Source organism: Cololabis saira, chromosome 17 (assembly GCF_033807715.1).
Source record: "Cololabis saira isolate AMF1-May2022 chromosome 17, fColSai1.1, whole genome shotgun sequence".
Lineage (NCBI taxonomy): Eukaryota > Metazoa > Chordata > Actinopteri > Beloniformes > Belonidae > Cololabis > Cololabis saira.
In genome coordinates, this window is record NC_084603.1 from 33,053,483 (window position 1) to 34,076,123 (window position 1,022,641).

The 1,022,641-nt window shown below is 40.4% G+C and overlaps 1 protein-coding gene and 2 long non-coding RNA genes across 3 annotated transcripts; 1 reads left to right on the top strand and 2 right to left on the bottom strand.

Annotated features, from left to right (window-relative positions):
* Nucleotides 1–42,792: 42,792 nt before the first annotated feature.
* LOC133463739 (pro-neuregulin-3, membrane-bound isoform) lies at nt 42,793–525,814 on the bottom strand. The gene is made up of 9 exons (XM_061745451.1): nt 523,400–525,814; nt 237,124–237,253; nt 139,330–139,403; nt 99,594–99,617; nt 79,983–80,085; nt 72,563–72,689; nt 63,908–64,017; nt 53,069–53,254; nt 42,793–45,401 (listed from the first exon to the last, which is right to left on the bottom strand). The coding sequence occupies exons 1-9, from the start codon at nt 524,094–524,096 to the stop codon at nt 44,714–44,716; spliced, it is 2,139 nt and encodes a 712-aa protein (XP_061601435.1). The 5' UTR covers nt 524,097–525,814; the 3' UTR covers nt 42,793–44,713.
* LOC133463740 (uncharacterized) lies at nt 423,995–427,289 on the top strand. Its single transcript, XR_009784365.1, has 3 exons — nt 423,995–424,111; nt 425,757–425,917; nt 427,021–427,289. It is a non-coding gene; the product is annotated as an uncharacterized LOC133463740 (long non-coding RNA).
* Nucleotides 525,815–664,651: 138,837 nt separating the features above from the next.
* On the bottom strand, nt 664,652–667,003 carry LOC133463870 (uncharacterized). The gene is made up of 4 exons (XR_009784381.1): nt 666,603–667,003; nt 665,930–666,054; nt 665,373–665,456; nt 664,652–665,133 (listed from the first exon to the last, which is right to left on the bottom strand). It is a non-coding gene; the product is annotated as an uncharacterized LOC133463870 (long non-coding RNA).
* Nucleotides 667,004–1,022,641: the final 355,638 nt, after the last annotated feature.

The window sequence follows — 1,022,641 nt, forward strand, 5'->3', positions numbered from 1 at the left end:
TCTAGACGCTTTCCAGAGATCCAGAACATGAACATAAACATAAACATAAACATAAACCCCCGAGCAATTATTATATAAACAATGGCAGGTAAAAACTCCCTTAGTGGGAGAAAAGCCTTAAGCCAAACAGTGGCAAGGAAAAACTCCCCTTTAGGAGGGAAGAAACCTTGAGCAGGACCAGGCTCATAAGGGGGGACCCTCCTGCCGAAGGCCAGACTGGGGGAGTCAGGGACGTCGACAGCACACAGCAGGCAGGTGGAAGCAGCAGCGGGATGACCAGAGGTGGGGGGGGGGGGGCGTCAGCAGCACACAACAGTCATGTGGAAGCAGCAGCGGGATGACCAGAGGGGGGGGGGGGTGCAGGCAGGCGGAAGCAGCAACAGCAGACATCCACGTAGGCAGGTGGAAGAAGCAATGGGATGACCAGAGGGGGGGGAGGGCCGGGAACACAGGCCAGAACGCAGCTCCTGAGGCTCCGGCCTGCAAACATACACAAAAGAGAAAAAAGGGGGGCCGGCACAAGAAACTACAGGAACAATGGACAAAAATGATAGCTATGAGATATTTATAATAAATAAAAATGGTAATGGAGAAGAGAGGCAGGGAAAAGGAGAGGAGAAGAAGGGTGAGAGGCACCGCCCAGCGGATCATGTCGGTGCCCCCCTGCAGCATAAGCCTATAGCAGCATATCTACCGCGAAGCTATATTTGAGACTAACTATTATAGTTTTGTTCTATAGCTGCGACAATGACTACTGACTCTAACACACTAAAGTTTACACTACCTAGAGATTTACCAACACCAGCTAGAGGTTTACTTAACACTAACTATAAGCTTTACTAAACAGAAAGGTTTTAAGTTTAGTTTTAAAGGTGGAGGTGGTGTCAGCCTCCTTAACCCAGATTGGAAGTTGGTTCCAAAGTAATGGTGCCTGATAGCAGAACGCCCGCCCTCCAAATCTACATTTAGATACTCTAGGAACTACGAGTAAACCTGCACCCTGGGAGCGGAGAGCTCGGCCAGGAACATAAGGCACTATCAAATCTTGTAAATACTGCGGAGCTAAGCCGTTTTGGGCTTTATATGCAAGTAATACAATTTTAAATTGAATTCTGAATTTTACAGGTAGCCAATGGAGCGACGCTAACACTGGAGAGACGTGGTCTCTCCTGCTAATTCCTGTCAGTACTCGTGCTGCTGCATTTTGGATCAGCTGGAGCCTATTCAGCAAATTACTTGGACATCCTGCTAACAACACATTACAGTAATCCAGTCTAGAAGATACAAACGCATGAACTAGTTTCTCTGCATCCCTCTGCGAGAGGATTTTCCTAATTTTTGCAATATTACGGAGATGGAAAAACGCTATTTTACAAACCTGATTAACATAGATTAACAAGATAAGTAACTGGGTGGACAAGAAAATCCACAAGGTGCTCAGCCTCGGAGCCGAGGACTCCATAAACCTGCATATGTCTGGAACCACAAATGATGGTCCATTGTTTGGACAACTGGTCACAAAAATGACAAAAGCTTTGCAAGAAGCTATTCCAGTCGAAAAACACTCATCCCGATATTCATCCATCCTCGTTTTGAAAATGACACCTGATTATTACGGAGATAATGCTTCATGACTCGCCTTCCTGGCCTTCAGGCATCGGGTGGCAAATAAGACACCTTACATTTATATTACCCACTACACGTTAAACACGGGTTCATCATCCAGTGAACATAGCGGGATCCAATCTAAAAATGCCTTTTGACTGATATTTGGTGGGTCTGTTCCCATCAGCTTGCCAAGCAACAAGGCTGCACTCTGTACAAATAAAAACTGCTTTAAAACTTTAAAACTCTTCAGAAACCAATGGGTCACGTGACCTAATGCTTTGTTCGTTGTTTGTCTGTTTTTGCACATATTGGACATATTCTGGTACTCTTTTTTTATCTGTTAACATAATCCAAGTGAATAAATGTCCTAAAATACCAACCTCATAGTAAAATCCATTATAAATAAAATAGAGCACTACCATCTTTAAAATTGTGAGAATTTGCTTGTTTGGTCGGTCTTGTTATTTCTCAACAATTACAAGCCTAGCCTTTGGAGTTTTATTGTTGTGATGAGGAAGAAATCCAATTACACCAGCAAGACACTGTGATGATACATTCTGTTTCTTTTTAGATACATCCCATTGTAAAAGAGTATGGACTATAGATTCAGAGTTTTATTGCTGCAAATAAAATGAGCAGTGTTATTTGTGTCTGTTTCAAGGCTGCTGGACTGAGATCAACGTTTATGAAACATATATCATTGCCCAGCAAATGATCCCTTAGGAAAGAGCTTTTATAAAGCCGTTCTTAAAAAATCCTGTTTAATATGAAGGTATTATAGTTAAATGCACTTATATTTCATGAGAACAGTTTATTAACTCAAACATGAAATGTTTTACTCTTTAGAATTCTATATCTAGCTTTATAAGGCTTAAAACGTCAGATTCTAAGAGTCAATAATCATTCACTCATATAAAAAATAAAATACACTCATTCTATGTCAGGACATATACCCAGTCATAAAAAGAGGTAAGCAAAGCCTCCACATCTGTCTCGGAGGTCCCACCACAATATTTCACATGGGTTGAGGTTTGGTTTCTGGGTTCATTTTGTTGTTGATTTGCTGGTGCTTTTGGATTCATTGTCCTGTTGCACAGATCCAGTTTAATCCAAGTTCACAGAGGAGATCATGGTAGTATCCGTGACTGTAAGGAGCCCACGTCCTGCAGCTGTAAAACAAACCCAAATCATTGCCTCTCCCTCATCCATCAGTGGCACGGTAATAGCTGGTTATGCTCATGTGCCGGGTCTTGCATTAGCAAAATGAGGAGCTGCGCATTATGGCCAAATATTTCCATTTTAGGTCCTGTCAGTACAATTGAAATAGTTTTAAAGTAAAAATAAATTAATTAATAAAAAGATTCTTCCTTCATTTTGTTTTTGCAATTCTTGCAGCCATGTCCTTTGGAGAAAAGAGGCTATCTGCTTCTCAATTCTCCAGAACACAAGTATGGACAAGTCCTCCAGAGAACGTAAAGTAGAGGATGCGAGAACACGTCTCTCTTTCTGCAGCGTACTTGTGTACTTGTTGACGTCACAGCTCAGCTAACAGGTACAAATAACGTTGACAGTTTAATTGGTTATACAAACAAACACCCTTAACATTAAAACAACAGAATGGACAATATATTGCTTTCACTTATGTTTATACAACCATTACTTTAAACAATGTGTTTTTAATTACACTTTAGCATGCCAGCCGATTTATAAAAAACTCTAAAAAATAAGGAAATTTTAAAATAGAATCTTTATAACTTTACCCCAAATATTAAGACATTATAGCTAATGTCTTGCATCAAAATATCTTAAAACTATATTCTGTTAAACTAAAATAAAGTTACAGCTTTATATTTCTTCCTCTTTCTTCTTCTATTATTTTCGCTTCTTGGTGCAAAATGCATTCTGGGATATTCTTCCTTCTCAGGTCTACACAGGTCTCTACTGGCTGCATCCTCCACAAAATGAGCAGAGTGAAAACATCCGGGTATTTCATCCGTTCTTGGTCACATGTGTTCTTGAGAATTGGAACAGAACTTTGGCTGCAGATAATGACGTTCCACAAGAACGTTTATTGAGGAGCGACCAGTTTCTATTTGCAGAATATTGAAACAGGTCATATTTCAGTCCAACTGTACTTGTCACCAACATACTTGTGCAGGTTTTGATGATAAGCTGATGATGATCCATCCATTTGAATCAGATTTGTTGATGCAGGGTCAATCTTCCTTGATAGTTTCTACCTGTGTCTCATCAGCATGTGTTTGTGTATGTATTCCTGTGCTCTACCTCCTTTGTCATTCTATCTGTTTGCCTAATCTGCTTTCTGACCTGTTTCCTTGCTTTTGTTCTTTTGGTCCATTCTGCTAAGGGGTTTTTGGAGTCTCTTTGGCTCAGCCTGCCTTCACAGTGGCTTTAGTTGCTTGTTGTAAGTTTCATTAAAGTCTTCTGCTTGCTAAACCTGCCTCAGTGTTCCTCAGGTTACGCCACACACAGCAGTACTGTCATGAATACTTGAATTTACTTGTGTACAATCTGCCATGTAGCTTGTGGGACAAATTCTTTAAGCATCACAGTCTGAACTTTGGGTGAACCTGCTGTGAAATCCACTCCTCAGAAGACTGGGATGTTTTACACTTGTAAATAATCTTTTTCACTGAAAAATGTTTGATTCAAACATGTTTGGAGATGACGCATCCCAGATTGATGATCAAGCAATGCTTCCGACTGCTTGTGAGCAGCACTCTGCCAAACCACTACTTTAATAAAACTCCTCACGCCAGATTATTAATTAGTTAAATGTATTTGATCAGCAACACCTGTTGCCCCCTCTCATTTCTATTGGTAATAAAGCTGTATATACGCACTTGCACAACTATTTGTGCATTTTAGCTTAGTTTTGTAAAATAATGATGCTATGTCAAAAGTTGTTGTTAATCTGAGGTTTTATGTTTCTGCATTTTAGAAACTATAGTAGGCTTAAGAGGATTATTTTTGTTTTGTCTTGACATGCAAAACCTGCCTCCAAACCTACTATTTACTGTAAACGAGGAGCTTCTTCATAACTTGAATGCATGTTTTTTCACTTTTATTTGGTCATTTATTTACTGAACATAATAAAACAGTTATCTGTATGTATGTGGTAAAGGTATATGAAGTGTTTGTCTTATCATCTTGTGTATCTTTGCAGCACTAAGTGTGGCAACAGTTTTAATTTTGCATTTTCTGCAGACCTTAAAATGTTTCCTGTTTGCTTGGAAGTGGCCGAGGTTTTATGAGTGATACTTACGTTTGCAATATATTCGTGCCAGGTTGTGATCAGATGTCCTGACATTTTCCCATCATTGAATTTAATGCTATACTGTAGAAAACATCAATCTCAGAAAGCTCTCCTGAGTCAGATATAGCTAAGCAAGCCTATACTTCTAGGATTTCACCAAAATATTATACATAGGGTGTCATTTTCTCAGGCTGAAATCAGTTTTCCATTCTCCAGATTATACAAATGATTATACAAAAGCAAAGTTATTTTATTTTGGTCTCATTTATTCATTCATTCATTCCTTTATTCATCAAGTCTTTCATTAGTCTGTCAACCACAAAACATGGGCTTTAAATAAGCCTTTAACAGAGTGGTGAAGTTGAAACCCTTTAGATGTGATTTCATAAACTTCTCCACTATCTTTTCACATCTTCACAGCCATAATGCTGTGAAGATGTGACTTGGGAGACATCTTACGGGGTTCCCAATATCACCTGACTGTTCTCCCACTGACTGGAATTAAATGAGCCTAAATGAGCTTTTAATGTGTTCATAAACATTTACAACTCACAGATGTGTAATATTATATGGGACACCCCTCCCACACCTACAGTAAATTATATTTTTCTAATTGGTTTAACTGAGTTCTTGGTATCTATTTATAGGACTTATGTAAATGGGAAAATCTTACGTTCATTTAAGTCCTATTAATGAAGAAATACTGACGATCCACACGCATTCACGCACCGCTGTGGTTAAAGCGTTTGTGTGAAATCACGGATGGTTTAAACCTGTCATAGTTTGATGTGAATGTGATGTCACATAGCTGATTCAGAGGATTTCACTGATCTTCGCTGCGTTGTCTGGAGAGGCCTCCCGGGCACTGAGAGGCATCCTCTTAAAAGTAGACGTCACCTGTCGCCTGTTGACAGAGCGTCTCGGCGGCATGTTTACGCCACAGGAGCTTTTGGCATTGCTAAGCTGTCACTGGCATTTCTGTTCGGACTTCTTAATGATGTAGCGGAGGGGGGGGGGGGGGGGGGGGCAGCAGCTGGAAAAACAATGTCCTCACATCGCAGTGCTGTCATGTTGTACTAAACAGCCTATGAGCTGATCCAAACAATTGTGTCTGCACATGTTGTGTCAGTGTCATTTGTCTTAATGCAAAGCAGTCTGCAGAATGGGGAAGTTAAGATGTCTCGGTCCACTAATCTCTGCTTGTTACAAATAGATTCGCTGAAGCCATAACCATGTGTAGTGTTCTTACTTAATTTAATAACTCGTTGGGGCACCACCTTTGGTTACAAGGGAAAAATTGTATGCATTGTATTTATCAATTTCTTATCTGAAAGTACATTGAATAAAGAAACAATGGATCAATTCAAGGGAAATTTATTACAAGTCCAAATAAACAGATAAATGGACACACATATATACATGAAAGGAAAAGAAATGAAGAGGAGACAAGAAGAAGTTTTTCTGACCAAAAATCTAATCTAAAATAAGTATATAAAATGAGTAACTAAATATGGTAATTGCCCAAAAATGTGAAGTTTAGCTTTAAAGAAAAATTAAGGTTGACTTGGTTCGGTTGTAAGAGACACCAACACACGCCAGATGACCTGCCTTACTGAGCCGTAGACTGGTTGAACTGAAGTGGAATTCTGCCAAGTAGATGAACAAAAGTTAATCAAAAATGAATTACTACAAAAATAAAGAGGATTTGAATTTTAAGTCTTCTTACTTTATCTTGTTAAGAGAAAAGAAAAGAAAGGAAAAGAACCTCATACATTTTAGTTCAGATTGAGTTCTGTATTTGGATGCATTATATATATATGTATATATATATATATATATATATATATATATATATATATATATATATATATATAATATTAGTATTATTATGGTGTTAAGCATGCATACTATAGTATCTTAAAGGAGCATGAGGCTCCTTTTAAGAAATGAGACTCTCTAGCGCCACCCTTCCCCACGACGGCCGTCGGGGGTACTGCAGCCAACAGGGAAGCCGGCACGGGAGAACGGGGAGAACGCGCATGCAGCGTCATTTGACGTCACATCTGCAGCCCAGCGCGGGAAATTCGGCCCCGGAATTGCAACACATTTTGCAGCACACAGCCTGTTCAAGGCAACGGAGAGATACACTAGAGGGCTCATTCTTTTGGGTTTGGAACGCTTCATCTGACATTATTACTAGAAAACTTAAAACGTATATATGAATTTTTTTCATAAATCCTGCCTCATTCCTGCCTCATGCTCCTTTAACAAATACACATGTCATCTGGTTACATTGGTCCTGTAACTTAATAAAGGATCTGATATAATTTAAAAAAGCAGTGTACGAACAACAACAGAATAGTTGACCCGTGCTGGTGAACTGGAGACTTACACTTTTAAACAATGGGAAATAACATTGAAGGTTTGTTAAGTTAATTCACACATTCCATTCTTAAATTTCCTCTCAGAGATGTGAAAGGCCTGAGAGGATGAGGATCTGTTTTTTCTCAAAGTGATGATTTTTATGACTATAAAGTCCTTTGTTCCTGGTTGTGCCAGGCCCTGCTGGGTCTCCCCCAAAGTCTCTGCCTGGTGTTTGTGACAGGCGATTCCTCCCAAGGTGAAACTTATTCCTGGAGAGGTTGATGTGCATTCTACTTGTCCTGCTTTTAAGGAATATGTGAAATATCAGATGGATTTCCAGTGTTGTGTCGTGCCCAGAATGACACCAAATCGATCCTCTGATCTACTCCAGCAATGGCAGGCATTATTCCCACAACATTAGTCCCACGATTAAAGTAGACAAAGAGCCACCCACTTGATGACATCATTAAAACATTTTGGTCAGTTTACCAGCTTCCATTATTACATTTTTTGAAATCACCATTGTTTTCCCAAGCTCATACGAATGTCATGGTTATGCAGTAGGGGTGTAACAATATATCGTGCCACGAAATTTCGCGATACAAAAACGTCACGATACGTGTCGTGGAGGTGACAACCTGTATCGCGATATTGGATTATTAATATGAATCTATTGTGTTGACTAGAAACGCGCATCCGACCGCGGCCGCCGCGACCGCGCGGACCAAAATCTTCCTCCGCTCAGAAGAAAGTAGTCCCGTTTTGCGGTCCTGTTTTGAGCTCTGAACCTTTACTTATTTAAGTCTGGTGTAGAGTTAAGCCTTACCTTATTAAATTAAACCTTTTTCGGGTCGTGAGTAGGATAAACACGGGACAACTTCTGCGTGAGTTTGCGTGTACTTCAATGTCCGCTCAACAGTGTAGGATTTCAGAACATCAACGCAGCACCTAGTGCTGTATCACTCCGCCCAATCTAAAACATACTAATCACTACAGATAAACTGACTAGTGTCATTATAGTCCCTGATTTACAGAATATAAAGAATATATTTATAAAATAATTAACCTTGAATTACCAAAATAACCTTAACAAAAATAAATCTCCTCTTACACTTATAAGGTGAGCATGAATCAATCTCTTTTATGATGTAAAATTGTATGTATTTATTTACTTTTATTTATTTATTTAATTTTAGTTGTTAAATTTCTGTAAAAGAAAAAAGTCAAATCATACATGAGAGAAACTATTCAGTTTGTGGAAAAATATTTTTATTGTATGAAACTGAAGATGCATAATGCAAACCTGACATTTACTTTTAGTTCAGTTTGTGGAAAATGGTTGGCCTGGCTTTCTCTTTAAAACTTAAACAGTTATAAAACATTACAAACTGAAACAATAGGTCAAACGCACAGCATTGTTTTGTATTATGTGTCTTTCAAATAAAAGACAATTTTTTCCAATCATATATTCCTCTATCAAGGTTGTTAAAAAATACTGCTATAATATCGTATCGTATCGTTATCGTGACCTCAATATCGTGTATCGTACCGTATCGTGAGATTAGTGTATCGTTACACCCCTATTATGCAGTCATCGTCTGTTTTGAAATGTTGTTTTTAGTTTGTTTTTTTCCACCGTGAGCCACAGACATGAGTAATGTCATCCCCTGGAGAGAGTCTGGGTGTCTGCTCTCCTGCTGCCACACCTACTTCTCATCAGCCTTGTCACTGCAGCCGGTCATAAGAACCTTCTCTGCTGATGTGTGCTCTTGTGCTCTCTGATTAGTGGCCTTGGCATAGCCGCTTACCTTCCCCTCCTACGGCTTCAGCATTCTCCAAGACAACCAGTCAGTCCTTCCAAGATAGGAAACAGTAATACAAGAGCTTAGTCCCTTTAGATTTACCTCTGGATATTCTCCAATCTTCAGCTGTGGAAATAACTTGTCTCTCCTATCTCCCAGGGACTCTAACCTTGTGTGTGGCCTGTCTCCCGGATTCATTGATAAGTTTGTGCCGTAGTTGGCATGCTTGGTAGAAAAATATCTTGGTGTTCTCCTTGCATAAAGCAATACTCCCATGACTTGTCAAACATGTTAGTGAATCAATATATGAAATAAAAATATATGTGCGAGTGAGCCAGTTAAAGGAGCATGAGGCTCCTTTTAAGAAATGAGACTCTCTAGCGCCACCCTTCACCACGACGGCTGTTGGGGGTACTGCAGCCAACAGTGAAGCCGGCACGGGAGAACGGGGAGAACGCACATGCAGCGTCATGTGACGTCACATCCGCAGCCCAGCGCAGGAAATTCGGGACCGAATTGCAGCACATTTTGCAGCACACAGCCTGTTCAAGGCAAAGGAGAGATACACTAGAGGACTCATTCTTTTGGGTTTGGAACGCTTCATCTGACATTATTACTAGAAAACTTAAAATGTATACGAATGTTTTTCATAAATCCTGCCTCAATCCTGCCTCATGCTCCTTTAAGTTTTTTTTATTTAGGGCCAGATTGAGATGGTCTAGACCAGGGGTTCTTAACCTTTCTGACCTTGGGGCCCAATTTTTTCAGTACAGAGTGGCCCGGGGCCCATTAAATATAAACACTGTATAGCAGGGGTATTCAACTTTAAGAGGTCCATTTAGAGAAAATTTACTCAAGCGAAGGTCCAGAACATCATAATATATATATATATATATATATATATATATATATATATATATATATATATATATATATATATATATATATATATATATATGTGTGTGTGTGTGTGTGTGTGTGTGTGTGTGTGTGTGTGTGTGTGTGTGTAAATTCAAGTAGCCTCATAGTTGTATCAACATCTGCATCTGACTGTTATATTAAAAAAAGTACATATTTGCCAATTAACATGTTTAACTTGAATTAAACATATTTTTTTCTCTTAAAAATAAAGTAGATTTTATTTTATTTTTCAAATGCTATCTTATTTTATTTCTCTACCAGCAGTTTGAATTTACCCTTTTCTTTGTTAATTGTCTCAACACATTTTTATACTAAATTAATATAAACACATCTTAACAATTTAAGGTTCAGGTTCAGGTTCTCATATGCATGTGGAGGTGTTCATTGTTGAGCCTGAAACGATATTTAGTTTTAATTATGTTCACTGTGGAGAAAGCTGCTTCACAGCTGTATCTGGGCCCAAACATGGGCAGGATGTTTTAAGATGGTCAGTTTATTTTTCTGTGACTTCAGTTCAGACTTGAGTGGATATGTTTGATGAAAAACTTTGTGTTTTGTTTCAGTGGCGTTTCACTTTCGCACTTTGAACGCCACGGTCTCTGAACGTATGAGACACTGGTTTTGTCCCAGTGGGAAGACTGAACAGGATGAATTTGTCCATTCCGGGTTGCATATTTAAAAATACAGCGAGGACAAAACTTAGTTTGATTTTACTTTAAGTTATTTACATTAATAAGTTGTCAGGACTCAGTGTGTCGGGTTCATCCGAGCCTGATCAGCTGCGACGGGCACAGCCTGCACCGCAGCTCTCTGGTCGCGCTGCAGCAGTTACTTTCCGATGCTTTTTCGAAAGCCCGAACAGTCCAGTCCAGCAGACACGACAGCCCACGCATCTACATCTACCATCCTTCAGCAGTAACGACGGAGCCCACCGCCCGAGCGGCAGCCTCAGCCGACCTCCCCGGCCGCGGGGACGCGCCGGGATAAATGAGCACGCCGCGCTCGCTCGCTCTGGGCGCAGACCCAATTAATCGATCCCTAATCCTGGCGGATCTAAACCTACTCTGTGCAAAATGAAGGATTTTCTCTGTAAATACACACCATTTCTCTTACTATTACACGTACAGCTAGCTGAGTGTCTTCTTCTCCTCATTTATTTATCATATATTTATTTAATTTGGTTGGGAGTTGCTATGCAGTCCCGCGGCCCTCGCGGCCCACACGTACAAAACTGATTTTTTTTTGGCGGCCCACTAGATGGCGCCCACACTTGGGCCGCGGCCCTATGGTTAAGAATCACTGGTCTAGACTCTAGACCAAATATTTTGTCCATGTGTGGACAACAGGACACCTGGCTGTCTCTTTCTGTATGGAGGACTAAAACTATCAAAATTCTAAATAAATCAAATAAACTAGTATGTCACATGTAACAACATTTATATATATGAGATTTAACTTTGTGTTCTTACTCATATTTCTGTCACTTTAATTTTCAATTCAGTCCCAAAACTTTTATTTCAATTAGTATTACCCATTCTCTTTGCATCCATTGAAGGCAATTTTTTCTTTCTAATAATTGTTGTAATTTTTCCTCCATAGATGTACCTGTTTGCATTTACTTCCCCTTTGAATGTTCTTCTAATTTCCACAGGAACATTTATTTCTGTGTTTCCTTTTTACATCTCTGAATTTCAACCTCATTATGCAAATTGGAGGGACTGTTTTTCAAACTGTGTTCTGGGAGTCCTGTTTCATAACACAGGCTTTTTCTACAATAACTATTTTCTGTCTCACAAATGTTTAACGTAACGTTAACATCACATTAGAAAATCAGTTAATCTTGAAAATTAAATTAAAGTGGGTAAACCAACGCTATCCTGTTTGTAAATCACCACTTTGGTACTGTATTAGTATGAACCAGTTAAAGAGAAATCTTCCACACCCGTCACCGGCTTATAGCACACCTGACACCTCATATTTAATTTTTACCATAACAATATAACGACTGAAATTGTGCGTTAAGTCCGAAAACATGCATACTAGGTTAATTGATTATTCTAATTTGCCCATAGGCGTGTGTTGCCTGGTTGTCTGTATACTGTATGTGGCCCAGCTATAGACTGGAGACCTGTCCAGGGTGAACCCCTGCCTGTCGCCTGTAATTATAATTATATTATAAGCTGGGATAGGCTCCAGCAGACCCCCGTGACCCTGCAAAGGATAAAGCGGGTATAGAAAATGGATGGATGGAGGGAATTATAAGTTATAGACTAAAATTATGCAAAGTTATCAGCATTTTGCCTCCTCTGAGAACAGCAACTGTGTGTGAATGTACGTGTATGTTAATTGTTTCTGTCATACTGTCGGTTGAAATTCTTTCAAGGATTTTTCAAAGAATAAAAAGATAAATTAAAGCTGCAAGCAGCGATGAACGGGCCCTCGCACCCTTGTGCACCTTCAGTCATGCTGCAGTGGAAGCTTGTATGACTTGCATGTAGATTCTTCAGGCCTGGACATTTAGCAGATGACACCAGCCACGACTCTCTATATCAAACCATTCAAAAGTTATGGCAGAAAAGTAGGAACTATCACATATCGACCAATTAGAAGAAGGGGTGGGGATAATTTGCACCAATTATGTCCAAGGACTCAAAACTGAGTCCGATGACACCACCCACAACTCTTTATGTCAAACCATTCAAAAGTTATGGCAGAAAGTAGGAACTATCAAATATGTACCAATCAGATGAAGGGGGGGCGCACTTTTTGGCGTCTATCGTCGCCACGGTAACGCTTTTGACTGAGAAAAGTAATGCCCATCGTCGCAGGATGGAGACGCACATTTTGATGTATAACACACCTGGGTGCACGTTACGGTTCGGGCGAAGAAGCGGCCGAAGAAATGGCATAAATTGTACCAAAATCACACGATTAATTGAAAATGGCCAACTTCCTGTTCGGTTTCGGCCATGTCGCCAAGAGACTTTTCTTTAAGTTGCGACATGATACAGGTGTGTACCGATTTTCGTGCATGTACGTCAAACCGTATTGTGGGGCTTGAGGCACAAAGTTTTCTAGGGGGCGCTGTTGAGCCATTAGGCCACGCCCATTAATGCAAGCCATTAAATATCACATTTTTCGCCAGGCCTGGCTTGCCTGCAAAATTTGGTGACTTTTGGGGTTCGTTTAGGGGGGCAAAAAGGCCCTCATTTCGTCGGAAAAATGAAAGAAAAACGAGAAAAACGAGAAAGAAAATTCCTACAGATACAATAGGGCCTTCGCACTGTCAGTGCTCGGGCCCTAATGTTTGTTAAGTTTTTTTTTTCATTGTCACAGTTGACTGTTCATGGTTTACGACATTTCTATGACTCATCAAAACCAAGGAGATTAAATTATCACAAAAACATAGGTTTCATCCTGGGCTGTTCCTTCCTTTCAACCAACAACACTCTGATGCCACTGTGACCAGAACTCTCCCGGGAGACGGTACGTGGTTCAACATGGCAGACTCCCACTGCAAGAGAGCAAAACAAACTTTTTCTTGAGCTTCTCTTTTCCCTTCATTCCGCATTAAATCCTTTTTTTCCTCCCATCAATTAAACTGGATCACAATGCTGAATTGGATCATCTGAAGGATTTTGTTGACGTATACAACAAACTTTGCACCATGGGTTGCTCCAACAAGGCCAGAAAAACCCTGTACACCGGACATTCTTGCTACTTCTGATGCTTTGTTGTCAACTCCGTTTGTTGAGATGACCACAACTTCTCCCACATCTCAGTGCTGTTCAACAACAGATAGACGAGAGAAAAAAGAAAAACAAATCACTTGAACTCCCAGTCAACGAGCTAAGAACCAAGCTGTCCTCTGTTAACAATCAGTTAGTCTCTGTTACTGCTGAAAACAAAATCATTAAAGAAACCATTCTGGATTTACAATTGCGCAGTATAAGAGACAACCGGATTTTCCCTGCAATAACAGAGGCATCCAAAGAATACCCTGAAAAAAACAATGAAGGATTTTATGACAAATTTCATTTTAATTTTTCATTTTCATTTTATTCTTTATTCTCATTCAAAAAACAAAACAATTCAATACAAACACAAATACAAATGTTCCTAACTTATGAATGAAAAGGGAGCAGAAAGAAGAAGAATCTTATCTGATCTGCCCCTTTCACAAATAACATCATTTAATAATAATTAAAAAAAAAAAAAAAAACTAAGTAAATAAAAACAACTAAAATAAAATTAAAATAACATTAAATAAAATTACCACCGCCTACGGGTATGTCAATCAAACTCAACATATTTCGTTATATTTCCTTAACATACAGGTTTTAATTGTTCTTTTAAATGTAATTTTTGATTTGGATTCTTTGTTTTCTTTGTTCAGATTGTTCCATAAATTGATTCCTTTCACAGAAACACAACGTTCCATCAATTTTGTCCTGCATCTTGGTTTTATAAAAATCTCTGTTCCTTTTAAGTTATACTTGCTTTTTCTTTTTTCAAATCTTTTCTGAATGTTGATTGGTAAAGTTTTTTTATGAGCTTTAAACATAATTTGCAGAATACTATGGTCTACTAGTTCATGAAATTTCAACAAATTTAACTGAAGGAATAATGGATTTGTTGGATCTCTATATCATTTTCTACTAATTATCCTTATGGCTCTTTTTTGCAGAATGAAAATTGATTGAATATATGTTTTACAGGCATTTCCCCAAACTTCAACACAGTCGGTCAGATATGGAACAATCAGAGTGTTATATAAAATGTACAATGCTTTGTTGTCCAATAAATCCTTAACTTTGTGTAACAGAGCAATTGTTTTTGATATTTTTATCTTTGTATAATTGATATGTGATTTCCAATTCAAATTCTCATCCAGCATGACACCCAAAAACTTGGTTTCTCTTACTCTATTAATTTCAATACCATCTATATTAATTGAAGTGTCTGTTTCTCTTTTTCTGTTACTAAATATCATGAAGTTTGTTTTTTCAAGATTCACTGATAATTTATTTACCTCAAACCATGTTTTTATTTTTTTAAATTCCTTTTTAACCACATTCAACACATATGTTAAATCTTCCCCAGAATAACATAAAGTAGTGTCGTCTGCAAACAAAATACATTTGAGCAGTTTGGAAACATAAACAAAATCATTAATATACAAAATAAACAGTTTTGGCCCAAGAACTGACCCCTGAGGTACGCCACACTTAATAAATTGTGATTCAGATTTGACATTATTTATCTGCACATACTGCTTTCTATTCTCAAATCACCTCAAACTGTCAGCAACATCACTTTTCACCATGTTCTCCGTTAGGGACCTCACAGACCCAACACTACCTGACCCAGACCGATTATCTCCAAACAGAAGCAACTGGTTCAGGGCCAGGGAAAACTATTTAAAGGAGGGGTCACCAATCCTGATCCTCGATGGCCGGTGTCCTGCATGTTTTACATGTTTCGCTGCTTCATTGCACCGTGATAAAAGTGACTGTGTCGTTAAGAGAATTGTGCAGACCTCAATGACAAGCTGATAACGATGATTAATTAGAATCAGGTGTGTTAAAGTAGAGAAAACTCTAAAACATGCAGGACACCGGCCCTCGAGGACCAGGATTGGTGACCCCTGATTTAAAGGAACCGCCTTCAGACGTAACGACTTAAGTTCCCACAGGATATCATCCGCAGACGAAAGTAACTTTTCCCCATCTGTAAACAGGTGATACAGGAAGGTAAGAAAACTGTTATAAGTTATATTTTGATGGACAACTGTTTAAAAATATGGAAATTAATGGACTTATGTGGAATTGGCCAATAGACACAGAGACATAAAGTTCTTACCTATATAGACAAATTAGAAGCAGATATTTGTAGAAGAGCCAGGTCCTGCTCAAGGTTTCTTCCCTCTGAAAGGAGGAAGAGGAGGAGAGTTTTTTCTTGCCACTGTTTGGCTTAAGGTTTTTCTCCCACTAGGGGAGTTTTTACCTGCCATTGTTTATATAATAATTGCTCGGGGGTCATGTTCTGGGTCTCTGGAAAGATCCTAGAGACAACTTCTGTTGTAATAGACACTGTATAAATAAAATAAAATTGAATGGAATTGAATATTTGTTTAGTACAGGAAAAACACATAGTGGCTTGATGGTCATCATTTATATGCAGCCACCTTATACGCAGTTATGCTACGGTACATCAAATATAACAAAAGGGATAAAACTGGCCATTCCTAACTCTTGAGACAAAAAAAGAAGCATTTATGCAAATATTAAAATTCTCTGGGAAAAGTTACCGTCAGAGGAAATGTTTGCTATTAAAGCAGTTAGGAGCCTGATGACAGCAAAGACAGAAAAAGGTGACCATTCCTAGCTCAGTCAGGGAAAAAGAAGCAACATCTCTGAGCCAGAGGGAGTTGCTTGAAGGCAATTTATCACCGGCGTGAAAACAAAATAGAAAACACGGTCAATAGCTATTAACATAGGTTACAGAGATGAGACAAAAGTACAACTTAACTTAACTGAGAAAGGGTTCATGTTGCACAAAGTTTTAACAGATAGCACCATCAAGAAAAGTGGCTCACAGGATCCAGCTGCACTGCTGAGTTTAAATAGGATCCATCCATCCATCCATCCATCCATCCATCCATCCATCCATCCATCCATCCATCCATCCATCCATCCATCCATCCATCCATCCATCCATCCATCCATCCATCCATCCATAGGGATTAAAGCAATCAGCCATTATTTCGGTAAAAGTAGCTGGTTAAAAAAAAAGAACGTCCAACAAAAGGAATGTGTTGTTGGAAAAAATGTACACTCGGCTGTAAAAAAAAAAATGGTTATGTCACTGAGTCTTCTGGCTGATTTAGCTTTTATATGTTGTAAGAAAATCTACACACATTTTTTTTTATTATTTTGAAAGCTGCTATTAGTTAAATCAAGATTCTTCAAAAAGTCAGTTCTATCATCCTGTCGAGGCCTACCCCTACCAGAGTAGTGCTGCTGAATGCAGTGAACATGCTCATTTTTGCAAAGCTAATCAGAGAAATGCACTTCTTAAAAGGAGGCGAGTATGTAAGAGAGGGCCAGCCGCTGGAAGAAGATGAAAAACACTGAAAGTATGAAAACACGAGAGACTGAAGAATTGTGTGCGGGGGATATTGACGCTATTCAATGGTGTGTGTGTGTGTATTTTTGTCATGAAATGTTTAAGAACGTAGAACGTAGCCTGCAGCAGAGACCGTACAAAGTGTTGCACGGCCTGGCTGAACATTGAGGGTCATTCAATTCAATTTGATTTGTTAGACAGGGACTGTACATATTAATGGACACAAGTGTAAATATGTATGGTTGTAGCCACAGGCTAATTTCCACCATTCGTCCCCGCGGCAAATTAATGCCAGACACAGAATCGGACATCAGCAGACAAAGTAGACAAGATATGACATTCATAAAGCAAAAACACAACATTTAAAAGATACGACAGAACTCATGAGGGTCATGTTTTGTCTCATCGTGCAAATCACATCTTGTCAACCAATAGTGGAATATAAAGTATTGATTTTTTTTTGTTCATGCCCCATCGACTACAAGTTTCTTGCCATTCTGAGTGTATCTCAGAATTAAACTTTCAGGGCCATAACGTGTTTTCAGACTGGTGTTGTCAAAGCCTGCCCGTGGCTGCTTGAATTGAATATGCGTCTTCCTTTTTATGAGGAATGGTGTTTTTATGTGATTTTAAAAGCTGCAGACAAACTCCCCCCATCCCTGAGCATTTTGTTATATAAGAAGGAGAAGAGGAGGAAAGGGACATTTTCAAGAGGGGTGATCAGAGGACGTGAGGGAGTAGAAAGAGCTCAGGGAAAGGAAACGTAAGATGCAGCGAAGAGACGACTGGAGGAGAACAAAGAACGTTGAGAAATAGATCGATGAGCTGGGTGGAGGACGGAAATGTGAGCAGAGGAAATAAGGAATCAAAGACACACAAGAGGTTGTGATTCCTATCCACCGAGATCCCTGGAGACGCTGCCAATGTCCCCGTCAGAGCTCTCGAGGAGAGCAGGGAGGCCTCATGCGGCGTCTTCAAAGAGGAACTGCAACGGCGTGGAGCACCGACATCCTCAATCACAGGAACTGACTTGATGAATGTGTGGAGTCAGAACATTGGGGAGTTTATTATTTTAAAGAAAAAAAAAACATACAGTGGCATTGACACTTATCCGAAAAGGAAATGAAGTCTGCCAGAATCACTCACCTACAACAAATAGATTCACAAGTCACATTAGATCAGGATGCAGTTTTTAGACTTTTGTTCTTTTTTTGGGGGGGTAATTTCTCAAGAGTCCAAGGAGACTCACTTGTACCCTTGAAACTCACAGCTACTTCAGTTGTCTTTTTCTCTCAAGCTCCACTTTGGCACTGCTCTGTTACACTACCCTCAAATTATTACAAGAATATAGTTGTGCCTTGGTGCTAAACAATACTTTGGGTTTATATTGTGTTAATTCAGTTTACAGAAATAAAATACATGATTTCAAATTCTCTGCAGATATCATTTTAAACTAACATTTACTGATATATAGTCTACTAAATGGACCTAGAACTATCTCAAATGCTGTCCATTTATAAAAAGACATGTACTGTATATGGCTGGTGACCAAATTACCCTACTGGGGAAAAACAAGTAACTACAGTGTCGAGGAACTTTGTTGGTCATCAGTGATTTCCATTTGGCAAAAGCCATACTAATGTTTATTCTTGCTTTCTGCCTTCTGCCCATTCCGAATTCACTTTGCCTCCTTATGTCCTTGGTGATGTTGGCTCACACTAGAGGGCTGCATTGGGATTGGTCCCGCCGGGTCCCACGGGACCCAACGCAAATCTCGCGGGAGCGGGTGGTTTGAACTTTGCTGCGGCGGCTAAAAAAAACACACCGGGATGTAGCCTAGCGACAAGATGGAAATCAATGACGTGGAAAAGAACCTCAAACAAGGTCTTTACGAAACAAAGACAAAGCAAGGCAAGAGAAACTGTGTTTAGTGTTTGTGGCGCATCTTGGAAGAGAGACGCAGGGATTGGGATGCAGTCGGTCAGCAGCATTCTCTTCCTCCACAGCAATGTAATGGCCAAGTGATTCATTTGTTACATTAATTCGTTTCATTCATTAACTTTGTTTATTTTATGTTATTTATTAGTGTTATTTGAACCACTCACAGCTACTGTCGTTGCTATATCCTCAATCACATAATTGATGCGCAAAAGGCAAAATACAGTAGCTTGTGCGATGATGACAGTGATGGATTTGCAAATCACTTTCGGTCAGGTGACCTATGAACTGTCAATTACCCATCAAGCTCCACAATTATCATGTAACATTGAATCAGATTTGTCTAGGACATTTCTCTTGCGGGACGGGAGAAGACACTAAATCAACTCTGCATCTCTATTATTGTGCGGGCATGAATTCTCAGAGTTTTGCAGGTGCGGGCGGGAGTAGATATAAACACTGCGAGAGTGGGCGGGGGTATATATAAACACTGCGGGAGCGGGCGGGAGTGGAACACACACGTTTGCGGGTGCAGGCGGTAACGGTCAGAAATGCAGTGGGAGTGGGCGCGATCGGGGTGAAGAAAACAGTCCCGCGTAGGGCTCTAGCTCACACCATGTTGCCTATTCTTATCCACAATAAGTATGATCTTTCATTTCTGAGATGTGTAGCCTCAAACCCTCAAAGCTGATCACTGACCACAGATTTACACTCCTCAGCCTCGACTAAGATGAATGAGTCCATAATGCTAGTTTTCAAGCAGCTTTTAATGCAGGCTAAAATAGGTTGTTGCTTTGAAGGACATGGTCTTTAAACTCACTGTAGAAAGGCAGCCCACTGTAAAAGTGTACATATGATGCCTGTCAGTTCTTCTACAGTCCCTCAGAAAGTAAATTCTGTTAAAACTATGTCAGAATAACTGTACTGCCGTCTTGTGCAAGAAAATGATTAGCCTGCAGAGCCTGTTATACTGACATGCAAAGAATTTTGGTGACAAACAGGAACGTTTCATTCTGATGGCAGTGACGTGTTACCATCTTACTAATTTGTCAGTCATCATTTTTATTTAACAGTACTTCAACACACCCTGATACTAAAGACTGTGCCATTAAAAGACTTGCACAGATATGTTTCCATTAATTAGAAACATATCTGTTGATGCAGGGAAACATCTGAAACATGCAGGATAGCAGATCTCGCAGACTGACTTTGGACACCCCGGTTATAGGGGATTCATACATGCCCCCACAAATAACAAGCAAATATAAGCCCTTGGTTTTAGCATCAGGTCAGAGGGGGTCTAGTTCGGTGGTTTTAGGATTTCCTCTCTGCTTTTTGCGAATAATGTGGTCCTTTTGCAGCACGATCGCCTGACTGGAATGGTCCGCTGCCAGATGGGAAACAACTCGAAAGACAATCAACACTAACATCTTAGACCATGGTTGTCAGTTGGACAAGAATGGCATGCCCTTTCTGAGGTGCTGACAAGTATCTTGAAAGAGTTTAAGCATCATTGGTGCTTGTTCATGAGTGAGGGGAGATGGTGCAGCATCTGCAGAAATACAGACTGAACTGTCTGTTGTGGAGCAGAGGGCGCTGAGGAAAAGGGCAAGGCTTTCTGTTCACCGGTGGAGCTATGTTTCTATTCTCACCTATGGCATGAACTGTGGGGAGTGACATAAAGAATAAGATTGCAGGGTTGAAATGAATTTCCTCTGGAGGCTGGCTGGACTCTCCCTTAGAGGAAAATGTGAGAAGTTCAGTCGTTTGCAAGGGACTTTGAGTAGAGTCACTTCACATTGAGAGGGGCAAGTTGAGGTTGATTTGGCATCTTTGAACACCAAAGTAAAGCAAGACTTAAGCCTGATCAATATTTCTTTTGACATTTAAGCTTATAAAGACTGTATCTGAGTCATGAGGGTGTGTTGAAGCCTATCCCAGCCCACGACAGGTGCAGACCAATCAGATTTTCAGTATGCTCTTATTATCTATGAGCACATGTTTCACCAACAAACTGTAAAACTGGTCCACTGGTTTTCACTGAAGTACGAGACTGTGACAGCACAAAGTCATGCCCATGACTCTTTCCACCAAGCTTATTACTGGTACTGCATACACATCACGAAGGTCCTGATGTCTGTGTCCTCTGCTTCACCATTACTAGAGTCTAAAGTCTCCCAGTGGCCGTTCCTGAGCAAAGCTAACATCATAACTAACCTCTAAGAGAGAGAGAAAAGAATATCCAGGCCCTCCTTATTTCTTCAGCTTTTCCTTCCTGTCAACTCAGTCAGGTGTTAAAGGAGCTTGAGGCTCCTTTTAAGAAATTAGACTCTCTAGCGCCACCCTTCACCACGACGGCCGTTGGGGGTACTGCAGCCAACAGTGAAGCCGGCACGGGAGAACGGGGAGAACGCACATGCAGCGTCATGTGACGTCACATCCGCAGCCCAGCGCGGGAAGTTCGGGACCGAATTGCAGCACATTTTGCAGCACACAGCCTGTTCAAGGCAACGGAGAGATACACTAGAGGACTCATTCTTTTGGGTTTGGAACGCTTCATCTGACATTATTACTAGAAAACTTAAAATGTATACGGATTTTTTTCATAAATCTTGCCACAATCCGGCCTCAAGCTCCTTTAAGTGTAGAAAATAAGCTGATACAAGCAATACAAGGAGGTGACATTACTAAAATCTCCAACAACCCCAACACCAAGGATCATTAAAAGCTATTCAATATGGTGAAAAATAGGGATTTACAACAATTCCATAACAAAGTGAGAAGAAAGATGGAGGTAAAGAAGGAGATGATGGTCAGCAGGAGTGAGAACATGACTAAATATAAAAAAAAAGACAAAAGGAGGAACATGATGTGAAGAAAACAAAAGCAAATACCCTGCAGAGAACAGCAGGGAGTGGAGCAAAAACATGCAGATATCCAAGTACTGCACAGTGATACTTAAAAAAGCCAATTCCGATGTTAAAGCTCAGCAGACTGCCTTTTATGAGTAGAGGTCAACACAAAAGACTCCCCGGGGTTTGAAGATAGAGCTGAGCTGCTCTGACAAAAGACAGGGAGCAGCAATACACTGGATGAATACATTCACTCACACGCTTCTGTGGAGGTGTTTTAATTCTACCGGCTTTGCTGTGCATTAAGGTAGCCTTCAAGAGCACTGGATGCCTCAGTTAAAGCAGCACACCATGAAATAAATCTGTTCTTTCAGCCTAAACCGATGAAGAAAAGAATATTTAAGAACCGTATGATGATCTATGAAGCACATCTCACTTCTTCACATTATTATATGTTTTTGATTCCAAAATATTCTTCGTGTCTTTTTTGACCCAAATGTGATGATTTGATTGGGTGTAAGATGACTCCAAAATGGTTAATGTGGAGCCAAACTATTCAAGCACTTGAATATATTACACAACAGCTTTTGAAAAGTTGTGCATGATAGAGATCACTTGGCATTAAAGGGCTAATATCTGGACATATGTCCTTAGGAGATCCCTTTGAGCAGGAGTTATTCAAAATACTAAATAAAAAGTCTGACATAGTCCACATGCCACATTAATGTAATCTTACAGAACCTTAACAAGTTTTTTGTCTCAGGAAAGCATGTTCACTGTTATGAATTGAAACACAAGAAAGGGGTAAGAGTTTGAACTCATTTTGAACTTGTCAGCAAACAACACTGACATGTGGTGTTCCTCAGGGTTCTATTGTGGGACCACTTCTGTTCAACATCTACTGTACAGAGCAAAGAAATACAGTTTTACTATAGCTATGTAGATTATATTAAAATGTATAGATTCATATCACCAGGAAAATTAACCCCATATCAGATCATATTAACCACCTTAAAGAAATAAGAAGCTGCATGCTCCAAATGTTTGTCCAGCTGAAAATTCTGCCAGCTGCAGCTGATTCAGAGTGCTGGGACCAGTAAAAGGCCGGAGAAGGGGGACCCATCATTCCACTTGTGAAATTTTAGCTTTGGTTTTCTGTCTTTCAAGGGTTTGAATTTAAAAGGTTTTTGGTTTATAAAGCTTTAAGTAGTTCAGGGCCAAAATATATTTTGAATGTGTTTGTCCTATACCTGTAAGGCTCTTATAGGCATTTTAGATCACCTGAAACAGGTCTGTTTTCTGTCCCCAGTTAGTATTTGATGGGAAGAAGTTGCACTCAGCTTTTTATGCTCTGTATTTGTGGAACAGACTCCCACAGACCTGCAGGGCCACTGCAACTATTGCCTCTTATAAATCACATCTTAAAGGTTATCTTTTTATCACTGCCTTTGACAGTTATATACATTTCAGTCTATTTTATTGTTTTATTCTGACTTTTATTTGCTGAAGACCTTTGAATGACTAAAGTTTTGATCGAGTGATTCTGTGCTTATGTATTGGCTTTGTCTTGCAAATCTCATCCTGCCGTTTGTATGTAACAACCTAAAGCCAAACTTTTGCAACAGTAGGGGTTATCACATATAACAGGTCAGTAAGGCTGTATTGGAAATCAGAACAGTTTAATGGTGAGACTGCATACTCATTTTAAGGCTTCATTACCCCTCACCTGATCCATTGATTATAAATCTCAGTTTGCACTTACATCCAGAAATAAAAAAAAAAGATATAAAATGCTTGGTAAGGTTAAGGAAACGCCTAGGATAAGTCAATCGTCATGGCTGCTTTAAAACCAGAATGCATGATTTTCAGGGTGGCCTTTCATCACAGATACAAATTTCATAGAATTAGTAAAAAGTTCAATGTGCTTTTTTGAAATCGATGCTTTTTCATAGCATTTCATTGACTACCATCATGAAAAGGAAGGTGAGGCGATTTTGTCTCAGCTCAATATCCTGATGGATTATTTTAATATCCTTGGAATTAAAATGTTTGAGACATTATATCAAGTGACTAAAAGGTTTGAATCCACTTTTTTTATGAATAAAGAAAAAAGGAATAGGACGAGAGAAGAAGAAAAAAGTCCAGATAGTGATGAAAAAAGTCCAGTTTCCTTGAATCAAGCCTTGGAGTTTCTGTGACCTCGATGACTGAGAGTCTGTACCAGCGTAAAATAACAAGTGGCTATTTTCACAAACAAAACCGCTGTTTTGTAATTGTATGATGTCAGAAAAGACTCAGGAAAGAGTAATTTACTCAGCAGTATCACATGAGAGCCCCAGCAGCCTTAAGGCATCTGGTCATTGATGGGATTCGCCAACCGTCAGACTCACTCGCCCAAGAATATTATTATTGATTTTGATTTTGAGCTACGGCCTCCTGAATGCACAGACTGGTTTTATTTGAACGGCAAACAGCAGTAGAGATATCGTTTGGCACTAATGACTACATTTTACAAGGATGCCTTTTTTCTCCTGAATGGGGGCTGTTATTATATTTATTTATCTCCTTCACTGGCAAGTTTGGGAGTAGAGAGGAGATTACCTGTCGAGATTATGCCCAATGATTAATGCTTGTTTGGGCATTGCGCGATAATGCACATTTGATTTAATGACTCAAATGAATTGCTTCTCACTTGCACCTCTAAAAAGCTTTTTTCGTTAGGGGGTGGGTGGGGGTGCAAAGTCTGAATTTCCAAACAAAAAGAAATTAAGAGGCTAAAATGCACTGAGTGGAACTTATTCTTCATGTATCATGACAGTAATATCTTGTTCATAGTCTAATCTCTGAGGAAGAAAAATGCAAATGTGATTTACTCAGATGGAAATGAGAAAACCTGTATAAGTGGTAGATTGATAAGGGTGCGTTAATGAAGAGTTTCATGAGACGATACAATATTGATCTGAGCCCATTATGTAGCCTTTTCATCCAGACTGACTGATTAAATGTTGCCTTTGTAAAAAAATATAAAATGACAATAAATTATAATGTCCACTTCATATCGCCACGTTTGTTGCCAACCAAAATAACCAAAAAGCTTTGAATTTGTACAGTTTACAGCTTGAAATACAGTTCATGCGTTCAAAACACGAGTCAGTAGTTGAAAATGTGGATTACAGCCAAGAGTAATTTCTGTCAGCGCTCTCATGGTCCGCAAACCATTTCCTCTACATTGCATATCTGCCACATCATTGGCATTTTATATTAAAGGGGACCTATTATGAAAAACACGTATTCTCTTACTTTAACATATAAAGTGGTCTCCCCTCAGCCTGCCAACTCAGAGAAGGAGGAAAGAAACCAAATTCTGCAGTGTCTGTACAGCCGCCCGGATGATCCTCCAGTGTGATGTGGATCTACGAGCCGTTAAGATTCTGCTCCTGTCGTGACATCACGACAGGAGCAATGTGTGAAACTACGCCCACAACTAACTCCGCCGGCTGGAGCTTCCGCCATTTTTTCGTAGCGGTGTATGGCGTCATTCAGGCAGCCAATCAGCACAGAGCCTCATTATCATAGCCCCGCCCACTCAGAATCCTGCATAGATAATGAGGTTAGAGAATGGGAAGATAAAGACATGGCTCAGAGGCTGAATTTCTAATTTATTTAGCAAAAACAATCAAAAGCTTGTTTTTAAGACATTCAAGGCCTGTTTAAAATAGGTATTATATGCCATAACAGGCCCCCTTTAAATGAGCCGAAAGGGTTTGCTTCATCAACGAGGGTTTGACCATAATTTTCCAGTTGGCCAACATAACCCGATCCACCCCGGTTACGTCGCATTCGGGGAAGAGGTACTCAAATTTATCAATCCATCTTATTTATTGTGAGCGAGAGAACGCTTAAACATAACCACGGGTAATCTGCAATGCAGTTTTTAAAAATGTCCAGTTTCTCGCATGTGGCCTTGAAGTAATGCGATTCTGATCCGGTGATTATCTCGCCCCTCTTCTCGGTGTAACAGTATATAGTCAGCAAATAAATACTGAAATTGTTCTCTAGGTAAGTAACTTCTGGATGATGACTGGACTGGAGCGCCAACACAGATGCTCAGGGAAGGACAGAGCCGACTGTACTTCCTCAGAAGGCTGGCGTCCTTCAACATCTGCAAAAGTATTCTGCAGATGTTCTACCGGACTGTTGTGGACAGTCCCCTCTTCTATGCAGCGGTTTGCTGGGGAGGCAGAATCAAACCTACGGACGCCTCACGTGTGGACAAAGTGGTGAGGAACGGTCTGTTGTTTGGACACAGAACTTGACAGTCTGACATCTGTGGTAGAGCGACGTGCACTGAGTTCCTGGTTATCATGGACAATTCCCACCGTCCACTGCACAGCATCATCTCAGGGCAGAGGAGCTGCTTCAGCAGCAGAGCTGTCTCTGTCCTGCTCCACAGACAGAATGAGAAGGTCGTTTCTCCCCCAAAAGATAGCACTAACATCCCCCAACACCATCAACACACTGGACGCTATTTTTTCTATTCTTGTCTGCTTGTTTTGCAACTTACTGTAAGTACGGAGACTGGGGACAGTTGCAACTTGGGGCAGTTGAAACATTGCATATTCCTCCAATCAGGAATGAGATCCAGCTATGACGTTCATACTGCACACGCTCAGTTAGCTCCTCCCTCGTCCAGGGAGAAATCTGACGTGTGTCACCTGTCTTTCATTGAAAACCAGATTTCAAGGTAAAAAAGTATTTTTTTAATGAGTTTTTGTCATACTGTCTTAACAGTTTACAAGAGTAATTGTAAAGTCATACCAGTTTAATCAGCATATTTTCAGCTGCTACAGTAACATGTAGCATCTTTCAAACCCATTGTTTCAACCTGGTGTAACCATTTTTTTTATGGCTGTCAGTGTGGGTACAGTTGCAAAATATTTCCCTTTTTTAATTTTAATAATACACTTTTAAAATCCTAGCTAAGCCAAAATGTACCCTACATTTGACCTACTATTTGTTTTCACTATTCCAGGAGAGAGGAAACATAACAGAGAGGGGTTTCCCTCTACACATTTTGACTATAGCAGCAGAGCAGCAGGGCAGGACAGTGAGGACTGTGGAAAAGCACTATGGAATTTGCCACACTACACTTTACTGATATATTAAGAAGACAGAGAAGCTCAGGAGAAGAGATGGAGTCAGGGTACTGGACTCCCAGAGGGTTTTTTCTGACCATCAAGAAAAAAGCCTTGCAGAATACTTAAGAACTGCAGCTGATTTATTCCATGGTCTAAGCAGCAAAGAGCAGGGGGAAGGTATAAAACCCGCTTATATAGCCTGTACAGTAAAACAGTAGAAGGAATATAGTAAGGAGAATAAGACAGTAAGTAAAAATTAAAGTAAAATGAAATAATTAGACCCAGACAAATTATAAACACATTTTTCTTTATTTTATTCCATCTATTTTTCAGGTTCAGTGATTTGCCCACCAACTGTCTCATTATCAATGCCTTTATCCTGAAACCTGGGATCAGACCCGCATTGCCAGCTATGACTGGTTTTGGCGTTTATGAAAAAAAGCCCTCTCTTTCTGTGCGGCGTCCACAACCCACAGGTTTGTTGAGAGCCACAAGTTTTAACAAACATAATGTGTCACAATTTTTTGATAATCTGGCCAAACTTCTGCATACACATAAATGTCACGTAAAAGATGTGTGGAACATGGATGAGACTGGGGTTACAACAGTCGAAACCCCGAAAATGTTGTTGCCAGGCGTGGTGACAGACAGATTGGGTCATCCATGTCAGCGGAGAGTGGACTGTTACTCTAGCCTGTGCAATGAATGCACTGGGAAATATGATTCCACCACAATTCATATTCCCCCGGGTCCATTTTAAAGCTGAGAGATGTGAGATTTATTTACCTGAATATTGGGTTTTCAAAGATAAACAGTCTCTGAGAAACAGAAAAAAAGTGCAAAAAGTGTTGCAACTGTTACCCTTTGCAGCTTATGTACCATTTTTCTCTTGGACTGTGGCTTAAATAGCACTCTTTTTATTTATTTCATGTCTAATTTGTGGATCCTGCTGGAAAATGTGGGATGCATAAACTATCTATCTATCTATCTATCTATCTATCTATCTATCTATCTATCTATCTATCTATCTATCTATCTATCTATCTATCTATCTATCTATCTATCTATCTATCTATCTAAAAAAGTCAAATGTAATGACATGAAAAATGTAAAAAGTAATGTAAAAAGATGTGTCAATTTAAATATGTCACTACAATGAGTAAAGTTTGCCACTTCACAATATAAATACATAAATTATGATGATAAATAATAAATTACGATTTAACAAACAAGAGTGAAGCTTTTCAACAATGTCAAACTTTTGGACGTAGACTTTAATTGGCTTCAGTTTGAGTTTAGCAAAGGAGGACACATTCAAAAATACCAGTTTTGCTCAGCGTAGAAAGCTAGGCATTATCAGCCCTCAATCAATTACTGTGCTGGCCTGTGAAAATGAAAAGTCTTCGAGTTATTGAACCAAATCTGAGAATATCATCTTTGTGTATGCTACTCCTGTCAGCTGCCATACTTTGGAAATGGGTTTTTAAGGCATCAAATCTTCTTTAAAAAACCTGTAACACGAATAAAAATCCAGTCCAGCCCTTGGGATGTTATTTGAATTTAACAGTAAAAGAAAAGGAGAGAAAACCCCAGCTCAGTTGAACAGATGGTAGAAGTATGCAATGAATCATTCATCGTTACTTGTGGTTTCTAATTCGTCTCATTTTTGAACATGTTGTTCTTAAACCGCCCCATAAAAGTGAACAGAAAAAAAAACAGGATTTGCCCCCCAGCAATCCCAAAGTTATCCCCAAAGTCCCTTATTTATCTGAAGTTTTTCCTGTCAGCAACTATGGAGTATTTCATTAATAATAAGCCTAACTTTGAGAAATGCGAGGCAGCTTTTGCAGCACTGCACCACACATGCCGAGACATTTTTCTCCTTCTTACTGGTGCAGCTCCAATTCTTCTTGTCTCACACCCCCATTTTTCACCACAGAACAATGAAATTTGACTTAATGTCCCGAACGGTGATTTGTTACGGCAGACTTTGCTCTAAAATGCTTCCGATCACACCTCGCTGCAGGGCAACTCTCTGTTGTTTCATGGACTCCATCATTTTATAAAGTCCTAGTGCGCTATTTAAAAAAAAATGTCCTCCTGTGGCCTTAATTTTAGCATTCGCGGTCAAAACCTTTTCTTATGTGTTTTATAGCTTAGTTTTTGCTAGATGAAACACACATCTGCAGGAGTGTTTTTGCAATAACGCTTAAAAAAATCATAACAAAATACGGTACTTAATAGAAATACAGCACATTTTGCATTTGGTAAAGATTTTCTCGCACCTTTTTTCGTTATATTTTTCCCTCATAATTCCACACACTCTTTCTTAAAAGTGACAGTCGACACACAGGAAAGGAAAGAGGAAGCCTCAGCGGTCAGGGTTCATGCTCAACCCAGTGAGGTGCGAAAGTGTCCGCTCTTTCCTTCATTTATTTGTAAAAGCCTGAAAAAATATGCAGCCAAAAATGAAAAAAAAAAAACGCTTACAAAGGAGGCAGGACTTTGCCCACAGATAAGATCATTTCTGTGATTTCCATGGTTTTCCGAGGTTTGGCATGGAATAATTAAGGGTATAATTTATCGTAAGCTTGTTTTCTAAATGAAGCCCCGAGGGGCTGCACAGAAAACTTCACATTTTGAAGAACACTGCGCTTACAAATGAATCCTTGATGCCTCTGTAACAGAGGAGAGGAGTAATTGGATAAAATTACCAGGTTATTAAGGAGGGCAGGACAGCGAATGAATGAACAGCAGCTTGAAGTTGTGACAATGTTGGCATAACGCGTGAAGAATTAGAGAAGCAGTAATAAAAAGCTTCTCTACATTAAATTTTGTCTCGGCTCCATTTGTTTTGTTACATCGTGGATGCAAACAATGAATGACCATAAAAACGGCAGCTCTGGCGGCCGAGACGATTTAAATTGCAACTTCACGATGCTTAAAGCAGAAACTCTTATCTGGATCATAACACACAACCTTGATGAAGTGTGTTAGGTCCTCTCCTGGAAATGTGATGAGGTGAATCTCGCTCTATGTAAATGGGCCCGATTAATTCAGACCAAAACACAGATAAGGAGACAAACAATGTTGTTGAAGATTTAACTGACAGTGAGAAATGTATTCTGCTTTGGGGTAGTTTGGCTCATTTATCACATCAGTTCCAACGCCGATGCGAGACGGGAAGTGCATCCAAGTTTCTCAAAAACCCCCCAAAAAGAGAAAAAAGTCAGTTTCAATGTTTTAAATTACCCCCAAAGTATATTTTGCAGACAAGAACTTCGATAATAGTCTTTTATTACAAGTTCTTTGATTAATTTTCTTTTATCTGGACTACTTCCTAGACATATACGTGTTTCAGAAAATAAGAGCAATGCAGGTAAAAAGCAATCATTTCTGTTGCTTGTTTCACAAGATGAAAGTTGGTCCCTGAGAGTTGAACGACCTCAAGTTATTGTCTCAGAGAGAACACAGATAAACTCAAACTCTGTGATAACAGTAGTTCAGAGCAGAGTTATCCAGCTTTCCCTGCTTAATTACCCTCAGAGTTCACAAAATGCTGCAGTTTCTTGGAAGTGGGGAACACAAAGCTGTAGAACTGAATTCAGAAGAGGGACAGTCCTCTTGAAGAGGAGTTGAAGGGTTGAGTTTGTCTAAAACAGGCTGATGTGACTCGAACTCTGAAGGCATGCACTTTTGTAGGGACACTGTGGTATTCTGACCAAAATATAACACACATCTCATTACTGCAAATGGAAATGGCATCAAATTTAAAATGAGTCATAGTGTCCTTTAAGCCTCATTTAGACTTTGCTGTACCTTGTCCCAGCAGATGAGCTGTGTTTCATCATCAGCATGTGGCAAATATAACTCAAACCTTAGTGTTATTTTAATGGCAACACAAATTACGCAAACTAACACAAACCTTCCTAGACACACACACACACGCACGCACGCACGCACGCACGCACGCACGCACGCACGCACGCACGCACGCACGCACGCACGCACGCACGCACGCACGCACGCACGCACACACACCGTATTTTCATATAAAGTAGAATGTAACAGCAGAAGTTATCTTTTTCCCTGTCTTTATTAAAGATCGTGTGGCTCGAGTGGCCTTCACTGAAAGCAGACTAACAGGAAATTGCGGCAGAGACAGAAGGGGAAGACACCGAGAAGAAGGGTCACCGGGAGTGAACCAGGAGTCAACACTAGACCGGCGGTACAGCTTCTGTATGTGGCACAGCCAAGTGAGCTTTTACCGCCCCGTCTTCCTGCAGCCTGCACTGAATACCTAAAAACTCCTCCAGAGACACGGGAGTCTGGGTGTCCTTGCGTTAGAATAAACCAGGTGAAATAACCTGCTAATGGGACCTTGACTCCCTCTGGTGGGTTTTAAAGCACTTGTTACTCGGGAGAGTAACCTCAATGGAATTAAAACACACTGGATGAATGATATATTTCAGCTTTATATGAATTTGGAAGAGCCACACGATGTACCCAGGGAGGGGAACATGTGGTCCACGTTATTCAGCCTGCTGTGATCTCAACCTCCACTGGAATAACTGGTGAAAACATATGAATGTTCGTCTGACTAGTTTCATAGTTGAAAGATTGATTGTTTTAAACGTGAGAGCAGCGAATACAGTAAACATGTAAACTGTAGGTTGTTGCTACAACTGATTCCAATCTTCTCAATCTTAATTGTTAACAGAGGTGTCAAGTAACAAAGTACAAATACTTTGTTACCTTACTTAAGTAGAAATTTTGGTTATCTATACTTCACTGGAGTCATTATTTTTCAGACGACTTTTTACTTTTACTCCTTACATTTTCACACAATTATCTGTACTTTTTACTCCTTACATTTTAAAAACAGCCTCGTTACTCTATTTCATTTCGGCCTTTAAATAAAAACTATCTAGTTAAATTGTTCCATCCGGATAGAGTGAATTTGGTTGTGGTTGTTTCAGATGTTCTTGTCCAGTTTTGTTCTTACATCCGTTTCCTCAGATTCCTGCAACTAAACTTGGATGTACATTCCAATAAAGGTTAGGATAAATGATAACATGCCTCTGAAGTTTGACTTTTTGCACCATTACAATACTTATAGGCAACTAGTCATCATATCTCCTGCTCTCTGAAACACATGTTAATGCTTAATAGTACACAGATATGGTTCTTTAATATATTTGCATTATACTAAGATGCATTAATTTTCAAAGGCTTTTGTCCTTAATGGCTTTTTTCCCCCTTACATTACTTTTACTTTTATACTTTAAGTAGTTTTGAAACCAGTACTTTTATACTTTTACTTGAGTAAAAAACTTGAGTTGATACTTCAACTTCTACAGGAGTATTTATATTTATACTTCTACCTGAGTAATGAATGTGAATACTTTTGACACCTCTGATTGTTAACAGGTTATTGTTAACAGCTGTTCTACATGAATGTTTCTTTGGTTTTCTCATGCAGTTGATGGTTTATGTTATCTGACGGATCTGACTGATCTTGCTAAACTGACTAGTGTTGTCCAGGACTTTCAGCCTGTAACGTGCCTTGTTTCAATGTCTTTCGCGCCTTATCAATCATCTCATCCGTCACGTAGCGAGCTTCGACTGCTGCATCGATCTCTTTGCTTGCTTTCTTGAAAAACATCTTGTGGCCTCAGTAGGCATGTTTTCAGACTGGCGACGGGTTCTCTCTCTCCTGGGTATTTTGGATAGTCCTCCACATGTCTAGTTGAGTAATGACGTCTGATGTTGTATTCCATGTGCGCCGCAACTCTCTCTGCATATAAGACATGTCAGGGTGCCCCTGTGCTAAAAAACCCCCAGAACAATGGTGTCGCCCACTTTTCCTGAATGTGTCTGCATTCGTCGAAAACCTCTCTCTTCCTGGCAGGTTTTCAGAAAGACATGATAGGAACTGGGTGACGGCTAGGGGTGAGACGGTATACCGTATTTTGGTAATACCTCTGTGGCGTAAAGCTACGGCGGTGACGCTGAGATTTCCAAGCTCACGGTGATGCTAATTAATTAATTATTTTAATATTATGCGGCACTGCCAGTGCAACTGCGCATAAAAAATAAGATGCAAATCTACAAGACATCAGTATGTACAAAAACTAATCTATAAGTGAACGCTTTGTTCACTTATAAATTAGTTGTTTGTTTGCCGCATGGCAGTGATGTCATACCAAAGCACAACCCGAATTTGACTAAAGAAAAAAATATGAAAGAAAGATATGTGTGTGTGTGTGTGTATATATATATATATATATATATATATATATATATATATATATATATATATGTTTGTGTGTATATATTATACAATATATATCGAGGGAGAGACTTTAGTGACTGAATAATTACATTTAGCTGACATGCATAAACCAAATAGAAGATGTATTACTTTACATAAAGCATGTACATTAATTTGATAATTATATACTCATACTTGTCTGTTTTGTTGGTCATTTCATGGCTACTGGTACATAAAAAATCTTCAAAAAAATATACCATCTCCGTGAAATACAGCAGCAGGGGAAGAACATGCAAACTCCTAACGGGCCTAAAAGTGGAACCAGGAACCTTCTTGCTGTGAGCCAGCAGTGCTAACCACTTAGCCACAGTGCTGCCTGGAATTGTTGTTACAATTTTAGTACATATTGTTGTTTCATCTATTTTTATGCTTTTATCTTGCATTATTAGATATATTTGCTTATTTTTTATTGTTGATTTGGGGATTTTAATTTGCTTTAGCCTCTTCCGCACTTTAGTCAACTGAGGTTGTTTTAAATGTTCTATGGCGGGTATAGAAAATTGATGGATGGATGGATGGATGAAATAAAAGGGCATCAAAACTGCCCTCCAGAAAAGCTATGGGCAATGTTGCAGAGGCTTTGTCCACCTCTTTTTCAGTTTGAAAATCGCCTCTTGAAATGTTCCTCTCTCTCGTGGTACAGCATTTAAAAAAAAAACAAAATAAGAAAAAAAAGTTAAAATAATTAGATTTTTTTTAAGGCAATATTTTCTGTTGGAAGCTTCTCTTGCATCTGCTGGTGTGATGGAAATATTGGCCCCGGCCCGGGTAGTGTGCAGACTCATATTTTGTTCCTGAAAGATTAGCTCTGGTGTCACAATGACCTTTTTATCAGAATCATAGCGTTTAGTCATCACTTTGTGATGTTCAGAATTACTATGCATCTCTTATTCTGTCACTGCTGCATCGAGACGCCTGATGTACGTTTAGACCCAGTTGCATGAAACTAATTCATCATCTCTCGCATCTTTATTCATGAAATCTAATGCACTCAGTTTCAGTCCAGATAGTCACCCAGTGGTTTAAACAAATTATACAGAGGTGTTAATATGTTTTTCACAGCATTTAGGCGACCATGAAGGGACATGGTCTGTGCAATCGTTCCCATCCCGGAGCGGATGTCCATGGAAGACAACCTGCCAACCTCACACCCGCGTAGCCTTCAGGGATGTGGACTTGATGTCCGTCCTGGGCGTAGGAGGTGCACTGCCGAGGCTTTTCTGGGTGAGACTGTTTCATATATTTAATCTTTAAGTTGTTTCATGTTTGAGATGCTGGATGGAAGGCTGAGTGGACGTAATTTGTGATAAAGGCCTATTGTTCATGTTATTTGACTGTTTAAAGAGTCCGGTGAGGAATCTGTGGGCTGACACGTTCAGTCGCCCATCAGTTTTGGTTGAAGAGCAGCTTTGGGTAGTTGCTAAACCCCGTCTCCGGTTGGCTTCGTGGATGTTGTGCCTAAAACAAACTATTTTTTACAATCATTGACCCTGTGTGTGGTACCGGCGGCGGAGGAGATGGGGCAAATGTTAAAATTACTGAAAGTTTGAAAATCGCCTCTTGAGGTTTTTTCCAACTTGCTCTCATGGTACATATAAAAAAGAGGCAAAATAAGAAAAAAAGTTCAAATTATTTTGATACCCAGTACAACTTTTCAAAAGTTATATATTTCTGTTGGAAGCTTCTTTTGCAACTGCTGGTTAACTCAAACGAGGTGAGGAAAAAGTCTGGAAACTTGCTGCACCTGGAGGGAGTTATGAGAAAGTGTTATGTGAAGTTCAACAAATTAGACAGGACTGCAACAAAAACAGGGGGGAAACGTTAAGATCAGAATAAAATGAAGTATCATCTGTTTTGTGTGTCCCATGCTACGTCGAGGCTTCTTATCGCTTTCTTGTCATATGAGGGAAAATATAAATGTCAGAGACAAAGTGACGGTTCTTTGTCTCCACCTACACAGACAAACTTACACAAAGGACTGAGGACTAACATGTGACACTGAAGACTCATCTTTATTGAAAAAAGAAACAATAAAAAAATAAAATGAACAGAAAAAATGCACTATATCATTTTTGACCTTTTTTCACCATAAAATAAATGTTCTTCAATGTCATGATGTAAACAAGTCTTTTGCTTTTTAGATCACAACCCAATTTTTTTGATTTTTTTTATTATTTTTTACATTTACATTGTGGTTTGGTGTGTCGGGAGGAACACACACTTTTAAAAACACACTCAATCTTGCTCACTCTCACACACACTCGCACAGAGAAATTTACATTAGATTTTCCAAGAGGCAAGTAACAAAATGGGTTTTGTTTAAGATGAGTTTTTTTTGTTTTTTTTTGTGAAACCCAGTGACCCAGCCTTAACACAGACCATTAAACAGCATTATTTCCATCCAGCATTGAACCATAAACAGTTTCTCTGAACCATCCTTTTTGTTTTACAAGAAGTGAACCTCATGACTTGAATTCACCTGTGAGAGAAATGTAATATACACAGAAGTTTGTGCAGCTATGAAGCACACTCGATAAATGAAGACCAACTCTCCTCTTTTAAGCAGCCAACTTTTCAGAGTGAAGCATTGACATTTTTAGAAATCACATTAAAGATTTAAATACTCCGAGAGACTCAGGTTTTGGATGTTAAATCATAATATGTCTCCTAACCCCAACCAAGTTGCAGTGGATGCCTCAACTTACACAGTTTTCTTCCCTAAATCTAACAAAGTAAAAGGTGACAACAAAAGTTGGTAAAGTCAGTTCACTTTAGTCCGTTTCCATTCCATCCAAGTCAATAACACTTTTATTAATCCTCAAAGGGAAAACTCAGGGAGAAACACTGGTCTTGCATTGGAACCAATCAGGTTGTTCCTGGACTTAATTACATATTGCTAAGTGTTTGCAATGGAAAGTTGCCAAAGTCTGCTTGTAAAGATATTAAATGTCACTCAGGGAGTGACCCGAAACAGTGAAATAAGGAGCTCACGTCAAGGCTCAGCTGATTGCTGCGGTGGTTAAAATTCCAATTCACTTTAGTCCACAAGACAGTGAATTGGTGTCTCACTTGACACATGTTCCTACAAGATAACAACGCCACGCACATGCTGTTGCTTTAAGCATGATGCTAGCATGTCCCAGTGTATCTGCACCAGGATCTGATTACAGGCGGGCCTACTCCTGATTAAGAGATTAGTAAAGTTACACATGTAAGTGGATTTACTCCTGCCTGATCCCGACACCAGCACAAGTAGACGGCAAAGACTAATGCAGCATAGAGTGTCTTCAAACAAAAGAGATTGGACTGACCTGTTTACATGTGGTTGACTCTCACGAGAGTCAAACATGAGCATGAGCAATCATGAACATGAGAGTTGTTGCATTTTGTATCAGTGGGGGGTTAAAAGGGGGGAAATAAAAGGAAAGGACTGCATGGAAAGGGGACATCACGTCAGCGAAGATGAACTCCAGCTCTGAGACAGTCAGCAACTCCTCATATAAGCAGATATTTTTCCAGCCCTGTATCTCGAGCACGGATTAGCTTTTCTGGCACACACAGGAATCCTTCTCTGTGTCTTTGCCACTCTTTTCCTGTTTGATCCCGTTCAAACCACCTTTGAGAGATGAGCCTCATTGCTCTATATTTTAGCGTCTATGCTATCAAAGCGCGTTTGTGCCCAAGATGAAGGCATTTGTATGGAGGAAGGAGGACTTCCATCGGAAAAGAGCGCTTACACACACACATGCTGATAGCGTCTGTGCTCGCTGACACTGATTCGGTGTGCAGTCCAGATGAGGTGTGATGGCTGCTGCCCGGTCTGCCGGGGCCGTGGGTTTGGAGGATCAAGCTGTGGCTCTTATCTCTCTGGCCTGATAGTCTCACCTCTACTCCCCGCCATCAGTCTTGCGCTTTTCACACACACACAGGAACAGACGCTATACTGACGGTCTTGCTACCTCACTTTTTTTTGTCTGTGTGTGACTAGACTGGAGGTGAGGCAGCAAGACTGCAGTGCACGTCATGAATCTGTGCTTAGATGTAGTAAAATGAGTGCAGGCAGGCAGGCATTTGGTTGTGAAGCAGGTCCACTGAATGCACACACATGCACACGCACACACGGACACACACACAAAAACTGTACGGAAAAAGGGTCAAAATAATGGGAAAAAACCACCATCCCAACATCAAATGTCTGGGTTAGGTGTGAAGCCTAACCGCTTCAGGGCACCTCAGCATTGATTCTGCAAGTCTGCTGAACTCCACAGGAGGGATGGACAATCATTATACCCGGAGATATTCACCTGTCGGGTGTTTTTGATGATGTAAATGTAAAATAGGAGTTCAGCTGAGTTGAGATCTGGTGACTGTGATGGATGTAAGCATGTGATTCACATCCTCATTAAAAACCAAAGCATGACATGTGGCCCGGCTTTTTTTCCCATCTTTGAAGATCCCGCTCCCATAAAAATACTTTGCCCATCCTTTTAGGAGATATTTTTGAGAGCAAAAATGCTCCTCCACAGCAGAAGAGAATGACTCCAGACATTTTGTCCCAATCATAGTGAATACACAGAATAGAAAGAAAATGTGGACTGACAAGAACTCTTGAAATGATTGTTTAAACTCAGCTTTTTTGTTTTTCTTAACTAGCCAGTCCCAAAGGAATATGTATAAATTCTGCTTTGGTCCACAACAACAAAAAAGGTATTACCTACAGACTATCGGCTCGAAAGTTGTGACATTTCCTTTTTTTAAATTCTGTTTTACGAACAAATCTGTGCACGGTCAATGTTAAAGGGATTGTGACATGAAAAACACATTTTTCTTGATTTTTTGTGTTTTGTTGGGTGTCTTGACATCAATTACACCCAAAAAACAACAAACTTTTAACATTCAGTGTATTGTGTGCTTTCTGGGATTTTCCGCATAACTATGCAAAAACGGCTCATCTGGTTTGCTGGCGGATCGTTACGTATAGACCCGCTAAATCACCGCCCCCTCCACCCAGCTCCCTGCCTCCTCTCCTCTCCAGCGCACCATAAAGGCTGATTTATGGTTCCGCGTTACACCGACGCAGAGCCTACGGCGTAGGGTTACGCGGCGACGCGCACCGTACGCTGAACCCTACGGCGTAGGCTCTGCGTCGATTTAACGCGGAACCATAAATCAGGCTTAACACGGAGCTGTTTAGAGCCTCTTTTGTTCTAATCACCGGAGGAAAACTGCTAAGAAGACCCGCGGCCACTGACTGGACTTAAGATAAGGGGACAGTGCTGCTTGCATGCCTTTTATTTTTATGATTGTTTGCTGTGGTTCGCCCTGCTGCTTTTCCGTGCATGCTTCGCCTGTCGCTCCCGGCTTAACTCTCCGACGCCGCTGTGAGCGTATGGCTGGGCTGCAGGAGGTTTGGAGGAGGAGCGGCGCAATGATTGACAGGAAAGGGGGGAAAGGAAGCATTTTTCACGGCGCAAAAAAACACTGTAATAAAAAGCCAGGAAAAGAGTACTAGAGTGAAGTTTTTCTTGTTACACTCTTTTAGACACATTTGAGGGATGTTGGCCAAGACTTTTAATAGTGTTAAAAGCATGTTAAAAATGATGTCACAATACCTTTTAAGAAAAAAATCAATAGAAAAATAATTGCAGCCACCACAATGTCACTGCACTGGTTTGTTAAATACAAATTTAAGTCCTTGAGTTTCATCATTTTGGTTAAACCTGATTGCACAAATGATCTAATAACTGTAATATATATTAGATTATGGTACTACTGTATTTTAAAGGGGCCACCAGTGCATTGATCGGAAGGTAATTTAAGAAGTTCATGGTTCATGTAAGAAGTAAAACATTTTTGAAGGGGTGTTTACACCTCCTTCCAGACTCCCTTTCAAGAAGACATTTACACACATCTTTGTCACAGTTTTTCTCTGTGTATGGTCGGGGTTCCTCTTTGGAAATTCAAACTGGACCACGTTGAGGCGCTGCAGGGCCTCATCAGCGTTTGATCTTTGAACCAACACTGGCAAGAGTGATCTACGCTTACAAAGCGAGCTAATTACCCCTGGTGGTGGGTTGTGGTACTGCATGTTTTAAGTGCAGGATTCAGGCTCTGTTCAAGCCATGTCAGGTTTCACATGGGGAGCTTCAGTGCTCAGTTGTCAATTATTTATTAGAACAGACACAATACAATGAGATGGCATTTACAGTAGAGTCTGAATTAAAATAGATTCAATCAAGAGATTTAGATTTGTGCCATATCCTTTTTTTGTTATTGATAATTATTAAGGCTGTTTTTTTCTGCTTTAGGCTCCAGGGTACAAGATTGAACTTCCAGGAAAAAAACTAAAAAAGCAACTCATTCCAAAAACTAATTAAGCTTTATTTTCCTGCATTTGCCCGACCCCCCTCCTCCCCCCGAAGTGCATTTCCAAATGTTATCCACTTTATTGTAAAACTAATACTTTTTTGTGTGGTGCACACCAGTCTTGGTTTTCATCTTGTAAGATTGTCAGTCCTGGACACAGAGAAAAATAATGAGAGCTGTAAGTTCTCATAAACAGTGCCATGTTTGCACACGTACACCGCATCCACACCTCATTAGACTGTAAATAAAACAGACTAATGAAGAAAGTCGGATATACTCGCAAAATCTGTGACTAATCAAAAGAGAAGCCAATCTCTTCTCCCAATCCGAAGTCAGACACTCATTCCTGTTCTGCTACCGTTTCTCATGATGCAAAAATAATTAGGGGTGAAGCCGTGTGCAATGTTCAACCGCTTGCTCTTCATTCAGAGGTCTGCATTGCCCTGCGTCAAATTAGCCTTTCACCTCTGTTGTATATTTACCGATGCTCAGTGGTTAAAGAGTAGACGCATTACGCAGGTTATAAAACCAGTTTGAATCATCTATTCAAAACTCAGATACTGATAACAGTTTATAAAACAAAACAAATCAATTTTGGTTTGTACTGGGTCTGTGTACAGGCAGGTATCAGCCACCAGTATTTGTGCACAGTGGATGGACATCAGCGTCACGTAACCAAAGCAATCAAACGCTGGGCAGCTCCGTGAGTAGAATGAGATTTAGAGATTTAGCCTCGTTGTTCCGTTATTGATGAAACAAAGTAAACGTGATGAACATGTGTGGGTTGTTGAAGAGAATCAGTTACTGTCTGACATTCAGCAAATTCTCTGGTACTCCGTATCTCTGTCACTGCCTGGCAAGCATCGCTGCCTTGGACGCACGTGTGCACGCACTGGTGTAATGTAGGTCTATAAACTTAGATATTGGTCATTTACTGGGATTAAATTAATTTACAAACTGTTTTAAATGTATATTCAAAATGTTGCACTGAATCTGAGATATTCAGAGGAACTCAGAGACTCAAATACTTCATAAATGTGGTTAAGAGATGTAATTCCACATAAAGCTTTGGCTACTTTGCAGGTATATCAGATCTGACAGTTCTCCATCATTATCCATCCCCGTGCCTTCGTACTCAGGGTCCTGGATCTGCTGGAGCTCTTAGGTCTCTCTGGGGGGCCTGGCAGCACATTACTGGCAACAATAAAGTACAGTTTCTTCTGGAGACCAGATCCATGGCAAACATAACTGACGTGTATTATTATCATATTTTGTATCTAGGCAGTGCGAGGGAGGGAACGGGGCAGGAAGTCTTCTCAGGTTGTGACAACCCCCTTTATTATGGGTCTGCACCACAGCTAGTAATAATGATCATCATTTAGAAACTGCTTGGGTCGTTTCAGCTCCCACCTCGGAGTATGTAGTCTCCCAGGATGAAGGGACCATCGGTGATGTAACTCTACAGGGATTGGGAGAAATAATAAAACTGTAATTCGAGAGTTTTAACCGAGGTGGCAAAAGAAAACCCTGTAATAATGTAGTAATACGAGAACCACGTCATAATTAGTCAGAAAATAAAAGGACCGTCAGCTCTGTCAGTTTACTGACATAATGGCTGAAATGTCATTTTAGTTTTTTAAGTCTTTTGGATATGAGATGCAGCTGTAAAAAATAAATAAATAAGAAACCCTTAAAATGTTCTGTCTTTCAAGGAACCCCCCCAGACTATTTTCTTCAGCGAGCCCTTGGTACTTTGTTGTCGGAAAGCACCTGTTGAGAGCTAATCTGAGGTTGCATTACTGAATCAGACCTTTCTGATCTTTAGACATTAATCTAGCCAAGTTGTCTAATTAAAAAAAAAAAAGAAGCAAAGAAACGAACATCGCAGCAAAGTGGACTACGGCTCTACGTGTCCCGTGAAACATGCCAGTGTCCTGATGTGTGACGTACATACGGTAGTTTGTTTGTAGGTTGTCTTGTATATTTTATGACTGAGTGACTTCATGAAAGTACAATAAAAGAGGATAAAAGGCTGGAGGAGGAACACCGAGTCATCTCCTTGCACTGTTTAGTTGGGTTTAAGCACCGAGACTTCTTGCTTAAGCTCACACAAAAAAAATCAAAAAAAAATCAATCCACCGAAAAATAATTTCTTTAGAAGTTGAAGTTTAAAGCAAGGCAACGCGAGTCATTTCAAACTCATCAAACAACCAAAAGGTATTTGCTTTCTTTCCTTTTCCCCTGGTGAGGCTGAACCTTTGGATCAGCTCCGTTCACAAAACCAGTCGGTTCCACCCTGTAAAGATTTCATTTAGGCTCACGCTGCCGTGAATTTCCAGGAGGAAGAACAGCGCTGCATTTCACTCTGCCGCTGTTATATCTCTGTTCAGCCTTGAGAGGCGGCAACAAAAGCATTATGGGGCCAAGTGATTGATGTATGAAATGGAGAAGTGCGGAAAGGCGGAACATGCCTGCGAGGATGCCTGCAAACTCCACGCAGAAGACGACTGTGTCAACGGAACGGTGAGGTGTTCCCACAGGGCCGTCTGGTGGCCCACAGGGCCATGTTTGTGGCCCACAGGCGTTCAGAGCCGCTGTTCCTGGCCAGGGGACAATTGCGCTAAAGACGCTGCACAAAAAAATACTGTAACAAAACTTTGTCTCGTCAGTGAGGCCTGTTGCCTCCTCCAGCTGAAGTCAGCCTCCCGGCTCGCTCCTGCCGTCACTGTAACGCCACAAACACCAGCAGCAGCAGGAAAACTGAGGCCAGCACCGCTGTGTCCTAACGGAACAACCACATGTAAATATTAGACTGTTTTTACTGCTGTTTATTCACTACCGTGTTTTATTTTACAGACTGAATAACACGGTAAGTGATTTTAATTGACTGCTGATGATGGACTGCAATGTGAAGGGACGGGACCTTCTTTAGACTGTCAAACACTGGGGGGGGGCTACTGGAAATGGACAACAGGTGGAATACAGAGGGGATCTCCAGTGTCTTTATACCACAATCTCTCTGTGTGAAAGCGACTGTAGTTTTCCCTTCAAATAAGATTTCTAGAGTTTCTAAGCAGAGCAACATTCAGCTTGTAGGAAATCTGTGTTCAGTGTTTAATGAATGACCTACTTATTGTAAAACATAAAATATTTCGAGGTTAGTTATGCTCTTGTGTTCTCTCTTAGATCACAGCTCTGAAGAGGAGCCCTGAACTTCCCTTTAAGTGACTTGGAATGGAAAACACTGTCAAACAACGTTTTACATTTCTGTATTACGAAGTTCAAAGTTTCATTTCACTTTCACAAGCTGCTTGATTTTTTTTTTTTTTGTAAATTAAACACATGATTAAATCTCAGTATCAGTCTCCAGTTTAAATCCTTTTTTTTTTTGCTTTAAAACAAGTCTACCTTTTATTACAACCAATATAAAGTTATTACTTGTGACAAGGCCAGTATTCCCCTTCATTTTGGACATTTACATCCCATATGTAACATTATGAAACATTTGGAAGGAAAAAGAAAAGCAAACCTGAAATGAGCTGTTTCCCATAAAGTGACTTAGCATGAAATTTGTTCATAACGCATCTCTGTTCCTGTCAGAAAAACAAAACAGAACAGCGATACAGGGTGCAAATAACTAAAGAAAGAGAGTAAAGGAGTGTGTGAATGCTGATCCCAGGTTTCTGCAAGCTAGTCCAGAGGTTTGTGTGTGTATAAAGGCCAACGGATGGGCACTGTACTGTTTTTAGGTTCTGCAAAAACCAGATTTTATGTTGATGTTATCCAGCATACATGCTTGGTCTGGTGGTTCAGGCTGTCACGACATCTTTCAAGCAATCAACCAAAAACAAGTGTTATTCTGAAAAAGCTTGACCAGAATTTCAATTTTTTTTTCTTTTTTTTTTTCCAAGATTTTTGACACCAAAAACATTTTGGCTGCAACTTCATACAGAGATTCAAAAGCTTCCAATTCATACATTAGGATACAACATACAGACATTAATTTCTTGTTTCAATACCAAAACGGCGTGGTCGACCCCTCATCGATCCCAGAGAGCAGCACTGTTCAAGAACAACTGAAACTGGAAAACAAAATAATATCAGATAAGCTCCTGCCATTCTGTCAGCAGTCTGTGTTTGTCCTGTGGTCCATTCCTGGAAACCCCCAGCCAATAATAATAATGCACAAGTGCAATCTGTGTCAAAGGATTAAATCAACACTGACCAAAGGGGAGTCAGCATCCCCACGACTTCAAAAACCTTCTCACAAATCCACTGGGGGATCTTCTTCTCCTTCCTCTTCACCTGCTTCCCATCGGTTGAGAAGTTCCTCTTTTGTCATAAATCCTCTGTAGTTGATCATTGCAGAGGGCTCAACGGTAATTCTTGGCTGTGTTACAGTTTTGAAAAGGCAAAGGGGGGTGACGTTGCTGCGGAGGCCGGTTTAGACTCCGCGTGGCGTGGCTGCTCGTGGATGTGCGGCGGGACACACGGAGCTCTGCCGTTACCACTCCAGACCAAACTATGGCCCAGTTGATACAAAACGGGGTCAAATGAAAATACAAATAAAAAGTAGTAACATCATTCCTGTTCTTCATCTTTGTACTTGGTCACTTTTTGAATTCCATATATTTATATCCATATATATTTATATTTATATATATATATTTATATATTCTTTTTACAATTAAAAACACCATGGATTTTGACAGATTATTTGGTTTCTTTTCGTCTGAGTAGAAGTGTTTGTCGTGTTTCATAATTAAATGCAAGTAGATTTTTTCTCCCGTACTGCCAGTCTGTTTTAAGGTGGTCACTTGAGAAGAGTTCCTATGCTCGTATTCATACAGTATGCATATCGCTTTATAGAGATTTTCCATGATATATATATATATTTTTTTTAATTCTGCATTTTGCTTCACATCCCACAGGTACGGATCACCGGGGTCTGTCCAACAGAGTCAGACTAAAGGTGGATGTTTCTCTCATTGTGCGAGCTGGCCCAGGTCTCTGTGCGGTAGGCTGGGGCTGAGCAGCTGGGTCTGCGTGGGTCCGCTACCGGCCACGGCCCCGCCGCCGCCTCCGTTAAGGTTCAGGAAGCAAACAGTTTCTCTGGCCTCCGGCTGCGTAGCTGTGGACGCGGTGCCGTTGACGGCGCCCTCCTCGTGCTTCCTGTGAGCGAGTGCCAGCGCCCTGAGCTGCTCCTGCGCCTCCTTCAGCAGCAGCGCCACCTCGTCCTGCTGCGGGCCCACACACGGCGAGCAGGAGGAGGAAAACCGCCGGGTGTGTGCCGTCTTTTCCCTCCTCTCGTCCTTGCAGACCGCTGCTCCACAGGTGACTGACATCTTTGTGGTTGCTGGGGTAACACTGGTTTGCATACAAGACACCTCACTGTTGTGGTGACACTGGATGGAGGGGATGATGGGGATGGAGCAGGAGCGGAATGGCGGGGGCGGGGAGCGGCTCTCGTGGCGGCCGGGTCTCCTCAGGCTGCTCGTACTGGGAATGGGATTAGCGTCCACAGGTGGAGGGCAGGGGCCTGAACACGCCTCCTCCTCCACGCGGCCACGCCAAGGCAATGACGACAGTGTCTCCATGGAAACAGGAGTTTGCATATGTACAAAAGCATCTGGTCTGGAGTCATCCGGCGGATTCTCTCCCTCTATCTGGACACTGGAGACGACAGGAAACATGATGAAGACAGACAGGACAGACACAGAAAGAGGAGGAGGAGAGAAAAGGTTATTCAACTGCGGAGAAACTTGGAGAAAAGTCATTGTGTCTAGGGTGTGTTTTCAACTCAATCGCCTTTTCAAACTCCCACGCCGAAGCTGCAGGAATACACAGAAGCACAGCTCTCTGCCCTCTGCCATCGCACAGGCTAACCGAGGATGCGGAGGGGGAAGAAGATGAATCTGACATCTTTCTTTCATCTCTTTGTATCCGAGTGCACATGCACACACAAAACCTTTGCAAAGCTCAGCTCCCTTACATAAGTAAGGAGGTAAGGGAGACTTATTTTTTTATTTATTGTAATGAGCTCTACTTGCAGTCAAACACAAAAAAGGTTTTAACTGTCAGGATTTCATAAAAAATCTCCCTCTGTTCCCTTCCAAGTCTTACAATTTGGTATGTACAACAACACATCATATATTTCATATATACTTTAACTAAAACGAGGCCAGAATGCAGAAGGAGTATGTGGAAAACTATCCAAAGCATTTATAGTTAATGCATCCAAAGGAATTTGGAGGATTTGGATGATCAAATGCAACTGAATAACATCATCAGAAAGTGTTAGCAACTCTATAAAAACAGAAATTCTGTCAGTTTGCAGGGATGGAACAGTCATGTGAGAGTTCACACGCTGCCAAGGAGAAAAGATATCAGCCATGATCCCAGAGAAGGAACACAGAAAAAAAAAAACTGGACTTGTATGACTTGCTTGGTAGGGTTTCCAGAAGAATGCCTCGTCTCCCTAACAGTTACATCTGAACACACCACAACACCTCTGCAAACAAGCATGTCCTCACAGATGGTACCAAAGTGGAGGGCATCATGTTTACAAAAATCCCATCCATGTATCAGCCACAGTGGTCGCGGAGCGACAGTTTGAGTTTCTTCTGAAAGTGCAGGTTCTGGTGAGTCAGTTGCTGTATGTGTCTGATGAGAAACTTGGAGAAAAGTCATTGTGTCTAGGGTGTGTTTTCAACTCAATCGCTCACCCTTAAAGATAAGGTAACACCTGGATCCCACTGAGCACAGAAGCCTTTTGCTCGTTCTCAGCATGACCTCAGGTCCAGCAGAGTCTGAGAAGCTTAACGCGTTGCAGTGCTCGCTGTTTGGCTACATTTGGAAAAAATTCCAGGTATACACAAAAGTCTTGCAATCACATAAGAGTTGTGGTGATTTAAAGACATAATTCTCGTCATCACGTCTTCTCTTCCTGCTATTATCTTCATGAAAAGAGATGGGTGGTGTCAAAATGTGCCTTTTGACATTTAAGATCTCACTTGAATATTGTTGAAATCTCTCCTGAAATCTCCACAAGGACACGTAAAGTCGACGTATGAGTTTATTTTGAAAATGGACCTGGTTCTGTATACCATTTTCATGTACGACTTCCTTGCCAGTTTGTTTTGCATTGTGTAAATTGACGTGAACTAAGATTAGACCACCGAAATGTACTTCCTGTATCTTTAGCAGAGCATAGTGGACGGGTGGGTAGGAATACACTTTTCCACTAGCACCTACTCACTTCTACTCAACTCAGCTCAGCACGACTCAACTCGGCCAAGTTTCTTTTCCATAACAATTCAGCATCTGGAGAAGTAGGAGGGTTGGAGTGAAGCTGCTGTGACGTATTTGCGTGAAACGAAGAAGACAACAACACTAAAGATGTAGAACCTGGAGGAGATGATAGATGTGCTGCTGGGTCTGTGGCTTGTGTTTGATATCAAGTTAAAAAATGAGAGTGAGAGAAGCTTCAAGCAGCAACGCTTTTTAAATTTTGTTAGTTTGTCTCGGCGCTGCTGAAAAGTCAGCTGGAGCCGCAAGTAGCTATGAAGTGACAGAGCTCCTGGTAGATCTGGTTGTTCCTTATCACCATCTAGATCCCTTTTTAATTCTCTCCTCAGCACCAGGTTTATGAACATCTGCAACTCAGAGTTGGATCACCAAACAGACTTTTGCTGCCACTGAGAATGGGGGTGGGAGATGGAGGTCTAGAGAGTCCTGCTCACACTGTTGCCCTAAAATATGTATTAATGGATGTTACTGCGTCATCCCCATATTCTTGATTACTCTATAATACCCAGCAGTGACTGCTGCTGTCCTTCAAGGCAATGACCTCATATATGTATATGACGTTAGCGGCTGTAATAGTGTGCATCTGGTGTGCTGTCTGCACCTCAGTCTCTAAAATAACATCGCAGAGGCGCAGTATGCTTCTTACTCTGAGGTCGGGTTCTCACTCTGCAAGTCAAAAACATTTAAATTTCAGCAGAGCCCCAGTGGTTGGAGGGATGGGGGGGGTATTGTCTTCCCATCTTTTGTTTCAAAAGAAAACACATAAATATGCAGAAGCAGAGAATACCCAATGTGCAGGTCCTCAATGCAGGTACTTTGGAAGGTAATACTGACATCTCAAGAGAAGGAAAAGCAATCTGCACAACGCTGATGCTTAGCGTTGCAATTAATTAATCATAATAACATTTGGACCCTTTTGAGCTTCTGTAAAGAGCGTCATGCCATTATCTCAACATTCTAAGTTGATTACTTTAATATCTTGAGATAAGAGAGCTGATTTTCTTGTAATAACCGGCTCCTTTTTCTAATTATCTTGAAAATGGATCCTTTTTTATTGAGATGCGATAAATTAAACCATCATGGCAAAAGAAGAGACATTTTTTTTTCTTGAGCTCAAGGGATGATTATAGAGAATAAGCGTCTGATTCATTTGATCATACTTTTTAGTCATCAGTCCTCTTTAATCATAGCAGTGATCTGTAAAGATGAAATCAGATACGTGCAGGAGAACTTATAAAAGCAGACATACTTTCTTATAGTATGAAATGAGAGGCTAATCAATTCCCACCTCTTCACGTTAACTTGAGAAGCTCCTTGCTGAAGCAAAGATAACATGTATTAGCCTGTTATCAGAACAAGTTTTGTTATCTTAAGATAATTGAATAAGTAACTTGTGATAAGGGCCTTAAATAAAACAGCCCCGGGGGGATCCTGAGAGCGTTTGACCCATTCATCAAACACAACCCCCACCCGCCGTCACATTTTTAACTATCCCACCTGACTTCTGAAGCTTTTTTTTTCTACCCAGAAGGCTCACTGGCAGAAAGCCCCGGAGGCAAACTTCTCTTCTCTGTCCTTTTCCTGTGCCAGAGTCTCAATGTGACTCCTAACGGTGGACGTTCTCTCTTTTTCCCAGACTGACAATTTCCCTCAATCATATCAGTGTCTAAATCCTGATGTATTCTACACCTGAGCCTCATTATCTTTGGATAATAATTTATAATCCTCTGCAAAGGCTACGTTTCCCGTCACAAAATCAACGTAGTTTGCCCCTCACTTGTTACATCCCCATCACACACACTTATGTTCTCCATCAAGGCTTTAAAAATAGTGGTGGGTGGAGGAGGTGCTTCTCAGACTCAAAGGAAATCACTTCTTGTGTTTTTTTTATTATCTCTGCAGTGTTATTTTTCTGAGATTTAGTGGGCCCACAGAGAGGATCCTGCAAGCGATAAGAGAGGATGATGCGAGGGTGCTAATTCCCTAGATAACATTCACAGACAAATCTCTCTTTTGATGTGTTGAAACATAATCAGTTTACTAAAAATCTGTGAGGCGCAGTTCAAATATAGACTCCGGAGCTATGCAAGAGCAGCGAGAGGGGTATCACAGAGAGACTGTCTGCAAGCGAGGTGCGATAAGTGACCAGGCTTTTAACTTTAATGGGAGCTCATTACAGGCACAAGAGTTAACAGGATTTTTAATAATCCATTGCCCTAAAGATAATTTTTCAATGCATCCCATCTGTTTGTTGTTAAATTCCTGGTAAGAAGTAAATGTACGAGGATGGAGTGACCTAGTGACACTGACACATGTATCAGGGAGGCGGCACATGTGCAGGCGTGCATGCACGTCTGTGTTTACACGCCTACGCCTGCAGGAACCCTGCTTGTCTAATTCAAGGCTGTGCATGTAATAGACTGTGGAAGGAACTTGGACGAGGAGGGGAACAATATTGCACCCGATGTCTGAAAATGCACCCAACCTCTCCGTCAGCCATTTTGCAGACAGCTTTATCTTAAAATAGTAGTAACAACGCAGGACATTCTGTCTCCTTGTCAGCCATTTTGTTGAGATTACACAAGGCTTCTCAAATGGGCATGAAAAGGAGCCGACATCCTCCCTTTAAAGCATTTTCTAACTGTCACAGTCTATCTGCACAGTAGTCTGTTACACGCACGGCTGCCGTCTCTCTTTCTTGTGGTCTTTTTCAAATGTTACTATATTTTATAACTCTGTCTCTGCTATTTCCATCTATGTATCTCTCCCTTAGTCTCTATGGAGTGCTGGTCAAATGTCTCCATGGCAACACAGGCTATCACACTATGGAGTAAGGGGATGCTGTCGTCTGTCTGTCCATCTGCTGTTCTGTGAGATCTTACTTATTAGAGAGAAACGGGAGTGAGTTGGTGGGAGAGTGATTGTGTGTGTGTGTGTGTGTGTGTGTTAGGGTCAGTCACTCAGTCAGCATGAGTGTGTGGCCTAGATGTGTGTGTGTGTCAGTGAGTGATTAAATAACATGCATTAAAAAGAGACGTCATGCCAAACTCTTTGTGCCTTGTGGTGCAGGGTTGTTTCTAATACTGTGCATGAGAGCGCTTAGATACTCTCCTGACGGGGGTTGAAATAAAAGGGCTTAGCAGAGCTAAATCTGAGTTGGACTGAACTCTTCCTCACCGTTCTGTTCTGTTCATAACGTTTATGGAAAAACTTCAACGAGTGGAGGGTGTCCGGTTTGGTGGTTTTCATTTTTCTGGATGATGAGGTCTTGTTGGCGCCACTGGGCTGAAAATCATCACCTCCACATCTGAGACCAATGTTCTTGGTCAGAAAAGAGTGGAATGTCCTTCTTCAGGTTGGGAGTCAGCTGCTCCCTGAAGTGAAGGAGCTTAAGTTTCAGGGTCTCGGTCACAAGTGAGGGAAGACTGGAACAGGAGATTGACAGGTGCTGCAGTGGTGCTAAGAAAGACTTGAAGTTTACTCGTTGCTCTCTTTTCCTACGCTCCCAAATTGTGGGTAGTAACCAAAAATAGAACAAGATCACCAAAAAGAAGAAGCTGAAATGTGTTTCCTCTCCCTCAGAGAAAGGGTGGTAAGTTTAATCCTACGGGAGGGACTAATGGCACTTTTCCACTAGTACCTACTCAGCCTGGCTCAGCTCGCCTCCACTCCGTTTGGTTCTTTCCCACTAGGGGTCTAACGTGCCGAGTAGATCGTTTTTCTGTGACTATGTTTACATGCAGTCAAAATTCGGGTTATTACTAATATTCCGGTTACTGAAACATTGGGAATATTCTGTTTCCATGCGTGAGTAAACAGAGTTATTCCTGTATACATGGTAATTAATCATTAGGATATCTGGATCAAACCAGCGACGCGCGGAGAACATCATGACGCAATTCCCGTCTTTTCCGCTTCTTCTTCCTGTATCCAAATTCAAAACAACTTTTCGCTCACCTTCTTGTAAATCTCACTATCCCGGTACTTTCTACCGTCTACAAATGCCAAAATGTTCATATCCTTCATTACATTTATGAAGTGATTAGTCTCCTCCTCACTCCAAAAGTGTGGCGTGGTCTTGCGTTTCTCCGTGTTTATAAGAACTTCCTGGACTCAAAAGACCAGGATTCCTTGCGAACAGAGCATGAGCAGAAAACAAATTCATGTTCCGTTTGGCGTTTACATGACCAAATATTCGGGTTTTAAAAGGAGTTACCCAGGAGCAAATTCGGGTTATTCAAAGGGGTTATTGGTGTTTACATGGCTGTGCAAATTCGGGTTATTGCCAATATTCGGGTTTTAAAAGGGTTATTGACTGCATGGAAACGCAGTCAGTAATTACTGGTTCTAAGGGGTTCTAAGCGGCTGAGTCGGGCTGCATCTGACTAGTGGGAAAGTGCCATAAGAGTAGTAACTTTTCGGGGAACCAGAAGACAAGTCATACAAGTCCTCTATATTTGGGATGAGGATGCTTGGTCTCACAGAAATACAAGAAAAAAAGTATGTTGAAGACTGACACAATGCGGTTACAAATGTAGTGTTTTACAAGCAGAGTGATCGTTCCAAAAAACAAAAACGCATTCAAAAAGACTGCGTCTTTTCACTGGTGATAGATGTTTAATTCCAAGGAAATGTGATCACTGCCTTGTATCCAAATGGTTTTGCATACAAAAAAAACTTATTTCACCTAAGATGACCATTTCAGCCTCAAGATGTCCAAGAGTGCCCAGCAAGAGCACTGATTTCTTGTGAGGGTTCAGCTCAAGACTTGCATCATCATTAGTGCAAAGATGCTCAGTAGTGGTGGCCGATGGGTGTCAATAACTCCTTGGTGTCAAGTAAGACGGCAAACAAGCCACTTCCATCCAAAACATATCCTGACCAGACTGAAATTCTGCCAGCAAATGATCCTTCATAATTAGGCTGGAGATCTCACTTTACATGCACGTCACTGAATGACCCATAAATACAATTTTACAGTGTTCTGCCTAGCTAGGGCCTTGTTTCCTTCCTTTTTCTTTTTGCATGAATATAGGTCATGTGAAGCTTAATGCTGGCTGAGGACTGCTGGGACCTGTATGCCTGAAGTGAAGCTTGCGAGTCCAGATGGTTAAAGCACTGACTCATGATCCACCCAAAAAAAATGGGTCAGAGCTCAGTGTTTTCACTATGAATTCATTTCCTGCTTTTCATTTTAGACCAGCCCTTTTCATGTGCCCTGGCTAGGTGTAACACTTATGTACCGTAACGGAAGTACTGGTGTATCTGCTAACCACTCAGATCTGGTCATCAGAATTCAGTGCAGGTACAACAGGAATTCAGAGAGAAGATGGGAGGAGATGGAAGATGCAGATGTTTTTTTTTTTTTTTGTTTTTAAAGCACGAGGCTAAGCGTTTCCCTTCAACTTGTGCTGCAGACCGCAACAAAAATATGATCTTGTTTTTTATCTTCACTCAGCAGATCAGAAAGCAAAGGGATGAGGAGGAAAAAAAAGTATTTTTAAAAGGAAAGTTTCTTTTACTTAAAATAAAAAACAAACAAACAAAAAACCTTGAAATGAAATCCATAGGTTTGTCAAGGGCAGGTCTGCATTTTCCACTTTTTCCTGGAATGACTCAGCACTCGAAGGAAACGGCAAAGACTGTAATCAGAGACGAGCAGACTGCAAGGAGGAGATGGGGATAAAACCTAAATATACCCTCAATCTTGAAACTGCACTTACATCTGTAGAGCGGTACGAATACATTGTGTAAACATGTTTTAAATTTAAGTGGCCCGCTCTACATAATCATCCTGAGGAAGCTAAATCAGTATAAAAACACTCGCTCACAGACCAAACAGAACTGATTTAGTTGCTGGAACACTTTAAATAGTCTTTTCCCAAATAAGGAACTGCATTGTGGGATTGCCAGAACACATTCCCAGAATGAGTTGCCAGGAAAAAAAAAATGCATCTGAAAAAACTGTCAGTTACCCTCATTACACGACAAATCACCACTAATTTCACTGTAGTGCTTCATTCAATCCTCACCCTTTTTCACCTTCTGGCTCCTTCTCCAACGACTCCACCTCCTGAAGGTGCTGGTAGGCGGGGCCGGAGTACTTGGACCCCCCAATCGGGTTTAGTCTTCCTCTGGGTATAGGTGGGGTCATCCGAGGAGCTGACCAATGAGCTGCCTGCGTTCTCTGTTCCAGGCTGTGTAACAAAGCTCCGCTTCTGAGGAAGAGCACATTCAAAACAAAAAAACAAAAATGTTAAAATGTCGGCTCTTGTTGCGCTGATTGATTCTTGATTACCGCCGTTTGTCTATTACTGGTGCTTCATCCTCTTGATGTGCTCTGGGATTTTATTGGATTATTTGGACATGAGTGACTTCATAGTAGTTGAATTAATTTATGCCATGAAACGTAACATCACAGCAATTATATTCTAATTAGTGCAGTGTCTACAATCCACATCTTTGCAACCAATTTCATAATTGGAGAGTTTCATTGTTTTATCAGCTGAATATTTTAATTAGAGATAAGTCACTTATACTGCGATAGACTGTTGACCTATCCGGGGTGAACTCCTGCCTCTCGTCTGTAATGAGCTGGGACAGGCTCCAGCAGACCCCCGTGACCCTGCACGGGATAAAGCGGGTATAGAACACGGATGGGTGGATACGTCATTTATATGACAAGACAAAGCACTGATGCACAGACTGCGTTTCCATGCATCAATAACCCTTTTAAAACCCGAATATTGGCAATAACCCAAATTTGCACGGCCATGTAAACACCAATAACCGCTTTGAATAACCCGAATTTGCTCATATTCTGGTTTTTAAAAACCCCAATATGAGCCCTGGGTTACTCCTTTTAAAACCCGAATATTCGGTCATGTAAACGCCAAACGGAATATCCCCATCAAACGGAACATGAATGTGTTTTCTGCGCATGCTCTGTTCACAAGGAATCCTGGTCTTTTGAGTCCAGGAAGTTCTTATAAACACGGAGAAACACAAGACCAGGAGGAGACTAATCACTTCATAAATGTAATGAAGGATATGAACATTTCTGCATTTGTAGACGGTAGAAAGTACCGGGACGGGCCGCTCGGTGGTGCAGTGGGTTAAGCAGCGGCTCATATACTGAGGCTACAGTCCTCCTCCTGCAGCGGTCGCAGGTTCGAATTCCGGCCTGTGCACCTTTGCTGCATGTCATCCCCGTTCTCTCTCTCTCTACCCCCTTCATATCTGCACTTGAATAAAGGGCCACTAGAGCCCAAAAAAATCTTTAAAAAAAAAAGAAAGTACCGGGATAGCGAGATTTACAAGAAGGTGAGCGAAAAGTTGAGCGAAGCAGCATTTGTTTTGAATTTGGATACAGGAAGAAGAAGCAGAAATGACGGGAATTGCGTCATCACGTTCTCCGTGCGTCGCTGGTTTGATCCAGATATCCTGAATGATTAATTACCATGTAAACGGAATATTCCGAATGTTTCAGTGACCGGAATATTAGCAATAACCCGAATTTTGACTGCATGTAAACGTAGTCACTGTTATGTCACTGACAAGGGGGTCTACACATCTAACATGATGTTTGGGTCTGAAAACCAAAATTCCTTGTATTCTTTGTTTGTTAATCAGCTGTAAAGACAAACATATTTTCCAGAAAAGACTCCAGATTTGTGTTGACAGACTGTTTTGTGCTTGGACTACACCGACTGGCGTGTGCTTAAAGACGCATGTTTCCGAGATGATCTGTCTGTAGCTGCATCTGTGTTTGTGAAAGTGCGCTGGTTGCTTGTGAAGTTAGTACCGTCCACTCAGTAAGTTCCTGTGGTTTTGTTTCAATACGGTGTCACAGAAATGAAACAAGCACAACGTTTTGAAAAAACTTTATAGAGTATGAAAAGCTTCTTCCTCACGAAATACAAGAAGTCTCTCTGATTTCATGTCTGCCTGTAAGACCAACCTGCCCGGTTACCAGGGTGATGAATCAACCACCACACAGTGGTTATGACATACCGGTAGCTCCTTCTGGGGAAACGTAACTGAATTATTCTTCAGGGTACGGTAGAAGCCCAACTTCCTTATCATATTACAGATGACTTTCAAAACCATCCTCTTCCCCAAGTTGCTTTGTGTCTAAATCTAACCCAGCAGACACTGACAGTGAAAGGAACAATAACCTAATCTAGCAGGGAGGTGCAAAATGGATTTGTTGTCTGATCGGTTAAAGGTTCACCTTTTTCAGTCTTTATTCTTCCTCAATTACACAAGCAAATCCGTTTGTTCAGTTTGACAGGAAAAGTTTGTTGTCCACCTCAACAAATAAACACGTGTACTTTTAAATGGCATTGTTTCCATGGTGACGACACATATTGTTAGTCCCAGCTTATTCAGTCTGTTTCTGAGAGCTCAGCCTCCTTTCAACTAGACCCCATTAGAGAATCTCAAACCTGTGAAGGCCACGAGGAGCTGTTAAGAAAAAAGAGTTCATTATTTCAAGATGTGATTCCTGTAATAAAAGGTTTTGATCCAAGTCAAAGTAAATCAATGTTTCAGTAATACCTGAACATAACTATCAAACACTTATCCTGAGGAAAAAAAGCCCTTTTTGGCCAATAAAATATGTTTTAATATCTTATATTTCAAACTAATTAAAACTGAATAAGAAAAAGTTCAATTTATTAAATTGCAAATGGATTGGCCCAATTTTCAGAAAAAGGTCAAGTGGCACAAAATCATTTTATTAATTTGGAGCTCATACCAATGAAAACTCTGAATTTGTAGTTTTATTTCTGGTGCTCATATGACTAGATTAACTGCATCACACCAAAAGACACAGAATATGTGCAAGTAGGCTACATATTTAGTGAAACTGCAGTAGCAAATTCCTTCTTCCTGCTTGTATTTTGAGTTTGGGTTTAATTTTAGCAGGAAACAGGACTTCATTCATATTTAAATCTTCTATTTTGAAGGATAGAGGCTCTTACCATAACAACTGGAATCTTACAGTCACTTAAAACTGCTGACAGAGTTTTTCCATTTCTATTTCCGTTTATAAATGAGATATTTCAACAACACAGCATTAATCTTTTGTATTTTTCCGTGGCTGTTGTGGCCTAAGTTATCCAACCACTCTGCTAATGTGACAATAGTGTTAGTATAAGCTGAAGTGATCGCAAACAAATAAATCCTGATCATCCACTGAGGATGGGATTTTAGAGCAACACAGCACCCTACAAACAATATCAATGGCAAGAATGATCTTGACAAAGAGAGAAGGAAATGAGGAGAAACAGAAGGGAAAAAGTCTTGCAGGAGTTCATGAGTTAGAGACGTTTGTTAGGAGGGCTGTGTGACTGGATTTATGGTTTGTCTTAATGCTTAATAGGTGGAAAACCATGAGAATGCTGACAGCCAGTCAGGTGAATGTCTTTAAATTAACTTTAATGGAACAGGGTAGGGCTGGGCGATATATCGAGATTTTAATATATATCGATATATATTTTCAAACACAATATGGTACGAGACAATATCGTTTATATCGATTTAAAAAAAAATATATATATTTTTTTTTTTTACATTTTTTTTTTTTTATGATTTTGATATAGCTTATTTTGTGACAAATTGACTTGAATGTTTTATTTGAGATTTGCACAAATGTTTTGTTATTTGCACATCTGTCAACCTCAGTGGAAAAGTCTGCCTGTTACTGTCTACATTGTATTAATTGCACAGTGTATTTTAATTTAATTGTTATGCAGGAAAGGGATATTTGTTTTATTTTATTCAAGAAGCATTTTTATTCTATATATGCAGGCAGTTTATTTTTATTTCATTTGTTTTATACATTTTGATATTGTGCAGACCTCTGTTAATAAAGGTACCTGTGTGACATTTGGCACGAGGCTTTGTATTAAAACTGACTGCTTTTTTAAGGGTTTGCCTCAGAAAAAAAATGAAGCTAACAGAGATGCTATGCTATAATGCTTTGGGGGAAACCCCAATTAAGGCACAGAAAAAATATCGAGATATATATCGAGTATCGCCATTTAGCTAGAAAATATCGAGATATGACTTTTGGTCCATATCGCCCAGCCCTACTACCGCTTAATAGGTGGAAAACCATGAGAATGCTGACAGCCAGTCAGGTGAATGTCTTTACATTAACTTTAATGGAACAGGGTAAGTGAAAAAAGCAGAAGTTTAAAATGGTTTACTTTCATGTTAATTTGTTCTCAAAAACATAAAGAGGGCAAAAACCTTGAATTGAGTTTGAATTGAATCCATAAAAGCTATAAAACTCCAGGCGTTCTCATTCTCAGCTACAACAAGGTGACACTTTCTCAAGACCTCTTGGTGCCACATTGTCGCTCTCTGGGTTCCCTTTTGTCATTCAGACTTCAGTTTCAGTTTCAGAACATCTGACGGCCACACCATTGTCACTGACATCTGCACTGTCCCCAGACTCAAAGTGCTCAGGGTTCTCTGGCATTGTCGTCGGTGCACGTTGTGGCTCTGCAGAAACAGCTGTCATACAATATTCAGGAGATTGGTGGTTTGATCATCATCATATGGGTTATGTGAACAAGCAACAAGTTACCATGCAGTGGAGAAAGTTGGGGGAATTATTTAGTTTGAAACCACCGTGGCACTTTGACGTTTCCACATTCTCATTTTTATTCAACTGCTGTTTATTTTTTGCTTTGCTTACAGCTCAACGCATTCTGTTTTAAAATGTGGACAAAATGAGATAATACCCACATACCAGAGTGAGAACAGGCTGAGAGGAACCAGTTGCCCTTGAATGTACAAATTAAAAACATTAAAGGTATTGTGAGATGAAAAACACATTTTTCTTGATTTTTTGTGTTTTGTTGGGTGTCTTGACATCAATTACACCCAAAAAACAACAAACTTTTAACATTCAGTGTATTGTGTGCTTTCTGGGATTTTCCGCATAACTATGCAAAAACGGCGCATCTGGTTTGGTGGCGGGCCGTGACGTCAGGGCCCGCTAAATCACCGCCCCCTCCACCCAGCTCCCTGCCTCCTCTCCAGCGCACCATAAAGGCTGATTTATGGTTCCGCGTTACACCGACGCAGAGCCTACGGCGTAGGGTTACGCGGCGACGCGCACCGTACGCTGAACCCTACGGCGTAGGCTCTGCGTCGATTTAACGCGGAACCATAAATCAGGCTTAACACGGAGCTGTTTAGAGCGTCTTTTGTTCTAATCACCGGAGGACAACTGCTAAGAAGACCCGCGGCCACTGACTGGACTTAAGATAAGGGGACACTGCTGCTTGCATGCCTTTATTTTTATGATTGTTTGCTGTGGTTCGCCCTGCTGCTTTTCCGTGCTTCGCCTGTCGCTCCCGGCTTAACTCTCCGACGCCGCTGTGAGCGTATTGCTGGGTTCGAGGAGGTTGGGAGGAGGGGCGGGGCAATGATTGACAGGAAAGGGGGAAAAGGAAGCGTTTTTCACGGCGCAAAAAAACACTGTCATAAAAAGCCAGGAATGGAGTACTAGAGTGAAGTTTTTCTTGTTACACTCTATTAGACACATTTGAGGGATGTTGGCCAAGACTTTTAATAGTGTTAAAAGCATGTTAAAAATGATGTCACAATACCTTTAAAAAAGTAAAGTCCCAATAAACACATTAACTGGCGGCCGTGGTGGTGCTGCATCCATAGTGCCCATCAAAAGCAGTGAGTGCTTGATCTGTGGAGATCACCATCATCTCTCAATCAAGACATGGTACATTACTTTATAGCTTTTTGGTAACTTCTTATGCCTGTGTCTACCCTCTGCAAACTTGAGAATCCTTAGGACCTGAAGTACAAGCGGTTCACAGATGCAGCGGTGTTGGAGACTGGACATGTGAAAACATGTACCATCCAAAAATCTAAAGAATGGCTGTACCATGCCAGTTTTATAAGTACAAGTTTGATTTATTTAAGGAAGCTTGCAAACAGGGCTGGAGTCTGCACTAGAAACAGCATATGTGCTATATTCTTATCACCAAGGGTCAGGTTTCTGTCAGAATACACTCAGTACTTTTATTTCCCTCTTGGAAAGTAGCTTGAACGTCATGAATGTGATGGTTTTTGTGTGTGCTTATTCCACAACTTAAGGTGCAAAGCAGCTGTTATTAAGGACAGTGCATCCAATTTCCAAGACTGTGAAGAAGGACATTTGATCTATAGTTGAAATTACTTTTCACGCTAATGAAACTTTATTTGAAAAAGCTTAATTCACTTGTTACAAATGAAACAATTTATTTAAATTGATTTAACATTTCTTTCCTCTTTCCGCATCGTTATTGAAGTGTTGGGCCACAGCACTGTGTTGAACATGGGAAGACTTAATTTAAATTCTGAGGCCTAGCTCTGAGCCCAGCCTCAATTTCTTAACATTGACCGCATGGTTTGAAACAAAGGAACCTCCGTAATGACTCAAAACCCCGGCAAACCATTTACGGCCCTTCAGTGATAAGGAAGCCCCTCATTGGGCATGGACCTCAAAATCGCAGGAGTGGCCGCAGTCGATTTATTGCAGCCCAGGCCCGGCTATAAAGAGAAGGCTCTCCCATCTTTTCACTCTCTTTCTCCCAAGCTTTCTTCTCCCTCAGCCCTGTACACTGTCCAATGGATTTCTCTGTTAGCTATGAAGAAGGCAACAGCTCCTATTTTAGCATGAAGAGCTACTAGCATGGGCCGGCCTTCTCCTTTATCGTGCCAGAAGAAGTGTCTGGTTGCCTTGAAATGGCAACCAGTCTGCAGCGCTGCAATGAGTGACCCGCAAACGTTCAGACCCCGGATGAGCCGAACAAGGGACCCTTGCATGGCATGCCAGACATGATTTGTGCGTGAAAGACCGCAACTTTCTACGTTCAAATCACTTTTCGAACACCTGACCGTTAGCGTAGAAAGTGGCGTACGCACATTTTTTGTGCGCCGCACGTTCTGTACATGAGGCTCCAGAAGAGCTTAGTTTCCAGTTGGTGAGAAGTTATTTTAGTGTCTTGGGTTTTACTTTCTTCTCTATTGCTTTCATTCTGTCCTACTTACCCCCTCCCCACACACACGCACACTCTTATCTTGGCCGTAAAGCCTCAGAGTTTGTTTTTCACTGGATGAGACGAAATTTCGTCATTTTGAATCACGCGAGACTCAGTCACCACGTGACTTTGTCAGCCATCTTTTCTTTCTTTTCACGTGTATGAACAGCCATCGTGACACACACATTTATAATCTGAAGTTTGAATTTGAATTTATCCCAAGTGTTGTTTTATTATCTTTTAACACTTGTGTAAATACATTCTGATTAATTTGAATGAGAGAAGTTGTTTGTGTTTATTCTATACATATTTGTTACAGTTGTTGGTTGCAAAGGTCTGTGCTCAGACTCCTTCCCTCACTGTTATATTTGTAACACCAGCCTGGCACGTATGGAATATCAGCTACTTTGAGATGGATTTTGCTGTTCAGTTATTATTCCCTGATAAGTCAGGGGGTGCCCCATTTTGATTGATTAATTTTGATAAGTCATCTTCTTTATTAATTATTAATACCTATTGTAAGACAATTATTAATAACTCTCTAATAACTGAACCAGCACCCCATTTTGTGGCACAACAGAAGCTTTATCAGACCAGTTCAACCATTCTTTTTTCCACAAGAATTTCCACAAACATTTGTCACAGCTGTTTAAGATATGCCACAGCAATTATATTCAAATTAGGTCGGCATCAACAATCCGTATGTTCCGATGCGCCCCATTTCATTATGGGAGGTTTTAATCATTGTTTGCTTCTTCCAATGTGTTACTTATCCAATAAAACAAGAAGTATGGGACCGGTGCTGTGGCGCTGTCAAGAGACTTTACAGATCCAACCCGACATCAATGTTTGGTCCCCAGTCATCAGTCAGCTGTGCAGAGTGTGGAGTCATTCCTGGATGGACTGAAACGCTGCCTTGACTGATGCAGACGAGACTGTTTGTACTTGAGAATATATTGATTCCTTACAAACTTGGACAAGTCTGAGTATTCTATCTTGAAAATTCTGATGTCGAGTTGGCTGAAAAGTGAAACTATTTAAAAAAAAAATGTTTTGATGTTCTTGATTGTAGAGAGAATTTTGAAATTAGTGGCTAACTATCAAGATCGATAAGGTGATTGTGAGTCAATATCTTGGTTGCATAAAACAAAGAAAGTTCAACTATGTTGACTGTACAGGGAAACATGTACCTTTATCTTGAATGTACAGGGAAATGTATTAGAATGTTGCACGTCTCAATATTTCAAGGAGTCCGGTGCGGTGCTCCATGCTGTATGAAGGATACTAGAGCTGCTCTCCTAAATCTAGTATTGAGCCACCTGGAGACAAATAAAAGTCATGCATATCTCTGTTTTATTGAATCTGCTCCTACTTTTAATCATATCCAGCCACACAGTTCAAGTACAAAGGCTTTTATTCTAATTTTAAAGTGGATTTCATTTCATTTTAAAGTTTTAACATTGTCTGCAGGCTTATTAAATTTTTGCCAATAAGATCCCAGAGAGTCTAGTTGCCGGAAAGCATTTATAGTAAGCTTTCACTACAGGACCTCCTTGAAGCTGTGTGATTCTCGCTTGTGGTTGTTGTATAACAGATGTCAGAATAATTACATGTCTGTATGCCGACAATCTAAGAATATAAATCTTGTTTCGGATGTGTAGTGAGATCATAGCAAACTTGCTGATGACTTTACATTTTCTGCAGAAAAGATTAGTCACACCAGTGAACAGCCAAGACTAAAATGTTTGTACACTTTTACAGAAGGTCCTTTCCTCCCGTCACTTGTGTGATTTAAGGGCGAGCTTGTAGCAGCAGTGAAACATTATAAGTACTAAGTCACCATCCTGGAAGAGAAGCTTCCTTCTGATATGAATAATATTGTGTGCAAGAAAGCTTCAGTCCACAGCACAACAGATGGCTTTGTACATTGTATCATGGCCACAGAGACACAAGTTATCCTGTGAATGTATGCAGTTCACCTCTAGCCAGGCTCTTTCTGTGTGATGACGGTTAAAGACGATGTATCACTGCATGATGGTGGAATTCAGCTGCAACCGCTTTCTATGACGACGTATTTGCTTTAACCATTCTCGATGTTCATCACTTCTAACAAAGAGGGTGGGGGGTGGGAGATGGTCTTAATCGGTGACTGCCATGAAAGACAAAGCTAGTTCCAGACTTGGCCTGCACGTGCTTGGCCTTTTGCATCACACTTGCAGTTCCTTAACCCAAGTCTGGTTTGAAGACTACACAGTTATGGTTTCCACTTCCTGCGTGTTTTGACTTCGTTGTTAATGACACTATTGTTGTGTATTTGGTTGTGAGGACATGACAAACATCTTCTAGCTTTATCCAGGTGACTTTTAAAGCCTTCCCAAACATCCCAAACATGTGACTTTCATACTCTATAGTAAATTTTGAATGGATTTCTGGACATTGTTGAAATTGAGTATCATTTACTCTAGCTTGGTTTGGAACTCTTTGTTCGTTCCTGACTGGCAACAGGAGTTTTGTTTAGTCTTGGCAGTTGCACCAATCATGGACATCAGATGAAAGTAAAGGACCACCAGACACTTAAGACAACATTCATTTTCAGGAAGTTTTATCGCCCGTTAAATGTTTCTGTATCGTTCTAAAGTAATTACAAACTGGAGGTATGATGGATGTGAAGCCAAATAGGAAGGACTCTAGGTAAATAAAAACAGCTGGAAATGACCATCTGATGTCCCGCTTAAAAACGAGAATTGAGTTAAACAAACATTCAACATGTCTCAAGACTACTGGTGTTACCTGTATCCTCTACTGAACCTATCCTGGTGTTACCTCTACTGAACCTATCCTGGTGTTTCATGTATCCTGTACTGAACCTATCCTGGTGTTACATGTATCCTGTACTAAACCTATCCTAGTGTTACCTCTACTGAACCTATCCTGGTGTTTCATGTATCCTGTACTGAACCTATCCTGGTGTTACATGTACCTATACTACACCTATCTGAAGAGGTCATCTCCGAGGCACAGACAGTGGTTTAGTACCCACGTCCTCTAATGGTGAGATTGACTTGTTTCCACCAGAGTTTAATCTCCCTATAGGACCAGATCAGACAGGACTGTCTTTTGTTCCAACTGCTAGTAGTCCTTTTAGTAACACCTCATCATTCTTTCTATCCTTTTCATGATTCATAGTGACAGTATGGACAGCATGGGCTGAGAAATTTTGCATTGTGCCCGTGTGGTTTGTTATATATTATGTATGTTGGACTGCCTCCTGTAAAACAAATTGCCCCCCCGCCTCCACCCTACTTAGACATTAAAGTTTTAGCCTACTATAGTACAATCCCCGGGGTAAAAGTAACATGTTTTATTCATTATCAATTCATTATATATTGGATCAAATCCTGCAAATGCAACGAGTTATGGTTAATAAAAGCACACTTAAAGTGAGGATCAAGTTGGGTGGGGTGGTCTTTTGATGGATACCACTCTCTCTTTCGCACAATGTCCAGCCCAAAAGAAGACTGTATGTGTGTTACCACTGATATGGTGTGGGTTCATGTATTTCCACTTTGATCATGTGGGTTTTTTGACTGTTTTATAAATGCATTTTGTAGCTTTTAAATACATCAACCTTTTGAGAAGCAACAAGATCTCCTGTAAGGTGGATAATTACATGTTCCCTCCTGACAAAGTATATACAGATAACGGTAACAAAAGTTGCCCATTAGATGTGCCATCTCCATGGTTTCCTGAAGTGGGCAGAGATACATCAGCATCTGTGTTACAGAATGACACGTGTGCAGCTACAGCAAGTACCTGTGGTGTTTTGCTGTGCCTCTGGAGCTGCTGGATGGCGTCATTTTGCAGTGGTCAAAGGTGGACTCACAAATACTTCCTGGGCGGGATGTGGGGGGTCGTTTGCAGTACTGGGGACACAAACAACAACAGTAAAAGCTGTTAATCTGCGGTTAAAATACCATGAGTAATACTTCAGAAACAGTTCTACAAAAAACATGTATTTTTACTTCATGCAACCACCCCTCATTAGGCAGGATGTATTAAGATTTCTCTTAACCTCATCTCTCATATGGAAACCTCCCATTGGGAAGTGCCTGAAGCCTCATTTCTAGGAGCCGAATGTTAGAGTTTCAGTGGAACCAATTTACATCAATTTCGTGCCTTGGATTGGCATATATACAGTAGATATATATATAAATAAAACTGCTGAACAGGGGAGGCTGCTGATATATTGATGAAATCAGAAGTATAAAAGGCATTTTTGTTGCCTCACAACTCTTCAAGAAACAATAAAGTAAGGTAACTCCCAGTACAAAAGATATTCCTGCATAGAGACTACATGTCATACTGTAGAATAAAGGTGTCGGTGCTTACAGATCCTCATTTCTCCTTCTGTTGTTCTAATATATACATTGGTAACTGTAGACTTTGAGTTTAAATAGATTTAAATACAGTGTAAATAAACACTCAACTTTTATTGAACCTGATTAAATGTTCATCTCATCTATTAAGAACAGGCTTCTTTTTGTTGGAGTTTTAAACTATATACTGTAGCTTTTAGAGACAGCCGCCCGGACACCTGGCAGACCTTTTGCTAGCTGTTGTTTTCATAGCGTGTCCTATCTTGTGACACTTGCAACATATAAGGTTTTGGTTTTTCAAACTTTACGTGGACATCGGATGGATTATTAAAGGCTGTATGGACTGGACACGTGTGGACAGCTGGTTAACCTTCTGCAGTAACAGAGAGAAACGTTCAAACTCAAAACTAGTGTTCAGCACTAGCCACTTTGAACACAGCTGTAACATTTGGACTAAGAAAAGCGCTTTTGAACTATACACGTGGTATTTTGACCAAAACATATCCCAAAGATCTTATTATTTCTCCTTGAAAATAAGAATCACTGTGTTTTCATGTAATTAAAACAATATCTTGATGGGGTTTTTTTTGTAAGTTGTTATTTAATGATGTTAGGGTATTTAGTTGGGTTGACTTTTATTTTGTAACATCAGATGAGATTAAATCACAAATCAGGACATTTATCCAGCATGTCCAGACTGGCACAGGTCCCAGGAAAACCGTTAATGGTCGACACCATCTTTATGGTCTAAGAAGAAGAAATAAAGACTTTGATGATGGGAAGTTATAGCTATGTCCTTCCTCGTTGCAAAGCTTGTTTAGACAATAAAAGCAAGTTATCAGCTACAGTAAAAGTGTTTTAGTACTTTAACTAGCCTGCCATTTATTATTTTTTGTCAGAGAACTGGACGGCTCAGTTGATGGGGGTCGACTCGACACATCCCTTTCTTCACGTTAATAGCATGTTTATTTTCCAATGGAGTTTAAGTAAGCTCACCTTAATAGTGGCATAGATATATGTGATCACTGACTATTGTGACATGATTTTTAGATTAATGCAATAACCTTCATTGTCTGATCTAATGTTGAAATAATCAGCTGTCAACAATTTGCTCATGGTTGAAAATGTTATAAACTCTAATTCTACATGTCTTTGAAAAGGGCCCTAAATCAATTTGGTGAAATCCTTTTATTGCGAGATCAACATGTTCATCAGGTACATGTCAAACTAGTTCTCTAGTTTTTCTGTCTTATCTGGTCTGCAAGTTGAATTTGCATCAAATTAGGCAGAAATACCATAAAAGTAACCACTAACAACACGTTTTAAAGCATGAAGTGATCACAGGGATGAAACTGATGCAGGCCATCTGAGCAACGAAGAGCTTAGGAAGAACAGAATTGAAGCAGAGTGAAGGAGACTGGTTTTCATCACAGAACCTACATGCTTGGTTCACATTGCTGCAGTAGATCCAGCATGGCGGATCTGAAACCTACAATGTAACATTTGGTGTTTTTCATTGGTCACTTAACTTCAACTTTGTCCTCCGTTCTTTTATGAAATGCTTTCCTTCATGTTATAATACTGTAAACCTTTCACTTTATTGCTTTTGATCCTTTTTCCATTGTTTCTCATCCACACTGATCCTTCCTTTGTCCCCACTCCTCACTCCTTCCTTCCTGAAGCCCTCCTGACAGGATATCAAAATTAGCTCTACTGCAGTTCCATGTCGGTCCCTGGGTTTTTCTCTCAACTCTCTTCATGCTGTTTCTCGTCTCTGGAGACACAGATATGAAATGAAACAAAGCAGACTGTTGACTCTGCACCTCAGGACACTCTTGACAAGGCAAACTGGCTCAGTTACACGGCTACAGTGATCTGCTGCAAACTCCTCAAAGGAATATGGGACAGCACAAGAAAGTGCTTTTTGGTTTTCAACTTTAAAAGCCCAAAGGATATTAAAGGAGTGTTGGTTTAGACCCGTATTTACTGCACATACCTATAGCTGGGGTTTGATCCATGTGATAGTAACAGTTTACTTTCTTCAGGATTACTTTACCATCAGCTTGACTGTAACTTTTGCAACATATGTTGAGAGAGAGCTATTTTTGGCTCCAAAGTCTTTTCTGTATGCACACTTTCTGGTTTGATGTCTGACTAACAAGCATGTCACCGGGGAAAAAATAAAATTCCCTCGTGAGGACTCCCTGCAGGACACCAACCTATTAGCATCACACATGCTGTCACAGCGATCTGACCATTCAGAAGTTTGCAGGCTAATTTGTTCTTGGAAAATGAAGATGCTATTTTCTTCTGAAAGCTGAAATGATGCAGGACATAAACTGCCATCCCAACTGAAGCAGGAGAGGAGGAAATCGGATGAACAGACATTGTGTATATTTGTGTATATTTACAAAACATTTCTTCAAATTTTCAAGTTAACTTTTACATTTGTATTGGTTCTAGTCTTCTCTACATAATATATATTTGTGTAATGATGGAAGACAGTTTAATGGGAATATATTATGGAAAACAAATACAAGTCTGTGCATTTATTCAGTAGTTTGAATTTACTATTAACAAAAAAAACAGCTTAAAAACAGCCTAACACAACACTGTGACTTTCTTTGAGGTGGCCTGAGACTGAAAATGTCTCATTCAGATTTGTAGGGCTCTGTGACATCACAGACCCATATGAGAGTATGATAGTTTTAATGTTGACTTTTTCCACAAAAAACTGTGACAATGTTATGTAAATGCCAATAAAAACAAAATGCAAAGATTTAAAATCTTTTCACAATAAAGGCATACAAAACATAATTTTTTTTATATGTCAAAATCTTGAGTAAAAAAGGTTATATTGAACTTGATGTCAGCAAAACATCTCAGAATTCGGGATATAAGCAACATAAGTGGGTGAAAGTAAGAAAATCCAAAGAAAATATTATGTTAATTAGCAAAAGGTAAGTGACCTGATTGGGGATAAAACTAGCAAAAACAAAAAAACTAATGTTCCTCACTGTCAAACTGTTTTGAGTATTGCATAATTAATAGTATATAATATCATTGGAGTATTGTGATAGTCTGGAGCCGTCTCTCTGTTCTTGATGCCTGAGATCTTGAGGCTGCAAAAACAGGTATGATCATACCTGGATCATAGCTCATCCAGTCCCAGAAACCAGGGTCTAACAACACAGATGTCAGTCCACAAATGCAGCTTTAAACTCTGGGAACTAGAAATGTCACTTTCTTCCCTGGGTCAAAGCTTATTTAAAATGAACTGAAGGGAAAATATCTGTTCAGACAAATTAAATGTTCAGTTCCTTAGTTATGATATTTGCAAATCTCTACATTTCCTGTACTGCGTCTGTGTGAGATAAGGGTGGACTCATGTCAGGTGTCTGACTTCCCTCCAAAACCAGCTGCTATACACACAGCTGTAAGGGCGTGGTTGAAATGGGAGCTGTTTTACTCTACTGTATTTCTGCAGTATTTTGACCAAAACATGTCATTAAGACCTCAGGAAACTGTGTTAGCCTTTGCAGCAAAGGAATGAGACTTATAGGGCCACTTATATAGGCCACTGGCTCTTCTACAACACATTCTGTTGTGGCATCCATCCATGGTAACTTCGTACAAACGCCCCTGCAGGTGGAGCAAAAGGCCTGTCTGGCCAGATGGGATTAAAATGCAGCGACAGTCACTGTTCAATTTACTGATGCTTAGTCGAGAAGCACATGGCATACTGAAATAGAGTATGCCTTTTCTTATACATGTAAAACACGTCTTTGACTGGAGACATGGAGTTGCTACAGTGTTTGACTGCATCTCTGTACCTATAATCAGACCTGAAGTCATTTCAGACATGCACACTCGTATACGCCCCACTTTTGCCGACTTGCATGACCTACTCTCGTCTGTCCCTGTGAACATCTGCATCCACTTCACTCCTCACTGCCCTTGTTGCTCTACAGTAAATAACAGAAACGTAGGCTCCAGGGTTTGTCAAGCTTCATTCAGCTATGGCTCCATCACTGCTACTTCAATTAGTACATTCAAATGAAAATATGAACACTTAACTGTGGGGAGTGACTAGTGACACGAGGACGTGGGCTAAAACTCCTGAAACTGAGACAGATCTGTTGACGCTTTGATGCATTATTAATGCATGATTAAGGCAAGTGGACGGCACTAAAAACACTTCTGCCAGTCACAAACGAAGCAGTGTCAAATATCCTTAATTTAGAAATGCTTTTAGTTTTCAAATGAGACCAAATCCGTATCGTGTGGACATGTTTTGCACAAGCAACGAGCCCTGCTGACCAGCTCCGCGAGGGAACATGGGCTTCACTACCAGCACTTTGGGCTTTCAGGGTGTCCTTTTGCTTTGAATCTGAAAACCGATTTAAGCTTTAGAAAAATAGCTCGAGGAAAATCTGGAGGCACTCTGCATGCATCATCTAACAATACTGACAATTTATAAGGGGCCTCGATGTGAATGCGGGAAAAGAAACTCTTTCGCTCCAAAAAACGTGAGCAGATGCAACCAGCATCACTTTGACAATGACTTCATGCCAAGTGTGGAGATTTGTGGTGCAATGAGTGAACGTAATGGCTTATATTAATAGAAATGTGTGTACTGTATGCGTGTGTGTGTAATGTAATGTGTGTATTAATCTCTGAGATAGGGACAAACACATACCATATGCCTCTGGCAAAGTGTTTTTTTCTCTCCACACAGACAGACTACGGGAGATGATTTATCTGATTTGTGCAGAAATGCTGGCACCCATAACAGCTTTACAGCGTTATACACCCGCACACACACGCACACACACAGCTAACACACACTCCCTGGCTTCGGAGAGCAGGCTCAGTACAGTCCTCTTCATGATAGAGACAGCAGCTTTAATTATGCAGCAATGGCAGACAGATTCTGTGGAGCACCTGAGGATGGGGCCGTAAAACCTGATTGATAAAGAGAGACAGAATATCTCTCAGAGCTGCCCTTTTGTTCATTACTTCATCAAACACTTCCTACAAAAAGGCCCTGCAGTGTTAACCAGAAGTACTCATTTATTTACTTGTTTTTAATCACCAACCACTGCTGAGACTTTCTGCTGCTTGTTTCACGACTCCAATGATTATTGGGATGCGTACAGTATCTGCAATAAAATGTCCTGAAAGGTAATAAAAAGCTAAAAAGCCAAACCGCTGTTAAATTTGAAGAACAAAGCGGGACTGGTGAGTGAAGAAATGTGAATGAAATGGCATGTTATGGCGTGAGTGACATTGAGCCAGACAATCACCGGTGCACGACGGTCTTGTGTACATTTTCAGATCACAGCATTTTTGTGTTCAGACTCTTAAAACACCACTGACCCCGTGTTTGCTGCTCTGTATTCAGAATCGTCTGTAACTGATCGCCTGCAGACTAAACTATGCGACTCAGGGAGCGTGGGCACAAAATAAACAAATGCAAATTCATCTGCATACGTCTCCATGGACTCTGCAGTAAATAAATAAATAATACAAAATCCAGCGTATCGTTTAGGCAATGAAAGTCAGCCCGGTCTCTTCTCGACATTATATTTTACAGCATCTATAAACTGTAATCTGCACCTCTAGAGCCACTGCAACTGAAGCAGTTACCACAATTAAACACAAAGGCCCAGTATTTTCTTTTCTGTATGTATATGGATTCATCTTGGGCCCAGTAACAGATGGGGTTTAAAGTGTATTCACGTGGATCTTTTTTGAAAAGTAACCAGACTTGTTTAGCAGCAGGCGCTCTGTCGTGACACAACATTCATGAAAACTGGAGGAAACACTTTATTAACCAGTCAGGATTATTAATGAGTTTAGGGAACTTTCTATACAGCGTTTGCACTCATTTCTCATCAATTCACAAACATTGTCTCAACATTAGGACAGAAACGTGCATAGTTTTAGCTATCTTGTTGCCGTGCAGCAGTGCTAACCAGTGAGCCACTTAGCCGCCCAGAGGGACTGGTAGTACTGGACCTCGGTAATGATCTGTTTGATTTTAAAGAGTCTGGTATCGTTTATCTTTGTTAAAACACTTGCTGTAAGAAATGTTTTGGGTTATTGAGTTTGCGCTATCGTAGAAGGAAATACTGAAAATGTTATTAATGAAAATCACACTAAAACAAATGAAACTAATACTCGTATGAAACTACTGCAGCACAAATGGCTAATGAGGACATACGTGACCCCTGAAAAACTCAATAAATGGTCCCCTGGCATTCCAGATACATGTGTAAAATGTATGACTGAGAAAGGTACTTTGATCCATTGTGTATGGGAATGCCCCAAGTTAGTAGCTTTCTGGAAGACGGTTGTCCATATTCTGAGCAGAATCACAGGTATCCGGGTACCCTGTTCAGCAAAACTTTGCATATTAGGTATATATCCGGACAATTTATCTTTCAACTCTAAGTGCAGGACTCTGATCAACTTCGGCCTCCTGCAGGCCAGAAGGAGGATTGCTTTTTCCTGGAGAGAGACTGAGGTTCCATCTACACAGTCCTGGATTAGGGAGATGACAATGTGTATTACGATGGAAAAGCTGACTTATGTGATTAGAGGTAAAGCACAAGAATTCGAAAAAATATGGACACCTTTAATGGACTTTCTCAAGCAACAATAGAATATATATGTCTGTAGAACAAGTGTGACAATCTAAGTTTGTCTGTTAGACTATTGAGTGTGACATTTTTTATTTTATTTTTCTTAGTCTTAGTTTTTTTTTTTTTTCCATTTAATTTTAATTATTTTATTTTTTTTGTCTTGTTTTCTGTCTTGTTTTATTTTTGTCTGTATGGACACGGCAGGACCTGCTTACATTTTGTTGGACAATTAATATGATACTTGCTGATTGCTTTGTCTTTTTTGTACATTTATATTGAAAATTAATAAAAATATTGTTCAAAAAAACAAAAAAAACAAATGAAACTACAGATGATTTTTTTGTAAATAAATATAAATCACTACACAGGAAGGTCGTGGCCAGGGGACAGAACATTCAAATCATAGCGTGAGAAAAGCAAGTCAGAGCAAGTATAAAAGTGAAAGGGCAACAGAGAAGAGGTGTTTTCCTGAGGGAGGTTCAAAAGAACAACACCATCTTCTGCTCCTCCGTGTTATTTAGCAACACGTCACAGGTGGATCCTTGTGCTACAATATGTGGGACGTAAATGCACTGAACTACATCATCAAGGGTGACATGGCTATGCACCGACGTAGACCCTTAGCTGTTTACAAAGTGAAATGAATCAGGAAATTAGTCATTGTACTAATTTGAGCCTTTTCTGTGTGAAACTGCAGATCTTTGGTCAGTTGAGCAACAAAGCCACAATATGTTCTGCTGTGAGACTGTGTTGCAAATGAAGCTGCAGCGTCGCGACAACGCTTCCAACTCATGAATATCAAGAGGAAGCAACTCTGTTATCTTTAAACACCCACATTTAGATGTTGCTGGAGTAATTACAGCCCACACAAAATGAACAGTGCCCAACGTTAACCCTGGCGACGTGACCAGCTATCGTTCACTGATGTTTTTCTGGACAAAAAAACAGGCAACTTGACCTCGAGCAAATTAACTTTAGTGCTCCAGTTATGCAATATTGTTAAACATAGAAATCTTCTAAGCTCTGGGGCTGTTAAACATGCTGTACCTATCTTTACTCTAATATCCGGTTTATAGCTGCTTGTTAGCCTTTAGCATGTGGTTAAACTCAGCAGCGATAAGGTGAGAAAGAGAGACACTGTTGGAACTTTGATTAAAAGTCATCTAACAATCTCTCTTGCTGTGTGAATTCAACACGCAGAGATGCTGGATTCTCACAACCTCATCCAAGTTTAACTAAAAACTGCCTCAGCCAGTAAACTGTAAATCTGCATGAGGCACAGCGAGTGATCACATTAAAAAAATTAATGATACAGTACATGCCAGAACACGTTTCTTAATGTTTTAGACTCGCTGATATTCTGAACTCACATCGTGTGTACATGTACATTCTGTGTGGACGTCAGGATGGAGAAGAAGATGAACAGAGAAATCAGAAATGGTCACCTCATGCATTTGTAGGTTGGTGTTAGGAACCCTCATGTTGGCCTCAAGGGCATTTTGGGAGTTAGAGGTGTAGTTTTTCAAGCTGCGGCTCTCCTTCAGGTGGACCTGGAGCTTCTCCCTGCGCCTCCTGAAGAGAAACAAGGACAGATGAATATCAGATTCATTTGAGCTAATTTATTGCAAATCCCTGTGCAGACCATTCATCTGACAAACTCATCATATATTACCACCTACAATTGTCAAACAATGTGAATTGACACATGCAATCTTTAATTAATTCATGCAGAGGCATATCATTAATGTCAAATATGTCAAATATATGCTGCATAGACAGGAGGGAAAAAAAGGGACATTAGCATTTAGTTTGAGCTTTGTTGGCTTTGATTACAGGACAGACTGGCCGTGGCTTCCATCTGATAAGGTTTTGCAGAGCCACATCATGAACAATGTTTTGATCCTGAGTTGCATTCGTTTCATCAAGATCTGATGCCGATCATAGGAGAACTGGACTTGCATGAAAACGTCTCCTCGGGCACATCCCAAAGTCTCTGAAAGGGCTCAAGTTCTGAACTCAATGATAGACAATCCGAGTGTGAAACTAACACTTCACGCTCCCTGAACCACTCTAACAATTTGAAAACAACCAGTCCAGCCATTGTCATCTCGCAACATACAGTAGCTGTGCCAGTGAAGAAGAAAAAAATGGCATAGTGGATGGGTGGAGGGATGCATGTTTATAATTTAACCCTTCTTAAACAGAGTTAAACCTTTTCAACAACCACAGAATCACCTTTCTTCTGCAGTACCTTCCCAGTGATGAGCTCTTCTGTATTTGCTTATTTTCTTCAATCCATACAGTTGTAGTTTTTATTTAGTCCGAGCAGTGCACATATACATTACTATTATTATTTTATTTATTTTTTTGACCTTGTCTGCACAGATATTAATAGTTAATACCATGCTGGTAAGAACCTAAAGCATTTTTGATATAAAATATATATGATACATTATTGTCGTTTTGTCAGTATGGTTTTTCACATATGTTAACACTTATATGCACTTAAACTGAAGTGGCTGTATCTCTGATATTTGCAATGTTTTATATATTTATATTGTAGTTATTTCCAGCCGTCGGGTTTACTGAGTCATAAAGAGCTGAGGGGTAAACTCTGGGCTGGCTCGGAGCACATAGATGGGATCAAAAAACTTTCACCCTCCTCTGTTATTTTTTTTCTTTAAAATGCTGCATTGAATCCTCTGTAGCATCATATTGATTTCTGAAACTTGTATCTGTCCTAGACAGATGTTCTTCTTATCAGGTATACAGTCTAAATGAGAAAAATAAGGAAATGGATGTGACCAAGGTCCCTTTTTCAAAGCCGAAGCCCTTCAGCAGTGGTTCCGAGAAAAACCGTGGTTACAATAGTGCCAAAGCAAGCATAAATGATAAAGACGTCCTTACTTATCTTTAGTATCCTCTTTCATTATTCTAAAAGGACATTAGGGAGAAGGTTCAAGACGTTCTCTGAATTCCATCCACTCATGCTTTGGATAAATGAGTCCAAAGAGAATGGCATTATAACAATTAGCTATACCTGATGATAAATGAGAGGAAGGACGTGTGTAACTGGAGAAGTTTTCCACCTACAGTCTGGCGTATCTCATAAACTTCTCCTGCAGCTTTGATGAAAAGTCAGAGGTAGTGAATATTCAGTTTTTAAATGATGCAACTCAAGTCCATCTGATATTTTCTGTTGAAGATTGAGTCAGAGCTGTTCATCAGGCAGATCAGAATGCTGTCTCATATTTAATGTGACTGCACCGAAAGACTGGGGTCACTGACCGATCAAGTGATTAGTTTGACCCCCTGCGTACAAAGACAGTGAGCCGACCTCGTCATGGAAGGTCAAGAGATGATCATGTTAGAGGAAGAGGAATAATCAGACCATGTGATGCAGAACAGAATCTGATTTCTTCTTATTCATCTGAAAGAAACTAGTGTGGTGTGTAGCTCTGACCAGTGCACATCACAAGCTCTTGATTACTGCACTTGTTGCACAAGCTTGTGCAATTAAACTCTCCTGGAGGGGGGGTGCTTCATGATGTTTTGCCAGAAGTTTTTTCTGGTTATCAGACAGAGTGGATATACAGTAGTCCACACAGATCGTGTCTGGCTGGGAGACTCCCTGCTGCATGCCAGCAGTGTAATGAAGTGTTTGCAAACAGCCTCGTGCTACGGTATTCTCTCCACCTCTGTGGCACTTTAATTACACCTATTACAAGACGCCCGTGACATTTGGAAGAGATGACTCTTAGTTAATCTGAGAGGTCCATTATTTCATTTAGAGTCATGTCACAATTTCTTTCATATTGTTTCAGCAAAAAACTATGCTTGCTGTTTATGTTAGATGGCTTTTACTGCAGTCGAAGTCTTTAGTGACATGTCGTGTATCATCTCACAACCCACACATTTTGTGCAGGACAAAAAGTTTCTCTTTGCCACTTCAACACTGATTCAGCTTTTAGTTCTTATGGAAAAAAACCCCAACAGAAGCAGAAACATTTTAAAATATAATCCTCTATATCAGCATGAATGGCTTTTAAGAGACATAATAACTGAAGCTATTCAGAATTTTGCAGGGAATTTCATGGACGATGCTACTCAATAAAACTTGGTGAACGACTATTATCTGACAGTCCTTGTCAACTAGTGGTAATTATGCTGCTTATCACAATATATTTTCTCTTTATATTAGTTTTGGGGCATCTTAACTCTTCTTTCAAAACAAACAAACAATCCTTTTGAAAATTAGGCAGCAGAAGCCTCAAATTACATACATTTTTATTCAAAACCAAATCAGAAAATCTTGGGTTATAGATATATAGATCATGTTAAAGAGCAAACAAAAAGATATGCTGCGACACATTCACTTTGATTTTTATTTCCTCACAGATACTATGAACTATAAAAAAGTTGTTTTGGAGGAATTCTAGTACTAGTAAGGAAGCGAAATGAAAACACTGACTCCTTTTAAAGGGCTGATGTCAACAGGTAAATGTGAAGCCTATTTGGTACTAAATGAGGAGAAATAGCTCCTCGTCAGATTCCACCTTTAGACTTTGACTGAAGGGGACCAAAGTTACATTCATAAACTCCAATAACTCTACATGTCTAATGGGCAGGGACGGATTAATAAGCAGGGATTGATTGCATGCTTTCTGAACGATAAAGCACTTCAGCTTTAGCTTCCACGCTCAGATCTAAGACTTCATTGCAAGAGCTGACTGACTGAAAGCTGTATTAATGAATACATGATTCTGTGTGAAGATGGGCAGAAGATCTCCACTTTGTCAACATATGTCTGAGAAAATCCTCTAAATGTTTAAAAAGCAATGTTCCTTAAGGAAAGTTAGGAAGGGAACATTTTCCTTTATATATATCATCAAATGAGCCTAGGAATTTGGAGGAACGTTTGACACCTTTGATCTTCGTGACATTACTTCAAAAACCATCGTTCATCAATAGCTGATGTAATGAAATGGGTAAGGGATTGCACTGAGAAACCTTTGTGAAGTATTCTGTTATGAGGCTACATTCACAAATGCCCCTTAAAACTTTACTGTGCAAGAAAAGGCCTTATTTGACCTGTCTGTGGGCTAGGAAGAGTCTGAAATGGACCGTCACATAGTGAAAGTGTATTGGGGTGATATGAATCAATATCATTTTTACGAGAGAAATGGGTGTCATGTCCTCCAGGCCAAAGAAGAAGAGGACCGTTCGCACCATTATCAGCAGCAAGTAAAAGAGCCAGGCTCTGTTATGATATGCAGTATTATGAGTGTCCTTGGAAAAGGTCATTTACACTTCTGTAAGAGCGGCATTACTGAAGTAAAGTACAGAGATTTGAAAGCAACATATGCTGCCTTCAATAAGCCATCCACTAAGGGCCCACAGGGTCCTCACCGTGCCGCTCTCAAACACAGATAAGTGAGGACGCTTGTGTCGGGAAAGGTATTCAACACAAATCAGTTGGTGCAACACACAACTTTAGCAGTCACAGGGGGCGAGTAGGATTAAGAAGGAGCACATGAGAGACAGAACCAGGGGTGGATATCCTGGACACAAAGTAAACAACACAGGATTGACAGGGTTTGGAAAGAGAAGGGGTAGTGAGTATATTGGTAGAAGGTTGCTGGAGATGGAGCTGCCATGCAGAAGACAAAGGGAAAGACTTGAGAAGAGATTTCTGGATGCGGTTAAAGAGGATATGCATCTGGTTTGTGTGACAGAGGAAAATGGGAAAGAAAGGGCCAGATTGAAATCGATGATCTGCTGCAGTGACTCCTAAAGACCGCATTGTTGTCGGCAATGTCCATGCATCTTTATAAGAGATGATATAAACCCAGTTCTGTGCACATTACAAAGGCACTGCTGAAGAAGAAGAGGCTACTGGAGTGGCCAGCCTGCAGTCCTGACATGTCATTTAATGACAATGAGTCTGACTTTGAAAATAAATGCAGAAACATACTGTTTTCAAGAAGAATGATATAAAAGAACAAGTTAAATGCCTCATTACTTGGTATCCTCAACTGCAGAACTAACAAGGAATAGCAACATCACAAGGTAGTAAAAGCTTTACCGTTTTATTTTTTATAGGGATGTGTTTTTAATTGCAAAAATGCAAAAATAGTTATAAATGTTTTAATTTTCATTGATATTATCCACGTCATCACTTGTGATCTGGGATTGTAAATACTCGGTGAACGAGAGCCCTTTCCGCAACAGGAATTCAAGAAGCGTCTGTCTTTAACTGAGCTGTATTTGTGTCAGGTTCTTCTGTTGGAGAAAACCTCTGACTTCATCGTTATTCAGGTCGCTCAGATCTGCATGAACGGTTCCTCCCTGCTCTGGATTTGTATGCATCTTCTCCACCGAACAAGCAAGTTCCCTGACTCAATTATGGATTCATTGAAAGCGCCTGTCCATCATACCTTGATCCGATTATCTTGTTGTCAGGCTGCTCACTCACTCGCATCATTATATTACAGCGTAAAGCCTATGAAATTACAGTGCCATCTATCACAGCCTGCTCCACAGTCCACACACCCCGTAATGGCAGAGCACTTCTACAAACCGGATGTCTGACCCATCCTGTTGAGATCCTTGCAGCCACAGATATATGCACGACACCATTCATACAGAGAGTTTTATGAACACATATTGCACTCAGCTTTACAAATGATGAAAACAGAGAAAGGGGAACAGAAAGTAGAGACGGTGCTGGACCCACTGATCTTTAGGCGATGACGGGACTGTAAATATATGTGTGCACACAAAGAGCTTTTGCAAATTGTTGGAAACGCCCAGAGACGGATTCCATACAAGATGTTTGTTGGCAAAACACGTTGCCTTAGCTTTCACAACACTGATAAAATGTCTCCCTGAGAATCTGGTCTGCGCTCATTTCCGCATCGATTTCCACTTAATATCTTGTGTCTAACTGAACCGAGCCTCAGGGCTCTCTTTAACAAATCATCTTTGCGACGTGCAGCCATGTCACCTGGGCTTTGTGTACTTATTTAAACAGTACAACAATCCGCTAACATTTAAAGACGTGTCTTTGGTCAGGAGGCTGTTCACATGGTGGATGCAGAACTTCTCTCTCTCTCAATGTAGGACTAGTATAATCAAATATATTATTCTTTTGCCTTTGGTCACATCTTATCTGCTTCAGGCAGAATCAGCAAATGTTTAGGAATGAGAAAAGTTGTGAATCATGTTATAGTGGATGTTTCCCCTAAATAAGCAGACCATAATCTTTTCCCAGGGATTAATCCCAGACTCGGTGCAGTGAGTGGATAGGTATTACTGGAAGATTAGATACAGCGCTGATCCTAATTGGTACCAGTGTATTTGAGACTTGCCCCCTAAGTGAAGTGGTTGCACTTGTATTTTATTCAGTTAATTGTATGGATTGTTATCCTCAAGGACAGGGATGCACGGCCACAGTTAGTTCATAATGAGTTAGAGCCAGCGGTTTTAAAGTTTTACTTGTTACTAGTTTGGTCAGCTAAGGTGAAATATAACGCTCTTGCTCCAGTGTTGCTGCACTTGAACCGTAACAGAACCTTGCGGTTTGTAACTGGTTCAAGTGCACGTACACATCATTGTAATTTGTATCAAATGGTTGAATGGACTTCACTGAGTCTAAGGAGAAAATCACATATGTTAATATTTATTGCAAAAGCATTACTGGGTAAACTACCTCTGTACATATCCAATTTATTAAAATATTACTCTAATAGCTATAACACTAGATCCTCAGAGAAAATTATCCTCATGGTCCCAAGCACTCGAACAGAGTTGGTAAATCGGCCTTTTCCTTTTATGCACCGCAAGCTAGGAATGAGCTACAACACATACTCAACTTGAAATATTTACCTTCTCTTAAAGGGATTGTGACATGAAAAACACATTTTTCTTGATTTTTTGTGTTTAGTTGGGTGTCTTGACATCAATTACACCCAAAAAAAACGAACTTTTAACATTCAGTGTATTGTGTGCTTTCTGGGAATTCCGCATATTTATGCAAAACGGCGCGTCTGGTTTGGTGGCGGACCGTTACGTATAGACCCGCTAAATCACCGCCCCCTCCACCCAGCTCCCTGCCCATCAGCACTGAGCCGCGGGCTGGAGGGAGAGAGACGTCTCTCCTCTCCACCCGCGCTCTCCTTTTTTTTTCGCCTACGACCTCAGATCAGACGAGACAAGGTGGAGGAGCGGGGCAATGATTGACAGGAAAGGGGGAAAAGGACGCGTTTTTCACTGCGCACCGTCATAAAAAAAGCCAGGCATGGAGTACTGAAGTGAAGTTTTTCTTGTTACACCCTTTTAGACACATTTGAGGGATATTGGCCAAGACTTTTAATAGTGTTAAAAGCATGTTAAAAATTATGTCACAATACCTTTAACATGTTCAAACATATGTTAAAATCAGTTTTCACAGAACAAAGTCATTGTTTTTAATCAAGTGTCATTCTTTGTCATGAATTTTTTTTAGTTTTCTGATCCTTGTATGTTTTATGTTTGTTTGTTTCTTGTTTTGATATGTTTATATTTTTTTTGTAAAGTTTCTTGTCCTTGTATGTATTTTCTTTTATATGAAACTGAATGTATTTTCTGCTGCCATCTTGACCAGGACTCCCTGGCAGAAGAGATATTGTATCTCAATGGGACTTTCCTGGATAAATAAAGGATGAATAAAAATAAAATAAGATTTGAAAATCTTTTTCAATTCATTTGTTCAGGACAGTGTCAATTCAGCCACTCGAAGCCCAATCTCAAATCATCATTGAATTCTAATTCAACTGCGGTATAGTGTTTATCTGTGTGTACTCTCTTGTGTGATCATCGTCTCACTTGTTGCGGCAGTACAGGGCCATGCACAGCGTTCCCAGCAGGCTGATTGCCATGGCGATCGATGTGATTGACAGCACCTGTCTCTTGTACACGTCTTTGCTCTCTGTGGAGAAACAAAACAGAGAGACACCGTATTAATGTCTGAACAACACACTCTTGGGAAATAAAACCATGGATGTTGTACAAATCCGTCAGAATGAGAGTGAGATGGAGGAAGGACAAAATGGGGAAAAATAACAACAACAACAAAGAAATCTGTGAGAAACTGAGATCCCACAGTCATTATTCACAGAGGCAGAATAAATACCAAACCGCTTCACCGTTACACAGATTTAAACATGATTTTGAGAATTGTTCTTGCCCACTTTTAGATTCTAATGTATTTTTCTGCAGCTCCCAAACAGACATTTAAATAATCAAACCACCAGTTAAGAAGCAAATAGCTTTCTGGGGCTTTTTTTTGTATTTACCTTGAAGATTCTTTTCAAGAGTAATTACTTTTGTAATAAACACACCTAGCAAAATGGAAATAAAATAACTACTCAAAACTAATTTACGATGAACAAACAAACACTTATTTACAGCTCTCCTGCAGCACCTGCTACTCCTCGTTATTGCAAAGCTCTACAGCTCATTTTATCAGCTCTACCACATCGAGTAATGGTCCAATAGACACCAGACATTGCTTTTGAAATGGATGCCACATGTAATGGAGCTTGAACACTTGGAGACAAGAAGAGTTATGGCACGGAGGGACACCATTAGTGGAGAAAAATGGAAGCTGTCTTGTTTGTTCCGAACAAGTAAATCACAGTTGCCTTCAGATACATTAATAGGCGATCAGTCAAGATTTATTTTGCAATGCTCAGACCTTGGAAAACCATGAAGATGACAGGTGTTGAGGTTTTACATTCAGGTGATTGAGACAAATTTTCACTGCAGATGGCTCTCAATGGCTATTTTAGTGAGGAAAGAAAATAATCACTGCTGGGAGCGGCACAATAAAGCACAGCTGCAGCTCACGTCTTGCTCAATGGCATCCTGGCACCAGTCAGTGGCGCAGAGTATTAATCCACTATTTCATGACCTTGTTATGGTGTTTAGGCATGTCGTGGAGTTCTCTTCAACTGAGATTACCACTGGAGTATTTCAGAAACTGTGCCACGCCCAGCTGTTGTATAATCCATCACACATGCAGCACACTGATCCTTGATATTGTGTACATCCAGGAATAAAATAGCCCACATTCATCCTTGATGTCTAAATTATGTCTCAGGCTGGTGTTGTTTTTATGCCACTTATCAGACTGCACCATCAGACTAGCTTAATAGCTATAATTACAGCATATAAAAAGGGGGATCTGAGGGTGGTCCGGCACAAATGCAACAAGCCTGTACAAGGCGGGAAACGAGAGAAAGCAGAAGAGAACATTTTTGAAATTCTGGAAAATAGACACGAGGACTCCAGGTGGAGTGGGGATACATACTTCCACTCCAGACATTTAGGTGATTGCCTGGTGTTGAGAACTAAACTGACACTGTTGTTTCAGTTTATTCTTGTCAGAATGAAAATAAAGAAGATTCAAATATATTTTTATATATTCTACATTCTGTGCGACTGACACATGGTTGCATTGTCATTGTAAACTAGGTATAAACGCACACATGCCCGTTAGGGATGGGCGGTATGGACTAAAAAATGTATCACGATTATTTCTGGCATTTATCCCGATAACGATAAAAATGACGATAAAAAAAATACCAATTCAACTCCACCTTTTCAACTATGAATCTATCTCGCTCTCAGATCCGCCATGTTTGTCATCAACGGGAATTTATCTTTCTTTCTTTCTTTCTTTCCTTCCTTCTTTTTTCCCTTCCTCTTTTCTCCCTTCCTTCCTCCTTTCCTCCTGCTCTTTCCTTCCTTCTTTCCTTCCTTCTTTTTTCCCTTCCTTCCTCCTTTCCTCCTGCTCTTTCCTTCCTTCTTTCCTTCCTTCTTTTTTCCCTTCCTTCCTCCTTTCCTCCTGCTCTTTCCTTCCTTCTTCCCTTCCTTCCTCCTTTCCTTGTTTTCTCCCTTCCTTCCTCCTTTCCTTGTTTTAAACTTTAAACTTTAAACTTTATTTATTTATATAGCACCAATTCATGCAGTGTAAGTGCAACTCATGGTGCTTTACATACAGAGATAAAATAACAATCAAAAGTACAATTTAAAACATCCCATACGACCCCACCCCCCACGCATACACACCCCCTCACTCACACTCATACACATGTGCATACACTCACACGCCCACACACACACACACACACAATAAGTGGACTGGTGACATGGCTTAGCACTAACGATCCAGGTGAGGAAAACACTACCTATGGGTGGCCGTCCACACCGAGAGGCTCCACCGACCATGACCACAAGGAGCATCGCCACAGAGACCCCCCCAACCTGGACAGACCAGGACAGACCCCACACAGAAGGTGGAGTCCCACCCCCAGCTACCCAGGCCTGAGGGATCCCCATGACGACACCCCCATGGGCGGAGCAGGCACACCTCCCAGTGTGGACGACCCCCCTGAGGAAACACTGGAGCTAAAAACTAAAAGATTAAAAGAAAGTAAAAAATGCCTAAAAAGTGTAAAATTTTAGAAAAATCTATACAAAACTTAAGATGAATAATACATAACATAAAATACAGAGTCACTCAAATGGATTAAAGGTCAGATAAAAGCCAAGCTAAAAAGGTGTGTCTTGAGCCTCCTTTTAAAAGTATCAACGTTCTCTGCGGTCCTGAGGTTCTCTGGCAGGCTGTTCCATAAATAAGGGCCATAATGGCTGAATGCAGCCTCACCGTGGGTTTTGGTCGCGGTTCGGGGAATGGTTAAGAGGCCGGTGCCAGAGGACCTCAGGGTCCGCGAGGGTTGATACGGTAAAAGCAGATCAGATAAATAAGATGGCCCAAGACCGTTAAGACATTTAAAAACCAGTAAAAGAACCTTAAAATCAATCCTGAAGCGGACGGGGAGCCAATGCAGCGATTTTAAAACAGGTGTAATGTGCTCCCGCCCTCTGGTCCTCGTCAGCACGCGAGCGGCTGAATTCTGTAATAGTTGTAGGTTCTTAATACTCTTTTTAGGAAGACCAGAGAGCAGGGCATTACAATAATCTAAACGACATGAGATAAAAGCATGCATCAGCACCTCCGTGCTGGCCTGAGAGAGAAACGGGCGGACTCTGGCTATATTCTTAAGATGGTAAAAACCTATCTTCGTAATATTCTTTATGTGTGGAATAAAAGTGAGCTCAGAGTCAAAAATAACACCCAGGTTCTTTACACATTTCGAAGGTTTAAAATCTTGTAGTTTTGGTAAAAGTTTCTCTCTCTGGCCTTCAGGACCAATAACTAAAACTTCTGTTTTGTCCTGGTTGAGCTGTAGGAAATTATCTGCCATCCATGACTTAATATCTAAAATACAGTTAAAAAGGGCATCAAGTGGCCCTGTGTCATCAGGAGACACAGCGATGTACAGCTGTGTGTCGTCAGCGTAGCTGTGGAAGCTGATGCCGTGTCTCCTGATGACGTCCCCCAAGGGAAGCATGTAAAGGTAAAAAAGAAGCGGACCTAAAATTGACCCTTGGGGGACCCCACACTTAATTTCATGCATTCTGGAGGAACATGTATCCAAACTTACAAAGAAAGATCGATCTGTGAGATAGGAGCGGAACCAGTTAAAAACAGTACCAGAGAGGCCCACCAGGTGCTTCAGTCTGTTTAATAAAATGTGATGGTCTACTGTATCGAAGGCGGCACTAAGATCCAGTAGAACCAAGACTGTCAGTTTGCGGTTATCTAAATTGCACCTGATGTCATTTAAAATCTTTAAAAGGGCTGTCTCGGTGCTGTGGTTCATCCTAAAGCCAGACTGAAATTTCTCTGAAATATTGTTTCTTATTAAAAAATAATTTACTTGGTTAAAAACCAGCTTTTCTAAAATCTTACTTAAAAAGGGTAAGTTGGATACAGGTCTGTAGTTATTAAAAATGCTGTGATCTAAATTGCTCTTCTTCAGAAGGGGCTTCACCACCGCCATTTTAAAGGCGGCAGGGAAGACACCCGTCTGAAGAGAGTAATTTACTATATTTAAAATATGTTCCTCAAAGAATTCATAAAATGTCTTTAAAAGTGATGTGGGAATAGGATCTAAAAGGCAGGTTGTTGGGTTTACCTGGGAGAAAACTCGACCAAGGGTCCTCGCATCAACCAGGGCAAAACTCTCCAGTGTTTCCTCGGATAAAAGCAACTGTCCAGATGTGTTAAAAATGACATTTTGATGTGGTAATAGACTGGACCTAATGTTGTCAATTTTACTTCCAAAGTGGTCTGCAAAATCCTCACAAAGATTGTCTGTTGGTGGTTGTGAGGAATTCTTAAAATGTACATTTGTTAAAAGATCGAAGGTGGAGAAAAGAAATCGAGGATTGTTTTTATTGTCTGTAATGAGTTTTGAGAAATGAGCTATCCTTGCCTGTTTGACGGTTTTATTGTAGGATTTGAGTTGTTGACGAAATATTTGATAATGTATTGTAAGTTTACTTTTTCTCCACCTTCTCTCAGCACTCCTGCATTTTCTTTTTGATTTTTTGACTTCCTCAGTTCTCCATGGGGGTGTAGGCTTAGTTTTTATGGTTTTTGTTAAAAGTGGAGCAACTGAGTTCAGCGTAGATTCCAGTTTCCTGTTAAAATTATCAACAATAAAATCACATGATGCAGGTAAAACATCAGCAGGAGTGCTCTCTAAAATCTCAATAAAATTTGCAGCCACTTCAGAAGTTAGGTAGCGTTTCCTCACCGTTCTCATCGAGGCTTCCTGATGATTAAGACTGGTGATGTTAAAAAACACGCAGTAATGGTCAGACACAGCCAGGTCGACAACAGAGGACACACCGGTGGACAGGCCATAGGTTATGACCAGGTCCAGGGTGTGTCCTCTGTTGTGAGTCGGCTGTGTGACATGTTGGGTAAAATCCATGCAGTTTAAGAGGTTTAAAAATTCTCTCGACAGTGGGTCGGAAGTATTGTCAATGTGTAGATTAAAATCACCAGTTATTAAAATTCTGTTGTAAGTGGTATGTATGACTGATAAAAACAGTGGAGTGATGGGGTGGTCTATAAACAGTTAAACAAAGAATAGGAGGACTGCTAAAAACAAAGGCAAGGTGTTCAAATGAGGAGTGGTTGTTAAAAGAGACCTCCTTTGTAGCTAATATGTTTTTAAAAATTGAAGCTGTGCCGCCTCCCTTTCTAACACCCCGTGTAGTAAATAAAAAATTAAAATTTGGTGGAGAAGCCTGGATGAGGGAAAATGCAGCGTCCGTGCCAAGCCATGTCTCTGTTAAAAGAATACCATCAAGTTTATGATGTACAATAAGATCATTTAAAATAAAGGTTTTGTTTAAAAGAGAGCGCACGTTCAACACAGCCAAGTTAATGTCTGTGTTGAACGTGCGCTCACGACCACAACGTACCGGGTTGATAAAAACAAGATTGTCTCTGTTAAAACCAGTGGGTCTGTGGATCTGACGGGGAAAACGGGTGGTGACCAGGGGATGAATTGGTTGAGGATCGGGTGTGTTGGTGGCGCCAGATGTAGCTGGTTTTATGGAGGAATTATCTGGTGGGGGTGGCAGTGGTGACTGTGACCTGTGGGGGAAGCTGGAGAGGGGGGCAGTGCTGTGAGCGGCTGGCTCCACAGGTGGAGAAGAAGACTCCGGGCCCGAGCTGGGAGTGTGGGTGTGGCCAGAAAATAGTCACTCCCGTGGAGCCGACAGAACCGCGTGCTGAATGTTTGCAGCCAACACGCGGCCCCCCAGCCTGTTTGGGTGAAGTCCGTCGGGCTTATAAAACGAGGGACGATTCCAGAAAAGATTAAAATTTTCGATAAAACCAATGTTAAGGGCTCTGCAGGTGTTCTGTAGCCAAGAGCTCAGATAGAGCAGCCTGCTGAAGCGCATTGCTCCTCGGGACAGCGTTGGAAGGGGGCCGCTGATATATTTTCTCCCTTCCTTCCTCCTTTCCTTGTTTTCTCCCTTCCTTCCTTCCTCCTTTCCTCGTTTTCTCCCTTCCTTCCCTCCTCGTTTCCTTCCTTCCTTCCTTCCTTCCTTCCTTCCTTCCTTCCTTCCTTCCTTCCTTCCTTCCTTCCTTCCTTCCTTCCTTCCTTCCTTCCTTCCTTCCTTCCTTCCTTCCTTCCTTCCTTCCTTCCTTCCTTCCTTCCTTCCTTCCTTCCTTCCTTCCTTCCTTCCAAAAATCAGCTTTACAGAAAAATGTCATCAACAGGAATTTATCGTTTTTACCGCGACATGACAAATTCTTATCGTGAGGAATTTTTTGACGGTATATCGTGAACGGTAAAATATCGCCCATTCCTAATACCCGTATATATACACACATATATGTAGGTATATATGACTTTTACACTATATATTTACACCATCTTAATGGGTGTCTGTGTGACTACTGGAACAAGAAAAAACAACTTGAATGTACATAAATGTGTGAGTGTAAAGGACAGTAAAAGAAGGGTTTGTGTGTGTTTGTATCCCACCTATTATTCGGGCAGTCATTGTTAAAAAAAATTGACATATGCAAATAGATAATAGTTAACAATATGAATAACCCGAGGCAAATAAAAAATAAAAAAAACCTAACACTCCTGACCACATTAAACGATGTATTCAGATCTGAACTGAATATTTGCTTGATGAAAATGTGACACATCCATCATTCAGACGTCTCCAATATGCCGTTTGATACAGGACTGTCTGATGAAATGTAACTTCTTTCAGCTTTATGAAGGGGAGGATACAGAAAGACACATACGTAAATCTGCTTTTGATCAGGTTTACTTCAGGTTTAAGTGTTACCTTGGTTTCTGAAACCTGCTGATCTGAACCCTCTTGCTCGGGGTTAATTAACCTGGCTTTGTGAAATGGAAAACTCTGAGTTTTGCTTCAAAAGATTCAACATACACCCCCCCCCCCCCACCCGCTTCAACCACCAGTAACAGAACAAGCCAGATTCACATTACTGTACATGATGGCCAACTCAAAAAGAATAATGTTATTTTGAGTTTTATTCCTTCTTGAAATCTCCTTTCCTCTTTGACAAGGTGGCGGATGTGGAGACCTTTACCCTAATAACCTCCTTTGACCTTTCATAGGCAGCCAACCAGACAGAGCAGACAGTTATTGTTCTAGCCATCTGTTTCTGCTTGACAAAACATGTGCTTCTCTTCTAGAGTGTGAAACAGCTACACTTCAGACAAGTTCACACTGGTTTTGAGCTTTTCTTGTGTTTGGGACACTATGCAATACTGCAGGCTTTTGTCACTCTGTCACATAAGGTTACTTTGATTTGATCAGGTGGCTGTATTATCATGGAATAAATGGTACTAGAAAACGTATTTTAGTGTCCTAAAAAATTGAAAAAGTCATGATTTTTGACTTACTCCATATATATATATATATATATATATATATATATATATATATATATATATATATATATACACATATGCATTTTTTATAGCTTTTCCTGCAATGGTAATGTAGCCAACTCGTGCAGCCGACAGGAATGAGAACACGAGGTTTAGCAGAGAAATGGTTGACTTTATTCGTCACCAGACACGTAAATATACATGCACCCGCAGCAGCCGGCAGCTCCGTTTTACCAAGCCCCCCCCGCCCGCCCTTTGCCGGTGTGCAGCCGCTCTTTGATTTGATTGATTGATTGGACACACGTGTGCCCAATCAGCTGACCCAGCCCACATCACCTGTGCGCTGCTCCCCCGCAGACCACGCCCACTCCTCCACCCTGCCACAGGTGTCTTCTCCATCTCACATCGACTTAAGTTTCTGAGTTGTCCACTGATGTATTCAGACTAACATCTTTCATGGTGGTGAAATCTTAATCTCAAAGGCGTATGACATATAATGGCTATAATGGCTATAAAGTAGTTTTAAAGCAAATTATAACCACCCTTGTAAGGTGAAGGTAGTTGCCATGCAACCCACAGGCTTCTGCATGCTGTTATTCTTAAACTGACAGATGCTTGTTGTGGGACTGCCACATGGGCTGGAGTTGAGTAATGCAAATGTTGGCTGTTGTGCCATTTCTTTCATTTCCCACTGTGTCTCAACTTAAACTTAGTTACTCAATACAGTTTGATTTCCAAAATATAAATATTAGTACACTTAATTATTCATAATCCAAAAAATGTCATAGGTTCATAGTTTTTGTAAGAAAGTGACAAATTCCCAGACTTCTTAAAGGGGACCTATTATGGCATCTAATACCTATTTTAAACAGGCCTTGAATGTCTTAAAAACAAGCTTTTGATTGTTTTTGCTAAATAAATTAGAAATTCAGCCTCTGAGCCATGTCTTTATCATCCCAGTCTCTAACCTCCTTCTCTATGAGGGATTCTGAGTGGGCGGGGCTATGATAATGAGGCTCTGTGCTGATTGGCTGCCTGAATGACGTGATACACCGCTACGAAAAAATGGCGGAAGCTCCGGCCGGCGGAGTTAGTTGTGGGCGTGGTTTCACGCATCGCTCCTGTCGTGACGTCACGACAGGAGCAGAATCTGAACAGCTCGTAGATCCACATGACACTGGATGGCTCATCCGGGCGGCTGTAGAGACACTGCAGAATTTGGTTTCTTTCCCCCTTCTCTGAGTTGGCAGGCTGACGGGAGACCACTTTATATATGTTAAGGCAAGAAAAAAGGTGTCTTTCATAATAGGTCCCCTTTAAGGTAATGCCAGCACCATGCTTTGGTCAGAATGCAACAGAGATACAGTACCACAGCTCCGGTTTCCAACTATAAATGTACAGTTCTGTTCATACTGGCCAGTTTTTTGGTCAGACTCTAGACTTTGCAGCACCTCCCTCTGCGGAGGACTGGATCTCTTGAGGGCTACTTGCAGAAACGGTCCAGGAAATGCATGATGACACGAAACACTGCCCACCTGAATGGCTAACGCTGAGTTTTGTATTGACAGACTCTTCAAACACTGAAAAAACAGTCCCTTTTTACTTATGTCTGAACTTATGTCTGAAGTGATGTTATATTTTCATTTTATGTCAAGGAGATTAACCTATATTAACAATAAGCTTGAATTAACTTTGAAACTATGTAATATTGGATATGCGGCCAATTAAAATATACCATGGGCTGCCTTTGTTCTGGTGCACCACTTTACGAAAATAATGACATTAAACATCTTCTTTTGGAGGAGGATTTTTATGCCATTGCCTAATATAACCTAAAATACTGTGTGTGTCCCCCCGAAAAGTCACACTTTCACAGTTATTTAAAGACACGTAGTGACAAAACACATGGAGGAAGATGGATGCAGAACTGAAGTAGCTTTCTATGTGGGCCAAACAGAGGAGAAAAAAAAGAAAGACGTGTTTTTGTAGTTTGCTGAAGCGCAGAGGAAGATGTTTTGACACTGTGTACAAAAGGTGATAGAAGAGAGAAAAAAATAATCACCAAAACATCAGGGATTTAGACGACAGGGACTCCTACTGAAAAGAAATGTTTGAATTCCAACGTGAAAACACATTGGTGGACGTGTGAGCTTATCATGGGTGCTTCACCTGCATTAACACAAGTTTAATACAGTTAGTGGGCTTCTGTTGACAATCCCACAGGCAGAGGCCCTTGCATCCTACCCAGACAGGCCGTTTGGTGAGGGGTTAATGATGTCAGGGTCAGGCAGCGCTTCAGCCTCTCCCTTGTTTGCCCACACTCCCTGGACGTGAATAAATCATTCAGCTCTAGAGGGAAAGCATGTTTGTGTTCCCTCTGTGGGCTCTCGGGGTCACATTTTCTATTCATTTCCACTTCTGACCCCCCCAGATCTCCAGGTCACTCGTTCAAAGCAACATGAGAGAAAATCATGATTAATATTTTACACTAAAGGACCTTAAAGGTGATAGCCGCTGTTACAAAGAGGAACTGCTGCAATCCTTCTGTGTGCCACCACATACCGGCATGATGTGTATGCAGTGGAAATGCATTCCTGGCAAGTAAGCAGGCCATAATCAGGAGTCAGTACCTGTAATACACATCCTCAGTGCCCACATATCTAAATTGTATACAGTGTGTTATCATCTCTTTCCTTTCATGAGACTGTGCATACCTTTGAAATGAGACAAACAGCAGACAGGAATGTGCAGAGATGATGAAATGTGGCGACAGCGCGGGGTGACAGTTTGACAGCATGTCTCTTAGGAACGCTGACTATCAGTCCTGGAGGAGATGGAGCTCATGACATAGAAACAGAAACAGGGCCGGTCCTGGTGGCCCGAGGTGTCCTTGATTATTTCCTTCCTTTTTTCTCCTTGTACGGGTGTGGTTGTGCTGTGGTGGGGGGTTTTGGTGGGCGTGCTTGGGTGGCTCCTGCTGACCTGATACTTGGCCTCCTTGGGGGATTCCCTGCATGCTGGTATGGGGCAGCTTTGGATCCAGATCCTCCTTTCTGCCTCCTGGGCAGTGGGGTTGCGTGCCATGCCCCTCATGGGGTGGTGGGCATTGGTTGGGGTCGGTGGAAAGCTCCTCGGTGCTGCAGGACCTGCTGCTCTCTGTGGATCCTGGGCTGTTTCTGCTTTCCGCCATCTTGGGAGTGGGAGCCCATCGCCTACGCTTACCGGCATCCATGGGGGGGCTGCCTGGCTCGTTGGTTCCTGATGGGCTGAAAAGTGAATCCAGTGCACTGGGGGAGTTGTGTTGGAGGTCGACATCACTGCTTCACGTGTCTCTTCGGCTCTCGGACAAATCAGGGGGTTCCATCCAACACAGCCACAAAACATCTAACCCTCATTTACACACAAACATCAATGCAACACACACAACATCAATCACCATCTGCTGATTTTGTCTGTCTTTCTGTACTTCACTGTCTGGGATTTTCGTCGTCTCTGACAGAATCTGTATCAGGACCTAATAAAGTTTATTAGATCAGACTGTCAAGAGCCTCGACACTAACCCGCCATATATATGTAGAAAATTGTAAAAAAGAGAAAAGAATCAGAAACAGTGGACATAAACACACACACACACTTGGTTGCAGCGTAGCAGTTTAAATTGTTTTTGGCTTTTTGAAAGGACTATGATTGTGATTAAAGCATTCAGTCTTAAATTGTGATTAAGTTTGAAACTTGGCTTCGTGTAAAAAATAAAAAGCATGAATAATTTACATAAATCATTTTTTTTTACATATCCAAATTGGATATACTGTAACTTGCATAAAATAATGATCATTGCCATATTTGCAACTTGTAACCTGACCCCCCTGCTGTTTAGGAAATACAGCGAGAGCAAGACTTTGGTGCAGCGCCGGCGCCGGCTCCGTCTGGTCCAGATAACACACTGAATCTCATTCATTAGTGTTCCATTTGTTCCTCTAATAAAGTCGAGCGTTTTAGAGAAATTTAAAATAAGAGTGGACAGTGAAAAATGTTCAGTTGGGGGATTAAATCTGGTCACCAGAAAAAGGCGGCAGGTAAAAAATGGCTCAATTACAAGATTTAATTGTCTAATATCCATAAACTCATCTGCTAATGAAATTCATGAGTAGATTACCTATTTTTTTGTGTAATTGTGGCCAGATATAATAATATATGATAATAATGGCTTTTAAATCATTTTATTCCCCTGGAAATCATTTGGATACAAACAGCTAAAAAAAACAAAAAAACAAACATAAACACTGTTCAATTGTACAAGATTTGCAACATTATGAAGGAACTAACGTCTTAATGTTTTGAATTCTAAATATTCAAAAACATTCATGTTTATTTTAGCCTTAGTTCTTATTTTCCAAGCTTTATCTTTTTTTTTTCCTCCTAGTTTATCACATCTTATTCTCTGCTTTCAAGGCACACACCAAAGCTGAATTAGTTATCTACTAAGTGAAAATTAAATTGCTCAATTTCTGCAGGATTTGCTCCGTTTTACCCTCCAACACAAAGCTGTGCTTACCACGCGAATGCTTGCCAGACTGGGCTGGAGCTGATATCTGTGGAAACTTTAACTTCACTTTGTGTATGATTTCCTCCATCGATGCCATAAGCAGCTAATGTGGATAAATGAGCGGAGTGACAGGGACAAGGGCTGGAGGAGATTGGGGGATGCAGACAGGCTTCTCCGGCATCTGCCTCACAGCTCAGAGTATTTGGATTTTCATGCATCGAGACGCATGCTTCTGATGGTGGATGAAGCCTTTTTTATTATGCAGACGAGCTAGAGTAAACACGCTCTCTTGACTGGCCTCAGTCTCTTTCGCTAGGCTTTCTATAGCTTTATTCAGACTAGATATATTTAGCTGAGATTGGTATTACCGGCTTCTGGTCTTTCTTTCTCTTGGTCACAGGATCCATGTGGTTATCATTGTTATGCTTCTTTATTTTTTACTTCTTCTTGCAAATATTCATTGAAGTAAAACAAATGTTACAATAAAATTCCCACAATCTCCTTAGAATATTAGTCAGACGCACAGCCCCACATTTAAATCTGGAGTGTGCTGGTACACAGAGAAGGCGACTCTAACACATAACCGTCATGCTCTTTTTGAGAGAAGAGGCTTGCTTGTCTGGAAGGCTTTTCGGAAGACATAGTTTTACGGTGTATTTCTAATTAAAATAAACGTCAACATTAGAGTCTAAGATAACGCTCCTGGTTCTTTAAGCATCTCAAAGTCTGAATTACATGTAGGTGTGAACTTTCTCGGAGTCGGACATCCACTCCTGGGATGATTGACATCCGGCTGGAACGTTTTTCACTTCTAAATAATCGTTTCTACTTGAAACATGATGGACAAATTGTTTGGAAATAGTATGGTAATGTAGACAGATGAGACCCACATCTAGAAAGATGTAGGGTCTGAAAATGATCCATAGAGCCTCCTGATCCACTTACGCCCCAACATGTGATGTATTCACACTATACGCTGTAGAGAGAGTGTTTGTGCAGAAAAGTAAATTAAACTTTTGCCACAGCCTGTCAGCAAACAGCAACTACATCTACCTTGAAAAGGAATGATCTGCAGTGCTTGTGCCAAAGACAACTGCTAATCCTCAGCTGTGAACATCTAGACTACGTCTGTCGTCATCATGTTAAGCTCATGCCAGAGACTCTCTCTACCAGGGTACAATGATTTCATTGGCTCCCCATGACTTTTGGGCATAGTTAATGAGCTCCAACAGATGGGAGCTGGATGTACCTGCAAAGCTAATTTAAATTTGCTAGTGGTACGTCTATATTTCTTGTCTATGCTTTCAAGATTGTAAAAAAGAGAAAAGAAACAGAAGGCAACAACTGGGAGGCAACAACTGCCTTCCTCAGGTCACTTCTTAAGTTGTACCTCCTTGGAATTATATTAACACACATTTGAATTCTCTTGACCAGCAAAATGCTAAAACTTCTGCTTGGATACAGGTTCTCATACTTGATCGTAGCAGCTCCTGGCAACTACTTAACCCCCCGATTAAAAAAGCTGAAAGACTGCTCTTAGTTTTTACCACCTAGCCTGTGACGGACTGTAATAATTACAGATGACATCTGTGGTAAACATCCAGTGGGAATGCACTCTCCCTGCAATTTGTAATGTAAAAATTCCACCGCAAATTACCTACAAATGAATATATCAGCAGTTTAGTGAAGCGGATTTCTTCTTTTTGTTTTGCTACCTCTGACTGCAGTTACCGTCTGTTTCGCTAAGGATATAATGATGGATGATACTTTGAGAGAAATGTCCAGAAATTCATCAGCATTTAACTATACATGGAGACACATGACAGGAAAGACGCTCAGATCCGTCAGATGAGTGACTATGAGATGGATGATGCATGGCATAAAGAACATGTTTCCATCTTTCATAAGGCTCAATGAAAATACTATCCTGACAGCCTAAAGTCTTTACTAAGATGAAAAACAGAATGGTAACCATAGCCAGAACCTTCAGTTACCACAGCGACTTAACCACACATACCCATGGAAGCCCATAGGGGACTTTATTCAAATGCAATTCCACAATAGCATTATAATTTTCCACATATGCATGAGTTATTTGGGACAAAAATGAAATTAAAATGCAATAATTCAATTTGAATTTTCATTTTCACATACTTGTATGGGCATTCTATGACAATATTAAAATGAAAATGGAAAAGCTGTTTCACATTTCATTTTGAAAGATTTAACCTGATTTACAGAGGACAATATTCAAATGCAATAAGAGAAACAGCGCCCCCAGGCTAATGCATTTACATTTAAATGTCACCAAGCTCTTTTCTGGACAAAATTTAAATTAAAATGCAATTTTCTAACAACTTGCAAATTAAAATGAAAACGGCATTTCACATTTCATTTTGAAAGATTTCACCTGATTTACAGAGGACAATATTCAAATGCAATAAGAGAAACAGCGACCCCAGGCTATTGCATTTACATTTACATATTACAACGCACTTTTAGGGACAATATTCAATTTGAAAATGCAAACTGTCAGTTCCCCCATCAAGGCGGGCCCTCGGTTAGGACGTCACTTCCTCCATGCTTTCCATGGGGGTATTATTGTTCCAATGTTATTTGTGTGTGCGTATCTCAATCTGTGTGTGCGTAAAAGGATGTGTGTGTCCAGTTCCAGTTATAGATTTTTTAATTTTCAGGTATTCAACTGTTAAAATGTGACCTATGGTCAGAGCAGTTCTACTTTACTGTGTAGTCAGTTTTAGTGCAATATTATGATAAACTCCACTTATTGACGTTAATGAAGTCTAGTAAAAGACGTGTGAATAGCACTGTATGAAACACAGATGTCAGAGTTTGTCTTGTTTCATGTAATGTCAGTGAGGCTGTAGCAGAAGAGGACAGGATAGGGACTGGTGGAGGAATACAGCCCTAAAAAACATGGACAGCATTAATGTCTAAACAATGGCTACGGCCCTGCTCAGAACCTTAGATTTGATTTCTTTTTCACTTTTAATCTCGTTTACCAATTAAATACCAGTGAACAATTTGAAAATTCCAGCAAACCTGGCAATTTCAAAGCTGCATATTAAATAGTAAACATCTTCAACAATGGTGGGCCAGTAGATAAGCGTTATTGAACCTTTGGCCCTTCAAATATTACCTTTCACTCGGGAATTGTAACAAATGCACTTTTTTGTTCATACATACTAGATTTTTCTTTTCAAAAAATTATAAATTTTTTACAATTCAGATTTCAACTCATTCCACTGTGTTTTTGGTGAATCATAAATACTGCAGTTGGACTTTTTAAACCATGTTAAAAAATAATGGGGTGCATTCTCTCTTCCTGTCCTTGACAACAGCACGCACACACACACACACACACACACACACACACACACACACACACACACACACACACACACACACACACACACACACACACACACACACACACACACACACAGTTAGTCTTTCAAAACAAAACACTTATACCTTTATTAAACTACAAATGTTAAATTCTGCTTACTCGTGATGCTATCTTCATGAATAGATCTATCCACAAGAAGTACTTGCATTTTTCTAATATTCTGCACCTGTTCAGAGAGTTGGTTTTATGTTTTTTTATCTGCAGCTGTACCGGTTTATTTGAACAGAACAAAGCTGCAACCAAAGGGATTCAGAACTCCCTCACAAAGGAAAAAAAACACCTCTTACTATTACTCTTCCCTCTTTCATAAATTCTGTCTCCTCTTTGACATTGAGCCGCAGAGTTTTAATAGTTTCTATTCTTGATGCGTTTAAGTCCTTAAGTTGTCAAAGTTGAGCAGCGTGAAATGAAAACTCTCACTTTCACATGTAAAAAGACAAGAAATGTAACATTTATCTCATTCACCTATCGCATCCACTAAGGAAATGAAATAAAGTTTAAAAAAAAGTGTAAAAACACATCTGAAACCCCTGGATGGAAAATCAGCATGATTTACAAACCTTCCCACCTAAATCAGCCGCCTGCAACACTTTGCTTGAGCATTGATTTACAATCAGAGGAACATCTTCCACTCAGAGCTCAGTAATCTCTGATGGAAAGGAAATATTGATGAATGCATGCATGAATGACTGACGAGATACGGTGACGTCTTTTCCCCATTTTGCCCTCATACATGAAAAATGTATTAGGATGAGAGCCTGACTCAAAAAATTACTGAACATATTCTCTGTTTTATTAAACACAGGGTGGAGAGGTTTTAACCTTCAGATACTTCTTCACTCACTGAAAACTCAGAAACGGACTCGGTAGGAGTGGGGAAGGTTCATTCTTGATAAATCATGCATAAGGATGCGCTTTGCCTATAAATACAAGAGATGAGAGCATTTTCTTTTTTAAAGCTAACTAAAATATTGTGTATTTACATGAATATATGCATGACGTCTTGGTTATTTCCTGCATGTGCTACCATCTCCACCTGACTGGCAACTCAATGACATAACAAGTCTCATTGGCAACATTTGCAATCAGATCATTAGACAGTAATAACAAATAAGCTGAGCCAGATGACTTTTTCATTTGAAGGGTAGAGTAGAAATGAACCAAAGGAAATTGATGTTTATGCCCTGTTGCACTAAACAGCTGTCAGTGCACAATTTTGAAATGCCATAGGTAAACAATCCACACTTACGGGGAGTCATTTAACCTTGGCTAGGTTGTACAAAGCGCTTTATTATTGTTAGCACTGCATTCATAAGAGGCCTTCTTATTCTAAACATGCAGTACTTTCCCTGCTATCAAACACATTATTCACACATCACTGAACACATTTCAATGCAACTGCCTGGTGCCGAGCAAGTTGTAATTGTCTGTCTCTACACTGTACAGTAGTGTTTGTGTAACAATTAACCATTCACCTTTTGTTTTCTCTTCCCGATGTTTGCGTGACCGTGACATTTCCATCGCGCTCGTCTTCTGTGATTTGCTTTGCTTCCAGATAACCAAAGTGATTCCGCGAGTATAAAGCGAACAATGAAATGCAAACAAGGTGTTGCGGGAATTCGTTTGGTTTAATTCTCCCATCTGAGCCAGAATCTCACTTGTCCGTTAACAAAACACTGCAACCTCACAACGTTTCTCATATATCGTTGAAGTCAGGTGAATTATCCCCCTTTTTATTCTTTATTAGGGATGTTATGGATAGTAATTATCTCAATTAAAGCTGCTTGAGCAAAGAACAACCAAATATGGGAATTAATTTAGCTTTAGGGAAAAGAGATTCAGGATGGTAAAGCCTCTTAGATTAGTAGTTAAATGCTCCTTTTGAAAAATACATACCACATACTAGTTATCTTACGCAATATGCATGTTCTGCATACCATGTTCTTTGTCAGCAAGTAGCACACCGTCATGAAAACAGTATAGTTTGTCATACGCTACACCGTTCATGGCTTGTTTCCAGATTTTGAAAACGACGTGTTTAGCATAATGAGAGCGTATTGCTGTCGCTGTGTGCCATTTTTCACCATTACTGCCACCAATGCATTGCCACAACACATAGGTTGTCAGTTACATAATGAAGTACCACTAATTCTGTGTATTTTTCAAATGTTGCTGTTGTTCACATTAAGTAGGAACGACTTCAAACACAGAACAGATTGCAGAGGAGAGGTCTGTTCTGCGGTAAAACCCAGTGTCCAACAGGTATATTAGACTTAACTTTAAAGAAGCTTTTTCTAAACGTGTTTCTATCAACACATTTCAGTTAAAACTAAATATTCTGTGTTAAAACAAAGTAATATTGGTCTGCCATTTGTTTAACTATGACATGTATGCTCTGTTGTTGTCATCAACAGACAGATGTTTCCACATCTGTTCCTCTGGACGATGCAAACCGAGGGCACTTGGTGACGTAGTACTGTGACGTAGCACCTCTGCATCCCAAATGTTGAACTTTCCATCCATGATGCCTACCGAGACAGTTCACCTGCATTACCTGCTGATGCTGCGTGTGACATCATCAGCACAGTGGTTGCCAGGCAACAAACACAACACTGCTATGCATTCGTGATGATATGCAAAGATTTCAACAAAGCCTCTTTCTGCTACGCTTCACACTATCCAGTCGCTTCAGACATGATCCTCATCTTTTTTACTTTTGACTATTTTTTCAAATCAACATCGATCACACACTGGTGACTGTAACTCCATCAATCTATGAAAAACTAAATTCTCCCAAGAAATTCAAGATGCTCTTGATGTGTACTTTAAATCTTTAATCTGATCTTTAATCTGAAGGTTTGCTCTTGCCTATATAGAGCAGGTACTCGACTGCATTACAACAAAGAAAGAAAAGTTACACTTAATCAGATTATTTCCCCTTTTTTTTCAGATGAGCTCTCGACTAAACCACATATATACCAGCGTTGAGTGTAGAAGGTGCTTATCTATCTGTGCACTGCGTAACACAATGCTGTGGAAGTCGCTGGCAGGACAAGAGACGCTAGCGAGATGAAGAAAATGTGGCAGCTTGAACAATGTTGCAGAGGTATAAAACCTCTCACTGAATATAAATGAGAAAAACCTGCAAGACAGCTCTACGGAAAAGATCATCCGTCACTGCCAAGTTTGCATAGTCTCAGGAGGCTTCCTAAAAAAAGCTTCAGACTTTCACTGCAAAGATGTTGGTTGGGCAGCAGAGAAAGAGAAGCATCGCTTATTCTTACGAAAAGTTTAGAAAAAGAGACACTGTCAAACAACAGAGGAGTTTTCCTAGATTATCCATTACTTTTCTGATCCGACTTTGTAGGAAGGGCTCTAATGATGCCAACTGAAAGAGCGGGGAGCTCTAGTTAACAACAAGCTTCTGTGTCATAAACGAACGCTTCTCAGCTGTGATACCCAACAAAGAGCCACGCAACGAGAGCCAAGTACAGGGGAGAGAAGCCTGGCAAAGACGAGCTGAAGTTACTGCCATCCAGCACAGTCTTGCAGGCATGTGCGCAGGAAACACAAAAATATTTATAATACGATTCTTCGTTTAATACATTTAAAGAAACTATGGGCTTTGGACCCTTTCAAACTTGCACTAATGAGGAGTGCGTTTGGTAACGGTGCCAAAATCACAAAAACTCCCTCACTGCACCCTGCCAGCCTCTCTGTTCTCACTGTTTCCAAGGAGACCACAGCACATTGGTATTCTGAGGGGACACTTCATAAGCAATGGTGAAGGAAAGAAAGTGAGATGGTGCTAGAGAGAAAGACGACACAGAGATAGAAACAGTGTAGAAAGTCAAGATGCATAAATACATTTGTGTAAACAGCACGGAGATAAAAGCAGCGGCCAACACTCTGAAAACAGGACACAGAATCCATGGTTTATTTATGCAGATTTGTAAATATATATACATAAAGATGGTGTTATTAATGACGGATTAACACCATGTGTGATCACGTTTCCAGAAATGTCTTTTGCTGTGTGTCGATGCATCTTTTAAGCATGTATGCAGTGGAATGTTGATCCAACATGAAACCGTGTGAGGTTCACAGTCACGAGTCATGCAGATGAAAGGAAGAAAAAGTCTACTTACCCATAAATTCAATGCCCAAGTGGTCTGTTGTTTCATGCGGTAGGAAGGAGAGAGATAAGGGAAGAAAGAGAAAATATAGGCAATGTTAGGAATATAGTTCACATCAGGTTACAATACACAGTCAGATCATTGTGAAAACTGCTGCTTCTGCACCGGATCTGTTGTAACATTGTCTAAGAAAGCCTAGGACTGTCATGTTAATGAAAAAAAAAGAAGAAACATGCAGATAGACACTAAGGGCCCGATTTACTAAGATCCTAAATAAAGAGTACTAAATTGCGTGTGCACTGAAAAAGTTTGCGCGTGCTGTTGTTGTGTGTTTTGCGGGTGATCAACTCAGATTGCGTGCGCAATTGATAACAGGTGCAAACCTCAGTATTTAAATGAGGTGTTGCGCGTCTTACGGTTTGCGGGGCAAACTTTGCGCCATGGAGAGTCTGGATGGAAAGCAGGATAAAGTCGCAAGCAAAATGAAATTTGACGAGTTGGAGTTAGAGATATTAGTGGAAGAGGCAAATTGTTGTGCCGTATTCAGCACCCCTGCCGTGAAAAGCACCCCCTCGTATATTCAATGATAAGTAGAACAAGAAAAAAAACAACACACTGACACTTCAATATATTTATATATACACACTCACACAAATACATACTTAGGAGTTTATATCATATATATTTACAAATATTATGGAAGACAACACAGTAAGCAGGATATTAATTCATGACATCAATAACCATTTACCCAATTTTTGTTATCTGTGACTGTGATTGTGGGAAAGTATGACTATGTTGGAATCCATGAGCGCATTTAAACAGGAATCATTAACACAAAACTGGACGCTAAACAGAACGTGACACGGAATGAGAATATCATTTTTGTCAGACGAGGGGGTGCTTTTCACGGCAGGGGTGCTGAATACGGCACAACACCGGGGTATGACTGCAGAACAAGTATAGGTGCACAATGAGAAACACTTTTTTCTCCATGAAAACACGTGATTTATTTATTATCACAAATAAAAAAATGAATGTGCCTCCTGTGGCAACCTTTTGCTGAATAATACTCGATTTAACATTCAAATAAAATATTTCTTCTTTTGCATTAGCACCTTCCTTTCGAACGTATTAAATATAGACGCAATCACAATCCCCGCAAAAACTTTCAGGCTTGGTAAATCTCATTGCGCGTGGTAAATGGACCAATTTGCATCTTCCCCTCCCAGTATTTAGCGCTTTCTGCCGGGTACCCCCCATATTGATTATTCATCAGGGCAAAAGTACTAAATGAACAGCGTGTGCTATTTTGCTCATTTGAGAGGCGCAGTCCTCTTTGCACGCTGTTAGTAGATCAGCTTGCACATTGGTTTGCGGGTGCTGTCAAGTTTGCACACGTTTTTACACACGCAAACCTTTAGTAAATCAGGCCCTAAGTGTTTTTTGTAGGAGTGCAGCAATAGCATTGCGGCCCAAAGTAAAAGCACTGGGCAATATCTGTTCACTTCACACCGACACCTCACTGGAGCTTGTTTTGGGTTTTTCAGACATGCAAGATGTTCAATATAAATGTTACAAATGGTTAAAGTGTACAAATTAGGATTTAGAAATATGATGTAGAAAATTACAGCCGTTCAGACCATACATTAATGTTTTTAATTAATTCAATAATGACTGCATATAAAGTCAGACATAACTTCATCCAAAAAGGACCTCTACCGTCAAGTAAAGGAGCATCCATATTCAGTCACTTAGCGATACAGCAGCGACAAGATGATCAATAGACAGACTGGTGCATGTCTTTCACTTCTTAAGGTCAGAGCAGAGTAAATATGGGCTTATGGATATTATTTGTCATTTTTCATAACTACAACCCAACAAATGCATTTAAAAAAAAAAAAATGACTGGCAGCGCTGACAAACACAAAGAAACAAAACAAAACAACAAAAAAAATCAAACAAGTAACTAAATATTTCAGCTAAAGTTTAGCTAAAATGAGCAGTGATTTGATAATACGATCAGTGCAACAGCTACTTGTGTCACCGGAGCTCGGTGACTGACCGGTAGGATATAATCCAGAGGAAGTGCTGATGTCTGTCATAGCTTTTACCACTGACAGGGACTTTATCTCCTCAGTGGTCGCAGCCTCCATCTTAGAGTGGCTGATCTGGTTTTCCTAATGCTCTGTCCAATCTGCCCCAAATCTTATCAGGCAATGTTGGCTCATGTAAGAGGATCATTTTTCATTCCACCAATGGCCTCACTCCAATGGCTTCCTGGAAACTACCAAGCATGCAGGAGGGGATCAAATGAACATGATAAATAATGCACTGGGAGACAACTGTCCATCAAAATGTTTTAAATTTGTCCAAGTTAAATCAATTGTGTAACTTTTCTGTGGTTGCGTAAATGCGCTTTAATTCTTCATAAATAAAATAACCAGTTTTGATCTTCATTTGTGGAAAGCTTTAGGATGATTAATCACAGAAGAAAAATACATCCCTTTTTAGCCCCTCGCCCCCTAATGACCTCTGCTGAGCCAAAAGAAAATGACAGCATTATCTGCTCTTTGAAACTCTGCAGTTTCTCTCTGCAGAGTGGTGTGTGGAGCTAAAAGCACTGCTATTGCTGCTGTGGTTGGAAACTCGATTTCCCATGGAGCTCAATGAGTAGAGCCGAGCACTAAAGCTGCCAAGATTTCATTTTTGTGTATAGCTTGGCGGTTAAAGTCTACATCAGCACCAGAACTGTCAGGATCCGAGCCTTAGGGTCCACTGGGGGAAGACATACGCAAGATGTATGCACTCCTGCTACTGTAATGGAGAGATCCACCGAGTGTTTAATGTTTTATCTGAATCTAAAATTAAAAACAAAAAGATTTTTCTTCCTCAAAGACAGATACAAAGGCAGGGTGAAGGTGCAGTGATGATAAAGAATTGATCTACATTTCTTCTAACTTTCAGAAAAAGGAACTGGTTCAATAAAGCAAACATCAACCTTGCTTGACACGTGGATGGACTGTTTCACCAGTGTGCCGACTTTGTTTATTGTGCAGAATCATTGCTATTATTGCATTGTTACAGCAGGAAGAGACGGTTCCCATGCAGATGAGGTAAGGGAAAAGTAGAGAGAGACTAAGAAAAAGTTTAGTTTAAAAATACTATTAAAAAAAAGTACTGGGTTTATGAAAAAATATGAGAAGGGTGTCTGATAATCTATCAGTTGCCACATCAGTTGCCACATACAATTTTTTCTCCTCCTCGTTATCTTCATAAAAGTAAACTGCCAGTTTGAAGAGGACTGTCACTGCACTCCTGTTACAGTTATGCTCATATCCATGTAAACAAAAACAGTAGGAGTGCTAGGACACTTGTTTCCTGATGCTTTCATGAACTTCATTGATTCTGTCCTTTATGCCAACATACACTACGATCCCAACAATTTCTAATGACCATCACACTATCTTGAATAAAAAGCATCTTCTTTTGGCTATTCTTTTCTTTTTTTTTAACCACATTCTTGATATCATGTTAAAAGTGTTGCAGTCAGTTCCAGACCGTTGATGAGAAGCTGATTTAGTATGGAGCCAAATCAAGGCCAAAAGTTTTGCTAATTTGAAAATAAAATTTGAACCTGAAAAATTCTTTTTTACAGTTTCAATTTAATTTTTTTCAGTATCAGATCTTTTTTTCAGTTTCAAATCTTTTTATTTCAGTTTCAAATCTTTTTTTCAGTTTCAAATCTTTTTTTTTCAGTTTCACTTCTTTTTTTTTCAGTTTCAAATTTTTTTTTCAGGTTCAGACTTTTGGCCCCGATCTGGCGTGGGGGGCGTGGCATCAACTGAGAGGGGCGGGGCATCATGAGTGACAGCAGAACAGAGAAGGCTGGGGACGTTCCTCAGTCATGTTGCCTTCAGGAAACGTAAGTTGCAGAAGTTATCAGTAGAAGTATGATTCAATACTGTATATACACCATATTCACGTGATTGGCAGTGGAAAAAACTGATATTAGTGACACATTTCTGTTTAAAAAGCTGTTTTAGACCGTACTTTGTAGTATGTGGAAGTGGGAAATGTCAAACTTTAAAGTGTGGCTGTTGAACTGTACACCTGCATAGTTTATTGCTTTTATACTGCGATTGGTGTCAAGTACGATCTAAAACAGCTTTTTAAACAGAAATGTGTCACTAATATCAGTTTTTTCCCCTGCCAATCACGTGAATATGGTGTATAATGTTGAATCATACTTGTACTGATAACTTCTGCAACCTACGATTCCTGAAGGCAACATGACTGAGGAACGTCCCCCGCCTTCTCTCTTATGCTGTCACTCATGATGCCACGCCCCTCTCAGTTGATGCCACGCCCCCCACGCCAGATCCGGGCCAAAAGTCTGAACCTGAAAAAAAAAGAAGTGAAACTGGAAAAAAAAAGACGTGAAACTGAAAAAAAAAGATTTGAAACTGAAAAAAAGATTTGAAACTGAAATAAAAAGATTTGAAACAGAAAAAAAGATCTGATACTGAAAAAAATAAAATTGAAACTGTAAAAAAGAATTTTCAGGTTCAAATTTTATTTTCAAATTAGCAAAACTTTTGGCCTTGATTTGGCTCCATAATTTAGCAGATGAAATTAAAACTATGGTTCTGGTTTAATTAGTTCTGGTCACTAAATGCTGCACACATGAGCTAAAAAAACAACAAAGAAGCTTTTTAATGTGGCTTTTTTTTCTTTTCTCAAAAGAGAGTAGATACTCCTGAATGTGAGTGTGTATGTATGTGTGTGTGTGTGTGTGTGTGTGTGTGTGTGTGTGTGTGTGTGTGTGTGTGTGTGTGTGTGTGTGTGTGTGTGTGTGTGTGTGTGTGTGTGTGTGTGTGTGTGTGTGTGTCTGCAGCCTCAGGGAGAAGCAGGTGTGGGTGGCAGGGAGTCTGTAGCATGTCAGCCCACTTCCCCTCCCCGGGGAAGTGGTGATGTGTGGGTGTGTGTGTGTGTGTGTGTGTGTGTGGGTGTGAGTGTGTGTGTGTGTTTGTGAGTCCTTCCACCTTTGAAACTAACATCACTGAGGAAGACGGATTAGCTCACCTCAACTGGGACACACACACACACAAACCCGGGGTGTTACAGACTGCTCTCATTTAAGAACATGACCACATGCATCATATTTTGATGAGAATGTGATTATGAAACGAGTGTGGAGGCTAAATATGATCCCTGACAAGCCTTAGCAGTAGCCCTCATATGTTTTATTCAAAAAGAGGAATTAACATGGCTCCCTGGTTTAACAAGGACAGACGAGGCCAGTGCCCACGCACAAAAAAAGATTGCATTTAAAAGTATTTTATTACACATTAAAAAGATGATGGAACGACCAGAGTTACCCACTCTTCTGTTGTAAAGGTTGTGAACATCCGGTTGCTTTGAAATGCAAGAACCTCAGTGCAACTGTGACCAGAGCAGTGAAAGAAAAGCCTTTTTCTTCAGAGTAAATACAAACCGAGCTAAGATCTTTCAAAGTTACTCATCATATTTTAATGAATGCAGATGAAATACACAATTGAGCAGTTTTAGTTACTGAATTAAACGTTGGAAGAAACCTTAAAGTAAGTGAATGTTGACAAAAAGACCAAATATATAACCTTCAAGTGACTTTTCTTCTTATTTGTGTTGTATGTTTTGGTTTTCTTCATTTTAATAAGATGCTACTCTTTCATATATCAAGTATTTTTAATCATTTACTAGTGTAAACTGTGTGTTGTCCATGTCTTTGTGATCCTGAAAAGCTTGAAGAGAAAAAGCCGGACATCTTTGCTCGGTTCTTGAAGACGTTTCTCCCTACAAATCCCTATTGAGGTTTTTTGGGTCTTTTACTATTAACGAGAGATAAGGCCTCACTTTCATGTTGAGATGGACAGCTTCTTTTACTCAGACCATTCGTCTTCTCTATCCAGAATGTGGATATTACCATCCCCAAAGTAGCGTTTTCATGTTTGAGATGCGAGCGGGGAAACAGAAGCTGGTGATCCTTTGTTGTGCCGTGCATTTGTGAATCTGAAATATCTTTTTAAATATTTAACAGTCCCGTAAAACCTTGGGGGATCTTCTCCAACCATGACATCCCGGTTTGCATCAAACCAAAGCACCTCCCTACAAACGGGTTCACCTGCAGTGCAGCTGCAACAAACAGCAGAACAAACTGAGGAAGCCACGAGAGATCTTCAAAACCCAAAAACCCAAGTAATTTCCTCAATTTGTTATGAGTGCACATTATCTTTTTTTGAAACTCATTTTCTTCGCTTGTTTTTCTAATAAAGAAAACACTTGACTGTTAGTGGCTCCAAGTTCACAACAACACACGCAAACACAATTCTCATCCGTTTTACTTCCCGCTGTCAGATAAAGAATGAATTATTCCACAGACGGACATGGAGGAGTGATTGCATCATATTCACATCTCACACTGACTGATAGCTTCACTCTCCATGTGTGCAGAACAGAGAATACATTACATGCTATTTCCAATTAGAGCCCTGCACTCTTTAGAGAGCAGGAAATAAATTGTTATTCTGACAGACGGCAGCTCCGAACGAGCGGTGGCAAGCTAAATAATGACACTGTTGTCCACTGTGCAGCTTTAAGATGAAATTCAGTGTGGATAACTCACACCATAATGTGATGCAACAAAGAACCTGTCTTTATAAATTTAGGAGTCTCTTGCTCCATGTAGCAATATTGTAGTAATGTAGTAATATTTGTTGTTTACTTGATTTCAAGAGTCTGTTTCCCATTAGAATCATAGCTTTTTGTTTAGTAGATGAACATATATCAGCAAATATGGAGTCTTATAATTCATATTAAAGCAAGCTAACATCCCCAGTGAAGTAGATGTGGGTAGAAACCAAATAAAAGCCTCCTCTGACATAGCCGTCACGTTTAAGTTGCCTAGACTCTACTCCATTTACACAAGTAAATTATATTTAATTTATTTCAAGACGTGTGTCTGCCCAGAACTGAGAGGAAGCATCCCATGGCATGTCAAAGTCTAGCAGATTGATGGCTGTAAGTGGAAAGCAGAAAATTGTGCTTAAATATCCCCAAACTCCTGTCTTTCAATGACCTGTTTCATCATTTCATCCACTGTTGTTTCAGCCTTGTATTGTTTTTTTTTTGTTTTTGCCTACAGCAGTTGCTATAGCAACAAGGTATCTGTATCATTCCCCTTACATAAAGTCTTTCATCTGAGATGTTGCTCTGCCTCCTTAAACCAGAGTGGTCCCAACAGCAGGCCAATGGAAAACAATCCTGCAGCCTGTTTTACTACCAGAACCCCGTTGGGAGCCACAAAAGTACCAACATTAATTCTAGAAAAGACATTGATGTGTTTTTTGTTTTTAACTCACTTTAAAAAAAAAACTTCAATTCTTAATTTTGCAATAAATCTACAATTTGATGCCAGCAAAGTGAAAAAAAAAAGTTGGGAAAGAACCCAAGAAAGAGAGTTTAGAGGTTGAAAAAGTAACAGCAGCCTGGAAGACTCCGAAAACAGCAAATTAATTGGTTACAGGTGAGCATGTCAAGATCGGATATAAAAAAGGAGCTGCCATCAAAGGCTTAGACTTTTCCACCCACCAGTTCGTGCCAAACTTTATAACAGAATTGTCAAAAAACTGTAACGAGCTCTGGTCTTTCAAAATCTAAAGTGGCATCCATTGTGAATGGGTTCATGGATCCTGTGAAATTTTATTTATCTTCAAGGTTGGAACTTATATCCGAGCCCTCAGGCAGCGCTGCTGGAGGAAGAGTGACAACATAGACTTACTTCACTTTTACTGATACGCGGCAAAATGATGCAGGTTGAAAATATAAGACCGAAGATCATTATCATAACTTAAATGTCTATCCAAAAATGCTGCATCCCCATGTGTGTGAGTTTAAAATCATGCCATGCCAAGGTTTTGCATCACGTTAAACTGTCCTGCTGTTGCAAATATTTTAAAAATGTTCATGGCATTAAAAAATATACATGGCTCATTTTACTTTGTGGATCATAACATGCATTTTATCTGATGTGAAACTGTAGCTGCACAAACATTACAAAAAATCTTATGAAGAAAGAGAAGCAGGAGGTGGAAAGCGTCTTTACAATGTTGTTACACCACAGGAAGAAGTTGGGATCCCCTGCTATAAAAGCTGCCTCATACAGCACATCTTATTATTCACCCTTTTGACACTATTATGTTTCAGATACAAGGACAAATGTGGCAATTAAGCATTTTCTTGTCAGAATGAGGTCACGGTGATCAATACAAATCAACACAGCCTGCTGCTGCATCCACAAATATAACCTGAGACTTTATTTTGCAAAGAAGGAGCCAAACATCAAGTTTCCAGAGAAACACTGCCGAGTTTTCCAGACACAATCTCATTTCAGATGGATAGGACTGTGAACATGTGCTCTGTGCTTACATAAGTCTACATTTCAGCTTTTGAGGAAAAAAAAAAAAAGAGCATATGAGTCAACGATGCAGAGAGAGTATCCTCTTTATATGGTTCAAAGCCAATTTCTTTGATAGTTTATGGGTGATATCCATTACATTTGTGACCTGCATAGACTTTATACCAACATGGTGACATGCAAGACAATGCCAGGCCCCATTCTGCATTACTTTAACAGTGACAGAAACAGGTTTGACTGAACTGCAAGCAGTTTGGACGTATTAAACATGTAGGCACCATGACGAGCAGAATCTGACTATGGACTTGCAACATTAAAACTTTGCTTTGTTGCTGATATTTTCAGGATGCTGATAGAGGATAACTTGAAATATGACCAAAAGTGCTGCTCTACGGAGCTTTTTAACAGCCTTCAGCTCACTTTACCTGTGTGGTTCAGTCTCAACACTCATCAATCGCTTTTTCTTTGAAGTTTGAGCGCCGTGCAGTAGCAGCGCATCTAAAAACGGCACACGTAAAAAGCAAAACGTGAGAAAATATAGTCTGACCAAACAAATCTGGAACACGTTGCACAACAAGACTATAAGGTTCAAAGCAGCTTATCGCGTAGCAAAGCAAAATGCGGGATGCAGTACTCCAGGCTGGACCGTCATGTATTGCTAGTCATGTACACATAAAACAACACTGCATTGCTTTTATGTTTCACAGAACCAAACAGCCCTTCATTCCCTTTCACCCGTAATCCCAAAAGCCTTCTCTACATCAATCCACCGCTCTCTTGTTATGAACAGCCTCATTTTGGAAAAATATCTCGTCTTTTGATTCTGCTGATATTTTAGCCAGGCATTCTCACTTTATCTCAGTATTAGTGTAAGGATTGACTACAAAGAAACATGTTGGCAAGTTCAGACATTTGGCACTGACTGCAGATGTTTGTTTTTTTCACACTCACCTAAATTGTCATTTTTGGATGCAAATACTTTTCACACACACCCCTTAAGCTCACACTAACATTCACAGATCATAGCAATAGCAGGATAAATCAAAATACACCAAACCGAAAAGGCTTTAACTCTTGATGCAGAATGACAATCTTTGGACTATGGATGTAAAGTAAAGTAAAGTGAAGTAAGTTTTTATTTGTTCTGGCAAGACACCGGAAAATGTAATCCGTATAATAGACTTGTGTTTCTCTTCTACAGAACTTTCAGTCTTAACTATCATGTGTCATCGTACGCCCTCACATATCTTCCTTCTCTGTGCACAACATTAATGCAAAGTGACACAAAAGGCGTCAAAGAGCTGCAACCACACAAAACTAAACTGACTCTGCTTTTGTTTGGACTTACTGAGCTGAAAACATTTTCACTTTCAAATCGCTCGACTGAGCCTTTTGGTGCCAAACAAGGACAAGTCTTTCATTAGTAATGTTTTTGGACTCCTTGAAGTTAAATGACCTGAAGTGTAGTCATAAATGACTATTAATGAGAACTGCAGGCAGAGTAATGCAGTCTACGGCTCACAACACATTCTTGGATGTCAGTTAATGGTTTTTTGTCCAGAATTTTTGCATTAGTCTTGAAATGGGGTTGGTATTATTTAAAGTTGAAGTAATTGTTTCAGTCTGTTAAGGCTGCGTATAATCTGTGAAGCTCGACAGAGAAAAATGAATAAATTGACAGTCGGTGACAACTGCTCACTCACTGTGGAAACGCCTACAGGGAGCTGCCAATCATCATGGGTTGCATAACTAAAACACAAATCCACTGTGTCCTGAGGCTGTAATGTGTACACAGAGAAATAAACAAAAGATTTCTATTCAACTTTTTATTTCATAACACCTTTTGCCTCACAATGTTGTTACGCATCATCAGTTTATGCATGGATGAAGTTGGACTTCTACTTAGGCTTGTGATCCTCTATTAAGTCAAAAATATCCTCAGAACTGCAGATTGTTGCAATCAGCTGGAGGCTTAAGAGATCCGTTGTTCAAAACGCATAATGCAATGTTGTTGCTTTCGGCTCTGCTGAGGCCGATGGTGGCTCAAAGGAATTTCACCTTGCTCCCTCATCCAAAGTCTGTTTGGTTGTCAGAAATCATGCCAAAAGGAGATTGATACCATGCCTGACCACAGTTTACAACAAAAGTCCATGCTGAAGCCAGCTATTCTAGACCATGATAAGCTGCTGTTGGTCATGTTTGCAAGAGGAAATGTAAAATGTACCGAGCCTGGTAGGTAGCATGCAGAAGCTACAATCCCATTCAATGCCTCCAAGGTGCAACCAACTCCCCCTAAATGCAGAACACACTTGTATACCATCCTTCCTTGAAGGAACACTTTATTACATATATGTCATGTAGCTATCATGGTCTCCCACCCCTACTATCAGCAACAATCTCGTACAATAACTGCATCTCACTTTACAGCATCAAGTCAACAGCAATGGAAACAGCTCTGAGAGCTACAGCTGACATCACAATGGAAGTGATTTATAGGCACATGGAAAACAAGAGACTGACTGAGCAGCACTAAATTGTTGATGCAGTGGGTTTCAGAGTCAAAACAACAAGCAGACCCCTGCTTATTTACATCCGTGGGCCTACCAGGAACCAGGGGTGGCTTATCGTAGACCTGATCAACAGGTGGCTTTGCCAACTCTGTGTTGTCTGCTCCAGGGAAGCCCAGTTCTCCAGGGCTGCTGTCCTGTATGTTTACATGTTTTCCTGCTTCAACATAACAAATTTCTTATCTATGTTTGCATAAGTTTAACGCAACGTTTGAACCGGAATGGGGCAACCTTATTCAGCCTTTCTCTATTATCAAATAGTAAGGAATTAGAGCTGAAATGAATACGAGATCAAACTTTGTTATTCTCACTGGTTTCAAATTCAAACGGACTTTTGATGTTTGTCCTACAACGACTTCAGCGACAAAACTCAAAGTCATGATACCTTTAAGCTCTCTTTTTTTCTGTTATCACAGACATTTAGGGGGATTTCAAATTTTGCTCTCTTTTCATCTGCATCCAGGGTAATGAAAATAGTCTGTCAAAGAGATTAATTTTATTTTGATATGATATTTTATGCCCATTAGTCACTGTGTAAATTGTAGCTCTCTAATTACTCTAATTCATCATTAGTACACATGAAAATGTTTTTCACGACAGATCTTTCTTTCCTATTTAAAAGCCAAAATGCTGGATTCCATCAAGCCTTCACGTCTTTTCATTAGGATGGATCACTGGGATGCATCACTGAAAAGAATATGCACAAATTCTATCAATAATTAAAAAAAAAAAAAAATCAATAACTAAAACTGACATCCTTAAAGATGTCAATATGGCAAATGCAAAGCACATACTGAGGCATTCAGTCTTAAAATGCTAAGGTGCGAGGTCAGTACGTGATCCAGTGATGCCTCGAGGGCTGTTGGAAAACATGTGGAGGGTTGCTTGCTGGCAGGCCATGCATTGATGAATGAGTAAGAGTGGAGGAGGAGGAGGAGGAGGAGGAGGAGTAAGGCTGAGGATAAAGGGAGGAAGTATGAATGCTGATATCACTGTTTCCATTTTCTTCACACGGCCACATATCGGATGTATATTTGATCTGGGAACAAGTACAGAACTGACGCAATTCACATCAGATTCCTACCGCCACACAGCCCTGAAAACAGGGCATTGACGACATCAGTGAGGCATGTGTTCATAATGGGAGGTGGTGGGGGTACAGTGATACAGTCACAGGTAGGGTGAACATAAGTGAAGCAGCTGCCTGGTACAACCCCCCCCCCCATCATTCTTCAAAGTCGAGAAAGTGCAAAGTTGGTCAAACAAGATTTTGCCAAATCATCAACGTCCAGCGTGCAGCCTCATGCATTGAGACACGGAACTTCGACTCTTTGACGGACACACTGCTCAGTGAGATGTTGAACCGAGGAGTGATATAAGAGCTGTCACTGTCCAATTTCTTGCCACGACAGTAAAACGGCAAGTTTTCAGACTGTCGAAGAAAGTCGTTTTTTAAATGAGGTCCTCGTATTGAGTTGATTTTTAAAGATCAGGCTTTGAAAGGTTCAATTTCTTCAAATAAAACAAGGCTCCCTTATAGTCATCTTGTTGACAGAAAATACCTGACACCAACTGCGAGTTAAAGTGTTCGAAAAAAAATAAAAAAAATCACTGGGTTTGTATGTGTATATTTATGTATGTGTACGCATATGTATGCGTATATATATATATATGTATATATATTAAATATAGTAATAATGCACATATATATAGATTTGGTTTCTACCGTCATGGTATCAATCATTAATATGTGTGCAGACAAGGTAAAAAAAGTGTTCCGCGACCAGGACGATATATATATATATATATATATATATATATATATATATATATATATATATCTATCGTCCTGGTCGCGGAACACTGGACCAGCTCTATACCCTCCGCAGGGTGCTCGAGGGTTCATGGGAATTTGCCCAACATGTGCTTTGTGGATCTGGAGAAGGCATTCGACCGTGTCCTGGGGCGGTTTGAGGCCGAGTGCGACGCGACAGGGATGAGAATCAGCACCTCCAAGACAGAGGCCATGGTTCTCGGGGTCTTGTTCACGAGTGAGGGAACGATGGAGCGTGAGATTGACAGACGGATCGGTGCAGCGTCCGCAGTAATGCGGTTGATGTACCGGACCGTCGTGGTGAAGAAGGAGTCGAAAGGCGAAGCTCTCGATTTACAGGTCAATCTACGCACCTACCCTCACCTATGGTCATGAACTTTGGGTAGTGCCCGAAAGGACAAGATCCTCTGCAGGGTGGCTGGACGCTCCCTTAGAGATAGGGTGAGGAGTTCGGTCACCCGGGAGGAGCTCGGAGTCGAGCCGCTACTCCTTCACATTGAGAGGAGTCAGCTGAGGTGGCTTGGGCCTCTGTATCGGATCCTCCTGGACGCCTCCCTAGAGAGGTGTTCCAGGCATGTCCCTCCTCCCTAGAGAGGTGTTCCAGGCATGTCCCACCAGGAGGAGACCCCGGGGAAGACCCAGGACCCGCTGGAGAGACTATGTCTCTCGGCTGGCCTGGGAACGCCTCGGACTCCCCTCTGAAGAGCTGGAGGAAGTGTCTGGGGTGAGGGAAGTCTGGGCATCCCTGCTGAGGCTGCTGCCCCCGCGACCCGGGAACGGATAAGCGGAAGAAGATGGATGGATGGATGGAGATATATATATATATATATATATATATATATATATATATATATATATATATATATATATATATATATATATATATATATATGGGTTTATCTTAAATAATTATACTTCAAGTTTCTAACTCCTGATGCAGCAGCAATCTCATTCGTTTGTAAAGACTGAAGATAAAATCCTGGTCCAGCACTTGTTCAATTAGTTTGACCCTGATCTGGAATACAAAAGGAAATAATTTACTTCAGCTCCCTATTACGAATCCAAAAATTGAATATTAAGATTAGTTTGCAGATCTTCTTGTGTCAGAGAGCCAACTTTATCTGTTAGGAAAATGAACAGAATTGTTACCAGTGGGACAGAGGCATGCTGCATCTACCCCTCTAGCTTTTCTCTACAACAGTCTATTATCTTATAATGGGACATTTTCTTTGTGTGCTCGTGGATTAAGATATTGGGTATTGTTTATACAAAATTAATCTGCAGATATTTGGACTTACTTTTACTTCTATGAGCTTAAATGAACAATCATTCCTTTTTTTATTTCAGTGAAGGTTTAAAATGGCAATGTGACTTGTGTGCTGAGCCTCGGTCAATCCCACTGCTGTTGCTGGTTTAATGACCACACCGGACACTTCTACGGGAAGGGAAAAACAGTGCGCATATCGTACCCACTCATCTTCATCAAATTTAGGCAGAGGAAGATACACGCTGTATGAATTCAGTCTGAAAAAGTAGGAAAATAGATTTAAATCTGGCCCAGAAAAAAGACGGAAATCAAATAAGTGGCTCATTTTTTGCACTCAGGTGAACATCTGCACTCTGTTTTTTATTTTCGTCTGAAAACCATATTCAGGCTTCATTTTAGAAATATTGGCACAATAAGTTTCCAAATGTTTTGTTACTTTACTTTGTGTAATCAAATATTCGCTTTAATGCATGTATTATTCATAGCTTTCATGTGAAGACAACTAAAAGGGCCTTCAGAGTGGATCCTCTACCAAACCAGTACTCTGTTTTACAGTTTAACAGAAGGTTATCCGCATCCACAGCAGCTTGATATGTTGCTCGTGGACAAGACAGCGAGTGACAAATTGATGTTTGTTTGCCTTAACTTTCCCTTGGCGGAGCAATTAGAAATCTATTTAGGCCCTTTCAAAGATGATTTTCAAATGTAGACTACAATTTACCCATGACAATTAATTACATGATGCTTGTGATGTAATTTTTTTTTTTTTTTTACTAGTCAACTCGCTGGATAAAATAGATGCTTTACAAAAACAATACAGATTACTGTACAACAAAGAGCTACAAAAAAGGATTAAAGTAAATCAATAAAAAAGATCTTACAGGAAACCATAGACCGTGACATTTATACAACTTTTAAAGATTCTATAGCTCTTAGCTGACCTCAAAAGCCTTCAGGACCATTTCAAGCATTGTTAAAATAGCTGCCTTTCCACTATCACTTAAAATGTGCTTATAACAATAATGGACTACATTTATAATGCGCTTTTCAGGACACTCAAAGCGTTCACAATGGTTCCATTATTCATTCACTCCTCATTCATACTTGGTGTTGGTCAATCTGAGCCAATGGCCTCTCTGACCACCACCGGAACATTCATACACATTCACACACAAGCGATCCCCTCACTGGAGGCAAGGAGGGTGAAGTGTCTTGCCCTAATACACAACAACAGATGACTGGGGGGAGTGGGTCCGAACAGCCAATCCTTTGATCACTGTCACTACGGGCTGCCACCTCCACTGGTCTATCCTCAGTCCTGATACTGCTTGACCTGTCTGCTGCCTTTGACATGGTCAACCACCACATCATCCTCTCCACACTCTCAAAGCTTGGTATTTCAGGATCTGTCCTCTTGTGTTTCATGTCTTACCTTGCAGGAAGATCCTTCAGAGTGTCATGTCAAGGAAGAGTGTCCAGATTGCATGAGCTGGGAACAGGGGTGCCATAGGGATCAGTGCTTGGCCCTCTTCTCTTTTCAATGTATATACACCACTTCACTAGGTGAAATCATCAGCTATCATGGCTTCTCCTACCACTGCTATGCTGATGACACCCAGCTCTTCCTTTCCTTCCCACCTGGCGACACTGACATCTCAATGCTAATATCAGCCTGTCTTTCTGATATCTCTGCATGGATGAAGGACCGTCACCTTCAGCTAAATCTGTCCAAAACTGAGCTTATTGTCTGTCCAGCCAGTCATGCCTTACCTCCTCAGATAAGCGTGCAGTTGGATTCAATCCCACTTGTGCTCATGTCTTCTGCTAGGAATCTTGGTGTCATGTTAGACAGCTAGACCTTTAAGGACAATGTTGTTGATTTCATGGTCTTGCCGATTCGCTCTTTACAACATCAGGAAAATCAGACCTTACCTGACAGAACATATGACACAGCTCTTGGTTCAGGCTCTGGTCTTGTCAAGCACTGACTACTGAAATTCCTTGTTGGTCGGCCTCCCTGCGTGCTCAGTTAAACCTCTGTAGATGATCCAGAATGTAGCAGCACATCTGGTCTTCAATCAACCCAAGAGAGCTTATGTCACTCCACTGCTAATATCCCTGCTTCCGGTTGCAGCATCAAGTTCAAAGCTCTGATTCTGGCTACCAAACAATTACTCATACAGTTCCTGCCTACCTTCACTCCTTCATCCAGAGCTACACTCCCTCTACCTTCACTCCTTCATCCAGAGCTACTCTCCTTCTACCTTCACTCCTTCATCCAGAGCTACTCCCTCTACCTTCACTCCTTCATCCAGAGCTACTCTCCCTCTACCTTCACTCCTTCATCCAGAGCTACTCCCTCTACCTTCACTCCTTCATCCAGAGCTACACTCCCTCTACCTTCACTGCTTCATCCAGAGCTACACTCCCTCTACCTTCACTCCTTCATCCAGAGCTACACTCCCTCTACATTCACTCCTTCATCCAGAGCTACACTCCCTCTACCTTCACTCCTTCATCCAGAGCTACTCTCCCTCTACCTTCACTCCTTCATCCAGAGCTACTCTCCCTCTACCTTCACTCCTTCATCCAGAGCTACACTCCCTCTACCTTCACTCCTTCATCCAGAGCTACACTCCCTCTACCTTCACTCCTTCATCCAGAGCTACACTCCCTCTACCTTCACTCCTTCATCCAGAGCTACTCTCCCTCTACCTTCACTCCTTCATCTATAGCTACACTCCCTCTACCTTCACTCCTTCATCCAGAGCTACACTCCCTCTACCTTCACTCCTTCATCCAGAGCTACACTCCCTCTACCTTCACTCCTTCATCCAGAGCTACTCTCCCTCTACCTCCACTCCTTCGTCCAGAGCTACTTTCTCTCCACAACTCTGCTCAGCCAGTGAAAGACGCCTGGTTCTTCCACCACAACGTGGCCTGAAATCAGTAGTTAGACTCTTCTCCTCCATTGTTCCCCGATGGAGGAACGACCTACCAAACTCTGTCCGATCTGCAGGGTCTGGACCTACTTTTAAGAGCAAACTAAAGGCTCAACTCTTTAAGGAGCACTTCTGCATCTAGTAAACTTCTCTGCTCATCAGGATGAGTTAGAAGATTTGGCCTGCTATTTGCAGGACTCAGCACTGAGTAAGCTGCATGCACTTATGACAAGATGATATTGTGATGGTGAATTTTAAGACCTAGTTTTGCTGTATGAAGGGAACAAAAAAATTCTAGCAAGAGTATGGCAACACCTGTGTCGAACTGGACTCTCAGCAGTCTGACTAGCACTTATCCAGCTGTACCCTCATATGTTATTTCTTGCTTGTGTTGGTCCCTCAGATGTAAATTGCTTTGGATAAAAGCATCTGCTAAATGACAGTAGTAGTAGTAGTAGTAGCAGCAGCTATAGTAGTAGCAGTGCTCTACCACTTGAGCCACTGCTGCCCCATATAGCTCAGGTCTTAATCTGCCCTCGCAGAAAAAAAACACTCCTGTTCACACTATTAGGCTGATAGCCCCAACATGCTGCCCCTCTGTCCCACCAATAATGTTGTGTCATGGTGGAAAGGTTCCCTATGTTCTCAGCAGATTTCCTCAAATAACACAAAATTAAACAATTTTGTTTGCCTGTAACGCAATAAGCAAAGACTCTCATTGGTGCAGTTGCAGCTGCATCAGGATCAGTGCTGCATTCGCTGGATGCACTACAACAACATACAATTAAACACACTAATAGCCAAAGCTGAACGTGAATATTCATGTTAATAAACGGCTAAAAATGCCTAAGTCAGGCTCAACAACTCTAAGAACAATACTGATCATCCAAACAACCCAACAAAACAGATTAATGTCAGAGTTCATCGTCAACATTCAGTGAGAAAACTCTCAAAATAAAGTTTTTTTTTTTTTTTTTTAAAGGAATCTGGTGTGTTTGTTGAAGCAACAGAGTCAAATCACGTACAGATCATCTTTGTTTCGGCAGTGAGCCTGATATGAAGAGTTTCAGTCCAGACACTTTCAACGAACTGAGAATGGCCCGGCTTTGTTAGGCATCAAAGGGATCAGAGTTAGTATAGATAACAAAAACTGAAAATAATAGTGAAAAAATAATCCTGTTAACTGAAATGAAAATAAAGACTTAAGTATTTTATGAAGCAAAAACTATATTACATTTAAAATTCACTTTGTTTTCTTCTTTTGGTTCCCTGTTTTATTTTATGTTTGTCACTTTATTCTTCCCTTTCCGTAGTTTGGTATTGTTTTTAAGTTTCTTTCATATCTCTAAGTCAAAACCTTAAAAAATAAAATAAACTAAAACACAAATGTTCTGAATGAAAAATAAAAATAAAACTGGTAGTGTTCTTATTGTTAAAAAACACTAAAACTAAACTCAAACAATCAAACTGAAAATAAAAAAATTAACTATTAGAACTATTAAAACAATTGTGTTTCATAAATTCATATTGTATATCATAACTATTATACCTCAATGATGCAACAGGTAGTTGAAGTTAATCTAAAACTAAGTATACCATATCTGTGACAAATTTGAATTAATTAATGTCATTACATAAGTGAACCAAACATATCCAAACACAGTTTATAAGAGAAACCATGTAATAAATCAGAGAGATGCAAAACTGTAAAACCCTCCATCCTCCAGCCCCATTAACCTCTCTGTGGGGGGATGGAAGAGTCAGGCCGGACATCCGGAGCCAAGGTGGCCTCAGTAGGCTTGGCTTTGGCTCAACACTAGGAAAGTCACTAAGGAGAGTTTGACCATCACTGGAGAGCAGTATGTAACCACACTCGCTTATAATCAAATGCAACACTGGCAGCTGAATTTGAACATTTATCTTAGGCAATTTTTTTACTCGATTGACCTTCCTGCATCAGGTTAGCGCTGGTCCCCGATACTCCTCCCTCATCGCCATAACACAAGAGTAGTATGTGTAATAAAAAGAGAGAAAAAAAACGTTAAAAAAATTATTAGGACACCGTGATATCTCTAGAGACAGAAAATTACACTCTTTAGTTGGGAACTGACATAACTGCAGTAAAAAAAAAGCCATTTTGACAAGGCAATTTTACATCATTTAATTCTACTTTTGCTCCCATCCAACTTTTCCATCACAAAGGTCTGCTCCATTTCCACATTTTCCACCTTTTTTCTTGGTAAATTGTCACTGTTACTTAACTTTCTAGGGCTTGTAGAAAGACTGGGATGAAACAGGACAGCTGGTTTAATGGCCCAGTGCCCAATCCTTCATTAAGCCAAAGCTGATAACACTGATCCTCATGAGGGGGCCCAAAGATCTAATAGGGTCTTAATATGAAATCAAGAGTTTTTATCAGAGGATCAATGAAAAATTGGATAACTGGTTGAGGAACATTATTTGGTATTGCAAAGGATCAGAAAAGTTTCTATTTTATTCCCACAAAAGACTTACTTTTCCTGTGTGCAAATGTTTTCAGAAAGTTAGGGATTTCTCATCACTTTTCTCTGTTTTTTTTCCCCCCGATTGCTCTGTTTCCCCATCCGTAGCAAATGATGGGCTGAGGGTAAATTGGTGTTAGCAATCAGTAACCATTAAAGCGCCACAGCAACAGTCGATTATAGATTTTTCTAGAGTTTACCCACAGAGGGACCAACATAAAAAAAAAAAAAAAAAGACAAAGAGGCTTCTGGTGTTTCATCCATTTCAAACAGCCTATAAACTCAAGCACAAAACATACTGTCGTGGCTGTAATTTTATCTTTTTACTTTCATGAATTCCAACACAGTGCTGTGGAAACTGTTTAAATCACCTCTGTTTTACACCACAATTAGGTGGTGGTGGCTTTTTTGGTTTTCCTTTTCTGCCAGTCTGCTATATAATGTTGAATTTTGTTTACATTAAGGGCTTTAAACCCCCGAAAGAGAAAAGTTGACACAGTTCATGTCTGCAGACAAAACTGCTAACATTCTCTAATACTTAATTTATAGCTTAGATTTCTCATTCTTTACTTTGTAACATCACCAGAAACCACATCTAACTAGAGACTAGCCTGACACATCAAACAAATCTAACTAATCACATATTTTTGAGAAATCCACTGACCAATTAGGGAAGACTGGCCCTTGTGGGAGGTCAGGCCTTAAAGGTATTGTGACATCATTTTTAACATGCTTTTAACACTATTAAAAGTCTTGGCCAACATCCCTCAAATGTGTCTAAAAGAGTGTAACAAGAAAAACTTCACTCTAGTACTCTTTTCCTGGCTTTTTATTACAGTGTTTTTTTGCCCCGTGAAAAACGCTTCCTTTCCCCCCTTTCCTGTCAATCATTGCTCCGCTCCTCCTCCAAACCTCCTCCTCCTCCAGCCATACGCTCACAGCGGCGTCGGAGAGTTAAGCCGGGAGCGACAGGCGAAGCATGCACGGAAAAGCAGCAGGGCGAACCAGAGCAAACAATCATAAAAATAAAAGGCATGCAAGCAGCAGTGTCCCCTTCTCTTAAGTCCAGTCAGTGGCCGCGGGTCTTCTTAGCAGTTTTCCTCCGGTGATTAGAACAGAACAGGCTCTAAACAGCTCCGTGTTAAGCCTGATTTATGGTTCCGCGTTAAATCGACGCAGAGCCTACGCCGTAGGGTTCAGCGTACCGAGCGCGTCGCCGCGTAACCCTACGCCGTAGGTTCCACCATAAATCAGCCTTTATGGTGCACTGGAGAGGAGAGGAGGCAGGGAGCTGGGTGGAGGGGGCGGTGATTTAGCGGGCCTTGACGTCACGGCCCGCCACCAAACCAGATGCGCCGTTTTTGCATAGTTATGCGGAAAATCCCAAAAAGCACACAATACACTGAATGTTAAAAGTTCGTTGTTTTTTGGGTGTAATTGATGTCAAGACACCCAACAAAACACAAAAAATCAAGAAAAATTAGTTTTTCATGTCACAATACCTTTAAAGAGACAGGTGCTAAAACAGACTTGTGAAAGAAAGTAACCAGGGGTAGTGATGCAACATGCATCAAGAAACTGTAAAATAAGCATGTTATTTATTCATTTAGTTAGCATTTTGTTCAGTGCTCATGGGTAGTCAGTCTTTTCCTGCAGTACACCAGCAGCTTCAACCCTGAAAAGGGCAGAGAGGAGGGGTGAAGGGGGAACTCTGTTACTGAGCACCATTGCATGGTGAATTTGAAATGTATTCCCACCCAGCTGTGTCAGACTTGTTGAATAGCCTATACTTCCTTCATTATTCTACTTTCATTTAGCAGACATTTTTATCCAGAGTGATTGACAGGTGGACGCACTGGCGCTGATGCAGGTTCAGTATCTTGCCCAAGATGACTTCCTAATATAAAACTCTTCACCAAATTTCCCATGTGGAAGCTTAAGATCAATGCAGCAATCCACCAGTTGATGGATGAGTGCTCTACCTCCTCAGCCACCCAGCAGTGGGTATCACTTTTGCAAAGATTTAAAAGATGTCATAGCTTTTGAGATCCCACATTTTTACTGACTTGCAATTGTTCTTTTGGGATGTAACTGGTTTTATTGTCTATAAATGGTGCATGGACTGCATTTTTTATAAAGCACTTTTTAAGTCTTGTTGTTACTCAAACTGGTTTTACACTACAAGCCAAATTAAACCATCCGCACACGTTCAGGACAGCACTCTCTTTGTCCACAGAGATCAGACCAGATTTCTTTTTCCTAGTGAATCTGTGCAGTGCTTTATTTCTATAATGCACACGTACTCAAGGTGCTCTAGGTAAAGTGGAGTTCACTTTCTTTCTGGTAGTATTTGTGACAACAGGAAACAAACCACCAAGGAGATAGAACAGGTGGCTGGTCTACATCCTGACAGCAGTTTCTGATGCAACTTCTTTGGGTGAGAAAACAGTCACAGAATCTAAGACAAAATAAACATGCTATAAAAATGACACCTGGAAGGTAACCATATAGCTTTTACTTAAAACCAAATTGGATTTGACTTTGAAGTTCTTTTAGATGGCAAAAACACCTTTGGGATTTAATTAAATGTTTGATCGTCATGTCTGTGAAAATGTTTAGGCTGTTGCTTTGATTTGAATGGCTATTTTTGTAACATTTGAGAAAGAAGTTTAGTACATTTAGTTCCTTCTTGGGTTAAAGCAACAACCTTACTTGATTAGGTATAAAGAAAAAATATTTGGTTAGGACTTGACTACTTCATGAGTTCTCCAATTTTGACAAAAGCCACTGCGTCATTGTGCAAAATGTGAAATTAACAATAGGTGAGTGTTTAGCAGTTAAGAAAAAAAAAACATGAAGTTATACATTGACATGTCTTCTGACAGGAGGAAAAGTGCTCCAGTATTTCTCTGATGGCAGGATAATTTATTCAATTCCTTTTTTCAATTAATGGCACAAAAACTGAAAGAAATACAGCCAAGAATACAGACAAATAAGTAAACGGAGCAGCACAGTGTGTGCTAGCATATAATTTATCCTTCACCTCTAACTGCTGCAGCCTGCAAGAACAGCAGCCATCATGATCTCAATGATAAGTCTGTGATTTCTTTTTAAATGCAGTTATGCAGGCAGTGTGTTTCACTGTTCTGTGCCTCTGCAGCGAGCCGGCTGGTGGCTGAGCGAGCGAGGGAGCCAGGAGTGGCCCAGGTGGTCAATGAGACACACCTGCAGCTAATTAACCTCTGCCTTTATGTGTTTGTTTTAATAGAGGCTGACAGGAAAGAGGTATTAGTAACAAACAGCCAATGTCCTGCTGCGCACCTGGAACCTGAGAGACAGAATGTAAATGACACTTTCACTGATGGCAACTTCATTTACTGTCAATGTGCTCTAGAAAACCACTGTAATTCCATCAATTTCAAAAGTTTTTTGCACCCTCTTCATGTATGGAAGATACAATGTTGTTAATGCAAGTTGGGAAATGGAAAGTAGTTAATAAATGCATGAAATAGAGAAGTTTCATTTCACAAAATGTCCCTCATCACCTTGTTTCTTTGCAGAGGTCGTTTGTCATCAGTTAGCAGCACCATGTATGAAACTTGGCAAGCTCGGACTGAGGACAGAGAGTTATTTTCTGAAAATTTACTGCTACCACAGAGGAATCTTTTATCCATAATGTCTTGTCATTTTTTTTCTACCTCTTAGTAGTGAAGAAGCCCAACTGGAGATGAAAAGCTAAAACCCAGAGAATGTGATTCATGTATTTATTTATTTTATTACAGAAAATGAAAGTCAGCCTTATAAATTCTGACTTATTTCTGCAATTTTTTTGGATTTACAAATTTTCTGTTACAGAGCGTTGGTCACTGAATGCTCTTGAAATTCCCAACCACCCAATGTAGCTGTCAGGAATAATTGACCCTCTGTGAGGTCACCCATAGGTTTCCCAGAGACAAGTTCTGAAGCCCAGTTTTTGTTTTGAATCTGAGAGATCTTTCCAGGTTGGCCAGGCTGTGTTGGTGCGTGAAAAGGATCGGCAGCTTCACTGTAGGCAAAGGTAGCCAAAGAGTGCGGTAAAGGGGTAAAGGTGGTTTGCTGCTGGTTGCTCCAGATGAGCCTTCACTCCTTCACCACCAACACAGAGCCCTTCACATTGGTCTGTTATTGCTGTAACAAGACATCACTCTGTATTTTCTATACGGAAAGACTGACTATACTCTGCAACAGTAATGACAGCGAGCTGTTTCACAGAAAAAAAAATTTGTTGTGTAATGAAACTTTCAAGGATGAGCCACATCAAAATTTCCCCAGTTCAGTCATCATGGATGTGAAATCCAGCAATGGAGGGAAGAACCATCCTTTTGTATAATGCTGTAATAACCTTTATTTGTGCTGTTAAGTTGGACATTTTAACTTGGGGGTCAATGAAAATTGACTGACTCGCTTATGGAGTCACCCCTGAGTAGCTGTTCAATGGACTGCACTTCTGCAATGCCTTCAGCTTGGGAAACCAGATGTTTCTTCTTGAATAGATAAATCAATTCCAGGCAGACTTACTCTGCCTAGAACTGTTACAAGCGATTATCGCATAATGCACATTTGTCATATTTCTGTTGGATCTGATCTTGACATCAGGGGCGGAGCAGGGGTCCCAGCCTAGGGGGGGCGAAGCATTCTAGATGGGCCCTTGTGGCCTAAACATCCCCGTTAGAACATAATCGCTAAAAATGCCACAGATCAGGCCCAACCAACCGCAATTCCAACAGCAGCAGCGACACGGTCAGAACCATTCAAATGAGGTTCTAGCACCATGGATTTACCAGTTATGTCAAACCTAATTATAAGCCTAATGCAGACTTTAAGATATAAGTATCAAACTGGAGATAAAAATCAAATGACATCAGTGATGTCTATGGAAGCTCATTTCCGCCAGTAAAACAAAAAAATAAGATGAAATCTTAGCCTTAAAAATAGAAATATCCCCACGGTAAGTCTTAATTATGAGAAAAAGTCATCATTTCGACTTTCTATCTCATAATTTCGACTTTTTTATCTCATCAGCCGGTTCTTCACCTTTCAATCACTTTGCTCTTATCAACGGCGAAGTCCCTCTGGATTGAGAGCAAGGTGAGGTTGCCAGGTTGGGCAGGTTTCAGCCCAATTGGGATAAAAAAAATATATATTTGGGCTGCTTTTCCTGGGTTTTACTAAATATTTAGGAGAAATTATTAACAAAAAAAAAGCTTCCATTATGGCAGAGAAAAGTAGAAATTTACACAATAAACTCACTGATAATATATTTGCTTTAATCTGCTCCATTTTATTGTAGTTTTTGTTTGGAGCCTGAACTTTTTTTTAGGTTATTTAGTAATGTGAAGATGAAATGTATTACGCATTTAATAATTTATGGTTTTAACAAGAGAATGTAAGATTCGGGCTGGTTTTTCATTATTTCGGTGGGTTTTACGTTGCATTTGGGCTGGAACCTGTCAGATCTGGCAACCTCAACCTCAGCACTGGATTTCTTAATGAATCGTCTTTTTGGTCACAATAAACTTGCTCTCATCAACGGCGATGTCCCTCTCGATTGAGAGGAAGGTGAGGTTTGGTAGTCTGGCCCCATCCATGCAGCCCGGAGAGAGTTTTTAATCAACTTCAGCTGCTGAAACTCAGCATGAGTTAAGGCTCTGATGCGACAACTGGCTCGACGCAATGCTACGGCGTAGGTTACGCGGCGACGCGCACCCTACGCCGTAGGTTCTGTGTTGGTGTAACGCGGAACCATAAATCCGCCTTAAACAGATGCGCGTGCGAACCCGTGCATGACAGGCAGCCACACACGGGGAGAAGGGACTATTTGTTTCATTTTTATTTTTTAAACAACTTTATCCTTATGAACGCAAGTGTTATACAGTCCAACTTTCCTTATTTTATTCAGAACACTTTTTTTTTTTTTTCCTCTTCGGAGTGGGCCCCCCCGGAGCAGTGGGCCCGGGGCGGCCGCCCCCCCTGCCCCCCCGCCTGCTCCGCTACAGCTTGACATGCATTGATGTCATCCAAATAAGAGGTGACAAGTCATTTCTTTAAAAGATGGCATTTTATAGCAGCTTTAATACATTTTTTTAAATAGATTTTGTTTGAGAGTTTTAATGTTTTCTATTCTATTTTATTTCGTCTATGTGGTTAATTTTAAAATATGTTCATACTACAGACTGTGATGTAATGGTATGGGTTTTTACAGTACGGTGATGGCATTAGTACAGTATACCACGGTATTTCATGTTTTATTTTGGTAAAGGGGGTTATGAAATGACCAACAAAACAGACATGTATCATTCTTAAAAGAAAAACAAAGCTACTGTACAGTATTTTTGTAATACTGCCTCTATTATGTATGTCTCTGTGCATCTGTCCATTATAGTCCATCTTTCTCTCTCCTTCTGTCTTTCATCTTTTTTTTCTTTCTTTAGTCAAATTCGGGTTGCTCTTTGGTGGGACGTCACTGCAGTGCACCAAACAAACAACTAATCTACTAGTGAACAAAGCGCTGCAAAGCGATGTAGTGATGTCATGTAGATCTGCATCTTCTGTCGACAACAGGACCGCAGTTCCACAGAGAATGAAAGCGGCGTACGACAACAATGACCTGCTCTTTGAATGAAACATCATAGAGGGCTACCGGGGGGTTTATTATGATTCATCTTACTTGCTTGGACTTGTGCATATTCTTCTTTATGCCACTTGTGAAGCTGGGACATCATTTTGTATGTATTCACCAATCTTGCACCTACTTTTCTGTTCCATAGTTTGCAAGTCGGCTCTCTGTTGTCTTTGTCTCAGTGAAATGTTTTATTTGTGAGTTCCCTACTTGTGTAGGTGGTGCTACGCCGGCTGTGCCGCATAATATCAAAATAATTAATTAATTACCGTCACTGTGAGCATGGAAATCTCACGGTGTCACCAACATGGGTTTACACCACCGCAGTATACCGAAATACAGTATACCGTCTCACCCCTACTCTTCAAGTCTATACTTTATGTCCAGAAGTGCAGTATAAGAAGTGCAGAAGTGCAGATCCTAGCAGTATAAAGATCAGAGGTACTATTAATGAATGCTGTTATCTTATATTTCTGTCTGTTTGACTTTTTCCTAAGGTATTTATGCATTTGAAGGAGGACAGGTCTTTTCAGATGATTTATGAAAAAATGGGGAAGCAATAACATTGATTTACACACAAATTCATGGAAAGGGGGAAAGAAAGTGGTTTAGGTAGAACGGCAATCGGCGATCATTTATACAGCATTTTAATAGATGTGCACCCAAACTGATTTATGGGTCCGATAATGCTGTATTAAATTGTAATGAGAAGCAGGATGAGAGTTTCTGTGATTGCAGATAACTATCTGACTTGACTACTTTTTTCTCCTTTTTGTCTCAGCCTCCCAGTGCTGGCACCGGCTCTCATCTACCGTAAGGTGCAGTTAATCATGAATGAGCATAGTGTTGAAAATCCCACAAAGACACCTATGAGCCCAAAGGAAGATTTTTTTTTTTCCCCAGATGGAGCTCACTTGTCCAGCTGCCTGTGGTTCTCCCATCTTAATTACTGGCCGCATGAATTAAACTATTATTCACCTTATCGTTAGTCTCTCAGTGCCTGTCTGGTATGGGTAAGATCATCAGTGATATGCTCCTGACCTGTTTCATCAGCACTTCACTACCGATAATGATTTAAAGATTTGGCAGTAACTCTGCAAATGGAGCTGGTATTTTATAATAAACTAGCAGAACCTAAACAATGATTAATGAGGATTATGTCTATTTTCCCACAAAAATGCACATGTACAGTAGGTTAGTTGGCAAAATCCACTGGCTCATTATGTTGAATTCAATTTCTTAAAAAAAAAAAATGAAACCAGACTCTGGCCCTTCAATCCACTTTCACCACTTTTCAAGATTCTGAGACTGAGCTAACTCTGCAATATGCATTCTTTGGGGTATTGATCGATGAAGTCTTTCCTTTCTTTTAAGGCCAAAAAGTGACTTGTCACTGTTACTTTTATGTTTGTGTTAGAGTGATGATGTTTCTTCATGCTTTTTGCAGTCCACATTCACAAGCACTGGGTACAGTCCACCATGAAGGTGGAGCTCCAGCAGTAATGTTATTTACAAACCTTAAACTATTACTGTTCATTTTATTCTTGGGTAGATCCTCTGCTTTGTCCTGTCGACTTACTGTAAGCATTAGCATATATTCATTTACATTCTTGGTATTCTCCCATCCTACATATACACATACATTCTTCAAATCAGCCCGGGAAAATACTGCCCTTGCTCCAAAGACTAAATACTTTTAATTGTACCTCAAGATAAAATTAAGGTAGGAAAAAAAAAAGGCGTTTGGATATGCTGCCTCCTACACTTGAAATCAGCACCGCACCCAACTGGATCTTGGAGATCTAGTCTCATTCATGAATTAAAGGGTACTTTAAATATTTTATATGCTGCAACATCTGGCTGCAGATCTTATGATTGCTCGTAACAATTACTGAAGTGTTAATAAGCAACGTCTGTTGCCTTGCATATAATTTTAGATCTCAATGTCTGCAGTTTTTAATTGGCTTTCTTGATGTCTTGTGGTGTATAATAATGGCTAGAACACAGAATGTCAAGTAAAAACCACCATACAGGTTATAAGTGTAGATGAGCCACTTCTTTGGTTCTATGACTTGGCTGCCATGAAGTCTGACATGTACATAGGAAGAAGTTAATAAAAAAATCCTCAAAGCCTTTCCAGGGTGATTATGCATACACTAGGCCTTCCATATTCTCTGTGTTCTCCATGCCTGCCAAAATATGATTTATGCTAAAGACATGTTTGATGTTAGATATAAGCATTGGGCAAATTACACTCACCTTTAAAGACATTTATATTTCATACTATGCTTCTCTTCATAATATTAAAACAAGTCATATGTGGGGAGAAATCTCAGTCTGATGTGGGGATAAATCTCAGCGCCTAACTCTAACTACCAATGACAATGGTAGTGCTGTACTAGAACTTGACAAGATAAAGGGGACATCCATAAACCATCCTTTCAAATGCAAGGTAAAGCTAGTAAAGCATGGCACGAAGCCTTGACTCCTACCATGCTTCTGTTGCATACCAAGGGGCTGCTCACCATGATGCACAAAAAGACTGGTTGCACCACACAGAATTTCCATGAGACTCATTCCACCAAAGTCTGTGATGGGCAGGAGAACTAAGGAACCCATCAAGCATATCCTTACTGAAGAATTGTCCAGCTTGAACCATATCTGGTGAGCAGGCAGGGAGCTGCTCTTGCATCTTAATGATTATGGCACGCATAAGCTTTAGATACAAAAAGGCAATTTGGGTTTTGGGGTGCTGCAGGCCACGGATAGCAATCATGCCACTAATTAGGTGCTTGTGCCTGAATTCCAAGTGCACATGTGAGGAGTCCACAAAAACCTGGATTGAGCTTCTCCAGTTATTTGGACATGGCTGTAAGGTTCAAATAGTTGCTGCCCTCTACATGTGACAAAACAATGCCACAGCAGTTTTTCCGATGCTTTGTGACCTCTTTCTGTCAATTTTGTCAGATTAACATGCTGCTTAAGACTATTTCAGTGCACAGACTAGCAGGTCTTCAGGGACACAGCTACATGTGAGGGAGTGATGGACCTGCAGGAATACATCTTATCCATCCTCAGCTTCATCTCCAAGTGTGTTGACTATGTCTCAACCACCAGGACAGTAACCACTGTCCCAAACCAAAATCATTGGCTGAATGCAGAGGTGAGAGCTCTTCTGAAAGCTAGAGATGCTGCATTAATGGCAGGTGATGCATCAGCATCACGGCGAGGAGAGACCCGACCACAGGCATCAGGAGGGCCAAAGTCACAGCCAGAAGATCCAGAGCGGATTCACCACCACTGACTCTCGGAGCATGTGGAAAGGCATAAAGTGCATCACACACTACAACACTGGGGATGCACAATGCCGAATGGACCCTTCCCTCCCAGATGCCCTCAACAGGTTCTACGCCCGCTTTAAGGACCCAAACACACAAACCCCAGCACCAGACTCACATTATGACTACATGATACACCTGTCAGAGGGACCACAGCAGACTTGAGGAAGACCCTTCACAAGTTTTAGACCTGCAAATCTGCAGGGCCTGATGACATCCCAGGGCAGATTCTGAGGGACTGTGCTCATCAGCTGTCTGAGGTGATGAAGGATATTTACAACACCTCACTCTCACTGGCATCGGCCCTCACCTGCCTAAAGCCTGCCACCATCATCCTCGTCTTCAAAAACTTGACAATAACAGGCATGAATGACAGCCTTTAGCCTTTACGCTGAGAGTCATAAAGTGCTTCAAGAGGCTGGTCATGGTCCAGAGTAAAGACTCCATTGACATCACTGTAGACCCCCATCAATATGCCAACAGGAAAAACTGCTCCACTGATGACCCCATTTCATTATTGGTCCACACAGCCCTCTCCCATCTGGAGATCAGGAACTAAGTCTGTTAGCTCTTCCTGGAATTTACTTCTGCCTTCACCATCATCCCACAGACCCTGCTAGAGAAACTTTCAACTCTTGGGCTGAACCAATCATTTAGGAACTGGGTCCTGGAATTCCTGACCAACAGACTACAGAGTGTCAGGATCCATCCTTAGGACCGGCTCCCCCCCAGGGATGTGTGCTGAGCCCCCTCCTGTTCACTCTGACACATGACTGCTCTGCATTACACCTGAGCTGTCACATAGTGAAGTTTACAGATGACACAGCATTAGTGGGATGCATCATCAACAGCGATGAGACTGAATACAGAGAGGTGGAACACCTGCTGAATAGTGAAGAGAAAACAACCTCTGCATCAATGTAAAAAAAACAAAGATTGTGGTGGACTTATGGGAGGTCACATAACCCCCTCCTCCCCTTTACATTGGAGGGGCTGCCGTGGAAGTGGTCTCCGGCTACAAGTACCTGGGTGTACACCTGACCCAGGACATCAGCTAGAGCTGCAGGACTTCCTGCCTGATAAAGAAGGCCCACCAGACTTCTTCTGGAAGCTGTGGCACGCTGGACTGGGAGCTCAGACCTGAGGAGCTTCTACTGCTGCATGGTGGAAAGCGTCCTGAGCAACTGCATCACAGAGAGAAAGGCTCTGCAGAGGGTGGTGCAGGCTGCACAAAGGACTGTGGGGTACATCCTACCCACCACCACAGACATATACACAATCAGATGCAGGATGAGGGCCACCTGCATCACAAAGGACCCTGCCAACAGACTCTTTCACCCTCTCTTTTCAGGTTGGCGGCTGCAGAGCATCAGGACACTGACCACAAGGCTAGAAATTATTTATTTCAACAAGCTGTTAGACTGCAGAACTCTGGTAGGGCTCTGTGGTGGTATGACAATAAAACTCCTGGAATCCATAACATATACACACGATAAAATTGAAAAACAGGCACATGGGGAACAATCTCTGGAGCAATTAATTTCATGGCACTTTTAAAGCAAATTTTGATGTGAATAATGTAACTATACGTGTTTTGTACCTAGCTCTTTGTAGTACCTCTCATCTGCTGCCTCTCAGCCTGTGCACTTTCAAAAAAGATTTTAAATCTCAAGCGTTTCCTCCCGATTAAACTTAATAAATGAGGAAATGAAATGAAATAAAATTATACCAGTTGTTAATGATTATTATTAATCTTTTTGTTAATTATTTCACACTCCAGGTTTCAAATACAATTTATGAAATGTGACTAATTGTGTTGTAAGACACAGAGGAAAATCAAACCAGTTAAAGTGATCAACTAACATAGTAAACCCCAGATTAGTTCAGAGCGCTTGGTTTCCTAACATGAAAACACATGGCTGTGCCTTCTTTTAAATTTACACTTGCGGTTTGTGTGTAATTAACTGATTAATGCAATACAACAGAGGCTCATGGATTACGTTACTGACTCTAATCCAGTGCAGCTTCTTGCTTGCAGGCCTGAACAAACACACGGTTAAAGGGAGACAGTGAATGCCATCAATGTGAAATATGGACTCTTTTCATCCCATTTCAATAAGACCTCCAAAATTAGAAGTCTTTTGTTGTTTTCAAACAGGAAGAATGGATATGAATATTGCCATTTGTGCATTGACAGTTTTATTTAAAGCAAGAAATGCATATTACACATTATAAAATACTTGATACTGAGTGATACATAAGGTGCTTGGTGAGTTTAAATTGCCTTAAGGAGTGATACATACACTCTTTTCTTTCTTTCTGAAGAGTCAACTTTCCACAGATTTCCAGAGCTATGAAACGGTTTTGAAACAGATTTGAATAACATCTCTCATCCAGTATGTGATGATGCCTGGCTTACTCAATAGCATCTCAAACATTATTGCATTTTTGCAATAGCACCCTTTAAAAGGGTGTATACCTTTCAAGAAAGAAAGAAAGATAAAATGGCACTAGAGAATTACAATATCTGTTTGAGTCTAAAATAAAAACATGATCATTTCAGGTTTGTGTTAGAGACCGTATTTTTCAGAAAGACCCATTTTTAGTGTTGGCACAATTCCTGCAGTACATGTTTGTGCCTGTTCCAAAAACAAGCCTACGTTACATAATCTACATTTTACATGTATATTTTTATCCCTTTTGTTTGCTTCCTGCCATCGCCATGTGGTGTTGAGAACGGCAGAGTCTCGGGAGACAACAAAAACATCTAAAAGATAGAGCTGTCTTAACCCATTCAGACCTGAGCTGGCCTCTTTAAAAGGGAACTTGCATGTTGCAACAGCTCTTAATGGGTTCAATTTCCCAAGTCTTATATTGCTACATCCAAGTAAACCAAATAACCCTTGAACATGCAGATAAAAGCCTGAGTTATTGACAGCCATACAAAACTAAAAATAAGGGGAAGTCTGAACTTATGACTTTAGGTGATACCTAACTACCATATCAATAATTCTAGCCACAACGCCACAAAACTGTCCTTCTCCCACCACACAGTGATGTAAATGTATGACGACTTAACTTAGATGACATAGGTTTGCAGTGATTGGCTGAGTGTATGAATGCTAAACCAGAACAGCAGAATGAGTGAATTACTAAATAAATAAAATCTACATGCAGCTATTTTTACAATGTAAGAGTTGTCAGCAGTGGCGTTGCTACATAGACTGGGTTTAAAGTGCTATTGATTCATGATTGAAGACTTAACCATTGTGTGCCTTAGATTGTTCAAATGTTCTTGTCTACCCACTAGGAACTAAATCTCTATACTTGATATACAAAACTCAACTCATGGCTTCTGACTGCTCTGGTACCATACACCCACATTATCCATTAAACCTCGTTTTACTGTGACTTTTCTATGAACCAATGTCTGATGCTTTATTGATTCTGTAATTTTCTGCAGGACAGACACAATTACAGAGCATCACCTCTCACACTTGAGGGTGCTCCTCATTTTGCTCAAGGGTAATATAGCTCACACTATTTATCCTCTATCCTTGTACTCAGCTGAATAATTCCATTGTGACCATCATGATGAGGCTCATGCAAATATGTGCATGCATTTGCACAATTGTGAATAAACAATGACCACATGCTCAGTAGAGCTTGTAAGTATCCAAGGTGACTCACAGCACTCTCACTTCAACAGTTGGCTGATGATAAAAGCACGAAGCTCTCAGCAATATCACATTTTATGCTTTCTTATCTTATGGTCTAAACCATGCAATAAAATGTGAAATACAAGGTTGCATTATGTTGAAAATTGAACTTGCACAATCCTTACAGACCTCCAGAGCATGAAATAAGATCTCATACAGATAGAGGAAAAAGATTTAGACTTAAATCCGAAGACAAATTTAATTTACACTGTATCAGTGGCTTGTGATTATGCTGCATGTGACATCAAGACATTATGTTGATTCTGATCGTCTTCGAGCGGCGTCCATGTGATCTTAGCTTGAAGACCTTCAATTCTGATGGGTTCAGTGTGTTTATTTGTTGTGAGGTTGGGGCCATGATTGTTGAAGGGCATGCACATGATGAAAGCATAAAAAAGGGTGAAGTAACAAAGAAAAGGAGTGAAAAAAAAACATTCAAAGTATGAGAGTAGACCACTCTGTGTTAGTTTCTAAATGCTGTATTTTACTGTGGATGTTCTTTAGTGGGTTGCTCCAATCAGCAACCCTTTCAGTATGAACAGGAAAAAGGCTGTTTTGACAACAAAAGGAGTTTGAACTCAATTTCTTGCACAAAGAGAAACTTTGACAAGCTGTAAGGACGACATCGAAAGCCATTGCCGCTTCGTGACAGATTCAGGGGAAACCCGACTAGATGTCTGATCTCAAGTATATCCTATCAAACAACTGAGGCGGCGAGCTATGTTACTCACACGAGTGAGTCGGATATAACCTGCGCCGGTCCTTTATACTCTGGCTGATTTTTCTAATGCACATGAGTTTAAAATAGTTAATTCCAGATGCAGACCTTTCATAAATCTAACTGAAGCAAAGTATTGACTGCCAGATATGACTTGGTAGTGATAATGTTGCATCGGTAAAATTTCGGGAGGTGCTGTATCCTGCACCATCTTGCACATAGCTGTGCATAATTTTCTTTACCTTAGTTACTTTGTAGTAGTTGAGCTGTTCTTTTTTTGGCTCACATTGTCAAACAAAAGAAATGTGGATGCAATTTGAATATTTGTACATATGGGCAGAGGTGGCTTAGACTAGCGGAAAAACAAAACAGATAAACACAAAACTTTACAATTAAGATCTGATAAAAATGACTTGTACGGTATATCCACAAAATGCCAAAATGTGTTTATCTCAGCAAAAAGTTCTCAAACCTCAAACACTTGGCAAATACCTGCACAAATCACATCCTTTATATGTTGTTGCACTTAACATCCATCTATCATGCACTGAAAGACAAAGGTAATGTTCGTGGTGAACCAAGAGACTTCTGTCATGGATAAGCTACGCCTAATATCCAAACTACTCTAGGAAGATTAACCCTCAAAAAAAGACTTTTAGTTGTTTCAGGCGCTGTTTCAACTCTGTAAGCACTGGGGTTTATATAGGCAGTTATAGGGGTACTCTAAACATTGTTATTTCTAGGCTGTAAATACATGCTAAATCTGCGCACAAATGTGTTCATGCTCTATGTATAGCCGTCGGAGCTATCGCACTACTTTATTCCGACCAAAGACTGTGAGGCAGAGCTATAAACCTTCTCAGAAGTACACTTTCATCAAGGCTCAAGCTGTGCTCCACCCTGCTTTCCTCCATGACTGCAGTATGACATAAATACTTTGCCTGCCCTGCTTGTGAACTTTTTTTGGACTGCTGTAATTGAAAATGCAGCTATCTGAGGTGTCTTAGTGTTAAAAGATGTGGCAGACAGGGAACTTTAGACTGGGGAGAAATGGTGAGAGTTGACGCTTACAAGATGTGTACTGACGAAAGGACGGCACAGAGGAGGTTAGTGAGATACAGATGTGGGCGAGAGGGCTGTCTGAAGGTAAATTTGGAAACGCGAGCAGGGATGTCAGCAATGAGGCAGGCTGGAGCAGGAGACAAACAGGTAGCCGGGGACATTAAGATTTGATAAACTGCGAGCAAAAAAAGTCAAGGAGAGGGATGCTGTGACAAGATTATCTGAGGGATGAGGAAAGAAGAGGGAGGCCACAAAATACCTCTCTTCTTTCCAGAGTGTGCACTTACCAACTTTTTGAAGCAGAAGATGGTTGGAAACAAATGGAGAAAAGGAAGAAAGAAAATATAGTGTTACTGAAAAAGGAAATACAGAAATTAAACAACTATCTTGTTGGAAAAGGGGCAGACGCCTGAGTATGACCTGAAAATGAGCTGACCGACCAATTCTTCCTCTCAGAAAATGAATTGAGGATGGAGTTTCAGCTCGATAGAAAGTAGTAAATAATAGATGAAGAGCTCAGAAGAAGAATGATGAAAAACTTGAACCAAACAGAATAGTGGTGGTTGTGTAACCCGAATTCCACAGACTGAAAACACTCACGACTCTTTTCTTTCCTTTATTTCCATGCACCTTATTGCACAGTAATTACTTGGTACCTCCCAGACAATTTCAATGTTAATTCACCTGAAAGAGTCCTGGGGATTAGCGTTCGTATAACTGGTGAATGAATTAAGCAAGCAAACCCATTAATGTTGTGGTTGAGTTCTGGTTCTTGGCTTATTAATACATCTTTTTTTTTTAATTCATGATACTAAAACTCAGTTCTTTCAGCCCTGAAAATACATTGGTGCAACAACCAGTTAAAATCATTTCAATTGCTTATGTAAAATACAAAACTGTTACCCCCCCCTCGGAATTGCGAGAGGGAGAAAATTGGGCCCCTGGGCGAGAGACTTTAAGTGGCACTTTACAGCTTAGAAATATCCTAAGACGTGGCTTTTCAAGTCAAGAAAATAGAGCAATCACGTCGATGGTCACAACACCAAACCTCCAATCAGAGATGCACAATAAAAAAATCTATTTTATTTAAAATTATATACACTAATATATGATGTGTGATATAAAAGTATGTCCTTTTTGAGCCTTGTGGCCCATAGAGCCGGTGTTTATCTCCGGTTTCTGTAGCGCAAACGAACAGGTGGTAACCACCACTAGGATAGGATGCTAGTCTATCGCTGGATACTTCCCCTAGCAAAGCTAGGTACCCATTCATACACCCCAACCACTAGGCCACTCCGCTCCATGTGTGACATAAAAGCCAATCTTAAATGTAATCATATCATGTCAACCCCCCGCCTTGATGTGACAGCCACAATTATTGTCTTAAAGTTATTACCAAGAAAGCGCTGAGCATACAAAGTCGCTCTTGGCTTCAAAACGGTTAACATCCGGTGGGCTTCTTCTTCAGCACCTCACTAAATCATTGAATTTACCTCTATATAGTATGGGCATTACAGTGTCAGGTCAAATACAATCAAAAAGTCAGCACCTGCATTGAACAAAAGCCATTTAAAAGCTTGAATATGCTAGGATGGAGCAAAGTGCAAGCCTGAGGGGGCAGTATCATGACCTGGGGGTACTTCAGTTGTTCACGTCCATGTTTACTAATGTGTGCCCAAAAAATAAGGTCAGCTGACTACGTGAATTTTCTGAAGACAATACAGTTTTTTTTCTCTTTCACTAACTGTTGAGTCACATTCCAAGACAGCAACGACAGTCTTTCTTTGGCCTGAATTCTAAGTTTAATGTAACTCTGGATATATTTAAACGTTGTGACGTCCCAGTATACATTTATTTCAATGATGCCATGGTGTGTTGTAATTAAAACTAAAGTGGGTCCAACAAAAAAGTGGGTCTTCCTGTAGGCTCACCACCCACAGGAAGGACCATGACAGGCTGGTGCAATGTGGTCTGGGTAGCAGTCGTGGCAGGGTGCCTCGATGACCCAATCCCTGGACCAAAACCCTTTCCCCCTTTCTGGGGGAGATGGGGCCGGAGCTTGTGCAGGAGGTTGAGAGATACCGGCTAGAGATAGTCAGGCTCACCTCCACACATAGCTTGGGCTCTGGAACCCAGCTCCTTGAAAGGGGCTGGACCCTCCACTACTCTGGAGTTGCCCAGGATGAGAGGTGGCGAGCTGTGGTGGGCTTGTTTATAGCCCCCCAGCTCAGCCGCAATGGGTGGAGTTTACCCCAGTGAACAAGAGGGTTGTTTCCTTGCGCATTTGGGTCGGGGAAAGGTCTGTCATTGTTGTTTGTGCCTACGGGCCGAACAGCAGTATGGAGTACCCTGCCTGGAGTCCCTGTGAGAGAGACTTGATAGTGCTCCAACTGGGGACTCCATTGTTCTACTGGGGACTTCAACACTTGTGGGCAATGATAGTGATACCTGGAGGAGCGTGATTAGGAGGAACGGCCTCCCCGATCTGAACCCGAGTGGTGGTTTGTTATTGGTCTGTTATTGGACTTCTGTGCCAGTCACAGTCGTGACTGGCACAGAAGTCCAGTGTTCCAGGTCGTGGAACACTGGACCAGCTCTATACCCTCTGCAGGGTGCTTGAAGGTTCATGGGAATTTGCCCAAACAGTCCACATGTGCTTTGTGGATCTGGAGAAGGCATTTGACCATGTCCCTCGTGCCATTCTGTGGGGGGTGCTCGGTGAGTATGGAGTCCGGGGCCCTCTATTAAGGGCTGTCCAGTCTCTGTATGATCGGAGCAGGAGTTTGGTTCACATTGCCGGGAGTAAGTCAGACTTGTTCTCAGTGCATGTTGGACTCTGGCAGGGCTGCCCTTTGTCACCGGTTCTGTTCATTATTTTTATGGACAGGATTTCTAGGCGTAGCCAGGGGCCAGAGGGGATCCGGTTTGGGAACCACAGGATTTCATCTCTGCTTTTTGCAGATGATCTTGTCCTGTTGGCTTCATCAAACCAGGACCTTCAGCATGTGCTGGGGTGGTTTGAAGCTGAGTGCAACGCTGCAAGGATGAGAATGAGCACCTCCAAAACTGAGGCCATGGTTATCCACCGGGAAAGGGTGGTATGCCTTCTCCAGGTGTGTGGAAAGGTCCTGCCTCAAGTGGAGGAGTTCAAATATGTCAGGGTCTTGTTCACGAGTGAGGGAAAGATGGAACGTGAGATTGACAGATGGATTGGTGCAGCGTCCATTTTTCTTTCAAACAAAAACATTACAACTAAGATGGACATTCAAGCAACCATATTCTATAGAAGAAGCTGTGAAACTGCAGTGATCCAACTGTGTCATAACACAGCAGATTCAGTAGTAAAAGAACCACACCTGCTTCTATTTGACACTTGGAAACAATTTAATTGATCATGACGGTAACACTTCTTGGCTAACAAAACAGAGGGTCAGTAGGGTGGTGTATAAACAAAGTTACGGGCGCCACATCACTGAGCAGCATTGCCGTTCTAACAAGCACAATTACCTTAATACTAGCTTGGAATTAAAAACCTCATTACAGAGCCTTAATGAATGACCTAGAAAAGTAAAGGATATTAACAAACAGCAAGTGATAACTCTGTTGATGAATTTACCATATTTTAATTTAGGTGGCCCCTTTATGGCACACGTCCTCCTTGGTAATTAGATGTGAAAGTGAAACTTTCAGATTGCCACAGTTGCTGAAGTTAATGTAAATGGTGCCATTACAGCATTGTTAGCAACAACGTCACGGATGCTGTTGTTCTGCCACATTGTTGGTGGCCCATTAAAAAGGTTGCATATCTTAGTCATTTGACGTTTTCGCTAAGCTGAAGTTAACCAAACCATGTTTTTGAACAATAAAGCAAGACATGGCTTTAGGTTATCTGTGAAATCACTGAACATAGAAGCACATCAACTGGTAATAAAAGGGAAAACATTTAAGTACAGCGAGGGGAGGGCCTATCAGTGATGAAAACCAGTAACCTATTGCTTCTTAAACGTGAAATAAAGCTTGACTGAGGATTGTTTTTAAGGACTCGGTAGCTGAGGATACTTGTTCAGTGTCATGCAGCTCTGGCTTTCACTAAGACGCACATTCACATCTCTGCTGATTTTCTCTAAGGGACTGACACTCACCTGCAAGGCTGAAAGGTGTATGCAATTAGTGTAACTACACTCATCCAGCAGGTAAGAGAAAAAACCCCCCCCGCAGTTCTCTAGCGTCTGACATCTGCATTAAAACCAACCCAACCATTTACTGTATAATAACCATGTAGATGCATATTACACACCAGGCGCTTAGCTCTGGAGTAAAATTTAATCTCCAGGTGAGTGGTTGTATAGGGATAAATCAATCCATGACTGTTTTGCTGCTGAAATGACTAATGGCACTTCTGAACAGCTATTACATGCACAAGGCCTGAGTGGATATTTTAACTGCGAAGGTAATTGTCTTTCAAACAAACAGATATTTCTATTTATAGCATCTGACTAACTGCTTCTGGAATAGCTGTCTAACTCTCATTTGCATGGAAGATCTAAGCAGATGGGCCTTTAGCATTCATAAGTTAATAAAAACTCTTTAATTTTTCCTTTTATTTTGCTCTCACTTTTATTGTCCTCTTTATATATTTAAATGTGAAGTCTAGACAAAAAAAACAAACAACTAAAACACGACTTACTTGGGTCGGACAGTATGGAGTCCGTCTTGGGCAGAAACTGGTCACAGCGGATTCCTTGATAGCCTTCTCGACACCTGTTGGACAAAAAAGGGGGTAGAGAAAACAGGTAGATTAGCCAAATTGCATGAGCTGCATGTGAACTGCCTGGTCACATGTTCAGAAAAATGTAGTTGAGGTTCTGTTAAAAAACAAAACCACAGTGGTGTTGACATGCGTTTGCACGAGAAGACTGTCAAACTAATCGTGGAGCTGCAGACCTCTTTTCTTCTTTTGAAGTTTGTTGTCCTTCAGCTGAGAAGCACTTGATTAAGCTGTATACTGCTGGAAGAAAAGCCCCGCTTTTAATAAATTTAGCCACTGCATGGCTCCAAAGGAAGTTCCACAGAAGTGCAAAGCACGGCATGCTTGCATGAATAAATTAACATGAAGTGATTTGTTGGGGTAGAAACCTGCACTGCAGTTAGTCTTTTTCTTTTCCGTCTCTCTTTTTGACCTGAAATCCTAACTGGTGCTTCAGCAGGGGAAAAGCAACAATCAATCCATACTAAATGTAGGCTCTTACTTTTCCCTGTGTATCACTATATATGGGCTTAAAGTTCCTTGCTTGGTCAGTCTTAATCTTAAAAGGAAACAACACAATAACCAGCAGAACTTTACAATTAGAAATGTTAATGCTGCTTTGAGATGCATTTCCTCCCTCATTTTCTTTACCCCTTCAGGTGTGCTATGTGGACTAAAGATATTCCATCAATTCTGACAGCCCTCAGGCTTTTAACTCATACCTAACTCGCACCTTAGTGATTCAATAATCCTCGTCAAGTAACTGATGAATCTTACCTACAGAAAATGTGTAAAGAAAAAGGCAATGGATTGTTAGGGTTTTTTAAAATGGTCTGAGGGTCAATATATATCATGAACAAGATATCAAAGTTTAAAAGTTTCTTGCACACCACAGAAAGAGAGCAGGGATTTTGCACGCTAGCCTTGTTGGGTGCCTCATTTGCCATCAGTTTTTGCCTTTGGCCTTTTCCATCTTGCTTTCTGCTCTCAGAGAGACTGGAAGTCTTTTTAAGCTAAAGGTTTACTTTAACTTAAGTTACCGAACCCCAGTCATTAGCATAGTTACCTGTTACAAACACAACAAATAGGTATTTAAGACAATCTTCTACCACTACTACTACTACTAGGGGTGGGCGATATGACCTAAAATTAATATCACGGTATTTTTCATCTTTTGAACGGTGACGGTATAATATCACGGTATTTTTTGGTACGTTTTGGGAGGAGTAGCCTGTCCTGTCCCTTTATGTGAATGAGGTTAATATTTTTATAATATAATAAGTAAATGGTTGTATCCTTATCAGAAAGAGACATGGGAGAGTATTATGCATTCTCAACATATTTATTTGGCAAAAAACCTAAAGATCTTACATATATATATATATATATATATATATATATATAATATTTATTTATTTATTTTTATTATATTATATTTTAAATATTTCTTAAACCTTAAACCCTCGGTTGGGCTGGTTGGACAGCGGGTGGTGGAAAATTTCCCTTAATTTTATTCTCTAATTTTCTTCTAAAGCCCGCGGTACAGGTGTGTTTTTTCGAGAGAAGAACATGGTTATGGGTATTTTTTTGTCACTCTTTCTTTCTTTTGGGCAAAAAGATTCTTATAACAGACATTCATTAATTTTTTCTCCATCTTGAAGTGGGTGACTGGTATTCCAGCAGGTTGAAACAGCGCTCTGCGCTCCGCTGCCGTCAAAGACCCGCCCAGCTCCACTTCTGATTGGCTAGTGTTAGTTTGGTTGAGCGCCAGAGCTGCTTTCCTCTCATTCCATTGGTAGACGAACTCGGTTGACTCAACCTTTTTTTTTCCTCTCAAACCTTTTTTTTTTTTTTTTTTTTAAAGCACTCAAACTCGCACGCCGAGAAAAAAAACTCCGTACGCCGGAGATCCGGCACGGTGCCGGAATACTTTAAGCCCTGCATTTCTTACTACTCTTGTCGTAAGGTGTAGCAGTAAACGATGCCTGCAGTGAAAGCTGTGTAGTCTTGGGACCGCTGCTCCGCTGGTGCTGCTCAGCAGCACCAGCGGAGCAGCGGTCCCAGCGGGACCAGCTGCTGGTCCCACTTGCGCTCGTTTTGGCCCGGGTTGCCTCTTTATATTCACGGGCGTGCGTGTTTTTTAAGTGATGAAACAGGTTGCTTGTGTTTCCACCTCTTGCTGTCACAACACGGCAGCAAACCTTGCATATCACCGACGTTTTTAATTCCTTATTTAGGCTTATTATTTTATAATTGATTTATTACGGTATTGACGGTATTGCAAAATCCATGTCGTGGCGCAGTTTCACACCGGTGATGACTATGACACCGGTGTACCGCCCACCCCTAACTACTACTACTGTCATTTAGCAGACGCTTTTATCCAAAGTGACTTACATCTTAGAGAACAACCAACATTTCACTCAGGGAGAAAGTAGGGTTAGGGGCCTTGCTCATGGGCCCAAGGTGGTCCATCTTGGTTGCCGTTCCAGGGCTTGGACTTCAGTCCTCCAGACCCAAACCCACCTCTGTAGCCATAAGACTACCACCCCCCCAATCTTGCTCCAAATGTCATAATGTTATATAATCAACATCCTGCTATCTTAACTAACTGTTCTGCTTTCATCATGGAAATGCATCTGCCATTAATACCATAATTAGCAGAAGCTGCATAGCCTACTCTAAAAGCAGACTTATCATATGTCAGGAGCAAAACTGAAACGTGGCATCGCAGATGTTGCAGGGCGATGCATAAGCTCAGAGAATCAGATTTATGACTGGTGGACTAAAGGGCCACGTTAGTGAAAGGGTGTGCACATTATTAGTGAGTTATACACCAGGGATGCATTTTGTGAAGAGCCAACTCCACATTGCAGAGGGTCACGGTGATATAAAGTTGAGGATTACCACCAAGACCGCCTTTTATAGTTTAACGAACTTTGACCCGAGACAGTTGAGATTAATGGATGCATGGCTGCAACCGTTCATCATATCCAGGCCGACTCGCTTCCTTCTCCCACCACCATCCTCACATCGCTGCTGCAATTATTGGCTGAATTTGCTCACCATGACAGTGTTTACCATTAACCTAGACTACAGTCATTCAGCCGTCACAGTTAAAAAACGCTGCCCTGTTTGGCCTGTTGGTGATCAGGTCAGTCAGCCAGCTCACTAAATAAACCTATCTCCAGCATCTCGCATCTGATTTCATTCACCTGCCTAGTGTCTGAATTGTGGGTGTTTGGTTGAGTGGTTATTAAACACGCATCTGCGACGTACCACTCTCGGAACGGATCTTTATTTCTGCTTTATTACAACTTTAAGTGTGCGAAGCAGCTGGTGAAGCTTCCTTTCAATCTGGCTAAAACCTAACCTCAATTTATCATTACGTAATTTTATTCACTATTCTGTTTTGCTAAACTTCAGTTTTCACTTCTACAGTATGTAATATTTCAGCCCCATTTGTCCTGTTTACCCCCTGGCTTTGTTGAAAACGCACTTCAAGCATCAATATGTATGTGGTCTGACAAGTTTACAGCAGTCCAAAAATACACACTGTGATAATCCTCATTGCTGGAGACAGAGAGAAAATATCTCTGTCCACCCTGACAATACTGGAGCTGGACATCACGCTTAGAAAAAATGAAACCTGACATTTCTGATATTTTGCTCTGTGCAGAAAGACAGCGGACTCCTTATTCGCTGTCTGTCCATGAGAGACTTTTTTTTCTCCCAATGAAGTCAGCAATAACAGGCTGGAGAACGCACACAAATGAGTGTACTCATGTTACACAAAGAGATCATCTTGACTTTTGGAAAGGAAAAGAGGAAAATATAATGAGGCATGAGCTGATGAGAGCAACTATGACACCTGGAGCTGAGTCTAAACAAGAGAGAGGCAGAAACAAGAAAAAAGTGTTGTGGCATTTGGGAAATCTCTGACTCATATAAAGCCAGCCAAAGTGCAGTGAAAGGATTGTGCACGGAGCTGTGGCAAAAAGATTGAATGCAAACTGCAATATTCCCCATTATTTACTACCAAATGCTACAGTATTATTGAATCTTAAAGAAAATAACACATTTGATTTTAGTGAATAATAGAGAATTTCACAGCATGAGGTTTATCTGGTTAGTAGAACATTCAATGTCTTTATTCAAGCATCTCACTATTCGCTCGATTGCAGCATATGACAATAACAAAACAATCAGCATTAAGTAACTTTACACTACAACCCAGCATGTACTGTAAGTATGTATTTAGAAAAGCTAACATCCATTACATTTTACTAAAACGATTCACTGACTGAAAGAGCAGAGAACCAAGCCACTATTTTGTTTAAGATGTGTGTGTTATTGTGCTGGCAAATCCTTTTGGACATTTAAAAAGGAGCATTAGACTTCTTGAAGCATTCGCGATCGTTGTCACGCAGTCATATCACGTCAAAGCGGTGGAAGGCAAGTAGCCCTTCAAGGAGCTTGCTCAGCAGGGCCCTCGCTAAGAAGCAGGATTAGTGGCTTAGCAAGGTAACTTCAGGCTCACTTCTGGGTTTACAGTGTCACAAAGGCGCTTCATATCTTCCCGGGGTGTATCTTATGCTGGAAACCTAACCAGCTCTGGACCAGCTTAAAGTCTAAGATAATAGATCAAGACATGTACAAGCGCTGCTTCCCCATCCAACAGTTCTCTTATAAAACGAGAAAAATAAAGATTTTGATGAGACGGTTGGAGTCTTCTCTCCTCTGACTCTTAAACTGTTCCGCCTCAGAACGAATGACCTTGTAGTCCAAAGGAGAGAAAAATTACTCTAAAGTTCCTTCCTGTTGGCTTTTAAAAAGATTTAATAATAAGAGCTATCTTTCTTTATTAAAATCATCAAGTGTACAGCGTGATAAATTCACCTACTTCCATTACATAATATCCATGTGCATTTTTAGTTTATTATTTACACTGCAAAAAAAAGGCCCCTTTATAAATAAGCCAAATATTTAATAAATCTAGTCAGAATTTTCTTATTTCATTTTGTCTTATTAACACAACTTTTTTACTCTCTCAGAAATTAGATTTTGCAGCGTGATCTCTCCCAGTTTACAGTTCCTTCTTTCTTTGGTATTTGTATTTCTTCCAACCATCTATATATTTTAAATTCTCATGTAGTTTAGGATTTAGGTTCAATATTTTAAAGCATAAATACTCCAGATTCATGCTTGACTGTTCCTCTTTATAAACATAATGAAAGCCTGGACGTGCTCCAGACCCCGGGTCAGTTTTTGTTTTCGTGAATAGCATTTAATCAAGATGAACACATTACTACCTCCACTCTGAGGGAAAGCTTTGTTTATTCAACATAAAAGTAGTGGACTCTGGTTTTAACAGTCCATCCATGTTTCTACTCTCAACTACCATCGCGAGTGACCAAAAGAACAACGTTGTGAATACAAGCATAGTGAAGACTGTACGACTTTGTCGTGGTTGGTTGCATTAGCAACGGTGAGTGGGCGTATACAGGGTATATGGAGAAGCTGGCACAGTGTTGCCATGCTAACAACCTCCTGCTGTACGTTTATAAAACCAAGTAGATGATTATGGACTATAAGGGGGGGGGGGTAGCAGAGGATTTACATCCCGCTGAGGATTAATGGAGCTCTGGTGGAGAGGGTGTGCAGCTTTAAGTACCTGGGAGTGCACATAACCGAGGATCTATCTCAGACTCTGCACACAGACCGTCAGGTGAAGAACACATCTGAGCAAGTTTAGAGTCTCTCTGGAAAATCATGATGATGTTCTACACTGGAGTGGTGGAGAGCATTCTGACTGGTAACATCAGCAGATGCATACTGTGGGTACCACACTCCCCACCCTCCAGGACATCTTCAGCAGGAGGACTGCAGCTAGAGCCAACAGGACCATGAGAGACCCTCCTCATTCTGGCACCAGACTGTTGAGTGCCAAAGCGCCAAAGGCTCATCAAGGTGAACACAGGCTCAGCAGGGAGCTTCTTCCCTCAGGCTGCCAAGACTGTGAACTTTGTCTGTAGTCTGTCTACAGTATGCACATTATTGCATAATATAGACACAATGGTCTTTTTTTATTAGTGGGTGTGAAATAGATGTTGTAAAACCTCAAAAGCAGGTCTGACTACATTTCACTGCCATCTTGTATGTGCATGTGACAAATGGATAAACTTGAATCAAGCACCCAGCATTAGTTCCCTCCTCAAATTGGCTGGACTCAACCTCAACCAGGGAAAAGTTTAACTATTCAGGAGGGACTTGGATTACAGATGTTGCTACTCTGCATCGAGAGCAGCCGACAGAAGTGGTCTGGGCATCCTTGGGGAGGCACTTTGGGGTAACTCAGCTAGCCTTGGTCTCCCTCCGGAGGAGCTGGATCGGGTATCCAGGGATGAGAAGTTCAGGGCCTTCATGTTTTAAGCTGCTGCGCCCATCACCTGAGCACAGAAGTGTCAGTTCTGACAGCAATATCCTCTTGTAAATGCTACTGGAATGAATAACTTAAGTTTCATGGTTCTGATAGTAGCTCACTATCTGCTGAGATTTCCTTTAGTCCATTTAAAGTGCTGCATTAGCACTGCTGGGAAATAATATTCAATGTAGAATGCCAGCCGACATTAGCTTCCTGAAGGCAACAGCCAGCGTGAAATTCGCAAGAGAAAAGTCAGATTTCTGTAAAGAATTTTAAAGACCTGACATGATAACCCACGGCTACAGACCGTGTTTTTGTTCAAAGTTGTGGTTCAGCAAACAACTGAAAACTCTCCCTGCTACATAAAGGTTTTGTCTGGTTGCACTCGTCGCGCCTCTGCACCTTGTTGAAAGATGGCAATGATATCAACCGTGGTGCCTAAGGAGGCATAAAAAAAAACATCTCATCATTTGCCCAGATGCCAGCAGAGCTTGCACTCATCCAGGTTGTTTTGTTTTCACTTCTCAGTGTTGCAATGCCTGGTACCAAATGTGTGTTATGTGGGATCAGCGGAACAGAGCAAACACAAACAAATACAGAAGCTTTGTTTCAGAGACATCTCTGGAACCACATTTCAAAACTTCCATAACAGCGCTTTGAATGCTACTGTCACGACCCGGCTCAAAGCTACTTGAAGTACAGTTCACGCTTGAACTGCACAGGAAAACTGTTTTAGACTAGTGAAAAAAAGGCAATGTAAGGAACCTAAACACAGCAAAATAAACACAGGGAAAGCCTAACTTGAGGGACCAACTGTCTCCTTGCACTTATGCCAAAGAATGCAAACAATGTGATGTTTAAAGAGCGACGATGTGTAGCTCACTCTTTCTTCAGAGCATGTGCGCACTTGTTTATGGAGAAATTACAGCCTAATAAGATGAAGTATAAAAAGGAAAAAGGCTGCAGTATTTCATTTGTTTTCAAAAACAGACAATTTCTCTAGATTAGTATGATGTCTTGTCATTCCTTACATAAATACTTAACTATGAAGGTACGTGACTGTATATATTTACATATTGTAGTGCATTATGCAGTATTAAGAAAAGCCTATATATACATATGTACAGAGGCTGAAGAAAAACAAGTGGCCAAAACAGGTGGCATTAATTCAAGTAGAAAAGAAGCGAAGGCCAGAACAACCACAAAAAAGACTAAGACTTTTTAAAACTCCATATCACACTGCAAGTGTGATGATTTTGCCAGAATCAAATACATTCTACACAGAACCTGTATTGCTATACAATCTGCAGCATGCAAGGACTGCCCATATGGTCTGCCATATCAGGTAAACGTTTCCAATGTGGAGCTGATCGTTCCACCATTCACCACTAGAGCGGCCGCGTTACCGCCTTCAGATTGTGTTGCAGCATACTCTGTTTTACCGTGGTATACCACATACTAACAATGACTGCAAAACTACAATGTAGTACAAACTGTATTATACAGTGTACAGGCAAATCAAGATAATCAGACACCATAAACAATGACAGGGAGACATTTTTATTGCAACTTTAAAAAGTTAACTAATGATTAGGGATTGTTCTGACATTCTTGCAGCAAATGACATTTGTTTCTTTTGGCAATTTATTTTCACATGGGTAAAACAGCGAACACCTGTATATCTGCCTCCCTCTTTATCACCTGTATGCACGTTTGTAAAACCCAAAACAGCCTCTGAATTCATCCTTCACAGAAAAGCCAGGGGTCCTCCGTCAGCGTGAGGACCCCTGGCTTTCAGACGCTTGTTTGCAATACTACCATTAGTTGTGATTCCAGAGCTAAGATCATCAAATAAAAACTAAATCCATCCATCCATCCATTTTCTATACCCGCCTTGTCCTTTGCAGGGTCACGGGGGTCTGCTGTAGCCTATCCCAGCTAATTGTCAGGTGAGAGGCAGGAGTTCACCTGGACAGGTCACCCGTCCATCGCAGGGCCACATATACAGACAAACAACCAGACACACTCACACTCACACCTACAGGCAATTTAGAATCACCATTTAACCTACTACGCGTGTGTTTGGACTGTGGGAGGAAACTGGAGTGCCCAGAGGGAACCCACGCAAGCACGGAGAACATGCAAACTCCACACAGAAAGACCTCTGCCTGACCAGGGAGTTGAACCGGGAACCTTCTCGCTGTGAGGCAACAGTGACCACCAAGCCACCGTGCTGCCCATAAAAACAAAACAATTTATTGCAATTGATTCACTGATCATTCACCATCTCATCTTCGCACTATTTCTTTGCCTTTGCTTTCGTAAACATGTCTATTTAGTTGGGGCGCAAACAGCGTTTTTTATATATGTATAAAGGCATGGAGCATCTCCACCTTCAAACGTGGTGAAAATTTGTTTTACAATAAGATCTGAGCATGTGGCTAAAATGACAGATTTATAAGGACAAGCACACAAAAATCAAAGCTTTATGAATCAGGCAAAAAACAAACAAACAAGATATATATATGCACATCTCTACTTCTTTGTCTCACACAAAGCTTAAGTCATGATCTCTGATCTTTGACGTAGTTCACTGACAATAGATAGGAAGTTACATTTTGAGATCTTATTGCACAGAGTTGTTCACATAGTTGTAGGAATGAAAACATAACCCATCTATCCATTTTCCATCCCTGTTTAATCTTGTACAGCTCACGGAGGCCTGCCGGAGCCTTTCCCAGTTCATGACAGGTGAAAGGCAATTGCCTATGGCAATTTAGAAGCGTCAGTCAACCTAACATGCATGTTTTTGGAAAGTGGGAGAAAACCCATGGAAGCACGGGGAGAACATGTGAACTCCAAACAGAAAGACTCTTGCTGAGCCCGGGAGCCAAACCGGGAACCCTTTCTATGAGGGAACAGTGCTAACCACCTAAGCTGCACCCCCCCCCCCGAAAAAAAGCCCCGAGGACATAAGGCACTGAACATTGCAGTCTATACATTTTAGTATAGTAATGGGAGGAAAACGGCCTGAATGCTCTGAGTTCTAAGGGTTAATGCATAAATGAGAGCTGAGCTAACTCTTTCTGATGAGCCATCATAGTTTCAAGTTCCCAACCAGAAGCTTCCCCTACGTATCAAAGTCAAAAAAAGTCATTCAAGTTTTTTTTTCCTTTCTATAATGTTTCCCCTCCTAAGATCTCTGCCACTGTGAACTTGGCTGACTACAGCATGACCTTTGTTACTGCAAATGGAGCAGAAAAAGGTCAGTGACGCAATAGTTCCTTAGATGTGTCAGCGTGTTTTGCTCATTAGGGAGAATTGCACTGGTAAATTTAGGAGAAAAAAAAAGTCAGAACATAAAATACAACCAATATTCTTGTTGAGTGCCCACGATTACATTGCAAAACTGCTGTAAAACCTCTCTTCCTACTGTCTGCCATTGCACAGTAAAAGAAGTTATCCAGTTTCCAGCAAACTCTGTCTTCTGATTTTCTTCTTTCAAATCCAAGATCATAACACATCACTGTTGCTTCATGACATTCAAAGGAGAGAAACGGATAATAGGAGAAAGACTGTTAGGAGCTGTGGAAGAGTTGCATGGCATCTAATTAGCACCAAAATCACGAGAATCACAAGAAGGAACAGGAATAGTCTGCATGTGCCAGAGCACCATATATGTGTGAATCTCTCTGAAATTTACAACAGTGCAGCCGATAAATATATGTATAAATATGCAGCCAGCAGGTTGGTAGATACAGACAGTCCATGTAATTAAAGTATCTATGAAATCTCAGGGGTGTATACGTTCTCATTGTCCGTGGGAAAACCTTCACAGCAGCCTGTCATTCAAAAAGCATGTGTGATGTGATCAAATCCACATAGGTTTCATATCCAGATTCTTAATCTTTGGAAAAGAATCCTATTAAAGCTGAATAAATGGGAAATTACCTGTTACGTACAATATCAAAGCTTATTCAGGATTTTTTTTAAGTAACAGATGTCTAAAAACAAATGCTAAGGGACTGCGTGAAATTCACAGCCGTCTCGAAGGTAGTAGCTTCCAGCATTTGCTCAGAGGGTATAAATTAAACATGAAGAGTTGTAGTTTCATGACTATAAGTGATTACACTTACATGTAAATGCAGAAGTATGCATATGCTTTCTTTATGGCGGATCAGATTTTTAAAGCTGTGCATATGTGTGGTTCTCTTTTATAGTTTTAAATCATACACAAACACAAGCCTGATTTCCACTCTCAGCTGTTTCTGTGCACAGACATTGTGTGTCTCTTCATAGACTTTGAAACCCAGACACTTGTTCAGTGAAGTAGAGAAAAAGAAATGGGTTTCATCTGGCGGTCGCAGTTCTGAGATCAAACAGGAAATTAACTACAGGATGGAATAAAGAAACGGTTAGATTATGAAGCAGGGGACCCCCTGCTTTTTCTGCCTCTAACAAACAGCCTGCGTACTGGGTCACGAAGCCAAGGTGAAAACAATCAGGACCAAGGTGCAGATATGCAGATGCTGCATGAAGGATGGTCTTAGGGAAACGTTAGGCACTGCAAACTGCAGCTGCCAGCTGGGGCCAGACAATATGTATTATCTATGTAAATACTTGTTGGTGTAAGTCATTTTTCCTGCACTGAGAGCAGCGCACAGCTGTATGCAGAACTGTATACATTTTCAAGGGATAAGGAATACATTTAAACAGAGGAGGAGGCGTCAGGTTTCACCCGTCCCACACTCGCAATGCAGCCTTACTTCCTCCCCCAGGCGGTTTCCCAACCATTTACACCTTGATTCGTGAGCAGCACATCTCACTTGCTGGTGATGTAGGGCAGAGCAGTCACTCAGAGCCGTTTAAATACGGGACAAGCCACCAGCACGGGGCTAAGGGGGTCTATTAAAAGAAAATACACCACAATAAAATGGCCAGGATGGTTCAATGCCCTTCAAAGTGTGGGCTATTTTCACAGCGACAGCAACATTTTTGAGCTTTTATAAATGAACTAACCAGCAAACAAACACCAGGTAGCAGCTGAAGGAAAGTGTTCATGGGTTTTTATTTGGTTATGACTGCAGCATTATTTAAAGTCAGTTTTCTCAGTGAGGAAGATAAAAACCAACAGCCAGATAAATTGACCTCTGCATTCCTGTCTTCTTTGGTAACTTCAAATTCAAAAACACTTTTCTATATTTTGCCTGAGGAATTATTTTCTTCTCCCAACTACAATCCAGTCAATGACTCTTTATTTAGAAACTGAGCATTTATTACTACTCAACGAAGACAATTAATAATACATTTATTTTACTGGCTCTGCTGATGGAACGAGCCTTATCAACTTCACGGAAAAAGGAGTTAATAGTCATAGGCAAAACCAATTCATTTAAAGTTTTCTTCACTCAGTAAAAGATTTTTTCAAATCACAAAGGTATTTTCACAAAAAAAAATGTTTTGGATGCAAGGAATAACAATCTGTGTGGCAGTGGAAAAAAAACAGGTGCAACATGAATTGTTTTTGAATATTTTAACATCCAAAATCACAGTTGTGTATGTCTGCTGAGCTTTAAGGGCTCTGACTTACCATTTAAGTTTGATAAATCAGACATAAAGAAATCCAAATACAATTGACATTCTGCCTACAGAGGAGGCCTGAGATGATTGCTTTTCTACTTTAATGACATTATATATATCGCTCACCCGTGTGTGTTTCCATTTATTTCTTCCTTTCTTGACGGGACAGAAATGAAAATCTAGATTTGCAGGGTATCGAGGGAAGTCTTTTCTTTCATTTTCCAGACGGGATGATTGAAATGCATCTGGGGCACCGTGACCCAGTCTGGCAGTTTAAAAGAAAGCAGGGCGTGGAGCTATGAGTGCACTGTGCATGTGCGTATGTGCGTGTGTGTGTGTGTGTGTGTGTATGTATATATATATATATATATATATATATATATATACACACACACACACACACACACACACACACATATACATACATTTTTGTAAGTATTAGCAAAAATGCATATTCATGTGTGTACTTATGGTTGTTCGAGCAATCCCTGTTGAAGGATCATCAACATCCCAAATGTTCAGAATTTCCCACCTAAATTTTAAAAGGGACCTATTATGAAAAACATGTTTTCTCTTGCTTTAACATATATAAAGTGGTCTCCCCTCAGCCTGCCAACTCAGAGAAGGAGGAAAGCAATCAAATTCTAGAGTGTCTGTACAGCCGCCCAGATGAGCCGTCCAGTGTCAGGTGGATCTACGAGCCAATAAGATTCTGCTCCTGTTGTTACGTAACGACGGGAGCGACAACTAACTCCGCCGGCCGGAGCTTCCGCCATTTCTTCGTAGCGTGTATCGCATCATTTGCGTCATCGCGTCAGGCAGCCAATCAGCACAGTGCCTCATTATCATAGCCCCGCCCACTCAGAATCCTGCATAGATAATGAGGTTAGAGAATGGGAAGATAAAGACATGGCTCAGAGGCTGAATTTCTAATTTATTTAGCAAAAACAATCAAAAGCCTGTTTAAAATAGGTATTAGATGCCATAATAGGTCTCCTTTAAGGTTTTACGTATCACATCAAAATGAAATGTCCTATTTTATTAAGTTACAATAGTCATGTCCTACAAATTCGAATGAACAGCAACTAAAGATGCATTAAACCCTGTCAGGTGTTTGACAAAAAAAAACCTAAAAAACAAGCAACAAATCAAAGCAGCACATAAAAGCAGAACATATCCCTCAATGGTCCTGCGGCGATTAAGAGGGTGAGCAGCAATCAGATGACATTAATCAAAAGTGAGCATGACTCCCGGATCATCAGATCGTGCGAGTGCCTCTATCAGGGAAGTTCTTGGAGTTTGTATCGAGGAGAGGCATCAACAGTTACTGTATCTTAAAGCACCAATTGCTTTTCTGCCCATCAATCTGTGAAGGGTTATCAACCCATTTCCAAACAATTTGGAGGCCGTCATTCAACACTGAGGATAATTATTCATAAGTGGAAACCTTTCACGGAAACTGTCAATCTTTCCAAACATCTCAGCAAGTTCCCCTCAAGGTTAGACAGTGAAATGCTGAGAAAAAAAATGTAAATACCCCAAAAGTTATATCTCAGGCTCTGAAGGTTTAGTTAGCCTTGTAAGCTTTAATGCTTGTGACTGTACAATTAGAACAAGAGTAAAGAGGTATAGCCTGTTTGGGAGGACTGCCAGGGCAGCACTGTTCAAACTTTGTTCAAAAGGAAGGTTGGAAAGTAAAGATTTCTGGAACGATCTCAGAGAGCAGACAAGACTAAAGAAAAGGAATTTGGCCATAATATATAAAACTGTATACAAACCTCTCATACCAATTACTGTAGCTAGTAAGGGTGTAACGATACACTAATCTCACGATAACGATACGATATTATAGCAGTATTTTTTTAACAACCTTGAATGAGGAACATATGACTGGAAAAAAATTTATTTTATTTGAAAGACACAATATACAAAACAATGCTGTGCATTTGCCCTATTGTTACAGTTTGTAATGCTTTATAACTGTTTAAGTTTTAAAGAGAAAGCCAGGCCAACCATTTTCCACAAACTGAACTAAAAGTAAATGTCAGGTTTGCATTATGCATCTTCTGTTTCATACAAGTAAAAATATTTTGCCACAAACTGACTAGTTTCTCTCATGTATGACTTGACTTTTTTCTTTTACAGAAATTTAACAACTAAAATTAAATAAATAAAAGTAAATAAATACATACAATTTTACATGATAAAACAGATTGATTCATGCTCACCTTATAAGTGTAAGAGGAGATTTATTTTTGTTAAGAAGGTTATTTTGGTAATTCAGGGTTCATTATTTTATAAATATATTCTTTCTATTCTGATGTAAATCAGGGACTATAATGACACTAGTCAGTTTATCTGTAGTTGTTAATATGTTTTAGATTGGGCAGAGTGATACAGCACTAGGTGCTGTGTTGATGTTCAAAAATCCTACACTGTTGAGGGACATTAAAGTACACTGGAACTCAGCAGAAATTGTCCCCGTGTTTATCCTACTCACGACCCCAAAAAGGTTTAATTTAATAAGGTAAGGCTTAACTCTACACCAGACTTACATAAGTAAAAGTTCAGAGCTCAAAACCCTGCAAGAGTCCTGTGATCGGGACTGCAAAACGGTACTAATTTCTTCTGAGCGGAGTGAGATTTTGGTCCGCGGGTCGAGGCGCGGTCGGCACGCGTGGTCGGATGCGCGTTACTAGTCAACACAATAGATTAATATTAATAACCCAATATCGCGATGCAGTTTGTCACCTCCACGACACGTATTGTGACGTTTTTGTATCGTGAAATTTCGATATATTGTTACACCCCTAGTAGCTAGCACGGTGGTGGGAGGATGACGATGACAACATATTAATCTAAGAATGTACCCCTAACGTTCAACCAAATATTCATGTTATTCCACAAAGTCTCCCTCCTTTCTGTCAACTTCCTCCCGTCCACACTGTGCCAGGTTTCTACTGGTGACCCATGTGCTGGTCCAGGTCATGAAGTCCACTGTCAAAGCAGTGTCCTCACAGTTCATGCTGGAACTGTCCTGACACATTTGTGGTTCAACTTTTAATCCGTTTACTTTTTGGAGTTTCAGTAGGATTTCATATTTACTCTGGGAACTATTATTCCTATTGAGCCCGGATGGGATTGTTGCACGTAGTCCGGGAGCAAATGCAGGCAAAGCCGAGCTAAAAATCCATAAAGGGTGAGGTTTATCAAACAGAGAAGAAATAAATCAGTCAAAGGAGCAAATTTACAGACAAGGAGCAAGGAGACACGACGGAATCTAATGTCAAACAATCCAGAAGCAAATTATTCAGACAAGGGCAAGACAAAAGGCAAACACTCTGAGGTCATTGACTGCAGAGAAACCGAGCTAGTAGCAGAGAATAGGCACAACCGGGAGAGGGAAGAATTAAACTGGGGACTATATTTACAGAGTGAGTAATGACTGATTATTTTCAGGAGTGAATGGCACACACGGAGCAGTGGGGTAATAAACTGAACTGAAAACAGGAACAAACAAACGCAGGAAGCAAAACTGATGGAACGAAACAAAAACTCTCACTTCAAAATTAAACACAAAGAGAAGGTAGGATTTTAAAACTAATATAACTAATATTAAAGTTTATAACAAAACAAATAAGTTATGCAAAGAAACAAACCCCCTAGCGTCAAAAGTTAAATATTATTTTAACAGTTTGTGAGATTAAATATTATTTTGGTCGTCTTGGAAACAAAACAGGTACAAAGGACTGATTACAATTCTGAATCATTTGGCATTTAAGTAATATTTCTCAGGATCCACACGCCTCTAATATACTGTAGCTCCAATTGAAGTCAAGTCTTGCACGCATATACCTGAAGAAGTTATCTCACATCATCTTTCTACTTCTCATATGATGGAGAAGCAGTTTTAATTTGATTTTTCTTTCCTATTTTTCCAGGTCTTTTCATTTGGAGTCTAATATTTGCACACCTGCATCTCCAAGTCAACAGGACCTGCTCCACTCCACCAACAGCTGCAATCTCCACACCAAACTTATTTGCTTCTTTTAACATGATTGTGAAGTGCTTGAACTCCCACATTAAGAGGCCCACAGAGTTGGATGACCCTTAGATTAACATGTAGTTAAAAGTAATTACTTTACCCTCAAGCTATGTCCAACCTAAAGCTGTGTTCCTGCTCTACTCCATTTAATTACCTTTTAATTGGTTCATTTGTGACTTATATATAATACATAAAAAAAGGCTGTGCAGTGTAAAACATTTAGGAGTGTATAGTAGCCTTGGCACAAATTTTGCTGAATACAAATAATGCATTTGCTTTTTAAAAAAGGTGTAAACTTGTTTTAAGCTTTTGTTGTCTGAATATTCAGGTTTTTCCCTTATTTATATTATATATATATATATATATATATATATATATATATATATATATATATATATATATATATATATATATATATATACATACATACATACATATATAGACACAGGTCAACGTGAATGTGAAGATTTAGTTCCAGTTTAAATGGTAATTAACTGAAGGGACATGTTTGCTGCTTTATATTCTCTCATGTCAAAGCCCAACACTGGTCTGATCCACTTGTAGTTTAATTGCTTATGAAATAGTCTCCATCGTATTTCATTTGTGAAAAGTCTTTTGAATAAGTCTGAATGTTCAAGGTCAAGAGGAACATCTACTCTGCACTTCTGCTACACTGCTCTTCACCTGTGGAACAAACTCCCAGAATGCATCAGGGCTGCTGAAACTCTCATTTCCTTTAAGTCAAGGTTGAAAACATTTTTATTTACTGCTTCATTTCAGTAATCCACCATAATGCACTACAACCTTTATTTCTTGAATCTCTTTTGTTTAATTGTTTTTAACTTATGTCTGTCTGTCTTTAATTTTTGCTTTTAAATTCTTTTACTTTTTGTTATCCTTTTATGTAAGGCACTTTGACGAGTCGTGTACATGAAATGTGCTTTACAAATAAACTTGCCTTGGCTTCTGTGTTTGATTTAAAAGTTGCTCAAACTGGATCTCTAAGTTCTGAAGTTCACTGGACTTCCTTCAGTTGCCAGCTCCTTTGGGATGTGTAAGCCTGACACAAATTGACCTCAAAGTTGATATCATAACCTGAATCTCGTAAGATGTAAAGGTGAGGAATCGACCTTCAAAAAAAGGCCACTTGTGATTCTTGTCATAAAAACTGAAACAGTTCAGGGAGTATTTCAGCGAGGAAGTTAACTCTTTCATTTACCTTAGGTGCTGTCATGCTTCACATTTCTTGTCGTCTTCTCTATGAGTACTTCCAGTTATCAGTCATTCTGTGCATGATCTATGTGTTTCTTTAAATAAAACATGTGCCCCACTGAATCTTGCAAACATGTCTAGATGTTCCAACCTGGACTTTTACATTCAGGGCCGGTGTGGGACCAGTCTCAATTCCAGGAATCCAAAACAAGTCTACTTCTTTTAAATCAGAAGTAACTAAAAATACTTCAGTTCTGACCATCCTGTAATGCTATTAGCATTTACCTTCAGTTCAATTCTGTACTGGTATCTGCTACTGCTAGTACTGCTGCCCATTTCAGTACCACTAGCATGAGATGAATATTCCTGAACCTGCCTAAGTCTTTCTTTTTTTTGCAAAATCTTTACTATTGAGAAGGTTGACTAGGAAATGAGTTAAAGGGGACCTATTATGTCATCTAATACCTATTTTAAACAGGACTTGCGTGTCTTAAAAACAAGCTTTTGATTGTTTTTGCTAAAAAAAATTAGAAATTCATCCTCTGAGGAATGTCTTTATCTTCCCATTCTCTAACCTCATTATCTATGCAGGATTCTGAGTGGGCGGGGCTATGATAATGAGGCTCTGTGCTGATTGGCTGCCTGAATGACGCGATACACCGCTACGAAAAAATACCGGAAGCTCCGGCCGGCGGAGTTAGTTGTGGGCGTGGTTTCACGCATCGGAGGCCAACCGATGTAAATCGCTCCCGTCGTTACGTAACGACGGGAGCAGAATCTGAACGGCTCGTAGATCCATTTTTTTTTCATAAATCCTGCCTCAATCCTGCCTCAAGCTCCTTTAAGTATTGAAACTTTGTTTTGACAACTTTGTTTTTGCAATGTAACCTTGTTAATTTATATGTGTGAAATGAACAGATCAATCTTTTTTTCTGATAAATGAGGAAAACATCACGGTTTGAATCTATATTACCGTATTTTCGCGACCATATGGCGCACTGTGTGGAAAGGCGCACCCTCAGTTTTGTGTGTCATTTTTGGTTTTAAAACACACATACGGCGCACCGACCCAAAAGGCGCCGTCTACGGAGACGGAGCTGCACACACACACGTTGCAAAACACACACGCGCTAAAAATACAGCAGAAGCAAAACTTAGTTTGATATTTTATTTCACTTTTCACATCAATCAAACCCTTCAAAGGTTCATATTCTGTTTCTGCATTAAAGAATTAAAAAAAACCACCGGGTTGCTGCACAAACCTGTCTCAGCCACTGATCATCTCCTCATCCATCCAGCCCTTTTCATTTCACTCTGGCTGGAAAAGTCTCTTTAGGGAACGCTTTTCTTTTAAAAATCCCGACCGCAGCGGTCCCGGGTCCTGCTCCCCGTTTGCTCCCTCGCGCTGGACCGGGTCCCGGGTCCCGGTCCGCCCCCCCCCCCCGCGCTGGTCCCGCGGCGGTCCCGGGTCCCGCGTCCCGGGACCCTCGCGCTGGACCCGCTCACACACACGCGCTGTCGGGGAGCCAGTACCAGGGTTTGTATCCGACAGGAGCTCCGTTAATTCAGCTGCGCCAGTCCGAATTTCCAGACCTGTCTCAGCTTCTTGATCATCATCATCCCTTCATCCAGCCCCCTCTTTTCATTCACCCTTATAATGACTCCGGCTGGAAACATCTTATGCAAAGTTTTTCTTTTAAAAATCACCATAAGTTTCTGTCCATCAGCTGCGCCAGTCCAGCACCACATACATGAGAATCTGTGTGTCGCGCCGCAAATACACACACGCGCATGTCGGGATCCGGTACCGGGTTTGTAACCGACAGATTTGGCTGCAAATCTCGGAGAGTGAAGCTGATCTGACCTGAGACAGACCCCAAAAATCTCTGCTCTTAAAGCGGCCGGGAACCAGGTCATCGGACCCGCTTGGGAAACCAGGAAGTCGGCTGCAGCAGTGCGCATCACCGCGCTGCTGCAGCCGCTGCTTTAACCGGGGAATGTGGACGGTTCCGACCGGCCGGGACCGGAGCAGCCCACATGGACCTGTAGCAGGGGCTCCCGGGGAAAGAGCACTGGCATTTCAGCCGGATCTGCCCCGGGGAAAGCGGCGATCAGACCCGCTAACCCACGGCAGGTGCGATCGGTTCCCGACATGCAAAACACACGCGCGCTGCAGAACACTCACACACAAGTGTGCTTATTTAAATAGAGCGGAGCAAAACTTAGTTTGATTGTATTTTATTTCACTTTACACATCAAGCAAATCCTTAAAAGTCTTCATCATCTGTTTCGCATTAAACAGCTCAGTGGATGGTCTCATTCAGCTTCACCCGCCCCCTTCTCTTTTTACCTTCTCATGGTGGCCGACCTGACATTACCGTAATTCAGGTAATAGACACGGCGCACCGTTTCTTAAGGCGCCCGGCACATTTAAAAAAAAAAAAAAAAAAAAAAGTTGCGCCTTATGGTCGCGAAAATACGGTATACACATCAGAAACTCTTGCGCTGCAGGTGTGGTGATCACCCAGAAAATAAGTTCCTAAAAGAGGAGTTATGGGATAAGTGTTTATGGGATATACAGCTATGGAGTAAGTATAGTTGTGTGATTGTCACATACATACACATTCATTTTCTGTGCTAGAAATATATGCCCTCTAATATAATATGTCCTACAATTCATTCCCCCAGTCTAGGACAAGTAATGACACAGCCGTCTCCCTATGACACATTCGTAATGTAAACAATCACTATTTCTAAATATTAACACTTGATCACCTACACCACTACTTTGCACAGTATTTTCCTCTCAATCAGCCCTATTTAATATTAGACACTTAAGCCATGTTTCCACAAAATAGTAGAGTACAGTTCAGTAAATTACTAGATTTCACTGCTCGTACATGAATAACTTCCAGTCTTCTAGCAACTCTCAAGAATATTGTGGAATAGGAAAGAACAAAATAAATCTATCATGCAGATCTAAGGTCATATGGGTAGAAGTCGTTTCCTCTTGGTAACTTAGCATAACCAGTGGTGTTCCTCAAGGACAGCTCCTGGGACCACTCCCCCTCATTTTAGACGTATGAATAATTACAATCAACATGTATCCAATGACAATGTCAACGTTTATGCTGATATTACAGTGATGTACCACTTTTTTTTTGGTACAGATGCCAGTGTTGCTTGGCTATTGAGACTAAACAAAATATACGTGATTAAATCAGTAATCACTGGGATGATATTTTTATTTTTAATTGTTATGAAGCTTAATTTCAGAAAACAAACAAAAACATCCAAATGCCAGAAGGGGATTAATGCAGGAAAGCGTGTAGTTTCAGTTGAAGAACAAGAGAGTCATGTAAGCTTTGACCTTTGGACAAAATTAAGAAGCAGAAAAGTCTGGCAGGGTAATCAAATGATTAAACTTGCTCCATTTCCTTTCTGTGTCGGATGATTTTGTGTCCTCCCAGAAATGTTTTTTTTTCCTTTCTTTTTTTTGCTGCCAAAGTGTCACTGACATGCTGCTGATCCTGTTACAGGGCACATTTGGGAAGGCTAGCGCTTCGCAGAGGAGTTCAGAGATAGATCCTTCTGAAAAGTGGCTGCCACTTCATGTCCCAAATGGTTTAAATTCCTAGCCTTGTAAAACTGAATTTTACCTAGGGGACAATGTGTGATTTGCTTGGGATAAGAGTTTCTAATGAAATCAGTTTCAAAGACACAATATGACATTAACGAAAAATGTGTGCGTGCAGGAGGACGGGCAGCGATGCGCACAGTGACTGTGATTATGATTAGAAGAGGAGCTGTGATGTCCGAAAGCAAAATTCAGAGAGCTTTTCTCCATGGATTAGACTATCACCTTGAAACTTTTATTGCAATTTGGATTTTCAGACAACCTTCACTGCAAAGACAACAAGCAGCTTCATTTCTGCATGCAATTTGTGAAAATGTTCCCTTTTAATTAGTGTCTATTCATCTTTAGTTACGCAATAAAGTTTTGGTTGTAGACATTCATTCATTGCATTTCAAACTTTAAAACTTCCAGTTTAGCTTTATTTTCTTCATTTTGCAAATAATACATGGAAAGCTACGGAAAGCAAAAACAAACTACAGGATCATTATTTCTGACCTGAAGCCTCTAAGTGCAAGACTAACTATATTCAAAACTTCATAACTAGGTAGATACTAGTTACACAAAGTACTTGAAAGCAGCTGTACACACCCTGAAATCCAATTATTTCTAGAGATTGAGACATAGTCTGCAAATGCTGCCAAGAAAAAGCTATAAAATAATAATAGTGATAATAATGTTTCTGCATCCATCCATCCATCCATTAACTTCCATCAACTTCCACTTATCATAAGTCGGGTCACAGGAACAACCCAAAGAAACACTTGTTATCTGTCACAGAAGGGTGTGCCTGACATCCACATTCAGGAATATTTGCCAAATGCAATATTGCATATTCTTAAATTCTGTCATTCTGAATTTTAATTACTGGAAAACAATGTTTCTTTGGCCCATGGGCCCGTTATGTGACCACTACAAATCTATTAAGTCCAATCTATCCTGACAGTTACGTTCTTTGTCATTTCAAATAAGGAAAGCAGCCCCCAAGTTTATTGTTATACATTTAAATAATAATTACATCTCATGATTATTTTAGACTTTGTCCATATGATGGGCAGATATGAAGCCTCCATTACCTGCAGGTACTATGGAAGAATTTGAGTTTAATCAAAACACAACCCAAGGCAGATGGGGATTACATTACAGGGCATTTCCATTTTTCAGGCGATTATTATCGCACAGTTATGTCTAGGGAGTCCCCAGAGCCTGAGAAAAACAGAAGTCAAAATCATGATTAAAAACAATTATGATCCAAGAAAAAGACCATTTAGTCTCTGAGCTGTCAAAACTGACAGGTTATTATTTCAACTTGGTTTTATTCTCCGTAGAAATGCAAGAACATTCCTCTGACAAGTGAAACCTCTGTATCTGCTCATCAAATGGATAAAGTTGGTGTCAAATCTGCATGAAGCAAATGATGATAAAGAATGCTGCCAACTTGACGACGGATTAAGAAAATATCAAACAGAGGGACATTTTTCTTTCTGGCAGCTGTGACATCAGATGACAATCACAGGAGGAAACTCGACATTGACGACAGAAATGAGGAGAATGTGATTTGCATGCAATAAACCCAAAGCGATAACCTTTCTCGCGCTCCGTTGTTACCCGTTGAGTGAACTCTCAAACCAAACAGGATTGCTTTCATGGACACAGACATGTTTGATAAAAGTGTCAAGTACATCCTCACAAGGAAGAGGAGAATCAAAGGCATTTAGCATTACTTGCAGGGAAGTTCAGATACAGGGCTTTGTCGGAAATCAAGCCTGATAGCTGCAATGTGCTGCATACAAGTAAGGGATAAGAGCTAGAAGTTTTATATCAAATAAGTCAGCTTTGACTGAAGTTTAAAACACGTTCCAGTCTTTGACCTCACATACTTAAACTTCGGCTGGTTCAATCTCAGTGTCATTTATATACCATATTATACCGTACATACCTGAGAAAATGTAATCAACATTTTGGAAACATGTTAATCAGATCATCAGCCAACAGTCATCAATTGTCAAAAGTAATATTAAAGCTGCAAGCAGCGATGAACAGGCCCCCGCACTCAATCAGATGAAATGGGGGGGCGCTTTTTGGCGTCTATCGTCGCCACGGTAACGCTTTGGACTGAGAAAAGTAATGCCCATCGTCGCAGGATCTAGACGCACATTTTGATGAATAACACACCTGGGTGCGGAAATGGCCGAAGAAATGGCACAAATTGTGCCAAAATTACACAATTAATTCAAAATGGCCAACTTCCTGTTCGGTTTCGGCCTTGGCGCCAGGAGAATTTTCTTTAAGTTGCGACATGATACAGGTGTGTACCGATTTTCCCGTGCACGTACATCAAACCTTATTGTGGGGCTTGAGGCACAAAGTTTTCTAGCGGGCGCTGTTGAGCCATTAAGCCACGGCCATTAATGCACGTTTAGGGGGGCAAAAAGGCCCTCCTTTCGTCGGAAGAAAAACGAGGATAAAAACAAAAACTAAATAGATGGGGAATTTCCTTCAAGCTTAGCAACACTAACAGCTGTCAGATGCTGGCTTCAAAAGTTCTCAGGCTATATCTAACGGGGAAAGCCCAGTCTCACCCAAAAAAGTATGTAAAAGTTATTATTTGATTTAAAAAAACAAAACAGGAATGCCACAAACTGTATGGTCCTAAACTGTATGATGCAACTGTAATAGGAAGTTATCTGTAGGGTGGGATTCACATGGCACAATGGCAGTTGTCACCCAAGAATACTAAAATGTGATATTCCTGACCATCTCTTCGGTAAAATATCAAGACCTATCATGGATATCTGGCCTAGAAATCTAGAGATACTGCTAGCAAACTTAAATTTGCTTTGCAGCTATGTATGGCTACCATCCATTGGAGGTCATTTACTATGCCCAAAAGTCTTGGGGAGCCAATCAAATCAGTGTTGGCATACACGGCTGCAGATGATGATTAACGGCTATTTGAACTGGCTTTGGCATGAACAGCTAAACTTTCAGACTTATTTTTATCTTTAAAAACTGACTAGAAGACTTTTGCCGACAGGCTACGGCAAAAGTTTAATTTACTAATCTACACAACACCCTCCTATTGACTGGTTTTGGTCGCTCTGAATGTGTTACTTTGTTTGTTGCTCTGATTGGTCAACGCGCTAACCAACTGCATGCAAAGGCAGTTTTATAAGCAAGTATTGGTGCCGCCCCTTGGAAGTACACCTTGCATCAGAAACCTGGGGGTTTTGTTCAACTCATCTCTCCTTGGAGAGACATTCTAGAGAATTGAAAGAAAAATTGCTTTTACCATCTTAGGAACATTTCAGAACTAAAGAATATTGTTTCACGCACTGATTTGGAGACGATTTTACATTATTTTGTCTCTTCTAGACTTGTTTTAACAAGCTCTCCTTAAACTGTCTGCAGATTGTGCAGAGTGCAGTAGCCAGGCTTTTAACTGGTGCTCGTAGATGGAAACATATTACCCCAACATTATCCTCTCTGCACTAGCTGCCAGTCAAACAACGCATTGATTTACAAATATTAGTCCAGACTCTTTTTCATTCAAAATTCATTTGTGATTATTTAACCCCTTATTCTTCAGCTCGTTCACTTCGGTCCTCGATCGGAACCTTTTATCCGTTCCAAGAACATATTTTAAAACTAAAGGTCACGCTTTCCAATCCCTCGCCTACGGACCGCTCTACCTCCTGTTCGGTAGTGTTGACTCTTTTAAAAAACACCTAAAGACAATATTATTTAAACACGCTTTTAGCTGACTGGGCAACTTGTCTTTCATTTTAATTGGGTTTAATTGGGTAATCTGGTTCTTTTAGTGTTGTCATTTTATATGTACATCTTAGCCTTTGTGTTTTAATAAATTTAATTTTAGTTTACTCCGAATTTTATTGTAGAGCACTTTGTGACTTTCTCCGCGAAAAGCGCTATAGAAATAAAGATTGATTGATTTCTAGATGTGGGTCGTATTTATCAGGCTAGTCGATACCCCTTCTAACATGAATTTGTATTTCTGCAGTAGAAAAGAGAAAAAAAGTCATACAGTTGAACGAACAATATTGAACATACACAGTACAGACCAAAAGTTTGGACACACCTTCTCATTCAAACAAATGGGGAAGTGTGTCCAAACTTTTGGTCTGTACTGTACATCATTACTTTCTGATATGTAAGGTACTGTACGTGTCTGCATGTAACTCAGTAAGGAAACTCATGGTCATTACATCATTTTTGAGCCTGTATTTTTGAAGAAAATGTGCTGAGGAAGAACAAAGGTATTTTTATGTTCTATTATGAGAACAGGTTTATGAGATCTGCATGGTTACTAATTGAATATATACTGTCTATAGCCGCAAGACGTGTAAAACAATCGTTTTTATGGTTCATTCAGGGGATTTAAAAGGGTTTTTAACATTAAATGTATTTATATCGTTTTTCAATTCATATTAATGGTTGAGCAGGTAATATGAATCCTTGTTTCATATGAAAACTATCATGTCAAGACCCTATAAGACTCTTGTATGCATGTCTTAACAGGTGACATTAAGACCTGAGCATAATCTGCTCTTCAGACTATATAACAATGACTGATTTCCAATTATTCAAACATGAGCCTAATACAGCCTAATACAGGTGGAAAAAAATAAAAAAAAATAATGGAAACCTAACAGATGAACAAAAAAGAAACAAAGAGGAAAATAGTTCAATTCAAAGATTGCATTAGGTTGGGCACTCTTAAGTGAACCACTCAACCTCGACTTTAATAATGAACGACGGCACAATGGCTGGAATAAAAGATGGCAGCTTTTGTAATTGGAATAAATCCTTTTCACCCGCGCCGCTGTTCATCCTCCATAAACACTATATTACACTTCTCAAAAGATTAGAGACAGTAAAGAGGAGGTAAGGTGGAAGAAAATAGCTAGAAAAAAAGCAAAAAGTTAATATCCTTAAAATGTGTTTTGTCAACGGCATTCTGTACAAGAGAAGCTTTGATATAAGAACAAGAAAGAGGCAACAGGAAATAATTAGTACGACACAGGAGAAGTAATTTCAGGAAGACATCCGTAGTGCCCCAGGACTGGAAAAACAGAAGACTACATCAGACCAAAAGGTGCTGTTGCCAAAGCTTTTCTGTTGCCTCACATACGAACAGTGTCATCTTTTTATTGAACTAATCTGGTGGGAGAGCGACGACTAGAATAATTATGAAAAAAAATTCCCAGACTTCTGTGGTAAAATCTCCACAACAGTCCGGCCAGATGAAGGTTTTTGAGATAGTTGAAATACCATATTTTATGATAATAATCAGTCAGTTTTGAAAAATCATCCATTTCCTCCCCATTAAACCTGCACGTTAGAGAGTAAATGCAATCATATGCAGTAATTATGTCTTAAGAACAAAGGGAAATGGGTCAGTAAGAAGTGATGCAAGTCTACAAGAATGGTTAGTGCTAACTCTCTGACACATATGACCCAACAGGGATGCAGCACAACACATGTGCAACAATTTAAGATTTGTTAGCTTTGTTTCTACATAGAAATCCAGTCTGATAATCCTGCTGCGTCGTAATGAAGGCAGACCAAAAGAATCTCACATGTCCACTCACACGTCAAAGGTTTGTACACATTTTCTCCCCCACAAATGAATGGGAAAGTATGTCCAAACTGGTAATCTTCATGAACAAGTTTGGTTTTTTATTCAACATATTTTGAGACATATATGAGACGGTTATTTTTGAGACATATATGAGACGGTTATTTCTGAACATCCATCTGCCTCAGCTTGACCATGCCCATATTTTGTAGTGGAGAGAGAGGAATAAACTGTGAAGAGGGGATGTCAGAGGAAAGGACTGGCTGAACATTTACAGACAACATACGTGATGTGAAGTCAGAAGAATGCGGCACCTCCTGTAGTTATACAAGTGGATACATGTGAGACCCTGAAAATGAGATGAGAGCATGAGATGGCAGCTGTAGTTTTAATTACGCAGGTGAAATGAGTGGATTGCATCATTACATTGGCAATTAGAGAGCAGTCTGTTTTCCAAGTATGCCACTGGCTTTCAGAGAGGAGGTAGCAGAGATGGCGGACTGGAGCCGGAGCAGGCTATTAAGGAAAAGACGGAGACAAGCTGCTGGAGAGAAAGTGTTTTGAAGGAAGGGGGACTGTTACGTAGTTGAGAGTCATGAACAAGGATTTATTGCTAATTCCTACAGTGATGGCCAGCTTCCATGTTCTCCACCATCCTCCCAGTCAATCACAATCTGAACAATGAGATATGTTGATAGAATGCAGCACATTTCCTAGATCTCTGTTTCCTCTCGGTGCATTGATGTCGTTTTGCACTGGGTGATGGATGACTTAAATTCTTGTTGAAATGAGCAGATGCCTTTGGATGCAACAGCATATTGTCATGTGCCGCAGTTCATTTTCTCCTCTGGTGTGCACATAAGAGAGTTGTATACTAGATGTTGATGAATCCCTTTTCTTGCCGCAGCTACTGTAAGAACAAAATTCAGCCGAAAAAGTAGGGCAACCCTCCTCATCTTTGACTAGACTACACAGCATCATCCGGGACTGAAACGTTGACCAGCCACTTTGGTACTTTCACATTTAGATGGATGTTCAGATTAGGTTGGAATTTTCTGTGGTTTTACATAAAAAGATTTTAGCAATTTATAACAATTATTTTTGTTAGATTTCTATTTTGGTACCATGGGTTCAACACTAAATGGATATGTGAGTGAAGCTGGACTTAAAAAGTTCATTCCTGCATTTAGCGGAAGTTAAGTTACTGTATATTTTAATGTGTATTTTTACATCAAAGAACTACCTGCCATGTTTGTGAAACATTGACCTTGCAAGTATGATCTGCCTTTATTTCAGGTTTAGCACCCTTTCTGGTGTTAAAGCATTAAAAGAGGGCTGAACTCTAACCGCTGTGGCCATCCCCACAGGAACACAGTTGGAGGACATGAAATAAGCTTTATGTCAAGACTTTAGATGCATCTCAGTCCCTCAGAAATGTGCAGCTGGAGTCTGACCCATCTCTGTTCCCTGAAGGCTGCATGGTTAGGATGAAAAGCCTTGATGTGTGTGCTGGTCGGCCAGTGCAGGGAGCGGGCAGAGAGCTGAGGGGAGCTGGCGGGATGACTTTGGTTCCGTCACACCAAGGTCTCCTCTCTAACTCTGCTATAATGAGCCTGACAGAAGAGTGTGAGCCGTAGGAGATGGGCTGCCCCCCGTAAACCCACTTTCACTGTAACGGCTGAGTAGCTCCATATGCGTGTGTGTGTGTGTGTGTGTGTGTGTGTGTGTGTGTTGATGCTCACATTGTTTTTCCTCAACTACCCTACTAGAACTTTTAGTATCTTTGATTGTATTTTTTTGACACATTTTTAAAAAGGTACTATTTTAAAGGTCATACCATCAATAACTTTTGAATTACAAAAATGCATAGTTTTAATGTTATTATGTTATTAGTTTAATGCATTTTTAAACAATATTTCACCTGTTACATAAGCCAAACTAGAGATAATGATATAAATGGTATTAACTCATATTTTTGTCCTTTTTTAAAACATTAATGTGATGCCACTGGTTGCACAAAATCATGTCAAAATATTTTAAAGCGGGTAACCATTTTATTAGTGATGCACCGATTGTTCGGTAACCAAAATTGTTCGGCTGAAAATGGCAAAAAAACACTTTCGGTGTTCGGTGGAATAAGTGGGAAAAAAAACGAACAATTAATAACGGCGTTGTGATATAAATAGACTGGCCGCTCCGTAACTGTTGCGCACCACATAAATAGTTGGCCAACCAAAAACTAACCACATAAGAATTTTACCTAACATTCACCAGCAGGTGGAACCAAAACAACATAAATCAATCTATTACAGGTGCGTTTAGATGACGAAATCAAACAGCGAAGAGCGTGGATTGAAGTGGTGCAAACATGTCAGCAGTGTGGAAGTATTTTAGAGTGGCAAAGAATAATACAAGAATGGCTGTTTGCAATTAATGTTCTGCTCAAATATCTAGAGGGGGCACATCTGCAAAGTCTTTCAGCTACAAGTTTGATTTATCATTTGAAATGATAAAAAACCCTGAGCGCTTTAATGCATTTTTATTGTTTTAAGGCCTATGTTACAATGTTCAGTCAGTTAAGCCTAACGTAAGCTCAAAGATGGCCAAAAAAAATTATTTTGCTAATTTATTTATTTTAAGTTATTGTTCTTTGCTGGTATAATGTCTGCTGGAATATTTAAGAAAGGCTGGGAAATTAAAAAATGTTCAGTTTTTTATGTTCAATAAATATTTTCTACCTTGTAATTTTGTAAAAGATTTTTTTCTTTTAAAAGCATGCCTAAATCAAATTTATTTGATTTATGCAATGGTGAAAAAATTGGCAAAATAAATGAAAAACTGCGAAGAACCATGTTCGGTATTGTTCGGTATTCGGCCAAGTGTTTATTATTATTTTCGGTTTCGGCCACAAATTTTCATTTCGGTGCATCACTACATTTTATTCATTTATTTATTTATTTATTTTTTTTTAAAAGGTATGTGACTGGGATAGTATCTCCCATCCTCACTTCAAAGTAGCAACAGTTTGCAGATGTAATGTGGTTCAGCTCTCTGGATAACTTCACAGGAAACCCTTTCTATTCATGTTCCCAGTCGAATCCGACTGTTTTCCTTTTCATCCCGTTCACAGAGCGTGTTGGCGGAACTCTAAAGGAGACACGAACCACTTGCTCTTTGGCCTCCAGGTTCACATTTGAACCTGAAGAGTTACACTCTCTGCAGAGCGTAACCTGCTTCGCAATAACAAATGATTTTAGTAGTCATGTTCTTGACATAGCTTTGTAAAAAGCCTTCTCCCTTGACTGCTATCTGAATAAAGTCTTATTATACAAATACCGACCTTTCATGCAGCCAAATAACCTAGAAAAAGATGTTCCTGTTCAGAAATGTCTTCTGTTTCCTTTGTCAGATGACAAAGCCAGTTGGAAACTGTGACTGATAAACGGTCCGTCGTGACTGCAACTGACAGTCACTATCAAAGCTTCATCCTGAGAGAGAGTTAGAAAGTATTCTCAGAAGCTCCGCGATATTACACCACCATGACAAATTACACACATGCATGCAGCTTGCAGTTATTGCGTTCGACAGACCTTCACATAGATCTTCTACACAGCTTGAACAGACATAGTTTTATATCCGTAAAATTTGTTTCCTGTCAGCTCCTTTTTCTTTGGCGGGGGGGGCTCTCAATAAGATCAGTGCAAACCATTAAAATGTTTTTGTTTTTTTATTAAGAAACACCTTGTCTAGCTTTTCTTAAGTAAGTAAAGTCCTCAACTTAGCCCTTGAGCGGAAAACATAAATGATTCTGGAGAAATCTATGCCTGTGAACGTGTGCACCAGCCATATGTGATCTAAATGTTAATAAAGCATCGATCCAGTAAAACCTGGACCCACTCATTTACTGGAACCTATTGGACATGGATGAAAATGATACTGTGTAATACCGTGGGCTATTTGAAAAATCAAACGTGAAATGATGAACCAAAATATGTTACTACTTGTCTTGAAATGTAAACATTTTGACAGTAACCGCAGAAGCAAACTGAAAGATCGATCACCCACACACCTCTCGTTGCTCATACAAAAACTCATGAGGGGTACTTTGTCTGGTCTTTGGGACGTTTCCTGTGCAAAAAAAGGCATCTACCTTAAACGCCTGTTTTTTTCCCTTTAAAATGCCCCAAACTTCTATGTTTTTATAAAAAAACCTAATATTTTTGACACATGAATGGTTTTATAAGACACCAGTTAGACCAAAAGTAAGTAAAAGTAAGTGAAACACTATGATGGACCCCAAATACAGCTGAACTAGAAAAGAAAAAAAAGACCAAAAACAAATGTTGCTTGCCGAATGTGGTTGTGAAGCACAAAACAACGGACCGACAACTCCAAATATTTGACCCGCTGGTGGAGTGTGCATCTTCTTTTTGCTTGAGCTCAAGCCTGTGTTTTGCTTTAAAGCCTCCATGATCCAATGTTAACTGCTCTCATAAAAAGCACCTGCCAGATGCGAGCTTCTGCCCACAGAGGACCACTCATGTCTGGCTGTGAGTGGAATCCATAACTGGAAGTGTCCTTTGCTCTCCTTTTGTCTCAGGCAGATAAAACAAAATCCAAAGCCAAACAGAAATGACCTTCTGTCAAAGCTCAAGCTTCTCTCTCCTCACCAGAATGATTCCACTGCCTCTGCAAAGACAGACATGAAGATAGGCAGATATACAGGTTGGGCGGTAAGAACTTAAACAACAGAGCTCGAGTCTCTTCATGTAGAGAAGCGGATATGTCGTCTCTCAAGTATTTGGATGTTTTAAAAGCAGTGAAATGTTTCCCAAACGAGCAAACGTGAAAAATCCACCAATGACACCTCCTTTCCTGAGCAAAGTCGTTTCTGACTGGGCCCATTTTCACGCCTGGACTGCACCGGTGTCATCCATGTTAGCAGTGATGGAGGTGGGATACACTTGAGATCTCAAGGTAAGTTTGGACAAACTTTGGATTGCAGTTTAAAAAGAAAAGAAAATGCCATGGAGAATGTGCAACAATTGACAGATTTCACCCACAGTAACGTCTTTCAGACTTGCTGTGCCCCTTTATAGCATGAGTTTCTTGTGCTACAAAGGGAGAAAACAAACTTCTTCTCACAAGATTCTGGGGAAAAAAAGCCTGTGTTATTAGGACACTCCCCTGAGTCATTAATATGTGTCATGGTTTTAGGAAAATGATAACTAATAGTTTATTTTCTTGCGTTAATGTTGTGAGCTGGGTGAGCACGCACAGCATTGCACTCTGTCCTCTCAGTTCGCTCCAAGCAGCAACCATAACAAGAATCTACCATGTGTCTGACTTATATTGTGCAGTAAAATGACAACTGAGCCTCATGGAAGTTCCTGAATGCTTCTGAGTTTTAACACTCCACGACAATTCCTTCAGAGCTGCTTGGGACGCACGATCGCATTGATTGTTTTAATGCGTCTCTTAGTTATTTCAGTGACGGTTGCATTGAGGGTTCAGCTCTAATGGGAGTGACACATTTGCCTTTACATTTAATATTTCCGACATGCAAACATGCACCATCCCACGCATAGCTGTGCCTGATAAGAGAAGAATACAGACATGTTCATGTAGATAAAACCTAATCCAGCGTGTGTCTCAAGATGTATTAAAGAGATTCCAGAGATATAGTTGTTGCCAAAGATATGACGACAGTAGGAAGTGCATTAGCTTGCTAATTCAGTCTTCTAAAGTCTCCAAAATGAACACGGCTTTGGTGCTACATGCTGCAATGACAACAGCTCCAGTTAAACAGCATCCATGCATTATTATGCAGTGTCTTTGGGTTGTTTATAAAACATTCACAGCTATTTATGACCCTTTGAAAAGCAAGTCACGGCTAATTTGGGACAGAACGCCTCACGCTCATTGGTTGTAAATGTGTTATTGTGGCATGCTTGGAGAGATATTCTAATATAATAGGCCAGATGGTGGCAGGATGCCAGAGTTGCATGGCGGCTGGGTAAAGTATTCTGGAAGAGCAAATTAGCTTTTTTGTCACACAGCAGCCAGGCCAGTTGAGTCTAAAAAGGCCAAGTGCTTGTGTTAAAAAACCACACACATCCAGAGACACAAACATTGTGTACACTAGAGTGCATTCGTCTTCCAAGTCCAGCAAGCGAGGGCGCATCCTTGATTCTTGGCAGTTAGATGGATTGGTGTGCTTTACATGTGTGTGAGCTGGACAAAGAAAGATGAATGAGAGAGAGAAATCAGAAAGAAAAAAAAGACCGACCGAGACCAGTATTTGCCAGTCCAGCTTTTCCTGAGTGACTGGCACTAAGTGGTGCTCCCAAAAGTGGAGCCAATAGACCAGTCTTCATCAGCCTGACTCCAGACTTCGGGACCTACGTGACACAGTTTACGCCATGTCAATAACCCATTCCCAGGCTGGGCATCTTGTCCTCCACTGTCTCAGTTTCATTTCAGCACAGACGGAAAACAGAGAAAAGGAGATACAGACAACAGAAGGAACTGGTTTCACACTGTCTTCAAGTTTAATTATCCCTCTGGCAAGAGCACGGCAGTCATTATTTCTGTTCAGAGACTTATGGAGGATTTTTCTCTTTTAAATGTCTTGATGGTTGACTCAACTTCTGACCCAGCTTGCTGGTAATTGGGCTGCTTATCAACACCGATGCCATGTCAAGGTGTTTCGAAGTGCAAAAAGATGCTCATTAACCGTGGCCGGATAATCCGTTTTATTGCTAACGGGGAAGCATTAAAACAAACATGAGATGTGGAGGATTTGAACTGAGGCGTCTATAAGGTGCAGAGAGAGTTTAAGGTTAACAAAGTTCATTCTGAGGCAAGAAGGACGTGATGCTACGATGTGATGCCTGGGAAAATCAGCTACTTATGTTGGATATTTGAAATAAATGATTACCTCCTTACTGAACATTTGGCTCAAACTTTTCCTCCCTTTCTTTCCACCAAATGTCATTAGGACCAAAAATATGTCTACAAAAAGGTGAGGATTAGCATTCAAGGCAGTCTGCGGGGACTTGCAACGCCAAGTGGCATGTTGACTGCAATCAAATCCTTCATTATACATTTTCACACCAATCTGTCTCTGCTGCCATGTTCTTGAATATTCTGAGCAGCATGACAGACAAGAACAAGAATAAAGGCCCCTCGATGCTTGCCTTCCACCCAACTATGACATCTTTCTCCACTTTTATATCTATATGTATTAAGTATATTCTCCAGTGATCCAAAACCCAAACCAACTGTTAAGCAGACATCAATGTCACCGCCCAATGAAAACTGGTTAATTGCAGGTAATTTAAACCAGGCGAGTGGTTTGAATGAGCCAGAAAATATCAGAGGATAATTTCATGTGGAGATGGTGCACTGACCTTTCGCTGACTTTAAGTGAGGCTTCATTGAGAGGAAAAACAGTGTTGCTGAGTGAACGCTGGCATAATTAAGCAGCAGCACTTGTACATGTTATTTCTGGATTGTTCTCCCACGCTTGTTTGAGACAAAAGTTTCTTTGCTATTCTAAAACTAGGATAATTTCATTAATAAGTCATGTGCTTAACTGAGAACCAGCGTGATGGAGATATGATGCATTTTTCCATTTTTCTAAGTAGTTATGTTTGAGGAAGTTTGAAACTTTGGGAGAAGAAATGCTACAAACTAGAGCTGTATGTGTTCTGAAAATCAGTAATGTCATTTTATCAAATTTATTCAATCAAAATAGCCCCGGCTCATTTTAATTTTTAATTTTTATTCAGTCATGTTAACTTTGGATTCAATTAATTTTGACTGATTTTATGAGTTCATCTTATCTTACATGAAATGTAATAAACATGTTAGAACAAACATATAAAACATATTTTACAGTAAATGTAGCAAACCTGATTGCATGTAAACCTTGGATAAAATAAAGTAAGTAGACCTTTTAGAAACAACATAGCAATTAACATTACTATTGGCACTCTGCTCCTCCACCCAACAGCAACATGCTGGCTTCTGCCCAGCTCATCATGGTGACCCAACCCCAATTTCCCGCAAGGGATAAATAAAGCATATTTAATTTGATTTTTATTGTGATTAAAATTTTTTTTTTGCAACATACAGTTGTGTGAAAAAATGTATGTCCTCTTTCAATTCCAGGGTTTTAGATGTGAGAATATTTGTGTCAAAGAACGTGTAAAAGAAAATGTTAAGTTACCAAAACCTCAGATGAACAACTCAAGATAAACGGCACTTAATATATTGCATCATGTCATTATTTTAGTGTTATTGTCATAATGCAGAAGCAGTAAGTTAAAAATGAATGAATACAATTTTATACTGATTAAGATCCTAAATATCAGCAAGAGAACAAGAGCGCCATCTTGGGCTGTGTTCAGACCTGGTGTTAACACACGTGGACAGCTCTCAGCGCATCTGTTTACATCTGGCATTAACATACATCTCCACATACATCTGGACTGACTCACTCAACTACTCTGTATGCAAATAAGCAAGTGCATGCAAAAGTCATACGCATTAAAAAACAAATGATAAACTAGACTAGTCACCTGGAAAAAGCCGAAGACAATCCTTCCTGTCTTCCAGAAATGAACGGAGGAGGAAGAACTCAGGGGGCACATCAAAACAACACAGACGGCAATCGACTCTGTTGTTTTAATTTGGCTCTCGATTATTACTACGATTGTTTCATTCTTTTAATGATGCAATTGTGGTGCAACTAAAAATGTCTGTTTGTTTCACAGTGTCTCTAGGCAGTGTGTGCAGTTGTGAGCATTGTTTTATTTTGGTTTCTTTGGGATATGTGCAATATTTTAATTGTACGTACCCCCCAGCCTGCTGGGAGAGCTTAAGACGAGCTGCCAATAAACACACACCTGCAAAACTAAACTAACTTGAGCCGCAATTAAAGGAGAGTGGGTCAGCATCCCTCCACAATAATGTTAGACACGGATATGCTGAACATGAATATCTCAATATGTTATTGCTAAAAGTAGTTGAACGCTGTTGAGTCATTAAGTGCACTTAGGTGTGAGTTGTTTTTTTATCAAATAAATTACAATACAATGTTATCTCTCACAAGCTGTTCTGAGATTGCATTGACCTAATTTTCTGACTTGGTACGGGTCAGATGTTTATTTTTTAATCATTATCATTTTGATATCACCTCATACACGATTAATAGAGTAATTCATAGAGAATGTGCTTTATTTTTCAAGTTTTTATACAAATAACAACATGCCTGCCTTCTTTATCATGTTGTAAAATCATTTTACTTTTTCACTTGAATCCCTCTGTGCCCACTAAGAAATAACAGGTTTTCAGGGGCTTTTTGCAGAAAATATCATAATTATCTTCATGGAAACTAATGATCCTTTGTGCTCCTCTGCTCTTGTGACACAGTACGCTCCAGGTGTAAATGGTGAATGTCTGTGTTTACATCTCTCCATACTCAACATGTGATGGCCCAAGAAAATCAATAGCGCCTAAGTCTGTTGAGGTTTCTATTGTTGTTGCAATCCAAAGGCAAATTCTCCTGATTTTATTATGTCAAGATGTGGAATATAAAAATATTGTGTGCCTGAGCTGTTGTTGCCGAGCAGAGTTATTTCTGTCTTAGAGAGCTTTTCCCAATCTGCTCACAGCCCGTTGATCACTTAAGTCGTCTTTCTGAATTGCTCTGCAAACCTTGATTCATTCCCTGTCGAGGTTTGCCAGTGTTGCAGCTTAATGGAAAAGTCATCAACAAACCCAATCTGTATGTTTCAGCAGGAAATTCAACAGGATACTGTAATTAGAAATGGTTATTTCCAAATAGGGGCGGACAGAGTAACGAAACAAGACATCAGTCACCCATTCGCTGGATTTGTTGCTGTCATTCTCATCCTTCTAATTTCTTCTGTCTTTGTTTTCCTCCTCTGAAATCACCTTTATGGGTAATGATCTGCCATGACCTTAGTGATCTTTAATTGAATAATAAATAAGCAGATCTTATCCGAGACTCACCTCCAGCAGTAACAAACGATACACATTCCAAGGTCTTACTTACCAATCATCTCATGGAGTTAGAGCCCAACTTCCAAACAATCGTATCCGTTTTATTACATTACACAAGTGCTACACAAAACAAGCAAAAAGCCCTGAAGAATAATTTTCAATTGTAATGACTTACAATATCTAAGAAACAATCACTTTTGTTTGATTTGTCCCTATGAAACAACCCCAAATGACCTTGAATGAAATGATCTCGTGGGTTGCCTGAAACAGCTCCTCCTGAAGGCTCAGTTATGGTTCTGCGTCACACCAACGCAGAGCACACGCCGCAGCCGTGACGCCGTGCTGAACCCTTCAGACTTCTCCGTCTCTCCATTTGGTCGCGGTGCAGTACCCCCCGCGGCCACTAGTTAGCGATCTTTTTCTGAATGGTTTATCCGACTTTTTCCAGTCACAGTAAATCAAAGAAATAAGGACAACTATTGTGCAAAAAACAAAAACAAAAAAAATCACACATAAACGAAGAAAAGAGCCCTGGAAGTTCACTACTGATTCAAACCGGAAACCGGAAATGCTTCGCTTTCAAACGAACCAATCACAGCCATCTCTGTCTGCGTTTGGTCGGCGTCTCCTTGACGCGTAGTTACAATTTTCGGGAGGTGCACGTCAGAGACGGCGCAGGTGACGGCGTGTCCTCTGCGTCGATCCAAACCACACGCCGTAGGCACGGCGTCATTTTGACGCAGAACCATAACTGAGCCTTGAAACAGCAGCAGGGTTCTAGTCTGACCACGTTTGGGAGTCTCAGTGGGTAAGAACACCACCACGCAGGGAAAACTTTTTTCAGTTGTTCCTGTCCATGATTCATGTTCTTTCAGGCTTCAACGACAACTCATGGTCAGTGCTATGGACAACTTCATCTTCAACATTAAAGGAGCTTGAGGCCGGATTGTGGCAGGATTTATGAAAATAATGCGTATACATTTTAAGTTTTCTAGTAATAATGTCAGATGAAGCGTTCCAAACCCAAAAGAATGAGCCCTCTAGTGTATCTCTCCTTTGCCTTGAACACGCTGTGTGCTGCAAAATGTGCTGCAATTCGGTCCCGAATTTCCCGCGCTGGGCTGCGGATGTGACGTCACATGACGCTGCATGTGCGTTCTCCCCGTTCTCCCCTGCTGGCTGCAGTACCCCCGACGGCCGTCGTGGTGAAGGGTGGCGCTAGAGAGTCTCATTTCTTAAAAGGAGCCTCAAGCTCCTTTAAGGAAAGGAGAGGAAATATAATGTGTAAAATCACTTTGACAGTTTCAAAGGAATTCTGAAGTTCTGAGCTCATACTCTTATTCAAGTTTATAGGTTTAGAAATTTGGTTTTGTAGAAGTGTCCTAAGCTGCTGTTACGAATAGAAACCTATTGGTATTTATGGGTAATGAAAAAAAAAAAAACATACTATGGACATTAGCAAAGATTTGATCATTATTGACTACCAATTGCAAACTTCTTTGGTCACCCAAGAATGGACATTTATCTTTATATATTAAAATATCTTCTCCACTACAGAAAAACATCTGTGACTCAGTAGAAGGATTTATGTGTCTAACAAAAGCTTGGAAAACCTTCGGGAGAAAGTATTGTGTGTTGGCCAATGAGCAAATAATAGTAGGGCTGGTAAGGTGCTTGGTGGTCCTCAGTGGGCAAGATTCAACTGCAAAATCATTACATGACTATTTTCAGTTTAAGTAAGATGGGAGCTGCGCAATTAACTTTTTGCATCTAAGGAAATAGGAATTCCCTAAAAGAGCAATCTTACTTAGCATCAAGGTCAGAAAAAGCCCTGGAGATGTGCAGGTTTCTCAAGGTGGTGATTTGCATGAGAGAGACAGATAATAATTGTAGCCAGACCTGCACTGGGATGCAAAGACTTGCAGGGAGGAAGCTGTTTTATCTGAGCTGTTCAGAGCCCACATTACAGGCCCATAACCATGTTTCCACTCCCTGATCAACTTAATGGGCAGACTGGAGCTCCAGGCCCCGTGCCATCCTCAAGGATTTCCACACATGCACTGTCACACGTGTGTATACGCACACACACCAACTGTCTGTGTGTATAAATCCATATCTACATCTATATATGACTAAATTAAGCAACTGGAAGCCAAATATATCAAAGCAGTCCAAACAAATAGAAATTGGGTGGAGGATTTCCAAAAAATTAGATATTGTAAAAAGGAGGGAAAAAGGAAAAGAAAGAGTTTGTCTTTGTATGAGTATGTGGGTGTGTGTGTCTGTGTGTGTCTCAGCAGGGGGTTTGTGGATGATGAGGACGAGGCGCCAGCTGCTGGGCGGGGGTTTGGCACGGATATGACAGACTAGCCATGGGGCTTGACAGCATCTATGCTAAGTCCTCATACAAACATGTATACGCACGCACGCACGCACGCACGCACGCACGCACGCGCACACGCACACGCACACACACACACACAGAGAGAGAAACTCTCTACATGTTATTTTGTAACTACACAGCTACACAGCTACACTACCAGAACTCATTACACTTCAAATGCTAACAATCCTGCAAGTTCAACATGTGCATGTTTAAGTTTCTAAGATATGTCTCTAAAAGTATACCGATCTACAAATTAGTTATTTATATCATTTGATGTACTGACATAAAAATCTAATATACACCCATCAGCCACTTTATTATATACACCATTCGTAACTAATAAAGAAGCCGGTGAGTATAAATATTAAAATATTAAGATGAACATGTTTATTTCAAGCTATATTTTGCCACTATAAACCACACTAAAGAATAATCTAAAATGTTTCTACGCATAAAGGGTGATTTTCTAAATCTGTGTGTGCAAAGACCCGTGGAGTTATTTTCATCTCCCAATATTTACATCATCACTATCCTGCAAACAATCCTTTCACGTCAAAGGTGAATGTTGATGTGCTGAAAAGGTCCAGGTTTTTTTTTCCCATTCACCAAAGAGTAAATGTTTTATCTGTTTTCTTCCACGGGAGGAACACACTGAGCCAGTGAGGGTGTAGGTGTAGTAGGTGTGGCTGCAGACAGGGCAGCGACATTCATTCAGTGTAATAATTCATCACAAAGACTTCAAAGAAAGTGTATGGGTAAACTAGAAGATGAGCTCAGAACGGGTCCAGGGAACATATGTGCAGCTTACTGGTCTCAGCCAGTTAGGGTTCAGGTGCTGCAGTTGATAATGTTTAGAGCAGCAAGCAGCTCATCCTCACTTCACTCTTGTGTCTCAAGGAAATATTTAGCAGAATGTGGTAAAAAGTTGCATAATTACATAATGTTTGATTGTTAGTTAAATTAGAAATGATAGTTCTAATTTAGCATTTTTATCTACATCGCCTTCTATGTGTTAAGAGAATAAAAAATGTGTTTTGTTGGTTCACACATAGATTAGCACTGCAATATTGACGTGTGCAGAATGAAGCGCACCATCTGTCTTATGTCTCCTGGTTGTTTTTCTCGTCAAGGATTTCTCAGTCTCATTGTTAGTCCTCATTGCCAAGGCAACATTATTCCTTCAGCCGGCACCTGATGCAGCTCCACAAGCCTGTCAAACGCTGCACTCTCATCGAACTGGAGCCAACCAATCACGCATCAAGGTTACAGTATATTCAGCAGCAGGGAGTGGTAAACTCCTACGATCATTGGTGGATTCTGCTTCTTCCTAGTGTTTTCTTCCCTAATGACTTTTCAGCCCTGCAGTTTCACCATCAAGCATTAGGCCTTGAAATAATAGTTGAATTATCCTGTAGTATCCTTGGCTTGATGTATTGATGCTTTGGTTTCATTCTTGCCTGTGCTTGTTTCCTTTGCCTTCTCAGTTTCTTTCGTGGATGTTTGGATCTTAAGTTGAGATATGAGGTCTTTGGGGTAACTGTACTCTTTTTTTATGTCCATGTTTCCTCATATTCTTTCCTTTCTCGTCTCCACAGTGCAGTTAAATTCTTCAGCGACCTTCACATGGTTGCCATAGTAACCCCCCCCCCCCACACCAAGACATTAATTTTTGTTATGTGAAAGTGTGTATATATGCACGTCCATTTTGTGCATCTGGAGATAAAAGAGACAACATTTTGAAAAAGTGTTTTTAGTTGATGGTTTTCTTTTCACTCACCAGGGTCACCAAAATCACACACACGTAAACAGCAATTAAACCTCGGGAGGTTTTGTAAGGATTTTGGACTGTGGGAGTCCACTAAGTGCCCTATCATTTTATTAAACGGGAAAAAAGATTAAGGATTGGCTGAATTTTACTATTTAAATTTGCTGTATCACTATGCAAAGTTTCTTTGGCCATAAACAAGATAATATTTGTCAGGTGTTGCCTCCTGCAATGCTCAATAGAAATAAAACCCATTAATGCAGATCCACAGATTTTTCCTCTTGCGAGATGAAAGAAAAAGCCTCTTCTCTTTTGCATATGTACAACGGTATTGTGCTTATAGTGCTATTGTTTTAATGTCACAAAATAGTGATTATTACAAACCCTTCTCCTCAGGGCATACTGGCATTAGAAACATGTCTGAACAGCACAGATTGGCATATGAGAGCTGCATTGTGTGTGATCTTCTATGAAAGACTACTAACATTACCTTGATTCACTGTAATACCATAATGTGACTGGGACTGCATTTAATTCAAGTGTAGTTATCAATTAGAATAGATAAGGGCATAAACAATAGTCCACATTTAAAGTGGACCAAAGCGTTTAATCAAACTTGCCCTAAGACAAGAACAAATATTGTTTAAAATTCTTACATAACATAGAAGTGTGTTTTTGATCAATTTAGCAAAGATCCTTAAAGACATCTGCTCCAATACTGATAGTGGTTACATTTCCCTCTTGGTCTTAATGGATCTCAGTGCTGCATTCGACATGGTCGACCAGAACATCTTGATAGGCCGGTTGGAGAACTGGGTTGGACCTTCTGGCACAGCAATTGTCTGGTTTGACTGCAACGTAAAAGTGTGTTTTTAGGTAACTACAAATCTGAACTAACAAAAACAACATGTGGAATCAATCAAGGTTCAATTCTGGGGCCTCTGTTGTTTAACATCAATATGCTCCAACTCACTCAAATTATGAAAACGAACAGAATGTGTTTCCATAACTATGCAGATGACCCACAAATCTATATAACTATCTCACCAGGAGACTATAATCCAAACCAAACATTGATCAAATGCATTGATCAAATTAAAGAGTGGATGTGCCAGAACTTTCTTCATCTAAATGAAGATAAAACAGGAATAATAGTGTTTGGAGCCAAGGAAGAAAGATTACAAGTCTACACTCCAATCCAACAGCCAAACCAGACATCTGGGACTGGTTCTGGACTCTGGACTCAGACCTGAATTTTAACAGCCAAATCAAGACAGTAGTGAAGTCAGCCTATTATCACCTAAAGAACATATCGAGGATTAAAGGACTGATGTCTCAGCAGGACTTATAAAAACTTTATAAAAACAGGCTTTTATCTTCAGTATACTGGACTACTCTAATGCTGTTCTCACGGGTCTCCCAAAAACATCCATCAAACAGCTGAATTTAGTCCAGAACGCTGCTGCCTAGTCCAAATACATCCATGATCTCCTGGTTCATTATGAACCAACCAGAACCCCTCAGGTCCTCAGGGTCACATCTACTTTTTATACCCAGAATAAGAACCAAATAAGTTGAGGCAGCATTCAGCTTTCATGTTCCTCACCTGTAGAACAAACTTCCAGAATGCATCAGGGCTGCTAAAACTCTCAATGGCTTTAAAAGGAGCTTGAGGCCGGATTGTGGCAAGATTTATGAAAAAAATCCGTATACATTTTAAGTTTTCTAGTAATAATGTCAGGTGAAGCGTTCCAAACCCAAAAGAATGAGCCCTCTAGTGTATCTCTCCTTTGCCTTGAACAGGCTGTGTGCTGCAAAATGTGCTGCAATTCGGTCCCAAATTTCCCGCGCTGGGCTGAGCCTGCGGATGTGACGTCACATGACGCTGCATGCACGTTCTCCCCGTTCTCCCGTGCCGGCTTCACTGTTGGCTGCAGAACCCCCGACGGCCGTCGTGGTGAAGGGTGGCACTAGAGAGTCTCATTTCTTAAAAGGAGCCTCATGCTCCTTTAAGTCAAGGCTTTTTATTTACTGTTGCATTTCAGTCATCTACAACACCTATGTCCGTCTTTAATTCTGCTTCTGCTGAGTAATTTTTTTCAAATTTAAATCAGGGGACAGTTCATTTCTTTGTTTGATCTTTCCTCATTGTCCCCTTGATAATGTTCATTGTTGCCCATAAAGTTAGAATATTTTTTCTTTTCAGAAACATTACTCTTTCATATTTACAATCATTTTATGAGAATATGTAAAAAAAATAATTACATACACAAAAAAAATCCAACTTTATGAGCAACAGTTTGATAGTATGACCTTGAGCATGGAAGAAGGAAGAGGGAGGATTTATTTTATTTTTTTTTATTTAGTACACGTTCAAATATGTCCCGCTCCAGTATGCAATGTGAAGCTACGGAGGTCAGCCGTCCCAGCAATGGTAAACAACGGCAGAGAAGAGTACTGTCCACTTTTTAAACCCAGAAACAGGACACAAATGCAGATGCACAAATCAAATGATATCTTCTTAAAGGGAAAGTTACGTTTTTTACAACCTGGACCTTATTTCTGGCATTTTTTATGGTCGTATACTCACCCAGAAAAGTTTGGTGTCATTTGGAGTCCTTCGGAAGATATTAGGAGTTTTGTGCGCGCTTCTCCATATAATGGTAGCGAATGGGGGCACAGCGGGACACAGACGATGCAGCGTCTAAATAACACATTATTGCCGCGAAACTCGTTCATTTCTTTTATGAATCACTAGATCTGCTTCCAGGACCTGTTGTCTACATCCGGGGCTGTGTGTGTAACAAATAAATCAGTTTGTAAACAAGACCTCTGAACTCATGACGTCAAATGACACCAAACTTTTCTGGGTGAGTATACGACCATAAAAAATGCCAGAAATAAGGTCCAGGTTGTAAAAAACGGAACTTTCCCTTTAATAGCAATGTCCTACATGGTACTACTGACATACAGTAGTGTGGATATGATGTGAAAAAAACCTTTAGCTTTATGTTTAAAGTGAGATGACAGTAAGATCTGCATCGAAGACATAAATAAAAACATATTACTCACTACCATTTAGTGTCCAGATAAGCCTAGAAAAACTACAGTCAATTAATTCTTTAACAACCCTGCCCCGGGGCTATATTTCCTTATCAAGGAAACAAAGGATTAAACAATTAGTGGGCACTATCTTAAAACACATGACTGTAACTATGTAGTTTGTTCATCTAAATTGAAGACCTGGTAATGAACAGATAATAACATCCTGTCATCTAAAAACCTTAAGAGAGTGTATTTTTCTATACATGTGAACATAAACAGAACCAAAAAGAACTGGGAATTTATTAAGCAAAATCTGTTCTGCTGGCTCACAGCTTGCTTTCCCACAAGCCTCACATTTCTTAAATCTTCCCATCTCCATTCCTGAACCATGCTGATCCCTAAGCTAAATGCCCCCAGGCAACCCAGCTCAAAAAGCAGGACATAACTCTATAATTTATATGGACAAATGTTCAAGGAGTATGTCACTGTGTGCTGAAACTGTGAGCTATCAGGCTTTGGACTGAATATGAAAAGAAGGGTTTAAGGCCGTCATCTTGCAGATGAAACAGTCAATTAGTTATGAAGTAAACAAGCTCTCAGATTTAGCCCTCATTGTGGTGCTTAAAGTAATGCTGTAAGATATTTCTGCATTCCTTTCTTCACAGATGTGTGGTTTTCATGCAGCTATATTGCAGAGACTGTTTTGCTACATTAGCCCGCAGGAAACAGATTTGTAACAATAACCGCCTAAGATGAAGAACTCCAAATCTGGGAATAACAGTTTTGTTTTGTTTTTTTATCCTTAAAAGACTGGGAAGAGATTTTCTAATTTTGGCGTATATGTCTTACATCAGGGTGTAAAACACACAAAATACAATTACACATGCCCTCAGTGGAAAAAAAAAATAGAACACAATATTTCTCACCATTTCATCAAATTTCTAAATATAACAGGTAGTTAAGAGCCAACAAAAATGTGAAGAGAGAGAAATTCATGCCACATGCTATTAGGATGGTGGATGTTCTGCCACTTTTGCCTGCTTGAGCCTTTCTGTTCCTTAAAACCGACATCTTTTCAAAGGTTTGTTTGTTGATTTTCTATCCTTGGCAGCCAAATCTGGATTTATTCAGACAGTTCTCTCAGGGACCTGTTAACATGCTGTTTGTTCTGTTTGTAATAGTGTGTTGTCCATGCTTTCTTTTTGTGGCTTCAGGGAAGAGTGACATCTCAAACACTTGGGTATGGATAAATTCAGAATAAATCTGAAACCTTGAAACAGCAAAGCACATGATATAACCCCACTACACAGGAAGTGCAAACGCATCTTTGGCCACATTTCGTCATGTACATTCCACCTTAGCTAAATAGTATCGGCTTGTTGCTGTTATCACGCAACACATGCATTCATTGGAGAAACCCCAACCAACGCTGCACATGTTACTGGCTCAAAACCCTGTCTTCCACACAGGGAATCCCATTTGCCAGTGGCTTCATACCTTATCCTGTAACACAGATGAGAAACATTAAAGACGCTGAGAGGCCAAAAAAACCTCAGCTAACAGGATGATCAAGGAGGCCTCACGATACTGCAACAAGAACATCATGTAACCGAGATACAAATCATCAAAATTCATTGTTTTCATGTTCATATGTGTATCATGTGTGGGCTTGCAAATTCTCTCAGCAGAAAGGCACTAAATCAACCAACTGAGTGGGCTGTGCACAAGTGTCAGGTGGTTATTTGCATGCAAAAGTCAGAAAGAAATGGTGTAAACGGTCTCATATTCTTCTCATGTGAGCTTCAAACCGCTTCCTACCACAAACAGCAGCCAGGAAGGACACTAATTGCTCTGAATCCAACGTGCATGCAAGTGCGTTTTGCATGCTTTATAATTATTTGCTAATCTTCTAAACCCATGGAGTGAAGAATCCTTGGTCCTAGTCAAGTCTAGTGTTTATTTTCACGCTTCTGGCCCATAAATGTGTCATTTGTAGTGAGACGCACATGAGTTCGTTCTCTGTCAGTGTGTCACTCCTGTATTGCATAACTATATCGATGTACCGTTAACTATAACAGGTCAGGTTCCTGCATTAGTTGCATCCCATTAAATATACTGACTCACTTCTCTCTCTTCCTCTCAAAATGTCAACATTTTTCTTTAATAATAATTGGTGCAATGCTGATGAAGATACTCTCATGCAATTGTTTGATGTTTGTACTTTCATGTGTTGATTGGTTCATCACATGAAAGTACCCCACATGATTTTCATGGTGGGAAAAAAAGGAATTTCATTTAAACTGTTTATAAATTCTAGAAGTACAATAGCATGACAAAAAAATAATTACATGCAGGGGTTGCAATCACTGACCAGTGCGATTTTAGGCCTATGTGTGTCATCTGAAATGCCACTTCAATGGTTATATTATCAACCCCAAGTAATGAAATGTATATAAGTGACTTAAAGGCTGAGTAAATATAATCTGTATGAAATACCAAAAGTTGGAATGTCATGCTGAAAACACCATATGATCCATTCAAGAGCACTAAATATTTTGTTGTTTTTTTTCCCACCAAAACTATTGCATCAAAGTCACTATTTCTGTAAGTGCTAGATGTCAGGAGAACGTTACATAGGACATTTCAGTCAATTCAAAAAAGGTTGCACTTGTGTTTTTTGTCTTTTTTTGGTGAAAAAATAAAAAGAAACAAAAAATACTTTTGTTAGATTGAACTGCCAAAAAATATCCATGTCAAGTTTTCATTTTTGTCATGTGAGCATTTTAAAAATTAAACTTATCATCTGAATGGAATTAAAGAAATAGGTAGGAACCGCAATATATGCAAATAGGTTTAAAGTTACAGAAAGTTGTTGTTTCTCCACTCTTTTAAATCGTCCAGGGTTTAGTTGGTCCCATTTCTGTAAGTTATTCTGTAGAGTTGGTGACATATATCAAGGTGATTTTTCCAAGACTATTCCACAATTTTTGCTGCTCTGGTTCAGAATCAGTTGACAAAGTTGAGTGAGATTCCTGCTAGGCTTACTGATGTACTGATCAGGAGACGGGTGTATATATACTGTATGCATGCGCTGAGCGTGAATAACACATACGTGTGGATAAAGCTACATACTGTTTTGGCTTTGGGTATGGATGTTCCTAATACTCCGCTTATAAAAAAAACATGAATACAATTGATCTAGGCTCTGGCAAACATAAATCAGACTGATGTGAATTCATGGCCATAACCAGCATACCATTGTTTCATCTTTTAAACTTGTGTGTCATTTCTAAGAATGTATCTTTTAACAGTTGAAATTGCCTTCAAAATGTTTAAGATTAGGTTAAAAGTTAAGGACAGGATGTCATCATGGCATGGTACATTATGAAACAAAATGCAAAACAAACATAGAGGATGGTAATTATAAAACATATCTTGGTGACTTATAGTCTCACTGTTTCATGAGACCAGTCATCTCCTGCTTTGATAATTGCACTGCTCTTGTAGCAGGTCCCCCAGCATGCAGTAGCTGGACATATTCCATCACTAACTGTCCTCCACAGGAGACCCATATTCATAATTAAGCCATTAAAGTTTCCTACAGAGTGACTTCTAAGTGTCAGAGGAACTATTTCAAACTATCATGCAAGTCTCTATGCTTCTTTTCAACCACTGCATTGTTCTAATAACATTATTTGGTAGCACCATCCCCATACACGAGGGCAACCTTAGCCTCATTTGTGATTTCATGAGCATGGAACCACATACCCTATACTATCAAAGCGGAGCTGCCTCTCCCCAACATTTGCATCCGAGACACATTTGAGATATAAATAGACTGAAAAATGGGACTGTCCATGGGTTCCATGTTGACGTCATGTGAATTGCTTGCAGTGGTTATGTTCAGGTGCATAGGTGAAGAATAGGTATGAGCCTAAAATATGTGTCTTATCTGGATCCCACTAACCAGCAAGCACATAAGTGAAGCCAGCCAGTATGGAACGAGCAGGCAATCCCATAAGGGGCCCCATTTATATCTGAAATAAGCCCCACAAAAAAATATTATTCCATGGTAAGCGGGAATCATAACAGAGATTAACAGTATTGATGATTTCTTTCTATAAAACAGTTCTTAATTGGCACAACCCTGCATGGGCCCATAGCCTGAAACCACTTTATAATTCAGAATCACAAATGGAAATGGCAGTTTAAATCAGTGAATTCAGCACCATGGACAGCTACTCTATTCCAATCGTCTCTACTGACTATCCACAGATTTTAATGCTGGAAATGTCTCCAGATTTGTTTAATGATCCAGTACAGTACATCAAAATACTTCATATTAATCACATATTTATTAATTTACTTCACCCAGACAACCCTTTATGTGATACATTTTTGTCAATCACATAATACCCTATGACAAGTTGACACGTAATCAGCTGACTTTTTAAACTGACATGAATAATTATCATAAGAACAGAACTGGGATTTTGTGATACGACAATGAATGTCTGGTTTAATGTATTTGAAGCATATATTTATGGCTGGTTTCTTGAAGTTCAAAGTAATACATATTGACTGAAGTCACTGTCGCGCTGTCACATGAGAACTTGTTCAAAGTGTTAATCACGTAAGAAATAAACAAAATAGCGTTATTTATATCATAGATGAGCTATTTTACTCCTCCTTTTTAAATTTAAATGGATGTGTAACATAAAAGTATTGTGTTGGATACACATGAGGGATTTTTTTTATTTTTAAACAGGGTAAAAGCACATTTGCATACTCTACACACTGTGTAAACCATTGCTTACTGTTCATAACTTGATTACATAATTGTTTGAAGTGGTTCCTAGTAACCTGGTTTCCCAAATTTTACATGATGTGTGTGATAATCTCATTAGTGCGCACAAGGATGGGACGTAGCCTGCAGAATTCTGAGAAGCATCACAAATTAAGGGGTTGGGAAATGGATGGACTTTGGTGTTGTTTCCTTGTACTGCCTTGATGAATCTTTAAATTATGTCAGCTTGATGTTTTGCCACCATGCTGTTCCTCACAGAGAAACATCTCAGCTGTTTTTTACCCTGCAATGTAGGTGTCGCTCAACAAAAACATGCACCTAATATGCATCAATACATATATTAGCAGCCTCACATAATTTTACATGATGACAACACGATGGTTATAATTTTACATAAAAGTTCTGCCATGGATGTGAAATTTAGATAAGAAAATTTAAATAGTGCAGCAGGCCAATTGCATCTCTTTGGCCAAAATAGACAAGGCCAAGACAGAAATAAAAATAGAAATTGATAGTTATCTTAAGAAAAGAGTAGTTGTTACTTGAATATTTAATGGCATTTTTTATGACCTGAAATCACAGCCCGGCTATATTGCTTACCTGCAGTCAAAAAGAAATTGTAACACAATATACTCAAGACTCAACTCAATTACCACAAGTGGGCATAACTGGCCCTGCATGAATGTACTTTCTTCATTATTTATTCCCATTGAATGTGGCTGAAGGTTTTCACTTCACACTGTTTTGTAATTTGTGTGGTCACTTCCATAGACATCACATCTGTTATAGTTATAGTATAACATATTTAACAGTTTTTAAATGTCACCAGAGGACAATGATACATAGAAACATCGTCCTTCCAATTACAGATATACAGTATAAGATAGCCTGCTGTTTTTCTGGTAAATGTTAGGATTTATTTTGCAGGCTATACCACTACCACATGTTTTGTCTTGGGAGCTCATTACAGAAACATGCAGCTGAAAAATCAGATGAAGCCCATACAGTGAAGATGATCTTTACATAATGGTTTTGAGAGAAACAATGACTGTGTGTGTAAATCTAGAACAAACTATATGATATGAAATAGAGATAAATAAATGAGCTATGTAGTTATATAAAAGCAGCTTCAGACAAAATACATCAGTTAGGAACTCACACGATATATGATCTCAATATGTTGACTTTCTGTGTGAGGAATTGAGAGAGTGATGAATCGGCATATAGTGTCCATGGACCATTAATAAAGAGATTAATTGATGATTCTGTTCATTAATGAGGCAGGGACGATGAACAAGGCTTGACGCATCAGTGCAACATGGCATGAAAGTGGATTAGTCCTGTCTAAACACCGGGAAACCATTATTCTAGGTACAAAGTCCCATTTAGTACTGGGAACGACAGACGGGCTTACGTGTGAATATGTGTGTTGGACATTGGTGTTGTGTCAGTGTGAGCGAGTATTCATGTGGCCATGTGCAGGGTTCATGTTTGAACTGAAGACACAGAGAGGGTGGTACCAGCCGAGGTGAGTATGACAGCTTTTGGGGTGTCTGATAGTCTGATAAAAATGTCTTGACATCACTACCTGCTGGACAGGCAGCACACCCCATTTAGCCGCGTATACTTCTTTCACCTGTATGGCAGCCAGTCAGATAACAGTGATGGATAGTTTCTATCACAGAGCAGGCAGCTACTCTGCTCTGCCATGTTTTCAGGGGCAAGTGTGTCTGCTTGTGAGTTGTTATTTTCCAGATATTGTATTGTACACACATCAAAAAACAAATTGTGACACTATTTATAAGGTACATGTAATGTTCAGTGTGGTCTTCTTTACAATTAGGCCCATTACAGTGTTAGTAGAAGGGGAAAAGCAATGTTTTGCTGTGCAAAGCAACCTATGAAAGGCCTGAACATTTATAGAAGAGAAAAGCACTGAAAGATTCAGACACTTTTCAGGATGTAGACATAAACTTATCTGGTCAGAGACATGAGAATAATTACAGAGACGTCAGTATACACTGCAAACAATGCCTGAGCCTCACCAGAAAAAAAAAAAAAAAACAACAGATCAAACTTCAAACTAAAATACCTGGATAAACCTTGAAAAACTTATAATCTGAAGTACAAAGTGGCAAAAGGTGTCAAGTGTTTACTGATAATGTAATGGAAGTAACCAGACAATCTCTGAGGTTTATATAAGTATGATTATATTTGGTGCTCAGCCAAATGCAGCAAAGCAGACTGGACACCTCTTCACCGTACAGATATACTCCCCCATAAAGTATTTTAAGCAACATCTAAAGAGATTTTTGAATGTTAAGTATATTGGAAACTTTTGCAATGAGACTCAATCACTTTATCTCACCCTGAGGTGCATTTCTCTGGGTGAATACAAAACAACCTACCGAGTACTGCTGCAGAGAATCCATTGCTCAGGCCAATATTATACATTTATTTTACATTTACAGCATATTTTGTGTAGGATTGTGTACATGTGAAACCACAGTAACTGCAATCCATAACTACTGGTACATGTAAGCCCTAAATATGAGCGTTTTTCTACAGCTGACTGAGTAACCATACACATATGCCACAGAGTGAAATGGAAAAGTGAGAGCAAAAATGAAACTGTGGAAAACGTCTGTGTCTGATGGGCCTCACTGGTGCGATCGTGTCGGGGAGTCAGCTGAATAGTACCATCCTCTAGTCCTCCAGCTCCAAAACATTCAAATAAAAAGAGTTAAAACTGTTATAGTCACTGGGCATCGTCATCCTCATAGAGCGATGATTTCCAGGCTTAAGGGACAGAAATAGAGCCATTGTACATTTTTGAACATTTGTGGTTCAAATGTAGTGTTCTGCACAGTGGACCAACTATATTCGGTCATGATGAGGTTGGTAATGATTTCAAAGGAGGTAATCCATCCTGTAGTGATGTCCACGGGTTCCAGCCATGAGGCAATCATTGTCTGCAGGGGATTCAGTGTTCATCTCAACCCATTACACATGGAAAGGAGGGTTATACACTCAATTGTTAAATTTCTTTAACTGCATATGAGATGAAAGCAGTGTCTGATGTGGAAACTGCACTTAAAGATGACTTCAGTATTACAAGTTCATTGATCTGAATATTCCCATGACTGTTATATGACTGACAAGGAGAATGGAGAAGACGCTCTGCACATTTGGTACACATGGAACAGAGCAGGGTTAGGATTAGAGGCCTTTGTTGCAAAGTTGTTTGATTTAGTTCTTCTCTGTCAGTGTGGAGCAGTCAGCTACTGATACGAATGCAACCGTCATTTAGAAGTGTGAGACTGAAGCTTCCTGCTCGGGATTAGATTTCATAGCATGATACTGTGGCCATTTTAAATGTATCCAAGTCCTGCAGAGAAAACAGCATCAGATGAGATGTTGAACTACTTCAGATAACCCCTGTGTGCCCCTGACAACACTTAAGTTTTATAACTACAACCTTGATGACATGAAGTTTGAAAAGGACATCTAAAAAAAGAAAGAATCAAGGTACTGTTTTGGTGAAAAGTGAAGTGATGAGGTTCCACTGCTAGGTCTCTGCAGAATGAACCAATCAACACTCTTAAGTCATCATTTCACCTCAGAGCTTTCCCCGTATATTTGAATAGCTACATTAATTTACACTACTGTAACACCTCTGTCATTCCCGATTAAAATACCCTTGTCGTCCCCCAGGAATATTCTCGTCAAGTTTTCTCTTAACCTTCCCTCCTCAAGCAATTATTATCCAAAAAAAACCCTTCTACTGAACACATAAGAGAGTCGTTGCTGTAATGTTTAAATAGAATAGAACTTTTTGTCCTCACATTTTGTCTCAACTAAGAAAGGCTGAGGGTTTTTCTACCTATTTCAGGCAGGGATTAAAGCAAAAAAAATATTTTTGACTGAAAATTATTTTTCAGGCCAGTTCATATTCCCCCTCCATCTATGCACTGCACCTATTGTGAAAACCAGGTTTTTTCTGTCTTTAACATACAACATACATCAAAACACTTAAAAAACTGTTTTCTGAACTTATCAATATGCCTCTGTCCTTCACAGGATAAGTAAAATGGATCACTGCAAAAACTCAAAATCTTAACAAGAATATTTGTCTTATTTCTAGTTAAAATGTCTCATTTTAGTAAAAAAAATCTCATTACACTTAAAACAAGACTCATCACTGGAAAAAACAACAATTTTCACCTGTTTCAAGTAGATTTTCACTTGAAATAAGTAGAAAAAACAATATTTTTTTGCTTGTAATGAGAAGATAAATCTTGTCCCACTGGCAGATTTTCCTACTTATTTCAAGTGAAAATTTACTTGAAACAGGTGAAAATTGTCAAATCAGTTATTTTTCTGGTGTTATTTTTCTGGTGATGACTCTAAATGTTGAAATAGCAGTAAAACCACATTCATTGATGAAATGACATAAGGGATGGAAAGGGGGGATGGCAGTTTTACAGGGGGGAGGATTTTGACCGTTTTTATTTCAGGGGGGATGCCATCCCCCCTCATCCCCCCTCAACTCCAGTACTGCCTATAGCTATATTCTACATCTGGCTATTTCAGTTACTGATATGGTTGGCTGTCTGTACAGTCGTGCAAGTTCAATGCTATTAAAGCACTTTAAATTAAAGCATTTCGTTTTTTTATATATAATAAATACATTTCTATGCAGTTTAGAAGTTTTGGGGATGTCCTTTTTTTGGCGCCTGCGCTGCTGAAATCAGGCGTTCCTTATTTCTATTTCTGAAAGGTGGTAACCCTAAAGGCGACCCGCCGGGGGCCACGTTAACGGGTCCCCGACGTGCGCCGCAGCTGGGGAGATCCGCGAGAAGGGCCCGGCGAGCGTGCAGAGTCGCCGCCGCCATCCGCCGTACCCCATCCCCCCGGCCGGTCCGCCTTCCGCGCGGCGCCCCGCGAAAACCCCCGCCCAACGACGCGTTAACGCCGCTGGACGAAGGCCCGCGCGGCGGGCCGAACGCCGCACCTCCGGCGGCGGGGAGAGGAGGGCGACGGGGCTACTGCTCCCCCAGACTACCCCCTTGATCCAACACGCCCCCCTCTGTTTCCTGATTGGCTAAAACCAAGGCTCTGGCTCGCTTAATTGGTTTACAATAGCGCCAGTTTAATGCCTAAAGGCTGATTTATGGTTCAGCGTTACTCCAACGCAGACCATATGGCGTATGTTACGCAGCGACGCGCAATGTACGGTGCGCCACGCCGCGTAACCTACGGCGTGGTTCTGCGTCGATTTAACGCAGAACCATAATTCAGGCTTAACATGATAACGCACGTGCAAATGGTTTTTTGTTCTTTTTTTTTTTTTCCTAATTTTCGAATTGACGGAAATCCGTCTAGAGACCGAGAACTTTAATCCCTGATTTCAGGACATACACTCGACTCCAGCATCACATTCCATTTCAGCTCAACTTTACACCCATTTCAAAAAGTTTCTGCCCTCTGAAGGCTCCAAGGATACAGTCACGCATCCACTGGTCTAACGTCCATAGATAGAATAAACAAAGCCCTGGCTTTAAACTCTTTAATTACCCAAGAAACACTTGGCCCCTTTTCAATCTTTTACTGTGCTTCTTTTTGTTCCTGAAGAGGAGCTGCAACAGGCGATGGCAGCAAGTTCCTGTGGGGATAATTGTCATGCATTGTTGTGTGCTGGCCTGCAGCCCCACAGAGGGCACAGTAGTGCTTCCTGTTGTCCTGAAGTTGTCCAATATTTCAAGCTTCCACTGAAAAGATTTGAGGACTCGACCGCTGAGGTCATGCTTGTCACGTTTTTCATTCTGCCTTCTGTCTCTAACCTCTATTTGCCTCATCTCTTTCTCTCTTTTCCTCGCCACCTTTTTTCATCCCAACGCTTCCCTCCTTTCAAACATATTCAGCTGAATAATTCAAGGCGGCGACCGACCTCTGATCAGACAAAAGAAGGTTTTTGAGGAGACATGAATATTTAAAGCAGGAGGAAGGGACAATTCTTAAGATTTGGGAAGTTATTTTTGTTTTCTAATTTTTGCCTCCGTTATTCTTTTTCTTTTTCACACAAATATGTTGTTGGAAATACATTTCTCTATCTGCTCTGAAGGTTTTTTAGAGAGTTATTTTACTTTTGTTGTGTCCCATGAGCAGAAACTCCCTGAATGTTTTATTGACCTAGAGTGGGGTAAAAGCAGAGATTTCCTCAGAATACACATTAAACACGTAATCAAAGGCATCAATCGTATAAAAATCACATTTGGCCGAACTAACTTCTTCACTGAAATAAATGTAGTTTCTTTGTATTGCGAACTTTCATCATATCACACAAATTAAGCCCCCCCAAGCCACCCTTTACCAGAATGCAGAATCGTATTGTCATTGATTGCAAGTTTGTTCATTTTTTTCTTTACTTTAGCTGTGACTTTACTAATATCAGTGCTGCAGGGTGAAATAGTGGAATACACTCACTGGAATACATATGGGAAACACTTCCAGTTTGACCATGTGCGCACATCTTCCTTTGTTGTGAAAGTTTTTTGCTTTAAAGTTGCAAATACAACCACATACTGTATGATATGGTGACACTGGAAGTTGTTTTTGACTTATTGCTTCTAATGTATAATATTTGCTTTATTGCGCAAAAAGTGTAAGTTCCTCGATCAGCGACTGAAATATCGTACAGAAACATATACACATGCACAGACTCTGGTGGCAAACAATGATGGCCAAGTGTTTTTACAGCCCTGTAGCTTCAGTGGTTTATTCATATCCCTGTTTTGATGCGTAAACATGTAATTGAAGGTGATTTTATGAATAAAAGAAGGTGTGTCTTCTGCTTCACATTCACACAGCTCTTCAGAAAACCCCTCAGCGAAGCTCAGCCCACGTCATCACAATGCCATCTGTAAATGACTTAGTCACAAAACCAGCTGTTTGTTCTTTGGAGTCTTCTATTCTGATTAGCGCTATTGTGACATGGCACCTACTTTTGTTAGTCTAGCGCCACATTTTTCAAGATGTGTCTCCATTCCCAGATAGACCCACTGAGAGCCACTTCATAGGCCATCTGATTCTCTGTCAGGAGTCTGTAGAGGGAGGTGGGTTGTCAAAGCAGAGCTGATGAAAGTCAAACAAGCCTGAGATGCCGTTTTAAAGACATCGTCGGCAGTAGGGGGCTTCATTGAGTAACGGCCATGAATATTCAGGGGTAAATTGAACCTCTTTCCGTAAATCCGTCGTAACTTTTCCCCACCGAGAGCCTCTTCGCAAATCCTACTCAGCTCTGCTAGAAACACTGAAGCACGTCTAACCTGAGAGCTCACAGCTGATATCAAACCCCCCGCTTTCTGCCAGAGACTACATTAGCATTTTTTCCCTATGTAATGTCACTCTGAATTAAAAATGATGTGTGACTGTCACATGCCATATTCCTAAAGTAAAGAGAAAATAGAGTACCAGATGAGAGGCAACACAGTAGAGCCAATGGTCTCTCTGGCAGGACTCCTGTTAAATGGCCTTTTGCTTTTTTTCCACACTTTGTGTGCGTCTGTGTAACACCTTTGGAAAAACCTTAGTAGAAAACCTCAGTTCATTTCATTCATTTTTTTCACAAATTAGTTTAGAGTCCCTACATAAACCAGATTATAGATGATTGTACATCTTGCTGTGAAAACCTTTATCAGAGAAAGAGAGAAAACAAAGTAAAAGCCATCATATAGAGTAGATGTTTTGTCACGGTAATGTCAGTCTTTATTGTTTATAGCTCAAATAAGAAAGAACATTTTGTATTGAACTGCATAACTGAGTCAAGAAGAGCTGCGTAAGAAGTTCAGAGAGCATTTGTGTTGTCAACAATCTGACTCTCCACTCTTTCCTTTCTTGCGTGCCATTTTTGTTGTTGAAGATTTTAATTAGCCCAAAACTACGTACACATGTTGCTGGGGCCGCGTTTTCCCAGGTGGCTTAAACATCACCGCTGGTGCATATGGTTTTTGCACGTCATAAAATAAAATAAAACACAGATGACGTCAAGGAAAACACAGGGAGCTTACTGCTCTCTCACTGTCTTAGCTGAGGTTTAGTATTTAATCCCATGTTAAATGTCCCGGTGTCGTCACAAAGTCACATCACTTAGTAACTCCACCGCACTTTCATTTGTGAACGTGATTTAAGTTGCAGCTGAAAGTTAGCTTAATCTCACTACAAGTCTCTCTTCCCAACGTATGTGATGAAGATAAGTTTTAACAAGAATTCAAGTCACACGAGGAGATGTGTTTCTCACACTAAAATCTCAGTTTTTTGATATTTACACTTATTTAGGCCCATGCAGGGTCTGTTTAATTTGAATACCTTTTTATGAAGCACTGAGTCACTTTTACGTGTGAAATGTGCTAAACCATCAGACTTGCCTTGCTTGCCCCAGTGAAATCACAAGTTAATACATGTGCTGTATTGTTTACAGAAAATACATTTTATTATTAACATTATTTTGGTGAATGTGGAATCAATTTTGTATTTAAAAACCCATGGATTGGAATTAAGTCGGACTGACTCCGTCGGGTTAACGTGGCGTACTTCTGGTTTCCTCACAGCTTAACTGTGGATCAGCTGAACCTCTGCCGGCTGTGACACCGTAATCAATCACCTTAATCGTGGAGCGCAGCAGCGGCTTGAACTTGAAACGCTGCTGTTTGGATGCTACTGCGTTAGACCAGAGCTAAGTAAGCCACATGCTAACAGACAGTGAAATTGATTAAAGCCTCACCAAAACTCATAAACCCCGACACTAACAGCTTTTTATCATGATAAATTTTAACTACAGCTTGTCAAGCAGAGCTGTTCTGAGTCGGCTCAAACTGATCTGGGAGCAGCCTGGATGCATTTACCATGAAAGTCAATAAGATGACACATGTATTGAACCTCCAGGAGCATGATGTGGAAGGGGCTGATGGATTTTGATGGCAATTATATCCCATTAATTGGCTTTCCTGGTGTTCCCGTGGCGCCACTCACCCACACAATGTCACTTTCTTTGGCCTTCTGTACTTCCAGTTGTTGTTTATGCAGCTAAGGCATGCATGCCAATGAACCATGACCACTCCTTCATGAGATCTCTCATCAGGCCAATCAGGGAGCTCTGATTTACCGACCTCTGTGAAGCTATCAGATACTCTCTGTATCATCCTCAAAGCTCGGGTTTGACTCAGTCAACAGGCTGGGGAGATCGGGCTCACTGGAGAGGTCAGCTGTTATGTTGGTTTTTAGACCAAACATCTCTTTCAGCCTGGGAGCTGCTGCCGGAGCTCTTTTGGTTTTGTCTCGTGTACAAATGTAGGATGGTGGGGGTCTCACAAAAAACTATTACAGTCATTTGCTGCAGTACATTCAAATAAATTGTCATTATGAACAGCATTTAAATGCCACTAATGATAAGATACTACAATAAAAATCAGACCTAGGTATTTAAGTGTGTTGCTTTACTGCTCTGATGGATTTTTGGGAAATTTATCAGTGAATATGATATGTCAGGATAACATAGATCACCTTGTCCTGGCAAGATTCTCTTTACTAGTCTGTGATTTTTGCAAAAGTTGCACTCCCTCTGGCTTTCAGTCTCATAAAAAAAGCGTTTAGCACGAAGGAACATTTCTGCTTCTGCTGCTCTTCAGGCTTCACTGCAGTTGTGGTGTGACTGAGATTTCTCCACTTTTAATGGCTGCGACAGTGAATCTGGAGGCGGTGCATGTTTTAAAGAATAGTTGAGATGCCTCTCTAGATTTAAGCTCTGCTCTTGAAGTCAGCAGGTTTGTTTTTTTTTTTTACAGATTCCTAATGTGTGTTCAAAAGATGTCTCATTTCACTTTTAAGCTGCCATTATGCAATATTTATTCATTTATTGGCCATCTTTGTCTTAATTAAAGTATAGTCAAACAGTTCCTTTCAAAGTCTTGTCATGTCCTGTTGGGGAGGAGTTGGTTTACTTAGGTGATAGTCTCTTACGTGTCATTTACAAAAAAAGGCTGAGATAAACCAGAGTGAAATATCTGATACGTTTTAAGAAAATGTCATAATAATGCAGCTGTACAGAGATCGTAGTACAGTAACTTACACTGTATGCATGATCCCTTAAATCATTCTTTCTGTAAAATCTAGGAAACCTGAATGAAAAAGAGAGTACTTTTGGGCAGTGCTCTTAGCGCTGGAGTTGTTAAAGCAAAATAACTTGGACTTACTGTCAGTGAAAAGCATCTTATAAACACCTGAAATGTGAACCATGGCAGTGCTGAGATAAGATTCAAAGAAGAACCATGCATGTCAAACCCCTCAATGTTACAATTAGGGCTGGGCGATATATCGAGATTTTAATATATATCGATATATTTTCAAACACTATATGGTACGAGACAATATCGTTTATATCGATTTAAAAATTTTTTTTTTTTTTTTTTTTTTTTTACATTTTTTTTTTAAATGATTTTGATATAGCTTATTTTCTGACAAATTGACTTGAATGTTTTATTTGATATTTGCACAAATTTTTTGTTATTTGCACAACTGTCAACCTCAGTGGAAAAGCCTGCCTGTTACTGTCTACATTGTATTAATTGCACAGTGTATTTTAATTTAATTGTTATGCAGGAAAGGGATATTTGTTTTATTTTATTCAAGAAGCATTTTTATTCTATATATGCAGGCAGTTTATTTTTATTTAATTTGTTTTATACATTTTGATATTGTGCAGATCTCTGTTAATAAAGGAACCTGTGTGACATTTGGCACGAGGCTTTGTATTAAAACTGACTGTTTTTTTAAGGGTTTGCCTCAGAAAAAAATGAAGCTAACAGAGATGCTATGCTATAATATATGGGGGAAACCCCAATTAAGGCACAGAAAAAATATCGAGATATATATCGAGTATCGCCATTTAGCTAGAAAATATCGAGATATGACTTTGGGTCCATATCGCCCAGCCCTAGTTACAATCTAAGGTTTCTTTTGGGCTTTGGCTTTCATGTGTTCATTGTTTTATAACTTGTGTGTGTTTTGTTATTATTCAGTTATTGCTTGAGGGTTATATTTTTTTGTAAACTTTCTGGTTCAAGTTTAAATGTAGAGTTTAAATCTTGACGGACCCTACTCTGTTCTTAGGTTAATAATAATCTCAATCCTGGTTTTCTTTGTGTTTTCCCCTCGTCTGTGATTTCCGGGGTTGGGACTGTAGGCTACCACTCTCTCCTCGCCCCCCCGGGCTGAGCTCTTGCCCAGGCCTCTTTTCATCCACATCACTGGATGAGAGCACATTCACACAGGGTTACACACTGGATAAAGAAGAAGAAAGACTTTGTGCTGCTCCTGTTCTGGTATTTTACTCATCCCCACCTGTTTCCCACTGGTCCTCCGGGGTTGTATCTACATATTGCATATATTTTCTCTGTTCTCTGCTAATACATTATCTTTCTGTCCATCTCTCTGTCCGACTATGATTGGTTTAGATGTCAAGTTGCCTTTATATTTATATTCCGGGTGTTTGGTTCTCCTGATTTTCTAGCTTTGGCAGCACCTTTTGTTTGGATACAGGAAAGCTTAAAGAAATGACTGATTGTTACTTCATGGTCTCCTTCATATGGGTCCTCAAATCCTGAATTCTGACATCAAACTTTAATTGTTGTAACGGACAGTTACAGTGCATTGAAAAAGTTTGCAAACCCTTTGAAAATCACTCGTTTCCTGCTTTAATACACCAAAAAATGTGATCTCCACCTAATTTTAGAGAAACTGCAGATGATTAAGCTGATAACACACAAACCATTATAACTGCTTTACTGTATGTCCTTACTGAACAAATCCAATAAACATCAACAGTTAATAACTGGTCTAACTTCTGTTACCACCAACGATTTCAAGCAAGTAATTCAGTTTTTTCTGGATAAGACCTGCACATTCCTTACCCCAACACTTTACCTTTCTGGTGTCAACAGTTGAGATCATTTCAGAAAAAAGAAATTGTAGAGTTTTTACCTCTAGGAAGGGTAGTACATAACTAAATAGTTTTCTATTTATAGACAGTTGTCTAGTTGTGGACTGATGGATGCCTAAACAGTGCTTAATCATGTGCTTTCAGATGCTTCTGATGAACAACAAACCTAAAGTGTTTGAGTTTGATTAATCCGTTGAAATAGCTCTACATCACACCTACAAACTCTATTCAGAAATTACACTTCAGGTGTGTAAACTACTTGTTCAATTTGTTGAATTAATGAATAAGTGGCTCCACTCTCTTTTTACACCATCAATGCTTAAAGGAACATGTAATGATGTCACATTTGTTGACATTTCAAACAAGACATCAATAAAATGTAGAGGGCTAGCTCCTCCCTCCTTTCTCCTCCAGTGTCCCCCAAGAAAACATCATGAACATCCCCACCCCCAACACAGGTTTATGGAAGAGAGCTGGCCAATCCTGGACCGATAACGTGCAGCTCATGTCTTTCTTCCCGCAATGGCAGCAAGGAGTATTTGAGTTTGAAAGCAGGAAAAAAGAGGGAGAGATTAATAGTATGTTACATGTTTGATTTTGCTACACAGGACAATACACTAAGGCTGGAACCGTGATGACAAAATATAAATGCACACATGCAGCGATATGCACCGGGGAGCAGGTTTATATGGCTAAACATAAGTGGAGCAACAAATTAGCCGTACTTCTTTTAGAAACTGCTGCACTGCTGCAGAAGGGGATGCTCTGCACATCAGATTCAATTATATTCATATAATCACTTCAATTCTTGACGGAGCACAGGCCGGACAGGAGAAAGGGTGAGAGAAGGGGAATGAAGGCTGGAGACATGAAGACAAAGACGTTGAACCCCACATGTAATTTACATAGACTGCGTGGATTATTGCTACTTGTAGAGTGACATTGGAATAAAGCAGCTGGGAGAATGAACGACTATTTGATGCATTTCCAGAGTTACAAAACAATAGAATTATCAGTTCCCATGATTGAATATTTATTTTCATACTTCTTTTCTTACCCTTGTTGTCCTTTGATAACATTCCTTCTCTCATTTCCACTTGGTCTCTACAGCTTCCTGCTGTGCTCAATATTCATCCTGTCACTCCTCCCCTCTGCATTCCTTCTTTCTAAGCCTATTTCATCTCATTACTTATTCATTAGCCATATTTATTGAAGGGGTTCATTCTGAGGAGGGATCAATGTCTTATTTACACATTTAGACAGTTTGTGGGCTGAGCTACGATTAACTGGCCTATAAAACCTTTACCTATTCTGCAATAAATCTCCATGAGGGACATTTGCCTCCTGATAATGTCTGTATGAAAACAAAGAAAGAAAATGTATTATTGCTACAGAGTAAATTGTTCTCAAAGCCATGAAGATACTAAGGGTGCATTTGCGGCATCTACCATGAAAACAAACAAAAAAAAAACATAGAATCTTATACTATACATCAGATAAAGCTAGAGTCTATTTTGTTATTCATCACAATATTTTGGTGCCATAAATCATTTCAATGTCTGTTCTTCTGCGTGCCAAAGTAAAAAAAAAAAAAAGAAAATACTTCAAATCCTATGAAATATGTCTCCAACCTTGTGATCTATACATGTAGCTCTAATCTAGCCATATCTAAAACACTAGATTATGATCTTGAATGCAATCTCTTGGCCATATGAGTGGTTGTTGGTCAAAGATGTGTTGAATACTTTCTTCGTTAGTATCACAGTGCATATGGTTACTGTCAGCAAGAAGTTACACACACACACAAAGATATAAATGTTTGACTACATAAACGGATGCTTAGCTCAAACCAGACAGATGTCTCGTGAGGAGTATGGTGGTGGAAATGTTATGGTTTGGGTTCGATTCATTACCTCCAGGTTTAAGCAATTTCCAGTTAGGGATTTATCAATTTCTGCATCACATGAAAGACTGTTTGATGATAATTTGAGGCTCTGTCTGAAAAATGAGTAAGGAAACAGACCTTTCAAGGGGATAAAAATGCTCAGGACATTATCCAATCCACCAAGGAATGGCCCAAAGAGAAGAATCAAAGGATTATGGAACTGTCAAGTCTCAAGCAAGATTCAGATCTTAATGATTTTAGTTTTTGAAATGAGCTATTCATAAGAAAGACATCAAACATCTTGTAACTGAAAGGATTTTGCATGGAAGAATGGGCAAAAATCTTCGAAGGATGAGAGGGGTTATACCTGCTGCCAAAGGGAAATCCTAACTTCAGATGATTTGGAAGTTCTTCTCATTTTCCAAAGAATATTTGAAATTCATTCAAGTCTTTACCTTCTGATTCTGCTGCAATAAATATTCCATAATAGGAATTTTGAAACTTCAAATTGTCAAACTACCCTATGTTGCCATATATCAGAGGACCAGCTTCACATGTTGCATTTGCTGTGCAAATGTTAGTACTGGGTAGCATTTATTGGTACTAGGTAGTATAAAACTGTAAGAGAGGACTCGAAGAGACACATTTCTCAGAAAAGTGAAGTGAAATGGATCTGAGCAGTTGACTCCCCCCCTCTAAACCCCACTCCCCTAAAACCCACTCCCCTAAAACCATCTGCTATGAACAGATGGTTTAAAAAGGAGCAGTTGTACAGCATCTCTGTGGTATTTTGGCTGAAATGTGTCAGACATTTGATTATGACCTCAGGAAATTGTGTTGGCCTTTGAAAAAAAAAAAAGCCACAATAACTCTCCTCTGAATATGCTACTAATGCAGTCACGACTTTCATTAAATACAGTCACCAAGGTTGTATGGCGTTATAAATTTGATCAAGTATTTAATGAAGCCATCGCAATGCTACCAATAAAATTTTAAGTTGTACATTTTTAAAAGATGCCTGAAGCAAAATCTTTAATCTGCACACTGATAACTCCTTTTCCCCCAGAATGCAACCGTGACAGTTAACTGGTGGGCTAATCACAAACCGCAGATATTTTTTATTTCCAGGCCACTCCCGGTGATCTTTAAAGAAGTACTTTATTAACTATGGTGCATTTGATGTTAAAACCATAAAAAGACTGAATCTTCTGTCCGCTTGTAGTGTTGAATGACGGCTTCTCATAATACTCGATGTTAATTCTTCATCTTGTTGTATTACAAAATCCCTGACAGTCAATTGGACTTCTGTCATGACTGATTAGCTTTAATGTGTTCTGACTCTGTGCCACTTATCTCATCATTCTGCATCCATTACATATGTCAACTAAAACATATCACCGAAAATGAACTGCATATGGTCTGGCACACACTTCTCACCGTATTTGTATGCACCTCATACGCTAGAATGAGAAGAAAGCATAATTCTCTCTATGAAAAATGATAGTTAATTAGCAAAATGGCTGGGTATTACTGCCGAGACGTGTTTGTAGGAGTTTAAATTCTAAATAATCGGACGACAACTGGTAGTTAATGTCGATATCATGTCCACGCTCTTTTTCCTTCCTTGCCCTCCAATATTTTCTCTTGGCTCTGCAACAGAATTCAATTACTCTCATACCCCCATATAATCACTTTTCATCCCCAAGGCCTGACAGTTTCCCTCGTCTGACAGAAAAAAGCCTAATTACTCTCTGACCTTGGCTCTCATTCTCTCCCTCACACTTCTAATTCACAGGCAGTCACTTTTTTTTTCTCACCTCTATTCTACAGCACCTGTTCAACCGCATGAACCCTGGACATAATGACAGCGTGGCCATATTTGTTGCACACGCACAAAAACATGGACTGATTTAGCTCCACATCCGAGTGAGGAGAAGCAGTCCCTTCCAGCCAAGCCTCGCCACACAGATGTTCCTTCAATTGTATGCCATTTTTATACATATATATATATACACACAATCACCACTTTAGGTATGCCAGGTGTATCTAATAAAGTGGTGAGTGTTTGTGTATGTGTGTGTCTGTGTATATGCATATATATTTGTAAAGATAGAGAGCAATGTTCTTATAATAATTTAAGTCGTTCATGGTTTCAGGCAGCATAAGAGGCTCATCTTCTTCCTTTAAAAGGAGCTCAGGCACTCAACCTTGTTTTGGTGTATATCTTTAGCGTTGCTGTTAGAACATGATGGAGGGATAATGTGTAAAAGTCAGGAAATAATCCAAACAGCACTGCCTGTGCAGTTTGACTCTTGCCCCCTTTCTTTTTGAGGTCAAACTCTAATGTATCGGGGAAAGCCTGGCAAATGCTTCTAACGCAGTAAGAAAGAGGATAAACGTGACTCTTTTCAACATGGACGTACTGTAGTAATGGCCTTCATTTCCAAACACACCAGGACATGCATCACGCAAGAAGAGATGGCCTGAGAGTTGGCATATTAACACGTCATTTAACATGTAGGAACGCACGTGGAGGTTGCTTTAAAATTGCAGGAGTGACATGACAAGTGCCGGTCGTTCCTTAATGGAGTTAGCAGGGACCTGGGGCACCATCTACTGGGAGCAGCCTCCAGAGCAGCAGGAGGATATCTTTGTAGGTGCTAATCTGTGAAGGAGAGTTGAAAACAGCAAACAAGATAAGAGGAGAGAGGAAATCGTTGGAGATCTCATTTATCTAAATACATTATGTTTTACTCCTCTTTAATTAAAGTCTGGCTGTCAGTGGAAACAGTTATGAGTCATATTGAAGTAGGCTGTCGGCTTACTTATTTATCTTTATATGATTCACCTGCAAACAATTTTGTTGGCAGGGTCATGGAAATGAATATGTTTCTTGTTTAAATGGATATGCTCCGTAATTTACAGCTCTTTTAATTTCCATTTTATTGATTTAGTTGATGATGTCATGTTGTAAGTGATGACAGTTGCTGTGGAAATTAAGCTCCACTCAGGAAACATGACAAATCGAAATGTGAAACTGGAAAACCAGCATCTGCCTTTTCTGATCTACCTCATGAAGGACTGTTCTGGACTGTCCAGATGTGAGTGTACTGTCACATCTGGACAGGGGGAAGCAGTAAGACGGTAAGAAAAATGTCAAATATGCATCAAAAATGTCTACATAAAATTATTATTCCGTCACACTGCAATTAATGCTACATAAACGATTGCTTAGCAACATTTCCTGAATATTGATATCATTTTAGTTGTGTTTTGTGAGAGTGAAAATTGAAATCCTTTGACTGAAGCTGACGCTGTCGCCATGTAATTTCTGTTAAGTGTGACAGAAGCCGAAGGACGCCTCGTGTGGACCTCAAAGATGGAAGCTATTGGATGGAATGAGAAACATTACAGATCATTGGGCTTCATTACCGTGTTAGATATGACGCGTACAACACGCTTTCTTCTTTAAACAAGCGTCACATTCTTACAGGTAATTATATGCACAGACACGTGGCAGTTATGTATTTTACAAAGCAGAGACATGACAACCGCCACTCCTCATCCTTCTTCAAAATCCTCCAATGCACACAACCACACACTGTTTAGAGAATTATACAGAATGTTGTATTCTTATCTTGGCCACTAAATGGAAGACGGTTTCTGTCATGTGATGCCTGTCTGAAGTCAGTTTACAGCATATGTACCAGTGGACCAGCTATGGGTACCGTATTTTCTAAAAGGATCATATTCCCACTTTTAAAGTAGACGATGGGCCACACATTGGATGTTTGTTTGGATGTAGTTAAAAATAAGTTCAGTTTACCGATTGCATCATCTTTAAAAAAAATAAATAAATCACCATCAGATAAAGTTTCAATAAATTTCACAAGCTTGTATGAAATCTTTTGGTTAACTTCTTCTGCGTACTTCCACAGACACAAAGAAAACAAATGTTATACAATACAAGTGATTAAGAAATCACTTGCTTCTAAAACAACAGTACATGATGCCAAGCTTTTTTCTTTTTTTCCCCACATGGAGCTGGAGACCAATCAATGAGAAAAATGTCTCTGAAAGCAATTTGATTTTTCTTTGCAACAATGACACAACTGATTGGGTCGAATTTGAAGAGTGGGTATTATTCCCCCAGTGTTTCTTTGTGCTTTGATGCTATAAGTAGACTGGTTGATGGTGATGACTTTCTTCATTATGTTCATCCAATGATGAGGAAAAACTTTCCACAGAGATGTGCTCCTTTTCTTCTTTGAATTCAAACTCAAAATCTCAATTACATTTGATGAAAATTACTGACAGGCTGAACAAAATCCTGCAGCCAGATAACGTGCACGTATTTGACTTCATTATGATCTCTGGAGAGAATGAATGGAGGCGGAAACGTTAGTGTTCTGACTCGGTCAGAGCAGGGTTACTTCCTGATGGGCCTCAATATTTCTGCAGAGGCCAGGGAAGTCAGATGTGCCTCTGATCTTGCTTCGGGCATTTTTGCTTTAAATTGCATACACTTGCTATACTGTGTGTTTTGCATAATTTTGCAAACAGCTCCTTCCGTTGCAAAGCATATTAATTGTTCCTGCAGTAAAGATGCACTAGTACTGCAGTCATTTCTGAACTAATAGCTCTTTTTAAAATGTCAGTTTCACTCAGATTATATAAAGATAATCCATAAAATGATGGAGATGCTAGTTCAAGCAGTTTCTCCTTTTCTTGTTTGTCTTGCATGCAAACCTTGTCCTAACAATGCACTACATCCACACATGGACATCGGTTCTGTACCAACAGGTTCTGAATGACAGATTCATCCTGTTATTTACTCTGAACATACAAAAAATGGCCCAGCATGTGTGACAGACAAATCTATCTAAACATTATTAATTAGAAAACACAGGCAACTATTGGACAAACCACAATGTGTATGTGACTGTGTGCGGCGCATTGTCAGTTAAACTACATAAAGTGGTGTTTAATTTTGAAACGGATTACAAGAGTGAATAACAAAACTCTCTCTGGCACGCAAACAAAAGGGGCCTGTCAAATAATTCTGATTCATATCATCGGATTTTGTATTTGGTCAGCTGAGGTTTTGGCCGAGGTTTTAATGCATTCCTCCTTCATTAAGAATCTTTTGTGCATGTCTTTGTATATCTATGTATTTATAACTCGTAATCGGCTCACTATCTTCTCTGGTTCCAATTGCGTCAAAGTTATACCGGCTTGGTTTGTGCAATCAGACAAAAGAGATTAGAGATAAATAACACCGCTCAATAATGATTCAGTGAATTGGCTCCCGAAGCTTAAATTTGGACCTTCTATCTCCAAAGGGGAAAAACTTGTAACTATGCCAACAGTGAAGGGAGAGCATTATGCTTTATCCTGCTGTGTGTGTCGGACCACGATTTCTGATCAGACCAGACTTTCCAAGATAATGAAGAATGCTTTATGTTGAACTGGTCCAAAGACATCAGCCAACGGAGCAGGAAGCGAGTTTCCAGCTGTATTGCACGCTAGTAGAAATGATTCATCTTGTATTTCATTGTCTGTGAGTTGATGGCGTCAGTTTCAGAGCCTCCGAGTGAGAAACTGCAATCAGATAGGTGTTGCTGAAAACAAAGTGAGCTGTGTCAGCTCTCACAGCCCTTTCCTGACCGGATGAACAGCGAGCTCATAACATGGTAAACAACGCATGTGTGTAATGTCAGATGCAGGGCTGGCAGTTGTCGCCGCGGCTGATGAAATCATTTTTCCTGAAGGATTTTCTGCCACACACTGATGCATATTGTAATCTGAGATGTGCATGTGCATCAACACTTCAGCAAAATGCTAAAAAGGTTATCATGGAGTTCTTCAAGCAATTATAGAATAAGATTAAATAAAAATAATAAACATCTCCCAGCAAAAGTAATTATCCCAGTGTACTGTAGGTCAAGTTGGAGTGCGTGATAGAAATGTTGCTTTAGTATATTGGAATTCATGTCATTGTAATATTATTTGAGCAAAAATGTGTTTATTATCACAGCAGGAGATATGAGCAGCCGCCCCTGTGAGGTCTCCAGTCACCCTGAGCTGATTTATCACACATATCAAAGCTAATTCCACCGACTTCTGTTCTGCACGGCTCCATCTGCGCTGCTCATCGATCTGCTCTTTGTATCTCCATAAGCCAGTGTGCTGTACACTAATAGAGGAAGTATAAAGTTACTTTGTGACCTTAATAAAACCTTCACTTTCTACTTTAGTCTGCAACTGCCTTGTGACTCAAGCAGCTTAGCTGATGTAAAAGTAAACATCCCCAATCTCCTCTGGGCGGTGAAAAACTCGTCCTGCGCCCAAATCTTCATCTCCTCAGTACCAACGGGCGAAATAACGATATTTTTGGACACAATTGAATCAGATTCATTCATCACTTGCATGCGTAAATGCAGGTCATCAGTGAGCTGAATATCAACAGTGAGTCAGGCTCAGAGATGCTCGGGGCTGAAAAGAGGATGAATCACCTAAACCCACTGAGGAAGTGGGAGTTTCTCCCCATAAGTCACCACTTCAGTCACCCCGTTTTGGCTCTGTGGTGTCTCATTAAACTCTTGTCAGGTTTTATTTTTTTATGTAGCTTATCAATTCCACTCAACATTAGCTTCATGTCAACTGCACCACAGCAAGCTTTCACAAGCTAGAATTGCTTTCCCTGGTCAGAATCAACATTGGAAGAAGCTTTGAGGTCACATGTGTATAAAAGCCAAGGGAAAGATTTAAAATATTTAGTGAACAGATCATTTTGACAGAACCCCCTTTCACCATGAAAGACGGCATGGTGCTTTGACATAAAACTGCCCCGCCTCTTCTATCTCGAGAAGGTAACGGGCTGACCAAGCAGACAGGAAGAGCGATTCATGCAGCGTGTGAGTATATATTGTGAGGTTAAACTATAAAAACACGACACAAATCTCTCCCCTGGAAAGCAAACTTCTGCCTCCACAAGAGGGCCAATGACAAAGGTCATTTCATTTTGGCAATATAATTTTTCAGCTCAGTGTAAACTAGGCAACGGACAGGTTAGAAAAAAGAAAAAAAAAAATGTCTGACGTGCCTCAAGGTCTTAATATTTATTGACTTAATGGAAAATGTTGTAATTGGAAAATCCTCCACCAGGCCCTTGAACAAAGAAATAACGGCAGAACTTATTTCCTCAGTGCTCCCCTGATTCCCAAACCACAACAAAGCATTCAGGTCATATCCTCAACCGACTTTAAGGAGGACTTCTCAGTGTGGCTTCTCAATGCCAAGCCAGTGAGGCTGCTGGACTGGAGAATCAAAGTTTGATGAAGCACTTATCGGTTGTTGCAAATTATTCACCACAGTCGCAGCACGGAAGTAAAATAGTTTGCAGACGGTCTGGGGGGATGTCAGGGGACTGGATGGAGACAGGAGCTTGATGGGAGCCAGGTGGACACACTGGCAGCAGGATTCAGGTGGCCACAGCTCAACATGAACATGTTGTCTAAATATACAGTAACTAGGGATGGGCGGTATGGACTAAAAAATGTATCACGATTATTTCTGGCATTTATCCCGATAACGATAAAAATGACGATTAAAAAAAAATACCAATTCAACTCCACCTTTTTAACTATGAATCTATCTCGCTCTCAGATCCGCCATGTTTGTCATCAATGGGAATTTATCCTTCCTTCCTTCCTTCCGTCCTTCCGTCCTTCCTTCCTTCCTTCCTTCCTTCCTTCCTTCCTTCCTTCCTTCCTTCCTTCCTTCCTTCCTTCCTTCCTTCCTTCCTTCCTTCCTTCCTTCCTTCCTTCCTTCCTTCCTTCCTCCTGCTCTTTTCTTCCTTCTTCCCTTCCTCTTTTCTCCCTTCCTTCTTCCCTTCCTCTTTTCTCCCTTCCTTCTTCCCTTCCTCTTTTCTCCCTTCCTTCCTTCTTTCCTTGTTTTCTCCCTTCCTTCCTTCTTTCCTTGTTTCCTTCCTTCCTTCCTTCTTTTTTCCCTTCCTTCTTCCCTTCCTCTTTTCTCCCTTCCTTCCTCCTTTCCTCGTTTCTCCCTTCCTTCCTCCTTTCCTCGTTTCTCCCTTCCTCCTTTCCTCGTTTCTCCCTTCCTTCCTCCTTTCCTTGTTTCTCAGTTTCTCCCTTCCTTCCTTCCTTCCTTCCTTCCTTCCAAAAATCAGCTTTACACAAAAACGTAATCAACGGGAATTTATCGTTTTTACCGCGACATGACAAATTCTTATCGTGAGGAATTTTTTGACGGTATATCGTGAACGGTAAAATATCACCCATTCCTAACAGTAACTCATAAGCGATGAGAGAGAGAGAGAGAGAGAGAGAGAGAGAGAGAGAGAGAGAGAGAAGAAGGTCCACTTGTCCTTCATGGGATGAGAAGTTCAGACACATCTACTGGAAACCTCTCTGTCAGGTGTTTAAGGTTTGTCCACCTCAGTGGAGACAAGGACACACTGCAGAGATCATGTCTCTTGGCCTGGAATATGATTGGTGTCCTCTCCAGAAACGGTGGCCATTACCTCCATGACCTGAACATGCGTGCGTACGTTGATGGATGGAGGGATGGAAAGACAAACATGTCAGTGAATTTACATAATTTCCCTGATTCTAAGACTGAAGTTAAAGAAATAAAAACAGCATCAGTCCAGTTTCTGAATAGAGCATTTGAAAGCATTTCCCGCTCTGTCCAGCTGGCCTCCCTTAAGATCCAGGTCCTGGTCCAGGTTTTTTTCCCTCCTAAAGGGGAGTTTTTCTTGCTACTGTTTGGCTTAAGGTTTTTCTCCCACTAGGGGAGTTTTTACTTGCCATTTCTTATGTTATGTTTATGTAATAATTGCTCGGGGGTCATGTTCTGGTCTCTGGAAAGATCCTAGAGACAACTTCTGTTGTAATAGACGCTATATAAATAAAATTGAATTGAAAAACTTGCCATTTCCCAGATTGGCTAAATCCTTATGGAGTAAAAAATAGATTAAACTTTACCACTCTGGAACACAATAAATCCAGATGGACAATTTGAAAATATTTTGTTTCTCCATGTAAAGAAGAAGAGAAAAGGAGATAGAGAGAGAGGGAGAGAGCGACAGAGACAGAGAGAGAGAGAGAGGTAGAGGTAGAGAGAGAGAGATAGAGAGAGGAAGAAAGAGAGAGAGGGAGATAAAGAGAGAGGGAGAGAGAGATTTGTGGATTTAATCAGCTTCAGTACATAATATCATTAAAAGATTCAGGAACAATGCCACAAACCAAATATTATATGTCTGTGATGTTCAAGCCTTCAGACAGCGCTGCATTAAAAATTCAAAACCAGCACAGTTCTGTATCGGAAATCACTGCACAGGCTCAGGAACACTTCTGAAAAGCATTTATCAGGGAACACAGTTTTTTTATGCATCCACAAATCCCAGTTAAAACTTCTCCCTTAGAAGAAAAGTACAAGTCTTTCTAGACCAACACTCCGTTAAACGTCCAGTGTTTCCCTCACATCCAATCATGATGGGAAACACTGAGGAGAGATTATATGGATGTCCAGCCCAAGAGCATTTCTGAGTGTGTGTGTGTGTGTGTATGTGTGTGTGTCCTTTATGGTACCATTTTAATGAAACATGGTGGAGAAGCAAACAGGGGGACCATAAAGTGCTCTGACATTATAAAATGACACCATGATGCTTCACTTATCTAACAAAAGTATAGTTTTGGTCATTAAATTACATTTGTACTAGTAACGTGGGCTGAGTCCAGATGAAAAACTGTCCGGTGTTCTGATGACAGGTTGGATGCCTTTTTGGAAATAATTAATTGTTCTCCAAGCAAAAGGGAAGAATAGCTACCAAAGCTGTTATCAACCTAAAACAGTAACCAAAATCTGTGGTCTGTGATGGCGTGGCGTTACATCGCTGCATGAGACAGGGAACCTGCACATCGGTAAAGGCATCATTAACTCATAACTAGGGCTGGGCAATATATCGAGATTTTAATATATATCGATATATTTTCAAACACAATATGGTACCAGACAATATCGTTTATATCGATTTTAAAAAAAAAAACATATTTTTTTTACATTTTTTTTTTAGGATTTTCATATAGCTTATTTTGTGACAAATTGACTTGAATGTTTTATTTGAGATTTGCACAAATGTTTTGTTATTTGCACAACTGTCAACCTCAGTGGAAAAGTCTGCCTGTTACTGTCTACATTGTATTAATTGCACAGTGTATTTTAATTTAATTGTTATGCAGGAAAGGGATATTTGTTTTGTTTTATTCAAGAAGCATTTTTAAGGACTTCCGGTGATGGTGTGGCGAGGAGCGGCTGCTCACTGAAGAGGCAGAGACGCTTCAACTGAATTAACTTAATAATATTCGCCAAACTCATTAATATTTATACACAAAGTGGCTAAAAAGATGGACCTTATGACCAAACCTAAAAAATCTCGAGTGGGAAATACTCCTGGTCCTAAAATCAACGAAGTATTTTCGAAACAGACCCGAGCCAGCAAGGTAATTAGCAACGAAGCGAGCAGTGAAGCTGATGGTGAAGCTGACGGCGCGGCCATGGCGGGCAGGACGGCGGGAGGCAATTCGGAGATACTGGACGAAATCCGTAACATGAACCAAGGTTTGCAACTGAAAATACAGAAAGTGGGAGATGATGTGAAGACGATTAAAGACAACCTGGATTCACTGAAAGCGGACGTGGCTAAACTGGGCTTCAGAACCAGCGAGGCCGAGGGGAGGATTTCGCAGCTGGAGGATGAGAATATGCGCCTGGCCGACCTGTCGCGGAGCATGGATGGTAAGATTACACGGCTCGAGGCTCGCCTGGAATATCAGGAAAATTACAGTCGCAGAAACAACGTTCGGATCAGAGGAATACCAGAAGGCACGGAGGATGGGCGCGGAGTGATGGATTGTGTGAAAGAAGTGCTTCGGTGTCTGTTTTCAGACACTTCAGAAAACGTGGATAACATGACCGTTGAGAGGGCGCATCGGACGCCCGCAACGAGACGCACCCCACGGGATGGACTCATCACCGGCCCGCGCCACATCCTGGCGAGATTCCTACGGTTTACTGACAGAGAAAAAGTGCGACTCAGAGCCAGGGAGCTGGGAACATTTCAATGGAAAGGCACCAAAGTGGATTTCTTCCCGGATTTTACTAAGGATGTGCAAGACAAGAGGAGCAAATTCACGGAGGTCAGACGCACATGTATGAAACGGGGTCTGCAATATTCAATGCAATATCCCGCGGTGTTCTGGGTTACGGTCGGGGGAACGAGACGCCGCTTTGAGGACGCAGAGGCAGCAAAACGGTGCGTTGATAATCATCACCCGGCTGGAGAAGCGGAATAGACTGGAGCTGATGCCGACAGGACAGTGTTTTATATCTTGTAGCCCATGCTACTAAACGGGGACAATGTGAGTACAATGTTTATTTTAGTTGGGTTAAATATTTCCTGATATGGTTCGGTTTATATAAGCACATCTAACTTAGCTGCTAAAGCAGTCTTTTTGGTCTCATGCTGAGCAAGTTACTCGTTGGTACGCCCTGTTTTCATTTTTCTTCTTTTCCTTATACCTTTACAAGGCTCATATTTTACACTGGTAAACTAAGTGTTTTTCTTCTGGAAAAGTTCAGATGCTGTTTGATTTGGGCAGTTTTATTACCTTTGTGCTTTCATTGCTGGCGGAGGGGATATTAAAAGCCCTCTTTAAGAGTTCATTATTAAAATATTAAAAAACAAAAAAAAAAAAAAAAAAAAAAATTGATAAGATTTTTATTAGACCATAAGTTTGGTGATCAATATGTTTACAATGTAGTTGGAGCGTCGTTACTCGGAAGACCTCGGGACACATCATTGGGACCATGGTTTTTGTGGGGGGAGGGGGGCTGGAATCTGGGGTATATGAGGGGTTCATGGTTATTTACAAGGGGAGGGAACGCCAGTCATGTTTTGTTTTGCACTGTATAGATAATTCATGGTTTAAAGTTACTCGGTTCAGAATCCACAGGTCAGATTTTCTATCTTACATAGTTAAGTAGCCATGGGGACTAGTACGATTAAGATTTCTTCCTGGAATGTGAACGGTCTGGGCTCATTTGTAAAAAGGCGAAAGGTGTTAAGTTATCTGAAACAAAAGAACTCAGAGGTGGTGATGCTCCAAGAAACACATTTATTGGAAAAAGATACTATTAGAATTCATGACAGATGGATTGGCTGTGCCTATCATAACACTTTTAATCAAAAAAAGCGGGGGGTATCTATATTATTTTCCAAAAAAGTGAAGGTCAAGGTAGAGAAGGAATTTAGAGACAAAGAAGGGCGGTTATTGATACTACTGGTTAATTTATCAGGGCAAAATATAATTTTAGGCAATTTATATGCACCTAACGTGGAGGACCCAGACTTCTTTCTTCAACTTAAGAAATATATTTTGGACTTCGGCAACTTTCCTGTAATTATGGGTGGTGATTATAACCAAGTACTGGATGGGTTTTTGGATAGATCTGGGTCCAACATTATCAGACCATCTAGGACTCAGGACTCTATAAGGGCCTTATGTAAGGATACAGGACTGTATGATATATGGAGACTTCAAAATCCCACAGCGCGTGATTACACATTCTTTTCAAACAGACATTCTGTCTTTTCTCGGATTGATTATTTTTTGATTTCACACACCCTTATTGAAAGCACTGAAGCCTGCAGTATAGGCACGATAGCTCTGACAGATCACGCCCCTATTGACTTAGTTATCACGTTTGGAGAGGCACGAGAAAGATCTAAAGGCTGGCGGATGAATACTAGTATCCTACAGAGTGAGACATCCTGTGCAAACCTTCAAAACCACATTAAAACATTTTTTGAAATTAATAATGGAACGGCTAATCAGAGTAATGTATGGGAGGCCTTTAAGGCTTACATACGGGGGGTCTTGATACAACAAACGGCACTAATAAAAAAACAGGACAAATTAAAAATATCTAAATATGAGCTAGAACTTAAGGAGCTGGAAAAGGAATACTGGGAAAATCCTAACAATACTTGCCTAGCTAGTCTAGTTAAGGCTAAGTATGAACTAAATACTATCTTTACAAAAAAAGCAGAATATTCCTTATATAGGCTGAAACAGAAATGGTATGAGTCAGGCGACAAAGCCAGTAAATTGCTAGCTAGTAAATTGAAAACCCGAGAAGCTGCCTGCCAAATTGGGGGGATCAAAGACAAAAATGGGAAGCTTGTCACTAATCATAAAGAAATTAATAATGTGTTTAGAGAGTTTTATGAGGAACTTTACAGATCAGAGGGCCAGATGGACTTAATTAAGGCAAAAGATTTTTTCAAACGCTTAAATCTTCCTAAATTGTCAGAAGAGGACATGAGGAAGCTAGATAGCCCAATAACTCTAGAGGAGCTGACTAGAACAATCAAGATGCTGCCTAGTGGGAAGACCCCAGGTATTGACGGCATACCTAGTGAATTCTATAAGAAATTTGCGGAGGAACTTGCCCCTGAGATTTTAAAAACATTCAATGCTGCTATTGACACAGGGCTACTCCCACCCTCAATGACAGAGTCAATAATAACCCTGATATTGAAAAAAGGAAAAGACCCTTTAGAATGTGGGAGTTATCGGCCCATTAGTCTCCTGTGCTGTGATGCCAAGTTATTTACAAAGCTTTTCGCAATGAGAGTGAATAATATAATAAGGACAATTATACATCCGGACCAGGTGGGGTTTGTGAAAGGCAGGACCTCTTCAGACAGCCTCAGACGCCTCCTGCATTTAATTTGGAAGTCCAAAGACATGGACACCCCAATAGCTGCGTTGTCTCTGGACGCGGACAAAGCGTTTGATCGCGTTAGTTGGAGTTATTTAATTTTTACCTTAAAAGAATTTGGATTTGGACCTATGTTTCAAGATATCATAAAGCTTATATACAGTCAACCTAAATCTATGGTAACAACCAATGGTCTGAGGTCGACTGCTTTCTCCCCCGGACGTGGGACTAAGCAGGGAGACCCACTCTCACCGCTATTGTTCATTATTGCACTGGAGCCCTTAGCAGAGGCTATAAGACTAAATGAATCAGTGAGGGGTGTCACAATGGGTGGCCGGGAAAACAAAATGTTAATTTTTGCAGATGATATTCTGGTTCTGATGTCGGACCCGCAGAGATCTGTACCCCCAATGCTGGATCTGGTCAACTCTTTTTCGGAAATATCGGGGTATAAAATAAATTGGGCTAAATCTGAGGTGATGCCCCTGTCGAAGCATTGTTATAGAAGCAATTTTCAAAATTGGAAATTTCAGTGGGTGCCAAAAAATCTGAAATATTTAGGCATACTTTTAAACCCCGGACTTGAAAATATTATATCTGATAATTTTGACCCAGTATTGTATAAGATAGAACTCCTCCTCAAGGGATGGGATAAATTGCAGATTTCATTATGGGGGAGAATCCAAGTTATAAAAATGGTGGTAGCTCCCAAACTGAACTATCTTTTAAACATGCTACCCCTGAGCGTGCCAGTGACTACATTCCAGACAATAGATAAGATGTTCAGTCAGTTTATTTGGGCAGGTAAAAAGGCTAGGATGAAGTTATCAAGACTACACGTGAAGATAGAACATGGGGGGCTAAGACTTCCGAATATGAAGCTCTACCAGGAAGCATTCTTAGGGGCTCAGATAGTCTCCCTTTTCTCGTGTAGGGAGGACAGACCTCTGTGGGTAGACTTGGAGGAAGAAGTGAACGCCCCATTCAGAGCAACAGATTACCTAAGTCAGGATCTGAAGACTGATAGTCAGAACCCAATAATCTCTCATACTAGGAATACCTGGCATCGCATGCACAGAAGGGAGGGAGCATCCCCTTTCTTGATAGAGTCGGCCTCGATATGGAATAATCCAAAATTGAGAATAGGAGGGAAGATGTTCTTTTGGAAAGAGTGGCATAGGAAGGGGGTTGAGCACATCGGAGATCTTTACCATAATAATGCACTGAGAACATTTGAAGAATTAAGAGAACTTTATGATTTACAAAGGAAAGATTTCTGGAGATTTCTACAACTTAGAGACTGTCTATCTAAAGTAGGCCCTATGGACACCAGGCTGCCTACTCAGTCTTCCATGTGGTCTAAATTGAAGTTGCTGAGTACCCTTCCACACCTGGCAGGTCAAATATATAACTACCTCACGGATGGACTTAATAACGCTATCATGGGCCTAAAAGCTGCGTGGGAAAGGGATTTGGGGATCACATATGAGGATGATGAGTGGCACAAACTGGTGAAGGAGATGCTTACACCAATGAGGGACGCCAGGTCTAAACTGGTTCAATTCAAGATATTTAACAGACTCTATTGGACACCTGTGAGAAAGCATAAGGCAGGACTGAGTCTTTCCAACATCTGCTGGCGATGCCATACGGCACAAGGGGATATCACCCATATGTTCTTTGACTGTCCTAATCTAGCTATTTATTGGCATAGGGTCATGAAAAAGATCAATGATAGCCTGAACACCGATGTCACTCTCACACCCGCGCTTTGTCTCCTGAATAGCCTAAAAGAAAATATGAGAATAGTCGGGAAAAAAGCACAATGGCTTAAGGTTGCACTCACTACAGCTAAGAGGGTTATACTGAGACACTGGGCGGGGGGTAACGACCCTACTTACTCAGAATGGTTCACAGCTCTGTCAGAAACTGCATCATACGAACGTCTGATATATAAAATAAATGGCAAATTAGACACTTATAATGAAATCTGGGACCCATTTCTAACACAGATCACGGATCAGGGAAATGTAAACTAACATAAAAATGACTGATGAGCAGGGCTCCAGAGTGCGACCTAATAGGTCGCATATGCGACCTAATTTATTAAGGTGCGAGTTAAAATTTAATGAGGTCGCTCCGGTGCGACCTATAGAGGACTAGTGGAAAAAAAAAACATTTTATTTTTTTTTCACTGGGCTGTGTTAGTGCATTAATGGAGTGGTTGATAATACAATTTTACTTTCTGGCTCATTCCTGCGAGTCCTATTTCTCCTCTCTCTGTCTGACTGCACCTGGTACGGTCTGCGCACGTTACGTGCACAGCAGTGCACGCGCGGGTACACGCAGCGCGCTCAAAAAGGTAAACAAAGCAGATGCAGGATGAAGCGGTCTATAGTCGATTATTTTAAGAAAAAAATGTGCCAGAGGCAACAAACGAGGCTGGTGGTGGTGGTGGAGGAGAAGGGTTAGCAGAGGGAGCGACAAGAATGGATTCTTCTTCTGATGAAGAGAGTGACAGGTTGGTGAAAGAAGCGGGGGAGAGTGGGGAGCAGGCTCGCCACCCGTCCCTTGAAATACGGAATTGTTTGGTAATTGGGAATTAAAAGTTGCGTTCCGTATTGAACCAATAAGGAACCCTTTTGCGCTCCGTTGCCTAGTTAAGCCTAAATTATGGTTCCGCGTTAAATCGACGCAGAGCCTACGCCGTAGAGTACGCGGCGACGCGCAACGTACGGCGTAGGTTCTGCGTTGGTCTGACGCGGAACCATAAATCAGCCTTTACCTCTCACTGCTGCTCACTGCACCGACACACGCGACTTTATACCAAAAAAAAGTCAAGTCAAGATGTCTCCAGACTCCAGACACCCCACCTCGTCCTAAAAGAGGAAACAGAGGTCTCCCAGAGGTGTGTCAGACAGCATGCTGCAGGGGACCCTCCACAAACGTAATATAACATCCCAGAGGAGCCAGGCTCCTGTTGCACAGTTCCTCATACCTGAAACATCCCTGAGCCTGATATGGTGTGATATGGGACATTTATTATGCTCTTATTTATTGGTCATAATATACAGGTGAAGGTCGGAAAATTAGAATATATTGCTAAACTTAATTAGTTTCAGTAAATTCAACTAAAGGTGAAACAAATATATTATTTCCCACTACATGCAAAGTGAGATATTTCAAGCCTTTATTTGTTATAATTTTGATGATTATGGCCCACAGCTTATGAAAACCCCAAATAAAAAATCTCAAAAAATTTGAATATTTCATGAAATCAATAAAGAATTAAATAATCAAAATTATAACAAATAGTTCAGTGGAGCTCAGGAAGTGAGCTCCTCATCACTGAACTTTGAGCACACCTGTTCGGAGTTCCACACCACAGTTCTGAAAGACAAGGAGCTGCTTGTCTTTTGTCATTTTGTCATTTAATTTAGGTGCGGTTCTGTTTAACTGCCCAATGCAGGCAGACTGTTTAATTTACGATGACCATGCTCAGGTTCAGGCTGTCTGTACAGTCATGAAAGTTCAATGCTATTACAGCATTTAGTTTTTTCATATAAAATATATACATTTCTATGCATTTTAGACGTTTTGGGGATGTCCCTTTTTTTTTTTTAGCGCTCGCGAAAATCGCTGAAATCGGGACGTTCCTTATTTTCTATTTCTGAAAGGTGGCAACCCTAGTGGGGAGAAGAAAAAAAAGTACAGCATTCAACAACAATGGCTGGCACAGTTCCCGTGGTTAAGATACGAGGGAGGAATGTAACTAATGTTAATTGAGGGAACCTTATTGTAGTGTTTCTAAATATGTTACGTGCAATGAAAAATATGGTGCTACCTAATTTGTTTTGGTGCTACTAAATGAAAAGCTAGGTAGCACCAGTGCTACCTGTGAAAAAGTTAGTCTGGAGCCCTGCTGATGAGGATTCAGAAACAAAGTCTACAGTGCACCATGTTCGACTGGCGGGGCGGGGATAGGGTCAGGGGATGGGAGAAAAAAAAAAAAAAAAAAATTCCTTCCAGATCAAACATTCACTGGGTTAGTTTTTCACGTCTTCATGTATGTAAAGCAGGCATATGTTATATGTACTTCTAGGTATAGAATTTTATGTATAGTCATTAGTTAATTTTGATCTTTTAGTATTATTTCACTTTTTCTGTGTCTTCAGTTTCTATCATCAATGTCAACCTTTGGTGAATTCAGCTGTATCTGCTATTTTTTTTATTTTTATTTATTTATTTTTTTTTAACTTATTTTCATATACCTCTTTATTTGCATATTTTTGCTGCTCTGATTATGCACCTGTGGATGCATTGGACTGTCGTGATGAATGTCTGTGAAGGAAACAATAAAAAGCATAATTGAAAAAAAAAAAAAGAAGCATTTTTATTCTATATATGCAGGCAGTTTATTTTTATTTCATTTGTTTTATACATTTTGATATTGTGCAGACCTCTGTTAATAAAGGAACCTGTGTGACATTTGGCACGAGGCTTTGTATTAAAACTGACTGTTTTTATAAGGGTTTGCCTCAGAAAAAAATTAAGCTAACAGAGATGCTATGCTATAATGCTTTGGGGGAAATCCCAATTAAGGCACAGAAAAAATATCGAGATATATATCGAGTATCGCCATTTAGCTAGAAAATATCGAGATATGAATTTTGGTCCATATCGCCCAGCCCTACTCATAACAATAAATTACAATAAATGGAGCAACATATGCAGCTATCCAGACAGAGTTTTTTTTTTTTACTCCTCAGCTCCCAGTGATGTTGTTAAAAGAACAGGTGATGGAACAAACTGTATTTTAAGTCATTACACCAGTTTCCTGCTTTTTAGACATAGTTTCATCATTTCAAGACCAAAATGTTGGTCGACTATTAACACTATTATTGTTTCAGTGTTGCAATTGCTGAACTATAGACAACCAACTGTAATGTCGCAATTATGAGCAAACAAAGTTGTAGAGGAAAACTGTAGATGCACCATGATGGCAATTAATTTTGTCAGGAAAAAAGCAAGAGAGAGCACTTTTTCTTTAACAAGGTCTAACCCCTGAAACCACAACAGCACAGATAAAAACAGTGGACAAATGAGAAGACCCCAGTGTGTGAGGAAAAAGTCAACAAGTCAACAAGATTTTGGCTCCAAACAGCTTCCACACAAACGCATTAAGGAGTCACAAATCTAAGAGTACCCAGCAGGGTATTTTTAGAAACTTAAGACGGCACACCCCTAAAACCAGATTATTTTAGGTTTTCAATTAGCAGTTACGTTGCAGAGATGAAAAAACTAGTCTAGGATATGAGACATGCCTGAAGAGTTGAAAAGTAGAATTGAGGGAGCACAAACCGGTGCAGTTTGCAATTAAGTGTGAATATTAGATGTCTGATTACAAAATAATCAGATTCAAATCTTTACAGATACAAAAACATTTTAGTTTTGTGTTGTTGTAATAGATATAAGGTCAATATAAATGAAGGGCAAAGCTCAGAACTAGTTGAACTCATAATGCCATGTTGAAGTGTGTGTGTGTGTGTGTGTGTGTGTGTGTGTGTGTGTGTGTGTGTGTGTGTGTGTGTGTGTGTGTGTGTGTGTGTGTGACCGTCTGAGTATGATTAAAATAAGCAGTGTGTGTGTGTGTTCATAAAGTTTGAGGCCGGGAGTCGGCCATTATTACCACCATATATGCGTGTTGACCTTGACATGACAGCTTGGCTGCATCCATAATGTTCACTATCATTCCCTCCGCCTAGAACTTCTTTTTTTCCCTCCTCTCCAGATCTCTTGACACAATTTCCTTCTTCCACTACCAACAGACACAGTCCAACATGCATCCTCATCACTCCTCCCTTCCTTTTAATGATGGCTAACGGTTGCCAAGCAGGGCTTCAGTAAAGCCTGACATCTCCTGACAGCACTGGACCCAAGGCCAGTCTGGGTGGAGCTGGAGGAGGGGAACAACTCCAAACCTCCAGCAAAGTACTACGGGGATGGAATCCTGAAATAGTCTAGCTACTTCGCTTGGCCAGACACAAACAGCCCTGCAGTAAACACTAAAAAATGATCCATTATTGGTGATGTTTCTGTTGCACACCTTTATCTTTTTATAGCCAGGAGTGTTTGCACTTACAAACTCAAGCGTGCTTGCATTCTTATTCATGTTCACATTCGGATGGAATGAGAAGCATATTATGTGCAGATTAAGTTAGATTGATTTGAAATTAAAAAAAAAAAGTCTGTTAAATTAAATCAAGACACAGCAAATTATTTCAGCATTCATCCTATCTTTCAGCTGGTATTATCAATGGCTGAGGCCTGTAGCTCTACGTCCTTCATTAGCGGATTCAGTTTTCACAAATCACATGGAGCACAAATTATTTATGACTCAGCACAATGAGTCACATTTCATATTTTATTTCTGTTTTCACTCGAAAGCAATTAGAAGACTTTTTCATGTTACATTATCATTTTGCTTGAAGCAATGTTTGTTTTATGACGTCTATCTCTCGCAGTCTTTCATCACTGTTGTTGGCATGAACCACCCAAAGCAACTTTGGACCCCTTACCCATTCATACTGCTACATACATGGTAGGTTAACGTTATACAAAGTTGTGGCAAGTTATGAAACGGAAAGAAGTACAAAATGACATTTTTTCCAAATGGGATGAGACACTGCAAGAGATAGTCAACATTTCCTAAAAGGAATCAAATATTAGTTTAAGTGAAAATGAGGCCATTTACCTTTGGAATATAATTTCCACTTATTACTATACTTAGTACTTTTTATGTTTTTCAAGAACTACGGATGGAAATTAGCTTGTGGCTAACTCTGGTGCAGCCATCTTTTTAATGTACCTGCACATTGTCCTTTAAATAAATAAATAAATAAATACATAAATATTCAGTATAATTTTTAGATGTTATTAGTATCAATAACAGCAGTGATTATAATATTATCATTATCCTAAGACGCTCACACTCACCAACCTTTTCCTCATAGTGGTTTATGGATTTCAAATACTCAGCTAAACTTCGGCATTTTTGGTTTGTGGTTAAAAACAATGTCAAGCGGTTAACAGCAGTGTTTCAGCAAAAGTGAAAGACGCAAAAGCAGTGAATAAAAGAAATAAAACAGAATTTAGCAACGGTTTCACACCAGTTGCATTTTACAGCACAAACACATCCATGCTACCATGTGGAAAGGTACTGCATAGCCACAAGAAAGTCTCTGTATAGCACAAACAATAAAGAGGAAAGAGACAGAGATATACCTAACCACCTGCGTTTATAGAAGTTACACCCATCTGCAGTCTTTGGAAAGCGTTTGCAGACCTACTCCCTGGTTAGATGAAAAAGTCTGAACAATGATAGGAAACATTGCAAACAGAAGATTTAGCTTCTTCAGAGAAATCAGCAACAATGAGAGGGATTGCATCTGCTGAATATTTTTTTTAAAGCATGTTTGTAATTCATTTGAATGCAGCAGCACTTCCCCCAGTGACGTCTGGCTTTTCAGGTTGTAATTATAACAGCTGATATAACAGCTTTAGTTTTTTTATTTCTCCTATGTGATGTTGTAATGTCTCTCTAAAGCACTTTGAACCTTGTTGCTGAATTATAAATAAACTTGCCTGGCCTTGATAATTAAGAAAAACAGACGGCCTAAAAAGAACTTTTAGTTTTTAGTTGAATGTCAATGCGATCATTATTGCAGGGAGTGACTGTGACAGTGACCTTGATCGTGCAGGTTTCACTCTATACAGAAAGGGAGGACATCAAATATCCATGAAGACTCAAGGAGCTCCACGAGGGAGAGCTGGAATATGCACTGGGATTGTGTACGATATCGGTCCCTGAAGCATGCCAGCAGAGGTCCTTCTCTAAAGAATATTGCATGTTTATTACCATGTGGAGGGCTGCTTCTTGTTAGTCGGAGAGGGAGGCAGACATGTCTGGGCTCAGGGCACCGCTGCCTTTTCAGAGTGAAGTGCACTACAGTGAATACACACATCAGCAGGCTGGTATCGCTCCTGGGTAGCACTGGGACTCCAGATCTGCTTAATATTGCAGGCACGGCTTGTCTTCAGTTATTCTGTCTTTTCTACCTCCCTCTGTTGCTTTCCAGTCCCTGTCCCTCTTTCTAGGCTTCTCTGTCTCATTTTCACAGCAAGTCTTTATGTAAATATATATTTTACTTGGCATATTTTGCGCCTCATAGATGCTGTAATTCCCTGCTGTCCCAGAGTTTTGTCAATGGGGGAAGATGTCCCAAAGGTAAGCATGGTAAATTACACTGCCTTTGTGGCCATCTGTATATTCAGTCAGTAGTTCTTTGCTGGGTCTACCGCTCACATTGATTCAGAGTTCTAGATCCTGCAGGAAGAGGCAACACAACTGTGAGGTTAGGAGGGAAAGGATGGTTCGTTTGCATGCATCTGCATCCTATTAACACATCAAACCTGCTGACTTGAAAGGGATGCCTTAATTAGGAACACCACCGAATTATTGTATCTCTCTTCCTCACTCCTTTGCCCGTCTTGTCCTCTCACCGTCTCCTCTCAGTCTGCTTCATTGCCATATTCAGTTACAGTGCTGTACTTGTGCATCATTAAAGAGCTTAATGCTGCGATATTCTTCCAGCTTTGATGTGTCAAACTCTTCCAGTAACCCCAACTCGCTCTCTCACCTTCTGTGTCTTTCTGCCACTCACTCGCTTTTGTCTTTCACAGATATCTCCTTGTTTGACAGTTCAGCAAAGCTCCTCAGTGACAGACCATACATTTACAGCTTCTGTGTTTGTGTGTTTTATGTTTAAACACACTTACAACATGTTTATAAAATGGCAGCTCCTCACAGGAGCCAAAGGGGGACATGCTTTGTATGAAAGTGAAGAAGAAGAAGAAGAAGAAGGAAAAAAAAAAGGTTCTATATGATGCTCTGCTAGCCAAATTTAATTTGATACGTTTTGTAATATTGCTATTTTTCTCAGGTTATCAGTAAGTATCAGTATCTAGTCAACAGCCAATGCCATGAAAATGCAGCTCATTTTCAGTCATAAGGGGAAAGATTAGGAAGACGGGAAAGAGCATGTCACTGCATGTGCCAACTGACTACTGAGCCAAAAACTCCAACATGATATAATCCTGCTACTTAGGTTAATCTGAAAAGATGTCATTCAGTGAGTCACTCAAATTAAAACACTGAAGCTGGTGGTTTACACTTGAAAACCTAATTTTCAAGTGAGAGTCTTGACTCCACCCCCTAAAACTGTCTGGCATAAAGACATGGTTGAAAAATGTGCTTTTCTACTATTTCGCTGTGATAGTTTGACAAAAGCGTGTTACAGACAGAGTTTCTCTTAAGACCTCAGGAAACTTTACCAACTTTTGAAAAAGTGGGCACAACACATCTCCATTAGGAATGAAAAAAAAAAAATCTGAAGTGAAACTACAGGTGCAGAACTGCCTCAACATGCGTGGAAATTGAAGCTCTGCAGTCTTTGGAAATGGTTTGTTGGCTTTGTATTTGCATTTGCTTTTGTCATGCTCAAACCCCTGAAACTGATGCCAGGTATTCTCAAAGAACATCAACTGAGAGGTTATTCTCTTGTTTCTCTCTACACAACTGACCGTGTTTGTAAAAAAAAAAGATTGATTAAGCCGGAACAATTCTTCTGGAGTCAGTTTAACAGGTACAAAGAGAAAAGAAAAGTGCACTTCTTCAGCAACTAAATCACATTGTTACTTGTTTTTTACATCAGCTACTTGTGCCTTTATTAACGATGGTACCTTAGCAAATGCGACCAGATAAACATGTTGAGTCTGTGGATCAGAAATGTGCACGTGTGGATTTGAACACTTCTTAGGGCCTGTTTTCATCTGACTGAGCTTGCAGTAATATAGATCCTGTCACAAGATGCACATATAAGTACTGTAGCCCCTCAACTACGCCTTAATCGCTCGGGATGAGCTGACTGCGTTGGTGACCAAAAGTAATATGTTTCTGTATTTCTGCATACTGATTTATAATTAATTGCATCTTGGCTGCCATTCAAGTCACATGCACACACCCGGAATTGTTCACACTAAAACAGATGAATATTTAGCTTTATAGTTACACTTTTTACCAGTCCAACAAGTTAAACCTCACTGACTTGAAACCCATAATAATACAACCAAAAAAGCTTCTTTATTTTAAACTTAAATTGTTTCTGTAAAATGAAACACAATGGGATGGTGAAGAAATGAAGAGTGAGCTAATTTAAACAGTAGACAGTATGATGGCGCAGAACATGTCCTTAAACGATGTGCCTAAAAAAAAAGAGTATTTTGGTGTTGTGATACAGTAACATATCAGATATGGTTGGTTCAAAGAAAACCTAATTCCAGCAGTCAAACATCTAAGGACAGTTGAAGCACAAAAAATAATTAGTTTGTCTGTTTATCATTACCAGTGTTTAATTTGATGGTTTAAACTTCCAATGTCTGTCTGCAGATCTTAGTTGTCCATGTTCTACTGATGGTTTGTATGGATTCACCTGCTGAACATGACGAAACTGTGAAATGCATCAACAACAAATCCTGGTCACAGTTTTGACAAATATATTTACATTCATTTTACAAATTAGCATGTTTACAATGTTATATTTGCCATTAAGAGATTTAATACACACCCACACACAACATATGTATGTTTGCAAAGGAGCTTTAATTGGGTTCTTGGTGCTGTTTAGCAAACTGAGTGAGCAAATGCAATTGCATAATTAAACTTGTTAAATTTAGCTACCGGTAATCAAAACTAACAAAGTCGCACAGGTCCAAGTGAAGGTAAGGGGTTGGCGTGCCTATGACCATTACACAGCTTCTACAATCACATTTACTGAAAATGATCATATGTTTGCCTTTGCTTGAGGTGCATAGCACCAAAGCAGTGAGCTGGTTCTTAAAACATCATTTGGCCAACATTGGCCAAGTTAGTCTCCCAGAAAGAGAATAAGATGAGCAGAGTTTCTTAACACTACATTATGCAGTTGAAGTTGTTATTAGAAGTGCATGCTTCTTTCAGAGAAAGCAACGTGTATCTTTGCTTTGTGACCAAGGTGACAGATCCCATCCAAGGTGATAGTGACAATACCAGGGCTTCTCGGACAAAACACACAAAAACAAGAAAATTCTCAAACAATGCAAGTTTCAAAGCACACCAAAGCAAACCTGGCCTGAAACAATAGGTCTTCATGGCCAAATCTAACCACCACATGAACATACATGCAACTTTCAAGGTTTCTTCAAAATGAAGTATAGCCAAGAAATGCAGCTCAGTTGACTGAGCAGGCCCATCATGTACAGGGGCTAATCAACCTTGTGCAGGCGGTGCAGGTTAGAATACTATCTGTGGCTTTTTACTGTTTATTTGTTCTCTTCCTATCCTACACAACAGTCCCTTTATACAGCAACTTTGCTTTTAAAAGTAGGTCCAGACCCTGCAGATCGGACAGAGTTTGGTAGGTTGTTCCACCATCGGGGAACAATGGAGGAGAAGAGTCTACTGATTTCATGCCACGTTGTGGTGGAAGAACCAGGCATCTTTCTGGCTGAGCAGAGCTGTGGAGAGGGAGTAGCTCTGGATGAAGGAGTGAAGGTAGAGGGAGTGTAGCTCTGGATGAAGGAGTGAAGTTAGAGGGAGTGTAACTCTGGATGAAGGAGTGAAGGTAGAGGGAGAGTAGCTCTGGATGAAGGAGTGAAGGTAGAGGGAGTGTAGCTCTGGATGAAGGAGTGAAGGTAGGCCGGAGCTGTTTGGGTAATTGTTTGGTAGCCAGAATCAGAGCCTTGAACTTGATGCTGCAACTGGAAGCCAGTGCAGGGAGATTAGTAGTGGAGTGACATGAGCTCTCTTGGGTTGGTTGAAGACCAGACATGCTGCTGCATTCTGGATCATCTACAGAAGTTTAACTGAGCACGCAGGGAGGCCGACCAACAAGGAATTACAGTAGTCAATCCGTGACATGACCAGAACCAAGAGCTGTGTTGTACGTTCTGTCAGGAAGGGTCTGATTTTCCTGATGTTGTAAAGAGTCGGCAAGACCATGAAACCGCGGCAACACGGTCCTTAAAGGTCAGCTGGCTGTCTAATATGACACCAAGATTCCTACCAGAGAACGTGGGCACAAGTGTGATTGAATCCAACTGCACGCTTATCTGAGGAGGTAATTAATTCACCTAGTGGGATGGTGTAAAGTGAAAAGAGGGCCAAGCACTGATCTGATGGCACTCCTGTTGCAAGCTCATGCGATCTGGACACGCATCCTTGCCATAACACTCTGAAGGATCTTCCTGCAATGTAAGACATGAGCCACAAGAGGACAGATCCTGAAATGCCAAGCATTGAGAGTGTAGAGAGGAGGATGTGGGTGTTGACCGTGTCAAAGACAGCAGACAGGTCAAGCAGTATGAGGACTGAGGATAAACCAGCAGATCTGGCAGCCCGTAGTGACTCAGTAACTGATAGGAGAGCAGTTTAGGTAAGTAAAATGCTCTGCAGGATGTCAGTAGGAACAGGATCAAGAGGACAGGTCGTTGGTTTTGAGCTGACAAGAGGTTTAGAGACTTTGTCCTCATTTAGAGACCGGAAAGAGCAGAGAGAGGCACCAGTAGCAGGTTGGTGTGGGCTGAAATGGACAGACTCAGAGAATTGATTACTGATGGTAGTTTTCAGTAAAGTAGCACTTAGATCTTTGGCTTAATGATCCCATACCTACGATGTCAGATCCAGTCACGGCACAGTCTCATCATGTCCTTTCCGCTCCAACTCTCAAGTATACTTAAGGAGTTCTATGAAGTTGACGAAAGTTCCTGTGGTGTTGTCACAAAAGAGAGGGTGAACTTTCTCCAGTAGTAATAAAAAAAGTTCACAACAGCTTCCAGTTGTCTAAAAGCACCTTAGTCATTTAAAAAATAACAAAAAACAATCTTTATTACACTATACGTCAGTGCTGTTTGCCATGCAATGCATTAATCCAAATCAGAAATGAGGGAAAACAAGCAAGTTTATGTTTTGATTTCAATTCATGTACAAAATGGAGCTTGATAGAGGCTGAACTGCCTTTTACTGCCTTTATACAACTCCATGACTGAGCTGCCAAGAGATCATCAAGCCTTCATTGTGCGCTAATTAAATCAGCCCACAGTGACGCGCTGATGTTCAGACCACCGCTGCTCACACTCTTGTCTCATCCCAGTCAACATGTTTCTAAAAGCAAAAACAATGCTCTAATTGGTGGATTGCTGGTCTATATTTGTCTCGTCTATGCTCAGCTCCTGCTCCAGCTGTTGTTCTTCGATGCCAGGCACACCGAGTACTCCGCTGTGCGATTTGGAGGATACACTCGCTAAAGATCGGCGCCTTCCAGTCACAATAAACGTCCTCTTATCCATTTAATTCTTTCCCACCTCGAAAGCATGCCATGGCATCAGCCTTGTTTATTACTGTCAGAGAGTCACCAGTAAAACTCCCACTGGCATGCCATCATTATTGCACAGATGGCGATGAGGGTTCACAGTAAATCGACTAAGTAAGAAGGGAAAGAAAGAAACAGAGTAAGTGAGGACAGAACAGGAAGAAACTGACTGAGAAAAATGCTATTTTCCTTTTGGATAACAACCAAATGGCTCAATGAGTTCTATCAATAGCATAGATTTTACACATAATGACAGCATATATTTGCATTGCTCTGTTTACACACACACACACACACACACACACACACACACACACACACACACACACACACACACACACACACACACACACACACACACACACACACACACACACACACACACACACACGTCTGTGGCACTCTGTATGGGGAATTTCAGCACATCTTTCCCCAAGAGGCTCTCTCCTGTCAAGGTAAATCCCTGCTGTCAGAAACAATCCTTCACAGAGCCGTGTGACCCCTCCGTACACTCCTTGACTCTTGCCAAGCTTTCTGATGGAATGGTTGGATTTCTTAGGATGACACTCACATGTGTGTGGGAGGTCAGATATGTTCTTCAAAATGTCTCGTAGAAGGACTTCAGGAAGTTGGAAACCATTATTTCCCAACTCAGGGAGAACTACTTTGGTCAGTTCAACACAGTACAATTAAAGTTTCATGAGCGTGAAGTGTATTCTGGAGTCAGTAAATATTGAGTTTTGCATTTCTATAAATATTTATGTATAAAAAGCAAGTATGAACTTAAAAGGCTTAAGCGTTCCAACCAAAGACATGCTTACTGGAACAGAAAAGTGTCTAAAATGAGCATACTTGATGAATGCAGCGCTATATATTATTATTATCCCAGAAGATGATGCACAGAGGATTCAGGGAGCCACTTACAAATTCATGATGGTTTATAACTCTGAAAAGATCTGAAAAAAACACACATAAAAGTATTTAACCTTTAGAAAAACAGCAAATTTTATATATGATTGTTCACACATTTTGGTGCTCATTTATCCTGTGCCACTTATGAAAATAGTGTAGCATTGCAGTTAAAAGAGACATATTTCTTTCTACAGTATAAAATCATAATAGTTTGTAGGAATGCATCGACTGAGTCACTCATTTTCAAATGCATCAAGTTCCTTATCTTTTACTAGTTTACTGGCAGTCTAAAAGCAGGGATCCCTTCAATGTCATGTATGTTTCCTGTTAATGATCTTGCATCATACATGCCTCAGGTAGCATTGTGTATTCCCCTGTGAAGCCAGTCCCAGCACCTGTGAGAGTCGGCCGGTCTGCCAGCCCGGCTCTCCAGCTGAACACTTAGAGCCTTGAGGTCACCGAGGACAGACAAGGCTGGATGAGGAGGATTGTGAGGAATGAAAGGGCGATTACGCTCCAGAAAGAAATGGCTCGTCTGCTGCATAACTGTCCCCCTCCTCCAGGAGATTGTTCGTTGCCTATTGGCAGAAAATACAGGAATGCTTGGCAAGTGACTGATATACAATGATTCCTTTTGTCAGCTTTGGTGATGACTTAGTTTGAAATGGTATTTTTCTTTTTAACATCTTTCTGCTACTTTTATTCAATTTTTTTAACCTGACCTCGGATTGCTCACAGCTGTTAGAGATGGACATGAAGCTTTGCAATGATACATCTCATACCATGAGATCTGGGAAAACATTGGGAAGACATTTCCTTTTGAAAAAAGACCCAACAAAAGTTGCAGTTTTTGTGAGTTATATACTGTACCACATGTCATGTGAAAAAACAAGTACAATCTTCAGAACTCAGGTTTTACATTTCAAATCCTTACCAGGCCTAGCATTCTGGCAAATGCAACCTCTGAACAAAAAAAAAAACAACTACAAAGCACATTGGGCAAAATGCAGAAGTGGTGGGTGTAAAATCACCCTTCTTTTCTTCCAATCTGGTGCTGCTAATTAAATGCACTTTATTGATTCATCATTAGCAAGTACTGTATGAGCACCTATGTAAATGTAAAAGTAGTAAAAGTTTGTCGGTCTGGAGGATTCAGGTGTTTTCACACTATGCCAAGGAGGAAAGACATCAGCAATAATCTTACATATGACACTGTTGTTGTCCATTAATCGGGTGAGTTTTACAAGGCCTTTTCCAAACATTTTGGAGTCCAGTGTTCCACTGTGAAAAAATATTCACTGGTGGAAAACATTACCGTATTTTCGCGACCATAAGGCGCACATAATTTTTTATTTATTTATTTTTTTAAATGTGCCGGCGCCTTATGAAACAGTGCGCCGTGTCTATTACCTGAATTACGGTAATGTAAGGCCGGCCACCATGAGAACGGTAAAAAGAGAAGGGGGCGGGTGAAGCCCCTGTGAGTTGCGGACATGAATGAGACCATTCACTGAGCTGTTTAATGCGGAAACAGAAGATGAAGACTTTGAAGGATTTGCTTGATGTGTAAAGTGAAATAAAATACAATCAAACTAAGTTTTGCTCCCGCTCTATTTTTAAATAAGCACACTTGTGTGTGTGTTCTGCAGCGCGTGTGTGTTTTGCATGTCGGGAACCGGGGATGCTCCCGCCGTGGGGTTGCGGGGCCAGCTGAAATGCCGGCTGAAATGCCGGTGGTCTTTCCCCGGGAGCCTCTGCTACCAGTCCAGGCGGGTTCCTCCGGTCCCGGCCGGTCAGAACCGGTCACATTCCCCGGTTGAAGCCGCCGTGATGCGCGCTGCTCCTCCCGACTTCCTGGTTCCCAATGCGGGGCCAGCGCGCCGCATCCCCGGGGCAGATCCGGCTGAAATGCCGGTGGTCTTTCCCCGGGAGCCTCTGCTACCAGTCCCGGGTCAGAGCCCCGTCATTCCCCGGTGGGTTGGACCGGGATCCGCTGCTCAGAACCTCCGTTAGGAACCCCGGATCCTCCGCCGTGGGGATGCGGGGCGGCGACGCAGCGATCTCGGGCTAAATGTTCCTGGTTCCCGGCTGCTTTGGGAGCTGGGATTTCTGGACTCCGTCCCAGGTCTGATCAGATTCACCCTCCGAGATTTTCAGCGATATCTGTCGGTTACAAACCCCGGTACCGGATCCCCGACATGCGCGTGTTTCGCGGCACGAAAGACGGGACCCGCGCCGGGGAGAGACGGGACCAGCGCAGTGGAGATCCACACAACGGGTATTAAAAGTCGTCATTTATGTTGTGCTTGCCTGCCAAGCTGATGGACAGAAACGCCTATGGTGATTTTTAAAAGAAAAACTTTGCATAAGACGTTTCCAGCCGGAGTCATTATAAAAGCGAATGAAAAGGGGTGGCTGGATGAAGGGATGATGATCAAGTGGCTGAGACAGGTCTATGTGCGGCGACCCAGTGTTTTTTTTTCACACATCATGCTTGGGCTAACGTGTCTGCTGGGACTGTTGTTCGGGCTTTTGCAAAAGCCGGCATTTCCGAGGGGCCGCACGGCACAGAAAGTGACTGACACCGAGGAAATTCGGACTGGCGCAGCTGAATTAGCGGAGCTCTTTAATGCAGAAACAGAGGATGAGGACTTTGAAGGGTTTGATTAATGTAAAAACTGAAATAAAGTACAATCAAACTAAGTTTTGCTCCCGCTCTATTTTTAAATAAGCACACTTGTGTGCTTGTGTGTGTGTTCTGCAGCGCGCGTGTGTGTTTTGCCGCACTCGTGTGTGCAGCTCCGTGTCTGTAAACTGCGCCTTTTGGGTCGGTGCGCCGTATGTGTGTTTTAAAACCAAAAATTACACAAAACTGAGGGTGCGCCTTTTCACACGGTGCGCCGTATGGTCGTGAAAATACGGTATGTATGGTTGTCAGTTATCCCGGTAAGTTCCCGCCAAGGTCAGACCTTGCAATGCTCAAAATTGCAAAAAACCTCAAGACCCACATCTTAGTGCTGACATTTCAAGCTAAGTCAAGTAAAAGTCCAGACTTCAACATGACTGAAATACCAAGTACAAACAACGAGAGCTGTGCATAAACAAATGCCCCATAAATCTCAACAAACTGAAGCAACAGTGAGAGGAACAGTGGGCCAAAATTGTTCCTCAACGATGTGAGACGCTTGTAACATGATACAGAAAATAATTACTTCAAAGTATTGCTGCTGAAGGTGGTTCAACAAGGTGTATAATCATCTCTCACATAGCGTACGAGAGTCAGTGGTGGTCCTGATGCTGCTGCTTCCAGCTCCCAGGTGAGATCGTCACACCAATCAGAGGGCAATGAGGCAGGTAGGCTAGCTAAACTGAGGACACCTCAGGTCAAGAAAAAAATTAATGAGGAGGGCAGAAATCAATTCCCCTACACCTACGAAGACAGAATAGATCAACAGTCCCCATCTAGGTGAAGATGATGTTAAATCCCTTTGTCCTTTTTGACGGTATGGTGCCTGATCAGTGGCTGGTCTGATCATATTATGTTCAAAAAGGGTGTGACAGATAATTAAATAGTTATTATTTGAGCCAGTAATTATGTGTAAATGATGCCATGAGTTTTTCCCCCCACTCCTTTGAAAAACTGTGGTAATCTCCAAATGCAATTAATCAATTTCAGCATCACAAACTTTTATAAGTGAAAGCTTTGGCCTCTTGCCATTTTCTAAAAAATATTATCTTAGCACACTGACTAATTTACTGGTTAACTGAGCACTAATTATTAAATGCGTTACTATTTTGCCCAAAGCAATGAGTACTGCAGTGAGTGCAGCGCGCCTGCGTGTGAGAGGACTCACACATCTCTGTCCTGCACCGTTTACGCAACCGTAGCACACCACCGAGGCTAAACAGTGCTCTGGGGGACAATCTGCACTTGTTTTACAGCTGGTTGGGAACACCACTTGATGCTTGAGTTATGACACTTCGGGAGAAATCATTGCAAAAAGACTCAAGTTTCATCTCACAAATAAAAAAGATTAATTCAGTGACAAATATTGCCACAGACAGGTTCAATTCATCCCCATTAAATGCCTGAATTGATCACACCTTTGCAACCTGATTTGTCTCAATTTGTTTCAAACATAAATTGACTAGGATTATTCATTGATCCAGAGCCTGAGGTGAAAATTGTCATTCTTTTGTTGATGAAGATAAATCAGTGTCTAATAGCATGTTAAACTGAATCATGCAGTCTCTTTTTACATTTATACATTTGCAAACGTCAAACACAGTAGATTTTTTTTAAATTAAAAAGTCAGAGTTTGATTCACAAAAGGCAGAATATTCTTTTTTAATCAGCTACACCAAACCAAAGTTTACCTCTTCTAAACTATTATTTCTTAAACAGAGTATGACACACACAACATATTTTTACTGCCTCATCACAGTTAAGATTCAGCACGAGTGCCATATTGCTTGATGGTCCATGTTACTCATTTAGAAATGTTCATTCCCACGTGATTAAGCAGGTAAGATCAACCCGGTGCATATTTTGTCTCTCTTTTCTGTGTCTCATGCACACTAACATTCACAGACAGTCTGATCAAGGCCAGCACATGGCAAACCTCCGCTTTTTAACAGCTACGCTTGCCACACATGACGCCGTTATGGCAACAGATTCAAGCAGGAAAGGAGGATAACAATCTTCAAACATCCTCATCTCCTCATCCACTTGTGCTTCATTTACTCTTTTCTCTGCTTCCTTTGGTCTTTCTTGTCCCAAAAACATAACGTGTGTGTGCGTGTGCGTGTGTGTGTGTGTGTGTGTGTGTGTGTGTGTGTGTGTGTGTGTGTGTGTGTGTGTGTGTGTGCGTGTGTGCGTGTGTGCGTGTGTGTGTGTGTGTAAAAAGGAACTGTTACCTGTTAAGGCCTGACATGTCTGTGTTTCCAGGCCTCATTAGATACTGTATGTCGACGAGTTAAGTCTACATGCCAGACGTGATTTATGACTACATAGTCCTTAAGTGCTTACAATTGCACAACTTGCATTTTTAAAATTAGGCTGGGACTCAGCTTTTATAAGTAGTAGGTTTTTGTATAACGCATCCAAACCAGAGAATCGTGTTTTACAATTCATTTGTTTAGATGCAGTTTTGTTCTCGCATTTCATATTTAATTTTGTTCAGTTGCAGTTAATCAAGTCTCATATTGCTTCTGCTAAAACACAAACTCTGTAAACACACGCTCACATGACTACAGTTGTACTGTATACTCGTCGCTGGGGGAGAGGCAAAAAAGTCTCTGAAAAACAGGTCCTGTGGAAGTCCTGAGGTTAGATTTTTGGGAGAAGTTGTTCTGGGACTTAATTAGTAAAAGGCCCCTCATTTATGGGGGCTAAGTGCCTGAGAGCTCTACTCTCAAATCTGGGACAACTGAGGAACACAAAAATACACAGTACACACACACACACACACACACACACACACACACACACACACACACACACACACACACACACACACACACACACACACACACACACACACACACACACACACACACACACACAGACATAATGCAATTAACAGTCATTCCATTCACATATGCTATAAACTGACTGCTGCACCAGAATCTCAGACCAAAACCAGAACCAGTCGACAGAGCCGATTAGCTGGCCTGTCTTTTAGAGTAGTAACGTTTCTTTGATGGAGAAAAAATGTATTTTCCAACTTTGTGACTTTGTATCTCGGATTAACAGCATAATAATAATTTGAACTATTGTGAGGAGGAATTAACAACCACAGCTAGGGCTGTGCGATTAATCAATTTTAAATCTAAATCGGATTTATTAATCAAAACGATGTTAAAAAAAGGAAAATCGGAAAATCGATTTTCCTTTTTTGCAGCTGGCTGCATTACAAACAGAGCTCGTCTAGTCATCTTTGTTAGGTCAAGAAAATTGTAAATGTTGTCACTTTACTAAACTCAAGGAGGATTTACAGTATCTTTCAATTGCACTTCATTCCCAATACGGAAATTTGATAATAAAATAATAAATAAATTGTTTCAAGATAAAATATTTGAAACAATTTATTCCATTGTCTTTTGTAGTTTTACCAAAAAAAAAATCGAAATCGAAAATCGGGTTTTCAAAAAAAAAATTTGGCATTTTATTTTTGTCCAAAATCGCCCAGCCCTAACCACAGCTAAAAGAATCTGGAGCTTCAAGCAGAGAAGTTTTCATTTAAAAATGCTCCATTTGGTCAACCAAAACATCCCAGGTATTTTAGGTGCTGAAACCAAATAAAGAGAGTCACAGCTACAGCTACACGGCGACAGCTGGGTAAAATAATAAACCCAACTGCACATGAGGCCAACGTCTCAACTCGGCCTCCTTGCTACAAGTCTGTGCAGCTCTTGCTTCCCAAGCACATCTTCAGTTTACCAAGCGAACCCATTTGTCTGTCTGTCCACCACACAAGACACCGCTCACTTCCAGTAGCTTTGCCTCCACACCGCAGACATGTCACTCTTTTCTGACACCACCACAAGCGCTGTTTCTAAAGAGGCCATTCTCACTTCCCACATTTTTATCAGATAACATATAAAGACATTTAGAGTTACTGCGTTACAGTGGATGGGAACTGTCAGACGGGATTCACAGCATTTACAGTCATTGATCTGAGGGCTTAGTATCTCCAAAACAATTCATGCTTTATCATAAAATCATGAGATGTGCCGCAAGTGGGCTGCCAGATAAGGATGGTGATATAAAAACACATTAGTTGTGTAATTGGCTTTTACTGAGAGTTTACAAGTAGTTGCTGAATCCAAAACATGCAGCAGAGCAGAAGGGATTTGAGAACTTTGATGGATGAAGTGTGGCCTTCTGAGGTCTTGAATGTTGGTCCACAAAACCCATCAAAATGGTGTACATATCAGCACTCCAATTATACAATTATTAGGCTGTTGGAGGGCAAAATTATATGTGTTCAACGTGTGAAGTAAAGCCCATAGAAAAGTTTCACAAAGCCAACTGTAAGATGAAGAAGAGACAACACAAAGTCTCCATCTTTGCCCCAGCAGAAACGCGGAGCAGGAGGGAAGAAAGAACCAGAAGCATTGGAATGTGATTGTCACTTACTTGCAGTGTTTGTGAGGGCCACTGAGCGTCTCGATGACAAAGCATTCCCCACCATTCAGGCAGTATGCCAAGTCCTTCTCATGGCAGGGTTTGAAATGCTCCGAGTGCAGTGGAGGGACAGTTGGAGATGCTGGAGAGGAAACAAATACAATAGCATTAGTGGCAATCAACAAAAAAACTAGATGAGAAAAAATGGAAGCGCTTTAAGTAGACGGTAATAGATAGATGTCATGCTTAGTGAAAGTGTTATTCTGTTGTTTTCCTGCATTGTTGTTCATGCAAATCTCTTTTCACTCTTCAGTTCTACAAATATATTGTCCTATAATCCAAAATTGCTGCCAAAAAAGTAAAACAAGTACTGTATCTTTTTTTCAGAAAGCAAATAACAAGAGATGGCAATTGCCTCATAACACTGCACATTTCAGATAATACCAACATACTGTTTGTTCAGACCCTACAAAGCCACCAGCACAAGATGGATGGAGGACGGGTAATAATCTGTCCCTCTGTGATTAATACTCCATGGTCTTACTAGAGCTTTTGGAGAGCTTGACTTGTCCCAGTGATTTATCACAACAAGCATGGCTGATTGTTGATAGTCCACACTCCTGAAAGAATCTGCACGCTAATGGATGATTGTATAATTTATATAATTACGTGCAGTTGCTGGAGGGGGGAAGAAGAAACTTAAAAGCATGATTCTGTTCACGGCATCATGGACAACTTAATGCTCGATTAGTATCATGTATAGCACAACAGAAAAGATCAATAAAAGTGCGGAGATTTTACAGAATTCATAGGCACTCATCCATCAGCAGTGTTTTCAAAAGCCTGACAAGCTTTTGGTCAAGTCATGGATTTGAGTTGTGGAGAGAAAAAGATGAGCTGCACCACAGATGAAGTTCCCATTAATAGCAGGCCAGACTGCCGACTGTTTCCTTTGTTTTTGCTAATGAAAAATGGGTGTACTAAGGACTCTCATTAGCCGAATCTCAGCCATGTTTTTCTTAAAGCTGCTCGACAAGAAGGGATGAGCCAGAACTTCATGCTTCAGTGATTAAAAATCGGTTTCACTCAAAGGACGCCGTTATTTCCTCCAGTGTACTGATTACTGCATGAGGTCGTTCTTTAATGGGGTGTGGAGGATACATCAAAATGAACTGAAGCTTCTGCAATCAAGAGATGAATAAAGATTAATAATGAGTGGTGCTTGGGGGGGGTGGGGGGTTAGCTGGATGAGAAAGGCTGGACCATTTCAGCACGGCCTCCATAGATTAGCAGTATGAGGAACGCTTGTGGCCGGATGGCGGGCTTAGTTAGCTGGGAGGTAAATGGGATATTCCACATATTGTAGTTTAGCTAGTGGAGGATTTTATTCAAGTTAAAAGTTAAAAGAAGGTGCTGAGTTGGTTCGAAAATGATTTTGACGGATGAAGATGTCACTACGCCCCATTTAAGATCAGTTTTAATCTGAGTAATAAGATATAAACTCAGCCCTGTGGGCAGTTTTCAGCTGAAAGGTTGCTGGTTTGATCTTCAGCTTCTTCAGTTCATGTCAAAGTGTGTTTGGGCAGGATGCTGCGTCCAGCAGTGCCGCTCAATGCGTTCCCAGCTTGAACATTGCAGTTGATAAAAGTGTCTGCCAGTGTTAATGATAAGACCACAGATTTTACGTTTGTTCTCAGTTTTGGGGAGCGGTTCCATGTTTTAGCAGGCAGCAGTGTGCCAGGAGAAGACATCTGGTAAGAATACTAATGTAGCGTACAGAAGAACTCAAAATACAAACCCACACATCCAAACACTATCCACACTAGTATGAAGGACTATCCAGACTGGAAAAGAAGGCAAAGATGTGACAAACGCAGCACGGCAGTGTATTGAAAAGAGGAAAAAAAGTAAATTTTATATGAAAGACCATTTTCCAAAATCTGAATGAGCTTATGAAATGCAAGACAAGTGGAACAAAGCAGAAAGGGAAAATGATGAGATGTAACATGTAACCACAAATGAACAACAGGAGGTAGTGATCATAGACATGCTGCAAAGCAAGGACCGTCTTCAAAACCATACACCAGGGCTAATCAATTGGCGGCCCGCGGGCCACATGCGGCCCGCCAGGAGCTTTTATGTGGCCCCTGGTCATATTTAAAAAAAGGGGTTGTTGTTGGAAAAAAAAAAAAAAAAAAAAAAAAAATGTGTTTTATTTCAGATTTTTTGCCAGTGTTGCACAGTGTTAATGTTTGTCACATTATTATTAACCTCCGTTGTACAGAGGACTTGTTGACATCATTAGGCTTTTAGGATTGGACTGACATTTTTTTCATTTGAATAAGTGAGGACTTTGCATTTCAGATGGAACTTCTAAGCCTCCTATAATTTCATGTGATTGTTTTGTTTTGCTGATATAATGCACAGATGTGTCATTAATAAAGGAGCTTATGGTTAATATTTTAGTTGCTTATTTATAACATCAAACTGGCTACTATGGACTGAAATGCTTGTGCCCAATGCTTAATATAATATTCAAATAAGGAAATATTGGTGGAAAGTGGTGCTTTGTCATTATGCCGTGTTTTATTAAAAGTAGGTCAATATCAACTTCATTAAGTTTTGCACAATGCATGGTTTCAAAATGAACTTGCATTTAAAATAATATTTCTTTATTTGAATATAATATTTAACATTCACAATGATTATATCTGGAGACAATTAATACATAATTCATATGTAAACTAGATATATTCAAATGTATAATACAAATGTATTATATATACATAAGTTTTCGTCTTTGAGTGTAAAATACCTTTTGAAAACCCCCAAATTTTCAAATTGTGCGGCCCTCTCCATACAGTCCTTTTGCAGATGTGGCCCCCGGCCGAATATAGTTGAATACCCCTGCCATACACTAATACTGCACATTTGGCCATGGAGTATGCATGATGCAAGCAAATGTACAGTCTGCAGTATGTTTAAAACATTAACAAGGTGTGCTACATTCAGAAACATTTATTAGACAAATATGAAAGTAAAAGTATACATCGCACCATACACACACACCACCACACATTCAGCAGGGATGGATTGAATGATCAATATTTCTTCCCAATTGCATGATTCAAGCTTCTGTAGTGTTTACTGCCGTTATTGCTCTGGGAGAAAAACTCGTCTCTCTCCATCTTTTTTTTTTTTAAATCTGTTCATCCATGTGTTTATAGTCTTGAACCATCCACCTGAAGGCAGAAGCTCGAACAAGGACCGACTTGGATGAGAAGGGTCTTTCAGAATGCTGTGGGCTCTTTTAATGCAGTGGAAATAATCCAGGTACGGCAAATTAGATAGCCTTTATGATACCAACCAACCAACCAGCAGGCCTTTTCATAAATACTGCTATGAAGTACTGCATAGTGCATATTGGAGTACATACTGCACATGTGTGCAGTTTTGAAACTGCCCAAGCTCTCGTCACCAAGGAGCAGGACAACTATGAAAAATAAAAACCGAAATCAATGAATTCCAAAGAATAGGGCCAACACTAAAACAGCCAACACAGTAAAATTGTGAATATTGCAAAATAAGGAACTACAGTTCAGTCTAAAACAAATGACTGAGAGCACCAAATCCTACAGCTGTTCTTGGTGTGTTGGGTGGAAGAAAGACTGGGCTTTGTGACAGAAGCTCAAAGTACACAGATCCCATTCTTTTTTTAATTTGTCGGTGAAAATTGCAAAAGCAACATCATGACAATCAAATGTTGCCTATAAAGAGTGTCTGCTGTCACCAAAGAGCTCTACTTCAGATGTGGAACAATCACCTGGAAGCTGAGGCGTTCCCCTCACCACTGAAGAGCACTTTGGACCATGCAAGCAACACATTGAACATGTATTCATGCTTATTAAAGTCAAAGTTCTCCTAGATGATAATTCCCTCAGTAGGAAACGCTGTAAAGATGCTAAACTAGTTTAAATGATATTCAAATGTTTCCTGCCAGATGTGATTTTTATGTTTGGATGGTCCTACACTGTTTTATTTTTAAAGCCCAGGCAATAACTGACGCAGCCATTTCTCATTTTCTCTGTTTCTTCGTCGATGAACTTGCTACTGCATGATGTTCGGCTCAGACATCGGATGCACTCAAACAACTATGTGATTTCCAGGACTGACTGAGTCAACGGACTGGAATTAAAATAAATTAATATATATTTTTCAAAAAAAGGATGATAATTTGTGCCAGAAAATGTCACTGCAAGTTTAAAATCCTTTCTTGCAGAAGGGAGGCATCAATCACTGCAGAGGAAAACAGTCCAATTCACTCCCCGTGCCTGTGAAGGAAGAGGGAGAGGGAAAACGGGAGGAGGAGGGGGCCAAAGATCGATACACCACCTCCTCTTTGCTCTTTTCTTCCTTCAACTTTCTCTCATGTTTCTGAGTGTAAAGCAAGAAAATGAAGGAGCTGATTTCAATCTCTGCATCAATGCACAACTTGATTGTTGTGGAGAAAAGGCTGCAGACGTTTATGTAGCAGTGTAAGTGTTTATTGAATAAAAGAAGAGGAACATCAATCAGAGCCATTTTCAGATCTTCTAAAAATGACACTGATGTCTTTAGGGAGACTTTCACGGAGCGGTTTATGCCAAGCAGATCAACACGGAGATCAATCCAATCAGCAGCAGGTGCAGCTGATGCAGTATTCATGATTTAATTATTGTTCTTCCGTATTATACCTCCAGACCAGGAGGGCGAGCGTACAGAACAGATTTCAGATTTTCAGCCTGTTAAAAGAAAGATGTCTTCTACAAACCAGAAATTTCATTCAACTTATTCACATCAGTATTATAACAAAAGAGATGTCAGTTTGAATCTGGTTTGTTTAAACATTTCATTAAGGTTTGTTTTTTTAATAAAAATGTCTCCAACACAGAGAGCAGACTTTTCAGACTTCTGCATTTAAATGAGACCACAATGTTTAACTTAAAACAAACCACGTTTTAGCCACTTGAAGGACGCAGCGGAACTAAAAGAATACATTTTAATGGACTGTTAGATTGACTAATCACTCATATTTATTTACTATTTTCATTTTCTAAATTCGCCACAATTCAACTGTTTTTTCATTGCAGAAATCCAGAAGAACAGTCTGAATAACATACTGGGTATCTTCTGCCCAAAATATTTGGATTTTTTTTTTTTTTTTTTAAATTGAATTGAAGCATCTGAGCAATATAGTACAAAGATCACTCTTATTTATATATATATATATATATATATATATATATATATATATATATATATATATATGACCAAGGGAGACAATTTCAAAGTCACATATTTTTTTACCCTACAGGAGTTTATATTTTTAAATGTATTAAACAAATGTAAAATCACAGTTGTAGCAGGAGTCCAAGCAAATGCCCTACATAAACTCAAACAAGTAGCTGACAAAACCACAACCCAACAGCAGAAATGAAACCAGTAAGGATAAGGAACCCATGGAGTATAAATACTGAGGAAAGAACTGAACAACATGATGCAGGTGAGGAAATCACTTAAGAACTCAGTTGCTAAAAATAGAGTGGAAGAGAAACTGAATAGAATGAAAAGCAAAGATAAATATAAACCCACAAATTCAAGTGTAAAGGCCAAACACACGAAAGAAAGAAAAGTAAAGAAACGCAATGAAAACAAAGCGAGAGGAAGTTTACTCTGAAAATACTTAGAGAACATTCAAATGTAAAAGTCTGCATCTGGAATATAAACATCTGGATCTTTCTGTTCAGCTAGGCTAGGAGACCCTGGTCTCCTCATTTATTTATTTTAGTCTTATCACCTTTTTATCAGTGTTGTTCAAACTTGGATTTTCTCAGTATGTCAACATGATCCCCAAATGTATTCAATGTGAGGATCGCAAACTTTCAACTGTCATCACTTATTAATTTCCTGACCCACCGTTTATAAGGATTTGTAATCAGAGTTGCAAAAATTCAGAAATGTGCAACAGTCAGTTTCAAAAAGTTTTTTTTTTTGTTGGACGACTTAGATACTTTATTTGAATGAACTCTATACATATACACAGACGTATGTTTTCATGTAGATATTATATATATATATATATATATATATATATATATATATATATATATATTTACACATACACACATACATAAAAAGCTATTGTTATCTTAATTTACTTCACTCCCATCCGTCTCTTGAACAATGCTCAGCATCAACATCTTTCTGTGTTCTTTCCATCTCAGCTGCGGTTGGCTGGAAATCAAAGAAACTGCATCTCTTCAGCTTGCTTTTTTCTGTGAGATCCTTCACATTTACATTACTGCTTAACAGGGGCCAAAAGCAAGATTTTTTTGTTTGTTTGTTTAATTGCCAAGGAATTTGGTATATAGACAATTTAAAACCACCTCTAAAGATGCTGCACAGAAACACATGTCTTTGCTGGTAATGCATTGTTTCATTACCTCAATTAGGCCAGCTGAGAAACATGATGTCAAGCACAGTTTGAGTTATATTTATTCATGAAACACAGATTATCTATGAGAAATGATGCAGCTGAAACATATTGCAATGAAGTTTCATAGACTCCTGGTTCTGCAGTGCAGAATGTGTTTCCTTTCCTCTGGAATTCCTTCATCTTTGCTTACATGTGTTCAGTTTTCCTCCCCCCTCCTTGTGCCTCAGCACTCAGATGTGTTGGGGGGGGCGGAGGGTTAATAAGACGTTCCGATGTGCTTTCTTGTAATAGCGTCCTTCACGGCTGACATGCCTCCAGAGTGGCAGATGTTCAGCCTGTCAACACTGACACGCAGCGAAGGTCTTGGAAAAGGTCTGCATGCTTAGGGATGATCAATGACAGCCCAGAGATTTGGGGCTTGGAGAGTAAAAGATGCAAATAAAAAAAAGGACCTTTATATTTAAATTTTTAAAGCGCAGAAAGATTTGCCTGGTGTGCCAGTTTGTAGTGAGCACTGGCGATGTGGTACAGATAGACAAAGATATTTTTAGTAAGAGGTCTAAGTGGGTATCCAATTAAAAGGAACACTTGAAATAGTAATAACTTTAATTTTATGAATAAACAAATCTATCCTGAAAACAGCCAGGACACAAGGGGGTCTCTGACTGATACACCTCACATACCATGGGCTTTTTAGAGAAACAAATGATATTATTCATGTTATAATATCCGTTTAAATGTAATTTGGAGGGATATTTTTCTATTTCTAGGAAGTGTCGTCTGGCTGTGCTCTCCCATCCCTATTATTATTGGCAACAACCACCCACAGTAACTGCTCTCCCTGATTGTCGCTCAGTGCTACTGCTTCAGCTTTAAACCACAGTGACACACATAAACAACAGTGGACGGCATGTCACAGGTGACTACGTGACCCGAGAAAGCATTCATGCAAGAGGACGATACAAGACTCTGAACGAGCGAGAAACTGAACAACACTGACACTTATGTAAAAAAGGGTTCAAAACAGAATTCCAGTTTTAGTGTCAGAAGTGATAACATGGTTTGGAGTCACTGCCTTTGATGTAATAGGGCAAACCGTGAAGCACCCAGATGTTCCAGGACCACAGTTCCAACAGATAACTTCATTATTAAGTGCCTGAACTGGAGATTGAGCAGTTTGGTGTTGAGTAAATACGCTGTCCAGGAGTCCTCTTGTTTGCTCTCTTGCTCTGTCACTCTCTCATCTTCTCTTTTATCATCACTTTCTTGAGTCTCTTAAAAGCTTCAGCCATGACGTGCTGTTGATGTGTGAAAAAGTGCCAACAAAGATACAGGTGTCGCAAGACAGAACCCAGACGGGAAACCAGAGTTTCTTTTTTTGTTGATAGCAGGGACTGATCACCGTGGCAGCTACTGTAGATGACGCTTCTTAAAAGTAAACAAATAGTCCTCCAAATGACATTTTGCATTGACCTACTAACACGAAAGAATGTATTGTGTACTTCTAATAAAATATTAAAACAATTAGCTTCATTATAAAAATGTATTTTCTCCTTATGCATGATGTTATACTGCGTTCCTTTAGGTTTTAGGTGCAACATCCCTCCCTCTCTGCTTCGTTCACTCATGCAGGACGCGACAAACCTTCGGTGATAATGAGAACAACTCCATGTACATGTTTCAAAATAGTCTCCATTAAAGTTATGGAGAAGATAAGTCCTTTATATTTAGAAGTTTTTTTAATCTAAAATATGTTTTTTTTCTGTGTAATCATCCAGTGCTTTTCACAAACGCATCTAGGAAATGACAAAAGTAATTGAGAACATTTTAACAGAATATAACTTGGATGTAAAAAAGAAAAAGAAAAAATAGTGTGAATTATATTTATCTCGTGTTGTTCTTTAAACCAAAGCACATAGTTGCATCATCTGCCTGCCCTTTGACCCCTTCAAGAAATGTTTAGTCTGATGTGGGAACGCGTGTGTGAGTTGTATTTGTCTTGCATACATTACAGTATATGAATGTTTGGATACCTACCTAGTCTATAGAGGACGTCCTTACGGGTTGCTTTTAAGCCTTTAACAAGTGACTTATACATTTAAATGGATGACAAGACCACTGTTAACACCTGGCAGAGCTACAGTTTTACGACATTTTCTGCCTAAATAAACTAATCCATCTTCCATGTTTACTTGTACGTGAGCTCCTTTTAAGTGTGTAGTCTGGCATTTGCAGCAAGCATCAAATGAAATGTCGCTACTTCTCCTCAGTTATCATTTCTAGTTTTATGTTTTCACAGTCACCCAAACAAGCTGGCCTGGAGATTTTTCTGGTAACTCTGTAATAATTACAAAACCCAGGAATAACAAAAAGTAGTAAGATCATTTTTAAACTGAACCCCTGACAAGCCTGATAATGTTGTGTTTATATTTCTCTCCTCTCTTGAAGGACGGTGTTGTGTTTGCTTCTTAAAAAGGAGGGAGGAAGGCAAACAGCAAAGCCTCTTTCCTCAGCATTTATAGTATTATACAAGCTTTTATCTTAGCTGCAAGTAAGATTTGTCTGGCTCCCTTCACCCAGTCTGAAGCTTCCCTTATCAAAAAAGACTTTTCAAACACACCCCAGGCATGCCCAGCAAACAATTCTGCAATAAATAAAAGGTCAAAAAAACACATTTCTTCTCTGCTGGTCTCCTTCTTTTTATATCCCATTTGACCCTTTTCCTTCCTCCTTCCTCTTATTGCTCCAGGATCCCTTTTTTTAAATGTTTGTCCGTCCATCTGCAGTGCACCATTTCAACAGTAGGGTCACTAGCAATTTCCCTTTTGAGAAACACACAAACTTCTTTGTTCTTTCTGAACAGATGAAAAGAACAGAAACATGTGAATCTTTGTAAATGCCCTGATGCTGAAATCGTTTCACCTGCAGTATGACAAGCACATGTAAAAGACTAAAGCCACTGGTAAGAGTTTGTGCTCTAAAATGTAAAAAATAAAATACAATTTAAAAGAACAAATATTTCATAGGATAATTGTTGCAGTAGTCACGATTAGGTTCAGTCTGCTCTGTACTTTTATGGCACTTTTCCCTACTCAGCCCGACTCGACTCACCTCGGTTTTGCGCTTTCCCACTAGGGGTCTAACGTGCCGAGTAGATACTTTTCTGTATCTATTCTGCCGAGGTTCTAAGCTGCTGAGTCGGCTGTATCTGACATCATCACACTACAGGCCACCGATTGGTCGGGGGGTTGGAGTCAGTCAGCTTCTTGTTCATTTTATTTCGACAGGCAATGGCAGCGCAAAAGATCCAACTCTGAGGTGCAGATGTTCCTGGTGGTTGAGGAGAGGAGAATTAAAAAGGGATCTAGACGGGCGATAAGGAACGACCAGATCTACCAGGAGCTCTGTCACTTCAGTAGCGCCGAGACAAACAAAATAAGAAAAAAAGCATTGCCGCTTGAAGCTTCTCTCACTCTCATTTCTTTTTTTTTTTTTTTTATTATTTTATTATATTTTTATCCCGGTTTTTTCCCCCATTTTATCAGTGCTTTTACCAGTGCTCCTACCTAAGCTACAGTCCTGGGCATTGCTCCCTCTACCAACCCCGGGAGGGCCCTGCACTGAGCTCAGGTCTCCTCCTTAACCTGAGGAGTGAGCAGCAGCTTCTTTTCACCAGACAGGGTTGGGTTTCTCCGGCCGGACGTAGCGTGTGGAAGGATCATGTTATTCCGGCCGGATCCTCCCCACCCCATCTGGTACCCCGGTTGGCCAGAGGGGGCATGTATAGCCCAGGACTGTGTGCATGTTTTTGTGAGGGTAGCTCACATTAGCTACCCAAGGGAACACGGGGAGAACATGCAAACTCCACACAGAGAGGCCCTTTCTCCAACCCCACCCAGGGTGTGGGCGCTGAAGTCATGGGGGAACTAACACACACACTCAGCACCCACAGCGTCCCCGGGGGAATTGAACCCAGGACCTTCTGTGTGAGGCGGCTGCACTACCAGCTGCGCCACCGTGCCCCCTCTCACTCTCATTTTTTAACTTGATATCAAACACAAGCCACAGACCCAGCAGCACATATCATCTCTTCCAGGTTCTACATCTTTAGTGTTGTTGTCTTCTTCGTTTAGATACACAATCAAATACGTCACAGCAGCTTCACTCCAACCTCCTACTTCTAATCCAGATGCTGAATTGTTATGGAAAAGAAACTTGGCCAAGTTGAGTCGAGCCGAGTAGGTAGTACTAGTGGAAAAGACAGAAAACAGTAAACAGCATCAGTGCCGTATCTCCAGCCCAGTCTCTGGTCAGGGTCAACACAGAGGTGTTTATGCTCCTCCACCAGCTCCACCTCCTCTCCCATGATGGAGCCACTATTTGACGTAATCCTGGCTCTCCTAAAATCCCCAAACATCAGCTTTTTCTTGGTCTCATTTAAGATGAGACGACTGTTGCCACACTCTGCCACAGACGACAGGACATGCAAACTTCACACAGACACATCCCTACTGGGAGTTGAACCAGCAACCTTTTTTACTGTGAAGAATTAATTGTTTTAAAATTCATGAAAAAAAAAAAAAAAACGGTTACAGTGCATCTCATGCACTTACTGAACGTTTTGGTTATTAAGCTGTTATAACAAAAGAGAGGAACATTTTCAAAAGAAAATGAAAAATGATAAGAACCAGGATACCAGCAGTGTGATTGCTATCGGCGCCGTGTATTGCAACAGCATTATCACCACGTAAACAGTGTGGACTCCAGGAAAAATAGCTGCTGCCACAGAGAAGATAATTAGATTCAAATAAACAGACAACTAAAAACAACGGCTGTTTTGTTAACAAATGTATTTTTGCCTGTTTATAATATATAGTAGATGAAAAAAAAAAAAGTGCGCGGTATGTTCTGAATTTTCTTCCTTTTGATCATCTTTTTGTATAATGTCTCTTTACAGTATTTTTAATTTTAAATAATTTCACTTGCTACTTGTGTTTATTAGTATAATTTATTAACACTATTTGCATTCCTATGCGCTTGCAAATGTATTGCTTCTTACAGGATTTGCAGCGACACTGATGTTCATCCTATCTCTTAAATTCAATTTCTTGTTTTCTATGTTCCCACAGTGTCCCTGCGCCTGTGGTGGTGTGAGGATATCATTACTGCACAGCACGATCCCATAAAGATAACGACACACCTCTCGTCTCTCTTGTTCACCCCCACTCTTATACGGCAGCTGTCTAATAAATATCAATCAAGTCATCCCCACTGATACCCGGCCTCTTCTGAGATAAGAGCACCAGTCTGTGATGTGATATGGCTTTTTAAAATTGCCTCGGAGAGCTTCACTGCAGATTCTTTTGATTGAATTTAATATGTTTTGTTGGGCGCCCAAACAGCACCTGGGTGAGCATTTGAGGATGACGTTCTGAGAAAGTTTTTGATGACGGTGCTGTTAATGAAGGCGTACTAGCAGCAGGTATCACCGACCATTGGGATGCGACCCAGATAGCAGATACATGCAGGTCAACTCTGGGTTATTCTTCAAGTCATGCCTCAGATGTTGCATTACATTTCATAAACTGGCTTTCAAATTGTGTTTTAACTGGCACATCATGGCTCAAAGGCCCAAAAACTATCAGCCACGTCTGAGGCAACCACACCAACCTTGGCCATTGGTGGACCAGAGAAAACTACCGGTAACTGAGAAATGTTTATACCAAGACACTATCTGCAATGTGGGATATAAAGCAACACCAAGGAGTTTTCTCATGTTAAAAGAGCACCATTTATATTAATCTATAAAGGTAAAGATGAGACACACAAGGGAGAGTGAAAATCATGACAGAGATAACTAAGATAACCACAAAAAGGTAATGGTGGAATAATCCAGAAAGAGGAAAAAGTGAATAAGTGCCATAAAATGGATTCAAACACCAGAACTATCGGGAGACCCTCTGAGCTAAAAATGGCAAAAGTTGTTTTGTGTTGTTGTTTTAAGTGAAGGAGCAGCAGATGTTTCAAGGAGGCACTTCATTCTCCCTGAGGGCTGACCATCTTTTCATGGCCGGTGGACTCATGGCTCAAGACAAGCAGGATCCCTGACGCCCACCCAGGGGTCATGCACTGGTCAAAGATGCAGGGCCATCCAAAGTTCAGCCCAAGGGTTCTCCATAGCGACACCGTGGAGGTTACACCACAGAACTGTCAGCTTAAAGTAAAAAAAAAGTTAGGTTCCAAAAACCTGTCTCATTGAGTCCAGTGCTAAAGTGCTTGTATGTTACTCTGTATGTTATTTCACATTTTGAAATGACATTCACGTTTTAGATTTGTAAAAAATCACATGAATGGGCTGCTTTGAATTTGAATGACTGTGCATTTTGACACCTGGGTGCTGCACAGAGGCAGCTGAGCGGAACGACAGCACTTGCTGCATTGCAGATACTTTGCCCGGTGTGGCAGTGCACACGCTGTTGTTTGTGAACGGGTCTCTGTGCACTGACTCTACAGCAAAACAAAAGCAAAATGGCAACATGTCAAGCGAGCTCTGTGGCCAACAACAGGCTAATCAGGGAAATCTGATACCACCCGCTCTCTCTCTCACTCCTCAAAGAAGGAACGCGTCATCTCACTCCAGTGGCTCGTTTCAAGCACACCTGCATGGTGCAGATAGGCCGGCTACTGCCGTTGATCCGTCTCACAGCCCTGCCTCTCCAATAAAGTCCTCACTTCTTTTCTGTTCTCTCTTCAGATTGTATTCGCAGGATATCTCCAGGCTTTGTCAAATAAATAGCACTAAGTATCAGGCTTCATCCCGTCCTCTGGCCGTTTGGCTCTGTAGTGGAGAACTTCATTACTCTCCCGGGATTGGCTTTGCATCCCTGCAGGCTGCATTCTGACACTGGACATTATAAACACTGGCTGTTAATGTGAACGTACGCATTCACTGTCATGTTTTCATTCTAATAGTAATATTAATATCATCATCAATTGAATCACTACTTTTCAGTAGTGCTGCAACAACCACAACGACTGCATGCATATACGTAATCAATTCTACTGTATGCATTTTGTATGTTCAGAAAATGTGTCTCATCAAACTCTTGGGTCAATACTACACCAGAGGGCGACAGACTTTGTTGTGAGATCAAGGTGAAATGGAGAATTCGATCAATTTGCTGATTTACTATCCTGTCTGTGAGGCTGTAAGGGCTGTTCTTTGTCCTAAAATGCCCTTCCATTCTTTCAGTACCTTTTTTATCAAGTTCATTGTTGAGATAGGGAAGGACGATCTTTCTATTCGGCACATTTCATTGGTAATTTTTGGAAGAGAGGACAAAATATTGTAGTTGTAGAAATTAAGATCGTATGAAAGTTTGGTGAAGAAGTTAGATATAATCAGGAATATGGAATATTAAAGGTTATGTTTCAAGGGAAGGCACGTTTATTTCTATAGCACATTTCAACAACAAGGTGATTCAATGTGCTTTACAAAGACATTAAAACATAAATAAAAAGCATGAAAGTTAAAAAAAAAGGCAATTTACAGGATTCAAACCTGAGGGACTCTAACTGATTAGTTAGCAGTCAGTCAGCGTTAAAGACCACCACTTATAAAGAAACTATCAACATGAAGGGAACAAACTAAACTTGAGGATTGGTTAAACATTAAAAAACCACAAAAAAACAAGCACAGTAAGATAGCCTAAGAAATACCTTGTGTTGCTTAGAAAGCCAAAACAAAAACACAGATGGATATACTGACAACAATGCTGGATTTATTAAGTCACTATGTGAGACAGGAACTATCCCACATATAGTTCCTGCTTGCCCCAGCATGACCAGCCATACCTGCTCACTTCACAGAAATAATCTCTAATGAAACGGTCTGGTCCTTCCATTCACAGCCATGTCCACAGTACAGTACCACATCCGTCTCAAATGCTGAATGCAGTTATTCATGAACATTCAAGAGCCAGGACTCCACACAAATAATCAGCAGAATTGCTACAAAAACCTTGGATCAACAAGTTTTTAATGCAAAACCAACAACTTCAGTGCCGTTCTGACTTCAGTGTGCATCATGTTGGATGCCTTTTCTTGATACTAGTGTTTCTAGCTCCAACTATGCCAAATACTTCCTTTCTCAAATTGATTTCCAGAGAGAAAATCCACAAGAACCCGACCAATTGTTTGAAGAACAACAGAATTAGGATGGCTGTTACATCTTCCAGCACTCATTTATGTTGTGTGAGAGTAACAAGAGAAGAAAAACCCTAAAATAAATGTTTTAGCATTAGGGAACGCTCCGGCCCCCAGAACTCTCAGAGACCCCCCAACCCCACCCTTTAAGGTGGGACAGGCCTTCTCTGACGCCTGAATTGCTGGCATTAATCAGTATTTTATGTTTCTGTCATAAAGCAATGTGATTTGTTAAATATAGTATAAACTATTGGCATGCAGAGTATGCCTCATGCTTTCACCATCCTATGAAAAGAAACCACCTGGTTTCTCACTACTGTCAGGAATGTTTATGCAATATTCAATGTATTATACTGTAAATGATTTTTTTTTTACAAAAAGCACCCAAACAAAACCTATTGTTGATACAACAAATTAGCTATCTAAAAATATGCCAAATGAACTAATGCAACTCAAAGCTGCTCAAAATGTTGGAATATCTAATCAGATTTCTGTGTCTTAAAGGACTACGGGTTAGGAAATAGTTCATCCAGAATGCTTAGCTATGTTGTCACCGTATTAGACAGTAGTCAGTACTGGGCCACAAATTAAATCTGAACTTCTTTTTATGATAAAGCAGGAATTAAGTGATATTATTCTAATATTTCTGGTCCATCTGGCTTATTGGGATCAATACCTCAGTAAAACCATGCATTCTTTTATGGAAATATCTAAAAATAACTACCCATCCATCCACATTTATTCCTATCATGTGTTTTTCTGGAGCGTGTCCCAGTTTTTTGAGGAAAAATCTAAGGAATACAACAGTATATGATTTGAAAGGGTTCCATTTGAAAACTTATAACAGACCTGAATCCCAACATCAGGGGCTGATGCGTTTACTCGTTCTTCAGTCACATCTTAGAGAAAGTCCTTCAGGACGTCAGCTGAAAGTATACAACTGTGGGCAGGTACCCATAATAAGACTATTTATATGCTGGCATGGTTCACAATACTGTTATTTTGAGCTGCTTAAATCACAACAGTATTTACCTTAGTGAACTTTTTATATCCCTAATGCGACATGATACACTATTTGACCAGGTACTAAAAAAAAAAAAGAAAAAGGAAAAAAAAGAATCACTGAAATGAATGGCACAGTGCCATAAATCACTGTCACTTCAATATTATTTTCTCCAGTTGTCAGCATTTAATACGCAAAATTCTACTAATTTATGTTCTGTTTGTTCCAGGGTAGTGATCTAGGAGGACTTGTGATTGCTAATGTGAATATACTTAAAGTGCTCTATCCAGCCGTCCTTTACTTTCATGGGAATGGCGTAAAGTAATGTCTTCACTTTCCAAATTCATCCATTAATCAAACAAAACTATGATGGATTGTTTAGCATGTTGAATCTTTCTACTGCTTTGCAAATCCAACAAAGCCAGAGTACTGGGAGTCATTGTACAACTTCAACAATGATTTAATAGCATCTCCAATAAAGTTAAAGCTAAAACATCTTATTCATGCAACATTCACATTAAGATGACTCAATGGATAGAATATTGATCTTCAGGGACTTGTTGTCAGGATTGACAAAACGTCTAATTACTGATCTCCTGATGATGCCTGGATATATGTAGCTGCCCGGCGAGCTTTGGGAATTAGTAGTCATCTTGAAATATGTATATACACAAAGACATAGTGCTTATCTATATCCTTAAAGAACCCAGCTAGTAACTTTCTACAGTTACTACCTAATATGCAATTGTCTCCGAAAAGCTGCAGTGGCAAATCGTCGAGGATTATTCATTCTGTACTAAGCTGATTCTGAAAAATCCCTCATTTATAGAGAATTTTTGATCAATGTCTGCCCCCTCCCCAAGAAATAATGTGCACCCTGTCAAACCAGCTCGGTAAAGCTGTAGCTTATTCATATTCCACCAAAAATCTGCAATTCATAGTTGCAATATGCGACATGGCCATTTAACACGCAAGGATATTCACACTGAACAAAAAATGGTCAATACACACACAAGACACTTCTTGCACAAAGCAGGGGTCAGTTGTGTGTGTGTGTGACGGGTTTAGTCAACGCCTACAACCCTCCACCCATGAGATGCAGTCTGAGCTTCTTAATTAAGTCAACAAGGACTTTGTACATTTGGGAAATATTTACTTGACCTTGAGCTGAGCCACCAGCCACTGTGGGCTTCTAAGCTCATCAGTGACGGAAGAGGAAGACAAAGACAAAGAAAGCTTCACTTCTGCTCACAACAAGGAACCCTTACTCTTTCACTTTGTAAATGTAAATGTGATTGTTTATGATGAAAACCAATGTAGGCTAATTTGAGTGTCTTTTATATGTTTTTTAATATGTATTTTTTCTATAACTTATCGAGCGATTAGTCCAAGCAATTTGTTTGCAAATATTACTGTAAATGGGATTTGAGAATTTTTTTCAATTTTATTTATTTCAATTTCAATTTTAATATACTGTATTAATGCTGGCTAACTATTTTCCTCAGTTCGGTGTGTGATGCTGGTACTGTGTGCCCTATCATACAGTTATAAAATGTCACAAGAGATATTGATGTCACCAAAAACATTGCCAATCAAAACTCGAAATCTGAGAATCAAAATATATAAAACCATCTCCGTTTTCGGGACCCCGCCAATTTACCGCAGGGATGTGGGACATAGTCAAGATCTAGTAAGTAATTGACTACTGAATTACTTGGAGCCCTATGTCATCATCAACAGCTGTAATTACATTAACAACTTTATCAATGACACTAGCAGTTTTATAACATATAGAGAAGAGGGGACAAACATTAACAGCTTACCTTGGTTCGGTGGTTTCCTATGAATGTAAGTGTTTGGATCTAAAACGTTAACATAAGGCGCCAAGACTGAAAAAGATGGTCCAGCGATGGAGATGTTTTAGAGCTGATGCTAAAAGTGTAACCGAGAAAGCTGATAGCAATCTGAGGTAGAGATTTTGATTTTTTGGTTACAGATTTTTATTCACAGAGTTTAACTGATGCCATGTATTGATTGTAATCATAATCACTATAATTGTTCTCCATTGTTATTGTAGTTTGTTGTGCTGGTCTGGCCCCTCCCTTTCTCTTCTGCACATGTTTGCATGTTTACATATCATCCCTGTAGTACACCAACTAACCAGGTATCAGTAATATGTACATAGAACTCTTAGTTCTCCAGCTAACGGAACATTTATACTAATATCTTGTCTTTTTGTACTTTTGACAGTGTGTCCGTCTCTCTTGTCCCTCTATTCTTCATCCTCTCTTTCTGTTCTCTCTTTTCCTGCTGTACTCGGCTGGTCTTCAGCAGGAGGGTCCCCCCTTATGATCCTGGTCCTGGTCCAGGTTTATTTCCTCCTAAAGGGGAGTTTTTTTTGCCACTGTTTAGCTTAAGGTTTTTCTCGCACTAGGGGAGTTTTTACCTGCCATTGTTTATGTAATAATTGCTTGGGGGTCGTGTTCTGGGTCTCTGAAGAGCTCGTAGAGACAACTTGTATTGTATGAGACTAGGGTTGCAATGATTCCTCGAGTAACTCTATTACAAAAAATTATCAAGGAATTTCCTCTGCCTCGAAGTCTTGTTTAATTAAAAAATAAAACAAAAGCTCATGTTTCACACGGATTCTCTTTAGTGTGACACAACGTGCTTATCCGCCAGCCCGGGACCAAAAACAGTGACGGCTACGATGAGCAAACGCAACAAAGCAAAAGTAATGAGAGGAAGAGACGAGAGAATATGTAGAAGCTGTGGGATCATTTTAAATAGAAAATTGAAGTCCCGGTCTACATTGTGTGAGACTCTGTTTGAACTCTGTTTGATTTCTGTTTGAACATTGCACAATTTAAAAGGCAGTGTTTAAGAATATTATTTTTTTCATTTTTGGATACTTAGAAAAAATAGGTGGGAAACAATTGTTTTTTTATATTTCAGGAAATGTTAAGTTTAAAGTAAAATTTTACAAACAGTTTTCTATTTTGCATAATAACTAAATAGATTACATTTTTTCTCATAAAAAGGAAACAAATTGTTTGTTTTTATTAAGTGATCCATCTTGTTTTCTACTGTATATTTAAAATTGGGCTTTAATTAGGCAAAAGTAATTTTTATCAGGTTATTCGATTAATCAATGGAATATTCGATTACCAAAATATTCGATAGCTGCAGCCCTATAAAAGATGCTATATAAATGAAATTGAATGTATTTTTTTTATTTGCATGGTTGGGCATATCTGTACTTTTGGGCTGATTCCACCATCTATAACCAGGTGCTATGAACAAGGCTTTAAAGACATGGTTGAAATGGTGCTGCTGCCATGTATCCCTGTGGGATTTTGACCAAAACCCATATTTCATATACGACTTCAAGAGCACAGGAAATTCTACCTACATGTGTGAAACGGGGCACAGAATTTGTTCCTAAAAGTGTTTTAGATTTTTACGGTTGAAATTATTCTTACCATTTTATTCCCTCTCACTTTTTAAATTGAATTATACCCACACAAATGTGAAACATGACCAGCAATTTCTCAGAACAACCTTTACTACCATTAACGCGCTGACTCTCCCAAAGGACATAAAGGCTGCTGTTCTAGGCTTATTGCTGTTTGAGGTCAGAGCGAGATCATAAAGGTTTATTAAGTGTTTATGTAAGAGCAGAACGTTGCATTCCCCTGATAACTCTGTCCTTCTGTGATAACATTAATAACACAGCTGGCTCTAACTCTATTCATTTCACGTCGAGTGTGTTCTCTGCACATCTGTATAGCTGTCACATTTATTTGCAGCCAATTGACAGTAAATAAACAATATTTGTAACATCTGTTAACCATGACTGTTGTTTGCTCCCAGGCTGGCCTCAGCGCAATGCGAGGGGAGCAAAAAAACAAACATGACAGCGAGTTAATCTGTTCCCTGTGGAGTCCGAGATTTCACGAAACACACCACACAAAGTTGCAAACATGCAACATTATGTGTATGGCCTGAGGGCTAAATACGGTTAGAAAAAAGGTTTAATTACGCCAAATAATTCACACAAGGCTCCCACCTTTATTAAATTAAAACAATTAGAAAGTTAAATTGCGTAATTGTCTTTATTTTACTTCATCCCTATTACATTTTATCTTTTGTTTGTTAACATAACCCCAACTTTTCTTTAACTATTTGCCATCCATCTACTCTTTTTCCTTGTGTTTTTTTTTCTAGACCAGAACTGTGAGTCAAAAATGGGTTACAGAGAGAACCCACTCACATTCAGAACTCACATTCACAATCCACACAAACTACTTTGTTGCCAGAAAATAAGCACAAACCTGTGCACGAGGAAAACAGGGACATCACATTTGCTGTTTCTCTGCAGTGGCAGTGACTCAGCCAAGCTCCAGCCAAACATCTGTCTGTGTCTACTTCCTAGGGAATATTATTTCTGAGGGAAAGCATGAGACAAATGAAGGGGCCAGCAGGAGATAGGCCAACAGTGAGAGAGAATACAACCTGCATTTTTAATAATAGCCATCATTAAGGCCCTTAGAAGTGCTTCTTCCCCCCAAAAAAAGGACACAAGACTAAAATATTTGCCATATATGGGGCACTTCTTTTGGAGTTTTTTAAGACGAACATAGATCATTTCAAATATATCCATGATTTTTGCAAGTTGAAGAAATAATAATAAAAGAAGAAGCTTTAAATTGGCTATGGCACCATTAGCAATCTCCAAAAATGTAAAAGCAGTTGTTACTGCCATAGCAAATAGCATCTTTTTCAGTACAAGTGCTGTGTTTGTCACCATGACAAGTAAAAAGTATATCACAAGTAGAATTTGAGGCTGAAATATGTTTATTTACCAATCACGAAACCTGGACATGTATGGATGAATATACTCCATCTTCCTTGCTAACTTTATTGGCGAGGAAGATGAAATTTATGCACCAGTGCCAACAGGGGAGGATATAAATGTAATGTTTTGACAGCTTTTCTTAAGAGCAATGAGCTGTAAAAATGTTGTCACTCAGCTCGCTGGATTCTCTCCAGCCAGGTTTAGGTGTGGCTCCAGGTCAACTCTAAAACAACTAATAAATTCCAGTCGAAATACTTTATTTTCCAACACCACCCAATTAATCAGAATCAGGTGACTCCCTTAAAAACATTTTAGGACCACAGTGAATCAAAATGACTTAAATTGCACTCATTTAAAAAAGAAAAAAAGTGCCTCCAGGTCTGCATCTAGGAGTGGTGCACACATTTATTTACAGGGCATATATATTACTCTATTAGATTCATGGTTCAGTTGCGTCATGCTGGCTACTGTTGTACTGTATATGTGAACTATAATTTGACCGAGAATAAAAACAATACTGGAGGTTTAATGACAACAGCTGTCCAAACTAAAAAATTACTGTAGCTCCTCTTCGTCAATAATCTGGGGGACTTTATCGTAGATCAGCTCAGCCTAAACCAATTTCCAGGAAGTATTTTCCATTTTTATAAAAAGCACTGGTAACTTTCTCACCGAGCGGGGAACAGAGGCATTTTGTTAATACGGTTTTAAAAAAATTCACTGATGCAATAAGCAAGTATGACGGTTGCTCTCTGCAGTCATACAACAGACAGATGTAATCTCAAGCACGCTCCACAGGAAGTGGGTCATACTGTGGGGATAATGCTTTGTTTTATGAGGCTTTTTTAAAGTAGTCATTAAAGAGACGCATGAGTTTGAAGAGCTAAAGAGTCGTGCTATCTGAGCAAATGGCTCCACATGTTCCTTTCACTCATGCTTGTAAACACAAAGTACACCAGATAGTAAGTCCACCAAAGAGACGACTTTCAGACGAACCGCATCCAAGCATTAACACACAAAACGTAGCACTACCTGTGTATAAATATCAAAGAAGATGTTCTTACATCAAAGGATAACTTCTAAATGTCTCAGGTTCTCTTTCCTGCAGACACATTAACACCAGTTCTTTAGGAGGATTCTGGTCGTTCTGATCTGTCAGTTCCGATACCGGCTGTTCTGATCTGCGCTATTCGTTCAGAAATGCAGTTAGTAAGTTAGGCTACCCCCACAAAAACATGCAGCAGTCCTGGGCAATACATGCCCCCTCTGGCCAGCCGGGGCGCCAGATGGCGTGGGGAGGATCTGGACGGAATAATGTGATCCTTCCACGTGCTACGTCAGACTTAGGCCAGAGAAGACCCCCCCTGTCGGGTTAAAAGAAGCTGCCTACTCACTCCTCAAGTACGGAGGAGACTTGAGCTCAGTATGGCCCTCCAGGGGTTGGTAGCGGGAGAGCAATGCACCGGACTGACTTAGATAGCAGCACTGGGTGATAAAAATGGGGAAAGAAATGGGGATAAAAATACATATTTTCGCAACCATTAGGCGCATATAAATGTCTTTTTTTTTCAAAATGTGCCGCACGGCCAATGACGCAGTGCGCCGAATGTGTGCTGTCGGTGGCTCTCACCGTGGCTCCATCGGGAGCGCTTTGAGAAGCACCGAGCGTTCCAAAGGAACCGCCGCCCGAGAAGCAGCCAACGCCCCCGCGGGCCGGGGGGGGTCTGCCTGCCCGGCGTCGGGCTCCGTAGTTTACTGTTGTGTTTGGCTGCCACGCTAGGATTGATGGACTGAGGACAGTTTCACAAAGAGTGGAAGGCAGCATCATTTCCGAGGGGCCGCACGGCACGGAAAGTTACTCTGACAGCAAAGAAAGTGGAACAGTTGTTAGGACTCAGCCCGTCGAGCTTCATCCGCAGCCCTGATCAGCGCGTCGGCACGAGCCGGGCGCGCAGCTCTCTGGCCACGTGCTGATCAGTTCTCCCGGTCTCAGTCCTGACAACTGTTGCATATTTGATTTAGCGCAGCTGTTTAATTCAGAAACGGAGGATGAGGACTTGGATGAGTTTGATTAATGACGCTTGTTTTAATTTTTGATTATTCATTGGTGATTTAAAAAATGTTAGTACTTTGTAATAAAGACAAATACAGCACAACCTCAGTTTTGCTCCCGCTCTATTTTTAAATACGCACACTTGTATGCTTGTGTGTGAGTTATAAGGCGGCCCGCCATTTGTGTGTGTAGACGGCGCCTTTTTGTTCGGTGCGCCGTGTGTGTTTTCAATACAGAAATGACACACATAACTGAGGCTGCACCTTTCCACATGGCGCGCTGTATGTTTTTTTTTTTTTTTTAAAGATTTTTTTGGGCTCTAGTGGCCCTTTATTGAGATGCAGACTGGAAAGGGGTAGAGAGAGAGAACGGGGAAGACACGCAGCAAAGGTGCGCGGGCTGGATTCGAACCCACGACCGCTGCAGGAGAAGGACTGTAGCCTCAGTATATGAGCCACCGCTTAACCCACTGCGCCACCGAGCGGCCCGGCGCGCCGTATGGTTGCGAAAATATGGTATAAAAAAAAAGAAATGCACTAAGTGAAGAAAATTAGATTTTTGTTTGACATGGAAACTCAACTAGGTCTTCCCAGTCAAATGCGAAGAAAGATTACTGAAATATTAAAATCTTTCCTCAGACTTACAGACACTCTGTCACTCAGTCTTTCGGAAGCTCAAATAAAATTTTGCCTGGTAAACAGACAGAAGTAACTGGCCAAGACCAGAAACGGACTCAAAATTGAAGAAGGGGGTTATACACACACATGCAAACACTTGTGGCTGATGAGGATCAGGTGGAGATAATCAGAAATGGGAGGACCAACAACCACCAAGTAAGATACAACACACATTCAGGGTAAAACAAGAACAGGTTTAATTTTAATTCCTTTGCCACCATTCACTAATTCATTTCATTGATTTAATATTTAGCCCTATCATATTTCATTTTATCAAACATTTTGACATGGAAAAATATAGGACAATAAACAACATTGTAAAGTTTTAGGAGAACAATTATTTTGTGGCTCAGCCATAGCTGCATCTAACCTTCTGCTATTACATGACTTCTTTTAGAGTGTTTGCATTGTTTTTCAAAAGAGGTTTTGGTTCAATAAGTGTAAGACATCCAAGGATAAGTCATTTATCTGTTCACTTTATCTGGTCACACATGCGTCATACAAGTGTGAAAATCAGCTTTTATAAAAATGACTTTTTCATTGTCCTCTGGCTGTCACCAGTGCTTCCAGCACAACCTGTCTCATGACAATCTCCCATCTGCGCAAACAATGGATGTAGCTATGTTTTGTTAGTATTTCCAATATCAAATGCCAACTGCACTTGAAAGAAACGACTCCTCAGTTGAACACACACACACAAGCCCACTGGCATGCAGCCAGGATGTGAAGACAGGACCGACTCTGACAGGTATGTGGCTCAGATGGTGCTAAAGCAGAAGAAATGCAGCTTGATCATTATAATTAGTGTACAATGAAATAATTAAAAGGTCTCAAATTCGACAGCTGGAGATGAAGGACTTGATTGTTTATGTGGCAGCTGGTATTTGTGGAAAACGTTCATATATATCACTGAGCAGTAGGCTACAGTCCCACACCCTCCTGGTTGTGCAGCTTCTGCCAGCATCACTTTAAACATATTACTGGTGGCCAACTTTATATATACTCCATAATGAAGACCTAAACAGTATCAGTCTAGACATGTAGATAGACACTTTGCATATGAAGCAAAAATGAGATCACTGAAATCTCAGGTCCAGCTAGGAATTAAGACGATCCAGACATCTTTAATTCTCCAACTCCTTCGTGTTTGTCTTAATTCCTGTGTGACGTACACACAGATGCACAGACCACATCTATGCTCCCAGCCAGGAATGTAAAGTGCACAGGTGGAGGAAATCCATCACAATGACAGAGGCAGAGTGCTGCAGCAACAGCAGAACACTCGCACGCTGCTCCGTCTTTGAAGACGACCTTGTCAGTCCGTCTTTCATACAGAAGACTCATGAGACCATCTTTCCAATTGGATTAGAAGTATGATATATGAAGCTAATAGATGAACATATCCTTGACACAGCAAATATGAAGGTTGGTACTCATGCAAGGCCTTTGTTAAGATTTTCATTTGTTCCTGCATTTTTAACTGAAGAAAGATTACACCCTCCAAATAGTTTCCATTTTTCTTCCCTCAACCAGCATTTTTTTCCCTCAGTTAATAGATCACATTCAAATAATTCACCTGCCCTGGCTCTGGTAAAAGGTTAATGAGGTAATTCAACACATGTGCTCAGAGTCCTGAAGCACATCAACTCACTGAAGAATCAGAGAGTTCCCTCCTTTGACCTGAGGCGATAAATGTCCAATAGATTTGTCATTTCTACATATAGTGTGAAGAATATCTGCTCACAGAACATTTCTAGCTGTTTCACCAGGCCTCTCCTGCCATCCACGTCATCAGCTGAGGTGATTGATGTGACCTCAATCACTCTCTCCCTCACATATGGACGAAAAGGCGGACACTAAACATCCTCCACAAGAAGTCTGTGCTGGAAAAGCCTGTGCAGGCCTGGAATTAATCTGTTCACATGGGGAGAGTCCAATGATGGAGAGAGCCAGACCGTGACTCACAGAGGAGGGACAGATGGAGAGAAGAAAACCAGACTTTTTCTCCACTCTGGTGTATTCCAAATAGTTGAGGAGGAAAAGAGCATTTTTTGGTGAGCCTTGAAAAATGTTTTAGCAAAGTCACTGACAATCAAGCAGATGTCCTCAGTCTGTGCATAAATGTAACCTTGGATAAAAGTAATCCATTCAGGTACGTTTCATTTGCATGTCATGACAGCAGCTTCCCTGTCTGAGGATTATGTATTTGCTGACAGTGAGGAGGGGATCTTTTCTCAGGCCACTGTCTGCTGGTGTGGAAAATCACTGTTAAAAAATCCGCACCGGGAAGCAAAATAAACATCCAGACATCAATCCATTACCCTTTCTTTCAGGGATTTTTCTTTTTTTCATCTCCCTTGCGGTGGTGGAATAGCGGCATCATTTTTCAAAGCATGAGCAAATGCTTCATATTTTTTCATTAACTATGTGCATCAAATTTCTGAAGACAATTTCAGCCCCACCTCTACTTATGTCTCTCAATATCTCCCCCTATAGATCTACAGAAATAAGAGATAAAGACGATGTTTGCCATCATGTATGGATTTTTTCTGCATTCACATGCTGATGGATGCACCACACATAAACTGACCATCGACTTTACAATTGCCCACTATTACTCTACACAGACTTGTAAAATGTTGTGATCGGCGCTTGAATATTTATCAGTGAAATGGCGTAATTTAATATTTACCAACATTAAATGTGGGTGGTGGAGCCTGGGAGATTCAAGGTTTTACAATGTATCTCAGCTGTTCTTAGGATGCCACTGTCGTGTGAGAGTGATCTCCAGACTTGTTCTCAGAATCTACAGGAGCCAGTCGGTCCCCCAGAATGCCACGGGGCATGGAAGCTACATGGTCTGGCTGCACCACGCCGACCATCATGATTCGTGGCCTCACTGTTTAATGAGAGTGGCGTCAGACGCATCATGGCATGTTTCTGAAGCATCACGGAAGAGACCCTCTGATTTCTTTCACTACAAATGCCCACCAAGTCCTTTCTGGTGTTCAGCCATGCCTTAACCTATATTCGCCTCTCTACTACTACTACTACTACTACTGTCATTTAGCAGATGCTTTTATCCAAAGCGACTTACACCTGAGAGAACAACACAAGCAAGGAATCACATAGGAGGGTACAGTTGGATCAGTGCTGGTCAGGCTGCTGAGTCATGAAAAGTGGTGACAAATCTAACTCAATCATATGAGCAGAGAAATTTACTAGATGCAGAAATGCTCCTTAAAGAGCTGAGTCTTTAGTTTGCTCTTAAAAGTAGGTCCAGACCCTGCAGATCGGACAGAGTTTGGTAGGTCGTTCCACCATCGGGGAACAATGGAGGAGGAGAGCCTAGCTGATTTCAGGCCACGTTGTGGTGGAAGTACCAGGCGTCTTTCACTGGCTGAGCAGAGCTGTGGAGAGAAAGTAGCTCTGGATGAAGGAGTGAAGGTAGAGGGAGAGTAGCTCTGGATGAAGGAGTGAAGGTAGAGGGACAGTAGCTCTGGATGAAGGAGTGAAGGTAGAGGGAGTGTAGCTCTGGATGAAGCAGTGAAGGTAGAGGGAGTGTAGCTCTGGATGAAGGAGTGAAGGTAGAGGAGCTCTGGATGAAGGAGTGAAGGTAGAGGGCGTGTAGCTCTGGATGAAGGAGTGAAGGTAGAGGGAGTGTAGCTCTGGATGAAGGAGTGAAGGTAGAGGAGCTCTGGATGAAGGAGTGAAGGTAGAGGGAGTGTAGCTCTGGATGAAGGAGTGAAGGTAGAGGGAGTGTAGCTCTGGATGAAGGAGTGAAGGTAGAGGGAGTAGCTCTGGATGAAGGAGTGAAGGTAGAGGGAGTGTAGCTCTGGATGAAGGAGTGAAGGTAGAGGGAGTGTAGCTCTGGATGAAGGAGTGAAGGTAGAGGGAGTGTAGCTCTGGATGAAGGAGTGAAGGTAGAGGGAGTGTAGCTCTGGATGAAGGAGTGAAGGTAGAGGGAGAGTAGCCCTGGATGAAGGTGTGAAGGTAGAGGGAGTAGCTCTGGATGAAGGAGTGAAGGTAGAGGGAGTGTAGCTCTGGATGAAGGAGTGAAGGTAGAGGGAGTAGCTCTGGATGAAGGAGTGAAGGTAGAGGGAGTGTAGCTCTGGATGAAGGAGTGAAGGTAGAGGGAGTAGCTCTGGATGAAGGAGTGAAGGTAGAGGGAGTAGCTCTGGATGAAGGAGTGAAGGTAGAGGGAGTGTAGCTCTGGATGAAGGAGTGAAGGTAGAGGGAGTAGCTCTGGATGAAGGAGTTTAGGTAGAGGGAGTGTAGCTCTGGATGAAGGAGTGAAGGTAGAGGGAGTAGCTCTGGATGAAGGAGTGAAGGTAGAGGGAGTGTAGCTCTGGATGAAGGAGTGAAGGTAGAGGGAGTAGCTCTGGATGAAGGAGTGAAGGTAGAGGGAGTGTAACTCTGGATGAAGGAGTGAAGGTAGAGGGAGTGTAGCTCTGGATGAAGGAGTGAAGGTAGAGGGAGTGTAACTCTGGATGAAGGAGTGAAGGTAGAGGGAGTAGCTCTGGATGAAGGAGTGAAGGTAGAGGGAGTAGCTCTGGATGAAGGAGTTTAGGTAGAGGGAGTGTAGCTCTGGATGAAGGAGTGAAGGTAGAGGGAGTAGCTCTGGATGAAGGAGTGAAGGTAGAGGGAGTGTAGCTCTGGATGAAGGAGTGAAGGTAGAGGGAGTAGCTCTGGATGAAGGAGTGAAGGTAGAGGGAGTGTAACTCTGGATGAAGGAGTGAAGGTAGAGGGAGTAGCTCTGGATGAAGGAGTGAAGGTAGAGGGAGTAGCTCTGGATGAAGGAGTGAAGGTAGGCAGGAGCTGTTTGGGTAATTGTAGTGATGCACCGATTGTTCGGTAACCGAAATTGTTCGGCCGAAAATGGCAAAAAAACACTTTCGGTGTTCGGTGGAATAAGTGGGAAAAAAAAACGAACAATTAATAACGGCGTTGTAATAGGATAAGGAAATAGACTGGCCGCTCCGTAACTGTTGCGCACCACATAAATCGTTGGCCAACCAAAAACTAACCACATAAGAATTTGACCTAACATTCACCAGCAGGTGGAACCAAAACAACATAAATCAATCTATTACAGGTGCGTTTAGATGACGAAATCAAACAGATAAAAGAGCATGGAGTGAAGTGGTGCGGTGCAAACATGTCAGCAGTGTGGAAGTATTTTAGAGTGGCAAAGAATAAAACAAAAATGGCTGTTTGCAATGAATGTTCTGCTCAAATATCTAGAGGGGGCACATCTGCAAAGTCTTTCAGCACTACAAGTTTGATTTATCATTTGAAATGATAAAAAACCCTGAGCGCTTTAATGCATTTTTATTGTTTTAAGGCCTATATTACAATGTTCAGTCAGTTAAGCCTAACGTAAGCTCAAAGATGGCCAAAAATTTTATTTGGTAATTTATTTATTTTAAGTTATTGTTCTTTGCTGGTATAATGTCTGCTGGAATATTTAAGAAATGCTGGTAAATTAAAAAATTTTCAGTTTTTTATGTTCAACAAATGTTTTCTACCTTGCAATTTTGTAAAAGATTTTTTTCTTTTAAAAGCATGCCTAAATCAAATTTATTTGATTTATGCAATGGTGAAAAAATTGGCAAAATAAATGAAAAACTGCGAAGAATCATGTTCGGTATTGTTCGGTATTCGGCCAAGTGTTTATTATTATTTTCGGTTTCGGTTTCGGCCACAAATTTTCATTTCGGTGCATCACTAGGTAATTGTTTGGTAGCCAAAAGCAGAGCCTTGAACTTGATGCTGCAACTGGAACCCAGTGCAGGGAAATTAGCAGCGGAGTGACATGAGCTCTCTTGGGTTGGTTGAAGACCAGACGTGCTGCTGCATTCTGGATCATCTACAGAGGTTTAACTGAGCACGCAGGAAGGCTGACCAACAAGGAATTACAGTAGTCAATGTGTGACATGACCAGAGCCTGAACCAAGAGCACACACACACACACGCCATTTCAGAACCAATAAGTAGTACACGAACGCCCGGGGAACCATTTTGTACATGCACACCTGAGGGCTGCAACAGGCAGAAGTCAGTACCTACAGGGCATCATCTCCAATTTACTTAAAAAATTCACACAAAGCTAAAACTTGATATAAAATTTACATCTCACCTTCTGTCCCTCCATTTGCAGGTGAACCTGACAGAACCTGGTGAACCTGGCAGGCATGTGGCTAACAATGCCTGCCAGGCATTGTCACAAACTTCACCTCATTAATCAATAAATAAACAAACAAACAAGCAAAGTTATTTGTCTGTCTCTTTGTCCTCACATATTCAGTGGAGTAAGGACATCTCACCGTTACAGTGTGTATCAGTCGATGACTTCATAGACAAATTAGCATATTCAATCACAATCTTCAGTTAGCTTTACTTCACAATCCACTCAACAAACCAAACTGCAATTTCCTTAAAAGCAAGTTTGAACAGGGCACACGTAATAGCGCCATTATCATGAAAGCCTATATACAGTTACAGAGACTGACATGTAGTATAATTTTAAAGCTATCACTGAATGAATACGGGGGAAAAAAGAGACCATTAACTCCAAATTCACTTTGAAGAACTGGCTTGTATCACAGCTTTAGGTAGTTGCTGTGCATTAGTGCGCAACGTGCACACATTTCTCCCAGAAGTGTAATCTAATGCCGCAGCTACCACGGGCTGATCATAACAGCTTTCAAATTCGCTTTTTTGAAGACATCTGGAAGGAACATAATACTGGGACATTATCAGACGGAGTCGCTTACGGAACAGTGATGCGTGTCAGATCTTCACGCGTGCACTAGAGCCCGACAAACCTACATGCAAGTAGTAAGATGTGAGAGTGTGGGTAGATACTGTATGAACCCACTTATACACAATATACACACGCAAGGACACATATCTGATAAGATATGATTGAATGTTCTGTCGTATGCGGAACATGAGAAGCTCCATCTTTTTTCACACACACGCGCACACGCACGCACGCACGCACGCACGCACGCACGCACGCACGCACGCACGCACGCACGCACGCACGCACGCACGCACGCACACGACCTTGACTTCTGTCTTTCCTTCAAACAATGTCACATCATGATTTTATTTAAATATAGATAATGAACTGCTTATAAAGGCAAGAACATAGGAGATCAAAATCATTTGACATCTCTGACAAAGCCCACATCTGTATGTCTGATATGCAACGTTTAACTAAAGCATTGTAAAACTTCCAAGAGGAAACCTTAAATCACTGCAGTTAAGAAGCTGAGAAATGTGCTGGTAAATCCTTGCAATCACACGTTTGTTCATCAACTTACAAAGGTTTTATAAGAAACTAATAATGTATTTTTCTATCATTTCAATACCCAAGACTGAGCTGAGAAAAAGTATGTTAACACCTTTCTTTTCTGTTATAATTTACTATACAATGTGATTTAATCTTCATGTAAGTCCCAACAATAGAAACATAAAATGTGCTTAACCTGTTAACACACCAATAATGGGAAATTATAATGTCTTTATTGATTACACCGAGTGAGTGAATGTGTGGACCATTTACTTCAGTGGTATGAACATCTGGAGTTTGGAAGTATGGCTCAGAACTACTTTGACTGATAAAAAAAACAACATTTTAAATGTGCTGTTCCTACAAAGCATCTGTGCATATGAATCATTCATCGCATGATTCACATCTCTAAAGATCTGCAGTCAAGATTATTTAACCTGCATAAATCTGAAAAGGGATACAATGATCTCAATGTGTTAAGGCTTCCATTAGACCCGAGTTTGACACATTGTCTATAAATAGGTAATTTAGTTCTGTGGCTACTTTACCTGGAAGTGGGAACCCCACCAGGATAACTCCAAAAACACAATGTGACATCCTCAGTGATGTAAAGGAGAATTCATGAGTAACAGCTGAAGGCTTGAAGATAGCATTGGAACCAGGAAAAATGTCTCCTCCCGAGTCTACCATAATTAAATTATTAATAAAGTAGGGTGCACATGGCAGAACACCATGGAAGCCACAGCGCTCCAGAAATAATCATCACTTAATTTGTGAAGTTTGCCAAAGAGTGCCATGCCAACCAAAACTGCCTCAGGGCCTGGACCACTTGCCATCATTGAAACAAGAAAAAAACATAATTCTTACGTTTATCAAAATAAACAATATGAAAATCTCAGGGTGGGTCTCTGTCAGCTGAAAAATAATACAAGTTAGCATTAGTTAGTAAATCAACCATAAAATGGCCTCAGAAAAACAAATCCAACTATTGGACTTGTCTTCTCAAGAGCTGATATCTTAACCCCTCAAAGATGCTGTGAGACGACCTCAAGAGAGGCATTAACACCAGATGTGCTCTCAGGCCAGGACACACCAACCTGATAATCGGCCTCGGACGCAGTCGGGCGAGGTCGGTGACTCGAGTCGGGTTGGTGTGTCCTGTGCAGTCATCAGTCGGCATCTGCGTTGGTGTTCATTTTGGCCGATTCAACATGCAGTATCGGCCACTAGCTGTCGACCTCTATGACCAATCTGATTGGTTGAGTGCTAGCCCTTGTCTTGCGGATCAGAGTTAACCGGACATGACAATGGTAAACATACTAGATGAGCAACGATGGCACAAACGCTATGCTACATTCCATCATGTCATCAGTTTGGATTTGGACTGTGATGTGAATGGCAGTATATTTTCATTATTAGCCATCGTATTTTCGATCCTTCTTGACTTCCGAGCGACAACACTGCTTTTCTGCCGATGATCAGCCATTGGGTTGGTGTGTCCTTTGTATCTGAGCTGAAGCAGTTCCACAAAGAAGAAAAATCGGGAATAAAAGTCCTCTTAAAAGGTTCTTTATTCATCAGTATACATGGAATTGCTTATTTTTGCAAATTAGAGCAGGTCAGATCAATTATTTTGCATATTCTGAGTTGTTTGCTGTCACTGTAGCTTTAGTGAGACTTCAAGTGAAAACTAAACTATCAAAGAGTCCTTCCAGGAACTGATATCCTCTCTTTTGAGAAATGCAACCAGCCCCAACGAAGAAGACAAAGAAAAAGTGCTCACACTTCAAAAAGACTGCAGACCCATCAACGCCTCTGTCTTCCCTGCAGCACATAAAAGGTGATCAATCAGTATGCACATAACATAAACACTAACTTTGACCAGCACACAAAAACACTATTTGAGCTGCTATTCATCTTCAAAGTTATTCAAAAGACTGCCATATTGTGGTTGTATTTAGAATAGAAGAACTCATTTGATCTGGTGTTTATTCAGTTTTATTCATCTTAATTAAGGGTTGCCAACTAACTGAACACAGAACAGAGCGGTGGCTTTTTCCCCAATGTGCCCATGATTTATTTCCTCTCTCTGTCCTGGTTTTGTTGTTACAAAAAATTAATACCCCTTAGAAATACAGAAGAATGTAAACAGGAGCCACATCAGGCAACATAAAATGTAAAGGAAGAGAAAAATTGTTCATCCGTGGTCAAAATGTGAAAGGAAAGAGTCTTCTCAGACAGACTCTGACAGCCAAATATGAGCCTGATGAAGCTGACATGTGCAGGAGCGTGGAAGAAAGGACCGAGGTGGGAAAACCGTGGAGTGGGAGTGAATCATAATGTGCTTTTTTCAGAAGTCAAAGGCCCCTGTGCAGGCAGGAACAGGCAGTCAATCGTCACAGGCGGCAGGAGGAAATGGATCTAAAATTAATTGTGTCTCTCTGAAGCCGTCTCCAAATATCTGGGCTTACTCCTGAAGGCTGCACATGCAATGCTGTTATGTGTCGCAGTTAAAGTCGTTGCTTTATTTTGTCATGACATGTTGGCACCTAACTGACAAGCTGAATGTCTAGTGAAATTGGGAGCATATTTTCTGCTGCACCATTAGCCTAATTGTTGTTAAAGAAATCTTTTGGTTGTGACTTGCCTGACAGGTGCAAGATTTTTAGCTTGCTTGAGTCAGCAACATTTCACTCCAACTGATTTCCATCTCAGTCAATAACCCATTTGCTTTAACCATAGCAAATGGGTTTCCAAGCATTTCGAGAGGAGATGTCCTTTTTGTTTTATCAAGTACACAGAATCACAATACAATCAAGTCATCAACCCATCAAAAGAAAACCCTCAAAACTTAAACAAAAGCAAAAAACAAATTCTGCCCCCCAGCACACCACAAGACCCCCTTCAACAGACTATCTATCCACAAAAGCCTCCAGGTCGCCCACCATTTTATAGTAATAGTAGTCCCCTCGAAGACGGGACTTCAGAAAGCCCTTCAAAACCTCAAGTGGATCCACACTACCAGAACCTAAAAAACACTTCCTTCTGGTCAGCCAGGTGGAAAGTTTACCAAAGCCACACTTCTTTTACACTGTACCAAAAATAAACAAATGAAAAGAAAACATCACACCAAGACCATCTCACCCAAGCAAAAAGTTAAAAAGACCAACAAGACGGGGACACTGGTATCTCAGAAATTGTAAGTTCAGCACCTTCACACATACCTGGCACATAACTTTATTCGGCAGAAAGTGAAATTTATCCAGATGAGGGCTCGCAAAAGACAATAGGCAACCCTCCTCGACCCGCCCGCCCCCCGCCTCCCTGAGCCGGACCCGCAGACCGGAGGATTCCAACATCGAAGAGGGAAGGAAGTTGTTGAACAACAGCTACTCAAACAACCACATGCCCGGAGTCTCAAAACGAAAACCTTACATGCTATCAGAACAGACACATAAAAAGTAGAAAGTCCAAAAAGATCCACTGCTCCAGGTCACATCAGGAAAAACTGCTTGTCGTAGCCCAGTCTACCAAATTTCTTCAGCAAGTCTTGCTCCACCAATCCAGCCCGGATCCCAAACATAAAGCAGCCGCTGCGCGGTCTGAAGCCTAGAGGAAGCCATCTTGGACTGAATGTCAATGAAACCTTGTCCTCCTTCTACAACAGGTAGATGAGAGTTCTGTCACCCGAATCCAATGCCGACCAGACCAGGTGTTCACGAGAGCCCCCTGTACCTCTTCCACCAGACCTCTGGGTGCTGATAGACCCGTCAGCCAAGTTATTAGCAGAACCCTTTCCCTATAAGCTGAAGGAGCAGCCAATTCCACCTACACAACGGAGCAATCCCACCTTCTCCAGTCCCCTCCCAGCTCTTATTGAAAAAACCATCACAATCCAAAAACACACCCAGAACATTAATACAGCTGAACTCTGACTACATGAAGGTCCAACTACCTCAGGATTACTACTGGGAACACAACTAAACGTGGCCACAGCGAGCCAGCAGTGTTGCTGGTCCCAGCACCAACAAGACCAACAGAGGAACCGGCAGAGGGTCCGACAAAAGAGCTGGCCCCGGCGCCATCGCTGGACCAGCTCTGTTAGCAGCCGCCCCCACCGCCCGCTGCTTATGAGGACAAACAAAGCATTTGTGTCCCCAAAGTGATGCCCCAAAGTGGCATATAGGCTACCATATAAGAACCTTCACCATAGAAAACACCTCTAAAGTCTGCGCTAGCGACTCCAAGAACAAGTACGCCTGCCATCTCAAAAGACAGGGTATGCTTGAGCTTAGGATCTTTTCATCCCAAACTTAGTCTTGAGTTTGCTGGCAAACTTGCAAAATCTGCCGAGTTCTTTCTCAAGCTGTTCATTAGAAATAAACAGAGGTACAACTCTTGCTACAACTACAGCCTTGTTCATCCGCGAAGCAAAAGAAATGTTATCATGTCCTACCAGCTCACTTGCGGCCAAAAAAACATCCTCCATGGAAACCTGACTCCACGTTGAATAGATGGAGGGAGGGCTCTCGCGCCACACATGGCATTTCTCATGCTGAGAAATGAACTTCACCACACAGTAAATCCAACAGCCCATTTTACAAATGAGTCAAAGGTAGACATGCCTATGGACAAGTTTTGCGAATTAGCACTTGTGCTAAAACACTCAAACAATGCATCTGGTTTGTCCAATGTAATTGCTATGTCCATATCAAATGAACATAAATAAAAAGTACGCTACTGTGTGCTGAGTTCTCAGCACAGATCAGCTGTCTGGAGTGACAAACCTGTCGGCCAATCAGAACATGGAATTTTTTGTTGCCGGGTAAGGCCCGAGTTTCCGCTTCATACAAGTCATACTTTTAAAAACACTTGAAACGCTTTTAGACGGACATTGCCAAGCACTGTCCTTTTAAAAATAAAGATTCCCTGCTTTTGATGTCTTCTGCTGTGTGTCTCCTCCTTCTCTCTGCCTCCATTTTTTTTTCAAGTAATTATTACCGTACAGATGTAACAGCTTTAATCTTGACTTTTGTGACTTCAGTCTGACTTGACGTCATGCCTCAAGTCGTCTCTTTGTGGGTCATTTTACTTTGGTAGATGACAAGAACATGGTAAGATTCTGTAGTTTTTGTTGAGACTTTCCAAGACAATTATCTTATTTTTGGAAAAAAATTACAAGCAGCAGTCCCATCATGTCATAGGCTTTGAAACATATTTAAAAAGGCTGTTCCCACACTAGTATTTCACTTCACTTTGCTGGAATGGAAAAACAAAAACAAAAGCAACTTTTCACCGACAGAAGAACAGAGGTTATGTCAAATCAAGAGCACCGAGAGGGGAGGCTGTAGGCATCTGCTGCTGACTCTGTTCCTTATGTTGACAGAAGCAGATGTTTGAAGTTCAGAAGCACTGGAAATACCAAAGACTGTAAGTTATTCATGTCCAGCCGAGGGCCGGGAATATCCACTGGCAGTATCCGGGCTTGAAATCCATCTGCGAAAGGATCTCCGTGGGTTTTTGCATATTCTCGCGTAATTTTAAACCTCCAGACTTGAGCTAGTCAACATGATGGGGAAAAAAAGTTTTATTGACATTATGTCACCCGATTAATTGACAGTTAACAACTTGGGTGGTTTAGGAAAATCAGAGTAATTGACCAGTGAACCTCCCTTAGTTACACTTTTGTCAATTAAAAGCCAGATATATAACCCGAGTTTGTATTTTCTTTGAAACCGGAGGCTTCTGACATTTATCATCTGGTTTGATTGTAACATAATTAGGCATGAAATTTCCTTCCAGCTGCTAACCTCCCTTTTCCCTTTTTCAGATATTGAAACATAAAGCCTACATCTTTACTTCTGAGAATAAAAATATCTTCTTCATCAAACAGCGTGTCTTTCAGAAGGACAGCAATCCATTCGGGAACTATGATTTTTTCTTTTCATTCATATTTATTCATTTTTGGGGACATTTTTCTTTCTGAAAGTGAGCTAGGAACTAATCAGCGAACAGCATACGTCACAGCGGGGGACCGAGGACAATGTTGCACTGAAAGAAGAACCTCCAAAAACCGCTAAATTCATGGGGCAAGCCCATGAAAGCAGCTGCAGATACTCGAGATGCTTCATGAAAGCTTTGACAACCCAAACCCTCCAAAATCTGGTGACATAACCCAGACATTAATTTCTATCATGGACTTCAAGATAATCTGTAAACCAGAAAAGGGGTAATTCAAAAAAATAATCTACTGTAATTGTTTGTCTGTGTCCTGTATAGACATGACTTTACAGGCTTATAGATTGTTTGTACATTGAGATTTGGCATAGCTAAGAAGTTGGATAAACTCTTCCAGGTGAAATTGGTAAAAAAATAAAAACTCTCCTGTTCCTTCAAAGTAGCTGGAGTTTGTTCATGTGCAGTAATCTTTAAGTCCTCTCACAGATGCTTAATTGGACAGATGACCCACTTTTGGCTGGAAAGCTCGAAGAATCGTAGGTAGGACTTTTTTAAGGCATTCAAGAGTAGGTTTTTGAGTATGCCGAATTAAGAGAAGAGGCGGTGCCTCTTCAGACCAAAAGAAATAGAACACTTAGTTCATTCATTTGGGTATGATAATAAGAATGAACATTACAATTGGGTCATTTAGCAATGGGACATTAGCGATCAACGGGGGGTGCTTCTTTTATGTTTCATAAATATAAACAGTCAACTAAATGTCTTCCGTCTCGTGTTGCGTGCTTTGAAACTGTCCTGCCCCCATGTATGACAGTATTGGCTATTACTAGCTGTGATTGGCCAACAATTGCAGCGAAACATCAAAAACCGCCAACTGCCAGTTCAGTTCTGCAACGCTAGACGTCACACCATTCAAAAGTGAACCGATGGCGTTGCTCGGGAGTCTTTCTGCGTGTACACGTGAGTCCAGATTTAGCGTACAGGTGATGCACATTACGAATAATGGGGAAAACCACTGCCAGTATCACTCAGACGTTATCGTTACATGCTTCAAAAACTCATCACGACAACTTACAAGCAGAAATTAAAGCTGGAGTGAAACTTTATTATTGACATATTGGTGTGCAACCCCCCACCCCTCAAAAAAAGAGAGGGTTATATCCACAGCATCCATATCCAGTAAAGTCTAAATGTGATTTGGATTCCATCAGCATGAGCTGCAAAGATTTGTTCAAACACACATTCACAGCAGTCCTGCGTCGACTGTGAAAAATTGCTTAGTCATTTTTGAACCTCGGTCTAAACGAACTCTCAATTAAATATTTAATGCTTCCTAGGAGTTCTCAGAAGCAATTCTAGCAATGATCATCACATGAAACAGACCCAGCAGGTTTTTATATTTCTCATAATAAACCCTCAGCAGTCTTCTCGATGAACATCGTGCGTGTGCGTGCGTGCGTGCGTGCGCGTGTGCGTGTGCGTGTGTGTGTGTGTGTGTGTGAGATAGTTTTCAGTGAGAGTGCTCCCCTGACTCAATCTCTGTATAAAAATGTTGTTATATGTGAGGTACGTCATGACACCGTTATCTGGGGTCTGGAGTGCTACTTCAGCATTAGAGACATGACTTTTATTAAAAGTTAAGATGAACTCCTACTCTCCTCCCTCCTACATGACATCACAGGCTCATTTAGATGTCTGCAGGGTTCAGGCAAAATGAATTAGCAAAATCCTTGTTTCTTTAGGTGTTTATGATTTATTCCATCACACCCCTACTCTCTTTTACACAGATTTTAATCTCTTTTCCTTTTCATTGATGCTTATTTTTCATGTCATCTCCCACTGATCGCAGGTTTGATCAAATTGAGATTTTATCTGTCCACTGCTTTATCTTCATCTGTCCCTGTCTCGGTTAATTCTTACGTGACTGCTCATTTACTCTTCCCTGCTTTAAATAGACGTCATTATTTTATTCAGTAACCATCACATTATCCATAGACTCATCCATCTTCCCCTATACTTATCTCTGAGCTTTTTCAGAATGTCCCTCTATTCCCTTTTTATCTTCTATTTGCTGTCTTCTTTTATTAGTAACTATTAAGACTATCCCCATTGGAGTTCTCCAGGTTATGTTTTAATTTATTTAGCTTTCTCTTTCATACTTTTTTTTCCCACCCCCCACCTTTGTTTTGTCAAAATATATATTTTTGATCAGTCTTTTTTTTCACCTTCAGCTTGTGCCAATTGTTTTCTCCATTCCCCTACCTAGCGTTAATTAAAAGGTTTTCAGTGTTTATCCTCCCTAATTAACAAATATAGCGACAGTGAGACTGTTCTCATGCTGACTTCATCTTTACTAAATATAATTCTAGTATTTTCCATAAACCCCCCCCCCCCAAAAAAAAAGACATGCAAACTGTCTCCAGAATATTGCTTTTACAGTGCCTGGACGCTAAGACTCATTCGGTTATGCTGCATTTTCTTCATACTTTAAGCAGGATAAGCAGGTATTGGATTTAATGCGTGAGTTTCCAGATCGGTAGTTTCCCAGGATTGCTCCTACTGTTAGCGTAGCTTCATCTGACGGAAAGCAAAGCCTCGTTTCAGCGCCGGTGTTGCCGGGCCGTGCAGGTGACTGGTGCTTCTGAGGCCACTGCTGCCGGAGCCAGTCAGGCCGAGGCCAGCAGGATGTTGTTTTGGCTGCTGGTTGAATTGATGGACGGATTAATGGATTTGTGAATTGTGCGTGCGTTGAGTGTCTGTGTCTGAGTGAAGTACAATACTTCAGCTTTTGCTGGTTCCCGTCTCACTCGTTTACATATGAAAGCTGTCATGATGGAATTACTTTTCATCGCAGTGTTGGCACGTCAGCACTAACCTTTTGCCGGGATATAGGTAAATCAAATTGCTTGCAAAAACCTTTCTGTGACTGTCATCAAAACAAATTGAATTTTACTACGATGCAGTCACATATAAAAGGTATTAAAACTACCTTGAATGGATCTGATCCTCTACTAGGACTTTTTTCTTAAGTTTTTTTTTTCTTAAATTACATTCTGCTTTTAGTTAATTTGATTTGCATACTGGTATTGAGGTTGTCGTTAGGAAGCAGAATGTCATCTATAAAACAACTACAGCATAACCAGAAACTGGCCCATGATTATGGGATGGATCATTTAGCCAGATTAAGAAACCACTTTGTGCATTTACATTAAAGCAGTTTGGCACTAGTCTCTCTATAGACTTCCTCCACGCAACTTTGGTCGTATGGATCTCAAAGTGCTCCTGTTTCTCTGTGCATGGTCTTTTAAATATTTAATCCTAGATTTCTTGCTGTTTAACCTCATTAATGATCTACACTATGCAATACTATGCTTCATCTGTTCCCACACTTGTTGATCCCGTTTCAGACTCTTTGCAGGGTCTGGGAATTTCTGATGATTTCTCAAGCGAGCCTCCCTTCTCCAATTTTTCTAAATTTATTCACAACCCAGTCTCGAGCCGCTTGCTATGCTTCTCTCCCTTCAAGTTGAATTGATACAACTGTACAATTACATTACTGAAAATAGTTTAGCAGCTAATTAGCACTAATTAAGGAGTTAGTTAGGGATGTCCCGATCAGGTGCAGTCTAAAATTATATATATATATATATATATATATATATATATATATATATATATATATATATATCCGCATTTATCTGTTTATTTGAACGCGTAATACATTTCCCTTGAATTGATTATTTGTTTATCCGATGTACTCCGACCAATCCAGGTTAGAACCTACTTTCAGATAAGAGATTGATAAATAAATACATTATCCTTTGTAAGCAAAGGTGGTGCCACCCAACGAGTTAATGAAAGTAAGTAGAAACGCTACATAACAATAACTAATAAAGATCTAATCTAATTATCTAATCTTTTAGGCAGCAGTGCTGCTCACTGTCTTGAATCACAGAGACCCTTATAGGAAGCCCAGACTAACAAAAACATATGTAATAGTGTTAGAATAAAGGGACTGAACATGTGAGCTGGTATTTTCTCTGCTGTGTTTCAGTCAGCTTTCATTTTCCATTGGAGATAGTACTCACTCGTCTTGAGACGTATAAATGACTCCACCGCCTGTCATATTGCTTTATGAGCATTTTTCAACACAATAGAGTTGGTCAATATCCATTTTCTGATGCAAAATGTCGACATTTTACGATCAGACTATGTTCTCTATTACAATTAACAAAAGGGACATGATGTCAAGTAATGCCTCTTTAATACAGTCTTTTGACATTTTCTGAGCATGTGTGATGCAATTTAAAAAGATTCTGACATATGAATGTAGAAAACAGAAAATCAAAAGATTTGAATATTGTCAGTTATTGTTAAACAGCTACATGTGGTTTTAAGCAGTTTATCAGCTGCACATTTACAGCTGATTCTGGGTTGTTAATCTGCAGCCCCATGTGGATTGTCATGCTGTGGCCAAGCACCAACCTCAGAAGGGGAAAAACCTATAGTCCCTTAAATGAGTTTGAAATGTGTCAGCCCCTAAAGCCCGCAGGCCAGTACGCCCTATTTTACAGCAGAAATATGTAGACTGGCACAAGTCCCCGTGGTTTCTGTAGCTGCGTTTTGTACACGGATTCATTTTAAATGTCACGTGAGTTACCCAGCAGACCCACATGGTGTCCTGGGGTTCAAGCTGCAACAGCAGCGACAACAACAAAAACAGATGCGGTCCTTCAAATACTGATCTCTAGGCTTCAAAAGGCCATTCGTTGGCATCATATTGGGTAAGTCAGACTTTGATAGTAAACTACGATGAGTTGTTGTCATTTAGGTAACTGAAATGATGTTGGTCTACATTTGGCAGAAGTGAAGTGTTTCATTGATCCAGAACAATAGGACTTTTCAAAACATGTACTTTTGGTGGCAAAGTTTATACTTTAAGTCACAATTACTTTTTTAAATGTTACACTATGTTTTGCAATTTAGTCTCTCATTTTATATGTACTGTACTGATCATCATGTCAGATGTGCAAAGTTTTTTAAACAAAAAAAAACAAAAAAACAATCAAATTGTTTGTATGATGCAATGATATCCTGGTTGTTGACATATAAATACTGACGTTTTTAAATAGACTTAATATCAGTCACTCACTAGCTTTTATACAAGTAATAAAATTTTGAGATTCCAGCCTGATCTTATCCCTAATTTGAATTTTCTCGTATTCATTTACTTCCTGCATTTGTTTTCGTCGTTCATCGTATAATTATGGTGTGTGTACTGTCATCATCCTGCCTAGATACTTACGAGCAAGCAATTCAATCATATCCCACACAGCTGAGGACCATAGTTGAACAAAAAACAGAATATTAACAAAAACACACAATCCCATCCAACTATCCAACTAGAATATTTTGATTTATTAATATTTATTTTTATGTATACATTTATCATTGTATGTATTCACTTATTCATACATTTATTTATGTCTAGATTTATGTTTATATTCAGTCATTCATGAAATCTTTCATGCCTGTATCTGTGTCTATTGTAACAAAGTGGACTTGCATAACAATCCAAAAAATGCAAAAATATATCGTTTTTTTTATTCATATCAATATTCATTCATTTATGTGTGTTTTTTGTTGGTTTGTTTTTTTATTCAATCCAGGACTCTGGTTTATAAGCTATGTACAATTTATATTTTTGCCACCAAGTAGTTTTGAGGGGTTCTAATTGCTGTCGAATTGTTATTGTTATTGCTAGAGAGAAATCCATTTCCCTCTGTATTATTGTTACATATGAATCATGTACAGCATATGTCATGATTTGCTTTTGATCTTTTTGATGTTTGCTGGTCTAAAGGTTTCCAATGTGTTCATGATGTTTTCACTGCTGGTTGAGTTATTGTTTGTATTGTCTGTCCAGGGACTGCAGATGCAAATCAGCTGCTAGCTAACTCTGGTGAAGTTGTAAAGGTTTTATGCACTGTCCCTGCCAAATACACAAAGAAATCAAATTCATTCATTTACTCGTGCATTCATCCATTCCTTCTTAATTTTCTACAAATGTTCCATGAAGCTCCAGGTAGCAGTTAAACAAACTTTCATCATTCTATAACAAAGAGGACAAAGCACCAGAACTGACAAGAACTAATTTTCAGTCTCTAAACTCTTAGTTTCACGCTACCACAAAGCATGTCTTTGTCCATTAGACCTCTGACTTTTCATTGCAGAGCAAAGATAAAGGACTAAAACAAAAAAAGGAAAGAAAAAAACAGCACAAAATACAACCTCAAGTAGCCCAAATATCAGACTGGTCCATGTTTCTGACTCTGCCTCCAAGTGGCAGCAACATACTATGACAAGTAAGGACCAGCGCAGAGCAACTGCAGAACGGTGTAGAAACCCGAACACTCGTCACCGCCATGCAGCTCCTCCTCCCACTCGCTGTGTGAGTCCTTGTTCATATCACATCCCTTCATGTGTGGGGCTCCCTTCCAGTCTTTGTAATCCAATCTGCCTTTCCTTTTAACCCGTCTTCATTCACGGCTTTTCTCTCATGATGCTCTCCTCCACATTTATCTTCTTCATTATTTTTCCTATGCAAGATCTCCCGTCCATTCATTTCATAATCAATCTTTTTTAAATTACATCCATTGGGTTCTCTACAATTACAGGCCATTAAAAAAGTACCATATCCACTCCAGTGTCTGTCAGCAGAGAAATTGAGGTGAAGAGAATTGAGGACTGCTGGCAGAGTATATCTTGTAACGTTTATTGGTGACAGGCCTGGCTGCTGTAAGTGTGTGTGTGTGTGTGTGTGTGTGTGTGTGTGTGTGTGTGTGTGTGTGTGTGTGTGTGTGTGTGTGTGTGTGTACCATGGGTTAGGATCAAATGCATTTGGGTATTTGTGCTTGTGTTGATAGCTAAAGTCCACCTCTTTTGGCTTGTTCTTTTCTCTGAATTGAAAACAAGGGATGTTTCCATTCTTTGTTTTTCCACCTTGCTTCGTCTCAATATTTGTTTGCTTTCTCTTTAGCCATTTGACCTTGTATCCTATATCCTCCCCTGACTTCCTCTTTTCCCTTGTCTCTGTCTTTAGCCATCTCTTTTTTTCCTACCAATCGTCTTTCATCTCCATCTCTCATTCCATGTCTTCTCCCTTTTCTTTCTCTCTATGTAAACATGTTAATGTACGTTGCCCTTTAGTGTTATCCTCTTGACCTTAATCAGAGCCGCCACCTCCAGACTTTGCTCGTCCTGTATTTTCCTCCTGTGTGTGCGCAAGTGTTTCTGTTGTTGGAGTTCCCATAAGTGTTTCTATTTTTCTTAGCTTATTTGAAGGCATGAGCCATGCTAGTAACTTTTAATGTCCAACTATTACCACCAAACATTTACACAGACTAACACGCAGAGCAGCTCAAGCTCCTCTCACACATGTTAAAAAGTATTGAGGAAGACCACCTCTTGGCCAAAGACTGAACGGATAATTGAAATTAATTTGAAATCCACCAGAAGCACTCATAGCTCATTAAAGGAGATGTATTACACTTTATCACCTTAACACAATTCCCTGATGCCTTAATGAAAAAGATAGAGCACAACATCTCCTTTGTCTAACATGGCCTTGCAGCTGTATTCATAACAGACAGTTTTAGGGGTTAGGTCAGACAGTCTTCACCTCTCTGTTCTGAGGAGCATGTCTCTTTTGAAAATTGATGTACAGTTTGTTACTTCTGAGAACCTAACCTGGAGGCTGGACCTAGGCAGCCCCAAAAAACGAATCAATATAAAGTTTAACTCTCGACTATAATGAGTCACCTGCCCTTTTTACATTAACCAAACACAGGGTGGCGTGTCAAACCGGGCCCGCTAATAACCCGTGGGTCAGGTGTAATGTAAACAGAACTGACATGGGATGGCAGGTGATGGGTGGGATTTGTGGATGACAGGAGGATGATGTCCACCACTTCCTCATCCTAAGAGCTGTTGACGTCATACATCAACATATTACAGAACCATAATCGGCAACTGGCTGCTAAAATGACAGGCTGCAGCTTTGCAAGACAAAAAACTTGGGAAATTAAACTGAAGAGCCTCAGAAACAGCAGGAGTAGCAGTCAGACTGCTGGTCATATTTGTGCAACATGATTTGGGCGAAGTCGCTATGCAAATCCTGTCATTCAGCATGAATCCGCCACTCACTCCTTCTCCTGCATCAGAAGCCGGCATGACCGACCATAGACAGCCAGCCACCATGTTAGGTGGTGTCACTCCATAACACCCCTTTGTTTCCTCACCACAACTCAACTTAAGGCACCAGGGAGGCAATAACAGGCCTCGTTTTTACATTACCCAATGAGCATGGAACATGTTCATCCAGGAATAATAGCAATGTCTAATCTAAAAATGCCTAGAATCATGGTATGTTAGAATGTTTGATCTGGTTGTCATTTTAGGCACCAAAATACATACATAGACTCCTAGGGGACGTTTTTTTTCTTTTGGATTCTCTCGCAGTAAGGACATGCAGCACTATCATTCCGGTTAATTTTAGCACTCTTTTCAAATGTCTCAAAATGATATGCAACCCGTGCCTTTCAGCAAGCACAATTTGGATATATTTGTGTTGTAGACTGATTTCAAAGTAAAATTCTGTAAACCTCTCCCTGTCAGGGGTGGATTTTAAGACCCAAGAGCAGCACGACATCAGGTGAGCTTAGAAAAGTCTTTGAATTCTCATCAGGAAGACATTTCAACAGGAAGCAGGTAACAGTCTTTGGCTCCAGGAACCAACAGAAAACAGTGCCGACTAGCAGGCTAGCGAGGTACACAATCCCTGTGAGTCCTTGATGAAGGCGACAACACCACAGAGGGGGTAGCTGGAATCGTGGTCCATGCAGAAGCAGTATCAGAACCTGGCAGCCCATTAGTCGGGCAAACAAAGTCCAGAGGGTTCAGGCAGAAGGATTGTCGTGGACGGGCAGAGGATTGATCAACAGGGCAAACTACACCCAGAGAGAGCACCCAAAGACTTGTCGTGGACAGGCATAAGCTCAGCGGTCGTCACCATCTTGTCTTCAAGGTCTGGACAGCTCTGTTGATGACGCAGCTCCTTGTATCATGGGGTGCTGAAAGCAGGGTAGCATCTAAAACATGCAGGACAGTGTGCCCCGAGGACCAGGGTTGGGAAACACTGAATTAGAGAATGACTGCTGGACAAGACAATCTTGCGCTGAGCAAGGCCTCGGTGCAGCTTAAATGCTGGCTTGCTGATGAGCAGTGGACAGCTGGGACCAAACAGGCATTGGACATGAAGCTGATGACATGGTGTCATGGAGGGGGGGTGAGTGAACTCACTCACCACAACAGGGCAGTGTGAAACTCCCAAGGGTGTGGGTGCTCAATTATTGTGTCCACAGTGCCTCATGAACTAAAAAGTAAATATCCCACGTCCTTGTTGCAAGGGAACACATAAGAAATAAAATGTCCCCATGTTCCCTAAGGGGCTCCATAAATACATGCTCTCCTGCACAAAAACATGTTTTAAAATATGGCATACGCCCCTTGTAAGGTTATCTTAAATGTATTAAGGTTAACCAGTCACTTTATGCAAGGATGTTTTATCATGGCAACTTATTCTAAAAAGCTACCCTGCTTACTTATTATCCAGATAATAGATGAAAAAATATAAAAGCACTGCCTCCTCTCCAGTCTTTTGTCTTTTGCAGTCAAGCATCATCTATAGAGACAAAACATTTGTTCCAAAGCAGTCACCAATTACTCTGCAGGATGAAGAGGATGAGGAATAGTTGATCACTTTTGGGAATAATTGTGTAGCTTGTGTGGTCGCTCATCCCTCCAATCAAGAAAAACCTTCCAAAGTAACTTAAGACTCCCATCACTCGTTACTCATGACAACTGAATATCGGTTTTCTGCACTAATGATGATTAATGTTGATCTTTTGTCACAGATCAACAATGATGAAACTAGCTCCACAGAGCTTCAGAGGTGACTAAAAGTCTCAACAAAGTAATGAAAGAAGAGAAACGAAGAGAGCGACAGAGCAAGAGATCAATCAATAGTAAATTGTAGACAGTGTCGTAAAAGTGACCTAACATCTGCGGCTTTATGAGGATCCAAAAAGCAGAAAAATTAGCAAAAGTTCCCCTTGCGCTACTTTAAAACATGAGGATCCTTGCCTTTTTTCATATGCCTGTACCAGTACAGCCATCTTTAACAAATTTCACCACAATATACACACATAAATATATATACAATGTTGGGCCACAGCCCTGTGTTGAAACAAAGAAAGGCCTAAGATCAGCTGTAAGGCCTGACCACATGGTTTAAAACAAAGAAATCTCCATAATGACTCAAAACCCCAGCAGGCTTTGCTCCATTTATGGTATTTAAGTGATAAGGAATAAGCCTCTCATTGGGCATGGACCCCAAAACCCAGCAGGGGTCCCTGCTGATGCACAGCAGTCCAGGCTATAAAGAGCAGCTCCCTCTCTCTCTGTTCTTTCTCAAACTTGCTCTCACTCTCTCACAGACCTCTTCTCTCCTGAGCCTGTGAGCTGTGAAGGCCACGGTTCCTACTTTAGCATCTCGAGCTACTAGCTGAAGGCCTGCCTTTTCCATCGTCGTGCCTGAAGAAGTGTCTGGTTGCCAGGAAACGGAAACTACAGTCTGTCTGGCCGCAGCACTGCAACGAGTGACCCGTGAACGTTCCGAGCCCAGACCGACCGAACGAGGGACCCGTGCCCACCCCGACAACATGAACCCCTAAAAACCAAAGCTGGAGTGCCGACGCTACATCCCCTCAGCCACACGGAGATGAGGAGAGCAGGAGAGAGAGACGCTCCTCGCCACGTAAACATCCGGCTGTTCACCGAACCGGGAGGAACGCTGGTCATCCACGGACAAAACCACCACTTCCATCACTTATTTTTCGTAAGCGTAAGAAGCTGTTTTTGTGTCTGGGCAGATCTTTACAAGTCACACGTGTGTGAACAGCTATCTTGGCACACACATGTATATAGACTGAAGTTTCTTTTTCATGTTTAGTTGTTTATTTGTAGTTTAGGTATCAGATTTTATTCCACTTATTGTTTCATCTTTAATCCTTTTGTAAATAAATCCTGATTCATTTTAATGAGAGAAGTCGTTTGCAACAAGTGAATGTTACAAATTATGTAAAATAACCACAAAGGCCTGTGCTCGTTCTCCTCCCTTCTTTGTTACTCTATAACGCCACCCCTGGTGACAGGCTGGCACGCATAAAATAACTTTTGTGAATGATTGTGCTGTTTGGTTATTAATTCCTGACATGCAGGTGGTGCCCCGTTTTGATTTAGTCATTTTGATAATCTCTTTACGTTATTAACAACTGCAGTGTTGTTCATGAACGAGTTCAAATGAACGCGTTCCTTCAACACGTTCATTTCTGTGAGAACGTTGAACTGAACGCAACACATTTGCAAATAAAGAACTTGAACGTGTTCAGATCTGCAGATCACCAACTGGAATTTGAACTGTTCAGATTATGTGAGTTTCAGCTTCACTGTTTAGGTCCAATTATTATGGAATAATCCTTCTCAATTCACCAGCGGGCGGCACGCACATTTAAAATACTCAACGAGACGACGACTTTACACTACATTACCCACAATGCAGTGCAGACACTAGCATAGCAACATCATCGTCACACCTGATTCTCATTAATGGTCATCAGCTTGTCATCCAGGTCTGCACAAGTCTGTTTATGACAGTCATTTGTATCAGGGTGCTGAAGCAAGGAAATATCTAAAACATGCAGGACAGGGAGACCTGAGGACCAGGGTTGGAGACCACTGGTTATACGGTGAACAGTTTCATATTGAAATGAACTGAATTTGAACAAGTTCAAAATGAAAATGGTGAACTATGAACGTGAACTGTTCATTATTAAACAATATGAACTGAACTTTGAACTAATTCATGAGAAGTATGAACTTGCATAACACTGAACAACTGTCAAACAATTATTGATAACTTTTTATTAACTAAACAAACACTCCCTTTGTTGCACAACAACACACATACAGGTTGTGTGTCCAGTTTGCACTCTGAGACTGAGAATTTATTTTATTTCAGCAGGGTTGCAGATCTAAAACATCACAAGAGTAAACCTAATCTGGAGCACATTCTTTTAATAAACTTTGTAATTGTAATTAAACAGATCTACTTGTGTTTTACTAATGTGAACTTTTCCTGGCTACAGCAACTTTTTTTTAAATGAAAACACAGAATATGCATTTTCAGTTTCAATTATAAAGTGTATTGAAGAGATATTGGGTTAAATATCATAGGTAAATTCATGTTTTATAATGCAACTCTAGAGCTGTGTTTGTGATTGGTCATTTTGTATCAGCTCCTTCTTCTTTACATTCAAAGAAAACCTAGTCATGGCCAGAAAACTCAGCAGAGTGGCTGATGATTGTTTCTAAGTTTTTCTGTTCATTCCTCACACCTTCTCCTCTGTTCAACCCGTTTGATCTTTCCAAAATACATTGGATGATTTCATTACCTATTCTTATCTGTTTGTGCATTTTTGACCTCTCCTGCCTGCTTCTCTTCATTATAAAGAGGCATAAATCTTTCCTTCTTCACCTTATTTCTTATTCACTTCTGTTCAGACACTCATACCGCTCCGTCTACAGGGGACAGTAGACGAGGCGAGAGCTGCAGAATACAGATGAGACAAGGTGAGCTCAGAATTCAGACAACAGACGGCGTCCACCAAGACCGTTAACCGCATTCTTCACACCGGTACCCGCCAGCAGGGAGCAGACATCCTGCAGTCATTGTCTTTTCTTAAAGAAAACTGAAGAATTTATTCTTTGACCTGAGATGTAAAAGCATATTCATTCCTCAATATCTTGTGGTGACCAACAAACACCGTTTCCGCACCATTTTGCCTTTGGCATTTTATATTTTAATGAATTATTCAACCTCATGCATTTTGAGCCACAGAGGCCATTTTTATTGCAAAACAGTAGTTGGAGGTATTTAGAAAAAGCAAAGACTGAAGTGAGACTAAATTCAGAGCGCAGAAGGAGAGTGAATGTAAGCATCTAATTACATTTTTCCGATTTCATTTAGACATGAAAGAAGATGAACTGGCATCATGACCCGGGGTTCACATACATGATGTGCAATTGTTTCCTTATTTTACAAGGTTTCTTGCTTCTTCAATGATTCATACAACACTGACAAAATGAATCACAGAAACATGGGAGATGAACTCAACCATGTCACACGGCATTCATGGTGCTGAAATAATACCTCCACAGAAGGAATGCCACATAAATTGTGACAATAAAGAATGTGGCGTTACAAAATAAAAGTGTCATGAAATAAATAAATATTCCATTATGAAATAAAAGTGCCATGACATAAATAAATCTATCAATATGAAATAATTTGTTCTGAAATAAAGTTGTCATTTAAAAAAGTAAAGATTTTATTAATACATTTTATATTTATTTCATTGTCATATTTATTTATTTAATGGAATGTTTCATAATTTCAGTATTTATTTATTTAATTAATTTGGAATTAATCTGTTTCAGCCGTCATTTTGCCGAAAAGCCTCCATGGAAGTTTAACTCTCATGAGCAATGTTAAGCTGTGAGAGAGCGCCGTTCAAAAACACCAGAATGAGCACGTTCCATTCGCGTTAACCCAAAATATGAACGAGTTCATGAACAATCGTTCACTGAACCTGTTCAGGCACAACACTGGAGGTGATTATAGTTATAAAAGAGAAGTTGAGTTCTCTGGTGCTGCCAAAATATCATTTTAGCATATTATGTGTCTCCAATATCAATTACAAGAGTTGCAATCAACCGTCCCTGATGTGGGTGTATGTCCCGATTTAATATATCTCTTTGTAACCCTTTTCTTCTTAACACAGCATTTAAAATTTTTCCACTTTCAACAAAATCCACTCTTTGAACAAAATACTCTTTTCACTTAGCATTTGTTGTATGTATTCTGCATTGGGACCACTGAGTCATCAATTGTGTTAACAAAAGTATCTGTTAAACTTCAATCGCCTTATTTTGATGTGATTCACTTTGGCCTGTGTAGGGGAAGTAGAAAAGACGAGGAGACACATCCTGCCACAGGCGGACTAATGCATGCAAAAGCTCAATTGTGCTTCAGCACGAATAAAAGAACTTCAAATAAGCGACTATGCTTCAGTAAAATGACAAAAAGGGCTAAACCTAAAGTAATTTACAGTCATTAGACTTGACAATACTGACACCTTCCTCCCACTTTTCTTCTTTATAATCTCGTTTGAACAATATTCTTTTTTTCATTGATTTTAAAGGCAGTAATTAAGTTACTTTGGTCTGAGCAGTAATATGAAACTGGTTCATTCAAATGAAATAAAACCAATTATTTCACCAAGGGGTTCAGAGACAAATTTAAACAGTTTTTAACGCTATATTACCAGATACTTTCGAAGTCAAGGTCATTTCATGTGTTTTTTGTGACTCTGGAAATCTCTCTCTGAGGTTTTTTGAATAACTATTTTTCATATAAAGCTGTGACCACCTGACTATTTCTCAATTACTACTAAGTTATTGTACATAGCATTGCAATTTGTTTTTAACTTTATATTAAAAAATGCATTTTGGAAAGCAAGCCCCAAGGCAGACCCAGACAAAGCTGGAGGGACAACAAATCCCACCTGGCCTGTAAATGTTTCAACGTGACCCTGGAGAAGAACAGGATAAGAACATTAAGGATGTTTAACTTGCTGTCACGGCGACCCAGATAAGCCACGGAAAGTGGATGGAAAATGTACAGGTCAGTGTGAAAAGAAAAAAGGTTAAAATGTGCATTGTTGAAGGTTTTAGGGCATTATAGCCTGTTTGCTTAAAAGAAAAGAAAAAAAATAAAGTAATGCTCAGCCTTTCTTTACTGTAACTGGGGAAATGGGAGTCCAGCAGAGGATGTTCTGTGTGCCTGGTATAGAGCTGCAGCTCATTTGTCATCTAAAACCTAGGCACATAAGGCAATAGCACATCAGAATGCACCATTATATTTAGCGAAGAGGGGACTGAGTTGTTTCACGCTTTACTATTGAAGTATGTCAAAGTAAATCTTTTTTTTGACCCTTGTGTTTCCTGACTGCTGCTTGTGTCTCAGTGTGCTATTACAGTATGCTCTCAGTATGCTATTAAGGTCCATGTTTTATAAATGCCATGTTGCTTTGTAATTACCATCTCTGCATTATGGATGCTTGTATAACCACGTGGAAGGAAATATGTGACGCAAACCCTTCGCTTTTGTCTTTGGGGCAAGACAGCGAGCACATCTGCAGAGCTTTTGGAGGGCCGATGGTTGTTTTATTTATTCTTGCAGCTGTGCATTATTGAGGGAGGTGCTCTGCAGGGGTTACATCAAACATCCTTCCATACAGTCTTTGAGGTTTGGAGTGAGGTCTGGCCACATGATGCAATGCTGGTTTATTAATGAGTCTGACATCGGTGGAAGCCGGGGGGGGATACCACACAGACAAAATTGGTATTTTCTGCCAAGACATTTCCTGTTGTCACTAATTTTGTTATATTTAAAAAAAATGTATAGCTTTTATTAGTTTATCACTCTCTTTTTCCACCATCCCTGCTTTTCCAGTTAAATTCCATGTTCATAATTCTCCGATTTGTATTACTTCTCCTCCACGATCTGATTTGCTCCAACCAATCTGCTTTCTGTTTCCTCGCTGGATAAAGCCATCCCACCGACCTAACCAGGCTGAAATTATTGACATGGATGAAGTTTGTAGCGTCCAGCAGGTTCTGATAGCCATCTCTGCCTCTGCAGGCCACTTGTTCATCCTCTGGTACTCGGTGTTAAACAGGTACAGATGCATGCAGTACGACCTTCAACACAAACATGCACTTCTTTTTAGAACATCAATCTTAATCATTTTGACACAAATAGAAACAGGCATGGATTTAAAAATGCTTCATATCAATGGATCAAAGAGAAAAGAGACAGATGGATTGCAACCACTAGTAAAAATGAGATGGTGGCCAAATGGCCCTCATTACACACTTGCTTTTCTGACATTGTGGCCAATGTGGAGTGGCTCTTTTGCCTCAGTAACGCTGATCAATATCCCTCTGTCCTAAATGCTGCAATTACACCTGAGCTTTTTAAAAAGCTTAGCTAGCTATTCTACAGTAAGGGGAAAAAAGAAATCAATGCACGAAGAAGGGTAGCAGGAGTGCCTCGTTGGCTATGAAGCGCGGTTTCATTTATTGATGCGACGGATAGATTGGCTTTTTGCCCTCAGTCGTTGCTTTGCATATACCAGCGTGTCGAGCACAGGGATGGTCAATGAAGTTGCTTTATTCAGTCGCCCCCTCCCCCTTTTTTTGGTACAACTGGCCTAATTTCAAATGGCTGACTATTGATTTATGTTATCTCCGTGCTGTAATGCAGTATAGCACAAGTTGCTGTCTGATTGCTGGTAATAGAAAGCTGGCTTCTTGGGAATAAAACATGATTTGGAAACTGTCAGAAATAATTTACTTTGACCACTGATTTGCAGAAACTGATTACAGGACACAATCAGTGCTCGACATCCCTTTTGTCTGGGTCTTGACCAAGTGTAAGCACTTGAGCTAATCAAAAAGTTGTTACAGTCTTTTGCAAAAGTTAGTACCCCCTATTTGTTTTTTAGTCGAAAAAAAGAATTATCTGATCATAATGGATTGTATTATTTGGCAAAGAGCACCTCAGAAAGACAACATGTACATTTTTTTCATTGTGCCATTATTTATTTAACAAAAGTGACGCAAACGATTAAATATTATGGGGGAAATACTGAGTGCCCTCTTAATACAATAGACTGCAAATCCACCCTTAGCAGCAATAAACTGAGAAATTTAATTTAGGTTTTTTGGTATCTAATGTGGCATCAATTCAATTGCACTAAGGCCTGGATTTTGAAAAGACCAAACTAAAACCTTGATTCTTTCATTTTCCAGTCTTAACAGCAATAGAATGCTGCTAAAGCTTCTTTGCTTAAATAAATAATGGCACATTGGAAAAAGTTATTGTTTTTCTGTCATTCAAGACAGCTATTCTGTCAGGAACTGCCAGAATAGCTGTCTTGAATGTTTTACCCTTGTGAATAATACTGTGTACAAAGTTGAATAATTTTTTTTTTGAATGGCTTTTTAAGCCTTTCCGCATTTATTTGGATCAACATTGTCTAAAACTATTACTTATTTCTTTCCCTGTTGGCATTGTTTTAACACACACACCTGCAGGCACCAACCAAGCAAACAAGCAGACATGATCCAACTAACCCTAATACATTATGGGAATGTGTATAAGAATTGAAAAAGATGCAGAGAAGCCACAGAGAGAAACTATTCTTTGAGTCCATTAGACACCATGTCGTCAAAATAAAAAGGCCAATGGAAGGAGTCTGAGCAGATCTGACAGCACGAGTGAGCAGCACCGTGTCAGTGAACTTATATGCACTGCTGGTTGTCTCATGCAGTTACACACACATATTGCTTGTCCACACAGACACACACACACACATACACATATATATATACATACACATATATATATATATATATACACATATATATATATACTTCCCATGCATGAAAATCTATCGTAGCTCAACAAGTAGGCGGCTAATTAGTTATGGTGCCGTCAGCATCATCAACAGCACCATCATCACCTCGTGTTGTGATAACCTTTGTCATCAGTGGGAGTGGGTCTCTGTGTTCATATGTCTACGTGCCATTAATTATGCCCACTGGGAGTTTCACTTTCGCTCCTTAATGATAAAGCTCCCAAAAGCATATTCCACTTATGCTGATGATCCCAAAATGCTCTCCTCTACAACAGCCCTAAAAATCTCTGTCTTTCCAACCTTTTTCCTGTCACAGAGACACATCGCTTAAATGCTCCTATCTTTAGATGCATCCATCCCCAAACTTACATTTCTGGGTTCATCCAGCCCAGCCTATCATGTTTTGTAAGCTCTTTTCCAAGTGACCTTCCCTACAGATACTCTGTTACTGCTTAACACATTTACACCCAAAGTGCACTTGAGCTCCACTGTAAGCTGCTTAGTACAGAATTTTTTAAAATGCCATATCTATTCACGGCAGTGAAAGCACTAGAGCATATCAAAATGAAACAGCAGAGCATGTGTTCAGCACCATGAAGACAAACAACTAGAGATGCTAAACATTTCAGCACCAAGGACAGCATCTCTCTGCATGATTCATGAAAATGCATTTCTGTTTGTCCTGGAGCTTTAGAGACAATTGCCAAGGCAGTGGTCATGTAAAATGATCAGCAGCAACAGTAAATCTATTAATTATTTTATAACATGAACAAAATACAGAAAAACAAGACAACTACTACAAACTCAAAACCACGACGATGAAAAATCTGTTTTATTTTGTTTCACTGTGGAGAACAGAAAAGAAATGTGTAACTTGCATGAACTAACCAGTTAATAAACGCACCAGGGAACTAAATTCCTAGCAATTCTGCATGAGATCAGAAAGCACAATGGAAAAAATAACATTTTGTCAGGTAACTACAAGCAATTTACCAAATATAGCCACGTATCTCATGGTCTTCAAAAATAGAGGCAGCTGAATACTAATATGTAGAAACGTAAAACACAGATCCTCCTCTTTTCATTGTAAAAGCTGCCTTTCTTTTCCATCACTGCATCCCTAGACCCTTCCAAATCCCAAAGTCCCATGTTGCCTCCTCTATCCCTTCATGTTCCTTTCTTTCAACATTTTTGTGCTCCATGCCTCCTCTGTTTTCCTCAGGGTGGGATGGAATTTCCAACAAGAGCTGCGATCTCTATCAATGATAGCTTTCTGCATTTTTCTGAGACTAAGAGGCAATCATTCACTTATTGTCAAGCACTTACTCTGAGAGGAAATGCCACAGCCCCACACTGTACATGTTACAGCATCGGTTGCCTTCCTCTCTGACTTGAATTAGTACATGCTCTTTGGATCACAATATTCTGTACCCATGCTGCCCTCCAGAGACTCCGTCAATCTCTTTGGCTGTGGTCATTTCTTAGAAATGCAGCCATAAATTATAAAAGGTTTCAGGGCTGGTTTGTTTATAACTGGATGCAAAATAACCACAAGGGAGCAAAAAAGATTTATGCTTCTGTGAAGGTTTTTACTTACATGACATAAAATGATTTGTGTATAAATTCTTAAAATCAGCTTTGCATACTGCAAAATCTTCATCCTTGTACATTTAAAAGGGCCTTTGTGAAGAACTGTACCATTTAAAGTGTGTTTTTTTCTTACCATTTGCTATGTGGGACTAAAGAGTTGACTGTTCTTATAGTTCGTACTTGTCACGTTGTTCCCAGCAGGATATCGTGGAGACAGATGTTGATTCTCATTAAAAATGTCTTGGCCCCTTGGGTGTAACAAATTTAGCTACGAGTCTTTCATCCGGAACAGTTGCTTATTAATACAGTCTGAGTTCTTTAAGTTTAGCAGTCTTTAATCCAAGTTGACATTTCTGTCTGAAAATATTGATGAAATCCAAATACCTGCTCCAGACTGTGTATATTATGAAGGTAATGGTTGCATTTTGACTTTCAATGTTGGATTGGAATACCTAAGGCAATTTGGGCCAAATAAATCCAGCAATCATCCAAAAATGGGACATATCTTAGAGTATATACACAGATGATAGTGTTTGAGTTGTGCTTTTAGTAAGTAAGGCATCACAATGCGTGATTAGCTGAGAATACAAACCATTCAGAGTGAGTGAAAGCATTATAGCACCCTGATTGCACATGCATTGCAAACAGCTGGGGTAAATGCTAGGCCACTGTTAGCCTGCTCATTTGGTTTAGCGGCATAAAAATTGTATTGATGTTATGCCTATTTAATGCCGACTACCTAACAGCATTTTTCTCAATTTCCCAACTCAGAGATTCAAAAAAAAACTCTTTATCAGCATGTTTTCATGAGAAATACTGTATGTATTTTTTTCTTTTCATGTATTCATTGATTGTGCAAGTTAATTTCGAACTTTGCATTTAATGCAACCAGTGTCTTATGAATGTAACAAAGGTTGTGAAATGAATTTCCAAATTTTGCATCATCTGCAGACAGTAATGTCATAAACCAGTGAAAGATAGAGGCTGCAGGTTGTGTGCTGGTTTTATTTTGAAACTCTCTGGCTTTGTTAGATTCCTAATTTGGCATGTTTAGAAGTGGCGTGATGTTTATTGAGCATCTTGTCATAAAAGTTTTGTTTGTTCTTCACTTCATGGGTTCATTTTACATGACTGGTTATAAAAATCACTTTTGGGGGGTATGCTGTAGTCAGTGCATACCAAAAAAATTCTTCCTGTGATTACATCTTCATCATGCCTTCACTTACGGGAATCTTTAATTGGTCTTCTCGTACACTAAATTTCCAGGACATGTGTGTGGTTTTGTTTTCCACATGTTTCAACCTCAAATAGCTAAAGCTTTCACAAGCAGAACTATTTTTCAAATTATATGCGAAGGGAAAAGGGGAAAAAGAGGGAGATAAAAAGGTTATGCAATTATTGAACATTGTCATGTGGCATAATTAATTCAGCTTAAGCCCTTTTTTGTGGCACCACTGATTTTAATTTCTAGATTGAGCTTCCTGACATTTGCAACAATGCTGAAATTGTTAGCCATGTCTTTTAATAAGATAATTCATGTGCACACCAAGATAAGGACACATTTATTTATTCCTCTTTCTTTTTCAGATTTACGTAGCAAGTGTCATAACAATTTGCCCAACCATTTTTATGAGGTCAAACTCAATCACAGCTACAGAGTGAGTCTTACAGGAGGCAGGAAGAGTGGAACAGTGAAAGGCTCTGAAAGGATTTTAAATGCTGTTACAATGAAAACTAAATGTGTGTGTGTGTGTGTGTGTGTGTGTGTATATATATATATATATATATATATACACATACATACATATACACACACACGTGTGTGTATATTATACATACACATACATTCAATGCACATACAATGGTTTCTAAAGAGAGGTAGCCCAACTAAATGAGTCAATTAGAATTAGTTTTATCCATCAAGTTTCAAGACAGTCATTATGTTTTGCCGAGAAGTGTGTGAATGCTCAGATCCTCAGCATGTCCTCAAGACATGTTACACTAACTTAAATGCCATATTAATGCCGATGCTTCAATGAGCACTCTGTGCCTCAAATGAGAGAATATCAATGCTCACATTCAAAGAAAAAAAAAAAAAGTCCTATAGCCATGGGTCAAAAAGTACTTTTAGCACTTAAAGAAGCTCCTTAGTCTGAAAGAAATCACTAAGCCACATTAACAATCAGTCAAACCCTGCAAGTAATTTGTGTTTTTATGTCTGTGCTTTGGAGAAATGTGGAAATGATCCACCTCAACACTTCCTATGAGGGGAAGGCTAAGATTACTGTTGCTTGATGTACCTTCTGATTGCTGTGTGGCTATACAGTAATATATATATATATATATATATATATATATATATATATATATATATATACATACACACATACATACACACACACACACACACACATACATACTGTTATGGTTTTATTTACTAGTCGGGATCTTGAATAGACTATTTTTCTGCACTGGCTCATTATGGATCTGGCAGTGAAACAAGTGTTGAAAGTGAAGAGCCTTCTGCTTCAAGCAGGTGTATCAATATTCCAGTCTTCACACTTCAGACCATTCGACCAAACAATTACTAGCATGATGCTGCCATTGGATGTGAACCAGAAAATGCAGTTGCCTCTCAATAAAATTAATTCATTCTGGATGCAGTCAGAGTTCTTTTATCAGTTCTCCTTGAGTGCACAATTAAATTTTCTCAGACTGTGGTCTGCACATCAACACTAATTTCTAAATAACTGTCGGCTTCCAGATGGTTCTTTCACATGAGTAATGTACCAAGTTTACAGTATGCTGCTGTTTGATGTGCACATAACAGACTGTCCTCATTGATTCATTAAAATGTCTCCCATTATCACTGAACTAATGTGTAAATGCTGCATTCCTTACCTTGGATAGGTCTGTGAGAGTACACTGGATGAGGTTACATGTTTATACTATAGGGTATTTTCTGATACAGAGGATGGTAAACAAGGGAATGAGATGCAGTCATGATTGGCTACTCTCCTTCTGCCTCAGAAATGGACAAAATTAAGGCATGGAGTTAAAAAAGAGAGATAGAGACAAGATCCTTAACAAGGGAAGGGCACATACTGTAGGACTATCACACTGGATTATCTTGCAGACTATAGTTTAGCATCTTATGTTATGGCTGGCTCAGATGCCCTGAACGCTAACTTTAGAACCTCCCCATGAAGCCCTTTCCTCATCCGCTCTCTTTACAGTTCTTGAACATCTATCGATGGCTGAAATGCAAATCCTCCTATTTGTAAAAATACGCTCTCCCAAGGGGACAAAATAAAAACTTCTCGAACAATTATATTTTTTTTTGGATAGCCAATAAATGTTACACTGTTTTTGGAGAAAATCTTTTAGACAAAATAGTATTTGTTAACAAGACCGACTCGGTAACAAGTTGCAAAGTGGAGTTGAGAAGATTTTCTCAACATTTGTTTTAATGATTTTGCAAATAAGAGGTTTTGCATTCTGCCATTGATATGTCATTGTAACTAATCATTTTGTGCTATGTTGCATCTGCGAGGTGGTTATCCCTGGATGTGTTACCTGGACTCTCTTTTCTGTCATCCCAACTGGTGAAATGGCTAGGGCTGGTTCTGCTAGTGTTCTTTTCTCATGGGAAAGATTCAATGGAATCTGCTGAGTTAGGCTGTCTTTTTATGATTTTTTTTATTCAATTTGAATCTGGACTCTATCGGATTTACTTGAATACGATGAGCTATATTGATTCAGGATATATTTGGATTGGATTGTGCTTTCCTGGACTGCATTAAGTTCTGTGACTTTTTTTTGCGACATGGTGCTATATAAATAAAGTGAAGTGGGCTGAATTAATTTAGATAAATGGAGCAGCATGATATTATCATCAAGGTGAATGCAATGTTAATGACTTATTCATTTCAGCCAGATGTGTTGGAGCAAGGAAACATCTAAAACATAAAGGTCGTGGGATCCTGAGAACCTTAAACTGGTTTGAATGATTACGTCAATGTCGGGTGTATTTATATAGCACATATAAAGCCTATGGCCAACCAAAGTGCGTTACAGTAAAAAGAATCATCATCATCAAGAAACAATAAACATTAAAACAAGGTGGGAAAAATTCAGTAGGGGTGGCTGCTCAGCCAAGGTGAACAAATGGGTTTTAAGACGTGCTTTAAAAATGGAGAGGCTATTGGCATGGAGGGACAATGTGGTCCACACTGTGGGAGCCACAACTGAAACTGCAAAAACTCGATCTCCTCTGGTCTCCGTGAGGGATGGGGGAATGTCCCGGACCATCTGGCCGGCTGACCTAAGGGCTCTGAAGGGTTGATGCACCTTAACAAGGTCAGATAAATCATCTGGGGCCAGTCCATTCAAAGACTCAAAAACAAATAAAAGTGTGTTCATCTTATGAATAGAAGCTTCTATGAATCAATGTAGCAGCGACAGGAAACAATACAGCAAAAAGAGTTATTTGAATTAATGCATGACATTGTATTTTCCATAATTGTGTGGTCCAGCTAATGGCCCAGAGTATCTCATTATATGTTGCATAATTTAGTAACATCCTTAACACATGGAAGTTGGGAGCATTATGTCGGACATTTTTCTCTGATTCCAATCAGCCTTCATCTCCCCGTGTGCCGGAGGCTGTAGAAACATATACCGCAGATATGCATCTTGTGTCAGCGAATGGTTGAGGTCTCAGCAAGGCCCGGGGCATTCTTTGCTGTGTGTCCTATTAGTCATCTTCTGATTAGTGTGCTGATCTTTGCTCAATTTACGCATTTTTATGTGAAATATGTAATCTGAAATATGTTTCCTTATATGATGCCACATCAACGTTGCAATTGGCTAGAAAGTAAAGGTTCAATAAATACAAAACTACAGCAAATACACTGGTGTCTATTTTTTGTTTCATTTGCAGAAAATTTCAGTTCCCAGCTTTGTTTTTGTTTTTTTTAGGGAATCAAACATCTTCCTGGAGTTTTCCTGAACAGGGAAGTATGAAGCCAGTGTAAAAAAAAAAAAAAAAAAAAAAAAAAAAAAAAACACGTTTCTTTGTCTTTGTCATTCTTGAATCTAGTTACTTTTCTTTTTTTCCCCTTAAATCAATAATAAGCAAGTAAACATGCTGCACCCATTACACAGGCAGGAAACTGTACTCAGTAATTAAGATAGATATTCTGGTCATAATGAACAATTATGGTTACGAGGTAGAAAGACGAGACCATACAACCATCAATGCATTTTACTGGACTTTTGTCACATTTGATTGCTCGGTATTTTGATCTTTGACACATGAAAGAAGCTGCTGGTACAAGCTCTGGTCTTGCACTCCAAATGAAAAGATTTGATTCCCTTACATGTCTGGTATTCCAGAGAAAACAGTTTTCTGAAAGGAACAGAAATGTCCAGATGAGACGAGTGCTCATGTACACAGCATGTCATCTCCAAAGACATGTATACAAATACTTCTCAGAACAAAGGTGGAACAGGAGCATTCTCCTAATAGAAATGCATCAATATCAAGCCAGCGGGATGGAAACCTCTTCATGAACCAATCGATTCACGGGCTTTTTACTACAACAGAGATGAAGCACAACTCAAAACATACCAGAAAATGAAATGAGAATACACTTCTTTTTATTAGAGTATCGCCTTTTCTATTTTGGAATTCTATGCTTGTTCATCCATTCATCCTGGAATATGGCACACCACATGAGAGCCTAATCGTAATTATTCATGCAATGTGCGCATGTTCTTCCGGTATTTTATTGGATCATTTGTCAAAAGGTCAGCCAAGCGCTATAAAAGATCCAGATGTTTTCAACTGGCCTTTACCTGCTGTAAATTAGCTTCTGCAGATGTGTTTACTCAGGAATGCTGTGAGGAGCTGCTAATTATAATGATCTTATTACAAATGTATTCGTTGTCTTTGATCTTAATATGACATTGAAGTAAAATGACTCAACACATCATATACATATATACACAAACACTGTATGTAGGTATGTAAAGTGGTAGAGAAAGGTGGAGAATGAGAGCGCTAAGATCCTGTGGGACTATGGGATACAGGCTGATAAAACGGTAGTGGCCATCCAACCAGACATTGTGATCATTGAGAAACTGAAGAAATATCAAGGGCTTAAGGAAGAGTTGGAGAAAGCCTGGAAGGTGAAGGCTACAGTAGTGCCCACAGTCATTGGAGCACTGGGAGCTGTATCCCCCACAGTAGAGGAGTGGCTCCAACAGAGACATCTCTATCCAGAAGAGTGCAGGCCTAGGAACAGTTAAGATACTACACAGGACCAGGGGTGGCCCCTGAGGCAGCAGGGCCCCGCCCACAATATATATATATATATATTTTTTGGGGCACTACTTGGTTCATATTAGGTATAAAGTATTGTATACTATGTTGTGCTGAGATTTTCACACTCACAGTTAACATTAAAACAAAAATTGCAAGTGAATCTCCAAATGTATTTTGGGTAAAATCGTTCGTCATCAACAGCCGTCTATGAACATCATACGTCATCATCGATCACTTGCCAACAGATCACAGTAATCCTACAGCCTAAACATGAGCGGGAGTTATAAACACAAAAGTAGAGCAATAAAACACAAAGAAAAAGAAAAAAGGGAGCAAGAAAAAGCCAAATTGCCGCATATTTTGTTCGCCTTAATCCTCCTCCTGGGGAAGATGGACCAGACGTTGTTAGCAGAGATTAATCTGCTAACAAAAGCTGCATCATGGTCAGGGAGCAGGTTTACAGGTAGCTACAGTTAGAACAATCACAGACACACACTGGCAGCAAGAACATATGAGTTTGTGGTAAATTGTTGAAATAGTAGCCCGGCCACCTAGTTTGTTTCCTTCTGTGTCTCTCGGCTGTAGTGATGATAATAGGGACTCAGCAGCTGCTAGCAGCTCCAGAGAGGAGCCATGCTGACGCTTGACCAGAAGGTCATGAGACGAGAGGATCCAGGCTGCAAAGGGCCCGGTCATACGCCCCGTCCCCCGGCCCGGCTCTGATATATTCTACTGACCTGGGCCCTCAAGCTCCCTCACCGTCTGGTAGAGGACTTGAGCCACCCACTCTCCGGGGAAGAGTTAGAAAAGTTAGAAAAGTTGTCACGGTAACTACTGTCTATGCTTCTTTGCAGAGAGGGGCTTTATAGAGGCTGTAGAAAAAAAATAGACAAAGTATCAGTTACATGACTCAGGTTTTCTGAAGAAATCTCTTCTTTTCATCGTTCAGCACAGAACCATGATACCAGATTTTGCAGCCAGCGTCCGGTGGCCAGTCGAGACGGAGCTGACACACAGCAGAGAGGGAGCGAAGGGCCTGCAAGAGGTACAGTTTTGTTTTTACTTAGTGCACCTTTTAATCAAAGTAGGACGTTTCTCTGCAGGTATCGTGTGTGTGGAGTTCCTTGGTGAGTTTTACTTGGCTGTAGGACTCGGATAGAGTTTGAGCCCTCATGCGATCCTAAACTGCATGAGATGGTATTGAAAACCGGTATATTTATAATCTATTTTTCTTCATGTTTTTATTATTGTTGTCCTCGTATTTATAACACAGCGGCTTCAACCCCATTGTGATGCCATTAGGAGATGGGTATAGACATGACCCATCTTAAACGGAGGATCAGATTTACACAGAATACAAGCAGAGCTGGTTGGTGTCTGCCAAGGGGTAGCAGAGGATTAAAGTGTCAAAAGACTGAGATTTAAAATAAAGAGTAAAATGGCCAAGCATACTGCCACCTTTAAATCTTCGAGTAAACGACTGAGCCTGAAATGTTCAGTGTTTTTCTTTTCTTTATTCCTTTTGAAGGTTGCTTGCATGCTCTGGGAAAGCTCACATGCAAACACACAGAGTGCAACCTGTCGAAGAACGACAAAGGTGTTTACCTCACTGCCAGATGTGCTAGAGGCAAAAATTGGAGAAATATGCGTGGGCAGGAAAAATAAAATCCACTTTCGAGACGCGTACATTTAAATCTAATACTTGGAAATTTGGGATGTTGAAGCTGGAATGGAACTGGATGCATTCATGGTAAAGACGGGAACTTTTCTGTTCATGTAAGTCATTCAAAGTCAATTTGAAATTCATGCAGCTCGGATGTAATTTCGCTGTTATAAATGTTCTCCTTAAACTGATTGCTGTAGAATCTGGAATTACACAAAGTGGACATATTCTCTGCAAATAAATTTCAAATCTAATCAGCGATTGAACAGAAGGCAAAGAAATTCAGACTCAGGAATGATAACAAATGGAGCAGATTTATAAAGCACTTTTCTATTCTTGCTATCCAATTTAAAACATTGACACACAATTTCATAAAACAATTATTATTGTCTTGAGTCGATGCAGTGCTTTTTCTCTGAATAGTAGAGACGATTCACATCCAGAATCGAGGGATTGAACCACCAACATTCCAAATGCTTCTGATTGATTGTTCCAGCTCCTGAGCCACAGAGCCACAACTGTCAAAAAATGCTAATACATCTCTCCTCCATCCTGGCGTCCTCAGAGTTACTACTCAGCCTTTAGATCGCTTTTTTTCAAACCACGGCAGACATCATTCAGCCGCTTTGACTGGCTATATAGCGCTTCTCATGAATACTAAACTAAAGTTCATGGCCAAAATTGGTCCATTGTCCCTTTAAATTGTAGTTATCCCTCCTTCCTTTGGCCTCATGCCTCTCACAAGGAGCAAACTTCATGTGTAAAATCGGTTAAGTGTTGCTTAAGTTTTGGGTCCCTTTTGCAAAGTCAAGAAAAAATAATTTATTCAAAGTCAATTCTAATTTTCATTTTGAGTGAAACTGTCCTCCACAGAAAGAGGGAGAGGGCGAGCGATGAAAAGAGGAAGAGGTGGTGCTGGCAAGCGACTTTGATCAGGGTTGGAGAGTGAAGATTAATCTTGTTCTCAGGGATGGGCGGCAATGTGCGGTACGGCACATTTCCATCTATCTCTGCTCCAACTGCTGTGTTTGGCCCTGATCCCCTGCCCACAGAGGGAGGGAGAGAGTGAAATGCAAAGAGAAAGTTTTCAGGTACATCTCACGTCTCTTATTTCCGCCTGCAGAATTTCATCTGGATAGAACGACGCTGTAGGAAGTCTCAGAGATGGAGTTAAATAGAAAATGCTGCGGCGATCAAAGAGGAACAGTGTGAATTGCATACTCTAGGGTAATATCTGATGTGGACCTCTAACCCCTACTTTTTTGATTCATCCTTTCTACAAGTTTTTTTTTTCTTTTTTCCCCTCCATTTCAACCTTTTCACTCTCAGTATTCGAGTTGATATTTGTGCTCAGTCCTAATGTGCATAGCTGAATAGTTGTAATAGATTTCCCACAAAGAGGATTCATTTAAATTCATTTCAAAAAAATAAAAAGAGGAGCGCAGCACTCTGACAGAGGCTCATTTTACAACTTGAATACATTAGTCAGTTTGTTTACATAATGTTTTTCATTATTAATTATTCCTTTGAATAATTTGAACACTGAGTAGAAGATATCAGTGAACAACTTTTATACACAAAACAATTATGGATCTTTATCATTATAAAATGTTCCAAATTCTGACAAAAAAAAAAATTAAATATGTAAAAGCTGTGAAAATTGTGGAAGAAAAAATATGATTTATAACTGTGTAAAGTAGCACTACTTAACTGCTCTAAAAGCAAAAAAAGACAATATACAGAACCAGTCAGTATATACCATATGTGTGTGTGTGTGTATATATATATATATATATATATATATATATATATATATATATAGTATAATTACTGACACACTGCTCTCTCACTGGTAGAAAAATAAGTCAAACACACACACAAAAATCATTTGTGCTCAGCCCAGAAACAAAAAGTTATCTGGCCTTTTCTCAGTTAAAGCTGCAATTGGTAGGTGTGTTTTTGTTTGCTGAAATTACCACTACTTTAGGTTAAATTTACATAAACTACGTAGTTTGAGAAACAAAATCGCTCCTTTGGGGGCACTTGGAGCTAGCAATGCAGTTTACAGGTTTTCAGGCGTGGCTCCTCCAATCAGAGCCAGGGAGTGTGTTCACTAAATGTCAATCACAGGGTCGTGCACAGTCAACACCCCTCCCTCTTCAGCTCCACAGTTCAAGTAAACATTTGCACTCCACCACTTGATGAACACCGGATGTGAAAGAGTTGTACGAGGTTTATTATTTATAAAACATATTCATCTCCATTTGTTACATTACTGCTGTATTCTCAGGTTTCTGTTCTCTGATGCTTCACATTTCCATAGTTACATAGCTTACTTTGGCTGGGTGGCATATGAATGTTGTATGCATCCAAATCTTCTAGGAAGTTCCTGGATTTTTGCAACGTTCTTGACTCCATTTTTAAGCTGTCATGACCTTAAATACACTAGTAGTAAGCAATAACAACTAGTGCTCCTGCAGGCAAGAGGAGGCATTGCACATCTTAGAATCAAAGTGGCCAAACCGGACACTAGCTCCTAAAAATATGACTCATAAAAGCATGTCTCTATCCAAACAAACATTACACAGCATGTGAAAGCAGACAGAGAGTATATTTATATGACTTATATGACTCCAGTCAGTGACACCGCAATATGACAAGTTCTTAGTCATTTCTGAGTTACACTCAATAAAATGTTATGAAAGATGTTTGTCATTTCATGGTTGGGTCTAGGCAATAACATTTCCTGGTTAAGAATAGAAATCAATGGTTAACAGAAGAAAAAATTCTTAATTAGTGCTGAAATGCCATTTTGACACATCATGCGCTGTTTTCCTCGCAGTCTGAAGGTCATGTACTCTTGCAAGTTAATAAATAGATCATAATTCATAGAGGACCAAATAATCTTGTGTGGAAAGTCTCTACATGTATTAATTGACAAACCCTGGCTTTGAATGAAAATGAAAGTGGCATTTGTTGTGGTTGGATCACTTCGTCCAATTCTAATGGTGGGTTCACCTACAAGTGTTGGCCATAAGGAGACGATTTAAGTGCTATGGGTCACTTAGGAAGCGGGGTCATGGTCTTTGGCTTTATTTGCAGTTAGATTCTTATTTTATTTCTCACCTTACTGTATGTCTGGAAAGATATCCCCTTTTGCTGTGGAAGGTTTCCGACTGAGTGTAAAAGCCTGGAGGCATTTACATAGCGGCCATGATAAGGGCTGGTTGAATTCTGTTAATGCCAAGGAAAAGAGCTGCAGAGCTTCTTTTATTATTTCCTTAAGCACTAGATTCACTGGACCATTTTCTATGAAAGGAAAGGTGAGCGTGCCACCCCTCGACTTGTTGCAGGTGCATTCATGTCAATAAATATGGGGGCCGTTGATACTCGACCATGATTTTTTTAATATTTGACAAAAATATTTCTCAATTTTGTGGCGTTTTCATTAAATATTACTATTGATGAAAAAAAATATTTTCAATTTTAAATAATGATACAGCCTCCACGAAACCATAAATAAAGATTTCATGGGGCAAAGTTTCTTGTGGCCTTTTCTTATGTTTTAAAGTAAAATCTTTGAAGTAATACAGGTGCATTGCTGGTGGTCTACACCAGTACAGCACCTGCTTGTTAACGCAGTCAGTTGCTCTTTGCTGCATGGCTGCCTTTTTTTTTATCCTCAAGAATTCCCATTTCCATATTGCCTTCAACAAGGGGTTCAAGAAGTTCAGTCAAGTAAAAAAAAAAACTTTCCGTTTATTTTTCCCTGACCAGTGTTTGATTTCTAGTCTGTGTGCACCCTCATCATTTGCTGGCTTGTCTGTGTTTGTGTGTATTTTATTCTGTGTTTTCCACTTTATTCCTTTTTTTCTTCTTTCTTTGTTTTTGTTTTTAACAGCATCGTGACTTTGGTTAGTTTTTTTTTTCTTTGATTATTGCTTTGCACTTTATTGGCCAACCTATCCAGCTTCCTGCTACTCTGGGCTTTATTTTATTGTCTTTCACACAACAAACAAAAAGAAAGTGTAGCTTTGTGTTTGTGTCTTCAATCTGTCTGCTTCTGTGCCTGCACGAGTCCTCTTCAGCGCTAAACATAAATGAAGATACCGAAATGTCAATGCATGAAGAATGGTGCCAAACTTTCTTGCCAGCCAGTGTGAATAAAGTACCGTCTGTGAACATGATGAAAATCTGATGTTTACTACACTGGGATAATAATATAACCATCACTTATTTCTGTTCCCTCCAAGGCACTTAAAACTCAAGTTAAAACAAATGCTGTGCAAAACATAGCAAGCATAAAGGAATTTTGCAGTGTGCCAGTGTGGCATATGGGAGTCATATACGCCAGAAAAACAACAAAATTGTATCTACAGTATGTCACTGTGTAAGGAAGGATTCAAACATAAGCACATCATGCTCTGGAGAGCCAGACAATCTTATTTCATTCAAACATACATTAACCACAAAAACGGATGTGTCCTTGCTTTTACACACCTGGCTCAAATGAGTGGACCAGTGACAGACTCGAGTACAGCTTGATGGCAAGCCTAAGCTCATCCAATCAGGAGTGTTTGAGCAGGGAAAAATCTAACACATGTAGGACATTGAGCCCTGGGGAACGGAAGGTTGGGAAACGCTGCTTTAGCACCATGGTCAGCGTTTTCCATGACTGATACATGAAACCAATTTGAAGAATGAAAAGGCCAAAATACAGTCTGGCTGCACTTGCCGTGACAGTAAATGGATGTGTACAGCTAAATATTTTCTGCTTATTTCCATGTGTGCTACATGTGTGAACAACTTCGGCTAAACAAAAACAAAACGGAGGTCGTTGTCTTTGGAGCCAAAGTGGAACGATCACATGTCACCAGAGAGCTTCAATCTATCCACCAACCAGGCCAGAGATCTGGGTGTAGTGATGGATTCAGACCTACATTTGGAACAACACATTAAAGTCAGTGTGGAAGTCGTGAAGATAGACGAGCCGACAACTTCTCACGGTGCAGACACAGAAGCGTGTGTCATTTTATTAAATCCACCAGTAAACTGAACAAGAAGAAGATGGCGCTCTCCATCACTGAACCAAAAACGTCACAGTACTTAAAGGGACCGTAACACATTAAACACATAGACCAAGACACTAGTAACAACATAAAGTGCTTGATAACCTGAATAAACGCCGTATGGTAATGCTGTGACTAACATCTCTATGCAGGTGAATTATGTACACATCACTATGAATGATAAAGGCACTACATCAGCATACTTTCACCTTAAGAATATATCAAGGTTAAAAGATCTGATGTCTCAGCAGGATCTGGAAACACTAGTCCATGCATTCATCTTTAGTAAATTGGTTATTGTAACAGCATCTTTACAGTCCACCTAACAAGTCAGTTACACAACTGCACCTCATTCAGAACTGTACTACTAAGTCCTCACCAAGACGGAAAAAAATGACCACATCAGTCCAGCTCTGAGGTCTTTACACTGGCTGCCTGTCCGTCAGAGGATAGACTTTAAAGTTCTGGTGCTGGTCTATAAAGCTCTGAATGGTCCAGTATGAACCTTCCAGACCTCTCAGGTCGTCTGGATCTGTTTTTTTTATCAGTTCCCAGAGTCAGAACCGGAAAACCTCATATCAGATGTTATTTAAGTCCAGGTTGAAGATTCACCTGTTTGCATTTGAATAAAGCTCCACATCTGCACTGATACTTTTAAGCTTGAGTTTCAAAACGTGTTCATATTATAACTACTGTCTTTATCAATTGCACTTTTTTTCTTCCTTTTTGTTTAAATTGTAAATCATGTTTTTTTTCCTACCATGTGATTATGTTCTAATGTCTCTGTGAAGCACTTTGAATCACCTTGTTGTTGAATACTGCCAACAAATAAACGAGTCGTTGATGATTATATTAACCAAAAATAAAAAATAAAAATAAAAACACGGAAGTATGTCAATGTTTCAAAGGATTCTCAAAGGATTTTAATCAGTGGCCAATCAACTACCTGGCAACCTGTGGTCGGGGGGAGGAGGGGGAGGGTACACGCCGCTCAACAGTATTTTGAAAGTGACTGCAGTACCAGTTTTGGACATTTCTTACAGACGGCTCCTTTAACAGTAGGCTATATACTCAGAAAGTATACTTAAGTTCGTAACACTTTTGAGTAAATATCAGTAGTATGCATTAATGTATGTATATATACATACATTAATAAAACATATATATATATATATATATATATATATATATATATATATATATATATATATATATATATATATATATATATATATATAATATTATATAATAATATCATTATTATACTTAATATTATATTTATGACATATACGTATCTTCGCAGCACTTAGCGACTAAACACTGCTGCATTGCATTGTGGGAAGTTTCTGCTTAGCTAGTGTCCATCAATCCACACTAATACATTTCTCCAGAATGAGTATGGATAGCGCATACTATTGAGTACGTACTAATGTTTCGGACGCACTAAAAAATCTCACATACTGTTTTTGCTACTCATTAGGGTGGAAGTATGGGATTTCGGAAGCAGCTATGGGCTTCAAAATAAAACAGGAAGTGACAAAACCGTGACAGCATCGTTTTGCGCTGGCCTTTTCCTGCCTCTTCCATCAGATATAACCACCCGTAGGAACTTTGGAAAACCTGTGTGTTGTGTGTGTTCTGTTGTTTGCATTTGGTACAGTGTCACACATAGACAATAATAGTCAATAACTGCCTGAAGATGATGCTATCTGACAGAGCTACAGTGGTCGTCACGCTAGAGATGACTAAGAGACCCAACAAAGAAATGACAGAAGAAACAATGGAGAGAAAATGAGAGTCACCAAGCAAGTGACCAAGCATGACGGAATCTTGCAGGGTGTTGTAAACATGACTTAACCTATAACGGGAGAATCTAAGCCAACCTCAGCTCTTCTGGATACTTTAAATGGTGGGATTACAAGTCTATTGCCATTAAAACAAACAAACTACGTTATTAAGCTAACTGTTGAATAAAATCATTTGCTGGAGCATCTTCCAAGTTACAAGTACTGCTTCCCTCAGTACTTAGCTTGACAACTCATTTCTAGGGCTGCAGCATCGCTGGTGGAGCTGTGCTCAGCCTGAAGCTGCTTCTTCAAATCTGGATTAAAGCTTTTTACTAACACAAGACACGTAATGTTACTCCCGTACAGTACACTTTTCACAGTATGTAGTCTTTGTCTATTTTCACCCACAACTGCAACACAGATGCAGCAGTTACTGTGATTGCAAAAGTAGGGCGTTACATTGCTGGCTGCACCAAAAGAATAAGTTGATGATTCATTCCTTTTCAACCCACATCTGCCATCACTGTTGTCTTTTGAGGGGTTATGTAACATGATGGAGATTTGGGAATCATTTGGGGATTTTCAGCATCTAGAGATGGCTTAACTGAACTCTCCAGGATACTTCAGGACTGAGTTACAAGAAAGGAAATGTTTAAAATACTACTACCATGTCTCTTATATGTTACAGTACAAACAAAATAATACTGTACAAACGTCTCTCATATTTTTCTGAAATTATGATATTTTCAATAAGCTTTTTCAGTCTTTTCATTAGGATTCTAACAGAAAACACCCTGATCATATTTGAAAGGGAGAATTTAATCAGTGGCCAATCAATTTGGCTGAATATTGACCATTATTATTGACCATTTCAATGATTATCATTGATTGTAAACCTTAAGAATGTATGTACACAAAATCAAAGCACACACTGCTCAGGACAAAATGATAGAGCAATTTTCAGTATTTAGTAACCTCCCTCAGAACCAAGCACAGGTTTAACTCTTTAAAACAAGTCACACTGAGTTTTACATTGATTTGATATTTGGATTCTTCTGTATTTAGGTTTATGCAAGTCGGGCACCTGGATTATCCTTCAGCTGCAGTCAGTTAAATGTAAATTTATAGAAAAAAGCAACATCTTATAAGCAGTTGTCGAAGGTTGTTTGTACGGATAATTAGCATGAAGAATGGTTCAATGTATAAGAACCGTGTCTCGTTCATCTCTGAAGAGCTTTTCTCCCAGAACTGAACATGATTGACACTTTCCTGCTCTTTCATTTGCTCTGTTTCATCCACTGTAGTGCATAAGGGCGTTGATGTTTTTCTTTTTCCATACATAATCACATATGCAGCTCTTTCCAGTAAAACTCAGCTACAGTATCCCAATTAAACTGAATAATGAAACTTCTTTTATTGTCTTCCGATGGGTTAGTTAATTGACACTTTTCTAAGCATTGAAATGTTTGTGTTTTTTTCTTAACTGTAAAAATACAAAAAAAAAACTGATTTAAGCTGCTAAAAATAATTACTGAATAATTAGATGAATGTATTCTCTACTGGTTGCAAAGTATATATATAAAAAAAAGAAGAAAGTGTTTTTAATGCTTTTCCCATTTGATTTTTCACCACAATTTAAAAAAAAAAACAACAATAATAATACAATAATACAATAATAATAATAAACACTACAGATACAGTAGGGTCCTCGCACCCTCAGTGCTCAGGCCCTAACAAAACTTAAGCCTCCAGATTTATGTCATTGTTGACAATGTCTGCACTGGCCTGAGAAAGGAGGAGAGCAACATGATTTGACAGAAAACTGTGAAATGACCACGACCTATTTAAAAAATGCATTACATGGTGGTGGCATGTGTTGAAATTACAGGACGTTCCTCCCACCTTGAACAGAGCGTCCAAGTAAAGTCAATTAGCAGGTCTTTCATGGTGAATGCACACATTCCCTGTCTGAAATTAGCTAATATAAATTCAGACAAAACACATTAACAGGCAGGATGGGACGGTAGCTGAGCAGCGACACTGCAAGTCATCAGTCAGGAAACTAGAGTCCGGATCTTATGTGGCTCCTGTTGTCCATTTACAGAAAAAACTGTAAATTCTGGGAGTTTTCTCTCCCAGAATTTGAATTCATCTGCACTTGTTGTCATCAATGGGCGTCTCACCAGGAAGCATGTTAACGTCATATGCAGACAGTTTCAGTGAGGCTTGTTTAGTAATATCCTATAAGACAACTCCATCAGCATCCCTACAGGTGGCAGAAGGTATTGCATGTCTTAGTAGCAAATTGCTATCTATTCTTCCTTCAAATACAGGTTATACAAATAGCTTCACATAAGAGGAAATATTGTTCAAGTGGGTTTTTTTGTTTTGTTTTGTTCTTCATTTTTTTTTTTTTTTTTGTTTGCCCTCATGTAAGACTTTAATGGCTATTCCTCATTTCTGTGTGCTGTCTGAACTTGGGTTGAAAAAAATCACTAACACATTTGAAACTCCTTGAACCAAAGAGTGAGGATTTATGACACTCAGGAAGGAGTTCAATTATCCAAGTAAACCTGATAAACAGTCTTTTTTTGTTTGTTTCTATGATCTGACGTAGTGCTGGGCGGTATGACCAAAAATTTATATCACGGCATTTTTCAAAATTATATCGGTTTCACGGTATTTTTTTTTTTTCATGCACAACTGGGTGTTAACCACATTTTCTAATGATTTGGAAAGGAATTGCTGCAGTAAATTGGCTTAGAATGGCCTATTTTACTGTCAAATCAAATCAAATAAATTTGATTTAGGCATGCTTTTCAAAGAAAAAAATATTTTACAAAATTACAAGGTAGAAAATATTTATTGAACATAAAAAACTGAAAATGTTTTAATTTCCCAGCATTATGTTGTTTTGGTTCCACCTCCTGGTGAATGTTAGGTAAAATTCTTATGTGGTTACTTTTTGGTTGGCCAATGATTTATGTTTATGGCGCAACCGTTACGGGAGCGGTGAGTCTATTTCCTTATATTACAACACTGTTATTAATTGTTTTTTTCCCCACTTATTCCACCGAACACCGAAAGTGCCATTTTCGGCGGAACAATTTTGGTTATCGAACAATCGGTGCATCACTACTGCTAAACAGTCCCCTCACAAACAGTGTCCAGCGGTGCAACGGAACGTAGCTCCGCGCGGCGTTCCCAACGTTGTGTACGCTACTGTACATACTCACCGGTATTACGGTATATGAAAAATTCATATCATAAGAAAAATAAACACCGGTATTCGGTATGAACCGGTATACCGCCCAGCACTAATCTGACGTAAAGAGGTATTCAGTATGTTATCTGGAGATGAGGTTCATTCTCACATGCATCTGTGTCTTGAGCCTCCTGATCATCAACAGGTCTGATTGTTAGTGATCCTGTAATCTGCGCTGCTCCTGGCAGACTGTTTGTCATCTTTGAAAGGGGCTCATTGTGCATTTTCTTAGCAGTTTGGGGGACATCTGGACACTTAAACTCACATCAGTGCCATGTTTAAATGTGACTGCATGCTTATTTGTCCATCTTAGTAAATCTACCCTATCATTCTTTCCACATGTTTTCTTCCTCTCTTTTGCAGAGCCCTGAATCTTTAAATCCCCTTTCCTTTTGTTATTTTTCCCGTGTTGAAGCCCCTCCGCCTCCACCTCTCCAGTCTCCCCCTCATGGCCATTTTCATGACTCCTCAGTGATGGAGAAAGAGAGGGAGTCGATACAAACCCCATCCATAAGCTGCCTCCCACTGCGAGCAAATGGAAAATGCCATTAGACTTCTGCTTGTCATTCGTCTCGCCACGCTGGAATCTTGGCCCGGGTTGCACATAATACATGGTAACAGGGCACAAACATAGCGGAGACACTCACAGAGTGTGTGTGCGAACACACTCTTGAATATGCAGAACTGACAAATACTTTGGTCTCAAGAAACCTCACGCACACACAGTTTCAGGTACTCAGAAGCCAATTTAGGTTGAATATGGAGAAGCAACTTACTGCCTGAAACTCAATAGCTCTTCAGGGATTTGTTAATGTGAGAAGGTTTCAAAGAAGCCTGAGTTGACTCTGAAATAAAAAAATAAAATCTGACAGTGACAGTATGAAGGGGCTTGGATTAGTTTTGCAACTGGTTATATCGTCAAATGTTTTTTATCACAAACACCGTCTGGCTATTAATGCAGCATTTGTATTGGTGTGCATGCTGTGCTCAGATCTAATTCAATCGTTTGAGTAAGCCTGAATGTTGACAGAAACATAGCATATGAAAAGTGCATTACCATAGCAGGGTGTGATTTCCAGCTCAGCGAAGCTCAATGATGCCTTGCTGTGGTGCAACAAACCAGAGCCTTTGTTGCCATTCTGCAAACTCATCTGTATGCGTATCTGACATTTTTTTCAGCAGCCTTCAGCAGCATTAACACGTCTGCAGTTGTTTTTTATGAAAATGATTAAAGCAGAGTGCAATCACAAAAACTCTGAGAAAGGGCAGAGCATCTAATTCATCAGAAATTCTACAATTGCCACACAGCAGGTATTATCTTGGTTCGGAGGCTTTTGGCTTCGTCCTCCAGACTGTCGGAGATTGTAAAGATTGTGCTGCTTGAGAAAATTTTACTCCGGGGCATTAACTTCTGTGACTGAGCAAACATTTTGTGGCAGAACAAAACACACCAAAAAGTCATACATTATTCAGTACAAGCTTGTTGCTTAAGTAACCATATTATCCTAATTTCCACTTGCCATCAGACCAAAAGCCTGTAGTCATTTCAGAACAACAAACATAAAGAGAAGCTTTTCTTGAAAATGAGCAAGTTTGGCAGGAACCGTTTTTGACCGGTTGGATTCATGGATGGTTCACCGACGGGCAGAGCTAACGGCTTATGAACACCCACAATTCCTCTTGCTTGTCAGGTACATGCATTTTGAACATATCACTAAGTTTTCAGTATTTCCCGTAAAATCCTTCCACACATGTCTGAATGAGAGAAAATGGAAATGCACCGCACGGTGACCTGCAACAACAGAAATTACAGCTGGACGTCAGCGTTTGCTAATTACTAGTGTAACACCACGGATCAGGAGGAAATTAGAAAAACTAATGATGCTGTCAACAAACTAGTTTTAAACTCAAAGTTGGAAACAGTTGAGGCCGTTATACTTGACCCAAGTATTCATATAATAGTTAGTGAAATGCATCAAATTTTTGGCATCAGATCCATTCAAAGCATTTGCATTTTGGGAGGGGGGCATGTTCTGTTGTTCTGTTGTTCTGTTGTAAGTCGCTGTGGATAAAATCATCTGCTGAATCTAATGTAATAAGCCCATAAAGAAGTTGTTTGGCTCTGACTTAAAGGAAAGCATAAGAATAAAGACAAACGAGTTAGAAAAAATTGACACGCAGCAAAAAAAAAAAAGACTTATTTGATTCTCTCCATTTATTTGTTTACTTCTGTGTATATTTCCACATTTATTTTATTCTTTTACAAATGTTTTATTTTTGTGGCACATCCATCATTACAAAAATCTTTACTCAGTCGACTGCTGAGCTCTCGGTTGTAGTCACACACTTAAGTCGAACAGCAGAATTTCACTGACATTTGGATAATGTATTCATTTCTTTCTGTTTTTTTTCTCCCATCTAATCCGAGTACCGAGTAGGGAAGAGCGGCCTCACATGTTACTTTTTATCCTTTGCCTGACAGGCCACCTCAGAAAAGTCAAAGGAAGCTAAGTGAACAGCCTCTTCCCCTTGAAAACGCTTAACGTTTCCACTGGTTTGAATATGCGGTTTTGTTGTCCTCAACGCAGTTGGGTTCTCCACCACTGACATCAGCTCATGTCGAGTGTTACTCCTCCTGACTTCACAAAAAGTCAAGTTGCACTTAGTATCAATCCAAATTGCATCTGAGTGCCGACTGTCCTACATTCTGTGCGTCAAACAGTGCCTTTATTGAATCTTAAACTCAAACCCCTCTGCTGCTCTGCTTCCATTCACTCCTTTAAAAATGTAATACTTTGCTGTCGTCACGTTTTAAAAATATCTTGATACGTCTTTTACCCCTGAAATTCTTTTTTACCGTCTTTTTTTTTTTTTTTTTTTTTTAGATCTGTGATGTTCGATTTCCAAAAACAGTCAGAGTAACACGTCATTCTTCATCTTGACAACTACACTGATCCTCTCTTTTGGTTCACAGTTTGATCTGTTCTCTTTCTGCTTAAATGTCAGCGACTGTCCCCGGGCTCTGTATTTACAGCTAAGATGCTGGTTGCAAAATAAAAATGTCGCCGAACATCACTCTTGACAACTCTGCTTCCCGTCAAAGTGTCCAGGCTTGCTTTAGCTGTCACACATGACTGATGCCAGTTTCAGCCGGCCTTCCACATGATGCAGCAATCCTATGAAGGGCGAGGCCTCACACGCACTTAATTACCTACTGGGTTTGCGTTTCATACGCGTGCTGTGAGGATTAGGCAGATTAGACCAATCTTGGATAAACTGCAAACAATATGAGCAATCAGTTTGGATATAACAAAGCAACAGTCACCCTGTGGGTCTTTGCTAAAACTGATGGTCCTGTGAGCTGTCATTAAAAACATGACGTGACATTTCAAGCACCAGGGGCCTCATGTTCGAAACGCGCGGCGCACAAAAAACGTGCGTACGCCACTTTCTACGCTCACGGTCGAATGTTCGAAAATTGATTTGAACGTAGAAAGTGGCGGTCCGTCACGCACAAATCATGTCTGGCGTACGCACTTTTCTAAGGTTTTGTCCGTTGGCGACACTCGTTGGTGATGCAGTGAAATGCAGAATATGAGGAAATGTGACGTCAGTCTCCACATCACCAGATAAGTTACACAAGAGTCGAGCTGCAACAATCTCACAATCAACCACATGATCTGAACAAACAACTAAAGGCAGGAGCTCAACGATGGAACCCGCAAATCCTGATGGAGCTTTGGCTCCGTTAGAGGAACCTGCTGATGCAGGATCAGGAGCAAGTCTTTAGGGACCACACCGATCTGCTGGTCCAGGGTGAAGACTGGATCATCAGCTGGTTTAGTCTGGATCTGATAGTCCAGGACTAAGACTGGACCATCAGCTGGTTTAGTCTGGATCTGCTGGTCCAGGACTAAGACTGGACCATCAGCTGGTTTAATCTGGATCTGCTGGTCCAGGACTAAGACTGGACCATCAGCTGGTTTAGTCTGGATCTGCTGGTCCAGGACTAAGACTGGACCATCAGCTGGTTTAGGTACCAAGAGGATCTTCTGGATCTCTGCCCTGAACTTCTTCCAGCGACGCTCCGGTCCAGACCAAGACGATGCTTTCAGCAGTCGGCACAAGTTGTCTTTCTGCAGCGGAGGAATCAGATCGTGATGCTTCATGTTTTAAATATAAGTTTATATTGTTCATATTGCTTATGAGAGAGGTGATCGCGGACATCCGCAATGAGTAAGACTCAATAAACGTGTACATTGGGCTTAATCCGTTAGTATATAATATGCGTGACAATAAAGCGGAACGAGGAGCTGTTTTTCGTCCACAAACTTAAGTTCTGGTGTCGGTTCTTAAAATACAAACAAGAAAAGGAGAGTGTAATGATGCACTAACGCTGCCCATAAACATTCACAAACCCTTACGATCATAATAAACCCACAACTCTTCACGGAACGCAACACAAAGCAAAGAACAACATTACCCATAATGCAGTAGCTTAAATCGGGAGAAATGCCCCCGAATAAATTATTTTTTCCAGCCCTCAACTTTTTACAAGACTGTCTCCAGCTCACAGCCGATATTTTTTTAAAATTTGTTTTACTTGTTTTTTCAAGTTCCTTGTTTGTAGTAATTTCAATCACCCAAATGTATACTTTCAAGCACATAACCTTTTCTGTTTTCAGAAATGTGCACACATTCACACAAAGACACAAACCTCATGATGAACCTGATGTGCCAAAGATGCAAATAATCATTTAGGAAAAATAAAAAAAAATATCTATTTACCCTTTAATCCAACAGTGTGGTATTTCTCATTGGATAGAAACAGCAGGTATAAACCTGCTTATTTCCTACCCAGTCCCCTTACACCCCTATGGCTTTCAAATCCCCTTGTTTGTAACGGAAACAGCAACCTCTATGTTGAAAGCGGCAAGTTTGAACACAGACTCTGATCCTGTCATAATGCAGTCCTAATTTTTTCCAGAGATTATTGCAGAAAGACTATGTTTTAATTCTTTACAGTCTAACAGTGAAATTAATGCCCTTTCTTTTTAACCCCCCGTTTTTAGGAAAACAGAGTTCCCCCTCTGACAGTTTTTTGCAGGAGAGCCATTGTTATATCCTGAAGAGAGGATTATAATTGTGAATGAATACAACCACGTTGTATACCAGTGTTAGGGCAATACGGCAGATCCTTCTCAACAAATGACACAATAAGGCGGAGACAGCTCATGACTATGCAAGATTGGGGTCATCGTAGGCAGTAATTATGGCAATAATCATTTGCAATACCTGAGAGTCTTGATACTGTGAAAGTCTCATTAATTTCTAACCCTCCCCTTGAGTTAGCAATTGCACATAATCCAGTAGACAGTTTTTTTTTAATCTCCTCTCCCTTTACCTGCAAATCTATACCATTTATAATGTTTTGATCCGGCATCATAATTATCTTTTACGACTTTCATGGTTGTGAAAATTACATCTCTCCTTTCACAGAAGCAGTGATTTGTCTTTTATTGTTAAGCTCATTGGAAGTGTACATGTGAGTTAGAGATGCATTAGCATCAGTGAGAATGATATACAGAGATTTACCATTAAAGGCTGAACCTGAAAGATAGATAGATAGATAGATAGATAGATAGATAGATAGATAGATAGATAGATAGATAGATAGATAGATAGATAGATAGATAGATAGATAGATAGATAGATAGATAGATAGATAGATAGATAGATAGATAGATAGATAGATAGATAGATAGATAGTAGGAGTGTCAAAAAATATCGATATGCATCGTTAATCGGTGTTTAACACCAACGATGCGACTACATCGGTGCACGTTGAACTGTATCGGACCAAATAAAGCATAAACGGGACGTTGGTTCGGTCCTAGCGTTGGGAATCGATGCACCGAGTAACTGCGGTAAAAATGCAGATCTACAAGCCCACAGTGCGTTGCATTTAGGCAGGTTGTGAGCTTGGAGATCTGCTCCTTTCCTACTTCCGGCGCAGGACACCGGCGCGCGCATATCACCACGGCATGACGCTGTAAAATGTGCGACACATGAGCGAACGTAAACACAGGCTGGCTGCAGCATTGAGCATCATGGCAGACGATAACGGAGAACAAATATACAGTGGAGGAACACATCTTAAATCTTTTGTTTGGAAGACGTTTGGATTTTATAAAAAGGGAGGAAAACTGGACAAAACTATGGCCATTTGTAAGGTATGAAATTGATTTTGACATAACAGCAGGCTCATTTTATAGTTTAATTGTGTGATCTGATTTGTGGCATTGTTGAGGAATTTTGAGGAGATTTTCATTGTTAGTTTGGAGCTTTGCAAAGTACAATAATTTTGCACTGTACTGAAGCCAGAAGAGGGCTAAGCCTTATTTTCTAGACCTTTATATTTCATATTTCTCCACCTGACAAAGTAAGTACCTGCCAAAGTGAATCTCTTAGAAATAGGTGTGTGAGACAGAGACTTCCATTCCATGTCAGAATGTATAGTACAGTAGTTTATAGTTTTGTATTTGTATTCATGTTGGTGTTTACTGTTTAGTATTGGAATAATAAACATGACATGATTCATTTGTCATCCAGACATCCGCCTTTCTTTACAAAGCTATTTTTTTATTTTGTTTTCCCATAGTCCTTTATGAGATAATATCAATTTGTTACTTGCTTGAGCTTTTTAATGAAAAGTTTTGAAAAATGTATTAATATATCAGATCGCATCGTATCGAATCGCATGACATTGCATCAAATTCCACAAAATCGAATTGCATCGAAATTGTACCAAATCGTATCGGATCGAATCGTCTGGTCTATAAAATGTATCGTCCCTGAATCGCATCGGAGCCCATATATCGGATACGTATCGCATCGTCTTGTAAGGGAGAGATTCACACCCCTAATAGATAGATAGATAGATAGATAGATAGATAGATAGATAGATAGATAGATAGATAGATAGATAGATAGATAGATAGATAGATAGATAGATAGATAGATAGATAGATAGATAGATAGATAGATAGATAGATAGATAGATAGATAGATAGATAGATAGATAGATAGATAGATAGATAGATAGATAGATAGATAGATAGATAGATAGATAGATAGATAGATAGATAGATAGATAGATAGATAGATAGATAGATAGATAGATAGATAGATAGATAGATAGATAGATAGATAGATAGATAGATAGATAGATAGATAGATAGATAGATAGATAGATAGATAGATAGATAATATTTGACTGAAGCCCATTATTCAGGTAAAAAAAGAAAGACCATCCCTGCTGCTCTCAACAGAAATATGTGTATCCCAATACTTCAGATGTGATGTAACTGCTCATTAATCGTACATTTTCGCTCTTCAGATCACCCCAAAGTCGCTCCTGCTGTGTAAGATAACACCGCTAAATTCCCCTGCCAATGCAATCTGCAAAACAACCTCCAGCTTGAGATTGTGTGTGGAAGAGTATCCCTTTATGCCATTTAAAGCTTTGAGTAAGGAATTAGGTGTTTAAGTAACCATGCCAACACTCTTAGAATCCATCTCCTTACAGTTCAGCCAAATAAGGTCACAACAACTCAGGGTTCCTAAGCCACTTTAGCAAAGCTGTGAAAATAAATTCTATGAAACCAGAGATTTTCTGCTCCACATGAGAGACCACAGCTTCTATTCAGCAGGATGTATAAGAGAACCGTGGCCTGTCAGATAACGACAAGATGTGACAAGTCCGCGGTGCAAAATAGCCCCGTGCAAGATGAGCCTCGCGCATGACTTTATAAATGTGGGTTCAGACAAACTTACCTGTTAGCCAGGAAAAGATACAGTGTTTGTGGAGAGCGACGCCATCGAGCCAAGCCCCAGTGGAGCAGAAATGAAGGAGAATAGGGAAAAAGAGAGAGGGAAAAATGTCAGGCACTGGAAAAGCCTTTGTATATAAATAATTTAAGACATTCAGTCTGCATTTGGCCACAACAAAGATGACTTAAAATGCCATTGGGGCTGGAATATTGATATCAAAGCAACACCTCTGTATATACATTATTAAAGGGGTGTGTGATTGTCTTGGCAATGGGGGCTTGAGACGAGTTGAGGTCGTCCTCTCCTGCACAAGCAGAATTGCCAGCCTGGGACAAACAGCATAGAGCTGGAAGAGGTGCTCAGGTGTGCGAGGAATTCTGATGCTTCATTGCTAGAACATATGCAAAATCTGTCAAAAATATTGCTTCATTAGGACCCTCGCACACAGACCAAAGGAGGATCAGTTGCATGCAAAGTAGCTTTCCATAGCATCACAGATCAAATTAAATCCATCATTGCATATTCTGGTTCCTGGAGAGCTGGAATTGGCTTTTTTATGCACGTTTCTCTTCTGTGAAAATAAAAGAGGGGAAAGAAAGGAGGCTCCATGAAAGAGGTGACTTAGTTTGATGTTATTGCTTTTTCATTAGCTGAAGGTAATCACATTTCTTTTTTCCTTTCCTGCCATTGGAATTTATATTCGGTATCCAAACACAAAGCTACCGACACACAAAAAGGTCAGAATACAAAAGGAGTAAAGTAGCTAAACTGCATGCCATTCGCAGTTTTCAATGGTGTTACTCTGGAATGAAATCATGATGAATGCCATTAAGATGAAGACGGGAAATTAAAACAACTAAAAATGAACTTCATCAGGCATCATCATCTGGTGAACTCCATCAATGAAAAATATAAAACAGCCGTTCAGAAGAACCCCAGCGCAGCCACCTGAACAACTACAGTGCAACCAAAACCCCTTACAACTGAAGGTCATCAGCTCGGCCACGTTCCCTGAGCACACGCCTTGTTCAGAAAAAACTCAAGGTCTTCAGATCGTTGAAGGTATGATCAGGGACGCTGTTTAGGGGAGCAGAAGCAGAGTTGGGGAGGGAAATCTGCACCTTACTCTCAGCAAATATAATTTATAAAGCCCTGAAGCACAAAGCAAGTCAGATAATCAGAGCAGACAGATTGTACATCTCTCTAATTTATCTGATGTTTTGTCTGTATCAGTATGCCCACAGGTATGTCTTTGGGTTCGGGAAAAAATTAATAAATAAAAATTACAACTGATAGAAGGACGTGGTTTCCATAATCACCACCCTGATTAGCTCCTTCTAATTTAAAATGAATTTAATTTAGTAAAATTACTATTTTAAATAGGGCAGCACGGTGTCTTGGTGGTTAGCACTGTTGCCTCACAGCAAGAAGGTTCCTGGTTCGACTCCCTGGCCAGGCAGGGTCTTTCTGTGTGGAGTTTGCATGTTCTCCCCGTGCTTGCGTGGGTTTCCTCCGGTTACTCCGGCTTCCTCCCACATTCCAAAAACATGCGTAGTAGATTAATTGATGATTCTAAATGGCCTGTAGGTGTGAGTGTGAATGTGTCTGGTTGTTTGTATATACCGTATTTTCCACAATATAAGGTGCACCGCATTATAAGGCGCACCTTCAATGAATGACGTATTTTGAAACCTTTTCCATATACTGTATAAGGCGCACCGCATTATAAGGCGCTACAGTAGAGGCTGGGGTTACATTATGCATCCATTAGACGGTGCTGCGCTAAAGGGAATGTCAACAAAACAGTCAGATAGGTCAGTCAAACTTTATCAATAGATTACAAATCAGCTTTCTGACAACTCCATTCACTCCCAAAATGAATAAACAACTGTTTTATTATTTTCTAGTTGCGAGACCTGTTGCAGCTCAATATTGATCCATATATAAGGTGCACCGGATTATAAGGCGCATGGTCTCCTTTTAAAAAATTGGAAGGCTTTTAGGTGCGCCTTATAGTGCGGAAAATACGGTATGTGGCCCTGCGATGGACTGGTGATCTGTCCAGGGTGTAACCCCTGCCTCTCGCCTGAAAATAGCTGGGATAGACTCCAGCAGACCCCCGTGACCCTGCAAAAGATATAGCGGGTATAGATAATGGATGGAAGGATCCTATTTTAAATTGTAAATGTGCTTTCTCAAAGTTCTATAACCAGGAATAGGGTGGATACAGTGAAGCCAGTTAATACATCATCACCCAGTAGCATAGCTGCCTGTTTTTAACATCAAGAAGTGTATGTGTTAAAGTCAAGGCTCCAGATAAAACAATAATGATAATTCTGCATTAACACAGCTGAAATAAAGATCGGTAATGTTTCTGAAGACGTTTAAAAATATGTCCTGGTCTTTTTTCTAAACTTTTGGCTCAGGTAGTTTTGCCCCCCGTTTACGTCATCACTCCTTAGTTCAAAACCCCACAATGCTTTAATTTCTTGGGGTTGCTGATTGAGGCCAACTGGTAACATAACCGAACACATGGTAACATACACACGTAGAGGAATGGATTTTCTTGTGGATGTTTCTAGCTTCTGCTCATCAGAGTAATGGCAGTTGGCTCTGGCAGTATATAGTGTCTGCATACAAAAACCAAAGAGACTTTCCTTGATGTTGCTCCCTTTTTAAATCCTTCAGCAGCATTTCCAGCTCATTTTTTCCATATTTGTGCAAACCTTTTTTCAGGCTATCATGTACAGACCGAGGCAGCTGACACAGACAACATTCACTCATGATATTCATTTGGATGAATACATATCCCACTGAGGTAAACTCAACAAAGGGATCTGTTTGACAGCCAAAAGGTCTTGATCTATATTCTATAAGGTACTAAGGGAGTCGATCAGCCAGCCAGTCAGTCTGCCAGTCAGGCATTCACTCAAACAACCAGCCAGCCAGAGAGATGTTATTTCTGGCTATGAGTCAGGAAGCCAGTCAGGCCGTCTGTCAGTTAGATGCCATTTCTGTCAGCCAGCCAGTGAATCAGGTAGTCATATAGCCTTTTTTAATCCTTTCTTAGGGAGATATATAGATATCAAGCTGCTCCCTTAATGTCTGTCACAGTATATCTGAATATTGAAGAGGGCATGAAAATTGGATGAAATGAAGAAAGGGAAAAAACGATTAATTCTTGGATATTTTTCCAATGCATGACCTGAGGTAATTTTCTTTTTCCATCTATCCATATACACACATATATATAGAAGTGACTGCAAGTCATGAAAATATCTAGCCAAGATAGATGCAACTAATTCCCAACCAGGGAATGAGTCGGTGCCTCAAGTGGACGAGTTAGAGAATCTCAGGATCTTGTTCATCAGTCAAAGTTTAAGAGAAGTGGGAGGTTGACGGGCAAGTTGGGGCTGTACTGCCCTGTCATGGGGAAAAGAGACGTGACACGAGGGGGAAAGTTGTCCGTTTGCCAGTCTAAGTTTCAACCATCATCTCTGACCATGAGCTGGGTGTGACCAAGACAATGTCCATGCAAATGGAAGCCGCCAAAACGAGCTTTCTTAGACCCCGTCCACACGTAGCCGGGTATTTTTAAAAACGAATATTTCCCTCCTCCGTTTATAAAAAAATTTGCATCCACACGTAACCGAAGATCTGCGTTTTCGACCACTTCATAAGCATTCTAACCTGTAGATCATCTGCAGCTCCCGGGGAAGCTGCACCTCCGCGGCTCCGCGTCTCTGCGGGCTCTGCGGAGCCGCGGGCCCTACACCTAGGGTGCGCGTCGCCGCGTACCCTACGGTGTAGGGTACGGCAGAGCCTCTGTGTCGGTGTAACGCAGTAAGTGATGGTCAAGAGCAGAGACCATTTATTTAATAAATAGCTTGGAGAATAGATGCTGGATCATCTGTAGTAAACAAAAGGCGCACGTCAGAGCAGATTTGTTGTTGTTTTGGCGCATAATGTGACGTTCGAAAACGCAAATCTCCGGTTATGTGTGTCCACACGCATCTACATAAACTGAGTTTTCAAAAATCTTCACTTTGCCCGGAGTTTTTTTTAAACCTTCGTTTATTTGCGTTTTCGTGTGGATGACAGGTCAAAACGGAGGAAAATATCTCCGGTTTAGCAGATATCCGCAGATATCCGGCTACGTGTGGACGGGGTCTTAAATGGATGCCTGGGACAACTTTTTGGGATAACAAGAGGAGCATGGTCATCTAAGAAGGTCTTAGAGTGGAGTTCCTGTGCCTCCACAGTGAAAGGAGTAAATTGGGATTAGGGCTGTTCGATTTTGCCCAAAAATAAAATCTCGATTTTTTTTTCTCAAAATCCGATTTTCGATTACGATTACGATTATTTTGTGAATTGACAAAAGGCAAATAAATTATTTCAAATATGCAGTTTTTTTATTGAACATTTGCCCCATTGGGCTTTAAGTGCAAACGTTGCTCTTATTAAACCAAAAATGAATGAATAAAGTGCAAAGCTCTGTAAAATAAGTTGAAAAAAAGTTTTAAAAAATATAATAAAATATAAAGTTTTATCTCTGAAAAAAAAATCAGCAAATCAGCACTTGCAAACATACAGTAAGTTATATTTCCAATTAAATAAAACAAGACATTTTCTAATTAAACTAAACTGGGTCTTTGCATGCTAAATAATAATGCAACCCATGAAGGAGGTAGAGGATTGTAATGTCAGTCATTACATTTGCTATTCACATTTGCAAGTTTTTTGCAAGGAACACAAGCCTGTCTACCGCATCTGGCTTGAGGGATGCCCGGTGGCGTGTTACAACGCCCCCTCCTACACTAAAGAGCCTCTCCCATGGGGCACTTGTCGCAGGTATTGAGAGGTATTTCCATCAATCATCAATATGGTATCAATCATTAATATGTGTGCAGACAAGGTAAAAAATAAATAAATTAAAAAAAAAGTGAAAAATCGATTTTACGAGTTTCACGTTTTAACATCGTTCTAATTACATAATCGCGATTACGATTTAAAATCGATTAATCGAACAGCCCTAATTGGGATGGCTTGGGCACCTGGCTACGACACCTGTTAGATCCGTTCAAGAGATTGCTTTTAAGACACTTCCCACTAGAAACAGACAATTTTTCTTGGAGGGCTTGGGAACAACTTGGACAGATACTGTACATTGTCGAAAGGGATGCATAGATAGAAGTTGCTGATATAAAGACAAAAAACTGAGGTTTGATCTTAAGTCAACCATCCTGAGCCTCTATGAACATTGGAGTAATGGGGGATCGAGGACTAATAAACACAAGACATGCTATCTAGAATGATATTATCTGGTCTGATCAGATTATACAGTTCAAGATCTGACCTGATTTGTATAGCACAAGAAAAGGGCCCACGAATCAGATTCATAGAGACAAGGTTCCACCACATCAGCTAGGTGTCCAGAGACCATTCATTATATAGTAGGTGTTAATACAGAAACCGGGACTGTTTACAATAAAGGGCTGGGACTGTGTACAGGAACATCTTTGCCAAAGGCAGAAGTTTTCAAGTATCACTGACACACCACCACAGGAAGCTGAAAAAAATAAGTTTTAATACTTCAAGTCCCAGACAGACGGACTAGACAGACAACTGCTGGCTGAAATCAGACACTGGAGAATGGTTGTTATAAAAGTGAATATCACTGCAGGCAGGGTTGAGAAGTATTTGCTGACAAACACAAGTCCAAATAAAGTCTACCATCCACCCTGAGCAACCAAAACATCAATTAATACTTGGAAATAGGATGTTTTTTTTTCCAATCTTATCTTTTCTTCACAGTTTCCAATTACAAGGAAAAAACGGAAGACAACTGGTTATTTATACCAGGCTACATGTTTGGCAATGTTCCTACATAGGTCTTATAAAAAATAAGTTGGGATAATGTTCATAAAGCGAAATGAACTCGTACACAAAAGCTGTATGGAGAACTCATAATTAATAATACACTGACATGAGTATACTGAAAAAATAAATAAATAAAACAGCAATGAAAATTAAATGGTTTGTAATTTTCTGCTCCTTCATCTATATAGACTTCCTCTTCCTCTTACTTCTCTTCTTTCTCATTCATCTTGTCATAACCCAGTAATGGCCCATAAAACATTAATGTCATTATTCCAGCAATATGGCTGTTAGCTAGCGGATGGTGAGCAGGGAGGGATGGGAGTATCAGATAAGATGGACGGACGGATCAAACAGGCTGAAAAAGCTTGAACATCATTAGACTATTCAAACAAAGGAGCTTCTCATGAAAATAAAATTAGGTCTAGCTGTGTAGAGTTGCTGCTGCTCTCAAGTCAGAGTAACTGATTCTGCTAGCAGTGTCCTTCCATGTTGTTTGATAAACTTAAAAAACAAAGAGCATTCATCCAACTGAGGCATATACGCTTCTTAAAGTTTAATGGAAGACTGCTATAAAAGCTTCGAATGAAAGTTTATTTAATGCACTTTTCATGAAATCCGATGAAAAACAAAACTGCTTATTTACGCCCTAGATTCAGTCAGAACACATGATGTGTTTTTGAGCTAAAACTTCAAAGCTTGGAGTTCAGTGTCCTGCTGAACACAAAGCTTGAGCTTTGTAGACTGAAAGAGGGAAAGAAAGGTTTCTCACATGTAGATCACACATGAACCAATTAGAGCTCACCTTTCTGTGCAGAGACACCTGCTATCATGCCTACACATTTTTACGCAGTGAGGGATGCATACACTGCAGAACTAATTACGCCAGGATTGAAGGCCTCATTTTAAATGGGACCTGTGTGCATGTAAACATTTAACACGTGTTATTATGTAACTCTGCCCTGTGATTGCACAACATGCTCAATCTATCAAAACTAAATGTGTCATCAACATTCAAATGGGGTTCCCAGTTTTACATGTTTGTTTCTGCACCATGTGAAAACATCAAGTAGATTTCAGATGAGTAAAGTGATGCAAAATCCACAATGCTCACAAAGATATAGCTAATGGCAATATCATTTATTTATTTATTTAGTTTCACAATTTTATCTGAACACATAAACAAGGCTAACAATAAAAATAAATGAATAATAAAATTACCTATTCAGACACTGTTAAAAATAAATCTGGTGTTTTTTATATATTGTATTATTATTTCAGTATGTCATAAACACTTTAAAAATCTGTGTATTACTTCATATGACAGGCTTTAAAGCGTAAAAGAGCACAATGCTTGGTGAGTACAGGTTAAACTGGGTCTCTAATTGTTTTTAACTCGCCTTTTTCTGTACTTACCTCTCACCACCTTAAATGCTGAAACTCATTTACTGCTTTTAGTGCCAGCTTGTCATTTTGCAGCTTATCAGTGTGATGCAAAACAAGAGGCCTCTTCACACAACAACACAGTCTGCATAAAATCAATGGTGCTAACAGTGAATCACAAATCGATGCGGGCCGCACATAAATGTTAAAGGACTCCAGGAACAGCAGCACAACTGTTAACATAATGGGGGGAAAGTGGTGAGAAACATTGTCAATGCTCCTACATGATGGATAAAGAAGAACATCTGGAAATATATTCATATAGCCCTCAGTGGTGCAGGGTTAATCATGGCTTTAAACAGAAGTCTGTCCGGCTGCACATAAATTGTGGGTGTCTGCTAGACAACCCATGGGCAAAATATACATTTTTCAGAACTGAGTGTTGATTGTCGGAGGGATGTGACATTTAAAGGGATATTTTTTTCTAAAAAAGAGCTGTTTTTATGTATGACAGCAGTTAGCGTGTTACTGCAGCAGTTGGGGTTTATTCTTCCTTTTGCACCAGACAGTTGCATGAACTATGTCCACATATCATTGTTGTTTTCTGTACTGCAGGACACCGGTGTTGAACCATGTCACCAAAGTACTGCTTGGAGCAAGCATTACACACTAGCTCTTACAGCATTTGCTCTAATAGCTGTGAAAGTTATGGGGTTTGAGTTGTTTCCTGAGTTGCGTCGGAAATATGATTGGCTATTAAGAAGTCACTTTCAAAAGTATGCTTACAGGCATTTTAGGTACAGTATATACAGTGGTGGACAGTAACGGAGTAAATTTACTTGAGTACTGTACTTAAGTACATATCCAGAGGATTTGTACTTTACTTGAGTATTAGATTTCTTTGATACTTATTACTCTTACTTGAATACATTTCCAAGACAAATATTTTTACTTTTACTCGAGTAAATTTCTAGGAAGGCTGAAAAGTACTCGTTACTTTCAGGTCTGCTCTTTTTTCTTCTTCCCTAAAATCCTATTGGACACAAGCTGTTTTTGTCAAAGGAGGAGACCTATCACAGTGCACGCTCTCCACTGGGATGTACGTAAAGCGGAAATACGTCAAACCTCCTCAAAACGATACCGCCAAAGTAGCCTGCGTTTGTCAAGACAGAGCTGCAACAATGGCTACGCCTGCGTCAGGAGAAGAAAGACAATCCACTGAGTCGTCTGAGTCTGATAATGAGCCGGACTCGGAGCAGGGACTTTCACAAAATCCTTGGCTGTATCTTAACTCAATGTTTGAGTTCGACCGAGTAAAAAACGAGGGCACAGAAAAACCACAGACATTTACAACTTTATAACTTAAATTAATTTAGAAAAAATATAGTAATTTACTGATGTGGAAAATAAGAAATTTACTCTTACTCTTACTCTTACTTAAAGTAAATTTAAAAGCATTTACTTTTGGATACTTAAGTACCTTTAAAAGCAAGTACTTTTCTACTCTTACTCGAGAAATATTTTGACTGAGCTACTTTTACTTGTAACGGAGTAAATTTTGACCAGTAGTATTTGTACTCTTACTCAAGTACTGGGGTCGGGTACTCTGTCCACCTCTGAGTATATACTACGTTTGGGGTGTCTGTATGATAGATAGTAAACTTTCATGGCAGAAAAGAGTCAAAAGATGATGATGGTGGTTAGCAATGTTTCCTCAAAGCATGAGGGTTCCTGGTTTGACTCCCAGCTGGATTCTGTTTGTATGGAGCTTGCATGTTCTCCTTGTCCTTGTATGGTTTATTTGTCTATATGTGGCCCTGCGATGGGTTGGCGACCCCTTTCAGAGAGTACCCTTGCCTGTCACCCATAGTGGCCTGGGATAGGCTCCAGCAGACCCCTCTGATCCTGCATTCGGTTAAGCAGATGAAGAAAATGGACTGATGATAATAATATTAACTTTCAAAAAGAATAGAGTTCCACCTGCTTTGCCTCTTGAGAGAGAGTCACACTGTAGTATCAAAGCCCACTTATCTTTAGTTAAATCTAGTCATATTGAATTAACTGTCAATCTCACAAGCAGGTTTTTGCATGTTTGTTGTTTTAATGAAGACTCTCTGAGGAACATATTCAGCCAAAACCTATTTACTGAAGTTCTGGCTCCTCTCTCTGAGTATTTCCTGCTGTGCCGCCTGCATATTCCACCAACATACTCCAAAGCTGGGCACTACACAATGTTCAGTTCCAGCTCTCCACGGCTGCCCTTTCTCTCGTTCCTCAGCTCATATATCACAGCCAGCCAGGCCCCCACGACAAGCCAGAGCCCTGCATTTGAAAACACATTACTTTTTAAGACCCCCTGAGAAATTGTGAGAGGAGGAAGAGTAATAGAGCTTTCCCACTCTCTCTTGTAAAGCGCCTGCTGTGCACATATGAGATTGTGTGTCGCTGTGTGTTATTGTGTGTCTAAATGCATTTGTATGGTGGTCTGCATTTGTGTGTTGGAGGACTTTTGGATCAGAGCTTGGAACAGACAATAACAAGAAGCAGTAAAGTCAGATAGGCCCGTGTTGTGTTATTTCTAGACATATTGAGAATTCAGTGCTCTATAATGTCAGTTTGTGTTTTCAACTCTGCTCTTATTGTTTCTGTGAAAATTGAAAAAAGTCACTTTGTTGGGTTCAGTCAGCTATATATATATATATATATATACATATACATACAGACCAAAAGTTTGGACACACCTTCTCATTCAAACAGATGGGGAAGTGTGTCCAAACTTTTGGTCTGTACTGTATATATTTATGTACGTCCACATCATCCATTCAGCCCCGATTGTTGTATTACATCTAAAGTTGGTTGTCTGACTAAAGTGATCCACATCATGTGCGGGAACACGGAAACAAGCTGTATTGAGCATCTGTAGTAAAAAGTGATATGAAAGGAACCACTACATACAACAAAAATTACAGAATATATTCTGAGGTAAAAATGTGTGAGTAAAAATAGTAAATGTATCTTCAAAAATACAAGTATAAAAGGAGAATGCTAATCAAACAAGAGGAAATACAAGCGGTTAAGTGTAACAGAGTTCAGTGCAAAAACACAAGCGGGAAACCATCAGGAGCATAGATGTGGACAACAGACGTACAAACCAGGCTGGAGAAAAACAGAAGATAGGAGGCAAACAAGGATACACACAAGAGATGAGAGGTTAACAGGACACAGATGAGGACAGTCGAGACACTCAGTGTGTTTACATGCACTAACAGAAAGTCGAATTGTCGCCTTAAACCGACTTTAAACCGCTTTTAATTTTTAAAAGCCATGCATACACCTTAGCAGGGCTGTAGTCAAACCAAACTGAAGCTCTTGAGATCGAGCTTTTGGTGCCAGATAATGCTCCTAGTTATTCCGGCATGTTTACCAAGCCACGCTTAGCCGAGCTAGCGACTGTCCCTCCCCCTTCCGGAAGTGACGACACCATGAAAGCCAGAATATTAACACAGTAGGAGAAGAAGACGACGAACAACAAAGAAGGAACCGGAAGAACGCCAATGCAAAAGTGCGTGTGGTGCCATCTAGCATCGCGGAGTGAAACGCACCTCACTCAATTACCGATTGTCTCCCCCCGCATGTGTAATTGGATTTCTGGGAAACTCCAGTTTAATCATTAGCAGTGGTGGACAGTAACGGAGTAAATTTACTTGAGTACTGTACTTAAGTACATATCCAGAGGATTTGTACTTTACTTGAGTATTAGATTTCTTTGGTACTTATTACTTTTAGTTGAATACATTTCCAAGACAAATATTTTTACTTTTACTCGTGTAAATTTCTAGGAAGGCTGAAAAGTACTCGTTACTTTCAGGTCTGCTCTTTTTTCTTCTTCCCTAAAATCCTATTGGACACAAGCTGTTTTTGTCAAAGGAGGAGACCTATCACAGTGCACGCTCTCCACTGGGATGTACGTAAAGCGGAAATACGTCAAGCCTCCTCAAAACGATACCGCTAAAGTAGCCTGCGTTTGTCAAGACAGAGCCGCAAGTGAAGACGTAGCCGCAACAATGGCTACGCCTGCGTCAGGAGAAGAAAGACAATCCGCTGAGTCGTCTGAGTCTGATAATGAGCCGGACTCGGAGCAGGGACTTTCACAAAATCCTTGGCCGTATCTTTACTCAATGTTTGAGTTCGACCGAGTAAAAAACGAGGGCACAGACAAACCACAGACATTTATTTTCAAATGTTTATTGTGTCTGCTGAAGCAGAACTACCTCTCTGCTTTCAACAACTCAACATCGAATTCTCAGAAACAAGAGTTAAAAGATCCTTAAATTAATTTAGAAAAAATATAGTAATTTACTGATGTGGAAAATAAGAAATGTACTCTTACTCTTACTCTTACTTTTACTTAAAGTAAATTTAAAAGCATTTACTTTTGGATACTTAAGTACCTTTAAAAGCAAGTACTTTTCTACTCTTACTCGAGTAATAGTTTGACTGAGCTACTTTTACTTGTAACGGAGTAAATTTTGACCAGTAGTATTTGTACTCTTACTGAAGTACTGGGGTCGAGTACTCTGTCCACCTCTGATCGTTAGCAAGATTGTTGCCTATGGCTTGATTGAGATGTGCATGTAACCGCACTGAATAACAAGGAAAGAAACAGAACAAGACATGGAAAGAAATAAATCTATCAGAGTAAAGCAAGACTGTGACAGTGACACACATGAACAACCCAAGAAAAGGAAGAATAAGAGTCACCTCCAGCGGCAGAGGTTTATGCAAATCAACATTCACCAGCACAGCAGGTGGTATTTTTGTCCATGTTTCCCAGACGCATATTAACATCAAAGGTCTTAATGACTGTAGGAATCATAACTCTTATGGGCCTGATTAGATTACTTAAGGTCTGAAATATGTATTATTATCAACTGCAAAATTTAACTTTACATTTAGAGTCTAGTGGTTGATATACTCCTAACCCTAACCTTAACCCTAACCCTAATTCATGGTTGTCAAAAGGGGCCAAACGGGACAGGCAACTCTAGGTTTAATCATTTTAGTCAATTAGTTGATATTTTCCAAATACAATACTCTCATAATCCTTTAAAAGACTCTTTCTGACCTCAGCACAGGCTTCAGGTTAAATGAAGATTTCCTGCTTTACTTGTGTAAACTGTTTGAAAATCCCACTGAACGTATCTGACAGATAAAGGGGATTTTTATTTTTTTGCTGAGTTTCACGCTCAGACGGGACTCGCAGTCGAGCACCTCTGCTGCGACAGCAGTTCTTTTCCACAATCAGATCTAAGGCACTCAAAAGATCTCTACGGGCTATCCTCCTTCTTTCTTACGCTCCGTTTGTCACCCACTCCCTCTTTTTATTCCTACAAGGGACACGAGATAAAACTCATCACTGTGGCTAGAGGAAACGCAGAGAGTATGAAGAGACAGAATACAGCCATGTCTGGAGGGATGGTTTGATGAATGCAAAGGCAGTGAGGCGGGGCAGACACTAAGCAGGCACAATGTTGTCCAGAGCCATTGTAGCATTCCTGCGTCTTTGCTTAAGATCTTTGGTTTCAGGAAAAAAAAAAAGGTGAATGTAGTATATCTAAACGTGTTGAAAGGGAAACATTAGAACAGCAAGCTGCGGGCAGTTATCCGATCAGCCAACTAACACAGTTATTGATAAAAAACGTACATTTGTGTGAGTCACATTCATTTTAGCTTTGAATATTTATCATTGACCATTTTATTATTTTATTTTGAATCCTAATACAATTTTTAAATATGCAAAATATATATATATTTTAATCTACAAAGAATACATTTAGATTCTCTGTTTAAAATTTGACTGAGAAAGCATTGTTATCAAATCAAATTTAGCTTGTTCCTCTTTCACACAACGTTATTATCTTAAATTTTATCTCCTATACCTGTCCTGTGACTTTGTGGACTAGATGTACCACCATGACTCAAACCCAAAGAGAGATTAATGGTGACAAAGCACAATTTGGCAGAGAATTTGATTCAGACTTCCCAGGAAAGATGTTTTTTTATTTGTTAGGTAATATTAGCCAGAAATGAAACACTGGGAGGAAGATCAGTAGATAAGGAAAAAAAAATGTCAATGGAAAAAAAAGAAAGAGCCCACGCCATACATATAACTAACTGGACATCATTCATCCATCTTGATGATGTCTGGTCTCCAGCCCTTATCAACCCCCGCAAAAATACAGCAAAAGCTTAGGATGGCAGAGATGGGGAGAGATAAAAGTAAACACCCTATCAGGGGAACATTGAGACCTAGAATTACACTGGATTTACAGTGGCCGCACCAATTTCTTACAATGTCAACATATATCACTTTTTTTTGTCAGTGTTCTCTGTAACTTTTAAATTCATAGCGTAGCTTTTAGAGTTACAATATAAAAGGTGACATAACAAAAAAACACATGATAAAAAAATGGAGGGAATGTGAACCTAAAAACAGAGCTTTTAAAATGGAGGTCAAACATGAGTGTTGGGAAAGATAATACCTAGTGAAATCCATCATGTTTTTCTGATATGCATTTGTAGTTATTTTATATGTATTAAGTAATAGAATAAATCAATACAAATAGACACAGAGTAATTCCATAAATGCATAAAAAAAAATAAAAAAAAAATTTTCCCCTGAAGCCGAGGTGTGGCGGCTGCCCCTGATCTAAATAACAATAAAATTTAATTCAATACCATTCCACCACTGCTTTCATCTGTAATACTATAAGACAGGGTGCTTTCTCAATCCTGTTCCTCGTGGGCCCCTGTCCTGCATGACTTAGATGCTACCCTGCTTCAGCGCACCGTGATAAAAGTACCTGTGTCATCAACAGAGCTGTGCAGACCTTGGTGACAAGCTAATGAGGACCTTTAATTAGAATCAGGTGTGTTGGTGCAGGGAAACATCTAAAACATGCAGGACAGGGGCCCACGAGGACCAGGATTGAGAAACACTTAAATGTTAATGAATACTGCATTCAAACTTACACATTGACTGCAGCAACTTTCCCCCACGCCATTTCTATCCTTGTGTTTCGTGTTTTTTTTTTCTGAAATATGCTCTCATACTTGCCATACGCACGTATTAACACTTCTAACTCCAGTGGCGTGAAGTATGTGGATCTTCAGATGCAAATTAATGTTTCCTCAAAGGGATTTTGTAAATTGAAATGTTAAATAAAGTTTAAAAAGAAAAAAGAAAAAGTATGTGGATCTTTTGTTGTCACCGGTTTCCATGGTGAATCCTTGTGTCAGGGCTCTACTGATGATGGCTTTTTAACTCGAGCTTAACAAACTCAGAGTTGATTGAACTAACTCAAATCCGCTGTTCTGGAACCGAAAACTCCGACTTTCCTATCTCAGGTTAAGTCAACTCAGAGTTCAGGATTAAACTCGGAATTTGTTGAACCTGCTTCCTGGAATACCCCTCTGAAATGGTTGCTGTTTGTGTCTCTGCCTGTTGTCATGTCTGTTTGTTTGTTTTCTCTCTTGCATTTTCCAAAGGCCGGTGTGCCCGTTGTGTGTTTTCCTGTGTTTCTGTCTTTTCAGATTTGCAGCGGATGCCACCCCTGTGTCTAGTCAAGACAATGTTTCTTACCCCATTGGCAAAGATACTCTTGCGTAAAATAAGACAATTTTGATTATATTCATGGAATATTAGGCTTATTTCTGGAGGGCCTTTTTTGCAGAGCACATTAACTCCCAAAAAATGTCTTTTAATAATTACACTTGCTCACTGATATCAACTTATTTGCAGTTTCCAAAACTGCAGTAGATGGCATGGTTGCATAAACACCATCTTTTCTTTCGCTCGAAACAATGTACACTGTAATCATACATCTTCTTTTCCAGTAATTGTACATGCACTTTCATTCCTGATGCAATGCAGTCTCCACCTTAACTGTTGGCAATAGAAGGAAACTGCACTTGTGTGAGTAGTTAGCATGTCAACAAACACACTGCCTAGGGCATCCTGGGAAACTATTTACATTTCTTTTTTTTATGCTTGTTTTTTAGGGGGGCTGGGTGAGGGGCACACAATGATTATGGCAGTTCAAGCAATAAATTAAATCTCCTTTCATCCCTGCTCAGATATTTAATTTTTCTTCACCCCACCCCCACCCCAAAGCTGAAAACCATTTGCAAAGTCTATTACTGCATCAGTGTGCAAAGCACCTGTAACAAAAAAAATAAGGGGAGGCGTAATATTTTGAACCCAAATACGGTCTTTTTGTGCACCTGAGACCATTTAGATCCTTAACCTAAAAATCATAATTATGGCACCTAAACCTAACCAAGAAGCCTTGTCCAAAGTGGTCTTGAACACAAAATTCATGTAATTGTTTATGAATATCAAGTGCAATTATAATGAAGTGGATTTACCTGTATTATCAATTAATACAAAAATTACTTGATCATTAAAAATAAAGTGCATTGAAGAAACACCTTGTGTGTCTTTATGCCATGGGTTGTGACACTACAGCTCTCTGGTTGCGTGGATGCAGACGTAAAGGCCAGGCTCGTAGAATGCTGAGTGAACCCTGCCACCACATGCCTGAAATAGTTTGTTGGCTTACTCATTAATCACTTTCAATGACATTCAGGTTTGTGGCAAAGCTGAACAAAAACACCCACGTTAATTTAGCTTTATAGAAATGAGAGCTCTGGAAATTAGAAGGTGAAAATGAAAATCTCCTTGTGCACAGGTCCTTTACAACCAACAACTAATGGCCGGTGAGTCATTGATGTTCCCGCACTGGATCTGAACGATGGACACTGATCTGCTGTCGCTACATACATAATGAGTTCTAACTAGTTTCATCTGAAGAGACAAAGCAGACAAAGCTGCTGGAGAGAGTCGCTTAGAAGTGCAGAGGAAACATACGTATGAATGTGATGCTACACATGCGCACTTGCACACACTTGAACACTGCAGTGATGATGGAGACCTGAAAGGTTAATTAGTCGCCATGTGGGGAAACTCAAAGGACATCGACTCAGCCTCTCTATCATCAGTCTCTTGCTGTCTGCAGACCTCAGTTCCCTGCTGTGTTTTCTGATTTCAGGCTGAAGGAAAAGTCGACTTGAAATCTAAATTTAAGAGCTGTATAAAATAAAAATTAATGGATTATCCCATTGCAGATAAAGAGGCAGAATTGATAGAAGTCTGAAAAACATGGTGAGATTGCAACTGATCCTTAATGATAAAAACATCCAAAGTGGGATCTTCTCAACGTGGGAGCTGCTGATGGTCTGTGTGTTTATCCACACTGTTGGACACACACTGGTTCCTATGCTATCACTGATATAAAGTACCACTTAGACTGCTCAATTCATCAGTCGGCATTTACTGAAGGGGGTATCTCAACTTTTTCGCTAGATACTGACTTTGAAGTACATTCATTTTGTGAATTCAACTGCAATTACTGACCTTTGAGGTTGTGCTCATTAAAGGTTCAGGCTTTTGCTTCAAATCCAATATCCTGGACTGTAAAAGACCAATTCTGATGATGCAGAATGTTTGATTTTTATGGTGATCTGCCTTTACAAAATGTGAAATGACTGGCTAACGTGACACCACAATACCAATGAGAATTTGTAATGACTCATGAATACCACAATTTGTGCCAGCATCATTGTGAAAATAATCCATATTTACTTGTGCAGATCCAGGTGTAAAAAGCTTTATAATATTGATTTCTGTAAGAAAAAAGGAGACCCAGGAGACTTTTTTTTAGACTTTTTACCCCTTCCTATAGGTACGGCCTTTACCTACCTCAACCATAAACCTTGCTATACATTCAAGAGTATTTAAAATCAATAAGTAACAAACAAAAGTATTTTTTCTGGTGGACAGATAATAAATATGTTTTGGTAGCACTTGTTAGGAGCCAATTAAGTTTCCTGATTTAGTATTTGCGTCTTGTTATTTATGAGAATGTGCTACAACAGATAGAGGTAAATACATTTTAATGGCTGATAACGTTAATGTTGCCCTGAAAATAAATACTTAATTAAATACCTACATCACAACACACTCATTGTTGTTGTAACACATATATAATAAAACAGGATAGCTGATAAGGAAATAGCAGCTAATGTCATTAAATACTCATCTCTATCACCAGTCCAGTTCATTAAAGAAATTATATGCATTAATGAATATACCTGCATTCATATCCCAAATGTATCCTGGTTTGTAATGAAATAATTCACTCTGATGTGGCTGCTTTCCTCAGTTACGAATTTCAGTAGACTGTTGATTTCAAATTTAACAGTAAACGGTAGTGTCAGTGAGCACAGGACAGGCAGGATGCAATGCTCAGAAAATGTTGGCCGCTCACCTTGCACAACTGACACACATTAGAACTGAGTAAAGCATGAGAAATGCCACCGACTGGCCCGGATAGTCATGCAAACAGCAAAGGAAATATTAGAAAATATTAAAAGGCTTTACAGAATCCTTTTTTTTTTTACCAAAGTCATACATCTGTGAAGTAAATTTACATGAGTTCAGATGTTTTATTCATGCTGTCGTCTTTTGGTCTACCATGGCTCAGACTCAAACGGAAGACAAGGATGCAGGATTTCATGTCTGCGCTCTTGCACACATCTACGAGGACCAAAGACTTGGTTTCAGGGAATTAGAAGGCTACAACAAAAAAAAGTGCAAGCAAATTGTGAAGAACAAGAATTTGAATTCTTTTTGTATATCTACACAAGCTTTAATGAGAGCTCGCTCTTTGCTGAGCCAATGCTGGACTTTTTTTTTAGGGCTGAAAAGGAAAATCACAGCACTGGATTACATTCTTCAGTCTCTTTCTAAATCTTTCATCCAGACTTGTAGCACCGTCAAGATAGCAAATCACGTGCACACAACAGCATGCTTGTGCAAATGAAAGAGATGTAAACAGGCCCAAGCTGCTAGTTTATTTTTCTAATGAAGCAGATAGGCTTTTTTGGGGTGTAAGAGCCCATTAAATAGATATGCAGCATTGCACTACATTCCTAAAAGTTTCACAGTTTAAAATATTAATGTGATTAGGGTGTTTAGTTTAAGTCCCTTTTGCAAACATCACTCTCCTCTCCTTCACCACATGTGTGTGTGTGTGTGTGTGTGTGTGTGTATTTGTCTTTAAACAAAGGCTGTCCCAGTCGTGCTCGGTCCTGCCTTTGATTATCAGAGAAGACAGAGCGTCTGAATTCAGCCACCAGGCCATTAATCTGTGACTGGATCTCAAAGATGTGGGAGTCTTCAGTAGAGACCCGCAGGGAGATATCAGCTCGCTCCAGCCCGCCGCTGAGACCCACTGCTGAGCCCAGACGGCAGCACCAGGAAAAAAAACAGCAGCCACTGGACACCTGCGGCAACAACTGTGGACGCCGATGCGAGAAGAAATTCATCTGATGCAACTTACAAAGTCTCTCAATATACTTGAAAGTTAAAGCACAGCGTCTTGCCATCGTGGGATCTGATCTTAGATATCAAAACAGAAAAAAAGGAGAAAAGGAAAGGCCCAACACCCTGTTTAAGCCCTCCTTAAACAGAGTGTTGACTTTAAAGGTCCAGCTTAACATTTGATCATTAAAGAGTCAACAAGGAGGTTAGAATTTTTTATAACGGATAAAGAAATGACAAATCCTCAAAGATAAAGTCTATTAATGACTCATTAATAGACCACAAACATGAAAAAGAGGTATCTTTTCTCTGTTGCTTCTAATGACCCGTAAAGAGTGTCTCTCATTTCATGGTACATGTCATTTTTTTGATTTTTTTTTTTTTTTACACTCCAATTTTCTTGTCTTCCTAATGGAATTCTGGTTGTATAAGGCTTGTACATAATTGATGAATGATGTCATTCCCGTCCTTGCATGCACTTCCAGAGCAAGGCTTTCGGGTAAAACCATGCTGAGGCATGTTTACTTTCACTGAAATAACGTGGAATCAAAAGGACTTGTGTTGTCACAAGTGTGAGCTGTAGTTACACCGTTCAGCTTCCCAGTGCTTTACATCTAAACTACGTTTGGCATCAATTTGAAGATGTAAAGGAGCATATGGAAACTGAGTGGAAAATGATGTTTGAGTCTACATTTGGACTCAACTGGAAGCAAAGAAAGATTTTGTTTTCCTTTTTTTTGCTACTTCAGCGTAAAAAGGAGTTTATAAAACTTCATTATACCAAAAAATTGCATTTAAAAGGAATAACTGGAGACCAGTGAGAAGACAGAAGTTTGTTTAGCAGAAAACTTCTAACAAATCATAACTGGTGATTTTACCAACTTAATTTAGTAATTTTATCAATTAACTTAAGTTTGTAAAATAACCGACCTGGGGGCCTCATTTATAAAGCTTGCGTGCGCACAAAACAGGGCTTGAAAGATGTACACGCCACCTTTTACGCAAAGTTTGGGATTTATAAAAAAAAAAAAAAACTTAACGGGAAAATGTGCGTATCTCTACGCAAACTTTGATCCTAGCGCACAAACATTTTGAAGATATGGGGAACTGGCGACACAGACGGTGAGGTGGTGAAATGAAGCCAGATTCATGTCATACTTTTAATGTCATCACATATCAGACTTATAGATACATTTACACCTAAGCCAGCAGCGTTGTAGATCTATGTGTTCCGTAAGTGAGTCATTACGCAGGTATTTGCAGTAGGTACTACGTTCATATATCATACTTCCATCTTCAAATGGTATGGAATGGTGAATAGCACCAGAATGATTATTTATCGTGACAAGGTGTGTAACAATCAGTCTAGTTGCTGAGTAAGAATATAAATTGCGTGGTGACAGCCGTGCGTAATGCTGCACAATGGATGCGCTGGCACTGCTTGAGGATCACGTAAATGGATCAGGATGGAGAGAGTATTTAGGGACCATGAAGATTTCCTGGCCCATGATGATGACTGGCTAATAAGCCGATTTGGATTCCCTGGAGCAGTGCTCTTGGATCTATGTGCTGAACTGGGTCCAGTGTTAGACAGACCAACCCACCGGAATCGCGCCATCCCGGTGCACATACAGGTGCTGACCACTCTGGGTTTTCTTGCAACCGGCTCTTTCCAGGAATTAGCCGACAGGTATGTGTTTGATTAACAATAAATAATGTTACATGTTCTGCCTAAAGCCCCTTTGAGGTACGATATAATATCTACAATCCGTCTTTAGGTCTGGGATATCACAGCCGTCACTGAGCACTATAATGCCAGCAGGAGTTTTGGATGGCATTATTAAAATGACCAGTCGATACAATAAATCATATCATATCAAGTCATCTGTGCCTCAAAAACATGGGCGTGTAGAGGGCGGGATATGAGGCAAATTCACCTGCGCAACCTTCCAGGTGGACTGTGATTTATAAACAGAACATTACGTGCAGGTGTGCGTGCACACGGTTTTATAAATCAGGATTTTTTTGTGCGCACGCCATTTTCGGCTTTTGAGCGCACGTACACTTTTAGTATGAATCCTACGCCCTTTTATAAATGAGGCCCCTGGTTCATATTATGCTGTGTTAGGGATGGTGTTGTGCTAGTTACTGAAAAAAGTAACTAGTTACTTTATTCAAAAAAGTGACTTGGTTACTTTATCAATTAGTTACACCAAAAAGTAAAGTTACTGTTAAAACTAACATTTTAGTTAGTTATAGTTCTTAATAATGCTCTTATAAATGTCCTTATAATGTCCTTATAACTTAATTTCAGTGCTGTACAAAATATAATACAAAGCCAAAAATAAAGTCGTTTTTCAACACTAATCAGGCCAGCAACTAAAAAATGAAATCCATGAGCAACGTTCAACTTACATGCTAGCTTGTTTGGCGAGGAGGCCTCTTTTGATCACATGGGTGGAACAAACCAATCAGTGCAGATAAACCTGGAATATGTTCCAACTTGATCAATAATGTCAATTTATTTCAATAGATAACTGTGGGTTAAAATGAATCCTCAAACAACTTCTGCTGATGTCATGATTCGGTTCAGCTGCTGCAGCAAAAGTTATGTCCCAATGCGTCTGTATTTGTCGAGACCTCCAGTTGACTCTGTGGCACAGACTACAGCCTCAAACAAATCCGTGCAAAATGGTCAATTTATTATCAAATTTGTATTTTTTTTATTGTCAACTTCACTCTGAAAGATCCATACTTCCTTTGTTTTGGTTTCCCACTTTCCCCTCCATTTAAGCGACAATCTCCTCCTCCCCTGCTCATTATCACTTCTGATACTTGGCTGATGGTAAGGAAATGGAGCCAGTAAAGGTCAAAAGCGCCACAGGGTATCTAAAGAGTAATGTATTAGAGTATTAGTTATTGACAAAAGTAACGGCGTTACTTGTAACATGTGACTCCAAACACTGGTTAGGGAATGTAAATAAACCCCCCCAAAATCTTTATGTTTTTGAGCAAGGAAGGACTGTAGTTCTTGTAAAAAATACTTAGATTTGTAGCTTACCAATGCATAACCACAAAGAATTTGGTATCTCAACATCTACAGTGTATAATATTGTAAAGTGATTCAGGGAGTGGGGGCAAATCTTAGCACGTAAAGGCCTGGGCTAGAAATAACTGTTGCTTATGGATGCATATGACCTTCAACCACTCAGACAACACCTCATAAGAATGTATCATTCCACAGTGATCAATATATTCACATGGGCTCAGGAGCGCTTGGAAAACAATTCTTCCTCAAGACAGTCTGCTGCTGCATCAAGAAATAGTTCTCTGAGCACAAAATCCTGGCAAATGGACAAAAAGACAATAAGCCCATATGGAGAGAGGAGCAGAGAAGTCCAGGCTTTCGGTTTTTTTTTGTTGCTTTGTGTGTGTGTGTGTGTGTGTGTGTGTGTGTGTGTGTGTGTGTGTGTGTGTGTGTGTGTGTGTGTGTGTGTGTGTGTGTGTGTGTGTGTGTCCATCAAATTAGGAAACGTTTTAGGGTCATTTACAAAATATCCCATTTCAGAGACCATCATTCAAGGAGAAAGGTTGTTTAGAAGTCTAAGGGCCTGATTTACTAAAGGTTTGCGTGTGTAAAAACGTGTGCAAACTTGACAGCACCCGCAAACCAAAGTGCCAGCTGATCTACTAACAGCGTGCAAAGAGGACTGCACCTCTCAAATGCGCAAAATAGCACACGCAATTCATTTAGTACTTTTGCCCTGATGAATAATCAATATGGGGTGTACCCGCCAGAAATCGCTAAATACTGTGAGGGGAAGATGCAAATTGGTCCATTTACCACGCGCAATGAGATTTACCAAGCCTGAAAGTTTTTGCGTGGATTGTGATTGCGTCTGTATTTAATACGTTCGAAAGGAAGGTGCTAATTTCCACATGCAAAAGGAGAAATATTTTATTTGAATGTTAAATCGAGTATTATTCAGCAAAATGTTGCCACAGGAGGCACATTCATTTTTTTATTTGTGATAATAAATAAATCACGTGTTTTCATGGAGAAAAAAGTGTTTCTTATTGTGCGCCTGTTCTGCAGTTGTGCCGTATTCAGCACCCCTGCCGTAAAAAGCACCCCCTCGTCTGACAAAAATGATATTCTCATTCCGTGTCACGTTCTGTTTAGCGTCCAGTTTTGTGTTAATGATTCATGTTTAAATGCGCTCATGGATTCCACAATAGTCATGCTTTCCCACAATCACAGTCACACATAACAAGAATCGGGTAAATGGTTATTGATGTCATTAATTAATAGCCTGCTTACTGTGTTGTCTTCCATAATATTTGTAAATATATATAATATAAACTCCTAAGTATGTGTTTGTGTGAGTGTGTATATATAAATATATTGAAGTGTCAGTGTGTTGTTTTTTTTCTTGGTCTACTTATCATTGAATATACGAGGGGGTGCTTTTCACGGCAGGGGTGCTGAATACGGCACAACAATTTGCCTCTTCCACTAATATCTCTAACTCCAACTCGTCAAATTTCATTTTGCGCTTGCGACTATATCCTGCTTTCCATCCAGACTCTCCATGGCGCAAAGTTTGCGCCGCAAACCGTAAGACACGCAACACCTCATTTAAATACTGCTGTTTGCACCTGTTATCAATTGCGCACGCAATCTTAGTCGATCACCCGCAAAACACACAACAACAGCACGCGCAAACTTTTTCAGTGCACACGCAATTTAGTACTCTTTATTTAGGATCTTAGTAAATCGGGCCCTAAAACTTTTAAGACAGTCAACAAACTTTCCAGGAGTAGATGTCCCAAAAAGGGTCAGATCGTGCTGAGACCAAAGTCCATGTCAATCAGAAAAAGACTTAACATGTTCTGTAGAGTTCCTCACGCACAAACCACAAGATTCCTGGAACAATGCCCTGTTGACGGACAAGACTACAGTGGAAATGTTTGGTTTTCACCACACATGGTACTCAGTGTTACGGACCAAATCCCTCATTCCCCTCCCTCTGTAAGACCTGGCCAGGGACAACAGATGAAAACGTGCCCTTGGCTAAATCTGGCATGTTTGGAAGTGTTCCTATGTTGTTGTTGTTAATATTCTCTGTCCCTGTCAAATAAACAAGTACATAAATAAAATAAGAAATACCAGCTATCAATCATGAAGTGGAGGGGTGATTTATACTTGTCTTGCAGCCACAGGAACTGCACAGCTCGCAATCATTGTGTCAACTCCGACCTTCTCTATATACCAAAGTATTCCAGGGTCAAATGTGAGGGATGTTTGACAGGCCTAAGTCGAGTCATGAACCAGGAAAAAACCCTTCAGCAAACCTTCTACAACAAGAACTAAAAAAAGATGACACAAGAATAAGTGTTGCAATGATCCAAATGGTCCAGATCTCAGCCCAACTGAAGTATTGTGGTAGGGACCTTCAGCGATTTCTACGTAACAGAAAACCTGCAAACCTCAATGAAGAGATGTGGGAGACAGATGACAGAAAAACTATTTTCTGGAGTTATTGCAACTACAGGTTGTTCTACAAGCTATCGAACCATTACGGTGTAATATATATCACACATTGTTGTCATCTTGTGCTTCACTGGTCATCAAAATGCTTTTGCGATCCATATTTGTCTCACGTTTCTCATGCCTGCACCATATGCAGCCTCCCACTCCCACGTGACATGTTAAGGGAGTGCTCAGAATTCAGATTACCTTTATCCATGATGGTGACACTTCAATGATATAAGGTGACTTTCATGTGTTAAATGATGTGGGAAGCTATTGGAAGTTTTGAACAAACTTGATTGGAATCCGCTCCCTGAACAGTTCCATAGGGCTGATAGACATTTGCATTACGTGTGATTTTGATCTTGTCTCCTCTCTTTTCTCCCCCCTCCCATGACTGTCTGCCTGCTTTGGTTCATAGTTCCTGTCTGCGTTTCATCTCGCCTACTTTTATCTGGGTTTCATCGTCCTGGAGGCTCGGCCAGTGTGCTTTGTTCATAACCATTTTAGCGCTGTGGTATTTCTGTGACTAACAACAACACCCACTCACTTCACCCCTAACCCTTTTCTTCTCTGGCTATATGACTGATACGCCAGTTTATTTCTGTGCATATTTGCGTTTCTATTTACTTTCTATGCTAAAGATTGGGGTTCACGGCCGAGAATGAGCGTCGAAATGCATGTTGAAAGATGGGATTTGACCTTCCTGCTCTATATGCAAATAAATATGCACATCATATTCTCTTGCAAACACTGAATATGTTATTTCTAGATGTCAGAGGCAGCAACTGGAAATGATTAGACATAACTTGCTGAATGAAAAAAACAAAAAAGAAGAAATACATTAAATGAACTTACTGTAATGCAGCAAAATATATGTACAATATTAATCAGAGAGTATATTATAGAAGGAACAATCCACCACAAACACAAAGAGGAAAACAAATAGTTTTACTGGGATCTTTCATGCGCAAAATTAAATGAGTCAGCGCCTACACTGATCACGTTCGTTTATTAGCCAGTCTCTGAATCCATCCCAAGATGCTTTGGTGTTCAGAACACAAACAGATTGTGGACACACCATCTTCCAGTGCACCCTGAGCAATCACATCTGAATTAATCCCGTAATGTGTTTAGATCTTCCATAAACGTTGGCTACTTGTGATCAGATTTTCGGGGGTCTGTGGCACCTCAACTGAATGTTGAGTGACTTATTTCAAAATGAAGTGCTTTTCCAGGTGTAAATCAGTTTCCTTCAGGGAATTGGATGCAGCACGGATGTCAGTGTGGTGTGATGAGGTTAAATCAACCTGGCAAAGTCATGAAGTGAAGAACCTTAATGTAAAAAAATACACATAAGTCCTGTAAATTTCACGGAAATGTCAGGTTCATAAATGTGTTACTTATGTGGATTGTTTTTGTCAAGCACCTGTCACATGTGGAAAAAGAAAAAGATAAAGATATCATTCCTATGGCTAATAAATAATCCAGTTGTTTTCTGTCCCCTCCCTGCTCTGTAATTTTTACATTTTTACCCTTGCTTTGAAGAAGTTGTGTATTTTATTGTGTATTGTTGCATGGATTACAGATTCACGATATGTGCGAACCAATGACGACTCTGTGTTAACTACCACCACTACTGCTTCTTGCAAGTATAATACTACAGTATTAATCTGGTTAAATTCCTTTTTCTACTTACAATCTTTTTTTACACTTGTGTATTAAATCACTGAGTAAGTAAACCCATTCAGGCAGGGGTATTTCACACTTGTCTCAATACACCACACGGGGGGGCATTTAAAGTGACAGCACCTGAAATGATGAGCAACAGAAGCACCAGAGTGCAGAGTGGTCCACAGGAGGAACATCTGATACACACAGCCTGAGTCATTCTCATAATGCACATTACTGTCACTCAGGGCATTCGAGGACCACTATTGTTCGTGTGTGTGTGTGTGTGTTTGTGTTCGTGAGTAATTCAGAGAGTTAGGTACACATATAAGACTGGGAAGGGTTGGAAAAGTAATCACTTTCAAGTGCACGCAATCTTTTCGTACCTTCTGGAGAGCTCTGAAGCCCCACCCCACCCCAGATGTATTCCAAGTTTGTCATGGTTATAGTCTGAGACAAAGGGAGTCATAAATAACACAGATTGTGAATAAAGCACGCTACTGAAATCTGCCCCGTGGGTAGTTCTGTTGAGTCGTGTGTAATCGACTTTAAATTATTTAATCATGAACCTTTTTTCACCTCAAATACTTGCATAAAGTTCCAACTTTCAAAACAAAACAAAAATCCTTTCAAATCTTATTCCTGCCCATTAAGTAGAAAATAATGTCGTTTCTGTCTCCATCCCCCATTAGGGTTGGTGTTAGGTGTGTGATGGATGAGGCAATGTGAGAAGAAGAGGGATAATAAAACACAAACTCTGAGGCACTTTATACTACATTTTTGCATCTCAATAATATTAAATCGTTTCCCTCCACATCATATTGATCTCCGGTACCTATTAACGTGAAATGTGAGCACTATTTTTAGGCAGAATTTATGCCTGAATCATTCGGCATTTGGGTAAAATATGAAAAATGCATGAGAGAGCAGTTAATAATTATTTTTCCAGTAGGCTTCCTGAAAAAAAAAACAGTCTAACAGAGGAGAGAGGGAAAATGATGATTAGATCAAGAGAAATGTGTGACAGATCCAATAAACCCTGTCTCAGTCTCTCAACTGGGTGTAAACACAATACTCCGGGTCTGAGCTTACTGCAACGATTCTAGGATTGCAGTGCATTGGGATGCAATACATAACTCTTCTACACTTTAGACGTGCTTAGTTAACCACAACAACCTCCTGGTCAACAAAACTAACTATCTGCTGGTTTTTCCTCTCCTGCACCTGCAGACACATGCAGAATTAGATGGAGCTAGAACAGTCTCAATATTCACAAATGTATTTCTGATGCACACACCAATATAACCTCATTTACAAATGGCTTGTGTTCTTCCGTATTCTGAGACATTTGCGGGTTGAGGCAAGTCAGTCTCACAAATCCACACACAGATGCAGAGAAGTCCACAGACCATTTGTGCATCATGTTATATTTGGGTGTGCATCGGAAATACATTTGTGAATCTTGTCCTACGGACCTGTGAATCATCCTGCGCCTTTGTGAATCGGCTATTTGTGAATATTGTCCCTTTAAGGACCTATGGAACATTTCATCAAAGCACTCACCAATTATGGCATTATTTATGAAACCTTACATTATGAATGTCTCCATGTTAAGCCACCTATTTAGTTCAATTTTGACAGTTAAAAAATATATGTTTTCCTTGTACAAAAACACCTTAGTTTCACATCAAATGACATTTGCCTTGGAACCACACCTGGACAGTCAATTAGCATTTGAACCGTAATTAAATGACCCCATGAGCAGGGCTCATCTCACTTTAACGCTGAAAATAACTCATCATGAATCAACATGACATCATTGTGCCAAAAGATAAAGAAATCAGCCTGGAACTCTGTCAGAAGATAGTGGATGCTTATGTGAAGGGGGAAGGCTACGCTGCCATTTTCTAGTCTTGTCCTGTGTCTGAACTTCCATTGACTCATTTCATATACAAACGGTTAAAACAAACTAAAGTGTAAGAACAAACAACAAACTTTGGATATGAAAATAGCTAGAGACATCAACGAGGATCAGCGGATGTCTTTAAAGATAATTAATGCTGGACATTCTTCTGAGCTTGACGTTTCATGGACGACTGTCCTGAGGACACTTCGTTGGGTTGGTCTTGATCTAATGACAACAATTGTGAGTTGTTTGGACACACACATGCTGCCTTTGTTTCGTGAAGGTTGGGAGACGCCTTTGGCTTAAAAAGAAATATATTGTTGCTACAGCTATTGTTGCTTTGGGGCTGTTTTGCTTCTTCAGACTCAGGGGGAAAAACGTTGATATGCTGAGGAGTACACTGAGGAGTACTGTAAAGAAATTTCAGCCTAGCTTTGGAATGCTGCTGGCTGTTCCACATAAATAATGACCGAAAAAAACGACATCTAAATGTGTTTAAAACTTTGTGAGAGACTGTAGTGGGTCTAAGAGCCCAGATCTCAATCCTAATCTGCTGAGGTAGCTCAAAACTCATGTTCATGCTTGGAAAGCATGGAATGTGGATGATTTGCCAGAATAAGCTAAAATTCCTCGAGATACACGGTCCAACTTAATTAGGAAAGAGCATAAGAGATTGTTGTCAGTTGTAAGCCTCACATTCTTCTCTCTCTTGTTTCAGTTGAACACATTAACTAAATATCTGAAATGAGCTTGATGGAGATTTGTCTTTCCTCTTTCTATAAAAAATATTTTGGGTTTGATGATTTTCATGGAGAAGTGAATGTCTTTGATATCATAAAAGTGGCTAATACTTTTGCAGGTATAAGTATAAGTCACATGCTCATCGATTAAAACGTCTCTTTTTCCCTCTTCCTGCCCTTTCTTTATGCATAAATGAAAACAACCAAAAACATTTAGAACAATTTCACAATGTTATCGTATCACTGCCCAGATGTTTCCTTGCTCCAACGCACTTGGTTCAAATGTATAGGTTGTTAACACATTCGGTCATAACACAATGATGAGATGACGAGGCAAACCTTTCATTTGAATTGGTGTTGGAGCAGGTCCTGGTCCTTGGGACCTACTGCCCTGCATGTTAAAGATGTTCAAATGAATAGGGAAATGGTGCAGACGTTGATGCACAGCTGATGGTGATCCCTTCATTTCAATCAAGTGTGTTAAACCAGCAAAAACTTAAAGGGGACCTATTATGGCATGTAATATCTATTTTAAACAGTTCTTGTCTTAAAAACAAGCTTTTGATTTTTTTTGCTAAATAAATTAGAAATTCAGCCTCTGAGCCATGTCTTTATCTTCCAATTCTCTAACCTCATTATCTATGCGGGATTCTGAGTGGGCGGGGCTATGATAATGAGGCTATGTGCTGATTGGCTGCCTGAATGACGCGATACACCGCTACGAAAAAATGGCGGAAGCTCCGGCCGGTGGAGTTAGTTGTGGGCGTGGTTTCACCTATCGGAGGCCAACCTATGTAAATCGCTCCCGGCTCGTAGAAGCCACGTCAGACTGGATGGATCATCCGGGCGGCTGTACAGACACTGCAGAATTTGGTTGCTTTCCTCCTTCTCTGAGTTGGCAGACTGAGGGGAGACCACTTTATATATGTTAAAGCAAGAAAAACTTGTTTTTCATAATAGGTCCCCTTAAACCACGAAGGGCAGCGGTCTTCAAAGTCCTGAACTGAATAACACATGATCCCGGGCAACGGTACCCGAGGACCAAGACCAAGAAACACTTTTCTCATGTCTGTTGTCTTACTTGCAGCCACTCAGAGCAAGAAAAAGACTTCCAATCACTTCATTTCTTTTACACACATTCATGATGTTTGGAGCTACATGTTCATTATGCTAGAAAAGACCCCAACTGTTCTCTAATATAATCCATGTAATCCTTTGGAAATTGCAGAACAAAGGCCACACCCACTCTGGCCGAGAGCCAGAAAAACTGTGAAATCTAATACAATCTAAAAGGAACTATGAACTGTGACCACTGCAACTGATGTATTGACTGCATTCAGAATCGCATTTGTTTTCAGGTGTTGTCCTCAAGGATTGATCAATCCATTTCTTGGATCGTCGGACTCACTAAAAGACGATCTTCCTCTTGATTTATAAAACGGACGGTTTGTTTGGATATGTACGTGATAAAACTGTGAGAACAAATAGAAAGAACAGACAGTTCCGGAGCTGAAACAGGCACCTGCCTCAACGTACCAGGCTGAGTGCAGGGTTCAATAATCTCTGCAATTAAAGAGGTCATAAAGTGATGATGGCTGAAATTTGTCTCTGGTGCTGAAGCTGCTACTGAGCTTCACTAATAAAGTGTGATGAATTTGCAGAGACGACTCCTCCAGTTTCAGCCTGTTTGGTATGCTACCTACCCCCCTCTCTCCCCTGAATGGCAGCTGGGAAAAAAAAAAAATATTTTGCAAGCAGATTATTTGAACCCACACCCAAAATCTATTTTATTTGTTGTGTAACTTCATAGATTGGCAGTGAATAAGTAATTGGATGTAAATTAGACTGATTCTAAAAGGGAAGTATAATTGTGATATTAATTGCCTTTGACTAGACTCGTGTGTTTAGTGCCCGTGTTGAAAACATGGAATTAGAGTGTAAAAATGCTCAAATGTCGTATTTGTTGCTCCAACTGAAGGTCTGATCCTGATATGCGCCATGGCTTGCCTGACTCTACCCTCTGGTGGTACTCTGGAGAACCCTACAGAGCTTATCGGGATAAATATTCAAATTCCTCTGCAGCTGGCATGGAGAATAATGATATACCAACTAAAAAATGAGGCCAGTGCATTTATTATGTGAAATCCTGACAGGGGCTCTTTTATTTTTATTGGTGTGTTGGTTGGATGTGCTTGACTCAGGCTCGCTGGCTGAGTCTTGTTCTCTCTACATCTGGGCTGAGCTGGAACAAAAGGGTAGACGCTAACCCGACAGGCAGCCTGAGCATTAGCACACTGATTATCATCCCACGTGTGGCTCCACATGCCCACACACACGCATGCAAATAGGAACCACACACGCCAGCCGGGGAGCCGCCGAGCACAGCGCCCTGACCATGACTGAGAAGCAGAGTTGAAGGGAGCAAAAGAAGGAGGTAGAGAAATGAAAGATGGCACAGCGGGGATGGCAGCTGGCATTACCCACCAGCCTCCTGTTGTCTTGTTTCCATCTCCTCTCCTCTTCTGTCTATACATGCACACAGCATCATTTCTTCTTAACGTGATTAGATTTTCATTTGGCTAAAATATAACGCTGTGAAAAGGTACGTGTATCCCCATAGAAATTTGTGAGTATTTCATTTTATATTACTAATATAGATTTTGAAAAGAATACAATATTTCCTGCTAAATGCTACAGAGTTGGTTCACAACATGTGATCATGACATCCAAGTGATTGACTATTGTTCAAATAACTCAAGATAAAAAAAATAAATAATTAGGCTCAAAAGCATACATAACTTCTTCCATTCTTTTCTTTTCTAGTCCTGTTGTTTAGATTTCGGTACGATGACAACACACAAATGTAAGAGAAAAAAGGAGGTTTTGACATCCGTCAGCAGCAGTCTAGCATATATATATATATATATATATATATATATATATATATATATATATATATATATATATATATATATATATATATATATATATACAGTATATATATATACATACATACATACATACATACATACATACATACATATATATATATATATATATAAATTACACCAGCTGAACACTTCTATTTGATCTCATGATGCCAGATGTATCATATTTGGTACATTCATTTCTGAGACCTTTGTAGTATTCTCTTAATCAAAAAAGGGAAAACCAAACCAAAACTGTACAAACCAAAAAAATATTTAAAAAATGTTTTAAAAAAAGATACGTAAATGTACCTAATGTATTCATATTGAAGGAAGGAAGGAAAATAATTATTAAGTTGTTTTAATAGAAAATTTGAAGTGTTTTTCATTCCAACATATAATTAACACTTCAAATAAAAATACATTTTGGATTTTTTTGGTACTTCATTTGCCAGGCTTTAAAGGATTAAAAATTCATCTTTTATTTATAATTTCTCTATAAACCGGTTTCTACAGCTATATGCAATATGTTTTCATATCACCCCCACTAGTGGGGGGGCACAGGATTTACCAGGTGATAATTTAATAATCTATTATAATTTTGCAAGATGGGGATTTTTTTGGTTTGTATTGTTTGGGTTTTATATAGGTAATGGTATCATGTTGTCCTGTTTTCAGAACCTCTTTGTTTTGGTGTGGTTGTTTTGTTGGTAGAGAGCATCCTTCTGCAGATGGCGCCGCCTAATCAAGTCAACTTGGTGAAGCTATAAGGGAGGGCAGCTCGCTGATCATTGGGTTGACTTGATCTTTTGGGTCCTGTTACGATGGGTTTTATACGTCGATGGAAAGAAAGATAAAATAAAAACAAAAAAAACTATTTTTTAAACTGGAAACAACGTCTCCAGCATATTTTCTCCACCTGGAACCCCAAACCCCAAGCCACCTTCCCGAAGAGTTGTCAAAAAATTATGAAAATAACAACAAAATGTCTTTGTATATATGTAGCTCCTTTATTGTTTTAAAAGACAATAAAGGCAAAAAAGCATGATCTCTTAAAATAAATCATCCTTTTTTTTGTTCTGATAATAAAAAAGACAACAATTTCAGTGAGCATGTACTTTCCTGACATCCATCTCTCCATCCTTTTTGTAATAATGTGTAATTTTTAAACATGTAAACCACTTTGTGCTACATTTATGTATGAAAAGTGCTTTATACATACAATTTGATTGATTGTTTGATAAAGACGGGAGGAAAAAAGTGATATATCTGTCAAACTACACTCTAAATTTACTTCCCACTGCATTGCAGTTGACAGCCAATAGCTGGCATGCTTTTTTCTCACACACACACACACACACACACACACACACACACACACGCACGCACGCACGCACGCACGCACGCACGCACGCACGCACGCACGCACGCACGCACGCACGCACGCACGCACGCACGCACGCACGCACACACACGCACACACACACACAGGGAAGGAACCAGGCGACAGATAGGAAAACATCTGTTGCAAATTGAGAAGGGGCTTTCATCTGCCAGTCACCCACCAAGCAACCACTCATCTCACCTCCCTTTTACTCTACTCTATTCTCCAAAACCGTTCTAAAGGGTCCTAAAGGCATCATGTCTAATTCTTTTCAGACGTGAGTCATTTCAAACCGACATCAGGATATTAGCAACATTGATCCATTGTGCAAAAAGCTACGGTTTAAAAAAAAAAAGGACCAAAAACAAAAAAGGCACATAACTGCGATCAAGTTTTCCATGTCTGTTCCTCTCTCCCTTTGCAGAGATGCAGCTTATGTCACGATGCATCGGTTCAACAGTCATTCACGTTCAGGCTATGTGAAGACATTAGACGACCGAGTGTGACTGTAAAATGTAGTTATTCACCTGCGATGTCTTGACAGAGCACTTTAAAAAAGGAGCAGAGATGGAGGACGGCCTTAGTGTGTTTTCGACGGTTATATCAATTTTCTACTTGCCTGTCACACATAACTGGGTGGGGTTAGAAAAATATATATGATGAGCTCTTACACGTGACATGCGTTTGCTACTGTGACTGTATTGTTAGATGACAATTAGTTACACATATTCACTATTTTGGGTTGTTTGTGCTTTTAAAAACTGTTTTTTTTCTTGTTTTTGGTTAATGTCTATAAACAATAATAAAATAAAAAAGACGGACAGTTCTTTGTGTTTGGTGTGTTTATTGCGGACCCAAGGATGCCACCCACCTCGCTCTCCTCCTCTTTTTATTCCTCCGTTGCCCCTGTCACTATATCACATAACAGACTGAAAAGGTAAAATTTTTAGTGTGCCCTTAAAGTGGAGGAGGTAAGAGGATTTGATTAATGCACATTTCCTCTTCATATATTCATGACTATTTCCTGGAGTCTATTAGGAAAACATGACTTATTCAGGGAAGGTTTTGATTGAAGTTCTCGCTCCCTCGCTGCACTCGACGCTCCATCTTTCATTTTCCAATACTGCTTTCCCTCTGTATCTCTTTCCTGGGTCTGATCTCTGTCCTCCCCATTTTCCTCACTGTGTTCTTTAACCCTGTCCTGTTTCTCCTTTCATTCGGGAGTGCTTCAATTGATTGGATGTGACAGATTAAATCCATTCAGCTCCACTTAGTCCAGTCTGCTTGTAGGAGAGTGTGGGTTTGGACCCTCTGTGAACTAGTGATGAGAGATGGTTTGGTTGTGACCGCCATCTATTATGGATCTGGTGGGAAATGGCGTTGTGATGATTTCAGCGCAAGTCGTACCTGATAACGTATTTCCAGATATGTCAAACTATTTTTGGCAGCTGTTGAGAAATGCTGATTATTTGAAGCTAAAGAAAGAAGCACAGTGGTTTCCAGTTATCCACGCTTGCTTAGATGCAATGCCCCAAACAGTAGCTTTGATCGTAAATGCAGAGATGCACAAAGCAGAGCCTAAAATAGAACTTCTGGTTTCTGTTGATTACTGGGGGGTTTTCAACTTTTCTGAGATTCCTTTTCCCTCGTAAAACAGACAAGGTAACAAAAGTGAAGGTTGTCATTTTAGATCAAGTTAAGTTCAACTGCTTGAGGATGGGTTCAAGTCAAATCATCGTATTGCAGGAAAAGTGCAAAATAGTATTTTTATCTGCCAATCTATGAATGCTGCACCACTAGCAAGCAGGAGGTGGAGATATAAAGAGGGAATAGATTCCAGACTATGAGACTATTCTCATAACTGCATATTGCCTGTACAGTATAGGGTACTGCATATTGCATTGTATTACTGAATAAAATATACAAAATGGACCGGCCAGTTGGACGATGGGAATTTTCCTGGAGCACACCATCCAGGTTTTTCTCCGACAATGACGATATGCAACTGCTCCCGTGTGGCCTTGTGGCTAACTGACTGCTGTAGCCATGCCGGTACAACTGTTCTCCTTCAAAAGACAAATGTTCCTTACCTTTTTCTATAAACTCTTCACTTCAAAAACTGAAACAGAGGCTAGCTTTTAGGATTAAATTTCAACATCCTGGACAGAGACAGAATATGCACACTGCAAAAACTCAAAATCTTACCAGGAATATTTGTCTTATTTCTAGTTAAAATGTCTAATTTTTAGTCAAAAAATCTCATTACACTTAAAACAAGAGTCATTACCAGAAAAATAAAATGTTTTTTGACAATTTTCACCTGTTTCAAGTAAATTTTCATCAAAATCTGCCAGTGGGACGAGATTTATCTTCTCATTACAAGCAAAATAATCTTGTTCCACTGGCAGATTTTCCTACATATTTTAAGGGAAAATCTACTTGAAACAGGTGAAAATTGTTGTTTTTTTCCAGTGATGAGTCTTGTTTTAAGTGTAATGAGATTTTTTTGACTAAAAATTTGACATTTTGACTAGAAATAAGACAAATATTCTTGTTAAGATTTTGAGTTTTTGCAGTGCATTTCCACAACATTGTCCAACATGCTAACTTAGGTGATGAACAGGTGTATTTTTGAACCTGAATAAAATATTTTCTTGAACTTAACCAAGTAGCCTCTTGATTGAAATCATTTATTTGATTTAATTCTGTTAATAATGAACACACCAACATAACATTTGCTATTTGCTATTCTAATCTTGCTGCAGCCAGAAAGATGATGCACCGAGCCCAGAAGGCACTTGGGCTGTATCTCATTGATGTTAGAGGCTGTAAAGGAACAACAGTATTTGAAGTCCTGCGCTGGGTATCAGATGGTGACCAGCTGACCTGTGAAGTATAACTAGAAAGCTACAGATCATAAATAAGAAATGGGTCAGCGCTAGAGTGTTTCATTCTTTCCAGGTGACATTCTAGGTGGCCCGCAGTGAGCACGGGTTTACAGTGAATACTGGTAAGGAAAGTCCCTGGATTATGTTGAGGGCGTAAATTAGACAAGCAATACATCTAAGCTCGCTCTCCCAGTCCACTGTAATTCCCCGCTATGCCAGAGAGGAATCACTCAGTTCAGAAGGTGACTCTTTCTACCAAGGCTTTTCAGAAAATGTCTCATTAATTTAAACCCACTGCCAGGATTGCTTGTTAATGAGGATGATATTCTTCTTTCTCTTTGGAAACCTGGAGTGAAAGTGAATTTATTTTTTTTCCAGTGGACTTCCATAGGATTAAGGAAGTGATAGACTTAATATCTTGGCAGCAGGGAGTTTTCTCGATAAGAATATCAGCGTAAACCAAGGATGTCTTGAAGACATGCACCAGACAGTGAATCTCACCCAAACGCCCGCACCCCCAGCAACACGCTGCGAATGACTTAGAACAATTCATATCTACTGGTTGGACGGTTATGATAATTGGGAAATTGACAATTCCCAAGTGTTTATTTTGTCTGCATGCCCATTATGCTAACTGAATTTTAAGCTCTCTCTTGAGACCTTCATGCAAAGTTGTTATTTGACAATAACATGAGGAATTAACTAAATGAAAGCCCACTTCCTTTCTACTTTTTGGTATGTGACAAAGTTGGCTCTGTCTTCTCCTGGCTGCCAGTGCTGATGCGAGCCCTCGGGGACAGTAGACAGTTTGTGGGCAGCGCGGGGAAGCAGATGGCCCTCAATCCTACTGCTCAGCTCCTTACAGAATCGTATTATTACAAACTCTCTTAGTCGCACATCCTTCTTGTCGGTTTCTATTTTCAGAAGTAGTCATCTTGACTGTGTGTGTTCACTTCTGTCAGCATAACTTGGTCAAAAAAAAAAAAACGAAGAAATTATTCTTCATTGTGAATAAGGACACAAGCCATTGAATTCTACAGAAAGCGAACAGTTGAATATTTCTGGGTGAGAAAAGAGTCTTGACAGAGAGCCATGTAGAGATAATGCAGTTAACCTTTACCGACCGTGCACATGTTGGACGGTTTATTCACTGCACAACAGTTTGGCTCTGCAAAATAAGGGTTACCCATCAACTTAAGGGAAGGTGATGTATTTACACAGCTGTGCTCAAACGATAGCCCTCTTCTGTTCATGAGCACACAAGCAAGAGGAGCTAAACGCCCCCTCCATATTATACCCCGTCAAGTAAACATGAAAAACCGCTGAAATGCAGTCACAACAACACAATATTTGAACACAAATCCATTATACATACACATACATTATATACATATATATATATATATATATATATATATATATATATATATATATATATATATATATATATATATATATCAGTGACGTGCGGTGAGATTCATGGATGGTGAGGCACTGACTTCTTCAGTCAGATTTACAAGCATATGAACCCTCCAGAGCAACTTATTCACCATTTGAATGGCAGCAGTTAACTGGTTATGTTTAAAACCTCCTATCGTCATTCACATACAAATGCTTTACACATACAAACTGTAGCGCACAAAAAGCACATTTAATTAAAAAAAAAGTTATTATGGTCCTACCCTCCTTCTGAACAAAAGCAGCGATGACTTGACTGTAGAAGTCTTCCGACCTTATCTTCCTTCAGTTTTAAAAGTGAGCTTGTTGTCACTTATTCTGCGCAAGAAGAGTCGCAAGAAGAATCCCTGAGCTCACTAGTGCCCCCTACGGTGAGGCAGGAGAAGTGCGTGCCTCACCCCGTGCCTCTTTTCAGCCGTTTTATGATTGCGCCGGCACAAGAAACACATTACACACATATAGTTGCTGTTCATTATATAAATCAGCTTAACTATGGAAACTTATTTCATATAGCAAACGTGTTTGAACATTTTAATATTGACAAACAAAGAGACAGCGATCTGGTCTCACTACATAGCATGGCAGCACAGTTAGCCGAGTGATTGCGCAATCCATGGTGAGGCTCAGCGGGGTGCTGCCTCACCGCCCGTATCTTCTCAGCATTTGAACGCCAAATGTGAAAATTCGGCGATTTTGAAGAAAAAATAATCTAAAAATGGTGAAGTTAAATGGAAAATTACGTTATAGTACAAATCAATTGATAAATATAAAAATTTTTTTTTTTTTCATTATACATTTCTTTCTTTCCATGATGGCAGGTGAGGCACAGCCTCCCCTGCCTCCCCTGACCGCACGTCACTGATAGAGATGCTTTACTTTTTCAAAAAAACATTCAGTTTCTTTAAAAACCCCTGCGTGGCCTGCAGTTATCTTGTGTTTGATCCCTGATGTTGCAGGGCAACCGTTCAACAGATGATTGTGATGATGATCCAGTACAACAACAGTATTGTATGAGTGTCACTTTGTCAGCAAATCCATGTGAAAATCATTCAAATGATTTAAAAAAAAAGGATCATCAATGGTATATTGTTTTTCTTATTATTACAGCACATAAAAACCTTAAATGACTCAAAGAATCTGGAGGGATCTCGGTTTGTAGAGCACAAGGGCACAAGCCTTAGCTGAACACGACTGATCTCTGATTCCTCGGACAGACATGCATTAAAGATACCGTCGTTTATCAATGGATTTAAACCAGGGATTACATTGGGAAACCTTTGTCAAGCACTACAATGCTGAGCTTTATCCACAAATACTGGTTTAAAATTGCATTTTTTTCTTCTGTTGATTGTTATGTAATGCATTTTGAATGCCGTTGCTAAATCAATTCAAAACTGTTTATATGCTAGGTGGGCACTTTTAAGTGACATTCACGACAGACACGACAATAACTGAGTCCATTCTTTCATGAGACCTTTTTTAGGTTTTTCCCTTTTCCGTACGTCAACCAGGCAAACCTTTGCTGAATCTCCATGGAAGGAGTTTTTCTAAAGATTAATTTTCTGTGACCTTAACCTGCATTTGTCTTTGGATAAACATAAAAGTCAGAGTGGGAGTAAGGTGAACTTAAGAAACAAGAGAAAGGACATTGCTTTAATAAAATCCCTCCACAGGAACAAATGTGGGAGGCAATGTCCAGAATACCTGCTATTTCTTGGGCAACGGGAGGCAACTGGACTGCAGTCACAGATGCGCTAATGGATCGGCTGCATGGCAGAGACAGAGGCTGTGTAGCCTCCCGTTTCAATGAACTTTAATAATCAATACAAAGGATTATGGGATTTTTGACAAAAACAATCTCAGCAATGTTATATACCATGCATTAAAAGTATATAAAAAAAGCAAGTTAACTTTTCTTTACAATGTTTAACCCATTCTAGATCATATGTAACACGTTGACAGGGCTATTAGATTGTTATAGATCCATTGATCTCAGAGGCCGTTCAAATAATGAATAAAAGACAGTGTACATCTCACAGTATGCGACTAACTGATCAAATCCAGATATATAGCCATGAATTAAGGCCGTTTTAACACCCTGACAGACCAACAAGTACTTCCCACCACCAGCATGCTTTTTTCTAATTAACCTTTAAATAATGACCTCCGCTGAATTATGTGGTTAGTAATGAGACTATCCACATAAACTTTGCATTCTAGAAGTGGTGATTAATCAGCTTCATTATTTATTAATTCTGTTGCATTTTGGAGTAGAATAATGACTAAAATGATTTTAAAAAAAACACACCCACCACCATTACATTGGTGTTTTACAAAATTGTGCCCCATAGACAAACACCCACAAACCACACATAATCCACGTCCTCCGTTCCTGTTGAACATTTCAGATGGGGAAAAAGAAAAACCCACATCCTGAATTTCTAAACTGGATTTTAAAATGCATCTCGGGTATTGTAGAAAAGCACATTTTTCCATCATGTCTTTTACAGCTCTATTCAAAGAAGCTGGTTTCATGGGGTGGAGTTGGTCGCTCAACACCTCCATGTGTATTACGGGAAATATGATTTGCATGAGTGTAGAAAATGTTGCCACACTAAAGGAAGGGAGTGAGATACTGAAGCAGAAGAAACAGCTACTTTGGCAAACACTGCTGTGCCTGCTCACCCGCCTCCACAAACCTGACCAGAGACAAACTGCTTTTGATTGATTCGTGCTCAAAGGTCGGTATTAGAGGTAGGTTGGGAGTTTGCATCTCAGAAGCGTTGGTGTTGCTCTGCTCTGACCCCCATATGAGCACAAATAAGTCACCTATGAAGATCAGGGAAGCATGATATCCTCAGTTTAGCGAGTACATGGAGCTTTGAAAAAAGAGAAAACTATTAAATGTTCATAAATATGAGGTTCAGTGTCTTAAAAATGGCAAAATACAACAATTCAATTCAATTTTATTTATATAGTGTCTATTAAAACACAAGTGGTCTCTAGGTGCTTTCCAGGGCCCCGGCACACGATCCCCGAGCAATTATTTCATAAATATAAACAATAGCAGGTAAAAACTCCCCTAGTGGGGTGAAAGACCTTAAGCCCAACAGTGGCAAAAAAAAACTCCCCTTTAGGAGGGAAGAAAACTGGATCAGGACCAGGATCATAAAGGGGGACCCTCCTGCTGAAAGCCACAACACAACACAGGATTTAGTGAGGAACAGCACCATTTTCAAGTATTTATTCATTTACTGCATACAGTTTATTTTGATATCAATTTTCTGTTTCATTATGGAATATTCCTCTGTTATTTTTTAACATTATATTCTTTTTTTGCTTACATAACAAGTGTACTCTCCGAAAAATTAAAGAGAAAAATGTCGAGAATTGGCATTTAGACATTTAGGGCCCGATTTACTAAGATCCTAAATAAAGAGTACTAAATTGCGTGTGCACTGAAAAAGTTTGCGCGTGCTGTTTGCGTGTGTTTTGCGGGTGATCAACTAAGATTGCGTGCGCAATTGATAACAGGTGCAAGCAGCAGTATTTAAATGAGGTGTTGCGTGTTAAGGTTTGCGAGCGCAGATCTGCGCCATGGAGAGTCTGGATGGAATGCAGAGTCACAAGTCACAAGCGCAAAATGAAATTTGACGAGTTGGAGTTAGAGATATTAGTGGAAGAGGAAAATAAACACATTCATGAACTACAGCAAAGAAATTTAAACATTACCAAAAGAAACGCAATATCGGAGAAAACCTGCGATAGAATAAATGCAGTTGGTAACACACAAAACGGAAAAACGTCTGGTTTTTCATATTTCAATTTTAGGCACAGATCAAAAATACGAAATAGAAAAACGGGCCAGGTCACAGGACCGAATTTGATTTTAATATTGAATTGGTCGGGTTTGCGTGACCCGGCGGTGCTCGGCATGATCTGAGGAGAAAAAGACAATCAGACACAGAGCTGGAGAGCGCTTTGATTCAATCTATATATGAGTTAAGTTTTTATTCAGATGTCCACAGTATATTGCAAATATTATATAATATATAGCAAACACTGACAGTAAATGTGTGACAGACGGGACCATCATATGGCCGTTGATTTAACGCAGAACCATAATTCAGGCGAAGCTGCAGTCTCTGCGCTGATCCTGACACAGCGGGTCGGAGCGGATTTGGTCATGATGTTTAACCTGTGTTTTGTGATTAATAAGCACGGGTTTTAATTAAATGTAATTTACGAAGGATGATTTCACGTTCAATAAGATAAATAATCAATAAAATACAAAGTTTTGGCACAAAGGCTTGGCCTGCTTGTGGGCGAGTGGAGGGGGGCACATTAAGAGAAGGTGGCAAGATATAAGGCGGAGAACTAAAGAAAAAGTGGCCTTTAATAAAACTTGAGCAACCATTTTTAAAATAGCATGCAGCAGAATAAAGACTCTCTCTCTGCGTATTCTTTGATTTTGGATGTCGCCTCCTTGCCACAATAACAGCAGCAGCAGATTAGCACCTTCCTTTCGAACGTATTAAATACAGACGCAATCACAATACGCGCAATTACTTTCAGGCTTGGTAAATCTCATTGCGCGTGGTAAATTAACCTATTTGCATCTTCCCCTCCCAGTATTTAGCGCTCTCTAGCGGTTACGCCCCATATTGATTATTCATCAGGGCAAAAGTACTAAATGGATTGCGTGTGCAATTTTGCGCATTTCAGAGACGCAGTCGTCTTTGCACGCTGTTAGTAGATCAGCTGGCACTTTGGTTTGCGGGTGCTGTCAAGTTTGCACAGGTTTTTACCACGCAAACCTTTAATAAATCGGGCCCTTATTGTATTCCCATTTTGTGCGCTGGACGTGGGGAATCAGATTAGATCATCTGTATTTTTAATCACAGCATTTCGGGGAAAAAAAAGGATACAAACAAGACCTGGCTCGGTGGAAGTGATCAACTGCAACCGTATTAATAAAGAAATGTCCTTCAGTTTTGTGTTGGGGATGCAGGCTTGTGTTTCAGCCACTTTTTACGTCTTTCAGCAAACACAGGAGCTTCATTCCCCAAAACTTTCACCACCTACCAGTGGAGGAAATGACAGCCACAAGCATTAGATCCTGTACTGGTCTCTGTGAACTCAGCCCCGGTGCTTTTCGCACTAACAAGCTGGCTGTACTTCCACTGGCTCTGTCTGGGCGGCAGTTACGTGGGCTGCTGCAAATGTATTAAAGGAAAAGTATATTTAATGGAAGAAAATGGCAAAGAAAACCATTCTCCCTTTCTTGTCGAGGCTCATGTTAAACTGTAGCCATTGATTGTCCGCCTATGCTGTGGGTTAGACCCGGTGGACAACCTTAGACATTATCGACCGTTGCACTGCTTAAACTACTTCTTGAGGGGTTTTGAGCTCACTCAAGCACCGAGGCAGATCAAAGCCTGATAATTCAGTATTTCCAAGGTTTCACCTGACCAACATCCAGACTGTAACTGCTAGAAGCTCCTCAGAGGTGTGTTTGACCTCTAGTCTGGGCTGCTGTGCCACTCAAACATCTAAGTTACAGATGAAAAGGAATAAGAAAAAAAAAAAAGAAAAGTAGCAGCCCTACAAAGTGCTACTTTGTGTTCCCTGATGACGAACAATAGCTTCACTGGTGTGCTTGCCGATGCACTTTCAAACGTGGATGGAAACCAGAGCCTTATCAATTATGTGCGTTTAAAAGTAGGAGAGGAACATTCAGCAGCAAGTGCAGTATTTGATATCTGTGCAAAAAAAAACAAAAAAAAAACACGAAGAGTTTGCGTCGTAAAACAGATATTTGAGCAGGGCGGGGTTGCCATGGTTGCCGTCTGTCACCCCAGCATGGTGCCTGGGTTGTTCTTGTTGGTTTTTAGTCTGTTCCTCACTGTCTTCATGTGTATACATCTTTTTCACATGACACATCCCAAGAGGACACATGCGCTTGCAGAGAACTAGATGTGAGGGAATAACAGAATTAAGCCGTTGCTGTTGCAAATACTCAAAAGGAACATGAGCACAGTGAATTTGGGGAAAATGCCAAAACTCTGGTACTGATGTAGCATGATTGTTCATCTGATTATGCTGCCTGAGCACTAATGCAGTTTTCCCAGGATGCTCTGGTCTTTTTAACCACACTCACATGCAAACAAAGCCCGCATCTCTAAAACAATTTCCAATCTCAAAGGCTTAAGATAAACCCAAAGGACTCTAGCGCACTAAACAGACTAAAGCTGAATGTTACAGTTAAGAGAAAAGAAGTTCAGTTTATTTGGGTTTTCAACAGCCTCGAACAACAACTATAATTCTTCCACTAGCCAGGCCGACACGCTCATCTCAACCCAAGTTGTTCAAGTCCTCCTCTTCCTCTCTCTCACTTTCCTCTCTTGTGGGAGTTTAAAAACAATACATGATGAATGGGCTCGGCCACGTAGGCTACACAAATCACACTGCTTTGTATATTCATATATGGAAACCCACTTTTGTTATCACCAGGTACTCCACATTGTCTTCATTGGTCAACAGCGTTGGGCCAAAAGAAGTACTCGCTGCCTCGGGCTCGTAAAGCCAGTGTTTGCTGTGTATGGAGGGATTAAATGCAGAGAGGATGATTGCTGCTGGGGAAGACTTTATCCAAGAAGCTCTAAAGAGTGAGGACATGAACATGTGCGGAAGGGTTTTACCTCCTTATTCATTTTCCAGCTGAGGCTACATTTATTGTATTACAGTTAAGAGTTATAAATGGTACACTTTTGCAACAATTAGAGCTGGCATTCACACAACTCTGGTGAGTTTGATGTGAAAAGTAAAAACATTTTTGACCTCTCACAGACCCTGTTTGAGTTTATCAATCAATCTGGCAAATGCAGACAGACAAAACCAAAATAATTTAGAAATGACTACATGAGTTTCCCATATTCACTTTGTGATTTGTTCCTGAGGATCTCTACGTATCCTACCCTGCACTGATCTCTCATGGCATGACAATAGCTAACCAACATTACTGATGGTGTAAACAATGACATGAAGATGGCAGAGCAAGTGCTGCTGACTTCATTGTTCTTAGTATCAGCCATTATGCAGCCAATACATATATTTAAGACTATTGCAAATGCCTCCATGAGCAGGAATACAGCCAATATAGAGCTATCTGCGGCAGAGATAACATCCATGGAACATGGACGGTCATGCTTTCACCGTGGTATCGTATGTATGGAGATCTTTTACGAGACACAAGTAAAATGCTAACAAGGATGTAGTCACCTTGGACATTTTATTTAAAAACAAGTGACTGCTTCTCTTCAGCATGGAAGTTTGAAAGTGATCGAGTGATTCATGTTTTAAAAGTTTCTATTTTAAAATGAATCTTACTGATTATATTAATTTCCATGGATATGGTTTGGTTGGAAACGACTTGATAGGAGAAAGGAAAACATGATGGCTTCACCAAAAGATGAATAGTTAGTTGAGGATGGATGGATGGATGGATGGATGGATGGATGGATGTACTCTTAATTCTATTCACACACATTACCAGATACAGACAAGGAATTGGAATCTCCAGAGAATCAATTTCCCAGCTGAAAGTGCTTCCGAGTGTCTGATCTGAGCTGAGAAGGCCCATTACTGCAGGACAGGCGGAGTGGGCCAGACACTTCCTCCCGTTCTGTGTGCGTTTCTATTCCATTTGTTTTAAGCACTTTCATGCTCTTCTTGACAGTCAGACAAGCGCACACTCTCTTAGTTGTACAGCCATCAGGGCTCTGGACTAGTGGAGAGTCACTGGATGAATGGGTTCTGAGTTCAGTCGGCCTCCCGACCGTCAGGGTTAATACGAGATGATTTCCAGACCAAGAACAGAAGTCTATGATGCAGGAAGTGATGTGGTCTGTATCTCATTTAATCTTACGTGGGTGAGGCTTAAAGAAAATGAAGCTTTATTACCACAGCTGAAAATCAAGATGAAAGATGAAAAAACAAACCTTTTAGTAATTTATCTTGAATTTTAGCAGATAGATTACACTAAATCTTGTGCGGCAGAAATCTTATTGTTTCTGTAGGGGTGTAACAATATATCGTGCCACGAAATTTCGCGATACAAAAACGTCACGAAACGTGTCGTGGAGGTGACAACCTGTATCGCGATATTGGGTTATTAATTTTAATCTATTGTGTTGACTAGAAACGCGCATCCGACCGCGACCGCTGCCGCAGCCGCGACCGCGCGGACCAAAATATTACTCCGCTCAGAAGAAAGTAGTCCCGTTTTGCGGTCCTGTTTTGAGCTCTGAACCTTTACTTATTTAAGTCTGGTGTAGAGTGAAGCCTTACCTTATTAAATTAAAGCTTTTTGGGGTCGTGAGTAGGATAAACACGGGACAACTTCTGCGTGAGTTTGCGTGTACTTCAATGTCCGCTCAACAGCGTAGGATTTCAGAACATCAACACAGCACCTAGTGCCGTACTGTGGCGTATCACTCCGCCCAATCTAAAACAGACTAATCACTACAGATAAACTGACTAGTGTCATTATAGTCCCTGATTTACATCAGAATATAAAGAATATATTTATAAAATAATGAACCCTGAATTAACAAAATAACCTTCTTAACAAAAATAAATCTCCTCTTACACTTATAAAGTGAGCATGAATCAATCTTTTTTATGATGTAAAATTGTATGTATTTATTTACTTGTATTTATTTATTCAATTTTAGTTGTTAAATTTCTGGAAAAGAAAAAATTCAAATCATACATGAGAGAAACTATTCCGTTTGTGGCCAAATATTTGTACTTGTATGAAACTGAAGATCATAATGCAAACCTGAAATTTACTTTTAGTTCAGTTTGTGGAAAATGGTTGGCCTGGCTTTCTCTTTAAAACTTAAACAGTTGTAAAGCATTACAAACTGTAACAATAGGGCAAACGCACAGCATTGTTTTGTATTATGTGTCTTTCAAATAAAAGTCAATTTTTTCCAGTCATATATTCCTCTATCAAAAATACTGCTATAATATCGTATCGTATCGTTATCGTGACCTCAATATCGTGTATCGTACCGTATCGTGAGATTAGTGTATCGTTACACCCCTATGTTTCTGTAGGTCTTTTTATCTCCAGCCACACAGGGGAAAAGACAAGAAACATGAGACCGATTATTAAATTTAAATCATTTATAATCATTGTCCCTCTAAGTGAAGTAGTGAAGCAGGTGCAGAGCACGGGTGGGTCGAACATTAAAGACTTCCCTCCCCTCTCTCTGCCCCATTTCCTGTGAAACAACTTATAGTAAAGGCCACTAGAGCCACAAAACCTTTAAAAAGAAGAAGAAAAAGGATAATGACTGGTGTGGTAAAAAGATGTCCAGAGACACTTACCCACTGGACCCCTTGAACCGACTTTTATTCTACTTGAACAGAAATCTTGTTATTAGTAAGCTCTGCAGGGCTCTGAATGAGTACAGAAAGAACAACAGAGCTGAACCCTCCCCCCCTAATGAGATGTAGTTATGTTAGCACAAGAAAGAGCAATCACACACTAGATAAAAACAGAGCTTTGTCTTTTTTTTTTAAATTCAGAACTAAACCCCGACTTGGCAAGTTCAAAAGAAATCACAGCTTCTATTACTTATTCTTTTGCTTTAGATGAACACTCTTGCAGTCCAGTTAAAATAAATGGCTTTCACAACAAAGCACATGCATTTCATCCATATTTAAAAAAACAACAACTGTATCTTGCAAAACTAACTTACCATTTTGAATGTTGATGGCATTAGCCAACTTACACTTACTATTTTGGAGCTATAAGTGCATTCGCGCTGTCAATCCTATTACCATCCTGAACACCAGCCAAGGACCCGGTCAATGCATTCATGACGGTAAGAAAACCCTTTAATGGTCAACATCTTGTTGACATCCACACATTTTTAAAATGATTTCTTTCTTGCTCTACAACGTACAGAAAAGTGGAATTTCCTAGACTTTCAAACTGCTTTTCAGTCCATTCAAATGGACAGTTCTGTCTTCACGAAGAAATCCGCAAGGATCCCGAAGGCACACCCACAATGGTCAAAGAAATTGAGTTTACAACACCGGGCGCCATCTAGCCTTATGTAGTGGAACGGATGTTACATTTATTTGCTACATTTTCAGTTAAAATAGATGAGAGCAACAACAGCAAAACTTTAGTTTCATATATAATCAGGGAGAGATCACACACATATGAAGGAAAAGGTGGCTTATTTTGTATGGAATTTTGAAATCTATTAAAAGTGCAATCTTGGTGGCATCATGACTGGTGCAGCCAAAGAAGAAAGTCTGCCATCATCATTTCTGGTAAGAACAGAGTAAGAACGCGCATGTAAGAACGCACTCATAAAAGGAACCATTTGCAATATAGCTATCATTTACTCTACAGCCATCAACAAGTCAGGTAATCTGTGACGCAACAGATGATGGTGTGTGTGATGTGATATGTATGTATATGTACAGTGGGGCAAAAATTATTTAGTATTTAGTCAGACACCAGTTGTGCAAGTTCTCCCACTTAAAATGATAAGGGAGGCCTATAATTTATTTGCAAATTATAGTGGAAAATAAGTATTTGGCCAATAACAAAAGTTCATCTCAATACTTTGTTATCTACCCTTTGTTGGTAATGACACAGGTCAAACGTTTTCTGTAAGTCTTCACAAGGTTTTCTACACTGTTGCTGGTATTTTGGTCCGTTCCTCCATGATCTCCTCTAGAGCAGTGATGTTTTGAGGCTGTCGCTGGGCAACACAAACTTTCAACTCCCTTTTCTATGGGGCTGAGATCTGGAGACTGGCTAGGCCACTCCAGGACCTTTAAATGTTTCTTATGAAGCCACTCCTTCGTTGATGTGTTTGGATCATTGTCATGCTGAAAGACCCAGCCATGTTTCATCTTCAATGCCCTGCTGAAGGAAGGAGGTTTTCACTCAAAATCTCACCATGCATGGCCACGTTCATTCTCCTCCTTACTGTTCTCTCTTAAGCACCACAAAGCACATACATTGCACTTAATCTTCACTAAAGCAGTGGCCTGTCTGTTGGGGATAACAAGGTTTTAAATTATCTAATTTCAGTGCCAAGTTAGAAACTGTTCAAGTGTTGAAATCTTTTAAAGAGTAATGATGAAATAGGTATGCACTTGTGCGGCAGAAATCTTCTGCGCCACGATTACAGCAGCAAGCAGAATGAACGTCATTAAAAGTGTATTGTTGTTGGTGCTCGGTATTTTCAAGGAACTGTCTATTCTGTGATCCAAACCTCTAACCAGAGACGCCTCCCAGAGGAGCTCCAGCCCATGAGACACAGCTCACAGGCAGCACTCCCGAGACACAACCCATTTTATCCAGCTGCCCAGACCTACGGTTCATGAAAAAAGAATAAATAGGGTTGTTAAAACCTTAAGGCTTTTCTCTTAAACTACAAGAAACAGGGCAATAAAAGGAAAACCAGAGTGAAATGGTGAAATCACTCTTATTTTTATTTTGTTTTTTTTTTCCCTCACAGCTTGTAGGATTGAATGAAAAATTCTGCTAATTGATGAAAAATATTGTTTTCTTGTGAAGAAGTCTGTTTGTGCTATTCGCGGTCAGCTGTCCCTCTTTGTCCCATTAAAATCTGCCTCCGCCTCTGTAGATGTAAGCAGGTCTCACAGGATACAGCAGGTCTACAAGAAGAAAACATGGTAGAGACGGCGACTTTCATGGGGTTCTATGGCCAAGAAGGAGCAACGATTTCCTCCCGGCCCCTCAGGCCCCCACAGCGACACTCTGCATCTACAGACATTCATATTCACGGCGTGAGATGAAAGTATACAATGTTTATGATCCACATACTAATCATAATTTGTCCACAGCTCTCCAGAGACAGCAAGCAACAACAGATGCAAATGACATGACGTTAGGGTTTCATGTGTACCCACTCATCCCCACCACCAACACCTCCTCCCAAACAGGGATGTGCTTTTTTTCCTTCATAATAGCAGCTTACTAGAAATGTACTTCTACAATTCATTAGCCGTATGCAATTAATTTGTGAAACTTATTTAAAGATAGATGACAATCCTGAAAAAAAAGTCAATTTTGAAATAAATAGAAGGAAGCAAATTACAATAAATATTAACAATCTGTCTTTTTTTTTAACAATTGATTTCCCTGTAAAACTGTAAAAGATCTATCATCACCGATATTTGCGAGCGCATGGATCCATCACACATACGTCCAAATCTCCCATAAGCAACAAAAGGAGATGTGTGGTGTTTTCCTTTCTGGGTAAATTAATTTGCATTCGTGATGCACGTGGGTGGGGTTGAGATAATTACGAAAATATAATGATTACCAGATGAATCATTATTATTTGCTTACTTCACAGCAGAGATGTGCAACACAATTGATGATGATAATTATATGCATCAAGAGCAGAGCTGGGGTTTACATCACGCCTGTCTGCAACTTCAAAAGACAAGTTTGACTCAGGCGGAAATGCACACGCAGCATCCAAAAACAGGAAGTGCTGTAATAATGAGAGGCTGGAATTCTGGTTGTACGTGTGTGTGTGTGTGTGTGTGTGTGTGTGTGTGTGTGTGTGTGTGTGTGTGTGTGTGTGTGTGTGTGTGTGTGTGTGTGTGTGTGTGTGTGTGTGCGTGTGCGTGTGCGTGTGTCCCACTTTACACTGTGCCTAAAAAAAAGTCAACAGTGTCATCACTATTTCCTTCTTTCTAACATGGGATGAGGCAGGATAAGAAAAAAAGTGACAGAGAGGGAATGGAGGGGGAGGAGCTGCTGCTATTCTAAGATGCAGCAGTTAGTTTTGTCAAAATGGGTCAAAACCTAGAGGAAGTGAGGTCGTGACTGTGCAAAATGACGATCATCAGATGCTTTATGATTGATTGTCAGCGCTGTGTGACTAAATAAATGAAAGAAGAACTAACATTTTAATTAAAGAGAAAGTCCTATCGCTATTATTATGTACATAACATAGGGATTCATTTCTCAAGAAGCTCTTAAGCAGCCAGTATGCACACAGGAAAAGATAAATAATTACAAATCAGTCAACTTCAGATGTTTGCGGCTAACGACATGGGGGGATGTGCACTCACTAAGCTTTGCTTTAGTACGTTGAAATAATTCTGTCCTAGAGTTTCGTGAGCCGGCACATACAGATTAATCAAGTTATCAATGCAAATATTTTAAAAAAGTTACAGCAAATATATTAACAATCTATCTTTTTTTTTTTTTTTAAATGAACAAAGTGTAAATAAAACACAGGTTCCACTGAGTGAGTGATCTCATTTGTTGCTTTATCCTCTTTAACCTCTGTGGGAATCTAATCAGCTCCAGTAACTGAAACTTCCTACTGTATGTGGACGGTAAGTTCAGTTATGCTTGAGATGCAGGTATCAACTTGTTATATGTTGAACATAAATAATTTAAAACAGCTTTCTTGATCTGAAATTGAAATTCAGCAGAACATTTATACAGTAGCCTTGGGTCTGTCTTGATAATGAAAACAGGATCAGGTGCATGGATTGTTGTTGCATGAAGCAACAAATGCTTCTTCTTAACAACAAAAGATTATTCTTTCTGAAGGATTCAGCAACTTCACAGATAAAAAAAAATGAATGCTGAGACACCCAATCTTTGTAAACTCAAGCCTACTTTTTGCGTGTTAGTAGTTAACAGGAAGTTGTACCCTGGAGGGAGGGAGGGAGGGATGGATGGATGGATGGATGGATGGATGGATGGATGGATGGATGGATGGATGGATATTAAACCTTAGGTCCATGACAGTGTCTTATTGAGAAAAAAAACTTTAAATCAGATCAGTTTATTTTATTAGAATACGCTACATAAAACTCATAACTACTGTTCCTGGATAAAGACACACACATGTACATTTCCCAATGTTTAAGTGGAAATGGGTACTACTGTTTCTTCACAAACACATAAATGAATTTAGATTTCTTCTCAAATGGTCTAAAGAATATTATGAAGATGAAGACAAGATAGCTTAAGGGTCATCATCATCATCATCATCATCATCATCATCATCATCATCATCATCGTCATTGTCGTCATCATCATCAAAAGGATGAAAATCTACATTAGTTCCTTGAACAAAATCCCAAAATGTTGTGTTTTTTTGTGTTTTGCGAGTTCTTATTTTTGGGAGCATGGTGGAAACACAATAACAGGTTGAGATGAGTGACATGACCTGAGAGCTCAATGTGCAAGTAGCAATAACAGCCCCACTTTTTTTTTTTCGGGGAGGGGGGTTAAAGGGGAGACGTATGATACTGTTCATTACAACTTTCAAGTGCCAGTAAAAATCAACATCCCACGAGTATTTTAAATCTGCTTCATGAGTCAAGCCTTTGCCTGGAACAGTAAGCAAACCAATGCAGATTCATTCAGATTCACATGCAATGCAACATCCATTGTCTGCAATGGATGCTTGGTTAAAAAAAGGATCAATACTGCATTAGGAATGCCTTTCAGGCAGTGCAAGATATCCAATGACTAAGAAACACATTGCAAATGAATGTGAGGAGAATTAAAGACTGAAGAACAGCATTTACATTCATTAACTGTCAAATTCATAAGCTATTGGACTCAGTCATGATAACAGCGCTCTCGCTGCCTTAAAGCTAAACTGTTCTCAAAACTATTAGCTCCTGGTGGAAACAAAATGCACAAATGTAATGTTGCCTAATATAAAACTGCCTAGTAGGTGCTATGACGACTGTTCCACAGATATAAGATAGCGCTGTGTTTGAACATCTCTGGGGTATTTTAATCTGTCTCTGCTGTGCAAAGCAAACGGAGACAAGATTTTGGACCTCATGCTGAGACGCATTTCAGCACAGCTAGTCTTGATCTTTAAATTCATGCATTGTCTTGTAATGAGACTAAAACTAGAGTAACACGAGTCAGATTTCATTTTCTCTTGAGGTTGACGGTGGTGCTCTTTAGCAGGGAGTAGGCGACATTGCATCGCGCAGTATTTGCAGATGCTGCAAATGCAAGAGCAATGCTCGGATAATGGCCACAGGCACAAAGCAGCATCGGAAACAGGGAATTCATCATGGAATCATCCACAGATTTCTCCGCAGCTCTTCGTGCATTTTTCATAAACAAAAGGAAGGACAACATATCAGAGCAGCAGCTGTGGGATCTAAACCTTTGCTTGTGCATGCAGGTCTGTTTTTGTGAGCGATAGAATGATGTGAGCTTCAACCAGCCAAAGCTCATTAACCTCTCTACTCTACACAAAAAACAAAAGTAACAGAAAGAGACGGATATACACACAGAAATATGGTAATTCCGCTCTCATACCCATAATTCCCTTTTCCTTCTACGTGCCTCGATTCCCTCCCCTCTCTCGTGAGAGCACTCATAAATAAAGCAGGGTAAGATTGCAATGCCTGCAGCGATAAGGGAAGCTTGGCGGGTAAATACAGGACCAGTCCGCCACATGGGGTGAGGACAGACAGGCAGTGAGTTTGTGTGTTTTTGGATGGCTGAGTTCTGAACCAGGCCACATGCTAGATGCTACACTCTCCATTAAAATGAGATGAATTGTGGAAAAATCTGCAACTACATGGTGATGAACATCCTCTCTCAGTATGATATCTGGTGTTGTCCCCCCATCCCCGTTATAAACCCTTTGAGACATATGAGCAAAAGCGTATTTATCATAATAGAAGCAACGTCTTTCTTTTCACTCGTGTTTGAAAGTGTACCTTAAAATATGTTGACAGGTTCCTCAACTTAACTCAAATGTTGTCAGTTAGCCAATCAGCTGCCTCTAACAGTAAGACAGTCAAGTGAAATTTGCACAGATCATTAAGGTCACAGTCAAATTCGTCTATTTGAACTTCTGTTTTTGGAAAAAAAAAAAAAAGCAGACATTTTCATTAAATAAATACATCTTTCTTTCATTATATCAACACTTTAAAGTAAAAAAACAAAAACAACATATTTTGGGAAGCTCGGGTGTCTTAAAGCAATTCGTCCCCCCTCACCCTGTCCAAAGATGCCAAGAGAAAAATGTGTGTAAACTAATCTGTAAATATGTTGTTCAGAAAGCCCAAACATGACCAGGGGCCTCATCTATAAAGCTTGCTTGCGCAGAAAAAGCGCCTGAAAGTTGCGGAAGCCGCCTTCTACGCAAAGTCTCGGATCTAAAAAGAAAAAACTAACCGAAAAATCTGCGTATCTTTACGGCAACTCGGACCCTCCCGTAAGAATTTACTTAAGACAGGGGAACTGGCGACGCAGGCTGTGAGGTGGTGAAATGAAGCCAGATTCATGTCATAGAAGGGGGGGGGATTGACTGCCGCTCCGAGCCCACTACTCCACGCCGAAGAGGAAAAAAGAAAGTGTTCTGATTAAAATAAGGAAAGTTGGACTATATAACAATTGCGTTCATAAGGATAAAGTTTTAAAAAAAATAAAAATTAAAGAAATAGTCTCATCTCCCCGTGTGTGTCTGCCTGTCATGCACGGGTACGTGCGCTCATGTTGTTACAGCCGGAATTATGGTTCTGCGTCACACCAACGCAGAGCCTACGCCGTAGGGTCCGGCGTACGGTGCGCGTCGCCGCGTACCCTACGCCGTAGGCTCTGCGTTGGTGTGACGCGGAACCATAAATCAGCCTAGAGCAGCTCTGAGGGGAGACGGGAGGGAGGAGGGGGAGCGGGGGCTGCCGGGCCGCCGTCCCGAGTGTCTGGATGATTTGCTGATCCTACCGTTAGTTTTTAAACTGTAAAAAGTGGGGGGGACAAATACATCATTTTGAAAAGACGGGGGGACATGTCCCCCCTGTTGCGCCGGGGAACTCACGGCGTTTAGCGCAGCAACGGCGTGCTGCCACTCACTCGCTTTATTTTATTGTATAGCCTACTATTTATATACTTATTCTAACTTTTACTGTGACCACCAAATAATGTGGTTTTCCTGTCCTCCACATCATATCTAGGTCTCCGTGAAAGTCAGTGTCACGGTGGCTGCTACTTCTCATTCATTCTGACGCCAAACCATGGATCTGCGCCAAACAGGCTGCAGAAAGCCACTGCGCATGCTCAGCAGGCTCATCCATATGCATTTCTGGGCGTGATAGGAGGCGGATTCAGCTACGCAACCTTCCAGCTGGACTGCGTGGAAGTCTGCGTGCACATGGTTTTATTGATCCGGATTTTTTTTTGCGCACGGCATTTTCGGCTTTTGAGAGTACGTGCACTTTTAGTATGAATCCTACGCACTCCATTTTAAATGAGGCCCCTGGACTGTGAGAACTGACCACCAATACCCTGAGCTGCTGTTTTACCTAACTAACTCTCAGTCAAATACATGTTGTAGACGCAATCAATCGGAACGCGAAAAATCCCTCGAGAGTAAGACCATGTTTTTTGGACACATACCTCAGAACTGGCCAAAAAGAGATAAACATTTAATGAATATCCTGCTAGTGGCCTGTAAAAACACTATTACAAGGAAATGGTTATTCACAGGAGAGCCCAGCTTTAAAGGTATGGATAGAAATTACATTGGACATCTATAAAATGGAGAAGATAACGGCATTTATTAATCATAAATTGGAGAAATTCCCCTCATACTGGGAAAACTGGGTCAACTATGTCATTCTCCATAGGCCTGATTTTATTTTCTCAAGTAAATGATTGTGTAATGTTGAAAAGATCACTCCCCACTTGTACAAATTAGTTGTTGGTGGTTTGTCTTTCTTTTCATTGTTTGGACATAAAACAAAAACATTATTCCGACATTTAGGACAGACAACAGATGTATGCATACATGATGTATCGGATGTGAATGTCTAATGCTGAATGTCAATAAAAAGAAATAAAGAAAAAAGAGAGAATTGACCACATGCTGTTGAGGTCTGATACCCTGAGCTGCTCTTTTACCTGACCAACTGTCAATCAAGTACATGTTGTAGACGCAATCAATCGGAAGATTTCCATAGTTGACCTCTGACTAATTACATATTTTTTTCCATTTACCTTGAAAAAAAGATGTTTTTTAAATTGCAGCAAATAGAGGAGCAGACAATTATCCGTGCTTTCATCAAAAGGGTTCTTGTTATATTATGATATATATAATAAAACACAGGGTCCAATATCTATCTATCTATTTCGGGGGGGCAATCCTGGTCCTCGAGGCTGGTGTGCATGTTTTAGATTTAGACCCCTGATCTATATACTTATTTCTGTTTGGATATATTTAAGACACTTTGGAAAAGATGTTAGGGAAAATGAATATTTAGTGCAGGCAACAGTTGCCAAACCCTGAATAGGATTGAAGCTGTTATGAAAAATAAACGAATGACTGAATAATTGTCCAAATTAAATCCTTCTAGGCATGCCAGCAATTTAATCTCAGGGTCATCTTGCTCTTTCGCTTCCATGAAGGTAAACCAAGAAATAAAACAGATAAAAAAATGCAGTCAGACCAGCAACGGCGTTCCTACAGCACGTCAGCGAGACAAATACCTTTCTGTGAAGCAATCTCCATGAATTTTTATGCATGTTCTCAGTATTTCAACATCACACGTTCTTTTCTGATGGAGTTTGTTTTGTTGTCGTCTCTTCTGACTTCTGACTCTATTCTGCATCTATTATAAGTTAAAACAATGATTCATGTGCTGTTCATACTCATAACAGCCACTGTCATCTTCTGCTGTATGTTTAATCATTGTCTTTTTCAGTTTTTCTAAAGTTTGGCACTAATGCTTCAACATTTAAGAGGATAATGTAACATGAAAATAAAGGAACAACATTATTTACATCCAGTTACGATATATATTGTCACGGAAGAGTATTAGGGCCAGGCAGGAAAAAAATAAAAATAATATTTTAGAGGAGGAAGATTTTTTTTTTCATTATGCACTTTGAGAAAAAAGTCGAAATGTTGACATTCATGTTGAAGTACAATTTCGAGAAAAAAGTCGAAATGTTAAGAAAAAAGGCAAAATTTCGACAGTATTCTCGAAATTGTATTTCAACAATAATCTCGACATTTTGACTTTTTTCTCGACATTTCAACTTTTTTTTTCAAAGTGTACAATAAAAAAAAATCTTCCCCTCTAAAAAAAATTTCTGCTGCATGGTCCTAATACTCTTCCGTATTTTGTAGATACATATTACCAAGTAAAACCATATTAAGGGTGACTATTTTTCTCCAAAAGGGATTTTTTTTACATTTTACTCAACTTTTTTTCCTTTTTTTTCTTTTCCAAAAGCTCAACTGCAAGTGTAGTTTCAAGACACATCCAAAGTAGCCTGGTTTGCACAAATGAAACTTTCTTTGGCACAAAGAGATTTCTCCCCCGCTGTGCAACCTCCATGGACAACCTCTCCCGAGGCGCAGCAACCATGACAAACACCACTTTGTCCCCATATAGTACAGATCACTTTCAAGCCTGTTACCAACACTTTGGTGCATAAGTCTGCTCACGCCTATTTCTCTCATTTTCTCCCTTTTTCCCTCCTTCCCCTGCCTCCTTTGTAAATCCAGTAAGGGCATCCTCCGGGCCAAGATCTTCGAGAAATTTGCCCTTGTAGCTATTTTGAACCATATTGGCTCGGCTGGCTCTGCGACTGATTCATTCCTGCCTTATGACTTCTTAATTATGTGACACAAATCAATTATAGATGAAAAAAAAGACTGCAAGATGCGGAGGCCCTTTCATGTGTCAAACCCCACAGCCTGCCAGAAGAGCACAAAGAAGGGATGAGAAGTCAGGGACAAAAAGAAAGCGTTATAGAGGGTACAATAAGTGGTCGGAGAGTTTTTGATAGCACACATAATGTATTTGACTGTTTCATGCCTCAGGCTTATCTTGGTCTATATAACCCTTAAAGAACCACTACAGTAGTTTAACAGCCCCAACAATAACACTGATTTGCATTCAAGGGAGAGCTGATATCACTCTGGAAAGCAATTAAAGGGAGCATATAAAACATTACTTTTTTTTTTAAACACATACAAAAAACCCAATTTTCTTCTGTGCTTGAGACCATTTATTTGGCTGTTAGAAGTTAACAGCTACCTCAAAAAACAGAGATGTAACGCAACCCTTTTACTCAGTTTGATGTGCTTATTCAAGGAGCTGTTCACATCTGCATTTGTGACATCACAGGCCCAGATAAGAGTAGCATTATCCAGCCTCGGCCTCTCTATCTCCACCTAACTTCACATCATTCTGTGTTTTCTGAAATTTAATAAATGCGTAGCACAAAGCTTTAATGCAGATTTTAAGAGGGAAAACTGCAAAAAAGAGGTATGCAGATTCGAGTGAATGACTCCAGCCCCTCAACATGGCTGCTATGAACATACCTGAAGAGACATGGCCAAAAAGGGAGCTTTTGTAAATTGTATGTTAAAATATGTGCTATGATTGGGGAATACCACTTTCACCTTTTGTTTTTCCTTTTCAACAAATGCAGAAAGAACTTGTAACAGAAAACTATCATTCTTCTGTGAACCTGACTGCTGATCACTCAGAAATAGCTCCTTGACCAAACAATGTTCTTCAGAAAATTGTTTTGGCCAGATCACTGCGCAGCTTCCAAGGTTTATGAGACTCCAATGACACTTAATAGTTTTTTTTAGAAATGGAAATTCATAAAGAGATTCCACAGAGCTATGTTATTAATATGCAAGATGCTATCTATATTGAAGTTTATTTTAGGAAACATCACAGGTGGACTTTAGGAGCACCAATGATGGCAACTGTGCTTTGGGACAGGTTAAAAAACAGTGAGCTGATGTGGGATAATTTGAGGTACAACATCACGTGGGATTTCCAGATGCAGTGATTGTTAAATACCCAGACACTGAGGTCTCAAGAGACAACAAACTCCAGAGAAAGGCATTGATCATGGATGCAGTCATACCACGAAAATATACCACGGGGGGCATTAATACATTTTATGTTTATGTTTTATGAAAAGCACTTTGTGTTACATTTTTTGTATGAAAGGTGCTTTACAAATAAAGTTTGATTTGATTTGATTTGATTTTTTGGTCCCCATCTTGCAGTGGAAGAGAAAAAGATAATGGCAGGTGCTAGCAGCAACGCCGCGAGTAGTAACTGAAAGATTCAGGGCTCTGAACTCCCAAACTGGGAGAATGGCTAAGATCTCCGTCCCAGTGCAGTCCCAGAAACAGCTAAGAGACTGCCAGGCCTTTGGTAGAGGCATGGGTGTCTAGATTTGAGCTGCATGCATGGGATAATTTGAAATGCACACCGTGTCATCCCAGTATTAAGGTAAGTCTGTTTTCTTGTTAGGATGCAAAATCAACTACCAGTGTTGTTAGTGGTAGATAGCTCCCACACATAGCTCCTGTGTAATCTTGTTGAGGGTCTAAAAAGCATTTTAAAATGTGTTTCTCACACCTAAACAACGCTTTTCTCACTCAATCATTTTTTCTTCAATACTTATAGAATATAAAGGCCTAGAGAATGGTGCTTAAGAAGATATGATTAATGGTTTTTGGAGGCTTTTGTCATAAAAGTGGCTCTGTTGATGTATTTGTCTCATCAGTGGTTGTACGGTGAATAATTGTAAAGACCACTGCAGTTGTCTTCATGTTAAGTTATGCTATCTTAATGGTAGCATTAAGTTAGTGCTCTGAACTTAATTTGCATTCTCAAGACTGATACGTATCATCTCGTAAGGTTTTCCAAAGAGAAATAGCACAAGCAGCCATTTTGTAGATACTTAACTATTCCCCAACCTAAACCATCTCTTTCATTTTCCATCAGTTTCTTTTCTGCTAAACTATATTTGTCCTTTCTTCTCTGTCTCCGTCTCCATTTCTCTCCTCTGTCTTCTCATGCACCTTGTTCTGCTCCCCATCTCCACCCTGCCACCCTCTGGCCTCTTCCCGTCTCTTTCTCCTCGCTACCCTTCACTCTGGGCTGCCATTCTTCCATTAAATTACCAAGGTTAGGAATACTAAATTACACACCAAAGATCTCCTTGACGATGACTCCTAGCCTTTGCCGTGCGTCTCCGGCCCTGGTGATCTCCTGCTCTAACTTGTGCCATGGTATTTCTGCGGGTTGGGATGTTTTTGTATGTCTCAGAGCTGATATGCAAAATAATTAATTTCCGGTGTAGTGTGCAGGGGCTTGACACTCTCACCATCTCCCCAAAGAAAAATAAATCAGTTTCCTAATTTGTCTTTCCTCACTGCATTTTTCTATCAACCCCTGCCCCCAACCAAGCTGCTACCCCTTCCCCTGCTTCAGAAATGTTGATTGTTTTCAGGGTAAAGTGGAGCCAGGCCAAGGCCACGCAGTGACTGCTGGTCATTTAGACAGCTTTCAGCATAAAATACGCAGGTCACGGCACATCACTGGCTCCTAGTACGCTGGAGTAGAGGTCTGCAAAACCACCCAGACATTATTACACCGCCTCAAAACAGCACTATGCACAGATTTATGCTGATTCACGAGGGGGGGTCTGTGGGCAATGAGCATGGAAATGATATCCAATCCATATAATTCTTATGCAATTGTATGCTCCTTTCTCCGTGGGCATTAATAACATTACAGAAGTGAACTGATTGTATAGACCAGGGGTCGGCAACCCGCGGCCCTAGAGCCGCATGTGGCTCTTTAGCGCTGCCCTAGTGGCTCCCTGGAGAAAATGTTTGACCTTTTTTTTTTCTTTCATTTTTTTTCATTTTTTTCATTTTTTTTTCTCTTTTTTTCCTCCTTTTCTCTTTTTTCTTTTTTTTCTTCTTTTCTTTTTTTTCCTTTTTTCTTTTTTTCCTTTTTTTCTCTTTTTTTCTTCCTTTTATCCTTTTATTGACTTTTTTCTCAACATTTCGACTTCGGCCCGAGATTTTACTTCAACATTCATTTTGACTTTTTTTAACGAAATTTTGATTATTTCCTCAACATTTTGACTTTTTTCTCGACATTTCAAATTTTTTCTCAAGATTGTACTTCAACATTAATCTTGACATTTCGACTTTTTTGTCAAAATTTTGACTTTTTTCTCGACATTTCGATTTTTTTTTCGAAGTGCATAATGAAAAAAAAAATCTTCCCCCAGTTCTAACTAATATAGAAACATGCATCATGTGTTCTCTTCATTCTAAGGCTTATACAAGACTTTTCATTTTTTGCGGCTCCAGACATATTCGTTTTTTGTGTTTTTGGTCCAAAATGGCTCTTTCAACATTTTGGGTTGCCGACCCCTGGTATAGACAGATGAATGGACTGCTGGGTGGGGAGGTAGAAAATATATATGATCACTTACCTGTTTGGCAGAAGACAAGATGTGGCCCGGTTCAGAAACCCAAAGAAAGAGAGAAAGAAAGAAAGAAGAGAAAAATGTTTCAATTAATATACAAAGGCAACAGAATCAATAAATAAACAAACTACATTCTGTGTTGGCAAACATTCTTGAGGACACAAACATGGCTGGACATTTCATATATGAAAACCATTTGGCTTGTAATCAAAGCAATTGTGTAAAAGCTAAAAAGACAAACACAGACGGAATCAAAGTAAAGACTCTCCACAATGATTTTTCTTCGGCTCTTTTCACACTACATTAGTGTCAGCGTCAGCAGATTGCCGTGCTGTTTGGACGAGATGACTCGCTGGCTTGCAGTCAAGAGTCCGGTTTTGTTGTGTTGTTCACACTACGTGACTGAGGGGCAACCAATGCTCACACACTACGTCATCTAATAGCAATGTATTCACCCAACTGGTCTCCAAACTGTGTTTTATCAACAAAACAATTCTGAGGAGATGATATGGATAGGAGGTGAGGCATCCGCAAATTGAAATGTCATGTTTTAAAGTGGGAAGAAACAAGCAGTGCATGATATTTGCGCAATAATTTGTTCAGAACAAGAATTAAGAAAGAAAAGATGAAGAACATGGATAAAGGAGCACATGTGAGCAGTAGTTATTGTCTGTGGTAAGAGAGTTGTAGGTTGAAGGTGAACAAAATAATCTTTGGTAATGAAAAGTAACTGCTGAGATATATGCGTATGCTGTGCCGTGTCTACTGTTCTCTTGCTTTGCGCCTTTCCCTTTATTTTTTTCTTATAATTTTCTGTCTATATTCGTCAGCCGTTGGGGTCTGAGCTGACTTTTGCTGTACTATACAAATAAACAAATTACAAATAAACAAATCAAAATCTTAATGGAAATTTACTAAAATGTTATTTTTTTATCTGCATGCATTTCCACTAATCCAATCCCTAAAACCACAGTTTAACAGCTTTGAGATTTATGCAGTTTGTTTACCCACACATTAGAATACAGGAAACAACACACTGGAGACCAAATTAATACCACAGTTAAGCAAAATGCATCTGTAAACACAAGAAAGAAATTACACAAACATGCTTAATGATTGGGATTTCAGTCTATCTTTCCATCATCTGAATCAGGAAAGGGGCCCTGGTTGATTGTGTGGTTTGTTTCTATGCTGTTGGTCTTCCTCAGAGTATAATTAAACAAACCATTGGGACATCACAGCACATCTACTCAGATAGAAACATGCAGGTGTAGATATTGTATTCTGATGAAGAAAACAAAGGCAAACCGTAAGATTTGTCTGGTTGGATAGCATAAAGTCTGTTTACTTATTAAATACTGTTAATAAGTAATAATTCATACTGCTTGGAATTCAGTATCACACACAAATGCTGTACTGGTGGTTGACTGGATAGTACTCGTGTGTATTGGGGGGGGGTTACACATTCCAGCTTCCAAGTGTACGTCAGCTGCAGCCGGGAAAACATTCAGTATTAGAATGTTGCTGGGATTAAACAAGGATTGAGGATTTCTCTTCTTCTGTGTGTGTTCGGATGCAAATAAGGATCACAAGAATCCATTTATGCAACTTTCATCATTACAGATTTAAACATGATTGTAGGCGTATATCTGTTGGGCTGCCGTGGACAAACATGTACTCTGCTCACACAGAGAGAGGCCTTGATACACGGACCCAGAGACAGCAAAGAAAATGGAAGGAAAAGAATAAAAAAAGAAAAAGAACCAGCTATAGAGAAACTTTAAAAAGTGTGTATTTGCATAATCTCTTCTTTGCATAGAGTCGAGGGGAAGAATAATAAGTTAGAGAAAGCTATCATCTGCCAGCACAATGTTGAGCCAAACCCCTGTATGTGTACAGTGCTACTTTACTCAGCTGCAAGGCTCGTCTTCTTCACCTCACACTAACAAGTCTTGCATTTGATTTTTCACCAGATAACAATTAAGGCAATCGACCAATTGGTCATTAGTGCAGATCAATTACGTGTATTCTCCTAGCAGTTCTAAAACCATTGCTTTGTCAGCAGCTAATGCTCAACAGTCACTCATCATTTTCATCTTCCTTTTCTATAAAAATGAAATGAGATAAAATAAAATAGATGCCAAATCCCGGGGTCGGGGCTTTGAATAAATTAGTATCACCTAAGACATCAAACTTTAAACTTCACCGGTAAAAAAATGACGTTAGAAATTAGTTTGAAACGAGGCTGGGCTACCATTAAATACCTGACACATGAGCCGCAAAGTGCCTGCAATAAGCAAATAACTTCAATTCATTATCTGCAGGTCAAAACGTACAAAAGGAACACCAAATGCAAAATAATCTGGCATGTAACCCGATTTTACCTCCGAGCAGCTTTCAAAATCATTTATCAATGAGTCAAATGATAATTACATGGTGAACTTTCCTAAGCGCCCCAAGGTCTCAAAGGTAAAAGCATAAATTCAAACTGGTACCTATATAATGTATTGAAATTCCATATCTACACTGCAGGTCTTATGTTAAAAGAGTCAGTTCTGCACCCAAGACACTTTATTAGGCTTACAGAAATGTGTGCGGTTTCACGTGACTCAATGAATCTCCAACTATGTTCAAGAAGTGGTTCTGTTACCGTCACCTGGGGCAGGACTCGTTACCATGGTAGCCAACCCGGCAGGTCTGACTGACATGTCTATTCCTCGTGTGACTGCTTTACGTAGTAGAGTCACCGAAGGGCTAGCTTGTTGCTTATTGTGGGACTGAGCCATGCATTTCAACACGCTACGTGTGTCCATCATTTAACGTAATGTAGTGTGAAGAAACTGCCACTTGCAATCACCTCCGAGCCGGTTCCCTGCCAGGTCCATGGCTCTAATGCTGATCCACCGTGTGGAAATTGTCTGACCTTTGGCTGGAAGCAGCAACTCTGCATTTATTGTTATGTTCATTTCTGCAAGACTGGACTGAAAACCTGCATCCTGTAAAACTGATCTATTCCGGCAAGTCTTGAATAACTACTTTAGCCCATTACTTCGCTCCAACGCGGTTTATAATCTGCTGCTGCAGATTATGAAACACTACAAGCAGAGAGCATCTACTTTTAGGAAATATTGGATACTACAAATGTGACATCTAAAGAGCTTGGCATTCAAAGGTCTGAGGTGCAGCATCAAACCTATGGAGGGCATCTCTGACGAGCTGCTGATAACAACAAGGGATCATGGGTGATGAGTGTGCTTGAGGATGATCTGAGTCAGTCATAAGGATCTTATCTGTTTTATCTCATATACATTTGCTAGCCAGTTAAAAAGATAAAGAAAAATAACAAGACAACATGATGGATTATGATAATAAACATGTGACCCACAGAGCAAAGAATGTCTGTCCCAAAAATGGATCAGCTGATTCAAGGTCAGCATGGCAGTCTAATGTCACATATCCACACTACACGGAACACATTTTCTTTAGCACTTAGGGCTATGCCTTGTCCCCATTACTTGATATTGCCCAGGCAACGCCGACTTATGATAGTTGGTCTTATTTAGGTCCATACAGCACAGGCCATGACTTAAACGTAGCAAAGCTGACGATCTTTGAGCCGCCTCTTGCTCACATAATATTGGTCTGAGTGAATGACTGCATTTTCTCTCTCCACCTGTTAGGCAAACGGGCTAATAAAGAGTCTGTGTCTGAAAGCAGTATGATGTTACGAAGCAGAAGGTTTTGTTAATTCTGACTGAATTCAGAACAGGAGCAAATTGGGCGATCTTAAAAATGTACTTGAGCTGTTGAAATAGCTTGTGATGAAGTCTCGGCCTTGTTTGCATAGTTCAGCTCTGCAGCTGCTTTAAAATGTGGATGTCTTTCTCTTCACCCTGAGGGCCCTGAAGCTGAGCGGATGCTGCAATCCTTTGAAATCAACCGAAAAAGGGGATGGGAGTGATATCATGGGCTCGTTGGTGTGCAGGGAGGGTATCCTACTTTTTATTTAGCAGGCACACTTGTCTGACAGACACTCACACACAGACACACTGTGTGCGTCCTCTGTTACGTCAGCCTAATGAGTACATCTACATATTCCTACTCATCCCTACAAACTGTAGCTTTTGTCAACGACAAGCCCGCAACATGTACCTCAGCGTGGTTCCAGTTATATCGTTAATTCAAATCACACGGCAAATAATAATTAACAAGGGTTTTCGCTTTGGAAAAATAAACTTTGAAATTAGCATTCTTACACACAACAAAAGCAATTCAGATTTTACAAGAAAATTCACTCATTCCTTATTATTTGTACATTGCCTCAAAGCACGTTGAAATCTTACCGTGTTTTTATTTTCTTTTCTTTGTATTTATGGGCTGAGAAAGATTTATAACTTCTGTGCTGGAGAAATAGACATAAATGGGTTTTACAGGAATTACGTGGCAACTGGTCTAATGCTACAGATCTATAGAAAAAAGAAAAGGGTCAGTCTCATGGAACGGGTGGAACGGGTGATTCAAACTCACCAACTGGAACCACATGGAACCAGAACAGCCCAGTCTCAGGGGAAAACATGTCACAATTAAGGGTTAAAGGCTAAACATGTGAAATGGCAACATATTTGCAGGCTGTTTCATGTTGGGCATCATCCATTTGAGATATCAGTAAATGCTTGTGAGCACTTGTTAGCATAAATGATGCATACCAACTCCAACCCTCCACACATTCTGAGCTCCTAAACCTCGTTATTTGTGAGAGCAAAAGTAGAAAAGAGAAAAGACGGAATAAAATGTTGTGTTGTTAGGTCTTGATCTGGTATTCTCCCGAAGAGAGCCAGGAGTAATGCCGTACTCGTCTGGAAAGTTTTTTGCACTTCATATTATCTTTTGAGCTGCTTTAACAATTGCATTTCTCCACTGTGGGGAAATGTAATAAAGTTTGATCTAATCTTATCGAAAATCAAAAGCATTTAAGGTGGTTGTCCTGTAAGGGCGTGCCGCAGATGAACATCACATGGGATATATACAATGTATCATGGCGTTTTATTTATGCTTATACACAATGACAAAGGCTGCAGTCTACATATTTGTGCTTATGCGTGTTGTGCACATGTCACTCTGTAGTTAGATTGTCAAAAGCTAGAAAAGCAGTGTGGGAGTTTTTGTGAAAGGTTTTAGCCTACAATGCAGTGCTTCTTTTTGTCTGTTTGAAATACAACACTATCAAGCGGACCAAACGTTTGTTTCTGTCTACGTCAGTCCAAGGTTTGGTTAAATATCTGCGGATGTGATCCAGGGATCCTATGGAGTTCAAACATGCTGATACGACGTAGAAACATAAACTACCAATCGGTGGCAGATATAAATACGGAAGAGTATTAGGGCCAGGCAGGAGAAAAATAAGAATAATATTTTAGAGGAGAAAGATTTTTTTTTCATTATGCACTTAAAGAAAAAAGTTGAAATGTCGAGAAAAAAGTCGAAATGTTGAGATTAATGTTGAAGTACAATTACGAGAAAAAAGTCTAATTTTATTTCAACTATATTCTCGAAATCTGGACTTTATTCACAAAATTTAGACTTTATTCTTGAAATTGTATTTCAACATTAATCTCGACATTTCGACTTTTTTCTCGACATTTCGACTTTTTCAAGTGCACAATAAAAAAAAATCTTCCCCTCTCAAATATTTTTTCTCCTGCATGGCCCTAATACTCTTCCGTATATAAAGGAGTTAAACACGTGCATTGACGTTGATTCTGCATCTCCAAGTTTTGTGCTGTGAACCAGTGTCGTCATAATATTCTGTCTTGAGACTGAGCAAACATTGGAAAGTCACTGATTTGTCTTAAAGATGTGTTTCGATCACAAGTTTGGAGCCTGGCAAGATTGATTTTGTCTTGTTTGTGACTGCATCAACCCATGTGAAGCCTGCCGCTAAGCAATGCAATCACACCCCCAACTGCTCTGAGAATGCATTTACAGTACTTAACCAGTTTCTTCTCTGGGCTGCCCAACGAATGTTTCAAACCTCGCTGAGCTGTTCATAATGTTACATGAGTTTTGTTTAAAGAGCACACCTGTCCCACATGCCTGCGATGGTTACTGAACTGTAATGTTTCCTTCTCCCCCCAGGCCCTGTTCTCTCTTTCATCAAGAGAAGATCAACAGTGCTGGGAAAAGGGAGATTGCAGACGTAGGCAGGTTTGTTCACTGCGCCGTACACACGCACGCACGCACGCACACACACACACACACGCATACATGCAGACAAATCCACAACACATATGGGAATGTGCATGCCAACACACGCAGACATGTAAATCCCAAACCGCGCTAAGATCACTGCACCAGTTTAAAACAGGAGATTAAATAAGGTTTTCATCTAACCCCAGTCTCTAAGGTGTGTGTGTGTGTGTGTGTGTGTGTGTGTGTCCAGTTCTCTCAAAGGAGAGTGTTAATAGCCTGCTGCAACTGCTTCCTTCAAGCCAAAAGAGAAAAAAAAAGAAAAATCAGTGCAAGTGCTCAAATAAAACTACTACAAATCCAACTCTTTTTTTCTAGCCCAAAGAGCCGCAGCCGTCACAATGCATCACAGCAATAACCGCCTTTCCTTCCCCACATCTACTCTGTGAAAATTCAGTCATAATTCTGTAGCATCTCAGTTGCATTTCCAACACTCGGATAGCATAACAACAAGATATGCAGCTCAATACAAGCAGCAAAGGGGCCGTAATTTATGCCAGGTTGTTTACCGACTCTGTTATAAATCTGTTTACACTGCATCTTCACAGTACATACATTTCTACTACATTTCTTTTCACTGAAAATACAGCACCAGCTCAGCTGCTCATCTGAGGCAGTTCAGCAGAATTGTAGGGTCATTTTATTTATATATATATATATATATATATATAATTTTTTTTTCCATTTAATTTAAACTTTTTCCCGTAGCACTGATGCTACAGAGGTCAAAAGCCAGCTACCACAATTATAACAAATTATAGCAAAATGAAGAACTTGAATAACAAGATAAAAGATGAATCAGTGTGTCAAACACACTATACTACTTGTTTTGCAAATATATATAAAAAAAAACATCTACACGACGTTCTATTTCTGTGAAATTGTCAAATCTGGAACTCACCAGTTTGCCTGGCACACCGTATCCCCAAATGTGAATCACAACCAGTGGATACAACTTTTTTCATTTTTGCTTTTGAGAACTAAAAGTTGGCCACAAATGACAGCAGGCTATACATCTGATCTAGGGATGTTAATAATTAATTGATTTTCGATTAATTGCCGTTATGAAATTACCCGATTAAAATTAACGATTAATCTATTTATTTTTTTATTTATTTTTTTCGTTTAATTTCACCAGCTGGTATTACGCCCGGACCACATTTAATGCGACACAACACGCTGCCGCCGCGGCGCAGACATAGAAGAAAGAGACGGCGGATATGTGTGGTTTTAGTAATATCATGCTCAGGCAATGAGTCTGCAATGGCCCAGACGGGAGACACATGTAGCTCAGTGGTTAACTTTTATTTTTAATCCACTCTATATTCTTCTGGTTGTTCTCCGATATGCTCCCCTAAAGCCTGAATTATGGTTCCGCCTTAAATCGACGCAGAGCCGCCGCCGTAGCCTACGGCGTAGGCTCTGCGTTGTTGTAACGCGGAACCATAAATCAGCCTTCCCCCGGTACATACATAGGTTTCTCTAAACATCTGTCCCCGCTACAGTTTTAACTAAAAGAAAATGTGCTCCAATACAGCAGCTCTCAATTTTATTTTGAACACTGCCAAAACTCTAACTTAAAACGTAACTAGAACTTAAAATTTGCTTGACACAAATGACACTATTATGGCTGCTGCTACTACTAATAGCCTTGAAGTGCACTTTATATTATATTCCTTGTGGTACAAAAATGTCTTTTTGTTACTTTTGTATCAAATAAATATTTGATTAAGGAATACATTAAAATGTCCTTTGTATTTTATATAAGCAAAAAAAATTATGTTTGTATCTCAGATGGGGGAAAAACGCCGCTTATCAACTAATCGATGATCGATCGATAAGGTTATCAACTGTCAATTAATGAAATAATCGATAATTTGCATCCCTAATCTGATCACTTTTATGAATGATACTATTTCTAAACTAATGAAGCAAACCTTTCACAAAGGGCTTTATTTGATATAATTCTTTCTTAAAGATACACAGTCTTTGAAAACAAAACTTTGATTCAGCTTTCTAAAGACAGGGACAAAGACAGTCTTAAGATGCAAAAAAGATGTTTACATTTGGTAATCCTTTACAAATCAAATCAGATATTCAAGGCTGACTTACTTTCATATGATCCTAATGCACAATAATATATGTCAAATCATAACGACTTTGCCCTGCAACAACACTGACTTTATCAAAGTACTATGTCTGGCACAAACTACATTATTAATGGCTCATTTGTCTCATCCGAGTTATCTGAGTGGATCATCATCAAGTCGCATGTGTAACAACATGTGTAACAAGCTGTTCTTTTTTTTGTTTCACATTAAAATCTTCTATAATGAAATGCAAAATCAACATTCATTCTGACTTATTTTAATATTTATTCCTACAGCACTGGTTGAGTATTTTTCTCAAACATTTTTTTAAATATATAATGAAATAAATCAATATGTTGATACATGTGACAGAGACTAACTAAAAGCAGACACAAACATTATAGAAATGTCTCCAGCTGTATCTCTCGGTGCATTTTTTATCTCGTATTTGGGTATGGGCAGAAATATGTGCCACTAGAAACTGAATTTGAATCATAGAAACTGAATTTGAATCATTTATATTTGAATTTGAATTGCTCAACTTGAATAATTGCATTAAAAAACTGAATCTGAATCACATAATTTGAATTTGTATTGTTTAATTTGAATCATTGCATTGAAAAACTGAATCTACATTCCGAAAAACTGAATCTACATTCAGCTCTCACAATTCAAATTCAGTTCTTGAAATTCAATTTCAATTCTACTGTGCCAGACATCCGGGTCTTCTGGAGGAACAGCAATCGAGTGCAGATACAAAGAACTCGGGTATCAGTCACGTGACGTTTTTTGTTGTCAGCGCCATCTTGAGGACCGACCGGGGACATGTGTTTAATGCGTGTGTTTTATAATAGATCCATGGTTTAATGGTGCCTGTACTGCTTAAACAACCTTAACTTGCTCAATTCTCAACAGATTTTCAAACAGTTTGGTTTGTTATGAACGTCGGAGATGTAGTTATGACACTGCATACTTGTGAATAATTTTAAACATTGAAAAACGTACTTTTGTATGAAAATAACAAGAAACAGATAGCTATGACATGGTATTTATATTAAATGAACATTTCTATAGTATTCTTAGTAATATTTATATTTACATTATCACATATATTATTACCTTATAACATGTATGTATATATATATATATATATATATATATATATATATATATATATATATATATATATATATATATAATGACATAACATGTATTTATATTATTACATTATAACATATATATATACACACACACACATGTTATAATGTACACATATACACATATAATACACACATTATGTCATAATATAAAAACATCATAATGTAATAATATATAAACATGTTATAATGTAGTAATAATATATATATATTATAAGGTAATCATATATGTGTTATAATGTAAATATAAATATTACTAAGAATACTATAGAAATGTTCATTTAATATAAATACCATGTCATAGCTATCTGTTTCTTGTTATTTTCATACAAAAGTACGTTTTTCAATGTTTATAATTATTCACAAGTATGCAGTGTCATAACTACATCTCTGACGTTCATAACAAACCAAACTGTTTGAAAATCTGTTGAGAATTGAGCAAGTTAAGGTTGTTTAAGCAGTACAGGCACCATTAAACCATGGATCTATTATAAAACACACGCATTAAACACATGTCCCCGGTCGGTCCTCAAGATGGCGCTGACAACAAAAAACGTCACGTGACTGATACCCGAGTTCTTTGTATCTGCACTCGATTGCTGTTCCTCCAGAAGACCCGGATGTCTGGCACAGTAGAATTGAAATTGAATTTCAAGAACTGAATTTGAATTGTGAGAGCTGAATGTAGATTCAGTTTTTCGGAATGTAGATTCAGTTTTTCAATGCAATGATTCAAATTAAACAATACAAATTCAAATTATGTGATTCAGATTCAGTTTTTTAATGCAATTATTCAAGTTGAGCAATTCAAATTCAAATATAAATGATTCAAATTCAGTTTCTAGTGGCACATATTTCTGCCCATATTTGGGAGTATATTCTTCTACCGAGAGTATATTTCAACTAGTGGACCGTACACATGGACAGGGGATTGTGTCTGTTGAAAGATTTTACTGAAGACCTTGTCACAGCATATAGGGGATGCTACACTGATGTTAATGGTAAAAATGGGCAAACTGTGGCTCAAAGAGGCTTTGTCTGTGAAAGCACACCCAGACACACACACACTAACACGCACACAGAGAAATCCAGTTTGGTCTATTTGGCTGCTCATCCCAGTTGAGAGGGCCTTTGATCACACATCAAACACCTAACCACCTGGGAAACAACAGCCATACATGAGTCCACATGCACACACACACACACAATATATATACATATATATATATATATATATATATATACACACATATTCACACACATACACAGAGAAACAGTGTCATGCACAGCTGAGCCCGAGGACTCGTGTGCATCACAGTTCGTCCCAGGGAACAAGTGAGAAGAAGAAGAAGGGTAAGAGCAGACGAGTGCCGTGGAGAGATGGGAGAACAGATGGATGGAGAAGATGTGAGAAAGCGAGAGGACAGAGAGAAACTGACAGGAGGAAGAACAAGACCTCTACCAGACTGCATGCTGCTCCTCCTTTTCTGGTTTGGGTCACTTCTCATTAGGGATTGGGATGAATTGTTTTAGGACAGAAAGAACCGCTTTGTCGGAGGTTAAACCACAATGAAACATCGATATGCTTTGAAGACAATAACAACAATAATGTTAATCTATTGTTTGAGGGTATTGTAAAATGGCCCGGAGAAATGCCGCTGTACCCCTTATCATAAATCACTGCATTGCTGTGGCAGCGCCTCCGGATGTGGAATTGGGGTGGACTCAAGACTACGAGGGGATCCTGGAGTAAAATATATTACACGATATCAGGAAGTTCAGCTCGGTTGAATGAGACAGGTCCTCCGTCAGGATAACAACCTGAAAACGCTCAGCTAAAGCATTCAACAATGGCTGGTAAAAACATTGGACTGCTCTGAAGTGGACCTCTATGAGCCCCATATCAATCATGTTGAATGTACGTGGAAAAAAAACCCAAAACAGGGAAGTTTCATAGAGGACGAGTTGCAAAAATCACCTGTTAGTAGATGTCTCAAAAGACAGATTTTCACTGCAGTTTAAGTAAACAAGTGATATTTTAAAATACCTCTCATGATTTATTTCTATTTCTGCTACAACTCAAACTGTAATATTCCTCAGAATTTTTTGGATGTCTCCAAGAAATTGTCTCAAGATGAGCTCTTCGTACTGGAGCCCAACATCTTAGAGTCTTCTAGGAGGTTATTCTCCATGATTTCACAGCGTTTGCACAGTTTTAAGGGTAATGGAGACACGTCTAGTGCTTCCTGGAAATGATGACTACAAAACACCAACATTTTTGATGTAGCATTTTTCACTTTTATGTAAAATTCGTGACTGAAAAGCAAACTCATCTGAGCGTCATGCAACTTTTGACAGGATGCAAGTCTTTGGCACCAAACGCCAGGCAACTAACTGAAGTGATAATTATACATATCATCACTTTATGTGGCATTCATACAGTTGGCATTCATACAGTTTAGTGTGAAGGTTTAATCTGATATGAAAAATCAATCAAGAGAATAAAATGGTTCTAAAGCAGTCTTCTCTGGAAGCCAATCACCCTCATTTTCCATCTGAGGCTTATGGCAGCAAACTCTCGCGGCAGCTGCCGTGTTCTCCCACACACAGATTTCAGGAGAAGGAACTCGCTGTAACTACGACATGCCCATATTCAAAGGATTTTATTCATATCTGATTTGCATAAGCAAAGATTTTTCTGAACATCAACAAACAACCGTGGACACAGACGTACTGTACATGCACATGCACATTAAGGATACAGATTTCTGCACGCAAACATGGAAATTGAAATGAATGCACCCATATATTATGCACACAGACACAAATACTCCAGCTACAGCTCGCTAATACGAAAGCATCTGAGACTTTAATGAGCAAGATATTGTAGGCGGCTGTTTTTGAAATTCCGTTTCTCGTCTGTACCGATCTCCAATTCATCACCTCCCTCTCTACCACCCCCCCAACTCCCTTTCCAAATCCCTTTCTACTACCTCCCAACTCTTCACCTCTCCCTCCCCTTCCGTCTAGCAGCAGCAATTCAGTTTTAATTGCTTTCTGAGTCACATAATTCCTCAGAGGAAAGACAGAGCATGTGAAGAAGAAAGGTGAAGATGGATTCAAGAAGAGATGGTAAATGTAAAAATGTAAAGACTCCAGCTCAGCGTCCTTGTGTTCTCTCCCTCTTCTTCATTTCTCAAAATGTCAACCGTTTGAAACTTTCTCATTCAAAACTGAAACAAATCTCGTAAAAGTGGAATCTCTTCAAGACGTCGCTTCATGTATTCTTGGGCTCGAGTACAAACACATCGACACACTGTGGGCTTGAATTCAACTTGGGTTTCATTTCAACAAATGAGCTGTAAAAGGAGCAGCTTTGAAAGATTGTGGCTCAGAACATTTTGTGCTAACACAAGGCCAAAGGGAGAAGACAACAGCAATGCCCTTGGAGAAACAATCGTTGATTGTCTTACCATTAATCTAGGAAGGGTTATATGGATTTTTACAAGTTTTTTTCAAATCAAATCTACGCTGAAAAATAATTTTGTCAAGTGAAAAACAAATATTCAAGACAGTTACCTTCTGTCCTTCAGAGACACAATACCAAAGCTTAGCTGAAACTGAGTCATACACTGGGATAAAGCAGATACATGCAACAGCAAATCTGTAAGATTGAATTAATATTTATTAGGAAGTCCTCAGACTGCTAGAGGAGGTCTTTCAGACCGCTACTGGAGATCCTTCCTGCCTGCAGCAATAAACCTCTCTTTAAATGAGACTTACATCATGGAAACTACCACAACAATTCATTTCCCACCAGGTATTTTTGAATTCGAGTGGCTAAAGAAAAGGTGCAACTCTGGCTCCAGACAGTTTTAGCCATCCATCCATTATTTAGGCACGCTTATTCCTGTTCAGGGTAACATGGATCTGCTAGAGCCCATACCTGCTCTCTACAGGCAAAAGGGAGGTGTACATCTTGCTACATATAGAAAACAACCACACACTCACATCCAGGAGGAACTTAGAATCAGCAGTTAAGCTGACGGACATGCTTTTTTTGGCAGAAGTACCTGCAGAAACCCGGCAAATGCACAAAAGAACATCCACACAAACAGGCCCAATGACAGGATTTTCACCAGGAACCTTCTTGCAGTGACACAGCAGTGCTGGCCACCATGTTGTCCCTAAAGGAAATCCACCCCAGATAACCTGACGGCAGCTCGCAGCGCCGCCTGAAACCACTGACATTCTCCGGTGTGTCTTGCCGACTCAGCCCTGACGAGTGTGTGTGCGTGTGTGTATCTGTATGCTAGAGATGCTTCTCACACCTGGTTAGTAGCTAGAGGTGTGTGAGTGTGTCTGGGAATTTAAATAAGCAACTCTCTGCACATGTGTGTGTGTGTGTGTGTGTGTGTGTGTGTGTGTGTGTGTGTGTGTGTGTGTGTGTGTGTGTGTGTGTGTGTGCGTGCACCTGGTCCTGACTCAAGCATCTTTTTCTCCTTTGATGAACCAGAGGGATTTTTCTCTCAAAGAGAAAACTATCAAGTGGCTCCAAAGTATAAATTTAGAAAACGAGTGTTTCAAGATGGCTATATAACAGAGTGGAACTTGTAAATGTTTTATCTGAAAGTGTTGCATCGATGGCCAGACAGACCTCGACCCACTTAAATATTAAGCTGGTTATGTCACCAGTCTTCTTTTGCTCAACTTTCTCATTTTTATTTCTACTGTGCTGGATGCGATAAGACGTTGTGTTTGACTTAGATAAAGATTATATGCATACTGGTGCGAGTGCCGGGGGCAGCCAGGGGTTCGTTGATGAGCCAGAGTGACTCAGATGCTGCCGTTTCCCACAGTTTCCAAACTATTTTTACCCATCCCTTTATTCTGTTCTCCTCTTATGTCCATGCTCCGCAGCCATCGCTACTTCTGAGGAGTTAAAACTGCCCCTATGTTTAGGGAGCCTGGTGGTTTCTCATTTTGCTGGAGGCAATTTGCAAATTAATATTTTTAATATTGTAAACACCTAAGTGGATAGCTCTCCAATTACATTTTTTAATATTTATCTACATATGACAAAAGGTAATTATTCCACAGACACTGCTGTTCCTGTTTCGGGCTTTAAATGTTCATCAGCAAAAAACACTGCAGACTTATTTAAATTAGGGAGGGTGAAACTACTAAAAAAGATAAAACGCTTAAACAGCTTTGTCGGCTTCAAACACCAGAATTATCCCGTTACCGCAAACCATTTACGGTTATCTGACAGCACAAATATATTGTTTACTGAGCAGCTGAATTCTGAAGGAAATTCATTTACTACACCCACCGCTGCCAGAGTACTTGTGCGGCAGCACCTTAACGTTTGCAGCCCACTGCTCTTCACACCCATTTACCTCACAAAGACCCGCTTAAGCAGCCACAGGTGCTGCCACGTGATTTCATCAAGGAGGAGTGATGGATCAGCACCATCTGTCCTGCCTCATCATCACACACACACACACACACATTTTTAATTTTCAAGTTAATGTGGACAATGTTAGAACACCCACGTTAGAAGGAAATATTTTAATCACAGTCATTTATCTAAAGCTTTTTGGGCAGTCTTAGTCAGAACTATCAATCTTTTTATTATTTCAAAATCTATCTGTACTTTGGCATGTCAACATATATATATTATTCGGGGGGGGAAACATGTTTTATTGTTTTTTTTTTACATTTATCCCACAGAGATGAAAAGTACAGAACATGTGCATGACTTCAATTTGCACATTCATCCCCAAAATATAAAAAGTGCATTGTTCAGCTAAAACGTTGACACAGTGAGTCCACCATTAGGTTTACAGGATATAAAGTACACTTGAGGAGTAATAGAACAAAAGTGAAAAGGCAAAAAATAAACCAAAAAACAACAAAAAAGAAAGAAAAAAAAAAGTAAGAGGGGGGTGTTCACTGCTGCGATCGATCAAGTGTGAGTTCCATCCTATTCATTGTCAAGGGGCTCCTGTAAGGAGTCATAGAAGTCGAGAAAAGGACGATTGAGCGGATCCCTTGAGTGTGTATTTGATTTTTTCTAACTTTAAGAAGTACATAACATCATTGACCCAGTGAGAAAAGGATGGAGGCGCTTGTTGTTTCCATCTGAACAGGATCAAGCATGTCAACATATTTTAACCCAGGACTTGGACTTCAGCAAGAATACAAAGAAGAATACAATAAAACAAATAACTGGGGGAATGCACAACACTGACAACTGAGCTCCAGTAACCTGAGGGGTTGCAAACCTCTGCAAACCTCTTTACTGGTGGTGGCCAGTCAAGAAAACAAAGGAGGCAAAAACCATGCAGCACAAGACGAGAGCGCTGCTTCTGTCCAGCCAATTAGGAAGCTGAAGGGAAGAAAGACAATGAAGTAAACTCCATCGAGAAAAATTTAATAGCACAAGAAAGAAAGTACTGTGTTGACCTGAATATGACGGTTGCACAAGTACCAGATCTACTCTGGTCTTAGTGAAGTTTGTTTTTTCTTAGTTTTTTTTTCCAGGTATGAGTGCTTTTCCCTAAATGAATCACACAGCACTTAAAAGGCAGCAGCTCATCTCCAACAAAACAGTCTATGACGCTGCAACGTTCGTCTGCAGCACTCAAAGCTTGTGTGCCACCATTTTTATCCGCTTCATTTATCGCCAGTTGTTCGCCACTATGACTTTATCACCATTATCTTACACTTAGCATCAAGACTTTTCCTCATTTGTTTGCTCACTCACCCGACTTTGAAGCTTCCCATCATCTCTCTACTCTCAAACCTTCTGGCACCATCGTGGGCTTTTATTGAAAGCTCCAATTATAACGTGCACATTCAGGTTGCTGGCGTTTAAAAGTGTAGACCCCAAATATATGACAAGCTAACTTTTATGGATTTATAAAAAAAATTGTCTAATATTTGTATTAACACCATAATAGATGCAAATCATGTGATGCTTTTCATCATGCGGCGACTTTCGAACATAAAACAACCCTGGAACTTGTTTCCTTTCAGAATTTATATGAATTTCAAAATTACATGTACGAACAAACAAAACGAAAGTGGTTGCTCAGGTGGAGACACTAAATCTAGCTGGTTAAGTGGAAAAGGACACTGATAAATAATCCAACACCTAAATACTAATGTTGAAGTATATGCTACTTTTACAATGTGCTTCCCAAAAATATTAAAAACTGATGCAAAAGGTTCACTTCTTCATCACATTTGTGACGCCATGCATCTTGACAGGAGACTGAGTGAGATAAAAGCTGAAATATCTGGACACGAACGTGTATATTATATAGCAATTATCATAATGCTTTGACAGTTAATCAACTTCCTGGTTCACATTTTCCCTCAGACTGTTTACGTTTCAGTACAGTTATTACTGGTGGAGATCATTGTGAATAAAGAGACATTGAAAAGCAAAATTATTTCCATTGTTTTAGAAATGTCTTAGACCAAGAGGCATTTGAACGGACGCCAAATGAAAAATTATTGCTTAATATATTATAACACCTACTTTGAAAGGAAAGTTAAAGATCTTCAAGCGTAGCCTGCTGCCTACTGACATTAAGATGCACTTCAATGTTCCTTTTTTTAAGTCTATCTCTTTGTATCAGGCTTTGAGGTGCAGCAGCTTGGGTTAGTGAATGAATGCAAAGCCCCACACCAGGCGGCTCATCCATTGTTGTTCAGCGCTGAGCAATGCTTAGCCCGGGTCCACTCTGTTTACCATCTCTGCCAATGACAGGCGCAAGTCTAAAGGTCTGCAAAGCACTTTAAAGTTTTCTGTTGTCTTCAAACTGAAACAAAGGGAGACAACATAAATCATCCCTATGACTCTTTATCTCCTTGGGCGAGAGGTGAGATGGATAGCCACACACTGCAGGAGCAAACACCAACACCTTCCAAACAAAGCTTGTGGGACTGAATTATCAGCTTGCAGATGCTTAATTCTTGCTATAGGAAGAGGGTTTGTGTCATCACGGCTTTCTGAAGCAGGGCACCACTTGGGGTTATGCTTTGTGTGAACATGTGTTTGTAAAATCCAAACTGTGTTTGACAGAAAAGTGATCAAAGCCTGATGCAGAGACCTGATCCCTGCACCATCTCAACTGTCTCTTAATTGTTGCAACAATTCTACTCCAAGTCCAAATGGAGGTGCTTCCCATTCTTCATCCAAGTCCAACCACCCATTACAAAATATTCTACAACAAAAATCACATGAGGTACTTTCTCCTTTGTGACTTTGATAGTCCGAACCAAAACTAGAAAACATTGCACTTTATTAAAAAACACTAAAATATATCTGAATTCTGCTGTCTCAGTTCAATTCCCTGTAAGATCACAGGAGCCTACATTTGAGCATACATGTACATTTCCATGCATGTGACACTTAAATCAGATCTGGGGAACGAGTGGAGGACAGAGAGGAGATAAAAGGAGGTGCACCTACACCTGTCAGGTGACTCTGGAACAGATGGTCAAGTCTAAAAACAGCACTACCAACACCAAAGACAGCGGGCCGACGCCGTAAGCGTGTGCCTTCCATGCTTTGTGAGCTCTTGTGCATCTGTGCAAATGTGCCCCTGGATGAGGTCAGTGATGAGCTCAGTGGTGGAGCTCTGCCAGTAGCCCAGCGGCTGACAGCTGGCCGCGGGTTCGAGTCCTGAGGTCCGGCCCCCGCAGGGCCCCAACATATGTCCACCTCCAGTTAGCAGCAGATCTCACTGTGTGTAAAACACCATGAGCCCAGGGGGCTGCAAATGCAAACTTCTGCTCTTTTGGAATAATCATCTTTTACATTTGCATTTAAATAAACTTCCTGATGCTTAGAGGCTGGAGAAAATGCAACAGAAGCTTTTAAAACTGAACTTTGGAATTGCAGGCAGTAATGTTTGCTATGGCTGGATAACTCTGTGACAACCACCAAGTGAAGGTGGAGGAATGTTTGAAACGACTACAGATCACAGTCCTCGCCCATCTCACTGACAACTGGAAGACCATACGATGCAAAAACAAGTCAAGTACAAATCCAGTTAGGCAGGGCTGCATCTTTCTCGGAGATATCACTCAAAACATTTTAAACTGATCTGGAGATGTTGTGATTATCTGTCTCAATCCAATCTCCAAAGCTGCAGCCCTCTTGGCTTGTGTCAACGTAAAAGATAATTATGCTCACGCACCACAATCAATGCGCAGTGAGAGCATGAATCTCTCTCCGCACAGCAAATCTGTGATTGCTTTTACAATAATGTCCCTGTTTTAAGGAGGACTTTAAGAGTCAGATCAGCTCAGATCTTGTTTTTTGCTGCCTAGAAGTTAATACTTTACAGCATCACACTGCTGGGTGATGAGACTCGTTCCGGTAATGAGAATGGTCGGAAAGAAAAATGAGACTAAACTACTAATAGTAAATCACATGGAAGCCATTCTGAGTCAGAGTCTGGCCAGGACAAGTACCTGACAGTGTTCAGTAATTTGTAAGGGCCATTGATGCTGCTTTACGTTCTTAACAAATCTGCCACAGCTGCTTGGGGGGAACTGTGACAACTGTGGGCGCAGCGATACTCGCTATCATGGCTAATCCAAGACTGAATTGCTCTCAGGGGGGTTTATAATGCAGGATGAGAGGTCCTTCCTGAATCACCAATATCCCTATAAAAAATGCTTCTTTTAAAGAAAGAAAACACAAAGCACCACTACGTGTCACAAACTCAGCTTCTGGGATTAGTCTGATGATCCTTCTCTCCAGCTGATTCTCATTCAATTTGTTTATCACTACAACTCTGAAAATTCATCAAATCCAGTCTTTTTCTTTTACATTTGGGCATTAAAAAGTTAAGCGCTTCATTTATAAGGATTTAGTTGTTTATTTTAACACTTTTAAACCCCTTGTATGGAGCCACACAAGGACATAAGTATCTGCTGTGTTGACTAGAAAGCCACTGACAAAGGTCCGGCATGTTTTATAATGTCACTTTGTCCTACTAGAGGTCCACTTTGTTACGAATGAGACCAAGGGCTGAACAGAAACTTTCTTGGTTGTTCTGATGTGGTTGGAAGTGGTATTACTACATAAAGTAGCTTTACATTAGAAGACTCATCAGTCTAAGCAACATCCTCTTCATGTCTGAGAAATTGCCCATTTTCTTGATATAATTCAGAAATATGTTTAGAGTTTGTTCACTTTTTTTATTTAAACATACTCGTGAAATTATCAGTGAAGCAATGAGAAAGTCTGGTGTTTGTTCTGTGACTTTGTCATAAACCCTCCCTTTCTGGGTACATTAGAAACATTAGTTTCTCCATCCTTGTCATTACTTGTCAGATGATGGTATAAGTGGATGTGAAAACATGGCTTTCATGCGGGCTACTACTCCTACTGCTTGCATCTAGAGTTCACTTACATATATTTGGGAAACAAATCAAGCAAATTAAGAGCGCAACAAAACAAGGACTTTGGCTAAAATGCAAGGGCAGAATTCAGACAGACACTTGTTAATTAGAAGTAAAATATGAATTGGTATGTACATGGAAGTATGCAAGCAACTAAAAACGCTGTGGGTCATTTTAGAGATTGAAATTCAAATTAATCTCCAAATAAACACAGACTAGAAAAGTTGGATCAATCGAGGACATCTTTGATTTTAAGCTAAAATCAATTGAAATGAAGTTTGCTTGGAGACACATCGTCTTCTTAATTTTGAGTTTAAACATCTAAACAAAAAAGTGAATATATCAATTTAACAGCCACTTTATTAGGTACAACTACTATTCCTAATAAAGTGATAGGCTAATGTATGTAAAATACATTTTGAACAAGCTCAAATCTATGAATCATGATTCAAGGGACAAATTATTATTTCTTATTTGTGGACTGCAAATTCATAATTCACAAACAAAAATACGTTATGTGCTTTCCATTATGTAAAAAACCTTGACTTAAATGACATCGGAGGATTCATCGTTTTTCAAACACATCTACATCCATTACTCAGCAGGGATGAGACATCAGGCCATTCTGCAGGCTATCGTGTTTACACAGACTATATTGTTCTGTAAGTGCATGCGGTTTACCTCAGCTGATGGCTCCAAGACCTTTTTGATGTCCCCGGTGTTTCTGTCTCTAAAATCTGTGGTTTTGAAGAATAACATTTAATATCTGAAGTGGTCAGTGAATATGGTTTGGTAATAAAATACACGAATAAACATTTTAAAAAATATACACTGTGGGTCCTGATGGCCTGGGCTACCGGAATAAGACATGTGACTTTCCAAGCAACCGAGATGAAAGAGGAGACATGCAGAGGATGTGGGACCTATGGATACTTTGAAACCCAACATCCAGCTCAACCAAGAAACACTTGGCGGCTCAATGTTCCAACACACGGAAGCTGAACTTGATATTGCAATGAGAGATTGATGAGGTACAGTACAACAACAATGCTAAGGCAATTGGGAGCCAGGACATAAGGTCAGGTGGGATACGCCATCATCCCCACCGTTGGAATAGGGGTACCAAGCCCCATTTAAATCGTCCAGATAACCTGAACAGAAGGGCAGCTTACCTGAGAAGCAGGATCATGGTAAAGCTGGATTACTTAAGCCAGCATGATCCCTTACCATGGGGTAAGGGATCTCGTACCCCCAATAACCTGATCAAGGATACAAGATAACCTTGTAGCCTTGAGTTGCTTGGTTACAAGATTAACACCACAAGAAGCAGAGAGCTCCATGGCAGAGAAGGCAATGAAGAAACCAATGCTTGAGAAATATCGCAATCTTTCTTTACCTGAGGCCCGGGAAAGAGTCAGGCAGATCCTGAAGAGCTAGCTGAATGGAAAGAACAAAGTCCCCCCCCCCCCCCCCCATCAACACGTATTCTCTGCTAGTAATAAGATACCCCAGTGGCATATTTACCTGGCCACAGGAAGAGGTGGAAGCAGGGCTGCAACTATCTACTTTCTGAAGGGTACAGACATATTACAACCCCCTTACCCAAACCCGATAGCTACTGTATCTCTTCTGCCTCTCCATCTTTACTCTGCCGCTCTGTTATTGATCATATCATTTACACCTGCAGAAGCAGCTGTTAAATACAGAAAATGCTGACTCAGCATACCCCCCCCCCCCCAACACTCTGATGCCCCCTCTGGCGCGGCACCCCTATGCACCGAATACAGTCCATACCCCACTTTTTGTGCCACTGGGTGGAAGCCATGGATATCAAGTACGGAAGCTTCTCACAATGAACAGGGGATTTCATCCCAAATCCAGCACCGTGAATCTCTACTCGAACCGGAAAGAGGGGGGGCCGTGGATTAATGAGCGTTAAAGCCACCCTCCAGGGTGACACAACAAAGATCCAGGAATACATCAAGAAGATTTCCCTCAAGGATCATGGTTGTGTCACCCTGGATGGTGGCTTTGACGCTCATTAATCCACAGCCTCTTTCCAGTTCAAGTAGTTCATCTTCAGTGCCAACAACAATGTTAAAGAAGAGGGGAATACACATCACAACAAAATTGGACCCATTTTCTTTGGTATTTACAATCAGTGAAAAGTCCAATTTTGGCATTATCACGTCAGTAACTCAACCAAAGCACCGGAAGGAGAACGTTTGCCAATGGCACCTTTACAGTGGGACAGCGTTCATTCGCTCATGTAGATACTGTACACGTCATGTTATATAGTGTGTTTGCGTATACTCACTGAAGTATTTTATTTGGATCATAGCTCTTGTAATTCCATTCAGTGGTTCCAGCATTTTTATTTTGTAATTCACATGCACACAAATGTTTTTTTTTACATTTCGACCAGTGTTGTGAGAATTTATAGATTGGTAGTCAAGTAGGGGTGGGCGGTACACCGGTGTCATAGTCATCACCGGTGTGACACTGCGCCACGACATGGATTTTGCAATACCGTCAATACCGTAATAAATCAATTATAAAATAATAAGCCTAAATAAGGCATTAAAAACGTCGGTGATATGCAAGGTTTGCTGCCGTGTTGTGACAGCAAGAGGTGGAAACACAAGCAACCTGTTTCATCACTTAAAAAACAGGCACGCCCGTGAATATGAAGAGGCAACCCGGGCCAAAACGAGCGCAAGTGGGACCAGCAGCTGGTCCCACTGGGACCGCTGCTCCGCAGCGGAGCAGCGGACCCAGCGGGATCAGTAACCCAGCGGGATCAGTAACGTTGAAGACTACACAGCTTTCACTGCAGGCATCGTTTATGCTGCTACACCTTACGACAAGAGTAGTAAGAAATGACAGGGCTTAAAGTATTCCGGCACCGTGCCGGATCTCCGGCGTACGGAGTTTTTTTTCTCGGCGTGCGAGTTTGACTGCTTTAAAAAAAAAAAAAAAAAAAAAAAAAGGTTTGAGAGAAAAAAAAAGGTTGAGTCAACCGAGTTCGTCTACCAATGGAATGAGAGGAAAGCAGCTCTGGCTCAACCAAACTAACACTAGCCAATCAGAAGTGGAGCTGGGCGGGTCTTTGACAGCACCAGAGCGCAGAGCGCTGTTTCAACCTGCTGGAATAAATCACCGACTTCAAGATGGAGAAAAAATTAATGAATGTCGGTTTAAAAGAATCTTTTTGCCCAGAAGAAAAAAAGAGTGACAAAAAATACCCATAACCATGTTCTTCTCTTGAAAAAACACACCTGTACCGCGGCTTTAGAAGAAAAACACGCTACAGCGCGAGTCGGGATACAGCGGCATCAGAAGAGCAGTGAAATACGTGCGAGGCGGTGCGGATCTCCGCAATTTGAAGCTTTGTATAATAATTATTAAAAAAAAAGGGTTGCTACTATGTGAATATCACTTATCACGGGTTCTTTTTGGAACGTAACCCTCTCGAAAAACAAGGGATTATATGAATACTCATGGCATAAACCTGTCAAGTTTTGGATTTAAAATTAAGGGAAATTTTCCACCACCCGCTGTCCAACCAGCCCAACCGAGGTCCAGTATTACATTTTAAGACAGGTTTACAAAATATTTAAAATATAATATAATAAAAATAAATATAATATAATATATATATATAGATAAAAGATCTTTAGGTTTTTTGCCAAATAAATATGTTGAGAATGCATAATACTCTCCCATGTCTCTTTTTGATAAGGATACTACCATTTACTTATTATATTATAAAAAATATTAACCTTATTCACATAAAGGGACAGGACAGGCTACTCCTCCCAAAACGTACCAAAAAATACCGTGATATTATACCGTCACCGTTCAAAAGATGAAAAATACCGTGATATTAATTTTGGGTCATATCGCCCACCCCTATAGTCAAGTACTGTTTAGAGGTCACGGTTGAGGAAAACGTATGTAAAGGTTTTATAGGAAACCTATAATGTGACCCAGAATAAGTCAGCGTTTCACATAAAAATCTAATGCTATCTTCTCGAAAAAAGGTGTGAGAGAGAAAGCAGTCCTGGAAGATTCACACACAAGATGAAAGTAGATGCTGGATAGGAGGCACAAAAGAGGAGTGATCGTTGGACCAATTTGTCTTTATTTCCCTTTAGTGTCTGTAAAATAGACTACACTGAAAGACTTGTGCTCGGAGCCATCATTACCTTCCCAGAAAGGCAGGCCAAAAGCTCTTAGAGTGTCCTGCTCGGTGCAGTTAAACTCTTACTTTACTTCCACTTACATTCGCATGGATGAGAAAAGATGTTTCAATTAATTTGTGACATGCCACATGCATAGACATACAGTAGTTACAGTGATGCTGCCTGGTTCGGCAGACAAGGGAACATACGAATGCACTTGAGTTAAAGGAACGTAAAGCTTTAATAAGACTGGTGCAAACCTGTTTTTTGTGATATAGTATTAATATTGATATTGCAAGCATTTAGCCTCGCCTCATCCCAATTGTGTCATTTCATGGTGTAATCTGTGTCAACAAGCAGCTGGAGTGTTGTTGTCCTTTGATTTGCAGAAAATCCTTCTATAACGATTGTTTTTGCAGAAATGTAATTGTTCTCCAGGCATTAATAAAGCATAACTGAACTGAACATTGAAAGGCATGAATCTTGGTCATTCCGAAAAAAGTTTTGGAGCAAATTCTTTTTCCAGTGGCTGTTAAAGGTATAATTGCATCTGTTTTCTACTCTCTTGGATCATTGAAGTGTAAACACACTATAATTTAGAAGCTCATTGCAGGCTATGTAAGTGAAATCCTTATCTTCGGTGTTTTATAACCCTCCTAGATTAACGCTGGATGAGTTATAGAAAAGCCATCAACATTTATCTCAAAACTGAGTTCTTCAATTAAAAGTACAAGAAAATATGGTTGCATCTTTGTATTCTGTGTATTCATGGTTGGAAAAGTTTGCACGTATGTGCTTCTTGGCAGTTAATAAGGTAACTGGAACCAATGGCAACTGTGCGATTGTTCCGACAGAACAGGGAAGCCTTTCTTTATGAGACTGTGGTTAATCATCCGGAAATGTTAAAAAAGTTGTGCTAAGGACAACAGATGTGTCTCTCAATCTGTCTAACATACCTACACGTTGTGTTTATGTTTTAATACAAAGAGCCTTCGGTTGTTGTACACTCACACAGCCAAAGCATATGCTACCCTCTGGACGACACCCTTTGAAGGGCCTGTTTTACACATCACTGACCCCTGAATAAAATATGAGGGGTTTTCTTTTCTTCAACATGTGACATTAATAGATTCTGACAATTGTGATGTGAGGTTCCCTTAAGTGTGTGACATCTTTGTCAAATCAGTCAATGTTCAAAGCTTGAGTCAGATGTAAGACTGCAACCAAATGGAAATCCGGTCCAGTTAAATACTGTAAATATTAATGTTTTCTCTGCGTGAATCCATTAGCTATGTTAATCCATTAGTCTTTGATGGTTCCTCATCATCAAAACATTGTTTGCTCTGATATCAGATGTGGTGACAGGTTTGATTTTGATTCCATCAAACTATGACAGATAAAATTAGAGTCCCTTTCATGTGAAATTCTCTCACACAGCCACCTGCCAGTCAATTCATCGTTGTTTATTAAAACGCTGCGGCCCAACACTTCTTTATTAATACACAACCAAACTCACAAATGACCAGTTAAATGGCTCCAGCAGGTTGAGCTGCTCTTTGGTTGCTGCATATTAAGTCTGCAGGTATCCGTGTGCATGCATGAGCAGCCGCGGGGATTTATCTACATGTGTGTGTGTGTGTGTGTGTGTGTGTTTTTTATTGTGTGTGTGTGTGTGTGTGTGTATTTGAGAGTGAGTGCATTCCTACGGAGACACGCTGTCACCTTCCGGAGCCCAGGTGGCCAGGGTCACATGAGTGCCGTATGTATGCGAGCTGGTGTAGAGCATCCATCTGGTCCCTTAATACACAACGCGCATGTGTGTGTGCGCCTGTGTATGCGTGTTTATGCGAGTATAAAAATGACCTTGCTTAGATTCCAGGCCAGTGCTTGAAAGAATTTAGCAGAATGTTAACTGTGAGAACAGTTTGTTCGTATACTGTAAAACTGTACTAATTGTATTTATAGTTGAATATGTGAGCCTGAGTGAGGTCATCTTGTAACATCCCCGGCTTTCATTTTGTGTAGGCTGCTGTGAGAAAGTTAATTATGCGGGAGCTGACTGATCGTAGCCAAAACCCTGTCATGCTACCAGGCAGTTTGTCAGGCTTCTTCTGGTCCATCTGTCCTTCTGCAGACTTTAATATTCAAATGAGCTTGGAAGGGGATGTGGGGAGGAATGCAAAAGTTTAAAGTGGGGGACTGCTTGTGTAAACAGTTGCAACAAACTCTCAGTTTTAATATTAACATCCAGCGGGTGCAACAATGCCCAGCTACCTTATAGTGAAATATCAAAAAGCTTGTTTAGATCAGCTGGCTGTAGATTGTAAAGCTGTTTCTTTGGATACATGCTTACCGGTAATAGCGCCGACATCTAAATGTTTTTAACTGCCATTTCAAAGACAGGAGGATTAGATGGCAGTTCAAGTCTCCACTGCTATGCACCACAGCGTTTAACCACATTTATCTCTCCTCAGTTTTAATGTTTTACAAAGGCAGTTTCTAATAAAATAAATTAAACAGATGAGAGAAGTTGACCTTTACAAACCACAAATGAGTCTGTAGCTGAATTTGGGACCTGATCAAGCCTTCAGTTCCAGCCGAACACAGACATCTGACGTTGAAATGTCAAATCTGGCTCTTTTAACAGATTTGTGTCATTCTGTCTCAGTCACGACTCACTTAAATCCAGCAAGTAGCTCAGATACCTCAACTCTGTTAAAAGAAAATAAAGAGAGAGAGAAAAGGGAATCCTGCCAGTGATATAGGATCCCATTGCCTCCGACTCTATAAAAAATACATTCAAAGGTAACATGCGCCTGTCGCAGAAAGTTTTCTGAAACGTCAAGAACCCAAAATAAAAACTAACGCTGTCTTTTTTTTAAAACATTAGACATTCTGACATATAGAAAACAGAAAAAGTTTCCTTTTTCTGTTGCGCTGTCCTACGAAGAAGACATCAGCACAGGAGGAGCGTACAAAGCGCAGTGACACCAAAGTGATCATGACATGACCACGACATCTTCACCAAGGCTTGTATCCGTGGACCTGAGAGAGTCCGCAGACAAAGGCCCTGAGTTGTCAACCCGGATCTGTTGGGTCGGCAAGACTTTGGGATTGACAGGATGTGTAGTCGAACTCTGACGGTATCCAGCTAACACGGCATCATCCTGAGCAGCGGGCGCTGAAAGCTGACAGTTTTGTGTATTTTGTTATTTACAGGATATATGAAAAGAGATGAATAAAACATTTGCCTCAGAAAAGAACTGCTTTTCCTGCACACAGTGCGAGCCCAAGTACTAGGATTTGATTCCTGAGAGACTGTGATTCAGGGCATCCAAGACATCCCGCTTACAGATCCAGGTGGTTACCCCACATCTGCGAGAATTTGCAACATCTCTGGACTGGTACTGTACTAGTGCTTTTTCTGTGGAAAAACTTCAAAGCAGTGTAGTCCCCAGCTCTTCGATTTGATCATGACTATGAGGATTCCACTTTTCTAAAGCTTGACTCTCACAAATCTATCCCAGTATCACTGACAAATGCGACAAATGTCGTGCCTCATCCTGCAATTTTTTCTACTCAAAAATACTTCCAGTGATTATAAAAGTCTCCCCCCATGTTGCCATATTCGGGCTCCCAGAGGACCATAGCCGGTTTACTTCAACTCAAGTAGACATTTTAGCTATTACTTCCTTGCTGGCAAGACGCCTCCTTCTTCTCCACTGGAAGTCGACTAAGGCTCCTCTAGTACTCAGTGGCTCAACGATACCATGTCTTTTCTGAAGCTGGAAAAGATGAGATACTCAGTGAAAGGTAGCTCTAACAAATTTTATTATAAGTGGCTTCCCTTTTTTATTTATTTGTTTACTTTGTTTTTTTTGTTTTGTTTTTTTTCCCTTTTTATTCATCTATTTTTTAATTTATACTGTGTAGCTTTAATACTTAATTATTACTTAAAATAATTTTCAGTTATTTATTCATCATTATTTTTGTTGAATTGTGTAATGTTCTGTCCATCAAGAAAAATATCCTAGGAGATAGACTGTATATCTTTTTCTCATTCCATCGAGATGCACAGTATTTTTATGGTGTCAAATATCCTATATATTGTAGATCGCCATACAGAAATAATATGATACTCAATGTAAATATGTAATGTGTGCCTTACGCCATAATAAAAAGAAAAAAAAATGACTATGAGGATGAGTTCCACACATTTTTCCTTGGTCTTTTTTTTTTTAACCTCAAATGTATGATTTTGTCTTTTTTTATATATAAAAAGAAGGAAATAAATCAGCAACTTGGTACACCTTTTATTTTTAATAGACATTAAAGATGTATTTTATATAATTTTAATAGAGAAATAAGAGAAAGAGAGAAATAAGTATGTCCCAGCATATTCATGTCCACGTGTAAATGTATGTTGTACACAGTTTCTGTAGCTCCAACAAACAACCAGTGTACCGTGTGCTGGGATTTTTATCGTGATTTTTCTTTCTACTGATTATAACTACAAGTTTGTTCCCATGTGAAATGCAGAAATGGAGCATGCATAACTGCAATTGACAGTTAAACACATTTTAACATGTGGTGGGTGACGCGTCCCCAGATAAGAGTATTAACTCATGCAGAACTGCATGTTAAGGAAAGCTTGATAAAGGTTCCACCACTTTGTTAAATTTAGAGACCTGGATTATCTTGCACTGTCACTCTTCCACCTTCCTCTTTTACCCCGGTGTTATTTCATGTCTTTTTTTTTCAAGTCTATACCAATTTTACTCTGTCATATCTGTTCACATGTTCAGAGAACCAATTATCGCAGTCATGCCAGATTTAAAACTCTTCCTGTGAATGTGTGATCTTTTCCGAGCGTCTTTTTTGACAGCCTCCTCCTCTGCTCTGCCTCCTTTTTCTTCCACTTTGATTACAAAAATACACCTCAGCCTTTGCTACCGTTATCTCTCTCATTTTGGAGGGTGTGGATAGCTATGCACCGTATTCATTACATATGGAGTCTGATGCCTCTTGTGACCTACTTGTAAGGAGCTTTAGAAAGATAACCTGTCTTGTCTTCCCACATGAGCCCTTACTGGATCCCTCGCTGGCTTCCCACAGCACTTGAATTCAGAGGAGAGATGGGCCAAACTAAGCTCACGTGTAAAACAGGGAACTAATCTGACTAAATCTGAGATTCTGCATGCACGTTGCTTTCTGCATGTGGTCTATATCATAATCACTGAACTCTTCCGTCATGTGTGACTCAGTTGAGGCGAAAAGAGCTGACATTCATGCTCTCACGCACTTTAATGTTAATATGCTGACATCAGCCTTCTCGATTTTGATTTCTGCTTGTTGTGTGTATATGTCTATATGTCTATGGGCAATTTAACATAATATTTCACTCTCTGCATGGCAATAAATGTTCTACGTACCCACTACTTGCAGGTTCAGTGATGGTTTCACATTGAATATGGTAAATCATCATCCTGTCTGACTGGTTCTGTGTTATTTTCAATCACAAAGACAGCAAACTTCATCAACGGCTGAACATTACATAAGGAAGAACAAAAAAGAAACACTGAGCATTTATTGGGAAGAACGTTGCACTTTTTCCTGCTGATCTTTCTGTTTGCTTTCAGCATATTTAGAGTTGTTTTTACACTGGTACTAATTAGGTCAACCCAAAGGAACTCTGGGCATGAGTGCGTACCGAGAACTCTCTGAGGACGTGGTCTTGGTACAGCTATAAGTGAAAATCTGGTGCGGTTCATTTTGTGGTTTGAAAGCGCCAGCCCAATTAGAAGGTGCACTCCGAGCGTTGAGCTAAGAGGGCTTTCGTAGTCAGCTGAGCAGAGCATTGTAGGTTGTGAAGGAGCACGTAAACAAAAAATGGGTAAAAGAAACTATCGCTAGCAGCTTACAAACTGCATAGCTTGGCATGAGTGGTACAGAAAAGCATTATCTAGGAAACAATGACCAACACCAAGGTGAAATTGTGTTGTGTCGCCATACGCTTCAGCGCTTCACTTCAGTCGGTTGTCATGGGAACATTACGCCCCACCAAGACTGATATTGACCGATGTGAGTGCTGAACAAGCTTGTGGTGCGGCTTTTGGTTGAGAGTGTAAACAATGTTTGTGAACTAACTGAAAAATGACTAAATGAAATCTAGTGCAAGCCAACATAAAACAACCTTATCTTATCTCCATATTACTAACTGCAATTACCTAGATAAGTGACAGTCTCGGTGTTATACCATAAGAAACACCATTAACATGGTGCTGAAGTTGTCCCTGAGCTCTCTTGGGCTGGGTTTTCCATGTGGTTGAGGGGGTGTTGTGTTTGGGTCACTACCATGTTTCTGAGCTGTAAAACTACAGCATCCGACTGGTGACAATACCTGATTGATGGAGGGTGCAGATTGGGCTAAAAGTCTGGTCTTAACTTGTGTAATGTGCAGCAAGCCTAACACAGCTGTTAGATTCAGTAGAGGAAACAAGTTAAGATTATAGTGGAGGCTTTAAACACCACCTTGATCAGTCTGTCAGCCTTGTAGAGCAACTCCCCTTAGTCAACACAGAAGTTACACAGGCAGATCTAATGGCTAGATAGAATAAAGTATGTGTTTATTTTGGTTAAAATGATAGCAGATAGTTGTGCATCTCACTTAATGAGAAAAAAAACATAGATAGTGCACTTGGAGAGGGGGAAAAAAACGATAGATGGAGCTTGCAGAGGAAATATACCTCCTACACCGTACTATGTAAGAGTCCTCTTATTATCTGTGTATGATTATCCAACAATTTTCTGAGGAAAACTGTATGTGATCATCTCAAACCATCTAGATGTTATTATATATGGCTGGGCTTTCTGTGTTTCAACTTTTTAACCTCGTAAACCACTGACCTTTTTTTATTATTTGTAGTTAAAATTGAGATAAAATAAAATTGCAGGAAATTGTGTGCTTGTTGCATGACAGATGGAAGGGTGTGTGTGTGTGTGTGTGTGTGCGTGCGTGCGTGCGTGCGTGCGTGCGTGCGTGCGTGCGTGCGTGCGTGCGTGCGTGCGTGCGTGCGTGCGTGCGTGCGTGCGTGCGTGCGTGCGTGCGTCTTTTGGGGCCTCTTTGATGGTCTGGACTCCAGGATCATTACCATTTGGCTGACAGGGACAGCATGGCTACAGAGTGGACCTGGCCACTCAGGAGGGCTGACGGCGTGTGCAGAATCAAGAAAAAAGAGGAGAAAAAAACCCCAAAACTCAGACATAAACATCAAGAGATGTTTCGGCATGCTTTTACTAATACGTATTTGCACACCAGCAACACAAGCACATACGATTAGTTTTCATTTAAGCTCTGGTTTTATTCCTTCTAGTCCAAATGACCTGTATGAACAATTTTCCACTTTTGTGGTTTTGCTGTGTGGATGTTTTTCCAGCTGAAGCGACAGGGTCAGTGGGCCATTTCAGGTGTACCCTGGGGTTCACACAACCTTCGGATTTGGTCCAAATGCCTGGCTGTGTCTGGTGCAGCTTCATTGCCTGCAAGCATCTCTGCAACCATCTCATGCTGGTAGTTTTGCATTTAAAAGGCGCATGACGGTGCAGAAATGTCAGTGGAGCAAGAAACTAGCAGCGCCTTTAAATCAGCAGCCATGCATTATATAAATCTCATGATTAGGACTTAATTTAGAGATGGGGAGTCATATATTCAGGGCTTTTGTATTCTGGAGTATGCTTGGAGCATGCAAATTCAAAATACGGGTTGAAAAAGTTAGTCTCCTGTTAAAGGAGCTTGAGGCTCCTTTTAAGAAATGAGACTCTCTAGCGTCACCCTTCACCACAACGGCCGTTGGGGGTACTGCAGCCAACAGTGAAGCCGGCACGGGAGAACGGGGAGAACGTGCATGCAGCGTCATGTGACGTCACATCCGCAGGACAGTGCAGGAAATTCGGGACCGAATTGCAGCACATTTTGCAGCACACAGCGTGTTCAAGGCAAAGGAGAGATACGCTAGAGGGCTCATTCTTTTGGGTTTGGAACGCTTCATCTGACATTATTACTAGAAAACTTAAAATGTATACGGATTTTTTTCATAAATCCTGCCACAATCCGGCCTCAAGCTCCTTTAAGCTAAATAAACGTCTTAAAAAACCCTCTCACTTGATGATATAAAACAGCTGTTTTATTTATTTATTTATTTATTAAGCTAATGGAAATCTAAATGATCATAGTTTTGTTGATCTCCCAGTCCAGTGATGAAGTCATAATAATCTTACAGACAACAGATTGTTGAAGATCAAACTTTCCAACTGTACATTGTTAGCAGAGCCTTCAATAAATGGGTTACACATTCGTGCGCCAGTAACATCGATCAGATGTAACCCTTTTACTTTCTGGACGTGTACACTTTGGACTGGTATTAGTTCTTAAGCAGAAAAACTGAATCCTTCATCCTCCACTGCTCCCCAGTTTCTCGTGGTTCTTGTTTGTTTTAAGTGCCTCTCATCTCGTTTGATACCAGTCTTCACTAAAAACTACTGTGTCCTCTTACTCACGAGCCCTGATGTGCTCTGACTCCAGGGAAAAAGAGGTTTGGGGGAAATGCATGGTTCAAGACCAACTGTCAGTGTCAGATGTTTACATCAGAGGTCTTTCCAAAAGTCCCTTTTTGTGTGAAGTCAAACATCATGCCACATTTTTCTTGGCTAACAACCCCTAAAACACAACCGGAGGAAAGGGATCATTTTCAACGCGGGTTTTCGTTGTAAGCTTTAATCACTTTTGAAAATGGCCAGCAGCGTAATTACTTTGCTGAAATCTGTTTTTATTGTGTTAACTTTCCTGCAGTTGTGTGTACGTGAAACATGTCCCCACCGTGCTTTGCTTTTATTATTGTTTTGTGTTCCCTCTCTGACTCTCGCTGTGATTGTTTGTGCTCCCTGTAGGTTTGCGCTGGCCAATTACAGCCACAGTTCCTTTTCTGGTTGGCCTGTCTCTGGGTGCTCGCATACAGCCGGACACCTCTGTGGCAGCACCTCAGGTTATTAAACCTCAGGAGAGGAACACATGCAGTGCACATACAAAGGCAGCCATGAACACACTCACACAAACACACACAAGCCTGTGTGACCTCAGGCTTCAAAGACAGGTTGTCTAGTTTCATCTCAAACCTGATCATCAAGCTGAAAAGTTCCGGTGCCGTCAAATCTTTGTGTTAATGTGTGCCGAAGAGTGCATGCTTTTATTTCTTGCACAAAGCCTCGGGCAACCCAGTTGCATCAGAGACCTAAACTGCAAAGTGCAGCAGGGTGAAATAAAACTTTTATGTTTCTTAACTATTAAATATGGTTTAAATTTATACCACATAAAAGCACTTGGATAAAGACAAAAAAAACAACTCCTTTATACTGTTCTTATAGCAACATTAACTCATTTTCAATGAAAAAGTATCTTCTAACTCAGTTTCTCAGAGTTTTGGATCCAAACTTAACTCCATGTCATTTGCCAGAGTTGGGTGATTTTCTTTATTTTGAGTTAATTTAGCGATTTTATTTCCATTTTCTTGTTAATGCTTGGAATATGGCTTTGATGGAACTAATATCAGGTATTTGCATAAAGTAGCAATAAACGGACAATTTTAACTTGAAAGCATTGCTGCAACTGGAAAGGCCTCATAGTTTTTTCCAACTTGTGCTACGTATAGTACTCTATTATGTTAGGATGTACAAACGTTATGAACTGTATTTGCACCATATCCCTGTGGTATGTTTTAACAGAAAACAGGTTGCAAATATTTCATCAAAATGCAAAGAGAAAAAAAACAAACATTTTGTTTTTGTTCTACTCAAAAATGTTACTTTGAACTCTCAAAATGATTGAAAAAAAAAAGAAAAAGAAATACAGGATCATAGAGAATAGAATATGAGAACGAAAAGTGACAAAGAAAATGTCTGTTCACATTTTAATTGGTACAATTTTTCAAGTTACAGTCTTAAAAGCGTAAGGAAATCAATCTTGTAACCCAATCAAAGTATAATAAAAAGCACCACAGTAATATTTAGATAAAGCTGTTCCTTCTTTTAAAGGACAAGCAGAAATGCAAACTTCTATCTTTCTTTTACTTTAATTTTATGTCTTAATTTAGCATCATTAGTCAGGTTTCCAACTGCAAATCAAACAGGGCTAGCCAAAGGGGTGATCCATTATGGATGGAATTTAAAGTGGACGGGTGTTAAATGATTTCCAGAGCATCTAACTGCTAGCAGGGCTGACTGCTATGCTTGTGTCTTCGATTTGCTATATTTTAAATCGTTTTTGATATAATGTTTTGCACCGACGCGAGCAAGAGACAATGCTAGTTACATTAACAGCACACAGGCGGGTCGGCGTGAGAGATTAACATCCAGCACCGGGATGCTACTGTTGTTGCGGGCGGGTGCGCCTTCAGTTACAAAACAATTATTAGGCTAAAACATTGAAATATGTCAATTCTGATATGTTCATATTGTCAGAACGGACAGGGAAAGTTGGCTTGCCGTTTTCAGGGGAACCGCCATGTTTGATGTGGAGCTGTGATATGCAGACTGTTACTTACAAAGTTTGCATTAAACTTTTTTTCCATTTCCTATTTTTATGTAATTCTGCCACACCGCAGATGTCTGATATGATATAGTTCCACAAATCACCGGACCTTGTCCTTCTACTTTACAATCTATCCGTCTCTAGTCAGCGGGTTGGGCTAATCCAAAATAGCAAAAACAAGGGTGAGTCCGCAGATGGACTGTTACCTGTGAAAGAGATGTGCTCTGAAAACACCCCTTTAGAACTTACTTTCCCCCTGATGAAATCAAATTAAATTGAAGAATCGACCAATCAAAGTTTTGGTCGAGTCAGGTCACTAATCAGTCACTAATAAATTGACCAGTGGACTGGGAGATTTGACTTGATGTTGTAAATGTGTTGCTCCAGCTTCTTCATTCTGATGCAAAAGTAGGTCACAAACAATTTAAAATCTCTTTATATGTGCCATATTCATGTGTTCTTTCTTTTTATGAGCCAAATAAGCCGTGGACTTCCCGGCTGAGCATTTGCATCATCTAATTTTCATACAAAAAAAGATTTAGGCAGGAATCTTAAAATCTCGGGCAAAGATGATCTAACTTCAGCAACATTATTGACTGTTTGCTAAAGTAGGCAAGCTAAGAAGTAATCGAGGCAATAGTGGATAGATATTTAACATGACCTTTGCATTTCACATGAGGCAAATTTAAGGAATTTTTATAAAAAACGAATCTGTAAAAATCAGTTCTGGATGCTGTGAGAGGAGTTTTGAAGGGAGACCTGGACATGGCCGGGAGAGGATGTTTCAGTCTGTCAGACACAAACCTGGGGAAGTTGAGGGAGGATGAGCATAAACAGACATCCTTGTGTACTCATACAGCCACACAAAAAACATCTAAAATGTGTCCAACACAGAGCCCCGGCCCACCGCTGTAATTTTCCATTTTCTCTTCTTTTGCCCCATTTCAGATAGGACCAAACAGACAGGCCTCAGCTTCTGGGAAAAGCAGCAGAGCCAAGGTGCTTTAACTGGCGTCATCCTTTAAGAAGGCGAAAAATTGGGTTTTCATGCCCTGCCCTGGATTTGGGCTTGGATACCTAAAACCTAGCTCGCTTCTTGTTCGGGGAACTAATACTCTACTCATCGAAGACACTCACCTTTCACTGCAAATAAACTATGTTTGGATGGATGTTTTCAAAGCAGGGGGAATGTTGTGAACCACCATCCTTGCTTTGCTGTGTAAATAACCAAGTTTTATGTAGCAGAAACTGAATAGGAGCCCAAATGATTAAGACAGGAAGCAGCAAACATAAAAGCTACACAACCTACTCACACAGCTTTCTCCCTTTTCCTTTTTTTCTTTCTAACTATTGATTAAACATTAAGTAGAAAAGACCAAAATCTTGGCTTCGGGAAGATAAACTACACTGGATAAATTCCACAACTATCCACTGGTTCAGTCTTTAAATCTTCAGGCACATCTGTGTTAGAAAGGACCTCATACCCAATCCAAATGCTTTGGTTCCTTACTGCTTCATATTGAAGTTCATTTGTTAAAAGCCAAATTAACTGGCTAAATTGTGTAAGCATGGCCTACCTGATGACAGGTTAAATCTGATGGACAAACGTTGCAGGGGGGCTGAGATACACTGTAGATGTGCACTGACATGAGTCGCCCTCTCGGTTCACTCTCTCACAAAGTCATCTGACAGTTGCAAGTCCCGTCAGTTGTCACGTCAACCTTGCGACAGCATCGAAGCTCCAGGGGACCTGCTTCATGATGGAAATATTCCTGCACGCCTACACACTTGGTGGAAAATCACTCTGAATCAGCCGGTCCGATAAAAACAAAAGTGAAAACGGCAACAAGAGGAAGCAACTGCTTATACTGTAACCCACGGCAATCTGCTGGACACGCATACAAGAAGCACATCCACCTAGGAAAATCGGAATTACCATGAGGCGGATCGACTGCACGGCATACTCAAAATACCAGACCATAAAACAGAAGACGTCTATGTCCATTCCTTCCAGCTGGATCCCTCAATTTCATCTGCTGCCGACATTTCCAAAATGTCCTTCTCATAAAGTAAAATCAGACACTCCTCAGTCAATAGAAAAAACGAGCTTTAACTTCCCGACGCTTTACTTGCTCAGCCAACATCTGCCTGGCAAACAGACTTCTCTGAAGTTTCTCTGCGTGACATTTAACCATGCAACCTCCAACACTTGTTTGTTAAAGGTCAAAGCCTTAAAAGCTTCCGTTGCTCTTCCTGTGATTCCTGCTCCCAGCAGTCACTTCTGCTGTCACATGCCGGACCCAGCTCCGTCTAATCTTCCAGTAAAGGTTAGGTATGCTTCTGAGCTTCGCCTCTTATTTTCAATTTTTGGACATTTTCTTGAATACTTGCATGTTATTGATCAGGTCGCAGCTCTGTGAAGGAACTGCAACTCTGCTCGTCGTGTCAAATCACCATCTTTAAGTCAGACTGAGAGCCTCTGTACCTCTTCCTAATCCATTCGTCTCAATTTCTTTGCATCACCGTGTGACTAGAAAGAAGACTTTGATTAATGCATTTTTTTCCCTTTAAAAATTCATTACCATTTCCTGAAGTCTATCAGAGCGACATGACTTATTCAGGTGGCTGTTTTCATTTAAGTCCCTTTGTTTTTTGAGCTCACAATGTTTTAAACTCTGGATTTTCAGCACTCAGCCCTGAAGTTGAGCTGGCACTTTCTCGTCAACAGTAAAAATCGCTCTCTGTGCATTTTTACTAATTAGAGCATTATTCAGGAAACAAATGGAAGGACATGCATTGCCATGAAATTGAACTAAGTGGATGCTGGAGGAAAATGACTCCAAGAGAAAATGAGAGTTTCATTAGAGACTTTAAGATGTACTGCGGAAGGGAAGATGGTCAGAGTGTCTGAGTTGTACACATTTCAGAAGCTAGAAATTCATTTTTCTTTTTTGAACATATACAATAAAGATAACAGAAACAAAAGTAAATGGATGAAGCACTCCAACAGAACTGTTAATGCTCTTGTTTGCATTTTAAAATTAAATATTTATCTATTATCTAGAAATTTTGAAGAAGCTGTACTCAGTTACGTTTTTTGGGAAGTCTTCAAACAGACACAAAACTATGGGATATGCAAACATACATCTGGCTCCGGTCCAGCTTTAAGTGGGGCATTTTGTTTGTTTGTTTGTTTGTTTTTGGCTATTTCTTTTGCGTCATTGTATCCGAGTGCCAATACTGAAGCATCTACTTCTCTAGGAGAGGAATGCCTCTCCTAGACGCTTTCCAGCCAAACACCAACGGGTGTGAGTTTCCCACACTGTCAACGGGGGAGGTGTTGCAGCCTCAGACCAGGCACAAAACCAATTTGGAGGTAAATGCTGACCATTCTAAGTGGCTGCATCCGAGATGTCTGCCATTTGTGAATAGACACAGCAGTGTGAGTGTTTGTGCTTTCAACCTAAAGTACCTTCTAGGCCGGATTGTTTTCAGTTGTCCGGATCTAAAGCAATGTTAAGATTTTAAAGCCATGTCGCAAGCTTATTTTGAATGTCTCTCTTCTCAGATTGGGAGGCACATTCATGAGTGGTCAGCTATTGTTATGTGCAAATGCTTTAAAGTTGGATTTGTGACTGCATGCTGCAATGTTGGTGATAACAGATTCATTTATTAGGGCCCGAGCACTGAAAGTGCGAGGACCCTATTGTATCTGTGATGTTTATTATTATTATTATTATTATTATTATTATTATTATTATTATTCTCGCCATAAATAAATTGCCTTTTTGGAGGCCTTAAAATACTCAAAAACTCACCAAATTTTGCACACGCTTCCAGAGTCGCGTAAAATTACGTATTTTATGGGCGACAGGCATGGGTCAAAAAGGATTAGGCTCTATAGCGCCACCTATTTTATGTTTTTGACGAGCCCCACAATATGGTTTGACTTACAGCAATGACCTTTATGTGTCTATTATATCAGACAAAGCCCTACAAAAAAGTCTCTTGGACCCATGCTCTAAGTTACACAGGAAGTCCGGCATTTTGAACAGAAAATGTCATTTTTTATGAATTCTGATCATTTCTAGGCCTCGTACTTTAACGAACTCCTCCTAGAGATTTTATCAGATTGGCTCACAACTTGGTTTGTACAATCTAGACACATGGCCGACGCTAAATTGCGAAGCTTTTACGTTTTTAGCAGAGGGCTTGACCGTAGTGATCCGGCGAAGTTTGGGGTCATTTTTAAGGCTCGCCATGAAACATCAATTGGCTGTAATTCAGCAATACATGATTTGATGTGGTTGAAAACGTATGTGCATGATTGTAGGCTGAGCCTGAAGACATCTATGGTGGAATATTCAGGATCGGTTGTAGCGCCACCTGTTGGCACCAGGAATTGTCATGTCTTCTAGTATGCATCTGTGCTCAAAGGGAGATGAGCGGATGGATCTCAAAGTTGGTCAGATAAATAGGTAAGACATTGACGATGACTGACAGAGAAAACTGTAAGTTCTTATCAAAGGGCGTCGCTGTTAGAGGTTGTCAAATTTCGGTGTCTCGCCATGAACATAAAAGTTGTTTTAACTTTCAAATACTTGGTCCAAATTGGCCCAAAATCAATACATTTAATCAGGCTTCCATTCTGATATCCATTCTATATTTGGGACAGTTTGTCACCGACTTTATTCAAAATATGAACTCATTTTGAAATAAATCTTTACTTTGTCATGCAATGTCGAATTAACTTCTAACTTCGTAAAAATATTGTTGAAAATAATATGATTTGAGCATTGTATGTGCAAGAGGCGATTTATAATGAATGTTTTGAGTTGGATTAGAAGCATGAAGCTGTCTGCGGGCCGCGTGCGCGCAGACCGCGGGAACGCGCAGCCGCAGCTCCTGGAAGCTGCCGGGGGCGGGGCGGGGGAAGGGGGTTGTTGCAACTTGCAGCAACATGTGGAGTCACGCCGTCACGTCACGTAAGTTGTATTGTGGTTTTTTAATGCGTGTTGCAATTATTTTATTTTATTATATTATTATATTATTATTGAGCTTCCATCCGCGATCCCGATCAGGAGCGCGCGGCCGCGCGCGGCCACGCGCAGAGCCGAGAGCCAATTTCTGCCCATTTCTGCAGCTTTGCCAAAAAATGCTACCTAAAGGTTTTCCACCTTTGTAGAGCCACAACTTTACTGTGTTTTACTCCCTAAACCACTTCCTTTCACCCCCAAGTGGTCCTTGTCTCTTGCCAGGCCGTCATTGTAAATAAGAATGTTCTTAATGACCTGCCTGGTTAAATAAAGGCGAATGACTGAATGAATATCAAATAAAGCCATAGAATTGTTGTTTTTTTTTCTCTTTATCGTATAATGTTCACAAAGTGTAATGCATTCATGTCATGGGTCGTGTATTTTGAAGGATCAAATAATCAACATCCCATTATCCATTTTACATCGTGCAAGAAATGATGCAAACTTTGAAAATCGACTGTGCGCATGCGCAGCACCCAAACGTAGCTTTTTTTCGGCAGGGAGCAGAAATTGGCAGAACACCGGCTGGGACGGACCTGATGCTCTGATGCGACAGGTCTCTGCTCACACCTACTGTACGTTCATACACGGACGTAATATGGGGGGGGGGGGGGGGGGGGGGGGGGGGGGGCATGTATCCTGCACTTTTTCAAAAGGCAGTTTTGGTCCCCTGCAGTTTTTACCGTCCAAAAACAATGTTACGCTATATTAAATGGAGACAGGTCAGCACTAGGACCAAGCGGAAAACGGCCGCTCAAGCTGAAGCCTGTTGTTTGGTCTGCCTGGGTCACGTCAGCTAGACGGATTTTAAGAATAAGAATAAGAATTACTTTATTAATCCCCAAAAGGAAATTCCTTTGTATGGCAGCTCATTTACTGTACCATTTGCAGAAGAGAAGCTCTTCTGAATATCTCTTGGATGAGTTGATTATGTTGAAATGTTAATAGATAACCCTTCTGTGGTCTTTTGGTCAAATTGACCCATATTCACTTTTCTTTTATATCAAAAATATGATTTTCATCCATATAACTGCCTCTGTTACACTCATTTCAAATAAAATTGATGATCACTACCAGAGCTGGTAGAGTAGCCAAAAATTGTACTCAAGTAAAAGGACTGTTACTTCAGAATAATATGACTCAAGTAGAAGTAAAAAGTAGTCATCCAAATAATTACTTGAGTAAAAGTAAAAAAAGTACTTGGTGAAAAAACTACTCAAGTACTGAGTAACTGTTGAGTAACGTCTGATTTATTTTTTTAACACACCCATTCAAAAAGACAAAAGTACAAAATAATCACCTTCAGGCAAATTAAAATCAATAAAATAATAAAATAAATTAAAATTAATAAAAAAATGAAAAATAGCTTAAATTAAAATAAGCGTAAAGTAAATTCAAGAACTTTAATAAATAATAAAATAACAGAATAAAAAAATAAATTAAGCACCAGTAGCACAAAATTTCAAGCCTTTGTACTTTTCTTTTTCAACCAGGCAGAACTAGAACAAACATGAACTCATAGAAACTCTGTGTGTGTTTGAGTCTGTGTAAATGTGACAAAACATGCAAAAACAAACCTTTTTCCCAAAGAATCACTCAGTGATGTCATGAGATTGACGCGTACACGGATAAAAAGGATAAAAGAAAAGTAACAGCTCAACGTAGCCTAATGTAGCGGAGTAAGAGTAACAGTTTGTCCTTCACAAATCTACTCAAGTAAAAGTAAAAAGTACAGTTATCCAAAACTACTCCTAAAAGTACAAAATTTCCCAAAACTTACTCAAGTAAATGTAACGGAGTAAATGTAACTCGTTACTACCCACCTCTGATCACTACTTGCATTGAATTATGGATATTTTATTCAATTTCTCCTCTCCTGTGATATTCAATTTGACCCACCAACCACTGGCTGGTGCTGGGTGGTGGTCCAAACATTTTAAATGATTTCATTTCATTTTCACATATACCCGTCTGTGATAATCCATCAATTTATATGCCTCTGAGTTTAACTATAGTCAAAAAAATTCAGAATTTCGGCTTATCTTTATCTATCTCAAAAATGAGCTATGATTTTATGTAAATGAGGTCTATTGACCATTCATTCCAAAAATAAGTGTAAAATTGGTGGTAATGAGTTGGAGTGAAGTTGACTAACAAGGTGAAACACAGAATTGGGTGATAATTAAAGCTACATGCTTTACAACCAGTAAAACCACAAAGGGAACAGTAAACTTAAAAGTAACAATAGAAAACTAGAAGAACTACTAGAAAACACAGTGAACTGAAAGAGTTTGAGTTTTCTTTTTTTTTTTTTTTTTACCTTGTCTGCACACATATTAATGATTGAAACAAGAGGAAAATTGGTTCAAAACGAGCCGGCAATGGCACAGTGTCTGCCCGGCTTTAAACAAAACCGCAGCCAGTACTCGAGTTGTAAAAAAAAATCAGGGGGGATGGTGGATTTTATCATATGGGGACAGATAATTTGTTCTGATTACAAATATTATAATATATTACAAATAATAGCAGTGACCAAAACACCTGCAGAAATACTGCAGGAATGACATAGCAGCAGTTAAATGCAGCCTTCTGTAAGCTTTAAATATCCACTGGGCTTACATCAAATACATTAAAACACAACAATAAAAAACAGTTTTCTGAACTTATCAATATGCATCTGTCTTTCACAGGATAAGTAAAATGGATCACTGCAAAAACTCAAAATCTTAACAAAAATATTTGTCTTATTTCTAGTGAAAATGTCTCATTTTAGTAAAAAAAACCTCATTACACTTAAAACAAGACTCATAACTGGAAAAAAAAAACACCATTTTCAAGACTCATAACTGGAAAAAAAAAAACACCATTTTCATCTGTTTCACCTGTTCACCTGTTTTCACTTAAAATAAGTAGAAAAATCTGCCAGTGGAACAAGATTTTTTTGCTTGTAATGAGAAGATAAATCTTGTTTAATTTTTTTTTTTTTTTACATTTATCGTATTTTTAATATTCTATTTTTGGGGGGGGCTGGAAGGAGGGGCGTTGGCCATGAGTGCGAGGGCCCGTTCATCGCTGCTTGCAGCTTTAATTTATTCTTTTTTTAGCTTGCAGGGTTTTCTTTTTCTAAAAGTTTCATTTTTGTAGACATGAATGCACTGGTTGATTATGAACGTGGGTCTATGTGCTGCAAGGGTTGCTCGAATCGCGTCTTCAGAACCTGCAGGGAACACAACGCAGGAAGCACCGTCTACTACATGGACTCACTGAGCAGAATTTCGTTGAACCTTTTTTCGTGGACACCTATACCACTTTTCTGCATCCTGCCACTCTCCTTTTGTGTCTTTTAACAGTAGTTTGTTAACATCTAGTCACTGACTTGTACAGACTCGTGACATGCAGGGAGATTTCTGTACGGCGCTGCCCACTTGGATTACAGAGCTCTCTCATAAACAGGCTAAACGTTTAAACCCAGTACATTTTTAATCACATAATGACAGATAAAATACTTTAAAATACTTTGGGTTTATTGGCATTATAACAAAAACCTCATTTTTATTTGTTTTATTTACCCTTGATAGAAAAATATGCAACACATTACGTTTTCTAGCCTGTTTATGTAAATGGAATCTTTAAATTCTTCTATGAGTGTATAATAGCCATTTTTTTTACACTTGCTGTACACTTGTAAAATTAAGATTGCTTATCTTTGCCTGTGGGGACCCTGTCCACACTATAACATAAGATGAAAGCTTTTTGAAGCCTCTGACAAGACTCAAAAATGTCAATTTATTTTGACATGGTTTGACTAACTTTGGCCTTAACATTAAATACTGTTTCGATGCAAATGCAGATTCTCTGCTCTCTAAACACTGCGTTGATTCATGTTACTTATGCTATCCCTAATAAAAGTAACACTTCTCAGCATGTAATAGTCTATGTAATAGACTGTGAAGTTGTTCTGAGACCAGAATGTTCCTTTAATGACGGCCGAGAGATTTCTTTATAATGTTTAGATGGCAGCTGGAAGAGCTTGATGAGGAGCAGTCGGGGGATGAAGCTGGTGAAAGATCTTGTAATATGTAACCCCCACATCGCAATCACTCATCAAGCGTCAACCAACTACGAGTCTGAAACTCCAAATCACAAGACATGCATGTTGTGGTACGCAGCAAAACATGAACCAAGACTTCAAAAACCCTGACATCTGACAAATGGACACATTCATCCTCCTTGCTGAAGTCTTTCTGCTTGTTTGGTGGATTTGACCAAAAATTCAGATTGTATCACTCTCATCCAGCTCCCTGAAGAACGCCGTCATTATTCAGCAGTCCAAACCACACATTATTTCAGTAACGGGCCCAAACAGCCTGAGGGGTTTAGCTTATTGAAACTGTATACGAGAAACTTTCACATTTAGGACCGGCTACATGATTCATACGTTTTTTTTAAAGATTCATATATATTCTGAGAGTCTGTTAAGCTTTGCATCTCAAGTTTATTTTGCATATGTAGCAGACAGCCTGGGTCATCTTTTGGGCTTTGAATCAGCATCAAAGCTCACGCACTTTAACTGTAGCGTGTGATGACGCCAAGTAAACAAATAAAAGAGCCTCATTTAAAATTTTAACTTTAATCTGCCTCTTACTGAAACTCAACATAAAACCAAGCAGAAAGGAAAGAACGAGCACACTTGAGAGTAAAACTCTATCAGATCAGTCACGCGGTTTTTGAGCCTAAATAGACAGCCACACACATGACAGACGCACACATGGCAGTAAATACTTAGACACACGTCCACGAGCTCCAGCAGCACGGCCCCTCGGTGGCTGCCTGAGGGGCTGGCTTCAGAAAATGCCATCACAAATTGAGATTGCTAACAGTTTACGCCACAGTGACATTTTCCAGCTGGCTGCTCACAAAGGTCAGGCTCCCACCTGAAGGCAAAAGCGGAGGGAGATGCTCGTGTTGCCGTGGTCACTACTGAGATCTGGCATCTGCAACAGTAAGCTACCGGTGCATTATTAACTGAGTGTGGGGTGTTCAAGAAGCAGCGTTACAGGCTAAAACTGAGGACATTGGCAGCACTGGGCTTTTTAAGTGCCAAACGAAATAGGTGGTTTTTGGCACAGAGAGTGTGTCCGAGCAAATATTTGTTTTGTAATAGTTGCTGCTCGCTGCTGCTGTTAACAAGGATTAGAGAGACTGTGTGAGGCCAGAGCAGATATTTCACACTCTCCCTGTTACCCCTTTATACACTTTGTATGAGCATATAGATTTAGATGTGGGGGAAGAAAAGGATAGAGAATTGAATATACAGTACATGGATATGGAAGACATCTTTTCAGATTGTTTTTATTTTACTTTTTCTTTAGGTCTAAAATACTGATAATTGAAAAAGATCTTTAATTTGTCCCAAAATTTGCAAAAGTGTATGCAAAAGTGCATTATTTTTATCCTGGTCACATTAGGTGTTGAATAATTGAAAAAAAAAAAAAAAGTAATCTACTGCCACTTTCTGGGAGGGATGTCACAGCTGGAAGACAAATGTGTAAAGTGTGTGAAAGCAGAGTCAGCTGCTCTGGAAGAGATGAAGTCATGCTAAAAACAAAGATGTGCTTGGGTTTGTGCTTTTTTTAACGAAAATATCTCGCCGCATTTAGAAAGCTATATTGCAGACTCTCATTAGAGTCCTCATCCTTAAGTTGTAGCTAATTATGCTACAAATAGATATGAACATTGTCATACACCACATCTTGCAGATTGTCGTGTCAAAGAGAAGAGCTCCTTAACCAAACCACATTTTCCTGAAACAAAACGCTGTTCACCCTGAGCTGAAAAGCTCTTATTAGCCATATTTCAACTTCCTCTGTCGGTTTTTATTATTGCTTGCAGCTTTTCTTTATACTACAACTCAGACTAAAAAGGAGTCGCCATTAAATAAAATGTGTCACCCAAACTGTCAAAGATAAGGAAAGTATTCAGTCCTACAAATAGCAGAAGGCAAGCAGACAAGGAAACCAAATCAACTTTACTAACCTATGAACAGAAGGGGCTGCGGGAAGTGGAAATGTGTGAAACAAATAGAAATCCAAATCGAAATACAAACTGGCAGGGCGAAGCAAAAAAGGAAAAACTAAGGGAACAGGTTGGAAAGATGAGCATGCAGCCATGAGCAAATACAATCCGGCAGTTTGGAGACACAAAGACGTACCGATGCAGGTGAGAAGAAATTAAAAGATTACTTGTGATGAAAACTTGAAAAAAAACAACGATAAACAAATGTGCATAGCAAAAGGTAAATAAAAGTGAAAGTAAAGCCAAGTAATACAAGAGCTCAAGCAACTTGAAAACCCAAGATATGAGAAAACAGTAACAACTGCAATAGATGTATGAATGTAACAATAGACCCAACTTTTTAGTTAAAGGATAAATTGGTGTTCATGAGTTATGATAAACGGAACTGTATGTTTAAAGAGCCCTTTTGTCAAAACTTGACATCTTAAAATAATATTTGCAACCTGTTTTGGCAAAAATACCCCAGAAATGAAGCAGGAAAGCTGAATTTTTCAGCCATATGTTGATTCTGCTCGAAGCAGCTGCACGTGTGTCGTGGACTCAGCCACTCAATCCCACACCTTCTTCCACAGGATTTTCCCCACTTAAAGCAGTGCCACAACTTTCAGCCGTACAAACACAGCAGATTGTGAAGTTGGATGGAGATAAAGATGGAAAAGCTGGATTTGTTCTCCTCTGATCTGGGTCTGTGATGTCACAGTATCAAATGGCATGACCAAAGACCCCAAACAAGGTAAGATTTATGCTCTGCAAATGAGGGCTCCATCATATGATTGTTTGTAATCAATACATGCTCTTCAGCCAATTAGAGCTGAAGATGTACCACTACTGTCATTACTATAATATTCACTGAAGAATTGTAGGTATAATTTCACTTTTTAGGCATAAATTATATCTGTTTCGTACGGAAGAGTATTAAAACCATGCAGGAGAAAAAAATATTTGAGAGGGGAAGATTTTTTTTTTTTATTGTGCATTTCGAGATAAAAGTCGAAATGTCGAGATTAATGTTGAGATACAATTTCGAGGAAAAAAGTCAAAATGTCTCCTTTGGCCGTTCAAATCCAGTTAGGAGAGCGACTGACAGCTATGCAGCAGCAGCCGTAACTAACTAACTAACTAACTAACTAACTTACATCCTTGGAGTGGAACGTTAAGGGTACATTTCTGAAGTTATGCAACTGCATATGTGTGATATGTGTTTCAAATCAATATCGTCATCAAATTTTGACTTTTTTCTCAACATTTCGACTTTTTTCTCGAAATTGTACTTCAACATTAATCTCGACTTTTTCAACTTTTTTCTCGAAGTGCATAATGAAAAAAAAAAAAGCTTCCTCCTCTAAAATATTATTTTTATTTTTCTCATGCCTGGCCCTAATACTCTTCCGTAGTTTCATGCTTGCAGGATGTGGTTGTTTAATCATGGAGACGTGCCTGAGTTGTGATTAACGCCAACAGGGACCGACCTGTCAAGGCTCATGCTCATCCAAAACACACTGTAGCTGCAGCGTGATGAAGGGTCACAGACAGTTTCCTTCTCACACACGGGAAATGTCACCTGATTCAAGTGGATCTTATCTGTAAACTGGGTGCATATGTACCAGGATACACATGACGTGATGCACGTACTTGTGTTTACCGATCTGCATGCTAAGTATATTTGACATGTGCAGACACACACACCTGCACCCACACACACTTGCCTCCTGACAAAAAAGCCGACACACACCCGGGGTTGATGGTGTGCAGCGTTTGAAGGGCATCACCGGCATTTCTGTCTCTCAGGTCTCTCAGATAGCGAGGTAGCTGAAATGTCATTTATCTTGCTGACAGGGACAAGCCTCAGTGACAACAACAGCCAGTCGAGCAGCGCAGCAGCGAGGCTTCCTCTCTCTAATGGTATCCCACCAGCTGCACACAACACCAATCCATTACACCAAGCATACTGTAACATGCTATATTAATGTAAAAATGTCACTATATTCCATTTTTTACACATAAAAACATGGCACATCATGCCTTGCTCCTCTGTTTCCTCTTAATCTGCCCCTTTTGCTCCCTCCTGCCACAGTATATTACTGTCATAAACACATCCTTGGCTTTTCCTGCATTGTTTGTTTGTGGCTACGTTTCGATTTGGAAACAGGCTGTATATCACTCTCTTTAATGAAAATAAAAGAATAAGAAAATATGAGTCATACTCTTCACATTGTCCTTCAGACAGGATGAGGCTAACTGAAAAATGGGGGAGTGAAGCATGAGGGCTGGACAGAATAATAATGACACAAAGTGGAAGATATATAGTGGAAATATATATATATATATATATATATATATATATATATATATATACACACACACACACACACACACACACACACACACGTACAGTATATCTACTGTAGCCTTAGATTGTACACTGTCTTGTCCAAAAAAAGAGTCACCGCCTGGATTTAATGAGGAACAGGAACAGGTACTTGTCTCGTTGGAAAAGTTTAGTAGTTTATGAATATATCTCAGGGGCTAAGAAGTTATTTAACATGTATGATGCAAAGAGGAGCTTCACGTTCCCTAAACAACCATATCTGAAGACAGATCCTGTTGTTGTGTTTGATCTGTTTCATTTAAAACCAGGTTAAGAATTGTCCCGTTACTAAAACTTGCAGAAACTTTGATGGAGAAATGTAACCAGGAAAGAGAGAAAAAAAAAAGAATAAAATCTAATTGGAGAGAATCAACAATACAACCCATGACAGCTAGTAAGAGCATTTCCACTCATGTAATGGGAAGATAACTCAAGGTAATTGGACTAAACAGCTGTTTAGTCTTAAGAAAGCCAATTACCAGTGATGCTAATAGAAGAAAGAAAAAGGCTCTGCTTTTCTAGAGTGAATAAGTAGAGAATAAAGATTGGACGCGTGGCCTGGTAAGTGGAGATTTAGCCTGCTCCGGAAAGATAGGGGCATCAGGGTGAGAAAAGCAGTGGATACAGTGCACAAGCCGTTGGAGGAAGTATTTTGATGTTCAATTGGTCAGATTGAAGGTTATGTGGCCACAAGAGAGGTCAGCTGACCCTCTGAATATTTCTGAAGATTTTGACTTAATTTTACATTAATAAAAAATAGTCCAAACCCAACAGCCTTTTCCATGAGAGGCGCAAAGTAGTGGAGCAACCCCATATAGTTATTTTAAGACTGCACAAAACATTAGTTTTCTCTTTAGATTTTATTCTTGTGATCAAGGTAACTACAGAGTAACAACATCTACAGAGAAACACAGCTCCTTCATTTAAATCATTGGTGTTTTATTGCTTACTTAATGCAGATCTTAGCCAATAATTGAACGCAGTTCAATACAGAACTGTTCAATTCAATTCAGAAATACACGTTTCGACATTGTATAAATCTGCTGTATCAAAGACAAATATTTCATTGGATCACCTTTAGATTGGACAACATCCACTACTGCGTTGCTGACTTCTTTTAAATTCCTATTATTCATTTTTGGCATCGCTGTGTTCAGCTTAACAATAACTGCAAACTCTTGGAGCTTAAAACATTTTCCCAGCTTTGAATTTTCATTTTTGTGGAATCCGTGAATAATCCAATCTGTTCTGTATTTTTTGCACTTCTGCATGACAAGATGTCCATAAACACTCAACTGAATGAAATAGTCATTATGCTTTCCCGGTATACATCTCTGAATAAATCCTGCATCCATAAAGACAGAAAAAGGATCAAATTAAAGAAAAACAGAGTAAAGCACTTTAGGTAAATCATTTTAGTTAATTAGATGAGATGGAGTTGAAACAAATTTAAGTGCTTTAAATTAGACAATTCTTTTTAAACTTTTCAACACAATGTGTCATCCATCAAAAGAAAGTATCCAGAGATATGTAGATATTGAAATGGTAATGTATTCTAATTGCTTTCTTTTTACAGTTAAGCGCTACCGTGTTTAACCTGGCTCACCCGATAGTTTTCAGGCATTAGACTTTACTTATGTGTGAGCAAAAAGTGCTTTTCCGACTTCACTTAACTACATACTTTTAATGCTTCAACAACTTTGGTAGTAATTTGGGATAAACAGAATAATCTTACCTATGTGATTATTCAGTATGTGTGCTCACGAGGCAGCTAGTGTGGAAGAGAACAGGAAAAAGCTGGGACTTGGATTTTGGCTGGAAATCAAAACAACCCCACCTATCCATCTGGTATCTACATCTGTCCACAGACTCAGTAATGGGCTTATGTAAGGAGAAGTGGTGGAGGAAAGACAGAGAAGAAAAAGGAGTGGATTGAATAAGGCGAACAAAATAAATAAAAGTGGAAAAAAAATGATACAAATAAATCGCATCCATCCATTTTCCAGACCTGCTTCGTTCTGGATGAAACTGGAGCCCATCCAAGGTTAACCCAGACTCACACTCGCTCCTGTGGTACATTTAGATTCACAAGTTCACCTATTGAGGATGTTTTTGTTCACTTCTCCTGGTTCCCCAATCCTCATTCATCTCTCTTTTACTTCAAAGAAAGTAAAAGCAGAAACTAAACTAACAATAATAATCGCCTCCAAAGTAAAACCATTGTTTCGGAGAACGACTTTACTTTGCTGATACATTTAACTGACAGCCTGACAACTTTGTCAAAAGCTGAGTTATTTTCTAGGGAATGTTGCCAGTGTTGTTCACATTTGATTGGTTCAGAGATGTTCAGGCACTCATGTCAGCCAGCAGGAAAAGAAAAAAAGACCCCCCAAAAAAACAACTTCTGTGAGAAATTGCACTTAATTATTATGAGGACTTGTCTCAGGAGTGAATGGTGGTGAACATATATCCCCTTTGTGGCTATTAAACCCACATAAGACCAACACTTAGGACTTTAAAGCCACGATGAAGAAGTTATACCCTAACAGGTCTGTACGATGCATATAGGAGACCTTGCTTTTCAGTATCAATTGGAACATGTGTTTACGTCTCAGGGAAAGGTAGAGAAAACGAAGAAGTGAAGGGTTGCAGGAAAAATATAGAGTGAGAACATAAAGCTAACATTTATTCCCTTTGAATAAAAGAGTGAGGATGGGATTCCCTGAACACGGTGAGCAGAAGCAACAACTAAATCATCAATGCATTACGTCCAAGCACAAACTATTCCAGATTACATAACAGGGGCTTCCCATACCTGGATGAAAGCTTGTGTCTGTCACGGTTCATCACAGTTCAGACCTGCAGCTGACCTGTGGATCATAACTCCTTACTCAGAAATTTGATAAAGATATTTTTGCTACCTGAAGAGATCATGGGCTGTTTTCTTTACTGGTAGCTTAACTTTCTTAGAAAATCAACATGAAAAACTCCAAACATGAGTAATCCTAATAATCAGTTGGCGTTTGTTCTTCCCCACTGTGTTCTTGTTAGATGTAATTAGCTTGAATTTCGCACTACACGAACATCTCTGCTATAGTTGACGGCCTGACAAGCTCAAATCAAACACAAAAGTGGCCACAATTGCTCTTATGTTCTCTTTTTTCCTAATTAAATGTGAAGAAAAATTAAGAAGAGTGATTAGAAGAGTGACTAGAGTGATTTTCAGCAGAAACTAAAGGCACATTTTTGCTTTGTGAAAAGTGACCAGGCTCAGTTCTAATCAACAGCCACTTTGATAATGAAAAAAAAAGAAGAAAAGTGAATAATTGGCTGTTGAGAACACTGGATTTATAGAAATAGAGGAATACAATTGGAGTGATTAATCCAGCAACTCTGCCAGCAGCTTCAAGTAAAGAAAAATCTGAGGAGCCGTACTTCATCTCATTAAAACTTTGCATATTTACCTTTCAAGTGACAATTTTACAATTTGCTCCCCAATGTGTAAGCAGTTGAATTATTATAATTGTGAAAGCAAATGAAAAAGTAGGTGCGTACTTGGTTTTGTTCCCAGAACAGAAATAACTTTAAAAAACTGCCTGCCACTGCAACAATTGCACTGGGGGATTTAAAATTCAGTTTGTCCTGGCATGATACATGTGACTGCTTTGGGGCACAGGAGAAATTAACTGCCCTGTAGTTGCAATTACATAAAATGTGAATATAGTTGATTTGTGCTGGGAAAATGACATCTCCCTCCCCCTATTTTATTATGAATGAAAAACTTAAATCTGAGCCAGTGAAACGAAAAACAAAAAATGTGTTTAGAAGGTCATTGTTTTTCATATTTTGTTTTTTCCAGCCTTGCATATTCAATAAGCAAGAACTGAGATCAGTAGCAGAGATCAGTGGCTCATATTTCATTTATATGATCAATAACAACTCCAGCAGACTGTAAAATAGATTTGGATAGAAGTCTAACCAGAAACATCTAGCTGAATGCACTTGGAACTTGTATAAATCTGACATTAATCTATGTTTGGCACTTTTGCTTTGCTGAGAACTGACTTTTTCCCCCCTTTCATGCCATAAACAAATATAAAATGAGGGCAGGGTTGCCTTTATTAGGTGGAGGAGGTTGGTGGACTCATAGAAAGCTACTGCTCCGAGGAAACAGAACATGTGACTGTTAAATGCCAGCCGCACTACCACTAGCAGCGAGTTTACAGCTGTGTTTTTGATCATTGTTTACATCCCGCCGGGTGCTAATGCTAACGCCAATGCTATTGAGGTGCTACAGTAGCTTAATGACACCATCAGCTCTCTGCAAACCAAACACCCGGAGGCCCTTTACAGGGTACGTGGCTGCAAGTGACTTTAACACCATGAAACTGATGGACACTCTTCCCAGATTTCACCAGCATGTCACCATACAGAGGTAATAACATGCTGGTATGCGTGTACAGGAAGATACGCGGAGCATACAGAGCCCTACCCCAACCCCCACCTTGGCTTCTCCAACCACATCTTCATTCTGTTGGCACCAGCCTATCACCCTCTGGTGAAACGGTCCAGACCAGTCAGGACTGTCCCTGTGTGGGCCAGAGATGCAGCCTCTGTGCTCCAGGACTGCTTTCAATAGAGGGAATGCGCACGAAGTCACAGATGCGACTTCACAGCGGGTTACGCCCACTGAGTGGCAGAAAGACTGTGTGGCAGCGTAGACTTTCAGTTTGAGCACTCGAAAACATCTAAAACGGGAAAGAGCTGTTGCGGGATCGACTGTACTCATAGATATAAAAAATACGGGTAGCTAACGTTAAACGGTCAAATCATAAAGTTCGGTGTCCTCATCATTTTAATTTCGCCAACAAATCCTGCCTTGAAGTAGGACCAAGCATCAAGACTTTTGTATGCCTTCAAGCTTTGCTTTGTGTATTTCCCCGGCGTAGAAATTAAGTACATATAAATATCAGGAAACTTGATTCATGGCCAAATATTAATGTCCATGGACCACTGGTTCTTGGGGTAACTGTACCAAATATTAATGTCCATGGACCACTGGTTCTTGGGGTGACTGTACCAAATATTAATGTCCATGGACCACTGGTTCTTGGGGTAACTGTACCAAATATTAATGTCCATGGACCACTGGTTCTTGGGGTGACTGTACCAAATATTAATGTCCATGGACCACTGGTTCCTGGGGTAACTTTACGGGTCACTGTCAAGTCCAACTGCCTTTAATTTAAGCCGATAATCGGCTGTTATCCCATCTTCTCCACTAGTTGCAGCCATTTTTGCCACTCAGTGCGAGTAAGGGGGCATGGTCCAGTGGGGAAGTGACATCAATCCATACCCTCTATACACAAACTGGCAAAGATGCAGCCACACAGGAGGGAGAACTGGACTTGGAGGAATAGGCTACACCTCATCTGTCCTGGGCTTCATCTCGAAATGTGCTGATGATGTCTCCAACACCAAAACGATCACCGTCTAACCGAACCAGAAGCTCTGTGTGAACACAGAGGTAAGAGCAATGCTGAAAGCCAGGGAGGCTGCTTTCAGGCCAGGCCAGCAGATGCAGAAAGATGGCTCTCTGCATCAAGGACTCTACCCACCCTGCCCACCCTATTTTCAACCGCTTCCCTTCAAGCAGACGGCTGAGGAGCATCCAGAGTAGAACTACAGTACAAGTCAGAAAAACAGCTTCTTTCCAGAAGCTGCTAGACTGCTGAACTCCAATGGTGCACGCCAGCCCCCATATTCTCTCAATGCCTCACCTCACCCCACATCAGGTGCAATATATGCTAGTCATCTCATATGTAAATGTGTGCTGGTATGACAATAAAGAATCATTGACTCTTTGAATCCTTGAATGTTAAGAAAAAGTAGGGAAAAGAACAGAGTTACACCATCTGAAGAAATACAGCTGTAGTGTGTATTGCATGAAAAATAAAACAATCTTTACCAAATGTTCAGATACACTGAACCCTGGTACAAGTTGTGCACCCTTTGAACTGCTCAGCGAGGGTGTTGCTACCGTGAGCAAAGATTCAGCAGATCAAAGTGACTCAGAAACTAAAAGGTTTCATTCTCAAGATTTAAATTATAATTGCAATTGCAAGTAGAACTTGAATCAATACTCTATTTGTCAGTTTAATTCCTCTCAGAATTTTTTTTTTTGAGAAGTTGGTTGTGTGACCGTGTTGGTGTTTGTGGCTGCTGCTCAGCTCTAGGGGAAGATGTGGGACAGTGGTTTAAGGAATAGTGCCAAGAACAACTAATTTAACACAGCTGCTGTATATCACTAATTAGTTTTCTCCCTTTATTTGTACTGTGGCATGCTGAGACCCAGAAAGAACCTGCATATGGCAAGCAGTGGGCTCTGCTGGTAACAGTGTGTGCGCTCCCAAAGGAAGTTAAATTAATCTTTTTTTTTATTCAACTGTAGCTAGTGGTATTGTGCAGGGAAACAGACTCATCATGAGCTAAGATATGTCATTTTATTATTTTAATGTGCACCTTTATTATATATTATTTGTTTATTTATTTATGTATGTATCGTGAACAATTTTTATCACATATTAACTGATCACAAAGCAATCGAAAATGCAGCTCCTCGTATTAGAGGGTCAGTAATTCACAAATAGGCTATAAAATTATGAATGCCAGGCCCTTTAGTTTGATATTTTTCTATTATTTTAAATATCACATTATCAATTATCCAGCATGTAATCCAACCACAAATTCTGAAGATCAGCCACTTATCTCTGCTTGTCCTAATCAGCCATCTGTGTTGTGTGAATGTGGTCTCTGTGAATATTGCATGCATCACTGCAATTCTCTTGTCAACCTCTCAAGTTCAACCACATAGTTGTGTAAAGGCTTAAGGGAATGCTGAAGTGTAACGAAGGCCCATTTGACACAATCGTAAGGTCCATAATGAGCTTCTTCGCTGCCTGTTTCCACTTTTTACTGGCAACATAGGAGACAACCAGCAGTCCAGCAAGCAATATTGAACTCCCAACCCAACGACTGATACAAGAATCAGCATCTCATGGATGTGGGTACCCTTTTTATCGACATCCATAAGGTGTATACATATCTTCGGAAATGGAAGCCATTTAATGAGAGAAGCAGACGCAGACTAAGCTGGTGGTGAGCATACATAATGAAAGTTCAAGCACACACTTGTGTGTTTGTCAGGTTGGGCCTGCTGTCACTGATGGACCCCGAGAGACTGGAGGCTGAGATTTGCATTGCAAATATGCCACATTCTTCACACAGTTTTTTTTTTTTGTCCCCAATGCAGTTTAATTTTTCCACAGTGAGTGTTTGAGTGGCTCTGTGAAGGAGGTGGCATGTGTCTGCTGAGAGAGCAGCACCTATCAGATGTAACCTTTCTCCTTGTTGCTGCAGCCGGTGTTCATGCTTGCGTGTGCCTTACACCTGAATCATCAAAAGAATGTTGCTTATTTATTTATATATATATACTGTATATACATATATATACATATATATATATACACACATATATATATATACACACACATATATATAAACACGCACACCCACACACACACACACACACACACACACACACACACACACACACACACACACTAGGGCTGTCAAAGTTAATGACGCGTTAACGTCCTCTTAACGCCGACAATTTTTTTTAACGCACGATTAACGTGCAGGACAAAAAAAAAAAGCGCATTATCTCAATTCTGGTGGTCGACAGCACACTTAGCTTGAAGATGCCAGATGGTTCGCTGGACAAGACTAAAGTTATTTGCATGTACAGTCTATTGAAGTACCACATGAAGTACGTTGAGTCTCAAATAGCACTTGCAAGCCAAACACACGACCGATGTACAGAGCGCACCCCCACCCCCACCAAAAGCAGACAACGCTGGATAGCGATAGATTTTGATCCCACTTTGGAGAAGGGGATATTTTTTTAGCCTTTTATTTTCTTCCATATGAGGTTAGACATAATTACATGGAGAATTTAACTGACCAATGCACTTCTTGTACAATGTTTGTGGTGCATATGGTTCATTGTTTTACATTCAGCTGCTTAAAAAAACAAGGAATCTTAAGTTAGTCTTTATAAGTGTAAAGTTGGGGACTACATTGTGTTTGTATTTATGAAGGAATATTACATTCAGGTCAAAAGCTTTTTTTTGTGGACAGTTGAATAAACATTGGCATAAAGCAGCATATTTGCCCTGTCTTATGTTGTATTAAACACATAAAAAAAATACCTTAAGGTAATTTAGAGTGTGTGATTAATATGCAAGAGAGAGAGAGAGAGAGAGAGTGAGAGAGAGAGCGAGAGAGAGAGCGAGAGCGAGAGCGAGAGAGAGAGAGAGAGCCCTTGTTATGGTTACTGTTAATAATTGCACTGGTCTTATCTGGTTGAGCATGTCATCAATGGAGGGTCTGTGAAGACAGAGATAATGGCGAGGAACAGCAAGCAAGCACTATCCTGGCACTACCCTTCATATTCTGGAAACACCTTTTAGGATCTGTGGAGGGCAAATGCTCTAAATCACAAAAACTATAATATAATTCCAGTTAAAAAATATCTTCTTTTGGAAAAAAATATGTTTCAACTCATGTTTTTTGGATAATCTTTAAACAGGTCAACTACTGCAAAAATCTACCACATATAAAGTGACGCACACGAACAGCTTCTGCCTGTCTTTGAGACAGTAGATTCCTTCTTTTTTTTTACCAAACTCTGACTTGTGTTGGCATGGTAACAGGACCCAGGGCGGTGTTCTCAGACTCTTGCAGGGCAGGGCATCCAAAACAAAGACTGTCAGAGGTGAATCGAGGACTCCCGGCCCCAGGTCCAGCTCCACGTGCTGCTTCTTGATTTTGGTGTCCATTCTTTTTTAATTCCTATTTCATTAACAGAACAGCAGCTAATTAGGTGTCTTATAATTTTTTGGACCACTGGCAAAGTCAAGAAACAAATGAATGAGTTCTCATACTTTCATAAACCAAATTAATCAATTCCATGTTGCTCCCTCAAGCAACCACAGTGAGGTTACCGGTCACATACTTCAAAACCGGGTCATTTTCGCTGAACGTGACCTTGTGATGAAAATGCTGGAAGGGGGAAAGCTCTGTAAATTATTCCTTGACAAAATACTTGTGCAAACAATGGAGAAGTAATGGTGTGTTTCATGGAGACAAGACTGTCGCTGCCTTTGTTCACAGGGGTGAATGCACTGGATGCCGTTTAGCACTCATAAAAATGGCCTTTGCCTGATTGGAACAAGTCTAAACACACTGGGTGATCCAAAAATAGAGATAAATGCATGCAAATGCATGTAACGCATTTAACATACCTGATGTTATCAGTGAGCTTTGATATATTAATTGTGTTGTTGTTTTTCTTTGTAGTCAAACCAGCAGTCATTTATCCAAAAGGATGCTCCGCTTTTCTGAACTGTCTTCCAGAATGATTCTCACCAGACCAGTGACATAATTGGGATAATTCTCTGTGTGTTAAGTGGCGGAAAGAAAATGTTGTGGTGCCGTCTCTGTGAAGGGAATTGGGTGACGAGAATAAACAGGGAGAGAGGGAGGAAGGGGAGCGATGCAGTGCCAAGGTTTTCCAGTCCGGCGCTCTGAAACTCCAGCCAACACCACGATTACGATGTCCAGGGATATTGTTAGATAAGACATTTAAGTCATAACACTGTATGTGTCCTCACACAAACCTGCAAAACTTAAATTAAATCCTCGTTGTATTGCATCTTCTACCTTTTATTGAATATTCATAAAAAATAAAAAAGAGAAAGCAGTTCTGTTTGCATGTAACAACAAAACCCAACAAAAAACAATTTCACATCTCTGGTATAAGCGATCTGTTCTGTTAAAGCTGAACAAATATTACATTTGAATGCAGTGGATAATTAATATGCTTTATACTTTTCTTTACATTTCATCTGTTCTCATATAGTTGCTTTTATCTCAGCTCTTCAATTAAAAAGGCTTCCAGACAATAAAGTGTACTTTTTTATATTTACTAAGAAGCTTTTATTATCCCCCCAGTCTCATTTCCTACTTATTATTTCCGCTCATGTGTACATTTTTGTTGTAAATTTGATATAATTCAGATGTTGTATGGCAGTAATATCATCAGCATACTGTAAACAAGCTAAGCTTGTTATACTTTTGGGATATTAATCTAGCGTGTTTTCTCAGTTGTTGTTTTCTTTCCTATTTTGGGGAAGTTTTTATTTCCATTATTCTTATTTTCCTATACTGCTTTTGCTACTGTTCGGGGTTTGGATGGTTTGCTTCTTTCCATCCTTTATCTATCTATCTATCTATCTATCTATCTATCTATCTATCTATCTATCTATCTATCTATCTATCTATCTATCTATCTATCTATCTATCTATCTATCTATCTATCTATCTATCTATCTATCTATCTATCTATCTATCTATCTATCTATCTATCTATCTGAGGTAGACTGGTGAACTGCAATATTTTTGCATCCTGCACTATTTTTTGGTAAGTAATAGAGTATTATGTTTTTTGCTTTTGTTTTTTTAGTTTTTGTAAACAACTGTCTGCATATATGTTCATGGTTATGCCATATTTTCGGCAAAAAAGTCCCCTGCCAGTCCATTGTCATTCTGTTCGTCATACTTCCTGTATTGTCTCATGTGGTACTACTTTTTCTTTCTTTTTTTCCCCAGTTCAGTTAAGTTATTGGATTTCCAGCAAAATGCACTTGTTGCCTGTCTTGCCTCTTCCATTTAATTTTTTTTTTTTAATTAATTGCTTATATTTTTAAAAAAATGTTATTTGACTTCTGCCTTTAAAAGGTGCTCTATAAATCAATCGTATTTCATTTCTTTCCTACTTGTGAGCCGTAAGCACCAGTACTGACCAGACTTCATCTACGACAATGTGAATATTGGCAATGTTCATCTGAATTGATATCAACAATATGGTTAAATATTTAAAGAAAAACAAGGGCATGAATAGACTGAAACATGTGATACACGTTATGCGATTTGTTCTTTCTGTAAGAAAGAATAAACTGACAGCAGAAACTGTAATATTTGTTACACAGACAGACCTGAATCTAACGTGAAATGCAGCAAAGCCGTGAAAGCACGACACAAATGATCGGTTCTCTCTAAAATCAGCTGTAGCTCTACATTTACACGTGGGTTAACTACTTGGGTCTTGGCACTTTATTAGCAAACAGAATTGTAATTAAAGCTGCAAGCAGCGATGAACGGGCCCTCGCACTCAGGGCCACCGCCCCCCATTAGCATATCAGAAATGACACCACCCACGACTTCCTATATCAAACCATTCAAAAGTTATAGCAGAAAAAAGGGACAACCAATCAGAAGAAGGGGCGGGGCTAATTCAGGCCAATGAAGGTCAAGGACTCCATACAGAATCTGATGACACCACCCACGACTCTCTATGTCAAACCATTCCAAAGTTATAGCAGAAAATCGGGACAACCAATCAGAAGAAGGGGCGGGGCTAATTAAGGCCAACGAAGCTTAATAACTCATTACAGAATCCCACGACATCACCCACAACTTCCTATGTCAAACCATTCAAAAGTTATAGCAGAAAAAAGGGACAACCAATCAGAAGAAGGGGCGGGGCTAATTAAGGCCAACGAAGCTTAAGAACTCATTACAGAGTCCCATAATACCACCCACGACTTCCTATGTCAAACCATTCAAAAGTTATAGCAGAAAAAAGGGACAACCAATCAGAAGAAGGGGCGGGGCTAATTCAGCCCAATGAAGGTCAAGGACTCCATAAAGAATCTGATGACACCACCCACGACTTCCTATGTCAAACCATTCAAAAGTTATAGCAGAAAAAAGGGACAACCAATCAGAAGAAGGGGTGGGGCTAATTCAGGCCAATGAAGGTCAAGGACTCCATACAGAGTCCCATGACACCACCCACAACTTCCTATGTCAAACCATTCAAAAGTTATGGCAGAGAAAAGTATTCTAGGGGGCGCTGTTGAGCCGTTAGGCCATGCCCATTAATGCAAACCGTGAAATATCAAATTTATCGCCAAGTCTGTCTTGCATGCAAAATTTGGTGACTTTTGGAGAACTATCAAATATGGACCAATCAGATTTCAAAATGGCCGACTTCCTGTTCGGTTTCGGCCATGGCTCCAAGAGACTTTTCTTTAAGCTGTGCCATGATACAGGTGTATAGCGATTTTGGTGCATGTACGTCAAACCAAATTGTGGGGCTTGAGGCACAAAGTTTTCCGGGGGGCGCTGTTGAGCCATTTTGCCACGCCCATTAATGCAAACCATGAAATATCACATTTATCGCCAGTCCTGGCTTGCGTGCCAAATTTGGTGCCTTTTGGGGAACTATCAAATATGGACCAATCAGATGAAGGGGGGGTGCGCTTGTTGGCGTCTAGCGTCGCCACGGTAACACTTTTGAAAGAGAAAAGTAATGCGTGTAGTCGCAGGATGGAGACGCACATTTTGATGTATAACACACCTGGGTTCACGATACGGTTCGGGCCGTATTAATTCTCGAAGGAATGGCATATATTGCTCCAAAATTACGCGATTAATTCAGAATGTTCAAAATGGCCGACTTCCTGTTCGGTTTCGGCCGTGGCGCCAAGAGACTTTTCTTTAAGTTGCGACATGATACAGGTGTGTAGCGATTTTCGTTCATGTACGTCAAACCGTATTGAGGGGCTTGAGGCGCAAAGTTTTTTCTGTCTGAACCAATCAGATGAAGGGTGGGCGCGCCTTTCGGCGTCTAGCGTCGCCACGGTAACGCTTTTGAAAGAGAAAAGTAATGCGTGGTGTCGGAGGATGGAGACGCACATTTTGATGTATAACACACCTGGGTGCACGTTACGGTTCGGGCCGTATTAACAGCTGAAGGAAGGCATAAATTTCGCCAAAATGACACGATTAATTCAAAATGGCCGACTTCCTGTTCGGTTTCTCGACATGACGCCCAGAGACTTTTCTTTAAGTTGGGCCATGATACAGGTGTGTACCGATTTTCGTGCATGTACGACAAACCGCATTGTGGGGCTTGAGGCACAAAGTTTTCCGGGGGGCGCTGTTGAGCCATTTTGCCACGCCCATTAATGTAAACCATTAAATATCAAATTTTTCGCCAGGCCTGACTTGCATGCAAAATTTGGTGACTTTTTGGGCACGTTTAGGGGGGCAAAAAGGCCTTCCTTTTGTCAGAAAAATAATACAAAGAATTCCTACAGATACAATAGGGCCTTCGCACTGAAGGTGCTCGGGCCCTAATAATTACCCGGGGGGTCGTGCTCTGGGTCTGGTGCCTAGACAACTTCTGTCATAATATATGCTATGTAAATAAAATTGAATTTGACTCAAAACAAAGTTGACAACATATTATTTAAAATCTTCAAACATAAATTAGAGTTTAAAATCCCATCTTAATGTCTAATAATTTAATAACCACACTTATGAGTAATGTTGGCAATCTCCATGTATGGGATAAAAAAAAAAACCCTGTTTCAGGAATCACCATATCAAAGAAGTAGGATTGCATTCGTCAACAAACTCCACAAACACCTTTTCATAGATATTTTTCTAATTCCTAAAATTTCAAAGCACTGATTCTGTTTTTTTTAAATGCGCAGGATAGAGATGATACTTCTGACCTAGTTTAATTGTGGCTGTTTGACTTTGTGCTGCTTTTTTAACTAGATGTCAAGCTGTGAGCTGCACAATAAGTGTAAGGGAGGGAGAGAAGAAAACACACATTTAATTGATTCCTTATCTAATAGTGAAACATTGGTTCTCCTTGGTTGTGATGGTTCTATCTGCTTCGAGTCGTGCTGCCTTTCGCATCTGTGAGCGTAATAGCCTGCAGTTAAAAACATTTCTTGTCAATGTGGGTTAGTACTTGTGTGCAGCTCCATTTATGTAAGTTGTAATAAATGTTTTGAGAATGCTTATCAGTGTCAGAAACAGTTCATGGAGTCAAAACAAAAACAAAAACAAAACGACACTGAAATTTAACTGGCAGAGCCTCCAACACCCTAGTAACAATTCATTATGAATAAAATAATGTCTCAATCAGAAACAGCATGGTTATTAGCTATAAACATCCTCACATTAGCACCGTCTTCCACATTGATAAGCTTCCAATGCATTCATCAAACCATTCATTTATTTTAATGACATTACAAATGTTTAAGGGCTTCCGATTCTTTATGGATTGCCAGGGATGTCAGTCCTTTCACTTTTGTTGCAAAGGCACAGTGGTATCTATGATTTGAGGCAAATGTTGATTTGTGTTGCAGCACATCTAATTAAATCTTATCAGGTTATTTCACACAATATTGACAGGAAATTAAAATATTAACAGCCAAAACATGATGTCTATAAAATAATGTCTATAAAATGTCTGAATCATGACTCCTCACAGGAGACAAACATCCATCCATATCCTCACCTTTTACCAGGGAACTCATGCATCTCTAATGTTTAAATCTACTTTGGTTCTCGCCACCTTGATGGAGAGAAGTGACAGAATAGGGAAAGATTGGATCAGAAACTGAGACAATTGGGAGGGAGATTATTGTGATTGGTGGTTCAGGCTGAGTTGGTTTGATGCAGGTGATATAATCTGTTAAGAAACCAATAAAAGGCATCTCAGCTGAGGTCATATGTTATGTGAATCTAAACCATTCAAAAACTCCATCCTCTCCAAATAATGCTGCCTAGCTTTGGGTGATAACTTTTTACTCTATAATGATATTCTCCCATTTTCTCCCCATGTTTCTGTATATGCCCGCTGCTTATGACTCGTCTTTTGTTTGTTGTTTACTATCCACTTTAAAAACTACCAACACGGCTGCCATTCCCCCTAATGCAGCACGTGTTCCCAAGCCGTATACTGTACACTCACCAGAGACTTTATTAGGTACATCAGTGTTCCTGTGTTTATTTGAGTGAGCTGAATTAAAGTCATTGTATGTTGCTCACCTGCACCAAATGGAGAAAAAAAACTGATCAAATGTGACATTGTCAGCTGTTATTAAATGCACCTTAAATGTTAAGTAGTAGTTGGGCTTGCAGACATCAGGGAAACACAAGACTCCACATTAAAGTAACTGATGAATAAGTTCTATGTTTACTGATAACCTGACTAAATTATTCTGAGATACTACATGGTAGTGCTGAGTTTTGGCAGGATCTTTTGATATTCTGAAAGAAGTACAACCCCCCCCCCCCTTTTAGGAGTATTTTAGATTAGTGTACCATCTGATTAATTCAACCACCAATTGGGCTCGTAGGACAAAGACGGATACAAGGATATGTGCATCGTCACAGCACATCCTCTCCTTAAATTCACCTCACTTCTCCAGCCATTTGTGGTTCAGTCTTCTCCTTAATTGGACAAGAAAATTATGCTGAAGAATCACCTGCAGGGGCAGCATCTGGCTGCCTGCCTGGGGCTGTACATCAGTGCCATCCCAGTGGTGGAGCTTCCCCACCGCAGAACCGCAGAACTCCGAGCAGAATTAAAGATACACAACACCTGCTGCGCGAAGCCCAGCCAAGCATGCGGCGCCCACGGCTGCTTTGTCATTCGTGCTTCTCTTATGCATGTTTTAAACTTGACGTGACATCTAATAAAATCTCAGCTGGAACCATATTTTATGATGTGGCATTACTCTTATGAATTAATTAAAGGCAGAATACAGGAAATGTCTTGCTCACGCAACAGTTCCCTCCTGTTAGGGATATTCAGAAGAAAGCAAATGGTAACTCATGTAACTTTGTCTCTTCAGAGTAGTTAAGACCTTAATTTCTTATTTACTGCTAAACATGTCGGGGTTCGATGTGGGAGTTCAGTTTCTTAGCTAATGACAGTCTGGGACTTGGCAGGGCTTGGCATCGAACGTCCTTCCACTGAACCACATCCACTCACAAACAAGTGGAATAATTAAATTCCTTCACAGCCAGTTTCAGTGGGAGATATGGCTCTCAAAGACGGGGTTCGGGCTCTTTCTTGCATCAAAGTATGCTCTGCAGAGTAGTTGGGACTGTCAGGGCTGATTTTTCATTGTTTTCTAATTGACTCAGAATGCCATCTCCGAGTGTTAGTGTTACATCAAGCTTGGTTGAGTTTGGTTGATAAACAGAGTGGGCATCTGTTGTACCTCATTAAAAATATCTATTCAAGACTTTTTTAAACAAATGTAAAGCCCTGCTCAGGATTACTGGCTGCCCTGAAATGTAAGTACATAATTTGAAATTTATTTGGTTACAATCAGCATTAATGCTGTGAAATTCACCCTAAATCCTTTAGTCTACATTGGAAATGTGCCTTTTTGTCAGAAATAAACTTGTGTCTGAAGAGCTATGTAATTAATTAGGTGGGCAAATATACAGTCCTCTTTGAATACATGTTTTTGAGTGTGAAAGCATAATAAACCTTATTTGATAATAGTGAGTGGCATGCCCCATTCACACAGGATTAAGATGATCTGGGGACCTGCAGTAATTTGTAATAATCAGGGAGGGCGACTGTGTTTTTAATCCCATCCAAATGCGCCATGTCTGTAATTTGTAAAGTAAAAATACCATTCCACATTACCTGCTCTTTTTCACGCAACACCATGGTCATAGATTAATGTCAGTCCCGTCCGAATCCACGTCAGTAACTCCGTAATGAAACAATAAATCCTCCCGTCGCATTTTCTGCCTCTTTAAGGCATAATTTTGGCATTTGCTGTCTATAGTGTTATATTATATTACAACATCAGCCTATATTCACCCCATGTAGTGTAATGATCTGATATTTTTAGCTGATAAACATGCAGAAATTAATCAACACTAAGCTTCACATGGAGACTTGTGAAACTTCAGATCAGCAGAACAACAATGAGATGATGACACGTGGCTACATCACGCAGTAAGAAACTTTATCTTTAATCAACTGCTTTAAGCCGACAGTGCAAGATCTTTAAGCTTCAACAGAAGACTCAGCTAAGTTTAGCGTTAACTGTTACTATGGAAACTTAGATAGCCTTTAGATATTTTTTCCGGTGATTGAGCTGAAATGATGTGTTTCCCAAACATGATGTTGGGCATTAAGGGCACAAACAACTTCACTTACAGTAGGTCTCATACCCTACATAGGACATGTTTCCATGGTTGTTGAATCCTGCTTCTGTGTTTTCTTGATACAGAAGAGGCTTTCTGAGATATACAGTAGCTCTTTGGTTCAATGTATGTCTTTAAGCATAGGATATCTGACTCGGGTTAATTTGCAGGGATCATCCACTCTAGGGAAGAATGGTAACTGACTTTACTGGTTTCCACTCATGAATCTGCTCTCTCCCTTTAGAAAATTGGTTTGGAAATGGTTTCACAACCCTCTGACGGACTCATGTGCAGCAATGATCACGTCGCTACGAGCATTGCTTATGTCTTGCGCCATTATCATCATCTTTAATTGTCAGTATACATAACAAAAAACACTAAAAGGACTCCTCTGGTTTTAACCCATCATTAATTGCACTATGAGCAGTGGGCTGCCATTTTTCCGGCGCCCAGGGAGCAGTTGGGAGTTAAGGGCCTTGCTCAAGGGCCCTAGTGCTTCCACCTCTGTTGCCAACCTGATGATGAGCAGTACCAGGCTACAACAAAACCCTTTAATGTCCTATGTAAGCATGTACTTTGTAATTCCTCATTTTCTATTCTTGTTAAAGAAATAATCCCAGAGTGAAAAAAAATATGCTAGTGCTCATTTACAGGCTATTTATACATCAGGTAATCTACTGTATGTTTTCCAGATGACATTTAGCAGGAGAGAACATTGTACATAACATAATATCTCATTGTTAAGACTGTAACACCCAACACAATGGATCCAGACCCAAAAAGCATTTAGGTGATTCCTATTCATGCATTTTTATTTAAGGTTTGTGCCTTCTTTCATTTTTAAGGGTGAGTAAATCCATTCTCTCCTCCTGTGCCCCCCCCATCTGTCATAGCCCCATTAGGACATGTGTCTCCGTCTGTTGCCACCCAGTTTCTTCCACGCCTGTGTTCTCAGTCCTTCCCCTCTCTCAGTTTAGAGCACTTCTCCTCTCATTATCTCCCTCTGTCTCCTGCAGTGCGCTCGGCTCTGCTTCCTTGTCCTCCTTATTCTCTCTGTGGGAGGGGTGCAGCGAGGAGATATGCCGTACGTGGGAAGCACATCTGGGTTACTCATGTGCAGCAGAGATAGGAGTGTGGGCGAATCGGAGTCGGTGTGCATTTTCACATGTTGGTGACTATGTGTGTAAGGGTGCGTTTATGTCGAGCAGTGATACAGGGCAACGGCAGTCATTTGGGCTTCGCCTGAGCCTCCCTTACTGCATTGTATGAAAGCAGCTTTGCAATGCATCTGTCTGTTTTCCCTTTGTCGCTCTCTGCTTCTCCTCCACTGATTCTCACTGTGTGCCGTGTCTTTCACAGGCTCATTGTACCGTGACCATTTCTTGCCGTTGCCACCCATAGAGAAATCCTATGTCCTGGGGAGTTGAAGAATCTATGTGAATATCTTCAGAGAACAAATCAGTCACAACATTGTACAGGCCGGTGCTCACATAACAGGTGATCCATGTTTTCCAGTTCCATTTGACAGGAGAGATGTATTACTTTTATGAGAAACTGTTCAAAGGTATGTCAACTTATTATATCTGTTCATGCATGTGTAGACTGAGAACTAGATTATTTTGCAAATACCCTAAACTGACACAGTTATCTGAGATCTTAAAGAAATGTTGGTGCCTTGATCATTACATATATGCAGTAAAACAGATCATTTTTCAATGATCTTAACAGCTCTAATCATAGTAGCTGTTTTTGGGGGTGGAGTCACTCGACTCCACCTATCTTTGGAGGAGTGTGTCTCTTAAGATCTGTCCGTACACAAACCACCTCCATGTGTCTTGGATGTCACAGTTTCATGCAGATCTGAACAGCTCACAAACTCATTTTCAGATCTAGGCAGCCCTACAGTAAGGTACACAGTTGTGTTATGTTACTGTTTTAGATTTTGAAGTCTCTTGAGACATGTTCCCTCTTAAAGATAATTACTTTGACTAAAATAATACTAGAATTAGCATTGAGCATACAGCATGCAGATATTTTTCTTGTGACCTACTGTAAACAAGTGGAATACACAGAACGTATAGTATCATTATGAAACCATCAAAACCCCTGATTGTTTTGGAAAAGAGAGTATATAACAAAGCGGACATATACCTGAAAATGGTTTGCACCAGTGTTTAGAGAGTAAGTCATATTTAAGGGGAACTTTCTGATTAGAGAGGCAGAGGTAACAAAATGTAATTGTAAATGGATGTTTGTGTTGATCATATAATCCTTTGCCAGAACAAGTAAATAGCAACTGTTTTGCAGAGCTCCAGTTTGGGAAATTTGAAAAAAATAAAGAGGAATAATCCTCATCAAGTCATTCAGTGTTTTACATCACAGTTCAATCCTCATATTTTGTAGAATTTAAACACAGTCAGTAACTGTGTGTCTAATCCTTTTATACGAGACGTTCAGATGTGGAATAACACGGTAGACAATCTTGTTAGTGCAATGGCCGCCATCAAAAAGAGGCAAACGCTCAAGCAGAAAACCAAACTGACAATGTGTGTGACCCCTCAAATTATCTGTGTTTACACATGTGACTCGCTCTTAGAGATCGCAGGCTTTAGATTTCACTTATTATAAGTAGAACTGTGATCTTTGAAGCGAACCTGGGGTTTGATTTTGAAGAAGTTTAGACTCATGTCGGTACACTATGCAAGCAGCAGCTTGAAGCACTGAGGGAAAAGCTGCTACTGATACTGTCTGATGAGTCAGAGGTGAACAAGAAGTGAAGACAAGCATGCAGTTGGATAAAGTTACAAGATCATAGATCAATATGGATAAGAAGGAGCAATGTTGTTACTTTCTGTTGCAGAGAGAAGACAATGTACGATTTTCTTCTCCATTATTATCACTCCATAGAAAGTGCAAGTTTCACCCAGAATATTTCCAGTGCTCACAGATCAACTACTAGTTAGCCAAATTAACTAAGCTCTTCCTGCTGCAGCTATTAGAATAGAAAACTTGTCTCAGTTGATAAGTTGAGGTCTTGCAGTCCAAAAGGGACACAGTTCAGCAACATCAGAACATCATCCCTACAGTGAAGTACAGGATGCTTCGCTGCCTCAGGGCCTGATGTATTCTGACGTTTACAAACATATCCTGCAGACATTGTCAGTCGCTCAGACCAGACATCCAACAAATGTGAGCTGAAGTCCTGTGAAGGGGAATGGCTGGACCATGTTGCAGGTCTTATTCCGACCTAATGAAAGCACAGTCATTGCTGCAAAAGGAGGTTCTGACAGCTACCAAGTTAAAGGGTTCACTTATTTCTGCCTTCAGCTTTATACATGTTTAATGGCTGTTTTATATAAAAACGTGAAAAATTATGTTTTATCTTGAATATTGTGTGTAATTGTGAGTAAGATGAAGATCAGATCACAATTGGTGTCAAATTACTGGTAATGTGGAAAACCCATTAGAGTTCACACACTTTTAGCCTTTCGTATGTAAAAATACTTAGAAGTAAAACAGTTTTTTGGCCTCCAGACTCAGTGATACAGATGCTGATATGTGTATAAGAAGTAAATGATGGATTTGAGCATACAGTATGAATCCCTGCAAATGTGCTCCTTAACATATGGCTTTCTGCCTGTTGTCCCTTGGCTTGTTTTCACTGTCCCAATGTCAAATGATAGCAATTTGTCATTTCTGTTAGCATCACTAGGATGATACTGTTTGCAGATGCATCAAACAAAGTATCAATGCCACAGTTAAGCAATGACTCTTTTCACCAAGGACTAAAGGCTAGCGTATAAGCGAGGTTATGTCGTCAGAGTATAAGCAGGGAGTCTATAAGGTTCTCGTCTTTTGGTATCTTCAATATAGATTGATTTTATGACTTTTGATCAATCACTTTCAAAATTGGGTGCTGGTCATGAGTCCACTGGCAATAAATGCCACACAAACCTCACACTAGAGCGGGACTGTTTTCTTCTTCCTGCACAATTACTGCCCGCATCCACAAAACTCTAGGAATGTATGTCTTCTCCCGTCTTGCAAGAGAAATGTTGTCCTAGATAAAACTATCTGACTTAATATTAACGTGATCATTGTGGAGCTTGATGGATAATTGACAGTTCATAGGTCACCTGACCGAAAGTTCGATGCAAATCTATCATTGTCATCATCGCACAAGCTATTTCGCCTTTCACGCACGCATTAATTATGTGATTGAGGTTGCGGTCTCTTTTCTAAGAGAGACCTGAATAAGAAACATGATAGTGAGAACACAGATAAACAACACAACACAATTCATGTAAATACGACTTAGTTTTATCAAAAACATTGCACCATCACACGGCACATACAAATGGACTGCTTTGCAAAATATCCAATATGATAAACATGAAAAACAGCTGTTTTAAAATTATTAGCCAGATGTCGCAGGTATTCGACATTCAATAACAGCGGCAAGGGATCATCACGCCTCTTTAGGACCTAGCTTAATTAACAAATAGCAATTACAGTAGGCTGTGAGTGGCTCAAATAACACTAATAAATAACATAAAATAAACTAATTTAACAAATGAATCACTTGGCCATTACATTGCTGTGGAGGAAGAGAATGTTGCTGACTGACTGAGGTCCCAATCCGTCGTCTCTCTTCCAAGATACGCCGCAAACACTAAACACAGTTTCTCCAAATATCTGACTTTGTCTTTGTTTTGTAAAGACCTTGTTTGAGGTTCTTTTCCATGTCATTGATTTCCATCTTGTCGCTAGGCTACATCCCGATCCCACAGTGTTTTTTTTAGCCGCCTGCAGCAAAGTTCAAACCTCCCGCTCCCGCGAGATTTGCGTTGGGTCCCGCGGGACCCGGTGGGACCCAATCCCAATGCAGCCCTCTACCTCACATCCACTGATGGAAGAACCTCAGTATTCTGCTCTCTAAATATCTTTTTTCACATGACAACAGACCTTTTATCCCAAGTGAAGCTTGGCTGATGAACATTTTGGCTTGCAAAGCATGAAATCCAGGTCACAGCAGAACAAAAAGCTCACATGGAAGGGAATATAAAAACCTGAGCATTTGAATGATTTGAAGATTACACATACTAAGAACATGAGGCACCAAAGAGTACATGTACTGACAAACTACAAAAGACACGCACAACGGAAGTGTGCCCTGACTATGAACCTCTAGCATGGTGCACGACACACACACACACACACACACACACACACATACACACACACACACACACAGGTGGGCAGCTTCTGTGCCGTGACTGACTAATGGCCCCAGAGGAACACCTTGTGACTCCATCCATTACAGCCACAGCCGCTTTGAACGCTGCGTTACATGAAAACTCACGTCCATGAATGAAGAAGCTCAATAATGACCTCAAAAGTTCAGTGCACAATGCTTTCATGGGTGACTTCTGACATTTCAGAACTCTAGGTGCAAGAACACATGGGTCTCCAATACTAGCTGACCACACAGACAGGATGTCACATCAATAAATCTGCCTTCTCATGTTTGTAAGCTTGCTTAATAAATTGTTTATTACATTTTGCCTCGTCTGTCGGGCCCCTTGATTTGATCCATCCATCTTTTAGGATCGGAAACCATGTCTCCTCCAACCTGATCTCTATCCTCTTCATCGTATAAACCCTTGTCTGCCTCTATATCTCCATGCTTAGTGTTCACAACCACGGATGGGAGGTGCCACATTGATAATGTCAAATGCAGTGGAAGGTCGGGTACACCACAGCACAGGCTGATGTTAGATAAATGTAGGATTAGAACTGGAAGTGGGGAAAAAAGGTTATCAGAAGGTGAGGCTGATAAGAGACGGAGGATGAAGGAAGGACTACCCTTAAAGGTAAAAGATGTGAGACATTCTAGCAAAGGCATGAAGTGGACGACGGAAGAAAGAACACGTATTGTGACAGACATCTGAAAAGGGCTGAAGCGGGTGATGTAGCAGAAATGTAGACTCCACATCTTCATCTTTTCTTGCATGTCTTCTATAAATACTGTATAAAATACCAGTTCAGTGCCCGGAGACTGTGTCATGTACGGTATAATGACACAGTACATGTAGCGACAAGACCATCTAACCCGACTGGGCTATCGGTTAATGTTGATAGAGAGAAACTGTGACTAATTAAACCTGGAAGGTACATTGTTACGAGGGAACAGACCACCCCTCTTTAGTCTGGTCACTGCTGGAGGGCCAATGGGATGGGGACTTTAGAAAGGGACTCCACGTAGCATTAGTGAAGGATACCATACTAAGTAAACCTGTTCTCTCAGGGATGGGGGTGTAGCTGTGAACTGGGGAGCTGATTAAACTTCTTTCTCCAAAGTGGAATAGAAGTATTACATTCTTGAAGGCAACTATTTCCTCAGTGTTCATGGGAAAAAGAGTGGTGCCTATTACTGGCATTAGTTGGGGGCCGCAAGAGACTCCACTCCTGTAGCTTAGGGGGCTATTGTGAAGGTTGCTTTTTCAAAGTGTTCCTAGGAAAAATCCGTTTTAGCCTACAATGAGTTCCTCACTTGTAAGCATCTGCAAAGTGTTTTAAAAATGTTTTTACATTACTGAAAACCTGAAGCACCTGCATGTGTACAATCTGAGCATCAGTATTTTCAAATGCAAGCGCACCGTCTCTACATACCTTTCTGGCAACTGAGCTACTATTTACAGGCCAGTTTTGTCTTTTGTTTATTTCCCCATCCTAAGCACGGGTTTATATGCTTTATTTAAAAAGTACTGTTTTTCCTTAATGCCTGGGATTTAAATTTATGGTGTCTAGATGGAAACCAGGAAAATGAAAAAAGCAGGAAAATTGTGGCAGCAGGACTTGAAACAGGGACATCGCAGGTCACCAACGCAGAGTGACACAGTGAGTTATGTTGAAAAAAAAAAGATTTCTTTTTAAATCTTGATTGTATGGTTTATGGCTCGTAGTTCAACATTTCCTATAAACATGGAAGTATTTTATGTTTGAAAGGGCCACAGGAAACCTATAAACATAAACATACCCCCAACATACACGTAAAAAATGACAGTGTTTTTTCCTTTTGTCTGAAAAATAATGGCATGGCTAGCAAGTGGATGAGCAGATTAGACGTGAAAGCAGATGCTGTGATAAGACAGCAACGCAAATGTACCATAGTGGCTGCAAATTGTAGATATAGCAAAACAAAATACACAAAAAAAAAGGCCAACTCAGGAGAGCTTTATCAGAATACATAAGGCTGAGGAAAGGCCAGGTGTGCAGGCTCTGCCTCTGTCATCAGTAATCAAGACGGCAGCTCTTCCCCCCCATGGGGCGCCCTACGGGTGTGGTTATGCCTCAGGAGGCAGAACATACGTCTGCCAACCTGGAAGGTGGTGGTTCGATTGCTGGCCTTGCAGGCCATATGTCAGAATGTCCTCTAGCAAAAAACTGAACCCCACAATTGTCTCCTATGTGTTCATCCATGTCTGTGTGTGGTAGAAAACTTGAAAGGTATCTGCAGATCTCTGGAAAGTAAAAAAGCGCCGTATGAGTGGAGGAATGCGGTTTGTAGTACAAAGTGTTTTAAGTGGTCAACAAGACTAGAAAAGCTTTATATAAATGCAGTCCATTTACCCTCATCCATAGAGAAAAGGATGTAGAGGGAAACGGGGAGAGGGAGCACAAAACCGGGACTACTCAGACCTCTGTGAAGCGTGACTCACAGTATCCCCGTGTCCTGTGCTCACCTCTGAAACGCAGAGCCACTTGCTCCTCTCTCAGCTCTCCCCACTCTGTGTAAACCTTAACACTCAGCATTCCTGAGTGGTACGTTCCCTGCAGTTTTGGGCTATGTTCTAGCACCTGTTTCATCAGAGACTCAGCTGGCACGGCTCCATTACCACCAATTCCCACTGAATGCTACTGGAACAAATGGGGTTTTCACCCACTTTTAATACCATTAGTTGTGGCATACACTGTGATTTTCTTAGCTGTCTTTGAAAATGACACAGCAGTGTCTCATCACTGCAAGCGACTTCAGTGCTTCTGCGTATTCTTAAATGTTGCGATTCCCTTTTTACTCCCACCCCCCCTAAACAGTTTCTGGAGCTGATGTTTTAACAAACCTTGAGTGCTTCTCTTCCTCGTGACCTATCTGTTTCTGAAAGCTTTGTGTTTTCAGGTCCCAGAGTGAAACAAAAGCATATATGATGAACTGCGGAGCTAAATGAGGCTGGTGAGAGCACAGACATGATGTGCAATTCACCCTACAGCTTCTGGATGTACAGTGTAGCATTGCAGGCAGCATTGTTTGGTTAGGATTCTTTTTAAAAAGGTCAGAATAATTTACATCCCTGGGACACAGAAGCCATTTTATTTCAGAGCAGTATGATGGCTGTGTTGTCTCAAGCTGTTTATACATCCATATTATTATTTGATCAGATGAATATGAGAGTTTTTACGCATCTGGAAATTGAATGCAAGAATGAATCAGGCTTGAGAAGGCCTATTATTTATTTATTTTTTTGTTGTTGATGTGTTTGAAAGTGTGACTTTAAAAATGCCTCCACAGGTTGTCTCCCAATCAACTCAAGAATGCATTAAGCTGTTCAAGGCCACATCACATTTGAAGAAAGTAAAGAAACTTGCAATTTAAGTTAAAAAGTTATTTTTTCATTAAAAAAAACAAACAATTTATTTAGTCATAGCACTGTAGACTGTCTTTTACTCACATAGGTATACCAGTAGTTCATATATTTCCGTTAGTCAAACGGCATTTTTCAGTATGCTCTCCACATCTTTCAAACTTTGAGATCAGATAGGCTGGGAAAAGAAAACTCTTGCTGTCCCTCTGCTAAGAGATAATTATTAAATTATTGAGCCATTCCTGGTATTTAAAGATTCATGGGCAGCCATTAGCATCCAAGCCAGCAGGGGTAGGCTGGAAAAGGCTTCGTGCTTCACAAGCCGGTAACAATAAGCCAAGACGGGGGGTTGAGGGAGGAGATGAAGACACAGATGACCTAGATAAATACTGCACTGTTTCTTCTCCCCTCCTCCGCATCATCTTTCTGTACATCCACATGTTGTTGTCTGTCACGTCTCTTCTCTTCCTCCACTCTCAGAGCCTGACTTTTTCCTCATGTGACTATTTCTCCGAATGAGTAAAAGTGGACGGCGTGTGGTTTCTCAGAATAGAACACCACCCTCGTTCGGATGCACATGACAGAGCCATGTGCAGGGCCTGCCTGCTCATTCTGCACTCCAGAACTATGACGGGGTGAAAAGAAGGAAAGAATAACAGAGGGAAATTGAATTAGAAGTAAGTGGAGTGAATTTTTTTAGATATTTTCACGGGTGATTCATGATGAAGTGTTGGTGGATCCGCGTTGGCAGTCGGCAGATGTGCCTACATATACAACCTGTCTGGTTTGTTGTAAATTGGTGTTCAGCTTTATTAAAACAGAGTTCACACTTGGAGCTTTCACTGCTTTAGTTATGCAGCATCGGTACCATCTTCACCTTAGATTCATATTTTAGACTGTTTTTCCACTTGCTGCATCCATGTATCCACATTTTTGGCCCGCCTGATAACAAGCACCAGCGAAGTTTTATTCTGCTTTTGCGATGTCATTAAAAGGCTTTTTTATCTATTACAATCTTACTTACACTACATCTCAAACTGATTTTCATTCCTCCAAAGTAGGGATGCACTGATTGCAGTTCTCTTGATTGCCAAATGATTTTGGCTAATTATGCTTTTGAACCACATACAAAGCTATTTCTGTGGTTTTTGTTGAACCATTCAACGGCTAAAAAAAAAAGAGACAATTTTACATTTTCTCCAAAACTGCAGTTAAAAGCTGTTGTCTTCAGTACAAGAAAAAAGACGACAGGAAAAGAACAGCATGGATGATCATCCAGTCACAGCAGGAAGTGAATGTATTGAAGCTGTGACATCCTTTATAGTGGTAGATTTTACTATTTTGTAAAGCAATAAAATAAAATCAGTTAGTTGAAAAAAACATCTGGATACCCATTTTCGCTCTTCTTGTGCCTGCACTGGTTCAATCATTTCAGTCTTAGATATTAACACAGCTCTGCTAGCTTTATTTTTATCTCATATTTTATTGTTGCAGTTTGTGCTGATTCCTTTTACATTAACCCTGTAGATGTTTGTTGCTTTTCTTAATTCCTTTTATACTTATATATATTGAGCTGTGACATCTGTTACATTAAAAGACAGAACATTTTGAAAAGTTTTAATTAAAATGTAGATTTTTTTTGTAGATTAGTGATTTTTCTTTTTCTTTATCATTTAAAAATTGTATCAGGAGAGAACAAAGGAATTAAAATCTGAAAGGAAAACAAAAGACTTTCCAAAAAGTTAATCAAAAAACATGCACCAAACAAAGCTAAAGCTGTGTCATATTACCATTGTCATTGTGTATTTTTTGCCATTCAGGAAGAAGTGTCGCAGTTTGAAACACAGCAGTTGCATTTAGGTGACTGGATGAAAGGGAAATGTATGTTGAAAAGCTGGATAAGGTTGAGAGAGGCTTTATGAATGTGAAACATTTACAATTAACCACAAATGAGTTTGGAGATTTTATTATCTTGACAGGTCTGTACTCTTTACAGACATTACCAAAGTAAGGTGTGTGCAGTCCATATGATGTGGCAGACTGCACCTTGTTTCTCTCCAGTCCAGCTGCAAATCCAATAAAGTCAAAGGTTTTGAAACCATCATGTTATATCACAGTTTCCACTTTAGCTGAAAAGCTTTTGGCTTAAAGTTTACACGAGCGTTGTCGTTACTGCCAGATGTGATCTGGCTTACAACCCGAATTATGTGGCAGAAATGCAACAAATATGAATAAAGACAACAAAAAATTGAAAATTGAGGAATTCATGAGCTATTGAGCTAATTTAGTTTTTAATCAATTGTGAGATGCTCTGATTATTGTATCTTGAATTAATGTTTTAACTAAATATTATAAATTATCTGTAGAAAACAAAATGTAATGTAGCATTTAACATAACCAGAACAGGAGGTCAGATTTCCTTTCTAATTTATTGTTTGTTTCACCAAAACAGATTTCTTTTAAGCGTGCAAAATTAATTGTAACAATAAAGTTGGACTCCTGAGAGTGCATGACTCTGACATCATCTGCAGCTGCAGTTTTATCTCTTTAACCTCTAGAGGCTGGGAACTCTAACCTTTGATATATTACAGTCTATAATCCATCGTCTGTCCATCAGATTGTGTGCGATGTTTTGACCTAAATTGCATGACAGTGACATGCTTTTGTCATGGTTAATGTTGTCAGCATACGCAGTGAGCACCTTTAATCCGATAAGCCATGCCAGAAGAGCGAAGCCCTCGAGAGTATAACATGACTAGTATGTTAGAACGACGAAACCTAACTCTTCATCTGTTAGCATCAGCTGAAGAAAAGTAGTGTTTATATAAATCTGTATAATAAACCGATGACTTTATAATAACCCCACAACAGTTTACTTCTAATGGAATTCAAAATGCATAATGCATGTTGAGTTGATTTCTCAGAAATGGAAACGGAGTGCCTCTCATACTGCAACTGTGGGCACAATCAAACAAATGAACCATCATGACTAGTCATGCAACAACAGAAGCAATGTATTAGTAATAAAAATAATGATACTCAGATCATGTTCTCATTTGCAATTTTTTGTTTTTTTCTACAACAGCATGAAATGTTATGTGGCTGTCAATGGTATCCGTTCACATTTGGGCCATTCCTCCCACTGCAGACAGCTTCTTGGCCGAGCTGCAATACTAATTATTACTATTTACTGGTTGGTAATTGCCTATTAGGCCTCAGAGGGCAGCTTGTAATTACCCTCCTCTCCCTGGAAAGTGATTGTTTCTGGTCAAACTAGCCCTGGATATGCTGGGTAAACTGGTTGTGCGGGGTGATACCACATGTCAGGTGCTTTTAGGTTTTAGTGCTCAGTTTAATGGCTTTCCATTTATATTACAAGTTATATTTGCTAATCTGCTTTCTCACAACAACATGCACCAACTCAGTTTCTTGAAGAAATCTACAAAGTAATGTTGTTATAAACACAAAGGGCCCGATTTACTAAAGTTTTGCGTGTGTTAAAACGTGTGCAAACTTGACAGCACCCGCAAACCAAAGTGCCAGCTGATCTACTAACAGCGTGCAAAGAGGATTGCGTCTCTCAAATGCGCAAAATTGCACACGCAATTCAGTTAGTACTTTTGCCCTGATGAATAATCAATATGGGGCGTACCTGCCAGAACGCGCTAAATACTGGGAGGGGAAGATGCAAATTGGTCCATTTACCACGCGCAATGAGATTTACCAAGCCCGAAAGTTTTTGCGCGTATTGTGATTGCGTCTGTATTTAATACGTTCGAAAGGAAGGTGCTAATCTGCTGCTGCTGTTATTGTGGCAAGGAGGCGACATCCAAAATCAAAGAATACGCAGAGAGAGAGTCTTTATTCTGCTGCATGCTATTTTAAAAATGGTTGCACAAGTTTTATTAAAGGCCACTTTTTCTTTAGTTCTCCGCCTTATATCTTGCCACCTTCTCTTATTGTGCCCCCCTCCACTCGCCCACAAGCAGGCCAAGCCTTTGTGCCAAAACTTTGTATTTTATTGATTACTTATCTTATTGAACGTGAAATCATCCTTCGTAAATTACATTTAATTAAAACCCGTGCTTATTAATCACAAAACACAGGTTAAACATCATGACCAAATCCGCTCCGACCCGCTGTGCAGGATCAGCGCAGACAGACTGCAGCTTCGCCTGAATTATGGTTCTGCGTTAAATCGACGGCGTAGCCGACGCGTAGGGTCGCGGTGCGGCGTGCGTCGCCGCGTACCCTACGCCGTCGGTTCTGCGTTGGTGTGACGCGGAACCATAAATCAGCCTGTAGTGTGCGCTGTGCGCTGTTCTGAACACTTCTCTTCTTTCGGATGCTGGTCCCGTCTGTCACACATTTACTGTCAGTGTTTGCTATATAATATATACTATTTGCAATATACTGTGGACATCTGAATAAAAACTTAACTCATAAATAGATGAATCAAAGCGCTTTCCAGCTCTGCGTCTGATAGCCTATAGCTGATATCTTTTTCTCCTCAGATCATGCCGAGCACCGCCGGATCACGTAAACCCGACCAATTCAATATTAAAATCAAATTCAGTCCTGTGGCCCGTTTTTCTATTTCGTATTTTTGATCTGTGCCTAAAATTGAAATATGAAAAACCAGACGTTTTTCTTTTTTTTGTGTTACCAACTGCATTTATTCTATCGCAGGTTTTCTCCGATATTGCGTTTCTTTTGGTAATGTTTAAATTTCTTTGCTGTAGTTCATGTATGTGTTTATTTGCCTCTTCCACTAATATCTCTAACTCCAACTCGTTCAATTTCATTTTGCGCTTGTGACTTGTGACTATGCTTTCCATCCAGACTCTCCATGGCGCAAACCTTAAGACACGCAACACCTCATTTAAATACTGCAGTTTGCACCTGTTATCAATTGCGCACGCAATCTTAGTTGATCACTCGCAAAACATGCAACAACTGCACGCGCAAACTTTTTCAGTGCACACGCAATTTAGTACTCTTTATTTAGGATCTTAGTAAATCGGGCCCAAAGACTTTTACAAGATGTGTCTGAAAATTGTCCAGGCATTTTGTATTTATTTAGTCTTTTACTTATTTGAGAGCAATGGCTTTCCTGGTCATTAGTTTTGGTCCACAGATTTTTTTTTCTTGACCTTTACTAACTTCAGAAGAAATTTCTGAACCTTTTAAAAGTATTATCTCAAAAATAATCTATGTTTAATTTATTTGACTTTTTTAAAATTTATTTATTATTACTGTCTTACTCTGAATCATTTTTTTTAATCGAAGTGAAAAGGGTAAAATACTGATCCACTGTGATAAAGAGCAAAAAAAAAAGAAAACAAAAGTCACAGAAACTCTTACCAAGGTTGCTTATCAGGTTTCCTGGGGAAAAAAAGAATTAAAACTTGTCCGACTATAAACTAAAGTCTTTGTTTTCAAAGACGGTGGTCCTCCTTATGACCTCCAGTGATCTGCATTCACCTGGATTGGAAACTGATGTTGCCAGTAAATATGATCCAGATAGCAAATATGACAAGTCCCAAAATATATGCAGCATATCAAGTTCATTTATGAATCTGTATGATAGTGGACAGGGTTGGATACAATTTTACATTTCATATGTTTACAGTGCTCTCAAGTAAATGGTCAGGTCCTTTAGTCATTTGGGTGTAAAGCAATAAATGTGGAGGGGAAACAATTAGTCATTGCAAAAAAAAAAAACAAAAAAAAACCCTTTCAGAATTTCGCTTGGGTCCTCAGTTATTCAGAAGTACAAAAACACACACGTATCTACACAAGGGCCCACAGGCACTAAGGCTTATGTTGATGCACGTATCTGTGAAATAAAAGATTTAGAGGGCAAAAAGCAGAAGCCTCACTAAAATGTAAATGGTACTGCTGGGAGTTTTCCAAAAGAGTTCTGAATGGCTCTCTGACTATTAAAAGAAAAGTCCTGCAACCTCATGGAACAAATATTATATTATTTGCCTTCAATTCAAAACAGGATTTGTAGGCACTAGACACTGAATATGCCCTTACTGGCAGCTTCTCTGCTGTAAAACATGGTGAACAACCCTGACTGAAGACCCTAAACACTGGACTGTCCCTGCAAGGCAAGTTTATTTCTATAGCACAATTCAACAACAAGGTGATTCAAAGTGCTTTACGAAGACATTGAACCATAAATAAAAAGCATGATTTAAAATCCTAACCAAAAAGAAAGAAATATGAACAATAAATACAAACAGTAGTAAACATATGATCAAGTTTCTAAACAAGTTTAAAAGTATGAGTGCAGATTTTGAACTTTATTCAAAGGCAGCTGATAAAAGGTGAGTCTTCAACCTGGACTTAAATAAACAGCTGATCTGAGGTTTTCTGGGAGTTTGTTCCAGACATGAACATAGAAGCTGAATGCAGCTTCTCCATGTCTGGTTCTGACTCTGGGAACTGATAAAAAACCAGATCCAGAAGACCTGAGGGGTCTGGAAGGTTCATACTGGGTCAGGAGTCACTGATGTATTCTGGTCCTGGACCATTCAGAGATTTAAAGACCAGCATCAGAACTTTAAAGTCTGTCCTCTGACGGACAGACAGCCAGTGTGAAGACCTCAGAGCTGGACTGATGTGGTCCAGTTTTTTGGTCTTAGTGAGGACTGGAGCAGCAGAGTTCTGAATGAGCTGCAGTTGTCTCACTGACTTTTTAGGTAAACTTTATAGATGCTGTTACAATAATTAATTTACTAAAGATGAATGCATGGGCTAGTGTTTCCAGATCCTGCTGACATCAGATCTTTTAACCTCGATATATTCTTAAGGTGATAGTGAACTGACTTTGTTATTGCCTTGATGTGTTTTTTCAAATGTAGGTCTGAATCCATAACTACACCCAGATCTCTGGCCTGGTTGGTAGTTTTTAGGTGTATATATTTAAACTCCCTGGTGACATGTTTCTCTTTGGATTTGCCACAATTTTGTCCAGCTAAACAAAAACTTTTGAGCCAGTCATTCATCTCGTCAACGCATTTACCAAAAGCCTGTTAAGGGCCTCGGTCTCCTGGTGACATTGTTATATATATCAGAGTGTCATCTGCATAGCTAAATGTCCTTAATGGCCCAAATAATATCTCTAAGAAAACAAGATTAGTAAGATTTTGTCTAGAGGAGTTTAGACACTACCAAGCTGAAATAAATGGTGGCATGCAATTTTATGGAAGAAATTTCAGGATGAAAAATGTGTCAAAGTTGTGGGTTTCCTTAAATCAAATACTGAACAAAGAGCTGGAACACCCACTTTACAACAAACTACATACCTGGTGTTCATCTGTCATTGTGAAAAATTTGACCCATGTAATTGAGAACAAAATAAGTTAAATCATTCTTAAGTCTGAAACAATCAAAACATGAAAAAAAAAAAAAAAAACATTTGAAAACATTCTTAACCAAGCCTGCTGAAGCTTCTGAAATTAAAAATAACAGCTGTTGCAGAAAAAATTACTGTACAATAGTTAAGCAAAAGACAGAAGGAGAATGGATAAGGGAGCCCAAAGAAAAAAAGAGACAATGAGAGACAGAAAAATGCCCTATAATGGTCTGTCAGCAAATGCTAAAGGGTGGCTATTAGTGAAACACCACTTTGCAACTTCATCAATAATTCACCAGCATGTCAAGGCCTCAGAACCAATCTCCCTCTCTCGCACATCTCCTATTCATCGCCCTCTCTCTCTCTTTTGCATTCCATGGAAATAGTAAATTCTAACCATCAGTGTAGACATCCAAACTCTGAAGTAAGATCCTTGGTTGAATTGGTCAAATGCGCTGGTTTGTGAGCAAATTCACACTGAAAAATGGAAAGTACTCTCAGCCTTTTTTAGCTGCAGGTCAAGCATCCACGATGCATTTCCCGGTTGTGTGTGCTATCCAGTTCCAGCACGCTGAATCCTCCTTGTTGCTCACTCTCTTAGCTCCACTCCTTCAGTTTCCAGATTTGGCTGTCCATGCAGCCGACAAAATCCCTGCCTAACTTGTTTGGAGTGTTTCATATTCTTACTATTAGCCTTATCGATTCACGTGCAACCAGTTTGATCCCTGGCTGGCCCAAAGTAATAAGAAAAAATACCTGCAACACTGCACAAATTAAACATCCATTTGCTTCAAGATGAAGCACAGCTCAGTACAGCAACCAAGCAGCAAATCCAAATGTTTTGGCTGACCCAGAGCAAAAGCCCCTCCTCACCAATATTCATCTATTAGACTCAAGAAGGAGAAAAAAAACAGCCTGGGTTACTTTTAAAACACCTATGCTGAGAAGGACTTTTGCAGATATTATTCAATAGTCAAGGGGCCTTTCATCAAGTCCAAATATTATAATATAAATGGTCTGACTTAATTCGGACCGGTAGTGAACATGTCGCAGATATAAACATATCTATGCACAACATTATCAAATATTGCACTCTTCTAATTCCTACAGTATTTAATGAGGGACATGCATCCAAATGATGAGATAGTCCAGATTGAGACTATGTGACCAGTTTCAGCAGTTCAGACTCAGGGCCCGATTTACTAAGATCCTAAATAAAGAGTACTAAATTGCGTGTGCACTGAAAAAGTTTGCGCATGCTGTTGTTGTGTGGTTTGCGGGTGATCAACTAACAGGTGCAAACAGCAGTATTTACAGTTTTTTACGATTGTTTACACACTAAAATAAAAAATTCCACACAATTTGCGGAATTCTACTCCAAGGAGCAAAACATCTCCACAGATTTGCACAACATTACACACAGTGATTTGTAAAACTCTACACACATTTTCACACCTTAGACACAGATAAGGATTGTGAGGTTACTTTCTTGTCATTACAAAGCCCTGGATTGCCAATGACCACACTCATGAACAAATTGGATAATCACATCCACCAGGTGTGGAAGCACACATGTGCTCATTTGAAAACGCAGCACTCAGGTGTGCTATAAAAGGCAGCAGGTGAGTTATAAGAAGAAGAAGAAGAAGAAGAAGAAGAGTGAGAATGAGAGGGGGAGCTCAAAGAGGAGATGAAGGAGGTAGAGGAAGAGGCCCAGGTAGTGGAAGAAGAGAAGAAGGAGGTAGAGGAGGAGGCCCAGGTAGAGGAAGAGGAGAAGAAGGACTTGAAGAGTTGATAGAACCTGAACATAGAAGACGAGGACCAAATTTGACTCAAGAAATCCGTGCAACACTTATTGACCATGTCATCAACCATGGACTGACACTGATGGAAGCTGGACAAAGAGTTCAACCTAATCTCAGCAAAAATACTGTTGCGTCAGTAATTCGGACATTTCGTCGAGAAAACAGGAAAGCTAACCACACTGTACATTGAAACTGAATCTTGCTATACTTCCTGAATCCAATAGAAGTGTTTTTTTCAGCATGGCGGTGGAAGGTGTACGACCTGCGGCCCTATGACCGTTTGCCCCTCATTCAGGCCATGGAGCAGGCCTGTGATGATATCGAAGCAGCTTCTGTGCAGGGGTGGGATTCGTCACACGATGCGATTCTTCCAACGGTGCCTTGCCAATGAAGACATAGCCTGTGATGTGGATGAAATCTTATGGCCTCATCCAGCCCGACGGAGAGATGATGAATAGTTACAGTATTCTTTTTGCTTTTGCAGTAGTTTTTTTTTCAGAGTCAAAGTGTATGTACTTCATGCAGTCATTTTTATTTGTTTACGGATTGTATTTGTTTCATTGATTTCATTGTTGGTTGATTACTTTAACTGATTATGGTAAGAAATACTGTAAGTATTGGAATAAATACTTGAAATATTCAGTCTGCAGCATCAGTGTTGTGCAGTGCTTGGTAAGTTTATAGTAGGCCTATTTGTGTACATTTTCCCTATATCTCAAACTAATCATGAAGAATGTTGTGGGTTTGTCACTATTTTTTTTTACATCTAAATTATCTCTTACATAACAATGTCTGGCAAATCTAGCACATGCTATTTCTTAAAATTAGTTTTTTTACAAATGTGTTTTTTATTTATCACAGCAGTGTGAAACTGGCTGCAATAATGTCTGATCATTGAGGACTGTGTTGGTTAAATGAAAACGAATAACATTTTCACAAATATGTGTATATGTTTTGACTGAAGTGTGTATGTTTTGAATGAAGTGTGTCATTTTGCAAACAATCTAGGACTTATACAAATTGAGTGTTGTGTTTGGACAATTGTGATTATATTTTGAGAAAAAGAACCCAGTTTTCAAAATAGCGTGTAAACAATTGAAAAAAACTGTAAATGAGGTGTTGCGCGTCTTACGGTTTGCGGCGCAAACTTTGCGCCATGGAGAGTCTGGATGGAAAGCAGGATATAGTCGCAAGCGCAAAATGAAATTTGACGAATTGGAGTCAGAGATATTAGTGGAAGAGGCAAATTGTTGTGCCGTATTCAGCACCCCTGCCGTGAAAAGCACCCCCTCGTATATTCAATGATAAGTAGACCAAGAAAAAAAACAACACACTGACACTTCAATATATTTATATATACACACTCACACAAACACATACTTAGGAGTTTATATTATATATATTTACAAATATTATGGAAGACAACACAGTAAGCAGGCTATTGATTAATGACATCAATAACCATTTACCCGATGTTTGTTATTTGTGACTGTGATTGTGGGAAAGTATGACTATTGTGGAATCCATGAGCGCATTTAAACATGAATCATTAACACAAAACTGGACGCTAAACAGAACATGACACGGAATGAGAATATCATTTTTGTCAGACGAGGGGGTGCTTTTCACGGCAGGGGTGCTGAATACGGCACAACACCGGGGTATGACAACTGCAGAACAAGTATAGGCGCACAATAAGAAACACTTTTTTCTCCATGAAAACACGTGATTTATTTATTATCACAAATAAAAAAATGAATGTGCCTCCTGTGGCAACCTTTTGCTGAATAATACTCAATTTAACATTCAAATAAAATATTTCTCCTTTTGCATGTGGAGATTAGCACCTTCCTTTCGAACGTATTAAATACAGACGCAATCACAATCCCCGCAAAAACTTTCAGGCTTGGTAAATCTCATTGCGCGTGGTAAATGGACCAATTTGCATCTTCCCCTCCCAGTATTTAGCGATTTCTGACGGGTACGCCCCATATTGATTATTCATCAGGGCAAAAGTACTAAATGAACAGCGTGTGCTATTTTGCGCATTTGAGAGGCGCAGTCCTCTTTGCAGGCTGTTAGTAGATCAGCTGGCACTTTGGTTTGCGGGTGCTGTCAAGTTTGCACACGTTTTTACACACGCAAACCTTTAGTAAATCAGGCCCTCAGTGTACTAACTTAGAAACAATTTAACCACAAAGAAGTACCTTTAAATTCTTGTCATGGGTTCCTGTCATGTCCCCTGTGTTTATTTATATTAAAGTATTTACAAGAGATTCTATATGTTCAAAATGTGTGTGTATGCTTGTGTGTATGTATATCCATTTGTATGTAGATACATAGATTCATACTAGAGTTAACGTTGTTATACAATGGTTTTGACATGTCTGGAATGAACCAATAAATGAAATGAAGAATTTCAGAACATTAAGTAAGAAAATGAAATCTAGATCTGGAAATTTTTAGTTTAGAAAGTATGAAAAGTTTAGATTTTGCAGCACATAGAAGAGCCACCTACAAGCTTGGAGGTTAAGTGCCTTTAACAACTTTGTCCCCGATTTATTCATTTGGTCTCACTGGTCATTTTTTCATTTTCTCCCCTGTCATTATCTTCTGAAGAGTCTTACAATATGCCCTTTGCCCCTTTCTATACCCTATGCCATTTTTTATTATTTATCTGCTCCTATAGAAAGACTTTGTCTTTATCCATTTCTGCAGTTGGTGACATAACATATGTTAAAGTAAAGCTCTTTTGCTCCAACTAACATTTATGTATTTGGGTCAAAGTAGTCCAGATTAAATGCATTGACCTTTCTGACATCATATTCATAGAGATAATGATTTCTATTTCTATATAATCCTGCTGTAACATGCATACTAACTGTTAAGTTTTGTTTATGCTAGTTTACTTTCTTTTAGCCAATGACATTTCAAGACAAGGCTCTAATTATGAAGGGCAACAAATTTGCTACAAAATGCAATGATTATTAAAACATAGATTGCGGTTTTGAAACATAACCTTGCTTTTTTTCATCATTTCAGGCATTTTTAAAATCAACCATAACTCGTGTTTGCATGTGACCAAACAGCTTCAAAATTCACTATAATAGTTTTCCAACCCCATATACCAGGCAGGTCCATCATTTCAGCGTCAGCATGGATTGATGGAGTACACCAAAAACAGCCAATTACAAGGTAAGGTACCCTTATGACAGGTTACTCTTGATCCCTGTTAAACACCTTACTCCACCTTCTAATGTTTGTTTCACTGCTCCTGCATAGCCTGCAGCTCTAAACTGGTTCAGTAACAGCTGAATTCAGCACCACGTCAGGTTGACATCTCTCCCATGTCATTGTGAGGGTCTCCTGACACGTGCAGTGGGAGGGCCACTGCAGAACTACACTTAAACACAGAGCTTCGGTGGAGCTGAACATCTATAGATGGCTTACTGAATGATAAAAGAACCACAAATGGCCCATCACTCATTACATGGAGAGACAGTGATATGTTTTTAATGGACAAGCAAACAAACTGAATGGATAACCCCTTCATTCCATTTGTACAACTGCAGAGACATTTAAACATTACCAACAATCAATGCAAACGCAGAAACCTGCATTTTTGAGCCTTAGAACTAAATGCCAAAATCCCTGTAAATCACCTTGCTTGACTGCATTGTTGCTGTGCCAATTGTGGAAAGCATATTCAAAAGAAAAGCCTGGACAGAAATTACTTAAAATCAAGGGTTTATCCTTTGGGACCCCAGAAATGCCCAGCTAATTGCAGAGCAATCTGCCTATCGGATTATCTGATGTTCTGACATGCTGTGGACATTTTCCCTAGGGCCGCTGTAAGAGGGAAAAAAAAATCTTGGATTATAACAAATGAACTATTGATTCTCTGGGGATAATCTGTAATCTGCTCATTGCTCAATATAGTCACCTTTTCTCTTGGAAATGTTGGTCATATAGTTGTTTTACATTGCCTACCAGGGGTTCAGCAAGTCCAAGGTGGTCAAAAAGATATAGGCCTTGTGAGGGGACACTGTACGAGAATCTAACGAGGATGGTACAATAAAGACTGATGAGGATTTTTTTGTCTTTTATCTTCAGGAATATAAGAAGTGAGAAAGCAATACGGTGAACCAGATGAGATAGGGGCCTTGGAGAGGTGTGTTGAGAAATTACTTGACCTTGAACAACTGTAAGGTGAACGGAAAAGGCTGGTGAGGAGCTGTTTAATCATCCACTGAAACAAGCCCTGCTCAGCCCCTTGACAATGCTGCCTTGGGCCTCCCCAAGCTCGCTAAGCACCTCAAAGCCAGCACCTCCGGGCAGCGTCGCTCTGAGCATTTAGAAGTTTTTATCTTCCTCCTCATCTCTCCTTATCTGGCCTGAGTCATGTTGGAGGAGCTCTAGTAGCACTTATTGCTCTGGAAAGAGAAATGCAGTGATTGTCTGTACACACAGTGTATCTGTTACCCTCTTTTGGTGAGAGTAGCTTTTGAGCGTGAGAACTCATCCTCGAACCTGAAACCAGAACTAAACAAATGTAAAATTTAAAGACTCCCTTAGATAATGAGGAATATTGTTTGGTCAGCTATTGCCTTTTTTCAACTATATTATATAGTATTGTATTATTTGACATGGGAGGGTGGGACATAATACAAAACTTTAAAGGGGACCTATTATGGCATCTAATACCTATTTTAAACAGGCCTTGAATGTCTTAAAAACAAGCTTTTGATTGTTTTTGCTAACTAAATTAGAAATTCAGCCTCTGATCCATGTCTTTATCTTCCCATTCTCTAACCTCATGATCTATGCAGGATTCTGAGTGGGCGGGGCTATGATAATGAGGCACTGTGCTGATTGGCTGCCTGAATGACGTGATACACCACTACGAAAAAATGGTGGAAGCTCCAGTCGGCAGAGTTAGTTGTGGACGTGGTTTCACGCATCGCAGGCCAACCTCTGTTGGCCCAAAGCAGGAGCGGACCATGTCTGGTGGATACTTGTCCTGGTTTAAGCAATCACACTCATCCCAAATCAAAAGCTGTCAAAGTTATGTTGACTGGTAGGTTGTGCTTGTGGAGCTTTCCCAGATCTCCATCAACCATTTTATGGAGTATTTAAAGTACTTGATTTGTTGTGCCAAACGAAGACTTAACTTCTCTTTCCATGTCATATAATGGAATACTTAGATTAAAGGGTAGGAGATCGTAAATCAGTGCATTTTCACCCTGTGGAATAGATGTTCTATAAAGCCAAATATAGCACTTTCACAATAAAAGCTCAAAAATATCAAAATTACTTTACTTTACTGGCTTCTCCAAGGGAACCAAGATGTTACATTTTGGTGGCATGCCTTGGGTGTAACGCAGGACCTACTCTCAGTTGGACTCACCCGTAACCATCCAAACTGCTTTAAGTCCATCAATCCATCCATCCATTTTCTATACCGTTTATCCTGTACATGGTCACGGGGATCTGCCAGAGCTTATCCCAGCTCAAAAACACTCCAAAGGAAATAGGAGGTAGAGGTTCACTCATGGGTCCCACTGCAGATGGAGGCACCACATTCCAGCTAGGCCTTGTTTTTTTTTTTTTTGCTACGGCTTCAGCTTCCACTGGAAGCATTTCAGATGTAGAGCACTTCTGAACACTGCCTGTTCAGTTACATTCATGAGGTCATGAGTTTCCCCGAAGGAACAGTGATAATCACAACACCATGCAGTAATCTGCTAATTCAAAGATGTAACTATGAACTAATGCTCCCCTTCCATTACAAAAAATGCAGCTGTTCTCACCCTGCGGTGTTCTTTCTTCTAACATACTTATAAAAAGCTTGTTTGAACCTCTAAGGTGTACGTGTTTAGCCATAGCCTACCTGGAAAATGTATGATGTAATGCCCATATATGAATCAACCACATTGCAGACGGTCACTTCTGGGACACTTCTGAAAAGGGCTAAAGTGCTTTTGATGGGACTTTTATTAACTATAGACCTATAGACCCCAATTTTCCAGTGGCTGGCACGGTGCTTCCATGCCTGTTGGGACCCTGGGGAGGCGTACTGCACCAAGTTTGAGGTCTTTCGGTCTATTTTTAGTTATTAGTTATTAGTTTACAGTCTGGCATGCTCAATGGCAAACAAAACCAACTGGCAAACGAAAACACCACCATCTTACCACTTAATTGATATATCAGTGCTATGCTTTGGACATGTTTTCTTATGAGAAAAGGCTGTAAATATAAGCCATGTGCTTCCATGAAGTAAGTAAAACCGAAAAACTAAAGTTTAATAACAGGGGATGAACGAAGTCTTCAGTGACTTTTATACAGCATCATGAAAGATCTGAGTGGTCTTTATATACAGTATATATATATATATATATATATATATATATACATATATATATATATACATACACATATACACATACACACACATATACATACATATAATATATAAAAAGAGCACCATATACGCCCCGCTGAATAAACGATGTGGTTATTACATAAGCATTGGATTAACCTCAATGTGCCACACTTGGCACTTGCATGAGGAAATCTGCTCTGTTTGTGTTCAGCCAAATAAAGGTATAAACATGCTGCTTTTTACTGAATTCTAGAAACTGAATGCAACTAATAACCTTTCATACCAGGTAATATTGTGATAAAACAACCTGTCATCGTCTCCAAGCCTGGTTATAAGTTTTAATTACATGCAAAGCGAACCCACATCGCTGTCAGAAGGTGCAATGTTCCAACACAGTAACAAGGCAAGAAACTTTGAAAGATTCCACCTCCGAGTTGTGCATGTGATGAGCAGAGAATATGAAACGCTCCACCTCGCATCCATCTCCCTCCCATCTCTCTCCCTCCTCCGCTTTCCTCTACTCTCTCAGCCGACATGACATTTACCACTTTGTGCCACTGTTCTAACACCACTGTTATTCTTTGTAGACCAAACTGCTCTGCTTTCAGTCTCTCTAAGTGCTTCCATCACCATTTTTCTTTCAATTAGAAAGTGGTGAAAACATCCTCTCTTCCACGGACGTCTGAAATGAGTGTGGGCTTGCAGGAACACCAACAAACACTTTGGTTTGCAGAAAAGGTTTGTTAATGGAATGAAAGTCATGAACATTTGCTGTGATTTGACATCTATTTTTTTTCTTCCCGCTACAGGTTGGATGTTTTTGGTGTATGTGTATATGAATTTTTGATCTACACCACCATCTTATATGTGATTTCTGTTCTTAAGTGAATGGAAAACAAGTCTCTTTAAATGGACTACTTCTTTTAGACCTTGTAAAGGTCCATTAAAGTGCCAGCAAATTTGTTGAGCCTTAAATGTAAGTGTTTTTTAGTTTTCTGAAAGATCGTCAGTGTCGCTCGTCATTTTCACCAGTCTATTACATTCTTGCCATCTCTCTGCATCAACTGTTAATTTCTACCATTACTGCAATAACATTTCAGTTTTATTGTTGGATTTTCTTGTTCTTAGCTTTTCTTTGCAAGTTCTCCATGGACACGGTTCCTCTGTTACCATAGTGCCGTGTGCGTGTTCATACTAAATGAAGCAGCAGATGCAGATAATTCTGCTGTTAAAGCTTTTTTTGTTGATATCATTTTTTTTTGTCTGTTTCAGGAATTATTAAACAAATACATTTATATTGGGCTAGAGCTATAGCTATAGCTTCCAATATTTTACAATATTTTTTCACAATAGAACAGGAAACGTACCAACTGTTAAAAATGAGGCATTTTACCATTTACATTTTTAGCTTTATTGTAGCAACATGTTTCAAAAAAGTTGGAACATTTGCAACAAGTCAGGGGAAAAGTAAGTGATAAACTGGTGAGATTACTTACAATTAATTAGGTTGAGAACAGGTCAGTAATGTAATTGGCAACTAGGGCTGGGCGATATATCGAGATTTTAATATATATCGATATATTTTTAAACACGATATGGTGCGAGTCAATATCGTTTATATCGATTTAAAAAAAAAAAAAAAATTTACAATTTTTTTTTTAATGATTTTTTTTATAGCTTATTTTGTGACAAATTGACTTGGATGTTTTATTTGAGATTTGCACAAATGTTTTGTTATTTGCACAACTGTCAACCTCAGTGGAAAAGTCTGCCTGTTACTGTCTACATTGTATTAATTGCACAGTGTATTTTAATTTAATTGTTATGCAGGAAAGGGATATTTGTTTTATTTTATTCAAGAAGCATTTTTATTCTATATATGCAGGCAGTTTATTTTTATTTCATTTGTTTTATACATTTTGATATTGTGCAGACCTCTGTTAATAAAGGAACCTGTGTGACATTTGGCACGAGGCTTTGTATTAAAACTGACAGTTTTTTTAAGGGTTTGCCTCAGAAAAAAATGAAGCTAACAGAGATGCTATGCTATAATGCTTTGGGGGAAACCCCAATTAAGGCACAGAAAAAATATCGAGATATATATCGAGTATCCCCATTTAGCTAGAAAATATCGAGATATGACTTTTGGTCCATATCGCCCAGCCCTATTGGCAACAAAATGTTTATCTTTTATCTTATTGGGATGTTTATCCCAATTTTTTCCCCATTTTTATCACCCAGTGCTCCTACCTAAGTCAGTCCTGGGCATTGCTCCCTCTACCACCCCAAGGAGGGATCTACATTGAGCTCAGGTCTCAGGGTGGGGCTTCTCCCCGGCTGGCCAGAGGGGGCAGTTTAGAGCCCAGGACTCCTGCATGTTTTGCAGTCCCGACGAGAATTGAACCCAGGACCTTCTAGCTGTGAGACGGCTGCCACCGTGCCCCCACAAACAAAATGTTTATCTAAGAGAGACTAAAAATCAATATTGGATGCCCAGGATCTTTGGGCCTTCAGGCAGCACTGCATTCAAAACAGGCATGATCCTTTTAATGGAAATCACTCCAAGGCCTCAGGGACATTTCCAGAAATCCCTGTTTAAGAACATAGTTTACTCTTCACCCACAAATGCAGGTTAAAGCCCTGTTGTGCAAAAAACAAGCCATATGTCAACTTGATCAAAAACTGCTGCCATCTTCTCTGGGCCAAAGTTAATTTGAAATGGAAATTTTCTCTTTGGATTCTAAAGATGCCTCATCCTTCGCACTAAAGAGGAGCCGGACTGTGTGGCTTGTTATCAGTGCTCAGTACTAAAGACTGCATGGGCGGTATGGGGCGCATTTTTCCTATGGAATTGGTGTATTTCTGGAAGGGAAATATCAATGCTGAAAGGTATGTACAGACCACATCTTTTTAGGCAAGACCTTGCCTCATTCAGCAGGAAAATGCTGAATCATACACTCCATTACAAAAAAAAATGGTTTTGAAGATAAAGCGTCAGGTGCTGAACTGACCAGCCGGACCTTTCATCCATTTGAAAACATTTGCCAAATAATGAAACAAAGAATGTTAGGCAATTCCAACTTTACATCCAATTACAGTAGAATAGGACATCAGTCCTCTCAAAACTCTTGCAGCATCACATTTCCCTGATGTATATAAATTGATAAAAAAAAAAAGAGTTGAAAGATGTCTGTTCTATTTTGAGTAATAAATGTGATAATAATGTGAAAATAAATATATATATATATATATATATATATATATATATATATATATATATATATATATATATATATATATATATATATATATATATATATATATATAATTACGTCAACCTTGTTTGCCATAACTGTGTATGTTCTCACTATACTTTAATATGCTTATCATGGTTGGGTTATCCCACACTATTATGAGCAAGGCTTTCAAAGAATTCAAAAACAAACTATTATTTTCAAAGTTTTAAACATTCCAATTACTATTTATCATAAGTTCTTCATTGCCATTATCCAATCCGTCACTCTTCCATGTTTAATTATACCCAAGATGAGATGTGTCTGCCAGTTGTGGAAAGCTACACTTCAGATTTATTAAAGCACCTAGAGAGTAAGCGCAGCAGCACAACACTGGCGACGGCTGCAGCTCTGATGGCAAACTCATCTCAGCTGAAGCTACTGCTCCAGTCAGATGGAACATGTTATTAATTCTACTATAGATAACACGCTACCAATACCAACATCTTCTGCAAGATCATATGTATTGAGCTCTACAGGCATGATTTGATGTTTAAAGACATCAAATCACGAAAGAATAACAATTAAATAAAGGTCCTGCAAATTGGATGTTTTCTTTTTATTAGCCTGCAAAGCAACTTTAAAGCAATTTAAACCCATAAACTGTTTAACTGAAATACAACTGACACTGTAGCCAAAGAGCCAAGGGATCTCAAAGGGGCATTCAATAACTGACAAGATACATTTTTCATTAAGCAACTTGGTAACAGAAAGGTAAAGTAATGTTACCAACATAAGCATTTATTTTCCAAGCACCCCTGGTGTTGGTGTTTTTTCTTTTTTCAGAATTTTTCGAAGCAACAGTCCACGTCTCTCTGCACTTTTGTTGTCTTTGATTCTAAACACTTAAAATCACAAATACTGCTGATACAGTTGCAGTATTACATTTTAAAACTACTTTTCATGTGTTAACTGGCTGCTTTGTGGAGAAACACATAAAGCGCATGTGGTGATGGGTCAGTGTGTCCCATTTCATGCCAATATGAGCTGAGCTGCTATCATGAAGCACTAAATACTCGATTAAAACTACATTGCAGTGAAATAGACAGCGTGGCACTGTTGTTTCTCCATCATTGCACATGCTAATAACATGTGTTCCAAACATATGTGAACATCGTGTGCCTCCACTATACTATAATGTATAACTCTGCTTCCTTGTAGACTGTCCACTAGCCTTCCAGGGTGTGTCTCTCTTGTGGTTGCACAAGCACAGTAAGACCCACTACATTAAAACGTAACTTGTGTTCTTAAAAAAAAAAACGTTATACATGTCAAACTGAGGGAATCTTTCTGGAGTATTTCTGTATTGCTGGCTTCACCTATACCGTGTTCCACCTCGAGGCCAGTCAGGCAGGAAAATCAAACTCTGTGAAGGTTTGTTTCAGTCTGCTGACAGCCGGAGACAAGAGCAAGGTTTGACATTTTGGGAAAATCCAAGTGAGATGGTGTGTTAACGTCAAATGGGTATTTAGACTCAAATTCACTGTCATGACATGCGCCAACATGGGAACATCCAATACAGCTATTTTTGCTCATGCTGCGCTGCACAAGGACGTGGATGGGTTGGAAAAAATACTTTGAAAGAGATTTTGACATAAATTCCGTGAATCCACTGAACCATTAACTTTTATAGCACTGTGTCCTCCAAGGAGTGATTTCTTTCTGTGTACACCTTAGAAAACAAGACAATCTGGCTTATGTTGTAATCCATCCACTTTCATTTAGTGATAAGAGTCTGATTACACTGCAAAAACAGCCCCCCCTAGAATTAAGTCTGGTTTTAAGCAAAGATATCTTTGGCAATGGAGTAAGAACAATTTTCTTGGCTAGAATTCCTAAAGCTAGCAAAATAGTCTTAATTTTCTTGAAACAAGGCTTTTTACTTTCTTAAAATTTCATTTTTTTCAGTGTACCTAGTTAATCATCCATTATCTAAAGCTGCTTATCCCTATTCAGGGTCAGTGGAGTCGATCCCTGCTCTTTTCAGGGTGAAGGTGTGAGGAATACACCTTAGGGCCAGATAGATATCGTAAGTTACGGATGTAACTATGGTTCTGTGAATTCCTGGATGACTGCCAGTGGCAGTAAACAGAGTGGATATGTCTCCTCGCGCTCCGCGCAGGTCGAGATTTAATAACAACAGTGTCACGTGAGTGACGTTTAGGCTACCTGTGCGTCTATAAATACCGCCCGGTAGACTACATCCGGCCTCCCAGAATCTTCTCGCAGGAAGTTCGGAGTGACCGGTGTGACTGGCAGTCATCCAGGAATTCACAGAACCATAGTTACATCCGTAACTTACGTTCTGTTTCATTCCTTCCAGACTGCCAGTGGCAGTAAACAGAGTGGATGACTCATACCAGCACTGTCACGAGGAACAACACCCACCTAGTGGTCAGCCGCAGAAGCCAAAGGCAGAACGGCCGAAGCCAGCGTGGACCCAGAGGCCACGTTAAGGCGATAGAACCTGGAGAAGGTGCACGGCACCGTCCAGGATGCCGCTGCACAGATCTCAGACAACGGTACCCCTCTCATTGCCGCCCAGGAAGTGGCCACATCCCTGGTGGAATGACAGACAACGCCTGAAGGGGCAGGTCTACCTGCCACGTCATAAGCCTGTTTGATTGCTTCAACAATCCAGTGGGAGAGACGTTGCTTCGACAGGGCACGGCCCTTGTGCGCCCCCCTGTAGCACACAAACAACTGCTCAGAGCGTCGAAAGCTCTGTGTTGCCTGAAGGTAGAGCTGCAACGCCCGGACTGGGCACAGCAAATTAGCCCGCTCCTCCAGCCGGGACTCAAACGGGGGAGGATGGTATGCTGCCAACTCTATGGCCTGATTGGCATGGTCAGGGGGTAACACCTTTGGCAGGAAAGCGACATTTGGCCACAGGGTCACTCCTGAGCCGTCTGCCTTCCACCGAAGGCACGTAGGACTGACTGAAAGGGCGTGGAGCTCGCTCACACGCTTGGCAGACGTAACAGCCAACAGAAAGGCGGTCTTCCATGACGTCGTCCTCAAGGACCCCCCTGCCATAGGCTCAAAGGGTGCCTCGCCCAAGGCCTGCAGGACCAGCGGCAGGTCCCATGCTGCTGCACGCTGCACTCTGGGGGGGCGCAGTCTCCTGGCACCCCGCAGAAACTGTGCCACCCAGTAATGCGCACCAACTGGTCTACCATCGATGTGGCCATGGTGGACAGAAATAGCCGCTACGTGCACCTTCAAGGTCGAGGCCGCCCCGCCCGCCTCAAACAGATACTGCAGGTACCGCAGTACAATTTGTAACGGACAGGAGACCGGGTCAAAACCCCCGTCCCTGCACCAGGAGGAGAAAGCGGCCCAGCAATGCGAATACACCCTTCTTGTGGAAGGAGCTCTAGCATTCTGCAAGGTCTCACATACCGAGGGCTCAAGGTGCGTCAAGAATGACCCTTCCCTCTCAACGGCCAGGCCCAGAGTTGAAGGAGGGTCGGAGAGGGATGCCATACCTCCCCGCCCAGCTGGGACAGGAGGTCCGACCGTACTGGGAGCTGCCAAGGCTCCCCGTCCAACAGGCTGAGGAGCGTGGAGAACCAAATCCTCGAGGGCCACTTGGGCGCCACCAGGAGGACCCTGTGACCCGATAATCTCACCCTTTGAAGCGTGGGCATCACCAGGGGAATCGGAGGGAACGCATAAAGGAGGCCTCTCGGCCAAGTGTTGGCGAGAGCGTCCATCCCGAGCAGGGCACTGGTCTCTGCCAAGGAGAACCACAGTGGACAATGAGTCGTACACTCCGAGGCGAACAGATCCACACGGGCTTCCCCGTATCGATCCCAAATCATTCGCACCACCTGGGGGTGCAACCGCCAGTCCCCCGGGGGCAGCTGCCGGCGTGAGAGGGAATCCGCCACCACGTTGGCTCTGCCAGGGAGGTGCATTGCCCTCAAGGAGGCCAATTGAGGATGAGCCCACATCCACAACCTCCGGGCCTCGTTCAGGGAGTCCAGCGACCTGGTTCCCCCCTGGTGGTTGACATGAAACACTGTCGAAGTGTTGTCTGTCCGGACGAGGACATGCTTGCCCCTGAGAAAGGGCAAGAAGTGCCTCAGCGCCAAGTAGACAGTCCGGAGTTCTAGGACATTGATGTGCCGTCCCCGCCACAGAGGGCCCCAAACCCCCTGGACTGACCTCTTCTGCCATACCGCACCCCAACCCTGAGGTGAGGCATCTGTTGTCACCACCTCTCGCCTCGAAGGGACTGAGCCGAGAGGAACACCGTGCAATAGAAAGGTGCTGTCCCGCCACCGGTGGAGATGAATAAGGCACTGGTGGGTAACCTTGACCTTGACCCACCTGTGAAGGCGAGGGTCCATCTGGAGGCTGTTGAACCACATCTGCAGGGGGCGCAGGTGCAGCAGCCCCAGAGGTGTCACAGCCGAGGCCTCCGACAGCATCCCCAGCAGTCGGAGCCATGCGTGGACGGGCAACCTCATCCCGAGGCGGAAGGACCGTAGCAGGTCCTGAATCCGCTGTGCCCGCTCTGCAGTAAGGCGTGCCTGCATTGACACGGAATCGAGGGACAGGCCGATGAAGGTGGTTTGCTGCGTAGGACGCAACAAGCTCTTCTCCCAATTTACCGACATGCCCAGAGCCTCGATATGTGTGAGGACCCTGGATGTCATCAGCTCCGCCTCCTGGAGCGAGGGGGCGCATATAAGCCAGTCGTCCAGATATGGGAGAATCTTTACTCCCGACAGGCATAGCGATGTCAAGGCCGCCCTCATGCATCTGGTGAAGATGCGAGGAGCCAGGGACAGGCCGAAAGGCAGGACGGTGAACTGGTAGGCGTGGCCTTGAAAGGCAAAACTGAGAAACCGTCTGTGGTCTGGGTGTATTGGGACGTGAAAGTAGGTGTCCTTGAGGTCTATGGAGGTGAACCACTCCCCTGGAGTGACAGATTGAAGGACGTCGCGTGTACGCAGCATCCGAAATGTGAGGACCTTCAGGTACTGGTTCAGACCCCGAGGTCCAGCACAGGCCGAAGAGAAGTGTCTTTCTTCGGAATGAGGAAGTATGTTGAGTAAAACCCACTGCTCTGTGTATGTGGGTGAACTCTTGTGATGGCCTTTTTGTCCAAGAGTTTGGCTATCTCCTGTGACAAACACAGGGCCCTCCCGCGGTCTCTGACCGAGGTTTCCCTGACCCCGGAGGGTGGTGGGGGCCGGTGGCGGAACTGCAACCTGTAGCCCTGGGACAGTGTTCTCAAAACCCATACATCTGGAGAACGGGCTGCCCAATAGGCCAGGTGCTGATGTGAAAACCTGCCCACCGCCGGCCCGAGGCCCTCATAGAGTGCCTCGAGGATTATTCGGGGGTTTGGGGGGACGCTGGTGTTGCCCCTGCACCCGCTGAGACCGGCGAGGTGGAGGGTGTGCGCCCCTGGGCTGACGCCCACCACCCCCAGCAACCCGGCTGTGCTGCCAGGGCTGCGGAGGGGGGCTCGGGGGATGTGAGCGGCGCAGGTATTGTGCGCCCCGTCTCCTGGAGTGCTGAGCTGGGGGTCCCATGCTCGCACTCCGACGACCCCAGGCCTCTGATGCCTGACCCGACTGCTTCCTGCGCTCCAACGCCTGTTCTGCCTCTGGCCCAAACAACTGGCCCGGCACTACCGGAAGCTTCCGTAGCGTCTGCCTGCAATCATCAGACATGGGTGCCTGCGCCAGCCACACCTGACGCCGCGTCACCACCAGGGTGGACATCAGGCGGCCAAGCTCTCTGGTCATCAGCCCGAAGGCTTGGAGCGCAGCGTCGTTAGTGTCACCCAACTCCCCGCCCTCATGCTCCGACTGCAACATCTGGGACTGGGCGAGGAGGAGCATGGAGAGGGAGTTCCCAATGCGAGCCATGCGGCCTGCCGCATCATAAGCCGTCGAGAGAAGGCTATCCGTTACCCGGCACTGAGGCCTAGGACAGCGGGCCTTATCTTTGAGCGCCTCATCTGGTGAAAGGACCAGTGAGGCGATACACGGGTCCACGGGAGGCATGTGAACCAGGCCATGTTGCTCCGCCTGGCGCATGGAGGCCAAAGTCCTCGCATCCTTGCCATGGTAGGCAAACGCCTTTGGATCTGCCCAGCAGCGCCGCAGCTCCTGCAAAAAAGCAGGCGAGGGCGGGACATCAAAGGGCGGGGCTACAGGAGTCCGGCGAAAGAACGGGTTGCTCGCCGGTTGGGCAGCGGGCGCATCATCCAGCCCGACCTTAGCCAGGGCCGCACGTAGTGTTGCCTGCAAAGGGCAGGGGCCCTCTCCCAGCTCAGTGCTCCCAGAGCTCCTGAGGGATGTCTCCGAGCCAGCCTCTGCCTGTATGCTAGCTGGGTCAACCACCAGACACGGCAGCTCAGGGGAGGGATACTCGCCAGAGCTAAACACACTGTCACGGCCTTGAAACATGGAGTTTGAAGCCCTGGTAGACATAGCATCGTCTCCACAATCTGACTCCCAGGGGACCGCCAGAGGTGGGGAGGGCAGAGCCCGCTCCCTCACTAAGGCCTTAAGCTGCTCCAGTTCAGCCCGTAAATCCTCCATCTCACTGCGTGAGGGAGCATCCTTCGCCTTCTTCTGCGTAGGGCCACTGCGCTCGTCATGGGGCCCTGCTCTGCGCTTGTCCCGGTGCTTTTTGCGGGAACCTGCACTGACATGAGCGGGCCCAGAGGGTGGGAGGTCGCTCCTAAAGAGGAGGCCTTCCACCTGACGCAGCCGGTCCTCTCTCACCGAGAGCGGCAAAATGCTGCAGTTGATGCAGGGGTCAGACAGGGCCTCCCTCAGGTGCCCCACCCCCAGACACTGGGGGCACAATTCATGGCCATCCTCTACCAACAGTAGAGTGCCACATGATGTACAAGCCATCATCGCTTCCTCCAAAAATAAAAGGGTCAAGTTAGGAAATCTGGGCGAGAACCGAGACTCGATCAGAACATCTAACAGACTCCTCACACCACTGTTCTTAATCCAAACAATTCAGTGTGGAGCCAGGCAATCCAAGCGAGAACTGTGGCCGCCACAGAACGCGTCCGGAACCTCTGGACTAGCTTTTTTTATTTATTTATTTATTTTTTTTAATATATATATATTTTTAAAATTTATATATATATATATATTTTTTTTTTTTTTTTTAAAGCTTAAGTAAAAAATACTCACCAAGCCAGGCTAGGAACCAACAGACGAGAGCAGTGGGCGGACCACTGAACGCGGCTGGGACATCTAGCATGTGGAGGAATCAGCTCAGCACAAACAATTCAAGACCGTTTGTGTGGCCGGGGAGCGAGCCAGCCCGACACACGGGCGCTCGGATCCTCCCGATGGAGAAAGGGAGAGGTAAGATGGCTTGACAGCCACAGCCTTAGAGGGCACAACGTGCGCTCCGACCAAGAGTCACAGGCAGGCTGTCAAACACCACCAACCAGAGTTGAGCTTACCTCCCCGAACCTGCAGAAAATATAGATCCGAAACACGGATCTACGGAGCGATTAACCAGCGATGTACGTCAGGTTAACAGCGAGAAGATTCAAGAGGCCGGATGTAGTCTACCGGGCGGTATTTATAGACGCACAGGTAGCCTACACGTCACTCACGTGACACTGTTGTTATTAAATCTCGACCTGCGCGGAGCGCGAGGAGACATATCCACTCTGTTTACTGCCACTGGCAGTCTGGAAGGAATGAAACAGAACACCAATTAACCAGCCATACTTGATGTTGAACTGTGGGAGGAAACTGGAAAACCCAGAGAAAACCATGCAAGCACAGAGAGAACATGCAAACTCTCAACTCCTCCACAAGAATCATGACACGGTCGAACCAGGAACCTTGTCCGGGGTAAAGGTGCTAACCGCTAAATTACCATGCTGCCTGTGATGCATTCCAGGTTATATTCATTCCACCAAATGAGAATTATATGAGTAGGAGAATATGCATCTGCATCTGCATCAGCGACCCTGGAACCCTTATGCTGGGAACTGCTATTAGCTAATTTTTTAAATAAAAAAATATTACTTTGAGTTGCAAAAGGATGAATATAATTTATTTATTTATAACAATTTTACTAGTGTGTTTTATTACATATGCACCAGCATTGTGGTTCTGTCTCTTTTCTGGAGTGACACACTTGTGCACAGTATGGACATAATGGATTCATTAAAATTACTTTAAATGTGTTTTGGATGTTGTTGCCAGACAGCCTGGTCTGAGGAATTCAGAAACTCCTGATCTACAACTGAGAATGATCAGAAAAAAACATCTTATAAAAGGGAAAGAGAGAATATCTAGTGAGCAGTAGTTCTCTGAGAGAAAATGCCTCATTGATGCCAGATGTCAGAGATGTCAGAAGAGAATGGCGTGACTGGTTCAAGATAACAGAAAGGAGATAATAACTCACAGTAACCCCTCATTACAACTAAGGCATGCAGGGAATCATCTCTAGATGGACAGCATGTTGAACCTTGAAGCAGATGAGCTCCAACAGAAAAAAACTGTGCTGGCTGACACTACCATTAGCTAAGAACAGGAAATTCAGGCTATAATGCATGAACTCACTCAAGATGAAAAACAGAACACTGGAAAAACTTAAACAACCTGAAAGCATGGATCCTGGCTCGTATCAGTAACAGTAACAGTTCATGGTGGTGTTTTTTTTAACACTTTAGGTCTCTTATTAAAAACTGGGGGTCCATGTAACAGACTACCTGAGTGTTGTTATTAAAGAATATTTCTCCTGTTTTCACCTCACTGAACTTGTCTTCTGAGCCTACTTCCAGAAGGATAACCCACCTTGTCACAAAGCTCAGATAATCTCAAACAGGTTTCTTTGAGATAAGATGGAGGTCACTGCGCTTTAATAACCAGCTCACCAGATATCAATCCAATGGCGCACCTTTGATATACTAATAAACACTGAATCCCTGAACAGTGCAGATGTAACAGTACATGCATGGTGAAAAACCTGGATAACCTGGTTAACACCGGAAACCAGGTTTAATTGTGTTTCCAGAATATGCCGAAAACCTGTATAAGACTCAGAACTGTGTTTTATAACTGCAAAATTATTTTTGTTATCTTCTCTACAATAACTGGGACAGAACTAAGCAAATGTTTCTATATTCACTTCGGCTCAGGTCTTGTTCACGTCAGGTAAACAGAAACTTTCTTCCATTTCATGCTCCTGGCAAACACTGACTATCGACTCGCTTTCTTGGCTCTTGGCACCGTTTCACCGTCTCACAAGGAGCTAGAGTACAGTTGAGAGCATGGTGAGTCCTTTTTATGTCTTTCTCAGAAAACTCAGTGGGCTGGCGTGCTTTCAGCGAGGCCTTGCAGAGGATGAGGATGTATTAGTCACACACATGTTGCACTCACATGCTTCTGAAATGATGCCAATGAGCAAAAGTAAAGCACAGAATTATTGAGCGGAAGCAAAGCGCCTGTGATACTTGCGGTATTCTAAGAAACCCACCGATGTGCATACCTCTCCTGGTTTTTTATTTTCCCTACGACTTTGTTTTGTTGTAAAGGGCCGTGAACCTTTACGAATTATGAGAGTGAGAATTTACTGGAGGACAATGCTCCGCCACAAAGATGCTGCAGTTTTGTAGTGTTTTGTGAAAGCAGGAGAAAATTACAAAATGGATGGATTGTTATTGAATAAATAAATCCATGAAACATTAGATCCGTAACACTGAGGTATAGTAGTGTGATGGTCAAACCCCAGCATGTCAATGTAGGCCACAGCTGGATTAAAACTGGTCTTGGGCTTGAAATGGGTGAATGACATGGTTCCCATGGTTTTATTATTATGAGCCCCAAATAAGAAGCCTGTGTGGGACAAATATGTGGGGCCTATGATGGATAAGAGTGGTTTAACAGGCAAACCCACTCAGGGTTCCATATATTAATGCCCACATAAGAGTGCCACTGAAAAACCAGGTAAATCCTGTTCATGTTTGTAGGAAAACTATAGAAAAAAGTGGACAAACCCCACACGGACCCCACTTTTAGCTTATATAAGGCTCACATAGCCTAAATACTAGCTTGGAAAGTAAAGCTAGAAAACTAGAATGGTACGTATTCCTACAAAAAATGGGAGGAAATAAGGAAAAGTAAAAACCTATTGGTTTAGCGTGCAAGCTTTTCTGATGATCATAGGTAAAGATGGATAGATAAAGGAATACTGAGAGTGAATCAGTAAGTAAATAAAAATAAATGTATGATGTGCAAATCTATGAAAGACGAGAAAATAAAAGAAGACATTTTCCTTAAACGGGATTGATTCTTTTAAAATCTTTGGACTATGGCAGACTAGTGGCAAGTAAAGGAGAAGCTGAGAATGCAGACAGGTAGAGAATCTTGTTTTCTTTAACCATTTAGACCGAGGAGTGATGAGTGTTGACATCCCCTGTAGCACTGGGGATTACGTTTTGGTGCCATGGCTGCAGAGCTCAGTGCTCACGCCTGCTTTGGCTAATTTAGTTATGACGAGCACAGTAGGAGTGCAGGAGTGAGGTGACTCTGTGGCGGTGAACTGTCACATCACTGGGAAGTTAACAGAGTGAGCTGACTTTGGTTTCATAAAGCATCACACCGCTTGCTTTTGCAAGCAAGATGTTTAGACTTTTCTATATTTCTATGAAATCGAATTTAAGGACTTATGTAATGCGAGTTACCTGGAGTCCATCTTCTGGAGTGCAAAAGGTAACCAGATCTAATTTTGCATTTCAACACATGGGTTTGCTACAGTGTTTCTAAATCTGCTCAAATGAACTGTTCTGTCCATAATAAAAATGTAGATATTGGTAACATTATCTTATAATAAAGAGGGAACTAATCTACTCTTGGGACAAGATTTCAAAAACATCCTGGTGAAAATGAAAGAAAACAGCATTTTAAATATGAGTGATATTTTTGATGCTGGCAATGTCACAGTGTCAAAGAGTTGTTTTTCTTAGATGTTATGTGGCGCTGGTGTTTTGAAAGTGGCAAGACAGGAAACGGATAGGGCCGTGGAGAGGGAGGAGACACGCAGTAAACAGCATCAGGCCGAAATTTGAACCTGCGTTGCCTGCAGGAGGACGATAGTCTGTACATACGGGGCGCCTGCTCAACCCACTGAGGTATCCGTCACCCCGACAGTTGCTTTGAAAGCAAAGATAAGAAAGGAGAAATGTATAATGAAGAGCAACCAGAAAGCACTGAGAAGGAGATGCTTATCATGTGGCTTTTTATCTTGATGTGTTTTCTTCTCTGAGAAAGCTAAAGGAAGATAATTACAATTTTAACAAGGTGTTGTCACTGTGGAAGTGCAGAAGTGTATTTGTGTGTTCCGTTGGTGTGTGTTTTGCACCCCCAGTGTGCATCAGTATGTGTACAGGTTGCGCTGCAAATTACAGAAGTGAGCTAGATATAAATTAAAATCAAAATTTAATTAGAAAAAGTATTTTTGAAATTTGGGGTGGAATGAAACAGGTCTTGAATTTTAAAACAGGCACCTTTACTTAACAGACAACACACCTCACAACATCACCTAGTGGTGTGGAGTAGCAATACATGAAACTAAGATGTGACACTTTTCTTAGTAATGCAATATTGTAACAGTAAGAGATGCTGTTAAGCAACCCATCCTTTCCTGAGTTGGAAAGTCATTTAAACTTTAAAAGCAGGAATTTGCAGAGTATTACAGGCATTAATGTATATGGGGTCAAGTCATCACCACAGCTGTTAACTATGTTGCCACTCGTTGAGTGCTTAAGTAAGCCCAGTACATGTTTCAGAAAAGTTGTTTTTTTCCATTTCATCCAGATAAATATAATAAATAAGGCCTGGGGAAGTTGCTCATCTAAACTAGGAGAGGATGGACGTGATGTGAGACTATCGACCCCCCAAATCTTAGGGTTCATTTCTCTGTGTAAGCAATTGCATGACATTTTTATATTTCCAGATTATGCATGTAGATTTTCAAAAATGGCTGCAAGTAAACTGACGGTTGTGCAAAAGTATTTAACTCCAAATTCCCCCCTTTGCCCCAACCACTCATTCACACTATGGGCGGGAGGCTTGTCAGGAAGGAGGAAGGACATCCAATGTAAATCCTATATCAGGTCAATAGACAGAACACAGTAATCCTCTGTGAAAAAACACCTACAAAAGGTAAAAGCCAAAACAAGCTGCAATTCTGATATGTGCAATATCCCATCTGTAAATATGCTGTTTTTAGCATCCTCCTCAGGGCTATGTTAAAGAGGATGAGCAACAACCTATAAGGTCCTATTAGTTTGAGGATTTGTTGGCACATTCTTTGATCATGAGCCAGCTGCCTTTTATATAAAACTGTATAATCTATTTTATCCAACTGTTTGATCTGATGCCAAAGATTTTACAAGGATGTGAAATACATTTGGTGAAATATACATCCTCATCCATAATACTGTTTGCATGCAAAGAATATATTTTTTTTTATCTTAAAGTACAAAGACATCAATTAAGTTTGGCAAAGGCAACATTAAATGGAGCTGGTGTAGTCGTATAATCAGAAGATTTTTGAAGTTATGGATGTTATATAGAAATATTTATAATGCTATCGGAGATGAAGCTCTTCTTTGCTTTTTAATGACGAAATTTAATCTTTGACAATTTTTTAATTAGCAGATGGCTTTAGGGTTTGGTGTAAAAAAAAAAAAATGCTGTCAGTCTTTACAGTAAGCACGCAGTGGTAATTTAGCACCTGGGGATAAGGCCTACGGTATATCCTCATGGGAGTCAGCCTTTAAGAGCTCGAGGTTCAGAAAAGGAGATTATTTAGAGGAAAAGGTGCTTGATAAATTCCCTGTCAAGTGAACAATTAATCTGGTGTTTTTTTGCTCTAAATGAGGTCGTAACAGCTGCTGAGAAGAGGATGAAGAGGTCAAAGAAGGGATTTTTAATTTGTTTTGAGTGTTTCTTAATGCTAAAACATTTTACTGCTCTTCATATTTTGTCCTTTGTTCATGTTTGTTTATTTTACTTTAATTAAATCTATTCCTGTAGCTTGACTGTCATCGTGAACATTTTTATTTAGTTTTCTTCACTAATATACATGTAAACCTTTAGTTAGGCAGACCATAGACACTAAGGTCATGCTTACCGACTGGCGTCAATGGATAACTCGCTCAACCGTCTGAGAAAATTCCCACTTCCAATCCCAGTTTTTGAATTCTCACTGGGCCGACTCCAGAAAAAACACACAAAAATCCCCACTTTGCCCAAATCTGTCAGAAATGATACATTCTGTTGAGTCAGATGTTTTTACATTCTATAAATCCTGGACATTTGTGCAGTTAGTCCATGACTAAATCCATCAGGGTGGTGGAGAGATTTGTATGTTGTCTCTACTCACCCTAGGAGTGGGGGAGCTGATAAATTGTTCCATAAGAATAAATTGCATAGACTCTGTGATTCAGCTGCGTAGGATACATATCGTTGAATAAAACCCAGCACACGTTCTCAACTGCTGGCGTTAAACGGTGTCTTTAAACGCTTCTTTGGCAACATCAACAAAACCAGCCATTTGGTCCAGAAGACATATCTATAACAGCCTTTGATTTGATTGATGAACCTACACCTGGCATGCTTCATTGCTGCTCAGTCGTCCAAACTACTATCAATCTCAATAGCAGACAATCGTTACGATAGTCACTGTCTGCTCTTGAACTGTAGCTTCACTGAGACTAGCTGAGAAAAAAAGACATTAAGTCAATTTGAAAGGGTCAGTTAACCTATATCTATGAAATCCAATGCAATCTTTTATTTTCTCACTTCTAATGATCCATATTTATAGAAACACCTGAAGAACACATGAATATGTACAAGAGTGAAGCTGAGAAACCAGTTAGTGCTGAGTTTATGGAGAGGAGAAGGTGGCCACATGCTGAAGGGCACTCCTGAACTGCACGCAGGATTGGAGTTATTCTGACATGGAAGTGCCTCTGTTGACACAAATGTGTTATAGTACTAAAGTGGTTACAAGAAACAAATTGTGTTTAGAAAGAGTGACATATTTTAAGCCTTTCCGTGGCATTGTTTTGATGGACTAAACTAGAAACTGGCAATATAAAGAAATAGTGCAATTGAATTTTCCATTTTAAAGAAGGGAGTATAGGGAAAATGGAATCTGATCTGACGGAGATTCTATCCTGTTTTGAAGCTAACAATTACTCATAGCAATAAATGGAAGAAACACAGCCAATAAACTAAATATGAGTCCGTTATATAACACCAGCAACAGAACAGTCTGCAGGCTTTGGTTCTCTTGAATATTACTGCATTGCTATTAAACCCCTGCATGTGCTCTGCAGCTTTTACCCCACACCTCATTTCTTCTGCTCCTTCACATACTACAGTATGTTCTTAGGGAACTCTGTGTCCTAAAGAGGTCTAAAAGCCCTTAAGATCTCATTATTATTGAATTCAAATAAAATGTATACCACATTTCCCTGCTGGCATCTGAAATATATAAATAAATCACTGAGCACCCGCTAATGAAATGTGGCACACAGTTGTTAAAAGATGCTTAAAATAAACCTGTTTTTAAACCTAAAACACAAAGTGGGGCTGCAAATGCATTCTCTCTCCACTAATTGAGACCCTGTAGATCTGCCCTGTTTGCCCAAATGAAGAGAGAGTGCCAAATTAATTCATCAGGGGAGAGACACAACAGCAAGCGGTTGCTCCTACGGTGCCTTATAGTAGATGCGCTGGATTTCTACTCCCATGGGTACCACTTGAGTGTACATTTACGATGCCATTAACTTGTGGGAAAATGTAGATATAAAAGTACATTTTTAATTGTATCTTTTTTGTGGTTTCTATGTATTTTGTTTCCTTGCTATTCCAGATTCTGCTGGGGATATTCCATCCATCTATTTTTCACACCTATTTCTTTATACACATTGTTTTCTTCCTTTTCAGGGTTGTGGGGGGGTCTGGATCCTTTCTCAGTTCTCAAAGGGAAAAGTTCAGGGTACACCCTGGACAGGCCACCAGTCCATCACAGAGCAACTCATACACAAAACCACCTGCATATACTGTATATCCATTCAGAATATACTGCATGAATGACTGCAAATGTTATCAACAGCCAAGAGGAACCTTTCTTATTGGTTGCAGTCATGATAATAGTGATCCTGCAAGATCCCAAATCTTTAGACGTCTGATTTAAACGTCTGATTCATGCTCTTCACATGTGAGAGGGCATAAATAAGACATTTAAACATATTTTGAAGTTTCTCCAAAGTTGTCTTGTGCATGGTTGGCATCAGTTTAAAGTTTTAGCATGATGCTTGGATCTCCATAAGCTTCTTGATACATTTTTGGCTTTTGATGCAATTTAACACACTGCTGATTTCTGTGGGACTTAATCTCAGAATCTAGTTGTCAACACTTTGTTGTTTATTTCATTGTAGGGCTTCACAGTAGTAAAACATAGCTGTGAAATTGAGAGTAGATTGATGTTTTATGGGTGCAGTCGTTTGCATTATGCATGTCTGTAACTTAGCTCCATCTATTAATGGTTCCCTTTCAGCGAACACAGTGCCTCACAAAGCTAGTACAAACGGAGTTTCTAATTCAATCTCTTTCTTGAGAAGCTTTTACAATGGCAAACAGGATTGTAGTTGCAGTTCCCAGCATGCGGCTGCAAAAACAGAGGCAGAAACTAATTAGAGATCTGGTGCAGTTGTGTTGCGTTATACTAGTTTCTCCTGGCACTGCTCCCTGAACCCCCCCTGTCATTGTAAAGTGAGAAACTGCACATGAAGTGTTTGGATTAAGGTAAAGATTCCTTGCATAAATTTGCCTTTGGATGGTGTAAAATGAATCATAAAACATCAAGTGTGCAAAACAGCTGCAGGTTTGTTCTCATGAATATTTAAAATGAGTAAGTGCAAATATCTCAAACATGAAAAGAACAGGACAAATGCTCCCACAGTTAGAAGCTACAGTACCTACAGTATATCTATCCCTTATGTTTAGGGAGGTTTGGTGAAAAGGCAGGAGGGGGTAGTTGTACATGTCTATTATTCTATCATGTGAGAGTTTATTGTTCCATCATCCAGAGTTTTTCTGTATGTGTCTCTATACACACTAAACTGCTGCCCTCTGGCTGATACAGTCATCATCTGTACTTTTCCTCTGTGTCTACACTGCCCGAGTATTATGTTACAGCTTCAATTGTGAAGAAGTAAACATCCTTCAAGAGAATCAAACTAAGATTTTAATGTGAGCCAGTACAATGTAAATTTAATGTAAATATTAGAAATGTAAGAGCCTCTGAAAGACACAGCTGAAATGGTGTTTTAAAGAAAAGACTGGAACCAAAACGTTCCAGACGTTTGTGTCTTTCTGTTTGCAGTTTTTACCACATTTTTCGGACAAATAAGAAGTTAATCAGACAAGACATCATTGGTTGAATGCTGACTGAGCATTTAACCACTAAAGGATTAAATCACACAGTTTTACAGCTTTGTACTACTTACTTCCGAGGTGCTGAGCAGTTGTAACATGATATGATGTTGAGTAGAGATAAAGATTTGAAAGCTAAAAATAATACTCAAACTAAAAAAAAAAAGTAATTATTTTTCATATATCCTCTCAAATAGGAAAACCATTTCATTTGGAAGTAAATCCTTAGAGTTGCATAACTGAAAAGAACATGTTAAACCACCACACTGTTCCTCTAAACAACATAAATTGTCAGTGACAGTGAATATTAGCCAGTGGCAGATGAAGCCATGTGACGTCCACCACTCCAAAATGGAAAAAATAATAACTACCCTTAATGTAATGTGGAAATATAGTCACTTCTGATTGGGAATAAAAAAGCAATAACTCAGACACTTGTTCCCATCACTGATCTTACCTGGGGACACTGACGTTAATGTCCTATAAATGCAGCATTAAAAAAAGAAAATCAAACCCCTGAACATTTTGAATAATACATTTCATATTTCTCACATTTTGCCTGCAGATATAATGATTCTCAATTAATGGAGTCTGTTTTTCCCAAGCTGTTACAATATTTGACTTGACTTTGTCAATGCCATCTATCACCACCACTTCAGAAAGCAGCCGTAGCTGACCCCGTAGAGCCTCCTCCACGCTAACTTTTTCATTCCACTGTATTCGTTTTGCCAAGGGGACATTAATGCCTGTGGCGGTGTGTGTGTGTGTGTGTGTTGTGTGTGATTATGAGTGTGTGTTTGAGCCTCCAAAGGAACACAGTGCAGGCGAGCGAGGGGGAGGGGGGAAAGTAGGAGAGGAACAGATGCGCTCCTCTGGGGAACCTCCGTTGATTTCAGCGGGACCCGGCTCTGGCTGAGGCAAGTGGCCGCTCATGTTAAGCCTCTTAGTGCAGATTCAAATGACGCCAGGAGGGAGCTACTGTCCCAGATGCTAATCAGATGTGTGCATCTACAGCTGTTTGGCTGTACGAAAGCAACCGAAAGCAATCACTGTAAACAGGACTCACTGTAAATGTATGCATGCATGTTGATGTGGAGTGGGTGAACATTTTTCATCAACATGCTAATGCCATTCTGAGACCTCAGCCACCGCGCAGTGCAGGTTATTATGATGCATGAGCGTACACCCTCCCACATTAACATCGACAGCTGGAAGCAGATGCTGGTGATCAAGTTAGATGGACCAGAGCGGTATATGATCTGACAACAGCCATTGATGATTTACTAATATGGATTAGCAGCTGCAGAGATGCAGAAGCTGCAGTTAACAGTGAATGTCCGTGGATTGCAATACTTAGTTACATAAGTTTTGCATAATTCAAATGAAGGCCCTGGGAACTACTTTTAAAATCCGTATGGAAGCAGCACGAATGATTAGTACGATGACATGTGGCATGCAAGGAAGATTACAGTAAATTCCTCAGGGCATGGAGAAATGTTTAAAATATACAGTTCATCTTCAAACAAATGTTTTTTCCATCTTTTCTTTCAGATTATTTAAAAAAAACAAAAAAATAAATGAATAAAAATGTGTTTACCATAAAATATCTGCATAGCAATTGTGTGCCTACGTTTTATGCCTGAGGTATTTTAGAACTAACAAAATAAAATTGGCGTGCTCTTACTTCATTTGCAAGCACCTGTGTAGTTCTGACACACTGACATTAAATTCCCATAATGACAAATGCTGTGTCAGTTATACTCCAGGCAATTGAGACTATTTTCTCAAATGTGACCTTTAACACGGTGTCCTTGGTGTTGTTTGCAAATGATCAGATGGGATTTGGAAGTCCAGACATCAAAGACGTATCTGCATGGGTTGCTGTGAAAACAATATTCCAGTGGTGAAAACAAAAAATGCCAGGTTCAAGGATGCCAAGTGAGCCCCACGAAGCCTCAGGCACCCAGAGGTAAAAGACTTTAACACCTGCTCGTTGCTGCATTTTTATTTCTGTTGGTGTGGTCAATGGCCCCATTCACACAACAAGTTAATTCAATATCTACAGTACCTTCATTCTGCCTTCCTGTGCTGTGTGAATTTCACAGAGCCAATACGGAGCAACTTTTCGTTTTATCAAACCACTCCAGGCTCCAAGTCACTTTTGTGTTTGTCAGATGTTCTAAAGTCAATGATCCAATTTGCCATTGTTAAAGGTTATGATTTAGACACCCAGTCTACACATTGCCTCATATTATAAAATTACAGAGACACGTGTAAGTGCAAAAATGTAGATGTTGCATGACCATCTGTCTTTAAAGGGGACCTATTATGGCATCTAATACCTATTTTAAACAGGCCTTGAATGTCTTAAAAACAAGCTTTTGAAATTCAGCCTCTGAGCCATGTCATTATCTTCCCATTCTCTAACCTCATTATCTATGTGGGATTCTGAGTGGGCAGGGCTATGATAATGAGGCTCTGTGCTGATTGGCTGCCTGAATGATGTGATACACCGCTATGAAAAAATGGCGGAAGCTGTCGTGACGTCACGACAGCAGCAGAATCTGAACGGCTCGTAGAAGTCACATGACACTGGACGGCTCATCCGGGCGGCTGTACAGACACTGCAGAATTTGGTTGCTTTCCTCCTTCTCTGAGTTGGCAGGCTGAGGGGAGACCACTTTATATATGTTAAAGCAAGAGAAAACGTGTTTTTCATAATAGGTCCCATTTAATTTATTTGTTTGAGGTTATTCAGTTGCCAATTTACATCTGTCAGCTTTCTGCTGCTCCAGCAGGGTCTTTCCTACTGAGCCTCCTCCAGCTCCACCTGTCTGCCGGCTCACTTTGCTCCTCTTAACAAACCTTTCACTCATTTATTTATCCCTTTACTGCTTGAGGGCTTTACTGCTGACAGCACACTGGTTTTGAGACCTCCCAACCCGACAGTGAGCAGGGACAGATAAACAGGAGGGACCCATAAGTAGCACAACAAAAGAAACTGACAAATTGTTTTCCCTCCAAAGGGGTCTGAAGGCTCAGAACTTCATGCTCTCAGTATTTCTGTGAAGAATATGTAAATAAAAAATAGAATACATGTCTTTGTCATCATGTCTGGAACATGTTGCTCAGACATGTCACATTAATGTACAGTATCAAGTTAAAACTGCAACACTACAGGTTGTGGCTATTCCTAATTGGATAATTTCATCTGGCAACGGTTTAGAAGAAGCATTTGAAGTGTCGTGAAAATGAACCCTCTGAAAACTGACAGCCGTCTCCTTCACCAGCACGTCAATACGAATCCTCGCTACACTTGACAGATGTGCTCACCGCTCACGTGGATGTCAGTGAGCTTCTCCTATGATCTTCCAATTGGAAAGTGTGGCGGCTGCTCCGGGAGATGCCACATTCATTTTCTTCCGCCCGAATCTTCAAAATCAGTTACTGAAAACACTCAGTTTGAGGTGAAATGCCACGCGACTACCTGTGTGCACACTAACAGATCATCTGTTGACTCCAGGCTTCGGATGATTGTGTCTACTGAGAAAAAGTTGACGTAGAAGTAAAGGTAATCAACCATTAATTGTATTATGTGCAAAAGTTTGTGTCCTCTCTTTAATCTTTAACTCCCATAATTCAATAGCTTGTAGATCCATATTTATCAGCAATAACTTGAAGAACTAATTTCCCGTATTACTTAATCAGCCTCTCATATCGTTGTGGCCCAATTTGTCAATTCTGGTTTACAGAAGAGTCTGTGTTTGACTCAGGGACTGCAGGTGCCCAGGGGCCTGATGTACAAGAGAAAAACAGTAGAAAATAGTCTCATTTTCTTGAGCCAGGGCTTTTTTACTTTCTTAGAAATTAGTGTTTGCAGTAACAGTGTAACTTGTGAAATATATTTGTTCATATGTAGTTTATAATGAGTTATACTGAGTTTTATCCTGACTACACACACAAAACCAACATCAAATATAAAGGTTGAAAAACCGAGTATTTTTACGCGTGACTGTAACTATTGACATCAAGTCTGTAAGTCAAGAAGGAAATTGCAGACTTGACAGACTTCTCAATGTGATGATACTAATTCCTAGCAATGTCTTTCCATGTTTCTTCCTCACCATAAGTCAACATGTTTTATACTACCCCCCACCCCGTTTAAGCTTGTCAGATTGAACCTTAACCCTTGCTGACCTGGGGACCCTTCTCCACCTTCTCCCTTTTCAAAAACTGGATTTGAATCGTATCGCGTTTCAACCCATTACCAGCTAAGTGCCAGGAAGGCAATGACTGGTGAGTAGCCAGGAAATAGAAAAGAGAGGGCCTGAGAAACGGCCATCCATCACTTGGCTGTCCCCACAGCGATTATCCAAGAGAGACGTTCACCAGTAAGGGTGGGATGGAGAGGGAAATCTGCCACGCCCAAGTGGAGGGTCAGAGCAGCCAGATAGGGGGAGAGAGCGGGGGAAAGTGGCGAGATGAGTGAAGGGAATCTTAAGTCTGTCACTGATGTCAATAGACCATCAACTTCATTTCACAAAGCAAAAGGACAAAGAGAAAGATGAACATGGGTTAATGATAAAGGAAAAAATAAGGAGAAAAGAATAAAGCTTTGTAACCAAAAGAAAACATTTTCTTCAGTGCAAAAAAATAAAATCTAATTGTTTTGTCATCTCATCTCTTAACATCATCGTGAGGGTCATTTGTGGCCAAAATAGCTCACATAAAGAGCAGATCTAATCTATATGTTGTGGACATGTGTTCACATTTTGTGAGCGACCCTCACCCCGAGTCAACGCCTTCCTTCAAAGCCAAATGTAGGCTTCAGAAAGCTGCACGTGTGAGATATATGTGGGCCAAACATTCTGGGATTGTGAAGAATGTGACTAACTCACCAACTCAGACCATAATTATTGTTTCCATTATTCAACATGCGATAAAAGCCAAAAGTTAAAACACACACTGAACTATTTTGTGCTCATTAGATGCTCACATGTAGCACCAGTCTATCAGAGAGCATCAAAGAGACATCAGATTGACCCGGATTCCTACTCCTCCACATGACACTGAGACCAATGGCTACATGAATGAACAATTTGGAAACCCTGTGTCCCTGTCTCGTAACCAAACCACATACCTTACATCTCTGGTGTAGACAATGTACATCCAAAGATATGCAAATCACTGATATGTGGGTAAGGAATTCATACTCCATCAGGAGCCAGTTCATGAGCATTCAAACAAGCCTGCACAATCATGATACCTCTAAAACCTCAAGCAGCCTACAAATCGAGAGCAGAAGCCTTGCAGCATCAAAAATCGTATATTCATGTACACATACTGTATCGGTTCACGGTTTAGGGATCCCACAACAGAGTTCTGAACCCAGCACTGGGGAATCAGTCTCAGGTCAAATGAGGAGACAGAAGACAGCAGGGATGGATGGAGTTGTCCTGCAGGCTGAGTTACGCCACAGCCTCTGAAGTAAGATTGAATGGAAAAAAACACCAACTTTTAGTAGTTTTTAGGGGGAATATATCAGTAAGAACAATGAGAGTGCGAAGCTGAGTAAGATGAACCTTACTGACATATTTGCCATACATCAAGAAGTGAGAGTTGGTCAGAACACCGAAATAGTGAAGGGAAATCCTGTCCGAGGTGTTCCATAAGCACTGGTCACGTGTTTCACTCTCAAGTTTAAAGTTAGCCAGCGTGCACACAACCGGTTCTTATGATTAAATCCTAATTCCTTTAGGCAAGTTGACAATTCGCTCTTGTAAATAGGTTGTATATACTGTAATATTTTAGACGGCTCATGTCTTTTGCTATATTGGGTCTGACATAACTTGAATGGATTTGTTGAGGCAGGTTGTTAATTAGTCCTTTTCAATCAGCCTCGGTGGCGCACAAGCACAAATTAGGAGCATGTTTCTCCCCAAGCTAGTGAATTCCTCTCATGATTGGCACAATTAAAAGAGCCGGGACTGTATAAATGCTGATTTATGTGAAATGGTTTATAAATATTTAAAGCCCAAATCAGATAGAAATACTTGCATTTTTGAAACATGTTGAAGTCTAAAATGTTAAAATATACATATACATATATATATAAAATTTATTGTGCTTGATAATATACCAGCGAACACAAAAAATACTTTAGGTTGATATAATCTTCAAAAAAATTTAAGAATCTTTGCATTTTTCATTGAATTTTTTACATCAGCATGGTTTTTTTTCTTGTTGTCATTGTTGTTGTTGCATTATTTCATTCTCAAATTTCAAACGTATTATTTTTGAATTACATCATGCTTTTGTCGTGAGGTAACAGATAATCGTATCCCAGAGTGCGCTGCTTCATATTATGAGTCACGAAAAACAATTTGATCAATGATGGAGGCAGTCGCTGCTTTACAGGTATGTTTATTTATTATGTAAATGTATTTCCATGTTTTGAAAAAAATGATTGAAAGAGGGATTTCACACTCTGGTGCAGCCTGGAGGTAATAGCCTCTTTGAGACTCAAGCAGGCAGCACAAGGATGACAGCCAGCTGAGAATATATTTAATTCCTCTTGTAACACATATACATTTCTAAGACTCCACTTCAATGAGCCTTCCTCTCTAGCTGTCACGAGATCACGACTTCACTGGGATTCATTGTAATAATCCGCCCTGGGCTTAGAAATGGTAACTTTGAAACGGGGGTCACTCCTTTTATCACGTAAATCCACAGGAAAAATATTCAAGTGAAAACCTCGCTACAAAGCTTGTTTTGAAATGAGCATGCTTTGGGTGCACCTGTGGGAAAAAAAAGAAGCTATCTTTTTGTGTAGATAAATGAACTAAGTTCAAGCAGGTTAACAAAAATACACATCCAATAATGTGCCAACACATCCTACAAGAGCCGAAGATGAAATTAATTATGTCAAAGAAGATAAACTCACATGTCTTACAATTTCTGAACAGAAATACAAAGAGTGAAGATCAAAGGATGGCCAACTAATAGGATGCTTGATATAAATCAACACATTTTCATGACTTTTTCTTGGCATATCTATATTTTCAGACAGAAAACCTCTCCTGGACCAGGCATAGTATGCAAAACTATTTATCCAAATGGGGTATGGAGGACAGACTGGGAAGAGGGTGATGTGGCAAATTAAATTCTCAGCAAAAAAAAAATAAAAAATAGATGGGGAAGCAAGAAATGAATGGGAGAATGAGAGAGAAAGGAGGGGGGAAAACCATCTCAGGAAAGGTTAATGTGTGTTTGGATGTTGGTTGCCACAGGGAATCCAGCACTATAATGAGTACTAGTTCCACCCAGGAAAAACAGGATTTGCCTTTATTTCTAAAGGCAGAGGGGAGATGGAGATGTTTCATGAATAAAATAACATCTGATAGCTGGATAGAAAGAACAAACAACACAGAGAATGACAGATTTTCATTTTCCAAAGAAGATTTCCATAGAAATAAACAGCATATCATGCAACAAACAATTGTACTAAAATTCACTGGGGTGAATTCTCTTCAAAGAGCCCATGTTGGGTCCTGGATTTGTTATTTATCACGTTCATGTGGATCTTATGTTACTTTTACATATATTTGCACTTCAGAATTTACAGTTGCTCCAGTGCATTGTTCGTCCCACAGCATCTTCTGTTTGTTTTTGCTCTATGTCGAAGTCTGTGACTAAGCAATATCCACATAATGTTTTCATTTAATGTACTTTTGGATAATATCTGCATGGCCAGCATGTGCTGGCAGGATGCCAGAAAGAGGATACTCACTCCGGCACCATGGCAACTCTTCCTGTGGCTGCAACACTCCACTGATATGAACACCTCCTATTTTAACATTGACTTTGATGTTTAATGTCCGATCCTGCTGGTTTACAGCCTTAAGGTCCATTTTTACTCCACTTTGCTACGTTTGTACATCTGTCTGCTGTAGACGTTGTTTTCGTCAATGTCCTTCATACTTCTGACAGGAAGTGAAGAAGCGGGGAGACTGTTTAGCCAATCAGAATGCAGAACACGCACACGACACGAACACGATGCACAATGCAAATTCGTGAAGCAGCGAGACGTGAAAGGTGATCCGCGTTATAGCGAGGGTTTACTGTATTATGTTCACTGGTGATTCTAAATTGCCAGTAGGCGTGAGTGTGCATGGTTGTTTGCCTGCGATGGACTGGTGACCTGTCCAGGGTGTTCCCCTGCCTCTCGCCTGTAGTGAGCTAAGACAGGTACCAGCAGAGCCTGTGACCAGTACTCGAGTTGAGGGGGGATGAGGGGGGATGGCATCCCCCCTGAAATAAAAACAGTCAAAATCATCCCCTCTGTAAAACTGCCACCCCCCCTTTCCATCCCTTACCGGTATGTTATTTCATCAATGAATGTGGTTTTACTGCTATTTCAACATTTAGAGTCATCACCAGAAAAATAACACCAGAAAAATACGTTTTTTGACAATTTTCACCTGTTTCAAGTAAATTTTCACTTGAAATATGTAGAAAAATCTGCCAGTGGAACAAGATTTATTTTCTCATTACAAGCAAAAAAATCTTGTTCCACTGGCAGATTTTTCTACTTATTTTAAGTGAAAATCTACTTGAAAAAGGTGAAAATAATTGTTTTTTCCAGTGATGAGTCTTGTTTTAAGTGTAATGAGTGTATTTTTTTTTTTTGACTAAAATGAGACATTTTAACTAGAAATAAGACAAATATTCTTGTTAAGATTGTGAGTTTTTGCAGTGATCCATTTTACTTATCCTGTGAAGGACAGAGTCATATTGAAGTTCAGAAAACTGTTTCTAATTGTTGTGTTTTAAATGTATTTGATGTAAGCCCAGTGGATATCTAAAGCTTACAGAAGGCTGCATTTAACTGCTGCTAATGTCATTCCTGCAGTATTTCTGCAGGTGTTTTGGTCAGTGCTATTATTTGTTATATATTATATTATTTGTAATCAGCACAAATTATCTGTCCCCATATGATAAAATCCACCATCCCCCCTGATTTTTTCTTTACAACTCGAGTACTGCCCGTGACCCTACACAGGATCAAGTAGGTACAGAAAATGAGCGAATGAATGACACCAGGATACTCCTTGACATGCTTACAGTGGCAACATTACTGCAACCACTTTGCTTGTGTGTGTCAGGACAGAAGACAATTAAAGCCATTACTGCAGTGAGTAACAATCAGGCCCATGAGATTCTGAGTCACATTCACACCAATAAGCCTGCTGCTTGGAACAGCGTGCACATCTGTGAAGAGATACCAACAATCTATCTGAGGTAACAAGGACACAGGTTACTCTGTACAGCTGATATTTTAAGAAAATGTTCTAATTGTGAGACAAATCTTTTTTTTTTAAAACCAGCTTTGTATGTTGTTGTGTAGTTTATTGTCAATAAACCACTATGACCTGACTTGAAATGTGTGATTTTACTCTTAAAGCTCGGAGATAAATATAATACTATGATTTTCTTTTCTTTTTTAGATTTATAAGCATGGAGGCAAAATCAATCATTTACAACAAAAGCAGAAAGTCTCCAAAATGACTTTAAGAGCCGGAGAAAGGTAGATAGGTTTCATAGAAAATGTACAGGTTTAGATAGCGGTTTTAAATAAAGCTTTATTTCTTAATGGGTTGATATTAAAAAGTAAATTGTGTCTGTCATTAATACTGAAACTTTTGGCTGATTGGCGAGAAGCGTTTGCATTTTTCCAAAGTCATTGCACTCAGATTTATGCAAGGTTTTGAAGACATGACTGCTATGTGTGCGTGTGCGTGTGTGTGTGTGTGTGTGTGTGTGTGTGTGTGTGTGTGTGTGTGTGTGTGTGTGTCAATCCGTGCGTCTGTGTGTGATGAATGGAAAAGGACGGAAAAATTCATTGGACTCAATTAAAACAGAAACAACCAGGATTCTTTCATCCAAACTGTCACCAAGGTGTGTTTTGTTGGGTGATAAATTCTCATCACCCTGCTTGAACCATCAATATCTCGAGTTTGGGTGAAATATTTGCTATTTTGGACAGGCAAAAAAAAAATGTTTTAAATCCTAGTGTCACTGAGATGCTGGAGAGAAACTTTCTCTCTCTGGGAGCAAACATCTGTAACATCTTTCTCATGAGTAAAACTACTAAGTCTGATAAATGGGAGGGGCAAGAGAGACGAATGGAGAAAGGTATATTGATCAAGGACAGAAGCGAGGTCACATCAATCCCACTGATGCTCCGTGCACAAGGTTGTTGGTGTGTCTGTACAGTGTGATGTGCATGAGAGCCACTGAGCGTATTAGACCTTAACGCTAACCTCAGTCTGACACTCAGACTGGATGACCTTTCATTCGCCTCACAAGCAGCTTATTTGGATGATGTATTCAGGACTTACCGACAAAGTAAAATAAAATCCACACAACTATGCAAAAGCTGCTGATATTTGCAAGAGTCCCTGCCTCATATGCAAGCATACAAGCCAGCTGGTGGTACTGTAGTCTGATTGTTAAAAAAAAGGAAAAAAAAAAACATTGACAACATGTATGCAGCCGACTCATCACAAAGAGAGGTGTCAACCTGAGCAGAAATGTCAAAAGCAATATTTTGTCGGACCACCTTTAGATTTGATTACAGCACAAATTTGCTGCCTTGCCGTGTCACAGCAGTGTCACTATTTCGATCCAGAGAAAACCGTACATGATTTTCTTTTTTTCCCCTCAACATCTTGCACTGATGATGAGAACATTTTCTCCACCATAAACCAAAGATTCTCAGCGGAGTCGAGGTCTCTACTCTTTAGTGGCCAGTCCAGATGTGAAAATGATACCTCATCCTCCCTGAATCATTCTTTAACGTTCCAGCCCATTTATTACAGTCCTGCCTCAGTCATCTTGGAATTCGCTGGTGCCATTACGGGAAAAAGAAAATGTTAAAAACCAAGTTGTTAGAACCAACAGAAGCCGTCCTAGATGATTATAACACTGCTACCCAGTGGCGATTCTAAGATCAGGGCTTTAGGGGTGCTGAGCAAGGCAAGATAAATTTCACTGTTTTGTACATTTTACCGCAATTCCCACATTTGTGAAAGAAAAGCATAACACATTTTGGGTAGAACAGGAAACACTGTGAGTAAACCAATAAATCTAAGAAAACTTATTTAAATGCTGAGTCACAGCAAAAGAGGAATGGATTGTAACCATAAAAGAAATATCGTATTTCACCAATTAACAGCCCGAGCATTTAATTACCAAAATCAACTTGGACCCCAGGCATTTAAAAGAACCAGGCTATTACCAGGTTATTCGCTGCTTTTATTCCTACACAGATCTGCACCAGGACATTATTGTGACGCCAGTTACTCTCCAACATATTTTTAGTACAAAAGCACTATAAGGTATATGGTAAACATATCTGTACATACAAATATTGCCAACTGGTGTTTAAACAATCAGTAGCTGCGTTATTTATATATTTTACAACTCCAAGCTTATATGCAGCGTCATACTTTTTATTTTTCTTCTCTCATAGATTAAGGTTTATGTTCATGATGTATATATGATGAATTAAATTGTGAATTGGATGTTTTTCTTTCTCAGCTTAACAGTTTCTGTCTGTTTTCTTACCTGGTTCTTCCTGAGCCGGCACCATCTCCTCTCCTTCCTCTTTCATCTCTCCTCCTTTGCACTGACAATCATACACACTATATTACTATATAATATTTTCAACTAGATTAAAAATGACATAAATATTTAAAAAAATTATAAAAATACTAATAAAGTCCTCTCTCTGCTCCTCTCTTTCTTTGAACTGTCAACCAGACATAAGATAACAACCAAAAGTTTTTTTTTAATCTAATAAATGCTATAAATTGACCCAAATTAAAACATCATTCTAATTGAATATTTGGTTAGCCTATTACCTGAACCTGGCTCTTTTTTTCTAAAAAACATCCATATGTCCATGATAAGGCTTTTTGTCTGTCTACGAACACACACACACACACACACACACACACACACACACACACACACACACACACACACACACACACACACACACACACACACACACACACACACACACACACACACACACAATAACGTTAATGGGCATCAGTTTCGTCAGTTCGCTCATCAGCTGATCACACAAACGAAAAAAAAAGTCAAAATTTCGTGAATAAAGTAGAAATGTTGAGAAAAAAGTCGAAATGTTAAGAAAAAACTCGAAAGTCGAGATTAATGTTAATGTTGAAGTACAATTTCGACAAAAAATTCGAAATGTCGAGAATGTTGTTGAAGTAGCCTATAATTTCGAGAAAAAAGAAAAAGGCGAAATTTCGACTTTATTCTCGAAATTTCGACTTTATTCATGAAATTTCGACTTTTTTGTCGAAATTGTATTTCAACAATACGACTTTTTTTCTCGACATTTCGTCTTTTTTTCTCGAAGTGCACAATAAAAAAAAATCTTCCACTCTCAATTTTTTTTTTTCTCTTGCCTGGCCCTAATACTCTTCCGTACATTTCCGAGCAAGAAAAAACGCCCAAGAAAAAAAAATTCCTATCTAACAACATAAACATGATCTACGGTTAAATGCAGAAGAAATTAGGACTGGTGTTGATAATAATGTGTTGGTATTTAGTGGCAGAAGTAAAGAAATAAGTGACATACCCTGGTCGAGGCCAGGTAACTGCTCACCTCCATGAAGCCTCAGCTGCGGGCGGGGGGAAATGGGAGGGGGGGTCAAACCATTCTCAAGGGAGGGGGGGGGGGGGGGGTCAAACCATTACCAAGGGAGGGGGGGTCAAACCATTCCCTAAAAAAGTAACTAAGTAAAAGTAGAAATACCATAATCGAAAAAGACTGTGGTAAAAGTTAAAGTCATCCATAAGAAAATTACTTGAGTAAAAGTCTTAAAGTGGCTCAAAGTGTTTAGAAGAGTAACAAAGTGTTCAAATGAACGAATGATCAGTTCAAATGAATACACACTGGAGTGTGGGGATTGTTGTAGTGTTCAAAATTAAAATTATCTATTATCTATTATCTACTATTATCGCTCCAGCATAAGGGCATCTTTGAAAAAACAAAAACTGCTGGATGGGTCCTAGTGTTGGCTCTATTGTTACAGAAGATGGGGGTAAAAAAAATAATATTCTACATAGAACATAAATAATTAATGATTTATCACTCTTCTTCCAGATTATAATAATACATTGGACAATTCTTAGACTAATTTCAATAGTTTCAGCAGTGTCTGAAACTATTGACATGCCGTAGGATGTTTTCTGATATTTTTAAAATGAAAAGTATCACACAGCATCACTTGGAGTTAATTAACCCTTTCAGAATCGGATGGATGGATGGATGGATCTCCAGTGTCTTAACCTTTCCGCCTCTCTTTCACTAGTGAGTATCTAATTTTTCAAAAATGGTTAGAATTAAGAGATAAAAACGTTAAGATTCTATTATGACATAGTATATTGTTAAGATTAGAAAGATGATAATGTTGACTTTTCAATCCTCGTGGATCATTTACTAGTATCCCAACTGGATGCTGTCCTGCAGTGAAATAACAAAAAACATCCCCATGTCAGGGTTTATTCAAGTTTTCTTTTGTGAAAACATAACTTAATTGGGCAGGTTCCAATATTTCTTAAATATAATGCCTCAATAAAAGGGCAGCAACTCAGAACACTCAGCGAGTAGCTACCCTGAACGTGCATTTACCACAGCGTAGCCCTACAGATTCACTGTGTCACACTGAACTGAGATATTCATTATTAATGCTGTGGTGTCAGAATTTAAAAGCCACATGAGTGGGTTGAGTCAATGTATTTTCAAACAGATAGAAAATATTATATGGACGAACATAGCGACATTCAGCTGAGGCGAGCTGTCAAATGTCAGATGGAGCAGTGATGGGGAAACAGACACTAGACTGAACTGTCATTCATGTTTGTGGTTCAGTTAAACTTCCTTCTAGTACAAGTCAGAGACTGAGACGAAGTGGTCTATCACCAAAAAATTTAAGATTCAAAACATTCAACATTCTGTTTGTTTGAGCTCAACGTTACACAAAAGTTGGCGAGCTCGAAAGTTGATGAATCATGGAAAGATGAAGCTCTGGGTAAAGTGCAGCCGATTACATTTTGTTGCAGACCTGGACATTTTATCTTTGAAATTTGCAACTTGTTCTATTGACACTAGTGAAAGACATACAGCCTCTGCGATCTTGCTCGTGGCTAATCTTTCAAAACACAGTATTTCAATCATGGCCCTTCGTCCCCTTCACTGCAGTGATGCCGCGTTTGATTTATCTAACAAGATGGAAGTCAGAACTCAAAACCATGACATTTTTGTCCTTGAGATGAAGATATTTACTGTACAAGCTGCATTTTTTTTTTTTTTTTGCTTTGATTGCTCCCTGATTTTAGATTGTGATCTCAGTGTCTGGCAGCTACTGAAGACAGCGATTCTTGAAAAAACTGAGAAATAGACTGATTACAAACGGAAACCAGCACACACTGGGTTACCAAACACATGCTGGGCCTATGTTATAAGATGGGAATATTTGGCTCTGTATCTCCATCAATGAGTTTCTGTTAGTTTCATCACCGGGCTGTTATTGGGCACAAAGCAGCGGAAATTTGATTTGTTTGCCTCCACAAAATTGAAAATATGGACAGAAATTGTTGAATGTTGCAAGCTGGCCACATCAATTTGCCAAGAGCAGCAAAAGGATGAAAATTCAGACTAGTAAACGATTGAGTTGGAAAGTCCTAAAAACAGTTGAAGTCCGTGCATTACCCACTTTGTGCTTAAAAATGCAAAATTTTGAACCCATCATTAAGTTTCATCCCACAGCACTAAGAAAGTGGTTAAAGTACATGCATTAAAAGATTCATATGAATTTTCCTTTGAATGAACACAGCGAGTTTCAGTGACAGGCATATGAGGCCAGTTACTTATATAATTTGTTTTAAGGTTTCATTGTCAAGAACAGTTTGAAGATGCTCCAGTAGATTTGTCATAAAATGTCATCACCAATTATTCCTATGAAACCAGCGGTGCCACCGTGCTGCTGATATTATCATGCCAGAAGAGCAGAAACACACTTCCAATGTCAAAAATATTCAGCAATTTTACAAGCTTACATTCCCACAAGCCTATATTGGAACTGTGAAATAGTATTGTATGTTGTAGGTTTTTCATTATTGAGTGAACATGGGTTTCCAAAGGATTAAAGTGTATATTTATAAAGGAAGTTTACAACAAAATTTTGACTGGCAACTTTGCCTCCTGTACAGAAGTGCAACAGTAATATCTATAAACATTGGTTTGTAGCTCAATAAGTTATGCACAGTTTGCCCTGATATTAGGAATTGGCATTAGAAACTAGTCCTACTTTCAGACGTTGGGTCGAAGTTTTCAAGTTTGCAGCCATTCTACAGCTTAAATCCATTTTTTCATTCACTAAACTTGTTTTCCTTGAAACTGGGATAAGACAAATGTGTTTCCGGCCTGCATGGAGCAGGTAAATCAATATTAAATGATAAGTAGTGGTTCATTTTCAACTAGGACACACCATGAGGGAAGCTGCTACAATAAAACCACTCCAGTTCATACACATTTGTTCAATGCAAATCCTGAAAATTTGAAAATGTGTCACAGATTTTGTTGTTGACTGCAGTCTTTTTAGACTGCCCAATCTGCAGATAATGATTCACCGCAACTCCGGTTGACATTTCACAGAAGTAAAACAGGGAATAATAACAGCAAACATAGTGTGTGAACTGGACTAGTGTACTGAGGCTTCCCATGGTTAACCTACACAGGTCAACTGTGTTCATCCATTCATGGCCAGTAAGGGAAAACGGTGGTAAACCATCAGGTTTCTTTTTCTCGGTTCCCACCAGCAGCACACATTAGGGTGAGTGACTTGTGCTGAGATAATTATCTCTAATCTAAGTGGAGCTGAGCTGATACCTCACACGTGGTTCATTATCTGAAGTGAAAAGCTGCCTCCATGTCAATGAGTCCTTAATCACAGCTCCTCCCCGTCCATCTTCCCCAGGGTTACTCTTGGGGTGTTAAGGAGTATTGCAAGTATTTGCAAATGTTAGAACCCCTTCTTATCGTATTATTAAAAACATTAAAAAATAATATGATTCTAGATGATCTCAGTCAATAAAAAAATGTCACCATGACATTATTTACGTAACAAAAATAAAGCTAAGAAGGAAACAAAAAAATGGGGGCAAAACTAAGAAGCCATATGATTAATAAGTGTGTTCAGTAGGGGTGTAACAATATATCGTGCCACGAAATTTCGCGATACAAAAACGTCACGAAACGTGTCGTGGAGGTGACAAGGTGTATCGCGATATTGGATTATTAATATTAATCTATTGTGTTTACTAGAAACGCGCATCCGACCGCGGCCGCGGCACCTCGACCCGCGGACCAAAATCTTACTACGCTCAGAAGAAACTAGTCCCGTTTTGTGGTCCCGTTTTGAGCTCTGAACCTTTACTTATGTAAGGCTGGTGTAGAGTTAAGCCTTACCTTATTAAATTAAACCTTTTTGGGGTGGTGAGTAGGATAAACACGGGGAAACTTCTGCTGAGTTCCAGTGTACTTTAATGTCCCTCAACAGTGTAGGATTTTAGAACATCAACACAGCAGCTAGTGCCGTATCACTCCGCCCAATCTAAAACATATTAACTACAGATAAACTGACTAGTGTAATTATAGTCCCTGATTTACAGAATATAAAGAATATATTTATAAAATAATGAACCTTGAATTACCAAAATAAACTTCTTAACAAAAATAAATCTCCTCTTACACTTATAAGGTGAGCATAAATCAATCTTTTTTATGATGTAAAATTGTATGTATTTATTTACTTTTATTTATTTATTTAATTTTAGTTGTTAAATTAGAAATAAAAAAAGTCAAATCATACATGAGAGAAACTATTCAGTTTGTGGCAAAATATTTGTACTTGTATGAAACTGAAGATCATAATGCAAACCTGACATTTACTTTTAGTTCAGTTTGTGGAAAATGGTTGGCCTGGCTTTCTCTTTAAAACTTAAACAGTTATAAAGCATTACAAACTGTAACAATAGGGCAAACGCACAGTATTGTTTTGTATTTTGTGTCTTTCAAATAAAAGACAATTTTTTCCAGTCATATGTTCCTCATTCAAGGTTGTTAAAAAAATACTGCTATAATATCGTATCGTATCGTTATCGTGACCTCAGTATCGTGTATCGTACCGTATCGTGAGATTAGTGTATCGTTACACCCCTAGTGTTCAGTAAATTTTGTTTTGTTATTTTGTTGTTATTTTAAGACAACAAAGGCCACTTTTCCAAACAGTTTCTTCAGTCATCTTCCAGTTGTGCTGTCACTGACATGTTCAGTGAAAACTTTAGGTTCTGACATCTTGTGAGGGGTAAATCTGCTTGGACGTCCATTCCGGTGAAGATTGGTAACTATCTTGAATGTTTTCTACCTGTAAATAGTCTTTCTCCCCATACAATGCTGAATTCCAAATTATTTGCATTTTTTTATCACCATTTCCAGATTGATTTGTAGCAATAATTGAATTCTGAGACCACTGCTAATATCAGTCCCTCTTATCATTAACATAAACCTGAATATTCCAGGCCAACAAACTGCCAAATGTTGGCTTTGATTTAAACAAAACCAAAATGAGACGAAGTAAGGGGTGCCAGGAGTCCTCAGTCACGACTGATATGTGCAGATGGGACATTAATAGATATTCGGTAGATACGTTCATTAACCTCATACAGAAAGGGAAAAAAAACAATAAGAATAAAAGGATGAGGTTAAGCAATTGTGCATGTAACTTTGGAAGCATTTCATCACTTCCAGAAGTGCTTCAAAGATGTTTTATTCATGCTTTGCTCTCAGGGGATCATATGTCAGCTGAAGCTTTGAAGGACCAGCAGTGATCAACTCCATTTACTCATAAGGACTGAGTAGTGTTGCAAGCTGGAGGGCAGCATACATTATCTAGTGTCCATTGTGTACAGAATGGGTGTTTAGTGCAAACACAGGGAGGTGTTGAGGTGAAGTAGCCAGTATGGGCTTTTCTGAGAAATGCAGAACGGTCCAGACGTTCCGGATCACTTGGCATTGTGCGTCATGATCTTTTGATGATGTGTATCTCAGCACCATCTGCGTGGGGAATTAGTTGGTTTGGGTCTCCTTGATATCACCTTGTAATGAACAGGCCGCTCCCTGAGCAAAATATTTCTGCGTATAATGTAGTTTGACAAACCAAAGTCCCTCAACATCTGAAAGACACTGCATGAGAGTCCAGACGAATGTTGCCAGAAGTTTACATGTCTGTGTGAATTTCCTTGGCTGTCTGTTGAAGGGAAAAATTAAACGGCAGTATGGTAAAAATATGCAGATGGTCTGCTACTTCCAGGGGCAATTCTCAGTGTGTAACCGACCAATCTATGTTACACGCTGTATCCAAAAATGAAAGTGGCCACAACGGCAGAAGCTTTTCCTTACAGTAACCACATGACATGCTCTGTAGTCTGACATACTTTCTGCCATACTACATAGTAAATATCACTGGTACAGAGTCCATGCTGTCTACTAAATTGTATGGGCAGTACACAGTTTTCTGTTTTGAAAATAATCATTGTCAAAATGGCAAGCTGTTCTAGGAAAAACACAGAGGCACCTGATGATTCAAGAAATGGCCTTAAATAGATGACCACTTCAGACACTGATGGGAGAAGAAGAAGAATGGTCCAACCTCTTCACAGCCAGGTTGCCATTAGGTAGAGAGGCTCAGGAGCATGCTGCCATGTTGGTGATTCGTTGACTTTGCTGTTTGGGGAACAATGTGGTGTAGCCAACAAAAAAGCAACCTTCAACTGCACAGAAACTCCTACAAAACATGGCCGGAGGTCGTAACGCAACACGAACGGCCAATTTTCAGAATGGCTGATCAATTACTCCAAAGTCATAGTCTCTATGAACAATTCATCCGATCATCCTTTTATGTTCATGTTACATATTACATCTAAGTCTCCAGGGGATGACTTTGAGCCATCTGTGGGTCCCAACAATACAGGTAAGTAAGCTCAAATGGAGGCTCAGAACTGCCTTTAAGGTCATGTTATCAAGTCTTAAAACACTTAAAACACAGTCTGATAAATTGGCTGAGCTTTGTATGTTCGATATTCAATTTCCTTCCACAGTAGATCCGATGCAACTGTTCTAGTCTGCTTCAGTATACATTTCCTTTTCATGAGGACAGTTTGCACTCTGTCACAGTGTCTTCGCATAACCTTTGTCTCCATTTACTTTACACGCAGACAAATCCATAGTCCTATAACCTGTTAAAAGCAGGTTGAATATCTTTGGATTATTTGATGCTAGTCCATAATGCAAGGGGGGAAAGCTGTGAAGACTTTACTTAACTAAATTGAGCAGCAAGATGTAATCACTCCCTAAGCTGACTGTTCAGTAACATTGGATAAAAACACAAGTACCGTGACATAACCACAACTCTAGAAAATTGTGTTCTGGTATTAAATTAAGAAAATCCCTGTCCAGACACTTAAGCCAGGGCTGGTTGGATCCTTTCATTCATTTTACCCAGTGATGATGATCATGTTAAACTGAGCAAAGAGTTCATGCATTATTACATCAAGGTCATTCAGGTGGAGGACTTTTGAAATGAAGAGGAAGTTTAGGAACAAATGGAAGAAACAAATTATGTAATCTATTTCAAATTCTGGAAATTCTGACAAGCCTTTTTAAACTGTTTATGTACATTTTAAATAAGTGACTGGGAGAAATAGATTCAATAGACTCCTCCAGATTACTAAGATTGTGCGTCTTCTGTCCTACTTGAATGCCAATACAGAACATTTATGCTCAATGGTGGAGATGAACAAGACCAAAACATACACCACCTTGGCATTGGATGGAACCCTGTCCTAAGTAATGACCGTCAAGTTGGCAGGAAGCCTTGAGCTCCCTCTGCGGCCATTAAAACTTCAAAGACTGCAGCTCGTAGCGCACACAGCAGACATACACACACACTGACACACCTCATTATATTATTTCAAGCCTGTTCACTGACACTTGACACATTTTTTCACAATTTTTCCAAAATTATTATTTGCCTGAATTTGTGTTTTCCCAGATTTACTCATTTCTACTTGTTCAGGGTTGCCTGAAGCGGTGACCTTCAAACACTGTCCCCCATAGCACTCTTGCACAACACACCCGATCAGCTCCAATGGCACGCTGAAGCATTACATTTTCCTTCTTTAGTCCAAAAGAAAAAAGATTTAGTTACTACAAGTCATTTGCCATTGATAAGTGCGTGCCTACAGTTTATTGACACACAGTGCAATTAAATGATTTAATGTGTCTTTAATAGTGCAAGAGGTAGCGGTAACAAAACATGCATATTTGGGTGGCTCTGCGCTGCAGGATTTTTTTTTTCCTTTTAAAAAGAAATGCACTGTGCCTATTAAAATGTTGAAGAACATTGGCCTAAAGAATATGGAAGAGGTATATTTGGACTTACTCCCTCATCATTAATCGTGCAATAGTCCAAATATGTAGTGACAATTGTTTTCTCCAAGTAGGGCACTTAGTGAATCCCAGAATGCATCATGGTTAGTTTACAAAGACAGTTTTCAAACCTATTTACTTATGTGAGAATAAGTAAATAGGTTTGCAGTGACACAGCGAAAGGAATCAAAAAAATAACACTAGAGCTAAAAATGTTGTTTTCTTTCTTAAATTAAACCAATCAGTTCAGTAGGGGCCAGGTTTCTTGTGTTTGAACTGTGTCCCCGAGATCCATAATCTCACTGTGAATTTTTCATGAAACTTGGCAGCCCAGACATTAGGATTTACACAAAATCAAAGATTAGTAGCCTACAGATTAAGTGTAAAATCACATTCATTGCTTGAAATCTTGCAGTTTCTTTTAGACGTATGACTCTCAGCACTCTCAGGTTGGAGAATCAGGGAGGAATTATGATGAGGAGCTAGGCTAACAGCTAGTGAAATTAACAAACAAAGGTGGAGCCATTTATCTTACTCAAACCTCAAAAATGTCATTGTGGTTCAAGCAAAGGCTATATTAGATATATTAACAGATCTTGTGTACTTTGTTACTGCATTTTCTTGAAAGGAGAACATGCTGGCCTTTGTAACTGTCCACACTTATAGTGTTAGCTCAAACAGTTATGAAATTTTTATGAGGTTCGTGCCATTTTAGAGGTTGAAAATTCACTCCTCTCTGAGTAGATGTTCACCCAAGTACCCATCAGCGTTCGGCATCAGGGCACAGTAACACATGGACAACTATTGTGTAGTACTGCAAAACGTAGCCTAACACTTAAACAAAAAAAAAGAAAGTAATATCCCTTTAAACTTTCACCCAGTAAAAGGATGAGTTGCAGTACCACTGCAGCTAACTATTTAGTTGCTACCAAGCAAACCGTGCTGCATCAGACCACACTTATAATCTTGCAAACAGCTGACACTGCGAGCGTTCCTGAGCCCATTTCTATAATAGGACTCAGAACCTTGCCATCTATCACTTCTACCAAATAAACTCCAGCTGGGTGTAATGTAAATGTAAATGAACTGAGTGGGTTGAAGAGGATGGAGGAAGAATAAGGGGAGCTCAGTGTTATTAGATGAATAAAAGGATTGGTTTCCTTTTCCCTTCATCTTGTCAGTGTGGAAAGGTTTTTCTCCGGCCTGTCCTCTTCCTATATCCACAATACATGTCTTCACTGCTATTATTCCCCTCCAGTGTTCCCTGCAGCTCCACAGAGAACCTCAACAGAGGGGGGTTGTAAGCAATACAACCCAAAATGCCCTGTTCTCACTCCGACATTATCACAAACTGCTGCTCTGCTGGGACATTTAAGTGTCACAAAGGAATGGTGAGGAAAGCCGGGTAAACATAGTCAGACAACCTACTTCCACATCATTATCCATCAGTTTAACCAGATTAACACTGTGAGACTGTGTATTTTCCAACCACAAAATTACCAAAAACTGAGCCAGATTATTTTGAGGCCTAGAAAATACTACCAGTAAATTCCAAATGATTCTAAACCTTCCAACCACCTTAAAATGACCTTGTTATGTCTTAATTTCTCTCTGTCTCAGAGACGTGCAGATTTTTTTACAAAACTGTGGGATTTGCTGTATTTTGATCGTCAAAAACTAGGTCACATTTCATGATACTTGGAAGAAAGGAGCCTTTTATCTCTATTCATTTTGTCCTCGTCTTTTGCTCTTTACACAAAGCTCACAATCCCATCACCCTCCTTCTCTTGTTCTGCAATCCTTACAGAATGGTTGCACAATACTATGCACATTGCATATATTGCTGTGCAATGTCTTTTTTATGTTCCATAAATCCTCCTTTACACAGCCTGGGGAGAGAGACTCCATCTGCTTTGAGTAAGCAAGTCTCCTTAAACCGATGCAAAATAACGCAACCTTCCAGTTCAACCGCCTTGACACAAAATATGTCCAAGACAGCTGTCCCCCGGTTAGAGAGAAAAGACAAAATGCAAAGCAAGAAGACAAGAGGCAAATGCAAAACTAGGCTGCTGTGAAACCAGATATGTACAGGACAGAAAATATACAAAATATATTTTCATGAGCCAGATAATCGAATGTTGAAGGACAGATTTACGAGTTTCCTCTTTGTATGACATTCTAAGCTGCTTAACTTTGGACGTTCAGGTGTCTGCTGGACAAAATACATAATCATAACCTCTATTTGCTCTGGGGATGCAAAAGTCATTAATTTTTTTGGATCCCCTAATTTAAAGAACAAAAAAACAAAAGAAATGTTCATGAAATGCAGGAATGTGTGGCTCTTCGTTGCTCTGATGCTTTATAAAGACAAGCACACAAACACTGAAGGACACCGATGAAATAACCAATCTTTAGTGTGTTTGTGTGTGTGTGCATGGGTGAAATTGATGTTTTCCAAGGTGACTTCCTGAATGCTTTCTGTCACTTTGGGAAGCCTCTTCTCTGGTAATATAATAGGAAACAGGTCTGATTTCCAAGAAAATAGCCTGCTAGATCTTTAGTCTGCTTATACTGAGCTCCCTACTTGCCCTTACTTTGCATAATAAGATACAGAGCAATGTCAGCACGACCCAAAGTAAACAAACACAACCTGGTACATGTCTTTCACCAAGGTTCGCATCCAAAATTTTCTCTTAACTGTAATATTTCTTCCCCTGAATCTGACGTTGCTGTCTCAACCGTCTCTTCTTAAACTCTTTGTTCTATTTCCTCCAACATTGTCAGCTCGAAGGCCTCCGCCACAAAAGCTCACGCCAAGCAGCCTCGAAGAGAAGAGCTGGTAACAATCTTTGAAGCTAAAAATAACCACAGCAAAATGCAGCAGGCTCAGGATAATCAGAACCCACGCCTATATGCAGGCCCATTTGCTAGAAAGGCTGCCAGGGTAAACTGCTGAGTGGCAAAAGACCTGGATACAATCACAACAGGATCAATATTCTGTGGAGGGCAGAGGATGGATACGATGGCTCATATCACGCACATGAAAAACGCCCTGCTGGATGCTGACACACCTACATACACTGAATCAATCTTTAACTAACCAAGAGGGAGGGTCTTCAGCCGTTGCAGATGTAAAAATTAATGGGCAGGAAAACAGATTTATTAGATTAGCCTGGAGGGGTTTTTAGTCTGTTCCTCATTAGGGATTATAATTTATACAAACACCAACATTAAAAGTCCCAAGAGGTCAGAAGTGAGATTGCAATTTAGTTCCCATTTTTATAATATTTCAACTCACTTTTTATATTAAATCAATTATTATTAAATCGAATGACATGCAAAAGACAGGATTACGTATTTAACAGAAACAAAGGCAAAACGTGCATGTAAAGTGTGTGAGGAAATACGTGCATTCTTATCGTCTTTAAATTAATTTAGAAAGTCAGTGACAGCCAGGTGCTGCTAATTAAACCACCATGATTAATTAATCATCGGCATCTCTATAAAAGCAGATGTTTTGACAGTTTTCTTGTCTGCAGTATTCAGGTGTGTGTTAACACAATGCCAAGAGAGAGAGACATAAGCATTGGTTTCAGAAAGCAGTATGTTTATTTATTTTTTTATGTGAAAACCATCAGCCGTCACCAAATAATGATAGTTTTCTCAATATCTCTGAACATCACATACTCTGATATTTCTAGAAAGGCCCAACCATAATACTGCATAGTGTCTTTTACTGCATCCTTAATCAGAGATGATACATCGCCTGCTTTTACTGTTTGGACCATCTGTGCAGAGACAATAGCAAACAGAAACCAATCCCATTGCATCAATCATGTCTTTACTTACCTTTCTAGACAATGAACACAGACTACAACATCAGGAGATAACCTGAGCCTATGCAGGCAAACAGCTGTGGCTTGAAAACTAGGGACGTGGCTTGGGACAATCAATCACCTGCTCATTAACCTCTGGATAAAAGCATCTTCTTGCAAAGGAATGCCTCAGTTTGTAGCAGAACATTAAATGGCACTTAATTGCATTTAAAAGCCTTGGATTCTTGTTAAAATGTTACTGCACGCAAATTAATTTATGGACTAAAATATTGTAAATTTCTATTCAGGCAACTGTTCAATCAATCAATCAAATTTTATTTATATAGCACCTTTCGTCCAAGTACATGAAATACAAGGTGCTTTGACATTTTGATTGAAAAATAAGCATAATAAACAAATAAAAACTGGGAGACCAAAAAGATAAAAACTGGGAGACCAATGCACCCTGACATACAATATAAAATATATAAAATTTATAAAGAGATAAAGGTTCAAGGATTAAGGCTAAAAAAAATAATCAGTCCACAACAATAAAAATAGTAAAAACATTATAAGAGATAGATAGATGAGATAGATGTTGGCTACAATCTCCTGGCATCCATTACATTTTTGACTCAACATAAATATGTTTTATTTTTCCTGGAAAAGCTAGCTTTTGAGAATGGCCTTGTACATCTCAACTCTGAATGACATTCCACTGAGTCCAGAGAACAGGTTATTTGAGTTAGACCAGCTGACCTTGAGAGACGGGAGCAAAGAGGCACAGTGGAGAAAAGAGTGAAGAAAAGCTCAGTCACATAGCTCAGCCGATGATGGAAATCAAATTGACCTGGAACTGGCTCTGGCCTGAACTATTAGTCTCCCTGCTCCCACTGAGCTGAAATAATCTCCATCGATGCATTTCATCTTTGTTAATGAATATGTTTACTGCCAGGTGCCAGCAACATGATGAGTGGAAAGGCGAAGAGGCAAATGTTCCTTTAGACTCGAGCATCATTGGTGAATAATTTATACCTGAAGTATAAAATAAAGCTGGGCCAGAGTTTGTTACTTGACTCATGCACCTAAAGTGAATGCCTATGTATAGCAGTTGGTGGTGTTTTTTTATGATATGTTCCTGTATTTTAACAGAATTGCTCAATAGTAAAATACAGTTAAAAGCAAGTATGGTTATTATGGCCAGTTCTCCTGTTGCATATGGATTGACTTGATCTGGAGGAGTTAGTGGCCATAATATGGTTATTTCCAACCATGTTACGTTAAATTCAACATATGCTACATCTAGAGAAGTCCTGGAGCAAGCATAACTTTAAAAACATGTATTTCTGATTAATAGATTCTTCCTGAAACAAGCACATGCCCTCAAATCATGTTGCCTGTCAGACACACGTTTTCAACATATCAAGACATTGATGTTACATATTTAGCATTTGCTTTAAATGTCGGCAATAAGTCATTCTTGTTCCCACTTGTTCCCAATGCATGTTGGACTTCGGCAGGGCTGCCTTTTGTCACAGGTTCATAATTTTTATGGACAGGATTTCTAGGGACCCAGTTTTGGAACCACAGAATTTCATCTCTGCTTTTTGCAGATCATGTTGTCCTGTTGGCTTCATCAACTTTGGCGGGCCTTCTCCAGGTGGGTGGAGGAGTCCTGACTCAAGCAGAGGAATTCCAATATCTTGGGGTCTTGTTCACGAGTGAGGGAAAGATTGAGCGTGAGATTGACAGACGGATCGGTGCAGCTTCGGCAGTCATGGGGTCTACGCAACACGAACTTTGGGTCATGACTGAAAGATCACGGATACAAGCGGCCGAGATGAGTTTCCTCCGCAGGGCGGCTGGACGCTCCCTTAGAGATAGGGTGAGGAGTTCGGTCACCGGGAGGAGCTCGGAGTCGAGCCGCTGCTCCTTCACATTGAGAGACATTGAGAGGAGTCAGCTGAGGTGGCTTGGGCATCTGTACCGGATCCTCCTGGACGCCTCTCTAGGGAGGTGTTCCAGGCATGTCCCTCCTCCCTAGGGAGGTGTTCCAGGCATGTCCCTCCTCCCTAGGGAGGTGTTCCAGGCATGTCCCACCGGGAGGAGACCCCGGGGAAGACCCAGGACACGCTGGAGAGACTATGTCTCTCGGCTGGCCTAGGAACGCCTCAGACTCCCCTCGGAAGAGCTGGAGGAAGAGTCTGGGCATCTCTGCTAAGAAAAACTGCCCCCATAACCCGCTTCTGGATAAGCAGAAGAAGATGGATGGATGGATGGATAGATTTAAATGTGCCCAGATACTTCCTTAAATGTTTTGGGCATAATCAATATATTTAAACTCACTGTTTATACTTGTTATTTATGTATACAACACCATTAATAGGTGCAGATGCACTGTAGCAGATGCAGTAAAATAATGCTCTCTTGAGTCAGAAAAGGTCTGCCAAGAAATATAAAATCTAACAACGCCCTTACTAAACCAGTCTTGACTCCATAGTTGCTAATAGTCAAGGATCTTTTGCTGGGGTAATCAGTAAAATTGATCGCTTTTTTTGAAATACATTGGAATTAACTGATCATTTTTTCCCCCCCTTGAAAGTGTGAGACGGAGGATAAAATCATGAGGCCCTACAGCTAGGCCCACTGTACCATCGCCATAAGCAATGGATTGATTGATTAGCTTTAATGTGCTGTTTTCTCTGAGCTATGCTTTGCATCAGTGTTAAGATTACCCCAGTGTTCAATGTTCCATTTATAATGTACATCAATACTGTGTTAGGCTGGCTTTAAAGCTTGAATTAGTGTGTATGAGCCTATACTGTATACTTCTCAGTTTAAAAGATGAGGGAAGTACTCTCACAGACAATCCTAGATGTGGAGTAGCAATAACACATCAATGCTGATTTGTGGTGCATCGTTGGAAATAACCTACTTATTGAGACAGTTGATAAATTAACCAGTATCAACTGCTCTATGGAGCAAAAGGCCTCGGTTGTTTGACAAAAAGGAGTTGCTATGCAGAAAAATTTAAACATGGGTCATTTGATATATTTACATAAGATATGCAGTATTTCATGGTGTGCCTAAAGGCCAGTCTCAGATTCAAATTTCTCCATTTTGTCACAACTTAATCTTCCCTCTGACGGCACTGCATAGAAGCAGGCTTCAGCATGAGCTGTTGGCTGTGGATGAACTCATAACAGTCTGTTTGCTTACTTGTGTTAAACGGTTTGATGCTGTAGGCCAACCGACAGATTTAATAAGAGGAATAGACCAAGGTGGGCCAGGGGAAAAGGGGAAGGGGATGTAGATTATTGCTTCTCTGGAAGTCTCTCTTAATTAACAACTCACAACAATCAATATGTTATTCTTTTACCCTTGCTGATGTTCACATATGTATACAAATTTTAATCGATACTATTTTGAAATTAGTTTCACAATGTATTATGAAATATTTCATTAAAAAAAAACAAGACATCTATAGATTTGCAACAGGTCTGACAAAAATCTGTATTGTGCAGGTCCCGGTACTGTATTCTTCTAAGAAACAGCCGGTTAAATGGCAGAAAAGGAAAACATCTTTAAAGAGTTAGAAAAAGAGGTTATGTCAGGATAAGGCTTGGACAATGGGTTTGCACAATTTTCTGCAAAAAAGAAGAAAATCCAGTTGGCAATATCATTGTCCGCATCCCATCAGCAGCCAGAAACACCTCGGGGACTGAGGGCACTGGAGCAGCTAGTTAGCAGTTGACAGCTTTCTCCAGAGAACCGACACAGGGCAGGTGAGTCCCAGAAAAAGGAATTAACTTCTTTTACAACAGCCTTACCCATCCCAACCCCCAGCCACCCACACCCGGCTCCATTAACATGCAGCAGGTTTCATTTAATCAATCAACTCAAGGCTGAATTAGCAGCATTGTAGAATTTCAACCTTGGGAGTCATAAAATTACTTCTGTCAACCAGCTTTCTCTCACTACCAAAAACAATCTGGTCCAGAAAGAGAAATCAAGGCACCTGAAGCATCTTTATTCTCTGTAGATGTATGCAGTACCAGGAATTGCACAGCATTAGCTAATTTGCAAAAGGGGCATCCTGAATTATTCAAACTTTCCACTACATATTGAACATGTTTCTCTTTTGCATCATTAAACTTTCATCACTCTTCCTCCTGCAAAACGTTTCATCAGAATGAATCAAAGCGATGTTGGCTTTATTTGGACAGTATCTACACCAGGTTTGAATTCTAGCTTGGATAAGATGACGGGTATTTGATCTGTTCAGTTTGTGGTCAGACGCAGCGGCCCGTATCAATCACAATTTGAGATAAATGTTAGAAGTGCACTGTAATGTTAACAAATGAAGGAGAAGCACAAGACGGAGGTTATTTTCTTGGTTGGCACTAAAATAAAGTGGATCATGATGTAAAGATTTTTCTTCCTATCCTAATTCTTGACATCAGGCAAGTTACAGACAAATATATCTCAATTAGCATGGAGATAATATCAAGTAAGGATTGTTGTCAGTTTTGTAGGACAAACTTGGACGCTCCTTGTTGAGTCATTGCATGAAGCCTGGGCCCTGCCCACTTGAGATTGGTTGGTTTTGTGCTGGTGGAAGTGGTACAAGACCCATTTCATGAAGTGAGTGGGTATTACTGGCCAGGTTATTACATTTGTTGTTTCCCTTGTTGCTCTTTTTTCCCCTTTTGTTGAGAGGAGAGAAATGAACGAAAAGTTAGAACTGTTAATCAATAAGTCAGTTAAAGGCCAATGGTCACGAGTTGTGGTTGTTTGTGAGGTTAGAGGCTGTAAATAGAAGCACCTAATACAGGCTTTTTCTCTTAATGGAGTCTGGTTTAACATTTAGGGTTTGGGTGAGGACTTTGAAAATATAGTAAGAAAAGAGTCACTGCTCCTCCAGACTAAATTGAGCCAACTGAAGTGTTTTGGGCATCAAAGGATCCCCTCCAGATACTTTCCAAGGAAGATGTTTATCCCCTCTAAATGGGTCCTTGGGAAAGACCAGGACTTGCTGGAGGGGTTATGTCTCTCAGCTGGCTTGGGAAGGCCTGACTATCCCCCAGGAAGAGCTGGAGAGATGGCTGGGGAGGGAGATCTCTTTTCAGACTGTTACCCCTGAGGAAGGGTGATGGAAGGGTGGATTAAGTTGTTGTTGGGACGCAGCTCTCTCTACGATTCAAAAAACACCTATACTGGGGAAAGTCAGCCTCATAAATTAAGTTAGGTTTAAACCAGCCCTAGAAAAATGGGTTTTTAACATTTCAAAGCATCAAGTCCCAATTATTCATAGAGTGCTTTGCATTGCCAGAAAATGCATTATAATATAATGATTACCATTAGAGTTTGTGTCCCTTTACATTTGTCTCCATACTTTTGAATTATTAAAGTTTCTGGCTTTGCAAGAGTCAGAGTGCAGCATCAAAGATTTAAAAAAAGATACCACGTCCCTGCACTACACTGCTGTCACAACAATCAGCAATAAACACTACTTCGCTGTTTGTGGTTGTCATGTCTGTGCTGGAATATAAGCATAAACTGTGTCCCTTCGGCCTCTTCACAGCACCGACGAGGGATCCTGAAACAGGGCGGAAGGAAAGCACTGCCTTGAACATGTCACTTTAGCATCATCTAATGAGAAACTTCCCGCTGCTGACCTTATATCAAAACAATCCTTCACCAGTCAGACGGCTGCAGCTTGTGAGCCATTGCAGAGTGTGTGTGTGTGACTGATAGGTGGGCGGATGTAATTCTGTTGCTTCCAGAGTCACGGTGATAGGCCGTTAATCTGGATTTAGGTTTCAGGACCACTGTTTGCATGAAACATAATCCTGTTGAGTGGCTCAGCAGGAAGACCTCACACTGCACCCGAGCACCTTCTGTAGCTTGGACTTGATAGTCATGTAATAATGACCCACTACTAATAAGAATTTCTCGATTCTTCCTTATTTTTTGAATTATGTCATTGAGCTAATACAATATCATCGCTAATCACTGACTAAAGCTGTCGAGGGATTTGTTTATAACTGCATTCACTCAGCTGGCCACTTACATGGCTTTTCTTTTCAATTATTTTTCTGTGTGTGTACGGACATTTTCAGTTACAGAAAGATAACACAACATCCATCTTACTCATATTCACTTGAGGGTAATAAATGAAGTGTAGCATCCTCATGTTTGCTCCTCCAGGAGAATTCTGTGAGAACATTGTGATGTCAAATTCCTTGAATGCTTGAGTATATTTGGCTTCTGACGCTGATTCTGGCAGACTCTTCTGATTTACAGTACCTCATTTAAATCAAGTCTGCAAAACGGATCATGCGTCGCAATCAGAGGTCCGATCTTTGCAGCTTCTTCTCTTCTGGTGTCATTATCTCTTAGACATCATCGTGACATTTTGCTCTGGCTCCTTATCATGGTATCATTTTTCAGAGATCTCCACCTTATTCTGCTTCTTATCACACTGGGGAAGCTTAAGAACTTGAAAGGTCTAACAGAATTTGATATGCCAGCCATTCTTGCAAAGTGACATTTGCTACAATTTAACAACTTAACTATCGTATCTTCCCGTGGCATTCTGATCTCCTCTTGTTGACAGTTAAACAAGGTAGAATGTCATCACATACTTCCAAAGCTGTACTGGGGTAAAAGTGGCATTCATTTCCTGCAGTGAAAAAACAAGAAGCCTCCATTTGGACCATCTCTAAGGCAACATTTCGGAGCAGACAGAACATTAGAGTCGCAACATGGTCCATGGTTCAAATAAACCCAGGCTCCCATCAGAAGCAACCCCACCAGACCCCCACTGTGTTTTTCCACCATCCTCTAAATGATGCAGAGCTCTTCCTAGCAACACCCGTGCTTTTGGATTGTTGAGATTAAACGTTTAACTGAAAGCTTTGAGTTTGCATGTGAATCACAACATTATGCTGTAACTTGCTCATTTAATGATGTAAATTTATGTTAATACTCACCATCCAGCCCAAGAATAGTTGCCAAGAGCTTGCCACGCCTTCCTCTTTCTGCTAATATCCTGAAGCAAAGGTTTGGTAATGTTAAATTATATGTGTTTTTTTGCTTATAAGATGACCACCTCCCATCCAGTGTTGTAGTCACATCTTATCAGAACTGTTGACTTGATTTCCCAAGATACTCCTCCTCTGGATATCGTTATGTCAAACTAATAAACTCAGAGACTGCTCATGGTGTTTCTTTTCTTTGTGTTTTATTTTGAAAATTAACTGGATTTTGGTATTATTATTCCAGTGCCTTACATCTGGCCAGCTTGACCTCCGGTGTGTAGATAAGAAATCCTGCTGAACGCCAAAATAGACCAGGCATGTATCATTAAGGTAGCTGAGTGGAGGATGGCTTTAGGGATGCCTCTAAAACACGTTGCATTGCTGCTGTGTCCACCCTGATTGAGTAGAGTAGCTGGTATTCAATATCTGCACAGTTCAGGTAGCTTTACAAAAGGTGCAAAGCCACCATGGCACTTCCATGCTTTGTTAGACCAAGGGACGTTGCAAAATAAACTGTCATACACCCAACCCATAACCCATGGTTACCTGAGAAAAAAAGTGTTGTAAAAATCCACAATATAAAATTTTCTCATGTTGTTTTGGATGCAAAAAATGGTTCTTCTCCTCCTCATGAGTAGCGTTCATCTGAGCTTCCACCAGAATTCCCTCACAATTCTCCAAACTAAGTACTGTGATCACTGTCTACTGCACGTAAGCCACTAAATACTTATAGTTAAAGAAACCCCACTTTAAATCAAGTATTCCCTTAAGAAGCTTTGACTAATCAAGGTTGAAATTAAGTAATGAGTGCTTTTAATGTCAATGTCATTGTTGAACACATGAAAAAGATCATGTTTCATAGAACCCACGAGACATAAATAGTGGTTTACATCAGTTTGCTTCTGGATGGATTTTGCATCAGTGTGAGCACATTTTGCTCACTTAGCAGACCAGCGACAGCACCACACCCCAGTGGGAGTTAAAAATCTATGTCACTGTTGATTCTGTGCCCTACAAAGACAAGCACAGCATTGATAAGACACACAGATGGCCAGCTATACTTAAAATTCTCTCTGTTTTGGAGTACAATTCAACACAGGCAATTCCATGATAGCATATAAAACATTTACACATAATGGAAAGTTAATGTGAAAATGATGGCCTTTTCGAATCAAAGCAGCATGTGGGTGGTGGAATAGAGGAGGTGGGAGGGTGAAGGGTGTTTAGGATTATCGAACAAGCGGAGTATTCTGAAAGTGGAGGAACTTTCTAGGCGAGCCAGAGAAGGAGTGACATTTTCCATAGGATATCTATCAGCGAGGCTTAATGGCTTGCATGAGCACGTACTGGAGAAATGGCATTCTTTTTAAATGGTTAATTAATAAATGAATGGTTGATGATGAATGACCCCCATTTTTCCTGCTGTTAATGAACTGATACAGCCCCCTCCACAACATAACTTATTATCAGCGGGTGCAGTCCCTGGTCTCTGGTGTAATCTGGGGACATTTTCATTATCATGGACACAATAGGAGCAGCTGCATCCCTGCAGTCCAGCAGACTCATGTAGAAGCAGGTGGAGTAGAGTGATTTATTTATATATGACTGCAGTCTTGTATTGTCAATGATTTAATTAATTGTGCCAATCATGTAACTCACTCATATGGCCACATTGTTTCATGTTAGCATAACAATGGTACTACAGTCCATAAAACCTTCCCATGGGCCACTTCAGTCAAATGTTATAAATGTATTCATAATCAAATGGTCCAGATCTGAATTTAAACCAAGATAAAGTCAGTAGTAAGGTAACACTAAACTGCAACAGAAAATTCAATTAAATGTATGAAGAATATCCTGGAATTTTGTCAAATGCTTGCATATTTGCCAGGGTTTTAATCCTTAACAGACATGGGGGAGGGGCCTGTTAGAAATAGTGTTCATATGATAAAAATAAGACCCTATCTTTGAAACTATGCATAAACCCAAGATAGAATCAAAGACAGAAGCAGGTCCAGCACACAACGTGACACCATTTTGCGAGTAGAGAGATCTATCATGGAGGGAGTGTGTGTGTGGTGTGTGTGTGTGTGTGTGCGTGCATGTGTGTGTGTATACACGTATGTGTGTTTGAGTGTGAGTCAGTGACTGCTGCAAGAAAATCCCCCCTCGTTCTAATCAATATAACGAGCACTGGGATGGTTTAATTCAAGGACAGAGGTGATAAAAGCAAAAGGAGCAGGAGAGGAAGCAGCATCCATCAAGAAATGGATCTGCTTCCATTTCTTTTTCAAGCAACCCAAATATAACCACATCCATTTCTCCTGGGAGGTCAGATATCGAGTAACACAAGCATTACAAAGTTCATACTTTGTTTAACTGTGAGAGAAAACTACGTAACTTTTATGAAAAGGATTGCAGGAAACATTCAACCTCTCAGTCCCACAGTTTTGAAACACTGAGGTTACAAGTAAACACCACCACTCAGTGTACATGAAGCAGGACTGCATCCTTAGACGTGTCAAGTCAAAGCGCATGAACAATTCAATAAGTTGTGTGAACATTAAGTACAATAAACCATACTGGCTAGAAATCTTATAAGTCAATTTTCTTCCCAGGTGAAATACACAGGCTTAGGGGTGGGCACATGAAAAAAAGTATCCCACCAATGTGTACGTGTGGCAGTCCATACTGTATTTTGAACACATTCTTTGTATTTTTATATAGAAAATTAAATTAAGGCAAATTCACATCCAATCTGAGCATACCCAGTTTTAATACCCCCCACAGCCCCAATGTCCCAAATTCCATACAAACGGTTTTAGTGTGTTTTATGAGCAAATATGCAGTATGTTCAAGACTGTTTTTATAAAAAAGACATTGAACTACTGCTTATTATGCATCCATATGTGATGCAGAGAAGCAGAGGTATTGATTATTGAGTCACGCATAGTTCAGATAACTTTACAATACCAATCCATACTATTGATCACTCGTCAGCAATAGGTCTTCAGTCCTCCGGAGTGTCAATTCTACCATTCTGATATTAGGGTGGCCAAACATGTTGATTGCAAGCCAAATGATTCAGAGGAAACTACAATTTTAAACCAAGACAAAAATTAAAGTTCAATTGTTCTTGGAGGAATAAGAACAACAACTAATGAACAAACCTTCATGGCAATATGTTTCTCCAATAATCAGTTCAACCTAAAGGCTACACCGCATCTATACTAAAGTCTGAGGTGAGGATGTCCAAAAACACTCAGGAAACGAAAGACTTACGTGTTTTGCGGTGGTTATGCGCCCGCGTGGTGAGCGTGGTGGAGACCACCTCAGTAGTTGTATGTTCTGCCGACCACAGCTGCGTGGAGTCATGGAGAACCGTTGGATTAGGTGGAGATGAGCTGGAAGTTGCCCCTCCGATTATGAAGGTTGTTCTTGTTGCTGCAGTGGTTGTAGTAAAACCAGAAGGTCCCCGTCCATTGCGATTTCCGGGATTCCGAGGTGTCACCTGACTACCTGAGGCCCCGCCGCCTCTAGGACCTATAGTAGTGGTGGTAACAGTAATGCGAGTTCTACCTTTTGCCACAGTTGCAGTTCTAGGTGTGGGGTTCCCACCTTCGACTGTTGGAGTAGTTGTAGTAGTGGTAGTATCAGGGCCTTTGGGAATCCCACTTGGCTTGGAGAGAAAGATTGGATCTTGGCCTATTCGATTAGCATCCACCAGATCTGTTGGCACATAATCCCGCACTGTACCCACAACAATCCATTTCAGCAGCATCAGGCTCAGTCCAAGGCCAATAAAACCAATAAGTAATGGGACCACACACAGCCATGTCTGCTGCCGGGGCCAAAGCGCACATCGAAGTGGTCCCCGGCCCTGATCCTGGCCTTCTCCACGGCCCCCAGAAGCCCCTGAAGCCTCAGGTTCCTCCAGGATTACTGCCCCAGAAACAGTTGCCCCAGAAGACTCACTCATCTTTCCCTGCCGTTCTTTATGGCACGATGAGGGTTAACCTTGTGATAGGCATTGATAGGACATGGCAGAAAGGTTCCCGACGATGCCACACATTAAGAAGACAAAGGGAGAGGAAAGGATGTGGACAGAGAAACACCCCAAGGACTCTGACTCTCAATAACAAGTAGACAAATATGTATTCCAAGGATAGAGAGAAGGCCAAGGGTGCGGGAGATACATGCAGACACACAATCACAAATGTACGAGCACACACACTCACATTCAGAGACACCCAGTGAGATATTAGAGAGCTGGCGTAGAAGGATAATCGCCTGATTAGTCTGTGTTTAGTCCTGTCAGGCTGTTCACCGAAACTCCAAAAATGTTCACGACAAGGGACGCAAGAAGGAGAAGCGGAAAAAGTGATTCATTTACCGGGAAAAAAGAGGGATAAAGAGAGATGGGTGCAAAGGGACATCTTCACATCTGTGCATGTGAGAAATCCATGGCATCAATACTTGCATGTCAATGCAGCAAAGATCCACATGTATAATTTCTCAGCTTGGACGTGTCACCTCCTTGTAAAATCCACAGTGGGACAGGGTTCAGGGTGTGAAACTTGCAGGGTGGGTCTAGTTGCTTCCCTACCCTGTGCAGGACCAAATATACAGCCTGTTCCAACACCTTTAGCCGAGTCAGCTTCCTTCAGATCCCAAAATCCGTCCGTTTCGTAACTGAAACAGTGAGACCAAAGAGACGTATGCGTCTGTTCATTACGCTCCTGTGATCATCTGCTGTCAGCCTCCCCGTTTTCTTTTTCTTTTTTTCTTTATTGGTCACTCTTTGGATCCAAACCCACTTTGTGTCATTTATCTGTTCTCTTAATCCCACGAGGCTTTGAAGGAAGCCGGCAAAAATCCAATTGAATTCCCAGATCCAGTGAAAAAAAGGAGACTTCAGATAAGGACAGAGAGAGGAAGAGGGGAAAAATGAATGAGGGGTGTTGTCACGCAGTATCACAGGGCGGATAAATCTGCAAGTGCGATGAGTGATCCTGCTCCTTCTCCCGTCGGATGTGGATCAGATTTCCCCGAGCTGCCCGCTCAGCCCTCTGCTGTCTCTGTGTACTGTTTAACACTGCAGCTGGTGCTCAGAAAGCCTCCTCTCATGTTTTGCAAGAAACATTCCGCTACATAGGGATAAAATATAGGAGGAGGGTGATGAGAAGAGTGGAGAGGATAAAAATAAAGAGAAAGATAAGAAAGCAAGCTATAAAAGGAAATTAGAAACAGGATACCATAATGTTAAAAAAAGAAATCATTTATATCCTGCTGAGTCTGTACTCTGAGTGTTGTTGATCTCCTCAGTGCCCGAAAGCCTGCCCTATTCCCAGTCAGCCCGTGATTTGTTGGTCTGGTTGCTGGGATCCTCTGCTTGTCCTTTCCTCCAAGATGCTTTTTGGGAGATGAGTAGAAATTTCCGCCCCGTGCCGGGATGAGGACCTGCAGTCGCTGCGGCGAAGGCTCCCCCAACCTCGCGCCCGGAGTTAGCAGCATCCGATGATGCAGCCGCCTTTACCTGTGGAAAATTGTAATGCGGACGCACATACAGCTGTCTCCCTGAGCTCCCGCTACTGAGAGACAGAGAACGAATGAGAAGGGGGAAAAAAAATCAGACAGAGCGGAGTGCACACTGGTAGAGCAAGGGAAGAGAGGGGGATAAGAAGGGAGGGAGAGAGGGAGGGAGGGAGGAGAGAAAGAGGCTGCACCTGCTAGATGCACCAGTACTGGGAAGCATGCCCACCTCCGTTTGCAGGGAGGGGAGAGAATAAAGATGCAGGATGCATACAGAAAACTAGAAAAAAAGGGAGTGGAGGTGTGCGTACAGATAAAGATAATGAGACAGGGAGGAGGGAGAGGGACAGAGAGCTCTGCAGCAGCACATGAGGCAGCTACCAGCGAGAAGCCTGAGCTCCAGACGGATCTGAGCGCTGGCGCTAAGCAGGAGCCGTCACTCATACGCTCGGCCACACCCATTGCAAGAAATGGGAAAAGAGGCGGGTGGTTAAAAAAAAGGGGACTCACTGACATGTCGTACATTTATGTTGACAGGGTGGATTTTGTTCAGAATTTGGTTATAAATCTGGATCTGTTTGACTACAGTAAGGGGTTTTTGAGGCATTTGTAATAATAACTAGAAAATTTCTGGAAATTTTGATATGGGCATGCCCTACCGCCCATTCGAGCCCTCTCGCTGCTTTGGTTTGGGGCTGCAGTGTTTGTGTTCGGGGCGGTTTTATGTCAGTTTGAGGTGTTTACGGTTGTATTTCATTCATTCCTGTGCTCCCAATAGCTATTAATGGGGCGCGCTTTTTGCCGTCTAGCGTCCCCACGGTAACGCTTTTGACTGAGAAAAGCAATGGCCATCGAGGCACGATGGAGACGCATCCAACGATGTATGCCATGCATGGGTGCACGTTCCGGTTCAGGCTACGTTAACGGATAGTTTTTTTTTCCACCATGGTTTTAAAAAACCCATCCGAATGAATGGGGCCATTTGGCATGGATTTTACATTAAACTTTCCTTAAATCACAGCTTCATGAAATTTTAATACGTTGAAGGTCACAGCGTGCCGAGTCAGGGAACATTTGTATGATGTCTCTACGATAATCTGTTGCCTAGCAACAAGTGTCCAAAGTCAAACGGAAATTAAAAAAAAAATGAAAGGTCAATATCACAAAAACTTAAAAAAATGGCATAATGAGGTTCTAGGCTCCGTTAGTGCCAATCGGGCCGAGTGTTTGAAAGTTTGAACTATGTCTCTACGATAAAGTCCGGCCGAGCAATAAGCGTCTGAATTTTCGCCTTTTTTTTGGCTTTTTGGCATCTAGCGTTGCCACGGTAGCACTTTTGACTGAAAAAAGTAATGCCCATCGAGGCACGATGGAGACGCATCCAACGATATATGCCATGCATGGGTGCACATTGCGGTCCGAGCAGTATTAACAGATTGTTTATTCACATGCTCTCCCATACAAATGCATAGGTTTTTGTTGCCATGGTAACAAGCCCCATAGGATAGAATGGGACAATTTGGCTTTAATATCTCAAAAGCTGTAAACGACAGCGTAATGAGACCTCAGTATGTTGTAGTCCACATCAACCTGAGTCTTTTAACGTTGGAACAAAGTCTCTGCGATACCGCGTTGCCGCGCAACAAGCATCCGAAGTTCCGTTAGCATCAAAATGAACAATGTGGAATATCTCAAAAACCGTAATAGCAAGCATGACGAGACTAAAATATGTTGCAGTACAAAGCGTCCCGGGTTTGTCAATGTTGTAATGATGTCTGTACGATAAACCGTTGCCTAGCAACAAGCGTCCAAAATAAAATTGATTTTTTTTTTAAATTGAAAGTTAAATATCGCAAAAACCGTAATAAGTAGCATGATGAAGTTTTATGGTCCTTTAGTGACTATCGGGCCGAGTGTTTGAAAGTTTGAACGATGTCTCTACAATAAAGTTCGGCCGAGCAATAAGCGTGGGAATTTTCGCCTTTTTTTTTGCTTTTTGGCAACTAGCGTTGCCACGGTAACCCCTATTACGGAGAAAAGTAATGCCCATCGAATCACGATGGAGACGCATCCAACGATGTATGCCATGCATCGGTGCACGTTGCGGTTCGGGCCGTATTAACGGACGAAAAAAAGTGCGGAATAAGAATAATAATAACTAGAAAATTTCTGGAAATTTTTAATATGGGCATGCCCTACCGCCCATTCGTCCCCTCTTGCTGCTTTGGTTTGGGGCTGCAGTGGTTGTGTTTAGGGTGGTTCTATGTCAGTTTGAGGTGTTTTTACGCTTGTATTTCATTCATTCCTGTGCTCCCAATAGTTATTAATGGGGCGCGCTTTTTGGCATCTAGCGTTGCCACGGTAACGCTTTTGACTGAGAATAGTAATGCCCATCGAGGCAAGATGGAGACGCATCTAACGATGTATGCCGTGCATGGGTGCATGTTCCGGTTCAGGCTATGTTAACGGATAGGTTTTTTTTTCATCATGGTAAAAAACCCCATCCGAATGAATGGGGCCATTTGGCCTGGATTTTGACATAAATTTCCTTAAATCCCAGCTTCATGAAATTTGAGTATGTTGAAGTCCACAGCGTGCCGAGTCAGGGGACATTTGTACGATGTCTCTACGATAACCTGTTGCCTAGCAACAAGCGTCCAAATTCAAACAGAAATAAAAGAGAAAATGAAAGGCCAATATCGCAAAAACTGTAATAATTAGCATAATGAGGTTGTAGGGTCCGTTAGTGCCAATCGGGCCGAGTGTTTGAAAGTTTCAACGATGTCTCTACGATAAAGTTCGGCCGAGCAATAAGCGTCCGAATTTTCGCCTTTTTTTTTGCTTTTTGGCGTCTAGCGTTGCCACGGTAACACTTTTTACTGAGAAAAGTAATGCCCATCGAGGAACGATGGAGACGCATCCAACGATGCATGCCATGTATGGGTGCATGTTCCGGTTCAGGCTATGTTAAAGGATAGGTTTTTTTTTCACCATAGTACAAAACCCCATCCGAATGAATGGGGCCATGTGGCCTGGATTTTGACATAAAATTTCCTTAAATCCCAGCTTCATGAAATTTGAGTATGTTGAAGTCCACAGCGTGCCGAGTCGGGAAACATTTGTACGATGTCTCTACGATAACCTGTTGCCTAGCAACAAGCGTCCAAAGTCAAACGGAAAAAAAAAAAAAAATGAAAGGTCAATATCACAGAAACTGTAATACTTGGCATAATGAGCTTGTACGTACCATTAGGGACAATCGGGCCGAGTGTTTGAAAGTTTGAACGATGTCTCTACGATAAAGTTCGGCCGAGCAATAAGCGTGGGAATTTTCGCCTTTTTGTTTGCTTTTTGGCAACTAGCGTTGCCACGGTAACCCCTATTACGGAGAAAAGTAATGCCCATCGAGGCATGATGGAGACGCATCCAACGATGTATGCCATGCATGGGTGCACGTTCCGGTTCGGGGCGTATTAACGGACGAAAAAAAGTGCGGAATAAGAATAATAATAAGAAAAGGGAAACCTTTTCTAGATACTAATATATCGCCTTCATTTTCATGTTTTTCCTCGTTTTTCCGGCCGTGTTTTAGTTTTTGGGGATTTTTTTTTTCCACATCCGAGCGGGGTCATGCTGTACACCCGCTGGTGCGCAGTGGGACTTTTGCGACTTTAGCTTGTTAGCAACATTGCCTTTTGGGCCATTCTGGACGATTGCAATATGGTCATGCCATTACTTGGCATGCCCATAACTAGAAAATTTCTGGAAATTTTGATATGGGCATGCCCTACCGCCCATTCGTCCCCTCTCGCTGCTTTGGTTTGGGGCTGTAGTGGTTGTGTTTAGGGTGGTTTTATGTCAGTTTGAGGTGTTTTTACGCTTGTATTTCATTCATTCCTGTGCTCCCAATAGTTATTAATGGGGCGCGCTTTTTGGCATCTAGCGTTGCCACGGTAACACTTTTGACTGAGAATAGTAATGCCCATCGAGGCAAGATGGAGACGCATCTAACGATGTATGCCGTGCATGGGTGCATGTTCCGGTTCAGGCTACGTTAACGAATAGGTTTTTTTTTCACCATGGTACAAAACCCGATCCGAATGAATGGGGCCATTTGGCCTGGATTTTGACATAAAATTTCCTTAAATCCCAGCTTCATGAAATTTGAGTATGTTGAAGTCCACAGCGTACCGAGTCAGGGGACATTTGTACCATGTCTCTACGATAACCTGTTGCCTAGCAACAAGCGTCCAAATTCAAACAGAAATTTAACAAAAAATGAAAGGTCAATATCGCGAAAACTGTAGTAATTAGCATAATGAGGTTGTAGGGTCCGTTAGTGCCAATCGGGCCGAGTGTTTGAAAGTTTCAACCATGTCTCTACGATAAAGTTCGGCCGAGCAATAAGCGTCCGAATTTTCGCCTTTTTCTTTGCTTTTTGGCGTCTAGCGTTGCCACGGTGACACTTTTTACTGACAAAAGTAATGCCCATCAAGGAACGATGGAGACGCATCCAACGATGTATGCCATGTATGGGTGCATGTTCCGGTTCAGGCTATGTTAACGGATAGGTTTTTTTTTCACCATGGTAAAAAGCCCCATCCGAATGAATGGGGCCATGTGGCCTGGATTTTGACATAACATTTCCTTAAATCCCAGCTTCATGAAATTTGAGTATGTTGAAGTCCACAGCGTGCCGAGTCGGGAAACATTTGTACGATGTCTCTACGATAACCTGTTGCCTAGCAACAAGCGTCCAAAGTCAAACGGAAAAAAAAAAAAAAATGAAAGGTCAATATCACAAAAACTGTAATACTTGGCATAATAAGGTTGTACGGTCGGTTAGGGACAATCGGGCTGAGTGTTTGAAAGTTTGAACGATGTCTCTACGATAAAGTTCGGCCGAGCAATAAGCGTGGGAATTTTCGCCTTTTTTTTTGCTTTTTGGCAACTAACGTTGCCACGGTAACCCCTATTACGGAGAAAAGTAATGCCCATCGAGGCATGATGGAGACGCATCCAACGATGTATGCCATGCATGGGTGCACGTTCCGGTTCGGGCCGCATTAACGGACGAAAAAAAGTGCGGAATAATAAGAAAAGGGAAACCTTTTCTAGATACTAATATATCGCCTTCATTTTCATGTTTTTCCTCGTTTTTCCGGCCGTGTTTTAGTTTTTGGGGATTTTTTTTTTCCACATCCGAGCGGGGTCATGCTGTACACCCGCTGGTGCGCAGTGGGACTTTTGCAACTTTAGCTTGTTAGCAAAATGCTAGCAACATTGCCCTTTGGGCCATTCTGGACGATTGCAATATGGTCATGCCACTACTTGGCATGCCCATAATAATAATAATAAAAATAAGAAAAGGGAAACCTTTTCTGGGTACTAATTTACGCCTTCATTTTCATGTTTTTCCTCATTTTTTCGGCCGTGTTTTACTTTTTGGGGATTTTTTTTTTCCACATCAGTGCGGGGTCATGCTGTACACCCGCTGGTGTGCAGTGGGACTTTTGCGACTTTAGCATGCTAGCAGCATTGCCCTTTGGGCCATTCTGGACGATTGCAATATGGTCATGCCACTACTTGGCATGCCCATAATAAGATAATAATGATGATGATGATGATGATGATGATTATGATGATATAATTCATAGGTTTTATATTAACGACATACATTTTAAATTTGATCATGATTTTCACATAATGGGCTCGGTTTGTTTATTAATGAAAATAAAGCTTGTTTAATAAACATAAAGACTGTATATTTGACAAATGTGGGAGTGACTTGTTTGGACTTGTTTTAACAACGTCTTTCAGGCATATCAGAAGTAAAAAGGCTCCATGATGGAGGGAAGACCCGTCCAGAGTGACCCTAAATAGGAAAAAGCATGTTTAGAAAATGGATGGATGGAAAAGTAAAAACTGTAGTAATTTGCCTAATTTGCCTGTAAATAAATGTATATGTACAGTCTGTGAGATAAGATTAACAAATGTAAAATCGTTTTCCATCCATCCATCCATCCATCCATCCATCCATCCATCCATCCATCCATCCATCCATCCATCCATCCATCCATCCATCCATCCATCCATCAGCAACACCATAAGCAAAGACGCCTAGACCTGTCTCACCTGATACCTGAAGAAATCTCAGGCCGACTGAAAAATGTAATCTCTCCAGCAAATCCTGAGTCTCCTCCCAGGAGCTCATGCCCATTCATCCATTCATTGGGAGTTTCATACAACGTTATCAGTTGGTATTGACAAAGCCTTCTGATGGAAGGGGAAATCTCTTCAACAGCCAAGAAAAATACCTCCAGTTGTCTTTATTGAGGCTTTTTAGAATCGCTCTTGTTGTTTAAACCAATCTTAAGTAATAGAAACACTGCAACATTGATAATATTCAGATTCATCTCCAGGCTGAATATTTTTTAATACGCCATATCACCGACTAGAGAGGCATGTACAACAATGTACATTAGTGTCAAACAACTGCCTACTTTGTATTTTTCTCTGCATTATTACATCGTTATGTTTGTGTGCGGATTGGTTTGTAAGCAGATCTACTAGGATGTGACAGCATCACAAAACAGACACAGGCATAAAGTCATGCAGATAGCCATCTGCCTGAAGGAAAATCATTCAACTGTTCCTGCGGGGGAAGTCAAGTGATGATCTGGGCTTCCACACCTCTTTTTTCCCTGTTTAAACATCAACTAAATGGAGGAAGAATCTGTTAAAGCAGGAGTCCTGACACTGTGCTAGTTGTCAATTACAGCAGGTGACGCTCAGGGAGACAGAAATAACAGAGAAGATTAAAAAAACAAAAAAAAAAAACATGAAGCTGCTATCACATTACTATAGTGTCTTTTAAAATATCTTAAATGCATGTTCCAATGAGATAAACCATTTAATTGATGCAGCTAATTGCAATTCAGCAAAAAATGTAAAACTGCCATCATCACACATCCATAGATTTCAAAAATATGCTGCTTTCTTAGGGAGAAAAGTTTGTATTTGTATTAACTATAAAGAAATCTGCTGACAAGATGACTCTTAACTTTGCTTAATTATGATACATATGGTCTTTGCTGGATTGTGGATGAATCACTTTTCCTCACCAAATGTATGTATGTGTGTGTGTGTGTGTGTGTGTGTGTGTGTGTGTGTGTGTGTGTGTGTGTGTGTGCGTGCGTGCGTGCGTGCGTGCGTGCGTGCGTGCGTGCGTGCGTGCGTGCGTGCATGCATGTATGTATGTATGTATGTGCGTTCGTGCGTACAGTATGTTATATTATTATTAATAACATAACTTTGCCTTTTTCTGCATTTTGATCACGGTTTCATAACTGTGATTTTTTTCTTTTTGAATACATGAAGAAATATAAATGCAACAAAGGAATGAGGGCTTGATTACTAATTTATCCATCTGTCCCAGTGCATACTGGGATAAGTTTTGACCTGAAGTGACCCACCACAGGATAAACACAGGATAAGCATTAATTAAAGATGGTTGGCTGAACTAGGTATACATCAAAGTTACATGCTATTATATTATCCAGGAGAATTCTAGGAAAGCAAGAACACACAATAAACGTCGTAAAAAATACCAGCATGTCTGAATTATTCTATGTTTAATTCCAGATACATAAATATATATAGATATAAACGGGGTGGCTGTGAAAGGCAACACGGCAAACCAGTGGCTTTCTGGAGCTCCCGGTTTTGGTTCAAACAGGAATGAAATCCTGTTGAGTCCATGGATGGAATAAATCCAAGTTATGTAATTACAGACAATGGATTTGTGGTTCTGATTAGAACTGTAAGAGGAGCAAATGAACTGGAAGAAAAGGTCAAGATATTCATCTCTTCGTATGATGAGTAAACATGTGGTGTGTATGTTAATCTCATGTTCCTGCCGTGTAGAAACACACACGCAGACCCAAAACTAGTTTATCTGGTTTTCAAAAATAAAAGGTTTTCTTCAGAGCCTCACATGTAATTAAATCGACATCAACAGCAAATGCCATTGCCGTTAGGGCAGTGATCATTGCAGTCGGCTTCTGTGTTCGGTCCTAGGTAACTTTGAAAATGTTTGAAATGTTTGAAATTATTCATGTAAACTTTCTCTTCTTATGTGACTCATTGTTTTGATTCAGCGGCACATCACAGAACATATCATAGCTGCAAAGCACAAAATGTATCATCAAACAAAAAAGAGAACTCTCCAACTTTATAACATGAGCTCCTCCTCCACACTCCTCCTGGTTATGGCCACTGGTACTGTGTTCAGTCTGAGTCCAGACGAGCATTTCACCGCTGTGTCGGAAAACATTTCTGTCCACACCGGGAGAAAAGTTGTTTACACTGTTGTTAAGGCTCATCTGCTTTTGTCAAGAGCACCAGATAAAAGCTTGTCAAATCAGGGAAAAATATCTCATGACTCAGAAGAACAAATGTGGATGAGAAAGTAAATAATTTACAAAGGCCTTTTTTTTCATTTAATACTTATATCATGTACATTATTACTGTACATGCACAAAACCCACTGCCTGCTTTCAGCATCTGCTGCTTAAGATGATATGTTAGCTGTCAACATGGCTCTCTTCATGCCTGTGAAGTAGGAGCGTATATCCTGCTCATCTGGAAGTCTTGCATATACATTTTTACCATATGACATTGAAGTAACCAAAGCATGTCAAAATCTGTGATCAGAGCTCAAATGCACAAAGTAATTTGAGTTCTGGCTTCCTTCACCTAAAGTTCAAGCAGTGGCTTTCACATTTTGCTCCGGAAAATACATAAGAGTATGTATTTTTTATATGTAGTTGTATGAAAACAACAGACACGTGTGCTTGATTGCTTGTTAGGATTACCAGACATCCCTCTGATGAGAAATTATTTTTAAATAACAATATTAGGAAAATATTTGCACCTCTAACCTTTTCTAAAAGGTCAAAGTATTAATGGCTTAGTCAAAGCAGTAATGTTTTGCATAACAGTAGGATAGTGGCTTAATCTGCAGCTTTAGGAATATCCTGTCACAGAGGAAAAAAGTGGATGGAAAACGTATAGAAACACTTGGAGAACATAACGACTCCACACAGAAGAGCTGCAGCCAGGCAGGTTGAACGTGCAAGGCTTCAGTGCACACTACAGTACACCATTGATTAAAATACATTCATTAAAAAGGAAAAAACTAATACATGCAAGTTATACCTCCATATAAGCTCTTTGGAAAGTACTTTAGCCTAATTAAACAGATGTGCTCTGAATTTTTCAAATCTAGTGAAGTAACACTAAAGTGCATAGTTATGATATTAGACTTAATAACAGCTTTTATTTACTTTTACTATATTGTTATAAGGATAATAGCAGATAGGACCCACTTGGCGAATGATGATTCTTAAGAGAATTGCAGATTACTGCATGATTCCCGTGTGATGTGGACACTTTTGTGTAAATTGAGGTAAATTGGGTTTAAAATGTCATGATTCCAGTCAAACAGACAATGCCTAGAAGCTCTCTGTTTCTGAAAGGATCCCGGGATTTAGTTTCACTAGGTGTAAACACTGATTTGACCTCCTAAAGCTGCAGTTTTATCTGTGGTTGAAGGTCGGTCTGACCTCAATTTCTGTGTCCTCAAAAAGTTGCAAATCAATCTTGCATCACACACAAAGTCTGTTAATAGCTAGGCTAATCCTTAACTGGACCTTTCCATACCATCGTATGACTTTGACAGTGGTAACATGTCACAGTTCAGCGGAGTGGTTTCAGACGACTTTTAAAACGTGTTATGCACCGTGACCTTAAAAAAGAGCAGTCATGCAAAGGCCTACCATCCGAATGTCATCATATTACATTAAAATGTCAGGCATGTAGTGGGTCAAGTAGGGCCATGACTCAGAAGGGCCTTGCATATACTGGCTTTTCTTTGCGGAACATTTTCCCCCTTTCTCAGTTTTCGGTGCCTGTATGCAAGAGTCACTTTCTGGAAAGGTTTTAAATACGATTACTTCTTTAGTCCATCTTCTAAAACCTTATTGTGGGGCTTGAGGCACAAAGTTTTCCAGGGGACGCTTTTGAGCCATTAGGCCACGCCCATTAATGCAAACCATTAAATATCAAATTTTTCGCCAGGCCTGGCTTGCGTGCAAAATTTGGTGACTTTTGGGGCACGTTTAGCGGGTCAAAAAGGCCCTCCTTTCGTTGGAAGAAAAACGAGAATGAGAACAATACAGATACAGATACAATAGGGCCTTCGCACTGTCAGTGCTCGGGCCCTAATTAAACAGTGGTGAATTGGGTCGATGCATAAATAAGAAAAAATGTAAGTTTTCAAAAAGAAGATGAGATCTGGTGCAACATTATGGTCCAATTTTAGAACGACTGAGCGCCCAACAAACACACACACTCTCTCGTCCACATGCCTCTTGTTGCGCATGTACGCTTACACACACAGAGCTTAGCCTAATTAAAGGACCATATAACAACACAAAGAAAGGTGATGGCATCATGTTCTTTTTTGTATTATTAATATGAGCGCAACGTGCCTTCCATGACATTTCACACACAACATCGAGTCACACTTGGTTTGTGGAATTCCAGTTTCGTGTATGTAAGGACGCACGTGATTTTTCTGTCTTGCTTCGGCCAGTGTGTAAAAGCCATTGGTATGAAATTGGCATCCTGCTTTTACATAAATGTTACAGTATGCAAGTGCCTAAAGACACATACCTGCAGATTTTAAATCTCAAGTTAATTTTAATTTCGAGTACCTCTGGAGATGCTTTGGACCCAGCATAACTCCAACTCTTTTAATTATTATAGAAATGACAGTCAGAGAATCAAGAGGAGATGCTCATCCCGTTGCTCCCGGTTGTTAGGCCAGCGCTGTTGCATGGCAGCTCTGCCAACAACCGGTGTGTGAATGGGTGACTGTCTACAGTGTGAATTGCTTTGGGGCTGTAGAAGTACAGCTGGAAATCGCTAAACAAGTATAAGCCATTTACCATTTACAATCCTGAAAACAAGCGGATTTGGCTCAAGTGCTTTTCATTGGGCAGAGCTAATGTCTCCTGAACATGCACAACTCCTGCCGACAACACATCGTAACCTTAACCCTCCCATACAAGCTTGAACCAAAAGTTAACAGCACATAGAAAAACAACAGTAGATGTTAAAGCTGGACGTTTCTCTGTAAATATTATGCTCATCACTTGCTATTATATGACACTATGGATTAGTTTGTCTTACTGTCAGTCTATATGCACATTTTTCTTTCTACAGGACAACACCCATGTTAGTAGGTACAGAGCGGGAAAATGCCAGATGAGAATATCTGCAAATATAGAGAATTCAGAAATATCTGCAATCCAGAAGTATAAATGACAAAGAAATACAATCGATGTTTGGCTAACTCAAACTGTCAGCAAAACATAAATAAACAAATAATAATAATAAAGAAAAAACACATTTATTTGTAGACAAAATGGAAACAAAATCAGAATGCCTAGTAAATTAAATCAGTCATCATCATGAAACACATACGCAGTGTAGTCATAAACTTTGACTTTTAGATGACGGCCAAGGCCCTTGCTCATATACAAGTTCACTGCAAATATCACCTTAGAAAAAAATTCCACCTTGTTGAGATCACAGACAGCCAATGATGGTAAAACACATTCAAAAGGAAGCACTGTCAGCCCCTGCCCTGTACACAAGTACTTAGTAACTCGCAATACTACAGCATATCGTTGTCTTTGTTTTTTGAGAATCAGCTCAAGTCTAACCAAAACACTGTAAATGACTCAGAAAACACAGAAAACCCGACCTCTTGCATTTTTGAACCTGAAACAAACAAAAAGCAACCTTATAGGTTTTGTCTTATTATGAAACAATCTATTGTAAATCCTTAAAGAAAAAAAAAAAATTGTCTCACACAGTTTAAAGCAGCACAACGTAACTCTCAGCTTTTGTTGAGTTTGGCGTCTCCTTTGGACAAAAGCGGTAGTGCTTTACCAGTAGTGTGGCAGGGTTCCTACCATGCTCCTCAAAGTTACATAGTGCAAGTGAAGGCGATACAGACCCCTCAGAACATGACAGAGGTTCATTAAACCTGTTGTAAGTTGATGTACCATCACAATGACTCTGGAAATATTATATTAAGGTGGAAAAGTTACGTAGTGTCGCTTTAAAGGAGCTTGAGGCTCCTTTTAAGAAATGAGACTCTCTAGCGCCACCCTTCACCACGACGGCCGTCGGGGGTACTGCAGCCAACAGTGAAGCCGGCAGGGGAGAACGGGGAGAACGCGCATGCAGCGTCATGTGACGTCACATCCGCAGGACAGCGCGGGAAATTCGGGACCGAATTGCAGCACATTTTGCAGCACACAGCCTGTTCAAGGCAACGGAGAGATACACTAGAGGAATCATTCTTTTGGGTTTGGAACGCTTCATCTGACATTATTACTAGAAAACTTAAAATGTATATGGATTTTTTTCATAAATCTTGCCACAATCCGGCCTCAAGCTCCTTTAAAAGAGATGATTTTCATTTTTCCTCTTAATGTGATAACAATTTGCATCTTTCTGTGCTTCATCATGCAGGAATTATAGGAAGCACAGACAGTCTTTTCCTACTCCTCTTCCTCATTCTCCTCTTCTTCCTCCTAAAACTTTGTGCTTTGAAACTTCAAATTCTTCAGCAAATCAAAGGCATTTTAACTTTTAACTAGATTTTAACAATTCTGTTTTATGTCAAAACGAATTCAGCTACCAGTCCTTCCACTCGTGCCTTTCAGCCATTGAGCTGTTTTTGTTAAAAAGTAGAAAATTCTTCAAATGTTGGAGCAAAATTTCACCAAAATCTTCAAATGAGTAGAATTAAGCTGTCATACAGCATTCACACATGCATTTTTAAAGGAACTACAATCAGCAATGACTACAAAAATATGAGAACACATTTTCATACAGCAAGCAAAATTAAGATTTGATGTAAATAATATTCGCAGTCGCAAATATTAAACTGGATAGTTTTATAATTTAAAAAAAAGTCTGTAGCTTAAACCTAACCTCTTGGACTTTTTATGTCTTTTTTTACGCCCGAGAGCCAGTCTTCTCAATTACCATGCAAGCTCTTCACAGAAATTTCTTCTGAATCAATCCAAATGCAAATTCAGCTGAGTGAATTTGCATGAGTTTATGCCCTGGAGACCAAATGATAATCCCCAGCAGACATCAGACACATGCTTTTAAAAATGGACAACAGCAGGGTCAGAACATATTTCACACAGTCAAATGGGAAATATGTATTTTGCGCATCACCTAGACAGTATTTGTTTTTCAATAACCAATTCATTACATAATCACCACTGAAGTTTCCTTTAAATTAATCAAGGTATGTTCTACGTGTGAGGCTCTATGTGACCAAACGAAATAAAAGGAAGAACTTTAAATGTGATATATTTTGCTTCAAATCAAATAAACTCTTTCCTATGCACATCACTGCTTGTAAAACACCTAACCTGCAGTCAAGGTCTGCTTCCCTGAACTAACGACATTGCTGTGAAACATATTTACATGAATGCGTTTCAAAACTGAAAAAAAAAAAAAAAAAAATCTAACTGCTATGTCAGATTGGGTTTAATAAGCTTGTACAGCATTTTGTAACATTTATTCATTTTAGGATTTTATTCATTCCATTTATCCATTTATTGATTTCAACAAAAAAAAGATGAACCAGTTCTGTCTGCTGCTACTTCTGGGCATTCTCCCTTTGTCTTTCTCTGCTCCTAATTGAATTTTTTCAATATGCTTTAATCACTAGATATCTGGCTTATTGATGGCAGAGCAAGGTCATCTATCAGCTTATTTATGGTCAAGTTTCCGGTTATTGGATTCACATGTTTACCACACAACAATCAACTGGCAACAGTTCATATGTAGGTACACATTTAAAGTGCTTGTCTATGCTGTATCAGATATGCTTCGAATGTGGAAGGGTTTTGGCCAAAGTCTGGAGTTCTCTATCTGATTCAATGTCTAGTTTATCTTAACCAGGCTGGTTTTGACGATCTGGACATCAGCAGGGTCACAGGCTTCTCGTCGTCTGTGTTGAGATAAGGCCCATACAGGCTGGTTTAATTGCCATCCAGTGTTCCCACCCTCCTCTGTCAGGTCTTGATCACTATCAAACATGTTCAATAATTTCTGCGTCAGTCTTGCAGAATGAAGAATCGAAGATCCTGAGGAGTCACTTCAGCCAAGTCAAAGGATTTGTTTGAGGATGTACTGCTACACTGAAGGGCAGACCACTGAAGTGAAATTGTCCCTATTGCACATCCTTCACAGTTTCATGTTGTTTTAATGTATAAAAGCTCACTGCGTTTCATTAATTGTACCCTGTCTTTTCTCCCACCACGTCTGTTAAAGTATTTTATAAAAGTTAGATTCCATATCAGAGAACTTTTTTGGTCATCAGTAATCCATCTAAATAAACCAAGATTACTGACTGTTCTCATACAGGATGCCTTATATAGACCACCAATATCTGGCCCAGACATGACAAGAAGGTTGTTTTACATGCATAAAAATGTTGAACTCCTCCTGCACTTGCAATTCCATGAGACTAAATTTATGTTCGTCAGCCGATATACTTCCAGACACTATTCGTTGTTACTTTGTCGTTGCCGTTCACTGTGTCAACCCTGTCACACAGACAAAATGTAAAAGATCACCACCGGCTAAACATGGACTGTGTCACATTTCTGTATATTTCAACATTTTTAACTCTAAAATAAAAATGGATGCTGTATGTGTTGGTATATGTTGCCCTTTACACTGGATACCATTTTCCATATCCATCTGTCATGTTTATTTTTTTTTGTTTGAGTGAAAAGCATAATGGTACGACTGCTTGAGTTGTAACCATCAGTTGTACGCATAGCAAGTGGAACCCGACGTGACCCGCAGGTTTTCAGAGTGTTCATGCAGTCTTTTTTTCCTCGTACTATGCAGCAGCATGTTGCAAATGGGCTGAATGAACAGGCTCGAGCTGGAACATGCTCACCTCATGTCAATCAAAGTTGATGTGATAATAAATATTAATTAAAGCTGCAAGCAGCGATGAACGGGCCCTCGCACTCACGGCCACCGCCCCCATAAGCATATCAGAAATGACACCACCCACGACTTCCTATGTCAAACCATTCAAAAGTTATAGCAGAAAAAAGGAACAACCAATCAGAAGAAGGGGCAGGGCTAATTCAGGCCAATGAAGGTCAATGACTCCATACAGAGTCTGATGATACCACCCACGACTCTCTATGTCAAACCATTCAAAAGTTATAGCAGAAAATCGGGACAACCAATCAGAAGAAGGGGCGGGGCTAATTCAGGCCAATGAAGGTCAAGGACTCCATACAGAATCTGATGATACCACCCACGACTCTCTATGTCAAACCATTCAAAAGTTATAGCAGAAAATCGGGACAACCAATCAGAAGAAGGGGCGGGGTTAATTTTCACCAATTATGGTCAAGGACTCTATACAGAGTCCCATGACACCACCCACGACTCTTTATGTCAAACCTTTCAAAAGTTATAGCAGGAAATAGGGACAACCAATCAGAAGAAGGGGCGGGGCTAATTCAGGCCAATGAAGGTCAAGGACTCAATACAGAGTCCCATGACACCACCCACGACTCTTTATGTCAAACCTTTCAAAAGTTATGGCAGAGAAAAGTATTCTAGGGGGCGCTGTTGAGCCGTTAGGCCACGCCCATTAATGCAAACCATGAAACATCAAATTTATCGCCAGGCCTGCCTTGCATGCAAAATTTGGTGACTTTTGGGGAACTATCAAATATGGACCAATCAGATGAAGGGGGGCGCACTTTTTGGCGTCGAGTGTTGCCACGGTAACACTTTTGAATGAGAAAAGTAATGCGCGTCGTCGCAAGATGGAGACGCATATTTTGATGTTAAAAAAAACACAAAAATTGCTGACAATAAACTTTGCATTGTACTGGGATCGAACCCGCGATCTCTCACATGAAAGACGGTGACGTTACCCCTGAGCCACGAATCAGCTTAGCCATTTTCTGACTGACTGATTGAGGACACACCAACATAGCGATATAATCTGAGTCCCGAATTGTTTTTTCGTAATTTTTAAAATATTTGTAAGATATAAATATTTGTAAAACCCCACTATTTGTGCTTTTGTGAATAGCATGTTCCAGTCTTTACTTCTTGACACACACACTGCATGGAAGGGAGCGTTTGATTTATTGTTCACGTAACATTACTTTTATTTTTTCACAACTAAACCACGCACTTTATTTATGTCATTTGCACCGGGCAAGGACAAAAAATAAATGATTCCACCAAAATTGCAGAGATTTTTGTGGTTGGCTGACACATTACCAGCATATTTCAAATATGTCAAACCATTCAAAAGTTATAGTCAGAAAATATGGACAACCAATCAGAAGAAGGGGCGGGGCTAATTAAGGCCAACGAAGCTTAAGGACTCTTTACAGAGTCCCATGACACCACCCACGACTCTCTATGTTAAACCATTCCAAAGTTATAGCAGAAAATCGGGACAACCAATCAGAAGAAGGGGCGGGGCTAATTAAGGCCAACGAAGCTTAAGGACTCATTACAGAGTCCCATGACACCACCCACAACTCTCTATGTCAAACCATTCAAAAGTTATGGCAGAGAAAAGTTTTCTAGGGGGCGCTGTTGAGCCATTAGGCCACGCCCATTAAGACCAACATAGCGATAAAATGTCTGGAACTTTTTTTTCCTAATTTTTTAAATATTTGTAAGGTATAAATATTAGTAAATCACTACTATTTTTATTACTTTTTCTGTAACCATTCTACCGATGTTCTAACCGGGCTGAGCACGGGTCTATTTCTGACGTCACCATATTACAGGCAGCTGATTGGTCGGGGAGCGGGGCCGTCACCACCCTACTCGCCACTGATTGGTCGGGGGGCGGGGCCGTCATCACCCTACTCGCCACTGATTGGTCGGGGGGCGGGGCCGTCATCACCCTACTCGCCACTGATTGGTCGGGGGGCGGGGCCGGCAGACGTTTGAATCAGGAAGCGGGACTCTCTATGTCAAACCATTCCAAAGTTATAGCAGAAAATCGGGACAACCAATCAGAAGAAGGGGCGGGGCTAATTAAGCCCAACGAAGCTTAAGAACTCATTACAGAGTCCCATGACACCAACCACGACTTCCTATGTCAAACCATTCAAAAGTTATGGCAGATAAAAGTATTCTAGGGGGCGCTGTTGAGCCGTTAGGCCACGCCCATTAATGCAAACCATGAAATATCAAATTTATCACCAAGTCTGGCTTGCATGCAAAATTTGGTGACTTTTGGAGAACTATCAAATATGGACCAATCACATGAAGGGGGGGCGCGCCTTTTGGCGTCTAGCGTCGCCACAGTAACACTTTTGAAAGAGAAAAGTAATGCGTGGTGTCGCAGGATGTAGACGCACATTTTGATGTATAACACACCTGGGTGCACGTTACGGTTCGGGCTGAATTAACTGCCGAAGGAATGGCATAAATTTCGCCAAAATGACACAATTTATTCAAAATGGCCGACATCCTGTTCGGTTTCGGCCATGGCTCCAAGAGACTTTTCTTTAAGTTGTGCCATGATACAGGTGTGTAGCGATTTTCGTGCATGTACGTCAAACCGTTTTGTGGGGCTTGAGGCACAAAGTTTTCCGGGGGGCGCTGTTGAGCCATTTTGCCACGCCCATTAATGCAAACCATGAAATATCAAATTTATCGCCAGGCCTGGCTTGCATGCCAAATTTGGTGCCTTTTGGGGAACTATCAAATATGGACCAATCAGATGAAGGGGGGGTGCGCTTGTTGGCGTCTAGCGTCGCCACGGTAACACTTTTCAAAGAGAAAAGTAATGCGTGTAGTCGCAGGATGGAGACGCACATTTTGATGTATAACACATCTGGGTTCACGATACGGTTCGGGCTGAATTAATTCTCGAAGGAATGGCATATATTGCTCCAAAATTACGCGATTAATTCAGAATGTTCAAAATGGCCGACTTCCTGTTCGGTTTCGGCCATGGCGCCAAGAGACTTTTCTTTTAGTTGCGACATGATACAGGAGTGTACCGATTTTCGTTCAGGTACGTCAAACCGTATTATGGGGCTTGAGGCGCAAAGTTTTTTCTGTCTGAAGCAACGAGATGAAGGGTGGGCGCGCTTTTTGGCGTCTAGCGTCGCCACGGTAACGCTTTTGAAAGAGAAAAATAATGCGTGTGGTCGCAGGAGGGAGACGCACATTTTGATGTATAACATACTTGGGGGCACGTTACGGTTCGGGCTGAATTAACTTTCGAAGGAATGGCATAAATTTCGCCAAAATGACACGACTAATTCAAAATGGCAGACATCCTGTTCGGTTTCGGGCATGACCCCAAGAGACTTTTGTTTAAGTTGTCCCATGATACAGGTGTGTACCGATTTTCGTGCATGTACGTCAAACCGTATCGTGGGGCTTGAGGCACAAAGTTTTCAAGGGGGCGCTGGTGAGCCATTTTGCCACGCCCATTAATGCAAACCATTAAATATCAAATTTTTCGCCAGGCCTGACTTGCATGCAAAATTTGGTGACTTTTTGGGGACGTTTAGGGGGGCAAAAAGGCCCTCCTTTCGTCAGAAGAAAAAGAAAGAAAGAAAAAATTCCTACAGATACAATAGGGCCTTCGCACTGCAAGTGCTCGGGCCCTAATAAAGTTGATAGCTAATGTCTCTCTATAGCAAAGATTGTGATGAAGTCTCATTTTATGTTAAGAAACGTGTTGAAATCAAGGACATAAAATGTTTTTTGTTTATTTTCAAATGTAAATATTCTAAAAAATATATCAATATGGAAAATTTGATATATGGAGGCATATCAATGTCAAAGTCAAAATCTTTTATAGTTATATGCAAAGCTAAACAGGTTTTTCCGTCATACAGAGAAAAACCACAGCTTTAAATAAAACAATACAGCAGCAGCATATATGACAGCAGCAGACAATATGAAAAATAAACAATACAGGAAGCTAAAATATATTAGTAATGGACAGTATTAAAATGAATTAAAGCTGCGAGCAGCGATTAACGGGCCCTTGCGTGTGCAATTTTCACCAATAAAGGTCAAGGACTCAAAACTAAGTCCGATGACACCATCCCTTATGTCAAACCATTCAAAAGTTATGGCAGAAAATAGGAACTATCAAATATATACCAATCAGAAGAAGGGACGGGGCTAATTTGCACCAATTATGTTCAAGGACTCAAAACCATGTCCGATGACACCACCCACGAGTCTGTATGTCAAAGCATTTAAAAGTTATTGCAGAAAATAGGAACTATTACATATCGACTAATCAGAAGAAGGGGCGGGGCTAATTCATGCCAATTAAGGTGAAGGAGTCAAAACCGAGTCCGATGACACCACCCACGACTCTTTATGTCAAATCATTCAAAAGTTATGGCAGAAAGTAGGAATTATCAAATATGGACCAATCAGATGAAGGGGGGCCGCGCTTCTTGGAGTCTATCGTCGCCACGATATTTAAAAATCAGAGCAGAGGACTCTGGTGGCAAATGTCTATCATCACTGATATAGGAATGGGTATAGGAGCAGGAGCGTCCACATGATTTTCTTTTTTTGTCCTGTTCATGATTCTCCCTGCTGCTCTTGCACCATACATTAACAGAGTTGCTCAGGATGTGTAGAAGCTGATGACAATGTGCTTTTCCATGTCAAACTTCTTAGTCCACTCAGAGAGTACCGTCTTGTTTTTGCTTTCTTTACCAGTTGTGTTGTGTTCAATGTCTGTTGTGATCGTTATTGATACACACAGCCGGGAACTGAATCTGCTGATAAAAAAAAAAAGCTCAACAGATGGTTAGTGGTTAGGGTTATGACAGCACAAAGAGAGTATGCAGAAATGTAATTACAAGAAGTGAGGGGATGCTTGTAGAACAGCATGCTAAAAAAAAAAGACAGTTTTTAACATTTTTAATGTTATGAATCACTGAACCATATCTTTTTGGACCCGGGAAAGTGAGTGGAGATAATTTTATGCCCATGGGGACTTCTGGATCAGCAAGATCATCATTTTATCATCTTTAGCAGCATTCGTATGCTGAAAGCTGGCAGTGGGTTCTTGTGTGTACAGTAAATGACAAGATATATGGAAAACATTGAATAAAACAATAGTGTATATGGACAATTTACATAGGGGTGTCAAATGAGTGCGTTAATTGCAATTAATTAACAAGAGGCATATTTAGCGCGTTATGTTTTTTAATCGCTTAATCTATTTTTTAATCTCTAACTTCTTTCTGCTTGCAAGTTGCCTTTATTTAGAAATCTGTGGTTGTGCAGTGGGTTTCTTGTGCTTGAGTTGTGGGTGGAAAACAACGGTCAGTCCCACCTTGAAGTGGACGCTGATTGGCTGTTACTGTGTGTGGGCGTGGTCAGCTACGCTGGTACCTCCCATTGTAGCTGGACAAGTGAACATGTGAAAGTTGTCGGTGAAAAGAATGGGGAATTTACATTTCTAAAACGCAGCATTGATAAAGGTAGAGGGTTCTTTGTGGAAAGGAATTTGCTCACCACCGAAGCAGCTCAAGTTTAGCCACATAAACGCAGAGCACACGGTCGCGACTGCAGGATGGCGAATGTTCTTCCAAGTGGATGTAAATGGCTAGGACTGCATTTGTTCAAGTCTGTAAAAAAAAAAAAAATACTTTATAAAGCCAAAGGTGTTTTTGTTATATATCAATTTTTTTTATCCGCCACAATAATGTAATGAATTCAAAGGAAAACACCTCAAATTGAGGGCTTTTCTCAGCAAATCTGAACTGAGATTAAAAAAATGATTAATTAGATTAATTAATTACAAATCTTCATTAATTAATCACTCAATTTTTTTAATCTCTTGACAGCACTAAATTTGCATTTCCTACACATCCTTCCTTAGAGTTGGGATTCAAACTCTTGAGTCCACTTGCTGATTAAGGAATCCCTGGATCATCAAGCATTCACACATCTCTATGCAGCTCCTACAAGACATAATATATGCTTGACTAACGCACAGTCTCCGTGTTAAAGTGAACAGGTTTGCTGTGGCATGTCGTTTGCATGTGGTGAATGTAAGCCACTGTGCCCGACTTCCAGAACAGTTAGACGCTGCATAAAAGATGAAACTCAGCATAGTTGATTTTGCAAACAATAGGCCCTAGATTGAATTCCATTTGCCCTCATTTTATTTGTTTGTTTTTCACCCCCATCTCGACCGTTTCCTCAGCTCTGAAAATTGCAGTTGTTTGTGCACCGATCCTCTGTTATCTCATTAAGCCCTGCAAACACTCAAGCAGCCTGAAGCCTCCATTATTTTTATCTCTGATTAGGGATTCTATTAAAGTAAACAGGGTCTGGGGTGGGGTTTTAGTTTCATTATTTTCCCCCTCAATTAAAAATCCACTGTAACCACCTGTTTAAACTGTGGAAATATATACTGCTGAAAAATTCTCTCATCTAAACTTAATCGCTGGAAACTGAAAGCTATTCACATTTTCATCATAATTCATAAATTCGAGTGGTTGAGCTCATTTTCATGCAAAGCCCAGCTAAATTAAAGTCTACAATGCGTACCTGGAATCGTTAATTATTCATTTATACAGTACATCGAAGCGAGTGGGACCTGTCGCTTACCAATGTGACAATAACAACGAGCCAAAAAGCATCAAAGAAAACCGTTGTCATGAAGCATTGACAAAGAGCTGCAGTGGAAGAGAGCTGCAGGAGCTACAATGAAAGCAAATGTGACACAAAGAGTTTGTTACAGATGTTGCACTTAATGGGAGAAATTATGCAAAACAAAATTGGTTGGGAACTAAAAGATGTGCGCTTAATTCACAATGTGGTATGAAATGTCATAATGCAGCCCACATCTTCTTTGATTATAAACAGGTGTAAACAGATATGCAACAGTGACTGTTTTTTTAGTGCTATGAAGATGAAAAACGGTGATACTTTTTTTCCTTTTTGTACATGACATCGCAATTACACAGTACACACATACTGTACATACAGCATACACACACTGTCAAAAAATCTTTAAAAAATCTGTCAAGAAATGCTAAAAATCGAATTTGGACTAGTAGTTTCAACGTAAGAACCGTCACATTGTGTCTCATAGCTTTTGACAGAAGTTTTATTGTGTGAATTTAACAAATTGGGGGTAACAAAGGGCTATTTCCATTAAAAACTTAAGAGTGTACATGTTTATAGACTGAAAAAACCATTTTACTCTAGGTGGTGCAACTTTCATTCCCCTCCCAAAAAAATATAAATCTAGGTTTTAATCAAAACTTCTTTAACTAGCCTTTTCTAGAAGATTGGAAATTAAGACTGAAAATGCAGTCATTGCTTAAGGAAACTGGATTGTTTGAGTGAAGTAACAGGTGTCTTTCTGTTCATTAAATTGACTGGTAATATTTTCTGAGGCAAGACTTTGTTTTCAATTAGCTTTAGCAAATATTGTGGCTTTGACATTTTGCCAGCATGTTTGCCCTTTCCTCAGTTAACACACAGACACTGATCACATTGACTGGACAGGAAGTGTGAGCTAATTAGAAACAACAACCCCTTAAAACACACACTAAACACAGAGATGCATAAACACAAAGACCTCACAATACTTCTCTTTTCTTTCCCATACGACACAGCTGCTGCGGCTGTTTTCACTTGGTTGCCATGGTTCCTTCGCATCCTGTGGTTTTACTAATGAAGGAGAAGAAACAGTTAGGGTTTGTTCATTGACAGGGGTAGCCCTTCTGTTTAATTACGCTCAGGAATGCCCAAAAGGACTTTTTTTCCCCATTTAAATTGTGAGGCCAGCCTTGAATTAATTTCTTTAGCCTACCTGTTAGTGGTATTGGCAATTGAGTTTTTTTTAAGTCGGTTTACTTTTTGAAAGATGGTAAGTTGATTGTTTTTCTGAGTTGGTTTTCAAACATGAAACCTGCAAAGGTTAACCATCTAGAAACAACCACTCCGGAAAACTGATCTTCCCACTCCTGACAAGTGTAACCGGGCACACCCACATCTATTTGCTGTATTTCCACCATAAAACCCACTCCAAAAATAACAAAACAAACTCTTTCAAGTCAAAGCCAGTCGGTGTAGTGAACGGGTAAAGTGAGTGCAGCATCAGACACATTTGCGCACTTTGATCCTTCTGAAAGCTTTTGGCAGCAGACCAAAAGGTGGAAGGACTGTAGACATGCAGTCCTTCCAACCGTGCTCATCAATGTGGACAAACAACAGAAAAAGATGGTGGAATTACATTTTTTGCAAATGCATGTGCAGTATATGTTCACTCAGATCAGTATGGATAAATATTTATGTGAGATTTTACCATCTTGAGGGTTATCTGTTTACAAATGAACTTCAGAGCTCTTGTCCACATCTCAACCTCTCACCTCCTGCTGGCCTTCTTTCTCCGGCTTCTTTTATCCGGCTCCATCCTCCCTCCACCTCCTTTCCCCTTCTGAGTCATTGAGCGGCGAGCAGTGTAAATCTTTAATGAAATACACTGTGTTAAAAGTGTGAGCTGTATTAAGTAGGGGATTTCACGGTTTTGTCAGTTCCTGTTTTATTTTGAAACCTGTGTCTTTGTGTTTCGGTTATGTCTTGACTTCCCCTGTTCCCATCTACCCTGATCATCTGCACCTGTGTCTCGTTAACCCCTCTGTGTGTATCTGGTCTTGTCTTTCCCCTGCTCCCTGCTGGTCCGTACTGTTTTGTTCCTCCATGTTTCAGGTCTGGTTTTTTGGGGGATTTTGTAATGTTCATGTTTTGGTTTTGCAATCCTGCTAAGCAGCGCTTTTCTTTGATTTAAGTACAATAAATCACTATTTTTTGAACTCCTGCCTCCTTGCAGCTGAACTCCTTGCATCTGGGTCCTACTCGACCATTTCCTGACAGAACGGACCTGCCAGCATGGACCCAGTGGGAGAGTACATGACTCTTCTTGAGTTTTTCTGCCGGGAGGCAGAGAAGAACATGCCACGGGTTAAGGAGGAGGACTCGCCCTTCTGGGGAACACGCTTGGCTTTCGGTGAGCCTAAGAAGACGGCGGCGGCGGCAATCCCCTCTGGTCCTTGTTCCGGTGGTGGTCCCGGACTCACCTCCCCATGTTCCGGTCCCGGACGCACCTCCCCATGTTCCAGTGGTGGTCCCGGACGCACCTCCCCATGTTCTGTTGGTGGTCCCGGACGCACCCGTCCATGTTCCGGGGTGGTCCCGGACGCACCTTGGCCGGCACGAGGATCCTGTCTGACCCCAAGGCGGCCCCCTGGACTCTGGCCCGGTCTGCCCGGCCCCGAGGACAGCCCCCTGAACTGTCTCTCCGGTCGGCCCGGTCTCCCGGACGGCCCTCTGAACTTTCTCGCCGGTCTGCCCAGCCTAGTGCCCAGGCCCCCTGAGCACTGACTTTGTGTTGGCCTTGAACATATCCACTATTTACTGTCCCTTCTCATAAGTTAAACAGTTGCCGCTCTGACGGCCCGCCCGGTGCACACTCAGTCCAAATTTTACAAAACTAGGTAATTTACAAATCTTGTACAAACCTTACAAATCTTACTTATAGAGCTAAGATTCTTGTGATTCCACCAATATAAACTGTGGCAGGGTGGAGGAGCTGCAGCCACTCAGGCTGATTAGGGCACAGGTGGGCCCAATCAGCCTCTCCACTCTGCCAGCCTTCATAAGGCATGGCTGCCCAGCAGCAAGGTGCTCCTGGGAAGCTGCTGTGAAGGTGCTTGGGCACGTGTGAGTGTGTTTTGGAGTAAATAAAGGGTTCTACACAAAACTCCGTGTCCTCTCTATCCTGTCGGTCGGGCCCCCGTAGCACTCGCTGTGTTACAGTGGCACCCAACGTGGGGCCCGACAGGATGGAGGAGGGAGGCACGGAGCGGGCCCTGAAAGCGCTGGCCCACGCATTGGCGGACCTGGCAGCCGTGCTCCAGGGCCAGGGTGAGCAGCATCTCGCGGTGCTGGAAGCGCTGGTGGCACCGCAGCCGACAGGCCGGGAGGCAGAAGCTGTGGGCCGCCAAGCGGCGGCTCTCGAGGCTGCGGGACCCGCAGAGCGACCCACCCCTGCGCCACGCCGGAGGTTCGCCGCAGCAGCACGGGAGGGACTGGCGGCGCCGCAACTGACAGGCCGGGAGGCAGAAGCTGCGGGCCGCCAAACGACGGCTCCTGAGGCGGCGAGGCCAACGGAGCGACCCACCCCGGCACCAAGCCTGAGGTTCGCCGCGGCAGCGCTGGCGGCGCAGCAGCCCACAGGCCGGGAGGCAGAGGCTGCTGGCCGCCAGGCGACGGCTCCTGAGGTGGTGGCAGCTGCGGAGGAGGCGGCAGCGCCAGCGACGGTGGGACATGCGGAGACGGGGATGGACCAGCGGCCGGAGCGGTGCTGCGTCGTGGAGGAGGCGGTGGTCCTGGACGCACCACAGCTGCGGATGCCGTCTGGCCCGAGGCCACCATGGGCCCGGTCCCGGGAATGGCTTTCTCGGCGGTCGGCCCGACGCCGAGGGCGGCCCCCCGACCGGTCTCGTCATCCGTCCAAACCAGGAAGGCGCGGGGGCGCAGACGGTGATTCCGGGCTTCCTCTCCCGCTCCGAGGGGGGCGGGGGGGGAGTAGGCTCGGCCGGACAGACCCCAGCACGAGTTTGGCGTTGGGGGTGTGTGGCAGGGTGGAGGAGCTGCAGCCACTCAGGCTGATTAGGGCACAGGTGGGCCCAATCAGCCTCTCCACTCTGCCAGCCTTCATAAGGCATGGCTGCCCAGCAGCAAGGTGCTCCTGGGAAGCTGCTGTGAAGGTGCTTGGGCACGTGTGAGTGTGTTTTGGAGTAAATAAAGGATTCTACACAAAACTCTGTGTCCTCTCTATCCTGTCGGTCGGGCCCCCGTAGCACTCGCTGTGTTACATAAACCATTTCAGGTTATAATCATAGCAGCTGGTATATATCGACACGACAAACAAACAAAGAAAGATTTGCGCAGATGACGCAACTTACCCTTTGAGGCTTCCGGAACAGTCCAGGCAAAAATATTCCCACAAAAATCGTCTGGTTACGTTCAGAAAAGGTCCAGTAGATCCTATCCAGTAAAGTATTTAGTCCAAAATACATTTTTTTTTTTTTTTGTAAATTTTATTTATGAAATGCAAGTCAGAGGCAAACAATGTATACAAATGAACAGTGGTTTACTTTTTTCTTTTTTTTTAAACATAAAAGAACATCTCCCTCCCTCCCTCCCCCCTCCCAAACCCCATAGACCTATCGCACAACTAACATGTTACCTCAGGCACGACAGGGCAATGTAACATGCAAGAAAATAAGGAAAAATAAATACCAGAGGTCTAAACATAATATAAAAAAAAAAAAAAAAAAAAAAAAAAAAAGGTGCTTGTCAATCGTCGTGCAAAATGAGAGATGGTGGCTGCTTACTCCTCGGTCAACGTAGCAGAGTGGTTATATTGGGCTATTCTAAGGTGGCTGAATGGGCGACCACTGGTGGGCTGGCGTGAAGGGGCGAGTTCCACTTAAGCCGTGAGGTGAATCCTCAACCAGAAACTTCCCCAAAATACATTATTATACCTGTAAATATCCACAAACAGCCGCTCTTCATCTCGACCTTCGTCAGAGAAGCGCATGTTATTATTTGTTTACACGTCTGTAACTCCATCCTGCACATTTTCAGACGGGAGACCGCAATGGTAAAATGGAGCGTACGGCTATCCTTTGATTGACAGGTCATCCGGTAATACAAGAGCTTCCTATCCCCTCATAGCGAATGAGCGCCTGTGTTGGGGTGGGACGAGCACGTCTGGCAATTGTATAGCCAATAAAATGCTGAAACCAACGATGTAGGCCATGAGATTGTATGTTCAACGGTTCAAAAGTTTTGCCCATGGGACATTATTGGTATAATAAAAATCTTTGTAAGACATGGTCTTACAAAAACATGTGTTAAATACTAATTTTTTGTGGTATTGTTATCAAATTTGAAATTACACTAGATAAGGCTTCAGGCTGTGGTCTCAGTGTGTTTTGCAGCTAATAAGTAACAGATTCACTTATCTGCAGACATCTGATTACAAAACAAATTTCCGGCTGAAATAAAAACCTTCTATTTACTTCAAATGGTTGAAGAATAGCTTTCAATTTCTTTGGGTTTGCCTTGGATAGGCGTTTTGGGTGACTTTTACAGGAGTTGGAATGATGCATATACACTGCCTCCACCAAACAATGTTACCAGTAAACTAAAGCAAATGGGCAAGAGTCCCAGTAGAAAATGTAACCCAGTAATTTATGTAATTCACTTGCCAATTCACCAATTGATTTATCATATTCTGGTCAAAATACTGGAACAAGTGTGCAGCACCTTTAAGGGGGTATTCGAAGCTTAGGGATAGGGGTGCTTCCAGGAATTCTCAGCTCTGCATTGGCCCCTCCGGCGCAGCACAAGCAACAATAGACACAACTGCCATTACTGCACTTCTATCACCCAAAATGACTTGTCAGGACTAGCACTTCTCTCTCCATTAAAGCCATTCACCCTATCATCTCTCTCTGCTAAAAGGACAAAGCTCCCTACAAACATGTACCAGGATTGATATTTATTTCCAGCTTCCACCCAAACATACAATAAAACATATTGAAGTAGGACAACAGAACTTGCAAACGTTAACATGATATTTCTAAAACTAATTTAGCGGTAGATCAGCTCATTACAGGATGAACGACATTTCTGCCAGTGCATGAGCAGGTCTGACTCAGGGCTATGCAACTCTCAGCTGCCTGCTAACTTCTCAGCCTATTTTACATGTTAAAAGAGTTATGTATGTCCCAAACCAGGTGTTATGCTTTGACACCTGGGAGGAGCTGAACTTTCATGTCAGGGATGGTTACGAATAACAAGATGAAGCCGTCTAACTTGTCGCTTTTTAAACCAACTCCATGGCAGAAAGCAAGGAGGGCTTTGTCAAAAGAGGCAAAGAAAAGACAGAGTGATAGAGCAAGAGCCCGGACATGAATAAATATTGGGCCAACCTAGATTTTGTCACATTGACTAGAAGGGAAAAGAGCTGCTGGATGGATGGACACTTACATTAGCTGCTATTGGATTAGTTAGTCTTGTATATTTTTCTTATAGTATATATCATGCAGTTTTGAGACTGGTTGATATGAGACTGTGTTACAGTAATCGCTTTGATTACTGATTCTCAGTTGTATGTTTGTAAAAATATATTGCTGCTGGTTTCACGTTCACTTCCATTTGCTATTTGCTAAGGGAGTTGTTACAGAGGTGTGCCTGGGTCTGAAGGACCCAGGTTCAAGTCCCTGGGATAGCAACTGCGGTGAACCACTTTTGGCCCCGTAGCCTTAAAATTAAACACTCCCCGGGTCCCAAAAGGTTGGCAGCACACTGCTCCTAGTCCAACCAGTGATGGGTTGAAAAGCAAAGGACTAATTTCAGTGTTTTGTGAGATTTATACAGACAAATAAAGATTTTTTTTAAGTTTTATCGTGAGCTGCAACGGTTTCACCTCCAATTCCTAAACTACGTCTGGTTTTCAACTTGTTTGCAACAAGTTCAGATAATATTACGTCAGTGTTTTTCTATCATCTCTGAGTTGGTAGTTTTTCCCACAGTTGACTAGGATGTTCTATACAACTGTACCAGAAACGTGTGATTCTGTTTAATTTTTGTGTTATGAGGCTAGAAATGATAAAAAAAGTTTTTTTTTCTTTTCTTTTGATGCTTAGCAGGCACACCAGCCATCCTTTCCTTGGTTTGTTGGAAGGTGATACTACGCCATAATTTAGCTTTTTTCTTGTGGTTCTCTCACTTTTATTACTTTCCTGCTGTGGTTGCAGCTGAACTCCCTGTGTCTTATCGAGGAAGACCATCATAACTGCAGATTAAGCTGTCAGTTATTTGAGGATCACTATGCGAGTCCTGATGATGAATATTGTTTTGTCCTCTTTCATTTATTATTGCAGTGTTTTTTCAACTTCTATGACTCAGTTTATGTTCGACATGGACCAAAATTGGATGAAACTGTGAAGTTGAGAACTGTTACTTTTCTTCAGCTATGGTAGATTGCAGGTATCAGCTGCATTTGAAGCAGAAATATGTAAAATAGTAGTATCAGTAATCGGTCCAGAAATAGATGTGGTCAGTAATTACATTTTCACCGGTCTGAAAAAGGCAAGTTATTATAACAGCAGCATACCGACTGTTGTGAAAACTGCCATCTGATTTTCTGGCTGGTACAGACTGAATCCCACCTTGAATTATTGATATTGTCAATAATTTCTGGTGTTGCTGCAACCAAGCTTCTTCTGAGGGGAGGTTCAAGGTATGCTTGTGGTTACAGAAGTTATAAAAAATGTTTTGGTGTGTAGTCATTTATTTTATTTTTTCAGCTGCAGTGACATGCTGCTCTGCATCATGTCTGCTACCATCACATGACAACTGATGAACCACTGGCCGATGGCACAAACCCATACGTACATAAACCAAAGTAGTTGGAATCTGGTTTATGGGATCACTAATGTTATTAATGAAGCTGGGTTTCGACAGTTAAATACCTTCTTAAGTCTGACTAACCACTTTGACATCTTCCAGTCCAGTTTTCGTGCTCACTACAGCACTACGGATACTCCCATCAAGGTGTTCATGACAGCCACATAAATACAGACTGTGGGAGAACCAAAGTGCTGGTGAAATTGGACCTCAGTGCAGCATTTTACACCACTGACCATGTATATTACTAAAAGGACTGAAAAGTTGGGTTGGAGTTTCTGGCATGGTACTTGACTGGTTTGAGTCTTACTTGAAGGATAGGGACTAATTTGAGTCAACAGGTAACTTTACATAGGAATCAGCTAAAGTTATATGTGGTGTTCCCTACTGTGCTATCCTACTTAACATAAACATCCTTCCGCTAGCTTAGATAATAATAAACAACAAGACAAGTTACCATAACTACGCAGATGACACAACTTTACATAACAATGTAATCAGGTGACAATGAGCCCATAAAAAATGTTGAATAGATGCATTGAACAAATTTTCTTCAGCTGAACAAAAACAAAACTGAAGTAGTCTTTTTCGACCAAAAGAATTTAAGAGTTTCAGTTATTACAGCTACAAATAACTGATAGGGCACGAAATCTGGTTGTAATCATCGACTCAGACCTAGACCTTCAGAGACACATTAAAGCAATTACAAAGTCAGCCTTCTATCACCTGAAGAACATCTGCGGGATTTAAGGACTAATGTCTCAGCAGGATCTTGAGAAACTCATCCATGCATTTATCTTCAGCTGAATTGATTACTTTAAAGGAGCATGAGGCTCCTTTTAAGAAATGAGACTCTCTAGCGCCACCCTTCACCACGACGGCCGTTGGGGGTACTGCAGCCAACAGTGAAGCCGGCACGGGAGAACGGGGAGAACGTGCATGCAGCGTCATGTGACGTCACATCCGCAGGACAGCGCGGGAAATTCCGGGCACAATTGCAGCACATTTTGCAGCACACAGCCTGTTCAAGGCAACGGAGAGATACACTAGAGGGCTCATTCTTTTTGGTTTGGAACGCTTCATCTGACATTATTACTAGAAAACTTAAAACGTATACAAATTTTTTTCATATATCCTGCCTCAATCCTGCCTCATGCTCCTTTAACAGTGTCTTCACAGGTCTACCGAAAAGGTCAATCAGATATCTACGGCTGATCCAGAATGATGCTTTTCTAACTAGAACCAAGTGGACCACATCATTCTAGTTCCTAGGTCCTTAAACTGACTCTCTGTGTCTCAGAGACATAGACATGCATCAGGTCTGCTCTGTGTCCCCAAAATCAGAACCAAACATGTAGAAGCAGCATTCAGCTTTTATGCTCCACAGATCTGGAACAAACTTCCAGAAAAATGCAGGAATTCTGAAACCTTCAGTTCCTTTTTTTTAAATTCAAGACTACACTGTAACTCTAGCTTAATTCTGACTTTTCAGGGTGGAGATATGGATTGGGCACAAGTGTGCACAATCAGCTGGACCAGGCCCGCGCCACCTGTGTGCTGCTCCCCCGCAGACCACGCCCAATCCTCCACCCTGCCACAATGTGGATGTCATTGAACAGCTTAACAGAGATATTCTCACGACTGCGGTGAGCATGAAAATTAGACTGGAACATTTCAAAGTGGTTAGTCAGTTGAATGTATTCAACTACCGAAAAACAGGTTGTTTTCAATAACCCTACTAATGAAGGGAAGGTGACTGAGGTGGACTATACCATTTCATGCAAAATTGCAAGGACGAGAGGGACCTTAGCGAGACAAGTTTTCCACCCCAGACACTTGGTACTAAGGAAGATGGATTCCATAAAGGGGACCTATTAGGAAAAACACGTTTTCTCTTGCTTTAACATATATAAAGTGGTCTCCCCTCAGCCTGCCAACTCAGAGAAGGAGGAAAGCAACCAAATTCTGCAGTGTCTGTACAGCCGCCCCGGATGAGCCGTCCAGTGTCATGTGACTTCTACGAGCCGTTCAGATTCTGCTCCTGTCGTTACGTCACGACAGGAGCGATGCGTGAAACCACGCCCACAACTAACTCCGCCGGCCGGAGCTTCAGCCATTTTTTCGTAGCGATGTATCGCGTCAATCAGGCAGCCAATCAGCACAGTGACTCATTATCATAGCCCCGCCCACTCAGAATTCTGCATAGATAATGAGGTTAGAGACTGGGAAGATAAAGACATGGCTTGGAGACTGAATTTCTAATTTATTTAGCAAAAACAATCAAAAGCTTGTTTTTAAGACATTCAAGGCCTGTTTAAGCATATTTATAGGTACACTAAGGTCTCTCATTATAGCCAAGATGGTCATTTCCAGAGCCTGGTCCTGCTCAAGGTTTCTTCCCACCTAAAGGGGAGTTTTTCTTGCCACTGTTTGGCTTAAGGTTTTTCTCCCACTATGGGAGTTTTTACCTGCCATTGTTTATATAATAATTGCTCGGGGGTTTATGTTTATGTTTATGTTCATGTTCATGTTCTGGATCTCTGGAAAGCGTCTAGAGACAACATCTGTTGTATTAGACGCTATATAAATAAAATTGAATTGAATTGAATTGAATTAATGCACCCATTATGTCTAGAGGTGTGCAAGGTGTGACTGTGCAAACCTGTGGTGGCACCTTTTTGATCTGGGGTTGCTTCAGCTGGTCATGTCTTTGTTCAGTGACATTATGTCCAATGAAAATGAACTCACTCTCGAAACATACTGAATGACAAGGTTTTTCCATCAATTGATTCTTTTTTCTTGCCGTATTTCCACATACATATTCCAGATGATAATCCAATAATTCATTGCCTCTAATTGTGAAAGTGTCGTCCAAGGTGCATAAGATATCCAGCACAGAGCTCAGCTCCAATCAGCATCTTTGGAATGCACTGCAGATGACTTTACGCAGCGATTCAAAACTCACATCATCAATCACCACATTTTAAAGGCAACCCTACTAATTTATTTTTCATTTTTTATTGTCCTTAAATGAGGACAGTCACTAAAAAAACAACAAAAGAATGTTGATACAAATTAATTCTAGACAATAGTTGAAAAGAAAGGTCTCTGCCATCCCAACCCCCAGCCTTCCAGTATTGACATTCTGTGCACCATATAAATGCCAATGTCTGCTTTCTTTCTTTCTTGCAATTGGACCCTTTTAACAGGAGCAAGTATTATTTCATTGTTTTTTTTACAAAGTAAAATGAATAAAGAAAGAAATGTGTGCTCAAGGACACAAGTCAATAGATGACATTTCACTAATTTCATTCCTTCTTCCTACTGTCACCAGGTCCTTGCTGAAAGAAAAACATGTTTTCCATGATAATTAAAGACTAAAATATGTCACCATCCAACATTTAAAGGCAATATTGTCAGAGTTTAAGTCACAAACTTAAGACTGGGTATCTTATGGGGGTCGGTATTTACAGGAGCAAAATCCTTTTTGGATTATAGAGCAACAATGCCCCTAACTTGCTGTTTCCAATGTACAAGAATAAAGACATGTGATAATATTAAACATTTTGTCATAACTCCAAGATGCAGGGAAGCCTGCTTATGTTATCACAAATTCTGCCTCGCTGTCCTCCTACATTTGTTTCAAATTCCTCATCAAGCAATCAAAACATTCACCTTTAGAGTGCCTAGCTAAAAGTGTGTAGGAAACAGATGTGACAGTGAGGCTCCATCACTGGGACCGAGGTCACAATGGTGGTGAAAGAAGAAAAAACATCACTGGTCAAAGGGCATTAGCCTTTTATTGGTGTCCCTTCAAGCTCAAAGACTGGGCTGTCTTTGTCATTAAGCCAAAGATTCAGAGGGACTACCAAATATTTGCTCTGATTGCCACACTTAATAAATGAGATGATGGGAGCATACCCCAACTCAAGCAAGACTCTTTAACATCTAAACCACACTGCCTTTTTCAAAAATGTAATAAAAAGCTAACGTTACTGTGGTGCCACAAAAGGTACATTGAAACTGCCAAAGAACAAAAGGTCCCCTTTTGTTCTTTTGTGAATAATAGATTAATGGAACTACATAACAGAGTTTAGCATGTTTTCTTGAAAGGAGGTGACAAGTGAACACACCCTAAAACTATACACTAGAGAGAAACTAAACACTAATTAACCAATGTTTAAGAAGTCTGTCAAGTTTCTTACAATAATGATGCATTAACATAACCATGAACCGAACAGTCACCTGTTCTTCTGCACTGAGAAAATACAATACATTCGCTAGCTGTGACGATTCTAAAAGAGACAGTAGAAAATATTGAAATAATTGATAAGGTAATGAGAATGTCTGCATTTTCAGTGTTTAAGACCATATTTTGTATGTCAGAAAATGTGTTTATTTTATATTTTTAAGATAATTTTTACCAAAAATGGTGAAGAGACACTTGTAAAAGTCATTAATTAAAATAGCTATTTGTGACAGGATTATACCACAAAAAGGTAGTTGAATGTCACTCAGTTAATCAAAACAGCAACAAACAAACAACCAAACAAAAAAAACTTGAATGAAAGATGATGTCTTCAGGCCTGGACATTTAGCGGATGACACCACCCACGACTCTCTATGTCAAACCATTCAAAAGTTATGGCAGAAAGTAGGAACTATCAGATATCGACCAATCAGATGAAGGGGCGTGGCTAATTTCCACCAATTATGTTCAAGGACTCAAAACCGAGTGAGATGACACCACCCATGACCAGGGGCCTGTACTACGAAGCAAGTTCAACATATCCAGGATATCTTTTCCTTATCCAGATTCACTAAGCGGGACAATTGCAATCACGCTAAGCGGTCACACGACGGTGGTTATCAACTCGGTATATCAACCCAGGTTTCTCCAATCTGGATATGAGCGCGTGCACATAAAAGGGGCGGTGTTTTCAGCGCATGACCAATCGCAAGCATGGAGAAGTCCGCTGTCAGAGCCGCTTATTTCAGTAGCGAAGAGCAAACAATAATTTTACGGAAATATGATGAGTATAGGCATATAATACAGGCAAAAAGCAACACAGTTGCAGCTGCAAAATGCAGGAAAGACAGCTGGCAAAAGATCGCTGACTGTATAAATGCGTAAGTTCATAGGGATATAAACATATATTTGAATATTCTGGGAATCTTAATCTTAAACTGTAAACCATGATCAGCAATATTAAAATAATAAAAGGCTTGCAATATTTCAGTTGATTTGTAATGAATCCAGAATGTATGACATTTTTTTTGTTTTTGTGTTTGCATTACAGAAAATCACAATATTCTAATTTTCTGAGACAGTCCTGTATATATTGGTTCTATAACTATTGTTGTTGACCGATAACTTGTGCTGATGCTGTACCAAAGAATTGGGTTTTTTTATTTATTTTATTTTATTTTTTATTTTTTCAGGAGGGGGGTATTTAGTATTTTAAAGTGACTTCTCAGAATGTTCGAGGGACGAAATTGAAAATCCCTTTTTTGCTATCCCCTTACAAATGCATCTTCTTTTTCATTTCTTCTTGATTTATTTATTTAATTGGTATTAGTTTTGGATTGACTGTACATCGGATTTTGGGTGATGATTTGTTTTATTTATTCATTGATTGATTTATTTTTTATTTTCTCCTCCACCTCTTTTTTCTTTTTTTCCTTTTTTTTTGGATCGTTCATACAGGTACTCATCAGGGAAAGCAAAGGGGTTTTGGTGGTCCCTGAATACGCGTTCTCTTCGGAGGGATCCTCTCACGATCCGCGCACCAAACTCCACTGGATTCTCTTCGAAAGGGCATGTCATTTTCCAAGAGAGCTGATTGGTCAGTGGGCGGTGCTTTTACACCCGGCGATCTGTATCTCGAACATAACCTGCTCCGGAGCAGGTTAGCTGTTCAGCATAAGTTACCATGGCGATGTGCCCCGCTAAGAAGTGAACCACCGTCGTAGTCCTGAAAACCCAGGGTTAAACCTGAAGTTACCTCGCTAACCCCAAATCCCGCTTCGTAGTACAGGCCCCAGAGCCGCCTTAACCTAATGATAGGCCCTGGGGCTAACAGGTTTTGTAGGCCCCCCAGCCCCTCGACTTACATAGTCTTATTATAAAAAAAATCATATTTTGATTAACGTATCACTGAGCCCACTTGAGTATAAACACAAAATACACTTTTTATAACAACCACACACAGCAAACCAAGATGTGTGAAAGTTTACATATAATATAATTAACACACAGTAAAGCTTAATTTTTGGGATCACTTCCACTTTTTATCAGAACTGTAAAATACAGACTGCTGCTGAACTGACAGCTGGACTGGACAGAGAAATAATGTTGAACTAAACCTGCACAGTAAGGTCTGTGATGCAAATAAAGTTCCATGTTCAGGTTTAACCATAGACTGTAAAGAAACATAACATATATATAACAACATATATATTAACATATAACAGCCCCCCCCCCCCCCCCCCTCTGGCCTCGGCGGGCCTTGTGAACCAATCACATGCACCTGCACAGACACACACGCACACTCCATTTCAGCACAATGGATAGCAACATGGCTTAATGCCAGCCAGGTATAGATTAAACATTATGGAAGATTTTGAGTATAATGACAAACATCTAAGCAAATACGGTATGCATTTCACTGCACAACCACAACAATTTAAAACCTGCACCAGCTAGCAATTAATACAGAATTTTCCTACCTTTTTAGAAGTGCTTTCGCCTCGTCTTTGAAGAAAAGGCCTTGATAATGTCCTTAAAATACAAATCACGCAGGATGTCATGCTCAATCAGTGAGATGACTGACTCGAGTCTATTTTTCACCAAGCCCAGTTTGGAGAAGTTACTGAGTTTGCGTTTGAAATGAGAAAAATCTTCTCTGCTGCTTATATTGGCGTTCCGATGCTGATATGTCAGCATCTTTATTTTGACGGGACTCCAGTCCCATTTTCACCCAGTAGGCGCGCACATTCACGTTAACGCTGTTTCCCCAGCGGCCCGGGTCCCGGGTCATCTGACTTGGGCCGTGCCTGTTCTGCAGACTGGTCCTTTCTCTGGGGTTCGTGTGACCCGGGGCCCCCCTCCTCCTCCCCTCCACTGCGGGCGGGAGACCGCTCCTCTCCCGCATCCATTGGTGTGGCTGGCGCCTTCTCCGTTTCCTCCGGTGCGGGTTGAGTTTCCCCCGCTTGGTCCATCACCAGCAACGGGTTTAAAAAATCCTGTTAGCTTCGGAATGCTTTTAAGCAACTCTTTTTCCCAAATCTCCTTTTCTACCGTCTTTTTTCTTTTCTGCGCTCCGCTCTCAAACTTCTTCCCCGACATTTTGCAACTGTCAATCAATCGTAGCGGGACGCACCCCAACACACTCTGATTGGTCACCCATGGCCTAAGGCCCGCCCACAGGCTGCGGGGCCCACGTGGGTCACTCGTAATTTGGATCAATCAGCAGCCCGTAACGTGTGTATAGAAAATAGGAAACCTGACAAGTTACAAAACAATATGACTTTTTCAGCTCATCATCACCCAAAATGATAGGCCCCTGAAGTTGGCGGGCCCCTGGGCTTCAGCCCAGGTAAGCCCGTGCATTAAGGCGGCCTTGCCCATGACTCTCTATGTCAAACCATAAAAAAGTTATAGCAGAAAATAGGGACTATCAAATATTGACCAATCAGAAGAGGGGGCAGGGCTATTTAAGGCCAATGAAGGTCAAGTACTCAATACCGAGTCCGATGACACCACCCACATGTCTTTATCACAACCCGTTCAAAAGTTATGACAGAGAATAGGGACTATCAAATATCGACCAATCAGAAGAAGGGGCGGGGCTAATTAATGCCAATGTAGGTCAAGTACTCAAAAACGAGTCTGATGACACCACCCATGACTCTATATGTCAAACCATTCAAAAGTTATGGCAGAAAGTAGGAACTATCAAATATGGTCTAATCAGATGAAGGGGGGCTTTTTGGCGTCTATTGTCGCCACGGTAACTCTTTTGACTGAGAAAAGTAATGCCCATCGTCGCAGGATCGAGACGCACATTTTGATGTATAACACACGGTTCGGGCAAAGAAACGGCCGAAGAAATCGCATAAATTGCGCCAAAATTACACGATTAATTGAAAATGGCCGACTTCCTATTCGGTTTCGGCCATGGCGCCAAGAGACTTTTCTTTAAGTTATGACATGATACAGGTGTGTACTGATTTTCGTGCATGAACGTCAAACCGTATTGTGGGGCTTGAGGCACAAAGTTTTCTAGGGGGCGCTGTTGAGCCATTAGGCCACGCCCATTAATGCAAACCACTCAATATAAAATTTTTCACCAGGCCTGGCTTGTGTGCAAAATTTGGTGACTTTTGCGGCACGTTTAGGGGGCAAAAAGGCCCTCCTTTCGTCGGAGAAATAAAAAAAATAAAAAAAAAACAGGAAAAAAAAAATCCTACAGATACAATAGGGCCTTCGCAGTGCTCGGGCCCTAATAAAGGTAAAAAATACTTCACATTAAATCCAGTTGGCTCCATCTGAGGGCAGTTTCAACATGATTATTCTCTGCCATAGAACGTCTTCTGGTCCACACATTCCACATCTGTTGATTGTGTTGAGCTCAGCTTTGTTTTTTTTTGGCTTTTTTTAACATTTGGCCATGTGGCTTAATTCCTTCAGATTTATGTTGGGGTTTTTAAAGTTTTTTGTGGCTCTGGGTAGAAAAGAAACTCGGGAGGGGTGAAGACATGCAGTTAGCGACAGGCCCGGGACTCAAACCTGCACCGCCTGCCCGAGGGCGATATCCTCTGAGTATGGTGTGTCCACTCAACCAACTTTCCGGAGCCCAGGTTCATGTTGTTTTTTAAGCATAATGTTGTTCCCCTTGGACTTCATTTAAACGCCTGAAAATGCCAACTTATTTAATTAAAGATGCAAAACAAAAGCCGATTTCAAGGCAAAAAAAAATACTCAGGGGGGAGAACGGTGAGCAACACAGAAAAATAACATGAGGAGCCAAATACATCTGAAAATGCCCTCGAGGACCGATGAGAAGCAGGTGGGACAAATAAGACAGAAGACACTAGATGCACACAAGGGACATTTATTTTCAAAGTTTAAAAAGAAAGAAGCCAACGCTTCAACTCCATTTTCTCAAAATCTTTTGTTTGAGGTTTTTCAAAAGAACTTTTAGAACCTGGGATGACAATGATTGAAGACATTTCAGCAAATGAAAACCATTTAGAGTTTTACATACTACTTTGTCTGTCTTTTCCTTTAATCATCTCCATGTGTGTGCATTACAGCAGTCAATACTTGGCACAATCAATACATCAATCAGGAAAACAGTAGAAGATATTGCCAGGTGGCTGCAGAGAGTAAACACATTTCAACAACCTTAAATACAGTATATGTGTTGACAGAGCTGTGTATTATGAACTCAAATTAATTTTAAATAAGCATCTTGTCTCTGATATCTGCTGGAATTGAGTTTGCATCCCAGCTCCCATCAAAAACCAATTGTATGACTTTTATATTACAGAGACAAAAAACAAGTCAATAGTTCCCTCTGAGCATGAAAACATGGTGGCGGTTCAGCTTTTAGGGCAGCTTTTAGCACTTCCTGTTGTGACTATGATCTGTCCTTCACTTGAGGTCAGAGGAATTTCCATTGAAGATAGACGTTATCGTTAGAAATATGACTTCTCAAATATTGGGAGGGGGGGTAGTTGAGTTAAAGGCACAGTTTAGACCAAAGAGGCTGATATGAATAACACAAATATATATTCTATAATTAATATAGCTAATAAATCAATAGATTATACTAAAATGCATCCCAATAAAAATTCAGGCTGCAGTAATCCGGAGCAACATCTGTGCACTCTCTGACCCTCTAATTGGTTCACTCAATATTCTTTGGTAGAAGGACTGAAGCAGCCGACACCTGTTACCCCCGAGGGGGAAATATATCAGTTAGGCACCACTAGGCCGTGCAAAGCACTAAACCTTTTCAAATATTGAGTTAGTCACATTTTTCAAGGTGATATCAATGATCCTTATATGTGACTGGGCATTTGTTTGGAGGGAAAAGTTGAAAAGAATGTTGTGACAAATTTGACCATATGAGAGGATGACAGGAGGGAGTACATATCTGCTTCAACCTCAATTCATCAAATTTTCAAAAACAAGAGTAGAAAATATGTGAAACTGGAGTTTCAGTGTCATTATGTATCTAAAGTATACTCTTTACAGACTGAGCACAAAAAAGCTTTGCAAAGATCTTTGCATCACTACAATTCTGACTCACATTCCAGATACCTAAGTCTCAAAAACCCCTCTCTCCTATCACACTAAAGCAAACTGCAGGAGCTGGTCATGCTGTGATTGACAGATCATCCAAAGGCAGCATAAAGCCTCTCTTTTACCCTCAAACTGAGCTGTCAGTCAGATGGGAACAGGGCAGCGCTGCAATATGAGGGTCAAAAATAGCCTATCCAACCTTTAGGTATGTCAGGGGACACTGAACATAATGTTTCTGGAAGAAATGAAGCCAGTTTCACTGGCACACTTGGCATGAATCCAACAGACTTGTTGCTTCACAGGTGCCAAGTTTGAATGCTTTCTATCATCACGCTTGGGCCGAGAGTCTATTTCTCTTTATGCTCCACATTGTAGAACTAATGGGCAGTAACGCCATTTCATTTTAATCAGGAATCTCCACAATATGTGAGCAGCATTTTACGTAACAATAAATGGTTTTGTACTTTGATTTGAATGTCCTCACTGAAATGAAAAGGGTTGGATCATAAATTAATTGTAGCTTCCAGAGCTGTTTTCTGTTGTGGAGGTTCGTGGTTTCTGCTCAGCTGTAGGGTCAGATGTTTGCCAGTGGTTCAGGGTTACAGCTTGCAGAAACTAACTTTATCAAAGCTGCAGGAGATGTTTGATTAGTTTCTCACTGGATGTATGCAGCTGTGTGCTGAGACACAGACAGGAATAACCCGTGTACTTGTAAAAAATGTGTGTTGCCATATTGTAAGAGAGAGATATTAAACTAGCACTTGCTGTGGTACTGTTTGGATTGTTGTTAAAGACAACTCACCTTAGCTGGAAACTGCTGGAACGCTGCTTCATCTGCACATATTTTCTATTTGCCTAGCAATATTTATCTTCCAATTATTAAAGTGACCAAGGACTAAAATCCAAAACAGTTTAGTCAGTAATTAAAATAGTTTTCACCAAGGTACTCCAACTCTGATTAACACTCCCTCCCTGGTTGTTTGTGCTATGAAATATTTTGTTAAAATTAAATTTTAAGCTTTTTCTTAATCCAGTCAAAAAGCATTTAAAGTAAGCTTATCTGAAATCTGAAGAGAGAATCCAGGCGGCGTACCCAGCCAAGCAGAAGGGCAGCACAGTTTAAACCTAAATCCTCCAGTTCGCACAAGATTCAGTCATTCTTGCAGAGGAAAAAGTCTGTTATGTCATATGAAGATCCTGGAGGCAAGTTTAATGACATATATCGACCACTATCTTTTTTCCCTTGTAGACTGAAAACAAATATTTTATTATTTTAGTCCTACTTTTTTTTAATCTGAATGTTGCAGCATATATATATATATATATATATATATATATATATATATATATATATATATATATATATATATATATATATATATATATATATATATATATATATATTTTTTTTTTTTTATTATTATTATTTATTTATTTTTTTAATTAATGATTTCTTTTTTGTATGTTTTTAAAAGATTGTTTTTAAAATTTGTATTTTAAAACATGAATCATTCCCTGGCAGGAGAACTTGCGTTTGTTACGCATAAAGGTGGAACTAATTCCCTGGGTGAAATTCCCAAGGTGGGGTTGTTTGACATTTTCATTAAAAAAAAAGTTCTATTCCACATTTCCCTCTCTCGCCACATGTACATATGACTCAAATAAATTTGAAAAAAAGAAGGAAAAAAACATACCTGTTTGACAGGATAGAAATTAAATATTGATATTCAGTCTAAAGGAAAAGAGTGTCTTCCTGAACGAAAGTAATTGAACTTGGCTGAAAGCAAAAAACCTAGAAAATACACCATACCTGTGTGTTAAACTTTGAAATTCTAAAAATGTTTAATATTATAGTATTGGTAATTCATTGAATTAGGAAAACTACAATGTCAACATTTCAGTAGATGTATACCTGGGGAAGCAAATCAACATGACAAAAGTAATCTATCAGTGATTAGAAAGTGGTGGTAGTAGTGGAGTCTGACAACGGGGTATGTTTGTACCAAGAGAAATGTAGTTAAGGTAACTGCAGTTTCTGTTTCCTGGCATGTGGTGGATTCACAAAACTTTGCATGACATGATATCATACACAAGTATAATTCATGAACTGGTTTTACTGATGTGAAATAAAGTTTTTTGAGTTAAAGCCACAAAAAGGAATGTAAAGGTAATAAAGGTAGTAGGCTACTACAAAATTGCATTATTTAGCATATATTGTACTTTTTTGTGTGTAAATTTAGAAGCATAAATAAGTTATAGTCATTTGCTACTATTAGGTTTTTATTAATTATTATAGTAACACAATTTGACTATAACTTGCCTGGGGTCAATAACTGTAGCAGAATATATGCTGTGGCTTCTCTTCAGTGTTGCTGAACTTTCTTAAAAGCACCTCCAGCAGTGTGGGTTTAGCTATATACGCTACCCTGCAAGACTTTTGATGGATAGTGTATATTATTTTGTACCATGTCAGGTCAAATTTTAAAAAGTTTATTGCATTATATAAATTCACCTCTATTGAACCCCAACTTAAATATCCAACTTTCAACAAGCATCAGGAATAAACCTATTTACAGTCTGGTTCAAAACTATTTTGGTCTCCATAACTAGATTTCACATCCAGTAAGACTCTAGTACCACACCCAGATACATTCAGGTAAAGCAATAGATGTATTTATATAATAGGGAGTAGCCTTTTGATTGGCAGTAAGCTTAGCCAATGACTAGCCATCGCCCCTTTTTCATCAGATATTACCATATTACTGTGTGTTTGCAATGCTTTCAAGTTGAATGTGCTGCCGTACACATGGCGCATGCGCAAAACAAACAGAATCGGTAAAAGATAGTGAGGATGAGCAGCTGGTCACCAGTCAGGGCGGTCAGGCTAAATATCAACAAATTCCTGGCCGTGACGTCAATTGGTGTGTCTCTATTTGTTTGTTAATTTATTGTCCCCTTGTCAGAGGAAAAACATAGTCACATTATCTGGTTATTTGGGGTTTCACAGTTTCAGTCCTAAAATCCTCTCAGACTTATGTGGGCCACCATGAAACTATATAAGGCGTTTGAAATTTCAGAATAAAACCGGGAAGATCAGCAATACTGGAAAGTTTCATCTTTTTAAGGCTGAAGTCATTGAGGAGAAAATATCCATTTCCAGTTTTTGCTAAGAATAAATGACCCATGTTGACTGTGTGTAGTTTCCCAGCCGTTTTCTCCAGACTTTTTTAAACCATCTTCTCCTCAGTTCAGAGAACTGTTTGCTGTTATAGCAACTTGTTCCTGCATCTTTTTTTTTCAGTTTCCCCATGACTCCAGGTTAGGTAGTTCATTACTCACTTATTCATCCTTTTGACTCCATGACAATAAATGATTATGTGGCATTCTTTTCATACGCCAAGGGGTTTGTATTTTACAAATTAAAGAAATAACCTCCCGTGAAAGATCCTCTCATGTATATGATGCAAACATATCTCACAATCAGTTAAGATTTCTTTTTTTTTTTTAAGTCTGTTCTCCTGAGCAAGGCAAGAAAAATAAAGTGACTCAAGTGCATCTGCCAAAACATCTTGCCATCATTCATCAGTATTCCTATCAGCAATCCTTGCATGCTCTTCCTGAGCTGACAGTCCTAGTCCTGGTTCAGAAACAATTTCTTCATGTAAGTGACAGTTCAGGATAGTGAAATGGATGTTTGGAGGTCAGTATGGCTCCTAATTGTTGACGGTGATGCCTTGTCTTCTCTCCGCCCTGTAATTGTATCCAGCTCACTGTTTATTCTTCTGAAATATGGTCTTATTTTATCATTTTTTTTAAATGATATTATCTTTTGGTTAAGACATAGTCTGTGACACTGTTGTTTTATTTCTTTCATGCTTGTTCTCCCGCTTACCTGCACTAATGCACTGGTATTTTTGTTTGCTGCGCTGCGCTGCCATGACAAAAATCTGTTTTGAGCCACAACAAAGCTGAATATGTGCTATGCATGCAGTTTTTCAAAAACATTTTCTTAATTTGCATTGCATTACTTTTCTCTCTCTTTTTTCTCATCTTTTTCTCTCCACAGTCTGCATCACTGTGCATCAATAAAGACGTCTGGGTATTTCTTCATAAATTATAAGTAATTAACTTCACTGTTTTTCATTGATTTTATTCATTGTACTTGCCTTTTTAACCCTATTCTTCAAAACTGGTGATAATACGAGGCAGCCCTTCACTGGACTGCCAACCTGTCCACGATGTACCCTTGCCTTTCTCTTCAAGAGAGCTGGGAGAGGCTCCACCAGATTCCTAAATCCCTGGGACCCTAATTAGGAATAAGTAGGTTTAGATATTGGATGGATGACCCTACTGTTGTGGGTATTGTTGCAGGAGACGGATAGAGAGTAACTGGTGGACTGTTTGGTGGTAAAAATCATCAAATTTTTTTTTTTTTTTTTTTTTTTTTTCCTTTTATTAACAAACAGTGCAAACGATGACAAAAGACAGCATCAGTATGTGTGTGTGTGTGTGTGTGTGTGTGTGTGTGTGTGTGTGTGTGTGTGTGTGTGTGTGCGTGCGTGCCGTGTTTGAGTGTAAATAAGGTGATGAAAATAGGTACATAAATTGAGAATATTGATTCGAAAGTGAACAAATAAACAATTTTCATATAGAGTGGTGTAGCATGATATCATATAAATATAGCAATATCCTAATATAACATATTTTGTATAAAATATTATAACATATAACCAAATTATATCACCATACTATTATATATTACAATATAATACTATAGTTTAACATGCAAAGAGATTTCATAACTTTAATATAATAATATGAAACAATATATCATGATAATGCCAGTAATAATTATTAGAGTTAGAATTGGTCATTTATGTTTTGCAATGAGGGGTGAGGTCAGACCGGGGTGTCAGGGAAGCGAGCAGGAGGCCCCCACCAGACTTCAGTTGCCCGACCGGGAGCCCCAGCAGGAGGCAAGTAGGACGGCAGTGAAAGGAAACCCCCCCCTACTATATAAGTATATATATCTTTTTTTTTTATTTATTTATTTTATTTTTATTTTTTTCCCCTTTTCTTTTTCTTTTTTTTATTTTCCCCTATTCCCTTTCCCCCACTACCCCTCCTGATTAATTTTGTTAGTTCTGTTAGATGTCATTTAGAGTCAGGAGGGATCGCATCTTGGACCGCAACCCGACCCAGAGGAGGCTGCCGGCCCGTTGTGGATCGACCTCCTGTGCTTCTCCTACTCTGGGCAACTCCCAGACCCAGAGGAGGGGGTCTGCCCGCTGAGGAGAAGCTTTCCAATTTTTCATTATTCATTTATTTTATTTAATTATTTATTTATTTAATTGTTCCCTCCCCCCCTTTTTTGAGAGTGAGAGAGATGAGGTTCTCCCATACCTGCCCCCTACCGCCAGCCAGGGCCCCGTCATGGAATCATCAAATTTTTAACATGGACTTGACAAAGGAGATAATTGTGGATTTTAGGAGGAGCAGGAATAGGTTAAGTATTACTTCCATTATGGGAGCAGAAAGGGAGGTGGTGAGGAGTATGAATACCTTTGTTTTTACCTGTACAAGTGACAATAATGATACTGTCTACAAGAATGGACAGAGCAGAGTGTATTTGCCCTTGAACTGGCTTCCTGTCCTCCAAGTCACAAAGGTGGTAAATTGCTGAACTTGATTCACACCAGAAACTGCAAAGCTGATTGCTTGCTGGTCACACCATCACACATCTACTCACTAGTAGCAGCTCCTGCAAGCTACTCCAAGTAGTTCCATACTTCCAACTAGGGCTGAACAATTTTTGAAAATAATCTAACTGCGATTTTTTTTTCTTTCCAATATTGCAATTTAATATGAGATTTTTTTTTTCTTCAATAAAACCTAATGGATGATTTTAATACTAAAACAATATTATATACATTTAGTATAACATTGTCTTCCAAAAACTAGACATCTTTGTTTTAACTCTTGCATATTTTCATACAGACTAATGATAATATAATTAATGCTTTTTTTTTTTTGGAAAGTTTTAAACAGATTACTTCAACACCACAAACCAACAAATCTACTACCTCGAAGACATAAAGTTTAAACTGACAAACAATTAAGGCAATAAGAATTTGAAAGGAGTTTGTTTTTTTTAATCAGATTTATTAAATATTTAATATTGGAATCAATGAAAACACAGTGAAATTGAACAATTTAAGATTTTCAAAAGTTGAATAGTAAAAGAAACTGAACGTGTCCCAGAGTTAATTTAATCCTAGTTTGATCAGTTTAAGTATTGTGGCTTCTGAACTGGTTCTGGTTTAAGACCTGGTTCTGGTCTAAGACCTGGTTCTGGTCTAAGGCCTGGTTCTGGTTTAAGGCCTGGTTCCTCTAAAATGCGGTGGGACGGTTCTTTGGTCTTGCTGTGATTCAGAAACTAACCTCAGTGTTAGCAGAGATGCTCCTGCTGCATTTCAAAGGGGGACAGTTAAACTCACCAAAAGGCTCAAAGACATTTAAAACAGATCTGGTGGTGTTACTCGTTTAAGCTCCTCTTTTCAAGGGCACATAAATTGCCAATATCTTAATACCAGTCTGTGAACTGAGACTAATTAGTGATGACGTCGTATCTGACTCACGTGAAGAAAGAAAAATAAAAAAGGTTATCAGCATCATGCTGCAGAATATTAATAGTTTTAATCAGAGCTCTGATAGTGTAGTATCCAATATCCCACCACTAGAAAAGAACCATAGTTGAAAATATGATTTCACTTATTCGATCCAAAATCATGAGAAACATTGTTGTTTAATTGAGTGTGTCCTGATGCAGTGGTGGTTATGTACCAGGGCTCAGCCCCGGACAAATGCAGACCCTGTATCGTTAACAATGTTGTGAACCCAGGCCTGGTCACCGTGCTGGCACCACATCATTAGATAATGACTCCGTTTTTGACAGAGTGATTTTCCCATGTTGTTTTAAACTGTGCTCGTAAGGAGCAACACTGTTACAATGTAACAATGAACTTCGGTGTCATGTTTGATGACCAGGTATCTTTCTCTGACCACATTGACCACATCATTTTAAATGCTGGAAAAGAGTTGAACAGTTTCTGTGCTGAACCTTACAAATGTAACATGTTGGTATATTCAAGTGTTGTTAATTCTCACTATGATTTCCTTGACTTTGGGGCTCTCCTTTGTTGTTACCACAACAGTTCCATAAACCGTTGTCTGGATGAATGTGTAAAATGTTGGGGAGGCTTGCATCACAGGACACAGCAAACAGAAAATGTGCCTTAAACAGTTCGAAGGCAGCCACTTCAGTCTTTACCAAAATGGAAATGGGCTTCTGATCCAGGATGATGAAAAACTTTTCACCAATGCAGAGGAAGAAGGGATGTGCAGATCCAACTTTGGCAAGGAATGTCACCATGCTTGTCCCCACCTAAGACTGAGAGACACCGCATTAGAAATAATGATTGCTCTGAGTCCCACAAGCAGAAATTTAAGAACATTTTCCTACTTGCTTTGACAGATTATCTGTAAGTGATGCAAAGTAATTCATGTCAAAAACATACTTTTGTGAACTTGATAACAGGGTCAGTAGCCTTGGGTGCACTCATTTTTACGGGTATCTTTCCCTTGGCGGTCGGAGGCAAGAGATCAATCAGCAGGAGAATCGCGGCCAAGTCGCAATCCCATTCTAATGAAATCATGACAAACCATCTTGGAATTACAGTATGCAAATGCATATGTAGAGAAGACTGTTAATTATATTAATACCTAACAATCACTTGATTCCTCCTGAGTGGACAGAAAGGTCATCGAGGTGAGCACTCTGTCGAAGGCTTTTGCTGACAGTGAAGACTCTTGGTTTATAGAACGTTGGCCATTTTGCGATGAACTTTCGAGACGTCTTCTCCAAAGAGCCTGATGAAGTCCCTCTCAATCTTTTAGACAAAAAGAAAAATCCCATCAGAATTAATGTAACCCTATAGGAAGGTACAGAGTAGTTTTTTAAAAAAAACAAGGACAAGGCTTGTGAATTGCCACACTGATTCCAGCCTGCATCACAGACAATCGCACTCATTCAGGTTTAGATTTTCAGATTGTGACTTTATAAGATGTAGTTACAGACAACATGATGTCTTCACTGTGGAAAATACTTACTTTTGAGGGTAGCTGCACTGTGAATGAGGTAAACAACATTCAAGAAAATAGGCAAATGAGAGTCTTATGAGCTGCAGAAAGGCAGAAAAAGATTTCTTGTATAGCAGTTATTGTTGGTGAAATACTACCCAATCAAACTTCAGCTAGACTTCAAATATTTAAAAGGCAAGAAAAAAACATGACAAGAAACAGCATCAAGTTCAGTACGACTGCTGTCTGAAAGAATATACTCCTCCCACGTGCAGCTGAAGTCCCAGTTGCTTTGCAGAGAAATAACACCTTAATGAGAGTTTTATTCACATTTCAAGGCAAGAATGTCAGCACAGACCTATTAAAAAGTCAATGTTATAGCAGTTTTTTTGTGTTTTTTTTTTCAAATCCAATTCAGTCACCAATTTTTAAGAGGATAAAACATATTTTGCCAACAGTGAAATGTCATCTCCATCTCAAAGACTGGCACAGAAATGTGTTAGACTGATTTTGCAGCTTGATAAGTGGCACTGTTTGAATGCAATGCTGCCAAAATAATTATACTTATCAGAATTAAAAAGGCTTTTATTTATGAGCCATTCAGTATTACGGCAAGGAGGGGCTGGAGTAATATTCCAGTAAAATGAATGCAGTAGATGGTTGCAGGGAGTGGGGAGGGCACAGCGGTCGGAGACCTGAATAGATTCGTGACTGCCAAGAGTTTTTCTATTTCATGGTCTTTCTTTGCCTACATTAAAACTTCGGTTCTGTTCATATAAAACGGAGGTGTCATTATCAGCTGACAAAAAGTGGTTTATATCAGCTCTCTAGACCATCGGCAATCATACACCGCAGTGATAGTGTCACATATCAGGAATAGAAATACATATTTAAAAAGGGTATTTGAATTATAACAGTAGCTCAGAGAGGTGACATGTGTAGTTGCTTTGTCATGACAATGTCACTGACACCTGCGGATAAATAACCAAACTGTCACCGAAAAAGACACATAAAAGCCTGGTTTCATTGTTCCTGCAGAAGCAGAACATAAACATAAAGCAAAGGGAAATGTCAAAGTAATAATTTGCATAGCACAAAAATCCATAGTCTATTCAAAATAGAACATGAAATATTTTTTTTTGAAATTCAGGGTTCTCATGGTATATATTAGTATCCAGCCTTCCACACTACTTTTTGGCCATTTTGAATGTAACATCTGTGCAAAGTAAATGGAGTTCACAACTGCATCAACTGTGCATCTAAAGCACAGCATGTGGTACTAAAAACTGCCTGCATCCAATCCTTAAATGGCAACAGGTCAGTATCGTTGTTTAGAGGTATTGTCTCTCAGAATAAACAATACTGAAGAGGTAAATCAATTTCCAAAATAAACTAATCTGAAACTCTCAGTATAATCAACCCTTGTCATACTTTTTTCTCTCATTGTCTACAACACATATAATCAAAATATTGACAGAATCTTTGCTGCAAGCAGGACCATCTTGCTTGGTATTAGGGCTCAATGCATCTCTACTGAGACATTCTAGTCTATTTGTGCCAATGGAAAGGCAGCTTGCCCATCTCCAGAGGAAACAAGAGCCCCTTTTACATTGGCGTATACCCCGTGTTTAACGCATGGATCTAGGTTGTCAACTGCCCTTTTTACATTGACCGACGCGGGGTGGCGTGTAAAGCTGGCCTGCAAATAACTCACCGAGGGTAGTCTTAACTGCGGATCAGGCAGGCGCGTCATTTCCGCCGGGGACGGTGGGGACGCGTCCCCACCACTTTGTCTGACGAGCAGATTTGTCCCCACCACTTAAAAAAAAAAAAAAATTAAGTAAGACGCAATTTGTCCCGTATTTTCATTAACGCCCCATACATACGTCTGTCACACACACATCAACACTAAATTTATCAATAATGAACAAAATAAAACACAGGAAACATTAAGGCCAGCAAAATCTTAGTGGCGGGACAACAGGACCTGCTGCATCTGTGCCCAGATCTTTCTATGTGTGTGTGACAGACAGCGGGCAGGACTCGAGCTTCACCTCCAGGTAGGGCTTGGGAAATGGGAATTAATAGTTGCGTTCCGCAGGCCCGGTTCTACGAGGGTGCATAAGCATTGCACCCTCAGTTTATGTGTCTTCATGCTCAGTTGAAAAGACGAAAAGAAAACTAACAAATGCGCGCGCGTCAAGCCTGATTTATGGTTCCGCGTTAAATCGACGGCGTAGCCAACGGCGTAGGTTACGCAGCGTCGCGCACCGTACGTTCGCATCCCTGCGTATCCTACGCCGTACGCTTTGCGTTGGTGCAACGCGGAACCATAAATCAGCCAGTGTCCGTCACTCATCTGCTTCCAGCGCGCAGTTTCCTGCACCAGCAAGACGCTGCTCTCTGCTGCTCCGTTAACACAAAGTAACCATGGATATTCGGAAGTGGTTCAGCACAACGACACAAACAAGTTTACAGGACTGTCTCAGAAAATTAGAATATTGTGATAAAGTCCTTTATTCTTCTGGAGTCTAAAAATGTCATACATTCTGGATTCATTACAAATCAACTGAAATATTGCAAGCCTTTTATTATTTTAATATTGCTGATTATGGTTTACAGTTTAAGATTAAGATTCCCAGAATATTCAAATTTTTTGAGATAGGATATTTGAGTTTTCTTAAACTGTAAGCCATGATCAGCAATATTAAAATAATAATAATAACAATAAGCAATGCCTATTATTTATCATGAAACCTCAATTCGGAAGTAATGGGCATAGCTCGTACCCAGCACTTTTCAAACCTTATTCAGGTTTATGGTAAATGTCCCCAGCACTTCTGAAATCAAACTGACGCCCATGGGATCAGGTGTAATGTAAACAGAACTAAGGTGGGGTTTCGGGCCGTGGGAGGGATTTGTTGATCACATAACCCGAGTACAACCCACCACGTGTCAGGGTGCGGTTGGAGTAGGACCAACAAACTCAAAAACGCTGCTGAGCAGGATTGCAAAAAAAAAGAGCTTAAACATAATAAAAAGTACAAAAACGTGACATGGCACATGGAGGAACAAAACAGTACGGACCAGCAGGGAGCAGGGGAAGGACAAGACCAGATATACACAGAGGGGTTAACAAGACACAGGTGCAGATGATCTGGGCAGATGGGAACGAGGGAAGTCAAGACATAAATGAAACACAAAGACACGTGTAACCCTGTTCATATAAAAATGTACTGTTATGTTAAAAGGGATAAAAATGTTCTTGAGCAGCTCAAGTTGAGCATGTGAAAAAAATTCATGTAATGTGAGTTTTATTAAAAAGGAAACACTGAGCATGCATCTTATTTTGAAATTCCCGGAAGTGGAAGAAAAAAACTCCGCCGCCTTCAGGTGTCTGAGTTGGAAAAAGACGTTTTGGAAAAAAAGACAAGAGAGAAAAGAAACACGGAGGTGACATTTTTCTTTGTTTAGAAAATTGTCAGATAGAATGGATAACCACCAGTGAAGCGAACCTTGTTCCGTGAAGATGTTTTTGTGTTTATTTGGACTCTTCTGGGTGAGTTTGACTGTTTCTAAATGAGAAATTCATGGCTGTAAAACGTTATTGGCGGCTGCTGTGTTGTGAGCAGTGCTCTTAATTAGATGTACGCAGTACTGGAGTTGAGGGGGGATGAGGGGGATGGCGTCCCCCCTGAAATAAAAACGGTCCAAATCATCCCCCTGTAAAACTGCAATCATCCCTTTCCATCCCTTATGTCATTTCATCAATGAATGTGGTTTTACTGCTATTTCAACATTTAGAGTCATCACCAGAAAAAAAAACTTATCGACAATTTTCAGGTGTTTCAAGTAAATTTTCACAAGTAGAAAAATCTGCCAGTGGTACAAGATTTATCTTCTCATTACAAGCAAAAAAATCTTGTTCCACTGGCAGATTTTTCTACTTATTTTAAGTGAAAATCTACTTGAAACATGTGAAAATTGTGTTTTTTTCCAGTAATGAGTCTTGTTTTAAGTGTAATGAGATTTTTTTTACTAAAATGAGACATTTTAACTAGAAATAAGACAAATATTCTTGTTAAGATTTTGAGTTTTTGCAGTGATCCATTTTACTTATCCTGTGAAGGACAGAGTCATATTGATAAGTTCAGAAAAGTGTTTTTTATTGTTGTGTTTTGATGTATTTGATGTAAGCCCAGTGGATATTTAAAGCTTACAGAAGGCTGCATTTAACTGCTGCTATGTCATTCCTGCAGTATTTCTGCAGGTGTTTTGGTCACTGCTATTATTTGTAATATATTATATTATTTGTAATCGGCACAAATTATCTGTCCCCATATGATAAAATCCACCATCCCCCCTGATTTTTTAAAACTCGAGTACTGGATGTACGTGACGCTGTTTAAGTGACACTGGTTATATGTACGTTGTAGAGTGTTTGTATGTGCCTTTGTGCACCAAATGAAACTAAAATCCACAATACAATGCACTGTAAAAAGGCGTTTTGTTCTGTAGTGTGTATGTGGCGCGCCAAGCCTGTTTACGTATTCCTTTGGTAAGAAAACCTTTTGCATCACTTTTGGTTTGTTTTATTACTTTATGTTTACACTGTTAAATCAAACAGTAAAAATGTGAGCTAACCACTGTGATGGAAAGATTAAGAAATATAGATATATTTTGAATATCGCTCTGACTGTTGTACAGGTCTGGTTTTTTTTATGTATGATTCTGCTGCTGATCCAGTCCAGAGGTGGCGAGCCAACTGTACCAGGACCCTCGGATCTGCTGATTTGGAGAGTTTGATTTCCTCTGGACTGCCTGAACTTTGCCGATCCTGCTAGGTGGTAGGATAAAACTTTACCGTTCTTCTACATACTCTGAGGCCATGTTTACACATAGCCGGGTATTTACAAAAACGGATATTTCCCCCTCTACGTTTTGAAAAATATCATTTACACGAGATCGTTTTCAAAATCTCTTCATTTACACGAACCCGCATAAATAGCTGTTAAGGTGCTATGAGCAGCCAAACCTGCAGGGGGCAGCATAACGAGAAGCATAAAGTCATGCTAGCCAATCAGAATCCTGGAACAAAACGTCAACAAATGACACGCGTGAAGCCTGAATTATGGTTCCGCGTTAAATCGACGCCGTAGACTCTGCGTTGGTGTAACGCGGAACCAAAAATCAGCCTTGACTGCCAGTTACTTCCAGGACGGAACGAGAGTCTTTCCTTTGGAGTGACAGAGAAGTGGAGTTACTTTTAAGTGTGACTTTAGAATATAAAACAGGTAAAATACAAGAAAATATTGACGGTGGCCAAACAAATTGTAAACACAGGTCGCTGGTGACGTTTCTGTTGCATAACGTGACGTTCTGAAGCCTATATCTCCGTTTCCCTCCGTTTACAAGCAAATGTGAAAACAGAGTTTTTGAAAATCTCCACTTTGGCCCGCGTTTTCAGAAATTATTGTTTTTGTTGACTTTGAACTTCATTTTCGTGTAAACGAACGGCCAAAACGCATGAAAACGCCACTGGTTTTGCTACGTGTGCCTGAGAGGAGAACACCAGAACCCACATTTCCGTGGTATGGATTTATACCACAGTGACTGACTCAAAATCCCCCGTGGGTGTATTTTGTTTTCCATTTAGTGATCTGGGCCCAGCTTTCAGTTTGTTTAGTTGATGATCATATTTGTGTTTTCTTGTGGAGTGTTTTGTTTGGACTGTTTAATACAGGTACTTAAACTACGTTTGTTGTCTGACCTCATTAATTATCTCTCCTGCTCCAGTAGCCGAACCTAATCTTTAAATATACAAAACTAACTAAGTTCCCGATTAATCACTTCTATATTGAAGTGGGTGTTACACACGAGTTTCAAAATAAAACAGGAACTGACAAAACCGTGACACCAGGGAAATTATTTATTTTATAAAATAAGGAAACACCACACCCTGGGTGGGGTTGGCGAAAGGGCCTTTCTGTGTGGAGTTTGCATGTTCTCCCCGTGTTCCCTTGGGTAGCTAATGTGAGCTACCCTCACAAAAACATGCAGCAGTCCTGGCCCCCTCTGGCCAGCCGGGGTTCCAGATGGGGTGGGGAGGATCTGGCCGGAATAACGTGATCCTTCCACGCGCTATGTCCGGCCAGAGAAGCCCCACCCTGTCTGGTGAAAAGAAGCTGATGCTCACTCCTCAGGATAAGGAGGAGACTTGAGCTCAGTGCGGGGCTCCTGGGGTTGGTAGAGGATGGCAACGTCCAGGACTGTTACTGAGGTAGGAGCACTGGGTGATGAAAATGGGGAAAAAAATCGGGATAAAAAAAAAATTAAAATAAGGAAACAGCTGATGAGAGTGACAGCAGCAGCAGGAAGTCAAAAGTAGGATTTATATTTGTAAGATGGGTAACAAGGAGATCTGCGAGCTACTCAGCCTCGGACCCGAGGACGCCATGAGGATGCTCCATTGTTTGAACAAGTGGCCACAAAATTGACAAACTGGAGCTTTGCAAGAAGATAAACCCGGCCAAAAAAATGCTCATACCGATGTTCGTCCATCCTCATTTTGAAAGAGACACCTGTCTGACTGCGTATTCATCCGGCTGATGTAAGCACAATATATCATTGTACACGCCCACACAGATTAAGTTTTGTTTCGCCTCCCCACTCGCCTTCCCTCCCCTCAACTCGCCATCAGCTACTAGGTATCAAATAATACGCAGTGAGTTTATATTACCCAACACGCGTGAAAGACGTGTTCATCATACAGCGATATTAGCGGGATCCAATCTAAAAAAACGTCTAAAACAAGCCAATGGTACACTGCATATTATAGCCTTCACAAGTTTCAGGAAAGGTCGGGAAATGGGAGAAAAAGAAACAAAGAAACGAATGCTGAGCAAGTCTGCTCCTATATCAAACAAGAAATGGAAATCACTGCCCTTAAAGTCCCAAATCTGTTCTTGTTAGTTCCCATAGATATTTAAATGAAAAGGAGATGCTGCACAGTGGTAAACGTTGCTCTGTCCCACAATTGCCCCGTTAGAAGCCTCTTTGTAAGTACTCTATTTCGTGGCGTCTGAACAGCCCTGCAGACATGCTGGTGCATCATCCGTCCAGGTGTTAATGGTTCTGACTGTGACTGGTTTTGTCTTGAGCCATTTGTTGTGAATTGGTTTGAGCCAGATCGCCACATGGTCAGATTTTCTGAAATTGGGTTGTAGGTGGATTTCATGTTGAGTTTGAGCCATACTTTAATATTTACTGTGTGAAATAATCTTTAGTCCTCTCTGTGGCTCTGCAAGTCATATGTATTCAGTTCAAGAGTAAATGTCCCCATGTAAATATTGACTTGTGCACTGCCCTAATTTTCTCTCTCAGTTCTTGTCCTCTGAGACAAACGACACCATCAGTAAGAACAATGGAGAGGAGTAGGAAAATGAGAAAAATCAGTCTGAGAGCAGTGTCTGTTCTCCTCAGGGGGGAGGAGGATATTCAGTGCAACAAATATGAAGGCTCGAAAACAGAGACTGGAAAACAGTTCAGAGGCACATTGTCACAGTCAAAGAAAAGAAAAAAAATCACACGCAACATCCCACACAGGCACCGTCACATGAACGAATAAACAGGCTTTTCTACCTACTCAGTTTCCCTTTTCGGATTAAAAAGGACAATAAGACAAACAAAACTGAACCCTAACTTGAGTTACAAGAGGACTAGTTGTTTTTCCCCATGACAGAACAGCACAGCTGCTGATGAAACCGCACGGATGCAAATCAACAATTTTATCAGTCTAAATACATTCCCACATGTCGGCACTTGATGAAGACATGAGTGTTTAAGGTTGACATAATGTGTGGGGGGGCATTGTTGGTTTTTTAAATCCCCCATTGCTGTGTTAAAGCATTGCTGGCAAAGACAAGAAAACAAACAAGAGGCAGAGAAAATAAGCAGAATATTGTGAAAAAGAAAGTCAACCCTTGTCTCTGATGTTTAAAAGTTTGAATCTACTTGTGGCAGGGTGGAGAGGTTGATGGGACACACGCACCTGTGTCCCATCCACCTGAGTGGCTGCCGCTCTCCACCCTGCCTGCCTTACAAGGCAGAGCGGGACAGCAGCAAGGGGTCCCTGGTGTGCTGATGTGCTTGTGCACGTGTTGGCGGTGATTTGGCCAATAAAGAGGGTTCTGCACAAAACTCCGTGTCTCTCCATCCTGTCGGTCGGGCCCCCGTGGCACTCGCACTGCTACACTACTCAACACACCCTCAATATTAACATATGCCATATAACACAGTGCCATAGTTAATTTAACAAAAACCCCTAATTTTACAAAAATGTAAAAGCAGTGCATGAAAAACAGTGTTTCCCCTACCATTATATAGGCCTGGCGGGGCCGCCAGGCCAACGAGACCCCCCGCCAGGCCTAAAAAAAAATAATCAATGATCATTTACGTTTAGGAGCCTCTGCAGCGCTGTTCTGCAACGGGAGTCAACCTGCTTCGTTGCCTAGTAACGCTGCTGAGAGCGCGGGCATATTATTATATATTATGGGATGTATAGAGTTTGTAGCTAGTCAAAAAAAAAAGAAAAAATATGGCGGGCGACAGACAACATGATATAAAGAAATGTTTCTGCAGATCCGTGTGTTTGTGTTTGCATGAGACGCTGCAGGGAAGCATGAAGGAAAACACAGCCCGACGACACACCAGGCGTCCGCGGGGTCCTAGCGCCAGCCATGTATGAGCGTCAAGGCTGATTTATGGTTCTGCGGTACACCAACGGCGTAGGGTACGCGGAGACACGCACCGTACGTGCGCGTCGCCGTGTACCCTACGCCGTAGGCTCTGCGTTGGTGTACCACGGACCATAAATCAGCCTTTACCGTCGCTGACACCGGTCCGACTGGTGACCCAGTAAAAAACAACACATTTAAACATCTGGCTGGGATCCCAAATGGCTTAATAACCATAAATACAGCCCTTGGTTGTACCACACTCCCCATGGTACATTTCCAATTTGTTGTTTAGCTTACATTTTTGTTCTGATTGAGCTTCTTTTTTTGGTAAGCAATAATGATGAAAATAACACAGACAATAGATTGTCTTTCCACTAGAACCACTAAAGGTTAATTTTTTCCCCAGTCAAATGCATGTAACTCTGTTATAACAAAACGGGTAAAACAAATCTACAATGTTTAAATTATTTACAACTGATATAATCTCAATTGTGAATAGGGATGTTTTGTCACATATGCCGTCAGCACAAGCAGCCGTTAAAAGAGGACCATCCCAGAGGGTTTTCATAGAGATCCCTCTGAAATATATAGAAAAGATGTGCTCAATGCTCATATGGGTCAGACCTTTCAGGCCCATGACACTTTGGTTAAAGGTTAGATTAAATCTAATTATTTCATTGAAGTAATATCATTCAGCAATATAGGCCTACAATGATTTTTAATGTAAAACTTTGTTATATTGCTACATGTCCAATATGCCCTCCCACGCGCCTCGTCTGTTTAGGATTTTTTCGGTGGGTACCACCGGGCCTGAAAAAAATTCTAGGGGAAACACTGAAAAACTAAATACAACTTGAAGACCTGATATACCTGAAATACAACCTGACTGCTCATATACAGTAGGAATCAAGGTGTTTAGTATCAGCCCGATGTTACTAACCAGATCTTTATTCCTCACTAATCCAGCAATCTTGAGCCCTTGTGAAAGCAGAAGGCGGCAATTTGCTTGTCCAGACAATTCAGGTGTGCATTAACATAATGCCAAAAAAAGGAAAAGAATCAACGACAATTTTATAGAAGCAATTGTTGTTGCACATAAATCTGGGAAGGGTTAATGGTTCCATTTTTGAAACAATTGGGAGTTCAAGATTTTATAGTGAGATTATTCAAAAAAGACAAATATTCAAGAAAACTGAACATCCCAGCTAGTTCACCACAAGGTCAGACAATGCAATGTTTAGATGAATGACAAAACAGGAGTGACATTTCAGACTGAGCTCAGTTAGTATGTTAAATTTTAAAGCTCGGAGCAGTAGAATTAAAAGAAAAACTTAAAAAAAGAACCCTACCGGAGGATGCCATAGCTTTGCAATGGCATCCTCTATCTAAACAAAACACAGGACTTCTGGAATAATGTTAATTGGACAGACAAAACCACAAAGAAGATGTTTGACCTTAATACACCGCAGCGTGTTTGGTAAAATATTTTAATTTGCCAGGGAAATTATGTTTTGAAAATAGATTTTTGTCCCCACTATATTTTTGGATGTCTTTGTAAAATGTCTCTCTGAATGTTCTACAAAGTGGAAGTAAAGCCCAGTTTCCACAAGGCTGTTCGGAACGGTCCGGTACAGTTCATTACAGTTTTGAATGGTCCAGTCAAGTCAGTTGAGCGTTTCCACTGCAAGTCGGACCCCAACAGCCCGTGCGGGGTGTAGACCAATACCTAGCGTGGCGTCATAGTAGTGCGACGACAACAAAAGTGAAGCTAGGAGAGACCTCAAAGAAAGTACTATAAAATTCTTTAAGAAATTCTCTCTCTCATCATTGTGGCATTTAGCAAAATTAAATTATTTTGGTAATCCGGATTTACCTGAAACAGGAGATGTTTAGGCTGATTTTACCTCAGACAGAGAGACAAAAAATGTCATGTATCTTTTTGCACACTGTATATAAACTTCTTGGTTTTAACTGTACAAATAATGCCACATTGTTTGAAAGAAGATTGGGGGTGGTAAAGAGTGTTTATAAATGCCTGTGCTGGTTTCGTGCTTGCTTTTGTCATGGGTAGGGAGGTTTCATGTCTGCCAATTTACAGATTGTATTGTGTGACGTCAGTAGCTCTGTCCTTACCGTACCGTGCCATTTTTCTTTGGACCTACAAACAATAGGGGCCCAATAGGGGACTCCCATATTCAGCGTGACAGTGTGTAGCTCCAACACCTAATACCATAGCTGATCAGTACCTTTCAAAAGTACAGGTTTGGTTTTCACTGAATATTGCGTTGGACATGAAGGCCTGACAGTTCCACTTTAATCTTATGTGTCCTTAGGACATTTTACACAAGTCTAATTTGTTCAGATGCAGCTTAAAAAATAATTTTGTTCTTTTTAGACAGAAGAGCCTTAGCGAAGCCAATAGGGACTGAGGAACTCATATTTGTATATACAGTACGTACATATACTGTGTGTGTGTGTGTGTGTGTGTGTGTGTGTGTGTGTATGTATATATATATATATATATATATATACACACACCATTTTTGCAACCATTAGGCGCATATGAACGTTTTTTTTTTCTTTTTTTAATGTACCGCGCGCCCAATGACGCAATGCGCCCATTGTATTATTGTTAGGCGGACGTAGTAGAGACCACCATGAGAACGTTAAAGGGGGAAGGGGAGCGCGTGAATTGCCCGTGATTGCCCGGCGGCGGGCTCCGTGGCGGGACACCTGGGGCGGACGGGGCGACTCGGGCTCGCTACCGAGAACGAGACGCGACTCTCGGGGGAGCTGCGCCACGGAGGCGGGCCGGAAGGCCGGAGGAACCGCCGACCGAGCAGCAGCCCACACGTCCCGCTGCCGCTCGGTCGGCGGGCTCCGTCATTTACTGTTGATGGATTGTAGATGCGTGGGCTGACGTGTCTGCTGGTCTGGACTGTTGTTCGAGCTTTTGCAAAAGCCGGCATCAATTCCGAGGTGCCGCACAGCACGGAACGTGACTCGGCTGCTCAGCATGGCCAGAGCTGCGAGCTCGTGCCCGTCGCAGCGCTGATCAGTTCTCCCGGTCTAAGCGCGATCAGGCTCGGATGAAGCCCGACGCGCGAGTCCTGACAACTGTTGCATATTTGATTTAGCGCACCTGTTTAATGTACAAAAGCTTCAATTAAAGTACAATCAACCTCAGTTTTGCTCCCGCTCTATTTTTAAATATGCACACTTGTATGCGTGTGTGTGTGTTGTTGTAAGGCGGCGCTCCATGTGTGTGTAGACGGCGCCTTTCCGGTCGGTGCGGCGTATGTGTGTTTTAAATTCAGAAATGACACGCAAAAATGAGGGTGCGCCTTTCCACACGGCGCGCCGTATGGTCGTCAAAATACGCTGTAGGTAGGTAGGTAGGTAGATGTGTATAGAAGGGATTCAAATGAACTCCTGGGAAGATTGGCAGCTGTCTTGAACGCTTTCCACGTGAGTAATCTTTGCTGCTATAGGATGATGAACCCTGACAGAGAAATGGTTTTATAACTCTTTTTAGTTTGAATGGCAGCTACAAATGCTTCTCTTAACCTGTTAACCCCTAGGGATTTTAGAGGTGAATTTCGCCTGCACAGGCCTATCCAAATTAAATCAACAATATTTCCACAATTATAAGGACAATATGCATAATCTTGGTCTCAATGGATAGCTAAGACCTCACAGCGTACATACCAGTGTCAGAAAAATTGTGAATGTTCACATGCCTGAGAAAATGATAAACCAAAGGAAAAAAAAATAAACATTTATCCTCATTAAATCTTTTTTAGTTTTCACAGTTGTCACAGCCCGGCTCATAGGCAGCGACAAGGAGGGAGACGAGACGAGGATGACAGTATAACAAAAGGAAATTTATTTACAAAAGATAATGAACTAAGATAAGTCAGTAATCAGTAGTGTGAGCATGTATGAATGTGTGGAAAGAACAAACAAAATACAAACAGCAGCGGCCGTGCCCGACCAGACCAGAGTGAGAGCAAAGACAAGCAGGAGTGAAGCGTTTTAAAGAGAGACCCACACCGGGCCCAGGTGTGGGTCATCAGCTAATCAGGCGACCTCTCCACCCTGCTTCCTGCAAAGGAAAAACACAGCAGCAGAAAAGGCAGGGACAACTAGTGGATGGAGGGGTCGTCACACAGTGGAAAACACACATCATAGCAATGCATATAATTATAAAGACACCACTGCCTGAATTCAGCAACTCATTGACTACAACTGTGCCAAGTTGCATGAGAATAGCTTAAAGCACATAGATTTTATAAAGGTTTTAGTGCTGGTAGTACCAGGCGGACTCTGTATTTGGGCACTTGGATACCTATACTGTGCCAAATGTGTTTATTTACCCTTTTTGAAGGGAATATGGCTATAAAATACTTTGATGATTTGATGATACATGATTTCGTTAATTGTAAAATCTCAATCCAAAAATCACTGTGATCTGTGCAGGTCTCTTGGTGTGTCTCGCTCTATGCACTGTGAAACTGTGCGTCACTGATCCATGATGGCTGCCGTGCTCCAGTGTTTACGCTCAACGGTAGAGGCCTGATAGATGAAGTCTTGTTCAAGTGTCATATATTGTTTGAAATCTCGCAACATCTAAAATGTCAACAAAGTTTATGTGAATTCCCAAAAGCCACGAGAAGTTAACAAAATGGCAGGATATGAAATCATGGCAGATGAAGCAGTTTCACTACTATGAAGGATTAAGCCGTGAATTCTGATCAAACAATGGTGTGGATAAACGGAAAATGACAACGGAACGGTAAGGAAATAAAATATACTGCTTTTGGTCAGAATAGCTTTGGGATTTGTTGACGTATTGTGGGTTGAACACGCAATCTGATGTGCTGGCTGTGAAATGTGAATTTTTGCTTTCGGTTTGTTTTGAGATTGGCATGAAGTGGTCGGCCCAGAAAAGATTATGTTCGGAATCATCTGAAAGTGTAGCTTTTCTACTTTCATACACGTTGGGGTGGAGAAAAATTGATCTTGCGTTCTGTTGCAGATGTTGCTCGTGTTGGTGCATATGTATTTTAAAGTTGTTATAAATCAAATACTTTCTTGGCAAAAGATACTTGGAGTTTTGACATATTGGCTTTAGGGCTTCTTGTTTGAGAAACATTTGAAAGAAAATACCCTGACAGCACTTGAGTAACTTTTTCCACACATGAACTGGTGCATACAGCTGTTGGACCCGGTACCGGGGCCGTCGCTGTTAAACCAGCGCTGCTATGGAGGGAGTAAGGTTTGGCCATGTGATTTTTTTTTTTTTTTTTGTCTTTTTCTTTACTTTATTGTTTTTGTGTTTGTTTAATAATGTCACAGTGAAAAACTGTTGTCCCTTTGATGTTTGACGTATTTGCGTCTTGTGTTTTTGTGCAAAAGCGTTTGCGCGTAACTACAAATTATAGCGTTTTTGTGCCAGGTTCTGGTGTTGAAGTTGGCTCTTGTACCTATCTGCAGTCACTGCAGTTTGGCATTTGACATTCAACAGGTGGTTCACTGCTTCTTTCCCTCTAGTTCTTGTCTGTAAGTGTATATATATACTGTTGGCTCAGTTTCACAGTGTGTCCCCCTCTGTCTTTCTGAATCACAGTTCTGTGTTTCACCAAATGTATTTCTATCTGTGCTCATGTCATGAGTCAAAAGAAACAGAAGAGAATCCAAAAAAGCTAATGTACACAGCGAGTCTAGGCTACATGTTATGCTAGTGTACAAGCACTGAAAGCTTCCAAACAAGTGGTTTCTGTGTTCCAAACAAGCGTTAATCTGCTGAAACAGAGCCCTCTTTCAGTTCTGAAATCTCTTGACTTGCAAATGAAGCAATGGGTTTTCCTCTGCTGCTTGAAGAACCCTACCTTCCACGGTGTTTACCAACATTATTTCTTTTTGCAGACCTGCAAATGCACTTCCTCATAGCTGCAAAGGGGAGGGAGCTATAGCTGCCAGCTACTGTTGGGGAGTGAGAGAAACATTTGTATTGTGTTATGTTATGCTTTTGTAAAGATATTTTTTTAACTTTGTGTGATGCAGTGTATGTGTGTCTTATGATGTTATAAGTGCCTTACGTGAATAACACGTTCTTTATTAGCTAAATGTATAATCAGAACTCCTGTTACTTATGTTGAACTCATACTTTGCAGCTAAAGATTCATTGTACAGGGTGACTAATATAAAATTGCATGACCATAGGGCTGTCCTGATGTACATTAGTCAAGCAACAACATTACACCCCGTATGTAAGTGCTCTTGCTGCAGGACTTCCACCTTATGGAATCTAGATCACTCCGGAGTTTTTGTTATTTTTTTCTAACAGAGGAGATATGTGAAGTTAATGCTCAAATTCACAGATTCAAATTAAATACTTAATGAGGCGAGAGTACAAAGTTACATCTGTAGACGTTTTTTAATACATGGATGGCATTATTTTCATGGGAAAATAAGGATATTATGTGTTTTTATTGAACATAAATTAGCTTATTGACAAATCATCAATCCTCAGAGACTTTAACATCCAGCCACCTAATCTTGAAATAAAGATTGGTTACAAGAGTTTAATTTCCAGTTAATGTTAACCTCTTTCTTCAGCATGTTCCTTTCTATTCCCCTTTTCCCACCTGCTCTCTTCCCATTCCTCACCTTATCTTCCCAGAGCGGGATATAGCTTTGCTTGCAGACTCTCCATTCACCTTGTTCCACCTGATATGGACAGCTGATTGACAACCCACAATCCTCTTTCACAGAGGTATCAATTTAGCAAACATGGTTTGACAAAGAACTGCCAAACTAAATGCACACATCCTCATATATTCAAGACGTAACATACCTGTCACTATATATATATATATATATATATATATATATATATATATATATAATGTGTATGTATGTATGTATGTACCCATCAGATCGGACAAAAAGTGGATGCGGATGAATCTACTTGTACAACTAAATCAAACAAGCCAACATACTATTTAATCCTGTTGTACCAGGGTAGGGCACCTACAGAAACGGAAAACAGAACCCTCTGCAGACATTTATCTAGGGTGACAGAGAGAGACAAACTATGAATATTATTTAATAAAAGGTAAAGTTAAGTAGTTAAAACCTACTAAGTACTAAAATAAGTCAATATTGTTTCTAATTTGGCTCAGTCTATGGTTTTATGATTTTTAAACTAAATCTTGACATTTATTTCAAGAATTTAGGAAATTAAACTTTTTTTTTTTTCCAGGGTACAATTAGTTTTAATTCTCAGAGTATTTGTTTTATTGTGCCTGGTATGTCAGCAGGATAGTGTCAGAGATTTGTAGCTCCAGCAAGGTGTCAAAAGGCATATTAGACTGTTCAGGAGGTGATCAAAGAATATGATGTACCATGGAAACTTTAATTTTGATCCATTCTGGATTAGTGAGGGATTACTTTCTGGTTATTTAACCAGGGACCATGGATATTTCCCCTTTTTAGTCTGATGCAGTTGCTTGGTTTCCCTCCCTCCATAATCAAAGATTATAACAAGCTCTACCTATGAAATGTAGAAACTGCATTACTATTGATTTCTTTGTTTTCAAAATATTTATAAATATGTAATCTTTAATCATTGTTGATCTGGGACATCGTGCCATAACCTGATATGCAGTTGTTGTAAGAGGCTATAAAAACTGAAGTGCAAAAATCCTTTGGGTTGTTTTTGCTCATTTTAGGAATGGGAGACTGTGAGAGTGAGATGACACTTGGAAAAAAGTAATTGAATATTTTATTTCAAATGAAATGAAATGTATGTTCAAACATGGACAATAATATTCGTACTGCTTTAATTCATTATTTGTTCAAGTATTACAAGCCTTGATAGTAACAGCTCTTGAGCAGAAATAGAGTTGTGATTAACTTTGACATTGCTCTCCAAACGCATGATTGCAATAGAAACTGCATTCTCAACCACAAACTTATACCCAATATGCAACATTTTCCTCCATCTGTACTCTCAGGATGAAAACAGTGCGTAACTTATTCCTGTTCCTCCTAAAATTAGCAATCATCTCTTGAAACAGATGACGTTTATGTTCAAGATGAAGTAGTTGTTCCCTCACCATGCTACAAATCCGTACATTGGTTTTCTGAACTAGTTCTCTGAGCATAATGTCCACCGAAATGCCTCACAACAGCCGTGTCATTAACCTGTATCGTAGAGAATTTGTAAAGCACTTCAAGCTTTTGTGTGTGTGAAATTAGCTATATGAATAAACCTTTCTTGCCTTGCCTTTAAGTATCCCTTTTGGAGTTTCTTGTGATAACCTCCTTCTTACTTTTTTAGTCACACTTTGCTGCAGGACAAATGAATTGTAAGAGAATGTAAAAGGCACACAAAAAAGTGCCTCTTTGATCAAGTGTGTGGTTAGGGATGGCTTCGGTGGCCTGAAGTCTGCCTTCAATTATGCAGCCACAGGCCTGGACACCTTAGGGACCTCTTGTAGTTTATTGAGCTGTTTCCTCACTCAGTCTATTCTCTTCATTCTTCTTGTATGTTTTGTGTCGTCATTATTCTTATTGTATATTACTGTTTAACATTTTTTCCTTTTGTGTCTCATAAGCAAATATGTAAGATTCAAAACAATCGGTTGGGTTTCTAAACAGGTTGTTTTTTTAATGAATTTAAATGATATGAACTTTGACTCCAGCCTCCAGTGAAACGAACTGATTAACTGAATCACAATGAGTTTGAAAGAAAAGGAAATAATTAACCTGAAATAGATCCTCCTTGATTGGATTGTATTAAACTGGTTTTATGTGTAAAGTGTCTTGAGTTTACTTCCATTATGAACTGGTACTTTACAAAAAAAAAAGTGACTTAAAAGATTTACCTTCGCAGCAGTTGGAAAACCCATTGAAGAGTTGGGATTTTCTCCAAGATTAGAAAAAAACAAGAAACAGATTAAAACTGAAGTTCAAGGTTCTACAATGACACAGGTGAACTTCCAGTAGAAAATACAGATGGAAACTAGCATCAGTTGGTGACTGACATAAGTACACAAACTACAACAGCTTTGATTCTGGCTTTTGAAAAAAGTTATTGGCCAAAAGACTATATGTACATTTTGGAATTTAACCAAATAACATTCGACAAAATAACTTTAAGAAAGCATGCTCAGTTACTGGGCAATCTGTAGCCACGTGTTCAACACGCACATCTCACTTTTCGCCTGTCCTTTTTATGTTGACTGATGTAGGGTGGCGTGTCAAGCTGGCCCCGCAAATAACTCTCCTCCAAGGGTACACTTAAGGGCTGGTCAGGTCTAATGAACTAACACAGGTGGCGGGTCGTGGTTAGGATTTGTTAATCAGGTAACTTTAGTATAAATCATTTTTTTTAACTAATGTATGTATGTATTTATTATAAGCACCAGGAAGTCACAGGTAGGATTTATATTTGCAAGATGAGTAACTGGGGAGACAAGGAGATCCGCAAGCTACTCAGCCGCAGAGACGAGGACGCCATAAACTGGCATATGTCCGGAACCATAAAGTATGGTCAATTGTTTGAACAAGAATGACAAACCAGAGCTTTGCAAGAAGAATGCTCATCCCGATGTTCATCCATCTTCATTTTGAAAATTACACCTGTCTGAGGGCGTATTTCATCCTGCTGGTGTAGGGATAATACGTCATTCTACACACCCTCACATGTTATGTAATGGAGATAACGCCTCCCAACTTGCCTTCCTTCCCCTCAAATTGCCTTCAGGCACCTGGTGGCAAACAACAGACCTTGCATTTATATTACCCGACATGCGTTAAACACTTTTTCCACAAAGTAAACACAAATGAAGCTAAAATCTACACGGTGAACTAAGGCCAAAATGACAAACAGAACAGCCGGCGTTTAATCCCATTGGTTCAAAACAATGGATCATCATCAGGTTGTTATCAAGGATGACACAAGTCTGTTAATAACACTGTCATATGTATCAGGGTGCGTTGAAGAATAAAAACACCTAAAACATGCAGAACATCCGTGACCAGAATTGAAGAAATATTCCCTAGATGAACCTAAACTACATATCGCACACACCCACAGAAAAATACTGTACATGATGATGACAGAGAGGGTGAGGGTGGAGCTGGGATTGGACACCAGGGACTGAAATCCAATAGGAATTGACATAGATCCATACACTTCAGACACCAGAGACTAGGCAATAACCAATCACTGAGGAACTACTAAAAAAAAAAAAAAATGAGTGGGCTCACATTGCGTGAACAAATTTAACAGTCCTTTTTTAACCTCACCCCAAAGTACAGCCAGTGATGTGTCACTAATACATTAAGAAATTGACTCAGACAAAGAAAAGACTGTAGTGTTTCCAGAGTGATGCCCAAATCATACATTGATCCACAAACTACTCTTGGTGACTTAATCAACTAACCTTTTTGGGGGGTCAACTATAATTATGATCAGGCTTATATCCTATTAAATAAATGTCCAAAAGTTGAATTGTACATGTCCCAGTTACTGCAGACATTGCTCAATAGAGATGTAGTTTTGAAGGCTTGTCAGTGCAGAGGAATGAGGAAAAGGCTGTAACGAGAATTTAGCCTTTTACAGTCAGTCATAGTGTCATGTGTCATGGGATCCCTGTAGACTTGTGACCTTTGATTCTCTTGCCATCCACCATGACAGAATTCATAGGGGATGAGACTGGCCTCTGATCCTTGGAGTTGACATGTCAAAAAACTCTGTTTGTTCCAGTGTCTATCTGCATTTTGTTTTTATGTAGGTTGAGAGAGTGTGTTGCTCTTTGTCTGTCATCATGTCCCAGCTTGTTTAAATAAGTGGCATCATCTCTGTCCAGATTGTCTCTCTTGGGTTAGAGTCCTCCTCCAAATACAATGCAGAATATTTCATCTGAACCTCCTGAACTGAGATCAAACGCTTAAATCTTCGTGGTCAAAGCAGGTAACGTTAATTTAACTTTTTCTCAGTGTAACATATCTATACAGTTATACGCCTGTGAAGTGGGCTGATTAAAACATTTTACATATGGCAGTGGACCCACTGCACTAACAGTATCTAGCAGGTGTGGGCCAGGCGAGGTAAGTGCAGTGGGGAAAAAAAGTATACTGTTGAAATTAGATGGAAAATAACTTTATAGTGCAAATCCCTGGATAAATATAACATTTTTTCTTTCCCTGACGCATGAGTCACGGCCTCACTTGCCTCCCATGACCACACGTCACTGCCCATGCGTCTCAAGTGATGTCCATGAGCAATCTGATTGCAAAAACTGAGAGCACAGTTTAGTAAAACGTGCACAAAGATTTTTATTGACTTTATTTTTTTTGTAGTATACAGCACAGTTTAAAGGCTTTAGACTATAATTTTTTTTCAATTTAAAAGACATAAAATTGCCACCAGACACACTGCATTGGATTTAAGGGAGAGTTTTCCTCTTAAACATGCTTTTGGCATCTGTTGCCTAAACATGTTTAGTATCCTCTATGTACCCCCGAGAGCATGTTTGCTGACAAAAGATTCCTTTTAATAAAAGTTCAACATGGTAAATAACCACAAAGAAGGAAAGGTTTGAAAACAAAACTGAAATTTTAAATATTTCCTTTAAAAATATTCCCATTCTCTTTGAATTACCTACCGACATCCAGTCCCGCCCTCTGACCACGTCAGTGTCTGCTGTCTAAATCTGTTTATATAGTCATCCTTGTAGTGCACTTACTATCGTGTCTGTGTTTCTCCTTTCTCTGTTCTTCATTTTTTCTGTCTGTTTTCTCTTTTCCTGCTCTGACCAGCTGGTTCAGCTGGAGGGTCCACCCTTATGATCCAGGTCCTGATCAAGGTGTCTTCCCTCTTAAGGTTTTCTCCTACTAGGGGAGTTTTTACCTGCCAGCACAATAAAATTGAATTGAATTGTTATTCCGGCCGGACCCCCCACCCATCTGGCGCCCCGGCTGGCCAGAGGGGGCATGTATAGCCCAGGACTGCTGCATGTTTTTGAGGGTAGCTCACATTAGCTACCCAAGGGAACACGGGGAGAACATGCAAACTCCACACAGAAAGATCCTTTCGCCAACCCCACCCAGGGTGTGGGCGCTGAAGTAGGAAGAAGGTCCTGGGTTCAATTCCTGCCGTGGAGTCCAAGTCTTCATGTTGCTAAGCTTTGTTCTTCCTCTTCATTGATGTTTTTATCGGTTTTCTGTTTTCTTCCGGCTTTCCTGTCCCTCATGAGGATCCGCTAAAGTTTGTGACTGGCCACACCCACATATAAAACCATGCCCCTCCATGTGCATATAAGAACATGAAATGTAAAAGAGCCATGAAATAAATAACCCATTATGAGACAAAAGTGTCATGAAAAAAAAAAAGATTTTATTAATTCATTTTGTATTATTTAATTGTCATATTAATTGATTTAATTGAAAATCTCATAATTTAAGTATTCATTTATTTACTTTTGAATGAAACGGTGTTCCATATTAACATGTATATGTGTGTACTTATGTAAATTGGTATGTAGGTCTATATGTTAAGGATTCTGTCCTGGACCCAAGCGCACGACACCAGACAGGTTCAAAGTTAGCCAAAAAGGCGTAGTTTATTCTCACAAACAAAAAACACTGCCTCCTTAAATGGCAGGGGAAAGAAAACTCGCTGTACGAATACAGGAAAAAAGTCCTCAACAAAAATCCACAAAGTAATCCAAGAGAAAGGTCCTCAGCACAATCCACAAAGAATCCAGAAAACCCTGATCACATACAGGAGTGACAAGGCGAACTCACAAGGGTTTGCCAGCAGTTCTGATCTTTATATGAGCTCCCAGTAATGACCTGATGCACTACAGCTGCGCTCCCGTGGCTCAGCTGCGCCACCCGGCTCGTCGCCGGGCGCGCAGATCTCTGGCTCTGCGCTGCGCAGACTCTGCTTCTGCAGTGCGATCGGGCCAAGGGGAAACCCCAGCTGGCCGAGACATAACACTATATATGTTTAAGCACATGTGCATGTATCTAATTAGCATTTATTTATAAATATAGCTCTCTATGCATGTGTGCTAATCTTGAATGGTTATATACTCCCCACACTTACTATAAAATATCTAAATAGATGATAAACTTAGGACATGAATGTACTGTCACATAGGTGTTTACTCATTTGTTTGTCTTTTTTGAGGAATGCACAATTATTTCATGTATATACACACACAAATGGCTAAAAGGTTGTGTATGTATAATTGGCTGTATAATTGACTGCATAAATATTTCTTAATATTGGTATATTTACGTAAGTATGTGCATTTAAAGATACATGTATGGGTATTTATATACATAGATGGTATTTACATGTTGCTTTCATGTAATTGAATAGTATCTATTTTAGTTCTGACAGAATCTTTTTTTTCTTCTTTGTTTTGTTTTTTAGGCGTCTATAAAATAGGGACTGTCAAGAGGGCTGATCCACGTGACCCTGCAAAGGATAAAATGGGTAATGGATAGGATAATGGATGGAAGAGGGCTGTTGAAGGAAACACTCACGCATAAATAAGAACCTCTGTTGCAAGATCAAAATGTTTATAAATGTGGCTTACAAGTTTTACTGAATTTGGTATTAATCATTGATATAATATAGACAACTGGGAGGAAATTTAATAGAAAACTTTTAATTGTCGACTAGCCTTCCTGTCAACACTCTACATAAAAAAAGAATATATTCTGTATACCCCTTTTTTAAAAGCAGTCTGGGATATTATTCAGTCTAAGCCGGTTTTGAAAGACACGAAGATAAGCCTATAAACTGGAGGAGGCATGGGGATGCTGTACACTTTACCTTGAATACTTCTGAGTGCACCTATGTCAACAGTTTAAAAGTTCGGACTTCTTTTTTTTTTTTTCTGGGCAGAAGAAACACACATTTCTACGACATTTCATATTTTCAATAACACCTCATGAGAGAATGGATTCAAAGCCTGCCCCTGACCCAGAATAACATGTTTCAGTACTGACATCAATAAGAATTTCTGAGAGCGCACAAACTTTTTGAAATATTCCTCTGGCATTTTTATATGATGTACCGCATATGTCAAAGTCGAATATACATAAAGGGCTATCATTACAGGGAAAATTACATGAGCGACTTTAGATTCAAATACTTAATTTCCTTTACTTCATGTTAGTCCTATAGTGCAAAGAAAACTGTCCTCTCTTAAGAGGCAAAGTATTAATAATATGTCAGTCTCAAGAAAGAGGCTGTAAGGGAGTGTTTGCATGCATGCAGCTGTCATTCCCAACCTGCCTACTGAAATATATTGTACTAGGAACTGAACTTTTAGGTATTATGCAACTGAAAACCATCTGGGGAGAGGCATTTCAAAGAGGCAGGAGTTCCAAAAAGCAGTGACTTATTACCAAAAAGCAGTGGTTTATTAACAAAAACAAACAAAAGTGCTGCTTAGCAGGATGGCAAAAACCCGGAACAAGAATCAAAAACTACATGAACCTGACATGGAAACACGGAGGGAGGAAACAGTACGGACCAGCAGGGAACAAGGGAAAGACAAGACCAGATATACCCAAGGGTTAACGAGACACAGGTGAAGACGATCAGGGCAGATGGGAAAAAGGAAAGTCAAACCAGAACTGAAATACAAATACACGTGCTTCAAAATAAAACAGGAAACCAAAACCATGACATTATGTTGTAAAACGTCTCCAAAATTTTTCGATGGAAACATGTTACCAGTCTATTGTAATTCACACTGTCACTTATGTGTCCAGACGAATCATATTTTGCTATTTTGTCAGGACCCCTGAGTTTTACAAATTGATGCAGACCCTCCCCGCTGGGGAGTCGGAGTCTGTATTTATTAAAGGTATTGTGACATGAAAAACACATTTTTCTTGATTTTTTTGTGTTTTGTTGGGTGTCTTGACATCAATTACACCCAAAAAACAACGAACTTTTAACATTCAGTGTATTGTGTGCTTTCTGGGATTTTCCGCATAACTGTGCAAAAACGGCGCACCTGGTTTGGTGGCGGGCCGTGACGTCAGGGCCCGCTAAATCACCGCCCCCTCCACCCAGCTCCCTGCCTCCTCTCCTCTCCAGCGCACCATAAAGGCTGATTTATGGTTCCGCGTTACACCGACGCAGAGCCTACGGCGTAGGGTTACGCGGCGACACGCACCGTACGCTGAACCCTATGGCGTAGGCTCTGCGTCGATTTAACGCGGAACCATAAATCAGGCTTAACAAGGAGCTGTTTAGAGCCTCTTCTGTTTTCATCACCGGAGGAAAACTGCTAAGAAGACCCGCGGCCACTGACTGGACTTAAGATAAGGAGACACTGCTGCTTGCATGCCTTTATTTTTATGATTGTTTGCTGTGGACTGTCTGCTTCGCCCTGCTGCTTTTCCGTGCATGCTTCGCCTGTCGCTCCCGGCTTAACTCTCCGACGCCGCTGTGAGCATATTGCTCGCGGGGAGCTGCGGTCCCGGTCCTCTGGTCCCGGTTGGACTTCATCCCCGGGCTGTAGTCGCCCTGTCTGGGCTGTGTGTGTGGGTGTTTGTGGTGTGCGCGCGTGTGTGTGGAGACGCCGGCAGAAGTTTGTAGCAGTTGGTTGGAGGAGGTTTGGAGGAGGAGCGGGGCAATGATTGACAGGAAAGGGGAAAAAGGACCCGTTTTTCACGGCGCAAAAAAACACTGTAATAAAAAGCCAGGAATAGAGTACTAGAGTGAAGTTTTTCTTGTTACACTCTTTTAGACACATTTGAGGGATGTTGGCCAAGACTTTTAATAGTGTTAAAAGCATGTTAAAAATGATGTCACAATACCTTTAAGTGTTGTTCATATGTTTTTGGTTCTTAAACCATGAAATTGTGGCACCTATTTCAACTGCCACTAACATACTTAAAGTTTAACCCAATGATTTAACCTAATTATTTCCAGACAAAGTGTTTGTGACACTGTTGTCATATTTAACTTTGTAAGGTTGCATATTAGGTTGTACTTCATTAAAGCTCAGTTAAGTTAGTCACATGCTAACTGTTACAGGCCCGTGATGTCTAAACCTTCCTAAAAACAAGTCCATAAAAGACACAAATTGGGGAAAAAAATGGTTATCTCAAGGTACTCTCAAGTCGTACTGTATGTTTGGAAATCATGTGACTTCATCCCAATTCCTCTGACCTTATGAGATCTTGTGAGTGTCAGTTCCTCCTTGTGGACTCAGATACGGGAGAAAATCTTCTGTATATAATGCTGGGAAGTTTGACTAAATATATTATATAAATGAGAAACATTTGTGGCAAGAGGCTCTCATCCCAATGAATGATAATACACATGAATACCAAAGCTGCCCAACAAACGACTTCTGATGTAGCCCTGGCCACATGTGTACAAGTGATATATTTGTCACAATCATCCCTTTAATTAGGGCCCGAGCACTGACAGTGTCTGTAGGAATTTTTTTCTCGTTTTTGTTTTTCTCGTTCTCGTTTTTCTTCCGATCAAATGAGGGCCTTTTTGCCCCCTTAAACGTGCCCCAAAAGTCACCAAATTTTGCACACAAGCCAGGCCTGGCGAAAATTTTGATATTTAATGGTTTGCATTAATGGGCGTGGCCTAATGGCTCAACAGCGCCCCCTAGAAAACTTTGTGCCTCAAGCCCCACAATACGGTTTGACGTACATGCACGAAAATCGGTACACACCTGTATAATGTCGCAACTTAAAGAAAAGTCTCTTGGTGCCATGGCCGAAACCGAACAGGAAGTCGGCCATTTTGAATTAATCGTGTAATTTTGGCAAAATTTATGCCATTCCTTCGGCAGTTAATGCGGGCCGAACCGTAACGTGCACCCAGGTGTGTATGTGTATACATCAAAATGTGCGTCTCGATCCTGCAACGACGCGCATTACTTTTCTAAGTCAAAAGTGTTACCGTGGCGGGCCGCTCGGTGGCGCAGTGGGTTAAGCAGCGGCTCATATACTGAGGCTACAGTCCTCCTGCAGCGGTCGCGGGTTCGAATCCAGCCTGAGCACCTTTGCTGCGTGTCTTCCCCGTTCTCTCTCTCTACCCCTTTCCAGTCTGCATCTCCAATAAAGGGCCACTAGAGCCCAAAAAAATCTTTAAAAAAAAAAAAAAAAAAAAGTGTTACCGTGGCGACGATAGACGCCAAAAAGCGAGCCCCCCCCTTCATCTGATTGGTCAATATTTGATAGTTCCTACTTTCTGCCATAAGGTTTGAATGGTTTGATATAAAGACTCGTGGGTGATGTCATCGGACTTGGTTTTGAGTCCTTGAACATAATTGGTGCAAATTAGCCCCGCCCCTTTTTCTGATTGGTCAATATTTGATAGTCCCTATTCTCTGCCATAACTTTTGAACGGGTTGTGATAAAGACATGTGGGTGGTGTCTTAGTACTCGGTATTGAGTACTTGACCTTCATTGGCCTGAATTAGCCTCGCCCCTTCTTCTGATTGGTTGATATTTGATAGATCATATTTTCTGCCATAACTTTTGAATGGTATGACATACAGAGTTGTGGGTGGTGTCATCGGCTAAATGTCCAGGCCTGATAACATCTACATGCAAGTCATACATGCTTCCACTGCAGCCTGAACGTGCACTAGGGTGCGAGGGCCCGTTCATCGCTGCTTGCAGCTTTAATTGGGTTTGGGTTTTCCTGTGTTCTTTACTTTTTGACCTCTGTCATGTGTTTGGTTGTTTTACTCCTTGGGTTTTCAGGCAGATCAGTTTTGTTCTTGTGATTTTTCAAGATTAGTCTAGTTTTTCTGATGTTGCCCTTATTAAGCCTTTTTCTTTGGCTCATCCTGTTTGTTTACATCCTTCACTTTTCAAACTGTGTCTATATTGTACCATTTTCCTTCCTTCTCTGCTGGTACAATGTACGTTGGTTAAGTTCCTTGTGTTTCTTAAGGTGCTTTCCTTTGTGCTCCCATCCGTTGCATGTATTTACTCATTAGTTTGTACTTTTGAAATAGGGTGACCTGTTTTGTTTTCAAAGGCCTTTGATTACTCCTGCCTCCCAGTCTCCGGCATTTGGGTTATACTCCTACAATGTTAACACTTACCAGCATCATTTCCAAATCATTTTACTATTTTAACATATTAGTCTCAAAACAATCTGTCATCATCTTATTCTCTTTAATCATGCACATCTTTCTCTAATTTCTGCTCCTTGGAGTGTTCATAATTGGTGAGCTTCGGGTCTAGCAGGTAACTGGCATATGGGCGTGATGAGAGCATAAGTGATCCATCCTGTCATTATTCACAGCTCCTGTCCCCCATCCTTACACGTACCTAAATTACTCACAGAACTGTGCACAAGGCCTCGATGTAATAGTTTTATAGTGATGCCATGATTCTTGGTTGAGATTGAAATAATTTTTTTCAATTCGTCAAAATAAAAGTCTCCACCAAGTCAAGAGGCTGGGCACATCTGAATTGTAAATTTGATAGCGGTAATTTTAAAAGCGATGAGGGCCAATTAAAGCAATTTCAACTTTAGCTTTAGCAAAGGATTCAAGAGCAATTAGCTATGACCCAATTGACCAAACCATTTTGATTTAGAGGGACAAATAATGAGGCTGTAAGGAGAAATTAAGACATATAAAACTGAAAGCACTGTTGTTTGACGTGCAGGCTGTCATCAGTAAATTGCTCCTTACTTTGTTACATGAGATTTCATTTCTAAAGTATTACCATATCTCAAAAGTTAAGAAATTAAATATAATATAATTCAAAGAAAGGTTACATTCTTTTATAGTTTCACAAAAATAAAACCACCTTTTATCACCTTTTGTATTATTCTTTTTATTTTTTAGAGTCGTTTTTTTTCTGTCCCTTCTTGCATCTAAGATTCATACCCATGTGTGAATATTAATGTCTGCTGTTCATTTACATTACAATACATGTGGAGGATGTAGATGTACGACATTTAGCCTCAAGGCCAAAGTACCTGAGGCTCTGTGTTGTTGCATACAAATCATAAACCAATTAACGATAAGCAACCATCAAGCTTATTACCAAATTTAACTTGTTGCTTGTATTTTGTGAAGCAGGTGAAGCCAGAAGAAATCTTGTTCTTTTCTGCTGCCAAGTGTTTTACAATTTCTGATGATTCCATGGAATTTTCTAAATCTTTAATTGTGCATTTATGTCAATAATTGTTACGTTGTAATGGAGTTTACCACAAAAAAGGTGGAAATATTGTCATTAAAGGCATTATTTAAGCAGTTTCAATTAGGTTGGTTTGTTTTGTAACTCTTCTTTAAAAGGTATAACCTTCTCTATAGCAAACTGAAAGACTCTGCTTTCTGAAAATATTGGATCCAGCCATAATTCAGAATTATCTGAATATGAATGTTCTTGGAAATCACAGTTTTTTTTTCATTCAATTTTGATCTGATCATTATCTAAGTCACAGTCAAGGACCAACACAATGTGCTGAAGATGATAAAGCAACAGTAGTCTTTTCACATGTCTTTCCTGAACACACCCTTTTGCCACTTCAAGAGGATCATTTTTTTTTTTTCTCAAGTCAGGGACATTTCAAAGCGTTAGGTTAGCCTCTGGGAATCATGGCCGTACTAGTCGATGAGAGTAATGTCACAGAAGGCGCGATGAAGCTGTTTAGAAGTGTCCCAGAAGCAACCGTCCGCTCTGCTCCACTACAGATACAAGTTAAATCTATTCTGGCACTGGACCACAACTAAGATGCATCAGTTTACACCCAGCAGATCAAACAGGGAGGAAGTCAGACATGAGAATCGCACATAGAATCTGGTGAATTTTCAAAAAGTAAATGTGGGCTCAGACTTGTACAACCATGTTAATCTGTGGAGGCTGTGGGTAAATAGTCCAGAGGGTTTGATAATTGTACCACCTATGAGGAGAGGTTTAGACTACAAGTCTAAAAGCTTATTTCATTTGACACCACTCAGCCTTTGTTTATGTATAATGTACAAAAAAGAAGACATGAGGAGTTATACGTCTTTAAATGAGCAGACTATCGTGCGATTCTCACGATGTTGCAGCCTTCAGGTAAACTTGTATTCTCATGAATTCATAGCTTTTGAAATGCTCCCGGTGACGCTTGAGGACATAGGACAGAGTATAACCACTGTCCCGAACCGGAGCACGAAAGTTCCAGTTCTGTGGGGAAGCTGAATTCCTCCTAAGGTTCAGAAGGTGGACACCAAATCTGGCATCCTGTAGAATATTTTAATAAACTTGGGAATTAATTATCCTTTCAATAAGGGAAAGTAATTCAGGACCTGAGAAGGACCTGAGAAAGTGAAACAAGCCCAGATTTTCATTTCACCATACTTAGGCTTGCTGATTGCAAGGCAAGCTTAAGCAAAGTTCAAGCATGAAGCATTACAGTGGCAAATACCCCCACTGCGTGTCGAGCTGCCCCACAAATAACTCTATCTAGGTTGTCAACTGCCCTTTTTACATTGACCGACGCGGGGTGGCGTGTAAAGCTGGCCTGCAAATAACTCACCGAGGGTAGTCTTAACTGCGGGTTAGGTCTAATGTAAACAGAACTAACGCAGGCTGGCGGATCGTGGGAGGGGTTTGTTGATCAGGTAACCTGAGTACAACTTACCAGGGACGTTTTTATTTATTTATTTATTTTTATTATTATTTTATAAACTAACTAGTCATATGGCCTCACTGTTTCCTCTTTTGGAGAAGCATGATTCACATCAAGAGATGCTACTCATGAAGAGCAAAGGTAAAATGAGTGTCTTTCATCAAAGCTGCTCTGAACCACACATCCAATTAATTTCCATTAATTTGTGTTACTTACTTTTTCCTCCAGCAGTGTTCAATGGGTGTGTTCAATAAATGTACAATATATTTTAGATTACTGTAGCAGGGCGAGTGCTACGGGGCCCGACCGACAGGACAGAGAGGACACAGGGTTTCAGTGCAGAACTCCTTTATTCACCAGATGCCAACACCCACACGTGCACAAGCACCTTCTCCCACAGCAGCCGCCTTGCTGCTATGCAGCCACGCCTTATGAAGGCAGGCAGGGTGGAGAGGTTGATGGGACACACCTGTGACCCATCACCTGAGTGGCTGCTCCTCCACCCTGCCACACACCCCCATCGCCACACTCAGGCCGGGGTCCATCCGGCCGAGCCAACTCCCCCCCCCCGCCCCCCTCGGAGTGGGAGAGGAAGCCCGGAACCGCCGTCTGCGCCTCCGGGCCTTCCCCATGGGACCGGTCGGGAGGTCGCCCTCGGCGGCGGGCCGACCACCGAGAAAGCCACTCCGGGACTGGGCCCAGGGTGGCCTCGGGCCAGACGGCATCCGCGGCCGTGGTCGGGGTGCGTCGAGGACCACCCCCTCTCCGACACAGCACTGCTCCAGCAGCTCGTCCACTTCCGGAGCTGGCGCGTCCAGGACCGCCTCCGCCGTGACGCAGCACTGCTCCGGCCGCTGGTCTGTCCCCGTCTCCGCGACGAACCTCAAGCGTGGCGCCGGGGTGGGTCGCGCTGTGGGTCCCGCTGTCGCTGGGGCCGCCCCAGAGCCGTCGCCTGGCGGCCTGTCGGCTGCAGCGCCACCAGCGCTGCCGCGGCGCAACTCAGGCGTGGCGCCGGGGTGGGTCGCTCCGCGGGTCCCGCCGCCTCAGGAGCCGTCGCTTGGCGGCCCGCAGCCTCTGCCTCCCGGCCTGCCACCAGCGCTTCCAGCGCTGCGAGCTGCTGCTCCCCCTGGCCCTGGAGTAGGGCTGCTAGGTCCGCCAGGGCATGGGCCAGCACCTCCAGGGCCCGCTCCGTGCCTCCCTCCTCCATCCCGTCGGGCCCCACGTTGGGCGCCAGTGTAGCAGGGCGAGTGCTACTGGGCCCGACCGACAGGACAGAGAGGACACGGGGTTTCAGTGCAGAACTCCTTTATTCACCAGATGCCAACACCCACACGTGCACAAGCACCTTCTCCCACAGCAGCCGCCTTGCTGCTGTGCAGCCATGCCTTATGAAGGCAGGCAGGGTGGAGAGGTTGATGGGACACACCTGTGACCCATCACCTGAGTGGCTGCTGCTCCTCCACCCTGCCACAATTACATTATGAGAAATTAACACAAATATTTTACATGGAGTTTTTTTGCCAGCATTTAATAGAGATTTTAAAATGAATTTTTATTTCATTAGTTGGTTTTTAGTTTATTATATACAGAAAGACAAGTTAATGCTTCCTCCCATCTTCAGGATTAAGTATGTAACATATATTTTAATCATCTATAGAAATAAAGATAATGCCGGACGCACTGGTAAATGGTAGTTTTTAATTGGTAATGATTTTCCCCTAACATATACTGGATGATGTGTGAATCCACCAGAATGCAGTAACATCTCAATAACAAAGACTGTCAAATAAATGGACAAAATTCAATACTTCAGCTTTCAAGGACATCAGTGCATTTAGAACGTAGTGCTGCTCTTGGGTTGTTCAGTGTGAAATAACTTGTGATGCTTTTAAGCTATGAGCACCCTTGAATATCACAAATACATATTTTGTTGCTAAATACCTTTTGCAGCGTCAGTAAAATGTATCTTTGGCTGTGCATTGTGCTACCATGCATGATTTAGTTTTGGCCAAGCTTTAACTGTCAATGCAGGCTTTCAGACTCGACTTTATGACCAGAACGTGTTTTTGCAGCAAACAAAACCCAGACTAAGATAACTCTAAATAAGTACCTGACCGTTAGCAATATAGATATAGAGATATTTGCACTGATATCCTATGTTTGATTTTGCCACAAGCATTTTTGTCATCATGGTATTGAGGGTAAATCCAATATGTTGAGACCCTTATTCCTTCCAATCTATGTAGGTTCCTAGAATATAAAAGTCACTTCAAACAAATAAAAATGTTCTATATGGTTTGAATGTTGAGAGTGAGCACATTAGAGGAGCAGCCAGGTTAAACATCTAAATAAATAGAGTTTACATTTGTAGAAACATGTGGAAGATGGATCTGCCAAGCATAACAAAAGGGGGGAACCAAAGAGATTTCTGGATGTGGTGAAATAAGACATCAATTTGAGTGGTGTGACAAAGAAGATGCAGAGAACAGGTAAAGATGGAAAAAATAATTAAAGCTGTGTTAAACCTGAAAAAGAGATTGTAAACAAATATGTTTGTCTTGTTCAGAACACAGCATTTTGTGAAGCCTATAGGCTCTTAGATTTTCATTCTCCTTAATCATTAAGTGAGAGGTATACAGACTGTCTCTCATGTTCACTGCTTTTTTCAGCAGTCTGTCTTAAAAGGTTTTTGTCTATTCGGTCTTGCCCTCATACACACATTTGGTGCAGCGCAGGGCTGGTAGGACTGAGGTGGTTGAATGGAAATGACTTCACTGGGCCTGCTGCTACCTAGGGTCCTCTGGGTCGCACTAGCATGCCCTGCGGCAGCAGAGTTAATGGGATAGCAGCAGGAATGCTGATCAAGCACACTGGTGCTACACACTCTTTCACACACGTACACCCAAAGCAGCAGCAGTAGAGAAGGATCATCCACACATTTGCACAGACACACCTTTACGCACACAATAAATAAAAAAAATATAGTTATCATCATTTAACAGAGATCAACTTTAAAGAAACTCCCATTGACACACTCTCACACAAAAATCATCACCTCCCTCAGGACCTTTTATGACTCATCTGTCCCAAAAATGTCTTCTGCAGTAGCTTTACTACACACACAACTCAATGCTTGCATCAATGCACTCCAGCAGACATATTTCCTCCCAAGTCACAGCAGTGAGGGACTGACACTATCACTGTAGCATCAGCACCTGCAGAGTGCAGAGACTTGAGATAGATAAGCCATATAGATATGTCTCCATTTCTTAATCTCCTAACAGTGGTGACCTATGTCAAACAGAGATAAAAGTATAATGAAAATGGAATGTTTGGTTACCTTTTTTTGGTCTGCATGAAGGGGATTACTAATGGGCCAATCCTGCTTCACATTGATGAAAAGGAAGAAAGCTAGTTGGACAACAGGAGAAGAGACAAACAAAATGGCAAGTTAATGCCATTTGTTGAGTAACATTTATCTCTTTATTTTTTTGTGCCACATTTTGCCTTTTCCTACAGATGAGGTGGGATTAATCTCAGTAAGCTAAAATGGTGGTTTTAACCTTCACGCACAGACTGGCAGTGAGCTGCGAGCTGCCCAACAAAATACAGTAGATAGTAAGAGAATAGGTCTATTGTATATTTTCACATGTTTCAAATGTATCTGGGATCGCTTCCCCCTTTTCACCTTTTGCACTCTCGCGCAACAAAGACAGGAAACTCAGTGATTCAGTGGTTTTGCTCATGGAAGAAAATGTGTACCGAATACCAATGAAAATGTAAGATGATGCCAAAAAAAAAAGTTATGAAATAGCTTCTGTAATCGATACTTCTCTTTGACAAACAGTCTGTAAAGAACGAAAGGTAAGGATGCCCTGTGCTAGAAAATAAAGGTTTCAAATTTGCAGATCAATTTCAGCAATGGTATATTACATCTTACTGGCACAAACAGTTTTAAAATGACACTCATGTAACATACTGGACTAAGCTTCTCTTGGAATGATTAAAGAAAAAGCGCTTATGGATTTTGTCAGAGTATCTACCAGGTAACTATGGTAATGAGTCCTTTTTCAGGCAGTGATGATGGTGATGACACTGATGGGGGAAAAAGTTTGAAGAGTTATTTACATGATCGGAGAAACTGAATATTTTCCAGGAAGAGTTAAGTGCAGCAGATTTCCTTTACCTGCACAGAGCTCACTCATCAAACAAAACAAAAAAAAGTCTTATTCAACTGTTTCCAAAACACATACTGTAACTATCAGTGTCAACAGGTTATAATTTGCAAGACTTTGGTGTTCTTAGATCTCAGCTTGGGACTACATGAAAAAACAGAGTTATCAGCATGTATTTTGCAATGTACAGTGACCATAAAAAACATCTTCTATTCTGTTTGTTGTCTTGCAAATCTGCTGACTATATCATTATTTGCAAAGTATCCACAACAACAGCAAACTATTTCAGTTTTGTCATCCATCATGTATCATGCTGGTTAAGATTGTGTGAGGCGAAATGTAATTCATTATAATTCTCCAACTTGTGATAAGTGTCTAAACTTAGCCAAAAATGTGATTTAAAAAAATGGATGTGAAGAGTAAAATTGCATTTTAAAAAGACAGACCCAGATTCCCTATATAACTGCTCTGTGTTATTTTTAGCCGGAGAGATTGTGTTGGGCAATATGTGGCCAAAATTTCTAAAAACGTTCGGGACAACTTTCCTGTGCGTTGTTGATGTTTTTGTCAGCTTAGTTTGTGCCCAATAAACTTCAAATGAAAACAGAAAATATTGATGTGCAGCACTTCTGCCAGGGGTTCCAAGAGAACTGAGAACCAATTTCATATAGTACACGCTACAAATATTGGATCTGATTCCTTGAGAAAGTGCTTTATCATTGTGCTGCAGTATGTTTACAAGTACTCTATGTTTCTGAAATCTTTGGTTTACTCTTAGAATATTTCAGTATCCCTTTGTCACAGGTGGCTTGTGTATTTGATTATCCTTGTGCAGTGGAATAAAACCACAGCTTTTGTAAAACGTATGCTATGTGTTTTATATTTCTCCAGAAGTTAAGAAACGGTTGATACTCTCAGACAAATTCTTGACATATTTTCTTTGACAATTTTTTCTTCTCTTTTCTGTCACCCTCATACTCCTTTACCTCTTTCCTTATCTATATCTCTTCCTGCAGACATTTTCTGACTGAAAGAACATTTGATTTAAATCATGCAGTTACTTTGAGCACATCTAACCTTTAACCTTCACTGTCAGACTACCATGAACAAATCAGATGGCTGGTTCCACACACTGCAGGCTATATAGTAACACCCAAAAGTTGTAAATGTCTAAATATAGATGATGACATTAAATACTGTCCATTCTGCAGCCTACAGTCCATATAATACGTTGTTGTGGCAATTTTTATAAATTGCACAGAGTAAAGTACAGACCCTTAGCAAACTACAACATCGGTGAGCTCGAGATTACCAAAGTTTATTTTAGCTGATGTGCAATCAGGACAGTCAACATGCAGCACACAGGCTGGACAGTTGAGTCTGAGGCAACATGCTGTTACACTTCTTTTACAGGGGAATGGGTAGGACCTGACAGGTGAAGCTGGTTAGATGAAAGGCAGGAAACCTGACAGGTCATTCAAGGGACACTGTGGCTCCCTGCACCCGACACATAGGTGCTAGTTCTCTTAGAGAAAGGCATACATTGCAACAGAGATGTAACCCTTTCATCTGCATTTAAATATTTTATACCCCCCTCTTCTCATCCTGGTTCTCAAGTCTATTGGCCTTTTGTTGGTATATGCATTTACACAGCCGTTGGCCTTTCGTTATAAAGCATATAATGTTTGCAGTTTTCCATGACAACGTACATTGTGGAAACAAACTATAAAGGCCCTGACACACCAAGCCGATTTTCGGCGGTCGGGCCATCGATGAGCGCTGTCCTCCTCCTTGAGCCCCTGAATACAGACTACCGCTGCCTGCTGGTATGGAGGGGAATTACCTCTCACGCATGCGCAGAACGTTTGTGCTAGTTCGCCGTTGGGTGTTGTATTTGCGGTGTGTCTAGTAAGCCCGACCATGCCCGACACAGGCGACGCGAGCCGACACAGCAGTCGGCAGAGAGCGGGCGACGTCGGGTTGGTGTGTCCTGGGCTTAAGGCCTTATAGGGTAGATTGTGATGAACAAAAGGATACGAAATTGAACACAAATTTAATGGGAAATATGAAGTAAAACCAAAGTGGCTCAAAACAGCCAAAAAGCTGAGGACCTCCAAGGGTCAAGTTTACTTTTAAATCAACAGTATTTTTTTCATTTCTTAATTTTGGCAGTACCATGCTTCAAGACCTTAAGAAAATCCAATGACAATAGTAGTTTGAATCAAGTCTTATAGCACATTTTTGCAGAAAATATCAATTGCACAATTGCAAAAAAAACACATTTTAATGATGTTTGTGACGTATTTATTTTGAAATAATTTTTTTTGAAAATGTCCCATTGCGGGCAGCATGTTGGCTTAGTGGTTGGCATTTTTAGCCTCAGAGCAAGAAGGTTCCTGGTCAAATACTGGGCCCGGTGGGAATCTTTCTGTGTGGAGTTTGCATGTTCTCCCTGTGCTTGCGCTCCTGCTTACTACCACAGTCCAAAAACATGCATAGTAGGTTAATTAACATTTTGAATTTGAATATGTGGCCCTGCGATAGACTGGCGACCTGTCCAGAGTGTTCCCCTGCCTCTAACCTGTAATGAGCTGGGATAGACTCCAGCAGACCCACGTAACCCTGCAAAGGATAAAATGGGTATAGAAAAGGGATGGATGAATGAAATTTCCCATTGCTACTGTTTTCCGGACTCCTGTGTTATTATTTTCCATAGAGAAAGATAACGGGACTTTCCTTGCCAGGATATCCAGCTGTCCACCAGCTGCTCTTGGCCAACATCCTGATTTATCATCAGTCTCTCATCCCTCATGTGGCCACAGCTGCTCCTCAGATTCCAAATCCCAAATTAATCAGACTGCTTTTTAGTTTTGGCCTTTTTTCCACACTGTATCTGCCCCTGCAACACCTGTTTGTTGACCACTTTGTTTCCTGCAAGTTAATCTCTGAGAAGCTGTATTTAGCCCAGCTTTTCTACTGCTTGGTGCTTGGCCTGTTTTCATGGTTGCCACCTCTACAATCAAGATCTAATTGTAATGGCAGGTTATAACCAACCACTTCAGGGTTTGGTTACATGATATCACCTTTATAATCACTTTATATGCTGACATTTGCTATCAGCTGCAGATCCTGCAATGGACTGGAAACCTGTCCAGCATGTCCCCCCTGCCATTCACCCGAAGAAAAGGAAAGATAATTGGATTAAACCTTTCTGGTTTTGTATATTTTAGTATCAGTATGAACGCCCCCCTGTATTACAGCGCCTATTTGGCTCAATTAACCATTTACTTAAAGGAGAAAAAAAAAACAACCTGTATCAATGTATCCTGCGCCATGGTGATTTTTTTCCCCCCTACAGCTTTCTTGCCAGTTTTACAGAAAAACCAACAGATGAGCACATTTAAATCTTTTTTTTAGTATTGATATTTCTTCCTTTTTACCCAGCTAAAACGCTTCATGATTTGTGAAGGTGGTAGATAAAAAACACTGCTTTCAAAAGGTCAGTGCAGATTGCCTTGCAACCATGGCAGAGTGGAAGTATATTCTCATCCGATTTGCTTTTGAGCATTGATGTCAGAATCGTTGCCTCCCAGCACAGAATTATTCAACAATAAAATCCCAAAGCAGGTGACCCGAAGTCTAAAATGCTTCAATAGTGAATTCTCTATTTATTCTTCAAAATATTTGTCAGATTAAATAGGAAGCATTGGCTGTTTCTGAACCCAGTGGAAATAACTTAAACATTTTACTGAGTAACAGATACAACATTTTAAGACATGAAAAGGAAATGAAGATGACAGCACAAAAAATTGACAAAAACGGTCTGGTCTTTTGATTGTTGAAAATACACCAGTATTATATATCACCCATGGATCGTAATTGGGCATCAGCTACATGTTTCTTATGAATGTTAATTGTCCTGAATATCAAGTTGGTGAAGCCTATTTCAATATCCAGAAACATAATAGTGATTCTTGGGTAGTTTCACAATATTTAAGTCCAATTAACCTGTCCCCTAGGGATTTTGGAGGTGAATTTTGCCTAAACAGGCCTATCTAAATTAAATCAACAATATCTCCACAATTATAAGGACAATATGCATAATCTTTGTCTCAATGGATAGCCAAGACCTCACAGCGTACATGTCCAGTGTCAGAAAAATTGTGAATGTTCACATACCTGAGCAAATTATGATAAACCAAAAAAAAAAGAAAGACATTTTGATCCTTGTCTAATTTGTTTTTAGTTTCCACAGTGGAAAACACCATGATAGCAATGCCTATATGCATAAAGATACCACTGCCTGAATTCAGAAACTCCTTGACTACTACTGTACCAACTTCCATGAGAATAACTTAAAGCACATAGATCTTATAAGGGTTTTAGTCTGGATAGTACCAGGCTGACTCTCCATTTAGGCACTGTGCCAAAATGTGCCAAATGTGTTTTTACCTCTTTGAAGGGAAAATGGCTATAAATTACTTTGATGATTTGATGATACATAATTTTGTAAATGTAGAATCTCAATCCGAAAATCACTCCGCTCTGTGCGGGTCTCTCGGTGCGTCTCGCTCTATGCGCTGTGCAACTGTGCATCACTGATCCATGATGGCTGCCGCGCTCCAGAGTTTATGTTCAAAGGTAGAGGCCTGAAAGATGAAGTCTCGTTCAAGTGTAATATATCATTTGAAAGCTTGCGACATGTAAAATGTCAACAAAGTTTACGTAAATTCCCAAAAGCCACGAGAAGTCCACAAGATGGCCGCGACCAGTAGGATATGAAATGACGGCAGATGAAGCAGTTTCACTACTATGAAGGATTAAGCCGTGAATTTTGGTCAGAGATGGTGTGGATAGACTGAAAATGACAACGAAACAGTAAGGAAATAAAATATACTGCTTTTGGTGGAATTTACTGACGTACTGTGTGATGAACTGATCTGATGTGCTGGCTGTGAATTTTGGATTTCTGTTTGTTTTGAGATTGGCATGAAGTGGTCGGCCCAGAAAAGATTATGTATGGTATCATCTGAACATTTAGCTGTTTTAGTTTCATATGATACCCACTACGTTGGGGGGGGGGGGGGGGGGGGGGGGGATTGATCTTGCGTTCTGTTGTGTTTTGTTGCGGGTGTTGCTCATGTTTAGGGCGCCATCTTTGTTGCATATGTATTTTTAAGTAGTTGAGTAACTTTTTCCACACATGAACTGGTGCATACAGCTGCTGGACCTGGTACCGTGTCCATCAGGGGGAACAGGTTAACGCGCCCTCCCTCCCGTCAACTCACCTTCAGGCCTGACGTGACAAATAACACGCCTTGCGTTTATATTACCAACGTGCGTTAAACACGCGTTCATCATCAAGCGATATTAGTGGAATACAATCTAAAAACGCTTAATGACTACAGGCCTGTGAAGCTCACGTCAAACGTCATGCCTGTTCTCCATCATCTGAGGTCACTGCTCTCTGCCTTTCTGTACTCCCTTCAGTTTGCATACCGGCAGCACATTGGTGTGGAAGAAGCCATCATTTTCTCACTCATATGAGGGGGAAGGTGGCTCAGTTGGTAGAGCGTTCGCCCATGAACCTGAAGGTCAGTGGTTCGAACCTTAGTTCTGCCTGTGTCCACCAAAGTGTCCTTGGGCAAGACACTGAATCCCCCGGTTGCTCCCGGTTGTCAGGCCAGCGCCGTTGTATGGCAGCTCCGCCGACAACTGGTGTGTGAATGTGTGCGTGTGTGGGTGAATGTTTGCAGTGTTTGGGGCTGTAGGAGTACACCTGGAAAGCGCTATATAAGTGTAAGCCATTTACCATTTATGACTCACTTTGAGGGTGCGGTAAGCTCTGTGAGAGTCACTTTCTTTGACTTATCCAGTGCCTCAACAGCATCCTGACAGACAAGCTTCTGCAGTCTAACCCGGACATTACTACCTGGATTCTGGACTACCTCACAGGCCGACTGCAGTACGTAGGGGGGACGGCCGCGTATCTGACACTATTTCTAGCAGCACTGGGGTGTTTCAAGGATCTGTTCTGTCTCCATTCCTTTCGGTTTGATTCTGGATCCTACCACCTCCAAAAGTTTACTGATGACTCCTCCATAGTCGTACTCATCAGCAATGATGACGAGGAAGAGTACAAAGGACTGGTGGAGAGCTTTGTTGTGTGGTGCACCCGGAACCAACTTCAGCTCAACATCAGCAAGACTAAGGAGGTTGTGGTGGACTTCGCAAGGAACCAGAGTCAACCCGCGCCAGTTACCATCCAGGGTGAGGAGGTGGAGAAAGTGGACTTGTACAGATACCTTGGGGTCCACATCAACAATAAACTGGAATGGACTAATAATACAAATGCCCTCTCTATAGGAAACATCAGACCAGGATGTCCCTCGTGAAGAGGCTGAGCTTGTTCAGCACGGCCCTTCCTTGAGCCAGCAATAGTGCATACATGTTATTTATATACAACTTATGTTCTTTTATTTTTTTAACAATAAAGTTGCCATTTGTGAACATTCAGTGTTGTGATTTCTTTACAGTTAACATGATTCATTTGTCTTGTAACATAAATAAAATGATTTGGAATCTGAGTAAATAACTGTGGTGTACATGTTTAGAATTCAATTAAATCTTCCTGTGTGAATTAGTGTGAAGACGAGGTGATCCGTTCCCTCTTCAGGTGACTAAAGGCTGATTTATGGTTCCGCGTTTCACAACGCAGAGCCTACGGCGTAGGGTACACATCGATTCAACGCAGAACCGTAATTCAGGCTTTAAGATCCGTTAACACGTGTCATAAATGCATGCAAGCGTCCGACTATCGCGTCGAGCTGCGTGACATCGGACACCCTCTGTCCACACTGAAACCGTTAAACTCGCGGCCAGTTAGGACAGTCCAATACAAAAAAAATAAAGCAATGAAATTGATTTTGTCGCCGAAGCTCCCTCGCATGGGACACGCTTTGTGTACCCAGCCGGCTCTTCTCCCCGGAGCGAGGCTTTGTTCCCTCCCCTCCTACACGTCATTCAGGCAGCCAATCAGCACAGAGCTTCATTATCATAGCCTCCCCTCCCCTCAGGATCCAGCACAGAAAATGAGGTTAGAAGCGGTAAAACTAGAGACAGGGCCCACAGGCTGAATTTCTGTTTTATGTAGAAAAAACAAGCTTTAGATTGTTTTTAAGATATCGAGGGCCTGTTTAAAATATACATTAAATGTCATAATAGGTCCCCTTTAAAGAAATCAACATTTATTAAAAAAGAAATGGAATCACTTTCAACATTCAAAACACACTATTACTCAACGAAATACTCAAGCTCAATCATGTAATTGTGTTAAACCCCGCAAAATCATGGATGGATTATCCTAACTGCTATCTACAAACATGCCCACGGATGCCCTCACCTTCACGCACAAACTACACGTGTCCATCGCCAAGCACACAGACATAGGCTGTAGTAAATATCCTACCTGCAGCAGAAACCAGAAATTGAAATTAAGAGCGATATAAGGCGTGTTAATGAAGCCACCGTACCGCCGCTGTGCGTGAACACACATTACTTTTAATTAAAAGACGCACTTCTGTGCCGTCTTCCGGAGGGATTAAATACTCGGCACTCACTGTCCTCTTTCCTTTTACAGGAGGCCTCGAATCGCGACGTGAAACGAAATGAAATACGAGCCACTCAAACAACGGTCAATGTGTTTGAGTGCGCATGCGCCATCTATTGGGGAAACATGGGCATTGCAGGGAAAGGGGAAAAGTGAACAAGATTTTTACTATAATTTTGACGAGTCCAGCTGGCCTAATTAAAAAGCCTAACGGGCCGTATGTGGTGCTGGTGCGGTGGCGTCAGGACTGGTGAGGCCAAAAGACTGAATAAGCTGGTGAGGAAAGCCCCTTCTGTGAGGGGACTGAACCTGGACAGCCTGGAGGTGGTGCCTGAGAAGAGGGTGAAGGACAAAATATTTTCAATACTGGATCTTTTTATTATTTACAGGCAGATATCTTGTTATTGGCTTTAACTTTTGCTGGTGTAGTTTAGAATAAATTGTTACTTTACTGATGGCAAGCCCTCTGGGTACAGATCCAGGGAGACAGGCCCAAACCATGATCCTACCACCACCATGTTTCAGACCAGGGATAAGGTTATTTTCCAGGATTCTTGTGCTGTATTTTCTCCAGATTATAGTACTTTCCATCTCATTTCAAAACTTTAGCAGCAACGTTTCTTACTTACCATTTGAGACGAGTCTTTATTTACTTCAAAGTAAACCACGCCTCCAGTCCGAGATTTTTCTGAAAGTGAATTATTGCTGTCCAAAGTTGTTAGAGATGTTTTGTTTTGTTACCTTTTCAACGCTGATGAATATCAACAGCTCTTTTTGAGTGCTTCTGATGTCTCTTTTGTTCTTGAATTCCACACAACTGTGAAAATGAGATTTTGTTAGATCTGTGTTCTATTCGGAAAGCGTAAAAACAGCAAACTGTAATTTGTCCTTCAAATTAACTCTTCATCCTAAAAGCTTCTCATATTTTCCCATTCACAGACATGTCATATTAGATTATCTTCCCAAGTGGATAAATGACAAAATATGTTCAACACTTTAAATGCTTCATTGTTAGAACTGCTTTTTTCCCTGGCAGTCCTTTCTAAAGCACAATTTAATGTCATGTATGAAACTAAGCATAAAAGCCTCATGGAAACTGTCAAATCTGCAACATTACAGCAGTTTACGTAATTGCTTGGATATAGAGTGTTTCTTTCTTTCCTCTGCTGCTGATTTAAATTCTCCTGACATTTGCAAGAAGAGTGCTGGGTAAAAAACGGATGAATTTAAGAAAATAAATAAGTAAATAAAAATGTCTAAACCATAGCAGTAAAAATATCACATTTGTAACATTTGGCAGCTTCTACTGATATCATCTTTTTCTTTCTTTTATATACACACACTAAAGCACAGCTTCACTTGAACCTCACAGACACTCCTGTCATTAACTCATGACAGATTCTTTCATATTGTCTAAAGAGGAGTTGAAAGAACTCAGCTCCCCTCATTCCACCTGCTGTCATCACTCCACATATTACTTCATACATCCATTTCTGTCTCTTACTATTCAGGCTGGCTTCAATTCCCCAAGTCCCACAAAAGGGACGGGGGTCCCATAATGGCTTACAGCTGACCTAAAATGTGCAGAGAACTGATATGGAAAAACTGTAAAAACTATACAAAACTATAAATTTGCAGTTTATAATGGAAAACTAGGGATCTTTTGGTTAAATTTCATCAATGGGTTTTCGTTTAATTTTGAATGCAATATATCCAATTATTATAAAATTGCTAACTGATAAATAATTCTGTATAACATATTATCACTGTATTTTATTTTTGTATCTTAATAAAGAGGATGAAGAATGAAGACGAATGGTCAGTCAAACTTTGTCTTTGAAACAGTACTGTTTTTTAATTTATCACTTGTTATGCAATTAAAATTGTCTGTTTTAAAAATTAGTCCACTTAATTGAAAAAAACCCAACATTTTTTCTTTAGCTTCTAACGGATATCAAACCTCTCAAAGTGACAAGCCTGATGTTCCCTTTCCATTTCTGTAAAATTGACCATAACGCCAATCAACCATAACATTTTTGTCACTGATGAGCAAAGCAAGCAGACGCTGCTCATCTTGTTACAATTTAATATTCTGCTTAGAAATAATTGCATCCTGCAGTCACATGAATGTTATTTTGGGCCTTGCCACCTACACTTGCAGACCAATCATACCTCCATACATGGCACTGTCACTTCTCTAGAGTATTGGGCCCTTCAACAAATATGTTAGGAAATGCTCAAAGATTGCAACAAAAAGTTTGAGCTGTTCATTTGGGCTCAAAGCTCCCCAGATACAAATCTGGTGGTATTTGTGGGAAGTCCAAATCTACAGAGACCCAAACCCAAGCTCACAGAGCCCAATGATCTACTGCCCATATCCCTGGATGTCAGCAAGCATATAGCAGACATCTACACAGACACAGGTCTTGATGCTCTGGCCCCTCACCTTCACCACGTGGTCGAAAATCTGAGTATAACCCTTGACAGCAGTTTAAAATTTGAAAAACGGATTGCGTTGTCAAGGCAAGCTTTTTTCAACTTGGACTCCTTGCTAAAGTCGAACCCTGTATGCGGCGGAGTGACCTTGAGAAAGCCATCCACGCATTTATCAGGTTCTGACTCAATTAATGCAACACACTTTATTTTGGGATTAGTCAAACTTCTCTGTATCGTCTGCAACTTGTAAAAAAAATGATCCTGCTCGTTGACAAACACCCAGAGGTATGTCACACCTGTACTGCCTCCACTGGCTTCCAGTGAAGTTAAGAGTTCATTGTAATCTTTTTTTTTTTTTTTTTTAAACCAATTAAAGGAGCTTGAGGCAGGATTGAGGCAGGATTGAGGCAGGATTGAGGCAGGATTTATGAAAAAAATTCGTAAACGTTTTAAGTTTTCTAGTAATAATGTCAGATGAAGCGTTCCAAACCAAAAAGAATGAGCCCTCTAGTGTATCTCTCCGTTGCCTTGAACAGGCTGTGTGCTGAAAAAAGGGCTGCAATTCGGGGGCCGAATTTCCCGCGCTGGGCTGTGGATGTGACGTCACATGACGCTCGTTCTCCCCGTTCTCCCGTGCTGGCTTCACTGTTGGCTGCAGTACCCCCGGCGGCCGTCGTGGCGAAGGGTGGCGCTAGAGAGTCTCATTTCTTAAAAGGAGCCTCATGCTCCTTTAATGGCCTTGTCCCTCAATATTTATGTGAACTTTAAGACTTTACCAACCTAATAGAGCTCTTCGTTCTGCAGGCAAGTATCTATTAGAGGTCCCACGGTGGAAGAGCAACCAGTGGGGGGATATACCTTTGCTGTTGCAGGTCCCAATCTATAGAAAAAGCTCTTCCCCTGAGCTACGTTCCATCTCTGACCTGCCTCTTTAGGCGAACGCCGAATGCAAAACGTACTTATATAGATTGGCTTTTGGAGTGTTAGAGCACTATGCCACGTTTCTCAGTTTTAATTTTCTTTTATTAATATAGTTTTCTTTTTACTCTATTTTAATGAGTTTTTTGTTTGTTTCTTTTATACTTATGTGTTGATCTTTCATTTGTTTTTAATATTGTAAAGCCTGTTGGTCAACTTAGGTTGTTAAAATGTGCTATGTAGATAAAGGTAGACTTGATCTGAGTATTTGTCCTGGTCTTGATTGCTTTTTGGAGTGAAAGAAGGACCTGCACAATGTCTTTTTATTTTTATTTCAAATTAGTACAGCGATATATATCCAGAAGGCAAAACAGAGTGTAATCATATGAGCTTTCCCTAAGTTATTGGAAGATTTGCAGTTGTCTTAATGGAGAAAGAGGTTAAGAGATCTGTTTTTGCAATTTACTTTTTATTTGTAGTTACCTTAAATCTTGATGGCTTTGTCAGTATAATGCAGTTTTGAATAAGGAGAGGGGCATTGAGACGTTTTTTTAGCATCGTATTTTGTTTGTGTACACTATGTGTGCATCCTAAATGGTTCATTTACAGAGAACAGCACACTTAGTCATGGAAAATTCAAGCTGAACTGCCAACTATACTGGGTCCCATGGCACACAGGAGATAATAATATATATTAAGAATTTCCAGTCTGGGATGAGTGTATTAGTGTCGGCACCCGGCTCGGTGGCATTCACATTAGCATAGTTCTGTGGGCTTGGCTCCACCGAGCAGATCCTGCTCTGAGCAGATAAGGATTGTATAGACAGCATAAAGTAAAGGTCTGCTCCGTACTCCCAACCCACATGCTTTTTCCCTCTGCTGTATTTCAACCTTCTCCCATTCTGCTGACTCACAAACATCCAACATTCCTGAGAAATCCCGGAGAAATTTCTCTGCAATTACACACAATATATAACATCCACATGGGGGTATTTGTGTACGCACAAACACATTTTTTTAAATGTGTCTTTACACAAACACACTCGCTCACACGCCATCATTCTCCATAATGACTGCGAATCGATTGGAGGAAAGGAGGCTGGAGGAATCTTGGTCCTAAAAGGGCTTATTATTGTGTTTGATAGTCTGCAAGGATGTGTTGTTTTACAGCTGATACATCATATCTTTATAAGGTCATTTGCTAAAGCCAGAGAAATTGTCAATTATTTAACTAATATCTTTTGTTTTTATTACAGCATTATTTACACCTTTCCACAAGGGCTACACTATTTATTTTATATCTTTAAAATCCTGGTAAGAGTCACCGGGTTGCTTGAGTCTATCCCAGGTGTCAATTGGGGAGAGGTAGCTAGTTCATCACAGGGCCACACAGGGCCTCCGTGCACACTCACATCTAACAAGTTAGACTTTAGATTGTAGAAGAAGCCAGAATACTTAAACAATGACCTCTTCAGGCATGAGAGTATCTTATCTCCTCATTGACCAGGAACATTGGAGCTGTAAACGTTGGTTTCAACTACTGGATTAATATACTGCCCTTCAGGAAGCTTATAATGATGAGAAAAAAAAGTTTAACATGCCTCATATGTATTTCAATCAAATTTTGAGTGTTGGACTTATTAATGTATTCGCAACACCAAACGCAGTTAAAGGGATTTGAGCTCATTTATCTGTGAAGACAAGTTTTAATACTTGCATTCAGGTGGGTTTTCTCACGTGAAGTGTCCTTTTTCAGTTTTTCCACATTTAGTAAATGTATTGGCTCTATAAAGCCCTTCCTAATCTTATTTAAGGATACGTTGTCATTCCCTACTCATTTATCTTCTGTGGCCAGATACCCTCTTCAAACTTAAATCCTTTATGGTTCTACCCAGAGTTTCTAGGACTTTAATCTTCTGGATGAAAATATCTGATGCTACCCTCACAAAAACATGCAGCAGTCCTGGGCTACACTGCCCCCTCTGGCCAACCGGGGAGCCACATGGGGTGGAGAGGATCTGGAATAACGTGATTCTTCCACGCGCTACGTCCAGCCAGAGAAACCCCAGCCTGTCTGGTGAAAAGAAGCGACCTGCTCACTCCTCAAGTAAGGAGGAGACCTGAGCTCAGTGCAGGGCTCCCGGGGTTGGTAGAGGGAGCAATGCCCAGGACTGGGAAAAAAATCAGGTATAAAAATATTTAAAAAAAAAAAATACATTTCTGCAGCCTGAGACACCGGCTTAGCAATTCATCTTTGTGGCTTTCCTGAAAGTTTCTATAGGAAGTCACACAGGTTTTGTAAAAATATGCATCTTTTAGTAAACTATGTTGTTCCTTATATTACTAAAGATTGAAAGCATTTACATAATTAACTCCTTGACCCCACAAGCTGGTTATTTTTGTTAGTGTCACATTTCTGATATGTAGTTTCTTTGGCTTCCATCCTGTTTTTGTGTGACTGTGGACTGATCCTGGTGTGTTCAGATAGCGTTGTTTAGGAATAGTCTGTACCCAGAAATGTGCTTAATCTGTATTATATTGCAAATTGCACTCCAGTCAAATGTACAAGTGTGATCTCTCTCTGCCCTTCTCAAAGAGAATCTGCCAGATGAGCCGTATCCTGGCAAACCGCTACGGCAACAACTCAGCCTGCATGCTTAGTTAAAACAAGTTACAGAAAATTACACACTTTCTAGGTGTAGCATTGGCACAATTCTTGTTAATACTGGACTTAGAGCCTTTGAGAACAGAAATGTGTCTCAGCCAATAAACAGCATTGTTGTAACTGCCAATAATCAGTTTCTCAATGTTGCTCCTTTTTACCCCAAAACAAAGGAAAGGCATTGTTAAAACTTGATAAATTGGGGTACAATAAGTATTTAATCCACATATTAGACATACAACAAGTATTAACAAAATTGTGATTTTAATTATCCCCTCTACTACACTTGTAGTATAATCGCTCAATTATCTAAATCATAACAGTGTTATGATTTGTCATGTATACCCCTAAAGGAGGTTACAGCTTTGCTCCTAAAGTCTTGAAGCAAAAGTGAAAGAATCTGGTGACAAACTCAACTGCACCTGCTGTCTTATTAATTTGGTGATTTAATGGTAACTGTGTCAGCTGCTGAGTCACCAGAGGAATAATGGCAAAGTGGAACATGGCTCCCTGATCGGGAAAAGTACAGAGCACGCATCATCTGAGGCGTACATGAGTAATAAGTCAATGTAGGTTTCTGTCTGTGCAAGATTAAATATGGTATTTTTTTGCAGAGAGAACCAGATATCCATTTGGCTAAGTATGAGACTGCACATTTTTACATAAATCCCAATGGACTTTTTAAAATGTATTTGAACACATATTATCAATATTATCATACTTTTTAAGGGTAATTTTACTCTAAAACTATAAAATCAATGGTTCCAAATAGTGGGTGAGTATCCCTTGTGAACAGTAAGTTGTCTTGTAAATCTGATGACGAGTTGAGTGTGGAAAAGAAAAAAGAAAAAAACGGTTCCACAAATTGCTTCAAGTAAATCATTCCTCTGCAAATAAAACTTTGAGTGACATATATGGCAAGTGACTGACAGGGTTGCCTTTTATCCAGCTGTTCTGTGAGGAGAGACTGGCAGTCTTGACTGACAATCTCTGTCCAGGAAATAGTGCTGCAGACTTGTGAGTGGGAACAAAAAGTGAATCCCAAATGCCTTTTAAAACTTCAAAACCGAGGCAAACGGAGGCGTCTGAGTGCTGACAGCAAGACGAAGAGAATAGACTTCTCCAGGAAACATCATTGCTGTACAAATTGTGAGATGTGTTGATACATGTGTATGAATGGTCAGGCCATCAGAACATTATCCACAATCTCAAACCACACAAAAGTTAGGACACTGTAAAATGTGAATTTAAAATAAAATGCAATGATTTACAAAATAAAATAATTGTTATTGGAAATACTTTGATGAGATAGCCAGGTTAGTTCCTCCTTTCTCAGGCAAAACAGAGATGGTTCAAATTCCAAAAGCTATTAAATTTTTGTTAAAAGAAAAAAAAACAGATACAGAATACACAGAGCAATGCCTCAACTTGTTAATGTTGAAGAAGCATCTAGCCTGGTAGTTTTGTGGAATAATAAAAAGTCGTGTGTACCGCTGTGTAGCGCTTCTTTTAAGGACTGCACTTGGCAAGTGAGACCTGTTGCTGGAGGGTTGGAAGAGTCTCATTGTCTTATTTTTGTCTAATATGGGATTCAAGCTGTTGAGTCCTGGGTCTATTGTTATGTAATATTTTTAATTGCAGAAAGGTCTGAAGTACATGGTGGCTACTTCCATACGACTGCAACAAAGCCATACTTTTGCAATCAATGCAATATGTACTGTGGCCTGTCTTGCTTAAAGTTGCATAGACTTCCCTGGAAAAAAAAAAGTCTGGATAGGAGCATAAATGACTCTACATCATGTAGTTATCTTTCATCATTTATGTTTTCTTGCCAGATGTGCACGCTAAACTTTAGGACAGAAACATTTATCTTTTTGAGGATGTGTTTATTCAATACCTCACCCCCACACCATCAGAGATCCATGCTTTTGAAATCAGTGCTGATAACAAGAAAGATGGTCCCTGCCCTCTTTAGTGTAAAAGACAAGGTGTCCATGGTTCCCCCCGACGGACCCGGTACCGGCTCCAGCAGCTGTATGGACCAGTTCATGTGTGGAAAAAAGTTACTCAAGTGCTGTCAGGGGTATTTTCTTTCAACTGTTTCTCAAAACAAGAAGCCCCAAAGCCAATATGTGAAAACTCCAAGTACGTTTTGTCAACAAAGTACTTGATTTATAACAACTTAAAAATACATATGCAACAAAGATGGCGCCCCGCGGCCATTTTGTTGACTCCACTTGGCTTTTGGGAATTTACGTAAAGTTTGTTGACATTTTAGATGTTGCAAGCTTTCAAAGGAGATATTACACTTGAAGGAGACTTCATCCATCAGGCCTCTACCGTTGAGCGTAAACACTGAAGCGTGGCAGCCATCTTGGCTCAGTGACGCACAGTTTCACAGCGCAGAGAGCGAGACGCACCGAGAGACCGCACAGAACGCAGTGATTTACGGATTGAGATTTTACATTTACGAAATCATGTATCATCAAATCATCAAAGTATTTTATAGCCATATTCCCTTCAAAAAGGGTAAAAACACATTTTACACATTTTGGCCCAGTATAGTTATCCAAGTGCCCAAATAGGCCTGTTCAAGCGAAATTTACCTCCAAAATCCCTAGGGGTGAAAAGGTTAAAAAGAAGCTTAACTTTCAGTTTATCTGATCACAGGATAGTTTTCACTTTGCCTCAATTCATTTTAAATGAGCTTTGGCCTGAAGAATGTGGCAATGTTTCTGGATTGTCCTCACATATGGTTTCTTTGACAATGTGCAGCCAGTGGGGATCCAGAGTCGTGTAACAGCTGGTTAAAGTCATGTCATGTAAGACTCAGTACATGGGCCTGATTCTAATTGCCTCATTGTATCCACCTATTACGTTTTCGACAAAGCATGCCTGATGTGGCCAATAGAGGAGCACTGACTATTATAAGGCTCTTAATGTTAGTTTTATATAACCTTACATCTTATATATATAAAACCTTTTACTTTCTTAATTTACATCTTTAGATACAGTTTCATATTGCAGCCCAACAAGCCGGGTGCAGCTTTTGTGGATTGCACAATTAACTTTTTAGGCACTCTTTACTACTAATCATGTCATTGATCCGTTAACATTTCAACTAATTGGTTGTTGGTTGTTGTTTTTAAGCATCTTTCAATTTCCCAGCATTTTGTTTCGCGTGTTCCTACTGACATTTTAACATGAAATGGTAAAATATTACATGTTCTGTAAAATATGATATCATGAGGTTTGAATGTCTTGAATTTTGTTTTTATCTACATTTCACTCAATATCATAACTTTTTTGAAATTGGTTATGTTGTAGATCATAATTTTAACAAATAACAATAAATAAACTCCTACTACTACTGCTAATAATTATAATAAAAATAAAGAGCTTCCATTTCTTAAACAAACCAGTGAAGAAACTGATGTGCTGAATTTATTTTTTCATTTTATTTAAAAAAAAAAAAAGGTTTTTTAACCCCTGGCTTTTCATAACAAGGATTTTGAGTAACCCATTGCCCTAATAGGCTAATTAGTTTAAGATCTTGGTAAAAGTGGGGCTCAACTTGGAAACATGTTCCATGCTTGTGTATGCACGGTTAAATGTGTCATTGCACACAACTGTTACATCAGCAACATCTTCTAATATTGATGTGTGCAAAATGGCAGAGTGCTGCCTCTGTACAGTAGTTAGTTAAATTATGCATGTCCTAACTCAGCAAATTACTTGGACAAAGCGGAGTGATTATTTCCACACACAATATAAAGTATAATAATCCAACAAAATAGATAGGTCCCCGTGAATACACTTCTGGCATGGGAAATAACACTTGGTCTCATTACTGGTGCAATTAGCATGATGCATAGTGGCAGCTTTTGTCTCGTTATGTTCTGCAGAACTTCAGGTCAGAAGTTGACGTCATTGACACAACGGCAACTGCACTGCACTCTGTCAGCATCTCTTCATCTTCACCAGCTTGCATTGAGGGAATAGCTGCAGCAGCTGCTGCATGAAATGAACACAAGCTAACTATTTCCTCATCACCCCCAGCATTACCTTCTTTCCATTACAAACAAAGCAACCTACTTCTCTTCTGTAAATCTGTCCTAACACTCCAACCATAATGTTTGAGTGTTTAAGAATACTGACTCAGTCTTTATACACGAATCCCTTAATGTTACCAGAAATCAAATCATTCTGCAGGCTGCGGACAGGAAACTGCCAAAACGAATGCCACAAACGCACACACTCATTTTCATCTGCACCAGCTTCTTCCAGATTTCTTTTAGCACTCAAGAGCTATTCAGTCTTCTCTATTGGAGGCTTATCAGCAGACAGAGCTGCAGCCCACTTACCTGCTTCTGTCTCACATTAATATGATTACATTTTTCAAGGTGAAATGACAAACCAGGTTGACAAACTGGAAAAGAAGAAATAAAATAAAAAACGCAATACAAATACCTACAATTATAAGATTAGGCTGGCATATTTTCCACATCTAAAGATCTCTTAATTAAGCTAACATATTATCATAAAGAGCCCCCCCCCCCCCCCCCCCGCCCCCCCTTTTAAGGATAACTACGTGTTTGCATATAAAGTAACAGATTCAGCTTCAGAGGTCCTGCACCAAAAGTGGGTCAGGTTTAATGGAGCTTAACGGAGAGAAAAATATAAAATGAATTTTGGTACAAGGTGATTTTCCAATGTGTCAGATACAAAAGAAACGCCAACCTTCCTTTCAGACTGACTTTGCAAAGATTGAAAATGTGTGCTAACTGTGGACTCACATTAAATAAGCAGTTGGATCACTTTTCTGTCAGTGTGCTGATAAGTCTGATTAGGTGGAACTTGTGACATTTCAGCAGACCTTTAGAAATAAATGCCATTATATGCATTTCTCTTATTTTCATGTTGTATCAACCAAGAAATGGAAAGTGCAATACCAGTAAAGAAAATATGACAACAACACAGGATTTGTGAAGGGAAAGTATGACACTTGGGAAAACATATTAAAGAAAATGCAGCACAAAAAACACTTAATTGAAATGTTATATTTTGTGGCTTTTTTTCCTGTTTAATGCAAAGTTAAACAAGCCTTTTGTACCTTAAATATTTTCTGTATGATCTGCACAACTCATGAGTAACTAACAACAGACACCAAAAAATCTAGAAGTCTGCTTATTTTGGTCTCCCCTGGTTATACTTTATTTCTTTCTGTGACCGTCTGAAGTCAAACGGAGAATTTGAAGGAATGTGAAATATCTATTTCAGGTATTTATCAATTCACCCTCTGGGTTAAAGCTGCATACATGCAATGGAGTTCCCATGTGTGAATTACGTGCTGTTGTTTTACTTCGAGGTGGTCTTTGAGAATGATAAATGGCATCTGAAAGCAGGAAATATAAAAGAAAGGTGTCTTACACAGATGGTCTTGAAAAGCATTAATGCTATGAAATTGCAATAGATGAAAAAACTGAGATGTATTCCCTTCAATGGTTGTTGATCATTTCGAGTTTGATTTTAAGGCCAGGGCACTCTGAACAAGAGATTTCAAATCTTAAGAGTTTTATTCCCCGATTAAAGGTTAATAAGATAATAATAAAGAGGGTTAGCTCATTTATTCATTGTTTATTTACTCTGATCTAAGGTTTATAGGCCCTTAATAACTACTACTATATACACATGTGATTTAAATCGTTTTAACCACATATAAAATTGCTATAAAAGTTTTGTACTAGTTGCTCAAATTTGTAGTGGCATTTGTGTAACAAATAAGCCAAAAAGAAAAGTTAATCTTGTCAAAACTTAGTACCTCTTTACTGCGTCTATCAGATTTAATTGGCCACGTTATAGCCAGGCGCTTCTAGTCATCAAACCTTGAACTGATCAGCAGGTGTGCGGCACTCCAACAGCAGACAATTTGGTAGTTTTCTGGTCTGCAGCATTCAGATGTGTGTTAATGCAGTGAACAGAAAGACAAAAGGTATTAGAACAGCAATCATTTTTGCTGCACATCGATCAAAAGAAGAAGGTTTTGAAAATCCACCTCAAAACAATTTGGAGTTCTTTGTCCTACAGTGAGAGACACAAGACGAAAAGATACAAGACAGTTGGTAATATTCCCCAAAGTTGATGTCCTAGCCAATTTTATTCAGTTCAAGCACCACACCTCTCAATATTCAGGCCTAACTGAGCATGCTAAATGATAAAGTCTATGACAGGGTTTCTGAAGATGGAATACGACTCGTGTTTTTGGAAGGTTGCAGGAGAAGTCTTATTCTGTCTTAAACAAACATGTAAGCAGGATTTGAGGTTTGCAAAACTGCACCTGAACAAATCACAACACTTCTGGAACAATGCCCTGTCTATGTAGACCAGGGAGCAGTTTGGCCTTAATACCAAGCACCCTGTTTGGTGAAAACCAAACAGTATTTTTAATATGATTACCTCATACTCACTGTTAGGTATGCCAGTGGAGGGATGATGAGTTAGGGTTGTTAGCCGCCACAGAGCATGGACACCTTGTGGTCATTCAGTCAAAAAAGAGCAACTCTGTATTGCAAATTTTTTTGGAAGCAAATTTGAGGCTATTTGACAGTCAAAGCTTGGTTGATATAGGCATACAAGAGAACAATAAAAGAAAAAGAAAAGGAATCAAGGCTTTAGAATGGCTAGTCAAAGTCGAGACCTCGCCCTTTTTTTAATGCTGTGGCGAGAACTTTAAACGGCTGCGAATTCCAATGAACCTCAGTCAATTGAAGGAATGTTGTAAAGAAGAATGGCCTGAAATTTCTGTATAACAATATAGATAAAGTAGATAAAGTTGTACAGTAAAACTACCTCAAAATATGGCTGCTAAAAAGAGGATCTACAAGCTATCGAATCATGGTAGTTCTTGGTATTGGTCGCATGATTTAAATACTGTAAAAAATCTAATTTTTTGTTTTTTAGCCTGTTTTTAAATCTCACTACAGCCCATTTCTTTGTATAAAAACATAAGAATAACTAGGGGAAAACTACATTTTGCATATAACTTATGCAACTTAACTTTAAGGACTGATCTTGCTGAAAACCCTTGTGCCTACAGAAATAGTGTTACAGATTTGTTCATTCACACACTGCAGACTCTGTGTTGTCGAGTAGCTTCATATTTTTCTCTATCATTGTAAGATATCAGCGATGCAATATGTTTTCTATGTGTTTAAAGTTGTAGCTTGAAATGATCCTCTTCCTTCCTACACAGCCCCTACTGGGAGTTGAGCGCCACAGTTCCTAATGCTAACTGTGTCATGGAGTGAGCACAGAAGTGGTCACGGCTGAGCCACCATTCCCCTTAGAGGGAGCCAGAATGTTTCAGTCTGGATGATGTAAAGAAGATCAAATGACACATAAAAGTCAAAGCAAATGAGCCACTGGATGAACACAAACGCAGTGTGTCTCTGGTTTATACCAACATACCATCCAAGCCTTTTCTTTTGACTTGGCTAAGATTTTACATTATTTCGTGACAAGGTTTAATGTCTCAAACAAGCCTTTAAAAATATGCAATGGAAAAATAACCTTTAAAGAAGACTATCCAAATTGAACATTGATCTGTGACTAACCTAAAGTGTTGTCAACTCAAACAGGACGTATGTGAAACAGAAAATTATGTATGAACAGAGGCGGTCTTATGGATGAGAGAAAAAAAGGGCGGGAGGGAAGGTTCAGGCAGTTGTGAAGTGAGCTGTAGTGTACCAGCTGTGTATCTGTCTGGAGGCTGGAACTGAGATTCTGTATAAACCTCTGAAAGTGTGTTTGTCAGCTGATTTAGAGGCTGGGCTGCAGTAAATGAACCATACAACTAATGGTCCTTCCAGCCATGGCTTTAATGGACATACCCACAGAGCACGGGGTAGAGAGCGTTGCCAACAAGCTCAGAGTGGGAGGTGTAAATGGATGAAAGAAGTAACAATGGGTTATGAGATGGTCTGAAGAACACAAGTTTCCTGTGGTTTCTTGTCACCATTTTTTTAGCAAAACATACCAAGAGATGGAGATGGAGGGGAGCCCATTTCTTTGACAAAACAATAAAGAAAAGAACTACAATTCAATTCAGAAGTTATCTAGTGACCATAATGTGAACTGTTCTCCCTTTGGTCCTCTTGCCCCTTTTGTGAAATCTTTTTTGTGAAATCTTTGAAAATGCTACAAAGATCTTCAGTGTGCTTCTTTTCCAAAAAACAAGTCAATAGTAATAGAAGTACAAATTCTCAGTTACTGACATCGTGAAAGGGAAAGGTTATTCAACTCAATTACATGAAAGAGAGAGTAAATTAACTGATATTTTAGGTTTTTTCATTTACTTTTGAAATTAATTTTAAGGGATCATTCTGCATAGGCCATGTTGTAATTTTGTTTTGTAATAAGGTACAATGGACCATAAACAGGGACTTGGCAATAAGTAAAATTTCTTCAGCTTCTGCATCAGTCATTTGTACGTAATTTTACTTACTTGAAGCATAAACAATGCGCATTTTCTTTTTTGAAGACTGCAAAGATACTCTATAGGGTTCTTCTTCAAAGAAAGATTGAAACAATGGCTATAGAGATGAAGTACTAGATGTCAAACTGAAGATTTTTTTTTGCTTACTCAATTGGAAACATTTAAAGGTGGAGGCAGAACTACTTGGACACCAACTGGGGGTTTGTTTTTGTCATCGTTAGCCCTCCATACAGACCTGCCTTCAGTAATTTTCCACTTACCTCTCTCCTGCTCACCTCATCTGCCAGCCACACCCACATCGTCAGTCACTCCATTCACTTGCTCACTCAGCTGCAGCTCTTCAGCAATCAAGCCAGGTTAAAGCTCCACTCTCCTCCACTCTCCTCCACACTCACTGCCAAATTGTTCTTTGTACTCATGCAACTCCAGCGTTCACCCTTCATCTGATCTCCCAGTTTCAACCCTGCTTGCTCCAGACCTACCTGCCTCGTCTCTGCCCTGGTAAATGCCTCAGCCCTTCTGTCTTTGACTACGAATCTGCCCAATTGTCCCCAATCAAAGACCTGTGTTTTATGACAGGCTCTTCCTCTCTGACAGTTCCCATGCCTTAGCTACGTTCATCGTCTCTTGGGCCGATGCCCAACATCATTGATGAGGAGCTAGCACTTCAGTTGGGGATAGAGCACATTCCCCTGCCTCATCCGGTCCCTGCCCGCACCCTCGATGGACACCTCCTGGGAACTGTTTCTCATCAGACCATCCCGGTACGCATGCTACTCTCAGGTAACCACCATGAGACTGTTCAATTCCACATTCTGTCCTCTCCCTGCATTCCTCTGATTCTGGGGTACCCCTGGCTCCGCCGTCATAACCCCCACATTGACTGGGCTGCAGGGACCATACTGGGGTGGAGCCCTTCTTGTCACCAGATCTGCCTAAGACACGCCAGCGTTCCCCAGGACTCAGCCTGCTCCAACACCACGCCTACCCTGACTGGGGTTCCCCCCGAATACTATGACATTCATTGTTTTTTTTTTTATTTGTTGTTTTTTTTTTATTATTATTTTTAATTCATGTTATTTGTGAAAGGGGCAGATCAGATAAGATTCTTCTTCTTTCTGCTCCCTTTTCATTCATAAGTTAGGAACATTTGTGTTTGTATTGAATTGTTTTGTTTTTTGAATGAAATAAAGAATAAAATGAAAATGAAAATGAAAACTTTCAAGAGGTGTTCAGCAAGGTCATGGCCACATCCCTGCCTCCTCATCGCCCATATGACTGTGCCATTGACCTGCAGCCCGGCACCACTCCACCCAAGGGCCATCTCTACTGTCTGTCCAGCCAGGAAAGAGAGGCTATGGAAGCCTACATTAATGACTCTCTGGCAGCAGGCATCATCCGGCCCTCTTTATCTCCTGTGGGGGCAGGTTTCATCTTTGTTGAAAAAATAAGACAAGACACTGAGACCATGCATCGATTATCAGGGCTTCAACAACATCACCATCAAGAATCGCTACCCACTCCACTCCACTCATCTCCTCAGCCTTCAAGCTTTTCCAGGGCGCCACCATCTTCACCAAGTTGGATCTTCGCAAGGCCTACCATCTGGTCCGTATCTGGGAAGGTGATGAGTTGAAGACTCCCTTCAACACTCCCACCGGCCACTACGAATACCTGGTGATGCCCTTTGGTCTCACCAATGCCCCTGCCATCTTCCAAGCCCTGGTCAATGACGTGATCCAAGACATGCTCAACCGTTTTGTGTTTGTGTATTTGGACGACATCCTGATCTTCTTCAAGTCCCGTGAGGAGCACGTCAATCATGTTCAGGTGGTTCTCCAGCGCCTCCTCGAGAACTCCTTCACCAAAGCCGAGAAATGTGAGTTTCACGCCTCATCTGTCTCCTTCCTGGGTAACATCGTGGCTCAGGGAAGCCTGCAGATGGACCCGTCCAAAGTCTCGGCAGTCCTGGCCCATCCTTGACTCCCGCAAGCACCTGCAACGTTTCCTGGGGTTTGCCAAATTCTACCGCAGATTCATCCGCAACTACAGCACTGTTGCCGCCCCCCTCATAGCCCTCACATCCACCAAGGTGCCTTTCCACTGGACCCCTGCGGCTGACGAGGCCTTCCAGACCCTCAAGGCACGTTTCACATTGGCGCCCATTCTCCAGGTTCCCAACCCTGACCGCCAGTTTCGTAATGGAAGTTGACGCCTCGGATATCGGCGTGGGAGCCGTCCTGTCTCAGCGGGCTGCTTCAGATCAAAAGCTCCATCCTTGTGCCTTCTTCTCCCGACGACTGTCCCCTGATGAGAGTAACTACGACATCGGCAACCAGGAGCTGCTGGCCCTCAAGCTGGCCCTGGAGGAGTGGCGCCATTGGCCTGAGGGGACCAGACTACCGTTCCTGGTGTGGAGTGATCATAAGAATCTAGAATACATCCGGACAGCCAAGAGACTGAACTCCCGCCAAGCCGCTGGTCTCTCTTCTTCCCCCGCTTCAATTTCCCCCTTGCCTATTGTTTCGGATCCCCAAATGTCAAGCCTGATGCCTTGTCACGACAGTTCCTGGGGTAGGGGGAGTGTAAGGAAGAGGCTGACTCCATCCTCCCTTGTGTGATTGCTTCCCTGACCTGGGAAGGAGAAGGAGAAGGAGAAGGAGAGAGAAGGAGAGAGTGAAAGCTGCGGTGGAGAACCAACCAGGTCCCAGTGCCTGTCCCCTGAACTGTCTCTTTGTTCCTCCAGTTCTGAAGTCAGATCTCCAGTGGGCTCACGCCTCCAAACTTACCTTACCTGGAAGTCCTGGAGGACTTGTGATGTACTGAAGCAGCGCTTCTGGTGGGCCACGCTGGAAGAGGACACTCGCGAGTACATCAATGCCTGTCCTGTCTGAAAACCAACACAAGCCTTCTCATCAGTCCCCTGCTGGGTTTCTGCATCCTCTCCTGGTGCCTCGGCGTCCATGGTCCCACATCTCCCTGGACTATGTCACTGGTCTTCCCTCTTCTGGTGGGGACACAGCCATGCTCACAGTGTTTGACCGGTTCAGCAAGATGGCATATTTCATTCTTCTTTCCAAACTCCCCTCTGCCAAGGAGACTGCTCAGCTGGTCCTGCTCCACATCTTCCGCCTCCGTGGTTTTCACATTTATGTGGTCTCTGACTGGGGTCCGCAGTTTACTTCCATCTTCTGGCGGGAGTTCTGCACTCTGCTTGGGGCCTCCGTTAGTCTTTCGTCTGGTTTCCACCCCCAATCCAATGGCCAGACGGAGCGCATGAACCAAGAGATGGAGACGGCACTACACTGTATGGTGTCACAGAAACACTCCTTGTTCCCAGCAACTCCTGTGGGTCGAGTATGCTCACAACTCCCTCACCAGCTCAGCCACCGGTCTCTCCCCCTTTCAATGTTGCTACGGGTATCAACCTCCACTCTTCCCGGCACTTGAGGGAGAGATAACCTGTCCCTCTGTCCAGGCCTTCATCCGTTGCTGTCGCCGCACCTGGACCCAAGTTCGAGCAGCCCTTCTCCCAGCCTCGGACCACTACTTCTTGTCTGCCAACCGGCGTCGCACTCAAGCCCCGACTTACCAGGTGGACGGTCTGGCTCTCCACACGGGACCTCCCTCTCCGGACGGAATCCAGGAAGTTGGCTCCCAGATTCATCGGTCCTTTCCCCATACTTAAGGTCATTAACCCAACCGCAGTGAGACTTCAACTTCCCCAGTCCATGCGCATCCACCCCACCTTCCATGCCTCTCGGGTCAGGCCAGTTTTGGAGAGCCCACTGGTGCCTCCCACTCCTCCTCCACCGCCTCATCGATGGGGGTCCTGCATACGCTGTTCATCGCCTGCTGCGCCCCCGCCGTCGTGGTCGTGAATTCCAATACCTTGTCGACTGGGAAGGCTATGGTCCGGAGCAGAGGTCATGGGTCCCTGCTGGTCACATCCTCTGTCCTCGTCTCCTCGCTAATTTCCACCGAACACCCTGACCAACCCTCCAGATCAACCTCCTCTGCTAGGGCTACTCGTCTGAGGCCATCGGTCACTTCTATGCCTGTCGCCTCGGAGGTGGAGAGGGTCTCTTCCTCCTCCGAGGACTCGTCTTCAGACAACGAGAGTTCCCTCTCCCAAACCCCCTCCGCCCACCCGGCTGATGTGATGGACTGGTCTGGCTCTGAGGAGTTTTAGGCCTCAGCCCTTCTGTCTTTGACTACGAATCTGCTTTGCCACTTCCTGGTCTTTGCCTACCTGCTCACGGGGCTGCTAAGAGTCCTCCACCTCCACTGCTACAGTGTGTGATTTCTCCTCGGCTCTCTGTTGATCATCACTGGAACAGTGTCATCACTCGTCGTCACAGAGTTTGCTGTGGTTACCTGCTTCTGCTGACAATAAGTCATTACCAATCTATCTGGTTCAGTTGATGCTGCTTTTGGGTCTAAAACCCCACCCCTTACATGTTTTAGTTAAGGTCATTTTTGCAACTTTAATCCCACACCTTCTGGTCATCCCTGGTATCCCTTTCAGGAAAGTCCTCATCCCTATTCAAAATTATGCTATTATGTCATGATATAATACAGGCCTGCTTCTGACATGTCATTTCAGTTCTGCAGATGTCCAGTCACGTGCCAGACTTTCCTGGACTCCAGTGTCAGGCTGAGGGTAGGGGGGATTAGCATGGGGTCTTGGAATCCTTAATCCCCCAGAAATTGTCCTATAATTCCAAATAAACATTTAGGCTGGACACCTCTTACTTGACTGACAGTAGTTAATTCACAACATTTCATATTGCAGCTTGATAAGAAGCTTCGAGCTGCAAGAGCTTTGAAGAGAGCTCACTCTCTTACAAGGCTGAGCATTTGACCACTTGCTTGCTATCAATACACACAATGTAATTTGGAAACCCTGGAATACAAAGTGCAATCCGATGATTGAAGGCCACCAACATCGCTCTCCATGGAACAAAGACAAACAAAATGAAAAGACTTGCAAGTCGGCTTGTGTCCCTGAAAACAAATTCTGGAAGCAAGACAAACTTTACGTGCAACTTCTTGCTGCAAGAAGGTTTATGTTGTACAACAGTATGTGGTTTTCATAACAGTGCCTCCTTTTTTTTGTTTAATTTTCTCTAGGGAAAAGGCAGGATTGTGGAGACAGTTTTCTCTAAGCTTGTTAACACCGTTTGTGTTAGGGATTAGTATGTGGAGGGCCTAACTGCAGGAAACTGGAAGGCAGGAATAAATGATTGTTTTGTATTAAATGAAAAGTGGATTCAAAAGTGTATACTGTGTATATATATATATATATATATATGGATGTGGCAAGCACAACAAATAGGTGACCAGAATCCTAAACTAATTGACTGACAAGGGAGTGAGGAAAGACAGGCAGCTAATGAGATGCAGGCATGAGATGTGTTGCTTGAGTCTTTGCCTTAAGACCATTTCCTTGTCCATGGACCTTCGAAGTAGGTGAATATGTGCCAGAAACAGTTGATTTATTTATTTATTTTTTCACAATAAGGAGAGGGACAGCCCCCTCTAGCAACCAATCTACATCTACAGTTCAATTATAGCAAATTGTAAAAGTGAACATTTTGAAAGATAATTAATTCAAGAATTTCTTAATTGCTGGACCATAGTGTCTGTTTTTGTCGTAGGCTGAGCGAAACAAACAAATTATACATTCCAGACTTATGCCTTGCAACATGTTCTTTGTATATTAACAGTGTACAGATTCTTCCTAAGAATTTATATTTTATGAGAACATTAAAACTCTAAAGTAAATCCTCTTTATGTTACTGGGGTAACTACTGGCAGCCTACCCACCAGCTAGATGGAAAAGGCTTAAAAGAGAATTTTCAGATTATGGGTTTTTGTATCACATCATCAGCCTTGTGAACTTCGAAGAATATTTGCTGTAATTGTAGTGATGGTTTCAAAAAGGTAATAACATTTCTGGTACTGAAAATTGACACTTTAGACTATTCTTGTCTGCACCGGTGTCAGAGTTGTTGGAACAGGCTGACCTCACAGAAATACATGAAATGGACTTCTCAACACTGCCTTTAGGAGAAGAGCCATGTGTTTTAAATCATGTTCTAGGTGGAAAGTGAAAATCTTCCCGATGATCCAACCTGTTCTTATTCATAGTTATTACTTTTTTTTTGTTCAGTCTTTTTCTCTGAGACGTATTGGACATTGGCAGGGGGGCCCATTGCTTAGGTTTAGGGCACAAAACTATTTGGTTAGTTTCAGTCAAGGCATACAGAATGTGCAAAGCTCTAAGTCTGTCAAGTTTAATCAGTAAACCAGAAAGGTCCAATGATTACATGCTGATAGTGGGCTCTTTTCACCACCCGTCTTGGCAGATTCTAACAGACAATCAGTTCCCTTTTAAGGTGCATTTAAAATGGGATAAAGAATGGAGTCCAATTAAACAGCCTAATTAAGTTATAACCTCAGTGTGACTAAACTGTGCATGTAAATCAACTGAATGACAGCTGATGCTTTTGGCCTCCTTTTGTATTAATTGGTGACAGATATGTCACCGAATGTAAAAAACTCAACTTTTTTTCTTTATTTTTTTGTATTGTGTTTTAGATTTGGGTTTTTGTATTTATTTTGTTTCCATTGATGCATTTTATTCCGTGATTCTCTGAGAAGTGAGCTGGTTTAGCTGCCAGAAATCTCAGACACAGGTTCACACTCTGCTACTGAAATAATGCATAGGCTAAGGTTTCACAATCCAACAAAAAAAAGGCCATGATTAGTATTTACACCTGGGACCAATATTCATAGAGATGAATGAAAGACCTTTTTTTTATACCGTTCTCCTTAACACATCCTTCCCAACCCAACTACAATTTTCTGCAGTCTTCTTCTATCGTCTGCAAGGAAATCCAAATAACAGTATATTGCATTCAGACATCCATTTTTTCAGGCTGCTCACTATTAACATCCATCAGTCACCTTGGATTGTCAAGCCCCAGCAGAGTACAGAGACGATGGATAACAAGCTTGACCATATGTTTGGAAAAAATGTTGAGAAATTTAGTCAGAACAAGGGGAATGTCCTGCATCTGCATATGAATTTTGAATTTGTGTGTCATCTTTATATATTCACCAGAGCTTGTTATCTTACAATTCACAATTGAGGTGCATGAGGTGAAAAATGAGGAAATATTGAAAATGAGACGGTAAGTCACCGTAGCAGGCAGAAGGGGAAAAAGCAATGGTTACAATAGGGGTGGGGTGGCAGACGTATTGGAAGCACTTCGCAGAAGGATAATCATTACTGCCACTATCACTTTGGAAATAGAAAAGTTGTAGACAGTGGAGTCAAGACTTATTACCTAATACACTGCGGAGTTTGTGCTGTGTAGCCATAGCTTAGATCAAGTGCAGTCCACAATTAACCCTGTAAGAAGTCAGAAAACCCAGACATACAGTATAATGCATGTACAGTCAAAATGTTTCAGCCAAATAAAGACACTTCCATTTTTCTTTTTTAATCCACAAATGAAATCACGTTAACACATTTTTTTAATGAATTTAAGTTGCCCAGCTGAATAACAGGCATGCATTTCAGATTATATTTGTTTTCAAAATGCCACCCTTTTGTTTCCATGACTGCAATAGTCAACCTGCTTGTACACCACAAGTGTGTTTCAGTGCTCAGAATAGCCTCTTCTGATGTCAGGAGTGTTTAGCTTTCTCACTCCTCAAAAGCCCCCATGTATGTTGAGTGGATTTGAGGTCAGGTAAATGGAGAGGAAAGTCGATGGCTGTCTGACAGTTATTACAGCATTTTGTCCTGTTTGTTAGTCAACTAATTCTTCAAAGTTTTTTTAGAATCACTATCCTGCAGTGATATTAATCTTACACATACACATGTGAAATGACTATTTCTTTTGCTGAATTGACAGAACTGAATAATACTTTTGTCCTCCAAAGAGAACGTATAGTTTTTGAGAACATATTATTGAAAAAGTATTGGAAATACAGTAAAGAGAGAAGCATGCATGAATGACATTTCCAGAAATAACTATGAAGACACTGAGCTGTTGTGTTCTGTAGCATGGCAACAACTGAGCTCATGATGTCACAAACAGCGTCTGCAGGTAACAGAGATGCCAATCTATTGAAATGTACTCTTTTACAAGAAATTTGAACAAGGTGCCAGTTCAACTTTTGCACATTCAAGAACTGGTTTGAAAGAAGAGGTTCCCAGGAATCCCAATACAACATTAAAGCTGCAAGCAGTGATGAACGGGACTCAAAACTAAGTCCGATGACACCACCCATGACTCTTTATGTCAAACCATTCTAAAGTTATGGCAAAAAAATAGGAATTATAAAATATCGACCAATCAGAAGAAGAGGCGGGGCTAATTTGCACCAATTATGTTCAAGGACTCAAAACCGAGTCCGATGACACCACTCACGACTCTCTACATCAAACCATTCAAAAGTGATGGCAGGAAATAGGAACTATCAAATATCGACCAATCAGAAGAAGGAGCAGGGCTAATTTGCACCAATTATGGTCAAGGACTCAAAACCTAGTCCGATGACACCACCCACGACTCTCTATGTCAAACCATTCAAAAGTTATGGAAGAAAGTAGGAACTATCAAATATGGACCAATCAGATGGAGGGGGGGCACACTTTTTGGTGTCTATCATCGCCACGGTAACACTTTTGATTGAGAAAAGTAATGCACATTTTGATGTATAACACACCTGGGTGCACGTTACGGTTCGGGCTGCATTAACGGATGCGCCAAAATTAAACGATTAATTGAAAATGGCCGACTTCCTGTTCGGTTTCGGCCATGGCGCCAAGAAACTTTTATTTAAGTTGCAACATGATACAGGTGTGTACCGGTTTTCGTGCATGTACGTCAAACCGTATTGTGGGGCTTGAGGCACAAAGTTTTCTAGGGGGCGCTGTTGAGCCATTAGGCCACGCCCATTAATGCAAACCATTAAATATCAAATTTTTTGCCAGGCCTGGCTTGCGTGCAAAATTCTCAACCAACACAGACGTAACTTAAAGGAGCCGTCTGTAAGAAATGGCCAAAACTGGTACTGCAGTCACTTTCAAAATATTGTTGAGCGGCGTGTACCCTCCCCCTCCTCCCCCCGACCAGAGGTTGCCAGGTAGGCTGCAGAATGCAGCAGGAACGTAGGCTGCCATGGCTGCGATAATTAGAGCCGAGCTGGCAACCCGGATGCTGAAACAATACTGACTTGGTGATTGGGAGATAGGTGGAGGGTGGAGCTTCAGGCCAAAACAAAAAAGGACAACATAAACATCAGTTGAGGGCTGCAACTCCTCTTTTTAAACTGGAATATCCTGGCTTGAGTGCTGTTGTCAGTGACATAAGTATTTGAAATTAACATGATTTTTAAATGTCTGTTGACATATCGGGGTCATTTTATGATTCGTTTTATTATTGCTCTTACATACAGCTCCTTTAACCATGGCTGTCATTATAAATCTTTGTCCTTGACATAACAAGTTCTTGTGTCCAACCCAGCAGACTTTTTGATTCCCGAGAATCATTTTCATGGTTTTGAATTGTTGCTTGTGTCTAAGAAAAGAAAAAACTATTTTACATTCAGCACTGGCTCTGAACCAGCACTAGAACCATGTTATTTCAAAGGGCTCATAAGCAGCTATCGCTATCCAAATCGGCAACCAAGAACCAATTTTAAAGTTTTTTTGCTTACAGTCAACCCTTTTCATATTGTTTACAGATCATGATTAGGTCAGGGACTGAGGTTTCTCCTGATCACATCTTTTCCTGGAGAATGGTCACTCCTGTATGACTGTGTGAATCTTTTCAGGTAAGTGATACGTGTTAAAATAGCATCCACATGAACACCAGTACCCAAGGCGTCCTTGTAGAAAAGGGAGATTGAAACTTTTCTGTTTGTGTGTGTGTGTGTGTGTGTGTGTGCACGCGTCACGACATAAGATAATGTAGATATTTCCACTGTGGAGAAGTATGATCAAGGTCAGTAACTATCATTTTGTGTGAAAAATGAAGAGAAAAAAACACATTTTGAAAGATTCATGATGGAGAGAAGAAACAGAAATACTCTGAAATTGAAGTATTAGGCCCAGACTCCTGAGAGCACTTGGAGCAGTCTATCTCACCCAAATATTTCATTAGTTGGCCCAGAGGGGTGCCAACAATTCAAGGCAGGAGGAGGACATGTTTATCGCTGGCAGTTGGAGCACCCCATTAAAATCTGAAACTGGTGCAAATGGAACATTCAACAGTGACAGTCTTTGTGTTCCAGTTAAAAAGTCATTTATCATATCTATCTCAATCTTATTTCTTATCCTATATATAGTTTTAAACGTAATTTAACTTTCTTTTTTTTCTCAATCAACTTTGAAATAGTTGTAATTAGCATGGCAACAGATACAAAATGGAAACAAAAGCTGCATTTATTTAATTTTTTTATGATTATAATTATGTTAAGATTTCAGCTGCTTTACAAATCTACACAGCAAAATGTGAAGAAAAAAACATGCTTTGTGCTATGGAAACAGAGGCCCCTTATGACCGAAGAAAGTTGATACAAACCCCACCGTTGCTCCCCTACCCAATTTTTTGCAGTGGAATTAATAATTTTTTTTCATTTTGTCAATGTATCAATAAGATTTGTATTGACAGGACATCTCAACTGAGAGAAACAGTGGCAGGCCAGCTATTCAAAAATCAATACCTGGCAGCAGGATAATTACTACGCTACAGGCTGGAGCCAAATAATAGAGAGATGGTGGCTTTTCTCACTGCAGTTGTCTCGTGTAGGAGCTTATCATACATGTGCATACTTCAGCTCTTTCTCTTAATGCGTGCCATCCTTTAAAGTCTTTAAAGTGTTTAAATGGTCCATAGCAGTTTAGGGCCTTTTTTGAATTTTTACTTATGTTGTAGTTTGTTCTGAACAGGGACTGCGGCTGAAAGATAGGTGTGGCGGAAAATTTCTACGACTGGTATGAACACATTGGAGTGTTGTTTGTAACACTGCAGCAACTGTGCTAAGGACATCAAATGCAGCATGCACCGGTGAAACAGGGGAACTCTCATCAGACGTCAACAGCATGAACCAAATAGCCAAAGTTCAACATCTAGGATACAGTGACGCTCCTTCACACTAACAAGAAGTATGGCAGTCCCTTTTCTTACCTTCCGTCTGTAGCGTGTGTTTGGATGTATAATCTAAAATTCATTAGACTCTGGAGTATGTTCTTGCTGCTGGGTCTCAGTGAAATGAATTTGAATTTGCTGCTGTGAACAACTGAGTGCTCCAAACGTGGGAGGAATGGTTTAGACATTCACAACACCGACGCCCTGTACAAGAAGGGCCAGAGTCGACTCCACCTGCTGAGGAGACTGAGGTCCTTCGGTGTGTACAGGGAGCTCCTAAGGACTTTCTATAGGCCCTTTCACACAGCCAGTTCGAGGCGGGAACGTTGCGCCTTTAAGCCGCCTCGCTGTTCTGTGTGAAAGTCACGGAGGCGGAATGGGGGGGCCAAGTGGCCCCACCAATAAGCCGGCAGCGGAGGTAGACACAGAGCCGTCACAGAGACGAAACGGGGTCTGTGTGAATGACACAGCCGGCATGCCGGCATGCCACTAGACGCTGACGCTGTCGTCACGCCTCTGATTGCGGAACGCCGGCATGCTGTGTGAATTTACAGACGGGAGCGGCGTTATGCCGGCGTTGTATGGTTCTGTGTGAACCAACAAAGGCGGCGTATTGGCAGGACTTCTTTACACCAATATTGCGGAATCTCTGTGTGAAAGGGGCTTATGACTCTGTGGTAGCGTCTGCCATATTTTATGCAGTGGTCTGCTGGAGCTGCGGGAGCTCGGAGAGAGAGAGGAAGAGACTAAACTGACTGGTCAGGAGGGCTGGCTCGGTTCTTGGTTGTGCTCTGGACTCTGCCGAGGAGGTGGGTGAGAGGAGGATGCTGGTCAAGCTGAACTCCATCATGGACGACCCCTCTCACCCCCTACATGACACTGTGGGAGCATCAGCAGCTCCTTCAGGCAAAGACTGCTCCAGCCGCTGCAAGAAGGAACGCTACCGCAGGTCCTTCATCCCCACAGCCATCAGACTCTATAATAAGCACTTGTAGCCACCCGTGTGCAATAACCTGTCTCTTTGTAAGTGCAATAACCAGTAAATACCTCACATACTTTTACTTTTACACATGTAAATATTATCCAGCTTTTTTGGTGTTTACTTTTTTTTTCTCTTGTACATATTCTTTTTCTACTTTTTATATTGCTCTTTTTTATATTATTTAGCTATTTATTAGTTATTCTATTTTACATTTTTATGTATAAACCGTTGCGCGTGTGTGTGTTTGGCTGCTGCACGACTGATTTCTCCTCTGGGAGATCAATAAAGTCTTCTATTCTATTCTATTGTATTCTCCCCCTTGTGCTGTATGTTAGGATATGGGGTTATTATTCCAGCCTTTGCTAGGGCTTTGAACATCTAAAATCATATAAACAACTTTTTGATTTGTTTGATCACTCAGCTGAACAAATTTATGGTGACAGAAATTCCAGAAGAAATTCTTTAATAGATAAGTGTATCGGAAAGTATTGGAAGTATTTTAACTAAAAAACAAAAAAAAACTCGGTTATTTTCAATAAATAAATGTAAATGAAACCAGTGGGCACTGCAACAGCATTTTAATGAAATGTATTATTATTGAGCACTTACTAAAAAGGCTTATAATAATAAGAATACAAAAATAACAAATGCCAGCTGTCTTTGTTATTTGGTTATGGAGCAAGGCCATAATGACAACATCTGGCTGTTTCTCCAAGCTTCTTGCTTCTCTTTTTTTCTCTGCCGTTCGTCTTGCTATGGCTTCAAGATTTTAACTTTATAGAAGTAGTACTTTTTCAACAGCAACATTTCAGTTCCCATGTCACTGACACGCTCCGGTACTGGAGCCTTTCTCCTCAAACCTCCTCCGTGGACATTTGGTAATAATTTCACTCAAATCTCTCGTTAATCTTGTTAATCCTTCAGTCCATAGTGGCAGTACAGCAGCCCAACGGTGTGCAGGGGTGTCTTTTTCCATTTAAGCAGATTAACCTGTGTGTAAAAAATGGCAGCAACGATAGAGGGAGGCAAGGACAGTACTGGTTCAAACTCTCTTCAATACAGTGCTCCACTGAGGGTTTCTAAGCTCTACCTAAAAGAAAAAAAAAAAAAAGCCCCCACAAACCAAATGTCACACACAGTGACCATCTCTCGCATAATTTCTAAGGACATGACACATGTCAAATCTGTTTGAAGGCCGGGTTGTGCCACTTACATGTGAACCTTAATACATTTTATAAAGTATTAATTCAATGAAGCCTTTATTATTTTTATTAAGCATGAAGGAACTTGAACTTGCAAATGACAAACTTGTATATTTTTTCTTTACTCTTAATCATCAACATGCTAATTCATAATCAATACCTTTTATCAACCTTTTATTATATACATTTTATCATGATTTAAAAAGCTTCACATTTTCACATTACTCTACATTTTGTGGAATGGAAGATATTGTGATTTAATTTAAATACATTTATTTGCCAATTCATAATCAATAATTTGAGCCTTTTATTATATACATTTTACCGTGATTTAAAAAGCTTCACAATTTCACATTACTGTACATTTTGTGAAATGGAACATATTGTGATTTCATTTAAATACATTCATTGAATAATCTACTGAAAATTTTTCCAGATGAAAAATGGAATTTATTCTATTTTAATGCAACATAAGGTACATAAATTGCAGTCTGGTCAGCTTTTCCAGGCGAGAAAGTTGTCATGTAAGTAACCTTGGTCTAACCCCAAAGACCTACTGTAAATACTAGATTCAGTGTTTTCTGCTTCAGAGATGGAGCCAAAGACCAGGGTGAAGCAAAACCTCTGTTTTCCTACCTGCTTATACTTAAAGGAGCTTGAGGCAGGATTTATGAAAAAAATCCGTATACGTTTTAAGTTTTCTAGTAATAATGTCAGATGAAGCGTTCCAAACCAAAAAGAATGAGCCCTCTAGTGTATCTCTCCGTTGCCTTGAACAGGCTGTTTGCTGCAAAATGTGCTGCAACTGTGACCGGAATTTCCCGCGCTGTACTGCGGATGTGACGTCACATGACGCTGCATGCGCGTTCTCCCCGTTCTCCAGTGTCGGCTTCGCTGTTGGCTGCAGTACCCCCAACGGCCGTCGTGGCGAAGGTGGTGCTAATGAGTCTCATTTCTTAAAAGGAGCCTCATGCTTCTTTAAATTACAAAATTACCAAAAGATATTTGTTGTGGTGGAAACACTACAGGCATTAATGGAACCATATCCATTTACCAATGGAAATAATTCCCTGTCCAAAAAAAAAAAAAGATCCCCTTTTCATTTTTCGTTGGACCACCTTTCGCTTTGATTTCAGCATGCATAGTTCTGATAAGCTTCTCTAATGTCACAACATTTATATGTTCATATAGGTGGGGCTGAACGATTTTCAAATCTAATTGCGTTTTTTTTTTCTTCCCAATATTGCAATCACGATTTAGTATGCATTTTTTTTTCTTCAATAAAACCTAATGGATGATTTTAGTACTAACACAATATGATATACATTTAGTATAACATTTTCTTCCAAAGACTAGGCATCGTAGTTTTAACTCTTGCCTATTTTCATTAAGCAAGTAAATACAATATACAGACTAATAATAATATAATGAATGCTTTTTTTTCTTTAGAAAGTTTTAACCAGATAACAAACAATTAGGGTAATATGAATTTGAAAGAGTACATTTTGTTTTTTGTTTTTTTAAATCAGATATTACAAAATATTTAATATTGGAACCAATGAAAACACAATGAAATTGAAGTATTTAAGATTTACACAAATCAAATAATAAGAGAAACTGAACGTGTCCCAGAGGTAATTTAATCCTAGTTTGAGCAGTTTAAGTATTGTGGCTTCTGAACTGGTTCTGGTCTAAGACCTGGTTCTGGTCTAAGACCTGGTTCTGGTTTAAGACCTGGTTCTGGTTTAAGACCTGGTTCTGGTTTAAGACCTGGTTCTGGTTTAAGACCTGGTTCTGGTCTAAGACCTGGTTCTGGTTTAAGACCTGGTTCTGGTCTAAGGCCTGGTTCCTCTGACAGCAAAAATATGGTGGAACGGTTCTTCTGTGTTTCAGAAAATAACTTCAGTGTTAGCAGATATCGCTCCTGTTCCATTTCAAAGGGTTAAACTCAACAAAAGGCTCAAAGACATTTAAAACAGATCTGGTGGTGTTACTCGTTTAATCACCTCTTTTCAAGGGCACATAAATTATCAATATCTTAATACCAATCTAACTGAGTCTAACTACTGACGACGTCTCTGACTCACGCGAAGAAAAAGAAATGTAAACAAGCATCATGCTGCAGAATATTAATAGTTTTAATCAGAGCTTTGATTAAAACCATCGAGGAGTTTTATCGGCATAATGGACAGAGTGATTTTAACCTGGCATTTTAAACTGCGCTCGTAAGGAGGGGATAAAAAGGGGGATTGGGAGAGAAACACAGGAAAACACACAACGGCCACACAAGCCTTTGGAATCTGCAAGAGAGAAAACAAACAGAAATGGGAACAGGCAGAGACACAATCAGCAACCATTTCAGGTCTCTAAAACTGAATCCAGACTAGGCTACTGCAATTAACTGTCCCCCAAAACTGTGGGGTGAGTATGTAGGTGAGTGAGCAGGTGTGTATGTCTGTGTAACTGTGTGTGTGCAAAGTGAAAACAAAGCTTTACCTGAACTGCAACGATAGTGGAGGAGAGAGGGCACAACCACACCACCCGAGAGACCAGAATCCGACAAGGAAGAAACCTTATAAGAGGAAGGAATGGTTTAGACCAGGGGTCCCCAACTACAAATGCTGGAGGTCCACAAATATTTTTTGAATCAGTCCAAGGTCCGCTCCCATACACGATAGCCATCGCGAGCAGGGCTACATTCCCATTTAGTATGGTCAAGCCTAGCTTATACAAATCATATCCCCTCCCAACCAACCGTTACCAATAATGGAGTGCATGAAAATACAATTATTCACTTTACTAGTCCACAGGAAATAATGAGAGGTATGTTGAGGCACAAAGAACCATTTTATTTTTTCAGCTGTGCCTGCTTATTGTGCTTAATGGAAATACTGGTAGACACTTTTAGAGAAATTACACCTTTGACTTGTCTGTGTCTTAATTTAACAAAAACAAAATAAAATAATTCCTTTTACTAAAATAAATACTAAACAGGAAAATCCCTTTCATTTGAACAATTCAAATATTCTTCACACCCACTCCAGGAATCCAACACCCAAGGTTAAACATACCATATCTGGAGGAATTAAGAACCATTTTAACATGACACAATTGAGCAGAGAAAAAATAATAATTCAATAATATCCACTTAACAAAACAAATAAAACCCTCATTTCACAGGCATTAAGGTGCAGAAATTCAACATGTAGTCATGTACTCGTGTAAAACAACTGCAATGTGCCACGGTGCGGTAGAATTGTTTTTCTTTCCTTTTTTTTTTGATATATATATATAATTTGCCTGGGGTCCGCCGGTCCGGACAGAGGAGGCCAGCGGTCCGCGACCGGATCGCGGTCCGCCAGTTGAGGATTAATGGTTTAGACATTCTCCCCTTTGTGCTGTATGTTAGGATATGGGGTTATTATTCCAGCCTTTGCTAGGGCTTTGAACATCTAAAATCATATATACAACTTTCTGATTGGTTTGATCACTCAGCTGAACAAATTTATGGTGACAGAAATTCCAGAAGAAATGATTTAAACCGGCATAGATAAGTTTATCGGAAATAAGTACTTTAACTAAAAAACAAAAAACAGTCCAGGAAACAGGGCATATCCCCGCCACCCGAGAGACCAGAGGCCGACAAGGAAGAACCCGGCGGCGGCCGAGGGGACCCGCGGGCGGGGCCCCCATGACCATGGGAAGAGGCAGCCAGGGAACCCACGGCGGCGGACCGGGACCCAGGCGAACCCCGACCACCCGGCCCGGGCCAGACACGTGGCCAAGAGACCCTCACCCCCCAGGCCAACGACCCCCACCCGGCGAGAGGCCAGCCTGCCCGGAGAGACAGAGCCGCCCCGGCCGCCGACGCGGGCAGGTGCACCCGCCCCCACAAAAGCTGCCCTCCAGGACCAAAGGAGCGTCCCGCCGCACGGGCAGCGGATATCTTTTTTAAAAATATATATATTTTGTTTTTTAAATGCAGCGACAATTTTGGTCTTTTATTTTGAAGACAGGATCCCGTTTCAGTTGTGATTTTCCTTCCTCTCCTCTGCAGCCATGTTGAAGCAATTTTAGGTTCTCCAATTGCGTATCCTTTCTCCAAACATCAAGATTTCATGTATTTCAGTATTTATTTAAAACCAAATTAATGTTCTAAGGAGGTGAAAAAGTGGTTGCTGCCCTTGAAAAGTCTGAGAATTCCAACACAGGCTCAAAATGTCTCTTTTTAACGTTATATTTTACAGAGATGATAAACTGCTTCAATTGTCAGTCTGTGGTTTTTGCAGAAAAAGTGTAAAGAAACAGAACAAGGTTAACATTCATCATCTCACATAGACAAGATTATTATGTTACACAGGGGACCTAAAATTGAGTATTAAAAGGAAATGTAATGGGTATGTACACTTATTTAAGTTAGAGCCTCATCACTTTGTCTAAAGGCCAGACAAACAGAAGTTGGAAGAGCAGAGAGCACTGTGGAAAGAGAAATAAGTGATAATCCACTCCATGTCAGCTGACCTTTCTTTTTCTGACTGGCTGACAAGCAGCAGGAGCTGTCTGTCAGGAGAAATCAGAGCCGTTTCAGGTCCAAAAGCTCTGTGGCCTGAAGACATTACTCTGTAGGAAACTCCGCTGAAGACATGGAGAGAGTTTATGGAGTAAATTAACAGACTGGGGATTTTTTGGCTCAGAGCATTGATTTGCAAGTTTAATGAAATGACTGTGTGAGTAAACATGTTATCACACGCCTCCAGCTCCTACCCATCTTCTTCCATCATGGGAAGTACCTGCTTATGCCCTTTGAGGTGGCACATGTCATCTGTCTCTCTTTGTATCCTGCCGAGAAAGGATAATTATGTTTATTCAAGACTGATTATCTGTGAATAAATAGCAAATTTAAAAAAAGGCTTGATACCATGAAGTTGCAATTATTATTGCTCATAATACTTTAAAACACAAAGTGAACCACTACCTAAAGGCAGCACATTTTACACATTTTATAAGTTGGATTCCCACATTGAACCACTAACTTAATTCATTTCTGATCAAAATTCAACAGAAGCGTTTATTGTACAGAATATATGAGCTCATGGGTCTAACTGACTAATCCTCAGGCGATGAAAGCCTACAAGACCCCATGTAAAAAAGACCACCACATGGCTAACATGTAAACATTTATACTATTGGTGGAGAGGGCGTTGTTTAGACTTTGCCGCTCCCGTGGTTGGCTGGTCCTGAGGGCTTGTCCCTTCGTCCAATCCGGTGCCGCCACGTCACATCTCCTTGGTCCACCCAATGGCCTTTCCTGAAAGAGAAACTACAACCCCCAGCCTCCTGTCTTAGTCTCTCTCATGTGCTTTGTTTCCAAACACGTGGTCCAGCAAGCCCAACTAGAGAAAAAACGTATTGACTACATTTGTGATATAAATGAAGATGACGGGTACACTAATGAGTGCAGAACGATGAGGAATAATATTCAGACCTTAATGCAATATTTGACCTGAAATATAAAATCTACTGAGCAATAACAAAATAACAAACCAAAGAAAATGGATGGCATGAAAAGTTTGAAGATGACAAGAAAAGTTAAAAAGGCATGAAGAGTTTAAAGGTATTGTGACATCATTTTTAACATGCTTTTAACACTATTAAAAGTCTTGGCCAACATCCCTCAAATGTGTCTAAAAGAGTGTAACAAGAAAAACTTCACTCTAGAACTCTTTTCCTGGCTTTTTATTACAGTGTTTTTTTGCGCTTTGAAAAATGCTTCCTTTCCCCCTTTCCTGTCAATCATTGCTCCGCTCCTCCTCCAAACCTCCTCCTCCTCCAGCCATACGCTCACAGCGGCGTCGGAGAGTTAAGCCGAGAGCGACAGGCGAAGCATGCACGGAAAAGCAGGAGGGCGAACCACAGCAAACAATCATAAAAATAAAGGCATGCAAGCAGCACTGTCCCCTTATCTTAAGTCCAGTCAGTGGCCGCGGGTCTTCTTAGCAGTTTTCCTCCGGTGATTAGAACAAAAGAGGCTCTAAACAGCTCCTTGTTAAGCCTGATTTATGGTTCCGCGTTAAATCGACGCAGAGCCTACGCCGTAGGGTTCAGCGTATGGTGCGCGTCGCCGCGTAACCTTACGCCGTAGGCTCTGCGTCGGTGTAACGCGGAACCATAAATCAGCCTTTATGGTGCGCTGGAGAGGAGAGGAGACAGGGAGCTGGGTGGAGGGGGCGGTGATTTAGCGGATCGTTACGTAACGATCCGCCACCAAACCACATGCGCCGTTTTTGCATAGTTATGCGGAAAATCCCAGAAAGCAGACAATACACTGAATGTTAAAAGTTTGTTGATTTTTGGGTGTAATTGATGTCAAGACACCCAACAAAACACAAAAAATCAAGAAAAAATTGTTTTTCATGTCACAATCCCTTTAACAATTTTTTTTAAACATTTCTCAGGAAGAGGGAGTCATACAAACCACCAGTTTCAGGATCAGACCTACAGTGTAAACAATGCCCATGTTGACAAAAGGGTTTTAGAGTGACACAAACTGGTGGTTCACTCCCTTTGTTCTCAAATTATTTTTTTCTTTAAATAGTGTTATGTGTAGTTAAGTTTCGCTTTGAATGCTGGATGCAACACGGGATGTTGAACAACAACAACAACATCATTTCCTGCATCCATCATTTCCCCTGTATCCCCTCCCTGTGACAGAAACTTGTTTCGGCCCGATATAACTTCCTAAATTCTCGTCATTCCTGTTAATGGAGACATGTGCCACGTTTGAGACCCTGTGAAGACATCCTGGACCCCTGCCAATGGAAGTCCACCTGCAGAGAGCTGGCGTAAAAGCTCAATTCAGTTCCTGTGAAAAGTCTAATAAAAACAAAACTGCCCTAAAAAGAAAAGTCATTGAATTATGTATGACATTTTCTAAAATGTACAGTAAAGGCAACAATATTTGTCAGCGGTGGACTGTTTGAAACCATGTGAAAAGTGTTAATAGGTAATTCTGTCAGTACCACCGAGCAGCTAAGACATATACCTTTACTAAGCCTTTCAGACACCGTAAAAACATCACATTAATCATTAAAGAGTTAAGTGCACAAATAGCCTGTGGGTAAGTGTTATTGCAAAGCCTCACCGTACTTGTTCTGAGACTTTTCAGGCTTTCAAAAGAAGATGGGAAGCTAAAAAGATGGTGAAAAGAAGGACTTGCGTCCATTTCTTCTGTTGGCTAATGTTGCAGATTTTAGCCCGGTGGCTTCTGGCCAGACTTTTGAAGCAACATTAATTATGGAGTTCTTAAATTTCCCTTTTTCTTTTCTTCCCATCAAGGTTTATCAGAGTATAAATAAATCATCTTCAGTTTCTCAGACAAACCAAAACAGAAAAGGGCAGAAAGGAGTTTACAAATGGAGTCCATGATCGTGTTTTTCATCAGTTTTGGGAAAAATAAGCCTTGGCTTTCTCTTGTTCTTGCAGCTTCATAACAAGAGTTATTCTTACTTGTCGTGAAGTCAGAGAATAATACGTCATATGCTATTGTTTAACAGACTGCTGTTGTTTACTGAAGGATGTGTGTACCAAATCTTGTGAGGACCAGATTCTGTTTAAATGAGGATCAACTCCATCATCTGCAAACGTGTGTGAAGAAAAGTGTGTAATTTCCACACAGTGAGGAAAAATGCGTGAATGTTGTAGATGAGCAGTGATCAGATGAAAATAAGTCTTGACTCTCTCTTGTTCTTGCAGCTTCATAACAAGAGTTATTCCTACTTGCCGTGAAGTCAGAGAAAAATACACAGTCAGGATGAGTAATTGATTTCATTTGTTGCAGGCTACAGATGCTTTTTCTGAACAGACATCTTTAAACCGTGGGTTTTCTTTTCTTGAGCACCGACACGTTTCTATGGCATCCATGTACGGCAATGCTTCGATCTGCACTCTGAGGTGATAAGTTAGAAAAATCAGACTCCAAATATAGCGAAACGCATCCACCTCCGTGGACATACAAGCAAGCAGACAGTGTTAATGTGTAGCGCTTGGTTCACTCTCAAGAAAAAAGAAATGTGTGGGTGAAAAAGTCTCAGACCTTGGAAATATTTAGAATACAACAACTAAGGACTAGAATATACCTTTTAAATCAGATAAGTAAGTGGTGATTGTCAAAAAAAAGTAATGGAATAATGTATTAAACTTATTTTTAATGATGAAAGAGAAGCTAGTACAAATTTGAGCTGACTGCTTAAATAACTGAGTCATATATCCACTTTGTGCTAGTAGGATCAAATCTGATTTAAAAAAAAAGAAGTGTGAATGAGTAAATGGAGAGTAAATGGTACCAGGAAGCATCAGAGACAGCCTGTAATCTGATCGCCATATCCGGGGCTGAAAATCTGAATCATACATCGTACAAGATTCAGCTGAAGTGTACGTGTGTTTCAGACCCGATCAGTAGGCTGAGTGTGGAAGCAGCACTTACTGCATTTCCTCAGAGAAGATCCAGGATTAAATTAAAAACCAGGCCTCTCACCATGGCCAGGAACGTGGATGACAAAGAAATGAAGGCTGATCAGAAAGGTGTGTGAGCAGGAGAGAGAAAAATAAAAACAAATGATATATACTCTGGTCTTGCCACGCTGTTGCCAGCTTATACAGTAGTAGTAGAAAATGCTGAAATATTTACTGGCCAAACTGTAAATCCAAAATGATGTGTCACCAAAAAGAGCCTAAATTAGGATCATACATGCAATTGTTGGATTTTCCCAAATGCATATTTGTGAACATTTCCCACAACACCAGAATCTTACACTATGAATGCATTTCCGAACAATATGTTCCTGAACATGCAAATAAGTATGCAATAGTTTTTTGCTGTGCACCATCAACACTGATGCTGATTATGAACAGTAATTATTTCAATCCCCAGCCGACAAGCCATATTTGACTCCTCATTGACATTCAACTAATTCTCCAGTTCACTTGTCCTATTAATATACAAGTACAGTTACTGTTATCTCTCCATTGGTGCAGGACTAAGAAATTAAAAAGGCCACAAGAATAAAAAAAATTAATAACTCAGGCATTTAGGATGAAATATAACTACATTCAGATATGTGGTGCAGTTTCAATTTAAATTGGGCCTTATAAAGTATATCATTTATTTCGTTTTCTCCTTTAGCCTTTTATATAGAATGCCTATTTATTTTTTTAAGCCTTCAAGGTAAAGCAGGATGTATTGTACATGTTCAATTACTAGTTTCTGCCTCAGTAGTGAAGCCGTTGTTCTGCTGGTTGGCAACCGCCCACAACTGACATTGAACAGCTGCCAGAGCATATTTTGAATACAATGTTATGCACTAAATGCACTGAATGTGCTTATTGGCCTTCTGTTAGCTCAATATGCCCCTCTTAATGGAAGCTTCACTTTAGATGTTATAAATAATTGCTCATAACCAAACCGTTTCTACATTATGGTCTGTTTATTCACTTTCAATGCAGTTTCAAATTCATTTGAGACTAATTTGGGTTTTAAATTTGAAGCGTTTTAACTGCGAAAGAGTTAGAGAAATAAAAATGCAGATTTAAAAATAATTTTTATAGAACCAATGTTGTTCCAGACTGATCATATGACTGAACTGATGGATTATTGTCATCTTGATTCATTAGAGTAAGCAACATTTGGTCAATGTGTCAGTTGAAACATTTTTATTTTTTTTTTAATTTCAGTCACAGTTTTCTTATGAAGTTTTGATGATAGAATTTGAAAAACTTGCGTTTGCTCTTTATGCAAGAAAAAGAAAATCAAAATCAAATGGTAATGCTCCTGCATTTGGATTGAGTTTCTTTTTGACATCCTAACACGTCATATGCTGTTGTTTACTGAAGGATGTGTGTGCCAAATCTTATGAGGACCAGATTCTGTTTAAATGAGGATCAACTCCACCATCTGCAAACGTGTGTGAAGAAACGTGTGTAATTTTCACACAGAGAGGAACAATGCGTGAATGTTGTAGATGAGCAGAGATCAGATGAGTCCCTCAGAGGCTTCTTGTTGATTGAACCAATTTTCTGGAAAGATGGTGCTTACTTCGACTTCCACTTTTGTTGTCTTGGCAACTGCACATAATGTGCCACCAGAAAACACTCAAATCAATGTGGGATTTTTCATGTTGTGCTGTTGATGCCTAAAAGGATTTGGTTAAAATTATTATAATCTTGCATGGACTGTCAGAGTTAATTTTTCATGAAGCCACATCATTCCAGACACACACACACACACACACACACACACACACACACACACACACACACACACACACACACACACACACACACACACACACACACACACACACACACACACACACACACAATTATATCTATCCATTCCTTTCTCTCACCAAGTTACCAAATTGTTCACATGCCCGTCTAATGAGACCTGATGGCATCAGTAGGAAGCCTACATGTAATTCCCAAGATCCCAGCTCACAGTCAACAACGCCCAAAGATGTTCTGCTTAAGTCTTGGTACCAGACACACACATGGTTTTTGATAGAGGAAGATTTGCTTCACATTCGGAGGCCGGCCATAAAAATGTACGGCATATCAGTGTGTAAATCTCAATATTTCTAGAATACAATAATCAGCGATGGACCGAACACATCTGATATCAGTGTTGAGACTGGAAACTGACATAATTCACTGATGAGATGATGAATTAATTCTGATCAAAAAACAATAAATTCAAATTCAAACCGTATACATTTTTCCATTTACTTGATGTTTTCTCTTTAAACAAATAAGCTCTTTTTTTTTTTTTTTACCTATTTGAATAATTGGAACGTACAGTAGGTGTTTATTTCTACAGTTTGTTGCAGTTTGACGTTGAAGTTAAAGTGAATGTTGGCAATAAAAGTATAAAATGACAGCCGGAATCAGATTTGTTTGCAGTCAAAAAAATGAGCGTGTCTATATAATCTCCTAACATGAAGTGATTTGTACATCTTTTAAATGCTATATCTTTCCTTCTACATGTGGAATTTCTTCCTGTACTTCCTGTTCTGAAAACTTTCCGTCCTGGGATTTTTTTTTGCTTCAATCCCTGAATTTATCAGAGGTGGACAGAGTACTGGACCCCAGTACTTGAGTAAGAGTACAAATACTACTGGTCAAAATTTACTCCGTTACAAGTAAAAGTAGCTCAGTCAAAATATTACTCGAGTAAGAGTAGAAAAGTACTTGCTTTTAAAGGTACTTAAGTATCCAAAAGTAAATGCTTTTAAATTTACTTTAAGTAAAAGTAAGAGTAAGAGTAAGAGTAAATTTCTTATTTTCCACATCAGTAATTACTATATTTTTTCTAAATTAATTTAAGGATCTTTTAACTCTTGTTTCTGAGAATTAACTCTTTGAAACCAGCTGCACTGATGTGCTGCTTTTAGAACCACAATGTTATATAAAGAAACACCAAAAACAAATCAAATGAATGGGATCATAAGAGGACAGCAGATGATGCAGAGTTTATTAACAATCATGAACTGAAACCAAATGAACCTGCAACATCCAACTAAGTCTGGATCCCCCTCAAAGACCACTGCTTTACAAAAAACTGTGCCCTCGTTTTTTACTCGGTCGAACTCAAACATTGAGTTAAGATTCGGCCAAGGATTTTGTGAAAGTCCCTGCTCCGAGTCCGGCTCATTATCAGACTCAGACGACTCAGCGGATTGTCTTTCTTCTCCTGATGCAGGCGTAGCCATTGTTGCGGCTCTGTCTTGACTTGTTGCGGCTCTGTCTTGACAAACGCAGGCTACTTTGGCGGTATCGTTTTGAGGAGGCTTGACGTATTTGCGCTTTACGTACATCCCAGTGGAGAGCGTGCACTGATAGGTCTCCTCCTTTGACAAAAACAGCTTGTGTCCAATAGGATTTTAGGGAAGAAGAAAAAAGAAGAAAAAAAGAGCAGACCTGAAAGTAACGAGTACTTTTCAGCCTTCCTAGAAATTTACTTGAGTAAAAGTAAAAATATTTGTCTTGGAAATGTATTCAAGTAAGAGTAATAAGTACCAAAGAAATCTAATACTCAAGTAAAGTACAAATCCTCTGGATATGTACTTAAGTACAGTACTCAAGTAAATTTACTCCGTTACTGTCCACCACTGGAATTTATGCAATTATAACTGAAAACTTTAATGTTTTCATACCTTTAAACATATTTAAAGGCAAAAACATGGCACCAGTTATTCTCGTGTCCAACAAAATATTCCTTTTTTGGGCATAAACAATAAAGTACCAAAAGTTGTAATGTAATGATGAAAAAAAAAAAATATATATATTTTTTTTTTTAAATAGATCTTTAGACATATCAATCGATTTTTAGGAATTAATATGAGAATCGATTTAAAATCGGAGAATCGATCTTTTCAACACAGGCTGTCAGCACCAGACAAATAAATAAAAATAAAACTGTATACCGGTACATATTCATGGTGCGTTTGGTTTTCATGGTTTGGTTTAGATGAAACACAAAAACTTGCCAATGCTAAAACACTGGAGTGACTGGGACCAGCAGAGATTTTGATGTTGGTGTGAACGCTATGCACAATTTAACTAAATGACATTTTTGTTAATTTAGTGCAAGCGGCTCTAATTAAACATTTTAAAGATGAGTGAAAAATGATCATTTATTTGCTCCGTAACAATGGTTCAGACATCAAGGCCATACCTTGCTGAGATAACAGACTGAAATGAAGCAGAAAAGAAGGCCTGAAAAGAGAGGAGATGTTTCATGCCGAGCATGAATAGAGCACCCTGCAGAAAATGTTGAAATAAGAGAATAACCTTCCTTGAGAATAGGTGAATCTTATTAAAGGGGGTTATTGAGAGGTGAGCCGACTGTAGGGAGGTAAGGAGAATAGAGGTAGGATACGAGAGAAGTACCACATTGCTCTTTTAACTTCTTGTTCATTATACCAGAGAGGCAGCTGCAGCTCATCTGCTGATTAGAGCTGTAATCAATCACTCATCACACTGTGCATGCGTATACAGGCATTAGGGGCATATGGGCAGTGTGGAAAGTGATACATAAGCAAAGTCAGTCAACTTAAGCTCAGGATTGTTTTTGCATCCAACATTTTTGAATTTTGTGAGCTGATTGTATTAAATTTCGAAACCAAAAATAAAGAAAGTGTGTCCCAAAACTGTACCAGAAAGCAAAAAAAGGAGAGAAGTCCATAAGTGATACACTACCAGTCAAAAGGTCACATTCACATGAATGTGGGACGTGTCTCCAAACTTTTGACGAGTTGTGTAAATACTTTGGGAACAAATGATCAAATCAAAAATACAAAAATACAATGAGAAGAAAAACATCTTAAAAAATACCCAGATTACCACACAGGCAAAAGAAGCAATTCCATGCATTTTAAAAAATATATTTATATAGACAGACGTGTTACCGAGATCCACTAGTCAACCACAGCACTGTGACCATGTTAGGAATGATCTGTGGTGGGGACCCAAACACACGAGCAGAACTGTGGCGTAGCAGGAGTAACCTACAAAATCCTTTATTTACAAAAAGGTTTGCAAGGGCAGGAATCCGACACAAAATAGTCCCAAAACCTCTACTAAGTAGGTAAACAAAAACAAGCAGGAACACACCAGGGAAGTGAGACAAGAAAGACAAACAGCCAGGAATAATCAGACAGGGAAGTAACGCAGAGGGAATGAAAAACAAGACAATGGCCGTTTCTCCATTCCCAAGTAAAGAGAACGTACTTACGTCTCTCTTTCTGCAATTGGAACATCAGCGTACGTCTGTTCATGATGATGTCACAGCTCAGCTAACACATATTGCACTGTGCAGTTTTATGTGGTTATAAAACACTGCAAAGCAACTGAAAATGGACCAGATATTGCTGTCCCCAGAAAATAAAGTTTGGTGGAATTAAAAAAAAAAAAAAAAAAATTAAAACATTGGAGGAAATGTTAAAATAGACTCTCTTTTAACTTTACCAGGGGGGCCTACATTTGCTATCAAAACTGCTTGTGGCCTTCCTAAGCACTTCTTTTTTTAAATGTCTTTATTTTGATGGGAGTCTCTGTTTTCCTGCTGACGGGAGCGCTGTTGGAGTCTGAGCTATAAAAATGTTTAATAGCTGGAAAGTGTTTTAGAAGATGTAGTTGCTAGGATGCAGGTATTCCCTGTAAAACAATGCTTTAAAAAAATCTGTCATTTATTTCGCCTGTTAATTACTTAAATGACGTGGCAGATTGGAGTATACTGAGATTAATTAGAAATCAAATGATTTCAGTGGCATTTGTGTTTCTGAGACTGTGATCCAAGAGCAAACCAGTCTTTAGTGGGATTCTGTAACGATGATAGTGGATGAACGATGGTTCATCCCTGAGGCTTTGCAGATGTGACTGGGTACAAACATACGAAACTTTGTTTCCAGCATTCATGCTTGTTGTTTAATTTGTCAGTAAAGACTTTAATCCCTTTTATACTATAATCCTTTTGATTCTGGTGGCTAAGTGGCACCATTTAGAAGAAAAATCGGCTTTGTCCCCCACAAGCACCATTAAATTAACCATTGGTTTATGTCCACTTCTCTTTGAAAGCCACCATTACAAATGTACACAAACACAGACACACACAGACACACACAGACACACACACACACACACACACACACACACACACACACAACTACACAACTACACAAACTGAGTCAGCTCTGTGTGTGTACTCAGTCATTGAGCCCATGTTCACAACCAGTTTACCAAAGCATCGGCACTTTCCTTTCAATGTCTTCACTCAATATTTCCTGAGTACAAATTTACAATAGCCATCTGCAGATCAAAGTTGACAATCAAATACAAGGAGCTGTAGTTTTGAGATCAGCATCTTTTTTTGATTTCTTAACACCCATTCAGAACCCCTTTATCATTTTCTGGAACCGGGTAGGCTATATGTTTTTATCTTGTAATTTTAAATGAAGATTGGTGTCACCATGGTAACAATACTGAGTTCTAAGCCCTCTGTCACTGTAATATCAGGAATGGATGTGATATTGATAAGCTTTGAAAACCTTTTTTTTTCTCAACTTAACCTGTATGGATGGGATTTAGATTCAATTATGATCAGTGATTATGCTTTAAAGAAAGAAGGCTTCGAGATTTTCACGTCAACTGAAGTCAGACTGGACCCATCCAGACCTCCTTCCACTCCTGATGGTTGAAATAATGTTTTCCTCAGAAGAAAAAAAGGAATGAACACAGTTTTCCCAGACATCAGTTATGCAGTATATGTCTCCAAAGAAACCACAAGGAAACCCTTTGTTGTGGTTCATTGCAATAAAAGCCAAAGATGACGTGATGTTAGACAAAGTGCAGACTCATGTCCAGAGATCAGTGTGAAAACACAAAATGCAGGGTGCAGATGAATATCCTGTTTTCTGGAGGAAGATTTCAAATCTTTAAAGTGTCAAGGTAGATTAAATTCTCTTTAATCTGAAGAAAAAAGTTTTAATATCTTTTCGGTTATTTTCATATAGTTAGACTAATTGGTATTCATCTGCACAAATATAAAGAACAGCAGGATGAGTGAGGGCAACCCATGACAGTATATTTCAGTGTTGCTGCTTATTATTTGCCCTTTTCTTCCCCTCCATAGACTTTTCTTAAATCCTTAAGAAATGTGCCTACATGCTCATTTCAGTTCTTTTGATACGTTTTAAACCTTCCAGGTATCTTAAGTCATCTGGAACAGATTTGATTTATGGCTGCGACGTTAAAACTAGACGTGGAGAAGCTGCTTTCAGTTTTTATCCTCCATAAATTTGGAATGCCTAAGCAGAGAAACACAGGTCGGCTACAACTCTGGCTTCTTTTCTGTTTCGCACTGCACTTTATTGACTGTCATCAAAAACTTTCCCTGTACTGGAGTGTTTTTATGTGTTTATTCATTCTTTCATCCATTTGTTGTATTACTGCTAATGTACACGAGTGCTTGTCTGTATGTGCCATACAAACTCTTGTTTAACTTCTTTCAGCATACAACACGTTTGTTTTGTTCTGAGTTTATTCATTAAATCATTGCAACATCTTGTATTTAACACTTAAAACCAAGGTTGCTGACCAAACCACATAACCGCAGCAGAAAAAAGCAAGTAAGATGAGTGGTAGAAAGGCTGAAGAATAATTTCCTGCTGCTGAGTAAAGTAACTGGGTGTATCTTTTACAGTGTGACAATCTCCACAGATAATGTTTTTAGATTTGCCTTTGGTAAGGCCTTTTTAGAGTGATATAGTCATCTAAGAAGATAAATTAAGTTACACTGATGTTAAACTATTGAACATGGTTATCGTATTTATGATCAGAAACCTTGTGTGGGGAGAACCCCAATTACTTTTTTTTTCTTTTATATACTCAGAGGTACCAGCAATAACAAGCCAGTAGCCTATAAGCCAGTTTTCTATATAATAAAAATATAATATAAACCATTTCAGATCTCTAAAACGGAATCAAGACTAGGCTACTGCGATTATCTGTCCCCAAAACTGTGGGCTGAGCATGTAGGTGAGTGAGCAGGTGTGTATGACTGTGTAACTGTGTGTTTTGCAAAGTGAAAACAAGGTTTTACCTGAACTTAAACTAGAGTGGAGGAGGGAGGGCACAACCACGCCACCCCAGAGATCAGGGGCCTCATGTACAAAGAGTCCATGGATTTCAACGTGAATCCATGCCTGGAATTCTTGCGCACGCAAAAAGAAATTCAGATGTTCAAAACTGTGCTATGCCCACATTCATGCACGTTTCTTAAAGCATCACAATCAACGTGGAATTGAGTGTGCTGTTTGTGTCTCTGCCTGTTCCCGTTTCTGTTTGTTTGTTTTCTCTCTTGCAGATTCCAAAGGCTTGTGTGCCCGTTGTGGGTTTTCCTCTGTTTCTCTCATTTCAGACTTGCAGTGGATGCCACCCCCCTCCGATCCCCCTCCTATATATGTTTACAAAAAAAAAAGAAAAAGCTTCATTCAATGATGAGAAAACTGGCTTATAGGCGTCTGGCCTGTTATTGCTGGTGCATCTGAGTATTAAGAAAAAAATAAAAAATAAATAAATAAAATAAAAAATGCAAACAATCTTTGAAACCAAATAAAATTAAAGCTGCAAGCAGCGATGAATGGGCCCTCGCACTCACGTCCACCGCCCCCCATAAGCATATCAGAAATGACACCACCCCCGACTTCCTATGTCAAACCATTCAAAAGTTATAGCAGAAAAAAGGAACAACCAATCAGAAGAAGGGGCGCGGCTAATTCAGGCCAATGAAGGTCAAGGACTCCATACAGAGTCTTATGACACCACCCACGACTCTCTATGTCAAACCATTCAAAAGTTATGGCAGAAAATCGGGACAACCAATCAGAAGAAGGGGCGGGGCTAATTCAGGCCAATTATGGTCAAGGACTCAATACTGAGTCCCATGACACCACCCACGACTCTTTAAGTCAAACCATTCAAAAGTTATGGCAGAGAAAAGAATTCTAGGGGGCGCTGTTGAGCCGTTAGGCAACGCCCATTAATGCAAACCATGAAATATCAAATTTATCACCAGGCCTGGCTTGCATGCTTTTCATGCAGATGAAGGGGACGCGCGCTTTTTCGCGTCTAGCGTCGCCACGGTAACACTTTTGAAAGAGAAAAGTAATGTGCGTCGTCGCAGGACAGAGACGCACATTTTGATGTAAAAAAAAACACAAAAATTGCTGACAAAAAATTTCGTCATACAGCCAGGCTCAAACTCTCGACTTCTGGCACCAAAGACCGCAATGCTGTGGCTGAGCTATGTCTCAGCTATACCTTTTGCTTCGACTTACTGGCTTAGGAGAGACCAACATAGCGATAAAATGTCTGGAACTTTTTTTTCCTAATTTTTTAAATATTTGTAAGGTATAAATATTAGTAAAACACTACTATTTTTATTACTTTTTCTGTAACCATTCTACCGAGGTTCTAACCGGGCTGAGCACGGGTCTATTTCTGACGTCACCATATTACAGGCAGCTGATTGGTCGGGGGGCGGGGCCGTCATCACCCTACTCGCCACTGATTGGTCGGGGGGCGGGGCCGTCATCACCCTACTCGCCACTGATTGGTCGGGGGGCGGGGCCGTCATCACCCTACTCGCCACTGATTGGTGGGGGGGCGGGGCCAGCAGACGTTTGAATCAGGAAGAGGGACTCTCTATGTCAAACCATTCCAAAGTTATAGCAGAAAATCGGGACAACCAATCAGAAGAAGGGGCGGGGCTAATTAAGGCCAACGAAGCTTAAGAACTCATTACAGAGTCCCATGACACCACCCACGACTTCCTATGTCAAACCATTAAAAAGTTATAACAGAATAAAGGGACAACCAATCAGAAGAAGGGGCGGGGCTAATTCAGGCCAATGAAGGTCAAGGACTCCATAAAGAATCTGATGACACCACCCACGACTCTCTATGTCAAACCATTCCAATGTTATAGCAGAAAATCGGGACAACCAATCAGAAGAAGGGGCGGGGCTAATTAAGGCCAACAAAGCTTAAGGACTCATTACAGAGTCCCATGACACCACCCACGACTTCCTATGTCAAACCATTCAAAAGTTATGGCAGAGAATAGTATTCTAGGGGGCACTTTTGGGCCGTTAGGCCACGCCCATTAATGCAAACCATGAAATATCAAATTTATCGCCAAGTCTGGCTTGCATGCATAATTTGGTGACTTTTGGAGAACTATCAAATATGGACCAATCACATGAAGGGGGGGCGCGCTTTTTGGCGTCTAGCATCGCCACGGTAACGCTTTTGAAAGAGAAAAGTAATGCGTGGTGTCGCAGGATGGAGACGCACATTTTTATGTATAACACACCTGGGTGCACGTTACGGTTCGGGCTGAATTAACTGCCGAAGGAATGGCATAAATTTCGCTAAAATGACACGATTAATTCAAAATGGCCGACATCCTGTTCGGTTTCGGGCATGACCCCAAGAGACTTTTGTTTAAGTTGTCCCATGATACAGGTGTGTACAGATGTTCGTGCATGTACGTCAAACCGTATCGTGGGGCTTGAGGCACAAAGTTTTCCGGGTGGCGCTGTTGAGCCATTTTGCCACGCCCATTAATGCAAACCATGACATATCAAATTTATCGCCAGGCCTGGCTTGCATGCCAAATTTGGTGCCTTTTGGGGAACTATCAAATATGGACCAATCAGATGAAGGGGGGGTGCGCTTGTTGGCGTCTAGCGTCGCCACGGTAACACTTTTGAAAGAGAAAAGTTATGCGTGTAGTCGCAGGATGGAGACGCACATTTTGATGTATAAGACATCTGGGTTCACGACACGGTTCGGGCTGAATTAACTCTCAAAGGAATGGAATATATTGCTCCAAAATTACGCGATTAATTCAGAATGTTCAAAATGGCCGACTTCCTGTTCGGTTTCGGCCATGGCGCCAAGAGACTTTTCTTTTAGTTGCGACATGATACAGGTGTGTACCGATTTTCGTTCATGTACGTCAAACCGTATTATGGGGCTTGAGGCTCAAAGTTTTTTCTGTCTGAACCAATCAGATGAAGGGTGGGCGCGCTTTTTGGCGTCTAGCGTCTCCACGGTAACGCTTTTGAAAGAGAAAAGTAATGCGTGGTGTTGCACGATGGAGACGCACATTTTTATGTATAACACACCTGGGTGCACGTTACGGTTCGAGCTGAATTAACTGCCAAAGGAATGGCATACATTTCTCCAAAATGACACGTTTAATTCAAAATGGCCGACATCCTGTTCGGTTTCGGGCATGACCCCAAGAGACTTTTGTTTAAGTTGCGCCATGATACAGGTGTGTACCGATTTTCGTGCATGTACGACAAACCATATTGTGGGGCTTGAGGCACAAAGTTTTCAAGGGGGCGCTGTTGAGCCATTTTGCCACGCCCATTAATGCAAACCATTAAATATCAAATTTTTCGCCAGGCCTGACTTGCGTGCAAAATTTGGTGACTTTTTGGGGACGTTTAGGGGGGCAAAAAGGCCCTCCTTTCGTCAGAAGAAAAAAGAAAGAAAGAAAGAAAGAAAGAAAAAAAAAATTCCTACAGATACAATAGGGCCTTCGCACTGCAAGTGCTCGGGCCCTAATAAAAAATGCAAACAATCTTTGAAACCAAATATACCCATATAGCCATCTCATAAGCCATCAATCCACAACTAAGCTGTAACTTTGTGCATAGAAACTGCAAAAAATACTTTAATGCATGTGCCTTTAGGGAATGTACAGGTACTGTACTTGTTTTCCTCTCATTGTCATTCAAAGAGCTGGGCACGTGTCAACAGTGGTTAGAAATAGAGGAGAAATGCACAGAGCAAATTAGTCACTAAACCACGAAAAGCTCTTTCTTTTGATGTAATTTGGCGATAAGGCAAGAGGCTGCTGTTTTCTTTCCCCATTTGGATGAAGAATGCATCTGATTTAATGAAATTCTCCTCTCATTACCTTCACCTGCCTTGCCTTTATCAAGTCACTCAGATTTTTTTTTATGGTTACTCTGTTAGCAGCCATGGCCAAGACAAACAGAATCAGATCTGAGGCAGCAGCATGAGGTTATAAGCACATTAAAAACCCATCATATAAACACTTTATTACTGCTGTCAATGGACAGCTTGTGCAACATGTGCAGGAACCAGGGCTGGACTGAGACGAAATAATTATCTCTGGCGTTTTTGGTCCAGGTGGCCCACCAATATGAGCTAGAATTGACCAACTCTGTAAATCTTCTCTGTGTACACCAGCGTTAGCGGAACAGTCACTCCTTGATTTACAACACGACAGCTACTTTCTGTTTGTGTTGTGAATGCACTTTCTAACATCATTTAGAGGTTTTATCTGAGATACTTCGCTTGAAAAGTCAGACAACAGACAGGCAGACACTCTTTGTACTAAACTGTCCAAAAATAGATCATAGACACTGACATGAGATTTAATTATCTTTGCTTCATCCTGAAATCCACAAGAGAATTGATTTTGGTCATAATCACCCAGGCGAAAAAAAAGTATACTTTAGCATAATAAATTTAAGCACACTTAGTATACTTCATAAGCACATAATTATTGTACTCAAAGTGTGTTATTTTCGAGTACTAAAAACGTACTTAGTATACTAATGATATATCATTAGTGCTACTTAAGACATACTTAAATACAACTTAGTGTACTTGACTGTACTATTTTGAGACACCATTAAGATCAACTTAAACATACTTAAGTACAATTTTCTCTACTAATACTGTACTTATTTAAAATGTTCTTTAATTCGATTTAAAGTATACTTTAATCCACTTTTCAGATTACTATTAATACATTTAGAATATACTGGAAATGTATTTCTAATTTAATCATAATGTGTTGCCATTGCATTTTAAATATATTTACAAAAATTTAATAAAAATTAAAAAGTTGTACTTAAGTATATTATATTTCATCTTAATGGTGTCTCAAAATAGTACAGATAAGTACACTAAGTTGTACTTCAGTATGTCTTAAGTAGCACTAATGATATATCATTAGTATACTAAGTACATTGTTAGCACATCGAAAATAGTACACTGTGAGTACACTAATTATGTGCGCAGGAAGTATACTAGATGTACTTCATTAAAATACACTTCAATAGTACACAGAAAGTACAATTTTTTCATAATTAATTTGAATTTGGAATGACTTTTAAGTAAACATAAAAAATAATTAGAACATACTTGGAGTAGAAAAAAAGTTTATTTTTAACATGCACGGCATTGCAGGAAAAATGTGCATAAATCAAGTACATTTAAGTACAACTTAAATATGTAAAGTTTAGTGTTGGTACAGTACATCTAAACAACATTTTCAAACAGTTTCTCTTCATCGTAAAATTTTTTTTCAAATTTGGATCATTTGTTCACAAAAAAAAAGAAAAAAGTTTATCAACAAATTTTACAGAGACCCAAACAGCTTGATCTTCAGAAGAAACAATAGATGTGCTAGCTGTGCACCGCAGAGAAGCTAGTAATGACAGAAATGAACATTAAACTGACTTTTGAAACATTGACACAGTTTGTGTAAACTCAAAATGTATGTCCACCAAAAAATAAACAAACAAAAACTATTACAATCAGTTACTGATGTTACTGCTTACTGTTTCTTTTTGGTCACAAAATTCTCATTGTTACATTTTCTCCGAATCACTGCTCTCACATCAGACACAGTTGTTCCTGGAAATTCAGCAATAACTGTATCTGTAAAATAGAAAAGGACAAATAAAATGGTATTACAAATCATGCTTTTCCAAAGTTATCACATTAGCAAGAAGGGGGCTTACATACACGAGGAAAACCTGAAACATGTTGCTTCTGGCTATGGCCAAGGCAAGGGTGGAGGCAGAAAAACAAAATGATAAGGAAAAATAGACTTAAACTTATAATGAAACATTTGTCTTATCCTCCCACAATATTCCCTTATTCCTGTAAATACTTACATTTGTTTGAAGAACTTGTGATGGGTCAATCTGTGTTTCATCTTCATCTGAAGTGAGACTGGAAGTTGCAGTAATTCTTTTTTTCTGTACTGAAGAGAAAGAATGTATTATATGACAACAACATATGAACTATACCACAGATTTTTTAGAAAAACATTTAAAATATAAAACATCATAGTATTACAGTGTCATAAATTCATTAAGGATTTTATGTGTATGACATGCCACTCTTCTTCCCTTTCATCTTTGCAGCCAGCAGGAGAAACAAAATGTTTTACTAGCTACTGTAGTGCATTTTGGGATATTCAAACAGATTAATTCATCACTCAGGTTCTATAGTTTCAGACAAAAATAATTCAGTGGGTGACATTCACTTCATATCATTTTTCATAAACAAGATGACGAGACAATATTAAAAGCATAACCAACCTACAAATAGGGATTTCAGTGAATCAAGACTGGTAAGTATAAGAAATGGAGCAGCATTTTGAACCTACAGGTGTTTTAATCTAAGTATATTTTCTAAATAAACTACCAACACAAGCAACAAAAATAACCTTTGGTTTGCTTCCGTCATATGTTGTGGTACAAGGTGAGGTCCTTCTCCTTGCAACTGCCATGTGCCAGATGTCTTCATCCTTGAAGAAGGCTTCTTTTCTTTCCATCAACTCCTTGTAGTTGTCTGTAACCACAACCATACATCAGACGAACTGTCAAAACCATGTTTTTTCCCTCTTTTGCTCAATATTTTAGATATTTTGTATGTCTCGTGAAATGCACCACGGTCAATCTAATATTATACACAACAAGTCACTTTAAGTCTTTTTTATAAACACAGTTACATAAAAATTGAAATTACATACAAGGTTTATAAACAATCATTAGCATGAGCCACTGGCAAATTCTTTATCAAATAATCACTAACACTTGGTGGCTGGCAAGTGCTAGCAGAACAAATTTGTACAAACAATTTTGTTCTTGTTCTTTTCTTTACATTGTGGCAATTGTCCATTTATGGTTAGCACCACACAAAACTTTTGCTAAACATGCTCCACACAGCATGCTCACAAATTTGCACTAATTGACGCATTAGCTGTCGCCAACAGCTAGCTAGCTAGTTATTAGCTAATGCAGCATGTGAATGATAACTTTGCCTATTAACTTGTTTAGTCATTGTAGAAATAATATTCATTCATAAAATACTTCACACCATGCACGAGCAGTACAAACCTCAGAGTAGGAGCGGTTTTGCGGCCACCTTGTTTTTAGGTGCTTTCCTGGTCGGCCAGCACACTTGTATCCATCCGTCTTCACTCGACAGGTCCGGCCGTTTTAATACCTGAACAAGCTGCTGTCTGTACTGAGGTGTCACAATGTCAGTACTTTCGACGTGAATTGTGTTGTCCCTAAAATAAAACATCCCGAACTTGAATTGCGCCATTGTAAGTCGACTACGACGACGTTTCCTTCAGCTTCATTCAAGCAGGCTGCATTCGGGGGAAACCAATCAGCGGCAGCGCAGCCGCGAGTACTTCAGGGTCAATTTGAAAAATGTGAAAAATGCACCACATGCAAATTTTCACTGCCAAATTGTAAGAAATAGGGATTACATATCAGTGTGTATTCTTGGTGTGCCTTAAAACAAAAATGGTAATACTAATAGTCTAACAGTTGTGGTATAACAAATACAAACAAAATCATAGGGGTGAATACTTTTTCAAGGCACTGTACCTGGCCTCAAAATGTTGAACTTTAACAAACTGTTTTCATGCAAAATCAAAGACTTAATTTTTCAGTTATGTTATGTGTTTTTTGATTGCTGTAAAATGTAAGTGAACCAATCCAAGCTTTGGAATATGTACTTTCCATGTGATGATAAGAAATACACAAGGTTGTACTGTTTTTTTAAATTAGAAATACTGGTGACTTCTGCATTATATAAAAGCATATGGTCAATTGAAAGGTGCTCTATGTTGTTGCTGTTCATGTTTATTCATAATTCACCATTAAATTTGAAGAATAGATGGATGGATTTTTAAGTATCGATAAAAACAACGGTGGTGTTGAAGTAATCCAAATGTACTTTGTATCACTAATTGCTAACATTTTAAAATTGAAATAGAAATGTAAGGATATTTTTTCAATTAGAAAAGGTATTATTACATAACAGCAATGTTGCATTTTGCTAGTAAAATACAATATTTTAAAAGGTTGAAGAGAAAGGGTCAGCTAAAGAAATTAACTGTTATTCTACATGCTTTTAAACTGATCTAAGCACACTAAAAGAAGTGGCTAAATACTGATGAATTTGTTCTGGTTTATAGTGTACTTATGAAGAATACACTAATTTACCACTGAAGTAGTTTTTAATTATTAATACACTTATTTTAAGTGCACTTTAACACTACTATACTAACAATGATATGAAAAAAAATGTTATAAAAGTAAACTTATAAAAAGGTTGCTAAAAGTGCACTTAATAAAAGTAGATGCAAATATACTAAAATTAAACTTATATTTAAGGCATTCAAAGTACATAATAAATTAATATACTAATAAAACACTTATATATATTTCAATGTTAGTATATTTTATATGAATATACTTAATATGAATTTAAGTATTAGTACAAAGTAGTGTAGTTTATCTAAGTAAACTTAAGTACTACTGAGGGAATAATACATTTGTAATTAATACATTTATAATATATTTTTGGTTTACTTTATTTTAACACATTAAGTCAAAATGTGCTGGAAATGTACTTTCAGAAAATTAAGTACATTTTTAGTACATTAAAGTATATTACTTTTTTACCTGGGCAGACCAATTATATGAGATAAGTGGGAAAAAAACAGATGTTCTCAAAGCTGTTTGCTGAGAGACAGTCGGAAGTCATACTGTTTCCTTGTACATTTATAGTAATTGTGTTTTTAAAGTAGTTTAGCTAAAGTAGATTTAGCTTGTATTGATCTTTATTTAAAATACTTGATGTGTGAACAATTACAAATGTAGAAGATCAAAATAACAGAATTTGTAGTTACATCCTGTTTTATTTTGAAATCCTATGTGCTTATGTTTAACCCCTTCCCCCCTGTCAGGGTATTTTCTTTCAACTGTCTCTCAAACAAGAAGCCGTAAAGCCGATATGTCAAAACTCCAAGTATGTTTTGTCAACAAAGTATTTGATTCATAACAACTTAAAAATACATTATGCAACAATGATGGCGCCCCCAACATGAGGAACACCCGCAACAGAACACAAGATCAATTTTCTGCACCCAAACGTAGTGGGTATCATATTACACTTTCAGATGATACTGAACATAATCTTTTCCGGGCCGACCACTTCATGCCAATCTCAAAACAAACAGAAAGCCAAAATTAACATTTCACAGCCAGCACATCAGATTGCGTGTTCATTGCACACTATGTCAGGAAATCCCAAAGTTTTCCCACCAAAAACAGTATATTTTATTTCCTTACCATTTCGTTGTCATTTTCAGTCTATCCACACCATCTTTGACCAAAATCCATGGCTTAATCCTTCATAGTAGTGAAACTGCTTCATCCGCCGTCATTTCATATCCTACTGGTCGCGGCCATTTTGTTCACTCCTCATGGTTTTTGGGAATTTACGTAATCTTTGTTGACATTCTACATGTCGCGTGCTTTCAAACGAGATATTACACTTGAATGAGACTTCATCGATCAGGCCTCTACCGTTGAGCGTAAACTCTGGAGCGCGGCAGCCATCTTGGATCAGTGACGCATAGTTGCACAATGAATAGAGTGACACCCACAGAGACCCACACAGACCGCAGTGATTTTTGGATTGAGATTTTACATTTACGAAATCATGTATCATCAAATCATCAAAGTATTTTATAGCCATATTCCCTTCAAAAAGGGTAAAAAACACATTTGGCACATTTTGGCAGAGTATAGGTATCCAAGTGCCCAAATAGAGAGTCCGCCTGGTACTATCCACACTAAAACATTTATAAAATCTATGCTAGCGCTTCGGGGCAGCAGCGGATCGTTAACGCTCCGCAGGTAAACCTGATCAAGGAGTGCCAAACCCACTGGGCTTTGTAGTCTTTTCTTTGTGTCCTGTCACGTTTTTGGCTTGGGTTTTTTTTTGGTTAAGATTAGGCTCTTGTTTTTTTGTTATTCCTGCTCAGCAGTGATTAAAGTTAATAAACCAAGTCCTGCCACCTCCTGTATCTGGGTCCTACTCAGAGGCGGTCCTGGCTACTTTTGCACCCTGGGCGAACTGTCCATCCCCCGCCCCCCGGCCCCCGGCGCAGCGGAAAAAAAAACAAATCAACATCACATCAATGCACAGCCCCTGTGTAAATTACACTAATCCTTCATACATTCAGATGTATAACTAATTAATAAAATTAAATTAATAAATAAATACAAAAAAAATACAATTAGGCTTATTCACATAATCTGAATTGAGTGCTCAGACTGCAGCAGATCTTTTAACCTGGCTCTTTCACCTTTTCACAACAGGTGTAAAGTGGTAAAGTGCAATCTAGAATTTTACTTTTCTAGCCTTCTTTGCAGCAAAATCATCAATTACATCATGATATGAAATCTGTTGTGCAACTGTATGATTTTTCTTTCTGCTTCCGCTACTGTCACTGGAAGGGTCCAATTCTGAGTGCAGTCCACAGATTGGGGTAGATTTCTGCAAGCTCTTTCTCATGGATGAAAGTAAGCAACTCAAGCAGAGTCATGGCCTTTGATGGGAGGTCAGGGAAGTTCTTCTACATCCACTACGTTGTAGTGGATATAGAAGAAGGTCAATTTTTTTTTTATTTGTGTAATTTTTTTTACATAACCCAATTCATTACATGTGGGTAGATATTATTTTTATGAATGAAATACAATTTATTTGGAAGCAGTTGTGTGTGGCCTTGGAATCATCCCTCGCCCCCCTCCCTTTGCTTTTCCTCTCCGACCTCCACCGCCATCCGCAGGAGGGGGCTGTGTCAAGTGATAACGAGACCTTTGTCTTCAGTTAACCTGATTTTAATAAGCAACTTGACAGATCATTAAGAGACGTACCGCGCAGTGTCAAAACCCTGCGCTCCTCACGCAGATTACCAAGATTGTCTACACATGAAGCGATGTCTCACCCTCACATACTTCCTTGACGGGGGGGGGGGGGGGGGGGGGCGCGAGAGGAGAAGGCTGCTCTTATGACACACATGCATGCACACACACACACACACACACATACGACTCTCAGCAGCAGCAAGTTGATGTGACAATAACAGCCCATTGAATAGATTTGAGATGGAACTGTCAGAGGGAATTTTTTTTTTTTTTTTTTTTTGAGCGCCCCCACCCGGATTGCGCCCTGGGCAGTCGCCCATATTGCCCATAGCCAAAACCGGCCCTGGTCCTACTCATCCAAACCCTGACAGAATGGATCGGCCAGCATGGACCCAGCGAGAGAGACCATTCAGTTCAGGTAATTCTGCCGGTAGGTGGAAAAGATTATGCCACGTTGGACAGAAGAGGAGTCCCCAATCTGGGGAACGCGGCTGGCTCTCTATGGCCTGGCATAGGCTAAAATGCAGACAACGTTGGTGCCTACAATCCCCTACAAAGGTGGTGCCGGATGCACCCCACCATGTCCCCTCTCCTGGGGTTGTCCCGGATGAACCCCACCATGTCCCTTTTCCGGAGGAGGTCCTGGATGCACCGCAACCTGTCTCCGTTCCCTTGCACCTGAGCCGGCACAGAGAGTGGGCAACATATGTGATGTTATAGCTACAAATACCTGGGGATTCCATAGGCAAAATTCAACTATGAGAACCCCAAAGAAGTCAGATCCTGAAGAGTCAGATGAATTGGAAGAAGAAAGTCCAGATTATCAACACATACACTTTGCCAGTAATCAGGTACCCAGCTGGTATAATAAACTGGCCAGAGGAAGAGACGGATGCCATTGACATCAAGACAAGAAAACTCCCTAGGATGCACAGAGGATTTCATTTCAGTCCACATGAAGTGGAACAAGGGAGGCTGGGCATTTGTGAGCATAAAGCCACCATCTAGGATGAGAAAACAGAGATCCAAATGCTGCTAAGGGAATTTCTCAGGCACTGGAAATCCAGTGAGGAGGAGGGAAAAAAAAACACGTAGGAGAAATCAGTGCGTGACACGACATCAACAAATCAAAGAAGTGTCCTCTCCACACACACACACACACACACACACACACACACACACGCATGATCATATACATACACACACACACACACATAGACATACACACTGGCTTGTTCACCTGCATGCTGGCTCTCTAGTTTTTGGGTTTAGGTAGCGGTAGCGATAGCTTAGCTCAGACTGCGATCAGATCTCAAGATTTAGGTCGATTGCTGTTCGTGTTTTGGTTGGCTCCGTGCCGGTTTCGTGCTTTGTTTGTGGTTTTTTTGTTGCAGATTTCCAGTGCTTGACGTGTGTCTCCGTGTGTTCCTGCTTCCTGGATTGGCAGCGGATGTCGTCACCCCCCCCCCCCCCCCCACCCCCTCCCCCCCCAAAAAAAAAAAAAAAAAAAAAAAAAAAACACTGGGTTTGTATGTGTATATTTATGTATGTGTACGCATATGTGTGCGTATATATATGTATATATTACATATAGTAATAATGCACATATATACACTTTTGGTTTCTACCGTCATGGTATAATTCAATAATATGTGTGCAGACAAGGTAAAAAAAAAAAAAAAAAAAAAAAAAAAAAAAAAAAAAAAAAAAAAAAAAAAAAAAAAAAAAAAAAAGAAGTGTCCTCTCTTTGTCCGCTCTGGGGGACCAAGTGCTTTGTTCCTGGACTTGAATAGCTCTATTTTTTTATTTGATTAGTTTCCAATGCTCCACTGAGTATATTGCAAAAAGCTGATTAGTTAATTTGTTTGCAGAATAGAAACTAAGGTTAATCTTTTTAGTCTGTCTTAGTTTGTCTTGCAATTTTGCATTGGTTGCATGCCACATACTATTTCCATGAATTATTTATCTATACACCAAAATGTGCAGACTTCTCTACAGATCCAAAGATAATCACTTCAGGTTATCACTTCTTCTTAAATATTTTGTGTTTATTCATGTATAAGTCAATAGGTCAGTGGCTTGTCTGTCCAATTAACAACGTATCTGGACATCTTGACAAGTGAGGAGCCCCCAGAGCTAAATATCAGATTTGATAAATGATCCGTTTTCTAAATTGTGCAATCAAAACACAATGATGACCTTACTGACAGATATGAGTGCCTACATTTGATGAAATATGCTATGTTAACTACTCTGTCTGACTACTTTCTGCAGTGTGCTCTAAGCATAAGTTGAAAATCACATATAGATAAAAACTTTGATCTTGAGGGAAATTAAAATTCTGAAAAGCTGAATTAGATGTTATTTGAAACATTTTCTTTTGGTCTGTTGATGTTAGTTTCACATGTAAAATTCAAACACACCCTTTCATAGAGTGTGACATCAGACCTAAATGTAGTTTTATGCATTTACAGAATAAACATGAAGACACGTAAAAAGCGATTTTGTTTCTTTGACATACAGTAAAAGATGTATGAAAATACATTTAAAAATACATTTAATTGACTTCACAACAAGCAAAATTTGAGTCTGAAATATTAATTTTAACCTTTTTATGTAAATATCTAACAGGAAAAACAGGAAAAACACCATAGTTGGACCCTAAGACATTTTCATCACCTTTAATGAATCAATCCAACTTTACTTGTATGGCACTTTTCATCTTGTACAACACAGTGCTTTATATAACGAAAATATACACAAAACCACCACAACATATTACAATTGCACACATAGCAATATAAATGTATGTGTCATCAGCATAACTGTGGAAAATGATACCATGTCTCCTGATGATATCTTCAAGCGAAAGCCTGTAAATATTAAGAATTATATTGAACTGGAACTATCCTCCACCCTATTGAAACGACTGATGCGCACTTGAACGACATTTGTGTATTGTAAGATTGATCTACCACCCCAATGAAAGCGGGAACCCCACAGCCAAAGGCGTGCCTATAGCTGCAAGGGCAGCGGGGGAAGCAGAGATCTTAAAGGAGCACAAACACCCCCCAACAAGGAGCCACCCAGACAAGCCCAACAGCAAAGATCCCCAAACCCAGGTTAGACAACGGACACCCATTCATCCATCCATTTTCTATTCCCGCCTTATCCTTTGCAGGATCACGGGGGTCTGCTGGAGCCTATCCCAGCTAATTACCTCTGCCATACGTTTACCCCTCATGGAAGAGCTGCTGTGTACGCTTTGTTGTTGTAGCCAACTCGTGCTACCGGGGTCAGTCGACAGGAATGAGGGCACAAGGTTTATCGTAGAAATGGTTGACTTTATTCGTTACCAGATACACACATGCATGAGTGAGCGGGCGCCGCCGCCGCCGCACAATTTTTTCTGACACTGGAAATGTATGCTGTGAGGTCCTAGCTATCCATTGAGACCAAGATTATGCATATTGTCCTTATAATTGTGGAGATATTGGTGATTTAATTTGGCTAGGCCTGTTCAGGCGAAATTCACCTCCAAAATCCCTAGAGGTGAACAGGTTATACTTTTTTTTTTTTTTTAAATGAACAATTAAAATTTTGTAGCAAGAACCAAGGGAATCTTTAAAATATATTACTATTTAGATAAAGTCTACTCTCAATGGTGACACGAATTCAACCCAGTGTTTCCAGAAATTCTTAAATTTGTCCAATTCTAATCTATGTGAGAAAGTCAACTTTTCTATCATGTAAATGTTGTGCATCACATCTATCCAATCTTCCCTTTTAGGTGTTTTCAGCCACTTCCTGGTAACGGCTTTTTTACTCGCCACCACTGTCAGCCATTTCACAAGAAGCAGTAGTAGTTCATTGTTTCAAAAAAGGAAAAAAAACATTGCCCATTTTAGTAGATGCTCATGGGAAACAAAAACAATTGATGTAATGGTGCAAAGCCACTCAATATCACTGTTCATGTCCTAATCTACCAACTACACAAATGTGGAAATGTGGCAATTTTACCATTCAACTTCATGTGTAACACAAGTTCTCTTGTCAACAAATGTTAACTCTTTGAAATAAAAAGGATTTTAGATCATTTTCAGCTGTGCTGTTTGTTTTTAAAAAAAGTCACATTTTCATTGAGATATGGAGATAAAGTACATTTTTTTGATGAATATTTGTGTTTGCTAGACGTAGAAATACAAAACATTGAAGTTATAATTGTATTGTTTATTAAACAAGAACATTTGTATTGGGTAGAAGAAAAAATGCATCACATCAAAGTAATATTTGTATGTTTATCAAACAAGAATATTACTGTTTGTTAAAGTAGAAAATTCTGGCATTAAAGCAAGAACTTCTTTGTTGGTGTCACAGAATTACCATAATTGAATGAACAAAAAAATCAAAGAAGAAGCAACTATTGTCTGAACTTGTCAATCTTAGTACGATCAAAAAAAAGCAGGCAGAAGTTGAGAAAACTCAAAAATCTCTTGCATCATATTGCCTTGATATTTTATGTTTTCTCAACTTATTCATTTTTACAGTGTACTCAAGGATGCAGACTGGTGTTTATTCCTCAGGGGGGCATGCACACCGTAGGACTCATAGGCTATATTACAGGAAAGCATACAAGTTCCAGCTCTATTAGGGTGGAGGCCATCCCTAACAGAGTTCTCTCTGACCCCAAAAACCATTCAAATTATCACTATTTGAATTTCCCTCAGGATTAATAAAGTATCCTATCTATCTATCTATCTATCTATCTATCTATCTATCTATCTATCTATCTATCTATCTATCTATCTATCTATCTATCTATCTATCTATCTATCTATCTATCTATCTATCTATCTATCTATCTAATCAAAAACCAAACCATAATCAGTGCCATATGCCAACCAGGAGTTTAGGGTAAGAAGTCTGCGAAATCTGCCTATGCCCTGGTCATATTTAGAGAGCAGTGGTCACGTAATGTGGCTTATGCAGTTCAACACTTCCAGTGTGTGGCAAATAGGGCAAGCAAAGCCTGCAGTTTCATCACCATATGCATCCATGCACACAAACACTTTGCAAACAACTTTAAAGCTTGTGCACTGTAATCCACAAAAGGCCTTTTATATTCCCCTTTATCTGGCAGCGTAGTTTTAATGACCAGTCATCTGTCCATTTTATGTGATTCTGTGTTACCAATAACTCTCCCTCGTTGCATCCTAAATGCTGCAGGCTCACCTCTCTCCGCTCAGATTTAAAAGCGCCTATGAGCGACAAGTGAAAGACTCCAAGAATGATTCAACAACATCACAGGCTATTCAGTGTGAATAGGTGGACATCTTTGTAAAAGAGTGAGCCCGAGTCAGATGGAAAATAGTGGCAGGAGCTGGCAGGGTCCTTGGTTCTGAGCACATTACGATTTTTATTGGGAGGTGTGAAGATGAGGGAGAGGGACTGTGAGGGCTGAGAGAGTGTCATTACCAGCTAGTTCACCCTGAGGTTATTCGTATACCTCTATAAATTCTTGGTTTGCTCTCACCTTGGTCAGGTACTGCAAACTGCTCCTCATTCATCTCATGAAACTTTCAGGGAGACCGAGCTTCAGAGACTGGACAATCCATTCAGTGAATTGCCTCAAGTTAATCCATAGCAAAACACCTGTATTTGTCAGTGGCATTTTTAAACGTTACTTATATATGTAGTGTCCAAAGGGATTTTTTTTTCAGGTTGTATCACTACTGACTGTTGATGCATACAACTTTTAATTTGTTTAAAGTTTAAGTAATGACAAACTAGGAATATAGAGTTAAGTGTGACATTAATAATCACATTATCAAATGTTGTGAAAATGATACTGAGGATAACTGTAGTTCAAACTATAATGCATGTCCGCCTCATGGAAGCTGAGCACAACCAAACAACAACAACAGTGTTAGTCTTCGAAGTGCAAAACCACCACACAACACTGTTTGGTCGACAGCAATGGACAAAGTCCTGTTAGTTAACTTATTGTTATCTGGTCTCTGACGAAGCATACAGTAAAGGGTGCACTCACAGAACGCAATCCAGACTGTACCTAGTCGTGATTGACCCCTAACATGTGGTTTGTTAGTGTGAGTGCATTTCATGCTTAAGCACGGCACAATTCTTGGTCTTTGGCGTACTTTGAAAAGGAGTGATATACTTGGGCATGGTATGGTTGCAAACGTGGATATGCACCCGTACTAAGACCTGGCCAGGTGTTGGTAGCTGACTTAAACAGTTTGGATTATGTCATGTTGGTCAGCATGCGTCATTTTACAACTGTAAGGTTGGTGGTTCAACCCTAAGCCCTCATATGTGTCCTTGGGCATGACACTGAACCTTGACATTGCCCTCAATATGTCCATTGGTGTGGGACTGTAGAACCGAAACAGCACACCAGATCACACACACACTGAAAGAGCACATGAATAAATGGAGCAGAAATGAAGGAAAAGCCGCGCCTAGTCTATGGAGGGAACAGATTGTGATTAAAACATGAAACCATGCAAGAAAGCGACTGAATCAGTAAACAGGTTTGTTTACAAAAGGTATTAACAAAAGGTATTAGTAAATACATTTAAAAAATGTAGGGACATGATAGTGAAGAATCATCATCTTTGAGGTGGAAGTGGTTGGTAAAAAGAACAACTGACTGGTCCAAATCCACAAAACTGGTCCAAATCCACAGTTTTATGCATCAACTGCAATTTCCAGAATACAGCCACTACTAAATTACAATCAGGAAACATCAGATATCTAGCCATAAACATCTCCCCTAGGCTGTCAGAGCTAACAAAACTAAATTATGTTCAACTCTTACAAAAAATAGAGGATGATCTTACCCGGTGGAATTCTCTTCACATTTCACTTATGGGGAGAATTGCCACCATCAAAATGATGGTGTTACCAAAAATAAATATTTTTTCAATGATACCCTTCAAGCCCCTTCCTCTTGGTTTAAGTCACTGGACTCCTATGTATCAACATTTCTATGGAAATATAAAACACCACGTATTAGCTTAAAAAACAAAAACAGAGATGGTGGAGGTTTAGACTTACCCAACTTCCAGTAATACTTCTTAGTTAATAAGTTACAGTATATCTTAAAATGGTGCAAAAATCACTTACTAGATGCGACATTCTGAAAAATGATAAAAAGACGGTAAACTTCACTCAGTAGAGAGACCAAGGAATTAAGTATTTACAACATATAATCACAAGTGGAAATTTTGTACCTTTTAATACACTCATTGTTCAATATGGAATTAGCAGTACATTTCTTTTAAGAATACCAACAACTTAAGTCCATAATAAGTAAAACATAAACTCAACCAACTGGATCTGCAACATCCCATTAAGTTAACTGAATTATATCCTAAAATGGTGCAAAAATCACTCACTAGATAGTCAATGGCTGGATTCAAAACAAGTGTTTTGATATCAATGATATGGAAATCTCAGATTTACCATTTATCAGTCAAAACATCAAGCATCATAAATGCTTTAAAACTATCAATATTAGCTCCTCTCTGACAGCCTGGTGGGACTTCCTGTCAGGGTTTGACATTTCCCCCAGTTTGTTTCAGTTCTGTCCCTCCTGTTTCCCATCTGCCCCGATTGTCTGCACCTGTGTCTCGTTATCCCCTGTGTATATCTAGTCTTGTCTTTCCCCTCTGGGAGGTTTTCCGCTGGGAGGCACAAAAGAACATGTGCCGGGTCGAGGAGGAGGAGTCCCCCCTTCCAGGGAACACGCCTGGCTCTAGGTGGGCCCAAGAGCCTTTAGGCTCAAGGGAGACGACGACGTTGGTGCCAGCCCCATCTTTCTCCTGTGTCATCGGTGGTCCTGGACGCATCGGCTCCTGTTTCGGTTCCGGCAGTGGTCCCGGACGCACCGCCTCCTACTTCGGCGGTGGTCCCGGATGCATCAGCCCCTGTTCCGGCTCCTGTGATGGTCCCGGACCCCCCTCAGCCAGCGCCGAGGACCCGGGTTCCCCCTCAGCCAGCGCCGAGGAACCGGGTTCCCCCTCAGCCAGCTCCGAGGATCCTTTTGTCCCCCTAAGCCGGCTCCTCGTATCCTGTCTGCCCCTAAGCCGGCTCTTTGTATCCTGTCTGCCCCTAAGCCGGCTCCTTGTATCCTGTAGTACCACCCTTTCTGGTGAAAAGATGTGGCCTGCTCACTCCTCAGGTTAAGGATAGGTTAAGGTTAACCTGAGCTCAGTGCAGGGCCCTCCCGGGGTTGGTAGAGGATGGCAATGCCCAGGACTGTCACTTAGGTAGGAGCACTGGGTGATATAATGGGAAAAAATCAGGGATAAAAAATATTAAAAAGAAAAACAAGTTGGATGGTACTGTAAGCTGTTGATTTGTACTTTTTTTTTAATATAACTGCAACAATGTATTGTGTATAGAAATAATTTGTTAAATACTATCATGTTAATGTCACTTTTATTATTTAAACTGAATGATCTGTCTTCAATAAAGATAACAAAGAGTGAGGTATTTCAATTTGAAATGCATCCACTTCTATGACTACTGATCTATGATTAGCTGGGGGGAGAGCCGCATGGCTCTGAATAAAGACAACTTTGATCTTATAGAAGGAAGGCAGAACACAAAAAAATAATCAAAATAGAATAAATCGCTTGAGAGTTAAGTTTTAAAAAAGTGGAAAATATGTAACGGGAAGACCAAACTTAAAAGACAGGCCATCACCTATGCATATCAATGGTAAGTAGCTAGTTGATGAGGAAGTGATGCCACAAACAAGACGTTTTTTTATATAATGTATACATACACTTTTGGGAAATTAGAGTTAATAAGAATGTAGATGGGGCTGATATAAAAGGTTATCTTTTCTTGCTTTATTTATCAACTTCATGACGCTAAAGCGTGTGAAAGAAAAGAAAAAAAAAGACAAAATATTTTTGCATTTGGACAGATTTGTTAGGAAAAGGTGGTAGGTCGGACCCAGATGTAGGAGAGCAGGAGGCAGGAGTTCCCAAAAACAGTGATTTATTTAACTAAACAATGGCAAAAACCCAGTACATGAATCAAAAACTACAAAACCTGACATGGAAACATGGAGGGAGGAAACAGTAGGGACCAGCAGGGAAAGACAAGACCAGATACACACAAGGGTTAACAAGAAACAGGTGCAGACGATCAGGGCAGATGGGGAAACAGGAAAGTCAAACCAGAACTGAAACACAAAGACACGGGCTTCAAAATAAAACAGGAACTACCAAAACCATAACAACATTGTCGTAACAGCACACAACTTATTTTTTACTGGTATTATGGACAGGTACAGCAAAGTAAGCTGTCACAGGAAGCCAAAAGAGAATGTTTCTCTACTAATTAATCTGCTGGCATTTTCTTCCACAACATATTAATTTAGACAGAGAAATATAAATACTGCTGCAAGAAAGTTCCAGGCCTCAAACTCGTTTTGTTTTTTTTTCCCACCACTGGGCCTGTTTATTTTAATATATCTTATTTTGAAAGATAATCTGTTCACAGTGGGTCTTCTTATACAACCTTTGATAAAAAACATTTTAGTTTTTTCTTCAAAGTCCCTTTTTCTTGATAAAAATAAAGTTAAAAAAAGTAATTGCCCACATAATTGTTTTTCGTCTGAGAACCCATGATTCGTAGCTTGTTCATCTACCTTAAGCAGCAAAAAACGGGAATTCCTTTTTTGAATTATTTTCTCTCTCTTACATCATTGTGGAGGGTTGTTGACCATTGTAAAACCTTCATTATTTATATATATATATATATATATATATATATATATATATATATATATATATATATATATATACATATATATATTGCAGTATACACACCTTGTTTTTCAGTAATTTGGATGTAGATTTGCTGGTGCCCATCATATTATTGTTCTTTTTGCATGATCAGATTTGAACACATCTGGAGCATTTGTCTCATCTCACTCATACTCACTCATCTTCTCCCGCTTTATCCGTTACCGGGTCGCGGGGGCAGCAGCCTCAGCAGGGATGCCCAGACTTCCCTCACCCCAGACACTTCCTCCAGCTCTTCCGGGGGGAGTCCGAGACGTTCCCAGGCCAGCCGAGAGACATAGTCTCTCCAGCGTGTCCTGGGTCTTCCCCGGGGTCTCCTCCCGGTGAGACATGCCTGGAACACCTCCCTAGGGAGGCGTCCAGGAGGCATCCGGTACAGATGCCCAAGCCACCTCAGCTGACTCCTCTCAATGTGGAGGAGCAGCGGCTCGACTCCGAGCTCCTCCCGGGTGACCGAACTCCTCACCCTATCTCTAAGGGAGCGTCCAGCCACCCTGCGGAGGAATCTCATCTCGGCCGCTTGTATCCGCGATCTTGTACTTTCGGTCACTACCCAAAGTTCATGACCATAGGTGAGGGTAGGTGCGTAGATTGACCGGTAAATCGAGAGCTTTGCCTTTCGACTCAGCTCCTTCTTCACCACGACGGTCCAGTACATCGACCGCATTACTGCGGACGCTGCACCGATCCGTCTGTCAATCTCACGCTCCATTGTTCCCTCGCTCGTGAACAAGATCCCGAGATACTTGAACTCCTCCACCTGAGGTAGGACTTCTCCACCCACCCGGAGAAGGCATGCCACCCTTTTCCGGTCGAGAACCATGGCCTCGGTCTTGGAGGTGCTGATTCTCATCCCTGCCGCGTCGCACTCGGCCTCAAACCGCCCCAGCACATGCTGGAGGTCCCGGTCTGATGAAGCCAACAGGACAACATCATCTGCAAAAAGCAGAGATGAAATCCTGAGGTTCCCAAACCGGATCCCCTCTGGCCCCTGGCTGCGCCTAGAAATCCTGTCCATAAAAATTATGAACAGGACCGGTGACAAAGGGCAGCCCTGCCGGAGTCCAACATGCACTGGGAACAAGTCTGACTTACTGCTGGCAATGCGAACCAGACTCCTGCTTCGATCATACAGAGACCGGACAGCCCTTAGTAGAGGGCCCCGGACTCCATACTCACTCAGCACCCCCCACAGAATGGCACGAGGGTCACGGTCATTTGTCTCATATATAAAAATAAATAGCATTGGAGAGTGAAGTAACACAAGTAAGAAGGGATATAGTACACAGGAACACATTTGTTTTACAGCAATGTGGTTATTGCTTTTTATCAAAAACAGTTAATTAATTTGATTGTTTTTTTCTGTAAATTACTGTGAATTTTCATAGAAGCTTTTTTACATCATATCCATCGTTCTGTACTAAACATCAAATCATAAATGCAATGAGGACAAAATGGAAAGCTCCATGAAGTGATGTTGAGATTGTCTTGAAAACCTGAATAAATTAACTTCTTTTAAATAGTGTCCGACATCTTCCTATAGCTGAGCAGTGAAGCAGCAATCTGTCCTGCTATTCCTGAGTTTTATGTGATTGTTAAAAGAAAGCCATCTGCACGAAGTGCCAAAAAATGTTAAAATCTGCTCAAGTGACATGCAGCTTGTGGCTGCAGTTCCCATATGGGAGGAGGTGAGGATGGGGATCACTGAACTGTGTCATTCCTGATCAGCATTCGTGCAGTCTGAACAGACATTCGTGTAGTCTTACAACATGCAGCTGTGTGTGTGTGTGTGTGTGTGTGTGTGTGTGTGTGTGTGTGTGTGTGTGTGTGTGTGTGTGTGTGTGTGTGTGTGTGTGTGTGTGTGTGTGTGTGTGTGTGTGTGTCTGTCTCCTGGCGACAGGTGTTGGCTCAGCGACACAACAGTAGGTTTGGGGATGTTGCGAGAAAGGTAAACCCTTGACAATTAATACTTCATGGAAGAATGCAACAAAACAGTTGCAACACATTTGTGTCATATTCAAGGATGTGTTGTCTTTTATGGCTGAATGATCTGACTGATTACCAGTACACCTTAACTTTTAGGAATCACCGGCAATGTGAAGCGTGACGGAACATAATGACTACTCTAAAGTGACATAACATCAAGGTTTAAAGATTGAAATATGCTTCATGGAGCCTTATCATAACAACAAACAGAACATTAACTAATCTTCTGCTCTGTTTGTGTTATAGCCATTAGATGAACCATCTTTGAGTCAATTATGTTGGCAACTATTCCTTTTTGTCTGAAAATAACTAATACTGACCAATTGCTACTGATTAAGTGCTCCAAAGCAAAGTTAGAAATTACACTTATCTTTTCCATTACTAGTATTTACAGGAATTATCAGATCATTATTGTGGCTGGAGCTACTTTACTGTCATCAAGCCATTTCAATTTGATGTTAGACGTGAAGTAATCAATTTATTTGCTAATTCTTTTTGTCGGACAAGATAGCTTTAGGTTTTTTAATTACCTGACATGTTTCGGTGATCCCTTTCGCCTTCATCAGAGTCACGCCTCCTTTTAACATCAGCTGATAAATTACGGATCACACACACCATCTTGTGACTCTGATGAAGGTGAAATATGTCAGGTAATTAAAAAACCTGAGGATTGAAATATGCTTCATGGAGCCTTATCATAACAACAAACAGAACAATAAGTAATCTCCTGCTCTGTTATATGTCTGTTTGTGGTGTGTTTGTGTTATAATAATAAGATAACCCATCTTTGAGTCAAATTATGTTGGTAATTCCTTCTTTTTGTCTGAAAATAACTTATATTTACCAATAGCTACTGATTAAGTGCTCCAAAGTAAGGTTGGAAATGGAACTTAACTTTTCCTGTGACTGAAACATTCCATCGCCAAACTAGTCAGGAGGTAGTGTCCACCCTTAAACACTGGCGTATTGCCTAAGGCCAGGAGTGGGCCCTGGCCTTAGGGTGCAGTCCATTCTGGCACACAGCAACTCCAACACAATGCTGGAAGCTCAAGGCTGAAGATCCATGCCGACGAGAAAAGACAGCGAGGTGTGGATGGCGGTTTCCCAAGCAAAGCAGAGGCAAAGAAAGCGATGAGAGAGGACCTAAATGAGGAAGTTTACCTGGAAAGAGGTATTGGAAATAGATTTGCCACAGACAAGCCTCATCACTAGAATCACCTTTAGACATATTTCCTTCCTCATTTAATCTTAGCTAATGCATTGGGAAGGATCATAAGTGCCTCCTCTCTTCAGGTTGCAAGACAAGCCTGAAGCAAGATCGTTTTTTACCTGGCTACATAATCAAGTGCCTGAAATGCCCTTCAGCTATCCTGGAGAGCATTTGGACAGCCATCACACCCAATCATGGGGTTCGGACAGCCTCTCTTCAACCTTCATACACTGTATTAGCTGGCTGGGCCCTGATGAAGTTGTTGAGGAGGCCCACAAATCATATGATATGATACAATAGGCTTTATTTGACCTCTTTGGGAGATTAGTTTGCAGTATAATCAATTGGCAATAGACCATGATTAAAAAGCAAACATCCATACAACACAACACTTGATTAAAAAAAAAGGGAAAAAAGGTGGGAAAAAAAGCTCAAGTATGCTGAGCTAGTAGCTGATACTGAACAACATCTTCCCAAATGAGGCTTCAGAGGCTTCATGAGGAATTTAACCATCAGGTTGCTGAATAATGGGGGAATTTAAAGAAAAGTTCAGCAGCAAGGATTCAAATCTCTTCAGTGCGCCATAACAGGTTAAACGCTGGCTATAGATTAAAAGAGAGACACTATTTGTGCTCCAAAGCATTAGCAGCTGCTTGATCGATCATTGAAACACCTACCAAGAAGGGTGCCCACCTTAGGAACCCCTATGGCCCTTTTCCATCTCAATATGCCCCACCTCCACAGCATCTCCCTGGAAATTAAAACCACTATGACCTTTGCCACAGACAAAACTCCAGTTGGTATGACCCTCTCCCCAACTTATTGGAAGCTATAAACAATAGGACCACATAGTCCTAAAATACAATGATGTCCTTATACTGCAACATTTTATCTGCAACATAAATTTAAATGACCCATGTTGTGTGGAAGAGGGGGTGCAGTGGAATATCTGACCCCCTAAGAAGCAAGTGCTATGAACACAAGTCTATAGTAAATGTATGGTTGATCCTTATAAGCCATATATTTGGTTATTCCAACCATAAGATGGTAAATGGCTTACACTTGTATATCCCTTTCCAGCTGTACTTCTACAGCCCTAAAGTGCTTCACACTGCAGACATTCACCACTTCACACACCGGTTGTTGGCAGAGATGCCATGCAACAGCGGTGGCCTGACAACCGGGACACTTTGGTGGACACAGGAAGAACAGAACCACAGACCTTCAGGTTCATTGGCGAACAGTCTACCGAGTGAGCCACCTTCCCTACATAAACCATGTATTCTTTTATGCTTGGGTGTGGACTGACAGGAACTGACAGAAAGGTTATTTGACAAAAGTGAGTTAAATGAGGATTAAACTTTATCTAGGGTCTGCAATATAATCCTACCTATCTCTTTATTAGGGCCCGAGCACTGACAGTGTGAAGGCCCTATTGTATCTGTAGGAATTTTTTTCTCTCGTTTTTCTCGTTTTTTTCCTTCTTCCGACGAAATGAGGGCCTTTTTGCCCACCTAAACGTGCCCCAAAAGTCACCAAATTTTGCACGCAAGCCAGGCCTGGCGAAAAATTTGATATTTAATGGTTTGCATTAATGGGCGTGGCCTAATGGCTCAACAGCGCCCCCTAGAAAACTTTGTGCCTCAAGCCACACAATACGGTTTGACGTACATGCACGAAAATCGTTACATACCTGTATCATGTCGCAACTTAAAGAAAAGTTTCTTGGCGCCATGGCCGAAACCGAACAGGAAGTCATTTTCAATTAATAATTAATTTCTGCGGCCGCTTGTTCGCCCGAACCGTAACGCCTAGGTGTGTTATACATCAAAATGTGCGTCTCGATCCTGCGACGATGGGCATTACTTTTCTCAGTCAAAAGCGTTACGGTGGCGACGATAGACGCCAAAAAGCGCGCCCCTCCCTTCATCGGATTGGTCCATATTTGATAGTTCCTACTTTCTGCCATAACTTTTGAATGGTTTAAGTCGTGGGTGGTGTCATCGGACTCAGTTTTGAGGACTTGACCTTCATTGGCATGAATTAGCTCCACCCCTTCTTCTGATTGGTCGATATGTGATAGTTCCTATTTTCTGCCATAACTTTTGAATGGTTTGATATAGAGAGTCGTGGGTGGTTTCATCCGCTAAATGTCCAGGCCTGAAGAATCTACATGCAAGTCATACAAGCTTCCACTGCAGCCTGAACGTGCACAAGGGTGCGAGGGCCCATTCATCGCTGCTTGCAGCTTTAATTCATTTTCTTTTTTCAAATATTACAGTTGTGCATTATTACCTTTTTTGGCAGTTTAACATAATCTAAAAGGCACCTTACAATTTCTGAAAAGGAAATATGAAGGTGCCAAATGCACCACTTTCATAATGAAGGGTTCAACATTGCTCAATAGTGTCAGAACATTACCTTTGTTATGTCTTACAGAGAATAAAAAAGAGGCAAATAAGTGTAATATACATAATACAGTAACAAGAATATTATTATTGAAATACATTCAATTGAAGGATAAAACCTTACACAGTTATAGAGTTATTGTGGCTAAAAAATGTTTTTTAAGGCTGTAGTGTTTTATTGCAAGTTTACATTTTATTTTATTGTCTTTATGAATACCAAATAAGGAAAAAGGTTGTTTTGAGGTGATTGTTTTCTATGTCAACCGAAAAAAAAAACGTAGCAAACAAAATATACGTGCACTTTTAAATTTTTTTTTTTTTTTACATTTCTTAATCCTATCAAAATCTAATCTATATTCTATCTATCAAAAAGTCTCCTTTCCCTGTAACTGCCTGCTCAGCTGCAATCAGACCAGCCCTTCTGAGCTGCAATGTCTAAAACTGATTAGCTCAGGAGGAGTTTGTTCCCCCAGGCCATGGCAGTCCTCCCCATGCATATACCCGCTGCTTTATTGATGTGGCTGTTACTGATCTGCACTTCCTGTCGGTACTAGACATTGTTATTGTCATCCATCATACGTACACATTTTATTGTAAATACAGCAGTCTGTTATTTTCTTTTACCTTACACATTCCTCCAAATATCTGTATATTTTGATCTATTAATGCATTCCATCGCATCTATTTGCACCAAGGAGATTTACATTCCTCTGTAGGCTGCATATTTTCTATAGCTAAACGTGACAAATGAATGAATGCTGAATAGGGAGTGCGTCGGATTCAAGGATACCAACAAAAAATGGGTTGTCAGGTTTGCAAGAGACAAGAAAAAACATACCTAAAGTATTCCCAATGCGCGTTCTGAGCAGTTTATAGAAAAGAACTGCCCACTGTTTCACACTCAATTGCCCGTTTACATGCCATTTTAGCATCTTTTTAAAGGGTTGGCTGAAACTTTGCATATTATTCTCCAGGGGTATATGACTCATGGTATTCAGTATCAATGTCAGCCAGGGTGCAACATATAAGATTCTTCATTTAAGCGACTCATGAACAACATGGCAATTTAACATATATCTTATTGAAAGGAGGAAAGCACATGCCTGGGGATAAGTACAATCAACGCTTCACTTGATGAATGACGTATCACTAACAAGCCACAAAACCAATTTGAAATCCCCAGCATGGTTGTAAGATGCATCAGGTTAATTTGATGTAACCAATTTCAAGTCATTGTGCCGGAGTGATGCATGACACCGATATAGACATATTGGCTGAAAATGGTGAAATACACGCATCATTTCTCTTATAATTCCTGCTGTGGCCTGTCCTGCCCCTTATTTAGCATTTTCAAAAACCATCCATAAACCTGGTGCAAAGGTGTCAGAGATGCTGGTTAGAGCTGCACAACATGCTAACCTGGGCTTGGTACGTAAGTGTTTACTGTATACCTCTGGCAAAGTTTAGAGAGGCTTTATATTGAGGTTTATTTATGCTTACATGTTTATGTCTTACAAAATCAATGGAATACATTTTCAATTGAGTAAATATAGTGTATTACAATTTTTTTTGATTGCTTAAGCACGATTTTCAAAAAAGGGCCCATGTTTTTTTTTAAAACACTACACACAATTAGCACAACCACACACCTAATTAGCAAAACACTAGAGATCCTTTGCAAAGTTAAACATTCATGTGAAAAACTATACTTTTTTTTTTTTAAACCACACTTTGTTACCGTATGAACACGTTTCACATTACTATACTCTCTGTTGCACGAGGAACACTATGTTGTGATATACCTGAAACACTTCTACTTCCCTATGATTAGAGTAGGCTACTATCAAAGTACAAATATAATGTAAACTCCCCAAACACTACACAAGACCAATGTTGCAGATTGAAATGTTGACATGGAGATTCATAAAAAAACGTCACTTTACGTATTTTAAGTAAAAAAAAAAAAAAAACAGAAAAAAACACAGACATAGTCTCTTTGCCTAGCTGGATCGGCCAGAGTATTTCATCATCATCGCAGGCAATGTTGTCATTAGCAAGACACCTTGGAAGGAAACGTCTTGAATGATGAATCCATCCTTGCATTGCATGTTTTTTTTTTTTAAATGTGTTACCTTTTGTTTGACAAGACAATTAACAAATTAATTAATTATATGGTAATTGCAGCGGAAAGGCAAAGCGGAGAGGCAAATCAATAAAGTAAAGGACTGTGATATTCTGCTATGTTTGTTTGAGTTTTATCCACTTTTTGTTGCTTTATCATCCCAACGTGAGTAGTTTCCAATGCATGCTCTCTCACACGGAGTGATCTCAGCAGAAGTGAACTTGTTCCGGTCAGGTCAAGCGGGCGGCTTGTTTTCCGATTGGGTGGCAGAACGGGATCTGACTCGCCTCTTCAAATTAAACCCTCCATGAATTATTTTATTACAATTCTATTTCTTAATTTTAGTAAAAATCTGTTTTTAATCATTAACCAAAACATTATGTTTCACTGTTTTTAACTGAACCATAATAACATTTTTGAACACACAATGAATATACTTAATCATCTGTGTATTTTGTTTTGACAGCAGCAGGGCTCCAACTGAATTAATTCAATCAGCATCTCATTTCCAAATGGATTACAATATAAGAATTTAACATGGTGTAGTAGTGCAGGAAAATTCAACAGTAGTTCAAGTAATTTGTTATATGCACACCAATTACAGTCTTTGGCAATCATCATCATCTTAATTCTGTGGCTGGTGAAAAAAGAATAGATTAATGCAAGTAAAATGAGAATCTATATATATAATCTATATATATATATATATATATATATATATATATATATATATATATATATATATATATATACATATACATACATATGTATATATATATATATTATACATATACATACATATATGTATATATATATATACATACATACATATATATATGTATATATATATACATATATGTATGTATATGTATATATATATATACATATATGTATGTATAATATATATATATACATATGTATGTATATGTATATATATATATATATATATATATATATACTGTATATATATATACACATATATATATATATATATATATATATATATATATATATATATATATATATATATATATATATATATAAACACACATACTATACTGTATCCCTTAACAGCATGTATTAAATAAATTAAAAAAACAGTCCAATGCAAGTACACAAATACACACACGAGAATAATAGTGTGGGATGGAGTATTGTGCAAAAAAGGCAACAGTTCATCATTGAGTCCAAGTAGATGGAGTGCTAAAAACAGACCCTTACACCCTTATGTCACTCACACCATCTCCTAATCATCAGGTTCTTCATCAGTGGCGGAGCTACTGTCCAAGTTTTCCTCTTCAGAGGAGTCATCCAAAGTCACCATTTTCTGTCCCAAAATACTTTGGTATGTGTTGCGTGTTGTGGCCTGCTGAGCTTGATCCTGGTGCAATCTGCTCTTCAGTATACAGAATAGCACCTCTTGTCCCCTCTCTGTCAATACCTCGGTACTGCCTGAAAATATACGATATAAAAAATGTATTATCCACATTTTACCAGACAAGTAATTTTTGCAAATAATTTATCCTACTTACTTTGTCCAGTGATGCCTTGGGAAAGCTGGGAGGGAAGCTCTTCTGTTACTCTTGCCATAATCTTCATGTACTTCCAGCACTGCTTGACTTCACAAATCACAATTACTACTTCTTTAAGTCTGGTCAGCAGCATAACCTTTTTCTTCTGGACCATATCACCATGACCTGCAATCCATCACAAAGTGTTCTCAACTGTCTTACATTGCACATTAAGGGCCAAATCCACAAAAGGATTGCGCAGCTTTTGCGGCCGCTAAACCGGTGCAAATGAGACAAAAAGAGAGCGTCTAATTCACAAAGCACCCGCAAAGGGCGAATTGCACCACAAACTGCGCTGCCAAGCAAATAGTGTCATGGTGGGCCTGTGCCATTTGCATGCATGTAAATTAGGTAATATTCATACATTCGGCGCAAAATTGCCCCTTTTCTATGCAAATAAGCCTCATTGCAAAAACCGTCTAATTCACAAAGGCCAGCGCTATTTGCCACACGCAAAAATAGGGGAGCAAATACCGTCTTTTCGAAGCGTGTATTAACTGCGCAAACATACTCCTCACTCCCCGTCTGTCTCTGTTTCTCTCTCTCTCCAATATCATTCAAGCCTGTGTGATACTGAATGATATTAAGGGTGAAATCTACAGTCAGACATGACTGTAGACAGTCAGATCAAGTGGGGTTGTGGACTTATCTCGGATTTAAAAATAAAAAATAACAGGACGGAGCTCAGGATTCATCCATACAGTAAGGGGCTGCTTTATTACAAACAATTCCACCATATAAGCATATAAATCTAGAATGTGTGTGTTTAACAGCTGACCTGTAGGTGTGTGTAGCAAAACACAGAACATGAATTACCGCCAGATCCTGATCTGGGGCCTCATCTATAAAGCTTGCTTGCGCACAAAAAGGGCCTGAAAGATGCGGCGACGCGCACTGTACGGTGCGCGGGCCGCGTAACCTACGCCGTATGCTCTGCGTCGATTTAACGCGGAACCATAAATCAGCCTTGAACAGCACTGAGGGAGGAGGGAGGAGGGGTAGCGGGGCTCCCCGTCCCCTCTTCGCACAGTGTCTTGAGGATTTACAGGCTGAGCCTACCGTTAGTTCTTAAACTGTGAAAAAAAAAGGGGGGGGGGACAAAAGCATGAGTTTGAAAAGTGGAAATTGCGCCCTTGCGCCTCACGGCGTTTTATTTTCACTCGCTTTATTTTTTATTTCTGCAGTTTTCATTATGGACCAATCTGTGTGCTGAAATATGGAGAACAATGGAAACAGCTCCGCTCACTTACTCAGACAAGGACAAATTGCACTCAGCTCCAAAACTTTATGGGCGTGTTTGCGCCGGCATATCATTAGAGCAAAATCTTTTGTGAATAGGACCTTAAAGCGGGGCAAATTGCGGGCGCAAATGCGGCGCAATTGAGCTATTTGCGGGCGCAATCTATTCTTTGTGGATTTGGCCCTAACACTTTTGTGTTCAGTGTATTTCAATTACTTACACTCCCATGGCCAGGAGTAGTTGTCCCCAGTCAAGAGCTCATTAGGAGGAGGGGGGTTTTCAGCTTCGCCCACAACAGCATTGTATTCAGTGATCAAAGGCTTTTATTTTCTATGGCAATCTTTTTCCCGAGTTGATGCCTCCGCTTATTGCGATCTAGAATGTGAAACAAAATCATTTAGTGTATTATATGGAGCATTGTCCCCCTCAAAATATGCAACACTGCACAATATCCACTCCAGTACACTACCACCATCCATTATAACCTCAATAATAAACAAAGTTGAATGATCACCTTTCTGACAATGTCAACAAACACTGAAAATGTAAAAGCTTCTTAAAAGTAAAATGTACGGCAGAGCTGTATTGGATTGCATTAGATTGCACATTAGATTGTACATAATGAAGTGGCTGGTAATTGGCCTACACATTGTTCTACTTAACACTTACCACCAAAAGTCAGCTTTGCACTATAGCTTTCACAGTTTTAGGAGTTAGCCTACTTTCAAGCAATCACGCTATATGTACGGCACTTCACCAAATTAAACACTCCCCAGCCCGCCACCCCAAACACACACACAGCAATCAGTGACTGTAATTTATTAAGACAAGGTTTTCAGTTTAAGAGTGACTTACCTCACTCATCTAAGAGCACATCAGCAAGAAATATGGCATCGTCGTCATCTGATCCATTGTCTAGTAGCGTTAAAATGTACAGAGATCGGATGAAATAACATTGGCTAAACATTACGTGGTATTTGGCACCTGACGTCAGGTACGTCATCCCGGATATATATATATATACATCCACCTGGACAAGATTATTATTTGTCCTCTGCTCGACTTGAATCATACCTTTTTTTTAGAATGAGGTCTGTGGTTGGCATCAGACTAATAGACATTTTGTTCCACTACAGACATCAGTAAAAAACCCACTCCCTAATAAATATGCCCTAAAAATTGACTAGAGTCATAATGTCATTGGATCTTTTTTTTCTTTCAAAAACAGTTACAGGTATAATAGGGTATAATAATAATAATTTCTTTTAAACATGCTTTTTTAAAGAGAGCAATAATTTCCAGGATGTTTCACAAAAACATGGGGGTGCCGAAATTCAAAGAAGAATAAATGTGTAATCCCCTGGGCACTAAAATCCGTTTTAATTTGTTCTATATTGTAATAATATCATCAAAAGTTACACAAAATGACACAAATATCTTAAGACCTCCTATAACTACATAATGTAAAGAATAATACAAATAGCATACAAGCCACTTGATTTCGTCCATAACTGCGCATTAGCAACCAGCATACAGTAGCAATGACAGAAAATGTAAAACTGTAACAATTTCATAACGAGACCTGAAAGACCTCAAAGATCATATACAACAACTGAACAAATATTATGAAATTTCAATGTATATTTCTCGCTAGAAATATGATCAAAACGCTTTTATATGTCAAAACTACCTTAAAATAATGCATTTTCCACTGAGAAAGACAAGGATGGCTGCTAGAGCTGGGTATCATCACTGACCTCCCGATACGATACGATACGATTCCGATACACTAGGTCCCAAGACGATACGATTTCCGATACGATACGATATCGATATTCTGGTTACAATAAGGGAATAACATGATCCTTCCATGCGCCACATCCGGCCAGAGAAACCCCACCCTGCCTGGTGAAAAGAAGCAGCCTGCTCACTCCTCAAGTAAGGAGGAGACTTGAGCTCAGTGCAGGGCCTCCCGGGGTTGGTAGATGGAGCAATGCCCAGGACTGACTTAGGTAGGAGCACTGGGTGATAAAATGGGGGGAAAAAAATCGGGATTAAAAAAAAAATATATATATATATATATATATATATTTTTTTTTTTTTAAATCGATACATGGATTTATGTATCAATAATCGTTCCTACACATGCATATCGATAAAATATCGATATATCGATATTTTTAACCCACCCCTAATGGCCGCCATGTTTTAATTTCTACAAGGCAGCTGCGGGCAGTCACATGACTTTCTCGGCAGGCCAATAGAAAATAATACAACTCAAAACAATTTGAGAGGCCTTATTGTGAAACTAATATGTTTTGTGCTGTGGATAATTGTTTTTTTCTTCACATTTTGATGTGAGTTGAGTGAGGTTATGCGTCGCGGCTCTAGGAACAGCTGTAATTGGCGCATGCAAACAGCATGCTGTGAGTCAGTGGTCTCTTATTGGCTCAAGCCTAAATTGTGATCGCGATTAAAATTTGATTAATTGTGCAGCCCTAATCCAGATTCCAGCAGATTTAATTAAGCAGTTGCATGCAAATGGATCAGAACATACATCAGGCGTCTCGATGAAGAAATGACAATGAACAAAGGAAGCATAATTATTTTAAAGCATAAATGATGATTCATGATGATTCAGATAAACAGAGGGATCTTTTAGGGATAAAGTATAAGTCTGCAGACTCTATTTTCTCTACAAGGCTAAATTTGCTCCTCACAGTAGTTTTGGTTTAATCCAAGTGGCCAAGGCTAAATATTCCATCACAGAAACTCCTCAAGGAATCAATAAGTTTTTATGTATGTATCTCATTTCTTTACAAAAAAGGACAACAATGCATTGAAACTATTCAATATCCTTTTGCGACTTATAAAGAGAACTATTCAATTGCATGCTGGCAAAACTATAAGCCTCAACAGTCAACAGTCAGTCTGACATGTTTTACATCACTTACATTTCAGGTGACTTGTAATTTCATATCAGTCTTGAGAGTACCGCTTACACTTCACTTAGTATTCCTAATAACTTCAACACTTTCACTTCAGTTCATAGGTAAAACAGTTCGGTGTATTTTCAACACCTTTTGGACATTTCTTCTTTAAATCCTCTTTACCTTTTGACTTCAGCTGTGAACTTAAATCCTTTCGCTTCTGTGAAATTATTTGCACTCCAGTGGTTCCCAAAGCTTAAATTTCAATAGAGATTTTTATTGTCACAAGCCAAACTTAAACAGAAGCCTTTTTAACACTAAAAAGTTGGTTGAGGTATGAAATTACTTGTTGAGAGAGAGTACATTTAGAAATCAGCAGTGCCTAAAAACTTACATTGTCAAAACAGTTAACCAATCAGTAAAAGAGACCACTTGAGAATAATGGCAAGATATAAACCACATGGATCATAGACTTTATGTGGTGGGTTTGTTAAAGATGGCCTGTTTATATTGTATCTACTGTACAAAGCCGAATCCGCCATCAGTCATTTTTCTGTTTTTTTTTTTTTTTTACCAGAAGAAGAAAGACGTTATAAATGTCTTAAATATAAACAATTAAACACTTACTTGTGGTCATGGACGCACACAAACTGGGAAAACCAGCTCAATTATGTGATTAACTGTAACTGTTTCAGTCCATCTGCTGCTTCTCCCGACATCCAGCAAAGTTGGAGAGCAGAGCGGACAAGCCCAGACTTGTTGTGGGCAAGGGGCGAGCAGAGGTAGGAGAGAGAGAGCAGGCCATATGCAAAGGGAAGTGGGGTGTAACAGCTTAGCTCCCTAAAACCTTTTGTACACCTCAAGTAAAGGAGTTAAAAAAAAAGCAGAAAGACGTGTAAATTGTACAGTAAGTTATGTTGAATTGTTTATTTTTTTTGTATTTATCTATTTAATTATACTAATAATTATTTTTTGTATTTATCTATTTAAGGCAATACTGTTCTGTACTGTTCTCTCTGCACTTTAAATTTAGGTCTGTTAAATTTTGGCCAGAAATATTTTCTTTCTTTCTTTTTTGCTTCTACTGTTTTTGAATTGAAATGCAATTGAATATATTTTTCTGGACATTAAAAAAAGCTTGAGCTTACTATATTAATGTTTGTGTCTATTACTTGATTCAGTGATTAATTGAGATGAATTAACTACTAAGCGTCTGATTAATGTATTTTTTTTAATCTAGTACCACCCTAATGAAAATAATGAAATAAATCTCCCAAGTTTGTTTTTTTACTTAATATATCATTTATTTATTTCAATTAAACATGGTCAAATTGCATATTAAAAAAAGGTTCAAATTATTAAAGTAATGAATTGAAAGTCTTTAAAAATATACAGAGAAAAGAAAGTAGCAACAAAATACATGTTTGAAATCTTACATAAAAACAAACCAACATTAAATGACATGTAAATTATCTAAAAAGGAAGAAAAAAAACGGAATTCTTCCAGACAATATAGAAGGACTCTGTATTTGTGTCCTCTCATTGTTGATCACAGCTGAAGGACAGCATTGCAGTGAACGGCCTGGTCATTTTGGGAAACATTCGATGTTTCTCAAAATGACCAGGCCTTAACACCTCCAGACCTAGAGGCCTGAGCTGAAGCCCTGTAGGTCTGGAGGTGTTAATTTGCATGTGTAAGACATGCAATATTGAATCTAGTCTTTGTGATTCCTAAAATGTATTGAGTATCACGTGTGGACTTGGAGATGGCTCTTGAGGAATAGTTGACAAGTGGTCTCCTGTCTTTGTGGCCATTGTTCTGCTGTATCTTTGGAAGGATGAGGAACAGCAGCTGGTGTGGACCTCTGCTCTGGGGGGGCTACGTGTTGTTGAGGGGCTTTTGCTCTCCCCTGTTGTGCCACAAAGGGGGTGCTGGTTCAGTTATTAAAGAGTTATTAATAATCGTCTTACGATAATCAAAATGAATCAATCAAAACAGGGCACCACCTGACTTATTAGGAAAGTAATAACTAAAACAGCAAAATCAGTCCCAAAGTAGCTTTTATTCCATATGTGCCAGGCTGTTGCCAGGGGTGGCGTTACAGAATAACTGTGAAGGAAGGTGTCTGAGCACAGACCTTTGCAACCAGCAGCTGTGACAAATATGTATAAATAAACACAAACAACTTCTCTCATTCAAATTAAACAGAATGTAGTTACACAAGTGTTAAAAGATAGTGAAGCAACTAACTAAACATTAACACAAACTTCAGATTATATATGTGTGTGTGTGTGTGTGTGCGTGAGCGCGTGTGTGTGTGTGTGTGTGTGTGTGTGTCACGGTGGCTATTCATACACGTGGTGAGGCAAAAGAAAAGATGGCTGTGTCGAAACATATATAACATATGTATATGTGTCGAAACAGTTCAGAGGGATTATAGATTTTTGAAATCCGACTACCACTGAAGCAAGTTCCAACCTCAGTAAAGCATATGCAATATGCAAACTCTCCAGCTCTGTAAACATTTGAGATATTTTTAAACTTTTATGTTTATGTCTAATCCTGAAATCATAGCTACATACAGAAGTGGTTTTGCTCAGCACTTCAGACCAAAGATTTACTGTCTCGTCAGAGCAGGTGGAGGATGTCTTTCATAATAAGCTCCTAGCTGCTAATTCTTTTTATGAAGCAGTCTCCCGGATTAGAGAGATTCCATCAGCAACCTAAATGGCCGCTGTGTCAGGTGGGACTAAAGGGATTCACAGACAAGAAGTATCATTTCCCGAAGAGAATATTGTGTTGTCATGGAGTAACTGGCAACTGCATTAGATATATTTCAAGGGGAGGATCAGGATTTTTCTGCTCGTCCAGGGGGAAGACTGGATCCTCAGCTGGTTTAGGTCACCAAGAGGATCCTCCTGAATCGCTGCCTTGAACTGGACCCAGCTGCTCCAGTTCAGACCAACATGATGCTTTCAGCTCCCATATTGGACAACTACTCGAGATAAAAGCCAACATGTCACATGTCACTGAAAGGTTGGTTGGTACAAACTGATGTGACTCAGCAATGAATGAATAAAGTTGTTATTGAATGTTTAGGCAACTTTCAGAGTCTGATAGAGTCGGCTGCAGGTGCTGCAGGTCCAGAAAGTGTTTCTCTGGATGGAGTCCGGAACCTAAACCGGTCTCTCCACTCGGTGATGGAGACCAGGACCCAGACTGCTCTCTCCTCCTGTGGATGCAACACTCCGAGTTACAGCACCTTTGTTCTTTATTTACTCACGTTTGCACCTCAATAATCATGTTGGAACAAGTTGTCTTTTTGCAGCAGAGGAATCAGATCGTGATACTTCATGTTTTAAATATAAGTTCATGTTGTTCACATTGTTATACTTATGAGAGAGGTGATCGCAGACATCCACAATGTATAAGACTCAATACAGATGTACATTGGGCTTAATCCGTTAGTATATAATACACGTGACAATAAAACGAAACGAGGAGCCGTTTTTCATCCCACCAACCTCTGGTTCTGGTGTCGGTTCTTAAAATACAAACAAGAAAAGGAGAGTGTAATGATGCACTAACGCTGCCCATAAACATTCACAAACCCTTACAATCATAATAAAACCACAACTCTTCATGGAACGCAACACAAAGCAAAGAACAACAATACCCATAATGCAATGCAGCTTAAATTGGAAGAAATGCCCCCAAATAAATGATTTTTCCAAGCCTCAACTTTTGACAAGACTATCTCCAGCTCACAGCCGATGTTTTTTTTAATTTGTTTTACTTGTTTATCCAAGTTCCTTGTTAGGATGAGTGTTTTTTAATGGATATTTATCCTCATTATCATATTCAAATAAATTTACTTGAGGGCGGAGACAGGGCGGAGTGTTGTGCTCCTGCATGTGCGCTCAATTCCACGTTGATTGTGATGTTCAAAGAAACGTGCGTGGATTTGGGCGTATGCACATTTCTTTTTTTGCGTGCGCAAGAATTTCATGCACGGATTCAGGTTGAAATCCACGCACTCTTTGTACATGAGGCCCCAGGTGTTTAAGTGGGTCTAAAGTCACTGAAATAAAAAAAGCTGCTGTAGCTCAATGTTATTTTGTCGACATTATAACCAAGCCGACTTTACGGAAGTGAAGCCTACACTGCTGAAGCTTTCAATAATTCACATCACATATTACCATTTTAAAAAAAAAGAAAAAAAAGAATAAATTTAAGGAGAAAAAAAGAAAAAAAGTTAATTTAGCAACCAAAATGTGAGCTATTGACTGTTACCAGAGAATTTGCTTTTACAAAGCAAATATGCAATGTAATCAAGCATTTCAAACATAACACAAACAAATAAACATTATATGAAAGGGTGGGTTCACTTCGAAGAGATCAACACTCAACGATCATAAACAACATTGAATTTGCTTTTTTATCAGCTGCATTAAAATGTTAAGAAAACAAGTTGAGCAAACAGTTCACAGCCCTGACAACAACAGTATGTTCTGTATACTCTCTACTACAGATAAGTATTGGATTGAATCTGCAGTATGCAGTTTTACAGAGAGCATATTGTGGGTTTGTGTCCATTTTTTTTTATTTATTTTTTTTTATCAAGGTTAAGTTAACTGCATTTCAAAGCTGAAAATATATTGAATTCTCTAAAACACAATGATTTCTAGGTACAAATAAATATAATCCTTGTCTGGAAATGTTCACTATAAGTTTCGTTAGAAATTTTTCAGTCCACTCTTTCAATTTCCACATGCACCCAAAAAAATGTGGACACTGAGTTCACTGAGTGAAGGTCAGCACAAATTCCCACAAAGGCTTTACTACAGGAAAGGTGATTAATTAAAGCAATTAGCAATGACGGTTTCAATTACCACTGTTATGAGCTCTGAGTCGAGTAGTGTTGGAGGGGCCTTTGGGCCAGAGAAGTGTCAGAGTGAGAGAATACGACCAGCTAAAATTAACGAGGAAACATCAAGAGAGAGAGAGAGAGAGAAAGACAAACCAAGAAATTAATTACTACTCATGTCATCTGTTACTTGCATCCCGCAGCTGTTATTGCGATCGTTTTATCAAACAACACCCCACAGGTGTTGATGTTCATCTGAATGTCGGATGCTCCTTGTAATTTATTGCCTTTACACACTTTTGAGTATGTTTATTATTGTTAATATAGAATCCAATTCTGACACAACAGGACAGTAATATAGCTGCGTAAACTGTAATTAGGTTGACGCTCTGATTTAACCGCTAGCGTTAGGAATAGCATGAATGTTTACATTTTAGACTCCCATCACAAGTCCATTTGCAAGATACCCTCTTTCTTTTATAATAAATACTTTGGGGAAAAAAGAAAAACAAATTAAGTGTACTTGCCTTTTTTAAGATTTGTTATGTACTGATGTAGGTAAAATACAGTATAAATACAGTTGAAAAAAAGTGAAAAGTCCACCTTCAATTCCTACTGGTAATGTTTCAAATCATAAAAAAAAATGTTAATATGTATGTATGTGTTGTTGGTATACAACAACATACATTTATTTTTTATGTAAATGCTGGTACACTGAAAAAAAACTAAAAACAAAACAAATGTGTACCCCATCAAGACGAAGCACCGTCACACTCCAAACTCCACTATGGCCAACACCAAAAAGCTGTCAAAGGACGTCAGAAACAACATTATAGACCTGCACCAGGCTGGGAAGACTGAATCTGCAATAGGGAAGCAGCTTGGTGTAAAGAAATCAACTGTGGGAGCAATTATCAGAAAATGGAAGACATACAAGACCAGTGATAATCTCTCTCGATCTGGGGCTCCACGCAAGATCTAACCCCATGGGGTAAAAATGATCACAAGAACGGTGAGTAAAGATCCCAGAACCACACGGGGGACCTAGTGAATGACCTGCAGAGAGCTGGGACCAGAGTAACAAAGGAACCATCAGTAACACACTACGCCACCATGGACTCAGATCCTGCAGTGCCAGACGTTCCCCTGCTGAAGCCAATACATGTCCAGGCCCTGAAGGTCGGAAGTTTGCTAGAGATCATTTCGATGATGCAGAAGAGGATTGGGAGAATGTTATATGGCCAGATGAAACCAAAATATAACTTTTTGGTAGAAACACAACTTGTGTTTGGAGGAAAAAGAAAGCTGAGTTGAATCCAAAGAACACCATACCTACTGTGAAGCATGGGGGTGGAAACATCATGCATCATGATGTTTTTCTGCAAAGGGACCAGGACGACTGATCCCTGTAAGGGGGAGAATGAATGGGGCCATGAATCGTGAGATTTTGAGTGAAAACCTCCTTCCATCAGCAGGGCATTGAAGATGAAACGTGGCTGGGTCTTTCAGCATGACAATGATCCAAACACATCAACGAAGGAGTGGCTTCATAAGAAACATTTCAAGGTCCTGGAGTGACCTAGCCAGTCTCCAGATCTCAACTCCATAGAAAATCTTTGGAGGGAGTTGAGAGTCCGTGTTGCCCAGCAACAGCCCCAAAACATCACTGCTCTAGAGGAGATCTGCATGGAGGAATGGACCAAAATACCAGCAACCGTATGGGAAAACCTTGTGAAGACTGTGGTGGCAAAAATTGTTGTTTAAAAATGAATGTCACGACACCTCAGCTGTCTTTCTGATGCTTTAATGAAAAGAAGGAAATTTACATTCATGAACGGAGCCACACGGTCCAACAGTCAGTCCCGAGTGAGCTGAACGTGTTAAGAATTTATCTTATAGTTGAGAAGCTGGGAACTAGACAAAATATCACCCTGGCAACCATGCCAGGCTCTGTGTCAAAGGAACATGACCTCGGCATAGGAATGTTCACTTGAAAACAGGCAACATACATTGTTATACCAAAATTTCCCATTACAGGACTTACAGAAAACATTTGACCTCTGTCATTACCAACAAAGGGTATATAACTAACTAACGTTATTGGCCAAATACTTATTTTCCACTATAATTTGCAAATAAATTCTTTAAAAATCAGACAGTGATTTTCTGGATTTTTTTTTTTTTTTAATTTTGTCTCTCATAGGTAGATATACCTGTGATGAAATTTACAGGCCTGACTCTGGGAACTAATAAAAAAAAAAAAAAAAAACGGATTCAGATGACCTGAGGGGTCTGGAAGGTTCATACTGGGTCAAGAGTCACTGATGTATTTTGGTCCTGGACATCAGTATCAGCATCTGAACTTTAAAGTCTGTCCTCTAACGGACAGGCAGCCAGTGTAAAGACCTCAGAGCTGGACTGATGTGGTCCACTTTTTTGGTCTTAGTAAGGACTTAGACAACTGCAACTCATTCAGGACTCTGCTACTAACATACTTTTTAGGTAGACCTGTATAGGAGTTAAAAGGATATGTTGCAGCCAGATGCTGCTAATCATCTGCTTGATGAAAAGCAGATGTTTTGGCCATTTGCTGGTCTGGAGCACAATCGCAAAAGAAACTATTTCTGGATCATATTATCTGGAAAGGGTTATGAAACAATTTCCAATCAATCTGGCAATCTGCGTTCTACAGTGAGAAACAAGTGGATAGCATTCAAGACAGTAGCCAATCTTCCCAAGAGTAGACAGAAGAATAAGAAGACTGAACAAGTATGGTTTGTTTAGAGGGGTGGTGAAGAGATGATATAGGGTTGTTTTGTAGCCAAATAATCTAGGCACCTTGTAGTCATTGAGTCAGCCACAAACTCCTTTCTATTCCAAAGTATTTTTGTCAAATGTGAAGCCATCCGTCGAATAGCTTAAGTTTGGTCAAAATTGGACAGACAGACAGTGGTCTGAAGAATACTAGCAAATCTACACCAGAATGGCTGAGTAGGCCACTCCAAAAGCTTGCCATATTTTCAAAGTCCAGACCTCAACCTGACTGAAATGCTTGGTGGAACATTAAGAAAACTGTACGTAAATCAATGCCTCGATGTTAATAAACTGAAGCAATTTTGAGAAAAGAAAAGTTGGTCCAAATTATTCCACAACAACTGAAAAATGACTGAAAGTGACTGAAAGTCTCACAAAGATGATATTGGATCGCGAACTGGTATTCTCCACACAACACGATAAAGGTAGATGATTTTTTTTACAAAAAAAAACAACAAAAAAAGAGTGTTATTCTTGCTAACTGGTGTTTTATTAAAAGTTATCTTTGCATCTCCACCACATTTTAATCTTTAGCTCTACCCATCTACCTATCTGTCTATGATTTAGAGAGAGGGGAGTCATTTTTGCAAATTTGCAGTAGGAAATTCACCCTTGTGAACATTGATTATCATCTCAAATCAAAAGTTTGGCTCCAAGGATCTATAGGAAGAGTCAGGAAATCTACCACCACATTTAGCAAGCTGCTACTACATTATTAAATATGTGAGACATGCGCGACTCTCTGTGTACCACTCTAAAGCCAAAGGAAAAATTAACAAGCAACTGATACCATATATAAAGATATTGTCTGTACCGCCATTTGTTCGTGGTTTACATCGGGGGGAGGGACTCACGTACACCCTCTATTACACAAAATGGTTCACACACTGGAGGGCTGTAGTTCTTACTACTTTGTTGCACCATCAAGGAAAACAGCTCTTCGGGCGCTCCGATGCAGTGAATGGAGTCCTGAAACCAGAGAGCCATTTCATACGTGAGTGTTTTTATGTTACATTTTATCTCCAATTGGGGCAGCAAACAAAAATTCTGGAAGTTTAGAGACAAACAGTGCTTAGGTTGTTATACTGTAAACTCACACTGGGACGTCATCATGGCTATATAAAACAAAGCGACAAAATATAAGGGCAGCTTTGTGAAACATTGCTGGGAGTGTGTAAATAAAAAAACGTAAATGAAAATGTTGGATTTGGGCTGTGTGAACTGAGTCCAACACATCTCCATAATATACCTCTGTGTTCTTTTTTCTCCTGATTAATATATATATATATATATATATATATATATGTTTAAAAGTAGAAACCGAGATGCTGCATGCCCATTTGGTTTATGCTCAAAAAAGTACACTTGATATTATATTTATTTTTCCAAGCACTTGGTGTTGCATTCATCAGATTTTATCAACATCCCTACTCAGTAAGAGATGCAACATGATTACACTGAGAAAAACCAGAACATGCATCACATCAAATGCTGAAAGGGGAAGTGTTCATATCGCTTCTACCAACACGGCCCGCCCTTCTTCCTACACAAGGACACAAAGTTTTGAAATATGTTCTAGAATCAGCGATCAGTGCCAGCTCTCGTTAAAGATTCCTCATTACCCTTTTACCTGCTTACATCCCCTCCGAGCTGGGGTTGAGATTAATTTTTTGGTGCCATGGAGCAAATTCCCATAGTAACTTTCCTGCACAATTCAAAGGTAGACTGCTGTAGCTTTTCTCAGCTCAGCTCTGACTGTTGGAGGTGATTGAAATAGCGGTTGCTGAACTTGGACAATTTAAAGTGAACTAGTCATCATTTTGTTTAGGTCTGTGAGTTTATTTCTTCTTTTTCTTCTTTGGGGGGTAAAGGGAAAAAAAAATGTAGGTACTGTATACTGGCATTTCGTGGGATGTTTTATGGTGAACTGTGTGTTTCTGTTTCTGTTCTAGTGCAGGAGGCTGATGTTGGTGGTGTTCTTGGTGATGGTGTCCCATCGTATGCTGTGTGATCTTGGGTTTAAGGGTTCTTTGTACGTCACCATTTGCTGTGTGAGTGGCATGTCGGAGTTGGATGTTCTTAAAGTTTTGCTTTGGACTATCTTTCCCCTTACTCTCCATAACACAACGGATAAGCCGCAGCGCCTCATTGGTTTTCCATGACCTGCATTTATATTTATATTCCTTGGAGGAATTTCCCAATGGTGGCATTGTTGGACTTCATTTAATACTAACAAATATCCATAAAATCATCATTTCTAGCAATAATTTCCTTGAATATGAGAACATTTTGTACACAGTAATGATGACTTCATGGGCAACCACTCAAACAGCAAAAGAAAGGCAGTCAAGAAATGGTTTTCTTTTGGATGGTATGTTCCTATTTGTTAATTGGAAATATGGAGTGGTTTGAGCAGATTGTACAAATTGATACAAACCTTATGACTGTGCAATTGAGCTCTTCTTGGCATTTAAAGTGCCACCTGTACTCCCACTCAAACTAGAAAGGAAGGCATAAGAGGAATACATCAGGTAAGCCTTGGAGCCTGGAATCATCAGACGATCATCCTCACCAGATGGGGCAGGTTTTTTCTCTGTGGAGAAGAAAGACGGCCTTCTGTGCACCCTAAAACGACTACTGTGGCCTCAACTACATCATCTTCTTCTGTCTACTACTTTCGAACTCCTACATTGTGCTAAAAGCTAAAAGCTTACCGGCTTAAAAGGTATGAAAAGCTAAAATTTGACTTGGTTGCTTGCACAAAATACAAGAATTATAATTCTCTCGCTGCAGCTGGCAGCAGTATCCCGTTCATCATCACAACCAAAAAAGTCAGAAGGAGTGGAAACCAATCTCTCTGAAACACAAATATTTCCATAAATTTACACAAGTGAGAATATATACATGTTTCGCCATCTGTCTGCAGGGATGATACAGTATACATACATATCCACTCAAATTGAATCCTGGCAGGTTTTTTTTTTTCTCAGACTAAGATCACATGCAAACAGGAACATTAGAAATGACTTTATTGTTGTTGCAATGTGGAAAGTCAGTAATTCTACCATTTAAAAGGTGCACGTTTTCCAATTGTGTTATGAAGTGTCGTCAACAAGAACATACGAAATGTGATACATGGCAATTTTTTATTGTATTAAACGATTCAAAATAGCCTCTTAATTAGATCTAACAGCTGGCAAATGGAGCAAAGCATCAGCCATTTGTACGTTCTTGATCAACATGCTTCCTGCTTGTATGATTTGCTTGTTATGTCAGTGTGTAATTATGAATCCTGCATAAGACAAACTGACACATTACCTCCAAAAACACCAGTCATGTTAACATTTCATGTGGTGAGCTATGTGGAGCCTCTTATTAAAGGGGTTTCCATGTGGATGATCCATGGCGATCACATGCTGGGAACAGCTTGTGTCATCGTGACTTCTTCCCTGTTCCAAGTGGAAAATGAGCCTATCATGTTAATTTCTTTGTGCAGGGATGTGGAATGTCAACTATTGAATATATGGCTGGGTGGTAAGCAAGTGTGACCGGATTTTAAACAATACAATAGATTTTTAGTGTGTGAAAGTGAGTTTGCATTATTCAGCTGTGGCTTACGGCTCTTCAAGACTCCTTTGATGAATAACTCTAAAGATGGTCTCCATAGCAATTTATTCTGCATATCTAAGACAAAAGTAAGCTCATGTTTTTTACTGGATTACACAGTGATCAAGTCGATTGTTTGTTAATTTTAACCATAGTGTGATGTAGGCCTGAAATTCAAAAATGGATGCATAAAAAACAATTAAATGAAATTAAGATGAAAGCATTTTCTCAGGAATTCAACCATCACATCACAAAGTGTTAATTTATGCTGACCACACGGGGGCCTGAACCTTTGCTTCAGGCTTTTTTTCAGGTTTTGACATAAGTCTCTTATTTTAATTGTGCTATATTTTTTTAAATCTGGTCATTCTAATTGCTACGTTATTTAATGTATTCCAAAGTTTTAACACTAGAACCGCCATCTTCTAGCACCCCCTTCAAGCGCCACGGCTCTCTCCCAGATAGATTTCATTTCATTGTAAGGGTACAGGAATCAGTTCTCGAAGTGGAAGAATTTGATTTAACACTTCTTCTCCATCTTTTGTCTGTGCAGGTCTGTGCGTGTGCATGTGGTGTGCGGTTGGGATGTGTGCATGGCATGCGGGTGGCTTGGGAAACTGAACTAATCAACACTAATTGTTTCATTTTTGTTTTGGGATTTATTACCGATTATGCCGTGAAATGAATAATATTAAGTTTCAAAATATATAAAAACATCTTCACAGGACCAGCACACCCCTTGAAACATATTTTTTTTTAAATAAAACGAATATATAACAAACACGCAAAATGCACACACAGACCTCACAGAGGTTGGTGCTTATGGATAAACAGGTTTTTTGATTCTGGGTAGATTTATCTACTCGTTTGTAGTGTTATAATTATTTTTTTGCTTGCTTTCTGTTTGTGTTTTTATCATGAAAATAATCATAGGTCTTTTTATTGTAATGTGATGTCAGCGCTGAAGCGGACATCAGACACTGCTTGTTGTGCCGTAGAGACGAACGGTTCCGGCTATAATTCTTCATTTGTTGCGGTAATTTCAGATATTCAGGCTACTAAATCCATTTGTATTCACAAAAAAAAAAATGTGTGTAGAAAAACATCCCTTCCTTAGGTGGACATCATAGGTCTAACAGCTGTGTCAGCTGACTTTTTTCCCCCTATTCAGATAAGGATACACAGCATAATATAAGCAAAACAAGGATAAAATGAGGGGGAAACAAAATGCACTGACCCATGAAAACATCTCCTGAAAATGAAACGTAATGATCTTCAATCTAGCAAAACCTCTGCTGATGCCACCACCTGCAGTGTAAATGATGGTGGTGCCTAGAATAAGTACTCAAAACTCATTTGTATTTTATTTTAATATGTTCAAAACTTCAGTTTAGGATAAAGACTTTTAATGAAGAAAATATTAAACGCACATATTGTGGTAAAGTCAGGGAGTGACAGACCTGGGGCCTCATGTACAAAGATTGCCATGCACAAAAAACGTGCGTACGCCACTTTCTACGCTCACGGTCGGATGTTCAAAAAGTGACTTGAATGTGAAAAGTTGCGGTCTTTCACGCACACGTCAAGTCTGGCGTACGCACATTTCTGAGGTTTTGTCCAGTGAAGTCCAGAATATGAGGAAACGTGACGTCATCAATAAGTTCACGACCAGGTGAAGGACACGACAGTCCCCACATCACCAGATAAGAACTACATGATCTGAACGTATAAAAGGTAGGAGCACAACAACGTAACCCGCAAATCACAATGGCAGCTTTGGTTCCGTTAGAGCAGGGGTATTCAACTAGATTCGGCCGGGGGCCACATCTGCAAAAGGACTGTATGGAGAGGGCCGCACAATTTGAAAATGTGGGGGTTTTCAAAATGTATTTTGCACTCAAAGACGAAGACTTATGTAAATATAATACATTTGTATTATACATTTGAATATATCTAGTTTACATATGAATTATGTATTAATTGTCTCCAGATTTAGTAATTGTGAATGTTAAATATAATATTCAGATAAAGAAATATTATTTTGAATGCAAGTTCATTTTGAAACCATGCATTGTGCAAACTTAATGAAATTGATATTGACCTACTTTTAATAAAACACGCCATAATGACAAAGCACCACTTTCCACCAAGATTTCCTTATTTGAATATTATATTAAGCATTGAGCATAACCATTTTAGTCCATAGTAGCCAGTTATAAAAATATTATAAAAAAAAAAAAAAAAAAAATTTCAACAAACACCCCCTTTTTTGAAATATGACCAGGGGCCACATAAAAGCTCCTGGCGGGCCGCATGTGGCCCGCGGGCCGCCAATTGAATATCCCTGCGTTAGAGGAACATGCTGATGCAGGATCAAGAGGCAACGAGTCTTCAGGGACCAGACTGATCTGCTGGTCCAGGACTAAGACTGGATCATCAGCTGGTTTAGATACCAAGAGGATCCTTCTGGATCGCTGGCCTGAACTGGACCCAGCGACGCTCCGGTTCAGACCAACATGATGCTCACATGAAAGAAATCTGACAAAGTATTGTTCTCATGCGGACACTACAGTACAGCCTTGAGACATTTATGTAAAGTCTGAACTCAGAAATACAAATAGTCATTTGTTGGCTTGTGAGCTTTGTAAGTAGAATAGAGAAAAGCTGTAAAGAGATGGTCCTTGCTTTACTGATGCTTTAGTGCAATTCCATAATTCTTTATCCCTGTGCAGAGGCTTAATGGACACGCACATGTGCACGCAAATCCACATGAGCATAGACAACTGTGCAGCAGTCAGCTGTGAAGTGGTGTTTCCACTGAGTTATTTCCCTTTAGATAACTTAAATCCATCCTTAAATTCAAAAAAGCAGACAGGAACCATTAAAAGCAAAGCACTGGTGCTGAAAACAGACATTAAGGCTTACAGCTCAGAGAAAATTGACTCACAATTAAGATGCTTCAAATCCATTTTGAGCCGTCAAGAGTTGGCATTCTTATCACCTATGAGAGGCGCGAGCAACCCTTTTGGGATCGGATTGATGCATGAATTTTCCTTTACCTTTCCACTGCATAGACATATTCCTGAACACCTTGTTTCAGCAGACGTGTGTGACTAAATGAGTCTACTCAAGGCATCAGACAAGCCAACGAACGTGATTGATATTACAACAGGGAAATATATTAAATTCAGTCCCTTTAACCCCATCCAACCAATCCTCCCTTTATTGATCACCGAAGTCAAATCAGTCCTTTCCTCCTCTTCCCATCACTTATCTTCCATACTTTCTAATTCACTCCCCTCAACCTCCCCATCACAATATCATTATTCCAAGTATTCTTCCCAGTTCCTCTGTCTTTTGTCGTTGACGGGCAGTGCAGATGTGCCGGGGTAAATTGGGATGTAGCTGCAATGACAGGCTCTGTGTATTGATTTGTTTATTTTCTTCATCCATCACAGTGTCCACACGGGCCACAAGCACACACTTATAAAAACATGCATGAACACAGACACTGGCAGACAGAACCTGGCCAACCAAACCAAATCACATTACCTTGATGTAGTAGACAAGTGAAGCTCACAAGGCCGAGGAGCTGGATAAATTCAGATACACCACCTTTGTTTCTTTTTGTCACCACTCGAAACAGTTTTACAACAAAATTCACAAAGAATTCAGATTGATCAGTAGTTAAGACATGCTTATCCCTCCCATGGGTTTGTGTTTTTCAGCTTTGTGGGGTTTTTTTTACACTTAATCTCTTTTTTGTCCCAGCCTGTTACAATTGTATGTGTTATGCCTGCAAATTACTGTTTTTCCTGCTTAGTCATTACCTTGATTGAAGATTTATAATCGTGTCCCTCCTGTAGGGGGTGTTTTGTGAATATGGGGTGTCAGGCTCTTTGCTACGGGCCATTTGATCCTTGTATAATTACTGAGCGTCGTTTGCATGAATGCCAGTAAGTCAGATCCCTTTCTGGTGGACTTTGCAAGGGCTTGCTTTCATCACAGATTCTGTTCTGGACTTTCCAGGCACAGTCAGGGCATGAAGGATCATGATACATTCATTAAGGATTGTATCATTGCTTTTTGTAGATGATGTGTTCCCGTTGGCTTCTTCAAGAATAGACCGCCAACAACTTCCGGTGTGCTTGGCAGTCATGTGTGAAGCAGCTAGATTGATGATTAAAACCTCAAAGTCTGAGGTTGGCGTTTCCAGGTGGAAAGGTATGTCCTCCTCAGTGTTGTGCTAGTTACTGAAAAATAGTAACTAGTTACCGTTACTAGTTACTTCATTAAAAAAGTAACTCAGTTACTTAGACCAAAAAGTAATGCGTTACTATGAAAAGTTACTATTGAGTTACTTTAAATAAAAAATTTTTTTTTAAATGCTCCCATTAATGCCCCTCTAGCCTTCATTTCAGCAGGTACTTTGTATGGATTTGCATTGTGCCTTGTGTTCTGCATTCTGATTGGCTAAAGACAGTCTCCCCGCTTCTTCACTTCCTGTATCAATAACGTTGGTTGCTTAGCAACAAGCTGAGAACGGCCAATGAGCTTCAGCAGCAGCTCAAGAACGGGACTCTTTGATGAATCGTTCATTACAGTCTCAAATATAACCAATGGTGGCATGTTGGTTTATAAGAATCTTTTTGCCCAGAAGAAAAAACAGCAACAAAACGACCTATAACTATTTTCTTCTCTCGAAAAAACACCTGCACCGCGGGCTTTAGGAGAAAAAGACGCTACAGAGTCGGGATGCAGCGGCTCAGAAGAGCAGTGGAATACGTGCGAGGCGGTGCTGATCCCCGCAATTTGAAGCCTTTTTAATTGTAAAAAGAATTTCACTTATCACGGGTTCTTTTTGGAACGTAACCGCTGCGAAAAACGAGGGATTACTGTAATGACAATATCTCCACGTTGCGAAACTCTCCGTCTCTCGGCTCTCCATGACCGCGGTGAAGTTAGTTTTATGTTGGATATTCAACAGACGTTCGCTCTGGGGGCGGCATTTCTGTCGAATATCCAACGTTACGGTCCCTCGGCATTCAAGACAAAGGCTGGAGCTCGACTGATGCACATCTTTATTTTCTCTTGGCACCGTGAAAACACATGAAAGCTTTAATTACAAAATATATTCATATAAAAACAACTGATGAGAGCCAAACAAACAATAATCACCTCACTTCGCCTACCAAGGGCGTAAATCACTATTTGAAATGTCTCTGCTCCACACAATCCTCTTCTGGAAGCAGCTAGACAAATGTCACAATTAATACAATAATATAAAATGCTGTTGCCTTAAAATATATACACGGATTACATACCGATCTTCGTCAGTTTCTCGAACCCCGGCAGCTACTCGGGTGAATGGGAATACACGAGACACAAAACAGCTGTGACGACACCCCCCCGCTGTCACATCCAGGGCACCATGCCAGCATAGAGTGGTCACTTACATCCAACGTTAAACTAACTTCACCGCGGTCTTGCCATGACCGTCATGTTTTTGAAAGCACACACACATCCACACTACATTTCCTCCGGTCTCCGCGTGCGGGGAAAAAAGGCTTCACTGTAGCCAGAAATAACGGAGTAAAGCACCGTTTGGTAGCGGTAACTGCGTTACTGAATTTAAAAAGTAATGCGTTAGAGTATTAGTTACCACAAAACTAACAGCGTTACTGTAACGCGTTACTAAATAACGTGTTAGTCCCAACACTGGTCCTCCTGTGGATGGGTAGTGGGGGATTGTGGGTTGTTGCTTTAGTTTTGAAATTGGTAATGATGAGAGGTACAAGGCATTGTTAGGCTTCATGGACTGGTTGTGAGGGAGTTTGATGTTTCTCCTTTAAATAAAAAAAAGGAAGAAGAAATTCCCTTCCCTCTAACTGGAATGTCACTGGATCAATCTCAATCCTTTTGCAGAATAATGAAATTTCACATTGTCCCAGCCACCAAGGGATAACAGGCCAGTGTTCTCATCGCTTCAGTCCCAAATAGGAGGGAATGTCAAGAAGAGCATTTAACATAAAACCAAATCACCAGAGGTGGACAGAGTACTCGACCCCAGTACTTGAGTAAGAGTACAAATACTACTGGTCAAAATTTACTCTGTTACAAGTAAAAGTAGCTCAGTCAAAATATTACTCGAATAAGAGTAGAAAAGTACTTGCTTTTAAAGGTACTTAAGTATCCAAAAGTAAATGCTTTTAAATTTACTTTAAGTAAGAGTAAGAGTAAGAGTAAGAGTAAATTTCTTATTTTCCATATCAGTAAATTACTATATTTTTTCTAAATTAATTTAAGTATCTTTTAACTCTTGTTTCTGAGAATTAACTCTTTGAAACCAGCTGCACTGATGTGCTGCTTTTAGAACCACAATCAATGTTATATAAAACCTGCAGAAACACCAAAAACAAATCAAATGAATGGGATCATAAGAGGACAGCAGATGATGCAGAGTTTATTAACAATCAGGAACTGAAACCAAATGAACCTGCACCATCCAACTAAGTCTGGATCCCCCTCAAACACCACTGCTTTACAAAAAACTACATCTCTGCTTTCAATAACTCAATGTTGAAGTCACTTAACTTTACAGGAAGGACATGTACCAGTACAATATAGCAATATAGAGCATAACAAACTGTCTCCCCATGTCTGTCTTGTCTCCTCTTTTGACAAAAACAGCTTGTGTCCAATAGGATTTTAGGGAAGAAGAAAAAAGAGCAGACCTGAAAGTAACGAGTACTTTTCAGCCTTCCTAGAAATTTACTCGAGTAAAAGTAAAAATATTTGTCTCGGAAATGTATTCAAGTAAGAGTAATAAGTACCAAAGAAATCTAATACTCAAGTAAAGTACAAATCCTCTGGATATGTACTTAAGTACAGTACTCAAGTAGATTTACTCCGTTACTGTCCACCACTGCAAATCACTATGTGGAATACAATGATCCATTCTCCCAAAAAGGCATAGAAATCATATCTCAAACTTAGTAAACAAAAGCAAGCAAATGTGAACTAAGTTGCATGTGATTTAGTCTTTAAATGGCCGGTGCAGCATCAAGGGGGATGGCTAACCTCGTTGATTATCTCCTGTAGACAGTCACCTTTGACAGGCCAATAGAAGGTTACAAACATTGACTTATTAATAAAACACAGATTAAATGAGCACCCGGTGCCATAAATATGTACAAAGCTAACAGCACCATTCTTGTCTCGTCTGCAATTGTTCTGTTTAGTTTTTTGCTTTACTGTCGTACATGTACAGTATGTCATGGGATATGGATTTAGTGAGGATAAGAACTTGAACTTTTGTTTCCAAAATGCTATGCAAGAGCATGCGAAGCTGCGTTTTCTGCCTTGCTTGAGGCAGGATGTTAAAAACCAATAGCTTTTAATTGGTGGTACAGCTTTATGTAAATATTAAACATGTCAGTACTCTCTGTCAATCTGAATTTGCTATTAATATTTGTTTTGCTCTCCTAAAGGTTTGAATCATTTCTCCATGACAGAACTTGTTGTTGCATTTAACTTAATCACTTGTTCAACACTCCAATGTCATTTGGGTGATTTAAAAACTTTAGGTATACGGCTGTGTTGACAAAACTACTTCATGAGCCAACCCAGCAGTCAGGACTTTATTGTAGCAATCGATATTTGCCATCACTAAACTGCTAATAAAAAGTCTAACTAGAGACTGCCGTTATCTGAGGTATTTCCAAAAAGGACAAGCTGAGCAAAATGAGTAAACAGTCAAGGGCTGAACTTAATACCTACCTACCTATTTTAGGGCTAACTGTCTGTGTGTGTGTATGAAAAAAACATTTAAAAAAAGTCATCTGATCGTAGTGGGCCTTAGTTTTAAGCAAATATGTCGGATGAACTAACATCATCTCTCTTGGGCGCTCTGGTGTACACACACACACACACACACACACACACACACACACACACACACACACACACACACACACACACACACACACACACACACACACACACACACACACACACACACACACACACACACACACACACACACACACTCTCATGCCATTACTTATTTAACACTAAGTACCCTGAACTCGGACAGATGTTATGGAGTATATGTCGCTGCGCCAGTGTCTCCTGTTTTTCCCCTTGCTGTTGCACATTAAAGCGGTGCAAGTTTTTGAGCCTTTGTCTTCAAGTTAAAAGCAAACAAATCTCTCTCTTGTTTTTGTTTCCCTGCTCCACATCTTACCCTGTTTCCACCTCTGCTCTGCTCTGCTGAGGATTCTTCCATTTCTGTTTTTATACTTTCTGGGACACCAAAGTCTGTTGTTCTTTTTCAAGTTTTTGGATGAAATTCCCAAATCATGTGTCTGTTTTACCTGAATCCATCATCACAGGCCCTTTTACACTCATAACACCAGGTGCTGACAATTATCAGTCCACGATGAACTGATCATCAGCAGGTGTGCAGAACTCTATACAAGCATATACTGTATTTTAGCTATTTGAGCATTCAGGTATGTGTTAACATAATGCCAAGAGGGAAAGACATAACCATTGGTTATAGAGAATATAACTTCACAATACATCAATCTGGAAAGTTACAAAAGAATTTCCAAATATAGATTTCAATGTCTTATAATGACAACAATATTCTTAGTTTGAGGTCAGCACAATATTTTGAGAAATGGCAAAAAATAAGAACTAGATCTCAGACTGTACAGGCCTCACCGAGTATGTTAGAAGTCAAAGTCCATGACAGCATAATTAGAAGGTTGATCAAGTTTGTTTGGGAAGTGTGCCAGAAGAACCCTCTTCTGTCTAAAAAAGATGACGCACAACTGAGATTCACAAAACAGCATTTGAACAAACAAAAAAAAAAGAACAATGCCATTGTTGTTGAATTAGAAATGGCAAAAAACAGTATCCTTCAGGCTCATGATATGCACCTGACAGCTCAAATATGCTTTAAAATGGTGCATCCAACAGGATAATGATCTGAAGCATACCACCAAATGTATATCCGAAGCCAGGAGGGAAAAATTACCTAGTCAATACTCAGACCTCAGAAGCGGATGGAGATGCTGTTCCAAAACCTTAAGGCAGCTGTGCATTGGTGAATCCCCAAGAACCTCTGAGCGGAATTTCCTTTACTATAACCAATTTTTGGTAGTCATGTATGACTAATAACACCATTACTTCTGTCAGTAATTAATACTTCAATGCATTACTCTTTAGATAAAGTAACTCTGTACCGTTACGCTATGGTGCTTTTGTCCATTACTGGCTCTGCTGAGTGGATGACCTGGGGAGAAGTGTTGATGAGCAGGGGAGGAATATTGTTGCTTTAATGGAGGGGAAAGCATTTACCAAAACAAAGGAAGCATGGATGTTTCAGAACAAAGTTGTCAATAAAAACTTAATGAGAAAGTGATAATTTTGCACCCATTTGTTTGATTAGTCTGCTGACTGCCACAGAGTCAACTGGAGGTCTCTGAACAAATACAGACCATCCAGTTTGGATAAGACGGATTGGGACATAACTTTGCTGTAGCAGCTGAACATAATCATGATCAAGTTGGAATATTTTCTAAGTTTATCCACAGACCCACTCTGATTGGTTTGTTCCACCCATGTGTTCAAAAGGGGCGTTCTCACCGAATATTATTTTTCAAGAATATTTCATAGACATATACATAAGCATGCTGAAAACTACTTTATTTTTTTGCACTGCAATGCAAACATTTAAAAAAAATATTTTTAAAATAAAAAGTAATTATTAACAATAACACCTTCATTTTTGGTGTAACTAATCAACAAAGTAACAGTTACTTTTTGAATTACATCACTTAACTAGTTACTTTTTTCAGCAACTAGCACAACACTGATAAAAAGATGAGAGACTGTGATCATACAGGATCCGAAAACTTCAAGTTGTTGCTATTAAAGATGGATCTAGAAGCTACTGACTCATCAGGGTGCTTAATATTTTCTTTTTTGAGTTCTTTTTTTTATCAAATAAACAATGGTGAAATAAAAGTTATATGCTGTTTGTGTGAAGTTGTTTGCCATATACTAAGACCCACTACAATCAGTTTTCTTCGTACAACTATGGACTTTTGCACATGCCTGCGACTGTCACATTTTTTGAGTTAAGGTCATGGTTTTTCACCATGGATGTTATAGATTATAGAACTGGATGGTACATCGAAAATGGCCGCCCATTCATTTCAATGCATTTTGCTCAGCCAGCGCATACGCCGAAAAATTTCCTGACTTCCGGGTTTACTTCCGCGTTAAGGGGCCCATAGAGCATGCGCAGTTGAGTCACCTCCCATGATGCTCCACAAGCTGCAGCGAGTGATACGCTCTGCAGAGAGAGTGATTGGCTGCCCCTTGCCCTCCCTGAAGTCTCAGTACGACTCCAGGGCATTGAAGAGGGCTAGGAAGATCATGGCCGATCCCTCTCACCCTGGCCATGGCCTCTTCACCGTCCTCCCCTCTGGTAGGAGGCTGAGGCTACCTAAGGCTGTGAAAGCCCGCCACAGACTCAGCTTCTTCCCCTCAGCCGCCAGGCTCATCAATGACTCTGACATCAGCGTTTCCAACCTTTTTGATGTGACCAGCCTTCACAATAGCCCAATAAAACTCAAGTGAATAAAAACTTGTCTGGAAGCTGTACAATTAGTTGTCTCTTTACATTGTCTCATTATAATATGACTGTTGAAATATTGTTCAGGAAATCTCTGCATTGTTCCTACTATATATGATATACAGCATCTTATTCAGGTAGTGAGTTCCCTTGGCAGAGAGCACAAAGAAGCTGAACTGTCTGGCTCCAAGCCCGATTACATCGCCAGCGTGCCAACATTATATTTACTGCCACTCTCATCTGCAAATGACTGTCATCTATAAAGGTTTCATTGACAAGGGGCCTTTGGCTATCCTTCAGTTACTCTGAGTATTTTAAGGGACTGTTTCAGTAAGAAACTGTGCAGGAGTGAGGTGGACATTTTCTGCCTTCATGCCTTAAAGGACAGAGAGTTGAAATTTACCCAATCTATGAATTCATACTGAACTTTGAACACGAAAGGGGATTTGCATGCGTCATCACCTGTATGTTTTCTTCAAAGAGCACAGATCAGAGTCTCAAATTTGACTGAAGCATAGAGATGTCTGTCTGCTAAAGCTCAATCAAGGTAACAGAAAATGTGACACGGAGTCAGTGTAGACGTAGTCAGGAAATGAAAATGGAACAATGATGGTAAGGATGTCTGCTGCAGACAGAAACCTTGAAGGAAAAAAAAAAGATTAGAGCCCATAAAGAAAAATCTCATTCATGACAAGCCTTGATTTTCTTTGCTTGCTGAATCTGTAAAAGTATAAAGCAAAGTAAATAAGGCATTAAGTCCTTGGAGTTGAAAACTCAGGTACTAAGTTTCATCAGGGTTGCAATAAAAAAAAAATAAAGGTACAGTAACTTTAGATTCAAATATGAACGTAATCTCATCAAAATCCCTATTTCCAGTGGAATTTGTATGCATTTTAGTTTCTGCTTTTTAATGAGCTTTGTTCCTCTCTGCATCTGTGCGGCTCAGTGAACTACCTCAACTACCGTTTTGGTTTTTTTTTTGCCCCCAAGACTTTCCCACCAGGGTCGCACTGGCTCATAACCCCTTAAATGCAACTCGGTGACATATTTGGAATTCGACCATTTCAAACCTAAGTTGTTATTGAAGAATATTATATGTAATATAATAATATATAATATAACATGTTTCATGTGCAACAAGAGGAAATAAACCATTGGATTATCTATACACCAATATTGAGACTGCACATGCTTTAGCCCTTCTATTACACACTGGTAACTTTGACCCCCTAACCATCCTGAGGAAGTGACCAATGGTTAAGTGTAGCACGTTTGGAACACACCACAAAATCACAACGGCTCTCTTTGGATCACTTTTACTGAATGAGTCTGTAATGATACAACATGTGACAGGGACTGCATCAGTTCACATCCTTGTCTCCTCTCAGAACACTGTAAAGGAGGCATAGAATAACAAAGCAGAACAAATGACAAAAATAAAATAAATATGCCCTGGCCCATATGTCTAATTCATCACAGAGTAAGCACATTGACCTTGGATGCACTCACACACACACACACACACACACACACATCCTCAACATTAAACAAGTAAAAATACACTTTACATACATCGTATATAAATCCAAATGAAAATGTACATTTCCTATAGTTTCTTGCATAGCACGACTTGATGCGAACAACAGCATTTCAAAGGAACACAGCTGAAAACGATGTAATACTAACTTCTCAGGTAACGCCCAAAAGCTTTACAGCACAGACTTGTGCTTTATGCATTACAACTGTCTTACAAAGATCTTTGGAATATCATTACAATTCTGTGTTTTAAACACTAGGACAACTTTTAGAAGCTTATTTGCTCTGTCAACATACCTGTCTCTTTCAGCTCCAAATGCAGACTGGGAGAGAACTTTTACTGCACGTTCACCACATTATGGCAGAGGATGTTCACCGACGAAAATTCTCAACATGTTCTCATGAAAATAAAATCACGTAAAAAATATTACTCCTTTTGTTATGCTGTCACCAATCTCACAACAACATTATGATTGACTTAACATAATCATTGAGTGTTAAATAAAATTACAAAAGTATGATAATTCCGTAAACCCCTCCTCTTTTTGTCAGCAGTTGAGACGTACCAACTCAGTTATTGAACAGGGCTAAAGTTAGCTGGAATACCAAAACACACAAAAGGACAGAAGTTTGTGTCCACAGGAGGCAATCCTTTACAGGACTGCTTTGAAAGCAGTCCATTAGTGGGGATCAGGGGTGGACTGGCCATCGGGCAATGGGCCGATGGTGATTTTGGGCCGGGCCGGCCCAAAAGAAAAAAAAAAATTTTTTTTTTTTTTTTTTTTTTTTCAAAATCACCATCGGCCGGCCCGATTTTGGGCTGGCCGATTTTTTTATTTTTTTTGGCCCGGGCAGGCCCATCGGCCCATTTGATTTTGTGATTTTTACCTGACAACAACTGGTACCACTGGCCGATTGGTTATGGGCTGAAGTCTCGCGCCCCAAGGGGCCTCGCGCCCCAAGGGGCCTCGCTCCCCAAGGGGCCTCGCGCCCCAAGGGGCCTCGCGCCCTGGGCGTTTTTTTTTTTTTTTTTTTTTTCAAATTCTTTTTTTTTTCAAATTTTTTTTCGTTTTTTCCCTTATAAATATCAACAGTCACGTTCCATTACAGACCTAAATGTGTACTAGTCTGTGCATATCAATAAATATATGTGCAATGATGCGCGTGTCTGTTGTTCAGTACAACTGCGTCCAACCAAGCGCAGACACAAGGTGCTCTGATCCAGACGGGTGGAGTTGGAACAAACTGTCACACAATGTCAAGAGAACGAGACAGAATCAGGAAATTTCCATCAGGGGATGAAAAAAGAAAAAAAACTAAAGAAAATGGAAGAGTTTAATGCCTCTCTGAAAGGCTCGTTTGATAAATTTGTTACAAAAATCACCGATCCAACCGGGTCTCAAGCAGCCGTGGGGCCCCGCTTCGAGGCAAGCCAAATGATGATGAGGCAGGGGAAGTTATCCAGTATTTTGCTAATGTGAGAGTTAAAATTGCGCATATAGACACCCGATCCGACCCGAAAAACCCAAAAAATTTCGCGCGCGCTCGCTACGCTCACGCGCGAGGGCCCCCCCCCAGCCTGAAAATCACAGGACTTATCTGTGGTGGTGAAAGAAGTCAGCAGTATGAATTTGAAAGATGTGTGAGCATCCCTTCATGATAAACAGAGGGGGAACGCATTCTGACAGCAGTATTTCACGCTGTCAGAATGCGTTCCCCCTGTTTAAAATGGGTTAATATATCATTGTAGATATCTGAAATGTTCTTTTTGACTAGGAACAATTGAATTACAGATATCTGCAACACATATCCAGTCTAGCTATTAAATGTTAAAACGGCTTGCCATACAAGTTTGCTGGTCTACTCAGAAACAGTACTAAGTACATCTATAACGGGACTGGGGGGGGATGGTGTAGGTTTAGGTTTATTAGACAAGAACATACACACCAACAAGACAGTGTACAAGCGGTGTCACAAGAACGTTTGTTTTCATTCATAGGCTTCATTTTCTTTCCATCAATACCTGGTGGGCCGGTCTAGGCTCAAAATGCCCGGGCCGATTTTTTGTCCCAGTCCAGCCCTGGTGGGGATTCAGGGTAAACTCACCTAACAGTAACCTCTGACAGGGCCGACCCCTCTCAGCCCCTTCAGCTGGCCTGTCTGCATTACACTTTTGTGTTAAACAACAACCATGGACTGAACAAATAACACAGCTAACCATGTGATGGCGATAATATGCAAATGGCCAGCAGCATAAAAGGAAATGAAAAAGAAGAATGCAGCAAAAGAAGAAAGAGAAGACGAAATAAGTAAACAAGGGATGTTACTTATGTTTTTGTTTGCTTTTTTTAACATACACCGTGGAAGCAATTGTGATTGAAAGAAGGAAAATGCCCGCTGGACCTCTACATTGGCGTAATATGCCAACAGGTTCCATATATTGTTTTTTCTAATCTATATTCTCATCAAATGTACTGTCAGCAAAATTTTTCTGGTCCAGTAGGTTAAGTGAGTTGTGTTCACGTGAGTTATGCTTACATAAGAGTGCTGAATGTAACTTAGAAATCACAATTAGTATGGACCCCCACCAGTAAGTTCCTGATGGCGAATCCGAGTACCTCTACTCGTATAGGAACGTTTTTCACCCAGTAAAGGTTCTTGAAGGCTACTTTTGAAGGGCCATTCCTGGTAATGGAGACACGTGTCAACGATCCGGCCCCCACAAGACTATTCGGAACCCCAGCTAATGGAAATGCACATAGTGGCACATCTTCAAAGAGCAACAATTGGGGACTGCATCGACCTAGAGCAGGGGTGTCCAAAGTCGGTCCTCGAGGGCCGGTGTCCTGCCCAGCTAAAAAGACAAATTAAGGCTGGGTTGGGGAGGATTTTCTCTCTCGGGGTACCATTGAGTTTTTTTAAAAGGTCCTCTAGGGCAGTGCTTCTCAATCCTGGTCCTCGAGTACCACTGTCCTGCATGTTTTAGATGTTTCCCTGCACCAACACACCTGATTCTAATTAAAGGTCCTAATTAGCTTGTCACCAAGGTCTGCACAGTTCTGTTGATGACACAGGTACTTTTATCACGGTGTGCTGAAGCAGGGTAGCATCTAAAACATGCAGGACAGTGGTACTCGAGGACCAGGATTGAGAAACACTGCTCTAGGGACAACACTCCATTTGTAAACCTATAAGATGTGACAAATATGGACGTATAAAACCACTGTTTCAGTTTTAAACTTAATTTTGACAAATAAAATACTTTAGTCTTTTTTAAATATGAGAATATGTGGTATACTAAGTCATTAATATTATTAGTAGCTTGGCCCTTTCCTGTTACCTCTACTCCTACCAAGCTAGCTGCCTCAATTCTAGCTTGGCCTAATTCACAGCTATCTGGGCCTCACACATGGCTAGCTTCACTGTTACCTGGGCTACATCCATTGTTAGCTTGGCCCTTTCCTGTGTTACCTCCACTGCTACCCGGGACTCAACCACAGCTAGCCGGGCTACAACCACAGCTAGTCGGGCTTCAACCACAGCTAGCTGGGCTTCAACCACAACTAGCCGGGAGACAACCACAGCTACCACTGTAGCTAAACTCAAGTCACTTTATATACAATCCATACTGCTTTTAAATGCTGCTGCATCTATTTTGCTCTGTATGTTTGTTCCCTTGTTTGATTGTATTGTTTGATTGTATTGTTTTTTATGTTTTCTGTGGGGACTGCGGGTGGAAACTAGCATTTCTGCTAAAACCCGGTGTATTTACACTGCTTAATGTAGTGTTCATTAATATGCATTGTCCCGTCTATATAAACTTTGATTTGATTTGATTTGATCTGATTATATTAATGCAGTCATAAATAAGGAGGAGAGTCATTATGATGTTCTGTTTGCCCTTGGCTGCATTCATCACACTCACCTAACATGATGTTGGAACTTTTCTTTAGCCAGGCGTCTGATGCAAGCTGCAAAAAATGTTGCAACTCGCAGCTAATTTTCCAGGTTGGGCCCGTGAGTCTTGAGAGGAAAAAACGACTTTTCGACAGACTCATTTTATTTTGAATTAATGCAGTCGACCCCTTTTGCGGGCCAACCATCGCTGGTGCGCCATCTGTGGCGAGACCTCTCTACTTCTCAGTTGGCAGTTCAAATTCATTAATTGCTTGGACAGCTTGATGGAGCAGATCTTGACCTTTTGGTTGTCCCATGGATCGCCGGCAAAGACAGCAGCTCCTCCTTCCTCTCAAAGCCGTCTGTAACCCTGCACACAAAAACAGCTAAATGTTGCATATTAGTGACGTCTCGTCTCGTTACAGGACAGAAAAAATACTCAATCTTTTGCATTGTCCTTCAGGGTTTTAATATCATTTGTCATATCAGTGATCCTGTCTGCAGCTGTTCTTCTGGACAAACTGATGCTTTCAGGTAATTTTACTTTGTCGAGAGCTAGCAGTTCTGCAGCAGCAATGACGCATTACTTCGCAAACTCTCCTCTGCACGAGGCATCTACTTCTTTCGGTATTAATTTACTCACCACGATCCTTGCTCACATAATGTTGTCTCTGTCATCATGTGGGCTTGTAAACACTGACAGTCGTGTATCCAAACTCCGACAAAGCACAGCGACTATATGGCATCTGCCTTTTAGCTCCTCCAGCTTCACGTGTTTACTCCTGTAATGCTGCTCAGGATTAGAACGCTTCGTCACTGGCAGCACCTTGCCACAAACTTAACAGATTGATTAGCTTTGCACTTCCACAAGAAAAATAATTGTTTGTCCATTTCGTTTGGACAAATGCAACAATATGGAAGGGCACATGGGAAAAAGCTGTCCAATAGTCTTAATGATAACAAAGACACAAATGCTTTTGGAAGAGATTTCAGGCTCCACAAACTACAAGCTCATATCCCTCTCTACCAGATAGCCTTAACACTTTCTTTTTATTCTCTCAGTTTGAGATTATAAACAAAATTCACAATGTCAGGCTTTACCTTCAGCCAACCAAGCGTGAAGAAGGTTTTTCTGTCTTTTTACTAATATCAACTATCAGATGGCTGCTGATCCAGGTCACATTACAGGTGCGCTGAAGGACTGTGCAGAGCTTCTGAACGACCTCAACACTGACACATTTAAAATCTCTCTCAGCCATGCCACAGTGCCAATCTGTTTTAATAGTGTCACCACAGTATTGATGTCAAATCTAGCCTCCTGTTGCCAAGTACCCCTGATCCTGACAGCCTTGAAATGTTTCGGATGGATGGATGGATGGATGGATGAATGGGTGTCCATTATCTAAACTTGGGTCTGGGGTCCTCTGCTGCCGGGCCTATCCGGGTGGCTCCTTGTCGGCGGGTTCCCTCTCTCCGGGCCCATCTCCACTCCCCCTTGTTGCCCATGCAGCTGGGCTTGCTGGCGGGGGGTTTCCTCCAGCCCTCTTCTGGTCCTCTGTGGGGCTGTGGGTGGCCTGGGTTCCGGGTTCTTCTTTGTCAGCTTCGGGTTTCTCGGGTAGCGTGGTTGTTCCCTCTCTCCTCCACTGTAGTTGCAGTTCAGGTAAAGCCTTGTTTTCACTTTACACACACACAGTTACACAGACATACACACCTGCTCACTCACCTACATACTCACCCCACAGTTTTGGGGAACAGTAAATCGCAGTAGCCTATAGTCCTGATTCAGTCTCAGAAACCTGAAATGGTTGCTGTTTGTATCTCTGCCTGTTCTTGTGTGTGTTTGTTTGTTTGTTTTCTCTCTTACAGATTTCAAAGGCTTGTGTACCGTTGTGCGTTTCCCTGTGTTTCTCTCATTTCAGACTAGCAGTGGATGCCATCCCTCACCCCCTACCGAGCCCCCGTCACATATTAATTATAAAAAAATGTATGTGTGTGTATATATATATATATATATATATATATATATATATATATATATATATATATATATATATATATATTTAAAAAAAAATATATGCTATATATTACATTGATTATATATTAAAATGCATATATATGCTTTAGGTTTTTTACCAAATTGGTATTAACCATTAATGTATGCTGACAAAAATAAATGGTTCAAGCAGCTTGTTATGGATACTTAGGCCATGTCTATCAACCCATTTGCGCCCACTGCAGTTTGCATATAGAGCAAAGAGATCAACAGAGGATCTTTAGTCTGCTCCACCTCACTCTGACTCATTTTGTATCTTTTAACATGATCTTACCACAGCAACTCTTTGAAAAGCTGCTCTTGCCGGATGTGAATCCTGGTATAATGTGCATGAATTTTGGACATTTTTACAGAACTGGCAGTGTAATATCTAAAACAATCAAAGTGAGCACAGGATCAACGCAAGTGTATGTCCTGAGCCCCTTACTGTTTCCACTGCTGTGTCATGGCTGTTTTTCTCATTTCTGTACAAATCACTTCTGTACAAATCATTTCATAACGTTTGCCAGGGTCCCACAGTTGTTAGCCTCATCACCAACAACGAGGAGTCAGCATAGAGATGAGAGGTGAAGAAGCTGGAACCCAGGCGTACAACCCATAACTTAGCCCTCAACACCAACAGCGGGTGTGACTCCATCGCCCTCTAACTGGCAGTGCTTCTGAGGTAAAGAGGGTGCACCAAGTTTCTGGGAGCCTGTCTAATGGACAAGTTTACCTCCAATGACAACACTACGGCATCAAGGAGGGAAAACAGTACGGTCAATCCCTCCACACATTGGATATAGTGAACCTGTCTGTTGCAGCCATGACCATGTTGTATAGAAGCACAGTTGAAAGCGTCAATTATTGCATCTCCTCCTGGTTTGGCAACACTAGAAGACAGCAGAAGAAAAGAAGCTTAATGGGGCTGTGAAAACTGCTGAAAATAACCCATTGGTGCCTCACTGGCAAATGAGCAGGACATCTGCAGGAGGTTTGCATGTGCAGAGCACTCGACATCATTAAGGACTCCACCAATCCTTCCCTTGCCTTGTTTACACTTGTGGAGTATGAGAACAAAGACGACCCCACTGTTAAACAGTTTTAGTCCTACAGATATCAGACTGCTTAACCAAAGAATGTGTACTACAAAAAGAGACTCAGAGATCATTATAGATATTTTATTTGTGGTTATTAATTTATTGATTGATTTGTATTAACATACTTTTAGTATTTCTCAATTGGTTTGCACTAGATAACTGAAAGTTGAAAATGTGAGATGAATTTGTTCCTATCTGTTGCCTTAACAATTACAAAGGAATCTTGAAGGTTAATTTTGTGCAAGAGGTCATGAGATTATTTCATGTGTTTTAATAAAGAAATTAATAAATGCTGGTAGTACAAATAAACAGGTTATAAAAATTTGAGTAACATCTTAAAGATTTCCCGCTTTTCGCTTTAAGTTAAGAACATTGATCAGATTTACAAAGCCACATCTAGTAGCTTCTTGGCTTTGGTCCACATAAAGGGTGTAAACTAAGTGGATCACTGAGAAATATGTGAAATAACAAAAAACATCTTCAAAAACCTATTAGAGTACAAATGTTGGCAGCAAAGCCGATCAGAAGATGGATCACAGACCCAGATTCAATACCGTGGAAATGTTGCAAAACAATACTTCATCTACTCTTTTTTTTTATATGGATAAAATAAAAAAAGGAGGAAAAAATGTTTACATTCAACAAAATCAGTTTTGGTAAAATTGTTGCTGTTGAAGGCTCAAATTTGCAAGAATTATTTTAATTAACTCTAGTTTTGCTCTTCTGGGAATGATTGTATCGACTTTTTTTGTTGCGAGTATAGGTGTCCACATGCATGGCCGGGCAGAGACGTGTAACAGCAGCCTGGCAGATAATGTTTCTCAGGCACACTGCTCTAGACTCAGCTGTGTGTCACTTTCTTTGATAATGTTCACAACAATTGATTGTATTTGTGAATTCATCATGTGAAGACATTTGAAAAACTTTCTACTATTTCTGAAATGCCCTTTGGCTCATTTTCACTCTTGATCATCAAGTTCCAGTTTAGTTCATTTTTGTCTTTTTTTTCATCTACCCCTTTGGCTTCTGTTCTGTCTTGATTTTAGCTCATTTGCTTGACTTTTGTTTTCATTTTGAAAGTATTTTGTTAATTTTTGTGTGGCATCTTGTCTGAATTCCTTTAATGTAGCTTTTTTTACCAACTGTTGGCACCTTTGCTGCCATTGGCCCTGAGTGTTTTTGTGCATGTGCTTGTGTGTGTACGTGTATGCATGCATACGTGCACCCATGTATGCATGCATACGTGCACCCATGTATGCATGCATACGTGCACCCATGTATGCATGCATACGTGCACCCATGTATGCATGCATACGTGCACCCATGTATGCATGCATACGTGCACCCATGTATTCATGCATACGTGCACCCATGTATGCATGCATACGTGCACCCATGTATTCATGCATACGTGCACCCATGTATGCATGCATACGTGCACCCATGTATGCATGCATACGTGCACCCATGTATGCATGCATACATGTATACACACACTGTGTGTTTGTGTGTGTGTGTGTGTGTGTGTGTGTGTGTGTGTGTGTGTGTGTGTATTATAGGCTGTCTGTCATCTCCAGTCAGTCCATCATTATTTTGTGTGTCACTCTGCCAGAGTTGCTCCCCTGCTGCCTCCTGCCAGCTCTTTCTGGGGTTTTCCTCTGTGACAGTGCTTTTGTTTCCATATAAGCTCATTGTTCTCTCCTTCTGCTTTACTTGTCTCCTGCATTTAGGTTGCAGCCCTTCAACTCACCTTTCTCTGACACACCTAAGATTTAGTTATACCATTAAAAAGCAAACAAAATAGAAATGTTGAGTGAAAATAACCTCCAAACTGGCAATGTTGCAGGAGTGCAAGTATGTTGTTTATTGCAGCATCACATGCTACTGTAATCTGTTAATATAAATAATGAAAAGGAATTGATTTCTTTATTAAAATTGCAAACACAAATTATGTCTTCATTCTTATAATTTTTCCCCAGATTGTTTCTAGAACTGTTTGTTTTTATGTGTTGGTCAAGGGCCTGGCTACAACTTATCTGAGCAAGGTTTTGGATGTGCCGAGATCACGTACAAACAGTGGGGTGATCGACCTTTTGCCATTACTGCGTCAAGACTTTGAAATATCTTAGCTCTCTCAGCACTACTGCAGAGATTGGGCGTCATTCGTGAATCGTAAATCTGTGATTATATTTGCGCGTGTATTACCTTCTTACAAAAACCTACAACGTATTCAAGAACACCGTCTTAAACTTGGGTTTAATTGTAAGAACAAGTGTATGTTCACGAATGCTAATCAATCGGAAATAGGCAGCGAGCTACCGGTGCTCATTGATTTGTATAAATCCCAGGGACCTCCACATTAGGAGGTGATTCAGTTCAGCTTTATTTATATAACAGCATCTCATCCCAAGGCACTTCAAGAATACAATTCATCTCATTCCAAATTAGTCCAATTAATACAAAGCCTATGATGATGATTGCCTAGTGAAAAGGGGAAAGGGAAAAGGCAACTGTGGAAATAAAAAACTCCCCTTTAACAGGAAGAAGGCTCTGGTAGAACCAGGCTCAGGAAGGATTGACCAGTGAGGACAGGAAAGAGGAGAGAACAAGAATGACAACAGATCAGGAACACCTGCTTGGAAGAAGGAACACGGGTAAAAAACAACAACAATATCATCATAAATAAAGTTGGAGTAAAAGAGGACAAGAAAGGTAAATCATGGGAGGTCCTCATCAGGTGAGGCCTGTAGCAACAAAACTCAGGGATGTCTCAGGGTCACCTGAGCTAACCCTAACTATTATTTATTTTATCAAAAAGCAAGGTTTTAAGTATCCTATAACGGTAGAGAGTGTCTGTTTACTGAACACAAACTGGCAGCTCGTTGCACAGGAGAGGAACCTGATAACTGAAGGCTCTACCGCCCATTCTACTTTATGAAACTCAAAGAACCACAGGTAATCCCAACCCATCGTGATGATTATTACGTAAAGGTGGATCCTCGTCCTGCATGTCTACCTGTAGATATGGCACACATTAAACTAAGAGGGAGAGAGAGAGAAAGACCATATAATTCATTAACATAGTCTCGTCTGATCATGAAAAGTAATTATGTGTTTTCCATATGTACACAAGCGCTACTAACATCGTTATGGATGGCGAAACGTGTAAATCCTTCTTTGCAAACAGTTCACACACAAATCCGTCCGGCTCATGTTTCATGAATAAGGCCTTTAGTACACAGTAGCTTTGTGACATTCTTGATTTTGTTTTTAGTGTATGTATTTTTTGAATCTTTCTTTTTTGTCTGTGTGTCACGTTGTACATGTATTTTTGACACCTGCTGGTTGCTGTAAAGGCATATACACATGTTGCTTGGTTTATACATTTTAACAATAATTTACGAATAAACACAATAAATCAAAAAAATGTATGCCTGTTTGTGGATCGGAAGAATATAGACATATGCCAACATTTGGGGTCGACGGCAAAGAAACTAATTTTCAAGAGTGTGGTAAGAGGGCACACTGTTTTTATATATTATGTAACAGTATTCTTTACTGTCAGTGTAATATGTTCAATGTACCACCCTTCTTTTTTTACCGTTTAACAATATTCCACATTGCTATCAATATATTTTTCAATAAATGCCTCTTTGTGTGAAACATGAACAACTCCCCGTCAAACAAACTCCGTCAAAAACCTGTCAGTTATGCTCAGAGACAGTTCTAGAGTCTCTTAGGGCCCTGGGCAAAAATTCACAGGGGGGCCCTCCAACGAAACTAATCAACCTTATGCAGAAGATAATCTGACACTAATGAAAAACATGAAAAATAAATATTGCACACTTGTATTGTTTCAAATAATATATAAAATCCACTGGCACACAATGCACAATTATTTCCATTCATGCACCTTAGTAGCACATTGTCTAAATTTCTTACCAATTAATCCTATAATTTAAAATTCTTAGCTTGACAGTTCAGGTTAACTGGACACAGCTTTAATTTGATAGCTGAAGAACGAGTTTTGTCCGAGATAGCTATTTTATTTTCAGCTAGCTGAGTAAACAAGTTGATTGTAGGCGTCTTTACTGTGACGCTAGCAGGACAGGCGAAGCTAAATTAGCTTATGTGCTTTATGTGCTCTACTTACCACTTTCTTGATTCTTTCTTTTTGCTCCTTCTGGTTTATTAGGGCCCGAGCACTTACAGTGCGAAGGCCCTATTGAATCTGTAGGAATTGTTTTGGGTTTTTTTTTCCTCGTTTTTTTCCTCGTTTTTCTTCCAACGAAATGGGGGCCTTTTTGCCCCCCTAAACGTGCCCCAAAAGTCACCAAATTTTGCACGCAAGCCAGGCCAGGCGAAAAATGTGATATTTAATGGTTTGCATTAATGGCTGTGGCCTAATGGCTCAACAGCGCCCCCTAGAAAACTTCGTGCCTTAAGCCCCACAATACGGTTTGACGTACATGAACGAAAATCGGTACACACCTGTATCATGTCGGAACTTAAAGAAAAGTCTCTTGGCGCCATGGCTGAAACCGAACAGGAAGTCAGCCATTTTGAATTAATTGTGTAATTTTGCCGCAATTTATGCCATTTCTTTGGCCGTTTCTTCGCCCGAACCGTAACGTGCACCCAGGTGTGTTATTGGCTACATCAAAATGTGCGTCTCGATCCTGCGACGACGGACATTACTTTTCTCAGTCAAAAGCGTTACCGTGGCGACGATAGACGGCAAAAACCGCGCCCCCCTTCATCTGATTAGTCGATATCTGATAGTTCCTACTTTATGCCATAACTTTTGAATGGTTTGATATAGAGAGTCGTGGGTGGTGTCATCCGCTAAATGTCCAGGCCTGAAGACATATACATGCAAGTCATACAAGCTCTTCCACTGCAGCACGCCTGAACGTGCGAGGGGCCCGTTCATCGCTGCTTGCAACTTTTTCTTTCATTTTCACTGATGGATAGTTTTCTGTTCATTTTGATAGCGCTGCTGTGATCAGGTGTGTATTTTTTATCTGTCTTGAGATGACATTTGTCATGATTTGACACTAAATTAATAAAGCTGAATTAAACTGAAGCTACACGTACACCGGGGCAATAGCAATGGTACCTTTGGGAGTATTTGATACGTTGGAAATGGAGATGTCTTGGCTCAAGTGCGGGAGTTTAAGTATCTCTGGGTCTTGTTCACGAGTGAGGGAAAGATGGAGTGTGGGATTGACTGACTGACAGATTGGTGCAGTGGCTGCATTTAGGCAGCCCGTGTTTCGGACACAACCGGATCGTTGTGATGAAGAAGGAGCTGAGTCAAAAGGCGAAGCTCTCGATTTACCGGTCAGTATACACTCCCACCCTCACCTGTGGTCATGAACTTTGGGTAATGACCGAAAGGATAAGATAGCGGGTACAAGCAGCCGAAATTAGTTTCCACTGCAGGATGACTGGGTGGTTCCTTAGAGATAGGGTGAGAAGCTCAGAGGAGAGCCGCTGCTCCTTCACATTGAGAGGAGTCAGTTGAGGTGGCTTGGACATCTCCCTGGGACGCCTCCCTAGGGAGGTGTTCCAGGCATGTCCCACCGGGAGGAGACCCCGGGGAAGACCCAGGACACGCTGGAGAGACTACGTCTCACGACTGGTCTGGGAAGGCCTCAAAATACCCCCGGAACAGCTGGAGGAAGTGTCGGGGATGAGGGAAGTCTGGGCATCTCTGCTCAGACTGCTGCACCCGCGACACGGACCTGGATGAGTGGATAAAAATAGATGGATGGATGGTTGGACATTTGTGAGTAAGAGCTGGTTTTCACAGAGACAGTGAGATAATAATCTGTAAAGCTGCATCTTTTTATGGTTTTGTTCCGGAGTTCAGGAGGAGAAGGACACATTTTGTTAAAATGTTTTCCCTGGTGCTCAAGGACATGGTATTTCATCTCCGCTGAGTCAGTCTGGATGACTGACTCATTCAAATACATTGCATTATAGTAACAGGAAAGCCGTCATGGCTTTTTTTGTCGCAATTGTAAATGAATGGAAGAGCATTTGTTTCCGTTCTGTTTCCGTTCTGTCCTGTTGATGTAAAGATACATTCACACAGCCAAGCAAACATGCAAACGTTCGCATGTACGGCAGGGCGCCACTCTCCTTTACGCACGCAGAGATCAAGAACAACCTTGAATCTGTTGCGTCATTTTATCTGAAATATCCACTCTCCAAACAGGTGCAGGAAGCAAGACATTGTTCTTTTTTGGTTGACGTCAAACATCCACTCGGGGACAGACAAATCATGGAAGTTTGAAAATAATGCTTCTGTAATGAAAACTACACTGAACATTAGATGATCATGTGCAGGGCTTGGAACACGAGGTAGCTGTCAAATGTCACCTCATGATTGTGAAGTCAGAATAAGTGTCCTGAGTTGCATGTAGACTTTGGTATTTGAAACATGTTCCAAATCTATGTGCAAATGAGCTGTAATGAGCTGTAAGTAAGATGTTTCTACACCCGAGACAAAACTGTGTCTCTTATAATTTACTCGCCTTCTGAAGGGCAAACACAGCTTAAATAAAGTTGTTTTCGTCTGGTTTAAGGGTCTCCCTGGGGATTTCCAGTTGGAGCCTCAGTTTCTGTCCTTTTATTTTTTTGTCTTAGTAATGATGGCAAATATTTCATATAAATTAGATTTTCTTACATACATGTATTTTGGTACTATATTTTAATAAAATGTTTTACCCAAGAGAACAGAATAAAGTGCCATGACTAGTATTTGTTATTGAAGAAGCAACAGGACTAACATCATTTTCTAGGACCAACACAAACCTTTAAGATAAACATCCTTTCTATTCAAAAGTGTCATTTCATAGTGAGTTTCAGTAAATGTCTCAGTACAAAAAAGTCATTTTCACCAATCATGGTAAAGAAAATCCCCAATTAAAGTGGCATTCTCTTCCATTACACTGTCAAAAGAAAAGAAAAAAAAGAAACGTGAATAGCCTTCTGTGTTGTATTCTATACGGATATTACACTTTCTAAAAATCCAGTGACTTGTTAAATTCATGAATAAAACCGTTTTATTTTATAACCATTGACAGAGTCAAACTTAAAGGTTTGTAGAGGTGTTATGTGTAATTAATTAATTTGTAAGTAAAGGCAATTAAAAAGCAGACAAGAATAGGTTCCCTGGTTCAGGGCATGGGGTTAGAAGCCTAAGCAGAGAAGCTCTCCAGCTACTCTGGGAGGAAGCCAAGGTATTCCCAGTTCCCCCACCAGTTATATAATATATATATATATATATATATATATATATATATATATATATATATATATATATATATATATATATATATATATATATATATATATATATATATATATATGTATGTATATATTTTTTAACATTTATTCTTAATATTCTTCCTTAAGGTCTTCTCCCAGTTCAACATGTCTGAAACAACTCACAGGGAAACGTCCTGTAGATCCCTTTTCTGTGCGTGCGCATTTGGTCAATGGAAGTATGGGCGGAGATAAAGAGATTGTCAAACTATGCAAGGGGATTATCAACTAAAGATCGCAAACATTACCTTAACAAGTTGACTTTTGACAAATGGTGTCCGACTTCTAGATCTGTGTTCTATTAATGAGTTGGTTAAAGAAGTTAGCAAGTGGCCACATATAGAGTGGCCAGATATATATATAAATATTTAATTGAGAAACCGAGTGTGTACACTAGAGAGCAGTGTTGTGCATGAACGTGTTCAAATGAACGCGTTCATTTCTGTGAGAACGTTGAACTGAACGCAACATATTTGCAAATAAATAACTTGAACGTGAACTTGTTCATTCTGCAGATCACAAACTGGAATTTGAACTGTTCAGATTATGTGAGTTTCAGCTTCACTGTTTAGGTCCAATTATTATGGAATACATTTCACCAGCGGGCAGCGTGCACATTTAAAATATTCGACGAGACGATGACTTCACACTACATTACCCACAATGCATTGCACACCAGCATAACAACGGGCACCAGCACCGGCTCCCCAGACACAAAACAGCCTGTTACGTGGATCTTGGTAATTGAAGAAAAAGGTGGTTTGGTCTGGCCGGCCAGCATTCCTTGGTGAACAGCTGGATGGTTACGCTCCGCGGGTGACCCTGGTGAAGAGCGGCTCTCTCTCTCTTGCTGTCCTCATCTCCGTCCGGATGAGGGGACCTGGAAGCTCCAGGTCAGTCCGAAGGCATTCACTTCAGCGCACGGAAGGGTCCCTCATGCGGCTCATTTGGTGCTGACTGATATAATGAATTTTGTTCTCAGGTGACTTCTGAGTTGCTTCTGTAGATGCATTTTTCTTTTTTTTTATGCAGCATTACAGCAATTGTATTGTAGATGCCATCAAATTTCTTCCTCGGCTCAAGGAACAAACATTTAATTGATTTTGTTGTCATTCCAGCTTCCTGCAATTTCTTTTTCCAATTTTCTTCCTGAAGGAGTGCTCTTTGGTTGCTACTCATTTGTGTCGGAAATATCGCACGGCAACTGTCAACTACTCGATCACACCGTCTAGTCCGGACAGGCTAAACACTGTTTTGTTTTGACACACATACAAGTATTACTTTCTGATAGTTTGAAGGCTAAAGGTTACATTCAGACAGATCTCCTTCAGTCTACTTTAACGGCATCTGTCTGAATGAGCTCTCTTGGATTTATATTGTCACAGAGTCAGAAGTCAAAGTAAATGTAAGAATCACTTCATTATTAATTTATTAATTTATATTTTTCATACGGTCATAATTTTTCCTCATGTGGGGTTTTCTATTCACTTCACTTAATTACTCTGTTTCAGCCTGCCTTTACAAGTGTTCTGCTCCTTGTAAGTGTAAAGTCTAGACTAAAGCCGCCTCAAGGTTCCAGCTTAAACTGGGGCCAATGTCTTGTTGGATGTCTTTTTTGCAAATTGGGTACTGAATTTTACAGAGTCATGCAGTCTTCTTAACACAGCCAGGAAGCATGAAGTCATGTTATTACAGTTTTTGCCTATGCTTACACACATTTTGCTAAATTTGGCTCATTGTGTCAAAACTTTACACGCAAGCAAATAAGACACAACACTGGGAAATAAACCATGCACATCTATGTCAAATTTGAACTCTGCTATCAAAACCTAACAATCCGTCAATATGTCACTCTGATGACAAAATGATACCCGCTTGCATCATATGAAGACACTTTCAGATCAGCAATGTTTTTACAGTATACAGTTCCATAGAGGGCATGTTTTCACAACAACCAAAAAAATGAAATACTGAATTAATTGGGGAAAATATCCACTTGTGTGGCGAATCCATCCCTGGATTGAACTCACCTCGATGTCTCCACAGGTCTGTTCCATGGCCTGCAGAAGAGGCATACGGGCATGTGGTTGGTGGTCATATACGCGCCATCTCCAAGCAGAAAATAATTTCTATATAGGATTTAGAAATGGAGAGTAAGGGGGCAAGTACAGAACTTCATATTGATCATGGTTGGTGAACCAATTCTGGACCAGAGCAGCCCGATGGAAACTAACATTATCCCAGACAACAAAAAAACCTGGGTGGCTCTGGTCCATCCTGTACAACTGCATCACGATGTGCATCTAGAAATATGATTATGTGTTGTGCATTATAGGGACCCAGTTTGGGATGATGGCGCAGTAGCCCTCGAAGACTTATGGCAGCACACAATGTGATGTTTCCCCCGCGCTGCCCCGGGACGTGCAAAATTACCCTTTGGCCAATTATATCACGTCCACATCGTCTGTTTTTGCAAAAGTTGAATCCAGCCTCGTCAATTTAAATACATTCATAGGGCTGGGCAGCTCCATCCATGTCCAAGATACACTGTAGCAAAAAAGTCTGCCTGCATCTGACATCATCACACTACAGGCCACCGATTAGTCAGGGGCGGGGCCGTCAGACGTCTGAGTCTGGAGGCGGAAATCACTGAAAGAGCGGCTTCTTCATTTTATTCAACAGGCAATGGCAGCGCAAAAGTCTGTTTCATGATCCAACTCTGAGGTGCAGATGTTCATAAACCTGGTGGCTGAGGAGAGAATTAAAAAGGGATGTAGACGGACGATAAGGAACGACCAGATCTACCAGGAGCTCTGTCTCTTCATAGCTGCTCACGGCTCCAGCTGACTTTTCAGCAACGCCGAGACAAACAAACAAACAAAAAAAATGTATCTTTAGTGTTGTTGTCTTCTCCGTTTAGATCACACAAATACATCACAGCAGCTTCACTCCAACCCTCCTACTTCTAATCTGGGTGTCTAAAAAGAAACGAGGGCAAGGCGAGTGGAGGCGAGACGAGTCGCGCTGAGTAGGTACTAGTATAAAAGCGCCAATAGTCAGGCCATGGTTTATGTCATGGTCCACCAAAGTTGCTCTTATGTCATCCGAAATAATGGTTCTTGCGTGGCCTTTTTGACCACGACCAAGACCACGTCCACGTCCACGTCCACGTCCACGTCCACGTCCTCCTCTTCCTCTGCCTCTAGCTCTCCCTGCCTCCGTGCTTGCACAGTTGTCAAAATGGCTTAACTGAGGCCTATCTGGCTGATTGGTGTTCAGTTGTGTAAGTAAGTGTTTTCAGGTGTGTGTCTATGTCTTTTGAATTAACCAATGTGTGTTGTATATGGAATAGATGTGTTTTCCCAATGGTACCCTGAGATTTCATTTTTGAGCTAAGTGTCTTATATATGAAATAGTGTGTAGTGTCTAGGAGCAAGTGTGTTGCAGAAAGGAGCAAGTGTGTTACAGAATTGCAACTAAGGTGCCAAGCAGTGCTTTTGTTTAAGGTATGGTTACACTTTGTTTAAGGTATAGTAACAACAACTTCAAGTTATGTTACTTTGGTTTACAGTAAGCATGTGTCTATAGTGTTCAAGCAACTGACAAAAACTGTAATATGCAGTGTATTTAAGACCCCGTCCACACGTAGCCGGGTATTTTTAAAAACGAATATTTCCCCCCTCCGTTTATAAAAAAATTTGCATCCACACATAACCGAAGATCTGCGTTTTCGATCACATTCATAAGCATTCTAACCTGTAGATCATCTGCGGCTCCCGGGAAGCTGCACCTCCGCGGGGGCTCCGCGGGCACCGTAGGGTGCGTGTCGCCGCGTACCCTACGGTGTAGGCTCTGTGTCGGTGTAACGCAGTAAGCGGTGGTCAAGACCAGAGACCATTTATTTAGCTTGGAGAACAGATGCTTGATCATTCTGTAGTAAACAAAAGGCGCACGTCAGAGCAGATTTGTTGTTGTTTTGGCGCATAATGTGACGTTCGAAAACGCAAAACTCCGGTTGTGTGTGTCTACACGCATCTACATAAACGGAGTTTTCAAAAATCTTCACTTTGCCCGGAGTTTTTTTAAAGCTTCGTTTATTTGCGTTTTCGTGTGGATGACAGGTCAAAACGTAGGAAAATATCTCCGGTTTAGCAGATATCCGCAGATATCCGGCTACGTGTGGACGGGGTCTAAAATGTTATATTTCTTTTTGGTGGGTGGTTGTGGGACATCTCAGTATAGGGGTTATTAGAAAGAAAGATAACAAAATGCATGTTCTATCTGTCTAACACACACACACACACACACACACACACACACACACACACACACACACACACACACACACACACACACACACACACACACACACACACACACACACACACACACACACACACACACACACACAGAGGCCATAAAGATGTGCTGTCCAGTGCTGAATCAGTAAGAAGGCTGTGTGAGGGTCAGAGCGTCTGCAGAGATTCACTGAGCTGGGGGTGAAACCTTGGTTTAAGCAGTCAGCCGGCAGTTATTGCCCCATTAAGTGTATGTTGTCGCACACACACACTTCAAAGCATGTGCACAAATGACCTATCTACACACTGTACAAGCAATGAAAACAAAGCATAAAGAAATTAATGAGCAGAAGTAGTCAGTAGTAAGTTTTTTTTCTTTAAGTGGGTTGAGAATGGTAGTTTCCCTCAAGCACAACAGCACATGACTAATATAGTAGCTCTATTTTATTTAGAAAATAGTTTTAATAGCTCAACAATGTCCGAATGTAATGACATAAGACATACAGTACTGTTCAAACACAAAGAAATACCAACAACTGAGTTTGTGTTTGTTACTTCTCTGAAGAGAAGAAAGGAATAGATGCGCAAAATGTTCCCCTCAGAGCAGAGTTCTTTTGTTTTTTTTACCCCAAGCCTCCTTGCAACAAAGAGTTTTTTCGAGTATTTTGAGATTATTTTCAATACTCATGAAAGTTTATTGGATAGAAGTGGATGCATTAGAGGAGTGATGGAGGGAAGGGAGCGAGAACACAGACGACACAGAAGAATGCTCATGAGCCAGATTCATCCCATCATCCTCCGACATTGGGAGTACCTGCTCTTTGCTTCAGTCTGCTGAGCTGCAACAATATTGCTGAGATATTTGTTGGTGTGTGTTTGCTGAGGTGTGATGAAGGCTTGTGTGTTTGAGTGGTTCCTGGGGCTCATTGCACGGTGTGACTCAGGCTTTATGTCCTGTTTGCAGCGTGCATATCAGACATGTGAGCCTGTGAGGAGCTGAGCAGAGAGTGGGCCAGCTGTGTGTGCAAATAATTCACTGTGTGTGTGTGTGTGTGTGTGTGTGTGTGTGTGTGTGTGTGTGTGTGTGTGTGTGTGTGTGTGTGTGTGTGTGTGTGTGTGTGTGCGTGTGTGCACATGTGTGTGTGTATTGTGTCAGCCTCTTACACACCTTTCTTCCTCCACCTCTGCTAATTAAAGCACGATTCATTCTGATGGTGCACTTAGTCATCATCCTTAGTCTCTCTGCTGAATTATAAAAACTGCACGCTGCAGTTTAAAGTCAGACTGCTAAGCTTTGCTGCATCTATTTGCAATGAAGCCCAATTTCATGCATGCAGTCATCTGCAAGTCATTTGGCAAATGGAAAACATTTTAGACAATGGAGAATTTTCCCACTGTACTATGTTCAAAATACCAAAAAAAGAGTTTAATTTCAGACACTTCATGTTCACTGAAGATTTTGAATGTTGAAGTCTATGACAGCACATTTGGAAGACGACTCAAGTAAAAAGTACAGTATCTTTGGGAAATTTGCCAGGAAGAGCCTTTTCTGTTTAAAAAGACCAAGAACACAAGTGAGATTTGCAGAACTGTATACGGACAAACCATATGACTTCTGGAAGAATGTCATGTTTTAGTGCTCGTAAGGAAAGCTAAACAAACACAAGATCAGGGAAAGAAACAGAATCAAGATTTTGGAATGGCATAGTCAAAATCCAGTAATTACTTTTTTCAAATATTGTTCATAACTTAAAGGGGACCTATTATGGCATCTAATACCTATTTTAAACAGGCCTTGAATGATTTTTTTTTTGCTAAATAAATTAGAAATTCAGCCTCTGAGCCATGTCTTTATCTTCCCATTCTCTAACCTCATTATCTATGCGGGATTCTGAGTGGGCGGGGCTATGATAATGAGGCTCTGTGCTGATTGGCTGCCTGAATGACGCGTAGAAAATGGCGGAAGCTCCGGCCGGCGGAGTTGTTGTTCCGGCCAGAGTTAGTTGTGGGCGTGGTTTCCCACATCGCTCCTGCCGTTACGTAACGACGGGAGCAGAATCTTATTGGCTCGTAGATCCACATCACACTGGATGGCTCATCCGGGCGGCTGTACAGACACTGCAGAATTTGGTTGCTTTCCTCCTCCTCTAAGTTGGCAGGCTGAGGGGAGACCACTTTATGTTAAAGCAAGAAAAAACGTGTTTTTCATAATAGGTTCCCTTTAAGTGAGCTAAGCATTTGTGAATCCTCAAGGACTTCAGTGAGTTGATGGTTGATGACTGATGGTTGTTGAACTGTTCTCCCCCAACGCCTTGCCATAGTCAACAGTCAGATAACTTCTCTTCAAAACAACCCCGCAGACAAGTTCTAATTCCTTTCGAACTCGATGAAGTAGGGTAAAACTGGGAAAACAGAATAGAATACAATCTATTTAGAATACAAGTAGGTAGACCTAAATAATATACAGTCCGTAAGAGTAACGTCAGGTTACTATTTAGTTTTATAACAGAGAAATGTTGTTTACAATGTTTTGTGTTCAAAGCTCTGATAGCAGTTAAACACACACACACACACAAATATACAGTACGTGTGTGTGTGTATATATATATATGAACACACATGAACAATGTCAGGTGTCTCATGTTTTTTTCTGAAAATAATTGTGGCTCGCTTCAACAATTAGAAGGCAGAGGTAATGATCACATTTTGATCAAAAAAAGACTCATTACAGTGGTTATTTTCAGCAACAACGGCCTACACACACCAGAGAGCTCTACCGGTGAAAGCTAAATATCAAATACCAAAGAGAAAACTGGATGCATTTTTTAAAAAGGATTGTCCATTTCATTCAGGATGCACTTGAGGTTTGACTTTATTATTAACATTATCAATGATTCAGTGCTAATCCCATAGCTACAGCAGTTTTACTAAAGGTCCCAGCTGCAGAGATGATCTAAATATTGATTCATGAGAATGAGAATAATTTATGCCGTGACTCTCTGTCATAGCAGTGGGAGATATGAATAAACCAGCAGAGTGAACCGAATTCATGACATACAAGGACGAGCCATCAAACTCATCAAGCTGCTGATGGCGTTTCACCCTGAACCTATTAAGGTTTGAACCATTCACTTCAACACTGATGTACAGTCATTTCTGTTAATTCTTCCGCTGTAACTCATCCTTCCATTATCATCGCATCTAGTGAATGATTTGAGGTGCGTGTTAAACAGCCAAAACGTTTATCCATGACAAGTTTGCTTGCCCATACAATGCCTGAGTGATTTTTGTAGTTTTACTTTACTTCCACCTTTTCAAGAAAAAAAGGGAAGCTACAGAGAAATTCCTTCATCTTTTCTTTTTATTGCCCTTTTATTGTAACCTGAAGCCCCCCTGTATTCGCCTCCTCCACCAACACAACCATGTGACACTTATTAGTGTGCCAAATCAATTTAATTTGCTTGGTACTATCACGATTATATGAGAGCTATGATCTGGGGTTGCTGCAGTTGGTGAGGTCAAGGTTAAACAACTTTATTCGCCTAAATAAGAGGTCAGCTGACCGCCTAAATATACTGACCTATACCAAGATGACAATGCCAGGAATCCTTTTGCTCAAACTGTGAAAGAGTGGTTTTAGGGAGCATAATATTTGCACACATGGATTGGCCTCCACAGGGTCAAGACTTCAGAGTCATTGAGTTGGGATACACTAGGCAAAACTTTATGTAAAAGTTCCAACTGTACCATCATCAATACCAGATCTTGCAAAAGTATCAATACCAGACTGGAAATAAATGCTGTGAGATTGAATACATTTATCAAAAGCAGTATGCAAGAACAAATTAAAGCTAGATTTTCTTTGGGGAAGAGAGCGCAAAATCAAACTTTTTTATTAAATTCAGATTAAAAGAGCATGTGGTAAAGATACCAAGGAAAAACGTCATGCACAGTTGAGGTGGGGCTCATTTTTTTAGTGACAGACCTGAGACAGCTTATTGGTGGGACTTTCAGAGAGCTGTGCATATAAAAAAGCCTTCAAACCTGAATGAACTGAAGCAACATTGTAAATAAGAGATGGTCAGAATTCCTCCAACAATGTGCAAGAGTGAGAGAGATTACCTCAAGTTATTGCTTCTAAAAGTGGTTCTATGAGCTATTGAATCACAGCGTGCACTTAGCTTTTGGCACACTGCTTTTGGGTTTTGAGATAGTTTTTGTGTTGCCATGTATTGTGGATGGAGACTGGATTAGAAAGGATACACTAGTGAAAATGGGGGGTGGGGGGGTTGGGAGGGGTGGAAATGAAGCTGAAAAATATATGAGGGGGTAGAACAAAAAGAAAAAAGAAAAGAGAAAAATGAAAAAAGAGAACAGGAGACAAAAAAGTGTTTAAAATATGAGGAAAACAATATGGTGGAATGAGAACAATAGGTGAAAAGAATGTTGGTAAGGAAACAAAGAGTAGAGGGGGATGGAAATAAAGAGTGTGAGCATAGACTACTTGAAAAGGAGTTTAATGAAAGAAAAGGAAAAGAGTCAACTGTGAATGGGAGGCAAGAAAAACAGGAGAAGAAATAGATGGAGACATTTACTGAAAGGAGAGAAAGAACAAAGGCAGAAAAGAAGGGAAGGCATAAAAAGAGAGCAAAGGAAGGTAACACATTCTGCTCTGCATTTTAGATAACGAACAGGTGGGCGAATAGATTTTGTCACGTTCTAAAACCCACAAGGACATTGGCAGTGTGTCTGTGCGTGCGTGCATGTGTGTATTTGAATGATCCTGAAAACTTCAACACACAACAATCAGCATGCCCACAGATCTGCCATTGTTAGGACATCACTAATTCAGTGTGTTTAAGTGTGTTAGTGCGAGGGTGACTTTATCTTCTTCAGACAGGCTCAGCGAGCGGACCACTGAGGTCTAGGTAATTATCTCCCAAACAAACTGCCAAGTACAAAACTGTTTTCCTCACTCCACAGTGACTCAGTGAAAAAGACAACACGTGAATCAAGAAGAGACAGCTCACAGAGACCAAAAAGAGGCATGTTTCTTCTCATCTTCACGCCTGCTAACATTTTCATTAAATCCTTCCATTGTCCTCAAATACTGCTTTGATAATGCACAAGTAAATCTTTATTAAGGGTACAGCTTAGGGTTCCCTGTGGAAATAATAACAATAATAATGAAAGCTAGATCAAAACTTTCTTCATTATCATAGATTCATATCCAGAGAGAAGCAGCAGTGGCTCCAATTACCAAACTCGAACAAAAGTGTGTTCAATTAAGGCTTTAATCCAACATATTACTTGCTGACCTGGTTGAAGTATATTTGTTTTTAAAAATAAAATGTGATAATGAGGTAGAACTGGTGGATATACACCAGTCAAGATGACTTGCACTGCAATTTTTTGGCACCTCTAATTAGCAATCTCATACTATTATCATAATAAACAATGAGCCTGCAAAATCCTCTCTAACAGCGCCAGAAATAGGCTATATTCAGTATAAAAAGACAGGTCTTTTGATATATATATATATATATATATATATATATATATATATATATATATATATATATATATATATATATATATATATATATATATATATTGAGATTGTATATTTCCAAAATGTAAGAACTAAACTGTTTTAGTAATACAAAGTTAGTATTATTATAATCATTGAAATTAACAAATGTAATGAAGTGTCCAAAATGTTTAATCTCATTAAATGTTACGGAGACAGAGCATTTGTCTTCGGTACAGTGTGTAATAATTACAATATTTGTTATGAATAAACGTTATAATAAGAACCCATACTGTAATCCCTAACAACAAACTGTAATTAATTTAAAGACTCCAGAACTATACAGACCAGAATATCCCCAGGTTATCGGCATAGATAAAGTGGCTAAAGACAGACGATCATAAAGCCTGTATCACACCTTCACAGCTGCAATGATAATCCATCCATCCACAACATATACCTGCTTCAGTTTGTATACAGTGCCATGAGGGTCCGCTGCGGGCTCTTCTAGCTGTCAGTGGGGAAAATACTGTGGTGCGTCCTCTCGCCACTGCTCTTCTCCCTCTACACCAACGACTGCACCTCAGGGGACTCTTCTGTGAAGCTCCTGAAGTACACGGACGACACCACCGTCATCGGCCTGATCCGGGAGGGTGACGAGTCCGCGTACAGACAGGAGGTGGAACAGTTGGTCCACTGGTGCAGTCGGAACCACCTGGAGCTGAACCCGCTCAAGACTGTGGACTTCAGGAGAAACCCACCGCCACACCCCCCGCCAAATTCCATGTCTTGTTTGACCTGACTTGGCCAAATAAACATGATTCTGATTCTGTTATGTGATGTTGTGACGATTTACTGTCAGAGATCTGCATTTTTAGTGATTTTAGACCCACCTGCAGCCTTAAATACAGTGGATTTTACAAGTCTCATGTTAAGGCTTAATAAGTTTGCTGGAATCAAAGATAAAGTTCTGAATTAGTTCAACCTGACAGAGAAGATAATAATAATAGATTGGATTTATATAGCGCCCTTCAAGGCACCCAGAGGGCTTTACAGAGATCATTATTCATTCATACACATCCTCACTGGTGGTGGTAAGCTACATTTGTGGCCACAGCTGCCCTGGGGCAGACTGACGGAAGCGTGGCTGCCATATCGCGCCAAATGGCCCCTCCGACCACCACCAACATTCACACACATTCACACGGGGCAAGCTGGGTAAGGTGTCTTGCCCAAGGACACTACGACAGCAAACAGGGACAGAGCAAGATTCGAACCGCCGACCTTCCGATCATTGGACGACCCGCTCTACCACCTGAGCTACTGCCACCCCGATGGAAGATGTTTTCCGTACACCCAGATAATGCTCTATTTCTGGACCTTCTCACATTTGTGGAGTGCCTCAAGGTTCTGCTTTGGAGACAATGTTATTTCCATGTTGTTTGATTTGTTTGGATTAAATAACTGAGCACAGTCATTTACTGAAATGATACGTTTCTTTCAGGTCAGCAGGACTCAGTTGCAAATGAGATACAGTGCCAACAAACACTGCTGCTGCAATATGTTGTCGCATCAAATTTTTTCCTACTAAGAATGATTTCCAAGGAACACCTTCATCTACCACTTAAGGACCACACAAAGGTTGTCATGTTTGTACTGCCTGTGCACTGTGCACTGTGTCAGTTTAGATCGGTTTGCAATTTGTTCAGGTCATCTTTACAAGAGTGATCACATAACTATCGTCTCAGCATTGATGTGCTACCTCTTTGTCCTGGTCTTTCTAAGATGTCACTGCAAAAGTTTTAAGTGGATTGGTGCCACCTTATTTATGAGACTTCCACATCCACATCTCTGTAAGGCAACCAGCCAGATGCTCCCAGATGTTCTTTTCAATACACACCACTCAAATCATAGACATTTTGCTTGTGATCCACCTTTTCTTCATGGCTTATACTGAAGTAGACTATGACTCCAAACTGACAAGTTTAATAAGTTCACAGTTAATTTACTCTGTTGTATTTAAGTGCTTCATCACTGTCAATTGTAAGATTTTGATTGTGAAACACTTTGCTCAACATTAATTGTCTCAATATTTGCCTTATAAATACATTTGAATTTGATCTTGACCATGATTTCTGTGGATGGTATGAATTTGATACAGCAAAGTGCTTCACAATATTGCTGCAAGAAATCCCTGTTAATATGAGTTTGCAGCCTTCTAGTCAGTGACTCATACCTCAACATGCCCTCATTCCTTTGAATAAAAGCTAAAACCATTTTTAAAACTTACATTTTATACCTTGTTCAAGGATGACAGTGAGGGCAGATGTTCCTGATTAATTTGTAACATACTGATCACAGTAATGGAATAAAAAAAACATTGGAGGCAAAAACAAGTCAAAGAAAAACACAACAAGGGAGTAATGTCCATTACTAATTGTATATTATAACAACCCATCTTCCTCTTTATGTGGTGTAGGTGTTCATAAGACAAACACTCATGTGCATCATCAGGGTGCTCGACTCAGCGCATCATGTCAAGGCAGCTTTTGGATCCCAGCACCAATTCCAAGGAGACGCTTCCAATCAAAGGCTGATGCCCTTAAAATGAGAACTGGGTTGTAAGACTTTGTTTTATCTGTTTACTTCAGTGGTTTAATATCTGCAACAGGTACGAGGGCAGTTTGCATCAGAATGAGAAGCAGCTAAAGTGACGATTAGGACCTTCAACTCTAAAGCCGGAAATATACTCTACGCACGTAACCTGCGTAGCCTGCGTAGCCTGCTTTGTGTCTGTTCATGCTCCACTGCGTACGTCGCGTACCACCCGAGTAGAGCATGTCATACCGATGGTGACCGATAGGGGGCAGTAAGCAGAGCAACAGTTGGAAAAGCTACTTATATTAAGTAGCAGAAGTAGTAGCAGCAGCAGCGGTAGCAGATTAGAAAAACGAACACTTTTACAGGACAATATTGGATGATGTAGGAGATTATAACATCGTGTGAATGTGTATGAGTGTGTATGAATGTTTGTGGTGGTCGGAGGGGCCGTTTGGCACGATATGGCAGCCACGCTCCCGTCAGTCTGCAGGGCAGCTGCGGCTACAGACGGAGCTACCACCGGGGAGAATGTGTGTGAATGAATAATGATCTCTGTAAAGCTCTGGGTGCCTAGAAGGAAGCTAAAGAAAACCATAACATTATTATTATTATTATTACTCTTTTTTTAATGTGTATTACTTATTTATATTACTGTTTTACCCCCTTCCCTGTGTGTGTGTGTGTGTACTTCTGCTACGTGAGTTTCCCCGTTGAGGGAGTAATAAAGGACTATTTTATCTTATCTTATTATTATTGCTTATTATCAAAAGTGGATAGTCTTTCCAGACTAATTTATCCAGCATTCTCCTCACCCATCTCAACAAGAATGACGAAACAATAAATCCAGTTAATTTTAGGTTCATATGGAGAAGTAGATGTCAATATATAAGAAAGATTAACATGGTCAAAAAATGTATTGTTCCTAATATGATTCCAAGTCATTCAATAGTATTTTTATTGAAAAACAGAGTATTTAAAATAAAATAAGTCCCGTCAATTCTCCTGGCTCCCGGCTCCGCTTCCTCCCGGCTCCGGGAGGCACCGAGGCTCGGCGCGTACCTCCGCCGGGGCTCGGTCGCCGGGGCTCGGTCGCCGGGGCTCGGCGGCCGGGGCTCGGCGGCCGGGGCTCGGCGGCCGGGGCTCGCCATCCGCGGTACTCCCGGGGACTCTAGTCCCGCAGCACCAGTGAGTATTTTGACCGGAGAGATTATAAAATACCGGACTTCGGCATATTTTACCGGACAACGGAAACCCTGGGGGGAAGTTAAATATTGCATAAATATATGCACGGGGAACTTTCTCCAGGGGAGAGCAGCATAATCGTGCCAGCCGGGATCAGACCGGGAACAGCGATACTAGCGGCCAGAGCGAGAACTGCAGGTCGCGTACGCGTTCAGTGTCTTTTTGAGAACGTGCACGTCGACGCGTCAAATGTACGCAGGATACGCAGGATACGCGAGACGTGACGTCACGCGTATCCTGCGTCTCGCGTACGCGTTCTGAACTGCAAGTATAAACGCGGCTTAAGGTAACTGTCCGCACTTGGAAGACAGAGGACTTCTCACTCTGAGTTGGTAAGTGGTGGAGTTCAAAGCCAAAATGCCATTAGTGGGCATCCAGATTAAAACCTAGGAGGCTGGAATTTTAACAGGGCTGACCTTTCAGCCAATATTTACATTTGCAGTAACAGAGCCAGTAGGACTTATTGACCTTACAAACTACCATCTTGCCATTCCACTTTGTGGCAGTAATGCACCACTTTTGATGTTTGTCAACTACCAAATAAAAGAAGAAGATGGACAAGAAGAGGAGAAAAGCACTCAGACACTTGCTCCATTTCCATTTGCATTCACTGAAGGCTTGCAAATTGCAATTGAGATGGCTCAACAACGTCATCTACTGCCCACAGCATACCCGAACCGCCAATACCAAACTACCATAAAAAATCTTGACAAGCAGATTTTCAGTGTATCATTTCCATTAGATTTGCAAAATCAGGCACCGGCCTTGGCTGAGGGGTTCTCTCGGAGAGCCTTTCTAGTTAAATGGAAATCCAACTTTCCTCCCCCCCCAAAAAAATAAAAGCAATTTTCCTTGGATTGAACTCATCGCAAAAAAGCTGTACTTTTGTTTCCTAGTTTAAGCTCTCTGGGATATAAACGCCTCCCTTTTTTTTAAAGTTTCCGTATTGCTCTTCCACTGTCCTTATCCTTTTCGTTCACCTACCTTTTACAAGTCACCTTGGACAACTTTGCCTAACTTCTTTCCTTACTGCCATTTCTGCCTGCCCACGAAATTAAAAAGATAAAGAGCTGGCCCGCTTGGGCAAAATAGAGAACATACTGCAGAGAATATTTCTTCATTGCTTGCCTTTCCATTCTCTTTCCCTTAATCCACCTATTTTACTTTCTTTCACAGTCTCTGTCTGTCTCTCAAGTATTCCTAATGCAAGCTCTCTAACAAAAATCACACACACATACAAAGCCAGCCAACTGGGAGCAGTGTTTAGACTGTACACAAACTCCAAAAGCACACTAAAAGCTCCTCTGAGACAAAGGAGAGAAAATGTGTGAAGGATGGAAAGCTTCTAGCTGATTTTTTTGTTCAAAGCTGGTGCATTCTGTGAAGGGGGGGACGTAAATCAACAAAAATTAAACCCAGGAAAAAACACCAAGAACGACTCAGTCTTTACAGACAATTCATGTTCAACATAATCAAATTATTGCTCTTTCTGAATCATGAACCTAATTTGATTAAGATTACCGAGCACTACATGGTCCTTTTAATAATTCTGTTCTGGTGCAGTCTTGGCCGGGAACACTGCCTCCCACACAGCCATCAGTGTGAGCCAATCAGTCATGTCAGTCACTTCTTAACTGTCAATAACTTGTATTTTGTTTTCATTTTGTTTTCTTATTTATAACATCTAATTCAGTTGAGCACTAGCGAGGTCCTAATTATAAAGGTTTCGTTATGTGAAAGTCAAAGTATGTCAAAAGTAAGTGCTCTGAAATGTACATCTTTATCTATTATCACGGTTACCAATATGTACTGAAAACTCTTGTGAAGATTTGACACTTCAATGTTAAATCCATCTGGTATCCATGGTGATTAAGATGTCAGGGGTCACAGCTGGAGATGCTCAGCAGTCTCTGTCAGGAAGCGGAACAAAGGAAATCCAAAAAGGAGCCAAAACAGTGATGCAGAATAAAATATGACAGTAGGCGGAAGTTGAGAGAACACAAGATTCAGTGTGGAGAGACTTCACACCTGAAATCATTATTAATGGAAACACGTTTATGTTGTGTAACTTACTGGCCTCAGGCTGATAAAGCTCAGCCATGTTTATATCTTTTTATGAATCGGATTCAAATACTTTATACTTCACTATGGTTTTACCTACCACTGCTTCTATCAGCGAGAGTCAATGGAGTCTGTGAAGGGCATGAAGTTCTTTGGAGTCAATATAACCAACTGGTTGATCTGGCCTGCACCTTGTGCTGCCTCTAAGGCATTCCTTTGTTTATTTATTTGTCTCCTTAAATAATTTGCTGGTATTTATTTCAGTTTGAAATGATGTATTAATCTGCTATAAGTTTAACTTGTTTATAAGAACGATTTATTTTGATATTTGGTCAATGATGACATCACGTCCTGATAGGTCACTTCCTGTTGTTGAGAAAATCGTGGCAGACACGTGATGCATGCTCTGAAAGTAATCCGCGTCCATCTGCTAAGAAACATCATAGAGGCAATAACGTAAGTTCCTCTATTTAATGTTTAGGATGTTAATAAATATAAATAGTAATGCTTTGTTAAAAAATTATATTTGATGAGCGGTTAAAAAAGGAAGTTTATTTACATTTAAGTTAAAAAACATGCTGCTAGCCATATTAATTTCTACTTAAAGTGCATAGAGTGATGTATATTCATGTTTAAAGTCATGTACAATGCAATATTTAGTTAAAAACGGAATATTTTGTATTGTTTTATTCACAGTTTTCAACGTTATATGAAGAGGTGTGACAGTAAACGCTCAACCTTATTACGACTCTGTCTTCATTAGCAATTAAGTTGCGATATGCTACAGGTGTGTACCGATTTTCGTGCATATACGTCAAACCGTATTGTGGGGCTTGAGGCACAACGTTTTATCTGTATGGACTAATCAGATGAAGGGGGGACACGCTTTTTGGTGTCTGTCATCGCCACGGTAACGCTTTTGACTGAGAAAAGTAATGCGCGTCGTCGCAGGATGGAGACGCACATTTTGATGTATAACATACCTGGCGTAAATGGCATAATTTTCGCCAAAATTACACGATTAATTCAAAATGCCCAACTTCCTGTTTGGTTTCGGCCATGGCGCCAAGAGACTTTTCTTTAAGTTGCGACATGATACAGGTGTGTACCGACTTTGGTGCATGTACGTCAAACCGTATTGTGGGGCTTGAGGCACAAAGTTTTCTAGGGGGCGCTGTTGAGCCATTAGGGGCCATTAAAGCAAACCATAAAATATAAAATTTCTCGCTGCAAAATTTGGTGACTTTTGGGGCATCTTTAGGGGGACAAAAAGGCCCTAATTTCGTCGGAAAAAAAAAAAACGAAAAAAAAAAATTCCTGCAGATACAATAGGGCCTTTGCACGTGCTCGGGCCCTAAATATCAGCACAGTGGGCCAATGCAACCTTGGAGTTGCGAGCACAAGTCACACTTACACAAGCAGGATATAAGAATATACGTACATAAACATTGGGAGATTTGTGTCCGGGTGCGCTCAGCAGCTTTTTTTTTTTTGGGTGTAGAACTCATCCTTTTTTCTCAGGACTGCAGTATGCAGATCTCTGGAAGTGTTGTTCATTTATGTTCTCAATTTTGGATCTCATCTCACACCCTGGTTGGATCCACTCCCTGCCCACAGCCTGTTTAAGGAAACTGCTCACTCTGCGTCTACTCATGCACCACCCATCACTGCCAGCAGATCTACCTCCTCCAAATAATAATACAGATGTCCTGTGGTAATAATGTTTAACTCCATATCTCAATTAAAAAGCTCACATTGTCCAAGTTGGACCATTGAGATCCAACAAAATAATGTCGGAAGAGAAAATGAAAAAAGTGAACAAACAGGAGATCCTGCTGCTTTAAAAGGGACCTATTATGAAAAACACGTTTTTTCTTGCTCTAACATATATAAAGTGGTCTCCCCTCACCCTGCCAACTCAGAGAAGGAGGAAAAGAAACCAAACCAAATTCTGCAGTGTCTGTACAGCCGCCCGGATGATCCTTGCAGTGTCATGTGACTTTTACGAGCCGTTCAGATTCTGCTCCCGTCTTGAGTCACGACGGGAGCGATTTCCATAGGTCGTCCTCCGCTGCTGAAACCACGCCCACAACTAACTCCGCCAGGACAAGAACTCTAACCCATTTACCTCGGGCTGTTTCAACAACGAGGGACAGTAAAAATTTGGTTTTGCATCAACACTTCCCCTCATAAAAGGATCAGTACCAACGGACGAAGTACGGACCCGGCAACTGCACACGAGTCAGCGGTAAGTGACGTTAATTTTTTATGTTATTTATATTTGTCTACAAGTATGATCTTTGCATGGGCTAAGTATTTAGCTTAGCTCCAGTGTTACCCGTTAGGTAACACCGGAGCTCTATTAGTAATACATTTTCTTCTGTTTATGGTTTCAGATCTTCCAAGCAATGCACCTGAAGCTGTCCAACGACACCTTCAGAAGATGCACGGTTCTTCCTTGAGCCAGCAATAGTGCATAAATGTTATTTATATACAATTTGGTGTATATAACCAGTGTATGTTGTATATAAGTAGTGTATATGGTGTATATAATGTGTATAATATAGATATATATTGATATATAGAATGATGACTACCGATTTAAATTTGAAAAGGCCATTACTGAGTGGACCAGTTAGGTTCTGGACTAAATACATCTGAGGAAGTCCTGGAAAGTCTGGTACCAAGATGTATAATAGACCCCTGTGGTTACTCAGGTGGGGTCTGTGTGGACTGTAATTAGGTCCTACCAAACTGGTGTTCGGAGACCAAATAAACACTTCAGACTCGTTGTGGCTTCCTTTAGGATGATTTCCTAAAAGAAACTGTTGAGCAGCCAACTACTAATGCAGGAGAATAAAGTGCTCATCTGGGTGTAATAGTTCAGCCCAGACAGAACCGTGCACCTCCAATAAAGCAGGCAAAAGATAATGGATGAATGATGTGGTATTTAATTAAATATACAATGATTTATATTAAGATTACATTAGAAGAAAAGTTAAATAATGTCCCAGTCCAATATGTTCAGAAGTCTAACTGTCAGGGTTTGACATTTCCCCCAGTTTGTGTTTCAGTTCTGTCCCTCCTGTTTCCCATCTGCCCTGATTGTCTGCACCTGTGTCTCGTTATCCTCTGTGTATATCTAGTCTTGTCTTTCCCTGCTCCCTGCTGCTCCTGTTTTGAGTTCTGGTTTTTGGTCTGCCTTTTTTGATCCTGCTCAGCAGTGTTTTTTTTTTTTGTCTTTACAAATAAATCCTGCTTTTGGTGAACTCCTGCCTCCTGCTCTCCTGCGTTTGGGTCCTCAACAAAACCAAATCGTGACACTAAAATGAATATGGTATTGTATTGATTATGGTTTTTGCTTTGAGACAACTTCAGATTTTGACATATAAAAAATGTTTTACAGTGCTTTCTTTTTTTTCTCAACATACAGTACAAACAACAACAAAAAACGACATCGAGTTACAATTTTGTGTGTGTGTGTGTGTGTGTGTGTGTGTGTGTGTGTGTGTGTGTGTAAATAATATGAAAGTAGATGAATGAATAAAGAATATTAATTAGAAAAATAAACAAATAATTATCATATAGAGTGATATAATATAGCATAATATAAAGTAATATATGTAATACTATAATAGCATAATATCCTAATATAACACAATTTTTATAACATAACAAAATGATGTCACCATACTATAATATATAACAATATAATAATACTATAGTTTAACATCCCATGAGATCTCATAACATAATATAATAATACACTATGAAACAATCTATCATGATAATGCCAAGAATAATTATTAGAATTAGAATTGGTAATATATATATTGCAATGAGGGGCGAGGTCGGACCGGGGCATCAGGGAGGCGAGCAGGGGGTCAGATTAAACCTACCCATGATGCACCAGGAGGTGAGCAGGGGGCCCCCCACCACACTCCAAGTTGCCCGACCAGGAGCCCCAGCAAGAGGCAGGTAGGACGGCAGCGAAAGGAGAACCCCCCTCCCTCCCTTTTACAGTGCTTTCTAATAAACCAACATTATCACATTCATCATTGTTTTTAAGGTCCCTCTAGTTGTTTTTAAGTGTCTTAATGGTCTTGGGCCCTCTTATCTTACAGATCTACTTTTTCCATACCAACCCTCGCGGACCCTGAGGTCCTCTGGTACTGGTCTTTTATTAATTCCAAAAGTTAATACAAAAACGGCAACTGAGCGGCCTTCCGCTTCTATGCCCCACGACTGTGGAATAGCCTGCTGGTGAACATAAGAGGTGCAGAGAATGTTGATATTTTTTTAAAAAAAGGCTAAAGACCCACTTTTTTAATCTTGCTTTTAATTAATATCATTTCATCTCCTATTTCAGTTTTATCTATACATTTATTTATTATTTTATTTATTTAATTGTATTCTAATGGTTATTATTTTACATTTCATACTATATCATTCATGAGGGTCCACCATGCCCTGGTGCAGCGGGGCCGGGGGGGGGGTGATGCTAGACCTCTTCACCCCTCCTGGGGTGGAGGCGACCCCTGACAGGTGGGATGGCTGGGTTGGCGCCCTACTCCCGATGCAGATGGCTCCGTAAGGTGGCGTTTCCTCTCTGGTCCCTCTGTATGTATGTGGGGTTTGTGTGAGGGGTGGGGGGGTTTGGGCCCTGTTTTAACTTTTTTAATTGTACAATTTTTAAACATGTCAAGCACTTTGTGCTACATATAATGTATGAAAAGTGCTTTACAAATAAAGTTTGATTGATTGATTGATTGATTGATTGATCAACTTCAGAAGGAGGATGAAAGGCTGTCGACCTGATTGTTGTTCCACCTGAGCTTGATGGCACTGGTTCAGGCCCATGGCAAAACTTGTGAGCTCTCTTTTTCATTTTATAGATGTGATGGTAATACTAAACAGCTTCACGAATAGCTGTTGTCATCACCTGGTGGACATGTGAATTATATCCTTACTCCCTAATCTTGGACTTGAGAACCATCCTTTATGTATGAAAGTTTCCGGTGGGTGTTTGTAAGCAGTCTGTTTTCTTTCCACAGGTCTGAAATGAAGCATCACTGTAAAATGTGTTCATTACTGTGTTTTCTGTCATGCATAAGCATTTTACCTTATCACAGCTATCTCAAGGCTATGGAATCGTGACTGAATATAATGCTCTTAGAATTTCTTATAATATAATATATCGACTTCTGGATTTGTTCATGTCTTTTATTTCTCTATTTTTTCTACTGCACTGATTTCCCTGATTTCTCTTTTTTCTTCAATTAATCTACCTCTGTGGCAAAAAATGGAGAAAATAATTAGGCCTGTCTTACAACAGTCATGAAACCTGTTAACATTTTGATGATTCCACAGCAGTCTAAAGTATTATAATAAATGGTTTCTAGCTCTGAGTGGCCTTGATGAAACGGAAACAACAGGGCGCTCAAACACATGAGGGCGTTGCAATCACGGCTGCAGGGCTCGACCGAAGTCCCCCTTTCTTTCCATTGATGGAAACACATACTTAGCAACTGGTATGTCCATTTTTGCTTTCTGCATGATAGCTTGCAGATCATAACTATTCCAGTTTGGAATAACTGTAAAATTCAATCAAAAATAACAAACTAGCATCAATAGCTCATGCTCATCAGACATTCTTGGTCCAATACAACCTGCTTTATACAATGTGACATCAACATTGTCCAGCTCATTGGTTTATAGTGGTAGTTGTATTTAAAACAATTACATTTGAGTATTAGTCCAAATGAAAGGCAATCACCATGATGAATTCTGCATAATAAACAGCTGTAGTCAGCCTCACTGGACATATTCATGATTTGCATTATGAGACAATAGCAAACATAAGATTTCAGAGCAATAGTCTGCAGGTAGGCAAATTATGTCACAATGCCATCTTCCACATACATTTTATCTTCTTTCCAAAATATTGAACAATTAAAAGGACCTTGTAGCCAGTCAAAGAAGACAGTGAAGGGCAGCAGAGAATTGGCCAAGTCATCACCACGCTCTGAGAGGGCTGTTACAGCAGCGGTGCGTCCCGCTGAATCATGAATTCAACGTATGAGGTCAGTGCTCCCCGAGAAGCTCTTCACACCAGGACCAGGATTAATAAATTAACTCCAAGCTGCAGCAGAAACCCTGAGAGAGATGGAGGTGTGGCGGGGTAATGCAAGAAAATGTGAGGGAGCTGAGCTGTTGCGACTCGATTTTGCGCGTGTTACATGTGATGTTTGCGTATCTAAAGAATCCTCCCCAGCGTTATTCTCAGGGGACGATTATTACCTGCAAATCTCAAGTGGTTTGGGGGTCTGTGCTCAACAACGATGACAAGCAACCTATCCATCTGCTTTCTGAGCGTGATGAAATTTAAAATGTCCCCATAAAAGCTGTCACACGCCTCTTTCATCTCATTATATTCAGCGAAATTGTACTTGCATATCGCTAACTGCTTCTCAACTAGTTAACGCAATCTTTATTTGTTTGTTTTTCTTTTATCTTTGTTCCAGTGCACAAGCTGTAAAACATTTCCCCCACTGTCTGTCTCATGCCGTCTCCACAGAGGTGACTCTTAAAGAGTCGGCTTTCATGCATGAACAGGGAATAAGGGATCCTCTTTATGTTCCTGTGAAGAAACAAAGCCGTAAACACAGCACACAAGTGCAGAAATTATGAAAGGTACAGGCACACCGAATCCTCAACAAGATTATTGACAAGGAGAAAACCTGCAAAACAGCAATACTCTGACGCATCAGTTGAGATGTGACAGAGGGAGATCCTTAGTTGGAAAAGCAGGAGGAGGCATTTCCCACTTTATGAATACTTAACTACTTTCACTTAGTGTAGGGTTTTTTTTTGCATCTGAATATACTTTGAGATAATGATTTACATGATTTACATGTGTTGCAAAAAAGAAATATAAAACATTCAGAACCCTGATTTCTACAGAATCCATTAGAGGAACAGAAGCACTGAAAGGAAACGTATGTGCTTAATTACAAGTCCCTGAGCCCTTTTGTAATGAGCCACGCTGGCTGCTCTGTTGAAGAGGATTATCAACATTGTTGGTGTGGTCAAGTCGCAGCTAATCAGATACTGTTTTCTCTAAAGGAACAATAGCTGCTTTGTTCAAAAATAGCTTGGGACACTGAGCTAACTCTATTGAACGACAAAAAAGTTCACCACAACAGATCATTATGGACAGTTTCCATCGTTATCCAGGGGCAGCTATAATGATCACTGTTTGTGAGATATGCTTCTCATATCCAGCCCCCTTTTTAGTTCTCAGACAATGATCACAGAGTCAAAGTCTGAAACATACTCGTAATAACTCAACGAGAGACCTAATTTCTGTCGATATGCAGACTCTGTACTTGTCTGTTGTTGTGAAGAAAGAGCTGAGCTAAAAGGCAAAGTTCCCCGGTTACTGGTCACACCGGTCACAATGTTTGGGTAGTAATGGAAAGAATAAGATTGTGGATGCAACGAGATGAAAGGACTTTTCTTTCCGCAGGGTGGCTGGACTCCTCCAGCTGGACACTTCTCTGGGGACGTGTTCTGAGAAGGTCCAACCCCAAGAAGGTCTGGGGTCAAACCCAGGACAGCAAGAGAGAGGGAGGTCTAAGACTCTCTTTTTACACTGCTACCTCCATAAAGCGTGAATTAAAGTGTGGATGGAACTCTAATAATGAGAAATGATAGCATGAGGCTTCCGGTACAACACAACCGCCACATTGTATGAGAAACTGTTCCCCAAATGTTTTGAAACTACTACTGACCTGTTTATGATTAAAAAGTATTGCCTTTGATTTTGTGTCTAATGCCCCATTCCCATGGGATTAGAATTATCTGGGGACCTGCGGTATTTGTAATAATCACAGAGGATGCCTGGGATTTTAATCCCATCCGAATGTGTCATGTCTGCAATTTGAAAATGTGATGATGTGTGCAGGCTGGAATCTTTTTTTTTCCAAATCCTCTCGTATGGCTTTCTGCCTCTTTTCTGGTGTAATTTTTGGCAACAATGACGTATAGTGTGATATTATATCATAATTTAAGCCTATATCAAGCCCATACAGTGTAATGATCTGATATTCTTGGGATATTTTTTGATACAAAAATGAATCAATCTTCACATGGAGACTTATGAAACAATAAGTTCAGATCAGCAGAAGAACGACAATGAGATGATGACGCGTGAGGCTGCATCACACAGTAAAACACTTTTTATCTTCAAGCTCCAAGCCTCTCTGACAGCACAAAACCTTTAGGGCTTCAATGAAAGCCGGGTAGCTCATTACCCTGAAGCCTGAATTATGGTTCCGCGTTAAATCGCCGCCGAGCCTACGCCGTAGCCTGACCTGCACCTCCCAAAAATTTTAATTACGCGTCGCAGCAACGCGGACCCAACGCAGACCGAGAGGGCTGTGATTGGTTTGCTTGGTAGCAACGCATTTCCGGTTCAGGTTCGTGAAGCAGTAGTGAACTTTCAGTGCTCTTTTCTTCGTGTGTGTGTGATTTTTTTTTTGTTTTGTTTTTTTGCACAATAGTTGTCCTTATCTTTTTGATTCACTGTGACCGGAAAAGCCGGAAACTAAACAAAGGATCAACTAGTGCTGTGGGGGGGTACTGCACCGTGGAGAAATGGAGTGACGGAGAAGTCGGAAGGATTCACGATGGCGTCACGGCAACGGCGTATGCTCTGCGTTGGTTTAACGCAGAACCTTAATTCAGGCTTTACCCTTAAGTTGGCTGTTACCATTGCAACTTAAACACCATTTTCGGATATTTTTTCCACTTGTCAAAATGTGACGTGAAGTCACTAAAATCTCACTCCAAAGTGTCTGAAAAAATGCTTTTAACTCAATATCAAAATGTTATTTTTAATAAAAGGTAATTATTTAATAAAATCTTCAATTTAATTCCATTTTATATACATAGCGTCTATTACAACATAAATTGTCTCTAAGCACTTTCCAGAGAATCAGAACATGACCCCTGAGCAATTATTACATAAACGATGCAGATAAAAACTCCCATAGTGGGAGAAAAACCTTAAGCCAAACCGTTGAAAGAAAAAAAAATGCGAGGCCTCAACATCACATCCAGGTTCAATGTCTGTAAATCACGATAAAACACAGACCTCGCTTATCCAGCGTGAATGTGGAGAACAATTTAGATATTGGGGTGTCATTTCAGAATGACTGCAGGTCCAGAGCTAATTTTAGTCCACTATGAATAGTACCAATGTAATATGTGGAGAGAATGGATTTATTAGAGAACATTGTTGTTGTATTTTACTGAGAAGAAGTTTAGCATTTGACAGCTTGAGGGACCACAAACGGGAACAGTGTGGACTGAGACTGCCTTGTGAGAAAGAATGTTCATGAAAGAACATAATGGACCAGAAGAAGCTCCAGCCCATATGCCTGAATTCAAATAGTTGGATGCAGACTCAGCTGTTACTTTGTCAGAATTAGACTGGTTGTTTTTTTCTTTGTTTGTAGTCAGATTGTTTTTTACATTCCTTCCAAGTCAGAACCTCAAAATACCAAGTACCTATATAGTTGTGGTTTGCACCATTAGTTACTACAGATTTTTGTCTTCACAGACTTACAATCAGTGAAAAGTAATGCCATATAAGCATCAGATTCTTTACACCAGAGTATATGCTCAACAATCAAGTCCAGGGTTTATTAAGCAGATACATGTCAAAAGGATGAAGTCATTTTTGACTAATGACCTAAGTGACTCTAGGGTCTAGGGTCTAGGGTGTGGTGATTGAACAGCTTGGACCAGTTCAACAAATGACACACAACAAGATTTACCAAGAAAAAGCGATTATTACCAACTGGTTATGGCCAAACAGCATATAAATGAGAGAATTGTGTGGCCAGTAAAGCATCTTTGTCATTAGTTTGGTATGTAGTACTGTGGGCTTGGTTTGGTGTGCTGGTGCGAGCTCTCAGGCTACGTGGCTACTTGTATGTGAATATTTGTTGTTTCATATGACTACTGAGGACCATGTGTGTCTAATTTGACTTTAACCTTGTATAATTATAACTGTGGGACAGATTTCACACCAAGAGTGAGAGAGATGATAAGGATAAAATCATTCTGACACGAGATAAACTTCTTTGCCATATCACTGCCTCTGCCATGTTTGACATGCTGGAGTCAGTGTTATGCCATGGGCATGTACAGTATGTCACTGGTATGTATTCACCATGTGGCTGCTGACAGAAGTAGAGATGAATTCTGAGGTGAGCACAGCTATACTCTCAAGGCAAGGCAAGGCAAATTTATTTATAAAGCACATTTCACTCTTATTTGATGATCTAAGGGATCTGTCCGGTATGTATTCAGTGAGCATGTCAACCATGTAGGAAGGAGCTAAGCCATCCATAGATTTAAAGACAATAAGAAGTACTTTAAAATCTACTCTTTGTTTAACAGGGAGCCAGTGAAGAGAGGATAAAACTGGAGTGATGTGTTCATACCTCTTGGTTTTTGTTAGAATTCTGGCCGCAGCATTTTGAATAAGCTAGAGTTTATGTAACACTTGCTTTGTTAGTCCTGCAAAAGGTGCATTGCAATAATCTAATCTATTGGAGATAAAAGCATGAACCAACTTTTCAGAGTCTGATTGTGACAGAAAGCATCTTACTTTAGATATATTTCTAAGATGATAGAAGGCAGCCCTAGAGACATTAGCTATGTGTTTCTGGAAGTTAAGACTGAGTTAACATTCAGCCAAATGCTTCAACGTCAATGGGGCAGCACTTTGCAGTCCAGATGGATAGTCACTCTAGACATACTTTGAAAGCCACTCAAGACTTTTTGAAGGCATATAAATTAAATATTTTTTAGTGCCCAAGTCAGTCGCTTGGTCTCGACCCAGGAGTGTTTTAACAACGCTTTTGTTAATGTTGGATCAAAGCTGGCAGAGAGAATGATCCTATGTCATCTGAAGACTTTAGGGATAATATTATTAATAGGAACCCTAGCTCAGTGTTCCTCACAGCAGGGGAAGGGAAATAATTAATTTATGTTGTAAATACATGTAAATTTAAAACATCTCCTGAATTTAATGACATAAATAGGAAAACTGTAAAAGTAGTCATTGAGGGGATTTCAGAACCACTAACATAGACTGCATAGAACTGGGGATGAACACCACTTCACAAACTACATTATAGAAAAAAAAAATAATAACAGACTAAGCAACTTTATGGGTAAACATAAACTATTTTTTTATAGTCAATATGGATTTAGATGAAGTAGTTCATCACTGGCATTAACTGAATGAATAGAAGAAATTACAAACGCTACAGATCATGACACAGTATGGAACAGGAGTATCTATAGATCTTTTAAAAAAACTTTTGACATGATCAATCCTAAGATATTTATAAAAAAAAAATTAATACTGTGGGATCGGGGTGTATTATTACAATATGTGTTTAGTTGCTTAATGGACCGCAATTTGTGAAGTTAGGACAGATTAATCTACGTGCTTGGACATTGCTTGTGGCGTCCCCCAGAGGTCAGAATTGGGTCCAAATCAGTTTTTTTTAAATGTATATAAATATATATAAATGTACACTACTATCAGTCTCTATACTGCCAAAAAGAGCCATACGGATAATTTTTAGAGCTGGTTACAGAGATTGCACGAATTCACTCTTCCTAAAACAAAAATTACATGTTACTGTTTTACTGTCAAAGTTGATTGACAGTTTTGTGTTTTAGTGTTTCGTGTTACTAAGTTAACTGCAGCATTTTAGTGTTCATCTCAGCTGATAACTGCTACTGCTCTTCGGTGAAAACATCTGCCCGTTCATCATGTGGATCTACAAACTTGCTGAGCTTTGTGCTCTCCTGGACTCTCCTGTAACGTATCCAGCGTCAACCCTGATCCAATACTTGAGAGCAGAGCTCTTTCAACTTCGGATCCACCACCACGGACAGCCACGGGCCCTCCTTAAAATTACTAATGACCTCCTAATGGCAGCTGACTAATATCAATCCTCATCCTTTGATACCATCTCACACTTCATCCTCCTGGACAGATTAGCTTCCATTGGTATAACTAACACACAGACAACAACTTGAATTGTAATGTGTCTTTTATGTTCTGCCGCAAACTGTGCTGTTTTCTGTTGTTTTAATGGCGTTTTCTATGTTTGGATTGTTGTACAGCGACCTTGAGTACCACAAAAGGGGCCTTACAAATAAAATGTATTATTATTAGCTGTAGTAGTTGTAGTGTGTGCAATGTCCAAGCACGACCCAATTAAAAAGTGGTACAAAAAAATGTTTTTTTACAAAGCAAAGGGAGGAAGAAGGACCCTGACACAGGTGCTTTCACAGTTTATTATTTGTTAATTTGCATTCACTTTATTCAATTTTCTTTATATTTGTGTATTCATTTACAAACCGCCTATGTAAATAGTTATGGGAATTGATGTATGTGTGTATTATGGGCTGTAAATAAAGGTTAAGGCTGAGTAATGTAGAAGGGGTAGTAATTAAATAAGCATATGCTTCTTCCTACCTCTTTTTGCATATTGTGGATTAATATGTTGCTGCTGTTGTGCTGAACTTCCCTCTCTTTTTCTTTTCTGTACATGTTTGAAGGCCAGAGCTTCCAGAGCTGTTTCTTGAGTTTTTCTTGCCACTTTACCTGCCATTGTCTATGTTTATGTTATGTTTATGTAATAATTGCTCAAGGGTCATGTTCTGGGTGTCTCGAAAACGCCTAGAGACAACTTCTGTTGTGATAGACGCTATATAAATTGAATTTAAAGGGGAGCTATTATGAAAAACAGGTTTTTTCTTGCTTTAACATATATAAAGTGGTCTCCCCTCAGCCTGACAACTCAGAGAAGGAGGAAAGCAACCAAATTCTGCAGTGTCTGTACAGCCGCCCGGATGAGCCATCCAGTGTGATGTGGATCTACGAGCCAATAAGATTCTGCTCCCGTCGTTACGGGAGCGATGCGTGAAATCACGCCCACAACTAACTCTGGCCGGAACAACAACAACTCCGCCGGTCGGAGCTTCCGCCATTTTTCCGTAGCAGTGTATCGCGTCATTCAGGCAGCCAATCAGCACAGTGCCTCATTATCATAGCCCCGCCCACTTAGAATCCAGCATAGATAATGAGGTTAGAGACTGGGAAGATAAAGACATGGTTTAGAGACTGAATTTCTAATTTATTTAGCAAAAACAATCAAAAGCTTGTTTTTAAGACATTCAAGGCCTGTTTAAAATAGGTATTAGATGCCATAATAGGTCCCTTTTAATTCTCTTTTTTTCCGACAGGCTTTTCTCATTCTTTTTTTATTGTTTTTATAACATCTTAAAATGTTTATGGTTTCTATTCTGTATTCCCACATGCCGAAATGGATCTTCAAATCAAATCCAAATCAGGGTGCAAGCTTCTCACTTACAGAAAACAAAGCTGAAAGGCCCACAAAACCTGGAAAAGAGAGGAAACTTATGGCACATTTCCACTAGTACCTACTTGGCTCTACTCATCTCAGCTCAGCTCGACTCAACTCGGCCTGGTTTCTTTTCCATAACAATTCGGCACCTGGAGCAGAAGTAGGAGGTTGGAGTGAAGCTGCTGTGACGTATTTGATTGTGTGATCTAAACAGAGAAGACAACAACACTAAAGATGTAGAACCTGGAGGAGATGATAGATGTGCTGCTGGGTCTGTGGCTTCTGTTTGATATCAAGTTAAAAAATGAGAGGGAGAGAAGCTTCGAGCAACGACACTTTTGAATTTTCTTTTGTTTGTGTCGACGCTGCTGAAAAGTCAGCTGGAGCCGTGAGCAGCTATGAAGTGACAGAGCTCCTGGTAGATCTGGTCGTTCCTTATCGCCCGTCTAAATCCCTTTTTTAATTCTGTTCTCAGCCACCAGGTTTATGAACATCTGCACCTCAGAGTTGGATCAGGAAACAAACTTTTGCGCTGCCATTGCCTGTTGAATAAAATGAACAAGAATCTGCAAGTTGCTCTTTCACTGATTTCCTCCTCCTGACTCAGACGTCTGACTCCAACCCCCGACCAATCGGTGTCCTGTAGTGTGATGACGTCAGATGCAGCTGACTCAGCAGCTTAGAACATCGGCAGAGTAGTTACAGAAAAGTATCTACGTTAGACCCCTGGTGGGAAAGAACCAAACCAAGTGGAGAAACTTTGATACAAAACATCATTATAATCCATGAGAGTTAATGAAATATCTCAAGTTGTGGACCTCCAAACCTTAAGAACTCAATTACAACCAGAAGGAATTAAGTTTGTAGACGCTTTACCACTTCGGTTCATTGTATGCATATAAAAAGCATTAAGTTTCTTAACTTCTTCGGTAATGATGTAAACACAGACAAGTCATTTGAAAAGAGTTCACGGTCTTTTTAAAAAACTCCTTTTGTACAATAACTCTCTTTAAGGAAGCAAATAAAGCCGAGCCGAGCCGGGCTGAGTAGGTACTAGTGGAAAAGTGCCATTAAACTTCCCCCAAGGTCTGGAGTCCACAAAGAAAGTATTCATTTATCAACTACAGGAAAATCACAATTATATTTGTAGTTATTTAGCCTTGATATGTTATATTTTTGCAGTGGAAAGGGAGACTGAGACCAGCTCCTTATGGGCCCCAAAATCTTTACCGAAACATAAGAACCATTGATTGGACAACAGAGTTTTACAGCATTTCAAACACATTGTCATATAGCTGTATTCTGTATGTGTGATAAAAAATGTTCTTCTTTTTTTTCTTCGTATGTAAACGGTGGTGGTACTGAATATGGGTTTTGATAGACAGAGGCAGATCTAAGAAAAGAACTATCTTTATTTCTCCATGCCAAGGACTGCGGCTGCTCCTGCAGGTAGACAGCTCATTGCCAGCGAATGAATTCATTGCCACTTGTACTTTGGATCGAAGAAATAGACAAAAACAAAGAGGCATGAGTGGGACTGATAAAGATGGGGGCACAGACTGGAGTGCAAGATAGAATATAAAAGGTAACTGAAGGGAAGGATAAAAGAGAGAAATGGAGGGGAAAAGGAAATCAAAAAGACATGTTAAAGAGATGTGTGGGGAAAATAAACATTACAGACTTGGCTTTAAGAACAGAGAGGGATGAGCTTTATGGAATAGCTTCATTTAAGTTTTGTCCAACTGACTGAAGCTCTTTTGTCAGTTACCTTCTGATCCAATCGCTTTAATCCAAATTTTCTTATCTTATTATTCTATCAACATCCATCTGTATTATTGAAAAAGACTTGTATTTGTTTCTCGTTCTTCTCCAGAGCAGAGAGGGAAGAAAGTTCCCTCAGGAGTGTCATAATTTTAACACAGATGTCGTCATACATAAATCTGTTTCTACTTTCCTGTTATTGAAGCATACAGTTATATACTGGTGGGCGAAATATTCAAATTTACAAAGTAAAGAGACATAATTCAAAATCTGTTACAAACATTACTCAAATAAAATCACGGTCAGCAGGTTATGCAGCATAGATTATTTCAGAGTGAGAGTGGGCCGGATCGTAAAGTATTATGTAGCCAGGATCAGGAAAATCAATATTTCTGATTGTCCAAAGTACATAATGTTCCTTGGTGCTGTAACAGAGAAAAAATGTGCTATTATTTATTAAGACAATGCATTATTAAGAGGTTTCTTCTAAAATTATTGAATGACTGCCAAATATAAGGCCTTTTTATTGTTGTCCAACACTCAAAGTGCCACAGTGGTAAAATGAAATGTTTCAACACCATAAAAATCTATTTTGAAATTGATCAATATTTGGAATATGACAAAGATGGTTGATGTAACATTTGTGTTTAATCTTAATGCAAATTGCATTGAAAACATGTCATTAATGTCATTGTGCCTTAAAAAGCATTGTGTTATATTGTGTTACTCCCAGTATTTTAAGCAGGTTTTAAATTTAATTAGATTTACCTCATGTATTAAAAATCGATAAGTCAGACCGTGGAGGGGATCGATGCACCTAAAGCTACTGGGGACCTGTGGCTTGACCTTTTTTCTTCAGTCAGCAACAGAGGAAAATAAATAAATAAACCTAAAAGTACCCCAAACAAATTACACACAACTGCTGTCTGAACTAATATCCATTTTCGAGACAGTACGGTATTTTTTATACATCATTCAAATCAAACCTGATCAAACATTTCTGTTGCCAAGGTTTTGTAAGAATTTATCACAGAAAAAAATGTATTACAAAAGAGTCCACATTTGGAAGTAGGAGAGGAGCGAGAAATGTTACTGACCTTTTGGGGAAACCGTTCCTTTCTTCTGGTTTGCAGTCCTTTGCTGTTTGGTTAAGTTTAGAAACAGAAACGTTGATATCGAACGTCATAATGCTTTTAAAGAAGGTTGTGCATTTCTTGTTAAAACAATCCCAGGTTTGTGTTAAGAGCAGACAGACCAGACCAACAGAACACACATTCAATATTTTGATATTTCATGCCAAACCTACTTCAACCCCATTGTGAAGTTTGTTTTAACATCTCCAGGAGTGTTCATTTTGTTTGCTTATAATGTTTGTCATTGATTTCACCAACAACCCTTTTTTGTGCAGAATGAAAATGGACCAATATCTTTAATTGGGTTGAGAAGACATGAGTCTTGGAGTAAGGAAGTCATTTGATGCAGGCTCAGGAAGATGGAACAACGATCACTGATGCAAATTAATTCAACTCTTTCAGCACAAAGTGTCAGTGCCTGTGAGAAACCACTGGGTCCGTTTTAAAAGCATAAGTAACTCTCCGCTCTGCCCTGCTAAATATACATGTCAGTCTACTCTGGCACTCAAATGGGATCAAGTTTAGGAGCTGAGAAGTACATTTTATGCCTCCATTCATTCTTTTTATATGAACAATTTCAGAAGAACAAAACATGGTGATGCATATGTATTTAAATGAGCAGATTATCCCATGATTCTCCGGTGATCTCTAAACTTTTGGGTAAACCTGTTATCTCATAAATCCATGCTGTGCCCGCAAATGTTCTGCTTCTAAAACAGAACTTCTGTAGATTAGAACTGAAAAACACTCTGCAAAAAACATAATACTAATAAAAAGGGTAAAATACCTGCTAATGGAAGTCATGAAAACATCACCACACTCTTGTAGTGGGTCAAAAAAGGTCATCAGGAATTATTACTTTTGCATTACAAATTGTATTTATGGGGAATCTCTGCTTTGTCTGCTTTTCCCATGAAACCATTCCCATAAAACCTGATGATTCTATCACCCGAATAAGAAGACACTGAATGCATTTAGATCGAGAGGGGAAATTCAACTTAGTTGTTTTATCAGAGCCATCAATTTTATCTCTGCCTGAAACAGCAGCCCCCAGTGGTCACCTTCCATACTTCAGCGATCCAATTCCCTCCTTATAAGAGACGTCTGTTTACGCAGCTTGTGGAATCATTTAGATGGAACTCCGATGGGCAGAAGATAATCGGCACAGGCCGCAGGACAGGATAGGGTTGTAATTGACTGTGGGAACATCTCCCTTTTAATCTCTTTATCTCACTCGCTGCTCTCTTTCAATGGATTGACAGAAGATACATGTTTTAGTGCATTCGTATTGGGGGAAAAAAGGGTTATTCAAGGATCATATGATTTTTCCTATCAACTTAATAACCTCCACAAATATTTAAGTGTTTCATTTGTTTTTGGGGGGTTTTCTGGTCTTAGAACTGAACATTGTATTTCATCTGAATATCCAGTATAATCCACTCAGTATCTCTTGATTTGCATTATAAACTAAATACCTTATACTAAGCTGCAGTTTTTTTGTTTTTCTTACCTGCCACAGCACCTGTAATTCATCTCCAGAATGTCACAGATTTATTGTAAAAAGCACAAAAAGATCTGTGGTAACTGTCAGGGAAGAGGAATCAACTGTAATGAGATATAACAAGCTCATGAATAAACATAAAAATAAAAATTAATTAAAGTAAGTGAGAGATATAATGAAATAACTGTATATGGCTTCCCCTTATGTAAGGCATGTGTGGCCTTTTATGTCTGTACCCAGGGGCCCAATGTATCATAATCACTGTGTAAGTGTGGAGTATGGTGTTATTAGTATAAAAACAACGCTTCTCAATTAGTTATACTGCAGAGAATATGTACAATTACAGATCTGTGTGAGAAGGAAGTGTGAATTTATCTGTTTTCATGGTGCGTGTGGCCATTAGGAGAGATGTGATGAGTGTTGAAGTACCAGTAATTGGTTCCATTTATGCTCTTCAGACATTATGGAGGGAACATAAAAGAGGGAATTCACTTAGAGTTTCTGATGCATGTGAAAAACACAAAGTTTGCTGTCTGGCCTACGAAAGAAACAAGGGAGCCTTTTTAAGAATTTGCAGAGTTTTGGGCTTGTGAGAAGAGCTGAGAACTCTTTGATAGAGACTCATGCATTTTATCAGATTCATTTCTCTGTCTGACTCCCCATTTTATCCTTTTGCAGTCAGAGGCAATCGATATCTGACAGTCAACTGCCTCAGCCTGGTTTCCTTTTATGTGCTCAGAGAGGTCATTTAGAGAAATAATAAATGTATCTTTGCCCCTTTATTTAAAGCTATTTACTGGCATTCACCTTATACTTTCCAGCATATGCTATCAAGCAGAGTGACTCACTGCACCAACAAAGCAATAGACTCAGACCAGAGATTGGCCCAGCAGAAATGGAGCTGAGTTGTGTGGCAGCTGAAGGTTTAACATTATGCTGCATCCAATGAGCTGAACATACTACTACTACTACTACTACCAGGGCAGCTGACAGTCCTGCCGGGGCCCGGGACAAAATAATCTAAGATGGGCCCCCCTGCGCACGGATCTCTCCTTCTCCCTCTTTCTCTCCTCTCCCTCTGCTCTTCAGGTTTTTATACAAGCTAATGGACGTTAACATTAGAGCTAGCCAGTTAGGTAAAGTTACAAGGTTGGTAAACGTTGGCTGCCCTGTTTCTTACCTTGCTCTACGCTGACTTTATTAATTCCAGCTTCACCGTCACCCCCTTTTTAAAATATTTGTGTAGAGAATCTATGAGGCCTCTATTTTCTTCTTCTCTTCTTCTCTTTTCTCTTCTTTTCTGAGCACCGGACTTGTGCTGACCAGACATTTTGACCATTCTAATGGTTGAATTAAATGATAACATCAAATTTGGATCAGCGGCCAAACCATTTTTGTGTTGGGGGTTCTTGACCACAAGGACAATTAGGAAGAAAACAAATAACAAGCTTTTATGTAACTCAAATACTACATATTTTTTCCACAAATGGGCATATTTGTGTTGGGGGTTCTTGACCACAAGGACAATTAGGAAGAAAACAAATAACAAGCTTTTATGTAACTCAAATACTACATATTTTTTCCACAAATGGGCACAGACCCAAGCCCACTTCTGTAGCCACTAAACTTCCACTCCTCCCACATCTGATAATGAGATTGATGATAATGGATTATATCCTGTATTTTAGAGCTGTTGTCATGCATCACTCTGGTGTTAAGCAAGGTAATTGAAAAAGAAAAATATTTTCAATACTCCTAGCATGTAAGGTATGTGTAATTATTTGTTTTTGTTACAGATGACAAGCAGAAAATTACTGAAAAGTATGTTTTCACAACTTTAATAGGCCATTTGTCACAAACTACAAAAAACCCTGAACTGGTTTCTAGAAGAACAAAACCACAGGTTAGGGTTCCAAACTAGAATATGCTGTCTGCATCACAACATAAAATCCTTGAATAGCTGCTGTTATTGCACGGACGTCCCAGATATTCCCCATTATCAGTTCTCCAAAAATGTCACTGGAGCCTCTAAGAGCTAGGTGCCAAAAACTTGACAACAGACATAACTCTTCTCAACATTTCAGCCCAATATGCACATTCCGACTCAAATTGTTTCTGCAGTTCTGTGTCTATCTTTCCACTGGCTGTTGCAAGTGTAATATATGTCAGCATTGCTTTTTTGTGATGTTCGTTGTTTTTGTGCTCTTTCATGCGTTCTGATGTGTGACTGACTTTTAGCATCGCTGAAAATGCGACATGCAAAGCAAAACACAACACAGCTCCGGTGGATGGAGAGTAAAACAGCCACTGTCTTTGGATGTACTCACCATTTGCGAGCTTGCATTTAAAGTGCTATCTGGAAAAGATCTTTACAAAAAGGTTTACAAAAGCCTGTCAGCTTGGGCATTTTCTTTATCACCTCTAGCCGCGATCCTCTTTTTCTTTCTTTTCTGCGCTCCACTGTCATATTTTCCGTCATCATGAGAAACGATTCCCTGATGCTCCTCCCTAATGCATAAGAAGCGTCAAACTTGGACCAATTATAATCATGCATTCACGATTGACGTTTGCCAAAGCAAATAAGAAGATTTTTCAACATCAAAATCACCGTAGGAAGTGATAAAAATTGAGGCATTCTCACACTATTCATTCACAAAAATAGGAAACAGCATCCGGGGCCGTCAAACTGCTGTGGGCACTGGGCTTGAGCCCCGGTAAGCCCCTGTTAAAATCTGGGCTTGGGTAAAGTATATCACAGGATGAAATGCCAAGCTGAATTGAGCGTATGTATTACCTGCAAGAGCCATAAAAAATTGATTAATTATGATTAGTATTTTATTTTTCATTACTGGGTTGCTAATAAATATACTTCAAAGAGAAGATATTAAAAAAAACCTTGCAGAGAAGTATTCAACATTTGTGAGCAGCAGTAGGGTTTCATGCCAAAAAAAGGACTATAGATGCAGTGTTTGCTTCTCCATCAGAAGTCCCAAAGCAAAGGGAAGTTCAGAGTGAGTTACAACATGTCCTAGTGCATTTAAACAAAGTGTACGACAGCATGCCGGGGGAGAAATTGTGGGATTGTATGAAGAAGTCTGGAGTGGCAGAAAAGTATACCGTGCTGCAGCGGATGTAGCACAACAGTGGTGAAGTGTCCAGAAGGAGTAGCAGAGGGGTTTCAGCTGGAAGTGGAACTGGATAAACGATTGGTTCTGAGACCCTTCCCATTTTCCATGATGATGATGGATAGGTTAAGGGTTGGGTCAGACAAGAGTCTCCACACACTATAGTGTTCGTTGGTGACATTGTAATCTGTAGTGAGAATAGAGAGCAGATGGAAGGAAATCTGGAGACGCAAGAGGAATGGTGAGGATGCAAGGAGCAGACCATAAGAAGGTTCAGGAGTTTAAGCACTTAGGGCTCAACCGTGGAGAGTATAGAAAATAGGTGAAGAAGAGCTCAAAGGCAGGGTGGAGTGTGTAGTAGACCAGCTCCTCAATAGGATTTAAAGAGGGCAGCACTGACCAAGAAACTGAAGGTAGAGCTGTTGAAATGTTAAAGGGGACCTATTATGAAAAACACATTTCTCTTGCTTTAACATATATAAAGTGCTCTCCCCTCAGTCTGACAACTCAGAGAAGGAGGAAAGAAACCAAATTCTGCAGTGTCTGTACAGCCGCCCGGATGAGCCGTCCAGTCTGATGTGGATCTACGAGCCGTTCAGATTCTGCTCCTGTCGTTACGTAACAATGGGAGTGATTTACATCGGTTGGCCTCCGATGTGTGAAACCACGCCCACAACTAACTCTGGCCGGAACAACAACAACAACTCCGCTGGCCGGAGCTTCTGCCATTTTATCATAGCGGTGTATCGTGATGGTGTCTGTTCGAGCTAGACATGCGAATTGCTCTGTTGTTGGTTGTAAAAACCAACACAAGCGAGGCTTTGTGCCCTCCCCTGCTACGCGTCATTCAGGCAGCCAATCAGCACAGAGCCTCATTATCATAGCATAGATAATGAGGTTAGAGACTGGGATGCTAAAAACATGGCTCAGAGGCTGAATTTCTAATTTATTTAGCAAAGAAGAAATCAAAAGCTTGTTTTTAAGATATTCAAGGCCTGTTTAAAATACGTATTAGATTCCATTATAGGTCCCCTTTAAGATTTTTTTTGGCCAGTAACACCTACGGCTAGAATTATGAACAAGTACATCAGGAGAACAGCTAAGATTAAATATCTTACAGATGAGGTAAGAGCTACAGTGGGGCAAAAAAGTATTTAGACAGCCACCAATTGTGCAAGTTCTCCCACTTAAGAAGATGAAAGGCTTGTCATTTTCATCACAGGTACACTTTAACGATGAGAGACAGAATGGGGGGAAAGAATCCAGGAAATCACATTGTAGGATTTTTACTGAATGAATTGGTAAATTCCTCGGTAAAATAAGTATTTGGTCATCTACAAACAAGCAAGATTTCTGGCTTTCACACACCTGTAACTTCTTCTTTAAGAGGCTCCTCTCTCTTCCAATTGTTACCTATTATTAATGGCACCTGTTTAACATGGTTATCAGTATAAAAAACACCTGTTTTAACTGGTTATCAGTATAAAAGACTCCTGTTTTAACTGGTTATCAGTATAAAAGACACCTGTCCACAACCTCAAACAGTCACACTCCAAACTCCACTATGGCCAAGACCAAAGAGCTGTCAAAGGACGTCAAAAACAAAATTGTAGATCACCAGGCTGGGAAGACTGAATCTCAATAGGTAGCAGCTCGGTGTGAAGAAATCAACTGTGGGAGCAATTATTAGAAAATGGAAGACATACAAGACACTGATAATCTCCCAACATCTGGAGCTCCATGCAAGATCTCACCCCGTGGGGTAAAAATGATCACAAGAACGGTGAGTAAAGATCCCAGAACCACACAGGGACCTAGTGAATGACCTGCAGAGAGCTGGGACCAAAGTAACAAAGGAACCATCAGTAACACACTACGATCAGGGACTCAGATCCTGCAGTGCCAGACGTGTCTCCCTGCTGAAGCTAGTACATGTCCAGGCCCGTCTGAAGTTTGCTAGAGAGCATTTGGATGATGCAGAAGAGGATTGGGAGAATGTTATATGGTCAGATGAAACCAAAATAGAACTTTTTGGTAGAAACACAACTTGTGTTTGGAGGAGAAAGAAAGCTGAGTTGCATCCAAAGAACACCAAACCTACTGTGAAGCACAGGGGTGAAAACATCATGCTTTGGGGATGTTTTTCTGCAAAGGGACCAGGACGACTGATCCCTGTAAGGAGGAGAATGAACGGGGCCATGTATGTTGAGATTTTGAGTGAAAACCTCTTTCCATCAGCAGATCATTGAAGATGAAACATGGCTGGGTCTTTCAGCATGACAATGATCCCAAACACACCGCCCGGGCAACAAAGAAGTGGTTTCTTAAGAAACATTTCAAGGTCCTGGAGTGGCCTAGCCAGTCTCCAGATCTCAACCCCATAGAAAATATTTGTAGGGAGTTAAAAGTCTGTGTTGCCCAGCGACAGCCCCAAAACATCACTGCTCTGGGAGAGCAAGTGAGAGAGCAAGTGGGAAAACTTGCACAATTGGTGTCTGACTAAATACTTTTTTGCCCCACTGTATATCTAAATGGTTTGTGCACATAAAGAGTGGGTAAAGTAAGTAAATTGGTAAAAGGATTGGCAAAAAAACAGGAAGACCAAATAGGGTATTTCTAGAAGTAGTGGACACATGATCCTGTGGTACTTCCAGATACAAACTGATAAAACGGTGGTGGCCAAACAACCGGACATTGTGATCATGGATAAGCAGCAGAGAAAAGCCATTGTGATTGATGTAGCCATCCCCAACAAAAGGAACATGAGAAACTGGAGAAATACCAAGGGCTCAAGGAAGAGCTGGAGAAAGCCTGGAAGGTGAAGACAACAGTAGGGCCTACAGAGCATTGGGGCCCATACTCCCCACATTAAAGAAGTGGCTCCAGCAGATACCAGGAGAAACATCAGACATCTCCGTTCAGAAACACAGTCCTACGAACAACTAAAATACTGCACAAAACCTTCAAGTTCCCAGGCCTCCGGTAAGGGACCCAAGCTTGAGATTAATAGCCACCCATCATACCCAGGGGAGATGGGTGTTGAGTGAGGGAAGTTTTTAGATAAAATCACTCTAGGTCTTTTTTCAGGGCCTCCTCCTGGTTAACATGCTAGAATCACCCCTGAAGAAGGTGTCCCAGGGGCATTCTCATCAGATGCCACTTCAACTAGGTCCTCACTATGTGGGGAAGCAGCTGTACTCCAAGTCGTTTGGTAACATCCACAGCTCTCTTGACCATAGGTGATGGTAGGAATCTAGATCATCAAATGAACGTCTTGCCTTTTGTCTCATCTCTCTCTTCATCAAAACAGATACCATTACAGAGTCCGCATTACTGCAGACGCCACACCAATCTGCCTGTCAATCTCCCGCTCCATTCATTTTTCACTTGTGAAAACAACTCTGCCTCCTTTACTTGAGGCAGCACCTCGTCCATACTGTATATGAGGCTCATTCAAACCTCAAAACATGTCAAATGAGTATCCGATCAGATCATTCTACCATGGAGGACTGAGTGGTATGTCAATGAAATATATAAAAATCAGACAATGCAGTATATTACTGTAAAATATTACTTTGATCCATTTCATCTGTAAATCCATCACAGTGTGTGGATTATCTCTATATTTTACAGTAATTTGGTGAGTTACATATTAATTTGCAATGCTTCATTATGTTGTGCCACAAAGTTGGGTTGCTGGTTCAGTTATCAAAGAGTTATTAATAATTGTCCTTCGACAATTATTAATAATTAATAAAGTAGATTATTATCAAATTGAATTATCAAAATTAATTAATCAAAAAAAGGGCACCACTTGACTTAAAGCGACACTACGTAACTTTTCCACCTTAATATAATATTTCCAGAGTCATTGTGATGGTACATCAACTTCCAACAGGTTTAATGAACCTCTGTCATGGTCTGAGGGGTCTGTATCGCCTTCACTGGCACTATGTAACTTTGAGGAGCATGGTAGGAACCCTGCCACACTACTGGTAAAGCACTACCGCTTTTGTCCAAAGGAGCCGCCAAACTCAACAAAAGCTGAAAGTTACATTGTGCTGCTTTAATCAGGAAAATGATAACTAAACAGCAAAATCAGTCTCAAGGTAACTTATTCCTCAGAATAATCGTGAAGGAAGGAGTCCGAGCACAGATCTTTGCAACCAGCAGCCATGACAAATATGTGTAAAATAAGCACAAACAACTTCTCTCATTCAAATTAATCAGAATTCATTTACACAAGTGTCAAAAGATGATAAACAACACTTAGGATAAATTCCGATGCCTAAACTATACATAAACAACAACTAACTAACTAACTAAACATTAAACACAAACAAAATATAGACAGAAAGAAAAGAGAAATACACCCACACTTTTGTCATGGGGCGTACGCGGCAATTGAAAGGTATTGTTGCAGGAGTCTAAATGTTATTTTCAGTAATCTTCTTAGTTTTAATCTGACTACAAAGCCCATTAAGAAAGACTTTTTTTCTGTTAATTCAAATGCAATGTTTTTCTCTCTTTCGTTTTTAAGTCTGTTAACTAATTTTCAAGCAACAGAAATGAACTGAGACAACTGCATCCTGGAAGGACTAGAGCAGTGTTTCCCAAACGTGGTCCTCGAGCCCCCCCTGTCCTGCATGTTTTAGATGTTTCCCTGCACCAACACAGCTGATTCTAATTAAAGGTCCTCATTAGCTTGTCACCAAGGTCTGCACAACTCTGTTGATGACACAGGTACTTGTATCACGGTGTGCTGAAGCAGGGTATTATCTAAAACATGCAGGACAGGGGGGGCACGAGGACCAGGGTTGGAAAACACTGGACTAGAGAACTACACACACATTCACTTGCCTGCACCAAGATACAAATTTTCAACTAATTTTTAAGGTGGTTTTCAGAAATCAGCACCAGTAAGAACCTTTAAAACCCAAGTTTAATAAAGTTTGAGCTTAAAGGAGCATGAGGCTCATTTTAAGAAATGAAACTCTCTAGCGCCACCCTTCGCCACGACGGCCGTCGGGGGTACTGCAGCCAACAGCGAAGCCGGCATGGGAGAACGGGGAGAACGGGGAGAACGCGCATGCAGCGTCATGTGACGTCACATCCGCAGGACAGCGCGGGAAATTCGGCCTCCGAATTGCAGCACATTTTGCAGCACACAGCCTGTTCAAGGCAACGGAGAGATACACTAGAGGGCTCATTCTTTTGGGTTTGGAACGCTTCATCTGACATTATTACTAGAAAACTTAAAACGTATATGAATTTTTTTCATAAATCCTGCCTCAAGCTCCTTTAAATGACCCCTTTGACGTTCCTGCTCTTCTTCAGTGATACATTCAACAATCTAAGAGAGATATACGACAACGCTGATCCACGGAGCATAGTCGGATGCATTTTACATGGTGTCAGGCCTTTGAGAGTCAGGAACTCTGAACCACTGAATAATTGATTTATTTAGGCAGCCCTTTGATCCCTCCGTTCTTTAACATTTAAATGACATCAGAAGGTAAATTAATATTAAATCAAAACAATGAATGCAAAAATACACTATATTATTCTTAGTAAAATAAATAAATGAACAATTACGTTTTTCAGATGCATATTCAGGGCCCAACCTGATGAAGGAAAAGTCTTGGACGGCCAGACTGGTAATATATATATATATATATATATATATAATATATAACTGTGGTATAGCTGTTAATGTGCTGTTAACTGACACCAGCATTCCTCACAGTTTAAACTGTTCTCTCACCTTATGGCGCTTTTATACTAGTACCTACTCGGCGTGACTCGACTCGTCTCGCCTCCACTCGCCTTGTCCTCGTTTGTTTCTAGACACCCAGATGAGAAGTAGGAGGGTGGAGTGAAACTGCTGTGACGTATTTGATTGTGTAAAGATGTAGAACCTGGAGGAGATGATATATGTGCTTCTGGGTCTGTGGCTTGTGTTCGATATCAAGTTAAAAAATGAGAGTGAAAGAAGCTTCAAGCGGCAACGCTTTTTTTTTTTTTTTTTTTGTGTCGGCGCTGATGATGGGGGCGTGTCGAGTCAAGTCGCGCTGAGTAGGTACTAGTGTAAAAGCGCCATTAGACTCAGTGAATCCTTGCAAAAGTGTTTTCCCCCCAATTTTCCCCAGCTTCTTTCCACAGTCAAAAAACATTCACATCACATTGATTGAAGTGAGTTGAAGGTTGGGGTTAGTCCCAGAATGTCTCAAGGAAAGGGCAGTGAAACAACATAGTGCATGAATAAGAGTGACAACCTTCAATTGTCCTTCATTTTGGCCTAAATTTTGAGTTTAGTTTATTTCAGTTACAATACACTATCAAATGAGTCATTTGTCCTACTGTTCATATACAGTACCATGACATTAACAAGAACATTGGATCATTTACTCTTTATGCTACCAAAGACGCAGGTTTTGTGAAAAAAACACAGAGAGAAAAATCAATATTAATTTCACAAGCAAACCTTCAAGAATCAAACTGCTTTTATTTAGTTGCCTCGACAACACTCTGTAAGGACACATTGAGTATACGCACATATGCACCCATACAGTATGTTGTCTGAGAAGTTGCTGGAACAGTGAGATGTTGTAATCTTTCCCAGGAGGACAAAGAAAAAAATGTAAGCGTTCCATATCCAGTGTGTGCGGGCATGGAATTATGATAATGATGTGTCTCTTCCGTTTGTCATGTTGTTTTAGATATTTCTTTGAGGTAGTTTACCCGTCACAACCCCAAAGGCACCAGAAGTTGGAGTTTAATTGGTCTTCAATTATTACTTATCATGAGTGTGTAAAAAGCAGTTACGGTCACTGCTAGCAGTCTGTTTTCTTTTCCTTTTACAAGAAAATATCTTCTAATTGTGTTTGATAAAGGAGAACATGTCAGCTCATTTTGCTGAATACTTTCACAGTGAAGAGGCAGCATGCCCTTGTGAATCAGAGACAGGATTCAACACGCTGGGAGGTGCATGACTCCTTGTGAAGCTTCTGCCCAAGTAAACCGTTTTTCAAACTACTTTTATCCAGAAAGAATTTATCCAAACAGACAAATTGCTGTACAACTCAACATCATTAGTGGGCTAACAAAAGGGATTAGTGTTCTTGAATCACAGACAAAGCATATAGTATTAAGGTCACATATTTGGTTTCACTCAGAAAATTCCTAACGCCGACAGTTTCATTGAACTCATGCACATGTTGTTTCTGTGCTGATGTTTTGTAGACCTCCTCTTGCTGTGTGTCTTCACACACAGCCTTGTCAGCCAAGCACCTGTGAATGGCTCACTGCAGGCAGGCAACAGCTAACAAGGGCCAATTAAAAGCATTACTGTGTGTGTGCGTGTGTGTGTCTGTGTTACGATACAATAACACAAATACACCTAAGTTATACACACACGAGAGTGTGTATGGCATCCTTTTTCTTTTTGACACACAAACAGACAGTGAACACGTTGTTTGTTTGGTTCCGTGTCACCATGGAAATCGAGGGTTCCATTCCCGCTGGGGGAAAACATGTCAAGCAGCTGACAGTTAGACGACTTGCCTCTGAGTGCGTTTGTGTGCGACTGAGTGACAAATATGGATAATGAGCTAAAGCAAGGAAAATGAAGTCCGCCGCAAGGTGTTGCATAATTTGGTTTAAGAGGCTCGCTCATTTACTTTGTAAAAGGTCTCAAGTGATCTAAATCAGTGTTTCCAACCTTGGTCCTCGGGGCAAGGTTCTGTCCTGCACGTTTTGGATGTCTCCTTGGATTAACACACCTAATTCTAATTAATGGTTGTCATTAGCGTGTCATCAGGGTCTGCACAACTCTGTTGATGAGACAGTCATTCGAATCAAGGTGTGTTAAAGCAAGGAAACTAAAACATGCAGGACAGTGTGCCCAGAGGACCACAGTTGAGAAACAGTGAACTAAATGAGGCAACTCTGACATCAAGAAAATCAATAAAGAAGAAAAAGACGATAACATTTCTGAAGAAATCTTTAAAGGGAACCAATTCAGCCCCTGCCCTTGGAAGGCCCTGCTCTGCTTTACGTATATGAGTTCCTTAATTTATTTAATCTAAACACATGCTTCATGCATCCAATTCGCAATTTCTTCATGTTGGCCCCAGTAGGGATTTAGGAATTGTCATTGCTAAAGATTTCTGACCTGGGTTCTTTTATTTTTGCAGAAATCCTAAAAAAAAATGATATAAACAATGTTTAGCAGAAGCCTAAAGTGGTCCCAGAGAACTGCAGAAAAATGCTTCTGCAAGAAAAAAAAACAACCCCACAACAGTCAATTGACCTATTGATGAGACCCGCCCCTCAAATGTATCGGGTCACAACAAAGATTGTCAGATCAGACTAACAAGAGGGCGGGTAAAGGACACATTCATCCTCACTCTCAAATAGACAGAAGAAAATGTACATCTGCCGCAACATCAAACTGCATAAAAAAAGGTTATTTTTTACAATCGTGGCATTAATCCACCAAAAATGTGCAAGAGAGTTGTTTAGCAAAAAAATCTGGATGTATTGATTAAGTGGGAACATTTTTTCAAACAGTCTTGGGGTGGGATTCAAGATGCTTGACATATTAAAAGATGCAGCGAGGAATCCTTCTGTATGCTGAAAGCCTTTCTTTCACGTACATGACAAAGACGAAAACAATGATGGAACTGTTTCCTTAAATTCGTTTTCAGTGGTTTCCTTTCATTGTTGCTATATGTTTATAATTCATGCCCTGTGCTCAATTTTTTTTCATGAGCCCTCTCTGGCAAAAGTCAAGGGATTTCTGAACTTGTGGTTTTTAAATCAGTTTCCAAACTCTCATGTCCTTTCTAAAAACCGAACCCTCTGCACACCTGTCCATCACACAGAACTCCATGGTATCATGATTACAGGTTGTTATCAAGCAGATGACAACTTCTGTAACAACCTGTGTCGAAAATTGTAGCACATCAGAGAAAAATGGGATGTGGACAGTATTTTTTATCAGTTCTGCTATAATAACATGCATGATCCTGCGACTAAAGTAAGTGATTTAAAAATCAGTCCGTGTTTAAATCGGCTCCTGCTGCAGAGAATCTTTGAATAAGCAAACATATATAAAAATGATGTTTTTACAGATATTGTCGCATATGCAGTGGGCAGCGGTGTACTCTGCAGCTGAATTTAGCATGTAACTATCAAATACCAGAATCAGACCCTGGTTTGTGATGTTTAGACATTTTTTTCAATGTTTGTCCTTTGAGGCAGACTTTTATTTTGAAGGACTGAGAATAAGCCAGTGCATCCAGTCCGTGGTACCATCTGTTATGCCAGCACTTAAAACACTGGTACAGTAAATGCCACAAACACAACCCTGTTACAGACATTGTTGATAGAGCGGGCTGCGGGTTATAGATGTTGCTGCAACATAGTTGTGAACATTAACACGTCAACATCTTGGATTTAGATTCACCTTTCACATTGACTTGAAGCTGATATCTATTCAACAATGAACCATTAGTGCTAAAATGTTTGATTGTTAATTGAAATAGCTGGAGTCACAAAGAGTAACTTGGGAAAAGAGAGCACAGGAAAGAGACTGTAATTACCTGTGTAACATTTGTATAAAGTATAAAGCTGTTGTGACTGTAAAAGTGGAATTAATAGCAAGACATCCTTCCCTGGGCAAACAGGGCAAAGAATTGATTATTTATGATCAGTTGTTCAGTAGTCATACATTTCCAGCTGAAAATCTGAATGTGGACATTCATCATGGGAGTGGTGATAAGAGCCTTAATCTCAGAAAGGGCAACGCAACCCAAGGTTAATAAAGAATCCTCATTAAAAGCCCAGTTTGATTGTCTCCAAGAGATACTGTGTGTACAGGTTGCAATAAAGTACAATAACTTATAATAATAAAAACCAAACCTAGCAGTTATTGATTATTTGGAGTCATGCATGCTTCTTAGGGTGCTGTCACAGCTACAGGCTCCAGTCGGTTGAAAACAAACTACATTTTGTTTCTGCTTCTTTGTGCAGTTCATTTCTTCCACTGCAGTCCACAAACTTCTGGAATGCGGTCTTTTATCTAAATGATCAGGCAAATTCTGGCATGATGCAAATGCTGAGAAAGTGGCTGAGTCGCACGATTTAGGGGCATTAGATTATCTGAAGACTTTCATTTCTGCAGGATGAACACTTAAGCTAAATTGCATATGGGCTGTAACTTAAGAACCGCAGAAGCATTGTATTATTTTTGTTTTTGGGGTCAGGTGTGATCCAGCACTGTAGTTAAGTACAAGTTAGGAGCTGATAGCAGTACATTATCAGCTCAAACCCAGTAAAGCGTACTGAAGAAGGACACCACTATAGCTGCAATACTAATGGAAAAACAACAACTTGTCTTTGAAATGTCCTTTTCACCACCGGACTCAAAAGTAACCAGCTTTGCATGCTAACTTGTACAGCTTTGTCATCAAAAAAGGAAGACACAGGAAACCAGATACCAATAATAAAATATTACTGAAGAGTCCTGCAAAAAGATGTTGAAAATGTAATGTATTATGCAGTCAGATGAGAGATACATTCTTGAATGTCATTTAGCAAATGCAGAATACTTTAAGTGCCTAAAAACAGGCTGGGACTCATTACCTATCTCCAAGGCTCATAAAAATGACTAAAACTATAAAATGTATTCTTAATTTGTGTGAAAACACCTAGATGGAATACAATCCCATAAAGTAGAATTTAAAAAAATCAGTAATGCCTTGTCTGCAAGTGTGGAAATAATTAATTCTATTCTTCAGCAGCCACTAAAGACTTGTTGTTTGAAACCATGCTTCTATGTCAGCCCCAGTTTGAACAAATACATTCCACTGTAGGAGCTGCATTGAAATGTCATTGTACATCTGTCCAATGACAATAAAGACATTTCATTTGATCTAGCGTTATAACTTTGGTCGCCAGTCTATCACAGGGTCATACTTACACTCACACCAACAGGCAATTTCGAATCATCACTTAACCTACAAATGCATGATTTTGGACTGTGGGAGGAAGCCGCATTACCCGAAGGAAGCCCACGCAAGCACAGGGAAACTCCACACAGAACGACCCCGCCAGGCCTGGGAGTCAAACCAGGAACCTTCTTGCTGTGAGGCAACAGTGCTAACCACTAAGCCACCGTGCTGCCCTCAAACTAAACCACTCAAGAGTAAATTCATTCTAAATTAACTTGCATTGTTGACCATTGACCATTGTTTGCTCTGCTCTAAATTGTTAATAATTAAAAATTAAGTGGAACTGATTTAAGCTGCAAACTTCTGTCATAAATTTAAAAAAACAAAACCGAAAAACACAAATAAATATGAAAACATAAACAGGTGCAGGAGATAAACGGATTATTGAAATTGTTGCCTAAATTGTGACCAAGACAGCTAAAACTCCTGGCTGATCAAAAGACACACACACACTTCTTTAATAAATGGATTCTGCAGCTTTACAGATGTTCTGATTTTATGTTTGACCTACTTTTTCCATTAATATTTCTTAACTCTAAATTCTGCAAACCTGAATTGTTATTAGACGTAGTCTTTATCCAGGTGTAATGCATCTATGCGAGGTGATTAATAATTCCTCCTGAGGCGTACATAATTCTGAGACAATGACATTACCTGAGGCAAAATGAGCTATGAGAGAGATTTAACTTTGACTGAAAAGTCAAAAACTGTAATATGAGTCTCAGACTGATGCAACACTTCTGAAATAACCACTTTCCTGAGACCACCAGGTTTTTTTTCGTATTCTGTGAGTAGAAAAATAAGGTTGCGTAGAATGGATGGAGAAAAGGACGAAAGGACCTTAGAAACAACCATTTCTTCTATTAATCTTGTGATGCTTATGTCTAAAACCATATGTAGATTATCAAAAAGAGTAATATTAGTCATAATAAAACATTGTCAAGTAATAAAAATGTATGTCCTGTTCTAATGCGGGGCGTATTGCCAAAGGTCTCTGATAGCAGAGGGAAAAAAAGTCCATCCTGGATTCAAGACTTATTCTGTACAACACTAAATTACTAAATACTAAATTAAGCCATATTTATGATTATCAGAATACAGAGCATCATTAACAAAAACTACACATTTCTGCACCATCTGCCTCAGAATGAATGGAAGATTGTTTTGTTTTTTTTATTAATTAAAACAGCTGCTGCGTATGGTAAAAGATGTCTCCTTAATTTAGCTTTGTCAGCAGAATAAATCCTTCATTTTTGTCAGTCATGTTGATTGATTGTGTGTGTGCAAATCACCCTTTTTGTATCATTATTTTGTATCACAGTTACCAAAAAAAATAAAAAATAAAAACCAGTATATGATGGTTTTAATGTTTAATAAGGAGGCAGCTGACAGATAAGACTGATTGTTTCTGAGGGAGCTGCATCTTTGTGTTTACTGCATCGGCTGGAAAGAAGATGCTAAAACACATTATTGGTGATGAACAAGAAGAATGATATCTATTGTTTTTCTAACTTGTTACTCACTCTCTTACTGCATGAGTAACTAGTTTGAGCCCCTCGTGTTACTCTGTCTTTAATTTTCTTAAATCTCCTTAAAAAAAATAGAAAACAGAACAGAAACAACAAGTAGAGGACACAGTCTGCAGACTGCTATCTTTTATTGGCATCAACAGGATTTTCTTATACACTGTTAGCTTTTCAGTGAACTCATCGTATAACATTTTTGCTGAAATCTGGAGCAACTGAAGCAATTGAACTTTCTGCTCACAGAAAGAAAAAATATTTGGGAAGCACATAAATAATATTTTGAAAAGACTTTTTCTGAGAAAAGACTACGTGAAACTGGGCAAATACATGTCTGTTCTGTGCTTAAAAAGTAATAACTTTGTCCTCAAGCTCAACTCTGCACACCCGCTGAACATAAAAACAACATTGCAAGAATGCCAAAAGAAAGAAAAGAAAAAAACAGGGAAAATTGTTTCTTTGTCTGTCTGTTGTGTGATTCTATTTAGCCAAACCCTCCAGGTTTTCTGGTTTCCTCCCGTAGTCCAAAAACATGTAAGTCAGGTTAATTGGTGTAAGGACCTTGCTTGTTGAGCTGCAACGTAAAAAGGGACTAAACACAAACATTGGGAAAGTAAAGGTTTTATTATTAAAAATTTATATTAATACTCTCAGTGAGTAACAATTTAATGCCAAAAACAATACGGCTGCAGGAATCCTCAGGACCCCTTTTAAAGGAATTATGAGGTGCAGCAGCCAAAACAAACTGCATTTAGATCACCATGCCAACACTTCTCCCACCCATGAATTAATTCATTAAACAACGCAGCCTCAGCCACTACAACCACTAATACCACCACAATGTTCAACAGACTAAACGTATTAAAAAACAAAAACCCAGAAAAAAAATTGTGATGGGCTGGCAAAAATGATCAAAAAGAAAGGAGGCGACATAACCCACAAAGGTTCGTAGGATCTGGTATCCTCCCTAAAAAAAGCCAGCATGAAAACCAAAGCTGACAGAAAAAAAGCCACAAAAATACAATTAACAAAAACCAAAGCTGACAGAAAAAAAAGCCACAAAAATACAACTAACAAGTCCAAAGTCAAAGAAAACAATAGGGGCCGCAAAACATCACGTGAGGGGGTGGCATATGAGGTTAGCAGACCGGAAATGCCCAGTAAGTTGAAAAAGAAGAAGAGTAGGAGAAGCTTGAGGCTCCTTTTAAGAAATTAGACTCTCTAGCGCCACCCCGCGACGGCCGTTGGGGGTACTGCAGCCAACAGTGAAGCCGGCAAGGGAGAACGGGGAGAACGCACATGCAGCGTCATGTGACGTCACATCCGCAGCCCAGCGCGGGAAATTCGGGACCGAATTGCAGCACATTTTGCAGCACACAGCCTGTTCAAGGCAACGGAGAGATACACTAGATGGCTCATTCTTTTGGGTTTGGAACGCTTCATCTGACATTATTACTAGAAAACTTAAAATGTATACGGATCTTTTTCATAAATCTTGCCACAATCCGGCCTCAAGCTCCTTTAAATAACAAAAAACATGCTCAGTCGTCCACATATTTCACACAAAATAACAGAAACAAATATCTTAAATATTTTTATCCCGATTTTTTTCCCCCATTTTATCAACCAGTGCTCTACCTAACAGTCCTGGGCATTGCTCCCTCTGCCAACCCAGGGAGGCCCTACACTGAGCTCAGGTCTCCTCCTTAAACTGAGGAGTGAGCAGGCCGCATCTTTTCACCAGACAGGGTGGGGCTTCTTTGACCAGACGTAGCGCGTGGAAGGATCACATTATTCTGGCCAGATCCTCTCTCCAGGAATTGAACCCAGGACCTTCTTGCTGTGAGACGGCTGCACTACCAGCTGCGCCACCGTGCCCCCGAAACAAAAATCTTAAAGGATTTTCCCAGCCATGAGGGGATACACTCAATTGTATGTTTTTGTGAGGATCATATTAGCTACCCAAGGGAACACGGAGAGAACATGCAAACTCCACACAGAAAGGCCCTTTCACCAACCCCCACCCAGGGTGTGGGTGCTGAAGTCATGGAACACGCATGATCAATACAAAATAGTCATGTGACAAAACCCGAAGTGAACAAACACAAACCTGACAGAGTGCTAAAAAACTTCTACCAACAGTAGCAACTAGTTATGCCATTGTTTTCTGTTGTCACAATACAAATGGTCACACGCAATTTTCCACATATCAATACAACATTACAGGACTAACCACAGATTCAAAGTCAACAATAGTCTATGGTTCTTTAGAATTATTGATAAATAATCAAGTATGGCACGTCTTTACACCGAAAAATCCCAAAGATTGTTTTTGTTGTGTGTGTGTAACAAATGAGTCACGTTAAAAACAGGAGAAGAAACATTTAGAGCAAAATAAATTGTTTTTTGTGAAAAATAATTGTTACCCAGTAAGAAACCTTGAACTTTTGCTTGTCATGGAGTCTATCCCTTTAGTTCTGCCTTCAGCAAAGGGACCGTATCTCAGTCAGACTAAATCAGCTGATAGACTCAGTCAGTCAAGGATTTTCCTCCCCGAAAAGTCTAAGTAGCTCTTTGGCCACATGATCACTGAGAATCATTCTCATGATGAAAGCTGAAAGCTTCTGCACTGCATTTGGATGCTTTTGGATGTTTCAGAGCACGCAGAATGCTTCTGTATAGCTCTGCTTTCATCCTGTTGCCTCAGTCAGCAATGAACTTGATCATAAATACGAGCGTGTCAGTTGCATTGGCAGCCATACAAGTCAAATCCATGATACTGAGTTCATCTGTACACATTTCAGGGTTCAATGGACTTGCCTCTCATTCACTTTGAAAAGGGTAATGATATACACTGCCAAATCAGATACTGGGCCTGTTGCTTTGCTATACTCGGGAAAGTTTTCATGCAGCAGGGCAGGAGCCAACCAGTCAAATCAAATGTATTTCTGATAGATGTCCAAATATCAAACTGTAAACATTGTATGCGATGTCACCTTTCCCTCAATCCCCACACTGTTTTTATTTATTTTTTCTTGGAGGCGGGGGGTTGCACTTCTAAAAAGAGTGTTTTATTTCATCAACCCGTAAAAGAACCTTTAACACGTCTGACTACCTCTGTTTATTTCTGTGCAGTTTTTCTTTATAGTAAGCCCATGCCTCACTGAAGGTAAATTTGATTAAAAAAAGTGTCAGTCAGAATTGTAGTTTAACTGGACTCAGTCTGCATAGTTTGGTAGCAACAACTGCTGATGTCCAGGTGCTGCATGGAAAATGGACAGTTTTGATCTAAATCACACATACAACCTGGCTTATTGGCCACAACATAAAATGGAGATGGACATTCAAGAAAAGTATTAGTAAGAATTTTTATTTGGAAAAAAAACCCAAATCATTCTCCACAAGCCACAAAAGTGATTATACCCAGCTCTGGCAGCAGGAGTGATAATCCCCCACAGACCTACCCGTGCAGGCTTCTCATTTGCACCTACGCAGGTGCAGTGAATCATGACAATTAACACACTGAAGCGCATGCATCATGAACTGATATTGTTATAGCTCATTATTTGAATTGAGGACACATTTCTTTTGCTCAATATAAGAACAGCTGCTAGTGCTGCAGTGTGCCGCCCCTGTTATGGTCTGGTAACCTGTCCAGGATGTACCCTGGTCCCTGCTTCCTGCCTAGAGACAGCTGGTAAGGATTCCAGCAGCCCACCTGTGACCCTAATTAGGACTGAAGATGATGAAAAATGAATGAAGGAATGACTATCACAACATTCTTCTTTTGTAAAGTCATCATTGTGTTACTTTTGTCTTTATTTTGTAGTGAGTGCTTCAAGACATCTGGTGTGAAATGTTTCATAAAATACTTTTTTTTTAATGTGTCATGCCTTCTTCACTACATGAATTAATTAATCAATTTCTTGAATATGAATAAAATTTGAATTAATCTCCAGACTGGTCATCTGCACCTGAATGTTCCGATCCCCTTTGCTCCTGGATTTGCCCGTATAAATCAGTAAGTCCCAGAGGGCTGCATGCTTTTAGATCTTGTACCGCTTCAACACACCTGAATCAAACGAACAGCTTGGTATAAAGGTCTGCACAGGTCTGTTGATGAGGCATGAATTATTTTGGTCTTGGCCACAGTAATCTGAAATTCTTATTTAGTGAGTTGTTAAGATTTGACGGCTGCTGTGACATCATAGTAGAATGATTGCGTCCATTTATCTTAATAACTACACAATCTGTCTTCGTTTGCTGCACCTGGAAGCTTGAGCGTGAAGCTGAAACACTGATTTCAAAGCAGGTACACCTAGTGCTGGGCGGTATGACCAAAAATTTATATCACGGTATTTTTCAAAATTATATCGGTTTCACGGTATATCACGGTATTTTTTTTTTTCATGCACAACTGGGTGTTAACCACATTTTCTAATGATTTGGAAAGGAATTGCTGCAGTAAATTGACTTAGAATGGTATATTTTACTGTAATGAGGACGAAATATTGTAGAAAAACATTAATGTCCACAGTAGTATAAATACAGATTTGCATGGCCTCACAAAATGATGCCGTTTACAATGCAATTATTTTTTTCAAGGTCCTTTTCTCATGTATTTTTTCAACTACACAAGCAATAAATCAGTCTGTTTTCAAGTAGATTTTCACTTGAAATTTCAGGTGGGGGATGATTTGGACCGTTTTTATTTCAGGGGGGAGGGTGCCATCACATCACCCCTCATCCCCCCTCGACTCGAGTACTGCTCAGAGGGAACTCAGAACTTCTTCATAAATAACTCAAAAATCCCAGCAGCGAAAGCTCCGCGTCGATTTAACGTGGAACCATAAATCAGGCTTCACAGCGCGACTCACTGTGCGCCCGGCTCGTGCTCGGCGCCGTGCGCAGCTCCTCGCCGACTCCGCGCTCATATATTTAATACATTTATAAAGCCCATATATTTATAAAGCCTGACTTGGCCGAGCCCTAACGCTGAGGCCATGGTAGATTTAAGTTACACGCGGACACGCGGCACTGTTGACTTTTCCCTGCCGGCTCTGCTCACTGTTCACTGGCTAAACAGTCCCCTCACAAACAGGGTCCAGCGGCGCTGCGTTCCGCCGCGCTGCGCGGCGCTCCCAACGTTGTGTGCGCTACTCACCGGTATTACGGTATATGAAAAATTCATATCATAAGAAAAATAAACACCGGTATTCGGTATGAACCGGTATACCGCCCAGCACTAGGTACACCCCACAGAAAAGGGTTGTCTATGAAGGTTGTTGATTCCACCAATCCAATTCACATATTCTGTCTTCACAACAGCAAATATACAATATGGTGACATTGTTGTGCAGCAACTATGATAATAATTTTAGTGTAAAAAGTAAGTATTAGCATATTAGCATATTAGCTTATACAGTGTGTCAAAAACAATGGCTTAGCCTACTTGACAACCAATCTTTAAGAAATTTTGCCAGCTCCTTATCCCTTTTCATTCCTATCTTTTTCCTTTTGGGGAAAGCAATGGCATTGTTGACCCTCGTTCTGCGATCTTTTTCATTGCTCATTGTTTTCAAATCAGGAAAATATGTGTTCTTTTTTTACTAATCGTAGAGGGTGCCAGTGTTGTTATGCCACTCCATTTGCCCTCAGTGTTTACAGCTTATCTTAAGGTTTCTTTTTTCCAGTAAGGTAAGGAGTCGGAACTTTGTCTGGAAAAAAGAAACCTTAGGATATCTATCTGAAGACATAATGAACACAATACAACTGTTTACAGCTTTATACATATGCAACCTGTCTGGAGTCACAAAGCAACGCTGCATTCTCTGTCTCTGAGAAACAGAGACAGAGAAAGGAAAAGGGAGGCGCTCACAGCTAAATCACTAGTGGGAGCGTAAAAATCAGCAACCTGTGGACTGGGACCAGAACCACGACTTCCACAACCACCAGGATGCCGCTGAATACCCCCAGCAGCTCAAAGTAAGATGCTTAAAGGGAGTGTGATGGATTTTGCTCCACACACTGGCTCCTGAGTGGGAAACAGCAGATCAATTAAAGTACCGGTGGTGAGAGATCACACCAGTTTTTCTTCCTTCCTTACTAACCCACACGGAAAAGTTAGTATCTCAGCCATCAGTCCTCCAATACTTTCAGTTACCACTGGGTGGCGGAAACTTCCCCCCGCAGTTTTGAAAAGCGCACGTCCGCTAGCTCTCTTTGAGGTCTTACGTGATTTTCCTTTTGCCTTACATGACGTGACGTTGTCCTGACACCCACACACATAATGACACACACACACGTAGATGATCTGAAGTTTGTGTTTAATGTTTAGTTAGTTGTTGTTTATGTGTAGTTTAGCCATCGGAATTTATCCCAACTGTTGTTTCACTATCTTTTAAAGGGATTGTGACATGAAAAACACATTTATTTTTTATTTTTTGTGTTTAGTTGGGTGTCTTGACATCAATTACGGGTTGGGAGGAGGAGCGGGGCAATGATTGACAGGAAAGGGGGAAAAGGACGCGTTTTTTACTGCGCAAAAAACACCGTCATAAAAAAAGCCAGGCATGGAGTACTGGAGTGAAGTTTTTCTTGTTACACCCTTTTAGACACATTTGAGTGATATTGGCCAAGACTTTTAATAGTGTTAAAAGCATGTTAAAAATTATGTCACAATACCTTTAACACTTGTGTAAATAAATTCTGATTAATTTTTAATGAGAGAAGTTTGTCACGGCTGTTGGTTGCAAAGGTCTGTGCTCGGACTCCTTCCTTCACTGTTGTTCTGTAACGCAATCCCCTGGCAACAGACTGGCACGTAGGAAATAACAGTTACCTTGAGACTGATTTGGCTGTTTAGTTATTATTTTCCTGCTAAAGTCAGGTGGTGCCCCGTTTTGATAATTCATTTTGATAAGTCATCTTCTTTATTAATAACTATTGTAAGACAATTATTAATAACTCTCTAATAACTGAACCAGCACCACCTTTGTGGAACAACACATGTGACCTTCCTCCCTTAGTCCCTGACGCAGACCAATCCAGTCTGGGTAAAGGAAGCTGAGTGTGTCAGTCTTCCAAGGTCAGTACATGGCCTCTCCTTCACCAAGACCCCTAGCTTCCCTCCTCATGGCAGCAACATGGATACTGGAGCCTCGTGGCAGGGTTCGGGGATCGCAGGGCAGAAGTGGACCCTAAACCAACTATCCACTGCCCCACTGCCATGTGGGTAAACCTGGGAGGGTACTTAGCTAGTAGGTTTGGAGGGCGGGCGTTCTGCTATCAGGCACCATTACTATGGAACCAACTTCCAATCTGGGTTAAGGAGGCTGACACCAGCTCCACCTTTAAAACTAAACTTAAAACATTTCTGTTTAATAAACCCTATAGTTAGTTATTAGTAAACCTCTAGTTAGTGTTCAGTAAACCCCTAGTTAGTGTAAACTGTAGTGTGTTAGAGCCAGTAGTCATAACTACAGCTATAGAATAAGACTATAATAGTTAGTCTCAAACATAGCTTCGTTGTAGATATGCTGCTATATAGCTACGCTGCAGGGGGAAACCGACACGATTGTCCAATCGTTCTTGTAGTTTGTTGTGCTGGTGATTTCTAAAACTACAACTTTCTAAAAACTTGCATTGGCCAAATTATTTAAAAAAAAGTATATCAGTGAACTTCTAAACAAATGTTTAAAAAGAATTTAAAAATATAGTTGTGTCTTAGTCATCTGTCTCTGAAGAAAATGAATGAATGAATGAATGAATGAATGAATGAATGAATGAATGAATGAATGAATGAATGAATGAATGAATGAATGAATGAATGAAGATTACAAATCAAAGTAGCTATCCCTGACGTGTATCTAGAGACCACATAATAAATTATCCTTAATATCTTTCTGTGATCTTCAATATCATTTTATGGAAATACAAGGAAAAAATCCAGCATGCACTTATCTACAAACATTATATACATGGATAAAAGAGGTATTTAGCATTATTATCTCCACTTTGGTGTGTAAGTAGCCTACTCCATGTACTTTGACAGGCATTTATCATGACGTTCCCTGAGGTGTTTCATACATTTTTTGAACCTGGCAGCTGACATGCAGTCTAAACAGAAAAGAGAAAAAGTACAAATTTCATTGCATTTTTTTCTATTTAAAACTCAAAAACTAAAAAATCCCTTGGAGACATCCATCCACTTAATTTCACAGACAATGAAAATTATCAAAGCGATGTCCAGTGTATTAAGTGAAGAAAAAAAATCTAATTCTGCTTGGATCCAAAGATTTCTTCATTTAATATATAAATCAGTCCAACAGTACTGTCACCTACTACACCTACCTGTTTACATATTTAAAGGCTTTATGGTATAATTTTAGTAAGGAACGTACAAAATTTAACCAACTAGTTTCACTACATTTTAACATTGTATTTAAAACTCTTTTATCATACTGTTACGCCTTTAAACACTTAAACACAAAGACTTTCAACTGAATCTGAGGCCATTCACACTAACTTAACGGCAAAATATGTCAAATAAAAAAAGTGACTCGGCTGTACACAAGCTGTAAATAGCCTAAGCTGTAAACAAACTTTAAACATTTAAATGTGAAGAAGATAAAAGAACAAATTATTACTCAGCATTGCACAACAACAGGTTAGCTAGCTAGCTAGCAGCCACCGATTGGGTCAAAAACCACGTGGTTTAAAAACATACACACAGTCACTCACTCTTATGGGCAATTTTGATTAACCGGTTAACCTGACACATGTGTTTTGGATTGTGGAAGTATGTGGAGAAAACCCAGACAAGCATGGGGAGAACATGTTATCTCCATATTGAAAGGCCCCATTCCAGGATTTGAACCAGGAACCTTCCTACTGTCAGACAACAATCAAGCCACCGTGCTGTCCATGATGTAATCCCTTGACATATTTCAGAAACTCCACAAAGACTATGACAACTCGATGTTAATTATGAATAGGAAAGCATGAGTTAATCCTATGTTTATTGCCTTTTAATGAACAACTCATTAGATTTGCATCAAGACTTCATAATGCATCCTTGAGGAATCCCAGGGGAGATAACGTTGGTATTCTGTGGCTGATGTAGTGGAGTCTCATGAGATGGAGCAGAGCTTGTATGGCAGTTCCCTTTTGACTGTTACATGCAAGTTTTCGAAATGGAGAAATGGCAGACAATGGCTTACTTCGTGATCCAAGGTGATTACAAAGAAGGTGGGGGATGACCAAAAACAGTTAGGCATCCCTGAGAAGAAAAAACATTGCTGACGTGGGAAATGTGTTCATTTGAACTACAAGAGTGAGCTATCAAAATGCTAATGAAATTATCAACCCCCCCACCCAATCCCAGATGTCACTGGTTGCATAGTAAATAGCAGTGTAATCATGATTACAGGTCTCACATTGGCCTTGTTGTTCACACTCTTTCACTGGATAATTCACGCACTGAAATCTGTATTTATTGGTAGGAGAGGAGTTCTTTATTACCAGCAGTAGTGCAACCAAACATTTATGTGATGATCCATCAAAGACAGTAATAATTTTTGAGAGCTTACTGTGATGGCTCCATTTTCCTCCATCAAATAGCTAACGGGTGAATCTAAATTGTCCATAGAGTGAGTGTGGGTGGCTGTTTGGCTATATATGTCCCTGTGATAGACTGGTGACCTGCGCAAGGTGTACCCCTGCCTTTCATCCAAAGACAAAAACATTATTGAATAATAAATAAATAAATTCATTGATTATTAATCCCCAAAGGGGAGTCGCATTACTACCGTTATTTTGAAAAGCTTGGATAAGGTCACATCCCCGTGACCCTGAATAGGAATTAAGCCTGAATTATGGTTCTGCGTTAAATCGACGCAGAGCCTACGCCGGAGGGTACGCAGCGACGCGCACCCTACGGCGTAGGCTACGCCCGTAGCCTGACGTCTACCTCCCAAAAAATGTAACTACACGTCGCAGACCGAGAGGGCTGTGATTGGTTTGCTTGGTAGCAACGCATTTCCGGTTCCGATTCGTGAACTTTCAGTGCTCTTTTCTTCGTGTGTGTGTGCGTGATTTTTTTTTTGGGGGTTGTTTTGGTTTTTTGCACAATAGTTGTCCTTATCTCTTTGATTCACTCTGACCGGAAAAAAACAGAAGCTAAACAAAGTATCAACTAACGCTGTCGGGGGGTACTGCACCGCAGCAAAATGGAGTGACAGAGAAGTCAGAGGGGTTCACAACGGCGTCACGGCAACGGCGTATGCTCTGTGTTGGTGTAACGCAGAACCTTAATTCAGCCTTTAGTGGGTGTGGGAAGTGGATGGATGGAAGGTGCGGCCTGCAGGCAGTTCAGTGTTCCCAATGCTGCAACAGCTGGTTGTTTTGGTTTGTATGAGCGTTTTATTTCTTTATTGTGTTTTTTATGTTTCAGCCAACAAGCCACGTATTAAAAGATATTAGTGCAAAGAGATGTAACAAAACAGTGTTTGCCATCAATTATGAGTGCAAATTTGTTCCTTTGAGATGCAAATAACTACAATGTGTGCATCTGTTAAAATTATTTTAACTGCCGGGCAGCATGTGTACAGTTTAGCATTGCTGGCACCAGTGAAGGACCAGATTAATCATTGTCTATTTAGACTCTCGTGGTTACAAAATGTCCCCACATAAATCCTTGACATTGCCTCACACCAAATTTTGAGTCATTAGTGTGTACCACATAACTACCAGGGCTAAATTTCAGTGTTTGTTTGAAAGTAAGTGTTTGATTGTTTTTGCTGAAACAGGCCACAGCACATTGGGAAGTTCCTGTAAAGCATATTAGTCCTTTGAATGGACTGTATAAAACCAATTAAACCTCAATCTTTTGCATTTTAATGGAATGACGGATCTAATTTTGAACAACTACTTGACAAGGAGCATGACTCTCATTTACCAACTGTTAAAACTCCTGTCACCCCATTGCAGTGTCAATCTGTTGAGCCTGAAGGAAATTTTTATCACCTCCTTCTTAAGCACAGGATAATGTAATTTACAAACAACACTTTTGTTTTCACACATTTTGTTTACTTGATGCACATGAGGTTACGGACCTAAAAACTACATTCCAAGGTTTTGAATTGGCAGACAGATCTTGGCAACAACAAGCTCAAGAAAAACATAAGAAAGAAAAGCCAGTGACTAACCGTTTGACGACAAAAATGGATAATCATAACTGAAGTTCAAATCAGAAATTTAAGTTTTACCTTACTTTAAAACATTTTGGCTGCATTCGGCACTTAATGTCGGCAACATATTTCAAGAGTTTTAACAGGAGTATGTTTACTATTTTACTGGATTTGCCATTTGAACTAAATTAATCTTATACCACTGTGCATGCCGAGGCTTAACACTTAGAAGTTTGACTCTCTTCAGCTCGATGAGACATTTCTGAATAAAGTGAAAACCTTGAATGGTTTTTAGCACAAGACACCTTTTCACCTACTTTTGTCAATCGTAAAAGGAAATTTGTTTCATAGGTCAGCTTTTATTTACAAGAAGAAGAGCGAACAGGAGCATGAACAGTGAGTTGACATGTAGCAAAAGACCTAGCTGGAATTTGAATCTGCTGTACACAGTGCACCTGTTCAAATAATTAATCAATGACTGTTTGTGTTTTTAAAATATTCAATTAAAAGATCATTTTCAAAATGACCACCATCACAAAAGCTGCAAATAATGGTCATGACATTGAAACAATAAATAAGACAAATGTATTTAAATGTTGAAAATTGTTATTATCTAAAACCTGCTCTCTGTTTGTTTGTTTGTCTGTTTGTTTGTTTGTTTGGTTGGTTGGTTGGTTGGTTGGTTGGTTGGTTGGTTGGTTGATTGCAGTCCATATATACTAGCAGCTGTGCTGGTACTATATAGTTTTACAATGTAGTTTTGTTTTTCTTTTTTAAAGAAAAGGAACAAACCTAAGTACGGTATTGCATCTTTTCTCTTCTCTCTTTGCCCGTCACACACCCACTTGCTTATTCTCTCCTCGTCACCCTGCAGAGAGCAGTGACGGCACTGTGTCGAGCATGGGTGCAATGTGAATTTTTGTGCACCTCCCCCGCAACGCTCCTCAAAGTATGTCAGAACAGTTGGGGTAGGGGGTGAGTGGTGGAAACACAGCAAGCTTTCGTTTTTAACTGTCTGAAGTCGATGCAAGGTGTAGCACAGCAGTGTGAAAGTTTGGTGGATATACATTGTTCTGTGTACCTGTCCTTTGGAAAACACTCTAAAGTAAAATATTTTCAATGATCCGTGCTGATTTTGTATATTTCTTCTGCAAATTTCTGAAAGACCCAGTATCAAATTTTGGAAAAAAAACCAATTGATTTCCAAGTCATTGGGAGCACTTTACCCAATTGCGAAGTCCACGGGGTGAATAAAAGAGGGTAGAAATAATGAAACTCTGAAGATGAGATCAAATAAACGGGAGGAGGAAAAGCAGGGGGAAGACATGAAGTTAGTTGTGTAGTGGGTCCACGGATCCAGCTGGTGACACACAGCAGTGACTCTGGACTAATCTTAATTAAGATCTTTCCTCAGTCACTCTCACTACATCCTTTCCTTTACTCTGCCACTCTTTCTTGCTGTTTGTATGTGTGTGGTATTGTGGATCTGAGCAGGAAGAGGCAGTGATCCAGAGTAGCAGATACTGTTTTAAAAACCCACAGAGCTTTATAAGATGGACAGTTTTGATTTTGACGGCAAATTTTTGGATCAAAAGGAATCTTCCTGGGTTAAAACATCAGTAGGTCCGATATTTGAGGGTAAGGAGTATCAACTTTCATGAGAGACCAAAACGATGTGAATCAAAGCAGTTTTTCAGTGATAACAGAATATCTGCTTGCAGAAGTAATTATTGTTAGTACTTGGGGAAATCAACATACTTCACAATACATTGCTATTTTAAGCCTCTGAGAAGTCTCAAAAATGTAATTTCACGTAAGTGACAGTGTGGATAGTGTCCCTACAGTCAAATTAAAATCATTTTAAATTTTGTAGGAGTACTGACTGTACAGACATCTTGTCGTGGTAGCTGCCCCCTTGTAAGCCTGTATACATCGCGTAAATGTCCTCTACTTCCATAGATTTAGATCAGTGCTAAGATGTTTATTACACAACAGGCAAATGTCAACATGGAGTAATGTAAATGAGCCTCATACAACTGGAAGGAGATATCAGATAAGCGCTGCCTGTCGTCAAAACTAGTCGATCATTACAAAGTTTCCCCAGGAGAGGATGTTGACTGACAGCAGTCGCACAGTTTGAGATAATTATTCATTCTCAATTAAGAAATGGAGTAGAGCTTAATTCTGTTGTGATAGGCATTTAACTGACACGGTGATGGTGTCTTGCTAGTACAGTGAGCAGTACATCTCTGCCTCATATTTTACCACCTTTGTTGAATCAAAAACATTTGAATAACTGTCAGAAAAAAAATGGAAATATTCATATTCATTGACGTTTTCATTAGGTTCGAAAATGATTGATTGGCATTTTGCTTAAACTGGAAGCACATGGCAAATTATGTTCTATGGAGCAAAAATGCATTTGAGAGTAACAATCACAATAGAAAAAGAACGTCAGCATGCTTTTTAAAATCTGAAAACAAAGAGTATAAAAAAATACATTTAGTTGGGAGTGGTGTGTTACATTTAATCTATTTGTATTTCTAGTTACCGTGGACCATGTAGCAAGCCCAGGGTGATTTCAGACACAACCCATGATGTTACATTAGTTTTAGCACGTTTATTTTTTTTTGTGAATTTCGGTCTAATTCATCTACTAATGCTGCTTCAAGTTTCTCGTGTTTAACCTGAACATCATGTATGAAATGTGTCCAAAATGTCACGTCTGTGACATAAGACCAGACAGTCCGTTGTCTCACAGACACTGACATTTTATTATTTTACCTGTTGAACCAGTTCACAGTTTAACCATTCCTTGCTGGTTTCTTTCTTTCCATGAGAGAGGGCGTTGTTGGAGCTTATCGATTAGGAATAGAAAATACTTTTATTGCAAATACTGCATCTTAAATGATAGAAAGGTCATGTGAGGAGGTGGTTGGATCGACCTTTGAACGAGTCTAGCAGAAGGGATAATGTGGAAAAGTGAAGTGCTGGAAATGATGCAATACAGCAGACCAATCACAACACTTGGTCTGCGTTGTCTTAACGTGTAAGAAAATTCTGGAGTTACCTGTCGGAGTAACGAAGAGCCTGGTATGTCATGTCACATCAAGAGGCTCTGCGTTGTGATGCTGTCATTTTGATGGAAAAGCATAAATTCGGTTCTAGATTGGGCAAGTCGTTCCAATCAAACACCTCTGCATTTTAAATACTCTCGCACATGAATGCAGAACAATATATTCTCCAAGGGCTGTCCCTTCCTGCACCCTCAAGATAGACTGCTAAAAAGTGAAGTTCTCCAAAGTTTCATTACTGAGTAAGTTCAGTAGTAGGGACTCATTCATCAGTGCAAAGGAGTCAAAGTCAAAGTCAAGTCAAAGTCAAAGTCATCTTTATTGTACATTTTTCATAAAATACAAGAAATCGAAAGTACGTTTTTCTCTTGTCCGTCATAAAATAAATTAAAATAAAAAAAATTATATAAAAATAGTAGTGCAAACAGATTGAAATTAAGTTAAATAGTAAAAATAGTTAAAATACTATATACAAAGTGTCAGGGGTCGCTCACAATCATGGTCCCTTTGCGGATGAAGCGGATGTCATGCAGGCCAGCATCCACCAGAGAAAACTCCAACGTCTGAAGATTGGTGCTCTGACGGCCTGCCCCTCTCCCTACTGATTGGACATTCTGCTTCCTGGATGGAAGTTGTGGACAGGTCGTCAGCCCAATTTGCCTCACCTGTGTGCATGTGTGAGCCAGTGTATTTAGGGGCTCTCTAGCCCTGCAGTCGGACTCTTGCTGTCTCTTGCTGCTCCCAGAGTTGGGCTTGGTTCCGGGTTTCCACCTGCCATGGGGAACTAAGCATTCTTTCCTCCTGCATACAACACTTGCACTCAGCATACTTCACTCACCCACACACAGCATACATGACTGACACTCTACATTTAAACCTACATACACGTTTTGGTTTACTTTGATTTCATTTTTACTTTAATGATTTATTAATAAAATTACATTTTTGAATTGGTACTCCATGTGTGGACTCCCTTTTTGTCACTGACTGGCCCGGTTTGTGACAGTGCTCTACAAGTAAACCCATCCTTGCTGGCTGCCTCTTGCCCAAGTTAGATTCATATTGGAGACAAATCTGCCGCCCTCCAGGAGACATTTCTCATTACCAGTTTTAATGCCATATTTTGAGGTGAGTTTGGTTATCACTCAACCTTCTACACCAACTCTGGTTTGTTCCCCACTAGGGAAATTGCTTTCCTTCTCCCTATAGTCATTTCTCAGCATTTGGGGGTTGAAATGCAATTGTGTTCACTTCTGAATGCAACCTAACCCATAATGCATTTATGCAAGGCCCCATATACAGCAACAATTTAATCACAATCAGTAGCCATTTTTAAAGCCGTACAGCTAACATTCACAACTAGGCTTATCAGTACAACTTGGAAATTCTGGCTCCATGTTTTTTATCATCAAATCTCATGAAAACCACATGGAAGGGAGAATTTAGTTCATACACATGTGTTTTTTCATATAGGACGCTAGCTGACAACAGCTCGTTATCCTAACAGCACCAGAGAAGAGCAAAGTGTGGGTCAGCATCTATATGTATTTGCTCACTATTTGCGGGGTCCTTCATTTAACTAATTATAGGAGCATTTAGACTTTCTTGTGACACTTGTGAGACACAAAGATCTCTACTAAGGAATATCACAAGCAGGAAAATGGCTTAAAGAAAACTCCATGTATAAGAAAGCGGGTGTCCTATTAGGTTGCGCACCAATTTGCAAAGTGCAAGAAACCACACATGATTGCAGAGGAACTCATAGTACTCACTGCTCTGGACATGGTGTCAATTATGATTGATGTAAAAAGCCTGCTAAATTGAAATCTGTCCCTCTGTCCAATGACACTGTTGCAATGTGATATTTCAAAGGACGTGGAAAATGAGCTCATTCAAAAAGTGAAGGACACCCATTTTCCTTTTGCTTGTAGACATTAATTTTCTGTAGGAAATCTGAAAATGAGAAGATGCATTGTTGCATTTCCTTCTCTCATTTCTGCTTTTCTCTTTATTCACACTGATCTTAAACACATGTACTGATCATGTTACAGCATCCACAGTCCATTTTGTTTCCTGTACATCACAGATTCATTGTTCCATCAAACTAGGTTTAAACAATTGATCTTACCATTTTAAAAAGTCCAGGTGTGGTGCTTATTCTCACACGATACTAACAGGAAATTAAACCTTCTTCCAAATGATTATTTACCAGCTATTTAACTCGTATTTAGCTGCATTACAAACAGCATATAATTCTTCAGGTATGCTGGTTCACAGTAAATACTCAGTGTTGAACATCAAGTCAGAAAAGAAAGCAAAGATCTTAAGGGGGACACAGTGAGAGTTTTAACTTACAAACTGCTCATCTTAACACAACAGGATATTTCATGAATAATTTTAAAAACTGTCTACTTAGAAAAATAACAGTTGGGGCAGTCAGGTAGTCTTAATATCCAATATTTGTGAAAAGTGCACCCAACACACCTTTTTGGTAAAAATGAGATCAAAATGTTCCCAAATGGCAGAAATCTTTCTTTTTGGTACTGGTTCCATCTCAAAATGAAAAAAAAAGCTCAGACAAATCACAGATTTGAAGACACAGAACATGAAGGACAGGGACATCCATTTTGTTTCCCTGCGCCATTTATTTCATGTTGCACGCCAAATCTCAAACCACTTCCTGAACCAGTGACGTGATAAGACATTCCGAGGGTGAGGCTTCATATATTGATGACATATGTCATCAATATAAGCCTCGGTACACGTGTCACCAAATAATCCCTGGATTCATCTCCAAAGATCTAGCATGGCAGTGCTGCCATCACCATCAGTACCTTATTAATACTGCTGGACAACCTGGGTAGATAAAACCTGCTACTGGCACAAAAGCAATCTGAAATGGCTGGAATCTGTAAACGCACCAAATGTTGTAAGTAAATGACCTAAAAATCAAGAGGGAGAACTAATGTAAAGTACATAATAAAAATGAAATGTTATGGGGGTCATATGGGGGTTATAGAGCACCTTTCATGCATAGAATGCAGCACAAAGTGCTTTACATAAAACAAGTACACAAAAATAAAACTTATATGCCACCCCCCGCACACACACAGACAGACACAAGCACACCACAATTCGCCCAGGTTACACACACAGACACACACGCAGACACACGGTGCAGACATGGCTGAGCACAGAGGATCCAGGTGAGGAAACGATAACAGGGATCCGTCCACACCAGGAGGTCTCATAGCCCGCAGCTACAAGGGGGGCGGGGCCCACAGAGACCATCCCGGCCCGGACGGATAGAGGAGTCCACACCACAGCGGTGAAGCCGTGGTGCAGAGCTACACAACCATCCAGGCCAGAACCACCCCCAGGACGACCCCAGGACGACCCCCTGCAGGCCAGAGTCACTGCCAGCATGGAGGCTCCCCATGAGGAAACACTGGAGATAAAAGCTACAAGAAAGCAGGATAAGATACATTAAAGGAGTTTAAAAAGTATAACATAACATAAAATCCTAAAAGTAGGTCTAGAAAGCAAGACATTAGAAACTAAGAGAATAAGGCAATAGAATGTATAAAATAGACCAGTGCTTCTCAATCCTGGTCCTCGAGTACCACTGTCCTGCATGTTTTAGATGTTTCCCTGCACCAACACACCTGATTCTAATTAAAGGTCCTCATTAGCTTGTCACCAAGGTCTGCACAGTTCTGTTGATGACACAGGTACTTGTATCACGGTGTGCTGAAGCAGGGTAGCATCTGAAACATGCAGGACATTGGTACTCGAGGACCAGGATTGAGAAACACTGAAATAGACGACTAAAACATTTAAATATAACATTGAGATAAACCAATGAGATAATAAAACAGGATAAACTAAAGATTAATATAAAACGGAGTAGTAAGATCCAATAAAAATAGGGGTGAGCATAGAAAATTATGAAAAGTTAAATGAGTTAGTTAAAAGCCTGAAGAGATGGGTCTTGAGCCTCTTTTTAAAAACATCAACAGTCTCTGCGGCCCTGAGGTTCTCCGGGAGGCTGTTCCACAATCGGGGACCATAATAACTGAATGCCGCCTCCCCGTGTGTCCTGGTTCTAACTCTTGGTATCGTTAAAAGGCACCGGAGGACCTCAGGGTCCACGAGGGTCGATAGGCTAAAAGTAGTGCAGACAAATAAGAAGGCCCAAGACCATTAAAACACTTAAAAACTAGTGCTGGCCAACGATTAAAATTTTGAATCTTAATTAATCCATGATTTCTGTAATTAACTGCGATTAATCGCATATTTATTTCATATTTATTCACACATTTTGTGCTGTTCTAAATTACCTCAAGGTATTTTTTTTAATGTTTTTAATACTGTTAACAACCTGAGAAAGGGCAAATATGCTGCTTTATGCCAATGTTTATTCAATTTCCACAAAAAAATCTTTTGACCTGAATGTAATATTCCTTCATAAATACAAACACAATGTAGTCCCCAACTTTACACTTGGAAAGACTAACTTAAGATTCCTGTTTTAAGCAGCTCAGTGTAAAACAATGAACCATATGCATCACAAACATTGTACAAGAAGTGCATTGGTCAGTTAAATTTTCCTATGGAGGAAAATAAAAGGCTCAAAAAATATTCCCTTCTCCTAAGTGGGTTAAAAACAGGGGGATACAAAAACTGAATTACAAACAAATAAAGTGCACATGTAACGGAACGGGAGTAACTCAGCCATTTCCTCACCTGAATCCTCAGTGCGAATCGCAGTGTGCGCCCGTCTGTGCGCGCGCGTGTGTGTGTGTGTGTGTGTGTGTGTGTGTGTGTGTGTGTGTGTGCGGCGGCGGCGGGGGGGGCATTGTTGAGTTTTATGTTTTATGTAAAGCGCTTTGCGTTGCATTTCTTATTTTGTAAGAAAAGCGCTTAACAAATGCAGTTTGATTTGATTTGACTCGTCCTTTTTTGCAAGCTGCTATCCAGCGTTGTCTGATTTTGACGAGGGGGGGGGGGGGGGGGGAGCAAAGCAGCGCTGCGCTCTCTGGTATTTGAGACTCAACGTACTTCGGTGGTAATTCATTTCAAATCGATGGTACATGTAAATAACTTCAGTCTTGTCCAGCGAACCATCTGGCATCTTTTTGAAAGTGAACTTGCTGTTCAAAAGTCGCTTTTCATTCTCCATCTTTCAGTTCACCAGACTTTTCCTCGAACTACGGGTGCCGTCAAGCGCCTGAAATGATATGCACCTTTTTTTTTCTTTTTTTTTTTTTTAATTGTGTGCGTTACGAAATTGTCGGCGTTAAGAGAACGTTAAGTTAACGCGTCGTTAACGCACTAACTTGGACAGCCCTATTAAAAACTAGTAAGAACCTTAAATTATACATTATCTTTTAACCTTATATCATAACTATGTTGTTAATAGTCTAGGTCAGAATGGAATAAATAATAAAATATTGAAAAGAATGAAATAATGAAATGTGACATGGCTTGGTTAGGACATATTCAGCGAACGAATTGGAGCTTTGAAGGATCTTGGATTGGGGCACAGTTGGTGAATCATCAATCCTCCTTTTTCTTCATGTTTCCAACATTCCAAGCTCCCAATCCTCTTTAATCTTTCAGTTCCTATTTTCATTATCCTTTATTTTTATCTCCCCAGTTTTACTCTACAATTCCTCTGCAGGAAGCCTCAGGCACTTTTGTCACCCCACCACCATCTCCAGGGCAATATTTTCCTCTTTTCCTCTTTCCATCCTCACTCTCCTCTGCCTGTCACGACTCAAATGCAAAACATTCACATTAACTCCCTCAACTTCTCAACCCACAACTTTGACAGTAAATAGAAAAGGACCCGTATCAATCCTCCTATGAACTTAGCCACTTTCGCCTTTGCAATTATACTGTTGAAAGCCTTCAAACTGAAAAAATGCTTAAGAAGCAAAGAGGAAAAGAAGAAAGAAATCCAATTTAATAAAATGTGAGAGAAGGAGGGGAAAAGGTGTTGTGTGGATTTGCTTTACAGACAGATTGTATTATTTTAAACATCCAAGGACTTCAAATAGCTGTCAAAGTTTGTTGGTGAACTCTGGAAGCGCAAAACACTGAACAGCTGCCAAGGCTGAGAGCCCGATGACAGAATAATGACAAAATAATTCTAGTTATCTATGAATGCAACATTGCAGGTAACCGCGGTTGCATTTCTTGCTGTCAACATTGTATCGTCTTCTGACATATCAGCAAACAAGGGGTTTAGAGACTGCAACAGTCTCTGTATCAGTTAATGGTGTGGTACAATTGCACACCTACTATTTGCATCCAGTTCCTCTCATTTAGCTGAGAGTTGGTTTCACTGACTATTCCCTGTTGGGTTTTTGACCCATAGAAACGCTTGTTGGGCTTGTGCATTTGCATGTCTGACATTACACATTTCTGCCAGTCAGAGATTTTAGATGAACTCAGTCCACATGCAAGGACAGCTGTTATTCAATGCCCCAGTACCAGTACCCAGTACCCCCTCCATATCCCTAATATTAAAAGTATTACTGAAATGTTTTGGTCATAAATAGAACAATTTTTACTATGGAGAGGAAAAGTCAAAGTTAAACTCCTTTAATATTTATTTTAACTTTAAATAAAATTAAAGTTGTTCTTTTTATAATGTACCAGCAGCATCTGAAGGCAGAGAAAGCAGAAGGAAACCAAGGACTCATTTGTCTGTTGGAATGCCAGTTGAAGTATCCTTTAGCAAGGCATTCAATTTAAGTGTCCCCAATAGGTGCGTTTTCATTACAGGGGGTTTAGGGTAGATTTTTAGGGGCCGGATGGTTGACGCGTGTCTGCATTACAAGGAACGGCCCTTCAAAAGTGGCCTTCAGGAACCTTTAATGGGGCCATGACATGACCAACAAAACGGACAAGTATTAGTCTCAAATTATCAAATTAATGTACGGTACATGGTTTATGTAAAGTAATACAACTTATATTTGGTTTATGCTTAAGTGCCAGCTAAACGTAATTATTTATATTCAGTCACCAAAGTCTTTCTCTCACTCTCTCTTTCTACACATACATATACAGTACATGTATATAGATATATACATATTCCACACACACACACACACACACACACACACACACACACAGATATATATATATATATATATATATATATATATATATATATATATATATATATATATATATATATATATATATATATATATATATATATATATATATATATATATATTTGGCCTGACATCACTGCTATGCACCAAACAAACAACTAATCTACAAGTGAACGAAGCGTTGCAAAGCAACGTACTGATGTCTTGTAGATCTGCATCTTCTGTAGACAACAAGACCGCCGTTCCACGGAGAATGAAAGTGGTGTACAACAACATTAGCCATGCTCTTTGAATGAAACATCGTAGAAGGCTACAGTGGGATTGATGATCTATAATGTGCAGTTGTGCCGAGAATACTGCATAATATTAAAAGAATTCATTATTTACCGTCAGTTTGGAAATTTCATGGTGTCACCATCATGGCTTTACACCACTGCGGTAAGCCGAAATACGGTATACCGTTTCACCCCTACTATGAAGTCATAACAATGAACAAACACGGTGTGGTAATGACAATTTGTCACTAAAGTGTTTTTGATAATAGCTGTGTGCATTTCTCAACTTTTCCATACTTCTATGTCTTGCCTTTTAAAATTACTTTAAAATTCATTTACACAACCAGAAGGATAAGTCGTGGTGCTACTGGCGAGAGCTTGCTCCCTGCAGTCCCAGCTGACTTGGGATTAAAGAGATCTTTGCCTTGACCTGACCTTCCTGCTAAATAGAATTTTGGATCCACAAATACGAAACATCCCAGGTTGATGAACACCTAAATCTTTCAATGGAAGCATCTATCTAAGCTAGATATTGAGGAGAGGGGGGGTGAAAGCTGCCTAATGTACCTCAGTTCTCCATGTCATTTTCCTTTTAGGTTGAATTTACACAGAGACAAGGACACTTTACTCAAGTCATAAGTCTCATTTACAACACCGGAGGCTTAGTTCATAGCATCCGTATGACCTTGTTTACGTACATCAAACATGGTGTAGAATACAAACTAATCATTACTAGCCTGACGCTATTAAGGATGTCTCCCTGCCAACCGTGAGACATACAAACAGAAATGCGGTCCAGAAAGGAAAACCCTTGCATTTCCTCAGAGAAGATGATTTTGCTTATTATTCCTGTTCAGATGTGCCTAAATAGGTAAGCAACAAGCCTGTGCATGTTTCTGCATTTATCCACTGTAAAGTCCAGTAACACCTGAGGTCACAGAGTTTCTAACAAAGCCGTCCTCCAGATGAAGTTGCATGACAAATAATAAAAGTAAGAACAAGGTTTTTACTGTTCTGTCCACGAGCCAATTTCATGTCACCTACCAGGGGATTTTTCTTTGATTTCCTGTTTCTGCTGAGGTCATTTCTTATCCGCTACTTATACAAACATTACCCAGAAAGTTTCTCAAATACAAGAGGCTTTTTGGCCTCTCTCCCTGCTTATTTAGTTTTTTTGTTGTTGTTTTTCTTTTTTAAATTAAGCTAACCTCAAATTTCTACAATTACAGAAGTGTTGGGACACTGTGTACAACAATAAAAGCTGAATATAATGACTCATAATTCTTATACTATATTTTACTCTGAAAAGCATACTGGTGCATCATGAAAGGATAAATGAAAAAGAAGACGCAGGACTGTTGAGTATGTATTCCTCTCACAAAACTCCAGCCGTGGTTCCTTCATTTCCCAGACATTTGAACATCACCTCAGGAAGTGGGGAGGACACAATTGTTAACATCAGAATCAGAATCAGAATAAACTTTATTAGCCGAGTTAGACATGTCAGACAGGGAACGTGACTCCAGTTAACACCGCTGGCACCATTTGTTTCTACGGACGCCATTCTTGGAGGAAGGATAACACTGGATCCCGGCATGGTACATCCAAGTGAGCGCCGCATCCTTCGTGGCGCTCCAACCTGGTGACTGTGTTGGGGGGGAGGGGGCTGATAAGAGGGGAGCCGGGGAAGGCGTTGAAAATGATGGAGGTGTGGTTATCAGCAGGTGTGTGTGTGAGCGGTAAGTCTGTGAACTTTGCCCCAGAGCTACTCCTCTGCCATTGTCCTTGATGTTATCAGATGGCCGGTACAGTTCTGATCCAGGTCCACAGATGTCCTGAGGGGAAGGGGAGGGCTAGTGGGAGCAGAGCGTCTTGTTTTCATTCCTCCAGGGAGATTGTGACTGGAGCGGCCTGCCAAGCTGCTCTGTCAAGGTCAGATTTTAGAATCAACAATCGCATTCGGGTCAGGCAGACTCCAGTAATTTTCTGTCTGCCTTAAGTCCCTGGTTCATCGATGGTGACTCCAAACAGACGAATTTGTGGTCAATTCCCACCAGGCCGAGCTTCCAACTTCTCCAAGGTCTTTTCCATCCTGCCGAGTTCAAAAACCGCAGCTAGTCTGCGATTCTGTTCAAGAATTGCATCCAGCTTGCGATTTTGCTCCCCCAACGTTTGAGTCTGAATGTTGGTCGCACAGCTTATCCCTTCAGCCACGTCAGGCAGCTCTGAAAGGGCCAGAATAGTTGTCAATGAATTCCGAATTTGTCGATATGTCAGAACCGCCAGCTCCAAAAAGCAGAAATCTTGTTATCATTATTCCAATTATGTAGGCATCTTCAACATCCTCGACCGACAGAATGGACAGACACATGATCCTCCACGACTTCCAAGAGTCCATTATATATCCAGCAGCAAGAGGGCTCCCTTATATCCTGACTTCACGTCGCGAAAATTTGGTCAATTGTGCTGAAAGTCCAGTTAACCAATTCCATGATTGTAGAAAGTTTTGTAGGATGTGAAAAGAGAGGCTCCAAAGAGTGACAAGACAGAGCAGCAGCAGGACAGATAGGGAGGGTGCGGGAGCAGAAAAGCATCCGCCTTCACGAGAGCTGGAAGAAGAAACATTGTCCTGTAGTTAACATTCGATCCTTAAGATGGTATATGTCCCCACTTTTAATACATTTTTATGCTCTGTTGTTAATGATAAACTCTATGGGACATACCAACCGTTGCAACTGGTTTAAGTATATAGAAGATATTTAAAACCATGCTGTTTTAATTAATTTAATTAATTTAAATATAGGTTCAATCAGATACACAAATCACACTTATATCTTTTTGGCATATCAGAACCTTTCGGGAAAAGTGGTTTGCAGAAAAACATTTCAACGAGTGTGATTTTAAAAACTGCTCCATCTGTTCAGCTGCTCATTGAGAAATGCAGACCTTTCTCATCTGTTCAAGTCACGACCCAAGTCATTTTATGACCATAACAGTAATGATAATGAACCAATAATACACAATCTTTGGGCTCACTCCCTTAGTTGGACATATTGTCCTCTCACTACAAGCAATATTCTCAACTGCTGTTAGTCCATGTGATTACTCAGACACAGATGCATGTCAATGTTAAATTAGGAACTGAATGGATTGATCTGTAGCTTCACTAAACTTAAATTTAAATTTAGCAAGGTAACAGGTATGCGATATTTTCATCATTTTCATGGGAGCACCAACCTTGAGATGGTTGTTTTTTATCCATCATGAAGGCAGCGTTTGGCTGGGATAAACAATAATATCCATCGCAGGGGAGCTTAAATGTCACAGCACACTAACAAATGGTGTTACGGAGACTAACTCAACCCAGTTGCTGCATATTTTGTCAAGTGGATCTTTATCCTGCTTACTTGGGAGGGATGTTCTATGCAGACAATGTATATCTATCTTTTCCCCATCCTGGCCTGAGCTTTTAAACTATCATGCAGGCCCATGACTTAATTCCTGAATCAGTGTGCAGTCAGAAGCATAATGTAGTCTTTTGAATATGGAGTACTAATCTTTTAAGAAGGATCTGCCTTTCTGTGAAAGTGACCTCTTATGAGGCTGAACATTACTCTGATAAGAGAGGCTTGGTGCTGCAGCTAAAGATGACTTATATATGGAAGTTCTCTCAACAAAAAAAGAACACTTAAACCCTCGAGGTATTGAGGGCATTTGCATCCATTTCAGGTTTTCTGAACACAGAAATACAGAGCAAAAATCAACCTTTACAGTCACGTCTCTTCATACTTGTCCAGAGTTGGTTTTCGTTTAATGCGGGTGGACTAAGCCACTTGAATCCACTACTCCCCCATCTTCTTCCATGCAGGTTTGCCTTTTTTGAAACTGAACTTAAACCTTTGGGCTAACCACTCCTGCCCAGTGTCCAATAGGAATAAAGACATGAAAGCTAGATATTTGCACACTGATCTGGATCTGTGATGTCACAGAACCATGAAAACGCCACCGCTGAATGACACTTTCAGTGTAAGACTTCCAAAAAAAGAGTAATGTAAAAGTCATGGATTTTAAAGTTGTTTACGGTAATACGGTGGTTCTCAATTGGTCGACCCACCCTCACCCTCTGTCATAAGCTGCAACCCAAAAATTCTCAACTTCTTCCGTTGAAGAAAAGATGGTGCAGTTTAATCCTCAGATTTAACCCTAACCTCAGAATTAAGTTTTCATGGACAATAAAAAAAAATCAAGTGACCGAAAGGATAAGATCGCGGATACAAGCGTCAAAGATGAGTTTCCTCCGCAGGGTGGCTGGACGCTCCCTTAGAGATAGGGTAAGGAGTTCGGTCACCCGGGAGGAGCTCGGAGTCGAGCCGCTACTCCTTCACATTGAGAGGAGTCAGCTGAGGCTTGGGCATCTGTACTGGATCCTCCTGGACGCCTCCCTAGAGAGGTGTTCCAGACATGTCCCTCTTCCCTAGGGAGGTGTTCCAGGCATGTCCCTCCTCCCTAGGGAGGTGTTCCAGGCATGTCCCTCCTCCCTAGGGAGGTGTTCCAGGCATGTCCCTCCTCCCTTTGGAGGTGTTCCAGGCATGTCCCACTGGGAGGAGACCCGGGGGAAGACCCAGGACACGCTGGAGAGACTATGTCTCTCGGCTGGCCTGGGAACGCCTCGGACTCCCCTCGGAAGAGCTGGAGGAAGTGTCTGGGGTGAAGGAAGTCTGGGCATCTCTGTTGAGACTGCTGTTCCAGCGACTTGGTTCTGGATAAGCGTGGGAGATGGATGGATGGATGGATGGATGGATGGATGGATGGATGGATGGATGGATGGATGGATGGATGGATGGATGGGTGGGTGGGTGGGTGGATGGATGGATGGATGGATGGATGGATGGATGGATGGATGGATGGATGGGTGGGTGGGTGGATGGATGGATGGATGGATGGATGGATGGATGGATGGATGGATGGATGGATGGATCATTTCTTTATATTCCTTTTTAAAGACTACTTGCAGCTGTTATGAATCATTGAAACAGTTTGTGCTGTTTGAAGTGCAGTGGTGTGAGTGGTTTAATTGTCAGGAGTTCACTTTGGGACAGGAAACTCTGCCAAAGGCACCAACATCTTCCCAGCTCTGCTCCAAAAATATACCTGTGACTTAAACTGGCAGACCCGGGGCTCGTTGGAGAGAGTTGTCTGGAAGGGAAACACATCCGTGTCCCCTTGGACAGTTAAGCTAGAGGATGGGCTTGAGAACAGGGAGGTCTGGGTATCTCTGCTCAGACATCTGCCTCCTGCTACTGCTTGATAAGTGTCTCAAAATGATTGGATGGATGGAATATGAAAAAAAAACGAATTTGCAATTTTCTGAATGTACAACCTATGCATTTTTTTCCTTTTTCTTTTATGGATTATTGGTATGCTACGAAAGCCCAACCATATATGTAATGCCTTCTAACTGGCTGGTCTCTGTTCTCCTCTGCTTTCTCACCCTGTCCTCTCCCCTCCTTCTACTAACTCTCTCCCTCCCCATCTCACACACAAACACAGCGGTAGTCATAAATGTCTCCTCTCTTCTGGAGCTGTAGATAAGACACGGAGTTATGATCACCAAAGCGCTTACTGCTGGACACCATTGAGTCAAAATCTTATCGCACCTCCAAATCCTTGTAGGTCACATCTCCAAGTTTCCTCTCTCCTGTTTTCTTTCCTCCCTCTCACCCTCCTTATTCGTCTTATCTTTTCTGGTCTCCTGTTGCGTGTCTTGATGTTGTTCTGAGGTCTGCTTTTGGTGGCTCGACAACAGTGCCATTGATGTGGCTGAGATGAGGCTGCAAAAAATCCTGCCTTTGAATATAACTGTGTCAACACTGACACAAAGAACGATAATTTAACTTCCTTTTATATTTTTCTATGAAATAAAATAGAAATACAACCTTGGATAATTACACTGCACAGTTCCTGGAGTCTTCTGTTTTCTCTCAAATAATGTACATGTACAAGCCATTAACATTTTAACCCTTTCAAGGCCCCAGTGGTTAAGCAAGCCCTCTGAGAGAGCAGGATGGCCTTTACTCCAGGTTGGGTCATTTTAACCCGAGGCTTAGCGTCTTGTGAGGGTTAAAAAAACCTGATCCTGTAGGTTGGTTCTTAGAGGTATCCTGCAACTTTTCAACAGCAGGTAGTTTTAAAACAACTTTTTATCACCTCAAACAAATATCAAGCGTCAGCGATCTGATGTTCAGAGCAGATTTAAAGAAGCTCATCCATCCCTTCACCTCCGGCAGCATTGATGACTGTAACGCTTTTCTGTCTTCCCAAAACAACCCAAAAACCCCCCAAACTATCAGACAACTTCAATTCCTCTAGAAAGCTGCTGCCAGAGACACGTAACTGGCTACCAGTTACCTGCAGGATAGACATCAAAGTGCTGCTGTTACTTTACAAATTAATAAACAACATGGCAACAGAACTGATTTCTTATCTTTCTTCAGGATGTATTTAGCGTCTATGCATAAAGGAAATAACCTTCCGTTTTATAGTATTTGTCTTCCAACTCTAGACACCTTTGAAGTTACACTGAAAGCGCCCCGGTTGGCCAGAGGGGGCATGTATAGCCCAGGACTGTTGCATGTTTTTGTGAGGGTAGCTCACATTAGCTGCCCAAGGGAACACGGGGAGAACATGCAAACTCCACACAGAAAGGCCCTTTCAACCGGCTGCATGATTAAGTAGAATCCCTTAAATATTGAGTGTTGTGTAATATATCAAGCCCGGTACTTAATTAGGTGCGGTAACAGCTTGTAAATCGTAGCTTCCCTCGTCAATAAGGGTGCTCCCAGTAGAAGTGCCATTGGGCGTTGAGGAAGAGACCGTCCACTCTGCTCACTAAAGGTTCACACTTCACTTTCTGAAGTCCACCTGTCATGTCACTTGTTTCTACTTTTCTCAAGAAAAACATGTGGATGCAAGTCCAATGCCCAAACAGTCAGTGGCACTAGTGTGTCAAATACAAATGATGACCATCAATAAAGCCTCCAGAAGAAGGTTTTAAATGATTTTTGTTGCAAGGTGTCAGTTTTATTCTGACAGAGTAATTTAGTTACTACCAGGGCTCTCAAGTTTTGAAGTTTGCTTGAAGTGAGATTTTATTTTTATTAATTTTTTTTTTTGGGGGGGGGGGGTGTTTGTGGAGGAATTTCTCCGTCCCAGTGTCCCATTGACCCAGCTTCTTCAGAAAGAACAAATTTAGTATATCGAATTATTTATTCTATAAATAATGAAAACACTGTAGTAGCCGGTGGACAGTAACTTACTTCTGCATAGAGGATTTTGTTTTTTCTGATAAATCACATGCCAATCTATGTACTTGTTGTGCTGTATGTGTGCAAAGTAAAAAGTTAAATTGCTCTGGAGTTTTCCTTTTTTTTCCTTAAAGGTATTGTGACATGAAAAACACATTTTTCTTGATTTTTTGTGTTTTGTTGGGTGTCTTGACATCAATTACACCCAAAAAACAACGAACTTTTAACATTCAGTGTATTGTGTGCTTTCTGATTTCTGATTCTGATTTTCCGCATAACTATGCAAAAACGGCGCATGTGGTTTGGTGGCGGGCCGTGACGTCAGGGCCCGCTAAATCACCGCACCCAGCTCCCTGCCTCCTCTCCTCTCCAGCGCACCATAAAGGCTGATTTATGGTTCCGCGTTACACCGACGCAGAGCCTACGGCGTAGGGTTACGCGGCGACGCGCACCGTACGCTGAACCCTACGGCGTAGGCTCTGCGTCGATTTAACGCAGAACCATAAATCAGGCTTAACACGGAGCTGTTTAGAGCCTCTTTTGTTCTCATCACCGGTACGGAGGACAACTGCTAAGAAGACCCGCGGCCACTGACTGGACTTAAGATAAGGGGACACTGCTGCTTGCATGCCTTTATTTTTATGATTGTTTTCGGTGGACTACTTCGCCCTGCTGCTTTTCCGTGCATGCTTCGCCTGTCGCTCCCGGCTTAACTCTCCGACGCCGCTGTTAGAAGTCCGTGACCGAAGTCCCACGGACTTCATCCCCGGGCTGTAGTCGCCCTGTCTGGGCTGTGTTTGTGGTTCGGTGTGCGCGCGTGTGTGTGGAGACGCCGGTAGAAGCGTGTAGCAGGAGGAGGAGGAGGAGGTTTGGAGGAGGAGCGGCGCAATGATTGACAGGAAAGGGGGAAAAGGACCCGTTTTTCACGGCGCAAAAAAACACCGTCATAAAAAGCCAGGAATGGAGTTCTGGAGTGAATTTTTTCTTGTTACACTCTTTTAGACACATTTGAGGGATGTTGGCCAAGACTTTTAATAGTGTTAAAAGCATGTTAAAAATTATGTCACAATACCTTTAAATTACATGATGGAATTGTGGATTGTGTGCAAGGATGTTAAAACATATACTTCTCCCTTCTGGGAGAAATGTGGCCCCTTAAGGCTGAGGTATGGTTCTGCGTCAAAACGACGCCGGCACGGCGTGTGGTTTTCGACCACGCACACCACACGCCGTCACCTGCGCCGTCACCGGCGCCGTCACTGACGTGCACCTCCCGAAAATTGTAACTACGCGTCGAGGCGACGCAGACCACACGCAGACGAGAGGGCTGTGATTGGTTCGCTTGGAAGCAACGTATTTCCGGTTTCCGGTTTGAAGCAGTAGTGACCTTTCAGGGCTCTTTTCTTCGTTTATATGTGATTTTTTTTTTGTTTTGGTTTTTTGCGCAATAGTTGTCCTTATCTCTTTGATTTACTGTGACCGGACAAAGTCGGATAAAGCATTCAGAAAAAGATTGCTAACTAGCGGCCGCAGGGGGTACTGCACCACGACGAAATGGAGTGACGGAGAAGTCCGAAGGGTTCATGACGGCGTCATGGCTGCGGCGTGTGCTCTGCATTGGTGTGAAGCAGAACCTTAATTCAGCCTTTACTCAGAAAATCCCTGTTTCAACAGTTGTTTACAATCACATTTGACAGGAAAGGCAAATAATCCAGCTGATTTTCAAAATAAAATACTAAGAGTAGACATGTAGATCAACATTGCATCAGAACCTGTGGAGGAAGGCATCAGAGGACATGTCAACCTTGCACAAGGTGAGGTTCAATTCAAAAAGCCAAACATGTTATTTGACACCATCATAAAGATAATGTCAGAAAGGACCAGGCATGGTGAGAAAGGGTTTTTGAAATGGAAGGTGAGTATTACGGCACAGTTAGGTCTTTAGATGGGCAGACTACATGATGTGATTCACGTGCAGGTTTGAATAAACTTCTAACAGGGAGAACTCAGATGCACCCCTCTTCTGAGATGTTCCCAGTAGGACCCGATGTTTCGTGGAGACAGAGCAAAAGCACAGCTCAGCTTTACGCAAGGCTTCCACTTTCAGTTGGATCCATGAGTTAACAAAACTATTAACATGAATATCCTAATGGTAAAAATCAGAAATAATAAGGCAGAAGAGTATGTCAAAACAGTTGCACAGAGATTTGCATCACTTGAATCAATAAACGTTCATTTCAGTAATAAAAAATATATCACAGCACGTATTATTTGTATAATTCAACCAAAAAATTCAACGTTAAGATTTACTGTCTGAAATATTGTAATGCAGTATGTGACAAGTTCGTTAATGGCAAAACATTGATTATAAACTCCAATGTCACTGAACTCCACCATCAATGTTCAAGACATCATAGACACCCACCTTTAATCATGTGGACAGGTGCCAATTTTATAGTGTGAAGTGTGTGTGTGTGTGTGTGTGTGTGTGTGTGTGTGTGTGTGTGTGTGTGTGTGTGTGTGTGTGTGTGTGTGTGTGCGTGCGTGTGCGTGTGTGCGTGGGCTTGCGTGCGTGCCCTTAATTTTCAGTTAACTTGTAACCAACATTTGGATGAGCAGTCATGAAAAATTAAGCAGCCTACGCTCCATGGAAATTGTCACTGATTCAACATATTTGATCAAGAAAACTTTTGATCCTCTTTGATGCAGCACTCTCAAATGAAGTTGGTTTACTTGAACACTCCCCCGAAGACAATCACAAATATCTTTCATCCAATCAACAAAAGCAGACAACATTTTGTGGCCTCGAGAGCCAGAACTGCCCTGGATCTCTCCTGAAATACACTCTATTTCTGGATGTCTTTGGTTTTGAAAACTGTGTGAAAATTGTGTGATGTTTTTACTTTTAATTGAACCCATTTGATTATTTAGTCAGATGATTGTGCAGTTTCTGCTGGCTGTAGAACAGTTCTCTCTCTTTGATGTTAGTAATATACAAATGCAACCTCAAACCAGAACATTTCCACCAACCAAATCGCCCAGGGTTGGTTTGAGGCGTTTAAAAAAAAACAAAAAAAAAACAAAAAAAAAAACACATTCAGTACATCAGCAGTGGCCAATCAATTAATTGATTTGTCTGTGTAGACCCTGCTACTTTAAACTTTTACAATTACATAATGAAATCCTTGTTACATCATGCACTGACTGACCGGAGAACTAACTTTGCTCAGCTGGTCAGCGCTGACAAATCGGCAAATCGGCTTTCGAAATTTGTACAACTTCATTTTCATACTATACATTTCAAATTGTTTGTAAAATATTTTCTACTCTTCATCCGACACTTAGATGCACATCAGAACTATTTCCACAATGCACAACAACCATTTTATCTATTTTTTATTTTAATCTACACATGACACTTTCATTGAAGCGCTGCACTATTATGTTATTATATGTCACTAACCAAGTTTTTCTGTTTGTCATTAATACTTATCTATCTATCTAGACTCATTTCCTCAACATTTTCTTGAAGCTGGTAGGAAGCTTCATCAAGTTGCCTTCATAGTCTTCACCCTGGTCACCCACAGTGAAGAGGTGGACTGCAGAGAGCGAGGCAGCTCTCAATTCTGCCTCCACACCACTATGTGGACTGAAATGTGTGATCCACATGGGGAAGACATCAATGTCATGACAGACTGCATAACAGGCTACATAAACTTCTGCTTTGAGAACACCATTCCCTCCAGGGTGGTACGGTGTTTCTCAAATAACAAGCTGTGGATTAACTCTGATATTAAAGCTCTGCTGAAGGAGAAGAAGAGAGCTTGCAGATCAGGGAATAAGGATGAGCTGAGGACCGTACAGAAGGAGCTGAGAAGGAAGATCAGGGAGGGAAAGCCCAGGAGGAAGATGGAGGAGCAGCTGCAGCGGCAGGACATCAGAGGGGTGTGGAGAGGCCTAAGAAACCATTTCAAGCTACAAAACACCCCATGAACAGGTTGAGGGGGATCGACAGTGGGCCTAGTGGAAAAGTGCCATAATGGCGCTTTTCCACTAGTACCTACTCAGCCCGACTCGCCTCGGGACGGCTCGTCACGCATCGTCCCGGCTCGACCCGTTTTGTGGTGAAGCTGCTGTGACGTACTCGATTGCGCAACCCCTTTGTTTGTGTCGGCGCAGATGAGAAATCAGCTGGAGCCGCGAGCGGCTGAGAGTAAAACAAAGCTCCTGGTGGATCTGATCGTTCCTTATCGCCCGTATACATCCCTTTTTTAATGCTCTCGTCAGCCACCAAGTTTATGAACATCTGCATCTCAGAGTTGGATCACCAAACAGACGTTTGCGCTGTATAATAAAATCACCGCGAGTCGTTCTCGCGCTGACTCCTGCTTCCTGATTCAAACGTCTGACGGCCCCGCCCCCCGACCAATCAGTGGCCTGTAATGTGATGACGTCAGATATAGTGCCGGCTCAGCACGCTTAGATTCTCGGCAGCCTCGGTACAGAAAAAGTATCTGCTTGGCACGGCTCCACCCGCCTTGGCCCGTGGTGGAAAATGCGCAAGACGGGGGCGTGGCGGGTAGAAGCGAGCTGAGTAGGTACTAGTGGAAAAGGGCCATAAATCTACATTTCAATAGGTTTGATCCAGCATTCACTCCTCCCACCATGCAACTGGTCCCTCGCTTGCTCACACCTGGCTCGGGCCCTCCTCACACCTCTGGCTCATCAGACAATAGAACCCCTTCACACCAAGACAGAGCCACTCATCCCCCACCCCTGTCCTTCACAGCAGACCAGGTGAGACAAGAGCTTGGGATGATGAGAGCGAGGAAAGCAGCTGGACCAGATGGTATCAGCTCCAGGCTCTTCAGTCCTGTGCAAACAAACCGTCTGGAGTTTTGGAGAATGTCTTCAACACAACCCTTGAGCTGAGAGAGGTACCACAGATTTGGAAGACCTGATGTGTAGTACTGATGCCTTAAACATCGCCCCCGAAATACCTCAGCAGCTACAGACCGGTGGCTTCAACATTCCACCTGATGAAGACACTGGTGAGACCGATCCTGGGACATCTATGCCGTGGCAGTTTTGCTGTCATTAAAATGATAAAAACTGATGGAAAAAACAAGAGAAAGCCAGTTTGACACCAACTCAACTGAATACAATAATGTGATAACACTGTCAGCCTGGTGTATATATTGAAACTGCATATATTACCGCTTAGCCTAAAAAATCTTTCCCAAGATATGAAACTGTCAGGGTTTGACATTTCCCCCAGTTTTTGAGTTTCAGTTATGTCCCTCCTGTTTCCCATCTGCACTGATTGTCTGCACCTGTGTCTCGTTATCCCCTGTGTATATCTATTCTTGTCTTTCCCCTGCTCCCGGTTGGTCCGTGCTGTTTGCTCCCTCTATGTCTCCTCATCTAGTTCTTTGGATTCCTGTTTCTGTTCTGCCCTTTTTGATCCTGCTAAGCAGCGCTTTTGGTTTTGTTTGTGTCAAATAAACCCTGCTTTTTGTGAACTCCTGCCTCCTGCTCTCCTGCGTTTGGGTCCTCAACAACCACACCTTGTTGGAACAGACCAACCCTAATGGACCCAGCGGGAGAGCTCATCATGCTGCTTGAGTTCTTCTGCTGGGAGTCCGCAAAGAACATGCGCCGGGTCGAGGAGGAGGAGTCCCCCTTCCGGGGAACACACCTGGCTCTAGGTGGGCCCAGGAGCCTTCAGGCTCAGGGGAGACGACGACGACGGCGCCAGCGCCAGCCCCAGCCTGTTCCTGTCTCGGCGGTGGTCCCGGGCGCATCGTCTCCTGTGTCGGCGGTGGTCCCGGACGCATCAGCCCCTGCTCCGGTGATGGTCCCGGACCCCCCGCAGCCAGCGCCAAGGACCCGGGTTCCCCCTCAGGCAGCGCCGAGGACCCGGGTTCCCCCTCAGGCATCTCCGAGGACCCGGGTTCCCCCTCAGGCATCTCCGAGGACCCGGGTTCCCCCTCAGGCATCTCCGAGGACCCGGGTTCCCCCTCAGGCATCTCCGAGGACCCGGGTTCCCCCTCAGGCATCTCCGAGGACCCGGGTTCCCCCTCAGGCATCTCAGAGGACCTGGGCTCCCCCTCAGGCAGCGCCCAGGACCCGGGGTCCCCCCGAGCCAGCTCCGAGGATCCTTTGTCCACCGAAACCAGCTCCTCGTATCCTGACTGCTACGCCCCGAGACGACCTCCTGACCCGCCTGCTATGCCCCGGGACCGACCTCCTGACCCGCCTGCTATGCCCCGGGACCGACCTCCTGACCCGCCTGCTATGCCCCGCTACTAATGTTTGTCACAATTTTGACAAATTTTGAGCTTTAAACGCTCACCTGTTCATTGACTGATTGGTAAATGCAAATTGTAGAAGGTAATATCAAGATATTCAAAATACTCTTCACTTAAAAACTTTTTACGTGACTTCCTTTCATCGCATTTCAGCTGACAAAGGCTGTAAAATAAGTAGTCGTGCTTCGGCTCCAGAACTCAAATGTAGTTGATAGCACTACATTTGTGATGTGTGAATTCCTGCGGATCTGGGTTGATCGGGACTCCCGAATCCCAAACTCAAAGGAATCAAATCCTAGTTCTAGGTCTGCAGCGCACATCAAAGGGATGTAGGATTTACAAATCTTTCATCTTAGTTATTTAGAGCTTTCCCTTTGTTTTGTACCTTACATCAGTACATAAGTATAACTGCGCCTTTGTGTCTGCTTATACTTATATGGACACAAAAGACAAAGAAATCCTTTAATTCCACACATCAGAATATTTGTATGTTTAAATTATATCAATTTTGCTCTCTAAGAGGTGATACTTCTGACAAAATAAGATTCTATCTTTACATTTGTAAATGACAACGGAGAAAAACACCAAAAATCCTATCATTTATGCAAGCTTCTGCTTACACATTCTTTGCTCCAGATATGTTTGCCAACAACTTCAGAAACATTAAGAAACGATTCCTAAGTCTGTTGGCACAGAGTCGAGGCATCTAAAGGATCTGTCGGATCTGAGTCTGACTGACAACTGAACTAAAGATTTGACCTGACTCCTCTAAATGTTTTTTCAGTCACGAAAACGTGATGTTTCTGAGTAAACAGGTCTATCAAGCAAACAGCAAGCACCATAAGATTTAATATCGAGGCTTGCAAAGGATCTATAATGTTAAGAGGTAATGTAAATCCATTTGTAATAACCTTATTAAGACCTAATAAGATATATTGCTCCCATTACTAGATTGTAAAACATTAACATCATAAATAAGAAGAAGAGAGTGTAAATGGTGGCAGCAGCATTAGGGCCTCGTGAACGCAGCCTCTTTGTTTCACTCCCATGAACACAGCATATCATTGTGGCTAGCTGCTAATTAGACACTCTTAATACTGTCATTCATCACTATCAGAGCTGCTCAACACGGAGCCCATTACGCTGACTCTGTGCATGTGTTTGTGTTAGTTCATATACTGTACATGCAAAAAAAAAGTAAGATGAGGTTATTGATCCCGGCTGGTGCAAGAGCTCATATTTATCAGTGAGCTCTACACGCACACTTTTGAGCGTTCAAATGTTCGCAAACCTTTTTTCTTCCAGTAAGACATCAATAATGCACTGTTAGAACAAAATTGAATAAAACTGACCGTTGTTTCAGGAAACTTTCAGAAACAGTGGCATAGTTCAACACGTCTGTTTCCTGAGGTTTTTTCCTTGCTCACTCTATATCTATGATTTGCCAAGCTCGTATCAGGTAGCCGTTTCTGAGGGATAAGAAAAAGCAGAAGATCCCTAATAACAGTGTAAATGTTGACGGTGGTGTAGTGTGGATGAAGGTCATGTTCAATTTACATTACATGTACATTTACATTGCATTTCATTTACATTAGATGCCCCCGTTCCTGGTTAGATGTAATCTTAATGTATGACGTTTGATTGAATAGGCTGCTGCTTTTCTGCAATAATTTTCAATGCAATCTCACTAAATGAAATCAAGTGACATTTACAGGTCTCTTTCAACACACCACATCTAAAATCATGCAATCCCGTTAACATGCAGGTATGAACTGTGGTGAAGTGCTGCATCCAAATTTGACAAAGCACAGACCCAAACATATTTGGTTATTGTCAAGGTTGGGGTTGTTTAGGACCCAGATGCAGGAGAGCGAGAGGCAGGAGTTCTAAAAAACAGGATTTATTGGAGCAAAAACACAAAAACAAGAACCAAAAGCGCTGCTGGGCAGGATCAAAAAGAGGCAGAACAGAAACAGGGATCCAAAGACTACGGGACAACATGGAGGGAGCAAACAGTACGGAACGACAACGAGCAGGGGAAGGACAAGACCAGATATACACAAGGGGGTTACGAGACACAGGTGTGAACAATCAGGGCAGATGGAAGACAGGCGGGGCAGAACAGAAACACAAACTGGGGGAAATGTCAGACACTGACAGTTATGTAATAAAATCAAACGGCTTTTCAGACTTTGACTCTATGGATTTCGTCACTATAACTTGATGGAGCGATCTAAATGAACAGAAAACCATCGCTGAATGTTCATTATGGTATTTGTGCCGAGGGACGGATTAATTTCTTTATCCACACAGGTGAACAGAAATATAGCCTCCCTTTTCTAAAGCGATAACAACTACCTTAACCACTATAGGTGGACCAAAACCCTCGCTAGTAAGAAGCCGCCTGTCTTTGTTATACTAAATATTCAGTAAGTAAACATGTAGTTGCTCAGTTACTCCTTTCCATCGCTGGTAGGTTTTACACGAGCACAACGAGGTTGGGATGTTAATATTCATTTAGGTTGATTCTTGTTGTAATAAACCTGACAAAAAGGAAATATGGTTTGTATCTCACTTCATGCAGATCTGGCTTGAATAGCCAATATCAGGTGCACTGTGGCTCTCCATTAATGTCAAGGTTGTGTCTGAATTAAGTCCTGATGAAAATAAACGTGACCTTCGGTCAACAGCTCAATGCCACTGTTGAATAAGCCAAGAATCGTGTCTGAAATGCTTAATTGAAAATACTTAATGGGGGGGTGGTGTCTATTTAAGATTTTAAGTTTTAAGATTTAAAGTTAAAGGTTTTAATGCCACGATCTGAACTGATTGGGCCTCATATGTACTAGTTAGCCTGGGGGTTTATAAAGCACTTTTAGGTTGCTACCTTAATGATCAAGTCCAGATTTTTGTTGGATACGTATGAGCCACACGCTACACGAAAGATTAGCAACTCATTTGTGAGATGACAACAGGCAATATCTCTAGAGAAGTGAGATGTGAGAAGATAAAAAGCATGGATCAGTAGTAATTAAATCATAATGGTTGACATGAATCACATTGAAAAAGAAGGATCACATATGGCCCCAATGTGTCATAAACCAGGGGTCAATAAATCAGGTCAAGTTTTAAACTCAGGTTGCATCAGTAAGTCCTCCTCTGTGTCAGAAAAGCTCTTGGTAATTACTTCTGCTTTTTAAATATATTTCTGTAATCAACTGAAACTGCAGTAATAAAAGTAAAAAAAGACTCAGTTTCCTTCATTTGAAACCAGAATCCCAAATGAGTCTTCCTACGTATAAGTTCCTTCTATGGAGATATGAGAAGCTTACAGATGGTCAAACAGCAAACACTCCACGAGCCAGGACATCCAGGTCCATCTCTGCTCTAACTGGATCCTCATCTTCTGCTTCCCTCAACTTCCTGCTGAGCAGCCATGGGATGACCTTCTGGCCCTTCGAATCTTTTAAAAATCCCTCATTTTTAATACATAACGCTGCACTACTGGTTCTGGACACTCAAACCAGCGCTGTTTTGGGTGGTAAAAGCATAGGTCTCGGTCTGCTTGTCACGTTTCCAATTGTACAGAATCTACTGTTAGTTGTGAAAAGCAACCGGTAACAAAACTGCTTGGGAGTGGGAGCTTGGAGTCCAGCCGACAGATGAGAGGTGGGATAGAGCTGTCCTCAGTTTGCGTTCCAGTATCCTCTGTGCCAGGTTGCTTATACAGTTTCAATTTTACAGTTTCAGTTTTACAGTTACTTTGGCCTGAATAGAGTTCATTTCTCAAACATTTATCCTAATGTCATGAATCAATGTGAGCCATTTCCTTCCACCTTTTATAATTTGAGCCACATGTTTTATTTTTCTTCTAAACTGGACGATTTTTGGTTTATCTTCTTCATAATCATAGTGAAGTTTGAGCAATCCAGATAAAAACAGACCCTCTTATCACCTTTTTTTAGGGTTACAAGTGTTCCCCTTCTGGCCTTTACATCTTTGTTAGCAAGACATTGTATTCTACTTCTCTGGGAATCTCTCAATCTATTTCTTTCTGGCTTGAAGATATTATTCAAATTTTCTCAAATTGAAAAAAAGAAAAAATCACAGTCAAAGGCATCTGTAATCTTTTTCTTCAAAAGTGAAACCCTTTTAATGATTATTTTCATTTCTTCCAATTATACCTGCAGATTAGCTCCCATTTTTATTCTATTATGGTTTTTTATTTAATTGATTAATTAATGTAATTGTTGTTTTAATCCCCCTCCCCCCAAATCATTGTGTATGTAAGGGTTAAAAAAACAGTCAAGTAATATATTGACTGGTAATATCAAACTTGACCCGCCAAACAAGAACCTCTAACACAAGAACTATTGACTGAACAAATAACTGACCATAAGCGGTGGTGATGCACATTTTTTGGTGTTCGACAATGACCAATGGCATTAAAAAAAAAGAAGAGTGCTGAACGTAATTTGGAAATCATGATTGGCAGAGACCCTCTGTTAGGTAGCACCTATTGGCCAATTCAAGTACCTCTCCTACTACAAAAACGTTTTTCACTCACACCTTTGCAGGGTAGTTTCTGGTGCAGGAGACACGTGTCAACAATCCAAACAATCTACCTGGAACTCCTGCTAATGGAAACATACCTAAAAGGAGTCCCCATCAAACACAAAGCTTTCTGTTTTCATGGAGGGCTGGTCCTGAGGACTATACTGTAGTGGAGTGGCAAGAAATAAACATATTTTTACAATAAAGCAGATTACATCCTGCTTGGAATTGGCAAAAAGACGGTTGAATGATTTTCACAACATGACAACACAATTTCTGATAAAGCCACATTTCCCATTCACGACTTGTGGAAGAAGCAAAGGGTCTTTACTACAGCCAAAGCCAGTAATGGCAGTGTTATCCTGTGGGAATATTGTTTCTGTGACAGTTAATAGGTCAGTAATCAGAAGAGAGAGATAAATAAAAATAAAGCAATGATGAGTAAAAGACCTTTTCTATGATTTCAGGCTTTGGCAAAGGTTGAAATACAACAATTCAAAACCCTGTCAAAAAAACACAGGAGTGAAACTGTAAAAGTCCAAGAGTGACCCTAACGTTGACTCAACAGAGCCTCCTAGGAGAAACGTGGACATTTCTGTGTGCAACGACACTCACGTCCAACCTTGCTGAGAATAATGTACATGTATTCTTCCCACGGAAATGGGAAAACTGCCAAACTATAACTGCACTTAGCCGCTCTTTTTTTAGCTGGTTTATTTATAATTGATAGGCTATTATGAAATTTAAAATAGTATAAGTCAAATTATAATTTAATGACCTTAAGCATAAATTAGATTTGCTATATATTTAGCATTTACCGTGAGGCTCAGATTACAGCAATGACATAGGATTTAATTCCGTTGCCTCGTGATTAGCAAACCCTGAAGTCATGTAGGCAGATTTTAACATCTTTTTCCGTGTCAAACTTGTGTTTTTGCACTGATTTACAAAAAAAAAAAGAAGAGGATTTTGTCATAGTTGATGATAACTGCTGTTGCAAGTGTGGTTTTTGGTTAAAATGCATGCATTTTACACACACACACACACACACACACACACACACACACACACACACACACACACACACACACACACACACACACACACACACACACACACACACACACAGCAGCTCCTGAATTGTACCCTTGATCTATGTTTTTTTTCTTTAAAACTTTGTTCTGTGACTATAACTGACGCTGTAGGCTATTATAAATATATAAACCTTTGAAGTATTATTATACTAAACAGTCTTGCTTATTACCAGCCTTCTTACAGATGATTTAGAGCAGTGGGACAAGAGATGACTGGATTGAACTCATTTTACATTTTATTTAAACCAATTATATCTCAAATTGACAGTATGACTCGATAAAGTGTCCAGCATTAAAGAAATGTTTGAAACATAATTTTTAAGGCAGATTAAAACAAAAAGAACCAGAACAATATTTTTAGTCCAATTGTTTTCTTTGACCACGATTAAAACCGGGGTGCAGCGCCACAAATACTTACCAATGATTCTTTTGGTTGAAGCTTCCAGTTTGTTCAGAAAGCTGACATGTTACTACCTTCAAAATTCCACTTGAAACTTTCCTTTTCGATAAAGCTGATAGGTCTGGCGTGGCTGGCCTTGATTCACTCTTTTAGTTGTATAAAAATGAATTAGACTTCGGATTTGGAATAAACTGAATTCTAAGTGGATTGCAAAAAATTGGACATAATTTTAATATAGTTGGATTAATTGGAGTGTGTTTAATTGAACTACATTGAATCTGTGTAAAATGCCACGAGGCACCTCGCTAATTAAATAAAATGTATCATATTTTCCGCACTTACTTGAACCATGGCTAGAGAAAAAGAAACGGCATTCTGTTCATTCAGTTTGAGGTGCAAACACGGAGGTGCTGATGTATGCTTTTATTTCCAGTTGTATTGATTAGTATAACGCCCTGCTTTCTGGTCTTCCTAAAAAGAGCATTTCTAGTCTCCAACTATTACAAAACTCAGCTGCACGTGTGCTGATGAAGACCAGAAGGCTCACATCACACCAGTTTTAGAATCCCCGTGTGCTTCAGGATCGATTTTAAGGTTCTCTTATTAGTTTTTAAATCTCTTAACGGTCTTGGGCCTTCTTATCTGTCTGATCTGCTTTTACCCTATAAACCCTGGCGGACCCTGAGGTCGTCCGGCACCGGCCTTTTAATCATTCCCAAAGTTAGAACCATAACCCACGGTGAGGCATAATTTCATTATTACGGCCCACGTCTGTGGAACAACCTGCCGGAGAGCCTCAGAGACTGTTGATGCTTTTAAAAGCAGGCTCAAGACTCACCTTTTTAAATTGTATTTTAGCTGATTCCTTTCTTGTATACCCTTGTTTTTAGCTGTTCTTGTTGTTTTAACCCAGGTCTTATGGTTTTAAGTTGTTCTTATGTTTGTTTTAGCAGATCTTGCTTTTTAGACCTACTTTTACAATTTTATGTTATACTTTTAAACTCTTTTAGTATGTATTTTAACTTAATAGGCAATCTTATCCTGCTGTCTTGTAGCCTCCATGCTGGGATAGTTGTATTGTGTTCATAATGTCTTCAGATTGATATCTTATGGTTTCTTTTTTTCAGACAAAGTTCCGACTTCTTACCTTCCATCTGACAGTTTCGGCGGTTCCCCCTCCTTCCTCAGAGTGTCACGTGATGGGAAGTGACACGTCCTTATCAGCTGTTGTTACTATGAGGGCGTGACATCACGCCCCCCGCTGTCCTCCCGCCGCTCCAAGATGCTGGTCCATGTGTGAGAGAGCATGTACGCTCCCTCATCCCTGTTCATCGTATGTTGTCCTTGTTTCCTTATTTCTATGGCCTCCAAAATCCAGCGCTGGTGTCTTTTTTCCTCAGTGCGGATGACTCTGGCTTTGTCCAAGTTCATGATATGATTTTCCCTTTTACAATGGTCTGTTATGGCTGACTTGTGGGTCTCTTGCAATGCCTTCTCTTTTATTGCTCTTGTGTGAATTGTTCCCGTCTCCTTCTCACATTCCTTTTTATGTTCTTTTCTTCTTGTGTTGAAACTCCTTCCCGTTTCTCCGATGTATGTTTTATTACATGATTGACAGGGTATTTCGTATATTACGTTACATTTTTTGTCGTGATCTATATTGTCTTTTGGGTGTACTAACAGTTGTCTGAGTTTTGCATGTGGTTTGACTGGTGCATTAATGTTGTATTTTCGCATGTCTCTCTTTTTTTTCGTTTCTTTTTCTCCTCACTTGTTCGGCTCCTTTGTTTATGGCCCACTGTGGGTATTGGCATGCTTTTAATGCTTGTTGGATGTGTTTCTCCTCCCTTGCTATGTCCTCCGGGTCCGTGATTATTGTTGCGCGTTCGTGTAACATTCTGATGACTGACATCTTGTGAGCTGTGGGGTGTTCTGATGTCCATGCTGAACATGCTGAACCATGAGTCCATGCTGGGAGTGACTCTGGCCTGCAGGGATGTCATCCTGGGGGTGGTTCTGGCCTGGACGGTTGTGGAGCTCTGCACCACGGCTTCACCACTGTGGTGTGGACTCCTCTATCTGTCCGGGGATGGTCTCTGTGGAGGCCCCCCCTGTGGTTGGGATGGTCTCTGAGGGCCCCCCCCTTGTAGCTGCGGGCTATGAGACCTCCTGGCGTGGACGGCTCCCTGTTACCGTTTCCTCACCTGGATCCTCATTCCTTGCGCCTGTCTGTGTGTGTGTGTGTGTGTGTGTGTGCGTGTGCGGGGGGGTGGGGGGGCATTATTAAATTTTATGTTTTATGTAAAGCGCTTTGCGCTGCATTTTTTATTTTGCATGAAAAGACAATAACAAATAAAGTTTGATTTGATATGATATGTTTTGGTTTATGACATCCGCATGTGGTGATGCGCAGAATGCAATGTTCTGAGATGTCAGTCGTGAAGCTCCTTTGTTTTGTTTTTTTTAAGTTTGTTTTGTTTTGGGTTTTTTTAATCCAAAGTTTCTGCTGAATACAAAGAAACCTGAAGGAACATTTTGAAAAGTGAAACCAAAAGTGATCCAATTCATTTTGGTAAAATTAATTGCTGAAAGTAGCTCTGAAGTTGTCAGTCAAAAATAAATAATGAATCAAACAAGGTCTGTTAACCATGCTTCAAGTAGAATAAACCATGTTACAGAGTTAATAAGTAAACGTACATTCCTCGCACTATTCCTGAAATTAGTTGGCAAGTTCTCACATTCCTACTCTCATTTATTACCATCAGAGCTCAGCAGAACACAGTCCATTACACCCTGTGCTGTGTCTGCAGAGATGTGTGAGCGCTGGAAGGAGTGGGAGAAACGCGGGTAATGGCCCTTGTGAATACACTACTTGTATGTAACAGTGTGTGTTATTCACCACCCATGCTTGACTGCTGCCACCCCAAGAACAAACACAAGTGGAGACTTACACAATCCCATCAAAAACACTTTGTCAACAGCTTATTTGTTACATTAGTTAAGCTTGATTGAGGAAGAACAAACAAAAACAACAAGCAACACAAATTGGCAGTCTGTCCCAAAAGAAATGTTTAATATAATCAAAAACATTGTATTTACATAATGTTTTCTTGCATTAATGGATTAGGTTAGATTTGTTTTTTATCTGTGCAGAATCAGTCCAGCTAATAACCAATGGGCCGAGTCAGCTAAGTGAGTGATTTTCATGAAGCATGTTATTTATATAAGACAATTTAAGACATGTTGTGTGTTATTGTCGATTTCTTGGGAGTTCTGGAGCAGTTCCAGGTTCAGTAACGCAGCAGAAGTTGGAGGACTACACACCAGCTCAGATAATCAGGTTTATGTCCGGTGGACTGGAGCGTTAATGACACATTTCTCTGGTTCTTAAAGCGGACCTATTATGAAAAACACTTTTTTTCTTGTTTTAACATATATAACGTGGTCTCCCCTCACCCTGCCAGCAGAGGGAAGTTGAAATCCCATGAAAATCTGCAAGGTCTGTTCCCCCGCCCGCTGAATCTTCCAGGGTCACGTGACTTTTTTACGAGCCAGTCTTAATCTGCACCTATGGTGACGTCACCCTAGGCACAGAGGTTCGGCCTCCACTGCTGAAACCACGCCCACAACTCTCTCCGCCGGCTGGAGCTCCAGCCAGTGTTCAGCAGCGGTGGCTGTTTCCACAGCGAGGGACAGTTAAGATGAGGTTTTGCATCGACACATACCCTTATAAAAGGATCAGTACCAACAGCACGGACCCGGCAACTGCACACGAGTCAGCGGTAAGAACGTTATTTTTTTATGTTATTTATATTTGTCTACAAGTATGATCTTTGCATGGGCTAAGTATTTAGCTTAGCTCGGAGCTCCGGGGCCGCTCACGGACCGGACCGGTGAGGAGCCCCGACGGGTACCGTAATATATTTTTCTTCTGTTCATTTCAGATCTTCCAAGCAAAAGGCTGATTTATGGTTCCGCGTTACACCAACGCAGAGCCTACGGCATAGGCTCCGTGGCGGGGCACCTGGAGCAGACGGAGCGACTACCGAGAAGGAGACGCTGCTCCCAGGGAGCTGCGCCGCAGAGACGGGCCCGAAGACCGGAGGAACCGCCGCCCGAGCGGGAGCCGATGCGTCGGCTGCCGCTCGGGCGGCGGGCTCCGTCGTTTACTGTTGAAGGATTGTTAAAGAATAGATGCGTGGGCTGACGGCAAAAAAAATACTCGGCTATCAGCGCGGCCAGAGAGCTGCGGGCTCTGCCCGTTGCAGCTGCAGTAATAAAGCACAATCAAACTAAGTTTTGCTCCCGCTCTATTTTTAAATACCTCACTTGTATGCTTGTGTGTGTGTGTGTGTGTGTGTGTGTGTGTGGTTGTAAGTCTTCCTGTGTGAAGACGAGGTGACTAAAGGCTGATTTATGGTTCTGCGTTTCACCAACGCAGAGCCTACGGCGTAGGGTACGCATCGATTTAACGCAGAACCGTAAATCAGGCTTTAAGATCCGTTTACACCGTGTAACTGAATGCGACTATCGCGTGTGACATCGGACGCTCTCTGTCCACGCTGAAAGCGTTAAACTCGCGGCCAGTTAGGACAGTCAATACAAAAAAAATAAAGCAATGGATTTTATTTTGTCGCAGAAGCTCCCTGGCATGGGACATGCAGCCGGCTGCTCTTCTGGCCGGAGCGAGGTTTATCCTCCTCCCCTGCTACACGTCATTCAGGGAGCCAATCAGCACAGAGCCTCATTATCATACTCCCCCCTTCCCTTAGAATGAAGCACAGAAAAAGGGGTTAGAAGCGGTAAAACTATAGACATGGATCACTGGCTGAATTTCTGATTTATGTAGAAAAAAACTTTAGATTGTTTTTAAGACATTCAAGGCCTTTTTAAAATATACATTAAATGCCATAATATGTCCCCTTTAAGGAACTGTATGTGCACATAGTTACTAGAGGAAGTCATACCGTACATGACTGTCACAGCATGGAACTGTTTCATGAAGAGCTACGCAGCAACGGCTACAGGGCTATGCACCTCCGGAGACAACCAAAAAACAACCAAATGCCACCTTGGTAGAAATTTGATCATGACTTCCCTGTTTCAGAATTTAAAGCTAGATTGTTGTGATGCATCTTTTTTCTTAATTTTATGTACACTTGAGCTATGAAGTTATGTCCCGTGGTATATTTGTCCAAGATTGTAAAGGCTCTAGACAAAAAGCATTTGGTGTCTGACTGAACTGAAAGTGACATGTGATAATTCTGCACGTACTCTAGGGTTCTCGGACGTGGCAGTGAGAACCGGGAGAGTGATTTGTCGTACTAGACTGTGACATCTTCCCCATATTACTCCAGGTAACATATGACCTTCCAATCCTGATGACATTTGTTACACCTCAGACTTCATCTCTGGAGATGTTGTGGTAATTTGTTGGGCCCCTGGCTTTTTTCTGCCAGTTAAGTCTTCTAATATGATATGAAAACCAATAGTGAAGGACAAATTATATAGCAAATGTTATATGTATCTTCATCATCATTAGCTGGAAATACTGTCTTTATGTTCAAGACTAAATGTCCTGCAGGCAAAGATGAATTTAAAGATGTAAATGCCTCTGGCTCTTGAATGTTGATGTCATTGTTGTCAAATGATAATCCCTAATTTCTTTCACCATGGTTATTCCATCAGTCTCTGAACAGGTCACCATGGATACAGTCAGGAGGGAGTGGCCAGAAGTCAAAAGCAACATCACAATCCGCTGTCAAAAATGATTGTCCACCACATAATCCACAAATTCTAAGACGAATTTGAGAAAAAAACAAAGCTTGATGGCATTGAGGAGATGATAGCTTGTCTTCAGTCGCTACCTCACTTTCTCAAAATAGCTTAATAGCTTGATTCTCTGAGGAGAGATCTTACAGCCATCAGGGACAGTGAAGCCGCAGTGGAGATCGAGGCCTCAAGCTCAGGTTGGGTTGGGAGACTTTATGATGAGGAGTCTTTTCCCAGGGACCACACGAGGGAAGGATAAATCACTTATACCCCTTTTCCACCAAACCGGTTTCAGTGCTGGTGCTGGTTCACAACTCATTCAACTTGCGAACCAGCCGAGAATCAGTTTTTCCATAGCTCGGGGTGCTAAGAGGAGCCACGTCATTACGTCACTGGAAACGTTGGGTACTTCGCTGCAAACGTCAGTTACGTCGCTGCGTTTGCATTGGTGCGAAAATCGAAGCAACAACAACAACTATGGAATACTTTGTGATTGTAGCTGCTGCTTCTGGTTTTACGCTGCTTCATTGGGATCAGATAATGGCAGATCTAATGTCTTTGTCATCATCGAAAGGTTTTCAGCGCACAGCACTTATTTGAAAATGGCGCCGTCTCGTTATTGCTATTGGTCTTAACAACTCCGCCCCCCTCCGCCTACATAAGCAGTTCTTTCCTCCAGCTCAGCAAACAGTTGGTGCTACCTTGGAACCGTTTTAGTTTTTTTTACCAAGAGCCAGTTCTTTGTCAGTAGAAACAGAAAGCCCGGTTCCAAACTAAAGACTGGCCCAGAACCAGCCCTGGAACCAGTTTGGTGGAAAAAGGGGTATTACTCTGACTTAAAGGAGCTTGAGGCTCCTTTTAAGAAAGTAGACTCTCTAGCGCCACCCTTCACCACGACGGCCATTGGGGGTACTGCAGCCAACAGTGAAGCCGGCACGGGAGAACGGGGAGAACGCACATGCAGCGCCATGTGACGTCACATCCGCAGGACAGCGCGGGAAATTCGGGACCGAATTGCAGCACATTTTGCAGCACACAGCCTGTTCAAGGCAACGGAGAGATACACTAGAGGGCTCATTCTTTTTGGTTTGGAATGCTTCATCTGACATTATTACTAGAAAACTTAAAATGTATACAGATTTTTTTCATAAATCCTGCCACAATCCGGCCTCAAGCTCCTTTAAATTAGATTCCATTCTAATCAGGCTGAAGAGAGCCAGGTACGTGACGTTTCTCTTTGGATCTTAAACACGCTAGAAAATAATTACGTTTAAAATTAAGGCTTTTATAAAACGGGTTAAGTTGTTATGTTGTTGAAAACATCTAGTGTTTATGAATTTAAATAGGTGTGCTCATGCGTAACCAAACTGAACTGTGGCTTTGTTGTGTGGTAGTGGAAACTTCCACATGAAGTTGAGAAAAGTCTCACTTGTCAGGCTTCAACGAAAGCATCCGCCAATCGATAATCAAGCTATACACCAAGTATCTGCCAGTGAAACACAATGTAAACACTTCAACATCATTAAAAAAACCTCAATTAAACGTTATTTTACCGTGGTAGAGTTAAGTAGATGATGTCTGACGACAAACATTTTAGCATAAAGGCTACTTCCTGCATAGCAAACACTTATAATCTCAAGTTAATAAAATTAACGTTCCCCACCACTCCTGAACACTGGCCAGAGTTTCTAATTACAATGGGAACATTTGTCTTGGTAACGTATTACTGAGCTAATTAAGGCGCCATCTTGACATTGAAACTACTACAACTCATTCTCATCATAAAACAGCTGCCTCAGTGGTCAAAACACTTGTAAATTAATGACCAGAGCTGAAACATTTTACAGCCCTGTGAGAGCACCACTGAATCAAAAACTCCAGTCCAAGGGACAACCGCAGAGGGTCACTTTACTATTCCAAGGTAAAAGTGGAAATTTAACATCGGGAGTCTTTTAGAGGACATAAACTGTATCTGCAGCAAAGAAATTATTGGAATAAACCTCAAGTGAATTAATGGAGACATATAACACATTTTTCAAAAAATAAATAAATAAAGTTGGCACCATTTCCTGAGGTCTTAATGAAATGTCTGGACTATGTTTTGCGAATACAGCACATGATTTAATAAAAAAAGGTTCCTTTTCATGTCTTCAACAGTTTTGGTAATCAGGCCCAATTCATGACCACATAGCACCTTGCAGTGCAATAATTATTTTATTTATTTCAGTTTCAAGGCTCTGCACAGACATACATATAACAATGAAGAAAGGATAAAAATGAGAAAAATCGTGGCTGCAAAGGTATAAGTTAAAGCAAAAAGCAAACAAAAAAAACAGTTAAGAATTATATAACACTAAACATTAACAAAATAGACAAGAAACCTGGATCCAAGGTTCCAAAACCTTCACTGAAACAAAGTGCTCATAGCTTAGTCTGATAATGAATTTATATTAACTGAATCATGAAAATAAAGCTGAAAAAAGAAATAAATGTATCTGACCTGTTGACAACCTGCCTGTTTGTTAACTGTGTTCAAATCTGGTCAGGCACATTACGTGACTGCTGTTTTCCGTCAACTATGTTTTTAGTACTTCTGAAATTTTTTGTGTTCATTCATCCACCTTTAATATAATTTTAATTTCTGTTTTCAATATTGTATTTTTGCGTTCACAAGGTTGAAAATTGAGTATCTTTAAAAAATTGCTGATTTTCTTTCTGGTCCCATCTGAAAAAGACCAATATATTGTGCACAAAAAAGGTTTCAGCTGAAACACATTTCTTTGGCAATTATTATGGGAGTCACAAAACAAGTGCAATTTGTGCCCACCTGTACAAAGACAGATTTTTATTTCATGCCAATTTCACATTTTACCATGAGACCTGGCTATCGAACCAGAAAACCATTATTAGTGATAAAATTACCCAAGTACTCATTGTGCTTCAAAGTACTGCAGGCTAAATTGCTTAAACAGCTTAACAATAAGCACTATGCCTGTGATGGCCACTCTCTCCACCCAGTTAAATGGATGTGCTTCTCCAAATGTGTATTTTGTGCTTCTTTACCATACATTATCATGATTGTGCCTATGTGCACTGGATGTCATGGCTCTGCAGAGAGAGCCAGAAGATATGGACCCAGGTACGCTTACATACACAGCGCTCACTTTCACAATCACAAATGTAGACAGTCTCAATAAAATGGAGATTATCTTCAGCGCTGAGAGTGGGTGGGAGTCACACTTTAATGCAGATGGCATCATTTTCTGTCCATTGCAGCTGTTGCTTTGAAATGGCTGACACGGGGGTGTTTGGTTGATACGCTCCCAACTCAAAGGCGGTGTTGTCAGCTGCCTGCCCTCAGGCCAGCACCGTATCTCATGGTGGGAAAATGAGAATTTAATATCCAGGCGGTTATTAGTTTATTATTAACACGCTGGTAATGTTACGTCTTTTTATGAGGAAAGGGCTGAACTTTGGAGTTTCTGAAAAGTTGTGATGAAAAGTTATGATGTGCTTTTGTTTTCTTTCTTTCTTTTTTGGGGATTTGAAGATTTAAGGCACCTGGTTGAACTCAGGTCATTCGACTACTGATATATGTCGTCTGCATTCATGTAAACCGATGAAAAGGATTGAAAGTATGCACACAATCAGAAAATCTCCAACATACTGGGGGACAGTTTGGACTTTTGGTCTCTTTTGATTTGGTCTCTTTTGCTCTCCGGTGTTCAGACAGTACACCCGAGAGCAGGGGCCAGTTTTTATGGTTTGAAGATAATTGAAAACGGTAAATACAGCCTTCAAAGCAAAGAAAATAAACTCAGCTCTGCAGTAGATTTAATGTTCAGCCAAGCAGCAACATTGGCACAGAGTCAGTGGATGAAGTTGCCAGGTAAGCATGTGGTTGATGGTAGACACACACCCGCAAACACACACACACACGCACGAACGCACGCACGCACGCACGCACGCACGCACGCACGCACGCACGCACGCACGCACGCACGCACGCACACACGCACACACGCACACACACACACACACACACACACACACACACAAAGGCTCACACATTTTAAGAGAAAGTAACATGACTTCTAGTTCAACCTTCTGCTGCTGTTTGTTTCTCATGAAGGTAGGTTTTAACAAAAGTATAAGTAATTTCTTTAACACAACGAGACATGTATCTCACGCAAAATTATTTTTTTTATGTAGCTTCATTTAGACCTACACAGGTTGCTGGCTCTGAATAAATAACAAGCAGAAAATACACATTTATAGTGCATCATTTATGCACCTCGATCATTACATACTGCAAAAAGGCAACAAGACTCGACCCAGGCAAGAGATGATCATGGCAGTAATGGCTTGGCAGAAAGCACTGCCAGCTCCATCAGTAGCATCAGCTCTGTAGTTTAAAGTCTCCAACAGGACTTCGTGGCAGAGGGACAAAAGGCTCATAGAAAGATGGTTTGGGCTTATAGTCCAGGGGCCAGAGCCCAAAATTTCACTTGTCAGCACCACTCAAGGTGACCAAACTTACTTATAATTTTTTAAAAGATCCATGTCTGTAGATGATATTTTAGTATGATAATCCTTCCTGAGCGGCAGCTGTATCATAGTTATCAGCTCATGAAGTTACCCAGCCCCTTCAAAAAATTACATTTTAGATGCCGGTGCATATCCTGGTTTAGACTCATGTACAGGAAATCTGTCAATGTTTCACTAGATTGTCTTTGGTATCATTTAAAGGGGGCCTTTTAAGCATTCATTCAAGCTAAGATGTGATACATTTCCTGAATCCTTATGGTCCTATGAGTATTCCAATTTGTATTTTGTGTCTCTGTTGTTCCTAGATGACACAGGGCTAAAAGAGCCCTGTCATTTAGGTGAAAATAGTGTAAAAATGTGTGTTGTTTATAGTTTAAAGAGCTGCAGTGACCTCGATGTTGGTCAGAAAGATTCACATTTTAGCTTGAATGAATGCTTAAAATCATACCAAAGACAATATTGTGAAACATTGACAGATATCCTGTACATGAGTCTAAACCAGGATATGCAGCAGCATCTAAAATGTAATTTTCTTAACATCATGAGCTGATAACTATGATACAGCTGCCACTCAAAATATAATCTACAGACATGGATATTTTTAAAAATCATAAGCAGGTTTTGTCACCTTGAGTGGTGCTGATCTCTGGCCTGACCCATGGACTATTACCTGTGTCTCCCAATGCAGTAGAGAAGTTTCCACTGCTCCCGTTGAAGCTCCTCCAATCACAGCCAGGGGGCATGTTTGCCAAATGTCAATCATTTACGAAACCAAAAAATGGTCCTGTAGTAGAAGGGTCCGTGTATCTTTTGGTCATTGGATTTTTCCGTCATGAGTGGGAATCAAAAAACAAAAAACGATTGGTTTATTTGATTTTCCTTTTAAAACAAAAAACAAATATTGAATTACACTGCATTTTTTCTTTTTCTGTGTTAATATGACTTAACAAAGATTCAAAATACGCTTTTATTTTCGTTTTCTATTTCATATAAGAAAAATGAAATTACTAGTCAACAAGAAGGAAAAAACGAACCAAAAACAACCGTTTATTCATATTCGTGCACCGGAAGCTGGCATTTACAACCGAGTGAACTTAGTTCTGGATATTTGACAGGCATTCCTGTGACAATTCTCTCCAGGGGAAGTTTGATTTTAATATTTAATTGGTCGGGTTTACGTGACTCGGAAATGGCTCTGTACGCGGCAGTTCGGGTAACCATGGTTACCATGGCGGCGCTGAAACAACAGATTAATGATTATTTTTTAAAGATTGATTAAGGACTTGTTCCACAGCGGTTTGACGCACAATGACATTTCCTGCACGTTGCAGCAGATGAGTCTCCTGCAATGCTCAGAAATGAGCGTCAGAAGATTCTGTGCTCGGCATGATCTGAGGAGAAAAAGACGCAGAGCTGGAGAGCGCTTTGATTCAATCTATTTATGAGGTTTTTATTCAGATGTCCACAGTATATTGTAAATATACACACTGCATGCGACGCGAGCGAGAGTCAGCGTCAAAAACAGTTCCATTGCTTTATTTTTATTGTACTGTCTACACTGGTTGCGAGCGACGCAGCGTCGTTTTGAGCTGGACTTTTGTCGCACGCCCTGCTTCTATTTTCTTCCCGTCGGTCGCTTTGAAAGCCAGTTGAAAGTTGAAAAAAAAGTTGAAAGCGCTGTAGGAAACAGTCATTCCAATACAAGAACCTCAATAAAGTGTCAGCTGCTGGAGGGAGATCGCCAGGCTGGAAGGTTCTGATAAGATAATAAGATATAATAAGAATCTTATCTTAGGGCTTAATTTGTGCCGGATCCTGCCGGATTTCTCGTGTCCTCTGCTTTTTCCCCACATCCCAGTAATGATCTGACATGCTGACATGTTTGCTGCTTTAACACCACACGCCGGTCACTCACGCTGTTCGCTGTTTCATTGCGTCACCGTTCGGTTTTTTCCCCACTTATTCCACCGAATAATAAGCTTGTTTTCTGTTTAGAAAGTACAAACGTAGGAAGATTACAAGTAATCACCATTTTTTTACTTGTCCCTTTACTCTTTCAGGAGTAATTTTAGGAGTTTCTTTCAGGAGCGCATAATTCAGGAGTGAATAAAGGCTGATTTATGGTTCCGCGTAAAATCGACGGCGTAGGGTACGCGGCGACGCGCACCGTTCGGTGACTGGGCCGCGTAACCTACGCCGTAAGGTCTGCGTTGGTGTAACGCGGTACCATAAATCAGCCTTTTAAAAGGCGAGTCTCAGCTGTCAATCAAAAGAACGTGGTAGAACGTGGGGCCGATGACGCGTTCAGTGTTTCAGGACAGAGCGGGTCCGATGCCACGCAGTGTGACGCGACGGTCGGACGCTCGCATGCAGTTAGGACAGGCTTTTAGGGAGCCGTAGCCTAATTTTTGTTGACCGCTTTGATCACTGATCACCCCGATCACGTTTGCAGTGTACACGTTTAAAACCCATTAAGCATGTCGGAAGGCCGTTGTGGCTGAGTTTTGTCATTAAACGCCATAAAACTTCTCTCGGACTCAGCGTGCTTCTCTGTCAGCAGCGCGTCATGCAAATATACAGGACCTAACAATAAACTCTCAAGCGGCTCTTTAAGGAAAGCCGCAATACCGGCTATCTGTGTTCACTGGGGGTGCATGCTGGAGAAGGTCGGGTTGGAAGAACCCTGAGAGAGCTCCATCAGCCATGAATTCCGGCGTCAGGTAAAGTTTGTGCTGCAGTGCAATTTATACATATAATGGTAATCACGTGGATACTTCACGCGTGGGACTAAATTAATTCTTCCAACCCGACCTTCTCCAGCATGCACCCCCAGTGACACAGATAGCCGGTCATTCGGCCATGATGAATCAAAGCGCTCTCCAGCTCTGCGTCTTTTTCTCCTCAGATCATGCCGAGCACAGAATCTTCTGACGCTCATTTCTGAGCATTGCAGGAGACTCATCTGCTGCAACGTGCAGGAAATGTCATTGTGCGTCAAACCGCTGTGGAACAAGTCCTTAATCAATCTTTATATATATATATATATATATATATATATATATATATATATATATATATATATATATATATATAATATATAATATATATATATAATATAAATAATCTGTTGTTTCAGCGCCGCCATGGTAACCATGGTTACCCGAACTGCCGCGTACAGAGCCATTTCCGAGTCACGTAAACCCGACCAATTAAATATTAAAATCAAACTTCCCCTGGAGAGAATTGTCACAGGAATGCCTGTCAAATATCCAGAACTAAGTTCACTCGGTTGTAAATGCCAGCTTCCGGTGCACGAATATGAATAAACGGTTGTTTTTGGTTCGTTTTTTCCTTCCTGTTGACTAGTAATTTCATTTTTCTTATATGAAATAGAAAACGAAAATAAAAGCGTATTTTGAATCTTTGTTAAATCATATTAACACAGAAAAAGAAAAAATGCAGTGTAATTCAATATTTGTTTTTTGTTTTAAAAGGAAAATCAAATAAACCAATCGTTTTTTGTTTTTGATTCCCACTCATGACGGAAAAATCCAATGACCAAAAGATACACGGACCTAGAAGTCATATTACACCAATATATCCAATATATATTATCCAGTATAATATCCGGCTGGTGGTTTCTTTTAGTTGCTACAACTGCGGTGTATGTTTAAAAAAAAAGAAAGTAAGCAGCATCCATGGTTTACGTGTTCTTCTTTTCATTCTTCTGCTCGCCGTTTGTGAACTGCAAAAAATGCTCACTACCGCCGCCTGGTGGTCGGCAGCCTATTTTCTTGAGTCAAAGGTGTGTGTGTGGCGCTGTAGTGGAAACACACTAGCTGAAGGGCTGAGGAGACTGTCGGCCCTGTTAGAGGTTCCTGTCCCTGAACTCCTGCTGGTTGAAAGGCGCCTCATGGCTTACACATGTGAGCAAAGTTAGCAGAAGAAGCTGTTGCAGAGAAGCAAACCAAAAAGAAAGACATGGCTTTATGGGTTATTATCTAATTTTGCTTATCTCTTTTTTTTGGAATTCATGAGCAGACAAAGTGAAGATGAAAATTGCAGTCAAAGCTAAGGCTAAGGGTAATTTTAATATACTGAGAAGCTTAGTTGGCTGCATTAATTTAGGCAAATATTATTTGTATATGGTGGTATAGTGTAATTGTTGGTATGGTGTCCTATATGTTATGGGTTCCTATAGTAAAGTAAAGTAAAGTAAAGTAAACTAGCGGATTAGGCCCGCATTTCCTGGTTATGATTTAAGACTTGATTCGGTTTCACAAAAGCTGTAGCATGTAAGTTACCATGGCGATATATCCTGTGTAGCTAGCCTGCTCCAGACCAGGCCATCAGCCAGGCTTAGTTAAGCCTGGTGTCTTATCTGTTCAGGCAGTGGTCAGCCGATCAGAAACCATTGTGTTTGGTCCGTGATTCCGTTTTCTAATCTGCCTCTTTTTAAATCAGCCTGCAATAATTAAAATAATCATAGTACTTGACTGAATGTCAAAGTTAATCAGTGTTATATGATTGTTTTGGCAATTTTATAAATTGAGTAAAGTACAGATCCTTAACAAACTACAACATTGGTGAGCTCGAGATTACCAAAGTTTATTTTAACTAATGTGCGATCAGGAGAGTCAACATGCAGCACGCAGGCTGGATAGTTGAGTCTGAGGCAACATGCTGTCACACTTCTTTTATATGGGAATGGGTAGGACCTGACAGATCATTGGAAGCTAATAAAATGAAAGACAGGAAACCTGACAGGTCATTCGAGTGACACTGTGGCCCCCTGCACCCGACACATGGGTGCTAGTTATCTTAGAGCAGGGTTCGGCAAGTAAGTTTGGCCTCTGGCCAAATTTTTTCGGAGCAACTGAATGTTGGGTCAGAACATTACATCAATCAGGCGAAACATGTTTTTTTTTCTACTAAACAAAACTTTTTTCCCCTTATCTATAGGTTACTAGTATTATTATACTATTATATCTTGTACAAAAAAGTAATTTAAGAAAGTCATTAGTTTAAATAGAGTAACTTGAATTTGCTACAGACTGTTATTCGTGTGTTATTACTGCTTTAGCGCTACTCTGTGGCTGCGTTATGAAACCGCTTATAGGTAACTTGGTGATAATAATATTATTTTCTGCCAAGCTACTAACAAATGCAGTCCTTCTTTAAAATACACAGAACGACATTAAACATATGAAAAACCCATGATATGAACAGTAGCACAGACAGTCAGCACGTGCACACGGAGCAGCAGCTCTCTGTGTCTCCTGAAGCCAGTGAGAGGATATGCAAATGAGGCGGATTTTCCGACGTATTTTTACACATATAATGGACGTTTTACCATTTAAAAGACCAACAGCAAAACTCAAGGTAAGTTATCAGTTGTATTTTTCACAGTTTAAACCACAACAAATCACTTTAAGCACCGACACGTCTTACCATTTCAACAGCTCCAGGAGTTTTGCCGGGAGTCTGTGCCTACGTCACTCCTGAATATTTGTGTGCGCCTCTAATTATGGCCCCCCTATGCTACAGGTGACAGGGAACTATACAGAATTGTGTGCATCCGTAATCATGAACATTTTACTTTTATTTTATTTTATCTTTTCTAAATAAAGGCTTTGAATTCTCTATGAAATTGTCGTTTTTGTGATAGTAAATAATAAAAATAAAAAAAATAAAAATTATTTATCAGATTTTCAATGTCATCTGGCGGGCCAGATATTACTGGAGACAGGCCAGCGGGCCGCCAGTTGCTGACCACTGTCTTAGAGGAAGGCATACATTGCAAAAGAGATGTAACCCTTTCATCTGTATCTACATCTGTTATACTCCCCTCTTCTCATTCCTTTCTCACAGCTGTTGGCCTTTTGCTGGTATCTGCATTTCGCAGCTTAGATCCCCCTCCCACTATCCTGCTTCCCATGGATGTTGACCTTTTGTTATAAAGCATATAATGTTTTAATTTTTCCATGACAATGATGGTAATCCTTCTACATTCTTTAATTATTCATCTAGGCATTGTTTTTGTTTGATCATGTTTCGGAAGACGCTGTTGTCAGAAAGGTCTTTAATATACTATTGCATGTGTTGAGGGGATTAGACAAATGACTGAGAAAGAAGCAAAGGTCAAGTCATGTAGCTCCAAATACTTGTCGTCCTTCACAATGGTGCGCCCACTTTTGAATGACAATGTCGATGATGAAGCACTTATATTGAGAAGGGCTTTCGAGAAGGAGTGTTTCGGGACAGGTCCGACTTGCTGGCTTTTCCCGAAAATTACCTTTATGATACAACCACTTTTTCCCTGTGTAGACTACTAGCTACCCAAAATTCACCACTAAAATTCAAAATTCACCCACACCGTTACACAGATGATCTGTGTTGGGCTCAGATATTTTGCATGTGGTATGTTCCTACTTGCAGTTGGAGATGCCGAAAATCTTAGGAAAGCCACTATTTGCACCATAAGAAGAGTGTGTTTGACATTAAAAGAATATGCTAATCTTCATAACCTACCTCCCCCACGTTGAATTTTTTTGACTTGATTAATTTATTTAAGTTTTTTCACCATCAACCAAACTCATATTAACCTAGTGTGGACAGGTGCCAATAGTCTAAATGCCTTTGAATAATACTCACTGGATTAATGTTAGTCAGTCAGTCCATATCATATGACAGAAATGTCTAATTATGTTGCATATTTAATAGTGGAATGGTGTATTACGTAAGAAAGGGGCAGTTTCTATGGGTAGAACACAGTCAGTGGCTGTCCTCCCTGGATCCCTTCTGAAACAGGCCTCCATTTATTTATATCAAGGGCGAGCTCTTCTGCTGGTGTGGATTCTGGATATGGATATGGTGGGCCGCCCCCGTGCCAGACACATGAGCCTTTTTTTGAACTCCAATGTTGACTACAGTGTAGTCAACATTTTTTCCAGATACTTACCAGTCTGGAAAATGTTCTTATATTTAATCTTGACCTGTTGCCTTTGTCATGTTCATATTGTATAAATATTGATAAGATGTGTAACAAAAAAGAGTAACATGAATTTTTTATAAGGTAATTTTGAATTTTTGGCACTAGTGGCCTTTATTCAAAGTAGGTGGACATGCAATGGGTATAGAGACAGGGGAGAAGACATGCATGAAGGAGCGACAGGCTGGGATTCAAACCTGCACTGCCTGCACAAGGGCAATAGCCTCTGTTAATGGCGCCAGCTCTACCCACTGAGCTGTCCAGAGTCCAGAGTAACATGAATTAATCATCCGTCAGATTCACACATTGCATTTTATACTTCCACTGTTCTTGAATGATATGATTATGTTTTGCGTTAAGAGTAGTGGTTAGAAAATGTGCATTTTAGGCTGTTTACGCATTCAGGCGATCTGCTATTGTTTCCATGCTCTTTGTCACTCCTTTATAATAGTGGCAGTGTTTCCTTTCTTTAGCAGGTGCTTCATTTCTTCATAAGCCTCCATAAAAAGATGTTCATTTGGTGAGAAGTATGGCGCAGGCAATTTATCTGTCGTAGAATCAGTGAATCTGTTGTCAGTATCATGATCTTTTGAAGGAATCTGTGGATGTGCGTGGATTTACCTGGATTATTTACACCTGGCTTGACAAAGGCACACCTCCTGAGCCTGGTTTGGTCTTTGTGAAACAGGTGAAGCTAGGATGAACTGATCGTGCTACATCAAGCCTGGATTTTTATTTTATCCTGGATTTCTGAGTCCTACCTTTGTGAAACAGCCCTCCGGTTGTAATATCAACACAAACAAACACATCTTTACGTAGTTATGATGAAAGCTCCTTGGCGTTGATGTCCACGCCATGAAAACGCTTGAAGACAACACATTCACACAGTCTGAGTAAATATTAAAAGTTACGTTATGAAGATAACGTTTATTCTTATGAAACTTACTTCCCTCAATCAGAGCATGTGAGCGGAGCTGAGCGTGAGCGAGCGGGGGAGCGGAGCGGCGAATTTTGAAAGGAGCGCAGAGCGGGAGTTTTTTTTTCTAGGATGATTCGGGTGGAGCGGGGCGTCATCCCGCTCCAGTTTCGCTCCGTTACCCCATATCACGGCCCCGATGCGTGTCCAAACATATCCCACAAACCTCTCCACAAACCACCTGTTACCTTTCTTCTTTTCCAGTATATCTCCGAACTGTAGTTGGGAGAGCTGGTATTTAAATACGGTTTCTGGCTCGTTGCTGGTAACCGGCGGTTGTCTAGGAGTCGGGGGAAAGTGAAGGGAAAAAAGGACGGAGGAAAAATGCTGTCCGTGCAACCTCGCACATTTATTACAAACTTGTAATAAGAGCAAACAAAACGCGTGAGGGCCGACGACTGAAACTAACGGAGGACACACTGAAAAAGTAACTAAAAACGTGTTCCGGTCTTCCAAACATGCACACCTGCATCTCCCTCTCTCTCCTCCGCTGCACCCACACGTCTCACACACACACACCCGAACACAGACACCGCCTTAAAGGGGACCGGGCTGGCCGGTAACACACCGCATGAGTCTGAAGCCCCCGACTTTGGCCAAACTGGTGTTTTGAAAGTGAACTCAGAAAAATGTCCCGATCCAGCTCGAGAAGGGTCCAGCTGCAGGCTCGGAGGCTGCAGTTCCAGGACCCGCAGTTTCAGGACCCGCAGTTCCAGGACCCGCAGTTTTTGCAACAGCGCAACTCAATGAATTGGAGTTGTCATTGCAGGTTTGCAGGTCGCAGATTGCAGATTGTATCCGGACTTCGATGACGAACGTAAGTAACATGTCAAGTTATAAGTTGTTATGTTCTCTCATTTACTAGATGCATATAACTATACAATATATCTATATCGGTAGACTGGAATAGATTTTTAAAAATAGATTTTAGATTTTTTCCAGCTCAGTTAATGCAGGCTTTGATTTAGGCACTTTAAAAGGCACGTTTTGTTCGGTTTTTAGCCTTATTGTTAACTAAGCCTGCAAACAGAACGTTCATTTATGCCATATTCGTTTAATTTGAGTGTTTTGCACCTTAAGATCTTTTATCAAAGTGTTGTTTAAAATAAATATTTTATATTCTGAAAATATTGTTGTTCTTCTTTAGTTCTTTTAGACATTGAAAGTATAAAAATAGGAGGAGAACAGTGAATGAAAAATTGTTTCAGGAAAGGTTAATAAACAAAAGTGTATTAAACCAGCTAATCCCGTTAGGTGAAATTACTTTCTTATTTTTTCTTGTCAGTAAATATCTATTTTTTGGACTTTAAAACGTATGTCGGCTCTGCGTAATTGTTCCTCTCGGCTCCGTGACTGGCTGCAAGGAACGTAACTTTGCTGAGTCGCTCTCGCTCTCTCTCTCTCTCTCTCTCTCTCTCTCTCTCTCTCTCTCTCTCTCTCTCTCTCTCTCTCTCTCTCTCTCTCTCTCTCTCTCTCTCTCTCTCTCTCTCTCTCTCTCTCTCTCTCTCTCTCATCCACCTCTGGTTAGATCTAAGGCTTCAGGTAAACATGTGCATTTTATATGCATGCAAACATTTTTGGAGCAGTGCGTGGAGCGGAGCGGGGTGCAGTGTTACTGGAGTGCTGAGCGGTTATGGGTGGAGCGGCGTTTTGCGACTTTGAGCGAGGAGCAGAGTGGTGACAACCTTTGTGAGCGAGGAGCGGAAATTCTCGCCGCTCCACTCCGCTCCACTCCGCTCACATGCTCTGCCCTCAATTAGTTCCATTAAAAATGTATTTTCAGGTATCTGCTTTCTGACGCCTTGGGTTTCCACAGTAACATAACCTTCTCGTTGCTTGCGTACTACATCTCAGACGCATGTTTTAGCGAGGATGGCACACTCCTTGGCAACAGGGGGAGGGGACTACAACTTTAATAATGATGGTTTTGTTGTTTTACTGCTGTGGTTTCAAAGGGTGTTTTCTTTCATCTTATGTTTGTCTTTTTTCTAGATTAAGCTTTGTTTTCTTGTGTTGCCCTTATTGAGGCTTTGGTTTACTTTTATCTTCACTGTATCTGCTCCTTTTGTGTATTTGTTTGCTTACTTTCTGTCAAATTTGGAAAGTGTTATTCCTTGTGACTTTGACGTCAACAACAATGTCTTGCTAACCCCTGTGTCCTTCCCTGTTGGTCTGTTGCCATGCCATTCTGTTGTCCTTTTTGTCTTTTTTGTACCTCTTGAGGTCTTGATCTTTCTGCTTGTGGCAGTATGTTTTTGGATTATTCTACAGTGACAACACTTGGTTTTATCTCTTCCTAGATTCCTGCTTTTGGGTCTGCTACCAATGGACCCTCACAGAATGTCCTTTCGTGTCTTGGTGCTGTAACGTAAAATGTCAGAACATGTCAATATTTATGCTTCAAGCCAATCCATACAAAGCACTTGCTTAAATGGCTCAGATGAAACCATCAGGTCAACACAATCCTTTTATATATTACAGTGAATAAATATTATTTTTCAGTGGCATTTGAAATCAATTTGTGTATAAAACAAGTTTAAGTGTCTGGTTTAGTGACTCTGCAGTGTTACTGTTGATCAGCAGAAGCCACCCTTGTGACACCGGAGTCACGTGAAGCTCAGCAGCAGGTTATGTAGTACACATGTTGGGACACTTGCTAATGGGCCGGAGCTTCGGGAGCTGCGTGCCGGCCTGCGGTCCCCACCCCTGGTCATCCCGTTGCTGCTTCCACCTGCCTGCTGTGCTGTTGCCGTCCCTGACCCACCAGTCTGGCCCTCGGCAGGAGGGTCCCCCCTTATGAGCCTGGTCCTGCTCAAGGTTTCTTCCCTCCTAAAGGGGAGTTTTTCCTTGCCACTGTTTGGCTTAAGGTTTTTCTCCCACTAGGGGAGTTTTTACCTGCCATTGTTTATGTAATAACTGCTCGGGGGTCATGTTCTGGGTATGGGTCTCTGTAAAGCGTCTAGAGACAACTCTGTTGTATTAGACGCTATATAAATAAAATTGAATTGAATTGAATTAATTAGTTCAATTAAACCTCTTTTGTTTTATGAATTTTCTTTAAAGAAAACACACACACACACACACACAATCAACATGAACTATATTCTTGACCATTAAAAAAATTGATTTGAGGGACCTGCGGTAGAACTGTAGTATGAAACGAAAATTATTGTAAAAAAAACCCCACAATGAATGTTCGCCAAATTGGCATAGAAAGCCGTTTAAACATATGGTAGGCGTTTTAAGAGTCCCATTGGAAGGAAATTCGAGACATTGCCCTTAAAAATTAGTAAAAATGTTTTGGATGCAATTACAGGCAAACTTAGCTTCCTGGATGAAAGCTGTCAAAATCCAATGCAAAGCTTTTTCTGTGTTGAATATTTCCAACTGTTACAACCGGGTTCCTCCCACAGTCCAAAAACATGCATACTAGGTTAATTGATGATTCTATGTGGCCCTGCGATAGACTTGTGGTGTACCCCTGCCTCTCCCCTGTAATGAGCTGGGATAGGCTCCAGCAGACCCCCGTCACCCTGCAAAGGATAAAACGGTATAGAAAATGGATGAATGGCAATAAATAAATAAAAGCTGCATACAAGAAGAAACTGGTCTCAGAGCCTTAAAGTTGAAATTAAGGCTTCCCATGTTTACATAGGACTGTGGCCCAACATCCCCCCTTAGGTCCGATGACTGGGATGCTGACTTGGAGTGCTGGGATACAGGCCTCTGGTGGCCCTTGGGGGCGGGGAATGGGGGTGTGGGGGTCGTCACAGTGGGGCTCTGTCCCTGACCCGGAGGGGACTTTGGTGGTCTATGAGGGGGGGGTACCTTGTAGCGGTGGGTGGGGTGGTTGGGGAGGGCTTGGGTGGGGGCCGCTGCCTTAGGCGTCTCCAGACCATTCAGGTGCGGGGTGGGGTGTGGGCCTGGAGCTCCCGCTCGGGGGGCTTGACTCTTGGTGTGGGCCATTGCTGCCTTGGGCAGTCGTTGTTGGGCGGGGGCCGCACGCCCTGGCGTCTGCGGGAGCTCTCCCTCCTCCTTATTTTGACTTTACACACACACAGTTACACAGACATACACACCTGCTCACTTACCTACATACTTACTCCGCAGTTTTTGGGGACAGATAATCATTGTAGCCTAGTTTTGATTCAGTCTCAGGGACCTGAAATGGTTGCTGCTTGTGTCTCTGCCTATTCTCCTGACTGTTTGTTTGTTTGTTTTTCCTCTCACAGATCACCAAATAAGGAAACAGGCTCTGCTTTTGGTCTAACTTGAGTTTGTGCAAGTTGAGTTTCTATCAGTGGGTGAGTTGAGCTGTAGACATTTATACCATGTGGAAATCATGGATAAACACAGCCCAAGGTGTGAGAAAATGAAGTAATTCAAGAGGTTTAGCAGACTGACACTTAGGATTCTGAAATGAAGTAAATACGGTTTTGGGCAATGTGAAATTAAACAAGACAACGTAATTAAGCAATTCTTAACTTAGCGACATGAATAAATAACAGGAGTGGAAGATTTGAAGCAGGAAACTGCTATAACCACTCCTGATGTCATCAAATGGGTTGCTCTTTTTTTCACGTTAAGATTATAAAATCCCACACACTGATACAAACATAACTTAACTTTGAATGTCACAAAAAAAATGGCGGCAGGAATAAAGGTAAAGAAAACTAAATCTGTCTCTGATACAGAATTATACAGTTTGGGGTCATTTTTATTACTATTTTGTTCCAGCTATTGGGTCATAATTATTCCATTAGTAAAAAAAAATCCAACAGCATCTGCCTCTCTGTTAAACACTGAATCCAGCTCCAGTGAGGACACCAGGCAGAAACAGCTGTTCAGAAACCCCAGGCAAACGTGATGGCTGGGTGAGTTGGGGGGACTACATCTCCCAGCTGGCCTGGGAGCACCTTCCCACATCCTGCATCTGGTGCAGGCAGCATGGAAGCAGCCGAGGAATGGGCTCCTGGGAGGTTCTGACAACTCGGGTGGGATTTTGAACATAAATGTGCAAATAGACATTCATTGTAAAACCCCCTCAAAGCAAAAGCAAAGCAAATCCTTATTGAAATTAGTTTTAATTATTTCATTTTTGTTGAAACCCAATTAGATTGACAGGATTTTGGCCTCTAAGTACGTTTTGATTCCTGCACTAACCTCTGATTGTAAATAAGCCCACTGGCTGTTACATTTTAAATGCATGAATCAAAGTTAGGTTACAGAGTTAAATCTGGATTTTACATAAACACAGCTGCATTAAGTTTTAATCACTTTGAACTTGTTGGCTCTAAGTCGGTATGACATTTTTTGGGAGTTTAAGCTTACAATCAGGAAGAAGCTTAAAAAGAAGGAATGACAAATGAGAACAGATATCACTATGATAAAAGAAGAAACACGTTCACAGATGTTGCGTAAAAAATAAAACAGTGGTTGATGACAACAGATGGAAATATCACATTTCTATGCACTCAAGCACATTCTCTCCACTACAACATGTTGCAAAATCTTTTTTAATGAAAATTCTCTTTTCATATGTTGTTAGCCATAAAAATGCATATCAAGTTATAAATAAACTTGTTGAGGATGGGAGCCTTTTGATGATACTTAAAGGGAACCTATTATGAAAAACACATTTTCTCTTGCTTTAACATATATAAAGTGGTCTCCCCTCAGCCTGCCAACTCAGAGAAGGAAAGCAACCAAATTCTGCAGTGTCTGTACAGCCGCCCGGATGGGTGCGATTTACATAGGTTGGCCTCCGATGTGTGAAACCACACCCACAACTAACTCTGGCCGGAACAACAACAACTAACTCCGCCGGCCGGAGCTTCAGCCATTTTTTCGTAGCGGTGTATCGCGTCATTCAGGCAGCCAATCAAAACAGTGCCTCATCATCATAGCCTCCCTGCCCACTCAGAATCCCACATAGAGAATGAGGTTAGAGACTGGGATGATAAAGACATGGCTCAGAGGCTGAATTTCTAATTTATTCAGCAAAAACAATCAAAAGCTGGTTTTTAAGACATTCAAGGTCTGTTTAAAATAGGTATTAGATGCCATAATAGGTCCCCTTTAAGCAGAGGTGGACAGAGTACTCGACCCCAGTACTTGAGTAAGAGTACAAATACTACTGGTCAAAATTTACTCTGTTACAAGTAAAAGTAGCTCAGTCAAAATATTACTCGAGTAAGAGTAGAAAAGTACTTGCTTTTAAAGGTACTTAAGTATCCAAAAGTAAATGCTTTTAAATTTACTTTAAGTAAAAGTAAAAGTAAGAGTAAGAGTAAATTTCTTATTTTCCACATCAGTAAATTACTATATTTTTTCTAAATTAATTTAAGGATCTTTTAACTCTTGTTTCTGAGAATTAACTTTTTGAAACCAGCTGCACTGATGTGCTGCTTTTAGAACCACAATGTTATATAAAACCTGCAGAAACACCAAAAACAAATCAAATGAATGGGATCATAAGAGGACAGCAGATGATGCAGAGTTTATTAACAATCATGAACTCAACCAAATGAACCTGCACCATCCAACTAAGTCTGGATCCCCCTCAAAGACCACTGTCTCCCAATGTCTGTCTCTGTGCCTGTCTCCCAATATCTCAATATTCTTCTCCTGACGCAGGCGTAGCCATTGTTACGGCTATGTCTTGACTTGTTGCGGCTCTGTCTTGACAAACGCAGGCTACTTTGGCGGTATCGTTTTGAGGAGGCTTGACGTATTTCCGCTTTACGTACATCCCAATGGAGAGCGTGCACTGTGATAGGTCTCCTCCTTTGACAAAAACAGCTTGTGTCCAATAGGATTTTAGGGAAGAAGAAAAAAGAGCAGACCTGAAAGTAACGAGTACTTTTCAGCCTTCCTAGAAATGTACTCGAGTAAAAGTAAAAATATTTGTCTTGGAAATGTATTCAAGTAAGAGTAATAAGTACCAAAGAAATCTAATACTCAAGTAAAGTACAAATCCTCTGGATATGTACTTAAGTACAGTACTCAAGTAAATTTACTCCGTTACTGTCCACCACTGCCTTTAAGTATATGTAAAAAGAGAGTAGAAGCTGCAGCTGCAGCTCAGACACTTTACACTAGTTTCCTATATTTCATTTTGCTAAAAGCTTGTAAAATATTTTCGTGGTGCCTCGATAATTACTGACCATGAAACCAAGGAGGGGGAAAGACTAGACTGCACTGTATGTCTGTACGTTAACGTACAGCTGTTCAGACTTGTGCTGTGTTGATATTGACACTCACATGTTACTAATTCCACGTGTGTTTGTGTACAAACCAACAAGGAAACCCAGACGTGTTCAGAACTTAACTGTCTTCCCTTTTCCTTTTCAGCTCTCCAGACTGCTGTGTCAAGTTGGCTTTAAGATATTGTCTTTGAGAGCCCCTGTGTCCCACTGGGACTGGAGGCGCTGCTGACTGTTTCTGCAGAAATTCTGCAACATTTCTATATGCACGCATGCGCACACACACACACACACACACACACACACACACACACACACACACACACACACACACACACACACACACACACACACATATATTTTTTTATATTATAATATTATGATATGATATATGATAAATCAATCTATAGACCTCTCTCTCTCTTTTTCCCTGCTCTGCCCAGCTGGCTTTCGACAAGACGGTCCCACCTTAAGGGGCGAATATATACTTGCTGTTCAGAATGCATACACGAGCACATTGTGGCCAACACGCATATCTTGCATTCGTTTCACGCGCTGACATGCAAGTTCTCCAAAAAACACTTAACACATATGCGACCTGCAGTTCTTGCTTTGCCCATTGAGTGGCGCTGGTCCAGGTCAGAGCACCAGCTGACCACACATCGTTAAATGAAACTGACATATTATATGAAATATTCCCGGTGTTCTCATCCCGTTCATCCCATGTTGTCATGATGTTTACTTGTTTGTTGTTCGTTGTTATAATCTGCTACTACTACTGCTACCACTAAATATTGTAGCCTATTACTTTTCCAACTCTGGCTCTAAATACTGCCCCCAACAGGTTAGCATGACATGCTCACCTTGCGTGGTATGCGAGGTTGTGAGTGGGAACGGACGCGAACGCAGGGTCAAACAGCAAGTATATATATATACTTATATACTTTAAGAATCATGTTCTAAATATTTTTTAAGTACATTTAAAATACATTTTAACACCATGTTCTCTCTAACTTTTTAATATATTGCCTTGTCTCAACAATGAAATATTGCATACTAATGACAATATTTGAATTGCAATGCATATTCTTTCAGAAAATGCTAATTTAGACAATTAAACATTACCACAATGATTGAGGTAAAACCCAAGTTAACAAAAAAACAAAATTTTCTGTCAAAAACTGTATCGTGACGGTAATGACAATGTATTCCGGTAATGACAACATGTTTTGGTAATGACATAAAAATTAACACTGTTGTTTTTTTTTTATTTTTTTGACAACAAAGATAAAGAAAATACTAGTTTTTAAAAACAACACCTTTTGAACACTTAACCTTCCACTAAAATCAATCATTTGGTAAACTACCACAACATTGCTTATGTAATAATATCTTCTTCGGGCCGGCTGGTTCGATTCTGACATAACAAAGGATCAAACAAGAGAATTGGCATGCTCAACTCAAATTTCCCATATGATGGGTGTCAATCCAAAAATGATAAAATAGAAAATAAAGTTTTCAGCACTCTCAAATAAGTGTGTAGCATTTTAATTCATGCAGAGGGGATGTCAAAAAGTCTGGGTTGGGGACAAACCCAAAACAGTGCAATTCTTTCACTTTTCAATTTTGAACACAATGAAAAAGTATTAAAATGTCATCATTGAGACACAGTTATTTTTTTCATAGCTACTACAACCTAACTTTAACAAATGCAATAATTGTTTTTTCTAAAAAGCATTTTTTTCTTGAAAATCTTCCCTGGGGACAGAAAAACTCCCTTAATTGAAGAATCACCCATATATATATATATATATATATATATATATATATATATATATATATATATATATATATATATATATATATACACACATATGTTTGAAGCTCAATACACAAACGATTGTGCTCTCCTGGCCCACAGCCCGGCTGCCATGCAACAAGCCCTGGACACCATGTCCTCTGTTTACGGCTCGCTCGGCCTTGTGATTAACATCCACAAAACAGAAATCATGACACAAGAGCGATCTCCACCCCCCGTATTTAACATCTGCGGCACACCCCTCAAGACTGTCCAGCAGTTCTGCTACCTCGGAAGCATGCTGACAACTTCCTGCCAAATAGATGATGACATCCAAGCACGTATCAACCAAGCCTCCAACTCCTTTGGCAGACTGCGCTCTCGCGTGTTTGAAAACAACCATCTACGAACACAGACGAAAGTTGCTGTCTACAGGGCAGTGTGCGTGTCTACACTGCTATATGGGTCAGAAGCTTGGACTGTTTACCGACGTCACGTCAGGCGCCTTGATGCATTCAACATCAGCTGCCTACAGCGCATCCTTGGCATCATATGCATATAATTATAAAGACACCACTGCCTGGATTCAGCAACTCCTTGACTACAACTGTACCAAGTTACATGAGAATAGTTTAAAGCACATAGATTTTATAAAGGTTTTAGTGTGGATAGTACCAGGCGGACTCTCTATTTGGCCACTTGGATACCTACATTATAGCCTACTATGCCAAAATGTGTCAAAATGTGTCAAATGTGTTTTTTACCCTTTTTGAAGAGAATATGGCTATAAAATACTTTGATGATTTGATGATAGGCCTACAGGATTTTGTAAATGTAAAATCTTAATCCAAAAATCACTGCGCTCTGTACGGGTCTCAGTGTGTCTCACTCTGTGCGCTGTGAAACTGTGCGTCACGGAGCCAAGATGGCTGCCGTGCTCCAGCGTTTACGCTCAACAGTAGAGGCCTGATGGATGAAGTCTTGGTCAAGTGTAATATCTCGTTTGAAAGCTTGCGACATGTAAAATGTCAACAAAGTTTATGTAAATTCCCAAAAGCCACGAGGAGTCAACAAACTGGCCGTGACCGGCAGGATATGAAATGACAGTGTAGAGGGCTGGAAAATGACCTCTATTAAAAACAAAGCAAATGTTGACACCCCCCTTATTTTATTTTTTAAACAGTCTACATTTAGTTTAATTTAATTTAAATGTTATGATTTTTTTGCGACACTAGGTGTCACTATAATGCCTGGTGCAGTGGGGAAGACCAAGCTCAGCTGCATCGGTCAGATCACGTCAGAATAAAAATGGCGACTGAGCTGGACAACTGACAAACGTGTCTTATTCTTCACTGCTCCACAGGTATGTGAAAAGTGGTGTAAATCAACCAATACTGTTTTTGCAGATTCATAAGGTGTTAATGAACCATCCGGCTGGATCTGTGTGAGAAATGAAGGGTTAATGGTTGAGTTAAATGCAGTTTGGTGTTGAGTGTAACATGTTATTGTTTTGTTGTTATTTTTGTTGTTTTGTGTCAACACTTTAATACATTTTGACACTGACTTTTTGTGAAAGTGTCTAGTGAGATAGAAGTTCATTATATACTCACATAGCCTACTGGTAATTAAAGTAACTTTTGTTACAGTCAGAGGAACAGCTAACAATACTGTGAATGGGAATTGTGAATTATTTGACTGGAGTACAGTGGCGGCTTGTCAATAGGGGGCGCTAGGGCGCCGCCCCCATTAAAATTACAGGGGAAAAAAAAAAAAAATATAGACACAGTACACATAAATTGTGTAATAAAAAGTAATTATCACATCTGTGCACTCATAAAATGTGTCTGACTTAATTTTTCAAGCCTTCCCATCCCATACTGGGTTTATTCAGAGTTGTCTTTTGTGCAGACCGAAATACATAGGTTTCAATGGCGAGGGGCGCCGGCCAAATGAGTGTGTAGGCCTATTGTATGTTCTTAAACTTTTCTTCCATGTGACTTCATGCTGGTGTCTAATTGGTTACTCAAAGCTTCTCCTCCGGGCGCAGCTCTCTGCACCCGTGGCCAATCAGCCTGTTTTCTGTCATTCTTCATTCAATCTGATTTATTCATGAGCTGTCAATCAAAGTCACACCCCTGACAGTGTAGACACGCCACTGCATCTGTCACTCGCATACAAACGGAGTCACATCCATAGACATATATCCGTATCCGCCCAGCCCCCAAATCTCGCGCTCAGAAGGCACGCCGATTTTTTCCAGTGGCCAGCCGCGGTACTGCAACAAAAAATCCCATGGGGCCCAGAAAGCTTTTTTCCCATAGACCGCAATAGTAAAAGAGAAGCCTCTAAAACTGTTCACAGGACACCTCCAGCTGTAATCACCGGCAATTACTAATCTTTGTATTCTATATTTTTAAGTCATGGACTTTATATCCGTCAAAAATGTTTTATAACGGCCAGAAAAGTCAAAGAAAAGTCTCTTTCTGGGCGTGACGTCACGGCTGACGTCACAGCCGTGTCCGTGCATTCCACGGATGTATTATATTAATATATATATTATGTAATTATATTATATTAATACATTAATAATATATGTAATACTATACATGTAATAATATACATTCATTAATATATTATATTAATACATATTATATTAATATTCGCGTCATTGCCCCGGGGCATGATGGGAGGCCCCAGAGCATCATGGGAGGTGACTCAACTGCGCATGCTCTATGGGCCCGTTAACGCGGAAGTAAACCCGGAAGTCAGGAACTTTTTCAGCGTATGCGCTGAGTGAGCAAAATGCATTGAAATGAATGGGCGGCCATTTTCGATGTACCATCCAGTTCTATTAATACATCCATGTATCCGCCCCATGGAGCTGCTGCGATAGGTCAACGCCGCCACCATATTGGATGTGGCAAGAGTGCGCTGTAAACTAATACAAGTAAATTGACTTTCATAAAGTGCTTTTCTACAAAGAAATGTATGTTTTACGTCTCATTTATTCATTCACATACGCACTAATATACTTGGGAAACAGTTAGGCACCAAATATAATATATTTAATTTTCTGAGATGGCAAAAATAAGAACTTGCCGAAAAACAATATATATATATATATATATATATATATATATATATATATATATATATATATATATATATATATATCCCTGTGAGAAAGTGAGCAACCCCTCCCCTTCTCACCATCAACTGACTTTTTTTTTTAAGTGTGTGGCAGAGTGGAGGATTGGGCGTGGTCTGCGGGGGAGCAGCACACAGGTGTGCCTGGTTCTGCTGATTGTGGCACACCTGTGTCCAATCAACCTCTCCACCCTGCCTGGGTTTATAAACAGCAGCTGTATACCAGAAGAGGGTCTGCTGAATGGAGGAAGCTTGTTGAGAGGCTATGCCCCATTGTGCCTTCTTTTTTTGGAATGCTGATTTTGCCCTCCGCCTTTTTTTTTTTTACATAAAATAAAAAGCCTTATTTTTTTGGCATTCTACGCTCTGCAAGGTTTTTTTACGCCTCATCACCCAGGTCCAGTTTTGCCTTGTCCCCTTGTACGTGGGGAGGCCGCTCTGGTTCCTCACACCCCCTCACAAAAATAAGAAAAATAGAGAAACATTTTCTCATCAACAAAACAAATTTTAAATTTTTCAAATAACATATTTGAACCATTTTTCAGACAATATCTGTCAATATCTCTATATAATAACTGAAAAAATCTGAAAAATGGTTCAAATATGTTATTTTGTTACTTGAAAAATTTAAAATATGTTTATGTAAAATATGCTACATGTATATGTAGTACAGTATATGTATATGTAGTGATATGTAATAAAAAATAACGAAAAAAATTTATGTTCAAGTATTTATAGTTTTGTTGTAATCCCCACTCGCCAGTGCGCCCCCCCAAAATTTTTTATCACCAGCCGCCACTGCTGGAGTATAATTTTATCTTTGAGTAAGAACTGAAGGCCCAATGGGAAGTGATGTTAAAGGGCATATCATTTTATTTTTCTTTATTATTTTTTTGATACAGAACATGTGTAAGAAATGACTGAAGTTGAAGACGATTAATTTTGGTCAAATGTATTGTTATTTCACGTCAGCATAAAAATGGCGACTGACAAACGTGTCTTATTCTTCACTGCTCCACAGTCATCCAGGATTGTGAAGCAAACTCTCTACTGGCCCAGGTTCCCCCAGCCCTGAGGCCGGTAACAACGGCAGATGAAGCAGTTTCACTACTATGAAGGATTAAGCCGTGAATTCTGGTCAAAGATGGTGTGGATAGACTGAAAATGACAACGAAGCGGTAAGGAAATAATATACTGCTTTTGGTCAGAATAGTTTTGTGATTTGTTGACGTAGCCTACTGTGTGATGAACACGCAATTTGATGTGCTGGCTGCGAAATGTGAATTTTGGCTTTGAATTTTTATGATATCCACTACGTTGGGGAGGAGAAAATTGTTCTTGCGTTCTGTTACGTTCTGTTGCGTTCTGTTGTGTTTTGTTGCGTTCTTTTGTGTTTTGTTGCGTTCTGTTGTGTTTTGTTGCTCCTGTCGGGGGCGCCATCTTTGTTGCATAATTTTAAGTTGTTATAAATCAAATACTTTGTTGGCAAAACTTACTCAGAGATTTCACATATTGGCTTTGGGGCTTCTTGTTTGAGAAACAGTTGAAAGAAAATACCCCTGACAGCACTTGAATAACTTTTTTCCACACATGAACTGGTGCATACAGCTGCTGGACCCGGTACCATGTTCGTCGGGGTGTTTTTACAAGTTAAATTATATATTATGTTTGAATGATTTCAGTCAATGATTCAATAATTGCAGCTTTTGTTGTTCTATGTGATATGAAGATCATGTTTTATGTCAAATTTCACAGAAAACCATTTTCTTAAAGATTTGTAACTTCTTCTTGTAACCATACGTATTTAAGAAAAGTAAGAAAATAGTAAAATGCTAACTAAAATCTTAACTACCAATGACTTATATTTCTTGTGCAATAACTGGCGCTGATGAGCATAGACAGCCCTAGCCATAGAGTGATGTCAATGCATACAAACTATTACTATTTTGCACAGTCCCTGATCAGAGCAGGTAAAATGTATTTTCCACAGCACAGAAAATTCTGCTCCATATCCTGAAGCCATGACTGTGTTTGGGAGGCTTGAGACTAGTTAATCACTCATGATTGGTCACACAGTTTTCTTGTGTAAATACAGTTCATGATTCCATGCACTGGAGCAGTCATGCTTAATGCATAATGTCAGTATGCCACTTGATCAGCCTTAATTAATTGTGAAAGGTTAAATCATGATCATAATTAACACAGGATTAATTGTTTGGCCCTGAAACCACACAATGGAAATGAAAACAACAGGTAAAACTGCACAGACTCAAGCCGGGACATGGATTGGAAATATTCCAGCTTGCAGGATCACGAGTGCCAACACCGTAGGACTAATTTAACACCCAGACAAAGTTAATTTCTTAGTGCTTAGCTCAGATAAGGGCAGGATCCCAGTGGATCCAGAATAGTCCAGAAGGGACAACTGGCCTCACTACAGTTTTACAGTGCATGAAGCAAGAAACCTGCAGAAACAGTGCTAATACACTATTCCAGCATCCATAGGCCGAAAAATCATCTGAGCATTCAGTGGGAAAAACAGTTTCACTGAAACACTTTTGAATTAGGATGCAGTTTATACTCTGGTCTGCAAACTGCTGTTACTCTGGGTGTTGCTGCATGACACATTCAAGTAAATTCAAAAGCTCTAACTGGTGAACTCAAACTGAATTTACTTAAATATTAGCTATTAATGTTCCTAACCACTTATGCAAATGGTTAACCCGGCTATTCCCAAGCCAAATGGGAGGTATAATTCCCCCTGCGAGTCCAGGGTGGGCACCGAGGCTTCTGTTCAGCCTGTCCAGCCTTTAAACTTCTGAACAAAAGCCCACTTATAAAGGTGCAGGAACTTTTAAAACTGGGTTGTCTGTAGGGAAGCATCTGGTCTCCTAGGTTTCTGGACTTGTCAGCAGATTTCAGGCAGCAATCCCAGCCGCCCTCTGGAGAAGGTTAATTTCAGCTGCTTGTAAATGGACTGCCAACTGCCAACAGTCCTTTTGTATACTTCTTGACCACTTATGGAGCTCTACTGTACAAACCACATCTCTTCATAAGAAAGGCTTATCCCAACTGTTAAAACATCCTGCTGCTTCGAACTCAGCATTTTAATGCAATTTTGTAGCACTGAATGACACAAAACCGGTCGCAAGAAGTAGAACGAGCTATAGGAGCTTTCAACTGTTTAAAACATATGTAAAATATCCCTTCCTATTTACACTTAATTATGTGTTATTGTTAAAAGAAGACACAATAAAAACCTAAATTTCAGGAAGAAAAAAATAAGCATACAAAAAAACCATTGTGAATAGTTAAGATGTAAATGCAGCAACTTTTTCAGTGTGTTTCAGGGTGGCAGTGTTATAATAATTGAAGAGCGTTGAGAGTTGTAATATTAATATTGATACTGCTGCAAAAACACACTTCTTAATAAAATCTCCTTAAAAGAAGCTGAAAACTGGCTCAAAAGCACCTGATTGAACAGTCACAGTTGAAGGAGCTGTATGTAAGAGCAATAATAAAACGAATCATAAAATGACCCCGATATGTCAACAGACATTTAAAAATCATGTTCATTTCAAATACTTATGTCACTGACAACAGCACTCAAGCCAGGATATTCCAGTTTAAAAAGAGGAGTTGCAGCCCTCAACTGATGTTTATGTTGTCATTTTTTGTTTTGGCCTGAAGCTCCATCCTCCACCTATCTCCCAATCACCAAGTCAGTATTGTTTCTGAAGCTCCACCCTCCACCTATCTCCCAATCACCAAGTCAGTATTGTTTCTGAAGCTCCACCCTCCACCTATCTCCCAATCACCAAGTCAGTATTGTTTCTGAAGCTCCACCCTCCACCTATCTCCCAATCACCAAGTCAGTATTGTTTCTGAAGCTCCACCCTCCACCTATCTCCCAATCACCAAGTCAATATTGTTTCTGAAGCTCCACCCTCCACCTATCTCCCAATCACCAAGTCAGTATTGTTTCTGAAGCTCCACCCTCCACCTATCTCCCAATCACCAAGTCAGTATTGTTTCTGAAGCTCCACCCTCCACCTATCTCCCAATCACCAAGTCAGTATTGTTTCTGAAGCTCCACCCTCACCCTATCTCCCAATCACCAAGTCAGTAATGTTTCGGCATCCGGGTTGCCAGCTCGGCTCTAATTATCGCAGCCATGGCAGCCTACGTTCCTGCTGCATTCTGCAGCCTACCTGGCAACCTCTGGTCGGGGGGAGGAGGGGGAGGGTACATGCCGCTCAACAATATTTTGAAAGTGACTGCAGTACCAGTTTTGGCCATTTCTTACAGACGGCTCCTTTAACTATATTCTGCTGTCTTTTAGGTAGCTTTATCATGGTCTTATTCTCGTGTGTTGGAACCGAAACTCCTCACAAGTCTACCCAGTTATATACAGAGTAACATTTGTCTTCAAAAATGTACCTTTGCACTAATGTCAAACTTTTCACATAAACAAACTATGACCCATTTGTCATCAAAGTTATCAACATGACTGGAAGGACAGAAAACCAGCTGCACATCGTCGTACTGCATGCATCATTTATCTTAACCAGCAGCATGCAAATGTAAAGTAAATAACAAAATGAGTAGGGAAATGAATTCAACGTACCCCAGTACATAATTCATTTTTGCCCCGTTTGTCTAAAATTTGCTATGCAGTGATGTATGCAGCCTGTGTGCTGGGCAATTGTTGTACGCATGACCTGGATTTGAAAGAAGCACAGTGCTGTTCACAGACGCAGCATAGATAAGCACTGGTTTTAGTTTACTGCACGCCGTTCCTGTTGGCCATCTGCTTTCTCTGCGCTGGGCTTTTGAGCACAGCCTTGGGCTGTTCGCTGGTGTAGGAGAGGGACCTGACTGAAAGGACTGAATGCACACTGGGGAGCAACACTCACCTGGACCAGTTAGAGGGGGCCAACAGAAAGACAGATTAGATTAAAGCAAAAACTTGTAGTTTCCTAAATTAGAATAGATTTATCTCGACGGAGAGGGTCTGTATTAACCTGGCCTGCATTCAAATGAGGAAGGAAAAAGAAAAGGCGCTAGAAATATGGTAAAATGAGGAGTGCTGGATAGCTCATCTGTTAAACCACCTTCAATTAAAGGCCACTAGAGCCAAGTTAGGGCTGGGCGATATGGACCAAAAGTCATATCTCGATATTTTCTAGCTAAATGGCGATACTCGATATATATCGATATTTTTTGTGTGCCATAATTGGGGTTTCCCCCAAAGCATTATAGCATAGCATCTCTGTTAGCTTCATTTTTTTCTGAGGCAAACCCTTAAAAAAACAGTCAGTTTTAATAGTTTTAAGCCTCGTGCCAAATGTCACAGGTTCCTTTATTAACAGAGGTCTGCACAATATCAAAATGTATAAAACAAATGAAATAAAAATAAACTGCCTGCATATATAGAATAAAAATGCTTCTTGGATAAAATAAAACAAATATCCCTTTCCTGCATAACAATTAAATTAAAATACACTGTGCAATTAATACAATGTAGACAGTAACAGGCAGACTTTTCAACTGAGGTTGTGCGAATAACAAAACATTTGTGCAAATCTCAAATAAAACATTCAAGTCAATTTGTCACAAAATAAGCTATATCAAAATCATAAAAAAAAAAAATTATATAAAAAAATAAATAAGAAAAAATGTAAAAAAATTTAAATCGATATAAACGATATTGTATCGTACCATATCGCGTTTGAAAATATATCGATATATATTAAAATCTCGATATATCGCCCAGCCCTAAGCCAAGTTATTAAAAATAAATATGTCCAAATGAGTGATTTCTACTAACAACAAATTTCTAAAAGCATAGGTATTATCATGTTTGTGTCTTTGTCTCTACTTCTTCTTAGAGCCACATTAGATCAGAGCAGCACGACCTTACAACTCATTGCATTTAGACCAGCAAGCTAATGCCACTGCAGTGAACTGGAGATAGTTTACTGAAGTTTCTCATGAAAAAAAAATGTTTTCTTTCAAGCTTGAGTAAAGCAGGAATTAATATCTGTTCTTAGTTTGCAACATCACAGAGAGATGTGTTATTAACAGCTCAGCCAAACGTGAAAGATTCAATTGCAGACTACATGAATTAGTTTGAAAAGAAACCTCATTCAGATAAAACCCTGCTCATGAGAGTGCACATCCACAGCTCTGAATGGAGTTTATTTCAACAGAACCAAACTGCTCAAATGTGAAATTAGCTGTTACACAAGATTTTAAACTTGGAAATTAAGGATGCTAGTGGGGAGAGGAGCCAGTCAGTCTGATCCGGTAAACTGTGGCAGCGATGCATCTGTTAATCCCAGCTGTTTCTAGTAAAAGTTGGTGATACTGCCAAGTGAAAAATGAAGAGGAGGCTGCTCCTACAACTTTAGTGCAGGTGCTTAACCTTCTAACCTCCAAGTGTTGGCAATGGAGTTTCACTAAATTAATTCTCTGTGGCCAACTCTTTAAGAATGTGCATAAAAGCATCCATAACACCTCCTGTGGCTTTTATATGACCCCTGTATCCATCGAGCTTAGATCTGTTTCTCTCAGGCAGTTCATGGCCTTTTCAACATCTGTGCTGGTGAGTCTCAACTTTGCTCTTCTCAGAATAAATCCAGTTCTTCCTTTTTCTCATCAGACGTCCCCAGTTTCAGTTGGTGGCCTGCATTCTGCTTATTTGGGAAGGGAAGACGTGCTTCTGTCATTCAAGGACTTAGCTAGAAAGATGTACAAGCTGTTGGTTGGCTTGTTGAGTGTATTACATTAAGACTTTGGACTCCTTTCATGTTGTCAGTCAGAAGAACCTGTTCGATTACTGCCGGGATAAGCTCCATCCAAGGTGATATTTTTTTTTTTAAAATATTTTTATCCCGGTTTTTTTTCCCATTTTTACCACCCCGTGCTCCTACCTACTGACAGTCCTGGGCATTGCCATCCTCTACCAACCCCGGGAGGGCCCTGCACTGAGCTCAGGTCTCCTCCTTAACCTGAGGAGTGAGCAGGCCGCATCTTTTCACCAGACAGGGTGGGGTTTCTCCGGCCGAACGTAGCGCGTGGAAGGATCACGTTATTCCGGCCGGATCCTCCCCACCCCATCTGGCGCCCCGGTTGGCCAGAGGAGGCAGTAGAGCCCAGGACTGTGTGCATGTTTTTGTGAGGGTAGCTCACACTAGCTACCCAGGGGAACACAGGGAGAACATACAAACTCCACACAGAAAGATCCTTTCGCCAACCCCACCCATGGTGTGGGCACTGAAGTCATGGGGGAACTAACACGCACTTCAGCACCCACAGCGTCCCCCGGCGGGAATCGAACCCAGGACCTTCTTGCTGTGAGACCGCTGCACTACCAGCTGCGCCACCGTGCCCCCAAGGTGATATTAACACTGATGAAATACTATTCATTCCACACGCTGCCAAACCCATGTTTTTAAAGACACTAACTCAGTTAAACACCCAAACCAAACATTCAAAGTAAAAGTTGCAAGAGCAAGGGTAACAACATTTCTAAATTTAACCAAACAGAGTGACTGTAAAGGTAAATAAAAACACTAAAAACAAAAGAGAGAAGACTGGGATCATGGAATTATTTGTCGAGAAATAAAACCAGGATTGATTAGTTGTATTTACTTGCCACCACATTGTTAAAGACGTTGTGGCTGCACAACATAAACATGTTTTCTACACTACCTTCATCCTATTCAGTAGTGTCTAACCCTGGACCAGGACTGTGCCAGAAAATGCCTCCTTCCTTGCAGCAGGTAACCTGCAGCACCAAACGGTTGGTTGTAGTTCCGCATCCATTTAAAACCATCTCACGTCCAAGGAAGGGTTTCCCAAAAAGGGTCCTTAAACCTGTGGGACGTAGATACACACTTAACACCTCTTATCAGTTCTTGAACCTGACTGACAAAAGTCCTCAAACCTGGCAAAAGAAATGCCACAACCCACCCCCCACACACACACACACACACACACACACACACACACAACTACATACAACCACAGTGAGTGAGATGGTGTTTTTAAAAAAAAACAAAAAACCATAAGCCTCTTCTATCATTGCAGGTGATCATTTCCTTGGCTCCCTCCATCAAACACGACCACAAAGCTGGCATGAATATTGGCTCGTTTTTTGACAAATCCTACGGGTAAGACAGGATAGTAGAAGAAAAATGAAGTAAATGTGCAGGAAAAATAATCTTCCATTAAAGTTATTCTATGCAACTTCTTAGAGCTTCCTAGAGCTAACAAGATTTGAAAGTGGCGCTTCCTCTAAGCCCCGCCCCCCGCCCCCCCCCCCCCCCCCCCCCCCCCCCGCCCCCACCCACGAGCGCTCCATCCAAAGCCTCGCCCCCACAAACACGAACGCGCATAGGATTATTAAACATTTTGGACAGCACATTTACAGCAAAACTACCCCATGTCTCATTCACCTGTAAGCGAGGCCGGTTTTAGGGGGGCTGTGCCCACCCAAACGTGCCCACCGGCGTCTCCATCCTGGAGAGCGTCGATGAACGGCACGGCAGCGCGCTGCGGTGCTGCAGGCTCTAAAGCCGCAGCTACGCCGTAGCCTACAGCGTAGCTGCGGCAACAAGCCTGCACGGCACCGCAGCGCGCTGCCGTTCACCGGCGCTCTCCGCTCTCGCCGTGAGACGACCTACATCCCCACGGACCCGATACAGCTTCCGAGCCGGAGCGGCTGCGGCTTTTCACGTGTCCCTGCGGGCTGCTGCTGCTGCTGCAGGAGCTGCTGGGCAGAGAGGAGCAGCAGCAGCAGCAGCAGCAGCAGCAGCCTAACGGCTCCCGCTCCCCGGTCACACACAGCGGAGACCGAGCTGCTCTGGAAATAACTACATAATATCTATAATATACTGGGGTCCGTGGCAGAAGGGAGGGAGGGAGGGGGTTACACTGGGACACTGTGAGCCCAGGAAGACCCGTGCGATGTGGACACGGGGCGGCTGGAAGCGAGTGCGCGCATGGGACAGGGCGGGGGGACGTGGTTTAAAATGAAGGCATCTGATTGGTTCTTTCCCTTCCTGGACCTGGACCAATCCGTATCATTCGGACCGAATGGGGGGGGCTTAGAGGTGCCATTTTCAAAATGCTTGCTAGCTCAGGGAGGATCAAGGAGAATACCTTTAAACTGTTATTATCCCTTTTATTGTATTTAATCTAATACATAAATGTGCAGTAAAATACTTTATTTTCTCATCAACTGAATTAAGTTAATGGCTTGATTAAAAGGATTTTCATGGTTGCCAGTAGCGCAGTCAACTTTAACAACCAATGAATGAACAGGGAAAAAAAAAAAGCTTGAAAGATAAAGTACATTTAGTTTAGCCTGTGTAGACAGGAACAAACAAATATCTGGATGATAAAAGCCATCCGGAGATAAACGGCGCAGGCGTCCCAGCTCAGGACTGATGTGAAATCACTGCTCCAGAGAGGTGCACCTCAGCTAACGCTGGTTTCCTCAGCGTCGGGACAACCAGGTGCCTGCTAAAGATCTTTGTCTTTGTGAATTTCACCTGAGTTATCTGTTTTGCCCAGGTACTTTTAAAGTCGTCAGTTTCACATGTTGATGCATGTTTAGGATATATTCCGTATGGTGAAGCAATGCATTAGTCACAGTCGCAGAAAAGTGTTAGGATTTAATGACATTGTTAAAGGTTTGAAGGCTTTTACTATAAGATTCTTCACTGGTGGTTGCTCTCAGGGTAGGATAACCTCCTGGTTTTTATGACTAGACTCTTTAACTCAGTTCTTCTTTAGGTGAAGACAATGAAGAGAAACATATGTTTTAAAACTGATGGGTCCCATCCTGTTTTTCTCAAAGTTTTAGTTATCTTAGATCTTTGCTGAGTTAACACCTCAAGTAAGAAACAATCAACAGAAAATATATGGCTGAAAGTATGACATGTTTAGGTTTCTTTACCTCTCCACAGATAAGGTTCAACATCCGCACCTATAACGTACAAAACACCTCCTTTTTCAGTATAAATAGGACTGGATCAATGAGCATTGCATGCATTTCTCTCGTACCTCTGTGTTTTGAGAAAAGTGTACCTCCGGCCGGAAAATATTGTGCATGATATAATAAAGCTTGTATTAACATTTTATTCTGTTCACTGGTTTTCTTATGGTGCACCAGAAAAACAAACACGTGGATCTTTCAAAAGTGTAGAAGTGGAAAAGGGTTTCCATCTGAAGAGAAGGAAGCACAGACACCAAAGTTGGCATTTGTATTTTGTCACTTTGAGTTTTTATTCCGTAAAGCACCTTGAGTTGGTGTTTCTTGATGAGGTAAATGAATAAAGTCACAGTTATGTTTAAGGGCGTCTACAGCAAAATAGAAAAAAAAGAAGAACCAAGATTTGAGGTTAATAGAGTGAATAACAAAAGAAAACCAGATTACAAAACAACAACCAGTGTTTCCTCTAGGAATTTTTTCAGCAGTGGGCATGCTTCCCGGGGGGGCGGCGGCGGCGGCGTAAATGTACGGCGTACACAAATGACCACTTGACAGCAAATGTAACTTTCAAAACCTATTTATTGGCTTTTATCCCTGAACAATAAATAAATGTTACTTCAACTTCAACTCTAACCAGTTGAAAATGTAAAAAATAAATAAAAACAATAACATTAAATAAATAACATGTAAACATCAGCTAGACGAGGCTGTGTAGACTCAATGACAAAGTTTGCACCCAGGCTCAGAGCACTTAATTTTCCTTGTCTTTTTAAAGAAGAGCTCTAAGGCTCTGTTGTAGGGAAATTCTCCCAGAGGTCCATTGATGCTTAGCAGCATACAGTACATGCTGCAAGATGATCCCCCTGCAGCCTGTTTCTCAAGTCAGTCTTCACCTACAAATAGAAACAATAATGAGATTGTTTCTCTCAATTTCCTACACCCTAATCATTTAAAATTAAATAAAAAAAAAAAAAAAAAAAAATCCCAAAATATCTGTACCGTTTCTGATTGGGTGAGTGCACTGCGCATCATTTTTAGACACAACAAAGAACGCATACTGCAAAAGTTGTGTCTCGGCGGAGGGACCCGGCGTCCCAGCAAAATGAGAAGAGAAAAAAGAGAAGTGTTCCGAACAGCAGACAGCGCACACACTAAAGGCTGATTTATGGTTCCGCGTTACACCAACGCAGAGCCTACGGCGTAGGGTACGCGCCGACCCGCACCGTACGTGGAAATGCAGTCTTTTTTTTGCTATTAAAACATGATTTGTAATGTGAATTTGCAACACTTAAACTACAAATAATAGTTTTTGACGTGACATCAGAGATTGTGCATGCTCTCTGCGAAAGGATGAGGCAAATCGGGTCGTAGCTGCTTCAACTGTGCGATTCCTTCACGAGGAGCGACCAGGATTTCAAACACGCTTGATTTTCTTGCGACCTCACGATTTGTGATCGGGAGCTCGTCGTGAGGCCCGATCATAAAAAAGTTGCACGACTGGAAAATCGGCTCAAAACGAGCCGATAATCGCACAGTGTATGCCCGGCTTTAATGTTATCAATTCATTTACCCACATTAGCGTCACTGAGTTGGCTAATAAGTCTACCTTTTCTCCGGTAATTCGCTGCCTTATTTCTTACGGCGACTTCTCCTTTTTTTTTTCTTACGACGACTCAGACCCAATAGGATGCCCCAAACACCCCACTCCCTCCCCTCCCCCCGCCGTTGCGCTCATCATCACACAGGCTGTGCTGTGAAGGTGGAGAGATGCGGCGATGGTGCATTTGCGACAAAAAAAAAGAAAAAAAAAATTATAATAAAAAAAGATTTTCAGGCGTGGCGGCTATGATTTAGCAGTGGCGGGCCGCCACTGCTGAATGAATGTAGAGGAAACACTGACAACTAATGTGGCCCATGAGTGAGGAAATAAATGTTTTCTTTTTCTTTTATAAGCCAACAATTCTATGTTGTTCCATGTTTTCTTCTGTACAGTGTTCTGATGCATTCGTATCTTGGATGTGGCTCAGAAAAAGAAGTAAACATGTTCCAGTAATCCAATGCTCAAACTTATCGCCTTCCACTCTACTTCTTTTTTTCATGTTGGCTCTCTGTGACAAAACAGATGGTGTCACGTCTTTATATGGTCATGCTTTCCAGACACACGCGCATCCACAGGAGCTTCAGCTGTCATATCCAGAGTGGAAGTGGAAGAACTGAATATGGCAGATCTGCTCAAAGCACTTTGCCTTTGCATCCAACATATCTCTGAAGAAGTGTGTTTTTGGTTTTCTGGTGTTTTGGTTTCCGAGCTACAGTATCTACGGATGAAATTTGTTTTTACACGACACTTCATGAAGAACTGATTCATGAACAAGGCCCAATGTGTTGCAGGACTTCTTGAGAGATGAGACCTGAAAGTCAGTGATGGTCCAACAGCAGAAGCTGGCCGGTCTGAATCAAGTGAACGGTCCGTGTTCTGTTGGCAACTGGGGAGTGTGTTTGTCTGCATTCTGGTGCACAGTTCACAGGTACAGGGAGTGCAGTTGCTGAATCTTAGATTTTTATACTGTGACTCATGCTCGCTGGAAAACAAAGAGCAAATGGTGCAAAAAAAGTTATTTCACTGATTGTGACACCAAAACAGCGTGACATAGTGTTGGTAACCTGCTGACATGATGAAAATGGGTGTGTGTTTGTGTGTGTGTGACCAGCAAGATGAGTCGGGCGCATTCATGAGCCATTAGCTCCACCCATCAATCAGCGAGCCTCCAGGAACCTGATAATCAAAAAAGTCAAATCCATTCGTTTTCAGGAGCAGCCTCCACTCGTCATTCTCAGTCTTTGTCATTCTGAAGCAATTACAGACTTTTGGAGTTGGATTTGAATCTAATCCAGGGGCTCCAGATTGAAGATAAATGTCTGGAAAGGAGCCTAATGTTGCCACCTTAACAAATGCAACCCTGTGTTGCTTGCACAGTGTGTGAAATGTGGTTTTCTTGTCAGTTATTGTGCCAGCTATACTAGTAGAAACATATTGATTTGACCTTTAAACATATATGTCTGTGCAAAACAGAGTAAAAATACAAGCACGTCTCTCGGACGTGTTTGCAAACACAAATTGTTGAGAAAATTAGGTAATTGTCCTTACAAACAAAACTATCAATTTTGTTTACTCGGAAACAAGGAAGAGATACAATTTTGTTTAGTTTTCTAAGGCAAAATGCTGTTTTTTAAAAGAAGGAGAGAGAGCACTGAGGTTTTTCTTCTGACTCGACCAGTGGTTTTCAGATTATTATTATTTATTTATTTATTTGCTTTCACACACTTAAAGGAGCTTGAGGCAGGATTGAGGCAGGATTTATGAAAAAAAATCGTATACGTTTTAAGATTTCTAGTAATAATGTCAGATGAAGCGTTCCAAACCAAAAAGAATGAGCCCTCTAGTGTTTCTCTCCTTTGCCTTGAACAGGCTGTGTGCTGCAAAATGTGCTGCAATTCGGGCCCAAATTTCCCGCGCTGGGCGGCGGATGTGACGTCACATGACGCTGCATGTGCGTTCTCCCCGTTCTCCCTTCACTGTTGGCTGCAGTACCCCCGACGGCCGTCGTGGTGAAGGGTGGCGCTAGAGAGTCTCATTTCTTAAAAGGAGCCTCATGCTCCTTTAATGGTTAGGCTTAAACACCTAAATCAGTAGAAACATTTGAAAATAATTATTAAGGATAAGAAGAACACCATGACTTTCTTTAGATTGTGACCTTATCGATCATCTTCATGTTTAAATTCACAATTTTTCAGGGTTGAATCTACAAATACAGTATCTGAAGCATTGTGCTGGCATAAAAGACGCCTCCCGCTGGAATAAGTGACTTCCAAAGTCATGCTGATTGCAACAGAAAGCATGCATGATTCATTTCTTGCAAGGCAAGTAAAATCAAATTTTATTGCATGGCTACTTTGGGATTTTTCTGAATGTGCAGCTGAGACACGGGGACCTCATGGGTTGTCCTGCAGGGTCTAAGTGTTGGTAGTGGACTGGGGGTTGCATGGTGGGGCCTCCTGTGTGGCAGTTTTATACCAGTACACTGCAGAGATGCTCTATGGGATTTGGACCTAAAAGGTTTTGAACCCAAGCTACTTGGACTCCATCATGCCCTTCATGCTGCTCCAGTGTGGGGTGGGGGTCACAACGCTCTGCTGGGGAAAGCTACAACCATCAGGGAGTGCTGTTGCCATGGAGATCTTTGCTTGACTGGTACTATTGTGGTACCCTTCCACCCACACATATGCCAGGACTTATGGCTCTTTACAGGTGTGCTGCACTACAGTCTTGTGATCTATGCTCAGTGCGTATTAATGTCTGTGCTGTCAGGTGTCCACAACTCCTTGAGATTGGTAAAACGCCAAATAATCATCAATTTTCTGCTTTTTATTACCATGGTTATTCGCACTGTAAAAAATCATTTTTCTAAAGGTCCTGTCCCTGGAGTGGCTTATAAAAACTTGGTCTGGAAAACATCATTCTGCCTGCTAGGTGCCACAGCAGTGCTGCTCACAGCCCCAGGACTCAAAGTGAGACGGAAACTGCAAAGGAGCGGTGCTGACACCCAGCAGCATGACACGGATGACAGTTGCAGTGGTGTTTTTTTGTCAACAGCCTCAGCATGAGGTTATAGCTGCTTTGAGTCTGTGTCTTCCATCCGTGTCTTGTGTATTTGCGTGAATCTGTCAGCAGTTCAGTGAACATTTTCAATCTGAAATAATCAATGCATCTGGGAGTTTTTGGTGGAAAGAAAAAAACAAACATCTTTCCCCTTTTTTCCAGCCATTGTCTGATTGTCCAGAGTCTCACTCGCTGTTCCCGAGTTAATTATAATAAAATTAGCAATCTTTATTTCATATCTGTCTGAAATGTCAGAGCAGGTTTTTCCCAAAACAGACTGGACGTGACAGAAAATTACAATCCTGGAGAAACAGCTCCTCCTGAGCAGGGCCTTGTCATTGATGTGTGCGCAGCATGAAATGGTTAATGATTCACAATTCTGGCACTGACGATCCCCCTAATGATGAAATTGCTGCTGGATGAAATGCTAATGATGTCTGAATATTGTGTTTTTTCATTGTGCAGCGTAGTGCTAATAAACATTAAGGCACGGTTTTTGATTTGTATACACTTGAAATTAAAAAACTTTAGAAATCTTAGATTGAAAAAGACAGCCGCAATCTTTTTCAAGCTTCAAGCAGCAGCGACAATAATATATCTGCAGAGCACAAATAAAAAGCTCAACTACATTATCTCAATTGTATATTTTCTATATTCTTTGATGCTGTTTGCATTGCTTTTTTTTTTTTTGTAGCAACAGCGGTGTTGTGTTCTTTTTTTTTTGTTTCTCTTCTATGCCGACAGGAGGTTAGGAGAGTCGTCCTAACCTCCTGGACTCCACCTGAAGGCAGGTGTGTTGCAGCATTGGCCCTGTTCCAAACTGTGCACTTACTAGTTAGAGAGCCTTAATATGTTCACACTGACAAAACCTCTGAGGCAAAATACAGTACATTGCATGTTCCTGGATGGTTTGACCATAAGGGTCATAAAAGTGACTGTGAGAAACTGGCCGCTAGGTATGTTACCGGTATCACGGAATGTAACAGTCTCAGTCACTGCTTCAAAACCATTAGAAACATCTGTCAAGCTGTTCCCACAGTATGTGTTTTTAATGCTTTAAAGTCGTGTGAGTAGGAGTGCAGAGGAGCAACCCCTCCCAGCTCGGTGGCACCAATTCTTGGATACAGAAACACCTAAACAGACACAGTTTGCAGGAGAAATGCAGCATCCACAAGGTGTATTTTTGAAGTGTGGCTGCTAGAAGAAGCAGTGATTCCAGTGTGAATGTACATCTACAGGATCATCACTCATCTCTGTTTTGCTAAATGTAAGGTGACACTGATTTTAAATGTTTAATGTGCGTATGTATGCATTGGTAAGGTGAAAACAGCAGTCATGTTATCAAAGTGGTTTATATGGCTTACTCGTGAGGTAAAGTCCGCTAGCTTTGGAGAAGCCCAAACTTTCTGTGATTTTATTATTATTTAGTTGATCTTACATCTATACCTGTATCCTTTCCACTGCTGTGCATATTTGATCAAGCTCGCTTCATATTTATGAACAGTCTGCTGTTTTTACAACTGCTGTGTGCTGGACAGCACAAGTAACAACTGAGTGGTCACGCATCTCAATGAACACTTGAGTCGAGCACTCGCAGCTCCCCAACATTGAGATCACTGAATTTCTGTTCACCAATACGCTCAGTGAATAAATATTACATTTCATACCTGGAACTGCAATACTGTAGTAACTAATATATCGCTGGAGTTGTCAAACCACCAGATCTCATACTGGTCCATGGCTACTGGACACTTCATATACACAATGGGGACTGAGGTGGTTAGACACTCGTTGGAGACCGTACCCTTGTATTAAGTATATTAAGTTTTTGGGAGTTTCAGATGAACGGAAACTTAAGTTTTGGCAGCAACATGACAGTAATGCGGGTGAAGCAGCAGCAAAGCAAAGTTCACCACTGTCAGTTCTGGTAAGAGCACAACAGCACTTATTTGCACACTGTGCCTGTAAGAGAACTACAGTATATACACAGTGTACTCACAGAGGTATGCCATTTGGAACATATTCATAGTTTACTGCGGCTTGTTTACATAATGCTTTTGATTGCAGCAGACCGCTTCTAAAATGATGCTCCTCTGTGTAACACTGAGTATATATTAACGTAGGAATGTGTTTTATATAAAATGAGTCTGACACATTTCCAAAAGCCTGTGCACGTATGGCTTACTTAAATGAACCTCAGCCATCATTAAATCGTACAGAAGTACACAAGCTGGATTCCCATTTCCCATCTTTATTCATTAATAGCTTAATGGTCCCCTAGTTCGTGTGAAATTAAGGAAATTATATCTGGTCTTCCGGTTGTATTCTGTAGTACTCACCGGTGTCTCTGTCTTAGGTTCATGTCTGCCCTGCCCCCTCCTGGTCTGGGTGCACCTGCCCTGATTGTGTCTCCCTCACCTGGGTCCAATCACCCCCATCAGTCTGTGTATATAGTCCCTTCTGTGTCTTGTCGCGTTGCCAGTTCGTTGTTCTTCATAGTTCACTAACCAGCATTCCTGTCATATGGCGCTTTTCCTCTAGTACCTACTCAGCCCAACTCGGCTCGTCACGCTTCATCCCGGCTCCACCCGTTTTGTCCTTGTTTGTTTTTCCACAGCCAGGTGAGAAGTGGGCAGGGTGGGGTGAAGCTGCTGTGACGTACTCGATTGCGCAACCCCTTTGTTTGTGTCGGCGCTGATCAGAAATCAGCTGGAGCCGCGAGCGGCTGAGAAAAAAACAGCGTCTGTGGATCTGATCGTTCCTTATCACCCGTCTACATCCCTTTTTTAATTCTCTCGTCAGCCACCAGGTTTATGAACATCTGCACCTCAGAGTTGGATCACCAAACAGACGTTTGCGCTTTATAATAAAATCGCCGCGAGTCGCTCTCACACTGACTCCCGCTTCCTGATTCAAACGTCTGACGGCCCCGCCCCCCGACCAATCGGTGGCGTGGAGGGTGGTGAAGTCAGATATAGTGCCGGCTCAGCCCGGTTAGAACCTCGGCAGAATGGTTACAGAAAAAGTATCTGCTTGGCGCGGCTCCACCCGCCTCGGCCCGTAGTGGAAAAGTGCAAGACGGGGGCGTGGCGGGTAGAAGCGAGCTGAGTAGATACTAGTGGAAAAGGGCCAATAGTCATTGCCTTTTGGACTTTCGAACCTTGCTTGTTTTTTGACTTTGCCTTTTGTCTCACGTTTTTTGGATACCTTTGGTATTTTGCCTGCTTACCCGTATACCGACCCTTGCCTGGATTAAACCTTGTTTTACGGTTACAACTGAGTCACATCGTGCATTTCTACCATCTTGTGCTACGTTCATGACAATGAGGGTTTCCCAGGACCTTCCCACATTATTTCCATGCACACCTGTTTGCCACACTCGTCCAGTCTCTCTCCAATTTTACCATCATAAACTTACACATTAAGATGCTAATTGAAGCCTGAAGAGCATAAGATGTTTTTTGTCCATTCTTCTTTTATGTCAATTTCACTTTCTGACTGTTTGACCCTGGGATGCATTTGCTGTGGAATCCACCCTTGGGAAAACTTGCAGTTTTTTTTTTTGTGTTTTCATCTTGTGAAAAATCTTCTTCACTGCAGAATTTATGTTTTGACATGGCCTTATAACCTGAATTACTGATGTCTTTCTTTCACACATTGTGTGAAAACACAGCTGAATGCTGCAGACCAGCAAACATGGCAAATGTCTGCTTTTTTAAGGATTCTTACACTTGATGATCATTTAATAATGTACATCTGGTTGCTAATTATAACTTAATTTCTATGGAAGCACTGAGTGTGTGCTTGGATAAAATGCAGAAGCGCTGTGTGGAAGCTTTTTTTGCTAATTAAGTAATGACACAATGCAATATTTCATGTGTGCTTGTAATTATCTAATCATGAGACTGGTAGACTGGTTGAAGGATAGTGGCTGAAGTATTAGAACAAAACAAAAAAACATGATGTAACCCTAAGCCAATGGACTCAACAAATACCCTTATATGCAAGAGGTCTTTTTTCATTCATGAGAACACACAGCAGCTATGTAAAAAAAATTTTTGGGATGTATATTGGTCAGTGCTCACAATATTTACCAGCAATTAGCAATTTTTTTAATGATGATGATCTGTTGGTGACTAAACTGATGCTAGTGCAGGAAATGAGCTTCCTCTAAAGCAGTGTTTCCCAACCTGCATGTGCTCCTGCATGTTTTAGACGCTGGCCTGCTTCAGCACACTGTGATTCAAGTGACTGTCACCAACAGAGTTGTACAGATCTTGATGAAAAGATAATGAGGGCCATTCATTAGAACCAGGTGTGATGATGCAGGACAGTGGGCCCCAAGGACCAGGGTTGCGAAACACTGCTCTCAAGCACGTGTCAGACACAAGTACTAGAAGACCGTCTGCATGTTTTCAACGATTCCCAACTCTAACACACCTGATTCAAATGACTGGGTCATTAATAGACTTGTGTAGTCCTGGGTGACACGCTGATAGAGATTGATTCATTTGAATCAGGTGGGAAACATCTAAATCATGCAGGACAGCAGTCCTCGAAGACCAGGGGCCTCATTTATAAAGCTCGCTTGCGCACAAAACAGGGCTTGAAAGATGCGCAAGCCACCTTCTACGCAAAGGTTCTACGCAAAAAGAAAAAACAAACCGAAAAATGTGCGTATTTCTACGCCAACCCTGACCCTCCCGTAGGAACAGTCGTAAGATATAGGCAACTGGCAACGCAGGCGGTGAGGTGGTGAAATGAAGCCAGATTCATGTCATACTCTTAATGTCATCACATATCAGACTTATAATATAATAGCGCTGATCGTGTCCCTTTGTGTGTGAAGCACAGCGTCAGTCAGGACTCTGGTCCTGCTGCTGCAGCCGCAGTGCAGGACACGCCGTGAACCTCCTCGTCACCCACCGCGACAACCGTAGAGGACAGAGCAAATGAGTGCCGGGCCACTCTACGGAGCCCCTAAAGGGACTCAGATTTTTTTTAATATATAATGAGTTTTACGCGCGCGTAAGCCTAAATTATGGTTCCGCATTAAAACGACGCAGAGCCTACGCCGTAGGGTACGCGGCGACGCGCACCTACGCCGCAGGCTCTGCGTTGGTGTAACGCGGAACCATAAATCAGCCTTAAAGCTTTCACACGCGCACATAAAACTCATTATGTACATATATATATATATATATATATATATATATATATATATATATATATATATATATATATATATATATAAAATCTGTGTCCCTTTTAGGGGCTCCGTACCTCTTGACCTCCACCTTCAAATCACACCACTTCTTTTTTTTTCTTTCTGCACCATCTGTCCATGGCACTCACAGCGTTTAGCGCAGCAACGGCGTGCTGCCACTCACCTGCTTTATTTTATACTATTTATACATTTGTAATGATCAGTGAATGGCGGTAGGACTAAATAAGTTTACACTTCTTCCTACTCCTTTTTTGGCACATGTAAATCAAGTGTGCGTGCACACGGTTTTATAAATCCGGATTTTTTTTTTGCGCCCGCCATTTTCGGCTTTTGGGTTTACGTGCACTTTTAGTATGAATCCTACACACTCTTTTATAAATGAGGCCCCTGACCTGGAGACTCCTGCTCTACAGGGTGGCCGGGCTCCACCTTAAGCCTGGGATATACTTGCTGTTGGTGCTTGCTTTCATGTCCGTACGCGTCCGTTCGAGTGCACCAACAACTACTACGTCGCTCGCGTAGTACGCGAGGAGAGCGCATCGTACCGGCGATGACCGATAGGGGGCAGTTAGCAGAGCAACAGTTGTGTGATTAAAGTGATTAAATATTTAGTAGTAGCGGTAGTAGCAGTAGTAGTAGCAGTAGCAGATTAGAACAACAAACAGTTTACATGACACCATTGGATGATGTAGGAGATTATAACATTGCTTTGGTTGCAATCTTGGCAAAGGAAACGGCGCTAGCGACCTCCGCGTCATCACTTGTGGTCAGCTGGTATCTGACCGGGACCAGCCGGTATCTGACCGGGACCAGCGCCACTCGCGGCCACAGCGAGAACTGCAGGTTGCTACGCGTTCAGTGTCTTTTTGAGAACGTACACGTCAAATGAAGACAGGATACGCGTGGTGGCCATGATGCGTACGCGGTCTGAACTGCAAGTATATCCCAGGCTTTAGGGATAGAGGGAGGGAAGTCTTGGTGAAGGAGCTCAGAACAGTCACTGCTCCTCATCATCATGAGTCAGCTGAGGTGGTTTGGGAATCTGGTCAGGGTTCCTTCTGGTGGATGTTTTTTTTAAACATATTCCAAGGGAAGGAAGCAGATCCAGAATTGTGAGGCCAGAATGTTTATTTTGGCTGGCTTGGGAACATGTCCATATTCTCCTAGTAGAGAGGAGGGAGTGTTGTCCTGATGATCTGGATCAGGATGGCTGAAACATGCTTTAATCTTCTAAACAAGAACATAACTCCTGGGAACATCCTGAATTAAACTGTTCTGGAAGATTCCTGGGAAAAAAAAAAAAAAAAAAAACTTTTTCCAAACTTATGTCCAACTTAAATTTTCATTCAGCCCCTATTTGACTTTCAGTTGTTGGATAATCTTTAAATAAAAACCATGAATACGCCACCATGCATGGGTTTCTCCTTTTCTTTGTTTCATCCGGATCAGACATATCAGTATCAGTATATCATCCATAATCAGCTGTGAATGTCTCCATTAAACGAAGAATCTACAGTACAATAGCCTTTTTATAAACGTAAAGTTCATACTGTGAGTATAAAGCCTGTGCATATATGAGGTCTGTGTGTGAGATGGGATGTGTGTAAATGTTCTTTACCATTCATGTGATATCGGTGACATAGATGGAATGCTGACATAACATTAATATTGATCCCCTAAGCTCAGTGATCCGCTCATGATGAATGAGTCTTCAGCTGTTGGCCCATCTTCGTAGCTTTTATACTGTTTGCTGCACGAAGACCTATCCCCATACAATTAGCATGTTGATGGCATCGCGGGGTTCCTGATGCTGTTGCTCCTGCTCCTGCACAGACAGAATGACAGAGTGAGCGACAAGGAGCAGACTCGGCTCTGCATTATTCAACAGGATGATCGCGGATGCTGGCAGGGGAGCTGTTGTGAGCGTGGCTCTGTCTGGCTGATGGAATTTTGCAGAAGCCATCGACGCATCATCTCAGCTTTAGTGCTAGTAAATGTAAGTGGAGCGGCAGCACACTCCTGTGCAGTGGCGCTTTCCAGTTTCACTTTTAAGAATACGTCCTCATTGACTGTATTATAAACAATATATTTACACGTGATAACATCTGTCAATGTGGGGACACCACAAAAAATTATGGTGCAAGAAGGCACCATGTACAAACATGAGTCAAGTCAAAATACTCAGCGGTTAAAATGACTTAAACAGCATTATATTTACATGAAGTCAGTTTGTGCAGATAAAAGGTCATGTTTTCAAATGACAATAGTATCTTGCAGGCATATATTCTTTTTTTTCATGTGATGATATTTTGAGAAACAGTACCTTATATTTCATGTCTTGAGGGATTATGTTTACAGAGGCAAAAATACTTTGAACAGCAGTTCGTGCAGCTGACTGCCACTTATCAAAACTATCAGAGCAATGTGGAAGCTCAATATAGCTAAATTGTGTATTAATGCACAAATGTAGGGAATTTAAGCAGTTTTTTCAGTGTAATCAATACTAACATATCTTGTCTTTTGTACCTTTGGCAATATATCTGTGCCTCTCCTCTCTTTGTTCTTCCTTCTTTCTTTCTGATCAACCATTTCCTGCTCTACCCAGCTGGCCTTCAGCAGGACCCCCCCCCCACTTATGATCCAGGTCCTGATCAAGGTTTCTTCCCTCTTGAAATAGTTTTTCTTGCCACTGTTTGGTCTCAGGTTTTCTCCCACTACAAATAGTTTTTACCTGCCATTATTTTTGTAATTGCTCGGGGGTTTATGTTCTGGGTATCCAGAGCCACTCGATAGTCACTCGATCAATAAACATGGGTTGTCACACACGTGACATCATCCATCCATCCATCCATCCATCCATCCATCCATACATCCATACATCCATACATACATTATCTGCTTTATCCTTTGCAGGGTCACGGGGGTCTGCTGGAGCCTATCCCAGCTCATTTCAGGTGAGAGGCAGGGGTTACACCCTGGACAGGTCACCAGTCACCAGTCCATTGCAGGGACACGTGACATCATTAGGACTGATTTCCAATAGGCCTTCTATCTGCTGCGCTGTCAAATGTGATAATAATAAATTAGTAATGGCTTAACCTTTTACAATATCCCCCATAACCCTGAAACACATCAGAAATGGATAGCTGCCATCAGGAGGGACCAATGGATTCCAATGAAACACTGTGCAGTGAGCACAGTAACACTAATGGCAAGTTACCTAGTGCTAAGAGTCAAGTTTCAATCCCCCCTAGATTTGCACAAAGTCTCTGGCAGTGCTGGATACGATGTAATCACCAAAATCTAGTTTTCAGCTGTTTTGTAGCACCATGTAGTCCTGCTTTAACACTACCTAATCACTATGCATTACATAAGGGCTCTGCATCTGAATAATCTTGTGAATGATCATCCACTGCTTCATTATTTGACTATTTTATTTGAAAGCGGTAGCGGCAATCACCATAATTTGGCCTAAGATGTTTTTGCCCATCTTCTTCAACAAGAGAGCGAGGCCTCGCTGGACAGGATACGGAGAGTTATGAGAAATGAAATAACACATTTCAATAGAGACATCAACCCAATGCCAACGAAATAATGTTGCTCATGTAAATATGGCTTACGCTATTATTATTTAACATTAATACCGCTTGCTTGACAGACTGCTACTTACCCTTCCTGTGATCAAGAACATCTTCTTTGCCTCAAGATGATACATTTTGGGATCATTGTCCAATCCTAAAGTAAAATACTGGTAAGCTTTGGTGCTTTCGAATGGCTTGACGGCTTCCCAGGTGTTCGGAGAACGCGTTCAAATGAACGCGTTCATTGAACACGTTCATTTCTGTGAGAACGTTGAACTGAACGCAACATATTTACACATAAAGAACTTGAACGTGAACTTGTTCATTCTGCAGATCATGAACTGGAATTTGAACTGTTCAGATTATGTGAGTTGCAGCTTCACTGTTTAGGTCCAATTATTACGGAATAATCCTTCTTATTTCACCAGCGGGCGGCGCACACATTTAAAATGCTCGACGAGCCCGTTGCAGTCTTTACGAATGTAGGCTGATTTATGGTTCCGCGTTACACCAACGCGGACCTACGGCGTAGGGTACGCGGCGTGTGGACCGTATGGTTCGCGTCGCCGCGTACCTTACGCCGTAGCCTTCGCCGTCGATTTAACGCGGAACCATAAATCAGCCTTGACGGGTGAAGAGAGACGTTGCAGACGCAGCGTCAGCGCCGTCAGATGATGATCCGTTTATCATTATCTGCGGGAATTTTACACATCGTCTCCCAAAGAGTCTGACGGTAGGAAACTAACCTTTCTGTGCAAATCATGTCCACCTGCGCTGAGAAAACAAGTCCGAGCGTCTGCCTCGTCAACTTCAAATTTGAAACGTCATGTGGAGTTAAAGCATCCGTCCAGTGGGAGAAAATATCTGCGAGTCCTTAACAATCAAAAAAGTTCCCAGAAAGACCAAGAGGTCTGATCTCCCAGTAACAGGTAGACAAATTGATAATGCACTACAATGTTGGAGATTTACAGCCTCTGAATAAAGTTGAAACGCCACTAGGACAATACATGATTGTATTCAGCAGGGGTCTCCAACCCATGTTTTACATGTTTCCTTGCATCTAATTAATGGCCGTCATCAGCTTGTCATCCAGGTCTGCACAAGTCTGTTAATGACAGTCATTTATATCAGGGTTCTGAGGGGAAATATCTAAAACATGCAGGACAGGAGTCCTGAGGACTAGGGCTGAAGACCACTGGTATACGGTGAACAGTTTTAGGATAGGGGGACTTTTCATTCGTACTTCTCACCTAAAAATATTGAAATGAACTGAATTTGAACTAGTTCAAAATGAAAATGGTGAACTATGAACGTGAACAGTTCATTTTTAAACTATGTGAACTGAACTTTGAACTAGTTCATGAGAAGTATGAACTTGCACAACACTGGGTGTTACATCATGCACGCTGACCGAGAGCAAGCTACACGACAGTCCTCAAGATGGCACCCACAGCAACAAAGTCACTTGACTGAAACGCATGAATGTGGATTTATAGTATCTGTGTGTGTGATTGCAAACTGTCAAATTCTAGATGTTGGAGAATGTAACATGTTAGTGGGTTAGTACGGTAGAAGTATGTGTAGAATAATTTCCTTAATGGGCAGAGCAGTTCAGGGAAAGATGGAGAACAGGATCCAAATGATTGTCTTTAATAAAGTTAGTGGATCAGCGGAGTAGAGGAGTACAGAATATAACCCGCATCAGGGGAATGTACTGCCGGGCTGACAAGCTGGGGAGCAGGTGAGCTGACAGGTTGACAGACAGACAGTGGTTCCTGGCAGGACAAACGAACGAGAGTATACAAGATTATATTTCGTTTTATAAGAGCAGAACTAGCATTGGTGTGGAGAGAGTTACCACTGGAAAAACAGCAATCTGGCGCCGAAAGGAGGTCCAACGTAGAGCTGCCAGGGAACAGGGGGCATGGCCACCAGGCCATAACAGAAGCAATGTCGACATCATCCAACCAACTCATCTACAGCCGCTGCTTGTCAATATCAGTGACTGACTCATCACTGTCCCTTGATGGACATGTTGCATAAAAACGATATACAAGCGCGAATGACAGACGGATGTACAAATGTACCAAAGTTCAGGATGATCCTTGATTGTCCTTCAATCAGCTCTTAGCCCACATTCATGCTACCTGGCTGAAGGGACGGATATCTCATGTTTTTCCACTGACGTGGTCTAAAACGTATGTTTTCAGGGCTGTGTGTGGACACAGAAATCTAACACTATCCATTCAGTGTGTGCTCCTAGATCGGTTGTACTGCTATATATGATATCTACTTGTATCATATGTCTTTTATGCTGTACGCATGCATGAGTATTGTTGTTGTACCCAGTTCAGCATAACTGCAGAAAAATAAAACTACATGATTAATATAAAAACTAACAGGCATTTCAATTTATCATCCAAGCGTGATATTCTAATGTTCAGGGATCAATGCATGTTTTGTCAAGATTTCAGACAGTTGGTTGTGTGGTAGATTTCTGCAACAATATGTTATATATTGTAGTCTTAATTTCAGCTGTGCATGCTCTAGAGGGGGGAGGGTTAACATGCAAGCACAACTTGCCAGCAAAAATCAATCTACTCCTCTGTGACTGTTTTGCATTTAGCTGAGCAAGTCTTTCCATCATCTGGGAGTAAATGTCACTGGTAAAAGTCCATTCTTAACTGTTTGCGTCCTGCCTCAGTCAACTCGCCCACCTCAGTGTGGCCTCACAAATACCACATTTTCTGTTGTTGACACCAATGATCCCATGCTGACAGATATCTGATGTACAAGCCCGCCATTTCTGGGAGCTGCCACATTCACATGAAAGTGTGATACTTGCAGAGTTGTGCACGAACGAGTTCAAATGAATGTGTTCATTGAACACGTTCATTTCTGTGAGAACGTTGAACTGAATGCAACATATTTGCAAATAAAAAACTTGAATGTGGACGTGTTCAGATCTGCAGATCGCTAACTGGAATTTGAACTGTTCAGATTATGTTATTATTATGATTATGAGTTTCAGCTTCACTGTTTAGCTCCTATTATTACGGAATGCATTTCACCAGCGGGCAGCGCACAATTTTAAAATACGAAAAAAAAATAAAACGAGATGATGACTTCACACTACATTACCTACAATACAGCGCACACACTAGCATAACAATAGGACACCATCTCCATGGCAACGGTGGCCCGAGCCCGGTGCAGTCTTTACATGACCAGTGAAGAGAGAGACGTTGCAGACGCAGCGTCAGCATCAGATGATGATCCGCTTATCATTATCTGCGGGAATTTTACACATCGTCTCCCAAAGAGTCCGACGGTAAAAATCTAACCTTTCTGTGCAAATTATGTCCACCTGCGGTGAGAAAACAAGTCAGAACGTCTGCCTCGTCATTTTCACATTTGAAACGTCATGTGGAGTTAAAGTGAGAAAATATCTGCAAGTCCTTGACAATCAAACAAAGTCATCAGGAAAGACCAAGAAGACCCAACAGCCCCAAACGACCCCAGTCACTGCCACTACATGATTGTATACAGTGTTTTAGGATAGGGGGGCGTTTCATTCGTACTTCTCATCTAAAAATATTGAAATGAACTGAATTTGAACTAGTTCAAAGTGAAAATGGTGAACTATGAACGTGAACTGTTCATTTTTAAACTATGTGAACTGAACTTTGAACTAGTTCATGAGAAGTATGAACTTGCACAACACTATGGAGCTAGAACAGTCTCATAATTCACAAATGCACAGGACAAGTTTTACAAATGCACAGACCGATTTGCAAATACACACACCGTTTCACACGTGCACAGGACAAGTTTTACAAATGCACGGACCGATTTGCAAATACACACACAGTTTCACAAATGCACAGAACAATTCACACGTGCGTAGGACAAGATATACAAATGTATTTTTGATGCAAACACAAATATAACCTGATTTACACATGTTTTTTTGTCTGTGAGCTGCGCTGGATTTGTGTGTGAGTTTTGAGACTCCCCTGACGTGACTCGATGCACAAATAGGTTTTTTTTAACACAGAAGGATCTGCAACCAATCAGATGTCTTCATTTGTTCCAGCCAATCATAAGAGCAGACCTACGTGGGGGACGATTTATTTAAACCAATCAGATTAAAGGGGCGGATACACCTGCTGTTTGAACTGCGTTAGCGCTGTTCACTTAGAAAAGTGAGTATTTGGAGTTGGTGGAGTAAAGACAGCAACAGGAGATAAAAGATAAATAAAGGATGAAGAGGAGATCACTGTTCTGATTTTCTTGTGATCTCGGTAAAGAAAACAGCGCGCCACACAGAGACAAACATGTGTTAGAACAGCGGTGGCAGATCAACACATTCCCGGTGCAGAGTCATCATGGGAAGATGCAGCCGTGATGGTGCTGGTCGGGGTTTAGTCCACCGATCATCAAACATCTGAGCTGGATACAGAGGTTCTTCGGTTATCAGTCGACTGATACCGACTTTGCTCCAGATATTTCAGTAAATTAATCTCCTGACATGCGCTGCTGCTCCACCTGCGCTGCAGCTCGTCCCCGTCAGGCAGCGCAGCAGCTCTCTGCTGTCTGTCTGGTTCTGAGCTGAATCAGCGGGACAGTAATACTTCATGAAACCAAACAGAGCAAATATATAAAAATCTCCACTGTTTCTCATCATCAGTTGCTGCATCGGCAGGACTAAGAGCTCTCCCGACGGCTCTGGTTGAACAGCCCGACAAACCATCTCCAATCGCGCTGTTTTATTTACCGGGATCACAAGAAAAGCAGCAGTGATCTCCTCTCCATCCTGTTTATTTCTATTTTATCTCCTGTAACTGTTTATTTATCTTTACTCCACTAACTTGAAATATTAATCACTTTTCTAAGTGAACGCAGTTCAAACAGCAGGTGTATCCGCCCCTTTAATCTGATTGGTTGCAGATCCTTCCGTGTTAAAAAAAACCTATTTGTGCATCGAGTCACGTCAGGGGAGTCTCAAAACTCACACACAAATCCAGCGCAGCTCACAGACAAAAAAACATTTGTAAATCAGGTTATATTTGTGTGTGCATCAAAAATACATTTGTATATCTTGTCCTACGCACGTGTGAATTGTTCTGTGTATTTGTGAAACTGTGTGTGTATTTGCAAATCGTTCTGTGCATTTGTAAAACTTGTTCTGTGCACGTGTGAAACGGTGTGTGTATTTGCAAATCGGTCCGTGCATTTGTAAAACTTGTCCTGTGCATTTGTGAATTATGAGACTGTTCTAGCTCCATACAACACTGGATACAGCTAGAAATGTAAACCATCAAATCGCTTCTTTATTGATTCAGAATTGGACAATGTGTCTTGTAGTGTGTAAGTTCCTCACTGTTTCTTCTCAAATCTGCACCAAACTACAGTGGGACAAATCAGTCGATTCTTTAAAAATCCTACAATGTGATTTCCTGGATTTTTTTTTTTGTAATTTTCTCTCTCATTGTTGAAGTGTACCTATGATGAAGACTACAGACCCCCTCGCATCTTTCTAACTAGGAGAACTTGCACGATCAGTGGCTGTTTAAATACTTTTTTACCCCACTGTATATACAACTGTTGTATGTTGATGTTGTTTTGTTTTTGTTTTGTAACTTTTAAAGCTGCCATTTTTGGTCAGGTCTCCCTTGAAAAAGAGATCCTGGATCTCAATGGGACTAACCTGGTAAAATAAAAAAAACTTGCAGGTTTTCAAATCCTCTAACGTTACACAAACTAACACACAGCCGCATACAGAAGGGCCAGTATAAAACAGGTGTGGACGTTTAAGACAGGCCAGAGCGGGGCTAACAGGAAGTAAAAAGCAAACCATGTCCAAGGGAGAATAGGTCTCTGAGCTGATTAAACTTAACACGAACAAAGGAAACACAGGAACAATCAAGACCAAATCCAGGAACATCCAGAATATGCAACATATAATCCTAAAACAATAGCAGGACCATAAACAAGATAATAGAAGTGTGGCAGGGTGGAGAGGTGGATGGGACACGCGCACCTGTGTCCCATCCACCTGAGTGGCGCGCTCTCCACCCTGCCTGCCTTATAAGGGAGCTGGACAGCAGCGGAGGGGCCGATGGAGCTGCTGCTGAGGAGCTGTGTGTGCTTGTGCACGTGCGTGGTGAAACTTTGGGGGAAATAAAAAGGGTTCTGCACGAAACTCCGTTTCTCCATCCTTCGGTCGGCCCCGGTAGCACTCGCCCTGCTACAAGAAGTTAGAGAGAAAATAATCCAGAGAAACCAAATAGAAACCCTTAAACATGACAAAAATAAACCACCCTCAAACAGTTACCTTCTGTTGTCTGATTCTGGCTCCATTACTGCTACACTTTGTGACAGACCGTCTAGTTTAAAGTCTAACCAGGAACATATTTCCAAAGCCTAAGCATGTAGGCTACACTGGAGGAGGAGAAAACAGTGATGCTGAAAGCAAAGCAATGATGACAAGAAAATAAACATTGATCAGCTGCTGTCGGCTGTGGCTGAGATCACACATTTTGTGTGTTTGTCAGAAGGCGCAGTAAAAAGAAACAAGAAAAAACACTCACTGATGTGTCAGAAAGAATACAAACTAATCACTTCCTGGAGAACTAAAACTGTCAAAACAAGAGAAGACAATAAAACAAAATTAGCCTTTATTTGTGTTTGTTTGGTGGAATCTAACACTCTGTGTGTGTGTTTTGGAAAAACCTATTAAATGCTCTTTCATATGTTCTTTCCAACTAGGTGAATATCTGGACTGAAACTGAGTGTCCAAAGTGTTGACAAGAATAAGACGTGAGAGATTTCAGAAGTTTTAATTCAACAGTTGCATGCAAATGAATCAGAACTGACAATGCAGAAATGACAATAAACAAAGGGAAGCATAATGATTTTAAAGCATAAATGATGATTCATTCTTACGAATCAAATAAACACAGCTACAAAGTATCAGTCTGCAGCATTTGTTCTCTGTACAAAGCAAACTTTGCTCCTCAGTAGTTTTGGTTTAATCCAAGTGGCCAAGGCTAAATATTCCATCACTGTTTGTGTGTGTGTGACACACACACAGTTGGCACAGTTGACACAGTTGGCTCTAACTGGGTAGCTAGTCTGACAGGCTCCACCCCCAACTACCTGCTGAAATTTTCACATTTGTTATCATTCCTCAACAATTTCTCAAATACATTTCAGGATCCAAACAAAATCTGACTTCACAGGGACTTTAAAGCCACAGATGAAAAGTTACTTTTATTTCCGTGACATAATCACGATATACAGTCTGCAGAGTGAGCAGGACTGCGCAGGTGGGCCAGCAGGGAAACTCTAATGCCCATGTGCAGTGGACCAAACAAAGTGAAAACAATCCCTGAAGCTAGACGGCATTTTTGCATCATTTACCAGCGAGCAGGATCTGTGTAAAACGAGTGGGTGCCTCATTTCAGTTCTGTATCCTGGCTCATCTTCTGTGGGCACTGTAGATGATGAAGAGAACGTTTCTCCATTGATCAGTTTGGTCTTTTTTTTTTCCACATCGCCAGATATACATCATTGCAACGATGAATCAAGCTTTCTCCGGGCAGTGCCTTCAATCACACAGTTTACTACCTGACTGCAATCAATGGACACGCCACCCTTAATGAGCTGTGGGCGGACACGGGTCATCTGAAGTGCACACACAGAGGACCAGCACAACACACACACACAAACACACACACACTAAAAGCACATCCAGATGCAACAAGCCTCATCTACAATCAAGCTGAGCTTTTTGGAGCCGAGATGAGAGGCAAGGAAATGATCTGCGCTCTCACATTATCGTCTCCTCGGCCTGAACACTCACACACATCATTGTTTGCATGTTTTCATGAAGACAAAATATAAACTGGCTAAACACACAGGAACACAGCAGAGACAGAGGAGACGAGATGTGAAGCTCTCTCTCACATGCTCTGCTGCTCACACCTGCATCCAGAGACAGCTGGCCTCACATTTGGTGTTCTTTGCTCGAAATAAAAGCAAATAACAAGATGCTGGTATTTATTAATCCATGCTTATCAACAGCATTATGGAGATACACTGATTAAATCTTGGGTTTTGAAAACATCTTGAAATACTATCCAAATCTCAGCTTTGTTTAGATGCATGGTCATGCTCACATCACAACAGACTTTAATGCTCTCTGAAACGGGTTTATTGGGTCTTTTTCTGTATGAAAAATATGGGGCTGAATTATTATCAAGACAGTTTGTATATCTAGAGGTTTGAACAACGTATACGGCACTTGTAGGGGGTGATGGAAAGCTGGCGGTTCTAGCGTTAATCCTATCCAAGGTGTCACATCCCACTAGATTAGTTTAGCTGCTCAGCATGCAGAGTTTAATGGTATAAGTGGGTGTATCTTCAATCATGGTGTGATGTTTTTAATAACTTGTAACATATAGTACCCCCTGTTTAAACCAAAATTGTGGTTTCACACAGAAATGCAACCTGCCGAATCACCAAACCACTAATATGGCAAATCTAAGAAAAATCAATGCTACTACTTAGGATTGAAACACGGTGCCCAAAGGTGAAGATATATGATTTATAGGCTACTAACGCCATCTTCCTCACTCAAAATATACATCGGATATTGCTGCAGGCATTGCATTACAACACGTACACCAAAGGATACCTTGTGTGTAGATCATTTTATCCTTATTGCAAAACAATGCATCTGTATCCACATTTAATATTCTATCCATGACAACAGGAAACTATTAAAATGTATGACAAGTTACACACTCTAAACTTATTCAGAAGGTATTAGTATCATGTTAATTGGGCAACTCTGCAGTAAAGTACAATAGACTCCATGACTGCAACTTTCAACTCATCTAACATAATATTCCAGATTAGCTTTTGCCTGCACTGTAGTTACACAGCACAGATATAACTACATACAGACACATGGTTGATCCATGTGTTAGATCAGGTTTAAATAGCATGTTGCTCTGCTCAAAGATACTGCCTTGTACATCTAATAAAATAAATGTAACCACATCAGGCTCACTCATAATGTTCTACTCCCCATCTACTCGAGGCAAACGGCTGCCCTTCATGTGCTCGGTTCTGCTGGAGGTTCTTTCTAATTAAAAGAGAGTTTCATTGCCATCTTTGGCTCGTGCCAAAGTTCTGGTTCTGGCTGCACCAGTGGACCAACTGTTCCACCTCCTGTCTGTACACGGACTTGTCAACCTGTGATGGTGGTGTACAGAGTCCTGTCGTGCTGCTGGCTTGTTCATCAAACCTGCAGTAGAGACTGTTCAGCTGGTTTGCAAGCCTGAGGTTGCCTGCAGGGCGTGGAGATGTTCTTTTGAACCCGGTGATGTTCTGCAGACCTCTCCACACAGAAGAGGGATCAGGGTTGGCAGAGAGGCGACTCTCCAGTCTTTCTCCGTAGCTCCTCCTTGCTTTCCTGATCTCCCTCGTCAGAGTGTTCCTGGCCTGCTTGAACAGGGCTTGATCACCGCTTCTGTAGGCCTCGTCCTTGGCTCGGCTTCCTGAGGTTCGATGTGAACCAGAGCTTGTTGTTGTTGTATGTGCAGAAGGTCTTAGTCTGCACACACATGTCCTCACAAAAGCTGATGTAGGACGTCACAGTGTCCGTCACAGTGTCCGTGAGTTTTTAGTGATGAGTAGCAGCAGCTCATCCATCTTGTTCGCAAGGGACCGGACATTCCCCAGCTGTATTGAGGGTAGCGGAGTACGGAAGCCTCTCTCCCTCAGCTTCCTGAGTGCTCCCACACGCTTGTCCCATCTGCATCTCTTGCAAAACCGGTAGAGAGCTGTTGCTTGTGCCACACAGTCATCAGTAGGATGATATATGCCTACAATTGTTATGACCTGGTAATGTTGAGAGCCAAACGCTACCACACAGGAGGCAGAGAAGGGGTTAAAGTCTTTAAGGCTTTATTTGCCAAAGATTGAAAAAAAAAACTGAAGGGCAGCCACAAGGAGGGCTGGTATCCAAACTGGATAAAAAACAACAAAAAGTACTCCAACAGTAAACAAAACAGAAGGTCCGGGTGACAAGAAATTATGGGAAGATCTGGCGAAGAGTAGACTGCAGAACCGGCTCTTATAGGCAGTGGTGATGATGGGAGGATTGGCTGCAGCTGTGCCATGCTGTCCTGTGAGCTCATTAACGATGGGGACGTAGATCCATGTAGATTGGGTCCAACTTGTGCAGAGGTGTTCATGCTAGAGGCAGATCTCTCAGCAGTGGGGGAGGGGTGACTGGGAGATGGTGCAGGCAGAGAAGCAGTAGCTGTAACAGCAATTATATTATTAACATGTTTAATTTACACTTTATTTAGTACAGCTTAGGTCCAGTTCAGGTGATATTTTCTGAGTGTTTTCTGTTAACGTAAGAGGTTGATTTATTTGTTTAAAAATGTAGTTTTATCTGGCAGTACGCCATGTCTAAGTCTCACCAGCAGTGGGCGCAGTTGCTATACGGTGCGTGCAGGAACAACAGAAGTCTGGTGTAAATACTCCAGAAAGGAAGAGTACGCACTTGAGTGGAAAGTTGCTGTTTTTGTAGTGAACTGTAATGGTTAGTACAACATATATTTGCTCTTTGAAGACCAAATTAAAAGAAACTTTAAATTAAATCTGTAGTGGAGGACAGTTTCCTTCTGCACCATGTTACATGCTGCTCCGACCAAAATCTCCTTAAAACTGTCCGGTTCTTTGAAAACTGGGTAAGAAGTTCCAGGAGAAGACCTCCCAGTGTTAAGGAGTGGTTCTCTGCTGATGGTGACCAGTGGTGGGCAGCAGAAAACAGGAAATATACACAAAATGCTAAAAAGTAGCAGAGAGCGAAACACCATGGCGACCGTTCAAGGCGCCATCTTGGATAGAAGATTTTTTTTTCATATCTGCACCTGTCATACAATAAGTCCAATGGGCCAGATCTCTTCTTGGTTCCCCCAGCCTTCACCTCCTCCCTTATGGATGGCATGTGGTAAGGCAAGGCAAGGCAAGGCAAATTTATTTATAAAGCACATTTCACATGATGAGCATGGACTCAATGTGCTCAAATACATAAATAAACAAACAAACAAAATTACAGGTTTACAATAACAGAACCAGACAAAAAGTATGAAGAGAAAAACAACAATAACAACCATAATTCCATTTTAACAAAAGTGCGATCACCCAGCCAACCATTTAGAGTTTACTCAAACACCTGTGCAAAAAGGTAAGTTTTTAGTCTGCTTTTGAAAGTGGGCACTGTTGGAGTAGACCTTAGTTCCTGCAGAGAGTGGGACCGTAGTGACTGAAAGCACCATGAGCAGATCTAGTGTGAATTCTAGGTATAATGAGAAGACTCTTATTTGATGATCTAAGGGATCCGTCCGGTATGTATTCAGCATGTCAACCATGTAGGAGGGAGCTAAGCCATTCATAGATTTAGACAATAAGAAGTACTTTAAAATCTACTCTTTGTTTAACAGGGAGCCAGTGAAGAGAGGATAAAACAGGAGTGATGTGTTCATACCTCTTGGTTTTTGTTAGAATTCTGGCCGCAGCATTTTGAATAAGCAGGAGTTTATGTAACACTTGCTTTGTTAGTCCTGCAAAAAGTGCATTTCAATAATCTAATCTATTGGAGATAAAAGCATGAACCAACTTTTCAGAGTCTGATTGTGACAGAAAGCAGCTTACTTTAGATATATTTCTAAGATGATACAAGGCAGTCCTGGAGACATTAGCTATGTATTTCTGGAGGTTAAGATCAGCATCTAACATAACACCCAAGTTTTTGACAAGTTCACAAGGTTGTGTGCACGTATCAAGATCCAATCATCCGGGATGTGTTCAAAACTGGTCTCGGACACTTGTGTTCACATTCTCTTTGTAGTCAGAACACAGAAGCATCCTGCCATCGATTCAGGGACTGCCTGCAAAAGTAGCATCATCAGCTTAGGCAATGACTCATTTGTCATTCAAGATTCTGCTTCTTTTTCTTCATGTCTCTGCAATGTGGAATGTGTGTGATTTTATGATGGTTCCTCATCGACAGAATTTCAGTCACTTACTGTCTGCACTGTTTTGTTTGACAGACATTTCTCCATTGGCAGGCCAGAATTTATCTTACCCCCTTAAGTCTACAGATTTATTTGATTGACATCACAAATGTGGAGGTGGGAAATTTCCTCGCTTTTAATCTACGTCAAATATTTTCTCTTTAGTTCTGCACATGTCGGTGGAGTTTATGAGATTAACTAAAACTTCCCTAATGCATTTTCAAATCAAATCAGATGGGAAACTTAATCTTTCACCCTGAGCACTATGATTCATGTCATGAGGAGGAGAAAAAGACACACTTATTTTGCAAATGCCACCACCTGCATTGGACTAATGTTTCTCTTCTGTTTTTGGAGGCGCTGCATCTACAGCTTACCAACCAATCTTGCCAGAGGGAAATCTAGCTGTTCCAATATGTAAATAGCCTCGATACGACACATGAGAACTCTGCTCAGCATAGCAATTACACTGATCTTCTGCTGATGGCTTTCCAATGTGAAGAGGGGGGGGGGGGGGGGGCAGCAATTTAGATTAAGTCAAACAATTAAACATGCCATTGAGGGTTTTTTTATAATTGCCACGATGCTACTACTCAGAAAAATAAATTAATCTTTGTTTATATAGAACATTTTTATGCGTCATAAGGGTATATCTACTCATATGTAACATTACCAAATACATACTGTACTAGTAATGCATATTTCTCTCTGGTCTTTGTATAAGGAGAATACGCAGAGATTGTACAAAGTGGATGGCTTGCCTAATGTGCGTTAAATTAAATAAGACTTTTGGGTGAAAATGTACAAGATCCTGTGAAAATGTTTCAGCCATGAAAAAGCTACATATTCCTGAAATAATGTCTGCAGGAAAGTCTTTTAAGCCAAGAGCAGAAGAGAAGATGGATTGGGAGTATTTAAATGTCAGTCTCCATTATTTGCAGAAAGTATAGAAAGCTAGAAAATGGATGGGAATAGGAGAAAGGCTGAGAAATAGCTTTTGGCCAAAAGCCTGATCACCAGAGAGAGAGCAGACAACAATACAGCTATTGGGGGATCAAAGAAAGAACGCCAGGGATCAGGCATGGCATAGATTGTCAGGTTACCCCTTTATTTAAAGAGATGGCCTTCACAGCAAAGACTGGGAAGCATTGTTGAGGGTTTCAGATATAAGCTTTCAGGTATCAGCTCTCGGCTACACAAATGTACCACATTATAGACAGTTCTCAGAAACGTATGCTGGCTTCCAATAATTACAAAACAAGTTCCAACCTAGAAATATGTTTCAACATGATTCAGAAACGGAAAAGAGAAACATCTTATTTAATTAACTCTGAACTTTTCATAGATACAGCAGCTCTGAAAGGGTGTGTGTTCCAAGTTGGAGGTCTGTAGCTTGTTAGATCGGTTCACGGCAGTCACAGATTGCAGTAGTGCACACTAACAGTGAATTAAACCATGCCCTCTTCAACTTTTGTTCAATATGATGAATATTCACTATGTTTGAGACAATTTAATGGGTGTTTTTATACATTTTAATGTGCCTTTTCACTGTGACTTTTCTAGTTCTGCAACATTTACAGCGATCTAAAAGCAAAAAAACATTGATATTAGAATACACTTGGATGCTATGGATAATGAAAATGAACCCTGAGATACGGTTTTCTTTTGTTCAGGCGTACAACATTGTCACCTTTTTGAGGTAAAGATTCTCCAGATGTTTTCTGTTGGACAGGTCAGGACTGCAGGCAGGTCAGTCCAGTATTGAATAGTTTTCTTCCCCTGCCATGACTTTCTAATGTGTTCAAAATGTGTTTTTTCATCTTCCTGTTGAAAAATGCATGGATTTCCCTGGAGAAGGCAGCATATGGTCATCTAAAGACTGTGCATTTCTGCATTAATACTGCCATCACGGAAGTGGAAATGAGCTTTGCTAATGCTACTGATACAACCCTGTACAATCACAATGCCTGGCTTTTGATTTTAATAACAATCTCTATAGTCTTTTTGTCTTAAGTCCCGAGGACACGGAGACTATTTCCATAAAAAAAATTAAGAATACTGATTCACCGGACTACAGTGGTGTGTGTAAATATAGCTTGTTGTGATAGATAAAACAATTTCCCCTGGTAAACCATTATCCACGTAATTATATCAGGGACTGATGGATGGGTCTTGATGCAGGCAGTCAAAGTGATCATAGATCATGGAATGGGTGGTAGAAATGGGAAATACTGATAGATTACATGAAGGTGAAGAGAAAAAAAATCTAATATCTTGGGTTTATGTTCTTTGAAAAGAAGCAAAAGTCCAAGTAAATGTTACAACTTCTTTCCATGCTCCTCTGCTATTTTGAATCTCCATGTACAGTAGGACAGTTGTTACAATCCAAATCCAAATTCAGACTCTTTGGAAATTCATTTGGGGGTAGATGGGAGTCTACAGTTGCAACTGAGCGACATGAGCAATATGTTTTACAATGTATGTTTTTATACAGAACTTTGTATTTTCTTCTTTATCCTTTAAAGGATAAAAAATGGATGTCTTTGACAGATCACCTGTTTTGGCGTATTTGTTACAAGGTGATGGTGGTGTGTGAGGAGGTATATGTGAGGGGGTGTGGTCCAACTTTCTAAATGTGGGGTAAAGGTGCATGTTTTCTTTGATTTTCTAACATTGTTGTTCAGACAGTGGTGGTTCAAACCAACATAATTCAAACATGCATAGTATGACAGTTTTTGGGAAACAGTCAGGCTTCAGATGTCAATGAACAATGAATGAATGAATGAATGAATGAATGTCAATGAACCTCTTTGTTGCATGAGAACCACACTCCAGGCTACAAAATCAACAGAACCTATTGAGAAACCAAACTTTTTAAGCCAAAGCCACAAGACTTTTGACTGTCTCTATTGGCACTAGTGTTATTCTGTGAATACCAATAAATCTCAATGATAGAAATAAACTTAAATCAAAGGAATTAAGAAAAAACTACCAAATGTGATGACCTTTCACACACTAAGTTCTAGGGCTGTTCGATTTTGCCCAAAAATAAAATCTTGATTTTTTTCTCTCAAAATCCGATTTTCGATTACGATTATTTTGTGAATTGACAAAAGGCAAAGAAATTATTTCAAATATGCTGTTTTATTTATTGAACATTCGCCCCATTGTGCTTTAAGTGCAAACTTTGCTCTTATTAAACCAAAAATGAATGAATAAAGTGCAAAACTCTGTAAAATAAGTGAAAAAAAGTTTTAAAAAATATAATAAAATATAAAGTTTTATCTCTGAAAAAAATCAGCAAATCAGCACTTGCAAACATACAGTAAGTTATATTTCCAATTAAATAAAACAAGACATTTTCTAATTAAACTAAACTGGGTCTTTGCATGCTAAATAATAATGCAACCCATGAAGGAGGTAGAGGTGTGTAATGTCAGTCATTACATTTGCTATTCACATTTGCAAGTTTTTTGCAAGGAACACGAGCCGGTCTACCGCATCCGGCTTGAGGGATGCCCGGTGGCATGTTACAACGCCCCCTCCTACACTAAAGAGCCTCTCCCATGGGGCACTTGTAGCAGGTATTGAGAGGTATTTCCATCAATCATTAATATGTGTGCAGACAAGGTTAAAAAAAAAAAAAAAAGTGAAAAATCGATTTTACGAGTTTCACGTTTTAACATCGTTCTAATTACATAATCGCGATTACGATTTAAAATCGATTAATCGAACAGCCCTACTAAGTTCATTAATCAACACCTTTACTGTACAAGGAAGCCATACTGTATCTGGATTTTCTGTGCCCATCATCAATTATCTTGTAATTAAATGAAATAAATAACTGTTTGTTGTTTATGTTTCAAAGGTCTTTAAACATTTTTTTTAGAACTGATGGTAGAGAATGTGAACAGGGATATCAGCGTAGACATCTCCTTCAGTCTGCAGACATTTGCAAACCCATTACTTTTTCTTTTGCAATCAGAAAACACTCAAGCAAAGTCTTGAAGCTTTAACAGCTGGTATTAATTTGGATATTCTTGAGATTCAGATTAACACTTCAGCTTCTAATCACTTCAGTTGATTAGCACATTAACTTGCTTTTTATGTTTGGAGACTTCAACCGCCACTTGTAGAGTAGGAAAATCTGTCATTTACGCATTAGTGTGAGTGGAAATCAAATGCTGGTGCCAATTGGAACAACTGTATAGGAAAACGTGGAGCACATTTGGACCGTGGCAAGAATAAAGGGCTAATTACTCTTCTCATGTTCTTTGTTTATTGTCACATCAATGTATTTGCAACCATTGTGAGTGAGGTGCTGGAAACATTTCCCCAAAGCTTTTACACTGCTTATTGCTCAATACACTCACGGGCTTTAGAAAATGAGCCAGTGATATATGACGTGGAAGAGAAAGAGGCATTGATCAAGCTGCTTATTTGAATATGAACATTTCAAATCAGTGACTGACCCTGCAGCATGCTTTGACGGACACAACCAACAACGATTATGTTTGCCTTGCAATAAACACTAAAGAGAGATGTAGGAATCTTAAACATGGACAGTATCATGGAGACTGCTTATCTTTTCTTGACTTTGTGACCACCTTGCTGTAATTTTAACCTGCATAATTACAGCTGTTTTTACTTTTGATGTCCAGCCTGTCCAGTTGGATGGATGGAGGGATGGCATAGTTTTTAAATTAATTTGGGGTACTAGCAGTTTCTCGGTTGCTCCTTGTTGAAGTTCCAAATTCAGGGCATGTTCCAATTGAAACCTTCAACTTTATTTGTTGGTGTAGGTTGGTGGATTCCAGATGTGGATACACACCCAGATCATGTCAACTCAACGACCGGAATCAAGGTAACTAGGCTTCCTTTTCTTTGACTTTGAATACATTTCATATTCCATCAGAAATTATTGATTAAAAAATGAATTCTTGGGGAGTTTCAAGGTAAATAGCTCCTAAAGTCATATGCAGATCACTGACTTCCCATCATTCCTGTGGGTTGTTTGTCAGTAATTAACCTATTTTTGGTCACATCAATCAATGTTTGAACGGTTGTGAATGACATTCACGATTCATGCCAGTGTGTTTACTTGAAAGTTGACCTGAATTCTATTCAGACCAGTGGGAATTACCATTATTGATGCCCTTGAGCACACTATAATGAGAGATTTCTATCTTTTAAGGTGGATTTCAGACACTGCATTATGTGCTAGGACATTGGATCGCTTTTCTTGCCATCTTTATATTGTCAGTTATTAATGTCATACTAAACATCTGGATTTAAAAAAAAATATATTTTTTAAGGTATAGCTCCATCCTACAGACAATTGTCTCTGGGCCATTTAAGAGATTTATTTTTCCATTGTGCCTAGTCATATCATTTAGACAGCACACGCACAGGGATTAGGACAATGAGGTTTCCAGTGATGAACAACTAGTGGACCTGCAGGCTTCAGACACAGACCTTCTGACTATGTCCAACAACTTCATTATAATGTCTTTTTTTTTTTTTGGTGTAGGAGTTTATACATTTTTTTTAAATCACACATGTTCTTTATTTGTTGGCACCACTTATCATTTTGTTGTTTTAGACATTGAGATTAATCAGGGATGTTGAACTTTTTTTTCTCATGCTGTGCCGCTAGGCATTTTACAAAGAGAATTGTGTGGGAGTGAGCCGGCCTGACACGACTCTACAGGTCAACACAGATGAGGAATATAACACAGTTATGAATCTCAACTATTGTAAAATATCTAAACCACATGACTCACCTGGCTTTGAACTGGAGGGAAAAGAACCTATAAGTAGAACTCCCTGCTGTGTGGGGTGAAAGTCACGATTAAATCACTGAACAAGACTCTGAGAAAAATCACTTGATCAAAAAAGATATATAAAAAAAAGAAAAGAATACCATATTTTGTTAGTATAAAACCAGGCTTCTATTAAAAGCTGAGGCTGAGCAGGGTGGTTGGGTTCGTTTTTCATTACAATTCTACAGGCTAGATATGCTATTTTTAACATAAAACGTGAACATGAAACCATGTCGAAAGAACATAAAAGCTGAATGCTGCCTCGCTATACTTTTAGTACAAAAAGAAGGCTGTTATTGAACCAGGACATACATAATGTATATCAGTCCTAAAACATTCAGAGATTTACAAATTAACAGCAGCATTTAAAAATATATCCTGTGACAGACGAAGCCAGAGTAAAGTGTTGAACTGGAGTCATATGGTCACCTCTCCTGGTCTCAGTGAGGACTCAGGCAGCATGTTCTGGACTAACTGCAGCTGTTTGATGGCTTTTTTTTTTACAGCAGATGTTGCAGTGTTACAGTAGTCCAGTTTACTGAAGATAAACGCATGGTCCAGTTTCTCTAAGTCCTGCTGAGTCATCAGTCCTTAAATCCGTGATATGTTCGGGAAATTAAAATTCCGGTCTAAGTCCAGAACCACCCCCAGGTTTCAGGCTTTTAGCGTCACAGCTTGAAGCTGAGTGCTGACCTTCCTTGATGCCAAACACTATTTATTCTCTGTTTTTGTCTTCATTTAACTGAAGAAAATTCTGACACAGTCCCCCTTTAATTTAATCAATATATTTGGTTAATGTTTAAATGAATTTTCATCTCCTGACAAGAGAGTAATAGATTTGTGTTTCATCTGCAGTTTGGGATATTACTCAAATCAGGTATGTGCTGTACCAGAAAGTCTCACCCTGTTTTAAAACTTTTCTAGCAAGGTATTATGGTTGACTGTGTCAAATTTAGGATTTACACTGAAATCCTAAGACTGTAATGTTGCTACTACCTGTATTGGAGAAGATATCATTAATGACCTTCACTAGAGCTATCTAAATGTTGTGGTGGGACAGAAACCAGACTGGTTTGCAGCCACACTATAGCATTAATATAGTAAATACAGTTTGAAGGAAATGCCTTTCTTTCTGGCTCCATGTACTGTAAACTTCACCTCAGAAGCAAAGACATGCAGTATTTTAGGAGTTTTTCAGTTTAGTCATATATAATAATACGTGCATGGAATTACCATGGACGAAAACATACTGTAAATAATGAGAGAGAGAGTAAGTTACAAGATTGTTTTGCTCTGTGAGTGATAGGTTTGGTGTTGCACCATTATTCACGCTCCCTAAATGCTAGACTGCTTTCTATCAACACCATTTGGCTTGATACAACAGTAAAGTTTCCTATTTAAGGCTGCAAATGGAAGCTTTTTATTCCACGTAAAATATCAATTTCAATTTAATTTCAAGGAATATTTTATTCTAGACTCAACTACCTGCAATTTTCTATTGTCTGCAATGGGAAAAACACAGCCAGAAGCCATACAGGTAAAGGGGTGGGGGCTGGGGTTGGTGGGAGTCCTGGATGTTTGGGTCATGAAGGGCATCCAATGGAAAAGCCATGACAAATCAATATACTAATAAGTGAGTGAAAGTATTGAATCCCTAAATAAAATTAAAAAAAAGCTTAATCAGAAATTTCTCATTTTTAAAAGCCTGATTTTCATAAAAGCTTGGCATGTTAGGCATTTTAAGCTAATAAAGATCTGTGCTTTTTTTTTTTTGAATAGGTAAGATGACTCTAAAACACTAAACTTCTCTCTGCCAGATCAACTGGTGCTATTAGACTGAACACAGGTGGGTTAAAATGACAATGTGACATCCCCAAATTGACTTAAAGTGCTTTAATTTCTTTCTAAATTAATACGGTAAATTAGCTCATTTCTTTTCCGTCATAGTTAATTGCCCCACCACTAAACTGTTCAAAAATATGAGAAGCAACAGAAACATTTCTCTGTGCCAAACTGTCAGGTTGAGTTTTTGGCTTCCTGGTGAAAATGCTCCTGTTACATTTCAAGAAAGATGACAAAATGCATTAACGTGTCACCAGCTTGTCACATCAGGGATGAAATGTTGCAATGCATTTGGCATTTCTTATTTCAGGCAGGAATTTGACTTTTTAAAGTTGTTTTATCAGATCAAAATTATAAAAAAAAGGATTTGGAAGAGAAAACGATGAGCATTAGTGTATTGCTCCTGCAAAAGATTTGTTTGCTGAAATGAATTTCCTCTTTTAAAGCTGTACCTGTCTCTCTTGTGCTACCAGAAGCCATGTGGTCTAACTGTGGCTGCAAACGTTCATAGTGGCATAGAACAGTTCAACCATGGATATAAGCATCTTGATGCTGAGAAATTCACCCTTTTCAACCATTTTTTTCTTTTTTCCGTGTTTTAGGTGGAAAAAAGGTGGTCCATGTTCAGGGCTTATTTTGCTGGTATCACACATTATATCATATATCATATAGATATATAGATAAGTATGATTATAGATATATCATACTTACATTCCTCACCACAGGTAAGGTAAGTGATACAGGGATGTTTGCTGCACCCACACACCGAGCGGGATTCTCTTTAGTCCATATTGACTTTGTCCTTACAGTTGTCATGAACTAATTTCATGCTTCATGTGGCTCTTTTTCTCAAGCAGCCTCCTTCTTGTGTGTTCAACCCTGAGGAATATAGCAAAGAAACTGTTACATTGTCTGACACCATTGAACCATGGGTGCTCCAACGCACTATTATAATGTTGTATTATGGGATTGCATTATACCTTGCAAGAAAAAGAAACAGGAAAATCTAATTTAATTCAATAATAATTGTATACCTATAGAAGTAACATACAGCCATGAAAGATGGAGTCAACAATGGGTTTTTTGAGAAGCTGTTGTTACTGTCTGTAAACTGTCAAGCTAGGAGCGGTAATAAGGTTATATCCACAAAAACTGAACATCTCCCCAGAGGTATGTCTTCTGGCAACGTCAAGGTCAGACTGTGAAATACTGAAGTTGTAAAGATTGTATGGGGGAAAAAGTCTAAGAGATACATTTCAGTCTGTACAAGCTTCAGGTAGCAAGTTAAAATACACAACATTACAGTCAGAGCAAAGAGTGCTGAGAGTGGAAGGTTTGTCAGGATAAACATTTTAAAATGTAAATATACCCAATTGTAGCCAAAAGGCTAATTCGCATTAGCAGTCCCCCTGCAAGACTCAGCAAAAAGATACAAGCAACATTACATGACACACAATATCAACAATTAAAAATCACACAACACTGCAATAGTTTATACAATAAACAATTAATGATCACAGATTTGAGACATTTTAAGCCATTCATTGAGATTTCCCTTAAAGGAAGAATATGAGGGACAATCCCTTATTCTAGTTGGAAGACTGTTCCAGATTTTCAACAGGTAACACATTCATCCCAAAGGTGGTCCGTCTATAGCAGGGGTCGGCAACCCAAAATGTTGAAAGAGCCATATTGGACCAAAAATACAAAGAACTATGTCTGGAGCCACAAAAAATGAAATGTCTTTGTATAAGCCTTAGAATGAAGGCAACACATGCTGCATGTATCTATATTACCGCAGATGACCAAATAGTCGCCCGCGCGCAAATACGCGCCTGTGCTCTAATAGCCGCCGGGGGTCCGAGCCCATTTGGCATAATAAACGCCGGTTCAATTAAACGCCCGGGCGACTACCGGTAATAACCTGGTAAGAACACTGTATTTGCATTGTATTGTGTACAGTATCGTTCATACTGCTCTGATCAGCTCCGTGTGTCGCCGTTACACAGACAAACTGTCTTTGTATATCAGAGCATGTGAGCGGAGTGAAGCGGCGAGAATTTCCGCTCCTCGCTCACAAAGGTTGTCACCGCTCTGCTCCGCCTTCTTTATTATTTATAATTTAATTTTTTTATATATTAAAATCCCAAAATATCTGTACCGTTTCTGATTGGGTGTGTGCACTGCGAATCATTTCAAGTTGTGTCTCGGCGGAGGAACCCGACGTCCCAGCAAAATGAGAAGAGAAAAAAGAGTTCAGCAAACAGCGCACACACTAAAGGCTGATTTATGGTAACGCAGAGCCTACGGTGCAGGTTACGCCGTAAGGTTGATTTATGGTTCCGCGTTACACCAACGCAGAGCCTACGGCGTAGGGTGCGCGGCGACGCGCACCGTACGTGGAAATGCGCTCTTTTTTTTTGCTATTAAAACATGATTTGTAATGTGAATTTGCAAAACTTAAACTACAAATAATAGTTTTTGACGTAACATCAGAGATTGCGCATGCTCTCTGTGAAAGGATGAGTCAAATCGGGTCGCAGCTGCTTCAACTGTGATTCCTTCACGAGGAGCGACCAGGATTTCAAACACGCTTGATTTTCTTGCGACCTCACGATTCGTGATCGGGAGCTCATCGTGAGGTGTTGTGTTGTGTACAGTGTGTACAATTTTAGTTCCAGTGGTACTATGGTGATCTCATATGTTCTTTGTAAGTAATGGTCTGGTGCTGCTCATTGCAAAAATAAATTGTAGCCTGGTGCAAATACCCGCCTGGTTCTTATAAACGCCTGGGGTCCAAGTGGATTTAGCATATTAAACGCCCGGGCTACTAAATGGTCATCTACGGTAGTTAATACTGGGTCCTCGGCTGCAAATGTAGCATGCTAATGTCTTTCTACGTTACTCTTTTTGTTACGCAAATCTATGGAAGAGTATTAGGGCCAGGCAGAAGAAAAATCAAAATAATATTTTAGAGGAGGAAGATTTTTTTTTCATTATGCACTTTGGGAAAAAAGTCGAAATGTCGAGATTAATGTTGAAGTACAATTTTGAGAAAAAAGTCGAAATGTCGAGAAAAAAGTCGAAATGTCGAGAAAAAAGTCAAAATGTCGAGAAAAAAGTTGAAATGTCGAGAAAAAAGTCGAAAGGAAAAAAAAGAGAAGGAAAAAAAGAAGAAAAAAGGAAAAAAAGAAGAAAAAACAGAGAAAAAGGTCAAACATTTTTGAAAAAGCTCCAGGGAGCCACTAGGGCAGCGCTAAAGAGCCACATCTAGAGCCGCGGGTTGCCGACCCCTGGTCTATAGTGTGTCTCACAGTCACCTCTATCACACGCCCAAGTGTCCATACCACCCAAAAAAGCTGCCACAGATGGTGGAAGAGGAGGAAAGAAAGGGGGTGCTGAGATAGCCTCAAACAACTTTGTCCATGATAGCTGTGCCATGATTGACGGGAAAACCTGGCCTCACCCCACGACCCCAGATGTAGTCATGTAAGCACAGTCACACCGATTATACGCATCAAAATGAAGTCTCCAGTAAGAGCAGAGCAGGACGGCTGCTTATTCACATCAACCGTATCTGGTGCTCACATACAGTCATACTGTAGACAGTAATCTTGTAAATACACACCAACAGGTTTACTGACAAATGTAAATAATTAAATTGTTTGTCCATTTAACTTGTAATAAAAAATCCTCTTGATTTTAAAAGTTTCTGGCATCATTTTATATTCTTCCAAACCGTGATATGCAAGTCTGCTTTAAATTTTTAATTGATTGTAGGAATCAGGTGAAAGAAGTGCTATTTTAAGTGCTATAATAACTGTGGTGGGGAACTTGGTAATTGTCAGAGTGATACATCCATCTCTGCAAGCTTATTGTCATACGGCATAAATCTGTCAGTAGCAACGTTCTCTCCTGCATTCTGTAGCAGATTATTAGAATAGCATTAAAAAAAATGTTTTCTTAATAAAATATCTTAATACTAAATGTACAGACAACAGCAGAGAGATTTCAGCTGAGATAAAAGGTTTCTGAATTATGTTGACCGCGTATGGTAAATTTGGAATAAAGCTCTTAAAGGGATAGAGTTCCCAACAAGAAATCTGAACATACCAATTATATTTGTGTACTGTGAATTGTTACCTAAGATATAAAAATGTTAACGAGCCTGACCATAAGGCTCATTTATAGGTGTGCATGAAACGTAAATTGGCTGTGAAGTCATCAAGACCCATTAAAAATATTTCTGTTTTGAATGCATTTTGAAGTTAATGGGGGAATTAACAAGCTTAATGTGACATTTAATTCTGAAATGGTTGATTGGAAAAGAAATCTCCATCTCATCTGTTCAGTTTTATAGTTTTTACATCGATACGTTCTGTTCTTTTGGTCCTGGGCCAAGGAATTTACTCCATTATGCTCAGTAGACTTAAAATCTCAATGTGAGTACTCACTCAGGGGTCTAATTGTTATTCAATGATGAATTCTAGATTGAGTTTTTTTTTTTTTAATAGAAAAAGGCCAATATTTTTTAGGATTTGTAAGTTTTAGACTCGAGGAAAGAATTTTTAGTAGCGTATTGGGCCTAATTCTGTCTACATTGCTATGGATTTTCCACCGAATTTGACCAACTTTAAAGCCAAACAAATCCAAAGTAAACCAGGCGACAGCGGTGGCAGACACACATGGGCACACATTCATCAGACGACGGCGCTCATGTCCTTAGATGCGACCTGGAGTGACCTACCCTCACAGTTTTATGACATCCCTGGAAGCTCTGTCAAATGATACCCTTCCGGCTACCAGCTGCCTGGACTATTAGGAGAATCCCCTGCTCGATCAGGACGAGGACTGTCTGTGTGCTGCCCAGGGCTGGGAGGCATGTTTCTGTCGGGGGGTTCAGCATGCAGCACCCCACTGATAGGACTCCAGTGAAGCCATGTGTAGCCCCGTGGACACACACCAAATAAAATGTTCATGCCCTCGGCTCCCCGCAGCGGTAGATAGATTGAGCCGGAAAGAGGAGGCTGTGTGAGGATAAGGGTGGGCGGAGTGTGGGAGGAGGGGGAAGATGAAGGGAGATGGAAAGAGGAAATGACAGGATAAGGTCATCAGCTTTCAAGGCAATGAAGACCTATGATCAGGCACGGCATCACATGTGCAGTCGCTCAAAGAACAGGCTCATGTGCTCATTCTACTTGTAAATATAATATGTGGTTTATAAAAAAACTACTAATAAGGCAATATATTTATTGAGGTATTGATTTGAAAGTTAAACAACCTATAATTAAGGATCTATGACTTAAAAATGTACATTCACTGGTACATTTCTATTGCTAAAGTACCCTTATTCTACTTTTGATTTTATGCTTAATACATAAGCTATTTTTTCCTCTTTCATCCATGCTTTTTAGTCAGCATGTCCACAGAAAAGACATTATTAGGACTTATTCTGTAGATCGTACACTCAGGGATACTATAGGCCGTTATGTTGATAACCCTACAGAATCCAATTTTACAGAAACTACAATCACATTTCAAACCTCTTCCCTTTGTAATGTGAGAAGGAATACAGACATATTTAACTTGAAGAGAAGCGAGGTTGCTTTTGTTGGAGGCATGGTTTGTACTGCCAGCATCAAACTTAACCGGAGGGTGAGCTTTGAAAACAGTTTCAATCTCTGATGTTACACAAGTCAACACTTCACAATTTGATTTCTTACGATTTTCACACAGTGGGAAGGAGAAATCTTAAAAAATCTTGAAAAAACTTTAGTGAAGTTAACCATATAACAACTTGTCTTGATCTTTCTCTATATTTTCTACAACCATCTACATCTCTTTCAAAATATGCTGTTGATGATAATGATGCTTTTAGCGTTTTCTTTTTCAGGGATGTTTTAAATAAGGTGATGCTCAGTACCTGGATTCCATCACTATTCTGGGGAAATGTGGCCAAATAGTAATTATTTCATTACTTTTATTAGATAGCAGTATTTTACTTGTCATTGTCTGACTCATTCAGTTATGTATTTACAAACCAGCAAAATACTGTAGATAAATGTTTAATGCGAGAAGCGAAGCAATGATCCCCACCACAGCTACTTTTCAGGGACAAATCACATTAATTTAACATTAGTGTGACAGACTGAAGAGATGTGCTGATAACTTGTCAGAAAAATAAAGAAATTCAAGTTATTGTCCACAATCAGACTAAGATTCTGTAACGTTAAAAGATTATTCAGTTAATGGGAGGTAAAAAAAGAAAATCAAGATCAAAGAAAAGCTAAAGATATTTAGGCTAAAATGTTGTAAATCCCCCATCGACCATCATGTAGGAGTTTTTATCTGTGAACTGGGAAAGCATTAACCCAGTAATTGGGGATCCACTGCTTTTGTTACATCTACCCTTGTAGGGAAACAAGCAGTATTTTAATGATTCAAGGAAAAGCTCTCATTGAGAGAACATCACCTTCTAACTCTTGTGTTAATTATTACAACACTTTTTTATGGATGTAACATTAGGAAAAGAGGGACAATGCGACCACACATACCTTTAAAAACCACTGAATTAACACCAGTCAATGTTCAGACTCATTTGAGCTTCTTGAAGTTAGCAAAAAAAGACAGTTACTTCCTGTTGTAAGTGATTTAAAAATGAAAGCATTTCCTGTCTGATATGAAAGTAATTTCACTGTTTCACTGTTATTACCAGTTGTCTTGACAAATTTACTGCAATGAATTTTAACTGATATCTGTAAATACTATAAATCATACAACTCATACGCTGTTAATATTTATTCTAAACAAAATATGAGTTAACTGTTTTTTTAACCCTTAACTAGAATGAATTAATCACGACATAAAGAATGACAATGACTGAAAGCAGAAGAAAAATGTCTGAAAGTGTTGGTTTTTGATTGGGCTTCTGGGACGTGTTATCAGACTCCAGCGTTTACCTGTATCTCTAAACTCTCCCACAAAGCTCTGAAAGAAACAGATTAGCACAAACTTTCCTGCACTTTTCCCCCCGCGACTTCATATTCCATGGTGAATTTATTTTTCTCGCTTTTTTCACTTATGCATTTCCAGAAGGAAAGAAAATACATCAACTAAATAAAAGCCGAATGGCAAGATTGGTCTCAGGGATAAAAGCACCTGTCATTCAGTATAGTGTTCAATTTTCAAAAAAGCTACAGTTTCAACTGAAGAACCCAAGTAACATGTGTCTGTTCACTTTTCTCCTCTCTTATCAGTCCACTGACCCATCCATGTTAAGCACTTACCCAAACCTAGTCACAAAGACGGCAGGCTACAGACGTCAAAGCCCACGTTTGTTGAGGTAAAACTTTTCTCTGGAGTTGCTGTGACGACACATTTCCTGATCTGTTCAGATATAGGTTTTTTTTGTTTTTTTTTTGTCTGCATATATATTAATGGTTAATACCAAGTTTGGTAAAACCCAAAGCATATATATGCATTTTAATCTTCTTAATCTCTTGCATCCAATTTCTGGAAGGTGGTATGATTACCTTCTTCACCAGAGTGAAAGAAACTGGTGCATGATCGCTGATAGTAATAGGATGATTTGGGATTTTGAGATATCTCTCATCAGTGAACTGCTGACTAAAAAGTAATCTAGCCTGGAATATGAGTGGTGGACTGCCGAGAAAAAAGTGTAGTCCCTGAGAGTTGGGTGGGGAGAACGCCATGCACCGCAAAGACCCATATCATTCATATATTGCTTAATAATACTTGCGGACTGCCAACTCCTGTGACCGCCTGCGTTACTGAGCCTGTCCACTCCAGGGTCCAGTACCATGTTGAGGTCTCCTCCGATGACGACTGTGTTATCTAGATGATCAGAAAGTGAAAAGAGTGAAAAAACGAGGAGTCATCAACATTTGGACCATATATATATATATATTAGCAATACATATGTTCATATTTTGAATGCATAAAACTAATATTATAAATCTACACTGTGGGTCTACATGTGTATCCTTTACAATAAAATTCAAATTCTTGTTAATGAGAATAGTTACCCCTCTTTGTCTGGAGTTGTAACAGGCTCCTTTAATAAGACAATGTCTGCCTGCAGGGTTTTTATTTGATTAAAGAGTTTTATTCGCTTCTCTCTAGAACCAGCTCCAACCACATTCCAAGTAACAAACCTTAATGTGCTCATGATCAGATCATTGGAGTGGATATTATATTTAAATGGATGTGCTGCATGAGCCCATGTACTACTAGTGTGTGGTGCATGAATGCGTGCCAAGTAATTCTATATAAGTGCTATGTTTGTTCATACAAATATACTAAAATAAACAGATGCAGCAGGGGCACATAGAGAAAAAAAATGTGAGGACAAAAAGGAAGGGGGAACACGGCGAAAAAAAAGGATGAAGTGGGGGGATGAGAAACAATCCTGACCATGAAAAAAAACACCAGTGTGTGCTGTGTGTTATTTAGATGAGCAGTTTAGTAATTATTAATGATAAATATGAGCGTCAATTATTTATGTAGTTAACTTTATACTTATCAAGAGTTCAGAAGAGCCAGGGAGTGGTGTTTGGGTCATGGTACAGCTGTCTGTTCACGTAGAGCTTGTCCACGGAGAGGACTACCCGTGCTCCCTCCTCCATGAGCCTCCTCCGGATCCGAAACAGGACCCATCGGCGGTCCAGGATCTGCCGGGGGAACTGGTCGTTCATGTTACGAGGTTAGGTTTTGGACCCAAATGCAGCACATGGTGGTAGTTTGTCTGGTTTGCTTTATTACCCTCAACAGGGACGAAGAGCAGGCAGGAATGCAAGACAAGGATCAGGCAGCAATCTGCGTCATGTTCGGAAGACAGGTCAGGCAACGGAGAGCAGGAGACAAGGCATCCAGGAACAGGCAGGGTCGGCAACGGGAGGTCAAGACAGGGAATGCTGGAAGGTCTTGCATCTACAAACAAAGTGACGATCTGGCAGTGAGAGTGCAGGAGTGAGAAGCTTTTATGCTGTCCTGATTGCTGAGGGGCTGCAGCTGGGAGAGCAGGTGAAAGGAATGAGTGACGAGGTGGCCGTGGCTGGCAGATGGAGTGAGCAGGAGAAAGTGGAGTGGAAAACCACTGAAGTATCAACCATGACAGTTCACGCTGAAGCCCATGTAGCTGTGGTCCGCGGCTCCTCACCTGCTCCTTCTGCTTGAAGTGTTCAAATTTGGCCACGATCGGTCTTGGTCTCTGGCCATGGACGAAATTTTGAGTTCAGAGGTGGGGGGGACACAACTGGCTTGAGAAAGGAGGGGGGGCGGGGGGGGGGCAGTTGAACTGCTTGAACAGTGCCATGATATCTACCTATGAAACTATAGCCTAGAGGCTTTTAAATACAAAATTGTCATAGACAGAACTTTCACAGACACAAGTATGCAAATAAATAAACTTTTTAAGAAAACTCAAACTCTTTCAGTTCACTGTGTTTTCTAGTAGTTTTCTATTGTTACTTTTAAGTTCACTGTTCCCTTTGTGGTTTGATTGGTTGTAAAGCATGTAGCTTTAATTATCATGCATGTAGCTACAATTATCACCCAATTCTGTGTTTCACCTTGTTAGTCAACTTCACTCCAACTCATTACCACCAATTTTACACTTATTTTTAGAATGAATGGTCAAAAGACCTCATTTACATAAAATCATACCTCATTTTTGAATAAAGATAAGCAGAAATTCTGAATTATTTTGACTATAGTTAAACTCAGAGGCATATAAATTGATGGATTATCACAGAAGGGTATATGTGAAAATGAAATGAAATAATTTCAAATGTTTGGACCACCACCCAGCACCAGCCAGTGGTTGGTGGGTCAAATTGAATATCACAGGAGGGGAGAAATTGAATAAAAGATCCATAATTCAATGCAAGTAGTGATCATCAATTTTTATTTGAAATGGGTGTAACAGCGGCAGTTTTATGGAAGAAAAGTGAAAGAAAAGTGAACATGGGTCAGTTTGACCAAAAGACCACAGAAGGGTTAACTATTAAAATTTCAACATGAAGAAAATCATATTTGTGATATAAAAGAAAAGTGAACACGGATCAATTTGACCAAAAGACCACACCGAACACCGACTCCTGGCCGACTAGCAAAACACCAGTGTGCATGCGTTGTTCACAACCAGATGGGGTGACAGTGGGGCGGTCTAAAAGGAAACAGGGTTCAGCTTGAGCGGCCTGTTCCCGCTTGGTCCTAGTGCTTGACCTGTCTCCATTTAATATAGCGTAACATTGTTTTTGGACAGTAAAAACTGCAGGGAACCAAAACTGCCTTTTGAAAAAGTGCAGGGGACATGTCCCCCCCTCCTCCGTCCCAGGCGATGGACTCGGTGGAACGTGATGTTTTCTACAACATCCTCCGGGAGTTTAAGATATGTTTTGATAAAGTTCTTAACCATATCATCTGGGTCCTCCTCCGTCTGCTCCGGGATTCCCGAAAATATTAAGTTGTCTCTCATACCTGCAGGTCGATTACAGTCTCCTTGATGGATTTGTTGTCCTTTTGTAGATAGTTCGTTCCCTCCGTGAGTGAGTTCACTGTCTCCTTCAGGCAGGTGTTCTCTGCTGCCAGCGCCTCCACCCATTGCTGGCTGAACTCCAGAGATTCACGCAGCGCCTGTAGCTCTTTGTGAAGGAGCTCCAGAAGGGACAGACGGGAATCGAAGCTGGACAAATGGCTGTTGATGGACGGTAGTGTCAGCAGTGGTTTTCCCCGGAGGAGAGATGGCTCCAGGTGATTCCTCGTCGTGAGATCTTTTTGAGGTTGAGGCACCCGGGGTCGCAGCGGACTTGGTTTTCCCCATGACAATCCTGTCGAAACACTCGTCTAAATACTCTGTGAGCGAGACCAAAGTTTCTTTGATCCAGAATGTTTTATGTTTGTAAAGCTAAATGTTTAGATATCTTCTATTGATTTAATGTTGGCCCTGTGATGGACTGGTGACCTGTCCAGGGTGTAACCCCTGCCTCTCACCTGTAATGAGCTGAGATAGGCTCCAGCAGACCCCCGTGACCCTGCAAGGGATAAAGCGGGTATAGATAATGGATGGATGGATGGATTTAATGTTGGTTCTTTTAGATCCAGCGTTACTGAAGACAAGGAAATGTTTAGTTCACCATGTTTGAATTCTGCCGTAGGTCTCCTGGGTTCTCGGGATGCTACATCACCTCGTCTGCTCACATGTATGTTTTGATGCTTTAAGTGGATGTGGCTGCGTTCTCTCAGGTGTCCTCCTGGCCTCACACACGAATAATATTACCAGATAAAGTATAAACTGCAACAATGTGAACCTCAGCGCTGCAAAAAGGAAAACTAAGAGACCCCACTATCTGAGCCAGATTGATATTTAAATCATTTCAGCAACTCAGAATTACCTTTTTTGAAAATATATGTATCATCACATGCTTTTAACTCAAATTGTTTCATCATTTTGCTTTCTCTCGTTGTGTCATATTTCATCACAGAAAGTACTTATTTTTGCTGAGGTTTCTGCTTCCATTTCTTTCAAATTAAATGGACAGGGAATATGCTAATAAACTGTGAAATTACATTTCAATAAATACAACCACATAGGCAAGCTTTTTGATTCAAATATATGCCACACACACTTGAGATCCTCAAACATCTTTCTTGTGGAGTGATTCAGTTTCTCGTAACATTCTCATGATGCAGTAGACTTTTAACAAACCCGGTGGTTCAGAATAAGAGACAGTCCCACACAATCACTGCTGGGTGGTGAAGTACTTCAAACCATGCGGTCAACGTTAACAAAATCGAGCCTGGCCTTAGAGATAGACCTCAGAATTGGAATTAAGTCTTCCCATGTTCAACACAGGGCTGCGGCCCAACACCTCCAAGTTATTCCACTTATGTTTTATACCATCCTATAATCAATTAGACCATAAAACAGTCATTACACATTTATTTGCACATTTCACTATTATTGGATGCTGTTAAAAGTTAAAATTTCACAACTAAACTTAAAGGTTTTTTCATGTGTTTTTCTTTGATAATAAGAACCCTTCAGTGAGGATTTACGGCTGATGAGAATTATTATGACTTCTTTTTCCCTCCTTAACAGAGGTGGTGCCCCTAACGAGACAATTATTCATTATTAATCATTTAATGTGGCTTTATTTAAGAATTGGGGCTGCAGAATGTCTTCTGCCATGCTCCTTCAGCTTCTTAAACGATGAAAAAAATTATTTAAAGCAGGAGGCAGTTAACTCCTCCTCTCCGTTATAACGAGCACATGAAGAAAAAGGGACGTTTTGAAAGGTTAGTATTACATGATACATTTCTAAAATCTTGTAAACCCTAACTGAAAATGTTTTTTTGATTGACCAGCAGTGATGGCACATTAGGGGAAGAGCGCTAGTCATCATCCACGCCCCATGTGACAGAAGTGTATCATCATTATCGTGCTTTGCTACGTCGACATTCTTTGACTCCATTTTGTGTTCGGAAGCTTAAAAGGGTCTCAAATAAAGACTTAACATGAGCTTTTATGTCCACGATTAATGCTTGAAATCCACCTTTATGTATCAATCCTTCTGAGACCAAGCTACAAGGCCTTGGACTTCAAACGGTCCTGAGCAGCATGAAATGAAGTTATTACAAAAATATAATTGTGTTTATACAAAAGTCAGAACAAAGACCTCTTAAGGCAAATGTAGGCGAGTGTGTACATTGTGCTCATGAGCAAAACACTCATTATGTCTGATCAAAGTGTATCCAGCGGCGGAGAAAGTGGGAGTAGAGACGAAATGATGATGCAACTACTGCTTTTCATTTGCTCATGGGACTACGGCAAAGAATAAGGCACCTTGGAGCCCTGCTGCCCTGTCCCAATGTCATCATCGCCAACATATGGGAAAAAATAAAATAACAAAAAGTGAGCTGAGTATACAATGAAAACCGAAGTGAGGCAAAAAGGAAATTGTGAAATCCCATACTGTGTATATAAGTCCATCTTCCAGCAGCAAACATGTTCTGACGACAACTTATTGCTGACCGAACAGGAAAATTCCCTTCTTTCTCCTTTTGTTGCTGTTCTTTATGAATCCAACATTGGGTTCGGTGTCATTTTCATGCTGCAGAATGAATTGAGATGGATTAGATGCTTCACACAATCTAATTGTGAGCATGAACAGAGTGTTTTTGAATAGACCCCCTGTTAAAGTATTTTGTTTAGCTCTCCAGGAGGCAGCATTATGTTTCTGGGCAGTGCTCCAGTTTGTTTTTCGTTTCGATATCTGTGGAATTGTTTACATGCATTATACTTAAAGGCCCTCTCTAACATTGCAATACATTTTCTATTAACTATCTTCGCTGCGTGTCAAACATCAAGTCTAAGCTGTCCAAAAGCCCTCAAACAAGTAAGCGCTGGATAAAATGTGACATTTTCAGGGCAAAACGTGTCATTAGTCCCGATAAAAACAAGTACAAACCAGTTTCTGCCTCATGCTGGATGTAGGTTCTCCCTCTACCCAGCATCCTACATACACTGATGATAAAAACAGGAACACACACAGATAAAAACACCCTGCAGGGCTCCTGCTTCCTCCCACCACAGCTTGAAGGTGTTATGAAGCGATGGAGAAGCAAAGATGGATGGCACGATCTGTAAAACACAGATCTATGATTGTCTGTGCCTGCCTGGTGATTGAGTCTTTCATTAAATGTAAAAATGCCCCCTGCACCTCTGTGCATTCAAAAGGGCGTTCCAGACAGGTGCTGCCAAATAATTGAGATTGAATTTTCCTCTTGTTAGTTTAGCCATTTTCACCATGCTCTACCATAGTGATAGTGCTGCAACTCTCGGGGTGCAGGTGAGTTGCTGTAATTGGACAGTTTGAATGATGGTGAAAGATGCTCCTGGAAATGTGCGACTCCCTGTAGATCAAATGACGGACAGGGTTTAATGAACATGCGAGTGGATCATCTGCTGAATGACTTGCTGCTCTTCTGTGGAGAGAACGGTCTAATGGTCGATAAGCAGATCTGTTCAAAGTGATGGAAACCAGAGCTCATATGCTGTTTAACTCCAGAGAAACATGGACACTGCAGCCTCTGCAGTAATGATACCCTCTTTCATCTGCTGCCATGGTTACCATAACAAAAATACATAACAAATGCTGGCTGGATAAATGTAACTAAATGCCTTGATTCCAAGTGAAAATAATGGCCACAATAATGTGTCAAATGATGGCGTTTTATTGCACAATGGGCTATTTGTTTGCAATTGTAAGAGATTTAGCTGTTTGTCATGTGTCTGGGTTGTCCAGACTACTGGCACCGGTGTCAAAAATTAATTCCCCAGTACATACTTAAAGTTATTTTAATTTTGACTTGTTTTTCCTATTTCTGATTTGACTAGCCCACATTGCATTTGTGCTAGTGCAATGATGCTTGGAGACTAGTTGATGGCTGATTTTTGCTCATCAGATTAGACTGCAACAGTCCCTAGACGACACACTGTGTACAAAATGAGGCCATTTCCAAAGCACTGTTTCCCTCTCCAGTCGGAGTTTTACTAAGATAGCTTTGGTATAAAGGTGACTATTAAACAACTAAAGACATTTCTCTCTAACGTTAATGTTCATGACTACGCCATCAGGGGAGCACTCACCAATAAAAAGTGCAAATGGCAGGACTGCGAGAGGAAAACTACCACTCCACAAAAAGTAGTTGATTAAATTAACCTTCTGATACTCATTTAATGTATTGTTCAGTTTTAATCTCTGGTACCCCCTAGAGTAGCTTTGCACCCGGGATAACTAAAGTTAATGACTCTTCTTACAAAAAAAGAATAGGTTCACCTATATTGGTTGTTGATTGGTTGTATTTCTGGATACATAAAAGACACGTGTTTACAACATATCGATAAATCTTTAATCTTGTAAAGGTACCATCTGTCAGCTTTAGTCTTTCTGCAAATCCAGCAGTGCACTGGGCTTTTTCATAAGCTGTCCACAGTTTAGTGTTGTAAATAGAAGACAAGACAACTACAAATAGATTCAGTCATTTGCTGGACCAGAAAAACAAACGGCATTCACTGAGCTATCGTTGACCAACTTTGCCCCAGAACAAAGAGAGAGATTTCTTTGGAGAAAGATTGGAAACAAAAGCAAAGTGTTTCATAAGTATTAACAGATTCATGGGGATAAAAAACACACTATTCTGTGAAGCTGTCACCCTCAAAGAAAGGACAGAAATCATACCAGGAAAGTCCACCCACTACGACATCATAGAAAGGCACAGCGGGAAAAATCTCTGCAGAAGGAAGTATTCTAAGTAACCTTAAAAAACAGAGTATTTTTTGTATAATAATGCAACATATGTATCAGGTTTTGACCCTATTTTCATGTCTCAGATGATAATTAATCATAACAACACTGCAAATGTGAACATAAGACAGAAAAACAAGTGATTACAACAGTAAAACCTCATCTTTTAAACCTGAAAACCTGTTGTGAAACACGGTAGCAGTATTATCATGGTTTGATTCTGATTTGACTCGCACCAAACACAGACTCAGAAATTATAAATTACATGTATTCCAGTGAATTATAGAATAAAAAGAAAAAATGCCTATTAACTTTTCAATATATGTTTTATAATGTAATCTTTTGAGCACATTAGAGGAACAGCCAAGGTTAGACATCATGGAGATGACGTAAGAGAAACTAGATTTAGATGGTTTGGCTACAGAGCACATAAAGACTGGCTCCTTCAGCCGATCCACATTTGCAGTGGGACCTCCTGTTTCAAAGGTGATTTCAGTGGCGAAATCAGAAAAGACTGCTTACCTGATATAGTACATAATCTGCCACTAATAAAAAATGTGAGAGAAAAGCATATTTTAAAATTCACTTTTGTATTGTTTCAAAATAAAATATAAACACCACTGGCACAGTTATTTCCATCCATGCTGCACATTTTCTAAATTTCTTGCCAATTAGTTCTATAACCTAGCATTCTTAGCTTGACCATCGACACAGTTTTGATTTTACAGCTGAAGAAAATGTTTTATCCAAAGTAGCTATTTTATTTTTAGCCAGCTAGCTGAGTAAACAAGTTGATTGGATGTGTCTTTACTCTGACACTCAACATTAGCAGAACAGACTGAGTTAAAATAGCTTATGTATTATCTGCATGACTATCACTTTTTTTGGGCTCCAGTGGCCTTTATTCAAAGTATGTGGACACAAATGGGTATGGAGGTGGGTTACACGCAAGAAAGAACAACAGGCCGCGTTTTGAACCTGCACTGCCTGCACGAGGGCAATGGCTGCTGTAAATGGCGTCCGCACAACCCACTGAGCTATCCAGGGCCCTACTTACCACTTTTTTGATGCTTTTGTTTTTTGGTCCTCCTGTTTTTTTGTTTGTTTTTTTTTTCTTCATTTCCATCTGCCACATGGATAGTTTATCTTCATTTTGATAGACCCGATCTCAGGTTTGTTCATGTAAGACACAACAGGACTGAAAGGTGGAGGCGGGGCCCCCCCTTTAGGGAGTTATCTGCCGGCCGACCAGCTGTGGTGCCAGGATTTCTATTCTGGATGGTCCAATGTAATTTTGGATGGGCCTTTAATTAATAACAGACTACTGACATAGAGCTGAAAATCCCAATTTGCCCCCCACTTTGGGAACCACTGGTTTAATCAATGCTCAGTTAGCACAAGCTGCCTGCTCTGAGATGTATTTTGTACACTGACCCTTCCAAATCAACCCACAGCTAGTCTGTTTGTAATATTGGCAGCAGAACAAAACGGATCCTCTTTAAAATATTAAGATTTAACTCTGTTAAGTGTTTACTGGCAGCTTAGAAGCAATGCTTAGAAGTCAATACAGTGATACGCACTGAGGAGCGAAAGTGATGACAGTTAGCCATTGGTTGTGCTGGCCATCAATCAAAAGTCCTAATTTACTTAAGTTTAGGTAATTTTATTGCTTTATATAATATACCTGATAGGGAACAAAAATTAAAAAAATAAATCACCTGCCATAAAATTGTGATGGATGTTAAATCTAGCTATGAACACCATAGCAGGGGTGGGTTGACCTGCTTTTGCAGCCAGCTCCCAGTGGTCAGTAAGGGAACTGCCATTTTTCATACTACCTTGTCGGCCTCAACCTGGAAGTTAGACTGTTAGCATTTGGTTACAATTCCCTGTAGTCAGTGTGCAGGACAGGCACGTTCCAGTCATAATATGGAGACTCGGGTTTGATTCCTGTGTGTTCAATCTTTACTCAGGCTCTATCAGGAAATAATGTATTGAGTCCTTTGTGAAACCATGGCCTTTAACTACTTATATTGTCTAAGAAAGAGACAAGTATAAACTTGTAGCCTTGCTACAGTCAGTGTGGTTACATGCACATCTAAAACTATAGGCAACCATCTAGCTAAGGATTAAACTGAAGTTTCGGGTAATCTGAGTTTACATGCGTGAGAAGACAATGGAATTATTGAGTGAGGTGCGTTCGACTCCACAACGCTAGGTGGCACCCCAGCACTTTCACGTTGGCATTCTTCCGGTAAAATTAGTAAACAAGCGCTAAGGAGGACAACAACATGTGAGAAAATGGACACTAATGATGCAGCAGCTCTGTAGATTTCATACATACTAAGCTGATCATGTTACAGGTAAGATGCAGCAAAGTCTCCCTCTTCTTCTTCTGTTACCGTGTTGTTGTGACTATTATTATTCCCACTGCCGCAGCTCGTCACTTCCAAAAGGGGGAGTCCGAGGGCAGTCAGTAGCTCGGTTAAGCGTGGGTTACGTGTACATGCCGAAATAACTCGGATTAGGATGTATTTTCTGGCACTAAAAGCTCAATCTCAAGAGCTTCAATTTGGTTCGACTACAGCCCAAGTAAGGTGTATACATGGCTTTTAAAAATTCAATAAAAGTCGGATTATGGCAACAATTCAACTTTTTCAGTGTTAGGAATGTATGATTTGCCTTTAAATAGATCCTTGTCAGAATGAGAATGGCCTCAACGAAAAATGTTGGGTGATTGTTGATGGTGATGTTGCTGGACTGGTAAATATCCAAATGTATCCCTGACCGTTTGTGTGATCACACCCAAGCTTGAAGTAACCCTGCTGAACCCTGCTATGAGTCCCAGCTTGTTGAATGTGTAATGGGAGGGTTTAGTGAGTGAATGTGTGCATAGCGTTTCTATGAAGTTTATTTATAGAACAGAAGCTTTTCACACACTGCTGAGAGGGTTGGTGCATGCCTCTTTAGAACATCTTCTGTGGCTTGTATTTTAGTGTTTTTACGTGTGTCAGTTTGCATCCATGATTTCCTGCCATGCAGCTTTTGTGCATCTTTATTGGAGGTTTGTGAAAAATGAGGTAAATGCACAGAAAAGGTGACAGACTAATGAAACACATAGTTTTTCAACTGCAATTATTTGTCCTCTGTATTTTCCTCATCCATCCATGAATGGCTGCAGTCCTATTCATCTGTTCATTTGGAGCCCTGGCAGGATGGAGGAATTAAAAGAGAGGGGGTAAAAAAGCAAGAAAAGGGCACACAGTGAGTTGATGACAGCCAGAAAAAGAGAAATGTTGGAACCGTTCAATTAAGCTTCACCCCTCTTTTCCAGGAGCTCAGTGGTGTGTTAATCTAGTAGAGATAAATATTATACAGCATTTGCTCCATTCATCCTGCAAAATCAATTCTCTCTTTCCCTTCCATTCCTTCTTTCTCTCTCACTTATTTCTCACTTCCAACATTCAGCCTCACAGCAGAAATGCCAGTGAAAATAAATTGCTGCCGTTATAATAAGTAGTCTTAATGTAGATGAATGGTAGAGGATCTCAGAGCAGTGAAGCCTCTCACCCGTCGCACACCTACTTTCATTTCCATAATAAACAGCCGACGTGACTGAAACTGGTGCTGCTGCTACTTCAGTCTCATACACTGTGTCTGTTGTGCCTTTTTTTTTTCCTTTCTCATTTTCATTGGCTGCCTCTTGTAAATATATGAATAATACCTCATAATAACTGAGTAAATTATATTTAGAGTTCGAATATCTGGTTATATTCATTTATCACGTAGAAAAAAATTGTGATTAAGAAAAAATTGATCACAATCATTTTGTGACTTTGAGTTGCTTCAATAAAGGCTAAATGATTGGACCACAGCACTGCAAAGGTTTGTACATCCTCTAATAATACTTTTGTGTGCAAAAGCATACACAAAAAACATTAAAAGTCACGTGATTACACTGGGTCTTACTATTAGGCAAATACAATCTCAGAGTACCTTCAGAAATAAACATGTAGATCACCCTAGCAGCAACAACCTGAAGTAATCATTTCATGTATGATTTATGTCTCATCATCGTGGAGGAATTATGAGCTATTCTTCTTTACAACATTGTTTTATTTTGCTTTATTTTGCCGGTTACCGGGGATTCACACTGAAAGCCCCAAAAATCGCCCGTGGTCACTCAGGGCACTTGCATCACGCTGCTTGCTGCCGCTTCCAGTAGGCAGGGCTTTGAAGCTGTGCTGCAGAACTGGAGGTAAAAAAAAGTGTGTGTGTATGTATATATATATATATATATATATATATATATATATATATATATATATATATATATATATATATATATATATATATATATGTATGTATTACTACTACTACTACTACTACTACTGTCATTTAGAAGACGCTTTTATCCAAAGCAACTTACATCTGAGAGAACAACACAAGCACAAAATCACATAGGGGGGTACAGCTGGATAAGTGCTGGTCAGACTGCTGTGAGGCCAGTTGGAAAAAGGTGCTGCCATGCCAGTGCTAGAATATATATACTGTATGTATGTATGTATGTATGTATGTATGTATGTATGTATGTATGTATGTATGTATATATATATATATATATATATATATATATATCTGAATATATATATATATGAATGCTTAAACACTTGTCACTGTTTAATTTTGAACTTCAAATTGTTTTTAAATGGTTTTATAGCACTTTCCAGATTGATGCGCTGCAAAAATGACTTTATCCACCACAATTCTGTAATGGTGTTATTGGGGCAGCCCTATGTAACACATCATGGAACTATGATATGCTCACTACCAATTTCAAAATAAGAGTGACAAGGTTGTGTAGCGGACCCAAATGCAGCACAACGGCACGGAGTGTTCAGTAAAAGTCTTTATTAAAGCCAAACTCACAGGATCATGGTAACGTTTAGAGTGGCAGGAGAGCAAATACTAGAAAACAGCTAGTGTGAGCACTGAGAAGAACTGGAAGCCGCCACACAGGAACTGAAACACTGTGATTATCAGGACGGAGACAGGCGAACAGGTCGGGGACAGGCAGGGTTGGCAACAGGTGATCAGCTGGAAAGTCAGGCCTGACACAAGAACAATCTGGCAGTGACTGGCTGGGAGTGGAGTGCTTAAGTAGAAGCCCAGGGCTGAATGCAGATGCGGAGCAGGTGTGGAAGGCAGGAGAAACCATAGTGACATGAAGAGGCGGAGCTGGCAGGTGAGTGAGGCAGGTATGGAGCTGGAGTGGATGTGACAAAGAGTTTTGAAAAATCTGAGTTTTGTACTTATGAAAAAATAATCTCCTGAGCAGTGTCTAAGCCAAAGTCGAATTAATAGTAGATGACAGAGGATAACCCTACTGTTGAAAGTAAATGATCAAAAAAAGCCAGATGGCATCCTTTGGACAGATGAGACAAAACCTGAGCTTTTTAGGAAGTCCCATCATCTCATGTTCATGGATAGAAAAATGAAGGCCTCAAAGAGAAGAAGACTAGAATTTGGGAAACATGGAGGAGGATCAATTGTGTTATAGAGACACTTTGCTGTGTCTGGCACAGGGTCTCGAATATGTGCAGGTACAATGATGTATCAAGATTATCAAGACATTCTAGACAAATGTGCTGTACGGTGTACCTGTTAGGACATCCTCAGAGTCAGAAGTCAAAGTCAAGAACATTTAAAACAGAATTTAAGAAAACAGAAATAAAAAAATATAGATCAACTTAAAACAAAGAATAACTATTAACATTGTTTTTTAGTCTAACAGAAAAATAAACTAACTGTGCTCTTTGGTTTCCTGAAGTATCTATCACAAAGTGGGATGATTGTTGGCAATATTCTGCATTTTTCCTCTGAAAAAACTCAAGTGACTTATCAACGTGACTGGGGTGTAATGTCTGTAAGTGACGCCTTAATTAATTTCTTAATTTATTCCTTTATTTCCATCACTGTTAAATATTTTTCTATTTTTCCAGAGTTTGTTTACTGAACTTTATATCTCTTGCTCTGTGCCGTCTTTGCGCAAAATCCTGCCACCTACTGTATTGAATGTGCAATTACACTTTATTCTAGTACGGCAAAGAAGCATGTTCCAAACTGGGTTGTGGAGAAAAATAATAATAATATTAACAATAATGATAATAATAATAACGGTCATAAACTCACTATTGCTTGCTCCTTGTTGTTGCACCTCAATGACGTTTAATTGCCACATAATTATAATGCATCGTAGTGGTCTGGTCCGTGATTTCCTCTGACAGAATGTCTCCTGACTCTGACTTCTGACTCCTGACTCCAATGGAGTTTTCCCTGACTGTGGTGCTGCCCGGTGTCTGAAAGCTTGGTCTCCATTAGGTCAGGATAATAACCCAAAAACCCTGCTAAAAATAGTCAATAATGACTAGGAAGAACATTAGATGATTCTGAAGTTTCTTTCTGTGAGCCCTGAGGAAGCTGATACATGCAGCTTGGAGAGTACCAGAATACAGTCTCAGTCTGATTAGCTCAGAAGGCTGTGCAAGAACAATTCATAAGGAATGTCTGATTTGTATTAGTCAGTTTTCAGCAAATTATTAGTTTTCTCAGTTTCAATTTATTCCAGTGAGTATTTTCTATTTTTAATGGAAGGATACAAAACATTTGTCCATGTCTGTACTTCCTACAGCAACACTCGCAGAGAGAGATTTTTTTCAATTACTTTTTATTGAGAATCATTGAGTTGAGAAATCTATCAAATAATACTGCCAGAAGGGAAAGAATAAAGGAAATCCTAAGCCCTTTTTGCAGGAAGTGTAGGCTGCTGTGACTGCTGTGTTAAACGGACTTTCCAACTGGAAAGGGGGAATATAGTGTCTGGTACCCTTATGTGTTAAATTAGCTTCTAGTAGGGGATGAAATAAAGCGCATCGCCTCAGGGGGGAGGGACCCACAGGATCTCTCACCATAACGGATCTGAAGGTATTAAAACATATCACATGTCATGCATACTGTATCAGGGAAGCCTTAAGCCGTTGAGGAGACGGGGGTCTGTTTGTCTTTTGTTTGCTGTTGATGTACAAACCTTTGCAGCTGTGACTGGAGCTGTGCTGCATAGCAGGAGACAAATGAAAGTGGACAGACAAAGAATAAAACAGAATTAAATACCTTACAGACACTATCAAACAAACAATATGTACAAAAACGGAAGAAACTTGGCGTTAAAATAGTAACAATGAATAATAAATTACAGCCTTTCTGCTCAGCTCTGAGTCCTACCTTCAGATTTTACTACTTGTCTGTTGCTGAGATTATAGTGGAGGTAGTATGCAAACTTTTAAAGGGTGAAGTTCAAAGGAACAGTTTCATTGCATGTTGCAGGAGAAGAAAAAAAAAACATTAAAAAACTAACCGCTATTCAGGTGGATCTACTCACCTTCACAAAGGCTTCCCTGTTAAATAATCAAAAGGAAATGCACACAGAAATAGACAGAACCTTTGACAGTCGGTGCAACGTGCATCACAGTTGATGTGAGGTAAGATCAAGGTGAAGAAAAAACTTGCAGAGATAAAAAAAACAACACTGTGATCTTTTCTATACACACCATGAGGCATCCCATCGTAGCCAGTTTACAAGTCACGTCAATTTTATTTATACAGCACAAAACACAGGTTCTGTTCTTGTGCTGTGAAGCACACAAGATAAAAACACAGAGAAAATCCCTAACCCCTAATAAAACAACATTAAATGGAAGTATAATACAATAAAACTTCATAAATTGAATGAATAAAAATGATGAGACAGAAGCCAAGGAGACAGCCTGCTTTCATTTCCTTTAGACAATCAAACTACATTTTTAGCTTTAAGGGTATGTATGAAGCAACGCTGCTAGGGAGCTGATGGGGGTGACTGAGGTGATGGAGATCCAGGTCTCTGCTTAGACTTCTGCCCCTGTGACCTCAAACCAAATATGCAAAGGTTAATGAATGGAAAAAGTAAAAATAGAACTTATAGTGTCATGGTTTTGGCGTTTAGTTCCTGTTTTATTTTGAAACCCATGTCTTTGTATTTTAGTTACGTCTTGACTTCCCTTGTTCCCATCTGTCCTGATTGTCTGCACCTGTGTCTCGTCAAGCCTTCTGTGTATATTTTGTCCTGTTTTCCCCTGCTGCTCCGTACTGTTTCCTCCCCTTCATGTTTCAGGTCTGGGTTTTGGATTTTTGTCATGTTCATGTTCTGGTTTTTGAATCCTGCTCAGTAGTGCCTTTGCTTTTGTTTTAAGTTAATAAATCACTATTTTTGGAACTACTGGTCTCCTGCATCTGGGTCCTATCAACCACACATGTGACAATAGTCAAAACAAGTACTGTTCACAAATGAATAAAATTATGGGGAAATGTTCTTTTTCTTTGTTGCATGCTTAGTTTTTGGCGTAGGCCCTCTCCAAAGAGTTAATGTAGTTTAGAAAATGTTTGGGACGGGGTTAAATCCCATGGAGGAAAAAAAAACAGAACTTCTGATTTGTAAAATTAGGGATTTCTGGTTTCACCACATAGATCATGCTTATCTGAGAGAGATAAGTTGAGTGCTTCACAGTGAACTACTTAAAAGTGTTTATTTAGATGGCTACAAATGAAAACAGGTCATTTTATTTCCCATCAGATTCTGATATATAAATAAAATAAATATATATATATATATATATATATATATATATATATATATATATTAGGGGTGTAACGGTATTTGTATTCGTCCCGTCACGGTACGGGTGTCACGGTTCGGTGCATATATATAAATATATATATATATATATATATATATATATATATATATATATTATCTCAGTAGAACTGGAAAAGCTCAAATTATGGTTTGATACAAACAAATTATCATTGAACATCAAAAAAACAAAATTTATGATATTTGGTAAATCAGATAAACAGCTGGAGGGATCCACGGAAGTAAGGATTGATAATATAAGTTTAGAGAGAGTTTATGAGAATAAATTCTTAGGGGTTATCATTGACCATAATTTGAGCTGGAAACCTCATGTTAGTTGTATTAGATCGAAACTTGCAAGAACAATAGGAATTTTATATAGGACAAAACAAATACTTAACTACAATTCATTATACACACTGTACTGTACTCTTGTGTTGCCATATCCGTCTTATTGTGCAGAAGTCTGGGGTTGTACATACAAAAGCAACACTCAAATGTTATATCTTATGCAAAAGCGAGCTATCAGAATAGTCCACCAAGTAGGGTACTATGAACACACCAACCCACTGTTCCTTAAATCCAGGTCAATGAAATTCAAAGATATCGTTGACTGCAAAATTGCTCAAATCATGTACAAAGCAAGGAATAACGTACTTCCAGGAAATCTTCAAAAAATGTTTGCGGAAAGGGACGGAAAGTATAACCTCAGAGGGAAGGGGAAATTTAAACAACCAAGTGCTCGTACCACGCTAAAAACAATGTGTATTTCAGTCTATGGAGTAAAAATGTGGAATAGTTTACCAGACGAAATAAAAGATAGTAAAAGTGTTGTCCAGTTGAAAAAAAAGTTTAAATGGTGCACTTTTGAAAAGTATAAAATGTTATAGTTTATTACTTTATTTTTTTTTCTCGTTCAGTTAATAGTAGTTTGGATTATTTGGGTACATAATCCTTGTGTTTATGGCTACATGTGCATGCATGGGTATGTATGTGGGTGTGTATTCGGGTATATCTGTAGGGTGTGTATGTATGTATGCATGTATGTATGTATGCATGCAAGAAGGTATGCATGTGTAGATATATTTAAATAATTATGTGTACAATCATAGTAGTGTATTCTTGTGTAATTTTGGTAAAGTTTTGGATATATAGCCTATGTTAATATACATTGTAATTTTGGTAAAGTTCTGGATATATATGTTAATATACATTGTTGTAGTACTATAAAGTACTGTATTACTAGAATATGTTTTGTTTGTTTGTCAAATTTTGAATAGTAAACAAGGGTTTGGCGCCTAAAAGCTATGCTTCTGCCAAACCCTTTTCGTTCAGCCATAGTTTAATTTATTTTTTCTGTTTTGTTCATGTTTGTTCTTTTTTTATGATGTTGCTGCTGAACGAAATAAACAATCATTCATTCATATATACATACATACATATACATACATTTATAAAAGGTTAACCACCCCTATCGTCCACCCCATGCTGCAGTGCCTATATGTTGAATAACCCCCAAAATCTAAACAGGATGAAATGATTTAATTTCAGAAAAAGAGATGATATCATTTTTCTTCTTTTGCATGCTCTCTCGTTCAGTCCCTTTCCTTGCCTTATTTTTGTTCATATTCACTCTACTGTTCCCTATTCAATAACACATTTATTTCCCCGCTTCTGCCTTTCCACCAATCTTTAACCACTTCTTCACCCTTCTTTTCACCTTTCCACCCACTTCTCATTATCTTCCCTCCTCTTATCTTCCCTCCGTGTCCCTTTCCTCCATTTTCCTTCCGTCTGCTTCTTGCATCTCCTCAAATCTCATCTTTCGTTCTGCCTTTTGTCACCTCTGTTCTCCACGGGGTGACTAATTATGTTCATCACCAACCCTTCATTATTGACCTTTATGGCAGAGGTGGAAGCGAGCTTGTTCCTGGCTGCAGCTCTCTTCTCCATTTGTTAGGATCGGTCATCTATATACCTCAAGGTCAATCAGCTTTATGTTTGGGTTTGGGGGTTATTTGGACAAAAGATGCGTTTCTAGCAGGGTGGAAGTGAATTGAGGAGATCATGTGTAAAGGAAATTGATTTGTTGTTAGTCACGTGCGACCAGCTTTTACCTTGTTGCAGAAACAATTCTTTGCAACTGAATAACCCATCCTTTCCTCCACTCAAAGCTCACCGGATTCTTTTTTCCAGTCAGTTGCTGCATGTGTTTTATCCTGAATTTGAACCTGCAATGAATTAGCATAACATTGGAGTCATAGACCTCAGCACTTGTTTTTCTGAAAGATAAATCCACAGTGATCCTTCTGACTCCCAGATGGCTGTTGAGAAAAACACTCATCACATTTTAAACAGTGTTGTTTGCCAAGATGGTGATGCATGACACCAGAAAAAGATACGTTCATGATCCCAAGATAAAATACAGTCAGTATAATTAAAATGATCTGATCATAGCCGGTCTTTGTATTACAATGGAATGTAGTAATATTATCAAATTGTTTTAATTTGGAGTAACCGATAGTACTATAATCAATTTTATTATAGTGCTACAGCTCCAATATAATAACATTTATTGTAGTACTACAGGTTTACCATAATAAATGTTATTATAGTACTACAGGTCCACTATGATAATATCTATGGTAGTAATACAGGTCAGCTATAATAAATGTTATTATAGGCAAGGCAAGGCAACTTTATTTATATAGCACATTTCACACGATGAGCATGGACTCAATGTGCTCAGGTCCACTAAAATAAATGTTTTTATATTACTACAGGTCCACTATACAGTAATACATGTTATTATAGTACTACAGGTTTACTCTAATAACATAACTAGTCCAACATATTTTTTAAAACCTTTATTAAGTGGTTGTTGTGTGTTAACTTCCACAGTATAACGATTCAAAATGACAAAATACTGTGTAAAACCGACATTCTGTGCTGCTTTTATTTAGACATAATTGAACTACCGTATATAATGTAAATATTGTTTTGCTGTAACACTTTTTTTGCTGTAACACTCAGATTTGTACATTGAAAAACAAGTAATCACAGCAGACTGCAATTGTTTCACTGTTTAATTCATATTTTCTAAAACTGTTTGATTTTTCGGAAATAATAAAATAGATTTTCTTATGGATTAATTAATGTACAACACATTAAGCTTTACTATTTTTTAGAGAGATGCCTTTTAAATTAGGGGATTATAATAAAAATATAATATCGATTGTGTTAAACAAACATTCAGTAATTAATGAAGTTTCAACAGCAACCGTTCACTAGTGCACATTTAAAGATCTCTGTGTTAATTGTGTAACGTGTTAATTTAATCCTAAAACACAATGAGTAAAAACGATTTTTTGCAAAATAACTAGCCAGCTTGGTGCACCATAGGCATATTTGACAGGAGGTCCAACGAGAGAAAGAGCCTGGCACGTTGGTCTCCCAACCCTTCACTCTGATTGTTTGGCCTATCAATGACGTATGCACCGTTCTGACATCTCACGCTCATGATAATGTACGAGAAGTGGTTGGACTCTTCATTGCTCGTGTTTTGGGTGTTTTTGGTTTAAAAAGTGGAAAGCAATCTGCCTTTCACACCAAAGACAGCACAATCAGACTGAGAATTCCTTTATTGTTGACGTCCTAAAAAGCACAACAAAATTTTAATAGCAGCTCTTGTAAGTGCCCAAAAAATGCAAAAGACATTAATATATTTTCTTAAAATTTTAAACAAGAATCAAAGCTGCAAAGCTGCAAACCTGCAAACGTGCACCCTCGTGCACGTTCAGGCTGCAGTGGAAGCTTGTATGACTTGCATCTAGATTCTTCAGGCCTGGACATTTAGAGAATGAAACCACCCACGACTCTCTATATCAAACCATTCAAAAGTTATGGCAGAAAATAGGGACTATCACATATCGACCACTCAGAAGAAGGTGAGGGGCTAATTTGCAATTATGTTCAAGGACTCAAAACCGAGTCCGATGACACCACCCACAAGTCTTTATATCAAACCATTCAAAAGTTATGGCAGAAAGTAGGAACTATAAAATATGGACCAATCAGATGAAGGGGGGGCGCGCTTTTTGGTGGTTTTTGGTGGTTTGGTGGTTTTCGTGGTCTATCGTCACCACGGTAACGCTTTTGACTGAGAAAAGTAATGCGCATTGTTGCAGGATGGAGACGCACATTTTGATGCGTAACACACCTGAGTGCACGTTACGGTTCGGGCAAAGAAATGTCTGAAGAAATGGCATAAATTGAGGCAAATTTACACGATTAATTCAAAATGGCCGACTTCCTGTTGGGTTTCGGCCATGGCGCCAAGAGACTTTTCTTTAAGTTGCTACATTATACAGGTGTCTACCGATTTTTGTGCATGTACGTCAAACCGTATTGTGGGGCTTGAGGCACAAAGTTTTCTAGGGGGCGCTGTTGAGCCGTTAGGCCACGCCCATTAATGCAAACCATTAAATATCACATTTTTCGCCAGGCCTGGCTTGCGTGCAAAATTTGGTGACTTTTGGGGAATGTTTAGGGGGGAAAAAAAGGCCCTCATTTCATCGGAAGAAGGAGGAAAAAAAAACGAGGAAAAAAAATTCCTACAGATACAATATTGCCTTTGCACTGTAAGTGCTCGGGCCCTAATTATCCTAAAAATAAATAAATACTGTAAGTAAATACAAGGGCCGTTATATATACAGTACAGACCAAACGTTTGGACACACCTTCAAACAATTGGAGAAGTGTGTCCAACTTTTGGTCTGTACTGTATGTCAAGACAGAATCTATCAATGGCAGAGTGAAAGATTGAGGTGTAACAGCTGTTCAGGGTTTGGTCATGCAGCAACAATGACAACGACAGCTCTTAGTTAAAGGCTGTGTTTTAGTCTGGTAAACTTTAATCTTCTATAAAAAATAGGGGAAAGATTGCTTGCATGGCACGCATCCAGTAAAAGAACAGGGGCAGTTTTAAACTCGATCAGCACCAAACCGCGTACTGCACACGTTAGTGTACTCTCAAAACTATTACAAACATAATAGTTATGAAGTTACACCAACACAACTACAAGGAGCCTAAGACTGCTCCACACTGACAGTGCGAGATGTGTGGATTCATTTTCAAAGCACTGATGCAGAGCAGCTGAAGAAACATGTCCAACGTAACGTAGCCTATGACTGTTACAGTACGTGCTGTAGTGTGTGGGTGTGTGTGTGTGTGTGTGTTCTGTTTGCACATTACAGGTGTGTGCTGCTGGAACGGTGCCTCGCAGCTGGGGCCCATCAGCAATCAGGGGACTATAAAAGAGAGTGGACTGGGGCTGCTGGTTGTTCTGTGTCTGTGAACCACTACAGCAGGGGTCACCAATCCTGGTCCTCGAGGGCTGGTGTCCTGCCTGTTTTAGAGTTTTCTCTGCTTTAACACACCTGATTCTAATTAATCATCGTCGTCAGCTTGTCATTGAGGTCTGCACAATTCTCTTAATGACACAGTCACTTTTATCACAGTGCAATGAAGCAGCGAAACATGTAAAACATGCAGGACACCGGCCCTCGAGGACCAGGATTGGTGACCCCTGCACTACAGTGCTCTGCTGAATCTTGCATTCTGCTTGTATATCTGACATTTAGTGTATCCTACAAGTGTGTAGTGACTTTAATTTGGGTTCTAGAATCTGGTGTTTTTCAGAGATTACCTTATTTGTGCTTGATCATCCCTCCTTTTGAGTGGATTGTTTTTGTTTTGTTTCTACTCCTTGTTGTCTTCAGTTTTGGAGGATTGTTTTGTAGTTTGAGTTCACTAATAAAGTAATCGATTTTCATTTACTCTACCAGCCCTTCATTTTTTCCCTCAGCGGGTAATTATTTACTTTATTATGGTTACTCCTGAACCCCTAGGACTATTCAGTTTCATAACCAGGCCCACACAAGTGTAAGAAAACCATCCAAACTCCACAAAGAAACCCCCCTGCCCAGACTCAAACCAACAGCCACCTGCTGTGAGGCAACAGGGAAAATCGCAGAACAACATATGTTAACATAAAAGATGCAAACTTCCACGGCTCTTCTCAATTGTTCACTGTGAAATCTCATGAACGGATTGTTGACAGTTTCACATTTACGTAGTTTAAATAATAATGAAAACTGCTGGCTTTGATGCTTGTGACGTAAGAGACACTAGAGAGAGTATTCAGTATGTCAGATGTTACCGCGTAATTTCCATTTGTTAATCATGTTCACAATAATTATGGTGACTGTATCCTCAAATGTTTTGAATCATCATAATTTTGGCTTGAAAATGGTCTGGGGCCTCATTTATAAAGCTTGCTTGCGCACAAAACAGGGCTGAAAGATGCGCAAGCCGGGCCGTTCTCGCATCGCCTTCGCGCAGTGTCTTGATGATTTGCAATTACAGGCTGATCCTACCGCTAGTTTTTAAACTGTAAAAAGTGGGGGGGACAAACACATGATTTTGAAAAGACAGGGGGACATGTCCCCCCTGTTGCGCCGGGGCACTCACGGCGTTTAGCGCAGCAATGCCGTGTTGCCACTCACTCGCTTTATTTTATACTATTTATATACTTTTTCTACTTTTACTGTGACCACCAAATAATGTGGTTTTCCTGCTTCCACCTCATCAACAACATCTCGTTCTCATCTCCGTGAAATTTAGTGGCACGGTGGCTCGACACGTTCATTCATCCTGACGCCTAAACAGGCTGCAGGAAGCCACTGCGCATGCTCAGCAGGCTCAGCAGGCTCATTCATATGCAAATACTACTTTGCATTGCCCATATATGGTAAAAAGTGGGCGTGTAGAGGGCAGGATACGAGGCGAATTCAGCTGCGCAACCTTCCAGCTGGACTGTGATTTATAAAGCGAACATTGCGTGCAAGTGTGCGTGCAAGTGTGCGTGCAAGCGGTTTTATAAAACCAGATTTTTTTTTGCGCCCGCCATTTTCGGCTTTTGGCTTTACGTGCACTTTTAGTATGACTCCTACGCACTCTTTTATAAATGAGGCCCCTGGCCTTTAACGGACATGTCCAAACTTTTTTGAAATGTGCTGAAAAAATCTAATTCAAAGTGAACTAATACCTAAAAGGAAAAAAAAAATCTCTCTTTCAATATTTCATGTTGGATCAATTTGTACATGAATAACCATTCCCTCATTTCATTTTCTATTAGGATGTATTTAAACTATATTCAAGCTTTCCATGCGCAGGTAACATTGCAAGCTTTATCATCCTCAACATCTCTTTCTACCGTGAGTATCTTCAGCAGCGGTGGAATGACAGAGAGCCAGCAGAGCTTGTATCTCCACTCTCCATTAACATAGCCAGCAGCTGTGAAAGGGCAGCACGCAGACTGCCCTGAGATTTATCAAAATGTCACTGTACGCCATATTAGCCCTGACATCACGCACAACACACAAATATATACACACTTATAGCCGCCACACCTCAGAGTCTGGTGGGGACAGGGTCAAACTGATATGTCACAAGCAGTCACGTCATAGCCCAGTCCCACAGGTCTGCACTGGTGTGAAAGTACAGGAGTTTCTGCATGTACAGGGTGTTTTTCAAGCTCATGCAAAAACTTGTTATGCAGGAATGCAAGACAAACAGACATCTGACAGCACCTGCGTTTCCAGGCTGAAAGCACTCTTTAGCAGATCAAAGCTAAGCTTGTGCTTTGCCACTTCTTAATTCATTAGACGCTCTTTAATCACACAGAATCACCTTTGGCTGCGTCGTTGCTTTCAACTGCATCAAATTTTTACGACCAACAACATGTAGCACAGTAACATTGAAGATATGGCTTTCGCGTTAACATTTACTCGGTTCGTGAAATAGTTTTATGCTTTACTTGAATCAAAAGTTAGCAGAACACTTTGACTTGATGCTTCGTTCTTTGTGTGGACATTTTAAACCTGATGTTCCTCAGGAGTAATGAGGCTACTGGCCATGTGTGGGACCTCTAAATCTGCCTGCAAAACACTCGCAAATCACATTTCAGTGCCAGCAAAGTGGTTGTCCCATGAGTCAGATGAAGGATTTAGAGACATTTTGTTTCATATGCTAATGTGATAAACTAGCTTCTCAACTACTTCTGTTGCCCCCCTAAAAGGCTTCGTTTGATATTCTTGTACTTTGATGTGGTGCACAAATTAGTGGTGTCAAATCTGGCTGCTTTAAGGAATTGGGGTGCTTTTGGATCAGTCTCTACTCAGACTCAGATCAGACAAGTTCTTTGGATCCCTGAAATCTGGGTAAACAAAAATACAATCGCCGTCAATCAAACACGAATCCATTGTCTCTTAACTACAAATAAGCACAACCAATATTCAAATACAGTTGGGATGCTTTGTAAAATGTAAATATTGCGATGATTTGCAAATCTCATAAAACCATATTTTATTCTCAATAGAACATAAACAAAACATTAGATGTTGAAACTGAGATATTTTGCTTTTCAGGGTAAACTTTTGCTCATTTTGAATTTGGCAGCAACACATCTTTAAAAGTTGGAAAAGAGACAACAAAAGGCTGGAAAAGTACTGTAATTGGCACTAATAAAAAAAATTACTGGAGGAGCATTTGACAATAAATAACATTAATTGGCAAATGATCAGTAATACGACTGGATATAAAAAGGAACATTTCGGAGAGGTAGAGCCTTTCAGGTATAAAGATGGGCAGAGGTTCAACAATCTGTGACAAACTGCACCAAAATTCAATTTCAGGAAACTATGTTTCAACGTAAAATGACTTTGACAACCCCACCAACTACAATGTACAATATCATGAGAAGATTCAGAGAATCAGGAGGAATCTCTGTGCAAAAGCGACAAGGCAGATAGTCTAAACTTTATGCGCGTAGGTCTTATTCAGGGTCTTATGCGCGTAATCTCCGAGCCTTCAGGCAGCACTTGATTAAAACAGACATGATTCTGAAGTCACTGCATGGACTCAGGGACACCTCCAGAGATCTCTGTCTGTGAGCCAAGTTCAGTCGTGCAATCCACAAACGTAGATTACAGATCTATCATGCAAAGAACAAGCTGAATGGGAACATGATACAGACACGCTGCTGTCTTCTCTGGACTAAGGCTCATTTAAAATGGACTGAGGGAAAACTGTTCTCTGGTTTTATGAATCAAAGTTTACATTTCTTTTTGGAAAACCATGGACGGCGTGTTCTGCGGACTACAGGAAGAGGACCATCCAGCTTGTTATCAGCACTAAAAGTCGGCCTCTGTGATGGTATGGGGTTGCATTAGTGTCTGTAGCGTGGGCAGCTTCCACGTCTGGAAAGGGTCCATCAATGCAGGAAAGTTCATGGAGGTTTTACAGCAACATCTGCTCCCATACAGACCTCTCTTTCAATTAAGGCCATCCATATTTCAGCAAGACGATGCCAAACCACATATTATCCATCCATCACAACAGTACGGCTTCACAGGAGAAGACCGGACTGACCAAAAGATTCCTAACCCCACAATAAAAGTACAATTTTATGATTCAGTTTGGAATTGGTCCTCTTCTGGCAGCAGTAACTGCTCTGAAGAAGAAAAAAAGTCCTACAATTTTCTGCAAGTTTCTTGGGAAACTTTAATTTCTCAACTCTTCTTGCCAGCTAACATCTTTGCTTTGTGAATCATCCTGAAAGATGGCACCAGTGCTGCACTGTCATTAAACGAAGGTTGATCTCATAAACTGGCAAACACTGGTTAGAAATAACCCCACCATGTACTTAAACCAGGGCCAAGAGTAATTCCTGATACAGTCACCCAGACCATCACAGAATTGCCTACATTCTCCTTGGTAAGGATCAGATGTTCAGGGTCAGACTTCTTTTGAAGTCCATCCTCACAGAAATCTTTCGTGAACAATTATGTTTTTCCATCCCCAAGATGGGGAAAAATGCCCATCGTTACTGTGCCAGATTTATTGGAGGTACCTTCCTGTTAGAAGATCTTGTCCCAGTTTGCCGATACCTCCCACATTCTCAGAACCAGCAACAGAATCAAAATTAATACTTTAAGCAATCTGGTCTCCTGTGCTAGGCTACTTCTTTAATATCGGCTTTGTCTAAATGTGCAATTACAAAGATTTGGAATGAACTGGAATGAGTTGGATCATAATTGGGTTGAATTGTTCTGTATTTAACTGGACTTGTAAGAATTCAACGCAATTGAACTGCTCGGTGTCTCACCTTTTGTTGACACAAGATAAATGTCTGAAAGAAAAGGCTTGGTAATCGCCGCCCATCCGTGCTTTCCCGCTTCACAGAGCTCTAAATGAATGGCTTTGGTTGACACTGGGTTGGAACGGCTTTACTTCTGATCTGGAGTCACTTTAGCAGATGCAGTACAGTGATTTCTTGATGCAATGTGTTTTCATGCTCTCCTGTTTAGCCGTCTCCTGTTACGTTTAGATTCTCAGGACTAATTTCAGATGCAACTTAACAAGGGTGAGCGTGGTGTTTTGGCTGGTTATAATAACCCTGCCTCCTGCCACTGGCGTGATCACTTATTGTGATCACTTCTTGATTGCTTACATCCAGCCCAGCAAACTGTGGGACTACACTTGGACCAGATAGCCCGGCTTTTAACTGGCGCTCTCTTTGCTGTTGGCTGGAATCTGAGACAAAATCTAGGAATGTGGCGTTCCAAAGGGGGAAGCTATGCTGTTTCTCTTTGAACTTATTTTTATTTTACAACATTAGTACATCAAGCACCTGAGAAAGTGAATTATTGTGATTATCTGCAATCAATCTGACATTTATGTGTTGATAGTAGACATTTCAGAATAATGATAAGATTAATCTCTGCAACCTGAAATATGGGAAGCACTAATTGCTGTCAGTGAAATGTCAGGCTTATTAAGATGGTGTCTGTGAAGCTGCAATTCCTCCCCTGAATCATTTTTCCAGAGACAGGAATGTATTAAAGCAATTTCATTTTAAACAGTAAAATGTGAAATAAAATAATAAAAGTAAAATCTGCTGTTGCTCTGTGTCAGTACTACATATAATTTTGGCTTCAGATCATCAGTCTAACACCATTACACGCTGCCAACAGTGTGGATCGTGTAGCAGCGGTGTGGGCTGGTGGTGAGTTTGTCATCGTATGATCCATAGATATCCGAGTAGTTCTCTCCTACACAATCATGTGGGAGGCACGGGGCACTTTTGAATGACACCTCAGTTATTTTTCTGCCTCAGACGGCTGTGTCCATCACTGCACTCGGATTTGTCAGATTTAAACGTCTGCGAGCACATTCACAGGGTTTGTTTTGTTAGTGTGCTGCGAATCGATATGAAGTAAATTAGATTCCAGTCAAGCTGCTATAATCAATACTTGTATGATAACAAAAGAATCCAATCTTTGAATTTGTGAGCAAAATATTGTGCAGGTTTGAATATAAAGTGAATTAACTCCTGACTCTACAGAAGCGGGCACAAACTGAAAGTCATTGTTGTAGTATTATGGTCTGACACTTTTTGTGGTTTCTTTTTTTTTCTTCCTTTTTGTGGTTTCAAAGGAACATTTTTCTCAAAAGAAACAGTAAAGTGGAACAGAGCCATTATGTGTCAGTGGGAACAGTCGCAGCCCTGTTCTTAGAGATGACTACAAATAAAATTCAATTCAATTGTATTTATTTTTATTAAAATATCTAGGAAGTGTAACTTCCTAGATAGCTCTTTCTTGGTTCTTCCATGAGTCCAGTCAGGGACGTTAAAAGTGTGACACTAAACACAGGCAGAATATCATTAGGGCCCGAGCACTGACAGTGCGAAGGCCCTATTGTATCTGTAGGAATTATTATTATTCTTCTGACGAAATGAGGGCCTTTTTATCCCCCTAAACGTGCCCCAAAAGTCACCAAATTTTGCACGCAAGTCAGGCCTGGGGAAAAATGTGATATTTCATGGTTTGCATTAATGGGCGTGGCCTAATGGCTCAACAGCGCCCCCTAGAAAACTTTGTGCCTCAAGCCCCACAATACAGTTTGACGTACATGCACGAAAATGGAGACGCTGAGCATTCCCAGAATTCGGGGAGTTTGTGGGCATTCGCAGTCATTGTGTCGTGTCTCTGGATACGTCCAGCAGACCAACATCACCAGTGTGGAAATTGCAGGAATTGTTCTTGATATTGCTGTTGCTTGGGATCAAGATACCTATCACTACTACGATCATCTGGAGTTTGTAGACCACCACAATGTCCGATTGGCTAGTCATTACCAGTTCAAATCTGGACCTGAAAGTCCGACAGGATCTTTGCCCTCTTGGATTTTCCACCGCTCTTGGAGGGATCTTCCATGTTGCCTTTCGGATTTCCAAACCAGACTCAGTACAGATGTTCCTGTACACCATTCCAGACACTCGATTGTGGTATTTCATGTATGTTTTACCTGCCAACATCTTACAACCTGCTATTATGTGCTTACGGCAACCATTGGTTTTCTTAAGAGTGCCTCTTTTTCCTCCTATGGGGCTCCGTGTTGCAAATGGGGTGAATGAGCAGGTCTGAGAAGCACTGGAGCACATTCACCTTATTAAATCACAGTTTAACCATTTTTTGGCTGGCTTAGCTTAGGCTAACTTGTGATGCTAACTTAACATTTATTCTGGTCTAATCTGCAGAAAAATCCTCATTTAAAGTGCTGTTACCCATCAACACCCCAAACATGTGGGTCAGTGGGGCTCGACGTGCTTTTGAAGCCAGCCCCCAGTGTTCAGTCAAGGAACTGCAACTTCTTATATGTCCATGTTGGCTTCATCCTGGAAATTAGAAAGTGGCTGTTTGGTTTTGCTTTGTAACTTCTGTGTTACAGCAAAGGCAGCATGACTTGAAGACAGAGCTTAATTGAGGTAATATAGGTGATCATTTTATTCCAAGTTGATTATGACGATAGAAATTGATAATCAGAACAGCTCATGAATGACATGTTAAAGCTCTCAAACTAAATGACCAATACATTTTGTTTTCTGCACTCACACACATGAACTAAACTTTTTGTTCTTTTGCTTATCTACCCAGGCAGCACGGTGGCTTGGTGGTTAGCACTGTTGCCTCACAACAAGAAGGTTTCTGGTTTCACATCCAGGCCCAGCAGGGGTCTTTCTGTGTGGAGTTTGCATGTTCTCCCTGTGCTTGCGTGGGTTTTCTCCGGTTACTCCGGCTTCCTCCCACAGTCCAAAAACATGCATGCTAGGTTAATTGATTATTTTAAATTGCCCGTAGGTGTGAGTGTGAGTTTGTCTGGTTGTTCGTCGATATATGTGGCCCTGCGATGGACTGGTGACCTGTCCAGGGTGTAACCCCTGCCTCTCGCCTGAAAATAGCTGGGATAGACTCTAGCAGACCCCCGTGACCCTGCAAAGGATATAGCAGGTATAGATAATGGATGGATGGATGGATGCTTATCTACCGTATTTTGCAGACCATTAGGCGTATTATAAGGCGCAATATCAATGAACGGGTCTATTTTCATATACAGTATAAGACGCACCTGGTTATAGGGCGCATGATAAAACATATATAAAGCGAAACCAAATAGTCTGTTAAGTCGAACTTTATTCACCTCACAATAACTCAGAATATCGTTCAGTTGTAACTAATACAGAAAAATACACTCACATTTTAAATCATTCATCTTCTACAAATCCGAAAATAAAAAGTGGAGGAGGTCAGCGTCTTACTACGTCCTTTTCTCTGATTGGTTCATCGTTGCCAGCGATAGCGGACACCTGAAGTTAGTGTGAAGTTGGAACAACGTTGTATTCAAACTGTTGATTATTATTGGATTATGGTATAGATTTGAAAATTGGGTTTACGTTAAACGTTGGCTTAACGTCTAATTATAGTAAGGTAACACTGACTAGATGTTGGATGATGGTTGCTTGCCAGCGCTACATAATTAGTTATCTAATGTCTGATGTGGCAACCCGTCCAAGGACCGACTTTAATGTGTCAGCTGAACGGTCCGACCATCAGTCAAGTGGAGCGGCTTTCGTCGCTACCAAAGTCACGCTAAAACATTTAGACAGATTTTTGAGCGCAGTGTACCAAACAAAATTGGTTCGAGGTCAGTAAATACAACAAAGTTCATAAATAAGGCACACCAGATTCTGAGATGCACCGCCGATTTTTTTTAAATGTATGGTTTTAAAGTCTGTCTGTCGGTACTCTAGAATGTATTGACTAATGTGCATTATGTTTAAAATGCATGCTCTGCATGACATTATTCTGAGGGTAGTGTGAGTAGAGGTCAATAGCTTTTACTGGCCAAATAGAAGCTAAAGGTCCAGGCACTCGAGACGAGGTGGATTAAAAGATTAAAAAAAGCCTTTATTAGAAGAGGGCTGCTAACATGTTTCCGCCTATCTGGCCTTCATCAGGGCAAAAGCAATACAGAGAAAGGAACCCGTATAAATAACCACAGGTGTGGTAATGAGCACAGGTTAAAATAATCACTCATCATGGCGAAAACACAAGTGAACCATATAGCAACATTTGAAGGTGGTATGGGGAGTTAAACTCATCACAACCAATAATCATTGGAATAAAACATCCATATAGTACACAAAGAAAGCGCCGTACATATGAGCAAAACATGTCTACAACCTGTGTGCAGACAGGTCTGAAAAAGAAAAAAAACACTACACAATATGAAACCAAAATCAAAAGGAAAGAACATGACAAGCCGACACGGGACGGCATATAATTAAAATAGGCTACAGTAGCCATGACCACAAGGTAAAGGCTGCATAGCAAGCAAGTCTATACCGATGACAGGGGAGCAGTAGGCTACAGTGTACAGTCAGATGTACCAATAGACATATAAACCAAAACGACCTAAACACCATGATTCATAGGAAACATATGAAATCGATATCTTCGTTAAGGCCAGGCTCATTCAGGGCATCTAAACGATGGATCCAGAAAGTCTCTCTCTGGTTGAGCTTTTTCAAACGGTCACCACCTCTAGTCATCGGGCCAACCTGTTCGAGTCCAATGATGCGTAACAGGGAATCGTTACTGTACTTTTCTCTCTATGTGTTATGCTCTTGCGTGAACGTAGATTAAACAGCCAGCCAAACTCCTTATTCAGAAGCCAGGATGTGAGCGTCTTGCTCCTTTAATTTCTTCTTACACATAAGTCAGCATTTCTGACTGCACTGAATTCGGTGTAAAACTATAAAAGAAAGATACAAAAAATGTCTTAATAAACAGCATAACAGCCATAAAATATCAGTGTCTGTGTTTTAACTGCTTATTATTAACTCGACAGGAATTAGCTCAACAGCTAAAAAGTTAGCAGGTGAGTAAACACTACTGTAACACAAGCAGAACATATTCAACTGTTCCTTTCTACACAAAATGCTTTCGAAATATATTAAGACATCTTATCACACCTGTAAACTATGTGTAACACTTACAACCATTGCTTTCTGAAGGATAACTGCATCATTGCGGCCGTGAGAAAATGTAAACAAACAAGTTTTCTCCGTGCTTTCTCACTGTACTACCTACTTCCGGTTCGGGAGATTTTCAAAATAAAGGCGCCAGAAATACATGTAAATAAAAGCGACTTTCAAACATATTAAAACACATTCAGGGCAGAACAGTTACTATTAGTATTTCTATTGGTTTATATGTCTATTGGTACATCTGACTGTACACTGTAGCCTACTGCTTCCCTGTCATCGGTACAGTCTTGCTTGGTGGTATGGGGGAGTTTAACTCCCCATACCACCTTCAAATGTTGCTACATGGTTCACCTGTGTTTTCGCCATGATGAGTGATTATTTTAACCTGTGCTCATTACCACACCTGTGGTTATTTATACGGGTTCCTTTCTCTGTATTGCTTTTGCCCTGATGAAGGCCAGATAGGCCGAAACATGTTGGCAGCCCTCTTTTAATAAAGGCTTTTTTATCTTTTAATCCACCTCGTCTCGAGTGCCTGGATCTTTAGCTTCTATTTTTCCACATTGTCTCCCGGGTTCGATCCAAGAGCACCATTTTACAGCGGTCACACCCTAACGAGCACCTGGTCGACTCTTTTTCTAACTTCTACTGGCCCTTGGGACACGTACTGTAGTTCTGTTGATATTTCAAAAACGAAATCCGGGAAACCCAATAAGAACAAATGCAGCATGATTTCTGGGAGTTGTGTACCTGGGAACAGGCTGGAAACCTGTAGCAGACAGACAGAGTTCATCCACACTGACTGTGGCTGAGCTGAATAATTCAGGCGCCCAGTAGACTGCCGCTGCCGGGCATCAGTTGAAAGGACTTACTTGGGCCTCTGAAAAGGTTTGAGATCCAAGCACTTTGAAATGTGTTAAAAGGCTGCAGGCTACTGGACATTGGGGGCGTTTGATTTGTCCTGTTTAGGATATCGACCACCGGATTGGGTCAGTTCACCGGCACAGACAGGCCTTTTATCTTTTCTACCCAGCCTCCCCTTCTTCCAACTCTTCCATCATAGAAATGTAAAGAGGATTTTTTTTTTATTTGTGACAGAATAATCTTTAAATATAGATTTGTTCAAAAGGAGCAGGTTATGTTTTTCTCCCTCTCTCTCTCTTGTTGAATCTGCAGCAGATGGTGTGGCAAACTTTTATCCTTTCATAGCTTTTACATGCGACTGAAAAAACAGCCCCCTTAGAAAAAATACATTTCAAATGTATAATATAATTTAGATCCAACCAAAAACAGAAACTTCCAGTATGTTAATAGCGCCATATTGTTAACACTGTTGGTGAAAGTGCTATTTTCTCAAGTTGAACTCAGGAGGTGTGAGCTCTTGCTGCCAACGTTTGCATTTGTGAACATGCGTTCTGAGCTGAAGGAAAGTAGAAACCACAAATATCTGCATCAAAAAACTGCTCACAATCTCTGTATTTCTAAGGTTAGATGTGTGAAAAATTAGTAATAATAATCAAGACATCTGCTTCTTACTCAGTCTTAAACTTTGGTAAATCCAACCTGACGGGGATGACAGCACCTGAAATATTCCACTGCATCATTATTTATTTGAACAGAAAACCAAGAACACCATATTTATGGATCATTACAGTAGGTGGATTAATGAGTAGTTTTGTCAAATCCAGGTGCGTTAAGACAATGCCAAGGAGGAAAAGATAGCAGCAATGATCTCAGAGAAGCTACTGTTGTTAAAAAGCTTATTTTCAAATAATTTACCAACCATCATTGTACTGTGTAAAATGGATTATTCACATGTGGAAAACAATCAAGACAGCTTCCTGTCTTCCCAGGAGCACAAATGTCAGCATATTCATCACAAGGTCAGACTATGCAAGACTCTGAGAAGTTGAAAATAGTCCAAGAACCACATCTCAGGCAGTTTTTGTAACTGCATACTGTATTATTAGTTTTTACTGATATTCTGAAAATGTACTACACATTATGTGTTATGTGATCAACTGCAAAATAAAGTATGAGAGACGTACCCTGATGCTTTACCACTTTATATCCAGTGTTGGGCAAGTTACATCCAAAATATAATACATTATATATTACTAGTTACTGTCATTTGAAAGTAATTAGTTACATTACAATATTACTATATCTGAATTGTAATGCGTTACACTACTTGTGTATTACTTTTGAGTTACTTTCAACAAAATAGCAAAAAAAGATAAATCTTGTCCCACTGGCAGATTTTTCTACTTATTTCAAGTGAAAATTTACTTGAAACAGGTGAAAATTGTCAAATAAGTTATTTTTCTGGTGTTATTTTTCTGGTGATGACTCTAAATGTTTAAATAGCAGTAAAACCACATTCATTGATGAAATGACATAAGGGATGGAAAGGAGGGATGGCAGATTTACAGGGGGGATGATTTGGACCGTTTTTATTTCAGGGGGGATGATTTGGACCGTTTTTATTTCAGGGATGATTTGGACTGTTTTTATTTTAGGGGGGATGATTTGGACCGTTTTTATTTCAGGGGGGATGATTTGGACTGTTTTTATTTCAGGGGGGGATGATTTGGACTGTTTTTATTTCAGGGGGGATGATTTGGACTGTTTTTATTTCAGGGGGGATGATTTGGACTGTTTTTATTTCAGGGGGGATGATTTGGACCGTTTTTATTTCAGGGGGGATGATTTGGACTGTTTTTATTTCAGGGGGGATGATTTGGACCGTTTTTATTTCAGGGATGATTTGGACTGTTTTTATTTTAGGGGGGATGATTTGGACCGTTTTTATTTCAGGGGGGATGATTTGGACTGTTTTTATTTCAGGGGGGATGATTTGGACCGTTTTTATTTCAGGGGGGGATGATTTGGACCGTTTTAATTTCAGGGGGGGTGCCATCACATCACCCCTCATCCCCCCTCAACTCAAATAGGCTACTGCTCACACGGAACTCAGAACTTCTTCATAAATAACTCCCAGAGAGAAAAAAAACACCAGCAAGCTAACAAACAAACCAATAAAGCTCTCAGAGTTAACAAAACGAACCAGCAATCAACAACTCGCAGCTGTTTTAACCTCTCCTCCTGATGGGCTGCAGGTGTGGTTTAAGGCTGATTTATGGTTCCGCGTTACACCAACGCAGGCCATACGCCGTGGGTTACGCGAACTACTGCATACCCTACGGCGAAAGCTCTGCGTCGATTTAACGCGGAACCATAAATCCGCTCTCACAGCGCGACTGACTGTGAGCCCGGCTCGTGCTTCTCGCCGCGCGCAGCTCCTCGCCGACTCCGCGCTCATATATATTTAATAAATGTATAAAGCCCATATATTAATAAAGCCTCACTTGGCCGAGCCCTAACGCTGAGACCATGGTAGATTTAAGTTACACGCGGACACGCCGCACTGTTGACTTTTCCCTGCCGGCTCTGCTCACTGAACTGTCCCCACACAAACAGTGTCCAGCGGCGCTACGTTCCGCCGCGCCGCGTTCCCAACGCTTTTTTCTGTTGTCGGGATGTCTCGCGGACGCGGTGTTGGTGAATTCTTTAAAAAACAACAGCTAAACGGGTTAAATGCGTTGTAACGCGCGTTACTTAGATTGTAACGAGTAAAATATTACCGAAAATTTATTAGTAATGCGTTATATTACTGCGTTACAGCAAATAGTAATACATTACTGTAATTGCGTTACTTTTGTAACGCGTTACCCCCAACACTGTTTATATCCTATAATGTGATGGACTTCTACCGTAACCTGGATAGAGTGCTCACATGACCGACTTCCACTTGTACTGTAGCATAGTTTTTACATTGGCATACTATGAACTAACAATAATCCTGGGACCAGAATGTAGTGAACACTGTGAACTACAGTATTTGGGTTTTGAAAATGGCCTGAGACTCTACAAGACTTATCCTAGTTAGTTTCGAAAGGGTTACGAGGAGAAAGGCTTTTTTCTTTAAAACATACACCAGGGGCGCCGGATTCATTTCAGAAGTGCGGGGGCCAAAAAGTGTGTGCGTGCGTGCGTGCGTGTGTGCGTGCGTGCGTGCGTGCGTGTGGCGGTAGATAGACCTCACTTAACTTCTGTGAAGTAACTATAGCTTGTTTGCACCACAGGGTGGCGGTATAACAGATCTTAAGAGAGACAGAAATGACTTGCCTCTCCGCCGTCGTCCAGTTCAGCACCGCGGACAGCGCCGTGCTGCAACGCGGCGCGGTGCTGAAAGGGAACCTTGTTGCAGAGAAACCCTGGTAACACTTTACAATAAAGTACACAACATTTAAAGTAAGCTAGTTACCAAAACCCTCATTAACATTAAGGCATTTTGCTTTGCAAATAAATGAATCTATTTAAAGAGATATTTGCAAAACAATTTTCTGAACTGACAAGGAATGAAATAATAATAATGGGCATAAAATAATAATAATAAGCTTTATTACTTTAAAAAATCCTTAGTAAAGTAAGGAAATTCCACTAACAAAAAAGTAAAAACTAATGGCTTTTTACTGAATTATGATTTTTCTAATGTTTACGAATTTCTTTCTCCCGCCGGGTCTGCTCTACCTAGAAACAGGAGTGTAGGTAGGTTTGTAATTGGCCAGCACACAGCATGCTCTCATTACCTGTTTTACCTAATATGATTTAAATGTCTTTTTACTGTAAGTGTTGCAATATAGGGGCATTTGAGGATGATTCACGACTTAAAAAGAATGTGAGAGGAGGGAAAAGTGGGGGGGCCAATGGCCCCCTGGCCCCCCCACTTCCGGCGCCATTGATACACACACATATTAACTACAACATTATTTTTGACAAAATTTATGAAATATTATTCTGAGGTTGTACTCACAGTTTTAAGACTTGATAATTGAAATGTGAACTATAATCCTTGAAAAAAATGTAATGTAAACATTTTGCATTTTGCATTCTGACTTACCAAGCTGCCTTGGTTAGCAGTGACAGCTGTTAAACATTTCTCCTTAAATTTCCTCTCACACTTCTTTTAATATCTGAGGTGCAGCAGGTGAAAGTTGCATTACGCAAGGGTAATTTAACAAAAGATGGAGTCCGGGGATGGAGAGATGGAAAACTGGGTAATCCTGTTAGCGAGCTAATCGCCCATAAACACATAGTCTGGGGATGCAGTATTTTAGACCCAGGAACCTGCAGCATCAGCATCACAAGCAGAGTGCCAATGTGGATTTGTCTGTGTGCTTATATTGTGGGCATGTTTTAAACACACACACACACACGCACGCACACACACACACACACACACACACACACACACACACACACACACACACACACACACACACACACACACACACACACACACACACACAGTCAGGTTAAAGGACATGACTGGAGAGAAATAATAATTCAGTTTCTGAAGGATAGTTTTGTAGATGTTCTTGCTTTGTGGTAGCAATATCAGTTGTGGTTAAATGCCCAGTAGTTACGAAAGGATTTGTTTTTTTTTGTTTCCTTTTTTAAAAACCAATTTCAACAAATGTAGTGTCCTCTACCATAACATAGCTGTGATTGTGTGTGCTTGAGAGGGAAAGGTCTGGAGATCCATTACCCATAATCAGCCAAGGCCCTGGGGATTACTGTTGCTAAAGTCGGGGGGAAGAGCAAGAGAAGGAAAGTGTGTGGAGTTAGTTTTGTGTTCAGCTGCTTTTTTTTTTTTTTTTGCTGTTTTGTCCAGCTTAGCATACATATATTGGATTCATGGTATGACTTGCTTATACTGAGGTTGGGTTGTAGCCAAAGGAAGAGTAAATGAAATGTTGATTAAAATGCATATCTTCCATTTACTAGCCAGTTTGAGGTTCAACCTATAATCCAATCGGTCTCTGTGCAAACCTACATGAGCACTGATATTTATCAAGAGTGGTTCTGTGGAGGTGCTGCATCATCAGCTCCAATATTCAGCACAAGGAGAGCGAAACCAATACGCTTATTTTTAGTAATTTCTTAAACCTGTTTTCCGATTAGGCGGCCAGGGAGGCCCTGGATATCTACTAAAACTTGTTTAAATTCCAGTCGAAGGTGACTTGTTAGCAGAACACACTTTTGCCTCACAGCACGAGTTCAAATCCTGGCAGGTGGTGCCTGCGTGGGTTTTCCCCAGCTTCCTCCCACAGTCCAACAATATGAATGTCAGGTGAATTAGGGAGTCTAAAATTGTCCATAGCAGCAAGTGTGTGTGGTTGTTTGTCAAAATGTGGCTGTGAAATGGACTGGCATGCTGTCCAGAGAGTAGGCCTGCCTTTTGGCTAACGAGAGCTTGGACAGACTCCAGCAGATCCCTGTGACCATGGCTGGATGCATGGCTAGTTTGGTGACCACGGAGAGGTGAAGGTTGAAATAGTTTTTCATTTTACCACTAGACATCAGTGCAACCAGCGTACTGGACATGCAAAACCATTAGTATAATGGATTTATACATTTTAAAGTTGTTTTTCAGTCTATTCCATATATGTTTGCACAGCTTTGGCTTTTTTTACTTACATTTTTTTTTTGGTTTAGTCACGTTTGATTGATTTGATTGGTTGTGCAATAATATGTCAGTCTTAAGCCCTAAAAGGGCTTTCATTTTCATTCATTGTTTCAATAGCCGGACTAAAATACGTCAGTGGAAGAAGACAAGAAGTCTTAAGGTTGTTTTTTTTCTTCTTCTTAGACTCCACTTGGCGTTCCACATGGGTTTTTCCTCAGTTCAGAAAATCACATGTTGCCTTTTTTGCTATATTGCTGTTGAGATGGGATGTATCAGGGAATTATTGTAAGTATATGTTGTAAACGCTGTCAGGGTTTGACATTTCCTGCTTTATTTTGAAGCCTGTGTCCTTGTGTTTAAGTTCTGGTTTGACCTTCCTGTTCCCCATCTGCCCTGATCGTCTGCACCTGTGTCTCGTTAACCCTTCTGTGTATCTGGTCTTGTCTTTCCCCTGCTCCCTTCTGGTCCCTACCTCTTTGTTCCTCTGTGTTTTCCCATGTCAGGTTTAGTAGTTTTCCAAGTATTCCAAGGTTTTGTGGTTTTTGGTTCCCGGTTCCCGTTTGAGTTCTGGTCTTTTTGTATCCTGCTCAGCAGCGCATTTTGTTAATAAATCATTGTTTTTGAGAACTCCTGCCTCCTGCTCTCCTGCATCTGGGTCCTACTACAACCTTCCTGACAAACGCACTGTGGTGGACTGGCGACCTGTCCAGAGTTTATCCCACCGTTCATCTCCAGCAGGATCCTGTGGCCCTGAACAAGAAGTGTGAATGGATAGATTCTACATGACTGAAATGAAAGGAACACCGTACTACATGATCAGCACTGGCGGACATCACAAACTGTGTAATCAGATCCAGTTCAAACCTGCATACACACATGTAGGAAAAAAACGTGATCCGCTTTATAACTTTTACAATATTTGTAAAGGAATCAGATTATCTCTAAAAAGGAATAAACCCAAACCATAACTACTGTCATGATTTATGAGTTCTGATATGTTATCTTGTAATTTTGTTAAGAATAGAAACCCTTAGGTTTAAGATTGTATAATCAGGTTTAATTATTCATTGCAACATATTCCATCCATCCATCCATCCATCCATCCATCCATCCATCGTTCCCCAGATGTCACTCTTCCCACCTTCCCTGTCTCTTCTGGGAGAATACAGAGATGTTTCCTGGCCATCTGGGAAATAAATTCTCTGTGTATCTTGTCTTTGTTTGAAATAAGAGGGTGGTCCAGTAGCCTACAACCGTATTAGACTTCATATTATGTGAGAAATATGATTTCATGTAAGAAACAAACATTTTCCCAACATTCATTGTTTCCTCATCTCCTCCTTATATACTGATCTTGATGCATTTCATTGTTTTTATAATATACCACATACAACAAATCTAGACTAATGTGCAGAGCTGATTCATACATTAGCTGAGAGGTCAGGTGGTGTTGAATTACCATCTTCCTCCAGCCGATTCACTAATCAGGTTATTTTCTAAGTTTTCCAACATAATCAGACGCCCATAATGACTTACATCCTGTTGACACATACAAGCTCAGCTCTTCCCTGTGTTCACACACACACACACACACACACACACACACACACACACACACACACACATACAAGTAAGTTCTGCTTTCAAAAGTGTCACTCTTATTCTGTTTCTTATTCAGATCTAAGTAAATTTTAGTGTAAATTCTATAACATAATAAGGGGAAAAAACTGTTTATACAATAAGTAGAAAAAAGAAAGCACAATGTAGTCATCAGATAAATGTAATGGGTCAGTTTGTATCAAAAAGTTGGCTTTTTAAAAATCATATTTGAAAGATTATATATATTTTTTTAATAAAAAAAACTACATTGCCACAACCAACTTTGTTACATTCGTTTTCTCTACTCTTGATTGGTTAATATATTACACTCCATTATTTCAGTTTATATGACTCTTTACGCAAGTATAAATATTGGAACTGATTAATAACAGAAATTCACAAATTTTATAAATACATGTTTATAGGGAAAAAAAACTCCAGTCTCAAGCCTTAAGCTGTTTTCACTCAGGACTAATATCGCCTTTTGAAAGACCCATTTTTACAACAACCATAAGTGCAAAAAGCTTTTTTCATTATTCAAAGTTACATGAATTTCACAGTTTATATTAATCCTAACAGGAGCTGAGCTGCACTTTCACAGGTGCAAACCCTGTCCTTAAACTGTAAAGAGGAAGGATGTGTTTGGGGATGTGAAGTGGAGGAGACCCAAATGCAGGGGATCTGGAGGCAGCCCGAGTGACAAACAAGTCCTTTTATGGTGAACCAAAACCCTTGAAGGAGCAGGCAGTCCAAAAATCAAACAAAACGAAACACTTAAGGGGGAACACAAAGAGCCAGAACACAAAAGGCAGCAAAACAGATGGACTGACGGGGAAAAGAAGAAAGAGAAGACAATATATACTCGCAAGGCCTGTAGAAACAGGTGTGAACGATGGGGAAAGACTGGAACAAGGGAAGTCAAACCAGAAATAAACTACAAACAGACTTCAAAACTAAAACATGAAGTAAATAGATCCAAACGGAGGCTTAAAGGAATCAAGAAACGGAAGAAAAATCAGAGAATACAAAATATAACTCGAAAAAGAAACAGGAAAATATCACAGAGCCCCAAGTAACACTTTTGGTATGGAATAGAAAGTAAAGTAACATGTAAAAGAACATGTTAGTTTTCAGTAATACCTCTGACACCATCAAAATAATTCCCCCTGAATATCAAAACAACGCAAACAACATGAGGAGGAAACACTTCCCAAACATCAGAAACTAAGAGAGTATTTCAAGTCAACAGGTCAGGCGAGGTGAGTAAAGCCGGGCAGACACTGTGTGATTATCGGCTCGTTTTGAGTTACATAGTGCCAGTGAAGGTGATACAGACCCCTCAGACCATGACAGAGGTGTCATTAAACCTGTTGGAAGTTGATGTTCCATCACAATGACTCTGGAAGTATTATATTAAGGTGGAAAAGTTACATAGTGCTGCTTTAAGTGTTGCAAATTCACATTACAAATCATGTTTTAATAGCAAAAAAAAGACCGCATTTCCACGTACGGTGCGGGTCGCCGCGTACCCTACGCCGTAGGCTCTGCTGTTCGGAACACCTCTCTTTTTTCTCTTCTCATTTTGCTGGGACCCCGGGTCCCTCCGCCGAGACACAACTTTTGCGGTATGCGTTCTTTGTTGTATCTAAAAATGATGCGCAGTGCCCACACCCAATCAGAAACGGTACAGATATTTTGGGATTTTTTAAATATATATATATATATATATATATATATATATATAAAAAAAAATAAAGGATCCCCATAACCTTTGATCGGGTGGGCAGGACGCACGTTTGGGTGGACACAGCCCAGCCCTGCCCCAAAACCGGCCTCGAGTTCCAGTACACAGAGGTCCGACGGGAGGATTATGATCGTATAGTGTGAGCAGACGGAGTATCAGAGCATCGGCTCGTACAGTGTGAGACCATAAATCGTGGGCTGTGAACTTTTGAACTCCGCGATCTAGTCGTGCAGTGTGAGATGGGGCAGTCTCATACGATTTAAAATATCGCACAGTGTATGCCCAGCTTAAGTGACTTACCTGTGGGGAATCCTAAACCCTAACCCTTTTACCACTTACGTGGTTAAGTTAATCACTTTGGAAACATTCCCTCATAAGTTGATTTATAGGGGTTTTATTCAGGTTATTTTGAGTATTTAAGTCCATCTTCAGCCAGGCAGGCCTTGCTTACTTGGCATTCCCTTTCGAGGATACACAAAAATTATTCAGAGGCACAAATAATCTTGACACTGTCAGAAAGTGATAAGGCCCCGGGGCTGATGAGTTATCTCACCTCAATGATTTTTCTGGTAGAGTGCTACCATTTCTCTTACTGAATCTTTAATATATTTAAACAACCCGCTGCAGCCTGGCATTTCAAATATCACACCACAGAGCTTCCCCAACATCTATGCAAACATTGCTCTCTGATGGGTTTTTTTCTTTTTTTACTTTTTACCACTGGGAGTTGTTTGTACAAATATTTGTCTAAAACACATGGAGGAAGAAGAACATGCTGGAGAGTGTTCACCAGTTGGTGTGCAGGTTTTTGTCCCAGGAGACTGGGTTGGGGTTGCAGGGAGAATGTTTATTTGGAACACCAGCAATCATATTCAGCCTAAAAGGCGTGTGTAGTAGCCAGGTTAGTTCCTTCAGAGGACGACGGCTTGCAGGACGTGTCCACAGGAACTCCATCCATAATGTTCTGTTGGTGCTGAGAGTTTCTCCACAGGAGTGAAGGAGTGTCGGGCTGGTCCCCCACCTGTTTTACAGACATCTGTATTCTTCCTCGTGGCTGTAAAATGAATGTATGTAATGAATGAAAAAGAGCTGTTGGTTAATGGATTATGTGTAAGGTAGCCTGGTGCTTTTTTCATTATGATAATTAACAATTTTTCATTTTCATTATCCTCCAGCAGGTCTTGTTGCTCTAATTCTGATATGGGTATTATTCATTTTTCACCATTATTTTCATGGTTTCCATAATAATGAAGAATTTGATGTCTACACAAGTTTACCATGAAGATGTCCGGCTCTGAGTCCATTAACTCGGAGCTGATTTAACTCATTCACGATCATGTTGTGGAACTGGCAGCTTGGGTTTAGATAATCTTATGATCAGTGTCACCTCTCCATGACATCCTGCTGCAGGATGTGTTGAACGGGGAGATGGACTATCCTAAATTTCAGTTAATTAAAAAACATTATTATTATTACACATCAGAGTTCATGAAATACCTTTAATCTTTCCATTTCTTTTTCTTTTCAGTTGATGTTTGTTGGTTTTACTTGTTTTTATTTGTACTTGTCCTGAACTTGTGAAATAATTAATTGGCATAAAAAAGACGATACTTTACTTCCTCTTTCTGCTCCATACCTCCCTACTCCTCAGCCAAACCCACCTTCAAGTCTAAGGGCCCGATTTACTAAAGGTTTGCGTGTGTTAAAACCTGTGCAAACTTGACAGCACCCGCAAACCAAAGTGCCAGCTGATCTACTAACAGCGTGCAAAGACGACTGCGTCTCTGAAATGCGCAAAATTGCACACGCAATTCATTTAGTACTTTTGCCCTGATGAATAATCAATATGGGGCGTACCCGGCAGAAATCCTAAATACTGGGAGGGGAAGATGCAAATTGCTCCATTTACCACGCGCAATGAGATTTACCAAGCCTGAAAGTTATTGCGCGTATTGTGTGACGCGGAACCATAAATCAGCCTGCGCTCTGTGTGCGCAGGCTGTGCGCTGTTCTGAACACTTCTCTTCTTTCGGCATATGATGGTCCCGTCTGTCACACATTTACTGTCAGTGTTTGCTATATAATATATAATATTTGCAATATACTGTGGACATCTGAATAAAAACTTAACTCATAAATAGATGAATCAAAGCGCTCTCCAGCTCTGTCTGATTGTCTTTTTCTCCTCAGATCATGCCGAGCACCGCCGGGTCACGCAAACCCGACCAATTAAATATTAAAATCAAATTCGGTCCTGTGGCCCGTTTTTCTATTTCGTATTTTTGATCTGTGCCTAAAATTGAAATATGAAAAACCAGACGTTTTTCCGTTTTTTGTGTTACCAACTGCATTTATTCTATCGCAGGTTTTCTCCGATATTGCGTTTCTTTTGGTAATGTTTAAATTTATTTGCTGTAGTTCATGAATGTGTTTATTTGCCTCTTCCACTAATATCTCTAACTCCAACTCGTTCAATTTCATTTTGCGCTTGTGACTTGTGACTGTCCTTTCCATCCAGACTCCATGGCGCAGATCTGCGCTCGCAAACCATAAGACACGCAACACCTCATTTAAATACTGCTGTTTGCACCTGTTATCAATTGCGCACGCAATCTTAGTTGATCACCTGCAAACCACACGCAAACAGCACGCGCAAACTTTTTCAGTGCACACGCAATTTAGTACTCTTTATTTAGGATCTTAGTAAATCGGGCCCTAAAGCTCTAAAATCTGATCTGAGACCTGAAACAAAATAAAACAAAATGTATTAGAATGAAAACTGATGAACATAAGAAAAGCAATAATAGTTAGATCTCCTCACTCTGATGAGGCGGGTTTCCACCGGGAGTCCAGGGTAGTTTTATGGGCCTCGACTGGCGGCGTGTGTCTCTATTACCGGGAACCACCCCACATTGAGAGGTTTTTTTAGGAATTTCTAAAGGGCTGAGTCAAGTCACTGCCTTGGGTTATACTTTAGCGAGGTCCCGATTAGGAGTGACGTGACTGTGATTTTACTCTTCTCTTTTCATTAATCACTACTAATGCAGTGTGTGCAGCAGTAAACAGAAGTATCGCAGCCTTCCCAGGTCCTTCCTAGTTGTTTTGGTTTCTCCTCCTAATATTCTTGTTTTTTTTTAATGGAAGTAGGCAAAAAGCTAATGTGGTCCAATACTGCCCCCAAGTGGTATGGAGGGTTAGTCCTCCACCAGGTCAGTGGATCCTACCCAGGGCCCAATCTCACACTCAGAAGGCACGCCGATTTTTTCCAGTGTCCAGCCGCGGTACTGCAACAAAAAATCCCATGGGGCCCAGACAGCTTTTTTCCCATAGACCGCAATAGTAAAAGAGAAGCCTCTAAAACTGTTCACAGGACACCTCCAGCTGTAATCACCGGCAATTACTAATCTTTGTATTCTATATTTTTAAGTCATGGACTTTATATCCGTCAAAAATGTTTTATAACGGCCAGAAAAGTCAAAGAAAAGTCTCTTTCTGGGCGTGACGTCACGGCCGTGTCTGTGGCATGGATGTTGCCCCGGGGCATGATGGGAGGCCCCAGAGCATCATGGGAGGTGACTCAACTGCACATGCTCTATGGGCCCCATAACGCGGAAGTAAACCCGGAAGTCAGGAACTTTTTCGGCGTATGCGCCAGCCAGGCGCATACGCCTTTTCCTGTCCGGTTTCCTGTCCGGTATCCAGTTAATATAATACATCCATGACCCTACCATGCTCCACACCTCTTCCAGCCTTCCAGGACAAGTTAATATATTGCAATAATGCCAAACGTATTCTCTAAATAAACACGTGAACCAAAAAGTAAACCCAGCCAAAATGTATTGATAATTATAAACTTCTCATAAATAATAACCTCTTATGAACTCTTTTTTTTAAGGCCTTCACAGTCAATTACAGTTTAAATCTAAGTGAACACGCATGTTGGTTACATATGTTGTAATGATGGTAAACCAGACCTGAGGTGTGAGTGCAGTCAGGGAGGAGTAAGACCCGTCAGCAGGTCAGTGAAGGACACCCTGCCCTGAACCTGATCCACTGAGACCAGACAGCACACGTCACCATTCTGATGCTGTCTCTTCTGTAGTACAGCATGTCCAAGTGGCCATCACATCCCATCACATCAACTGGACACATTAAAGTTACACACACACACACACGCACACGCACACACACGCACACGCACACGCACGCACACGCACACGCACGCGCACACGCACACGCACACGCACACACACACACACACACACAGTGTCTTTTTAGTAGTGTGTACAATGTACCTCCATTCAAAAAGGCAGGAATGCCATTTGAATAAATGAACAGTTACTTGATGCTGTTAATAATCAGAGTACATTATTGAGAAACTATTTTTTTTTGTAATGTAGTTTGAGTGAAAGCAGGAGGGCAACACGTCTGTTGTGTACCTGTGATTGCTTATGCATGCTTGTTCAAATCCTGATTTTTCTGTTGTTTCATGATTTGCCAGACCGGTTACGCACTTGCAATCACAGCTTTGTGAAAAACTGGTATTGTCTGGGAAGGACGAGAGTGTACATGAAGTACTGTGCAGAAGTATTGCATAGTTAAGAAATGCTTTTAAGTGAGAATGCTTTTTGAAAAAAAAACCCAACTCTTTACTTATTTAGAAAAATGCAAAGTAAACGAACAGAAGAAAAATCACGCCTTCAAAACGGCATCAATTTTTCATCTTCAGTCCTAGTTAGCTGTAAGAAAAGTCAATTCTACCAATAAGGTCGATCCGTTTCTCATGTGGGTTCAAACAGTCGACTGAAGCAGAAACAGCTGTGTCTAAAGTGTAAAGCCGGCTAACATACAGTCAAACTTGTGGTTGTGGGCACAGTTACATGTCACAGAAAATGACAGGTTAGTAGAAAGTCAAAGACAAAGACAACTAACCTGTCAGGCCCCATGTCTTTTGGGATCTTGCCAAACAATCTTGGCAGAGGATGTCTCTCTCTCTCTCTTTTTTTTTTATCCTGTTTAGCTGCAGGGTACTCCCATGATGCATCAAGAGTAGTCCGGTAGACACTCGCAGAGTAGGTATCTAGGATGTTGTTTGCTTGAACAATTCCTGGCCCATTTTTGACAGGTTACATCATCCTGCTGGTTGCAGAAGAACTAGAAGAACTAATTGATGCCAAAAAACGAGGGGCCTCATTTTGGCATCAATTAATTCCAAGTGTGTGTTATATGCCAAGGTAACATGTTAATGCCGCAATGTTCTGCAGAAAATTAAATAGCAGTTATATCATTAATATCATTTATTGTAAAATACTGTCAATGACACTAATTTAAAATTTCCTTTGTACTCATGGAAATGTACGGAGCCTGTGAAGGATCATGCAATATATTTTTAATAAAACGTGAGCACATTTAATAAAACGTGAGCACATTTAATTAACTCGTGTGCACTTTTTATGAACTCGTGTGCAGGTTATATTAACTCGTGTGCACGTTTAATTAAATCGTGTGCACGAGTTAATATAACGTGTTCACGAGTTATTAAATTTTGATCAAGGGTAAGTAAATCGTACTCATGATTTTATGATATAGTGTGCGCACAATTTTCCAAAATGTGCGCACGCTTTGTTAATCGTACCCACGCTTTAATAAATTGTGCTCACGATGACACATAACGTGCTCTCGATTAACTTTAACGTGGCCACGAAGTTACTTTTTTTTTCTTCACTTGAGCTCTTACAGGCTCCGTAGAAATGTGTATTATTACAATAAAGTTATATTCTATTGTGGGGTTTTTTTCATTAGCTGTACTCCCTCTATGGTTGTTTTGGTGCTTGTAGCTGTATTTGTAATTTGAAGTATATTTATATTGCATGTAGCAATTTCCAGTAAAAACTTTAGTAAGGTTCTGAAGCCGAAGACTCAGCATCTCGTATTACTTCTACTTGAGTATCTACTTCAGATAACCCCTTCAAAGGGGGGTGAGTGTTTTGAATCGAACCAAAATGTTGATTTCTGATTGTTTGACAGTCTGTGCTGTTGAAGCACAGAAAATGAAGCAGTTTTTTAGTGCAGATGGGATTGAAAGCTTAAGAGTTAAAGTCTTTAAGTAGCTTTCCAAATAATTTCTTCCTGCTCCTCTTTTTCTTTGAACCGCCATCTCCTTGCTTCCTTCCATATGTGCCTTTCTTCCCACGTGGCCTTTTGTATTTTAGCAGAAATTACTCATCCAGGGCAGCCAAACGACAGTACAGCGAGTAAGGAGAGGGTTATGAAATTACTGTCCTCTTTTGATTGCGCTGTTCAGCCACGCTTTGTCTTCTGGAAAGAGAAACCACTTTGTGGCTGACGTTTTTATTGACTAAGCTAGGTTCAGGTGGTTCATCTGATGTTGCCTTTTCCACCACATGGCCGGATCACCAATTTCCCCTTTAATTATGACATACTAACCGCAAACTTCAACAGCCCCGAGAGGAGAGAAAAGTGTAAAAATTACAAAAGTCTGCTGCAGAAAATTGAGCTGGCTCACTTTCCTGTCTTGTGTAAGCTGGCACCATCAATAAAATTGGCAGTGAGACAGGCGGGAGACGGCAAAGCCAGTTTATGGAGAGGACGTGATGAACGGAAGTTACTGGTGGGCTGCCAGTCAGTTAGGAACTAGGACGTCCTCACCATTAGAGAGGCTTGAGTTATATTTAACATTATGGTTTAGAAAGTCAAAGATAAATGGTTGGCACTTTACTAAAGGTAGAGAAAAATATGAAAATGAGGAAAACACAAAGGGAAATAAATTTGTGATAGATGCTCAATAAAAAAAAAATGGCAACAGCCAATAAAATATTACCAAATAGCTTATGGACTGTTTTGAAGCTTTGAGTTTGCCATTCAGCAAATACTGTGTCTGTGGAGAGGGGCATCACAAGGGGACACGTAAGTGAGGGATGGTTAATCCTCATAAAGACCAGGGATTCAGTTTTCTGCTCAGTAAGGTTCCTAACAGAGGGAAATGACCTGGAAGTATGTGAGGAGAATCAATAATAAAGGCTGGCTGAATCTCTAACGTGCAAAGAAAATGAGATATAATGGTTCCTTTGTCTTCCCCCCATTAGCATAGGAAGAGCAGGAGCATCCTATATGAAACTCAAGACTTGATTTCCTCCCACAATTACTTTCACAGCAACAGGTGATTATTTTCATACACTCGTACTAGCGTGATTTATGTCGATAGATGTGAGAATGGGAGTGTAAGCAACCTGCAGTAACTATACTGTGGCACCACAGTCTCAGATCACACAACAGTTATCAGTTTATTTATTAGGGCCCGAGCACTGAAAGTGCGAGGACCCTATTGTATCTGTGATGTTTATTAGGGCCCGAGCACTGAAAGTGCGAGGACCCTATTGTATCTGTGATGTTTATTATTATTATTATTATTCTCGCCGTAAATAAATTGCCTTTTTGGAGGCCTTAACATGCTGGAAAACTCACCAAATTTTGCACACGCTTCCAGAGTCGCGTAAAATTACGTATTTTATGGGCGACAGGCATGGGTCCACAAGAATGGGCTCTATAGCGCCACCTATTTTATGTTTTTTGACGAGCCCCACAATATGGTTTGACTTACAGCAATGACCTTTATGTGAGTATTATATTAGACAAAGAGCTACAAAAAAGTCTCTTGGACCCATGCTCTAAGTTACACAGGAAGTCCGGCATTTTGAACAGAAAATGTCATTTTTCATGAATTCTGATCATTTCTAGGCCTCGTACTTTAACGAACTCCTCCTAGAGATTTTATCGAATTGGCTCACAACTTGGTTTGTACAATCTAGACACATGGCCGACGCTAAATTGCGAAGCTTTTAAGTTTCTGCCAGAGGGCGTGACCGTAGTGATCCGGCGAAGTTTGAGGTCATTTTTAAGCTTCGCCATCAAACATCAATTGGCTGTAATTCAGCAATACATGATTTGATGTGGTTGAAAACGTATGTGCATGATTGTAGGTTGAGCCTGAACCCATCTATGGTGGAATATTCAGGATCGGTTGTAGCGCCACCTGTTGGCACCAGGAATTGTCATGTCTTGTAGTATGCATCTGTGCTCCAAGCGAGATCAGTTTATTGATCTCAAAGTTGGTCAGATAATAGGTAAGGCATTGACGATGACTGACAGAGAAAACTGTAAGTTCTTATCAAAGGGCGTCGCTGTCAGAGGTTGTCAAATTTCGGTGTCTCGCCATGAACATAAAAGTTGTTGTAACTTAAACATAATTGATCAGAATCAACCCAAAATCAATACATGTAATCAGGCTTCCATTCTGAACAAGTGGATATGACAATCTTGGATGAACTCCATAGCGCCACCTTTTGGTCAGGTATACATTTTTCATCAAATTATGTGCTATAATGGCTGTTTCCTTCATCCAATCTTTAATCCAATCGATACATATGATTGTCAGTAGGTCCCTTGTTGACCGGGTCGCGTATCGTGGCCGTAATTTGAAAGGAATTGGCATTTTTATGTCACTCTGTATTTCTGGAAAAATATTAATTAAAAATCAAAGATTTTGTGTAAGGAAAATTAAATGGCAGTTTCAGATAGCTTACAACAGGACTAAAAAATCATACACTGGAACATATTATTTTCGGAGAACTTCGTCACTCTAAAAATTAAAAACATTAACTAATAACGTAAAAAGCTATGGCTTTGCCATAAAATGTCAAAATTAACATCCGACTTCGCAAATATATTGTTTACTGTAATGTGAAAATATTGTGTGAATTTCAATAAAGTCCTTCAAATACGTGATTTTAAATGAATATTTATGTCGAATGAATCATTGCCACCCTGTCTCAGACTGTCACACACGTGAACGCGCAAAATGCAGCTCTGAGTTGGGGAAGAGAAAGGGGAGGGGGCGCGCTCCTGCGCGGCTCGCGCAGGAGGACGGGGGGCGGGGCGCTTATGCGCGCGCACCTCCCTGTGCATCAGTGTTGAGACGCAGTTTTGCGGCAACTAATACTCTAACCAGGCCCGGACTGGCCATAGGGAGAACCGGGAGTATTCCCGATGCGCCGGTCTAGTATGCCGCCTGCGTCTCTCTCTCTTTTTTTCTTTTTTTTTTTTTTTTTACACAGGCGGCTGGTGCGCCGCAGCGCCGGCTATTTGACTTTTTTTCTAAGTTAGAGAGTCAGGCCAGGCGAATCAGAGGCCACTCAGGCCAGTAGCTTGTGAGTTGGGCAAGATAGTTGGTTTGTTTCAAATTAACACCCGTCCCAACAGTATCACCGAACAGACAGCGCGCCGTCGCCGCGTGTGCGTGTGCGTGTGCGCGAGTGGACCGGGAGACGAGTCCAGAGGCAAATAATGCACACCCAGCCGGGTAAAAAAGAAAAAGAGGAAAGGCGGCACCGAGAGGGAGAGAGAAAAAAAAGGCGCTGGAGGAAGACACGGCCAAATGTCAGCAAAGATGCGTCCGCATGTAAGTTGCAGTTCACTTTCAGGCTACACAGTGTAAATATGTAGCCTATAAGCCCTGGCCTTTAAATGAAAATAAGGATTGAGATTTTAAAATTATTGATTTATAAGACACTTTATTATAATCAGTACTGGAGTTGAGGGGGGATGAGGGGGCGGTGGCATCCCCCCCTGAAATAAAAACGGTCCAAATCATCCCCCCAGTAAAACTGCCGACATGCAGCTCGCTTTTTTTTATTTCTCTACCGACACAGAGACCACTTAAATAAAACCACACTGATTTTGAGTCAAACCCGTCTTTTTAAATTCAATTTTTATACAGAAAATAATTACAGTGCATGTATTACACCTTATTTCACAGCAGCTTTGCAATTGTATTATATTATTATCGGCTTTCAGCCGAGATCTGGTCGGGACCGCGCAGCGCCGCGGAGGAGGTGCATTCAGGGACCGGTCGGAATTCTAAATTTGACCGATTATCCTCCTGGTGCGTTCAGGGACAACTGGAATTTACTGTATTTGGCGAGAATTGCTTCATTTGCTTAAACATTATTTAAAGGTGACCTATTATGGCATTTAATGTATATTTTAAACAGGCATTGAATGTCTTAAAAAAAAGCTTTTGAATGTTTTTTCTACATAAATGAGAAATTCAGCCTCTGGGCCATGTCTTTATTTTTACCGTTTCTAACCTTCTCTATGAGGGATTCTGAGGGGAGGGGGGGCTATGTTAATGAGGCTCTGTGCTGATTGGCTGCCTGAATGACGTGTAGCAGGGGAGCTTTAAGCCTGAATCACAGTTGTGGGTCAATGATGTATAAGGCCTTTGAGTTATTTATCTCAAAATTAATAGATTTCCTTAACAAAATTTATATTTTGATAAGTATCAGTAATTAAATTAACTTTTCAAGAAAGATAGACTCATATGTCCTTTCATTTTTGAAAACCATTTTGAAATACATTTTATCTATAATGGAAGTGTCACCCTCATAAAGCCATTTATGCATACTATACCAATGATTTATATTTATTTTAGATTTATATTATACCAAAACTGATAGACATTAAATTTTGAATTTGGTACAAAATTGCCATTCGTTGGTTACCCCACATGACGGGTGGTCGGCCCAAATGATGAGAAACAGCAGACAGTTAAGATTTGAGACAAATTTAAAGACAAATATTAAAGAATCAGCATAACTATGTCATTGTATGTTCCTATGTTTTTCATAATAGGTCCCCTTTAAAGAGGGATAACCTTCATTTATAGTTAGAAGGAGAACCATGAACATTTTCAATATGTTTTGCAAGACGTGGAACCACATTTATAAAGAAATCATTGCATTTATTAGCAATTTGTGTATGATCTGTTATCTTATGCACCATCCTGAAATGTAGACTGGGCTGGAATAGATGATTTTTTTTCTTGTTGAGTGATTCTTTCAATATTATCCATAGATCATTTATTTATTTCTAATAAGGTGGTTGTATTTATTCCTATAATTTATGTAGCACAATTTAAAGGACTAGGACTTTGTAAATGCCTTTTATAAAGCTTGTTTTTCTTTAAAGCGTATTTCCTAAGTTCTATAGTAAACCATGGTTTGTTAAGGTTTGTTATCTTCCTTTATCGGTACACACCTGTATCATAGCACAACTTAAAGAAAAGTCTCCTGGTGCCATGGCCGAAACCCAACAGGAAGTTGGCCAGTTTGAATTAATCATGTAATTTTGGCGCAATTTATGCCATTCCTTCAGCCGCTTCTTCGCCCGAACCGTAACGTGCACCCAGGTGTGTTATACATCAAAATGTGCGTCTCCATCCTGCAATAACGTGCATAACTTTTCTCAGTCAAAAGCGTTACCGTGGCGATGATAGACGCCAAAAAGCGCACCCCCACTTCATCTGATTGGTCCATACAGATAAAACTTCGTGCCTCAAGTCCCACAATACGCTTTGACGTACATGAACAAAAATCGGTACACACCTGTATCATGTCGCAACTTAAAGAAAAGCCAGGCCTGTCGATACATTTGATATTTCATGGTTTGCATTAATGGGCGTGGCCTAACGGCTCAACAGCGCCCACTAGAATACTTTTCTCTGCCATAACTTTTGAAAGGTTTGACATAAAGAGTCGTGGGTGGTGTCATGGGACTCGGTATTGAGTCCTTGACCATAATTGGCGAAAATTAGCCCCGCCCCTTCTTCTGATTGGTTGTCCCGATTTTCTGCTATAACTTTTCAATGGTTTGACATAGAGAGTCGTGGGTGGTGTCATCAGATTCTGTATGGAGTCCTTGACCTTCATTGGCCTGAATTAGCCCCGCCCCTTCTTCTGATTGGTTGTCCCTTTTTTCTGCTATAACTTTTGAATGGTTTTACATAGGAAGTCGTGGGTGGTGTCATTTCTGATATGCTTATGGGGGGCGGTGGCCGTGAGTGCGAGGGCCCGTTCATCGCTGCTTGCAGCTTTAATTATTATTATTATTATTATTATTATTATTCTCGCCGTAAATAAATGGCCTTTTTGGAGGCCTTAAAATGCTCCAAAACTCACCAAATTTTGCACACACTTCCAGAGTCGCGTAAAATTACGTATTTTATGGGCGACAGGCATGGGTCAAAAAGGATTAGGCTCTATAGCGCCACCTATTTTATGTTTTTGAAGAGCCCCATAATATGGTTTGACTTACAGCAATGTCCTTTATGTGTCTATTATATCAGACAAAGCCCTACAAAAAAGTCTCTTGGACCCATGCTCTAAGTTACACAGGAAGTCCAGCATTTTGAACAGAAAATGTCATTTTTCATGAATTATGGTCATTTCCAGGCCTCGTACTTTAACGAACTCCTCCTAGAGATTTTATCAGATTGGCTCACAACTTGGTTTGTACAATCTAGACACATGGCCGACGCTAAATTGCGAAGCTTTTAAGTTTCTGCCAGAGGGCGTGACCGTAGTGATCCAACGAAGTTTGAGGTCATTTTTAAGCCTCGCCATGAAACACCAATTGGCTGTAATTCAGCAATACATGATTTGATGTTGTTGAAAACGTATGTGCATGATTGTAGACTGAGCCTGAACCCATCTGTGGTGGAATATTCAGGATCGGTTGTAGCGCCACCTGTTGGCACCAGGAATTGTCATGTCTTGTAGTATGCATCTGTGCTCCAAGCGAGATGAGTGTATTGATCTCAAAGTTGGTCAGATAATAGGTAAGACATTGACGATGACTGACAGAGAAAACTGTAAGTTCTTATCAAAGGGCGTGGCCGTTAGAGGTTGTCAAATTTCGGTGTCTCGCCATGAACATAAAAGTTGTTTTAACTTTCAAATATTTGGTCCAAATTGACCCAAAATCCGTACATTTAATCAGGCTTCCATTCTGAACAAGTGGATATGACAATCTTGGATGAACTCACTCACTTTTTTCAAAATATGAACTAATCTCCAAATAAATTATAATTTTGTCATGCAATGTCCAATCAACTTCCAACTTTGCAAATATGTTATTTATTGTGATATAAAAACAATGTCGATTTGAGCAGTTTAGATCAAACAGGCGATTTGTAATGATTTTTTCTGGTTTGAATTGAAAGCTGAGTTTTCATCCCTGTGAGAAGTGCAGCTCTCACACTGGAGAGGGAGGCGGGGCTGAGTTTTCCCTGCAGTCGGCTCTGACTTTTTTTCTAAGTTAGAGAGTCGGGCCAGGCCAATCAGAGGCCACTTAGGCCAGCAGCTTGTGAGTAGGGCAAGATGATTGGTTTGTTCCGATTAACACCCGCCCCAACAGCCCGTATCAACCAGTGTGGAGGAAGGTGTGTGCGTCTGTGCGTGTGTGCGTGTGTATGTGTTTAGCAGAGAGGAGACGCGCTCGACATGAAGCTGAGCTCGTTCCAAAGATAAAGTAAGTTAACTTGAAATTAAAATAAGGATTTAGATTTTAAAGTGACTGATTTACAAGACACTTCATTATAATTATTATTTACTGATTTTGAAAGTTATTCTTGCAACAAATGGGATATATAATCAGTAGGACTACTCGAGTTGAGGGGGGGTGAGGGGGGATGGCCTCCCCCCTGAAATAAAAACGGTCCAAATCCTCCCCCCAGTAAAACTGTCATCCCCTCTTTCCATCCCTTATGTCATTTCATCAATGAATGTGGTTTTACTGCTATTTCAACAGTCCGGACGCCGTCCTCCGCGGACCCAGGCACTTCTATTTTAACCAGCGCAGCGTTACTTTATGGCATTTGTTCAGCAGACCTTGTCACTACCTGATGTGAGTCCGCTACCCGATTTGAGTCACGCATGCGCAGTCGCGTCCAACATGTGCATTTCAGTGGAGAAGTAGTGTTGTCATTACCCGATTATTGATTAAAATGAGCGACTTTAATGTTTTCCATCATCTCCATGCCTACATGGAATCCGGAAGTTTCATCCTAGTTTGGGAAAAGCTGACAAATGGAAGATTACTCGTTCTATGAGTAATTACATCTTGAAAGGTAATTTGGCTATCATGCTTAGCTATGCTTGCTAAAAATAATAAAAATATTTTTTGCCAAAAATAATATAAAGATTTTTTGCATCAATACCCTTATATAGCATAACATTCCCTGTTGTTGGACGCAACTGCGCATGCGTGACTCAAATCGGGTAGCGACTCACATCAGGTAGTGACAGACCTTACAGACCAATTGCATACGAGTTAAGCCATCCCACGTGATGCTGCTCAGCCAATCAGATCTGTGTAAACAGCGTGACTGGGTCAATGACGTGACGCCTATATTTTCTGAAAAAAACTTTTTTTTTTCGATTCAAAAAAGGGTTAAATGGATATAAAAATATCATATATATGAACTACCTGTCCCACATATGGACTCACTTGAATTTTACAAAATATACTAGTTACTTGGGATTTTGTTGTTGTTTTAAGCGTCAAAATGTCATGTGGTGCGACCGTCCGACCAGGACTCTGGTTTTGAAAACTTTTTTTGAGATCACTAATGTATTTAAATCAATCTTCTGCTCAATCTGGCATGGCATCTGGCGCGACCATTAAAAAAACAACCATTTTTGTAAAATACTGAAAACTTGTACAAAAAAAAGATGTCAAGATGTTAAGGAAATTAATTTATTTTAATATGAATCATGGTTGTACCACATTACCCTTTTTAAGGCTAGTGCCAATTCATCTTGACAAAAAACTCAATTAGAACTTTTTTATATGAATTTATGTGTACACAATATTCTTAATGTTTGAACTACTGCAATAGATTTTTTATTTATTTATTATGATGTATTATGATGTTCTGGACCTCCGCTTAAGTACATTTTCTCTGACTGGACCTAAAGTTTTAGTTGAATACCCCTGATTTAGAGTCATCACCAGAAAAATAACACCAGAAAAATAACTTATTTGACAATTTTCACCTGTTTCAAGTAAATTTTAACTTGAAATAAGTAAAAAAAAATCTGCCAGTGGGACAAGATTTATCTTCTCATTATTAGCAAAAAAAATGTTGTGGGATAATACCAGATTCAAGTGACAAAGAAAAAGTACACATTAAAGGAACAATAATTGATCAATAATTGATCAACTTTTTTGATCAGATAGGCTGTAATATCATCATGGCCAGCAGAAGAAGTTTTAAGGTTCTTAATATCAAGTACCTCCAAAGGCTTTATTGGTTCAAAATGATTTAAAGAGGAATAACCTTGATTTATAGAGCTTGTTTTTCCTTATAGCGAATTTCCTAAGTTCTATATGGTTTGTTAAGGTTTTCAGAGCTTCTTTTATCTTTATAAATAAGATAAAGGTTGTGTTTAGAATTGCACTGTGTGGCACGAAGCTTTCATCCATCCAGTGTGCTGTTAAACTTAAAAGTAAAAACGTTTTACTACCTCCTCGAAACACTGACTTTGCAAGTATTGCAAGTTGCAGTCGCATGTGCTGGCTGAGGTAATGTGACAAAATTCTATATCGCAGATCCTTTAGCTCGCTCCATTTTGAAAAGTGTAGACTTCCGCACGGCGTGCTGACATTACGTGACTAGCGTGTGACAACACTCACAGAGCACACATAGAATTAGTCATAGAATTGAATAGATCTGCTCCTATGGATTGGCCCATTGTTACCGATACCCGATCTAGAGTTGTTTTCAATATCGATCCCGAAACAAAAATACAAATATCGGATCGGTGCATCCCTAATAGTGATGTTTATTTTTCCATATGAAATTAAAATGTATTCTATTCATTTCTTTTATAATCTTTGGTGGGATTGCAAGAGAGTATGCTGGATAGATTAACCTGGATAATGATTCAATTTTGGTTAACAATTTTTTTCAGAGGTTTTCAGAGCTTCCTTTATCTTCCTTTATCGGTACACACCTGTATCATGTCACAACTTAAAGAAAAGTCTCTTGGCGCCATGGCCGAAACCGAACAGGAAGTCGGCCATTTTGAACATTTTGAATTAATCGTGTAATTTTGGCGCAATTTATGCCATTTCTTCGGTCATTAATGCGGCCCGAACCGTAACGTGCACCCAGGAGTGTTATACATCAAAACGTGCGTCTCCATCCTCCGACACCACGCATTACTTTTCTCTTTCAAAAGTGTTACCGTGGCGACGCTAGACGGCAAAAAGCGCGCCCACCCTTCATCTGATTGGTTCAGACAGAAAAAACTTTGCGCCTCAAGCCCCATAATTGACGGATTGACGTACATGAACGAAAATCGGTACACACCTGTATCATGTCGCAACTTAAAGAAAAGCCAGGCCTGTCGATACATTTGATATTTCATGGTTTGCATTAATGGGCGTGGCCTAACGGCTCAACAGCGCCCACTAGAATACTTTTCTCTGCCATAACTTTTGAAAGGTTTGACATAAAGAGTCGTGGGTGGTGTCATGGGACTCGGTATTGAGTCCTTGACCATAATTGGCGAAAATGAGCCCCGCCCCTTCTTCTGATTGGTTGTCCCTATTTCCTGCTATAACATTTGAATGTTTTGACATAGAGAGTCGTGGGTGGTGTCATCAGATTCTGTATGGAGTCCTTGACCTTCATTGGCCTCAATTAGCCCCGCCCCTTCTTCTGATTGGTTGTCCCTTTTTTCTGCTATAACTTTTGAATGGTTTGATATAGGAAGTCGTGGGTGGTGTCATTTCTGATATGCTTATGGGGGGCGGTGGCCGTGAGTGCGAGGGCCCGTTCATCGCTGCTTGCAGCTTTAATTCAGGTTATTTTCCAGTGGAACACAATATGGTGAGAGGAGACTATAGACCACTACAGCATAAACAGAAAGAAAAGCTAATTAGAAATGTAATGCAGCTGTGTTAAAGCCCCTCATCTCCCCCTGCAGCTTAGTTATTTAACTTTTCTGATTTATCAAGCTCTTTAATATATATTATTGTATCGTTGTTATATTATTATTGATATGCTATATTCTGTTCCCCTAAACACTCATATTCTGTCCAACCTTTTACATTTCTTATTATTTTAAGTCTTTAAGTCTTTGTGACTGAAGTAGTTGTTCATAGTAGATAAACAGGAAATGAGGGCGGGGGGAAGACGTGAATCAGACGCCTACGCCGGCTACACGAGGAATACAGCCCCCCCCCCGTGGATGTATTAAATAACTGGATAGGAGATAGGAAAATGGCCGCCCATTCATTTCAATGCATTTTCACTCAGCGCATACGCTGAAAAAGTTCCTGACTTCCGGGTTTATTTCCACGTTATCGGGCCCATAGAGCATGCGAAGTTGAGTCACCTCCCATGATGCTCTGGGGTCTCCCATCATGCCCCGGGGCAATGACGCGAATATTAATATAATATGTATTAATATAATATATGCATTAATGTATATTATTACATGTATAGTATTACATATATTATTAATGTATTAATATAATATAATTACATAATATATATTAATATAATACATCCGTGGAATGCACGGACACGGCTGTGACGTCAGCCGTGTCACGCCCAAAAAGAGACTTTTCTTTGACTTTTCTGGCCGTTATAAAACATTTTTGACGGATATAAAGTCCATGACTTAAAAATATAGAATACAAAGATTAGTAATTGGCGGTGATTACAGCTGGAGGTGTCCTGTGAACAGTTTTAGAGGCTTCTCTTTTACTATTGCGGTCTATGGGAAAAAAGCTTTCTGGGCCCCATGGGATTTTTTGTTGCAGTACCGCGACTGGCCACTGGGAAAAATCGGCGTGCCTTCTGAACGCGAGACCCGGGGGCTGCCCCCCCCCCCCCCCATACCTGGGGGTCCTGCTCAACCAAATCAGCTATCCGGCACCCCAGTAACATTTAGTTTAGGTTTTAAAGGTTTGTACAATGTTGAAATTATTATTTCATTTTGGCCAGAATCTTGTACTATGAGTCTAATTTCTGTGAAATGTCTTCTTCACCAGGGAAAAAAAAAAAACATTTATTGATGGAAAAAAAACCAACCTTGTTATGTTGTACTCAGCTGATTTAATTTTCTAAGCACATAACATTGCAGAACCTAAATCTGACAAAATCCAGATCATAGTTCTGCCCACACTCTGACCAGTAGGCATGACGTACGATGGACGTGTTAATCCACCGTTCGTCTTCCCTTGATGATTCTGGGATAGAATAAAAATCTGAACTGATCAAATGACCCTTTTCCATTATTTCAGAGTCCAACTTGTACCAGCATTTCATTTACTTTAATTATTAGTAACATAAAAGTTGGCCTTGTAAACCTGGCCTGAAAGAGATGGTTCGCATTTCTGCTGTTAAGTGGTAGTTTTAACCAAAGAAGATGAATTACTCACTGATTGCATGAAAGGGAAAAGACTGCATCTTGGTTGGAACAGCAACATACTTTACATTTACAGCATATTTTTCATCTCTCAGAAACATCCATGTCAGATCTCACATTAGTGATTTCTTTCTTTCTTTTCAAGCAGATAGTGTGTTTTTATCCTTCAGTCAGGTTTCAAGCGTTCTCAAAAATGTTGATTAGTCATGGCTTTTGTTTTGTTTAGTTCAATCCTATCTGCACTGTTGGGTTATTGGGTTGTTGAGTGGTGGATTTCATCAAAGCTTGTAAAAAGAAATTGGAAAGGTTTTCAAATCAGACGATAAACAGTCACAGGTCATTTGTGCACCAGCAAGAAGATTGTGACATTAAAACTGTAAGTCTAATATATATTTTCTCAGTTACGATTCATTACATCTAGTTTTTTTTTTATGTTATATGTTTGAGAGTAACGCAGTTTCGATTGGCTGTGTGTTTACTACGTTAGTATTGACAGTAAAGCTGACTTTGACTTGACTTTGATCTTTTAGATGCAGCAGCTTCTACTGAAATCAGCCCTAGTGGATATTGTGCCTTCACCTCAATGTGTAATGCACCTTTAAATTGACTCATTGGAGTATTTCCTGTCTAAAGGGGTTTATTTAAATCATATTTTCCCCTGTCTAAGAAATAATCACGTGTGAAATTTGATTTATTGCTGTTATGAAGATGTTCACGTCTTTTTGAAGCAATTTATATCATTTTGGGTGCAGATATTTTGCATCCAACAAGGGATCACCTGTTTCCATCCATAGCATGTTCGCTTCCTCCGTAACTTCAACCAACTGCTTCGCCACATCCACCAATCTCCTCTTTGGTCTTCTGCTTTTTTCCTGCGGCCTGGCAGTTTCATCTCCAATAAACTATCTCAGTCTGGCCTCTTATTATTTACTTTATATCCAAGACATCTAACCATGACTGGTCCTTGGATGTGGTTGTTTTAAATCCTGTCTGTCCTTGTGACTCCCAGAGTAAATAGTATTCCACTCTGCCACCCACTCGTGTTTCTTGGTCAGCGCTGCCGTGTTATCACTTGGGCTTGGGCTGGTATCACAACTATCTTCTACAACCTTCCCTCAATGCTTGCTGCTATTCTTCTCTATATCTTGCCTGCTACTTCTTCTCTACCCATTCCACCCTGCCAGCACCATAATTGCAAAATATGCTCCCATCTAAACTGAGTCTTACTCAGGGAAAGGCTTGAGTATTTCAGTGAGAAATGCTACGGCACAAAAGCACGGCTAAGAGACCTGGTTCTGAACGGGTCTGCCTGCCAACCAGACCTTTCACCATCTGAAAACACTTGATGCAAAAATCTTTTTTTTTTTCAATTTTTTCAAGACAATCAAGCAGATCAATAACAAAAAAAACAACAGCAAAGAGGTCTGGGGCGAGACAATCCAGTCAATATAAGAAAAAAACAAGATTACAAGTACAGTTCAGTGGTCAGGTTGTCTCAGATAGCCAAGAGTTATAATTATTGAGTGTCTATGTAGTTATAACAATCCCATTTACGCCAGTACATGTCCCCTTTCTCCTTTTGGAGTCAAATAGTGACAGTAATTAGGCAGATATTGGTTATGTTGATGAAGGCGGCGGTGGTGGGGGGTTCTTCTGAAGCCAGGACTTCGTTATTGCTTTATTACTTGCGACCACAAATATCTTCAAAAGATATGCGTCATCTTTACTGAGTCCTTGTGGAATGTGTCCGAGGTACAACAGCGTGAAATAGAAATCAGTCCTCAAATCCAGAATCTCTAATATTAAAGGCGACCTATTATGAAAAACAGGTTTTTTCTTGCTTTAACATATATAAAGTGGTCTCCCCTCAGCCTGCCAACTCAGAGAAGGAGGAAAGCAACCAAATTCTGCAGTGTCTGTACAGCCGCCTGGATGATCCGTCCAGTGTCATGTGACTACTACGAGCCGTTCAGATTCGGCTCAGGAGCGATGCGTGAAACCACACCCACAACTAACGCTGGCCAGAGCTTCCGCCATTTTTTCGTAGCGGTGTATCGCGTCATTCGCATCATCGTGTCAGGCAGTCAATCAGCACAGAGCTCATTATCATAGCCTCCTCGCCCACTCAGAATCCCTCATAGAGAAGGAGGTTAGAAACGGGGAAGATAAAGACATGGCTCAGAGACTGAATTTCTAATTTATTTAGCAAAAACAATCAAAGGCTTGTTTTTAAGACATTCAAGGCCTGTTTAAAATAGGTATTAGATGCCATAATAGGTCCCCTTTAAGTTGCCTACTCCCTTCCAAAAAGGCTGAACATGTGGGCATGACCAGAAAATGTGTGCGTCTGCAGAGACCTGACTACACTCCCTCCAGCAGAAGTGCTGTGTGCCACTAGATTAAAATTTTTGGTTGGGAGTAATGAAGAACCGAATCAGGGTTTTCCAGCTGGAATCTCTCCAATCTCTCCTCTTGATGCAAAAATCTGACCAGGAAGATCAGGAACTGTTTGAGTAGCTCAAATCCTGTATCAGACTAGAAACGTGAGAGCTTGGTCACCCTAGTTCCCAGATGTGTATGGAAGCTTATTGAAAGAAGTGGACATCCTGGTGATGAACATCATTCTATCCCACCTTTTATAGAGACATCTTTTTTTTTTAATTTAATCACTAACTATGATTTTCGGGGTTTGATTCACAAATCAATGCATTCCTTTTTCTTATTTCCATTTTATGCAGCATTCTAATGTTTTTAAAATGGGAGATCTCATAAAGCAGTGACTGAATTCAAAAACCTCAAAGTAAATCTAGTGTGAGACAGAGGTTTAACATGGGATCTTCAGCTCGATGTTGCATGTTATAATATGTTTCTCCGAGTGATTATTTTTATGTCCATGAGTATGAAAAAAATCCTCACAAAACCTCTCTGTGAATACGGATCAGTTCATTAAACTTCATGTCTGAGACGCCACAAACTTTAAGCAGGTAAAACAAGTGGCTGTTACAAGGGCACTTGCTTTAAAGGTGAGAGCGGAGAGTAAGTGCTCATAACTACCGTTTGAGGCTCGGTTAGTTACGGGGGATGATGGTCTGATAGGAGCGGAGATGAGAACAGCACATTTTTGTATAAGCCAGACACGTGGCGACCTCAAGCCCTCTGTCTCAGATTTAGGAGTGCTTTGTGGCCTTTTTAAAGCATTTAAGTGAACAACCTCTTGTTCTGGTGCAGACGGTCCTGCATCCTGTTGTGTCCGCGTGTGCACAGAGCAGTCATTAACCCACCACTCAACTCAAGCTGAGCGGAGTTGAAACCAAATGAGCCGCATTTTGGATGAAAGTCAGTGAACGCATTAGCCGTTGCTGCTGATGGAGGTGAGACTTTTAAAGTGGGTGATGCCATTTCTCTGCAGGATGCAAGATTCATTGTTGTTACCGGCAGACGCAGAAGTGCCGTGTGACGGTGTGTGTGCGTGAGCTGTGTGCTGACTTGAATCGCTCGGTTTTTCTCTCCCCAGGTAGCAAGCGACTGGACAGTGATGTCCAACGCTTATGGGTTGAATCGGTTATCCCACAGTGCCATCTGTGGGTCAAAGTGCAAACAACAGCCAAAAAACAACATAAAAGAGCCAGAAGATTGCTTTTATATAGGTCATCTACGTATAAACCAGCAAACAGAGATGATGTATCAGATGGAGGGTCCCGCAGGGGGAGGTAATGCCTCCTCGACCCACCACCACAACTTACATGTGACAACAAATCGAGGCGAGAGTGAAACAGATGGAAAGAGAGACGCAGTCAGCCTGCCATTTTATGCATCTTCCAATGCTTTCCCTGCCTCAGAAGAAGCACGCGTACAGTAACTCTTCCTCTCCGAGGCAGTGAACTCAGTCCCATCTATTAAAGGAGGATAAATTCTGGCAGAGGGAATTTATCTGGAGCCAAGATTTATTTACTAAAAACAACTTTTCTTTGTCAGCCAGTGTGTCCATTTCTTTCCCTCTCCACTCCTCCCCCCCGCTCTTCACGTCATCCCACAGCTTCTGTGCAACCTCGACCGGCTCGATAGCCACTAATGAAGGCTGCCTTTATGAGGGCGTCAGCTGCTTTCCCTCGCAGGGGCGAGCAGCTCTAATTTGAAGGAACGGTTATTGGCCGGGCCGCTGATTTATCGAGCCGGTGATTAGTGCACTGTATGAACACGAGCAGAAGAGGGAGAAAGACGGAGAGCGGATAGGAGGGCAGGGCTGGAGGAAGATGCAGCAGGGGTGGGTGAGTGGGTGAGATTGTGGGCGGATGTCGGACCATATTTAGCTTAGCCTCACAGAGAAAGAGAGCCGATGCTGCGTCAGGATGTGATTTTTCTCTGACCAGTGGCAGCCAGGCTGGCGACATGCAGGCCGCTCTCGCTCCAGACAGCCATGGAACTGAAAAGCATGCTCTTGTTTTTTCTTGATTGTCTGTTGTCCCTGCAGCAAGTTTGTGTCTTATCTTCGACACACAGAAAGCAACAAAAAAACAACTTTGTGGGACATGCAACATTTTTATTTGTCTTTTATATGCATTGTAATTGGCTGCACCTGGTGAAGGACGCATAGGGTTCATCATAGTGAGAACATATGGCAAGTTTCAATCAGTTACAAACGCTTTATGATGGTACCAACTGGTTCTGTGAAAACCAGTTTTGAAGCTTGAAGCTTCAAAGCTTGAAGATTGAAGCTTGAAGATTTCAGAGCTCTTCTTGATTCAGATTCAGACGACTTTATTAATCTCTTAGGGAGGTTCCCTCGGGGCCATCTCCATCTCACACGCACAACACCGTCATTTACAAATCAAACACCCCAAAAGCCAAACACCCATATAAAGATAAAAAGATAAGAAATTAAAAGAGAGAAGTGCCCTTAGAAGGTGCGGTGCCATAAAAAGAATAATAAGGATGAAAAAGTGTTGTGTAATGTTGCACAAAGTTATTGCACTTTCCTGGTTTCCTGGTTTGTTATTGGTCAGACTGACAGTCCCTCTGTCCTTCAGTTCTTCAGTTCTTCTTTCTCCCAGTGAGGAGTTGAACAGTTTGATGGCACCGGGGACAAAGGAGTTATTCAGTCCGTTGGTCCTGATGCCATGTTGGCTAATAAATCCAAACATGGGCAGTGAAACGAACATGTCTGGCAGTCGGTTGCAACACCTTCATCTTACCTCAGTCACCACCAGCTAACGGCTTTAGCTTATCTTGGCTAACGTGAGCCTCTGATGCTAATTAAAGGTACAGTCATTCAGACTCAATCCCTCCATCTATCCTCATTTAAGATGATGGTTTGTTAGTGAAGAAAGGACTGTCAGAGGTATGGCCAGGTTTATCCGAAGCGACTTACATCTGAGAGAACAACACAAGCAAGAAAGGTTTTTGTTTGAAGATGAATGAACTGTCTTGTGTTTAGTAAAGGAGATCATGATTTTTTTTTTTAAAGTTAACACAGTTTCATCATGTCTCAATGAGATGCTGGAGATAAAGATGAAGTGCTGAATGGACGAATTAATGGGATGCCTGGGTCTGGGGCCCTCCGTTGTCGGGCCTGCACGGGTGTCGCCCTGTTGGGGGGTTCCCTCTCTCCGGGCCCATCTCCGGTCCCCCCCGCTGCCTCTGCGGCGGGGCGCCCCTCTGGTCTTGTAGGGCCACTTTCGTGGGGGCGGGTGCACCTGCCCGCGTCGGCGGCCGGGGCGGCTCTGTCTCTCCGGGCAGGCTGGCCCCCTGCCGGGTGGGGTTTGTTGGCCTGGAGGGTGAGGGCCTCCTGGCCACGTGTCCGGCACTGGGTTTGTATGTGTATATTTATGTATGTGTTTGCGTATGTATGCGTATATATATGTATATATATATTAAATATAGTAATAATGCACATATATATGCCTTTGGTTTTTACCGGCATGGTATCAATCATTAATATGTGTGCAGACAAGGTAAAAAAAAAAAAAAAAGATGAAGTTCCGAATAATTCTGGGTCTCTGATGTCACAGTACCCAGTAAGTCTGAATATTCAAAGAGATTTTTTTCCAGATTAGACCAACTCAAACACAGTTACAATGTTTTGTTATGGTGAAAGAATTATTTTTTTTTTTTCATTTCACACCTTTAAAAACTCAAATCGTAATGGGCTACTACTAAACTACGCTGTTGCCCATACAATTAGACTAAAACTTTTTTTTTTACCTCTTCTCATGATATGATTGTAAATAAAACCAGGAGTTAAAAAGGAGGAATGTTTCTGAAACTAAAATAATTCCATCTTTTTGGGCAACAGTGAATTTAATATGATCCATAGCTAGTGTGACACCTGGACAGAGAACAAGGACAAACCCACAGTTAGAGGGCGCAGATGCCAGCACGGTTGGCAGAAAGAGACAGTCGTGAAAGGATTATCAAAATGCTCGCTGAGCCCCAGGGATCTCAGAGGTTCCAAAAGTCAAGAGCTTTTGTGCAAAGTGACCGGTTTAGATTTCTCATTGCTCTGTAATGGTACAAAAAGCCTCTGATCAACAGAAGGATTAGTCTAAACTTCAGGAGACAACCAGAAACCTGCAATCCCCAGAGGTGTTTTAGGCTCAAATTGTTGAATCTGCTGGAATTTGTTAGCGCTGCAGCAATGTGGCTGGAAATACTCTGCCAACACAGCACATATTAAAATAATGATGCTGCTGGAAGGACAACTTTTAAGATAATAGATGATTGAACAAACTTTATATAAACAAGTTAATAAAAAACTGCTTTTGGAGCCATGGACACCTTTATCCATACATTCGATTTACTGTCTAACATACAAACGGGGTTGTCCTTAATTCACATTTCTCCCAGTCGCTCAATTTTACTTGACCTTATCCGTCAAAACGTCCTCAGGGAGAGTCCACACGAAACCTATGTATGCAATTTAAACCTCATTAAGATAATCCTTATGAATGTAGCCCGTTAAAGCATCTGGATGTGGTTAAGAGTGACTTAATGTTGCACTTTTCCATCGACGTTCAGTCAGCTAAATAAGAAGATACACGTGAACCATTTCATCACCAGTCCCGACACTGAAGCATTCTCTAGTGTGACTCATTAGCCAGTTTATTACGTACCAATCTTTTTAAGTTATCATTGATGCAACTACCTAATTACAGCCAATTACACTGCAGTAGTTCAATGGATTAGAAATGTCGATATGGTCAACTCAACCTGCAGGTCAGAGTGAGCATCACATTGTGTGTGTGTGTGTGTGTGTGTGTGTGTGTGTGTGTGTGTGTGTGTGTGTGTGTGGTTTTACAAAGAATGGTCTAAAACTATCCAACAAAAGTAAATACTTTATTAATGCCAGACATCAGATGAGGATGGCTACATTAGTTTTGAGATAAGGCCAAGAGTAACTAAACCGCTCGTTACAACCCATACAGAAGAACATCTCTGATTGCACCAAGCAACTTGATACAGGAGGAGAACAACAGCAGAAGACCATAGCATATGCCTCTCCTTTTAGTTGAGAACAGGAAACTGAAGCTACAATCCACATGGACTCTGAAAAATCAGACTTAAAAAGTCTGAGTTTCAGTTTCTGGTGGAACATGATTGGATTAACAGTTCCAGGTTGTTGTGGTGGTATAACGGTGTGGGTTATATTCTATTCCCACAACTGACAGTTAAAACACCACCGTCTACCTTAGTGTTGTTGTTGACCAGGTTCATCTCATTATGACCAGGGTGTAACCATCTTACTCATCTTACGAGAACTAGCAGGAGAGATCACATGTGTAAAATTTAGAATAGGATTAAAGATTCTTCTCCTCACACAGAAAGCTTTTAATGACCAAGCTCCATCGGATCTTAAAGAGCTCATAGTTCCATATTTTCCAAGCAGAGCACTTTATTCTCAGGCAGTAGGTTTACTTGTGGTTCCTAGGGTTTCTAAAAGTGGAGTGGGCGGTAGAACCTTCATGTTCCTGCTTAATAGAACCAGCAACCAGTTTGTGTTTGGAAGCACAAACTGGCAGCTTTGAAGTCTATTCTGAAAGATTCAGCTTAAAACGCTCCTTTTTACTGAAGGGTATAGTTCGGGATAGGTCAGGTGACCATTACTTATGTTGCTAAACCTTTATTCGCAGTGGAGATGAAGCCTATAGGCTGCTCTTCTCTTCTAGTCCAACTCTATTTATGACAGCATTGTTATTATATTATTCCTTCTTCTTAGGAGTTGTTGCTGTACTCTCTTCTTTCCTGTCCTCTCAACCCCCAACCGGTACATGTGTCTGGATTCTGGTTCTGCCAGAGGTTTCTTCCTATTCAAGGGGACTTTTTTCTTTCCACAGTTGCCTGGTGCTTGCTCAGGACGGAGATGTTTCCATGTTTCTCTTGGTTATCTTATCAAAGCAATAATGATTATTAATATTGTCTTATTGGCTTGTATTAATTGGACTAATTTGGAACAAGTTGAACTGTACTTTTGAAGTGCCCCGAGATGATATAGATGAATAAAGCTGAATTGAATTGAACTTTATGATGGTAGTGTACTCAAATGACCTCAAATTGTTCCTTTGGATGAGATGGATGGTAGATTGTCATCATGGAGGTGTAGTCAACAAATCTTCAACTGTAACTGTGAGATGCTTTAATTTCTATATTGGCCAAGATCTCTGATACATGTTTCCAGCATCTTGTCAATTATATTTCACTAAGATTTAACTAGATACTATCAAATCATATCTATTAAAGTGCCCAGTGAACATAGGTCTAATTGTGGATTGTATGTTGTAACCTAGAAAGGTTTTTGGTTGATGGTGAATTTTGAATTAGAGGTACATGCTGCAGATGTAATAAACATACATTTTGACATCATACATGCCTCAAAACATATTTTCCGTCCAATAACAGGAGCGCTGATCCATTGAGAGGAGAGCTGCGGTTACCGGGCATGACTCTAAACTTCATCTAACTTGAAGTGCCCACTTCAGTTGGATGAAAGCAGGTCACCTCAGGCCTTCACTGCCCCAGGTGTTTCACCACTCTTCAGAGGCTGCATGTGCATGGAGAGTCAGATCAGATCTCTGGTAGAGGGCTGCCTGAAATCAAACATAACCAGCACCAAAAAAACAACTCCTCACCTCTGCCATGTTTCTATAATAACCTCTGAGGACCAAATTCAACTTTCAGAAGCAACTGTTCATGTTTTTGACAGGCAGGGGATACGAAACCATATTTAAACAAATAAAGTGAAATATGGAGCTGGAAAGTCTCTGTTGCAGCAGGGGCTAAGTGTAAGTCCCAACCTGAGAGACTTTGTTGCTTTCACTTGTCACTTTTAAATAATGGCCCCGAGTTGCCAAAGACAAAAGACGTTTTAACAACAAACATGTAGTCGCAGGATTTCATTCAAATCCTTCATGGACTCTGACAAGTATTTCCAGAAAGAAATCCCTATTTCCTCATTGTTTATCCTGTCATATAACAGACGGAAAATGCTGAAAAACCAGCGGATGCTGAAATCTGCTTGTAATACCATCAGTGCATGTGGGGAAAATAAAGCAAATAATAGAAATAATGAAAAGAAAGTAGTTCTTTCTTCAATAATTACATTTTTTTTGTTCTTTTTTCCATAAAAAAAGAACACATATCTAATGTTTGAGCCTCTGAAAAGCCAAACTTGCTGATATCAAATTGAATAAAGAGAAGAAGTGACATTGTGCCTCACCTCAGTGTTGCGATGTGTCCAGCTCTGGAAGGCTGAGCGGCAGACGGAGGCCGGGTCGCAGATGGGGGTCACGCTTTCATTAAAGAGGCTAATGGCGTACAGAGACAAGGAGCCGGTATTAGCATCAAGGAAACCTGTTGTGAGTGAGTTGGAGGCAATGAGGAGCTGATGAGGAGCTGATTATAAAATCACTGAAATGAAAATGGCTTGGGAGATAAGTGAAAGTTGAGTTCTGGAGCTTTAAAAGAGACAGGAGGCCAGTCTGAGCAGCTGGGGGGCAAAACAGGGTGTCTGTACGTCAGAACAACTAAAGGCAAGGCAAGTTATTTGTACCGTTCAATTAATACTAGTCTGTGTAAAACCAGTACACACTTCTCCTTCTGGGTGAGCTGGTAGCAGCAGTGACCCAGCGGTGTTGGTGGTTTCTGCAACTTTACCAACACGCGGCAGCAACTGTGTCAGTCTCCTTTTCTCAGTTTGTGTCTTTTTCAGGTGAATCCTGAAGCTTGCTGGCTGAAAAAGGCTGGAGGACCATTTCTAAAGGCTGCACTGCAATTTATTTTTTGCTCCAGGTCTTTCTCCTTCTCTAGGGGGGGGGGCGCTGTAGCAACGACAGGAGGCCATGTTTTTATTCAAACGCCTTTTTAAGGACACATGAAGCACATCTTTAAAAAGATGCCCTTCTCGCTCCTGAAAGCCTCACTGCATACTCACATTCACACACTCTATAGCTCTTTCTTTTTCTTTCTCTCTCACACACATAGACACACACACACCTATCACTCTTTGGGGTCTCTGTTGGACATACCGCACCATAATAAAACATGCAAATGTACAAGATTTTCATGCATCGGTCTACAAATGGGCAAATTGTTAAATTTGATGGAACTCACAAGGGTCGAGGCACTGGCGTTTTTTTCTGAAACAGGGGCCATTATGGGGCCAAATGTAACCTTCAGGGGCCAACAGTATTACCACCATTTTCATCCAGAAATAGCGCTGCTTGACTGAGCAATTCCCTGCGTCTTTCTTTTCATGCTCTCTGTCTCAATACCCGACAAAAACAACAGTTTATGATTAACATAGAATATGAATATCTTAATCTTTGAACTTAATCAGGTCAAAGTGCTATCCTACCAACCGAATTGCAACTTAGTTGTTATGGATTTCTTTCTTTGAACCAAAGCGCACGACACCAGAGAGGGTTAAACTTAACCAAAAACACAGTGTAGTTTAATTGTAAACCAAAAAACCTCCCACAGGGGAACCACAGAGAGATGTACAAAAAAAATCTCCTTTCTCAAAAACGCTCCTCCGGAGCGCGCCACACGCTGCACCGACTCCGCGCGACCGGGCCGCGGAGGAAAGCCCAGCCGACCGAGCCCTAACACTAATATAGCTAACAAGTTGGTAATTTTATAAGCCAACAGTTTTAATGTTGGCTAGTTACAGTTTAGTTCAATACAAACCTAAACATTACTGTACAAAATCAGCAAGGGCATTTCACTCACCAAAGTACGGTGTTGCGTTGTAGTTTGAAGTTCAATATCGTCGCCGTTGACTGGCAGAATTTAACATCATCCTCAGCAGAATGAAAACGCAATCCTTACGTTACGTTCAGCCTGCAACTAATATTTTAAAAGGAAGTGAATCCTCCCTCTTAATCAAACTGTCCAATAACGTCTACCATAATCTGTTTGTCCCACCATCAGTGATCCGAGCTGTTACTTCTTCTATTCAGTTGTATTGATGCAACAGGCGCACTGCCACCACCAGTTTGGGGGTGGAAGTGCAGCAGTGATCATCACATTCTCAGCTTGCCCGTTGATTGACAGAACAGGGGAACTTCAGGGGTCTATCAGATTAAAGGCCCCAATAACTTTAGGAATTTTAATTTTAAATTTAACCCTAAAATGCCAGATGAATCATGTTTAATATAGGATTTTTTGAAACCTCTATACCACTCCAAAAATCAAAAAGAAAAAAAAGATTTATACACAAAAAGATAAAAAATAAAATAAATAAATAAATGAAATAGATTAAGTTACTCAATGTATTCACAATGATGCAAAAAAAGTAATTTAGTATCTGTTTAAGACTAAATTTGTTTTAGTTTTTTTTCATTTTAATTAATAAATGATTCAAATAAAAAGAATGAGTGTATTATTTCATGTCAGCCATTAAAGGCTCAACAGCTAGAAATTATAAATCACAGATCAAAGTTAATGTTTCTGAAAGCTGAGATTTAAAATGATTCCCACATCTGTGTAATTGCAATCTGTAGATATTTCACATTTTCATTAGATTATATCAAGGTTAAAAGATCTGATGTCTCAGCAGGACCTGGAGAAACTAGTCCATCCATTCATCTTTATTAACTTGATTATTGTAACACCATCTTTACATTTACCTTAAAAATCAGTGAGCCAACTGCAGCTCATTCAGAACTGTACTACTAAGTCCTCACTAAGACCAAAAATGTGGACCACATCAGTCCAGCTCTGAGGTCTTTATCCTGGCTGCTTGTTCTTCAGAGAATACACTTCCAAGTTCTGATGCTGCTCTATAAAGCTCTGAATGGTCCAGGACCAGAATACATCAGAGACTCCTGACCCAGTATGAACCTTCCAGACCCGTTCTGTTCTGCCAATCCTTGCTACCTGCCGAGAAATGATACTTTGTGGTTCTGCGCATGGGCACAGACGATTTTCAAAGTTTGATTGCCACGCCAATCATTTCATGCACGATGTCAAATTGATAATATGGGATGTTGAGTATTTGATCCTTCAAAATACACTACCCATGACAGGAATTGCATTACACTTTGAGAACATTATACGATAAAGAGAAAGAAAAAAACAATTATATCACTTTATTTGATATCCATTCAGTCATTCGCCTTTATTTAGCCAGGCAGGTCATTAATAACACATTCTTATTTACAATGACGGACTGGCAAGCGACAAGGACCACTTGGGGGAAAAGGATGTGGTTTAGGGAGTAAAACACAGTAAAATTGTAGCTCTACTAAGGTAGAAAACCATTAGGGAGCATTTTTTGGCAAAGCAGCAAAAAATGGCAGAACACCGGATCAACTGGATCTGGTTTTATCAGTTCACTGATACTTTAACTACTGTTTTTTATCTATTGCTATTCTTTCTTTGTTTTTATTTCAATTCTAAATTCATGTCTTTAATACTTTGTAATGATGCGTTAATGTCTCCTTAAAGCACTTTGAATCATTTTGTTGTTGTATTGTGCTATATATAATAGTACACAGACCACCACAATCTGGCTTTGAGTCAGACCTAAGCTCAAATCAACATCTGGCAGAAACCACCTTCATTTATAAATTAACCAGTTGGTTTCTTGGGCTAACTGGTGAAGGCTTGTAGCTCGTTGGTTTCTTCTATCATCCCCAGAACAGCCGGCTCCTGCAGCCAAGTTGTCCTGCATCTTCCTGAACTGACCAGCATGGCCTTGACCTCTTCAGGTAGTCGCTGAAGTTCCAACCATCTAACCTCAAAGTTGAGGCTCTTGTTGCTCCACTGACAACTGGAGGATTCAAAAGTGAGACAGTCTCCCAAATGTCCAGCTTTAGAGTGAAAATAAACATTATTACAGCTCCAAGTTTTGTTAAATGAGTAATCTTAATTGACCAGCTGATCGTTGTCTGTTAGCATCCATGCTAACAGATGCTAATGCAGGCTAAAGTGTAGGAAGCGAAGTTAGCTTAGTTGACTTGTTTTTTGTGCAGTTTTTTTTTTTCAGGATGCTAGTATGACTTCTGTTCAGTGCTTTCACATTATTTGACTGGTCCTCGTCCTCGTTTATTGGTAGCTAAATGGTATTTTTGCAGCGACGACAGCTGGGATACCACCACACATTGGAATGTATTCATAATCAAGCAGTCAGTGACACCAATCACACAATAAAAAATACTTTAATAGCCAGTTTCATAACTGGAGATGGAGTTCTACAAACCGGATCCGGTTGAAGTTGGGAAATTGTGTAAAATGTAAATAAAAACAAGATACAATGATTTGACAATCCTTTTCAACCCATATTCAATTGAATACACTACAAAGACAACATATTTAATGCTCAAACTCAAACTTTATTTTATTTTTCAAATAATAATTAACTTAGAATTTCATGGCTGCAACACGTGCAGTAGAAGTTGGGAAAGGGAACGTTACATCACCTTTCCTTTTAATAACACTCAATAAAGGTTTTGGAAGAGAGGAGACTAATTCTGGAGGCAGGAGGGTCCCCCCTTATGATCCAGGTCCTGGTCCAGGTTTCTTCCCTCCTAAAGGTGAGTTTTTCTTGCCACTGTTTGGCTTAAGGTTTTTCTCCCACTAGGGGAGTTTTTACCTGCCATTGTTTATGTAATAATTGCTCGGGGGTTTATGTTCTGGATCTCTGGAAAGCGTCTTGAGACAACTTTTGTTGTATTAGACGCTATATAAATAAAATTGAATTGAATTGAATTCTCTTAGCTTCTCATGTGGAATTCTTTCCCATTCTTGCTTGATGAACTGCTTCAGTTGTTCAACAGTCCGGGGTCTTCTCTGTCGTATTTTACGCTTCATAATGCGCCACACATTTTCAATGGGAGACAGGTCTGGACTGCAAGCGGGCCAGGGGAGAACCTAGACTCTTTTGGAAGCCACGCTGTTGTAACACGTGCAGAATGTGGCTTGGCATTGTCTTGCTGAAATAAGCAGCGGCGTCCATGAAAAAGACGTGGCTTGGATGGCAGCATAGGTTGCTCCAAAATCTGTATAGTATGTAGTTTTCAGCATTTATGTTGCCTTCACAGAAATGTAAGTCACCCATGCCATGGGAACTAATGCACCCCCATACCACCACAGATGCTGCTTTTGAACTCTGCGTTGATAACAGTCCGGATGGTTCGCTTCTCCTTTGGTCTGGAGGACACGATGTCCAGTGTTTCCAAAAACAATTTGAAAAGTGGACTCATCCGACCACAAAACACTTTTCCATTGTGCATCAGTCCATTTTACATGAGCTCGGGCCCAGATAACTATATTTACTGACAGTGGTTTTCTGAAGTTTTCCTGAGCCCATTTGGTGATATCCTACACACTAATGTGGGTTTTTAAGGCAGTGCCGTCTGAGGGATCGAAGGTCACGGTCATTCAGTCTTGGTTTCCGGCCGTGGCGCTTACGTGCAGTGATTTCACCAGATTCTCTGAACCTTTTGATGATATTATGGACCGTAGATGTTGAAATCCCTAAATTCCTTGCAATTTTGCTTTGAGAAATGTTGTTCTTAAACTGTTCAAAAATTTTTTTAAGCAGTTGGTGACAAAGTGGTGACCCTCGCCCCATCCTTGCTTGTGAATGACTGAGCATGTTTGGGGAGGCTCCTTTTATACCCAATCATGGTTCCCACCTGTTCCCAATTAGCCTGATCACATGTGGGATGTTCCAATAGGTGTTTGATGAGCTTTTCTCAGCTTTCTCAGTATTTTTTGCCTCCTTTCCCAACTTCTACTGGACGTGTTGCAGCCATGAAATTCTAAGTTAATTATTATTTGGCAAAAAACAATTAATTCATCAGTTTGAACATTAAATATATTGTCTTTGAAGTGTATTCAATTGAATATAGGTTGAGAACAATTTTCAAATCGTTGTATTTTGTTTTTATTTACATTTTACGCAATTTCCCAACTTCAACCGAATCCGGTTTTTAGTATCAAAACTAGTTTGGAAATATCAGAGACAGTAAAAAGTGACAGTAGAAAAAAAAATTTAATAAAAAAAATTTAAAAAGAATAAATACATTTAAAAAATAAATAAATAAATAAATACATTAAAAAATAAATAAAAGGAAAAAAAAGTGACAGTAGAAAGTTTGTTGAGTCCACAGCTCAGGGGAGGTGAATCAGGGTGAGCAGTGTGGTGTTAAGCAGGGGTGCCGCTGCAGCTGCTCCAGGGTGGCCCGCTCCGAAGGGTCCACAGCCAAACACATGTTCAGTAGGTCCAGGCAGCCTGGAAGAGAGGCCACAAACATTACAGATCAGGAAATACTCTCACTTACTTCTCAGTGATTTGGATCGTCCCAAAAACAGCCTTCTCTCACCGCGCGACAGCTCACTGCTGAATGTGATTTTGTTGTGGATGAACTCGGTGGTGGTAAACTGGTGAAGTCCATCCAGCATGTCGTACAGCAGAACACCTAACTGCCAGACTGTGGTGGGGCCGGCCTCGTAGCCCCCACACAGGTAAAACTCTGGGGGCGTGAATTCAGCGGTTCCTACAAGCCAGGAGGAAGGAGAAGTTAAGGACCAGGCACGAAGATCAGCAGAGGAACGGAGAACGGGAGTCAGACGTACCGGCAAACCTGCGGTAAACTTGGTCGGTCATAATGCAACTACATCCGAAGTCTATGATCCTCACACGAAGACCGTCGGAGCCGGTCTGTATGAGGATGTTCTCTGACTTGATGTCACGATGGAAGACTCCGTTGGAGTGCATGTGCAGGACTGCATCCACCAGCTGCTTCATGATGCTCTGAAACACGGAGATACACGTGGGTTAAAGAGCTGCAGGAGGAGCTGGTTCCTGTCTCCGTGGAAGCTTCAACAAAGCAGGGGCCGGATTCACAAAACATTCTTAAGAAAAAAAATCTTCTTAAATGTCTTTTCTTTCTTAAGTTCAGTCTTAAAAAGAAAAAAGAGAAGAAGTCATATTCTCCAAAAAAGTTCTTAAGTATTTTCTCAACTTTCTTCTTAAGTTTCTTCTTAACCCTTAAACAGGCATCGTGCACCAGGAGATACAATGTCTTTAACATCCTGTAGGGGGCTTGATTGGAAGTTTTCACCAATTAACTTATCATTTATCAAAAGTCTTGTCTTGTGTTAGTATGTAGGTCACATGATTAGGTTCAGGTTATCTGTCATCGTTTAGTCAGCCTGATCAGAAATCAACATGGCCGCCAGTGGTGCAGGACCTGCTTCCCAGAGGGTAAGTAATTAAATATTAATCATAGTTATTTTCAATAAAACAATAATATAAATTCATAAAACTAATTATGACTGTTGTCATAATGTGCTAATGAAGAAAAAATGTTCTAACTGTGTTTGTAGTGTTATTTAGCAACTTTTGAAATGTATGTATCCCACAAGATACGTTGCCAGATTAGGGGTAGAAATGATAGAAAGTTGGTCAATGTGTATTATTCAAGATTTAGTTTAAAACTGCAAGATGTGTTAATATTCACTGCAAAAACAGATATTATCATGTACATGTATGTACATTATGACAGTATAACCATATATTTTGTTCTATATATTTTCCTGCAGGGCATGACAGTTAGCTCTTTTTATGGCAAGGCGGGTACAAAAATGAGAGAGAGGATGAGAGTGATTGAGGAGATCCCAGCAAGCTCTTCAGACTCAGACTCAGACTCAGTCAGTGGTGAAGATGAGGAAGTCATTTTCAGGCAGCAAGAGATAGCGGCAGCAAGTGAGGATAGTTCTACTGAGGAGGAGGAGGAGACGGATCAAAAGTCCAAAAAAGCCAAGGGATTCAGGTGACAGCTAGGGACACTTACATGTGCGATCTTGCAGAAACCTCTTAAGTGCAAACCATAATAATTGTATGTAATTATGTAATATCTGATGTGAAAAACGCAAACCTATTATATTAGTAATATTTACTGAACTTGGAATGCTAACCAGCCAACTTCAGTCTGTACTTGCTTCTTATACAGTACGGCTTTGTCCACACAGCATTGCACAGTTGTACACAATGCATGCCTGCACAATGTACATGTTGTGTTTTGTTTGTATTTTGGGTTTTGGATTTATAAGAATATTGTGTGTAGTTCATCATAAGGGAGAGATTAGTATCTGGGGTACTTACAAATATTGACAAAGTAAGAAGTTAACTCATTTCATAACTGTGCACGTACTACCTCTGTGTTTTTTTTTCACAGCTGGTGGAAGAAGAGGTTTGAGCACCAGTCAACAGCAACTGCCAGTGAATTCAGAGCACCTGATGAGCTGTATCCTCCTCGTAGCTACTTTGCCCGTTTTTTTGATGACGATCTGTTTCAGCATATTGCTGAACAGACAAATCTCTACAGTTGTCAACAAATTGGAGCCAGCATTAACACCACTTTGGAAGAGCTCAAGTCATTTGTTGGCATTAAGCTAATCATGGGAGTGGTAAAAATGCCATCTATGGATGATTATTGGGCAGAAGGCACACGTTATCCCAAAATAGCTGATGTGATGCCGGTAAAAAGGTTTAAATGCCTCTCACGATTCATCCACTTTCAGGATAATGAAACATCGAACCCTGCCCAGGATCGGCTCTGCAAAGTCACACCAGTGCTGGAGCATGTAAGGAAGAAATGTCTGGAAATTGATAGCGAGAACCAGTTCTCCATAGACGAGATGATGGTCCCTTACAAGGGAACAAAGGCTGGATCTCTCCGACAATATCTTCCAAGCAAACCTCACCATTGGGGTATCAAGATCTTTGTTCGAGCAGGTGTTTCTGGGATAGTGTATGATTTCCTCACATACACTGGAAAGAGCACATTTGGCATAGCACAGGGTCCTGTCAAAGAAATTGGAGTTGGAGCCAATGTTGTTGTTCAACTCTGCAAGACCATCAGGAACCCCTCAGAGTGTGTGGTCTATTTTGACAACTTTTTCACCTCTCTACCACTCATTGTGCACCTGAAGGAGTCCTTTGGCTTGCGAAGTCTGGGAACCATCCGCAAGAACAGGCTAAAGGGATGCATCCTTGAGGATGACCGTGCTCTGCTGAGGCAAGGAAGGGGCAGCTATGACTACAGGGTGGATAATGAGGCAGAAGTGGCTGTTGTAAAATGGGTTGACAACAAAGCAGTCACTCTAGCTAGCTCCTGTGCTGCTGTAAGCCCTCTTAAAGAAGTCAGACGATTCTCCAGAGAGAAGAGAAGAAGAGTTGGTGTTCCTTGCCCAAACATTGTGTCCCAATACAATGTCCACATGGGAGGAGTTGACCTTGCTGACATGATGGTGGCCTTGTACCGCACCCCTGCTAAATCACACCGGTGGTACATGTGCCTCTTTTGGCAAATGGCTGATATAGCCATCAACAATGGATGGCTGCTCTATCGCCGAGATGCCAAAAGCCTTGGTATGCAAAAGCACAAAAAGCTGAAGACATTCAGGTTGGAGGTTGCAGATGCCCTTATCAACGGTGGAAAGAAGAAGGGAAGGCCCTCCAAGGGAAGGGAGGAGGATGTGCCCAGTCCCACCAGGTGCATCCAAAGACCAACAACCCCAAGACCTGTGGCTGATGTCCGCTATGATCAAGTGGATCACTTCCCGGTTTTCATTGACAAGGGAAGGTGCAGGTTTTGCTCAGATGGACAGACAACAATATACTGTCAGAAATGTGGTGTTCGCCTGTGCATCGTCACTGGGAAAAGCCCACGCAACTGCTTCCAAATATTTCACAAAAAGTGAATAAAGAGAGGAAGTGAGAGGCATTGTAGTTAATTTTTATGTGCCTTGTCTTTTTTAAATCAGTTTTGTTTTTACGTTACTTTTTATGCACCAAAAGGTGATGCAAGATGTTCCTGTTGGAGGTTTCATTGGTAAAACTGAAAGAAATCAATTTGAAAATTAGTATGTATGATGTAAATGACAACAATGTATAATATATGTTCATCAAATTAAACATTGCAATGTTTACCATTTTGACTCCGTTTATACCTTAATAGGGCAACGTATCTTGGGAGATACAACTCATAAAATCTAAAATATACAAAAAAAAAAAAAATTAATTGTGGAAATGTTTTACTTAGGGGCAAATGAGATAAGTAGTGACATTAAATTATTTTTTACAACTCATTTTCCACTCCTGCCTGTTTAAGGGTTAAGAAAAAACTTAAGAATAAATGGTATTCTTGAAATAAAAGTTCTCAAATTTGTTCTTGACTTTTTTCTTAACTTTAAGACAACCTTGATCTGTCTTAAAATTTCTTTTTTGAAAGGGTAAGCCTCTAATATCACCTTTTTCAACACATTTTAGACAAGTTTAGACTAGTAGGTCATAGTTTGACGATATACTTTGTAATTAATTACACAAAGAGCCTGTTAACTGTTTGTTAGCATATTAGTTAGCGTGGTAGTTAATTATTATTACTAGTATAATATAATAGTATAGTATTTTTTTTCGCGCATTCTTCTCATCCACCATAACCTTGAAAAGTTCCTGCATCTCTTTTTCTCCTTCTCCATGTTTAGTGAGTGACTGACAGTTAAGACCCAAACTACCTGTATAAATGTTGTTTGTTGGCGCGTGCAATGCAGTGACATATTTTAAGAAATTCTTAAGTAGGAAAAATAAGAAATTCGTAAGAAATGACAGTTCTTAAGACGGTTCTTAATAAAATATTGAGGAATTGCACTTAAGAACTTTCTTATGAACTTCTTAATTTTAGATCTTAAGACATTTCTTAAGATCGTTCTTAAGAACATATTGGTGAATCTGGCCCCTGGTTTCCACCCAGCTTCAGTACCAGAGCCGTGTCCTCCTCCAGGGGACCACCGTTGTTGAGGATGTAATTGAACAGGTCCTCGGAGGGAACTGGTCTCTCCATGACCAGGATGACCTCCTGCTCCAGGTCATACCAGTCCAACAACGACACGACTGCAGATTTCCCCGCTGAAGCCGGTCGACCTGCCGCTTGCGTCATGAGCAGCACCTCCAGCGGGACCTGGTGCACCTTCCCAAGTTCGAACTGAAATGTGAAGAACAAAACAGATGATGAAGTAGATGCAGTTTCGTATGTGTGACTTCTTCATCGTCAACAACGTAATGGGAGAACAAAACTGAGGATCAGACTGCTCACCACTGGTCGAGTCTTCACACTCTTTTTAGGGATGTGTTTGATGGCCACCTGCAGGTCAGAGTCAGCAGTGTGTCAGATAGAGATGGTACTCATGAAGGCTGAGTTATGGTTCTGCGTCAAAACGACGCAGTGACGCGTACCTCACGCCGTCACTGACGCCATCACTGACGCCATCACTGACGCCATCACTGACGTGCACCTCCCAAAAATTGTAACTATGCGTCGAGGCAACGCAGACCAAACACAGACTGAGAGGGCTGTGATTGGTTCGCTTGGTAGCAACGCATTTCCGGTTTCCGGTTTGAAGCAGTCGTGAACTTTCAGCGCTCTTTTCTTCGTTTATGTGTGATTTTTTTTTTTTTTTTTTTTTTTTTTTTTTTTGCACAATAGTTGTCCTTATCTCTTTGATTCACTGTGACCGGAAATAGTCGGGTAAACCATTCAGGAAAAGATCGCAAATTAGCATGGAGTGACGGAGAAGTCCGAAGGGTTCACAACGGCGTCACGGTGACGGTGTGTGCGCGGCGTCGATTTGACGCAGAACCATAACTCAAGCTTGAGACTTGAGAAGAGAGGTGTGATACCTACTGGGAAATTATCAGCTCTTCTTCTCCCAGAAAAAACTGATCCAAAGCCTCCTTCCCCGAGAAGCTCCAGCTGCAGGTACTTTGCTTTAAAACATGCTGCAGACACAAACACAGAGACATTTACTACAAGAGTGAAGAACCCCTCCATGTCTATAGATGGATAGGTGGTGAGCTAAACATGACAGTAACAGTTCCTTCATGTGTCTTCAGACCACCATGAGTACCTCTGCTCTCTGAGGGCGACATGTAGGTGTTCCCGTTGTCCTGTCGGGGGGTTGAGGGGTTGCTGGAGCTTGGCTGGACATCACAGCTACCAGGGGTCTCTGTGGTCGACAGCCGCTCCGTACAGCTCTCCCTCTTCCTCTCCCTGACGGTCTCTGCTGAGACAGCAGCGGGTTCACCTCCATCCCTGGACCTCTTTCCAGGGGCCTCTGGAGGCCTGCTGGCCTTCCTCTTAGTGGCAGGAACCCTGTCATCCTCCCGGAGGACCATGATGGGTTTGGTGGTGCTGCCACCGCCCTCTGAAACCAGGAAAAGAAGCTCATATTAACTTGGATGCATGTAGTAAAACCTGCAGTTCTGACATCAGAGTTAATATTCTATGTCTCTCTTTTATAAAGTTCTGCATTATTACATATGCAATTATTGTTAACTGTATGTGTTAAGTTCTTGGCTGAATATGAATAACTATGTTTATCATAACTACAAAAAGGTTTGGCAGTGAAGTGTTCATTTTAAATGTATTTATATACATTTTCCCACGAAAAAAATCAAAAACTCCCCCCAAGTACTTCAACAAGTTAGTAACCAGCGAGTACATGTCAGTAAACAGCATATTGGCAATGAGCTTTTTATATAAATAAAATGTGAATATAAGTCTGTCAGCAGTGTCTTTAGACTTTGGCTTCAACACTTTTCTCTAAGTTTTGATTCACTACTGAGTCTGATGCAGCACAGCCGACCTGTGACCTCACGTTAGCATCAACCTGCTCAAATCCCCCAGAAATAAGTCACTTATGCCTTAAACTCTTGTTTAACAGCAAGTAACACAGTATAAACACCAATATATGTCATTTGTTTTCAGCAGAATTCAGTGAGTTTTAACAAAGTGTATTTCTTGACATAAAAGAGAATAAACAAGTTTCCTACTGAATATCAAAGACAATTTGAAAAAATGAAAATCCTTTGTTTACAGTAAAAAAAAAATAAACTACTAGTGTGAACTGATTCACCAAAATGTACTACATAGTACACAGTTTGCGAACAGTACACAGTTTGCAGAAAGTAAAAAGTATTTAGATGTTTGATACTTCCACTAAATTTTCTTCCTGTGTAACTTTAATAACATGTCCCACAAATCAATGCACCACTACTGGGGGAGACGGTTGGAGCAATCACGTAACCCGTCTTTGTTAGTGTTTAAAGGGGACCTATTATGGCATCTAATACTTATTTTAAACAGGCCTTGAATGTCTTAAAAACAAGCTTTTGATTGTTTTTGCTAAATAAATTAGAAATTCAGCCTCTAAACCATGTCTTTATCTTCCAATTCTCTAACCTCATTATCTATGCGGGATTCTGAGTGGGCGGGGCTATGATAATGAGGCTCTGTGCTGATTGGCTGCCTGAATGACGTGATACACCGCTACGAAAAAATGGCGGAAGCTCCGGCCGCCGGAGTTAAACCGTGTCCTAACTGCATGCGATGCGAGCGAGCGTCAGCGACAAAATTAATTCCATTGCTTTATTTTCTATTGGACTGTCCTAACTGGCCCGAGCGATGCGACGCGCTGTTTTGAGCTGAACATTTGTCGGACGCCCTGCTTCTATTTTCTTCCTGCCGCTCGTGTTGAAAGCCGGTTGAAAGCGCTGTAGGAGACAGTCATGATGAGGAACGGCTGATCCAGTTAGTTTAAATGAGAAGTTATCTCTCTGATTCCTCCTCATTTCACTACAAAAACCTCAATAAAGTGGCAGCTGCTGGAGGGAGATGGACAGAGAGCGTCCGATGTCATGCAGTGCTACGATAGTCGGACGCTCTCATGCAGTTACACGGTTTTATAGTGGTGGGCGTGGTTTGCATTTTGGTTACGTATCGAAAATGCGCAGAATCTGACTGTACAGACACTGCAGAATTTGGTTGCTTTCCTCCTTCTCTGAGTTGGCAGGCTGAGGGGAGACCACTTTATATATGTTAAAGCAAGAGAAAACCTGTTTTTCATAATAGGTCCCCTTTAATATGTTGTAACATCGTGGTTTTATAGTAACGTACTTTGTACTAACAAGGGCAGTGACACAGTGTGCATAACTAATGGATAGTACTTTTTAAGTACAGTACGTAGTACAAACACGGACACATTTACTACAAGAGTGAAGAACCCTCCATGTCTATAGATGGATAGGTGGTGAGCTAAACATGACAGTAACAGTTCCTTCATGTGTCTTCAGACCACCATGAGTACCTCTGCTCTCTGAGGCTGACGTGTAGGTGTTCCCGTTGTCCTGTTGGGGGGTTGAGGGGTTGCTGGAGCTTGGCTGGACATCACAGCTACCAGGGGTCTCTGTGGTCGACAGCCGCTCGGTGCAGCTCTCCCTCTTCCTCTCCCTGACGGTCTCTGCTGAGACAGCAGCGGGTTCACCTCCATCCCTGGACCTCTTTCCAGGGGCCTCTGGAGGCCTGCTGGCCTTCCTCTTGGTGGCAGGAACCCTGTCATCCTCCTGGAGGACCATGATGGGTTTGGTGGTGCTGCCACCGCCCTCTGAAACCAGGAAAAGAAGCTCATATTAACTTGGATGTATGTGGTAAAACCTGCAGTTCTGACATCAGAGACATCAGACATCATATTCTATGTCTCTCTTTTGTAAAGTTCTGCATTATTTTTCGTTCCGTTTTTTTTTATTTATTTCGAACATGTATAAAAAAAGATAAGAGAAATAAATACAGGTGGGCATTCCACCACATAAAGAAAAAAAACACATCAAAACACATATTTCAGTTACATGTCAGAAAAGGAGTGGGAGGAAGTATAAACCTATTTAATCCCACCCCTTTTCCACAACTAAACATAAATTATATGCCTGTATTTACTTTTTATACTATACACGAATTTGTATAAATAAATATATATTATTTTACAAAAATAACCTGTTTAATAGCAGATGTAGGCTCTATCATAAATATAATATAACTATGATATAAATGTAACTATGATATAAATATAATACGTATATCTAAGTATACAAACATACAAAGACAACATTGCTGATCTTTAAACACAGTCTTCACTTTTATACCTCAAATAAACTATGTCTTTATATTTCTTCTTAAATTGTTTTATGTTTGTACATTCTTTTAACTCCAAATTGAAATCATTCCACAGTTTAATTCCACAAACTGATACACAAAAACTTATTTTTGTTGTACGCACAAATAAAGATTTGAAGTTTAGGTTTCCCCTTAACTTATAACCCCCTTCCCTCCCAATGAATAATCTCTGAATGTTATCCGGTAGCGAATTATTTTTTGCTTTAAACATTACTTGTGCAGATTGAAATGCCACTAAATCCATAATTTTTAATACTTTAGACTGTAAGAATAGTGAGTTAGTGTGAGTCTCGATATCCAGCCTTATGAATGTATCGTATTGCTCTATTTTGAAGTATGAGTAATAAATGTAACCTGGTTTTATACTTATTGCCCCAAATTTCTGCACAGTAAGTGAAATATGGAAGAACTAGTAAACAGTAAAGAATATGAAGGGCCCTGTAATCCAAAACCTGTTTTGCTCTGTTAAGTACTGCAATGCTCTTTATTTCAGTTATATGCAATTATTATTAACTGTATGTGTTAAGTTCTTGCCTGAATATGAATAACTACGTTTATCATAACTACAAAAAGGTTTGGCAGTGAAGTGTTATTTTAAATGTATTTATATACATTTTCCCCCGAAAAAAATCAATAATCCCCCATTTTATATAAATAAAATGTGAATATAAGTCTGTCAACAGTGTTTTTTGACTTTGGTTTCAACACTTTTCTCTAAGTTTTGATTCACTACTGAGTCTGATGCAGCACAGCCGACCTGTGACCTCACATTAGCATCAACCTGCTAAAACCCCCCAGAAATAAGTCACTTATGCCTTAAACTCTTGTTTAACAACAAGTAACACAGTATAAACACAAATATATGTCATTTGTTTTCAGCAGCGTTCAGTGAATTTTAACAAAGTGTGTTTCTTGACATAAAAGAAAAAAAAAATTTCCTACAGAATAACCAAGACAATTTGATGATTAAAAAACTGAAAATCTTTAGTAAAAATATGTAAAAATATTTTCTAGTTTAGCTGAGAAATATACACCAATACAAACTAATACAGAGTCAACAGGAAGGTTTTTGCATGAAAAGCAGCAAATATGTCACCTGAATCTCTCTCAGAGGTTGGAGGATTACGGACGTCGGACGACTCAAAAACCAAAAACAAATCATTCACGTCCATCTTGAACAGGAATAATTCACACTCAAACGTCACTGCTGGTATCCAGAAGTTCAGGTCAAGTGTAAATTTTGGTCACAGAACAGTTGGTTTTGGAACTTTGATTCCACTGTGATAGGGTTGTCACGATACCAAATTTCTGTTTCGATACCGATACCAATATGTATTTCGATACTTTTCGATACTTTTCGATACTTTTCGATACTTTTTGTAAAAGGGTGGAACACTCTCAAATGTCAATATTTTCCTTTATTTTAAAGCAGACTTTGGGAACAATAACAACAATGAATAAAATAAATAATTGGCATGGTATATTAAAATGTTCAAACCTTTAGAACAGTGTGAACAAGTAATATAAAGCAATGCCATTCAAATTAAAGTCACCATGTTAAATAAAATACTGTAGCAGCAAAAACTCCTGCTTCTGAGTGGGTGGTGTCACCCTCTCTGAGCCAGGAGCACTGGACTTCTGTAATTGGGGGAGGGAGGGGGTACAGTATTCTAATTAACATGGTCATTTTAATTTGAATGCCATTGCTTTATTTTACTTGTTCTCATTGTTCAAAAGGTTTGTGTTTTGAAACTATAGGCCACATGAAACATTAAATGGGCATAACAGGACTGTCTCAGAAAATTAGAATATTGTGAATTTCTGTAATGCAATTACAAAAACGAAAATGTCATACATTCTGGATTCATTACAAATCAACTGAAATATTGCAAGCCTTTTATTATTTTAATATTTCTGATCATGGCTTACAGCTTAAGAAAACTCAAATATCCTATCTCAAAAAAATAGAATATTCTGGGAATCTTAATCTTAAACTGTAAGCCATAATCATCAATATTAAAATAATAAAAGGCTTGCAATATTTCAGTGGATTTGTAATGAATCCAGAATGTATGACATTTTTGTTTTTTTAATTGCATTACAGAAAATAAAGAACTTCATCACAATATTCTAATTTTCTGAGACAGTCCTTTAGGATAGGATTAGATATTGTAGGCTAATGGAATGTTTTACAAAAGTGTGTTTCAATATATAATATTAATTAATTAATATAATTCATTGCCTTAACGGTTTATAATATATATGAAACATTAAATAATATTAAAATATAAAAAAACATATTAAAGTTATATTCTAGTCTGTGGAATTTATTTAAATATTTTCCAAAAAAAATATTTTTTTTTAATATTTTAAAAATTGCATTTATTAACCATGGACATGTTTTAACTCTCTGTATAGGCTGCTGTAGGTTTAATGCGGGCTGGGAGAGGCTCTGTGCCTCTTTCATTGACATGACAGTGCAGTGAACTGGTGAACAAAGTTATCAGCTGTCGTTCTTGACTGAAGTCGCGGAACAAGTCCGCGTGGTTGTCCTTTAAATGTTTGGACAAGTTTGAAGTGTTGCCTCCTTTTGCGAGACACACGTTGTAGCACAGCTCGCACTGCGGTGCATCTGTGTTCAGCGGCTCGCCCTTATCGCTCGGTTTGAACCCGAAATATTTCCACACCGTACTTCGGGACCCCATTTTGTCCACAAGTACGGGCTTTTCTTCAGCTGCCATCTCTATTTATTTCAACTTTATTTCCACCCGCTCTGTCTGTCTAACACGCGACTTCTCGTTTCTCTCTCCTCCTCCGCATGCGAGTGGGAGGGGGAGGCGGCTCTGCTTCTGCAACTACGTCACACTCGCTGAGCTTGCCGTGCTTAAAGAGACAGGCTCCAATTTACCAATTCGTTTGCATAGAAAAAATATATAAAAGTACCGTTTGTTTTTAAATGCTGGTATAGTACCGTTTTCAAAACTCTAGTACCGCGGTACTATACTGGTACCGGTATACCGTGCAACCCTACACTGTGATGCAATTTAGTTCTATGACATCACAAGGGACAACACCAACGAGGAGAATTCATTCCAACACCACCTGATGCACACTGGTGGTAGAAAAATTGTTGTTTTTGATAAAGCCACAAACTTCCCAGAAGGGAAAAAGTAATTATGATTTTGCTTCATTTTCTGTAAAACACTGAATCCTTCACAACAACGAAGCATCGTCACAAGCCATCAGATTTAATACACTCTTTTGTCCCACTTGATGTGTTTTCACACAACCCATAAAGTCTTTCAAAGTAAAGGACTTCATTGGGGGGTTCGTTAGGGTTTGTTTGGTTCTGATTTCCTCTGTTACAACATCACATTAAGACCATGACAGCCTGTGATGCCGCGACCCACCCCCCTCCAACCTGTAAATGTATCATATCTAAAAATATGTTTATTTTTGAAAATTTGCATTTTAAAATGAAACAGAGCAAAGTTAACAAGTTAGACAACAAACCTCTCAAATGTCATGGAGATTAACTCTATCTGTGGAGAACAAAACTATTTTTTGAACCAGACTGTAAATATGTTCATCTCTGCTGTAAAGTTGGACATTTTTAACATGTGAGTCAGTGAATGTTGACACGTTTTTAGAGTCAGCCTCCAGCCATCAGCCTTTGAAACTTTAACTTATTTTTAGTTGCACATTTAATTCATTTCAGAGATCTTTATTTCAAACATGATGGCAGTATAAAAAATATGACTAAAGTATAAAAACAAAAACTAAATATATATATATATATATAAAACATACCTTAACAATGAATGCAAGAGACACTAAACTAAACGACAAAAGTGATGCTACCGTATAGAGACGCTACAAATAGCAGCAATGGAGGTCGTCGGCAGTTCATTTGTGTCATGCTTGGTTTTTGGTACTTCGTATTTACAATGTGTAGCAGGGTGGATGCTACGGGGGCCCGACCGAAGGATGGAGAGGACACGGAGTTTCGTGCAGACCCTTTATTTGCTCAGTTCACCAACACCACACACAGTGCCGAAGCACACACAGCTCCTCAGCAGCAGCTCCATCGGCCCAGCTGCAGTCTCCCAGTCCTTATCAAGGCTGGCAGGCTGATGGGACACACCTGTTTCCCATCCACCTGAGTGGCTGCAGCTACTCCACTCTGCCACACACCCCCAACGACAAACTCGAGCCGGGGTCCGTCCGGCCGAGCATACTCCCCCCCCCCCCTCCGCCCCCTCGGAGCGGGAGAGGAACCCTCCGGGCTTCCCGGTCGGGGGGTCGTCCCCGGCGTCGGCCTGAGCAGTGGAACGGTCGGGGTGGTCGCCCCCGGCGTCGGCCCGACCAGCGCAACGGTCGGGGGGGGCGACCCCGGCGTCGGCCCGGTCGCCGTGGACGACGCTGTCCTGGCCGGGCCCGTGGTGGCCTCGGGCCACACGGTGCGCCCCGGACCGCCTCCTCCGTGGCGTAGTCCTGTGCCAGCTGCCGGTCCGCCTCCGGGACCGCCTCCTCCTCCTCCTCCTCCGCAACGCAGCCCTGCTCTGGCTGGTGGTCCGCCTCCGTCCCCGCCGTCGCTGATGGCGGCTGCGCCTCCGCAGCCGCCTCCCCAGCCAACTCCGCCTCCGTCTCCCCCTCCGTCTCTGCCGCTGACTCCATCCCCGGAGCCGTCGCCTGGCGGCCCGCAGCTTCTGCCTCACGGCCTCTCAGCTGCGGCGCCACCAGCACTGCCACGGCGAACCTCAGACGGGGTGCAGGGATGGGTCGCTCCGCGGGTCCCGCCGCCTCGGGAGCCGTCGCTTGGCGGCCCGCAGCTTCTGCCTCCCGGCCTCTCAGCTGCGGCGCCGCCAGCTCCTCCCGCGTTGCTGCGGCGGCCCTCAGACGGGGTGCAGGGGCGGTAGGTCGCCCCGCGGCCACCAGGGCTTCTATGGCGGCCAGCTGCCGCTCGCCCTGTTCCCGGAAGGCGGCCGCCATGCCCGCCATGGCCCGGGCGAGCGTGTCCAGGGCCCGCTCCGTGCCTCTCTCGTCCATTCTTCGGGCCCCACGTTGGGCGCCAGATGTAGCAGGGTGGATGCTACGGGGGCCCGACCGAAGGATGGAGAGGACACGGAGTTTCGTGCAGACCCTTTATTTGCTCAGTTCACCAACACCACACACAGTGCCGAAGCACACACAGCTCCTCAGCAGCAGCTCCATCGGCCCAGCTGCAGTCTCCCAGTCCTTATCAAGGCTGGCAGGCTGATGGGACACACCTGTTTCCCATCCACCTGAGTGGCTGCAGCTACTCCACTCTGCCACACAATGTATACCATGTTGTTTGAGAAAAGATTGCACACATCAAAGAAAAACACAGCTGAAAAGAGGAGGAAACTTTTGGCTTGGGTCTTGAGTCGGGAGGAGAGCTACAGCTTTGTGCGGTTAGTATCCATCTATCTTCAACTCATCCGTTTTCAATGCTGCATTCTTTTTCCTTTCAGTGTTCAGGAAACATAAGATGCTATAAGAAATGAAAATAAATAACTTTGAAACTTTATTAAAAAAATGAATACAAGATTAGAAGGATATACATGACTTAACAAGGTAAATGCTACACATGTATGTTAAATTGCACATTTCCCTTTTTATGTTGCTTGCTGTTATACATGATGCTATCTGTCTGTGTAAAGTATATTATGTGGTTTTATTATTGACTTGCCTAGATGCTTCTCCTTTTGTTAAAGCAGCACCGCCGACCAGTCGACTGGGATTAACACACACTCAGTGGGTGCGCTATTTCAGAATGTCCCAGGAAACATTTTTCTACCTTTGTGCAAGGCTACGTCCAGCAATGGAGAAGCAAAGCACCAACTTCAGAGTCTGTTTGTCCCTGGGGAAAAGAGTTGCCATTGCACTGTAGGACTGTAAGACACTGTAAGACTGTCTGCACAGTGTAAGTTCCTGAAGTTATATATGTTTTCCAGACCAGGAGAAGCTTAAAGGGGACATATTATGAAAAACACGTTTTTTCTTGTTTTAACATATATAAAGTGGTCTCCCCTCACCCTGCCAGCACAGGGGAGACAAAATACCATGAATTTCTGCAAGGTCTGGGACCCCCGCCTTACAGAATCCCCCAGTGTCACGTGATTTTTTTTTGAGCCGATTAAAATCTGAGGTTCGGCCTCCGCTGCTGAAACCATGCCCACAACCAGCTCTCTCCGTCGGCTCGAGCATCCGCCATTGTTTACAAGCGGTGGCTGTTTCCACAGCGAGGGGACAGTAGAAATTAGATTTTGCATCGACATTTACCCTCATAAAAGGATCAGTTCCCACAGCACGGACCCGGCAACTACACACGAGTCAGCGGTAAGTTCCTTTTTTTTAATGTTATTTGTATGATCTTTGCATGGGCTAAGTATTTAGCTTAGCTCCGGAGCCCCGGCGCCGCATATGGAGCTGCGGGGGCTGCTCACGGACCGGACCGTCGAGGAGCCCCGGGCTCGGGGCTCTATTAGTACCGTAATACATTTTTCTTCTGTGGTTTCAGATCTTCCAAGCACCTGGAGCTGTTCACATTCAGAAGACGCGCGGTCCTTCCTGAGCCAGCAATAGTGCATACATTTTATTTATATATTTTAACAATAAAGTTGCCATTTGTGAAAATTCAGTGTTGTGATTTCTTTACAGTTAACATGATTCATTTGTCTTGTAACATAAGAAGTGAAATGATGAGGAATTGGAGTAAATAACCGTGGTGTACCTGTTTAGAATTAAATTCAATCTTCCTGTGTGAAGTGAAGACGAGGTGACTAAAGGCTGATTTATGGTTCCCCGTTACACCAACGCAGAGCCTACGGCGTAGGGTACGTGTCGATTTAACGCAGAACCGTGGACACGCTTTGCTACGCAGCCGCTGCTCTTCTCCCTGGAGCGACGCTTTGTCTCCTCCCCTGCTACACGTCATTCAAGCAGCCAATCAGCGCAGAGCCTCATTATCATAGCCCCCCCCCGCCCCTTTAAAGACATGGCTGACTACTTGGAGAACAGGTGGGGCCTTCCTCAGTGTGTTGGTGCTATTGATGAATATGAAATATCTTAGGCGATGCAGAAGTGTTGCTTCGACATAACATTAACTAAGAAACTTAAGTAAGATCTTAACTTGGATAATGAAACTGGAATGGTTATACAGAAATGTTGTGTTTTTGAAAGTCTTGTTTTGGCAATATTAAAGTGAACACCAATCTACAATCTCATGTTAAGTCTGAAGTCACATATTTGCATTATAACTAAGTACAAATATATTGGATGCACAACTGATATTTATTTCAAATTTTACTTGAAATAAGTGCACAAAAAAATTTTTTTCAAATTTTGTTTAAAAAGAAGGACAAAGCCAAATGGAAATGTTTACAAGCACTGTGCTGGCTGAAAAGCACTGCTGCCTCTGTGGTGGCATGAAGTCACAACTAACTCCCAGCACTGGAACCAGCTGCTTTACGCTCTACTGCTAGATCTGCCTCCTGTCTCCTCCCTTCCTGGGCATCTTGAAGAAGTGTCTGAAACTGCTGCTCAGAGAGGTTCTCCATCCACTCCAGCTGCCTTTCTTCTGAAGCATCTCCTCCACGACTGTGCTCACATGGAGCTGTGATCGTCTCCTGTCAGCTGGAATAGACAAAAAAGCATAAAAGGTTTTAAGTAACGGTACAAAGACTACGTGGATATACTTTAGCTAACTGACTGATAGTAATACGATACTATTAATTACAGCAGCAACCAGAATATGCAGAATATGTACAGGTGTGATTGTAGATTTAATTATGCAAATAAAATACTACCGAGGGATTTTGAGTGTGTTCACAGTTTAATGTGAAGAGTTAGGAAAATGCACAATTACAACTTTCACTCAGATCATCATGTCTTACCAGTGTGTTGACGCCAGAGTGCATTGGGCGTAACCTCTGGGGAAGTGGTTAATATGATCTTAAATGTTTTTACAATCCTGCTCAGCAGTGCTTCTGTTAATAAATCATTGTTTTTTTGGAACTCCTGCCTCCTGGTCTCCTACATCTGGGTCCTACTCCAACCGCATTCCTAACAGGTGCCCTTTTTCTATAGACCGACAAACAACTGGGGCCCAAAAACGGTACAGTATGGTTTGGTTTAATGGGACCATTTTATAATGGAAACACAAAATACCGTACCGTACTGGACTGAACTGCTCAGTGGAAACGAGGCTTTGGCTCCTGTCAACTATGGAAAATGCATCAAGAACAGAATCATAATCTTAGTCACCCCACGACAAAATCTCACTCAAAGGTTTTTGAAAAGTTGGCAGCTCTGCAGTACCGTACTTTACGGACTATAAGACGCTACTTTTTTTATTTGCTTTGAACTCTGCGGCTTTGACATCAGCTAACGAACGAGCTTCCTGCCTCCAATACATTTAGCCTTGCGGCTTATAGGCAACTACCGCTTACAAATGTACAAAATCTGTTCTCTTTTTAAATTTAGTGGGTGCAGCTTATATTCAGGTGCACTCAATAGTCCGGAAATTAGACAGACACCAGTCACAAAGTGCTTTACAATAAAAACATGTTAGCAATTGATCAAAGCAATTTGGGGGAAAGAAAAACTGAGTATAACAACATAAAACATCACTTAAAACAATATACAAATGAAAACCCTGTCTGAATAAAAAATGTTGTGTGTTAAGAGTGTCCTCTAAGACTATAAAATGGAAAAAAGTTGGTAAAGATTTCCAGAGCCTCTGTGCCAGACCCAACAGCCACATCACTGTGTTGTGAAGTGAGAATGAGGCAGAAGGAGCAGTAATCTCTGCTCAGACGAGGACGGGAACACGTACGGGAATACCATTTAGAGCCAAGCCTCTGTTTCATCTTTGGGATGTAACTGTCAGAAGTAAAAATAACAGTCTCAGTTTTATTTGAGTTTAATTGTAAACTGTTTGTGGCTATCCAGGACTTGATGAGTTAAACTTTAATATGTTTAACATATTATTATTGATAAAGTCACTGGTAAATGAATGTTTTGGTAAATATGTTGTCAATCAATGTGGCTCAATCCAGTGTAATCCTATTAGATTAGGTGATTTTTGGATACAATCTCATTCTCATGTACATCGTATTCATGAAATTGACTCCTATTATGTGGTTATTTTCATTTAAAGATCAATTTAATCTCTATAAATGCAAAAAACTTACTTGAGAACATTCCTTCTGTCCAGTTTTTAAATACCGATACATTAATTCTGGAGCCAGGAGTTCAATAAATACAGCAGATTGTTAGGTTTCTCTTTTTCTTTGATTTGAAAAAAATATTTGAATGCTGAATGCTTTCTTTATGGTGGGCGAAGGTCAGTTTCATTTTATATGTTGATTTATTTGCACTCAACAGAGTTTACCGAGACCATCAGTCTGGAATGGTAGACATTAGAACATAATATAATAATATAATAATAATATAATAAACACCGTGTCCACACTGCATGCGACGCGAGCGAGCGTCAGCGTCAAAAACAGTTCCATTGCTTTATTTTTTATTTGCACTGTCTACACTGGTTGCGAGCGACGCGGCGCGATGCGGCGCGCCGTTTTGAGCTGGACTTTTGTCGCACGCCCTGCTTCTATTTTCTTCCCGTCGGTCGCGTTGAAAGCCGGTTGAAAGTTGGAAAAAAAAGTGTAAAGCGCTGTAGGAAACAGTCATTTCAATACAAGAACCTCAATAAAGTGGCAGCTGACTGGAGGGAAGGAGCTGGAAGGTTCTGATAAAATAATAAGATATAATAAGAATCTTATTAGGGCTTAATTTGTGCCGGATCCAACAAGATCTGGTACCTATTTGATCATTTCTCGTGTCCTCTGCTTTTCCCCACATCCCAGTAATGATCTGATGCTGACATGTTTGCTGCTTTAAAACCACGAACACGCCGCTCACTCCAGCTGTTCGCTGTTTCATTGCGTCACCACACGCCGTTATTAATTGTTCGGTTTTTTCCCCACTTTGGTCGGACGGTAGACCTGCTTCTATTTTCTTCCTGCCGCCTGCGTTGAAAGCTGGTTGAAAGCGCTGTAGGAAACAGTCATGATGAGGAACGGCTGATCCAGTTAGTTGAAATGAGAAGTTATCTCTATGATACCTCCTCATTTCACCACAAAAACCTCAATAAAGTGGCAGCTGCTGGAGGGAGATCGCCAGGGAGCTGGCAAATGGAGCGCACGGGCGGTTGGTGGGGCGAATAAAAGGCGAGTCTCGGGCGGGTGAATAAAGGCAGATGGTTATGGTTCCGCGTAAAATCGACGGCGTAGGGTACGCGGCGACGCGCACCGTTCGGTGAGTACGCCGCGTACCCTACGCCATAAGGTCTGCGTTGGTGTAACGCGGAACCATAAATCAGCCTTTTAAAAGGCGAGTCTCAGCTGTCAATCAAAACAACGTGGTAGAACGTGGGGTGATAACGCGTTCAGTGTGGACAGAGCGCGTCCGATGCCACGCAGTGCGGCGCGACAGTCGGACGCTTGCATGCAGTTAGGACAAGCTGTAAGATACACAAAGAATACAGAGGAATTTTCAGTGGTATCTTGTACCTTTACTGCACGAGTATCTCTGGTAAAAACAACAATTGACAACTTTCAAAAATGACTCAGAAACACCAACAAATATTTGATTCACTTCTAACTGCGTTTACGGCTGAAATGGTTTCCAGAAAACATCCAAGAACCAAACTGGGATTTTGTGGGCACTCCTAACAACATTGCTCAGTCCCATATGTCAGATGATCCCGGTGAACTCCAAAGGAAATATGATGAAAGTAAAGAGGAAATGTAATTCCTGAATAAGTACAACAGTCTGAGAAAAATAGTAGCAGATCTTGAAGAGAAAATGAAGAAACGTTATCTGAAGTTGATGAACTGAGAGAGCCACTCCAACGGCTGGAGGAGAAAGAAATTCTTCATGGGAAAAACAAAGAACTGGAAGAGTTCAAAACTGAAATGAACCTTGAGGAAAAGCAACAACAGAGGAGGTCATGGTTAGCACTGACGGAGGTGTTACAGGAAATGAAACTTAAAATAAAACTACTGAAAGACAGAGGAGAAGAGCTGGCTAATGATAAAAGTTATGGGAAAAGAACAAAAGAGAGGTGGAGCAGAGTAGGAAGGAACAACAGGGGACATCATGGCAAGCACATAAAAGATATGATGGCAAAAGTGAAGAATAACGAGAGAATCCTCAAGGAGAAAGAAAGAGATTCTACAGAAGAGATTAGAAAAAGCTGGAAAAAAGAACAAAGAAGCCCAACAGGAGAAGGAAAAGCTAGTGAATGTGAAAAGGGTACTGGAACAGACCAGAAGAGAGAGTGAAGGAATGAAATGGGAAAATGAGAAGGAGAAGATGGATTTGAAAGAGCAGAAAGAAAGACTGCAAAGAGAGGAAACATGAGATGGGAATGGACGTGCACAAAGTGGCAAAGATTGATTTCTAGGAGAAAAGACAACACCTGGAACTGATGTGGCAAAATCTGGATGTGGAGAAAGCTGAGATGAAAAAATGAAGGTGCAAGAGGAGGAAAAAGATAAGCAACTGTGGAGAGAGAGAAGAAAAGGCTGCAGCAGGAGAGAATGTTATAATGGAAGAGGAGGAAGAACTGGAGTGGAAAAGGTGAAAATCTGTGATATGAAACCAACGATGGAAGAGTGTAAAAAGCTTCAGAGAGAGAAGGAAAACCTGCTGCAGCACTTCCTTAAATTAGATGAGGGGAAGAAACAAGCAAAAGAAATTAAAGAAACATTGGACACTGAGGAATTTCAGATGAAGAAATCAAAGATAGAAATAGATGAAACCTGGAACATACTGCAATTAAAAATAGCAATCTGCAGAAAGAGTTCTTAAAATTTGAAGAAAAGAAGCAAGCTGAAAAGATTAGAAAAACCTTGGAAACCCAGAAGACACTTATGGAGCGATCCAAGGTGAAACTGGAGGAACACAAGAAAGAACTGGAAAAGATGAATCTGCATCGGCATCTTATGACCTACTTCTGTCTTTGTGTACAGCACTTTGGCTACCCCTGTGGTTTAAAAAAAATGTGCTATACAAATAAAGTTGATTGATTCAGTGCGTTTACATGGGAGGTTTAATTCCTCTTTAATTCAGAATTAAAATTAAATCCGATTTAAAATGAGTAAAAATTACCATGGAAACACCTAATTCCGAATGAAAATGGCCATTCCGAATTAAACTTAATTCCGAAGTAAGTGGCTGGTTTATTCCGATTTTAAATCCAAAAAGAATAATTCCGCAACCATGGCTGCATCCGAAATTCCATAGTATGCACTATCCATAGCCTACTCTTTCTGTTAGGTTGTGGTTTTCTAAGGACCCAAGTGCAGGGGAGAGAGGGAGGCAGGAGTTCTCAACAAAAAAGGGTTTAATCCACAAAAAGGCAAAACATAAGGCGCTGCAGAGCAGGATAAACAAAAACCAGGAACTAACAGGGATCAAGGACCAGGAGCACATGGAGGAAGAACCAGTACGGACCGACAGGGAACCAAGGAATGACAAGACAAGATATACTGAAGGGATAACGAGACATGACGAGACACAGGTGCTGACACAATCAGGGCAGATGGGACACAGGCGGGCAAGACAGAAACTGAAAGTCACAAACTGGGGGGAAGTGTCAAACCCTGACAGGTATATTTCCCTGTTTTTGTTACAAAACATGTAATACTGATATTTTAAATGGAAAGGCAAATGCCTTCATACTGTGCATTTTTTTTTTTAATCTTGTATGGATGCTTAATAAAATCCCAAAAATAAAATTATGTGCTAAAAAAAAAAAAAGATGGCAGCACGCAGTAAACGGTGGTCAAGAGTAGAGACAATTTATTTAATAAATAGCTATAATTAAAAGAACTGATGTTAGGAAACATACAAATTGTGAGCTTTTCAAAGTTGTAGCCATGGATCTGGTTGTAGCAGCTAAGCGGCTAAGTTTGTTTTTCTTCCGGTCGACGTAACTTCCGGTAGACGTAACTTCCGGTCCGCCCCCCTATCCAATCAGAATCTTCCCAACCCTCAGACCCAGAGCGATCGCTCTGCCCAGACCTAAATTCAGAATTACTATTTCCATGTTTACTCGAAGGAAAATAGTTTAATTCTGGATTATTTAATTATGAATAATTAATTCCGAATTAAAAAACATGTAACCGTGGCCATTGATGATATTTTATTATGTAAACCACTTTGCATTATTCATGTATGAAAAGTGCTATATAAATAAAGTTTGATTTGATTTGATATTCTTTATGTATTGATTGGACCTTACCTGGAATATCAGTGTGTGCTACTAGTCTACTCTTGAACATCGATGTTGAACTTTCTGCTTGCAGTTAAGCAGCATAAGTGAGTGCACTGGTACGGCACTCCCTCTGATTGATCAGACAATCTGTTTGTGTTTGTTTATTTTGCAGGAGGACTGAAATGGAAAGCCTCCAGCTTCCGTCCTGGTCTTTTTTGGATATGTTAGACAACCTGGCCATCTGTCCGTCTGTCTGGACAGATGGTCCACCTGAATGCCAACTAGCGCACCAACAACTGCATCCGTGTTGTGATTCCATGATGGAACTCGTTATTTTGATGCAACATCTTTAAACACATCAGAGGTTACTAAAACAAAAATCTAAAATCTAAATTTGTTTTATAATCTGTACATGCAGCATTTGCCAGAGGGATAAACAGGCCCAAAAATCAGAGTTAAACATGTGGATACAAAGCTGCTCAAATCCATAATGTCAAACAGGGGTACAATCATTTGCACATGACTGTATTTTGTGAAAAAAAACTTTGTTTTCATTGTTTTACTCCTTTAATGTTGTAAGAAAAGACCAGCACATTTTGAAACCACAGTCACGTGCCTCCCTGCAACATTGGAGAAAAAGTGTACACTTGGAAAAATTCCCCATAAATATATACCGTATTTTCCGCACTATACGGTGCACCTAAAAGCCTTCAATTTTTTCAAAAGCTGACCATGCGCCTTATAATCCGGTGCGCCTTATATATGGATCAATATTGAGCCGCAACAGGTCTCGCAACCATAGACATATAGACGGATTTTGAGCGACGAAAAACAATAAAATATATTTATTCTAATATGTCAAGATCACAATAATCTTCCAATTTAGAACTAAAATATTAAAGAACTAACACAAATAAAATACACTTCAATTTAATACTTTTTTTTTTTTTTTTGTAATTTATTTTCCCAAGCCACTCGGAGCCGCAGTGGATGAAAGAGGCGCATGCGGCTCCGGAGTCGCGGGTTGCCGACCCTTGGTCTAATGCAGGGGTCGGCAACCCAAAATGTTGAAAGAGCCATATTGGACCAAAAATGCAAAAAACAAATATGTCTGGAGCCGCAAAAAATGAAAAGTCTTTTATAAGCCTTAGAATGAAGGCAACACATGCTGCATGTAGCTATATTAGTTATAACTAGGGGAAGATTTTTTTTTTCATTATGCACTTCGAGAAAAAAGTCGAAATGTTGAGAAAAAAGTCGAAATGTCGAGGAAAAGTCAAAATGTTGAGAAAAAAGTTGAAATGTCGAGGAAATAGTCAAAATTTCGAGAAAAAAGTTGAAATGTTGAGATTACAAAGGAAAGGAAACAGGAAGAAAAAAAAAGAAAAAGAAGAAGAAAAAAGGAAAAAAAAAGGTCAAACATTTTTTTAAAGGCTCCAGGAGCCACTAGGGCGGCGCTAAAGAGCCGCATGGAGCCGCGGGTTGCCGATCCCTGGTCTAATGGATGCAGAACGTAACCCGAACCTCTACTGTAGCGCCTTATAATGCGGTGCGGCTTATAATGTGGAAAATACGGTATTTAATTTATATTTCAATGTTTTCCCCTTACTTGGAACCAGATTTCAGGAGCAGCAGTCTGAACAGAGATTTCCTGTCCTTCCCCTCTTCTGCCACCTCCTCCAGGTCTTCCCAGATGACACTGACGCATTCAAAGCAGCCCAGATATAATCTCTCCAGCAAATGCTCTGCCCTGAGGCCTCCTCCCGGTGTACAGCTGGCTCTTGTCTTAACTCTTTAGTCTGAGGAGGATGATAATAACTTCAAATAAATGTTAGCCATCAGCTTCAAGTTGAATAAAAGCATCTCCGGGGGTCCACTTCCCTAAAGTCTTTCATTCTAAAACTGCCCCACATGGTACAGCAGCTCCGAGGACTCTGTGGTGCCATTAAGATAGTGGAAGACTGACTCCAGTACGCGATTTATGTTTCACGTCATCAAGCCTCTCATGCTCATCTTACTGTTTCTATATAAAGTCCAATAAAGCAGAAGGGGCCATAAAATAATCCTAAAACTGTCCCGAAGACTTGTGTTTTAATTAAATCATTCTACCTTTTTCTCATGTCCTTCTTCCACCAGAGGCACATTTGAAGCTGCAGTGAAACTAAATCTGCAACAAAGAGAACAGACATGTTTTAGAGTGAAGTTTGGATATGTTGATTTTTCAGAATCAATCAGTAACGCAAGGAGCAAATCATCACAGTTTAAAGACGGATTAAAGAATGGTGATTGCTGTTTCATCTCTTTAAAGCAGGTGAAGGTTATATGAAGGTACACATTAGCAGGCAGATCACAGTAACTTTTCCATGTTTTCATCGAATTAGAAAACACAAGCAACATATTTCACCATGTAGTTAAGTCTTTGTGTTTCACAGAACCACAGTTAAACTTTATTATGTAAAATTATACACTGCAAAAACTCAAAATCTTACCAAGAATATTTGTCTTATTTCTAGTTAAAATGTCAAATTTTTAGTCAAAAAATCTCATACACTTAAAACAAGAGTCATTACCAGATAAATAACTTGTTATTTGACAATTTTCACCTGTTTCAAGTAAATTTTCACTTGAAATAAGTAGAAAAATCTGCCAGTGGGACAAGATTTATCTTCTCATTACAAGCAAAAAAATTTTGTTTTTTTCCAGTGATGAGTATTGTTTTAAGTGTAATGAGATTTTTTTTGACTAAAAATGAGACATTTTAACTAGAAATAAGACAAATATTATTGTTAAGATTTTGAGTTTTTGCAGTGTACAATGGCACAAATTCTTGCACAATTAAGAGAGTGTTCTTGATGACTTTTGCATTAAAGTCTACGAAGACAACGATGAAGCTCAGCTAACCACTAGCCGTCTTCGCCCACGACTGAAGGTTGCTGGATGGAGTTACTGGTGGACGCTCCGGCCCGTCAGCCACTCGCCCCGGCAGCAGCCTAAACAGCTGGCTACTGCAGCTGGGACTAAGTGTCATCACATTAGATGGTGTTAATTGTGTCTAATGTTTTGGAATTGTCTCTATTTTTATTTATCCTTTCAAGACCCAATTTGTGTGTGATATTTGCGTTTTCACTCCAAATAACTTTGGTCTGTAGGTGGCAGTGCAGGACCGTTTGACCTGTTTTTCTGTATAAAATAAAAGATATATATATAGAGAGAGAGAGGAACATGACAGCCCTGTCATGGGTTTGGGTAGATTTCTGTTCCTGTTTTATTTTGCAAGTCTGTGTTCTTGTGTTTTTGTTCTGTTATGACTTCCTTGATCCCATCTTCCCTGATTGTTTGCACCTATGTCTCATCAGTCTTGTGTGTATATCTAGTTTCCTTTTGGTTTATATTTCTAGGTAAATACATTGCTTTCTCAAATACACCTGACACCTCCTCTCCTACATTTGGGTCCTGCAACAATCCCCATACCGTGACAGAACGGACCATATATAGAGTATATGGCACCTTTTGATTATCTATAATTAGAGAGAGGAGGAGAGAAATCACTCTTCTTGGGAACTCACCTGGCGTTGGGAGATACTCAGAGCTCAGCACAGACACTGTATTATTTATTCATTATGGTACTTGTATTTTATCTTTAAATGTGATATATTTATGATATATTTTGCCCATCTCTTTCTAATGCCTTCATTCCAATCTTTTGTTTAATTCAACAGTTTTTCATACTAACTTTTGTTTTTTGTTGAGGAAGGTGGAACTGGTCAATTTAAAAGAACAAACACACAAAACATAATGTTACAAGTTTTTTCCATATGAAAGTGCTTTTCTAATCCTAACATAGGGGTTTTAATACCAACCAGGTGGTTTACGTGCCAAGTTTTGAAGTTTAAAACAAAAGGAATTACTCAATGTGCCGTTCAGGCTTAAAGACTTTTCTGCCTGTTAAATCTTTGAGTTTAAGTTTTGTGAAAATACTCCTTATTGTGTCACATAGTTGTGTTTAACGATACAAATCAATGAGAAATCTTCTGTTTCCAAACCCAATTAGGGCCTGTTTTCACTCCTGTTTTGAACTTGCACAAAGGTATTATATTTTCTTCAGAAGTAGAGGATCCAAAATCAAACTAAATGCATCAGACTTCACATGAAGAACACTTGGGGGTTTTGGTTGTTGTTTTTTTTGTCCAGTGAGACTGACAGACGGCATCAAACTACTTGTGTTCTGATGGAGAAAAGTGGACTATAAATTACAACAAAATTGTTAGAGACACAATGGAGTGAAATCATGAGGAAAAAAAGCGTGAGAGTAATTTAAATATCCTAAAATGTCAGAACAAAAAAAAACAATGGAAGAATTTTAATGCTCCCTGTCCCTTTATTTTGTTTATCTAATTTCTTAGACATGTTTCATAGCCACAGTGAATGAAGGTCAGTGATGTAGTGCATACCTGGGTGGATAACTGTCAAGAGGATTTAATCCTCCAGAGCAATGATCAGTGATTTCCAAACTATTCTTAGCCCTCAAAACTTTGTTGGCGCCTCTTTGCAGGACATTCATTACATCTATTATCTATGTGTTTATATATATGTACTTATATATGCATGCCCCAGAGGAATAATAGTAGTGAGATGCATGATGCTGGTGGGTAAAGCATACATGGAACGACACAAAAAAGCAGCAGTAGTGCACAGCTATATCTGCACTGTGTGTGGGTTGGAAGTCCTGAAATCAAGGTGGAGGACACTTCCACAGGTGGTGGAGAATGAAAGAGCAAAGATCCTGATGGACTCCCAGATCCAGGCCGATAAATGGGGGAGGGCTAACCAACCAGACATAGTGGTGGTCGATAAACTCCAGAAGAGAGCAGTCGTGATTGATGTGGCAATCCCAGGTCACGGCAATATCATGAAGAAGGAACACAAGAAGCTGGTGTCATATATATATATATATATATATATATATATATATATATATATATATATATATATATATATATATATATATATATATATATATATATATATATATGTCAGGGTTTGACAGTTCCTGTTTTATTTTGATGCCGTGTGGCTCTGAGTAGTACGTCCGAATGAATGCATACTACTGATATTTACTCAAAAGTGTTACGAACTTAAGTATACTTTTTGAGTATCTACCGTTTAGTATGGCGTTTCAGACGCACTGCATGTCTTTGTGTTTAAGTTCTGGTTTGACCTTCCACTTTCCCATCTACCCTGATTGTCTGCACCTGTGTCTCGTTAACCCTTCTGTGTATCTGGTCTTGTCTTTCCCTTGCTCCCTGCTGGTCCGTACTGTTTGTTCCTCCGTGTTTTCTGCCCTGGTTTTTGTAGTATTTGAGTCTTGTTTAAGCTCTGGTTTTTGCATCCTGCTCAGCAGCGTTTTTGGTTTTGTTTAGTTAAATAAATCAGTCTCCTTGGAACTCCTGCATATATATATATATATATATATATATATATATATATATATATATAGTATCGTTGGTCTTTGTCTGCTCCAGTTTATATATGTCAGTGGAGGTGGAGCATCATGTTTCCATGACAACTGGGCTGAAGCGATAAAAAGCACAGTGACACAACTGTGCTTTTTGACCTGGAGTGAGTTATTCCTTCTGTACTGTTTGTTCAGATCGCTATAGACAAAGTATACTGAGAAGTCGAATGTCCTTTATAAACTACAATTTATACCAACAACTGTATACTTTGTAAATGAACCTTGACTGCTATTTCTTTTAATGCTATTTTCTTCTATGGCTGTGTCTGAAGCCACCAGTTGTTATCTCCTCCACTGGTCCTCCGTCACTAGAGGATAATTCGTATGTAGAGAACTATGCAGTTCATTCATTACCTGAGTGTACTTTCAGACACCACTGCAGTGATTGTGTCCTCCGTGCTCATCACATCTGCTGCACAGATAACACTTAACTGATCACCGCTGGTATAAGCGTCATTACTGTGTAGACTATTTTGATAACCTCTCAGTTGACAAGAATCCAATGAAAAGAAGCTGGGATTGGACAAATATGATAACCTGGGATAACGCTCTGGAGAACTCTTGCTGTTGCATTTGGATCAGCTGATGCTGTATTTGCTTCGTATCCACTTGTCAGACTTACTGTAGACCTCTCCACTTAACATCCAAGGCACTTGTGTGGAACAGATTTTCCTTCATCAGGCAAACAATCCAACGACAATCAGAAAATAGCAAGTGTCAAACCAATCATCAAATATCAAAGCTATACGTCATTTCCATTTATAATTCAAATGATCTTCACCTTATTTCAATCCACCGACATTAGAAATATGTTTTGAATGTTACAACTTATACTGCTCTGTGTTTTGTTTATTTTTATACATTTTTTTTAAGGATTCAAGAGTTTATTTAGTTTCGCCAGTGACTTTATGTCATTGAACTTTCTTTTCTATTGATTTATTGTTCAGTTGTGAACAGGTACAAAACACCATTTTGTTTCAGCATCTGTATTTTGAAGCTGAAATCTTGCATCTACATTTCCGACTTCAGACCTGTGGTAATGTGAAGAAAAAAAAATCAACAGAGAAAATAATCTGTCATAAAACGCATAACATCCAAGTACAAGGATATTTCATTCTGTCTTTGAGCATCATGCCTTGAATAATAAAGGTCTACACAATTACATTAAAGATAACATGAATAATGTAAAGCATCATCATAAAGGACAACAAAGAGGTTAAACTGAAAAATGACTCTGTATTTACCTCTTGTACTCAAAAATAAACACCGGCATTATATTTAAAAAGTAAAAAATAAATAAAAAAAAGTCAGAGAAGAGGATTGAAAAGTAATCTGTGATTTGTGTAAACTTCACTCGGCCTTGAATATAAACTGTATTCATCACCTCCACCTGCAGGTGCTTCCACAGGAATATTAAAGCGATATAAGTGTGAGGCGGTTAGACTTGCTGCATATAAACTGCTCCTCTTGGCATTTTGATTGTAAACTGAGGGTCAGACGTTGCCATGACAGGAAATGCCTGCATGCACCTTGGACTTGCCACCGGCTGCTGTTGCTCGCACGAAAATAATCAATCAATTAGTCTCTAACCTTCAGGTGCTGCAATCATCTGGCGCTTGAGAACACCAGCCGCTGATTCAATCATGTGACACATTTTCCCTGCAGAGGTTATAATATCTGAGGCGCAACATGCCCTTCAGTGAGACGACTCAACATTGTAAACACATGCTCAACTAACTAGTAGGGGGTCTGCGACGACGTGCGTAGAAAATCAAACACCTAATAAGGTTACCGTCTTTTCCAAAATACCTGTTCCATACTAACTACCTGCACATCACGTTCACTCGGTTACACGGCTGAAGCTGCTCTCATTGTTGACGGTTTTCTGTCAAGTCCGATGAAAGATTAGGGCTGGAGTTCCTCTGCGAGACGCACCTTTAATGTACAAGCTCTGCAGAAAGGGCCCTCATTTATCATCCTGTGTGAATTTTGTAGGTATTGATTTGTGTGGTGGAATAAAAAACACTGAGCTGCCACTGACATTTGCAGAGCACAGGGTTGCGTACGGAGTAATACGAAGGCAAAAGTGACATTTAAGAATAATCAAAGAAGGAGCAGCTCTCAGTGATGTGTTTAGTGAAGCATCAGCTGCAGTCCTGCAGTGCTAAACAGACGCGAACTCCCCGCTCTCACAAATACACCCACACTCTCAAAGTGAGCAGGTTCAGAGGTAAATATCACTTGACGTGTAAGTCGGCCATCTTTCCCTGCTCTGCACATTTTGCATTTGGAATAAACGCTAAAGTTAGTGTCACCCTCTGGTGTTTTGACTCATTCTTGGCTCACTGATGTGCTCTAATATTGGAGAGATAAGTAAAAAGGTAAAATTAGCTGATGACCTGAGAGAAGTCTATTCCTCTGAATGTTCCTCTGCATACATCTGTAGGAATATACAATTCATTCCTCTCAAAAGCATCGGGTATTTGGGTTGGTAGGAATTTGATATTTTGGGCTACAGGAGGTTATTTTTTGCAGCTTAAAACATTTGACCTTGGCTCAAAAGTCTATTTAAATAAATACATTGTTGGATAATACATTCATTCCAGGGATCTAGGGAGCATTTCCGAAACTCCATAATGTGCTTGCTGGAAAAGGTCAAGTGAGAAAAGGTTTACAACAGACCTGCTGCATCGTGACTAAACACATAAAAAAACAATGACTTGTAGAACAAAGAAGGGAGCATCCTCAATCTTGGGCGACATCTACACATACACTGAAACAAACCAGTGCAGAAACAAAAGAAACGTCATGACAATAATTCTAATATCTATATAAATATTTAGATTTAGACAATGGACATGTTGGGGTTGGGATGCTTGTTTAATTTTGTTTTAAAGCCTCGTTAACTTAGCCCATTGAAAACTTGAAGGTAAGACACATCTCTCACAATGCACTATGATTCTGCAATGCTCTTTTCATGTTCTGGAGGACCTATCGCATTTATTATGTTCACTGAATTGATGTCAAGCCAATATATGTGTGCTGAATGTGCCTCTAATGGAGTGTGCCACGCTCTCAGATTGTGTTGACAGCATACCACAGCTGTGACTGTACTGATTATGGAGAGTGGTTTTTAAACGTATTTCATTCTTTCTTTATAGTTTTATCTCAAGCTTTTTTATTTATTTTTTACATATTGGTGAGTGAGGGGATTGATAACAGGGGCAATCTGTCTAAAACACCAGCTAAAAGCCACAGATGCCAGAGCTCAGCCTGTGTGCAACTGGTACTCAACGCTTGTTTAAATCATTTTAGGGGTGGGTCTTACTAAAAGGTCAATTAGGAGTAACATTCATGCCTGAAGAGTTGTGCAGCTTTCATACTAAAAGATGGTGTACACCCAAATCTGGATAAGTACGTACAAACAGAACTTTTCAGATGCATGAATCTGTGCCAACGCTTGTTCCTGCGCACATTTCCTTGATACTTCTTAGCCGACATTGAATTCACAGACCACCTGGACTGTTGTCTTTCCCATTAATAACCATGCAAATGAGTGGAAATGTGTGGCATACTGTACCTCTAGCTTTGGTCCAGATAACTGAAAACAAAACAGAAACATTATAAAAGAAAAATAGCAGAAGTTGATGTACTTCCATGAGAAGTGAAAGCCAGAAAAAATCCTTTATTTGCTGGCATTTGTGGCATATGTTAGGTTTTTATTTTTACTGGCGAGAAAAAACAGAGTATTTATTGTCTCCTGATTTAGCCCTGACATGTTAAATTTGAGATTAATATTTTCAAATGTAGGTTTTTGTTTAATGGTTGCGCACGTCGGTTTCTGTATGTCATGATAGGCTGAGGTGTCCGGTGGAAGTCAGGTGAGGTATCTGTCAGCACACACAGAAGCGCCCACACCCGACACATTGGATATGTATAAATACGACAGCACACCAAGTGTAGGCAGCGCTTTCAAATGTGGGACCTGCTCTGTCAAGGCATCTGGATTCCAGTTTTCGTTGTTTGACATTCACCATCGTCCTGTGGAATATACCTCTGGCCTCCTTGTGGATTATGTTACATGGCCCTGGTGGAGTTTAACCTCGCATCTGCAGCCTCTCAAGATCCAGTGAGAGAATTCCAAACTTTCCAGTACTTATGGTTTCTTCTCTTTTTCCTTTTGGATTGTATTTGAAGGATTTGACTGTTCTGAAGGTCCTCTTTCACTCAGAGTGGAAAACACCCATGGGACTTTGAAAAGCACTTTTTTTTAATGAAGGATTGTGTTTAATTATGATAAATGGTTTGTTGGTTGGGTGGGTTTATCCTTAGTTGTTATGTAAATAGTTTTATCATTAAAATGTGATTACTGCTTGGTCATTATTTGAGTTTTATTGCACTACTATCCAGTTAAAAGGTACATTTATAAATAGAATCCTTGAGGAAGAATCGATTACACACCAGAAAAGACTGTAGAACTTGCTACCCTTTAACTTGGTTGTAACAAAGTGCTAAAAGAAAATATATTGAGTGGGGGCATGTGACTAAGGATAAAAACCATCAGGATTGGAACATTGCACTGCCGCTGAAATAAAGAAAAAATGGTCCGACAGAAAGTTATTGTATGAGAAAAGAGTTGCTGCACATTGGAGGGTTGCAGGAGGAGGGGCCAGGATCTTGGAACGAATGGCTCTGTCATTGGAAAAACTACACTTGCTGGTGTCCTGCCAGCACATGTGAGAGACTTAGATATTATCTAAAATAAATAAAAATATTATTTAAATATTGCTTGGTCGCATCAGTTAGAACCAATAAAACTTTTAGTGACATGTTTGGTCCATGCTAAACAGACTACGTTAGGGATTACTTTAGGGAAGGGTGTTTTCACTGCTAATTGCATTTTAATGTTTGCCTGTTCAACCACAGTGTAGGAAATGTAACATATCTGGGTGTCCTGTGGATTTCTCCGTCTCATGCAGCCAGCATAGTTGGCTCAGGGATGACTGTAACATGACTGACCTCTATAGGAATCCCAGAGTGGTGAGGACTTGTACTTGTACTAGCATAGCGCCACTTCTCCCAGTCTCCCTCTGTAACTGAGACCAGTTCAGCAAAGATCCAGAAGAGCTTGGTAACCTTAGTCATCTGATAATCCAGTTGTCATCATGGTCCAGCGGGTCAGCGTGGTCCCTGGAGCCCCCCCATCTCCAAACTCTATTGGCAATGTCTTCTAGTGGTGCCAAAGCTGCCATTGTTGTGCAACTACGCACAACTTCACGCAACTTTTTTAAAGGGGATTCATGGAATCATCTAAACTTGTCGATTTTAAGAACTTTCTCATTCGGCTTGTTTTTAAGTAATATTATCATCTGACACAGTTTTCTTCTCACAGAGACATTTCTTTTCATGTGCACGATTTGAAGTCTGTGCACTTTGCAACCGATCACTCATTTATGTGTGTTAACACCTGACATAGGAAACGTGTCAGTGTTCTTTGGATTTAGGTTGTGGCAGTTATTTTAACGCATAATATATGTGGTTTTGTTTAATTGTTCAGGTGTACTAAGTGCTGAAGTGTAAGAAGAAATATATAAGAAATATAATAATTTAAAATATAAAAAATATAATAATTTAAATCCCTCTCGAGGAAATTAAGGGGAACATATTTTGGTGTATAAAAGCAAGTTTCATGACTTGGACACTCTCTGACTGTGTACAAATCCAGCCAAAGCTGATTTTAGTACATCCCAACGTTTTTCTAGAACTTGGCGTACAGAAGTTTTTTTGGTGTGAACGCATCTCGTTAGTACATGAGGTCCCAGGTAAGACACAGACCTTACCTGGCAACAAAAAATTATATTTTCTGATAGTTGTCACACCGTGGTGAGGTTGTCTTGTCCTGTCATTTCCTGTTTTATTTTGAAAAGTAATTCTCTTCTCGTTTCAGGTCAATTGTTCTTCCTCATGTGTCTCAGTCGGATTTTCCTAAGTGTTTCCACCTGTCCCTTACTTCCCTCCATGTGTTTAAATGGTCTGTTCCCCTTGTCTTGTGCCAGTGTCTTCATCCTTGTCCTGCACCAGAGCCTTGGTCCATGTCCACAACCTAGTAATCGCAATAGTGAGCTGTTTTTTTTTCATCATTCAAGACTGATTTTTTATTTTTGTTTGTTAATTCTTACCTTAGCTTAGATTCATAGCCCTTTGTTTATTCCTCATTAAAGAGTGATATTTTTTGTTTGTTAACTTATATCCTAGCTTAGATTCATAGTTCTTGTTTTCCTCTTTAAGAGTGATTTGTGTTTTGTAGCCAAATTATTTTTATATAGGGAGGTTGTTCCTCCATATGGAGCGTTTTGTGTTTATTGGTTTCTTTTTATTAGTAATTTTTCCTCCTTTTGAGTATTTATTGTTCTCTCTATAGTCAGAGTATATTGTCCAGTTTTGTTTATAGCCATTTGTTTGTCACTTGGCCCAAGGTCTCTGGTGAATGCAATAAAAGCTTTGTGTTTAATATCTCTGCATCCGAGTCCTGCTTTGAGTCTCGGCCTGACAATAGGGTGATAACAGACAGCTGCTGTGAGCTCTCAGCGCATCAAGCGTTGTCTACCTTTTGAGTTAATAATTTCTCAGCGTGAGAAATGCCATGTGAGCGTGTAAACTTGTTGAAATGCGTGTGTCTCACGCTCAATGTTTGAGACTTAAAACCCATCTGCGATACACCAACAATTCAGACATAACAACCCGTTTTGAGCAGCAAATAACAGACGTACTGAACAGTCGCCTTTGGCGGTTGGTTCCTCGTTGTAAATTAAAACTTTAAAAAAGTTAAATACATTTTACTTGATTTGAACTTGAAAGTGGAAATATCACTTGAGGGCTGTGGAAGCTTATTTAACCAACCTGACATCCACACAGACTGGCAACATGTGCAGGGGCATAACTCCAGTATTTTAGTGGCCAAAGATGATCTTTTATAGTTTAAAGGTGACCTATTATGGCATTTAATTTTAAACAGGCCTTGAATGTCTTTAAAAACAAGCTTTTGATTTTTTTCTACATAAATCAGAAATTCAGCCTCTGGGCCATGTCTTTATTTTTACCGCTTTTAACCTCCTCTAGGAAAAAAAAATCTTTTTTCATTGCATTATGGAGCTTTGTGTCAGGGTTTGACATGTTCTGTTTTATTTTGAAGCCTGTGTCTTTGTGTTTCAGTTCTGGTTTGACCTTCCTGTTCCCCATCAACCCTGATCGTCTGCACCTGTGTCTCGTTAACCCTTCTGTATATCTGGTCTTGTCTTTCCCCTGCTCCCTGCTGGTCCGTACTGTTTCCTCCCTCTGTTTTTCCAAAGCCCGGTTTTTGTAGTTTTTTATTCTTGTTTTAAAGCAGCACAACGTAACTTTCAGCTTTTCTGAGTTTGGCGGCATCTTTTGGACAAAAGCGGTAGTGTTTTACCAGAAAGAACACGTTTCCCATGAGCACCAGCGCGTACTGCCGGAAAACTCCTGTCCCGTGCGTGCATTTGTTTTGAGAGAAGACGGGACGGACTTTCTGTTTCACCAAGTGAACAGACTGAACGCAAAAAAAAAGATCTTAAACTGCTGTAAAGGAACTGGAATTTACCGGGATACCTTAAACAAGGAAGCCAGGGAGCAGTATATGGAGAAAATGATGATTATTAACGGTTTGGGTCCATATGAAATCCCTACTGAAGACCATGTGTTTCAATAAATTTGTATAATAGTACAACATACAGTACATGTTTTGTATCCCTCTTACTTCTCTTTTCTTTTTTTTTGACTGCTATATTATGGTGAAGAGGCTCAGAGAGGTGAGCAATATTTTTGTTTTCCTCGTGAGATTATTTTTTTCCTCTGCAGCTACAAATAGAGTTAATATCTTTTCCTCAACAAACTAGTTTTATCTGAAGATTGGGGTTAATTGCACCGCAGAGAGCTGGCCAGCAACTGCGTTTAGCTGGCGAAGTGGGGAATAAAACCCGTGTTTTGATCCGACGCCCGTCTGTGTGAGTGTTTGTGGTTTAAGGCTGATTTATGGTTCTGCGTTAAAACGACGCAGGCGACACGCACCGTACGTTGCGCGTCGCCACGTACCCTACGCCGTAGGTCTGCGTCGATTTAACGCAGAACCATAATTCAGGCTTTACTGTGTGGAAGGTGTTTGGTCGTTACAGCCGCGATCCAAAGCGAGCCGACGACTCTTTCACTTTGTTATATCAGATACTTGGCCTGCGTGGTTCTGCCTCCGAGCAGGAAAGCGGTGAAAAGTTAAACCATTAGGATCTTTTCCCCACATCTGTTGTGTGGAGCTGCTGCAGCCACAACGCAGCAACAGGTTCTGCGGAGCTGCGCTCCACGCCCCGCCCATTTACGTCTCGACTGCGAATCGGGAAGGAGGGGGAAGTGACGTATGCCGTAAAGCAGTCAAAGTCGTAACGATTTGTAGTTTTTTAGTGTGGCAGGGTTCCTACCATGCTCCTCAAAGTTACATAGTGCCAGTGAAGGCGATACCGACCCCCTCAGACCATGACAGAGGTGTCATTAAACCTGTTGGAAGTTGATGTACCATCACAATGACTCTGGAAATATGATATAAAGGTGGAAAAGTTACGTAGTGTCGCTTTAAGCTCTAGTTTTTGCATCCTGTTTAGCAGCGCTTTTTGTTAATAATTGTTTTTGAGAACTCCTGGGGCCTGTACTACGAAGCAAGTTCAACATACCCAGGATATCTTTTCCTTATCCAGATTCACTAACCCGGACAATTGCACTCACGCTAAGCGGTCACACGACGGGGGTTATCAACTCGGTATATCAACCCAAGTTTCTCCAATCTGGATATGAGCGCGTGCACATAAAAGGGGCGGTGTTTTCAGCACATGACCAATCGCAAGCATGGAGAAGTCCGCTGTCAGAGCCGCTTATTTCAGTAGCGAAGAGCAAACAATAATTTTACGGAAATATGATGAGTATAGGCATATAATACAGGCAAAAAGCAACACAGTTGCAGCTGCAAAATGCAGGAAAGACAGCTGGCAAAAGATTGCTGACTGTATAAATGCGTAAGTTCATAGGGATATAAACATCACTGCCCCATCATTAGGGCATAAGTAGATCTGACTTTAATTACAGTTGTCTATTCTGTTAAATGCATGTGTTGCTTAGATGTATTCGTATGGCGTGTATGACAATTGTAGCCTCATTCCATCAGCTGCAACCCCAGCGGAGTGAAACGCACATGGGAGCAAATAAATATAAAAACATAATTCAAAGCGGTAAGTAGGCTCACTTTCATATCTTAGAAGTACAACAAGTACAAGGTGTAACGAAGCGCATTTCGTTACTTGTACATTTTGCACATGTGGGTTATTTTCTGTGGCACAATAATAATGTACATGAATAACGGCACTTTTCACTTTAGTCCAGATAGCACTTTATTTACCAAGGCTTGCACAGTACAGTTTGCACATTGCGTATTTGCACAGTTTATTGAAGATAATTAATTGAAGATACAGATGTTGAAATTGCTCTATTTATTGTATATTTTATTGAAGTTATTTATTAGGTGATTGCATGCCTTCGGCCAGGGGCGGCACTCGGCACTCGGCTCCGCCTGCAAGAGAGTAGAGCAAAGTTGAGCTTCAACAGAAGACTGTGTAATTGCAAGTATAAGTCTGAAGCGTGTGCATAGTATTGATGAATATGTGTGGTGCAATATCGTGTGGGATAAGTGGGAATGCTGTGTGTGTACGAAGTTGTTTGTGTTAACACTTACCTGGCTGGTCCTGTGTCTGCTCCAGGGTGCGCGTCCAAAAGATTCCCCCGGGTGCATGGGCACGGTGATAAAGGTTCCGGGAGAGACCAAGTGGCCGGACAGGAAAGGGAGGGAATTCTTAAAGTGTTAATGGTTTTCTTATTTATTGTAAATATATTTTATAGGTTTTGGCTGGAGTAAATCAGTAACAGAGAAGTAGTGGAGCTTAGAAGCTAAAGGTAAAGGGGAAAGTGTCACTTGGTAAATTAGCCATTGGACAATATTTTAAGTTTACCTTTGTAGTGGAAGAATCTGTTGTAGGTGATTGGGAGCACAGTATAAAAGGCACCATTTTACATCTGACTGGTTGACTGATGAACCTATGGTACTAAGCTACACCTTTCACTGTTACTGTCATCAACGTGAGTGAATAAAAAAAATGTGAATCTGGGGAAACCTGACCATCTCGTCAAACTTTGTTCAACATTATCCAGCCGCTCACGGGTCGCCTCTCACACAAGGCTTTAGTGTTTCTATCACTCTCTGTTTTAGGATGATATCAATATACAAAAGCACAATGAAATAGCATTGACATTACTTGCAGCAAACAGAAAAAAAAATGACAAGAAGAAGATCGGAGTGATCCTCTCACGATCCGCGCACCGAGCTCCACTGGATTCTCTTCGAAAGGGCATGCCATTTTCCAAGAGAGCTGATTGGTCAGTGGGCGGTGCTTTTATACCCGGCGATCTGTATCTCGAACATAACCTGCTCCGGAGCAGGTTAGCTGTTCAGCATAAGTTACCATGGCGATGTACCCCGGTAAGAAGTGAACCACCGTCGTAGTCCTGAAAACCCAGGGTTAAACCTGAAGTTACCTAGCTAACCCCAAATCCCGCTTCGTAGTACAGGCCCCAGCTCTCCTACATCTGGGTCTGACAACAACCATTTCATAACACTGAGCAGAGTAGTCACAGTAGCATTAAAATTAGGGGGGCAAAAGGGGGAAGCAAGGCTCTTGGGTGGCCCCTGTAGATCTGCCCCTGCATGGATGGCATGAAGCTGAAAAGCAAGACTTTGGAAGACTCATTGTTTCACCTCAGCAGGACATGCAGCAGTAATCTTGGAATGTCATTCAGATTTAATAAATCTACTCAAAATATATCAAAGTGCAGCGAAATGACTGCAGCTGAGGAGTTCAAACTACATAAAGGCACTATAGCAGATGTTACAAATATAAGCAAATGTCATTGCCTATTAGAGTAAGGCCAAAACACTAAAAGGTTTCAGCTTTAACTTAAACTCTGACAACAACCAATACGTAAGCTAAAGATAAAATATGAGTTTTAAACATGGAAATCCTTTCAGTGGCGTGTTCAACACAAACTGGTATGTTTGTGTTCTTTACAAATTTAATGTTAATGCACTCCTAATGTAAACATGCGTCCTCGTTTCTATAAGCGAAGCCTCGTGGCCATGATATAATTTCCTTCATAGGATCACATTTTAATATTAAATCTTAATCCCTGCAGAAGGCTCTTATCAAGCACTTTATTACAGGTTTAGTACATGAGCAGTAAACTTACAGGCTTTTGTCGTATACCATGAAAGTTTTATTATTGACTACCCAAAAGGAAAATAAGTGCATGCCCTTATAAATCAGTCCAATTTGTAGTTAATCTCCTGAGTTCCAAGAAAAGAACTCAAGCTTATTAATGTCAAAAAGTAAAAAGTCTTTCCCGAGTGGATTTATTAGAAATGACACACTGCTTTGGAATGAGTCCTATAAATGTCTGTTTTTTCCGATAACAGTTTGAATTGAATTTTCCACAGAATGGCCTCCAACCTTATTATCCTTTGTCTCTTTATAGTTTCTGATCTTTCAGGTCAGTTTTGGGAATAATGCCCCACAAATACTAAAGTGCATCATCAACAGCCTGATAGAAAGAAAACAAAAACAAAAACATAGCGCTCCATAAGTCATGTAGAGGATTTTACTTTTCATCCTCTGGCTCGCTTTACTTCAAATGAACTTAACTAGATCTGCTGTCTCAATACAGACACTTTTATGAGCCTCGGTAGCTTTATTTAAATGGCATTCATTTACAGCCTCGTAAAGGGGAAAATTAAACTGATAACTCACGAGCTGACAGACGTGCACATTGTCTCATATGGAGATTTGCAAACACCAGTGGGTTTGCCGCTGGGAATGCCACTGTGCACGAAAAGCACACAAAGTTCCAACTTCTGTGGCATAAATCACACGTTTAACAAAATTTAGCCTTCAAAATTCGTTCAAACTTCAGCCTTCTTCGAGAGCTGACTCATTTTCTTAACAGGAGTGGAACCCTCCGAGGTCAAACTGGGATCTGGAAGAATCTTAATCAGTTATCCCATGATTTCTTTTGCAGTTTATGCAATCAGAATTTTGAGCAAAAAATACAGGACTGTCTCAGAAAATTTGAATATTGTGATTTTCTGTAATGCAATTAGAAAACTCAAATATCCTATCTCAAAAAATTTGAATATTCTGGGAATCTTAATCTTAAACTGTAAGCCATAATCAGCAATATTAAAATAATAAAAGGCTTGCAATATTTCAGTTGATTTGTAATGAATCCAGGATGTATGACATTTTTGTTTTTTTAATTGCATTACAGAAAATAAAGAACTTTAGCACAATATTCTAATTTTCTGAGACAGTCCTGTAGACGATTTTTGTTTTTCCAGGTTCGTGCAGCCTTACCTTGGAGAGTTCCTCCCATTCTTTTGAGCAAAATGGGTTAAAATCTTTTTGTTGGGCAAGAATTTCTAGGGGTTGTTTTTGTCCCGCTTTAGTTTTAGTCCCGCCCTCTGCTGTCCGTTCGCCATTCCACAATGCTGCTCCAGGGGGGAGAGAGCTAAACCTTATCAACAAAAAAGTGCTAAATATCTTCTGTAGTGTAACAACTCGGTCTGCATTCATCAAATCCAGTTCCTGCCGTCTGAGTACCAAAATCTGAAAACCAAATGTCATTTAATTGTGCTTTCGGATTTCTATGCTTTTTTTTCACATTCAGTTTTACTCTCAGAAATTGATTTATGTCGTTTTACAAGCACTCTGTAGCTTGTTTTAAACTGCTAACACTGACATGAAAGCATATATAGCGCGCAGGTTCCTGCATGCACAAGTATGTCAACACCATCTTTATTTTCCCGTTTTTTACCCTTTAAAGCAAAGAACAGAAGGAAAGGTCAAGAATATCTCAGCGAACGCTATTGATTGCTTACAAAGCCTCACTCCGCTTTTCATATCAGAGAAAACTTTTTCACGTGGGAGTTTTTTGTTCTTCAATCGGAAGGAAAAAAAATGAGTTCTTGAACTCCCACCGGCTTTTGGCACGAATTAAAACCGTTGAATTCAACGGTTTTCTGCTCGTTCTGAGAGCGTCTGCAGCATGAAGCGGTGGGGCACAGACCCGACTGACACGGATCCCTCCCAATGATGGAGCAGGTGGTCTTTCCTGCTGCTTGACTTCCTGCTTCAGGAAAAACAAATCTCCAGGCCCGAGTCCAAGAATGAACAAAATGTTCAGAAATAGATTTTTTGTAAGCTGTCAATACCAACCATAGCTCATTGTAGTAAACTGCGTGTCCACGCAGTAGGAATGAGGTGCGTCCGTGAACACGGACAGTAAACCAAGAGTGAGCAGGTTTGCTGTTCATGCTCACTGCACCAGCATGTACCGTTGACATGACCAGTGCAGCAGGAGGGGGATTTTGGGGTGACAGCTTTTGTTTTTAGCAGAGGTGTCAAAAGTATTCACATTCATTACTCAGGTAGAAGTATAGATACTAGAGTTTAAAAATACTCCTGTAGAAGTTGAAGTATCAACTCAAGTTTTTTACTCAAGTAAAAGTATAAAAGTACTGGTTTCAAAACTACTTAAGGTATAAAAGTAGAAGTAATGTAAGGGGGAAAAAGCCATTAAGGACAAAAGCCATTGAAAATGAATGTATCTTAGTATAATGCAAATATATTAAAGAACCATATATGTGTACTATTGAGCATTAACATGTGTTTCAGAGAGCAGCAGATATGATGACTAGTTGCCTATAAGTATTGTAATGGTGCAAAAAGTCAAACTTCAGAGGCATGTTATCATTTATCCTAACCTTTATTGGAATGTACATCCAAGTTTAGTTGCAGGAATCTGAGGGAACGGATGTAAGAACAAAACTGGACAAGAACATCTGAAACAACCACAACCAAATTCACTCTATCCGGATGGAGCAATTTAACTGGATAGTTTTTTATTAAAGGCCGAAATGAAATAGAGTAACAAGGCTGTTTTTAAAATGTAAGGAGTAAAAAGTACAGATAATTGCGTGAAAATGTAAGGAGTAAAAGTAAAAAGTCGTCTAAAAAATAATGACTCCAGTGAAGTATAGATAACCAAAATTTCCACTTAAGTAAGGTAAAAAAGTATTTGTACTTTGTTACTTGACTTAGATACGGTTACAGCTAGTGACTCCCGGGTCTGTCCTGAGACCCTCTTTTCATTTGGACACGTTCCAAACGTCCACTCTGAGAAGCAGACTGACCAGAAGCTCCTTTCCTTTTTACTGCAGAGGATAAGCAGATCCGCTACGAGAGTTCAGAGATGACGGAGCCACCCTGCCCTTCGGTGAAGCTCTTTGCAGTTACTTGTTAATGCAACCTCATTCTTTCAGTTACTATCCAGAGCTGATGACAGTAAGTGAGGGTTGGAAAATAAACCAACAAGTAAGACAACAGTTTTGCCTTCTCGTCACCACAATAAACAGCACAGTGTTCAACTCACAGAGACCAGCCCACATGTACACATGTAAAACTCCTTCACTTGAGGTAGTACCTTATTTCCAAACTGGGGTGGGCAGTTGATCCTTTTACAAGTAAGGACCACGACCTTAAACTCAGTGGTGCAATTTCTCATCCTGCAGTCCCCACTAATGCCTGCTGGACGTCTGAGCTCAGTAACGCCCACAGGACCACGTCATCGGCAAAAAGGAAAGATGCAATTCTGAAAGGAGCGAACCGGAAACCCTCAACAACCTGGCTACAGTATGCAGAGGGATTATGGCCACAGAAGCTATGACCAGAAGAGGTCATGAAGGTTCGTCGGAGCGTGTGTCCTCTGGAGAAGGAGGATGTGAACCAAACTCTGACTCCAGTTTTAGAGGAAATGAAGAGTCGGTCACCCCTACGAACCTGAGCCACCTCTCGCAGGACAACACAAGGCTTTTCCCAGTCCAGAGAGCACATGAAAGATGGTTGGAGGAACTTTCTTGTCCCTACCAATATTTTAAATGGCCCTGCTCGTATTTTGACATGACATGACTGTATTTAGGCAGCACAGTGTCTTGGTGGTTAGCACTGTTGCCTCACAGCAAGAAGGTTCCCGGTTCGACTCCCAGGCCCGGCAGGGGCCTTTCTGTGTGGAGTTTGCATGTTCTCCCCGTGCTTGCGTGGGTTCTCTCCGGGTACTCCGGCTTCCTCCCACAGTCCAAAAACATGCATATTAGGTTAATTGATGATTCTAAAATTGCCCGTAGGTGTGAGCGTGAGTGTGATTGTGAGCATGGTTTGTGTGTCTATATGTGGCCCTGTGATGGACTGGTGACCTGTCCAGGGTGTAACCCCTGCCTCTCACCTAAAATGAGCTGGGATAGGCTCCAGCAGACCCCCGTGACCCCGCAAGGGATAAAGCGGGTAAGATAATGAATGAATGAATGAATGTTCGTCATTGTCTGCTCTTAAGCACTTGGGTTGACTTTACATTTTATTTTAGCCTTGGTTCACCATAACATCCATCCATCCATCCATCCATCCATCCAGATTTGGTGACTCTAGGGGCCTTTACTGACAGAAAGGTGACAGGCGAGTGTGCAGGAGGTGTTGGGGAGATATATATGTCATTTATTCATGAAATTAATATTTGGTTGTACCAAAATACTTGCTGATAAGATGATTCGGTAATATATGCACACTGCTGA

Excerpts from the sequence above, each read along its gene's own strand:
- LOC133463739 (XM_061745451.1), bottom strand. The coding sequence starts at position 524,096 with ATGAGTGAGTCTTCTGGGGCAACTGTTTCTGGGGCAGTAATCCTGGAG. Across the intron at positions 80,086-99,593 it reads CTTGGGCATTGAATTTATGG|AGAGCAAAGACGTGTACAAG; the intron begins GTAAGTAGACTT and ends GTTTCTCCACAG. Across the intron at positions 45,402-53,068 it reads GAGCCAGAAGGTGAAAAAGG|TGTCCAGATAGAGGGAGAGA; the intron begins GTGAGGATTGAA and ends TGTCGTCTCCAG.